Source organism: Erpetoichthys calabaricus, chromosome 15 (genome assembly GCF_900747795.2).
Source record: "Erpetoichthys calabaricus chromosome 15, fErpCal1.3, whole genome shotgun sequence".
NCBI classification, from domain to species: Eukaryota; Metazoa; Chordata; class Cladistia; order Polypteriformes; family Polypteridae; genus Erpetoichthys; species Erpetoichthys calabaricus.
Window position 1 is genome coordinate 18,010,824 of NC_041408.2, and position 1,138,152 is coordinate 19,148,975.

A 1,138,152-nucleotide genomic window follows, 5' to 3' on the forward strand; every position below is an offset into this window, starting at 1 on the left:
TTAAATCCCGGTTGAAGACTCACTACTTCAGTTTAGCATATCCTGACTAGAGCTGCTGATTAACTGTACAGACTGCATCTCTGTTGTTAGTCATTAGCACTTAAACATAAGTAACATGACAGTTATAATTGTATACTAACCCTCACTTATTCTGTTTTTCTTCTCGGTACTCAAATGTGGCACTTGGTGCCACGGCCCACCTGCCAAGTTGTTTTGCCTGCCTAAGGAAAAGTCATCCCAGATGGAGGAACGCAGGAATCGTGGGAAACAGGGGTCCTTTCATCGGATTGGCTGGCCCAGCACTGTTTCAGCCGTGGAATGGTCAAATGGGGGAGGCAGCTTGAAGGATGAGGTCTCCAGGACTCTACACAAATCCAAATCTTATTATGGGATATATCATCTACTGTTAAATTCTGCTCTGTACTTCTAAAATTTATATTTTTTATTTCTTACTATATTGAGGAATTGTTCTGTTCTGTGTACTGCATTGTATTGTATTGACCCCCTTCTTTTGACACCCACTGCACGCCCAACCTACCTGGAAAGGGGTCTCTCTTTGAACTGCCTTTCCTGAGGTTTCTTCCATTTTTTCCCTACAAGGTTTTTTTTGGGAGTTTTTCCTTGTCTTCTTAGAGAGTCGAGGCTGGGGGGCTGTCAAGAGGCAGGGCCTGTTAAAGCCCATTGCGGCACTTCCTGTGTGATTTTGGGCTATACAAAAATAAATTGTATTGTAAATTGTATTGTAACTGAAAACTTTCCTCTTCTACCAACTTTTGTCATCTGTGTAATTTATTTATTTTTTTTACTCTGTATGTAAAGCGACCTCGGGGTTTGTGAAAGGCGCTCAATAAATGTAACCTCTTATTATTATTATTATTATAACTAATTTTGATGACTCAGTTTGTCAAATTAGTTCTTTGTAAAGTTTTCATTATAACTCACAGTTCACAATGTGTTTCATGAACAGAACGGGCCGTGTTCTCCCTTGTCCTCCATTTTCATGACTTTGTCCTCCTTTCTGACCTTCGGGGTCCTCCTTTGGGTTCGCAGGTGTCTGGTACCCCAAGAAGAAAAGCAATCCAAAACAACTGCAGCCAGTCTGTAATCCCATCCTTAAATCAACAAAATAAAAACAAAATTGCAACAATTCTCACTCAATTCCCAATGTTACTCTGAAGGGCTTCCTTCATTGTGTTTATGGTGGTCCGCATCCCACTTGACGGTGCAATACCAGACTCTGTAGGCTGAGGGCAGATGTTTAGCGGTGACACAACGGTGGACCCGCCTCCTGTGGCTTCACACACAAAAAACAAGGCAAATAATAATAAAAAAAAAAACCTCTAAATATATAAACACTTAACACAAAGGTAACAAAAATTATAAAATGAAATACATTTTAAAAAACAAAATTAACATAACAAGGAAAATTCTATTTGAAAAACAATAAAATAGACGAACAATAAATTTGAGTCTGGACACCAAATCTGCCTGAACTGTAAATGCTTTTTTTTTTATCTGTCACTTATCTCTTCCATTATCGGCACCAGCTTCTCTCCAGTAAATTCATCTTCAAACTTCCAAAAGTCTGTACCTGCTTCTTTAACAAGAGTGAGCGCCCCCTGCTGGCGGCCTTGCACCCAGGATCCTTATTTTTTTATTTTTTTGCTTCTCTCATTGCCTCACCTGATCTCCGTCATCATCATCCCTTTGCCGGTTTAGCGTGTTCTCTTGATCCACGTGCCGTGAACCTGCGTCATTAAGCACAGCACCTGATGGCCACACGGCCCTGCTACAGCAAATCTAGGAGTGGAGGTCTCAGCCCGACACAGACACAAAAGGCCAGGAAGGCCATGAGGATGGCAGCCAGCTCCTCACCTTCTGCCCAGGTTTGGAAGCTGACCATCCTTGTGGACTGAGCGGAGGACACGCGGTGTGATGCAGTTACACTCCAGGCGTTGGTTCGTGCACGTGCCAGTCGCTGCCCTTTGATTGTAAGACGTCTGCCGGTATTAACGTGGCTTTCAGCAGCAGGTCGTGACATCATGCATTCTTGCATTCTGTAAAACGTGTCCACTGATGCCATGACTTATAAATGCCTTTTCCTGCTAAAGGATTAAGTTCAGTTGCACAGGATCTGAGAAAAGAAATTCTGAAAATATGATACTGGAAATCACAGCCTATGTCATATTAATAACACAGACAGGAAGACAGCCCCCCCCCCCCCCCCCCCCCAACCCAATCCCACCACCCCCCAGGCAACTGCTGCACAGAATCTATTTAATAAAGGCAGAGCTGGCTGCGAGCCTGAACACTGGCGCTCCAGATGGATCATTTTAAATTACAAATAGAAACAATTAAAATATTACTTGCTTCATTGGGGATTTCTGAAGCTGCAGTTAACTCTTTTGCTGCCATGTGTCACATTGCCATGCACTGACGGTCACAGTGGCATTTCTGGCCACCATAGAAAAATGACTGGTAGGCCAGTTCTGGGCTTCTTCATATCAGGTCCACTGTGTTTGGGGGTCTGGCCAAGTGATAAATTTAACTTTAGGTGTTATGGAAGGTGAGGTGGCATAGGGGTTTGTCGGGGATCAGGATGTTCCCAACTTTACCACAAAAACAGAAACTACGAATGGAGGTTTAGCAGAAACTGAACATTAATTGAGTAGTTAAAGAAAAGCAGGGCTGATGGGCTTCCACGATGAAGCAGTGGCTGGATGCTCTGACCTTATTCCCTACTCGGCGCTCGATGAGCCACAAGAATGCAGACTAAATAACGGACTTCGTGTTCGCCAGGTTGAACTTCAGGTCGAGAGCGAGGTTGTTGGCTCCCCTGGCTGCGCTGAAACTTCCCCCCTGTTGATTTATGCTTCTTCAGACCTCGTCACTTTGGACTTTTAAATACATCGATATTAACATTTTTTTGGAAGTCTTGCCAGTTCTAACAGACATTTCCTCTCTGTTGGATTAAAGTACTTTTCCATAAACCGACAAGCAGAGAGGCTTTTAACGTCCCTTTATTTTAAATGATTTATATTTTAATTGGTTACTTTTTATCACATGTCGACTTGTAACAGTGCTGCAGCCACCATAAAGGTGGACTGATTTCCCGAGAAGGGCACACCTCAAGCTACAGGGCTTCACTTTTCCCAGACTCTTATGATCTATTTTTTTAATCACAGAAAGAATAAACTATGCAGATCACAAACAATGACAGGATCAGATTCCAAAGAGAAAAAATAAGTCTGTTGGAATACTGAGATCTAGAAGGATCACACTATGAAGAAATATAACATCAAATGACTGAGATCTGGTCCATATGGTAAGTGCGCAGGGTATTGAGATCTGGTGGGACCCGACTCTAAAGGTAACCCTACCAGACTGCAGATTGGACTCTTACAGATAAACAGGTAGGATATTGAGGTCTGGTGGACCCAGGATATAAATGTTAAATAAATCTACAGGACACAAGGGACTGCATCTAAACAACAAATTTATAAGAAACCGCGATCTGATCAGATAAGACGTCTAAGAGACTAAGTGGTATGAGAGTCTGGTGGGACCAGACTCTAAATGATAAAATAAAACACATGATACTCAAACCTGGTGGGATCAAACTCAAAATGACAAACCTACAAGATACCGAGATCTACATGAGACAGAAAATACCAGGATACCGAGATTCTGCATAAACCCATATGATACCGAGATTTTGAGAGCAAACTCAAAACTGCTGCAGCAGAAGAGTGCCGAGACTCTATATAGATGTTGTTGGTCAACATCTCGGCAGAACCAAAAACAAATTTCACCTATCAACTTATATATAAACGTCTACTCGTGGAAGTGTGTGTGTCTGTCTGGCCCAGAAGTGAGAGGTGGGAGTCGCCTCAGAGGAAATAGAAATTCGCTTAGCCGCTAATACACAAGTGAGGCCAACACGTCAGTAAAACGAAACCTCAGAAGAAAGACAAAGTCGCTTAGCCGCTAATCTCGGCAAAACTGTATCCCTTTTACTTTTCTTTCCGCCACTAATGCACAAGCAATGAGCGCATGTCAGCAAAACGAATCCTCCTAGGAGAGAGACGCCCAGAGGAGTTCCTTTCAATTACCTGACATCTCTACATTACAATTTTTTTCTGACGATTTTAATAGTTTCTAGGGCCCAGGGCTTTTTACAGCACAGGCTTACACAGCTATGATATCCATCCATCCATCCATTATCCAACCCGCTGAATCCGAACACAGCGTCACGGGGTTCCGCTGGAGCCAATCCCAGCCAACACAGGGCACAAGGCAGGAACCAATCCTGGGCAGGGAGCCAACCCACCGCAGGACCAGCTATTATATAATAATATAAAATGTAAATGATATATGTGACATTAATATTATATATAATAATCATATATAATGACCCTACACCTGGCACCTACTGTACTTCCCAAATCTCCTTCCAACCCCAAAACAGTTGTGTGGAGATCAAATCTCTAAGGAGGAGCCTAAGTGGACCAACAAGCGAGGAGGAGCACTGCACCATTGCGGCCAAGGAGGTTAAAAGCTAAGGATGCCCTTTCGGTGAGGACCTCCAGGGACCCCATAACTAGCTAAATGTATCACATTAGACCAATGATCAATACAGGGACCAGAGTTCCAAAAGGATGAATTAGAAAAATTAAGATATCCAGATAGAGAGAGAGAAAGATATCAGAAGATTTCCAGCAAATGGTGAGGGTAACGTTTTCCTCCCGTTTTCACTTTATACAAATGACTGTAGATCCAATGACAAATCTTTAAAAGTGCTAAAGTTTGCAGATGACACAACCTTAGTGGGTCTCGTTTCCAATAGTGACGTGTCTTCCTATCAAAAAGAGGTGGGCCACCTTGTAGAATGTTGTTCTTGTAGCAGCCTGCTGCTCAATGTTATTAAGACAGTGGAAATGAGGATTGATTTCCGCCAACAAGTTACTAAGTATTCATCTTTGCAAATTCAAATTCTGTGTCTGTGGTTCAGTCGTTTAAACTCCTGGGGACTACTTTCACTAATACATTAAAATGGGACAAGCACATCACCTCCATCATTAAGAAAGCCATGCAGAGATTGTTCTTCCTTTGCCACGTTAAGAAGCTTGGCATATCAAGGCGTATATTGTTAAATTTCTGTCCAGCCATCGTGAGAGTATTGTGACCTCCTCCATCACTGTTTCGTTTCCTTCTGTCTCCTCTTTCCAAGACTCAGTTGCAGTAGGTGATTTATTCAGCTGAGGAAATCATTAGCTGTTGTCTCCCAACCTTAAAAGATCTGTTCATCGCCAGAGCTAAAAGGAGAGCAGGAAAGATTGCAGCCGACTCCAGACACCACAACAGCCATCTGTTCATTAAACTGCCATCACAAAGGAAGTGCAGATCTATTTCAACCCAAACTATATCCTATCTCCATAGCTTCTTACCTCAAAATATTTAGATCCTAAATAAGCTTACATAGGGTTACTCCTAACTGTTTTTGGAACATATAACTGGTAACTGTTCCGTTCGTCTACTCGTAAATATTTCATAATACTTGCTCAACTTCCTCTATTTGACATCTATATTATTCTGTATTCTTTCTATCTATTTGAGTTAACTATTGAAGTTTGTAATCTTTTATTCAAAAAATTCTTGTATTTGTATAGTGGTTAGGTCAGATTATCTCAGGGCACAACGTGAGCTACCACAGCTATGCTGATGACACACAACTGTATTTATCAATAGCACCTGATGACCCCGATTCTCTTGATTCACTAACACAATGACTTGTTCAGAATGGATGAATAGTAATTTTCTCAAGTTAAATAAAGAGAAGACTGAAATGTTAGTGATTGGCAATAATGGATACAATGAGGCTATTAGAAATAAACTCGATGCATTAGGATTAAAAGTCAAGACGAAGGTAAAAAGCTTAGGGGTAACTGTTGACTGTAAAATTAATTTTAAGTCGAATATTAATCAGATCACTAGGACAGCATTTTTTCACTTAAGAAACATATCAAAAGTTAGACCTCTTATATCATTGAAAGATGCTAAGAAATTAGTTCACACTTTTGTTTTCAGTCGACTAGATTACTGTAACGCACTCCTCTCAGGACTACCCAAAAAAGACATAAATCGTTTGCAACGAGTGCAGAACGCAGCTGCTAGAATCCTAACTAGGAAAAGTAAATCCGAGCTCATCTCTCCAGTTTTGATGTCACTACACTGGTTACTTGTGTCATTCAGGATTGACTTTAAAATTCTGCTTATGGTTTATAAAGCCTTAAATAATCTCGCCCCATCTTATATATCGGAATGTCTGACTCCCTATATTCCAAATCGTAACCTCAGATCCTCAAATGAGTGTCTGCTTAGAATTCCAAGAGCAAAACTTAAAAGAAGTGGTGAGGCGGCCTTCTGCTGTTATGCACCTAAAATCTGGAATAGCCTGCCAGTAGGAATTCGCCAGGCTAAAACAGTGGAGCACTTTAAAAAACTGCTAAAAACACATTACTTTAACATGGCCTTCTCATAACTTTACTGTAATTTAATCCTGATACTCTGTATATTCAATTCATTATAATAACTATTCATGGAGGCTCTAAAATCTGTACTAACCCCTACTCTCTCTTCTGTTTCCTTTTCCGGTGTCCTTTTAAGCCACCACCATCTACTCAAAGCACAGTGATGTTCCAACAGTGATGGATTAAAAGCCAAAAGTCTGCATGACCATCATCATCAAGTCCTTCCAGTGAGAACCCTAAATACAAAGAGGACTGTTTCATTTATGGTAGAATGCCCAGAGGGGACTGGGTGGTCTCGTGGCCTGGAACCCCTGCAGATTTTATTTTTTTGAGCCCCCTGGCCATCGGACCTTACTCTTTTTCTATGTTGACTAATGTTGTCTTATTTTAATTTCTTATTTTGTCTTTTATTTTTCTTTTCTTCATTATGTAAAGCACTTTGAGCTACTTTTTGTATGAAAATGTGCTATATAAATAAATGTTGTTTGCACAGTGTCGGGTTAAAGATGGGTAGAATTTGTGTTGTCTTCAGTTGGCTATGTCTTGTATCCCTTGTCCAAACCAAAGTCAATTCTGCCGTGTTTCACATGCTAGCAATAAAGTGATTCTGATTCTGATACTGGTTGTCTCTAAAGCAAAATGCCCCTGCTGGAAAACAGGATGACGGATTGAAGAGTAGAAAACTATGTGGAAGAAAATGAAGGTTAATGGGGGAGATTTAGAAACAGCAGGCTAAAAACCAAACAATGAAAGGGAATCTCAGTAAATGTGTGGCGAGGGAGAACTCAATCCTGATTTTCCTTTCCCATCTTTTCATAGTCACTGAAGAAGCCCATTCAGCTCCTTAACGTGTCCACTAGTTTGTGTCTGTTGATCCCATTATCAGGTGTGACATCACTTATTCAATGTTTATCGCCTCTTCTGTCTTAATTTCCCTTCACTCAGATAGGAACAATTAAATATCATCATAAATGTTTTCTAACAATGGCTTCGTCCTGATGAACAGATTTTAACCAGTTTGGTATTACAGGGATATCATTTTAAAATAACAAAAACATCTTGGTATTAATACCAACACCTTGACGCTATTTAATGGCATACCTTCACAATAATTTAATGAACCTATCGAATCCAACTTTAGGGTCAAGAAGAGCTGGAGACTCTCCTGGAAGAATCATGCAGGAGGCCAGGCCACTGCAGGACACGCAGAACCCCAGACAATCTCAAGTCATCAATCAACACAACCTGAGAAAAGAAAGAGGAAATTCAAACAGGGGAAATAATCAAACATACACTGACATCCTCATCAGACATTTCTTGAATCACAAAATTGTAACGGCTGACCCCTTAACAAGACCGGCAACTACACAACCAAGACCTGTGGCCTGGCTATACTGAGGAATCTACAGACAATACCAAGCCGTACCCTTTACAAGCAGTCATTTCCACCCAATCAAAGAATAAACAGGTAATGCAAGTCAGTGTGTAAAATTAAGTGCAGATATATTGAAATGTGAAAACTAACATATATACATATATTCAAGGACAGACAGACACTCAATAATATATATATCTTATATATAATTTGCCAGTCTCCTCACTCACTCACTCACTTCCGTCCGAAGCCGAATGCACAGTTGCCTTCTGCGCACGTCGCCTTCTGCGCATGTCCGAAGCCAAATGCGCAATTGCCTTCTGCGCAACTGCCCGAAAAACCTTACAAGACCGACATCGCAGCAGGTGGCGGATTTATGGCCGCGAAAATTCAAAGAGAAAGGAGACTTCGACCAACATCGCGGCAGGCGGCGGATTTACGGCCGCGAAAATTCAAAGAGAAAGGTGACTTCGGCCAACATCGCGGCAGGGTCCGTCCGAAGCCGAATGCGCAGTCACCTTCTGCGCATGTCTGAAGCAGAATGCGCAGTCGCCTTCTGCGCAGCTGCCTGAAAAACCTTACGAGACCGACATCGCGGCAGGCGGCGGATTTACTGCTGCGAAAATTCAAAAAGAAAGGCGACTTCGATTAAAGCTCTAAAGGCCTGAACGGCAATTTCGACTACAGCTCCAGGCCTAATTACACATTCATTCAATACACCTATATCAGGTTTGTGGTGCTTATACTTATTACTATTCCACTCGTGCCCATTTCATCTTACGTTGTCGAAATGGGCTCTTTGTCTCGTATATATATATATATATATATATATATACACACACACACACACACACACACACACACACAATTCTCCACTTTCCCAAAGACACCAGTGAAAGACACTCTATACATATATACATTTTATTTATAACAAGCACACGAATATATATAATCAAAATATTACAAAGACCTCCCTTGCCCCTAAACAATAAATGAATAAACACAGAACATGAAACACAGAACACAGATCAAAAACAAACTGCAATTGAAATAGATGAAATAAACGAAGTCCAAAGGTATTAAAGTCCTGAATTAAATGAAATACTGGTTGATATGATAGTTTTGCTCCTTCCCGAAATAATTCAAAAACGATCTCACCATGTGAGTCCTCGGCATATGGTTGAACTAAATCCAAACCCCAGGGTTTCTCCGCACTGGCTGACGTAAGGATGTTGCGGACAGTGAAAAAACCAAACGCTAAAGTTGCGCAATGAATGTAAACAATGATTTGTAAGATGAATGGCTCCTTTCTCCTCTCGATCTCCTTTCTCTCCTCTCTGGCTCCTCTTTTGATATTCCCCCCTCTCATTTAAATAAAAGCATCCTGGATGCTATTGTTGTGGTAACAGGGAATGCCGGTATAGGGGTCGCCACCTCCCTGCATCATCCTTCCCCGTTTGTTTCCCAGGGACAACATTTACATAAACACACAACGGAGTAAATGGGACGATGTAAAATAAATGCGACTCAGCACAAAACACACATTCAAATATCTACAATTATGTAGCCCCGCTACAAAATAATTCTTCCATTTTGTCCCTGTCTTTATACAGCAAGTCCCCTGCATACGAACGAGTTCCGTTCTGAGAGTGTGTTCGCAAGTCCACTTTGTTGGTAAGTTTAGTAAAGTTAGCCTGGCCACTCAACGAACACAATGTAACACCCCACCCTCAACTCCTGTAGAAAACTTATACATGTACAGCTATTTTTACATCAGAAAATACTTGTAGAAGTTAATATTTGTATTTTGTTACAGATTTCTTGTGTATTTTAACAATACACAACGAAAAGTAAATTTTTGTTTCCATTGTTTTCCGTCAGCTGATACTGCTACGTATGTAGACCTAACCTACCTCTCCTCAACTCCTATCGAAAAAACATATTTGCACTGTGCAGTACACAAGAAAGTGCTTTTAAAAGTGAACTATTTATATTTTTTGTTATAGATTTCTAGCACATTCTAACAACAAACAACTGAAAGTTATTTTTTATTCCCATTGTTTTCTATCAGCTGATCTCGGTACAGTAGACTCGCCTACCGCCAATGAACGGGCCTACATGATTGTCTTCAAATTCAATTCTGACCACCATACATAAAGTGCAGGCCCGGTCTTAGGTATTATGGGGCCCTAGGCGAAAGGGGGGTCCAGGGGCCCCCCTGGAAGCTCTGTGTAATGCGTGAAAATTATACCAAGGAGTCGATCCGGGGCCCCCCGGACGCTGGGGCCCTAGGCGGTCACCTACTTCGCCTATGCCTAAGGCCGGGCCTGATTGGGACAAATAATGCTGTAGTATATTTAAGTATATATGACAATTGCTCACTCGGACAATTTGTTTTGGGGGCCCCCAAGAAGGCGGTGGCCCTAAGCTATAGCTTGTGTAGCTTATACGTAAATCCTGCACTGATAAAGTGAGCGATCAAATGGTATCATCACTCAACATCTACTGCCCACCATTTAGTACCGATGCTCTGTAACTGTTTGTGGTGAAGATTCATGGAAAGGAAAACAAAAAAACCAGCATCTCAAAAAAAGTACTTCAGGCGCCAACTCCAGTTTGATTGCATCAAAATTAAAGCCCTTGCTAATCCCGTGGTATTCCTGATGTGACGCTCATATCATAAGATCATACATTAGCGTCGATTACGACAAGTCGACGAGAACCACAAGATCCAACCGAAGGTACTTATTGTGCCTGTGCTCCATGACACTATTTGGTGTTGTATTGCATGTTTATGTTCTCTGAGTGAAGACGAAGAACTTACCGTTAATGAGTTTCCAACTGTGTCCCCGTGTTCTTGTTGAACGTGCTTGTTGAAATAAAGCGCGTTAACTCAGCATAAACAGAGATACAGCCAAAAGCACAACCTCTTGTAGAGGATCGGCGCACGTGACTGAGAATGTAAACGATAATAGTGTGGTTTTGGCGCTCGGCGTAGCACCAGACATGCAAACTAACTTACATGCTGCGGCAAAATTTAAATTCTTGCTACAATTTTTAATGTCTCACTTATTTAAATAATTTGTAATTTATTGAACATGCACCTTTGCATCTTTGAATGTTTCTAATTTGAAGGTTCATATGTAGGGGACTTACAGTGCATCCAGAAAGTATTCCCAGCGCATCACTTTTTCCACATTTTGTTATGTTACAGCCTTATTCCAAAATAGATTAAATTCATTTTTTTCCTCAGAATTCTACACACAACACCCCATAATGACAACGTGAAAAAAGTTAACTTGAGGTTTTTGCAAATTTATTAAAAATAAAAAAACTGAGAAATCCCATGTACATAAGTATTCACAGCCTTTGCTCAATACTTTGTCGATGCACCTTTGGCAACAATTACAGCCTCAAGTCTTTTTGAATATGATGCCACAAGCTTGGCACACCTATCCTTGGCCAGTTTCGCCCATTGCTCTTTGCAGCACCTCTCAAGCTCCAACAGGTTGGATGGGAAGCATCGGTGCACAGCCATTTTAAGATCTCTCCAGAGATGTTCAATCGGATTCAAGTCTGGGCTCTGGCTGGGCCACTCAAGGACATTCACAGAGTTGTCCTGAAGCCACTCCTTTGATATCTTGGCTGTGTGCTTAGGGTCGTTGTCCTGCTGAAAGATGAACCGTCGCCCCAGTCTGAGGTCAAGAGCGCTCTGGAGCAGGTTTTCATCCAGGATGTCTCTGTATATTGCTGCAGTCATCTTTCCCTTTATCCTGACTAGTCTCCCAGTTCCTGCCGCTGAAAAACATCCCCACAGCATGATGCTGCCACCACCATGCTTCACTGTAGGGATGGCATTGGCCTGATGATGAGTGGTGCCTGGTTTCCTCCAAACGTGACGCCTGGCATTCACACCAAAGACTTCAATCTTTGTCTCATCAGACCAGAGAATTTTCTTTCTCATGTTCTGAGAGTCCTTCAGGTGCCTTTTGGCAAACTCCAGGCGGGCTGCCATGTGCCTTTTACTAAGGAGTGGCTTCCGTCTGGCCACTCTACCATACAGGCCTGATTGGTGGATTGCTGCAGAGATGGTTGTCCTTCTGGAAGGTTCTCCTCTCTCCACAGAGGACCTCTGGAGTTCTGACAGAGTGACCATCGGGTTCTTGGTCTCCTCCCTGACTAAGGCCCTTCTCCCCTGATCGCTCAGTTTAGATGGCCGGCCAGCTCTAGGAAGAGTCCTGGTGGTTTCGAACTTCTTCCACTTACGGATGATGGAGGCCACTGTGCTCATTGGGACCTTCAAAGCAGCAGAAATTTTTCTGTAACCTTCCCAAGATTTGTGCCTCGAGACAATCCTGTCTCGGAGGTCTACAGACAATTCCTTTGACTTCATGCTTGGTTTGTGCTCTGACATGAACTGTCAACTGTGGGACCTTATATAGACAGGTGTGTGCCTTTCCAAATCATGTCCAGTCAACTGAATTTACCACAGGTGGACTCCAATGAAGCTGCAGAAACATCTCAAGGATGATCAGGGGAAACAGGAAGCACCTGAGCTCAATTTCGAGCTTCATGGCAATGGCTGTGAATACTTATGTACATGTGCTTTGTCAATTTTTTATTTTTAATAAATTTGCAAAAACTTCAAGTAAACTTTTTTCACGTTGTCATTATGGGATGTTGTGTGTAGAATTCTGAGGAAAAAAATGAATTTAATCCATTTTGGAATAAGGCTGTAACATAACAAAATGTGGAAAAAGTGATGCGCTGTGAATACTTTCCGGATGCACTGTACCTTGTGAGGAGCTTCTTTTGTCTTCTTACCTAGAGCTTGGATGCAGCGTGTCATTTAAAGTTCTTTTCCTACACTCTCATTTGGATTTTTTTCCCCTGAGAACATGAGACTGGCTTTTGATGAACACAAGGGCATCACTCAAATGAAGAGATGTTACAGTGGGAAGTGGAGCGAATCCATGATAGCACACATCTGTTGGTCATTCCACCACAAAATACAGTAAAACCTCTGGTTATGAATGTTTCGGAACACGTACAAATTGAGTTACGAACAAAACGTTCGCCAAACTTTTACATCTGTTCACGACCATACACTCGGGTGGCGAACAAAAACACTGACAGCCAGCCAGTTTCCCTTCTGGTTTGTATGCGCCGATGATTTCCGCACGTGTTCAGTCTCTCCCTGTGCATTGTTCTCGGTCAGACGTGTGTGCATTCGCTGTGAACTCTGTGCTCTATTTCATGTGCTTTTGCATTAATTTTGCAATTAACCATGGCCTCTAAGCAAGTGAAGAGTGGTAGTGTTGGTGAGAAGCAAGGTTTGAAGAAAATTGAAATCGAATTAAAGACAGAAATTATTAACCTCATGCAAGGTTAGTTTTTGTATAAATTGCGGATTTTTCAAATTTTAATTTTTTCCCTGATACTTAAAACTCATTAAAAACAAAAAGTGTTTACAGCGAGTGGTTCGTAAGGCTGTAGCGTGAACTCTTGCAATGTTAGTTTTCTCTATTATTCAATGTTTTTACATTTAGTTTACTATTACACTGTGCATTCTATGGTATAATTAACTATTTTTGTGCTTAAAAATATATATTTACATACAATTCGTATAGTCTGGAATGGATTAATTGTATTTACATACAATCTTATGGGCGCAATTAGCTTGGGTTGCGACCAGAGTTTTGGAACGAATTACGGTCGTGACCAGACGTTCCACTGTACCTGCAGAAAATTAGAAATAAACTAGCAAGTGACTGCTTTGTGTCAGTAATAGTTTGTGACCACTAGGGGTGTTGCAGCACCCCAAACCCCAGATATAAGTCGCAGTATAATAAAAAGGCTAATTTTTCACCAAATATCTTGCACAAAGGCTTCATAAGTGACATAAACGAAATACAACACAATTCTTCTCTCTGTTTCGTTCCTCTACACCTCCCAGGTGAACTTTGCCCGGCCTCCAAACCCAACTCTGACAAATGAAGTGATGATTGCCAAGTGAAATTGAGTGGTCTCTTTTATGTTGGATCCAGGAGTTTTTGCGGTGTTAGGGCATAGCCCAATGGAAGTACTTCTGGGTTAATCGGAAGTCCCATAAAGTAGGGACAATCCTGAAGTTGGCAGCCTGGTGTTCAAAGAACAATCTGGCTCTGAACACCAGGAAAACCAAGGAGATCATTGTTGACTTCAGGAGGCACAGCACCGACTTAGCCCCCCTTTACATCAACAGCGAGTGTGTGGAGAAGGTCCACACCTTTCGGTTTCTCGGTGTCTTTATCTCCACTGACATCTCCTGGACAGACAACGTCACAGCAGTCATCAAGAAGGCTCAGCAGTGGTTACACTTCCCGAGTGTCCTCAGAAAGCACAACTTGGACTCCAACCTGCTACTGACCTTCTACCGCTCGTCCATCAAGAGCCTGCTGACGTACTGTATCACAGTATGGTACGGCAGCTGCACCATGGCAGACAGGGAGAGGCTTCAGAGAGTAGTAAAGGCAGCACAGAAGATCATCGGCTGCCCTCTCCCCTCCCTGATGGACATTTACACCTCAGCAGAGCAAAAAACATCATCAAGGACAGCTCCCACCCTGGCTCTGATCTGTTTGACCTGCTGTCCTCAGGGAGGCAATACAGGTGCATCACAACAAGGACAAACAGACTCAAGAACAGCTTTTTCCCAAAAGCCATAACCATTCTAAACTCACACATGCACTGACTACACAGTCTAACCCCCCAACCCCTGGACTTCCTTCTATTTATCAACTGTGCAATATCCAATATCTAAATGGTACTGAATAATAACTGTGCAATATCGGCATACTGTACAATATCATTACTCTCAGGGTCCAGCATCCACTACTCACTGCACATGATCATTATTATTGTGCAATATTTAAATAATGTGCAATAACCCAATAGTGCAATAGTTATTTATTCTTTCCATATGTGTAACTTTTTTTTTTTTTTGCAACTTTTTGCACCATTTGTTTTTTTATTTGTTGTGTTCTATATATATGTCTGCACTGGAGGAGCTGGTTTTAATCTCATTGTACATGTGTATAGTGATAATAAAAGGCATTCTATTCTATTCTAACCCAATAGGGCTGTGTAACAGGACTACAAGTCCCAGCATGCCTTGCAGGCATCCGTGTGGGATTCCTAACCCAGACAGGTTGCCATCTAGTGTATTGGGGGAGAAAATATTTACCAGTGCTCATCTCATTTCTGTTTGTCTGTCATTTAATGAGGAAACAAATCAATTCAGAGGACTGCATTCTTAAAAACAAGGCTATTAAAATGAAGGGAAAAAAGTGAATTAGCAGTGAAAACTGATCACTGATTAGGAAAAGGGTTAGAATGAAAACCTGTAGCCACTGCGGCCCTCCAGGCCCAGAGTTCGACACCCGTGCTTTATAAGACACATTTAAAACAGTTATATGTGTAATGTATCATTTTTTCAAGTCTAAATATCCATCCATCCATCCATTTTCCAACCCGCTGAATCCGAACACAGGGTCACGGGGGTCTGCCGGAGCCAATCCCAGCCAACACAGGGCACAAGGCAGGAAACAATCCTGGGCAGGGTGCCAACCCACCGCAGGACACACACAAACACACACCAAGCACACACTAGGGCCAATTTAGAACCGCCAATCCACCTAACCTGCATGTCTTTGGACTGTGGGAGGAAACCCACGCAGACACGGGGAGAACATGCAAACTCTACGCAGGGAGGGCCCGGGAATCGAACCCAGGTCCTCAGATCTCCCAACTGCGAGGCAGCAGCGCTACCCACTGCGCCACCGTGCCGCCAGTCTAAATATTATTTTAAAATATTTATTATGCTTGTTTCTCTAAAATTGTTTTTTTCTTTCATTTTAAACCAAACTGGATTGGATTCAGTTCCCAGATTTGGATTCCGCTCCTTCCAGTCTATAAGGAATGTCTACAATTCTTGACGGAAGAGAAAAATATTTTTCGTTTGTTTCAGATCAGATTGGTGTAATTTGCCTAAACAAATACACATCTCAATTCATTGTCATACTCCTGTAATGTGGCTGGCTAAGTCTCCAGTCATGGCGTGCATCACCTCAGTGCGGTGTCTTCACTTCTCGTCCATATTTGACTCCTGACGTTCTGCTCCGCAGTTAACGATTCTCTGGATATTCTCGTGTGTGGCTGTGTCAGGCGGGTGAAGGCCACGACTTTTAATAACTCGGGGGTCAAAAAGTTTTTCCAGCTAGAAACAAATTGAGACGTGACCTCTCACTGATAAGGAGCAGCAGACACAAGTGATTCCGCCATAAATCAGGTGACTCAGGCAGGAAAATTGGCCCCTGGCTCAGGGTTTGGCCAGAGATGAATTACTGCGTAGAATCTGGCAGAAAAGCACCAGAGGGCGAGAGATTAAGATCGCTTTCCTTGTAATAGTTTTGCCCAGAGAGCGAGGGGGCGGACATTTGCACACCGGTTCTCACTCTTCCATTGAACTTTGACTTCGCAGGTTGTAAATTATTTTTTTTGCTCTCTGTCTAGTGCATTTTCACACACACACACACACACACATTAGAGACCCTTCCACCTCCAGACCTGGGCACACAATAGGCACACTGGATTAGCTCGACACCACGGGACTTGTCGGCTGTTGTGCTTCTGTCTCTACAGATTGGTGACATTTACTCAAATTTAAGATACAGAAGAAAAGACAGATTTTGCACTCCAGCATGAAGCATTTCACACTCGGTGAGTCACACACTGCCTCCAAACAAAAGGGCCCTGCTCAGTTTGGATCTGCCAAGAAGAAATACTTTCATCTTAGTTAGAGGTGTCAGAAGAGGCTGCACTCATTTAACACTCAGCAGCTCCTGGGGGGCTTTAGCCACCGTAGTTCAATGCCCTGCCGCTAACCCCAATTACACCTGTGGACCCAACTAAATCAATCGTACGGCTGCGGCCTCCTTGGGGCTCCTTCTGCTGTCACTTCAGTGTATGGCAGCAGCGCTGCAGAAGAGGCTTCATGCGACACACTTGAACTGGTGTAGCACTGGCACCAATGACACAACCACAAATGAAGATGTGAGGCAGCCTGGTGGCTTCGTTTCTACTTTTAGTCCAATCCACATGGCATAAAGTGATGTCACAGAGCCAGCCACGCAGAGCTTTACAAGTTATTTTAAATGTAATGATAGTAGAATTGGGATGTGCAAGATACTCTGGACCAGGTAAAGTCCAGAAAATGCTACCGTCATTGTCATTGAGTGTGACTGTCACACATTTACTCCATCTTTGGGTATCCACTTACAGTACGCATGGCCTGGAACAGCCGCTTTATGAGGAGGGACATTTTTAATGATATATTTTGTGGTAAAGCAGCCCCCCTGTACACAGCAGACAAGACATCAATGTCCAAAACACACACGTTTTATTCTTCCTTTGCGATACACCACACAATGCACTGCACAGCCTCTATCCTGTGTCGCCCTCACTCCTCCTCTCTCAAGCTCTGTCTCCTTCCTCCCAACTCCGGCTCGTCCAATGGAGTGAGGCAGCCCCTTGTATCAGGCCACGGATGTGCTCCAGGTGGTCCGTTATGACCTTCCGGCGGTACTTCCTGTTGTGGCGGAAGTGCCGCATGAACACCTGGAAGCACTCTGGGCACGTTTGGAACCCTCTCTGGCAGAACTTCCAGGTGTGGTGGAGGTGCTGTACTCTAAGGCTGCACGATTCCCTGGGCGCCCATCTGTGGTGGCCACAGGCCACAATAGGGTTGAGCTTCCATACTCTGATCCTGTGGCCCCCATACAGACCAGGGCAGCTGCCCTCTCCTGGTCCAGGGGAGGTATGGTCCATCTCCCGGTCCATCAAGGTGTTCCAACACAATGTGTAAATCTGCCTAAATTAACAACAGCCACTCCAACAATTTTTACATGGGAGGAGTCTCTTCACGCTGAAGTCTGAGATTTTGTTTTGAGTTCTATGAGTAATTGAAACTTTGGTGGAAGGACCTAATATATTTCACGTCACTCATGTCACGTAATCCACAGGTGAAGTCATCCAGCCACATGCTCACAACGTCCCAAATGCATGTGTATTATCGTGATATTCCCCTCTACTTTCCCATTCCTTATTAAGTGTACTCACGAGGTTCGTTATCGGGTTGGTATACTCTCACATGGTAAGATTAGCACACACATACACAGTCTCACACACATACGTTTAGGAGACCGTCAACAAGCCCACAGGTGAGTGAAATCCCGCAAGACATGGGGTTTGTGTCGGATACTAACGCCTCTATCTTCAGATGCAAGGAAGAAAAATAATAAAACATCACGCTTACCTTCTCCGTATCCAGGCTCCCAAAACGGCTCCTCCACCCATGAAGATACCACTTCCGCTCCCACTACGAAGATGCCAGCCCCGTTTCCCTTTGATGACTTCACTTCCGGTCTCAACCTTATGACGTCACTTCCATCCCTCTGCTGTGACGCCATGTCCGGTCCAATCATTTCCAGCCATCATTTTCCCCTATAAATACCCGCGATGTAACCGTTGTCATTTATTAAATGTTTTCATTTTTGTTTGTGTCTGGACGACATTATATGGGGCTAACCCCCCAAACCCTTTTTGAGTAGTTTGTCTACTTATTACAACAGATTCTACCGTATGAATGACATGTGTACAGCTCGTTATTCTCTTGCGATTTAGCTCACACAAATGGTGTATGAATAACGCATGCGCAGTTTGTCATTCCCTAGTACTCCAAGAGACTCAGGGTGTACTCACACTGGCAATTCATTCCAGGCCCGAGCACGTTTTTCCTCATATAACCCCACACAGTCTAGTTCGTTTGACGCTTGGAAGAGATGGGCCCAGGCACAGTTCAGTAGCATTCGGGAACAGTGTGATCGCTAAACGTGCCCAAGCATGGAAAACAGACATGACGTCAATGATGCGACAAGCCCGATAGTGCAATGCTCATTTCATTCAATATCTTTTGAGTTAAAAACAGGTTTTTATTCTCACCTTACACAAATGACAGTGAATTGTAGTTGGCAAGAAAAGTTGCAAATTCCTCCCTCAACATCATTTCTCACCGTAAAAATCATCTCGTACGTGCAGCACGATTAATGGCAAAACACTGCACTACACACTGAAATCTGTAAGAGGGTACAATACAATGCCATCCAATTTATTTTTGTATAGCCCAAAATCACACAAGAAGTGCCACAGTGGGCTTTAACAGGCCCTGCCTTTTGACAGCCCCCCAGCCTTTACTCTCTAAGAAGACAAGGAAAAACTCCCCCATCAAAAAGGGGTAAGGGGACAAAAATGGAAGAAACCTCAGGAAAGGCAGTTCAAAGAGATCCTTTTCCAGGTAGGTTGGGCATGCAGTCGGTGTCAAAAAGAAAGGGGGTCAATTCAATAGAATACAATACACAGAACGGAACAAATCCTCAACACAATATAAAAAAATATTACAAGTACAGAGCAGAATTTAACAGTAGATGATATCCCATAATGCGATTTGGATTTGTTTAGAGTCCTGGAGACCTCGGCTATCAAGCTGCCTCCCCCTATTGGCCATTGCACAGCTGAGATACCGCTGGGCCAGCCAATCCAATGAAAGGACCCCTCTAGCCGATTCCTGCGATCCGAAAAGATGACTTTTCCTTAGGCAGGCAAGACAACTTGGCAGGTGGGCAGTGGCACCAAGTGCCACATTTGAGTACTGAGAAGAGAAACAGAATAGGTGAGGGTTAGTAACAAATTATAACAATCATGTTAATTATGTTTTAGTGCTAATGACTAACAACAGAGATGCAGTCTGTACAGTTAATCAGCAGCTCTAGTCAGGGTGTGCTAAACTGAAGTAGTGAGTCTTCAGCCGGGATTTGAAAGCTGAGAGTGTATAGTAGCAGGCAGACCACTCCACAGTTTAGTGGTACTGTAACTAAAAGCTCGACCTCCCACCGTTATTTTATTAATTCTTGGAATCATAAGCAGACCGGCATCTTGAGATCTTAATGTGCGTTCTGGTTTGTAAGTCATGATAAGTTCAGATAAGTAACCCGGACCTTGGCCCGTTAAGGCTTTATATGTTAAAAGGAGGATTTTGAAATCCCTAAACTTAACCGGGAGCCAGTGTAAGAATTTAACAACTGGAGTTATGTGTCCATATTTTCTTGTTCTTATAATAATTCTTGCAACAGCGTTTTTCTGCCCTACACAACTCAAAAAACAACCACAAAATAAGGAAAATCATTTTGACACGCATGCTGTCACACTGTGTTTGGATCTTGTTTTGGCTTTACACCAAGTCACATGGTCGTGATGAAAGCGAACCTGGGCCCAGAATGTTAAGTGCAGTGTGAGTGCAGGCCAGCGGGGGTGTAGTGGGGATGCTGGATTTATATATATATATATATATATATATATATATATATATATTGTAATATAGACGCTATATAGCGCCTGACCCGGCACAGACTGACACAGAGGCACATACTTAAACAAAGAACGCTTTTATTTTTCTTCAGCCGTGGGGCACGCCTTCCCCGTGTCCCACAGGCCCAACACAGTCCCAAAACACTCACAAATATTACCACTACAATCTTCTCTTCTCTTCTTCACCACCACTCCTCCTCAGGCTTAGTCCTCCTCCTCCCGACTCTGGCTCTCTTGAGTGGTGGTGGCTGGCCTTTTTTATACCCTACCCGGAAGTATTCCAGGTGCTTGATCACCTGGGCCCAATTGCATTTCCGGGTGGGGCTGAGGAATTGACCAGCCGGGCTGCAAAGTCCATGCAGCTCCCCCTGGCGACCATCCAGGCCCCCAACCAGGCTGTGGAAGACTCCATGTCCCATGGAGCCATGCGCCAGGTTGGGGAATCATCGTCTGCCAGGGAGGCTGCCACCAAGTGTCCCGGGGGAGGTATTGAGGTGACCATGGCTGCTCCCCCAGAACAGATGCAGTAGGGGCGTCCCTGCCGGGCATGGGACCCGGCTGTCCATTACAATATACAGTATATATATATATATATATATATATATATATATATATATATATATATAAAATCCAGCGTCTGTCCGTCTGTATGTCTGTCTGCTTCTTTTCATGAGAGAACTACTTAATGGATTTAGATCGGGTTTTTTCCTATAATTTGCTTAAACATTCCAGTTGATTTTGCAGCATCTGTCATTGCGCTAAGTATCATAGTTCACTTGCAGTACCGGTTTATTTGCTTGAATCCGAGAGAGACTCAGCGGCCCGAGGGGAGGGGGGCGGGGTCAGCTTCGGGGCGTGTACCTTACCTCCCACTTAACTAGCGAATGAGAGAACTACTTAACAGGCTTAGATTGGGTTTTTTCCTATAATTTGTTAGAACATTCCAGTTGATTTTGCGACTTCTGTCATCACGCTAAGTATCATAGTTCGCTTGCGGTACCAATTTATTTACTTGAATCCGAGAGACATGCAGCGGGCCAAGGGGAGGGGGCGGACCTCTCCTCACTCACGCGTCAACCTCTGGGTGTGTACCTTACCTCTGCTTAACTAGCGAATGAGAGAACTACTTAACAGACTTAGATTGGGTTTTTCCTATAATTTGTTAGAACATTCTGGTTGATTTTGCAACTTCTCTCATAGTTTGCTTGCAAGAGCGATTTATTCGCGCTAATCCGAGACAGAAGTTGCGGATCGAGGGGAGGGGGAAGCGTGACGTCAGGAGTAGGGAGCTGGGCAGGGCCCTCCTCATTGTCCTGTTTTACTACTACACGGGTGGAGCCGTGAGGGATGGCTAGTATACTGTATATATATAATTTATATTACTCGATATTATCTTTAAACCCCATTCTCTAGCATTAAACCAGAGTGTTCACTTGGGCTGTAAATCGAGTGCTGAAAGCAGTAGTCCTGAGCGTTGCTCGGTCATCAGTATTGCTGCATCTTCTCCTCTCACCTGTAGGCAATGCCTAGTAATAATAGCGTCTCGTTAAAAACATTTTTTAGCAACCATAGTATTACACACTCTTGCCAGTGATATGAGCAGTGATGTTGAGGAGTCTCTCATCTGCAGTGATATATGAATTTGACGTTTTTTGCATCATTATTATACTTTTGACACGTGTGACTGCGTACTTTTAGTCTTTTGCATGTTTTGCGGTCAAAATAAAAATGTAATTTTTGAGCCAAAAAATGCAGTGCTTTTTACATGTTTTTTTTTTTATTTCAGGAAAAACCCTAACACGCGTTGTTCCACAGATTGTTCGCAAGAATTGAACATGTTTAATGATTTCAATTAATAAACAAATACATAAGTCTGATTTTTGACATTACATGTAATAGTCTTTAAAATGTGACTTTTTGAGATCCACAAATACTGTAAGATTTACAGTAAGATTAACAATTCTTGCAAGACAACACTCTGGCTGTATCAGCATCAGTATCGGCAATGCTGGCGTCAGTATCACCCGGGATCGAATCGAAAAGAAAACGAGCAGCATTGCCCATCAGTAGTGGAGGGAGCGATCACATAACGCACAAGATTTGTTCCTAATACTTTTCCCTGTCTGTCAAATCGATATCTTCTAGCAGGTTCATTTTTATCCCGCATTTCCCATATATCCCAGGATGTGTGCGTTGACCTCTAGCTGAGCTCCATCACCTGGCAGCTCTTTAGTGAGTCAGAGGAGGTCACAGGCCCTCCTAAAATCTGGTGAAGTTAGGAGTAGGGAAAGTTAGGTTGCTCCGAGGCTAAGGATCTGCGCTGGTATCCCAAAGGTTGCTGGTCTGAATCCCCGTCACTGCCAAAACAGATGCTACTCTGCTGGGCCCATGAGCAAGGCCCTTAACCTTCAATTGCTCCAAGGGCGCTGTACAATGGCTGACCCTGCGCTCTGACCCCAAGGGGTATGCGGAAAAAAACAAGTAATTTCCTTCAGGATTAATAAAGTATAATAAAAAAAATAAATAAATTAGGGTCACTAATTAAATTCTTTGCTCCTGCTCCTCAGCCCATGACCAGATATGCGTCACCCTGTAACATTTCTGAGTCGGTTTGGACGCTTGATCAACACGGGCACCAGTCTGGTTTTGGTGTTTTTCGGCCTGTCTCCCTGTTGAATTTGTAAATAGGCAGATGACAACACATTTACAGAATGGCCAATCCTTGAGACCGCCCGCTAATGTGCCTTCTTAAGTACACTGAGCAAGCCCCTCTCTCCTGTTCACCCAAGAGGGTCTCGTCTTCAATGATGGGTTGCTGGGATATCGTTTCTGAGTTGGCTGGCAAGGCTGGTGAGTGAGGACCGTCTCCTCAGGGGGATGTTTGGCATTACGGCAGTAAAGCTCCTGCGCTTAAAGGATACAAGCAACAGACGTTAGCCCCGATAGACAAAGTAAGCAGGAGACTCACTTCCATGTCCAGCCTGAGGCTTAGAAAAGTGAGATTTAATGGTGACGATGGGACAAGCCAGCAGTCTGGAGGAGGTTGGAATCAAATACGCAGCACAAGTTCTGGCGAAACAGAATGTGTGAAAGGTCTCCTCCCCTTGGACAGGATCTGTACCAGGATTTTTTGGATTTTTTCTTCCTCCTCTTGTTACCAAAATGAGGTTTCAGAAGGTAAAAAAAAAAATCCCAAAATCAATAAGAACATCCACCATGATAGAAGTGTGACTCTCAGACGGGTCTCCCGAAGGCCACAGCGCACGTTTGTTGCAGCACGATTAGCTTTCTTGCTGTTATTCAGTTATCTCGAGCCACGGGGTGGAGCTGACATAATGCCGTTAGAGGAAAGGCCTGCGCACGGCTCCTATATGGATGCTAATGACTGTCGGATCACACGGCAGGCCGTGAAGATTCATCCCCTGCAGCGCTCCTCTAATCAGCAGCTTATGGACAAGCGTCAATATTTTTTAATTTGCCAGATTTGTGTTTTGTTAATAAAGTTGATACCCAGTGGAAAGCTCCCCTTCTACGCCCCGGGCAACGGCCCCACCACTTAGCATCACAAAGACGAGATGAAGAATTTCATTGTGAGCATCGCTTGTCAGAGAAGGGTGAGGCACATGGCGGCATCTCTCCGACAAAGGAAGCAGCCCTGGAGACGCGCCGCTGCCTGCATCCTCGCCGTCGCTCCTCAAGACGTTCAGCCCAGCAGATCGATGTCTCAAATCCCCAGGTTTTAATTATTTAGTGAGCTCTACCTTCATCCTCGGAAGAGCTTCATCAAATCACTGCTTAATTCCTATTATCACCCTGGAGGCTCCCCTGACACGCCGGCCTTGTTTAAACTTTATTTTAATATTTACCACTTAGTTAGATTACTTAAGGGTTGTCAGGCTGCATAAGACTTCATCCAGCAGATGCTTTCATTAATTTGAGCTCAATAAAGGTAACGGCGACGCACCGACTCGGCTGATCCACTCCTCCTTCCCTTGGATGGCTGTATGGCAGCTTTGCAGAGCAGAATCCCCACTCTTAGCACTCACCATCAGACCCACTTCAATTATTTTGATTTTCTTGTAACAACTGTAATCATTGAAATGTACTTTTCTGACTCCAAGTCAAAGAACGCGGACCACCCTGGGGTTGATCTAACCTTGGGGGCCTTTGGTGCCGAGCTACATAACTTGCCTTAGCGTGGCCTTCACTCCTCCATCCAACAGCATGCCGTCCAACCGACTTCCGGCCTGCAATGTCACATCCAGGCCCCCCTGCTGGTGGCTCGTCACAACCCGAGAATGAACAGAAGGGGGAACTTTGGGCATGGGGTCTCTGTAGAACTGTCCAGGACCTGTTAGGGGTAACCCAGGCAACATCTATTCTTTAAGTCGAGTGTCGGGCCGATTCAAAAAGATTCATCTGATTTCAGAGCGCCATATTGTTACAACTGTGAGGCACCTGGGAACCAATCACATGCCAACTGAAAGAGGGGGTCGGAGGGTTTCTGACAGTCACCACAAGATGGCTCCCTTCAGTCTGCACATTTCTCAACAACAACGAGCTCCCTCGTCGCTGGATTGGCCGTAAAGGAGCCCATGATTTGGTAACTTCCCACTTCTTGCCCCTAAGATCATCAGATGTCATGCCATGTGACTTTTTTTTTGTGGGGGTAAATTAAGGATTCTGTTTATGTGCCACCACTCCCAACAACACTGGATGATCTCTGGAAATCGCATTGAAAGAGCCGCGAGTACAGTGACAGTCGAGAATGGGATGAATCTGACTGTCGCGTTGATGTTGTCTGTACAGCTGCGGGAGGCCATATTGAGCACTTGTAAGATTACACAATGAACTTTATGTTCACCTAAACCATTTACAATTGACTGCATTGTTCTGTAATGATTTACAAGTGAAATACATCTTTTTGAGTCACCCTGTACTTTCCAGAGGTACAGTAAGTGGTACCATTAGGGCAACATAGGTACGCAGGGGTTGATAGAGATGCTGGCCCACAGTTCTGGACACACCTCATTCCAGACCAGTGTCTATGTGGCCGTTCTCTACCACAGTGTGATTACATGAAAATGGGTGTCCCTAAGGATGCTGGGATAGGCTCTGCCCCCAAGTTAACCACACAGGTTAAAAAAACGGATGGATAGAAAGATGGATGCAATGACAAGTCAGTTCACCCCTTCAGTCTGTGCAGTGAACACATTCTTTTCTTGTCTGGCTGAACTCCTGCTATCTGTTAAAGATGGCTTAGGGTATCGACTGGGAATGAAGGACGATTATCAATAAATGGATCGTCAAGCTCGGTTTCAGATTCTAAACAGGAAATCGGAGAATTGGGTGCATGTTGTGTCTTCTCAAATGCTTTTCTGTAGGACTTGCTGACTGCCTTGAAATGTATCATCCAAATCTTCAAGCAATTCCCCTACCTGAACTGTCGGAAGATATGATCTATCGATTTAGTTGTGTGGACAGCAGGGCCAGACTGATCACTTGAAAGTAGGTGTTGTGTCCATCTCGGCTATCGGCAAAGGTCTGGACGAGTGTTACAGTGAGATCACACCTCTGAACATGCAAGAAAATGGAGGAACAGAAAGCAAACCTGAATCTACAAAAAATAAATAAAAATAAGAAATGGGATCACCAGGTGAGTCCAGTTAAATCAAATTCATTTAAGTTTCGAGCTTGTTAGTGAGATAGATAGATAGATAGATAGATAGATAGATAGATAGATAGATAGATAGATAGATAGATAGATAGATAGATAGATAGATAGATAGATAGATAGATAGATAGATAGATAGATAGATAGATAGATAGATAGATAGAATGCATTCGGAAAGTACTCACAGCGCATCACTTTTTCCACATTTTGTTATGTTACAGCCTTATTCCAAAATGGATTAAATTCATTTTTTTCCTCAGAATTCTACACACAACACCCCATAATGACAACGTGAAAAAAGTTTACTTGAGATTTTTGGAAATTTATTAAAAATAACAAAACTGAGAAATCCCAAGTACATAAGTATTCACAGCCTTTGCTCAATACTTTGTCGATGCACCTTTGGCAGCAATTCCAGCCTCAAGTCTTGTTGAATATGATGCCACAAGCTTGGCACACCTATCCTTGGCCAGTTTCGCCCATTCCTCTTTGCAGCACCTCTCAAGCTCCATCAGGTTGGATGGGAAGCGTCGGTGCACAGCCATTTTAAGATCTCTCCAGAGATGTTCAATCGGATTCAAGTCTGGGCTCTGGCTGGGCCACTCAAGGACATTCACAGAGTTGTCCTGAAGCCACTCCTGTGATATCTTGGCTGTGTGCTTAGGGTCATTGTCCTGCTGAAAGATGAACCGTCACCCCAGTCTAAAGGTCAAGAGCGCTCTGGAGCAGGTTTTCATCCAGAATGTCTCTGTACATTGCTGCAGTCATCTTTTCCTTTATCCTGACTAGTCTCCCAATCCCTGCCGCTGAAAAACATCCCCACAGCATGATGCTGCCACCACCATGCTTCACTGTAGGGATGGTGCCTGGTTTCCTCCAAATGTGACGCCTGGCATTCACACCAAAGAGTTCAATCTTTGTCTCATCAGACCAGAGAATTTTCTTTCTCATGGTCTGAGAGTCCTTCAGGTGCCTTTTGGCAAACTCCAGGTGGGCTGCCATGTGCCTTTTACTAAAGAGTGGCTTCCGTCTGGCCACTCTACCATACAGGCCTGATTGGTGGATTGCTGCAGAGATAGTTGTCCTTCTGGAAGGTTCTCCACTCTCCACATAGGACCTTTGACAGAGTGACCATCGGGTTCTTGGTCACCTCCCTGACTAAGGCCCTTCTTCCCCGATTGCTCAGTTTAGATGGCTGGCCAGCTCTAGGAAGAGTCCTGGTGGTTTCAAACTTCTTCCATTTACGGATGATGGAGGCCACTGTGCTCATTGGGACCTTCAAAGCAGCAGAAATTTTTCTGTAACCTTCCCCAGATATGTGCCTCGAGACAATCCTGTCTCGGAGGTCTACAGACAATTCCTTTGACTTCATGCTTGGTTTGTGCTCTGACATGAACTGTCAACTGTGAGACCTTATATAGACAGGTGTGTGCCTTTCCAAATCATGTCCAGTCAACTGAATTTACCACAGATGGACTTTAATGAAGCTGCAGAAACATCTCAAGGATGATCAGGGGAAACAGGATGCACCTGAGCTCAATTTTGAGCTTCATGGCAAAGGCTGTGAATACTTATGTACATGTGCTTTCTCAATGTTTTTATTTTTAATAAATTTGCAAAAACCTCAAGTAAACTTTTTTCACGTTGTCATTATGGGGTGTTGTGTGTAGAATTCTGTGGAAAAAAATGAATTTAATCCACTTTGGAATAAGGCTGTAACATAACAAAATGTGGATAGATAGATAGATAGATAGATAGATAGATAGATAGATAGATAGATAGATAGATAGATAGATAGATAGATAGATAGATAGATAGATAGATAGATAGATAGATAGATAGATAGATAGATAGATAGATAGATAGATAGATAGATAGATAGATACTTTATTAATCCCAAGGGGAAATTCACATTCTCCAGCAGCAGCATACTGATACAAAAAACAATATTAAATTAAAGAGTAATAAAAATGCAGGTAAAAACTTTATCTTACTTTAAACTTTATATAATGTTAATGTTTACCCCCCTGGTGGAATTGAAGACTCACATAGTGTGGTGGAGGAACGATCTCCTCAGTCTGTCAGTGGAGCAGGACAGTGACAGCAGTCTGTCTCAAAGCTGCTCCTCTGTCTGGAGATGATCCTGTTCAGTGGATGCAGTGGATTCTCCATGATGGACAGGAGTCTGCTCAGCGCCCGTCGCTCTGCCACGGATGTCAAACTGTCCAGCTCTGTGCCTACAGTAGAGCCTGCCTTCCTCACCAGTTTGTCCAGGCGTGAGGCGTCCCTCTTCTTTATGCTGACTCCCCAGCACACCACCGCGTAGAAGAGGGCGCTCGCCACAACCATCTGATAGAACATCTGCAGCATCTTATTGATTGAAAGGTTTAGAGAATTTATACAGGCTTCCACCTGCTATGAGAAATAGTGAATGTCATTTACGTACACAGACACATGGATTACTTTAGGCGCGCGGTAAATTTCAATCCAATCATGACGACATACACCGAAAGAATGACTTGAATGGAATACCTGAGATTTCACAGTTGAGTGTCTGAGCTGTCCTTACGCATTCCAATAGAAGTCCAAATCAACAAATGCAGTTCTTTCTTTCTTTCTTCTCGAGTCCTTAAAACCAAAAGTCTGGCGAGCACAGGCTATGGCTGGAAGTGAGGTCCTCCATGTTGCATGGTTCATCCAGGAATTGTTCCATGGTCTGTCTTTCCCCGCAGTCGCACAGATTGCTGTCAGAGTATCCCCACTTGGTCATGTTGACTTTGGATTTGCCACTCCTGGTGCGCAGGCGGTTGAGGCTTAACCTTAAGGCAGTACTAAGCGGTAGTCGTCCGGCTATCTTTGTACTCCTTACGCTTTTCAGGCTCCAGCTTTCTCTCTGCTCTTTCTCCTTCATCTTGGCTCCTACTGTGCATGTGGGGTCTATTTTCAGATTCTCTATTCTTTCTTCCCAAGTTCTGGGTACCAAGAGAATTCCTCACTATACCAAGGATCTAAGAAGAGGAACAGCAATGCTGGCGTTAAGGCCAAGCCAACAGCATCTCAGCAGGAAATCTACCGTTCCATCCATCGTATTGCAGAAACCAGAAAGGAGGAAGTCAGACACTTCCTTCTGCAAACCACAAACTCCCTGAATGATGTTTGAGAAATAAGTGCAAAAATAAGGAATGTGCAGAAAAGCATTGGACCGAATCAGCTGATGGCATTCACAGAAGCGTGGAGCAGACAGGACTTCATCCAAAAACCTCTTGATTAACTCAGAGTAGACAGCGAGTGAGGACATCTGCACTGGCATAGCATAACATTCATGGGCCATAGCGGTGGGCCACTCCCAGTAGAAAAGCATCAACAGTGGAAACCCACTTTAACATTCCCATATTTAGGTTTTTACACATTTAACATTTTTTTGTTTTTAAGATGTTCTTGTGGAACATAAAAAAGCTCAGAGGCATTTAAGGCCACGTTCACACTGCATGTAAAAGCAACGAGTATGGACATCTATCCAGAATGTGTCCTGTGTGCTACAAATGGATAAATCAATGTTGTCAGACAGATGCAAACTAAGAGATTCTGGTGGCCGCACTACTTCATGTTGTTACGGGGCAGGACATCGGCGATGGTGGGAAAGAAAAGAAACAGGAAACGGAAGATCAGAGCTGCTGTTCAGCAGTGAGAATTAAGGGGCCCAAAGGACAGGAGGAGGGACTGGGAAGGCTATGGGTGTAAAACAGCCCTTACCAAAGGATTCAATGTTGGTTTTTGCCAATTATACTTCTCTAAAAATAGGGGTCAAAATAATTCTTGCTGGTATGCCCCCCCCCCCCCCAACTTAAATAATAATTAAATCTTCTGTAGTTCAGAGAATCTCCAAGTCCAGTTCAGATACGTATGTCAGACTTTGATGATAGCAGCTCCATGCTGCTTGTACAAGTACTGGAAGAGTGAGTTCCAAAATCACCCTGGGGGGTCACCATCTATGGCTAAAGCCCCACTCATTCAGAAGTGTCGAGTTATGGTAGGTAGCTCTCAGAGCTGTGGCTTTCTGCATTTTTTTAGGGTCCATCAAGGAGAGCTAATTCATAATTGATAGTTTTCAACGTGGAATCACCTTGACTTGCTTTGGGTCTGTTCTTGTGTGAAGAGACTTTATGAAGTCGAGTGAAATTACAAAACATTCATTTCATTTCCAGACCTGTTGATGGGTTGGAGCCTATCCTAGCAGCGCCTAATATAAGCTGGGAACAAGTCGTGAACAGGACACCAGTCTACCTGGAAGGGCACACTCATGTATACGTCCAACAAGACCATTCATTCTGGACATGTAGGTGGAAACTGGAGGACCTCCACTTCAGAACAGGGTAATCCACCTGAAGCAGAGTATGGCCAGTATGTAGATGGGCGACGAAGCAGGAAAAGCTTGGGTTGCTGCTGAAAGAGGTGTGGGTGAAGCCATAAGGGGGTCTTTTACCCCGCGGTCTGTGTGTGGTTCCCAATGCCTCAGTCTAGTGCAGGGAACAATCGACTGTGAGATGTAGAATTGAGATCCTGACTCTCTGTGGTCATGAAAGGTCCCTGGGCATCTTCCGAAAAGAGTGAGGGGGCACCCTGATGGCCTGGCTAAACTGCCCAGCAGGCCTTTGTCCATTCAGACCCCCTAATCATTCCTGGTCTCCTATTGGCCGACTATCTCGCTCACAGCTTCACCGCCTAACAGCTAATGTGTGGTGAGCATACCGGCACGTTGGCAGTGATTGAAATGGCACCCCCACTTTCCACTGCAAAGGGCCATATAAATGTAACTGACTAACCAGACAAAATCAGTAAGGACACGTGAAGAACATTCAAACCCGGAGTGACTGGGCCATATTGTCAATTCCACTTTAACCAATTTGTCATCCCATCAGCCAAATGACATTCAGCCGACCCCACAATGCCAGTAGTGTAGGAGGACTCCGTGAATGCTGGTCAGTTTGGCTTCCACTGTAGCTTGCACAGGTCAGGCCTGACTTTGGAGGACGGAGTGGGCACCAGCACCTTCGTGCTTCACTCAGTCATCTTAATTTCACAGCACACATCACCAAAGGTCTGACAACAGCATGGCAGAGGGCACCAGCACATGTCCAGGGTTGCTGCTGCTGCTGTTTCTTGCCTTGGGCCCAATGCTACAGAGACAGGCCCTGGCACAAAGCGGCCTAAATGACATGAAGTGACTTTCAGACTGAAGGAATCAGTGAATTTAGCAATAAAAATATGCGTTTTCTACACATTAGTAAATAAAGCCATGAACACGAGATGGACGAGGCCCTCGATGAGCTTCCACGATAACTCCAGGCAATCTCAGGCTACCAAACAGCCGGCTGGCTCACTTCACGCACTGCGACTTGTCTGATGTGTTGCCTTTTTGTTGTTTTTCTGAGAGGTATGGCTGTTAAAGAAAAGCCGCATTCAATATTTTCCACTTTCTAAATTAACACCCTCAGAGAGCCGTTAATGGGCTTGAGGCAAGGAATTTTTGATTTTCACTGTGCTACTCTAAGTAAATATAAACAGAAGCTGTAATACAGCAGGGGACTATGGGATTAATTTTGAAATTGCCTGATTAGTGCATTACTATCCTCCAATAATTGCCTCTCTCCTCTCCCAAGGCCCCCTGCTTTATTGGAGTCTGGCATCTGCATCTTCTCCCCCGTCTGTCAATCAGACGGCGCAGCTGGGAGGGTCTGTGGTGAGGGTGCCACTCGAGATCAGCTGGGGGCTCCCTGGCAGACAAAGCAACGCGCCGCAGCGCTGGAGAAAGGAGCCCGAGAGGTCAGCGCAGAGTCACCTGCCGCTTCGGCCGTACGCTCGCCGCCGGAGGATCTGCATCTGGAGCTGCGTGTGAGAAAAAACCTGGTGCCACCAAGAAAAGGGGCACCGGCTCACATTAACCCTGACGTAAGGACTGATGAGTACTCACAACATTGACAAACGGGGGCCGTCGCAATAAAAATAGCCACCCAATAGCATTCCTGATGCAGTCGTAAATTTTGATCAAATTATTTTATTTCTTGCTCGTCTCTGCATTGAGCCCTCACAACATCCCCACCTACAAAAGCTACATTTCAAGCTGGCTCCTCTGTTTACACACACACACACACACACGCACACTGAGGACGTGCCAACCATGTAAAACACACAGCGAGAACATGAAAACTCTACTCTGACAGGGCGGCACTTGAACCCAGGGCTTTGGATCAGCCGGGCAGAAGTGCTACCCGCTGCAGTGCTAAGCTGCCCATGCCAGGCACTAAAAAAAATCAAAATCTAACCAGTGGTCAGAATGGACTGCAAATCTAACGCAAATCGACAATAATAAATACTGTGAGCTCCAAACGGGGGAAAGCCCAGCTCAGAAAGAGTAACTGAGCCCATGAATATGAAATTAGACAATACAATTTATTTTTGTGGAGCCCAAAATCACACAACCAGTGCCGCAATGGGCTTTAACAGGCCCCCCCCCCCCCCCAGGTTTGACTCTCCAAGAAGACAACGGAAAAACTCCAAAAAAGAAAATAGGGAAAAAAAAATGGAAGAAACGTCAGGAAAGGGAGTTCAAAGTGAGACCCCTATCCAGGTAGGCTGGGTGTGCGGTGGGTGTCAAAAAGAAAGGGGGGGGGGGCAATACAACACAATACACAGAAGAGAACACAAGTCATCCTCAATATAATTGAATAGTAGCAATAATAATAATAATAATATATAATAATAATAATAATTAATATAGTGTGAATTTCCCCTTGGGATTAATAAAGTATCTATCTATCTATATAATATAATAGTGCAATAGTACAGAACAGAATTCAGCATAATATAAACTTATATATTCAGTATAAACAGCAGCACCTGCCTGACCCCGAAACTGATTAAGTGGGAGTCAAAATTAAGGAACGAATGAAGAGACCCCCTAATCAGGAGTGCGCTCCCCTTGACTTCCTCGTATACTGAGACAGAGGAAAAGGTCATCAGGACCAAATCCAGTTACGCAATATTTCTCAAATCTCATATCTCTTTGTTTCTCATCATAACTAAGTGATAATATGGATACGCAATCATTTATCTCTGATTATAATTAAACTTTAGAATAAAATGATATTTTCACACTTAGGGAGGTCGAAAAAGGTGGTGCAATTTTTCACGATTAGATATGCATTACCTCGATTACGTGCAAAGTAAAAACAGTTACAGTCGCCTAAAAACATACAAAAAGTGTTAGTGTTGTATAATCTTAGTTGTAATAAATTTCTGTAGGTAAAACTGCATTGAGATATATTTAATTATGATAATAATGGCGGAAAAAAAATATAAAATTAAATGTATTAGCAGAAACACGACAGGAACGTGGCAGCTTGTTGTTCCCATTACATCTTTATATTTACAGTACATCCATCCATCCATTCATTTTCCAACCCGCTGAATCCGAACACAGGGTCGCGGGGGGTCTGCTGGAGCCAATCCCAGCCAACACAGGGCACAAGGCAGGAACCAATCCCGGGCAGGGTGCCAACCCACCGCAGTTTACAGTACATGGCATGTTCAATGTTTACACGTTATTGTTACTGATGATGTATAAAGTAAAATAAAATTAATAATAGTTATTGAAAAAATATGCGGTATATTGAATACAGTTTTTAATATCGTGTCCACATTTATATTCCCATGTTACAAAAAAATTTGGATGGTTGTTTAAATAAAATACTACTTCCAGTTGAGTAATTTTTCTCAAATTTCATATCTGCTTGCTTTTTATCATCATAAACATCTATACAAAATTTGAATCATCTATCTGTAATTATAACCATAGTTTATTTGAAAGTATTCAGTTCAGTTCCAGTTGACAGGAGTGGCCCAGAAGTTGATAGGATTCCTTATTTTTGATATGAAGCAGGTGAACAGAATCTCATTGACCAGGACAAAGCGCTTTCGAGTTATCGTGTTTACACACAGACAGACGTAATTTCCTAAACGGGATTTTCACACTCTGGAAGGTCGAGATTCATCAAAATCTCGAGGTCAAATTTTTTCCACGATTCGTGTACTTTCCCTGTACTTTGTATATACGAGAAAGTAAAAAAGCAGCATGAACTTGTTTAATAACTTCACATGATCGTCTACTCAGGTCAGCAGAAGCACAAGGCAGGAAGCCTTACCCGATGGGACACACCGTTTTTTATACAGTGTCTCTGTAGAGTCAACACTTCACATGCATTATTATTATTATTATTTTTTATTTGGCAAACAACCTTCATCCAATGAGACTTACACATCCACCTTGACAAAAGGTTAAGTGTTTGGGTATCTGTGCGTCCGTTTGGATGCCGTGTCTCTGTCATTCCAACAGATGGAGCATCACAAACATTAACACTAGTTTTACAGATTCTGAACCAAATGGCATACTGTATAACAGAGACATAGGCATTGCATTTTTCATTCCAACAGATGGCACATTAAAAACATTGGTAGTAATGCAATGCCAAATGTAATGCACTTTATTACTAATTACAATACAAAATACAACTCGTCTTTGATGGTTGGCTCAGCTAGTTGTGTTTCATCATGCGGTGGGTTCGGTAACGTGCTGTATTAGTGCATGCTCCCAACCTCCTCCTCCTCCTCCTCAGCTAGTTTGAGATATACAGTCATGTACAGCTCCACTTGGACACATGTTGGTCACAAAGTGTACAGGTCATGTGAAAGTGAGGCTCTGAGGGCCTGGAGTGGGTCACCGGTTGGCGCACTTTAACTGCTGGTACAGAGAGGCACAAAGTGATCTTCAAATATCAGCGTCCATGTAAGGCAGCGTTTCTAACTCACTGGGTTGCAGGTTGCTGTCAGAGGGTCACGGGTGTCATCATTGCTTTGTGAGTGGGTTGTGTTTCTAAGTGAGTGTGTTTCACCGGAGGGACCACCCTATCACTGTCGTTTCACCAAGTGGGCAGTTTGCAATAGCTGGTAGTGGAATGGCTTATAGCCATGTGGAGGAGCACCGATGAAAACAAACCTTAAAAGACCCTCCAAGAGTCAGAAAACATGTGAGATCTGGTGAAGTAATAGTAACAAAAGATTTTATTACTGCAGCTGGGTCTGGCAATTTCTAGAACATTATTGCCCTACTGTATCCCTGAGGCTCTCAGCCATAAGTATGAATCACCTCAGTGTGGTCGGCTGTAAACATGACATGACTGGGGTTGGTGGGTTTTTTTTTTTTTTTTCAGGCAGGTGAAGTGACGCACTCAGGGGTCACACTGGGACAGGTCAGTAGTGGGATTAGAGCCCACAACCTCAGGGTTTGAAGACCAAAGCCTTAACGACTACACGACACAGACCCCCGGCTCCCACCAGTGTCACCAGGCAGGCTAATGGATAGAGTGCAAAGTGAGCAGGCGAGCAGAAGGACCGACTCTGGTCAGCTTTATGTGGTTGGTAGATGAGAGCTGCTATGCCTCTGCCCTGATTAGAACACTAACAATTATGTATTACTTTCTTTACAATATAAATTGTTTTTCAACGCAGAGAGCTTTTGAAGCAACCCTAGTCTGGCCTGCACAGATTTATGACTGAATAAACCTCGCTCTGTTTGCCTGCCTGCCTGCCTGCTGTTTACGGCCAGCTTGGTTTTTCAATTACCAGACTTGAATTTTGGCAAAGAGGAAGAAAGCTGAAGGGGGACAAAGTGGAGCGTCGAGACGTACAAAGCTGACAGACGGAGACAGACCTGTGACCACACAGTGACAAAGGGGCACCTGCCAAGGACTGCTGTGACCCTTGTGGGATCGCTTACTTGGCGTTTCAGGTTTGTAGTCAGTTGAGAGCACTTTGCAGAGATCAGTCTTCATTTTGGGATTAAAGAGACTCTTCTCTGTTGATTAATGTGAGAACTTTTTAAAAGCATAGTATCTAGCTATTATATAGTGCTTTTCATTTCTCTCTATGTTATATAGCACCTTTCATTTCTCTCTATCTATCCATTTTATAGCACCTTCCATTTCTCTCTGTCTATTTTTTTTATAGCACTTTTCATTTTTTTTTCTATCTATCATATAGCACCTTTCATTTCTATTTATTTTATAGTGCCTTCCATTTCTCTCTATTTATTTTATAGCACCTTTCATTTCTCTCTATTTATTATATAGCACCTTTCATTTCTATTTATTTTATAGTGCCTTTCATCTCTTTATCTGTTATATAGCACCTTCCATTTCTCTCTGCCTATTTATTTTATAGCACCTTTCATTTCTATCTATCTATCATATAGCACCTTTCATTTCTCTCTATTTATTTTATAGTGCCTTTCATCTCTCTATCTGTTATATAGCATCTTTCGTTTCTATCTATTATATAGCATCTTTCATTTCTATCTATCTATCTATTATATAGCACCTTTCATTTCTCTCTATTTTATAGTGCCTTTCATCTCTCTGTTATATAGCACCTTTCATTTCTATCTATCTATCATATAGAACCTTTCATTTCTCTCTATGTTATAGTGCTTATCATCTATCTGTTATATAGTGCCTTTCATTTCTATCTATTTTATAGCACCTTTCATTTCTCTCTGTCTATTTATTTTATAGCACTTTTCATTTTTTTTCTATCTATCATATAGCACCTTTCATTTCTATTTATTTTATAGTGCCTTTCATTTCTCTCTATTATATAGCATCTTCCATTTCTCTCTATTTATTTTATAGCACCTTTCATTTCTCTCTATCTATTATATAATACCTTTCATCTCTCTGTTATATAGCACCTTTCATTTCTATTTATTTTATAGTGCCTTTCATCTCTCTATCTGTTATATAGCACCTTCCATTTCTCTCTGCCTATTTATTTTATAGCACCTTTCATTTCTATCTATCTATCATATAGCACCTTTCATTTCTCTCTATCTGTTATATAGCATCTTTCATTTCTATCTATTATATAGCACCTTTCATTTCTCTCTCTCTATGTATTTTATAGCACCTTTCATTTCTCTCTATTTTATAGTGCCTTTCATCTCTCTGTTATATAGCACCTTTCATTTCTATCTATCTATCATATAGCACCTTTCATTTCTCTCTGTGTTATAGTGCTTTTCATCTATCTGTTATATAGTGCCTTTCATTTCTATCTATTTTATAGCACCTTTCATTTCTCTCTGTCTATTTATTTTATAGCACTTTTCATTTTTTTTCTATCTATCATATAGCACCTTTCATTTCTATTTATTTTATAGTGCCTTTCATTTCTCTCTATTATATAGCATCTTCCATTTCTCTCTATTTATTTTATAGCACCTTTCATTTCTCTCTATCTATTATATAATACCTTTCATCTCTCTGTTATATAGCACCTTTCATTTCTATTTATTTTATAGTGCCTTTCATCTCTCTATCTGTTATATAGCACCTTCCATTTCTCTCTGCCTATTTATTTTATGGCACCTTTCATTTCTATCTATCTATCATATAGCACCTTTCATTTCTCTCTATCTGTTATATAGCATCTTTCATTTCTATCTATTATATAGCACCTTTCATTTCTCTCTCTCTCTCTATGTATTTTATAGCACCTTTCATTTCTCTCTATTTTATAGTGCCTTTCATCTCTCTGTTATATAGCACCTTTCATTTCTATCTATCTATCATATAGCACCTTTCATTTCTCTCTGTGTTATAGTGCTTTTCATCTATCTGTTATATAGTGCCTTTCATTTCTATCTATTTTATAGCACCTTTCATTTCTCTCTATTAATCTCTATTAAACTAAAAATATAAATGTAATGTTTAACATTTACATGCACATTTGCATTTATTTATTAGGCCGACAATTTTATCCAAGGTGACTTACAACATCTGAGATACAATTAGTTCCACCTCTTTTGTTTTTCCCATTGGAGCACAGGTGGGTGAAGTGACTGGCTCAGGGTCACACCGTGTCAGTGGTGGGATTTGAAGTCCAAAGCCTTAAACACTGTGCCAATAAAATATTATCAAAGTACAGGAAATGTATTCCTTATACTTTACAGACAGTTGAATGGATATGGGGTGTATGGGTTTGCTTTTCAAATGCAGATGACACCCCTATGGCTTTATATACCAATAAGCTCTACTTAATGAAATGAATATGCAAACCCAAAGTCTAATTATTTTGTGATCCAATTTTGATCTTAAGGCAGGCAGAGTGCCACGGTGGTCAAAGCTTTGGACTTAGCAAGCTCCCTGAGGCTGTGGGTTTGAATCACAGTCAGTGACGCTGTGTGACCTCGAGTGTGTCACTTCACCTGCCTGCGCTCCAGTGTAACTAGTGCAAGTCACCTTGGATAAATGTCACATTACCAAGAAAAAGCCAATTGCCTCTCTCTAGTCGTCTCATGTGCTCAGACACTGACCTATTAATTCTTGTAGGAATTTCTGGACCCATCCATTCAAAATCAATGTCACAGGAGTGGGAGGCAAAGCCAGCAGCACTGGAGACAAAAGCAGTAGAAAACTCTCAATGAGCCCCCAAACCGTCACTGGGCACACAGACTGGCTCAGTCACAAAACGGCAGTTTAGCTCCACAAGTCAATGTAACAGGCACGTCTTGAGGATGTAGGAGGAAAAGCCTTGCAGATGCAGGAAGGACATGCAGTGTCCAGAGAGATGGTGACTGCGACTGTGCCAGTTGCAGTGCCAGTTTCTTAGGGCTTGTGCCCACTTCTGGGGTTTTAGGACAAGACTCAGTTTAGCTGAGGATGCTGTTCACGTTGAGTTTGTCGATAGTCAATCTCGCCGCAGGGAGCGCCCACTTTGTGTTTTTATGATTACACATGCCTCACTCTCATTGGACGCCTCATGTGGGGTGGAGCTGACAGGACTTCATTTAAGGCCACGTTGCACATTAGGCGACTTTGGCTGTGATTTTAAGTCGTAGCCTCCATTTATGCAATCTTAGTGAGTCAGCGGCATGCCTTAGTGAAGTCAGGTGCACCGTGTGATATGACCAGAGACTCACTCCAAGCAGTCCACAACGTTTGATCCGATCTTTAGTCACATTAGTGGGCTCTGCGGGCATGAGAGCTGACAACCATTGAATGTTCATCTGGAAGTACAATTCATATAACACCCCGATGATGAATAAGGAATATGGGGGGCTTTGGACCTCACAAACAGAGAGAAGGTCTTCTACGTGGTGTCTCCTGTTTTACATACCATGACTGAATAGAAAAGGCAAAAAAACAAAAACAAGTGCAGAGATTGAACTCAACGTATCCGTTAACCCCTCGTACAGCACTGGCTCTATCAGGCAGCACGCTATTAGCTGTTGGGATGGGCGGCCACAGCCATTACCCGGCCGGGACGCTAGCTGGATGGAAGGACCTGGGGAGAGAGCTACAGCAGGGCACTACCTCCCCCAGGATGTTAGAGGGCAGCCCTCCTCATGGATTCCCATAGGGCACGCTGGGAGTTGGAGTTTGGCACAGCCCTATTGGGTTCCATGGGGGCTGCCAGGGGGAGTTGCAGAGACCTTCTTTCCAGGTCCGATTAATAAGCCACCTGGAACACTCCCAGGGCCATCAAAAAAGCACCTGCCTCACTCCATTCAGACAGCCAGAGTTCTGAGGAAGAGGACGAAGCTTGTGAGGGAGGAGTGGAGGCGGTAGGACTGGGAATTGTGCTGCTCTGGGAAGCGAGGAAGAAGCATTTCCAAAGCTGTAAATAAACGCGTGCTGTGCTGAACTCGTGTCTCTGGCTGTCTGTGTCGGGTTAGGGCAGCTGTACACACCCCGGTGGTCCACACTGTCAGGAAAAGGGGCGAGCAGACCGGACTGCGAGGTGGTCACACGGCCGTTAAATTTGACAAGCCCAGCGGCTTTCACTCATGTAAACTGATAGGGTGTGGCGCGCAAGTGATGCTCCTTTGAATATTTTGGTAATATTTTGAGTAGATTTGAATAACACATTGCCACGAAGTGCCAGGGGGGGGGGGGGGTGTCCCACTAAAAGCTTCGGGCACTGTGAAAGATCATCTCACGATTGTATTCTAATGTTAAGTGCGCATGGGGAACAGTTTACAGGCTCAAATAGTGGTATCTGTCAGCCAGACTGGGGGTTGGCGCTCTCACCGGACCCTCTCTCCTCTTATTCCCTTGCAGCCCAGCCAAGGACCCCGACTCATAGTGACATCACCATTGATCCACCCCCTGATGACATCACTTCTGGCCAACCCTGATGACATCATTTCCGCTACATAGAATTCCTGCTTCCCAGCTCTATATATATACACACACACACACACACACACACACTAGGGGGCTTTGCCCCCTGCTCACTTTGCTCGCCAACCCTTGGGCATGCGCTACGCATTAAGCCTCTTTGCGGTTCTGTTGCTCATGTATGGGGATGCGGTTGTACAATTTAAAAAGATTTTTATTTTCATAGGAATTGTTACACATGCATAATAGAACTAACTATTTTACATTACAGCAAGTAAATAAATATATTAAAAAAAGAGTAAAACGTAATAATTTGGAAGTAAATTATGTTTCATGTTGTGTTAGTTTTTCATTGCGTAATACGATTTCATTCTGTTTGGCATTGAAATTAACATGCAAATACTTTTTAAACTTACACTTTTACAGTAAAACTTTAGTAAAAACAATTTTTTGAATTAAATTTTCATCAATATCGCATTGAATTTTGATTCTGTGTTTGGACTTTCATTGTGACAACGCAACGTATAACTGCCGGTGATTGAATTTCGTTTCTTTCTCTCTATTAAATAAAACAACTTTTTCGATGTTTGGCTCTGAGATTTGTTGTCTTTGCAAAAGCTATTCTAACGGGAAACTGTTAATGTTTTAATACGAATGGCATATCAAGATCTCCATTGTTGTGTAAAGTGATCCGTGGAAGATGTACTACATTACCTTTCTTGGATCATCCTTCTTTCTACAGTAATTCTTGCGGTGGAAGACAGGACGGTGTTAACAGTTGTAGATATTCTTCATGATATTGTAAGTTGATGTTTTTCATCTTCCACATGATCTCCACCAACTGTTTCAGCAGAGTCTATTGATACGCATTTAACCAATTCGCCATATAACTGATGGCGTTAATTTGTTTGACTTCATTGTTTCTCTGTGCTAGGATTGCCGTGTGCTCATTTTTTCTGTTGATAACCCTTCGTGATTTGGACATAATACGTCTTCTTTAATTGGGAACTTAAAGTGAGGAAAACATTAAAATTTATAAGAGCTGAGAGAGCAGAAATTGCGTCTGTTAAAAACATTCACACGAATGAGAGGTGAGAGGACCATGTGCGTGTTTGAAAATGGTTGAGAGGAGGACGTGACTTGAAAAAATCTCATGGCCAAAGTCTCATCTTGCTGGACTTTAAAAAATCATCTAAAAAGTCTCATCGCATTGCAGGAGTTTTTAATATAATACAGAGAGATATATATTAAATATATGTGTGTTACACACATGCGCATTGGAGGCATGTCGATGGGCTAAATTAAATGTGAAATGCCGGGTCAGAAGGTTGACAAAGTGCACTAATGTCTCTTCTTCCTCCTCTGCAGATCATCAGTGAGAAAGACCAGCTAAACCTCAACAAGGCTCGCTCTCCAGACCATGCCCTCCTGCTGACCTCACTTCCGCCTGTGCCCCGTTGGACCCTCCTCTTCCTTCCCACCGCCTATAAAGCCAGCCACTTGCCTTTTCCGTTCAGTTCTGCCCTGGACTCAGTCACCTGAGACTACTCAGCTGAGAACAGCATTTTGCATCATAACATTACCTACAATATACAGGGTGGAACCCCCAAACCTTTCCAAAGTTTTTGTGGTTCTATTACAATGGAAAAACGTACTAGGAGTCTAAGTAGCAGCGAAGCTGTATAAACTGGACTAAAGGTCACACACATGTGAGGTCTGCTGCAGACCGACTTGCCCAGCAGTGTGAGGAGCACATCAATGGCTTCAGCAAACCATCAGGTGATATGTTTACCAGATTTGAAAGTTGCTTGCAGAGAAGGTAGCATGGCTGGTAGTAAAAAGGATACACAGTAGGATTTTATAAAGTTTGCATCCATTGAGTAGTCTCACTGCACATTATTGATACTGGAGAAAAATAAGAAATGGAAGAGTAAGTCAGTTTTGATTAAGAATATTACGAAAATTCTGAGCTGGAAGGGAGCATGTTACTTGAGAGATTTGTTCAATATAACCAAGAAATTGAGATTTTTAAATGTACTTATTTTAAATGTATCTACACAATAAGGATCATTTTTACTTAATTGCACCTCAGCAGTCTGTCTGTTCTTACTGTTACATCGGTCCTTAGTCCTGAAACTTGACATTCATGTCTAGTGCTGATATCCTTCATGAACGTGGAGGATCACAATCCAGCACAAAGCATTCCTCTGACCAGAACAGGGCTGAGCAGCATCTCGATTTTCATCCACCACTAAGGAGGACTGCCAGAAGATGCTAAACTTGAAAAAGCCATCACTGAAATCCTACATGGTGGCGCAGTAAGTAGCACTGCTGCCTCACAGTTAGGAGACCTGGGTTCGCTTCCCGGGTCTTCCCTGCGTGGAGTTTGCATGTTCTCCCAGTGTCTGTGTGGGTTTCCTCCCACAGTCCAAAGAAATGCAGGTTAGGTGCATTGGCGATCCTAAATTGTCCCTAGTGTGTGTGCCCTGCCCGGGATTTGTTCCTGCCTTGCGTCCCTGTGTTGGCTGGGAGTGGCTCCAGAAGACCCCCCCCCCCCCCGTGACCCTGTAGTTAGGTTATAGCGGGTTGGATGATGGATGGATGAAATCCTACATGTGTCCCCGTGTAAATTGCTCCTATTTAAAAGAAGAACAGGCATTTACGAAATAGTTTTTCAGTGTTTTACCCACTTTGCACCATCCAGCAAACGCCTGGCCGCACGGTGGTTAGCACGGCCATTGGACAGGCCCAGAGTCTTGTGTTGAAGCCAGGCAAGGTGCACATGTTATTGGAGCTTCCTCTACCACATTGTAAAGCCTTTCAGTTCTAAATCTGAGTTGGCGCAGTTTCATTTAGTTTACTGTCCACAGACGGTTGCAAGAGCACTCTATTTACGTAACGTTTAAATCTATATTTGTGTATTTTGTGAAGATGATGACGATGTTAGGGGGTATCACAGCGATCTGATGCCAATCAAAGCAAACCAAACAGCAGGATCACATTGTTTGATCTTTTTTTTTTTCCTGATGTGAAAGGTGCCTGAACCTCCACATCTAGATAGTCACTGGGAAAACAGGGCCAGATATTATCGCAGTAATTAGCTAAGGTAACTTTAAAATTAGAGAATTCTGCACACATATATTGTAGGAAAATTCAAGCATGGTCCTGCCCAAGAGTGGCGTTTGGGGGTGGCAAGTGGGGCGACTGCCCCAGGCCTCCCGTCTAAGGGTGTCCCGCTTTTGAGGTCCGCGTGTCCCGTGTGGATTTGTCAAGCTATATTCTCAAGTATACTGTATATATATTTGAGATGCTTCTAAGAAGAACCCTTTTAAAACCCCTCTTCAAGGTCAATTCCGTACATGTACGTCTTTGAAAACATTCCATTTTCCAAATATTAGTACAGAAAAACACGATAACCGCCTGACATGACATCAGCGTGACTTATGATTATGACATCCTGCGTATCGAGACTCAGAGTATACTTGCAGTTTCTGTCCTTTTCTAGAAGAGGCCCTGCATCGCGTTTTGCACTGTCGTGGTATTGTCGTGAATTAGGAATTGCACTTTTTTAATCGATTATATCGTTATATTTTGATAAAGTCCACGTGTTGCAAAAACTTACGTGAATACTGTAATGAGAAAATGTGGTGTATGTTAACATTATTTTTATTAAATTTGCGCGCAGTCCGCACATACCGGTAATAGCGTTTGACGTAACTGGCCTCGTGTGGGGTTGGTCAGCCGTAGGCCCCACACACCTCTAAGGCCACCTCTAGTCCCACCAGACAATTCATGCCAAAAATGCCACGGCCTGGGATAGACTCATCAAGTAGCGAGATAAAATTTAATCAACAGTCTTATCTACAATTTGTCAGAAACAAGATGAACCAGGGAGAACTAAAAACTAAAGTACCTGAGATGGGAATATCATGACCCATGCAAGTGTCAGAAGTTTGTAAATGTTTGAGGAGTGGTGGAGGTCATTTCTGCCTCACTTTTTATCACACCAATTCAGTTGTTGAGAGACTGACAAATAGCCAGGAGCGAGACTCCTCACCACTCATTTACAAATAAACCAGGGGCATGAAAACATCCAAAGAGCAAACTTATGTTCTTATCTCCTATGCTGGCTGCAACTTCTTTACGAATCAAACCTGATGCACTCAGACTTGTTTGCTTCTTCTGAACACGTGCACTCTCGTCTACCATGGTATAATAGACCCTTGTGCCAAAACAAGTGATGCCAGTGGCACGAGGGTCAAGACGCTGTAACGGGACACAGAGCTGCCATTCTCTGGTGCTGATGAGATCAGAAGGCCTGGTTGCTTTCAGCAAACTGCAGCAGAATGGCTGGAATTTATTACACAGGAATGATGGGAAATGAAATGATGGAGTAAATTTATTTAGAGTAACTCGGAAATGGCACAGAGAAATGCCTCTACTGTTATTTTAGTGAAATCATGGTTCAATTCCAAAAGCTGCCAGGCAAAAAAAAGGGGACTGAGGTCTTAACAGTCAGTTTTGAAATGAGGGCCAGCCGTTCTGCTTTATTTCAATTGTCAGCCAATAAAATGGTCATTCAAATTTTCCACAAGCTGTGCCAGCCCAAATCAAAGAATATCCATGTTAGCTTTTGATAATCAGCAGAAGAAACCCAAAAAGTTCATATTTGTACAAAATGCATATTCATACAATGCTTGCAAAAAGTTTAATTTGCTGAAGGGAGTGACTGAAAATCGCCAAACCAGCCCAGAACTTGCTCAGGATGTCCATCCAGCCTCACATGTATCAGTAATGAGATACGAGAAGTTGTCCTGCAATTCACAGTTCTCTGGGTTCTGTCTAAGAATCTCAAACAGAAATATTTTGCTCCCAGAGTACTGTAGTGATGTTAGGACACTGGTGCTGCAACCTTCAGATACGCAGAACGCTAGCGTACAGGAAGTTAACAGCTTCTACTGGGGGAAAAAAACGGAGCGCTTCTGTCCGTTCTCCTAATGCAGTCAGTTGAAATCAGACTCCATGGACAGGGACCACCACAATCGGTGTTACAGTTGATAAAAGCTTATTTGTTTATTTAGAAAACAACTACATCTTCCAGGTGGTTTGAAACAACTGCATCACAAATTGTAACAAGAAAAGTTTCCATGTGAGGCAAGACCAAGTTCTTGTTTGGCACAGTTTAAAATTCTTCACTCAGATGACAGCAGGACTTTGTGTTTCCAAAAAAACAAATCTCACCGAACTTTCTATGGGATAGGATGTGTTCTGTGGTTTTAGGAGTTAAACATGAGCTTTCATGGGCCAATTCTCATCTCATAAAATATGTGCATTTCCGAGCACTTCCAAAAATTCAGACTGCAGTATCCACACAATGGGGATGCATTACTGAGCAAAACAGAGAGACTCACAGCGCTGTGGTGCAGACAACATAAGTGTCTATATACATTTAAAATAAAAAAGAAAACCAAAAAGCTGTGGCCCATTTTATTGATGTTTTGCATGATATCCTCATAATATGTAGTTAAACTTACTGTATTTGTTCCTGGAAAGGCAGAGAAAGTACCTTGTATTTTATACTTATCTGCAGAAATGTCCTTTTGTAAAAATAAGTCATAAAATGTGGGTCTATTGATATCATATGGTTTCCTTATTGCTGGTCACCTGTTGGTGTGTGTGTGTGTGTATATATATATATATATATATATATATATATAGTACAGGAAATGTGCATTTTTAGATTGAAGATGAACATACATTTCTAGGTGCAATAAATCAAATAGGCAACACAGATCTCACTTTAGAACACGCAGAAGGTCGAGCCCAATGCGGCCTCTTCCTGGATCAACGCTGAGCACCCGTACTTCAACTCTTTCTCCAGGCCCCAGGGCCAAACTTCGTCGTCTCTTATCCTGTGGTAGTTTGGCTTCAGTGATGTATTTTTTATGGATTAAACCTGACGTGCCCACCCCAATGTCCACAAAAGCTCCGAAGAGTGCAGTGTTTTCCACTCGGCCTGTCAACACAGCGCCGACGGTGAGATCATCCATAGAAACTATTCCTCGCTTGAAGACTGGTTTTTCAAAATCTGTAATATAAAAGGAGACAATGAAAGTGAGCACAACTTTAGTGATGGTTTGAAGTTCTAGCAGAAACTGAGCCAAGTGAAGCTGTCTCTTAGAATGAGGAGTCATCAAATAGACCTAACCTGGTGCCAGATTTTCAAACAGCTAATACTCTTTGGGCCAGAAGCTGCTGAAAAAAAGTCATCCCAACAAAACACACAGTTGTGATACTGAGCAAAATAGTCACCCACCAATCCTCTACAAAAGGTATCACAGGCCAAGCCTTCTTTGCCTGCCTGGAAAAAGACTTCACCTCATTGGGCTTACTCCCAATTTCCAGTGGCCTGCCTCAGGCTTCACAGGCCCAGAAAGGATTTAAGCCTCAAAAATAAACTTAAATGTTCCAATAATATGGATTTGGATGATCTTTTGGAAGGGACTAGTGCAAGGGAAAGTGGTCTAGAAAACAGAAAAGTGCACCAGTGAAAGGTGGATTAATGAATCGATAACAGGATATGATGAACTTCTGGTTTAACATAAAGCAGCTATTCTGTTTGGACACAAAAATCCTAGATACTGTACATCCCCATATACATTAACAAATCATTTTTAAGAAATTAGATTCAATCATAACCTCATTTAAAGGGTGACCCTACAACGACCTAAATCAGAAGGTGGCATGACTCTAACTGATTTTCAATTTTATGACTGGGCGGCAAACTGTAAATACAAGCTATAAAAACCTGGACCTTGACACAAATAGATGAACACATACTAGCTTGGTCTGCAATAGAAATGAAATCCTGTAGTACTTCTTTATATTCCTTCCTTTGTACACCAGTAAATACAAGTTATCGTCAATATACTAACAACCCAATTGTCCTTCATTCACTCATAATAAGGAACCATTATAGGAAGCACTTCAAGTTGGAGAATGTTTTATTTGTAGCACCTCTACATGATACCCACCTTTTTCTCACCCTCTCAAAAATAACACAGTTTTTAATGTTTGGAAAAAGTACAGGATTAAATCATTTAGAGATTTGTATATAGATAACATCTTTGAATCCTATGAACAATTACACTCTAAATTTAGTTTCCCATCAATTCTCCAAATTAGAAACTTTGCTAAACAAAATCTGCCCAATTTGGCCTCACCTCCCACCTATTTCTATTCCAGAAGAGATATTAATCAGTCTTTGGGGACTCAGACGGCATTTCTGTAATAACAAAACCATTTTAAAGATCCCAGAGTACAGTGGGAAAAGGATCTCTTACTCAACATTTCAGAAAACGAGTGGAAGGCAGCCATGCATAGAGTTCACTCAAGCTCCATATGTGCAAAGCATTCAATTATTCAACTTACTTCTTTTTTTTTTTTAATCAAGCACATCTATCTTATTTAAAATTGTCCAAAATGTTTCCAGGCGAACATCCAACCTGCGAACATTGCAATCGTGCTCCAGCCTTGTGGTGATATGGGTCCACAGCTCTTCCAGCAAAGGCCAGTTAAATAATCGCCACGCTCGCGGCTTAGCGAGGGGGCGTGGTGGCTGTAGCGTCTCAGGGCGATCTGCGGTGTGGGTGTTTCTCACCTAAGTGCACAGGTGAGAGACTGCCCCCATCCGTGATTGTTCCTGGGGCTAATGTGCTGCAGCTGGCATGTCCTCTCTGCATATATAGAGAAGCCGGTGATGGTTAGGGAAGAAGGAAGAAAAAGAGAACGAGGTGAAAGAAAGACGGAGGTTGCTGAAGAAAGCAGGAAGCAATAGAGAGAGAGAGCGTGCGCCGGTACGAGAGAATGAGCGAGCGAGAGCAGGCTCACGGCAGCTGAGCAGACAGCCTGGGTGTTAGGCCGACATCCAGGGCATAGTAGTGGTTGTCGCTCCCGCAGAGTTTGTTTCAGGAACGACGGGAGTGACCGGGAGACGGGTGACTGTCCGCATGATGCCGCGGATGGCAGAGGGAGTCTGGACATGGGATATGATGTCCTCCACGTGACAGCCTTGGCCGTGTCGTTGTCTGGAGGAGACGACCGGAGCCAAGGATCGGAAAGGCGACTGACAGTAGCAGGAGGAGTAGGCAGAAGGTCAGCTGCAATGAGAGCATCTCACCTGTTACAGGACTCGCATGGGAGAAGCAGGTGAGACGCTAACACTAACAGGAAAGAAGCACCGGGCTTGTCATTTGTTTTTAAAGACTGCTTCCTGATGAACGTTTTAACCTCATTTGAAAGGATTGTTGTTTTTGTGTATTTTAACCTCCACACGTTTCTTTTTATGGATTATTCATTTAATGAAAACATTTGAATGCACAGCACTTTATTAGAACACTGATTATTTTGACTGTCTTTTAATAAAAGCACTTTGCATATTTTTGTACCATCATCCCCTTGCTATTATTGCCTCACTGTCTAGCTCATCGGTGACATTACCGACAGGGAGCCCTTGAACCCAACACCAACAGCTGATGGGAGCACGGAGCTGAACCTGCATCGTCACAAGCCTCACTAGGCCAGATGTTTTGGGCGAGTACCAAATTAAAATCATTCTGGACAAAAAGGTTTTAAATGCCCATCAGACAGACTTATCTGACCCTTTAAGTTGCCCCAGTGCACATGCGTGGGATACTATAAAGGATCAACTGAGAACGTTGGCAAAACCCTTTATAAAGTGGGCTTCTAAAGATCACTATCTTGTCGGCTAAACTACCATACTTGTGATTCACTTTCACATGCAATGTACTTCTGGACAATTTCTTTTTCTATAGCATTCTTCAAAAATACATTAGGTTTATAAATATAGATACTTTCTTTTACAACTCTAATTAATAGAACAATACTAGGGACACTGCAAGCAACCCTCACTAACAGCTGCACGAAAATAAGAAATCTGACAAACAAAAGGAGACTATTCAGTCCATCAATTTTATTTCTTTAGCTAATTGCTAAGTTGTCCTAATATCTTATCCATATGCTGTACTTCTTAAAAATGGTCAGGATTTCTGCTTCAACTGCATGCCTTAGTAGTTTGTTCCAGATTACCACAACTCTTTGCGTAAAGAAGTGCTTCAGTCCTAAATTTAATACAATTTATTTTTGTATAGCCCAAAATCACACAAAAAGAGTCACACTGGACTTTAACACGCCCTGCCTCTTGACAGCCCCCCAGCCTTGACTCTCTAAGAAGATAAGGAAAAACTCCCAAGAAGAGAGAGACCCCGTTCCATGTAGGTTGGGCGTGCAGGGGATGTCAAAAAAAAAAAGGGGTAAATACAGTTATATGAAAAAGTTTGGGACCCCTCTTAATTTTTTGAATTTTTGTTTATCATTGCCTAAGCTGTCAAAGTAGCAACTTCCTTTTAATATCTGACATGCCTTATGGAAACAGTAGTATTACAGCAGTGACATTAAGGTTATTGGATTAACAGAAAATATGCAATATGCATCATAACAAAATTAGACAGGTGCATAAATGTGGGCACCCCAACAGAGATATGACATCAATACTTAGTTGAGCCTCCTTTTGCTAATCTAACAGCCTCTTGACGCTGTCCTCCTATAGCCTGTGATGAGTGTCTGGATTCTGGATGGAGGTATTTTTGACCATTCTTCCATACAAAATCTCTCCAGTTCAGTTCAATTTGATGGCTGCTGAGCATGGACAGCCTGCTTCAAATCATCCCATAGATTTTCGATGATATTCAAGTCAGGGGACTGTGATGGCCATTCCAGAACATTGTACTTCTCCTTCTGCATGAATGCCTTTGTAGATTTCAAACTGTGTTTTGGGTCATTGTCTTGTTGGAATATCCAACCCCTGCGTAACTTCAACTTTGTGACTGATGCTTGAACATTATCCTGAAGAATTTTTTGATATTGGGTTGAATTCATTTGACCCTTGACTTTAACAAGGGCCCCAGTCCGTGAACTGGCCACACAGCCCCACAGCATGATGGAACCTCCACCAAATTTGACAGTAGGTAGCAGGTGTTTTCTTGGAATGCGGTGTTCTTCTTCCGCCATGCAAAGCACTTTTTGTTCTGACCAAATAACTCAATTTTTGTCTCATCAGTCCAAAGCACTTTGTTCCAAAATGAATCTGGCTTGTCTAAATGAGTAGTGGCATACAACAAGCGACTCTGTTTGTGGCGTGAGTGCAGAAAGGGCTTCTTTCTCATCACCCTGCCATACAGATGTTCTTTGTGCAAATTGCGCTGAATTGTAGAACGATGTACAGATACACCATCTGCAACAAGATGTTCTTGCAGGTCTTTGGAGGTGGTCTGTGGGTTGTCTGTAACCATTCTCACAATCCTGCTCATATGCCACTCCTGTATTTTTCTTGGCCTGCCAGACCTGCAGGGTTTAACAGCAACTGTGCCTGTGGCCTTCCATTTCCTGATTACATTCCTTACAGTTGAAAGTGACAGTTTAAACCTCTGAGATAGCTTTTTGTAGCCTTCCCCTAAACCATGAGGCTGAACAATCTTTGTTTTCAGATCTTTTGAGAGTTGCTTTGAGGATCCCATGCTGTCACTCTTCTTAGGAGAGTCGAAGGGAAGCACAACTTGTAATTGACCACCTTAAATATCTTTATATCTCATGATTGGACACACCTGTCTATGAAGTTCAAGGCTTAACGAGCTCATCCAAGCAATTTGGTGTTGTAAGTAATCAGCATTGAGCAGTGACAGGCATTCAAATCAGCACAATGACAAGGGGACCCACATTTGTGCACAGCCAGTTTTTCACATTTGATTTAATTTCATACAACTAAATACTGCGTCACTAAAAATCTTTGTTCAGAAAACACCCCAGTACTCAGATGTTCCTAGGAAATGAAAGACATACCACTGTTATCTTTTTTGTTGAAAGTAGAGTCAATTATTATGCAGGCTGAGAGGGGGTCCCAAACTTTCTCATATGACTGTACATTACAATACAATAGTGCAAAAGTAATATCACAGGTGTAGAGCAAAATTCAACAGTAGATGATCTATACGCTACCGTGGCTGTCTGTTTGTCCAGGATTTTAAATTACCTGTAGCTCACAAACCGTTTGACCTATTGACCTGAAAGTTTGGTACACATATACTACGTGACACCTACTATCCACTTTTGGGGTGATGATTGACCTCCAAGGTTATTCCTTTTTTATTTTTATTTTACTTTTTTGTAGAATCAACTCTCTGCCGTGGCCAGCAGGGCGGCGGTGCGGCACATGCGTACAGACGCCGTTCTCATCTCTACTACCTTTGCCGTCACTTCCCCTACCTCTTCATATTTTAAATCATTCTTGAGGCAGATTGAAGACTTATGTGCCAGCTTATGTGAAAAATTAAGGAAAACATACTAAGCAATTACAACACAAACACTGACTTAATCAGTTTTAACATGAAAAGATGCCGACGAAAGAAGAGAAGAAGCGGGCCGCTAGGGTAGAGAAAAGAAGAGCTGCTCAGGAAGCAGCAAGTGCATCAACCTCTGAGCAAACGAATGCTAAAAGTACAGAGAAAGAGGATGAAAACTAGGAATGTCAAGTGTATTCACTGCACGTTATTGTGCAGTGCGCCATTACCGATATCATATAATAAGAATCGGATTTGTTCAGAGTCTTGGATACCTTGGCCATCAAGCTGCCTCCCCCTATTGGCCATTCCACACCTAAGTCAGCCCTGGGCCAGCCAATCCGATGAAAGGACCCCTCTACACAATGATTCCTGTGGTCCATCATCACAGAGGACTTTCCTTAATCTAATGCCTCTTAATTTTCACAGGTGTCCTTGTGTTTATGATTCTTCCTTAAATCAAAAGAATTTAGCTAAAACTGTAACAGTTTTGAAGAACCATAACTGTTATCAAACAAAATCTTGTGTAAGAAATAATGTATGTTATTTATAATGAAAACGTTTTTGGTATTTTTTTTACTTCAAATAAAGATAGTTTAGAACAGAATACCAAATAAATTAAAAACAGTTTCATGAAATATGAAGGTGTCACTAAATGTAACATTTACTGAGTAAACAAACAAACATTATTTGATGATGTACTGCGGTTCAGTTCAATGAGCGGAGTGGACATCAGGCCAAACAACACAGAATGATGAAAGGCTTGACACCAGAAATTTCAAAAGTGAGCCTACTAAATCTTACTGAAACGTACAAAGTATTTAACGTATATGTGTTACATGGAGATAATTTAGTGTGTTTTTTTACATTTGATGTTAAGATATTCTTCATCATCACTATCACCTTTGTGATTTTCACGCTAATTTTCCAAGTGTTCAGGTTATTTAACCTATTGCTGACTGGTGACCATACTTGTTATAGTGGGTATGACACTAAAGAAACTGCAAAGCTTCATTACTCTGTTGCTTTAGCCCTAATGTCTATTTTGTTCTTTGCTAATTATCACTCAATACATTTTATTTATATAGCACATATTAGGACATAATTAAGGGAGAAAACTCCACAGAAAATGACAAATTAATAGTAACGTGATAAAAGAGAGTTAAAAACGTCAAGCTATGGCAAAAATAGGAATATTTTAAATGTGTTACAAATGTAAATCTCAAACTACTGCCCTCTTTTAAACACAGAATAAGACAAGGAAAAAGACAGCTAATTAAATAATGAGGTCAAATAAAAGTAAAGTGACTCACTGATTGGGAAACTGGTTGGAACACAAACCTGCAGCCACAGGGGTCCTCCAGGAATGAATTTGAAAACCACCACTCTACTGCCATAAATAATTAAAGCAATGTTTCATGTAAAACCAAAAATTGTCTCTCAGTAACAAAGAAATATTTCAACTTTTATGTTTATATCAAAACTGAACTTCTCTTAAATCCTGAATTATATAGCTGCCTATTAAAGAATGTCTTTAATAACCAGATTCTGTTCTCTTTAACAATGACTTATAAAAACACTTAAAATTTTAATATCATTCCATGTGGTAGTACCTATGATAAAAAAAGTTTAAAAAATACACTAGAGACTGTCCAATGTAAGAAGTAATTCTGAGGTAAAAAAAGGTGTGATATTGCTGAGGCAGACTGAAAACTGTGACAGTGTCTTAGGGCTCATTTATACTTCACGCTCAGAACGCGTACGCGCCCATATCATGGCCGCCACGCGTTCTGAGCGTTCATTTGATGCGTCCTCTGAGCAGGTCCTCAGAAATTAATGTGACACATGTACGAGCTGCAGTACCAGCAAAAAGTCGGGGGGGGGCGCAGTTGGCTAAAAGTTGGAATGTGACGTCAGAGTCTCTGACAGAAAGCCGCATTTGCAGATCCTACGAGATCGGTGTGCGCACTTCGATATTTGATAAATGGTTCGATATGGTGAAGCAAAATGTCGACATACAGATGTATTCATGGTACTTTTATATTCAAGCGTCACATATTCCCGATCGTAATGACACGATACATTTTAAAATTCTCACATACCGTCTTCTGTGCTATCTTTTTTTCTAGGGCTTCCTCTGTTCCTGACAGCAGTGGATCGCCAGCAATAGACTGCCACACTGAGCACATTAAATGTATGATATTTCAACTCCCTGTACATTTAGAATCCTTAGATTTATACTTGATATAATTTTCATGATGAAAAGCATTAAAGTATGTATATTACATTTTACAGATAAATCGGTAATTTCGTTTAAATAATGAATACTGTTAATAATTACACACATGGGGGTGACACAGTGGTGGAGTGTTAGTGCTGCTGTCTTGCAGGGAGTCACGTTGCTGATATTCCCTGCCTGGAGTTTACATGTTTTCCTGCTGGGTTTCCTCAGTGTGCTCCAGTTTCCTTCCAAAGATATGCAGATTTGGGGATTTGGTGCCGCTAAAATGACGCTAGTGTATGTGTGTGCTTGTATTCACCTTGCGATGAGCCGAGGCCTCATCCAGGGATTGTTTCTCACTCGTGCTCAATGCTTGCTAGAATGGACACATCCCTGGATTTAATCAATAAACATCCTTTTCAGAGATATTGTGGTAAGGTGTCATCGGAATTTAATGGGTGTTCTAGGCAATTCACAACACAGAGAAGCTGAACATGTTCTCACCGTGATAATATCTCACACTGCCACCTTGCGGATTCCTCCAGATTTACAAAAAGTACGCGCGCAAGTATAGTATAGAGTAGCAGGAGCGTCTGCTGCAGCATGTGTCACGTCGCATGAAGTATAACTCCGGCCTAAGGATGTAATATTATTTGAAATTTTAGCCCGTCACATACCCATACACATTCACAGAGCCTACCCGCCTGCATGCTTAGAAAAAACTTCTAATGAGTTAACTTTTAAATAGAAAATACACCAAAGTCTAAGTGATAACAAACAAAATTACGGTTTGCTAAAACAATAAAGACAATTAAAATCTACCAGCTGAATATGATGTGAGACAGAAGACTGATCACACATTAATAGCCTTCCCTTCGATCTTATTAACTAGAAAGATTCAGATCAATGTTGTCAACACCTTTAAAAAGATTAATTTTAAGAGGAATTCAAGCAGAACAAAAACTTTATGGAAGTACCACAGTGTCTGCACCTTTAGTACATGATCTTTAAACATTTGCAATGCAAAAGGACACAACAAGAACATGAGAAAGTAACAGAACATCAGTGAAACTTCCATGCTTGCTCAGGTAGCTGTGATATTATGCTGATCTCTTGTAGTCAGACTGCAATACTGGAAGAGTCCTCATAGTAGTTCTGTGAGGGAAGCATCTTGGTGTCTCAATTTACAATCACACTTGAGTTCTTTAATTGTACAATACTTTAAACATATTTGACCCAACTAAGACTGCGTGAAGTACTTCTGTCCAGAGGCACTCCCTTAACGCAATTCCCCACTTTCTCATTTTTAGTTCAGTTCAAAATCTAAATTCAGAGACATCATTACTTTCATATGTTAATGATAAAACATTTTGGGACATGCTCATAGGATCATATTACACTTATCTGTCCAATCTGACTGATGACTTATAGTCTTTGTTCTTTATTAAATATATTTTCACATTTCCAGAGTCTGGGCATCAATCCAGTGACTTCTGCACCACAGTATAATTTGTCAAAAAAATCCCTCATGTGTATGGCAAATTAGAAACTTTAATAAATACTGCAATTCTCCAGTCCCATATTTCCAGATGCATTTTACAGCCCTCCTCGGCTCAAGTTTGTTCAGCCACGGAACGAAACTGGCAGTACAGGATGTGGCTTCTTCACAGACACAAAGCATAGAGCTCTCTGAAAGTAAAGCCTTCAGCAAAAGTAATAAAACAAAACAACCTGATTCATCATACAACATTAAATGTGCCCCTGTAAAAAGGTCATCTAAGGAAATTAAGCTACAAGGAGCGATTATACCGCAAGGCTTTGTTTTTGAAGAAATTCCACATTTAAGCTTCACTCGCTTAATAGCTTATTTAGAAGTTGTTTTTAGTCGACATGATGATTCATCAAACAGATTTGTCAAGCTCAGTGCTGTTGGTACATGCATAACAGAGTGGTGTCATGATCTCACATTTGCACAGATTATAACCAGGGAGGACAGGTGTGCTTTATTTCCCCCTCATATAGCAGGAAGTGTTTAGATATTGTTATAGTGCCTTGTTCTCCATTTGCTATTTTTTATAACCAAACTTTTATTTAAAACATTAATAAAAAGTATGGGGCACTCTGTAAATTAGTTTGAAATACTTTTGAACAGTACCCTGGAAGATGGGTGGGCAACAACTTGTCATAAACTTTGGAGGAGCAAAAAGGTATTGCTTGAGTTAGAGAATGGTCACCGATGTACAAAGATTCAGCGGCAGAGGGTTGTAGTGATCTCACACCAGATCTCAAGTGTATTATTGTTGTCAGCTTACCATCAATGACCAATGAGCATTCCACCTCCCCACCATATGAGCCAAAATATGAACGTAAGCACGATCTTCACTATGCACAATCTATTTTAATTCATTAAGCTCATTTGGTGAGCCAATAGCTGCCCTGATACCTTATCCAGATTATCGTTTGAGTGTCAAGTGTCACTTAAACCACAAGACTCAATAGTTTCAAAATATTGCTGTCAAGATGCCTGACTCGGACCAGACACAGCATATTTCCCCTACTCTGACCCAGCTACACCGCACATCTACTATATTAGACCAACTTCAAAACTCTTCATGTGACATAGGAAGCTGTTTTCAGTACTGGGGATTACCCGTTATTGCCATCATACAAACGATCCATACAACTGAAATTTTCTAATAATGGCATTCTCATTATTCCAAAGAAACTTCCGCTTCTGCTCAGCAGCTCCTAATCTCTGAAACTCTATCCATAGGCCTGCGTTTTAATGTACTTGACTGCAACCTTATTCTACGTTATGTAACATTTTTACTAATCATTGTAGAAGTGCTACCGGGGAGTAAAACCTTCATTTCCCAGAAGTCTCTACAGTGTCTCTGATTGGATGCCTGCCAAGGGTGCAGGGACTGTTGGGGACAAGAACACCAGAGCGAGTTTTAAAAGGAGGCTGGTGATACAGAGAGAGTGGAGGCTGTGTTGTGTCTGGAGTTACCCGTCTGTTCTGTCTTCCCGTTTCTTGCCTTTGGATTATTGTTCTTGTCCTGGATTATCTCCTGTCTGGTGTTTGTTTTCTGCGTGAGGACTGAATTGGATTGTTCATCGACCTTCGGAGAAGGAGCACTCCTGATCCCATCACTCTTCATCATCAGGATATACCGGTAAGACTGTTCTTTACATTTACTTACAGCGAGCTGATCTCTAGATTATTCAATCACCATCATTTCACTACATTGGTTGCCGTTTCCTATGGAGTTTGTTACGGTCTTCATTGTTTGTAATTTTTGTTAGTTGTTTGTTGTTTCTGAGTTCATGTTTTTTGTGTATTCGCCGGAAAGGGAATTGGGGTGGGATCGTTTTAGTTTGTGTTAGATTTAATTTATTGTTGTTTAATACATTTGTCGATTTCTGTTTTATTGCCGTTTGCTTTTTTGACTCTGTGAGGGTCACAATCTGATTGTATGGGTGGTTACCTACCAGGTAATGCTTGTGGTTGGTCTGCAAGTCGGTAAACATCTGCCACGGTGCCCTCTTCAGTTGCGAGAAGCAGATCATAGAATGTTGCATAGTTATCTACCATACAATCAGATTGTAATTCAGACTATGAATGCCATGAATGTAATTACTCCAATGTACACGATGTGAAATAAACAAACCACACGCCGTGGCACAATTTAAAGAGGCTTCACCTCTGATGCTGACATCCGAGGTTCGATCCCCGAGAGGGAGTGCGGTGAGTGTGTATGCCTGATGAGCCCAGAATTAAGGTGAAACACGTGTGGCATACTCTTTACATTATTTGCCAGTAAAACTATGCAACGTTAGTCTATATATCCTCCCTACGGCATTTGCCACTCGATTGACATACAGGGCGGCCAGTCTGAGATCTCTTTTCTTCTAACACACTGGCCATCCCGCACGCACGATCAAATGCGCAAGCTACTGCAAAACTCCGGCTGTGATCTAGTTACTCTACCAATTTATATAGACTAAAGAAGGGATTTTAAAAAAAAAAATGCGGGAAAACCCTATTTAAACGAGTCCACACGCATTGTAATACCAAGGAAACAAAAATTAATGAGAGACGCTATCTGTTTCAACTTTTCACCTCGAACGGATACTCAAAATCATTCATTAATCGGAGTCTACACAGCAGGCGCCAAAGGAATCAGCATACAAGCGACGTACATCAGAACCCCCACCCCACCTGGCATTCACTCCCATACCACCATAATGTGTCAGAAGGCACGGCACACACCTTGACCAAGTGGGGCATCAAAATAGCACATAAACCCACCAACAATCTGCGCATGGTCCTGTTTAATGCTAAAAACAAGAAATCGACAGCCGAAACACGAAACGCAGTTTATAGTATCCCATGCAATTCTTGGTCAGCTGTATACATAGGACAAACGTCAAAAAGAATTTCAGCACGTGTACAGGAACATCGCAACGCTGTCAGAAGAAAGGACGCACTATCTTTGATATATGCACATACTAAATCGACAGGACACACATTCAACTGGGACAACGTGAAAGTAAAATTTAAGGCCAGTACAAAAAGCGCCAGAGAGTTGGCCGAGTCTTGGCTATCAGATGAAAATGCCATCAACAGACACTTGGACATAAACCCAGCATATGCCAACTTAAGAAGGACATATGCACTTTAATTTAACGATAACCCCCCCCCCCCCCTTTTGATCATACGGACTTAGTCACCTCCACCCACCCCCCCCTGAATGTGTTGCTATATATTGCCTTTGATTCTTGTAAGTCTAAGCATTATCCTCTGATGAAGACCCCTGATAGGGGTTGAAAGCTCAGGAATAAAACTATTTTATGATACGTGATTCGTTTTTTCTCCCTTTGTGGATCTCCAACTGCATATATATATATATATATAGCATTTTAATGTAGGTAGATCATTTCGACCTGGTCATTTTAAAAGTAGCTTGCAAGCCGAAAAAGTGTGGGCACCCCTGCCGTAGACAATTTTGTGATGTCCTGTTGCCCGTGGCTGTGTGTCTTCAGTTCTGGGACACTGGACAATCACAATTGATAAAGACCAGGACAAGTGAGGAAACAGGCAAGACTTTGTGATCAGAAAATGTAAATATGTTTATAAACAAAAATTGAACTTTTCAAAAATATGAAAACAATGCATTAAAATATTTCAAAAAAATAAATCCATGAAATCATGTTAAATAAAATCTGTGCCCTCGGGAGCTAAATAAATAATTAAATCCAATAAATACATTAAAAATCCCAAAGGTAGACTCTTTTCTTTTCTTTCACTCTCCATCCACATCAGGACATTGAGAATCTCAAGTACGAAACCCACCACATCCCAATCTGTCATGCTAACCTGAACTGCCACCACAGCTGGTCTCCACAGCTCCGCAGGGTGCCGTGCCCTTCACTTGGATGCTGCCATTCCCTGATCCGCCCACCTTCTGCAAACTCCTTTGACCTCTCTCCATTGCAGAATTTCTTCCCTGCTCAGCACACTTGATCATGGCCACACACAGAACATCTGCAACAGTCCACAGTCCCAGGTACTAAAAACTTATTTAATTCAAAGAGAGAAGTCAAGCAAAATTACCCCTTTTATTGGCTAACTAAAAAGACTACAATATGCAAGCTTTCGAGGCAACTCAGGTGACTTCCTCAGGCAAGTTGTACATTATGATTACAGTACATCACACACAAAGAGGGGTCTCAGCTGCCTTGTAAGCTTGCATATTGTAATCTTTCAAGTTAGCCAATAAAAGGGGTCATTTTGCTTGACTTCTCATTACATCCATAATGGCTAATGCGCATGGCCGGATTAAGGTGGGTGCTATTGATGCTGCAGCATTATGCCCATTCCTGAAACAGGCCCAGATGAAAACAGACGAGAATTTTCTGGAAGCTGAACAGTTTTCCTTTGCTATATTAACCTCAAAATAATTCTTAGAATGAAATTTGGAGTCTGACTTTCGGACACCTAGACACAGCATTACTTATTATACAGTCACTATTGTTCTTTGCTCATTTATGTGCACTCAGAAACCGGTGACTGTGAACGAATCAGTGGAGATTACCATGTACAGGCTTTTGTCATCATTGAATCCTTCTCAGACATTTCCAAACATCGAGATTGGGTTGCGCATCTATCTGTGCATGATGGTGTCCAGTGCCCCCGGCGAGCGGAGCTTCTCAAAGTTGGGAATAGTCAAAGGAGAGCTGTGGTCCAAAATGGGGCAGGAAAGGCTAAGCATGCTGGCGCTTATGAGCATTAAGCATGAGCTGCTGTGCAGCCTTGACTTCACTGACACGATCAAAGAATTTGCGCTTGCTTAGGCTCGAAAAACAGCAAAATAAGTAAGCAGCACTAGCACAGTAGTTAGGGTCACAATATGCCTAGGTTAAGATGATCTGGTTCAGCCTTTTCTGCATTAAGTGCACTTTTCAGACAATTGCTGTTGAAAGTTGATGTTACATAGTTTGATGTTAATCTCGAGTTGTTACGATACTACGTCGTTATTATTATTCATGTTCAAAAAAGGCTGGCTGGTTGTGTCACAAGCAATTAAGGCTCCTTGGTCGGCCTGACTACACATGTACGGTGAGTGTTGAATGCACATGCACCAATGCCGAGAAAAAATAGGCATCTTTTGCGCTGCAGCATCAGGCCCAATTTCGTCTTAATCCGGCCCTGCTAATGCGGTACAACACCCTGGTACTACTTAATTCAAAGTGAAAATATAAAAGTCGTCCAAATTGGTTAACCTTAACACCTGCCTTAAAAATTGGCAGATATCAACCTTCATTGTTCACTTCCACCTTGAAATTAATTGATGACACTATTAACAGTTGCTCCCGACTCATTAAAAAGATTGCTATAGTTCCTTATTTGAAAAGCTGTCTGACATCATGCATTGAGTGGATGGTGATACTGTGTTCTCTGCATATATTGGCATCAACACAGTGAACAAGTAAAATAATTATTATATCTCAATTGCAATGAATTTTGCAATTATTTTGACCTGGCCAGTATTATTTCAGGGACATACAGTAAATTAAATTTGTATCTTTATGGTTTATGAGCTGCTATAGTAAGATTATGATTTTACTGTCACTGTCACGACAGGCTAAAAGTTAGGCTGCCAGGTCAAGTTCAGATTTGCAATTAGTATCCTACAGCCTAGCAACTCAGACTCACATACATCAGGTATGAGTTTTTGAACTCAATTTTATCAGTGCAATTCTTTCCTAATGTACTGAGATTAGGGTGCCATTGCACCTGCAATGACGGCTCCATATCCTGGCACCAATGTTAGTGCTTTGTTTTGTTAAAGGCCCTCCTTGAAAGATATTACATTATCCTTTTAATTACATTTATATTCATACTGGAGGCCATTTTAACATTTATGTATTGACGTGTTACCAAAGATGAAGAAGAAGGGCTGCATCCTCAAAACATCCAACATCTCCTCAGTATGTAACAATGCCACACAGTCCTTTCAACTGTGCAGCCAACAAAATTTAATCTTAACAATGCTACAATGCCCCATCTCTCATTAACGTTGAAAGTAAAGCAGAAATAAACAGTAAATGAAAGAAAATAACATTGCTAACTGTAATATTCAAATCAGTATGTGAATATCCTCACTACCTTAAAGCTGAACATGTTTCCTGCTGCTCTGATAACCACCACAGATTTGCCATACATGTAAATCAGCAAAGCTACAGTCTGGTCTCGATTTTCTCTGTGGAATGGTCACCTGTTTTACTCAGCTTTTGTCCATTTATGCTTAACGTGCACAATTGAAACAAATTACAACCATGCTGCACACGGTTAGTTGACTTGGTTGAGAAACAAATATGTCTAGCTGTCCGTAAGTGGAGACTAGTTTTCATTTAGAGTAAATATTAAATATTGTTCTTTCACAAACTGTCAGTGAATTAGCACATAAAACATGATACAATGCAAATCATATTTTACATAGAAGAAAAGGAATTTTAAGTGTACTACCCTAGTCCTTAGGATCATGCTAAGAGTATTACAATCAGCTCAGCAGTTAAAAATGTCCTTTATTGTCCTGTGAACATGCATGTCAATATGGACTCATTTGACTGCAGTGGAGATAAAGCTCCTTGTGTTTTCTAAATTTTGGATGGACATATCTCCTTCCAGGTGGCAGCACTCAAAAACAGCTCTTCAGAAAGTATGTATGTTCCTTTTTAGTCTGGGCTGCTTTCATTTTGTCTGAAGTTAAATAATCCTTGCAGGAAGTGAACAAAGACCAGATCTCAAGTGTATTATTGTTGTCAGCTTACCATCAATGACCAATGAGCATTCCACCTCCCCACCATATGAGCCAAAATATGAACGTAAGCACGATCTTCACTATGCACAATCTATTTTAATTCATTAAGCTCATTTGGTGAGCCAATAGCTGCCCTGATACCTTATCCAGATTATCGTTTGAGTGTCAAGTGTCACTTAAACCACAAGACTCAATAGTTTCAAAATATTGCTGTCAAGATGCCTGACTCGGACCAGACACAGCATATTTCCCCTACTCTGACCCAGCTACACCGCACATCTACTATATTAGACCAACTTCAAAACTCTTCATGTGACATAGGAAGCTGTTTTCAGTACTGGGGATTACCCATTATTGCCATCATACAAACGATCCATACAACTGAAATTTTCTAATAATGGCATTCTCATTATTCCAAAGAAACTTCCGCTTCTGCTCAGCAGCTCCTAATCTCTGAAACTCTATCCATAGGCCTGCTTGTGAAGCTCCAATAGTGGACTCATTCGGATCAAATTCGGCGATTTATCTCATTTAGCCTGCGTTTTAATGTACTTGACTGCAACCTTATTCTACGTTATGTAACATTTTTACTAATCATTGTAGAAGTGCTACCGGGGAGTAAAACCTTCATTTCCCAGAAGTCCCTACAGTGTCTCTGATTGGATGCCTGCCAAGGGTGCAGGGACTGTTGGGGACAAGAACACCAGAGCGAGTTTTAAAAGGAGGCTGGTGATACAGAGAGAGTGGAGGCTGTGTTGTGTCTGGAGTTACCCGTCTGTTCTGTCTTCCCATTTCTTGCCTTTGGATTATTGTTCTTGTCCTGGATTATCTCCTGTCTGGTGTTTGTTTTCTGCGTGAGGACTGAATTGGATTGTTCATCGACCTTCGGAGAAGGAGCACTCCTGATCCCATCACTCTTCATCATCAGGATATACCGGTAAGACTGTTCTTTACATTTACTTACAGCGAGCTGATCTCTGGATTATTCAATCACCATCATTTCACTACATTGGTTGCCGTTTCCTATGGAGTTTGTTACGGTCTTCATTGTTTATAATTTTTGTTAGTTGTTTGTTGTTTCTGAGTTCATGTTTTTTGTGTATTCGCCGGAAAGGGAACTGGGGTGGGATCGTTTTAGTTTGTGTTAGATTTAATTTATTGTTGTTTAATACATTTGTCGATTTCTGTTTTATTGCCGTTTGCTTTTTTGACTCTGTGAGGGTGCGTGCGTTCCTTTTTCAGACCGCTACATCTTTATTTTACCATTCTGTCAATTCTGATTCTACCACACCCTATGAACTATTGTAATGGTTTTTACTTATGCATACTTTAGCAAATACTTTTACATGTAATTGAAAGATTCTGGATTTTCTGCTTATTTTAAAATGTATACATATTTTCTAAGCTTACTGTCATGTTATGGTGTATTCTGTCAATGGTGTAATATACTGTAAAATAAAGATTTTATGAATGTTGGTTTGTTGCAAATCACTAAAACACTTTGTTAAAGAAGATTATCACTGCATCCTCCCTGAATACATGCCTTCTGAATTTTACACAGCAACATACAGTCTCTGTATAAGAAACAAGCCATGGCAGCAAAGTCTTAACAACTGTGAGGTACACGAGAAATGAACAAACACAAAAACAAAAATAAAGACTAGAGCCACATCTCTGGCCAATAACCGTGAAAATTTAGTGCAGCAATACAGATATGAACTTTACCTTGGCGGATATCAAAGCCCTGTGGCTGCGTCAAACCATCAATGATAATCTGTAGAGTAGGGGTAGGAGTGTTCAGCACCTGGGCAAACTGTTCTAGGCCTTGCTGTTGAATGGCACAGTCCACTTGGAACTTCATTTCTGGCTTCCCTATGTCTTCCAGCTTCCCTCCAATCTGCAGTAGGAACCTTAAAAGACATGAAACCATCACAGGAATGCTCAATATTGATTATTTCAGAAACATGCTTTAATTATGTACTGTACATTATTTCAAATTTTGTTATAATTACTATGTCAAAAGCACCTTGTCAGCATTACCTTTTATCACAGCTTAACCCCATAATCTATGCATAATAGGGAGATAAGCTAGAATAATACTGTGTAGAGACAGAAACACTCAAACTTGGTGTAAGAGACAATCTTAGAAAGTTAAAGTTTTGAGTTAAACTCATATTAGTGTTTGCTTAATTTGAATAGAAAATAATTTTTTTTCCACAGTCCTAGACAATTGTATAGCCTTTCACCCCTGGTAAGTTAATATGAGATAGAACGTCCTTGCCACAAGTAAGATACAGTGTGTTACTTGGGTCAGTTTGTCCCAGGGCTAGCAGCACAGTTTTCTGACTGTTTAGAAATGGTTCAACTGTAAGGAAACTTAAATTTATAAGCTTGAAACAGAACGTCTCTTAAACAAGAACTTTTCTTTTTGTTTCTATATCAATTTTCTCTTTTTTGTGTGAACTGTTTTATTTTGAATTTTTACTAAAGCTTTCAAAAGCGAAGATATTTTGTCTGTGGAATGATTTCAATGCATCAAGCTTTTGCTGAATCCCATTTGCAAACTAGAGCTGCTGAACGCTTGTAATTTTGGCTAAACGCAGCTACACTTGGTTTTGTACACAATATTAATGATCAAAAAGAAAAGTACAATGACAAATACTGATAAAACCACTTATATTTCAGAAGAAATAAATACTTTTAATATCCACAATTATATTAGAAAACTCAATTTCATGCAGGAAATTACACATTTATAGGACAATTTCCCTGGTAGTGTAGTTGAAGATGTTGAAGCCCTAACTTGATATTTTGTTTCGAGAACAGCCCTGTAGGTGAATAGGAATTAATTAAATATGCTTGGCAGGTAACAGAAGAAAACAAAAGACTTCTTTCTGCACCCAAAAACAATCAGAATTTAATGATTTTGCGCAAAATGTGGAAGATTCACACCGTCAAGATGACGGTGATTTATTTATTTTTTATAGAGGATCCCAGGGACGCTTCCAGCCTTGGCCCGCCTGCACACACTCAAAAACAGAGACAAAGCAAAGCACACTGGGAACTAATAAAAATTAAGAATATAATGAAATTAAATAATATAAATGAAACCAATAATATCACCCCTGTACCCCTATGGCGATATTGCATTAAACATATAAACACAAACAACTCCACACAGCAAAGTCCAAGGAAACAACACCGGATGAGATGAAAGATGATGATAGTGAGTCCGGAGATCTGCACGCTGAAAGGGAATGAAAAACAGTCCTATTGGTAGCCACTGTAAGGAGCGCTCCTTTTCTTGCGGGGTAGCCAATGAATCCACAATCAATCTTCAGGACACAGGTAGACAGAAGACAATCCAGACCCCAACAACGAATATAATCCAGGACACAAAACTAATTATGGCTTAATTAACAGAAGGCAGTCTGACAGGTTAACGGAACACAAAATACAGTAGAGTCTCGCTTATCCGACATAAACGGGCCGGCAGAACGTCGGATAAGGGAAAATGTCGGATAATAGGAGGTGTTAAGAAAAAGCCTATTAAACATCAAACTATGTTATAATTTTACACATTACAAACCTAATAATCGTGTTTTACAACAAAACAACAGAAAAAATTAACTGAAAAAATGAACTTAGTAACAAAAAATAGACTACGCTCACGCTCGCAACTTGCAGTTCTTGTTGCCGATTGATGCGTTTTTTCGTTTTTTTTTTTTTTTGCGGTGGGACGTCAGATAATATGGAATGTCGGATAAGCGAGACTCTACTGTACAACAACAAAACACACTTTTTTTTTTTTCCTTGGCCACCTGCCCTCCTTTTAAACTCTTCTGACCACCTTTGACCCCAACAGCCCCTGCAGGGGCTGCTGGGAGATGCAGTTCTAACTAATAGTAGCACTGCTACAAAGTAGTATGTGTGTACCAAATTTCAGGTCAATAGGTAAAACGGTTTGCAAGCTACAGGTGATTTAAAAACCTGGACAGACAAACAGACCGCTACGGTAGCGTATTATATACGAAGATTTATATTGATAAGCAATTTGAGAGACTCAAAAACTTAATAAAAAGTTACACGATTAGTTCAGAAAGCTCCTGATCCACAACAGAAATTGTGACGGGCTGAAATGGTGTGAGAGTTCTTTAAAAATAAGAGGATGTACTGGGAGTGTATATTTAGATTTACTCCTAGTGTAAATCCTACCTTAAATACCTTAGCATAACATCATCACATCCACTTAATCCAAATCAAGAGGGGCATATATAGGGCTGGGGCATAGAAAAGTCCACCTTTAAAACAACTTCCCACTGGTTAAGTCAGAGGAGACGTGTGGGGCAATCCAGAAGGTCAATTTAGCACTTTGGGTAAAGACTATAGTCAACTGAGTTGCTACTATTGCTTACATTTCCTAGTGTTCAGTATATGAATAAGTTGATTATCACATTAAATGAGTCCATGGTAAAGAAGTGAAACACACTGTAATGCTTCTGAATGATGACACTCTAATGATAGTTCACTATATATGGATAACATTTATGGGTGTATTATATCATCTGCCAGTCAAAACGCAAATAGAAACAATTGGCCAAACATTAATGATAGTCATCATTGGAAATATGCATAGCAATTAGAATATAGATAGGAGACCTCATGACAATTTGGTAGGTGCTTGATAAAGACTTTATAAATGAGTCATGTTGACATAAGCTTCAAGTCAAGTTCCAGCAGAAATACTACACACCCTTCACACCAAACTATTACAGTTTCACCATTAAAGCTCTCTCACTTAAAATATAATATTCTGAATCTGAAACAATCAAGTACTTATACCAGTATTATTTTAAAAAGAATTGCTAAACCACACCATGGCAGGACTGCTTTGGTTAAAAAAACCTCCACTGATTATTTCTATGTATGAATATAGCCATGCAAGAACACAGACAAAGATGAAAAAGGCTGAGGCCATCACACTGATATTAGATGGTGGATCATGTAGAAGATGACTTAACAGCAGCTGTTTTACAAGCAGAAGTTCAACAATGTTGAGCTGAAACCGAGGAGTGCTAATTTAGTTCTCATTCTGCAGCAGGCAACTGCAAACTGACAGTTTGCCTGCATGATGCTGAGGTTTGATCCTCCTGCCAGCTCCTCCAAGTGTGGCCGATCAAAACAGAAGGAAAATGACAAGAGGCAAACAGTACAACCTGAAACATGTCTGCAGTACTAGGGTGTTGTACTGTGTGAGATAAGTCAAGCAAAATGACACCTTTTATTGGCTAAATAAAAATATTACAATATGTAAGCTTTCGAGGCAACTCAGGTCCCTTCTTTAGATTACATCTCGCCTGAATGACGGGCCTGAGTTGCCTCGAAAGCTTGCATATTGTAATCTTTTTAATTAGCCAATAAAAGGGGTTATTTTGCTTGACTTCTCAGTACAATCTGACACATGCAATGACAGCCTTATTGCAACTGGGGATCATGCTAACAACACTTTTGCACTGCTAATTGTTTTTTTTTTTTTGCAGCCAATGAAGATTGCTACCCAGAACGTAGTAGGCATGATCAGCTCTTGAGGGCAAGCTGAAAATGGGTAATCAAGAAACACAAATAATTTAAAACTGTTTTGAGCATAAATAAATACAAAATATACAACTACTAGCCATGTGCGCCCAACTACGTTGCGCGTGTTAAAAGTTGACTGTGAAGGGCTCCCTGTTTAAACGCGGCTGCCAGTCGTGAACTGGGCCCTTTGTCGCACAGCATTATGATTTTTTATAAGGGAAACCAAATTACAAAACAAAACCCTTGGACATTGATTCGATAGGAATGGCCTACTCGGAATCACTGTCCGAATAGTAATTATGTGATGGTGGAGCAGCATTTCTGCTTCTCTCCGTTCATAGTCCATCTCGTTTTCACGACGCTGTCGTTTCCTCTCACAATCTCTTCTCAACCTTTCTCCAATCTCGCAGGTTGCTTTGAGGCAATCCAAAGAGTAAGGAAGAACCAATGCTTCTTTCTTGAACTCCAAACGCCGACTGATGGAAAATCATAGAAGTGTGTCCGACTTATATACTCTGACTGCTGACTCCAAGAAGCGGGTGAACATTTGATTTGGACGAAGTGCTGCCAATGACGGTCGATAGAAACACAAAAAACCACAGTCTCGACAACGAAGCAGGTGTCGACCCCAGATCTAAACACAAAGAGTGGTGTCGACGCCAGATCTAAACACAAAGAGTGGTATCGACAGTGTTTGTAAACAAAAGTAACAACCAAGGTGTTGTGTATTCAACCAGTACAAACAGCACATAGTCTCCTTTAGTTCAATCCTCTTTAATCACCACACTCCAACCTCATCCAACGATCCTCCCCCTCACTTCCTCTCCTCCTCCATTACTACTGCCCTCTACTGAACACAGCAGGAACACCACACAAGGCAGTGAATTCGCGGACAAACAAAGATCAAGATCCAAATGAAGATTATATATAAAGATATTTGAATTATAAATATACAAATCCATCTAAACAAAAAATGGTTTTGTTTAAGCATTTGAGTAAATACTGTGAATATCAGAAATAAATGTCCTCACCCTGTTCACAACAAAGATGGACACATGAACAATGCAAGGTCTTAAAAAAAACATTTTTTTATCAGCAATATTGATAAGGTAGTGGAAAATAGAGAAGCCGATTTCAGAGGACATAATGCTCAGCAAGGTACAGATAATAGTAAGTGTGATATGATACAGATCTGGTTTTAAAATATAAAATGAACAACTTATGTGACCTTGTAAGAAAAATAATATATGAACCACAGCCCAGTCAATACTCCTGACCACTGGAGTCAGAAAGGCCTAATGCTTGCTTCATTCTTATCTGCATGATGTTTTTCCAGTGAAGAGTTCTGTTCGGTGCAACATCTGCAGTAATGTGGGCTCTGCAACGGTCCGTCGTGGTGAAGACAGCTGAACCAAAAAGTGAGGTTGTCGATTTACCAGTCGGTCTACGTTCCCACGAGCTTTGGGTAGTGACCGAAAGAGCAAGATGGTGGATACAAGCGGCCGAAATGAGTTTTCTCCACAGGGTGGCTGGACTTTCCCTTACAGATAGGGTGAGGAGTTCAGTTATCCAGGAGAGACTCGGAGTAGAATCGCTGCTCCTCCGCATTGAGAGGAATCAGTTGAGGTGGTTTGGGCATCTGGTCAGGATGCCCCCTGGATGCCTCCCTAGGGGGGTGTTCCGGGCATGTCCCACTGGGAGAAGGCCACGGGGCAGACCCAGGACACGCTGGAGGGATTATATCTCCCGGCTGGCATGGGAATGCCTCGGGGTCCCCCCAGAGGAGCTGGAGGAGGTGGCCGGGGAGAGGGAGGTCTGGGCTTCTCTGCTTAGGCTGCTGCCTCCACGACCCGACTTCAGATAAGCGGTGGACAATGGATGGATGGAATTCTGTTCTTTACCACATACAGTATATTCTTAATTCATGTAAGCTACAAATACAAATATTTAAAGAAGCACTTAAACTTGGAACCTACCATTATTAAATATCATCAACTAGGGCTTATAATGGAATGCAGAATCTTCAACATAATTATGATAACATAGTCTGTGTTAGAGTATGACAACATTGTTACAATGAAAATAAAACTGTACCAAGTAACAGGAGCTTTTACTTCTTGATTCTTGGCCAAAAGAGAATTTGTTAAATGGATGGGAGGAATATAAAGAATATAAAGTTATTTTGCATAAGGTAACCCAGAAAGAATGAAAGGCTGGAATTATAAAAAATGTCTCATTCTGTGGTTTTGTAACCTTTTCTAGTACAGGAGAGAAAGAAAGGTAGTGTGAGGAGACAACTTGATGTAATGCAATAGGAGATTGTGCTGGGTAATGACAAATATTCCACAAATTAAATGAAACTGTTAAAGTGGTAGAACAGCAAATACTCTGCTATAGGTGCAGCACATATATAGTACTGTGCAAAAGTTTTAGGCAGGTGTGAAAAAAATGCTGTAAACAAAGTGCTTTCAGAAATATAAATAATGATTGTTTATTGTTATCAATTTACAAAATGCAAAGTGAGCGAACAAAAGAAAAATCTAAATCAAATCAATATTTGGTGTCACTACCTTTTGCCTTCAAACCAGCATCAATTCTTATAAGTCCACTTGCACAAAGTCAGGGATTTTGTAGGATTCTAGTCAGGTGTCTGATCAACCAATTCTACCAAACAGGTGCTAATGATCATCAATGTCACACGTAGGTTGAAACACAGTCATTAACTGAAACAGAAACAGCTGTGTAGGAGGCTTAAAACTGGGTGAGGAACAGCCAAACTCTGCTACCAAGGTGAGGTTGTGGAAGACAGTTTCATTTCATGGCAAGATTGAGCACAGCAACAAGACACAAGGTAGTTCTACTGCATCAGCAAGGTCTCTCCCAGACAAAGATTTCAAAGCAGACTGGGGTTTCAAGATGTGCTGTTCAAGCTCTTTTGAAGAAGCACAAAGAAACGTGCAACGTTGAGGATCGTAGACGCAGTGGTCGGCCAAGGAAACTTAGTGCAGCAGATGAAAGACACATCAAGCTTATTACCCTTCGAAATCGGAAGATGTCCAGCAGTGCCATCAGCTCAGAACTGGCAGAAACCAGTGGGACCTAGGTACACCCATCTACTGTCTAGAGAAGTCTGGACAGATGTGGTCTTCAGGGAAGAGTTGCAGCCAAAAAGCCATACCGCCGACGTGGAAACATGGCCAAGCGACTTAAGTATGCACGAAAACATAGGAACTGGGGTGCTGTAAACAAAGAATGCTTTCAAAAATGGAAGTGTTAATCATTTATTTTCATCAATCAACAAAATGCAGTGAATGAACAAAAGAGAAATCTAAATCAAATCAATATTTGGTGTGACCACCCTTTGCCTTCAAAACAGCATCAATTCTTCTAGGTACACTTGCACACAGTTTTTGAAGGAACTTGGCTGGTAGTTTGGTGTTCCAAACATCTTGGAGAACTAACCACAGATCTTCTGTGGATGTAGGCTTCCTCACATCCTTCTGTCTCTTCATGTAATCCTAGACACACTCGATGATGTTGAGATCAGGGCTCTGTGGGGGCCATACCATCACTTCCAGGACTTCTTGTTCTTCTTTACGCTGAAGATAGTTCTTAATGACTTTGGCTGTATGTTTGGTGTCGTTGTCCTGCTGCAGAATAAATTTGGGGCCAATCATATACCTCCCTGATGGTATTGCATGATGGATAAGTATCTGCCTGTATTTCTCAGCACTGAGAACACCATTAATCCTGACCAAATCTCCAACTCCATTTGCAGAAATGCAGCCCCAAACGTTCAAGGAACCTCCACCATGCTTCACTGTTGCCTGCAGACACTCATTATTGTACCGCTCTCCAGCCCTTCGACAAACAAACTGCCTTCTACTACAGCCAAATATTTCAAATTTTGACTCATCAGTCCAGAGCAACCGGCTGCCATTTTTCTGCACCCCAGTTCCTATGTTTTCGTGCATACTTGAGTCGCTTGGCCTTGTTTCCAAGTCGGAGGTATGGCTCTTTTTCGCTGCAACTCTTCCATGAAGACCACTTCTGGCCAGACTTCTCCGGACAGTAGATGGGTGTACCTGGGTCCCACTGGTTTCTGCCAGTTCTGAGCTGATGGCACTGCTGGACATCTTCCGATTTCGAAGGGTAATAAGCTTGATGTGTCTTTCATCTGCTGCACTAAGTTTCCTTGGCCGACCACTGCATCTACGATCCTCAACGTTGCCCGTTTCTTTGTGCTTCTTCAAAAGAGCTTGAACAGCACATCTTGAAACCCCAGTCTGCTTTGAAATCTTTGTCTGGGAGAGACCTTGCTGATGCAGTATAACCACCTTGTGTCTTGTTGCTGTGCTCAATCTTGCCATGACATGAAACTGTCTTCCACAACCTCACCTTGGTAGCAGAGTTTGGCTGTTCCTCACTCAGTTTTAAGCCTCCTACACAGCTGTTTCTGTTTCAGTTAATGACTGTGTTTCAACCTACGTGTGACATTGATGATCATTAGCACCTGTTTGGTAGAATTGGTTGATCAGACACCTGACTAGAATCCTACAAAATCCCTGACTTTGTGCAAGTGTACCTATAAGAATTGATGCTGGTTTGAAGGCAAAAGGTAGGAACACCAAATATTGATTTGATTTAGATATTTCTTTTGTTCGCTCACTTTGCATTTTGTAAATTGATAACAATAAACAATCATTATTTATATTTCTGAAAGCATTCTTTGTTTACAGCATTTTTTCACACCTGCCTAAAACTTTTGCACAGTACTGTACACTATTAGATCCTTTGATGAAGGTTAAAAAGATTGCACAATCAAGGTATTTCAAACCTTTTTATTGTTATTCAAATGAAAATCTGTCATAAATATTTGCTAAGAAGACATTTATGTTACTGCGCCCATCCTTTGTAGAAACAGAGAAAAGGCTTTATGGGGTTTTCGGTACGGTTTCAGTGTGTGCTAGAATACCTTTCATTAGAAACTTCATCTATGGTTCTGTACGCAGATTTTTCTTACTTTCGATTCAATTTATGTCGCTTCTCCCTTAATACTTTTTGAGTTGGACCTAGTGCATGGATACATATCCACAGGTGTGTATGTCACCATTCTGCATACATGTAGAGCAGTCAGACAGTTATGTCATTCCAGATTGTGTTATTGCTAATGTAGGCTACCTGGTGTGTCCTGAAGAGCAATGGGCTGACAGGTTTGGGTACTATTTGGGACCCCCTCGATCTTTAGAGAACAGGCATGTGATGACTGTGAGTCAGCAAACACCCTGCATGGAAAAGCTAAACAGAGTCACATATAGCATGCTTTCTATTTCATGGGTATGAAGTCCACATATGTTTACTTTATTGGCCTCTCTGTAGACGTAAATATTATGTCCCTGGATTTGTATTTCAGTTTGTGGTGTCAGTTTACAAGTTCTTGATTGGGAAAGCAAAGACTAAATCTGACCGAGATGTGTCAGCTGCTTCAGACTACATGCATCAATGACGCCAGATATTAAAATACCCAAGTAGCCCTTACAAGAGCACAAAGCAGGTGCCAGGGATCAGTTCACCACTTGGGACAGTCGCTGTAGGAAAGCTAAACCCTCACATTGTCATAGTTAGAGCACAAACAGCAGAGTTGCACTGAGTTACTACAGAAAAGACAGGCAGATCCAAAAGAACCAAGAGAGAAGAGAAATAACTTATACGTACAGTAAATGTTATAGGAAAGACAAACCTAGGCAGACATTACGTGACAGACTGGCATGAAATGACTGGTGGATAAAAGGGACAGAAATTTAACAACTCAGATTTTAGGAGACACACCAATATGCTGTGACTGGGCTACATGGTCTGTTGATTCAGTTGAGATGTTTTATTTCTAATTTTGCTGAATAATTTACACTGATATTATGAGTAATGACAAATACGGCATAAGAGTGGTGTAATTTTCACCTGCCCTGTGCCTCTTCATGTTCTACAGTAGGAGGAAATCCTCATAAAAAAATAATCATTTTATTAGATCATTTGTCAAATTTGTAACAATACTTTGTTTACATTAAACTAAAATATAAATTATTCTCTCTGGCAGAAGATTACCTAACCTTACTGAACAGCTAAGCAAAAAGGATTTACATAAGGAACAGGAGATGTGTGGTTTATCTGATGGATGGGAAATAGGATAATTTTGTGTCAAAGCTTTCCTTACTGATTACAATTTGAAGGATGGACCTCCTACATACCTCACAGTAGTATCGTACGACTCAGGATGGATGCAAGTCTGGTCTAGTGGGTTGAACTGTGGAGCAGAGCTTGACGCGGCAGCCTTACTCTTCTTGGAGGATGCTTTGCTAGTTGACTCTTCAGTGCTTGTTGCTTCTCCGTATGGTTGACTGCCACTGTTGAACAACAGAACACAACAGATCAAGAGGAAATGTAATTTAAGACGGAGCTTGGAATGATCCAGAATTCAGTTGTATGAGACCAAACAGAATGCATTTCCCAAATGATCTTAAAGATGTCAAATTATTTTTCTAAAATTGTCTCCTGCTTAAAAAAATAGATAGAGATAGATAGATAGATAGATAGATAGATAGATAGATAGATAGATAGATAGATAGATAGATAGATAGATACTTTAAGGCAAAGATGGGCTAATCATGAAGGGGGGTGCAGTGGTGAGCCAATCCTGTAAGTGTCTTTCACCCAATGAATTTGAGGAAATTGTCAAGCTAGCTATTACAGAAATTCACTCACTCACAATTATTAGGGAAGTCTGTTCATTTCTTGCTGTTGTCAACATATAATAAGTAAGTAGAAAGGGATCCCAAAATGTGCCATGAGGTCCATGTTGAGCAACATCAGGTTACTGGACACATTTGCTCTAGTATTAATTTTTTTTATCAGTCAGTCATTTTCTAACCCGCCATATCCTAACACAGGGTCACGGGGGTCTGCTGGAGCCAAACCCAGCCAACATAGGGCGCAAGGCAGGAAGAAATCCCGGGCAGGGTACCAGTCCACCGGAGGGCACACACACACTAGGGAGAATTTAGGATCGCCAATGCACCTAACCTGCATGTCTTTGGACTGTGGGAGTAAACTCACGCAGACACGGGGAGAACATGCAAACTCCATGCAGGGAGGACCCTAATTTTTTATTTATTACTTCATTTATTCAAAACACAAAGGAGCACTCTAGATCAGAATTTCCCAACCTCTGGGCTGCAGTCAAACGCTGGACAAAACTTTTAATGTCAACTAGCCAACATTTTTCCCTGAATGGTACACATTAACAAGTAACTGGTAAATAAATATTCTACTTTTAAATACTGTATGCATAATAGATAAAGATCCATAAAGAACTCAAAACACGGATGATTATTACCGAATCAAATGCAATGTCTATTTGTCTTTATAATGGGTAACCCCGGCTTATCTGATTTTCACATGTTTGTAGAAATTTGGGGTAAGTGAAGAGAGTGCAGAGAAGAATAGGCTTTAGATAGATAAGATAGATAGATAGATAGATAGATAGATAGATAGATAGATAGATAGATAGATAGATAGATAGATAGATAGATAGATAGATAGATAGATAGATAGATAGATAGATAGATAGATAGATAGATAGATAGATACTTTATTAATCCCGATGGGAAATTCACAAGTCTGCTGGTGACTGATTCGACTTGAATTTCTGTGCATTCTGTGCACACGTCTATTGCACAAGGTAAAATGTGAGCTTTTCTGCAATAGTGTGCACTTTCATAAATGTGATGTGTAACGAGATGATGTCCTGAGGTAAGGGCCTGCTAGTTTGTGGTTCAAACAAACTTTAATGTTGCTGGTGAAGCCTTTCATTTTTTCATTTAAGAACAAGTTGAACAATTTACTACTGCATGTAGCATGCTTTGTTTCCAAATACCTTTATAGTTTGAAAGGCTTCATGCTTTTGTTAGTAACACATAACGGCTGTTGCTTGCCACATTTCACAGTAAAAGTAAATCTAAACCTCAGAAAATCTGGGTTGTATATTCTTTTAACAGTCCAGTTTGGTACAATTTTTTGGGAGGCTGACATGGAATTGGAAGAGTTTGGAGTATGTGATGCTATTTCAGGAACTTGGCCATATTTGTTGGCTATCTTAATGAGACAGGTTGTCATCTGCTCATAACTGGACTCCACGTCAGTCGTTTCATTTCCCCAGTATCCAAATGTGCCTTTGACTGTGTGCAGAACTGATATCAGCAATCAGTAGCCCCCCTAAAACATTAAACATTTTTAACTTAAGCTGATGATCTAAGGTGTCCAGTGACCAACTGTTGTAGATAAAAGAATGGTATGGATGAAAAACTGTAAAACAAAGAAACAAATTCCAAAAAATAATCAAGGAAGATATTTCATCTACTGAGTCTCATCCAAATCAGTGTCTGGATATTTTGAATAAATGTCTTATGATTATTTTCTATGTTTAAACTGACATGTGTATGTATTAAATTTTGTACATAAATAAGCAAACCTTCTAAAATATTGGGGATTATACCAGGCCCCTCAACCAGAAGAATTATCAAGCTGGGTTTCACTGGAATACTTGGGTTCCAGTTTTGTTCTGTTACCCTGCAATTTACCCCAAAATGCCTGGGTTAGATTATATGAGTGTAAGAGGCTTTCGATTCCCCTTTTTCCTCCATTAACTGATCTTAAGCACTTTCTAGCAGAAATCACCTCATGGAGATGCACTTTAGTTCAGATGCCTGTTTGCCTCTGTGGTGTTAAATGGACTAATACATTTATAGGCACCCTCCAAAGGAATCCATGGACAAGGAACTGTAAAATATTACAATAAACAAAAAGGTGCAGTTAACTCTTATCGCTGAAGATTTATCTTGTAATTGACTCTACTGATATGCATTTTATTGTGGCATGATTTGTGAAGCAACCAGTGATGGCGAGTTCAGTGAAGAGATCCATATTAAAAAAAAAATGTGAATGACGCAGCATAGTGTAAGGAGATAAGCTATCCATCCATCCATCCATCCATTTTCCAACCCGCTGAATCCGAACACAGGGTCACGGGGGTCTGCTGGAGCCAATCACTGCCAACACAGGGCACAAGGCAGGGAACCAATCCTGGGCAGGGTTCCAACCCACCGCAGGACACACACAAACACACCCACACACCAAGCACACACTAGGGCCAATTTAGAATCGCCAATCCACCTAACCTGCATGTCTTTGGACTGTGGGAGGAAACCGGAGCGCCCGGAGGAAACCCACGCAGACACGGGGAGAACATGCAAACTCCACGCAGGGAGGACCCGGGAAGCGAACCCGGGTCCCCAGGTCTCCCAACTGCGAGGCAGCAGCGCTACCCACTGCGCCACTGTGCCGCCCGAGATAAGCTAGAACAAGCAATTTATATTTATGTTAGCAATACAGAAGCTAACAATGTGTTACTTTTAAAACTGAATGGTGTATTAAATTGATCCAGGTCCATTTCAATGTGCACAATCAACAGTATGCATTAACAAGGCATTTTATAGTGCATTTCCAAACTGAAAACCTCATCCACCTTAATAAAAGTGTGTGTGCGTGTGTTTATATATCTTTCCGGTTGCCATGTCTCTGTCATATGGAATTCATTAAAGCAGTGCTAATATTTGCAACTCGCCAACTGTTGAAATGAAAAATTCAATGCATTTTACTACAACTTGCACTACAAAATGCACTCCAATAGATGGTGCACTGCAAACAGATTTCAACTTGTCTTAGACGGGTAGCAGAGCTAGTAAAAACAAATTAACAAAATTTGTAGTGCAATTACAAATAGCACTGCAGTTTTTGACAGCCACTGAAATGACCATGGGAAGGACTTGGCATCAACTTTACTGTAGAAATAAAAAAATAACTAAAAAAGCTGAAACACAGAAAAGAAAGTTAACTTCAGAGAGCTAATGAGCATTTCTACAAAAAAAAAAATATAATACTTTTTAAAAATCACGCTTATATTAAGTTAAAAAGTGTACTAAAAAGTAAAAAATAAGTCTCTCATACATCACTTGTAAAATAAAAGCGTGGGCACTTTCGTCAATCAATAAAACCTTAGCAAAAGTATATATATATATATATATATATATATATATATATATAAAAGTATATATATATATATATATAAATATATATTATTTTCAACTTTTTAGTCTTGAGTTTGTTTTAGTATAATTTTGTAATCAATATTTTAACACTTCCTTTAACATTTCTATCTGTTACTTCTTCTTCTTCCGGCTGCTCCTGTTAGTGGTTGCCACAGTGGATCATCTTTCTCCATCTCTTCCTGTCCTCACCATCCTGCTCTGTTACCCCCATCACCTGCATGTCCTCTCTCACCACATCCATAAACCTTCCCTTAGGCCTTCCTCTTTTCCTCTTCTCTGGCAGCTCTATCCTTAGCATCCTTCTCCCAATATTCCCAGTATCTCTTCTCTTTACATGTCCAAACCAACACAATCTCGCATCTCTGACTTTGTCTCCCAACCGTTCAACTTGAGCTGACCCTCTAATGTCCTCATTTCTAATCCTGTCCATCCTCGTCACACCCAATGCAAATCTTAGCATCTTTAACTCTGCCACCTCCAGCTCTGTCTCCTGCTTTCTGGTCAGTGCCACCGTCTCCAACCCATATACCATAGCTGGTCTCACTACTGTCCTGTAGACCTTCCCTTTCACTCTTGCTGATACCCGTCTGTCACAAACCTGCTCCCTACTATCGCTACAGATCACAATGTCATCAGCAAACATCATAGTCCACGAAGACTCCTGTCTAATCTCGTCTGTCAACCTGTCCATCACCATTGAAAATAAGAAAGGGCTCAGAGCTGATCCCTGATGTAATCCCACCTCCGTCACTCCTACTGCAGACCTCACCACTGTCACACTTCCCTCCTACATATCCTGTACAACTCTTACATACTTCTCTGCCACTCCCGACTTCCTCATACAATACCACAGCTCCTCTTGAGGCACCCTGTCATATACTTTCTCCAGGTCCACAAAGACGCAATGCAACTTCTTCTGGCTTTCTCTAAACTTCTCCATTAACATCTTCAGAGCAAACATTGCATCTGTGGTGCTCTTTCTTGGCATGAAACCATACTGCTGCTCACTAATCATCACCTCACTTCTTAACCTAGCTTCCACTACTCTTTCCCATCACTTCATGCTGTGGCTCATCAATTTTATTCCCCTGTAGTTACTACAGTCCTGCACATCCCCCTTATTCTTAAATATCGGCACCAGTACACTTCTTCTCCACTCCTCAGGCATCCTCTCATTTTCCAAGATTCCAATAAGCAATCTGGTTAAAAACTCCACTGCCATCTCTCCTAAACACCTCCATGCTTCCATAGGTATGTCATCTGGACCAACGGCCTTTCCATTCTTCATAGCTGTCCTTACTTCCTCCTTGCTAATCTGTTGCACTTCCTGATTCACTCTCGTTTTCTTCATTTATCAGCCTCTCAAAGTACTCTTTCCATCTGCTCAATACGCACTACTTGCTTGTGAGTATGTTCCCATCTTTATCCTTTATCATCCTAACCTGCTGCATATCTTTCCCAGCTCGGTCCCTCTGTCTAGCCCACAGGTCCTTTTTTCTCTCCTTAGTGTCCAACCTCTCATACAACTCATCATACGCCTTTTCTTTAGCCTTCGCCACCTCTCTCTTCACCTTGCACCTTATCTCCTTGTACTCTTGTCTACTTTCTTCATCTCTCTGACTGTCCCACTTCTTCTTTCCCATCCTCTTCCTCTGTGTACTCTCCTGTATTTCCTCATTCCACCACCAGGTTTCCTTTTCCTCCTTCCTTTTTGCAGATGTCACGCCAAGAACCCTTCCTGCTGTTACCCTTACTACATCTGCTGTAGTTTCCCAGCTGTCTGGTAACTCTTCACTGCCACTCATATTTCTATCCATTACTAGCGCCATCTATTGGTGAAATCTTGAACTATTCTTCATATGAAAATTTCATTTCTTAATTAACATGGATTAATTGATCAATTAGTGAAACTGGTTATTGATTTATGTATTGTCATCGGAAGTGAGTAAGTGTGCAAAATTTCAAGCCATTTTGACAATAGGAAGTGGGTTAAATATCGATTACAAGATTTATACCAGACAACAAACAGGTTAAGTTAAAAGAAGCATAGTAATAATAATAAAAAGAAAATTTAAACTTGTATATTTAAATTAGCCTCACTAGTGGACTTTCAGTAAATAAGGAATTCTGAAGCATAAAAACTACAAAACTAAATTAACACTTAAAAATAATCTGACAACAAAGTTTTAAAACAACGAGAAGTCCAGCATCAGAAGATACTACAGTAGAGTCTCGCTTATCCAACATAAACGGGCCGGCAGAACATCGGAGAAGCTAAAATGTCGGATAATGGGAGGTGTTAAGAAAAAGCCTATTAAACGTCAAACTATGTTATAATTTTACACATTACGAACCTAATATGGAATAATAATGGAACCTCGGTTCACGAAAATCTCTGAACACGTACAAATCGGGTTATGACCAAAAAGTTTGCCAAACTTTTGCCTCTGTTCACGACCACATACTCGGTATATGAACAAGCCAGTTTCCCTTTCGGTTTGTGCGCGCCGATGATTTCCACACGTGTTCAGTCTCTCCCTGTGCATTCCCTGTGCAGCGAGAGAGAGACACACATGCACACACATCAGAGAGGGCTGGCCACATAATCCACTGTAATCACGTTTTACAACAAAACAACAGAAAAATTTAACTAAAAAAAAGAACTTAGCAACAAAACAAAGACTACACTCACGCTTGCAACTTGCAGTTATTGTTGCTGATTGATGCGTTTTTTTGTTTTTTTTTGCGGTGGGACGTCGGATTACACAGAATGTTGGATAAGCGAAGGTTGGATAAGCGAGACTCTACTGTATATTGTTTCATGGGTTTATAGCAGAAAAACAAAACAAACACTCGAGTATTTACATCGACAGATATCGAGCATAAAAGATGGGAAAGCAGTAGCACATTAATTTACATTTTAAATTAGGAAATGAACAAATAACTTTTCATCAGAGGAAATAGGCATGTGGTAAATATAGTGTTAAAAGAAACTGGACACTATAATTAAAGTTTACTGATAGTAACTTTTCAGACCGCATTCTGACACAACTTAAGTAACCTTTGCGATTTATGTAATAACAAAATATACTCTTGATGTTTTAGAATCATGTCCATTATTTCAGTGTAAAGGCGTATAAAATTCTAAACATGCAGGTAGAAGACAACAGGTGTCAGAAGAATTACAAATAGTATTATAGAAACAGTGCATGACTCCACAGTACTGCGCCATTCTCCCCTACATCTCAGCCCAGGCCCTAGTGACTTTAACTGTTTAATTTTTTTTATCCCTGTTGCAGAAACTGTGATACCTCTTACACTTTGGGGCTTCAACAAACATACACCCAACTAATTTAGTTTTACTTTGCCTGGAATAAAAAAAGAAAAAAAAGCTGGCTACCATTACCCGTGGATTAGCCAGTTTGGTTGTCCGATTCATTTATATTACTATACATTGTGCTAAGGCTAGCCTCACAATGATGTGTAACTCCATCTATTTTTCTGAATAGAAAATAAGCATTACCAGAGCCTACGAAAAAACTCAGAGATCCGGCCCACCTTAAATCGCTTCTTAAATCCGTTCACACCTCTCCGCCAGCATCCTTTGTCCTCTAAATGTGCTGATAAAAGACAAGCTGCCAGCAGCCGGCTATTCCATCCCCCCACCGACTTAAAACGTGAGCGAACTTTTCCCAGCTCATGCCTTGATTGATTATCTGGGAGTGAAGTGGAGTTTTACAGTGGAAATAATAGATCTTTATTTGGAACACACGCATTTCATGCGTGTTCCGTTTCTAAAGTAATCTGTGTAAACACATTGTTAAAACAGAAACTTTTTCATATTTTAGTAATAAATGTTACAAAATGTAGCAGGCATAAACTATAGAATATGTAAAGCCCGAGTTCCAAAGATCAAATAAACACTTTCACAAAAGCTTCAAGGTTGGTACAACAGTTTCCGTGGCGTAGCGCATTAAGATTTTCTTCTTAGAACACAGCAGGTCTGTGTGGCACGGCAAAGCTAAGTTCGATTCCCCGCTGGGGATGAAATGTTGCTTTTTTTTTTTCTTTTTAACCTCAAACGGACATAAAATTTATAAATTGGTATGGACTGTCAGGTAATGAGATCGTTATATTTTCATGTGGGATGCTCCTTTTAAAATATTTTTTTAACAATTGAGACTGCAATTAACATGAACAACTGTCCTTATAACTTATTTTTTTCAAGATCCATAACACACAGACAGACAGAGCACTGCGTAATAGAGAGACAGACAGGCAGAGATATACAAACAAACAGGGAAGGCACGTGTACTGAAAGAAAAAAAAATCAACATGTGTGTTGTTTCTGCAGCACTGAATAAGCTCACGGCGCTCTAACATCAACCCTCCCCCGATCTGACTCTCTAAGTAACAGCGCAAGTACAGACACAAACCAAGTGTAATCAAGAGTCCTGGTTCGATCCCCACTCACTCCTATATTTGCCGTTTTCAGTAGTAAGCTGCTCTTTTTGTTAATATTATACAGTACACACATGCACTTGGTTTGAATAACAGTGCTGCAGGAACAACGCACATGTTGACGTTTTTTTTTCTTTCAGTACATGTGCCTTCCCTGTTTATTTATATATCTCTGCCTGTCTGTCTCTCTATTACGCAGTGCTCGGTCTGTCTGTGTGTTATGGATCTTAAAAATAACAGTTTTAGGGACAGTTGTTCATGTTAATTGCAGTCTCAATTGTTAAAAAAATATTTTAAAAGGAGCATCCCATATGAAAATATAACAATCTCATTAACTGACAGTGCATACCAATTTATAAATTTTATGTCCGTTTGAGGTTAAAAAGAAAAAAAAAAAAGCAACAGTTTATCCCCAGCAGGGAATCGAACTCAGGTCTGTGAGGCACGGCAAAGCTGCTGTGCTCTAAGAGGCAAATCTTAGCACGCTACGCCACGGAAACTGTTGTATCCTCTTTGAAGCTTTTGTGAAAGTGTTTATTTGATCTTTGGAACTCGGGCTTTACATATTCTATAGTTTATGCCTACTACATTTTGTAACATTTATTACTAAAATATGAACAAGTTTCTGTTTTAACAATGTGTTTACACAGATTACTGTAGAAACGGAACAAGCATGAAATGCGTGTGTTCCAAATAAAGATCTATTATTTCCACTGTAAAACTCCACTTCACTCCCAGATAATCAATCAAGGCATGAGCTGGGAAAAGTTCGCTCACGTTCTGAGTCGGTGGGGGGATGGAATAGCCGGCTGCTGGCAGCTTGTCTTTTATCAGCACATTTAGAGGACAAAGGATGCTGGCGGAGAGGTGTGAACGGATTTAAGAAGCGATTTAAGGTGGGCTGGATCTACGAGTTTTTTCGTAGGCTCTGGTAATTCTAGTGTTAAGGGCATCGAAAATGACACTAGCTAAACTGTTTTAGTGTACAGTGTCACAGATGAGCGAGGACACTGCCCGGCCGGGACGCATGGACAGTTCCCGAGTTGGACGATACTTCTCCTCGGCCACAAGAGGGCCTAATTGGGGGCCACAGGAATGGAGCCAGGACACTCACCACTATGAGAAGACGTGGCCACCGCCAGGGGGCGCCCGGACAGTTAGGGAGTCCTGGATGGCAGCACTTCCGCCACACCAGGAAGTGCTGCCGGAAGTAATCCCAAGGGCACCCGGTGTGCTTCCAGGTGCTCTTCTGACACTTCCGCCACACCAGGAAGGCATGTCAGGGGGAGCACCTGGGGCTCATCTGGGTCATAATAAAAGGGGCCGCCTCCCTCCACTAAGTGAGCCAGAGTTGGGAGGAAGAAGACGAAGCTTGTGAGGAGGGCGAGAGGAGGTCGAAGGTGAAAGAGAAAGAGAAGAAGAAGAAGAGAGAAGGAGAGGAGGTTGAAGGTGAGAAGAGAAGAAGAGAGAAAGAGAAGACGAAAGAGTTGGTGAAGGAAGGCATTGTGGTGCTGAAAGAAAATAAAAGAAGTGTGTTTGGACATTTTGGTGTCTGTCTGTCTGTGTCTGGGGGTATGCTTTCCACAACGGGCAGAGTGCTTTCTGCATAGTTTGGAAACACGTTGTCCTAAAGAGCACCATCAGACATTTACTGTAGTGATATATGCATTGTCTGTTTCTTATTTACAAATGGGGAATATTTATAGTCTGCGGTGGGTTGGCACCCTGCCCGGGATTGGTTCCTGCCTTGTGCCCTGTGTTGGCTGGGATTGGCTCCAGCAGACCCCCGTGACCCTGTGTTCGGATTCAGCGGGTTGGAAAATGGATGGATGGAATATTTATAGTACGATTGTTTTAGAAACACTTCTGCATTTTCTTGGATCAACAATTAACCATTTATCTTTTTCTGAAAAGTTAACAAACCTTCTTATGGTTAATGGTTGTCTTCTTTTTAGGTTTTTGAATTACATTTATTAGTATTATGAAAAGTAAGCTAGATTATTGTGATTATTGTGTCTTTGTTCATATCAATCTTCCCTAGCCCTAACTCCAATGAGGAACATCCACAATTGCACAAAGACGTAGATGGCCACACCTGACAATTACTATTCCACAAAGACCCCCACCTATCATGTGATCAGAGATTCTCTGTCTCACTCTCCCTCAATAATTATATAAAAACACACTTCAGTAATAAAGCTCTTAGATTATTTATGTCCCAATTAACACTAATTACAAGATGACATCCTGGTAAAATGATATCACGTCCAACTGGGAATAAATCTCAGTTCAAATATTTGAACTTGTTTGCAGTGAATTTGCTTCCCAGAGCTCTATATCCCATGTGGCCCTAACCTGTGGCTTTTTAGACAGTTACTGAACTTGCAATTGTTACTCCTAATTAGGCCCTCCCGGCTGGATTCTTAATTGCTTTTCTGCTCCCTTCCAAGCCCTGCAGGGAAGCCTGAGACACTCTACACTCCCTTTACAATTCAGCAGTAAAATAAAAAGAGACAAATCTCATAATTCCATGTCAAACAGTCCTCAAGCAGTGCTTATTGTTAGAAGGATCATATCTGACGAGTGGCTTCATTTATTTCTGCAATATAGACTGTGAGGTCAGAAAACTAAAACGAAACACTCTTACCTGCAAGTGTTCCTTAAATTCTCAGGATTGATTCTTATAAAGCCCGCACACTGTTGGAAGCTGGTTGGGCCCACTCCTTTCACCTTTTTCAGTTGTTCCCTGTTTATAAACGGTCCATTTTTCTCTCGCCATTCAATAATATTCTTGGCTCGTCCTGCATTCAGTCCTGCAACATGTCTGAGAAAAATGAAACCAATAATGTATATCTTGCTTTTCTACTCAGCTTTGGACTTACAGCAGTCCCATAAGGAAAGGCTCAACAGCCCTTGAAAACATATTTGTTGATTTAGCAACTCTTAGGCAAAACAAAATCTTCATTTCATTGACCATATATACATATCTGCATGATAAACGTGGAGCTATTACTATGAATTTCATCTGTATTAATGTTTTTTCCTTTACGTTTTATACCTAAAGTAGAGATCTGCAATATTGTCTATGCTAGCAATTTAATGCCTAAACGAATGGACTAGAGTGGAGTGATTATACCAAGAATATGTAAGCACATGTGTGTTGCACGTTCTTTATGCCATTCTCAAAGGCAAAGACTTGCTGCTAAAAGATCAGATCAATAAACCTGACTTATAACAAAATTATATTATGGACATCTATCTTCATTAAACATTTTGGACTTTCAACCAATGGTTCTGTGTTGTAGCAGGTCCACAGCTCACATTAAAAAGGCCACTTTTTAAATAAATAGTCACCGCACTCGGGGCTTAGAGGGGGGGCATGGTAGTATGGCTGGAGCGGTTCCCGGATGATGCGTGCTGCAGGACGGTCCTCACTTAAGTGCACATGTGAGGAGTCATCCGCATCTGTAATTGTTGCTGGGAGCTGCTGATTGCCACACCTGATCCACGTCCCCGGATCATTTAATAGAAGCGTGAGGCAGAAGAAGAGAGGAGAAAAGATAAGAGAGAAGGACGGAGGTTAAGGGGAAGAAGGCCGGAGAAGTGGGGAGCCGGTGTGAGCGTGCGACAGCAGGCTCGCTTGAGCAAAGGCAGGCAGCTGGAAGGAGAGCCCTGAGAGAATGTTTGGCCGACACTCAGGGTGGATGGATTGGGTCACTCCTGCTGAGCTTTTCAGAGGAGCAGGAGTGACCAGGATCATGGACGGCTTGCCACGTAAGGCCAAGAAGGCAGTGGCAGTCGTGGAGGCTTTGGGTGTGTGCGCCATGGCCGCCGGGAGAAGAAACCCAAGTTTCTCGGTCTGGCTGGAACCCGACGTAGCAGGGGATCGGAGGGCTACCAGACCAGTATTGAAGGAGCTGCATTTTGCTGGTAGGGCGACATCCCCTGTTGCGGGGCCCAGAAAGGAGAAGCAGGGGATTTGCCAGGTTAAAGAAGTATGCACCTGATTTTTAAAGAGACTGCTTCCAGCCATTATTTTAACCTCGTTTTTAAAAAGGATTTATTCATTGTGTTTTAACCTCCACCTTTCACTCGTTTTAATGGATTATTTATTTAATGACTTGTTTTTGATTACACTGCACTTTAATTGGTTTTTGGTTTTGTTTTTAATAAAAGCACTTGGCACGTTTTGCACCATCCCCTTGCTTCATTGTTGTGCCTCACTGTCCAGGTCATCGGTGACATTACTGACGGTGTCGGGTTCAAGAGCTCCCAGAAGTCAGATGGGAGCATGGAGCGAACCCGCATTGTCACAGGTTCCAAATGTCACGAAGCAAATAGGCGATGAAAAGGCATAAAATGTGTATTGTACTATAACTGCCATCCATTGGTACCTTTCCAAGTATCTTGCAGTAAGGAAAATTACATTACAGAACTGAGGTAGAGATGTAATATGTCTTATTTGTATTTATTTCTGGTCTCTGAACCAGAATCAGTTATGACAGTTAAACTGCACCATACATCTCAGCTACCCCAGACACCAAAACTCAATTCACTTGCACACTTATAGAATATTTTTTTTAACACATAAAATATGTAATCTTATATCCATTATCATAATGGTAAATAATTATTATTTGTCTGTTAAAATTCTCAATTTATTTGTAAGAACTGTAACGTTTTTACAAAGCATCTGGAACATCAATTTATCCAATTTCTTTTCTATCACCTCCAGTATCTGCATCTCATCTTAACTGCATTGGCTAGAAAAGCAAAAGCCAACCTTGGATGCGATTCCTTTTGATCACAAAACACTTTTACCCACAAACCCATACTTGATCACAATGGATGAGTGCAAACTCTCCAATTAATATACCATGTATGTGTTTTAGAGGGCGTCACGGTGGTGCAGTGGGTAGTGCTGCTGCCTCACAGTTAGGAGACCTGGGTTCACTTCCCGGGTCCTCCCTGTGTGGAGTTTGCATGTTCCCCCCGTGTCTGCGTGGGTTTCCTCCGGGCGCTCCAGTTTCCTCCCACAGTCCAAAGACATGCAGGTTAGGTGGATTGCCGATTCTAAATTGGCCCTAGTGTGTGCTTGGTGTGTGGGTGTGTTTGTGTGTGTCCTGCGGTGGGTTGGCACCCTGCCCAGGATTGGTTCCTGCCTTGTGCCCTGTGTTGGCTGGGATTGGCTCCAGCAGACCCCCGTGACCCTGTGTTCGGATTCAGCGGGTTGGAAAATGGATGGATGGATGTGTTTTAGATGTGGAAAAAAACTAAAATATTTAATGCTGGGACTGGGAAACGTGCTAACAGAACCCCAAAGCTTTCAGTCAAGTAGCACTAATCCATCCAGCACCAGGCAGTTTTTCAGGTAAAATAGCACACCTCTGTATATTTTTATTCAATTTCTATCAGAAATTGTTATTTCAGGGAAACGTATTTTCAGTCAGACTAGGACTGTGTGCATGGCAGTGCATCCACTTCCCAAATTTGACCACATTCAATTTAAAATCTGTTTCAATCAATTAGACATGTTACTAAAAGGCATCAATGGCATTGGTATTCTTAAAAGAGAGCAGGGGGCAACACTAAACTCACCACTCTTCATTATTTTTTAATAACATATGGCAGACAGCGAAAAAAACACAAATTTTTGGATCAGAATGAAAATGTATTATTTAAAACTTTGCTAAGAAGAATGCTCTTTAAAGCCGTCAAAGCGAGTCATAGAACCACACAGCTCATAATGAAAAGGGAAATGAAAAACAACTGTTCAAGAAACAAACCATAAGTCATTAGATTATGTAGGACATTTCTACAACCATTCAAACAATGCAGACTGGAAATCAGCTTTCAAAGAATGGCTAATGTTGTGCACACAGGTAAAATGACGTCTAAGCTTGTTGCTTCCCTGCTACTGGCAAAACAACACAAGGCTTATTTGCCCCAAGTGAGACGAAGACTAAACAGAGTCTGTGTGATCCCATGCCATGCAATTACTACCAGTGGAAGGCATTCACCATACCTCATCAGCGTCTCTGAGCAGATGTTAATGTCAACTCCAACGAAACTGACACATTCCTCCACCACACTGGCCAAGGCTGCTTTCAGGAGGGCCTGTGACACATCATGCTGCAAAATCAAATAAACCTTAATACACATGAATGAATATATATATAGGTTATTAACTTTTTAAATATCCTGCACAAGTACATTTGATCATGTTCATAAAGGAGCATTAGCTCTCTTCAGTCCAGTGGTTCTTTACTTCAGTTTCTGACCCACTTAACCACGTTAAATCCTTCAGAGGAAATAAAAGAGAGATCTAGTAAGTAAAATGTCTGAAACCGAAGCCTTCATGCCGATTCCTAGTATGTCTACATCGGCACTGCTTATATGCATTCAGTGTTTCCCAGTGAATCTCCAGGTTGCTGAACTTTACACTGTTGTCCCGGAGTCTTCTTATCTCCTGCTTTGCCACAGCCTTGTGCAGACATGGGACACCTCATTGTGTACAAATAAGGATACCTCAGAAAGTAAAGGCAATCTGAAAATTCCACAGTAATCGCAATGGACAGAAGCTGATACAATACAACACAAAAACACGTGGGAGACTGAAGTCAGCTGGAAGAAGGTTCCAAGGCAGGGGTGTCCAACTCCGGTCCTGGTGGGCCACACTGGCTGCAGGATTTCATTCTAACCATTTCCTTAATTAGTGAGCCATTTTTGCTGCTGATTAACTTGCCTTAGTTTTTAGTTGAGGTGACTCAGACCCCTTAGTCGTTTCTTTTTCCTTAATGAGTTAATGACCAATAATGTGACACAAAACAAGCTGCCAGCTAACCAGAAAATAAAGAAAGGTGAAGGTCTCAGTCATGTTGGATCTGCTCAGGTCACCAAAACATCTTGACGGAGGTCTTAGAAAAAACAGAAAATCAACAGTCTGCTTTGGCAGAACGAGCGCAGCGACAACTCCTGATATTCAATAACGGCTTTCATTAACAGCAAGAATCGGCTTCTCATTAAGAAACTGGTTGGAGTGAAATAGGCTGGAGTTGGACGTTCCAGTTTAGCTGGTCATCTGTCGGCACGTTTCACGTCTCATTTCTGTTTGGTTGCCATTTAATGAAGAAACGAATCAATTCAGACGACTGAATCCTTAAAAACAGGGCTAATAAAATGAAATGAATGAAAACTGATTAGGAAAAGGGTTAGAATGAAAACCTGCAGCCACTGCGGCCCACCAGGACCGGAGCTGGACACCCCTGTTCTAAGGTCTGATGAGAAACTGAACTTCATGGTCATCACACTAAATGCCATGTTTGGTGTAAACTAAACACTTGCCATTATCAAGAACACATTATCCCCCAATATGAAGTGTGGTTGTGGAGGTATCATGCTGTCGGGATGCATCTCTGCTGCAACCCCAGGACGGCTTGTGAGGGTAGATGGTAAAAATGAATACAGGTAGTCCCCAGGTTACGGACATCCGACCTACGACTTACGAACGAGGACGCAGCTGCAACGCATGCGCCTCAGTAACTGCCGCTCCGTCATCTTCGACCTGGGGATGCTGCAAGCGGTGGCTGATGGGGGGCGATTTCGCTGCTTGTGCAGTGTAGTGTCCCTCGGGCGGCTCCCGGAGGCAAGTGGTGACCCGTGGTCCACAGCTATCGTTCGTGTGCAGGACGATGGTTCACTGCCCACCCACTACGCCGCCGCAGCTACTGCTCCTGACTGGACGCAGGCTGGATGGAGCCGAGGGGGACGTTTCACTGCCCGCCCAGCACACACGGCTGGTAATGACCCGGTTGTGGCTGAATGGGGCGGCTGGGGTAGCATTGTAGTGTGCCTCGGATGGCTGCCTGTTCAATTGGGGTTGAGCGATTCACTACTCGCCTTTGGTTGTACCGTGTTCATTCTACAGCATACTGTAGTGGAGGTGACTGTGAGGTGGGCTGGTGATGAACCGCCCTTCGCCGCCCCCATTCGTTTTCAATAGCAAGTCTGCTTGTACTGTTATGCACATAGCAGGAAGTTGTCTCTTGTCAGTACATCAGACATGTTGACGGTTACCTGCCTGCTGTGATAGTGTGTACAGTGCTGTACAGAAGAGCTCATCTTAATCTTTTGTCTTCACCCTTCAAGAATGTCTCTGAAACACAAATCTGATGCAAGTGCTGGTGATACAGTAAAGAGGAGAAAAACCATCACCATTGAAAATAAAGTAGAAATAATGAAAAGGTCAGAGAGAGGTTAAACTCCATCATTCATTGGCAGAGCACTTGGTTACAGTCGGTCAACAATAGCATTTATTAAAATAACGGACCTGTTCTGACTTACATACAAATTCAACTTAAGTACAAACCTATTGTCCCTATGTCATTCAGTGCATCCGGACAGTATTCACAGCGCATCACTTTTTCCACATTTTGTTATGTTACAGCCTTATTCCAAAATGGATTAAATTCATTTTTTTCCTCAGAATTCTGCACACAACACCCCATAATGACAACGTGAAAAAAGTTTACTTGAGGTTTTTGCAAATTTATTAAAAATAAAAAAATTGAGGAATCCCATGTACATAAGTATTCACAGCCTTTGCCATGAAGCTCAAAATTGAGCTCAGGTGCATCCTGTTTCCCCTGATCATCCTTGAGATGTTTCTGCAGCTTCATTGGAGTCCACCTGTGGTAAATTCAGTTGACTGGACATGATTTGGAAAGGCACACACCTGTCTATATAAGGTCCCACAGTTGACAGTTCATGTCAGAGCACAAACCAAGCATGAAGTCAAAGGAATTGTCTGTAGACCTCTGAGACAGGATTGTCTCGAGGCACACATCTGGGGAAGGTTACAGAAAAATTTCTGCTGCTTTGAAGGTCCCAATGAGCACAGTGGCCTCCATCATCCGTAAGTGGAAGAAGTTCGAAACCACCAGGACAATTCCTAGAGCTGGCCAGCCATCTAAACTGAGCGATCGGATGAGAAGGGCCTTAGTCAGGGAGGTGACCAAGAACCCGATGGTCACTCTGTCAGAGCTCCAGAGGTCCTCTGTGGAGAGAGGAGAACCTTCCAGAAGGACAACCATCTCTGCAGCAATCCACCAATCAGGCCTGTATGGTAGAGTGGCCAGACGGAAGCCACTCCTTAGTAAAAGGCACATGGCAGCCCACCTGGAGTTTGCCAAAAGGCACCTGAAGGACTCTCAGACCATGAGAAAGAAAATTCTCTGATCTGATGAGACAAAGATTGAACTCTTTGGTGTGAATGCCAGGCGTCACGTTTGGAGGAAACCAGGCACCATCCCTACAGTGAAACATGGTGGTGGCAGCATCATGCTGTGGGGATGTTTTTCAATGGCAGGAACTGGGAGACTAGTCAGGATAAAGGGAAAGATGACTGCAGCAATGTAGAGAGACATCCTGGATGAAAACCTGCTCCAGAGTGCTCTTGACCTCTGACTGGGGTGACGGTTCATCTTTCAGCAGGACAACGACCCTAAGCACACAGCCAAGATATCAAAGGAGTGGCTTCAGGACAACTCTGTGAATGTCCTTGAGTGGCCCAGCCATAGCCCAGACTTGAATCCGATTGAACATCTCTGGAGAGATCTTAAAATGGCTGTGCACCGACGCTTACCATCCAACCTGATGGAGCTTGAGAGGCGCTGCAAAGAGGAATGGGCGAAACTGGCCAAGGATAGGTGTGCCAAGCTTGTGGCATCATATTCAAAAAGACCTGAGGCTGGAATTGCTGCCAAAGGTGCATCGACAAAGTATTGAGCAAAGGCTGTGAATACTTATGTACACGGGATTTCTGTTTTTTTATTTTTAATAAATTTGCAAAAACCTCAAGTAAACTTTTTTCACGTTGTCATTATGGGGTGTTGTGTGCAGAATTCTGAGGAAAAAAATGAATTTAATCCATTTTGGAATAAGGCTGTAACATAACAAAAGGTGGAAAAAGTGATGCGCTGTGAATACTTTCTGGATGCACTGTACGTAACCCGGGGACTGCCTGTACAGCAAAATACAGGGAAATCATTAAGAAGTCTGCGTCTTACGGAGTAGACTTGTTTTCCATTAAGACAAAGACCCCAAGCATAAAAAGCGAAAGCTGCACAGGAATCGCTAAAAAACAACAATGTTAGTGTCCTGGAATGGCTGAGTCGAAGTCTCACATATCAGTTAACATAATATTATCGAATAGCTTCTCATCTGACACAAGGCGGACTTTTTTGTATTGAAAAAACAAGAATGCCAAGATAAAGAATGCTTTATTCTGGTACCTTAATGAGTATAAACATATAAATACCCTAGTGGTCAGGGCCTGTACTACTTAACTTCCTCAGGGAGCTCACATCAGCAGCCTAAGCCAGCAGCAATTACTGATTAGATATGATGTAGGCATTTCTATCATATTTCAGCTGAACTTAAATTCTGCTTAATGTATATACTTTTTCATCAAAATACCATTTTAGTATGGTTAAGTGGTGCTTAGGGGTTTTCAACACAATTATTGTAAAAGCAGATGAAGCCGTTTGCCATTACGTCAACATTAAAACATGAAAACGCACTCCAGCCAAGAAATGAATGCTATTCAACTCTCATTAACCAAAAAAGAAAGAAAGGCTGGAGGAGAAGTGTGTGCCTATTTGACAAAATCTAGACAACAGATTATCAGAAGACTTCCTGATTTCTGCTTCTTTAGTCAACAGCCAAGTTTTAATAACAGATTTACATAACACTAAACTGTCTGCACTGTAGCTAGACTGATGACAAGCATTTATTCACAAACGGAGTATAGAACTTGGTTTGCCATGATATGGACTGCTACAGTTAATATTAGAATATAAAGCATCTTTACTACGGGGACCTGAAGTGGAAACAGAAGGTCTGAAAATAGATGGAGGTATGCAAAATGCTGAATATTTTAAGCCACTAAGATCTCCTTACATGAACTTCATTTTCGTTAGAGCAATGATTTTTTTTACATGTGTCATGTGTATAGCTGACAATGCTATACATTAAATAAAATAAGACGTGAAAAACGTGAAGCAGCAAAAATAAAAGCAGTTTATCAGTGTGCATGGCATGTGGCAAACTTCAATACGAATCACATGCAAGTAACGGAATCTGAGTGAATTCTTTGCTTTGCTTTGTCTAGCTGGACATGAAAAGCTCCTATATAATATAATGCATAAAAAAACACTCAAAATACTATTTAAATATGACAAATCTCACTAATAGATAAATTGTTAATAGGATAAATGTGCTACTAATTAGATTATGTTAAAATATACTGAAGCGCTTACAATGCTGAATTGATTGTCAGGTTTCGGAGGACAGTCATTGCTTTTCAATATACAAACAAAATTTATTTCAAAAGAGTACATGGCCAAGCTCCAGAACAAAATTATGACCACCATAAAAGTGACACACACAAAATGCACTTGCACAGCACAATAAAGCCGTGACAATCAGTCAGTCAGGTTAGATTGGGGAGCATGCTCTGGTATAGCACATTGCCGCACCCATCACACGACGAAACAGCTCGGGATCCTTGTTGACAACCCCCAGTCTAGTCCCACCCTTCGGAAATGACCCCCTATCTGTTGCAGACAGGTGTTACGTGGGCGCCCCCCTTGCACTGGTCCAGCCATTCTGGTCCCCAACAATGAGGATCCTGTGAGCCGGATCACCCTTGGGGAATCGGGCCACATTGCCGTAGTGCCGTAACTGACGTTCCCTCACAATGCAGGTAATGTGCTTCATTCAGGACTCCGTGAGCAACCGCTCATTTAACACAAAGTCAAACCAGCGGTACCCAAGGATTCTCTAAAGAGACACAGTACCGAAAGAGTTCAGTCTTCGTCTTAGGTCACTGAATAGTGTCCATGTCTCAAAGCCAAATAGCAAGACAGGAAGCACCAGTACTCTAAAGACTTGGACCTTCGTCCTTTTGCATAGATATCGATAGCGCCACACACCTCTTTCAAGTGACCTCATGACCTCCTGTGCTCTCCCGCAGAGGTAAGTGAACCTCTCGATGAGGTCGACACTCTCCGCAAACAGACACAATGCTGATGGCTGTGCCCAAGAGGTCATTAAAGGCCTAGATCTTGGTTTTTGTCAGGACACTCAGACTCCTCGCTCTTTAAAGTGCCCCGATCACAGCCTCCATTGATTCTGCGAAGATTACAGCATCATCAGCGAAGTCAACATCAGTGAATCTTTCTTCACCAACAGACGCCCCACAGCCACTGGACCCCACGACCTTGCCCAACACCCAGTCCATGCAAGCATTGAACAGAGTAGGAGCAAAAATATACCCCTGTTGAACCCCAGAATCAACTTGGAAATCACAGAGGTTCTGCCTCCACTCTGCATAGCACTCACAGTACCAGTGTACCAGACATGATATCCAACAACCAAGTCTCAGAATGTCCCACAGGGCAGCTAGATCAAGTTGAACGCTTTACAAAAATCGACAAAGGCTGCAAAGAAACACTGCCGATATTCACATTCGAATATCAGCAGAGAGGTGTGACAATAGTGGAGAGACATGGCATTGGGTGGTCAGGCTAAGAAGACAAAGACACAGTCCTGTAAGCCATATTTACAGTTTACATTTACATTGATTTACTTAGAAGACGTATTTATCTAATGGAGGTCAACATACTACAGTAAACATTAGGCTGGGGAATGTTTGAGGAAAAAAGTTGCAACAGGACAAGGGTACAAATTTGATCATCACAAATGAAAAGGTCAGAAAACAAAATAAAAGCAAGTTACAAGTCCAAGGTTACAAAATCTAACAGCTAATATCAGATAGACAGAAATTTGCAAAACAAAAGTCTTCTTTAACACAGGATGGGAATCAACACCTTGGACAGAGATGGGCAGCTCATTCCACCAACTAGGAGCTACATATGAAGAGTCTGCTGAGATTGAATACCGCACAGAGGTGGCATCACTAGATGCTGTTCAACAGCAGACCTGAATAGTCAAGTAGGAGCAAAGGACCTCAGAAGTGTCTCCACATATATAGGTGTAGACCCACTGACTACTCTGTAGGCAAACATCAAGGATTTTAATTCAATATGTGCTGTTACAGAAAGCCAGTGTAGTGATCTGAAGAGAGGAGTGACATGTGTCTGTGTCGGCTGGTTGAATACCAGATGTGCTGCTGCTTTTTGAATCATCTGCAGCAACTTGATGACACATGCTGGTACCCATGCCATCAGAGAGTTGCAGTGGTCCACACATGACAAGACCAAAGCTTGGACCAGGTATTGTACTGCATATTGTCTAATCTTTAATCTGCAAGACTGAGAGACCATAGCAACACAGTATCTGACATACAGCTGGTCATCAATCACCACCTCAGGGTTGTGTACTGACTTGGCAGGTGTTTGTGATAGTGAGCCAAGATGACTAGAGATGGGGTGCTGCATTGGGATGACAAAAATATCCATCTTTGCCAGGCTGAGGTGAAGATGGTGTTAATTCACCTAGTTTGCAATACCAGTAAGACATGCAGAGACTGCAGCTGATACCATGTGGTCCTCTAGAGGGAGCAACAATAACAACTGTGTATCATCAGTGAAGCATGGATAGGAAAAACCACGGGACTGTATGATGACCTAGTGAAGAGGTGCAAAGAGAGAGCAAGAGAGCACTAATCCTTGGGGCACCCCAGTGCTTACTTGGTACACGCTTCATATCTCTTCATGCCAGGACACACAGTAGGATCTGCCCAAGAGGTAGGACTCAAACCACCTGAGGGGAGTCCCAGTGATGCAAAGCTCAGTTACAGAGGGTGGTAAGGAGGATCTGGTGGTTGACTGTGTGAAAGGCAGGTGAGAGATCAAGCAGGATGAGCAATTATGACATGTTTGTACCTCTAGCTTGTTGAAACTTTCATTTACAATTTGAACACAGGTTAAGCGACTTGCTTAGCATCTTACAGTGAGTAAGAGGTAGGAATTGAGCAGGCAACCGTGTTATTTAACTGTCATAATTTGCCATTTTAACACACTTGAAGCTATATTGACCTTCAGAGGTCGTGTGAAAAGACAGTTTTGCCTCTGGGATTAATACAATGTAACAAATACAAAAATATTGTTGATAAATGTCAAAAAGCCAGACCTAGATGTGGCAGATAGTGAGTCAGTATGTTGACTCAGTCCATACATTTTCTTTACTGCAAGTGTGTGAAGTGGTGTGTTGACCTACAGTCCACAGGAGAAAATAAAATAAAAAAAATAATAATAATAAAAAAAAATTTATATAAGTAAAACGATTTTATTTACTTTAGTAATGAATGCACTAAAAAACAAAAAATAATGTTTTCTTTAACCACAATTTTCGTGGTTATATGTGACTAAATAAAATTGTGGGGCGCACATAAATTAATTGATTCAAACAATTTTTGAAACTTGTTTAGCATGGTGGGGAATTACAATGTTGTTTTTGTTTTTTTTGTATATATTTTATGATGAAAGTAGCTATTCTATTAATGGATTGAATTAATTAAATTATGTGCATCCCATGATTTTATTTAGTCACATAATACCACAAAAATTGTTGTTAAAGAAATATTTACTTTTTGCTTTTTAGTGTATTTATAACTAAAGTAAATAAAATTGTTTTACTTAATTTTTTTTTTTCTACATTTTTTTTTTACTTTTTAGTTTGAGTATTTTGCAAATGATTTTTCTTTAAGCATTTTCCATGAACGGGAAGCTTCTTTAAAAGTATTATCTTCTTTGCAGAATTATTTGAACACTAAAAAGAATTATATTTTGGTTTCTATTTTTCTGTTCAGGTTCTTATGAGATTAGCGCTCGGTCACTGCGCAAAAAAAAAATATCGACAACAGAATGGCAAGTTTGCGGCAATACTTCCTCAGCGTGATCATCAAGGCTACTCCTTCGCAAGAGTAAAGTCGGCACGACTATTGACCCACTCCACTCACTGGAAGAGGCAAGTGGGGACAATCCGATGAGTCTCTCACTTGTATGCTCCTATATCTCACCAGATTCTCTCTCCGTCATTAATAATAATGAACTCTTTGCATTTATATAGCGCTTTTCTCACTACTCAAAGTGCTCAGCAATTGCAGGTTAAGGGCCTTGCTCAAGGGCCCAACAGAGCAGAGTTCCTTTTGGCATTTTACGGGATTCGAACCGGCAACCTTCCGATTGCCAGTGCAGATCCCTAGCCTCAGTGCCACCACAGTCATTGCTGTGTGCGTTAATTGGAATCGCATAACCATTAATTATGGCGAAATTTGCTAAGTAATAGCATTGGTTTTGAGAGATTATTGTATTGTCATCGATACTGAACACGTATGCAAAATTTGAAGAAATTTGCGTCGCCAAAAGTGGGTTTAAAATCAGTTGCAAGATCTGACCTGGACAAACAAACAAACAGTTGAATAACATTGTTTAATAAAAGGATAAGAGGTAATTATGTGAAATACCGGTATAGTGCTCACTATGGCATAAAGTAAAATTCCAAAACCCTCCCTAGACCACAAATCTTTGGCATAAAACTAATGTCTTATACAATTAAGCAAATACTATATATACTCAAATATAAGCCTAGTTTTTCAGCACCCAAAATATGCTAATAAACGTCACCCTCGGCTTATATTCGAGTCAGGTCCCGCTGCCCCCTGGTATACGAACAAGCCAGTTTCCCTTTTGGTTTGTGCGCGCCGATGATTTCCGCACATGTTCAGTGTCTCCCTATGCAGTGAGCGAGAGAGCGAGAGACGCACGTGTGAGAGAGCGAGAGACGTGTGTGTGAGAGAGAGAGACGCGCGTGCGAGAGAGAGAGAGAGAGAGAGAGATGCACGTGCACGAGAGAGAGAGAGAGAGAGACGCGCGCGAGAGAGAGAGAGATGAGCGCGCGCGAGAGAGAGAGATGCGCGCTAGAGAGAGAGAGAGACACGTGCGAGACAGAGAGAGAGACACGCGAGAGAGAGAGAGAGAGAGAGAGAGAGAGACACGCGAGAGCGAGAGAGAGAGAGAGAGAGAGAGAGAGAGAGAGAGAGAGAGATACCATATTGTTTTTGTTGACCCTCTTCTCTACTTACAGAGCTAGTTTACTGTTTTTCTTTGAAATAAATACTCAAAAACATTTAACTTACTGATGCCTCAATTAATGTACGGTAATTTTATTGGTATTTATTTTGATTATTGAAACTTACCAGTAGTTGCTGCATTTTCCACCCTAGGCTTATATTCGAGTCAATACGTTTTTCTAGTTTTTGTAGGTAAAATTAGGTACCTTGGCTTATATTCAGGTCGGTTTATACTCGAGTATATACGGTAATCACCACCCCAACTAAGTGTTCTAACAAAGAAAAATGTCCAAGCAACCACCACATACTAGAGATTTAGTGGCAAGTTTAAGTATAACAGTTATACAAATATTTTTTTTTTTTTTTGATTCATAGATGGTGCAAAGTAGAAAGAGCATTAATGTGAAAGTGACATATGAAACTATGGAACAGTTGTTAAAAGAGTCATCATTCCGTAACAACACAGATAATTACATTTACTTTAAATCCGCTTTACCATGAATCCAGGTAAGAAGCAGTACAAGCAAACCCTCATTGACCACTTTTGTAAGCATCACTGAGCTTTTCAAACAATTATCTGCTAAGTTAATGAGAGCATTATGCGTATTTAGTGGCAGTTTTGTCAGATGTACAGAATATGGTGCGACTGTTGCATGTTCAAACAACATGGAATATGTTCCTAGTCTAATGTGTGCAAATAATGCAATGCAACGATAGGTGCAGATAGATTAAATAAGTGCAACTGTGCAATTTAAAAATAGCACTGGCAAGACTAAACATTTATGGGGCACTGAATGAAGAGCACTGTAGTGAGTGCAAGACATTCCATACTGAATGCACTGGGAACAGCCACCCTGCTAGAGTTTCCAAGCAGAAGAGCTTCAAAGGGGTTTGCTGATAATTGCCTATTCCACAAAAACAGATTGATTAGGACAGTCCTGATCATTAGAAACAGACTACTAATAAAAAGGGTAAGTAGAGACTGATACAACAAGTGCAGACTAACAGCTGGGCCACACTAACTCCACTAACAAAATGCACAACACATTGTACTTTGTCACGGTTAAGGTAACGCAACCGTCAACCCAAATGAATTTAAGCCCACGCCCGTAACAAATTCGACATGTTCCTAGGTGAAATGACAAGCATCATTACAAGCAGGTGGCGATACCAAATAAAATGCACACTCAAATTACAAATGAAGAAGAACAGAATACAAAAAGAACAGCTATGCGTAGGGCTGTATATAGGAGGAAATGACAGTAAATAAAATAGATGATATACTGCATACGCCAGTGGACATGACTCTTATGCCATTGTTATGCCAGCTAAATTAAAAAACAAAATTAAAAAATCAGGCTTTCAAATATTGAAAATTCATTGCTGAAAAATAATTTCTATATAAAAGTAAAGCAATTACATAAGGAATGAATACACCGATAAAGAATACTTTTGGAATACAACAAGCAAACAAAATATGTGAAAGCTGCCAATAGCAAACAGCATAGTGCAATTACATTCATCATCATATTATTTCACTGAAGTACTTGATTTCATTTTCTTTTAAATGGCTAAAAACATGTTACATTCTCTGTTTGCTTTTTGATTAAGACATCACATAGAATTTGCATTGGTAGTAATAATAAAAGTATGTAAGGTACATAGTCTCATAAATTTGGGCCATATACATTTCTCACTGGAGAACAAAGACCATCTGCTTGCAGTAAAAGTTTAACTTCGATGGCAGCCAAAGTACTGCAAATCAAATCTAAATCTTAACCAGAGTACCTCTGGCATTAAAGATGATGCTAAACAAAAATGATTGACTTGAAAATAAAACTCTTCACATTATTATATGGCTCAGTGTCTTGAACTGACAAATAAATGAAAAATAATCAATTAGTAAGTAAAGACTAAAGGTTTACTGGTAGGGATGACGATAGATTCAGCACTGCATAACCTGGGCTTGAGAGATGTTATGAAATATATAATGGACCCACATTTGTTGCTTTCATTAAATATTAAAGAAATTAAGCTGACTTAATTATATGAATGAACAAATAATGCATTATCATATCTGCAGCTGCTGTAGTCACTAGAGAAAAGGCAAAAAAACAACCCTTGCATGATACCTCATATATACACAAACACACATACAGAGATTGAGCATCCCTAATCCGAAATTCCAAACTCTGAAATGCTCCAAAAATCAGAAACGTTGAGTACTGTCATGACACCACCTAAGTGGGGAACAACATTTGTGCAGATTCCGAGTAGATCTATTCATTTTGAGCTGAAGAGTCTGGTCCCCCATGAAGCATCTAGTGCCACTAAGCTGCGACACAACAGAAAACCAGGTACCTCGTGAAGCAGCGAGCTCCAGAAAGCACAGAGTGACTAATGGGAGCTGTCACCTGTGAAACAGGGTAGGGGGTAATTAGTGAAACGATAACACCTGTGCGGCAGCTCAAAAGTGAAACTTATATTTTCTTATCACATTATTTAAAAAAAAATATCCAGAATATACTGTATGAGGAGTGATGTGGTTGGGGCTGGTACTTCTGAAAATCTTAGCAAAACAACTTAGCATTAAACCTGGTGAGTTTCTGGAAGTTACAGTGGTGTAATGAAACAGTTTATCTGCCTTTTCCTGTTCCAAATGAAGCACTGGAACCTCAGAAATCCAAGAATGCTGAAAGAAAAGTAGCAGCCATAAGAAAGAAAGAAAGAAAGAAAGAAAGAAAGAAAGAAAGAAAGAAAGAAAGAAAGAAAGAAAGAAAGAAAGAAAGAAAGAAAGAAAGAAAGAAAGAAAGAAAGAAAGAAAGAAAGAAAGAAAGAAAGAAAGAATTTGTTATTGCCAGAAACCCTTGTTTCTTTTCTCCAAAGGTCTCACAAAAGTTAAGACCCTTGCCATTTGTCTTCTCTCACTTGAGGAGAGCTTTGTTCCAGTTATCCAGCCATTCTAACAGGATGCTAAGGACTGCCAAGAGAATCAACCAGACCCAGGAGCCCATTTTAAATTAAGGTAGAAAGGCTCACCTGGAGTGTGGAAAGTCCCTCTTAGTCAGGATTTACTTCAGCCCAGGCTTGTTTCTGTGATGTCTGTCTTAAAAGAAACATCATCTTGACAGTTTTATGTAAAAAGGCCTGTGGTCTCTTTGTTGTGATACATGTGTTGCTTTCAATTGCTCTTTCCTTTATTCACACCAGCAAAGTATCTGATGAATGAACGCCTGCCTGGAGGGGACAGTTATCACTCAGATTCTACACACAACTAGGCACACCTCCCAGCAATGCTGTTTCTAGCTGTTTACAGCTGCATTTAAATAGAATATTAGAATATTATAAATAGAATAGTAGAAGCTCCTTGCTAAATGGAAGAGGAAATGTATAGGGTAAAATATCTCACAATGGTGAGTGTAAGGGACAAGCCATAATTACATTTAAAATCACAATAATTTTGTTTGGACGCTTCTAGTGTTGTATGATACTTGTAAAACAGTGCTGACTGAACATGCCCTCTATAATATATTAGAAAATAATTCAACCAGTCTTAAGGTATAGACAAAAATCAATTGAAGCAGAAAAACACACTCCTGGAAAACAACAAAAAAGACAACCCAATGCTAATACAAAGGAGCTTCTTCATAGCAGCAACACTCACACAGACCAAAAATGCTCAAAATACCCCCAACACCTCCTGTGACCAACAGTGGGATGCATAGTGTATGTTCTACTAACCAGCCAGTGAGCCACAAATCCTTATCTTATGGAGACTTTAATATTTTTTACAGTGTGATAGCATTTGATCCCTATTAAAGTGAATTCAACAATAAGACTGATTTTTAACCAAAATTACATTGCTAACAAAATTAAGAAGAAATGCTCTGCAGGCATGGAATATTTCCTCAGTTGCCAAACTTTCCCCTCTCACAAATTCAAAATTTTCAATAAAAAACGCAGCTACTGCATTCTGGAAAGATCATTCGTAATCTGCTTTTGTGCTGTGGCCTCTATTTCTGCTGTTATTGGACGACTTCTCATTGCACACATAATACAAAAAAATTTGGACATGTGCATCAGTAGGCTTTGCACCCCTAGGAACCAAGATACCCGAACTATTCCTTAACATTTCAGTAATTATTTACCACACTGATGTGGACCTTTCTGATCATAAAATAGGTCACTACGATAGCACCTGGTGCAAAGAATTCATAATTAATAGCAGAATTACAGTATTGGAGGGTTCCTCTAGTGTGCCTCTTGCACGATTTGGTTCAAAAACGAATCAGCACATCGTCATCTCATAACAGGCATAAGTTTCAAGTTTGGTATTTTTCTGTCCAGCCGTTTTAGCTCTAGACCATCTTCAAGAAACTGTGATACACAGACACAGACACACACCCATCATCGAGATATCAATGTATTCGGTTTCAGTGGACCTGAAAACATTAAGATCTGTTGAAAACTGGAGATTGACATTTTTGACGAAGCTAAAGCTTTTGCTTCTCCCTCATAGACAACAGGTTATGGTGGGAGAGGGCACAAAGCAAAAAAGCAGGTCAAGGTTTTGATTTGAGCTAGATTTGACTTCTATTATTTTATCCTAGATTTCTAAGTTAAAACATTTAAATTTTTTTAATTTAAACTAGATTTTGCTTCTTAGTACAACTTAAAATGTATTTCTCTCTTGATTCTTATCTGTGTGCAATTTACTGAATCCATCTTTACAGTATTTCCCAACTATGGATTACATTCTCCTTTACATATTTAGGCTGACTGTACAGAGCAAGAAAATGAATTACTAAAACTGTAAAAACTCTTAAATCGATATTAAACAACATGTAAAATAAATGTTAGTTCACTAACAGTGGAAGGACTGACCTTTCATTTGTATTTGTGCTTTGCCCTTTGTGGCCATTACACTATCTCTCTCATCAACCCACATATGCGCAGTTTACTGCGGATGCCAACTTGAATGCAGACCAATTTGCTGGGAGACATCCTTACATTCACCACTCCACTAAGAAATTGGATTATCAGGTCTGAGTACTGATGAGTGAACACCTTCCTCATAAATACTGACTTGCACATTTGACTTGATTTGATGAGTGATGAAGTTAAGGTACATGGACCACAAAAAAGCAAAAGACACTGCTTGCTGAATTAGATAGATAGATAGATAGATAGATAGATAGATAGATAGATAGATAGATAGATAGATAGATAGATAGATAGATAGATAGATAGATAGATAGATAGATAGATAGATAGATAGATAGATAGATAGATAGATAGATATTGTCATTGTCACTTTTACAAAGGAACAACGAAATTGAAGGTGCAGTCGACTCAGTGTGAGGAATAAGAGTTAAAAAGACAAGAAGAGAGAAAATAATAACAAACCGAATAGTAATAAACAAGGGGGCTCCGCCACCTGCTCGCTTCGCTCGCCTACCCCCGGCGTTGGGTATCCTGAAATACATTAGTCGACCCAAGCAGCACATTATTTCTAACTTCACTCCACAGTAGTGCCACTCACAATATGGTGCTGACGCCTGCGCCTTCCGTACCTTATGGACCCGTGGGGCCTCCGTAGCCTCTTCCGTTTGAATCTGGGCTGCACCGTACAGTCCTCTTTTTTGTGTGGCTCTCGATAGTCGTTAGCCATGGGCGCGTTGTTGCTTCATTTCTCATTCACGTCAGTTGAGCTCTTTTGTTTTTGGGCCGTGACTCCTTCGTGCACGGTGGATACAACTTCGCGTGTGGTTTATGAGATGCGCGCTGTACGCGCCTGCGCAGTATGTCTCATGGTCCCATCGCCGTGTACCTGCGTCCATGCCATCCGGTTTACCATTCTCGGTTAGTAATATGGATATACAAATTGCACTGGTTGACTTAAGGTCTATATTGCACATTGGTAGAATGATATGGAGCAGTTTTATTCTGAGTTCAGGGCCATGATTGCTTTCGGGTAAAAGCTGTTTTTAAGGTGGTTTGTCCTGGTTTTCATTGCTCTGTATCTCTTGCCCGATGGCAAAAGCTGGAAGAGGCAATGACCGGGATGTGATGAATCCTGTGAAATGTCTATTGCTTTTTTGCGGCATCGGGAGGTGTAGATTTGTTCCAGAGTGGGGAGGGTACAACCAATTGTTCTCTCCGCTGTCCTGACGACCCTGTGGAGCGCTTTCTTTTCTGAGGAAGTGCAGCTGCCGTATCACACACACAGTCCGTACGTGAGCACACTGTCGATGGAACAGTGATAAAAAGCAAGGAGCAGATTTTTTGGGAGATGGTTCTTTCTGAGAATTCTCAGAAAATACAGTCTCTGCTGCGCCTTCTTCAGCAGCTCCATGGTGTTGGCGTTTCAGGTCAGGTCATCCTCCAGCTCAATACCCAGAAACCTGAACACCGGGACCCTCTCCACACAGGCCCCGCCAATGATGAGTGGCTGGATGTCAGTTTTGTTTTTCCTAAAGTCAATAACAAGCTCCTAAGTTTTTTTGGTGTTGAGGAGCAGGAATCAGAGCTCAGTTAAAATGACACCGAGCATTAAAAGTAGACAGAGTGACATGCTCGCCTCCGTACATTTCTTTACTCCACGTTGATTCCATATTCATGAGTTTCACCATTAATCTTTTTTGCTTGGCAAAGTATCATGTAATGGCGCAAGCAGCTGACATTAAAAAATGGAAACAATTTAAAATTTCATTACAGGATTAAAATTAATAATCAAAGCTTTTCACCAATGGAATTGTCAAGAAAAGGCTTTTAAATAAGGAGTTAACAGGTTGGTAGTCTAAGACGACGACATTAGATCCTTTATTTCTTTAAGTTGTCTAACTGATTCAAGTGGCAGGACCGGTTCCTCCTAAAGCAGCTGGAAGTATATACTGTATTTCTTTACTATTGGCAAAGGCGATGCTCCTGCTTTCATTTGTTTCTGACATTGATACCTATCATGGAACCAATGGCACTCCCTAAAACAGCAATCCAAGTCCAGATCTAACCTATCAGGAATGAGGTGAGCACATCAAGACCTGCTCATGCCCCACACAGCAAATATGTTCAAAAAAAATAAAGCCATACTCAACAAGCATTTTGAAGTTTATGGTATAATGTTTTATTACCCTGCAGTTAAATAATTATAACTTTGGAACTTGGTAAAAAAAAAAGAAGAGCTGAGACACTGTTTTGCTTAACCAGATTTACAAAGCAGAAATATTCACCTTCTGTGTTTGAAGACTTCAAGATAAGATACTCCAACATGGAAATGAAAAGAATAAATAACTCTTACGATGTTCAAAGACAAAACACAGTCTTTAGAGATACAAATCTACTTTTTCAGCTTAACAACTCTTGTTAGTATTTAATATTCTTTTTAAAATATTAGTGAAAAGTCAAGCAAAATGACACCTTTTATTGGCTGACTAAAAAGATTACAATAAGCAAGCATTTGAGGCAACTCGGGCCCCTTCTTCAGGCAAACTTGCATATTGTAATCTTTCTAGTTACGGAAAGTGCTACAAGGAGTTCCTCAGGGCTCTGTACTCGGTCCTCTGCTTTTCTGTATTTACATGCTTCCCCTTGGCCATATTATTCGTAGCTTTGGACTGAGTTATCATTTTTATGCAGATGATACTCAACTCTATTTCAATGTTAAAAGTGGAACTTCATCAGAGCTATCTCAGCTCACAACTTGCGCCTCAGTGAAATTAAAATCTGGATGGAGCAGAACTCTTTAAAATTAAATTGCAACAAAACTGAACTCCTGCAAATTGGGACTAAAGTGCAACTTAAGGAAATGAGCTCCTGTTCATCTTGGCGGTGATCTCATCAGATCTGCCTCTACTGCAAAGGATCTTGGTGTCATTTTTGATTCCTCCCTTTCTTATTCCGCCCACATAAATCACATTAAGAAACTTTCTTACTTTCACCTCCGTAACATATCCCGTGTTCGCTTCTTCCTCTCCTTTTCTAATGCTGAGAAACTTGTCCCTGCTTTTATCACATCCCACATCGATTATTGTAATTCCCTACTGGCAGGTGCCCCTTCTAATCTTATATCACAGCTCCAGTTTATTCAAAACTTGGCTGCAAGAGTCCTTACTCGAACCAGCAGCAGCGAGCACATCACACCCATCCTGCGTCGTCTTCACTGGCTCCCTGTGTCTTACAAGATTGAATATAAAATCCTACTAATAACATACAAAGCCTTAAAGGACCTCGCGCCAAACTACATCAGTGACCTTCTCCATCACTATGTGCCTGTCCACCTACTAAGGTCCTCTGATTCTGGTAATCTTGTTGTGCCCCTCACTAATCTACACTCTATGGGTGACAGGGCCTTCAGCTGTATAGCGCCCAGACTCTGGAATGACCTACCGAAATTAATCAGGTCAGCTGACTCCATGAATTCTTTTAAAAAACAACTCAACAACAACAACAACATTTATTTATATAGCACATTTTCATACAAAAAGTAGCTCAAAGTGCTTTACATAATGAAGAAAAGAAGAATAAAAGACAAATAAGAAATTAAAATACTCAAAACTCATCTGTTCAGGAAGGCTTTAACTCTACCTGACTTTACTACCCTTCTCTCAGTTTACCTCTATGTCAAGTTGCTCATGTAACCTGTGTGTGTGTGCGAGACCATCAGTTATGTTGTCTGTTAGGCTTTTTTCTCTGAATTTATTATCTTCCATCCATCCATCTGTGGTATTATGGGTCCACAGCTCTCCCACTAAAGGCCATTTTTAATTAAATAAATAATCGCCGCGCTTGCGGCTTAGCCAGGGGGCGTGGTGGCTGTAGCAAGCCGCAGGGCGATCTGCGGTGTGGGCGGTTTTCACCTAAGTGCACAGGTGGGAAACTGCCCACATCCATGATTGTTCCTGTGGCTAATGGGCTGCAGCTGCCATGTCCTCCCCACATATATAGCGAAGCGCGAGTCGGTTAGGGAGGAGAAAGAAAAGAAGTAAAAAGTAAAGGAGAGAGTAAAAAAGAGGGAAAAGAACGGGAGGTAGAGAGATGACAGGAAGCAGGTGGAGAAAGCCTGTGTGAGGAAGGAGAGCGAGCAAGAACGGGCTCGCATATGAGAAAGCAGGCAGCTGGGAGGAGAGCCTACGAGAGGAGTGTTTGGCCGACACTCAGTGGGGCTGAAAGAAGCGGTCGCTCCAGCTGAGCGACTAAGTAGCTGGAGTGACTAGTAGAAGTATTCGCCTTGGCCGTTGCTAGGAGCGGGAGTCGAGGAGGCTTTGGGCAGGTGTAGCCCCAGCGTGAGCGCCTTGGCCGCTGGGGAAATATCCCAAGTCTCGGTCCGGTTGGGAGCCCGACGAAGCCAAGGAACGGAGGGCTACCGGACCTATGTGAAGGGCAGCTGATCCTGCAGGTAGGCGACTCTCCTGTAGAGCAGACCAGATGGGCGTAGCAGGGGAGCCGCCATGAAAACAGAAGACACCGGGTTTTTGATTTTAACATTACTTCCTGTACTATTTTACCTCATGGTTTTTAGAAGAGTTTTCCTGATTGATTTTAACCTCCACGTTTCATTTTATGGATTATTTATTTATTGAACGTTGCACGACTGCACTTTACTTTGAACGTTTTGTTTGGATTGATTAATAAAAGCACTTTGCACGTTTTAACCATCCTCTTGCTCAATTGTTTATTGCCTCACTGACTAGCTCATCGGTGACATTACCGACGGTGATGGGTTCAAGGGCTCCCTAATAGAAGAGGAGCATGGAGCTGAACCCACATCGTCACACCATCCATTATCCAACCCGCTATACCCCAACTACAGGGTCACAGGGGTCTGCTGGAGCCAATCCCAGCCAACACAGGGCGCAAGGCAGGAAACAAACCCCGGGCAGGGTGCCAGCCCACTGCAGGGCACACACACACACCAAGCACACAGTAGGGACAATTTAGAATCACCAGTGCACCTAACCTGCATGTCTTTGGACTGTGGGAGGAAACCCACACAGACACGGGGAGAACATGTAAACTCCACGCAGGGAGGACCCCGGAAGCAAACCAGGTCTCCTAACTGCGAGGCACCACTGCGCCACCGTGCCGCCCATTTACTATCTTACTCTTCTTTATTTATTTATCTGGTTTAGTACAATGCTATATACCCTGCTGTTCTTTCCTAAACTCTGTGAAGTGCCTTGAGCATGGGAAAGGTGCTATAAAAATAAAATGTATTATTATTATTATTTCTAGTTAGCCAATAAAAGGTGTCATTTTGCTTGACTTCTCACTACATTCACAATGGCTAAAATGGTACAACACCCTACTACTTTTAAATATTAAAAATTGACCTTGCTTTTAACAGAACAATATGTGACATGCATTCATAGATGGCAACAAGTTGGAGAATCATTATTGAAAGAATTTAGATATGGCCACTTGGAGGTTATGGTGCTCTTATAATTGTCAAGAGTTAAAATTACAGCAACAGTTTTTTGTACCAGTTTTTCTTGCTGAAATACTAACAATCTACCAGACTAATAACGAAGACATGGCAGAGGAATTCTGCGTCCAAAACACAGGGTAACAGTGGACTGTGGAGTCATTTGATAACTTGCAGTGAATAAACATAAAAGGTGCAAAAAATGTACAATTTTGAGTTCTGGCCACGGCTACAAACAGTTAAACAAATCTGTGCTGATCTCACTGTGATTTTCTGCAAATGACATACGAGTGATAAAGGTTGGCCAGAGGCCCTATAGGTAACAATGAACATGAATGGTCAAATTCTCAGCAGTTGAGTCAAAGTTACCTATTAAATGAAATGTTTTGAAAAAGTATTTGGGTAACATGAAAGAAAAATAAAATCAAAGCACTGCCCTTGCATCAAGAATTCTATGAATAAAAAAAACAAAACAAAAAACTTTGCAATGATAAAATGAAAAGAATCAGATATTCAAGGCCTGGGAAAAAAAAAAACCGCTTCAAATAAATCTTCCATTAAATGGCGACAGTAGTGTCATGTTTTATGTAGCCAGATAAAAAACAGAAAGCCCAATACAGTAAGCAAAGGAACATAAAATAATCTTTACAATATATATTTGAAATTATTCAGTTTAACATACTTCATCACAACACCCCCTGAAGTGCAAACTTACCTTAAACTAATATTCTGAAAAAGAAAAATCTTGCAGGCAGATGTTACTGGACCTCTGGTATTGAGTATCATCTATAAGCCACCTTTTTAATATCACCAGTCCCTGTGCTTATGACGCAGAATTAATCACGAAATGTGAAACAATATCATTTAAAGATTACATACACTTTTAAAGGCTTTTTTCAGAATACTTTAAGATCACTGGGACACATTATTAGTTGCACCTACTCCTTCTATGCAATATAGTAAATAATCGGCAAAACCATCAATGCTATATAAAGAAAGATAAAACAGGACAATAACAGCTCATGGGAAAGACATAAAATATATGTATACTCCTTCACAGTGTGGAAGTGCATGTTACATGCTTCATAATGAGTGTATCACGAATAGCAGCCTTGCCAGGGTCTAATGGAAAACAGTGCCATGGATATACTGAGAATGTAGCCACTATAAAAATATCCAGCCGGGAATGGACATATGATTGTAAAGAGCCTGTAAATAAAAGGGGATAAGAGGCTGGCTTTACGTATTTACAGTGCATCCAGAAAGTATTCACAGCGCATCACTTTTTCCACATTTTGTTATGTTACAGCCTCATTCCAAAATGGATTAAATTCATTTTATTCCTCAGAATTCTACACACAACACACCATAATGACAACGTGAAAAAAGTTTACTTGAGGTTTTTGCAAATTTATTAAAAATAAAAAAATTGAGAAAGCACATGTACATAAGTATTCACAGCCTTTGCCATGAAGCTCAAAATTGAGCTCAGGTGCATCCTGTTTCCCCTGATCATCCTTGAGATGTTTCTGCAGCTTCATTGGAGTCCACCTGTGGTAAATTCAGTTGATTGGACATGATTTGGAAAGGCACACACCTGTCTATAGAAGGTCCCACAGTTGACAGTTCATGTCAGAACACAAACCAAGCATGAAGTCAAAGGAATTGTCTGTAGACCTCTGAGACAGGATTGTCTCGAGGCACAAATCTGGGGAAGGTTACAGAAACATTTCTGCTACTTTGAAGGTCTCAATGAGCACAGTGGCCTCCATCATCCGTAAGTGGAAGAAGTTTGAAACCACCAGGACTCTTCCTAGAGCTGGCCGGTCATCTAAACTGAGCGGTCGGGGGAGAAGGGCCTTAGTCAGGGAGGTGACCAAGAACCCGATGGTCACTCTGTCAGAGCTCCAGAGGTCCTCTGTGGAGAGAGGAGAACCTTCCAGAAGGACAACCATCTCTGCAGCAATCCACCAATCGGGCCTGTATGGTAGAGTGGCCAGACAGAAGCCACTCCATAGAAAAAGGCACATGGCAGCCTGCCTGGAGTTTGCCAAAAGGCACCTGAAGGACTCTCAGACCATGAGAAGGAAAATTCTCTGGTCTGATGAGACAAAGATTGAACTCTTTGGTGTGAATGCCAGGCGTCATGTTTGGAGGAAACCAGGCATCGCTCATCACCAGGCCAATACCATCCCTACAGTGAAGCATGGTGGTGGCAGCATCATGCTGTGGGGATGTTTTTCTGCGGCAGGAACTGGGAGACTAGTCAGGATAAAGGGAAAGATGACTGCAGCAATGTACAGAGACATCCTGGATGAAAACCTGCTCCAGAGCGCTCTTGACCTCATACTGGGGCGACGGTTCATCTTTTTAGCAGGACAACGACCCTAAGCACACAGCCAAGATATCAAAGGAGTGGCTTCAGGACAACTCTGTGAATGTCCTTGAGTGGCCCAGCCAGAGCCCAGACTTGAATCTGATTGAACATCTCTGGAGAGATCTTAAAATGGCTGTGCACCGACGCTTCCCATCCAACCTAATGGAGCTTGAGAGGTGCTGCAAAGAGGAATGGGCGAAACTGGCCAAGGATAGGTGTGCCAAGCTTGTGGCATCATATTCAAAAAGACTTGAGGCTGTAATTGCTGCCAAAGGTGCATCGACAAAGTATTGAGCAAAGGCTGTGAATACTTGTGTACATGGGATTTCTCAGTTTTTTTTATTTTTAATAAATTTGCAAAAACCTCAAGTAAACTTTTTTCACGTTGTCATTATGGGGTGTTGTGTGCAGAATTCTGAGGAAAAAAATGAATTTAATCCATTTTGGAATAAGGCTGTAACATAACAAAATGTGGAAAAAGTGATGCGCTGTGAATACTTTCCGGATGCACTGTAGATCTGCTGGTCTGCATACTACCTTATCCAAACTTTGGTTAGGGAGGCACAATACTGGGCTATTCAAAATGAAAGAGCAGATTTCAAAAATTTATAAATGTATAAGACAGAAACACATTCCACACATCACTGGATAGAGGAGAGTTCAAACTTTAAAAGCTCACCTAAAAGTAGCAGTGAATGTCACCGAGGTACAATGTTAGAATTTGGGGGTATGAAAATCCTTGCATAGTCGTCGAACATGAAAGAGACTCACCGCAGGTCAATGTGTTTTGTGTCATTTCTGCAAGCACAGTTTATGGACCTTTCTTTTTTGTGGAGCAAACCGTGACTGGATTTTCATAGGTGGACTTGCTACAAAACTGGTTGTTTCCCCAACTTCCAGAAGATTCTAATGACTTCATTTTCATGTAAGATGGTGCCCTGCCCCATTTCTACTTGGAGGTCCGGCGTTACCTGAACACAACCATTCCAGGACGATGGATTGAAAAAAAGTGGACAACAAGATTTTGCCCATCGTCTATGGCCTCCCAGGTCTCCAGACCTTACTCTCTGCGATTTTTATCTATGGGGGTACATTAAAGAAAGAGTGGCTGCTCCACCTTTGCCTGCTAATATTCAAGATTTGCGAGATCGAATTGAGGAAGCTGTGAATTCAGTAACTAGGAGCCTAATGACTCGTGTGTGGCAAGAAATGGTCTTTTGATGTTTGTCCATTACACATGGTACTCATGTTGAGTGCAGGCAACCTGAAGGACCACAGGACCAAATATTTGAACTTTCTTTTATCCAGTGATGTGCGGAAGGTGTTTCTATCTTATGCAGTTTGTTTGAAATAAATTTTTGAAATCTGCTCTTTCATTTTGAATAGCCCTGTATTATTAGGATCTATCTATCTAAAAGGTATGCATACCACAAAATGGGAATACATTTAATTAAAGGTGTGGGCTATGCAGCCCATCGGTCAGTGCTTTTCTTTTGTGGGTGTAGACGGTTGTGAACACATCAATTATCACGTGGTCCATGATAGCAATCTTTGGCTTTGAGCCTCCTGAGGGATCATACAACAGTATATTAAGGTGTGCTTTTTGAATAGGATGTGCACTGACCTTGCTTAAAGAAAGGCACGGGGTGCTTTTGCCCTCACAGTATGTCAAGGCCTGCATACACCACAAATTCTGAATATTCTCTCCATCAAACCCAGCTGCAGGGGTACAGTACAAAAACACAGAAATGGATTCAATACCCGCTCTGGGTCAATTTGCTCCAGCTGGCCAAAATAAACTATACATCTGATATATTAATGCCAGATTGCTATAAATATGCCTTAACACTTTGCTCGTCATGCTTTCTTTTCATTAGAAAAAGATCAGATAACATTCAATACTTCTTGTTTTTGAACCCTTTTTTAAACACTTGACCTTACAGATGTGTCAATAAACCACATGCAACAGCAAGACAGAGATGGCAGATGGGAAAGGAGCCAAGACATACCAGAACTGAAAGTAAAAAACAAATACACATGTAAAGACTTGTAAAAACATATTTTTTGTACAAAAATATACAATTGTATATATAATTATATATGTGTATAAGTACACAGGTATATGAAGGATATGTGAACAGTTCACATACTACCTGTTCTAGTGTGTTTTATATACATGTACATTTTATATAATATAAATGTAAATATATATGAATCAAACACATATACATCCATAGTGCTGCTAGCACCAAATTCTCCTTAGCAAAGGTATCAAATATGTGATTCATGATGATGATAAATCAAAAACACCCAAGGAGCATTTCAGTCTCATTGCTTTCAGGTTTGTTCAGCCGTTAAACTGAACAATAGCTTTGGCATTGCCCATGTTGGCACTTCATTAGTTAGAGAAACTGCTCAAGAGTGTTGCCCCATGACTTGACAATCTTGCGTAAAGTACAGATGGACACCACAGCCTGTGTGTGCTTTTTTTTTCCAGTTATTTTGTTTTTTTCCATGATATGCTGGTTTTTACTGCTGATGATGTAAACAGATAATTATTTAAGATATGCAAAGATGATTCCTTGAATCATACTTTTCTTTTCCGTTTAACTATATTCATACATCACTAACTAAGCAACTATGGTCTGCAAGTAGCAAAAAGGATAATGGCAGTCTGGGTAGAACACCATATATTGAGGTCACACAGAAACTTCACACTATCAAAAAACAATCTTTGTGAAATCAAATGAATATTTAGTTAAAATTAAAGGAAAGAGAAAAATGCTCTGATGAGAATTATTAAACTCTGCTGGTTTGCATCACTCCTACTCTTGCACATTTTGCACTCATTCTTATGTTTTTGGTTGCCCTAACCTATATAAGACCTAAGAGTACACACGGTGCAGAACTTCATCACACAGACACCATAAATTAACTACAGTGCTGCGTTTTAATTTGCCACATTACTAAAAGACCTAAACTGCACAAAAATGAAGGGACTACAGTTGCAACGCACGGTCTTAAAACACGAGCAGAAAATACGGCGACTTGTAAATTGAACAGGGAATTCATACTTTATTCCACAAATGAAATAAAGTAATAATAATGCCCAGTAATAGATTTTAAAGGCAAAAATGTATTGGATATATATTTTATACAGTCAGCAGCCCTTTGGGGCTTGCAATTTGCTTTTCCCTGATGTGTGTCATACTAATTCTTATTTACTTTATTTTGTGAGTTATAGTTTTTTAATCATAGAGAATCTATTTCAGGGTTTTAAATCATTACTTATTTTGGCAAAGTATATATTTTTTATTTAGTTTTGGCCAGCTGGTCTTTACATGCCGTGCTGAAACCTGTCATGTGACCAGTGCTCCTGTAGTATCAGTGGAAGTCTGCCATAAATTTGACAGTGCCGCCATGTAGCATTATCCCTTGATAGACAAAATCTCACAAAAACTCTACTATAGTTAACTTTTTTTTTTTTTTTTAAGTAGACCAAGATATAGTTTTCTTTTCTGTTTAGAACTCCATTTTGCTCCTGACTTTCGATTTGCCCTTATGTTTTTATTGCTGGTTTCAGATGATTGTACTGGTTTTGACATTGACCTGTCCCCCATTATGTTTCTGTCTAGCATACTCCACTGGTCATTCCTTTCTTCTCACAATAATTCCTCTTGACGCTGTCCTCCTACAGCTTCTGATGAGTGCCTGGATTCTGGATGGAGGTATTGTTGACCATTCTTCCATACAAAATCTCTCCAGTTCAGTTCAAATTGATGGCTGCTGAGCATGGACAGCCTGCTTCAAATCATCCCATAGATTTTCAATGATATTCAAGTCAGGGGACTGTGACGGCCATTCCAGAACATTGTACTTCTCCCTCTGCATGAAGGCCTTTGTAGATTTCGAACTGTGTTTTGGGTCAATGTCTTGTTGGAATATCCAATCCCTGCGTAACTTCAACTTTGTGACTGATGCTTGAACATTATCCTGAAGAATTTGTTCATATTGGGTTGAATTCATTTGACCCTTGACTTTAACAAGGGCCCCAGTCCCTGAACTAGGCACACAGCCCCACAGCATGATGGAACCTCCACCAAATTTGACAGTAGGCAGCAGGTGTTTTTCTTGGAATGCGGTGTTCTTCTACTGCCATGCAAAGCGCTTTTTGTTATGACCAAATAACTCAATTTTTGTCTCATTAATCCAAAGCACTTTGTTCCAAAATGAATCTGGCTTGTCTAAATGAGCATTTGCATACAACAAGCGACTCTGTTTGTGGTGTGAGTGCAGAAAGGGCTTCTTTCTCATCACCCTGCCATTCAGATGTTCTTTGTTCAAATTGAGCTGAATTGTAGAACAATATACAGATACATCATCTGCAGCAAGATGTTCTTGCAGGTCTTTGGAGGTGATCTGTGGGTTGTCTGTAACCATTCTCACAATCCTGCCCATATGCCGCTCCTGTATTTTTCTTGGCCTGCCAGACCTGCTGGGTTTAACAGCAACTGTGCCTGTGGCCTTCCATTTCCTGATTCCATTCCTTACAGTTGAAACTGACAGTTTAAACCTTCGAGATAGCTTTTTGTAGCCTTCCCCTAAACCAGGAGACTGAACAATCTTTGTTTTCAGATCTTTGGAGAGTTGCTTTGAGGATCACATGCTGTCACTCTTCAGAGGAGAGTCAAAGGGAAGCACAACTTGTAATTGACCACCTTAAATACCTTTATATCTCATGATGGACACACCTGTCTATGAAGTTCAAGGCTTAACGAGTCATCTAACCAATTTGGTGGTGTAAGTAATCAGCATTGAGCAGTGACAGGCATTCAAATCAGCACAATGACAAGGGGACCCACATTTGTGCACAGCCAGTTTTTCACATTTGATTTAATTTCATACAACTAAATACTGCGTCACTAAAAACCTTTGTTTGGAAAACACCTCAGTACTCAGATGTTCCTACGAAATGAAAGACGTATCACTGTTATCATGGTGTGGATAGGAGGAGAAATGGGGTAGGAGTTATTCTGAAGGAACAGCATGTCAAGGTTGTTTTGGAGGTGAAAAGAGTGTCAGAGTGAAGATTATGAAGCTGGAAATTGAAGGTGTGATGATGGATGTTGTTAGTGCATATGCCCTGCAAGTTGGGTGTGTGATGGATGAGAAAGTAGATTTCTGGAGTGAGTTGGATGAAGTGATGGACCGTGTACCCAAGGGAGAGAGAGTGGTGACTGGAGCGGATTTCAGTGGACATGTTGGTGAAGGGAACAGAGGGGATGAGGAGGTGATGGGTAGGTATGGTGTGAAGGAGAGGAATGAAGAAGGTCAGATGATAGTGGATTTTGCCAAAAGGATGGACAAGGCTGTGGTGAATACGTATTTTAAGAGAGGAACATAGGGTGACGTACAAGAGTGGTGGAAAATGCACACAGGTAGATTATATCCTGTGCAGGAGGGTCAATCTGAAGGAGACTGAAGACTGCACAGTGTTGGCAGGGGAAAGTGTAGTTAAGCAACATAGGATGGTGGTCTGTAGGATGACGATGGAGAACAAGAGGAGGAGGAGAGTGAGGGCAGAGCCAAGGATCAAATGATGGGAGTTGAAAAAGGAAGACTACAAGGTTGAGGGAGGAGGTAAGACAGGCACTGGGTGGCAGTGAAGAGTTGCCAGATAGCTGGGCAATTACAGCAGATATAGTAAGGGTGACAGTAAGAAGGGTTCTTGGCATGACATCTAGACAGAGGAAGGAGGAAAAGGAAACCTGATGATGGAATTGGGGAAGTACAGGAGAACATAGAGAGGAAGAGTTTGGCAAAGAAGAAGTGCGACAGTCAGAGAGATGCAGACAGTAGACAAGAGTACAAGGAGATAAGGCACAAGGTGAAGAGAGAGGTGGCGAAGGCTAAAGAAAAGGCTTATGATGAGTTGTATGAGAGGTTGGACACTAAGGACGGAGAAAAGGACCTGTAGGCTAGACAGTGGGACCGAGCTGGGAAAGATGTGCAGCAGGTTAGGGTGATAAAGGGTAAAGATACATACTGAAAAGTGAGGAGGGTGTGTTGAGAAAATGTAAAGAGTACTTTGAGGGGCTGGTGAATGAAGAGAATGAGAGAGAGAGAAGGTTAGATGATGTGGTGATAGTCAATCAGTAAGTGCAACTGATTAGCAAAGTGGAAGTAAGGACAGCTATGCAGAGATAGAAGAATGGAAAGGCTGTTGGTCCATATGACATATAGTACCTGTGGAAGCATGGAGGTGGTGAAGAGAGATGGTAGTGGAGTTTTTAACCAGATTGTTTAATGGAAACTTGGAAAGTGAGAGGATGCCTGAGAAGTGTACTGGTACTGATTTTTAAGAATAAGGGGAATGTGCAGAGCTGTAGTAACTACAGGGGGATAACATCGATGAGCCACAGCATGAAGTTATGGAAAAGAGCAGTGGAAGCTTGGTTAAGAAGTGAGGTGATGATTAGTGAGCAGCAGTATGGTTTAATGCTAGGAAAGAGCACTACAGATGTGATGTTTGCTCTGAAAGTGTTGATGGAGCTGGAGGTGGCAGAGTTAAAGATTTAAAGATTTATTTTGCGTGTGAAGAGTATGGACAGGATTAGAAATGAATATGTTAGAGAGTCAGCTCAGGTTGAAAAGTTTGGAAACAAAGTCAGAGAGGCAAGATTGCATTGGTTGGAGAGATGCTGGGTATATTGGGAAAAGGATGCTAAGGACAGAGCTGCCAGGGAAGAGGAACAGAGGAAGGCCTAAGAGAAGGTTTATGGATGTGGTGAGAGAGGACATGCAGGTGATTGGGGTAACAGAGCAAGATGTAGAGGACAGGAAGATATGGAACAAGATGATCCGCTGTGGCAACCCTAATGAAAGCAACTGAAAGAAGATGATTAATACAGTGTTCGAAAAAAAAAAAAAAAAAAAAGTACTCAGGTTAATGCAACTAGTAGGAAACGAAAAAAGAAGAAAGAGAAAAAACTGAGAAATCAGGTGAGATACTGGAATCTGAATAACTGAACGTGTGGGGTTAAACACAGTAAAGTTGAATGAATGGTTCACAGTACAAAGATATGTGGCATGTTGACCTTAGAAAACCTTCTTAGTTTGATTCACCAGTCTTTCCTTGTATTCATTTATCAAGAAGAATGCACCTCTAATAGAAATGATTCTTCAAATGTCAATTTTAGAGTGACCGTAACAAAAGGCACTGTGGGTGACACATGTTTTAAACAAGCTATAGCTAAAAGCTTGGCTCAGAATTTCATTGATGTTAGCACTGACGAATGGCTGATTGTAGTTTTACAATAAATGATTTCACTTTGAATGCAGCCAGCAGTCCTGAATATATAATGCTTAATGCTTGCATTTTGAAGACAAATATATATATATATATATATATATTAAAAAATGTTATAGTGCATTGGGTGAGCCAGCCATTGTAGAAATTGTAGTAATTTCTTTTATTTCCATTATTTGGTTACAGCTATACTTTAACAGTTAACATAAAAGTGTTCTCACAGTAAACACCATAATATAAAATGGACAGAAACACTTTGAATCCTTTCCTTTATATTATTCTTTTTATTCCTCTGAAGCACCTATTTTAGGTTTACTCAATAAAAAGTATAAGACTAGAAATCATTCAGGACTTGGATATCAACTGCTTTCATAAACATGTGCCTCTTAGTTTGGGACTTCAGAAGGTAGCAGTGAACTGCCTGATAGCAAGGGGGCAGAAAAAAAACCCCAAAGGTGTGGTGGAATGAGCCTGTGGCTAAAAGTGGTCCAAGTGAACACATCATGGAGGGGATTTTTCAAGATGTCATCCATACTGCCACCAGTCTCTTTTCTACAACAGCTTCCAGTGTGTCTGGGATTAGCCCTGTGATAGAGAAGACTTTCCTCATACAGTTAGGTCCATAAATATTTGGACAGAGACAAACTTTTTCTCATTTTGGTTCTGTACATTACCACAATGAATGTTAAATGAAACAACTCCGATGCAGTTGAAGTGCAGACTTTCAGCTTTAATTCAGCGGGGTGAACAAAAAAGACTACATAAAAATGTGAGGCAACTAAAGCATTTTTATAACACAATCCCTTCATTTCAGAGGCTCAAAAGTAATTGGACAATTGACTCAAAGGCTATTTCATGGGCAGGTGTGGGCAAGTCCGTTGTTATGTCATTATCAATTAAGCAGATAAAAGGCCTGGAGTTGATTTGAGGTGTGGTGCTTGCATGTGGAAGATTTTGCTGTGAACAGACAACATGCGGTCAAAGGAGCTCTCCATGCAGGTGAAAGAAGCCATCCTTAAGCCGCGAAAACAGAAAAAACCCATCCGAGAAATTGCTACAATATTACGAGTGGCAAAATCTACAGTTTGGTACATCCTGAGAAAGAAAGCAAGCACTGGTGAACTGAGCAACGCAAAAAGACCTGGACGTCCACAGAAGACAACAGTGGTGGATGATCGCAGAATCATTTCCATGGTGAAGAGAAACCCCTTCACAACAGCCAACCAAGTGAACAACACTCTCCAGAGGGTAGGCGTATCGATATCCAAGTCTACCATAAAGAGAAGACTGCATGAAAGTAAATACAGAGGGTGCACTGCAAGGTGCAAGCCACTCATAAGCCTCAAGAATAGAAAGGCTAGATTGGACTTTGCTAAAGAACATCTAAAAAAGCCAGCACAGTTCTGGAAAAACATTCTTTGGACAGATGAAACCAAGATCAACCTCTACCAGAATGATTGCAAGAAAAAAGTATGGAGAAGGCATGGAACAGCTCATTATCCAAAGTATACCACATCATCTGTAAAACACGGTGGAGGCAGTGTGATGGCTTGGGTGTGCATGGCTGCCAGCGGCACTGGGACACTCGTGTTTATTGATGATGTGACACAGGACAGAAGCAGCAGAATGAATTCTGAGGTGTTCAGAGACATACTGTCAGTTTTATTAAAGCAAAGAAGTGGAAAATTCTCGGATGTCCAAGTCAGTCACCTGATCTTAACCCAACTGAGCAGGCATTTCACTTGTTGAAGACTAAACTTCAGACAGAAAGGCCCACAAACAAACAGCAACTGAAAGCCGCTGCAGTAAAGGCCTGGCAGAGCATTAAAAAGGAGGAAACCCAGCATCTGGTGATGTCCAGGAGTTCAAGTCTTCAGGCTGTCATTGCCAGCAAAGGGTTTTCAACCAAGTATTAGAAATGAACATTTTATTTCCAGTTATTTCATTTGTCCAATTACTTTTGAGCCCCTGAAATGAAGGGACTGTGTTAAAAAATGCTTTAGTTGCCTCACATTTTTATGCAATCGTTTTGTTCACCCCACTGAATTAAAACTGAAAGTCTGCACTTCAACTGCATCGGAGTTGTTTCATTTAAAATTCATTGTGGTAATGTACAGAACCAAAATTAGAAAAAAGTTGTCTCTGTCCAAATATTTATGGACCTAACTGTACGTTTGTTCAGGTAGTATGAGGTGTGATCCAAAAGTTCCCGGAATGCATTTATTCTGCAGCCAGAAGGGTTTAGTTATATCAATCGCCGCTAGATAGCAGTTCAAGTTGTCCTTGAGAGCTGTTATCACACATTATAACGTCAGCACAGTTGTTTTTCAAGTCGCAGTTCGGTTGTGTCTGTGAAGGGTTGTTCGTGAAAATGAGTGATTTGAAAGATCAAAGAGTAAATGTTAAATTCTGTTTTAAACTGGGAAAAACAGCAAAAGAAAGCCATGAAATGTTGCAACAAGCATTCTACAGGGATGTTCTAAGGTGTTTGCGAAATCGAATTTATGGAACACATCCTCAGATGTGGGCTGACAAGTCATTTCTTTTGCATCACGACAATGCACCAGCTCACACATCTCTGATTGTGCACAAATTTTTGGCTTCTACAAAGTTTACTGCCATTCCCCACCCTCCGTACTCCCCTGATTTAGCGCCGTCTGATTTTTTTTATTTCCTAAGATGAAGGTGAGGCTGAAGAGACACAGATTTGAGACGGTGGAGGTGATCTAAGCAGTAACAACCGACGTCTTGAACACACTGACAAAAAACGACTTCCAGAGGTGCTTCGAAAGGTTGAAATCTCGCTGGGATTGGTTTATCAACTCAGCGGGTGACTATTTTGAAGGAACTGTTCACCATTAATTGCTATTTGGCGTGTATGCTTTTAAATAAATGCATTCCGGGAACTTTTGGATCGTACCTCATATGTGTCTTTTGAGCTCAAGTTGCTTCTACATGAGACCACAGTATAGAAGAAAATACTGAGCTGCTACAGACTAGTAGGATATTTCTAGCAGCTTGCTGTATACAGCAAAAGTCTCCTCAGGGAGTACAGTCTGTTCTGGCCCTTCTTGTACAGCACACCACCGTGTTGTCAGACAAGTCTAGTTTGCTTTTTATGTTGTGACGTACGAGTCCCTGTCTTGCACCCCAAAACACAAGGCTGAGTCTCAGTACTTTAGCAAAGCCAGCTTTATTAAGCTAGAAACAGGAACAGCACGGTTATTTATTGCAGCGGGATCTACCACTCTCCTATACACCGACACAGCAATCAGGCAGGGTCGTGGCCAAGTAATACCGTTCCCTGCATTTATAATGTTCCTTGCATCACCAATCAACAACAGGCAATTAAAGTGCGAACGGGATCGGCTCGGATTTGCTTTTGTTGCGAGCCGCTACAGTGCTGGTAGCCTGCGGTTGCCCCAACAACTGATAGGCTGTCTTCCACAGACGCGGCGATGGCGCTTCAGGACGCACTTCGCAGTGTTGTCCCATTGGGGGGAGTCCCAAAAGAGTTAGAAACCTTACAATGTGAACCCACAGGTACTTGAAGCTCTGCATCACTGTCACATCCTCCCCCCTGAATGGTGACTGGCGCCAGAGGCTCTTTGGCATGTCAGAAGGTTCTCCCTGCACCACAAAATGAAGTCCTTCACAACGTTCCTATACTCTGACTTATCTCCATTAGTAATGCAGCCTTTGATGGGTGAGTCATCCGAAAATTTTTGTAGATGGCAGGCGCTGTTATTGTACTGGATTGTCTGTTGTGTAGAGGGGTAAACGGACAGGACAGATCCGTGTGGTGCTTCTGTATTATATACCACATTTTATGACGCACAGTCACCGAGCCTCACAAACTGCAGTAGGTTTGTCAGGTAGTCCATGATCCAGGAGACTGTGGGGGGCATCAAGATGCATGGCTTTTAACTTGTTTCTCAGTCAATGAAACAGAATGGTGTTAAAGGCACTGAAAAAGTCAAAGATCATTATCCTGAATTTGGTGCCTGCTCTGTCAAAGTAGAAGTAGGCTCTGTGGAGCATGCAGATCAGAGCATCCTCCACTCTTATATTATCCTGTTTGTTCCTTCACAGATTTTTCGTCTTGCTTGCCCCCCCAGCTTCTAGCTTGTTACATGCAAATATTAGGTATTCTTTGGCACTGCAACAAAATGTTTGTCATTCTGATATTGACCTTGGCCATGCCATGTAATGCTACAGAATGCAGCATTTCAGTAAACATACCAGTCAAGTTTCCACGTGACATCATGACATCTTTCTCTTCTTTCAGACTATAAGAAAGTGTGAAATTTAACATAATTTTACTGAAGGCAAGAAACTCAACCCTTAATTTGGTAAGCATATTAGAAGACTGATGGATGTATTTTGTAATGATTTTGATTGTAATTGTTGCTAATCAACTGATATGTTAACAATCCATATTACTAACCGAGAATGGTAAACCGGAAGGCACGGACGCAGGTACACGGCGATGGACCCAGGAGACATAGTGCGCAGGCGCCTACAGCGCGCGTCTCATAAACCGCAAGCGAAGTCTGATCCACCGCGAACGAAGGAGTCACGGCTCAAAAACGAAAGAGCTCAACTAACGTAAATAAGAAATGAAGCGACAACGCGCCCATAGCTAACGACTAACGACACAGCCACACAAAAAAAGAGGATTCTGCGCTGCACCCCAGAGTCAAACGGAAGAGGCTACGGAGGCCCCAAAGGTCCACAAAGATAGTACGGAAGGCGCAGGAAAGTACGAAAAGCGCAGGCGCCTACAACGTGCTTCTGAACTAAACGTCCACACTACACAGCATGGTCCACGCGCTTCTAACACACCGCAAGCATAAACACGAGATAGTACAGAAACCACACAGATCTGGACTCCACAACATATGTGAATCACATTACAGTAATACGATATTAAGCACATTACAGTAATACAATATTAACAGTACAACAACAGAAAACACAGGCTAACCGAGAATGGTAAACCACGAGCCCGCCTGGATAGAATCAATGAATGCAGGCGCCTACAACGCGCGTCTGAAATGCTGCAAGTAAAGCAGGCATGGCTCCAAAAACAACGAACGCAGGCGCCTACAACACGGTTCTCAAATAACACAGAGTTTACACATGGACAACTGTATGTAGCCCTCTCAAGAGAGTACAGAACCCTACACGTCCACACTACACAGCATAGTCAAACCCGACATAGTACGGAAAGTGCAGGCACCTACAACGCACTTCGAAAGCACCGCAAGCAAAAACCCGAGATAGTACAGAAGCCCCAAAGATCCGGACTCCACAGCATATGTGAATCACATTACAGTAATACAATACTTTAAGTACTCACAGAAAACACAAACAGAAGAGGCTTCGGCGTCCTGCCCCACAGTCAAACCAGATAAAGTACGGAGTCCCCAAACGTCCACAAAACACAGCATAGTCAAACCCGAGATAGTACGGAGGGTGCATGCGCCTATACACCGTAAGCAAAGGAGCCATGGCTCAGAAACGAAAAAGCTCAACTAACGGAAATAAGTAATTTTAACAGTACGTGCAATTATCCATATTACTAACAGTAAACAACGTATAACTAATGGAGTCACGGTCACGGCCCCAAAACGAGAAACACCATTAACGCGGCCGGATTACCACAACACAGTCTTAACCAACTTTATGTAGCCTTCTCAAGAGAGTACAAAACCCTACACGTCCAAACTACACAGCATAGTCAAACCCGACATAGTGCCGAAGGTGCAGATGCCTACAACACGCTTCTAAAGCACCGCAAGCAAAAACCCGAGATAGTACAGAAGCCCCAAAGATCCGGACTCCACAGCATATGTGAATCAAATTACAGTAATACAACACTATAAGTACTCACAGAAAACACAAACAGAAGAGGCTTCCGCGTCCCGCCCCACAGTCAAACCAGAGAACGTACGGAGTCCCCAAACGTCCACAAAACACAGCATAGTCAAACAGGAGGTAGTACGGAGGGCGCATGCGCCTATACACCGCAAGCAAAGGAGCCACGGCTCAGAAACGAAAGAGTTCAACTAACGGAAATAGGTAATTTTTACAGTAAATGCAATTATCCATATTACTAACAGTAAACAGCGTATACCTAATCAACAAATCCCAAGGACAGACCATGGACAGAGTCGGCCTTTACCTCTCTGAGCCTGTATTTAGACATGGACAACTTTATGTAGCCTTCTCAAGAGTTCGGCATGCATGTGACGTTAACGTCAAGATTATAATAACTCCATACCAAGGAAAACTCATTCAAGGACAACACGCCATCTTTACTACAAACGTGGTGTATAAAGATATCCTTTGTACGTCATCTACACCTTTACACTCCAATATATCTCATACATAGATCTGCGCAAACTCAAAGACATTCTATACTTACATAACATAACAATTAAACTGCTATTGTCATTTACATATATTACATAGACCTACAGATGTTGTGACGGTGAACATGATACATATGTAACAATTACCAAGACAGACAATAATCTCTTTCAAATCTATTTCGGGTTACCCAAGACCAGGGGTTGGCGAGCGAAGCGAGCAGGGGGCGGAGCCCCCTAGTAATTATCTATCAATCCACTTATTTTCCAGGTCATTTATAAAATTCATCCATAAAATAAGGCAGGCATACTCAGCTACAAACCATAACTCTTTTTCAATTGCACTAGCCGTGCCACCCATTTAAGACGGGCTTGAATTCTATGGAATTCAACAGCAGCATTAATGTTTGTGATGTGCACTTCTATTGGAATAACAGAGACATAGCAACCAGACGGACACACAGACATTTAATCTTTTGTTAAGATTTTTGGATTTTTCAACCTGCCACCAGTAACTATCACTCTTTCAGGCATATGGTCAGTGATCAGACTTGGGTTTTGAGTTAATATTCAAGTAAATGTTCAAGGCTAGGGACTGTAGTAGCACTTAATTAATTTGAATAAAAGTGTGCTTTTTCCAGTGAACACACTGGAACACAATATTAGACTGGATACCTGCCCGTTTATTTTAGCAGATCAGTGTAAATACGTAGGGGCAAACATCACAAGTAAATATAAAGATCTTTTTCAATAAAATTTTGCTATCAGCATAGAACAAATTAGACAGTCTACCCTCCATCTCACATTAGCAGGGTTGAACCAACACCATCAGGATGAACATCCTTCCCAAGCTTCTTTTTCTATTTCAGAGCATCCCCATATACATTAATAAATCATTCATTAAGAAATTAAACTCATTTATAAACTCATTTATTTGGAATCTGAGACATCTATGCAGGGCCGTTTCTGGGCATAGGCAGTCTAGGCAAGTGCCTAGGACACCCTCTAGTGGTCAGGTTGCATTACTGCAGCCCCATTTAGAGATTCCCATCTTCATTTTGTTTAGAAAAATTTGTCCGGACTGGACCAGAAAACAAAGAAATCTTTATGTTGTGCACCCCAGCAGCGCCCGCACTCTCCGCACTATGCACAGCACGATCTGCTGCCTAGAAACGCCCCTGGCCAATGCAACATTTTTTTTTTATTTTTTAAACAATACAGACTTACGAACACTCAGACTCAAAGCGAATGTCTGATTATATTGTTTTATATTACTTTCGCATAATAGCGATGTTCAGGATTAACATCTGACGATCTACACAGTCCAACAATAACAAGAAGAACAACAACGAAGATGACGATGCCAATAATCCTCAAACTGTAGCATATAAGAAACAGACATGGCGAAATAAAATTAAACGATCAGAACGGCAACAAAACTGTAGCTCTTGAGTGAATTGCTAAAAGCTGATTTAACCCAAACTATGATCGTCTTCCAAATGGACCAACATTAAAACTTGTGTTAAAACTTACCAAATACAGTAATCCCTCCTCCATCGCGGGGGTTGCGTTCCAGAGCCACCCGCGAAATAAGAAAATCCGCGAAGTAGAAACCATATGTTTATATGGTTATTTTTATATTGTCATGCTTGGGTCACAGATTTGCGCAGAAACACAGGAGGTTGTAGAGAGACAGGAATGTTATTCAAACACTGCAAACAAACATTTGTCTCTTTTTCAAAAGTTTAAACTGTGCTCCATGACAAGACACAGATGACAGTTCCGTCTCACAATTAAAAGAATGCAAACATATCTTCCTCTTCAAAGGAGTGCGCGTCAGGAGCAGATAATGTCAGAGAGATAGAGAAAAGCAAACAAATCAATAGGGCTGTTTGGCTTTTAAGTATGCGAAGCACCGCGGCACAAAGCTGTTGAAGGCGGCAGCTCACACCCCCTCCGTCAGGAGCAGAGAGAGAGAGAGAAAAACAAACAATCAAAAATCAATACGTGCCCTTCGAGCTTTCAAGTATGCGAAGCACCGTGCAGCATGTCGCTTCACGAAGCAGCTGCACAGAAGATAGCAACGTGAAGATAATCTTTCAGCATTTTTAGACGAGCGTCCGTATCCTCTAGGTGTGCGAACTGCCCCCCTGCTCAATCCCCCTACGTCAGGATCAGAGAAAGTCAGCACAAGAGAGAGAGAGAGAAAAATAAGTTGGGTAGCTTCTCAGCCATCTGCCAATAGCGTCCCTTGTATGAAATCAACTGGGCAAACCAACTGAGGAAGCATGTACAAGAAATTAAAAGACCCATTGTCCGCAGAAATCCGCGAACCAGTAAAAAATCCGCGATATATATTTAAATATGCTTACATATAAAATCCGCGATAGAGTGAAGCCGCGAAAGGCGAAGCGCGATACAGCGAGGGATTACTGTATCGTCCTTTGTTGCTCTCCACCATTTGTAAGATTCACGCTGGGCATGCTAAAGCAGCTGTATATGTTTTTAGATAGGTAGATTGCATTATTTGCACAGATGAGCATACGGTAAATAAGAATTGTGGGTAAAGATTTCTATTAGGCGGCACGGTGGCACAGTGGGTAGCGCTGCTGCCTCGCAGTTGGGACACCTGGGGACCTGGGTTTGCTGAGTTTGCATGTTCTCCCCGTGTCTGCGTGGGTTTCCTCCGGGCACTCCGGTTTCCTCCCACATTCCAAAGACATGTACGTTAGGTGGATTGGCGATTCTGAATTGGCCCTAGTGTGTGCTTGGTGTGTTTGTGTGTGTCCTGCGGTGGGTTGGCACCCTGCCCGGGATTGGTTCCTGCCTTGTGCCCTGTGTTGGCTGGGGTTGGCTCCAGCAGACCCCCGTGACCCTGTGTTCGGATTCAGCGGGTTGGAAAATGGATGGATAGATGGATTTCTATTAAAAGATAATCGTCATATTCTCAGTTTTACTGAATGTTGTCATTGTGCTAAATTTTCAATTTATTGTATGAATTGAAATGACGTATATATTATGGTAATGTCTTAGTTATAAAAATAGAATGTCATCATCATCAAAAGGCACACGTTTAGCTGGTGGTTTAAAAAGATAACTATAGAAATTTAAAGTTTTAGCAATAACATTTTTCTTTATTATTTTCCTTTAGAGAAATATTAAAAGCAATAAATACAGGCTACTAATACAGCCCAATTCCTACTTATTTTTTTTAAATGGCACCCCTGAAGAGTGTATTGAAAAAACAGATGTTGCTATAACAAGACATTCGCATATTGTGAATTTGAAGTCCTAAATACTTCGCTGTCCCCAGTCCTGACTCCATGACAGGTCTGGCAGTGATGATTCCTGTCAAAGCAATGGGGGTGGTGGGGCACCATTTACAACTTCGTCTAGGGCAGTAAAAATTCTACAACCATTTCTGCATCCACACATTCACAGGGTGACTCTACAAAGAATTAAAGCAGAAAGGGGCATGGAACTACCTCACTTTCAGTTTTATTACTGGGCGGCAAATATACAAGTTATAAAGACCTGGAAATTTGACACAAATTGATGAAGATACAGAAGCCTGGTCTGCAACAGAAATCAAATCTTGCTGTACTTCTTTGTATGCCCTGCTTTGTGCCCCAGTAAATATGAATTATCATCAATATACTAATAACCCAAATGTCCATCAATCACTCAGAATATGGAAGCACTTTAAGGCAGAGAAGCTTTTATAGGTTGTACCTCTACATGATAATCACCTTTAAATACTGTGTAGGTTTGAGAGAGTAGAAAAAGTATGGAAAACATCCGGAATTAAAACACACAGAGAACTGTATATAGATAATGTCTCTGCATCTTATGAACACGTATGCTTCAAATTTAGCATCCCATCAACACAATTTTCACACTACTTTCAAATTAGAAACTGCTAAAAGGAACCTGGCCAATTTCCCTCATCGCCCACCCATTTCTATTCCAGAAGAAATACTGGTCTGTCTTGAAGAGTCAGACAGCACCTCAATAACACAAACATATTTTAAAGACACTTCCTTTCAAAGATCCCAGGGTACAATGGAGAATGGTTCTTTCACTTAACATCTCTGAAAATGAGTGGAAGAAAGGCAGCCATACACTCCAGCTCCATATGCACAAAGCATTCCATCATTCAAGTTAAAACCTTTTATCAATCACATTTGTCTCATTTACAATTATCCAAAATTTATCCAGAGCAAGATTCAACCTGAGAATATTGCAGTTGAGCTCCAGTCTCACTGGGCCACGTGTTTTGGAAGTGCACCAAGTTAACATCATTCTGGACAAAAACCTTTGAATGCTTTTAAGATAGCCCTGGTGTCACGATCACTCCAAACCCATTAACAGCTGTGTTTGGTGTACACTCAGATGGGCTTAAAGTGGAGAAGGACAAATTGATTGAAATTGCCTATACCACACAACTAGCATCAGCCCATCCTTGACAGTACTTTATCCTTTCAGTCCCACATCAATAACATCTCTCGGTCTGCATATTTCCACTTGCGTAACATTAATCGTATTCGCACCTCCCTCACTCCCCACACCACCGCTCTCCTTGTTCATAGCCTTGTCACTTCTCGTCTCGATTATTGCAATTCCCTTTTCTTTGGTCTTTCTCGCAAATCTCTTTATAAGCTTCAACTGGTCCAGAATTCAGCTGCCCGCATCTTTACTAGAATCCCGTCTGTTCACCATATCACTCCCGTTTTGCAGCAGCTTCACTGGCTTCCAGTTAAGTTCTGCATTCAATTCAAAATTCTTCTGTTAACTTTTAAGGCTCTCCACAACCTTGCCCCTCCATAACTGTCTGACCTCCTCCATGTTGCCATTCCCTCCCGTACCCTTAGATCCTCTTCCTCCATCCACTTGACTGTCCCCTTTGTCCCTCTTACCACTATGGGGAGCACAGCATTCAGTTGCTCTGCTTCCCACCTCTGGAACTCACAACCATCTGAGCTTAGAAATATTGAATCATTTTCACTTTTCAAATCTAAACTTAAAACTCGTTGTTTGGTGTCCTTGGGTGTTTAGAAAGGCGCCTACAAATAAATAATAAAAAATAAAATGTACAGTAATCCCTCGCTATATTGCGCTTCGACTTTCGCGGCTTCACTCTATTGCGGATTTTATATGTAAGCATATCTAAATATAAAATGAGGATTTTTTTGCTGCTTCGCGGGTTTGTGTGGACAATGGGTCTTTTTACTTCTGGTACATGCTTCCTCATTTGGTTTGCCCAGTTGATTTCATATTAGGATACGCTATTGGTGGATGGCTGAGAAGCTACCCAATCAGAGCACGCGGTTAAGTTCCTGTGTGCCGATTGGCTCAGCGACGGAGCGCAGAATTCGATTCCGCTGCGTTAACCAGGAAGTCTCGTCTCGCTCATTCAGCATCAACGTGTTTCGCTGTGTAAAGAGTTAACTCTTGTGCTCTTTTGTGTTTATCTTTGTGTGTAGTAAAGCCCTTCGTTATGGCTCCAAATCGATCTGCTCCTGCTACTGCTTCAGTACTGCCCAAGCGGCAACAGAAGATGCTAACGATTGCCGAAAAGGTAAAAGTTTTGGATATGTTGAAGGAAGGGAACAGCTACACCGCTGCAGGACGCCATTACGGCATCAATGAGTCCATGATTCTATTTATTTAAAAAGGAGGAAAAGAATATAAGATCTACGGCTGCAGTATCCTTTAACCAGGGCACAAAACGAGTTGTAAGTGGACATAATAAGGCGGTAGTCTGGATGGAATCTGCTTTAGGGATTTGGATTGAAGACTGCCGGAAGAAGAACAACGGCGGTGCTACACAGTCGCCTGAAGAGGCTCCTTTAGAAGAGCTGTAAATGCTATCCTTTGTTGTGCAGTAAAATTAAACTCATCGTTATCTGACAAGTCGTCGTGTCATTGTTGGCGAGTAACCATTAATTTTCTACGTACAGTACTTAGTACATGTATGTACATTTAGTGTCACTGTACACACATTTTACTGTATACAATTTTTCTTGCATTGTACGTATTTATTGCTGGTGGCTTGTCTATCGTAATGGCTGTAACATAACATAATATATGTGATAAAGGAGACGCTATAATATTTAGGTTTTACTGTATATAAACAGTGTGTATACATACATAATTTTAACAAATCTTACCTAATATCTAAAAGAATACAAAGGGTTTATGCTGTATAACTGTGCGGGAAATGTTTATAAGAGTGTGGGAGAGTTTATAAGGGCTTAAAATATATAAAAATAACCATATAAACATATGGTTTTTACTTCGTGGATTTTCACCTTTCACAGGGGGGTTCTGGAACGTAACCCCTGCGATAGGTGAGGGATGACTGTATTATTATCTGTTACAAGTCAATGAGTAAATGATGTTCTACAGTATTTGAAATTGGAAAAAATTAAATTCTCACAAGAGAGATCTGTTCAAAACTTTTTAAAAATATAGCAAGATCTGATTAAAATTTTTTAGAATATACATTTATATCAGGGGAAAGGGCATTCTCACTTCTTTGTCGTTTTTAAAGATTTGCTCTTGTTGTTGGCTCTCCTCTCTTTCTCTCAGGCATGGGTTGAATTCTGATTTGTTATGTTTGACATAATTGTATGTAATATCATTTTCTTTGCTATACTAGTTAAACTCGATCATATGGAATTTTTCTTTCTTCAAATAAAATCAATAAAAAAGCTTAAATCTTGAGATGAGCAGTGTATTATATTGGCTGCCCATTTCAGCAAAAATGTCAAAAACTCAGTTTACTTCTGCTCAAGTGTATTATCAATCCCATTTGCAAATGATTTTCAGTTGTGTCTGGTACAGAGGTGCAATTCAAACAAATTCAAAATTTTGTTTCACTTTTGGCATAAAAACCTGGACACAAATAAATGAACATACACAGGCTTGGTCCGCAATAGAAGTAAAATCCTGTAGTACTTCTTTATATTCCCTGCTCTGCGCTCCAATAAATGAAAGTTATCGCAAATATACTAATAACCCAATTGTGCTTTACTCACTCAGAATATGGAACCAAATTAGGAAGCATTTTAAGATGGAAAATCTTTTATCAGTGGCACCTCTGCAAGAGAACCACCTCTTTCAACCTTCGCAAGTATATCCAGTTTTTAATACCTGGAAAAGTTTTGGGATTAAAATGCTCAGAGATCTTTATATAGACAACATATTTACATCTTTTGAACAATTACGTTCAAAATTTAACCTCCCAGCTACACATTTCTTTTACTATCTTCAAATTAGAAATTTTGTTAAACAGAAATTGCCCGATTTCCCCCACCTTGCACCCTCCACAATGCTGGAAAAAATACTGCTCAATTCCGAGGAAACAAACACTATTTCCGCAATATATAAAATCTTATTAGAGTCCCTACCTTTCAAAGATCCAAGAGGACATTGGGAAGAAGATCTCTTAATCAATATATCAGAAAAGGAGTGGAAGGTAGCATTGCAGAGAATTCACTCGAGTTCTATATGCGCAAAGCATAGAATTATTCAACTAAAAATCATATATCGAGCCCATCTGTCTCGCTTAAAACTGTCCAAAATGTTTCCAGGCCAGGATCCAACCTGCGAGCGCTGCAACCAAGCTCCTGCCTCACTGGGTCACATGTTCTGGGCCTGCACCAAACTAACATCATTTTGGACAAAAATTTTTAAGTGCCTCTCAGACAGCCTTAGTATCACAATCCCTCCTAACCCACTAACAGCTGTGTTCGGTGTTCTTCCAGATGGACTTGAATTGGAGAAGGACAAGCAAACGGTGATTGCATTCACTACACTCTTGGCACGCAGACTTATTTTGTTAAATTGGAAGAATCCTAATTCTCCTCTTATAAGTCAGTGGGAAACCAATGTTTTATATTATTTGAAATTGGAAAAAATCAAATTCTCAGTTAGAGGATCTGTACAAAATTTTTTCAAAACATGGCAGGATTTAATCAATATTGTTTTAGAATAAGAGAATTAACTATTATTGCATTTAACTCCCTTCTCCATCTCTTATTTATATAGATATTTACTTCTCCCCTTCTTTTGTTTAATGTTGCCTTATTAAAAAGCTTAAAGAAATTTTCCTTTAGCTAAGCTCTCCTTCTCAGGGGTGGGGTTTGATTTGTCTTCAAATTTGTTGGGTTATAAATTGATCTGTTTGTATGGAATGATTACAATGAAAATTAATAAAATAAAAATATTTAAAAAAAAAAATTTTGTTTCACTTTTGTTTTGATTATTGTAATTCTTCACATTTGTTAAAAGAGCATATCAATTGAAATTGATTTAAATTGCTAATTAATTTGCCAATTTTTGTTACTTTTTTTTGTTTGAGTGATATTCAGTTTAAGTCCTTTGATTATTAAGTCTTCCAATGGATATATGCTGTAAAGTCATGGTCTGTGAGGTTTAATTTCATGCGTCTTCCTAAAGAATAACTGCAGACTTTCTGACAGGAGTTCCTCAAATCCCCAGAAAGTAACATTTTATCTTCAGAGAGAGGACAAGTAAAATATTGAGTGCAAGATGAGACTGCATATGCTCAGGAAACATTTCTAGCGCTATTGTACAGGGTGAGCCAAAAAAGTACCACATTTCAAATGTTTATTCTATAAAAACGTTACAAGATAATATATATTTCATCACGACACAAGAAAGGGTATACAAAGAAGATTTTTTTTTACTATGTTTTAAAAATGATGCCTTCAAGGTGGTGGCCATCATTAGCGATACACTCTTCGAGACGATTTCTGAACGCTCACCTGACTCGTTCGGCCATTTCAAGTGGAATAGCAGCGATTTCATGGCGAGGACAGTCATTGAGGGCTTCAAGGTTTTGAGGTTGGTGTGTGTATACCTTCAACTTCGACACAAGAAGAAATTGCACAGAGCAAGATCAGACGAATGTGAAGGCCACCCGACATCACCACACAGGAAGATCAGCTTCCCTGGAAACATCCGGCAAAACTTGCAAGGATCTCCGCACCGTATGAGCTGTTGTTCCATCCTGTTGAAACCAGGCATCCACCACATCCATTTCTTCCAGTAGGGGCCGCAAAAAGTTCTCTACGGCTCTCCCAGTCTCTCTCAGTGAGTTCCTGCACTACCATCATTTTGTATGGATGGAAATTAAGGTCGTCGTGCAAAAAAGATGTGTTGGAAATGCCCAAGGCAGAAGCATGTTTGCAATGTGAACATCTAGGCGACCACAAAATTGATGCCATTACAGCTTGGATGTTTTCAGGCGTTCAAGGACGACCTGGAGATTTACTCTTCAATGTTTTACCCGTCTGTCTAAATTTAGCCACCCACTGAAGCATTGTTTTCCAATTTGGGATGTCACCGTTAGGAGGAATGGCGACGTGCGTTCGGAAGGCATGTTGCATAGTAATGATGGATTCGTTGTTTTTGAAAAACGCTTCAACAGCGAAACCATGGTGCACACCGGACCAAGGCATGTGGCCGACTGAAAACTACAAGGGATCGCCTATCAAAGGACCCATCTATCCCAACACATTCGGCTGCCTCTACCTCATGCAATGACCTTGAGAAATGTGGTACTTAATTTTGGCTCACCCTGTATATGCCAACTCTTAAGATCCATTACAGCACCTCTCAAAATGTTGAATGAGTTATCTGAATTCAGTCTGGACAACTACTACATTTTTCATGTGCTCAGTAAACCTGATCACTAAACAGACCACCCTAAATAAATGCTCTTTTAGTGGGTTTCCATACATTGCACTGTCTGTTCATAAAATAATAATAATAACAACAACAATAATAAAAATTATTTTTTAGTTTAAAACCAGGAACAATGAGGCAAAGGTTGCACAACAACAGGTGAAGATGATTTTCTAAACAAAGCTGTAGACAAATGTGACTAAAAGTCCCATTCCCTTGAACTTGGGTTGAAAAGCTGACTCAGATTTATTTTGACTGTTTCTAAAATACAATAAAGGGCTTCTTAAGAAAAAAGAGATCTGATTCAGTAAATACTATGGCATGACTTCATTTGTGAAGACATTCAAGAGAGAAGTTACAACGGTCCACTCCCACAATGAATTCATTTGTAGAGAAAAGCCTTAGGGGCTCAGAATGATCTGAGGGGTCTTCTTACAATGTGTTTTAAATCTGCACTTGTCATTCAGATAGTTTCTGCTGAAAGCTCGGGCGTACTTAAAGATCACTCCTAACATCCGGATTTCTCTAATGTTTCAGCACATGTTCACTCATGGATAAAGAAAAAAGGGAAAAATTAATTTAAAATGGCAGAAAGGTGCCATCAGTATATAAAAAAAATATACTCTAACTGACCCCCACACAGTGTGAGCTTCCCCATTTTGCCCAGTACAAGCAACTGCTGCTAATCTAACTAAATAAATGGAACCAAGAAACGAGATAAATCAGGCACATTGTGTGGAAGGTGGTAAGCATTTGAACTGTGCATACATTCTATCAGGGAAGGACATTTATTCAAATATTGTGAAAACAGTGACAGCACAAAAAACAGCTAGTTATTAAAGAAGCTAATTATTAGAAGACATAGTGACATAGGGCCACGGTTTTCAAACTTTTTTGAACAAGTACCACTCCGTGAGGACCAGTAAACTGAAGTACCACTGTCAATGAATCGTTAATTTACGCCCGTGTTGTTTTGAAGAAAAAGTCACTATAATCACTACTAGCCATGTGCGCTAAAACGACGTTGCGCGTGTTAAAGTTGTCTGTGAAGGACTCCCTGTTTAAACGCGGCTGCCAGTCGTGAACTGGGCCCTTCGTCGCACAGCATTATGATTTTTTATAAGGGAAACAAAATTACAAAACAAAACCCTTGGACATTGATTCGATAGGAACGGCCTACTCGGAATCACTGTCCGAATAGTAATTATGTGGTAGTGTAGGATTTCTGCTTCTCTCCGTTCACAGTCTGTCTCGTTTTCACGATGCTGTCGTTTCCTCTCACGATCTCTTCTCAACCTTTCTCCAATCTCGCAGGTTGCTTTGTGGCAATCCAAAGAGTAAGGCAATATACACGGAGCAATGGTTATAAAAGGGGGACACATAGGTATCCAGGCTCTTTAAAGCATAAATAGGGATCACTTCACTGACATGTGAGCAAGCCAGGGTACAACTGAGAGACAAGCAGCACTCGCCGGCTACAACGTAACAATAATAATTTCCGGAACGTGCTGTTACGTTGTCATTTATTTTACCCACTGTCTTTCTTTCATTCATATGTTACGTAGGCACGTACCTTTTATCTTCGGCAATCTTATTCTCTAACCAGGCCTCAGGAGCTAACCAGCGTAACACTGTCCACCACCCCTTTCGTTATTCCGGCACATTTACGTACGTGAGTAACAACAACGTACTAAACTGGAAGGTGGTCTACGCATGCGTGGAATTCGCGGACAAACAAAGATCAAAATCCAAATGAAGATTACAGTGATCCCTCGCTATATCGCGCTTCGTCTTTCGCGGCTTCACTCCATCGCGGATTTTAAATGTAAGCATATGTGAATATATATCGCGGATTTTTCACTGCTTCGCGGATGTCTGCAGTCTACAGTATGTGTGCTTCTTCAGTTGATTTGCCCATTTGAATTCAAACAAGGGACGCATTTGAATTCAAACAAGGGATGCTATTGGTGGATGGCTGAGGAGCTACCCAATCAGAGCACACAGTTAAGTTCCTGTGTACTGCTGATTGGCTCAGCAACGGAGTGCTGCATTAACCAGGAAGTCTCATCTCACTCATTCAGCATTAATGCACGTTACTGCTAATGCTTCAGGATTGCAGAAAAGGTAAAAGTTTTGGATATGTTGAAGGAAGGAAACAGCTACACCGCTGCAGGACACAATTACAGCATCAATGAGTCCACGATTCTTTTTATTTAAAAAGGAGGAAAAGCATATAAGATCTACGGCCGCAGTGTCCTTTAATCAGGGCGCAAAAGTGGACGTGATAAGGCAGCAGTCTGGATGGAATCTGCTTTAGGGATTTGGATTGAAGAGTGCTGGAAGAAGAACAACGGCAGTGCTAAACAGTCACCTGAAGAGGCTCCTTTAGAAGAGCTGTAACGCTATCCTTTGTTGTGCAGTAAAATTAAACTCATCGTTATCGGATAAGTCGTCGTGTCATTGTTGGTGAGTAACCATAATTAATTATTTACGTACAGTACTTATTACATGTACATAGTTTAGTGTCGCTGTACACACATTTTACTGTATACAATTTTTCTTGCATTGTACGTATTTATTGCTGGTGGCCTGTCTGTTGTAATGGCTGTAACGTATGTGATATTGGAGACGCTCAATATCTTTAAAATAATATTTAGGTTTTACTGTATGTAAACAATTTCAACGAATCTTACCTAATATCTAAGAGAATACAAAGGGTTTATGCTGTATAACTGTGCGGGAAATGTTTATAATAGTGTGGGATAGTTTATAAGGGCTTAAAATATATAAAAATAACCATATAAACATATGGTTTCTACTTCGCGGATTTTCTTATTTCGCGGGTGGCTCTAGAACGCAACCCCCGCGATGGAGGAGGGATTACTGTATATATAAAGATTAGTTAATTTAAAGCACAACAATTTGTTTAGTTTGAATGTCTGTGTTTTGAGGTGTGACTGGAGTACTACAGTCTTCAGTAGTATAAGCCTGGAGGAGATTCTTAATGCAATGCCTATGTTTTAGCTGTCTCTCTACTGCCATCTAGTGCTTCTTCTTCTAATTCATTCACGGACAAACAAAGATCAAGATCCAAATGAAGATTATATATAGAGATAATGACTATATGACGTTAAAGTGATATTAAACTAATTAAGGAAATGGGTGCCTGCGTTAATAAAAACCGGCTTGGAGTCTTCCACGCATTTACAGTAGTATACTTATACTATATATGATTACATACAACATATTGGCATTCTAGCAACATTAATTCGTGGAAAATAAAGTACCACACGAGTACCACTTGGCATGACTTGAAGTACCACCAGTGGTACGCATACCACAGTTTGAAAAACGTGGACATAGGAGGCAGAACAAGAGAAAAAAAAAACAATAACATTCAAATAATAAGACAGAGAAGAAAATGGAGGTCTAGAAACATTTGAAAATAACTTATCAGGCTTAAGATTACAGGAGTAGCGAGGCAAAAACAATTTATACTGATACTTATAGAAGGCCAACAGCTGTACAGCACCTATTATAGTCGATTTGAAATTATTTAAATTCTTAGTTTTTAAAAAGGTTAAACAATTTCATCAAATAGATTTTAAAATGAAAAGCTGCTTTCAGGAGGGGTATATCTATGACACATCCCAGCTAATTCTACACTTAAAACACAGGGTTGTTTAACTCCTTTATAAAGATATTGTGCACAACTCACCGAGAGTGACAAGAGAGAAAACTCTAGTCCAGAGAAGAGGAGACAGACAGGTGATTATTGAACATAAATTCAATGTAGGAGGCACACGCACTGTCAGGGGCAGCAACCCTAGAGTTAGAGGTGTCTAAGCGTGTTCAGGACCTTGTGGAGCTGAATGATAATTGAGGGTGTGGGAAAGCATGAGGAGACCAAACAGATACCTCTAAATCAAGAGGGACAAAGTGATAGTTGGGTTTTCCATTATTAACACAGGCTTTCTACAGTAACAGGGATTTTTCTTTAGTGTGTTGCAACCCTGGTCATAGGGAAACTCATTAGAAGAGCTGGGGTGGGTCTAGTTGTTGTTAGCTTCAAAAACAAATGAAAAAGGGTCAACTACTAGTCCTGCAAGTCAAATTTTAATTACTAAGTACTAAGCTGAGGACTAGAACTAACTTCTCTGAAGTTGTGCATGTGACTAAGGAGATATGAAGGTTCAGAGTACATAGGATAAAGTGGATTATAGGTTTAGGAGATATAAGAAAAAAGTTTGGTCTAATGGGATCTTGTCTGCTGTGAAGAGTCATGTTTAAACCAGATACAGTGATCCCTCGCTATATTACGCTTCGACTTTTGCAGGTTCACTCTATCGCGGTTTTTTCTCATACACGCTTACGTCACTACACATGCGCTTTCTGAGAACTTTTATGTAAGCCCCATGATGGCTCCTAAACGTGCTGCTTTTTCTAAGCCTTCTGACAATAAAACTAAGCATTGCAGGAAGATGCTTACCATCCAGGAGAAGGTGAAACTATTGGATATGATCAAAGATGGCAATACCCTACAAAAGCCTCCTCAGGCATATGAAAAGACAGTGCCAGCAACTGCCTATCAAGATGTTCTTCAGCAGCGCACCCAGACACCCACTGCCTACTCCTAGAACTCCTTCAGTGGAAGAAGACAACGACGCACCTGCTGAAGATACTGCACCACCTGAAGACTCTCCTACTGAGCTCGTGCCTTCATAGGTTAGTGGTTGTGTGTAAGAACTGTGTGTGTGTGTGTAAGTAAATGTACAGTACAATAATAATAATATATTTGTAACATCTGTCTTATTTTGTCTAATATATTGGGTAATACGAGTGTAATGGTGACTAAAGGGTGTTATTTCATGTCTAGAGGGCTCTAATAATGTTAAAAAAACGTATTTAGTAGGTCGTAAACAGGTTTTCTATACTCTAACTGCGAAAATATTCGATTTATAAATAAAGAATCCTACTTCACGAAAATTCATTTATTGCGGTAGAGTCTGGAACGGATTAACCGTGATAAACGAGGGTTCACTGTATCTGGAAATGACGTATGAATAGGTTTGGTGAGGACTGTTTAAACTGTGGTGAGCGGCTGGGGGGCAGTACCCAGCCGGGACGCCCAGAAGGACTGGAGGAGGGATTACGCCTCCTACAGACCACGAGGGGGCGACCGCCCTGGTGGCTTTGGGGACCATGGGAAAGGAGCTTGGAAGCTCAACCCTACAGGGGCCATGGTCACCGCCAGGGGGCGCCCAGATGCCTGAGGAGCCCTGGCCCTCAGCACTTCAGCCACACCTGGAGTGCTTCCAGGTGCAGAGCTGGCACTTCTGCCACACCAGGGAGTGCCGGCAGGCACTCACTGGGAGGTACCTGAAGCACGTCCGGGTGGATATAAAAAGGGGTCGCCTCCCTGCATTCGATGGCTGGAGTCGGGAGGAAGAAGGACAGAGAGGAGTGGAGGCGAACCTGAAGAGAGAAAGGCATTGTGTGATGCCTGGTCTTCGGGGGTGAAAGTGGGTTGTGTGCTGTGTCACTTATAATTATGTATAATAAACGTGTGCTGGTTTTGGAACCAACAGTGTCTGCCTGTCTGTGTCCGGGTCATATTCCACAAAATTAAGAAAATGGGGTACAGGGAGTTTAAGACAAGCAAGATTTAAAAGTTCATGGAAAGGAAAGCTGTAAAATATAAAAGGTAATATTCAAATTACTAACTTACAGGCAATAAGCCAAAACAAAATCAGTAACATACTAGACTGCCAGAAGTATTAAAAATAAAACAAATGAACTTTAGTTACATGCAGATGTGCCTAAATAATATGTTATAGCAGTAAGTGAAACCTGGCTAAATTATAGAGATGGGGAGGAGCGTAATATACAGTACATTGGTACACAGTATTTAGAAAAGACAGGCAAACATCCATAACGTTAAAAGATGTCCATTTGTACAAATGAGGAGTTATATACAAAAAGGTTATCAGAGATATCTTAGTAAGGACACGTGGCATGAGTTATAAAACTGCAAGGCAGAGGCCTCGCAGTGCGAGTGTTCTATAGACTTTCCAATGGACATATTAGGAACAGTAATGTCAAAAAAGCAAGTTGACAAGGACATGCTATGTAATGACAGACTTTAATTACCCAAATATTAAGTGGAAAATCTCCACAAACAGAAATATAGGAATTCATAGATGTAATCAGTGACTGTTCTTTATCAAAACAAGAAGTCAGGTTATATTTATGACTATGTAATAATCAGGATAGAATTCAGGGGTAAAAGTAAATGAACCAATAAGATTCAGTTATCATAATGTAAGACATTTCAGTGTTCTGGCAGACCATAAATACAAACATTACAACTGGTACTGGCAGCTTTAAACAGGGCTAATTTTAATCAAATGCAGAAAAGGCTAAAAGAAACTATGGAGTATGGAGATAGTCAGAAAGCAGTTAAGTGGGTTTAAAAATATATTAAATTACATTAAAAAAAATAAATAAAAAATTAAGGCACTGGAATCAAACCTATATTAATGAAAAAGAGGTAAGAATATATTATATATATAAAAAACACCTTTAGAGCAAATATTAAACAAATAATTCCAGAATTCACTATGGGGTTTATGAACATGTGTGTTAGAATAGATATTAGGAAAGCTAAATGGCAGTTAATGAGATAAGATTGCAAAAGATGACCAGAAGAGGTAGTTATATTTTAGTATTTTTAGAGTTAAACAATGGAAATGAAATACATCTGGAACAGTAAGAATGAAATTAAATATTCATAAACAGAAATATAAAATGCTCCAAATTAATATTTTCTGACGTTACATTTTTATTTCAATTTAAATTTCTGTTCACTTTCAAAAAAATATTTTTCATTTGGAAATATGTAGAGTAGGTTTTATTTATAAGAAATATTCTAAGCTAACAGAAAACAGCATTTCAATGCTATAAAATTTGAAAGTTGTGTAATACTTCAATTTCTTTTGTCAGTCACTGCACACATACTATATACTCAATTAGTACAAAAACACAATAGTGCATATTGCAAGTATGTACAGTAATAGTCATCGTCTGAGTAAGAAATCATACATAGACAATTATCTCATTTTCTCAAATTGAAACTGAAACAGCAAACACGATTTTATTAGGAGCAAAACTGTCAGACATACAATAGATAAACCTAACAAAGAAATACATACGTACATAGGCAAACATTTGGAGTCAACGAGTACACAAAACTTTGCAATACATACAACTATGATAAAGGCATGATCTTTAACCATATGTCCTCCTATATTGTGAAATCCTCTAACTGAAAATTCAACATTTTGGCATAGTGTGCTCTTATAAGAGCTACTAGAGAGGCTGGCTACATATAACGTTTGTGACATCTTTTCATTTTGCTATTGCCGATCCTTTGCCATTTTCTTTCTCTTCTTGCTGTCCTGTAGTGGTACATGGTATCTCTACCATTTTGATCGGTTTTAACAGACATAAAAATTAGCTTGTAGAACCAAATATTAGAATTTTGTTGTATTTTCCTAGAGATGCTGTTGTAAATTGACAAAGTTAACCAAAGGAAGATGGAATTTGTTTTTCTTCCTACAGGAATTAACTTAAGGTTCTGGTCAACAAGCATTTTTCTACTGGGATTCTTTCATCTGTACTTTAACACACTTCACTTGCTGACTCCAAATCTGAAAACCGTTTTCATCCAGTACATCCCGTTTTTTAATTATGATGTTCCAGGTCTTGGACAACAAGGGTGACTAGACAGTAAAGGCGATGTGTTTCAGTATTTAAGTTTTTTAGTTATGATGTTCCAGGTCTTGGACAACAGGGGTGACTAGACAGTAAAGGCGATGTGTTTCAGTATTTAAGAAATAAGTTTGGCCTCAAGAAAAGTGAAGCCAAAATGAAGGAAGGTGTTTTTGTTGGCCCTGAAATCTGTGAACTGATGCTTGACGATGAATTCAAAAGGAAACTGAAGCCCACTGAATCAGCACCCTCATTCGTGCAGGTTGTCCAGAATTTTCTTGACAGTCACAGAGCAGAGAATTACACTGAGCTTGTGTAGAACTTACTGAAAGTATATTAGCTTACAGGAGCCAGAATGTCACTGAAGATACATTTTTTACATTCTCATCTCAATTTTTTTCTACCAAATCTAGGTGATGTCAGAGATGAGCATGGGGAAAGATTTCATCATGATATAAAGGTGATGGAAAACTGATATCGGAGGAAAATTTACTCCGAGCATGATGGGTGACTACTGCTGGTTCTTGCAAAGAGAGTCGGATGTGTAGTACAAGCGCAAAAGTGAGGGCCTCCAACATTTTTGGGCACACTAACCTCACTTTTATATTGAGGTAAATTGACATAAATATACAGTGATCCCTCGCTATATCGCGCTTCGTCTTTTGCGGCTTCACTCCATCGCGGATTTTAAATGTAAGCATATGTGAATATATATCGCAGATTTTTCACTGCTTCGCGGATGTCTGCGGTCTACAGTACGTGTGCTTCCTCAGTTGATTTGCCCATTTGAATTCAAACAAGGGACACTATTGGCGGATGGCTGAGAAGCTACCCAATCAGAGCACGCGGTTAAGTTGACGGAGTGCTGCATTAACCAGGAAGTGTAATCTCACTCATACAGCATTAACGTGCCCAAGCGCCAACAGAAGATGCAAATGATTGCAGAAAAGGTAAAAGTTTTGGATATGTTGAAGGAAGGAAACAGCTACACCGCTGCAGGACACCATTACAGCATAAATGAGTCCACGATTCTTTTTATTTAAAAAGGAGGAAAAGCATATAAGATCTACGGCTGCAGTTTCCTTTAACCAGGGCTCAAAACGAGTTGCAAGTGGACGTGATAAGGCAGTAGTCTGGATGGAATCTGCTTTAGGGATTTGGATTGAAGAGTGATGGAAGAAGAACAACGGCGGTGCTAAACAGTCGCCTGAAGAGGCTCCTTTAGAAGAGCTGTAACGCTATCCTTTGTTGTGCAGTAAAATTAAACTCATCGTTATCGGACAAGTCGTCGTGTCATTGTTGGTGAGTAACCATAATTAATTATTTACGTACAGTACTTATTACATGTACATAGTTTAGTGTCACTGTACACACATTTTACTGTATACAATTTTTCTTGCATTGTACGTATTTATTGCTGGTGGCCTGTCTGTTGTAATGGCTGTAACATATGTGATATCAGAGACGCTCAATATCTTTAAAATAATATTTAGGTTTTACTGTATGTAAACTGTGTTTACATACATAATTTCAACGAATCTTACCTAATATCTAAGAGAATACAAAGGGTTTATGCTGTATAATTGTGTGTGAAATGTTTATAATAGTGTGGGAGAGTTTATAAGGGCTTAAAATATATAAAAATAACCATATAAACATATGGTTTCTACTTCGCGGATTTTCTTATTTCGCGGGTGGCTCTGGAATGCAACCCCCGCGATGGAGGAGGGATTACTGTACTTTAACGTGTCTCTGGTATAGTCTTCTGGTTTGTTTTCAGAATAAACACATCAAAACAATTTTGGTGGGACACAGTCCAGACTCCAGATATCATATTAATATATTATATTGATATTCAAAAGTGTCAAAACGGCAATAATTTGTATTTCAAAAACCTGACGTGCTAGCTTAATTCCGATTTCATATATGAAATCAGTGTAAAAAACTTAATAAAGAGCTGGTGTGAAGTTCCCAGAAGCAAACAAAAAATATTTTTTGTAGACCAGTGAAGTGTCCCAGTCCTGGATGATGCTCATGACAAGGCTTAGAAATTGCCACTGACTTGAAAAGAATGTGCAGCACAGACAACTAAAATCTGCAATGATTTTAAAGCTAGTATTAGGTCATGCTCGATTGAGAACAACAACACACAAACTAAAGGCCGCGCATGAACCCACTATTGGCCTTAGCTTTTCCTTAATTTAATGCTGCATTATCTTCTGCTACTGACTTTCAAGAAGAGACAGAATGTCATGCTTCAGCTAATGCAGCATTGGAAAGTGCACTTTTCATGAACTCTGGAAGAACACACAAATTTTCATTATTCTTGCAATAGCCCTACAATACACACAGAACAGCCTCTTCCTGTGGGAAACAAATGTGGTTTACCAGATTTTAAAATAAATGCACAGTTATATAAGGTCTTTCAATCATCAAGTAAATTTCAGATAATCACGATGTCTTAGAAGCTTTGTGAGAAAGTGATTAAAAGTCACAGACAGGAGAATGAGAAAAACACATTACTAGATGAAGAGCTTTGGAAAATATTAGTAAGTGGAAAGTGCATTATTCCACTTAAAATCAACTTAGACAATGCCATCCCTCCAAAATGGTATTTCATATGGGTATACAACAACAACAGAAAAATCCTTTCTTGTCTAACTACAAAACATTTAATATTATAAAATATGTCGAGGACACTGCTACAGTAACACACTCTTTTAACGTCAACCACAGTTGAGCTAAACTTACATTCCAGAGTTCCTATCTACATGTAGCTTCCAAAAGCTAAGGAGAAAAGGACAGAGCAAATCATAATAGACAACCAGTGTAACTCTGCTAAATAGCTAAAACTAGAGTGAAAAATCACTGGTCAAAAAAAAAGGGATTCTATCTATCTGTCTGTTACACCACTGGGCTAGCTATACAGTATCTCTACTGAATTCATAGGACTGGAATACTACAATGTTAATTATACTGATTCCGGTATACTTAGTAAACTTCAGACATTTGCAGAGGATTATAAAATTGGAACAATGGCTGATATTTAGGAGGCAGTAAAAACAATTCAGAAAGAAAGAAACAAGCTTAGAACTTGGAAAGTGCAGTTTAATGTAGAAAAGTGCAAAGTGCTATATGAGGACAAAAAAATAAATTGTAAATATAAGATGGGAGACACTCGCACAGGAAGCAACCTCTGTAAAGGATTTAGGGGTTTATCTTGACACAACATTTTCATCATCTAAGCAATGTGCAGAAGTGATTAAAAATGCACATAAAATATTATGTGCATTATATTATCAATGTGAATTATAGATAGATAGATAGATAGATAGATAGATAGATAGATAGATAGATAGATAGATAGATAGATAGATAGATAGAAGGCACTATATGATAGATAGATAGATAGATAGATAGATAGATAGATAGATAGATAGATAGATAGATAGATAGAAGGCACTATATGATAGATAGATAGATAGATACTTTATTAATCCCAAGGAGAAATTCACAAGTTGCACAATAGGTAATGCTTTTAACCAATAGTTACCAGCTTTCATTAGAGCCAAACACTAAAGCAGAGGTATACACCTGCTTATAATTTCATGCCTAATTTAATACAAATGTCTGTTTCTATATGCTTTGTGTTAAAAATACCCTGCCTTTCAAATTTTCTGCAGGAATGAAATAATTGATTTGCATGTTTTATTTTATGATGAGGTGTTGCTCATGTGCAATATTTATTTCAAATATTTATTTATAATGTGTGGCAGGTGGCTGGATGTGGTCATCAGCCGCCTGCCTATTTAAGGGGCTGCCTCCCTTCAATCAAGGCTGGAGTCGGGTGAGAAGGTTGACAAGGTCGGAGAGGAGGCGGCAAGGAGAGGCCTGGAGTGACAAAGAGTGAAGAGAAAGAGAGGTGGCTACGTGAAGCCTGGACTTTTGGGAGACTGTTGGGGTTTGTGAGTGGCGGTGCACTTAAGACTTTGTATATAATATTAGTGTAAATAACGTGTGGTGATGGCTCTAAATGTGTCTGCCTGTCTGTGTCCGGGCCGAACTATTTCACAGTGGCGTAGTCGGAAGGATGCTCCACCTGGGTCAAGGTGGGGACCTGTATTGGTAAAAATGTCTGTGGATGGCCCGGCACAGCAGGGGAGCTCACCCACGTGCCGCAGGGGCGGTGTGCACCCAACCCCACAGGGACAGTTTATTACCCGGACCGTTAGCGGTTCGCTGATGGACTATGTATTTCAGGGGTGGCTCAAAGACGCGGCGGCAGCAAGGGGAGCTGCCGGGAAAGAGAAGCTGCAACTACAACAGCCACAGCTGCCGCGGAGCTGCCTGGAGTCTCGTCTCCGTGTGTGGAAGAAGGACGAGATGGCCGCCGACCGGAAGTCCCTCCTTGCGACAGGCATGGGGCTGGATAGTGTGTCCTGTGTGGCCTCCAGTGATTGGATGGAGGCGGGACCAGGGAATGTCCATCCCGTGCCAGCCAGAAACCCGAATGGGCCGGAGGAAAGGGCCCATAGAAAGCAGTCGGCGAGTGGCGCTGCTTGTAAGGTAAGCTCACCGTCGACTGACTTTCTCTCCCTGGCAGTGATTCTGCAGCGGTTGCAGAGATGCCTTCTGCTTGCCTGATTGCCGCCACCTGAGCGATGTGCCCTCCGGGCGGAGACGCAGGAATCAGAGGGGACGGCCGTCGCGCCAGAACAAGCGCCGCTGGCGAAAGGGGAATGGCGCGGCACTGGAACTTCTGACCGGAGAGGCACAGTGGGGACGGTGAGTAGGACCGCCGCCATAAAGCTATGGACGCCGGCGGGGCAGGGTCTGTCCTTTTCCTATAGGACTTCCAGACATTTGAATTTGAGGAATCTGAACTAACTTGTTGCTTACAATCTTCCTGCTGTCTTAGGAGGTTTCTCATTTTCTATTTTTCACAAAATAAATGGAAAATATGTATTATGTAGTCTTAGGGCTCGTTTATACTTCACACTCAGAACGCGTACGCGCCCGCATCATGGCTGCCACTTGTTCCCAGCGTTCATTTGACGTGTCCTCTGATCAGGTCCTCAGAAATTAACGTGACGTGTGCGTGAGCTGCAGTACCAGCAAAAAGTCGGAGGGTGCAGTGTGATAAAAGTCAGAATGTGACGTCAGAGTCTCTGGTTACTATCTACATGTGACAGAAAGCCGCTTTGCAGATCCTACGAGATCGGTGTGCGCGCTTTGATGCTTGATGAATGGTTCGATGTGGTGAAGCAAAATGCCGACATACAGATGCATTTGTGGTGCTTTTATAGTCGAGCGTCGCATATTCCCGATCGTAATGACACGATGCATTTTAAAAGTCTCACATACCATCTTTTGTGCCGCCTTTTTTTTTTTTTTTGCAACTTCACAACAGCAACATAATGTACAGCGCGGTATTTGAGTCACTGAGAAAAAAAATTAAGGACATGGTGAAAACGTGTATTTTGGGATTAAAGTGGAACTTTTGGCTTTAATCTCGAAATGTCCACTTTAACCTCGTAGTTTACTTTATCATTAAAGCAGACCGTCGTAAACGTCATCCCAGTTTTTAATCGCTACAGCAAGCAGCAATAGATCGCCACACTGAGCACATTAAATGTATGATGTTCCAACTCTCTGCAAATTTAGAATCTTTATATTTATACTTTATATCACTTTCATGATGAAATGCATTAAAGTATGTATGTTACATTGTACAGATAAATCATTAATTTTGTTTAAATAAGGAATACTGTTAATAATTACACACATGGGGGTGACAAGGTGGCAGAGAGGTAGCACTGCTGTCTCGCAGGGAGTCACGTCGCTGGTATTCCCTGCTTGGATTCCACATTGTGCTCCGGTTTCCTTCCAAAAATATGCAGATTTGGTGCCGCTAAAATGACTCCAGTGTATGTGTGTGCTTGTATTCACCTTGCGATGAGCTGATGCTCCATCCAGGGATTGTTTCTGCCTCATGCCCAATGCTTGCTGGAATGGACACATCCCTGGATTGATGGATTTAATCATTAAACATCCTTTTCAGAGATATTGCGGTAAGGTGTCATCGGAATTTAATGGATGTTCCAGGCAATTCACAACATAGAGAAGCCGAACCTATTCTCACCGTGAGAATATCTCGCACTGCCACCTGCTGGATTCCTCCAGATTTATGTAAAGTGCGTGTGCAATTATAAACAGTAAAACGCTTGCGTAGCAGGAGCGTGCGTCGCTTGAAGTATAAACCTGGCCTTAGGTTGTCTTGGCATGATATCTAGACTGGAACGTTTTTTTGTAATTTTGATGTTCTGTTCTCACTTTAACTTTATTTCTCAATTGCCTTAATCAACAAACTGATCTTCTTCTTTCAGTTGCTCCTGTTAGGGGTTGCCACAGCAGATCATCTTGAATCAACAAAGTGATGCTAGCCTAAATAGACTGGCGCTCTCCTTCTTCTGGTAACACATTGAACTTCAAACTAAATGACATATAGGGTTAATTACTGGTTAAAAGGGCCATTATTGTCACATGTTTAGAGAGCTGTGAAATTCTTATTTGCATGTGCTCATCAACAGATCACCGCTCTCTGGCATCAAGACTAGCGAGTATAACAACATTTGATGATGGAAAGGATAAAGGATTTTACTACTATGATGGTACCCAGAGCACTGAATCGTCTTGTACAGTACCTTTTATTACATGTAGATAATCATGAACAGCTGTATCATATTTTAAGTACTTTGGAATGCCAAGGTGTAGCTGACAGTCAATTGGGCCTGGGGGGCATTAAGTTGTTTTTTTTTTCTCCAACATCTACACAAGCTGTGGATATGTGACTATAACATTTGTTATCAGCCATTAGAGACTTGAAAACTAACTGAATTCAACGGTAAATTACTGTATGTTCATTTCCATTAGGGATTCATTATTTTTTTAACTTTTATATGATTTTTATCCTTATACTGTAGTTATTTTTGTGATTGTGAGTAGTTAGTTGGAAAAGATAATAACTTGCTAATTTGTTTTGATGCCTTACTAGTGTGGATGATAAACTCATATACAAGAAAGAGCAAATGCAAAATAATAACTACAATGAGTAAAGTACTGGTTGAATTACAACATTAGCTAAACAAGAGTCTGTGACTAAGCATCATAACCACACAATGTACAGTAACCTATCTAAACAATATACAATAAAATAACACAGTAAAATAAAGGACACATGGTGACACAACATGCAATCCCGCCTCTTTACAGGCTCCTAATAGAATATACGCTTTTCGAAATGTGTATGTTGGGTCACGTTAAGTCAAAGACATCTGTGGTTTCAGCAACTGACATATTACCTTCAACGAGAAATCCGATCACTTTGAAAACACTTTGAAAAGGCACACTGAAGCCCAAATCTTTACATTACTCATTAAATGATTTGTGAAGTTTTTTTTCAAAGAGGTGCTTGCTTTGCATAGTTTAGAAATAGTCAAAACAGACACCATATTAAAAGCAGGAATCGCTATAATGGCAAGGTCAAAATGATTTAGAATGTATGAAAAATATTTAAACAAAAAATGTAACCATGTGACATTCTGATTAAGAATTCATGCCAAATGATAAAACATAAATTACAGTAATCCCTCACTTATCGCGGGAGATAGGTTCCAAGGCCGACCGCAATAACTGAATTTCCGCGAAGTAGGAACACTATATTTATTTAATTATTTAACGTGTATTTGGACGTTTTTAAACCCTCCCTGTATTGCTTACAACCCACCATTTACTCTATTAAAAACAGGGACAACTGCTAAGCAATATGAAATCGGTAGATAAGTTTACACTTACTGTATAGCGAAGTACACGTAGCAGCTTGTAGGCGGTCATGACGTCGTCGACCTTGTTGCAAAGATTCCTAAAGCAGATTCCATCCAGACTACTGCCTTATCACGTCCACTTGCAACTTGTTTTGCACCCTGGTTAAAGGACACTGCGGCCGTAGATCTTATATGCTTTTCCTCCTTTTTAAATAAAAAGAATCGATGTCCTGCAGCGGTGTAGCTGTTCCCTTCCTTCAACATATCCAAAACTTTTACCTTTTCTGCAATCATTTGCATCTTCTGTTGGTGCTTGGACACGGCCCCTGAAGCAGTAGCATGTTAATGCTGAATGAGTGAGATGAGACTTCCTGGTTAATGCAGCACTCCGTCGCTGAGCCAATCAGCAGCACACAGGAACTTAACTGCGTGCTCTGATTGGGTAGCTTCTCAGCCATCCGCCAATAGCATCTCTTGTATGAAATCAACTGGGCAAACCAACTGAGGAAGCAAGTAAAAAGACCCATTGTCCGCAGAAACCCGCGAAGCAGCGAATAATCCGCGTTATGTATTTAAATATGCTTACATATAAAATCCACAAAGTCGTGAATCCGCGAAAAGTGAACCGCGAAGTAGCGAGGGATTACTGTATTTCATATTTTAGCCTTGCTTCTGAGAAAACCAGCCATAAAATATGATTTGGAGCTGAAGAAAGAGATGTTTAAATGAACTGAAACCTATTTGGCTGAATTTATCTTTTATTGCATTTTGGTTTAATCATCTAGTATACAGTCATATAAAAAAGTTTGGGAACCCCTCTTAATTCTTTGGATTTTTGTTTATCATTGGCTGAGCTTTCAAAGTAGCAACTTCCTTTTAATATATGACATGCCTTATGGAAACGGTAGTATTTCAGCAGTGACATTAAGTTTATAGGATTAACAGAAAATATACAATATGCATCATAACAAAATTAGACAGGTGCATAAATGTGGGCACCCCAACAGAGATATGGCATCAATACTTAGATTAGCAAAAGGAGGCTCATCTAACACCTCTAGATGCTGTCCTTCTATAGCCTTTGATGAGTGTCTGGATTCTGGATGAAGGTATTTTTGACCATTCTTCATACAAAATCTCTCCAGTTCAGTTAAATGTGATGGCTGCGGAGCATAGACAGCCTGCTTCAAATCATCCCATAGATTTTCGATGATATTCAAGTCAGGGGACTGTGACGGCCATTCCAGAACATTGTACTTCTCCCTCTGCATGAATGCCTTTGTAGATTTCGAACTGTGTTTTGGGTCATTGTCTTGTTGGAATATCCAACCCCTGCATAACTTCAACTTTGTGACTGATGCTTGAACATTATCCTGAAGAATTTGTTGATATTGGGTTGAATTCATCTGACCCTCGACTTTAACAAGGGCCCCAGTCCCTGAACTAGCCACACAGCCCCACAGCATGATGGAACCTCCACCAAATTTGACAGTAGGTAGCAGGTGTTTTTCTTGGAATGCGGTGTTCTTCTTCCGCCATGCAAAGCACTTTTTGTTATGACCAAATAACTCAATTTTTGTCTCATCAGTCCAAAGCACTTTGTTCCAAAATGAATCTGGCTTGTCTAAATGAGCATTTGCATACAACAAGCGACTCTGTTTGTGGTGTGAGTGCAGAAAGGGCTTCTTTCGCATCACCCTGCCATACAGATGTTCTTTGTGCAAATTGTGCTGAATTGTAGAATGACGTTCAGATACACCATCTGCAGCAAGATGTTCTTGCAGGTCTTTGGAGGTGATCTGTGGGTTGTCTGTCACCATTCTCACAATCCTGCTCACATGCCGCTCCTGGATTTTTCTTGGCCTGTCAGACCTGCTGGGTTTAACAGCAACTGTGCCTGTGGCCTTCCATTTCCTGATTCCATTCCTTACAGTTGAAACTGACAGTTTAAACCTCTGAGATGGCTTTTTGTAGCCTTTCCCTAAATCAGGAGACTGAACAATCTTTGTTTTCAGATCTTTGGAGAGTTGCTTTGAGGATTCCATGCTGTCACTCTTCAGAGGAGAGTCAAAGGGAAGCACAACTTGTAATGGACCACCTTAAATACCTTTATATCTCATGATTGGACACACCTGTCTATGAAGTTCAAGGCTTAACGAGCTCATCCAACCAATTTGGTGTTGCAAGTAATCAGCATTGAGCAGTGACAGGCATTCAAATCAGCAAAATTACAAGGGGACCCACATTTTTGCACAGCCAGTTTTTCACTTTTGATTTAATTTCTTACAAATAAATACTGCTTCACTAAAAATCTTTGTTCGGAAAACACCGCAGTACTCAGATGTTCCTAGGAAATGAAAGACATACCACTGTTATCTTTTTTCGTTGAAAGGAGAGTCAATTATTATGCAGGCTGAGAGGGGTTCCCAAACATTTTCATATGACTGTAGCTCGGACATTAAAACATCAGTAAAATAACAGTTATTTTCATCTTCTGCATTCAGTCATCTAATATGAACATCACTGAATACCTGGAAAGAACAGTTATATTGTATAACAAAGATGTGATTGTTTTTCTATTTCTGTGTAGTCCTTAGCCTCACAGATTAAAAAAAGATGAACACAGTTGTAAAACTAGTCTAATTTGCATGTACCAAATAACAGTATATGCATTTTAAAAACTTGTTGCATTTTGAAAAAAAAAATATGCATATAAAACTTCATTTATTAAAATATTGCAGAAATTAGGAAAGGACAAGTGGTTGTAGTCATGGTGTTCTCCAAAATTCTATACTCATGGACAATTCTGTGCAGTTATCCAGCAAAACAGTTTATCTAGGGTGTTTAGCTTTAGCAAAGGTACAGTAAACTACATTTCAGCATTGTCTGTAAGTAACTGTGAGGGACTCGATAAATCTTGCATTCCTATATCCATTTACACTTTCTATTGTCATCAACCCTGCTTCAAATCACCTACCCTATTATAATTGCATTTCTCTCTGTCCCCACTAACTAGACAGTACTAAAAAACTTCAATTCATTTTGTGGATGAACCTGAAATAATAATTAGTGAATTGTATTGAAGTAAAAAATGTTTGAACAAGGAAACACTAAGAAGAAGAATGGTGGTATTATAGTGATTGCTTAATGGGTGGCGAGTACAAAAAAAGAGAGAACATTCATTTGGATTGAAGATTATTTAAATAAGTGACATTATTTATACAGATATTTTGCAGGACAGTTCATTCTATTCTATATATTTTAGTTACAGGAATATGCTAAACTAAATAACAAACTGTCAATGATCTATATAGCATTTAATCTGCTTATAGTGATGACCATCTACACCAAAAACAAATTTATCAAATAATATTGATCCTCTGCTGCTTAGTCCACTTAAGGGTCAAAGGTATTCTGAGTTGTTCCCAGATACACTTGCGGGTTGGGGGCGGGTGGGGGGGGGGGGATTGGGGGGATATTGGCGCACTCCACTTCACAGCAGGGACATTTTTTCAATAAACAAAACCAAAAAAAAAAAAAAAGATTTTAGAGATACGTTTCCTTATGTTAGTTACAGCATGTACCTGGAAATTTCAAATATAAATTTGAAATATCTAATAAAATAATGCAAATTTGTGCAAAGAATGGGGTAATTCAGTTAGGATGTGTATGTTGTTCACACCTACCTCAAATACGTCCAAAATTTACCTCCAAATTATGTCCAGGACAAGGCCCAAACTGTGAATAATGTCATAAAGTGCTTGGCATGTTGGATTTACAAAATATCTGACCCATTACACACAGATCATATTGGGGGAAATAAATAGCTTACTTAGTTGATGGTTGTGGATTTATGATTATTTCAGATCATCTAATAGCATTTTTACCTATCCCCAGATGGGAGAAACACTCTGTCACAAAAAAATCCATTGTGATATCACATCTTACATTGCCTGCTCCGTTGGCTTATCTTACTCACTTTGCAGAACTTTATTCCAATTCATAAAATTAAAGATTTTCTTATTGATGCGTGGTCCAAACCTTTTGCAGAATTTAGCAGGAAATTGTTCATTTTATTTGAAAGTAAACTAACCTTTTTGGCATCTCATCATATATGAGTGGCTACCTTATATTGGGCTTCGTGTTCACATAGCTCTCCAGATTGATTACAGGAGGGTGAAGAGACTGATCTGATATAAAACAAACTGTATGAAAAGTAAAACTGATCCTCATATGTTGCATGTATTAATTGGTGTAATATCCATACGAAAAGCGCTATATAAATGTAATGAATTATTATTATTATTATTATCCATCCATTATCCAACCCGCTATATCCTAACTACAGGGTCACAGGGGTCTGCTGGAGCCAATCCCAGCCAACACAGGGCACAAGGCAGGAAACAAACTCCGGGCAGGGCGCCAACCCACCGCAGGGCACACACACACACTAGGGACAATTTAGAAACGCCAATGCACCTAACCTGCAAGTCTTTGGACTGTGGGAGAACATGCAAACTCCACACAGGGAGGACCCGGGAAGCAAACCCAGATGGGTCTCCTTACTGCGAGGCAGCAGCGTTACCCACTGCGCCACCGTGCTGCCCTGGTGTAATGTGATTTATACAAATAAAAAAAAACAAACTAAAAACTATGACTGCAACATCCAAAACAATATGGAATGATACAAAAAAAGAAGCCATTGCTTATGCTATTTGAGGTTTTTAATTACTTCATTAGATTTAGTTGTCAAGCATTTTGCTTTTTATTTTTATTAGCTTTGATTTGCAGCTCCATGATTTATTTGATTTCAGCTCTTTTCTTGGTTATTAATTGTACTTGGTTTAGTCAAGTATTTTGGTAGTTTTTCTTTATTTAGGTTCAATGCAGTGTTCAAATGTACTTTCCATTTCATCGTAGCTCTTTTTGGTGCTTCTAAGACATTCAGTTTTTTTAAATTATTTGTAGTTGCTTCAGTTTTTCTAAAGAATTTAAGCATTCTGATTTTGCTGTTAAAGAATGTATTATATGAATTATTCATCAGTTTGCATTACAGCTCAGTTTCATTATTAAAACAAATTTAAATGTTAACCAACCTTGATTACTTTTTAGTTTTATATGATTTTAGCCACAGTAAAACAGTAGATCAATTATGCTGCACTTATGGTCTGCAGGTGCCCGAATATTAAAGTCAGATACAAAGTCAGAACACAGAAAGGAATAAACTATAAACCTTTTTTAGTGTTTTGGTTTTCAGTCTTTTATTTTTTTATATATATATATATATATATATATATATATATATATATATATAGCCAGACATACTAGAAGCTTATAACACCTGGTCAAAACTAAGTTTCTAAAACCTTTCCAAAATATCAAGCCACTGCCCTAAGTTACAATCTGATAAGCAAACTCTGCCTAAAATGTTGAATGGGCTCCTCGTCTGTATTTCTTTGTTTGAAAAAATAACCGACAGAATTACAACATGGAAACCCAATACTGCAGGTAAAAGCAGGGCAAATTTTAGCGATGTCTTTTTTCTCTCCTTTACACAGCTTCCTTTAAAAGCACACTGGGGATTCATGTTGGGAAAATTCATTCAAGAGGATCAGGTTAGCCTCTCTCTGTTTTTAGAGAAGATGAGAAGGAGGACACCTTAAAAACTGTCCCCGATGGGCAAGTTCAAATTCAGTGCAGGAATGTGTGTTCATTAAGTAACCATCAATCAAACCTGGAGGATTTTAAAAAGCCCTGTGAGCCTCTGTCACTCGGCTGGAGGCGCTAAACTAATTTATTGGCACTCCAGTTCTTTAAGTAAAACTGAAATACCTGCTGTGGGGAAAATAAAGCAAAATATTTCATAAATAAATGAAAAAAATAAAACCAAGATGTGTTGAAATCTTCTAATAAACACAAAATGTCACTGTGGATTTTGTAAGAAGTGCACATTCAGAGCCGACAGCAACAAAGCTAGCCTCTGACTCCACTCCAGACTGGTAGAAGCTGCCAGCTTCTGAGTTAAGCAAACAAGGTACCTTACTTGATTAACAGTGTCACCTACTGGACAGTCCTATAGAATTCGCCTTTTTTTGTTTATTGTCTCCTGAAAAGTACCAGGTATAGTGAACTGAGTCAAAGGTAGACATTTAATAGTCAAGAAAGCTCCTGAAACAGTTCAGAATAGCAGATCTCATTAAGCCTCTAGCATTTATTACGAGAGATGTTCAAAAAGTTACCGCACTTTTTTTTTTTTTTTTTAAACTCTATTTTATTTTATTTATTTATTCTGTTCTTGTCTGGTTTTCTGTGGTGGCGATTTGCGCCATCACCACTTAATCAAAGCACTGTGATGTCCCTACATTGTTGGATCAAAGGCCAGAAGTCCACGTGACCGTCATCATCAAGTCCTTCCATGAGAACCCTGAATAACATGAGGACTGATTGAGGTCATTGATGTTAGGTAGAACGCCTAGAGGGAGCTTGGTGGTCTCGTGGCCTTGGAACCCCTGCAGATTTTATTTTTTCTCCAGCCGTCTGGAGTTATGTTCGTTTTTTTCTGTCCTCCCTGGCCATCGGCCCTTACTTTTACTCTATGTTAATTAGTGTTCTCTTATTTTGTCTTTAATTCTGTTTCTTCATCATGTAAAGCACTTTGAGCTACATTGTTTGTATGAAAATGTGCTACAGAAATAAATGTTGTTATTTATTAAGAACTTCAAAAACAAATTACATCACTTTTCTACATAGTTGCCTTCCTTTGTGATGCACGTTTCTCAGCTTCATACCAAACTTTTAATGCTTAATTACTACTCCTCCTGCCTTCACCATTTCCCATGAAAATAGGAAAGTTCAGAAACTGTTTTTTTCTTCTTTTGCATTTTACTGATTTTATTAAAATCAAATAACAAGCAAGTCAAGTTTAACAAAACTAGGTTTGAAACAAATCAACCTCCACCCTTGAGCAAGAGAGCTAGGCCAGTAGAGTAAAACTTTAAGCTAGTAAAAATAAGTAAATAGATAAATTAATAAATGAATAAAAATAAATAGAATAAAAAAGGGGAGAGGATCTGTTTCCTGGGCGGCACGGTGGCGCAGTGGGTAGTGCTGCTGCCTCGCAGTTGGGACACCTGGGGACCTGGGTTCGCTTCCCGGGTCCTCCCTGCGTGGTGTTTGCATGTTCTCCCCGTGTCTGCGTGGGTTTCCTCCCACATTCCAAAGACATGCACGTTAGGTGGATTGGCGATTCTAAATTGGCCCTAGTGTGTGCTTGGTGTGTGGTGGGTGTGTTTGTGTGTGTCCTGCGGTGGGTTGGCACCCTGCCCGGGATTGGTTCCTGCCTTGTGCCCTGTGTTGGCTGGGATTGGCTCCAGCAGACCCCCGTGACCCTGTCTTCGGATTCAGCGGGTTGGAAAATGGATGGATGGATGGATCTGTTTCCTCAATTTAAATGGTTCTATTCAATAAGGGCGCGCACAAAAAGGCGAGCTTCAAAAGGGCGACCTCAATTGGGCGCGGCGAATAAAGGCATCTATATATATAATTCACAAAGTTGCCACCAAAGGGGGAAGACACCCATGAAAGCACGCACACCAAAACAAGACACCCATGAAAGCACACAGGAAGAGGCGTGGATTCACTAAGCCGCCGACAAGTAGGAAAGAGCCTCGCCCACCAACTCTATGACCATTGGATATGACGACAACTCGCAGAGCCACGCCCACTAACTGGGACGCGACGCCTCGGGAAAAAACGGCGTCATTTATGTTCATCTGTTGTACGCTACACATGGACCTCTGAGCCACCTTGAGTTGGGGGCAGCAACAAAATGATGAAAGTACGGGCGCATTTTTTTCACACAAGCTGTGTGTGTGTGGGTGGGTGTTAGTTAATTAGTTACTCAAAAGAATTCAAGATTTAATATGCACAGGTGGTAACACTGCAAATGCAGCCCAAACCAGGAAAGACAGCTGGCAAAAAGTCACCAACAAACTAAACGCGTGTGCATTGTACTTACTGAAAGCAGCGTTACGGATTTTGCAAATGTTCATTTTTTTTCCCTCTGCTTAAAAAACATTGAAAAAGCGGCGTATACTACGCCTCGGGTTGGTTTGCAGCGTGTAAAACAGTTTGTTTGTCGCAGATAATTTGCTATCCACACAAGTAGGAACCAGGAAGCGAACCCACAATCTTCCACTGTCTCCTTACTGCAAAGCAGCCATACTACTACAGCGCCACAAGGCAGTTAAAGAAGTTATATTTATATTTTTTACACATCACACACTAGAAGCTGCTGACGAACCCTTCTCTTTGTTGTCAGTCTGTAGCTGCGAAAAAATAAAAGCAATACGAGTTTTAACAGACGTCATTGAAGTGTATCATAAGTTTCTGTAACGTTAATAAAAATGGCCAGGAAGTGTTACTACAGAGGTGAGTGTTAAATGCTTCGAAGCTTCGATACGATTTCTGACACAATTGCTTCAAACGTGTTGATGCTTCGTGAGGCTTCACTCCGCCCATCACTACTCACAGGTTACTGAACGAGAAATCAGCAGACTAGCATGACGGATGGGGCGTAATGGGCGTCCTTCCCCTCTCCTCCGGATTTTTCAAATGTTAATTTTTTCCCTGTGCTTACAAATCATTAAAAACCCAGCCTGATTATGCGGCGTATGGTACGCCGCGGGTTGGCTAGTTCATAGATAATTTAGATAATAATAGATAGATAATAATAGTAGATAATAATAAATAATAAAATATCTACGTGGCATTGCACATAATCTACAGAATTGAAGTCGCCCTTTTGAAGCTCGCCTTTTTGTGCGCACCCTTATTGAAGGATACCAATTTAAATACTTATTCGAAAATGTTACTGATTAGATCCTGCTAGGTTTTGCACAGATCCTCTAAGTGTGAATTTGTTTTTTTTCCCCAGTTTCAAATAGTATATAACATCAGTTACCCACTGACTTAAAAGAGGTGAGTTAGGATTCTTCCAGTTGAGCGAGATTCCAGTTTGTTTGTCCTCCACTTCAAGCCCATCTGGGAGTCCACCAAACACAGCTGTTAGTGGATTAGGAGGGATTGTGACTCCAAGGCTGTCTGATAGGAATTAAAAGATTTTGGTCGAGAATGATGTTAATTTGGTGCAGGCCCAAAACATGTGGACCAGTGAGGCTGGAACTTGATTGCAACGTTTCCAGGTTGGATCTAGAAACGTTTTGAATGCCCCTCATAGAATACTCAAGGCAGAGTCCTATTTAACACTACAGAAAGGTTTAGGGTAAAGCTGACAAATTCCAACAAGCAATAATACTGAGGCTACAATCAGCAGTACATACAGAATGAGACAAAAAAGTAATTCAAAAGTTTTGAGGATGCTGGAGTGAACCATTAGGCAGGACTTCAAGACAGCACACCATGTGCCTTTCAACAGGAGGCAGTGATCTGTAGCACGTGTTTAAGCTTAGCTAGACAAGACCTGAAATATGGTCTCCACATCAGTATGAAGGTATCTGAACTGATGTAAATAAGTGACCTAATATTTTAAACCATTCTCCAATAATTAAAAATCATTTAATTCTCTTTGAATATTTAAGAATGAATAAATTCTACATGTTGCTTTTTCTCCATCATAATATTAAGTCATAATACAAATACTTGAAATCTGAAGCAGCCTCCTGCTCATTTCCTGTACTCCTGGATTTGTCTGAAGCACAAAAAGCTGTACTTTCATTAAGTATAAAATACACTAACTTCATTGTAATGGCACCACAGATTACTATATAATGTTTCATGAATGTGGTCTTTTTAAAATACACTTTTGTCAGGAGTATTGTGTTTTCAGCGCTTGTATACTTCCTGCATGCAAATGTTCTTCACTGCTTTGAATTCTTCACCAAACTGGACATCCCTGTTTTGGCTTTGCAGTTGAGCTGTGGCACAGACACATGACAGGCAGCCAATGAGCAGGTTTATTCCCAATGAAAGGCCTTTTAATGGCAGCCCCTCCACTAACGCTCGCATAAATGGAGGTTTTTCCTCTATATCTAGACAACCAGCAATGATATATTCCTCATATTTTAATTAAGGGTGGAAAAATAGAAAGAGACGATTAATCATAATGTAAATTATACTAGTTTTCTTAAAGTTTACTGTAACTAAGGTAATTTTTTTTAAAACTATGAATAAAAATAAACAAAACCGTTCATAAAAAAAGGTGACCTAGAAATAAGCTTGCTTTAAATGTTTCAAAAGACAAAAGTACCGTTGTGCTCTAACGTGTTATGTATTTGCTCATAATACAGCAATAAATGAGCTGCGTTATTGAAATAAAACTTGGAGATAACCTGCCTATAATTCTGAGAGGCAGGTCAGGATTTCACTGATGTGGGATAACCTAAGGCAACAAAAATAAGGAGTAGCTACTTCTTCTTCCGGCTGCTCCCGTTAGGGGTCAGCACAGCAGATCATCTTTTACCATTTCTTCCTGTCCTCTGCATCTTGTTCTGTTACACCTATCACCTCTTTTCCTCTTCCCTGGCAGCTCTATCCTTAGCACCCTTCTCCCAATATACCCAGCGTCTCTCCTCTGCACATGTCCAAACTAATGCCATCTCACCTCTCTGACTTTGTCTCCCAACCGTCCAACTTGATCTGACCCTCTAATGTCCTCATTTCTAATCCTGTCCATCCTCGTCACACCCAATGCCAATCTTAGCATCTCTAACTCTGCCACCTCCAGCTCTGTCTCCTGCTTTCTGGTCAGTGCCACCGTCTCCAACCCATATACCATAGCTGGTCTCACTACCGTCCTGTAGACCTTTCCTTTCACTCTTGCTGATACCCGTCTGTCTACTAAAAATTCCCAAAAATGAAATGTTCCAAAATGTGGAAATAAAAGGAAAATGTAAAAATAAAGGGAAACAGTAATATGCAAACACATAATCCTTTAGCTTGACTGTTCTCATGTTACTCAAAAGGCCCACTTTTTGTCATGCTAACATTGTCACAAAGAAGTCAAACGACAATTTTCCTGCTGACAGAAACAGCAGACTTTGCAGCGGCTAGTAAGTTTAACAGAACAAGCCAAATACCAAAATCCTCTTTTGATCAACAATTTTATCCATAGCTAATTAAAACAGTACCCCGTTTGGCATGATTCATAATTTAACAAGGACCCCATTTAATGTTACTTTGCTTAGCCAAAAGGAGGCCTTCAATGAACAATGTTAGCAACTGACAGATGAACTGCAACATGTTAATTCAGAACGGCAGGGAAAGACAAAACACCAAAAAGCAATTAAAGTAATCACAAGCTCTGTGAACAAGCCGCAGTCCAGTCTATGTCTGGAAACCTCTCTGCCCAGCAGTGCTATTAAATTCAGGTGCTGGTGTACTGTTTAGTTTGGAAAGGCCTCAGAAGCAGAACAAAGTTAGTCTGTTTGCCTCACATACCCAAAATGCTCACTTTAGCAGCTCCATGTGGAAGGCTGTCAATCAGAAGTCGACCAAAAAAAAAAAAGGAATAACCAGCTGCAGGTTTGAAAAATATTTCTTAGAGAAAGTGGAAATACAAAAGATGCTTGAATGGGATCACTTTACACTGGCAGAAACATTAGACGACTGCTTTTGCAAACATTAAAACCCTTAAAACAAGACTAAAAACGGCAAACAACACTTTGAAAGGGCCATTATCTGTGGTGTTGAATGATTCAGAATTTTACAAACACGGCCATAGACAGCCACTGCAGTATACTGAGGGGCTTAGCTCTAATTTGGAAAACAGCTGATCAAAGCAAAGCACCAAGTGAACAGCAGATACCAAGAATTACCTTGATACGATAACCTCAGGGACTGTGCTTGATTATATCTGCAAACCACTCTCTGAATACATGTGTGCATGTGAAACATACAGGATGGGCAAAGTCACGGTAGCTGCAAGTTTTAATGGAGGTCAGTCTGCCATCTGTACTCAGGTACTTTGAGTCTATGTTGGCACATCTTATTTAATTATACCGCTTGCTCAGCTATTCCTGTGTTGAACACTATCAATAAAAATAAAAATATTTTAGTAATAAAGGATAGATAGATAGAGAGATAGATAGATAATGTGAAAGGCACTATATAATTGATCGATCGATAGATAGGAAAGGCACTATATAATAGATAGATAATGTGAAAGGCTCTACAAAATAGACAGATAATGTGAAAGGCACTATATAATCGATCGATCAATAGATAGGAAAGGCACTATATAATAGATAGATAATGTGAAAGGCACTATATAATAGATAGATAGATAATGTGAAAGGCACTATATAATTGATCGATCGATAGATAGGAAAGGCACTATATAATAGATAGATAATGTGAAAGGCTCTACAAAATAGACAGATAATGTGAAAGGCACTATATAATAGATAGATAATGTGAAAGGCACTATATAATAGATAGATAGATAATGTGAAAGGCACTATATAATTGATCGATCGATAGATAGGAAAGGCACTATATAATAGATAGATAATGTGAAAGGCTCTACAAAATAAATAGATAATGTGAAAGGCACTATATAATCGATTGATCAATAGATAGGAAAGGCACTATATAATAGATAGATAATGTGAAAGGCACTATATAATTGATCGATCGATAGATAGGAAAGGCACTATATAATAGATAGATAGATAATGTGAAAGGCACTATAAAATAGATAGATAGATAATGTGAAAGGCACTATATAATCGATCGATCAATAGATAGAAAAGGCACTATATAATAGATAGATAGATAATGTGAAAGGCACTATATAATAGATAGATAATGTGAAAGGCACTATATAATCGATCGATCAATAGATAGGAAAGGCACTATATAATAGATAGATAGATAGATAGATAGATAGATAGATAGATAGATAGATAGATAGATAGATAGATAGATGACATGTATTAGAAAGACTAAATTAAGGTGATCATGTATTTGATTGCAGAAAGTTCTGGAAGTACTGAAAATTTCAATATTAAAAGTTCTCCCTGGGACCTTGAAACAGCCGGGCATAAGAAAACCAGAGCTCGGGTCTTAAAGATTTAAACAAAAAAGTGACAAATGCTCATCTGGTATGGGTGTAAAAAAGTAGTGACATAAAGCTGCAAATGAATATATTTTTCACGATAATAAAGTTTTGGCTGAAATGCAGTAACTGGTTTCCAAATTATTGGTTTAAGAATGAATGCACAGTATCAGTGTGTTTACAAGTAGATTTGAGAGACTTTGAGGTTTTCTTCTAAACTACACATTAAATTGTTTGCTGAAAAAATACTTTGATTTCAAAGTTCAATTTGTATATTTATGTTTAATCTGAATTAGCAGAGATAACAGCAAACTGGGACATTTTGAAAAATGTGATTTTTGGTTGGAACAGACCTTTGAAAATAAGATATAAACTTTAACGTGTTTTTAAGAGTTGTAAACTGTTACTGATGTACTGTAACAAAACTAGGACCTATAATGATGGCAAGAGGCCAACATATAGAAAATAGTATATTTATCATAAAAAAATGCAGCCCTAAATAAACATAAGAGAGACAAAACCATGATTCTCTTTGGGCTCATCTAAATGGTTTTCAGTCTCGGTTTCTTAGGTCCACTTTCCTAACACACTACCACACCCATGGACACCCTGTTCCACCTCTTGCCAGTCTTTTTTTTCCTTTCAAATCTTGAACTCTCTTCCTCCTGGCATTCTCTACAAGTCTTCGCACTAAAGAAGTCCCTGACTGGGAGTCAACTATAACTCCTTTCTAAGAGTCACTTCAGTGATAGTCCCAGAATTACTTTAAGGGTCAGGGGAGGCCCCACTTCTGTACTAGGGCATCAAGCCAGAACTCACAGTTCTAATGTTAGAACCAGCAGAAAGCCGTCAAAAATGACTAGCAAAAAAATAAATAAATAATAATAATAAAAAAAAAAATTATATATATATATATATATATATATATATATATATATATATATATATACATACCCGGTATATATACACATACTTTTTTCTTCTTTTTTTAAGGCAACCTTCAATACAGTAGTAGCTAGTAGTACCCATGGTGTAGTAAATGATTTGAATGTCTGACTTGCAAGCTGTGACTGGTGGACCTGACTTTGGTGATCCTATTAACAGGTAAACCTTTCAGACTCTACAGGGTAACACCTAACTCTTAGCTGCCCTTTGGTTCCATCAGATTGCAAAAGGTTTACAATATTAGTTCTATGAAGACGTCAGAAGGAATATCACTTTACTTTAAACTTTCACTAATCTTCTGGTATTCACTACCGGTCAGAAGTTTTAGAACACCTCTGTTTTATCAGTTTTTTTGTTTCATGAAGTCAAGGCATGGGCGGCATGGTGAGGGCAGTGGGTAGCGCTGCTGCCTCGCAGTTAGGAGACCTGGGTTCACTTCCCAGGTCCTCCCTGCATGGAGTTTACATGTTCTCCCCGTGTCTGTGTGGGTTTCCTCCCACAGTCCAAAGACATGCAGGTAAGGTGCATTGGCGATCCTAAATTGTCCCGTGTGTGTGCTTGATGTGTGTGTGTGTGCCCTGCGGTGGGCTGGTGCCCTACCCGGGGTTTGTTTCCTGCCTTGTGCCCTGTGTTGGCTGGGATTGGCTCCAGCAGATCCCTGTGACCCTGTAGTTAGGATATAGCGGGTTGGATAATGGATGGATGGAAGTCAAGGCATACAACAAATAAACAATGGCAAATAAAAAAGTAAGTCAAGGAATTATTAAATGTACAAAATTTTATTCAAATTTTTGATTCATCAAAGTAGCCAACTTTTCCTGATATAACTGGCAAACTTTGGTAACACTTTTGATTCATAATGCCAGTAACTCTGTGAAAGTCACTAATTCTGCCTCCAGCAAAAGAAGCCCAGGCCATCACACTTCATCCTCCATGTTTGACAGCTGGTGTCACAAATTTGAGGGACCATCGTTTCACCAACTCAACTGCATATACTGTAAACACTCTGTGTGATGAACTGAAGATTTCAAATTTTGATTCATCAGTCTCTTAAGACTTTCTTCCAACCTGCAGTAGTCCACAGCTGGTATTTCAAGGTGCTATGTTATCCTTTAAGGAATGGCTTTCTTACTGCCACTCACCCTGTCAAACCTGCAGCATCAAGTCACTTCTTCATAATAGAAACTGACACTTGCTTTTTTAGACCACTTAAGATGTGCTTGAAGCAGTTGTCCTGTGAGGTGCCTGCCATGCTAGCTGGTGAACCTCAGAAACTTGTCTTCTGATTGAGTTGGGACTTTGGGTCTGCCAGACCTCTTCCCGTCAGAGTTTCTTCCAGTTTCCAATTGCCTTTGGATTGTGTAGGGCACCACCACACTTCACTGACACGTTGATTTTTTTTTTTTGCAATTTCTCTAAATGAAAGGCCTACACTTCTAAGGCCGGAGTTGTACTTCATGCGACGCGACGCATGCTGCAGCGGATGCTCCTGCTACACAAGCGCTGAAGTGTTTATACTTGCGCACATACTTTACGTAAATCTGGAGGAATCCGCCAGGTGGCAGTGTGAGATATTATCACGGTGAGAACATGTTCAGATTCTCTGTGTTGTGAATTGCCTAGAACACCCAATTAAATTCCGATGACACCTTACTGCAATATCTCTGAAAAGGATGTTTAATGATTAAAGCCAGGGATGCGTCCATTCCTCAAGCATTGGGCACGAGTGAGAAACAATCCCTGGACGATGCCTCGGCTCATCGCAAGGTGAATACAAGCACACATATACACTAGCGTCATTTTAGCGGCACCAAATCCACAAATCTGTATATCTTTGGAAGCTAACTGGAGCACACTGAGGAAACCCAACATGTAAACTCCAGGCAGGGAATATTAGCGACGTGACTCCCTGCAAGACAGCAGCGCTAACGCTCCGCCACTGTGTCACCGCATGTGTATAAATATTAACAGTATTCATTATTTAAACGAAATTACCGATTTATCTGTAAAATGTAATATACATACTTTAACGCTTTTCATCATGAAAGTGATATCAAGTATAAATCTAAGGATTCTAAATGTGCAGAGAGTTGGAATATCATACATTTAATGTGCTCAATGTGGAGATCTATTGCTGGCGATTCGCTGCTGTCAGGAGCAGAGGAAGCCCTAGGAAAAAAAAAAAAGAGCACAGAAGATGGTATGTGAGAATTTTAAAACGTATTGTGTCATTACGATCGAGAATATGCGACGCTTGAATATAAAAGCACCATGAATACATCTGTATATCGGCATTTTGCTTCACCATATCGGACCATTTATCAAATATCGAAGTGGCACACCAATCTCGTACGATCCGCAAAGCGGCTTTCTGTCACATGTAGATAGTAAACAGAGACTCTGACGTCACATTCCAACTTTTAGCACACTGCGCCCCCTGACTTTTTGCTGGTACTGCAACTCGCGCATGCATCGCGTTAATTTCTGAGGACCTGCTCAGAGGACGCATCAAATGAATGCTCAGAACACGTGGCGGCCATGATACGGGCGCGTACGCGTTCTGAGCGTGAAGTACGTATAAATGAGCCCTAAGGGTAATAATGCTCTCTCTCTTTTCATTTATTAATTGCAGTTTTCTTGCCATTATCTTTCGAATGTACAACTTTCTACAGTGTAATATTGTCCAAGTAGTACTTCATAGGGTGTAGTACCACAGTCTGTTCCAACTCTGCTTTAAGACAGACAGAAGATTTTTAAGTAATCAACAGAAGTTGGGACACCAGTGCAAATTGTTTGCTTCAATTTACAAGGCTTAATTTACTATAACAGCTGCAGAACATCTGTAGGTTGTAACCTATTTATTGTTCCCTGAAGAAGGCCCATTTGTATGTAATATTTTGAACTTCCATTTTTTCAGTTTTTGCTAACCTAAACTTTAACATTCTGACTGTTTACTGCTTACCTTTTCGACATTTTAGATTATTCACTGCATTTCAACTGATTAAATGTAGGAAATATTGACTGTAAACAATGACGGATATTTATCATATTTACAGAAACATCGCTAGGCCACCCCAAGCAAGAGCAGTATTGTACATTTTTTCTCATGGCATCTGTAAGAATGCATTCAAGGTTTGCAAACAGCTTTGTGTTAAGTGCTCTGGCATATAATGCTAATAATTTGTGGATCTTAGTAGAAGACAGGTCAGAGGGAATAATGCTGTCTCTAATACGTGTGTTTAGAGATGAGCAATGTAACGCTTCCTTTAGCCACTTTTATTTTCAATCATGTGAAGGTTAGGTAGACAAGCAAAATGTTAAAACCGTTGCTTAATCACTTAAATAATTTTGCCCCCAGGCCTGTGTACCAGACTGTATCAAACAAGGCTTGTTTTCAATATATATTGTTAATGATGCCACTTAATTGTAGTTGCTGTGTTCTTCCTTCTGATAGGTTTGATTTAATCTTGGTAAATTTATGAAAGCTATAACTCTGTCCTAACTTCTAGTGCCCCATTTACATGTACTTTAGATTCTTGGTGTTCTGATGTGGCAGTCTAGCATCGCTGGTGCTTTAAACAAGCTTTTAGCTGGCACTTACAGTGAGTGGGATAAATGTCATTCTCAGTTACAGACACCAGCATCAGTCCATCAGATCATACCATTGCAATCACAGACACTTGCCAGTACAGTAGAGTAAGACTGCTAGTTTTTCTCATGGGCTATCAGCTCCAGAGGTTTATCTGAATAAGTTGATCTATATGGTCTGCTTTTTAGAAAACATCATCCACCTGTAGCTAAATACGTACATAGTGGCCCATCCAAATACTGGTCAGAGCTGTAGAAAAAGCTAGGGTGGCTGCGAATAGAGACGTTAGAGCAGCTAGCAAGGGACGCTCACTCTGTGGTCTGTGTGTGGATCTCAATGCGCCCCAGTAAAGTGGCAGGGACACTGTGTTTTAAATATGGTGCCATCCTTTGGACGAGACATAAAACTGAGATTCTGATTCTCTGTGGTCATTAAAGATCCCTGGGCATCTTTCAAAAGAATAGGGTTTATCCCGGTGTCCTGGCTAAATTGCCCATCATGGTCTTGTTCTTTCTGACCTCCTAATCATCCCCCATCTTTAATTGGCTTTCTCTCTCACCTCTTTACCAACTACAGTACTAGCTAATGTGAGGTGAGCATACTGCTGCAATAATGGCTGCCACTGTATCATCCAGGTGGGTGCTACACATTGGTGGTGTTTAAGGTGGTCCCCCCTTTGTCTATGTAAAGTGCTTTGAGTAGCATGAAAACATCTATATAAAATGTAATTAATTAATTATAATTATAAACCCAAATCAGAAAAAGTTGGGACAGTATGGAAAATGCAAATTAGAAAAAAAAAACAAACAAAAAAAAAAACACAGTGATTCTGAAATTTACTTTGAGTTTTATTTCATTGCAGACAGTATGAACCCAAGATATTTCATGTTAAGTCTAGTCTACTTCATCTCATTTGTTAATATACTGTACATACTTTCCTGCAATTCAAGGCTAGCAACACGTTCCAAAAAAGTTGGGATGGTAAAGCATTCACCACTTTGTAACGTCGCTATTCCTTCTCACAACACTTAAAAGACGTTTTTGGCACTGAGGATGGCAAGTGACGAAGCATTTGAGGTGTTATTTAGTCCTATTTTTCCTGCAAACGTATCTTAAGTTGTGCAATAGTACAGGGTTGTCATCATCACATTTTTCGTTTTAAAATTCTCCACACATTCTCTCTTGGGGACAGGTTTGGAATTTAGGCAGGTGTAAGAAAGGCGCTATATTGTGCCCGACCCGACACAGATTGACACGGAGGCACAGGTAAAATGAAATAAACTGTTTATTATTCTTCAGCTGGAGGGCACGTCTTCCCCATAATCCCTCCAGCCACAACACAGTCCTAAAGCACAGTACAGTCACCAAGCACCTTCTTCTCTCACCACCACTCCTCCTCAGCAAGCTTTGTCCTCCTCCACCCGACTCTGCCCCCTGAGTGGTGGTCACTGGCTCCCTTTTATTGGGTACCCGGAAGTGCTCCAGGTGTTTGTTTGCTGATTTCCGGCTGCACCTCCGGGTAAGGCGAAACCAGCAGCTTCTGTTGCAGCACCCCCTGGCGGCGCCTGCGGAACCCCACAGAGCTGCACAGAACTCCAACCCCCATGGAGCCCTGGGGGAGTCTGAGGCACCACTGCAACCCAGGGAGGCTGCCATCTAGCGTCCAGGGGGAGATACTGGGCTACCCACCCTTGTCCCCCTGGCAGATGTGGTGAAGGAGTGTCCCGGCCAGGCATGGGCCCCAGCCATCTGTCACACTGGCTAGTCCAGTAGCTGTACCCTCTTCTTCCGCAGTCATGCATTTGTGTGCAGAATGTGGTTTTGCATTGTCTTGTTGAAAAATGCATGTGAGAAGGCAGCACATATGCTGCTTCAAAAATCTCAATGTACTTTTCTGCATTAAAGCCACAATCACATAAGTATAAATTACCTTTGTCAAGGGCACTGACACAACCCCATACCCTGATTTTTGAACTTTTTGTTGATAACAGTCTGGATGGTCCTTTTCATCTTTGGTCCGAAGCAAACGGCATCTATTTCTCTCTATTATAAAAAAAATCCCGTGGGAGGGAATGACTAGGAGACGATAAGTGATCTTCACGTTAAGATCACGGAAGACAAGTAAAAGACCCATGAGACGAAAGAGAATGGCTACGGAGCGTCTCACGGAGGTATAGAATATGAGATTCTTACAAGACATGCCCTACTTACAAGCAAGCAACAGAGCACGGCCAGCAAAACAAATCAGTAGTGTAAAGGCACGCAGCACACACAGATCCAGGGGTCTCAGTGCATATAAAGGACAATGCGTTATAAATGAAACGTCAACGACTAAAAGATTGCATTAGTGCAACCAAAAGGAAATGAATCATCAGGACCAGGTGTAATTGAAAAAATTGCAGGACAAAGTGAGGTCAGAAATAAAAGGCAAAGAGCAGAAAACAAAGTCTTTTCGCCTTCGCATCATTCAATGCACAAAACGTACATTTACAAAATAATGGACCATACGCTATGAGAATCTGTGGTCCCACAACAGTTAAAGCAACGACAAGTTTAATTTCAAAGAAAACACAATTCGGTCAGGTGTATATTTATGATCACGGAGAAGCAATCACAACGCGAGCAGCAGAGACACGAAGTGGCAAAAAGGACAGCGGCTGTACAGGGTTTAAAATGATCGACAGCTGCCACCCCCAACTCCCCCACCCCCCATTCACAACGCGAGCAGCATTATATACGTCCTGCAAGAAAGAGATTTAACCACGCCCGGGGCCGGAAATAAAGGACAATTATTGTTTTTACAATGTCACGCGAGACAAGGCAGTGAGCCATCATTTAAAACAAGTCCACAGACGTCTAACCTAGCAGTTGTTGGATTGCTTTTGGCAGACACGCGTCATGTGCTCCCAGCTCTTAAAACAACAACATGCAACAAGCACAACAGGCAGCTCGCCAGCAGCAGAAAGCCAGCAGATGATCCGACGGCATATCCTTAGCGTGCGTTCAGCCGCCCCCCTTCACAACGCGAGCAGCATTATACGTCTTGCGAGAAAGAGATGTAACCACGCATGGGGCCGGAAATAAAGGACAAGTATTGTTTTTACAAAAGTTTTTAAAGTAAAAGTGAAAATAATGCATATGTAACAATTCCCATGAAGATAACAATCTCTTTAAATTGTGTATCTGGTAAACCAAACACAGGGGTGGGCGAGCAAAGCCCCCTAGTCTTATAAAAAAAGATCTGAAATACTGATTTGTCTGACCAAAATACACGTGTCCACTGTTTGACAGTCCTTTCCAGATGCTTCCGAGCCCAGAGTAGTCGACGCCACTTCTGAACGCCCAGAGAAGTCGATGCCACTTCTGGACGTGGTTAACATAAGGCTCCTTTTTTGCACAGTAAAGTTTTAAGTGGCATTTGTGAATGCAACTCCATATTGTGATGCTTGACAAAGGTTAGCCAAAGTAATCCCCTGTCCATGTGGTTATATACTCTGTTAATGAGTGACAGGTCTTGATGTAGTGGCTGCCATATGAGGGATCGGAGATCACAGGTGTTCAGCTTAGGCTTGCGTGCCCTTGACTTTTTAGCACTCAACTTCCTCCAGATTTCTTAAATTGTTTAATGGTATTATGCACTTTAGAGGGAGAAATATGCAAATCCCTTCCAATCTTTCAATGAGGAACATTCGTTTTCAAATATTTCAATAATTCTTCACAAGTATCAGTTGACAAACTGGAGATCCTCTGCCCATCTCTGCTCCTCAAAGACTCAGCCTTTTTTATAATTTGCATTTTCCATACCATCCCAACTTTTTCTGATTTGGGGTTATACTATTATTATACAGTGGAACCTCGAGATACGAGTTTAACTCGTTCCAGCACTGAGCTCGTATAGTGAATTTCTCGTATCTAGAACAAACTTCCCCATTGAAAATAATGGAAATCCAGTTAATCCGTTCCGCACCCCCAAAAATATCAACATAAAAATCAATTTTCCCAACAAATAACACTGATAAATAATATATACTGTAGTGTACCTTTAATAAATAACACTGGTAAATAATATAACTGTAGTTTACCTTTATGAAGAGTCCTGGCCGGCTTGAGGGAGACGATAGGGATTTCAAAGGCCATGGCTTCCTTTTTTTTCTTTGCAGCACTATCTGAGGCAACAATCTTCTTGAGAGGCATCGTGGAATAATTATTTTCACGTTAAATGCAAAAAAACCAATGAAATCACAAGCGCACAAACGCGTAGATCCTCACGCTACAGGAGAACAAGGAACACTGAGTGAGCTGATGGGCGGGCAGCGTCAGCTTGGGTGAATCCCCGAGTCGAGGCAGATCGGGAAACGCGTCACGCATACCCACAGCCTGGCTCGTGGCTCGTTACGCGAGCCAATGCTCGTATTTAGATCCGAATTTTTCGCTCATACTTTCCTCGTATCTTGAATTTCTCGTATACAGAGCTGTTCGTATCTCGAGGTTCCACTGTATTTCCACTACTCCACTGTCTATTGTTTTTTGCTGATTTATTATAATTAGCCTTGTACATCACGGTTGTTAACTGTTTCATTTTACATTTTCTGATTACACTCTAATTACCTGCAGTGGGCTGGATGCCCTGCCCAGGGATCTGTTCCTGCCTAGCACCCTGTGCTGGATGGATTGGCTCCAGCAGACCCCCGTGACCCTGTGTTAGGATATAGCGGGTTGGACAATGACTGACTGACTGACTCTAATTTCCTACACTAAACCTCTCACTGAAAAGCAGCAGCAATCTTACACATTCACTCATGTAAACTTGCAACCAACCTTCGAAGATGGCAATATAAGCTAAGTTTCCCCCTAACTTCCTGATGTGCTATTATGGACAGGGTTAGAAGAGTTTGCCCAGTTCAACCAGTAAAATGAACTGTGAAGTATTTCTGTGATTTGCTTTATAAAATACATTACTATTTGCCGCTCTGACTACTATAGGTATAGATACTTGTTCTATGAAGCTATGAGGTTTCTGGTCATAGATGATGCTGATAAGATGCTGCAGATGTTCTATCAGACAGTTGTGGCGAGCGCCCTCTTCTACGCAGTGGTGTGCTGGGGAGGCAGCATTAAGAGGAAAGACGCCTCACGCCTGGACAAACTGGTGAGGAAGGCAAGCTCTATTGTTGGCATGGAGCTGGACAGTTAGACATCTGTGGCAGAGCGAAGGGCGCTCAGCAGGCTCCTATCAATTATGGAGAATCCACTGCATCTACTAAATAGTATCATCTCCAGACAGAAGAGCAGCTTCAGCGACAGACTGCTGTCACCGTCCTGCTCCACTGACAGACTGAGGAGATCGTTCCTCCCCCAAACTATGTGACTCTTTAATTCCACCCAGGGGGGTAAACGTTAACATTTAACATTATACAAAGTTATTGTCTGTTTTTTCACCTGCATTATTATCATTTTTTAATTTAATATTATTTATTGTATCAGTATGCTGCTGCTGCTGAAGAATGTGAATTTCCCATTGGGATTAATAAAGTATCTATCTATCTATCTATCTATCTATCTATCTATCTATCTATCTATCTATCTATCTATCTATTTGCCATATTGTTTTTAAATCAAGATATTGAGTGCATTTATGGACAATTAAATTTTTTAATTTTCCCACATTTTTACTAGATTTACAAAAATTACAAAATTTGTAGCCATTTCCTGGTTGTAGCCATTTCTTATATTGTACGTATAAGGCCAATATTTTATATTCTCATTTTTCCAGAAGCATTCCTTTTTGTTGCCTGTTAAGTATGTTGATAGGGTAGCAGGATTTGCTTTTGTCTCCTGTATTTATCATTTCAAAGCATTTTAAAATGAACTGTCAAGTTTCTGAACATCTGAATTTGAAAGATACAAAGATGTATTAGCCGGCTCATACAAACCAGCAGGAAACGGTAATCTGCAGAAGGAACAGCTTCTTAGCTATAGCCTTTCAAACCAGGCCCAACATTGCAGTAAAATATAAAAAACACAAATGCAGAAAGTTTCTTTCATTGGATTAATAGTAATGGGTGCACGCTTTTCAATATTCAAGGAGAGAGATTAGTAGAATGCCAACATGAGGAGGCGGAGGTGGCAGCATGTAGAAGATATAGCTTACAAAATGTTACTCCTGTACAAAAATCTGTGTGTCAACTGACCAAGGGACGGGCACATGTGACCTGCAGATCCATTAAACATCATGGAAGGCCTCCTAATTTGAAGCTTCCCATGAGAACACACTTTTGTTTTATGTTGCCATCTCTTTTCATGCTTGCACTGTTTTATGTTGCAGATGCTTATACTGAATAACACGCACAAATTTGTGATTAAAGGGATGTATTTTTGTCCAGATGATGCCCAGTCCTCCTCTTTGAATTGTTTTCCACTGCGATAGCCAAGATTAAAACATGCTGGGCAGAAATTTTACCTTTTCCTAGAGCATTCTAAATCCCTTTGTGGGACACATTTAACACGAGGGGGTGTACAAAAATATTCACATAATTTTCCTCGCTAGATATTTTGCCAAATTTGCCAGCTAAAAAAATTGCAGTCTGTGAAGACATAGAAATGCATCACGCTCTACTGTCTATTAAAACCACCTTAAAAACCCTAACACAATAGCTTGAACCTACACTAAAGAACACCCACAAGTCATTGCCTCTATTTTGCAGGTAAGAAAGCAGAAAGCCCAGACTATAAGATAAAGAGGTGCAAGCTGGTGTCTTTTGAAATTGATGATGTAGATGAGAAAAAGCTGGAGCATACAAAAAAAAAAATACAAAAAATTGAAATGGTATGAAGGACGCAGTCCAGGACAATCAAAGAGCTAGCACAAATACAAAGAATCTTTTTTGTTTCAGTGGTATGAAAAACCTTGTGCTCCGCCAGATTAAAAGATTTAGTAAAAATCTGTGTGGAGGAAAGTTACAATGTAACAGTTGTGGTAAGCGGCTGGGGGTGACACCCAGCCAGGAGGCCCAGAAGGACCGGAGGAGGGCTTACGCCTCCTCTAGACCACGAGGGGGCAACCGCCCTGGTGGCTTTGGGGACCATGGGAACGGAGCTTAGAAGCTCAACCCTATAGGGGCCCGTGGTCACCGCCAGGGGCCGCCCCAAAGCCTATGGAGCCCTGGCCCTCAGCACTTCCGCCACACCTGGAAGTGCTGGGGAGAAGACCACCAGGGACACCTGGAGTGCTTACGGGTGCGCAGCCGGTACTTCCACCACACTGGGGAGTGCCGGCGGAAGCTAATCGGGAGGCACCTGGAGCACGTCCCGGTGTGTATAAAAGGGGCCGTCTCCCTCCATTCGATGGCTGGAGTCAGGTGAAAGAAGGATGGAGCTCGGAGGAGTGGAGGCGGTGAAGAAAGGCATTGAGGAAAGAGGCCTGGACTTTAGGGTGATTGGTGCTGCGGCACTAGGTTGTGTGCATCATATTTGTAAATAGCCCTGTAAATAAACGTGTGTTGGGTGATAAAATCATGTCTACCAGTCTGTGTCCGGGTTGTTTCCCACACAGTGTAACATCTGCTAATTAGTTGCAAATACATTTCTCAAGCTTGTTCAGATGTAAATACTATTTCAGTTTTATGCATCATCCTTATATATATTGCTTTTATGAGAGTTTCAGTATGGACATATGAAAAAGGAGGGAGATTATGAAAATATTGAAACTAATAGAACTTACCAAAGCTGACAGTACATGACCTTTATTATACAGTATAGCCAACCAGAAAAGTGCATTGAATTTTCATTTTCAAAACTTTTTTTTTTTTTGTAAATACTAGGGGGCTCTGCCCCCTGCTTGCTTCACTCACCAACCCCATGCAGGCGCTACTCACTAGCCACTTCGCGGCTCTGCCACTAGCGTATGGGGAAGTGGATGTACAATTTAAACAGATTGTTAATTTCATGGGAATTGTCACTTATGCATAATAGAACTATTTTACATTACAGCGAGTAATTAACCATAATAAAAAATAGTAAAACGTAATAAATTGAAAGAAAATTATGTTTCATGTTGCGTTAGAGGTATTCGTTGCGTTATACGTTTTTGTTCTGTTTGGCTTTGAAATTAACACGCAAATACTTTTTAAACTTACACTTTTACTGTAAAACTTCAGTAAAAACAATATTTGGAATTAACTTTTTGTCAATACTGCATTGAATTTTGATTCCATGTTTGGAGTTACATTGTGAGGATGCAATGTATAACTGCCTGTGAGTGAATATCGTTTCTTTCTCTCTAATGAATAAAACGACTTTTTAGAATGTTTGTCCCTGTGATTTGTTAATTGTTATAGCAAAAGCTATTCTAACGGAAAACTGTTAACGTTTTAATACGAATGGCATATCAAGATCTCCTTTGGTATCTAATGTGATCAACGGAAGATGGACTACATTACCTTTCTTGTCACCTGTTAATTTTACGTGTAAGAATTGTTCGACCAATTTTGAATACAACTAATCTTGTCCCATTGCATAGTCCATCACTCATACATAAATTACGCAATAACATTACAATACATCCTTCTTTCAACAGTAATTTGGCTGGTGGAAGACCAGATGGTGTTAACGGTTGTAGATATTCTACACGATATTGTAAGTCGATGATTTCATCTTCTGCACCATCACCACCAACTGTTTCAGCATAGTCTATTGATACACATTTAACCAATTTGCCATGTAACCGATCGACAATTTTCATGTTAATTCGTAATTTGGTACTACGACTGCCCATGTACTCATTTCTCCTGTTGATAGCAAGCAAGCACTTTATTGTCATTGTGTAACACAACAAAATTACTTTTTGTGACAGCCCCAAGGTGCATTTAAAGAAAAGTCAAATAATTCCAAATATGTCGTATACAGTGTTAAGTGATCAAGTAACCAGAGCAAATTATTATTGCTCAAAGTACAGCAGCATAAATTGATATTGCACCTGTTAATGAATAGTACATTACATATTCTATATTGTAATACATTAGGATATTGCACATTACCAATATAGCTTATTGGGCATGTTCAATTAAAAATGATCTCTGACTGAGGAGAATCAGAGTTCAATAACCCTTCGTGATAAAATTCTTCAAAAAGATTTGGACGTAATACGTCTTCTTTTATTGGGAACTTAAAGTGAGGAAAACGTAAAAATGTATAAGAGCCGAGAGTGCAGGAACTGTGTCTGACAAATGCATTCACATGAATGAGAGGTGAGAGGACTGTGGGCGCGGGTCATTAACCTGATATGGTTGAGAGGAGCGGGACTTGAAAAGATCTCTTGGCAATAGTCTCGTCTCATCTTAAGATCTTTTTTTATAATAGAGAGATAAAATATCTATTACATAGGACTGTCCATCAAGATAATTTACAAAGCGCAGAAGAATATAAAATGAAAATAACAAGATGATAAAGCAACACAAGATAATTCAGATACACAATGAAAATCCGAAAAATAAAAAATGAAACAATAACATACAGGAGTGGATTGACAATGAGATTTTAACTAATAGACCAACACAGCTGAGTCAGCAAATTAGGTAAATTAAAGGTAGTAATTTAATAAACAAAGGTGACCTAAAATGTGAAAGAAAAGTAGTTCATTTGGTGTGACTTGAATGGTAACATATTAAGAGAGATTGACCACAAGAGGTTAACGATGAGAAGAAATGCAACTGAGAAGGCAAATTTCATGTTTTCCTGTGTAAACATGACTAAATAAAGAAACCTAACCTAACCTAACCTAAATCTGAAGAGGATCAGGGTCATGCCATCTACTATATGCATAACAGCTTTGTGTAACACAAATTTAGTATTCTCTTCGTCTATAACAGTAGCAAAGTACTTATACATACTTGATTTGACTCAATATTCAACAATTAAAAAAAAAAAAAAAAAGTGAAATCGACTCCTAGCCTGGCAGAATATTTTTTGATCTTTTTTTAAAGATAAAGAAGAGATACTTGAACATTTTGAATATAATAAAGACAATCATTTTTAATACTTTTTTTTGTGAACCTGCTATATATGCATTCATCTCCAGACTTTGGGACATATTGGTAAGACTTTAGCTGGTTGATTTTTATGAAGACTAAACATTTTTGTCTTCAGATCAGCACTACTGAGAACGAACAGCTCAGACATTTGCTAAGACAGGCCAGAGCACTGAGGGGTCCATATTACTGCAACACTGCACAATCCTTCCCTCCAGCTGCATCTCTAACATGGCTAAAATTATTTTTGTAATATTCAAATCATTTGCTGCCTTTTCCACTACAGCACCACCAGAAAATGTGTCTTTCTGCTGGATGATAAATTTATTGTTCTCAAGAATGCTTCAGTCACTCCTTGAGATTTTCGGTGGAAAACACTGCTGAACTCTGGCTTAGTCACATTTATTAGCTTGCAGTGGGCTACTAATCTATGAAGTAAACTTTCTTTGTGCAATATTTTTGAAAAGTTAGAATAACTTGAGTCTGTAGGTGGAAGTAGTTGGCCGCATCAGTTTTGACACTGATTCATCTATCATCTAATCTGTCTCATAAATTCCATTACAATATCAGGAGGAGCTGGAAGATATCTAGGCAGCATCAGACATATAACAGGGCACACTCTGAGCAGTAATAAATAGTGTATATGTCACACTTACTTATTTTGCCACATTTACACTGTGAAGACCAGGGGCGCACCTGCCGCCCCAACCTGACACAAACAGGCAATGACACCAGTTCAGTCCAACACAAAGCCTTTTATTCAGGGAAAGGCACCCAACCTGGATCAGTCTCCAAGGAATGATGCCAACAGTCACAAACACAGTAAACTGTCCCTTTCCTCCAGAGCCTTGCAACCTTCTTCTTCTTTCTCCACAGGTAAGTTTCACAAGTGTTGCCCTCCGACTCTAGCTTGCCGCTGTGAGCCACACTTGGGAGCACAGCCGGTGGTTTGTTAGGGAGGTCTGGAATAAATTGCTCCCAGACATGGATGAAGCCCAAGATAGGGCTCTACAGCTCCCCCTGGAGGCATCCAGGGAACCCAACAGGGCTGTGCTGGCAAACAGTAATTCCCATATAGCCATGTGGGGAATCCGAGGTGACGATGCAACCTGGGGGGCTGCCAAGTAAGAGTTTTGGGGAGACAGCACCCTTCTGAATTCCTGTCCCCCTGTCCTTTCATTTCGTAGGCATCCCGGCCTGGTAATAGTGCCGGCCACCGTCCATCACAGCATATAAATGTAACTTGCATTTATATACCAATATAAAAACATTTCTCTTATACCTGAAACAGCACAGGCTATATTCTCTATAATACAAAGCCCTTTTCACGTAAAAACATGCGGACAGGAAAAACTGACACAATAGTCAGAAGACAGTTTTATTTTCTCTTGGAGAAGCAGAGGCCAAAACTGGCATTTAGAAGCAAACACAACTGGACTAATTTTTGTAAAAACTAAATGAATAAAATGATACAAATAGCAATCAACACACCTTGTGACTACCATCATGGGGGTTTAATATATGAGTGCTGCCTTGTTGGAATTCATCCAGCCTCTGAACATTTTCTCCTAACCAAGTCAGCTAAACAGAGCTAAGCAGGAAGGAACTTAGGAACGGGCAAGAACCTTTTCTTACTGTTAGTTCAGAGACTCCATGTGTGATGATGCACTGCCTTCCTGTTACATAAACTCCATTTTTTTCAAGAAGATAAGTCAGCACTAAAACTCAAACTAAGTGTTATTCTGCCCTGTAGTATTTGGAGCTAGAAGTGTTGTAGTGTAGTGTTGCCTGGAAGGTGCTACCCATGCAAATACAAATACACGCTCAGCTATAATCACTCATGGTGGTACAAACTGGAGCCGCCAATTAACTTAATGTGTAGCGGGGCCACATAGTTAGTGTTGTTAAATGTCAGTTCTGAGTGCGTCTCGTTTCATTGTCCCGTTTGCTGTTTGTATGTGTATCAGTTAATTATGGGGACGGATGATGGAAGAAGACCACAGCCGCAAACCTGGAAAACACCTGTTCACGTTTAATCAATTACTGCCGTCACAGGACTATTTAAGCCAGTGGTTCCCAAAGTGGGGGTCGCGACCCTCTGGGGGGTCGTGAGACATTGGGGGGGGGGGGGGGGGGTCGCGAGATGATTTCCAAGAAATCAAATACTTTTTAAAAACTTTTTAGAAATTAATTAATTTAATTTTTTAGAAATAACATTTTATCCATAACTAACAAAAGATAAAAACTAGTAGTTAATAGTTACATTTAAAAAAAACATGCAAATTAAAAAGCCATCAGACTGTCTTGGAGCGAGTGCGTCGGTGTGTGTACAGACGGTGCTGGAGCGATGCTGGGGAAAAAGAAAGGTCTTAAAGCAAGAGTCTTACAAGTGGTGCCTCACGTAAAATTCACGCATTGTATTATACACAGAGAAGCTCTTGCGAGCAAAACACTTGACCCAGAACTTAAAGGTGTTCTTGAGACTTCGATAAAAATGGTCAACAATATAAAAGCGCATCCACTCAATATCAGACTGTTTGCCACACTCTGTAACGAACTGTGATCGGAGCATGAGTGCTTGCTTTTCCATACAGAAGTCAGGTGGCTTTCGCGAGGGAATGTGCTCTGCCGCTTGTTTGAGCTGCGGGACGAAGTGCGCTTATTTCTGATGGAGCATGGGTCCCAGCTCGCTGATCACCTCACTGATCCTGACTGGTTAACAAGGCTAGCGTATTTGGCTTGCATATTTGAAAAACTGAATGGACTTAATGTCATTTCAAGGTGAGAACACACACATAATTTCGCTAAATGATAAAATCCACGCATTCAAGAGAAAACTTGAGCGCTGGACTGAGTGAGTTGAAATAGGAAGGATTGATATGTTTTCTGAGCTGGATGAAAAAAGTTATATGGTTGTTAGAGCGTTATGTTCTTTTTTGTTGTCTTGCTCTTGTTTGGATAAGATATTTTGTTGAAATTAAACAAACGAGTAAATTACTATTAAAAAAAATTATATGGTTGTTAGACCATTGTGTTCTTTCGTGTTGTCATTCTCATGTTTGGATAGGCCTATTGGCGCATGTGCACCATTGCGTGCAACATTTGTATCTTTTAACCACTTCCGAGGATAGTGGGGGTCACGAGTCACTGGCACGGTTATTTTGGGGGTCACGAGTCACTGGCACGGTTATTTTGGGGGTCGTGAGCTGAAAAGTTTGGGAACCCCTGATTTAAGCCAGCAGGAGGAGAGGAGGAAGGAGAGAAGAGAAGGAGATTTTTCACATTCATGACCACGAGCCATCTGTACCTGTTATATTCCACATCGCGCATTTCCATCCAGTTTGTTTTTCTATCCGCTGGACTTGCTTCAAGAACCTCATCACAAGAGACCCCGGGGTCGGAATTAATCATCCACCACGCACCGAGGATTCACGGTGAGGCTAATCCATTTTGTCCGGGGAAAAGCAAACAACTCATTTTTCGCTAGTTCAGTCAACCGCATTCAGGACAGTTTTTTATAACCGGACTCAAGTTCACATTCATTTCCGTATCTCATTCAATTTTTGTTATTCATGTTGTGTGTTTATATGTTACAGGGGCAAGGGAGGGTATTTGTTGTATTTATATTTGGTGGTGTCTTGTTGTTGCTGGGGTGGAGGGATATTTATATTTATATCTGTTTTCTATTTTTTGCATGTCTTGTTGTTTCATTTAATACATTTAATCACTTTAATTTTACATCCTGCTTTTGTGTACTTATATTTACACTGTCGATTGTGGGGAAAAGTTTAATTGGTTAGAAGTACGGCTTGATAGTTAGATTCAGTCTCAGTAAATTATCCAGGCCACAGGTCTTGGAGGCGTAGCTGCCGGTTGGGTAAAGGGGTCGGCCATTACAAATGAATAAGAATTTGCATTAGTTGGGGGGACAGTTTACACGGAAGAAAAACTTTGCAGATACAGGGAGAAGGAGCAAACTTCACAAAGCTAGTGACTCTGCCAGAATTCATATTAATTCAAATATACTTTCAGTTTTACAAGTCACAAGTTACAGACCCCTGTAGTAAACAGAGAAAATATATGTTACACTGCACTTTTTCTCAGAGTTTACATTTTTAGTGTAGCTACTGAAATATAAGGTGTCATCAGGCACGGGTAAGACGCGTGTCAAAAGAATTCTCAGAGTCCAAGAGTTTGTTTTAAAGGTATTTAGTGAAAGTTAAAAGCGAATACCGTAATCCCTCCTCCATCGCGGGGGTTGCGTTCCAGAGCCACCCACGAAATAAGAAAATCCGCCAAGTAGAAATCATATGTTTATATGGTTATTTTTATATTGTCATGCTTGGGTCACAGATTTGCGCAGAAACACAGGAGGTTGTAGAGAGACAGGAGCTTTATTCAAACACTGCAAACAAACATTTGTCTCTTTTTCAAAAGTTTAAACTGTGCTCCATGACAAGACAGAGATGACAGTTCCGTCTCACAATTAAAAGAATGCAAACATATCTTCCTCTTCAAAGGAGTGCGCGTCAGGAGCAGAGACTGTCATAAAGACAGAGAAAGCAAACAAATCAATAGGGCTGTTTGGCTTTTAAGTATGCGAAGCACCGCGGCACAAAGCTGTTGAAGGCGGCAGCTCACACCCCCTCCGTCAGGAGCACAGAAAGAGAGAGAGAGGCAGAGAAAAACAAGCAAGCAAAAATCAATACGTGCCCTTCGAGCTTTTAAGTATGCGAAGCACCGTGCAGCATGTCGCTTCAGGAAGCAGCTGCACAGAAGGTAGCAACGTGAAGATAATCTTTCAGCATTTTTAGACGAGCGTCCTTATCATCTAGATGTGCGAACAGCCCCCCTGCTCAATCCCCCTACGTCAGGATCAGAGAAAATCAGCGCAAGAGTGAGAGAAAAGTAAGTTGGGTAGCTTCTCAGCCATCTGCCAATAGCGTCCCTTGTATGAAATCAACTGGGCAAACCAACTGAGGAAGCATGTACCAGAAATTAAAAGACCCATTGTCCGCAGAAATCCGCGAACCAGCAAAAAATCTGCGATATATATTTAAATATGCTTACATATAAAATCCGCGATGGAGTGAAGCCGCGAAAGGCGAAGCGCGATATAGCGAGGGATTACTGTAATCCAAACAAGAATAAAAGAAAAAATAGTTACACACGTAGAATAAAAGGCAAAAAAAGGAAAAAATGTATCTTCTATAAAATTAGCTTTTCTTGAAAGACTTTAGTTATTTCTACACTTAAAGGTTCTTAATTTCTTCTTCTGTACGCTTTACGTACGGCACAACACATAAATTAAGTGCTGTTTTCTTACATATTTACTTCTCACACTCAAAAGGCTCGTAAGCCGGTTGGCACATAGGCAAGTGCCCAGGCACGCTCACGTGCAGTCACGGTTAAAAACCGTATGCCTCTACACCTTATACAAGGCAAGGCTGTCACTAACTAACTGAAGAATAATGTTTACTCCAAACTGTTAGAAATGGCAAGAACATACCAATACGATTCTATTTACGGGGTTTATAGGAACCTCCCATAATTTAAGCATTGTCATCTAAGAAATATTCATGAATCTTATAGAACAAGGAAAATGGCTCTTACAATAATGATGAATTAAAATTAGAATTTAACTGGATTTCTAATTGATTTTTGGCAATACAGCTTGTTTTGCCTAAAATGATGAGTGGCATGTAAAAAAAACAAAAAAAACCAAACATTTTTATGAACATGCATTTAATAAATTTAGAGGCTTAGGTAAGTATACTTTATTAGTTACACTTAGAGTACTTTAAGTTGATGGACAATGGAACAGCAGACAGGCTAGTTGTTTCATTAAGGACCAGAACTGCAGTAGATGAAGACAGGCCATAGAAGGTGTATGGAGTTTGAGTGTACATCACAGCTTTGTACATTAAATATTTTACCTCTATTGTTAATTGTAGTTTTGGAATGTTTACAGCCAGAGGAACCTGTTGCATGCTGGCTTACACAGCTTGCTCTTCAAATGCACAGCAATCGATGTTGAGGGATTAGAAACAAGCCCGAAAACAAATGGCAGAGGTGTGGCCGTAAATCAGAATTTTTATTTTTCCAGTTAGGAGTGTGGTTACTTCAGAGAGGTAAAAATGAAAAGAAAACTCTAAATAATAGGTCTGCATTGTCTGTTCAGGATTAAAGTAACCCCGACAAAAGCAGCTGTGAAGCTGAAGGAGTTAACGGGCCTTGGAGCATATTTATCTACATTCCCCGTTTATGCGACAGAAATCAATAGCCATTTGAAGTTCACAATATGAAAACTGTGTTTTTAATAACTGTAGATTTTACAAGCACATTATTCTTTCCATTAGGATTAAAATCTCACTGAACAGCAATTTGTGAAAGAATTCTACGAGGGCCCGGCGCCCACAACTGTGACCTCTCAAGTAAAGTTTGGCAGAAACAAACCTTTCTAAGGTCTAGGAACAACATATGCTTTAAATTAGACTTCCTGAAAATTAGCCCCTGTATTGGTAAAATGGAGGGGGGTGGGAGCAATGCTGCTACTCACACAGTGTTGTCTGCAGGACAGGAGAGGCCCAGGCGTCCTGTGCTCTGAAGAAGGCCAATCACTGCCGAGTACTCAGTAAAAGCCTCTACACAGAATGATGTCTACCTTGCAGCTGGATTCTTTCACTCCAAACATTTTCTTAATTAAAATTACACAAACGCTGCTGCAAAAAAGCCATAATATGAAAAAAAAAAAAAAAACAGAATTAAAATAAAGTATAGCTAATATAGGAGCATGATTTCTTCCTCTATTTCTGCTGTTTTATAACTTGACTTAAATTTGCCCACCACAGAAACAAATCTGTCTCCCTATCACAAAAAATTAAAAAAAGAACAAATGTGTTCTAAAACTATTTATGCTAACAAATAAATTAATAAGGTTTTCTTGTTCCCTTTCCCGATAAACTTGAGGGAAGTGGTAACTAATGAATCCTGACAGGGTCAATTGAATAATTAGAAGAAAACTTGACCAAAGTGTGCAGGGGGAGGAATCTGGACAAAATGCTCAAAAAAGACGAATACAAAGAGTCAACCCTTCCTAAAGCAAGTCAATGAGGCCTGTTGATTCAAAAATGTTTGAGAGGTGTTGTAGCTTGCTTATAAAGGCAACGACTGTTTATTTATTTATTTATATACTAGGGGGCTCGGCCCCCTGCTTGTTTCGCTCGCCCACCCCCGGGTTTGGTTTACCGGATATACAATTTAAAGAGATTGTTATTTTCATGGGAATTGTTACATGTGTATTATTTTCACTTTTACTTTAAAACTTTAGTAAAAACAAAACTTGTCCTTTATTTCCGGCCCCATGTGTGGTTAAATCTTTTTCTCTCAGGACGTATAACGCTGCTCGCGTTGTGAAGTGGGGAGCTGCTGAACGCACGCTAAGGAGAAGTGTTCGGATCATCTGTTGGCTTGCTGCTGCTGGCGGGATGCGTGTTCTGCTTGTTGCTTGTCGTTGTTTTAAGAGCTGAGAGCACATTATACTTTCATTTTTATCACTCTTCAATTTAATATTGTCTTTTTTTTTTTTATCAGTATGCTGCTGCTGGAGTATGTGAATTTCCACTTGGGGATTAATAAAATAAAATAAAATAAAATCGGTGCGGCGTCCGCAGTGATGCGGGCTCTGCATCGGTCTGTCATGGTGAAAAAGGAGCTGAGCCGTAAGCCAAAGCTCTCAATTTACCAGTTGACCTATGTTCCTACCCTCACCTATGGTCATGAGCTATGGGTAGTGACCGAAAGAACGAGATCGTGAATACAAGCGGCTGAAATGAGTTTCCTCCGCAGGGTGTCTGGGCTCTCCCTTAAAGATAGGGTGAGAAGCTCAGTCATCCGGGAGTAGCTCAGAGTAGAGCCGCTGCTCCTCCGCATCGAGAGGAGTCAGATGAGGTGGCTCGGGCATCTGATCAGGATGCCTCCTGGACGCCTCCCTGGTGAGGTGTTCTGGGCACGTCCAACCGGGAGGAGGCCCCGGGGAAGACCCAGGACACGCTGGAGGGACTATGTCTCTCAGCTGGCCTGGGAACGCCTTGGGATTCTCCTGGAAGAGCTAGAAGAAGTGGCTGGAGAGAGGGAAGTCTGGGCATCTCTGCTCAAGCTGCGACCCGACCTCGGATAAGCGGAAGAGGATGGATGGATGGATGGATGGATGAATAAAATATCTATCTATAAGTGTGTCTGCCAAAAGCGTTCCAACAACTGTTAGGTTAGATGACTGTGAACTTGTTTTAAATGTTGTCTCACTGCCTTGTCTCGCAGGACGTCAAATTGCAATCTCTTGGCACCAAGTCTCATGTTTAAGGTCCCCATGAGACGCTCCGTGGCCAACTTCTTTCATCTCGCGGGTCTTTTAAGTGTCTTCCGAGAAGATCACGTCTCGTCTCGTCTCCCTGGTCTCCCTTCCACCAAATTTTTTTTTTTTATAATAGAGAGATATCATTATTATTATTTTTTTAATCCTACTGGCTTTTTCTGATATACATTGTTACATGACTGGGAGCATATTACATTTAATCGTGCATGGACACACTATTAAATGCTTTGAAAAACGTAACCCTCAACATGATAGTGCTATATACGGTAATTAAGTGGCGGAGGGGTGGCTCTGAGGTTAGGGATCTGCACTGGCAATCGGAAGGTTGCCGGTTCGAATCCCGTAAATGCCAAAAGGGATTCTGCTCTGTTGGGCCCTTCAGCAAGGCCCTTAACCTGCAATTGCTGAGCGCTTTGAGTAGTGAGAAAAGTGCTATATAAATGCAAACAATTATTAAACAATTATTAACTAATTAACTGAATGCTCTACATGTCTAATTTACTATCCCTGTAATGTGATATTAAAAACAAAATTAAAAAAATACTGACTTCAGGGGCAATCAGAAGTGTCTCTGTGATACATTTACAGTAAAACAGGAGACCATATTGTTACACCTGGGTGTGTTCCCAGCCTCACAGGGACTAATATTGAGGGAACAATGGGAATAGATTTTGAGGTAACATCTGGAACTTCCTGCCTGCTGTTTTCCGCTATAGAAGACAGGAACTTAACCCTAAAGGCTACCTCTAAACCTGCATCTGACCTATCAGTAACCGTATCCCTTCTAGGCTGCAGGAAATGAATCCTGAGAGGCACAGCAAGATGACATCTTGCTCAACCATCAACTGACAAAGGCACACTGGTGTGACCAACACACAAGCATTCCCATGTTATTGTTTTTACAGCCTAACAAGATCATTAGTATTTGACAGGGAGGTCTGCTATGGATTCCAAATTATTTTGGACATCTGTGATGCCTTTTGGTTTACACAAGTGCTAAATTTGCAAATAAAACAAAGTCTGGTGTGGCAGGTGGGAAATGGCACACCGAGAATGGCAATGCAACTGGATTTCATTTCACTCTATTATTCTACTTCATGGAACACTAATATTACTGTAAAAATTATCATATTTGTCCCCTGGAAGTCATTTATGTTTAACTGTTTGTAACAGTGATACAGTACAATAATTTTTCAAGCAATTTACAGTATTTTTTTTTTATTAATTTCAGATTATTATTTGCTACAGTTGCTAAAAATACTCATGTAGCAAATTGTATTTAGAATCCTCAAACAATGGAGATCCTGGCATGCATTGCTTTTCTATAATTCAGTTATGTTTTTTTCTCTTACGCCAGCTAAAAATCCTGAAATTTTATAATTAAATAAAACATTATCACCACTTCCAACTGTATTTGCGTTTTGTCAGATCTTACCTTACATGATTCATCTTTTATTAATCTGTGGAGACTCATATGCAACTCTCTGACAGTTAAAAAAGCACTTAGCAAAAAAACTGCTTTGTCACATTAAATCATTTCTAGATAGGGGAAGCGTACTGCCGTTAGTGTTGTTACTTTATATCTACGCAAATTACAAATAGGGAAAAGTTTCAGTACATCAGCAAAGAATAAAAGAAATTAAAAGCTTTAAGGAAAAAAAACAAAAAAACTTTATTCAGTCCTTTGATTGTGACTTAGCTAACTACACAAGTCCTGGTGCTTGACTCTTAGTTAATATTAACACATTGGCACTTCTTGCCTTCATAGTAGCTTTTCAAATCTGTGTGTTTCTATCAGGCTTCACTTTTGTGTTATAATAGGAAACACAGTAGTTAACTTAAAATGCTCAGTAAAAAGAAAACAAAAACACAAAAAAACTTGCTTATATGGCTAGGGGTTCAGCAGATACTAGGTGAACTGCACTAAACCGTTACTCAGCAGCTCAGCACAATATGAAAGAAGGAATAAAAATCGTTTTTACCCATTTAATGCAGTTTTCCTTGAATAGCTCTTAATGTTAATCTTCAACATGCTGCATGCACCTCTTCCTGAACAAAGAGATGACTAAAATGCCATTGTGTAGGAGAAATCACAACCAGCCACGGGAGCTATGCTGTTGTTGAGTAGTAAAGCTCAAATAACAGAGTACTACAGGCTAAGTTAAATCAAAACACATATCCTGTTAAGGACACAGAGCTGCACTTCTGGTTAAAAGTGTTCTTTAACGGGTGAAATGGAGTACATAGTGCTCTCTACTTTGAAAAAACAAAAACTGCCATTGCAGGTTGTATCATTGCTATTATGTCATAGATTAGGTTTACCTTTAAGACGGATAAGAAATAAAACCTGCACATCTTGACTGAACTCTGTTATTTTTAGTTGCTTTACATTTTTAGTGTTAATGTTTAGTGTTAGTTAATTAATGGGGTGGCGCAGTGGGCAGCACTGCTGCCTCACAGTTAGGAGACCCAGGCTCACTTCCCAGGTCCTCCCTGCGTGGAGTCTGCATAATAATAATAATAATAATAATAATAATAATTCATTACATTTATATAGCGCTTTTCTCAGTACTCAAAGCGCTATCCACACAGGGAGGAACCGGGAAGCGAACCCACAATCTTCCACAGTCTCCTTACTGCAAAGCAGCAGCACTACCACTGCGCCACCTGTGAGGCATGTTCTCCCCGTGTCTGCGTGGGTTTCCTCCCACAGTCCAGACATGCAGGTTAGGTGGATTGGCGATCCTAAATTGTCCCTAGTGTGTGCTTGGTGTGTGGGTGTGTGTGTGCCCTGTGGTGGGTTGGCACCCTGTCCAGGGTTTGTTTCCTGCCTTGTGCCCTGTGTTGGCTGGGATTGGCTCCAGCAGACCCCCGTGACCCTGTAGTTAGGATATAGCGGGTTGGATAATGGATGGATAATAATTTGTCACAAATACTAATCTTTCAATTCAGTTTAAGTGTAAAATGTTCATAACAATCTGTTCTGTAGTATCTAAGTTTTTTGAAAAGTTAAAACTCAATTTATTACTATAATCATGTTTCTGGGGCAGTGATATTCAGGTAGTTATTGTTTTACAAATTAAAATACAGTTTTTAGCTTGACTTTAGTTATTGTTAAATAGATAATAATCATATAAACTTACAATACATCTGTGTGTTAAATTCTTCAAAATAAATATTTATTAGGTTGTTTTATCAATACCAAAGTGTGCATAACTTTTTTTTTTTTTTGGTATAAGTGCACAGGCTCAGGCTCAGAGTTCCAGGCTCAGAGTGCTGTACATATTTGTAAGCCTAGTGTAGCTAAAATTACCATTAAGATTCTCGTAAAGTTAGAAACCATTTGTCATTTACTTTTAGACTTTTCACTTTTCTGAACTATACTGCGTTTTTAATAACCTTCACACCTTCCACAGCTGCCTTCTCTCATTTCAAAGTCGCTTCAGGCTTTCTAATATAGCTTATATTTCTTTGAATTAACAAAGAGATAAATGTCAAAAACAGAAACAAATGATGGCTAGCATATGACTACAGTATATTCACATTTACGACGAGTACATTACACAGTTAGCAAAATACATGTAAGGTGCAAGTTAGTCAATTTTAAAGGCAAATCTATTAAAGAAATATTTCATATTTATATACACCGTGACAAAAAAAATGAAAGATTTAAATTTAAATTTTTTGGGCTAAATTTGAACAATTAAAGAATCAAATGACCTGTAACTACATTAATTTGAATTACTTCCTTTACTTATGGTTGGTTTAATTTAAGATGGTATAATTTAGAAAAGAAAAGCAGAAACTAGCAAAGCCCATCACATACAGTACCAGTTTTGCTCTTATGGCCAACATCCTTAGCTCATAAACTGAAGAGGCCAAGTTCAAAACTCAAAACAGAAATTTGGTTTTGTTTAAAAAAATAAGTACCTATCACAAACAAATAGATATCTTGGTAATTAAGGCATAAAATGTAGTCAATGTTTTTTGAGATTAGCTGGTGTGACTGTTGTGTCTGAAAACCTGAAATTTAAAAGTGCAAAGCTCATCCTTGATTGAACGTTAAAATTAGCAAAAAATTTCTTTCAAAATTCTTTATCCATCCATCCATTATCCAACCCGCTATATCCTAACTACAAGGTCATGGGGGTTCTTTATACATATGCCAAATATTGTGGAATTTAGACCAGTGGTTTGGCTGTTAGTATCAACTTTAATAACTTTGAACATTAAAAGCTCAAGGCTTAATACTCGGAATTCAAACAAAACCAAATCAGGTCTTCAAATGAAAAAGTACAACACAAAACATGCATTGACCCAAAGTCAACATTTTCATTAAAATAATGCTTCCTCCATATGATGTATGAAATATGGAGAAAAAACAAAAACATATTCAATATCAGTTAATTACACGTGTATTCATCAAAAAAAATTGTTTTACAAATAAATCAATACAACAACGCAAACAACACGCGCAAAATCATTTAAGCAGATGTGACCAACATCTGTGTCCAAAGTAAAAGCTAAATATTTTCTGGGCTGACTTGTGACAAGATATTTGTGATATGGTTATAAATTGTTACCATTAAGTATATTTTTGACATCAAAAATTGTTCTATTCAACACCAACCAATCTCTGCTCCTTAGGGACAAGCTGACAGAGATGGGAGTAGATTCATACCTGGTGGCATGGATCGTGGATTCTCTTACAAACAGACCTCAGTATGTGCGTCTCTGGAACTGCAGGTCTGACATTGTGGTCAGCAACACAGGAGCGCTGCAGGGGACTGTACTTTCTCCGGTCCTGTTCAGCCTATATACATCGGACTTCCAATACAACTCGGAGTCCTGCCACATGCAAAAGTTTGCTGATGACACTGCTATCGTGGGCTGCATCAGGAGTGGGCAGGAGGAGGAGTATAGGGACCTAATCTATGACTTTGTTAAATGGTGCGACTCAAACCACCTACAACTGAACATCAGCAAAACCAAGGAGCTGGTGGTGGATTTTAGGAGGCCCAGACCCCTCATGGACCCTGTGATCATCAGAGGTGACTGTGTGCAGAGGGTGCAGACCTATAAATACCTGAGAAACTGGACTGGACTGCCAATACTGATGCTCTGTGCAAGAGAGGACAGAGCTGACTACACTTCCTTAGAAGGCTGGCATCCTTCAACATCTGCAATAAGATGCTGCAGATGTTCTATCAGACGGTTGTGGCGAGCGCCCTCTTCTACGCGGTGGTGTGCTGGGGAGGCAGCATAAAGAAGGACGCCTCACACCTGGACAAATTGGTGAGGAAGGCAGGCTCTATTGTTGGCATGGAGCTGAACAGTTTGACATCTGTGGCAGAGCGACGGGCGCTCAGCAGGCTCCTATCAATTATGGAGAATCCACTGCATCCACTAAACAGGATCATCTCCAGACAGAGGAGCAGCTTCAGCGACAGACTGCTGTCACCGTCCTGCTCCACTGACAGATTGAGGAGATCGTTCCTCCCCCACACTATGCGACTCTTCAGTTCCACCGGCGGGGGTAAACGTTAACATTATATAAAGTTATTGTCAGTCTGTATACCTGCATTGTTATCACTCTTTAATTTAATATTGTTTTTTATCAATATGTTGCTGCTAGAGTATGTGAATTTCCCCTTGGGATTAATAAAGTTATCTATCTATCTATCTATCTATCTATCTATCTATCTATCTATCTATCTATCTATCTATCTATCTATCTATCTATCTATCTATCTATCTATCTATATTTTTGACATCAAAAATTGTTCTTTGAAAATGTGGTCATAAAATTTGCCATAATTAATGTGGAAGCAAACCCTGACATATCAGCCAATATAAGGGTGACATTTGTATACTGAAGTGGTAATCAGCTCAGTCTCAACTATAGTGCAATACTTGTAGAGAGTATATTACAAGATAAAAAATAAGTCCTAAGAAGAAGCTTTAGATAGTAACAGCAACATTTTCAGGGAAAAATTAAATTTGTATAAGAAGCAGTACATATTAGTAATTAACTGCAATGACAGTACAGTAAGAGGAAGTAACAAAGTTAGAGATATTACAAGAGGGTTAGCAGCAACTGGCTCACCCTTGACATTTTTGATATTCTGATGAATAGAGGTTCCCCAGGCATCTAATTACCATCAACTTAAAATCCCACCCAAGTCAATCTTACCTGGTAGGTACCAATTCCAATGTGCTTTGGGTCAATTTTCACCAGCTCAGCTAAAGGGTCTTGAACTCGTCGTGCAATTGATACTGCAAACAGAATTAGAAAATGAAAGTGAAATACATTTCATATGCCTGTGTCTATTAAAAACTTGGTAGAGTGCTTCATCAATAATTAATGAATCTATATGCTGCCACTCCTTGAATAACCTGTTTTACCCGATACAAATTTCTTTTAATGGACTATATTTTAGCAATTTATAATTGTGTTAATACATTGTCACCTGGATCCCTCTTAAGAAATTGTTCGAGAAGTCAGGATGACTTTGGTGCATAGTAAAAAGCAGAGAAGAGGATAACAGAAGATCTTTAAACAGAAGTACAGTTTGTGTAAGACTGTTGAACATCAGAAAACTACCTCAGATGAAAGTATTCTAAACAGTCAGATATTAGACAGGCAGTGATTACAGGAGTTGAGCTTTTTAAGCAGAGACAGGCTGCATGCTCTATTTGCCAGCTACACCACAAATCCACGTGATTAGCAATTTAACAGACACTTGGAAAACCTCAATAGATTAAAAAAAAAACAATCTGATCAGTGCACCAAATCTGTTTAAAGGTATAATGCTTGTGTTTGAACAGTTTCAAAACAGTTTTCCTATAATAAATATGAACAAATTCAGAAACCACAGTTTTGCGATGCCTAATCATGAAATATACAGTTACTACTTGCACAGTAAAAAATGTTACGCTAACCTTGTTGTCCACTGGGGCACTCTTTTCATTTTAGTATTCTTGTGATTTTGATTCAGTTTTTAACCATATCAGTCAGTAAACAATAAGTCCGGGCATTTAAAAAAGCACAAACAGCTGTTAGGACATGATATGGATTACCCAGGGTTTTATAAGGCATAAAAGCTTTAAAAGTGAGAAAGATCTTTTTTTCTGCTGCTACAATAAATGAGCAAAACTGTGCATTCTCATGTGCATTACATACATACTGTTTTAGTATGCATGTATATTACCTCATACTGAATTAACCACTATTCATAAAAAATGTCTCTTTAATACCACCTTTCCAAAAATAGCTATCAAAATTGTATATATGAAAAGGGCAAGTTAGGATATCAAAATATTTACTTTTGGGAGGATGTGTTGTTCATTTTGTTCTAGTAAAAAGGATCTGATATTCTCATATCTATCAGTCATATATAAAGAAGAGAATATATTACAAAAGCTTTTAAAGATATTAACAGGATTTAGGTCTTAGAACTCTAAAAGAACTATTTTATAGAATCAAAAACAAAGACACAGATAACGTTATTCAGTAAATTGTGACACTAAACACACTCGGATCACAAGTAAGTTGTGTGTAGTTTCACTAATTTCCACCCTCTTAAATGAGAGATGAGACTTTTCATGCTCTCCCTGTTAATAACTGAGATCAGAGATTTTTATCAAGGATCAAAAAAATTAAGCAAGACATATGTTATCATGATAAAATGGCGCAATGGTAGCGCTGCTGCCTCGCAGTACGGAGACCTGGGTTCGCTTCCCGGGTCCTCCCTGCATGGAGTTTGCATGTTCTCCCCGTGTCTGCGTGGGTTTCCTCCGGGCGCTCCGGTTTCCTCCCACAGTCCAAAGACATGCAGGTTAGGTGGATTGGTGATCCTAAATTGTCCCTAGCGTGTGTGGGTGTGTGTGTGCCCTGCGGTGGGTTGGCGCTCTGCCCGGGATTTGTTCCTGCCTTGCGCCCTGTGTTGGCTGGAATTGGCTCCAGCAGACCCCCGTGACCCTGTAGTTAGCATATAGCGGGATGGATAATGGATGGATGGATGGATGGTTCTAGTCCTTGGCAAAACTACATTGGATAAGTAGGTTGGAAAATGTACAGATGGATAGGACTACTTTTTTAATCCAGAGCAACACAATTATTCCAAGACACATGCACAAATAAAGAAAATCACAATTATAAACAACATTACATTAGCAAAAAAAAATGCTTCATGTTCAGATTTGTGGTGCTTTGCAAGGCTGACAATGAAAAACAATACAACGAACAGAGACGTCAGCCCTTCACCAAAGTCTTTAGGAGCCCATATAAATGATGATCACCTCCTCAGGAGTATGTATGTATGTATGCATGTAGATAGATAGATAGATAGATAGATAGATAGATAGATAGATAGATAGATAGATAGATAGATAGATAGATAGATAGATGTAAGGCACTATATAATAAATAGACAGATAGACAGACAGACATAAGGCACTATATGATAGATAGATAGATAGATAGATAGATAGATAGATAGATAGATAGATAGATAGATGTAAGGCACTATATAATAAATAGACAGACAGACAGACAGATAGACGTAAGGCACTATATGATAGATAGATAGATAGATAGATAGATAGATAGATAGATAGATAGATAGATAGATAGATAGATAGATAGATAGATAGATAGATAGATACTTTATTAATCCCAAGGGGAAATTCACAATGGAATTGACAGAATGGACAACAGAAGAAAATTACATAAAGTGTATTCTAGGTGAACGCCTCACAGCCTTCATAACTATTAAAGCTTACTGGGATTTTCTTATTGCTAAAAAAATTCCTCTCTATAACTACTGCATCACATGAGGCGCAAGCACACAGTAGATACCTACTGGTAATGCATCAATGGCTCGATTCATATTACATTGAATGTACTGTTTTATTAGACATTGCCTGCAGAAGAGTTAATATGATTACATCAGACAAATCCTGCAATAAGCAGAGAATTTTTTAATATTGTAATTTGAGTCTCTTAGTAACAGTGCGCTTGCCATAATTCCATAAACCACAACACACTGTTGAGAGTAGCAGACAATGTCAGTACTTAGATCACAGAGTGTAACACTCAGGTGTGCTTGACAACTTAACTGATTTGAATGGTGGAGCACTTTAATTTTTGTTAAATTCACCTAAGAGATCAAATAGAAACAACGATGTGTCATATTAAAAACAATAGTAATGAGAGAATGCAATTACATGTAATAATGAAGTACATACAATGCATGCTTTGTGATGGCATTCTACAATATCATGCAGTTAAAATCCAAACCCAAACAGGCCTGTGGAAATTGAAAAAAAGATACCAACTACTAACTCAAGTGATGTGAAAACTGCACCAGTTCATGTGATATTATTACTGGTAGTTGTTGGTAGTGAAGATCTATGGCCAACTGCAGAGATTATTTGTTATACAAAACATTCTTCAAAGAAGTGCTAGATGCCAAGTTACAATCTAATGTTAAGCTCTCCAGCTAAAATTGCTGGCTGAGATGTTTTAAGAAACTTCTGCGATGTTTGCGAGGATGAAAATATCATTAAAATTTTTATTCCCACAAAATTGAAGGAACAGGCAGGTACATGTTTCATTTCAGGCACAGGTGAAAGTTAATTACACATTGAAGTAACTAATTGTATTCAAACGGCGTTATCTAGCAAAGAGTAGGTGCAGGGGAAAATGACAGAAGTGGCTACCAGTTAAATAACTAGCAGGTTTTAAAAGAAATAAAACAGTAAAATCTTTAACACAAGAGATCATTACATGTTACCCATGCATTCTTGTTAAATCCCTTTTGAAAAGTGCACTGACAATGTTGGGAATTTCAATAAATCTGTAACTTGCAAATAACAGCATAGTTAATTAAGGCAGGAGTCCAAATTGGATGGAATAAAATCTGCAGGAAGTGTGTCCCTCCATGGACTGCGTTCAGTAGCTAGGTTCTAGAACCACACAGAGAACCAAATATGTAAAAATGTTTTTGTCTCCACAAGGAAATTTTTTTTTTTTTTTTTTTTACACAGAAGATTTCTCAATAAATAAACTCACGCAGGCACAATATTGTCAGAACACATACCACAACGAAATGGCAATTAGTCATAGTGAGGCATTAGTGGTATAAAGGTAGCCCCAATAACATCACACACACTTTTGCGGACTAGTTTGTAGGCTGACAGTACTCAGTGTTAGTCTGTCAAAGACAGGATGTGCAGCATCTCTTATATATATTGTATTTCTCTTCTGGTTTGTCCTGCTTGCCACGCAGCCGACACGGCATTTCTCAATTCCTATTCCTGCTCTTCCAAACCCTTCTCCACGCTACCTGAGGCCTCCCATACACCCCTGTGCTGCTTTTCTCGATTCCTATTCATCTTTCGGACTACCGCATTCCCCGCTCCTCTATCATGACCCCATTGGTGTCATGTCACCGGCTTATATCTAGCCTGACTGCGTGACCTTTCACTTCAGCCATGTGTGCACCTGGGAGTCTTTTCCGTAGCCTGCTACAGAAAGGTACTCTGTCGACCATTGGCATTGGTTTTGCTCCTTGCTATTGGTTTCACTCCTTCGTATTTTCGTTATACTGCGACGGTTGTTTCCTAAGCCTTTGTTATAAAATGAACGACAGTATCTTCTCTGTCGATGGGTTTTTGTATAACGTCATTTCTATTCCGGGATCTGGAAACTGCCTGTTCCTATCAGTGGGTTATTTCTTGACACAAACGGTTGACAAAGGCAATGCACTCTCACTACGACATAGGGCAGTAGATATCGTTGCATCACATTGGGACAGATTTGGAGATGTTCTTCCTGTTGTTCTTTCCAACGCAAGTCGAGTTATCACAACAAGTCAGGAGTACTATCAACAACTGGCAACATCTATTCACAACTGCGTCTTTCAAGAAGTATTTATTTCTTCTTGATTTCTGAATTCCTTTCCTCACCGTTTTCTGTTCCTATTCTTACACCGCTGTATGCTACAGCGGGCGTCGGCTAGTTGTTCATAATGGCCTCAGTTTTGTTTTCATTTTCTCCTTTGCTGCTTCCTCCAGGGGGCCAAAAGTGAGTCCCATAACAGAGCTTAACATTTTAATAAGCTTATTAATTCGATGGGCTTCTTTTAAAGAGATGTTACCAGCCCAGCACACCACAGCACAGAAAACTGCACTGATTATCACAGAGTTGCAAAAGATGTGATGGAGGTCACTACTTATATTAAACAAACACAGTCCCCTAAGATAAAAGAGCCTGCTCTGTCCTTTCTTAGTTCCTTTGTGTTACAAGTCAAGTCTACCCTGTCAGTGTTGCTCACACCAGCATCAGAGACACATTCCTTACGCCTTACAAACGGCCAGGGTGCGGTTATCCCTATTGCTTGTACACTTTTTTCTACCACATCTTGTCCTTCCCTTCACCTCTCTATTAATGTGCTTGGACACAGAGCTCTGTGAACAGCCAGCCTCTTTAGCAATGACCTTTTGTGTCTTGCCCTCCTTGTGCAAGGTGTCAAAGGTCGTCTTTTGGACAACTGTCAAGTCAGCAGTCTTCCCCATGATTGTGTAGCCTACAGAACTAGACTGAGAGACCATTTAATGTGTTTTGAGTTAATTAGCTGATTAGAGTGTGGCACCAGGTGTCTTCAATGTTGAACCTTTTCACAATATTCTAATTTTCCGAGATACTAAATTTGGGACTTTCATTAGTTGTCAGTTATAATCATCAAACATTTGAAATACATCAGTCTGTGTGTAATGAATCTAATATCCAAGTTTCACTTTTTGAATGGAATTACTGAAATAAATCAACTTTGTCATGATATTCTAATTTTATGACCAGCACCTGCACATTATGTCACCTGGTTTTCTACTCTCCCCTCCTGATACTATTACTAAGACAAAGCTTCATAAGCCGACACGGGCTCTTGTTCGGACAACTTTATAATGTCTATGCATGTGTACTGTGTAATACAGATTTTGCAGAGCATTTCACAGAAGCTGGAAAATAAGAGAATTCATGTATGTCTGTCTAGAAGTACATTATATATAGAAACATTAGAAAGGTATGGAGAGGGGAAGGACCATTCAGGAATCATAGTGTATTTGGGAGCAATACACCATCAGAGGATGACAGTGCAGTGAATGCAGTCAGCACTCTGTGAGCTCAAGGCTCTGTGCAGACCACTTGAGTCCCTCAGACATCAGACATGTCAAACCACGTCTTTATGGACCTGGCGTAGTGCACGGGCTGTAGCTGAAACAGAAAAGGACAGTCCTCAAACTCTTCCCACAAACATGGAGTATTATAACAGTCCTGTACAGTCATTGACAAATCTGAACTCTAAAAGTATGAAGTGTGGGTTCATGCCTGATTTGGGCTCAACAGTGTGTATGTGGTGCTCTTAACTTTTTAATTTTTGTTCAGGTGGTTCTACTACATCTAACTGTGATGTCCTCTATTCAGAAATTATAAAAGGAAAACCAAAATGGAAAGTGCACAAGTGTCTAAAATTTCTTTTGTTGTAAGATTAACAGTACCCTTCACTGGAAACAAGGGGCCTAGACTAAACCCTGAAAAACAGCCCCAGACCATTATCCCTCCTCCACCAAACTTTACAGTTGGCACTATCCAGTCCAAATGGTAGTGCTCCCCTGGAAACTACCACATCCAGATTCATCCACCAGATGGCCAGATAGAGAAGCATGATTCATCACACTAGAGAATGTATTTGCACTGCTTCAGAGTCCAATGGTGGCATGCTTAACACCACTCCAGCTGACATCTGGCATCTAAGGCTTATGTTCAACTGCTAGGCTATGGAAACCCATTTCATGAAGTCCCTCAACACACCGTTCTTCTACTGATGTTGCTTCCAGAAGGAGTGTGGAATTCTTTTGTGAGTGATGCAACAGAGGATTGGAGATTTTTTACTTACTATGCGCTTCATCACTTTGTGAGTTTGTGTGGTCAGCCACATTGTAGTTCAGTTGTCTTCGCTCCTTGATGCTTCCACTTCTCAATAACCGCACTTACAGTTTACTGGGAAAGATCTAGCAGAGCAGAAATGTTATGTATGGAGTTGTGCTAAAGGAGGAATTCTAGGACTGTGGCAAATTTAAAGTCACTGACCCATTCTACTGCCAATGTTTACCAATGGAGATTACAAAGTTATGTGCTCGATTTAATACACCTGTTAACAATGGCTGAAGCTGAAGCAGATGACCAGCTGAGAGAGATGATTGATCAACAATCCTGAGACCTTCACCTTTCTTTAATTTCAGTTATTGCATGATGGATGCAGTTTGTTGGTCATGTGTATCTCATTATTGTTTAGCTGCTAATTAAGGAAAAAATGAAGGGGTCGGAGTCTTACATAGCAAGTTAGTTAAATTTAAAGCAATTGGCAGTACAGACTGGTTACTAAATAAGAATGTAAGGAATTTCAGTGCTGTATATCTGATTTTTAAAGGTTTCCATTAACTGTTTTATAAATAAATATAAAATGGTATCCATCACCCAACATACACGACAACAAGCATTTAAGCACTTCACTCACACACAACCCATAACAATTAAATAATTTCAGTATGAAAGTGGTTCGAATGATGTTGGTTTAATATTATTACGTTTTTATTCAATAAAATGTTTATTAAGTAAGCCTAAAGAAATCTTGGTAATCAGGCTTCAAGTGTGCAATTTATTTTTATGTGAAACGCAAAACATCATTTATCTCTTAGAATTCTGAAGGTTTTGGTTTAAGAAAGTGTTATATAATTTAAAAAAAAAACGCCTTTACGGTACAATGTAACTGAGGAAGGCTTATTATCCAGAGGAATATTTAATTAAACTAACACTCGTCACTGCCACTGCTATGTTTTTCAGGTTTCAATTTCCAAGTAGCACTTTTCTACTGTAGAAATCTGTAAAACTGTGGGAAATTCTTCACACTGAAAATATATTACTTGTTCTTTTGGAAGCTACACTGTACATGCTTAATGCTATAACCACCTTTTCATAATTTATTTTGCAGTATGAGTGCTAGTGGCTGTACAACAATACATTTTAACATTGATCATAACACAGCAATAGCATATTAGATTTTCATAAAAAACCTCAAAATGAAAATTATACAATTTATACCTCATATACAAATATGTAAGAAAAAACTTCCAAATTAAAAATGATAATGTAATCTAATATGATGTCATTAAAATAAAAAAATAAATAACTTATGTGAACCAAGTTACTCATTAAATAAAAAGGATTTCCCAAGAGGAATAGGCATTGGTTTTCCATAGATTTGTCCTAGACTATTGTGATTAGGAAATTGAAGAAACAGACTTTTTCTGAACATTTCATGCATTTGTGGACAGACAGTTTTTGCAGATTGTGTACTCACATAAAATTGTTTGGAATATGCTATCAAAAGTAACCTAGCAAGAAGAGTAATATAGATTACATTGTTGTAATATGCAAACTGTGGTTTAGCTTACATTATTTTGACAGCTACAGATTTTATTAAATCCATGTTATGCATTTTTCTACAAAGCCTGTCAGCTGAAACCTTTGCAATGCTGAAAAATGTAAATCACCAAAATATACATTACATATGCACTTAACTAAACTGTTAGTTTCCATTATTCTTCAACACTTTCCAGTAACAAAGTAATACAAATTACAAATCCAACTAAAAATGAACCTTTTTTGGGTGGTACACAATACATATGAGACCAAACACCACCTTAAGTGGCAGTGGACCTTATACAATCGTGCTTCCATAAGGATATAAGAAATTTGAAAAACGACAGCAGACCATTCAGTACAACCAACCCGTTTGTTTACTGTCCCAATATCTCATCCACATTTTTCTTAAAGGTTGTCAAGTTTTCTGCTTGAGCTCCATGTTTTGGTAGTTTGTTCCGGTGTCCCACAACTTTTTTCTTTTTTTTTGTAAAGAAGTGTTTCCTGGCACTTCCCCTTAATTTCCACTGATGCCATCGAGTAGATGTTTCACCCTTAAGCTGAAAGAGTTCTGCTGGATGTTCTTTATCAGTGTCGTCAAGGATTTTAAATATTTGGATTAGGTCCTCACGCAGTCTCCTCTGCTCGAGACTAAACAGGTTTAATTCTCTGAGTCTGTCAAAGTAGGACATGTCCTTAAGTCCCAGGATGCACTTGGTTGTACTCCTCTGAACACCTTCACATGCTGCTATGTCTTTCTTGTAGTGTGCTAACCAAATCAGCTCACAATACTCCACATGTGGTCTCACTAGTGTATTATACCTTTAAAGTTTGAGCATAACGTCCCTTGATTTAAATGCAACAGTTTTTATGATATAATGGAACATTTTAATTGCCTTTTTAATTGCTTCCGTGCACTGACTAGTCAATGAAAATGTTGTGTCAACATAAACCCCTAAATTCTTTTCAGTGGTTGGTTCCTGTAGCCCACTGTCTCCCATCTTGTATTTACTATTCGATGTTCCTTTTGCCTTTGTGTAGCACTTTGCACTTTTCTACTGCTGAGCTCGGCCCGGACACAGACAGGCAGACATCGTTTGAATCACTAAACACACGCTTTTATTTACAAATACTATTTACAAAGGTGCACACAACCCCCAAAACTCCCCCAAAATTCAGGCCTCTCACTCAATGCCTCTCTCTCTTCAGGCCGTCTCCTTTCCTCTCCTCCCTTCTCCGCTCCCGACTCAAGCCACAAAATGGATGGAGGTGGCCCCTTTTATAATCACCCGGACGTGCTCCAGGTACCTCCCGATAATCTTCCGCCGGCACTCCCCAGTGTGGTGGAAGTACCGGCTGCGCACCTGGAAGCACTCTGGGTGTCCCTGGTCATCTTTCCCCCAGCACTTCCGGGTGTGGCGGAAGTGCTGAGGACCAGGGCTCTCCAAGCATCGGGGCGCCCCCTGGCGGTGACCACAGGCCCTTATAGGGTTGAGCTTCAAAGCTCTGTACCCATGGTCCCAATAGCAACCAGGGTGATCGCCCCCACGTGGTCTGAGGCAGGCGTAAGCCCTCTTCCGGTCCTCCTGGGCATCCCGGCTGGGTCGCAAGCCACTTGCTTATAAAGGCAACAACTGTTTATTTATTTTATTTATATACTAGAGGGCTCCATCCCCTGCTTGCTTCGCTCGCCCACCCCTGGGTTTGGTTTACCGGATATACAATATAAAGAGATTGTTATTTTCATGGGAATTGTTACATATGTATTATTTTCACTTTTACTTCCCAGCTCAGTTCCCGTGGTCCCCAAAGCCACCAGGGCGGTCGCCCCCTCGAGGTCTGGAGGAGGCGTAATCCCTCCTCTGGTCCTTCTGGGCATCCCGGCTGGGTGCCACCCCCAGCCGCTTGCCACACTACATTTAACTGCATGTTCCAGGTGTTCACCCAGTACTGAAGCTTGTCCAGGTCATTTTGAATTCTTTTCGCTGCCTCCTCAGTGTCTGCCATCTTTCCAGTTTTTGTGTCATCTGTGAATTTGACAAGTTTACTAACTATACCAGAGTCAATGTCATTATTAATATAAATCAGAAAAAGTAATGGTCCAAGGAGAGGCCCCTGAAGGACTCCATTGATGACCTCGCTCCATGTGGAGCATTCTCCTCTTATCTGTACCCTTTGTCTCCTGCCAGTTAACCAAGTTAAGAATAAATAGTCCAGATAAAGGTTACTGATCTAGTCAAGACTTCATATGGTATATTTTTCACGTTAGTCACAGGAAGAGATGAATCTCAATAAAATCACGATCTTAGTTCTTACAACTGTAAAAATAAAACCTTTTTCAATGTGAATCCTTCTCCCTGTAATTCACAGAGCTATTAAAAGCAATAATGTGATATACACAGTTGCAAATGGTGAAATATTATATCACCATCACAACATTGACACCATGAATATCTACATTTTTTTCCATCTAATAGATGTCAAAAAAAGATAAAACGCATCTATCTATATATATAAAATCCCTATGTGCGTCCAGGTGTCCGTGTGTGGGTGTCTTCTGATGAAGTGCGCATGCGCGGGGCACGGTGCGATGCTCGATATTACTGTCAGAGAAAGTTAGAGGCATTTTATGGAAATACAAATCAGTATTACTGTGAGAGGAAATTAAAGGCATATTACCGACGCGCACGCCTGTATTACCGTCAGAGAAAATTAAAGGTATATTACGGACGTACAAGCCAGCGGACGTACAAGACGGTATCCTTCAATAAGGGTGCGCACAAAAAGGCGAGCCTCAAAAGGGCGACCTCAATTGGGCGCAGCGAATAAAGGCGCGCGTAAATAAAGATCTGCACCTTTGTTGCTCTTCACATATTCCAGAGCCATTTGAACTAAATTATCCATGAACGCCTTTATTCTCTGCGCTCAATTGAGGTCGCCCTTTTGAAGCTCGCCTTTTTGTGCGCGCCCTTATTGAATAGAGCCGTACAAGACAGTATTACTGTCACAGAAAATTAAAGACACACAATATGCGGCGGCAGCCCATGAAGAACGGTCAGCTCAGCAAGTAAACATCAACAAAAGAAAGGCTGAAAGAAAGAAAAATACGACCAACAAAAAGAATGAGGTCAAAGTCCCTTGCCATTTAATATAGACTGTTCCTACTAATGTTCATGCACTACTGTTCATTGTAACGGGCTAAATGACTAGTATAAACATAACTGATTATGTAAAGAATCGAAATTTCTGTTTACAAATGGGTGAGACAGCGCTAAATAAAATGTCCCCAAAACATCATTCACAGGTTCAACAAGACAATACAATTTCCACTTTCTAATTCCTCCTTGGCAGAAAGCTGTTATACTGCTGCAGAAATAGGTTAAACAGGGCCATTCTGGCTTGCAGAGCAACAGATTTCGATTCAGGAGGACTGACAGGCAGCATATGAATGACTGACAGAACTCAAAACAATGGTTCATGACCGCGAATTTCCTACAGGAAACCCAGGGGCATTAAGGAGCAGTGTTGTCTGTAAAATGTGACCAGACTTAGAAAAAATATACATTTCATGTTGTGAAATAAATAAATACATAAATAAAAAAAAGTGACATGGATTAAAAAAAATGAGTAAATTCAGAATGTACTTCTTTCACATTATTCTACAGGTGAGGAAGAGAATGGCAAATGCACTAAATTCCATAAACACAAGCCAATAAAAGAGATGACTAAAACAGGAGGCACAGCTGAAGAAAGCCAGACTACAGAAGGTGCCAAGTATTTTGTAAAAAACATATTAAATGACAATACTAAATTTAAAATCCTACTTACAGAAGGGAGGTGGAGATAAAGGGAATGTTGAAGGGAAAAAATAAACATAAGCCAAATTAAATACAGCAGTGATCAAAAAGCATTTCCACTGAGCCACCCACTCATCGATAGTACTGTCTAGAGGTAAAATCTAGATATAACGCATATTTAAATTAAGCATTAAAAAGGTCTAGCCAAAGCAGTATATGAAATTTAATCATCATGGGACAGTTCAGTAGCAAAGGGAGAAAGAAAGCATTGTTATACGCAATTCGAAAGACAGAACGCTAGTCAAGTAGTCTCAAAAACACAGAAATGGTCTTAGCAAATGTAGTCTGCATCGACGGATATCGGTCAGTCAAGTACAGCTTGAGAAAAACTATTTCTGTAGCAAGCCGTTCCCAGCTGATTGATTACTCTGGTTTCCTGTGCTCTGAAAACTGTCTATCCTATTGACCCACAGCTCACCTTTTTGGCCAAAATGTTTTTGAAACGAGTACAGTAGCTCATTTTTCTTCAGATTAAGTCTACAAAGTCTAGAATCTAGGACACTGACCTGCATCTTCCATATATCAAAAAGGTAAATTCTAAAATGCAAGCAAGTTTATCATTCCAACAAAACCAGAAACCATTATTTTAATAGAACATACAACCACTTTAGAGCCAAATGCTGCTGCACCACTGTTGCTTTTTTAACTTTGAAGAAGATTTTTAGGACTTTAGGAGTGCATTAAATCAAGGCAGAGTCTAGTATAATATCCACTCTAACCATTTCTTTTCAGAGCCTCTCTTTTTCCATTCCAGGGTTGAAGGGTACTGCCCGTGTAACATCATATAAAGGCAGGAGCCAAGATTTAAAGGCTTTTTTGTTGCAAGGCACACACCCAGATTCACTCATACTGTGCCAATAAAGGGGAATTAATTAATCTAAAATGCACATCTTTAGAATCTGGGGAGAAATCAACATACTCAGGAAGAAAAAAAAAAAAAAGAGAATGAACATAGCACAGACTACAACGAGGCTAGGCATCGAAACTACACTCTTAATGACGAGGTAGCGGTCCTAACTGTGCCATCACTTCATCTCTACAAAACAAAGAAATCACAGACAGCGACTTTTCAAAGTGCTCAGAGAGAAAGGAGTCTCAGGAGAGAAATGGATGATCATCGTAACCGTAATCTACACTGGACTACAGGATTATGGGCACCCTTTGAAAAATGCTTTACGTGTAGCCTCAAGAATTATTAACACCCCTGGCAACAATGAAGAATAAAACAACACCACAAAAGACACAGACTTAGACAGGGAACTATATTTTACACCTTAAAATGGGAAAAACGTTGACTATCATTATAAAGCAATTACAGGCAGTCCACGGGATACGTACAAGATAGGGTCTGTAGGTTTGTACTTAAGTTGAATTTGTATGTAAGTCGGAACAGGTGCATTATTTTAATAAATGCTATTGTTGACGGACTGTAACCAAGTGCTCTGCCATTGAATGATGGCCTTTTTATTATTTCTACTTTATTTTCAATGGTGATGGTTTTTCTCTTCTTTACTGTATCATCAGCACTTTCATCAGATTTGTGTTTCAGAGACATTGTTGAAGGGTGATGACAACAGGTTTTGATGAGCTCTTCTGCACAGCCCTGTACAGCTATCACAGCAGGCAGGCATCCCTCGTCAGCACGTCTGGTGTACTGACGAGAGACGACTTCCTGCTATGTACGTAATAGTACAAGCAGGCTTGCTATTGAGAATGAATGGGAGTAGCGAGGGGCGGTTCACCACCCACTCACCACACAGTCACCTCCACTACAGTATGCAGCCTGCAGCGTGCGTCCGCCCACTGAGAACGAACACGGTGCGGCCAAATGCGTGTAGTGAATCGCCCACCACCGCCCCCATTCAACAGGCAGCCACCCGAAGCACACTACAATGCTACCCCCTGCCGCCCTGTTCACCCTCAATGGCCTTAGTTCAGCCACAACCGGGTCACTGCTTGCAGCATTACCAGCTGCCCACCGAAAACGATTCGGGGGGAGCCGTATGTAGTGGGCGGGCAGTGAAACGCCCTACACCGGTCCATCCAGCCTGCGTCCAGTGAGGAGCAATAGCTGCGGTAGCGTAGTGGGCGGACAGCGAACCGCCCCATTAAGCCTCCGTCCTGCACACAAGCGATAGCTGTGGCCCCAGTGACTATGGACCACGGGTCACCACTCGCTTGCCGCCGGGACCTGCCCTAGGGACACTACACTACACGAGCAGCGAAATTGCACCCCTCCCAGCCACTACTTGCAGCGTCCTCCGGCCAAAGATGACAGAGCGGCAGTTAATGAGGCGGCCTCGTTCATAAGTTGTAGGTCGGGCGTCCGTAACCTGGGGACTACCTGTATTTAAAAATAAAATTAGTATTGCTATTTTTCTTTTTTTTGTTGGCATACAGCTTGGTGTAACCTCCCCAAGGTACTGATTCAACTATACATGGTGTATGCACTACTGGCCAAAAGTGTTTTTATGGAAATGCACACAGTTTAATGTCTTACTGTTTCATGAAATCAAGGGACAGAAGAAATAAACATTGGCACTTAAAAAATAAGTCAAGGAATCATTTATGTGTACAAAATTTTATTCAAATTTTCGATTCATCAAAGTAGCTTCCTTTTGCTGATAAAACAGCCAAGCTCTGTAACCCTTTTAATTCAGAACGCCAGTCACTAGGGCTGCAACGATTAGTCGACTACAAAAAATCGTTGACGCGGATTTTTTTTTATTGTCGACGTGTCATAAATAGAACCTTCAATAGAGGCTCCAGTCACAAAGAACCACATTGGTTTTTGTAACTGCAATGCACTACATGAACGCCTGGGGGCAGTATCGTTTGTTATTGTTTGTCAAGACTGCACACAGTCCTACCAACGAAGAAAGAACGTCTGAGGAGAAGAAGAATGTAGAGGGAACGAACGTGGTTGCAATGGCGAGTCGGATAGAGGAGGGGGAAGAAGATGGAAAAAAATTGACACAAACTTTCTAAAGTGAGGGAGCACTTCACCGAAAAGGAAAAAAAAAGTTGAATGCAGATTATGCAAAGTGGAGCTTTCTTTTCATGGCAGCACCACCGCGATGCATGAGCATCTGAAACGCAAGCATCCGGGAGCCGTGATGCTGCCGTCTCTTGACGGTGCCATCTTGCCTTTGTTTACATTTCGCAACTCACGCACACGCAAGGTTTAGTTGCCGAGTCAATGAGTCTAGCATTCCTCCAAGCACAGAGGGAATGCCTGTGACGTGACAGTGAGATTTGTCGCCATTAACAGCTGATTGTCGCCCCCTATCCCTGGATGTCGACTTTTGTCGACATTAGCCTTCAACCCCTCCTGTCGACAAAAGTCGACATCCGCCCTAAAAGAGTTAAGACACACCAGTGGCCATTTTTGGTTAAGTTAAATGCACTTTTTTTGTTTAAAGACTATGTGCACTTTATTTTATATTGTTTAATATATTTCTTTTTTATTGTGATGGTCACACTAATATAAAACATCTGATTATTTTCAAATTCATATGTTTCACTGGTTGTTATTTTAATTTGATTATTATTCATTTTAATTGTGTTAATGCAGAGACATCAGGGTGACATTTACAGGTGCACAGACGTGAGCAGATGAGGTAAGACGTGCACTGGAGCCCAGAACAGGATATGCAACCACAGGTCGCAGGCATCAAAATAGTCAGGCATGAAATAATCGTGATTAATCGAAAAGAAAAAAAAAACAATTGAACTATTAGTCGACTACCAAAATAATCATTAGTTGCAGCCCTACCAGTCACTCTGTGTAAGTCAGCAACTCTGCCTCCATTAAAAGAACCCCAGACCATCACACTCCCTCCTCCATGTTTGACAGTTGGTGTCGCAAACTGAGGGACCATCCTTTCACCAACTCAATGGCGTACAAACACCTTCTTGTGTGATGAACATAAGATTTCAAATTTTGATTCATCACTCCATAAGACTATCTTCCAGTCTGCAGTAGTCCACAGCCGGTATTTCAAGGTCTTGTTTTGTCCATTAAGGAATGGCTTTCTTACTGTCACTTGCATTGTCAAACTTGCAGCACAAAGTCTCCTCTTCACAGTAGAAACTGACACTTGTTTTTTTTCCCCACCACTGTTAAGCTGTTGTACTGTGAGGCACCTGTCATGCAAGCTGGTGACCCTCAGAAACTTGCCTTCTGACTGGGTTGTAACTTTGGGTCTGCCAGGTCTCTTCCTATCAGAGTTTCTTCCAGTTTCCAATTGCCTTTGCACTGTGTAGAACACCATACTCACTGACACTTTGAATTTTTTGTAATTTCTTTAAATGAAAGGCCTACAATTCTAAGGGTAATAACAGTCATTTCATTTGTTAATTGCAGTTTTCTTGCAATTATCACTGGAATACTTGCACTTCAGGGGGTTGTAGTAACACAGTCTGCTCCAACTCTGCTTTAAGACAGACTCCCTGAAGAAGTCCCATTTGTAATAGTCTGAAATTACCTTTTTACAGTGTTTTTGCTAACCTAAGCTTTAAATTGAAACATCTGGCAGTTTACTGTTTACCTTTTCACCATTTTAGGTCATTCATTGCATTTCAGCTGATTAAATTTAAAGAAAAGCTGAGGTGTTCTAAAAGTTTTGACTGTTAGTGTTGTGACGGATGGTCAGGACGCCCCTTCGAGACTTGGTCCGGGGGAATTGCCGTGGGCTACACACTACTTCCCCCGGGACGCTTGCTGGCAGCCCCCCTGGGTTGCATCAGGGCCACAGGCATGGGACTTCGGAGCTCAGCCTTGTTGGACTCTGTGGCCACGGCCAGGGGGAGTTGCATGGCTTAATGAGCCCATGTGGGCTGGAAAGCAGCCACACCCAGAAGTGCAGCCTGAATTAGGATAATTATCACCTGAAGCACTTCCAGTGGGCTATATAAGGAGCCAGCAGCCACCACTCCGGGAGCCAGAGTCGGGAGGAGGAGGACAACGCTTGCCGGGTGGTGGTGAAGAGAGTAGTGTGCCTTTTGTTGTTGTTTTGTGCTTTGTGGGACTGTGCTATGCCTGTGGGACACGGGGAAGACGTGCCCCACAGGTGAAGACAATAAATCTTTGTTTTATTTTTACGCGTGCCTCCCTGTCTCTTTGTGCCGGGTTGGGCACCTATAAAGCACCTTCTCACAGTGTATATGTATATATCTAAAGAGGTTGGAGAACCCTTTGGGGGGGTGGGGTCTCGAATGATTCCTTAATGTTTACATTGCTCAGATCCTTGCTATTCTTTGGTCTACACTTATAAGCTACACTCAAGACATTCTGAATTTAACCAGAAACTGAAATCCATTGAAAATGTTGATTTTCGTTTCAGTTAAACTCTTCTTCCGTAGTTTTAATGTGAGCATATCAATACCTAACAGAGCTCATGATGCCAATGAGAGACACTGGCAGCAAAACAGACAGAAAACATGAATGTTCCATCATCATATTTCATAGTAAGAATAATGTGTCAGCTTTCATCCCTCCAGATCAGAGAATTTCTAGTTCAATTGTCTCAAAACACCCCTTACATCTACAGTTATTGCCAGTTTCAAATAAAAACTAACAGCATCAGATCCCTGGGGGGGCGGTTGTAGTATGTATGGTAATCGTGACTGAGAGAATAAAAGTGAAGAAGAAAAAAAAACTTTTACAAGTGCTATAAATTTACACCGGCTGTTACAGACGCAAACCAAATGTATGTTTTTATTGTATAATATTAACAATAAGAGCAGGTCACTACTTAAAACTGTTCATATACGAGACAGTCAGGATCGAACCTGGGGACTCTTGATTACAAATCAGCAATTCTTACTGCTGCGCCACGGAAACTGCTGTATCATCCTCGTACCTTTTGTGAAAGTGTTGTGATGTGAGGGGCTGATCGCACCCCTACAGGTTACGGATGCTCCTCTAAAAAATGCTAAAAGACTACCTTCACATTGCTCTCTTACTTGCTGGGCTTACTTGCGGCAGACTTAAAAGTCTGAACAGCACCTGTCAGATTTGAATTGTTTTGCTTTTCTCTCTCTGACGTTCCCTGCTCCTGACGCACACTCCTTTGAAGAGGAAGATATGTTTATATTCTTTTAATTGTAAGACGGAACTGTCATCTCCATCTTGTCAAGGAGCATGTTTAAACTTTTGAAAAAGAGACATATGTTTGTTGGCAGTGTATGAATAAAGTTCCTGTCTCTGCAACGTCCTGTGTTTCTGTACAAATCTGTGACCCAAGCGTGACAGTGTTTATTTGATCTTTGGACTTCAGGATTCACACATTATACAGTTTATGTCTACATTTTGTCATTTATTACTAAAATATGATAAACGTTTCTGTTTTAACGATGTGTTTACATAGTGTAAGCTGGAGTGCTGATCGCACCCTCAGAGGACACAGACGCCCCTGGGAAAACCCCTGAAACAGCTGACAGACTACCTTCACATTGCTCCTTACCCTTATTACTTACGCTATAACACGCGATAAACCTCTCACGCAGTACTCCGCTTACTTAAAAGTATTGTGCAGCGCCTCTCAGCTTTGGAATTGGTTGTTTTGTTTCTCTCTCTCTCTCTCAGACATTCTCTGCTCCTGGCGGAACTGTCATCTCTGACTTGTCATGGAGCACGTTTAAACTTTTGAAAAGAGAAATGTTTGTTTGCAGTGCTTTGAATAAAGTTCTTTTTTTCCTACAACCTCCTGTGTCTCTGTGCAAATCTGTGACCCAAGCGTGACAAGTGGTACCAGGAGTGGTTGCACAGATGGATGCCGAGGAGTTGTTTCAATTCGCTCAGAATGTTCCACTTCGTTACGATCCAGAGGATGACCCGCCCCTCATCACACCTTTTTTGTCTGGGGATGCTCTACTGTCCTTACGGAATGTGCCTCGCGATAAGATCGACGATTATAATTTCCTGAAGCAACAAACTGTTTTACATAAGACTGACTTTTTTGGCTAAAGGTTTTGCACTTATCGACTGGAACCTAAACATGGATGGTCCCATCCGTGCACAATTCTTTTAAGTAAGCGGAGTACCACGTGAGAGGTTTATCGCACGTTATAGCGCAAGTAATAAGGGTAAGGAGCAATGTGAAGGTAGACTGTCAGCTGTTTCAGGGGTTTTCCCAGGGGCGTCTGTGTCCTCAGAGGATGCGATCAGCGCTCCAGCTTACAATAGATTATTGTAGAAACGGAACACACATGAAATGCATGTGATCCAAATAACAATCTATTATTTCCCTATACAGCTCTAGGTGCCTGACTCCCAGATAATCAAAGCTTGAACTAGGAGAACTTTTTGCCCGTTCTGCGCCGGTGGGGGGATGGAACAGTAGGCTGTTTGCTGCTTGCCTTGATCTACTCATTTATAAAAGACAAAAGACGCAGACAGAGAGGTGCGAAGGGATTTAAGGTGGACCGAATTTATGAGTTTTTTTCATAGACTTTGGTAATTCTAGTGATAGACACCAATGCTGCATCAATCAAAAGGATGATGTTTGTGCACCCATGATTTCTTTGTGTCCTCCCTAATGGCTTATTAACTAGGTTTGCTGATAGAACATCCCTGCTTCCCTCTTTCATTAATCTAGTCTTACTTGAACATCAGGGAGCATGGATCAATGGATCAACTAGCTCTAAAGCAGAGAAGTGGCAAGATGCCATATACGTGGTGGGAGGCTAGTTGACTAGTGGTCCCTGTCATATTCCTAATCTTAATTTTTCTGTTTCCTATTTCTTGTCACTGCTCTGGGGTTCTCTGTGCATGTCATACCTTTTTCTTTGGTGTACATAGACACCTTCAACTTTAAATTCTTAAGGATCTCCTTTTAGGGGGAGGTCTTGGATAGGATGGCTGTGTGTCCACCTTATTTCCCCCATTGAGTTAGGGTGTGTTTGATGTTTTTAAATGAAGAAACACAGGTCCTGACAATAGTTTCCTGGGTGCACAAACATCATCCTTTTGGTTGACCATTGGTGCAAAGTTCTGTCCATCAGCGTTACTCATCCTTGAATTATGGTCTTTTGTTTGAACTTGGATGTCCTGCTCATGCCTCCAAGAGATGTCCCTGCGAAGTTACAAGGTCTAATATTGATCATCTTATCAGATAAGGCACAAAGGCTACATTCCAAAGAGAGGCCTACTGAAAAAGAAGCTGATACTAAGAGTGTCTTGCAGTGGCTTGCTATGCCAGAACTTGTGTTTCAGCTTGACAAAATGGATAATGCCAGTCTGTCCTACAGGGTTGAGCCAAATGATTCACACCCTCATAGCCAAAGACCTAACAATGTACTGGGTTTAGCTTCAGAAGCATTATATCACGTGTTCATGCACTGAATTTCAACCTTAACTTGTTACAATAAAAGAGTTTATTTTCTGCCAACCATGAATTATTAATACTTTATGTTTTTAATTTACCACATGGGGGCATGCATTCTCCAGAGATTATTGATGTGATTTGAGGTCCACTAATAGTTGTTATGTTGAATGGGCCAGATTGTCTGCATGTAAGATAAAGAAATAATGAATGTTCTCTTGGTACACTGGGTCTTCTACAGAACCCTGCTTTACTAAGATAAACTCAACCAAATGTAAAACAAAAATGCAGAAAACGGCATTCTATAACAAGGAAGATTTATTACTGAGATGGGAGCAGAGGGAGGAAAAGCTTTAAGAGAATACACATCTGTGGTCTGTCAGAGATGTAAAAATCATAATAATGTTTTGAATTAGAGGGTAAGTGACTGAGACCATTATGTAGTCTAAACTAGCCTGAGAGTTATAGCAGGGGAGTAAAAAGAGTATTCCTTGGCAAACGGATTAATCAAAAGAAATGAATCAAATTATATTTAATTTAGAGATTAAGCTGAAGATGGCATGAATGTCATATCTGAATTAGCGTCAGTACAAAAGATTACTTAATAACCTTTAAACTTCAAAAGTTGACAGGTTTGAAATGTCCAGAATGTAGATTAATAGGTGATTCATGAGTATCCACTACACAGTACTAATACTCTGCCTTGTGTCTCTGCAAGGAAATAACAAAATTTATTCTAAGTGTCCAATCTTATCTTGAGATTTAAGTCTCACCATACCGCATAACACTTGAAAGTGCTATCCAAAGATGAAGCTACAACTACGTAATGCTTAGTAATAAACAGAAAGTCATCTCTTGCTTAAAATGTTTTTTTATACAAGAATTTAAACAAGTTTTCTATTTCCTCTCATATAAAATCATACACACTGGATCTCTGGGTATTTAAACCGAAGCCCCCAGACTTTCTAAGAAGTATATATCAAACTAGGCATTGGTGTAAAGTAACAGCAGTAAGAAACAAAGTGTGAAAATAGACAGAAAAGGACGACTGCTAATGATTGGGTGAAGCAGAGTTGTAGCCCAGCATATCCCTGATCCTTGTAAACTATGAAGAAGACTCACTTAGCATTGATCTACATGTCCAAGCCAGATATTTTCATGAAGCCCACTATTACAGAAGCACAGGACTTGGATTTCTGCAATCTAAATCTTCTGCTTGAGATGGCAATTAATGTTCATTTATGCTATATTGTCACTCTGTTATTGTTATGGGTGATAAATAATAGGTGAATAAAATACAGTTAGGTCCATAAATATTTGGACAGAGACAACTTTTTTCTAATTTTGGTTCTGTACATTACCACAATGAATTTTAAATGAAACAACTCCGATGCAGTTGAAGTGCAGACTTTCAGCTTTAATTCAGTGGGGTGAACAAAACGATTGCATAAAAATGTGAGGCAACTAAAGCATTTTTTGAACACAATCTCTTCATTTCAGGGGCTCAAAAGTAATTGGACAAATTAAATCACTGGAAATCAAATGTTCATTTCTAATACTTGGTTGAAAACCCTTTGCTGGCAATGACAGCCTGAAGTCTTGAACTCCTGGACATCACCAGATGCTGGGTTTCCTCCTTTTTAATGCTCTGCCAGGCCTTTACTGCAGCGGCTTTCAGTTGCTGTTTGTTTGTGGGCCTTTCTGTCTGAAGTTTAGTCTTCAACAAGTGAAATGCCTGCTCAGTTGGGTTAAGATCAGGTGACTGACTTGGCCATTCAAGAATTTTCCACTTCTTTGCTTTAATAAACTCCTGGGTTTCTTTGGCTGTATGTTTTGGGTCATTGTCCATCTGTATCATGAAACGCCACCCAATCAATTTGACTGCATTTAGCTGGATTTGAGCAGACAGTATGTCTCTGAACACCTCAGAATTCATTCGGCTGCTTCTGTCCTGTGTCACATCATCAATAAACACTAGTGTCCCAGTGCCACTGGCAGCCATGCCTGCCCAAGCCATCACACTGCCTCCACCGTGCTTTACAGATGATGTGCTATGCTTTGGATAATGAGCTGTTCCACGCCTTCTCCATAATTTTTTCTTGCCATCATTCTGGTAGAGGTTCATCTTGGTTTCATCTGTCCAAAGAATGTTTTTCCAGAACTGTGCTGGCTTTTTTAGATGTTCAATTCCAATCTAGCCTTTCTATTCTTCAGGCTTATGAGTGGCTTGCACCTTGCAGTGCACCCTCTGTATTTACTTTCATGCAGTCTTCTCTTTATGGTAGACTTGGATATCGATACGCCTACCCCCTGGAGAGTGTTGTTCACTTGGTTGGCTGTTGTGAAGGGGTTTCTCTTCACCATGGAAATGATTCTGCGATCATCCACCACTGTTGTCTTCCATGGACGTCCAGGTCTTTTTGCATTGCTGAGTTCACCAGTGCTTGCTTTCTTTCTCAGGATGTACCAAACTGTAGATTTTGTCACTCGTAATATTGTAGCAATTTCTTTTTTCTGTTTTTGCAGCTTAAGGATGGCTTCTTTCATCTGCATGGAGAGCTCCTTTGACCGCAAGTTGTCTGTCAAAATCTTCCACATGCAAGCACCACACCTCAAATCAACTCCAGGCCTTTTATCTGTTTAATTGATAATGACATAACGACGGACTTGCCCACACCTGTGCATGAAATAGCCTTTCAGTCAATTGTCCAATTACTTTTGCGGCCCTGAAATGAAGGGATTGTGTTCAAAAAATGCTTTAGTTGCCTCACATTTTTATGCAATCGTTTCATTCACCCCACTGAATTAAAGCTGAAAGTCTGCACTTCACCTGCATCTGAGTTGTTTCATTTAAAATTCATTGTGGTAATGTACAGAACCAAAATGAGAAAAAAGTGGTCTCTGTCCAAATATTTAGGGACCTAACTGTATTTTATTCACCTGTTATTTATCACCCATAACAATAACAGAGTGACAATGTAGCATAAATGAACATTAAATATCAGTAAAGTCCTACAAGTGCATAAATACAACCAATCCTATTTTCTTGTGATAAATTTTAAAATTATAACTTCAGCACAAACATCTTGGCTGCATCTTAATCCTGATGGTTGTTCAATCCCTACACACTTAATTTCTCACACATATGATATTAAATTGGTTATCTTTTTAAATGCATGCAAGGAAAGGAATTTTATGAATCACATTAATCATGGCAAGTCTTTTAATTTCCCATAAAGTGAATTATGTAAATATAAGATAGCATATCTTCTTCACCAAAAAACACCTTTGCTGTGTATGGTAAGACCAAATTCTTATCATGTAAACTATCAAACAAGGCAAAAAAACGGTTACATCAAGGATTTACTGATTTACTTACACACAGCAAACATGTACACAAATCACACTTGAATCTTGTCTTTTTAAATTTTGGATTGTAAATGTTCATGTGCTGTGTAGTTGAAATGAATATGTTGGTTTAAACAGTTATATCATTAAACTTGCATTCATGATTGTTGTGGTGCTAATCGAAACAGCCTTGATTCACTCACAAATTTAAGTTAAGTGATCCTTAAGTGATAATACATTATATTTACAGTTAAATTTATAAGTACTTGGACAGTAACAATTTTCATAATTTTGGCTCTTTATGCCACCACAACAGATTTGAAATGAAGAAATAATTACACGATTGATGTATAAAAATGGCTCTCTTTTCTAAATGGCTCATACAATATTTTTCTTAAACCCCTTGAATTAAAACTGCAAGTCTACACTTCAATCACATCTTGAATGCTTCATTTCAAATCCATTGTGGTGGTGTGCAGAGCCAAAATTATGAAAATTGCCCAAATACTTATGGACCCAACTGTAATTCTAAAATTGACACTATCACAAATAACTCAAAACATCTGATTTAATTACAGCTTTATACAATACTAAACAGGGAAATATTCATAAAAAGCTACCACCATACTACATCAAGACTACCTAGACTACAAAAACTAGAAGAAAAAAACAATAAGAACTGAAAATATTAAGTAGAAGGAAGTTCCAAAATGTAATGAGCTTACTTATACAGAGTGCTTGGAAGAAAACTGTTTTGCAATGTAAAATTTTGACCAAAAAAAGAAAATTAGCTTTTAAATTAATCACGCAAAAAAAAAAAACTAAAGCAGTTCAGCAAATAAAACTAAAACTTAGTTACTTTCAATACTGATGGCAAGGCTTTTGCCTGCAACTTCTAAGGACTGTTGCATGGAAACAAACTTTTTTGTACACTGACCTTTTCTTAAGCCAAAGGGAAAGTTTGCTCTTTAACGTAGCCCTAACTCAAGCTGATTCTAAGGTAAACTCTGCTAAACACCTATGCTCTACTTCACTGTTCAAAAGTAGAAATGAAAAGCATGTCTCTTTACTTTAGTTCTTTTTCAGTTATCATAAAGTATGACAGCCCAAAATTGCTCATCATTATATAGTAGATGCACTGCCCAAGGGTAGGACCCTTGAACTGTAGAGGATGTAAAGTCTTTACAAAGATCAGACTACCCGCAGGCACTTAGAGCCAATCCTAAGCAATCAGCATTTTGAAGAAGTTACTTTGCACAAGTAAATTGCAATACACGAGCAAATTCTGCCCTTCAGTGCAATAGCAGGCAAATGGGACTTGACAATGCTGGTAAAGGCAGGCTTCATGACCTTTCGCTATTTCAAACTTCTTCCTTAGAGGTGATCTTTCTGGTAGGTCTGCCTGACTAGCCATCAGTCACCAGTCTCCTGGTCATCCTTGGCCTTCAATCTATACATCATTTTAAATCTACGTCCCCTCAAGAAACCACATGTGAAAAGTTGGGCTGGAATTTGTTAAATATGTGAGTCCCAATCAAAATAACATGCCTCATATTTTTATTAGTCTCTTTTTATTATATTAATTGGTTATATATTCAGGCTAGTTCAGACAGAGACTAATTAGCGTTTATGAAGTGCCTATTAAAATTCCCAAGTCTGATAATGGTCTACTAAATATCATCTGTAAGATGAGGTCATATGACAGATGCACCTTAGTAGCTTCCCATTCATCAGAACCATGAGTTTACCATAAAGTTATTCATAAGCTATTTTATTTAAATTTGAAAACCTGAAATGTGTACCCTATATACTATCTCAAACCACACACCAACAGACAATGGTCTAAAGAAGCAACTCTCACCATATTAGGTTGTGAAGACCCTTCTAATACGGAGCTTCACAGAAGATACAAAATAAGATGCCATGGACCATCACCTACCTAGGAGAAGTAAAGCTCTAGAATTTCAATTGTGGTAGAAGCAGGGTATCTAGCTCCAACAGGAGAAATCCACCATCTACAAGAGAAAACTCAAGCTTCAAAACAACTGGGCAATAAGAAGCCATCAAATTATTGGCCTATGTGCCTGGTAGGAAAGGGCTAGAAAACACCAGCAACATATACTGTATGAAGCCACTCATATAATAGATACAGTTGCATTTGGAAGTGGGAGACATGCACCTGAGAAATCCATGTGTCCAAGAATATTGGGGTAATCTGTGGATACCACAAGTAAACCAGATAATATTCTGAGGATACAACAGAAGCAAACAGAACAGAATGGTTATACTACTAAATGAAGAAAGCTATAAAGGACAGGTGTCTGTCAATGCAACACAGAACCTCATCTATGGAGTATGTCTATGTAGCTATAAAAGGTTAAATACAGGCAAGCTTTGGGGTACAACGGTCTCGACTTTGGGCAATTCTGAACATACGAACAAACACATAAAGCTCACAAACTTTTCTTTTCAGCTTCATTTCAGTTTCTTTTCATCTAGATTTTTACATTCAAAAGAATCAAGCTATTGTTAGTTGGCTTGAAGCAAATGAGTGCGTGAGCAGAGTCAAAGCAAGTTATTATTCATTATTTTGTGTTCTCCAATGCACCAGGGGCCTCATGTATAAATGGTACGTATGCATAAAAATGTTGCATAAGCCCGTTTCCACGCTCAAATCGCGATGTATAAAACCTAAACTTGCCGTAAAGCCACGCACATTTTCACGGTAGCTCCAACCCTGGCATATGCATGTTCTCCGCTCGGTTTTGCAAACTGGTGGCACCCCGTGTCAAAGCAGTGCTACTGCTCCAATGTGGTTTCCCTTTCTTTTTCAGATCCACATCCCTGACGCGGCTTTATAAATACACTGAAATTAACTGCATATTGTTTATTAGTTTAATGGTCCACAGAATGGTCAAACTATTCTAAATACCATAGCTGCTTTAGAGTTGTTACTGTCACTGACTTTCTTCTTCTTTCAGCTGTTCCCATTAGGGGTTGCCACAGCGGATCATCTTCTTCCATATTACTCTCACTGCACCACTCAGAGTATTTATATCACTGTATCTGAGCGGGGAATCACAGATCTACAGCAGATGATTGGAAAGAAATTATCAGTATACAGCATCAAGCACACGCTGCCTCAGCCATGCTGTCTATTGAACGGCTCTCATACGGCAAACGCTTCAGAGCCTTACCTCACGGTTCAGAAACAGTTTCATCCCAAGAACTATAAAATGCACTCAATTAGTCCATCAAGTGCTCCTTGTAGAACGCTTTGTATTTACCTGTAAGTACAATTACTTCACTGTAAACTTGCGATATAGTTATAATATTGCACAACCTGAGCCACTTTATGAACCGCGTATTTACATATGATGACGATATCATTTTTAAGATGAAATGCAGGAAAATATTTTTATTATATTATAGAAATAAAATGTTAACATCATTTAAATAATCTATATTTTTAATAATTAAACATGTGAGGACACGGTGCCGCAGCGCTAGCGAGGAGCTGGCACTCTGTTCATGGATTGTTCCTGCCTCGCGCTGTATTCTTGCTGGGGCTGGAGTGACACTGGAAGGATAGATGGATAGACTAATTAAACGCATACTACGAAGATATTTCAATGTTCCTTAAAAGTTTTGAAGAATTGGCGTTCTAAGCTTACAGATGGCTTAATGTCTATTACAGAACTGATTGTGTGGCGATTGGGTATTTGGAGAAAGAAAAGTAAGGACAGGAACTGGGGGTTAGTACGTTTGAAAGAGACAGTACTGCTACAATAAAGTATTTCATTGAAGGTCGCGCATGGCGCAACAAGCATCTTGCGCGAGGCATGAACAATCACTGCACCACCGTGCTCCCATGTTTAATAACATGCTTTAACTCCTATCATCATGAAAATGATATTAAGTATACATCCATCCATCCATCCATTTTCCAACCCACTGAATCCGAACACAGGGTCACGGGGGTCTGCTGGAGCCAATCCCAGCCAACACAGGGCACAAGGCAGGAACCAATCCCGGGCAGGGTGCCAACCCACCGCAGTAAGTATACATCTCAGTATTTTAATTATTCAGAGAGCTGTAATATCACGAATGTAATGGATTCTGTGTCCTGTCGGAGGAATAGAAAGCCCGGAAGCACGTAGTGATTCAGACGCATACAGCACATAGAAGATCAAATACAAAACAAAGCATTTAATGTGCTACTTAAGTTACGATGGGATTTGAGAAACTAGTAAATTAAACGATTTTAAGATTAAGTTTATGATGTTCTACTTTAATGACAAAATAAACTACGTGATTAAAGTGGAAATTTCAAGATTAAAGTTGACATTTCGTGCATTTTCCCACTGTGTGCCTATTTTTTTTTCTCTGTACCCTAATAAGCTTTCATATGACACTCAGATGGTGGGCTACGACTTGTCTTTTCACGGTGACTTTGATATCTGACAACTTTTTTAGTTCGGGCAATGTGCGACTTTGTGAACTTGAGCTTTCGAGTTTCTCCGACACTGTCACTCGATCAACTTCCTTTTGTTGATTATATCACTGTTTATACCAACAAATAGTACGTTATTTTCTTGCCTCCACTCGGTATTCGCTGAAATTCTTCTATTTTCCCCTGTGCTTTTGCCCATTGTCTTTTCACAGAAGGCTGAGCTTAAGGGCTATTTATATTGATTTGCATATTCAAATAGGCGTAATTCTGGTAGGAGTTGGGGCGGGACAGCAGGTGCGTGCACATGTGTTACTTTTCACAGTGACCAGGATTTATGTAGAGGAAGAACGTGAAAGTTAGCGTTCTCACGGATTTATGCATCTGGATTTTTTTTTGTGCGTACGAACATTTCTGCTTTTGTCCGTACGCCATGTTATAGTGTGAATTCTACGCACAGCGTTATACATGAGGTCCCAGGTATCTGCTTACCTTTATTTAGCAGGATAGTATGATGGGGAAGCGTCTTATAGCAACAGTGTTTAAGCAATCAATTTGCACCCTTTTAAAACTGTAAAATTGAATTCTGTTTTGTATACATTGAATATACTGTGTATATGTATATACATATATGAAATTTATGAGGCTTTATATTAGGATGTACCAGAATGTTTTGTCACATCTGCAGGCCTCAGGCGAATGCCCATCCAACCCCTCTTCTGGCTATGCAGTACACAGTTAAGAAAAGATGGTGGCATACATAAAAAATCTTTGCATTGAAGCAAGACATTAGCCTGATTGTTTACTTAATTTTATGAAATGAACACTGCAATAGGATAGCCATGGGTTACAGCTGAAATGTTGGAAGCATTGGAAAAGAGAAGAAAATGGTGATTAAAAACAAGTATGCAATTTAATAGAGAATGCAAAAGAACAGTGGTGGAACAAACAATATAAGGAATCAGAAGACATTTTGAAATGGAGAAGGCAACATGAAACAAAGTGAATTATTACACAAAGTGGAAGAAGTAAAAACAGTCTGTGGCAAAAATACCTAAGATTTTGGTTGAGAGAAGCACATACTTGTAGTATTCCAGAATTGTTTGAATTTTGACAGTATTAACTAATAACCATGAAATAAGTATTAAAAAAAAACAGAAGGAACTGTGAATATAGCAACACAATCTGTGAAATCTCTACCAGAGAAGAGATTGTGTTGCTTTCCATAAACACTAAGAACAAGACCTAGGTTGGTGGATTCTTTTCAGATGCCTTTCCATTACAAGGTTTCTAGGCTGCTCAGGCCCCTTCTTCAGGCAACTGAACTGCCTCAAAAGTCTGCATATTATAATCTGTTCAGTTAGCCAATAAAAGGTATCATTTTACTTGACTTCTCATTGCATCCATAATGGCTGACATGGTACAACACCCTAGTACTACATTACTAGGTGGAATTCTAAAGGAGGCGTTACTGTTACACTGATAATATAAGTGAGAGAAAGGTGCACACTTGGGCGTGGAGAAGACAGAGAGGAAATCACTTCAGTATTATTAAGCTTTTTGCTGCCTTTTATGTTCTAGCCATTAATTTTATCTCTGTGCAATTTTCTCCTACTCACAACTGTTTTTGCTGTGGATCAAAGTATTCAGGTCATATTAAACATTCTACCAGTATATCTTTAGTGAATTGCATTTAATCTATGAATCAGCGCACTTTTAACTACATTTAAAAAAAAAAACAAAACAAATGTGCAAGACAATACCAATTCAAGAGAGCAAAGTTGAGTGTGTAAAATGCTTCAGGGAATGAATAAATAGATAGATAGATAGATAGATAGATAGATAGATAGATAGATAGATAGATAGATAGATAGATAGATAGATAGATAGATAGATAGATAGATAGATAGATAGATAGATAGATAGATAGATAGATAGATAGATAGATAGATAGATAGATAGATAGATAGATAGATAGATAGATAGATAGATAGATAGATAGATAGATAGATAGATAGATAGATAGATAGATAGATAGATAGATAGATAGAGCAAAGCAGAGTAAAACCAGTCATTATGCTATTAGCATTCCCATCCCTAACTCCACATACCCAACAGGAAAAAAAGTGAGCCATGAAATTACACAAGGCGGTTCATTCATTGGAGGTAAGTTTAGATTTCGAAAATGTCTAGAAAAAGAGAAGTACAGTGGAACCTCGGTTTGCGAGCATAAATCGTTCCGGAAACGTGCTCGCAGTCCAAAGCACTTGTATATCAAAGTGAATTTCCCCATAAGAAATAATGGAAACTCAGATGATTTGTTCCACCACCCAAACCTATTCATATAAAAATGATTAATACAAAATATAAAGTAAAAATACATAAAACAAATTAACCTGCACTTTACCTTTGAAAAGAATCATGGCTGGTGTGAGTGAGTTTCTAAACTCTTGTGGGATTCCACCCAACGGGACGTCACGCGGAAGAGCGTCCCAAAGCAATCGCAGTCTCCCAGCGTTGTAGCAGTTCGCCATAAAAGCGAATCCGAAAAGATCGCGGACATGCTATAAGCGCCTGCCGTCGATGGGCGATACAAGGAACAAGGAACATATAAATGCGCAGGGCACAGTACTACTTGGCCATGACCCTGCCTGACTGCTGTGTCTGTGTATAGGAGAGTGGCAGATCCCGCTATAATAAATAACCTTGCTGTTGCTGTTTCAAGCTGAGTTAAGCTGATGTTGCTAAAGTACTGAGACTCAGCTTCATGTTTTGGGGTGCAAGACGGGGACTCGCACGACACAGCACATGCACGCACACACACACAGAGTCACAATGCTGTAGTTAACAGTATACGCTCGTTCGTATGTTGACTATATGAGTGAGGCACGCCGACTCAGACGGAGAATAGGAGACGATTGTCCACAATCCCGCAGCGAGAGAGAGAGAGAGAAGAACCATCAGCTCAATTGTGATCACATGACACTCAGCAGACAAAGCGCATACATACTACTCGTATTGCAAGACCTCACTCGTTTATCAAGTCAAAATTTATTAAAAATTTTAGCTCATCTTGCAAAACACTCGTAAACCAAGTTACTTGCAAACTGAGGTTCCGCTGTAATGTGTTATCTAGAAGTGTTATGAGAAGAGAACAAATTACAAAAGAGAATGTAAGGTTACTTCTTCTTTGTGGATTCAGGAAAGGTGTTTAACTAAAATGGAAAACAGATATGAAGGTACCTAAATAAATTTGATCAACATGTGAGGTGGGACTAATATTGCAGTATATCAATATAGAGTTGAATCTGTTAGAAACAGGAAAGAAGAACTATCAGAGCTTTGATAGATTATGAAGGGATGTAAAAATTACAATAACTAAACACTGGAAGATAAACCATTAAAACCTGGCATCATACATTTGACATGAAAGGTAAGATGTTTGTTAATATACACAAATAAATCTAAATAAAAAGACTAGACCAATGGTTTTAGTTGGGCTGTACAGCCAGCTTGATCTATGGGACCTTCACAATATCAAGGTGGTGGAGGGGAGGGGGGGGGGGGGGGGGGGTTCAGCCAGACACTTTGGTCAATTTTAACAATCAAATTCCATTACTCAACAGTGATTAGAAAATCATTTCATCAAATATTCTGTTTTCAGCAGGTACTCATGTGCCTTAGCCTAGACAGATTTCAGATGTCTCTGGAAGTATATAATACAAGCAACAGAAGAAACTGGATTATGCAATTGTGGTTTAAAAATCAAACTTTCATTCAAAGGGAACATTTAATAGAATGGTGCCCATAGACATTTAGAGAAAATTCTACTATTGGAGGTAAAATGCTCCAGCTAGAATTAAAGTCATTCACAAAACACAAACAACATTCTAAATCTTTGTTCACTTTTTCTGTGTGTCTGTTAACGTCTAGGTGATATCCAAAAGTCAGTCGAAGTTTAATTCCCATAATGGTACAAATTTGATGCCAAAACCTGGAGGTAAATTATTGGCCTCTTATCAGGAAGTTATTTCTTTTGAAAACCGAAAGATACATAAAACATCCATGTTAACAACAGAAGAAAGCACCTCTGGTTAAGGTAAAGAAAAGAAAATCAGACATCCCTGGAAAATCAGTCAAGAACCACTAAAATATCTACAATGCCTCAAGAAAAAGGCAACTCAGTAATCATATCTGAAGACAGTAATTCCCAGGGATGCCCAGGTTGGGTAAAGGTTGAAGTAACCCAGAGGGTTTAGTTACGAAAAACTTGGAATGATTGTGCACTATATGGGCTCTGACATGGACTTTGATATCCTTACCTCGAATAGGCCACCAAAATATTTAGCAGTACAGTTTCAAGCTCCATTAATTCCAGGAATATCAAAAACTAAGGAATAGTGTCCCCACTTAAGCACCAACTTGCTAAGTAAACAGTGAGGGAGACAACATTTTTTCATAAAGGGATTCTTTAGTCAATTTCTGATTTGTTAACATGGATTAAGGTATGATTAAACTGATGAGATAACACAGTGGCTTTAATATTCTTTTCATTTAGTTTGTAAGTGATTACAAACTTAAATTTCCTAAAAAAAACAAAGCTCACCATGCACTGATGCAGTGAAAAACCTAATAGGTTTTAGGTAGGTAAGTTTTTATGATACATACAGTCAGGTTAGGTTTTGGACAGTGACACGGTTTTCATAATTTTGGCTCTGTACACCATTAGTATGGATTTGAAATTAAGCGATCATTATGTGATTGAAGTATAGACTTTCAGCTTTAATTTAAGGGATTTACCAAAAATATCGCATGAGCCGGCGGCACGGTGGCGCAGTGGTAGCGCTGCTGCCTCGCAGTTAGGAGACCTGGGGTCGCTTACCGGGTCCTCCCTGCGTGGAGTTTGCATGTTCTCCCCATGTCTGCGTGGGTTTCCTCCGGGCGCTCCGGTTTCCTCCCACAGTCCAAAGACATGCAGGTTAGGTGGACTGGCGATTCTAAATTGGCCCTAGTGTGTGCTTGGTGTGTGGGTGTGTTTGTGTGTGTCCTGCGGTGGGTTGGCACCCTGCCCGGGATTGGTTCCCTGCCTTGTGCCCTGTGTTGGCTAGGACTGGCTCCAGCAGACCACCCGTGACCCTGTGTTCGGATTCAGCGGGTTGGAAAATGGATGGATGGATCGCATGAGCCTTTTAGGAATGACAGCCACTTTTCTGCATAGCCCCCTCCCCATTTCCAGGGTCTCAAAAGTATATGACATTTGATTAACAAAACCGTTCAATGGCCAGATTGGAGCAGTTCCCTCATTATTTCATTAACTATTAAGCAGGTAAAAGGTCTGGAATTGATTCAAAGTGAGGAATTTGCATTTGGAAGCTGTCACTGTGAACTCTCCATATGAGGTTCAAAGAGCTGTCCTTGCAAGAAAAAACAGTCCATCATTAGGCTGAGAAAACAGAACAAACCCCATCAGAGACAGATATCGAAGAAACACGATGAGTGGTCAAATCAACCATTTGGTAGATTCTTAAAAAGAAGGAACACGCACTGATGAACTCAGCAACACCAGAAGGTCTGGAAAGCCACAGAAAACAACTGTGCGGGATAATCGCATATTTCTGTCTTTAGTGAAGAAGAAACCCTTCACAACATTTAGCCAAACCAAGAACAAGAACACTCTCCAGAAGGTAGACCTTTCATTGGAAAACTCTACAATCAAGAGAAGACTTCATGAAAGTAAATACAGACCCAAGGTTCAAACCACTGGTAAACTTCAAGCAGAAGGAGGACAGATTAGACTTTGCCAGAAAACATTTTTTAAAGGACTGTCTAGTTCTAGAACAATTTTCTCACAACAAAGGAAACTACGACCAATATATTGTATACCAGAATGTTGGAAAGAGAAGAATATGGAAAGAAGAGAAGAACTGGCTCATGATTTAATGATTACTACATCATCAGTGAAGAGCATGGCAGAGGCAGTATTATGGATGGCATGATCATGCATGGCTGTGAATGGAAGTCAATCACTGGTGTTTATTGATGATATGACTGCTAGCAGAAGTAGCAGGATGAATTCTGAAGTGTATAGGGCTCTACTGTCTGCTCAGATTCAGATAAATGCTGAAAAATGGATAGGATGACGCTTCACAGTACAGATGGACAATGAGCCAATGCATCCTGCGAAAGCAAACCAAGAACTTTTCAAGGTGTACAAAAGTCTGAGCACGCTGTCTGTTGCGTCATCACGCTCACAGGTTATGCGTGAGCATGCGCACTATTATTTCTGTATCTGATACGCGGAAAACGCTGTACTGCATGCACCTGCATTTATTCAATTTTTTGTTGACTGTGTGTGTGTCTGTTTGATGTAAGTTACGCTTTGCTGTTTATTTTATTAGAAATAATTTTCTAAAAGTAATGATAAAGCTCGTAACGTTGTTTCACCAATAAGTTCATACAATCCTTTATGTTAAAGTGTGTTCAGTTTAACATTCAAAACTGCATAAGTACATTCATAAATGTTGCTTCTTTAGTAATATAATAAGTTCTTGAAGAAATCAGACTTGGTAATAGTTGCTTAAATAGTGATTTGTTCGAGTCTGTACAGCGTTAACGTATTTGGTACGTTTTATTTAGTGCCTTTTGTCAACGACAGCATGTCATAGCGCTCTGTTAATTTCTGCTGCCATCTACTGGCCCTTATGGGAATTACCTGTTTTAGCATTCTCTGAGCGTTTAATTTGCGAGTTATTTATGTTACTGTATTTGTTCTGTTTCAGAAACCACACATAAATATTTGTCTGCAAATAAACATTTAGTTCTACAAAGCCATTGCAACTATTCCTTCCTTTGTAACGTTCAGCAGTTAGTTGAGATCTTTCCACCTTAATTCTGGTCTGCCTCATCCTTCTTATCGAGGATTAGGATTTGGTGCCACAGACACTCACCAGTTTGACGCTCGCACTGTTTAACACAAGGCAAAGAAGTGGAATATTCTTCAATGGCCAAATCAATTAATTAAACTCAACCCAACTGGATATGCATTTCACTTGATGAAGACAAAACGGATGGCAGAAAGTCCATCAAGCAAGCAGTAACTGAAGACAGCTGCAGTAAAGGACTGGCAAAGCATCACTAGGGTGGAAACCCAGCACTTGGAGATGGCCATGGGTTCCAGACTTCAGGCAGTCATTGACTGTAAAGGATTTTCAGCCAAATATTGAAAATGGTCACTATATTTATGATTGTTAATTTGTCCAAACACTTTTGAGCCCCTGGAAATACAGGGACCATATATAAAAATGTATGTATTTTCTAAACAGCTCAATATTTTTGTTTAAACTCTTGAATTAAATCTGAAAGTCTATACTTCAGCCACATTTTGATTGCTTTGTTTCAACTTCACTGTGGTGGTGTACAGAGTCAAAATTATGAAAATTGCACCACTGTCTAAGTACTTATGGACCTGACTTTACACATGAAAAATGTGCATTAGTGTCCTCAAGCCAGTACCTTGTATTATCAAGAGCTAATTTTATAGCCAGAAGTTCCCTGTCACAAATGTCACAGTTTTTGTTCAGTTGTGGATAACTTCTTGGAGAAGCCGGTGCAGGGATGATACTTCCAAGAATCAGGAAAATGTTGGAACAGGACTGCACCACACGAGTGCTGAAAGCTACCAATAATAATAATAATAATAATAATTCATTACATTTATATAGCGCTTTTCTCAGTACTCAAAGCGCTATCCACACAGGGAGGAACCGGGAAGCGAACCCACAATCTTCCACAGTCTCCTTACTGCAAAGCAGCAGCACTACCACTGCGCCACATAAAATGGTAGATCAGAATCTGGATGGCATCAGTTGATGATGGTTGTAAACCCGGACATTAACATCATAACAACAGTTTGAGTATCTACAGTGCAAAAAAACACATTTATACAGTTATTGAATAAGACTGGTGATGGGTGTGACTGCAGTACTACATTAAAAGCATATTTTAAATATACTGTGGTAACACAAGAGTTAAAACAATTTAACACTTTTTTTAATGCTTAACTTAAAATACTTTATATTCTGAAAATGCTCCAGTTTAAATGCCTTGGTGTGCTGAACGGAGTGTAACTTCATACCTGCACTTCTTAGATTAGGATCGAGATCGGGCATTTCCTTAGTGGCTTCTGGACTCACACTATAGATAGAAGCTCCTGCTTCATTAGTGATACTGTGAAAAAGAATACACAGAATTAATCACCAGAAAAAAAATAATCTGGCAGAAAATGTAAGCTATTCACATTAGCTACTAATCAAGAAACTGACAAACTAATACATTCCTAAGCAGCAAACTGCCAAATGACTGAACCATTTTAGCCAGGATTAGTTATTTGATTTATTTCAACATATAAACTGTAACCTGCTAAAAGTTAGTTTAGCTTAAACAAAAGAAAGAAACACCTTTCAGAAAATATTCATAAAAATTAATTACATCTTAAGTACCCCTTGTCTAAACCTTGTTTGGGGAATAATATTTAGACTGTTCCGTCTTTGAGATTTCGCTAATGTCAGTTCTTTTGGAATTCATTGCAGGTTGTCAGGAAGTCCCTACACACATTCAGCAATTGCTTACACTTACCGTAGTTAACTGTAACAACGCATACAGCATGTTTCCATTTCACTTGGCTTCACTCAAACCTTTACTAATGCAACCATCTGTGTTTTTATTTGGTGGTAAATCAGATAATACACAATATCTGGCATATCCAGAATATGTCTGCTATTGTAAAGCTGTAAAAGGCAGAATCTTGTTTTAAGGTATTGCTTTTGTTTGGGCAGGACCCAGGACTCTCTTTTCTTCATTCAAAATAAATCTTAATCGCCATACCCAACCCACTGGGTATTTTTCTATAAAATTTACAAGATCCACACCTTCCTCACTAATTATTCCAAACAACGTTTTGTTTAGTTTCTGATTCTTATTACACAGATTACTGTTACTTCCCTACAATGGAGTGGCTCCCTGCCCAGCACTTATTCTTGCCATGCATTCAGTGCTGCTAAGACAGGTTTTGGCTCCCCACTACCCTGACTGGATTAAGTGGGATGGAGAAAGTTATGTTATGCTGCAGTTCTTTCGTTCTGGTGAGGCTCCCTTTAATTGTTTTTCAGCTTATCCAGAATACTGCTGACTGCCTGGTGTATGCTGTTCATCACTAAACTCGTACGACTCCTCTGCTTCACAGCAGCTAACAATACGATTCAGACTCAAGTCCTGACCTACAGCTCCCTACATGGCTCTACCTTTTAATATCCCCAGTCTCTTTGTGACAGACAGGCAGATAGAGAAATAAAAAGAAACAGAAGAAAGATAATGCTATATTTCTTCAGAAGCAAAGCTGCAACAATGGCAGCACATTTCTTGCATATATCTGGAGAGTGAATACCCTTCAATCCACTAAGTGTCAAATTCTATTTTTTTTTTTAGCATTGTTGATATTTTTCAACCTTCTTTAATTAACTTATTCCCAGTGTGCAAGAAATTTACAGTAGCTATGTTTAATGATTACCATTTTGCAAAATAATAATCCCCAAACTGAAAATTCATACTCCATTTATCTCTGAGCTGCCTTCTTTACCTCTGCATTAGTCACCTCTAACTGAATAAAATTTGGAAATTGGGAAAAATAAAGTATAGCCTACTAGCCAGTACTTGCTCTGGCCTCTTAACATTGCCACCTTTGCTACTGTTGTGAGACTCAGAAATACCGGTAAATACCTGTTAGTGACCGAAATAGTGTGGTACCCGGTGGGGGTTCATGCCTGGCCAGGATGCCCAGGAGGAGGGCTTGTGCCTCCTCCAGGACACGAGGGGGCATCCTCCCTGGTTGCTTTGGGGACCTGTAGGGGCCCGTGGTCACCGCCAGGGGGCGCCCTGATGCCTTGGGAGCCCTGGACCTCAGTACTTCCGCCACACCCGGAAGTGCTAGGGGGAAGAGTATCGGGGACACCCGGAGGACTTCCGGATATGCCGACAGAGCTTCCGCCACACAGGGGTGTGGCTACAGAAGCCCTCAGGATGCACCTGGAGTCCTTCCGGGGTGAATAAAAGGGGCCGCCTCCCTCCAGTCAAGGGCAAGAGTCGGGAGGAAGAGGATGAAGCTTGGTGGAGAGGAGTGGAGGCGGACCAGAGACTGCAAAGGCATTGTGAGTGTGGCCAAGGACTTAAGGGGTGATTGGTGCTGAGGCACTGGGATTGTGCACTTGACCTTTGTATAATATGAATAATAAACGTGTGTGTGGTGAAACCAACATGTCTACCTGTTTGTGTCCGGGCTGTTCCCCACAATAGATAAAAACTAATGCAATACAACATGTTCGTGATGGCTTATGGGTAGTTCAAACTCGCACAGTAATCTAGCCAAGGACAAGGCCAAATGAACATGGACACTACACTGCGGGATTGAACCGTTGTTGTAAAATGCCCCGTAGTGAGATTTCTTTGGGCAGAGGAAGTGAAATGTGCTGAAATTCTCTAAAGGATGTCCGTTATATCCGTTGCGATACTGTGCAATTTTCAAATTTTGATGTACCCTCATATAATTCAACATTATTCTTACCTAATTTGTTTTTCTTTTCTTGTGATGATCTTGTAAAGCACACTAAACTACATTCTGAGTATGAAAATTTGGTATAGAAATATATGTACAGTAATCCCTCCTCCATCGCGGGGGTTGCGTTCCAGAGCCACCCGCGAAATAAGAAAATCCGCCAAGTAGAAACCATATGTTTATATGGTTATTTTTATATTGTCATGCTTGGGTCACAGATTTGCGCAGAAACACAGGAGGTTGTAGAGAGACAGGAACGTTATTCAAACACTGCAAACAAACATTTGTCTCTTTTTCAAAAGTTTAAACTGTGCTCCATGACAAGACAGAGATGACAGTTCTGTCTCACAATTAAAAGAATGCAAACATATCTTCCTCTTCAAAGGAGTGCGCATCAGGAGCAGAGAATGTCAGAAACAGAGAGGAAAGCAAACAAATCAATAGGGCTGTTTGGCTTTTAAGTATGCAAAGCACCGCCGCTACAAGGCTGTTGAAGGCGGCAGCTCACACCCCCTCCGTCAGGAGCAGGGTGAGAGAGAGACAGAGAAAAACAAACAGTGAAAAATCAATACGTGCCCTTTGAGCTTTTAAGTATGCGAAGCACCATGCAGCATGTCGCTTCACGAAGCAGCTGCACACAGAAGGTAGCAATGTGAAGATAATCTTTCAGCATTTTTAGATGAGCGTCCGTATCGTCTAGGTGTGCGAACAGCCCCCCTGCTCAATCCCCCTACGTCAGGATCAGAAAAAGTCAGCGCAAGAGAGACAGAGAAAAGTAAGCTGGGTAGCTTCTCAGCCATCTGCCAATAGCGTCCCTTGTATGAAATCAACTGGGCAAACCAACTGAGGAAGCATGTACCAGAAATTAAAAGACCCATTGTCCTCAGAAATCCGCGAACCAGCACAAAATCCGCGATATATATTTAAATATGCTTACATGTAAAATCCGCGATAGAGTGAAGCCGCGAAAGGCGAAGCGCGATATAGCGAGGGATCACTGTACTTGGTGCAGAACAGCATGGCTACACTTATTCTTTACTAATCGGGAAAGGTAAAACAGTGAAGAGGCACACTTTCTGATGAAGAAACGATTCTTACAGTCCAGTCAATTACATTATGATGTAATATACATGTATGTAATATAATATACATTATATAGTCTAGTCAAGTACATTATATACAGTATTTTGCATTTACCAGTTTTTGCTTTCTTCAAACTATTTGTGAAAAAAATCAGTACAATTAATAAACAAACTGAATTTTTCTGTATACTTTTTACTTGCCCATAGTAACAGACTTGCATAAAAAGAACATATGTGGAAAATGCGGCTACCACAATAAGTAGTTTATCATATTATTTATCACTTTTCTGTTCTTGCCAAAACACATATTTAAGTAAACATACAAAGGTTTTGTTGATTACAATATAAAGTAAATTTGCAGATGGGTGTACATTGGCTATAAGGACTCAGTAGTGTGTGTATTACCAATTCAACATACTATAAAGCAAAAAGCACTTTCTGTTGTGTGGAGTTCCTTATTGCTGAAAATTCAGTCTGAGCTTTTAATGAACTTTTCTAGTAATATGGGTTAAGTAAATAAGGCATATTCGGCATTGGTAGTAGTTCTGTTCTTGTTCACCTGGGTGAGACTGTAGATATGAAAATAAAAAATTGAAAAGCAGCTCAAGAACAGGAAACCTTTAAGCCTCAGGAGTTAAATGAAAACACTGATATGTACTTCCTACCAAAAAAGATAATTATCTATGCTCTGTTTAAATAGCAACCTTCTTGTTGGCTCTGAAGAATGCCTGACACTTGGGTACACTGCCACACAGTCTCTTGTCTGTTCAACATGGAGCCAACCTTCTCCAAATCCATTTTTGCTTTCCTTTGAAGATGACTGGCCACGACTTGCAGCATTATAAGGGTCACATTATAATAATCCGTAGGCTCCAGGTGCAGCCTGCTGATCACTCATTCCAAGTGGATAACACAGCCTCTGGAAGAAGGCCACCTAACAGAACTCAAGGGCTCTATTCATGAGGGCAAATGTTTTTGAAATGCAGCAAAGAGTTGGCAATTTCCTAATGAGGAAAGGCACAGCAAAGCACAGGCACATTCCAGGCATGAGAAACAGGAAAGGGCAGTGGCACCGGAAAAGGTGAAGACAGACATGGTCTGATTTCACAGACATGAGAAAATGCTGATAAAAAAAATAAAGTGTAGAAGGGATTCAAAATTTGCATAAAAACATGCTTATTCCCTCCATCTTTAATGTGTGGGTACATATATTTTACACCCATACAACAAACCTTCAGACAAATTGCTGATGGACAAACTAGAAGGTGCACCTCAGAAAGTCAATCATTGAACTGACATCATGTCTGTAATGTGCGTCTCCAAAATATGAACCCAGTAGAGCTAGTCGTTTCATGGAGGGTAAATCTGCATCATATTTTTGTATAGCACTGTCAGTAATACATCTGACATTATGTTTATGAGGAAGAGAAGAAATGGTAAATGTAATGCATCAATTTGGACCCGTAAAAATAGTGAGCATGACATCACGTCTGTGGGTAGCACTGGAAACGGTGAGTTTGACAAAATGTTTGCATAGTGGAGAGGAAATGTTGAGTCTGATATTATTCAAAGCATCAAGAACAGTGGATAAATTGCCCTTTTGTTAGCATGGAACAAGCTTGGACACGGTTTTGCATTAATCAAAAGCTTAAAGAGTTGAATGAACACCTGTGAATCAAGTTAAATAATACTGCTCTTTTAAACCTGCCACTGGTCTAAGTATTTGTAAAAAAAACAAAACAAAACACATTGTTTTACTATCTTTGGTTGTTTTAAAAGAACATTACTTTTTTTTCTTGTTTTTGTTTTTTGATGAAGGAAAAAAAGAAACAAAAAAACACCCCGTGTTACACAAGTGTGCATGGTAGACAAATTCAGGGCTCGTATTATGGGTAATGACACTGCAAACCAGGGGTCGGCGCTGTTGTCTAATGTTGTCTTCTCTCTTCCTTCCTCTACAGCAGGGGTAGGCAACGTCGGTCCTGGAGTGCCACAGTATGTGCAGGTTTTTGTTCCAACCCAGTTCCTTAACGAGAACTCAATTATTGCTGATGAAGCACATATTGCTTAAGTGACATTTTAATGCTTCATTTTAGTGGTCTCGCTTGTTAAGGTTCTCCAACCTTAATTGCTTATTTCAATCTTAAACTGCTGCATTCAGTGTTTTAATTGCTCCTTATTAGCAATAAGATGTAAAAGACAAAGCAGCCAGCAGTTCTCCAGCTAGCTTTTTTCCAATTACATCTGTGTGTGTTCATCATGCACGGTTTGATTTAATAAAACACTTAATAGAAAAATGTGACAGACTGAAAATGATCTGTTTTAGGCTTCAAATCATTTGGATGATATCATTGGAAAGGAAAAAAATCTACGATATAAAAGCCTTACATTGCACAGACTAACAAGCCATAAAATTAAATAAGGTCTGAGATTGGCAATGATTGGTTTCTAATTAAGCAATTGGGTTGAATGAAAACCTGTAGCCACTGTGGCTCACCAGGACCGACATTGCCTCCCCTGTTTTACATCTTATTGCTAATAAGGAGCAATTAAAACACTGAATGCAGCAGTTTAAGATTGAAATAAGCAATTAAGGTTGGAGAACCTTAACAAGCGAGACCACTAAAATGAAGCATCAAAATGTCACTTAAGCAATATGTGCTTCATCAGCAATAATTGAGTTCTCGTTAAGGAACTGGGTTGGAACAAAAACCTGCACATACTGTGGCACTCCAGGACCGATGTTGCCTACCCCTGCTCTACAGAACAGGGATGAGTGACAGCCAGACCATCAATGATGTCACTTCCGTATTCTATCCTCCTGAACCTGCCTCTTCTGCTTTGAATCACTATAGACTAGCTCCAACAACCCAAGATGGCTTCTGAAGATGACAATGTCGCATTTCTTTTCATTTCATTTCTTGCAAATTACAAGTTGTAAAATATACAGGGATCATCCAGGTGATGACTTTATGACCTGTCTATTCTGTTCCACCTGACACAAGCAGGATACAAATATTCATCCATTCAATTTTAAGGCTCCTCAATCAAAAGTTAATGTTACAGGGAAGAGATGTGCATCTGGCCTCATCTGGTGCAGTGCAGGATTTAACCTTGGATGGACCACCAATTCATCGCTAGGCACATTCATGCACTCACCCACACTAACTTATACCAACCACTTCAAAGTTGCCAATGTCTCAAGGATTAAAAGTGCACATCTTTGGGATATAGGAGCAAAACAAAGGCATACAGAAAAAACACACAAGTAGAATATGCAAATTTCACACTAACAGTAACCCAGTAACCCACCTTGGATAAGCAACTGACAATTTGACGTGATTGTAGGATTGGTGATTCTAAATTGGCCATAGTGTGTGCTTGGTGTGTGGGTGTGTTTGTGTGTGTCCTGCGGTGGGTTGGCACCCTGCCCAGGATTGTTTCCTGCCTTGTGCCCTGTGTTGGCTGGGATTGGCTCCAGCAGACCCCCGCGACCCTGTGTTCGGATTCAGCGGGTTGGAAAATGGATGGATGGATGTATTTCAAATTAGCAATAATGTACAATACTTTTTTCTAATTAGTATGCTGTAGGTGTTACCCAATGGTCAGCCTAAGAACTACTGTCAGTTCTGACCTGCTTCAGCTCACTGAACAACAATGTTGTGAATTCACACATAAAAGTCACAAACCATCATTAAATTACTGTTATCTAATGAGAAAGAAATGTGGTCACACATGGACTAGTAATATAATATAGTGCTAATATTTTATTAGACTGATTACATTATTTACAATTGTGGAACAAGATCATAGACGAGATTGTAGCAGGGCTACATAGTAATAGTGTTTTCAATGTATGTGCTGCTGAGTGCGTTTTGTTTCCATCGTCCCGTTTGCTGTTTATAATGTGTGCGTCAGTGAATGTTGTCCCCGTAAATACAGAGGGGACGGATGAGGGAAAGAGACCGCAACCCCAAGATAGAAAGCACCTGTTCACAATCAATTACATCCGGCTCTTTACTATTAAACGATCAGGAGGGAAAAGAGAGGAGGAAGGGGATAGACGGAGATTTCAATTAACGACGACGAACCATCATTACCTGCTATTTTTCACATCGCGCTTTGTATCCAGTTTGTTTTTTATTCTGATGGATTTACTTCAGTTCAATCATCACCACAGACCCCGGGGTTGGACTTCATTATACATCACACGCCGAGGAAACACGGGGAGATTGTTCCATTTTTCTGGGAGATTCAAACACATCCATTATTTGTTGACCAGTCATCCGTATTCAGGACAGTAATATACCCGGACTCAAGTTCACGATCATTGTCATTTCCGTATTCATCCATTATTGTTATTTGTGTTGTGTGTGTTATACGTTACGGGGCAAGGGAGGGTTTGTTATTGTATATATGGTGTTTTCACGTTGTTGCTTTGGCGGAGGGATATACAGATCTATCTATATATATACTGTATATATATATTTTTTTTCTATGTGGGGAATGTGCAGTATTGTTTTGTTATTGTATTTCATTTAATATATTTATTCACTTATTTGACATACCTACTTTTGTATGCTTGTGATTCACCATCGATTGAGGGGAAAATATTATTTGTTAGAGGTACAGCTTGGTATACAGTGCATCCAGAAAGTATTCACAGCACATCACTTTTTCCACATTTTGTTATGGTACAGTCTTATTCCAAAATGGATTCAATTCATTTTTTTCCTCAGAATTCTACACACAACACCCCATAATGACAACGTGAAAAAAGTTTACTTGAGGTTTTTGCAAATTTATTAAAAATAAAAAAATTGAGAAAGCACATGTACATAAGTATTCACAGCCTTTGCCGTGAAGCTCGAAATTGAGCTTAGGTGCATCCTGTTTCCCCTGATCATCCTTGAGATGTTTCTGCAGCTTAATTGGAGTCCACCTGTGGTAAATTCAGTTGACTGGACATGATTTGGAAAGGCACACACCTGTCTATATAAGGTCCCACAGTTGACAGTTCATGTCAGAGAACAAACCAAGCATGAAGTCAAAGGAATTGTCTGTAGACCTCCGAGACAGGATTGTCTCGAGGCACATATCTGGGGAAGGTTACAGAAAAATTTCTGCTGCTTTGAAGGTCCCAATGAACACAGTGGCCTCCATCATCCGTAAGTGGAAGAAGTTCGAAACCACCAGGACTCTTCCTAGAGCTTGCCGGCCATCTAAACTGAGCGATCGGGGGAGAAGGGCCTTAGTCAGGGAGGTGACCAAGAACCCGATGGTCACTCTGTCACAGCTCCAGAGGTCCTCTGTGGAGAGAGGAGAACCTTCCAGAAGGACAACCATCTCTGCAGCAATCCACCAATCAGGCCTGTATGGTAGAGTGGCCAGACGGAAGCCACTCCTTAGTAAAAGGCACATGGCAGCCCGCCTGGAGTTTGCCAAAAGGCACCTGAAGGACTCTCAGACCATGAGAAAGAAAATTCTCTGTTCTGATGAGACAAAGATTGAACTCTTTGGTGTGAATGCCAGGCGTCACGTTTGGAGGAAACTGGCACCATCCCTACAAGTGAAGCATGGTGGTGGCAGCATCATGCTGTGGGGATGTTTTTCAGCGGCAGGAACTGGGAGACTAGTCAGGATAAAGGGAAAGATGACTGCAGCAATGTACAGAGACATCCTGGATGAAAACCTGCTCCAAAGCGCTCTTGACCTCAGACTGGAGTGACGGTTCATCTTTCAGCAGGATAACGACCCTAAGCACACAGCCAAGATATCAAAGGAGTGGCTTCAGGACAACTCTCTCGATTAAATATCTCTGGAGAGATCTTAAAATGGCTGTGCACCGACGTTTCCCATCCAACCTGATGGAGCTTGAGAGGTGCTGCAAAGAGGAATGGGCGAAACTGATCAAGGATAGGTGTGCCAAGCTTGTGGCATCATATTCAAAAAGACTTGAGGCTGTAATTGCTGCCAAAGGTGCATCGACAAAGTATTGAGCAAAGGCTGTGAATACTTATGTACATGGGATTTCTCCGTTTTTTTATTTTTAATAAATTTGCAAAAACCTCAAGTAAACTTTTTTCACGTTGTCATTATGGGGTGTTGTGTGCAGAATTCTGAGGAAAAAAATGAATTTAATCCATTTTGGAATAAGGCTGTAACATAACAAAATGTGGAAAAAGTGATGCACTGTGAATACTTTCTGGATGCACTGTATGTAGGTTAGCCTCAGTAATTTATCCAGGCCACAGGTCTTAGTAGTGTAGCTGCCGGCTGGGTAAGTGGTAGGCCGTTACAAGATGTTTCCAAATACAAACAATATAATGCAATTTAATTACCACTTAATTTTATGTGTTCATATTCCAAGTGAGGATTATGTTTTGTGATTTTGCAGTGACTTCAATACCATTCAGCCATCGCCGTTAAGGAGTAAACTCGGAGATATGCAGGAGGGTGACCCTATGGAGTCCTGGATAATGGACTATCCGTCGGGTAGACTGCACTTTGTGAGGCTCAAGGACTGTGTCTCTGTTATGGATGTGAGCAACACTGGAGCACCACAAGGAACAGTTCTGTCTCCCTTTCTCTTCACTGTGTACACCACTGAATATAAATATAACACCAGATCATGTCACTTACAGAAATTTTGAGATGATTCTGCACTTATGGTGTGTATTGATAAAGGAGGTGAGACACAGTAAAAGAATCAGATGGAAAAGTTTGTTTCTTTTTGCAGAGTCAATTGTCTGCAACTTAACATCAGCAAAATCAAGGAACTGGTTATTTGCTGCACCAAAGACCCTCCATGTTCAGTCACTATTCAAGGAGTGGCTGTAGAGGGGGGTCCATATTAATGACAGGTTAGACTGGTCTTCCAATACAGAGGAACTACAGAAGAGAGGGCAGAGCAGTCTATATTTTATTAAAAGAGACTGCATTCTTTTAACGTGGGACATCCTACACACCTTTTACAACTCTGTGATGGCCAGTGTGATTTTCTATGCTGTGGTGTACTGGGCTGATAACATCAATTCAAGAGAGGCCCACTGAATCAACAAGCGAATTAAATGGACAAGCTCAGTTATGGGACACACTCTGGACACCCTGGAGGTAGCAGAGAAGGAAAAAATTAAAACAAAACCGAGTGTCACTATGAACAATACTGCACATTGTCTCTCTGACACACTAACAAGGAGGACTTACAGACAATGAATTATTTGGCAGAAGTCTGTCAAGGAACGCTACTGGGGCTCCGTCATACCAACAGTAATAGGTCTGCATAATGCCAAAATGTGACAGCCAAGTTAGAACTTTTCTTTCTTTTTAATTTTCTTGCTTCATAGTCATTCTCATGTGTGTTCAGACCAGTGTGTGTGTATATTTATTTATTTACTTACTTATCTACCTATTTATGTATTTATTGATTTAAAGATGTTCTATAAAAAGCCAAATTTGGCCATGGGAACAAATAAAGTTCTATCTATACATCTATCTATCTTAAAGGCAATCACATATACACGCATACCTGTCTTCCTTTAAGAGGCAGTGTATAGAGTATCTCTCTCATCTTCTTAGTTAGCAATAACTTCAGTATAAACCGCATGCTGTGTAAATGAGGAAAAGAAAAAATGTGAAACAGCCGGCAAATTGTGCTCTCACAAACTCTGATAAGGATACCACAGCAATGCATGAACTTCCTTTGTAGCAAAGTAGTACAGTCAAGCACAACCTTCTTTTTAATTTAGACTAGAATATGTTCTTTTCCTTATGCACTTCAGCCATCTTATCATTCTTCCGTAAAAGCAATATCATTAAGTGAAATGTGCATTAGTAGGTCTTCAAAAGTGATCACAAAGTCGTCTATATATTTGGGGATTTATTCACAAAGGCCGAACTTGGCAGACTGCCAGAATGTTATCACTGAACAGCATCATGTCATTAGGATAAAGATTATGACTGAATGGGCCACTTTTCTTTGGTCACCTGACTGATCCTTAATTGGAATTGTAAGATAACTGGATTTTATGTGTAATGGTTAGGAGGTTTAACTGACTGTTTCAATCATTGTTGGTTTTGGTTACATTTTTATAATTACATAATAAGATATAGATTTGTTTTAACCATAACAGATGCATCTCAATGCGAACTAGGCTGACAGAAAAAAAAACTGATCATAAATGGCTGATTGAGATTTTCTAAGAGAGCTTTTTTGCTTATTATAAAATTGGCAATTTGAATATCTATGGAAAAAAAACTATGTTTATGATAGAGCAATATATACAGTATATTTTATTTTGAAAATTATGTCTTTTTATATTGAAGTGTTGCTGCTACCCCCAATTATCGTTGCAATGACTGTTACAGTATAAAACAAAAATGCATGAAGGAGGTTATTCCTCAGTGACAAAGCATATCAATCAATAAACCTACACTCAGACATGTCTAACACAAAAATGTATCCATATCACAACTTTCTTAACTCAGGTGGTGTACACTGGGAGGCTTAAAAGACTGCAATTTCAACTATGAGAGCTGGAGACACAGGGTACAGATATAGGAAACCACTGAACCTGTTTTCAAAACACCACATTTAAACTGTAAACCACAGCCAAGCCCCCAACAGTGATACTGGCCCATTAGGATACAGCTTTGGATTTAGGCCTGTGTGGCACAAAAGATGCGACATTAAGTCTATATGGAGAAAAACATCTGCAAATATACTTGAGTCCAGGAGAAGAAACAATATATTTGGCATATACTGGTGCAGTAGAGTGCAAATGGCGAGTCTCATAGCATACGTAGAAAATGAAAGATGGTTCATTTGGAAAGTATGAATAGTAGAAACATTGAGCTTTGGAGAATGGTGAAATAAAACATCTGTAAATTATGCCTTGCTGGATATTCCACAGTCAATTGTAAGTGGTATTACTGGAAAGTGGAAGCATTTAGGAACAACAGCAACGCAGCAACAAAGTGGAAGACCACATAAAGTCACACAGCGGGGACCAACAACTTCTAAGGTGCATGGTTTGTAAAAGTCACCAACGCTCTGCTGAATCCACAGCTGAAGAGTTCCAAATTTCCACTGGCATTAATGTAAGCACAAAAACTTCACGGAATGGGTTTCCATGGCCGAGCAACTGCATGCAAGTCTCACATCACAAAGTTCAATGCCAATGGAGTGGTGTAAAGCAAACCACCACTGGACTGTGGAGCACTGGAAACGCATTTTACTACAGAGTGACAAATCACGCTTCTCCGTTTGGCAATGAGATGGGCATGTCTGGGTTTGGCAGATGCTGGGAGAACGTTACCTGCCTGTATGCATTGTGGAAACTGTGAAGTTTGGTGGAGGAGGAATAATGGTGTGGGGCTAGGCCCCTTACTTCCAGTGAAGGGCAATCTTAATGCTTCAGTATACAAAGACATTTTGGACAATGCTATGCTTCCAACTTTTTGGAAACAGTTTGGGGAAGGCCCTTTTCTATTCTAGCATGTCTGTGCCCCAGTGCACAAAGCAAGGTCCATAAAAACAGTTTCGGATGAGTTCAGTGTGGAAGAACCTGACTGGCTCGCACAGAGCCCCAACCTCAACTGTATCAAACACCTTTGGGATGAACTGGAATGGAGATTGTGAGCCAGGCCTTCTCGTTCAACGTCAGTGCCTGACCTCATAAATTCTCTGCAGAATGAATGGGCAGAAATTCTCACAGAAACACTCCAAAATCTTGTGGAAAGCAAGAACAGTGGTAGCTGTTATAGCTGCAAACGGAGGACCAACTCCATATTAAAGTCTGCAGATTTGAAGGCAATGTCTTTAAAGTCCCTGTTGGTATAATGGTGAGGCATCCCAATACTTTTGTCCATATTTTTATATATATATATATATATATATATATATATATACATATACACATACACACACACACACACACATTATATACAAACACACATACACAGTATATTTAAAGAATATTCTGTAACACTACAATTTAAACCACATAGGACTTTGGTGTTAGCAAATGTTTGAAAAGAAAGTTTTTACGCCACAATATCCTGTAGCCGTTTTGGAAAATATTAAATACGATTTCTCGAGAACAGTTTGTTTAATTTATCAAAAACTTTGTCTGAGTAAACAAGAACTATTCTTTTAAAAGTGTTACATACTTTAGTGGAATGTCAAACTACTTAAATGTATAATGCAGTGCTGATCCTGGTGCACTAAATATCACTTTATTAAGAACTTATCATTGTTCACACCATCAGAGCATGCAATATGAGAATGACAGACATGGAAGAATTCCACAAACCATTTTACCTGGTCTGCTTTTTATAATATTTCATGCCGCTGTGCAACTTTGAATTATAGTATTGATATGCATTTTGACAAAGAAGCTATATTGAAATCTTGTTTTCTCTGTAGAGCTCATTGTGGTTGGGGGAGGTGGAGGGGCTTAGGTGCTAACCATTTTTTTTAACATTTCTTAAATGGTTTTCATCTTCAAATTGGCTAAATGTTTAAACCGTTTTTATTCAAATCCCTAGAATCAAGTAAACATATGTAGGTTGATATTAGGGCAATGAAAATGTGTCATGTCAGCTACTGTATATGTGATGTAGACTTCCACTGAAATAAATGCATGCCTCTGGACAAAGAAAGTGAACAATTAAAGCTAAACAGGGTCAGAGTTGGCCATTTATAAAGCGTGGATGGCAGGTAAAGCAATGAAAAGCATAAAACCTGAAGAAAAGCCCATCACTTGGAATATATGAAAATCAATCACAGTTTAAGAAAATGGAGAAGGTTAATGGAAAAGTAGCACCATCATCAGCATGTGAGCGCAGACACTAGTTTTTCATAGACCACGGTACCAAACCATAGTGCATCAATATATAGTAGATATCTTTCTCATTGCTGGAATATTTCAATACTCAACTACATGCTTTCAATGCCTTCTACTGCACTTAACAGAATGATGCTAACAAGGGCACTCACTCTCTGTACCTTACACAATCAGATCAATTTTAAATAGACTAAAATTCCAGCTTCTTATTAAGACAAAGGTTTCTTTAGCTGATGCTACCTAACCTATTAAAAGGGGCCTTAGCTTATGTCCGTAATATTACCAGCAAAGTAAAATCTATAGGAATATTTTGTCATTGTTTCATTTACTCTATATGCTGAAGTAGGCAGGGATCTGTAGTACTTCTAAGTATGTAGGATGTCAAAATAGAAGTATAAACCCTAGTGAGTTGAGTAGTTCATTTGATTGAGTGAAATTACAGAGTACAATACATACTCACTGTACAACTGAAGGATGACTAATAAAGATATATATATTCAATCGCTGTGCTAAAGAATTAAAAACAATTTACCAGTCTAAGAAAAGTTAACTTTTACATGTATAATGATTTTCAACATTTTATAATACTCTATATTATAAATAAGGCTGACTAGTGTTAAAGAAAATAACTGGACAGGCAGACATGAAAGGCACAATATGATAGATAGATAGATAGATAGATAGATAGATAGATAGATAGATAGATAGATAGATAGATAGATAGATAGATAGATAGATAGATAGATAGATAGATAGATAGATAGATAGATAGATAGATAGATAAACTTTATTAATCCCAAGGGGAAATTCACATACTCCAGCAGCAGCATACTGATAAAGAAAATATTAAATTAAAGAGTGATAATAATGCAGGTATACAGACAGACAATAAATTTGAATAATGTTAACGTTTTTAACCCCACCACCACCGGGTGAAATCGAACAGTCTCATAGTGTGGGGGAGGAACGATCTCCTCAGTCTGTGAAATGAATTAATGAAGTATCTATCTATCTATCATATTATGATGCATCAAAATGTTATACTGATATGTTTGTATTTGGATAAGAATGTTTTGCATTATAAAGACAGTGCTAGAATGAAACTGTTTCAATTAGTTGGAGGAAAAGAACTGTTACATGAACTGTACATGTTTTCACAAGGAATGTGTTTTGGCTAGCATTCCATACATAGCGCTAGAGTTGTGTGTGATGCCTTCCTACTTGTGCGTAAGTTACCCTCATTGGCATATAAGGTCTGTCATTAAATAATAAGACTGGTTAAAAACATCCAGAGAGCTATAACTGATGTATTGAAGGACTCCACAGAATACAAATTCCAAGAAAACTTCCAAGAGCGGAAGGGCCAATATGTATAATGTTTTCAATAATATTTCAGTCTCATAAAGTATGTTTCATTAAATTCTTTGTTTGCTTGAAACAGGCTCCTTTTGTGTTATAGCAGCAGCAGGTTTCCACTTCAGTCAACAGTGAATCTGAAACTAATTCTGCTAAAATCCTTGTTTAATAATTTGGCTAAGGAAAATACAGTAGCTGCAACAGAAGAACACGTGCCACTTATCCATTTTAAGTTAAGAGACTTAGTTATGAGACATTTCTATGATGACTGCAATCCTAGTTTTTATATTTTGCTAATCTGTTTGGATTTTAATGCTGTACTATTTCCACAAAATGAAACCAACTACAGAACAGCAGGAAAATGGTTTTAAGTTGACCAACAAAAAAGGACAAATGCTCTTCACAGGTGTGTAACTACCCTAGGATCTGAAATAATTTGCCATCCAAAAGCAAAGCAGACATTTAAACATGATTGTTAATAGGTGTTTGCTAAATCAGTAGTTAACTATACTCACAGCCTCTACTTATATAAATATTTATTTTCACATCTATAATCCACTCACTTCGTAAATTAGTCAGTTTTCATTTCATATACCCCCATTAAAAATTAACAGGAGGATTACTGAAATATATAACAGAATAGACAACATTTACAGATAAAAAGAGAGCAGGTGTGGTTGGACATCAATATACATAGAGCGTAATAATGAAGACAGGTGAAGGCCTAATGTAAACTAAAAGGCATTTAAATGAATAATTCATATATTGTGACTTACTGTATATGAGAAATAGTAGTAACCCAGCCACAGGGGATGCACAAACCAGTGTGTTTCTTCGTGCCGGTCCCAAGCCCAGATAAATTGGGAGGGTTATATCAGGAAGGGCATCCAGTGTAAAATTTTGCAGGATCAATATGCAGACAACAATACAAATTTCCATACCGGATTGGTCAAGGCCCGGGTTAACAACAGCTGCCACCAGTACTGTTAGCCAACAGGGTGCTGTTGAAAATTGGGCTACTGTTGGCCAAAGAAGGAGAAGAAGAGCGGAGAGATGTCTCTGGAGGCAGGAGGAGGGTAAAGAGAATGAAACTGAGGGTAGGAACTTTGAATGTTGGCAGTATGACTGGTAAGGAGAGGGAGTTAGCTGATGCGATCGAGAGAAAGAAGGTTGATATATTGTGCGTGCAAGAGACTAAATGGAAGGGGAGTAAGGCCAGGTGGATCGGAGGTGGATTCAAATTGTCCTATCATGGTGCGGATGGGAGGAGAAATGGAGTAGGAGTTATTCTGAAGGAACAGTATGTCAAGAGTGTTTTGGAGGTGAAAAGAGTGTCAGACAGATTAATGATTATGAAGCTGGAAATTGGAGGTGTGATGATGAATGTTGTTAGTGCATATGCCCTTTAAATTGGGTTTACAGTATGATGGATTAGAAAAAATGATTTCAGGAGTGACTTGGATGAAGTGATGGACAGTGTTCCCAAGGGACAGAAAGTGGTGATTGGAGCAGATTTCAATGGACATGTTGGTGAAGGGAACAGAGGGGATAAGGAGGTGATGGGTAGTTATGGTGTCAAGGAGAGGAATGAAGAGGATCAGATGATAGTGGATTTTGCGAAAAGGATGGACATGGCTGTGGTGAATACGTATTACAGTATAAGAGGAGGGAGGAAAATAGGGTGACATACAAGAGTGGAGGAAGATGCACACAGGTAGATTATATCCTATGCAGGAGGGTCGATCTGAAGGAGATTGAAGACTGCAAAGTGGTGGCAGGGGAAAGTGTAGTTAGGCAGAATAGGATGGTGGTCTGTAGGATGACGCTGGAGATCAAAAAGAGGAGGAGAGTGAGGGCAGAGCCAAGGATCAAATGGCGGAAGTTAAAGACTGCAAGTCTGAGTTCAGGGAGGAGGTAAGACAAGCACTGGGTGGCAGTGAAGAGTTACCAAATAGCTGGGCAATTACAGCAGAAGTAGTAAGGGTGACAGCAAAAATGGTGCTTGGCGTGACATCTGGACAGAGGAAGGAGGAAAAGAAAACCTGTTGGTGGAATGGGGAAGTACAGGAGAGTATACAGAGGAAGAGGTTGGCGAAGAAGAAGTGGGATATTCAGAGAGATGCAGAAAGTAGACAAGAGTACAAGGAGATAAGGTGCAAGGTGAAGAGAGAGAGATAGTGAAGGCTAAACCAAAGACATACGATGAGCTGTATGAGAGATTGGACACTAAGGAAGGAGGAAAGGACCTATACCGAATGGCTAGACAGAGGGACAGAGCTAGGAAAGATGTGCAGCAGGTTAGGGTGATAAAGGATAAAGATGGAAATGTACTCACAAGCAAGGAGGGTGTATTGAGAAGATGGAAAGAGTACTTTGAGAGGCTTATGAATGAAGAGAATGAGAGAGAGAGAAGGATGGATGATGTGGTGATAGTGAATCAGGAAGTGCAATGGATTAGCAACGAGAAAGTAAGGACAGCTATGAAGAGGATGAAAAATGGAATGGATGTTGGTCCAGATGACATACTGTACCTGTGGAAACATGGAGGTGTTTAGGAGAGATGGCAGTGGAGTTTTTAACCAGATTGTTTAATGGAATCTTGAAGTGAGAGGATGCCTGAGGAGTGGAGAAGAAGTGTACTGGTAGTGATTTTTAAGAATATGGGGGATGTTTAGAGCTGTAGTAAATACAGGGGGATAAAACTGATAAGCCACAGCATGAAGTTATAGGAAAGAGTAGTGGAAGGTAGGTTAAGAGAGGAGGTGATGATTAGTGAGCAGCAGTATGGTATAGAGAAGGCCAAAAGTAGTTGCATTGCGTCTTTGTGGACCTGGAGAAAGCATATGACAGGGTGCCTCAAGAGGAGCTGTGGTATTGTATGAGGAAGTCAGGAGTGGCAGAGAAATATGTAAGAGTTGTACAGGATATGTACGAGAGAAGTGTGACTGTGGTGAGGTCTGCGGTATGAGTAACGAATGCATTCAGGTGTGGAGGTGGGATTACATCATGGATTGGCTCGGAGCCCTTTCTTATTTGCAATGGTGATGGACAGGTAAGATTAGACAGGAGTCCCCGTGGACTATGATGTTTGCTGATGACAATGTGATCTGTAGCACAAGAGTAGGGAGCAGGTTGAGGAGACCCTGGAGAGGTGGAGATATAGTCTAGAGAGGAGAGGAATGAAGGTCAGTAGGAACAAGACAGAATATATGTGTGTAAATGGGATGGAGGTCAGTGGAATGGTGAGGATGAGGGGAGTAGAGATGGCAAAGGTGGAAAAGTTTAAACACTTGGCATCCACAGCACAGAGTAATGGGGATTGTGGAAGAGAGGTGAAAAAGAAAGTGCAGGCAGGGTGGAATGGGTGGAGAAGAGTGTCAGGAGTGATTTGTGACAGACAGGTATCAGCAAGAGTGAAAGGGAAGGTCTACAGGACGGTAGTGAGACCAGCTATGTTATAAGGGTTGGAGACGATGGCACTAACAAAAAAACAGGAGACAGAGCTGTGAAGATGTTAAGATTTGCTTTGGGTATGATGAGGATAGGCAGGATTAGAAATAAATACATTAGAGGGTCAACTCAGGTTGGACGGTTTGGAGACAATGCTAGATAGGCGAGCTTATGTTGGTTTGGACATGTGCAGAGGAAAAATGCTGGGTATATTGGGAAAAGGATGCTAAGGATATAGCTGTCATGCAAGAGAAGGTTTATGGATGTGGTGAGAGAAGACATGCAGGTGATGGGTGCAATGGAGCAAGATACAGAAGACAGGAAGATATGGAAATAGATGATCCACTGTGGCAACCCCTAATGGGAGCAGCCGAAAGAAGAAGAAGATATATGAGAAATAGTAGTGCCAATTAGCATAAATTAAATGTTTAATTACCACAACATTATTAGTTGCATGGTATTTGACTTGGTGAAGCTGATAACAATAAAACAACACAAACATAAACCATATGAATCATACCAATTACAATCCCCTAACAGCTTACACATTCAATAAATTGTGTATAAAACTTCTAAGCTGAAGATGTTAAGTTTATGCACCTCACAGCTTGTGGGTAAGAACTAAATTTGAAATGTGCTGGTCCCGATTTTAACTGACCTGAGAAGCAACAGAGGATGGATGGGATGTAACACGTCAGAAAACATCTTAATGACTTTACTCTACACAGTGAAGAAGTGGTGATTAATGACTTTACAAACAGTGTGCTGCACACACAGCACACTATGTGGCCACTACTAGAGCTCCACAGAACAACTGCCATTCCAAATAGTAATGAAAGTAAAACGTAATTAAGGGTAACAAGAGACTCAGGGGTGCAAGGAGTTCAGAAATAATTCTCCTAGAAAATACACTAAGAACTTATTTTTTTCTTCAATACTTGCATTTAAATTATTTCAGGTATTTATACAGATTTAAATAAGCATACAGGCTTTATTGTAAACTGGAGAAAAAATGGCTGTATCCACTAAGGGAACATAAGTTAAAAGAAAGGTAACATAAGGAACAAGAACAATACAAGCCAAACCTTTGCATGATATTTGCCCTCATTTGACCAAATGCAGACTTTATTTGCTGATGATGTAGAAACCTAATAATGCAATTTGTTGAATCTGCCATCACAGATGTTACACTTTTAGGATTACTCAAGGATCATTTACTTGGCTGTAGTGCAATTGTTACAAATGGTTAAAATGACCACCAGTTGGTAGCTTGAAATCTTAAAGCAAATCATCTATATTACTGCAATAAGGATCTAATTCGATGTAAATAAAGAAAATATTTTGCTTTTTTATTGACTATACATTTATGATGTAATACTTCCTTTCAATTAAGGCAGCTATGAATGCACTGTATTTTGCAAAATTGCCCAAAAAACTATTTTTATTTGTACAAAAATTATCTATATTTTAAATGTTATTGATGCACACTTAATTTTTTGCTTCAATAAAAAAATTAAAGTCCAAATACCGATATAATATTAACTTGAACTTACTGTACATTAGATGCAGTACATTTAGAAGCCAAATTAATGGCTTGTGATATGGGGCTTTCATAAATCTGTGTGTAACTTTTTCATGCTGTTCTACCAAAACCAATTAACTGATCTCACGATTGTTACGAGGTACACCAGAAATTTTCACATTACTGCATTGTAAAGCCAAAATATACATCATGTTTTAATAATGTAACAAAATATAACTTGCAGCGGTGTATAACTTTAGTTTTGCAGAGGCACAAAAACATGGTGAAATAACGGTAGGACTGTCACCATTAATTTTTCCATTTTTAGTCCAATCTGTATCTTGCCGATTTACATTTTTGTTCTCAGCAGAATTTAGCTTCGACTTGTGCTCAAAAATATCTGGTTGTGTTTATTAGTGACTCCAAATTACCCAGTGGGCTTGTGTATGTTTGCGTTTTATAGCTGTACAAGGAAAATAACAGTTTAAAAAATACATAGGCTTAGTGGGATGCATAATCTGATCATTACATATGAGACAAAGGGAATGATGGTTAAAAAAAAAAAATAGTTCACATAATAAGTTCTGTGCATCTAGTTTAACTTTGTATTAAATGTAAACTTGGTTAGGAGGGGAAAATATCAGAATACTACTCCAGTGTCTAGTGAAGTCCTTTCTAATTTCATTTAGCACTCAGAATACAACTTCATTGCTCCTTGCATCACTTGGAATATATGACAAGCAATCACAGTTTAAGAAAATGGAGACGGTTAATGGAAAAGTAGCACCATCATCAGCATGTGAGTGTAGACACAAGTTTTTCATAGACCACGGTACCAAACCATAGTGCATCAATATATAGTAGATATCTTTCTCATTGCTGGAATATTTCAATACTAAACTACATGCTTTCAATGCCTTCTACTGCATTTAACAGAATGATGCTAACAAGGGCACTCACTCTCTGTACCTTACACAATCAGATCAATTTCAAATAGACTAAAATTCCAGCTTCTTATTAAGACAAAGGTTTCTTTAGCTGATGCTACCTAACCTATTAAAAGGGGCCTTAGCTTATGACTGTAATACTGTATTACCAGCAAAGTAAAATCTATAGGAATATTTTGTCATAGTTTCATTTACTCTATATGCTGAAGTAGGCAGGGATCTGTAGTACTTCTAAGTATGTAGGATGTCAAAACAGAAGTATAAACCCTAGTGAGTTGAGTAGTTCATTTGATTGAGTGAAATTACAGAGTACAATACATACTCACTGTACAACTGAAGGATGACTAATAAAGATATATATATTCAATCGCTGTGCTAAAGAATTAAAAACAATTTACCAGTCTAAGAAAGTTAACTTTTACATGTATAATGATTTTCAACATTTTATAATACTGTATATTATAAATAAGGCTGACTAGTGTTAAAGAAAATAACTGGACAGGCAGACATTAAAGGCACAATATGATAGATAGATAGATAGATAGATAGATAGATAGATAGATAGATAGATAGATAGATAGATAGATAGATAGATAGATAGATAGATAGATAGATAGATAGATGTAAGGCACAATATGATAGATAGATAGATGTAAGGCACTATATTATAGATAGATAGATAGATGTAAGGCACTATATTATAGATAGATAGATAGATAGATAGATAGATAGATAGATAGATAGATAGATAGATAGATAGATAGATAATGTGAAAGGCACTATAAGACAGACAGACAGCACTATATAATCTATAGATGGTTGGACAGATGGATAGATAGACAAATTTGTTGATTCAAAGTCCTCAGTGCTAGTGTGTCAGAGAGAGGATGTGCAGCAATATACATAATGGACATCAACTCTGTCTTCATTCTCTCCTCCACTACTATCTGCAGACAGTCGAGAGTGTGTCACATAACTGAGCCTGCTCTCTTAATCAACTAATGGATTCGGTAGGCCTCTCTTGAAGTGATGTTACTGGCCCAGAATGTTAGAGAGTGGAAAATGGCACGAGCTGTACATTTTCAGTAATATATGAATGTTCAGTGAGAAAAACATATCTGAACATTTTACAGGGACATGCTGGGATAATCAAAACATACTTCTTACATATGTACTGAGAATACATTACTTGATATCACCAGTCTTTACATTTGAATAATATAATATCTGTGTGTTATGAAGCCAAAACATATACCACACAAAATGTCTGCCAGATCTCTCAAGAAGAGAAGCATAAGACTAAAATAGTAAAGCGTATTAATAAATTAATCAATGCAAGTTAATTATACAAAATTAATTTAGACAGAGGAGTGAATGCATGGTGAAAAAAGAAGTAATCTTAAGTATACTGTACAGCTAAATGTAAGGAATGCAAGAAACAAAACAAAATAATTAATAAGCAAACAAGAGAGATCATAATGGAAAAAATGAAATAACTTGAGGACAAACAGTGTGCTTAAATGTAAAAGAGTAAGAATTTATACAATGCCATAGTCAAAAAAAGAAGTAATGCACAATTTTAGCACTGTCTAGAAATACATATCATTAAATAGTGAGTATTCCTTCAAGTAACAAGTTATTTCAGTGCCTAGATACAGTATGTGCATTACTGCTGCAGTTTTACAAAAAAGAGAACGCCATGGCACAAAGCACTCCAATGGTTGAATCCAGAAATGTGCAAACCATCACTGTTACCACATTGCCATCTAGTGGAAGAAACATGTTACTCACCTACACAATACTGTAAAGTCAATGTTCACTACCAGAAAATACAGCTTATGAAATCCAAAGACAAGCATCTTTACATTTCACCTTGCATGTGAGATCAGACTTATAGCTTCCAGGTTTTTCAAGTTCTTATAAATTGCACTGTATGTGTGTAAAAAGTTTAGAGAAGTAATAGGTAGCAAAGCCTAACCATACAGTATGTGTAAATTCTACACAGTAATATACTCATCCAATTCAGGGTCATGTGAGTCACAATTTAAACTAACAGCAGCAGACACAAGGCAGAAGCCAGCCCTGGAGAGGATGCTGGTCCATGGCAGCGTGAAATTAAGGCAAATGTTATAGGTGACATAGTTGTTAGTGCTGCCATTTCACAACTCCAGGCCTGGACACTGTCTGGGAGAAACGTGAGTGTACTCATTACTGGGCCATTTAATGGGTCTGCATCTTATGTACTTTTCACAGAATGCTTCCAGCTCACTTTGACCCTCTAAAGAAGATCAAAATGATGCCAAGCAATGACAGTATAAAACTACAGCAAATGTTCATTTATAGTAATTGAAGCAGGAAACAAACAAACAAACATGCACTGAGCACATAAGACGATTACAGCTTAAAATGAAAGAACAGAATACAAATAGAAAAAGCAAAGATGAAAGAACTCTCACATTATGCTTCAAAAATGTGATTTAATCCTTGCAGACCTTTAAAGAGTATACAGCAGGGGTCTCCAACCTTTTTTCCCCTGAGAGCTACTTTAACAAAATGAAAATGGCTGAGAGCTACTCATGTTTTCTAACGTTTCTTCTCATAGCTTATTTCAACCCAAACAAACTGAATAAGCTTGTTTTGCCTGAACATTTACAAAAGGTTGGTGTCCACAACTCACATTTTGCATTAAATCATCACAAAAAAATATTTAGTTCACCTGCAAGTGCATTTTATATGTCTGTATGCATTTGCTAGCGTATCTCGAATTAAAACATGAATGCTGTCAAAACAAAATAATGCAATTCCAAATCCACAGATATTTCTTATTCATTTGTCATTTTGTCACATGTCATTGTGTCACTTTATTCACATGTCCAGTTGCATGTGTTAGTCAGATGACTGGCACTGCATGGAGTCAACAAGAGAGGCAGGTGTATGGTGGAGTGGAGCCACTCAGGTTCATCTTATGGAGTCATTTAAATGTTCGTCTGTCAGTCTTGTTCTGAACGTTGATTTCATGACATTCATGTCAGACTCACAGAGGTATGGAGACCCAAACAAAGCAGACATTTTCAACAACAACATTTATTTATAATAAAAATAATTTGCATTTATATAGCGTGTGATGGACGACCGGCTATGGACTCCGGTCGCCACCCCCAAGCCGCTAGGAGGAGCCCTCCGGACAGCATGATGGTGCCCCGACTTCCAGCAGGGCCGCATGGACTTTGTAGTTTATACACACAGCCCTGCTGGATACCTTGGGGGCCACCGGGAGTCGCTGTAGGGGGGCTAGTGGGCTCTTGCGTGCCCTATAACCCGGGAGTGCGTCACAGTCACGTGACTGGAGGAAACGATGTGCTTCCGGGATGAAGAAGAGGCCTGTTTACCCTGATCCGGAAGGAAACAGACTTGTGGGTTGTGCCAGGAACCACTTCCGGGTCAGGGGCTATAAAAGGACTGTGGGAAGCCCAGTACACTGAGCTGAGCTGGGAGGTAGGAGGGCGAAGTGTCTGGGAGTGGAGGATTGGTTTATTGAGAGAATTGTGATTTATATGAGTGTGGTGTGGAGAGTGCTTTGTGCACAGTATATTTACAAAATAAATAGTTGTTATACTTTTACCTCGTGTCTAGAGTGGTACCTGAGGGTGTTAGAGGTGGCTCCATGCCTCAACTGCTACAAGCGCTTTTCTCACTACTCAAAGCGCTCAGCAATTGCAGGTTAAGGGCCTTGCTCAAGGGTCCAACAGAGCAGAGTCCCTATTGGCATTTACGGGATTCGAACCCACAACCTTGCCAGTGCAGATCCCTAGCCTCAGAGCCACCACTCCACTTATATAGCACATTTTCATACAAACAATGTAGCTCAAAGTGCTTTGCATGATGAAGAAAGAGAAAAAAGACAAAATAAATAATTAAAATTAGGGAACACTAATTACATAGAATAAAAGTAAGGTCCGATGGCCAGGGAGTACAGAGAAAAAAAAAAAAAAAAACTCCAGAAGGCTGGAGAAAAAATTAAATCTGCAGGGGTTCCAGGCCACGAGACCACCCAGCCCCCTCTAGGCGTTCTACCTAACATAAATGAGCTCAATCTGTCCTCATGGTATTCAGGGTTCTCATGGAAGAATTTGATGATGACGGTCATGTGGACTCCTGGCCTTTATCAGCTGCTTGGTGAAGATTCTTAGCTATCTGGCTCTACTACGCTCCAGAAATGGTGAGAATTCTGTTGAGACTTTAACTGCACATTAATTTGAAGGTTTACTAATATATCCCCTTTAATAAAACACCTGTGTGCGTCCAAGGTCTGTGCGTGTGTGTCTTCTGGTGAAGTGCGCATGTGCGGGGCACGGTGCGGTGCTTTGAGCAGATGCTTCAAAGGGCGCCTGACCCGTCACACAAGACAGAAAGGGCGGGACCTATAAAATATCGCGCGGTCGATCCAATCGGATTTCTGTAAATGAGGTAAGACTTAAAACAAAAGGCACAAAAAATCCAAACAGGTACTGAGACGCGGAGACTAGCTTCCCCAAAGAGGTGGGATTAGTATTTGTTGTTGTGCAAGTGTTCACTCTGAGGATGTCAGATTTGCGATTAAGAAGCCTGGCCCGGTAAAGTGTAAAGTGTCAGTCGTTGGAGGGGTTTTCCTAAATATATGAATTTTCATGCTATTACAATAGGATGACTTTTAAAAGTAGATTTATTTTCGCGCACATATAATCCATTGCTGAAGAGACGCCACACATACAATAATCAGCTGCAAGCCAGCACGGATTAAAATACTTGGCTGGGGAACTGCACAGTACTTGCTGGAGAGACGCCACACATTACATCAGTTGCTGGGGAGAATCTGCTGATTGCCCACTGTTGTGACAAAAAATTAAACGCATATTACGATATCAAAGCCAGTATTACTGTCAGAGAAAATTACACACATTTTACGGAAACACAAACCAGTATTACTGCGAGAGAAAATTAAAGGCACACAATACAGTGACACAGTAATACTGGCTTGTATGTAGCTGTAATATGCAACAGAAAATATTACGGACGTACAAGCCTATATTACTGTGACTATCTACTAACAACGTGCCACCTAAAAAAGAAGAAAAAGAAAATGAGCGTCAGAAAAAACGCTAACAGAGAAAGACTCAGAAGAGCAAATAGATCTATAGAAGAAAAGGAAAATGAGCGTAAAAAAAATTATCAAAGAGAATGCACTACTGTTCTAGCACCCGTTATTGTAACGGGCTTAATGTCTAGTAATATATAAAATCCAATGTCTGTCTGGCTATCCTCTTTAAACGAGAGAACTACTTAACGCATTTAGATCTGGCTTTTTTGTATAATTTGCTCGAACATTCCGGTTGATTTTGCAACTTCTCTCATTTCGCTATGTATCATAGTTCACTTGCAGTACCGATTTATTTGCTCGAATCCAAGAAACAAGCAGCAGGCCGAAGGGAGGGGCCTACCTCACTCACTCGCCAGCTTCGGGGCGTGTACCTTAACTCCGCTTAGCTAGCAAACGAGAGAACAATTGTATTCAACTTTGTTTGATATTTAAAATCAGTGTTTCTTAGGTCTTGATGAGTTTGAGTTCGGATATTCTCTTAAGTGTATGCCACATTGAAAAGACAGATTGCAATTCAGATTGAGGATCGTGATTTTGTGTTAAATATGATTTTTTGGAAAGATCACCAACCCCTAATTTGACTAATGAAATTTTCAAATTTATGTAAGATTCATTACACTTTGGTGAGCTACTTGGAAAGGGGTTGCGAGCTACCGGTAGCTCGTGAGCGATGTGTTGGAGACCCCTGGTATAGAGGCACAGGACATAAAAAGCCCTGATTTTTTGGTTTATCATTCACATTTGACTTATCTCTACATGCTGAGTGAGTACAAAAATACAATAAACATAAATGGAACAAGTAAAACCCCAATGACATTATGGGAAAACAGTCCATCTACACAAGATGCCATTCTGTCTTCTAAATACAGCCTTCAGTTTTATTTACATCACTCAAAACGGTGAAATATCCAGGTTAGTAAATGACCCATTCCATTAGCTGGCCATTTTACTTCTACCTGTGATGTTCCTTAAGCTGAAAAAGAGATTCCGAAGACGGGGCAAAATCATTTTATAACATCTTTGAGACACAACATAACTTACATGACTAGGAGACCGAGAATTCTAGTAAGGATTTCTGCTTCATGCTTGGCCTCCAAGACACCTGTAATTCATATCTACAAATCCCTACAGTTCCCTAGCACAATAATATGAGAGATGACAGCATACTAAATTATACAGATCTTATTAATTATAGCACTTCAAATATGTACACTGTAGGTGTGCTTAGACCTAGGGTATCACAATCATATCTGTTTCACACCAATTCCTGAAAAATGTATCTATTATCAGGAATCCTCCTGAATACAAAAGAGCAACCATTACTCAGTATAGCAAGTCTAGTATGTCCTAGGAGCCCACTATTAATTATTGAGAAGCTGCAGGTTTCTACTTGTTCCCACATCTCAGTAAAGGCCATGTAACGTTAGATGACCTTTCCAGCAGTTTTCACTTATAGCTTTCATTTACATAATCTTAGGGAGTTGATGACATGCTCTCATGAAGTCAGTTGCATAATGTGGTCTAGCCAGTGACTCACTCCAGCTAATCCACACCTTGTTTGATTATTTGCTTTAATCACAGGGGTGGGCTCTATGTGCATGACAGCTGACAACCAATAAATGCTCATCCTGAAGTAAAATACATGTAATGCACAGACAAGGAATACAAACAGAAAAGAAACTCATCTATCTGATGTCTTATGTTTTATATTCCATGGTAGAATGGGAAAAACACAAATAAAAGGGCACAGATTGTACTTTTTTGGTATTTAAAATTTCATTTTAGAAGCAAAAACGAAAGTACGAAAATGAAAGAAATTTTCAGATTTTGATTTTTGATTAAAGAATAAAATAAGAGAAAATAAGGTATTTTTAATTCAGTGGTAACAAATAGCAGTCATAAACATAAAATTACATATAATTTTCTGGATTTAATTGTGATTCAAATAATAAAAGTGTTACAGCTCAAAAACAATAAAACAGACACATTTTCGTTGTCTGAAACCGGAGGTACTTCTGTGCGATTTTTGACGACACGTGCGAACAGTCCTCCTCCTCACAACACATCAACCGACGGCCTTGAAGGTACACTGCATGGCATCAGAAGAGGATGGACCATTACGTTGTTTTTCGGAACAGTAAAAGAGTGACACTCCGGGACGAGGACATGACTGCAGAAAAACTGAGTCGCATCTTTCCGGTAAAAATACAAGCTTTGCAAACTTTGCTTCACTGATGTTGCAGTTCTTTAATGAATGTTATTGTTGTTACTTACTGAGAAACAGCTAACATTTGGTGATTTCATTTACTAACACTAAGTCTGGCAATTTTTATAGTGCTAGCATTTTGAATGGTTGCTCATTGACTTTTACCTGCTACTATAGCTAGTAAACGTTTCGAGTATTAACAGTGCGCACAAGTGTAACACGTTAGTAGAGCAACGTGATTTACAGAAAGTTTTCTTAACATGTGTTACACTTGTCAATGAGCAACCATTCACACATTTACACAGTGTGGTGGATTGCCGGCTTTCTATTCCGGCTCTCACCCCCAGGCCGCCAGGAGGAGCTCTCCCAACAGCGTGAACGTCCCCCGAGTTCCAGCAGGGCCTCATGGACTATGTAGTTTTTATACGCAGCCCTGCTGGATACCTTGGGGGCCACCAGGAGTCGCTATAGGGGGACTCGGAGGCTCGTATGTGCCCTATAACCTGGGAGTACGTCATCGTCACGTGACAGGAAGAAACGACGTGCTCCCGGGTTGAAGAACAGGACTGTTTACCCTGACCCGGAAGGAATAAGGAACTGTGGACTGTTGGACAGGAACACCTCCAGGTCAGGGTGTATAAAAGGACTGTGGGAAAGCCCAGACACTGAGCTGAGCTGGGAGGTAGGAGGGTGAAGTGTCTGGGCGAGGAGGAAAGAGTATTGTGAGAGAGAATTGTTGTATTTATATGAGTGTGGAGTGGAGGGTGCTTTGTGCACGTGACAACAGTAAAATAAAAGAGTCTTGTGCTTTTACATCGTGGTTGGAGTGGTACCTGAAGGTTCAAGAGGTGGACAAAGGGCATATTATTATTATTATTATTATTATTATTATATCTGCTACAACAGACAATGAAAATGCGTCTGTTTTGTTGTTTTTGAGTTATAACACTTTCATTATTTGAATCACAAATAAATCCAGAAAAGTATGTGTAATTTTAAGTTTGACTGCTATTTGTTACCACAGAATTAAAAAAAAATACCTAATTTTCCCTCATTTTATTCTTTAATCAAAAATCAAAATCTGAAAATTCCTTTCATTTTCATTTTTTCGTTTTTGCATCTAAAATGAAATTTCAAATACCAAAAAGTACACGGACCTGGCTGAACATGCTATGGCTGTTAGCCCTTTTGTACAGAGCCAGTTCTGTCAGGCAGCATGCTATTGGTGGTCAGAAAAAGTGTCGATCATGACTGTGCTAGAAGGTCAGCATGAAGCTGGTAATTTAGACATGTCCAGTGATTTTCAGTTGTTTAAACTGAGATGGTGCAGCAACTTCAGTTGGCAATTCTGACATAATCAGAAGTTGCGCAGCATCACACAGGCAGCAGGCAATAAGATGTTTCTGCTAATCTAGAGTATGCATGTATTAAAGAGATGCAGTACCATTATAACAACTAGGTCAACTCCATACGCTACTTTTATCATTACGGACGAAATTCCAAAAGTAGATCGGTCATGACACCACTGTCACTAAGGTTGCATTTCACATAGTGGCTTAAAAATATAATAATTATCAATGTCGGTGTCAATGTCAAGTTATTTATAGAGCACATTTAAAAGAACATCAGTAATGCTGTAACCAAAGTCATTTACATTAAAATATACATTGAACATAAATAGAACAAATAGAAATAAAATACAATAAAATGAAATACAGCCAGCGCTCAGTTAAAGAAAAGAAAGAAGAGACTAAGAGTAGGGAAACCATCCATATCAGTGAAGGTCACTGAAAGGCAGAGAACAGAAATGCGTCTTCAGTCTCGTTTTAAACAGTTCAATTGAAGGTGACTCCTTAATGTAATGAGGTAAAGAATGAATTGTGCACAATTCATGCAAAGAATAAAACTGGCTGATCTGAATGATCACATTTGTTTTTTTGTTACTATAGATGTTGTTTTTAAGAAGCTGATAGCCGCATCCAACTGTTTAAAGCTTTTATAATTAGTGCACTTTCACTTTGAATACCCAGTAAACAAATAAACAATATTGGAAAAGTTAGTTCAATAATTAAAAATATTTTATGATGTATATAAAAACGCACATTACTCCATTTACACAGCAAACAATACAAGAAAGAAAGATACTAAAAAATATAATCCTGCAAAAGTCACTGTAGTTGTTTGACAGTCAGCCTTTTGGGCTTTGTAACAAGAAATGCCTGCTCTTATAACCTGTGTGTTAATTATAGCCATGCCATTAAACCATGTGTCAAACGAATGGTTGCATGTAGAAGCATAGTGTTATTAAAAAAAAAAAAAAACAGAACTGATGAGTATGAAATTATTTGAAAACAAGTGCAAAGGGAATGTAATGGTTCAGCATGAGGTAAGACGTTAAAGATTTAAGTCAATGATACAATGACTGTGCACAATAGTAACGAATTACAGTTTACAGACCATAATGTCAAAGCATTCTTTGTGTGCCTTAGCACCAGTATAAAGTTATAAACATCTGGCCACGACTCCATCTTATGGTAAGTCTAATGTACATTTTGCTAATCGAAGATGTAGTGTAACAGATATGTACACCCAATCCTCTGCGTAACTATCCATGATGGTCTCCCATGCAAGTAAGATAACTGATACCTGTTGCAGATGTATTTGGCATTAAGCTTCCTATATTTGGGGAAAAGTGACAACAAAAATGCATACTAAACATCCCTGCATTACTGAAAAGTACTGTGCTTGATGGCAGTTACAGATTTCACTTTGCAATACTAACTAAAACCAATAAGAGGCATTTTTTCACATTTAGCTATTGTATATCTGGCACTGTCATAGAAGTGACTGCAACTACACAGGCAATTTCGTATAGAGGATTCTATAATCACTGTACTAATAGGGGGAAGTGATGTATTTGTGAACGGTAGCCTTCTCTGTGCACTGCTTGTGAATAACCTCAGCTGGCACAACCAGACGCAGCACTGTGGGCATCCGCAGGATAGGTGGTGGTGTATGGGCAAGCCAAGTGATATATTTTCTGTACTGATGCCTTTGTGTTAATGGATTTGGATGGGAATTAATGTTGCAAAACTATTAATTATATTGTGTTATTAATTTTTAATTTGTATTGTGGGATTTTACTAACGGGCGGCACGGTGGCGCAGTGGGTAGTGCTGCTGCCTCGCAGTTGGGTGACCTGGGGACCCGGGTTCGCCTCCCGGGTCCTCCCTGCGCGGAGTTTGCATGTTCTCCCTGTGTCTGCGTGGGTTTCCTCCCACAGTCCAAAGACATGCAGGTTAGGTGGATTGGCGATTCTAAATTGGCCCTAGTGTGTGCTTGGTGTGTGGATGTGTTTGTGTGTGTCCTGCGGTGGGTTGGCACCCTGCCCGGGATTGGTTCCTGCCTTGTGCCCTGTGTTGGCTGGGATTGGCTCCAGCAGACCCCCGTGACCCTGTGTTCGGATTCAGCGGGTTGGAAAATGGATGGATGGGATGGATTTTACTAACTGAACTGTACACCAATCCTTTGTACTCACTTTATTCAAAAGTTAGTTATATTTTTGTACAAAGTTCACCATACACCTCAAACCCCTCATATTCTTTTCAAATCTACTCGAACTCTTCAGATTGCTTGCCTGACAAGAAAAAATGAAGAGTGTGCTACAGACAGACATGTCTTAGGGCTGCACTTTGTGCTCTCACTGTTTAAAAATGTTTTACATTTTTTTACCATTATTTTTGCCCATTGATCACATGAAAAATGTTTACAAAGAAACTGGACAAGAATAGTGTAACTACCACTCTACCATCCCCTCTAGCCACACAAACATTTTCAGTTTTTCAGTCAGCAAGTAACCATTCTTTCAAAAAACTATATTTTGGTAAGCATTCTATCCATTCATTACGTGTTTTAAATGTTCACTTATATCACAGTATTTGCCCAGTCCGGTGTGGAAGGAAGTAACATTGTTTTGCTTTTGACATGCATACTATTGCATTTACAAAGTGCTAAACAAAGAGGTCATATGTGTTTTAGATTTTTTTATATTATGTAGAAATTCTTGTTGGACTGTAATAGAGGAGTTTCCATTTGTGTGAACATTTTATTAACCTGGTCAAATCTCATACTGACCTTGAAGTATTTTGACATTCTTGATATCCTTCTGCTGTGAAACATTCTGACCTGTCATTGTTTACACATGTCTTAAACAACTATTATCATACACTGATCATTTCTGTATACAGAAGAAATGACGTACTTCCGGGATGAAGAAAAGGAGTTTTCACCTGACCCGGAAGTGTTAAGAGTCACATGGACTAAGGGACAGAAACACTTCCGGGTCAAGAAGTATAAAAGGACTATGGGTAACCCCAGCAGATCGAGTTGAGTTGGGAGGAAGGGTGACTGAGCTGCTGGGAGGTGTGTTGAATTATAGTATATTTGTTGATTATTGAGAATTGTGTTTATTATTAAGTATAGAGGTGGTGGAGGTGCTTTGTGCACATTATTATTATAATAAATCCATTATTTGGACTTTAATCTGGTGTCTGGCGTCTGATCTGAGGGTTCAAGGGAGCGATAGCGCCCCCCTATCTGTCACACTACACTTTTATTTGTGCATGATATATTCAGCTAATTAATATTGAGCACAAGAATAAACTGTCTAAGTTATTAATAGGTTAAGACAAATTAAGTGCGGACTATTTCTGTTCAAACAACAGTGATTAAATAAACAAGGCAGTATTAAGCCTCCTGCACAAACTGGTACAGGTACAATGACAATAAAGGCTTCCTTCCTTACTCACATATTATGTATATTGCATATGATAATAATAAATCACATACACAAATAACTTCAAAAAAAAAACTTTAATTGGGTGAATGTCATCTTTCTGCTTTGTTCATTTGTGTACTGCAATAAAAATAAAGTGAGGAGTACAACATTGCATCTACGGGAATTGAACTTTTCTTCTGATATCACAGTTAATGAACATGAATTAAACATATTAAGAATATGCTGAAGTGATATGTAAATGAGTGTTTGGGGCCAAATAAAGTAAAACACCACAAAGAGATAATTTATGTAGATATGGCATTGTTTCATGCGTCTTATCTCATGCATCTCACATTGGTGTCTGCTGTTCATGTCTCAGATTTGGACTGCACACTGATGCTAAAGATGCTAGAAGCTGCGAATCCCAGCCCTCTCTTGACTATTGATAAGGTAATTTTTATTAGTCTCAACTGCAGTATTAGCATCTTGTTCAAATCATTTAACTTAAGGTACTTTTTTTAAATATATGGTATACTTTTTCAACACAACAGGGTCTTCTGTTTTGATCTTGTTTACCTTTCCTTTCGCTGCACCACTGGGCTGTTATTTTCTGACATTTTCTCTTCTTTCATCACGATAACACATTACATGTATGATCTCAAACGAGTGACCTATGAAACACCTGCTCTGATCATGCCCCACTCATGTCAACCAAGAAGATTCTTTTCTTTTAAATATTTTAAATTTATTTCTAACTGGATAGGTTTATAATCGTGAGGATCAAAATGGGGTTGAGATGTGTGCTGGATAATGGATTGCTGTCGGCACCTGTACTCTTGGTGAAAACATGGACTTTTCTTGTTATTACCCATTTTTTATTTCACATATGCTAAAGCTCCTTTGTGAGCAGGGCCACATGGTGTGCACTTAAGATACCCTGATGGTAGGTCCGGCCACATAGTCTTCTTTATTCATCGGAAGGTTGCCGGTTCGAATCCCGAAAATGCCAATAGGGACTCTGCTCTGTTGGGCCCTTAACCTGCAATTGCTGAGCGCTTTGAGTAGTGAGAAAAGTGCTATATAAATGCAAAGTATTATTATTCAAAGAATTTTTATCCTCACAATGTTAGACTATACCTGTTTATTGGAATATAATATCAAAAACCTAAGTGCTTACTGTACAAATGCTTTTTTAAAAATCAAGAAATCAGATGTCATTTTGGGCTATTTTCTAATATTGCCGTTTAACTTCTGCTAAATATACTGCTTACTCCTCTTTCTTATTTTTTCCATTGACCACTATGAACATTCCTTAATTTTCTGTGGACACCTATTCTCAGCATGGATATTTATGTATAACATTATTGCGTAATATTTAAATGCCTAGCAGGCCATATAGTGTAGCGACCACAGCACTGGACTTTAAAACTCAAGTGTGCCTATAATGGTTTGGTCAGGGTTTGCTCCGTAATTTTAGTTTTTTTTTGTTTTGTTTTTTTTAATCTCTGTCCATTTATTTTGCTGTTTCTGCAATTTATTCTTTAATGTCTACTTGTTTATTTCTAGGTGTCTTTCTCTGTTTAAACCATTTTTTTGTCTTTTTATTTTCTCTATGGTATTAGTTACATATCTTGTCCTTTGTTTGTTGAGCCTAGAGGCTTAGATAGCCTGACACCACATTTGTGGGACTGCCTCCAGACCTATAAAAACTGGTAGAAACACCAGCATTATTGACTTATAGGTAGTGGACTTGGCTTTAACTTTTTTCTTTGCATCTTTTATACCAACATTTTTGATACTGATTACTTTTTGGTCCTTGTTTTTGAATTCTTGTATAATAAATGTATAAACGTACAGAATAGTTGGTTTTCTTATTGTGGACCAGCTATTTTCATGGTTGCTCTCTTCCAATTCTGAATTTTTTGATGTTAAAACCTTTTCCTTTTTTTGTTGGGCCTGTGTTGTCCAGAAACCTGCTTCTTGAGTTTGGGGCCAAGTCGGTTTGTGCTGGTGGAGGCGTCCCTTTGTGTTTAGACCTTTGTATAAGTACAGGTCCAAACTTTCGATTTGAAGCTTACCACCTTTATCGGTTTTTGTAAGCTGGCAACTCATAACATTAGAGCTTAATTTCTGCCTTTAACTCATTGTGCAACTCAAATTCCATTACATAACCTGCCTATGAGCCAATAGCAAAAAAAAAAAAAAAAAAATCTGCTTAACAGTCGTGATGTGCCATACATTTGCATGTGACCTTAGATATAGGCGTCAGCTAAATATACAATAAATAACAACAAAAATGTCTGCTCAAGGTAACTGATCAGAAAATACACTTTTATTGTTTATATATTGTTAGAATAGGAACACAGGTACACCTTCCACTTTGGATGCACCAAAAATAACTAATACTACAGTGCATCCGGAAAGTATTCACAGCGCATCACTTTCTCCACATTTTGTTATGTTACAGCCTTATTCCAAAATGGATTAAATTCATTTTTTTCCTCAGAATTCTACACACAACACCCCATAATGACAATGTGAAAAAAGTTTACTTGAAGGTTTTTGCAAATTTATTAAAAATAAAAAAAACTGAGAAAGCACACGTACATAAGTATTCACAGCCTTTGCTATTGAAGCTCAAAATTGAGCTCAGGTGCATCCTGTTTCCCCTGATCATCCTTGAGATGTTTCTGCAACTTAATTGGAGTCCACCTGTGGTAAATTCAGTTGACTGGACATGATTTGGAAAGGCACACACCTGTCTATATAAGGTCCCACAGTTGACAGTTCATGTCAGAGCACAAACCAAGCATGAAGTCAAAGGAATTGTCTGTAGACCTCCGAGACAGGATTGTCTCAAGGCACAAATCTGGGCAAGGTTACAGAAAACTTTCTGCTGCTTTGAAGGTCCCAATGAGCACAGTGGCCTCCATCATCTGTAAGTGGAAGAAGTTCGAAACCACCAGGACTCTTCCTAGAGCTTGCTGGCCATCTAAACTGAGCGATCAGGGGAGAAGGGCCTTAGTCAGGGAGGTGACCAAGAACCCGATGGTCACTCTGTCAGAACTCCAGAGGTCCTCTGTGGAGAAAGGAGAACCTTCCAGAAGGACAACCATCTCTGCAGCAATCCACCAATCAGGCCTGTATGGCAGAGTGGCCAGACGGAAGCCACTCCTTAGTAAAAGGCACATGGCAGCCCGCCTGGAGTTTGCCAAAAGGCACCTGAAGGACTCTCAGACCATGAGAAAGAAAATTCTCTGGTCTGATGAGACAAAGATTGAACTCTTTGGTGTGAATGCCAGGCGTCACGTTTGGAGGAAACCAGGCACCATCCCTACAGTGAAGCATGGTGGTAGCAGCATCATGCTGTGGGGATGTTTTTCAGCGGCAGGAACTGGGAGACTAGTCAGGATAAAGGGAAAGATGACTGCAGCAATGTACAGAGACATCCTGGATGAAAACCTGCTCCAGAGCACTCTTGACCTCAGACTGCGGCGACGGTTCATCTTTCAGCAGGACAACGACCCTAAGCACACAGCCAAGATATCAAAGGAATGGCTTCAGGACAACTCTGTGAATGTCCTTGAGTGGCCCAGCCAGAGCCCAGACTTGAATCCGATTGAACATCTCTGGAGAGATCTTAAAATGGCTGTGCACTGACACTTCCCATTCAACCTGATGGAGCTTGAGAGGTGCTGCAAAGAGGAATGGGCAAAACTGGCCACGGATAGGTGTGCCAAGCTTGTGGCATCATATTCAAAAAGACCTGAGGCTGTAATTGCTGCCAAAGGTGCACCGACAAAGTATTGAGCAAAGGCTGTGAATACTTATGGACATGGGATTTCTCAGTTTTTTTATTTTTAATAAATTTGCAAAAACCTCAAGTAAACTTTTTTCACGTTGTCATTATGGGGTGTTGTGTGTAGAATTCTGAGGAAAAAAATGAATTTAATCCATTTTGGAATAAGGCTGTAACATAACAAAAGGTAGGGGCGGCACGGTAGCGCAGCTGCCTCGCAGTTGGGAGATCTGAGGACCTGGGTTCGCTTCCCGGGTCCTCCCTGTGTGGAGTTTGCATGTTCTCCCCGTGTCTGCGTGGGTTTCCTCCGGGCGCTCCGGTTTCCTCCCACAGTCCAAAGACATGCAGGTTAGGTGGATTGGCGATTCTAAATTGGCCCTAGTGTGTGCTTGGTGTGTGGGTGTGTTTGTGTGTGTCCTGCGGTGGGTTGGCACCCTGCCCGGGATTGGTACCCTGCCTTGTGCCCTGTGTTGGCTGGGATTGGCTCCAGCAGACCCCCGTGACCCTGTGTTCGGATTCAGCGAGTTGGAAAATGGATGGATGGATGGATGGATGGATAACAAAAGGTGGAAAAAGTGATGCGCTGTGAATACTTTCCAGATGCACTGTATGATCAAACTATTTCCACACTTACAAAATCAAAAACTGCTGACAAGCAAAGTCACAAAAATAAAAATACTGTATAGCAGAGATTGTGCACATCTGCAAAAAGGAAAAAATTCATTACAAACACTACAGAGTCATTAATGGTCCACACTTCTTGAGCTCATATTGCTTTAATTGACTCCTTGCTCAGAGGAGCCTGTGATTCAAGAGGATTAATGAACTTGACAGCAGACGTCCTCATGAAGAATTCCTGATTCACACATCACTTAATCAAAGGTGGCACGCGACCTTCAGTGAGTCAAATGAGACAGCAAAAGCAGGCCTGGGACTTCAAATGACAGTATAAAACATTGCAAACCTGAGCTCAAGATGACAAAAGAAGCAAAGATTGCGCCTTGTGTGGTAACAGACTGACCCTGCCAAATCTGAAAATTACAAAGTACCTGAAGGTCATCCTTCCAACCTACTCTTCATCACCCTGAGGCCATTTCAGGATTATCTGCAAGTGCAGAGGATCTTGAAATGTGACAACCAGAAAGGCTGAGGTCCAAACACTCACTTCTGACATCTAACCTTAAATAAATAAATACAAGCATCTCACCCAGCCAATGCCCCCCCCCCCCCCCCCCCATCAAACACTGAGACGCTACTACTTTCCAAATGGTTGCATGTAAGAGTGATGACAGAAACATATGACAGCAAGCAATCATTGCAGGATAGGACCTTTCCTATCAGCATTACTCAAACAAAAACAAATGTTTGCAGCATGATCACCTGAGAATAGGTGCTTATCTTTCTATAATTTTCCAACATCTTTACAATTCTTATATACAGTAGCTTGCAGATTTAAGGAAACGGGTCGAAAACGGATGAGTATTCCACATCAGGAGTTTAGGGCTATATCACCAATCATCAAAATGCCAACTTACTTTAAAACATTTTCAGAATTAAATTATGTGGAAAAGTAAAGGTGTCAAGAAATGCTGTTTAGTAAACACTGCATTGCTAAGCAGCACTCAATACAAGATTATCTTAAAATGGGTCATGACAGAATGTTTACCTTAGGTTACCTTTAACTCATTTTTTCATTGACTTTACTTATTTGAACAGAGAAACAAGTACAATGGTTGTCGCTGTTCTCCACCTAATTGTCTTTTGTATATTAATAAATAAGATCTAGAAATGTTCTAATGCCAAAATTAAGTCTAACAGACATCCTGTTAGGTGTGAGAGATGGACTCGTCTCACAGCTTTACTGGAGTGATGGCTTATAACAACAGCTTCATTTCACAGCAAAACCCATCATTTTGAAAAATAATTAAAACTAACTAACAAAGTATTACTTTGCCTTTACTGGTTCATGCATCAATCAAAAGACTGAAGGACTGTTTTAAGGTGGACACCTTAATTCAGCCAACACTCATAATGACATCACGCTGCTCAGGAACTGTCCATCTGTTAAAAACTGGCCTGCATAATTTGATTTACCATTCCAGCCAGATGTTCTACATTAATCAAATAAATATTTATTCACCTTAATGAATTAGGCCTGAAGCCCAGATCTTAATACTACACAGTCATACTGTATCATCACTTTTAATTGTACTGAGCATTTTTCAAATTTAATAATCTAACAAATTGCCTAAACAAAGGGGCCATGAACAAAAACAAGTAAGAATAAGAAAATGCACTTACAATTGTAATATAAAGAATAATATGGAGTGTTGCACAGCTTCTTAGCTCGGCTATGCAGAACATCTCTACATACTTGTGCATAAATTTCACTACTGCTGAAGCTTCTTTTCGTATTAATGATTTTTTAACTGTAGGATTCACTGTGGTTGGCTGCTTTTTCCCCAAATGATCATTTAATTAGAAGCTAATTTATGCTGTTATGGTTCAGTGTCAGTTACTATAATTATATATCTACTCACTGGCCCTATGCTACTAAATCAAAAATACTATTCAGTGTTTCATTTTTCATTGTGGGACCTGAAGTACAATAGAATATCTGTTAATAAGCATTTTTGCTGTCACTTCTCAGTAATTATTTTTATTTTAGCATCTACTACTTGCATTTACTGACAAGTAAAAGACACAGCCCTCACAAATTCAGCAACCTGGATGAAAATCCAGAGCATAGTCGTTGCCTGTGCGAAGGATGCATCTTCTTCTTCTTCTACCAGAGAGCCTGAGAACACAGCAGATTGTGGGCTGTTTTAAAAAACAGATGAAGACTTTTCCATTTAGGAAAGCATATTAACAAGAATGCTATAATTATTGTTGTTTAATCTGTTTTTATCTTGCCTTTGTTTAATCTTTTTATGTTGCACTTTAAGATTTAATGCTAATGTAAAGTGCCCCTATAAATAAAAAACATGCATTATTGTTTGTAAAGGGTTTTCTCGTAATATCTTCCCAAATACCCCAGGACATGCGTATTAACTGGTCACTGTAAAATGTTACAGTGTCAGTGTCGATGTATTAATGGGCCCTGCAATGATCAGGATTTGCATCGCACCTTAATGTGCCACCGGAAAGGTCTAGATCACCAGTCCACCTTGTTGTGAATAATGTTATTTAAAAAGGCCATTCAAAATAAAAACAAGAGTAATCAAAGTAGGTGCTTATTTTTGCTTGAAATTCAAATGTTCGAAAGGAATTGTTAAAGTAATTTACAAATTTAACAACTATTAGGCTCTAAAGAAACATCTTAGATATTGAACATTACAGTAAGAATAATGAAGAACACATTTTTCAATTTCAATAAGGATACTTTTACCACAATTAAAGGAATACTTATTTTTTTTAAATGTTACTTATCCCATGTGGCTTGTGGAAGAGGTAAAAAGAGCTTTTAATCACTTGTTTTCATGCAGAACAACGCTAAGAAAAGTTTATTCTGTAGACGAAGTGCGCAGTGACCAATGCTGGAGAACAGCAAACAATACCAAAACATCCATGGAAGTAAGTAAGAAATATCTTTATGAAATTAGTCTACATTGAAATGTAAAGTGGTGAAGTATTTCTGAATCCCCTGACAACTGAAAATAGTCAAGCAAGACAACTCATTAAATAAGAAGTCAGTGACTTTTGTTAAAGACCTGCTTGAAAAAGAAGTCTAGACAAACTCCAGTGTCAACAGGCAGCAAGATTTGACAGAACTCTTTTGACCTCACCATTTAGTTTAAATATTAAAGGAAAACAAGCCTATTTCATGAGGATTGTAATTATAAGACAGACTTAATTTAAGATCTCAAGCTCAGATACAAATAAGAATCCACGATCAACGCAGTATTTGGGCATTTCTGTTACTTGCCAAAAATTGCACACATTTTTTACCTCTTAACATAGAAATCTACCGTCAAATAGCACATTCGGAATTAATGACACTGAATATACATTGGGGTAAAACATGCAAAAAATTATGACAAACCTAAACATAAGGCATGTATAATTTTGAACCGAAAAATTTTATTTAGAACAGAAAAGTAAAAGAAGTGGTAAAGTACACAAAGGTCAAGACATAAGCACCCAATCAACAATGTGCACATCCAAGTTTTAACGAAACGTGAAAAAAATAAAAACAATGCATACATGACCCATACATCACCTTTTGAAAAAGATTTAAAGTTATATAACAGAACAGCTAATCGTGCTAATGGGGAGTACCACACTTCATCGAGTCACTGAGCGCTTTCCACATGTAGAGTTAGGACAACAAAGTAATGCATGCAAACAGCAAATGGTTCAATAAAAAATGATGTAATGCAAGTCAGCTGTTTTAAAAAAAACACAGAAGCCAAGCAATACATATTTTAATAGCACACTGATGCTAATGTATATACTGTATTTTTGCTAATTTCTCAAGAAGAAGTGAATTAATATATAGAATACCATTTTAAATTGTGCAGTATTCAGGGAAAAAAATGGCCAAATCACGCATTGCAAGTTTCTTTCTGTTTTGGCAAAATAGGCATTTCTGTTTCCAGTAAAGGTGAGCATAGCATGTGGGGCCAAAATCATCCCATATACTATTACTTGAGCAACTAAAACTTATTTCACCATAAAAATCTAATCAAATTAATTAGGTCTGTCATCTAACTCTCAGCAGTGTGAACAATGAAGGGCAGACATAAACAGGAATCAGAATGACCTTAGCTGTGCTTTCTATTCCTGCATCACTGAGAGGACAGCACTGGAGTAGCGCCTATCAAATAAAACTAATGTACTTTTTTTTCTAATTATTATTTAAAGCACAAAGGAATTTAAATTAGAAATGATGCAATGAGCTGTTTCTTTTATTCAGGCAAATGTCAATGAAAGCAGGTCTGTTAATGTATGGAAAAAATCCAGCTTCACTGTCATGTTCCTTTAACTAATACCGAGTTTCCTTACTAGTCAGTCTAACTTGAGGCTTCATTTTGTTCCTACAGAGAAAAGTGAAATTATCTTTATTTAAATCACCTTTTAATACAGTAACACCAAATCTTATAACCATTTCTAATTAGAATAACCAAGTAGGAAAGTTGTGGAACAGCAAAAAACCTGGACTATGTGTATTCAATAGGTAACTGGACAGTTGTACTCCTCCTTACATCTTTTTTGCAAACTCAAAATTTCAGTCTTTAATTTGTGAAAAACTTTTTAAATGTAGGTCACAATCTGCAAAGTCAAGACTTCATTGTTAATCTTAACCTCAGCCGTTTATCATAATTAAGAAATATTTGCAAAGTTTCATCTCAATTTCTCCAGGAGAATTAATATTACTAAAATTAATATTTTTTTACAATTGTTTGATATCTTTTCCAAATCAGACTAATTTAAAAATACCCTTAATTTAACAAACTGGAAACAAATAGGCGATCAGTTAGAAAAAATCCATCTTTGAAAAAGCTGGAGTAAAGGGAATAGCATCACCTAATTTTCAATTCTACTCTTAGTCATGAGTAAATATAGTATGAGATTACAAAAGGAAGTAAAACAAAATAAACTTGTGCCCACTTTGTTGGCCATGGAGGGTACATTCTACCTATATGCTCTGCTCTGTGCACCATTTGCCATTGACTAGCACCAACAAGAGAAAGATGCTGTATACAGAGATGTTAAGGTCAATTGCATTTTCCCAAGATGGTCACATATTTCCCAGCATGTCTAAATGAGACAATATTTCATTAGGCAAAATGATCAGCACTGGGACAATTACAAACTAGTTCTATGAAAATATATTTGCAGGATTTGAACAACTGTGCTTAAAATAACAGTATAACCACTAATCAAAAATTTCTTCTACTTACAGCATTTGTCAACAGAAATGCAGCTAATTTTCTACATCTTCACTAACAATTTACAGTAGACATACACTTTTTAACAGTAAAGATAAAGGCAGTACTTGTAAATAGTAGCAGTATGCAATTTATGTTAAAGCGATATATAAGAATTACACTGCAGTTATTCAAGAATTTTAACAGTTACAGTTAATAGCAAAGAAAATTCTATATGGATTAGAAAACCAATGTACTGGACACAGTCCAGGATGCAGCTGTGTTTTTGAGCTGTGGTAATACATTAATATTTAATACAGGAAAATTATGGAGAAGTGAACTGCAATTTAAATTAGTAAAAACATAGACAAGCCAGTGATTAAGAGTTTGGACAGCATTCAAGAAATGTGTCAGAAGTAATAGAAAGATGTTTTTAACATTACTTAAATACAATATCTGTATGTACTTCAGTTTAACTACAGAACTGCACGTACTTACATGAAACACCAAAATAAAGGATATAGAAGCCATGCCGAATACTATAGAAAAGTCAAGAATGAATATGTACTTGATAAGTGGTCAAAGAATATCTCCTGTGTATTAAAGCATGCATTTCTTTCTAGTAGATGTAGTGTATAGTGTGCAGTAGGGTAGTCCACAAAGCAATGCAAAGAGTTGTTTGCAGAATCATTTCACCACAACACTTATTTGTCTTCATTAAAGATGGTTTTCTTACCTGTGAAATTTTGGCCTGATTGTGAACCATTTGGAGGTCGCTCCATTCTGAACATTTTACTTGTATTGTTACAAAGTACGTACTCTTGAATGGGATTTTGAACTGGCTAAGTGATTTAGTAAACAATTAAAAAAATTAAACAATACATTCTAGTACTAAGGTGGAGCGCCCAGAACGGTCTAGTAGTAAGTAGTAAGTAAAAGTTTTCAGAACATTCTATCATTAAGTAGGAGTTTCAAGAATATTCTAGTAGTAGTTTCTATTTTAACTATTTTTGATGACAATGTCTCAGCAGAAACAAATGAAAAAAAAAACATTACCAGACATTCCCTTACATCTTAAGCTGAAATTAATCTAAACAGCGAAAGTTGGAAGATTTGGTAAAAGAAAGAACAACATCCTTCTTTGATGTCCTCATCGAACAAGGCAAAGAACGGTCTAAGTCATTTCTCAAGAAACCACCAGAATAGTGGACAGATGATCCAAACATTATGGAATTCTGCGAACTGTAGGCACGAGTAATGGTAGTGAACATCACACTGAATAGTACAGTGACATACTGATAAAGGACAAAGAATAGATGATAAAGGACAAAGAACAGAAACAATTTATTCTTTGACTGGTCGCAAACCATCATTGGAATTTTCCAACTTCATCAAGGACAGTGCTAATGTTGTAGACCTACAAGTTTATACAGTTTCATTATAATTTTGAACTTAAATCCGTTTTTCATCCTAGTTGATCACCCTAGTTTACAGTACGTTTCTTCTGAGGAAAAAGTCAACAAGAATTCAGCAAAGTCAAGTACCAATCTAATAAAGATTTCCAATGGACAAAACGGTCTGCTCTTGAGCAAATGTCAAAACCAAATGATGGCAACAAAGCTAAAGTACATAAAAAAAAAGGTTTTATTACAAAAATAATACTACACAGAAGGGTACAGGGTGTTGGAGACATCAGTACCCAACAAACAGGGAAAGTGCAAAATACATCTCTCTGGACCTGGCTATATTAGACTTTGAAATTTGTTTGCCAGGTGGGATGGATGAGTAGCTATGTGCCACCCACCAAGAACCTCTATGGCAACCCTAGGTGTCCCTGCAATTCTAGATCCCAATTTCCTCATCAAGAGTTAGGCCAACCGTAGGTCACCTATCCATTAAAAAGAGAAGCTGACAGCTACGCACACGCTAGTGGGTCTCCATGATGATACACGTTGGTTTAGTAGCTAACTAGTTTAAATTTCATTCTCCCCAAATATGCCCAGGAGTAATTAACATACATACAACTCACACTGTAAATGTATATATGGGAGTATGTGTGTGCTTGCCATAGTTGGTTCCATCTCTTTATTAGGCCGAATGAAGGTACCCGGGGACAACTGACGGTGGAAAAGTCAAAGGACTCCAGATATCTCAAAGCATGCTCTTTTCTTTCCAGGAGCAACCCAGAAACATAAGTAGATGGACATGCTGCAGGAGGGAATCAGAAGACAAACAGAAATAACATTGTCCCATCCCATATAGTCAGAATGAAGAAGTAACAGATGATTTCCAGTGACATGACCTGGTAATAATACAAAAGAAAAACCTCTAGAAGAGAAGCTCAATTTAATTACCAGTAACTCCAGCTTTTACAAGAATGGAACTCTGCTGAGGACCAGCCTCACTTGCATGGCAATATTAAAGAACAAACCTTACTCTGTAGATTAAACAATTGGTTAGCAGATGATGATAAAAAAAAGAGAAAAAGACACCACTTATCTTGTACCATATTTCCAGCTATATGAATTAGAAATGACTCTGACTTCAAATGTATGTTTTTTGTGCACCTATTTTCATCTGATTTATGAACTTTCCTATTAAAATAACTTCAGTAAAGACTGTGGTTTTACTCCTTTCTTAATTTAAGAGTTCATGTTCTCATTGGTTAAACACCCCAATATGGTCACAATATACGTCTCATCTCATCCTAAAAACTGATAGGTCCATTTTAGAACTACAGGGAGATTGGAGTTAATCCTGACAGCACCATATGCAAAACATTTAAAAATAGGTTTTAAAAGACATAAATATTAATAAATACAAGGAAATGTATAAATATGTGATGAAACTCTATAATCAGGCTACTGTCAACTATGATACCAATGCTTGTGGTTCAGAAATACTGGATAAAATGAACCTCAGATTCAGTACAGAAAAGTCAGACTTAATGACGGTAGTGAAAAATTCCATATGAAGCAGTTCTTCTTGGATATAGTGAGCTTATTAGTATGGTGTATGCAACTGTGCACGGATGATAATTACAGTAATATGACCAGGCATGGGTCCTAAAGGAAAGCTACAAGAAAAAAAACGGCACAAAAATGGATTTACAATCAATGATGACTGACTGTATCTGATCATAGGTAGGACAGTACAGTACACAGGAGCAGAAAAATCCAATAGGCTCAATAACGCTATTCAGTTGTTTTAGAATAGTGCTGTAGTCAATAATTTCAAAAAAATCAGTTCAGCTATTGTGCTCAGGCTCATGGGTGGCACCACTTCATAGCCAAACAAGAGTAGGGATGCAAAACTATCAAAAAGTACATAAGACAAATGTATTATGTTCAAACAGTGTAAAATTAAAAGCTATACTGTTTACAGCAGAGTTGCTGCATCTAGATAAAACTCTCTTTAGGATAGCACCAAACAAAAGTCATTCGAGTCGGGGAATTTTCTTTTAATTTGCAGGGAGAAGGACAAAGCACACCAGAGACATAAAACTTTTCAAACTTTCCCAGCAGCCAAGAAAAGTGATGACTGTTGAAAATATTTCTGGATGGGAAAAGACAGCTGCAAATGACTTGCCATGGCGAGATGCGTCTCTAGCCTAACAGGAAACACATGTTTACCATGACTACATGATACGCCTCATTTCTGCCAAGAGAAATGGTCCTTATACATTGCATGTATATCATGAAATTATCCTATACACAAAAGACAAAGTGAATGCAGAAAAGAGGATGAAACACAAAACTTTTTGCTGTAATGGAAGCGCAGATTTTCACTTGTGTATCACAAGGCTAAAATTAAAGGTTCGCTGAATAGTGAACAGAAATAGTTTTCAATATTGACAGAACAGAAAACAAAAAATTTCCATCTCTGCATTGATATGAAAGTCGTTGAAAACGATACATGGCTTAAACCAGGGGTCCTCAAACACAGTCCTGGAGGGCCGCAGTGGCTGCAGGTTTTTATTCCAACTAGTTTCCTAATTAGAAAGCAGTCCATGCTGATAATGAAACTTGGTATTGAACTATTTAGCTTGTTAATGCTTGCATTCATTCAAGAGCATTTGTAATTGCACTGTAGAGCTTCCTTCTGTGAGAACATTATCCATGTGTTTTGTGGACCAGAACAGATTTAAACTTAATGGTCCTTCCAATTTTTTTCTCATTCATTTCTAAACATTTTTTATCACAGATACTTCATGGTAAGCAAGTTAGCTGGAGAGCTGCTGGTTTAATGGTTATCTGCAGCTCATTATTAACAAACAGGCAACAATTCAAACTTAAATGAAGCTGCTAAAATCTAAAATAGGCAATTAAGGATTCTGAATGGTAACAGGCAAGAGAACTAAAATTAACCCCAAAAAATCTATTGCTTTAGTAGTAAATAAAAGGGTTCTAATGAAGAAATTGGTTAAAGGGAAAACCTGCAGCCACAGCAGACCTCCAGGACTGTAATTGAGGACCTCTGATCTACAAAGGAACTCAAATTGGTCTTTGATGAATAAAGGCACTAACAAGGCTAAAAACACCAAGATTCATTATCAGCAAGAACTGAATTCTAATTAGGACACTGTCGGGAATGAAAACCCGTAGCCACTGCGGCCCTCCAGGACCGTGATTGAGGACCCCTGGATTAAACTATTCAAAATTGTAATTATGATTACAGGATATCATAAACAACAGATAGCATTCAAATTTTAAAATGCAACATTAAACTAACAAGTTGTGGTGGTAGTGTAGGAGAAAGGGGTAACACCATAAAGTCATAGAAAATTTAGAGAAAATAATCAGTATTTTATGCCCAATTACGTTTTGTAACATTCTTAGCAAAAAATTTCAATGTATACGAGAAACGACAGTACAATTAGCTAAGTGCTGAAAGAGTATCAATGCCGAAAACTAGCCTTTCAGCATGCAAACAAAAGACCAGACTTACTATACATCAGTCTGGAATAAAGACCTTTAATCTATAAACCAAATTTTCAAGGACGAAAGTACATAAACATGATGTTTTTTTTTATTTCTTTTGAGCTGTAAGTTCAAGTATAATACATGATACAAATCCCAATATCATGTTTGTGTATATGGGTAAAGTGAAACATGTCGCAAAAAATGACTTTTTATAATAAAATCTGAAATGTCAGTTTTAAATCTTTTTTCTTATTTCAACAAAGCTGACAATTTTTCATCTGCTTAAAATGGCAAATGTTCCACTAAATAGATTTCACTTGTTGAGTGATGCAGATCATTATCACAAAATTTTTAAATATGTAACGCAAAAAGGAGTCAATTTTATTTAATACATAAATAAGCTGAATTTAATTCATTTCTGATGTCGCTGAAGTGAGAAACACCTAAAAGAGAAACTGCTGTGACCTTCAATGGGGCGTAAAGCAAAGAAAATGTATGTCACAGCCCTTTTTTCTCTCTCCTCCGCGTAACTGACAATAAAAGCTCATCTGATAACTCAGTCAGCCGTTTGGATTCCTTGAACAACACTGCTTTTATTCCCGATGCTGATGTAATTTATTTGACTTTTTCACAAGGAGAGAATCTTAATCCTATTAAAAAAAATATACAAAGGAAGTAGAAAGCAATCTTGTTAATCATTACACTTAAATGTGATTAAAAAAAAGGGAGAGTCATTTTTTCATTTCTATCTCACTCACATGTACCTATGCATACTTCACATCCAGATGCTGTTTGATAGGATTTTTTTTTTATGTTTTCAGGTTAGTTAATACAAATCACGTCTTATCCCTTTCTAAGCTTTGAGCTAATTCAAATTATTTATTATAGAAAAAAGATAAAAGTCTGAGGGTATGCTTTTCTCTCTACACATGTAAAAAAATGTTCTCCTTCTTCTTGTTCTTTAAATATGTTGATTAAGAGCTACTTAGCTGTACAGAACCCCTTACCATTTATTGTACTGCAAGCCTTGTGCAGTTCGCTAAGCTCGGGCAGGTCAGCTATAAACTAATCGGCTTTTTGCTAAACGCCAAGTAGAACAAAGACCTGTTGATCCTTATTAAGCAACCCTTATCTTCTGCTTCACTGTAATGTAACAGATTGCAGCAGTTCAACACTGCAGCCTATTACCCACTCGGCTGTAAAGCATGACCTTAGGACCCTCGTCAGGGAAACAACGATCAGATATCTGTCTTCATCTTGTCTGAAAATTATGACATTTTTCAGTAAGAAAAGGGTCCAAATGGCAGGTGTCAAAGTGTCTTAGCTTCACACATGCTGCTAGAAGGCAGGAGAGCCAAAATCAGCATGTGGCCATGTCAAAGCCACACTCTAGCTGCCACAAGAGTGCATATCTGAAAAGAGCAAACCTCACAGTCTGTTACATCAATCTGGTGCCAGACGCTTGTACCGGAACAAAAAGCTGGTACTGAGCACATGGCCCCCGGGAGAATTGTGCTTGGCGAGTCTCCTATGCAAGCAAACAGAATAAGAGCGGCACCTCAGTGGCAGGGAGCAGACAGCTACCTGTGTAAAAAAGGCAATGAGAGCTTGTCAGGGTGCAAAGGAGTGCTGCTGACTTCTCCATACAGGGTCATCCCGGGTTTGAAAAGTCAGTCTTGACATGTTTGCTTTTCATATCCTGCATCTAAAAAAACAAACTTATTTCTTAATGCTGCTAAAAGAAGATTCAAGGCTATTTTGTAATAAAATAATAAATAAAAATTATTTATTCTTCTCCGCCTACTCCATTACATTAATGGAAGAGAGAGGTCTGATTGAGGGGGCTTTTTATTTTGTGGGCTTTATAAGACGCAGAATACCCAGCTACAGAGGAAAAGTGATTTTAAAAAAACAAAAAAAATTGCAAAATTAGAGAGAAAAAAAGTAAACTAACAAAGTTAAACAGAGAAATGCAATAGAAATTTAATCAATGGCCAATTTTATGGTAGATCGGCATCACAAGAAATCAAATCAAAACTACTGATGTATACTTACTGTATCTAGTTTGAAGAACCTGTCTGTTAACATATATTTTAAAACTTTAAAATGGAGGTATTAAATATACAGTAAAAGTAATTACAATATAGCCATCGATTTCAAGATGTAGCTCGGGGTTGCCAATGTGTTCGTCCCCATCTCTGCGGCACTCTGCACAAGGCAGGAAAAAAAAAAAAAAAAAGGACCCCAAGGTGGGGCACACGTAACCAGTCCCCAGTTAGCCTAATAAACATGTTTTTGAAGTAAATAATTAAATGAGTAAAATTAAAACTGTGCAAAAAAGTACGCATTATTGTATGGGCGACAGTTTCCCATCAATGCATTTACTAGTTCCTTCCAATAATAAATGTCACAGTCACTATCGTTATATATAAAATCTTCATTTGGATCTTGATCTTTGTTTGTCCGCAAATTCCAGGCATGCGTAGACCACCTTCCAGTTTAGTACGTTGTTGTTACTCACGGATGTCAACAATGTGCCGGAATAACGAAAGGGGTGGTGGACAGTGTTACGCTGGTTAGCTCCTGAGGCTTGGTTAGAGAATGAGATTGCCGAAGATAAAAGGTACATGCCTACGTAACATATGAATGAAAGAAAGACAGTGGGTAAAATGAATGACAATGTAACAGAACGTTCCGGAAATTATTATTGTTACGTTGTAGGCGGCGAGTGCTGCGCGTCTCACAGTTGAACCCTGGCTTGCTCACATGTCAGTGAAGTGATCCCTATTTATGCTTTAAATACATACCTATGTGTGCCTCTTTTATAACCATTGCTTCGTGTATATTGCCTTACTCTTTGGATTGCCACAAAGCAACCTGCGAGATTGGAGAAAGGTTGAGTAGAGATCGTGAGAGGAAACGACAGCGTCGTGAAAATGAGACGGACTGTGAACGGAGAGAAGCAGAAATGCTCCTCCACCACCACATAATTACTATTCGGACAGTGATTCCGAGTAGGCCGTTCCTATCAAATCAATGTCCTAGGGTTTTCTTTTGTAATTTTGTTTCCCTTATAAAAAATCATAATGCTGTGCAACGAAGGGCCCAGTTCACGACTGGCAGCCGCGTTTAAACAGGGAGCCCTTCACAGACAACTTTAACACGTGCAACGTAGTTGGGCGCACATGGCTAGTTATAAAATAATTTACTATTTGTCACAATTAATTGGTAGACAGTATTAAGTGGAGATTTTAAATGCACGCTATATACAAATTACTTATTGTAAATGAATTTACTATTGTAAAATAATTTACTATTGGGCACAATTTATTGGTAGACAGTATTAAGTTGAGATTTTAAATGCACGCTATATACAAATTACTTATTGTAAATGAATTTACTATTGTAAAATAATTTACTATTGGGCACAATTTATTGGTAGACAGTATTAAGTTGAGATTTTAAATGCACGCTATATACAAATTACTTATTGTAAATGAAAAATGTGTTTAGTTAAAAAAAGAAGCAACTGAAAGCTTCACTGGCAAAATTCTTCTGTCCTCCATGATATAATAAGTGGTAACATAGTAGTAATAATAATAATAATAATAATAATAACAACAATAGCAACAACACTCACAACATTTTTTTTAATTCTTGTCATGGGAGGTTGGGTGCCGTACCCAGCCGGGACACCTTTATAGCACCTCTGCCAGGAGCAAACAGCCACCCTGGTTGCTATGGGGGTCATGGGAACTGAGCTGGGAAGCTCAACCCTATAGGGGCCCGTGGCCACCGCCCGGAGGCAGGTTCTGGATGCTGAAGCCCTGGAAGCCAGCACTTTCCCCCACACCAGGAAGTGCCGGCGGAAGTTCATCAAGGGGCACCTGGAGCATATCCGGGGCAGCTTAAAAATGGGCCGCCTTCCAACAGTCGAGGAGTTGGTGTCGGGCGGAAGGAGACAAGGCTTTGGAGGGTGGAGAGAAGGCGGCCCAAAAAGGACCAGGGAAAGGTCGAGTGAGAGTTGTTTGGTGCTGGAAGCACTGTGTGCTGTGCGGGACGACTGTGGACATTGTATATACTGTACATAAATTGTGTGTGGTGGACTTAAAACGGTGTCTGTCTGTCTGTCTGTGGTCGGGCTAGCATTCACAATCTCTATACATTTTTATATATTTTAGAGACAGTTCTATATATGAGACTAGAACATTTTTCAGGATTTTTCCCAGACTTCTTTAAGTTGTAAATGAAATAAGTATATGTGTGTGTTGTTTTAACTATTAATGCTGCAGTAGTGGCAATGTATTTGAAACATCTTTTCAGAATTAAATAAATCATGTTTATTTTTTTTTCTTAAAAATTATCTAGAATCTAATTTTTTGTTTCGGTTCTGTTTGAACTACAATAATAAAAAATGGTACAATTTAAACATATGGTTTCAGGCACATGTAAAGTATAATTAAAAACAGATTGGACATATAATCATGTTTTATACTGTTCCAGCCATTTAATTTCAGATGACATTATACAAAGCAGACAAACTTATTTAAAAAAAGTGTATAGTTTTACATATATTACATATATATTACAGTGTACTGGATATATCTTAATGCAATGCGAGATTTAATCGAATAGACTTCAGCAGTTTATTTTTGCATTTGTTGGTTAAATTGGTGTTCACGAGATACAATCATGGTCTGATTCAGCCACTAGAGGAATTTTAAGCTTTGAGGGAAGTTGCACACATAAGAATTGGCTGTGCAAGACATACAGAAAGCATAGGATAGGGAAAGGAGGATATTTCTTGAATTTCGATTAGATAGAGAGATAGAGAGATAGAGAGATAGATAGATAGATAGATAGATAGATAGATAGATAGATAGATAGATAGATAGATAGATAGATAGATAGATAGATAGATAGATAGATAGATAGATAGATAGATAGATAGATAGATAGATAGATAGATAGATAGATAGATAGATAGATAGGCTTCTAAGCGGTAGTTTCTCTTGGTATTTGGAGAACATTATTGATTAAAAGGAGGTATCTGGATGATTGATATTAAGCTAGTTGTAGTTCTGTCTCCCTTCAGGGCAGTAGGAAAGTTACCTTGTCTGACAGATAAGATTATCTGTTTAGGAAGTAATGGCACTAAATAAATAAATACTCACTTTTAGACAGCTTTCTTTGCACAAAAAAAAACAGATTATTGATGGACTCGGTTGGCCTACTACATCACATACTGTTAAAACAAAAAGCGAAAAATGATGATGCATGCTTTACCTATAAGGTGGATAAACTATGATCAAGTGTTATTTGGATTCTACACAACTAGACACTCAGAATTATGATACTATTTGAACAGTTGTAAGACTTGCACAAACCCTTTAACATATTGTACATTTAATTAGGAGGATAATGAATGTTTTAGGTCAGCATACAATTAAATGAGATTGATTAACTTTGAAATTAACTTTAGTGGATTATGCCTCCAGCAATTGGAGTCTTTTGTCTTGATGGTTTAATAATCCCCTCCACAATTCTGTCAGCAGCGGGTCCTTTCAAACGAAGTAGTGCAGTACTCCACAAATGCTATCAATCTTAATTTTGTGTGAAAGGCAGATAAACTGAAGTATGACAGAAGACTACAGACAAGGCCTGCAGCCTTGGACAGCTCCAGTCCAAAATGATAGGACTATGCTTACTATGTCATTACTAAGAGTAAAGCTCCTCTTGTCTCCCCGTCTCTATAGGGGAGAAGGCTAACACATGATTCTTGTACAGCACCTTCTTTAACACTTGAGGCTTTCATTATTCAGCCAAGTATCCTTCACTAAGATGGGAGCCAGCGGCTTGTCTCTGGGTGGCCAGCTAATTACACTTCTATCTTTCAAGAGAGTCTTCATCTGCCTTTCAAATGTATTCTTGCCCTTTTCTGTCCCTTCATGTGCTCTGTTTTTTTTTTTTTAAACTTTTATTTCAGGAAGATGCATTTTACTGTCTACCACAGACACACCTCTCAGAATGAAAATCTCATCCTAATGAATGTAAATGAGACCACACTGTGCACAATTTCTTCATCTGGCTGCTAATTTTTGAGTCCTCTGTGGATAAGATAAGATACTGAGAAGATAATCTTCTGATATCCAAATATTTGCCAAGAGAAACAAATGTTTTTCTCTTGCTCCTCTGAAAATGTTTATTCTTAAAGTCAGATCTCAAAAGGATTTATCAGTTCCTGAGTCTGGGCCAGGCTCTGTAAGAATCATGCAGGTCTCGCTACTCATACTGTAAATAAGTAATAACTATCGGCATGTACAAGCAGAAAACAAGAAGCAAGCTGGGATCAATAAACTATCCAAACTCTCCTAGGCAAGCCACTTATGATTGAGCCCCAAACCATATGGTGGAAAAGATGTTGCACTTTATTTGAGAATTGTAAAGCAAAAATAATTTGAAAACATTTTTTCAATCATGCCAACACTATACAAAAAAATAACCGAGATGGATAAGGAAATGAAATATAGGACATATTGAACAACACTGGCTGATCACATGACCTTGAGTAACTCCCCTAAATGAGTAAAAAATGTGAATAAATATGCAATGTGCATAAATCTCTCTGAATGAAAACATCACAAGAAACTAAATAAATATAAATATGCTGCATATTCTGATCTTAGTAATATGACACACCATATCATGAAAGATATACACAATTGCATTGTTTACACTTTTTACTGGAGACCCTAAACAGCACAGTAAATTTAAGGCATAAAAATAAAATATAAGGCAGTGTAGCACTAACTCACTAACAAACAGCCATTGCAACTGACTGGAATTCTCAGGCTAATCTGTTCTTAAAAGAAAAACATTTTGTTAACACTTTAGTTTAGGTACCGCAAAAATGCGTCTATTACTCATTTACTATTATGCAACAAACACTTCTTTGGATCTTCATAACCCTTACAAAGCATCAATAAAGTGTTGCACTTTATTAAGTGTAAACCTCTGCAATGTGAGCTACTAACAAAACTTCAATTTGGAATGATCTGAGGAGGCTTAACGGAGACATACAGTGCATCCGGAAAGTATTCACAGCGCATCACTTTTTCCAAATTTTGTTATGTTACAGCCTTATTCCAAAATGGATTAAATTCATTTTTTTTCCTCAGAATTCTACACACAACACCCCATAATGACAACGTGAAAAAAGTTTACTTGAGGTTTTTGCAAAATTATTAAAAATAAAAAAACTGAGAAAGCACATGTACATAAGTATTCACAGCCTTTGCCATGAAGCTCAAAATTAGGCTCAGGTGCATCCTGTTTCCCCTGATCATCCTTGAGATGTTTCTGCAGCTTAATTGGAGTCCACCTGTGGTAAATTCAGTTGACTGGACATGACTTGGAAAGGCACACACCTGTCTATATAAGGTCCCACAGTTGACAGTTCATGTCAGAGCACAAACCAAGAATGAAGTCAAAGGAATTGTCTGTAGACCTTCGAGACAGGATTGTCTCGTGGCACAAATCTGGGGAAGGTTACAGAAAAATTTCTGCTGCTTTGAAGGTCCCAATGAGCACAGTGGCCTCCATCATCCGTAAGTGGAAGAAGTTCGAAACCACCAGGACTCTTCCTAGAGCTGGCCGGCCATCTAAACTAAGCGATCGGATGAGAAGGGCCTTAGTCAGGGAGGTGACCAAGAACCCGATGGTCACTCTGTCAGAACTCCAGAGGTCCTCTGTGGAGAGAGGAGAACCTTCCAGAAGGACAACTATCTCTGCAGCAATCCACCAATCAGGCCTGTATGGTAGAGTGGCCAGACGGAAGCCACTCCTTAGTAAAAGGCACATGGCAGCCCGCCTGGAGTTTGCCAAAAGGCACCTGAAGGACTCTCAGACCATGAGAAAGAAAATTCTCTGGTCTGATGAGACAAAGATTGAACTCTTTGGTGTGAATGCCAGGCATCACATTTGGAGGAAACCAGGCACCATCCCTACAGTGAAGCATGGTGATGGCAGCATCATGCTGTGGGGATGTTTTTCAGCGGCAGGAACTGGGAGACTAGTCAGGATAAAGGGAAAGATGACTGCAGCAATGTACAGAGACATCCTGGATGAAAACCTGCTCCAGAGCGCTCTTGACCTCAGACTGGGGCGACGGTTCATCTTTCAGCAGGACAACGACCCTAAGCACACAGCCAAGATATCAAAGGAGTGGCTTCAGGACAACTCTGTGAATGTCCTTGAGTGGCCCAGCCAGAGCCCAGACTTGAATCTGATTGAACATCTCTGGAGAGATCTTAAAATGGCTGTGCACCGACGCTTCCCATCCAACCTGATGGAGCTTGAGAGGTGCTGCAAAGAGGAATGGGCGAAACTGGCCAAGGATAGGTGTGCCAAGCTTGTGGCATCATATTCAAAAAGACTTGAGGCTGTAATTGCTGCCAAAGGTGCATTGACAAAGTATTGAGCAAAGGCTGTGAATACTTATGTACATGGGATTTCTCCGTTTTTTTATTTTTAATAAATTTGCAAAAACCTCAAGTAAACTTTTTTCACGTTGTCATTATGGGGTGTTGTGTGTAGAATTCTGAGGAAAAAAATGAATTTAATCCATTTTGGAAGAAGGTTGTAACATAAAATGTGGAAAAAGTGATGTGCTGTGAATACTTTCCGGATGTACTGTATGTTAATTGTTATTTACTATGTTAATTACTTGCTGTAATGTAAAATAGTTCTATTATACATATGTAACAATTCCCAAGAAAATTAAAACCTGTTTAAATTGTATAACCGCATCACCATACGCGAGCGACAGAACCACAAAGAGGCTAGCGCAGGCACAGGGGTTGGCAAGCAAAGCCCCCTAGTCTAATAAAAAAATTGGACTTTTGGATTGGCCTCATCATAATCAGATGTCATTAGTATCAGGTAAAACCACGCCAGGCTAGTGATGCAACTGGCTATGCATTGTGGCGTCAAGTCACACACAACCAGTCGGACATCCTAGAAAATATTTTTCAAATTTATAAAAGAAAAAGAAATAGTGCATAGGAATTGTATTTAAAAAGTACAGTTGACAAAAATGCATTTTTGTGTGGGGTGATGCCTATGAGGGGGAACAACTTCTGTTTGTAGATTAACATTAAATCAAAGCCAGTCAGGATGAACAAAAACAGACATTATCCCTGAGACCAATTAATGGATTTAAATTTCACAAGGAGGATAAACAAAAGACAAAATGTCTAAAAGTGCTTAATGTTTAAAAGGTACAGTAAATAAGCCTCAAGCAGCATTCCTAACAAAATGTGAAAAAAAAATAAGACTCACTCAGAATTTAGATTTTCAGGTTTAAGGAAGATTATCAAACAAGCAGCCTAGATGCTGCATTGTGAAAAAAGGGGAATGTCTCTTTATATTGCACACCTCATGGACATGTACTGATAAGTTCTGTCAAAATGACATTGGTCGGAGACGACCTCGGGGTGTCTCACCTTGGCCCTGACAAGTTTTAATTTTATTTATTGAATTTATTAGAAGCATATAACATTCCATACAATCAAGTCAAACTTAACAAAACTAAAATCAAATCAACCTCCACCCATGAGAAAGAGAGGAAGGCCAACAACCAGAGCAAAACTGTTAAAAGTAGTAAAGAGAGAAAGGAGCCTTCCTCCTCCCCCAAATATATATGCTTATTCTAATATGTTATTGATTCGGTCCAACCAGGTTTTAAAAAAGTTTTAAACAGATCCTCTAAGTGAGATTTTGATTTTTTTCCAATTTCAAATAGTATATAACAACAGTTACCCACTGACTTAATAAAGGTGGGTTAGGATTCTTCCAATTGAGCAAGACAAGAATATGTGCTAATAGTGAAGGAATTTACAGTTAGTTTGTCCTTCTCCACTTTAAGCCCATCTGGGAGTCCACTAAACACAGCTGTTAATGGGTTAGGAGGAATTGTGACACCAAGACTGTCTGATAGGCATTTAAAAATTATCATTCAGAATGATATTAATTTGGTTCTCGCCCAAAACATGTGGCCCAGTGAAGCTGGGGCTCAACTGCAACGTTCTCACATTGGATCTTGCCCTGGAAACATCTTGGACAATTTCAAAAGATATAGATGTGTTTGATAAAAGATTTTAACTGACAAGCTTTAAAAGTCATCAGCTTAAAGTGAAGCTATCTATCATCTATTACTGCAGGGAAGAACCAGAAAGAAGACAAGCAATATGACCTTAAGAGACCAAAAACCCACATATATCTGAGTGTGTTGGACAGCTCCTAAAATATTCCATGTTGTATTAATTGATTTGTCACACATTTTTATCTTGCTCTTGCTTTTTTGACATATATAGAATGTTAAATCTATAATGACTAAATAAAAGTTTATTGCCTGTTCCCCTTGCTTGCATTTAATATGTAATCTACCCTTCCCAATGGGGTATAAATGAAAAAACATGAGACATCATTTAATTGGTAAAGTGTAGCACAGTAGCAGTCAGTTCTGGGTGAAAGTGTACTGCATTGTGGGCTGTGTCTCCTTCAAGGCCAGGTGAGTATAATAAAAGAACTAGAGCAGAGGTGGAGGATATATGCGTGGGACTACGTAACAACATAATGAAACATGGGAATAAGAGAATCAAATGTTTTCAGACACATCCCTAAACTCTTCCACAATTAAACACTGCTTCAAAAGCTTGATCGCTCAGTATGACCCACACTCTTTATCAGATCATCCTCTTCTTTGAAGACCAACCCCAGGTAACAAAGACAAACATATTATGACTCAAACCACCTACACCTGAACACCAGCAAAACCAAGGAGCTGTTGGTGGATTTTAGGAGGCCCAGGCCCCTCATGGACCACGTGATCATCAGAGGTGACTGTGTGCAGAGGGTGCAGACCTACAAATACCTGGGAGTGCAGCTGGTTGATAAATTGGACTGGACTGCCAATACTGATGCTCTGTGTAAGAAAGAACAGAGCTGACTATACTTCCTTAGAAGGCTGGCGTCCTTCAATATCTGCAATAAGATGCTGCAGATGTTCTATCAGACGGTTGTGGCGAGCGTCCTCTTCTACGCAGTGGTGTGCTGGGGAGGCAACATTAAGAGGAAAGACGCCTCACGCCTGGACAAACTGGTGAGGAAGGCAGGCTCTATTGTTGGCATGGAGGTGGACAGTTTGACATCTGTGGCAGAGCGAAGGGCGCTCAGCAGGCTCCTATCAATCATGGAGAATCCACTGCATCCACTAAACAGGATCATCTCCAGACAGAGGAGCAGCTTCAGCGACAGACTGCTGTCACTTTCCTGCTCCACTGACAGACTGAGGAGATCGTTCCTCCCCCAAACTATACGACTCTTCAATTTCACCCGGGGGGGGGGGGGGGCAGGGGGTCTGGGGGGGTAAACGTTAACATTATTCAAAGTTATTGTCTATCTGTATACCTGCATTATTATCACTCTTTAATTTAATATTTTCTTTATCAGTATGCTGCTGCTGGAGTATGGGAATCTCCCCTTGGGATTAATAAAGTATCTATCTATCTATCTATCTATCATGACACAAAGTTACAAATACTGATGAGTCCCAATACTGCAGCATGTCTAATACTGTATAAGGTGATTACAAATGTTATTGTAATTGATCATCATGTTCTGACTTCACTTTACATATTTCTGAAAACTAAATTCTGTCAGAATCACTCTCTGTTAACAGAATTTCAAAATCTGGCCACAGTTCCTTAAAAAAAATAAATTTAAAATGTGGCAGTGCAAAGTGCTTCACAGCAAAAAAGAAAAAACACTGCACAAAAAAAAAAAGGAAAAGCAGACAGCATTATATTCATGAAGATTTTTATCACATTATTACTAATATGTACTCAGTCTTGTAGCAACAAGTATATTACAGCAATGTGGACCTACAATTCACTGGTGTGCTCAAAAGTTTTAACTTTACACATACAGGGAGAGAGAAAGAGAGAAACAGTACAGGACTTGTCCCCATTCTATTTACTGGCTGTTTAAGCAAAACAGATCAAAAACGTATTAAATTGTTCAGACTTGGTGATATGCAGTTTGCTACTGTGGTTCATCTAGACAAACTATTGAACAGTATGGTTAGTTTATCTGCCTGTTATCTTAATTAACATCCTGTTCATTAGAGCCACTTCCATGTTTATGTTAAAAGACTTCAGTCTGTTACATCATGACAGTGTTCTTGTTCACGCAGTGCTTTCTAAGTCCTAGAACATCTTGGAAGGTACAAAAGAATGGACTGACTGGTGATGTTTAATCCAGCAAAGGGCTTTCCAGAGTTTGAAGTTACAATGCAGGAACCTACTTTGAGCAAGTCACTGTCCACCTTAGCAAACATTCAAGTTCATATTTATACTGGAATAATTTAGAGCTTAATAATTTAGAATTTAGAGAGTAATTGCTTATATGAAACTTGCACATTTTGATATTTTTATGCAATTCTTGATCAGAAGCACACTTTTACAATGCAGCTTCTCCACCCTGTAACTATAAGTCAAACTTATACTTGGTACAACACGGCATTACAAAGCATATAAAAATAATACAAATTAAAGCAACAGTTTAAATTAGTGGTTTTGTGAAGAGATGTAAAGAAAATATAAATAATTTATTTCTAAAAATATACTGGTGCTACTAGCACGTGACACCACTTAAATCTAAAAAATAAATACATAAATAAACCGGGCTTTTGCTGAAAATGCTGTTAAACTTGTGACTGCATCATAATAACTTGATAAATCTTTCATTTTGCAACAGGTGGATTAGAGAATAAACACAATGAAAACATTTTAGAAGTATGAAATAGATTATTCACTACTTGTGAATTTCAAGATGTCGGCAGATAAAACTTTCATCTTCTGATTTCTCTAAATAATTTCCAGTATAGTTCTTTTATATTAACAAAACATACTCTGACCTCATCAAGTATTAGTATATATTCTCTACATTACTGATGCATAATATTAATGTCCATCTTGAATATAATTCTCTGAAAGAGAATACATTCTTTAAAATGTTAGAGAATGCCCAATGAAAAAAATATCCATGCTACAGATAACGTCAACAGTGGGAAAAAGTACACTGTAAGTTAGCAATCAATGAATATCTTGCAGCAAAACACATTGGATTATGATAGTGAAGTTAAAATTTATTGTATAATCGCAACTTATACAGCAGTCTCTTTCTTCTATAACAAGGCAGTGCAGCTTCACTCTCAGTATTGTCACCATTTTAACTTAAGTAATGTGATTAATCAGAAAATCAATATCCATATTACTAACCGAGAATGGTAAACTGGATATGGACGCAGGTACATGCCCATGGACGCAGGAGACAGGGCGCAGGCGCCACAAAAAAACGAGGAATCAGCCCCCCGCCCCAGAGTGAAATGGGAGAGACTACGAACGACACAGCCACACAAACAAGAGGAGTCAGCACCCCGCCCCAGAGTGAAACGGGACAGACTACGGAGTCCACAAAGGTTCACAAATCAAACCCGAGATAGTACGGAAGGCGGTAACGACACAGCCACACAAAAAGGAGGATACAGCCCCCCGCCCCAGAGTAAAATGGGACAGACTACAGAGTCCACAAAAGTCCACAACACCCAGCATAATCAAACCCGATATGGTACGGAAAGCACAGGCGCCTATAACGCGCTATACACCGCCAACAACGAAAGAGCTCAACTAACAGAAATAAGAAATAAAGCAAAAAGCCCAGAGAATATGGAACCCTAAACGTCCACACCACACAGCAGAGGCAAACCCGACATAGTACGGAAGGTGCAGGCGCGTACATCGCGCGTCGGAAGGCGCGGGAAAGTACGAAAGGCAAAGGCGCCTACACAGCATAGTGAAACCCGACATAGTACGGAAGGCGCAGGCATCACCGCCATATTGTGAGTGGCACTACTGCGGAGTGAAGTTAGGTATAATGTGCTGCTTGGGATTGTACAAACCGCTGAACGCTTTACGCCAAGTTCAAACACAATACAGCTCAACGATACAAACACGAGCCCACCTGGATAAGATCAATGAACGCAGGCGCCTACACCGTGCGTCTGAAACTGCGGAAGCAAAGCAGGCATGGCTCCAAAACGAACGAGCTCGACTAACGTGTTTCAGGATACCCAACGTCGGGGGTAAGCGAGCGAAGCGAGCAGGCCTTGTACAGGAATATAGGAAGAGCAAAACATTATATAGCACTTGAACATACACTGATGAGGCATTAAAATTCATGTCAAATAATTTTTGCATTCTCTCTGTAATCATTTTGACCAGGAGCTAAAAATGCATAAACATCTGGCAGAAAAAAAAGTTTCAACCATCACATCAAATTTTTCGCAAGATAATTTCTACCCCTCAGTTTTGCCAGAATAGAAATTGGAATAAAAACTTAAATTGTATTGTTTTCAATCACCAAACTGAATCAGGAAGAAATTTTGTGTCACTTTTTAAGCCAAAAAATTTTCAAGCAAGTTAATAAGTATATTGACACGAATTCAACAAATTTAAGAGTATTCACAAATACTTAATTTCTCAATGTAAGGTTAAATATGAGATCACCAAAATGGAAAGACTAGTGTTTAATATTGCTGCCTAACAGCTCCACAAGAGCAATTTTAGATCTCAGCTAACTTATTGCCTATATGAAACTTGTACGTTCTTCAGATCTCTATGTGGATGTTGCCTTGACCTTCAAGTTTCTTCCTACTTACTGAATACGTTCATTTTATGTTAATTAGTGACCAAACATTTGGAGATGTTCTAAATAAAGTTGGTAGTCTTTCTCTGAAAAAAAAAGAACAGAAAAAGCTGCCACACATGCATGACACAACACTAGTGACAGATGAATAAAAAACATGATTGTTTCATAATCAAAGTTTAGAGAAAAGAAAGAGGCCACTAAGGTATAAAAAATTAACACATACTTGAGAACTAAGAACTATTCATTTTTTTCTTAAGGAAATAACTCAATGCCACACAAATATAAAGAATATTCAGTACTATGCCTGAAGGGGAGGTTATCCTTTGAGATTTCAGCAACACTTTGGGTGTAATGTTTTTGGACATAATGGTGTATGGCTTTAAAAATCCTACTTTTATGAATTGTGTTCAGCACCTTGGTCTGGACTGATGTGCACTTAAACAAACTCTGTCCAGTGTTTAAGCTGAAGTCCACTGCTGACAGCTTTAGGGCAGACTTTGAAAAAGCATATTTTGTCATTTGCACATGTCTCTTAAATTAAGAGTTTACTTCCTATTTATTTTTAGTTATCGTTAATGCGTTTCAAAATGTCTTGAAATCTTTAGCTACCACTGCATTTTGTGATATCTCATGTTTTAAAAACCTTAAAATACTATTAAAATGATGCATTTTTACAGGAAGCGACTTTAGGAATTCATAACAAGTATATTCGTGATAACCCTACAAGTAGTAAACCCAGTGGGTAAGGCACCAGACTTTTAAACTGGACGTCTGTCAGCTCAGTTACTCTTATTCATTGTATGTGCTTAAAATTCTTTATATTTTCCAAGCACCCTAGAATGACATTCATTGCAGAAAAGTGCAAACTTAAAGAAAGATTACATTTGAAACAATAAATCAAGCAAACAATAAAAGGGATTTTTTCCAGAATTAGAAGGTTTAAGTACTGTTACTTTATTTCAGCAAGTCTTTCAAACGTTTTGTGAAATATCTTAATTTGGTTGGAAACACAGAAAAATTAAAGCAGGTATGTATTCAAACTAGGAATTTAAAGAGGAATTAGTTTTTAATTAAGATTAATTTTCCCCATGTAATGTACCGCACTTAAAATTGAATGCCACATGATATTTTTAACTATGAAAGTCGCTATTCGCTACAGAAACTGATGGACGATTAACAAAATGGTTCGCAGTTTGCATTGACATCCCAAAATGTGTACAATAGGTCCCTGGTTCACTTTTGGGATATGGTCTCTCTGTGTGCAATTATTTATTCTTCGTATTTACAGTACTGTGCAAAAGTTTTAGGCAGGTGTGAAAAAATGCTGTAAACAAAGAAATTTACAAAATGCAACGTGAGCAAACAAAAGAAAAATCTAAATCAAATCAATATTTGGTGTTACTACCTTTTGCCTTCAAACCAGCGTCAATTCTTATAGGTACACTTGCACAAAGTCAGGGATTTTGTAGGATTCTAGTCAGGTGTCTGATCAACCAATTCTACCAAACAGGTGCTAATGATCATCAATGTCACACGTAGGTTGAAACACAGTCATTAACTGGAACAGAAACAGGTGTGTAGGAGTCTTAAAACTGGGTGAGGAACAGCCAAACTCTGCTACCAAGGTGAGGTTGTGGAAGACAGTTTCATTTCATGGCAAGATTGAGCACAGCAACAAGACACAAGGTAGTTCTACTGCATCAGCAAGGTCTCCCCCAGACAAAGATTTCAAAGCAGACTGGGGTTTCAAGATGTGCTGTTCAAGCTCTTTTGAAGAAGCACAAAGAAACTGGCAATGCTGAGGATCGTAGACGTAGTGGTCGGCCAAGGAAACTTAGTGCAGCAGATGAAAGACACATCAAGCTCATTACCCTTCAAAATCTGAAGATGTCCAGCAGTGCAACCAGCTCAGAACTGGCAGAAACCAGTGGGACCCAGGTACACCCATCTACTGTCCGGAGAAGTCTGGCCAGATGTGGTCTTCATGGAAGAGTTGCAGCCAAAAAGCCATACCTCTGACGTGGAAACAAGGCCAAGCGACTCAAGTATGCACGAAAACATAGGAACTGGAGTGCAGAAAAATGGCAGCAGGTGCTCTGGACTGATGAGTTAAAATTTGAAATATTTGGCTGTAGCAGAAGGCAGTTTGTTCGTCGAAGGGCTGGAGAGCGGTACAATAATGAGTGTCTGCAGGCAAGAGTGAAGCATGGTGGAGGTTCCTTGAACGTTTGGGGTTACATTTCTGCAAATGGAGTTGGAGATTTGGTCAGGATTAATGGTGTTCTCAATGCTGAGAAATACAGGCAGATACTAAAGTAAAGAAGAACAAGAAGTCCAGGAAGTGATGGTATGGGCCCCACAGAGCCCTCATCTCAACATCACCGAGTGTGTCTGGGATTACATGAAGAGACAGAAGAATGTGAGGAAGCCTACATACACAGAAGATCTGTGGTTAGTTCTCCAAGATGTTTGGAACAACCTACCAGCCGAGCTCCTTCAAAAACTGTGTGCAAGTGTACCTAGAAGAATTGATGCTGTTTTGAAGGCAAAGGGTGGTCACACCAAATATTGATTTGATTTAGATTTCTCTTTTGTTCATTCACTGCATTTTGTTGATTGATGAAAATAAATGATTAGCACTTCCATTTTTGAAAGCATTCTTTGTTTACAGCATTTTTTCACACCTGCCTAAAACTTTTGCACAGTACTGTACTTGCAATTTCAGTTTTCCCATTCAGCCCAAAAGCATGGTGTCATATCATCTGGCTGTTGTGAAAAGCAACTGTGCTTCTTCTTTGCGCTTGTTACTTTAAAATTGAAATCAGACGAAGTAAGATTGTTAAAGATAATTTAGGAACAACAAGTTGTTTCACTGTGGGGGTTGGGGGGGGTATTTGTGCGCAGCGCAAAATTTAAAAGTGATGAATGGACACTCTACTACCAGCTCAAAGCTTCTTGACTCTTTGTAGGATTGTTTTTATTGGAGAAACTACAAAAATGTGATCTTCTCGTATTTTATAAAGGCCATGAAGCATAAATTACAAATTCATATTTTGCTCCAAATTACAACAAAACCAGTAATATACAAAACAAAACATTTTAAATCCATTAGAGCTAACCTCATGTCAGGACTCTCTTCTTCGATGCACATAAATAACACTGTAGTATTGTAAAAGTTTACACTGCAACAGACAGAGCTCAGACACAATGTTTATGTGGAATTTTGATTCCTGCCCTCAAAAATGCTTTCTGGTACCTCAAAACGCTGCAAACCAAATAGCTGATATTTCATTTAGGAGAATTTTGCTCAAAAACATGACCTTTTTATGTTGGTTTTGTCAGTATGGTCGGCCCCATGTCAAGATAATTGCTCTGTCTTAAACAATATCGCTGAAGTAACTTGATTGAATGATGTTTTCCAGGCACATAAAGACCAGATTTAGCCAACAGTCTTTTGAGAATCATCACTTTCTTTCTCATCAAAATAGGCATCCTAGTGAACCATGTTTTATTTATTTATGTTCTTAAAAGACAACATAATGACTTACCTCACAGAAAGACCTTCAAACTTATGTCTCTGGGCAATCCACTCGTACTTAAGATCTTTTCAGCTCAACAAAAACAGTGCAGGAATACATGCACACATGTTCTCTGCATATTAGGAGAAAGTTTTACTATTTTTAATCTTGTGTTATACCAAAAGACCTAGAAGATACAGTAATCCCTCGCTATATCGCGCTTCGCCTTTCGCGGCTTCACTCCATCGCGGATTTTATATGTAAGCATATTTAAATATATATCGCGGATTTTTCGCTGCTTCGCGGGTTTCTGCGGACAATGGGTCTTTTAATTTCTGGTACATGCTTCCTCAGTTGGTTTGCCCAGTTGATTTCATACAAGAGACGCTATTGGCAGATGGCTGAGAGGCTACCCAGCTTACTTTTCTCTTTCTCTTGCGCTGACTTTCTCTGATCCTGACGTATCTATCTATCTAGGGGGATTGAGCAGGGGGGCTGTTCGCACACCTAGATGATACGGACGCCCGTCTAAAAATGCTGAAAGATTATCTTCACGTTGCTATCTTTTGTGCAGCTGCTTCCTGAAACGACATGCTGCACGGTGCTTCGCATACTTAAAAGCTCGAAGGGCACGTATTGATTTGTGCTTGAAAAACAAACTGTCTCTCTCTCTCTCCCTGCTCCTGACGGAGGGGGTGTGAGCTGCCGCCTTCAACAGCTTTGTGCCGCGGTGCTTCGCATACTTAAGCCAAACAGCCTTATTGATTTGTTTGCTCTCTCTCTGTGACATTCTGTGCTCCTGACAAACACTCCTTTGAAGAGGAAGATATGTTTGCATTCTTTTAATTGTGAGACGGAACTGTCATCTCTGTCTTGTCATGGAGCACAGTTTAAACTTTTGAAAAAGAGACAAATGTTTGTTTGCAGTGTTTGAATAACGTTCCTGTCTCTCTACAACCTCCTGTGTTTCTGCGCAAATCTGTGACCCAAGCATGACAATATAAAAATAACCATATAAATATATGGTTTCTACTTCGCGGATTTTCTTATTTCGCGGGTGGCTCTGGAACGCAACCACCGCGATGGAGGAGGGATTACTGTATTCTCAATTAGACAAACGTGGTAAACTGCAGAAGAGAAAACATCAGTCATAAGTCTATAGTGGCTGCTATATTGTGTACACTATAGGAAAAGGCATGATAATTTCTAGGCAACCCAGTGGATTCTGGGTTTAATGCCAGTATGGCTCACAACTCAACTCAATTTCCTTGCCTTGCCATTAACGCTTTTACAAAGAGCATATACTTACCTTATAATACAAACTTTCTAACACAGATATTTATAATCAGCAAAAAAAGGCAATGTTGTGTATTACCTTCTAAAATATGTGAAAACAAAGAATTGAGTCTTATGTTCATTTTTGGTCGACATCCAATAGACCTTAAAAAATTATCAGTTGTCCTCCAGTCCCACAAGTTGTTTGCACTGTTGTAACACCCAGGATAACACCAAGTGATTCAAAAATACAGAGGCAGAACATCAATTACAAGGAAACCTAACAAAATAGAAAACGTCCTTCTGCTCTGGCCCTGCCTAAGCATGCAGATGTCCAGTCTCTCAGGTGGGGCTGCTCAGTTATTTTCACACGTAGATACATCAAAGCAAATCCTTTTTCCATTCTATCAAGTCAGAAATTCCAATCAGTTTTAACGTTTAGGAAAATTCAAAAAAAATATTTTCTGCACCAGACCTGAGAAGCTTGTTTTTTTCCTTTATAGATCATAACCAGTGAATCAGATGCAAAATGTTTACATTATGATATATTGAATAAAACTGCTGTTTTTTAATAACATTTCCACATGTAGGTCCAGCCAGCTTACTCATGGCTTTTAATGCGCCAATACATTAAAAGGAAACAGAAGTGAATAGACTCCAGTTCACTAAAAACTACAGTGTGGCAAAAATAAACATTTTTATGAATTTCAAAGAATAATAAAAGGTGGAATAAAATTAACTTCAGACAAAACATCTAGAGCACTACAATGCACTTAAAACAACAGCAAGACATTGTAAGGGCAAACTGTACAGCATTCATGGAAAGGACTTTACATTGTGTTCATCTGCTATGAGACATTTGGTTGACAAGCCAACCTTTGTGATGAATCTTTCATATTCCACCAATAAAAATACATTATAGCATCAAAGTGAAATACAAAACACAATAGCAGAATAAAAATTACGCAACAGTAGAAGTAACTGTCCAAACACAGAACTATGCTAATTTTATGAACTACTCATTTCAAGGATGACAAGACTATAAAATCATTATTTATCCATGCTAGGTTTTGATTGCTATCAATGTCAATGTTGGTGTGCCCATAGAGTTAATATAAAATGCAAAAAGGACAGAACTATTTTTGGAGATTCTTATGAACACATTCCATAGGGCACACCCTCTTCTAGCTATGTGCTTTGTTATGTTTCCATTGACACCCTGCACTGTACAGCATAAACTGCAGTTTCCATTCTTAGTGTTATTTTGAAATTGATCCTAATAACAGTAGTATTGTAATGCAAAAGGTTGCTTAAGTAGAAAACCATGAAATAACATCTCAAAAACCTTATTCAGCATATATTATAATCAACAGTGATGTACACTTTCCTACTTTTTTTGTACAACTGCATGCACACACTATGTATATTTTATATATATTTATATATATATATATATCCATCCATCCATCCATTTTCCAACCCGCTGAATCCAAACACAGGGTCACGGGGGTCTGCTGGAGCCAATCCCAGCCAACACAGGGCACAAGGCAGGAAACAATCCTGGGCAGGGTGCCAACCCACCGCAGGACACACACAAACACACCCACACACCAAGCACACACTAGGGCCAATTTAGAATCGCCAATCCACCTAACCTGCATGTCTTTGGAATGTGGGAGGAAACCGGAGCGCCCGGAGGAAACCCACGCAGACACGGGGAGAACATGCAAACTCCACGCAGGGAGGACCCGGGAATCGAACCCAGGTCCCCAGATCTCCCAACTGCGAGGCAGCGGCTCTACCCACTGCGCCATATATATATATATATATATATATATATATATATATATATATATATATATATATACACACACACTGTATATACATATATAAATATCTCTCTCTAGATAAATAGATAGATCTATTTATTGTGGGAGATGGCCGGCTGCTCATTCCGGCCAATACCCCCAGGCTGCTAGATGGAGACCTCCCTGTAGCATGGGAGTGCCCCAAAGACCAGCAGGGAATCATGGACAATGGAGTTTTTATTCCCGACCCTGCTGGACACCGTCGGGCCCACCAGAGGACGCTGCAGGGAGGCTCAAAGACTTATATGTGCCCTATAACCCGGAAGTGCATCATGATCACATGACCGGAAGGAACGACGTGCTTCCAGGTTGAAGGACTTTTAATCTGACCCGGAAGTGATGAGGACTTATGGATTGTTGGGCTGGAACCACTTCCGGGTCAGGGGATATAAAAGGACTCTGGGAAAGCCCAGATGCTGAGCTGAGCTGGGAGGAAGGGTGGCAACGCGTCTGGGAGAGGAGGATTTGGTTATTGTATTGATTTGGCGATTTGTATGAGTAGTGTGGAGTGGAGAGTGCTTTGTGCACATTATTATTATAAAAATAAAGTTTTGGACTTTTACCTGGTGTCTGGCGTGGTACCCGAGGGTTCAAGGGAGCACTAGCGCCCCCTACTGTTACAATAATATTATATAGATATAGATATATGTATGCATATATACAAACACGCACATATGTGCTCTTTCTCTTATCTATAGACATATCTTGATATACATATATCAACATATAGATATAGATAGATATAGATATATACATGAGAAAGATAACATACAAGAAACTACAGTCTTTCCAGACAGTAAACATTTACTTGTCTTAAGGATAAGGTTGCTTAGCAATCTGAAAGCAACAGTAAAAGGCACTGAATGGATAACAGCAGGATCTAAGACTGAAGTCCTGCAGCAATATTTAATTATTCACATCATATATTTAATCAGACTCATTGAGGCCAAGGTCTCACTGTCAGGGACACTGTAGTAGAAAAGGTGCCACTGCTCCGTAAAGGCAAGTCTGACTTAAGCTTGAGAGTTCAAGCGTCACTCCACAGGAATGAGTCAAGACAAACTCCCACTAGCTGCCACAGAGCTAACCTTGTCATGTCAAAGACTCCATGAAGTATATTCGGAAGCAGACAGGATAAGTCCAAAAATGTAAATGAAGGCAAGAAATAAACCTACACTAGTTGTCCAGAACAATTTCCTATAAAACATACAATTTCTATTCTCCATTTAGGTTCATAAATATTTTCCTTGTATTAGAGTGCATATCAGATAGGAGTCATTAAAACCAGCCTGCAGGAAGTTTATAGGGTTTTCCATTGTGACTTTGTTTTATTAGTATCAGTAGTTTTCAAGTTGCCCCAGTCTCTCTGCACTTTCCTCAATATAAAAACACATAACTAAAAAAAGTACCAAACTAATCAAGAGTACACAAGTTCAGGAGGCTGACATAAAAAAAATGTCAGAGCTGCACCTTAAAAATAAAACGATTTTTTTCCAATTACAGCATTTTCCTGTGCAAAGTCATCTAAGTTTTCTTTTCTTAATTAAACATAGCAATAATACTACGTTAGCAAGTTACGAAACTGAAAAGTCATACAGTTTTACACATTCAAGGAATTAAAGCAGATTCTTAAAAGGTTTATAGAAAAAAATGTTATCGGCTCAACCAGAGGTAACAAAAAATTAGAAGTAAATTTATATATAAAAAAAAAGTCCTGAGTGCCATCAAAAGCTTAATGTGAGTTTGCAGACTGCAGAGCTTAGTTTTCTGTCATACAGAGGAAATTTTTTATTTTCTTTGAGCACTGAAAAGTGGGAGCTGCGGCCCGGCTCAACATGACTCTGATTCTTAAAGGTTCAATTAATTCTTCTTTCCACCAAAATCCGAGCGTATCATGATAACCGCTGGAATGAGGGCATTCAGCATTTCTAATCTGTACGCAGTTGCTGCTGACTGACAGCTAGTGTGCCATTCTAACATTAAAGAAAACAAAATTGCTGCTTATCTTTGTGCAGTACCTTTCTGCTAATCACCTCACGCAGTTGCATCCAGATAACCGCTAAATCGGAGGGGTTATGCCACTTATAATTAACATGGGCCTTTTTTTCCTGTGAGAAAATTTATCACTTCTTCCTTAAAAGAAACATAAAGAAAATTGCTACTAATCTCCATTTATTTCTGTCAATAACCACATAATGAGATTTAATACGTGTAAAACAAAGGAAGTGAAATATTCAACAACATCAGTGCCAATTCATTACTAGGTAGTATTAATGAGATTTATTGTTTCAAAACATAGGATACAGTCTGGTTTTTCGAGTCGTGTAAGCTGGGTTAAACAATTAAGAGTAAGGATCTTCAGAGGCTTATTAATAGTTTTGTGCAGCTTTTCTACAATAAGTTAGGCCCCTTGAGCTGTATTCACACAAAGACTGCAGGCAATGAGCGAGCAATGAAATGCTGACATTTTTCACTGACACCATTTCAAACTGCTAACCAGTGTCACCAAAATGCTCAAATATTCCAGCAAAAAGTCTAACACACCAGTTAAACAATGTTTGTATCAAGTGAATGTTGTTTCAGAAAAAAAATGGAAGTACAGTGTTTACATTCAATAAACAGCTAAGGAAAATAATGCTTAATAATAAACCTTGACTTTTTTAAGCTATGAGATGCTAAAAGTTGACATGATGCTATCATAAATCACATAATGTACAAGATTATTATATTTGTAAACAATCACCACAAACAATGCAGAATCACTGAACTAAAAAAATAAGATTTTTTCTACATTTTCTATCAACTTAAATGCAAATAGCTCTTAGATAAAGTCAAATACTGTTCAGTGAGAAGTTGACCAATACATGTATAACTTGCTGCTTGGTGAGGCAATAAACTACATTTTGTACTATTAAGATGACAACACCATGCATGCAAATGCTAGCAATTTTTTAGTTCCCTTGTACACTGAACTGATGTTTGCAATGCATAAGTAATATTACCAGGTCAAAGATTTGCGAATTTCTGGATCTGTACATAGAAACTTGGAGACAGAGGAGGAAGGACTGGTAAAAGTGAGAAATGGAGGGGTTTGATGCAAAACCGTGGTTTGACAATTTCAGAATGTCAAGGGAGATATTTGACAATCAAACTTATTCTCAGACAATAACTTTATATATGACTTCGAGAGAAAGTTACACTTCTAAATTTAAACATGTGGCAATTGGGTTTTATTAGCTGGTGACAATCCATCGATCGTTATATCATCAATCGAGATAGATAGATAGATAGATAGATAGATAGATAGATAGATAGATAGATAGATAGATAGATAGATAGATAGATAGATAGATAGATAGATAGATGTAAGGCACAATATGATAGATTGATAGATGTAAGGCACAATATGATAGATTGATAGATGTAAGGCACAATATGATAGATTGATAGATGTAAGGCACTATATGATAGATAGATAGATAGATAGATAGATAGATAGATAGATAGATAGATAGATAGATAGATAGATAGATAGATAGATAGATAGATAGATAGATAGATAGATAGATAGATAGATGTAAGGCACAATATGATAGATTGTGCCTTACATCTATCAATCTATCATATTGTGCCTTACATCTATCAATATGATAGATTGATAGATGTAAGGCACTATATGATAGATAGATAGATAGATAGATAGATAGATAGATAGATAGATAGATAGATAGATAGATAGATAGATAGATAGATAGATAGATAGATAGATAGATAGATAGATAGATAGATAGATAGATAGATAGATAGATAGATACTTTATTAATCCCAAGGGGAAATTCACCTACTCCAGCAGCAGCATACTGATACAAAAAAAAAACTATTAAATTAAAGATTGATAACAATGCAGATAAACACAGACAATAACTTTGTATAATGTTAACGTTCACCCCCCCCAAGGGGTGGAATTGAAGAGTCGCATAGTGTGGGGAGGAACAATCTTCTCAGTCTGTCAGTGCAGCAGGACAGTGACAGCAGTCTGTCGCTGAAGCTGCTCTTCTGTCTGGAGATGACACTGTTTAGTGGATTCTCCATAATTGACAGGAGCCTGCTGAGTGCCCGTCGCTCTGCCACAGATGTCAGACTGTCCAGCTCCGTGCCTACAATAGAGCCTGCCTTCCTCACCAGTTTGTCCAGGCGTGAAGCGTCCTTCTTCTTAATGCTGCCTCCCCAGCACACCACCGCGTAGAACAGTGCTCTCGCCACAACTGTCTGATAGAACATCTGCAGCATCTTATCGCAAATGTTGAAGGACGCCAGCCTTCTAAGGAAGTATAACCGGCTCTGTCCTTTCTTACACAGAGCATCAGTATTGGCAGTCCAGTCTAATTTATCATCCAGCTGCACTCCCAGGTATCTATAGGTATCTATATATATCTATATCTATATATATCTCTATATATATATATCTATCTATATATATATATATATCTATATATATATCTATATATATCTATCTATATATATATATATATCTATCTATATATATATCTATCTATATATATATCTATATCTATCTATATATATATCTATCTATATATATATATATATATATATATATATATATATATATATATATATATATATATCTTTATCTGATGATAAAGCTTTTCCTGTTTTAATTCATGGTCCACAGATCCTTTCTGGTAATTCTCTTCTTCTCAATACACACCAATTTCATCTACAGCCCTTACTTGACTTGAGGTACGGCTTTGGTGTACCTGGCTGCTGCTTCTTGATGGTGCACTTCCTCCACCACCAACTGGCAACGATCCTGGGGTATTGCTTTCTGCCAGGTAGATTTCCTTTTTTCCATACCAAAGCCTCCTCTGCTTTGACGGACAAAGCCCACTATGTAATAGTGTCGAAGAGATGATTTCATCCTGCACTGCTGAAGCAGGAATATATTTTTTGCCTGTTAGTAACGCTGCAACAGCACCTCTTATGACCAAATCTCCAGACTGTGAGCATCATATTTAGGTTTCAGTTTTGCACATTTGTATTCCTCCCAGAGTCTAGAAATTGGCAGTGACAAGACTCCCTTCCCATAAAGCCCTACATTGCTAAGGCACCTAGGTAACACAAGCCACTTTCTCACATATGAGCTTATCAGCTTCTCCATTTTGTTGACAAGTGAGGGAACAGCTTCACAGATTGTGAGTGGCCACATAATTAAGGGCATCATGCCAAACTGAAGGCACCACAATTTCAACTTCCCTGGAAGAGCAAAGTTATTAATTAACTTTAAACCACTGATTACATCCTGTTTGAGTTGTCCCCCTTGCTCAGTGTTTTGGAGATTTGCATTGTACTAATGTTTGAGACTTTGATTAGTTTCTCCAGGACCATTGGTACTGACACCTCGTTAAGGATTATGTGAAGCAAAATTATAGTAAAACAGAACACATTTTAAAAAGAAAGCATTGTTAGGGTCTGAATATGTTAGATTTGAATAACCATGTCAAAAGGACATCTCTCAACCAGTAGGGAATAACCTATTTAAGTATTTAATGCTGCTGGTATGTGTCCCATTTCCCTGAGACCACACACTGAGAAAAGGCAATTTAGAAAATGGATTGAAAATAATATATATAAAATGTGCTTAAATTATGTCTTTTTTATTTTTAGTTCTACCGAAACAAAATACACAAAGCCTGTTAACAATAAATATATCTTGGATTCTGCTTTAAAAAACATTGCTTTTGAATTGGCCTGCCACAGATATGGCACCACTTAAGGTGTTTCCTCAAGTATTGCAAACAAATGGAAGCTCTTTGAGTCCAGACCTTGTGAACAAGAAAACGTATCAAGTGACTTAAGGTATGTGTCACTACTTGAAAGTAGTTGCTTTACCTCGACAAGAACATATCATATCACAGTTTTGACCTGCTGTTCAGCGTTTAGTTAATTAAATTTCACACTACTCGTTTTCTACAAAATTCAACAAACCACAAAAATTTATGGAAATGTGTTCATTTATTAAATTAAAGCAACAATTTCATGCACTCATTTGAATTTTCTGCTTAGCTTTTACTTTTGTAAGCCTACCGTGGCAGATGCAAGGATTATTTAACTGAATTAGTTATATCAGAATTGAGCAGTACTATGCCGCAATATGCTTTCTTACAATACTAGTACTTGATTAGTTCACTAGGAGATAGGAATCAAACAAATAAGAAACCAGTTATTTCATTTAGTGATTATGAATAGCTATGGCCAGAAATTCTCAATTAAATGCATATTAGTTTCACCATGAAAAACCAATAAAATATGATAACAATTAATATGTTTTTTTGGTATTTAATTGGAGCATCCATGGGCATCTTTTCTGCATTCCCATTCTTCAGGAAGTCTCATAAAATGAGAGGTAGAATTTCTGTTGCATTCCCTAAGTTACTCTGTCACCTTTATTTTATGTCCTTTCCAGCCTTCCAAAATTCTGTTGTCTTACTTTTGTTGAGGAATAAGTGCAGAATGAGCAGATAGCAGAGCTCAGAGGAGACAAGACAGTGACCCAATTGAGTATTTTTTTCAATAAATTCATCTTCTGTCTTCTGGTTTTCTTTCCAAAGTTTCAAACTTGGGGAAGGCAGACGAGGTCACAAAGAGGAAGATAGTAAACCGAGAGAGTTCTATATGTACACTAGTATGTTTGTGGTTATCTTTGTATGGTTAGGTCCATAAATATTTGGACAGAGACAACTTTATTCTAATTTTGGTTCTGTACATTCATTTAAAATTCATTGTGGTAAACAACTCCGATGCAGTTGAAGTGCAGACTTTCAGCTTTAATTCAGTGGGGTGAACAAAACGATTGCATAAAAATGTAAGGCAACTAAAGCATTTTTTTAACACAATCCCTTCATTTCAGGGGCTCAAAAGTAATTGGACAAATTAAATAACTGGAAATAAAATGTTCATTTCTAATACTTGGTTGAAACCCCTTTGCTGGGAATGACAGCCTGAAGTCTTGAACTCCTGGACATCACCAGATGCTGGGTTTCCTCCTTTTTAATGCTCTGCCAGGCCTTTACTGCAGTGGCTTTCAGTTGCTGTTTGTTTGTGGGCCTTTCTGTCTGAAGTTTAGTCTTCAACAAGTGAAATGCCTGCTTAGTTGGGTTAAGATCAGGTGACTGATTTGGCCATTCAAGAATTTTCCACTTCTTTGCTTTAATAAACTCCTGGGTTGCTTTGGCTGTATGTTTTGGGTCATTGTCCATCTGTATCATCAAACGCTGCCCAATCAATTTGACTGCTGTATTTAGCTGGATTTGAGCAGACGTATGTCTCTGAACACCTCAGAATTCAATCGGCTGCTTCTGTCCTGTGTCACATCATCAATAAATACTAGTGTCCCAGTGCCACTGGCAGCCATGCACGCCCAAGCCATCACACTGCCTCCATCATGTTTTACAGATGATGTGGTATGCTTTGGATAATGAGCTGTTCCACGCCTTCTCCATACTTTTTTCTTGCCATCATTCTGGTAGAGGTTGATCTTGGTTTCATCTGTCCAAAGAATGTTTTTCCAGAACTGTGCTGGCTTTTTTAGATGTTCTTTAGCAAAGTCCAATCTAGCCTTTCTATTCTTGAGGCTTATGAGTGGCTTGCACCTTGCAGTGCACCCTCTGTATTTACTTTCATGCAGTCTTCTCTTTATGGTAGACTTGGATATCGATACGCCTACCCCCTGGAGAGTGTTGTTCACTTGGTTGGCTGTTGTGAAGGGGTTTCTCTTCACCATGGAAATGATTCTGCGATCATCCACTACTGTTGTCTTCCATGGATGTCCAGGTCTTTTTGTGTTGCTGAGTTCACCAGTGCTTGCTTTCTTTCTCAGGATGTACCAAACTGTACATTTTGCCACTCGTAATATTGTAGCAATTTCTCGGATGGGTTTTTTCTGTTTTCGCAGCTTAAGGATGGCTTCTTTCACCTGCATGGAGAGCTCCTTTGACCGCATGTTGTCTGTTCACAGCAAAATCTTCCACATGCAAGCACCACACCTCAGATCAACTCCAGGCCTTTTATCTGCTTAATTGATAATGACGTAACGACGGACTTGCCCACATCTGCCCATGAAATAGCCTTTGAGTCAATTGTCCAATTACTTTTGAGCCCCTGAAATGAAGGGATTGTGTTAAAAAAATGCTTTAGTTGCCTCACATTTTTATGCAATCATTTTGTTCACCCCACTGAATTAAAGCTGAAAGTCTGCACTTCAATTGCATCGGAGTTGTTTCATTTAAAATTCATTGTGGTAATGTACAGAACCAAAATTAGAAAAAAGTTGTCTGTCCAAATATTTATGGACCCAACTGTATATAATACGCTACTGTGACTGTTCATTTGTCTGTCCAGGATTGCACTACTGACTTGAAATTTGGTACACATACTACGTGATGTCTACTATCCACTTTCAGGATGATGATTGACCTCCAAGGTCATTCCTCTTTTTATTTTTATTATATTTTATTGTAGAATCAATTATCAGCAGCAGCCAGCAGGGTGGCACATGTGTACAGGCGCCATTCTCATCCCTACCACCTTTGCCGTCACTTCCCCTACCTCTTTGTATCTTAAATCATTCTTGAGGCAGATTGAAGACTTAACTGCCAGCTTAAGTGAAAAATTAAGGAAAACGTACTAAATAATTGCAACACAAACACTGACTTAATCAGTTTTAATGTGAAAAGATGCTGACGAAAGAAGAGAAGAAGCGGACTGCTAGGATGGAGAAAAGAAGAGCTGCTCAGGAAGCAGCAAGTGCATCAACTTCTGAGCAAACGAATGGTAAACGTACAGAGAAAGAGGATGAAAACTAGGAATGCTCAAGTCAAGTGTATTCACTGCATGTTATCTTGCAGTGTGCCATTGCTGGTTTCCAAATAATTTAAGCGAGGCTGGAAAAAAACGAGTGGAAAATCTAAAGCTATGTAAAGGGATGGCGAAGGAAGCAAGCAAGACGAGAGTGTCTTTTCTTGGTTTAGATACTAAACTGTTATAGATCACATAATAAAACATTACTCCAAGAATCAAGAAATAACAAATGAAAAAGTAAATGAAATGTACATCTCAGAACTGTTGTTCATTTAACTCCTCATAACAAATCTGCTTAAACAGCTGCCATTCTTGTTTTATCAAACCAAATTCTGTTTTATAATTTGTTATTTTCTGCCTCTGTTTCTAAAGAGCAAGTGAAAATTCATTGTGTTAAGCATAGAGATTTAGTTAATTGTTCACCACATGCTACCTGTTTTTTACTCTGTGGTGTCTGAAAATTATTTTGCCAGTTTTCATATATGGTTTGCCACATTTGCAAAAAAGTCTTTCAGACACACAAACTGCTTTATTGAAAACTATCACTTAGTAGGCTTTAAGTTTCATGCTGTACTGATGAACCCTGCAACCCATGATCATATATGTGAGTTTGCATTCTCCAAATCCACAGTAAATGTAATGGATTGTAAAGTTTTCACAGGTTATGGATTTCAGCTGAGCTGGTAAGAGGGGCTCTCAGCTTAGGGATGAAGACCACTTTCCAAGAAGAAGTGTAGAATGATAGTTTATCATCCTGAGCCAGCTTAACCTTCACCTCTTAAAGTCATAATGTAGTGAAACAAAACAAGAGTACATAAAGCACACATTAGCAGGGTTTCTTTTTGGCAGGAATGCTACTGGGGGCTAGATTCAATTTCTAATGTACATGAAGCAAATTATTTCACCTCTCTCACCAAAAGGCCTGATCAAATAAAACTATAACCAATAATATATTTTTATATAAAATATAAAAATCTCATTTTCATATCATACTTGTATGTAATTTCTTATATACTGGCATATATAAAAGTGTAAAATGCTTTTGTCGTTAATAATTTCCTTATTAGTCTAATTCAAATAGATTTTTTGAATTTGACATTATTAACCTTAGACTCAGCCAGAAAAAGAAGAACACTTTTATAATACCAGCAAACCAAAAAATATAAAAAAATACAAAAAATTAAATAATTATTGAATACTTAATTGATTTATGTTAAATAATTAGAAATGAAGCAGCTGTGGTGATATGTTGCTAGAAATGTATTTTTATTAGTAGTAATTTTACCTGTATTTGTTTCTGAATATATGGTAATTTGTGGTTCTGGAGTCCCCCAGCAGCTTCAATTTACGTTCCACGCCGATTCTTTCATTTAATTTAACATGGCATTTAATTTCTGCTTTCTGTTTTAATATGAATATATCAAGAAATTCCTTCTAGTGTAAAATGTAATTTTTATTTCAGAGCAAAATTAAATATTTTGTGGGCCCAGAGTGCACTAGAACCTCATAATCCCTCACGTCCTTTTGTGTAAGTCAAGAGAGTTACTTCATAATGAATGCCCCCGAGACTGAAATGGTACAGGTTTAAGTGACTAGTTATTGTACCCAAGTTAAAGCATTGTTAGGAAACAAAAAAGGCAAAAATAAGAGTTCCAGTTTCTAAACTAATAAGGGTAAAATCAAATGTAGGCACAATAAAACCTAAGGCAGAAATATGCATCTTCCAAACAGGCTTATAACCTTCACTATTTTTTCTCCTTTTCATTTAGGAAGCAGAAAATAATTATACACAACACAATCAAGCAAATATAAATAACACTGCAAGTACAGCATGCACTCTTCAGACAATCTATAGGGTGGTCCAGATCTAATTATGCGATTTTCATTATGCTATAACTTCAGACAGACAGACAGACAGACAGACAGACAGACAGACAGACACTTTATTAATCCCAATGGGAAATTCACATTCTTCAGCAGAAGCATACTGATACAATAAATAATATTAAATTAAAGAATGATAATAATGCAGGTGAAAAACAGACAATAACTATGTATAATGTTGAATGTTAACGTTTACCCCCCCGGGTGGAATTAAAGAGTCGCATAGTTTGGGGGAGAAACGATCTCCTCAATCTGTCAGTGGAGCAGGACAGTGACAGCAGTCTGTCGCTGAAGCTGCTCTTCTGTCTGGAGATGATACTATTAAGTGGATGCAGTGGATTCTCCATAATTGATAGGAGCCTGCTGAGCGCCCATCGCTCTGCCACAGATGTTAAACTGTCCAGCTCCATGCCAACAATAGAGCTTGCCTTCCTCACCAGTTTGTCCAGGCGTGAGGCGTCTTTCCTCTTAATGCTGCCTCCCCAGCACACCACTGCGTAGAAGAGGGCGCTCGCCACAACTGTCTGATAGAACATCTGCAGCATCTTATTGCAGATGTTGAAGGACGCCAGCCTTCTAAGGTAGTATAACCGGCTCTGTCCTTTCTTGCACAGCGCATCAGTATTGGCAGTCCAGTCTAATTTATCATCCAGCTGCACTCCCAGATATTTATAGGTCTGCACCATCTGCACACAGTCACCATTGATGATCACTGGGTCTATGAGGGGTCTGGGCCTCCTAAAATCCACCACCAGCTCTTTGGTTTTGCTGGTGTTCAGGTGTAGGTGGTTTGAGTCGCACCATTTAACAAAGTCATTGATCAGGTCCCTATACTCCTCCTCCAGCCCATTCCTGATGCAGCCCACGATAGCAGTGTCATCAGCGAACTTTTGCACATGGCAGGACTCCGAGTTGTATTGGAAGTCCGATGTATATAGGCTGAACAGGACCGGAGAAAGTACAGTCCCCTGTGGCGCCCCTGTGTTGCTGACCACAATGTCAGACGTGCAGTTCCCAAGACGCACATACTGAGGTCTGTCTTTAAGATAGTCCACGATCCATGCCACTAGGTATGAATCTAATCCCATCTCTGTCAGCTTATCCCTAAGGAGCAGAGGTTGGATTGTGTTGAAGGCGCTAGAGAAGTCTAGAAACATAATTCTTACAGCACCACTGCCTCTGTCCAAGTGAGAGAGGGATCGGTGTAGCATATAGATGATGGCATCCTCTGCTCCCACCTTCTCCTGATATGCAAACTGCAGAGGGTCAAGGGCATGTTGAACCTGTGGCCTAAGGTGGTGAAGCAGCAGCCTCTCCATGGTCTTCATCACATGTGATGTCAGAGCAACAGGCCGAAAGTCATTCAGCTCACTCGGACGTGATATCTTTGGGACTGGGGTGATACAAGATGTTTTCCAAAGCCTCGGGACTCTCCCCTGTTCCAGGCTCAGGTTGAAGATGCGCTGTAGAGGGCCCCCCAGCTCTGATGCACAGACCTTCAGCAGTCGTGGCAATACTCCATCTGGACCCACTGCTTTGCTGGCACGAAGTCTCCTCAGCTCTCTGCTCACTTGCGCTGTTGTAATTATGGGTGGGGATGTCTTTCCTATGCTGGTATCAGCAGAAGGATGTGTGGAGGGTGCAATACACCGAGGTGAGAGTGAGAGTGGGTTAGGGTGGTCAAACCTGTTAAAGAAGTTGTTCATTTGGTTTGCTCTCTTCACGTCTCTCTCGATGGTGGTACCCCGCTTCGAGATGCAGCCAGTGATGATCTTCATCCCATCCCACACTTCCTTCATGCTGTTATTCTGCAACTTCTGCTCCAGCTTTCTCCTGTACTGCTCCTTCACCGCCCTGAGCTGGACTCGGAGTTCCTTCTGCACGCGCTTGAGCTCATGCTGATCACCATCTTTAAAAGCCCTTTTCTTCTGGTTCAAAAGGCCCTTGATGTCACTTGTGATCCATGGCTTGTTGTTAGCATAGCAGCGTACAGTTCTTACTGGAACTACAATGTCCATACAGAAGTTGATGTAGTCAGTAGTGCAGTCAACAACCTCCTCAATGTTCTCATTATGAGATCCCTGCAGGATATCCCAGTCTGTAGTTCCAAAAAATTCTCTCAGAGTATTCACAGCACCTACCCTGCACACAGAGATTTCACTTAAAATTTTTTGTTGCCAATAGATGGCAGCACCTGTCCTGCATTCCAAATTGGCGGGGAGCGGTTGTCAGTCGAACAGTTGCATAGTATTAAACTCAGCATTCAACCCCTCTCAACAAAAAGTGCTAGATGGCTACAAAGCCATTTCTAAAAACGTTCTTTATAAAGGACAAAATGGCAAATAACATAAAAAAGTTGAACACAGGCTCCACAAGTTTGCTTTAGGATTACACTAGTAAGTTCTTACCAAGTTCAGAAAAGTTTGAACAAATACTCACAAGGAGAATTAGATGTTTTTCTAATTTGAGATATTATACAACATTGTTTTCCCACCAAGACATAGAGGGTGGATTGGGATTCTCCTAGTCCAGCAAAAGAAATTTTCAAGCAAGTAGTTTGGATAATGGGATATTACAACTGATGTTTTTAATAGCACAGTTTTATCCTATCTGGTATTACTCCATATTTTGCTATTAATGTATTAGAACTGATTTAAAATCTAGGGTTAGGGTCTAAAAGACATAAAAATATTTTTCCCCAAAATGGTTCAAGTGTAGTATAGTTCCCAAACACATTACCTAGAGATAGAGAACCTTGATAACACCCCTTAAAGTTTGGATCTTGCACTGGATACATTTTAGACAATCTTTAACAATGAACAATTCTTAATTGTATGCTTGACATATATTAAACTACAGTGTATTTCATTCCATTCCTTTTCTGAAATTTTATTTCAGAGAGTCCTTTCTCATTGATCCTCATGATCATAAAAGTGTAACTTTTTTAAGTGACTCTGGAGATGTTGTCTGAATCTTAATCCACACTTGCAAATATTGCCTCCAGGATCTCTAAAGGTGAAAGATGATGGAAGTTGTGTTATCAATTGATCAGTAACGGTCCACCACTGCACGATAAAATGCAGTGAATACACTTGACTTGATCATTCATAGTTTTCACACACACTCTCTATATGTTTAGCATTCATTTGATCAGAGGTTGATGTGCTTGCTGCTTCCTGAGCAGCTCTTCATTTCTACACCCTAGCGGCCCGCTTCTTCTCTTCTGTCGTCGGCATCTTTTTGCATTAAAACTGATTAAGTTAGTGTTTGTGTTGCAGTTACTTAGTACGTTTTCTTTCATTTTTCACTTAACCTGGAAGTTAAGTCTTCAATCTGCGTCAAGAGTGACTTAAGATATGAAGAGGTAGGGTAAGTGATGGGGAAGGTGGTAGGGATGAGAACGGCACCCGTACACATGCACCACACGGCCGACCTGCTGGCCGCTGCCAAGAGTTGATTATACAATAAAATAAAATAAAAATCAAAAGAGGAATAACCTTGGAAGTCAATCATCACCCCAAAAGTGGATAGTAGACATCATGTAGTATATGAGTACCAAATTTCAGGTCAATAGGTCAAACGGTTTGCGAGCTACAGATGATTTAACAGACAAACGGACAGACATAGTAGTGTATTATATAAGAAGATTTTAAAAAAGGTCAAATAAAAAATTAGATTTGAACAAGACTAAAACTAATGTGGTCCTGCAGGGACAGGGTAGACAAACTCTGTTCCAAGGTAACTGAACAAAAATAAAGTCATACCTGTCAGATACTCCATTTTTTCTAAGCAAAGATGAATGAAATAGCTGGTATATGACTAGAAAACACCATATTGCAGCAGTCTTGAGTCCTTGTTTGATGTGATGAGGAATGCAAGTTAAACTGATTCTGCAAATCATAATGATCAGCTTAGACCGTGTTTTACATAAAAGAAGAATACATTAAAAATAAAAAATATTTAATAATATTGTAGATTCGGAGTTTGTTATCGGCAAAGCCTATTGGAATTAAATTAAAACTTTGTTATTTTTGTGTGCATTGAATTTATAAATTAAGCATGACACTAAAATAAACAATAATTAATATAAGATGTTCCAGAAGATGCAAATCAAAATCTTACAACATACAGCATATAAAGGCATATAAATTATTTAAAACAGTTTCCAACACTTAAATGTTAACTTTGCAACAGCTGCAGCCTTGATGCACTCCACTGCTAAAAACGTAAGAGACAAAAAGGAAGACTTCGCTCGACAACAAAATGAAATCAAAAATAAGGACAATGCAAGTTTGGTAAGACTGGGCAGAATTAATTCACCAGGACTATTTCAGTTGACTGTAATATGTTCAATTAACTGTGAGGACACAAACTCACATAGAAAAATAAACATTATGAGAAGTACGTGACTGTATGCTCTGCAATAACCACAGCAGCATTCTTAACATCTTCTATGCTTTGCTTTAAGATCAAAGAATGCAAAATCAGCCAGCAGGTCCATGACTCTGATACGTAACAAGGTACACACACTGACCATAGACAAAGTAAGGAAACTTTGTTGAGAGCAAATACACACAGTGCTGCAGGTCCACTTGGCATCTCAGGTCATCCATTTATACTTATCTTTAAGCAGTCATTCTTCAGTGACATCTTCAAAATGTCTCTGGTTCAAGCCACAGTACCCAACAGCCACTGTAGACGTCCTTTTACGTATCTGAATGGCTTCAAGTATTTTATCATTGTACCTTTCAAATCCTGTATACCAGACACAAAAGACTTAAACCAGATTGTCTAAGACAAACAGACCCATTTAGAAGGCAACTTCTATAACCATCTACACCACGCTACCCCAACTTGACAAAAGATGATAAGACGCTTCATTGATTTTATCTCAGCATTTTTATTACTTATGTGGCTGACACATTTATCTAAGGCGATTTAAAACACTTGTAATACATTTAGTTAAATTTTTTCCCTCAATTGGAGCACAGCCAGGTGAAGTCATTTCCTCAGGTTCACAGTGTCAGCATCAGGATTTGAACCCACAGCCTCGGAGCTTGAAGTCCAAAGCCTTAACCACTACGCCACACTGCCTTTTAACACCATCTACCCCAATTGCTATCAGTAAAGTCTAAAGGTCTAAACAATAGACTCTATATGTACATCCAGATCTTTCTAAGTGGAAGGCTTTAGAAAAAATATATTGAACAGTCTTAATGTAAACCCCAGAGCACTCCAAAGCCTGTATATTTAGCAAATTGCTGCCTACAGAAAGGACAATACAATTTTTACTGAACTTTGCAATAATAATAATTTTAAAATAATAATAATAGTTCTTTGCATTTATATAGCGTTTTTCTCACTACTCAAAGCTTTTAGCAATTGCAGGTTAAGGGCCTTGCTCAAGGGCCCAACAGAGCAGAGTCCCTTTTGGCATCTCACGGGATTTGAACCGGCAACCTTCCGATTGCCAGTGCAGATCCCTAGCCTCAGAGCCACCACTCCGCCAATTTGCAGCACCTAAACATCAATAAAAAACAGGATCCAATTATGGTCTTCAAGAAACTTAATGGTGGTAACTTGTTGATTGACATTAATGTTGTTGTTATAAAAAGAAGGAGTAGCTTTAAATTGGTGAGGGCAAATGTAACCAAGAAGCTCTCATGGTTCCTCAAAACTACTAGTTCTGTAGAGCCTTCAGTTTTTGAGGAACCAGAGGAAAGTTGATTTGCCCCAAAGTATCCTCACTAACCTCTGCCGATGCACAGGGAAGAGAACACTGACTAGACGAACCACAATCTGGTTTTATAGCTGCATCACGGTCAACTGTAAGGCCCTGCAACAGGTAGCTAAAACATGTAAAGCTCAGGTCCATCAATGAAGCCACATTTCAATTCATATAGTACGCTAATAACTGAGATGCCAAAAGAAAGTACTTTTCATTATCTCTGTCACCACACACAATACAACAAATTGTTTATTGCTCTTGCCACCCATTAAGTGGTATCGTAGAAAATCAATACCATAGCAGCAGACTTGAATGACCATTAAACTGTTAACCCATTATTACATTAGAACAATTATAATGAGAACAAGCCAGTCAGCACAACAAAGCCTGTCAATCTCTATTCACTCAACTCTCTTATATATTGTTACCTGCTTGACCCTTCATCACAAACTCCATTAGGTAAGAAACTGTATTACCAATGAGTTTGCACTAATAATTTTATGATTGCTTTCATCATTCAAGCTCATGTTAAGTTCATCAATACATATTATATGTCGATATCTGATATTCATAATTAATTCTGTAAATACAGTACATGTATTAGTTGAAATTTGTCTGCTGTACTTCTTTGTGTTGCTGTACCATTTTCTGCACTATCAATGCATTTTTATGTTTCTATGTAGGATTAGTAATAAGCACTTCCATTGTCGACACTGAACTGAATCAATTATCAAAAGACAGCATATATAAAAGTACCTTGCGGAAACTGGAATGCATTTGTGCATATTATCTCACCTCATAGATCTACCTGACGGAAGAGTGAAATCCAGGTTTGTGATTCATACAGCAATATAAGAAGACACACAAACAACTCCAAACATTTTATTCTTGCAAACAAATAAACTTAGTTGCTAACTTTACAAATAAAGTTAAATATTTTCAGTAAGCGAGGATTGATGTATTGTTCTGTCTGTCCACAGAGTATACAGTACACCACCAAAATTCACGGGGGTTACGTTCCTATAGCACCCACGAATTGTGAAAAACCGGGAATTTTGGATGTGGTTAAAAAAATGCCTATTTTTATAGTTTAAACTGTAAATATGCCCCCAAAACACTAACTTAATTTCAAACTCAGCTTAATACATTACCTAAAAAAAAAATGTAAAGGTAAACATGTATACTGTACAGTGCTAGAATGTAAAATACCGATGTTACCGATATATATACTGTAATTCATGCAAGCGCGTTTTCAATGTCAGAAGCCTTAAGGTGCAGGGCGTTTCGGTGGCATCTTGGGGCTTTAAGAAGAACAAAACGGAAAACACAAGAACACTCAGTAGGAGGTGTGTCACAGGGCAGCAGTCAATCAGCAGCAAGGAGAAATGGGTAACGCTGTAGCAGTCCGGTGCCGCTAAGATTCACACCATCAAGAAGACAGCGATTTATTTATTTTTTATGGTGGAGATTCCAGGGACACCCCAGCCTTGGCCAGACCCGCACGCACTCACAAACAGAGACAAAAACAAAGCAAACTGGTAATCAAACAGTAAATAAAGAATGTCAAACAAAAACAACGATACCACCCCTGTTCTCCTAACAGCGATTACACATTATATACAACAAAGCACAAACAAAACACACACGGTAAAGTCCATAAAAAACGGCAACGGATGAAATGTAATGATGAAAATAGACAGTTCAGAAATCCGCACATTGAAAGGGAATGTACTGAAATGGTGAAGACAAGTGGACGGGTTCAGGAGCGCTTCTTTCTTCACAGGATGGCCATGAATCTACTTACAGTCCTCATGTATAAAGGCAGACGGCAGACAATCCAGAAGCCAACCACGAAACGATCCAGGACAAAACTAATAAGTACAGGTAACCCAACAGAAGGTAGGCAGACAGGAACTTGAAACACAAATTACAAAAACTTTTTTTTTTTGTTTTTGGTCATCTGCTCCCTTTTAAAAAGCCGCGCTGACATCCTTTGACCCCAACAGCCCCTGCACCCTCAGCAGAAGACAAATCAGAGCCACTGCAGGGACTGCTGGGAGTTACAGTTTCAAATTCTATTGGCTACTTTCACCATCCCAAGCCACGTTTTCCTCTAGAGTTGTTTCCTGTTCTCTCTACAGTGTAGTATTGCCACGAAAAAAGCCATAAAAATTGCGGCGGATATTTGCGGTTTCCACTAACAATTATTAGTTAGGTTCTAAGGAAAAATCTGCGAACGACTGAGGCCACGAACTCTGAAATGTGACTTTGCGGGGGTCTACTGTACTTTTTCTCTCAATTTCTGTAATAAATGACAACAAATTATATGGGAAAACAGACATATTGCCAGGTTAAAATCTATAGACAAAAACTGAAAGACTACTTGGCACAGATTTCAAATCTCAGACTGGATTTGGAAGACAAGATTGAATCCCACATTTTTCTTATAACCTAATAAATGTCTATAAGTTAAAAAAAACATGAGCTGGTGGACAATGGACCTTTGCTAACGATGGTATATATTCTGAAGGAGGAACAGAAGTGGAACTTTCTCTGAATAATAGAGGTAGATTTTAGAGATACATTAAAAAAAATCTTAAGCCATTTGAAGGTAAAAGATTTCTAGCGTTGTCTAATTATTATATTTAAATATGTTTAACAGTTTTATGTTTTACTTTATATTAACTCTTAAATACCCTTAGTTATAGCAATAACCTCACAAATGTGTTAAAAAAAACAAAAAAAAACCAATAGGACTTTCTTATGAAAAGCTGCATGAATATTGAGCTTGCTGTCGATTATGTATTGGCATTTTGAAGCAGTAATCAGATAAGTAAGAAATGTTACTTCATGAGATTCACAAATTTCAGACTGATGCTTCCAAACTGTAGGACTTCCAAGATCACAGTGTTCATTTTGCCCTAAATGAAATTCACATACTGTTTTAATTATAGAATATTTATTGAGTCGTAGAACCCCACACTATGTTAAGGCATAAATGAAAAAATTAAAATCCACTTTACAAGTTTAGAATATGCTTGTGAACACACATGGTTATTTTTATAAATGTGTATTTGCTAGCTCTTAGCCTCATATACAATGAAGGCAGAAGGAATTCAGGAAATGAAGGAAGATAAAGCAGGGTTATATAAAGTACACAACTCAGAGGTCTCTCGACAATACAGTAATTAAGCAAAAGCAGAAATTCTCTTGGAATGGATTCCATGGAATGAATCTACACACCCATATTTAGAGTATAAAACAGTGGAGCAGCATACTTTGTTTTCATACCATATATCCTTTCTTTTAGTCACTTTATGGTTTTCATAAGAGTGTGTATGAGGATTGATTAGCTCTGTATCAGCCTCTAATGGAAGTACAAACTATTCTCTGAATGAATATGAATGTTTCAAATTCAAGACAATTTACTGAAAAACATTACTGTTTAGTTACAGGTGGTATAGAGAGTAAAAAAAGCCACATGTTAATTTTAATTTGGTTCAACTGATAAGCATATACAGGGGGTCCTCGGGTTACAACGTCTTAACATACGATGTTTCGAGTTTACAACGCTCATTCCCATAAAAATTTTAAAAAATAGGGTCGTGAGTGTTTCGGCTTACGCCGTTAGCGTTGTACTTACAGACTACGTGGGCAAACTAGTTTGGTTGCGCACGGCACAAGTGTTCCGTTTGTGTTGCTTTGTTTTGGCCCTTATCATGGCTTCTAAATGAAAGTCAGAGTCTTTAGATGGTAGTGCTTCGAAGAAGAGGAAAGCCATCACGATGGAAGTGAAATTAGACATTGTAAAGAGATCAGAAGGAATAAAAGGTAAGGAATTTTTTTTTTTTTTTTACACTCATTTTTTGTAATTTTTTCTGTTACTACAGTACAGTATATTTATGTCCTTTTACTTTTTCTGTGACTTAGTTGTGTTTTTATGTTCTAGATTATGATTTTGCATATGTGTTAGGATAGGTAAGTGACTTAGGCTAGTGTGTGTTTCGACTCACACCAAAATTCGGGTTACATCACTGTTGTAGGAACGGAACTGTGTCGTAACCCAAGGACGCCCTGTAATTTATTTTGTTGAAGTTATCTAAGAACGACAACACTATGATACCTATCACAAACCATATGAACTACAAATTATATTATAGGTTATGGTATACTGCATTTATCAGGAAATATATAACGTCACATGTCAATTCAATTGCTTTGATGAGATGTGAATGACAAGATTCCCTCAGTAATTAAGACTGGAGCTCAAGGTTAGGGAACTAGAATCAATTCAGAAGGAAGTTTAAAAAAATCTATATTATGGTTTTATACCACATATAAAAATATCTACTTAAATGTTGTCCATGTTATTATGCTAATGATGTTTTGAAGCATCCATATAGTACACAATTTCATTTCACTTTGAATGGCAATCCTGTTATGTACATTTGTTTCCCGCAGACAGAAATCCAGGTTTAGTCTAAACTGCATTTGTTTACCATGGCTAATAGTTCACTACACTGGATGGCACTTTAAGTACATGAATTGTAGGGGTTGCGTCATCCACAATTTACATTCTTAAGAAGGATGCCTCCAATAGTGAACACTTTGGGGAAGGAGTAATATGCTGTTCATATATAATTATTAATGTTAATTGTGTTTTGTTTATTTGTTCTCTTGGATGTTTGCTGTTATTGGTGTTTTATTACCACTGCTGCCACCGACCTATGAAATGTGCAGTATCATATTACAAAAGTATATATTTAAGTCACTGTTTTGGTATTTGGTACACTGTCTACGTACAAAACGCTCGAAATAGGCTGCATAAACTTACTATGATTACTCTGAATGGATAGATGGATCTTTTTCTTCCCCGGGGGAAATTTTGCTTTTTACAGAACCTCAATAAATAAAAAAAATATTATTATACATGACAAACAACAAACCCGCTCAAATATACAGCAAAATGACTAAAAAGAAACAAAATTCTAAAGAAGGAAACCTTCTGACTTGGCAGTTGTTGCAATAAATTTCTTGACACACTTCTGCTGAACAATTCATTAGCTGAAAGTCTTTAGTGTTAGTGTGTCACAGAGAGATGTTCAGCATTGTTTATAATGACACTCTGTTTCGTTATAATTTTCTCCTTTGGTACTACTTCCAGGGGATCCAGAGTGTGTTTGTCCTATAACTGAGCTTACCCATTTAATTGGCTTGTTGATTCGGTGGGCCTCTCTCAAAGTGATGTTACCAGCCCAGCACACCACAGCATGGGGGGGGGGGGGGGGGGGGGGGGGGGGGGGGGGTTTGGGGGGGTGAGGAATCACACTGGCCATCACAGAGTTATATAAAATGTGAAGGATAGCACTATCCAAATTAAAGAAATGCAGTCTACTTGTCTATGAAACTTCTTTATCCATCTTACTAACCGAAGGTTGTAAACCGGATATGGACGCTGGGCACATCGAGGCGCACACGCCCTGCTGCCCGCCACAGAGCAAAAAAAGAAACGAGAGGATTCGAAGGTTGTATTACAGTACGTACGGAATCCCCACAGGTCCATGCTGTGACAACGCGCTTGCGAAAGGAGTCACGGCTCAAACCAACTGTGACAACGCGCTTGCGAAAGGAGTCACAGCTCAAACCAAACAAAACACAGAAATGAGACTACGACCTGTGAACTACACCTGGGGTAAAGCGTGCACGCCGGGTTGTACAGCTGCCCGGACGCGACCACCCACACTTCCCACCAAGATGCATATTGCGCTGTGGCGCTCGCCCCACAGTCTGACGCAGCAGTTTCCCCAGAGTCAGTAGGTGGCCCCCAAACAACACAATCTATTCAAGCAGTCGGTGTCAGCGAAGGCAACAGACTCACGCGCACTGTGGTGGCGCCCGCCCCAGAGTCAAACGCAGCGGCTTCCCAGAGTCAGTACGTGGCGCCAAAACAACGCAACTTGTGAGCTACACTTGCTCTAATCCACTGTGCCGGTAATACAGATCACATATCGATCACAGACTCTAACCCAGCAGCTTCCCACACTCAGTGGCTGGCACACGAACACCACAACCTGTAAACTGAACTTGCTGTGCAAAACTCTGCCAGCAGTCGGTGTCAGCACAGGCAACGGAATCACGTCTCCACAAAACGAGACCACTTTACTACAGATATGCTTATGTAGTTAAATGACATTTCCCCCGACGCACCCACCCTCCACGATATGTCATCCATCCAGATATCGGATGGAACAGAAACTGATTGCCATTCTTGGATTTCCGATTCGCTAGCGAACCACGGGCTTACTAGTTATTCATACTTTAGCATTTTGTCATAAAAACTATTGTATTTGGAGAGGTGTTATTATAAATGAAATTTGTTATTATCATATATAGAGCAGAATTCTGGCATGGATTCCAAAAGATGATTACATCTACCACATGGGTTTCACATGAAATGGTAACAGTGACGTCTTCTGTATGTGGAATGAACACAAAGACGTACTTACTTGTGGGATAAGAAACGGTCAAAAATACTGTGCAACTGCTTGTTATTAATGGCTAAATAATGTACAAAATTGAGTAAGTGACTAGAAAAACTCTTCCTTTTTAAAAGAGTTACAATTGGCAACTTTGTGTGAACTTTGTAAAGGAGGAAGAAAAGCAATGCCACCTAATGCATAGCTTCAAAACTTAAGAAAAATGCAAATGACCATGCTCTGGGCCAAGTGCATGACCTGTGCAACTGCTTGTTCAAAAAAAAAAAAATAAAAAAAAATATATCTGCTCTATACGCCTTCTTGAGAAAGAAATTCTACTCTTTCAATCCATGATTAATTTCTAAAGTCCAATTAAAACAATACACTTGTTCAAACAGAACATCTGCTCCAGTTAAGAAGTACTGCATCTTTGGCAGCCCAGCACTTTAAAACTAACAAAAACAATCTGAGTCTTTATTGGTGCTGGCAGCAGCTGAGGTTCTGTAACAGAAAACCTCATGGTTGCTTTTGACTTTTTCTGGGCTTAACTCCAGTCTTAACCCCTTATGTCAATAAACACAAATCGACGAGCGAAACTATATATAAAAAGGTCCTGCAGTTATTTAAGTTGGATTCAGGCTTGTAAAGCCACGTTGGTTACAGGAACAGTAAGAAATATTTGTTTTTAATTACAGCCTGTCAAACAAGCACCAGATGACATTTAAATCCCCCAAGAATGATGCATTCCGTATGGCTGCCACTTCCTTTTCTCTCTGTGATTTTCCGTACCTTCCAAAAATCCACTACACTTCCTAATGATCTTCAGAATAATGCTGCTTTCCTACCATTATCAACACATAATTTCAATACAGTTGAACAGTACAAATTCGGAAAACAGAGAGTTTTCTTGCTTTTACATTAGGGTATTGTTCCTTAACCTATTGGTTATAATCCAAATTGAACTGCAGACATGTTTATGATGGGTCAGTACATGGTTGGATATTTAAATTTGCTGAGTTTGCTCAAGCTTATACTCTGTGCCAAGTGATATTGTATTGTAGCTCATAAAATACCAATGAAGCATCACAGGCAGTTTTTGATTCTATGGTGTTAAATCTCTATATATAAAAATCCAACATCTGTCTGTTTTTCACGAGAGAACTACTTAACGGATTTACATAGAGGTTTTTTTTTGTATAATTTGCTTGAACATTCCGGTTGATTTTGTGACTTCTCTCATCACGCTAAGAATCACAGTTCGCTAGCAGGAGTGATTTATTCATGCTAATCCAAGACAGAGGCTGTGGGCCGAGGGGAAGCGTGACATCAGGAGTGGGGAGCCGGGCAGGTCACTCCTCACTCACATGCCAGCCTCCGTTCGAGTGGGTCTACCCCTCGCCACATTTTGGAGTATATCTTGCCTCCACTTAGCTAGCGATACCAGTCTGTTTATAGATTTTTAAAGTTTGTCCTGTTTCACTACTACACGGGTGGAGCTGTGGGGGGCTGCTAGTTCATAAAAAGATTTCCCAAAACCCCACCACTTCTATCACAATCAAACTAAGATGACTGACAGCTTGTAAGCTTGTGAGGTGAATGTACTGCGATGCTACTTTAAAATGTCAAAATAAAAACATAACATGCTAAAAAGGATTTGACAAGGTATATATAGTGCCATGGTAGTATTTAATGCTAAATGCAGTTAAATTGTGTCTCTCTGCAAATATGAATTCCACTTCCCAACACTATTTTAAAGTGTACGTACACTCACCGGACATTTCATTGGGTACACCTTGCTAGTACTGGGTTGGACCCCCCTTATGCCTTCAGAACCGCCGCAATTTTTCGTGGCATAGATTGAACAAGGTGCTGGACAAATTCCTCAGGGATTTTGGTGCATATTAACATGACAGCCTCACACAGTTGCTGCAGATTTGTCAGCTGTTCATCCATAATGCAATTCTCCTGTTCCACCACCTCCTAAAGGTGCTCTGTTTGATTAAGATCTGGTGACTGTAGAGGCCATTTGAATATAGTGAACATATATATATTGTTCAACATTTTATTCTGTGTTAAAGAAAATGATGCAAGTTTTTTATACCTTTTTTTAAAACCGAAGGGCTTGTACTCTAACTCTTATTTATTTATATATATATATATATATATATTTTATGGACTCCCAAAAATACATAAAACACCACTGAAATCATACAACTTATCAAAAAGACTTTTCCAACTACTCAAACATTTAACTTACGACTCAGATTATTCCGTCAACAGCGCGGAGTCGGCATTACAGCGCTTGAAAGACGTATTCATCGCCGAGGACGAGATCATGGTCTCGTTTGATGTTGTATCGCTATACACCATGATTCCGATCCATCTGGCCACAGAAACACTATTAATGAAACTGGATAGCGACCCCACCATAGAGACAAGAAACAAACTGTCCATCAAAGACATAATGCACCTAATATCACTTTGCCAAAAAACTCACTTTCATTTCAACGGCAAGTATTACACTCAGAAAGAAGGCATGCCAATGGGATCAACGTTATCAGGACTCCTAGCGGAACTGGTAATGCAACGATTTGAAAACATAGCTTTATCCCAGATTACACCCAAAATTTGGATACGCTATGAAGACGACACATTCATCATACTAAGAAAGAACCAGCTGAATGAGTTCTACAATCATATCAACACAATATTCCCTGCAATCCAGTTCACAATGGAAAAAGAAATGAACCGACACATCAGCTTCCTGGACATCTACATCAAAAGAAATAGTGACGCCACCCTGACCACAAGTGTTTACCGCAAAGAATGCTACGCAGACAAGATTCTGCACTTCTCCAGCAACCACCTGGTATCTCATAAACGGAGCTGCGTGAAAACCCTATTCAAACGAGTCCACACCCATTGTAATACTAAGGAAACAAAAATTAATGAGAGACGCTATCTCTTCCACCTTTTCACCTCAAATGGATACTCAAAAACATTCATTAATCGGAGCCTACACAGGAGACACCAAATGAATCAGCAAACAATCGACTTAAATCAGAACCCCCACCCCACCTGGCACTCACTTCCTTATCACCACAATGTGTCAGAAGGTACAGCGCGCATCCTGACCAAGTGGGGCATCAGAATAGCACACAAACCCACGAACAATCTGTGCACGGTCCTGTTTAATGCTAAAAACAAGAAATCGACAGCAGAAACACGAAACGCAGTTTATAGTATCCCATGCAGTTCTTGCTCAGCGGTATACATAGGACAAACGTCAAAAAGAATCTCAACACATGTACAGGAACATCGCAACGCCATCAGAAGAAAGGACGCACTATCTTTGATATATGCACATACTAAATCGACAGGACACACATTCAACTGGGACAATGTAAAAGTAAAATTTAAGGCCAGTACTAAAAGTGCCAGAGAGTTGGCCGAGTCTTGGCTATCAGATGAAAACGCCATCAACAGACACTTGGACATAAATCCAGCATATGCTAACTTAAGAAGAACATGTACATAATAAATAAACTATACATATATATATATATATATATATATATATATATATATATATATAAAAGATTCCTCTTAGTTCATACTGGAGGTGCAACACAGCTTTTTGTGTTGTTTTAGTGCCTCCAAATCAGAGTATGTCAGATCCCTCAGCAAAGGAATGATCAATATTTGTAAGAGGGTCAGTTACTTCTTGGCATTTGCTGTATGGGTGGTAAGCATCACATGTGTAGAACTGTCTTACCTCTGCATTGCATAAATAGGTTATATCTAGCTGAATAAAGTTCACCTCATCCAATGGTCAAATTGCTTTCTATTTTATTCCCCTTTTTACAAATTGAATGGCTGAAAACAAAAAGAAGCAGGTAGAATCAGGCTGCTTTATTAGCCACTTTGTGCCTGCCCAGCACAGAGCAAGCATATCGTCAAAACCAGAAAAAACAGATGTTAATACCAAACAGGAGAACAGATGCTGCACATTGTAAATGTTTAAGCACCAACCACCTACATTAGTTTAAAATATGGAATAAATTGCAAAGAATTTGTGTCATGCTGGCAGAATTCACCAAGAATAACACGAACATTATATCTGCTTATTTTGAGCTGCTGCAATACATTAATATATTCAGATTTCCATGTAAACTTTTACATGCTTCTGGTTCTTTAGAATAGATTAGATAAACTTTATTAATACCAGAGGGAAATTTAGATGTATAGAGCAGCATAAACATAAAAAACAAGGATACAGACTCAAACGACAAATAACAGCCAAACAATCAATCAATCGATAAATAAATGAAATAAACGTACTGTATATTGCTCAGAGGTTTTAAAATGGACTTGAAGAATACTTTGGGAAAAAGAATTAAATTGCCTGTTAACAGTGGGCAGATCCCCAGGGGCACTTCTTAGCACACCATGGTGGAATAAGCCTGTGGCTAAAAGTGCTCCAGAAGTGCAACTCATAGAGGGGATTTTTCATGACAGCATCCATATTGCCACCATTCTCTTTTCTACTGTACAACAGTTTCCTGTGTGTCCAGGGTTACCCTGTGACAGAGTAGGCTTTCTTTATACATTTGTTCAGGTATTATGCATCTTTTCAGCTCAAGTTGCATCTATAAGAGACCACAATGAATGCACTGGCTGCTAAAGACTAGTAGAATATCTCTAGTAGCCTACTGTATATATCAAGATACTGGAGTCTCTTTAGGAAGCTGGCCCTTCTTGTACAGCGCCTCTGTGTTGACAGTCCAGTCCAGTATGTTGCTTATATGAACCCCCGGTACTTGAAGGTCTGCACCACTTCCACATCCTACTGGTCTCAGAGGCTTCTTGGCACACCAGAAGTCCATCACTATCTCTTTCTCTTGCTAATGTTGAGTTGCAGGTGGTTCTTCCCTGTTCTCAGACTCATCTCTATTATTAATACAGCCTATGATGGAGGAGTCATCTGAACATTTCTGTAGGTGGCAAGCACCAGTATTGTATTGGAAGTCTGTTGTGTAGAGGGGTAAACAAGAAGGGTGACAAGACAGTTCCCAGAGGTGCTCAAGTATTACATAACACCATTTCTGACAGACATTTCCTGAGCCTCATAAACAGGAGACTGTGTGAGCATTAAGATTTAAAACCTTGAGTTTCGTCAGAAACACCTCCCCCCTAATATGGGGTCAGGGAGCAGGAGGGTGCTTAAGGGACTGTAAAAATCAATGAAAACTATTCTAAATAGTTACTTCATTTCTGTGATGTTATCATTTGTACTCCAGACAGCTCTGGACCTCAGCCTGGCTGAAGGTTCACCTTCCAACAGGATAATGATCCTAAGCACAAAGTAAAGGCAACACAAGAATGAGTTAGGGACAATTCTGGGACTATCTTTGAGTGGTCAAGCCTAAGCCTGTACTTGACTCCAACTGAACATCTCTGGAGAGACCAGAAAACAGCCATCCACCAACGGTATCCATCCAACCTCACAGAGCTTGAGAGGATCTACAGAGAAGAATGGCAGAATGTAACATTATTTCAGAAAAGACTTCAGGCTGTAATCACTGCCAAATGTTCTTCAGCAAAGTATTGAGTAAAGGGTCTGAATACCAGTGTGTTAATGTGATATTTCAGTTGTGTTTTTTTTTTTATATAAATAAATTTGCAAAAACCTCTAAAATCTTATTTTCACTTTGTCATTGTAGGGTATTGAGTGTTACTTGACGAGAGGAAAAATAATTGAAATGTTTTTAGCATAAGGCTGTAACATAACAAAATGTGTAAAATGTTAAAAGGTACGAGTGCTTTCTGAAAGCACTCTATGTTCTTTGTATAGCATGATGATTTCAGCTATACCGAGTATCCTTGGTGAAGTCTCAAAAGTGCTTTATACAGCTTAAGAATAACCTCCCTAGGTTTGTACTTTATATACTGAGCTGTCTACCATACCATACCATACCATTTTTATTTGTTAAGCGCTTAAAAACACAGCATTACAACTGACCGAAGCGCTGCACAGTTAAAACAAGCAAGACTAAAAGCAAAATATTCAAAACAAACATTAAGAGAGAATTAAAACAGAGACACTAAAAACAGGTCAGGGGACCCAATAAAACAGAAATAGCAAAAAGCAAGTGGAAATAAGACAGATTAAGAATTAAAAGCCAATATGAAGAAGTGCGTTTTTAGGTGTGATTTGAATGTGGCGACTGAAGCGGCTTGCCTAACCACTAAAGGTAAGGAGTTCCAGAGCCTGGGTGCACAGACAGAAAAAGCCCTTTCACCACGAGCTTTAAAACGTGCCTTGGGAACGGTTAGGAGCAGCTGATCTGCGGATCTAAGAACACGAGGGGGATTGTGACGATGGAGCAAGACACTCAAGTAGGCAGGGGCTAGACCATTTAGTGCCTTATAGGTTAAGAGGAGTATCTTAAAATCAATTCTGAATCTAACCGGCAGCCAGTGTAGGGTTTTTAAAATCGGTGTAATGTGTTGGCTTCTGCTGCTTCCAGTTAAAAGCCTTGCAGCCGCATTTTGAACCAACTGGAGTCTAGAAAGAGTGGCTTTACTAATACCATGTAAGCAGGAATTAGAATAGTCGAGCCGGGACGTAATGAATGCATGGATTACTGATTCCAGGAGGTGGTAAGGCAGCATTGGTTTGAGTTTGGCAATTCGCTGGAGATGGAAAAATCAGGATTTTACTGTGCTGTTGACTTGAGCATCCAATGTCTAACATAATATTCTGTTAGTTCCTGATTACTTCTGTATACTGTTTGGAAATAATGAAGATTCCACTTCAGCTCCAGGTCTTTCTCATGAGGTGAGCATTCATGTTTCAGATCTCCCATTATATATTCACATCTAATACTTTCACTCCCAACATATAATTCATTTTACATTAAACTTAACCTTCTAGAAATATATCTGAATTATGCCATTGTCCATCTGTACTGATCTGGGAAATTCTAAATTATCTGCCCTGTCACCTCATTTTGTATCATCTGCAAATTAAATTTTTTTATAGTGTTATCAAGATCTTTATAGAGTGTACATTAAAAAAAAGCATTTGTGCTGGAGCTGCTGCTCTAAGTGACACCATTTTTGACATCACTTAATTTTAAAAAAAGTCCCCCAGACTATAACTGTTTCTGTGTTTAATCCATTTACAAACTGTGCTTTCAAACTCTCTTTGTTTTTACGAGGGGGAGTCAAGCTAGAGTTAAGAAATGGGATTTATTAGAAAATGGAATGAACCTTAACAAAACTGATAATGTAATTTCTCAATGTAGTCTCCATCCTTATCAATGCACTTGCATCACCTGCCTGGATTTTAGCAGAATAAAAGGTTTTGTCTTGTCCTCACAACCACTCGTGCACTGCTTTCTTCACGTCGTCATCTGTCTTGAATCGACGACCACGCAGATGTTTTTATTTTTTGAGGTCCAAAAAGGAGGAAATCACATAGTGCCAAATCTGATGAATAAGGATGACGTGGCAATACCTCAAACTTCAGTTTCTCCAGACAAGCCTTGGTGTTCTTAGCAGTGTGTCATTGTCTTGTAGCAAAAGGACTCCTTGAGACAGCAGTCCCCGCCACTTGGATCGAATAGTGGGCTTCACATTAGTCCCCAGCAAGTCACAGTAACTTGCACTAGTGACTGTATTACCCCTTGGCATGTAGTGTTTCACAATTGCTTGAGTGCTCAAGTGGTTTAGAGCAGGGGTCCCCAACCCCCCCCGTCTGCGGCCCACCACTGGGCCGCAGCCGTCTGACAGCCGGTCCGTGAGAGAACTGCCCGCAACGGAGACTCAGACTTTTCAGAATGCTTGGCGGGCAGGGCTTTGCAACGGCACAGAGAGAGACCGAGCTGAGAGAGTATTACAACAAAGTATTTTTATGATCCCGACAGTTTCCCCATATGACATGAGCCTATAGAAATCTCATTACTACGAAGTACACTCAGCATATACTTTCATTTCAACGAAGTGACCTTGAAATGCTTGAATGAATCATCCGCAGAGCAGTTAGATTTGTGGTCGCAGCTCAGTTGTGCACATTTGCACAATGATCCCCAAACAGAAACATTGTAAAAAAAATTTCTTTCTTCGAACTTTCCTCGTACTGTTTATGCTGTTTTTGTTTTCTGTGGTTTCCAGTGATACCTTTTGCTTATTGCTTGTCAACATTTGAAAAACATCCATTGGAATTTAGTCATTGGCACCCTCCTATAGAAACGGCAGACACGAAAAAACAATATCAGTGTTAATGTTTGTGATGTGCAATCTGTTGGAATGACAAATGCAATGCATATGTCTTTGTTATATGCAAAAAAAGAAGAAAAATATCAAGTTGCAAATGTATGCGAACGGCTTAATAACTTAATAATAATAGAAATGTAATGTAAATTGTGTATAAAACTGCCCTAAGAACCCGCCCTGAATCCTCAACCCCCCCACCCCCACCGGTCCCTGGAAAAATTTTCTTCTAGTAAAGTGGTCCTTGCTGTCAAAAAGGTTGGGGACTACTGATTTAGAGGACAAGAAGAAAACTTATTCTGCTGGAATCCAGGCACTTCCAGGCAGGTGGTACAAGTGCATTGAGGAGACAGCATTGAGAAATGACATTATCAACTTTGGTAAGGTTCATTCCATTTTCTAATAAATCCCATTTTCTATCTTTAGCTTGACTAGCCCTCATAAGACACTCATGTGGGACCTTACAAAAAGTTTTATAAAAATTAACATTAACAATTCTGCAACACATGCATATTCCTCTCCCTGATCATTTGCTTCTGCTCATAGAATCCAGCACACTAGTGAAACACAAACTCTGTAAAGATTTTACACAGAATAATTAATATAACGTAGCTCCTCATATTTGAAGACCATCTGACACACATGACGACACCTGAAGTATATATCTTATTGAGGGGATACATATCATGTATTAAACAAGCTTTTGGAGCATAAAAGATAATGAGGTAGATTAAATAAGTGGAAATGCTGTATTGTAATATTCAAATAATAAAATAATTGAGTCTGCTTTTCTGTCCTGAATAGATGGTAATTACAGTAAAAGCTGCAATATTCAGCATCTCCAGGACAAGGCATGAGTGAGATATTGAACTCTGTGGGGTATCTGAATGTTACACATTCCCATTATGTTTTTTAGCCTGTTTGGCATGCAAAAGTAAGAGAACCTATGCACGGAGAAGACCTCACAAATCTATATTTTATATAAAAAATATTATAATATATATATATATATATATATATATATATATATACATGATAAGTCAATGTATGTGTGCATGTCCCAGCATCACTTCCGAATGGCTATAGCAATTTTCATGAAACCTGGTACATATGTTTCTTATTGGTTGTCTAAAAATACTGTTGGGTGGAACCAACCCTAACCCACCCCCTTCTGTGTAGGGTGGGGGTGATCTTATGGTCTTGTATGTATTGTGGAATATGGCCGGCCGTTCATCCCGGCCAATACCCCCAAGCCGCCAGGTGGAGCTCTCCTTGCAGTATGGAGGTACCCCGAATGCCAGCAGGGAATTATGGACATTGGAGTTTTCCTTTACAACCCTGCTGGATACCACGGGGGCGGCTAGAAGGCGCTGCAGGGAGGAGCAGTAATTATTTTCCCTACGCCTGCGGAAGTATGTCAAAGTCACATGAACAAGAGGAATGATGTGCTTCCGGGGTGAAGAAAAGGATTTTTTTTTTTTTCTGACCCGGAAGTGTTCCTAGTCACGTGGACAGAGAGGGCAAAACACTTCCGGGTCAAGGACTATAAAAGGACTATGGGAAATCCCAGACGTCGAGCTGAGCTGGGTGGAAGGGTGGCAACGCGTCTGGGAGTGGAGGATTGTGATTATTGTTATTGATTATTGGTGATTATTTATGAGTATTGTGGAGAGAAGGGTGCTTGGTGCACATTATTATTATAAAATAAATAATAATTGGATTTTTATCTGGTGTCTGACATCTGATCTGAGGGTTCAAGGGGACGACAGTGCCTCTATATTTCACAGTATGTTATCATCCAGTTGCCGCTTGGAACCAGCCAACTCTATTTAATTTGCTGGTTCCAAGCAGCAACTGGATGATAACATACATACAAGACCTCACGACAAGCACATTAGTGAGTCTTCATTATGTGTTAATTTATTTTTACAGCTTTTTTTTTTTTTTAAACTATATTTTTCTTAAACAATTAAAAAAAAAAACAAAAAAAACACTATTTTCCTCCCGGTCAACTCTGGGTATTTCAGCTAGTTAATAATAAAAGCAAACTGAAAAGGGACAACGGAAGTTCCAACATTTGAGAGCACTGCCTCTTCTGGAATATTCAGGAGTGGTGTTTTTGACAAATGACTTCAATAACATTTGTAATTGTTTTGCATGACTGTTAATACTTGCACATTTGTGAATGCTTCACTTAATGAATGTTATATTTAATAACAAAGGTTCAGAAAAAGAATACATTTACAATGTAAAATTACTACAAAGTATGAGCAACAAAATATAACTTATTTAAATTATTAACATTTTTCTTTGTTGTGCACTTGCTTATCCAATTCAGTGTTTCGGAGGCTGGTGTAAAGTGTAATGTAGGAAGCAACCCTAGACAAGTGCCAGTCCAAATGCCAGACACTCACTGCAGATACAGGAGCCTCTACTGACAAGCAGAGAAGCTTCAGGCAGCTCATAGCCAAAAACGCTTGCACCCACAAAAAACAAAAAATGATGTTATTCTTGTGTGAAAGGTCAGCATAGAACAATGTTGCCTTTAAAATACTAAAAAATATATACAGTAATCCCTCGCTATATCGCGCTTTGCCTTTCGCGGCTTCACTCCATCGCAGATTTTATATGTAAGCATATTTAAATATATATCGCGGATTTTTCGCTGCTTCGCGGGTTTCTGCGGACAATGGGTCTTTTAATTTCTGGTACATGCTTCCTCAGTTGGTTTGCCCAGTTGATTTCATACAAGGGACGCTATTGGCAGATGGCTGAGAAGCTACCCAGCTTACTTTTCTCTTTCTACAGCACTTTGGTCAGCGGCTGTTGTATGTAAAGTGCTTTATAAATAAAGTTGACTTGACTTGACTTCTCTTGCGCTGACTTTCTCTGATCCTGACGTAGGGGGATTGAGCAGGGGGGCTGTTCGCACACCTAGACAATACGGACGCCCGTCTAAAAATGCTGAAAGATTATCTTCACGTTGCTATCTTTTGTGCAGCTGCTTCCTGAAACGACATGCTGCACAGTGCTTCGCATACTTAAAAGCTCGAAGGGCACGTATTGATTTTTGACTGAAAAACAAACTCTGTCTCTCTCTCTCTCTCTTTGTCTGCTCCTGACGGAGGGGGTGTGAGCTGCCACCTTCAACAGCTTTGTGCCGCGGTGCTTCGCATACTTAAAAGCCAAACAGCTCTATTGATTTATTATTGTTTGCTCCTGACACGCACTCCTTTGAAGAGGAAGATATGATTGCATTCTTTTAATTGTGAGACGGAACTGTCATCTCTGTCTTGTCATGGAGCACAGTTTAAACTTTTGAAAAAGAGACAAATGTTTGTTTGCAGTGTTTGTATAACGTTCCTGTCTCTCTACAACCTCCTGTGTTTCTGCGCAAATCTGTGACCCAAGCATGACAATATAAAAATAACCATATAAACATATGGTTTCTACTTCGCGGATTTTCTTATTTCGCGGGTGGCTCTGGAACGCAACCCCCGCGATGGAGGAGGGATTACTGTATATATATATCTGCCATTGCAAGAATGCGTGAAGATTTTTTGAATACTTTCAATTACGAAGATTAACTCTATTCTTATAAACCAAATTAGAATACTTTCAGATGTAAATATTTAAGTCCACTTGAATTCCACACTTTTAAAATGATCTTTAAAAGCCCACCTTCATAAAGTGCCTCCTATAGTTAATCTCAGGGTTAATATCAAAAGCCATACCCACCTACCCCCATGCAAGTAGTACGTATAAATGAGAAGAAAAGATGTGCTCAGAGATACAAATATACGTTCTGTATTTAGGCAATACTCAAAGGACTGCACAAATAAAGCCAGAAGGCTTATAAGAGCTTTAATATAATAGAGACAACACATAATATCTAATAATACACAACATCCATCCATCCATCCATTTTCCAACCCGCTGAATCCGAACACAGGGTCATGGGGGTCTGCTGGAGCCAAACCCAGCCAACACAGGGCACAAGGCAGGGAACTAATCCTGGGCAGGGTGCCAACCCACCGCAGAACACAACATCTATTTATTCATTTACATTGGGAAAATGAAGTCAGTATATTATGTGTGCAAACAGCTATCTGAAGAAAACAAAACATTTTTAGCACATTTCAGAAAACATACAGAGTATTATGCTTTTCAAGAGTCCTGTCCTCCTTGTAGCTATTGATTTAATGGAAAATTGACCAAGTGAGGTTTCTTTCTTTTTTTGCAATTATCAGACAGGATGTGTGCGCTAATTGCTTGGTAACAAGCCAGAATTGTTTTCAAAAACACTTACTGTTCTTATAATCTTGAGTGATCCTGCTGCTGCATTACATTTGAGAACAGTAATGCAGCAGGGCGGTAATTACATTTTCAAGCAACTCATAGTTCCTGTGGAAATGGAGTTGGAGAGAGCCGTGTCTCGCACCTGCACCCTATGATAGGTTTTTCAAGTGAATTACTGTACCAACAAGAATAAAAATGCAAGGGATATAGAGTTAGCAGGACCACAAAAAAATCATCAGGCAGAGCACTTAATCAAAGTACCGAGGGCTTCATTTACAGCATCAGGTATTGTAGCCTTGTAATAAAAACTTCATTATTTCCACACCACTAACGGAAAGCAACTGTTTAACTAGACAATAACATACAGAATGGCTGAAGAATTCTGTTTCAGTAGTGTGCAACTTTCTGTGATCTCTGGAGATATCTAAATGTATCACTGGGGGGAATTTAATGCAGCAGGTGCAATTATTCCAATAATAAAGCCAAACCCTAGAGCAACCACCTAAAGCTGAAGTAAGTAGGCTCCTTCTGTCCCAAGTCTCCTATAATCCTACAGAAAAACAAAGCAATTGATGCTTATTTTCAAAAGTCTGTAAACAGTTTTTCAGCAATGCACTAGTCTTGGCAAGATCCCTTTCCATGCCAAGTTAGTGTACCGCTTGGACCATTTAATAAACATCCATAAATCTTTCAATTATAGGCTTACACAGAGCAGATATCTGTCCTGGAATAATAGTTACTGTTGTAGCCAACCCCAGTTACAAAACTGGCAAATTAATATACATACTGTACAAACCCATTCCCACCGACACTAGATCAATGTAGATTCAATAAAAAAAACTTAATTGTGAGTTCACAGCAAGCTCTTATAATCTTCCCAAACCAGATATTTACCTTCTTAGTTAACATGTCAATCTTTTTTTCTCAAGGAATAAGTGGGAAAAGAACATTTTCAGCTGCAAAACAAGGTGCAACCTACTTGCAAAAGGACTCCATATTACAAGATAGACTTTTAGAAAAACAGAAGCATGGCTGGGTGAAAAAGTTCAGTAAGCTGATGAGCCAATCACTTTAACCAAAGACACGTTATGTCATACTAATAATGTATTATAAGAAGTAAAAAAAAATACACATATCTGGTCAACTATGATCAAAAACATAAGCAAGAGGTCAGAAATACCGTACTGGTCAAAAACAAATGCAGAAATGGGAGGAAAAAATCTAAAGGAAACTTCTGAACACATAAGTTACCAAATACTTCTGTTTTTAAGCAGCTTGTTTACTGTATATATAAACATTATTGTAGGCAGAAGGTGGTTTAACTGAGCATCCGGTTACTGCATAATTATTGAATTTACTATACAAATAAAAATAAAAAGCACAGCGCAAGGCAAACATCATGCAGAAACTGTGGATAAAGGTACTGTAATCAGCAGATTTCTCAGAGGGCTGTCAATAAGAACATGGTCAAGGCCGTCTCTGAAAACCTATTTTACCAATGAATTAAGGCCCCATCACATTACACCTGTCCTCACAGGTGTCGCAGTGGTAGTGCTGCTGCTTTGCAGTAAGGAGACTGTGGAAGATTGTGGGTTCGCTTCCTGGTTCCTCCCTGTGTGGATAGCGCTTTGAGTACTGAGAAAAGTGCTATATAAATGTAATGAATTATTATTATTATTATTATTACACAACTTTTCTAGTGATTTTCAGTCATAAACTTGATTTACACTACTTTAGTGAACCAGAGGTAGAGTCAACCACAAGTTTGATTTGTCTTATGTTGCGGGAGTGGGCTCTGTGTATGCAAGAGTCGAGAACCAATGACCGCTAGGACATACAGTCAAATGAAAAAGTTTGGGAACCCCCTTAATTCTTTGGATATTTGTTTATCATTGGCTGAGCTTTCAAAGTAGCAACTTCCTTTTAATGTATGACATGCCTTATGGAAACAGTAGTATTTCAGCAGTGACATTAAGTTTACTGGATTAACAGAAAATATGCAATATGCATCATAACAAAATTAGACAGGTGCATAAATTTGGGCACCCCAACAGAGACATGACATCAATACTTAGTTGAGCCTCCTTTTGCAAACATAACAGTCACTAGACGCTGTCCTCCTATAGCCTTTGATAAGTGTCTGGATTCTGGATGGAGGTATTTTTGACCATTCTTCATACAAAATCTCTCCAGTTCAGTTAAATCTGATGGCTGCCGAGCATGGACAGACAGCTTCAAATCATCCCATAGATTTTCAATGATATTCAAGTCAGGGGACTGTGACGGCCATTCCATAACATTGTACTTCTCCCTCTACAAGAATTCCTTTGTAGATTTCAAACTGTGTTTTGGGTCATTGTCTTGTTGGAATATCCAACCCCTGCGTAACTTCAACTTTGTGACTGATGCTTGAACATTATCCTGAAGAATTTGTTGATATTGGGTTGAATTCATTCGACCCTCGACTTTAACAAGGGCCCCAGTCCCTGAACTAGCCACACAGCCCCACAGCATTATGGAACCTCCTCCAAATTTGACAGTAGGTAGCAGGTGTTTTTCTTGGAATGCGGTGTTCTTCTTCCGCCATGCAAAGCGCTTTTTGTTATGACTAAATAACTCAATTTTTGTCTCATCAGTCCAAAGCACTTCGTTCCAAATTGAGTCTGGCTTGTCTAAATGAGCATTTGCATACAACAAGCGACTGTTTGTGGCGTGAGTGCAGAAAGGGCTTCTTTCTCATCACCCAGATGTTCTTTGTGGAAATTATGCTGAATTGTAGAACGATGTACAGATACACCATCTGCAACAAGATGTTCTTGCAGGGCTTTGGAGGTGATCTGTGGGTTGTCTGTAACCATTCTCACAATCCTGTTTATATGCCGCTCCTGTATTTTTCTTGGCCTGCCAGACCTGCTGGGTTTAACAGCAACTGTGCCTGTGGCCTTCCATTTCCCGATTCCATTCCTTACAGTTGAAGCTGACAGTTTAAACCTCTGAGATAGCTTTTTGTAGCCTTCCCCATAACCATCAGAAGGAACAATCTTTGTTTTCAGATCTTTTGAGAGTTGCTTTGAGGATCCCATGCTGTCACTCTTCAGTGGAGAGTCAAAGGGAAGGAAGCACAACTTGCAATTGACCACCTTAAATACGTTTATATCTCATGATTGGACACACTTGTCTATGAAGTTCAAGGCTTAACGAGCTCATCCAACCAATTTGGTGTTGCAAGTAATCAGCATTGAGCAGTGACAGGTATTCAAATCAGCAAAATGCCAAGGGGACCCACATTTATGCACAGCCAGTTTTTCACATTTGATTTAATTTCATACAACTAAAGACTGCTTCACTAAAAATTTTTGTTCAGAAAACACCGTAGTACTCAGATGTTCCTAGGAAATGAAAGACATACCACTGTTATCTTTTTTGTTGAAAGGAGAGTCAATTATTATGCAGGCTGAGAGGGGTTCCCAAACTTTTTCATAGGACTGTAAATACAATGCATATAGTGGCTTTGAGGAATAAGGAAATTAGATGTTTTGGACAACACAAAAGATGAATGACTCCTGTGTCTGATGTTTTATATTTTACTTAGCACAACAGAATGGAAAAAGAAAAAGGAAAAATGGGGCTAAGGTTGTGACTGTGCTCACTTTACTTGTAAAGCATTCATACAGCACCAGCTCTGTCAGGCAACACATTATTGACTGTCAGAAAAAGGGGAAAGCTCATGATACTTGGGGAATATGAAATTGTGCTGGAAAGTCATCACAGAATCATGCTATTTGTCATGTCCTGTGATTTCCAGTTGCATAATCTGAAACTTTCAGATGATGAAAGCAGTAACTGCAGACATTAAGTAGCTCAGAGGAGCACATAGAAAACATGCAAACACCCCACCAAAAGCATAGAAATATTGATTGCTTAAACTGTTTTTGTTGAAGTTGCTACAAACCACATTTCTACCATGCAATATGGTATGAAACACTGGTATTTCTCACAAAATAATTGGTGCCAAGATGTTGGAAACTGCTGCAATATACATTTCCAGATTCAAGCTGCAAAAATTGTGTGAGTAATCTGTCACGTGAATGTAGTTTGAGTGACAGATTACATTACAAGCCTCATTTCTCAATTCCAATTTTTTGCTCAGATTGGATCTTGAAGGTTCACATTCATAAGTACAAGTGACCTGTATCTAACTGTAAAGTGAAAACATCCTTCTTCCAAAACGGCACATATTGATACATTTGTGCACGAGTCATGTGTGTCCCAAACAACAAAAATGTCATATTTATAAGATGACTCGTGGTATTAAAACCAACAAAATGGATGCACAAGTAGCTCTTGTATGCATCATAATTTGTTCTGGAGGAAGGCTATTGCTGGCACTACTGCACCAAGATGTGTGGGAACCAGAAAGAAGCCAGCCATGGTGAGACTGTGACTGTTGTCACAGCTGTAGTTCTCCTCTATTATTGTTTTGACACGCTCCCGGTGCTGGCTGATGACGACAGTGCTCAGCCCATGCGCATAGGCAAAAAAAAATACCACACATGAATTCTGATCTGACCATACTGCATGGCCAAGAATTGAATATCTATCCAATCTAGCATCACATATTAAAGTGACTCAAATTTGTGTCATATTAAAACAAACAAAAAAATCAGATAAGAGTTACTTCAGCCTGGCAATATGAACACAGTCCAAGTCCTCAAGATATCATTAAGAATGACGTTTATTAGATGCTTAAATGCTCATCCAATGTTAATTCTAAACCACTGGCTTGTACTGAAATAAAGGAAACAACCAGAATAATGCCCGTCACTGAGCTGTTTTATTAAAAGGTACACCATATGGATTTCATGGAGCCTTCAATATCTTCAAATGAATCTGGTTTATCAAACTGCTATCCACTAGAGGTGAGATCAGTTTCTGAAAAAAAATACTTTCACATCTATTATCAGGAATTTGTTTGGATTTATGGAATCTCAAGTTCAGCAAAGTACAGATAAAAAGCTGTACAACAGATTGCCACAAATTTTAGTGGTACCACACATTTCATTAACTCAGAGAAAAAAGCATGCTGCATAATACAAAGCAAATCATAAGCCTATGTGGTAATGATATGTCAGTAGTAAAGAATCAAGAAGAAAGCAACCAATTCTTGATGGCCGTGCCAATTTCAAATAGAAGTCGTTTTAGCAATGCAAAAAAATCACTAATAATGTGATGCATTTCTTATTAAAATGCATGACCCTAATATACAGAACAGAAAAAAAACAAGTTAAGGAAAAATTATATAAAACAACTTACCTAAAATAGAGTTGCATAACCAAAAGTATTTTTCACTTCAGGCAGTTTACAGTGACAACACCAAACAAAACAGCCAAAAGTCTAGCTAAAGTCAATATTTTTTTCATCACCACCACAAGCTTATGCTTAAGAAGAACAGCATTGTTATACCTCAGCCTAAAAATGATAAAACTGATTACGATTGTAAACTTTACAAATGTGTGCCTTCGGATATATTTCTGTGATGATTATACGAATGAAGGTAGATACATTCTCCAATATGAATTTATGACAATGGAAAATTTGCAAGATAATGATTAGTGCTTTCCAGATTTTTCAGGAAAAGAAAAAAAAGAACTAAACACCGATGCTACGCATGTAATTTAACTGGAAAGCATATCGGAGGAATATGGCTGAAGAGAATTTATGGGCACAGTCATTCTATTCCATTTCAAGTCAATGTTTCCAATGCAGAATTTGTCAATTCTGATAGAATACCACTGAAATATACTGCTGATGTTAATAATAATAATAATAATAATAATACATAACTCAAATTTTGCAATATCCTAGTAATAGTCACTGTCATTTTACTTTATATAAGCATTACTCTGTAAATAACACCTTGAGCATTTCATGTTAAAGACTATGCAAAGTAATTCGATTTTTACTCTGTAGGAACAGATTTATGTAGCAGTGCTAAACTGTACATCTGCAGTGCTAAATGTAGAACACATAAGGGTTAAACGAAGCCCAATTCTGGGTTAACCCATAGTGCCCCAAAATGCTACGAAAACATTTTTGAAACACAAGTTTGAGATTAATCTGTACGTGCAAGGTGGTCATTACCAACTTTTTGAATATCCTGTAGTCTCCCAGAGCTGGCTGTTAGCAAGTACAGCTGGTGGTCAACAACTGAAGGGGCACAGCATCAATTCTGGGGTTGCAGACGGAGTAGATGGCTTGTAAAACTGTTTACTCTCAGTAGTAAAGCAACTGCTTAGACAGCCTTTTGCCAGAAGGTCTTCATTGGATCCCAGCCACCTGCCGTTTCTGTCGATGACAGGCAGTTACCCCCCTGTTTGACTGCAGTCATTCTCAGACAAGAAGGTTCTGCTCTTGTGTGGGCTGGCATCTCTTGGTGAGGTGAGCACTAAGCTGCCGTCTGCACAATTATATCAGAAACTTCCTCTCTAACAGGACAAAAGCTGCCCGGGGCTGGTAGTTCAGCAGGATGGCTAGGGGTGGGAGCTGTGCAGATGCCAGCAGTGACTTTTAGTAGATTTTGCCAATGAGAAAGAGTCAGGATCATTCAACCAAGCAAAAGTGAAAAACGCAGAGATCAGTGAGGAAGTGCCAGGCTCAGTGCTTGAGGCCACTGTACCAGTACCAGGGTTTGTTTTTCAGGTCACAGATAATACAGTAAAAACCCCTTCATTAAAAAAGGCAGGGTGATACCACAGCTTTAAACAAACAGAGAGCATACAAAATGTCAGTGATCAGACTGCATAAAGGAGTCTGCACTGAACAATGTTATGGTGGCCTACAATAACAAGATTAAATATGGCTTTAAGGGATAAAATAAGTAACTTAAAGGAATAAGTGTTTTAAGTTGAATGGCAACAAGGCAAGAGATACAAAACTGCACTTAACGCAAACACAAGGAAAAACTCTTTTAGGGCAAATGTATGAAAACACAAAAGGTATACAGTATTAAACATAAAGTCTACAAGCACAGTGTAATGCTTCAATGCAGTCTTACAGGTACAGTGTAATGCTACAATAATACTGTATGTGTATATATATATATATATGTTGCATTATGTTAGAGCACGACCACCACAAAAAGGATCCAAGTGCTTCAGTCCTAGTTTCACATTAGCTATTGCACCTTCTGGGAGCATTTAAAAGGTTAAGAACATATTGGATGTTCAAACCTAGGACTCATTACAAAAAATAATGTCATCACCTACAGATTAATTCTCAAGAACGACAAAAACTATGATAAACAGAGCACAAAAAAGTGATAAACATATTATTTCAAGTGTCAATCTGGTGTAATCCTAGGGTGGATAAAATCAAGACCCATCTAGTATTGGCTAAACAAATTTTCTACGTTAGATTTTCCTTAGTGTTTGGTAATTTCCTGAAATAACAGATTGAAATAGCTAGGCACAAGTAGCAGAATTCACACCTGGTATATTTATTGCTCAAGTTAAAATTAATATGCAGACGTGTTTTGTGTATTCATAGAAAGCATTTGTTGTTTGTTTAAGTAAGCGGGGATTGCATAATCCAAATGCTCATTATTTACCCTTTAAATCTGGTATTTACTAAGAGATGCATCCATAACATTTATTGAAAATATCTGTCTGTGTCTGCTAGTATAGAGAATTGACTTAAAACCAGGATTATTTCTAATAATTAGGATTAAATACTGTAAGTAGGTTTAAAACAAAAAAAACAATGCATCAGACAATGAAACAAAGACACTGCGGTGTTGTAATGCTGCTTGCTCAGTACCAATTCTTGACTTATAATAATTCTTTAACTCTTTGAGGGCTGAATATTTTTTCCAAAAAACAGTTTCTGAAAAGCAATGGTTTCACACAGAAATCAACATAAAACATCTGTTGCTGCATGCTGTGGCTGCCAGTATGCCAAGAATATGCGTCAGGCTGTCTTTGCGTGGCTGGGACAAAGTCGCAGTGCATTGCAAACTGGTTTCTACTTCTTATCATTGTTAAGTGGCAGTCCTCCCTGGCGAACAATGTTAGTACAACGATTAGCTGGGGACCAATCAGCTGAAGCTGGAACCTCACATTTGTTTTCAATCACTGGTATCAAAATCTGAGTCCGACAAGTCATAGTCCAGTTCAAAGATAATATGGAAAATGTCGTCCACGGAATGTTTTGCTTTACGCATTCGCTTTGATCTCTCGCCAGATGTCAGTGCCATTTTTGCCGTTGTTTGCGCCTTGCTACTCATGCGAGCGCAGAAAATCTCAGTCATATCAATGAATCTAACTTTCCTTCTAGCAATGAGAGTCCAACTAAAAAATAACAGTTGGTTTTGTTACAGTTTACAGTCAATTACCATCGTCAATTCCTCCTTTTGACAAAAATAGACATCAGCTCTGAAAGAGTTAATTAATTCTTTACATTTATATAGCGCTTTTCTCACTACTCAAAGCACTCTCCACACAGGGAGGACCCGGGAAGTGAACCCACAATCTCCTTACTGCAAAGCAGCAGCACTACCACTGCAGAACCTGTGAGGATATTATGTAACACTGACAAATTCACTTAATCAGTTTAATATTTGTAGAATGCATACATCAACAAACAGTAACACTTCAATTTGTAAGTCACTTTGATTAATTAAGTAAATTAAATGTGACATATAAAAAAAAAAAAATCATTAAAAAATCATCCATTGACAAAGAAGCACATCATCATATCAAAGATGTAGTCACTCTTCATTGTACTGTGAGAAACCCCCGAAAGGTATTGTTTTCGAGAAGACTTACCAAAATACAACATCCAATGGTCTGAAGTATTGATTGGCAATGAGCTCCGCAAAAAATGCTTCTGTCTCTCGGCAGGCAGACCCATTTCCAATCACAACAGTATAACAACTGCAAGAAGAATCAGGAAATTGGTTATGCTAATCAGAGTTGATATCAGTCTACCTGGCAATACTGGTTTTGTATAACTAACTTACACAAAGGTCTAATAGATGGTAAAGTTAAGAGGTAAATATGTTTTAAAATGTTGATGAAAATGTAGGCAGCAGAAAAAAAGCATTAAACTGCCATAATACCTATTTTTGTTATCTCTACACAATGTTATACTACATATAAATGAAAACCATCCCCCTAAAATTACAAAAGCAGAATAATAAAATCAAATTTTTTCAATGAGGTTCATTTCCAAACTTCTAAATATTTTTTTTAATAAATTTTCAGTGTAAATATTTTGTAGTTGCTCTTTGTCTCAGCAATTTATACTTTAGCTTGTCAATTTTCACCCATCCAAGATGCACTTTACCCAATTTATGATCTCAAGAAGCTTAAAATATTCCAGTAGCAAAGCTGCCATCTACCTTGTATGGGATTCTAGTCCATCCCATGGCATACCCACCCACACTATGAAAATTATAAGGCCACCAATCATCGTAATTAATCTTACATTGCCTCTCTACTGTATTTAACTCTAAACATGTTATTTTTACCATGGTTTGACTGTACTTTCCATAATTTATTCTACTCAAACAATAATTAAGTAATTATTAATGGTTAAGTAAGTAAGTAACTAAGTAATACACTGCTTGGTTATTTTTCTTCCATAACTTTGATTTTTTAGCTTATTAAGAAGTTTGTAATAATACCACACAATATGGTACATACATATACTGTAAATAACTTTGTATAATACATACATACAGTACATACATACAATACATACATTGTATGCTCCAAGATATATAATAGTAATTTTACAGAAATGCTGAGAAACATAATAGAGGCAACTGGTAAGACCATCACACCCCATGTTCATGTAATAAAGAGATACTTTACTTATGTAATTTCAATAGGTGCCTTATCTTTTCTGCTTCCCGATCTTTTCCTTGTTTATGTAAATACACAACATCAGTATGGAGAATCTGACCTGAAAAATATGACACAGAAGGATCAATTAATTGTAACAAATAGTGAGGCAAAGCTGCTCTGAGGGTTCAATTGGGAACTAATGTTTTAGCAAATTATCTATGCCAATTCAGGTTCTATTTTTGTCTTGTGAAAATGTAACACAATTAAAATGAATTAGATCTTACCTATTTTGTCATACCTTACAAGAAACTAAAAGATATTTTCCCCAACAGTTAAGAGCACTACACTATGCTTAAACAAATACAATGATCACACCTGGTTATTTGAATTGATAATAATTCTGTTGGTTTATTCACTGCTAGACCTGTTCTGTGCCAATCACAATGTGTGATCAAAAAAGGATGACCACCAACTTGATTTACACTTAAATTATGAAGTTATTACAATGGACTATATTACAGAAAAGAAAACCCTTGACCTTGAGGAAAAAATACTTGATAGTGTTCTGTTTTATAGTGGCCTAAAAAGTTGTATGAAAAATAAAAGCTTAAATAGTTCATTAGTTTCTTGCTGTCTTTCAACCACACAAGTGGTGCAGGATACTCCAGTAGAAATGACACATTCTCAAAGGGGAGAAATTTTCCTACATCATTTTTTACCCCAGTTTTGCATAACAGGAAGTCATCTTTGTTACTTCTAACACAATGTGGCATGTGGCGGTCCAACTGTGGAGATGGAAAAAGAAAGCAAATACCGTCAAGCTTGCCCAACATCCCCACAACAAAGAAAATGAAGAGCTGGTTAGGAAAGACGACGCATGCTCAGTCCACATAGGCCTCAGCCTGCTGTAGATAAATTTGAATGGTTTAATGAAATCAAGTAGCACATAGTTTACATGCCCTAAAACTGAGAGTGAGTGTGTTTTAGTGATTTCATTTATATAAAAGTATGTGTATCAAAGAAAATGCATTCTATAATAATAATTGTGCACAGTAGAATCAAATAGCTCTGACTACTTTTGTTTTATGTTTTAATATTTGTATTCTGCATTGTTATACTGTGTATACTGTATGACATGAAGATGCAACATCGTCTTTTTTGCTTGCCATAACTTAAAACTATCGATTTTTGAAGGGGTCGGTTCAAACTCATGTCATTGCATTATCAATTAATACACTTCCTACAGAATGCTCACATGTGCATTTTAAACAACGAAGTAACTAAAAATAATGCAGAGATGCATAAAATTCTGAACATAAAGTAGATAAACTAGTGACAATTATTAAGATGCTGTAAGGAAAGAAATATTTTATAAGTGTCTTGTATCATTATCGTAAAGAATAAAAAAGAAAGTATATTATTGTTTGACTAACCCAGCATTTAACAATTTCACATTAACTATATTTTATGTGGTTCTCCCAGAAAACTACTAAGTGGAGATTCTCTTGAACTATGCACAGAATACAGTATATGTTACTGGCAACAACAAAAAAATAATGTATTTCATTGGCATTCTACTAAATGAAATTAATAATCGTAATTACAATATCAAGAGCAATAATCATCAATTATGAATTTCATAGTAATAAATACACCCCTCATTAGAAGGCAAGGTAATGGAATATGTTTTTTTTTTTCATACAAATGATATTTCTTCATTAGAATATCTTTTTAAAAAATTGTCTACCAACATCAATTTTTGCAGAAAGAGGATTTTGAAAATTGAAAGTAAATTAATTTCAGTAGTGTCACAAATGTGAAAGTTTTCTTTAGTTGAGTAAATTGCATATCGTGCTTTGATAACCTCTACTGAGGTAGTATTCTGTCAATGTAGACGTAAATTTTCTTAGGCTTGTCTTTATATAATTTTTCTTCATTTTTACAGAGATGTTTTCAAAGGCAACATTAAAGTCAAAGTGAACTTTATTGTCATCTCAACCATATACAGTACAAGTATACAGACAGACAAAATTGCGAAGCTCAGGGTCCACAGCGTAACAACATGAAGTGCACATAAAAAAATAAAAATTAAATTAAAGTCTAATTAGGTTTGCTTGCTTTTGTTCAAAATGGAACCAAAGGGACTGTAATTGATAATACTTTGAATACTTATATTTTTATTCTCAATCTTGTTTCATTTTGTACTGTATTGTCTATACAATACACATTTTTAAAGATTTTTTGTCTTAAAAGGCATGTGCAATATATGATTATTTCCTGTTCAGTTTTTCTTATTTTATTATTTTGCACAATATTTTGGAATTACTTAGATGATTAAAATGATCCTTAAGAAGAGAACTACCCACTGCTGACCAAAGAAATTGGTCCAACAGAGGCACCTAAACTGGATTTGGTCTTAAAGATATAAGCACCTAGATTATAGCATGATATATACTGAAGCCATGATCATTTTAAATTATATTGTGATATAGATTTTTGGCCATACCACTCATCCCTACACAACGTTTTAATCTGTTCAGATTCTTATTAAAATTACACCTAAAGCTTCAACTAAAAGGCTGTAGAATGATATCCTCTTAACATACACTACATAAGTTAAAGATGGATAAACTTCATGTATGCCATGCAATAAAAAAATATTCAGCAAATATTGAGGGTGAATACTGATTAGTGCTTCAGCCTCAAAACTTCAGTGTTTTAAATTCAAATACTGACACACACAATGTTTAAGTTGAATTTGCATGATGGGAGAATGAGTGTGTGTTGTGTGATGGAGTAGAGCCCCATCCAGGACTTGGTCCTAGTTTGTACCCAATTCAGGCTTTGGTTCCTTTGCAACCCTGAAATACAACCCCTTGGCCGTTACTTCGATGCAATCCGAATTTTTACCATTAACGATTGGGAAGTGGTGTGATGCAATGGCATGGCTCCCCAGGGAGACTGTTTTGGAACTATTCATTATTTGCTTCAGAACCATTTTGGTACTGGTACTGAGGTCTGAAAGGTGGTATCAATACCAAAGTCCAAATTTTAGTACCGATCCAATACTACACCACATATAAGAAACCTCACTTCAGTGGGCAATTCAGGTGTGCAGGTTGAGATTATGGTAATCAGCACATGCATAGGATACAAACATCATTTTATGTCATAGATATGTCAGATGTGCGTAATTTGAACTTACTTTTACTGTAATTACTTATGTGAAATTAGCACTGAACACATTTCAGAAAATAAAAAGTATAGTTAAATAGGCTCTGGAGAATGAAAACAAAGCACTTGCATTTAATTTTTTTCCACTTTCAATGCATTATTTTGGATTTGTTGTGCATTTTTCTATACTCTACCCCTCCCCACCATCCTCCCAGGGGAAGTATAGACTTCCTTTTACTGAATACTAAAAATGAAGCAACCTGCAATTTACAATGTACCCTAAGAGAAGCAGAGTAGTTTTTAAATTTCCTGAGTTTGCAGCATGAGCAAGTTTAAAGAAAGAATTCAACTTGAATTTGACTCTCCATCCCACACACAATAAAATGAAATCGCATGGAATCCTACCAAAATACTACGTACTTGTAGGAGAAATGATTGCCAACTTGCAGCCATGTTTATAGCCTGGATCCACTCCCATGATACATCGACCCCTGACGGGGCTTGTGAGGAGCAGTTGCCGGAGGTTTCGGACAAACATTGCAATAGATTCTTTCTCGGCACTTGAAGTCAAATTAGACCTTGATATGTGGCAGAAAGTAGAAAATATAAAAAGTCACAATAAAATACAGGCGCTTAAGTACAACACAGCTGTGCTAAACAATCTAATAAGAAAGTATCATACTTGATCTTTAAACATTTTGGTTTTAGACTTCTCAGTTCTATTATGATTTGAAAATTAAGTCAAGAATTAAAAAAATAATGCACAAAAAAATTATTTTTTAAACTAGGTAAAAAGATGCACTTTATTACTAAATACAATCATTTCCAATAACATTCAAAAATTAAACTGAGTCAAAATATACATAAATTAAGTCAATAGATAGTAGATAGATATTTTCATTTTGGCCGCAACTCAAAACAGAATAAAAATGTTTCTAACACATTAGCAGAACATCTGGCTGAAGCAAAAATGTAGCAAAAGAAACAAAGGTTGCACTGCATTTTTCAGTATAAAATAAATAAAGTTTTCAGAGTAGCACTAAGTGATCCAAGTACTCCAACACACACCTTTTCAAATCGCCTGAACTTAATCAATTAAACAAATGTCAGTTTAATCTTCATTTTTTTTAATATTATTTTTACTCGGCTTTAACTTTTTTGTCTGAAAAATATTCTAACAAAGTCTGATTCACAGTCCAGAATTTACAAATTAATATGTGTTTAACAAAATACCCATGGCTATGTTGGACTCAATTTGAAATGATCCATTACACAATGGCACGGAGACCCCTGCCGTTGCATGACTTAAACATCTAGGCAAACAAGCTTTAACACGGTTTAACAAGAGGAGTTTAGCCTCTTGTTTTCATAATGCAAGGATTTCAATGCATTTTCTAGGCCAAAGCAATTGCTGTTTCAGATATAAACTACACAGGCACAATTCACTTGAACAGACAGCACTGGCTTGCCAATATCACCGGCTGACTTCTCTCATTGCCATAGTTTGACAAAAAGCAGATTTGGACAAATGACAGTCTCGCTTATTATAGGAGGCTTTTTAGCTTTGACAAATACTATAAATGAGGCAAATAGTACATTGGATGTCACTTTGTTTTGTTACACTACTGTTCATTATTGATTAGCTAACTTAGAATCTTTCTGCCAAGGAGAGTGTATCATTGTATATGTAAACTAGCCATGTGCGCCTAACTACGTTGCACGTGTTAAAGTTGTCTGTGAAGGGCTCCCTGTTTAAACGCGGCTGCCAGTCATGAACTGGGCCCTTCGTCGCACAGCATTATGATTTTTTATAAGGGAAACAAAATTACAAAACAAAACCCTTGGACGTTGATTCGATAGGAACGGCCTACTCGGAATCACTGTCCGAATAGTAATTATGTGGTGGTGTAGGAGCATTTCTGCTTGTCTCCGTTCACAGTCCGTCTCATTTTCACGACGCTGTCGTTTCCTCTCACGATCTTTTCTCAACCTTTCTCCAATCTCGCAGGTTGCTTTGTGGCTGTATGTGAATTTCCCCCTGGGATTAATAAAGTATCTATCTATCTATCTATCTATCTATCTATCTATCTATCTATCTATCTATCAATCCAAAGAGTAAGGCAATATACACGGAGCAATGGTTATAAAAGGGGGTCACATAGGTATCCAGGCTCTTTAAAGCATAAATAGGGATCATTTCACTGACATGTGAGCAAGCCAGGGTGCAACAGTGAGATGCGCAGCACTCGCTGGCTACAACGTAACAATAATAATTTCCGGAACGTGCTGTTACGTTGTCATTCATTTTACCCACTGTCTTTCTTTCATTCATATGTTACGTAGGCACGTACCTTTTATCTTCAGCAATCTCATTCTCTAACCAGGCCTCAGGAGCTAACCAGCGTAACACTGTCCAACACCCCTTTCGTTATTCCGGCACATTGTTGACATCCGTGAGTAACAACAACGTACTAAACTGGAAGGTGGTCTACGCATGCGTGGAATTCACGGACAAACAAAGATCAAGATCCAAATGAAGATTATATATAAAGATTAGTTAATTTAAAGCACAACAATATGTTTAGTTTGAATGTCTGTGTTTTGAGGTGTGACTGGAGTACTACAGTCTTCAGTAGTATAAGCCTGGAGGAGATTCTTAATCCTATGCCTATGTTTTAGCTGTCTCTCTACTGCCATCTAGTGCTTCTTCTTCTAATTCGTTCGCGGACAAACAAAGATCAAGATCCAAATGAAGATTATATATAGAGATTAGGTCAATGAAACACAATTACCTGACTGTAAGGCTCCTTATAGCATTTTGTTTGCAATTGAATTCAGTTCAAGATGTCACAGCCCAGTTTAAGTATTCACCTACTTGTTTCTGTTGTTTTATTCTAAAATATACAATGTGTTTAAGTCTTTGTCTTTTAGTAATTCCTAGATTTTTAGTACATATTGTGAGGGTGGCATGGGGACCCCTTTTCAAAAGCTGACGAGAAAGGTACTTCAAAATCTAAAGACAATGAGCCAAGTTTTTCCCCCTATAAAATCTATTATAAAAGTAAACGTAAAAGTTTAACAAAAATACTTGCCTATATGTTCTGCACAGCAAAGGATAAATCAGCCTTTTGTAGGAATCTTCGACAGCATCCTTCAATATCTTGAAAAGCTCTTCTCTGGCATAGCCTTTGGGTCTCCACCTGAGATTTAAAAGAGTACAACTAACACCTTTTGCACAGTGAAATATGCAAAAGTAAAAACAAAAATTGGTACTCTTGTTATTAATAGATTTTTCCTGCTGAAGCAGAGTATATTCTGAGAACCATCAGTAAACTTTATATTTTAAAACGGTGTGCAAACATTTACTTTACTGTATTAAAAAACAGCCATAAAGCAAATTGCCACTATTATTTATTGGCTATAATAAGGGATACAAGAATAGATTAGCCTTCGTTTCGAAAAAAAATGACCTTATTTATATAAAAAGAAGTAACAAGAAGAGCATTTTTATGGGAAGTTGCTTTCTTGTTTAAAGTGCAGGATATATTTATGTGGCTTCTACACTGAGAAAGGATCACATTAATCAGTAACACACCCACATGATTAATATAAAATCTGAGCAGCATTCCAAAAAATGAAAATCAAGCAATCTTTTGGAATATGATCATTCCATAAATGCACACAGCAAGAGCATAATTTATTTGTCCAGTTCCATCATACAAGGATAGTGATAAAAGGAATTTAAATACTCCAGTGAATCTGATAATTAAATAGAAAAGCAGCACATGAGAACAGCCAAATTTTAAAACTTTCATATGTTCAGTGTCACACACGTGGGAATAGGAGCGAGCTGGATGGACCAAGTGGAGGTGATTACCCGCCGGGCCAGAGGGTGGCGGGGTGCTCTAAACCTATTTCTATTATCTCTGCAGACCAAATACGGGAAAACCTGCCTGATTTAACGTCACTTCATGTTCCGGCACCCAGGTTGACGTCACTTCCTGTTCTGGCACCCAGGCAGACGCCACTTCCTGTTCCGGTCAAATGGCATCACTTCCGGTTTACTGCCTATAAAATCTCCATCTTGCCAGACTAATTCAGTTCATTTTGGGAACTCAAGCAGAGAACATCTTTGTGTTTTCCTTAAACCTTTTGCAGCCAGGGACAATATACAGGTGGCTGCCCCAAACCTTTCCAGTGTGTTGAGACTCATTCTTTTACATCAAAGCTTTGAGAGACAGAAACAAATATTATTGTAAGGAATTAGCATTTGAAAACTACTAAACAATGGCTGGTATATCAGAAAACAAGCAAATTACAAGCAGGAAAGAGTATCAGAAACAGGAAGGAGAATGTCTGCATTTTTGACATCACCATGCAAAAACATAGCATCATTTGGGCAAAAATTAAAGTGAAAGTGTTTGTTGCAGTTTAGAAATATCCTTCTATTTTCCAATCAGATGCAAATAAATGTTTAACATATCTGTAATTCAAAATGAGAACAACCACTTTTCTTCAACATTATATTGGTGTGACGGATGGCCAGAGCTATTAGCCGGGTGGGATGCCAGCTGAGTGGAAGGACCAAGGGAAAGTCCACTTTGGAGTCACTATCTTCACCAAGACACTAGAGGGCAGTCATCCTGGGTTGCTACAGCACCCAGATCCCCACAGGGCATATTGGGAGTTGTAGTTTGGAGCAGCCCTGTTGGGTTCTGTGGGTGCTGCAGGTGCAGCTGAGTCATTGGAGGAACCACTTCCACCACACCTGGAAGTAGGTCGACAAACACCTGGAGCACTTCCGGGTGCACTATAAAAGGAGCCATCTGACCACCAGTTAGGGAGCCAGAGCTGGGAGATGGAGGACACAGCTTGTGAGGAGGAGGAGTGGAGGCGACAGAGAAAGACAGAAAAAAGAAAGGGTTGGATATTATATCTTTGGTGCTTTGTACTGGGGAGCAAAAGAAAAACACTTCCCCACTGAAATAAAGGTGTACTATTGGTAAAGCCTTGTGTCTCAGCCTGTCTGTGTCGGGGTTTGGGAAGCAGTACGCCCCCTGGTGGTCCATATTGGCAATAATCTTTATGCCCTTTAGACACACTATTTTAAGTTTGACCTAGTGCTTTTTTCTTCTAGTTTTTTACATTTGTTACACATTAATATTGTTAAAAAAAAAAAAAAAAAAAAAAAAAAAACACTGTGGGACAATGTGTCCCACTTCAAATTCTCAACACAATATATAAAAAGCCACTGCATTTTCTTGTGTGGGCTCTATATGTTTGAAATAAAATTAAACACATTAAGTTAGCCCTGACTTAACGGCGAGAAATGGCTCTCAACAGGACATGGCACTTGGATAATGACAGCTATAATTAAAACCAGAAGCACGGTCTATCTGGGCTTTCCAGCGTATGACATGGAAAATAATAAACTTTCACTGTTTGAAGGTACCTGCTGTGAGATAATAACATATTTAGTACTTTTTCTTCCTTTCTTGGAAATCAACTGTAAACAATTTCATAGCATATTACCACTTATACTTAAAAGCTTAAAAGAGAAAAATAAATGACTGAATATAGTATCTGCAAGAAAGCTACAAATTACTGTGTGTCATAATCACTCACATGCAGAGGTCAGAAAAAGGCTTAGGATGAATGGTGGGAGAATATCCCTTAGTTTCCCTTAGAGTCTTTCTGAGCACAATAGTGAGTTTTAACTAGCATAAGAATGTTGAGCCGCTTTACAAAGACGCCAAACCCAAGAAGGGGTGCTAAGTATGTGCATACCCACGTGTCTTACACATTTGATTTGGCTGCAAACCTCACAAATCTGCTGCTGTTACAAGAGTAATGAGGCATGTAATTTTGAAATAGTCTCATAAGTTCTCTTCCGAAGATTATCACCTTGAAAAACCTTGAGTTAAACTAGCCCCATGAGGCATCTAAAGCTACAGAAAATAAAATATATCCAAATATGAACACAATTGTATTTGTAACAACAATGTCACAAGTGTCAATATTTTAACATGCTAATCAAACAAGTAAAAAAGTTAGATTAATTCTACAAATAACATAATTCTAAAAAGTATAACCTATTTTAGTAAGTATTTATTATAAGGGGCAATCAAAACATTTTGAGACTAAACCTAAAAAGGGTATTCTGTTTTGCTGATTTTGAAAAACATCAAAGACCAGCTACTGAAATATGTGATTTGAAAAGTACTGACATTTGTGGCTTTATAATGCGTAGCTTTTTCCTTCAGAACCAATTTAACATGAATGCCAAAAACCACAAAATGAATTTTTGAATCATTACTTTTTCTACCATGAGAACAATATACATTCGATATCAACTACTGTATATACTCACATATAAGCTGGGTCTTGAAACCCAAAAAATCGATCATAAAATCAGACCCTGAATTACACGCCTGTTCAAAAATGCGACACTTTATATATATATATATATATATATATATATATATATATATATATATATATATATATTTTTTTTTTTTTTTTTACATCTTCTTGCCTCCAACAATCTCACATCAGTTTCTCAGACGCATCAAATTCTGTTGCAGCAGCACAGTTACCAATTTATTTCACTACTTCAACGATGTTTAATTTAAAACCAGCTTCATATTTTCTTCTGATTGAACGTTCCATCGTAGATAAGGGATGCTCTTACGATAAAGGTGTATGAGGGCGTGAGATACAAAAAACATAAAACAGTGCAAACGTTGCTTCGGAATAGTTTGGGTATTACCATGTGGTCACGTAGGCACGAGAGAGAGATAGAGAGATTGGGTCTAGTTTGCTGTTGGTTGCCATTTTAGGCTAACCCTTTTTTTCTTGTTTTTCTTCCATTTTGTGCTTCTTTTGTTTATTACAAATAAGTATGTTTAGGAACTTCTCTCACCCAGAGGTTATACAGTTCCTCTACGTAGAAGGTCATTTTTGTGCACTCTTTGTAATTTTTAGTCTAGTCAAGTCAAGTTGGGGAGTATGCACTGGTACAGTGCGTTGCCGCACCCACTACACAACAAAACAACAATGTTATGTTTAAACGGTAACATTATTGACTGTTATATCCGCCTCACACTCTCCATCTTGCACTTTTTAACTTGCACTGTGTTTATCACTCTTTAATTAATATTGTTTTTATCAGTGTGCTGCTGCTAGAGTATGTGAATTTCCCCTTGGGGATTAATAAAGTATCTATCTATCTATAGATTGTCAGCAGTTCTTTCTTCAAAGTCTTGACAATACGGATGGAATAGGCAAAGGCAGAATAAGTTGCTCATTGCAATGCTGGAGCAGAAAACAGAATCTCAGTAGAGGAATACTAGCTAGTGCCTCAAGAGCAAGTAGTCCAAAGACCAGGCTTAGGGGGGATGTAGTAATAGTAGCAGTAGTATTGTCATGTGTACAGAGGTCAGTGAGATGCTTACCAGCATGTCTAACACACATGTAACAGTTTGACACTCTCCAGGTCAGGTCAGGTCAGGTTGGGGAGCATGCACTGGGACAGTGTGCTACTGCGCCCACCACATGACAAAACAGCTCATGGTCCTGGTTGGCAACCCCCCAGGCAGACACGCAGTCCAGTCCCACCCTCCGGAAATGACCCTCTATCTGCCGCAGCCAGGTGTTACGTGGGCAACCCCTTGGTCTGGTCCAGCCACTCAGGCCCCCAACAATAAGGATCTTACGAGCAGGATTACCCTCTGGGAAACGCGACACATGGCCGTAGTGCCGTAACTGACGCTCCCTCACAATGTAGGTAATGTGCCTCATTCAGGACTCCATGAGCAACCACTCATTCGGCACAAAGTCAAACCAACGGTACCCAAGGATTTCCCGGAGAAACACAGTACCAAAGGAGTCCAGTCTTCGTCTCAGGTCACTGGATAGAGTCCATGTCTCGCAACCATATAGCAAGACAGGAAGCACCAGGACTCTAAAGACTTGGACCTTCGTCCTTTGCATAGATATCGGGAGCGCCACACACCCCTTTCCAGCGACCTCATGACCCCCCATGCTCTCCCAATCCATCTACTGACTTCATAGGAAGAGTCACCAGAGACATGAATGTCACTGCCAAGGTAAGTAAACCTCTCAACAAGGTCAACACTCTCTCTGCAGACAGACACACTACTGATGGCCGTGCCCAAGAGGTCATTAAAGGCCTGGATCTTGGTTTTTATCAGGACACTCACAAGCCCAGACACTCAGACTCCTCACTCAGTCTCTTGAGTGCCCCAATCAGTGCCTCCATTGACTCCACGAAGATCACAGCATCGTCACCAAAGTCAAGATCAGTGAACCTTTCTTCACCAACAGATGCCCCACAGCCACTAGACCCCACAATCTTGCCCAACACCCAGTCCATACAAGTATTGAACAGAGTAGGAGCAGAACACACCCCTGTGAATCCCAGAATGAACTGGGAAAAATGCAGAGGTCCCGCCTCCACTCTGCACAGCACTCACGGTACCAGTGTACAGGCCGGCCATGATATCCACCAATCTCGAGGGGATCCCGCAAATCCTCAGGATGTCCCACAGGGCAGCTCAATCAAGTGAGTTGAACGCTTTGCGAAAATCGACAAAGGCTGCAAAGAAACTGCCGATATTCGCGTTTGTGCTTCATGAGAACCCTCAGTGCCAGGATGCGGTCGATGGTAGACTTCCATCCATCCATCCATCCATTGTCTCCCGCTTATCCGAGGTCGGGTCGCGGGGGCAGCAGCTTGAGCAGAGATGCCCAGACTTCCCTCTCCCCGGCCACTTCTTCTAGCTCTTCCGGGAGAATCCCAAGGCGTTCCCAGGCCAGTCGAGAGACATAGTCCCTCCAACGTGTCCTGGGTCTTCCCCGGGGCCTCCTCCCGGTTAGACGTGCCCAGAACACCTCACCAGGGAGGCGTCCAGGAGGCATCCTGATCAGATGCCCGAGCCACCTCATCTGACTCCTTTCGATGCGGAGGAGCAGCGGCTCTACTCTGAGCCCCTCCCGGATGACTGAGCTTCTCACCCTATCTTTAAGGGAAAGCCCAGACACCCTGCGGAGGAAACTCATTTCAGCCGCTTGTATTCGCGATCTCGTTCTTTCGGTCACTACCCATAGCTCATGACCATAGGTGAGGGTAGGAACATAGATCGACTGGTAAATTGAGAGCTTTGCCTTGCGGCTCAGCTCCTTTTTCACCACGACAGACCGATGCAGTGCCCGCATTACTGCGGATGCCGCACCGATCCGATGCTCCATTCTTCCCTCACTCGTGAACAAGACCCCGAGATACTTGAACTCCTCCACTTGGGGCAGGATCTCACTACCAACCCTGAGAGGGCACTCCACCCTTTTCCGGCTGAGGACCATGGTCTCGGATTTGGAGGTGCTGATTCTCATCCCAGCTGCTTCACACTCGGCTGCGAACCGATCCAGAGAGAGCTGAAGATCACGGCCTGATGAAGCAAACAGGACAACATCATCTGCAAAAAGCAGTGACCCAATCCTGAGCCCACCAAACCGGACCCCCTGAACGCCCTGGATGCGCCTAGAAATTCTGTCCATAAAAGTTATGAACAGAATCGGTGACAAAGGGCAGCCCTGGCGGAGTCCAACTCTCACTGGAAACGGGTTCGACTTACTGCCGGCAATGCGGACCAAACTCTGGAACCGATTGTACAGGGACCGAACAGCTCTTATCAGGGGGACCGGTACCCCATACTCTCGGAGAACCCCCCACAGGATTCCCCGAGGGACACGGTCGAATGCCTTTTCCAAGTCCACAAAACACATGTAGACTGGTTGGGCAAACTCCCATACACCCTCCAGGACCTTGCTAAGGGTATAGAGCTGGTCCACTGTTCCGCGACCAGGACGAAAACCACACTGTTCCTCCTGAATCCGAGGCTCGACTATCCGACGGACCCTCCTCTCCAGGACCCCTGAATAGACTTTTCCAGGGAGGCTGAGGAGTGTGATCCCTCTGTAGTTGAAACACACCCTCCGATCCCCCTTCTTAAAGAGGGGGACTACCACCCCGGTCTGCCAATCCAGAGGCACTGTCCCTGATGTCCATGCGATGTTGCAGAGGCGTGTCAACCAAGACAGTCCTACAACATCCAGAGCCTTGAGGAACTCCGGGCGTTTCTCATCCATCCCCGGGGCCCTGCCACCAAGGAGTTTTTTGACCACCTCGGTGACCTCAGTCCCAGAGATGGGGGAGCCCACCTCTGAGTCCCCAGGCTCTGCTTCCTCATTGGAAGGCATGTTAATGGGATTGAGGAGGTCTTCGAAGTACTCCCCCCACCGACCCACAACGTCCCGAGTCGAGGTCAGCAGCGCACCATCCCCACCATATACAGTGTTGACACTGCACTGCTTCCCCTTCCTGAGACGCCGGATGGTGGACCAGAATCTCCTCGAAGCCGTCCGAAAGTCGTTCTCCATGGCCTCCCCAAACTCCTCCCACGCCCGAGTTTTTGCCTCAGCAACCACCAAAGCCGCATTCCGCTTGGCCTGCCGGTACCTATCAGCTGCCTCCAGGGTCCCACAGGACAAAAGGGTCCTGTAGGACTCCTTCTTCAGCTTGACGGCATCCTTCACCGCCGGTGTCCACCAACGGGTTCGGGGATTGCCGCCACGACAGGCACCGACCACCTTACGGCCACAGCTCCGGTCAGCTGCCTCAACAATAGAGGCACGGAACATGGCCCATTCGGACTCAATGTCCCCCACCTCCCTCGGGATGTGGTCGAAGTTCTGCCGGAGGTGGGAGTTGAAGCTACTTCTGACAGGGGGCTCTGCGAGACGTTCCCAGCAGACCCTCACAACACGTTTGGGCCTACCACGCCTGACCGGCATCCTCCCCCACCATCGAAGCCAACTCACCACCAGGTGGTGATCAGTTGACAGCTCCGCCCCTCTCTTCACCCGAGTGTCGATGGTAGACTTCTTAGGCGTAAAACCAGACTGTTACAATCGCAGGTAGGTGAGCAAGTGATCACGGATCCTATTGAGGACGACTCTAGCAAGAACCTTACCCGGCACCGAAAGCAGAGTTATCCCCCTGTAGCTGCTGCAATCCAGGCGATCACCCTTCCATTTCCAGATAGGGATGACAAGTCCCGTTTTCCAGTCAGTTGGGATGATGCCAGCCCAGTGGGTCACAACTGCAGTGTCATCCGTAAGGACCGTTCCATCAGCTGACCTGACTGTGACTCTCCGAGGAACAGACTCAGATGTGCGTAATGCTTCAATTCCTCTTAAATTAATTAAATTAAATTAACAATATATTTTGAACTTTTGAAGCCAAAACCCTTTGCAAGTTAGTGTAGGCTGAAGCTCACCTGTGGAGTTTGGGGTCAGACTGTGTGAAAAACATTGCAAAGCCACCCAGTGACTTTAAATATGGTTTTACCTAAATGAAACCATAAACTGCAGAACCCCTGGTGTGGGGTGATTGTGACAAGGGCTACTTTTCTCCTATTACCTTCTGTGCTGTAACATTTTAAATAACCTAGAGAGTGAGATTCACACTAAGTGGCAGCACGGTGCATGTTGGTCATGCATACACATAAGAGTTCACCTCTATTTTGTACTGTATGTATGAGAATACATCTGAAAGGTAGTTTACACTACTTATGTTGAAAGCCTTAAACTTTTCAAACAGTCAAGGTCACCCATGCTGATACCAAGTTTACAGTGCCAATCAACACACAGCATTATGCACTTTCTGTGGTGTTGCATAATGCAAACAATAGATCTGTTGTTTTCCTATTATATCTGAGCACTGCAGTGCCTTGAGATGATCTTACTCTTGTATAATGTAACAAGATTTTTTTTGTCAGTTACAGCAATTGTGCATTAGAGATGAATGTTTTTATTTATGGTGTGCCATAGGGATCTATTTTGGGTCTCTTGTTATGGTCAATGTATATGAGCCCATTAAGCCTGATCGTGTCAAAAATTAAAGTGAATTACCTCAACTATGCAAACAACACAAACATATATTTATCAGTAGCATGAGATGATCCACAGCCTCTAAATTCTCTCATCCAGTTGCTTATTAATATAACAAAGTGGGGACCTCAAATTAAAAAACACACCTCTTTTTCTTGGTCTCTTAAGAAATTACTAGCATCACTAGCTTTCTCTCATAACAGAGGGAAGTGAAATTTAGCTCCTATCAAAAATGCAATTTTATTTGCTGTCACTAATCACTCTGTGGTAGCACAATGTGCCACTGCCACTTGGGCAAAGTATGCTGCAGCTTCCTGGAATGCTAGAAAGAAGAAGAAACCTCCCAACAGTATCCTCTTGATAGTGATATACAGTGCATCCAGAAAGTATTCACAGCACATCACTTTTTCCACATTTTGTTATGTTACAGCCTTATTCCAAAATGGATTAAATTCATTTTTTTTCCTCAGAATTATGCACACAACACCCCATAATGACAACGTGAAAAAAGTTTACTTGAGGTTTTTGCAAACTTATTAAAAATAAAAAAACTGAGAAATCCCAAGTACATAAGTATTCACAGCCTTTGCTCAATACTTTGTCGATGCACCTTTGGCAGCAATTACAGCCTCAAGTCTTTTTGAATATGATGCCACAAGCTTGGCACACCTATCCTTGGCCAGTTTCGCCCATTCCTCTTTGCAGCACCTCTCAAGCTCCATCAGGTTGGATGGGAAGCGTCGGTGCACAGCCATTTTAAGATCTCTCCAGAGATGTTCAATCGGATTCAAGTCTGGGCTCTGGCTGGGCCACTCAAGGACATTCACAGAGTTGTCCTGAAGCCACTCCTTTGATATCTTGGCTGTGTGCTTAGGGTCATTGTCCTGCTGAAGATGAACCGTCGCCCCAGTCTGAGGTCAAGAGCACTCTGGAGCAGGTTTTCATCCAGGATGTCTCTGTACATTGCAGCAGTCATCTTTCCCTTTATCCTGACTAGTCTCCCAGTCCCCGCCGCTGAAAAACATCTCCACAGCATGGTGCTGCCACCATCATGCTTCACTGTAGGGATGGTATTGGCCTAGTGATGAGCGGTGCCTGGTTTCCTCCAAACGTGACGCCTGGCATTCACACCAAAGAGTTCAATCTTTGTCTCATCAGACCAGAGAATTTTCTTTCTCATGGTCTGAGAGTCCTTCAGGTGCCTTTTGGCAAACTCCAGGCGGGTTGCCATGTGCCTTTTACTAAGGAGTGGCTTCTGTCTGGCCACTCTACCATTCAGGCCTGATTGGTAGATTGCTGCAGAGATGGTTGTCCTTCTGGAAGGTTCTCCTCTCTCCACAGAGGACCTCTGGAGCTCTGACAGAGTGACCATCGGGTTCTTGGTCACCTCCCTGACTAAGGCCCTTCTCCCCGATCACTCAGTTTAGATGGCCGACCAGCTCTAGGAAGAGTCCTGGTGGTTTCGAACTTCTTCCACTTACAGATGATGGAGGCCACTGTGCTCATTGGGATCTTCAAATAGGCAGAAATTTTTCTGTAACCTTCCCCAGATTTGTGCCTCGAGACAATCCTATGTCGGAGGTCTACAGACAATTCCTTTGACTTCATGCTTGGTTTGTGCTCTGACATGAATTGTCAACTGTGGGACCTTATATAGACAGGTGTGTGCCTTTCCAAATCATGTCCAGTCAACTGAATTTACCACAGGTGGACTCCAATTAAGCTGCAGAAACATCTCAAGGATGATCAGGGGAAACAGGATGCACCTGAGCTCAATTTTGAGCTTCATGGCAAAGGCTGTGAATACTTATGTACATGTGCTTTCTCAATTTTTATATTTTTAATAAATTTGCAAAAACCTCAAGTAAACTTTTTTCACGTTGTCATTATGGGGTGTTGTGTGTAGAATTCTGAGGAAAGAAATGAATTTAATCCATTTTGGAATAAGGCTGTAACATAACAAAATGTGGAAAAAGTGATGTGCTGTGAATACTGTATTGCGCTGTATTCATGTATTGTAGAATACCCAAAGGACACTAAGCAGTCTTTTAGACTTAAACCCCCAGACGTTTATTTCCTTCTGCATCCAACCAGCTGATACTTTTGCTCTCCTTTCAACCCTGATCATCTGACCATAAGAATAGCTATTTTGCTGGACACTGTTTCTCCCTTCTGCTGTTTTATACAACCTTTTATAAGTAGCTTCGTTAGTTTCCATGCTTTCTTTTGTTTAGCATTTCTTTTAACTATGTTTATCTATTACTACTGTAAAGCCCTCTGAACTACTTTCAAGTATGAAAATATGTTCTAAAAATAAATTTTGATTATTTAAACATACGGTAAGAATTTATTATCCAAATAAACACTTCACTTCAAACGGTAGCCTATAAATAACAAATAAATAAAAGGCTACAAGTTTTAATGGTTTATGAAAATGAATCATGTGATAAGTACAATCAGACATTAAAAAATGTACAGTATGTGGATGTGAACAGCCAATAACAAAGAAGTACAAGGCAATAAAGAAGCAAAGCATTGGGGTTATTATGTTGAAAGCATGTCGGCAAATTGCTTGTATTTGGCAATTTAGAGATTACCTCTTTCAAGCAATGTTTTCTGGCTCTCCTTTTTCATTTGGGTAGAAACTGAAATGCTTCCAAACAGTTAAATGTGGCTTTGAAATAAAAACCATCTTCAATGTCAATCCTTTTTTATTCTTCTTGCTAAAGTCATTAATGGGGCACAGTTTTTTTTTTTTAATGGTAATTGTAACTAAGGGCAGAAATTACCTAATCAGCACTTACAAGAATGTTTTCCAATAAAATCTATTTTCAGAATACTTTAAAGCGTGCAGAGAGCAGGCACAAAGATTGGTCTTACTAGTTGTTTATCATCATTGTTCTTGTATATTCTTTATATTCCGGATGATTCCTGATATTTAAATCATTATTATTCATTATTTACTGTACAAAAAAAGTATATGTGTATGGGCCTTTTCAAATATCAGTCTTTCCTTTTTTATGTTTCTCACTGTTGTGTTAAAAAGTGGATGTGACTTAGCTGGGTTAGGCAAAAATCACCAAGGCTATTCATATCAGGGCTGTTAAGCTGAGCTCCTTAGGGGTTGAACAGTCCTCTTCTTTCTCTACTACCCTCTACTAATTAGTCTAATTATTTAAGTGGATAAATTTATCACTTCTGCAGGCCAACAAAACACATTTCAATAGGGCTGTGGTGGAATAAAGTTCACTCCTAAAGTCATTAAGTATAACTAAGCAAACAAGAAAGGTAAGAAGTGTAATCAGTGTCAATTTATACTCTCTGATGATATTTTTTTAGAGGTTAAAAAATAAAGCTTTTCCATCATCATTTTCAACTGCACACCATGCTAGTGCACAACACCTCCACAAAGCATTACAAGACAGGACTGCACACTCAGTTGCACAGATATAAATATAAAAACACTATATAGTTATGGTGTTCTACTGAGATTACTGACATAAGCATCTGCTAGGCACAACGTAAGGTTTACTATGGTTCTAAAACAGGTTAGGCCACTTCCTGGCACAACTTAAAAAAATTTTAAATACTTTTCATCACACACACATGAATTGTATACACTACATATAACAAATAGTCTTTCATACATATGTCATTTACTAAAAAGTTATGCACATTTAGTCAGTCACCCAAACATTTACACAGAACCCTGTGTTAATTGTAGAGCAGCATACAGACCTTACATTGACACACCAGCGACAGAATTCATTCTTCACCCTGTCAGGAATGTTGACCTTCACTGTCAGTATCTTCAAATTCTCCCCTCGGTTAATGGCCAGAATCTGAGTGCAAACATAAACGACACAGACAGATGACACACAAAATAGCCAAAAGATGAACTTATCAAGTCTATTTTGATGCAGTATGTTGTTTGATGTTTTGAACAAAGATTATGCAGTTTTATGAAAAGGGAAGTGTGCTGTTAAGCAAGTATTTTAGGGGTCTGACCTTTTCTAAAGGGACACTTTTTAAACCAAAGTTAAGAGGTGAAAGAAGAAGGTTCATCTGTTTATCAAAAGCTCCTGGGGAGTCACATTAACAAATACAGTACTCTATCTGTGAATACTTCAAACCCAGGTTATATTCAAATGTATTAATATACTAAATACCCAAGCTTAAAAATAAATCAAACTGCAATTACATACATCATATACAAATTCACCTTGGTGACAATAATTGCAAGTTTTCCATCCATCCCCTTTATAAATGTACCAGTAGGCACATGAATTTGGAAGAAAAACTACTGCCTGTCATGGCTTTGCCCGTTCTTGTTCTAAACCACTGCAGACCAACGAGGCGCCTACAGCTGCCCTAACCCGACACAGACAGGCAGGACACAAGTTTCTCCACACAGCACACCTTTATTTACAGGTGGGGAAGTGTTTTCTTTGCTCCCCACAATAGCACAATGTCCACAAGACCAAAGCATAGACCTTGTCTTTCCTTGTCTTTCTCTACTGCCTCCGCTCCTCTTCTGGCAAGATTCGTCCACCACCTCCCGACTCTGGCTCCCTAAATGGAGTGACGCGGCTCCTTTTATTCAGTTCCTGGGATTGCTGCAGGTGGTTCATCAGCGTTAACCTGGAATTACTCCCAGGTGTGGTGGAAGTCCATTGTAGGGATCTGCAGCACCTCCTTGCAGCCCCCAAGGAACCCAACAGGGCTGTACCAAACTCCAACTCCCTAAGTGCCCTGCGGGAATCTGTTGTGCCACAGCCGCCCATCACACCATGTATCCCCTTATCATCTGATTTACAATTTTTGCTCATTGCTGTGCTCCTTACATATTGCATTAAATATGAAGTCTCCTTTTTCTATGTTTAATTTTTTCCCCCCCATTCATTGAAACCAAATCCAACCTGGTGGTGCAGTGGGAACACTGCTGCCTCACAGTAAGGAGAACATGAGTTTGTAACCCAGGTCCCCCCTGTGTGCAGTTTGCAAAGCTCTTTGAGAAATGAGAAAAGCGCTACATAAATGTAATGAATTATTATTATTAAATTACATAAATACACTAGGAAAATAGGTTCCGGACCTGGCCAAAGAGAAAAAGAGAAAATACAACTGACATAGTGTGAATGGCATTAGTGAGTGTGCTTTAACTGGCGGTCCAACCAGAGCTGGATCCCACCTTACATCCCATATTGCTTTGATATTCAAACTCAAACCCTTAAATGAATAAGGGTTAGGAAAATGAATTGCATGAACCAATATATGACAGAGAGAGATTAAATAAAAAAAAAAAAAAAAAAAAAGATTATAAAATTGAAGGAGTGTCACTGGCTGCCAGTAGGAGCTCATGAATAACTGAAAAACATATTTTTGATTTGATGAAGAAATAAAATAGTCATCAGTATAGGAGATGTAAATGTAAGTAACTGAATGACATGAGAACAGAAACAAAATCACGACAAAACAAGAAAATCAGAAAACAATATCAAAACATATGTATTAAGAATGTTTGAGATGGAATAATCCAATACTTAAGGAGCAGAGTAAAGGGCATCACATAAATTATGAGATTAAATCACTTGATAAAAGGGATAAGCAGAGGTTTGTCCAGTGTTTTAAAAAGATCTAACTTCACACAAGGTGCATAGATAGTTGTGGAAGGTAATTAATATAAGATATTTAAATACATCTATACCACACAATTAGAAATGAAAAGTAATATGAATACTATGAAATTTAGAAACAAATTCAGATGTAGAACAAATTTAGACTGAACAATATCTTAAATAAAATATTTCAGATTTACTAAATAATCTCAATACTTGTTTTATTAAAAAATTTTAAAAAAATACAATTTCACCTGCACAATAGATCAATTGGGTACTGACCCATTTTGCTAGGTTTTCAGTGGCAAACAAGAACTATGCTAAAAAGAACAGAGATGCATAAAGTCGCCTGTCCTTTTCCTTATCTACTTTCCAGAAGGTCATTAAACTGGGAAAATTAACAATTCTGCAGCTCTACCACTACTCAACATTTGGTCAGCTTCTCTGAATTTCTTTTGAAAGCCGTAGGTGATAATTAATGATGAGCTGTCATGTCTGCAGACCAACAGCTGCCAGGCAGGACATTCATTTTAAGCTTGCAGTACAACAGCAAGCTACAATCCTGCTTACTCTGATGAAAACAGTCAAGCACTTATAAGCATGCACTTACCCATGACTGAAAGTGGACTCTGACCAAATCAGCAGAGGCTAGAATGTCCCTTAAAAAAGGTACATGCATCTCTTCATTCTATTTTGGACCAGGAAACTCATCCAATCTGTCTTTAAGAGCTCTTTGTGCTGGACATGCAGAAATCCCTGTGGAAACCCGGGGGGAATCACCAGCTTGTAGATCCACTCTTTCAACCCGAGCTCTGTGCCAGAAACGGAGCACTCACTACAAACTACAAAAAAGGGAATCACAGCACCTAAACTCTTGTGCCACTAATATTCAAAGAATACAGCAAACAGCCTAACACCCAAATTGACTGAAGATCACTACATCATACCACAAATTGAAACAAAGGACCATGTAAGCAAAGACAACATCGGCATTCCACTGCAAACCAGGTTCTTCCCTTGAACCCATAGCAATGACACAGCATTGAACATCCCTTTCCTCTTCTTTGGTATCCTAAAGCTACTTTATCTGAGCCAAGACTAAAATCTACTTTTTTATGTTTCATTTTTACTATGCAACAAACTCATAAGTAATTGCCGGGTAGGGAAGTGTCAGCCTAATGGTTTAGCGGCCTTTTCATATCTACCGCTGTGCATTAGAACAAGGGCGATGGTGATGTCACGCTAACATTCCAAATGAGAAACACTAAACAGAAAAGCTTGTAAATAGGACCTTGGTACCCTTCACCTCCATCATAAAGCGCAAGAGCAGGCTAACTATTTTTTTTTTTAATTTATAAAATATGCTTCACTTTAGAACGGAATTTCATGTGGCAAACTAAAATACACCGTCATGACCGAGAAGAAATAACTTCGACCTAAAGAATACCAAATTTGTCCTTTTCGAAACTGCAAAAAACCTCCAACCAAAGTAAGAGCAGCCTGTTCTCCGTTATAGGTTTGTCATTCTCATCTGTGTTGTGTCTCATTTATGTTATCTATATAAATAGTTATCATATTTCTCTATTGGTAAGAATTTCACTGTACTTAGTATATGTGACAAGACTACTACTGTTATTACTATTACTACTATATCCTTAAATTGTATTATACTATTTAATAGTCATCCCTTCACTCATTCATTTGGTCCTTTGGGTGACCCCACACTAATAAAAAAAAAAAAGAAAAATCACTAATTTTCTTACTATTAAACTTAAACCTCAGTCCATTCTTATTAAAATGCCCTTTTTCATGCATTTACAGGTATACAACACTCCCCTCTGTGTTCCCTATCTGGACTGGTCTGGAGCATGCAATTTGTTTTTCTAAAAACCCAACAATTAAGTGCCAGTATTAACCAGGCATTTCAGTGTATAACACAAAAAATTACACATAATATTAAATATGCAATACAGTAATTAATCATAAGTATTGAAAATTAACTGATAACATTCTTTAATTAAAAAAAGCTTATTTCTATTCAAAATTTCAATGAATATCCAGTTTCTTTCCTGACTTACATAAGTTATAAAATCTAACAATGTTAACAGTCTGTCCAGAATTTAAAAGGACTAATTCTCATTATGTTATCCAAATGCTTGGTATCGAAGTGATTTCTGGATTTTGTTTCGATATTCTCCAAAAGTCTAAATCTTCTTTCACAGTTAGCACTTGAGGCCTGAAACGATCCACAAATGTCAAAAAGTGGGAAAAAAACCTCCTTAAAGTGATCAGGCTGTTTAGTAAATATATCCATGTTAGAAAATGTCTTTAAACTACAATGATTCGTTTGAAAGGAACGATAATCCTTCTTCAAAAGAGCGCCGTATTTGATGGCAAGCCTAGTTCTCGGTGTAAATCCAAATGAAAAACTTTCCAGATTTGTAGGTGTAGAGAAACTTTTCTTATCAAAGACAAACCAAGCTTTTACTTCTTCATCTGGATAAAAGAGATTGTGGACCGTTTTTTAACTGGGAGCTGAAATAAATAAAGCATATTACATGTTTCTTCCAGGAAATGTGGCTTGTCTCCCAGATACTGTGCCTGAAGTTTCTTGATCTTTGCTTTAGTAAACTAAAGAAAGTTTGAACTTCATGACTTTTGCTTTCATTACTAAACGTAAATGTACAAAGTTAACATTTCTGAAACTGTTATGTCAAGTTGATTTATCGACTATCAATGTGTGGTTGGCTGATTTTTCAATTTCATTTAACACATCAGTTTTGACTGAACTAAAAAGGCATGTACTGTATCTGGCAACATGATCATGAATATCCTGGACCACCACCACAGAAGAATTTAATTTTAAAGCCTGTAAAGCATTATCTATTACACCTCATCAGGTGTTTGCTTTCACTACATAAGTTTTTTGTCTTCACATTATTTAGATTCTATTATTTTTTTCCACAAACACAGAATCATTTTTACATTTGTGTGACTGAATCAATATGAGATTTTTGTTCCAAATGTCATTTGAGATGGTCCACTTCTAGTCGCTCCATGCTTTCTCTGAGGGCAATTCATTAAATGATTCTACTTTTGAGCATATTTAACAAATAACACCATCCATCTTCGAACAGCTGAACTCTCCCAGAAGCATGATCTGTCTGGAGCCATGCGGCAAGTCCATTTTAACAAAACATTCCGTCAGCCATTCTGTCATAAATAGCAAACACAGTTTCGTCCATGTAGGACTTGAACTGTCTTCAGCTTTGTGCTTAAACATAGTTAAAGTGACAAAGAAACAATAATACTGACCATTTCATATAGTGCAACTTTGTTTGAAACTCATTTCAATTTGGTCGGTAATTAATTTAGTTCAATTAACTTTCAATTTTTAAAAATTGATTTTGTTTAAATGTTGGGTCTTTTGTGAGTGACCATGTATTATCTGTCAGCGATGATCTTAAAATGTACGAGTGATCACTTACTTACCCAGCATAGAAGGAATACTGCATTCCATTATCCTCACAGCCAGGCACAAGGGCCACCATACAGCTGACTTTGGTGCAGAGATAGTAGCCTAAGCTGTCACACAATAAGAGACTATGATGATTTTGGTTAAGTCAATAATTTTATATCAGACAGAACAGTAGTTTTCAAATGTATTTAAACTTGGCATTTTCATTGTGAAAGCAAGAAGTGTTCATTTGTCATTTCTTCAAATGCATTTTTTCTTATGAACAAAGAGATGCACTTGTAGTTATCTAGTCAGATTTCTAAAACGCCCAGTTTAACAAAACAACCCTCAAATGTTATTCTAGATTAAGACAGATTATTGTTAAATAATCAAATGTTATTCTAGATTATTTATTGAAGTCCCAGTAGAAATAGCCCAAAGAGTGAAGAGTAGAATTGTGCTTTTGCTCTTCATAACTATGACAGCCTTTGTTTCAGAGAAGAGGTATTAACCAAGAGAAAACAGATGGGACATCTGACCAACTAATGCGTGCATCCTTTCTTCTGTAAGTCTTGGACATGATACTTTGCCAATAAATGAATTTCAGCCTGTGCTTGTCACCGATACAACATTGTGTTTTCATATCAAAGTAGCTGACAGATATTTATTCAATATGATCATTGAAATACTGAGCTTATTAGCTTTCAAAACAGCTCTCATATGTTACACTAGAGCAAAGTGATTGCAAGCAATGTAATTGTGGTATTCCAGCCTGCCAGGATCTGTCAAACTACCTGTTGTTGTTAAAAGAAAGGAGTGCTTCTTAGTGTATGTCAAATGATTTTCACAATGTATGCATCATTACAAAACAGAAATGTTTTACACTTTTACAGTATCTACAGCTGTAATGATAAAAAAAAAATCTCTTTGCATTTTATTAATTACAAGCATGTCTTGTAGGCAGCCACCTGTGTCCAACATCTGGCTTGCAAGCTCCACATAAGTCTTTTAGATGACCCATTTAACCAGTCGTACGACTCATCTGACTGCACATTTTGAGGTCATTCGGGTTCTAATAAGCACAAAGCTGCAAAGACACGTTTTTTTATTGTTTTAATGAGAAAACATTATAAATAATCCAGTTATTCAAAATTGGTTTATACTTTCACAAAACACCTTTGGTATATATCTACCAGTAAGCTAAATTTTACTTATTTGTTTGAAATCTGATGTTAATTTTCCATTCTCTTCAGAAATAATATTTTTTCATTTTGTACTGTGTGGCACGTGGCTGGGGGTGGTACCCAGCTGGGACGCCCAAGAGGACCGGAGGAGGGCTCACGCCACCTCCAGACCATGAGGGGGCGACCGCCCTGGTTGCTGTGGGGACCACGGGTACAGAGCTTTGAAGCTCAACCCTGTAGGGGCCCGTGGTCACTGCCAGGGGGCACCCCAATGCTTGGAGAGCCCTGGACCTCAGCACTTCCTCCACACCAGGAAGTGCTGGGAGGAAGAGGAGCAGGGACACCCGGAGTGCTTCCGGGGATGCAGCCGGTACTTCCGCCACACTGGGGCGTGTCGGTGGAAGATTGCCGGAACACACCAGGAGCACATCCGGGGGACAATAAAAGGGGCCGCCTCCCTTCATTCAGGGCTGGAGTCGGGTGGAAGAGGAAAGGCATTGTGGAAGGGCCTGGACTTTTGGGGTGATTGGTGCTGCGGCACTGGGTTGTGCACTTTAATATTTGTACATAGTGTAAAATAAACGTGTGTTGGGTGACATGAACGTGTCCGTCTGTGTCCGGGCGGTTTCCCACAACTGTTACTTTGGTAATTTTAGGTCAAAAACAGATCATTCTGATTATATGGTTTCACTTTATAAATTGAATTTTTGGTAGTCATTTCATCTTATTGTGTTGCATTTCTAACCTATGCAGTTTACTAAAGAAATGTATATATTCTAAAATAACAATGTTTGGCCATCACTTAGACAAATAAAACTGCCGACGAAAGATTCTGTGGTTACTTATTTAACACACAATAAAACAGAGAAAAAGAATCCTTTTTTTCTTTATACTACTTAAAAACAGTTCAGTTATACATATTTGTTCTGAGCATATGATAATTTTGTTTTAGATGTCCTAAACAAATTCAGTGCTATTTTTGAGGTGGAATGGGATTTTTTAAAAAGGTTGCCAACAGATGACTTCATGTAGCTGTCAGCCACAGTAATAGTACTAACTACCTAAAACCTGTCAAAGAATTCTAGGAAATCATATTTAACAAATAAGTAACACTAAAGTCATGAGAACATCCATTATGCATTTTCGTGTTCTAAGGTGTTATTTGATCTACACCAGTTGATCATTTCTAATGAACTGTGTGCTCAATTACCAATAAAAATAAGTTAACTGCTCAAAACTGTCTTTTCGGGAATTCAAGGTAAAAGTGATGCAAAAACCACAGGTGTAAAAAAAATATACACAGTAATCCCTCGCTATATCGCGCTTCGCCTTTCATGGCTTCACTCCATCGCGGATTTTATATGTAAGCATATTTAAATATATATCGCGGATTTTTTGCTGGTTCGCGGATTTCTGCGGACAATGGGTCTTTTAATTTCTGGTACATGCTTCCTCAGTTGGTTTGCCCAGTTGATTTCATACAAGGGACGCTATTGGCAGATGGCTGAGAAGCTACCCAACTTACTTTCTCTCTCTCTCTCTTGCGCTGACTTTCTCTGATCCTGACGTATGGGGATTGAGCAGGGGGGCTGTTCGCACACCTAGATAAGGACGCTCGTCTAAAAATGCTGAAAGATTATCTTCACGTTGCTATCTTTTGTGCAGCTGCTTCCTGAAACGACATGCTGCACCGGTGCTTCGCATACTTAAAAGCTCGAAGGGCACGTATTGATTTTTGATTGAAAAACAAACTCTCTCTCTCTCTCTTCCTGCTCCTGACGGAGGGGGTGTGAGCTGCTGCCTTCAACAGCTTTGTGCCGCGGTGCTTCGCATACTTAAAAGAAAACAGCCCTATTGATTTGTTTGCTTTCCTCTGTCTTTCTGACAGACTCTGCTCCTGACGCGCACTCCTTTGAAGAGGAAAATACGTTTGCATTCTTTTAATTGTGAGACGGAACTGTCATCTCTGTCTTGTCATGGAGCAGTTTAAACTTTTGAAAAAAGAGACAAATGTTTGTTTGCAGTGTTTGAATAACGTTCCTGTCTCTCTACAACCTCCTGTGTTTCTGCGCAAATCTGTGACCCAAGCATGACAATATAAAAATAACCATATAAACATATGGTTTCTACTTCGCGGATTTTCTTATTTCGCAGGTGGCTCTGGAACGCAACCCCCGCGATGGAGGAGGGATTACTGTATTGTCACACATGCATGATTAGGATTAATCGTGGACAGTCAGCATGCTCTATTGTGAGTGAAACTACAAGAAAAGGGGATCCGGATCACGGCATTAATTCTTTTCTCTCCTTTACACCTACAGAAAGACGCTCGAATAAAAAGTCCATACCTCAATGAGTATACCGATCTCCACTGCGTTTCCACACCCCGAAGAAAACGCTCTGTTCCGGTTCAGGGAATCACCTCACTTCTGGTCTCATCCTGATGACTTCAGTTCCGTCCCTCCATTCCTGACGTCATCTGCAGCTCCATCCCTCTTTGTCACTTCCATTAATTTGATCTGTCCCTCTATAAAAAGCCTCCTGACCCCTGAGTTTTTGTCAAATGTGTCGAACTTTTTGTTGTAACCTTGACCTTGTTGCCGAGTACTGGAACCAACAACCAGTAAACGGGAAGGCTCTCCAATCCTTAATCTGTCTCATTTGCTTTATTTATCACAATATATATTTCCTCTTTCTGTCCTGAAAATGAGACCAAGACTTTTAAACAGACTGCCTACAAACCTTACAGCCTTGTTAATTTTTGTTCCAAAAAGCCCTAGGGCTGCCATTCCATCAGAAAGAAATGACAAAACATGTGAAAGATGTCATATAAAGTAAAACCAGATTTATTGATAATGCAAGTGGTTTCAAAACTCAATGAGCAGGAAAGAACAAAATTAAAACATAAGGCTGCCTTTGCAATGGATACAACAAAGCAAATAGCATACATGGCTTTGTTTTCATATCAAATGCCCCAAAGATCAACAGTGATGCATACTGAATATACTGAAATAGGACACACACTGCATAAAAAAAGTTAGCTTGAATTTAAAAAATATAGCAAAGGAAAAAGAAAAAATGCTATTTGCCATAGCACACAGGTCAGTACACTCCAAAATTCCATTTGTTTTCATTGGCATTTTATAGTTTAAACCTGGCAGATAACTGGCCCATAACCAATTAAATCCAAGTTTTCCTCACCTGTAAGCTAATGCTAATGACTGCAAGCTAGAAAATGTGGACATGCTCCACTGGCTAATAAAGAAATATAATGCCCAAAGCAGCTTTGTAAGCAAATAAGCAATTAAACAAACATTGCTTCCTGAAGTAATAAAAAAAATAAATAACAAGCAGGGGTGGTGCATTGCAATTCAATACCAAAACAAAATGTAACAGCCAAAAAGCTGCAGGGAATTGTTGTTCACGTCGAAGTGCTGTCTAGACTTATAAACTATGAAAATGAAGTTCCTCTGATGGCACAGAGATTAACTTTAAATAAATGGAACATATCTAAACTACGCTTTCCAAGCACATTACTTATTTCTGGACAGTGAGGAAAACAGAAGTAGAAAAGAATAATAATGCAGTCTATATCAGTAGTTCACAAGTTCAGTCCTGGAGCCCAACTGTAGACGCAGACGTTTTTGCAGATTACACTGTTAAATGTGCACTTGAAGTTACAGAATCTCACATATCCTTGGGAGGCTGAGAAACGATCTAGTCTCACAATTTTTAAAAGTACCTCTGCTAAGAAAAAAAAAAAAATAAAATGCAGAATGCACTATATTAAAGAGGTGAAGACTCCTTGGTCACAACCCACATCAGGACAACCGACATCAGATGCAAAAATGCTCGTAACCTTACAAAATGTATTAACTGAAAATGAAAATATAACTTTTTTTGGTGCGAGATTCTTCCAGCACCAGGAAAGCAATTGATAAAGGTGTAGTATGAACAAGTCTTCTAATTTTCTCAGCTACTGAAACTCTTGGCCTAACTGACAGAACTGACCAGTAGGTCAGGAATATCTTAGCCAATCTTCAATCCGTCATGCCCACTGTGCTGGAAGCCATTACTCAAGGGGCTATGTTCAGTTTTCATATAGTGTGCATGTACTTACATAAAACATGCCATTTCCAACATAAAAAGACAATTTGCTGCAGTGTCTGTTTCTCCAGACATAACCGAAGCAATTTATTGAACTCCTACTGCAATAAGGACAACTAGCACTATTCACTTTGTGAATTTCCCCTTGGGATTAATAAAGTATCTATCTATCTATCAAAAATTAAGCTGCTTTTGTTAACCTTAAGCAGTGACATTCTATTATTACCCAGAGAGCAGAGAAGAAGCTCTACAAATCTATGCCCACTCTAACCTCCACACCATACAGCAATTTAATGGTGCCATGGAGGACTTCTGAACAGCTGTGGAAATGTTTTGTTGCTTCATGGGGGACAAAGCTCGTCAACTGTGTTTCATTGCTTAGAAGTGCCTGATGCTTCACAGGGGTTCCCAGTTCCCACACATCCCATTATTGTTGATGATGTGTCGTTTCCTCACTGCACTTGATGCTTCATGGGATATCCAAACCCCTGGATCGTCGATTGTGTGTCTAAGCTTCACAGGGGATATATTTACAAAATGACTGAGATTTACAAAGGTAAATCCTCTAGAAATGTGCACACACCAGGTTTTATAAATGGGATTTGGCATATGTGTATTTTCATGCTTGAATCCAAGCAATGTTTTATTTAAAAAAAGTCACCTAGTTTGAATTTTCCACTTGTGATGTAATGTCTGCACTCAAAATGTTTCAGATTTTGGAATTAGGGATACTCAACCTATAATAGTATCAAATACAAAAATGTTGGTACCGTGACATACCTTGTCCAGACAAAGAAGTCCAGTTTAGCGTTTTCCTCATGCTTTCAGCATTTCAATTTCCTTTGTGCCTTCTGCAAAGGTATTCTTCCTTCATGGCATACAAATAACATATGCCCAATTGGAAAGACTTACACATTTTTGTTGTTTAAGTGACAATCTAAAAAATGGTACTGTAAACAGAAAGCTGTTGAAACAAAAACAGCACTTTCAATTTAATTAGTGCTTTAGTGTGAACTAAACCAGAGTTTCTATTAACACCTTTGCCTTACAAGCATCTTACCCTTCACTTCCAACCATCACCTTGGTCTTTCCTGCACTCAAAGCCTTCCGACTCTCAAACTAATTTTCCTTTTTAGTATTTTGTCATTTGATTCTGCTTCATTTTTACTATCAAGCATGTCTCTAGTCTCCATCATAATCATGAAAAGCTACAGATTCTGAATGGATCATTAGTACAGCCCCACTTTCACCTCAAGCATTTAAGTACCAGATGGTTTTCCTGCATTTTCCTGACAACTAAGATCTTACCTGTTGCTCCCTTCCCAGGCATAAATCCAAATTGAATTTTACTAACTTTCTCTTGAATAACCTGATTATTTTCTCTCTATCATTTACTAAGCCACCTTTATTAACTGTTCCAAAAGCTTAGTTGTTCAATTTACCCACACACCACTAGATAATCCTGTCTAATAAATAAGAATAAGAACACTTTTTTACCGTCTACAGGAATCCTCCTTTTGCACACAATCATGTTGAACAGGTTGGTTAACCATTCTGCCTTCAATATTTCCGACACAACTCCAGCTGAGCCCACTGTTATAACTATCTTCATTTTTTTCAGTATTTTTGAAATCTCCTCTTCTCCATATAATTATTGCAAGAATCCTTAAACTCATTACAAACAGTTGTTGTGTTCTCTTAAACAGTGTTTGTAAGCCTTACATAGTTGGGTGTGGGAGTGGGTCACCTAAGAGCTTGACAGCCCTATACAATACTTATTCTAGTTTGTATCATTGATTGTCTCATGATGAATAAGTTATTACAGTCGCACAAGTTTTACCAAAGTGGAGGTGCTATTAAATTTGCTTGTGTTTCATCACAGTGGATAGCTTGTGATTAATGAAAAAATGTAAAATGGGGAAAATTCACACCTAAGACATCCTATCCCTTAGCTTACTGTGCCTTCTCATCTGCTTTCCTAGCATAGCTCTTTACTTCTTTATAGATAGTCCTGCCACTGTACGACTTTCTCTTCTGCCACTTCTCATAGCATCTCCTCTTTTCTTTAATTGCCATCTCTACCTCAGCATTCCACTATTTCCTTGGGTCTTGGGGGTCCCTTTCTCCAGCTACAGACTTCTTTGGTTGTTTTCTACCAGACATTCTTCACTACTTCCCACTTGCTCTTCACGCCTGATGACTCTCCCGCTACCAATTTTTCAGCAATTTACGTCAAATTAACTTTTTTTCCTTAATTGCTTTTTTAAAATAAATTTCACACATCTTTTTAAATCTTGACTTTTGCTGTGCCAACTTCATGTTAAAAATTTACGAACACATTAAAATAAGTTGTATTTAACCGATTATTTTAGTTAACCCAACAAAACAACTCCTACTCTATCCTTTCAAAGCCAAAGCCTTTCCATCACCTCTGCTTGGTTTATTCACCTTGCAAGCAGTGTTTCCCTACTTCACTCTGCCTTCCTAAGACATAGGCTTCAGTTATAGTGCAGTCAGCTAATTTGATAAATTAAATGGTAGTATGTAATTAATTAGGTGCTTTTCTGTAAGGAATATTTGTGTTTTTTTAATTTTTTTTAAACTAGGTGCTAATATAATTAGTTCACTGGATCTCTTGAACATGTTGCATATAGCTGTCAATGCGTAAAACATTCCTGATATAGATTAATTCTGGCTTTTCCTAGAGACTGACCATGGATTCTGTTGATGGTCATTGCAAAGCACAATTTTACATTTTTTTTTTTTTATATTTTTATTTTATTAATTTTCATTGTAATCATTCCATACAAACAGATCAATTTATAACCCAACAAATTTGAAGACTAATCAAACCCCACCCCTGAGAAGGAGAGCTTAGCTAAAGGAAAATTGCTTAAGGCTTTTTAATAAAGCAACATTAAACAAAAGAAAGGGAGAAGTAAATATCTATGTAAATAAGAGATGGAGAAGGGAGTTAAATGCGATAATAGTTATTTCTCTTATTCTAAAATAATATTGATTAAATCCTGCCATGTTTTGAAAAAATTTTGTACAGATCCTCTAACTGAAAATTTGATTTTTTCCAATTTCCTAAGACATAGGCTTCAGTTATAGTGCAGTCAGCTAATTTGATGAATTAAAAGGTAGTATGTAATTAATTAGGTGCTTTTCTGTAAGGAATATTTGTGTTTTTGTTTTTTTAATTTTTTTAAACTAGGTGCTAATATAATTAGTTCACTGGATCTCTTGAACATGTTGCATATAGCTGTCAATGCATAAAACATTCCTGATATAGATTAATTCTGGCTTTTCCTAGAGACTGACCTTGGATTCTGTTGATGGTCATTGCAAAGCACAATTTTACATTTTGAACTGAAATAGGTAATTAGTAGGAATAAGAGGGACTTTTGGTAGAAATATAATTCCTCCTGTAGGACATCCTATAAAAATGGTAACTTTTATCAGGCTTGGATGTAATATTTTGATGTGAAATCTTGTACCGTTAAAAGGTTTTGGAGGGAGGGGTTAGATGAAAAGCAGAATAGAAACTAAAACAGGGATGACAAAAGAAAACAGTTTGCTTATGAGAAAGTGGGGAACTAAAAACTGCAACCAAAAATAACTAATAAAACTCCAAATAAATTTACAAAAGTTGAAAACGATGGAATGTGAAACGAAAAGTACAGCAAACCACAAATCTAACCTTACAAAGCTCACTGTGTACATATCAGACAATGGTAGCTTTTTTACTTTGTTTTCGAGTGTATCGCCAGTTATATGTTCACCTAGGATGTAGTACTCTAGTATTGCTATGATGATGATTAGATGTTTACAATTTTCATTCACATCATTCATGCATTGGTTTTCATATTTGTTGTCAGTTGTATGCTCAAGTTCCTACTTTTTTTTTTGTAATTTGTTTTTGCTTTTATTTCATTAACATGGCTTACACCTGAAAGCTAAAGTAAGACAAAGTTCCAACACTGAATCGTGTTTTACTTTAACTTATATTTTGAATATTACTGGCTACAGATTTACATGGCCCATACAAAGAACTGAAAGTTTTTTTTTACTGTGGGTTTGTTTTGTCTCTGTAAATGTAGTGACATTTTTGCAATACCTACGCTTGCAGTCACAGCAGCTAGCATGCAGGCTCAAGCTTTAGAACGCTTGTTAACCATGTCTTACTTGAGCTTCGCCAAACCTTCTTTCAGGCTCATTTTTCAAGTTACATAAAATACCATACCACATCTTTTTCCTTCTTTACTCGTCTGTCCCCACTATTGGTCAGTACCACTCTTCGTGTACCCCTCCTATCCTTTCAGCTGGCAGCCTTTATTTGCAAAAATCAAAAAGCCCCATCCAGCCGAGTGACACTATGTCTATCTCAGTTGAAAAAAGAAGTCATTGCGTTACTATAGCTTACTCAGTAAAGTAATATTATCAATAAATAAAGAAAAAAAAAAGTCAGCCGGTTTACTTTTTCTGTTGTGATGGACGACCGGCTATGGACTCCGGTCGCCACCCCCAGGCCGCTAGGAGGAGCCCTCCGGACAGCATGATGGTGCCCCGAGTTCCAGCAGGGCCTCATGGACTTTGTAGTTTGTATACACAGCCCTGCTGGATACCTTGGGGACCACCGGGAGTCGCTGTAGGGGGACTAGTAGGCTCTTGCGTGCCCTATAACCCGGGAGTGCGTCATCATCACGTGACCGGAGGAAGCGATGTGCTCCCGGGATGAAGAAGAGGACCGTTTGCCCTGACCCGAAGGAAAACGGACTTGTGGGTTTGGCCAGGAACCATTTCCGGGTCAGGGACTATAAAAGGACTATGGGAAGCCCAGAACACTGAGCTGAGCTGAGCTGGGAGGTAGGAGGGCAAAGTGTCTGGGAGTGGAGGATTGTATTGGTTTAGTGAGAGAATTGCGATTATATGAGTGTGGAGTGGAGGGTGCTTGGTGCACATTATAATAATAAAAATAATAGTATTTATACTTTTACCTGGTGTCTAGAGTGGTACCTGAGGGTGTTAGAGGTGGCTCCACGCCTCTACTGCTACACTGTATAACGCCACCAAATTTCAATCAAATCACTCTAAACATTTTTCAGTTGTTGGGGTATTTAGTTTTTCTATGGAGTGTATTTCCCCTAAATATTGATATATTGAATTGTCTTTTCTTAGCGTGTACATACTGGCCTATAGGTACAGTACTGCAATACAACAACAACAACAACATGTACTTCTATAGCACATTTTCATACAAATGATGTGGCTCAAAGTGTTTTACATGATGAAGAAAGAGAAAAAAAGACAAAATAAAATAAGAAAATAGAATTACGGAACATTAATTAACATAGAATAAAAGTAAGGTCCGATGGCCAGGGAGGAAAGAAAAAAAAAAAAAAAAAAAAAAACTCTAGACAGCTGGAGAAAAAAAAAAAAATCTGCAGGGGTTCCAAGGCCACAAGACCACCCAGCCCCCTCTAGTCATTCTACCTAACATAAATGACCTCAATCAGTCCTCATGGTATTCAGGGTTCACATGGAAGAACTTGATGATGACAGTCATGGGATGTTGATGTGTGAGTAAGTGAGTCGGTCAGCTTTGCATTGTAGACAGGCAGACAGATAAATACAGATATGGATATTGTGACAGATGGCCGGGGCCCATGCCTGGCCGGGATGCCCCTTCACCCAGGGGAACAAGGCTGGGAAGCCCAGTATCTTTCCCTGGACGCTAGATGGCAGCACCCTTGGGTTGCAGCGGTGCCTCGGACTCCCCCAGGGCTTCATGGGGGTTGGAGTTCTGTGCAGCAATATGGGGTTCCGCAGGCACCGCCAGGGGGTGCTGCAACAGGAGCGGCTGGCCCCTTTTGGGCATTGGTTTCGCCTTACCCGGAAGTGCAGCCGGATGTCAGCAATCAAGCACCTGGAGCACTTCCGGGTGCCTGATAAAAGGGAGCCGGCGACCACCACTCGGCGGGCAGAGTCGGGTGGAGGAGGACAAAGCTTGCTGAGAAGGAGTGGTGGCGGAAGAGAGGAGTGAAAGAGTGCTTGGTGTACTGTGCTTTATTTGGGACTGTGTTGTGGCTGGAGGGATTATGGGGAAGACATGCCCTCCAGCTGAAGAAAAAGAAAAGTCTTGTGTGTTTTTACACGTGCCTCTGTGTCAGTCGTTGCCGGGTCGGGCGCTATATAGCGCCTTTTATTACAATATATAGATATACATAGAGGTCTTTCTTATTTGTTGCACATAAAAAATTGATATTCAGTGGAACACAGAATAGCACAAAATGGCATCTGGTATAGATTAAAGATGGATACACAATGCATCAAAAAAAAATTTTTAAATGGGAAAAAAATAACCAACCCATCAGGTTTGCATCACCCAAAACTATATCTGCTGACCAGAAATGTTAGCATTAACACGGCCTTCAGCAGGGCCACACTCTGACACAGGTAACGTTACATGGTGTTATACTTCAGTATGGGATTTTTGACATCACTTTTAATTGTCATTTGTTTAGTTACACGCACATAATAAAAACTGCAAGAGTGAACTATGAGAGTAATTTTGCTGAAACAACTACACATTTCACCCATTTTGTTCTTCTCTTATATGCCTTCCATCCATAGCACTCGAAGCAGACCTGAGAAACAAGAAATGTCAGCGGTTTTCTTCAGATAAAATATACGTTTTAAATTCTGAAGCTATGTGCAGTGCTTAAAAGCTATAATAATTCAACTGATGCAGACAGACAAACACCAATAAGGAACAATGTGATTATGGGCAACAAGAGCCTGAAGCAGGACAACCTAGCAACCTCCAGTGTCGTGTCTCTATAACTTTTCCTTTTCATCCCAAATGAAGCTATGAATTAAATGTTTGGGTTTTTTTTTTTGGTCTAGATTAATCTTTCCTTTCACTCATTTTCCGATACGATGATTTTTAAAATGCATTTGATTAACATCACTTGACATTTAAAATATTTGCGGTCCTTCACAGTGTCTGATAAGATTGAAATCCAGAGGACACTGTGGCCCTTAAGCAGCGGAACGGACTTTATATCCTAAAGGAGTGCGTTGTGTAAATGACAGGCTTCCTGATGCTTCTCGTCAAGTGATGCATTTTATCGCAGGAGTAGGATCAGTCATTACTGGGATCAACCAAGTGTAAACTATAGTCAGTGTCAACCCCTCTGACTTGCAAACAGGAAAAAAGGCTATGCACTGAGACGAGACCCAGAAAAACACATGCTCAGCAGCAGCGAAAAATTGTAATACTTTCACTTCACAGAAATAAGTTTGTGACACTTAAAAACTATCAGTGGTTCACCCCACCAGAATGCCTGACAATATAGACTGAAACAAAAAAATTCTAACACAGTGAACTGGTAACACCAAAAAAAATAAAAATAAAAATACAAACTCTGCTGGTAGGAAATCAATAAAATACATTGAGACCAAGCTGTATTCTGCCATAGGATTAGCTCAATCTATTTTAGGCAGAAATAATTTGTAGCTCACAGAAGCTTTTATAACAGAGGTACAATGAAGAAGAGAATACAGCAAACACACGACAACGAAGGATGCATGTTGTGTTCTTATTAAAGCATGAATGTCACCGATGTTCCACTTCACTTTTCAAGCAGCTTTATACCTCCAAAAACACAGCAAACACTCCTTCATTCCTCTGCATTAGAAAATGAAGGAACACCCTTGGCCAGACTAGATAGATAGATAGATAAATATATATTGACTGACTGACTGACTGACTGACTGACTTAATCCCAAGGGGAAATTCACATATCTACTATTTACATCACTAACCAGTTGTACCCACTTATTTACAAATAGTAAAGAGAATATGCAAGAAAGAAAATGAAACCAATTAGAAGCAAACTAAAATGTCTGTTTCCTTTATTAACATATCGTAGTATAATAATTTAAGTGCCAGAATGTATAAAACCAAAAGTAATTTAGGTGACCAACACAATAAGATTCCTAAACCTGGCTTAACACACCTCGTCTCCCACATTGCTGACATGTGGACACAGAAGGCAGCTGTGTGCATTTTTGTTTCGAGGCACAAATCCTGTCACGGCAGAACACTCAGCATCAGTCAGAAACTTTAATTCAATCACTAGCTAATTCAGACATGTCACATATGTCAAACACAATGGTTAAAAATGACTGGGGGCCGTGCTTCTGAGTTATGGTCTGCAGCACTAACTTGGCACTTGACATACAGGGCCTGACATCTCTCTCAACAATAATGTGGGCAACAAAACGGCTATAAACAGCACAGATAAGAATACACAAATCCGCACACCAAGACCAAGCTGGCAGCAAGCCAGGACAGAGAATCACAATTACTTTGCCGGTATCAAAACTCTTAAACAACTTCTTTATTTTAATTGTAAAGAATGCAAATATTCAGTGTTTCTCTCTATATAATGAACACTTTCAATAGGATCAAGTACTGTGTTGATATAGAAAGTTGGTAGTAAAAATGTGTTATACTATCAAAGCCAGTGGCACAGTGGCATAATGAGTATCATTACAATATCATAATTCTGGCGTATTGGATTTGAATCCCAGACCTGGATATTGTCTGTGTGACACTTGCATGTTTCCTCATGTCTACAGGAGCTTCATCAGGGTGCTCAAGTTATCCCCCGAATCCACACAAATGTGGAGGCTAAGTTAACAAGATGTTCTGAGAGAGCATGAGTGTGTGTGTGACTGAGCTTTGAATGGACTAACGCCTTTTTCAGGGCTGTTTCTTGCCATGTTGTAATAAGAATATAAGTTTAATGTTACTGTGCTCTGTACAAAAAATATTTTATAAATCTTCTCACATGTATAGCTAACACAAGGCCAGATTTACCACACAGGGGCTCATTATTTAGAACTGCTAGGCAAGCATTAGAAGATGAGAAAGGGACAAATATGAAAATGGGCATTGTACTATTTCTGTGTGTCAGTATGAAATTGAATCCTCTCTTTGCTTTGTTTAGAATGGCATGATTTACCTAAGTAAGGGCCTGCACGTGGAGAAAGAGTATAAAGCCTTGGAACTTTGCCCAGACGGATGGGAGATAACGTCATCTGATCATGAACAGCCTTCTAGTGCAGCGACAAAAATGGCAGACTGTATACATCGAACTCCCCCTTCGGTAATTCTCTTGCCATTGGCTTCCTTTTATCTGTTATGCCATGTAAATCATCATTAAAGAAAGCTAAGTTATTTTCTCTTATGTGATTTCTTACCGCCGTATCACTATGGGAGGGATATCGCCTCGTTATAACACAGGGAGTCCTCGGGTTTCAACATCTCGACATACAACGTTTCGAGTTTATAACGCTCACTCCCATAAAAACTTAAAATGAGTGTTTTGGCTTATGCCATTAGTGTTGTACTTACAGACTACGTGGGCGCTACTAGTTTGGTGGCGCACAGTGAAAGAATACGCAGTAAAGCAGCGTATGAGTGAGGGAGTTGGCAAACTAGTTTGGTTGCGTGCGGAGGAAGTGTTCCATTTGTGTGGCTTTGTTAGCCGACTTTGTGGCCCTTATCATGGCTCCTAAACGAAAGTCAGAGTCTTCAGATGGTAGTGCTTCGAAGAAGAGGAAAGCCATCACGATGGAAGTGATATTAGACATTGTAAAGAGATCAGAAGGAATAAAGGTAAGGAATTTTTTTTTACACTCTTTTGTCATTTTTTCCTGTTACTACAGTACAGTGTACAGTACAGTATATTTACTGTATGTCCTTTTCCTGTGGCTTAGTTGTGTTTTTATGTTCTAGATTATGATTTTGCAAATGTGTTAGGATAGGTAAGTGACTTAGGCTAGGGTGTGTTTCGACTTACACCAAAATTCGGGTTACATCACTGTTGTAGGAACGGAACTGTGTTGTAACCTGAGGACCCCTGTATATCTATTTAGGTTCAGGTTGCTTAAAATGCAGCAATTAAAAAGAACTTATTCCAGCGCACTAGAGGAAAACAAACACATGTGCCCATGCAGTCAGAATAGGCACCAATTGGATTATACAGGTTTTAGAAAATTATGTCATGCTATGCTATCAAAACATTTAGGTTTATATATTGACGACTACCAAAAAACAGGCATAAACCTTAAAATTATACAGTATATTGCTTATTATTTTTTTTAATTGACTATGGTCAGCTAATTGGCAAGCCTAGGGTCACATAGTATCGCAAAGATAAGACTGTAAACCTATAGGTTTGAAGCTTCAAGTCCAACTCCCAAATCTATAGGCTACACAGTTGATGACAAAATGGAATCTTCATTCAAAAACTGATATTACAGACCAGAAAAAAAATTCTAAGAAACATCATTAAGACTATTTTCATCACTACAGTTGTCAAATCCTCATCAAGTTTCAACATTTAATGCAGCAAAGTCTTCACAGTTTCGCCAAAACTTTATTTGCCAAAAGAATAAGATCTGTTAATAAGGATGGATTGGTCATAAACTTGAAATTTCACCTGAAGGATGACTCTTTTATTACATTTTAGATCTTGTATTTTTGCATGTATTACTTTTTGTCTTTAAAAGCACAAACGCCAACATTAAGTCAGTCAAAGTTCAGGATATCATCAACAAGATACACTCATAAATACCTATAATGTTTTAACCTCTGGTAAAACAAGCCAAAAAACATTCACTTTTTCCTCGACAAGAAAAATTGTTATTACATGTAACAAACATGTATAGTAAATCCCAAAAAAAATCAATATAAATACAGTAAAAAGTATGTCTAGTGTCCACTGCAGCAGTTTTAGTACACATCCTTTGCGAGATATGTTTTGAAGCAGTCACAAACGCACAGCCCAACATTGCAATTGGGACAGCAGAAACATGTTTCTTTGCACACTTTCTTATATTTTTCTGGTGCTTGCATATGAGATCGAAGAATGTCAGTACCTGATCCTCACCACCAACGTCCCCATTGTGTTATTGTAGGAGCAAAGCTTAGCGACTTCCACATTTCCCCTGACATGACCATTGCTACATTATAAACACTGCATAAGAGGATGATGTCTTTGTTCTTTCCCTTGATTGCAATTGTTTTGCCTTTTGTGTCATGCAGCTACTGTCGCACCACAGTGAAGCTTCATGTGGCCGAAGTCACCAGGCTCATCATGGCAGTTCAGTCGTACAGTGCTGTACACATCAATTTCACTATCTGTGTCAACATCTAATAACCAATTCACATCATCACCACTATTGCCTGAGTAAACCAGTGGTTCAGTTTCAGTTCTAAAATTGGCTTTAAGGTTTCTCATTTGCTATACTCATGAATATTGATGAGTTATAATAAAGTGGCAGATCACACAGAAATATTCATAATTTTTTTGCAGTACAATGTTATTTCAACCAGGCTTAACATAGTAAAGCACACCATTACATTCATCCCAAGTCTAACTCGGGCTTAACTGTAATAACATAAAATTCTGAGCCCAAGTCACACTCAGAGTTAACAGCAAGGAGGTTAAACAGGACAAGTTACACGGCTGAACATTGTTGGGCATGTTACATTTACTGACAGAGTGCCAACCTTCTAGCAAGGCTCACACCTTTTGTCACAGCAAATAACGTTCTGCATGACAGAAGCAGTGCTGTATAGTGGGTTAACAGGTATGGCATGTTCAACTATAATTATCTTATCTTTTATTATATTATCTTTTTTACATTCTGTTGTGGGCAGCACGCTGCTGCCTCGCAGTAAGGAGATGTGGGTTCACTTCCCAGGTCCTCTCTGCGTGAAGTTTGCATGTTCTCCACCGTGTCTGCGCTGGTTTCCTCCGGGTGCTTCAGTTCCCTCCCACAGTCCAAAGACATGCAGGTTAGGTGCATTGGCAATTCTAAATTGTCTATAGTGTGTGCTTGGTGTGTGGGTATGTGTGCCTTGCGGTGGGCTGGCATCCTGCCTGGGGTTTGTTTCCTGCCTTGCGCCTTGTGTTGGCTGGGATTGGTTCCAGCAGACCCCTGTGACCCTGTAGTTAGGATATAGCAGGTTGGATGATGGATGGATGGACATTCTGTTGTGGAACATAAAACATGACATATCAAACTGACAAACTCCTCTTCTGTTTGTGACATCTAAAACACCCGCATTCCTTATTCCCTGTTGTTGCATTATATGCATTGTACTTCCTGTATGAGCATTAGTTGGTTGTCAGCACTCACACATCTATGACTAAAGACAACAAGTCACAGACTAGCTGGAGTATGTTACTGGGTATTTCACATTATGTGACTGCCTGCAACCTGATAAAATTATGTAATTTAAGTATACAATTGAAAATTGCTGAACAGGTCACATAATAGGACATGGCTTTAAGGCAGGGGTGTCAAGTACAAGGCCTAGAGGGCAGCAATGGCTGCAGGTTTTCATTCTAACCCTTTTCCTAACCAGTGACCACTGCTAATTAACTTCTTTTCCCTTCATTTTAATAGCCTCGTTTTTAAGATTATTGATTCTTTTCTTCATTCAAAGACAGCCAAACAGAAATGAGATGCAAAATGAGCAAATAGATGACCAGCTAAACTCCAAACCAATTTCTTAATGAGAAGCCAATTCTTGCTGTTAATTAAGCCCGTTATTTGATTCCATGGCTTGTTGCTGCTTTCATTCTGCCACAGCAGACATTTCCAAAACTGTTGATTTTCTGGTTTTTTTTTTTTTTTTTTAGAACACTGTCAAAATGTGTTGGTGAGCTGAGAGATCAACCTTACTGAGACCTTCATGTTTCTTTATTTTCAGATATTGTGTGATGGGCACAGGTGAGCTGGCCATGTGGTGGCTTGTTTTGTGTCTCATTATTGTTTGGCTGCTAATTAAGGAAAAATAAACAACTATGGGGCCTGAGTCAAGTTAATAAAAAAAATAATCAGCAGCAAAAATGGTCACTAATTAAGAAGATGGTAAGAATGAAAACCTGCAGCCACTGCGACCCTCCAGGACCGGAGTTTGACATCCGTACTTTAAGGTGAAGAAGAACAATAACAAAAGCATAAGTAATACTTTAGCTTTTAGCATCAAGAAGTTTTCTTTGCAAAATAACAGTGTGTGGTTTTTCTTCTCTCAGCATGTATAAAAATGGACTGATAATACTGGACGAATGGTAAATTCTAATTACAATCCAGAAATAAAATGGAAAAAAAACTAATCAATGCTAATCAAAGAAATCACTAATTTACACTTCATACAATAAAGATCACAGTGCTACAAAATTACTCTTATGGGGGGGGGGGGGGGGACATAACTTGTTAGATTTTGTAATCAACAAGCATTGTTAAAACATGTCAATACATTCTCTTGCAATAGCTTTTGATACGCTTTGCTGAATTTAGTCATTTTCTTTAAAAATCAATGGGTGTAAGGACACAAGCAATATTGGACTACCAGCAACAAAAAGGAACAATATAGAATCGTATGAAAAAGTTTGGTAACCCCTCTCAGCCTGCATAATAATTTACTTTCAAGAAAAAAAACATAACAGTGATATGCATTTCATTTCCTAGGAACATCTGAGTACTGGGGTGTTTTCCCCAAACAAAGATTTTTAGTGAAGCAGTATTTAGTTGTATGAAATTAAATCAAATGTGAAAAACTGGCTGTGCAAAAATGTGGGTCCCCTTGTAATTCTGCTGATTTGAATGCCTGTCACTGCTCAATGCTGATTACTTGCAACACCAAATTGGTTGGATGAGCTCGTTACGCCTTGAACTTCATAGACATGTGTGTCCAATCATGAGATATAAAGGTATTTAATGTGGTCCATTGCAAGTTGTGCTTCCCTTTGACTCTCCTCTGAAGAGTGACAGCATGGGATCCTCAAAGCAACTCTCAAAAGATCTGAAAACAAAGATTGTTGAGTCTCATGGTTTAGGGGAAGGCTACAAAAAGCCATCTCAGAGGTTTAAACTGTCATTTTCAACTGTAAGGAATGGAATCAGGAAATGGAAGGCCACAGGCACAGTTGCTGTTAAACCCAGCAGGTCTGGCAGGCCAAGAAAAATACAGGAGCGGCATATGAGCAGGATTGTGAGAATGGTGACAGACAACCCACAGATCACCTCCATGCACCGGTCTAATTTTGTTATGATGCATATTGCATATTTTCTGTTAATCCAATAAACTTAATGTCACTGCTGAAATACTGCTGTTTCCATAATGCATGTCAGATATTAAAAGGAAGTTGCTACTTTGAAAGCTCAGCCAATGATAAACAAAAATCCAAAGAATTAAGAGGGGTTCCCAAACTTTTTCATATAACTGTATTATCAAATGCACATTACTACAAAAAAGACAAACATGATAAAAGTTAAGATGTCACATATATAGAAGGTGTATAAAAAATCCTCTGTATTAAGGAAAGTAAAAAAATCACATTAAAACTCATTTTTATAAAAAGAGGAGCCATGATATTTATGCTTCTATCATTTAAGGAGCAATGATGACTATGGTTTGGTTTTGTAGCCTCATTCTTTGAAGTGTTTTCTTGAGAGTTTTATGCAAAAGGAGTTGTTTTTATTTAGGTCTAAAATAACACAATCTTTCTCATGAATGCCCTATTTAATCTTCAATGTTACGGAGAATAATCAAACTTGTGATACACATGTGCTTAGGGGACAGCCAAAGGGTCCAACACAGGGCGTAAAAGACATCAGGAAAAGGGATGGCAACGAGCATTAATGCCTTTTCTCTTTCCTCTTTCAGACCCACGGAAGACTAAGCCAAAACTCGTCACTTCCCTTCCTGCTCAGATGACCTTACTTCCATCCCATCCTGATGACCTCATTTCCTTCTCATACCAATGACATCATTTCATTTCCTGCCGTTTTTGTATAACACCAACCTGACTGTCATACTCACTTGTCTTTTGTTATTTTGCAGTCATAATTGATTACTCTTCAACAATATACAGGGAAAATTCCCAATTCTTTGTTTTTGTTTGACTCCAGTCCTTTCACAACTGGCATAGTCAGCATAATCCAAGCTCGAGGAAGATGACTGTAGAACAGGACCTGAACGACGTACTATCCACCATCAGGGTTAAACTGTAATGGGTGAAAGTTGGTGCCATGCTCTGCCAAAGTGTCGACGGTGCTGAACACCCCGTGATATTCCTCAGCCAGAAATTGCTAGATCGGGAGATCAGGTATGCAGTGATGGAACAAGAATCCCTGGTCATTAAATGGGCCATGACACAGCTACGGCACTACCTTCTGGGCCGTAAGTTCACCTTGGTCACTGACCACACCGCTCTACAGTGGATGGCCATACATAAGGAGTCGAACCCACAGGTCACGTGGTGAGTTTCAGACCTACAAGCTTATAGATTCAAGGTCATTTATCATCGGGGTTCTCTCCAAGCCAACAGTGATACCCTTACTTGTGTCTACGACCTCGCTGTTCGGGAGACCCAGACCCATGAGGGGGGCCATGTCATACATGCGTGCTTAGAGGACAGTCAAAGGGTCCAACACGGGGTGTAAAAGACATCAGGAAAAGGATTGGTAATGAGCATTAATGCCTTTTCTCTTTGCTCTTTCAGACCCACAGAAGTCTAAGCCAAAACTCGTCACTTCCCTTCCTTCTCAGATGACCTCACTTCCATCCCGTCCTGATGACCTCACTTCCTTCTCAAACCAATGACATCATTTTATTTCCTGTCGTTTTTGCATAAAACCAACCTGATTGTCATATTCATTTGTCTTCTGTTATTTTGCAGAAAATACCGGTTATAGCCATAATTGACTGCTCTTCAACAATGTACGGGCCAAATCCCCAAATCTTTGTTTTCGTTTGACTCCAATCCTTTCACAGTATATAAATCAGTCTTTCCGTTGCTTTATTTTTTCTTTCTGCATTTTCAAAGTTGCATAACGTAATATCACAACACATTTCCATTAGAATACAAAATAAAAAGGAACCAGAATATGAAACAGAACTGGGCTATTAGGCGATTGATTGATTAGATATAGATAGATAGATAGATAGATAGATAGATAGATAGATAGATAGATAGATAGATAGATAGATAGATAGATAGATAGATAGATAGATAGATAGGAAAGGCACTATATGTTAGACAGACAGACACTTTATTAATCCCAAGGAGAAATTCTTCCCATTACAAGAAAGAACTATTAAATAATTGTTATTTAAACAATGATTACATCAACCAAGAGTGATTAGTGATATTTGGATTGGGAGCCAGTTCCCCACATCTTGCAGCCATGCCCCTTTGGCTTGATTAATTTAACTCTTTAATAAACTCTACTTTACCTGGTGGTGTTGTACAGTTTTAATACTGGCTTTGAAGTCAGCATACAGTTGGAATTTATCTAGGTCTCTCTGTTTGGTTGTATTTTCATCTTTTTGTTCTTTCAATGCTGCTTTTGACAACACGGAATGGATGGTAATATAGTTCATTTCACACCTGATCAAAATAAAACAAAAGAACATTAACGTGTTGAAAACCCCCCGCCCAAACGTTTTAATATTTAAGAAAATACAAAGTATAGTACACTAGACTAATATTGACCAGGAAAGATATCATACAAATACATAAATGTAGAACTAAATGATTATGTTTCAATTGCATGGTTTCTCAGTGTCACGATTTAGACTAGGCTCTGCTCTTAGCTTCATTTTTTATCTGTGTTTCTATTTTCCCACATCATCCCCACATTTGTTGGTCCAGAGTGTCGTCTTCAATTCAAAAAATGCAATCCCATAAGCCTTCAGTTTCCCCGTTTATGATTTGCACTGGTTTTTCCAAAAGTGCATTTTTAACAATATTTTAGCAAAAAAATGTGTTATGCATGTTTTGAGCACACAACTGGATAACTGACATGTGGATTATGCAACATGAGTAATATAAGAATTTTTTAATCTTTCTTTCCTCATGTACATATTTCATATTGTTTGCCATTATAGAGCACTGGTCAATCACTATTGTTTGGAACACACTGATGGAACAGAATGCTTTTTTCTCTCCGTTCTGCAAGTTAAAAGTTTTTCCTCAACCATCACTACAAAGTAAATGGGATAAGTAACTTCTAAAGAAATATCACTTCTGGGTAAAAGATTCCTTTAAATCTACCTCTTCAGAGTCTAATCCCTGTGTAGCTCTATGCAACACACTTGATTTGCTTAGGCTTTGTAGTAACATTAAGAAAATGAATCTTTGTAAAATATTACATTCAAAATATAAAGTAACTCATAATGGTTTTTACCATGAAGGTGCTAAAAGATTAAAAGGAATACCTTGGGTATGCAGATTTGTATTTTCTGTTACGTAAAACGAAGTTTGGCATTTTAATACATTCTTGTTTATCATGCCACTGAAGAAAACATACAAAGTAGACAAACTGCACTAATTAAAGCATACAAGTAAGAATTTCACTGTAAATGTGGCAATGTAAACACCACTACTAGTCACTCTTCAGATGAAAAGTAGCATCTGCATAGCTTACATCAACCACCAGAGGGCACAAGAGACCAGTAATACAGAGCCTTTCAACTTAACTCCCAATGTAAAGCATTCTGCAAAAATACCATTTACATTTGAAAATATTGCATTGTTTCTAAAAGAAAAATATATATAAATATTGATTATCAGATTGAGAATTATAAAAATATAAAATGAAAAATAATACATACAGTCCTTTAATGTAGTTGATTGTGTCTTTGTCCTTTGCAATTATGTCTGCCAAAATCTGCTGAACCCCAGCTTCAACTTCAGCTAGAGCTGCACAGCCTAACAAAAGCAATAAAAATTAACAGGGATGTAAAATGGTGTGTAGAAATGTGGTTTTCTTCATTAAGACCAATGTATCCCAATTTAAAAGTACGCCTTATTTACATGTACATCCTTTTACGGATACTCAGAACAGCAAGATGTGCAATTAACTTTGAAATGTAATAAATATCAGTACAACAGACACTTTTAAAGATAACCAGTAGCACACTGCTACACAGTTTCCTACTGTATGTATATGCTGGAGGACTTTTTTGCTTAGAACGTTTTTAAAGTCATCCTTTGTAAAATAAAATTGAGCGAAAATACAGAACATCACTGTCCCCTAAACGTAGGTTTTGAAATTATCATACCAAAAAGACTATTCCAACATTCATTGTAATGGATGCTTTGCAACACTTATGAAAACCAAATAAAATGGCGTTGTAGGTGCCTTCGTTTATTGTTTTTATCCATGCAGTCTCTTTTTTGTTTTTCTATGGCTGTGTCGTCAGCGAGAAGTCGTTTGCTGACGGCGGCAGATTCGCGTGCTGAAGTGACCATTGCGGCGGATCCGGTGTGGGCGGTCGCGTTCGGGCGCATGTACAACCTGGCGTGCACGCTTTACCTCAGGTTTAGTTCACAGGTCGTTTTGGAGCCGTGACTCCTTTGCTTCTGCTGTTTCAGAAGCGCGTTGTAGGCGCCTGCGTTCATTGTGTTTATCCATGCGGGCTCGTTTTTGTATTTCCGTTAGTTGAGCTGTTTCTTTTTGGAGCCGTGACTCCGTTAGCTATACATCGTTTACTGTTAGGAATTATAATCGCACTTACGTTTAATACGGAGCATTCGTTTATTGTTTTTTTACAACTGGTGTCGTTTCTCTGTTTTCTGTGGCTGGACTGTTAATAATGTATTACTGTAATACTGTAATGTGATTCAAATATGCTGTGTAGTCTGGACCTTTGGGGATTCCGTACTGTAATACTGTAATGTGATTCAAATATGCTGTGTAGTCTGGACGTCTGGGGATTCCGTACTGTAATGTGATTCAAATGTGCGCTGAATCCTCTCGTTTTTGTTTTCTCTGTGGCTGTGTCGTTAGCTATGGGCTCGGTTTGTATTTCCGTTAGTTGAGCTGTTTCGTTTTTGAGCCGTGACTCCTTTGCCTGTGGTGTTTCAGAAGCGCGTTGTAGGCACTTGCAGAAGCATGTTGTAGGCGCCTGCGTTAATTGTGTTTATCCGTGCGGGCTCGCGGCAGTGCACGTGCACTTCGATGTGTGATTCAAATATGCTGTGTAGTCTGGACGTCTGGGGATTCCGTACTGTAATACAGTAATGTGATTCAAAAGTGCGCTGAATCCTCTCGTTTTTGTTTTCTCTGTGGCTGTGTCGTTAGCTATGGGCTCAGTTTGTATTTCCGTTAGTTGAGCTGTTTCGTTTTTGAGCCGTGACTCCTTTGCCTGTGGTGTTTCAGAAGCGCGTTGTAGGTGGCAGTGCGCGTGCGCTTCGATGCGCCCTGCGTCCATCCGTAGGCGCCTGCGTTAATTGTGTTTATCCGTGCGGGCTCGTTGCAGTGTGCGTGCGCTTCGATGTGTGATTCAAATATGCTGTGTAGTCTGGACGTCTGGGGATTCTGTACTGTAATACTGTAATGTGATTCAAATATGTGCTGAATCCTCTCGTTTTTGTTTTCTCTGTGGCTGTGTCGTTAGCTATGGGCTCGGTTTTGTATTTCCATTAGTTGAGCTGTTTCGTTTTTGAGCTGTGACTCCTTTGCCTGTGGTGTTTCAGAAGCGCGTTGTAGGCGGCAGTGCGCGTGCACTTCGATGCGCCCTGCGTCCATCCGGTTTACAACCTTCGGTTAGTAATATGGATGATAAGCCCTATACACATACTTACACAGACACATACTGCAAATCTGTTTCATAAATAACAGAATTAATGAATCAAGTCCAAGGAAGGATGCTGGGAAATGTAATGATGTGTTTATATGACTGCATGTGCCTTGCTAGTTGGAAGGACAAAGCTAGAATTAAAATAACGCACACATTAACATTATTTTAAATGAATACTTAGTACGGTAACAAAACTTTCAATTTACCAACAGGAAAACACCTTACATAAGATTTTACATTATGAAGAATAACTTGGAAGAGCTTACACTGTACAGCCAAAGGTTAGAAAGGCAGCTAGTACCAAAACAACGTTAAGGCACACTTACCTGGAGTATCAGGCTTTATATAGGAATGCAAGTTGAGATCCTGTGGATTTTCAAGTAAAGCCAAGGCAGCTGGTTCGAGGCCAAGTTCTCTTGCCCGCCTGGCCTTTGTCTGCTTGCTCCCTTTCTTGTAGGGTGCATACTAACCAAAAACATAAAATTGAGACAAAGGAGGATGTCTGAATGGCTATGTATTTTTTCCATAAGCAATCATATGTAAAAGTTACCATGATGTGCAAATTACAGTCATGTTTACTTTAATCTGTTTATTTTTATGTATTCACATTATAAAAACTGTATATAACATTCTTTTTAAAAATAAATAAATAACCGTATAAAAGACCTGGACGAAATATATACAAACTTACTGGAAACTCCAGTAAATTCAGTTGTAAATGCTTTTCTGGTTGCTTAGGGCTTCTAAGACAGTTAAATAATAAGGCCACATTTTAAACCACATTATCACCTAGGGAAGAAGGAAACAGCACTTCAATGTCAAAAAATTATTAGTGCAAAGATAGGATTGAAAAGGAGGAGAAAGACATTTTGGAATATTTATCTCCATACCTTTAAGGTTACTTGTTTGTTATATATAAAATGCACCCTTTGTAAGGGAGGGACGATCACTCCAAAAATGAAGACAAAGGAACATTCTGCTGATGTGTGAAACACAGGTATTGAAATGCACAAGGCAGGAAATGGCTACAAAAATTATCAAAGAGTGTGAATGTCCTGTTAAGCACTGTTGGATCCATCATCAGAAAGTGGAAAGTTCATCATGACACAAACTCTTACAACAGACCATCCCTCAAAACTAAACATCAGAGCGAGATGTCAACTGGTGAGAGGCTACTAAAAAGCCAAATGTCACTCGAAGAAATCTCCAGTGCTCTTTGGCTGAAACTGGAGTGAAGATGCCTAGGGCCACAATTTCAAGAGCTCCTCATAAAACAGGTCTCTACGGGAGGGTAGCAAGAAAGAAGCCATTTCTTATGAAGGTCCACATAAAAGCATGTATGGCAGTTAAGATGTGGGAGGTTTTTATGGTCAGGTGAGCCCAAAATAGAAACTTTGGCCAGACTTCAAATATGTATGCATGACATAAAACTAACACTGCCTATGCCTGAAGAAACAACATACAGTGGAACCTCGGATCACGGCTGTAATTCGTTCCAAAACTCTGGTCGTAAACCAATTTGGTCGTGAACCGAAGTAATTTCCCCCATAGGATTGTATGTAAATACAATGAATCCGTTCCAGACCATATGAACTGTATGTAAATATATATATTTCTTTAAGTTTTTAAGCACAAATATAGTTAACTAAACCATATAATACACAGCATAATAGTAAACTAAATGTAAAAACATTGAATAACACTGAGAAAACCTTGAACAACAGAGAAAACTAACATTGCAAGAGTTCATGCTATACTGTAGCCTTATGACCCGATCGCTGTAAACACTTTTTTTTTTTTTTTTTTTTTTTAAATGAGTTTTAACCATAGGGAAAAAAATGAACATTTGAAAAAAGAGAAAAGTAACATTGCAACAATTCACGCTACGAACCGAAAAATGAACATTTGAAAAATCCGTAATACAAAAACTAACCATACACCACCAAGAAAACTAACCTTGCATGAGTCGAGTTCTGGCATGAAGTGAGGAGGAACCGGGTGGAGAACAATCCGGTCTCGTCGCAGTTTGAACACTTGTTGCGGGATGTAACCTTCGTCCTCCACTAATTTTGTGAAATTTTTCACGAATTCTTTCACAGCTTCAGCATCGGAACTAGCAGCCTCTCCATGCCTTACCACACTATGAATGCCACTTCTCTTGCGAAACTTTTCAAACCATCCTCTACTGGCTTTAAATTCCTCACTTTTGCCACTCGTAGAAGGATAGTTTTACAGCAAATTGCCATGAATCTTCCTGGCTTTCTCGCATAACATCGCCTCGCTTACGCTATCCCCTGCAAGTTGCTTCTCGTTCAGCAACACACGCAACAGTTTTTCCACCTCTTCCAGCACTTGAGGCCTCTGCCTGGTTAATGCTGTAACTCCTTTTGCAACATCAGCTGCTTTAATAGATTCTTTCTGCTTTAGAATAGTCGAAATCATAGATTTTGACTTCTTGTTCTCAGCGGCAAGATCAGTAACACGAACGCCACGCTCATACTTTTCAATAATTTCGTTCTTTACTTCGATTTCAATTTTCTGCAAAACTTTCTTCTCACCACTCTTCACTTGCTTAGAAGCCATGGTTAACTGTAAAAGCACACAAAATACTGTAGAGCACAAAGAGTTCACAGGTAAAGCACGCACGTCTGACTGAGAACAATGCAACACATGCGGAAATCATCAGCGCGCACAAACCGAAAGGGAAACTGACTTGTTCATATACCGAGTGTGTGGTCGTGAACCGAGGCAAAAGTTTGGCGAACTTTTTGGTTGTAAACCAATTTGTACGTGTACCAAAACGTTCGTGAACCGAGGTTCCACTGTACCTGTGGTGAAATATGGTGGTAGCAGCATCGTGCTATGGGGGTGTTTTTTATGTGCTGAGACTGGGAATCTTGTCAGAGTTGAAGGAACAATGGATGGACACAAATACCACACTATAATGTAGGAGAACTTGTTCCAGTCTTCTATGAACCTACAGCTCAGTAGAAGAATCACCATGGCAATAAGCCTAAGTAAAAGGCCAAAGTGACACTGGAATGGCTGAAAAACATAAGGGTGAATGCTTTGAAATGGCCAAGTCAACGCTCCTGATCTTAACCCTATTGAGTATTTGTGGCGCTAGTTTAAAACTGGAGTCCAGCGGTGCCATCCCATCAACCGAGAGAATCTCTATGAATTCCACCATGAACAATGGGGAAGAATCATTCCTGAACAAATGTGCAAAACTGGGACATACTTACCCCAAAAGAGTTAAGGCTGCTATTGCAGGAAAAGTATTAATGTGTAAGGCTTGAATACTTAAGCAAATAAAGTAAATTTCGAAATTTTCTTCTTCAGTGAAATCCATCCATCCCTTATCTAACCCACTATATCCTAACTACAGGGTCACGGGGGTCTGCTGGAGCCAATCTCAGCCAACACAGGGCGCAAGGCAGGAAACAAACCCCGGCAGGGCGCCAGCTCTTCAGTGAAATATCTATAGAAAAAGGTTTATTTCGACTTAGGAAATGTACTGTTAAAGCATAGAGTTCACCTTAAAAATTCTGAATAGATAAATATGTGTACAAATCTTTTGCAATGCAGAAAATGATGATGACTGTCAAGGAGACTGAATACTTTGGCACGGCACTGTATTCTTAACTATAGGGAAACAATCTAAAGTGAGTTGGGAGCTTAATTTCTAAGCAGTACCAAAAAATTACTATTAGATGGCAGCCTGTTGCCACCAGTATAATGAGGATTTAGTTCGTGTAGGCTGAAATGGCTCCGAATGACAGCTTTCAGAGGACACCCTGAAAAATGATGGGCAAGTCACAGACTACTGTATATAAACTATTGTACCCACAAAAACAGCAGCTTTCCAACAAGTAGCCCTGTATATTTGTAAAAATGTACCTGAATAAGAAATAAATCTGATGAAGAAGAGACTCTGAAGGACATAGAGAGTGTTGAAGAAAAAGCAGAGTGAAGAGAAGAAAGCTCACAGAGCTAAAATAGAAAACAAATTCGCTCATAAAACATGTTTGGAATGGACTGGGTATTATTATTGGACTGAAGCAATGCAGGGGTAAGGTTCTGGAAGTAAAAATTAACAATGCTGATGCCCAGAATCAATTTTTCAATAGATTTCCTTCCCACTGCCATGTTGTTGAAATGGCCAGTTCCTCCATACCATCCCTTCTGTATCAGCAACTCCATGTACAGATTTTTCTTTCAACACTTTAACTGGTATGGCCAGGTGATGAATCCACCTCAAACCAACAGTATGAGCTATCCATAACTGATGTCCAAGTAAGAGACAGCTAAAGAGGCTACAAACAAGAAAAGATGTGTAACAAGATGGAGTTAATCCTCGAGTACTTGTACTGACCAACTTTGTGGTATCCTCTGCTACCTGGTTTCTACCACTGCTGTGGAACACATCCTTTATCATTATAGGAACCTGTTCATCTACAGACCATTGATTATTACATCTGTGATGATGCGGGTTCTTGCTCCCTGCTCCCACTTCCCTTTGAAGAGCCCTTGAACCCAACACCGTCGGTAATGTAACTGGATGAGCTGGACAATGAGGACACCAAACAAAGCAAGGGGAAAGGTGCAAAGTGCATTGTATTTTAAAACAGTCAAAACCAAAAAGTGTTCAAATAAAGAGTGCAGTGCAATCAAAACGTCAGTAAAAAAAATTATTCATTAAAAAACAGTGAAAATATGGAAGTTAAAATAATCCAATAAAACCGAGGTTAAAATACCACCAGGAGCATTAAAAAAAATCTTTCATTGCCAGGTGCTTCCCTCTTCAAACTGGGCTTCTCTTTCATAGGCTTTACAGCACAGAGAGATGTATGCCAATAGGCGCAGACATCCATTATATCTGGCCAGTGTCCCCACCGTCTGATCCATGGCATTCTGCAGAGAGCTGCCGGACCCTGCTCCTGCTCCCACCGCTGCCTATCCAGGCTCCACCCAGCAAGAAGACATCCCAGAGTGCAGCGATCACTCCTGCTCCAGGCTGCTCAGCAGGAGTGATCCTTGTGCCTCCTCCAGAGACACCATCCCCCATCCACCTGCTTCTCCCTGATAAGTGCCTGCTTACTCCAACTCCTGTCTTCTTTCTGCCCATTAACCTCCGCTTAATGCGTCTTTCTATTCTTTTTTCCTCCGCACTCGCGCTCCTATTATACATAATGGGGACATGGTACAGGTGCAGCGATTAGCATATTATTCCGGCATTAATTACGGATATGGACGATTCCTCACCTGTGCACTTAAGCGAGGAAACGCCCACACTACATCGTGTCGCGTCTGAGAACCGCTCCAGCCACACTACCATGCCCCCTCTAAGTGCGGTGATTTAAAAACTGGCCTGTTACTCTGAGTCGCGGATCCGCTATATCACACTCCTCCCCCCTTAAGCCCCAGTTGCACAGAAAGGCTCCACGCCACTACCAACCCAGTGCAACTGGTGGCCCAGGTCCGCAGCTTGGCCCTAACACTGCACTAAAACAATAAAAGCACTAAAAACAATCCCACACAACACACACATCCACAACATCCATCATTAAAAAGACCATCGAGAGTCTGGACCTGGGCTATAAAAGTCCTCTTGTGAAAAACCACTTGGACAAACTGTACTTCGTCTGTCAGATAAAGACACGATAGAAGATGCAATTATCCAATGGGTTTATTCCCATCTGGACAAAGCTGGCAGCATTGTGAGGATTATTATTTATTTATTTTATTCCTCCAGGCCTTCAGAACCATTAAGCCATCCCTATTAAGGGATAACTTCAGGGATATGTAGGTGGAGGAGTTAACAGTGTCCTGGATAATGGACTATCTGACTAGCAGACCACCATTTGAAAGGCTCACAAACTGTTTCTGTTCCACTACTGTACCACACCAAACCATTCCGTAACATTATCTGTTCACCCTGTACAATAAATTTAACACCAGGTCATGTAACTTTTAGAAATTCTCAAATGATTCTGTACTAATAGGGCATATTTACAAGCGTGAGGAGCTAGAATAAGGGAGTCAGGTGGAGAACTTTGCATCTTGATGCAAAGAGAATCATCATTAACTCAACATTAGCAAAACCAAGGAACTGGTTATCGACTTTCACTGCACCAAAGAGTCTCTATGCCCGGTTACTATTAAGGGAGTGGATGTGGAGGAGGTCCACATCAACGATAAGTTGGATTGGCCTATTAACACAAAGGAACTCTATAAGAAAAGGCATTATGATGCCCCAGTGCCATCAACTAATGCCCTGTTCAAGCATCTTGTAGGTCATGACTGAGATGGACCATTAGCAACTGAGAAGGTAGATAAGACTTTAAAGTACATAAAATGAACAGTATTTATCAAAAGAACAAAATAATTAAAGTGTCACATCTCATTCAATAATATAAACAAATGTCCAATAAAATAATGCTAGTAGAAAACATTGTCTTCAGGAGTGCAACAAATAATCCAAATTAAAACTCATTCACATTGTAGTCCATTTCCTTTTCAGGACATCGGAACAAATCCGTCCTGCAAAGACTTCAGCAGACATTCTGCCAGCTCGATCAATACCCACAGAACCTTTCACTTGAAAGGTGAGATTACAAGTGCAGGTATATTTACATTTAAGCAGTGTTAAACTGTCAATACCTATTGTGTGTGTGTTGTAGCAGTAGAGGTGTGTGTCCACCTCTTGAACCCTCAGGTACCACTCCAAACACCAGGTGAAAGTACAAGACTCTTATTTTGTTGTAGTACAGTGCACCAAGCACCCTCCACTCCACACTACTCATATAACTATCACAAATACACAATACTCTCTCCTCCTTCTCCCAGACACTTAGCCACCCTACCTCCCAGCTCAGCTCAGTGTCTGGGCTTTCCCAGAGTCCTTTTATACACCCTGACCCGGAGGTGTTCCTGCCCAACAGTCCACAGTTCCTTATTCCTTCCGGGTCAGGGTAAACAGTCCTTATCTTCAACCTGGAAGCACATCATCTCTCCTGCTCACGTGACCAGGACGTACTTCCAGGTTATAGGGCACACATGAGTCCACGGGCATCCCGACAGCGACTCCTAGTGGTCCCCAAGGTATCCAGCAGGGCTGTGTATAAAAACTACATAGTCCATGAGGCCCTGCTGAAATTCGGGGCCCATCCATGCTGTCGGGAGAGCTCCTCCTGGCGGCCTGGGGGTGAGGGCCGGAATAAGAAGCCAGCAATCCATCACAGTAAATTTACCTTTATTTATTTGGCTGACACCTGTATCCAATGCAACTTAACATTTACGATGCAATTGGTTACATTTCTTTTCATTTTCCAACTGTAGCACAGGCAGGTCAAGTGACTTGCTCAGGGTCACACAGTGCAAGTACAGTAAAACCTTGGATTGCGAGTAATTTGGTCTGTGAGTGTTTTGCAAGACAAGCTAAAATTTTTTTATAAATTTTAACTTGATAATCAAGCGAGGTTTTGCAATACAAGTAGTACGTTTATACTTTGTCTGCTGAGCATCACGTGATCACAACTGAGCTGATGGTTCTTCTCCATCTCTCTCTCTCACTGCGGGATTGTGGGTAATCGTCTCCCATTCTTGGTCTTAGTCGGCGTGCTTCACTCATAGAGCCAACATCCGTACGAGCGTATACTGTTTACTATAGCATTGTGACCACGTGTGTGTGCTGTGACGTGTGAGTCGCTGTCTTGCATCCCAAAACATGAAGCTGAGTCTCAGTACTTTAGCAACACCAGCTTTATTCAGCTTGGAACAGGAACAGCACGATTATTTATTGCAGTGGGATCTGCCGCTCTCCTATACACAGACATAGCAGTCAGGCAGGGCCATGGCCAGGTTAGTGGCCAAGTAATACTGTGCCCTGCGCATTTATAACGTTCCTTGTATCACCCATCAATGGCAGGCGCTTATAGCATGACCGTGATCTTTTCGGATTCGCTTTTATGGCGAACTGTTACAGCGCTGGGAGCCTGCGGTTGCTTCGGGATGCTCTTCTGCATCTTGTCCCGTTGGGTGGAATCCCAAAAGAGTTTAGAAACCTTACAGTGCGTAAAGCATTTTTTTGTAATTTTGTGTCCAAGTGTAGCGACTCTTCAGGCAAAAGCAACTGTCATTGGAGAGGCTCCTTGTTAAAGTCGCAAAAAAAGAAAAAGATTCCAATGAGCCAACAGATAGCCGTGACTCTGTTAGTTAGAGTGAAAGTCGTCCTACACAATAACCCTCTTCTCTCGTCTCCCTCACACCAGCCAAAATTCTTTTCAAAGGTAAAGTGCAGGTTAATTTGTTTTATGTATTTTTATTTTATATTTTGTATTAATCATTTTTATATGAATAGTTTTGGATTGTGGAACGAATCATCTGAGTTTCCATTATTTTTTATGGGGAAATTCACTTTGATATACTGTACGAGTGCTTTGGATTACAAGCACGTTTCTGGAACGAATTATGCTCGCAATCCAAGGTTCCACTGTAGTGGGATCTGAACCTACAGCCTCATGGTTTGCAGTCCAATGCCTTAACCACTACACCACACTACTGCCATATATACATTTATTTGTTGTTAGAGAAATGGTGAAAACTACCTTTTTTAATAAGCCTTGTTTTAGAAAGGTACATTACAGAGAAAACGAAACAATTAGACAGCTTGTACGAGAAACATTTGATTTTCTTTTATGCCATATATATTATGGATAAATAGTGTTGTAAATATTTTTATCATAGTATTTTTATGGTCACTGAGCAATAAGCCTGCAGAATTTAATTTTGTTAGTTAAAAATAAGCAGTCTATAGCTTAAATTATAAAAATACACTTAATATAGGACGTAAGGCTTCTGTGTGTCTGGTTATGCAGAAGCTTAATGCAAAAAATGTTTCAAAGGAATAAAAGGGGGGAAAAAAAAAAATCAGATCAGTAACAGAATCAGCCAATCAAGTAAAATGAAATCAGTGATTGGTAATGGCCTTGAAAAACCTGATCAGAGCATCCCTACCTGCTTGATTACAAAATTTGACTAGACATCAAGTAGAAAGAGAAAGAAAAGTGGTAACAGTAATATAATTTAGTGGACATTTGACAGTTGTGCTCAGCACACTCTAAAATAGTAAAAACAATATTACTCACCACATGATCTAGCTCATCAGGGGTCCTGCAGTTTAGCAGTGAATTTTGTAAATCAGTAGTTAATACTCCTTCTTTCTTCAAAGTCTGGATCACTGTGTGAACTTTTTTTGCGATGGTCCTTAATGGGGGAGAAAAATATATCACATTTGTGTGTATACACAGTGGCCTAAAATGGATCATTTAAAAATGATTCCGATCCTTTGGTAAATCCAGGCAAGCATGCATTTTTTTAGAATGTACATCTGATACAGAAACAAGTAATCTCTTTGTAAAACTTTAAGAAATCCCATTGAAATTAATAGCAAAGCTAATTCCACTTTGGCTTTGCTGCCACCATGTGAATAAAAGAAGTATAACATACCAAATATTAAACTGTAAATTACATTAAACCATGTAATGTGACTTTTAAAGATAGTAATGCTTCGCATAAAGAGACTAAATTGACTGAGTATGAGTGGGTGTTAGTATGTGCTCCCTAGGCTTAGACAAACATTTAGGCATAATGAAAGCAACATCAGGACTGATTGTGACTAAATACACTTGAAGGAATATTCCACCCAAAAATTCCACATATATTTTTTTAATATGTTAACTCGTCCTATGTAGTTTAATAGTACTTTAATCTCATGCCAAGTCATTAAATTGCATGCTCACAACATGCAACACATATTTTTTTGCTTAAATACTGTTAACTAAATAACTGATGATCTCCTGAGAAGACGACTGTTAAATAAATAACTGTAGAAAATGAAATTAGTCCACAAAAAGTAACCTCCTTCCCACGGGATTGCACTTTTGAACTGAAGACAGGACTCTTCACCAGTAAATGAAGGGGAGAATCAGATCTTTTATTCAAAAATCATAGTTTGTTTGCCCAAAACAGTCTTCTATCATGAACACTAAAAAAATGCATAGAATTTCTAATTTCAACCCTGATCTCTATAAGAAAATAAAAGCATGCCACAAGAAAAATACTTATCTGGAAATCACATATTTATAATTAAATTAACAAGATGATCATCAATCCACAGGATTGTAATATGTACATTATAATTTTTAAAATATAAAGCGCAAAAAATAATATTTTTACCACACCTTACACGTGAAGTGAACCATAAATTTACCACACAGAACATGGTTTATTGTTTCATTATGTCACGTCATTTTCCCAACCCACTATATCCTAACACAGGGTCAGGGGGGGTCTGCTGGAGCCAATCCCAGCCAGCACAGGGTGCAAGGCAGGGCACCAGCCCACCGCAGGACGCACACACACACACACACACACACACAAGGGACAATTTAGGATCGCCAATGGACCTAACCTGCATGTCTTTGGACTGTGGGAGGAAACCCACGCAGTCACTGGGAGAATATATAATACTCCACGCAGGGAGGATCTGGGAAGCGAACCCAGGTCTCCTAACTGCGAGGCAGCAGCGCTACCACTGCGCCACCGTGCCACCCATTGTTTCTTTATTCAACCATTAAATCAGAATTGCAAGCACATTTATCTTCAAAAGGTACGATTTTCTTTCAAGCAATATTTGGCACAACACAGGGTTCCTAACTATGAATAAATCTTTCATGTGGCCAAATCAGTGACTTATCCCAACAGAACAACACACAGTCAACTTACCAATCAACTGGTCTTCAGACTGAAATATACAAATTACACAAAGGATATTGAAGACTAATGCAGATAAAGAGAATCAAGTATTAAAAGATGGAAATACGTACTCAATTATACCAAAATGGACTTTTCAGCAGTTCAAATACTAGCCGGGCTACACTCTCTTGTTATATGTGGCGGGGTTGAGACTCAGTTTTTCCTCCACCATAACCAAGACCAGCCTAAATGATAATTCTAAACTAGTGCTGGTCTGTGCCTAAGTGTTGATACTTACAGATTCTTGCTTTCTACAATACTGTAAAGGAAAACCAAGTTAAAAAAGTAAAAAGGGTGGGAATAAGCACACAATATGGCTTTGGGTGGATACCAAGGAAATAAAGAACATTAAATACAATATATAAGGAATCAACCAGGAATGTGGGTACCTGTACTGGAAACAATTCTAAATCATTACATTCATCAATTACACCCTGCACAGAACAAGTAGAACCTAAATTAAATTACACCATAAAAAAAAAATTAAATGAATTTTCACCCTTTTTTATATAAACAGTGACAAGCAAGAAAAAAAATCCTGCTCAGGTCTGTTGATGTCTTATTAGGGCGGAGTAGTGGCTATCTGGCTAAAGGATCTGGGCTGGTAACTTGAAGGTTGCTGGGTGGAATCCTGGCAGTGACATAAGGAATGCTAAGCAAAGTCCTTAACCTGCAATTGATCCAGGGGCACTGTACAAATAGCTGAGCCTGTGCTCTGAACCCAGAACCTTCTGGAGAATAAGTTGGGGTATGTGAAAAAATGACAAATTCTTTATATAATGAATAAAGAATTAAAATCTCTAAATAAATAAATAAATTCCCCAGAACTCTGTATATTTTATTTTCTCGACAACAGCAATGCTGACTGCACTAGAAATTGTATGGCTCATTCTTCCGTCACCCACTTTAGTATACAAGCAGACTCAACATTAACGCCAAGCGTCTTCAACAGTACATCATCTTGTGTAAAAACAAGAATGGGTCAAGCAGATTTAGCTTCATGAAAAATTATTGGAAAGACATTTTTTAGAGCTTTGAACTATTCATTTAGGTTATGTTGCCACTGATCAAGGGGTGGGCTCCGTCCTCTTTGAACTTTTTCTCTTTCCTCCGTATTAGCATACTCCTATGTTCTTTGCAAATATGTTTATTGAACATTGGTTGACTAAAATTTTTAGCTCCAACATTGTGGACATTTTTTGTGTGCAAGGTGTGGGTATGCAGGGCAAAACTTGACCCAAATTTCAATGCACTTAGCATTAGCCTCTAACCAACAAAAAAGTCATTAAACTATTCTCTGAAAAGCTTTATTTTCTTTTTAACCGTTTGAATTTTCAGTAGGTGGTGGGATACTGTGATAATCTCTCAGCAGACTCCGCACTGACATTTTCTATCTGTCTGGAGTAACAACCTTCCAAGAAAAGTAAATGAGAAGCAGAAATGAAATGTTTTGTTTGAACAGCTACAATAAATAAATGTGGTTGAAATACAACCCAAACCACTAGGCGAAAAACCATATAAAACATCAGTGAATTGTTTCTTTTAAAGGCTTTCTCTCTTTATTTTATTCTCTCATCCTTGATTTTCAGCTCATACTCTGCTGCACTGTGTTGACCATTTAAAAGCAATGCCATGCTCAAGTCACATAGCTCTCTGCAATAAAGCCATGTCTACACAAATTATGGCAAATGGATTTAAAAATTACAATAACTAATCAGTGGAAACTTAAAAATTCAGAAGATAAACCAAAATGTTCCCAAAGTACACTCCTTATCAGGATACCCAGCAAGAGCATTCAAAGGCACCAACAAATCCAAAATAGTGCTGCAAAGATCCTAATGAGGGTACGGAAATGTGAAAATATTTCACCAATCCTTCAGTCACTTCATTGGCTCCCTATTCACCTCCGTATTGAATACAAACCTTGTTTGCTCACTCACCAGTGTATCCATGGAAATGCTCCACAATACCTTAAGGAACTTCTTACAGTTAGGTCCATAAATATTTGGACAGAGACAACTTTTTTCTCATTTTGGTTTTGTACATTACCACAATGAGTTTTAAATGAAACAACTCAGATGCAGTTGAAGTGCAGACTTTCAGCTTTAATTCAGTGGGGTGAACAAAACGATTGCATAAAAATGTGAGGCAACTAAAGCATTTTTTGAACACAATCCCTTCATTTCAGGGGCTCAAAAGTAATTGGACAATTGACTCAAAGGCTATTTCATGGGCAGGTGTGGGCAAGTCCGTTGTTATGTCATTATCACTTAAGCAGATAAAAGGCCTGGAGTTGATTTCAGGTGTGGTGCTTGCATGTGGAAGATTTTGCTGTGAACAGACAACATGCGGTCAAAGGAGCTCTCCATGCAGGTGAAAGAAGCCATCCTTAAGCTGCGAAAACAGATAAAACCCATCCGAGAAATTGCTACAATATTACGAGTGGCAAAATCTACAGTTTGGTACATCCTGAGAATGAAAGCAAGCACTGGTGAACTCAGCAACGCAAAAAGACCTGGACGTCCATGGAAGACAACAGTGGTGGATGATCGCAGAATCATTTCCATGGTGAAGAGAAACCCCTTCGTAACAGCCAACCAAGTGAACAACACTCTCCAGGGGGTAGGCGGGCGTATCGATATCCAAGTCTACCATAAAGAGAAGACTGCATGAAAGTAAATACAGAGAGTGCACTGCAAGGTGCAAGCCACTCATAAGCCTCAAGAATAGAAAGGCTAGATTGTACTTTGCTAAAGAACATCTAAAAAAGCCAGCACAGTTCTGGAAAAACATTCTTTGGACAGATGAAACCAAGATCAACCTCTACCAGAATGATGGCAAGAAAAAAGTATGGAGAAGGCGTGGAACAGCTCATTATCCAAAGCATACCACATTATCTGTAAAACACGGTGGAGGCAGTGTGATGGCTTGGGCGTGCATGGCTGCCAGTGGCACTGGGACACTAGTGTTTATTGATGATGTGACACAGGACAGAAGCAGCCAAATGAATTCTGAGGTGTTCAGAGACATACTGTCTGCTCAAATCCAGCTAAATGCAGTCAAATCGATTGGGCGGCGTTTCATGATACAGATGGACAATGACCCAAAACATACAGCCAAAGCAACCCAGGAGTTTATTAAAGCAAAGAAGTGGAAAATTCTTGAATGGCCAAGTCAGTCACCTGATCTTAACCCAATTGAGCAGGCATTTCACTTGTTGAAGACTAAACTTCAGACAGAAAGGCCCACAAACAAACAGCAACTGAAAGCCGCTGCAGTAAAGGCCTGGCAGAGCATTAAAAAGGAGGAAACCCAGCATCTGGTGATGTCCATGAGTTCAAGACTTCAGGCTGTCATTGCCAGCAAAGGGTTTTCAACCAAGTATTAGAAATGAACATTTTATTTCCAGTTATTTAATTTGTCCAATTACTTTTGAACCCCTGAAATGAAGGGATTGTGTTAAAATGAGTTTGTGCTCTGCTGTGAAGCTTGAGCTGCAGTGACACATTCTTTACAAATACTGTCCAGCCTCTGACAAGGTATTTTACACACTCTGGTGACTGCTTAATTAATTTGGTTATTACGAAACATTGATTGCATAATAAATGACAAGTATCAGTTCTTCTGTATTATTGGAAAATGAGTTACAGCAGGACCAGATTAAGACCCCCTAAAGCCCCAGGGTGTCACACGCATATATTTACACTCAATGAACAATACATACACAAATAAAACGAACACAGAGTGGTCACCCTTGGAAATTTGAGAGTGCAGACCCTCATATATTACATTGAGGCAGGTGTCAATATAATGTGCAAGAAATCGTTTACATTTGTTGCATGGAAGAGTGTGAAGTAGAAACAGAAAAATTCTGGGATTATTTTTTTTTCCCCCCGCTCGCATATGTCACAGTCCCTTGGCAACCTGGGCCACAGATACAGTCTACCAAGGTCGCCCCAATGGTAGATCCAATCATCCATTTTAAAATACATTTATCCTGAACAGAGTCACAGGGAAGCTAGAGCCTATCCCAGCAGGCATCGGATATAGGAACAATCCCTGGAGTGGGCCCCAGTCCATCGCAGGCTTAACACAAACGCCATACAAATACACAAAGACACACTAGATCCAACTAAGAGTTAAAGTGAGACAATTCTGCTTTAGATTCTACTAATGTACACCTTTCATCATCATTACTTTACATATAGGGATTTCTGGACCTTTCCATACGTTCACAGTGAATAAAAAGATTATCTGAACTAATGCAGCTTAATGACTGTAATTATTTTTTTTATTAAGTTTACATGAGGATGTACTTTTTCCCTGTGCTCTCTCTCTGTAAATCAAAAGGAATGTGCAGCAGCACGTTGTTAACAGAGAGGACAAGATGTTAACTGCCTGCATGACACAGCTAACTGGCAATCAGTCAGTCGGCAGAGCAAACTGAGGAGAAATATGAAGCCAAAACAAGACTAGCTGCAAATTAGTTAAACTTGGTACTGATCTTGTTCCGCTTTTCACTGAGATGGCACTTAGGAATGTCTCCTCTTGGTACTGTACTACGTAGCTTGGTCTTGATCCACTGCCACAGTACTTTCTCTGCTACTCTGCATCTGACCCTATAAGTTTTAAATGACCTATGTACACATAATTCAAGAATCATTATCCAGGCATCGAACAAAATCCATACTTCTGCAAATAAGTTTTTGTATTTGGAGCCACCTCATCCACAATATCATTTTTGTTATGTTAAATGTTACCATTTCTATATTATTCACTGAAACCAAAGCAAATCCAAAGCTTAGGATTTTTTTAAAAGAATTAATTGAACACTTTCTTTCAGTAAATCATTAGAAAATTAGAATAGTCTAGACCAGAACAGGCCATTCAGCTCAAAAAAAGATTGCTACACCTATCCATTTAATTCTCCCAAAATAACATCAAGTCGAGCTCAGAAGGCTCCTAAAGTCCTAATGTCTATCACACTACTTGGTAGCTTATTCAATATGTCTGTGGTTCTCTGAATGAAGAAAAACCTCCTAATGTTTGTGCAAAATTTACTCTTTAACAAAATTTCCAATTGTGTCCCGATGGTCTTGATGAACTCCTTTTAAAGTAATGGTCTTGATCCACTGTACTAATTCCCTTCATAAATTTTAAACACTTCAATCAAGTCCTCCCTCAATCTCCTTCTTTTGATTAAACTAAAAAGGCTCAGCCCTAACTCAACTCCTATAGCACTGGTATCAGACTAGATGTTCTTCTCTAGACTTTTTCTAGCACGGCTTTGTCCTTTTTCTAGCCCAGAGACCAAAACTGCACACATTACTCCAGATGAGATCTAATCAGTGTGTAATAAAGCTTTAGCATAACCTCCTTTCACTTGTACTCTACACATTTGGCAATATAACCTAACATTCTGGTAGCCTTCTTGATGGTTTCTGAACACTGTCTGGCAATTGATAGTTTGAAAAGTCCACTTCAACTCCTAAATCCTTCTCATAAGATGTTCCATTGTGTATGCAAAAATTTTAAACCTAATGTTGTTATTTCCCATGTGTAATGCTTCACATTTACTTACATTAAATTTCATCTGCCACAAACCTGCCCCATCCTGTATGCTGTCCCCTAATCATTACGCATTCCTCTATTAGATTTCAATGTTATTTTTCACATATAATGAGAAAGTTAGAAGGCATTACTTTTTTACCTTAGCTCTTCAAGGTGCATCTGTATATCTCTGACTGCATCTGCATCCATATAATTGATTAGCTCCTTTCTATAGCGAACAATAAATGGAATTGTATTGTCTTCATTGAACAAAGTAACTACATTTCCACATACCCAGGGATCTACAGCAGTCTTCTCAGACAAAACCTGCAATCAAAAAACATAGCTTTCAACAAACTTGTTGTAGACCTGCTACAAATATTTTGCCTTAGAGATACATACAGGTACAGTTGTATACACACTGCACTTTGAAATTTGCATTCTATATGAAAAATACATTGTACCGATATGTCTTTATAAAGTGTTTATAAATCAGCAGTTTTCATCTTTGAAATTGCAGGCCATGCAGTTCAAGATAACATCATTCAATAAAATACACAAAATCAATATGAAAAAATATTATAATAAAAGTCCCATATAATAGCTTTAAGCTGCTTTCCTTCCCAAGGTTTATGTAGAGGTGATAAACAGAAAAAAGTAGCAGATATGCAATGTCGTCTTATCTTTCCAGCTAACTTAAAGATGAAGGTCAGCACTGTGCCATACACATGACTGCTCTATTTGTCTCATTTTAGCCAACAGAAAACTGCTATAACACACTCTATTAATGACTAACATAAAACACAGCTGAGGTGTCACCCGCTGCCCTCGGATCACAATCCAGGTGGTTTGTTGTGTGATGGGTGCGGCAATGTACCATTATCAAATCCTTCCTCTCTCTCTCTCTCTCTCTTACCTTACCCTGAATTAACCAAATGACTTCATGAGTTCACATACAATAATATACTGTAATTGAGGAGACTGAGAAAAGTGCCATAACTGACCCCGTGTTAGATTAGTCTCCGGTAAGATCAGCAGCTACACTGCATCTGATAATTTTAGGCACTAAACAAATTCTGCAGGGATCTGTTTAATACATGTGTTGTCACTACATCAGTGGTCGGGGATCGTGGTGCGACTCCACAACAAAAGAACTTTCCATAGTCAGCGGCATTTGAACTGTGGAAGGGTGCAGTATAGTAGTGGTGCTGTGCAAAAATACTTAGACTGGGAATGCTCAAAGGCATATTCCATACTTCTATTTTTTGGGGCGGGGCCCTCCTTACTCACGCGCCAGCCTCGGGGCGTATCTTACATACGCTTAGCTAGCGAATGAGAGAACTACTTAATGGATTTAGATCGGGTTTTTTTTTTTCTAGAATTTGGTTGAACATTCCAGTTGATTTTGCAACTTCTCTCATTGCGCCAAGAATCACCGTTCGCTTGCAGGAATGATATATTCACGCTAATCCGAGATAGAGGCTGCAAGCCGAGGGGAGGGGGAAGCGTGACGTCAGGAGTGGAAAATCGGTTTACCTCTGTTTTGGAGCATAACTTGCCTCCGCTTAGCTAGCGATACCTTTTTGTTTATTGATTTTTAAAGTTGGTCATGTTTCACTACTACGCAGGAGGAACGGCTAGTCTATATTAAATGTATTTCTATTGTTCAAAGTTACTGGATGGCTGCAGTCTAATCTAGTAAGAAATATTAGAAAACTTGACAGAATATCAGGTAAGAGTCGCCACTGAAAGCATTATACTGTTAAAAATGGGTATATTATAAACACTTATTCATTCAAAAATAAACATGTTACTTTTAACTCATGTACACATTTCAAATCAAATTGAAAAATGTGATATTTTGGTGGATAATAACAAGACTAAAATGATTTACTGCACTGTAATCTTTATTTAATTTAGTATAAAGCACTAGACCAAGACTTGCTAAAACTATTCTTTTTTTCCAGTGACTGTGAAAGCATTTGTGCTTGTAGACTTACATGGGTTCAATAAAGTTAGCTTGTGCTCATTATTAAAAATATATATAGAAAGACAGCTACAAGTTTTAATCCTTGAAAGAAATGTTTTGTATGACTTCAAAAACGTCAAAGTTCGATGCCGGCTTTTACTGATTGATATGTCGCGAAAAGGGAAGAGCTACGTCACACAAATGTTGTCATTTAAAGTTGAATACTGATAGGTAGTTTGTCTTTTTTTAATCATTTCAGTAGGGAACAATACTAAATGAAGATATCCAAGAATTTTGCAAGCAGTGGGATGTCCTTTTTGGTGACTGGCTGACTGGCTATTTACTTTGCATATAAATGTGAAGGCTAGCAAGCAGGGTGTAACGGCTGGATCTGCCAGAAGACAGAATTACATGTGATGTCATAGCTTTTAAAAACCCCAAATCAAAGCACATTCCATCCTTGTAGCTATAATAGAAGACAGAATTTGAAGGGGCTGTAATCTCAGACTGCAGTTTGTAAACTAAGCCTGTGAAATAAAGCATGACAGAAGGACAAAAGAAAGTAACTCTGTGCTTCCAAGCTAACTTATCAAGGTTTAAAGACAAAAAAAGATATTTTATGCAAGATCAGACAACTAGGAATTTTCTTATTTTCATTGCATCATCTTTCTTGTGTTATCCCGCCTATGCATATATGGTGACGAATACAGTTGAGCATTAAATACTGTTAGAGAAAACAGATTTCACACATAGTCTTTAGGATTCTATACTAGGATTCTGACAATAACTAATTTGTGAAGCTCTGCAGAAGACATCTGAGGAGACACACAGAAATTGCTTAATAATTTACTCAATTTAAAGACAGCAGTTTTTCTACATTGCAAAAATGTATTTTTACTTTTCATAAACAGGCATACCTTGTATTCCCACATATGTGAAAACAAAGTTCCTTACCCTATATAGTATTGTGCATAAATATGCTTCAATTACAGTAGTTTAACAGTACCATCTATATCTATATATATTCACTCTTAAAAAATGATGCAGATGTGCACTCAAACCAAACCATACTGGCATATAAATATTTTGGGGCAAATGTTCAAAACAACTCTAAGATGGGAAAAAATGAGATTTTGGTGCACCTAAATTCACAAAAAAATTAAAATTATTAAATATTCATATAATAAAGTTAAAACAGTTTTTAGCTTTGATGCAGGCCATGATAAGTGGTGTAATAAGTGTATATATTAAAATATGTAAAGTTATAGGTTATTAATAAAACCAGTTGACATTAATATGTGTTCACAATTAAAACCTCAAAAAACACTGATAATACCTTACTAGCAAACAATGTCATAGCCCAGTCTGAAAAATAAATAACAAAAAATGTTTGGTAAAACTTAAAGATAGTGTGAGAAGCTCAGTCATCCGGGAGGAGCTCAGAGTAGAGCCGCTGCTCCTCCGCATCGAGAGGAGTCAGATGAGGTGGCTCGGGCATCTGATCAGGATGCCTCCTGGACGCCTCCCTGGTGAGGTGTTCCGGGCACGTCCAACTGGGAGGAGGCCCCGGGGAAGACCCAGGACACGCTGGAGGGACTATGTCTCCCGGCTGGCCTGGGAACGCCTCGGGATTTTCCCGGAAGAGCTAGAAGAAGTGGTCGGGGAGAGGGAAGTCTGGGCATCTCTGCTCAAGCTGCTGCCCCCGCGACCCGACCTCGGATAAGCGGAAGAGGATGGATGGATGGTTTGGTAAAACTTTAGTTTAGGTATCTGTTATATGTGATTATTAACATTATGTACGTTACAAAAAATAAGCCTTTTTAACATGTTATAAAACAATTAAAAACAACAGCAACACATTTGGAGAGTCCTACAACTTTTAATGATAATGTATTTTTGTTAATGACATTGCCAATAATTGAGAAAATGTTGACGCGTTCGATAGTTTTTTCACCTCGATGGATGGATAGATAGACAGACACGTATTGCTACGTATCATTTATGTGTCATTGTTGGTACTGTACTATTGTTACTAAGGAGTTAAGGTTGATGGAGCTTCATTGTTCTGTGTACCCTATGTTTTAAACACACAACAAGACGTTTAAAACGTCAACTGGATTGGTTTGGCTCTGTCTAAATGAAAAGTTACAACTTCGATAAAACAGCTTGATCCAATTTAGTTGAAACAATAAAAACTGAAATATATTGGTTGTATTATAAGACATTTGCATCTGGTATCTTCTTTTCCTTACCGGTTTCATTTACTTCATTGCCGGTGCTGACAGAACCAAACATTTTCTTCTTTTATTTCTGTAACCTCTGCATTTTTATTAGTTAGTTAGTAGCCATATATTCATCCAATTAACCATTTTGTAGACCCGCTAAACAAGGGTGGGGTCGCAAGGTTAGCTGGAACTTATCACAGCAAACATAAGGTGCAAGGTAGGAACAATCCCAGGACAGTGACAGTCTATCTCAGGGTGAACACACAAATGTACACACACACACACACACACACACACACACACACACACACACACACACACACACGCACACTAGGGCCTATTTAACAATGTCAATTCGCCTAACCAGCATGTCCTTGGACAGTGTAGAAATATATTAGGAATTATTTAGGTATTGTGGCGGACCCGGCTGGGACGCCCCTTCACTATATATTCAGGGGGAGCAGCCCTGGATGGTGTAACACCTCCCCTGGACGCTGAACGGCCACCCCACCCCCACCCCCCCATCCCTGGGTTGGATCAGTGCCTCAGCCTCCCGCAGGGCTCCTTGGGAGATGGAGTTCTCCACAGCCCTGTTGGGATGTGGGGTGGCCACCAGGTGGCGCTGCATGGGGTCCTGAGCCCAACGGGACGAATCTTCAGCCCCACCCGGGAGTGCAACTGGAAGCAGGTGATCAAGTACCTGGAGCACTTCTGGGTGGGCCATATAAGAAGCCAGCAACCACCACTCAGCGGCCAGAGTCGGGTGGAGGAGGACAAAGCTTGTGGAGGAGTGGCGGTAGAAGAGAGGAGTGTGATGATTTACATTTGTGTGTTGTGCCTATGGGGATTACGGGGAAGATGTGCCCCACGGGTGAAGAGAAATAAAAAGTTCATTTATTTTATACATGCCTCCCGTGTCGGGTCAGGCACCTATATACCGCCTTTGTTACAGTATATATGCTGTTGGGAAAGACTTGAGGAACAAAACTATTTTTTGCAATATTAATACAGCATGAGAAAAGCAAAATAAAAAAAAAGGCTCAATAATTGTGTGTTGTGATAGAAAGTGATTACATTAGCTGACTCTGGTCAGCCTATTAACACAACGACTTCAGGCACAGGCCTGTTATTAGCATCATGTTTGCTAATATTCTTATTTTAGATGGAGGTGGTTAATAAGTGTAATGATCTGGGTTTCCAATTTGGAAAATTGTCATGATTTAACAAACAAAAATGTAAATAACAAAGAATGTACTGATGGACAAAAAGAACAATATCATAATAAAATATACCTGAATTAAATCCCAGTTCATTTTCAAGTCATTGTCTTTGTCCCGAGATTTACAAAATTTGACTGGCTTTCCTTCAGGACACTTGCTGGTTTTCATCTTCTTTAAAGGTGACTCATGAAAATTAAAGTCCTCTTCTTGCTCCTCTTTCTTTGCAGCTGATGACAAAGAGCTGCAGCATGGTTCTTCTGTTGAAAAACCTACTGCACTCTTTTGTTCATGCTTGGCCGAAACTTTAGAAGTGACTCTTTTCTTCCCTGGTGTGGATATTTTCTTTGCAGGACTGCCTATTTCCTCTTTGACTGGTGCATCAGAAACCTGCTCCCGCTCACTGTGTTCAACATTTGGCAAAGCAAATGACAACCTCTGCAAAAGTAATAAAGTGCTTGTTAACCTAGAGTAATCAACACAAATGCCAAAAAGTATTAAGCTGCTCAGAATACCTTGGTAAAGAAACATTTTAAGTCTGAGACCAAGAAAAAATAAATTATTCCTCAAAAGAAAAATGGAAACCAACTAAACAACCTTTAAGTATAGAGGCTGAAAAAACTGCAGTTCCTTCCCAGATCCAATAAGGCATACAATGCAACATAAAAAAAAAAATCTGTTAAATATCAGGAGATACAAAAAGTTTTTGCTGCTGTAAAGGCTGAATGCGAAAACAACTCTTTTTACATGATCTTTTAACAAAGCAATAAGAAAATTTATGTATGGTGTAACATTCAGGTGCGTTCAGCGACTAAGTTAACTGATATGAAAGGAGATGCATTTCACATTTTTTATTTGCTTCATCAAAGAGTCAGTTATCACATTTTTGTTTATTAAATATTTTTGTAACAATCAGTCATATTCAAACATAACAACAACAGAATGCAATTACTGTACTTATGTTAGTAAACTACATTAAATACATGCTTCTTAACAGCACTTTACAATGCAATGTGTTTACAAATATAAACCAAATAGGCCTGTAGTGATAGAAGAGAAGAACAGTCCTACTATATAACCTGCTTACATGCGAGGGCCTTTGCTGTGGCATTGTACTGGAGATTCAAGCAGCTGGCAAGTCAAGGAGGAAAATATACAAGTTGGTGTAACTGCTACAAAGGCAATTGAAACAGTAAACTAATCTGTAGCTGAAGCTGCACAAGACATTTCACAGTGTCAAGGCCGACGAGCAGATTCCCCAATGCTTTTTAAAAATTTCAAAACTTTGAACAGTGTGATCTGTCCCAACATATCTCAATGAAAATTGAATTGTCTTGACAAATTTCTTTGAAGAATAACTGTGCCACATTTCAACAAATCGGTCCACAGAGGGCCAAGTTGTTTCAAGTGAACAGTCAAGTACACATGGCTATCACAGAAGGTGCTTCTTGCATTATATGTGAAGACACCTAAAAACTAAACCAATTGATCAATTAGTAGGTGGCAGTAAAGATAAACTGATTTTCTCTGTGTTACTGTAGAAAATGTATTTAATAAGGTTTGAACTCACACAAGCAACCTGCTTATGATGTATTAATCTTTCATATACAATTTTATCATTATTATCATGGTTCAGTACTCGCCTTTCCATTTTATTATATAGTGCTTGATTTTATTCATGAGAAAGCCCTTCTTGGGCTCTGCCGGGAGAATGCCAGATAACATTTTATGTTTTAGAGAGACTTCTAGAAAGGAGCAGCAAAACTCCTATTTATACCCTAATTGGTATACTGCATCAAAACAATATTATCCTAATATTACAAAAAGTGTTACCCTGGCATGTTAAGACCCCACAACTGCGAGATCTTGGACAGGCGGGTGGTTATCTGCTCAACACTGGCCCTTTTGAATTGAGCTCTCTGTAACTTTCCACAACTTCTTCCCAGTCCACAACATCTGGAGATTATAACTGGTAGAGTACTAAAAGCACCTCAGCTACATTTATCTCTCAAGGAGGTATCAGTGTAAGCAGATGATCTTTTCACAGTGCAATTCCCAGCACTAAACTTGGTCCATCTAAGTGCTCTGTGACAGAACACACATTTTTTGGAAATAAAATTAAAATGTTTGAGTACATTGGTGAAAATAATGTCTGATATTCCTTTACATAAAGAACATCTGGAATTTCAAAAAGGCCGTGTAAACTTTTGTTACCAACTTTTATCACAGTCAGAAGGCACAATGATAGATAGAGATTGAGATAGATACTTTATTAATCCCAAGGGGAAATTCACATACTCTAGCAGCGGCATACTGATAAAAACAATATTAATTAACGAGTGATAAAAACACAGTGCAAGTTAAAAAGTGCAAGGTGGAGAGTGCGAGGCAGGTAGAACAGTCAATAACTTTGTATAATGTTAACGTTTACCCCCCCAGGTGGAATTGAAGAGTCGCATAATGTGGGGGAGAAACGATCTCCTCAGTCTGTCAGTGGAACAGGACAGTGACAGCAGTCTGTTGCTGAAGCTGCTCCTCTGTCTGGAGATGATCCTGTTCAGTGGATGCAGTGGATTCTCCATGACTGACAGGAGCCTGCTCAGTGCTCGTCGCTCTGCCACGGATGTCAAACTGTCCAGCTCCATGCCTACAATAGAGTCTGCCTTCCTCACCAGTTTGTCCAGGCGTGAGGCATCCCTCTTCTTTATGCTGCCTCCCCAGCACACCACCGCATAAAAGTTGATTTATTTCAGTAATTCCATTCAAAAAGTGAAACTTGTATATTAGATTCATTCATTACACACTGACTGATGTATTTCAAATGTTTATTTCTTTTAATGTTGATGATTATAACTGACAACTAATGAAAGTCCCAAATTCAGTATCTCGGAAAATTAGAATATTGTGAAAAGGTTCAATATTGAAGACACCTGGTGCCAAACTCTAATCAGCTAATTAACTCAAAACACCTGCAAAAGCCTTTAAATGGTCTCTCAGTCTAGTTCTGTAGGCTACACAATCATAGGGAAAGACTGCTGACTTGACAGTTGTCCAAAAGACGACCATTGACACCTTGCACAAGGAGGGCAAGACACAAAAGGTCATTGCTAAAGAGGCTGGCTGTTCACAGAGCTCTGTGTCCAAGCACATTAATAGAGAGGCGAAGGAAAGGACAAGATGTGGTAGAAAAAAGTGGACAAGCAATAGGGATAACCGCACCCTGGAGAGGACTGTGAAACAAAACTCATTCAAAAATGTGGGGGAGATTCACAAAGAGTGGACTGCAGCTGGAGTCAGTGCTTCAAGAACCACCACGCACAGACGTATGCAAGACATGGGTTTCAGCTGTCGCATTCCTTGTGTCAAGCCACTCTTGAACAAGAGACAGCGTCAGAAGCGTCTCGCCTTTGGACTGCTGCTGAGTGGTCCAAAGTTATGTTCTCTGATGAAAGTAAATTTTGCATTTCCTTTGGAAATCAAGGTCTCAGAGTCTGGAGGAGGAGAGGAGAGGCACAGAATCCACGTTGCATGAGGTCCAGTGTAAAGTTTCCACAGTCAGTGATGGTTTGGGGTGCCATGTCATCTGCTGGTGTTGGTCCATTGTGTTTTCTGAGGTCCAAGGTCAACACAGCCGTCTACCAGGAAGTTTTAGAGCACTTCATGCTTCCTGCTGCTGACGAACATTATGGAGATGCAGATTTCATTTTCCAACAGGACCTGGCACCTGCACACAGTGCCAAAGCTACCAGTACCTGGTTTAAGGACCATGGTATCCCTATTCTTGATTGGCCAGCAAACACGGCTAACCATCTATGGGGTATTGTGAAGAGGAAGATGCAATACGCCAGACCCAACAACTCAGAAGAGCTGAAGGCCACTATCAGAGCAACATGGGCTCTCATAACACCTGAGCAGTGCCACAGACTGATCGACTCCATGCCACACCGCATTGCTGCAGTAATCCAGGCCAAAGGAGCCCCAACTAAATATTGAGTGCTGTACATGCTCATACTTTTCATGTTCATACATTTCAATTGGCCAACATTTCTAAAAATCTTTTTTGCATTGGTCTTAATTGATATTCTAATTTTCCGAGATACTGAATTTGGGACTTTCATTAGTTGTCAGTTATAATCATCAACATTAAAAGAAATAAACATTTGAAATACATCATCTGTGTGTAATGAATGAACCTAATATACAAGTTGCACGTTTTGAATGGAGTTACTGAAATAAATCAACTTTGTCATGATATTCTAATTTTATGACCAGCACCTGTATGTGTGTGTATATTATATATATATATATATATATATATATATATATATATATATTTATATTACACATACAGTATATATTTCTTTTTTTTTTTTAATTATTTATTTATCTATCTATTGTGGAAGACAACTGGGGACTTTGCCCCACCAGGATGCCTGGAGAATGAAAGGACTGGGAGAGAGGCAATATCTTCCCCGGGATGGAAGAGGGCAGCCCACCTGGAAACTCAACCCTGTTGGGGCCCGAGGCCACCGCCAGGGGGAGCCCGGATGGTTCAAGAGCCATGGAATGCAGCACTTCCGCCACACCAGGAAGTGCTGCTGGAACAGGAACTAGGTACACCCGATGTGCTTCCGGGTGTCCAGGCAGCATTTCCGCCACACCAGGAAGTGCTGCAGGAAGGTCATCAAGGAGCACCTGGAGCACATCCATCCATCCATCCATTTTCCAACCCGCTGAATCCGAACACAGGGTCACGGGGGTCTGCTGGAGCCAATCCCAGCCAACACAGGGCACAAGGCAGGAACCAATCCCGGGCAGGGTGCCAACCCACCGCAGGACACACACAAACACACCCACACACCAAGCACACACTAGGGCCAATTTAGAATCGCCAGTCCACCTAACCTGCACGTCTTTGGACTGTGGGAGGAAACTGGAGCACCCGGAGAAAACCCACGCACACACGGGGAGAACATGCAAACTCCACACAGGGAGGACCTGGGAAGCGAACCTGGGTCCCCAGGTCTCCCAACTGCGAGGCAGCAGCGCTACCCACTGCGCCACCGTGCCGCCCACCTGGAGCACATCCAGGTACAATATAAAAAGGGCCTCCTCACTCCATTCGGGGAGCCTGAGTTGGGAGGCAGAGGACAGAGCTTACGGGAGAGGAATGGAGGCAGCAGAGAAGAAGTAAAGACAAAGAAGGACAAAAGAGGGAAGAGAACTGAGCAATAGTGCTGGTGGTTTGTGCACTGTGTGTGTCTGGGAAAAATAAAATATGTGTTTTGGGACTTGTGTGTGTCCTGTGTCTGTCTGTAGCGTGCTGTAAAGTGTGGTCTGTCCTATTCAGTCATTACATGGTATAGTATGATTTTCTGGTTGTCAAATCTGTAGAATGTAATATAGCTGTGGTATGGGTACCTAGTAAAACAATAATAATGGAGTTCTTAATACAAAGCAACTAGAAGACCTCTGTTTAAAACCGAATGGCTAGGGCTAAAAATGCCTTCTAATTTCAAGGCGAGGACAGTGCACAAACATAATTTAATTCATTAACAGTTAAACAAATTAGAAAAACAAATACTAGACAATTTGCAAGTGGTGGAATTATAGACAAATGCATGTATTCAGATAATATGTTTGATTAAACTGTTCTAAAATTATTCCTTTTAATATAAAATAAGCACTAGCTACTGCATTACCGTGCTACTGTTTTAAGAACAAATTCAGCGTTCATTGGCAGATACAATAGCCAGCTGTTCAGCAACAAAACTAGCTTTCAGTAAACTCAGATGTGCCAACTGCAAAGCTCTTGTATACAACAGATTTTAAAATCATATGAAGTGACAGAAACTTTCTGTCCAATCACAGATAACATTTCATGTCAGTCAGTACAGCTAAGAAAAGTTAGCCTTTATAAATACAAATTTCCACAAAAAAACAAACAAAAAACTTTGTTTGAATATACTAGGATGTTTGTATAGCTATTCAGAAAGTAAAAGCCAAATTGAAATAAAAAAAATCAGCCTTCATGGAGGTTAAGAGTGTTGAGAAATACTGTGCTAACCAAATGTAGGTCATGTTTGTAAAATCTAACAGCTCGTTTTCACAGATCCAAATGGTAATTTTACTGGCACCTTAAAATGCTACTACATCTTAATTGCTACTGGAATGTTTTCCGATTTCCTCTGCATCAGTCCCTTTACAACGCATTTCCTATTCATTTTTAACCAAGTACATAGAAATGGAATGAAAAGAAATACCTCTTCCTTGACGTTCTTCAATGGTTCCACTGGTTCATTTTCCAGTGCTTGGGTGACAGAGGTCTCTTCTCCTTTTGCTGCCTTCTTTCTTCTAACAGCAGTCTTTCTCTGAACTTTTGCCTTTTCTGTTTTAGGAGCCCGGGTTTTCTGCCGAGAAGCAGATATATTCTTACTAACTTTTGTCTTTTTTTCCTGAGGTTTCCACTCATCCTCATCTTCAAATTCATCTTCAGGGTTTCTAAATGAAGATAAGACACAAAATAATGTGAAGTAGTAAGATAATACTAAACTTTTTAATGTTGTACTCCATTGCAAAAAAAAAAAAAAAAACACACACAACAAGATCAAACAGTATACCTTTTCTTGCTTCATTAATGAATGCAATAACTAATGTTTTAATAGTTATAATCATATGAAAAAGTTTGGGAACCCCTCTTAATTCTTTGGATTTTTGTTTATCATTGGCTAAGCTTTCAAAGTAGCAACTTCCTTTTAAAATATGACATGCCTTATGGAAACAGTAGTATTTCAGCAGTGACATTAAGTTTATTGGATTAACAGAAAATATGCAATATGCATCATAACAAAATTAGACAGGTGCATAAATGTGGGCACTCCAACAGAGATATGACATCAATTCTTAGTTGAGCCTCCTTTTGCTAATCTAACAGCCTCTAGACGCCTCCTATAGCCTTTGATGAGTGTCTGGATTCTGGATGGAGGTATTTTTGACCATTCTTCATACAAAATCTCTCCAGTTCAGTTCAATTTGATGGCTGCCCAGCATGGACAGCCTGCTTCAAATCATCTCATAGATTTTCGATGATATTCAAGTCAGGGGACTGTGGCGGCCATTCCAGAACATTGTACTTCTCCCTCTGCATGAATGCCTTTGTAGATTTCGAACTGTGTTTTGGGTCATTGTCTTGTTGGAATATCCAACCCCTGCGTAACTTCAACTTTGTGACTGATGTTTGAACATTATCCTGAAGAATTTGTTGATATTGGGTTGAATTCATCTGACCCTCGACTTTAACAAGGGCCTCAGTCCCTGAACTGGCCACACAGCATGATGGAACCTCCACCAAATTTGACAGTAGGTAGCAGGTGTTTTTCTTGGAGTGCAGTGTTCTTCTTCCGCCATGCAAAGCGCTTTTTGTTATGACCAAATAACTCAATTTTTGTCTCATCAGTCCAAAGCACTTTGTTCCAAAATGAATCTGACTTGTCTAAATGAGCATTTGCATACAACAAGCGTCTCCGTTTGTGGCGTGAGTGCAGAAAGGGCTTCTTTCTCATCACCCTGCCATACAGATGTTCTTTGTGCAAATTGCATTGAATTGTAGAACGATGTACAGATACACCATCTGCAGCAAGATGTTCTTGCAGGTCTTTGGAAGTGATCTGTGGGTTGTCTGTCACCATTCTCACAATCCTGCGCATATGCCGCTCCTGTATTTTTCTTGGCCTGCCAGACCTGCTGGGTTTAACAGCAACTGTGCCTGTGGCCTTCCATTTCCCGATTCCATTCCTTACAGTTGAAACTGACAGTTTAAACCTCTGAGATAGCTTTTTGTAGCCTTCCCCTAAACCATGAGACTCAACAATCTTTGTTTTCAGATCTTTTGAGAGTTGCATTGAGGATCCCATGCTGTCACTCTTCACAGGAGAGTCAAAGGGAAGCACAACTTGCAACTGACCACCTTAAATACCTTTATATCTCATGATTGGACACACCTGTCTATGAAGTTCAAGGCTTAACGAGCTCATCACACCAATTTGGTGTTGTAATTAATCAGGACTGAGCAGTTACAGGCATTCAAATCAGCAAAATGACAAGGGGACCCACATTTTTGCACAGCCAGTTTTTCACATTTGATTTAATTTCATACAACTAAATACTGCGTCACTAAAAATCTTTGTTCGGAAAACACCCCACTACTCAGATGTTCCTAGGAAATGAAAGGCATACCACTGTTATCTTTTTTCGTTGAGAGTAAATCATTATGCAGGCTGAGAGGGGTTCCCAAACTTTTTCATATGACTGTATTATCCTATGTTGATTAACCCGTTTGGTTTTAATTCTGAGCCTTTGTCTGGTTCAGAATTCTATGTAAAAACGTTTAACCCTTAATATCTTTTGGGACAGGTTGTTATGATCCAATGTACTGCATTTAGAATGAATAACAGTCATGACAGTATTCTGCTACCATTAGTGAATAAAATTACATCATGCTCCAAAATAAATCACAATTATTGCTATGCATTTTGCCATTCTGTGGTAACTCAATATTCATCAGTGAGACAGAGTCTTCAACCAAAACACAAAATAGTGTGGAAATGAAAAGCTGTAAAGCCAATTTTACAACAAACAAATTTAAAAACAACAGTGTTGACAATGAGAATTGGTCAGTAGACATTGACATGGATAGTAAAACTGATGCATACGGCACTGTACGACCAAATTGCCATGATATATGTGGTGACTTCAGTCAAGTAACACTGCAGTGATCAAGTGCAGGGACAAGAAAGACGTTAACCCTCTAAGCAGTGGTCACAATACAGCAACAGTCAATGTCTGTGTCAGGAGAAATGCACAAGTCACTAAGCCTTGTGCTACGGTAGCCTACAATAACGCAATGAGCAGCATCCTTCATGTGGATCAGACACTGACATACTACTCTCTCATGCACAAGCAACAAAAAATTTAAGAAAAGTGCGCATAGAAACACTCTTCTACTGTCCCAATTGAGACATCGGACTATGTACTGGTGACTGCTTCAAAACATATGACATGGCCTAAAACTGCATCAGTACAGCAGCTGACACTAGACATACCATTCCTATTAATGTTGACTTGCTGGTATTTAAATGTTTCTGTTATAAATAACGTTTTTTTTTCTTGTTGAAAAAAATTCCAAACGTTTGACTCATTTTTCTGGAGGTAAGGAAAGAAACATTTTCCTTATCCTAAAATATTTTAAACAGCTAACATTTATATATGAATTCCTGTAGGACAGGGGAAACAAGCTATACCATATGAACTCACATAAGTTTATATTTACTCAAATACACTGCTCAAAGAATTAAGGAAATTAATGATCACCATTTAAGCTTTAGGTATATCATCTGTCCATTTAGGCGGCATAACCATTACCTGCTTTGGTTCAAATGAAAGTGACAACAGCTGCACTGGAGAGGTAACAACAAGACAAGCCCCTGAAAGGGAACTGTTTTGCAGACAGTGGCCACAGACAATTTCTTTCTTCTTATCCTTCCTGACTGATTCTTCTCTAGTTTTGCATTTTTCTAGTGTCCTTGTCAGGCGGTACCTGCAGCCAATTCAGTTTGCACAGGTAGTCCAGTTCCTCCACAATGGCACATCCATACCAGAAGACACGGTGTTACACGAGGAAAGCTGGACAGGGCCATAGAAGGCCATCAACCCAGCAGCAGGACTGGTATCTGCTCCTTTCTGCAAGGAAGAAGAGGAGCAGGACTGATAGAGCCCTACAAAATGACCTCCAGCTGACTACTGGTGTGCAAGTTTATGACCAAACTGTTAGAAACAGAGTTTGTGAGGGTGCCATGAAGGCCCGATGTCCTCTAGTGTGACTTCACTGTGACCCATCACTGGCATTCGTAAGAGAATACCACAATTGGCAGCTCCACCAATTGCACACCGTTCTCTTAAAAAATAACGGCAGGTTCACACCGAGCACATGTGACAGACATGAAAAAGACTGGAAACACTGTGGTGAACGTTATGCAGCCTATAACATCATTCAGCTTGACTGGTTTGGCAGTGGTTCAGTGATAGTCAAGGAAGGCATATCCTTGGAGGGTACGCACAGACCGCCACGTGCTAGACAACAGTACCCTGACTGCTGTTAGGTACTGGGGTGAAATTCTCAGTACCACGGTCAGACCCTACGCTGATGCAGTGGGACCTGGGTTCCTCCCTGAGGAAGATATTCCCCAGCCTCACGTGGCCAGAGTGTGTAGGCAGTTCGTGGACAACAAAGACATTGATGCTACTGACTGGCCCGCACATTCCTCAGACCTGAATCTAATTGAGAACCTCATTACATATGGGTGTATCAGACAGCAACTAGTAGCACCACAGACTAATCAGGAGCTCACTGATGTAAAAGATCCAGGTCTGGGAGGAGATCCCCCAGGACACCATCCGCCGTCTCATCAGGAGCATACCCAGACTTTGTCGGGAGTGAACACAGGCATGCAGGTGCCATACACACTACTGATTCACATTATGAGTTGCCATGATGAAACTGGTTGGATCAGCCTGTGATTTCAATTTTTGATTTCCAGTGTGATGTTGAATCCAGCCTCCAATGGGTTGGTGATTTGGGGTTTCATTGACCGCTGTTACATCATTTTATTCTCAAAGAATTACACAGTATTACTCAGTAAAGATTTTCCACTTGACCAATTTGAGATCCGATGTGTGATTTAAGTGTGCCCATCATATTTTTGGGTAGTTTATATATGAAAATCAAGTCATTAAATCAATTTAGTGTTGCAATGTAGTTCATTATTTCATCAATGGTTTATAAAGGATTCACTGTGCGCAGAACATGAACGGAGGCCACATCAATGATAGATTCCTGCCTTTCACAATCTTTGCTGCTGGGTTTTACATGCTTGGCATCCCCTGCAGTTTAGGGTTTACTATTATAACTAGCCATGTGCGCCCAACTACGTTGCACGTGTTTAAGTTGTCTGTGAAGGGCTCCCTGTTTAAACGCGGCTGTCAGTCGTGAACTGGGCCCTTCGTCGTACAGCATTATGATTTTTTATAAGGGAAACAAAATTACAAAACAAAACCCTTGGACATTGATTCAATAGGAACGGCCTACTCTGAACCACTGTCCGAATAGTAATTATGTGGTGGTGTAGGAGCATTTCTGCTTCTCTCCGTTCACAGTCCGTCTCGTTTTCACGACGCTGTCATTTCCTCTCACAATCTCTTCTCAACCTATCTCGCAGATTGCTTTGTGGCAATCCAAAGAGTAAGGCAATATACACGGAGCAATGGTTATAAAAGAGGCACACATAGGTATCCAGGCTCTTTAAAGCATAAATAGGGATCACTTCACTGACATGTGAGCAAGCCAGGGTACAACTGTAAGACGCGCAGCACTACAACGTAACAATAATAATTTCCGGAACGTGCGGTTACGTTGTCATTCATTTTATCCACTGCCTTTCTTTCATTCATATGTTACGTAGGCACGTACCTTTTATCATCGGCAATCTCATTCTCTAACCAGGCCTCAGGAGCTAACCAGCGTAACATTGTCCACCACCCCTTTCGTTATTCCAGCACATTGTTGACATCCGTGAGTAACAACAACGTACTAAACTGGAAGGTGGTCAACGCATGCGTGGAATTCGTGGACAAACAAAGATCAAGATCCAAATGAAGATTATATATAAAGATTAGTTAATTTAAAGCACAACAATTTGTTTAGTTTGAATGTCTGTGTTTTGAGGTGTGACTGGAGTACTACAGTCTTCAGTAGTATAAGCCTGGAGGACATTCTTAATGCAATGCCTATGTTTTAGCTGTCTCTCTACTGCCATCTAGTGCTTCTTCTTCTAATTCATTCGTGGACAAACAAAGATCAAGATCCAAATGAAGATTATATATAGAGATTATTTATTTTATCAGAGTTTGGAGATAAAAAATGATTTGAAGGTCAGACTAATGTAAGCCTGAAGGTGAAAACAACTGGATGAACACAATTGAAACCAGACCATGTTGCTATACCCACTTCTCCAATTTCAAGGAATCAGGTAATGGCTATATCGATCTGCATATGCAAAAAGAAATGCAGTTAAAGATTAATTCCACAATAAAAAAAAATAGTGTGAAATAAAAAGTATCAGGTATTGAACCTCCATCTAATGCAAGTTTAAAATTCTTCATTTTATTTTTCAGCATGTAATTCAGATTTAAAAATTTAGGCTAAGCGATACAGATTAAATGTTATAAAAGTTTTTAAGCACCACATGCATATCCAATATGAATAATTTAAATGTTCTCCATAGAGTAGGACTCACTCATCCAACATTGACTCGTCATCATCTTCACAATACTGTGGCTTGCACGTAGTGACACGCGTTCTTCGTATCATCTGAAATAAATGTAAAAAATAAAGTAAGTGAACAATGCAACATGCAATTTAATATTTTTCCTGCTATTTTTAATTCTTTAGCATTTGTACCAAGTCATTAAATTTAGATTCTGATACCACACCACCGTTTTAAAAAAAATGCTCAGCGTAAACATTAACACGTAACTGTCTTGTCATTAAGATGAATTACTACAACGCTGCATTCTCAGGTAGCCCAAATGCATTGCCTTTATGTGGAAAAGAGGACTGGAGCAGCACTTGACAGAAATCTTAATACAGTATATGAATTCAAATCATATAACCACTCACTAGCTCTCCACACAGTATGATAAATTATAAAATTTGCCAATAGGGCTGTCAGAAAACCTTTTTCTACCCAAAAATAATTTAAATATATAGAAAAAAGTATCTTTAAAAGTAAACATTAACAATCCAATAAATATGCTATCTTAACTGAAGTATTTGTGAAAATCTGTGTGTGACTAAAAACGACTGTGTACTTTTTCAGGTCACAATCTCATGTCCACACTTCACCATCAGAAACAGCATAATCATATTGTTGGCTATATGTCTTATAATCTCATCAATGAAACAAACGATTTTTGGTCAATGGTAATCATTTCCGTTTTACTGGGCTTTTCTGAAGGTACCAATCTGAGAATAACTCTCTAATCTCAAAACACTGCCTGACAGGAAAGGTGGAGCATGAAGGCCGATTCATGCATTATGTGGAGGCAAAAACTACAGATTCTCTGCTAGCATAAAATGTCACAATCAAAGAGGTAAGAAAGAACAAGAGGTTTGCATGTGGTCTGTCATTCTGCCTGAATTGACCATGGAAATTATGTCCTAAAAAAAAAAAAAAAAAAAAAAAAAACACAAATCCTTACAAAAAATCAATAGAAGTTAGTTAAATGCATAAGACATAGAAAATATACAAAGACTGACAATAACTGTAAATCTCTCTATTATAAAAGGAAATCTTGGGACGAGACTTTCTCGGAGATAATTTCAGGTCCCGCGAGACAAGACTTTTTGCCAAGAGATTTTGACAAGTCCCACCCTCCTCTCAAACATTTACAACCACGGCCACAGTCCAACCACTTCTCATTCATGTGAATGCTATTGTCAGACAGTTCCTGCGCTCCCCAATGAAGAGGTGTATCCGCGAGAATTAAAAGATTTGTTGTTTGGTGAAAGTGAAATCCACATACGTAAGCGGCAGAGACGCGAAGTGGCTGGAGCATAACGCCCTGCACAGAGGTTGGCAAGCAAAGCAAGCAGGGGGCAGAGCCCCCTAGATTTATAAATGGAACAAATCATTCCGTATCAAATCAACCAATGACCCATGCACTTCAGACTCAAAAAATTCTGTAAAAAAATACCAGGCGTACCCATGTTAGTCAGGAGACATCCTAGATTTTTTTTTTGATGTAAGACCAATACTTTCCAAGATAGAGCCAGTTTACCAAGGGGAGGTGGGTATTGATTCTATCCAGCCTCATTTTATCATCAAATTTCACAAGTCCAGAGTTCAAGAACTAAACCACTGACCAGGCTCAGACTTTGCACACTGGTACAATAATTGGTATAGTATGTGACGCAATTAAAAGAGTTGGTCCAGATGACCCTGCACGGTCAAAGCAGCCCCTTGAAATTGACCAGAATTTAATTTGAGTTTTTGGCTTAGCTATGTTTAGGCCCCAGAAACACATATCTGTAACCAACACAGACATTTGATTAATCCCCCGCTCTATCGCGGTTCAGCTGTCGCGCCCCCGCTATATCATGGAAAAATTCAATAAGTACATCCTACCTGTAATGTACTTTGCAGCCAATTCGTATAACAAAGCATACGGTTTTCAGCAGACAAAGAGTTTCGCGTTACAGCACCCAGATGATTTCTTACAAAGCCTGTTATTGGCTGAAAGAGGACACTCAACCAATCAGAGCGGATTTTATTCTCTTGGGCTCTGATTAGCTGCTGCTAACGTGGTGTAATCTCGCAAGAATAGCGAGTGTGGGTCCCCGACGAATCGCGTATCGTGTATCACGTACCTTGCTTGTGGTCAGACTTTTCTGAGCAAACTTTTGTGAACTTTTCGTTTTGTTTTAAGCCCTACGATGGCTCTCAAGCATCCTGCATCTTGTAAGCCTTCTGGTAGCAGTGAGCCTAAGCGCCAGAGGAAGACCTTGACCATACAGGAGACGGTAAAACTGATGATGATTATTATTATGTTACTCATATCTTTAGCCCGACATCTGTGCATCCAAAGTGTGTTTTAATAAGTTTACATGTGTTTAAAGCGTGTGGGAGGGGTATTTTAAGGCTTAAACTATAAAAAAAAAAAAAAAAGTGGTCTTTCTATATTGCGGATTTTCACCTATTGCGGGTGGGTCTGGAACGTAACTTCCGCGATAGGCGGGGGATCACTTGCATAGGCTTTATGAAAAAAGCAAAAAACAGAAAAATAACTATCAGGGTTTGAACAACAAACCTCTCAAATCCAAATAAATTATTTTGGATTTAATTTTCTGAGCACCCTAACGACATGTGAGAGATTTTTAAAAATGGTTTTGATTTATTCTATTCATATATTACATTGTCCATTCTTTCTCAAAACACAAACTTTACCATTTCTATGCAAATCTTTCATGTTTATTTTCATGCTAAAACATAGGTTGAATGTGCCATGTGTCAGTAATGGTAATCATCGAGTTTTCATTCAGTAAGTTATCAAAAATGTCAGACTTTTTTTCCCCCATATCAAATGACGATATCCTATCTCACGTGGCTGAGCAAAGAATGCGATTCTCCATGGCCAAAAGGGTACTCGAGAATACCACTGTTACATCCCTACAGTAGATGGCAAACTCAAAGTCTGGGGAAGACAGTCAATTGACTGTCCGAATATTCACCACTGGAGCAGCAGCTGAGATCTTGCCCTCTCATGATCAGATGTGTCCCTCACATTAGCCTCACTGTTCTATGTTGAGTGCATGTATGATGAAAAATGTTGGATTGGTGTGATTCGTGACAAGAGTGAAGCAGAATCAGACATCCTGATGTGTTTCATGCATCCAGACTATCCTGCAGAGTTTCTCCACTGGCCACCTAGAGACGATATTTGTTGGGTGCCATTATAGTGTGTCACTGCACTGCTTAGTGCGTCTACAACGGTCAGTGGGAGGCACTACCATCTTGATCTCAAAGACAAAGATGCTCTACACTGTGCATGTCGATTGAAACAGAAATAAAATGGGTCACATTCCTGCTGCTGTAATACCAAGATGTTAACATTTCATTATAAACTAGTGTTGTATTTAATGATAAATTAAGCAGCTGTTGTTCATACTTTGTGTTTAAAGTGCCTTTGGCGATTTATTTTTTTCCATCAATCCTATACCCAAGTTAGTGGTGAAGAACTTGATGATTATCACTACTGACTATTGATGAATTCAACCCATATTTAGAATGAAGAATAAAAAATGAAAGACTCACATAAGAAAAATAAGACTTGTTTTTTGAGAAAGAAGAAACCATGTGGGATACTGGGAAAATAATTTTAAAAATGTCTGGACATTCCCACAGTACATTAAGCTGCTCTGAAAATTAGACCCAAAACAATTTTCTTCACATTTGAGAGGTCTGCTGGTCAAACCCTGATGCAGTTTCTTGTTTGTTTATAACCTTTTGAAAAGCCCTGTGTAGGCATCTAAATATGGAAAAATCTAAGCCGGCTGCATCAGTATCTGCAAGTATGGTTTCTGAAAGCCTAAACATGTCAAAGCCAAAGACGCAAAATATTTTTTTCCTCATTTCTGAAGGTCTGTTCTTACCAAGTGGTGTCATCCGGACCAAACATTTTGATTTTGTTCCATACTATGCAATACGGTGCTGCAGATGTTCTATCAGACGGTTGTGGCGAACGCCCTCTTCTATGCGGTGGTGTGCTGGGGAGGCAGCATAAAGAAAAAGAAGAATGCCTCACGCCTGGACAAACTGGTGAGGAAGGCAGGCTCTATTGTAGGCATGGAGCTGGACAGTTTGACATCCATGGCAGCCTGCTGAGCAGGCTCCTGTCAATCATGGAGAATCCACTGCATCCACTGAACAGGATCATCTCCAGACAGAGGAGCAGCTTCAGCGACAGACTGCTGTCAATGTCCTGCTCCACTGACAGACTGAGGAGATCGTTCCTCCACCACACTATGTGACTCTTCAATTCCACCCGGGGGGGTAAACGTTAACATTATACAAAGCTATTGTCTGTTTTTACCTGCATTTTTATTACTCTTTAATTTAATATTGTTTCTTTAATCAGTATGCTGCTGCTGGAGTATGTGAATTTCCCCTTGGGATTAATAAAATATCTATCTATCTATCTATATCTATGAAAGGTACCAGTACGCAAAATTTGAGTCTGCTAGGTGGTTTAGTTCTTGAAGTAAGGTCTTGTGAAATTGATGACGAAAAATACAGCCATGTCAAATTTAACACCCCTCTCCCCTTATAAAATTGCCCGTATCTTAGAAAGTATTGATCTTACATCAAAATAATTTCACAGGGTGTATCTCTCTGGATAACATGGATACACTTGGTATTTTTGTTTTTCAGAATTTTTTGAGACTGAAGTGCGCTGGGTTTCTGGAAATTCGGTTGATTTGACATGGAAGGACCCTAAAATATTATATGTTGTATTATAATGAACATGAAGAGAATACTCAATATTATTATTATCAAGAAAACACATTTATCTAAAGTAACATGTTTGAGTGCTTAACACAAATGCACTCAGTTAACCAGTGACAAAGAGCAACATTTTTTGCAGTAGGACATAAAAAGATAACATAGCTCTATAACAGTTTGTCTCATAGTAAGACAAAAGAAACTACAAGTCTCACAAATCCACAGCTGTTTGACGAATGATAGAAGGGCACAGTATTTTGTTTGCAAATACTTTGTGAGACAGTAATGGTGTTTCTCATATATTCTTAGATCAATACTGTATGAAACAGTAGTTGGGAGTCCACTAATAAAATGTAGTGTCCAGTTGTATTTGGTGAACCATGGGGAAGCATTCCCAGCAAAAGTCACAATTATAAACCTGATTTTTTTTGTGTAAATCAGTATACTTTCTCAGTAAATGCTTAATGGTTTCCCTGCAATCCGATGGAGAAGCAGTGCTTGATTCCTGTTAGGAAAACCTAGAAAACATACTGAGTGATTATTTTTAAAGGCACAGTATTAATTCCTAAAGTTACCACATTTTCTTGGTGATACTGAGCAATGCGATTCTAATTTACAGCTCAAATTGTTGTACAGGGTTTCCTCTGTTTCTGCTTATTTATAACATTTTAATTGCTTCTTATCTCCAAACAAATTTAGTTTAATACAAAAGACAACCTGAGTAAACAGAGTACACAGTTTTTAATGATCATTTGATTTATTGATGGAAAAAAAAAAGAGTTCACCAACACCTATATCATCCATATCACCAAGCAGAAAAATTAAATGGAAAGTAAGTCACTTGAGACTGGGCACTGTATGCGAATCATACAATTCTAAAGAAAACAGACTTCTATCTAGAGCTAAAGCAGAAATCTTTCGGACAGCATAAACAAAAGAGATAAAAAGCAAAATATCCAGACTGTATTTTTTTTTCTATTTTGAATCATAACCCAGATAACATTATGGAAAATAAAAATAACAAACAGCTAAATTAAAAAGTATCTATCTAAATATTCACACCAATACCACTTGGGCATGAAAGTTCATTATACTGTAGCTCTTTTAATAAGATATCTCTCTATGATATAAAAAAATCCTGGGACGAGACAAGATTTTTATTTCAAGAGATTTTTTCCAAGTTCCGCGAGACGAGACCATGAGATTTTTTCAAGTCACGCCCTCCTCTCAACCATATTCAACCACGCACACAGTCCTCTCACCTCTCATTCGTGTGAATGCTTTTGACACAGTTCCTACTCTCTCCACTCTTATAAATTTTTACGTTTTCCTCACTTTAAGTTCCCAATTAAAGAAGACGTATTATGTCCAAATCTTATCTTCATCACCAAGGGTTATCAACAGAAAAAAATTAGTACTCGGGTAATCCTAGCACCGAGAAACAATGAAGTCAAATTAATTAACGCCAAAAATGTTGATCGGTTACATGGCAGATTGGTGAAATGCGTATCAATAGACTCTGCTGACACAGTTGGTGGTGATCGTGCGGAACATGAAAACATCAACTTACAATATCTGGAAGAATAATAAAAACCGTTAACACCATCTGGTCTTCCACCGCACGAATTACTGTAGAAAAAACGATGTACCCAAGAAAGGTAATGTAGTACATCTTCAGGGGATAACATTAGACAACAAAGGAGATCTTGATATGCCATTTGTATTAAAACGTTAACAGTTTCCCCGTTAGAACAGCTTTTGCAAAGACAATTAACAAATCTCAGAGCCAAACATTTGAAAAAGTCGTTTTATTTAATAGAGAGAAAGAAACAAAATTCAATCACGGGCAGTTATACATTGCGTTGTCACGATGAAAGTCCAAACACAGAATCAAAATTCAATGCGATATTGAGGAAAACTTAATTCAAAGAATTGTTTTTACTGAAGTTTTACAGTAAAAGTGTAAATTTAAAAAGTATTTGCGTGTTAATTTCAAAGCCAAACAGAACAAAATCGTATTACGCAATGAATAACTAACGCAATATGAAACATAATTTACATTCAAATTATTACGCTTTAATATTTTTTTTAATATGGTTAATTACTCGCTGGAATGTAAAATAGTTAGTGCTATTATGCATACGTAACAATTCCCATGAAAATAAAAAACTGTTTAATTTGTACATCCGCATCCCCATACGCGAGCAGCAGAATCACAAAGTGGCTAACACGTAGCGCAGGTCCAGGGATTGGCGAGCGAAGTGAGAAAGGGGCTAAGCCCCTTAGTTTACTTAAAAGAAACAGAAAGATACATTAAAGAAATGGGTACAGATCAACTGCACATCAAAAAACAAAACAGAAAAGGGATACACAGAGAACAGAAGCATAATGGGAAAGTCAAGCAGAACTTCAAACTTAAAGACATCACATTAATTATATGGATACAAAAGAAAAATGGGTTTGTAAATGCCAAGATAAATTGATGTGGTTTTTTTTGTGAGCATCATGTAAGACATTAATTGTACTAGAGTAGTGTGCCTGAAAAGTGAAAACAGAAAACTGATGGAACCCAACTGTACACCATTTTAACATTTAAAAAAAAAAGTCAACTTTCAACCTTTTCCTGCTTCTTCCTATTAACTAATTATTAGTTAATGCATCATATCATGACTCGCGTCTCTTTAGTCCTGCATGACTGTTCCTGATAAGCACACAAGAGCGTAACACTGAAATAGCCGTCCTTTAATATTTTTATTTTCATTTGTCTTGGTGCCTGCACTGCTGGTCATTAATTTTCAGCTTTTGGATACAATTAAGCAAACAAACTAAATGGAATAAATGTGAATTAAAAGAAAAGGACAAAACAATGTAAAGAATTTAAAGATATGAAAAATATTTCCTAGAAATATAAATCTCACAGTCCTGCACTTACCTGAACGCAAAACAAAAGTAACAAGGACAACTAGTTGAACAATGTGATCAATTAAAGGTTAAATGACACACTGATTATGTAATTGGTTAGAACAAAGCCATGGAGACATAGGGAGGCCCCACGACTGAACTGGGGAACCACGGTCATAAAGCATAGGGTCATGACCCGGACCTAAGAGAGAGACACACTCTTTGGGAAGCTGCTGACTATTTTAGCAGATGGGGATTGGGATACCCTGAGAAGTCAACAATACAAGTGGTTATACATATATAACATTGGGCTGGAAGACCAAGGGGGACCAAACAACCCACCCAACCCTAAGCTCCAAGATGTGCTCAAAACTCAAAGGTGTACCCAATCCCCAATCCTCGATTTTATATTATGGTCATAAAGGAAAAAACATAAATCACTGGGCTGGCATCTAGTGCCACTATGTGAGTTTTGAGCTTTCACCAGGCTGGCAAATTATGCAAGATCTGGCAATCCTGTTGAGTGGAGGTGCAGACATGACACTGTGTGAAAGCACTTCATTATGTTCATAAGAATTACTTATTAACATTTTGAAATCACTTTAGGTGTTTTTTTTTTTTTTGTCCTGGACCTCATGACTTACCTGTATGAGAAAAAACCCAAATATATCAATGTCAATTTATTTATATAGCACATTTAAAACAACATAGGAATGCTATGGCCAAAGTGCTTTACAATAAAAGAAGAAAAAAAACATACAATTAAGATAAATAAATAGAAATAAATTAAATGAACATAAATAAAATTAATAATAAATAAATGTTACATAATCACAATGAGGAAACCATCAGTATTACTGAAGGTCACGGAAAGCAAGTGAATAGAAATGAGTCTTTAATCTCGTTTTGAACAGTTCAATTGTAGACAACTCCTTTATGTGATGAGGTAGAGAGTTCCACAGGAGAGGAGCAGCAGCTGCAAAAGCTCTGTCCCCCTTGGTTATACACTTGGTGCGAGGGACAACAAGAGACAACTGACCAGAAGATCTAAGCACTCTAGATGGCTGGTGTAAAGCACACAATTCAGATAAATAGGCAGGAGCAAGCCCATGTAAAGATTTAAAAACTAGCAACAAGATTTTAAAATCAATTCGAAAACTGACAGGCAGCCAGTGTAAACAAGCTAATATTGGAGAAACAGAATCAGACTTTCTTGCCCCCAGCAGAAAGCGAGCGGCAGCATTCTGGACTGACTGTAACCTGCGTATCAGGGATTTGTTAATCCCAGAATACAGCGAGTTGCAGTAATCGAGGCGAGAAAAGATGCATGAGAAAAAAGCATGAGTAGCTTTCTCAAGATCCCTAGAAGATAAAAAGGCTTGGTCTTACCTAAAAGACGAAGCTGGAAAAAGCAACTCTTGACTACAGAATGAATGTTTCTCAAAAGAGAGGTTACTGTCAAAGATAACACCAAGATTGAGGACTTGAGGTTTGCAAAAGACACAGAAAGAGCTGAGAAGTCCAAGACCAATTTGGGCTTTAGCTGAGGGACCCACTATAAGCACCTCCGTTTTATTTTGATTCAGATCATGAAAATTGTTAGACATCCAGGATCTTAGTTCAAAAAGACAATTGTGCAGTTGATTCATTGCAGGCGGGAATATAAACCTGTGTATCATCAGCATAGCAGTGAAAAGAAATGTTAAATTTCCTAAAAATAGCTCCAATAGAGTGAAGGTATATAGAGAATAAAATAGGACCCAAAATGGATCCCTGAGGAACACCACATTTAAGAATAGCAGTAGACGAAAAAGAGGAATTTAAAGTCACTGAAAAGTGTCTACCAGTTAGATATGACCTGAACCAGTTAAAAGCAGCCCCTTTAAGCCCAACAGCAATATCTCATGGTCAATAGTGTCAAAGGCAGTGGACAGGTGAAGGAGGACAAGGACTGCAGCATCACCTGAGTCAGTAATAAAAGAGATGTCATTGAATACTTTCAGGAGCGCCATCTCAACACCATGATAACACCTAAAGCCAGATTGGTAGATTTCAAATAAATTATTGGAGTTAAGGTGATCAACCAATTGATTATAAATAATTCTAATATTTTAGCCAGAAATGGCAATTGGGAAATCGGGCGAAAATTGGCTACAACTCCAGGATCTAATTCTGCCTTTTTTTAAGACAGGGACGCACCACAGCATGTTTAAAAAATGAGGGCACAACCCCCTCACTAATAGAACCATTGATAATGGCTAGTAAAGGTGGACCCAAAACATCAAAGACTTCCACTAAGAGGTGTGGTGGTACAATATCAAGAGGACTGAGAATAGGTTTAAGGGTGTCAATAGTACTTTTTAGCTGTTAAAGTGAGACAAGATAAAAAGATTCCAAGAGAATGCCATGATTAACAGTAGGAAGTTCATAGCCAGTTGGAACAATACCACAGCGGATTGTATCAATTTTACTGACAAAGAATGAAAGAAACTGCTCACATGAAAGAACAGTACTATTTAATCCCATCACAGAATGAGGGTGAATGGCCGCATTAATTGAATTAAATAAGACCCTAGAATTCTTAGAATGAGGGGATACTAAATCAGTGAAGAAATCATGTTTAGCTTTCTGAACTGCAACCTGGAAGTTGAATAGAGAAGTCCTAAAAATCTGTTTAGAAACAATCAGTCCACCTTTTTTCCAACGCCGTTCCGCAGTTCGACAAGCACAGCGTTGCGGTCACGTAGTTTCATTTAGCCAGGGAGCAGGTCTTCCCTTATTACAGCGTATCTTGAGCGGAGCAATTGAGTCTAAAACAGTTTTACAAGAAGAATCCATATTACTAACCGAAAATGGAAGGCACGGACGCAGGTACACGGCGATGGGACCAGGAGACATAGTGCGCAGGCGCCTACAGCGTGCGTCTCATAAACCGCAAGCGAAATCTGATCCACCGAGAACGAAGGAGTCACGGCTCAAAAACGAAAGAGCTCAACTAATGTAAATAAGACATGAAGCAACAACGCGCCCATAGCTAACGACTAACGACACAGCCACACAAAAAAGAGGATTCTGCACTGCACCCCAGAGTCAAACGGAAGACACTACGGAGACCCCACAGGTCCACAAAGACAGTACAGAAGGCGCGAGAAAGTACGAAAGGCGCAGGCGCCTACAACGCGCTTCTGAACTAAACGTCCACACTACACAGCATGGTTTACGCGCTTCTAACACACCGCAAGCATAAACACGAGATAGTACAGAAACCCCACAGATCCGGACTCCACAACATATGTGAATTACATTACAGTAATACAATATTAAGCACTTTACACATGGACAACTGTACAGTGGGTACGGAAAGTATTCAGACCCCCTTCAATTTTTCACTCTGTTATATTGCAGCCATTTGCTAAAATCATTTAAATTAATTTTTTTCCTCATTAATGTACACACAGCACCCCATATTGACAGACAAAAAAAAGAATTTTTGAAATTGTTGCAGATTTATTAAAAAAGAAAAACTGAAATATCACATGGTCCTAAGTATTCAGACCCTTTGCTCAGTATTTAGTAGAAGCACCCTTTTGAGCTAATACAGCCATGAGTCTTCTTGGGAAAGATGCAACAAGTTTTTCACACCTGGATTTGGGGATCCTCTGCCATTCCTCCTTGCAGATCCTCTCCAGTTCTGTCAGGTTGGATGGTAAACGTTGGTGGACAGCCATTTTTAGGTCTCTCCAGAGATGCTCAATTGGGTTTAAGTCAGGGCTCTGGCTGGGCCATTCAAGAACAGTCACAGAGTTGTTGTGAAGCCACTCCTTCGTTATTTTAGCTGTGTGCTTAGGGTCATTGTCTTGTTGGAAGGTAAACCTTCGGCCCAGTCTGAGGTCCTTAGCACTCTGGAGAAGGTTTTTGTCCAGGATATCCCTGTACTTGGTCGCATTCATCTTTCCCTCGATTGCAACCAGTCGTCCTGTCCCTGCAGCTGAAAAACACCCCCACAGCATGATGCTGCCACCGCCATGCTTCACTGTGGGGACTTTATTGGACAAGTGATAAGCAGTGTCTGGTTGTCTCCACACATACCGCTTAGAATTAAGACCAAAAAGTTCTATCTTGGTCTCATCAGACCAGAGAATCTTATTTCGCACCATCTCAGAGTCCTTCAGGTGTCTTTTAGCAAACTCCATGCGGGCTGTCATGTGTCTTGCACTGAGGAGAGGCTTCCGACAGGCCACTCTGCCATAAAGCCCTGACTGGTGGAGGGCTGCAGTGATGGTTGACTTTCTACAACTTTCTCCCATCTCCTGACTGCATCTTTGGTGCTCAGCCAAAGTGATCTTTGGGTTCTTCTTTACCTCTCTCACCAAGGCTCTTCTCCCCCGGTAGCTCAGCTTGGCCGGACGGCCAGCTCTAGGAAGGGTTCTGGTTGTCCCAAACGTCTTCCATTTAAGGATTATGGAGGCCACTGTGCTCTTGGGAACTTAAGTGCAGCAGAAATTTTTTTGTAACCTTGGCCAGATCTGTGCCTTGCCACAATTCTGTCTCTAAACTCTTCAGGCAGTTCCTTTGACCTCATGATTCTCATTTGCTCTGACATGCATTGTGAGCTGTAAGGTCTTATATAGACAGGTGTGTGGCTTTCCCAAGCAAGTCCAATCAGTATAATCAAACACAGCTGGACTCAAATGAAGGTGATCTCAAGGATGATCAGAAGAAATGGAAAGCACTGGAGTTAAACATATGAGTGTCACAGCAAAGGGTCTGAATACTTAGGACCATGTGATATTTCAGTTTTTCTTTTTAGATAAATCTGCAACAATTTCAAAAACTCTTATTTTTGTCTGTCAATATGGGGTGCTGTGTGTACATTAATGAGGAAAAAAAGTAAATGATTTTAGCAAATGGCTGCAATATAACAAAGAGTGAAAAATTGAAGGGGGTCTGAATACTTTCCGTACCCACTGTATGTAGCCCTCTCAAGAGACTACAGAACCCTACACGTCCACACTACACAGCATAGTCAAATCCGACATAGTACGGAAGGTGCAGGCGCCTACAACGCGCTTCGAAAGCACCGCAAGCAAAAACCCGAGATAGTACAGAAGCCCTAAAAATCCGGACTCCACAGCATATGTGAATCACATTACAGTAATACAATACTATAAGTACTCACAGAAAACACAAACAGAAGAGGCTTCGGAGTCCCGCCCCACAGTCAAACCAGAGAAAGTACGGAGTCCCCAAACGTCCACAAAACACAGCATAGTCAAACCCGAGATAGTACGGAGGGCGCATGCGCCTATACACCGCAAGCGAAGGAGCCACGGCTCAGAAACGAAAGAGCTCAACTAATGGAAATAAGTAATTTTAACAGTACGTGCAATTATCCATATTACTAACAGTAAACAACGTATACCTAATCAACAAATCCCACGGACAGAGTCGGCCTTTGCCTCTCTGAGCCTGTATTTAGACATGGACAACTTTATGTAGCCTTCTCAAGAGTTCGGCATGCATGTGACGTTAACGTCAAGATTATAATAACTCCATACCAAGGAAAACTCATTCAAGGACAACACGCCGTCTTTACTACAAATGTGGTGTATGAAGATATCCTTTGTACGTCATCTACACCTTTACACTCCAATATATCTCATACATAGATCTGCGCAAACTCAAAGACATTCTATACTTACATAACATAACAATTAAACTGCTATTGTCATTTACATATATTACATAGACCTACAGATGTCGTGACGGTGAACATGAAACATATGTAACAATTACCAAGACAGACAATATCTCTTTCAGATCTATTTCGGGTTACCCAAGACCAGGGGTTGGCGAGCGACGCGAGCAGGGGGCTCCGCCCCCTAGTTAAATTCTAAAACAGAATCATCGATACCATCATATTGAACATCTACATCAAGACTAGAGAATATGGTTTTAAAATCGGATATAAGAATTTAAAAAGCAAGAACAGTGTGGAACACAACTAGTAGTAGGAACATCAACAGTAATATTGCAATCCATCATTATAGGAAAGTGATCAGTAAAAGAAACATCACATAAATGAATATTATTAACTGAAATATCAAGTGTAAGAACGCGGTCAAAGGTGTGACAGAAAGAGTGATGGCGTATTAATATGCTGGATAAAATCAAATGAGTCCAATAGTGATAAAAAGTCATTAACCAAAGGTTTTCGATTGACAACAAACGTGAATGTTAAAATCACCAACAATAAATACACTGACATGGGAGAGGGTGATATCAGCCAGGAGATCAGAGAATTCAGAAATGAAGATATCATTAATTACAGAAGGTCTATAAACCACAGCAAACAACAAAGAAGGGGAGCTGCAAACTTCGAAAAGTTGCAGTTCGAAGCTACTAAACGGAACCCTTGCAAGGCTCCGACACATACTTTTAAACACAGTGGCACCATGACGAGTCAGCCGAGGAGAGTTTAAAAATGAATAACCTGATGGTACCAAATCAGTAAAACATGAAGAGTTGCCATTTACAATCCAGGTCTCAGTGATGAAAAAGATATCCAGTTTATTTGAGATAAAAGTGTTGCAGAATAAAAGTTTTACTAGACACTGACCTCACGTTCAAGAGGGCAGCCTTGATAGAAGTAGAACAGCTTGCTGCAGAACGAGCACGGGTGAGCGTGCGAAGATTAGCAGCGTTTCCTCCCCAAGAGCACACAGAGGAAAAGTGATGCCACCTTGAAATGGAGAAATTAAATCCGGTATCCAGCGGCCATGGACCAGGGATGGAGTCCTGTGCAGGAAAAGATGGGTCATAGACGACTCACAGGCATCGGGAATCCAAGCTCTGGGACTTGAGTCGGCGTTGTTTAACAGCAATACCGGCTCTTTTTCCACAGCGGCGGCAGGTGCGTTTGCGTCTCCGAGAGGCATTTAGCTCACTGATCCAGGCGAAATATGATATACCACACAATGTGTTACACCCTAATTTTTGGTGCTTCAGACCCTAAAATCCCTAGTTTTTAGGCCATTTTCAGACCATATTATGAGCAAGGAAAATACACGTTTATAATAAAGAGTAAACCAAGAGGTGTCTTCATCAAATATGATCAAAAAGACTCGAAGCTGTGCATGCGACATCGGCTAACCCCATGGGACCATCACCATTATATGAGGGGGTCAAAGTTACTGCTTTAGAAAAAGCCTCAAAAAATGGGGACCGGTAATATAGGCTTGTGGTGCGTCATTTTATACTATTTCGAGGTTGCTGATCACGAATATATTTTTGATATTTGATTTTTTTTTTTTTTACCGGTCTGCTTAGTCTTCGAAAACTCCTAGAAGATTAAAAATGACATTTATTTTTGTTATAGATCTGAAAATGACAGAAGTATGTTGGATATTGTTTTATACTATTTCACGGTTAAAAATTACGAAAATGACGGGATTTTTTTATCCTTTCCTGGGAATGTAGCCCTCTGTGAATTTCTATTAAGAGTGAGAAAACGACAAATGTCTGTTTCGATTGAAAATATTTAGTCTTTAACACATCATGAAGTACATTATTTTTCTTATGAACTTTCCAAATTAAGACGGTTTATGCCAATTTGGATTTTGTCCGCTTCCTTCTGCTTATTAGGTCTATCGAAGTGTGTGTGCACATGGCTGGTGACGAGCCTTGGACCTGGTCCTGGACCCTAGCCATGGATCGCCTGACCCACCCGGCGAGTGTATGTATCTCGCATTCGTTACAACACCATACGGTAAATCAGCAGTAAAATTATAATAAAGTGACTATAGCTTTGATTGGACCAAGAATCGTCAGTAACCTTAATTTTCTTTCCCTGTATCCTGATCGGCGGGTCTGTGGTCACTCCTATCATTTAAACTCCAATATTCTCAACAGCTTTCCATTCCGTAGACATCCCTCTCCATGTTCAAATTTACCGCCAGTCTCAGTGTGGCCCACAGACTACGTTAGGGTCAGGCAAAAAGCAGGTCATAACTCTCGACAGTTTATTCCTCCCCTAATAATACAAGGAAGTTCTCTAGTGGGACAAGAACCACTTACCTTGTATAAATCCCTGCGAACTCAATCCAAGTCATGTACAATCTGTAGACCGATGCTCTGCAGCGGACAGCGAATGCCCGTCTAGCACTTCCGCAAATATTAGCGAAAAGGAGGAGCTGCGACGTAATCCAATTTAATGCATCTTGTATTTTCTTAATATAAGGATTAATTTCATAACAGTTACAAACTATACTAATTATAATATATACAGTTGCCTTTAAATCGTCCAATCCAAATCCAGGTGTGCAAGTTTTTAAGCACAGATATAGCGACCCCTCCCCGTGTAAATGGTATATTCTAGTGACGACAGCTATTTCTTTAAAGAGGCCGCGACGCGTCCAGTCAAAACGGGCGTTCGTACTCATGCATTGATTAATTTGATTTACTGAAAAACAGCAGTAGTTCGAAATGAGTGAATCGTTTGCAAATCGTCCATCACTATAGGAAAATAAGAATAACGTCTGCAAACTAAGGATTCCTGAACTTGCGACGCTCGACTAATTTGTCTAAAAATTATGTAGAATCTCAGCACATGAATAAGATGATTATTAAAAAGACATGACGTAATCAACATCCATCCATCCATCCATTTTCCAAACCCGCTGAGTCCGAACACAGGGTCACGGGGCGTAATCAACATGCTCACATAATTCTTATCCTTCAGATCATTTAAGTTACCAGTCACTGTGATGGCGTTGAGCTGGCACATCTCAAAGGCTGACGGGATACGTTGACTGGTGTCTCACATTGGCCCGTTTTGTGAGATTGAATATGTAAGAGTGGCGACCCGTCCTGGTTTGGTTCCTGCTTGCTATTCTTAGGCTGGTTTGAAAATCGACGGCGTTTGATGAGTGTGTAGCCGTCTCAGTTTTGAGAAACGAGTGGTTCAGAATGAGTTAATTGCATATGGACTTCGACTTAAAAACTGTGTACCCTTCCAAAAATGTATTAAATAAAATATGCTGTAGCTGCAGCTAAGTTATTCGTATGAGATACGTGCGAATTCTCAGACCTGCCTAATCCAATTCACTGGATGGCTGAAGCCTGTCCTGGTCGCTTTGGCAGTAAGTCAATAATCAATCTTGAACATGTGTGCCAGTCCATCACAGTGCAATACATTAATAGTGCATTTTAAAATAATTTGAAATAATTGTAATAATCCTTCATTGCCTTACAAAAATCATTAATGCCTGCGCTTTACCATGTATACGTTGATCACTTAAGGCAGGCTTTCTTACAGCACCACAGATAAATAAAATGCATGTGTGAGTTAGAGTCTTTATCTACAAAGACCCTAAACCCTTAGGTTTGCCTGGCAGTATATGGGATTACCACAAGATTCAGCAGATCAAAGATTTGTTACTTTAACATGGTTTATTTTTTCTAGTGCAGCTGATCATCAGACACTGTAGTCTTTCTTTGTCTAAAATATCATTCTTGCACTTATTGTGACTCGTTTTTGTTAATGCTTTGCCATTTTCATTCTTTTTCTATTGTCTTGTGGTGGCAGCAAGCTCACTTACCCAAATATTACAACAAATGCTTCCAATATCATCTCCATTTCTCCCTTACAACTTGTTAGCTTTCCTATCTGTCTCTGGACTGTGGTCAGGATGACACAGTCGAGGTTCTCCTTTTAGTGTCTCCAATGGTGCAAAGCACCAGGGCCAGAGTGTTGTGCTCGGAGGTAAAACCCTGTTCCTGAGATCCCCATTGTCCTTAGTTTACAGCTGGGAGTGACACACAAGGCTCGAATGTCCCCAAAAACGTAACTTTTATTGCCAACTTACAAGTTGCTTCTTTCAGGTTAACAGAGAACAAGCACCCCAATTAACTAACAACTGACTAATACAGTATATATTGAACTCTCCAACCCTCAAATACTCATAACACCACCGACACCCCACATTCAGAATGATCTGGATGTTAAGCTGCTGTTTTACACTCTCACCCCGATATCCTGCTATCAAACCCTTGCCCTGGTTTGTCTAATGACCACTATATTCTTTTGTCACTGAAAATGAGGCAGCTTTATATACCTTTCAGGGGCTAATTCCAGGACAATTAATGAAAATACTCAGCATCAGGTATGAACTTTGGAAGCCCTGGAGTTGTTTTCTTAGAGCTGAATCTAACAGGCCCAAATACTAATACAATCCTGAGTCCCTATTTTCCACGAAAGAGCAGGCAACCCTCAGTTAGCCTGTCCACCCCAATTTATAACAAGAGTTCACATATAATACAGCAGATTGATACCCTCCGCCAGTCACTGGAATATCTATTAAATTATCTGTCATTGTCTACTGCAGTTCTTCTGCACCCCTGTTATATTTACCTTGCAGGGCACTCACTAAGGACATAGGTGTTGTGACCTATTCAGTCTTTTTATAAAGAGTACCATACAGATCAGTATACAGTAGCTGCATGATTGAGGTGTTATTTGGGAGCATTTCAAACAGTCACCTCGGCATAAATGTTACTGAAACTGACCATTTATAAATCATCAACTAAAAAAGAAGAACTGATGAGCTCAAAGTTGAAAACAAAAAATGTGGAAAAACTAATGACAAAAAGCACTGCCACTCACAGCTGACAAGATGGTGTGTTATGTTGCAGTCTGTCAGCTTGGCTTTTTCTGCAGTAATGTTACACCCCACGATGTCACACAAATGCACACAAGCACACACAAAAGCAATGCACGGCATCACAGAAACAAAAATGGCAAAAAAAAGGGAATGATAACGTCATTATCACATGACATCCAAATAGAAGTAATACATAAAACCATGAAAATAGGGATTACCACCTTCTGGCAATGTTTCATCTTTATCTGGCATAGTGATAAGCATCAGTACTCCCAGAACCCATCACTTTCTTATTGTGAGGACTTGGAAAGTTCTTGCCTTTGTCTTGTGACAGTGTTTTTCTCCTTGCAGTCCTGATCATGTCCAGATATAACACCAACACACATTTAATTTCCTTTCTACGCAAAACTGTCTCTTATCAGTCATATTTGAGGTTTCTCTTTTAAGGTCTCTTTTGCTACCCTATTTACACATTAGAGAGTTGAACAATCTTGAAATAAAACTACCCACAAAACTTTCAAAAATAATCCACATTTGCACTAAGCTACTTGGCTGCACAAAATTCTTAAGTACCTACACTGAAAGCCTAAAATATGAAGAGTTATTGTTGGGTGTAAGGGCATCTCATATGTTCCAGTAGTCATACTGTAGTTTCTTTTGTTTTGTGTGAATCGTTTACAGTTTATCAAGCTATTATACCCAAGTCCCAAAGTTAATAGGAATAAATGACATCTGGCAGTTGACTTGATTAATGTGACTATATGGTGTCCATTCCTTCTGACAATATGTCATCTTTCTTCTGGTGAAACTCCATCCTACGTCCTACTTCTGCCAAAATGGAATTTCTCCTCTGACAAAATGTCCCTGGTCTCTGTATTAAAATTCCCTCCTGCCACTTTCAAAATGACATCTGACCTCCAACAATATGTCATCCACATTCTGCCGTCTAACAAAATGTCATGGTCCTTTATCAAAATTTGTGTGGAAAAACTGTGTACCTGGCAATAATGAGTGCAGGAATTTCAGAAGAAAAACAAAGTCTAAAGTGGTTAAAGCACTCGGCTGTCTATAATGTGTTCCTGCCTATTTAATGTGATGGGTAATGTGTAGCTTGAAATAAAGATTGACAGATGTGTATCTGTTTTCTAATATTTGACCACTAGTAAAAACAACTGGGCAGATTAACTGCCATTACTATTCTCATTTTTGTGTCCGAGCTAGGATGGAGGAGTGAGATTTTGATGGACAGCGGACATGTTGTCGGAGAATGGATGCTGTTTTGGAAGAGGCAGGAGGAAAGATGAAGTTTTGCCATATGGAGCAGGGATTCCATTTGGGCAGAGGAAGGAGGGAGGATGTCCTAAAGTAGACTCCATATGACCATAACTATTCAGTGCATCTCCAGCACTGGCAACCATTATGGTCCCAGTAGCACAAGAAAAACAAAGATTCTTTGTGAAAGAGACATTAGACTCTCCTCAGTTTTCCCAGGTATTTCCAGAATGGATGCAGAGTCTTGAAATGCAAAGCAATTGACAGTTTAGAAACACATCTCTGTATTATAAAAGAAAATCTTGAGACAAGACAATTGCCACGAGATTTTTTCAAGTCCTGCCCTCCTCTCAACCATTTACGGTTAACGGTCCCACGGTCCTCTCACCTCTCATTCGTGTGAATGCTTTTGTCAGATACAGATCCTGCGCTCTCAGATCCTATAGATTTTTTATGTTTTCCTCACTTTATGTTCCCAATAAAAGAAGCCGTATTATGTCCAAATCTTACTGAAGAATTTCATCCCGAAGGGTTATCAACAGAACGAATGAGTACACGGGCAATCCTAGCACTGAGAAACGATGAAGACAAATGAATTAACATGAAAATTGTCAATGGTTACACAGCAAATTGCTTAAATGCATATCAATAGACTCTGCTGAAACAGTTGGTGGTGATGGTGTGGAAGATGAAAACATCCACTTACAATGTTGCAATTATTAAGTCTGTAGTCAGTTATTAATGGAACAGTGTGCAAGTGAGGGCCTGTAAACTTGTGTAGATGATACAGAAAGAGTTGAATTTTCTCCTTATGATGGTAACAGGTGCTTTCTAACTATGTGAAAATATTTAGATAAATAGTTTATTATCCATACAACACCGTGGACACTTAAACTATTTCAATTCTAACACTCGATCCCTGGTAGCAACCTATTACAGTCTGAAAATACTTTTTCCAGTGGTGTGCTTCAAATACCTTTTACAGTCATATGAAAAAGATTGGGACCCCCTCTTAATTCTTTGGATTTTTGTTTATCATTGGTTGAGCTTTCAAAGTAGCAACTTCCTTTTAATATATGACATGCCTTATGGAAACAGTAGTATTTCAGCAGTGACATTAAGTTTATTGGATTAACAGAAAATATGCAATATGCATCATAACAGAATTAGACAGGTGAATAAATTTGGGCCCCCCAACAGAGATATGACATCAATACTTAGTTGAGCATCCTTTTGCAAACATAACAGTCTCTAGACGCTGTCCTCCTATAGCCTTTGATGAGTGTCTGGGTTCTGGATGGAGGTATTTTTGACCATTCTTCCATACAAAATCTCTCCACTTCAATTCAATTTGATGGCTGCTGAGCATGGACAGCCTGCTTCAAATCATCCCATAGATTTCCGATGATATTCAAGTCGGGGGACTGTGATGGCCATTCCAGAACATTGTACTTCTCCTCTGCATGAATGCCTTTGTAGATTTTGAACTGTGTTTTGGGTCATTGTCTTGTTGGTATATCCAACCCCTTGCGTAACTTAAACTTTGTGACTAATGCTTGAACATTATCCTGAAGAATTTGTTGAAATTGGGTTGAATTCATCTGACCCTCGACTTTAACAAGGGCCCTAGTCCCTGAACTAGCCACACAGCCTCACAGCATAATGGAACCTCCACCAAATTTGACAGTAGATAGCAGGTGTTTTTCTTGGAATGCGGTGTTCTTCTTCCATCATGCAAAGCGCTTTTTGTTATGACCAAATAACTCAATTTTTGTCTCATCAGTCCAAAGCACTTTGTTCCAAAATTAATCTGGCTTGTCTAAATGAGCATTTGCATACAACAAGCGACTCTTGTTTGTGGCGTGAGTGCAGAAAGGGCTTCTTTCTCATCACCCTGTCATATAGATGTTCTTTGTGCAAATTGCGCTGAATTGTAGAACGATGTACAGATACACCATCTGCAGCAAGATGTTCTTGCAGGTCTTTGGAGGTGATCTGTGGGTTGTCTGTAACCATTCCCACAATCCTGCGCATATGCCGCTCCTGTATTTTTCATGGCCTGCCAGACCTGCTGGGTTCAACAGCAATTGTGCCTGTGGCCTTCCATTTCCTGATTCCATTCCTTACAGTTGAAACTGACAGTTTAAACTTCTGAGATAACTTTTTGTAGCCTTCCCCTAAACAAGGAAACTGAACAATCTTTGTTTTCAGATCTTTTGAGAGTTGCTTGAGGATCCCATGCTGTCACTCTTCTTAGGAGAGTCAAAGGGAAGGAAGCACAACTTGCAATTGACCACCTTAAATACCTTTATATCTCATGATTGGACACACCTGTCTATGAAGTTCAAGGTGTAACGAGCTAATCCAACCAATTTGGTGTTGCAAGTAATCAGCATTGAGCAGTGACATGCATTCGAATCAGCAAAATGACAAGGGGACCCACATTTGATTTAATTCCATACAACTAAATACTGCTTCACTAAAAATCTTTGTTCGGAAAACACCCCAGAACTCAGATGTTCCTAGTAAATGAAAGACATACCACTGTTATCTTTTTTGTTAAAAGTAGAGTAATTATTATGCAGGCTGAGTGGGGTTCCCAAACTTCTTCATATGACTGTATTTCTCCTTTTCTTCCAATCACACCGGGCTTTTTAAAAAATGAATATAATCGCACATTCATTTTGTAAATACCATGGTTATTCTATTCCCCTTCTAATTATTTCTCAAGGGCTAGACTCTTGTAATTCCTGCCACAGCAAGCTTAAAGATACTCCAATATAGATGTAAACTGTGAGTCTCATAACCACCATTTGCCAGAAAAAAAGACATATTGGCTTGGAATTACCAAACTGAAGCAGCAACACCTCAAGTTTACAACTGAATGGCTCTGAGATGAAAAAGGACAAGCCACAATAACATGGGAAGAACACACAGACTACTGTGTATCTGGAAAGTATTCACAGCGCATCACTACCTGGACAGGAGCATCACACTGCTGTATTGTATCCATAAATTGGAAGGAGCACATGTAAGTCTTCCTTGGTGGCTTTTTCAAATTAAACACTATCAGGTAGTCCTCCTCAGCAGGTGGGTGGGTGAAGGTCAAGGTGCCTCTTAGCTCTATTAGCGCAGTGTCTTGTGCCCAAATAATAGTCAAGGCAAAGGGGCTTTTTTATTTTCAAATTACTGTGACTAGTTGTAAGGGAGCAAATGGTACTGGATGTTTTGCACCTCCTTGCTGGCTTGTGCTGCATAGCCTTGACAGGAAAATGCTCAGACCAGAAGTGGGAACATGCGATAAAAAGAAAGAGTGAAAGAAAACAAGCTTCTCATTTTAACATTGAGAATAAGGCAATGTGGCCTTCAAGCCACATTGCTAAACTGGAAAGTTCAAGTAGCACATGCATACACATACTCAAGAGTAAAAATAGAAAACTGTAGAGCCAATAGAGCTATCTCCATGAGCTGGAAACAGGTATGCAGCACCTTTGACCAAGACAATTTCACTTTCTACAAAAAGCAATATTTTTCTGGTTAAGAAATGACGTTGTGCATATGATGGAGAAGAAGAAAAAATGCTTAAGATGGAAAAGTTTTGTTGTTTAATGTGTTTGACAACTTATCAATAAAGAACTGAACACAAAAAAATCAAATATCTCCACAAGCTCTGCATGAAATTATGTTGTTGAGGTGCTGATGTCAGATGTTAAAACCAAAACAAATAGTCATATTCCAAATCTCTTATCCAACTTTAGTGACTTTTTTCCTGACCGTTTTATCAGTTATGAAACAGTTATTATTGTAGTTCAGCCAGGGTTTCTTCCCTGACATTTGCTTATTTTCTGCATTTTCTTGTTTCTGCAACTTTTGAATTATTATTTGATTTATTGTGTATTGTAGCTTTAAATGTCCCAATTTTCCTTGTGCTTTGTGAGTGATTTCCCTAAGAAATACACTTCTACTTTGATGCCACTGCTACTGATAATAATACATTTTATTTATACCTGTATAGCGCCTTTCCCATGCTCAAGGCACTTACAGAATATAAGGAAGAATGGCAGGGTATACAATATATAGCATTGTACAAACCAGATTAAGACAGTGAATTCTGAAAAAAAAGCCTAACAGACAACATAATTGATGGTCTCGCACACACACATACAGGTTACATGAGCATCTTGACAGTGTGAGGGATGGCCGGCCATTCATCCCGGCCAATACCCCCAGGCCGCTAGATGGAGCCCTCCTTGCAACGTGGAGATGCTCCGAATTCCAGCAGGGCATCATTGACTATGGAGTTTTACTACACAGCCCTGCTGGATAACGTCGGGGCCGCCAGGAGTCGCTGCAGGGAGGCCCAGGGATTTATGCTTTCCGTATAGCCCGGAAGTATTTCCAAGTCACGGGAACAGAAGAAATGATATACTTCCGGGCTGAAGAAACGGATAGGTTTTTACCTGACCCGGAAGTGATAGGAAGTCACATGGACTGAAGGACAGAACCACTTCTGGGTCAGGGACTTTAAAGGAATCTGGGAAACCCCAGACGAGTGAGCTGAGTTGGGAGGCAGGGTGGCTAAGCATCTGGGAGTGGAGGATTGTGTTTATTGTTATTTGATTATTGATTTATTATTGAGTATTGTGGAGAGGAGGGTGCTTTGTACACTTTATTATTATAATAAATATTCATCTTTGGACTTTTATCTGGTGTCTGACGTCTGGTCTGAGGGTTCAAGGGGTCACGGAGACCTTAATCTGTCACAACAGAGAAGTAAACTGAGAGAAGGTTAATAAAGTCACGTAGAGCTAAAAGCCTTCCTGAACAGATGAGTTTTGAGTTGTTTTTTAAAAGAATTCATGGAGTCAGCTGACCTGATTAATTTCGGTAGGTCATTCCAGAGTCTGGGTGCTATACAGCTGAAGGCCCTGTCACCCATGGACTGTAGATTAGTGTGGGGCACAACAAGATTGCCAGAATCAGAGGACCTTAGTGGGCGGGCAGGCACATAGTGATGGAGAAGGTCACTGATGTAGTTTGGTGCGAGGTTATTTAAGGCTTTGTAGGTTATTAGTAGGATTTTATATTCAATTCTGTAGGACACAGGGAGCCAGTGAAGGTGAAGCAGGATGGGTGTGATGTGCTCCTGCTGCTGGTTCGAGTAAGGACTCTTGCAGCTGAGTTTTGAATAAGCTGGAGCTGTGATATAAGATTAGAAGGGGCACCTGCCAGTAGGGAATTACAATAATCGATGCGGGATGTGATAAAAGCATGGACAATTTTCTCAGCATTAGAGAAGGAGAGGAAGGAGCGAACACGGGATATGTTACGGAGGTAAAAGTAAGAAAGTTTCTTAATGTGATTTATGTGGGCGGAATAAGAGAGGGAGGAATCAAAAATGACACCAAGATTCTTTATAGTAGAGGCAGGTCTGATGAGATCACCGCCAAGATGGACTGAGAACTCCGCCTGGCTATATATTCTGCCCGGGAAGAGATCACATTGTTTTCATGGATGTTTATTTGGAGTTACTTTGTGTGAGTACTGTTTTACTTGGATTTTCTGGTTATTTCAATTTATTTGTTCTGTTTTTGGATTCTCATTTACTGGTTAGTGGGTTTACAGAAAGGTCCAAAGCGTGTACCACTTCTTGTAAAGAATTTTGGAACATTAAGTATATTTTGAAATGCATAAAGCATTTTTTCTCTCATTTCTGGGCAGTGAAATGCTGAAGCCTACTAGTAGTAGTTGAGGCTGGCTGGTTCGGAGTGAGGCTACCCTGGGCAAGTCAGTGAAGGTGCTGGCCTGTTTTGTGGGACTTTTTTACGCCACATATTTAAGACTTCATAATGTAACAGTTATCTTCTTGTGTGGATTATAATTGTCACATATTTGTGGAACCAGAGACAGAAAAAGTGTTTAAACTCTGATTGATTCTGTAAGGATTCCCACCACCCTTGCTCTTACAACACAAATAACTTACATTTCATTTCAAATCATAGTGTTAATATCATAAATGTAATGATATCACTTCTTCATAAAACCATATCAGATCAGATATGCATATTTGATTACTTTTCATCTCTCATGCCCTTGCAGATGAATGCTCAATTACAATCTGGAGCATTTCAAGATTCACATAAATCTTAAGACTCTCATACCTCAATTTATAAACTAAGGCCAACATGGGCATTCTTACAAATAAGTACACCTCATATAGGAAACAGGCTTTAGATGAAGTAACTCCTTTCAAAGGTCAAGTCAGGTCAGGTTGGGGAGCATGCACTGGTACAGCGCACTGCCGCACCCACCACATGACGAAATAGGTCCGGATCTTGGTTGGCAACCCATGAGGCAGACACACTGTCCAGTCCCACCCTCTGGAAATGACTCTCTATCTGCCACAGCCAGGTGTTATGTGGGCATCCCCTTGGCCTGGTCCAGCCACTCGGGTCCCCAGCAATGAGGATCCTACGAGCTGGATCACTCTCAGGGAATCGTACCACATGGCCGTAGCGCCGTAACTGACTCTCCTTCACAATGCAGGTAATGTGCCTCATTCGGGACTCCATAAGCAACCGCACATTCAACACAAAGTGAAACCAGCTGTACCCAAGGATTCTCTGAAGAGACACAGGACTGAAGCAGTCCAGTCTTCATTTCAGGTCAATGGATAGAGTCCATGTCTCGTAACCATATAGCAAGACAGGAAGACTCTAAAAACTTGGACCTTCGTCCTTTGGCATTGATATGTGAAGCACCACACACCCCTTTCCAGTGACTTCATGACCCCCTATGCTCTCCCAATTCATCTACTGACTTCATGGGTAGAGTCATCAAAGGCATGAATGTCACTGCCAAGGTAAGTAAACCTCTTGACACGGCTGACACTCTCTCCTCAGACAGACACACTGCTGATGGCTGTGTCCAAGAGGTCATTAAAGGCCTGGATCTTGGTTTTTATCCTGGTCACTCACACGCTCAGACACTTAGACTCCTTGCTCAGTCTCTCGAGAGCCCCAATCAGAACCTCCATTGACGCTGTGAAGATCACAGCATGATCAGCAAAGTCAAGATCAGTGAATCTTTCTTCGCCAACAGAAACCCCACAGCCGCTGGACCCCACAACGCTGCTCAATACCCAGTCTATGCAAGTATTGAACAGAGTTGGAGCAAAAACACACCCCTGACAAATCCCAGAATCAACTGGGGAAAAGGCAGAGGTTCTGCCTCCACTCTGAACAGCACTCACAGTACCAGTGTACAGGCCAGCCATGATATCCAGCAATCTGGAGGGGATCCTGCAAAGTCTCAGGATGTCCCACAGGGCCTTTCAAAATGGGAGAAATATTAGATTAAACACTGTGACCCACTGCTAGGACATTCAAAGTGAGAAAGAGTTTGTGTCTCAAGAAGACAATGGTACACAGCAGTGTGCCAGGAAAGCACTAGAGCAGGGGTGGGCAAAGTCATTCCTGGAGGGCCACAGTGGCTGCAGGTTTTTGTTCCAACCCAGTTGCTTAATAAGAAGCACTTATTGGTCAAGTAACACTTCTGCTTCATTTTAATTGTCTCAATTGCTAAGATTTTGAATCCTTATTGCTTATTTTAGTCTTAAACAGCTGTATTTTGGTTTTTAATTGCTCCTTATTAGCATTAAGATACAAATAACAAAAGAAACCAGCATTTCTCCATTTAGTTTGTTTCCATTTACACCTGTGTGTATTTATCATGCACTATTTGGTTTTATTAAATATTTGGTAGGAAAGTGAAGAGAAAAAAAGTGAAGGACTGAGAATTAGTCATCTGTTTTAGCCTTCAAATCATTTAAGTGATATCCTTAGAAAGAAAAAAAAATCTAGGATATGAGAATGACCTGACATGGCAGAGTTAAAGCACTAAAAAGCCATAAAATTAAATTATTGGCACGGATTGTTTTCTAATTAAGCAACTGGGTTGGAACAGAAACCTGCAGCCACTGCGGCCCTCCAGGACTGACTTTGCCCACCCCTGCACTAGAGTGTGTTGAGTTAAAATAATTAAAGTGGTCCAATCTGTTATGATATGGAGTTTCATCCAAGGTGAAATAGGTGTTGGCCTCCTTAAACAGGCTGGGGAGCAGGACAGAATCTTACCTGGTCTGCCCAGCAGAGGCAACCTTAGCTTAAGCCAGGCCCCTAAGGCAAAGTGCCGGCTTCAGCTAGTGAAGAACCAAAACTGGAGAGCTGTTAAAATAACTACAGTATAAATAGCTCAAACATGAGCTGAAAGACCCACAAGGAGAAGGACGACAGTAAACCTTTGGCTTGTATGAACTGGCAAACAAAGAAACTTTATAAATTAAGGATTTATTTACAAAAATGAAGAAACAAGTCTTAGCAGACCAAGAAAAAGTACAAAGGGGTTGCCTAAAAGGTAATCCTAAAATAAGTAAGTAAGTAAGTAAGTGAACTTTATTGTCATTCATACCATACAACAGTACAACAACGGATGCATAGCTGAACGAAATTGCGTTTCTCCAGGCTCAATGTGCAGACATAAAAGACAACATACAGACATTACAAACATTTCACTTCTTACACAGAAAGTAGGTAAGACAGCACGAGGCAGCACAGTACAAACAATAAAAGCAAAAGATATATATAAATGTAAGCCAGTCAGTGGGTGAAATATAATATGAAAGAAAATATTGCACATCGTTTCACAGTGATTGTGATATTGAACTATATGGATATAATATTTATACATAATATATACAATATAGACAATGTAATATTGTACGATATTACAATACAATATAATGTAAACTTAAGACCTATTTATGGTAATAAAGTGCACAGTAAGTAAGAGAGCAAAAGGGCAAAGGTTATTTAACAGAGTTTAGTATTCTGATGGCCTGGGAGAAGAAGCTCCTGTTAAATCTGGTTGTTCTGCAGTGCATACTGCGGTAACGTTTTCCAGAGGGCAGAAATTCAAACAGCCCATGTGCCGGGTATGTGGGATCTTTTATGATCTTAATGGATCTGCTCTGGCAACATGAGTAGTGTAATTCTTGAACAGATGGGAGTGAGGACCCGATGATTTTCTCCGCTGTCCTCACCACTCTTCAAAGTATCTTCTGTTCAGCGACAGTACAGCTACCATACCAAACTGAGATGCTGCTGGTCAATATACTTTCTATAGTGCCTCTGTAGAAAGTTGTGAGGACAGGAGAGGGAAAGTTTGCTCTTTTCAGCCTTCGGAGAAAATGAAGTCGCTGTTGTGCCCTCTTGACAAGAGAAGTGGTATTTGTGATCCATGTCAGGTCATCTGTAATGTGTGCTCCCAGAAACGTGGTGCTTCTCACTGACTCCACACTGTTTCCATGGATTGCAAGTGGCCGGTATGGCATGTGCTTTCTCCTGAAGTCAACGTTGATCTCTTTTGTTTTGTTGACATTCAGTGCCAGGTTGTTTTTTCCACACCAGGCAATAAGTTGATTGACTTCCTCTCTGTATGTGGAGTCATCGTCATTACTGATAAAGTCCCATAACACAAACCACAATACAAAACAAAGCGAAAGATCATCGATAAAATTGAGACAATCCAAACAGAACACAGGGCTCACATAAAACTTCAGTTTAGCTAATGATTCCCACACCTGAGGCTTTTCAGTCAGTTCAAATAGCCTGAAAGACGGCTCAGGGGTAATGACATCAGGGTGGTCCCACCTCTTGGGGCTTCACCCTTAAAGAACATGGAATATTCGTGTATTTAAAGAGACACTACACTATTATCACTTCACTTATAAAACCAACAGAAATAACAAAGACACAAGAATAATACATCAAAATTAACAAAAACAACAACAAAACATAAAATATTCATAACTTCAAACATATACAAGATATTGTCTGCTTTTCTAACTTTAAAGTTACTGAAAATCTGTTGTAAGTTCTCAAAATTGCCATTCATCGCTTCTCTCCAACTAATTTCATACAGCCTGAGTAATTAATTATGCAAGGAGCACCAGATAAACATTGCTCTATTGCAGTGTTCATTGTTCAAAGTTAATGGATACCTTTCTAAAAAAAAAATATTTTAAAGCTACCAGTAATAAATGCCTTACAAAAAAAAAAATCTTATTTTTTATTGTTGAACGTTTTCCTTCTTTTTGGGAATTAGGGCCAAGTGAAGAAGAAAATGTGTAGTTCGGAAATACAATGTGCCAAAGTAATCTATTAAAATCTCAGATTGTTAGATTCTTAAAATAAAAAAGGAAGAGTCAGGAATACTTTTTAAAGACATGTACCAAGTAATAAATAGCTTAGCCACACTTCTCTTTACAGAACTTATTAAAGCCCACACTGAGCAAACACTGTGATTACAAGATGCAGTTTTGTCTTATTTATTTATAGAATAGGTAACTGTTGTGAGCACACTGTTATTACAAGATGCATATTTAATTACTTATAGTATAGATAACTCTTCTAAGCACATTGCGATTACAAAATGCCTTTTTTCAGGACAATTCACTGGTGTGAGAAAGAAACTTTAGCAGTAAGGACCACAAATTCTACAATGACTGACTAACCTTTACAAGACCTTGTTGGTGTCATCATTTAAGTCAAGTCAGGAGACACAGTGATATGCCATACATTTGTTAGACGTGTTGCAGGGCACGCCATATAGCTGTGACTATATTTGTGATTGACTGTCACATTCTTATCTCATTCTTTTGTTCACTCCTTGGCATCACACAGTACTATTTTGACCAGATTATCAATCCTGGAATCATAAATAAGATCTTAGAGTAGATATGTCATCTTTAGTGTTATGTGTCAGAATGGTGTCATATTTGGCCAGTCATTAACATTTGCCACTCCTTGATATTTATGGACTGTCCAGTGATTGGAGGACAACCAGTTAGGAAAAAACAAACAGAATTTGTTAAGGCAGTAATTTTGTTTTTCCTCACTCTATTGCTAGTTGATCTTAAACCTTAACAAAAGAATAAGCATCTGTGTGTCTGTTTGTGTGTCTGTCCAGTTGCTATCTCTCTGTCATTCTAAAAGAGGCCCATCACAAGCAGTTTAAGTGATGAAGTGCATTGCTTTTGTCATTTCAACAGATGGCACATCACAAACATTAACACTGATTTTATGAAACCCATACCAAATTGCATATAACAGAGTCATATGTATTACATGGTGCACTGCAAACATTAACATTGAGGTCTGTATTGATTATAATTTCAACCCATCTGCGACCAAGTAGTGTGGTAGACAGTAAGACGATGGGGACTTTCAAAACTCGACTTGATGTTGTTTTGGAAGAAATAAGTGGATAGGACTGGCGAGCTTTGTTGGGCTGAATGGCCTGTTCTCGTCTAGCGTGTTCTAATGTTCTAGACGGGTAGCACAGCTAGTCTTTTAATATATGCATGTCTTTTTTCTGAATTATTAAAATAGGTATATTAAGAGCTTGTTGTTTTTTTTGCTTTTTAAAGTCTTTAAGTCTATAGATGTCTCTGGTGCTGCTCTACAATCTAAAAGTGGTTCAGAGTGGTTCTTTGCAGAATGATGCCATAAGGGAACCATTTTTGCTTCCCAAAAGTCACATCCACCTGAAGGTGATTTGTAACAGACTTCCCACAGTAATTAACCATGAGTAGCAATGGCCCATGATTTTAAAAGGACTTTTGCTGCATACAATACTAATAACGATAATTTGTTAATCTGTTAGTGTCCTTCTAGGTAGTTATCTAACTTTGAAGGCTTCAGTTTTTTCTACATTATTAGGATGTTTTTCAAAACACCAAGAACCAATGCAAAGACCCCTTCCCAAAATAAAATGGTGCTTTGTTAAGCAATGGTTCTATAAGGAACCACAACACAGTAAAGAACCATAAAGTCCCATTAAGGGACCAGTATTTTTAGGAGTGTAAATTCCTTCTGGTTTCACGTGACCCTAAAATGGACTGGATAATTTCAGTGAATGGAGCATATAGGTTTCTTATCATGGTATTTTTTAATTCCGTACTGGTGGAACAACCTACGAATTATGCAACTGTCAATGTTTTACTTAATGCCTCATATGTTGGAAACATCTCTTTTTGTTACTAGCATACAACAAAAATAAAAAAAAATGAAATTGACTGGCAAGTTAAGTAAACAACGATTCGGGTCATACAGACATCACACAAACATTTTCTATGCCATTCTTGTGCACATGGGGTAGATAAATGTGTCCTGCTAACAGGAATTTAGATAATGACATTGGAATCATTAAAAAAAACAAACGGGATGTCCACTCAATTAAATGAATTAATAGTAGTGGCAGTAACAGTGTTATCCAGTGTACAGAGAACAGTAAAATTCTTACTGTGATTTGTAAAGCCAACGAACATGCTAACATATCACCACCCCGCAGAGTCATGATAGACAACAAAATGCAGTATTAAAACACACAACTCCCATTTTATTTTATAGAGAACACAAATCTCACCTGAACTCCCTCAGTTCTGAACAAAATTAATATTATTTATTTATTTTAATTTTTGATGTTTACCATGATCCCTTTGAAAATAGTTGTGGTTTGTCAGGTCAGGTGCCAGCAATTCACACCGAAAGCGACATGGCAGTGTACCTTAAGCGCTGGACCGTCCAATTGACACCAATCCCAACTACGTTTAAACGAAATAAACGCCGAGATTACGTAGCTTTTGAACAATCGCGACATCCCTGTATCACTTATGGGGTGAGGTGAAGTGCATTACCTGTGATTTGGCTCCCGTTATGGTTTGTTTAGCAGGTGAATTGAGGTACATAACTACAATAGCGGTGGATACTCCAAATACAGCGCGTTTTTCCTAGTTTTAATTAAACACGAACGTAAAAGTTACTTTTCAAAGTTAATTTACAAAAGTTCGGTTAGAACCGAAATATCATCACCCTCTCGGAATTTCTGACTCCTCCTCACAGATCTTGCCCTGGAGATCCCATCTATGGTCGGTTTGCTTGCCAAGACGATATGTCAGTTTGCCCGTAAAGACTGTAAAACTGCGTTTAACCCGGTTGGAGTAAGAGACTTAATGAGGCTTCTGCCACGGTGCTGAATACTTCCAAATCAATGTAATTAAAAAAAAATGTGAAATTCAAAGAAATGTGGAGAGGCTTGTCTAGGAAATGGGGAGTGGGGTTTTGTTTAAAATATTCCACTGGGTGCCGCTATAACTCCACGCGTGCGCAGCTTTTCCAAAAAAAAAAAAAAAAAAAAAAAAGGATACTTGTGTACTAAACAGACGGCAGTGAAACGTCCCCCACGGAGCCCAACACAAGAATGGGTAAGGGGAAACCTAAATTTCTATATACTTTTGTTATTCCAATAAATATGTTATGAATTCGCCAAAACAATTGTACGTATTTCTATAATATTCCAATTTCTGTAAATTTCTATTTCTTTTTCTTATCTCAATAAATATGTTATGAATTCGTCAAAACACTTTGTCATGCCGTCCGTTCAGTACACAAGTACCAAAAAAAGTGTACCCTTCGGTATCTCCGTTACTTGTCAATCGAAGACATTGAGACATTATTTGATTTCAAATCCATGAAAGGATGTCGAAGTCTGAAAGTGGGTGTGTAATTTTCTCCGACCCCTCTGTTTTTTTTCCAGTAAAATGTATTTTTATTATTATTATTATTATTATTATTATTATTACAGCAGAACGGCCAGAAACTATTGTTAATAATACAAGCTAGCATGCCCTAGAACACATTCTGCACATCCGTAGAGACCTTCTTGTACGTTAGTGTACGGCCGCTCGTGCCTAAACTGGAAAAACTACGCAAAAGGCAGAAGCCAGTCCAAGACAGTGGGATAGCCCATTGTCGGGCACACTCGCCACTTCCACGCTCATCAAGACAATTAGAGCTTCAGATGAGCCTGTGCACGTCTTTTGGATGAGGGTAGAAGTATTTGGGAACACAAGGGAAACGTGCAAAGTCCGTGCAGATAGTGATGGGGGTAAAATCCACGCTCGTCAAGAGAATTTGAGCTTCAGATGAGCCTGTGCACGTCTTTTGGATGAGTGTGAAAGTATTTGGGAACACAAGGGGAACGTGCGAAGTCCACGCAGATAGTGATGGGGGTCAAAATAAGCAACAGTTCAGTGGCGCTGTAAGGCAGCAGTGTCAGGAGGCGGGGAAACATCAATTCTAACTCGTAAATGTAAGGATTCGCCGTCAAGAATACACAACTTAAAGTGAACGTGTTACGGATGATTTAGAACGTTTGGATATAAGCACTCATCTGTTTATCTGTAATACCATACAACGTTGACGTTTCGTAACCTTGATTTTTAAATGGCTGAATTTTTGTACGACCACCGCGCAACCGCCTTTTTACACTTATTTCAGATTTTCTTTTTCTTTTTATTATTAGCGGCGTACAGTACAGCGAGCCGTCAGCAGGTTTAGCCGTCGCCATGGTGACTTGGGCGCAGTTGCAGAGAACTTCCATCCGTCTGGTTTACGAATCCTGATCTTTCGGTGCGCAATCAGTGATATAGCGCTTGCCTGGGAAGTACCGGAGACACAACAGGAGACATCGTGTTCAAGGCAGGGCAGGCCAATAAACACAGGTCGCTAGGTGACGTCAGTAACTCTAAAATTAATAATACTAGAAACATAACATTCTCGAAGCCACAAAATTCAATTCTGGGTGGCCAATACAACTATGTGATTAACTGATTGCTTACCGAATGGACGGCCTTTTAATACAGGAACCCCTGTAGATAAATAAGTAAAAAGGCATGATTAACTTTAAAGGTTGTGAAAAATGGGTTTCAGATCAAATCAGATCAGCCACTGAACTCCTAAATGACATTTTTAGACACAGTTGACTACAAACCAACTTCTATGACAAACTGTGAGATTCATTTATCTATGCATTGTGTGAATCTGCTTATAGGTGGCAGAAGCTGAGATTCTATCCTGATAACAACGGGCACAAGGCAGAAAGCAACACTGGATGCTATTGGAGAAGATGTGTTTCCTGTTTTCCAGTTCAAAGTGTAAAGGGATTTGGGGATATCATTCTATAAATCTCATAGGATATGTAAGGCACTTTCTCCTCCACAATAACTCAGAAGAAGTTCATAAAAGCTTGATAATGCTATGCATCCTGGATAATGCATACTGTATACATGCATACTGATCACATACTGTGGAGTAATGGGAGGAGAGGTCAGCTCAAGATGACGACTAAAGAAAATGAGGGTTTATAGCCAATGATTCATCTCAGATTTGAAATATATTAATCTGTGTTTCCTTGTTCATCCTGAAGAACATGCAAAATTATTTTTTTGGTGATTTCAAATTGGCCCTGTGTACATGTGAGTCTGGCTGTGTGTGTGAGTGGGCCAAGCAATGGATGGGACTGGCATCCTGTTCAGGAAAGGCAAAGTTTTTAGTTGAAAATGTTATATACTAGGGGCTTTGCCACCTGCTCGCTTTGCTCACCAACCCACCCCGGACTGTGCTACATGCCAGCCACTTCGTGTCTCTGCCGCTCGCGTATGTGGATTTCACTTTCACCAAACAACCAATCTTTTAATTCTCGTGGATACACCTCTCTCTTCATTGGGAAGACACACTACATTTCCCTGATGGTAACACGAATTAGACGATCTACAAGTCTCCGATTTAAAGTTTAAATGTGAACAATATATTCAACCTCCTTTTGCTGTTCCGTTATTTCACCGAGTAATAATTTCCGTTTGTTTGCGCTAATGCGATCTTTACTATCATTTTTGAGACTTTCGAATTTTAGTACTTTCATTATCTCTAACCTGCTCTTCATGTGTATCACATCAACGTTTTTGAATTCTTTATGACGTTCTACTCTGTCATCTACTCTTTGTCTTTAATTTCTGGCCCCAGGCGTGGTTAAATCTCTTGGCGCAAAGACTCATCTCGCAGGACATTAAAGTATCTCTCTGAAAAAGTCACGTCTCATCCCTGGCTACAAAGTCTTGTCTCGCCCCAGGATTTTTTTTTATTATAATAGAGAGGCATAGAAAAGGTCCATTTGGACTGTAACTGGTGTATAAGGCAATTTCAATCTTTAGGTGGTGTTCTGAACCCCAAACCCAGAACACACCTTTCTCACACACTAGTTCCAGTCAAAAAAGACATTTATTTTTCACAATACGTTCTCCTGATGACTCCAATTCACTAGACTATTTTAAACATATTACTAGGAGTAGTATTATACATTAATCCCTCCAAGCAAGCCAATATCCTCTTCTGTAACCAACTCTGACTTGCCTGGCTGAGGAAGCAGGCTACTTTTAAAGCCAGACTAGGAGTACTTCCATTGCAACAGTATAAGCCCTTTTGGGTCAGACGGAACCTCAACAAGATGGGGAGCCTCCCCCAAGCTGCTCCCTCCAGTGGCACTCAAGGACCCCAACAGGGTTGCCTGTTGGAACTACAAATGCCATTCAGCTCTTTAGATGTCCAAATGGCATCTTCTCCAGAGGGATGCTGCCTCCTAGTGTACTAGGGGAACAAATGGCCCTGGGGGGCAGCCTTCCACTGTCCATCCATTAAAATGGCATCCCAGATGGGTAAGGCAACCCTGACTTCTGTAATATTACATACTGTATATGTACATAGTGAGAATTTAAGCAAAATGGCACCTTTTATCAGCTAACTAAAAATATTACAATATGCAAGTTTTCGAGGCAACTCAGGCCCCTTCTTCAGGAAAATTGTACGTAAGCATTACATCTCGCCTGAAGAAGGGGCCTGAGTTGCCTCGAAAGCTTGCATATTGTCATCTTTCTAGTTAGCCAATAAAAGGTGTCATTTTGATGAACTTCTCACTACATCCATAATGGCTAACACCGTACAACACCCTAGTACTACAGATACAGTATATGTACAAACTGTATATATTGTCATGCACGTGTACCCTGGAACTGCCTTCCTGGCTCTAGTGAGGTAAACAATTCCAACACAGGAAAGAAGGGGGCGCTAACACTAACAGTATTGTCTCTTTTCCTGGTAACACTGAAGGACCAGTTCCGTTTGGCACCCCCTCACCCTGAGAAGATCTGCCCTTTTTGACATCAGAGCTGTAAAAACCAAGCAATCAGTGAGCCAGGCATCAGACCATGACTGGCAAAAGAGAAAGACAGGGCAACCAAATCCCAAGCCACAAGATCCTGTGACAGAATGAGGCTAACAAGTGCCATTTGTATAGCCAGCTGCATTATTTGTTGATTTTAAATGGGATGACCCAGGTAGTGCCCCAATTTTAAGCCTGCCTACAACAGTCTGTTCCCAGCCATGTTACAATATAAATGTGTGTGCATGTGTCTATGTATATGTGTGTGTGTGTGTGTGTGCATATATCCATCTTATTTCAGATCTCCAATTCTGGGTTACCCATTGAGTTTAAAGTGGATTGAGAGTGAATCATTGCAAGACACTGTCATACATATGCACTCAGTCACACAGGGGCAATCAAGACACAATAGTTAACCTAAGATGGGGTGTAGGAGGAAGACAAAACAGGCAGAGATTTGGAGAACATGCACAAGCCACACAGAAAGTGCTCATGTAACAGTAGTGCTAAACATTATAACAACATATCACCTTATGGTATTTCTTTATATATAATACGCTACTGTGGCTGTTTGTTTGGCTGTCCAGGATTTCAAATCACCTGTAGCTCGCAAACCATTTGAACTATTGACCTGATATTTGGAACCCATATACTACGTGACGTCTACTATCTGCTTTCAGGATGATGATTGACCTCCAAGGTTATTCCTCTTTTTATTTTTATTGTATTTTATTGTACTATTAACTCTCGGCAGCAGCCAGCAGGGCGGTCGTGCAGCACATGGAACGGATGCCATTCTCATCCCCACCACCTTCGCCGTCACTTCCTTATTTGAAATCATTCTTGAGGCAGATTGAAGACTTAAGTGCCAGCTTAAGTAAAAAGATAACGAAAACATACTAATGAATTGCACCACAAACACTGACTTAATTAGTTTTAACGCCAAAAGATGCAGACGAAAGAAGAGAAGAAGCGGGCCGCTAGGGTGGAGAAAGAAGAGCTGCTCAGGAAGCAGCAAGCACATCAACCTCTGAGCAAACGAATGCTAAACATACAGAGAAAGAGGATGAAAACTAGAAATGTTCAAGTCAAGTGTGCACCATTACTGGTATATACTGTATATATTTCTCCATTATAATAAAAAAATCCTGGGACGAGACGTGACTTTTTCAGTGAGATACTTTCACGTCCCGCGAGACGAGACGATGTGCCAAGAGATTTAGCCACACCCGGGGCCAGAAATAAAAGACAAAGAATAGATGACAAAGTAGAACTCTTAAAGAGGTTCAAAAACGTTGGCGCAATACACATGTAGAGCAGGTTAGAGATTATGAAAGTACTAAAATTCAAAAGTCTCAAAAAACTGATAGTAAAGATCAAATTAGCGCAAACAAATGAAATTATTACTCGGTGAAATAACGGAACAGCGAAAAGAGATTGAATATATTGTTCGGATTTAAACTTTAAGTCGGAGACTTGTAGATCATCTAATTCATGTTGCTATCAGGAAAAGTAGTGTTTCTTCCCAATGAAGGGGCGTATCCATGAGAATTAAAAGATTTGTTGTTTGGTGAAAGTGAAATCCACATACTTGAGCGGCAGAGACGCAAAGTGGCTGGCGCGTAGTGCAGGCCAAGGGGGTTGGCTAGCGAAGCAAGCAGAAGGCAAAGCCCCTAGTATATATATATATATATATATATATATATATATATATATATATATATATATATATATATATATATATATATATAGTTAGGTCCATAAATATTTGGACACAGACAACTTTTTTCTAATTTTGGTTCTGTACTTTACCACAATCAATTTTAAATGAAACAACTCAGATGCAGTTGAAGTGCAGACTTTCAGCTTTAATTCAGTGGGGTGAATGAAACGATTGCATAAAAATGTGAAGCAACTAAAGCATTTTTTTAACACAATCCCTTCATTTCAGGGGCTCAAAAGTAATTGGGACAATTGACTCAAAGGGCTACTTCATGGCCAGGTGTGGGCAAGTCCGTCGTTATGTCATTATCAATTAAGCAGATAAAAGGCCTGGAGTTGATTTGAGGTGTGGTGCTTGCATGTGGAAGATTTTGCTGTGAACAGACAACATGCGGTCAAAGGAGCTCTCTATACAGGTGAAAGAAGCCATCCTTAAGCTGCGAAAACAGAAAAAACCCATCCGAGAAATTGCTACAACATTACGAGCGGCAAAATCTACAGTTTGGTACATCCTGAGAAAGAAAGCAAGCACTGGTGAACTCAGCAATGCAAAAAGACCTGGACGTCCACGGAAGACAACAGTGGTGGATGATTGCAGAATCATTTCCATGGTGAAGAGAAACCCCTTCACAACAGCCAACCAAGTGAACAACACTCTCCAGGGGGTAGGCGTATCGATATCCAAGTCTACCATAAAGAGAAGACTGCATGAAAGTAAATACAGAGGATGCACTGCAAGGTGCAAGCCACTCATAAGCCTCAACAATAGAAAGGCTAGATTGGACTTTGCTAAAGAACATCTAAAAAAGCCAGCACAGTTCTGGAAAAACATTCTTTGGACAGATGAAACCAAGATCAACCTCTACCAGAATGATGGCAAGAAAAAAGTATGGAGAAGGTGTGGAACAGCTCATTAATGAATTATTATTATTATTATTATTATTATCCAAAGCATACCACATCATCTGTAAAACATGGTGGAGGCAGTGTGATGGCTTGGGCATGCATGGCTGCCAGTGGCACTGGGACACTAGTGTCTACTGATGATGTGACACAGGACAGAAGCAGCTGAATGAATTCTGAGGTGTTCAGAGACATACTGTCTGCTCAAATCCAGCTAAATGCAGTCAAATTGATTGGGTGGCGTTTCATGATACAGATGGACAATGACCCAAAACATACAGCCAAAGCAACCCAGGAGTTTATTAAAGCAAAGAAGTGGAAAATTCTTGAATGGCCAAGTCAGTCACCTGATCTTAACCCAATTGAGCAGGCATTTCACATGTTGAAGGCTAAACTTCAGACAGAAAGGCCCACAAACAAACAGCATCTGAAAGCCACTGCAGTAAAGGCCTGGCAGAGCATTAAAAAGGAGGAAACCCAGCATCTGGTGATGTCCAGGAGTTCAAGACTTCAGGCGTCATTGCCAGCAAAGGGTTTTCAACCAAGTATTAGAAATGAACATTTTATTTCCAGTTATTTAATTTGTTCAATTACTTTTGAGCCCCTGAAATGAAGGGATTGTGTTTAAAAAATGCTTTAGTTGCCTCACATTTTTATGTAATCGTTTTGTTCACCCCACTGAATTAAAGCTGAAAGTCTGCACTTCAACTGCATCTGAGTTGTTTCATTTAAAATTCATTGTGGTAATGTACAGAACAAAAATTAGAAAAAAGTTGTCTCTGTCCAAATATTTATTGACCTAACTGTATATATATAAAGAGAGATTACATACATACTGTATTTGTGTGCATTTGTGAATACGTGTGCTCTGAAATTAACAAGTATATTGTGTAGGATTTACAGCCTGGTGCCATCATGCAACATACAAATGAAAAAGACATCTTAAAAACAATAATAAAAAAACTCTCATCAAGGGGTATGTGGTAATGTCTGCTGCCTTATGATATGGCACCCTGGCTTTGAATATTGTAGCAATTTATCATCTGTGCGAGATCTGCATGTTCTCCTTGTGTCTGTGTGGGGTTTCTTTTGGGTACTCTGGTGTACTAGACAAAGTTCCATAGATGTGCAGGTTAGGCTAACAAAATGAATCAAATTGGTCTTTTGCAGAGGTATATGTGAATTGATTCTGCAATGGACTGACAATCTGTCCAGGGCTTATTCCTTGCTTCTTCTTGATGCTGCTGGAATAGGCTTCTTAACCCCAAATCAGATTAAGTGGGTGTGAGAATGTTATATTATGACATTCTTGTAATAGTAGACATTAATTAGGGTTCCCCTTAGAATTAATAATGTTTATCTAATCTATAAAGAAGACACTTGACAGACACTAGGAGAATAATTTAAAATATTTAAAATTCGAATGATGTACCAAAAACAGAAATCACTTGAAACAAGAGGTGACATTGTGTAGTAAATGAATCTATCAAAAAATCTTTTATTTCAAAAGCATTCCTCATAGAGTACATCATCAAAAGATACTTTACAAAACAAATAATAGATTTCCAAATAAAAACATTAAGTACAACATGCTCAATTCTTGACAAAAGGTACAAGAAATAATCTTAAATGTTGGAAAATAAAGCTGAACTGAATATTAAGTAAATGTCAATTAAATTCTTTTCAGAGAATTCATTGTAGATGAGTATATCCAAAAAGCAACATCTTTCAACAGGGATGAGTAAGAGTGTGAGAGGGATGTGTGTGTATGAGTTGTGCCCTCTGATGGATTGGACTGTTGAGAGGTATTTGTTTCCAGCACAGCTAGGACAAGCTCTGGCCCCTGTCACCATAAACTGGGCTTAGCAGGTACAGAAAATAGATGGATGGGTCATTTTACACTTTTTTAGTACTTTTTAAATTCTGTTTATTGTATCATGCCAAAGAAGCATCTTGAAATTGATTAGTGACTAGGTTCTTGAGATAATGGCTCATGATAATAGGAAAAGAACTGAGAGAAGAAACCATATTGGGATGTGTGCAATGAGAATAGGATTCAATGAAGCAAGATTGAAAGTGGGAAACTGGGCTAAGTGTATTTGCACTGTAATGTAGCATGAAGACTATCTGGGATTGGGACCCAAGGGATACAATAATGATTTGCAGCAGTTGGACTTAAAATACTGAAAGAGATTCTTAACATAATGAATGTCGCAATTAGAACAGTAGGAACTGAACTCCGAAAAGTATGGAGTCTTAGTGTAGAGAGATGGAGGTTCAGGTAAATGGCACCTGCATTCACAGTGGACAGAATGATAATGTGGGTAAGTGTAAATTGTACTATGCGCATTGGAAATAGAATTCTGAGTTGCAGTTATGGTTCTGGGTATTAAGTGTACTGGGATCAGTGACATGGAAGAAAGATAAGAGGAGTGAATAAGACTAGGAATTCAAAAAGGGCATCATAGATAGGAGAGAGTTATAATTGGGATTCAGAAGAAATGAAAATATGAGTAGAAAAATTGTGATTCAAGGTGCCTCAATAAAGGACACAGAGGAGTATAAATGGAGCTTGGAAATGCAGAAATCAGAGCTAATGCCAGAAAAGTATGATTTAGAATCATTTTGGCAGTACAGTGAAAAGTGCATAGTGAAAAAGAGCCCCTTTAATAAGATACCGTATTGTGGAAATGAGTCAACACGCATCAAGTTTGGTGCAATATGAATAGTGTGCTATCAGATACTTGTGTGAGTTAACTGACTTAGAGATATTGTAGACCATGGAAACACACACACAGATATTTACGCCCACATTTTTCATCTGTTGTTTGCAAGTTTGGAGGTAGCGCATTTCAATAAAGTATCATTAGAACTACCAAGTAGCTCCTTTCTTCCCAATAAGTGAGAGTGTTCAAATTTCTGGAGAATTATTGAGGACAGATGACGACTTTTCTTCACCCCTTAACGTTCTCTTTATTGGGGTATTGGAGACTCAAAATATTCACAGCATGTGTATGCCAATGTAGTGTTAACCTGCGTTCTTAACTTGCCTCTTGGAATGAGGTACCCTTAAGTGTTTTCTTTTATTTAAATCTAATAATGCATTTCCTATCTATCTATCTATCTACCTAGGAAAAGCTTGGGTTGCTGCAGGAAGATGTGCTGGTGAGGCCATCAGTACACACTTATGCCATGGTCTGCGTATGGATCCCAAAACCCCAGTGCAGTGATTTAAAAACTTTAAAAACTGGCATCATCCTTCAGATGAAACATAAAACCAAGGTTCTGACTCTGTTTATTCATAAAGATCCATTTTTCCCCCATCTTTCAAAAAGAGTAGGGTGTTCTCCAATGTCCTGGCTAAATTGGCTACCAAGGTCTTGTCAGGCCCTTAATCACAACAACAACAACATTTATTTATATAGCACATTTTCATACAAAAAGTAGCTCAAAGTGCTTTACATAATGGAGAGAAGAAAAATAAAAGACAAAATAAGAAATTAAAATAAGACAACATTAATTAACATAGAAAGGAGTAAGGTCCGATGGCCAGGGTGGACAGAAAAAACAAAAAAAACTCCAGAAGGCTGGAGAAAAAATAAAATCTGTAGGGTTCCAGGCCACGAGACCGCCCAGTCCCCTTTGGGCATTCTACCTAACATAAATGAAATAGTCCTCTTTGTAGTTCGGGTTTTTTCACGGAGTCACTTGATGCTGATGGTCATACAGATTTCTGGCTTTTAATCCATCCATCATTGTTGGAACATCATGGTGCTTTGGGTAGATGGTGGTGGCGCACGCCACCACCAACAGGACACCGGAAAAGGAAACAGAAGAGAGAGTAGGGGTTAGTACAGATTTTGAATGAATAGTTATTATAATGAATTGGATATACAGAGTATCAGGATTAAATTACAGTGAAGTTATGAGAAGGCCATGTTAAAGTAATGTGTTTTCAGTAGTTTTTTAAAGTGCTCCACTGTATTAGCCTGGCGAATTCCTACTGGCAGGCTATTCAGATTTTAGGTGCATAACAGCAGAAGGTCGCCTCACCACTTCTTTTAAATTTTGCTCTTGGAATTCTAAGGAGACACTCAGTTGAGGATCTGAGGTTACGATTTGGAATATAAGGTGTCAGACATTCCGATATATAAGCCGGGGCGAGATTATTTAAAGCTTTATAAACCATAAGCAGAATTTTAAAGTCAATTCTGAATGACACAGGTAACCAGTGTAGTGACATCAAAACTGGAGAAATGTGTTCGGATTTTCTTTTCCTAATCACTCCCTAATCAAACTGACCAACTATCTCTCTTACCCCTTCACCACCTAAAAGCTAATGCATGGTGAGTGTACTGGCACAAAAATGACTGCCATCACATCATCCAGGTAGATTGTTGGTAGTGGTTGAAGTAGATCCCCAATATCTATGTAAATCGGTTATAGTAGGTTAGAAAATCGCTATATAAATGTAATTAATTATTATTATTAACTAACAGTTGCCTGAGGTCTCCAGGACTGTGGCCTTATTTTTAACTTTCTCTTTTACAGTTTTAATCTCCTCTGTTGTTAACTGGACATAAATCATTAGTTAATTAATGGACATATATTATTAGTTTCCATTTATGTTGAATCATTTTCTACCTTGTTCTCTGTGTGTCAGATCTGTTTTATATGAGTACCAGTTCTGTATTTAGCAATTAGTATAATCTATACTTGTATTCTGAGGAATGTTCACAGTGCTCTGCTCCTGCAATCAGTGGAGAGTGATATACAATAATACAGTAAGTTGCATTATATTGTATTGTATCTATGTATCTACATATCTATCTATCTAACTATCTATAATGTAGTCTTTTTACGTTTATCTTTCTTTCTCTATATTGATGCTAGGTCTCTCAAGAGATTACAGTACTATAAAAATGGGGATTGAAGAAGGATTCTTAATTGTCCGTCCTTTGGTCAGTGGACCCTATAAATGCACCTCACAGATGGCTTAACACTGTTTGGGTTTGGGTAACGTGTAACAATGCAATAGAATGTCCAGCCATTATCTGCTATGCCTTTCATTGAAATTAATACAGGCTATGTGAAATTTTGACTTTATGCTCTGTTAGGTTTTAATGCTCTTGCTCAAGCTTTGTTTTTTACAGCGCTATTAATAGAAAACAGTATCAGATGGTGGCATATAAAGCAAATAAAATTGCAGTATCAGAAGGATAAATTCATTTCAAAACGTCACAGAATAAACTGAGGAACTGTGTGTTTTTAGACTCCCACTCTATTACGTTCTGGCTGTTTACCTGTTCTTATTATAGCCTTCTCCATTTATTTGCTAACATGAATGACGACTGAGTGCTGCTACAGTCCCTAATATCTTTATTGAAGCTTTGACATCCTGGGTATGCATTTCAGGTGGTGAGAAGGACAAAAAGAGACCCAGAGCTGTTAATGATATTTGACATTTGCAGAATTAGAAGGACAAAATACCTGTGCATGCAGACTCTGTGACATACAGACGCCCAAATGGCCAGTCAAGAGCAGATTCTACATTCAATTCAGCAGTGTACCTCACAGAATTTGTAGTGTTTATATTTGTAACTTCTGTATCTATTTGCCTATTTATTATATTAATATATACTTACAGTAAGTGCTTTGGAACACCCATACTATTTCCTGCTTGCTTTGATTGTATTTGGGGTCTTAAAAGTTGCTGCAGTGATGCTCGATGCACAAGAACACAATTTGGGCTTTTCATGCCACCCTCCATGCCCTGCTTGCCCCGCCCTTCTTTTCGCAGTCGCCACGCCCCATCCCCTTTGTTGACACTTTCTACCTCTGCTCCCACCCATTCTTTGTTGAGGCGAGGGGGCGTGGCCAGCAGGCGGGAGCGGCGCGCTGGTGACGCCTCCGCAGCCAACCTGCCACGCCTCCTCCTCACTGGCAGACAGGAAAGGAGCGCGAGGAGCTGACGTGTTTTGCGCATTTCCTGCATTAATATTCCCACTCGGGTGGGGAAACGGCAGAGCGCAGGAAACCGCGGCGGCGGCGGGGAGAGCGATCCGCGCACAGCCGGACGGGACGCAGCGCCTCCCCCGGAGCCCTTGCACATCTGCCTACCGGAGGACGAAGCCGAGCGAGCGACGCAGGAGGTGCTGGAGAGCAACGGGCAAGCCCCTCTCGCACTTCTCCAGTGTGCAGCCCGTGTACCGCAGCTGCGGCTCTTGCGTTTCTTTTTCCCCGTTTTGAGCCGCGCGGTACGGGCGGTGCACTGACTTGCAACTGCCGCAGGAGACGAGCATAGAACCACGAGTAAGAAGCGTCTCTGTTGATCTCTGCATCCTTTCAGCGCCGCCCCACTGCCAGGAGTGGGAGTGTCAGGTTGCCCGGTAGCAGGGTTTTGGTTGGGGGGGGGAGGGGGGTCAGGTGCCGGACGGTTTGGACTTTGTATCCTGGGGGTGCAAAGTGGGGAGGCTGGGGGGCCGAATGATCTCAAGTACCCTACTGGCCTGACTGCATCTCTGATGTCCCAGAGGATTTTGCTTTCTCCTCTACCCCACAACCCAGACTGTAACGCCTGTGGATCTGGGATAGGGGGTGTTTTTCACATTCCCTGCTAGCAAGCTTGCACCTCCATTGGAAGTAGTAATTCATTCACCAGTTGGACTACACATCCTTTAATAGTGGAATTGTCTTCCATTACTGCACAGCTTGGATTACATTGCTAAGGAGGTACAAGGGCCTTTCTTCATTGAGAATTGCTTTTTAAACTCATCATGGTGGTCTTCAACGGTGTGTTAAAGATAAAGATTTGCGAGGCTCTGGACCTCAAGCCTACAGCATGGTCCCTGCGACATGCTGTTGGCCCCCGGACCCAAACCTTTTTGTTGGACACCTACATGGCTCTGAATGTAGATGACTCACGGATTGGACAAACATCCACCAAACAAAAGACCAATAGCCCTACTTGGAACGATGAGTTTGTGACAGAAGTCAGGGATGGAAGGAAAATTGAGCTGGCCGTTTTTCATGATGCACCCATTGGTTATGATGATTTTGTGGCAAACTGTATCATCCAGTTTGAGGACCTTTTGCAGAATGGGAGCCGCCACTTCGAGGACTGGGTAAGGTCCTACATGCTAATCTGTTTGAATGGATATGAATAAGTGGATGCTTAACCTATTATTGGGTGATGTTTAACCTATAGTTAGGGTTTAGCATCTTTAATGCGGGGACGATATTATGATGGCCAATGATACAGTAACTATCAAATAATTGAATGTTGCTGATTACTTTTATGTTAACAATACAAAGATGCAAGCATGCAAAGGCACCTGCGGTTGCGTGTGCACATCACAGACTGGGGGATATGCAACCATTTTTATTTTATCTTGCAACATACCCATAAATAATAGAGACAAGTGTGAGAAAAGCACTTGCTCAACACTGGGGATAAACAGTAGAGCTGCAAATAAAGAAAAGATGCCTAACCATTTCATTGAGATTTTAACATATATATTGTAACTGGAAATTATGGCATGTTGTTAGACCTGTTATGAGACCTTTCACTTCTTGGTCAGTAATGTAACTTCACCTGATGGTCTGGTATCATTCATAGAAATGGAAATCATGTAGAAAGGGGTGCACATGATGCTTAACCAGTTAGTGGGCATGTTAGCTGCATAGCTGCGGATAATGGAGAGGGCAGATGCATGGCCCTTAATCAGGCTTTTGGGAACAGATCAACAAATGATGTAGAATGTGTATGCAGGACAATTAATAGTAGGTTTTCATGCATGTTGCTTTTTCATTAGGTGGTAACATTTTGCAAATGGAAATGAAAGAGGGCTGAATGTATAACATTTAATGTAATGGTCAGCAGAATAGTTGATTTTATATCAGTCATTACTTTTTTTCCAACTGACAACTGGATTCTCTCAAAACAAACAAATATTTTTTTATCCCTTGGTTCAGGCTGGGGTTGGAGAGGGAGGTTTGGGTTCTTTCGTACTGTATGTTTGCTTATTGTTTACGTCCTGTCATTTTGTCATTATTTAATAAAAAGTTGATCACAAAAAAAAGAATAGTTGAAAACACAGTGGAGAAATTGTTGGCATTGTTGCCTCATCACTCTAGTGCCCTGGGCTCTCATCTTTGCCCTGTCAATGTCTGTATGGAATCTGCATGCTGTTGGCTTGTCTGCTTGGATTTGTCTCCTCAGGAAACTATGATTTTCCTGTTACATCTTAAATAAGTGCAATTTGTAATTTTAAAATTGGCCCCATAGGAGTGGGTGCGGATGTATATATCATTGAGCCCTACACTATAACTGGCATTCTTTCCAGGACTGGCTCCTGTCTTCCACACAAAGGTGCTGGTTTAGGCTCTGACCCTAAAGTAGTTTTGAATATTTTATGTATGACCCATAACATCTTAATTCATTTCTAATATCCTGATAATGGAGGAGCATGGTGTGTGCGCCTTAACCAAATTTTCGTAACAGAATAGCAAGTGATGTAATGTGATTGTAACATTTAATGGTCCACAACAGCTACACTTACCAGAATATTGTGCACGTTGAAAGCATTCCTTTTAGTTGGTTGCATGGTGAGAAGAAATGATGGAGGTGTGTGTGTGTGTTAACTTCTTGTAGGAGTCAGGAACACGTAGTAAACATTGCTGGGGACCTTAATCCTGTGAACAGAAAACACAACTGCAAGTGATAAAGAAGGGGGAACGCGTGACCCTTAACATGGTTCAATAAGTGAGCAGTGAGTGAAAATGTTTTGTGCAAGATCTTAAACATGGTGCTTATTAACAGAACTGCAGTTAATGCACAGATTGGGTGTGTCTCTTAACAATGGCACAGTAAGATAACTAAGATAACTGAATGTAAGTGTATGATTATTTAGTCACACTTTAGTAACTAAGCAGCAAACTGCATTGTAGTAGTGTTTAATACTTGATGAGTCACAGATGAATGAAATCTACCATTTTATTGGGGTTGTTAAATTAATCAGCAATTACTGTCTCACACATCCAGAGACAACTCCAGCCCTGTCATAGTCTGTGTGGACTTAGCACATTCTCTCTGTGTTTGTGTGGATTATTATGTGGCACTCAACCATTTATTTTACATCTTAGAAGTGGATCTAATATGATTATTAACATATTAGCTCTGTATGAGTGCTTGTGACTATAAGCACTAATGTGCCCACTAATTGTCCAAGGTTAGTTTCTGCTTTGTGCCTAATGCTCCCGTTATAGGTCCCAGGCTCTGTAACCCTGAATTGAATTAAGCAGGTCTGCTAACGGTTGCCTGAAGGTAAATGAAAGTGCGTGTGTGCCTTTAATACATATATTGCTGATCTTAAGTAGCGGTGTTAGTTACACATGCTTATATGTGTGTAAAACACTGACTGAGAACAAAAGAACAGTGAGTGTCTGACCTTTAACCTAGCTACAATACAAGCAAGGAAGCTCCAAGCGATGCTGTGTGAGTGGTGATCTTTGGTTCACTCTGGAAGAAAGGTGTAGCTCTTTTTAACATGCATAAATGAAGGGTGAAATAATGGCCTTGTGCTTATAGGAGACTGAACATTGACTTCTCAAGTAAATAGTCGGGACATATCTTGGATTGTTAGTATCACCTTGAAAATGAGGATTGGACTGAGAATCGGTTCAAAATCAAGAAAAAGGGTTTTCTTTTGGTAAGTCACCAATCAGAAGACAGAAGCTAGTGTGTGAGCAGCATGGAAGATAGTAAGGTCATACTAGAGTTTTGATTTTCAATTTCACCTTCATGAATTCTCTCTTCACAACCTAAAAAAAAACACAAGGTTCTCAGAGTTGAAGATGCCAGCATACAGCGGTTTCTTGTTTGCCTCATTTATTTAAAATAATTACTCTGCACCACTGTTTTATGTTGTGGTTTAAGAGGTGTAGGCATGTTGGTTTTTACTTATTCTGAATTGCAGACTGCAGGTGCAGAGCAAGGTCTTAATAAGGATGATTTTAGTATATACCTTCACAAAGGTTTGTTTTTTCTATCAATCCTGTGCTGCTGGTATTTGCAGTGCCATATTGCTTCAATAATTCCTGAGGCAAATGTGCTCTGTGTGATTACCAGATTTGTGAAGTCAGCTAGGCAGCTTACCCACAGTGTTTGATTAGGGTGGTAGGGACTGAGCTCTGGGTCCCCAGTGACATTAAGCTATTTTTTGTTTGATTTGTAGCGATAATGCTTGTGCTTACAAATTACGGCAAAGTGCTTTTCAAACATCTGCTGAAGTGCATGTCGGGGTCAAGGGCAGGTCCACCACCTTGTAGGTGGGATGTGTTGGAGGGCGTGTTAATGTATTTTGGCTGGTGCAGTTTGCCTGGAGAGATGCAGGAATCGTTTAAGAGCAGCTTGCTGTTTGCAGCTTCAAAAAGAATTCGGCAAGCAGACAAGTTGGAGACCGCTACAGTGTGAACAGGAGGCCTAGCCCACTCACTGTACACTTGCAAACAATCCACCTCCTCAGTGATTCGTGCTGTTTTAAAGCTTTAGCTCTTCGTGCCTCATCTTGTCATATCTCCAAACTTTTAGTGCTGTAGGCTGCACTGTGTGGGCCCAGTCAGGACTAATTTGGCCCTGCCTCAGCCTGCAGATTTGACTATCTTAAGCAATTCTTCACGTAGACTCACTGCTTCTTTCCTGAGGCCATAGCATGAAAGTCTGTGTTTGTAAATTAGCAAAAAAAAAAAAAAAAAAATGACACGGTCACATCCATTCACCCAAAAATAGCAAATTTAATTTATGGATCAAATGTCAGTAAAATGGAACCCACATCAATTTATGGGATGTGCATTTAGTCTCTTTTCACACCCATGCTCCACTGTGGACAGTAGGTGCTTTTTTTCTTTGAGCACAGCACCTACAGTGCATTCCCTTTAGACTGGGCAATAAGAGCATAGAGTCTGATTTTGTAACAGAACACATTTACTTGACTTACCTTGATGGTCTGTTCACAAGGCATTTCGTGAATGTTATATTGAGGGAAACTGTAATCACTGTTACCCTGTAAACGTTAAAATGGTTAATTTGACTATGTTTGCAAATTAGGTGGCTTATTGATATTTTTAAAAAGTGGTTTACAATTGTTGTTGGTTTGCTTCCGACATGTCTTGCAAAGATTTTGTTCCTGTTTAGTTCTTTTGCAAGTTGGGTTTGGAAACAAGATTAAATAATGTAGGAAACATCAAATGCAAGTATGGCTAATCTTATTTGTAATGTGGCCTATTATTTCAGGAGAATATGCAAGGTTACCAGTTCAGTGTCCCCCACTGGCTGTGTTCTTAATTCTCTGCACATCACCTAATCTGTATACATTCTAACTGCATAAAAATAGTCACTTTGTGAAAATATGTACAGTCCTTTATGTTCTCTTTAGAATAGTAATGATTCTCTTCAGACAGCAGTTAAATCCGCTGTGCGACTCTGCTTAACATTTCATTTGATAGCAAGTTGGAGCTTCTCCTAAAATTAAGCCTTTTGTTTGAGTGTCAGTACTCTCATTTGCAGTGTGTGTAGACTATAAAGTACGGAGACATGGTAAAGTGGAGGTATGATCTTTAACATTTTCTACATGGTATACTAAAAGAATAAGAATTTATCATCATAATATTAGAAAATGCCCCTTCTCCATTGAAAAAGTTAGGATGCTGCCTTACAGTCTTCTCAACTCAAATGAGAAATGAATAAATGATCAGACACATTTTTTATAGAATTTGCCAAAAAACTTGATTGGAACCCGTTTCAGAAGCCCGTCTTTCTTCTTCTTCTTCCCTTCTTTTCATATTACCAGAAAGCCTGTGTATACACATTATTTTGAGACACTGAGGGAAAAACAAAATCTTACTGTTCATTCATATTCCAATAAAACTGATAGCTCTTTATCACGTTTTCTAAGAAGACTTTTGTGGCTGTTAATTTTTGTTAAAGCAACATATGAAATTTGGAGCTTCATATCGAATTGCCTAATAACATGCTTAAATGGTTATTTTATTGGAGACTGTTTTTCTTAGTGTTAACCTACAATATTGTAGCTATCCTGGTGTTCCTTTATTTTTTAGGACTACAATTTGGAGAAAATTACATTTTTTGATAATAGAGGGATATCTCTTTTATATATACCCTCATCTGCTTCCCCAAAGAGTTAAGTATGCGCTTGACAGGCAGAAAGTACAACTATGGCCTGGAATTCAAACCATAAGGTTGCTTTTTTAAATTTGCATATATGAAGCCTTGTGTGACCCAGAGCAATTTCCTTACCCTGAATGTTTTTTTTTTGTTTTTTTGTTCTTTATTTCGCCTTATACAATTTCTTGTATTAGGAATGTGTTAGTTTTCGCATACCCCTTGGGGTCAGAGTGCAGGGTCAGCCATTGTACAGCGCCCATGGAGCAGTTACAGGTTAAGAGTCTTGCTCAAGGGCCCAGCAGAGTTGGACCTCTTTTTTGCCAGTGACGGGGATTCGAACCGGCAACCTTCTGAATACCAGAACATGATCCTTAGCCTCAGAACCACCACTCTGCTGAATGTGGTCATTTTGTAAAATATAAATATAGACAGTTGAAGTAAAGCTTTATATTTGTAAAGGGTAGATCAGAATGTTAGTTTTATATAAAATGCATTTTTTCTTTCACATTTAGGGTTTAATCTAGTCTCTCTTCTTGAAAGTACAAAAACTGAACTTTTTTTTTTTGTTTTTTTTTAAACGTTTGACCATCTAAGAAACAATTTTATCGGAAACTCTATTATATAATAAAGATACTCTTGACTAATGTTCACATAGACACAGTTTTATTAAGAAAAACTTGTCTATGTAACAGAAAAACACTACTGTCTAAGTGCAAATGTAAGTAAACATTTCAGTTCATTATGCAGTGGCACATCCTTCAGCAGCTGTGACTGCAACCAAATGTTTTCTATAATTACTAATCGGTCTTGGAGATCTGTTCTTCTGTATAAAACTGTTTAATCTTTTCTAGATTATTTAGGAGTCTTGTTTGGATTTTCATTTGACAACTAAAAAAAAAATATCTTTTGCTTGGATTTTTACGCTTTTACTCGTTGTCTTAGAGACTGATATTTTCCTCCAGAATTATACAGTATACATTTTCTATGATTATATTTACACAATATACAGTATGTATAAGTATTGTTTGTAATATATACTGTGTGTATATATATATGTGTATATATATATATATATATATATATATATATATATATATATATATATATATATAATATAATATAATGTATATATGTATGTATGCTTATATCCATTGATCTCTTGTATTGTCTAGGTCCATGGCAAGACAAACATCCCTTATCTCTAAAACTCCCATTTACATGCTTAGTGGCTGGAGAGCAACATTTTTTTGGTGGTAGGCAATGTTAGATTTTAGCCAAATGTGGTGGTGTTGATTATGATCAAAAAGACAAAATATAGACTCATTATTCTAAAGGAAATCCTTCCAAAAATTTATGGGATCATCCAAGTATTTTTTTTTTTTATTTTTTTTTTGAAAACATAAAACAAGCTGTGATGTTATTACGTAAGAGCAAAGGTTTTCTGCCACAAATGCCATAAGTGTTCAGTGTGAAAGGTGTGAACATTGGCAACAACCACAGTAGGAGAGGTCTGGAGATCCTTGCATGTAGTTCCAGAGTTCTTTTTGGACATCTTGTTTGAATTGTTGTGTTGCTCTGCAAGTTAATATTGAAGGATGAAGACGTTTAGGTAGAGTCACTTTAGCCTTGAATTTTCTCATTTGTGTTTTGCATGTCTTAATAATGAATTCCAAAGCTCTTTGTTTTGGTTTTTTATTGTCTCCAGACAGATGAGCCATTATAACACTCTTATTGAATGATGCGTAAAGGTAAGGACCAAAATGGTTAGGCCTCTGGTCTTAATGTAGTGCAGTGATTCTCAAATACTGTCCTGGTGATTGATTCTGTGATGGTGAACATTGTAACCAATTATTTTAACATTTTATCACATTTAAATTATTGAATAAACTAATCAAACTTGCTTTTAAATATGAACTAATTCTTATCTATTTGTTTTACTGTTGCTTGCCTTCATTTCTAAGCAACACATAATTTGTGGATATATACTCACCATCCACTTTATTAGGTACATCTGTTCAACTGCTTGTTAATGCAGATATCTAATTAACCAATCACATGGCAGCAACTCAGTACATTTAGGCATGTAGACATTGCCAAGATGACCTGCTGAAGTTCAAACCTTGCATCAGTGACTTTGAACATGGCATGGTTGTTGGTGCCAGATGGGCTGGTCTGAGTATTTCAGAAACTGCTGAGCCACTGGGATTGTGACGATTAGCCATCTCTAGGGTTTACTGAAAATGGTCCGAAAAAGGGGAAATATTCAGTTAGTGGCAATTCTCTGATTGAAAATGCCTTGTTGATGCCAGAGGTCAGAGGAGAATGGCCATACTGGATCGAGCTGACAGAAAGGCAACAGTAACTCAAATAACCACTTGTTATTTAACAAGGTATGCAGAAGAGCATCTCTGAACACACATGTTGAACCATGAAACAGATGGGGTATAGCACCAGGAGACCACACTGTGTGGCCGGTGAGTGTATATCCCTCCTTTTTATATAAGATTTAAATAAAATAATCATTTTGTAGTAAAAGATGATATCAGATGGGACTTGCATCCTTTCAAGCATGCAATATATAAAATTTTATGTATGTAACTAGTGGGCTTTGCCCCCTGCTCACTTCACTTGCCAACCCCCAGGTTTGCACTACACTCTAGCCTCTTTGTGGTTTTGCAGTTCGTGTATGGGGATGTGGATGTACAATTTAAACAGATTATTATTTTCATGGGAATTGTTACATATACCTAATAGAACTATTTTACATTGCAGTGAGTAATTAACCATATTAAAAATAGTAAAACACAATAATTTGAAAGGAAATTATGTTTCATGTTACGTAATACAATTTTGTTCTGTTTGGCTTTGAAATTAATATGCAAATACTTCAGTAAAAACAATTTTTGGCATTAAATTTTCGTCAATATCGCTTTGAATTTGGATTCTGCGTTTGGGCTTTCATCATCACAGCGCAACGTATAACTGTCCGTGATTGAATTTCGTTTCCTTCTCACTAATAAATAAAATGACTTTTTCGAATGTTTGTCTCTGAGATTTGTTAATTGTCTTTGCAAAAGCTATTCTAACGGGAAACTGTTAATATTTTAATATGAATTGCATATCAAGATCTCCTTTGTTGTCTAATTGTTATCCCCTGAAGATGTACTACATTACCTTTCTTGGATACATCCTTCTTTCTACAGTAATTTGTGCGGTGGAAGACCAGACGGTGTTAACGGTTGTAGATATTCTTCGGGATATTATAAGTTGATGTTTTCATGTTCCACACGATTACCACCAACTGTTTCAGCACGATCGTCAATTTTCGTGTCAATTCGTTTGACTTCATCGTTTCTCGGTGCTAGGATTGCCCGTGTACTCATTTCTTCTGTTGATAATGCTTCGTGATGAAATTGTTCAATAAGATTTGGGCATAATACATCGTCTTTAATTGGGAACTTGAAGTGAGGAAAACATTAAAATTTATAAGAGCTGAGAGAGCAGGAACTGTGAGAAAAATGTTATAATTTATAAGAGCTGAGAGAGCTGGAATTATGTCTGTCAAAAGCATTCACACGAATGAAAGGTGAGAGGACCACGAGTATGTTTGAATATGGTTGGGGGGTGGGTGTGACTTGAACAAATTTCATGGCCAAAGTCTCGTCTCACAGGACTTGAAAAATCTCTTGAAAAAAGTCTTGTCTCGTCTCAGGATTTTTAATATAATAGAGAGATATGCAGTTTGGCCTTGGTCTAAAAGACCATTGATAGAAAAGAAGATAACGACCTCATCTGAACTGTCCAAAAAATAATCTCCTACATTACTTGTCATATGCTTTGACCTTTCCTTTTGAATTTTCTCTCTGTCAATACAGCATGGTCAGTGAGGCATGGTTTAGGGAAAGCGAGTTCATTTTTTATTTTTTTGGTACAGATTTGTATGAATTGAGCTGATGACGAACAGTTTCTGATGTTTACCTTTACAGCTGCCCTGTCACTGAGACAGGACCCCTGCCGATGGCTTACACTCTTCTGGGTGCTTTTGTATTGTGATTTGGACCCAGGAGAGCCTGCCAGTCACATTGATGCAAAGCGAAAGTAAATGATACCATCAGATATGGTGGCTTACTGCTAGCTATGAGCAGGTTATCAGCTTAACATCTAGACATGTATCTTCCTTGGCTTTCACTTAAAGTACAAAATTGATTTTGGTTACGTTACCCTAATTTTGGTCAGTTTGGTCAGTTTAGGAATCCGTGACCCAGTGGTAGCACTGCTTCGTTGCAATAAGAAGACTGAGGTTCACATCCCAGTTGTTTCCTGCATGGAGTTTGCATGTTCTCCCCATGTCAGTGGGTGCTCCTGTCTCCTCCAACAGTCCAAAGACATGCAAGTTAGGTGAACTGACCATGCTAGTGTGTTTGAGGGTGTGTTTGTGTTCACTTTGTGATGGACTACCATGCTGTCCAGGGATTGTTCCTGCCTTGTGTCCTATGTTTTCTTGGATAGACTTCAGCTTACCTGCGACCTTGCCCTGGATAAGCAAGTTGAGAATATAGATGGATATACAGTATCTGAATCATTTCAAAGATATGCAGATGAAGTTAATTGGTTACTGTGAATTTACTCATAATAAATAAGGGTGACTGTGTGAATGACTGTTCCTTGTGATGGAAAGGCACCCCATCAGGTTTGGTTGCTACCTTTCGCCCAGTGCTGCATGGCAAAGGCACTGGCTCCCCATTGCCGTGAAATGAATAAATGGGTTAAAAGTTGGAAGGGTGGATGCTAATATAAATCCAGACTAGTGCTTTTGCAAAGATGCCTGGGTAAAATATCAAGTGAGGTATTTAAGAAGCAGTTTGGAGAATATGTTTGCAAAGAGGTTGTGAATCTTTATGCTTCTAGAGTATGGAGAATGAACTGGCTAGTTTCTTCATTGGATTTGTCTATGAGCTATGTTTAATATTTGTTTACTGGTATTCCATTTTCCATCAAACAGCCCATAAGATCAACATTTTCCTGTTAGATGCACCATTACTTTATGTATGCAACTGTACAGCTTGCTAATTGGTTATATGGCCCTTCTTAAAAGGACAGGCAAAATCTGGGTACACAAGACAGTGCATTAAAATATATTTGTTGCTCTTAGATGTTTATGGCTTCGGGCTGCATTTATGCATGTCACACTTTGGGCACTCATTTTTAGTGTGGATAAATGTGTTACTTTTGCACAATTCATGTGGTCTTTTCAAGTTGCTGTTTCTACAAAGTGCAAAAGACTGTGAATTAAGATTTTAAGCAAAATCAGACATTGAAGGGTACAAATACACTGTGACATCTCCACTTCTGTGTTTATACGAACTGCAGTGTTTTACTCTCAAAAATTGTGCTCTGCCACATAGGTGTAAACGGAACACAGAGTAGGTTTCAATCCCTAAAAAAGTGAAAAAGAAAAAAAAAAAGTGTGAAACTCTGGGGGAATAAGAACTTGGGACAAGACATGTGAAGAAAAGGGAGCACTGTTTTTAGTGAAATGTTTACTTCAATATTATTAAATCCAGCATGATGTTGAAAGGCAAATTGAAACAGAGTAAAGAGTTTTTCACATTTACCTCCTTTCTGCTATTTTTTTTTTTGGTTGTCTCTGTTTGTTGAAAGAGATTTACGCTGTCTCTGGCCGCATCACCCCTTTTCTTGCATCCAAGTGAATTTGTCACATGACTCGGAAGCTAAACAATAAAAGAGTTGGCTTGCACTGCATGTCAAATTTCATCAGTGATGCACGGTAAATATGATTAATGAAAACAAAGTCACTAGCTATGAAGAAGATTATGAGAAAAAAACTACTGGAAATATCAGTATTCATTGGTTGACCCCTACTCATCAAAAAATGTCATGCATGATTTATAGGAGCTTTCTGAACAAAGCAGCTTTATAGTTTTCACTCATGTTGGAAACCAGTACCATTGTGAGTAGTCTTTTAACTGCCACGGCATATCTATGAACCATGTTACCTACATGGCAGTAAAGCATGCACTTGATAATCCAATGGTTGAATGCTTGATTGTCTTTTTTTAATCACATGAACCTTTAATGTAATTTGGAAATACATAATTTAACCTCACTAGCATATTCTGTGTGACAAAACATTCACAGAATTTCAGCATATTATATCATTCACCTCCAAAAGGAAAGTGAACAGGACCTTGGCAACAGTACAATTTTGACATTATATCTAAAATATGCATTATCCATCCAATCAATTTATTAAGTTTTTTTTCATCTTACTTAATTTATTACAATTGTATTAAATACAATTTGTATTGTATTAAATTTGAGAAGGCTGAAATTTAGTGCCGACTTGAAGATATTAAATCCAGTGGGGTAGGACAGAAAAAAGTTAATGATAAACCCTGTTGGGGACGAATGAGTTTCTGTGAACGGCCTGAATGAAATGGTGATAGTTAATGGCAGTCCAGTAATACATAGCCAGTAAAACGGACTGAACAATACAGGGTGAGTCAAAATTATGTTAACATTTGAATGGTGGAAACAGTTTATTCACAAAACATACTTCATATGTGCAAGATGATTTACAAGAATGTCTCAACCTGTTCGCCATCTTGTTCAACACATTTACCATATGTGGCACATAAATTGCATATACTGTACATAGCAGTACCATTAGTGTTTAACATAATTTTGACTCACCCTGTATATAAATATTCAGAATAAAGTAAACATTTCCTTGTCATTGATACATCAATGTCATGACTAGGGTGCGCGTCAATTAATTGGGTATTTTTTTAGCCTTTTGAATGCTATTTTTTTAGTTCGTTTTTCGTCACCTTATTGAGAGCCGTTGTTGGTGCAGCTTCCCTTGTTTCTAGGGGTGTTGCCTCTAGGGTTGTGACCGCAGGTAATCAGCACAATGGGATAAAAGGTCAGCTGGAGGTTCCTTTCATTATCCAATCTGCTGATTACAAACATTTAAAAAAATAATTTTAAAAAATTCATAAAAGAAATTTTTGTTATTGTGCTTCTTGCAACTTTCATTTAGTTTGACCTCTTGCCTGTCTTTTTTTGACTTCGATTGTTGACACTCATTGGGAATTGTTAGCTAGGTTTATGTTTATTTATCTTGGTTTAATTTTTTTACACAATTTTCTCAGTTTTGCTCAGTTAATATCGCCTCTTTGATTTTTTGGCAGGGAGGTGAATTGACATAGTCTTTAATGTTCTATATATCGTTGCACCATACAGGTTTCTGAATTCACTATATGCATCTTTTAACACTAACATTTAATCATGCTTGTGTTGGTGATCTAGTGCCCATTCCCTTCCTGCTTCTCCTGTGTAGCATTAACACACTAAATTATTTACATTTGGCTTACTTGCCAGTGTTAGGGGTAGCATAACATTATCAAACCTGCTTACTCCCATTCATGTTTGCCGGGGAACAGGGCATATCTCTTCCCAATCCTGTGCAAGGCAAGTACTAACCCTGAACAAGTCAACCGTCTACAGCAGCCCTGACTTAAGCACACTTCTCCTCTCACACAGGGCCACTTTGGAATTTAATGCACATCCTTGGGGATGTGAGAGGAAACCAGAACATCTAGAAGAGATCAGAGGCCATGCAAGGAATAACCACACAAGTGTGGTGTGTGCACAGCCCCATACATCCAAGAGCCACACAGATTTTTTTGAAGTGCATAGTCTTGTGGTTCAGTTTGCCATCATATTTAAAGTGATGTCTCATCATCAGCTTAGTAGTTTTTTGTTTGCTTCTGAGAACTTCAGAGCAGCTCTTTATTAAGTTTTTTACACTGATTTCATATATGAAATCGGAATTAAGCTAGCACGTCAGGTTTTTGAAATGCACATCATTGACGTTTTGACACTTTTAAATATTTATAATATATCAACACGATATCTGGAGTTTGGACTCGTGTCCCACCAAAATTGTTTTGATCTGTTTATTCTGAAAACAAACCAGAAGACGATACCAGAGACACGTTAAAGTATATTTATGTCAATTTACCTCAATATAAAAGTGAGGTCAGCCTGCCAAAAATGTTGGAGGCACTCGCTTTTGCGCTTGTACTGCACATCTGTCTCTCTTTGCAAGAACCAACAGTAGTCGCCCATCATTCTGGGAAAACCGATATCAGGGAAAAATTCACTCCATCACCTTTTATATCTTGATGAAATCTTTCCCCATGCTCATCTCTGATATCGCTTAGATTTGGTGGGAAAAACGTCGAGATGAGAATGTAAAAAATGCATCTTCAGTGACATTCTGGCTCCCGTAAGCTAATATACTTTCAGCAGGTTCTCCATAAGCTCAGTATAATTCTCTGCTCTGTGCTTGTCAAGAAAATTCTAGGCAACCTGCACAAATTCAGTTGGTTTCAGTTTCTTTTTGAACTCATCGTCAAGCATCAGTTCACGGATTTCAAAGCCAACAAAAACACCCTCCTTAATTTTGGCTTCACTTTTCTCGAGACCAAACTTATTTCTTAAATGCTGAAATGCATTGCCTTTACTGTCCAGTCACCCTAGTTGTCCAAGACCTGGAACATCATAACTAAAAAACGGGACGTGCTGGACGAAAACGGTTTTCAGATTTGGAGTCAGCAAGTGAAATTTCTTAAAGTTCAGGTAAAAGAATGCCAGTAGCAAAATGCTTGTTGACCAGTGTTATGCCTTCATAAACAGCACTGCCTCAAGACATGTCACCTATCCCTATTTGGATCTTGCAACAAAATTCATCTGTGGGTTTGGTAGTGCAAGTGCATTCCAAATTACCCAAATGGTGGCCCATTTATAGATTTATTGTCAAAAATAGGGAGTGAAGTTATAAATGTTATGCACACGATGACTTCACATTTTAATGTACTTTATGAATGATGTATTGTAAACACAATTTCTGTGACCCTCCACTTCACATATTTATTAAAAAAACAAAAAAAAAACAAAAAGAAAGTGAAAATCTTATCAGTATGAAGAGCTGGTTTGTCCTTGTTTGCATCCTTTTTCATTTGGTGTAATCTCATAGACAGATGGCAATACTCCACAGCAAACTGAAGTAGTGCATTTTCAGCAAGGCACATCTCACAGTATATTGGAAATGAGAGTGAGCGTGAAAGCACCAAAATTTCAAATGCTGTTGCTGTTTAGGTCAAGTAAAATGCTTCATGTATGGCATGTATTTAAATGGTGTTTACACTGTGGCAGCATGACCATCCATGAGTTTTGCATTACAGTGGGACAGAAGTATATTAGAATAATAATATGTGACCTTTTGAAACACTGGAACATTTCAGCTCTGGAACACAGTAATGCCATCTGTGCCTTTATTGTGAAGGAGGCAAGAGTGTAAGGATGTTAGATAACTACAGTATTTGGCTCCTCCACAGACAGGCAGCATAGAAATATTTTTTTTAATCCAGTTTGATTTGAAGTGTCTTTTGTGGGTTAGTGATGCTTTCTATCTGCAGTTGCCAGTAAATGCAGACAGAGAAGGCCTTCCTTCATACTGCGGATGGACAGATACCACTCAGCAAGTGATAACTTGTCTTGGTCCAGTGCCTCCCCTAGGCCCTCTACTGAGTCTAGACTCTGTTTTATGGCCTTTTTTTTTTAAAAGTACCAACTAGCTCAAAGGTCAAAGGGCAAACAATTTAAAATGGGGACTAGGAATAAAATATAAAAAAAGTTGCAGAACTGTAAGGTGTCTGGAAGTAAAACAGTAAGTGACTGGAATCTTATTCAAAAGAGAAAAAGAATATGTAGCAATGGAAAAACTTAAGACAGTGTCACAGTAAAAAAATAAATAAATAAAACTACTTCACAACAAAAAATCCTCTTTGTCAGGCTAAATCTAACAGTTTCTGACAGTAGGATGAGCCGATCATGTACAATAAGACACTTTTTCTTTGATTAAGTCACTTTGTGTTGTTTGGAGAGGTTTGTTTAAAGGTGTCCCCTTGGTTAAATCTGCAGTTGTCATGTGGGTGTTTTAAACAACAGTGTACAAAACACAAGCACATCATGATGTACAGATACATTGCAAGCAAACATCATCGTCCCAGAAAAGCACATCCATTGTAGACTTTCACTTATGTGTCGTTTGTTGTTATTGTATTACTGTCAGCATTTTGAAGAGCCTTGCCAGTATTTAATTCTAATACGCATTCATGACAATAAACGTTAACTTGAAGTGAAGAGTACCTGCCTGAGCCTACTATCCTGAGAACAGACAGTGTTCTTCTCCACTACTGGATGAGCAGCATAGCCGGATTCGCTTCCTTTGCCACTTTAGTATGAAAGCTTCTGTCAGCACTATGTGTGAATGTGGTCAGTGAGGGGCTTTTTAGTTCAGCTTCAAGAGTTGTAGATAAGAAAAGAAACAGATTGATCTGTGATAGAGCTGAAATGTTTTTTTTTTTTTTCAGAGAACCTGCTTCTAACCTTTGGAAGTTTACTTAAGCACTTTATTTCAGTTGCCAAGAATTACAATTAGGCTGTATTATTTTTTTTGTTATTGAAATTCCAATATGCATCTATTGTTGACTAAATATTAACAACTCCTACAAGAGGTATTATTAATTTTAACAAATATAAGTAAAATAACATTTATTTTTTCTCAAACAACGTTTCATTCACTATGGCTTTTTAAATAAAATTGTGTTGTTCTCATACATTTGGCATCATTCGTCCCTAAATAAACACACTCATTTAGTGCTTGGCATCGGCCTACACAGTGTTTATGAAGTACCTGGTATCACTATTGACTGTCAAAAAATGGTACTGATGCATCCTTACTTCATGCCTCTGCTAAGATGGCAAATGGCAGCATGCTGCACTACTAACCACTGGAGACTTCTTCGTCTATAATGTTCTCCCATTTTTTACTGGTAACCATTTGACAGCGGCTTTTAGGTGCCTCTGCAGCGCACACTTCTGTCAGGTGTGAGAGTGAGTTTATTTTTATAAATACATTTTTTTATAATGATCTTTATTCTATGCACTTAAAAACACCTCTGCTTCCCACACTCCTGCTTCAAGATCCCCAAACACGTCTGGCACAACAGTTTCTAGCAGTGCCAGCAGCTGCCATGTAAGTTGCTCTGGTAACAGACAAATGTTAATAAAATGTACCTAGCAGATGCTAGCACTGCAGTAGCATTTTTATTGGGCAAAAAGAATATCTAGTAAGCTTTGATGCTGTGGTCCCTTGGTATCACGTTTTGAAAATTCAGTTTTAAAATTCTGCCAGCATAATTACTGAAAGCCGCTGCTGAGTTTTTTTTTTTTTTTTGATCGTATGTAGTTTTAAGTATGCTACCTTATAATGGGCATTGGAGCAAAACTAGCTGCTCAGCTTGAGTTTTAAAATAACCTGTGAAACGGCAATCAAGATTTCCCATACTGATAAAAAGGGCAAAACCAAATGGTATTGCTTAGAATAAAGCCCTTCATTTACCCAGCGTCCCATCTTCTACCTTGTGAAACACCTTACCAACAAGCTTTTAGATAAAGATATATATATATTTTTTAGTTTTGTCTAAATTTTGAAGCAATGTGTGATACTTCCTTATGGGACAGCTCTTCCCACAAGTCTTTGTGTACAGTATTTCAGATACACTGCTATCTAATGTGTTCTAAAGTTGTGTCATATCCAGTACTTGTTCAGTATCCTGCTCCAATGTTTTTGGGTTTTACTATTACAGTGGAAATGATTTTGGCTGGAATTAATAGAAAATGAGACAGGGCTGGCTCCTAGCTTCATGCCAGTGACAAACACTGGCCAGAGGTATCCGAGTAACACCTGACAGGAAAAGAGGCTGGCGAGAGGTTAATGAGATCAAATAGATTAGAGGAAAGGAAATCGGCCTAGTTCCACTTGACAAGAACACATACTGATTAAAGAAAAGGATGCCATCTCAGTAATGCCGCATAAAAGATGTAGTGGTGTAAAGAGTACAGTAGTCGTCAGCAGGCAAGTGTGACCATTGTTTGAAGAAAATATGTGAGAGGAGTGCAGAATCCTGATGCAAGTGTAAATTGATATGTCAGCAAAGGAATTGTCTTAGAGAAAGTAGGTACATTCTGCTACTTATGTGACATGCGAAGTGAAGATGGAGGTGCAGGCATTACAGTGATAGCAAGGGTGACGAGTACTTGGAAGATATATTGTGAGTTTACAGGTGGCGCAGTGGTAGTGCTGTTGCTTTGCAGTTGAGATTATGGGTTTGCTTCCCGGGTCCTCCCTGTGTGGACAGCGCTTTGAGTAGTGAGAAAAGTGCTATATAAATGTAAAGAATTATTATTATTATTATTGAGTTGTCCACTAGTAGTTAGCAATATATGGCTTGATGCTGCGTAATGAGTGGAAGTTTTAACCTTTTACTAGCACACTAAATTAGTATAAAAAAATGATAAAGATCACTAGAATCCCTGAAGCCTATGAAAAAAGTCGTAATCCCGGGCCACCTCAAATTCCCTCGCACCTCTTCTTCAGCGTTTTTGTTTTGCAAATGTGCCAATCAGCGCAAGCAGCCTGCTGTCCCATCAATCCCCCACCGATGCAGTTGAAGTCAGTGCAAATTCTCCCAGTTCAAGTCTGTTTATCTGGATGTGAGGAGCCTTGAATTGCATAGGTTAAATAATATATAATTATTTGGAATACATACATTTCATGTGTGGTCTATGTCTGCAACAATCTGGGTAAATGTAGGATGACAGGAAATGCAAGGCAAGAAATGTTGAACACATAACTAAAACAGAAACTTTTTTCATGTTCTACTAATAGTTTGCGGATTGCTGACATGAAGTGTATAATGTGTGAAGATTGAAGTCCAAATATCAAATTAACACTTTCAAAAAAGGTATAACAAAACAATTGCACTTTTATTCAAGAATATAACCAAAGAAAAAGAAATCATTCAATTTACATGTTGTTGTTACTGAGTAAAAATGGGAAATGGTATTTGGTGTCAATGTATTAGTGTCTTAAAGCTAATGACTTTGTGTGTGGACTTATATGTGAACTGTGTGTAATAAGTGAGTCTAACCCTTTAAGAAAATTACTTAAAGGTGCTGTGTGGTTCGACCTTATTGATTAGTCAATGCAAACAGGAAGAAGCTGCATCTTGTGTTGTGTTTGCTTGTCAGTAGTCTTGCTGAAAACAATAAGTGAGTTTTTCCTGAAAGTGGGTGGGAAAACAATTTAGGCACCTCACTGAATGGCACATTTCTAAATAAGTCCAACACCTCATGAAGGCGACTCGCAAAGCAGGGATGGTGATTTTGAACAGCAAAGAGCAGAGATGCCTCTTTGAATTTTTTCATTTTTTTTATAATGAACTGTTACAAATTCTCCAAAAAACACACTAAACATAAATGTGTGTCATATGTGATGAGAACACACTGCATATCTCTCTATTATAAAAGAAAATCTTGAGATGAGACTATTGCCAAGAGATTTTTTCAAGTCATGCACTCCTCTCAATCATATTTCAACCACGCCCATGGTTCTCTCACCTCACATTCGTGTGAATGCTTTTGTCAGACACAGTTCCTGCGCTCTCAGCTCTTATAAATTTTTACGTTTTTCTCACTTTCAAGTTCCCTATAAAAGAAGACTTATTATGTTCAAATGTTATTGAAGAATTTCATCCCGAAGGGTTATCAACAGACAAAATGAGTACACGGGCAATCCTAGTACTGAGAAGTGATGAAGTCAAATTAATTAATGCAAACGTTTTTGATTGGTTACAAAGCAAATTGGATAAATGCTTATCAATAGACTATGCTAAAGCAGTGTGTGATGATCATGCAGAAGATGAAAAAATCCATTTATAATATCCTGTAGAATATCTACATCCGTTAACAATTTCTGGTCTTTCACCGGCCTAATTTCTGTTGAAAGAAGGATGTATTGTAATGTTATTGCGTAATTTATGTCTGAGTGATGGACTGTGCAATAGGACAAGATTAGTTGTATTCAAAATTGGTCAAACAATTCTGACATGTAAAATTTTAACAGGCGACAAGAAATGTAATGTAGTACATCTTCCGCAGGTAACGTTACACACCAAAGGAGGTCTTGATATGCCATTCTTATTAAAACGTTTACAGTTTCCTGTTAAAATAGCATTTGCTGTAACAACAAATCAAAGGGACAAAAATTTAAAAAAAGTCTATTTTTTAAAGAGAAAGAAACGATATTCACTCATGGGCAGTTATATTTTGCGTTGTCACGATGCAAGTCCAAACACGGAATCAAAATTCAATGCAATATTGACGAAAATTTAATTAAAAAAAATAGTTTTTACTGAAGTTTTACAGTAAAAGTGTGAGTTTAAAAGTGTTTATGTGTTAATTTCAAATCCAAACAGAACGAAAATGTATAACGCATCGAATACCTCTAACGCAACATGTAACATAATTTTCTTTCAATTTATTACGTTTTACTATTTTTTACTATGGTTAATTACTCGCTGTAATGTAAAATAGTTAGTTCTATTATGTGTTTGTTATTTTCGTGGGAATTGTTACAATCTGTTTGAATTGTACATCCTCTTCCCCATACACGAGCGGCAGGTCTGTGAAGTGGCTAGCGCGTAGCTCCCGAGCAAAACGAGCAGGGGGCAGAGCCCCCCTAAAGTTAAAAATAAACAACCTGTTGCAAGAGAAAAAACCTTTCTGTAACATCAGATTATACATTGGCATTCGAAAACATCAATGGGCGAGCGTTAAACATGAAGGATATGTTGTCGCAGGTGCTAAGTGTGCTCTCTGTTGTTCACCGTTACAATGACAAAGCTGGAGTGTCTTTGGGACAACTCTCTGACTGTCTTTGAGTGGCCCAGCCAAAGCCCAGACTTAAACCCTATAGAACATCTGTGGAGAGACCTGGAGATGGCAGTTTACAGACACTTCCCAATCAATCTAATGTAGCTTGAGAGGATCTGTCAGGAAGAATGGGGTAAACTGCGCAAAAATGCAGGTGTGCAAAGCTTGTATTGTCTTATCCAAGAAGATTCTAAGCTGTAATTGCTTCCAAAGGGGCTTCTGCAAAGTACATAATTAATGGTCAGAATACTTCCTTGAATGAGAATTTTCAATTTTTGATTTTTAATTAATTTGCAAACCTTCCTGAAAACATGTTTTCATTTTTTCATTCTGGGTTACTGAGTTTAGGATGGGGGGGGGGGGGGGGGGGTACAAATTTATCAGTTTAAAATTAAATCTACAGTTCAGTAAATTGTGCAGAAAGAGAAGGGATCAGAATACTTTCTGAATCCACTGTACATTACACAAGTATCTAGTGAAAAAATCAGAAATTTCAGTTATAATGTGTACCACTCACTCTTACTGTCTCTCATTCTGTCTTCTAAAAGAGCCTCCCTAGCACTGAAGGAAAAATTTTATAAAAGCTTTGTATGAAGCAGTATATTCTATGTGAGGGAGACATGGACAATGAAGTTAGAAAATGAAGAAAAGCTTTAAAGAACAGAGATTAGAATGAACAAATGAACTTGTGGAGTATCACAGAGTGAGAGAAAGATGAAGGTCGAGTTAAGAAAAAGACTGGTGGATATGATCAGTGTTGTGCTCAGGATGAGCAAACTAGGGGGGTTTGGGAATGAGGCAGTGGATGATTTGGTGAAGAGGTACATCAAGTAAACCGAGAAGGGAGGCCAGGAGAGACATGATTGGACGTCAGGTGATATGAAAAGAATGGGTGTCACCCCAAAGAATGGCTAGGACCATGGGAAGTGGAAGAAAGGTTTGGGGGGAAACTAGATAGATAGATAGATAGATAGATACTTTATTAATCCCAATGGGAAATTCACATTCTTCAGCAGCAGCATACTGATACAATAAATAATATTAAATTAAAGAATGATAATAATACAGGTGAAAAAAACAGACAATAACTATGTATAATGTTAAATATTAACGTTTACCCCCCCTGGTGGAATTAAAGAGTCGCATAGTATTTACCTGCGTAAATCTGAAAAGTGACTGTTAACCTGGGAATGGCAATGATGATGAAAATTGTATGCTTAGATCATGGAGGAATTTGAATTGCATCTTGGGAAAGAGAAGTGGTTATTAGTTTGGCAGTTTACCTAGATCAGGGGTGGCGAACTCCAGGCCTGGAGTGCCGCAGTGGCTACAGGTTTTCATTCTAACCCTTTTCCTAATCAGTGACCAGTTTTCACTGCTATTTAACTTTTTCCCCATCACTTTAATAGCCCTGTTAGAAGAGTTCAGCCCTCTGAATTGATTCCTTTCTTCATTAAATGACAGCCAGGCAGAAATGAGATGTGAAACGAGCTAACTAATGACCAGCTAAATGGGGGCTTCAAACTCCAACCAATTTTACTCCAATCACTTTCTTAATGAGAAGCCAATTCTTGCTGTTAATTAAACCCGATATTTAATTCCGTGGCTTGTTGCTGCTCTCATTCTGCCACAGCACACATTTCGAAAACTGTTGTTTTTCTGTTCTTTCTAAGAGCGCCGTCAAAATGTTTTGGTGACCTGAGAGACCAACCTTACCAAGACCATCACCTCTCTTTAATTTCAGATATTGTGTGATGGGCGCAGGGGAGCTGGTCTTGTGGTGGCTTGTTTTGTGTCTCATTATTGTTTGGCTGCTAATTAAAGAAAAAGAAACAACTATGGGGCCTGAGTCAAGTTAATTAAAAGAAGTAATCAGCAGCAAAAACTGGTCACTAATTAAGAAGACAGAATGAAAACCTGCAGCCACTGCGACACTCGAGGCCTGGAGTTTGCCACCCCTGACCTAGATAGTGTCACAAAAGCACACTACCATCACTGAAACAACAAACTTTTTCTCATTGTTACGTTTCATTTTAGGATATACTGGCAAGTTTTATTTTCGTAAGTTGTTTATATGATACAACACTGTCAGATCAAATGTCACTATTTGAATATGATTTAAAAGTTTTTTAAAATTCTTATTTGTTTTCAAAAACAGAAATTTCTGTGTATAGGAGTGATTGTTTTGCCTTACAGACCCACTAAGCACATTACTCTAGACATGCTAAGCAATACTGTAGTATTTTACAGATCTGTTTTTTCAGATCATTTGTACAGTCAGTATTTTGGTAATGTTTGCCAGCAATGCTTCAGCTAACAGTATGTTTCACTAGCATTCTGCATAGTAATTGGCTGCTGATTTGACATATACTGCCTAAAATAACAATGAGGTACGTGTGTGTCTGTGTGTGTGCGTGTGTGTGTACATGTTTATAGGATCATTTTTGTCACGTGTACAAACTACAGTGAAATTCTTATTAGCATATGCAAACAAACATGCAGCAGACTGCCACACTTAGGCTCTGTGATTAGTGAGGAGAACTACCTCAAAACTTATGTCTTCACTGAAAAATAATTTGTCATTAACAATGTGTAATAGTGGGAGGAAAAAATATGTGTGCGTGTGTATATCTCTCTATTATAAAAAAAAAAATCCTGGAAAGGAAAAGCAGAGCGACGAGACGTGATCTTCTCGGAGGTTCTTGGAAGACATTTAAAAGACCCGCGAGATAAAAAAGACTGGCCACGGAGCATCTCGCGGGGACCGTAAACATGAGACTTGGTGCCAAGAGATTGTCCCAGGGCCATCTCGTAGGGACATGGAACATGAGATTCTTGCAAGACACGCCCTTCTTATCAAATAAGAGCACGGCCAGCAAAACACTCAGTTCATGTAAAGGCACGTAGCACACACAGATCCTGTGCTCTCAGCAAAGAAGAAAGAGAAGCGTGGAGAAAAGAGACCCAAAAGCGTTGGAGAGAAAAATGCAGATAAGAGATTATGAAAGCAGTGGAATTTGAAAGGCTCAAACAAACAATGGCGCGATACACATGCAGAGAAAGGTACAGAATATGAAAGCAGTAAAATTGTAGCGTCCCAGCCAAGTTGAAGCCTTTTTTGTTTTAAGTGACTGTTGGGTCCGATTGAGGGAGGGCGGAGTACAGCACGGAAGACTGATAGCGGAGTACTTATTCATGCGGTAAGGGAGGGTGAGACCCGTGGGAGGAGGGGTTGGAGAGGGTGCTAGAAAGTTGTGTTTGGGGTTACGAAGTCAGCAATTGTTCAAGTAGAAGTTTTGTGCCACTTTGTTACGTCAGTGGCTACAGTATCAAAAAAAAAGATCGTAAAGATCGCATTAGCGCAAACAAAAGGTAATTAATCATCAGACCCAGGTGTAATTGAAAAAATAGCAGGACAAATCGATGTCAGAAATAAAAGGCAAAGAGTGGAAAACAAAGTCTTTTTGCCTTTGCATCATTCAGTGCACAAAACGTGGATTTACACAATAATGGACCATACGCTATGAGAATCAGTGGTCCCGCACCAGTTATAGCAACGATTCCAAAGGAAAAAAAAAAACGCTTTTAAAATTGTATATCTGATTAACCAAATATAGGGGTTGGCGAGCGAAGCGAGCAGGGGGCGGAGGCCCCTAGTAATATATATAATATAATATACACGACAAGATTCAGATCACCTATGCTACTTTTTTGCAGCAAATTATTTCCTGACTGTCTGCTGATCAGCCTGCCCCACCCGTTCCCCCTTAGTTCTCAACTGTTATCCCACACTGCAGTTCCCACACCCCATTATCTATGACCAATGTGTGTTATTTGTCAACCCATATTTACAGAATTATTCAAAGTTACTGCAAATAAAATAATCACAGTGTGGATGAAGTACTTGGAGATTTGCAATATTTTATTACATACCATTGTTTCATTTGTAAATTACATATATACTCAAAGTACCTGAATTTATACAGCATAAAAAGTATAAAACAGAGATCAGCATTCACATTACATAGTCTGGCCTATAGGAGCAAAAAGACGTTTAGCTGGGAAACAACTGTATTTAACATGTTTGAGCAAATAATGACAGGTTTCATCTCAATTTCCTATGTTCATTACAGGCAGGTTGATGTGTTACTGGCTGTGCTTTATCACATCATTTTGTCCACATAGGGAATCCCATTCTTTTGAAAAGTTGTGTTAAGTGTCATGTCATATTTTGTTTAATTGCCACGAGTCATAAGCATTCAGCAGTCATAAGGGGATATTTAGCTTTTTACAGAACCTCAATGAATAAATATTGTAACAACAACAACACCACCCCTCAAATACATACCAGAATTGCTAAAAGAACAAAGTAGCACAGAAAATAATGTATAAAGTCTGAAAAGGGGGTTTAGGAAGTCAGTTTAACACACTGTATAATTCCCTTAAATGTCATGAAGATCATTTGCAGGAATCTCTGAATGTAACCATGTATCTTGAAATAACTTCAGTGACTTGCTTTAAATACAGTGCACTTCTTAAGACTGGAAGGTATAGAATGAATATTTAATTATTTAAAACTTTGCAGTACTCCATTTTCTTTATCTGCCAATTACAATACAGGCTCATGAGACTTTGCAATGCTTATTTTAACTATGTTGTATGTATTTGTAGATGCGTGCAGTGCTTTGAGCTTGTAAATGCAAAACATGCAGATTTAAATTTCCTTACAGGCAAGATCAATTTAATAGCTTAATTTTTAACTTTTTAAAATGTCACAAAACAAATGTATTTATACTGTGAAATGATTATGTACATTTCATTAGCCTGGCTTTGGTTCTGTCAGGCTCTGCTCCCACACCTCTTGGAAATCATTGTTAAGTGGAGTATAATATCAGAGAGTTGGTGTTGTGACACGGTAATATCATAGCCTGTGAAAGCAATACTAATGCTTCTTGCCAGCACTAAACTCATTTTCAATCTGTAGTCAAACCTGTTTGATCACTTGTGTGTCCACTGTTCAGTAAAGTTTTGAGTGAAAGGGCCAGAGTTTAATTCCACCTGGGGAACAAGTAGTAAGTGCATGAGTGAGCCTGATCTCCATTGCAACAGTTTTTCCTGGTTGCCTGTAGCCTTTTCACTTGCTGTTCAATGATAGATATTGTTGTTGAGTGATGCTTTAGAATAGATATGTACTGTATTTTAATAAATTACATTTTTTCTTGACACCTTTTCTGCAACCAGTCCTTTGAGAGAGACCACTGTTTGTTTCATGGTTACCATGCCGCAAGTGAGGCAACATATAACATTATAGGCAAAGTATATCCTATTAAAGTGATTGTGGAGGGAAATACAACAACATGTCCTAAGAAGTGCTGATACTTTAAAATCTTAATAAAGATTTTCATATGAGCATTTTAGAGCTTAATTAATAAACCCATCTATGCATCTTTGAATTTGCTTAATCTATCACAGGGTTAATGGTTCCTTTAGCTTTTACCATAAGGTATGAACCAGCCTTGGATAAGGATCCCATCCATCACTGGATATACTTACATACAAGAACTCTCAGGCTGGGCCAATTTACACATAGCACTTAACTTAACCAGCACATCTATGGAATGTGTAAGGAAACCTGAACCTTTGCAGACATGGAAGAACATGCAAGTTCTGTCCAAACAATGTCTGGACCATTATCTGAACTGTCAATATGTGTGGCAGAATATACTGTAGAACGGATTAGCTAACAGAGTCAACAGCCTAACACATGTAGTTAAATGAAAGGTGTCAAAAAACTTAATCTTTATAGCAGATAAACGTAGAGATATCTTTTAGTGGAACCTATTTAAATACATTATTGATGCCTAAACGCATAAGTTATTCTCTAAAAGCAGATTCAGGCTTCAGAGTAATGTACTTAGTAGTATGGGATGTTCTCATTGTCAAGAATTAAGATTAGTTCCATAAACACTAATAGAAATTACTCATTCCTCAAATTCCTACCATGTTCCTCATCCTTCTGTCCAGCTTTGTCTGGTGACCACTCAGAAACAACTTGGTCTCTACTTGGAAAATTAAAGTAATTTATATTTTTATACTTGGCAACTTTGATAGCTTGGCATTTGCTTCTGTTTTTAGTATGCATATATTTTTAATCCATCTCAGTCATATTTATCAGATCCTAAATTTGAATGTATTTGCCCACTTCCTGATTTCTATTTTTGCTAATTCAGAACACTTCATTGTTTCTGATCTCCAAATAAATTTAATATAATACAAAAGACAACCTGCATAAACACAATGCACAGTTTTAAATGATCATTTGTTTTATTGACGGAAAAAAAATGACTAATACCTATACCACCTATGTGGAAAAAGTAAATGCCCCCTTAAGTCACTCAATCAACCAATGAACCAAGTTTAAATAAATGGGTTGAAAGAGACTAGACACACACAAGCTTGATTGCTGCCAGCTATATTGAATATAAACAGAATTTAATAAGAACCTTTCCAGCAATGTGAAGTTGGCTAAAATGTCTCAACAAGCAGCACACCATGCCTCGATCAAAGGATAAAATTCAGAACACCCGAGAAAGAAAAACTTACTGAAATGCACCAGTCAGGAAAGAGTTACCATGCATTCTCTAAAACAAAGAAATATAGGAAATCAGAAAGGGGGAAAATACATTTTTCATGACACTATAAATCAAAGGCTGTTATATTCAGACTCTAGTAAAGCAGCTGTATAGTCTTGAACACTACACCACAACAACACATTGCAGTTCTAGAAGATTCGTGAAGTGAAGGGCATATTCTTTTGTCAGTTTCCTCACATGAAAACTTGAGTACAGGCAGTGTTTCTCAGCATATCTGTAAGTACCGTTATGCTGTACTTGTGCCTCTCTAAGTTGAAACTGAAAGAGCACTGCTTAGTAAACTAACATCGAGAGTATGAGACACTTGAACTGTAAAACTGCATGCTGCAATGCAAGCTAGATAGATAGATAGATACTTTATTAATCCCAAGGGGAAATTCACATACTCCAGCAGCAGCATACTGATAAAGAAACAATATTAAATTAAAGAGTGATAAAAATGCAGGTACAATGGACAATAACTTTGTATAATGTTAACGTTTACCCCCCTGGGTGGAATTGACGAGTCGCACAGCGTGGGGGATCCTATACTAAAATCAGTACCTACAAATCAAGCATAGCATCAAGTTCTTCATCAAACATGTTGTTGTTCTCAATAGATTCAAAACTGTGATCAGAATTTGACTCGAGCTTTGTGTGTAACAATGCATAAAGACGAGTTGTCGCAGAAGCCATTTATTTTCTGTCTTTTAAGCACAGCTATGAGATGTAGTATAAATGACCAATCATAGTTAACTATACATTATTAGAATGACCTGAAACTCCGTTATCCAATGGTAATGAGCCTTTCGTTACATGTGTCTGGAAGTAGGTGAGATGTTTGATAAAAGCAGATTTACACAGATGTGACGCACTGTTCGCCTCTGGGTATTTGTGTGCAAATTACATATTTTAATAATGAAAGAGAACAGACAACTTGGGTGATTTGTTTGAAAGAAAAAACCCTTGAATATGTAAAAATACCATTATTGCTTTTGATAGACTTGTGGGTTTACTGCAACATGCAACATCAACTTTGAATTGTGGCTGTGTACCACTGGTGGGACACCTTGTGCATAAGTGGCTATGACGGGGCATTACCAAAAAGTACTTTTGAAAAAAACAAGTTCTAGAAGAATTGTTTGATCAACCTTACAACAAGATGTCTAGTGTAGTTTCTAGCTTGCCTTTAGTAGCTTGAATGTTATGCCTCTATCAAACTGGGGAAAATGAGAGATGGAACAGCAGTGGCCATGGGTAAAGATCCTGCCTCTCACCTTGTGAACAACCCACCTGTTTCGTTTCCATTTGGTGTGCCCTTTATTCAGAATTTGCTGCCTCCTTCCTGTTTTTGAGTGTTTTTTTTTTCTGAAGTATGCTATATATTCAATAGGTGAGTGCACCCTGTAATGGACAAGTGTCCTGTACTGTATTGTTTCTTGTCTTTTGCCATTTGTTGCCAAGTTCAAATCTAGTTCCTTGTTGGAACTGGAAAAAGTGGGTGGATTGTGAAATGGGGTGTTTCTGCTGATCAAAAATGGTTTAGTTGATGGCATTACTAGAGTTGGGTTTCATTTTACTTAAGACTGTCTATACTATAACTGTATACCAACATGGACAGCTATGCAGCAATCATTCATTATTTTACTTTTCGTAGCATCTTTACTATGTGATATTCAGGCAGGGTCAGAGTTTGCCTTGGCAGAACCTTGCCGATAGAACCAATACTAACTGCCAAATGTTAATACTAAAGTCTTGTGAGGAATGCTGTGTTACAATGTATGCTTCTGTAATGCACTTTTACAGTAAATCTTGGAATCCCAGGAATATACTTACAGGTGCCATACATGTGATGGCTTTCATTACTAGAGGTAGCCCCCGTCTTGACTTGCCCTAGAATACAAATTTTGATATTTTCTTGTTAGACTTGTGTATTGTATTTATGGCAATAAAGTGGCAAATATTAAGATCTAGTAATGGCAATCCAATACCATCTACAGATATTTTTCTTTTATGTTAACACCTTTGTAGTGAACTCCTTCCCAAAGTACTTTGCAATTGTTCAAAAAACTGCTTAAATATATTTGAAGTTACTTTCTAAACAGTGGTTAGCTCACTACACTACATCCTCCTCTTTAATAGTTATTTAATTTATACCTCGAGGTCTGATGACATTAAGCTGCTACTCGTAGGTCTGTAGTGTAAACTGTTACAATCCATCTAGAATATTCATTTTAGTGGGGTAGAATAGATCCGAGTTGGTCTAATTCTGTAGCATTTCGTTCCTATCAGATGCTCCCATAAAAAGCTGTAACCAAATCAGATTCCACGATGCCGTACAAAGTCCCAGCGTTTCTTTGTTTCTGTTCTTGGTGGGTAAATGGAAATTTACTATAAGTGCCTTATATGGCACTTATTGGTTATTAGTTCTCTGGGCCAGGTTCTGCCAAGGCAAATTCTGACCCTGCCTGAATGTCACATAGTAAAGATGCTATGAAAAGTAAAATAATGAATGATTGCTGCATAGCTGTCCATGTTGGTATACAGTAATAGTATAGACATTCTTAAGTAAAATGAAACCCAACTCTAGTAATGCCATCAACTAAACCATTTTTGAAAGGGATCAGCAGAAACACCCCATTTCACAATCCACCCACTTTTTCCAGTTCCAACAAGGAACTAGATTTGACCTTGGCAACAAATCGCAAAAGACAAGAAACAATACAATACAGGACACTTGTCCATTACAGGGTGCACTCACCTATTGAATATATAGCATACTTCAGAAAAAAAAAACACTCAAAAACAGGAAGGAGGCAGCAAATTCTGAATAAAGGGCACACCAAATGGAAACGAAACAGGTGGGTGTTCACAAGGTGAGAGGCAGGATCTTTACCCATGGCCACTGCTGTTCCATCTCTCATTTCCCCCAGTTTGATAGAGGCATAACATTCAAGCTACTAAAGGCAAGCTAGAAACTACACTAGACATCTTGTTGCAAGGTTGATCAAACAATTCTTCAAGAACTTGTTTTTTTCAAAAGTACTTTTTGGTAATCCCCTGTCATAGCCACTTATGCACAAGGTGTCCCACCAGTGGTACACAGCCACATTTCAAAGTTGATGTTGTATGTTGCAGTAAACCCACAAGTCTATCAAAAGCAATAATGATATTTGTACATATTCAAGGGTTTTTTTCTTTCAAATAAATCACCCAAGTTGTCTGTCCTCTTTCATTATTAAAATGTAATTTGCACACAAATACCCAGAGGCGAACGGTGAGTCACATCTGTGTAAATCTGCTTTTATCAAACATCTCGCCTACTTCAAGACACATGTAGCGAAAGGCTCATTACCATTGGATAACGGAGTTTCAGGTCATTCTAATAATGTATAGTTAACTATGATTGGTCATAGGCACACTGGAGAGATTCCGAAGTACTGGAAAATGGCAAATATCATCCCATTATATAAAAAGGGTGACAAGGCAGATCCAAGCAACTATAGGCCAGTAAGCTTAACATATGCATCACAGGAAAATTAATGGAAGGAATTATTAAGGATAAGATCGAGCAACACCTGGCAAGGACAGGAGTTATTCTAAGCAGTCGGCATGGGTTCAGAAGAGGGAGGTCGTGTTTTACTAACATGCTGGAATTCTATGAGGAGGCAACAAAAGGATACGATCAAAGTGGAGCTTATGATATTATTTATCTGGACTTTCAGAAAGCATTTGATAAGGTGCCACATGAGAGGTTGGGCATCAAATTAAAAGAGGTGGGAGTTCAGGGTGATGTTTGTAGATGGGTGCAGAATTGGCTCAGACAAAGGAAGCAGAGGGTGATGGTGCGAGGAACCTCATCAGAACTGGCCGATGTTAAGAGTGGTGTTCCACAGGGGTCAGTGCTAGGGCCGCTGCTATTTTTAATATATATAAATGATTTAGATAGGAATATAAGTAACATGCTGGTTAAGTTTGCAGATGATACCAAGATAGGTGGATTAGCAGATAATTTGGAATCCGTTATATCATTACAGAAGGACTTGGATAGCATACAGGCTTGGGCAGATTTGTGGCAGATGAAATTTAATGTCAGTAAATGTAAAGTATTACACATTGGAAGTAAAAATGTTAGGTTTGAATACACAATGGGTGGTCGGAAAATCGAGAGTACACCTTATGAGAAGGATTTAGGAGTCATAGTGGACTCTAAGCTATCAACTTCCCAACAGTGTTCAGAAGCCATTAAGAAGGTTAACAGAATGTTAGGATATATAGCATGATGTGTGGAGTACAAGTCCAAGGAGGTTCTGCTCAACCTTTACAATGCACTGGTGAGGCCTCATCTTGAGTACTGTGTGCAGTTTTGGTCTCCAGGCTACAAAAAGGACATAGCAGCGCTAGAAAAGGTCCAGAGGAGAGCGACTAGGCTGATTCCAGGGCTACAGGGGTTGAATTATGAGGAAAGATTAAAAGAGCTGAGCCTTTACAGTTTAAGCAAAAGAAGATTAAGAGGTGACATGATTGAAGTGTTTAAAATTATGAAGGGAATTAGTGCAGTGGATCGAGACTGTTATTTTAAAATGAGTTCATCAAGAACACGGGGACACAGTTGGAAACTTGTTAAGGGTAAATTTCGCACAAACATTAGGAAGTTTTTCTTTACACAACGAACGATAGAAACTTGGAATAAGCTACCAAGTAGTGTGGTAGACAGTAAGACGTTAGGGTCTTTCAAAACTCGACTTGATGTTTTCTTGGAAGAAATAAGTGGATAGTACTGGCGAGCTTTGTTGGGCTGAATGGCCTGTTCTCGTCTAGAGTGTTCTAATTTATACTACATCTCATAGCTGTGCTTAAAAGACAGGAAATAAATGGCTTCTGCGACAGCTCGTCTTTATGCATTGTTACACACAAAGCTTGAGTCAAATTCTGACCACAGTTTTGAATCTATTGAGAACAACAACATGTTTGATGAAGAACTTGATGCTATGCTTGATTTGTAGGTACTGATTTTAGTATAGCATCCCCTACACTGTGCGACTCTTCAAATCCACCCAGAGGGGTAAACGTTAACATTATGCAAAGTTATTGTCCTTGGTACCTGCATTTTTATCACTCTTTAATTTAATATTGTTTCTTTATCAGTATGCTGCTGCTGGAGTATGTGAATTTCCCCTTGAGATTAATAAAGTATCTATCTGAAATATGATCATTTCAAACTGTGTATTGTGTTTATGCAGGTTGTCTTTTGTATTATATTAAATTTATTTGGCGATCAGAGTATCCAGAGACTTCAGTATATTCAGAACAGCGCTGCCAGGATCCAGATGAGAGTGCGAAAGCATGATCACATCACCCCCATCCTGAAAACCCTTCACTGGCTCCCTGTCCTACTCAGAATAGAGTACAAGGTCTCCCTCCTCACCCATCAGTGCATTTATGGACATGCCCCCCTTTACTTACAGGAACTTCTCACCCCTCATACCTCCTCACATACCCTCCGCTCTGTACACACTAACACCCTCCAAGTCCCCAGAACTAAGCTCAGCAGCATGGGTGATAGGGCTTTTTCATCTGTGGTGCCGAGGCTGTGGAACGCCCTCCCTGATTACCTGAGAACCCCACAGTCGACGGATGCTGTTAAACGAAACCTAAAAGCTCATCTTTTTAGAAAGACTTTTTGTTAAAGTATTTTATAGTTTTTTTTTTCTGTTTTATTATTTTTTATTTTGACTCTGTAGCACTTTGAGAGTGCTAAAATATAAAGTGTAATACACATAAAATGCATTATTATTATTATATGTGAAACCACGTGTTTTTATGTTACTTAATAGCCTCTATTAACAGCAATACAACATTTGTAATAGATCTTATCAATACATACCCATAAGATCCCTCTGTATCCTTCATATCATCATTTTATGTTTTGTGCTTTTGTTTTAATTTTTTGCTTTGCTTGAAACTGTCGAAGATAAGAAAAAGGAGGGACTGTAGGCCAAAAATGTGGTGAGGCGTGCCCTTCCCTACACTTTTGGAAAAATAAAAGAACGTGATAAGTAAATAAACGAACGTGATAAGTATTGAAATTCTTGGAAATGTTTGAAGGTGCCATTGAATCTCCCCCCCCCCCCCCCCCCCCTTATTTATTCTTTTTGTTCAGGTATTGTTAAGCACAAAAATCAACTGGAAGAGCTGAAATAGCTTACACTGTCGGTGCTTCCAACAATATACAGAGTAAAAGCAGTTTAAAAAATGGATGGATGGAGAATAGTGAAAATTGTTTCATACTGTATGTATATCATATTGACTAAGGCCACACATCCACAAATACTCACCGTTCTTGAATGACTTTGTCAGAAATTATGCAATAACTTTTCAGTGGGCACCTTTTCTCCGTGCATGATTATCAGTCATTCTTTATTTAGTACCTGTCGTGATGAATGGCAACCTTCAGGCTTTAGCTTTTCAAGTTTAAAGTACAAAATAAGTAGATAGAAGCAGGGCTGTGGAGTCAGTAGATAAATCCTTCGACTCGGACTCCTTAGTTTCTGGTACTTCTGACTCCGACTCCTCTGTATTTAATATGCTAATGTTTTTTCCATGTTGATCGAAGTAAGGTAACATACACGTCATTTAACCACAGAACTACTGGCTAGGAAGCTGACTCTCTACTGTATTGGACAGTTTAAACAAAAGACAAGAACCCATGAACACACATCAAGTCATAGCACACACCTCCACCTACATCATTATACTTGTTTACACTCAAATTGACTTGTTAAACATATTATACCTGAAATAAAATGAAAACACTTTTTGTAATCTACCATAATCCAGATTACAATATGTGAATGTCAGGTTTTATAATAGCTCAGCTGAACTTCATACTAGTAGTAACACAACTATGCACTGGGCTTTATTCTTACATCAGAGAAGTACTTAATTTTGACTATTGTTTGTGAAATGGGACATTTGAACTTACTGTATTTTTTTTTTCATTACAATCTAAATTTATTAGGAGTCAGAGTCGGTACATTTTTGCCGACTCTAACTCTGACTCCAGGTACCCAAAATTGTCTCTGACTCTCCGACTCTGACTCCACAGCCCTGGATAGAAGAACTGTGAAGGATATAGAACAGTTGTTGATTATCTTAAAAAGGTATGCAGTAACGATTGAAACCAAAATTGTGGTGTCATTGGTTAAAATAAAGCTTTGTCAAGTATATAAAAACTAACCCATTTTGAGGCTTATGCTTACATCTGGTATTCAGGAGACTGGACTTTTCATTTGACTCTTGATGGCAAGAATCTTTCGCCACTGGGCAGTCAAAAAGTGTGATATGGTGCAGTAGACTCCTAAATTATGTATTGTGCACATTTTGTTTCATCCGCTGTCAGGAAGGGAGCTCAGTTACGGAACTGGCAACTTGTCATTTATAAATAAATGACATCCAAGTGAATCTGAGGCAAGTAGCACAGTGACTTGCTGGCTAGGGCTATTGCATCCCAGGGCCTTGAGTGTGACTACCCGGCCTGTTCAGAACCTATGGAGTTTGCATTTTCTGCTTATGTCTAAATTTGTCTTCTGCATATACTTTACCTTCCATGTCCCATATATGTGCATATTATATGCATTGGTAATTGTAATCTGTCTTAACATAAGTGAGAGTGATGTGTTTGTACCTAAACCTGCTAAGACCATATAAATAAAATGAATTTAGTACAATGGAACCTCGGTTCACGACCATAATTCGTTCCAAAACTCTGGTCGTAAACCGATTTGGTCATGAACCGAAGCAATATCCCCTCCCCCCCAATAGGATTGTATGTAAATACAATTAATCTGTTCCAGACCGTACGAACTGTATGTAAATATATATTTTTTTTAAGTTTTTAAGCACAAATATAGTTAATTTAACCATAGAATGCACAGCGTAATAGTAAACTAAATGTAAAAACATTGAATAACACTGAGAAAACCTTGAACAACAGAGAAAACTAACACTGCAATAGTTCGTGCTATAGCGCTACCAACCGCTGGCTGAAAACACTTTTTTTTTTTTTTAATGAGTTTTAAGCACAGGGAAAAAAATGAACATTTGAAAAAATCCGTAATTTAATAAACCACCAAGAAAAGTAACATTGCAACAATGCACGCTACGAACCAATCGCTGTAAACAGAAGTGAAAACAAAATCAAGCCCAGTGCATTCTTTAACTGCCTTCCTACCTTATGCGTCTGTCTCTCTCTCACACTGCCTGTGTGTGTGCGCGGTTCTCTCTCGCACTGCCTGTGTGTGTGCGTCTGTCTCTCTCGGGCTGCCTCTGTGTGTGTGTGTGGCGCTCTCTTGCTCTCTCTCTTGATCCCTGCACAGGAAGTGCACAGGGAGAGACTGAACATGTACAAACCGAAAGGGAAACTGGCTTGTTCGTGTACCGAGACGTTCATGAACCGAGGTTCCACTGTATCTGTATATGGTTAAAGTGACATACAGTATCTGAGGACATTTTCTCCAAGCCCTTAATAAAAATATATGTAGGATATTTTTCAGGTTGAAATTATTTCTTCACAATCATGGTATTTATTAATTTGGCACATTAAATTTTGTTCTAAAGAGAAGCATTTTTTATACATTTTAAAAATCACTTGTTCTGTTCTTATATTTTGCAATGGGACTTTAAGGCAAACATGTTCATAGGTGACAGAAAAAGCCTTAAAATGTACCAAATATGTCCATCTTTCTGCCCAAAAATGTTATTGAGTGTCAAGCTGTGTCTTGAAATTACACATACTCCAAAACAGCTTATCCATGTCCTTATAAGAAGTGCAAAATGCAAAAAGCAAGCCATTTTTTTGTGATACAGCCCTTTTTAAAAGGAGACTGTGCATTTCACTATCTGTCTTACATGGGACAGTGCAGCACCCTTCACTGCCAGCAGAGAGTGGATTCACCTCGGAAAGTCATCACGAGTTATTGACATTGATGCCTAGATGCAAATTGCTGTCTTTGTTCTGTAGAAAATTAGACAATAAGAAATGTAACAAGTTGCACAGTCGCTTATTTTCTTTAATTATATGGAAGCCTTTTTTTTTTCCTTCGCAAAGATAGTGCATGTTGCTGCTGGATTGTCTCTTATTAAAATGGCTTAATCTCACAAAAGAGGTTTTGCTTTTTTCTTCCTTCTTTAAAGGACATGGATATGCTGTATTGCTTTATGTGTGCAGTCCCAAAGACATGGATCAGCGCTGTAACATTTTTGGGACCACAGATTCATATTCATTCATATTCATATTCTGTAAATATTAAGGCTTTTTCTATGACCTATGGACTTGTATACTCTAAAGCCCTATTGTAAACTATAAAAACGGACAAGGTATTTTTAAAATGTATAAAAATTGCTTCATTTTATAACATAGTTTTAAGCAGCAAATTAATATTTACCATGATTGTGAAGAAATAAGTTTGATTTGAAAAATACTGAACTTTTCCTTTAAGGATATTTTGAATGTACAATGCGTTAGGCACTACCCACAAAGTGCTTTTGCACCAGTTCTTCAACTAGCATTACAATGAACTAAAACCATACTAGCGAGGCAATAAAATGTGAGATTTGAGAGAGAGCAACTATGTGAATGCTTGCAAAATGTTCATTGTGCTTTTTTTGACCACATGCACACACTTACCTGTACATACCAAAATTAATGAGCAACCACTTGTTAAAAAATTGGGAGTTTTAATGCTTGAAAAAACTAGTATGACAACTTAATGTCCACATGCTTGGTTTATTTTTCTACCAATTTTCCATTCCTTTGGACACATTTTTCCCATCACTCTGATATTTTGAAGATTCCCTTACATAAGATGTTTGGTTCCAACTGCCCAAAGATACAGATGTACAGCTCGCTGGATTGCCTTTGTGCTCTTAGAGTCTTTCTCGTGTCTGGTCCTTTATGATTCGACAAACAATGATAATTAGAGGCCGCCAGATCAGGACTGTTTGGAGAATGGGGGAGAACTTCCCATCCCATTCTTTCCGTTTTTTCCAGGGTCAAATGAGCAGAGTGGGGGGCTGCCAGATGATTTATCATGCAATGCGTGGCAGAGCCCCTTTTAGTATTTGGGTGTAACAAGCACCATTTATGGTTTCTCCAGACTGCAGAAGTTTGATCATCACACACCCCTCTGAATACCAAGAGACTGCACCCATAACCTGAGCAGCTGATGGCGCTGTCTTTAGCTTCTTTTCTCTTGATTTATTCAGGTGATGCACATGATCTGACAGTTTGCCTCGTTTTTGAAATTGTTCATCTCTTGTCATGATACTGAGCAAAAAAGATCTTCTCCTTCATTTTGATATTTCTGAAAAATTGTGATTATATATTTTTGTGCATGCATTTGTAGTCCTTTTATCAGTAAATGTGGAACACCGCAGGCACAAGTTTGCAAGCATCTCTTGCACTACCATTGTGTCCTATTTGTGGTTGTGCCACTATTTCTTTCACCGTCAAACGTCTTTCATCTCTAATCAGCGCATTAACCCTTTCCTTGTTGTGTTCCATAGAGATTGTTCGAAGGCCACCACTACTAGGCTGATCTTGGATGTCCGTATAACAATCCTTAAAATGCTTCACCCACCCACAGTACTGGCAGCCATGTAGTCATCTCTGTATACACATTGAAGCCTGTGGTGAATGTCAGCCACATAAATGTCCTCTTTAAGAAGAAATTCAATCTCAGAATGCTGATGGAATGAGTCACTTTATTGAAAGTTTACGTGATCACGTGATTTAAGCTAATGACATCATTAGTAACTCAGTGGCACAATCTGTGAAACAACATTCATTCTTATATTGCTAAACATATATGTGTAATGCCCTCTTACTTATTCATTTTGGCATGGCCCTCATATATTTTAATCCTGCCATTTAGTGTTTTTCAGTTAACTGACCTTGGTCAGTTTGATTATCTCATTCTGTCACAGCTAAATTGGTAAATATTTAATCGTGATCTCGTACAAAATGCTGCTATTAGTGATACTTTGGGTGGTTCCGGTAAGCAATCACAAATTCAGTAATAACTGAACTATGTGTTTGTCAATTTTATTGCATGACCTAGGTCTGTTTCATTGATTTCTTTTGACCTTTGACTTGTGAAGCAGGTCAGGTGAAATCCTTTGGGATGACATGGGGGTAGGGGTAGTGCTTGTTTGCATTTTATGAGTGTGTTGCTGATTGAATGGCGAGTAGTGCATGCCATTTATTTAGAACAGCTTATTGGTGCAGCCATAGCTGCAGGGCCATTTGTATGTGAGCGCGCACCAAGGGCATTTGTCTTTTGCTGGTTTCTCCCATTTTATTTTCACATTTTACTATTTCCTCTATAATTGGAAGTGTTGTGTTTCAGCCTATCTCCTGATGACAGTGTAGAAGTAGAATTTCTTGCTTTTACTGGCTTATTTTTATCCTTAATCCGTGGGCTTCTTGCTTTGGATTGTTAAAATTCATATCAGGAATAAGTATAATGTCTATTGTATTCAAATGTATTGTTCAGTTCTCCTATGAAAGGGGTATAAATGGATTTAAACCAGTGTATAATAAAGAGACAGCCAGCACTTTCAAAACATCTTTGAATAAATTTCTGACTGTCTGTAAAATGTCATCTGATTTTGTTTTAGATCTTTCATTTCTGGTAATTGGTTAGGCCTGGATAGCTTCTTGTTCCTTTAAGGACAGAGGCTTCACCTTGCTCGACTTTAATAATAAAATAAAAAAAAAAAAAAATTAAATATGATATAAGCTGACAAGTTATTCGTGAATCCTGAGCCTAACCCTAACTCTCTTAAACAGGTTTGTGGGAGGAGGCTTAGATCAACATATATCAGCATATACAGTGATCCCCCACCTATTACGGAAATCACATTCCAGACCCATCAGTGATATAGAAAAACCATATAAATGAACATTTTTTAATCGTTTAAGCCTTAAAATACCCCTCCCACATGCTTTAAAAACACGTAAACTTATTAAAACACACTTTGTAAACACATATGATAGGTGGATGTCGGGCTAAGGATATGAGTAACATAATAATAATAATAATAATAATGTAGCAGTGCTACCATTAGTTAAAACCGCATCTCCCAGCAGTCCCTACAGAGGCTGTGATTGGTCTTCTGTCTGAGGTGCAGGGGCTGTTGGGGTCAAAGGTGGTCAGAGTGGCTCTTAAAAGGAGGGCAGGTGTCCAAAGAGAAGGAGGTGTTTTTTCTTGTATTCTGTGTTCCGTGTACCTGTCTGGCTGCCTCCTGTTGATTTACCGTACTTAGTCATTGTGTCCTGGATTGTTTCGTTGTTGGGATCTGGATTGTCTTCTGTCTACCTGTGTGCTGAGGACTGATAGTGGATTCTTGGCTTTCCCGCAAGAAAAGGAGCACTCCTGAACCATCCACCCGTCTTCACCTTTACAATGTTTACCGGTAGGACTGTTTTTTCATTCCCTTTCAACGTACAGATCTCTGGACATACTATTGTCATCATTTCATTACATCAGGTGCTGTTTTCCATGGACTTTACTGTGGGGGGTTGTTTGTGTTTATATGTTTAATGTAATTTCGCCATAGGGGCATGGGTAGTATTGTTTTCATTTATTTCATTTAATTTCATTATATTCTTTAATTGTTGTTTGATTCCAGTGTGCATTATTTTGTCTTTGTTTGTGTTTGTGTGAGAGTCGGGCCAAGGCTGGGAGTGTCCCTGGGATCTCCTCCGTAAAAATAAATAAATCACCCTCATCTTGATGGTGTGAATCTTAGTGGCACTGGACCGCTACAATAATATAATAATAATAATGTAGCGTACCGTTGATTCATTCAAGCCGTAATGGCGAGCGATGTCCGCATAACTTTCCTTCCCTTCTTAGACACTTGGGAGCTATCATAGGGCTTAAAACAAAATGAAAAGTTCACAAAAAGTTTGCTCACAACAATCAGACCACAAGCAAGGTATGTAATACGCAGAGAACTGAGATGCGTCGGGGACCCACGCTCACTGTTCTTGCGAGATTACACCATGTTAGCAGTAGCCAATCGGAGCCCAAGAGAATGAAATTTTTTTTATTTTTAATAAATTTGCAAAAATCTCAAGTAAACTTTTTTCACATTGTCATTATGGGGTGTTGTGTGTAGAATTCTGAGGAAAAAAATGAATTTAATCCATTTTGGAATACGGCTGTAATATAACAAAATGCGGAAAAAGTGATGCGCTGTGAATGCTTTCTGGATGCACTGTATATACAGCTATATACTGTGCAAAAGTTTTAGACAGGTGTGAAAAAATGCTGTAAACAAAGAATGCTTTCAAAAATGGAAGTGTTAATCATTTATTTTCATCAATCAACAAAATGCAGTGAATTAACAAAAGAGAAATCTAAATCAAATCAATATTTGCTGTGACCACCCTTTGCCTTCAAAACAGCATCAATTCTTCTAGGTACACTTGTACACAGTTTTTGAAGGAACTCAGCTGGTAGGTTGTTCCAAACATCTTGGAGAACTAACCACAGATCTTCTGTGGATGTAGGCTTCCTCACATCCTTCTGTCTCTTCATGTAATCCCAGACACCCTCGATGATGTTGAGATCAGGGCTCTGTGGGGGCCATACCATCACTTCCAGGACTTCTTGTTCTTCTTTACGCTGAAGATAGTTCTTAATGACTTTGGCTGTATGTTTGGGGTCGTTGTCCTGCTGCACAATAAATTTGGGGCCAATCATACGCCTCCCTGATGGTATTGTATGATGGATAAGTATCTGCCTGTATTTCTCAGCATTGCGAACACCATTAATCCTGACCAAATCTCCAACTCCATTTGCAGAAATGCAGCCCCAAACGTTCAAGGAACCTCCACCATGCTTCACTGTTGCCTGCAGACACCCATTATTGTACCGATCTCCTGCCCTTCGACGAACAAACTGCTTTCTGCTACAGCCAAATATTTCAAATTTTGACTCATCAGTCCAGAGCACCTGCTGCCATTTTTCTGCACCCCAGTTCCTATGTTTTCATGCATACTTGAGTCGCTTGGCCTTGTTTCCACGTTGGAGGTATGGCTTTTTGGCTGCAACTCTTCCATGAAGACTTCTTCTGGCCAGACTTCTCCAGACAGTACATGGGTGTACCCGGGTCCCACTGGTTTCTGCCAGTTCTGAGCTGATGGCACTGCTGGACATCTTCCAATTTCGAAGGGTAATAAGCTTGATGTGTCTTTCATCTGCTGCACTAAGTTTCCTTGGCCAACCACTGCGTCTACGATCCTCAACGCTGCCCGTTTCTTTGTGCTTCTTCAAAAGAGCTTGAACAGCACATTTTGAAACCCCAACCTGCTTTGAAACCTTTGTCTGGGAGAGACCTTGCTGATGCAGTATAACTACCTTGTGTCTTGTTGCTGTGCTCAATCTTGCCATGAAATGAAGCTGTCTTCCACAGCCTCACCTTGGTAGCAGAGTTTGGCTGTTCCTCACCCAGTTTTAAGCCTCCTACACAGCTGTTTCTGTTTCAGTTAATGACTGTGTTTCAACCTACGTGTGACATTGATGATCATTAGCACCTGTTTGGTAGAATTGGTTGATCATACACCTGACTATAATCCTACAGAATCCCTGACTTTGTGCAAGTGTACCTATAAGAATTGATGCTGGTTTGAAGGCAAAAGGTAGTAACACCAAATATTGATTTGATTAAGATTTTTCTTTTGTTTGCTCACTTTGCATTTTGTAAATTGATAACAATAAACAATCATTATTTATTTTTCTGAAAGCATTCTTTGTTTACAGCATTTTTTTCACACCTGCCTAAAACTTTTGCACAGTGATATATATATATATATATATATATAATATATAATAAAATTAAATTAAAAAAAGTGTGTGCGTGTTTAGGAAAGAAACTGCATTCAAAAACCTTTAAGTGGGTCATCTTCATTGTCAAAAATGAACATACCTCTCTAGCCTAAAATTCATTTAACAGGATGAAGAACAATGTATAGTTAGGTTGGGATAACTGCCAACAAAGTCTTTTGAAGTTTTTAGAGAGTTTTCCTTACAATGTGGATCTGTAATCAAATCGACTGGGCCAGTCAGAGAGAGGTAAAGAGTCCACATATCTGATCATAAACCTCATGTCTCTATTTAAACCATGTTGTAATTTGTTAAATGTTAGCATCAGTTGAACTTCTCATTGCTTTCTCTCCTACTGTGTCTTGAAGTTGCCCATAAGCACTGTGTGACTTTAAAGTCCTTCTCACAGTATCCATTACTGTTGAAATGAGCCCCTTCAGCTCATTCCATGCTTAATGTAGAACCTGTGTAAATTCATTCTTCAGCAAGTGTTTGTCCCACATAGAGTGCAGTGTTGGGATAGTTTATACACAGAATTAGGTAGACCACATTAGATGATTTGCAGGAAAATTATCCCTTTTTGCGGTGTTCTTGCTGGCTGTGTGGTATAACTATGTGATCTGTATTATAAATGTGAGCACAGGGTTTACGTCTTTTCTGTAGGCAGGGAGATTTACCATTTTCTGTTGGTTCACTCAGGGTGCTTTAGACAATTATTTGGTACAGGTTTGGTGGTTGTCTGTATGACAGGAGGGGATGTTCTGGGATTACATCTTTCTTTTATAAGTTCTTTTATAATTTTGCGAAGTACTTCAAGGTGCGGGTTATAGGTGACAACAAGGGGGGTATGGTTCTTGTTGGCTTTGTTTTTATATGCCAGAAGGTTGTCTCTGGCATTGTTTTTTTGTTTTAGGTGTATATCCCTTGTCTAAGCTCCTGCAATTGTTTGTCTAGAGCAAATACAATCGTAATGCATTGCTTGGCTGAAAATGATGAAGCGCCTTATATGTTTTGGGTGGAAGCTATCACTTCTCAGGTATGTCCTGTCTGTCTGTTGGTTTGTGAAAAATAGAGGTCACAAGGGTGTTGTCTTTCAGGTGAATGGTGGTGTCAAGGATGCTGACATCTGTTTTTGAGTAATTTAGCCTCAGCTTTATATTGGGGTGGAATGAATTGCATTTGTTATGAAAATGGAGGAAGTCTTTCTCACTGAAGTCCAGATTATAAAGATGACATCAGTGTAACGGAGATGCAACATTGGTTTTAAGATGAACATTGACATAAAAGTAAGCCTCCAATTTTGCCATAAATCGCTTCATGTAGTGAGGTGTGAACTGACAGCCCATTGCATTTCCCATTTGTTACAAGTAGATGTTCCATCAAAATAACAATCAATTGTGTGCCAGACTGAATTTTATCACTTGTATAACTGACTCCATGGTTAAATCATGTTGTTTTAGGTATGTTTCACGTGCCAATATGTCGTCGTCATCATCATCATCATCTACTATTATATAATATACTGTGAAAACATTAAAGCGTACATAGGAGCATTTTTTGTTTGTGTGCAATAAAGTTGAGGCTTGGTAGATAGAGAGAGACCCTCTACTTTTTAAGCTGGATGAAAATACAATATGTAGATTGGCAGGATAATTTTTGACATCCTTGACAGAAAGGCAGAGTTAAAAGGAGAGAAAATACTACTACTGCAACATATCATGGTGTCCCAGGTCTGACTATCTTGACCCATCTACCCTGAAGTGTGTGTTATCACTGCTTGCATCTTTCTCAAAATCACTGTACTGTATGCCTTACTTCCCTGTTGCATTTTGACGTTATTTGTATTTCTGGTTGCTTGGCCACTCTTCTTAACTATAAGTTAATTGAGTATTGTAGTTAGTGCCTGATCACCCATTCTAAGACCATTTTGGGATCACCCATTTTAATTCTAATTGTTGCTAATGTCACTGTAAGATGTTACTTCCTGTTGTCTCATGCCTCATAATACGACTATTCCAACAGCCAAAAAAATACCTCTGAGGTTACTGCTCATGTGTAGGATTAGCAAAATATGGTATCTTGAGGTGGAACTGCATTGGCACCCATATCAAATGTTAAACATTAGGATGTCCTGTCTGAAGCAGTCAGGTTAAAGGTTTTCTGTTGCGCTCATAAGTTTGTGGAGTCCTACTTAATTATATTTTGGTGCTTATTTTCAATGCATAAACATATTATACTCTCTGGTCTTGGCGACTAAAGTATGTAAAGCTCTGTGCTTTAGTAAATTGATTTACTATCATCTTGCTGTCCCCTTTAAACCCTACTGGTTACTGAGTTGATTTTCTTACTATTAAGTAACGCTGTCACAACCATCCTACTCTTGGGTGGAACATTTTTATGCACCGTGTGTCCAACAAGCCCTTTCTTTATAATCTGTGTTAGCTTTCCTTGTCATTCTTGACTATCATTCTGTGCAGTTCCAAAGGGTCTCAGGTGGATGGAAATGAAAGCAGTTTAATTAGAAACTGGTGGGTGGCATGTGTTAGCGAAGCTTAAGAAAATCCGCAGCATTTGTTTTCTCGCAGCTCGTGGACATTTAAAATTCTGGGCACTTATATAGGCAGTGAAAATACAGTACATACATATATAAAGGTATCCCTGTATCATATTCTGGAGCGTCCTCATTGAATTTCCCAGTTTGTTCAGATGATTGAGTATGACCCAAAACCATGGTAATCATCAGAGTTGTGTGGGTGCCGACACTGAGATTGTGCCACAACTGTGGGGGTGGATGGAATGATATGCTGCAGTCTTTTTCTGCAATGTTTAAAATGCAGACCCTTGCTTCCTGTATACCTACTGCAAATGCGCTGCCACATTTCAACAAGAGTGTGCAGAGCTCTGTCATAGTCACTTGCACCCTCCTGTCTCCTAAGGATCATGCACTCCAGGGTGTTTGAAGAAATGTGTTGATTGAGACATCATTATTCATGGCTAGAAATAGCCAGAGCTAAAAAATGTCCAAAATGAAATAGTTTCCTGTAATAATAATTTAACAATTATTAGTAGCAGGAGTAGATTTTGTTAAATTGGACTGTACAGTGGTGCTGTGGGTTAGACAGACAGACAGATAGACAGAACTTTTTGTCCCCAGGGGACATTTAACACACTTGGCTCACCTGCATCAAGGATGCAGCATTTTGGGTTTGAATCTTGTGCCCAGTTGCAGTCTATGTGGAGTTTGCACAATGTCCTTTGTCTGTGAGAATTTCTTCCCAGGTACTCCATTTTTCTCCTCCATCCCAAAGACATAAATGTCAGGCTATGGTATGAGTCGTGTGTGTGTGGGCGGGGTGGGGGCCGGGCAATAGTTCCTACCTTGCTTCTGTTGTGTGGCTAAGTTAAGTTCCAGACCTCCCAAAACCCTGAAATGGATTAAGTTGTTTTGAGTATGTTTTAGTGATTCTTTTTTTTTTTTATATCAATTTTTCAACAGTAATTTAAAGACATACAGATTTTTAGTAGATATTTCAAGGAACTAACAGGATATTCATCTATGAGTATTTGAAACCTGGTAAAGAACTAGAAGCTTTTTTTTTTTTTCGCCTTATACAATTTCTTGTATTAGGAATTTGGTAGTTTTCGCATACCCCTTGGAGTTGGAGCGCTGGGTCAGCCATTGTACAGCGCCCCTGGAGCAATTACAGGTTAAGGGCCTTGCTCAAAGGCCCAGCAGAGCAGTGGCCTTTTTGGCAGTGTTTTTTCTGCTTATATTTTAAAACAAACATGACGGGAATGGATAATTACCTGTAAATGATGGATTTCCAAAATCTCAGTTCAGATTGGTAATAAGACATCCTCAAAATTGTGAGGTTTGAGACTGATATAATTTCTCTTTGCATATGAAGTGCACTGCCATCAGACAAAGGGGGTTCAATATAATTGTGAAAAAGGCACTGGAGGATGGCACAGCATCTTAATAGTGTAGAAGTCAGGAGTGAACATTTTTTTTTATTTTAAACTAGGGGGCTTTACCTCCTGCTTTTCGCTCGCCAACCCCTCCAGCATGTGCTATGTGCCAGCCACTTTGCGTCTCTGCCGCTTGAGTATGTGGATTTCACTTTCACCAAACAACAAATCTTTTAATTCTCCTGGAAACACCTCTTCATTGGGAAGAAACACTACTTTTCCCTGATGGCAACACAAATTAGATGATCTACAAGTCTCCAACTTAAAGTTTAAATCCAAACAATGTATTCCATCTCTTTTCGCTGTTCCGTTATTTCACCAAGTAATAATTTCCATTTGTTTGCGCTAATGTGATCTTTACTATCATTTTTTTGAGTCTTTTGAATTTTAGTACTTTCATTATCTCTAACCTGCTCTGCATGTGTATCGCGCCGACATTTTTGAAATCTTTACGACGTTCTACTTTGTCATCTACTCTTTGTATTTTATTTCCGGTCCCAGGCGTGGTTAAATCTCTTGGCACAAAGTCTTGTCTCATGGGACATGAAAGTATCTGTCTGAACAAGTCATGTCTCATCCCACGATAAAAAGTCTCGTCTCGTCCCAGGATTTTTTTTGATTATTATAATAAAGAGACATGCTTGAAGTTTAAGTTCATCACTGAAGGAAATTTGCTTTTTATTATGTTATGTGGGTCTTAATCTCTGAATCTGGAGGTTCCTTTTCCACACTTTGTTCAGTCAGTGTTTACATACTAGACACGGCCCTGCTACTATACCTGCCCTCTAACATAAAAACAGACACTGATAACCTAGGAGCTGTTTAATTAACTAATGTGTATTTGTAAGGGAGTATCAAAAGATCATCCTAAGGAAATACAATGTTAAGTGCTTTCTGTAAAAGCAAGATAACGTGTCTTTGAAATAGATGGTAATAGCACTTGGATTTGTACATTTGAGAACTTCTGAGATACTGTATGTTTATTTTGTTCTTTGCTAAGTACTGTATGAAAGTCCTTAACCATACTGAAAGAAATAAGTGCCCCCGGGTTATTCATTTGTATGAATGTATATGTAAATTTATTTGAGTTACTTACATACATATAATGTATGTCAGCCAGTCAGTCAGTCATTTTCCAACCCACTATATCCTAACACAGGGTCATGGGGGTCTGCTGGAGCCAATCCTAGCCAACACAGGGCGCAAGACAGGAAGAAATCTTGGGCAGGGCACCATGCCTTAACAGTATTCTGGTTACTATATGGATTGATAAAAACTGGTTAGTTTAGAAATTAGGCAGTGCAGCAACTTGAATGAGAAGCAGAAGTCAAACTCAATGGCATATACGCTTTGGTGGTACTTAACATGCAGTAAGTAACTGAACTTTAAAGTGTTTTTCACATTTTACTGTATTTTCTTAATATGTCTTTAGCATATGTTTAAAAATGTACAATATTCGTACAGATTAAGTAGTATTACATGTAAAATGATGATCTTTTTTTAATTTTTTGATTATTTTCTTTATAAACATACATACGTTTTTGTATATCAGTTTTAATTTGGAATTGTTGTCATGGTCTTTATTCATATTTTAATTGCTTTGATGTTACATGTTGTATTTCTAATTTTTTTTTCCTTTCTTTTTCAACTTTCTTGATTTTATTGTAATCATTCCATACAAATAGATCAAATTTTAACAAAAAATAGGATTGAAAACAAATCAATCCAACCCCCACCCCTGTATTTCTAAATTTACATGAGAAAGCAGATGTATTAAACAATAACAGTAATGAAAGGATTATGGGATAAATGCAGTATGGTTCCCTCGTTTTATTGTCTCGGTTCCATATGGTTGATGCAGCATTCTGTAAGTCCATTTAACTCTTTTTTTTTTTTTTTTCTGAGCTTCACACAAAATTCAACTTTGTTGCATAGGTGATAAAAAATACTACTCACAGCTGCCATTGCTAAACAGAAGTTAAACTACTGGCTTTGACAGTTCAAGGACTAAACAGAAACTGGGTGTAGTCACACAACCTTGAGCTGGACTTTCGATCTACCTCTTTAAAGATCAGACAGAGCCTTCAACCTCAGTTTACCATTCAGGAGAGAAAAAATTGTCTTGAGTCTGGCTTGAAGAGCAATGTTTTAATCCAGTGAGAATTTGGGGAAAATCTAGTGCAGCTGAACATTCCCTGTCAGAAATGTATGATCTGTCTACAGTCAAAGGATCATTTGGACAGCTAGAATGAAGAAGGAATCGAATGCCTCCATTATCACTGCTTCAGTACCTTCTCTACTCCTTGTCAGAATGTACTTTTTTTTTTTTTTTTTTAACTACAGTTCTAATATTACGATGAATCGTTGAGTGCATTTACATCCCACACACAAAACCAGGCTAAAAAGAGTAACCCAGTTAAGGCAGAAGCCTAGTTTCTTAAATATCTCCGTTAACATGCGCAAGTCTAAAATTTCCAATGTCATTGTACTGTGCAAAAAAGAGAGTTAAGGGTCGCAGGGAAATCAACGTGTGCTAACCAGGTGTCTCAGAAACCCAATTTCACGATTCTCTAACCAGAATAAGAGTGTTGTCACACATGTGCGAGTAAGAGTCAACTAAAGGGCCTGAATAACACCAATTCCACGTCCAACCAGGGGGGTGGCGGGGTGCACTGACTGTCTTTCTTGATCCCTTGCAGACCATTCTCGGGAAATCCCACAGGGTTCCGGCGCCTTTGACAATGTTCTTCCGGCCTCTGTTGAAGTCACTTCCGGTCTTGCCTCTGATAACATCACTTCCACATACCCCCCCCCCCCCCCCCCCCCCCCCCCCATTTTTGCTGACATCACTTCCGGCCTCGATGACATCACTTCATACACTGGCCGTTAAAGCCGCCATCTTGACTATTTACTACAGTTCTTTTTTTAGACTTAGTCTTGTGAACTGCTCGCTATCTTTTAAAATACCTTTTTACAGCCAAGTCACATTATATGATGACTTATTGTCGTTCTTGTGACAGTGTATATACATGGCATTCTTGACACTGCACTCTATGTGGGAGAAACTGGACAAACACTCCGCCAGAGAATGAATTTACACAGGTTCCACATTAAACATGGCCACACAGATGTTCCTGTGGCGGCCCACTTCAACAGCCATGGACACTGTGAGAAGGACTTTAAAGTCACAGTGCTTATGGGCAACTTCAAAACACAGCAAGAGAGAAAAGAATGGGAAGTTAAACTCATGCTAAAATTTAATACTTTACAACATGGATTGAATAAAGACAAGAGTTTTATGGCCAGATATGAGGATTGTTTACATCTCTCAGAATGACAGACAACCTGTCTACAGACCCACATTGTTCTGCAAAAACTCATTACAAACTTCAAAAGACTTTGTTGGACAGTTATCTTATCCAGAGATCTTGACAATACATTGTTCTTTTCTCTCTTGTTAAATTAACCCTAGCCTGAATGAATCTATTAATTTTTTACATTCAAAATTTCTCATTTAAATATGTTGTTTCTTGTCCTAGAGTGTGTATATAAACATAGGAAACTCCAGTTTCTGTATTACATCTTGCCTGAAGAAGGGGCCTGAGTTGCCTCGAAAGCTTGCATATTGTAATCTTTTTAGTTAGCCAATAAAAGGTGTCATTTTGCTTGGCTTTTCTCTACATGGCATTCTTGAAACCTTGTTACTGTGAATAACTGGGTAAAGCGCTTTTACACGCAATTCCTGTCTTCAGACAACTGCAGTGGTTTACTATTATTGTCTCCAGCTAAATCCCTAGTCAGTGCTTTTACATGTATAATGTGTTAACTGCATATCACTTGTATGGTATTGTCGTAATCTGTTTTATCAACTGTATTTATTTTGTTTACAGTGATTTTTTTTTTGTTTGCTTTTAGCTACAAGATTGTTTATGTTGGTTTTTGCCTTGCATGTGATAGTGAGATGATAGGCCTTGGCTCCCCATAACATATCTATTACTGTCTATAGGTTCTGTATAATCTGTATCTATCTATAGGCTCAAAAATAGGTGTGTGGGTTTTTAACTTATGTTATTTGCTTACAGTAATCTTGAGCATTGTCTCCTAAATGTGTTCTGAGTAGGCCAAGAGCAGTTCATGTGACGCAACATCAGCTGACTATGGGACAGAGCTCTAGCCCTAGGCTAATTTGCTGGTAATTTTTACATTTTTTTCTCCCAGCCTTTGATGAGCGAGTTGCTTCAGGAAAAAATACATATAGCTTCATAAACTGAGAATGAGAACACAGAAAGAAATAGTTTTATCTAAAAAATGTCAAAAATCATTTTCGTTATCCACAGTGTGAAAAGTGAAAAATGATTTTTGTTATGCAAATTAATCCCAGAGTCTCTTTAAAAAAAAAAAAAAAAAAAAAAAAAAAAAAAAAAGCTTTGAAGACGAGCACAAATTTCTAAGACATTCAAGGGTGTCCTCTAGATTTTTTTGTGAACACATCAGATAGATTTAATTCAGTTGTGCGCACTGGAATGAATTCAATAGGTGTTCCTGATTTTGCAGGATTTTTGGAGTTGCGTGTCACTTCCTGACATTTTACTACAATAGAATATGAGGGCTTAAGTCTGAAATGCACCCTTAAATTAAAAAGTGATCTGCATTCCTGCTTATAAAACAAGTCAGATTTGTATTGGTTTATGATGCAGTCGGCAGGAACCTGTTGAATCCACCTCAGGTTTATGAGAGTAAGAGCCTATCTTTGCTTGATGTGGAAACTTAACGCTGATAACAACACGGTTGGAATTGTGGATGTGTGAGGCAACTGTGGTAGTAACTGATCCCCTGTGCCGCCACGTATTGCTTATGCCCAGAGGGGACTGGGCGGTCTCGTGGCCTGGAACCCCTACAGATTTTATTTTTTTCTCCAGCCTTCTGGAGTTTTTTTTTGTTTTTTCTGTCCACCCTGGCCATCGGACCTTACTCCTTTCTATGTTAACTAATGTTGTCTTATTTTAATTTCTTATTTTGTCTTTTATTTTTCTTCTCTTCATTATGTAAAGCACTTTGAGCTACTTTTTGTATGAAAATGTGCTATATAAATAAAAGTTGTTGTTACAGTATTGTTAATAACCCCAATGAAGGGTTCAACTTCCACTATGTGCAAATTTATTGCTGACCATTTGATCAAGAAAAAAACATACTTAAAGCATAGTTTTCTGTTTTGTTGTTAACGTTTGGTTAAGTCAGTAAAGCCTACCCTTCACTATTATTTGGAGTATAATATTCTCTTGTATTTTTAACTGTTATTGTACTGAGCCACGATCTTATCCGGCATTTGCCCATCTTGAAGTCGGGTCATCTTAGATTTCAGTGTATTGTTGATACGTCCTTATGGTGTCTGCCATTGATACACTAATATAAGATTCAACTGCTGCACAACATACGGTGTAGTTGAGATGATGGCCACGTTGTTAGTTCTTGGGTTTTTGCCAGTCCTGTGTGTTGAAAGTACAGAGCAATGTGATATGGGTGCATTACATGCAGAATAACATAATCTTATGTAGTTATTAAGTTGAATGATGATATTTATAGTTTGCCTGGAGATTTTTATGAAAGGTAGTGTATCACTTTTGACATTTGGGTACCTTCTCAGAAATGGTGAATAACAAATCATCACTGGTTATTTTCACATGCGTCTTCAAAAGTTTATTTCATACAGTGAACACATGTCCCTCAGTGCTTTTGCATTTACAGTACTCCTACTCAAACATTACATTGATTAGATCCCATGCTGGTTAAATGACTGTAACATGGTCACACAGTAAGTCAGTAGCAATGTTTAAACTGGTGACCATATGCTTTTGTTACTTGGCCTCTACACCAGTGGTCTCAAACTCCAGTCCTGGAGGGCAACAAGTGGCCGCAGGTTTTCATTCTAACCTTTTTCTTAATTGGTGACCAGTTTTCGCTGCTAATGAACTCCTTTCCATTTCATTTTAATCGACTTGTTTTTTTAAGAGTTGTTCCTCTGAATTGCTTCATTCCTTTCCTTAAATGGGACCCAAAGAGAAATGAAATGTGAAGTGAGTGAGAACACAACAGAAGACCAACTAAGTCAGGGCCTCAAACTCCAGCCAGTTTCACTTCAACCAGTTGCTTAATTAAGCGCCAAGCGTTTTTGTTAATTAAACACGCTCTTTAATTTCATGGCTTGTTGCTGCTCTCATAGTGCAATAGCACACATTTCTGAAATTGTTGATTTTCTCTTTTCTAAGAGCTCTGTGATTTTTTTTTTTTTTTGTGAACCTGAGCAGAACAACATTCTTGAGACCTTCATCTTTCTTTATTTTCAGATACTGTGTGATGGACACAGTTTGCTGGTTGTGTTTTGTGTCTCATTATTGTTTGACATTTAGGAAAAATAAACAATTAACGGGTCTGAGTCTTCAAGAGCAAGTCAATTAAATTAATTCAAAAGAAGTTAATTAGCAGCAAAAACAGATATTTAATTAAGAAAAGGGTTAGAATGAAAACCTGCAGCCACTGTGGCCCTCCAGGCCCAGAGGTTTGAGACCCCTGCTCTAGACCATACTGTGTGCTGTCTTATACTCTTTTTAATATGCTTTGTATCTCTGAGGATTTGGTATAAAACAATAGGAAATGCATTGGAATCTGATGAGCCTTTTTGAATGAATATGCCACGCTGGTCTGGAGCCCGTAATCTTTTCCTGCTTTAGCCTGCTGGAGCTTAACGCCTGCTATGTATAGGTGGTTATTTAGAATTTATTTTACAAGAGCCAGCGTACTAATCTTATCGTTTTATCTGTTTCCATAGTATTTCACTTTTATAGTGAATGCATTCAGAAAGCAATTAGCAAAGTATTAAACAAGTAGAGCAGTATTTCAGTGTTCTCCTGAGGGGTAAATAAAAGTCCTTTAATAGAATTTATATATATATAAAAAAAAAAAAGTAAATCCAAAAAGCATGGAATAAATTGAAAAGCACAAAAAGACAATAGGGTATGACTTTCTCAGGATAAATGACTGCCCAGAACTACTAATATATTAACATGAAGCAGCAGTAACTATGTGTTGGTTTCTGTCCATGACTATTTCATGCCATTACATTTATATTATATTATAATTATATAAGATTAAAATATAAAAGTATAGAAATAAACTGACAGAATACACCATGTAATGGGAAGCTACACAGTGGAGAGAAATGCCACCTTGCTTACTACTCTAGAATTTTTCGATTTCCTTATGGGTACAGGGACTGTTCCAGAGCACCCTACCTAATCACAACTACTTCATTAAAAAACAATCGGGAGTGCTCTCCCCTTGACTTTCTTGTATAATCAGATATGGGGATGGATATTTGAGGAGTAAACCGCAAGACAATGATTATATATTTGTATTATGTACATTAAAGAACCATCAAATACTAATCAAATCAAATTAATAATATATTGAACAATTATTATAAAAGTAAAGTTGAATAAATCAGACCACATAGATAAAAGGTAAAGTACCACTTGCAGTTAGTAGAAATAGCCCAAAAGTTGATAGAAATCTACGTTTTGTACCTAATACTTGTATGCAAAATTTGGTTGACCTAATTCAGAGGTAGGCAAAGTCGATCCTGGAGGGCCGCAGTGGCTGCAAGTTTTTGTTCCAACCCAGTTTATTAATGAGAAGTCAAATTACTGCTGATGAAGCACATATTGCGCAAGTGACATTTTTCTGCTTCATTTAAGTGACTCTATTGTTAAGGCTCCCCATCCTTAATTGCTTATTTCAGTAATTTCAAATGACAACAGATCATTTATGATTTGAAGCCAAAAACAGATCATTTTCAATCTGTCACATTTTATTCTTAAGTGTTTTATTAAACCAAATAGAGCATGATGAATCCACAGATGTGTATATGGAAACAAGTTAGATGGAGAACTGCTGGCTCCATTGTTTTTTGCATCTCATTGTTAATAAGAAGCCATTTAAACGGTGAATGCAGCTCTTTAAGACTGAAGTAAGCAATTAAAGGTGGGGAACCTTAACAAGAGAGACCACTAAAATGAAGCCGAAAAATGTCACTTGAGCAATAAATGCTTCAGTAGCAATAATTGACTTCTCATTAAGAAACTGGGTTGGAACAAAAACCTGCAGCCACTGCGGCCCTCCAGGACCAACATTACCTACCTCTGACCCAACTGAAAGAGTACTCAAGTTATTGTGTTTATATACACACACACACATACATAATTCAAAAAATGGTATTTTCAGACACCATTAAGTCTAAAACGTCGAGATTCATCAAAATCTCAATATCAAATTTTTGGATGATAACAATATTTTCCCTGTACTTTGTATGAGAAAGTAAAAAGGGTACTGAGTGTTTGATCTATGAAGATTACTTATATTATCTTTCCTTTGAGCGGGGAGAGTTTTAGTTCAAGTCTCTTCTTTACCAAGTCCACAGAAGTGAGAAGAACAGTAAATGGCTAATCATTATACAATATGACTGCATCACTGATCAGAAGAGAGGAAGGAGGTGCAAGTATGTGGGGAAAAAAGGCAAGAAATCACTGCTTGATCTGCAAGAAGTGCACTTGCAGTGTCAGCTTTAGAAAAGTTGAAGACATTTAGGGTCCATTTCAGAAAAAAAAAAACATATTGACCATGCAAGATAAAATAAGATGCACATAACAGCATGAAAATGCTTATTGGCACAATGCTAAAGTTAGATCAATAGTCTGACTTACACAGTAAAGCTGATCAGATACTCTTCAAGTTTCGAAATGCACATTAAGTCTGAAGTGAAATGGTAATCCAGAGAATTAGATTGGTCATATATCAAAATGAAGCACTTAACAGATTACTGTAATTGTGAGATGATAAAACACCCTTGGGCTGTGGGAAGCAACTCAGTTAGCGCTCTGCTCCGCAGCTGTGGTCTAACTGCACAATCTTTCACAATGCACCAGCAATAGGGTTTGCACTGGGATTTATTTTAGTAAGACAACCAACACTGTCTGCTTACACTTGCTGGTTGATTTTTATGATAAATCAGATTCAAAATTAAAGTATGCATTGCAAAACACGACAAGGAATTCATGACCATTAGTCCCTTGGCTCAGTGGTGCCATATCTGTGATGAGTCAATATTCTTTCTACAGCGATTCTTGGATCCTCGTACAGCCTGTTTTAACTTGAAGTGTCAAATATCCAAAATACAGTTTCAGTTCAGACACCACCACTCAGGTAGCGCTGACTCTGTGCAAACTTGCTCAAGTTGTACTCTGAATAATGTGCTGATAGCATATTTAAAAAAAAAAAAAGAAAAAAACACACACACGCCAAAACAGTTTTCAGAACACAGACGGAAGACTGTATTTGTAAGTTGTTTTAGAATATTAAATACATATTTAACTACAAGACCAAAAAGATTGCATATTATAGGTTAATATTAATTAATCAATTAATATTATAGGGTAACCACAAATGCACATTACTTACAAAACGACCGTTCTGTTCTTCTAAAATTCTGCCACAACCTGTTTTGGAATGTTGCCATTTCTAGTTTTCCATGTATTCCATGATGCAGAAAACACAAACTAAATGACAGAATTAACTCACTAACATTAACTGCCCTTAAACATGAAACACTGCATTGAACACACAATATGAGCAAACTTTACTTAAAAATACTTGTGTCAGTTCTGGTTTAAATAAGCTTTCTTGCCACAAGAACAACAACAGACGCTCACCAGCTTACCAGATTACTGCATACGATCCAGCCCAGTGCATCCCTGAATAAAACATTTCAAAATGGGTAGATATGACATGTTAGCAGCGTGTGCTGCAGTTGGCTAAAGCTTTTAAAAATTAAAATAAATAAATATGCACGTTAACTGCAAACTATTACCAGTTATGATTTTAAATGTACTGCACATTGGATGTCTTGTACATGTGGTTTAGGACTTATTTTTTACAAAAATTCCTATTGACTTCGAAAATTCTGTCACTTCCATATGCAGTTAATTGCATATTTCCTCCACTGTCAGATCGGAACATGGTAATAAACCTATTGGTCAGAGTGCTCAAGTCTCCCAGGGAATTGTATTTTAAGTTGTATTTGTCTAGTGCTCTGGTAACTACCATAATTACTAAATACACATATAAATGCAGATTTGTTAAAACAAACTGAGAACAAAGTAGAAACTGATTAAACTTAAATGGAAACCAACACTATCTGCCCATTAATTAACTGATGAACAATGGCTAGTTAGGGGCGGCACGGTGGAGCAGTGGTAGTGCTGCTGCCTCGCAGTATGGAGACCTGGGTTCACTTCCCGGGTCCTCCCAGCGTGGAGTTTGCATGTTCTCCCCGTGTCTGCATGGGTTTCCTCACACAGTCCAAAGACATGCAGGTTAGGTGCATTGGTGATCCTAAATTGTCCCTAGTGTGTGCTTGGTGTGTGTGTGTCCTGCCCGGGATTTGTTCCTGCCTTGTACCCTGTGTTGGCTGGGATTGGCTCCAACAGACCCCCATGATCCTGTGCTTAGGATATAGTGGGTTGGATAATGGCTGACTGACTGACAATGGCCAGTTAACAACGGTGGTGATTACATTTATAACAGAGAAAGTCAAAGCTAAATCACAGTTGAGAAGATCACCTATTATGTTAATACAATATGATGAGAAAAAATGATTAATGGGAAGACTGGCACTTATACATCAAAAAAATCTCAATTCTGGATGACAATGCACAACTAAATCAGAGAAATCACTGAAAATAAAAAACAAAAATTTAGAAAATTGAAAAATTTAAATTAATTTTATAGAGCCCAGCATGTCACCGTAAAACAATACTTTCAGCATTGTTTTTTCCAATTATCATTTTTTAGATCCTTGCACCCCAATCAACTAGAGTCTCTCGGGAAAATACATCTTCAATAATCATGGTAATAGATTCATTTGTAGTTTTCTCTCTCTTTTTTAAGAAACTGTTTTCCAGATTTTACTTAATTTCTAATTTTTTTTTTCTAATTTTGGTCCCAGTTTGAAGTATCTTTTTCTTTCTTTCCATCCACTTAGTCTAATACACGATCACGGAAAACTGAAACATATTCTAACAGCATCAGACCCACAAAGAACGGCCCCTGGATATGATGGCACTCCACCTCTATGCTAACTTTTATGCATAATCACAGCCAGGATAACTTAGCTATCCGTCAACGTAGCCTTCTCATACCTGAGATTCAGAAGGGAACTGGAGTATACCAAGAAATCTCACATCAGCAAGGGACAAGTCTTCAAAACCACACATAAAATGACCAGGCAAGTGAGGAACAGTGAGGCAGCAATATGTACACCTTACCTCAGACTACTTTTTCAAATCATTTTCAAAGGTTCAAAATGTTAATTTTGTTCAAAGTCAAAGTGAACTTTATTGTCATCTCAACCATATACAAGTATACAGATAGACGAAATTGCGAAGCTCAGGGTCCACAGTGTAACAACATGCCGTGCAAATAATAAATTAAAAATAGAATTAAAATTTAAATTTAAAATTAAAACACAAACAAGACAAGACATTGTGCAAAGACAAGACAAAGAAGTACCATCAATATTGATGTGTAAGATATGTAATATAATAAATAAATAGTAGATATGCAGTAGATAATACAGAAATGATCAGTGTATGAGAATAGTTGTTTAAGACATGTGTAAACAATGACAGGTCAGAATGTTTCACAGCAGAAGGATAACAAGAGTGTCAAAATCATTAAAGGTCAGTATGAGATTTTCAGTTCTTTTCTACATGCACACTCGTCTTTGCAGGTCAGTGGCTCGCATGTATAAAAGTTCTGTTTTTAGGGGTGGTTGAGGCCGTGTGGAAGGTCTCAGGGGGCAGCCTGGTGTTAAGGAGTCTGACAGCTTGGGGGTAAAAACTCTCTTGCAGCCTGGCAGATCTGGCTCTGATGCTGCAGTATCTTCTCTTGGATGGCAGAAGTGTGAAAAGTCCATGTGAGGGGTGTAAGGGGTCCTGCACAATGCTGCAGGCTTTGTGGACACTGCATTTGTAAAATATGTCCTGTAGTGAAGGGAGAGGCACCCCAATAATGTTCTCTGCTGTCTTCACTATCCTTTGCAGGCGCTTGCAGTCGGATATGTTGCAGTTGCCATACCAGACAGTGATACAGCTGGTCAGAACACTCTCAATGGTGCCTCTGTTTGTTGTGGTAAACCTATACTAAGCAAAAATGTTTGTTTCTGCATATGAACAAACTATAACAGGATAACATCATCAATGAAAACAATTGCAATCAACAACCAGATGTATCATTTACAGTATGTCTAATTATTTACTTATTTTAAATAGCTTCTGTAAAAAGCTACATTTTCTCCCTTGGGACAAATAAAGTTCTATCTGTCCGTCTATCTATCATGTTAAGACATTTGTGATTTCTTACAACCTAACTACCTGTGTTCAAGTATTACAGTGCATCCTAAACAGAAAGCAACGCTCACGTGGTGTTGTACAGTGTCGTATTTATAGCGAATTACTAATTTGGTCCAAAGTACGAATCAGCTGTGAAGCTGAAGAAGAGTTTTCCCATTCTGTTATCTTTCCAAGACCATTCTAAAAACAGATCTACTATGTGAATACTTTTTTTTCTCTTTCATTTGCAGCAGCCTGAAGCAGCGTTACCAAGTTGTTGTTTTCTTTAATATAAATCTGCTCTTATTTTTCCTGTGTCTTGCTCACTGCTGATCCATATGGATGTTGTTTTGCTATGTGATGATGCAATATCTTTTGGAAAGAAGTGTTTGTCTGGAAAAACGGTGTAGCCCAGTCTGTTAACAACTTACAAGCACATGCAAGTATATCTCTGCCCACAGCAAACCTTAGTTTACACAAAGTATGACAGACAACCTGTATGCCTTGGGCGTAGTATGGGTCAAGTCATTATTGGCAGTTTGAAGATATTAAACTGCCAGAGTAGCTAATATAAAATAAAAAGAGCTACAGTGGCTGGGTTGTGACTGTTTAGAACAAGACATTCTCTGAGGAGATAATATAAGGTGATGTAACATGACAAAAGAAGTTAATCAGCAAAAAATCAAAACAGGAAATGCCCAATGTTCTTGCTATTTCAGAAATACACTCCAAATAATTACCTGTAAGCCGCTTTTCCCACAAAACAGAGTGAGTTGTATTGTAGAACACAGGCTCAGAAAAATGTTAGTGTCCAGTCATAGTGAGTAAAAATAAATATGTTAGTTCATATGTTTACATATTAGAGCAGAAAGTTAACTCATTTAAAATACCCAATGTTTTAGGTGTGTTTATTGACTTGGCAGCCTTGTAGCTGACAGCCCGACTCATCAGTCTACCAGAACACTTAACTGGATGGAAATAAGAAGGCAAGAAAAACCAGTTGCATTCAGCATGATAGTGCACGCACACCTCTGGCCCATCTCAAAACAAATCTTCTTACCACTTCATTAAACTTAAGCCTGCAAGTGACAGTCGGCCCAGGATATTTAGGGATTAGTACTGTAAAAAAGACAATGGCAAGTGCTCGGCTAAAAACTGCAACACAGACTTGCTGCTGACCCTCTCGTGACAGCACAGCCCCCACCTCCTACAACCTTGTCTTCATGACAAATGCCTTGTTTGTGAGAAACAACTGGGGAATGCATTTCACAAAAAGACAGATTAGCATTTTGATTACAAGAAAGTAACGAGGGTTGGGTATAATAAAAGGGAAAAAAGTGTACAGGAGGTCAGCAGGAGTTTCACTTTAGGACAAAGTTGTATTTGGATCTGTCCAGGCCAGCAGAGCACCCCAACAAAACAAGATGGATACCTCACCCTCTGACGACATCAAAACAGTCCTGACAGCAGCAAGTGGCCATCCGCACCTTCAAAGACAGTACAGGAGTCGGCAGTGGGGGCTCGTATGCTCCATTATGCAAATCAGTAATCTTATTTTGATCAATATTTAGATAGATAGATAGATAGATACTTTATTAATCCCAAGGGGAAATTCACATACTCCAGCAGCACCTTACTGATACAAAAAACAATATTAAATTAAAGATTGATAATAATGCAGGTAAAAACAGACAATAACTTTATATAATGTTAATGTTTACCCCCCCAGGTGAAATTGAAGAGTCGCATAGTAATTATATTATATTTATTATTATTATTATTATTATTATATATATATATATATATATATATATATATATATATATATATATATATATATATATATATATATATATATATATATAATATAATAATAAAAATCTTATAGTTTGGGGAAGGAACGATCTTCTCAGTCTGTCAGTGGAGCAGGACAGCTTTATCCTTTGCACTGTTTTGCATTATAAAATATTAAGTATAAAGAAACAGAGACATTTCATTTTCCTGATTTTAGTTAAATGCACATGTGTTTCATACAAGTGAAACATTATCTTGCCATCATGATTGTCAATAGCAGATTAGTATTAGGGTCTAATCAAATGAAGTAAGTTTTATTTTACTTAACTGTCATCAGTCTTGCAGTGGGAGATCTATACAGTAATTTTATTTTGTTTTTCCTGCAGTGTAAAATATTTGACACTAAGTTACAAACTGCCAGCATTCTTTTATTTTTTTAAAATGGTTATTGGTATGTGATCTGGCAAAAGATATCATAGGAATTCCACTCAAGGAATTTCAGTGTGCTCATCTTTTGCATTTATGGCCATATGAGTTTCTGTTCAAGAATGTAATTTTTAATTCAAATGCACACTTTTGGGTACATGTGCTTGAAAATATTTGCATTGCAATTTTATCTCATCTGCTTTTAACAGGAGCAGACCCTCCCTTGTTCACTAGTTTATTAACATCTTTTTCTCATTTTAATCAGGAATTTTTTAAATGTTAGTTAAGTATAAACCTGTTGATTCATTTTTATTATGAAACTTGATTAGAATTAGATTTGTTGTTTGGTGAAAGTGAAATCCACATACGCAAGCGGCAGAGATACAAAGTGTCTGGCACGTAGCGCACGCAGGGGGCGAAGCCCCTGATTTTCTTAAAAATAATGATGTACCAAACAGCTCTACAAGTCCTGGAAGCTTAGTTTTTCATTCATATGTTTCCCTCGTGAGACCACTATGTAATAAAGCTAACCGCTATGCAAGTGGACCTGTTCTTACCTCTCCCTCCTGTTCCCTAAAACACTCCAACATCAAGTACAGAGAATTCCAATGAATTCTCATGTCAAGTATTAGAGTGTAGAGGCAAATCTGTGACATTTGCAAACTTTAAACTGACAATGCATTCAGAATTAAGAATGACATGCAGTCTTAATATAGTATAGTTATGTAATGAGACATAAGCCTTCGTGTTTTATGACACATTTTGATCTGTAAATTGTATATAATACAGCTGTACAAAAAGAGGTTATATATTAGTTAGATTCTCTTCACCAAGGGTAAATAAAGTGAACTTACTTAGAAGTCATTGCTTCTCCCGGAGCACAGTCTTTGCCAGGCAGCATCACTCCAAATCTTGGATGTCCAGTTTGCCACTGATGTCATGGAGTATGTACTTTGTGCCCCAAGATTAAGTGAGTGGGCAAAGTAGCCTTATTTTAATGAACTATAGTCTTTTTTTTTTTTTTTTTATTGCCGCACCCATATTAGCAGCATTATCTACAGTGACAGTATTTACTTTGTTAAAGATGCCAAATTCCTGCTGGTCCTGCTTGTGCTTTATAAACTGCTTTTGTTTTAAGAACTTTGTCTCATTTTGCCTTTAGTGATGTAATGTCCTGTCACTGTGATATAATCATCTTGAAAAACACTTGTCCAGCTGTCGCTGGTTAAAACTGCTTTGCTAACATCACTGAGCTCTGATGTTAGCTTTGACTTGTCTGCCTCGTACCAAGCAGCACCAAATGATCAGACAAAATATGTCTAGAACAGGGAAGTGTACTTTGGATTTAGGGCCTTTGTCATCTCCCTGCAAATAAAAATTCAAAATAACACTAAAATTGGCTACAAGTACAATTGTCAAATTATAGTTTATTATACTTTTTATTACAGTAATCCCTCGCTACTTCGCGGTTCACTTTTCACGACTTCGCGGATTTTATATGTAAGCATATCTAAATATATAACGCGGATTTTTCGCTGCTTCGCGGTTTTCTGCGGACAATGGGTCTTTTTACTTCTGGTATTTGCTTCCTCAGTTGGTTTGCCCAGTTGATTTCATACAAGAGATGCTATTGGCGGATGGCTGAGAAGCTACCCAATCAGAGCACGCAGTTAAGTTCCTGTGTGCTGCTGATTGGCTCAGCGACGGAGTGCTGCATTAACCAGGAAGTCTCATCTCGCTCATTCAGCATTAACGTGCTCTTGCTACTACATTCAGGGGATTATCACCTTCATCGTCATCATTTTTACTGCACAGCATATTCATCACCATCATCACGTCATATATAGCTACGTGTACTTCGCTATACAGTAAGTGTAAACTCATCTACCGATTTCATATTGCTTAGCAGTTGTCCCTGTTATTAATAGAGTAAAGGGTTGGTTGTAAACAATACAGGGAGGGTTTAAAAACGTCCAAATACACGTTAAATAATTAAATAAATATGGTGTCCCAACTTGGCGGAAATTCAGTTATCGCGGTCAGCCTTGGAACCTATCTCCCGCGATAAGTGAGGGATTACTGTACTTATTTTTCCTACCTACTTAAATGACGGTGATTGAACAACTGAAAAAGAGTGTAACCCTCTCACCACATATGCTTTGATTGCTCCGTAACACCCTTTAGTTCTCTCTGTAGTCATCTTTGCCTTCATCGTTAAACTGAATGGAGTATCGCAGCTTGGGATCCTTGCCTGCACTGGAGGTGAAGGAGAACTGGCAGAACTACAGCTCTGCAGACGTTCATCCAAAGAAAATATTGTTTATTAAATGCAAGCTAATTTGCTGTCTTGCAGATTAAAATAAGAGCTGCTTATACTGTCATCAGTTATGTTATATAATGTTACTTGAGTGAGAGGCACTTGGGCTGGGAGACTGTAAGACACTGAAGGCAGTACATTCTTTTAAATTAATGCCGTGCTGTTGCAAATGTTTTGACTTGTTTGTTGTGTAGCCTCCTTTACAAGAAATTATCTTGCCACAATTGCTGCATTTTGCGTTGTCCCTATTTTCTCTATTGAAATATAGCCTCTCTTTTAAGCATTCGCTGTGATGATCCATAGTTCACGTGCTGAGTAAAACAAATGCTGTTGATGTATGATGTATGTATGATATATGATGTATGATGTGTGGTGTTACATAGAGATGCTGGGGGACCTGAGTGAGTGAGAGAGAGAGAGAGAGAACATAAGCTCAGCTTGCGTCACCAGGAAGCGCTCCCCTCGCACAAGTCAGAAAGTGTCTGTGAGTAACTGACACAAAGCGAGTTTCTCATTTAGCAAAAGCCAGCGGTTTGTGACTGATCACCGACACTTGCTCTATGGTGGGAGTCCACAGCACTGCATTTATATAGTTGATTGAAAATGCATGTGTAGGAATCAATAAGTACAACCGCAATTCAAATGTCTTTTCGATTCCCTGGTTCTTGGAAATTTAGAACCGGTTCTCAAGGCCCAACCTTATGGGTCAATGTCTTGGAACTGCTGATTTCCTGGCCCATCCAGGTGTAAGAACTCAGTGGTCCTCTGAAGGCTTTCTGGGTGAAGAGCTACACCGGCAACTTCATCGGCATACTGGAGACATATAGATGAATTTTGAAAAGGTCTTCAAGTGGGCTGACAATTTTCAGACATTGAAAATATTGCCAGCCATTCAGTACTTGATCTGTACTCCATCAGTGGTGTGTAATGCATTTCTGGAGAGAAAAGTGATGGCGACAAGGTAAATATTAAAGAGAACTGGAGCCAGGATACAACCTTGCCTAATGCCAATAGTGATTTCAAAGGGAGCAGAGGTTTCCCCATCAACAAGGATATTCGCCCTCATTCTGTCATGGAAAAGAGGGAGCATGGTGAGGAATTATGGGAGCACTTCCCAAAGCTTCTCAGGGTTCCACAGGCTCATGAAAGTGAAGTTGATGTCTCACTGGTGTTCCCAAGCCTTCACCAGGAGTTGGTGGGTGGTAAAAATTACATTTATCGTGATGCGTTTGGGATGAAAACCAGTTTGCAATTCTGGAAGTACTCTGTCAGTAGCGTGACTGAGTAGCTGGAGAAGCATGACACAGGCATGGACCTTCCTAGCAACATCCAGCAGTGAAGTACTACAGCTGTTGTCACACAGTCTTATCGGCCCCCCCGTTCTTCTTGTTGATGTCTATGATGGTAGCATGTTTGCAAGAGTTCGAAATCTTGCCAGGCTTTCAACACAGAGTGAAGAAGTTGGTCAACTTGGCAAGATGATTAAATCTCCCATATTTATATATTTTGGCAGATATAATGTCTTCACCATTATTCAGGGCTTGGATGGCAGTTTGGACTTCCTGGAGAGTTGGAAACTCATCTAGTTCAGGGATCTGGGACAGCATGGTGATCTCCTTGAGGGACGAAAGATCTGCTGAGTTTGTTTGTTTCTAGAGTTTCCAAAACTGCTCTGCCCAATGATCCAAATCTGCTGTTTGTCTTTTGAGGAGTGTTGGGCCATCTGCAGTCTGGACTTGAGCCACATGGCATTGAGAAAAATGATAAATTTTTTTGATGCCATTGTGTAACTCCTACGTCTTGTTCTCATCAGCGTAGTGTTGGTTTTGTTTAATGGGTCTGACACTCCACCTTCTCTTTTTCCTCTTAAAGCCAGTAGGCGTAACTCCTGTTCCATCAGCAGGGTCTCAGTTCCAGTACCTTGACATTGTTAATTATGTGACATTGACCAAACACTGTCAAAGAACATCAACACTTTGACTGAGTGGGCCATCTCAAGTATACAAGTTTTATTTTAGTCGGTGACCTTGTGTAAACTTCACGCGGAAAGTATAAATCAGGCTTTACACCGACAGCAGTATCTTTGGGACGTGTAGCAATCTTTTTTTTTTCTTTTAAGTGAGATTATTATTTTTATTTTATTTTATGGCCATATGGTCTCTCATGAGTTGTCTCAAATGATAACAGTGAGATTTGCATGCAGTGTGAAGCCGTACCACCACCACTATAGTACGTCATTACATTTTTAGATAAGCGATAATTGGGTTTTGGTTCTTACTTGAAATATAGAAATCTTTTTGGATGACTGTTTATTTATATTTTTTGTGTGGTACATTTATTATTGTCTTAATGTTGCTACTTTTCCTTTTTTTGACCTACTTTCTAGAGAAGGATGCTCAGTTATGACTGATAACCACCAAGTCAGTTCTAAATTTCAAACACCACATTGCTTTACCAGAAGGCTTGTAGACCGTAATCAAATTGTATATTGGCCACATCTATCACTATATTGCTGCCAATGTATTTGAGAGACATAAACTTGTAAAAAGTGAACTTTATTTTTGATAATATGGTGTGATAAGCTGCCCGGACACAGACAGACGGACACCATATTCAAGTCCACCACACGTTTATTGTACATTATATACAGTTCAATAAAGTGCACAAACCCAGTGCCAAAGCACCAATCTCCCCAAAGTCCAGGCTCTCACTCAGTCTCTGCCTGCTCGTCAGGCCGCCTCCTCTCCTGCCTCCAAAACCTTGTCCACTCCTCACCCGACTCCAGTCCTTCTTTGCAGGGAGGCGGCCCCTTTTATAAGTGCCCGGATGGGCTCCAGGTGATCCCCGACACTCCCTAGACACTCCCTTGTGTGGCGGAAGTGCCGGCTGTGTTCCCGGAAGCCCTCCGGGTGTTCCCAAACTTCTTCCCCCCAGTACTTCCTGGTGTGGCGGAAGTGTTGGGGTTCCGGGTCCTTCAGGCATGGGGGCGCCCCCTGGCGGAGACCACGGGCCCCTACAGGGTTGGGCTTCCAAGCCCTGCACCCGTGGCCCTCAAAGGAACCAGGGCGGCCGCCCCCTCGTGGTCCGGAGGAGGAATGAGCCCTCCTCCTGTCCTCCTGGGCGTCCCGGCTGGGCACCACCCCCAGCCGCGTGCCACAATGGACTACAATAGGAAAACCCTATCCAGCTTGTGACTGCAATAATCAGACCCCGGAACGAATAATTTATTTTTTCTGAAAAAATGTGACCCAGTGATACACTGTTGAGCATAAACTGGATCACTTTGCAGCAAGAGAGGCTAGCTGTAAACAGATATCAGCAAACCAACAGCTAAAAAAGTAAGTAGGATTAAGTGGGGGAAAAAAATGTGACCGTTGGGGGAGCAGTGCCATTTCCTGTTTATAGTGAGAGTCCCATCACAGTGTCAACCTTTGAGGTGAGGGGGAAGGGAGTGGGCAGCCTGTGCATTTCTCATGCAAACACATTAATATTACATTAGGCTATTGTGCTGCGACAATAGCAATCCTTACACATTATAGTCAAGAGCTTCTCTGGAGAATATTGAAAGATTCATTACTCATTCCTCCCCTTTTGTAACATGGTGAACAGTCAAATCAAAACAACCTTGCTTTGAGGTGAGCTTACAACCCTGCCAGGCACAGCAGTAACGGACAGTTAAAACGCCAAGTAAAGCTCGTTTGCAGTGAGAAGTTTTTTCTTAGCTACCATCACAAACAATATGTCAGTATCTCTGTAAGATAACACATGCATGAAAATTGGATTAGCTTATTGAATCTTTTCTTGGAGAGGGTTATAGCACAGTGTGTAACTGACTATCTTACAAGGCCTAAGCCCTAAAGAAAAAAGACCAAGACACAGGCCTAGCTCACCAACGTGTATACAAGATCCCTACTTCCTGTCAGTGTTTTTATTGGTGGATCGTTAACACCCGGCCTACAGATAGATTAAGTAACATGATTCAGATAAAACGGAGTGATATCAAATGGAAGGAACTGCACCTTGTTTCACAACTTAACGATCTAATACTCTGCTGATGGATAATGCTCAGCTTAATATTAAGAATGTCTAGAATGATTTTAATTTCCTTTGGAATATTAAAAATTTGATAAAATTAAAATGTGAAATCTTAATGTATTTATTATGCAGTTGTGTTACTGATCAACAAAATAAATGTTACACTGTCAAAGCAAAATGAACATTTTTTCAGATCTTTCTAGTGAGAAGTCAAGCAAAATGACACCTTTTATGCCTGAAGAAGGGGCCCGAGTTGCCTCAAAAGCTTGCATATTGTAATCTTTCTAGTTAGCCAATCAAAGATGTCATTTTGCTTGACTTCTCATTATATTCATAATGGCTAACACAGTACAACACCCTAGTACTTCAGATCTTTCTAAAAGTTATAACTATGAGACTGCATAAGTTTACGTCTACGGCAGCAGAAACTCAAATTGCTAAAAGCACCAGTTGAACGTGACTCCTCAGGATGTCTTTGGACAGTACAGTGCACTATTTGGGCATGTCTAAGGATAGCCAAACTTACCTGAGCATTACTGAAAGGAATTGTTTCACTGTCATAATGTTTACAGTTATTTGTTAAGACATAAAAAGTCAGTTTTTGCTTATTAGAAGATATATACAGTACATCTGTATGACAATCAGAAACTGTAATTTGTTAAGCCACACTGGGTGTTTCTCCTGTGGCTGGTTTAAAAACTAATGAACATATGAAACCTTGTGATTTCCAATTATTTATTTCTTGAAATACGTGTTTAAAAGCCAACAGTTGTATTTCACTTTACAGTGACCATGAATTAAATTTAGGGCCAAAGTTTAAAAATCAATCTGAATGCACTTTTTTATTATTTAAATGCATGGTTACTGCACAGTGAGAAATAAGTATAATTTAATATTTGCTAAAGGATAACACTATTTATAAAGAAATTATATGGCTTTGTAGTCTAACTTGGTAAATGTTCTAATTATGAAATTCACTTCAACTTTTTTTACATGTAAAGGTTGAAAGAAAAAACATTTTCATATATTTATAAATTATAAAAAAAAATACGATATTTAGTTTGTTCTCTAGGACACATCTAAGTAGCCTTTAGAAGTCACATTAATTAGCTAAATGGAGTTGGCTTACAGTATATGGAACTAAGACGTTTCACTTGAGTTTAGGATTAATACTTTAATTTCCATTGTTACTTAGTTTCTAAGAAATGCTTTCTTATAAAAACAAACAACATTTAATAGAAATTGGAAAATGATTGTTGATAAGATGTAATCTAGTTATGGTTGTAAGGAAATTTTGAAAAGGTTAACAAATTTCATAAAGCTGTTTATGGCCCATCATAAAGAAGGGAAAATACTATGAAATTGCAGTGAGTTAGAATAAAACATCCATATTAAATTATTATGCAATAACATTTCAATAAAAAGCTATTAAGAGGAAAAACTACATGAATTAGTTTTCCAGGCCTGGAATGGAAGGTATTGTCCATCCATCCAGTTTCCAACCCGCTGAATCCGAACACAGGGTCACAGGGGTCTGCTGGAGCCAATCCCAGCCAACACAGGGCACAAGGCAGGGAACCAATCCTGGGCAGGGTGCCAACCCACCGCAGGGCACACACAAACATACCCACACACCAAGCACACACTAGGGCCAATTTAGAATCGCCAATCCACCTAACCTGCATGTCTTTGGACTGTGGGAGGAAACCGGAGCGCCCGGAGGAAACCCACGCAGACACGGGGAGAACATGCAAACTCCACGCAGGGCGGACCCGGGAAGCGAACCCAGGTCCCCAGGTCTCCCAACTGCGAGGCAACAGCGCTACCCACTGCGCCACTGTGCCGCCCGGAAGGTATTGTGCATATGACAAAAAAATCGATCATTATTTCTTAGTTACCATTTGCCAGTAGGCATATGCAGTTGTCCAAAACCAAGTAGAGTAAAATTCTATAGTCACATGAGACCAAATTTGACCATTTTAATCCTAAATGCGATGCTCTGTGTTTAACAAAATCATAATGTTGTGCATCTTCTTGAGAACACCATTCCTACTGTGAAGCATGGTTTGTGACTACATTATTTAGCAGGATCCTGCTCTGCATCATGGCATAGGAGAAAAAATGCTGGTCTAATAAGTACAGAGTAAGTTGGAGTAAAACCTCCTATACTATGCAAGAGACTCAAACCGAGAGTCAAAAGCTGGATGTAATTCAGCTGAGTATATGTGACACACATTGAAAATTACTGTTCATCAATGGTGCAAATCCAGCTACAGTAAGAGCAATTCTCTGAAGAATAATCTGCCAAATTGTAGTGCCCAGATGTGCAAAACTGATAAAGACTGAAAGACTCTGTAGCTTATAAAAGAAAGATTAACATCTGGCTCATTAGGTGGCCGTAGATGATCCTTGGTGGAAAGAAATAGAGCTATTCTTCTCTTTTAAGTGTGGCAACTTAGAATTTGCCCAAGGGGGGTGGGGTAGCCCTTTAAGGGTTACTGAAGGCTCAGGCATGCAGGGACATGAGGACCTGCTAAGGTGTGTTCTAATGTCTTGTCCCCATAGTCAAACTATGACTGCATCACACCCCAGATGTGAGTAGGTGGGAGTTTAAAGCTGCTTTGAGCTAAGAGAGTTGGTTGAGTTTTGAGCTTGGAGGTGAGTTGGGGCAGAAACTAACTGATGGGAGGAAGAGCCTAAGATGTGAACATAAAGTACAAAGTAAATCATGCAAAAGACAGGTATATAGGTTTAGGTTTATGTTTAGGTTTATTTGTCATATATAGGTTAACAGAGGGTCAACATACAATGAAATGTGTATGACGAGAAAAACAAGTCACTCAGCCTAGATCCAATAAAACTAAAAAAAAAATAAGTAAAAAAAAAAAAAAAATTACAAGTTAAAAATAGACAGGCCATATAAAATAAAATGTGTACGTTTTAAAAGAAGTTATAGAGCAATAGGAGTTGAATGAGCAGCAAGTACAAATGACAGTTATTGCACAGATAATGTTTTATAAGTACAGATGCATATTCCATAAAGTGCAGATGCATGTTCCAGTCAGTATTTAGAGTGTGTGCAGGTACAGTTTGTGTGTGAGTAGTGCAATGTAGGTGTAATGTAAGTGTATGTAAGTGTTCAGGTGTTGCTGTTGAGGAGTCGAATGGCCTGGTGGTAAAAACTGTTCTTAAGTCTTATAGTCCGAGCAGCCAGACTCCTGTATCGTCTGCCAGACGGTAACAAGGAGAACAGCTGGTGTGATGGATGGCTGTGGTCCTTTATGATGCTGCTTGTCTTACGTAAGCACCGATGGAGATAAATGTCTTCAATGGCAGGGAGACTCTTGCCCGTGCTCTTCTGCCTTCACCACTCTCTGTAGTGATTTCCGGCTGCTGGCAGAGCAGCTCCCATACCAGACGGTAATGCAGCCCGTCAGCAGACTCTCGACCACACTCCTGTAAAAGTTTGAGGTGATGTTGGCATTCATGCCAAACTTCCTCAGCCTCCTCAGGAAGTAAAGCCGCTGGCGAGCTTTCTTAACCACAGTGTCTATATGAAGGGTCCACGAGAGATCCTCTGTGATGTTTACTCCGAGGAACTTGTAGCTGTTAACCCTTTCAACTGATGTAGATGGCCTGGTGTTCTCTGCCTTGCTGTTTCCGACAGTCCACGATTATCTCCTTAGTTTTGCTGACATTAAGAGACAAGTTGTTATCCAGGCGCCAATTACTCAATGCCAGCACCTCCTCTCTGTAGGCCGTCTCATCGTTGTCAGTGATAAGGCCTATGATGGTTGTGTCGTCTGGTGTTTGTGCCGTGTTTTGCAACACAGTCGTGGGTGAACAAGGAATACAAGAGGGGGCTAAGCACACAGCCCTGCGGCGCTCCTGTGTTTAAAATGAGCGATGAGGACGTGTGTCACCACCTGGGGCCTGTTTGTGAGGAAAGAGAAAATCCATCTGCAGATGGTCATCCCCAAACCAAGGTCGTCAAGCTTCAAGACAAGTTTTGAGGGGATGATGGTGTTGAATGCCGAGCTATAATCTATGAACAGCATTCTTACATACTGTATGTATTTCCTCTTTCCAGGTGGGTGAGGGCAGTGTTTATTGTTAGCGCAATGGCATCCTCTGTAGATCTGTTTGCTCTGTAAGCAAATTGGAGAGGATCCAGCGTGTCGGGGAGGGAGGAGCAGATGTAACCTTTGACCAGTTGCTCGAAGCACTTCATAATGACCGATGTCATTGCAACCGGGCGATAGTCATTCAGACAGGAGACCACTGGTTTCTTGGGGACAGGAATGATGGTGGATGCCTTGAAGGAAGTGGGGACCACTGACTGCCTCAGGGAGAGATTGAAGATGTTGGTGAACACACCTGCTAGCTGGTCAGCACATGCCCTGAGGGCACAGCCTGGGATGCCATCTGGTCCCGGAGCTTTGCGAGGATTGACCTTTTTGAAGGACCTTCTCACGTCAGACGTTTCAAGGATCAGAATGACAGACTCACTGCCCCCTTGAGGATATAGCACCTGTTCCTTGTTGGCTGCATCAAAACGAGCATAGAAAGTGTTGAGTTCGTCTGTAAGAGATGCAGTGGGCTGAACACTGACTGTGTTTGTCTTTTTATAGTCAGTGATGCAGCACAGTCCATTCCACAGGCACTTGGTGTCACAGCTGTGGTAGCTTAACTCCACTTTGTCCCTGTAGTCCCGTTTGGCCTTCTTGATGGACCTCCGGAGGTCATATCTGGCTGCTTTGTATGCATCAGAGTTCCCTGAGCCAAAGGCAGAGGTCCGCGCCTTGAGCTTAGCCCGAATCTCCCTATTTACCCAGGGTTTCTGGTTAGGATATATGCAAATGGAGGTTTTAGTGACAACATCGTCAATGCACTTGCTGCTATATCCTGTGACAGAGTCCATGAATTCATTGATGTTGCCATCAGCTGCATCCTCAAACATCTGCCAATCAGTTGTTTCAAAGCAGTCCTGTAAGACCCCCTCAGCTTCACTGTCCCATTTGTAGATGTCCCTGTAAACCGGTTTTCCTGTTTAAGTCTTTGTTTATATGCAGGCAGCAGCAATATAGAGCAATGGTCTGCTTTTCCAAAAGCTGGTCGAGGGGAGGGGAGGGGTTTGCAGGAGTCCTTGAATATGGTGTAACAATGATCCAGTGTTTGATCACCTCTTGTTGGGGGAGAGATGTGCTGATAGTATTTAGGGAGAACTTTCTTCATGTTTGCTCTGTTAAAGTCTCCCAACACAATAAATTTTACTGTATGTAAAATTTTAATGCCAATCCTTGAAGAATACATTTTTTAAATAGTATTTAATATGGACTTTAAGTCTGGCATATTTGTTTTGTATACAAACATGTATAACTTACTTTATTAGATGGGAGGTGGCAAAGCAAGATAATGAGAATCATTTACACTGTGTCAGAATGGCATAAAGGAAATATTCAAAACAATAATTCAGAAATGTTTGAAACAGTTTTACAAACCTAATTGATTTTTGTTAGGTTTTCAGTTTGCAGTATTGCTTAACTGTAAACCATGAGGTGCTAAATAAAAATATGGCCCTAAGATTCAATAAGACCTAGGGGGCTTTGTTTGCCAACCTCCCTGCCTATGCTACATGCTAGCAACTTCATGTCTCTGCCGTTTGCATATGTGGATATCACTTTCACAAAACAACAAAACTTAATTCTCGTGGATACGCCTCTTCATTGGGAAGAAACACTACTTCTCCCTGATGGCAACACGAGTTAGACGATCTACAAGTCTCTGACTTAAAGTTTAAATCCGAACAATATATTCAATCTCTTTTTGCTGTTCTGTTATTTCACCGAGTAATAATTTCCGTTTGTTTGCGCTAATGTGATATTTACTATCATTTTTTGAGACTTTCGAATTTTTATACTTCCATTATCTCTAACCTGCTCTGCATGTGTATCGTGCCAATGTTTTTGAATTCTTTACAACTTTCTACTTTGTCATCTACTCTTTGTCTTTTATTTCTGGCCCTGGGCATGGTTAAATCTCTTGGCACAAAGTCTTGTCTCGCGGGATGTGAAAGTATCTGTCTGAGAAAGTGATGTCTCTTCTGTCTTACCAAGATTTTTTTTTATTATAATAGAGAGATGACTTTTTGCCATTGGCTGAACACTTGTCAGACTTTAAAAAGCCACCATTCTCTCATCATTTCAATCCAATATGGCAGACTGTGAAATTGTTAGTCTCATATTAAGTCAAATTTTGCCATAAAAATACTTTTTAAGATAAGTATGTCATAAAATCCATTTTAAGAATTGTTAAATATACATGACCATTTTTGTGTTTGAGGTGTAACTTCATTTTGTTTTAAGTGTATTTACTACAAAATAAAGCCTCTACTGTTGCTTTTTCATACAGTTTTTTTGACTTTAAAAATCAAAACATCTCTCAAAATAAGAAATTTAGATTGGTGACAAAGTGACATACGAGATTAAAGGCGAATTTTGGTATTCTTCAAGTCAACGTTATTTCTTCACAGTGTATGTATTAATTTGCTATATGAAATTGTTACAAAGGAAAGTATTTTTGATCAATTATTAAACATTACAAAAATCAGCCCACAATTCTTTGTCCTGCGAGCTTCACAGCAAAACTGTCTCACAAAATCTGAAGACCACACATAATTGTAGTTCTAAAGTAATTAATGTGCTATTAATTACAATACTTAACATGACAAAAATTAGCCTTTATTACATCATAATTTATATTTATTTACACTGAAGTGGAAATGGGATTCTTTGTACTGTTATTTTTTGTAGTATTATATAATAAACGTACCCCTCTGCAGTTTTTACTACCTCCTCCTCCTCAGTCCCATTCCCTTGTAGTTGATCAATGGCTCGATCGATTCTTTATTGTTACAACTTTTTTTAAAATTTTTGCAGCATTCTTGTGTGTAGACTATGAAAATGAAATTGCAAAAGAGAGTTTGCATTATCATTTTAGGTTTTAAATTTTCATTTTCTTTGTTGTAGAATATACCTTCCAAACACACCATGGCAAGTGCATAATGGTAAATGTTGATTGGCCCAATAAACTTAATATAACTGTGCAGGTGGCTTTTACAGTGCATCTGGAAAGTATTCACAGCACATCACTTTTTCCACATTTTGTTATGTTACAGCCTTATTCCAAAATGGATTAAATTCATTTTTTTCCTCAGAATTCTACACACAGCACCCCATAATGACAACGTGAAAAAAGTTCACTTGAGGTTTTTGCAAATTTATTAAAAATAAAAAAAACTGAGAAATAACATGTACATAAGTATTCACAGCCTTTGCTCAATACTTTGTCGATACACCTTGGGCAGCAATTACAGCCTCAAGTCCTTTTGAATATGATGCCACAAGCTTGGCACACCTATCCTTGGCCAGTTTAGCCCATTCCTCTTTGCAGCACCTCTCAAGCTCCATCAGGTTGGATGGGAAGTGTCGGTGCACAGCCATTTTAAGATCTCTCCAGAGATGTTCAATCGGATTCAAGTCTGGGCTCTGGCTGGGTCACTCAAGGACATTCACAGAGTTGTCCTGAAGCCACTCCTTTGATATCTTGGCTGTGTGCTTAGGGTCATTGTCCTGCTGAAAGATGAACCGTCACCCCAGTCTGAGGTCAAGAGCGCTCTGGAGCAGGTTTTCATCCAGGATGTCTCTGTACATTGCTGCAGTCATCTTTCCCTTTATCCTGACTAGTCTCCCAGTTCCTGCCGCTGAAAAACATCCCCACAGCATGATGCTGCCACCACCATGCTTCACTGTAGGGATGGTGCCAGGTTTCCTCCAAATGTGACGCCTGGCATTCACACCAAAGAGTTCAGTCTTTGTCTCATCAGACCAGAGAATTTTCTTTCTCATGTTCTGAGAGTCCTTCAGATGCCTTTTGGCAAACTCCAGGCGGGCTGCCATGTGTCTTTTACTAAGGAGTGGCTTCCATCTGGCCACTCTACCATACAGGCCTGATTGGTGGATTGCTGCAGAGATGGTTGTCCTTCTGGAAGGTTCTCCTCTCTCCACAGAGGACCTCTGGAGCTCTGACAGAGTGACCATAGGGTTCTTGGTCACCTCCCTGACTAAGGCCCTTCTCCCCCGATCGCTCAGTTTAGATGGCCGGCCAGCTCTAGGAAGAGTCCTGGTGGTTTTGAACTTCTTCCACTTACGGATGATGGAGGCCACTGTGCTCATTGGGACCTTCAAAGCAGCAGAAATTTTTCTGTAACCTTCCCCAGATATGTGCCACAAGACAATCCTGTCTCGGAGGTCTACAGACAATTCCTTTGACTTCATGCTTGGTTTGTGCTCTGACATGAACTGTCAACTGTGGGACCTTATATAGACAGGTGTGTGCCTTTCCAAATCCTGTCCAGTCAACTGACTTTACCACAGGTGGACTCCAATTAAGCTGCAGAAACATCTCAAGGATGATCAGGGGAAACAGGATGCACCTGAGCTCAATTTCGAGCTTCACGGCAAAGGCTGTGAATACTTATGTACATGTGCTTTCTCAATTTTTTTATTTTTAATAAATTTCCAAAAATCTCAAGTAAACATTTTTCAAGTTGTCATTATGGGGTGTTGTGTGTAGAATTCTGAAGAAAAAAATTCATTTAATCCATTTTGGAATAAGGCTGTAACATAACAAAATGTGGAAAAAGTGATGCGCTGTGAATACTTTCCGGATACACTGTATATCTCTCTATATATAAAAGAAAATCCTGGAATGGAAAGCAAATGCAAGGCTATGATACGTGATAATCTCGAAAGACATTTTAAAGACCCGCGAGACCAAGGAGACTTACCACGGTGTGTCTCACGGGGACTGTAAACATGAGACTTGGTGCCAAGAGAGGGCCGTAGCAAAAAGGACAGCGGCTGTACAGTGTAGCAGTAGAGGCCCCTATCAACCTCTTGAACCCTCAGGTACCACGCCAAACACCAGGTAAAAGTGCAATACTTATTTATTTTATAATAATAAAGTGCACTAAGCACCCTCCACTCCACACTACTCATACAACTCTCAATTCTCCAATGAATCAATAATAATTCACAATCCTCCTCTCCCAGACACTTAGCCACCCTTCCTCCCAGCTCAGCTCACTCGTCTGGGTTTCCCACAGTCTTTTATAGTCCATGACCCGGAAGTGCTCTTGAACCCTTATCCATGTGACTCGTTAGCACTTCCGGGTCGGATGAAACTCTCCTTCATCCCGGAAGTACATTGTTTCCTCTGTCGCGGTAATTAAGACACACTTCCGGGTTATAGGGCACATGTAAGTCCTTGAGCCTCCCTGCAGCGTCCGAATGGTGTCCAGCAGGGCCTGGAATAAAAACTACATTGTCCAGTATTCCCTGCTGGCATTCGGGGCACCTCCATGCTGTAGGAAGGGCTCCACCTGGCGGCCTGGGGGTGTTGGCCGGGATGACATACCTGCCATATCCCACAACAGGCTTTAAAAAGGTCGAAGGGCAGCACGGCAGCAGCTACCCCAACCGAACACGAGCAGCGTTTTACATCCTGCAAGAAAGAATTCAACCACGCCCACGGCCAGAAATAAAAGACAGGTATTGCTTTTACAACGTCACGCAAGACCAGGCAGTGAGCCATCATTTAAAACAAGTCAAAAGACCTGTAAGCTAGCAGTTGTTGGATTGCTTTTGGTAGACAAGCATCATGTGCTACCAGTTCTTAAAACAACGACATGCAACAGGCAGAAGAGGCAGCTAGCAAGCAGCAGAAAGACAGCAAATGATCCAAAGGCATATCCTTAGCGTACGTTCAGCCGCAACACCCTTCACAACACGAGCAGTATTACATGTCTGGGAAGAAAGAGATGTAACCTCGCACGGGGCAGGAAATAAAGAAACAAGTATTGTTTTTACAAAAGTTTTAAAGTAAAAGTGAAAATAATGCATATGTAACAATTCACAAGAAAATAATCTCTTTACCTTAGGCAGGCAATCTACAATTTAAAGTTATCCCTGATGAATGGGGACGTGGGAATGAGGGGTCCTTTCATCGGATTAGTGCTATTTCAGATGTGGAATGGCAAAATGGGGGAGGCAGCTTGATGAATGAGGTCTCCAGGACTTAAAACAAATCCAAATCATATTATGTGATATCATCTAATGTGAAATTGTACTCCATACTTCTAGAATTTTTATTTTTATACTGTATTGAGGATTTATTCTGTTCTATGTATTGTACTGTATTGTATTGACTCCCTTCTTTTGGACACCCACTGCATGCCCAGCCTACCTGGAAAGGGGTCTTTCTTTGAACTGCCTTTCCCTAGGTTTCTTCCATTTTTTTTTTTTTTGGGGAGTTTTTTCTGGTCTTCTTAGAGGGTCAAGGCTGGGGGGCTGTCAAGACGCAGGGCCTGTTAAAGCCCATTGCGGCACTTCTTGTGTGATTTTGGGCTATACAAAAAATAAATTATATATCCGGTAAACCAAACACAGTGGTTGGCAAGCGAAGCGAGCAGGGGGCAGAGCCCCCTAGTAAATATAAAATAAAATGCAGTGTATTAAATTCTTTTCAAATTTATTCTTAATGTGTACAGAGGACAATGAAACTCTTGTGTGTACTCTTCATCACCACACTGCCACTTGGCGTGAATCTTGCTCTGCAGACTATGTAAAAGCACAGCCCAGAATGCAATTGGAAAAAATAATCATATGATTTGAGCACACATCTGTCTGTTGTTACAAGGCCTGGCAGAACACAACAGATGAGAAAACATTTGCGCACAAAAAGTTTTCATAACTTTGGAAATTTGGGTAAATCTTGGGTGTGGTCGTTTATGGGTCTGCTGTGAACAGATAAGCAAGCAAGAATCCTGTTCTCACCTCAAGAAAACAACACCAAGAATCTGTGACATAATTTACTTCTTCCAGTTTGCCTTGGTTGTCACAATGACTCCTAATAAATGCAGAAGGCACATTTTCTTAAAACCTTTGCTGCTTCAAAGTGAAAGTATTCAGTAATTCTTAAAGCTTTTGATTTCACACTGGGACCCTGCAACGTTTTACCGCCATTTTAAAACACAAGAGCAGATTACATATTTTAAAAAATTTTTAAAAACTGCTTCACTTTAGAACACAATTTCATGTGGCAAATTAGTATATGCCTTGATTGTGAAGAAATAACTTTTACTAGAAAAATACCAAACGTTTCCTTTAACTAAGGAATTAATTAATAATAATAATAATAATAATTTAAAGTATCCTGAATAATCAGAGTTTTATATTTCATGTAGTATTGATACTGTGGAATCTACATTCGAAATATCATAATATTTAGCACTTTTTTCTTCTGCTGAAAATAAAGTGGAAATGAATAAATGTAGCATTTGCACATAGTAAGATAAATGTAGTCTATGATGATCAAGTATTCTTTCTGAAACTTAGTCTAAAGTCCCGTATGAGTATAAAAGTGTCCTTTTTTTGTTTCATTGGTGTGGGGACCCCTTCTCCAATCAAAGAATTTCAGTTTCTGAGGTTTACTGCTCTTTAATATATCAAGCCAGTAAGAAACCCTGTGGTAACAAGAAATTGTAAAGTGATTATCAGTAGAATTCACTGAACACTAATGCTTAATGTATATTGGGACTATACATTGCATTACATTGGCTGGAATTGAGAAGCATAGACATTAAGAAATAAACTGTAGTGGTAAGGTACCATGGAGTGTACCTCTACCAGTATGAAGTGCATAGCAGCGGTGGCAAAGCAAATCCCTTTGACATTAAGAAATGAGTTTCTTCACCAGCAACTGTTGAGGTATATCAGGAGTAAAGGGCACGTTTTGTTAATCAAGAAACAAACACTATTAATGGGAACCTCTGAGCCTTCATATTAAGAAAAAAGCATCATCAGAAAATGCTAAGCTGCATGAAACAGAGCTTTGAGTACAGGAAATGAGATTTATGGTTTGACACAAGGGTATGTTCAGCTTTAATATCTGAAGACTTTGGACTTTCTCAACAGGAAGTGTTGGGCTTTGATGTCAAGAGACTTGGTCCCTGTGAAACATCGAAGATTACTAGCAAGGCATGCTGGGCTTTGGATTTGGAAAACAGAGTGTGGCAGCTGTAAACATGAGACTTTTTGAGCTCTTGTCAGCATGACAGTTGAATTTTGTCCACAACCAACATTTCCATCTGAGTTGTCTATTTTAGCTGCAATATTTCCTTTCAGCAAAAAAAAACTATATTTTTAGATTTACAAATAATTAATTATCTTTCATCAAATAGCTTTTTGCTGTTTTTAGGAAGAATATAACGCCTTGAATACAATGAAGTGTATTTCTACCCATTGTTTGCCACTGACACTCATGCATTTCTTTTGGTGTGGAGTGTAGCTTAATATAGATAGCAGAATTAGAAAATATAGATACCCAGTCTAGTGTTCAAAGGATCTGCAGGGGAAAAAAAAACAAAGCCAATTTAAAATAGCTGTACGTACCTAAAATGTGGAATTGTAATATGCACGTCTTCTGATAATTTAGGCCACCTTCAGTGGCAGCACCAACTCTTAAGGCTCATGTTGTGTGGTGTGCCCTATGATGGAGTGGTGTTGTGTCCTTGGCCGGTTCCAGGCTTTTACCCAGTTCTGCTGAAATGGATTAAGTAGTTATGAGGCGGTAAAGTGTTTTTGTATATTGGAAGCTTAAATTGGTGTATGCTATTTTGTTTTATGCAGCAACACAATTAGCTTTTAGGGTTTAAAAGTATTACCGCTCTTTTTGATTATAAAGAATTATCCTGTGTACTGTGAATTGCTAGTGGGTTGGCTTATTTCATCATTACAGTCAAATTGAAAAGTATGTGAACCCCTAGGAATTATCCATACTTATGTCTAATTCCCATATAAAACATGATCGTATCTTCATGTCAGTCACAATAATGAACAAATACAGTCTCCTATAACTAAAGATACACAGATTTTCAGAGAAGTTTCGACCATATTGAATAAATCATTCAAACTGTGAAACTGAAGGTTGGAAAAAGTAAGTGAACCCTAAGCCAATGACTTTTTAAAAAGCTCATTGCAGTCCGAATTTAGCACACCTGGAGTCCATTTAATGAAACGAGTTCAGAGATGTGGCCTTGAATGACTTTGATTGATCAAAAACACTATAAAGTTTGAGCTTTTGACAAGAAGCATGTCCAGATGGGAATCATACCTTGTACAAAAGAGCTGTCTGCAGAGCTACGATCGAGAATTGTTAATCTACATAAGGCTGGAAAGGGTTACAAAGTTATCTCAAAGATGTTAGGTATCCATCAGTCTACTGTTAGGCAAGTTGTCTATAAATGGAGACAATTTGGTATTGCGGCTATTCTGCCTAGAAGTGGGTGCCCTGCCAAGATGACCCCAAGAACACAATGCAAAGTCAGCAATGAGGTAAAGAAGAACCCTAGAGTGACAGCAAAGGACTTGAAGTCATTAGAACTGGCTAACATCTCTGTTTATGAGTTAATTATACGCAAAACATTGAACAAGAAAGGAGTCCATGTCAGGACACCAAGAAGGAAGCCACTGCTATCAAAAAAGAACATTGCTGAACGCCTGAAGTTTGCAAAAGAGCACTTGGACACTCTACAACAGTACTGGGAAAATGTTTTGTGGAGTGATTAAACCAAAATTGAACTATTTGGGAGGAACAAGCAGAACTTCATTTGGTGTAAAAAGGGCTCTGCATATCAACATCAAAACATCATCCCTACAGTAAAGTATGGTGGAGGGAACATCATGATTTGGATGTGCTTTGCTACATCAGGGCCTGGACAGCTTGCCATCATTGAGGGTAAAATGAATTCACAAGTTTATCAACAAATTCTCCAGGATAATGCGAGGGTGTCTGTCTGTCAACTTAAACTCAGAAGAGGCTGGGTGATGCAGCAGGACAATGATCCCAAACATCGCAGCAAATCCACAGCACAATGGCTTCAGAAGAACAAACTCGGCCTTTTGGAGTAGCCCAGTCAGAGCCCAGATCTCAATCCCATTGAGATGCTGTGGAATGACGTGAAGAGAGCCACACACAGAAGACAACCAAAGAATATGGAAGAGTTAAGGCAGTTCTACAGGAAGAATGGGCTCAAATTCCCCCCACACGATGTGTGGGTCTCATCTGCAGTTACAGGAAGCGCCTGGTTGAGGTCATTGCTGCCAAAGGAGGGTCAACCAGTTATTAAATCCCAAGGTTCACTTACTTTTTCCACTTCCACTGTGAATGTTGAATGTGTTTGTAAAATAAAGACATGAAAGAGTAGAATTGTTTGTGTGTCATTGGGTTAAGCTCATTGTGTGTATCAGTACCTGTGACTTAGATAAAGATCAGATCACTTTTTATGACCAATTCATGCAATAAACCAGATAATTCCAAAAGGTTTGCATACTTTTTACTTTGACAGTAGCTGAGCAACTGAATGCATTAAACATAGATTTATGTTGTTTGCAGCATATAAACCAACCAACTTTATAGAGCTAATACTTTTGTATATTAAAATCAATCCAAATTGCTTTATTGCCTAGAACAGTTGTGCACAACAGTCTATAATCCTGCTTTCTCCAGCTAAGTGCCATGAGGAGTCTCTCCTGGGAGAATTGAGCATGCAGCAGGAGCCTCCATGGATTAAGCAATGTGTGAATTGTAAGGAAAGCACACAAACTTACTAATACATGGCCAATAGAGTTGTTATACTGTGTATTGTACAGTTCCTGCTAAAAAAATCAAACCGTAGTTGTTCACATTTTATTGTTTTACAATATTGAATCACACTGTATTTAATTTGACTTTTTTTTTTTGGCATTGAACAGCAGAAAAAAACTCTTTAATGTCAAGTTAAAACTGATCTCTCCAAAGTGGTCTAATTTAATTACAAATATAAAACACAAAATAATTGATCGATCGCATAAGTATTCATCCCCTTCAAGTCAATATTTAGTGGATTCATCTTTCGCAGCCATAACAGCCTCAACTCTGTGTGCCCAGGTCTCTATTAGTTTTGCACATCTGGACGCTGCACTTTTTTTTTTTTTCTCTTTCCAAAACCGCTCAAACTCTGTTGGGTTGCATGGGGATTGTGAGTGAAGAGCCCTTTTCAAGTTCAACCTCAAATTCTCAATCGGGTTGAGATCTGAACTCTGACTCCACCACTCCAGGACTTTATCATTCTTGCTATTAAGCCATTCCCATGTAGTTTTGACTTTATGCTTGGGGTCGTTGTCTTGCTGGAAAACAAATCTTCTCCCAAGGTGCAGATTTCTTACAGACTGCATTAGCTTTTTATATTTGTAATTAATTTAGACTACTTTGCATAGGTCTGTTTTCACTTTGACTTCAAAAAGTCTTTTTCCATTGATGAGTGTCAAAAAGCCAAATTAAATCCACCTGTATGAGGTTAGAAGTTGAATGAGATGCAACTTCAGTAAATACATTTTTGTACAACATTTCTGATTTTTTTTTTTCTTTGTTTGTTGCTCAAGATTAAAGTCTTGCATCAGGGTTGATATATAGCGATATAAGAGGGTGCTCTCTTCTGAACATTCAGAATCACTTCTCACCCTTTTTTGCTGAAGAGAATGGGAACCCTCTGATCAGCTCAGGATCTATTTTTATAAATGGGAGAGTGTAGAGTGCAGAGTTTTGCCGTCCAGGTGTTTTAATTGTGTTGTCATGTATTGTCTAGTGCAGGGGTCTCCAACTCCAGTCCTGGAGAGGTACTGTGACTGCAAGTTTTCATTCTAACTCTTTTCTTAATCAGTGACCAGTTTTTGCTGCTAATTAACTATTTCCCTTTATCTTAATTGACATTTGTGAGACTCTGACCGCTGAATTGATTCTGTTTTCCTTAAACGGCACATAAATATATACATTTGTTGTGAAGTGAGCCAACAGATGACCAATTAAGTTGGGGCATCAAACTCCAACCAACTTCACTTCATTAAGTTTCTTAACTTGAAGCCATTTCTCGTTGCTAATTAAACTCGTTATTTAATTCTATGGCGCTCATTCTGCCATGGCAGACATTTCCAAAACTGTTTAATTTCTTTTTTAAGAGCGCTGTCAAAATGTTTTGTGAACCTGAGCAGATCAACATCACTGAGGCCTTCACATTTATTTTCAGTTATCATGTGATGGACCCAGGTTGTTGTTTATGTGTTAGTTCATTTTGTGTCTTATTATTGTTTGGTTGCTAATTAAGGAAAAAAGAAATAATTAAGGGGTCTGATTCTTAAGTTGTGCATCAATTAAAATTAAGGAAAAGAGTTAATTAGCAGCAAAATCTGGTCACTAATTAAAAAAAGGGTTAGAATGAAAACCTGCAGCCACAGTAGCTCTTCAGGACTGGCGTTGGACACCCCTGGTCTGGTGAGTTGGTGACACTTCATGGAGTAAATATCCTAGCCTGTTTGTCACAGTGTAAACCACTAGATAAGTTAAAAAAAATTGCAATAATGTTTACAGTGATTTGATTCTTTGCCATTCAATACATTTTAAGAAAATGCCAGTGCTTAATATGGGCATGGGCACAGTTCAGGGTACTGTATAAGGTGAGAACTTTCCCTGTCCCTGAGATTCAGGGCAGCCTGTTCCTTGATGTACTCATTATTAGTAGATAGATAGATAGATGAAAGTTTAATTGTCCCCAGGGGGGAGTTAATTTTTTATTTTGTGCAGAAGCTCTTTAAATAAATAAATGCATAAATAGGTAAATAAATAAATACACACACACACTATGCTCTGAACACACCAGAATGACTAAAAAGCAAGAAAATTAAATAGACTTGGGTGTCACCATCACCATGTGGCATTAAGCAGACTTATTGATATTGGTTTAAAAGAGCCCCTATGGTGTTTCCTGACACACTTCTACTGAATAATTAGTTGGCTGATATTCTTCAGTGTTAGTGTGTCAGAGAGAGGATGTGCAGCTGTGTCCATAATGACACTCAGTTTTCTTTTAATTTTCTTCCTTTGTTACTACCTCCAGTCGGTCCAGAGTGTGTCCTATAACTAAGCTTGCTTTGAAATAGCTTGTTGATTTGATGGGCCTCTGTTGAGGTGATGTTACCATCCCATAACACCACAGCACAGAAGATTTCACTGGCGACACAGAGTTGTAGAAGATGTGAGGGATATTGATTCATGTCCCACAATAAAGGAAAGCAGACTCCAAAGGAACAAGAGGCCGCTCTGCCCTTTCTTATATACAGTAGTTCCTCTGTGCTATGAGACCAGTCCAACTTGTCATTAATGTGGACCACCTCTACATCCACTCCTTGAACGGTGACCGAACACAGAGGCGCTTAGGTGTGGTATAAGTCAATCAGTTCTTTATTTTTTCTGTTGTTAAGTTGCAGACTATTTTCATTCCACCAAGAAATCAAGTTCCCTACTTGACTTGGAATTTCTGTCTTATTCCTCTCATTAATACACCCCATAAGTGAATAATTTCTCCAAGTAACATGACTTGGTGTTCTCTTTGTAGTCGGAAGTGTTCGGACTGAAGAGAAAAAGAGACAGATCTGTTCCTTGTGGCACTCTAGTGTTGCTCTCACAGTCCTTGATTCTCACAAATTGCACTCTGCGCGACAGGTAGTCCACTATCCAGGACACCAAGGGCTTATCCACCTGCATATCTCTGAGTTTACCCCTTAACAGGGATGGCTGGATGGTATTGAAGGCACTAAAGAAAACAAAACAGTCGTAAAATGTTTAAGAGGGTTACTGTTCCCAAATATACTTATTTTGACAAATTCCATGAGCATTTTCTTTTTTCTGTTCTGCTAGTTATGGCTACTTTCACACTTGTGTGTTATTTACTAAGCTTAGTCATTTTGAAAATGATGCGTGGCTTTTAAAGTCCAATTGTCCCCACAAAACACTTGCTACCTAAGAAATGTGAATAGGGATGGCAAGAAATCGGGAGTCTTTGTGTTTTTGCATCTCTCTGTAGTTGCCTGGGAAAATTTCTAGCTGGTACTGATCCTGAAAATATAGACCCTCCAAGAGAGGGCTTAGCATAGCTGACATAGCTAAGTTTGGGAAACTGTTTTTTTTGTGTTGCCGGTCTGACTTTTTCTCTAAAGCAAAGTCCCTTTCACATTAAAACTAATTCTTGATCCACCCCGCACGATCTAGATGGCTTCATATGCACCCTGCTGCACATTTACTGCAATACTTGCTTATCTGGGGAACTGCGAAACTGAGTACTGAAATGAGATCATCAGATGCAGTCCCGAGGAGACCACAGTGGCTTCAGGGTAGAGAAAGTAAAGTGTATATTTAGTTAGAGCAGCTGTATATCTGGCTATGTGATAGCGTGGGTACACATATATATGTAACAAAGGGCACTTTCAATTGGTGACTTCTTTTTTTTCCCCCACTTGTATCTTTTTAAGGTTTCAACTGCATGTACTCTTTTGGAACAGGGAAACAGGAAACCTTCGTTAAAATGCAGATTATGTAATCTGTTTACATGGCTATTGGGGCAAAAGAATAAAAGCCTAGATTAAAATCAAGGTGCATCAGTTAAATCCTATTTTTAGTTCAAATTCTAAGAAACACTGGGACTCTGTGTGTTTTGTGTACTTATATACATTTTTATAAGATTTAAAAGCTGCGAGGCTCAATAACTTTGAAGGGCAAGCTGAGGTATAATTTGGTGTAGTGTTAACACATTTTACTGTTTAATCAGGATGGGTTAAATTTAGTTGTGTACATATATCTAATATGCTGCATCATACTGTAATATGGAGATGTGAGCAAATATAAGAGAGGGCAGGTGGCGAAAGGTAGGAAGAATGGAAGACAGATAGATGTGTATGCAGGCATGAGATCTCTGGGGGAGAAACCCTCCATGTTCACCGTACAGTCAGCTGTGAGTGTGAATGGCTGTGGCTAGCTGGGGTCTGAGCGCTTGCATTTTTTTTTTTTTTGGATAAAATGTTGTTCCGTACATCTAGTAACAGGATATCAAACTGGAAGGTGGTACCTAGGCTCAGAATAACTGAGTAGCTTTCAATTCAACCTCAGTGGTTGAAATATTGTGATCTATCATTGTAAACAGCCTCTGTGTGATTTCCGCTAACTGCCAGTCTTCAGTTTACCCTTGTTAATATTGTGGGTATGGTAGGTGCTGCAGTCCAACCCTGCAAGTGGCACACTTTTATGCATGTGGTAACGCATTGTAGGTGTGCTGCTTTTGTATTGTAGCACAATGTCACCCATTCGATTGAAATGCTGTCTGTCCAAGCTACATTTAGCTCACTTCACTTACACTGACGGCTTTTATTCTGCTTCTTGATATGAAACGATCTTTAGCTTAAATACTACCCCATATGTCTACTTAAATTAATATGTCTGAACTCCAGTCTATATCAGTCATTACATCGAAGGGAGGCTATTAAATTTCCCAAAGCAAATATAAAATATTTGTCATCTTAAAATATTAAAGTAAATTAATTAAGCAAGTGTTAATCATTAACAGTCTTAACTTTAAATAGACCTGCATCTTTCAGTAGTCAATATTTGGATATTTTTATTGCCTTCCTATAGCAGAATCACCATTCTTGCCATTTTCAGTTTCATTCCTATTTCAGCAAGTAAGCAATTTAAGTCCCCGTCCCCCCCCCCCCCCAATATGGAAATGTCTCAGTACAATATAAAATGTTGATAGAAGGATTTAATTGATTTTTAATTTTGGAAATAATTTAGACAGTGGAAAATTCAGTGTTATTTTCTCAGATATAATCTACAAAACTACATGCATTTTATAATTTAAACTTTATACTTTTAAAAAGTATACTAATTTAAAATAAAAAATGTACACTGTTGGAAGTTGAGTCATATGTTTGAGGAGAATGTTAGTACACCAAATAATAAATGTATTTCATTACTTATTGGAATACTGTATCTAGAATTGCACAAGATTAGTCCGATCACAAAATTCAAATGATGTGCATTGCATTCTACACCACCAGTAACGGCGTACTGCATGATAATGTGCAGTGAATACACTTGACGTGAGCATTCAGAGTTTTCATTCTCTCTCTCTATACGTTTAGCATTCGTTTGTTCAGAGGTTGATGCGCTTGCTGTTTCCTGAACAGCTCTTCTTTTCTCCACCCTAGCGGCCCGCTTCCTCTCTTCTTTCGTCTTCGAATCCCCGTCACTGCCAAAAGAGATCCTACTCTGCTGGGCCCTTGAGCAAGACCCTTAACCTGTAATTGCTCCAGGGGCACTGTACAATGGCTGACCCTGCGCTCTGACCCCAAGGGCTATGCGAAAACTTAACAAATTCCTAATACAAGAAATTGTATAAGGTGAAATAAAGAACAAAAAAAAAAATCTTTTCGCGTTGAAACTGATTAAGTCAGTGTTTGTGTTGCAATTACTTAGTACGTTTTCCTTAATTTTTCACTTAAGATGGCACTTAAGTGTTCATTCTGCCTCAAGAGTGATTTAAGATATGAAGAGGTAGGCGAAGGTGGTAGGTATGAGAACGGCACTTGTACATATGCACCGCACGGCCACCCTGCTGGCCACTGCAGAGAGTTGATTCTACAATAAAATAAAAACAAAAAGAGGAATAACCTTGGAGGTCAATCATCAACCCAAAAGCGGACAGTAGACGTCAGGTAGTATATGTGTACCAAATTTCAGGTCAATAGGTCAAGCGGTTTGTGAGCTACAGATGATTTAAAATCCTGGACAGACAAACGGACAGCCACGGTAGCGTATTATATAGAAAGATAACAGTCTTTACTGTCTATATACTGTAGATCTACGTACATGAACAGTGCAGTGCTGAGTCTGTCAGAAATAAATGAGGTGAATATTAAAAATATTGCATTTTTAGTCACAGTTGTACATAAGCAATTGTGATTACACATATCATTTATAGTCATCAAACATAATTATCCTATGAGAATATAAGTGAGGTCTTGACAGAAGAATGAAAGAATGAACAGTTATGTTTTGCATTAATTAAGCAATATCTGATGCATGAACATAGATCACGTTCTTTTTTGGCTCATTACACAGTAAGTGAAATATTAGTCAAATTCTTGAATTCTATTTATACAAGCTTGTTGCTATTGTGTCTCTTTGAATACCAATTTTGGAGTTAATTTGCCCTCAAGGTCTTTTTAACAAGAAACATTTTCTTTTTTGGGGTGGGATGTAATATTGGAAAGGTATTCTTTGTTGATGGATAAAACCCTTGACAATATTTCAAGAACATAATGGGTTATGGTGGAATGCATTTTTCTGCTTTATGATTATTTTATATTGGAACATATTGGAAAGATCACAAGAAACACTTAATATTACATTGTCAAAGTAAGAGAAGACTGTGTTACTTTTATCTATGGTGTTAATTAATGTCTTGATCAACGATTGTTGCTGTTTTAAATAAGAGAACCACCAAAGTGTTGCCTGTTTAATGAGCTTCTCATTGCAAACTTGCTGCCTTAACTTGTCTTCCTGCATTACTTCAAAATCTTGTTTGCTTTTTTTTACAGCTCCTTGTAGTGGCACTTGCTGTGAAATGTATCATATGAAATAAACATTAATACATTTATTGGATTTTGAAGAACACTTTTGATGTAACACATTTTTTGCTAAACTATTTCAACTAAAGCTGTCATGCATAAACACACTTACATGACATGTAGCAAATAAAGATTTGTGTTTAAAACTCCATTTCATACATTAAAACTGCCAAAATTATTCACAGAACCCAAAATCATGTATAAAACAAATAGAGTTAAATTATTTCTGGTTTGCATTTAGCCTGACTGGCTGAGTTGTTCTAACATTTAAGGGTAAACACCCAGCTGAAGAAGGCATGTTGGAAGGGTGAGGTAGCAAGCAGAGGATTGCTGGGAGTGATCAGTTACTTTTACGCTGCCAATAAAGAACACTGAAGAGAACCTGCTATGCGTGAGATGAGGAGGCAGTCAGGTTTTGAAGTGTGGCTTGTTTCTATCCTATTTTATGTTACAACGTCACAGAGTTCGATTCTTGCGACAAGAGAAAATGAGCACAACAACTTACTCACTCATCATGAAATCTCCCAAATCATGAGGACTTGGGACCTGAAATTTGGAATGTAGGTTGCCCTTGGCCCATAGGTGCTCGCTAAGAACATAAAACATTTTGTGGTCCAAGCGTGTTCTGTCTGTATGTCTGTCCACTCTTCACGAGAGAATTGCTTAATGGATTTAGATTAGGCTTTTTTCTAGAATTTGCTTGAACATTGAGGTTGATTTTGCGACTTCTCTCATCGTGCTAAGTACCATAGTTCACTTGCAGTACCAATGTATTTATACAAATCCAAGAGAGTGGCTGTGAGCCAAGAGCAGGGGCGGCAGGGCCTTCCTCATTTACTCGCCAGCCTCTGTTCGAGTTGGTCTACGTTTCACCACATGTTGGAGTGCACCTTCCCTCTACTTAGCTAGCGACACCTGTCTGTTCAACAGACATTATCATCTACAGATTGTTAAGGAGTAACGTTTGACGTTTTTGAGAGAGAGAGATCAGAGCTCCATGTGTTTTAAAGGGTAGCTGCTGATTGCCAGAGATATCACAGCTGTGTGCTTTTCTCCACAGGCAGGGAACGCTCTCCCATCAGAGATGTACACGATCAGATATAGTGCCAAAACATCTATTAATTTTTAAAGTTTGTCCTGTTTCATTACTATGTGGGCGCATCCACAGAGTACAGTTATTAACTGTATATAACAGCCATGATTTATAGTTAATCAAACACACCAATCTGCAAAAGACAAAGTTTAATGTGTTGTGTTACAAGTGCAGTGTATGTGGATCCATCACTGGATAACGGAGAGTTGAAGAAGCATATGGGAATCCCCATTTAAAAAAAAATACTAGTTCATGTTGATTTCATCTGAATCCACAGGCCATGCAGGCAATATACACTTTGTTTTCCAGGCAAATTGACCCCCTGATGAAATCTTTAGATAAATAGCACAGGCTTTGATTTGTTCTGCAGAGACCAGCTGAGTAACTCTTCAGAATGTCACTTGTTATTAATTCATAGTAGTCTTGTCAGTGAATGAGCAAAGCGCATCTAATTTGACATGCTTTGCATTTGTAGGATACAATTACCAGAATTAACAGAGTGTGGAGCTGTAATTGTACTCCGAAAGTATTGTATTCGATTCTACCCCTCCGCCTGGTATTGACTAGGTTAGACTCTGCTTCCTCGATGTCCAGTGCACATTCTTGAGTAAGGGTGTAACTGTTGAAGTCAAAGCTTTTACACCTACTTATTTTTCCCTTCAGTAAACACTAGGATCTCACAAGTGCAAAACACATCAAACACCCCATCCACCGTGACAGAACAGAGCTTTACTTTATCTTTGTCTATTCCAGTGCTACAATTTTCGGTATTAAACATAGGGCTGGACAATATATTGAATGCTTAATCTAGTATTTAATAAAAATCAGTATGCAAAAGCCAATATTGTAATGTTCAGCACTTTAATCTGATTTTCCACAACTTCTTCTGAACATTAAATAAAATCCACAAAGTCTCCAGCTCTCCTTCTAGGAGTGTTGACATCCGTTCTGACCATGTTCCACAGTGGTGATGAACTTGGCAAAAACTGGAGAGAGGCTCAGGAGAGGAAGACTTTAGAACAGGTTTGGTTAGTTCTGCTATTTGCAAATAGTCATGTAATTGTAATGACGATGCTCTCCCAACACGTGCGGTGCAAGCATCGTGCCTTACAGCCTTCATGGCAAAATGTGTTGTCCTAAGTAAAGTTCCATAAATTGATGTTCCATCGCATACTGTAAAAGCGGATAAGCCACAGGAAAACAAAGATAACAGCTGAATTGACTTGCTGTATTGCAAAACACACTTTGGCATCCTTAACGTGCACCCAAAAAATACAAATACTTTGTTAGTGGTCAGATTACTGCACTAACCAGTTATTCACATCACACTTGAAGTCGGATTTCTACGCAGTGTTCATTTCATGTGGCCTGTGCTCTTGTACTGAAACGCTATAAGTAGGAATAAAAACAACAGTCTTTTCAGTTTACTTTTGTATAACTTATTCAGTGTTCATATACGGGGTAAACTGTATTGCTAGCTGTTTTGTTTTGTCATTTGTTTAGCAGGTGAAAAGCTTTCTAATTACAGCAATGGATATTCCGCATTTAGCACATTCATTTTGTATTTCACATTTAATATATTGTCCTGGTGATCTTTGAATCTGTTAAGGTTATTGGAAATCAAATATACAACCATTTTACTTTGTTAACAGGGGAAAATAGAGACAGAGGTTGGGAGTATACACTGATACAGCGCGTTGCTGCGCCCACCACATGACGAACCACCTCAGGATACCAATTTAGGACCTCAGTGCAGCCGCACAATGGGCGACACCTCAGCACCACACTAGTTTGAATGGAATGGAACAGTGGGAGGCTGGAGTGCCAGTCCTACCGCCAACCCCCGAATTGTCCCTTGCAAGTTGCAGATTACCATCATATCCAGGATGGAGCAAGTGCAGGTTAAAGGCCTTATTCAAGGGCCCAGCCGAGTGGAATCACTTCTGGTATTTACGGAATTCGAACTGGCATCTTTCCGATTGATGGCACGGATCCCTAGCCTCAGAGCCACCAAAATAGGGAAATAAATTATTTATTAATTAAATCAAAATCTTTATAATGCCAGATTTTAATAGGAATACTTCACAGTTTTTATTCAGACTGAAAGTGAAAGTAAAGCCATAGTTAGCTAAAGTTAAAATGACTCCATGTTCAATGAAATTTCACTACCCTCCTCAGAATTTCAACAGCTCCTTACAGATTTTTCTAGACACTGGCCTTGCTAAGTTCCTATGTATGCCATGGAGAAATAAGGATTTAAAACGTTGTTACGAATACTGGATGCAAAATAAGTTGTCCAGCCGCAAAAAAGATTGCTTATGCTGGTGAATGTTATACCCTCACGTATCATATGGACTGTTACAGAAAGAAGCAGCATGTATATACAAATACATCATAAAATTTATAGTTTACACTTATACTAGGGGGCTTTGCCCCCTGATAGCGCTATGCGCCATTGTGAAGAGGTGGGCTGAACGCACTCTAAGGAGACACGGTCACTCCTCTGAAACCCCCTCTTAAACGGTGATACAATGTGAAACAAATAAGTTGTTTTTTTTACCTCCTCTTTGCTCGATCAGCTGCTACCGTGCCACGTGATCTGCATTTTGTGCGGCGCTTCAAACGTTTAAAAGCCTGTACAGCAGCTGTCCTTTTGTCTCACTGCCTTGTCTCTCTTGTCCTCCAGACATCCTCAAAAACTATGCAATCTCTTTTCGCTGTTCCGCTGTTTCACCGAGTAATATTTTCCGTTTGTTTGCGCTAATGCGATCTTTACTCTCATTTTTTTTTTAGACTTTCAAATTTTTCTACTTCCATTATCTCTAACCTGCTCTGCATGTGTATCACAGGACTTGCTTCCAAAGGTTGTAAGTATGATGTGACTTGACTGTCTCGCACAATGTGAAAGTGTCTCTCTTCAAAAGATCACATGTCGTTGCAGGAAAAAAGCCTTGTATCGTTGCAACATTTTTTTTTTATAATAGATGTATTATGAACAATGACTAGCACGGTAATGAATCAATAGTTTTGTCTTTCTTTTTATAAAACCATCAGAGAGAGAGAGAGAGGGAGAGCGAGCCATGTTTAATGACGTTCAAACATGATGACAGTAAGGTGGGCCATACATGCTTTTGAAGCTTAGAAATAAGTAGAGGAGGTATAAATGCAAAAATAGCTGGGAACAAAACATATTATTTGAGCTATTACTTTCAGGTACAGCTAATCATATTTTTTTTCATATTTTAAAAAACATTTTCCTTTACTAATGTTTCATATATTATTTTGAGACAATATAGAAGGTTTTGGACTCTGGCTATATGGTATTGATCTTCATGCTGTAAGGTGTTTTGAGAATATACCGAGAAATACTGAATGTCAAATTTAGGGTCAAATTAATTGGAAAATCAGTTTAAGCCCATATTGCCCAGCCCTACTGAAACAAAAGCAAATGCACAAGATGCATTCAGTACAAAAATAATATAGGAGCACATTCTGGGCATGGAAATGACATGTCTGTAGCTGTCTTTAAACAGTAGTTGTGCTAAAACATCCATAGAAAGGGTCTTTTGTTATTCTAAAATCAATATTTATAATAGTGACTTAACCTGGAAAACTTTTGTTGAAACTGGGTAAACCAATCACCAGCTGTTTCTGTGTTAGTTCCATAATATTCAGCTTTGTGGGCTGATGTTATATGCCGTTTCCAATGGCCCTTCAGTTTTTGGAAAGGTCGGTCTTACCTGTTTTCCAAACTAGTCATCCACATTCACACCTACGTGCTAAGCATCCTTTAACCTTTGTCAAGAAAATAAGCTGTGCACTAAAATACAGTCATCCTCCGAAAAGTTAAATAGGTGCTGTCATCAGTAACAATAAAAATATTGATAATGAAAGTATGCAGTTTGTTAGGTTTGATAGGTTTTTCATTTGAAAATCAGCTACTGTGTGCACCAACTGCATTTTGCGAGGTGTATGGCTATGTGGCTCGACCTGCTCCCTGTGTGGAGCTGTTTAAAATATTGTATGTGGTAGTTTTTTGAGGATGATGATCTTTTGAAATCCAAACTGTCTTTTCAGCAAGCCAGCCATCTTCCCACAAACCAGACAGCAGTGCTTTAGTCATGCAGGCTATTAAGAAGGTCACTGGTCAGATGACATCACTCAGGGACGCTGTGAACTAAATTAGTAGTCTCCTGGTTTCACACCTTAGGACTGCTTCTATACAACATGGCTCAGGGACACAGAGAGCAGAACGTACCTTTGCCAATAAATACTGCATTCCATGAATATGTTTTCAAAGAAGTAAATGTAAAAAATAAGAAATTCCAGCTTCCAGTGAAGGTGATATATCTAGATTCCTGCTCTTTTTCTTGGTGTCATTTTTATGTTCCAAGAATGTAAATTCTTGTCTGTTTTATTTTTTCATTTTCTTCTAGACAAGTATACACTTGCTGGATTAGTGTATTTCAGCAGACTGATTCCGTGATAGTTGCTTTATAAGATATATCCCAGGATAAGGGTTTAGGCCATCTTTAAAGCAGCCATATCTGTCTTATATGCGCAGACTAAGGAAAGTTAATAATGACAACGCTGTTTTTTTTGTTTATACAAGGAATGGTCATTCGTAACTGAGTAGTGCCAAGTGCATATTTCTTACTAAGTACCTATCTAAAGCTGTTCATTTTTCCTTCTTTAGAAGAGTGCAAAAGAAGAAAAAGGAAGTTCATGAGTCTAGAGTCCCTTAATGTTTTTTGTCCTTTCTTTTAAAAGCTCAAGGCCATCAATTTCACCTCACTGGACAGAAATGGCTAAGCTGTGACTTGAAAGTGTCTGTTTTGTAGGATCAACATGTAGCTTCAAGATGTGTATTATTAAAAAGGCTCATTTTAGTTACAGGACCCCAGATTCTGTAATAGTTAACCTTTTAATACAAGACCCAGGTATCCAAATATAAAATTATTCAAAAACGTACTTAAGTTTAACTCCTGCTTCCCAGAGATATGACATACTCTAATGGTTAAATGTGTCTCCTGATTTAGTTTTAGACACAGCAGAGTCATTAAAAAATAGTGTAAAGTCATTAAATTAATACCTAAGCCAGGTTATCATTCGAATGCATCAGAAATTCCTAGTCATTGTAATCATTATGTTCCACTGACCGGAGAGGATTAGAAGCTCCTACTCCTAAATGTTTTTTTTTAAATTTTTAAAAAAAATTTTTTTTTTTAAGGAGCTATTTAGTGATGACCACACAAAGATAAAAATGGGGCCAAATTAGCTGGTGTACAGTAGCAGTATTTTGCTTTGTTAGATGCCATCAGTGCCAGGAGTTTCAAAGTGCTCTGGCATCTCATTCCATGGATAAGACAGTAGATTGGTTAAACAAAAATATTAGTGGCATTCAGTGCCATATATGAATACAGAGAAAGAGGAATAGAATAGCAATTGATTTTTAAGAGTTGGTAATAATGGACAGGCTTTCTTTTTTCAACTGGTAACTAATGTAGACAAAGTATGAACCACCTGATCAGCAGCTTTGTTTAGGATTTGATGGACTAAAGTTTTGCATCTTCAAGGTGGATGGATTTAAATTCTGAGACCATTTGACATTCCATACATTAGTAGGCATATCACTGCCCAGTCTGAGGTTCTTTTTATCTAAAACTTCTAATTTCCTACAGTAGTTTTGTGCATTGTTGACATTTTTAGAAGACATGCAGCTTTTAATCATTATGTATGCTGTTGAAGTAAATAGAATAGCTAAATAAAGACACAATAGAACAAAGGATTAAATTGAACCAATGGATTCACTAAGGGTCATCACATTTGAGTAGTGAAATGCATAATTACATTTCTGGATTATATATCTTGGAAATTCAATACGTGAAGATATTAACTTCCCTGTCATGGAACCCAAGGATTGCTTGGGCTGTAAAAGCACTTAACAGCATTAGTCCTGAGCATTACAACAGTATAGACGTGTCTTATGTAAGCGTCAGGCCTGAGTGTTGGTGAATCTCTCTTCAGTTGGTTTATGTTAGGTAGAATGCCCAGAGGGGACTGGGCGGTCTCGTGGCCTGAAACCCCTGCAGATTTTATTTTTTTCTCCAGCCATCTGGAGTTTTTTTTTTTTTGTTTTTCCTGTTCTCCCTAGCCATCGGACCTTACTCTTATTCTGTGTTAACTAATGTTGTCTTATGTTAATTTCTTATTTTGTCCTTTATTTTTCTCTTCTTCACTATGTAAAGCACTTTGAGCTACTTTTTTGTATGAAAATGTGCTATATAAATAAATGTTGTTGAAACTGAAACCAAAAGCGATTCTGATGAATCCAAAAGTGAAGCTTGGATCGCGTTTGGGTTTCTGTTGACTCTGCTTCAAATAAACTAGCACCACCTCGTTTTGATTTTGTGGGGCAGTCAGAAATAAAAGTGAACCTTGATAGCCAAGGTCCACTTACTTACTTGGAAGTTATTTCTTAATGATGACCTGATTGAAAGACTTGTTGTTGAGACAAACTGTTATGCTGAATAGTGTCCGGTTAATTGGCCGTACACCTAGGCAAAGATATACCACACAAAAGACATAGTATATACAGTATCATCATTATTATTATTCATTTCATATTACAGTAGAACCTCTGGTCATGAACATTTCTGAACACGTACAAATCGGCTTTCAATCAAAAAGTTTGCCAAAATTTTGCATCTGTTCTGGTGAACAAAAACACTGGCAGCCAGTTTCCCTTTTGGTTCATACGCGCCAATGATTTCCCATTCTCCGTTTCCCATTTTCTCTGCCAGAACTCCACTCATGCGAGGTTAGTTTTCTTGGTTGTTTAGGGTTAGTTTTTGTATAAACTATTTTTTCCCTGAGTTTAAAACTCATAAAAAAAATGTTTATAGCGAGTGGTTCGTAAGGGTCTTGTACGAATGGTTTGTAAGGGTCTAGCACGAACTCTTGCAATGTTAGTTTTCTCTGTTGTTCAAGGTTTTCTCAGTGTTATTCAGTGTTTTTACATTTAGTTTACTATTACACTGTGCATTCTATGGTATAATTAACTATTTTTGTGCTTAAAAATCTTAATATATATTTACATACAGTTTGTATGGTGTGGAACGGAATAATTGTATTTACATGCAATCTTATGGGGAAATTACGTTCGGGTCGCGTCCAGAGTTTTGGAATGAATTATGGTCGTGACCAGAGGTACCACTGTATTATTATTTGTATCATTATTATATTTTTTACACTTCTGACTTTATACTTTTAGTGTGTTGCACATTTTACAGTAGAAAGATGAGATTTAATAAAAATGTAATTTTTCAAACCAAAAAGAGCAACACTTTTTTATATGTTTTTTTGAGAAAAAATTAAACGCTAAGGAGGTTAATGGTCCATATTCTGAGCCCCGAGGGACACCATATGTAACTCGTAACATAATGATGGAGTGCTCTAATCAGCATTTCTGAACTGTTCGGTAACTTTGAAATAATTCATGCAAGAGTAGCAAAGCCCCAGTAGTAAATTTCAGAGATGATTCTGAAATTCAGTAGTTTTATGCTGCCTAGTTTATCATACAGAAATTAATACAATAATACAACTAAAATTAAGAGAGAAAAAATGTTTATATTTCAGATTTGTAAATTAACCACAGTTGTAAAATAATATATACATTATATATTAACTATTAAATATTTGGACAGAGACTACTTTTTTCTAATTTTGGTTCTGTGCATTACCACAATGAATTATAAATGAAACAACTCCAATCCAGTTGAAGTGCAGAATTTCAGCTTTAATTCAGTGGGGTGAACAAAACGATTGCATAAAAATGTGAGGCAACTAAAGCATTTTTTAAATACAATCCCTTCATTTCAGGGGCTCAAAAGTAATTGGACAATTGACTCAAAGGCTACTTCATGGGCAGATGTGGGCAAGTCCATCGTTATGTCATTAATCACAATTAAGCAGATAAAAGGCCTGGAGTTGATTTGAGGTGTGGTGCTTGCATGTGGAAGATTTTGCTGTGAACAGACAACATGCGGTCAAAGGAGCTCTCCATGCAGGTGAAAGAAGCCATCCTTAAGCTGCGAAAACAGAAAAAAACCATCCGAGAAATTGCTACAATATTACGAGTGGCAAAATCTACAGTTTGGTACATCCTGAGAAAGAAAGCAAGCACTGGTGAACTCAGCAATGCAAAAAGACCTGGACGTCCACGGAAGACAACAGTGGTGGGTGATCGCAGAATCATTTCCATGGTGAAGAGAAACCCCTTCACAACAGCCAACCAAGTGAACAACACTCTTCAGGGGGTAGGCGTATTGATATCCAATTCTACCATAAAGAGAAGACTGCATGAAAGTAAATACAGAGGGTGCACTGCAAGGTGCAAGCCACTCATAAGCCTCAAGAATAGAAAGGCTAGATTGGACTTTGTTAAAGAACAACTAAAAAAGCCAGCACAGTTCTGGAAAAACATTCTTTGGACAGATGAAACCAAGATGAACCTCTACCAGAATGATGGCAAGAAAAAAGTATGGAGAAGGCGTGGAACAGCTCATTATCCAAAGCATACCACATCATCTGTAAAACACGGTAGAGGCAGTGTGATGGCTTGGGCGTGCATGGCTGCCAGTGGTACTGGGACACTAGTGTTTATGGATGATGTGACACAGGACAGAAGCAGCCGAATGAATTCTGAGGTGTTCAGAGACATACGTCTGCTCAAATCCAGCTAAATGCAGTCAAATTGATTGGGCGGCGTTTCATGATACAGATGGACAATGACCCAAAACATACAACCAAAGCAACCCAGGAGTTTATTAAAGCAAAGAAGTGGAAAATTCTTGAATGGCCAAGTCAGTCACCTGATCTTAACCAAATTGAGCAGGCATTTCACTTGTTGAAGGCTAAACTTCAGACAGAAAGGCCCACAAACAAACAGCAACTGAAAGCCACTGCAGTAAAGGCCTGGCAGAGCATTAAAAAGGAGGAAACCCAGCATCTGGTGATGTCCATGAGTTCAAGACTTCAGGCTGTCATTGCCAGAAAAGGGTTTTCAACCAAGGATTAGAAATGAACATTTTATTTCCAGTTATTTAATTTGTCCAATTACTTTTGAGCCCCTGAAATGAAGGGATTGTGTTAAAAAAATACTTTAGTTGCCTCACATTTTTATGCAATCATTTTGTTCACCCCACTGAATTAAAGCTGAAAGTCTGCACTTCAACTGCATCTGAGTTGTTTCATTTAAAATTGATTGTGGTAATGTACAGAACCAAAATTAGAAAAAAGTTGTCTCTGTCCAAATATTTGTGGACCTAACTGTAGTTGATTCTGTGTTCATAGTTGTAATATTATTGAGGGTATTTCATATTAAAAGGATTGTAATACGTTTTAGTGCTGTCCGCCCATGCTATTTGTTAAATACATAATATATTTATTCCTCAGTTATTCTTTAATTTAGACTTTCTAATTTAAGAGTATGTTATTAAATTATGGTCAGCTCCTTTGTGCTCCAACAACTTGATTCTATTTACATTTTTTAAGTGATTTGCATTTCATCATGCACAATCATTCCAAGACCACCTCCTCAACTTTCATTTCATGATTTATGGAATATGGTAAAACTATCTATTGGGGTCTTAAACTAAGGGAAGGGGGTTTATTTTGCAAGTTTTAGTAAGTGAAGAGAGACTTTGTATTTAGTATAAGATCATTAACCAAATATGTTTTTCCATATAAGCAAATGTTTAACAAGCAATATTTTATGCTGATGGTTTGTAGCTGAAGCTTATCACTAATACAGGCATCCTTTGTCAAAGATCCTATTTTATTTATTTATTTTTTTTAATTTTATTTTATATTTGTATTACATAATCAAATTTATGAGACGCCTGACATCTCATCCAAGGCTAGTTCACACCATCTGGCTAATGCTGCCAAAATAAGCCATGACCCCCACGACTCTGGAGAGAATTAAGCAGGCCTAATGGATTGGTATGTGGAATTTATGACATGCCCCAATACGGGTATTTTGGGCAGTCAGTGAGGCAGTTTGGTTGTCTTATTTTTTGATACATAAAAGATCCTTTCCAGGAAGTTTGGAAAACCTGTCTTTTGAAAAATCCAGGCTGCTCCCAAAAGTCAGCCCAATTGTTTATAAAGGCTGTGCTGTTTTTTGTGAGTAAGGTTTACTAGCCAGCAGCTAAGGGGATGCAGCTTAATAGAGACTAAATATTCCTCATGTGGTCTATGTAAGCTTCCAGACAAAAGGATGTTCCAAAATGTTCTTGCTTTGATGTGCATCAGTATGGAGCTGTCTTCAGTATCGCAGATTGGTCCAAACAAATCTAATTTTTTGTGACATGGAGTAACATGGTGGAGACTTCATTAGCGAGAGAATCCAGCTCAGCCCTTACTTCCTGATAGACATCTTAGTTGCACTGCTTGGTTTGAAATAGTTTGCATTTCTGCATTCTACACTATGGAATTTCAACTGAATAACACTTGACAACGAACATCTTCAGACATTCTGCCGTGTTCGAATTCCAAACTAGTAACCTCAGTACTGAGAGATTAACTTTTTTTGTTTTTTTTATTTCTTATTCCCCTATTTGATTGTCACCAATTGAGCATTTACACAGTATATTGTGCTATACTGCACAGTCATGGATTTCAGCTATCCAGCTTGTACGTTTTTCTTTCTTACTGTCTGAAAGTAGTATAGGATTGTAAAATGCAGCCAACCAGAGTTGACATTCAAACAAAACAAACAAACAAAAAAAAACTTAATCCACCAATCAAATTGATTTTTGAATGCCATATCTTAATTCACCACTCTATGCTGTGATTCCTGCATTTTAATTATACATTGTGACAGGCGGCCGGGTCCCATGCCCGGCCAGGATGCCCCTTCTGTATATGTTCCAGGGGAGCAGCTATGGACATCTCACTACCTCCCCCGGGACGCTTGGTGGCAGCCTCCCTGGCTGACGATGGTGCCTCCGTTTCCCGCAGGGTTTCCTGTGAGATGGAGTTCTCCACAACCCTGTGGGGAGCTGGGGTTGCTGCCAGGGGGTGCTGCATGGAGCCAGGAACCCACCTGGACATCTCTGCAGCCCCACCCGGAAGTGCAATTAGCCACAGGTGATCAAGCACCTGGAGCACTTCCAGGTGGGCTATAAAAAGGGCCAGCATGCACCACTCATTAGCCAGAATCGGGAGGAAGAGGACGAGGTTGCCTGGGAGGAGTGGTGGTGCCAAAGTGGGAGAAGAGAAAGGATTGTTGTTGTGTGGAAAGAGTGCTTTTGGGGACTGTGTGTCACGGGGAAGACGTGCGCCCACGGGTGAAGAAGAAAATAAAAAGTCCTTGTTTTATGCGTGCCTCTGTGTTCTTCTGTGCCGGGTCGGGCGCCTGTATAGCGCCCTTTCTACACCATATATTTTGATTGTCCGCAGTTGAGTTAAAGTGTCAATGTGCCCTGCAGTATACAGGAGTCATGTTCATGGTTTTGCTCCTGCCTGGTATCTAGGATTACATAGATAGGCAGTGGCACCCCACAACCTGACACTAGATAGGCAGTTTAGAAAATGGAAAGATGGATCGATATTAATTTCCTGCAGAAAGTTGTAAAACTTCCCATATTGCAATAATACTTTCACTTGTTTTTGACTAACCGGGAGCCAGAGTCGGGAGGAGGGAGACAAAGGTTGCTATGGAGGAGAAAAAGGAAAAAAAAAAAAAAGTAGAGTAAAGAATTGGGTTGTGATTATGCTTGTGCGGAGACTGTGTTGTGTACTTGTGCCCACAAGTGAAGAAACAAAATAAAATCAAGTGTGCTTTTGAAAGTGTGCCCCTAGTGTCTGTCTGTGTTGGGTGGGGTGACTGCTATGTGGTCCTTCAGTGGACATATCTTTTCCACCAACTTTAAGCTGACTAAACATTTTTGACAAAATAAGCCTAAGTTGTATGTACTGTAGAACACACTGCATTAAAAGTTTTGTCAAGAGTGGAGTCCTTTTCACACTATTGTTGCATGGACAATTCTGAACCTTATTTTCATCCCTGAGTCTCATTATTTGCCCACCCCAACATTTCTTTACAGTTTACCCTTCTTACTTGTCTAACTTTTATCCTCTCGTGTATGTAAGTATATAACTCATACTCCCTTTTTCACCTTATAGCCCAGGTAACTGAACTGTACTTTGGGTAGTTTTTAAGCTTTTTTTTTCATGGTTTAGGTGAGCTGTATGTAACAAATCTTTCTATTATAAAAAAAAAAAAAAAAAAAAAAAAAATTGGGATGAGACTTTTCCTGCAACAAGACATGATCTTTTGAAGAGAGGCAGACACTTTCACGTCCCACGAGACGGGCAGGTCACGTCATACTTACAACCTTTGGAAGCAAGTCCCATGATACACATGCAGAACAGGTTAGAGATAATTGAAGTAGGAAAATTCAAAAGTCTCAAAAAAATGAGAATAAAGATCACATTAGCACAAACAAACAGAAAATATTACTCGGTGAAATAACGGAACAGCGAGAAGAGATCAAATAGTGTTTGAGGTTGTCTGGGGGAGAAGAGAGACAAGGCAGTGACTTTAAAATGTTTGAAGCACCGCACAAAATGCAGATCATGCGGCATGGGAGCAACAGCAAACCAGCAGCTGATCAAGCAAAGAGGAGGTAAAAAAAAAAACAACTGTTATTTGTTTCCCATTGTAACACCGTTTAAGAGGGGTTTCAGAGAAGCGAAAGCATCTCCTTGGGGTGCGTTCAGCCCCCCTCTTCACAACGGCACGTAGCCATAGAGTAAAGATCGCATTAGCACAAACAAACAGAAAATATTACTCGTGAAATAATGGAACAGTGAAAAGAGATCGAATAGTGTTTGAGGATGGTTTGAAGCGCCTCACGAAAGCAGCAGCAAACCAGCAGCTGATCGAGCAAAGAGGAGGTTAAAAAAAAAAAAAAGGAATTTGTTTCCCATTGTATCACTGTTTAAGAAGGGTTTCGGAGGAGCGGCCGCATCTCCTTGGGGTACGTTCAGCCACCCTCTTCACAACGACGCGTAGCCGTAGAGTAAAGATCGCATTAGCACAAACAAACAGAAAATATTACTCGTGAAATAATGGAACAGCGAAAAGAGATCGAATAGTGTTTGAGGATGGTTTGAAGCGCCGCACGACATGCAGATCCCACGGCACGAAAGCAGCAGCAAACCAGCAGCTGATTGAGCAAAGAGGGGGTAACAAAAAAAAAAGGAATTTGTTTCCCATTGTATCACTGTTTAAGAAAGGTTTCGGAGGAGCGGCCGCGTCTCCTTGGGGTGCGTTCAGCCCCCCTCTTCACAATGGGTTTTTGGCAAGCGAAGCAAGCAGGCTTAGTATTACTAATAATGTAGAAAAAAAGCACTAAAGAGAGTTACAGCTGACATGATCACATTCACTGGGTATGCTTTAATTCTAATGCCTAGCCTATCTCATTATCAAAATACTTAAATAGGAAAAACAAGAAACACAAATGACAAAATACTTTTATCTTGACTATTAATCGTAATTTGTCTGAGACTCGGAGTGAATTCTTCATGGACTGTCGCTCAGCTAGAACGTCTTACTGCTGCCCTTCAGTCGCAGCCAGAAGAGCTCTGAAATGCTGACAGCCGGCAACTCTGTGGGACAACCAGCAGCTACAGCAAAGTCAAAAACTGGGCCAGACGGCATTAAATATATAAATTTTTGTTAAGGACACGCAGTCTCCCCAAAGTACTTGCCTTTGCAGAGTTCAAATGTGGTGAATACCATATACTGACTTTCATTGAAACACTTCAAAGTTTAATTTCTTTAGAAGCAACAACAACACCAGGTTGTGTGCAGAAGAATAAAAGGAGCTGAATTATTTATCATTAAATACATAAAGCAGAAGGAAATTAATGCAACAGAGAAATGGTGCACACATCCCCAAACATGAGAAACGGTACAATTAGTGCTTTAAATAACATAAAATAAAGTGGTGCATCTTCAGCCAAATGAAGCTCAGCTATTTATTGTTAATGGTGACTCTTTTGAATATTATTTTAAACTAACCACCTCGCCTTCGCCCAATCAAGAATTGGTCTCTTTGAAGCAAAATCATTCTGAAATGCTTTCAGCAAACTGGATGAAAAATAGGTATAGCATGGGACTTCTGAGAGTGTGCACTGTCCTTCTGATGTTGAGCTGTTGAGATGTTGGAGGCAGTCACATTACTATAGAAAGAGATTTTTTTTCTTCCTTCTGCACTGGCTCCTGTACAAAAGACCTAAACACTTCCCTGTACTATCCTGAGGGCAGCCATCTGTGAGTTGGTTTATTTTAAACTCTGTTCTTGTAGTTGGCCTGCCCTGTTTTTTACCCCAGCACTCCAGCTCTGAGTGTTGACTGCAGTCTGTTCAGTGTTTCGGTTGCACCTTGAAGTGAAGAGCTAGTTCTGCTTTCCCCTTTATCTGAAGGATTTGTGTTACACAGAGGGATGACTTCTGGAACAGTTAACTAAAAAATTCACATCTCATTAAAGAAGGTATCAGGAGTACTGTGTCCCCCTATAGATGTTCATGTAGTGTGTAAATGAGTTGCTACCCTTCTTCATAACACAAAATATTTTATTTTTCACTGCTTCTTTGCTGTGATAAATTAGTTTCTCCTTTTTGATGGCTAACTTGCCATTGTCTTCTGTACTGCTCTGTTTCTAAGAATAATATCCTCTTATTCTTAGCAATGCTCATTTTTTCATTAGACACAAGTAAGGTCACAAGTAGTTTTTTTTTTCTTTAGGGTGAATGCTGATCACCAGTTCTCAATTTGTTTTACTTTATCCCTTTAAATAAACTTTCCACACTAAGCTCCTGCACATTGAAATGCATTGAACCATATGTTCAATATTAAACTGTTAACTTTAGTATTTTTTATGATTTAACTGTAGACCACAGGTGTTACTTGTTCATTTTTATTAACAAAATGAAATTCTGTAGGCTTATTGTTCAGTGACCATAAAAAATACATACTTTTTAACTAATAAAATATGTTCAGAAAATATTTATCCATAATACATATGGCATAAAAGAAAATGAAATGCCTCATAATTATAAGCTGTCATTTTGTTTAATTTCTTCTGCAATGTACTTACCTGAAACAATTAATTTAAATTAATTTAAAAAGTAGCTTTCTAGTTTTGCCTAACAAATATATATACAGCGCCCTCCACAATTATTGGCTCCCCTGGATAAGATGTGTTCTTAGGTTTCTAAAAAAATCTTTTTTTTTTCTTCTTCAAAAAAATATATGCTCACAACACAAAAAGAGAAAAATCCAACCTTTTAATTGAAATACATTTATTCATTGGGGGAAAAAAATCCCACATTAAGAAATACATTTTTTACATGAAATCATGTGTGCCACAATTATTGGCACCCCTGCTGTTAATAGAATTTATCAGAAGACTAAGAACACATCTTAACCAGGGGTGCCAATAATTGAGGAGGGCACTGTAATTTCACACAATGATTCATATAATTGATATTGGCACTTAAACACTGTTTAAATGGAAATATTAACATATATTAACAAATATTAACGCTGTACATGCATTTAGTGGATTTTGACCAATTTTTATCTTTAAATACACTACCACTTTTTTGCTGTTCATATATACATTTAATATATTTATATAGGTGTTTTTCTTTTCTCAGTATACCACCCAGACATTCCTAATTCTTGAGGTGTACTTATAAAAATTGGATTACCATTTTAATTCTGTAGTACTTGTTTCTCACCAAACTTTATACTGTTTGACACCAAGAAATAATTAACACAGTAACAATCTGTCAGATGTTCATAAGATGTTCATCAAGAAGATACAAGGCTAACATGCTTAACAAGTTTACTAGTAAAATAGACAAATTTTGCTGTTAAACTAACAAGTCCATTGTTTACTAAACAGCAACTACAGATTCTTCTTTATCTTTTTCTAATTAAAAATGAGAGCTACTGTAATTAACACATGCTTGCTCCAACAAGCAGTATTTGTTTTAATTAAAGGACAAAATAAAAAGGGCCAAATTCATTAAAGTGGCTTTCTTGCTATTTATGTAATTGCACAGGTTGACTCCTCCGATTCCTTTTTCTCAGTTTATTACGTCACTTTCTTTAATGTAAAAGCTAAGTCTTTTCTCTCTCTCTCTGGATAAGTCTACCTTGCTGCTTTCTGTGTAAAGGAAGTTTTTGCAGCAAAAATAAAAGATGTGCGCTAGCTCAGCTTCCATAATACCTTGCATAAAGGAGCACTATAACTAAATTACCGTAACGCTTAGAAAAGCAGGTGCTGAAAAAAATCAGTTTTTGTGATTGGCCAATTTACCAATCAGAAATTGGGTCTTTTATAGTGAAAATCAGATGATTTAGATCAGCAGCCGAATGATTGGATCTTCCCCACAAGTGAGCCTAATAGTGTGTCTTGAAGGTAAACTTGCACATGTACTGTAATCATCCCCTGGTGTAGTGCACTAGTGTGAAATGGAGAAATTCAAGAGCAGGGAAGTGTTGTGCCAACTCTGACAGAGGTAAAACAAATGATCAGGGGCCATTTTCTCAGTCTGGATCTGGTAAAAAGTGTGAAATTGAAACATTGTGTAGCTTTATAGCTACAAGATGTCCAGCTGCTCTCATTTTCTTCTGCAATATTTCTCCCTTGAAATACATTGTTTTAAAGTTTGATTTTGGAACCGAAATGCTGTTACTGTGCCTGGGAGTAGTATTTGGGCAACCTTGTCTCAAGCACTTGGACCAGATGCTTGGCAGTTGGCACTCGGCCATCGCCGCATGTTGTGTAACCAGCTTTGCTCCTGTGCTGCCGGATTATCCTGCCATTTAATCCCCTTGTATCTTTACTTCTGCAGCTTTTGCTTTACAGTTATGTAACAGGAGATGCTGAGAGCGCTGTTGGAAAAGTCAACAACACACTCTGTGCTGCCAGCCTTTACTTTTAACTGCCACTCATTCCAACAGAGGACATGTCTCCAGTTTTTTTCTCAAGTTTTCTGAGTCTGGATAATTTACAGGATCGTCCAAATTGCTCTGCTATCTTGAGAGGTGGTTATAGGATGAATTAATGCTGATTAGCTGAAAGAAAGTGGCAACAGGGTATTAGCATCCTCATAGGCTGAGCTAAGGGCCTCTGCAGAGTATTGCTTGGCTTTAGTGTTGATCTACTGCAGGATATTGTGTGGTCAGCTATCATATGAGGGAGAGGGCCATTATCTGTAGCTAATATTGAGTAAACCTACTCTTCCTGCAGAACTTTGGCCTTTAATGGAAAACGTTAATAATTGAACAGCAAAACTTGTAAAATGGACAGCACTGCCTGCAATCCATTTCAAGCAGATGTATCAGGAGGACATCACATCCAATGCAGCAGCATATAAAGTGACATGCAGGTGCTTATTTAAGCTTAGTGATGCTTAAGGGGGTTTCAGAGTAGCTGTTTGAAGCTGGACCAGGGCATTTTCTTATTATTGATGTTAAAGTATAGCTTATGCTTACACACTTATGCTTATGCTTACACTTTCTGAGCCCAGCATGTTATACAGTGGGTACTTGGTAATAAAAATATGAACTCCACCAGATATAAAAATGTTACAGAAACATTCCTTGTCTGTGGCAGATATTAATGAAAGGGTTATTTGTGAATTTTCCCTTGGGGATTAATAAAGTTATCTATCTATCTATCTATCTATCTATCTATCTATCTATCTATCTATCTATCTATCTATCTATCTATCTATCTATCTATCTATCTATCTATCTATCTATCTATCTATCGATGCTTCGTCAGGAACATTTGAACCGATCTCTCTTTTGGGCTCCTAAAAAAACAAAAATGATGTTTTAGGATGGATTTTGTGCCATTTGTATTAATTCATCTCTGCTTTTCAATCTTCCCATATTTCTTTGTTGAACAGTTTGTTTGTTTTTTTTTAAACTGCATGTTTTTCTCGCTCCTGGTACAAAGTAGCCCTACCTGTTGATTCTGTCAGAAAAAAAAGATAAAAGTAAAAAAAGTTTCAGTTATCTCGCGGAAGACACACGTTTTATTAATGACACATCATTATCTAAGTCTGTAACAACCTCCCAAATTGCCGATCATGATCCTCCAAAAAATGCCCTGAACAGCATAAGCCATCAGGTCGACCTGTCATCCAGCTTGAAGTGGAAAAGGTGTTTGAATTTAGATTTGATTTTACTCTTGATCCACATGACCGATCGCGCTGATTTTTTCAAAAAATGTGTTAAATGCTTGTATCAAAACATGTGCAAAGTATTGTGTAATTTGGTTTTATATTTTTAAAGTTATTAATATTTTTTAATTTTAACGGCTCCAGTTACTAATGGTCCACATTTAAATCTATAATAAATCACGATTGAATTAATGGTGACGCTTAATAACCTTTAGTATTTGAAAAAGGGTGTTTTGATGTACCATCTTTCCTTTTTAAATCGTAATTATCTTCTTTTATCTGCTCAGAAAGCAAAAAAATACTTTCGGGAGCATTTGTGTCTTCTATTCTTAATTAAGCATATTTTGGAATAACTGATCAGTTTTTAACAGCTGGGTGTCGTTTATGTATAAGTACATAAATGTCTCTGAACGTCCTGATCGTTTTGATGGTCCGTGGTGAGCAGAAAACAATTCATTCAAGTAGCGGCACTTCAGCAAAAACTCGCAAGTGATAATGCATGTTGAGACGGCTTTATGAGCGCTCATTTCCCGGTGGAGCGCCCCCTAGATGGTTCTATTTTTTTTCTAGCGGCACTTCATTAAAAACTCGCAAGAGATAATACATGTTGGGACGTGTTTATAAAGCGCTCAGCGCCCGGTGTAGCACCCGCTAGATGGTTCAATTTTTTCCGTTACCGTTGTACTATACTGTACATGATTTTAATATTTAATCCGTTTTAGAATATTACGTGATATGTGTAATGAGTGGATATTTTTGCCTGTTGATTTTAAATGTCTCTTATTTTTACTGCTTTGTTTTACAGAAGCAATTTGTTTTTACATAATGGTCGTGCACGAATATTTTTTTTATTTTATTTTAATAATAAATATAAGTCACTATATGAAATATAAACTGATAGTTTTGATATGCAGAGAAATGGATTTCAGGTATGAAGAGCCTTGCTTGGACATCGAGAAATGGAGCTTTTCACCTATAAATAATATTCATTATATATATATATATATATAAATAACAAACGTGATTTTTTCCGTTAGCATCTTATTAAATAGAGATGGGCGTGTTAATCTTGCTATCCGGAAGTGAATGAAATGACCGCTTCTGCGAGTTTTCAAGCACACTGGATGAAGACCTACGAAAACTTGGAAGCTTCACTGATCTTTGACATCATATATAAGGTAAGATTATTCACGTTTTGTGCTTTCTGTACATTGCTTAAGTGTTTTTTTTTTTGGTACATATTTAACTTGTGCAAGTAATGTATTATATAATTAAGATACATTGTGATGTGAACTAATTAATCAATTAATTGTCCTTTCATTCTTTTACTTAACCTGCTTCCTATGGTCTCATTAATAACAGTGCACTGTTTAAAAATGCAGAAATATATGCATTTGAAGCATACAGTAAAGCTATAACAAAATCCAATACTAATCAATTTTTCCATCCAGCCACCTTCCTAACCGACTTATATAGGACAGGGGACAGCTGAAGCCTATGCCAGTCCTTCACAGGGTGAATGAACACACACAGGCACACTCTCTCTTCCTCACACACACACACACACACACACACATCAGGGCCAGTTTAGTGTTACCCACCCACCTAACCTGCATGTGTTTAGACTGTGGGAGTAAATCCACATGAACATGGAGAGAACATGCAAACTCTGTGCAGGGCACTTGGGACATAAACCTTGGTCTCCTTATTATGAGGCAGGAGCAGCACCACTGAGTCACTCTGCCATCTGATGATATTCATTATAGAAAAATGAATTCTCTAATTAAATAGCTTAGTGGTTCTGTGGAATTGCAGGTAATAAAGCCTTACAGAAAAGGCATATGAAAATATTTAAATAATTCAGTTAAATATGAAAAAGCTTCTGATATAAATCTTGAGCATAGAAACAAAAGTTTTTTTTTCTTTTTCTTTCTATAGTTAAACAAAATATGCATTTAATTTGAGGATTCTACTTAATTGTAATTCATGCTTTTCCACGCTAACATATTTTGTGCAGTTTCTTTAATCCTTCTGGATGGCATGATTGTTCAGCTCGGTGCCACAGTGGCAGTGCAGAGACCAGAATTCTCATCACAGGTCCTCCCTGCGTGGAGGCTGCATGTTCTCCCTGTGTTTCCCCAGGTGCTTCTCCCCCACAATCCAAAGACGTGCAGGTTAGGTGTATTTGCCAATACTAGACTGGCCCTGGTGTGTGTGTGTGTGTGTGTGTGTGTGTGTGTGTGTGTGTGTGTGTGTGAACTGAATAGATGCTGTTCCTGCCTCTAGTCCTTGCTTGGTGGGATAGGCTCCTGCTACCTGCAACCTTGTCCTGATTTAGAAAGTGGATGGTTAAATGGATGGATGACATGATTGCTTTGTGAGAGTTACTGTATACGGCAATGGGGTCTGTCAAATTCAGATAAACAATCAATGAAGTAACCCACAAGAATACAAAATCTTAGTTAGACCTGAAGCCTTTCAATACAAAACAACTACTGAAAATGTAGTGAGTACAAACAACATAACAAGTATGTTAATGAGTTAACGTATTAGAATACAAACTTTAAAGATGACAGGTTCATTCCGAACTAACAACATACGACTGTAAAATCATGAAATTCAGAGGTCAGACAATGTAACGATGATCCTCTGATTAGAGAGCATGCTGGCCTTGTAGAAGAGCAGGGCCAAGATGGGCTCATTCTGTACACTTTTTAACGGAAGAGAGAAATCGATCTTTAAACCAAATCACATTTTTTACAATGCATTAAGAAAAATGTTTAGATGTTACATTGTACAAGTCAAAATGACTGTGATTGTAAACTTGGATAAGCAGGTTCTGTAAATGAGTGGATGAACAAATAAAATAATTTAAATTTCACATATTCTTTAATTTGTCAGGAAATGGAAAGAACAGAAAATTAACAATATATCTAATTGATGTTTTCAGATACTGTATTCTTGTGGGAGACACAGCTTCAGAGTTTTGGGAACCCCAATTTGCACAGGTTAGTAGAATCAACTCAGTATGGCTGTGGTGTCAATAGCAAAGAATAAAACACAAATTAGGGAATCGCCTTTGATTGCACACAAATAAAGATATAATATTTAAGGAATGTAACAATTGCCTCTAATATATTATAAAACCATATATAAATTAATTTTGTGGCATTAGGCCTGTGTTATTGTATTAACAGCAATCAATATTTTAAACAATAATTTGAAATTGTTTTTTCTTTTGGCTTCTAGAAAGTAAACTATGGAGGAGAACTTCTTGGGTCAAAACCAAACAGTAACACAGACTGGAGAGAAAAATCTGTGATCAGCTGAGGAAAGAGATCTCCTGTGAGCAAACATCTAGCTCTCCATGTCAAGAGAATCATCTTCTGTACGAGAGCGAATCCCTCAAAGAAAGAGTGTGGAGGACAGTTAGAGACCCCCCTTCTACATCAGAAAAGCAGCACCCCCAGAAACAACACCATAAAGGGCAGAGCGATAATGGAGAAGTGCCACCACATCATGGCATCGGGCCCAATAGTACAAGAGATGGTGAAGAAAGCTTTAGGCAGCTGCCCTGAAGGAGGGGAGATGGCAGAGAAGTTTCAGATCACTCAGTCTGACAAGAATAAAATATGAAGGCAGAAAAACAAACGTGGAGTACGTCAGAATCACAAGCTGTCAACTGAATGTATGCATTTAACATTTGGTCAGAGTTTGTTAGTTATTTTGAAAATGTTTATTTCACTGATTCATTATTGCATTTTGAATGAAATATTGTTTTGTTTAATAAAAAAACTACACTGACATTTATAGTTGTAATATTCTGTTCAATAAAAATATTTTTTCCTGAATTGTGTTTTTGTATTATTTTTTCTCTCTTATTCACTTTTTTGCATTTAAAACTATTTAGTCTTAGTCCCAGTGGCGTGCTACATACATAAAGCAGTCACACTGGTCGTGTGGTGGGGCCTTAGAGAGGAGCAGAAACAACTCGAGAGACAAATCAGAATTGTGTTAGGCCACTGACACTTTACTGTTCGTTAATAAGAAAACCTTCATACCTTGTTAGCAATCAATCGTTATTGCTAGGATTCCTTATATTAATTTTTACTTTTTATAAAACTCACATTAAGTTACTAGGCCTTTGATTTCCTACTTTTCACATAAAACTACAATATTGTTAATCATTATTAATGTTTTTGTAGTGACCTAATCCTCCTGACAAATTTCTCTTTCCTGAAATTGCATCTTCCCGCAAGCCTCAGAGGGGAAGCAAAATTTACCTTTAGAACAAATTGAAATTACTTAAGCAACAACATTTTTAAAAAGCAGAAATACACCAATTCTGTCAAATCAGCCCTGTCTTTGTGAGACTTCAGGATGTTTGCAGGTGTGCCCTTCGATCACAAAAATGCACAAATACAACATAGAATTTACCAGCAAAACACACTGACTTTTAAAATTTGAAAGCCTCAGATCTCAGCTCATGTATCAGACATCAAGACCTGAACAACAATCCATCAGGATTAGAGCTCGGCCTAACAGTCCACCTCATCTTATCTTGGCAGTGAAGAGAAAAGGAAAGAAGGAGAGGATGCAGGAGTGACATTAATGATTCAGTATAAAATTTAAATGTCTGTATAGTTTAAAAAATTCACATCTATCTGTTTATTAAAACGGTAGTGTATCCAGCATGAAGTATTATGGTGCTATAGCCTTTCAACAAACAATGTGCTAAAACCAGGAACCTACTAAGGTTAAGATTAATGGTCAAAACAAATATAAACAGAAAAATATTTTAAAAACAATCACCTTTTTGTGTGACAAAAGTGCCAGTTGTGTTACAAAATTACCCTTTTTTTGGCATGTTACTTAAAAGCCTGACTTGTGTTACAAAAAGACCCTACAAGTTACAAATGTTCCCTGTGCTGTGGTACAAATGTGCCTTAAAGTTACAAAATGTCCCTACTAGAGTTACAAATGTTCCCTGTAGGTTACAAATGGGCCATTTAGTAGTTACAAAAAGGCCCTAACATCCATCTATCTATCTATCTATCTATCTATCTATCTATCTATCTATCTATCTATCTATCTATCTATCATAATAATGTGTCTATCTGTCTATCTATCCAGATTCTCTTTATTGTAGAAATACTACTGAATCTGTAAAGAAAATCAAAGATAGCAGACAATTCTGCAGTAGTGGTGTAAGATGTCTTAGCTCTGTTTGTAAGTATTTAAAAAGTCTTTTTGCTGTACCACCTGATACTGTGATTGACAATAAATTAGAAATGTTACATAAGAAAATGAAAAAATGCTTTGTATCAGTGAACAGATCTTTGCAGATCCTAATAAGAAAGCTGAATCTTTGCGTATTAAAACAGATTTAACATGTAAGGCCAGTGCAGTACACAAAGGAGAGGAATTTCAGACCTGGCACGGTGCCTAGATTATCCAACATGTAAGGAAATTATAAATGAGAACGTAGAAGAGGGAATAACCACCATGGTAATTTTACAACCCTTCTTCATCTTTTCACATCAACTCTTACCTGAAACATTTTTGCTACAGATCTTTACCCCTTATCCACCTGTGTTTGTCTGTACCTACTGTCATTGTTTCACTCTGAATTTTCAGGTAATGTGTTGTAGGTATTAAAATATTGGATTTTAAGCCACATGGCTGCCAGTTTAATTCCCTCCTCAGACTTGTAGCCTGATACTGAATGAGCCACTTAACCTGCTGGTTTTCATGCGGTCAGAAATGGCTTATAAATAATTTGTAAGTCAGTTGGATAGAGATGTCAGAAACATGTACAATAAAAATAACACTTGCTAGATTACAATCCTCTTTCCACAGTTATTACTCAATCCAGCATCGCGCTTCGCCTTTCGCGGCTTCACTCCATCGCGGATTTTATATGTAAGCATATTTAAATATATATCGCGGATTTTTTGCTGGTTCGCGGATTTCTGCGGACAATGGGTCTTTTAATTTCTGGTACATGCTTTCTCAGTTGGTTTGCCCAGTTGATTTCATACAAGGGACGCTATTGGCAGATGGCTGAGAAGCTACCCAGCTTACTTTTCTGTCTGTCTTGCACTGACTTTCTCTGATCCTGATGTAGGGGGATTGAGCAGGGGGGCTGTTCGCACACCTAGATGATACGGACGCTCGTCTAAAAATGCTGAAAGATTATCTTCACGTTGCTATCTTTTGTGCAGCTGCTTCCTGAAATGACATGCTGCACGGTGCTTCGCATATTTAAAAGCTCGAAGGGCACGTATTGATTTTTGATTGAAAAACAAACTCTGTCTCTCTCTCTCTCTCTTTGTCTGCTCCTGACGGAGGGGGTGTGAGCTGCCGCCTTCAACAGCTTTGTGCCGCGGTGCTTCGCATACTTAAAAGCAAACCGCCCTATTGATTTGTTTGCTTTTCTCTATCTCTCTGACATTCTCTGCTCCTGATGCGCACTCCTTTGAAGAGGAAAATATGTTTGCATTCTTTTAATTGTGAGACGGAACTGTCATCTCTGTCTTGTCATGGAGCACAGTTTAAACTTTTGAAAAAGAGACAAATGTTTGTTTGCAGTGTTTGAATAACGTTCCTGTCTCTCTACAACCTCCTGTGTTTCTGCGCAAATCTGTGACCCAAGCATGACAATATAAAAATAACCATATAAACATATGGTTTCTACTTCGCAGATTTTCTTATTTCGCGGGTGGCTCTGGAACGCAACCCCTGCGATGGAGGAGGGATTACTGTAGTACTCCATTACGTTTTTTGTTTTCCTTTTTTTGTGTTTAAAGGATGGCACTGATAATCTTTGTGATTACAATAAGAGAAGAATTTCATGAGTCATTGCATCTTATAGAGTTCTGGGGAGATCTCTCTTTGTCTTTGACATGTTTTTGGTTGGTCAACTGATATTTGCTTCAGATGGGTTTCCCTATTTGATAATGTATTTCACCCTGTAGGGTTTATGAAACCTTGAAGTCTTTCTTTATTCAGTGAACATCAGATGTGGCCTTTTGCTTTTAAATTAGATCTGTAGCCAGTCAGTAGCATTTTCGATTTGCCTTTAAACTGGAAGCACTTACTGGATCTGTGTTTAAGCTAGCCTGTTCTTGATGTTAAGTTTATCCTGCTACTCAGCTATTTTAAATCTTTCTCCATGCTTTTGTCATTCTTGAGGTTGAGGATGTATTAGGTCAACCACAATTGTGTGTTCTGTGCTAGTAGGTAAAGATCACCTTCTAAAAAAACTAATTCCTGGTTTTAAGAAAAGAATCTGATTCCCAAATCTAAAAATGAGAAACGTAGAAGGTTAACACTTGAAAGTTCTAATGCTGTGGGTTATTGGGCCTTTACATGGTTTCCAATGTAAATTATCTGATAATCACTTTCCCAAGTAGCAGAATTGTACTCAAAGGAGAAGCCCTAGCTTTCCTGATGTAAACTTCCTATTTGTAAGATTTAAAATAACTCAGGAAGTTGGAAGGTTTAGTTTTGAGTCAGGGGATTTGTAGACCTTTTGTCAGCTGCGTCCTGTAAGATGCAAACATAGTGTGTGGAAAGCATCTAGTTTCAGGAAAATTACTGGTAAACTAAAACGTACTGATTTTTGACATTACCTCTCAAAATTCACTGAAAGCTCTCTCTCAGCTTTTCCCTTCTGTGGAAGACTAATGCTCACAAACCAGGGCCCTTTCTTGTTTGCAAGAGGAACTCTGCATGAAAAGATGTTTGTGTGCAAAATCAATTTGTAGAGCCCCTTCTTTGCACTTTCAGTGACTTGTGCAGTTTGCTATATTTTATTCTTCCTTTTCCACCCCCCTCGATTGCATTGCCTTCTGACAATAGTTACAATTGAGATCCACATAAACACAAACGCACGCATGTGCTTCCTTCCCCTTTCTAAATTTGGTATCCTGATGCATCAGTCACATATCATCCATAAATGAGTTCAGGATTAGGAGCGGAAAACAGGGTTTGAGAGCGAAGTAAGGGAGAATAAAGACTTGTGCCTCTACCTTCTCTCAAGTGAAATCATGTTATTGTGTAGATGATGTGTGTAGCTGCACAAATCGTGTTATTGTGTAGATAAGTGCTGTGCTATATGCACATATTCGAGCTTTTAAAGGGCGCTGTAGGCACCGTCTACTTTTTCAACGGACATCCTTTATTCCAGGGCTAGAAAATGATTTTAAGAGCGCAGGCTATTGACAGATTGATGTACTGTATGCATTTTAATATCTTTCTCTGGGGGTTTCTCTTGGAGCTTAATTATGACAGTTGCTTGAGAATGGGACTTGATCATACATAGTTTTCTTCCATATTAGCAGGAAAACAAACAATTTATTGCTGTATGAAATCTGTAAATGATTTAGAAAGTTTATTCATACAACTAACTATGTATTCTTAGAAATAATTATTGGGGTTTCTGCTATGCTAAGAGAATGCAGGGTGTAAAAAATGCCAATAAACACTTATTTTTGTGAGTTGACTATGGCCTACTCTCTTTTTAGTAAATGTAAGTTTGAAGTGACACAGTGCTGTATATTAAGGAGGACATACATTGTGAAACGTGGTTGACCTGCATTAAATTTTTGTTTTTTATGCATGATGCTTTGTAAGACATGCCATTCGTCAAAATATTTGACTGCTACTTGCCCTGCTTGCTCAATAGCCATGTTTTATTTTTCTTGTCCAACTGTTGTTTTATTTTTGTTTTTCTGATACAGTATTATGTTTACTTGGCTGCTATGAATGGGAGGTGGTCCTCATTCCATTTATATATGAAGTGCCTGGTCTATTCTAGGGACCTGAGAATCCGTGAGTTTCCATGCTCACATTCCCTTTCTGCCAGACTCAAGGTGATGCTGACCTATCTTCAGCCTGCCATCTTTTTATGTGGGCCAGTCCCTCTGTACCCTGTATTTAAAGATGTGTGCTGCCTATTTTAGTTGTCATGATAGTAGAACCCTTCAGTGCACAATGTGTGAAGTATTAATACTGAGCAGATAAGTGAAACCTTTAGTCACTGAGGCTCAAAGTTCTGATTTTGAGGGCAACGTTTGGAAAATAATATTGGACCAGATGCTGGTGGGCCTAGTTGATACACATAATTACTTTGTTACAGTAATAATATAATTTTCAGGGCTTGAATTTTAGCATTGTTTTTGGGGTAATTCACCTCTTAAACCTTGCAGAATTGAACCTAATAAGGCACAAAAAAACCTATGAGCTTTCAAGGCATAGTGTATTTAATTATTGCCACTTTTATTCCATTATGCAGTTAGTTGGGAGATGAAAATCCATTGTTCAGACATCCTTCAAGTGCACAATGATGTGACCAATCATCTGTCAGGTGGAAGCATTTTACCTTTGTGTGTCATGCATTTAAGCCACCAGAAATGATTTGGAAACTCTTAGCTCCTTAACAAAGTGCCATACATACTATAGTACTGATAAAGAAACAAAAACGTCTCATTCATCCGTGCATTGTTAAGAATGTGGCTACTGTTGTTCATCTATCCTTCAGTTCATTTACTAACCAGCTTCTTCAATTCAGGGTCCCTTGGTCGTGGATCCTGTCATGGTCAGATCCTGCACACATTCATCTACAATGGTGACAAAATGAGCTTCTCCATATGCTCATTACAAAATAATATCTATTTAGATACTGTTAGAAAACTTCCACATTGGTCAGACATTCATGTGGCTCAGCTTATAATTCTTTGAGGCATGAGGAAAATCTCTGCAGCGATACCAAAGTAATGTGTTAATGAGGACAAGCAGTTAGCATGGCTAGTAAAACAGCTTACTGTATTACTGAAAATTGATCCGCACACAGTAAGTTTGTGTTATTCATTGGGTTTTTGAAGCCAAAGTAATGTTGTTAATATAACTACTAAAATGTGACTAACATTGTGAAAGCACATACAGTTTGAATGGCACAGGAGTGAATAAGATGCCAGCTCCAATTAGGATTATTTACTGCACTTACAGTCCAATCAAGTGGCTACTTCTGTATTAATGCACAGGAATAAACAAAATCAAAATCTAATCATTTATCTGAGGTAGCTTGAAACAACAAAAAAACACAGTTTTGTAGGAATGCTGAAATAATAGTAATAATAATTTCCTCCGGGCGCTCCGGTTTCCTCCCACAGTCCAAAGACATGCAGGTTAGGTGGATTGGCGATTCTAAATTGGCCCTAGTGTGTGCTTGGTGTGTGGGCGTGTTTGTGTGTGTGTCCTGCGGTGGGTTGGCACCCTGCCCGGGATTGGTTCCTGCCTTGTGCTCTGTGTTGGCTGGGATTGGCTCCAGCAGACCCCCGTGACCTTGTGTTCGGATTCAGCGGGTTGGAAAATGGATGGATGGATGGATAGTAATAATAATTTTAATAAGTTGGGACAAACTTGAAAAAAGAGGGAATGATTTGGAAAATTAAAGTATCAAGTGTTAGCGAAATTTGGAATTTAAGATAAATTAGGTAGTTTATGATAATCTTATTATTTTTTATAAACCTTATGTTTCAGTTGTGCCAAGCTAATAATTTTTTTTTTTTACTTTTACTTTACTTTTTATCAGTCAAACAAGAAATGCAAGCCCTTTTGTGCTTTTTAAATATATACAGTCAGCCCATGCGATTCATGAGGGTTAGGGGTATAGGACCACTGCAAATGTGAAAATCCATGAATTTGCTCAGCAACTTAGGCTAACAGAGAGATAGGCAATAACTAAGCTTACCTGTGAATTGAAAAAACAGTAACATCCACTTAGCCCACCGGAGTAGCTGCTGCAGTGGCTTCACGGATTTCCTGCTCTTTTTTTTTGAGATACCTTACTGGTAAGCAACTGTAGCAGCCGACTTCGCTGAACTAAACATTTGCAATGACGCAACATTTTCTTGTAGGGTCATCACTTTCTTCTGTCTCTTTGTAGCATTTTCAGAACCACTAGAAAACACAGTGTTTTGGAACTATGATTATATGCTTTGTTTATTGTAGCAAATGCAGTGCCAAATGTTATGAAAAACATGAGATAAAACGATCACTGTACAAACAGATCATGTGTATGTCAGGGTATCTTCTGAGATGAAGATGCATGGCATCCACTAGGCAAAGTGTGTAGTTATGCAGATTTTTAGTGAACTGTAACGTTTTACAAAATTTAACACATTATAATAAATTTGTGTGTATATTTATGATAGAAAATGATTAATATTTCATATGTTCTATACATTTAAGACTTAGTAGACCTTTTTACTCTTCTATACATTTTCTAGCATACACGCATCAACTTACAGTTTTATGTAATAGGTTGCTAAATTCACAAAATTATTTACACTTAAAATTAATGACAAACCCATGAATAGATGGTTCTCTAAATCGTAAACTCATGAATTGCAAAGGCTGGCTGTATAGTCTAAATCAAATAAACAATCACTAGCAATTATTACTTTAAATATAGTAGAATGTTACAAGACTGCTTTGTTAGTGGTAAAGGGAGGCTTGTGAGAGGTCTTCGATTCTTAATGAGATTCATGGCTGAAAATCCTGACACTCAGATGAAAGCAGACCCAACCAATGAAAACAGATTTGATTGATACTTTGGGCTTCAGATTTACAGTATACAGGGATGTGCAAATATGAAAGTGTTTGAGTTGGAGAAATCCTGTATAGTGGGTAGTTACTCATATTTGGTATGGCCTGCAACACAAATGTCAAATCAGAACAGTTTCTCTTCTGTTAGATATTTCTAGATGCCTTTCTGCTTTATACAAGTGTGTTCCTCTTGGTCCGAGGTTCCTAAAGTGATGGACATGTATTACACTTATGTCCCATCTAGCATCTTCTTAATGTTTCACTTAACATCCTCCTTCTTTTGTTGTCTCTCTATGCAGGTAGACTTGGAACCAGAAGGGAAAGTCTACGTAGTAATTGATCTGTCTGGTTCTTCAAGTGAAGGTAAGAATCTTTGTGTCTTTTATCAAATATTTCCTGCACCTTGGCTTCGTACCAAATACCAAAAAAATGCTTGTTGATCTAGTGTAAATGATTTAAGCTTAGGGTTCTGGAGAATACCTGAGTTTACATCTGCATCTCAAATGCCAGTTTGGCGTTTATGTTGGTGTGCATGATAGAAAATACTTTTTGGCAGTGAAATATGTAAATGTGGCCATCAGTGTTGTCTTGCTATTTAAATAAACAGCTCTAGATAGTAGGTAGTTGTGTCACATAAAGAATACAGCATCTCTCACCATAAGAGGATAAGATGTAATTCTATCTAATTTTTTAAAAAAAATCATTAATTTGGCTTTAGTTTCTTTTAAATTATAGAAAGGACATGTCTATTGCATTTTTCCAGATGTGAAAAGAACAAAATGTATTTATTTGACTAGTGAAATTCTTTATGGTCTTTTACTGGCATATCGCGCTCCAGCCTAGGTTTACTTGTTGTCACTCTGTTGCACAGCTGAAGCCTAGCTCTGTCATGAATCATTGTCCAGGCAAACAGTATAAGCTCAAAAGTAATTCTATGAGTTGCATTTTAAAATTTCTAAGTTACAGTTAAAAGAAGGGCAGACCTTCCAGGGCCAGTGCTTGCATCAGTTCAGCATGGTTCAACTGTGGTGGTTTGCTAAAGTATAAAATAATAAATATCAGACAAACCAAATCTCTCCATTTTACTTGATCTAAAGCTGTTAGGGTGCATCCAAGTGCTTTTTGCTTCCTGTCAGTTAAAGCAAAGTGCTCTTAATTGACATTTTAAAGTATATAGGATATTGCTTATTTTGTAAATCATGTCCAGAAGTTTTTATTATTTTCATTTTTTCCATAAGAGTTAAGTAATTGTTAAAGACAGACATATTTCAGTATCGGGCACACCTCCTACACAAGGTCTACTGATAGTTTCTGACATTAGCAGCTGCTTTGTTTCTATTATGTATTTTTTGATTAGGTCTAGAAGCCCCCTAAACTGACTTGGCAGCATTTGCTGGCCTTCACTGTCAGCTACATCGAATTTGTTCACAGCCTCCAAACACTATACTGTACATTCATATTAGTAATTGTATCTTAGTCATAGATTATACATGTCTTTTTTATTACGCATGTTTCCATTTTTTGTTTTTTTGTTTTTTTTTTCTGAAAATATTTAGGTTAATCAATCTTATCACTGCTGTTGTGGAGCAATAATCAGGTAAATGAGACACTGGATGTGTCAATGGCAAATGTAATTTTAATTAGAATTTGCTGTAATGTACAGAGCGTAGACACATTTTTGGTATATAAGATGGATAAGTTCATATCTTAACCTGCTTTATTATCCATTTAACTAGAGTGTTTATCATCAAATGTTAATGCATAATTTTAAGTAACATTTTTTAATACTAGCCATCCCCTGTGGCTCCACCTGCATAGAAGTGAAACAGGACAGTGAGGAGGGCCCCGCCCGGCTCCCCACTCCTGACGTCACGCTTCCCCCTCCCCTCGGCCCGCAGCCTCTATCTCGGATTAGTGTGAATAAATCGCTCCCGCAAGCACACTATGAAGACAAAGGTCGCAAAATCAACTGGAATGTTCAAGCAAATTATAGAAAAAAACCCGATCTAAATCCGTTAAGTAGTTCTCTCGTGAAAGTGAACAGACAGACAGACATTGGATTATCTATATATATAAAAATGGAATGGGTGGGTCGTCGGGTGGGCCTTTTTTTCATTCCGTCGTTTTTTTGACGTTTTGAAAATGTAGAATGATTATTTGATTTTTTTGTTTTTATTTGATCGTGTCTATGTAGCCGCCGTCGTAATAAAGTATCGCTAAAATCGTCATTTAACGTAATTTATTTTTGACGTATAACGTCGCCGTCGTCGAGGTCAGTGATACCACTGCAAAAAATCTGCTTACGGTTGAAAGACACGCCCTACTCACTGGACAGTTAAAAACACCAATCAAACTAACGATGACATCAAGTATTACCCAATCAAAAGTAGGAAAGGAGGCATCTTCATAAAATGCGTGTGGGATGATTTGCATGAGACGCTGCTTTAAAAAAAAAATTATAAAAAAAATACGGGATAAATCCCGTCCAGTATTGATTCAAAACGGGACGCGCAATTTCATTCTCAAACGCGGCACGATTCCGTATTTTAAAGGACGGGTGGCAACCCTACAGTGCCAGGTAACCACCCATACAATCACATTGTGATTCAGACTAGGAATGCAATGAATGTAATTACCCCGATCTACATACAAGGCGAAAGTCTTGCAACATTCAAAGATGATGGTTTGGGATAAGTACACCATACAACATAAAAGAGCTTATGAAGCCTTGAACCGAAAAAAGCAACATCTCAGAGATCGTAAAAAAAAAATAGGAGCTAATGTCGTTTTACTCGCTGTAGATTTTAGTCAAACATTACCAGTTATTTCACGAGGGAGACCAGCACATCAACTCAACGCGTGTTTAAAATCCATGCTTCTTCCACGCTCGGTTATATGTCGCGTGTTCTCGGGTAGGTGCACCAAAAAATGTATACATTTAAGCATGTAATGGGCAAACAAAAAATGAGGTATACCCGAAGGCACAGCAGTAGTACTTAATGTAACTTTACTTCTTAAATGTTAATGTTTTACTGTTTAATAATTTATACGCTTCTTATATGTTGTTCAAATTCTTTTATCAAAATACCACTGACAGCGCAATGCACGATAACATCGAGTGAATACACCATACGCATCTGCCCACGGCCGCCCTGGTGTGCGCAGATAGGAGTTGATTCTAAAATAAAATAAACATAAAAAGAGTAATACATTCATCACCCATAAAACGGATAGCAGACGTGACGTATTATATGTGTACCACATTTCAAGTCAATACGTGAAACGGTTTGCAAGCTACATGTGATTGAAAATCCTGGACAGACACACAAATTGCCACGGTAGCAAATTACAGAAGAAGATTTTACTGTTTAATAATTTATATTTATATGAAATGTGCTTCTTATATATTACTTCATATTCTCATATGATAATGATGTTAATGTTTATATTGATTTCTGTGTTATTAAAACTGCATGTATGTGTGTATATGTATATATATATATATACGAGCTGTATATACCCGGCGTTGCCCGGGGCAGAAGTAACCTAATCGGTCAAACACTTACATATATACCAAAGTAAACCTAATCGGTTAAACAGCTTCATATATACAGAAGCGAACCTAATCGGACAAACAGCTAATCTATATACATAAGCAAACCTAATTGGTCAAACAGTTACATAAATACAAAAGCAAACCTAATCGATGAAACAGCTTCATATATACAGAAGCGAACCTAATTGGTCAAACAGTTATGCATGTGCAGAATAATTTTACAAAGATTATGCGTGTTAACAATCATTAAAAAGAAAAGATTGAGGAACTCTTCTTCTATATGTGATGAAGCTGGATGAAGCTGACTTGACGAAGACGTAGGTGGCATAGATCGGTTTTTCTAAAACAGAAGAAAAAAATGAGTATCTATTATTATTTTAAATTAGAATGAAAATGAGAACCTTGATTAGAGATAGATTATCCGTATTAAAATATGTGCATGAATAAACTTTTGGTAACTCTCTAGCAAAAGTTTATTCATACAAATTGGCATGGGATGGCTTTGTGAAAAAGTAAAAATTAGATAAAAATAAATTGAGAATGCGTACTTCGATTTGACTGAGATTATCTGTAATGATGAAAAAAAAGTTTAGTATGTTTTTTTTTCCATACGGGAAGGATGTAAAACCTTACATAGGCACCCTTCAGCCCGTACTGAAGGGTACTGTCAGATTCTTACTGACTAAAAAACACCCTTTTTATTCCACAGCTACCCCAAAAACCACTATTAGGCATTACTTTGGGGTGGCAGTAGTTTAGTTATGAAACAGCTGGGTCCTGAAAAAAATCTGTCTTATTAGTGGCTTCATCACATATAGAAGAACAGTTCCTCAATCTTTTCTTTTTAATGATTGTTAACACGCATAATGTTTGTAAAATCATTCTGCACATTCATAACTGTTTGACCAATTAGGTTCGCTTCTGTATATATGAAGCTGTTTAACCGATTAGGTTTACTTTGGTATATATGTAAGTGTTTGACCGATTAGGTTACTTCTGCCCCGGGCAACACCGGGTATATACAGCTCGTATATATATATATATATATATATATATATATATATATATATAGATATATATATATATATAGATATATATATATATATAGATATATATATATATAGATATATATATAGATATATAGATATATATATAGATAGATATAGATAGATATTACAACAAACAGAGCTCAACGATAAATGCAGCATGTTAAAAAAGTGTTTACTGTTGCATGGTTGTTAGATTTGGTATAGATTGTCTATAGGACACATTAAATGTGAGGGATAATACAATCTGTCTCTTTGGAAATTTAGCTAATAAGTATTAGTTATCAAGAAGATGAAAAAAATAAGGAAGCAGAGAGTTACAGTAGGTGCTAGTAAACCGAACCAGTCTGCTTGTCCACCCAGAAAGGCTGGCTCTCAACAAATCCCACCCTTATGTTAATATTTTATAAATGTCAAACACCAAACATAGGTATCTTTTTGTAAGAAATAGTCATTCATCCATCAGCTTTATCAATCAATTTATTTTCTAGTGCAAAAGTTCAAAATCTGAGCAGCAACTGCACAATCAGTCATTTATGATAAGAAGCATAAGACTTGGGTTTTTGTGTCACCATGGCCGAAATAGCATATCATAGTTTGAACGATATAAAAAAAGTAAGTGTTTAAGATGAATAAATTGCCCACCAATGATCGGCAGTTAAATTTCCAATGTAGAGTATTTGTCAGGCACTATAACATTTAAAACATATTTAAATATAAAATGTAAAATATATATATTTATTTATTGATATATAATATAAAAACACATTTATTTATATGTTCATTTTCAGTCTTTAATATTCTTTCATTTTGATAGAGTTTACTCATTTGTACATGCTCATGCACACACATACAGTATCTACACTTGTCCATGAGGCTCAATTTGTTGATTTTAGAATGTGTAACATCTGTTTTGATTAATTATTAATAATCATGAAAAGCTTTACATAGTAGTAGAAAATAATGTAGTGTTGAATTAGTAATATGACTGTACAATGTTTATGGTTACATTAAGTGTTAGAAATAGACTCCTGGGCATCTGTTTGTGGCACATGTGATTACATCCATCTAGTTTATTGCACTGATGTTATCCTTAGTGATGAGGAACCCCATTGAATTTGCTTCCCCTCGAGTTCAACAATATCATGGAAATGTTCGCGAACTTCACTAAACTCCACAAACTGCTTTGAACTCTGTGGGGAAGAGGAACTGAACTACTGTAGTTGTGAGTGGATTATGTGGTGAAATGGTCCCGAAGGCTAAGGAAAAGTTTGCTAACCATGCTTGACCTATTATTGACCTATGATTTGAGATGTGAAGCAGCAGTGCTGGCCACTGAACTGCCCTGCCTAAACCATCAAAAGACACAGATGAAATGAATACCACAAACAAAATACAACAAATGGCCACAAACTAATAATAAGTAAATAAAATGTAATAAAATGCTCACAGACTTCCCATCATAAGAACACATTAGTCATGCCATGAAGCCATGGCAAAGGACTGGCAAATTTCATTGTTTCAATGTTTCCATTTAAGGCTTGTTTTGAGTTCTTGCTGGGCACATAGGTAATTTGTATGCCTAGTTAGCCATGCTGTGCTGGTTTACAGGGATAGTATTACAGTATATACAGTATCATGTGGCAATACTCCTGTCGGAGAGTTTTTTTGTTTGTTTTTTAAACGCATGCAGGATGGAATCAAAGTTTCTCAACCTTTGTGGCTTTTGGACCCAATTTTACTTTTTTAAGTTCACAAATGACACACATACAGAAACTGAAAGAATAGTGTGGTTAGAGACCAGGAAAAATATATTGCAACACTGTCAAGTGCTTCGGTGGAATTGGGGGGTATTTTGGAGCTGAAACATGAATTTATTTCTTCCTCTTGTGTTTCTGACCCAGCTATGGCAACGTAAGTGCCAGAAGTGATTCCACTCCTTTGAGCCCTTGAGCAATGTCCTTAACCTGCGATTGATCTGTCCTGGATATGATGTTAACCTGCATCCATCCCTGCAAGCAGATACTCCAACTTGCAGGGAAAACTTGGGGGTTGGTGGCAGGGTTGGCACTCCAGCCACTGTTAAAAAAAAAAAAAAAAGCCCTCACACTGTTCCATTTGAACTAGTGTGGTGCTGAGGTGTCACCATTGCATGGCTGGGCACAGATCAGTGCATACCCTCAACACCTCTCTCTCTCTGTGTCTCTCTCTCTATGGTAACAATCTCACAGTAGGCATAAGTTCTGTTCACGGCTGCTACAGCTCTGTGATGTCACACTGCAAAGCATCATAGGGTGCTTGAAAAAAAAAATGATTGCCTAACCTTTCCGGAAAATTTCCAGGACAATATTTGGTGAACCAGGTTATTTGTGTGAAAAATGGTTTGGCAAATATCATTGATCAAAACAAGTTATCATCTATAGATGTATGTCTTCTTGTTGAGCCATATGAAATGACTGCTGATGGCTGAGGCACTTTGTTTGTAAACTTGTTCAGACCATCAATACTGTCAGTCTGCTACACATCTCAACAGAATAAATATTAAATAATAATTTCTTATACTTCAGTTAAACTTCCACAGCACCAGAGGTTCAGTTTATTTTTACAATACAGAGTGCTCATCTCTGAATGCTTACGCTTGTTTACAAAAATACTGAACAAACAGTAACAGGACAAAAGACCATACTTGTAAGCGTATATATTCAGTTCATTTCATTTTACTCTTACTGAACACACTTCCACTTGAGAGCCAAGCATAGTCATGGCAGATTAAAATCTTTTTAAATATACAGTAATAAGCTGATGCAAAGATCTGTATAACTTACATCAATTTCACCTTAACATGGAATTTAGATAACATAAATTTAGTAAAACAGAACTCAAAAAATGTAAGAAGTTTAGATAAGAGTTGATATGAACGGTGGTAACAGAGGGAAGAAAAAACGAAATCCCCAGTTTACAATGTTCCTGGAAAGAAAAATACTTTTAAGGTAAAATGTCAAAGTCAAAATCTGGATGATATAGGACTCTCACGGGGTCCTTCTGTAGTATGAAGTGATACTGACTTGTGTTCAAAACTGTCCTATTATTTAATCATACACTTGTCACATTTAATGTCTCAGTCAGCGCAGGTGTTTTTCATATTTCAGTTGTGGCATCAAGTACCACACCATGATAATAAAGAAAAATTAAAATGCTTATATCCTGTAATCTCACTGTTTGCTGCAGGATTAGTAGAAGGGAATGATTTAGTGCAGATTTGGGGCATTTGACATGTAAGATATGCATGGGATTCCGTCTTTCGTAGAACATTTCATCTACAGATTCTTGCAACCATAAATGATCTTTTTTCCATCGTAATGTTTCTTAAAATGTTACAGTGAATAGAGGAATACAGTAAGGTAAAAGTTGTTATTCAGCACTAAAAAGTGCTGAAAAGAAAAAAAAAGGTTAGACATAAATGATATAAAGAAGGACAATAGAAATGTGAGGGATATAAAGAAAGAAATAAGGGGCCTAAACAAAAAAAATGAGAAACAGCTTCAGGATATAAAAGACCTGGTGATATGTTGAAGTACCACACTCACTACAACATTTACAGAACTGCTACAAAAAATTGAAGAAATGATACAGGAAAATGCAAGTATGTTAGGGAGTAAAATTACTGGCTGCGCTGGAAGATAGATCTAGAAGGAACAACATCAGAATTGAAGGTCTTCCTGAAAAATGTGAAAGTCCAAATCCAGTGTAATTCATAGCAGAACTATTCTCTAACATAACTCGACAGCCTACCATATACGTGGATCAAGTGTTTCCAAACCGAAAAGCCTAATTGCCCATTTCGACTTGATGTTACTTTTCAGATTGAAAGAGGAGATTATATTTGAAAATAAGTGCATTCGTATTTTCCCAGATTTCTCCCCTGCAACATCAGATACAGCCTCTTATACCCTGCCAAACTGAAAGTGGTTATTGAAAGTCAGTTTTACATTTTTAGTTCTACGGATGAAGCAGATACAGCGTTAAGAAGACGGATCCCAAAATTCTTTTGAACTATTCAATCATGAGTCACAACATGTTCTGGCAAGGCAAAGAAGATTCTACTTGAAGCTTTCAACCTGGACTGTTTGTAATGCGACATTTGCTGTAATTGTACATTATATTTTATTTCCTTTTCGGCCATCCTTTTTCCCCCTCTTTTTTTTTTAAGCCTCAATTATATTGATATCACTTTCATTTACATGTACATTTACATTTACATCATTTAGCAGACGCTCTTATCCAGAGCGACTTACAACAGTGCTTAGTAGTGCTTTCATTAATTATATGTACATTTTGGCTACTTATGGCTTATGGATACATTTTGGAGTACAGTAATCCCTCACTTACCGCGGGAGATAGGTTCCAAGGCCGACCGCGATAATTGAATTTCCGCGAAGTAGGGACACCATTTTTATTTATTTAACGTGTATTTGGACGTTTTTAAACCCTCCCTGTATTGTTTACAACCCACCCTTTACTCTATTAATAACAGGGACAACTGCTAAGCAATATGAAATCAGTAGATAAGTTTACACTTACTGTATAGCGAAGTACACGTAACTATATATGACGTGATGATGGTGATGAATATGCTGTGCAGTAAAAATGATGACACTTGTCTAACGCCTGACTTTATTGAAAAGAAACAGGCTCGCAGGCTCGCTCGCTCTCAGCTGCACGCGCACTCTGGCGCTCTCTCTCTCTCTCTCTCTCTCAGCAGCACGGGAGACCCCCCTCCCCCCTCTCCTCTCAGCTGCAGGCTCTCTCTCTCTCTCTCTCTCTCAGCAGCACGGCTGTTCGTATACCGAGTGTGCATTTGTGAACCGAGGTTCCACTGTATATTTAAAACCCGCGAAGTCGTGAATCCGCGAAAAGTGAACCGCGAAGTAGCGAGGGATTACTGTATTAGGGTGTTGTACCGTGTTAGCCATTATGGGTGTAGTGAGAAGTCAAGTAAAATGACACTTTTTATTGGCTAACTAAAAAGCTTCATTGACTTTTCAATGAAATTTCTTCCATCAATTATATGTACACTTTGGCTACAACAAAGTAACCAGCTTTTTACAGTTTTTTTTTTAAACATGATACCCTTGGTTTATTATATTGGGACTATTTCAGATCATATCCTTGGAGTATTGTATTTGGACTGTACCTTCACAAAAGACCTCAGTTTTAATCTTCTCTACACCACTGCTGGGGTGGGGTTCATTTCATTCTAGGCATGCTCTGTCTCTTTGGCATGTCAGAGGACTGGGACTTCTCAAAGTGTGGTTTGCATCGCTTACAGAGGCAAAAAGTTTGAAGGAAGGAAGAGAAAGAGAGCAATGCTGTTTCTTTTTTTTTATCCCTTCTACCTCAATAACCGTAAGTGCCAACAAAACAAAAGGCTCCATAACTCCACCCGGCAATAATATATCTATGTCAAAGCTATCATATGTAACAATATACCCACTTAACCTAAGACTACAAAATGTCAATAAAAGTTCAGAAACAATTTTTCTATGACCAAATAGTGAAGTTTGTGAGCTGGAATGTCAAGGGTCTTAATCATGAATTAAAGAAGAAGAAAGTACTTTTTCACTTAACAGGTCTAAATGCCAAGATAGTACTGTTTTACAGGAGACTTGCTTATTAAACAAGGGCCAGTTTCAGTTGCAAAGAGAGTGGTCTGGCCAAATTTTTCACTCCCAACTATACAAAGAAAACTAGGGGTGTGGGAATCTTAATAAATAGAACTATTCCATTTGTAGTGTCATGTGTAATATCGTATTCTGAATGATGATATGCCAAGGTGATGGGCAATTTATCTATTACTAAAGTGATTTTGATTAATATCTATGCATGTAAACATGGATGATAAAAATTTCTTTCAAATGTATTTGCATTCATCCTTAATGTGAACATTCACAAAATTATAATGGCTGGAGACTTTAATTGTGTTTTAAATCCAGACCTGGATAGATACTCAGATACAATGGCAATAACATCTAATACTGCAAAGATAATTACACAATTTGAAATGGATCATAACTTCTCAGACTTGTGGAGGTTTTTAAATCCTAACCTAAGAATATACTCCTTCTCACCTGTACATCATTGATGAGCAAGAAGTGATTATCTCCTCATAGACAAAAATTTTTGCCCACTATGAAATCTTCTAAGTACAACACTGTTGTTATCTCTGACCATGCCCCTCTGATCATGGAGCTTAAACTACTGCGTCCTACACACTCATCTCGTAAATTGCGTCTTAACCCCCTGTCATTAGCTGATGAGAACTGTATAGAATTCATATCCAAGCAAACTGATTATTTTCTTGAGACAAATCCATCCTCAGTGGTCTCAGCAGGTATACTCTGCGAAACTCTGAAGGCATTTTTAAGAGGACAAATTTTTCATATCTTTCTCACAAAAATAAATTGGAAACCAAGAAGGTGTCTGAGTCAATCAGCGGAATTACCAGAATAGATCTGTAATGAGAATATAAGTTTAATGTCACTGTGCTCTGTACAAAAAATATTTTATAAATCCACTCACATATACAGGCCAAACTTAGCACACAGGGACTCTCAACATTTAGAACTGCTAGGCAAGCATTTGAAGAGAGAAAGGGACAACTACGAAAATGGGCATTGCACTATTTCTGTATGTTAGATTTGAAATTGAATCCTCTCCTTGCCTTGTTTGGAATGGCATGATTTACCTAAGTGTGGGCCTGCACGTGGAAAAAACATTATAAAAGACTTGGACAGCAGCCAAACACCTCAAAGCCAATGGACGGATGGAAGATTACGTCATCCATCCTGAAAACCTTCCAGAGCAGCAACGAAAAATGGCAGACTGTATACATCGCGATCCCATATTGTCTTGCCATTTGGCTTCCTTTGTCTGTAATGCCGCATAAATCGTAATTAAAGAAAGCTGTTATTTTCTCTTATGTGATTTCTTACCACTGTATCATTATGGGAGGGATATCGCCTTTTTACATTATATCTATATAGTTTTGGGTTACCTAAAACGCTGCAATTACAAAAGAACTTATTCCAACCAGGGAGCTAGTGACCCCCTAGAGGAAATAAGATCTACAATACATTAGGTCTTCAAATTAGGCACTTTATAGGAAAAGACAGGTTTTGTAATCAGAATTTAACCTCTTGACTACTAACGAAATGGAACAGCTCATCTTTAAATCACGACATCATTATTATGAATAAGGAGTGAAGACCAATAAGATCTTCGCCCAAGAAGTCCACAATGCAATAACAGCAATTACTGACATAGGCGAACATAAAATTATTGACTATAAAAATATAACTTACACATTTAGAGAGTATAAATCCTTATATTCTACTCCATTTAAAGAAGGTAAGACACAGTCTAATGAGTTTTTTGATTCATTACAGATACCACAGCTAGCTACTCTTAGCGCTATGGAACTGGGTATACCTCTGACACTTTCAGAATTACTAGGTGCTATAAACTCACTTCAAAGTAGAAAAGCAGCAGGCCCTGATGGCAACCCGGTGGAATTTTATAAAAAAAAAATTCAAACAAGTTAGCTCAGCTATTAGTAGCAACGTTTATAGAAGCTAAAGACAACAAAACTCTACCTGAAAGTTTTTGCCAAGCATTATTATCTTTCCTAAGAAAAATAAGGACTTACTACAATGTGCATCATACAGACCAATCACTCTTCTGAATAAAGAAGTTAAGATACTCTACAAGGTTCTAGCCAGAAGGATTGAGAAAGCACTTTCTTCTGTAATATCACAAGACCAAACTGGATTTATTAAAGGCAGACACTTCTAACCTTCGACATTTGATTAATATAATATTTTCATCTATTAAATCTAACACTCCAGAATCTTATTATCTTTTGATGTAGAAAAACATTTGATATGGATGAATGGGACTACCTATTCACCACATTGCACAAATTTGGGTTCAGCCCACACATATCTGCATGGATCAAACTACTCTATACTAGTCCAGAAGCCTCAGTTTGTACTAACAACATTACTTCAGACTAGAACATGGTACTCGACGAGGATGCTCCTTATCACATTTGCTATTTTCTTTAATCTAGTCACCATAGAACCATTGGCTGCATACTTTCAAAATGCATCAGAGATAAAGTGGATTATCAGGGAAGGACTTGAACAGAAAATATCACTATATGCAGATGATATGGTACTGTATATATGTGACCCACAAAATACTGTGCCAGCTGTCCTAAAAGCCTTAGCAGATTTTCAAAAGATATGTGGACTCAAAATCAATTTGAATAAAAGTGTGCTTTTTTCCCAGTGAATTCACTAGCACATAATATCAGACTGGATGCCTTCCCGTTTATCTTAGCAGATCAGTTTAAATATCACAAGTAAATATGAAGTTATTTTTCAACAAAATTTTTCTCTGTGCATGAAAAACATTAAACAAGACATGAGTTGATGGTCTACCTTCCATCTTATATTAACAGGGAGAATCAACATTGTTAAGATGACTATCCTTCCCAAGCATCTCTTCCTATTTCAAAGCATCCCCATATACATTAACAAATATTTTTTTTTAAATTCAATCATAACCTCATTTACTTGGAATTTGAAACATCCACACATCCAAAGGGTGACTCTACAATGACCTAAAGCAGAAGGGGGCATGGCACTACCTAACTTTAAATTTTATTACTGGGTGACAAATATGCAAGCTATAAAGACCTGGACATTGGTACAAATCAATGAATTTACACAAGCCTGGTCTGCAATAGAAATAAAATCTTGCAGTAATTCTTGATCTGCCCTAGTTTATACAAATTACCATCAATACACTAATACTCCAGTTGTCCTTCATTCTTTCAGAATATGGAACCAATGAAGGAAGAACTTTGAGATAGAAAAGCTTTCATCTGTTGAACCATTACATGACTACCACCTTTTTCCACCCTGTTAAACATATACAGTATTTAATGTTTGAAAGATGTCCTGGATTTAAACACTTAGAGACTTGAACAAAGTTAATGTCTTTGCATCCCATGAACAGTTACTCTTCAAATTTAACTTTTCATCAACACAATTCTTCCACTACTTTCAGACTAGAAACTTTGCCGAACAGAACCTGCCCAATTTTCCTCACCTCCTGCCTAGGTGTATTCCAGAAGAATTATTGATCAGTCTTGAAGACACAGATAGCATCTCTATAATTTATAAAAATATTTTAAACTCTCTTCCTTTCAAGGACTCCAGAGTACATTGGGGAAAGGATCTGTCCCTTAATATTTCAGAACAGGAGTGGAAGGCAGCCATGCACAGAATACACTCAAGCTCCATATGCTCAAAGCATTCAATCATTCAATTTAAAACCTTTTATTGAATGCATTTATCTCCCTTAAATTTATACAAAATGTTTCCAGGGCAAGATTCAACCTGTGAATGTTGTAATCTAGCTCCCGTCTCACTGGGCCACATGTTTTGAGCGTGCTCCAAATTGACATCATTCTGGACAAAAATCTTTGAATGCCTTTCAGACAGCCTTGGTGTCACAATCACTCCTAACCCATTAACAGCTGTGATTGGTGTACTCCCAGATGGGCTTAAAGTAGAGAAGGGCAGAGAAACTGAAATTTCCTTTACTACACTACTAGCACATAGACTTTTCCTGCTCACCCGGGAGAATCCCACCCCACCACTTTTATGTCAGTGGGCAACTAATGGTCTGTACTATTTCAAATCGGGGATGTGGGGAGGGGTGTTTGGGAGTTGTAATCAAATTCTCACTTACAGGATCTGTTCAAAACTTTTTTTTAAATATGGCAGGATCTAATCAATAACATTGTAGAATAAGCTTCCATTTCATGGAAAAGGATACTCTTCCTTTGTTGTTGCTTTTATAGAGTAGCTGTGGTTGTTGGCTTTCCCCTGTTTCTCTTGGGAGGGGTTGAATTTTGCTTTGCTTTAAGTTTTGACATGATTGTATGGAATGTTATCTGTTTCTAATTAAAATCAATAAAAAATGTGTTAAGTGATTATAATGTGCAGATAATCCAGCTGTAAATTTGTCTTTATTTTTCACTCTATGCTTTCTCTTATAATTCAACAGCAAATAAAAATTTTAGAGCTTAAAAATTTAGCCATAAACCAGGCCAGGATCCTACCAGCCTGCCCTGATAAGGAACAATCCAAGGTAGCTTGAATTTGTACTCTACAGACTGGCTTAGGCCTATACCAGAGCAAATGGGGCTTTAGCTTCAAAAGTTCAAAACAGTCCCAGAAATAATCAAAATGCCCCTTAAGGGAGGGAATAACTTTCAATTCCTGCCTTGTGCAAACCAGAGTTAACAAAGATAATCTCTATGAAAGGAGTTTATTAACAAAAAATTGAGAAAACTTACTAAAATATTCAAAAAGGTCAAAAGGCTAAAGGATTAGCGTAAAAGGTAATCCACGGCAAAAAAAAGTACCAGTATAAAATCTAGTAATCCCAAAGCAAATCAAAATTTCCTGAAAAGAAACCGAAGGATAATACTCAATAAGACAACTCTCGATTTCACCGTAGCACATTCAGATAAACCACAAGGAACCCGCTTTCCAACCTGCCTTTATAGGCTGGAGGCAGTTGCTTGGCAGTGAGGTAAGGGTTGCCTTGCATCTTAGGCATACACCCACAAAACTCAACGAACTTGATTATACACACAGAAGACAACTGACAGATAAATAAACTAAAAATAAATACAATTACAATTAACAGGAAGTAAATAGGACAAAAAATACATAGAAATAACAATATCAACAGAAGCAATCTTAATTAGTACATAAATAGTCATTATATGTGGAAAAATGAAAGGTTCAAGGCTAGAATAAACTATATTAAACAGAAAACTGGGAAACAACAAAGCCTAAAGATCTGGGCCCACATAGACACAGCATTTCACTACATATTGTACTGCATGTATAACATCCATCCATTTTCCAACCCGCTGAATCCGAACATGCATGTGACAAATAAAAATTTGATTAGATTTTTTTTTTCTTTATTCGATTCCTTGATAGGGTGCTTAGGGTTAGCCCATACTTGTTCCTTCAGTTGACACTCTGTCCTTCCTCCGACCACATAAGCTCTTGCTACACCTGTCCTCTATGACTATAAGCTCACCAGTCTTATGGTTAGAAGGCGCTTTAAATGATGCGTTCTGTATTTTTCATGTCAAAATTATTTCTCCATAATCATGACATATATTAATTTTCCACATAACATAGGCTTCAATTTAGAAAAAACTATTTTATGAATATTAAAAACTAGGGGGCTTCACCAGCCCCCCCGCCTGTGCTACGCGCCAGCAACTTTGCGTCTCTGCCGCATGCAAACAACAAAACTTTTAATTCTCTTGGATACGCCGCTTCATTGGGAAGAAACACTACTTTTCCCTGATGGCAACACAAATTAGACGACCTACAAGTCTCCGACTTAAAGTTTAAATCTGAATAATATATTCGATTTCTTTTCGCTGTTCCATTATTTCACTGAGTAATTTCCATTTGTTTGCGCTAATGCAATCTTTACTATCATTTTTTTGAGACTTTCAGATTTTCGTACTTTCATTATATGTAACCTGCTCTGCATGTGTATTGCGGCAATGTTTTTGAATTCTTTACGATGTTCTACTTTGTAATCTACTCTTTGTCTTTTATTTCCGGCCCCGGGCGTGGTTAACTCTCTTGGCACAAAGTCTCGTCTCGCGGGACGTGAAAGTGTCTCTCTTCAAAAGATCACGTTTCGTCACAGGATGAAAAGTCTTGCTTCCCAAGTTTTTTTTTATTATAATAGAGAGATACTTTGTCTATTCTTGCACTTACAATGTGGCTCAATGGAAAAATAGAGTCCATAAAGTGATAGAAAAAGCCATAAATGTTTCCAGATACATACACTTTGAAGCGGCAAAGGTTTTGATTTAAGAAAACATGCCTTCCGTGTTTGAGGCATTCTTATGATAATGGAAGGAAACTAATTAATTTATGACAGAGTCTTGGTTCTATTTTCTTGAGGTAAGGGTATGTTTTTTACTTGTTTGTGTGCTTGTAACGGCTTTAGAGTTTTGACAACATATAACAACAACTTACACATTACAATCTGTGTAGGTATCTACATTACTAAAGGAAGGTTGTATATATGCACAGATGCCAGAAGCAAGCTGTGCCGAAAGCGTATGCGCACAGCGCCCCAGAGTCAAACCCGTTGAAATCCCTCACGCCTTTGTTTGCGATGACTTGGTAACAGAGGTTTTTGATAAAGCAATATCATTGGACCAGATACCACTTTTGACGCACCGGGCTATATTATGTCCAAAGAATATTGATGTTGACCGGATAAATAACCAAGTGATTGGATTGCTACCTGGAGAAAGCCGCGTCTTTCTAAGTACTGACAGTGTTGATTCTGAAGACGAAAGTGAGCATCTTAATTTCCCATTAGAATATTTAAACACTATTAACCCAGCCGGATTACCACAACACAATCTTAACCTTAAAGTACAGACAATAGTCATGCTATTAAGAAATCTTAATACTAAACAAGGTTTATGCAACGGTACATGGTTGGTTGCGAACAGCATGAGACGAAATGTTATTGAGGCACAAGTGCTTACGGGATCCCATACTGCTAGCATTCGTATGACGTTAAAGTGAAGGTTTTAACTACTCCATACCAGGGACAGCTGATTCAAGGACAGGAAACCATCTTTACCAAAAATATTGTTTATAAGGAAATTTTTGATTAACTATTTTGAATTTACCATTTTATGAATTTTTTGTTTCCAATTTACTTCATTTAAACCTTTGCACTCCGATATTTCTTTTTACTTTTGAGTGCAGCAACTCAAAGACATTTTGGACTTAAATGATATAACAAGTAAATTTCAATTTTAGTTTTATTAAATTGGCTAAAGTTAGTACAAATATATTTATTTAATTAAATTAAAACTTTCCCAGGACGCTCCCACCCTCCATGATTTTTCATTCCTCCAAAGATCGGAGGGAATAGAAAGTGATTGCCATTCTTGCATTTGCGATTCTTTAGAGAATCGGGGGTTTACTAGTTTTACATAGGCCATGAAGCGAGATCAATGCTGAATGAGAGTGTAGTGAAAAAGAGTACATAGAAGTTTAATTATACTTTGTACACATAATAATAAATCACAGAAAAAGGCAGAGTGTGCAATAGAGCTGATCGAAGCAGCACAAAGCGCTTATTGCTTATTTGTTTATTAATGCATGATGACTCACTCTTGCTGATGATATAGTAATAAAAGAACTGAACACAATGTTTTTGAGCAAGTAAATTCACTTTACTCTGATGCCAATCAGTCTATAAATACATGCAGACTCCGTGTTGAACCATGACTATTTTAAAACCTCTGTACTGAATTTACTAAACTTGAGCCTCATTCAGTCAGGTGAATTGTAGCTCCTAAAGTCGCCCTAGTGTGTGTGTGTGTGTGTGTGTGTGTGTGTGTGGGTGGTGAGTGTGTGTTCACCCTGCGATGGGCAGGCTCTCCTTCCAGGGATTGTTTCTGCCTTGTGTCCTGTGCTATGCTTATCAGGATGGGCTGCAGCTTCATGGTGCACCTACCCTGGATAAGCATGTTAGGAAGAGAAGTGGATGAATGTATACAGGGCTTGAAGGGGGGCAGCATGCGCTGATGCATCATAATGGCTTTCTCTCATTCAAGCACCAGATGTATGCCTATTATGTTTGTCAGTTTTGTGTCACTTCATTGCCTGCTACACAAGCTCAATATTCTCTTTCACTTTAAGCGCACACAGGCCTTAGCAATCCAGCCGGAGCAGACAGTATATTCTTTATAGTGAAAGAATATATGCAATTATAGTTGTGATTTTTTCCGTTAGAAGAGAGAGCAAAAATAATATGGAGTAAGACGAACGAAGAAATTGGCAAAGACTTGAGACTCACTTTTTTCAAAATGGCTAAATCTCGCAACAATGGTTTACTTTTTTTTTTTTTTTTTTTCCCTTCTTAAAACAACATGGGTAGTCTGTTTGGAAATATGTGTGTAATCTCAAGAAATGATGATATACCATTTTTGGCTTTAAAAAAGAAACATTTGTTAAGTTTTAAAGCTTTTTCTGTCAAATATGAATACTGGGGTCCATAGAGCCTTATTGTAAGCTGAATGAGCAAAAGATTTTTAAACTTAATAAAAATAATGCTTCACTTTTAGAGCAGAAATTTGTAATATATGCCACGATAGTAAAGAAATAACTTAAACTTGAAAAGTACTGAACTTACCTTTTAAAGCCACAGCCAGGAACAAATAATCAAACTAAACTGCTGTTTTGCTGAAGTATTTATTGCTTGTTATATATTTAGCAGTTTGCTTGTAAGTACAAAATTATTAGCTACTTTCTTTTTTTTTATAATTGCTTGACATATGCAACAAAACACTCCTCTTTTACATTGTGAAGCCTGGGGTGCGTACAGTCGCCCTAACCCTGACACAGATAGGCAGAACACTAATTGCCACACAGCACAGAAAACGCAGTCCATATAGCACAGTCTTTTCTCGCGGCCAGTCCTTCAGCCTCCACTCCTCCACACCAGCTTCGTCCACTTCCTCCCTCCTCTGGCCATTGAGTGGTACTGACTAGCTCCTTTTATAGGGCACCCAGAAGGACTCCAAGTACCCAACGAGCTTCTTCTGGCAGCACTTCCGCGTGTGGCAGAAGTGTTGCCAAAAAGGGCCCTTCAAGTGTCCATGTGTCCCCTGGTGGTGACCACGGGCTCCAGCAGGGTCGAGCTTCCCCGCTAGAAGCCAAGGGGGCTGCCATCTGTCAGTCCGGGGGAGAAACTGTTTTGAAAATCCTCTCTACCCCGGCCAGGTAAGAGCCCCGACCGTCCGCCTCAACATATATAATCAGATGTTTTTCTAAATGAGTCTTTTATTCATTTTGTTATACTGTTACTCTGTCTTTTTGTGTTGTAAAAAATAAAACAGAAGACATTGTTAAAAGGTTGGAGAAGTGTAATAATCTAGTTTAATTAGTCAAACTGCTGACATACAGTATCTCAATTGTAATGGACTTTGTATCATAACTCTTTGACTGTGTTCATCAAATTGAAGCTTCTCTGTTTTTACGTTAATGTTGAAAGGTTGAGTAGTTTAATGCTGTTGCATTACAGTTGTAAATTTGTGCAGTCTGCTGTTTGCCTTATTCTTGAGTTTTTATTCAGTTTGTAGTATAAAATGTGCTTTAGAACAGTTTGCTCCTACGGGCACACTGTGGCTGCAGGTTTTTGTTCCAACCAGATTCCTAATCAGTGACAACACCTGATAACACTGATCTCATTTAATTAGCTGGTATTATTTTTTTTTTTTATTTGGCATTCAGAAAAGCACAGCAGCATGATTTTTACATTTATAAGACATTTAGAAATATTCCTGCTTTTGCTATAGATTTAAATGCTTAACTCTCTTTTGTTGATTTCCTTATATTTTGCCCTTTCTCTGTGCAGTTTTTCCCCTTCATTGTATCTTATTAATTACAATTAAAAATGAGCAGAGCAGACACGCTGGCAAACACTGAATAATCAAAGGCTGCAACTACTTTAATGTTAGACCCACTAATTAGTAAGTAATGGATTAATTAAACAATTAGAACACCTAGAAAAGTAGAATGAAAATCAAGATGAAAATATTGTTAAAAAGAAAAAAATACATTATTCCAATACAGCTGTTTGGTACATTTAATATATATATTTTTACCAAACTTAGTTTTCTAATTTCTATATTGTTACCAAAACACAGAACTTGGGAAATAACACATCACTTAATTAGCCCAGAAGTCCAATTAAAAAGCTGGTTTGAACAAAAACCTGCAGCTACAGTGTGCCCCCAGGACCGAGGTTGGAAAACATTGCTTTAGAAAGTAGACATGGATCTGAAAGACTGACTAACAGATCAACAATGAACATACAAAACTAGTTTTTCACTAACACTAGAATTACCAAAGCCTACGAAAAAACTTGTAAATCCGACCCACCTTAAATCCGTTCGCACCTCTCTGTTAGTGTGTTTTGTGTGGTACCTTTTGTGAAAGTGTTTATTTGATATTTGGACTTCACACATTATACACATCATGTCTACATTTTGTCAATTATTACTAAAACATGAAAAACATTTCTGTTTTAATGATGTGTTTACATAGATTGTTGTAGAAACGGAATACACATAAAATGCATGTTTTCCAAATAATGATATATTATTCACCCTCTACAAGTCTAGGCAACTCACATGCAGGTAAACAGGCTTGAGCTGAGAGAACTTTCTGCCCTTTCTGCGTTGGTGGGGCAATGGGATAGCAGGCTGCTTGCTGCTTGTGCTGATCGACACATTTACAACACAAAAGACACTGACGGAGAGGTGCAAAGAAATTTAAGGTGGGCCGGAATTACGAGTTTTTTCATAGCCTTTGGTAATTTCAGTGTTAATACAGTACAATTTTTTAAGTGTGTACCAAATAATTTTATTACACAGATAAAGATAATACTATTCATAATCAGCACACATACATTTTGTGTCTACTTTAGATTTGAAGGTGCCAACTAATCATCTAACTGCTCTCTGGGGTCATGTGGTAAGCCACGGCCTAGGCCTTATCTCAGAATGTAGTACACCTGACATCCATAGTTTTGCCCAGGTCAGTAGTCTGGCATTCCTAAGAATTGATCTTTCTGCTTATGAGACTGTATGTTTCGCCTCCTCATTAACATGAATACCACTCTCAGTGACTTTGACAGTGTTATGATTGTTGGTGCCATGTGTGCTTGCTCTAACATATCAGAAACTGTCCTTCAAGTATATTCATGCACTGCTGCTTGTGCTGTCCACAGAGAATGGTGTGATAAGCAATAAAACCTTAATGAGCATTAATTCTGTGCACTAATACACCTTGCTAATAAGAGAGAAGTGAGAATTCCAAGATTGTTTACAACAGGGGAGTACAGTGGGGCATCTTTGATTGCTAAGCGTGTTAGATCTTGACGTCAGTGTCCTACTGGAACAGAAGGCCACACTGCGTTCTATTCTGGTCAACCAAGCCTTCAATGGATATGTGATCACCAAAGCTGGACAAATGAAAATTGTACAAAAGTTGCAGGTCTGGAAAATCTCAGTCCATACTACAACCTGCAGGACTGATTGTAAGACTTTGGCATAAACAGCATAAATATGTGGATCTGTCCTTTCCTGGTTTAAATTGTATGGGCAGGTGGTGGTAGTGTGGTGATGCTGTGAATATTTTCTTGGTGCACATTTGCCTCATTAAATTCAATAGAATGTTATTTGAATATCATAGCACACCTAAGAATCGTTGTGACTATGCATCTCCCTTTATGGCCACAGTCATACTCCTTTTTGAATTTGTACTTCCTGCATGATAATGCATCATGTCAAGTTGGGTCCCTGAATATGAGAGTGACTTCGGTATACTCCACTGACTTGCACAGTGCTAAGGTCATAATCGGATAAAAGACCTTTGGAACAAGGAAGAATGGGAGGTTCACAGCATGAATGTGCAGGAGCTACCTAATACCACAGTTCGGCACTCTTTTGAATAACTAATGGATGTTTCCAGTATGTTGTTGAATCAGGTTCTTGCAGGATTCAGGCTATTTTGGAAGCAAAATGGAGTCCTAACTGGTATAAGTAGTTGTAACCAGTAACGTGGCCACTGCATGCAAAGCAGAAATGTTTAGGAGCAGACTTCTTTCAAACTGCTGGGTGTGTGCCATGGTTTGAAAATTGTCTTATTTGACTTTATAGATTCAGCCATACACAAAGTTTACAAAGACATTTGTTTTATTGATTTACAGACTGTCGGCAAAGTTGGCTTCTGCATATGTTCTTTCATGATACAGGAATATGAAAATCCATCATCCATAACGGTGGCTAAAAGTCACCTGAGAACGCCTGAAATTCCACTGTCCTAGATCACAGAACTAAAATAGTACCTCTGCATAAAATAAGGTATTCCTAAAAAATATATTTAGGAATTGATGTTTCTAAGTTTTGTGCTTTTAGCAAATAAAGGAGAAAGACTTGCTTGATTTAGTCTAATTCCTCCGACCCATTTTATAGTAGACAGGATAAAAAATACACAGTTGCCATCTACCAGGAAGACAGAGTAGCACTGTAAACAAGTATTTATATTTACTACATTGGGTCAAAAGATGTTTTAAAACTAGCAGTTTTTGGAACAAATACAAATACTGTAGTTATTAAACAGGGTAAAATAGTATATTGAAATGAATATACCAAGAGCATAAAGCACTGCTGCTGCAATAATATTTCTGATTTATGAATGGTTCAGAAATACCAAGATAAAGCTACAATACTCTTGGGTCAGATGTAAGATGTGAAGGTGCTAAAGTTTCAGAATCATGTTGGATTAGTTTTGTATGCACTTTATCGTCTTTGCGACTTGATGTTAATATTTTCCTGACAAAATCAGACTCACAGGAGTTAGCACCATCTTCCCTTTTCACAGTATAGATGAAACTGTAGAGATGATGCCTACTAGTTGACACCAGAGCTGTTAAAAAATGTTGTTTAGCAGCTGACACGACTTTAATGGGTGACAAAAAAAACACACTTCTAGTGCCGAGGAGAGGGATGAAATAAAAAGCATGAAAGTGATGCTTTTCCACCTTGGGTGTGAAAATTAGCACGTAATTGTTTTTATCCATTGTGTTTCAAACTACACTTTTTTCCAGATAAATCAGGCTACATCATGGGTGTTCATTTTATTTATTTTTTTATGCTACAAGCGATGCAGAAAACAGTGAGTGAAGGAATGAGCACACCACTCATCAACAGGATTGCCTTGCTCGGAATAAGTCATCTTTGCTGTGATCACTTTCCTGCAGAATAATAATAAGGTGACTAACAACTTGAGTTGAGCAGGAGTAAGGGGCTGGTTTGGGGGGGGAGGGGGGGCACTGCATAGATGATCCAAGTGGCTTCTCTTGTTCCACCATTGGTAAATGAGGGGAGGTTGCCGCTCAGTGGTTCAGTTGCAATGATCTGTTCTGGCAGTGAGAGAGGTGCCATTCTGATGTGAACGTCTAGGCGTGAGACCTACGGGATAATATGGAGGGTAACATTTCTATTTAAAAGTCTCTTACAGTTCACCTGGGAACAACATATCTCATGTCCAGGTGTTTTTCTGGGCCTGTCAGGAAAGCAACAGCCTTTACCATTGTAGAATCCATTGTGGGTGTACTGCTTCACATCTCTATGGATGGCACGTACCCTAACCAGTGTAAATACTACTTGCCATATTTTGCTTTATATACAGTACTGTTACATGCCTGTATGAAAGTCTGAGCACGCTGTCTGTTGCGTCATCACACTCACAGGTTATGCGTGAGCAAGTGCGCATGTTATTTGCGTATCAGATACAGTTACTCTGCTCCCCAGCTCTGGAACTTACTACCATCTGAGCTTAGAAATATTGAATCATTTTCACTTTTCAAATCTAAACTTAAAACTCATTTGTTTAAGACTGCTTTTTCTCTTTGATTATAATTGCTCTGTCTGATTTTAATTTTTGTATTTTAGTTTTGTTTATAATCTGTGTTTTATCTATTGTTCGGTGTCCTTGAATGTTTAGAAAGGCGCCTACAAATAAATAAAATATATTATTATTATTAGAAATAACATGTCCACATGCTCACACATAACTTGTTAGCGTGATGACGCAAGAGACAGCGTGCTCAAACTTTGTACAGTCGCCCCCAAATTTGAGCAATAAATTTGAAATGCAAACAAGTGAACAAATGCGGCAACGTGCAGACTCTTGGAAGTACAGCGTTTCTGCATATCAGATACAGAAATAACACGGGCGCATGCTCACGCATAACCTGTTAGCGTGATGACACAACAAACAGCGTGCTCAGACTTTTCATACAATGCCCTTAAAAATACAAGTGTGTGCATGTTTTTTATTTTTTAAACACTGAGCATACGCCATTGAGACACTCAGAACCAACCCTTTCAATGGAGAGTCGATAATTTCTTTGTTGTCACTCAAGGCTTCAGTGCGTGGTTAGACTTGTCATTCATAACGCAAGTACAGACATTGTTAAGAGGCTGAGTACTAGTATTGAGAAAAACCACACAACTTGATTAAAAAGTGGAAAACAAATCCTGAAAACAGCAAGTTGTTGTTCACTTGAGCAAGTCAGGCCCCATAAGCATACAGAAGTTAAACTACCTGTCTGATCATATCACTTACAATCTTATTTTCTTAGTTAATTCAAGTTGCTTGAACCTTTCACTGTAGGGTACAAAGAGCTATGGCAATTTTGGTACAGAGAAAACCATCTTTTTTTAACCTCGTTCATCCAGATTTACAAATAATGCACAAGCACAGCAAAGGCCTCAATCAGTAGTCCAGTATAAAACATGATAAAAATAACGCAGAGTATGATTCTGCTGTTTCTGCATGCCGGAGCTTATGAGTAAATTATTATTTTATCATGGTCGTGTCTTGTCACATGCTTGAATAAATATTTGTATTGAATTTTACAAAGACATTTTTCTCTTGAGCAGCACAATGTTTTGGGGGCTGCTGCCTCATTGCTTAAGAGTCCTGTGTTCAGTTTTTGGCCTGAACACAATCTTTATGGAATATATAAATATTCTGTGCATTTCTCAATGGGTTTTACTCTTTGTTTTCCCCCAGATCACAAAGACATGTATTTAAGCTAGTTGAGGACTGTGAAGTGACTCGTTGTGACTGTGTGTGTGTTAAATCATGTCCTATGCCAAAGACTGGTGCACTGTTCATAGCTGCTTCATGCCTTATACCCATCGCTGCAGGGATACATTGTAGCTTCATGTGACCTTGAGCTGAATTAAGTGTTTTTTGATAATGGATGGAAGTTTTTCTCTTCAAAAGGTTTTTAAATTTTAGTATGCTTGCATTGTACCTCAAGTGAAACTGAACTAACCAATATACGATGAGAGACAAATTACAGCTAAGACTCCACTGTCCCCAACGCCAGAAGAAATGCTATGCATTACCCATGGAAATTTTCCCAAGAAAAACTCAAAACCTGAGTTAGTATAAAAAATAACTCCTTCTCTCCCAGCCAGTACTAATTTTCTGTGGATTGTGTAAAAGAGACGTTAAATGTTTGCACATCCATTCTTCTCCCATGACCTCCCAGGTAACTTGAACTATGGGTTAACCTCCATTCCAGTCTCAGAGAAATAAATGGCAAATGTAAACCTTTTGTACATAATACATTTTAATGATATCAGAGCACCAGATTAGGGACTGCATCCACAACTACAGGATAGATAGATGGATGCCTGCCATTTAATTATTTACTTTATAGACACCCCTTACTGGTCCACATTCATTGTGCCTGTTGCAGTGCTGTTTTGGATTGAGAACAGTTTTTGAATGAGGAAAAGTATTGACTGAAAAAATCAGAGAAGTAATTAGTCTTATTCTGAAACCGGTTAAGCACACTCCCAGGAGGCCCATTCTGGACTATTAATTTTCAAACTTTTTAAAGCCAGTCTGTATATTTTAACCAATAGTCAGTGCAGTACCCAAATAAATAAACCAATGGATATGCACAAAATGAATAAATATCAATAGAAAATGACTTCATGATACTTCACTTGTTTAATGAGATGAAGGGCATTCCTCTCCAGTTTGATTCTTTTTGAATCGAGTTTACAGAATGAGACAACAGTGCACTGTTCAGGCCCAGCATTTAGTTGATGCCTGCACATCATCATCTGCTGCATTAGAACAGAAAATCCACCTTCACACATCTGTGTTGTTGTGGAGGGCATTAGCATCAACTCAGTAACTTGTCAGATGACGTGTGTTCAAAGTGTTGTTGGCTTCAATAGATCTAATCCTTCTCTTGGAATTTGGTTTTAATCAGTCATGGACTCTACTGTTCTAACCTCAGATGGATTTGTCACCAATCACCTAATTTTTTAATAGATACCTCAGAGGAATTTTTTTTTGAGTGAACGAATGTGTGTTTCATTTCATAGATCATAAACTCTTCCTGTGATTTTTACATTCAGCCTCAGCACATCTGTATGAAAGATTAAATGTCATTTCAATACACGAGGTTATTACGTTTAATGTAACTGATGACCCTTGCAGGGTCCTTTAACTGAGCATACAGTACCTTGTGAGGTGAGGGCTCCACTGAGAGTCAAATAGTTAATACCAGACCTGCTGCCTTCTTAACCCTTGTGATAATGTCACTGTTTTTCCCCCTTGACATTTTGTCAGTCCCATCACTTATGCGTTTTCAGTTGGAACAGTCCAGTCTGCATTTTACCACATACTTAAAGTATTTAAAACCTCAAGGTCTTTGCACCATGGCAGGTAATGTTAATCAACACACAAGATTTTCAATAAGCCCTCCTTTCCAAACATACTGAACACAAATCTATCAGGGAATCACAGACAATTCAAAATCTTTTCTTTCATTCAGTTGTATCACAAAATGTCCAACCTGTTTTGACTCATACAAAAGTACAGTAGTTTGTCTAAATTCAGTATGTGAGTGCATGAAAACCTTCTGCTAAATTACTGAACAGAAATACAAATACACTATAGTTGTATCTTCAGGCTTTCTTTGGAAAAAAGAAAATTGTCTTTAAATCCCGATGAGTCAAAAGATGTCTTTCTAAGTTAACTGGTTGTATGCTGTCATTCATCAGCTTTGGGACAGACAAAGGTTCATTACTGTCATGTAAACGTTAGGGCGCTCCGATTGGGTTCTCTTTTTAAGGCTGATACCCATCACCAATTTCATGTTACTTGATTGGTCGATTCTGATACTGATTCTCCAACCCCCTTTATGTCCTTAAAAACATTTTACAATAAGCTCCTGCATCACCAGTCACATAGAAGTCTTATGTCCTTTATTAAAGTGTATTATAATTAAACTATAGACCACTGTTCATTTTTTATTAACAAAATGAAATTATTTAGGCTTATTGTTCAGTGACCATAAGAATAATAAAAAAATAAAATTTCTTTATAATACATACAAAATTAAATATGTACAAAAATATTTATCCATAATACATATGGCATAAAAGAAAATAACTTTTCTCATAATTAAAAGCTGTCATATTATTTATTTTTTCTACAGGCATTGCCACACAAATATTTTGGTATTATAGTCAGCACATCACGGAAAAAAAACAAATTTGTATTACATTATTGTTTTGTCTTGGTAGAGTAATATATGTATTGCTGTACTTTACCCTATTGTATTATTAAGATGTAGCCTCAGAATGCCTAATCTCACAGACTTACCACTGTTTATAAGGTATTATTATATATAACTTAACCCCACCTTCCCTTCTATATCTATAACCTTAGGCAATCAGGTGTAGTAAAAAGACAAGCAGAAGTTAAGTTACACATAAGATAATGTATTATTGATAATATTCATAAATAATAACAAAATGCAAAGTATATTTGAATATTGGCAACCATACAACCTGATTTAAATAGTGATATGTAGTTCAGGCGGCACACAGTCTTGTAGTTACTTAAATGTCTCTAGTTAAGGCATCATTGGTGCTCAGCTTTCAGCCACATGTCTGTTCAAAATGGCTGCTGAGCTGTGCTCTTCATTGTGTTCTCTTCATCATCACAGGTTAGCAAGAGAGATGCTTCTTTCAGATGTTGGTTAGTAAGAGAGAGAGTGTGAGGTTATACAAGTAAATACATAGATTTTCTGACCAACCCCTACAGCCAATAGGGTGTCGTAGTATTTAAAGGCCTCTGAGACAAGCCAATTCCAAGCAGCCATACCTCAGACCAGTGGGGGGATACAACATCTTAAAACCTGCCACCCCCAAGACCATATGTCTTTAAGTCTTTCTTGCAGGGGTAGAAATGAATTAAGCAAAGAAACACTAACCAAATCCTATGGTAAAATTCAAAGAGGCTCAGTCATAAAAGGGGGGTCAAACACGAATGCCTCTCACCAAAGTAACACTACATTACATTGCTTTGCCTAAAAATCAAATAAAAACATAGAAAATATTCATCAAGTTATATGTAAAATCTCACATCACAACAATTATGTTGTATTGTTTTAAGTTCACCTACTGTGTCATACTGTACTGAACTGACAGAAACTCCTTGAAGTCTCGTTAGGTTGCCAGACTGCAGTATAAGACTTTGTGCAGATGTTTTGCTTTTATTACTCAGCTTGAGATCAAATCAGAAACTGATTTCATTAAAGTCGTTAATAACGTATTGCTTAATGCTGATGCTAACAGCATATCTGCTTTTGTACTGTTACATTTCAGTGTACATTTGTTACCAGTGAACACAGCATTCTCATTGACTGCTTTAGTCAATTTGTTAGTCTCTTTGGCCACACTGGTTTCAATCCTATTTAACAAGAAGAAAATTCTTTGTAAGTTGTGGCGACAGTATGCCAGAGATCCATGATATTGTATATGTTATGCTGCAGAGATCAATTTTGGGTTCTCTGATATTCTGTTTGTATGTTCCCATTATGCTGGATTATTTGAAAACACAAGGTGAGCTACCACTGCTATGCAGGTGACACACAACCTTACTAATCTATAGCACAAGATGACCCTGAGGCTCTAAGCCAGGGGTCTCCAACTCCAGTCCTGGAGAGTTACTTTGGCTGCAAGTTTTCATTCTAACTCTCTTCTTAATTAGTGACCAGTTTTACTGCTAATTAACTATTTCCCTTTATTTTAATTGACTTTTGTTGAGACTTTCACCACTGAATTGATTTTTTTTTCCTTAAATGACACCTAAACATAATTTTGAGGTGAAGTAAGCCAACAGATGACCAACTAAGTTGGGGCCTCAAACTCCAACCAACTTAACTTCATTCAGTTTTTTAATGTGAAGCCAATCCTCGTTGCTAATTAAACCCGTTATTTAAGACATTTCCAAAAACTGTTGATTTTCATTTTTAAGAGTGCTGTCAAAATGTTTTGTGGACCTGAGCAGATCATCATCACTGAGGCCTTCACCTTTCTCTATTTTCAGGTATTGTGTGATGGATGCAGGTTGTTGTTTATGTGTTGGTTCATTTTGTGTCTTAATATTGTTTGGTTGCTAATTAAGGATAAAAGAAATAATTAAGGGGCCTGAGTATTTTAAAATTAAGGCAAAGAGTTAATTAGGAGTAAAATCTGGTCACTAATTAAGAAAAGGGTTAGAATGAAAACCTACGTCCCTCCAGGACTAGAGTTGGAGACCCCTGCTCTAAGCTCTCTAAACAAGTGTCTTACTAGTTTTACAGAATGGATGAGTATTAATTTCCTTAAACTAAACAAGGAAAAGAACATGAATTTTAGATTTTGGCAGCAATAAAAAAAATCAAGTCTTAGAAATAAACTTGATCATTTGGCTTCACAAAAGTAAAGAATCTTGGCATTATTATGGACTTGGACCTAAATTGCAAATCACATATTAACCGCAATACTACGACTGCATTCTTTCATTTTAAAAACATTGCAAGAATTAACATGTAACATTTTAAGATGCTAAAGAAGAAATGCATACGTCTGTTTTTAGCCAACTAAATTACATTAATGCACTCATAATAGGACCATTTGACAAAAAAATACATAAATCGGCTGCAATTAGTTGAAACCGTAACAGCAAGTATCACAAAAATGTCAAAAAATGAAAACGTGAGGACACTCCACCTGTCTTAGTCAGGTAACACTGATTTCCTGTGTCCTTTAGAATCTATCTATCAATCTCTCTTACTTGCTAATATATGACCTATAAGACTTTTGCCTTTCCTCATAAAGTTATGATATGTAAGTATAAAAAAAACAAAAACCTTAAGTGTGTCTACGTTTAAATGTGAAATAGATTATTAGATAATCCAGATGAGCATGTGACATAGGGACCCACACACTCCAGTGGGATTCTAAGCAGAGGCCTGGACTGCAGCCAGTGCCTCACTAACGAGAGAGAGAGAGAATGTGAGAGAGGAGGCAGGCTGCTCCGTAATTAAGCTATTATTTGCTGCTCTCTTCTCTCTGGTACAAAACATTTAATTTCTGTCGACTTACTGTCTGCAGAGAAAGTGAATCAGTGTTTGCAAACAGAATGTTAGTCCAGCCACCCAACCCCTTATCATCCTGGCTTCACAGCTAAGTAGGTCTGTCATTCCTGACTGTCTGAAAATCCTGCTCTGGCTTAGCTTAATGTTCTGTGGCTTCTTGATTCTCTCCCAGTGACAAATTCAGTGAGGGGGAAAAGTCCACCCAGTTCTTTTCTAAGTCCAAATTGGCCATGTCATTCTAGCACTGTGTGTTTACAGTCTCCATGCTATCATTTAATCTGTCTGTCAATCTCAGTTTTATATTGTATCTTTTGAAATTCTCTGAACAAAAAACTAAAATATCTCAAATTATTTTTTGCAATTATCAATGATACAAATACATACCACATCTACTCTCTCTCTCTCTCTCTCTCTCTCTCTCGCGCTCTCATATATATATATATATATATATATATATATATATATATATATACACACACACACACACACACATATATATATATATATATATATATATATATATATATATATATATATATATATACACATATATAATATATATATAGAATCTTATTTTAAAACCTACATATATATGTTTGGTATCATTCTTTTCAGAATTTTTCAACCTTTAATGTGATGTTGTTAGATTTTCAGATTCTTATTCCGTTTTTTAATTATAAACTAAAAAATATCGCTCACGTCCCGCGAGACAAGACATTGTGCCAAAATGTTTAACCATGCCCAGGGCCGGAAATAAAAGACAAAGAGTAGAACAGCTTCTGTACAGGCTTTTAAATGTTTGAAGTGTCGCACAAGATTCAGATCACACGACACGGCAGCAGCTGATCGATCAAAGAGGAGGTAAAAAAAAAAACAATTTGTTTCCCATTGTATCATTATTTAAGAGGGGGTTTCAGAGGAGCGACCGCATCTCCTTGGGGTGTGTTCAGCCCCCCTCTTCACAACATGAGTGGTGGAGACGTGAAATGGCTGGAGAGTGAAGCGAACGGGGGGGAACCCCCTAGTAATATATAAATAAAGGAAAACATACAACAAAAGAAGAAAGCTAAATATCATAGATTAAATACATTTTTATGACTTCAGTTTGTGTTTAAATGCTTTTTCATAAGGAACTTCATAGGTAGGTATCAACTGGACATAGCTACTCAGTTCTAGTTTATCTGGTTATTATTGTCACATGTATAAAGAACAGTGAAATTCTTACTTGCATGTGTTAATAAACACAGCACATGTTGCCACTTTCTGGAATTACAATTAGAGATTGCACTGTAAACGGCTAACCTCAAAATGTCTTGTTATTGGCTGTGTGTGACACTGCAAGGCTTTGGAGTAATTCTTAATAAACCATTGAAAGGTAGGATTTATTAACAGAATAAGCACAGAAAGGAAGCTAAACATGGATGGAGACAAAACTATTTAAAAGGCTATGACAAAATATGAAAATCTAGTGCCTATCTGGACCTTCCTGAATACGACTGTGAGACTCTTACTATCACATGAGGTATCAGAGGGGTGGTCGGTCTACTCACCCATTAACAAACCATTGATGCTTCTACGTTAACGTCCTTATTTTTCGCTTGAACCATTCTGGCCTCTGTTCTCCTGCTTCTTTTTCCTCTGCCCAGTTCACTCATTATTTGTGGTCATCAGAAGGGAGCACCAGCAAGGCACTGTTTCTGGACTGAGCTGTCAAGTTAGAGTTGAGAAGTCAGCAATGTTTTGGTGCAGTTGTAACTGTAAGCTTCTTTTGAATTGATTTGACTCTGACTGAAGCACTCAGATGTTTTACTGTCTAGAACGACCACCTCAACTGTAACCTCTGTCCATTTTTTTTTTTGTGGATATCGTGCTAATTAAACCTATCGGTATGCCAGCAGCAAATGGAGTTTGTCTTAAGCTTAATTGCCTTACAAGAATGTGACACCTGCACCAAGGTGGTTAGAAGTGGCTGCAATAGTGGCTTTTAGGGGATACCATGTGAATTGAGCTATTGGAGTGACACTGAGTGCCAGTGCAGCTACAGAGGGAGTATGTGCTTCATACAAGGAGCTGTGTGGACGGCTCCAGTCTGCTACTCCGTATTCTAATGAACTTCATTTCCGCCCAGGTAACCAGAACAGTAATTTAAAAATCTGCTGAGAGATTTTTGAATTGTATGGAAACAAATTCTCCTTATCCGCTGTATTTGGCAGTTGTCTTACTGCTGCATAAAAAACCTTTACCAACTACAAAGTCATAGAGCTGAATGTCTTCATACACAACTTCACAATTTGATGTTTTCTTGTGTAATGCTAGCTGGGAGAACAAGTTGCTTCTCACTAAAACATAATTTGGTTTGGCCGAAGAGCATTAAATCCAGATAGCTCAGATAGTTTAGCTTCTTTCCATTTTTTGTTCAAAATGTCCGACTGCCGTCCTTTTTTTTTTTTTTTTTAACTGATATTACTGATCAGTATTGTTTGTCATCTGCTGCTCATTTTTCTCAATAAGCTTTGAAAATCTGCTACAAGGAAATTCATTTTTAATACATATACAAGACTTTATATGATGTGATGTTTTTTTTTTATTTATATTCAAAGCAATAACATTAGTGGAGTTTTATTGCACATAACGGACAATTTGTCACCTGCATTTCTAAGCAATGACCATCAATTCTTGGCCACGTGAGAGAGGAAAGCTGACATGAGTCTCGAGGGATTGTCAGTGTCAATGCAAACTTGTAGTATACATCTTCATTCATCAGTACCTTCATTTGCTATATGCTACGCAACACAAGCATCAGTATTGTGATTTTCAATACTGTAAGTTAATAATTAACAGTCAGTCAGAACAGTAACTCTATTATAAAAGCTATGGCAAGAAAATATAGCGTATACTGAAGCGGTAGTCTAAGTGAAGCTTTTTTTTTTTCTTTCAATTTCTGGAGTCAGAGTCAGAAGCTTTTTACAGGGATTTCACAACTCTGTCTCTGGATCAGGCCCATAACTAACTTCAGTTGTCAGGAACTCATTTAGTAGCTGCTGTAGTCAATCATCACTGATCCCAGAATGTAAGGTAGGCAACATCCCCTCTCCAGGTTACTTGTCCAGATTAAAGGGAAGCTGGGTGGCACTTAACGGTCTGGTGAATTCATGACCAACACTCAATCATTGTCAATCATCTACAATCCAAATTCATGTCACAGGAGTAATTAACTCCTGGGTACTATTGATTGTGTTGGGCCATATTATTGTCCCAAGAATAGTGTAACAGTTGATGGCGATATACCAGCACTTAACCCGACACAGACAGATGCAGGTGGCACACTGATAAAACAAATAAATGTTTTTATTTTCTTCACCTTCTTCAAACCTTCTATGATGAATGAAAACTTTGGACGCCGTTTTCCCTTGCCCGGACGCGGGTCACCGGGGCCCCACTCTGGAGCCAGGCCTGGAGGTGGGGCTCGATGGCGAGCGCCTGGTGGCCGGGCCTGCACCCATGGGGCTCGGCCGGGCACAGCCCGAAGTGGCAACGTGGGTCCCCCTTCCCATGGGCTCACCACCTATGGGAGGGGCCAAGGAGGTCGGGTGCAGTGTGAGTTGGGTGGTGGCCGAAGGCGGGGACCTTGGCGGTCCGATCCTCGGCTACAGAAGCTGGCTCTTGGGACGTGGAATGTCACCTCTCTGAAGGGGAAGGAGCCTGAGCTAGTGCGCGAAGTTGAGAGGTTCCGGCTAGATATAGTCGGACTCACCTCGACGCACAGCTTGGACTCTGGAACCAATCTCCTTGAGAGGGGCTGGACTCTGTACCACTCTGGAGTTGCCCCCGGTGAGAGGCGCCGAGCGGGTGTGGGTATACTTATTGCCCCCCGACTTGGAGCCTGTACATTGGGGTTTACCCCGGTGGACGAGAGGGTAGCCTCCCTTCGCCTTCGGGTGGGGGGACGGGTCCTAACTGTTGTTTGTGCGTATGCACCGAACAGCAGTTCGGAGTACCCACCCTTTTTGGAGTCCCTGGAGGGGGTGCTAGAGGGCATACCTTCTGGGGACTCCCTCGTTCTGCTGGGAGACTTCAATGCTCACGTGGGCAATGACAGTGAGACCTGGAAGGGCGTGATTGGGAGGAATGGCCCCCCCGATCTGAACCCGAGCGGTGTTTTGTTATTGGACTTCTGTGCTCGTCACGGATTGTCCATAACGAACACCATGTTCAAGCATAGGGGTGTTCATATGTGCACTTGGCACCAGGACACCCTAGGCCTCAGTTCGATGATCGACTTTGTGGTCGTGTCGTCGGACTTGCGGCCACATGTCTTGGACACTCGGGTGAAGAGAGGGGCGGAGCTGTCAACTGATCACCACCTGGTGGTGAGTTGGCTTCGATGGTGGGGGAGGATGCCGGTCAGGCGTGGTAGGCCCAAACGTGTTGTGAGGGTCTGCTGGGAACGTCCGGCAGAGCCCCCTGTCAGAAGTAGCTTCAACTCCCACCTCCGGCAGAACTTCGACCATGTCCCGAGGGAGGTGGGGGACATTGAGTCCGAATGGGCCATGTTCCGTGCCTCTATTGTTGAGGCGGCTGACCGGAGCTGTGGCCGTAAGGTGGTCGGTGCCTGTCGTGGCGGCAATCCCCGAACCCGTTGGTGGACACCGGTGGATGCCGTCAAGCTGAAGAAGGAGTCCTACAGGACCCTTTTGTCCTGTGGGACCTTGGAGGCAGCTGATAGGTACCGGCAGGCCAAGCGGAATGCGGCTTTGGTGGTTGCTGAGGCAAAAACTCGGGCGTGGGAGGAGTTTGGGGAGGCCATGGAGAACGACTTTCGGACGGCTTCGAGGAGATTCTGGTCCACCATCCGGCGTCTCAGGAAGGGGAAGCAGTGCAGTGTCAACACTGTATATGGTGGGGATGGTGCGCTGCTGACCTCGACTCGGGACGTTGTGGGTCGGTGGGGGGAGTACTTCGAAGACCTCCTCAATCCCATTAACATGCCTTCCAATGAGGAAGCAGAGCCTGGGGACTCAGAGGTGGGCTCCCCCATCTCTGGGACTGAGGTCACCGAGGTGGTCAAAAAACTCCTTGGTGGCAGGGCCCCGGGGGTGGATGAGATACGCCCGGAGTTCCTCAAGGCTCTGGATGTTGTAGGACTGTCTTGGTTGACACGCCTCTGCAACATCGCATGGACATCAGGGACAGTGCCTCTGGATTGGCAGACCGGGGTGGTGATCCCCCTCTTTAAGAAGGGGGATCGGAGGGTGTGTTCCAACTACAGAGGGATCACACTCCTCAGCCTCCCTGGAAAAGTCTATTCAGGGGTCCTGGAGAGGAGGGTCCGTCGGATAGTCGAGCCTCGGATTCAGGAGGAACAGTGTGGTTTTCGTCCTGGTCGCGGAACAGTGGACCAGCTCTATACCCTTAGCAGGGTCCTGGAGGGTGCATGGGAGTTTGCCCAACCAGTCTACATGTGTTTTGTGGACTTGGAGAAGGCATTCGCCCGTGTCCCTCGGGGAATCCTGTGGGGGGTTCTCCGAGAGTATGGGGTACCGGCCCCCCTGATAAGGGCTGTTCGGTCCCTGTACGATCGGTGCCAGAGCTTGGTCCGCATTGCCGGCAGTAAGTCGAACCCGTTTCCAGTGAGAGTTGGACTCTGCCAGGGCTGCCCTTTGTCACCGATTCTGTTCATAACTTTTATGGACAGAATTTCTAGGCGCAGCCAGGGCGTTGAGGGGGTCCGGTTTGGTGGGCTCAGGATTGGGTCACTGCTTTTTGCAGATGATGTTGTCCTGTTTGCTTCATCAGGCCGTGATCTTCAGCTCTCTCTGGATCGGTTCGCAGCTGAGTGTGAAGCAGCTGGGATGAGAATCAGCACCTCCAAATCCGAGACCATGGTCCTCAGCCGGAAAAGGGTGGAGTGCCCTCTCAGGTTGGTAGCGAGATCCTGCTTCAAGTGGAGGAGTTCAAGTATCTCGGGATCTTGTTCACGAGTGAGGGAAGAATGGAGCGTGAGATCGACAGGCGGATCGGTGCGGCATCCGCAGTAATGCGGGCACTGCATCGGTCTGTCGTGGTGAAAAAGGAGCTGAGCCGCAAGGCGAAGCTCTCAATTTACCAGTCAATCTATGTTCCTACCCTCACCTATGGTCATGAACTATGGGTAGTGACCGAAAGAACGAGATCGCGAATACAAGCGGCTGAAATGAGTTTCCTCCGCAGGGTGTCTGGGTTTTCCCTTAAAGATAGGGTGAGAAGCTCAGTCATCCGGGAGGGGCTCAGAGTAGAGCCGCTGCTCCTCCGCATCGAGAGGAGTCAGATGAGGTGGCTTGGGCATCTGATCAGGATGCCTCCTGAACGCCTCCCAGGTGAGGTGTTCCGGGCACGTCCAACCGGGAGGAGGCCCCAGGGAAGACCCAGGACACGTTGGAGGGACTATGTCTCTCGACTGGCCTGGGAACGCCTTGGGATTCTCCCGGAAGAGCTAGAAGAAGTGGCCGGGGAGAGGGAAGTCTGGGCATCTCTGCTCAAGCTGCTGCCCCCGCGACCCGACCTCGGATAAGCGGGAGACAATGGATGGATGGATGGATTTTCTTCACCTCATGGGAGAATGCCTTCCTCGTTTCCCATGGGCACAACACAGTCTCAAGCACAATACTTAATCTTCATCTTCTTGTTCTTTCGGCTGCTCCCGTTAGGGTTTGCCACAGCGGATTATCTTCTTCCATATCTTTCTGTCCTCTGCATCTTACTCCATCACACCCATCACCTGCATGTCCTCTGTCACCACATCCATAAACCTCCTCTTAGGCCTTCCTCTGTTCCTCTTACCTGGCAGCTCTATCCTTAGCATCCTTCTCCCAAAATACCCAGCATCTCTCCTCTGCACATGTCCAAACCAACGCAATCTCGCATCTCTGACTTTGTCTCCCAAATGTCCAACCTGAGCCAACCTACTTTTTACTTCTTCTCTCTTTCTGCTCCACTCCTCCTCGACAAGGTTTGTTTCCTGACTCTGGCTCCCCGAGTAGTGGCTGCTGCCTCCTTTTATAAGGCACCCGGAAATGCTCCAGCTGCTCGTTGACCTAATTCTGGCAGCACTTCCGGGTGTGTAGAAAGATCTGCTCTCCAAGGCTCAGCAGCAGCACCCCCTGGCGGCGCCCTTGGATCTCAACAGGGCTGTATCGCACTCCGTCTCCCACAAAGCCCTGCCGGGAGTCTGAGGCACCAATGCAACCCATGGGGGCTGCCATCAAGCATCCTGGGGGAGGAACTGTTCTGGCCCCGCTTGCTCCCCCGGTCCTTTCAGTGAAGAGGCATCCCACTTATTCTTTTGTGGCATGGTGTCCCCTTTTTGTGGCCTCATGTCATTGGCAGTATGGCCATGTTATGGCCCAGTTCCTGCCTTGCACTACAGGAAACCTTTTGCACTTAAGTCCTCCACTGGGCCTGCTATCCCAGTGATTATCCATCGTGTAGAACAGCCTAGTCACCAATAGCTAATTACAATTTGAATGCCTGAACATTTAAATGCTTGTGCCAGTGAGACTTTGATGTTTTAGCAGAAAGCTGGGTGCATTTTGATTAGGGCTATGGAAAAAAAGCAACAACAATGAGTGGGCACTTAAGCAACTGTATGCTTCTGGTGCATATGGTGCCCGCGCAGGCAATTGGAAACCTTATTCTGCAGATGGACTGTGTTACATAACTGGAGCCTAGTTCTGTCACATTGTATCTCTAAACATCATTTATCTGTGGCGGACATTACTGCAAATTCTTCACCTTCTACAAATTCTTAATTGTTCATTTAGATGCATGAGAATGTTGGAGGAAATGTGTATGTTTGTTGTCACATTAAATGATAAGCTCAGCTATATCAACCATCATGGAACCAAATTTGAGGTCTTATAAGACACATTCTCTATGAAACAGGTTAGATTTATAATCTTTTTTGCCATTTTTGCCTTTCAGTCTGCACTCAATAACTTGTAATGACAAAGTGAGAACATGTTTTCAGGGTTTGCAAATTTGTTAAGTCAAAAACATTAAATTTGTCAATTTAGTGTTTTGTAGAAGCCTCTTTGGAAGCAATTACAGCTTTGTGTCTTCATAGTAAGCCCCTACAACCTTTGCACACATGGATTTGGGCAACTTATCCCATTCTTTGAGGCAGATCTACTCAAGCTTCATTAGATTAAATGGGATGTGTCTGTAAACTGTCATCTTCAGGCATCTCCACAGCTGTTTGGTGTTGGGCTTTAGCTAGGCCACTCAAAGACAGTTGGAGACTTCTCCCAAAGCCACTCCAGAGTGGTCTTGGCTGTATGCTTCGCATCGCCGTCATGCTGAAGGTGAATCATCTCCCAAACCTGAGGCTGTGTTCACTCTGCAGCAGATTTTCTGCAAGGACCTTTCTGTTTTGGCTAAATTCATCCTTCTCTTAATTCTGACCAGTTTTGCTGTTTCTGCTACTGAGAAGCACCCCCAGAGTATGATGCTGCCACCACCATGCTTCACCATATTACTCAAGTGATGATCATTACCTGGTCACCAGAGAAAGTGCTTGGAGTTCCGCCCAAAGTGTTTAATTTTTGTCTCATCAGACCAGAGAATCTTTTTCCTTGTGCTCTCAGAGTCCAAGCAGATTGTCAAATGCCTTCTACTCAAGAGTGGCTTCCCACCTGCCAGTCTACCATAAACGCCTGATTGATGGAGTACTGCTGAGATAGTTGTCCTTTTGACAGGCACTGTCATCTCAGCCGAAGACTTCTGTAGCTCTGTTAGAGTGACCATTGGGTTTTTTGGTCGCCTCACTGACCAAGGCCCTTCTTGCCCTGCTACTCAGTTTGGCCAAACGGCCAACACTAAGAAGATTGCTGGTGATTCTAAACTGTGCTCCTGGGAACAGTCAAAAGTTTAACAGTGATTTTAGACTATTGACCTGAGCTATGCCTCACCACAGTTTGATTGTGGAGGTCTTCAGAGAGTTTCTTGGACATCATAGGTTGATTTTTGTCCTGACATGCAGTGTGAATTGTGGGACCTTATAAAAACAGGCATGTGCCTTTCTGAACAATGTCCAATCAATTCAGTTTGCCAAAGGTGAACAACAATCAAGTTCTTGTGTTATCCCCTTATTATAAAAGAAAATCTTGAGACAAGACTATTGCCAATAGATCTTATCAAGTCCCGCCCTCCTCTCAACCATTTCAGGTTAACAGCCCACACCCACAGCCCTCTCACCTTTCATTCGTGTGAATGCTTTTGTCAGACACAGTTCCTGTGCTCTCAGCTCTTATACATTTTTACGTTTTCCTCACTTTAAGTTCCCGATAAAGGACGACATATTATATCTAAATCTTATTGAAGAATTTCATCCCAAAGGGTTATCAACAGAAGAAATGAGTATACAGGCAATCCTTGCACTGAGAAACGATGAAGTTAAACAAATTAACGCGAAAATTGTCCATTGGTTATATGACACATTGGTTAAATGCAAATCAATAGACTATACTGAAACAGTTGGTGGTGATGGTACAGAATATGAAAACATCAACTTACAATATCCCGCAGAATATCTACAACCGTTAACACCGTCCGGTCTTCCAGCAGCCGAATTACTTTTGAAACAAAGATGTACCGTAATGTTTTTGCGTAATTTATGTCTGAGTGATGGGCTATGCAATAGGACAAGATTAGTTGTATTCAAAATTGGTCAAACAATTCTAACGTAAAATTTTAACAGGCGATAAGAAAGGTAATGTAGTACATCTTCAGGGGATAACATTAGACACCAAAGGAGATCTTGATATGCCATTCGTATTAAAACATTTACAGTTTCCTTTTAGAACAGCTTTTCCTATGACAATTAACAAATCACAGGGACAAACATTTGAAAAAGTCGGTTCATTTATTAGAGTTAGAAACGATATTCACTCACGGGCAGTTATACATTGCATTGTCACGATGTAAGTCCAAACACAGAATCAGAATTTAATGCGATATTGACGAAAAGTGAATTCCAAATATTATTTTTACTGAAGTTTTACAGTAAAAGTGTAAGTTTAAAAAGTATTTGCCTGGTAATTTCAAAGCCAAACAGAACAAAAACGTATAACTCAACAAATACCTCTAACCAACATGAAACATAATTTTCTTTCAATTTATTACGTTTTACTATTTTTTACTATGGTTAATTACTCGCTGTAGTGTAAAATAGTTCTATTATGCATATGTAACAATTCCCATGAAAATAACAATCCATTTAAATTGTACATCTGCTTACCCACACGTGAGCGGCAGAGCTGCAAAGTGGCTGGTACATAGCACCCACCCAGAATGAAGCGAGCAGAGGGCAGAGCCCCCAAGTCTCAATTAAAGCAGGCCACAGTACTAATATAATCTGAGAGATTTCAGTTTTTGATTAAAAAAAAAAATTGCAAACCTTTTTGAAATTATCTATTCAAAATTAAATCGACAACACAATAAACTGTGCTGAAAGTGAAGGGGTTCAGATACTTTTGGAAAAAAAAAAGTATTCAGATACTTTTGGAATCCACCATACATGCACACTCTTTATCTTTCAGGCAGTCTAAAATGCCCGTGTTTGGGGTTTGTAAGAGGAACCCAGAGAGAGGCCATGCAAAGACAAGAAGAACTTGACTGATTCAAGCAGGGCATGCTTAGGATTTGGATTTGAATCTCTGAACCAGTAGCACTTGCAATTGCACCACCATGCTACTAGATTTATACTCTTAAGATATCTTTAGAGAGCTGTCACTGTGTCTTGAGTAACAAGCAGGAAGAAGAATGAAAGGACAAAAACAATCCGCACTAAATATTCAGTGCTCTGAAATTTGTAGATAATGTTCAATAGTTTTCCATTAACATCTTGATATTATTGCATATTTATAACAGTGTGGCTTCCTGCTATTTATGATTATTTTTGAGGTGTTTCTGTAATGTAGAGAATGTTGCACTGCCTGTTGTTGCAGCTTCACAGGATGGTTACATGTCCAGCAACTAACCCTAGAGCTTGTGCTCCGCACATCAAAGAGCATTAAACTCTAGCTGTATGAACAGTCATTTGCCTCCCTGCTCGCTTGATAATGTATTGGTAACAAACATGGATGATTTGCTATGTAACCTCTGGTTCTATTTCTTACACAATACAGTGACTATCCTGTCCTTTGAGGACCAAAGAAAAACTGTTTTCTTCTTCTTTACAATTTGGAGAGAAAGGTAGAGATGTCTTCACCCCTCACAAATCTTTAGAAATCATGCAGATGCAGTTTTCAGCATTCAATGCACATTCTCCAGTTTTTATTAACATTCTGCTGTGCAGCTTAATTTTCTGCCATTTGTTCAAAATGTCCATTAGTTTGTGGTTAACCTCTTCAGCCAGTTGGCCTTGCTACTCTACAGGATGATTCAAGACCCGTTGTTTTAGAAATCCTATAGTCCACCAATAGAAAAGATGCTGCTTAAACAATCAGATGACATTTTGAAAAGGTGAGCAGCTGAAATTTTTCCTAAGCTAGGACTGCAGACGATTGTGCTGCAAGGTTCTAGAAGTCCTAGCTTTCCTCTCCTGGCAAATATTGTCCAACATTCAAGTTCAGGTCACCTTTTACTACCATGACTATTCAGTTTGTACAGCATCATCCATTCCCTATCCCCTGCTGCTGGAATATTCTTTTAACAAGCTCTCCAGACTATTAGGTTCAGGGGTGTCTTTTTAAGAAATCTTGGTGTTGTCCCACAGCTCTCCAGTCACACTTAGTACCTAGCATATGCACACCTGACCAACACGTAACCAGGTGTACAGACATCAGTGTAGGCAGGCCGCTTCACATCTCCATGTACCTTGAGGCATTTTGTTGTGCATAGCACATATTATTGAGTTGAGGACAGCGAGGTGAGACACAAAAATAACTGGATTGGTAAAAAATATATATATATTTATTGATGAATTACAGCATTCTAAACACTGTCACTTTCTATATACTGAATATACTCACATATAAGTCGGGTCTTGAAACCCAAAAAATTGATCATAAAATCAGACCTCGACTTATACGCCTGTTCAAAAATGCGACACTTATTTATTTCATTTATTTTTTACATCTCCTTGCCTCTTCCAATCTTGCATCAGTTTCTCAGATGTATCAAATTTTGTTGCAGTAGCGCAATTGTTTTGCTACTTCAACGACGTTTAATTTAAAGCCAGCTTCATGTTTTGTTCTGATCAAACGCTGCATTGTAGATAAGGGATGCTCTTACGATAAAGGTGTATGAGAGTGTGAGATCACAAATCAGCGCAAACGTTGCTTTGGAATAGTTCATGTATTACCGTGTAGTTATGTAGGCACAATAAAGAGAGAGAGAGAGAGAGAGAGAGAGAGAGAGAGAGAGAAGTTAGGAGCAGGTGCTGATGCCACACCCACATAGAAAAAAAAAAGGCAGAGTTCTCCATGGTTACTGTCTCAGGTGGGCATTAGCATATCAAAATCTCTTGAACCAATAGCGTGAGTTTTCCGCATTCAACTTACAGTGCATCCGGAAAGTATTCACAGCGCATCACTTTTTCCACATTTTGTTATGTTACAGCCTTATTCCAAAATGGATTAAATTCATTTTTTTCCTCAGAATTCTACACACAACACCCCATAATGACAACGTGAAAAAAGTTTACTTGAGGTTTTCACAAATTTATTAAAAATAAAAAACTGAGAAATCCCATGTACATAAGTATTCACAGCCTTTGCTCAATACTTTGTCGATGCACCTTTGGCAGCAATTACAGCCTCAAGTCTTGTTGAATGTGATGCCACAAGCTTGGCACACCTATCCTTGGCCAGTTTCGCCCATTCCTCTTTGCAGCACCTCTCAAGCTCCATCAGGTTGGATGGGAAGCGTCGGTGCACAGCCATTTTAAGATCTCTCCAGAAATGTTCAATTGGATTCAAGTCTGGGCTCTGGCTGGGCCACTCAAGGACATTCACAGAGTTGTCCTGAAACCACTCCTTTGATATCTTGGCTGTGTGCTTAGGGTCGTTGTCCTGCTGAAAGATGAACCGTCGCCCCAGTCTGAGGTCAAGAGCGCTCTAGAGCAGGTTTTCATCCAGGATGTCTCTGTACATTGCTGCAGTCATCTTTCCCTTTATCCTGACTAATCTCCCAGTCCCTGCCGCTGAAAAACATCCCCACAGCATGATGCTGCCACCACCATGCTTCACTGTAGGGATGGTGCCAGGTTTCCCCTAAATGTGACACCTGGCATTCACACCAAAGAGTTCAGTCTTTGTCTCATCAGACCAGAGAATTTTCTTTCTCATGGTCTGAGAGTCCTTCAGGTGCCTTTTGGCAAACTCCAGGCGGGCTGCCATGTGCCTTTTACAAAGGAGTGGCTTCCGTCTGGCCACTCTACCATACAGGCCTGATTGGTGGATTGCTGTAGAGATGGTTGTCCTTCTGGAAGGTTCTCCTCTCTCCACAGATGACATCTGGAGCTCTGACAGAGTGACCATCGGGTTCTTGGTCACCCCCCTGACTAAGGCCCTTTTAACCCCGATCGCTTAGTTTAGATGGCCGGCCAACTCTAGGAAGAGTCTTGGTGGTTTTGAACTTCTTCCACTTACGAATGATGGAGGCCACTGTGCTCATTGGGACCTTCAAAGCAGCAGAAATTTTTCTGTAACCTTCCCCAGATTTGTGCCTCGAGACAATCCTGTCTCAGAGGTCTACAGACAATTCCTTTGACTTCATGCTTGGTTTGTGCTCTGACATGAACTGTCAACTGTGAGACCTTATATAGACAGGTGTGTGCTTTTCCAAATCATGTCCAATCAACTGAATTTACCACAGGTGGACTCCAATTAAGCTGCAGAAACATCTGAAGGATGATCAAGGGAAACAGGATGCACCTGAGCTCAATTTTGAGCTTCATGGCAAAGGCTGTGAATACTTATGTACATGTGCTTTCTCAATTTTTTTATTTTTAATAAATTTGCAAAAATCTCAAGTAAACTTTTTTCATGCAATTATGGGGTGTTGTGTGTAGAATTCTGAGGAAAAAAATGAATTTAATCCATTTTGGAATAAGGCTGTACATAACAAAATGTGGAAAAAGTGATGCGCTGTGAATACTTTCCGGATGCACTGTACGGTACTCCCCCTCCCGATCTCTACACCGCTCCATACGTATCTTCCATTAATTGAAACAGTGCTGGAAGTCTTCTTGCTTGAGGCGCTTCAACAGGCTTGCCGTTTCTGGCTTCACTTCATCCATTGAAGAAAAATGTGTTCCCTTCAGGTCACTTTTGATTTTCGGGAACAAGAAAAAATCACAGGGAGCTAAATCGGGCGAATAGGGAGGATGATCGAGGACAGGAATGTTTTTGTCAGTCAAAAACTGCTTTATGGTAAAAGAAAAAATTAGCGCGAAATTTAATGTTGATTCACTGTTTGATTTTTTTTTTTTTTTTTTTTTCCAACCGACATTATCGTTGCAACTCGTGTAGCGGTTGCAGTGCAGAAACTGACTGGGCTACTCACAGGATATATCTAGCTGGTCGACTGTTTGAGAGGGTGTGTAGGCGGGGATATTGTTCTATGATTCATGTCCGGCCGACCTCCAGATGGTTTTCCAGGAAAGCCCCGAGCCCAGTCCATTTGTTTTTGTGTTTCACCTCGTAGACTTGGAGAGTATATAAAGTGTATCTGCGACATCTTGCAGTTATTTCAGCATTCATTCATTTCTGTTGGTACAGAAATGCATCCTGTTTAGGATGCTTTATTTAATGGTGTTTTCCAGTTTATAATTTCCTTACTATTCTAACTTTTTGAAGACATTTTCACCACATTCTTACCTGTGCTGTTTTGTGTTTAATTACAAATGAAAGGTATTGTAGAAGAATATGAGCATAGTATTGCGTGCTGAGATGCAATGTATAAAAAAAGTAGGTCACTGCAGATTTGGACAAGTTTGGCCTGTGTAGCCAAATAAATGATTGTTCTAATGACCATTACTTTTAAAGGTTACTGTTTTTAAAAAAATAGTTTGAAATATATCCGTTTTTGAGGAGAATTTTATAGTTGCAGTACTTAAAAATCTTGATCATTGCCACATACAATGAATATTGTATGACCAACATAATAAATTTATCACATCGGTATCATTTTTGTTTTCTTGGTCTTAGTGTGTAGATACTACACTTTACATTGATGGGGCACTTAACCTTGTTGGGATGGTGGTCGGCACTGCTGCCTCTTAAGCCTAACGTTACGAAGCTTTCTGTGAGCCATGTGCTTGTTGGCCCTGTGTCTATCTGGGTACTACATGCCCCAGTTTTCCGCAAACATCTCCAGATATTCAGGTTAGGTTGACTGGTGATTCTAAATTGGCCCGTTGGGAGTGTGGGTGACGGTAGGCCCCTGTAATGAAATAGCGTCCTGAGTAGGTTTGTTCCCACTTTGAATCCAACACTGAATTGGATTAAGCAGTTTGAAAATGTTATTTACTAGTGTATTAAGATATATTTTAATAATAATATGGACTGTCACAAACTCGACAAAGTGCCATAGCAAAGTTTGGGACAGCCACCAGTATATTATTTCCTAGCTGCAAAATTGAATAAAGTAATAGTACTGATGTGTACAAATCGGAGTCCAAAACAGAACAGGTGGCGGCTTCTAAAGGCCAGTAGATAGATAGATAGATAGATAGATAGATAGATAGATAGATACTTTATTAATCCCAATGGGAAATTCACATTCTTCAGCAGCAGCATACTGATACAATAAATAATATTAAATTAAATTACTATGTATAATGTTAAATGTTAACGTTTACCCCCCCCTGGTGGAATTGAAGAGTCGCATAGTTTGGGGGAGGAATGATCTCCTCAATCTGTCAGTGGAGCAGGACAGTGACAGCAGTCTGTCGCTCAAGCTGCTCTTCTGTCTGGAGATGATACTATTAAGTGGATGCAGTGGATTCTCCATAATTGATAGGAGCCTGCTAAGCACCCTTCGCTCTGCCACAGATGTTAAACTGTCTAGCTCCATGCCAACAATAGAGCTTGCCTTCCTCACCAGTTTGTCCAGGCGTGAGGCGTCTTTCCTCTTAATGCTGCCTCCCCAGCACAGGTGCAGCTGCCACATCCCAGTCATTCAAGCTCTTTAGCTGCCTCCCATGTGCATGCACGTGTGTGACAGGACATATACTATGTTGTAAATCAGTCTACATTCTTTGCAGATTACCATGTATGGCTGATTTATCCTTAGACTCTAAATCATAAGGATATACTGTACCATCTACCTGATTCACTTTTGTTTCTGGGCTTCAGTTCGTCCATAAACCCTGCATTTAGAAAAAAAGAAAAAGCTATTTAATTGGTTAGAATTGCTTTCTATTCTTTTGCTTCTGGCAGCTTGTGTGTATCTATTTTTATCTTAGAATGCAAAGCCTGTGTAGAGGTGTAATTGGATGTATGTGGGATAATTTTTACCATTCGCTTGTGCAAGCTTTAATGTATCATTTCCCACTTATCTGAATGGTTGTATTAAAAGCTATAGAAACTTAGCAATTGTATCTGTTTGAAGTTTTAGATAGACAAATAGCCTTCTTTGATTGTGGGAGTGGGGAAGCTATATTGTCATTTTTATTATTTCAGGTGTTTAGAAGCAGTTAATCTTCAGCCTTTTAAGCTATTCCAGTTATCACAAAAATACATTGCCTTTTTCTTGAAGAGGAGGTTGGGAGGCTTCACTTAGTTAGGTTTGTCTTTAAAATTAAAGTAAAATACTAAAGTCAGTAGCTCTTTTGTCTTAGATGCTACACTACAAAGAACACTTCATTTTGGGAACTCCACATACTTCTGGTATCGAATTACACTATGAATTTTGTTCTTGCCTTTTGATATGGTTTCAATTCATTTTTCATTTTAATTCATTCAATTTCATTTCATTTCAATTTGCAGTTTTCATTCTAATATTATTTCTAATCCTCTTTGGAGGAGTATCTCTTCTTTCTCCCCTTTAAGCAGATTTATTTGTTAATTCCATTTTATACTCTTTTTCCAGAGACAAACCTCTTCTTGTAAAGAGGTTTATGGATCAAACTCGGGTTGGAATTACACTTATTTTCTTCCTTCTTCCTTTCACACTTGAGCCAGCTGAGTATCAATTGGTTTTAACCCTAATTGGCCCCCCTAGGCCTCAACTCGTGTTCAAGACTCGAGGAACCATTAAAGGCCAAGGGGGCTCAGCCCTTCCAGATGTTACACAAAATAAGTGATAAGCTCCCCTGAGTTATTTAATGTATTACTAAAATGGTATAATTATAATGAGCCTCAACTTTGTAGTCTTAAAGGTTTTTTAATTCTCCATGCTAAGTGTAATTACTTTGCTTCTCCATACAGCAGCCATTGAATCCATTGTGGATGTTGCTTTTCTTTTTTTCTTGGTGATTCGTGTTTTAAACTGATGTTTTGGTCAGGTTTAATTAAAATTGGTTTTCATGAAACTATAAAGTGGAATATAATGTCACAGAACATATGAAATCCTTCAGACTCTATAAATAAATGCATTGGCTTTGTGGCCTGTGGCTCTGGCGACACTGCTGGACCATGAAGGGCACTGCTGTTGTGCTGTCGGTGTAAGCAGATGCTGTTACATAACTGTGTTATTGTTCAGTCATGTAAATGCCATTTTTTACCTGACATGGTTTAGAGGCAAATGTTAGGTCATAACTCATAAATATATCAGTTTTCCTTTTTTACTGAGCTCAGCCTAATGTTTATTTTAGTAGTGAATTATTTCTGTGAGATGGTAGATCTTAGTTTTTATTTTAAGACTTTATTTCTTCACCTTAGATTCTTTGCTGCTTTCCCTAATGCAAAGACAAATGAGTTGTTTTTCTTACAGAATGTAATTTCGGGTTCTGCTCAAAATCTCTTTGCTGGATGATTTCCCAAAAAGAAAAATGATTTTCATACCTGAATCTTCAGATCTAGGAGGGAGTAACTGTATAGGAAACAGAGTACATATGAAGACACTTGTTGATAGTCCATGGATAGTCATTTTTAAAAATGTTGATAAGGTAAACATAACCTGGCAAAGAGATACCTGAACAAAGAGGACTGTAAACTAATAAATAAAATACATTTGAATTGTTAGTAGATGTTTGAAGAGGATCTATTTAATGTTAAAAGGGTAAAATGAAAGGTTCCATAAGCTGTCCACTAAATTGATCAAACCAGGTAACTTCATTATTAGATTGGCTAGTAAACTGGAAGCTGCTATTTGACCACTGTCATCCAGTATCATGGCTCGTGTATTGGTGGCTGCACTGATGCATTGATCACAGTTGCATTTACCTTTGCTCATGAACAACACTCGTAAACACTTGGAGCAGCTTCTGTCTTTTCTCACCTGCAGTGAGGGAGCAATTATTGTCTTGGCGGAGGACCATAAGTGCCAATTTTAATCCCATCCTTGTCTCACTCAGTCGCAAACTGCAGCAGTGTACATCAGAGATCAAAGGCAGATTAGGCTAATAGAATAAGACTTCAGATTTGATCACTGGTCTTTGTCCAACAACTCAGGTACATTTATAAGCAATCATCTTTTAAAAAACTTGTATCCCTCTCCCACTTGGACAGAGGCAGTGGTGCTATAAGAATTATGTTTCTGGACTTCTCTTGCACCTTCAACACGATCCAACCTCTGCTCCTTAGGGACAAGCTGATAGAGATGGGAGTAGATTCATACCTGGTGGCATGGATCGTGAACTATCTTACAAACAGACCTCAGTATGTGCATCTCGGGAACTGCAGGTCTGACATTGTGGTCAGCATCATAGGAGCGCCGCAGGGGACTGTACTTTCTCCAGTCCTGTTCAGCCTATATACATCGGACTTCCAATACAACTCGGAGTCCTGCCACGTGCAAAAATTTGAGGACAACACTGCTATCGTGGGTTGCTTCAGGAGTGGGCAGGAGGAGGAGTATAGGAACCTAATCAAGGACTTTGTTAAATGGTGCGACTCAAACCACCTACAACTGAACACCAGCAAAACCAAGGAGCTGGTGGTGGATTTTAGGAGGACCAGGCCCCTCATGGACCCCGTGATCATCAGAGGTGACTGTGTGCAGAAGGTACAGACCTATAAATACCTGGGAGTGCAGCTGGATGATAAACTGGTCTGGACTGCCAATACTGATGCTCTGTGCAAGAGAGGACAGAGCCGACTATACTTCTTTAGAAGGCTGGCGTCCTTCAACATCTGCAATGAGATGCTGCAGATGTTCTATCAGACGGTTCTGGCGAGCGCCTTCTTCTACACGGTGGTGTGCTGGGGAGGCAGCATAAAGAAGAGGGACGCCTCACGCCTGGACAAACTGGTGAGGAAGGCAGGCTCTATTGTAGGCATGGAGCTGGACAGTTTGACATCCGTGGCAGAGCGATGGGCGCTGAGCAGACTCCTGTCAATTATGGAGAATCCACTGCATCCACTAAACAGTATCATCTCCAGATAGAGGAGCAGCTTCAGTGACAGACTGCTGTCAATGTCCTGCTCCACTGACAGACTGAGGAGATCGTTCCTCCCCCACAGTATGCGACTGTTCAATTCCACCTGGGAGGGTAAACGTTAACATTATACAAAGTTATTGTCTGTTATACCTGCATTTTTATCACTCTTTAATATTGTTTTTATAAGTACGCTGCAGCTGGAGTATGTGAATTTCCCCTTGGGGATTAATAAAGTATCTATCTATCCATCCATCCATCACATGTCTCAGTCCAGGAATGTGCTCTTCATTGCCCACCAGTCACAAACTTAGTTCTTCGGGTTACAAGCAAGAAGCAAGAAAGGGAATACTTCCTCTTCTCTGCAAATGGGACACATTCTAAGGCTACGTCCACACTATTACATTTTCATTTAAATAGCTGAGTTTTTAAACAAAGATGCTCGCCTTAGACACTGGAGTTTGTGCATTGTTGTTCAAAAGGCTCCCTGTCCATGCTAAAACACATAAAACACATATGCTGTGGACCATCACCACTGCTGGGCATTATATTCAAAGGACAACAAAAGAAACAAGTAACAAGACTTTAATACTGGTCTGTCATAAATAATTTCTGCGTTAGTGACATCACTTGCCGCGCAGTGGGAACCATGTGATGGTAACCAGCGTGACAGTAGTAAACAAATGGCAGTGCCAATGCAAAAATGACACAAAATTGTGAAACACATGAAATATAAGCAAAACAATGGTAATATAAATGACAAGTATGGAAAACAATTTAAAAAAATTCCATATCTTCATGACAGTAGTGGCCATTACAGTGACTGTGTCACAACTGGAGTACCTGTAGCACTGGAGAAAATATGCACTTTTTTTCATTAGGCAATCTAGCATAATCTACTGCATGTGAATATCCCAAAATACTTGTAAACCTTGATCTTCTTATAACCTCTAGGCAGTTAAAAAGAGATGCATAACCTGACGTGCGTTTTTGGACATTCCCATGTTGTATGGTACTGGCTGCTGCTTCCATGGTCTTGTACTTCAGCTGCCTTATCTTCTTCCCTTCTTTATTTCACCTGGCTACTTCTGCCAGTTACCCACTTCCTAACAATTGCCTACCTTTCAGAGATTCAATAGACTAAGCGGACTGTGAAATGGCGCACTCATCATCATATTTTATCACGCCACTGCCGTATCCAGGTAAGAGTGGCATCATTAGCATACTTAAGATCTTCATCGGTACATGAAGGGTTAGAATGAAAACCTGCAGCCATGGTGGTTCTCCAGGACCGGAGTTGGCAACCCCTGGTCTAAAATACCTGTTATTACAAACAGTGACATTGAAGCATCACTGAAAGAGTCTATGAATTACAAACATTGGCAGTGTGATCATATATGCTGTTTGTAAAGGACAACAGTTACTGGTGTACTGAAATTTGTGATGAAATTTCATCATCTTTAACTCCTAAACGCTTTTGTACACCACAGCCACATAAGGGTAATAGAGTGCACTACTTTAACTGCAGCATGAAAGAATTGTGCATTAATACCCAAAATAACAATACTGTGAGAGCATCCTGTGAACTTGAAGAGCAGATTGTTTAAGAGAGGGCAATAATGCACTCATTTCCTACAGTATGTGAAAGAGTTGGCAACTAATTACATTTCTCCATAGCAGAATGGACCTCTTTCCAGACATTCCATGACCTACCAAAGCCTAAACATGTGAAAAGATTGACAAAAGCAAATACTGTGTATTGAAGGACTAGACTATACGAGAAGAGTCTAGGGACTTTACAAATATCATTTTTGAAATGTTGGAGAACACTGGACTATCCAGGAGGAGCCCATGCTCTTGGGCAAATTGTCTCCACATAGTGACTGAGCTTTGTGTAAAAATCCAGAAGTCCGGATTTGGGGTCGAGAGGGCTAATAGTTGTGCCGCCCTTATACTAGTCAGTATAAAGAAGAGGTGTGCTTTGCGTGTTAGATTTAAGTTCAGTAAACTTTTTAAGACTGTACATTGTGAGTAGGTAAGAAATGCAGAAGACTCTGCTTAAGCACCTGGAATATCTCAGCCCTCATTTTTAGTTTTCTTCTAATAGCCTAACACAGCTTGAGCATGAACTATGAACAGAGAGATGCTGAGTGTACTCTAAGTATTACATTTGTCAGAGAGTGCCAACTAGTCTATAAATCAAACACGTGTGCTCACAGGTAGCGTGGTCTAATGTCTGTGGCTTTGGATTTTAAACACCTTACCGTCTACCCAATGTGTGACCCTGAGCATGACAGTTAACCTGCTTGTGCTCTAAATGTAGAAAATAAATGTAAATTATTATGCTTCCGTACCTATAAAATGACTTGAGGTAATGTCTTCTGTACATCATGGATTGTTTATATACAGTAATGCCTTTCTGTAATGAGCACCATCCTAAGGTGCTTTGCAAATACAGATAGACAGTATAATTGTTTAAATATGTGCTTTTATATAAAGGTAAAGTGACTTGCTCAGAGTCCTAGAGGGAGGGAGTCAGCTGCAGGGACTAAACTGCCAGAATTGGGGTTTAAAGTCCATTATTGTATTTGTTTACCCCACGGACTGCATTGTCTTATCTAACTCTAATGAAGGGTGCGCTTTTATTTTGTTAGATGCACATCATCAAATAACGTTTCTCTGAGAGTTTAAAATGAATAATTATACTAATTATGTCAATTGCAATTTAAAGCCACATTCAAAAATGTACTTGCATTTCTACATTGTAGTGACTGTTAGACTTGCTTTTAGACAGGTTATTACTTTGAAAACATGAGGGCGCTACGTAAGCGGCACATTACATCACTGTTCACCCATTAGCAAAATAGATGTCTTTAAACAACAATGAAGTTTGCTAACGGTAGCTCGTATTGGGGGAACTGAACAGAAAAGAGTGACAAAGTTTGCTACAAAGTGTATAATATTGCACTGAAGTTCAAAAGCAGCTGTCAGTTATTTTGCACCAGTATGCCACGTTCCATCTAGAGGCCCTGTCACTAACTATATAGGAAAACATTTTACTGAAAAGATGCGGTTATGTAGTTATATGTGTTCATGATAATGCAAAGAAACCTTATGGATGCTAATTTACTTACCCATATGAAGCAAGATTTGTTTTTACATGTGAAGACCTAAGCAGTGGCTGACTACCATGGCAAGAGGCCTCCTGAATGTGCCCTGAACGTCCATCCTATCAGAGAAGTGGCTCTTGGCTGCTGGCCTGACAATTCACAGGCTGTGCTTGCAGCTGACATCCAGGCAGGCCCCATATGCTCCTATTCCTTAAACAGTGCATAAAACGAACTTTAGTTACAAGTTTTCACTTCATTTTAAGCAATTCTTTCATGCATTATGCAAAAATAACGAAAACCTTTCTGACAAATGCACCCTTTCAGTTCTTAACTGATCAATGGTGGACAACTGTCAGTTATAAAATATCATCAAAATTTGCACTCCTGACTGCTGCAGATAACTTACAAATAATCTGTTTCTCCTGTGACACCCACTTACAAAACTTGCAACACCTAATAATTCAATGATTTTGTAAGGTCTGATCAAATACTGTGTTTTTGGTGATTCAAACAGAAGCCACATATGACTATTTTCACGCAGCTATTTCTGCTTTTAGCAGCAGTTCTTGGGAGAAAAACAAACAGTTTCAGTTGGGGATGTAAATAATTATTTTTAAACTACTGTAATTGCTTCGGTTGGAACACAATTAGCTGGAGTTAATGGACATACACAAAGCACCTTGCCAAAAATTCCCCTGGCTTCCTTGGCTTTTCACACTATAACCAGCATTAAAAATAACAATCATGCACTGACAGTGCTGTGTAATTAGCAAAATAAACACTTTTTACACAGATATATCTGCCACTTGTCTTTTAAAGCATTGTGTTACATCTGGGAGACCAAAGGTAGCTGCGTACTTTCTTCAGCCAACTTCTTTATTTCAGGTCAAGAGATTTGCCTTTATGACGATCTTGGTAATTTTAAACACTGTTATACGGTATCTCCATTTTGATTTGTTTCTTACCTTTATGCAGTTTTAAATTTTGTTTGTTAGGCTACCACCCCATGACTTCAAGATTATGATTTTTAGCAGTGTCTTTTTGTTCTTGCTGCATGCTTTACTATAAGCTGTAAAAACATGCTGTAAACTGAATGGTATGATGGCAGAAAATACAATATACAGTTGCATCCTTTCCCAGCAGCCTTTGAGGTGATGTATGTAAAAGCACATGCCTCCTCTAGTGAGTAAAACATGAAAGGCCTATACAGTAGTGTGAAAAACTATTTGCCCCCTTCCTGATTTCTTATTCTTTTGCATGTTTGTCACACAAAATGTTTCTGATCATCAAACACATTTAACCATTAGTCAAATATAACACAAGTAAACACAAAATGCAGTTTTTAAATGATGGTGTTTATTATTTAGGGAGAAAAAAAATCCAAAAAGTAATTGCCCCCTTGTTAAAAAATAACCTAACTGTGGTGTATCACACCTGAGTTCAATTTCCGTAGCCACCCCCAGGCCTGATTACTGCCACACCTGTTTCAATCAAGAAATCACTTAAATAGGAGCTGCCTGACACAGAGAAGCAGACCAAAAGCATCTCAAAAGCTAGACATCATGCCAAGATCCAAAGAAATTCAGGAACAAATGAGAACAGAAGTAATTGAGATCTATCAGTCTGGTAAAGGTTATAAAGCCATTTCTAAAGCTTTGGGACTCCAGCGAACCACAGTGAGAGCCATTATCCACAAATGGCAAAAACATGGAACAGTGGTGAACCTTCCCAGGAGTGGCCGGCCAACCAAAATTACCCCAAGAGCGCAGAGACGACTCATCCGAGAGGTCACAAAAGACCCCAGGACAACGTCTAAAGAACTGCAGGCCTCACTTGCCTCAATTAAGGTCAGTGTTCACGACTCCACCATAAGAAAGAGACTGGGCAAAAACGGCCTGCATGGCAGATTTCCAAGATGCAAACCACTGTTAAGCAAAAAGAACATTAGGGCTCGTCTCAATTTTGCTAAGAAACATCTCAATGATTGCCAAGACTTTTGGGAAAATACCTTGTGGACTGATGAGTCAAAAGTTGAACTTTTTGGAAGGCAAATGTCCCGTTACATCTGGCGTAAAAGGAACACAGCATTTCAGAAAAAGAACATCATACCAACAGTAAAATATGGTGGTGGTAGTGTGATGGTCTGGGGTTGTTTTGCTGCTTCAGGACCTGGAAGGCTTGCTGTGATAGATGGAACCATGAATTCTACTGTCTACCAAAAAATCCTGAAGGAGAATGTCCGGCCATCTGTTCGTCAACTCAAGCTGAAGCGATCTTGGGTGCTGCAACAGGACAATGACCCAAAACACACCAGCAAATCCACCTCTGAATGGCTGAAGAAAAACAAAATGAAGACTTTGGAGTGGCCTAGTCAAAGTCCTGACCTGAATCCAATTGAGATGCTATGGCATGACCTTAAAAAGGCGGTTCATGCTAGAAAACCCTCAAATAAAGCTGAATTACAACAATTTTGCAAAGATGAGTGGGCCAAAATTCCTCCAGAGCGCTGTAAAAGACTCATTGCAAGTTATCGCAAACGCTTGATTGCAGTTATTGCTGCTAAGGGTGGCCCAACCAGTTATTAGGTTCAGGGGGCAATTACTTTTTCACACAGGGCCATGTAGGTTTGGATTTTTTTTTCTCCCTAAATAATAAAAACCACCATTTACAAACTGCATTTTGTGTTTACTTGTGTTATATTTGACTAATGGTTAAATGTGTTTGATGATCAGAAACATTTTGTGTGACAAACATGCAAAAGAATAAGAAATCAGGAAGGGGGCAAATAGTTTTTCACACCACTGTATGTGTCATTCATAATGGATAACCATAATTGCACTGCACTGCACTGACCTTCATTGAATAAATAAACTACACTCAGGGCATCAGGGTGGTGCCATGACCTGAGCGTTAGATGGATAAGAGAAAGGCTAAGCTGTGAATGGAGTGGGAGGTAAGGTCGGTCCCTAGATATCCTCCTGTTTGTCCAGGGACAAGGACCTGGTATTGATTTCTTGTAATGGAGTGGCTCAGGACCATGTGCGATGAGTCTGTTTCGCTTGGAGGTTTTTTCCTAGGTTTGATGACAATCAAAGTGTAAAGCACATTTGTTGCCCTCTGTTCCCCTGTCTGTGTGCTGGTGACTAATGTAATCAGTCATTGACAGCTGAGAGTCGTGTGGCTGGGGGCATGGAAAGTAATGCTGCAGCTTTACCCTTCGACTAGTGGAGCAGTCACTTATCTATATCACGTCTGACTTCCCAGCCTCGTTGGGTGTACCTTTCAGAAAACGGTTCAATGTCGTTGTGCATTTCCAGTAGTTGTCTGCATACACATGTCCAAAGTATACCAATGCTTTGCAGTAAGGAGACTGTGGGTTCGCTTCCCGGGTCCTCCCTGCACTTTTAGTAGTGAGAAAAGTGCTCTATAAATGTAAAGAATTATTATTATTATGGTTGGATCATGCCCAGAGTGGGATTTAACGTTGGAAGCTGTGTCATGTAATGATTAAGGCAGTACAACAACATTTATTTCTATAGCATGTTTTCATACAAATGATGTAGCTCATAAAATAATAAAATAAATAAAATTAGACAATACTAAGTAACAAAGAGTAAAGTAAGGTCGGATGGCCAGGAGGACAGAAAAAAACAAAAAAAAAATAACTCCAGAGGACTGGAGGAAAAAAAATCTGAAGGGGTTCTGAGGCCACGAGACCCCCCCCCCAGCCCCCACTAGGCATTCTACCTGATATAAATGATTTCAATCAGTCCTCATGGTTTTCAAGCTTCACATGGTCATGTGGACCTCTGGCCTTCAGTCCATCAATGTAGGGACTGTATGGTGCCCTGATCAGGTGGTGGTGGTTCAGTAGCCCCCAATTCCCAGTCTGCCTGACCAGTTCGTGTCTCCAACCCATTGTGTGACCCTGAGCAAGTCCCTTAGCGTAACTTGCTTGTGCTTCAGTTGTTAAAATACACATAAACAATTACATTATGTTTGTGTAATTGTAAAACAGATTATGGATTGCGTCAATTTTGAAAGGAACTATATAAAGTAAAACCTATTAGTAACGTCTACTTTTCCACGTCAGTGTTATCTATCTGTCTGTCTGTCTGTCTGTCATTGTAATCCAACTTAAGAAATTAACTACCATAAGGAAACTGTCAAGCAAGATTTAGTGGCAATCGAAGAATTTATGACCAAAATGAAGTATGTTGAAAATTACTTTTTTGTGAAAACATTCCATTTGCTAAAAAGAAACCAAATAAACATGCTAGGTAACACTTTTCTTTCTTTTTGTGCGTGTGAATATAGTCAGTGGCCTCATTGCAGAATGGCAGAAGTGCCATTTTGTCCAAGTGTATGCTTTTGGTAAAGGCAACAGAGTTTAGAGCTGTGAAAGCTTTACTTTTCGTAAAAAAAAAAAGAGTTACACAGTGGTTTATTGTTTTGTTTTTTTGCATATATAAAGTCAATATGTGTATCTTGTGCTGGTGAATAAAGAGAGCAGTGGCTTTATCAAAAACACAGCCTTGGCTTAATAAACATCAAAGAAACTGTTTATCAACGGACTGATAAGCCTACGTGTTGATTTTAGCATAGATCTGTTTGTAGAGTGACATCTGCTGGCATAAATTTGAATTGCAGTTACTTTGTCGTATAATAATTTTAGTCCTCCAAGCGTACTGGTGAATGCTGTAACTTACACATTTCAAACACAATCTAATGCCAATCATTTCATTTTATTTTGTTATAAATTTCAGATATTAATATTCTACTGTTTTAAATGTGTCTCATAAAGATTGCAAAGTAGTGAAAAATAAAGAAGAGGTGACTTTGAACATTTGACAGTTACACAATGAAACTCACCATTAGGGTGTAATGCACCATTTCACTCTGCAAGCACCTCCTTAATGGACGTTGAAATTTTAAAGTATCACTTAAACGTGATTTGTTTGGCCCGTGAGAGGGCAGGCTGTCATAGTGAAGTGGCAGATGTACCTTCAGTATTCGCTTACTTTCATGCCACTTCTGGTTTTACAAAACCACTCACTTTGTTTCACCAGTAGTTGGTTCACACCAGTGTGTAGGTTTTCTGTTAAATGAATTCATATGTTTGAACACTTTCTTTATTTTATCGTGGTGACATGTAATTCATTGTACAAGAGCTCAAAAGAATTGTTAGAATTTTCTTAAAGTGATCAGGGTGTCCGAGTCACCCACCTTATGGTAATGTTTGTTTTAGGGCCTTCAGGTAAATGAAGCAGATTGCCTATAATCTCTCCAGTGTGACCATAAGCCTCAAAGGTGGAGGTAGTGACAGTGAATAAAAATACCTGCACAGGAATACTAACTTCAGGGGTGTTTTCAAAGTCACAGCAACCACACTTTGGTGCACCTAACACTCGTTTCTTTGATGTGAGCTTTAGTGGAGATTTCTCTAGGTTTTGGTTAGCAATCAAGCATCTGCGTAAAGCATGGGGTCCTCAATCACTGTCCTGGAGGGCCGCAGTGGCAGCAGGTTTTTGCTCCAACCTAATTGCTTAACAAGAAGCACTTATTTCTCAAGTAACACTTCTGCTTCACTTTAGTGGTCTCGCTTGTTAATATTTTGAACCCTTATTGCTTATTTTAGTCTTAAACAGCTGTATTCTTGGTCTTTAATTGCTCCTAATTAACAATAACATACACATGACAACAGAGACCAGCATTTCTCCATTTAGCTTGTTACCATTTACGCCTGTGTGTATTTATCATGCACTATTGGGTTTAATTAAATACTTGGAAGGAAAGTGAAGAGAAAAAAGTGAAGGACTGAGAATTACTCATCCATTTCAGCCTTCAAATCATTTGGATGATATCCTTAAAAAGGGGAAGAAATTCTAGGATATAAGAATGACCTGACATGGCAGAGTTAAAGCACTAACAAGCCATCCATCCATCCATCCATTATCCAACCCACTATATCCTAACTACAGGGTCACGGGGGTCTGCTGGAGCCAATCCCAGCCAACACAGGGTGCAAGGCATGAAACAAACCCCGGGCAGGGTGCCAGCCCACCACAGGGCATGCACACACACACACCAAGCACACACTAGGGACAATTTAGAATTGCCAATACACCTAACCTGCATGTCTTTGGATTGTGAGAAGAAACCCACACAGAAACGGGAGAACATGCAAACTCCAGCGAACCCGGGTCTCCTAACTGTGAGGCAGCAGTGCTACCCGCTGCGCCACTGTGGCGCCCACTAGCAAGCCATGAAATTAAATTATTGCCAAGAATTGCTTTCTAATTAAGCAACCAGAGAGGAGGAGGTTCGGAGCAGGCACTGATACAGCACATTGCATGACAAACCAACTCAGGATCACAGATTAGGACCCGAGTGCAGCCATGTGATGGGTGACACCTCAGCACCACACTGGAACAGTGGGAGGTTTTTTTTGTTTTTTTTTTTTACAGTGGCTGAAGTGCTAATCCTGCCACCATCCTCCAGGTCTTTCCCTGCAGGTTGGAGGGCCTACATGCAGGGCTGGCTGCAGATTAACATCATACCCAGAACAGAGCAATTACAGGTTAATCCCTTGCTCAAGGGCCCAACAGAGTAGAGTCACTTTTGGCATTTAGGGGATTCAAACTGGCAACCTGCTGATTACCAGGGCAGATCCCTACCTCAGAGCCACCACTTGCCCGTAAGCTGAGGAAAGGGTGTAAGCAGCCGGGTTAGAACAAAAACCTGCAGCCACTGCGGCCCTCCAGGACTGTGATTGAGGACCCCTGGTGTAAAGGGTGAAGGGGTAGCTGGTTCTGTGTGTGTGACAGAGGAGTTCAGCTTTATACTGCATGTGTCATGTCTTTCTCAGACCCACTTCATCCAAATAGATGGATGAAGCCTGTTGTGGCATCAGTAGGCAACGGCCATAGACGGGGTCCCAGCCCAATGCAGGGTCCTTTCACACACACAATATGATTGAGTATTGTTGTAGTCTCAAGGAGTAGCTGTGTGTGTCTCTCGGTTCGGTTAATGATAGGCTTAGTGCCGTGTTGTGAAGCCCTGACTCGAGTGTACAAGACACAGTGGGGTGTAAGATTTATTTTGTACTAGGTCTACAGTTTTTCCTTTTGTCTCTTTGGAGCTAACGAAATCCTCTGAACGACGTCATTAGAGGGGCTCGACTCCACTCAGACCAGTGTAAATGGAGCTCTGGAGGTCCGCTGAGTGCTGTTGCTAGGCAGCCACCCTCAGTTGCTAGGCGATTATCATTATGGGGCTTCCATAAAGTGCACCTGAATGTAGAACCACCGTGGCTTCATGTGACAGCAAATTTGCCTGCTTGAGGGTCTGAAGACTCATCTCGGCTACTTTGAAACGGGGAATCGTTTAATAAGGACATCCAGATAAAGTCCTCGACTCTCTTAGAATGGGACAAATTGGTCGGGGAAGGCGTGTGGCCTGTCCATTCATTGCCTTTGTGTCAAAGTTCTTGTTTTGATTTTGAAATTAGTTTTTTGTTAAATTCAATTTTTATCAAATTTCATCTCCTTACACTTTTGATGACTACTCATAGTTGCAGAGGTTCTGTGTACACACAAGGACAGTAAATGCACGCTTCTGACACTTTCACTCCTTGAAGTTGCAGCTGGATTTTCGAGTGTGGAGTTGTACAGTCAGGGACATATCAGCAGTGTGTGTGAGAGAGCAGGTGGGTACACAGTACAGCTAGCCATACCCTTTGAAGACATATTAACAGAGTGTTCTGTAAGACCTTTCTAAAAGAAAAAAAAATGATCGTTTAAGACTTCTTAACAGAACATATTATTGATGGGTCAGTTTCCGCAAATGCTGGGCTAAGCTGAGTGACTGATTTAGAAATGTAAGTGGCATCGTATTTATTTCAAGGCTGGAAACAAACCATAGTTGTAGGGTTGTTGAGGATTGAATAAGCCAGTGCAGCTGAGTCGGGTGGGCTTGGTGGAATACAAATTGATTGCTTCTGGGAACTTTCAAATAAGTCCAGTGCCATCTCTGCCAAACTTCCCCCACAATTCTTTTGGAATGCCAGGCTTTTAACGTGATGCATTTTAGAACTGAAGTACTTAAAGGAGATAAGAGAACAGCTGCCGTCCAACTTGCCAAGCAACAAACACAAGCTTGTGTGATTAATCCCTTTTTATATAATATGAGGAGAAACGCAGAATTATTTTGATAAGTAGATACCCTGGCCTAGTGGTTATAATGTTGTGCTTTTCACCTGAAATTCGCTTGATTATTTTTTACCAGTAAATCACGATGTGAGTTAACATGTAACAAATCATAGCAAAGTTTTTGTGCTAAAACATTATTGAAATAAACAGATGTAAATATAATGTATACTGTGTATATCGCAGTAGGGAGTACTTATTATTGGGCCTAAACCTGCAGTGAAAATCAAGGTCAGGGTGACATAGCACCAATTTTTAAACATTTCAACCTTTCTTCTCATTTCTGCTGGAAAGTTCCAATCCCACTAACCAAATTATTTGTGCACATTGGTAAGCCCAAGACATTTTATTTTCATTTTGTGGGACTTTGCCATATCAGGCGGTGCTGCTGGGCAGTACACAGAAACCAAGTCACTTCCCTACGTCGTTCTGCACCCATCTAATCAAACTGAGGTCAGAGATGCTCTGCTTTGCCCCATTTTTAGCCATGAAGATGGAATGTTACCTGTGCAGTGTGTTCCAGAACTTTGGCCATCCAGATATTCTGTTAATGAGCAGCAGCTGAGAGGTTGTGTCCTGGGCACATCTCTCTTGCCAGCAGGTTTAACATCAGAAGCTACCTTCTCATTTAAGGTTATTGGTGGCACTGCTTATTCTGTAAAAGCATATGAAGGAGAAGAACAAAAATGTATTAAGTGCTGAAATTATATTCATATCTGAAATTAGTTATTATCACAATAGCAACATATTTGAAACACAAGAAAATGAGGGCAAGATTAAGGAATTAATAACAGAAAAGTAAAATTTTGAAAGTAAGTTTCAGGAAGGGAAAGGATGGGTAAAGGGCAAGTGTCTCATTGCAGTGCCAGCTATACATTACTGTGCTGGAGAAATTCTGCCCTCTTGTGGCAGAAGGAAGAACTTAAAATCTTTTTATGTCTTTTCCCATTGCCCAGTCAGTAAAAGTGTGCAAAGATCTTATCCTCGCGGCCATATTAATGGTATGACTATATGTGTGAAAATATAGTTTTTTTTAAGTTTATTTTATATATATGTAAACAAGCTTGATTTTGTGATATTCTGTTCGTCTGACCCTCTTTCTTTTTTTTTTTTTCCTCTGTACAGCCACTGCCTCCCAAGACAATGAGGAACGGGTATTCCGGGAGAGGATGCGGCCCAGGAAGCGGCAAGGGGCTGTGCGACGCCGAGTACACCAAGTTAACGGGCACAAGTTCATGGCCACCTACCTGAGGCAACCCACGTACTGTTCCCACTGCAGGGACTTTATCTGGTAAGGGAGGTGCTCTACAGTGCTTTAAAGTGTGACATATTTCACATGTGTACCTCCTTGTCTTTTATTGTTTCCGAGCTGAAAGATGAGCATTGCATGGTAGATGTGCTCTGCTCTCATGTTTATTCTTGCTGTTATGCAATGACTCATTTTGCGCCTTCTGCTTCTATTAGCTGTGCAGTGCTGTGATGAGAAGGCTGGAGATCATAATGAATCACAGGCATTTTGGCAACTTGCATAATGCCTGTTGGCATTATGGAAAACTGCAAGGCATTCATGTTGAAGGTGATGGCAGGAATGGAGTCTGATTTTCTTTTCCATTTGACACCCCTGTGCAGGAGCTGCTGATTAAGGCACATTAGGTCTTAAACTGTAAAAATTGCTGTTCATCAGGAGAGTGGGCCAAAAGTTCTAAGAAAACACACATCTTCATGAAATTAATCAGTCGCTGTTTTTATACAGTACTAGCCAAACACCTCGGCTTCGCCTGTGTAGTAGTGAAACAAGACAGTGCGGAGGGTCCCGCCCAACTCTCTACTTCTAACATCACTCTTCCCCCACCCCTCGGCCTGCAGCCTCTGTCTCGGATTAGCGCAAATATATCGCTCCTGCAAGCGAACTGTGATTCTTAGCACAGTGATAGAAGTCGCAAAATCACCCGGAATGTTCAAGAAAATTATAGAAAAAAAAAGATCTAAATCCGTTAAGTAGTTCTCTCATTCGCTAGCTAAGCGGAGTTAATGTTACGCCCCAAGGGAGACACGTGAGTGAGGAGGACCCCGCAGCCCAATGAGTGTCTCTCAGATTTGCGCTACTGTAAGCGAAATATGATGCTTAGCAAGATGAGAAAGTCGCAAAATCAATGGAATATTCAAGCAAATTATAGAAAAAAACCTGATCTAAATCCATTAAGTAGTTCTCTCGTGAAAAGCGACCAGACATACAAATGGGTCTAAAAAACTATACAAATTTTTAAAAACGTCTCTTAGTGAGCACCTATGGGCCAAGGGTAACCTACATTCCAAATTTCAAGTCACAAGTCCTCATGGTTCAGGAGATTTCATGATGAGTGAGTCAGTGGTATTTGGATTTTATATATATATATATATATATACAGTGGGTACGGAAAGTATTCAGACCCCCTTCAATTTTTCACTCTTTGTCATATTGCAGCCATTTGCTAAAATCATTTAAATTAATTTTTTCCCTCATTAATGTACACACAGCACCCCATATTGACAGACAAAAAAAAGAATTTTTGAAATTGTTGCAGATTTATTAAAAAAGAAAAACTGAAATATCACATGGTCCTAAGTATTCAGACCCTTTGCTCAGTATTTAGCAGAAGCACCCTTTTGAGCTAATACAGCCATGAGTCTTCTTGGGAAAGATGCAACAAGTTTTTCACACCTGGATTTGGGGATCCTCTGCCATTCCTCCTTGCAGATCCTCTCCAGTTCTGTCAGGTTGGATGGTAAACGTTGGTGGACAGCCATTTTTAGGTCTCTCCAGAGATGCTCAATTGGGTTTAAGTCAGGGCTCTGGCTGGGCCATTCAAGAACAGTCACAGAGTTGTTGTGAAGCCACTCCTTCGTTATTTTAGCTGTGTGCTTAGGGTCATTGTCTTGTTGGAAGGTAAACCTTCGGCCCAGTCTGAGGTCCTTAGCACTCTGGAGAAGGTTTTTGTCCAGGATATCCCTGTACTTGGCCGCATTCATCTTTCCCTCGATTGCAACCAGTTGTCCTGTCCCTGCAGCTGAAAAACACCCCCACAGCATGATGCTGCCACCGCCATGCTTCACTGTGGGGACTGTATTGGACAAGTGATGAGCAGTGCCTGGTTGTCTCCACACATACCGCTTAGAATTAAGGCCAAAAAGTTCTATCTTGGTCTCATCAGACCAGAGAATCTTATTTCTCACCATCTCAGAGTCCTTCAGGTGTCTTTTAGCAAACTCCATGCGGGCTGTCATGTGTCTTGCACTGAGGTATGTGTGGAGACAACCAGGCACTGCTCATCACTTGTCCAATACAGTCCCCACAGTGAAGCATGGCGGTGGCAGCATCATACTGTGGGGGTGTTTTTCAGCTGCAGGGACAGGATGACTGGTTGCAATCGAGGGAAAGATGAATGCGGCCAAGTACAGGGATATCCTGGACAAAAACCTTCTCCAGAGTGCTAAGGACCTCAGACTGGGCCGAAGGTTTACCTTCCAACAAGACAATGACCCTAAGCACACAGCTAAAATAACGAAGGAGTGGCTTCACAACAACTCTGTGACTGTTCTTGAATGGCCCAGCCAGAGCCCTGACTTAAACCCAATTGAGCATCTCTGGAGAGACCTAAAAATGGCTGTCCACCAACGTTTACCATCCAACCTGACAGAACTGGAGAGGATCTGCAAGGAGGAATGGCAGAGGATCCCCAAATCCAGGTGTGAAAAACTTGTTGCATCTTTCCCAAGAAGACTCATGGCTGTATTAGCTCAAAAGGGTGCTTCTACTAAATACTGAGCAAAGGGTCTGAATACTTAGGACCATGTGATATTTCAGTTTTTCTTTTTTAATAAATCTGCAACAATTTCAAAAATTATTTTTTTTGTCTGTCAATATGGGGTGCTGTGTGTACATTAATGAGGGAAAAAAATTAATTTAAATGATTTTAGCAAATGGCTGCAATATGACAAAGAGTGAAAAATTGAAGGGGGTCTGAATACTTTCTGTACCCACTGTATATTAGAGAGAGAGAGAGATTGTTAACTACAAGCAGCATCAAGGAGTTTTACAGGACTAAAATGATTATGATATGGTATCAAACACATAAATAACCAGTTCAAAAAATAAATAGCAAGTACAGGGTAGCTTGAAACCGTATCTGACTTATTTTAAATATCAAATGTTTATTAATAGGATAGATTGATGCACACATTCACTCACTCGTTTTAGAGTTGTCTGTACAGTTAAAACTTCCTTTGTGTTGTGCGAGGAAAACTGGAGTACTCAGAGTAAATATTTAAAAAAAAAATAACAAATCCACTGAGACGCAGAACATCAGTCCTTTCGGATGAGACATAAAACTGAAGGTCCTGACTCCGTGATCATAAAAGATCCCTAAAAGAACAGGGTGTTTCCCGATGTGCTGGCTAAATTGTCCATCTCAGCCTGGTCATTCTGGCCTCCTAGTCATCCCCTGCCTCTAATTGACTGACTATCTCTTTCACCCCTTCAACACCCAATAGCTAATGTGTGGTGAGCATACTGGCACACAAATGGCTGCCATTACATCTTCCAGGTGGAAGCTTCACATTGGCAATGGTTGAAGTAGCTCCCCATTGTCTATGTAAAGTGCTTTGAGTGTCTAGAAAAATTCTACATAAATGTACCTATATATCAAACATATGGACTCCACACATGCAGTACCCGGACTGGAAAATTACCACTTTTTTTTTCTTTGGCCCTGGCTTTATTTCATAACATATTACTTTCTGGCATGGTTTGTCCATTTCTATTTTTCCTTGTCCTTACAGCATAACTTTAAGTCATGAAAAGGCAATTCAAAAATCTGGATATTTGTGTTTCATGTGGCAAGACACTTTGTGCCATCTGTTGGTCACACATTGGTACTGACAGAAGGCAGTGTCTTTTTCCATTCTGTGCCGGAAAGTTGCTAATATTACATTTGTATCCATCCAGTCTGAATTTCAAAATGAACAAAGTCAGCGACTCCCTTTTCTCTAGGCAAAGAGAAGCACAAAATAATCTGAAGGTGACCCCTCTCTAGAACAGCAACAAAAGGTCACACTTGCACCGGGTTAGTCATTGTTGTTAATGGATTTATTACAGGCAGAGCTGAACTTGAGTCATGATGTCAGGATAACTCGCTGGCTGGCAGGCTGGCAACTCACAGTATACCTTTGATGGTGCCCATTGAAATGTCTGCTATGGACTGTTCATAGTCGCTGACTACATCTGACTTGTGTTTCACTTAAAGTGGTTTGGACACTGCTTTGGATTGGTGTTGGATCACCTTCAGCAATAAGGCCCACTTCCTTACATGGAGGTGATTAGAAAACAGTGCCGTTCCAAACTCATTCCCAATCTCAAGCAGCTGCCAAAGTGCATTGTGCTGCTGATGTTTTTTCCATAGTCAGTTTAGTTTATTAGATGGATTCAGACTTAATTATGGCACAGCACGCAGATTATGACACTGATTCTGTGACTTTTCATAGAAATTCTATCAACTGCTATTCTCCAGCACAACAATTCCATACCACAAATGGCTTCCATTTCCAAGTGATGCCCGAGTTCCATAACCAGCACCTTCACGGCCCACTATATCTCTGCCCTACCTTAGACGTGGTGTGCATAGAGCAGTCAGGGGCTGTTTATGGTATACATTCCTCTCCAATAAACCATTGTACAGTACGTCCAGAAAGTATTCACAGCGCATCACTTTTTCCACATTTTGTTATGTTACAGCCTTATTCCAAAATGGATTAAATTCATTTTTTTCCTCAGAATTCTGCACACAACACCCCATAATGACAACATGAAAAAAGTTCACTTGAGGTTTTTGCAAATTTATTAAAAATAAAAAAACTGAGAAATCCCATGTCCATAAGTATTCACAGCCTTTGCTCAATACTTTGTCGATGCACCTTTGGCAGCAATTACAGCCTCAAGTCTTGTTGAATATGATGCCACAAGCTTGGCACACCTATCCTTGGCCAGTTTCGCCCATTCCTCTTTGCAGCACCTCTCAAGCTCCATCAGGTTGGATGGGAAGCGTCGGTGCACAGCCATTTTAAGATCTCTCCAGAGATGTTCAATCGGATTCAAGTCTGGGCTCTGGCTGGGCCACTCAAGGACATTCACAGAGTTGTCCTGAAACCACTCCTTTGATATCTTGGCTGTGTGCTTAGGGTCGTTGTCCTGCTGAAAGATGAACCGTTGCCCCAGTCTGAGGTCAAGAGCGCTCTGGAGCAGGTTTTCATCCAGGATGTCTCTGTACATTGCTGCAGTCATCTTTCCCTTTATCCTGACTAGTCTCCCAGTTCCTGCTGCTGAAAAACCTCCCCACAGCATGATGCTGCCACCACCATGCTTCACTGTAGGGATGGTGCCCGGTTTCCTCCAAACGTGACGCCTGGCATTCACACCAAAGAGTTCAATCTTTGTCTTATCAGACCAGATAATTTTCTTTCTCATGGTCTGAGAGTCCTTCAGGTGCCTTTTGGCAAACTCCAGGCGGGCTGCCATGTGCCTTTTACTAAGGAGTGGCTTCCGTCTGGCCACTCTACCATACAGGCCTGATTGGTAGATTGCTGCAGAGATGGTTGACCTTCTGGAAGGTTCTCCTCTCTCCACAGACGACCTCTGGAGCTCTGACAGAGTGACCATTGGGTTCTTGGTCACCTCCCTGACTAAGGCCCTTTTCCCCCGATTGGTCAGTGTAGATGGCCGGCCAGCTCTAGGAAGAGTCCTGGTGGTTTCAAACTTCTTCCACTTACGGATGATGGAGGCCACTGTGCTCATTGGGACCTTCAAAGCAGCAGAAATTTTTCTGTAACCTTCCCCAGATTTGTGCCTCGAGACAATCCTGTCTCGGAGGTCTACAGACAATTCCTTTGACTTCATGCTTGGTTTGTGCTCTGACATGAACTGTCAACTGTGGGACCTTCTATAGACAGGTGTGTGCCTTTCCAAATTATGTCCAGTCAACTGAATTTACCACAGGTGGACTGCAATGAAGCTGCAGAAACATCTCAAGGATGATCAGGGGAAACAGGATGCACCTGAGCTCAATTTCGAGCTTCACGGCAAAGGCTGTGAATACTTATGTACATGGGATTTCTCAGTTTTTTTATTTTTAATAAATTTGCAAAAACCTCAAGTAAACTTTTTTCACGTTGTCATTATGGGGTGTTGTGTGTAGAATTCTGAGGAAAAAAATGAATTTAATCCATTTTGGAATAAGGCTGTAACATAACAAATTGTGGAAAAAGTGTGAATACTTTCCGGATGCACTGTATCTGTTATTTAGAGGAGCAGTTGCTGAAAGCTTGGTTGGATGTATCACATTATGGTGTAGTGCAATGTCATGGAGCCCCTTAGCACCAATCGTGTTCATTAGTAAAGACAAAGGGTTTCTTTTCTGTAATTTTTAAATAATTTCTGGGTGTCATCTGTTTTTAATCTCTTGGCTAATTATTGTGTTTTTTGAGTTTTTGTACTGTATGTTTAATAAACATAAAAGGACAATAGCCTAGTAAACCATAAATTAACATGTAAGAGGTGCTAGAAATTGCATAAAGAGTTGGATAAGATTTTGATTTTATCACAAATTCCAAGATTACCAAAATAGTAATCTTTCTATATAATACGGTACCGTGGCTGTTCATTTGTCTGTCCAGAATTTTAAATCACCTGTAGCTCACAAACCGTTTGACCTGCTGACCTAAAATTTGGTACACATATACTACGTGATGTCTACTATCCACTGTCGGGGTGATGATTCACCTCCAAGGTTATTCCTCTTTTTATTTTTATTTCATTTTATTGTAGAATCAACTCTCAGCAGTGGCCAGCCGGGCAGCTGTGTGGCACATGTGTACAGGTGCCATTTCTCATTCCCTACCACCTTCGCCGTCACTTCCCTTACTTCTTCATATCTTAAATCATTCTTGAGGCAGATTGAAGACTTAAGTGCCAGCTTAAGTGAAAAATTAAAGAAAACATGCTAAGTAATTACAACACAAACAGTAACTTAATCAGTTTTAACACGAAAAGATGGCTACAAAAGAAGAGAAGAAGTGGGCCGCTAGGGTGGAGAAAGGAAGAGCTGCTCAGTAAGCAGCAAGCACATCAACCTCTGAGCAAACGAATGGTGAACGTACAGAGAAAGAGGATGAAAACTTGGAATGCTCAAGTCAAATGTATTCACTGCACGTTATCATGGTAATAATAATAATTCTTTACATTTATATAGTACCTTTCTCTCTACTGAAAGTGCTTTACATAGTGACTGGGGAGCCACTTCAGCCACCACCAATGTGAAGCATCTACCTGGACGATGTGACGGCAGCCAGTATTCACACCCTAACCACACATTAGCTGTTAGGTGGTGAAGGGATGAGAGGCAGAGGATAACTGAGGGACCAGAAAGTCTAGGCTGTGGTGGGCAATGTAGCCAAGACATTGAAATACACCCTACTGTTTATGAAGGATGCCCAGGGATCTTTAATGACCACAGAGAGTCAGGACCTCAATCTTACTTTTCCTCCGAAGGACGGTGTGATTTTTACAGCATGGTGTAGACTGGGTCACTGAGATGCATAATCAGACCAGGCTAAGTGTTCCCTGCTGGACTCACCAACACCTCTTCCAAAAGGCATAAACTCCATATGAAAAAGGGGGTATTGTGAGCGCGCCTACCAACTGTTTTATTAGAAGCCACACATGTGGTTATTCAAGAGACAGTTACCGGAACAGCAGGAGCTTTTCACCAGTTTCAGAATGTGACCTCCTTTTATCAAATGCTTTGACAGTCCAGCTGCTATAGACTGTTGTAGGTGTGTATGAGATTTAGTTTGTTTGTTAACGGCAAATCCTCCTTAGTGATTTTCACTTCAGTGTTGGGAATATATTTACCATACTGTATCTCAGTTAATTGTAATGTTACACTCCTTTTACAACTGAAGAGTTTAGTCAGCCAAAGGAGCCACACACCTCTCTATTTCCTAATTTAAATGTTTTCTCTGATTTTTGTAGCAAAGGTGCTTTTGCTTTCTCTGTTTTTTATATTTATAATATTATAAAATATATCACACTTCTGCAAATTCCAGCAGTATGACCATTTTTGCAGTTAATGTAAGAAGAATAAGTAAAGTGCCAAGTGGTCTTATTCAGATTTTGACTTTGTTTCATTCATGTCTGTCGCTTGCCGTCCTCCACTGATGGCAGGATTAATTGAGCAGGCATTGTCTGCTTCATACAGCCAGGATACCACATGTGGGGACAGGAGTGTAATGTCTTTGGGTTTGACTTCAAGAGTCTCCTGTAGTAACTGTAACTTAGATGCACATATACTGGGCTCTCGCAACACAAGATTTCCAGTTTTTGTTATTTAAAAATGAACATGCTTGATTGTATTTTAACAAAATTTAGGATTAATTTAAATTGTGACTCATATTATTTTCCCATGATCCCAAGATTAAGAACCACTCTCTAAGAGTAAAATATTCAGCTCCACCAATGTGATCTCGTATTATGACTTTAGATCCATCCATCCATCCATTTTCCCTGCTGAATCCGAACACAGGTTCACGGGGGTCTGCTGGAGCCAATCTCTGCCAACACAGGGCACAAGGCAGGAACCTATCCTGGGCAGGGTGCCAACCCACTGCAGATGACTTTAGATAAAACTGTCAAATTTAATAATCCGTATAGAACAATAGTATTTTCCCTCAGCTGATTTTCTGCATGTCTTGCTGAATTCAATTAGACTTTTTTGGGGTTGAAATAGTATTTTAAATATATGGATATGGGCATGGGTGTGTTTGTTGTGATCGTGCCCGAGTAAGAATCAAGTCCAAAGAAATGTCGGGGTGCCAGCTGGTTCTCCCCGATAAACTCAAAAGTAAAGGCAAAAACAAACCAAGTGTGTGATGGTGGAGAAAACAAAGTAACAGCAGTTTATAGCCTTAATGGCTGCAACTGATAAGATTGGATGAGAGGGTCTGGATTGGAAGGAGCTCTCTGTTCTAGAAGACTCAAAACCAAGTTGAGAACCTCCGTCTGGGAGTGTCTGCACTTTACAGGGCTCACACCAAAAGGGACAAGGTCACTGGGCATCTTGGTGGCACTGTGGAAGAAGAAGAAGGAGATGGTACTGTTAGCGTTGGCCCAGAAGCTGATCCTCCAATGCACATGCTTGACACTGTGTAAGAGTATGAGAGAACACACTTCACACTTAAGTTGAGACCCATTTCATACCTTCAATATTCCCAAAAGCATCGTTAGACTTGATTCCGCAGAATCCCTTTGTTTAATAGTGAATCATCTACTCAAGGGCCATAGCAGAAATTAATGTGAAGTGCAGTCAAGTTGATGAAGACCAGGATGTACTACACCACTGAATTATGTAAGGATAAAGGAAAAAGATGTCATGAGAACAGAATATTTAGCTCATCAAAGCTCATCAATTTCAGTTTAGGATTTTATGGCATTTACCTTTAACTAGCTTGAACTGAACTCCATTGCTCTTGTTGATAAAAGTCACTTTAAAGTAGCAGTTGGCATGTAACATACTTATTACTTCATTCATAATTTTAAGCACTCGTGTCATGTCACATCTTCATCTCCGATTCATCTCCTTCAGTGTTTCTCCAGCACTCATTCCCTTTATGCATGAAGTCAGTCTAGTCGCTCTTCTCCAGTAGTGTGAAAACTGCCTACAGTATTCTGGATGAGACCTCACATACGGTATGTGTCATACAGCTTATGCATAGCATACCCGACTTGTACTGGCACAGTGTACCTTATTAGCCTTCTTAATCACTTCTGTATGGAATCTGGACTCCCAAGCATTTCTTGTTACTTTTCATTTTTGTAAAACTTTTCCCTTTATTCATATTAGACTTGATTTGTCCTCATATCTGCTCTACTCTTAATTCTGTCCAGGTTAATCTCTAACTATTTAGCTCACTTGATGGTATTCTCCAGTCTGCCTTGTCTAACGTCATTAGCATATTTAAGTAATTTATGTAGATTGTTTCTATCTGGATCTTTTGTAGAACTTAAAAGGCATAGCTGGCCCAGCACTCTGATCCCTTAAGGGCTACAATTTTAACATTACCATATAAAGTGGAAAAATTAGTGTATTCTGTCCCTAAATGTAATTCGGCAGCCTTCTACTCAGTGTCCTGCAAAGTTTAATCACTTCACAAGTTCAAATCACACATTTAAATGTAGTTTAATCACTAGCCTCCCTTAGGTTACCTTAACTTTTATCTTCTTACTGCAGTCAGTTGCTCTTGTGACTTCTTCGTAAGTTTAGCATATTAGTAAAACAGTCTAAACACCTGCTGACTTTTTGCTAATGCACCTATATTAATAATGTGTTTTTCTATCTTGTTTCCATTAATTTATTTAGGGTACATGTTAACTTAGCTAGCCTACCGTTACAAAAGTCTACCCACTCAGTTTTTTACTTTCTTGTATTCGAAGTATAGGGAAAGTATTGTAATCGTCCAAAGATTCAATGTCAAGATTTTGATGAATCTTGACATTTTAGACCTTCCTGAGTCCGAAAATGCCATTTTTAGAATTATGTCTGTGTGTGTGTAAACATGATAACTTGAGTACGTTTTCACTTAGGTCAACCGAATTTTGCATACAAGTATTCGGTACAAAACGTTGATTTCTATCAACTTTTGAGCTATTTGCACTAACCGGAAGTGGTACTTTACCTTTTATTCATGCAGCTACAATTTATTCAGCTTTACTTTTGTAATAATTGTTCAATATATTTTTATTTTGGTTTGATTTGTTGTTGATGGTTCTTTGATGTACATAATATAAAAATATAATCATTGTCTTGTGGTTTATTCCTCAAATATCCATCCCCATATCTGGGTATACGTGAAAGTTGAGGGGAGACCAGTCCCGCTTTTTTAGATTCATTCCCACCTATTATCTTTGTCATGTCTGTCTGTCCATCTGCTTGGCAGCAGAAAAAAAACTTGGCTCCCAGATGATGGATGTAGCTTGACCTTTGTTACTTATTCTTCTAGAAGATTTGTCAGGAGAAGTTCATTCTTCCTAGAGATACCTTGAACAGAGCATGCTGTACATATTTTTGAAACCGACAATTTAAAAAGCATGAGTGATTTTAAATAGAGAAACATTAAGTTGTGACCTGCGTTATGGATTGATTTGCTGTTTTATTTTTTTCCTTTAGAGAGGTTGTTTCAGCCTGTATATTTTCCTCTTTGACATGTATGACAACAAAACAAATCCCCAATACAAGTTGATGAAATCCTGGCAGAGTAACTAGCAATGACCTCAGCTTTATGGTTAGAATTTGACATATATTTTGGTTCTCCATCAGGTACTTATTTAAAACATTTTGTCTAAAAATTTGAGCGCCATAATCCAACAGCTAACAGTATATCAATGAATGTATTTTTCATCACGTGATTTGGAGTTTGCTGTCTTTGAAAGCTGTTTCACCCTCCACAAGAGTATTTGGGCTTCATTGTTAACTACATGATGTTGTAAAATGCTATTAAAAATGTTCAGCTTACTGTACTAATACATGTAATTGTATTCTAATACAGTAATCCCTCCTCCATCACGGGGGTTGCGTTCCAGAGCCACCCGCGAAATAAGAAAATCCGCGAAGTAGAAACCATATGTTTATATGGTTATTTTTATATTGTCATGCTTGGGTCACAGATTTGCGCAGAAACACAGGAGGTTGTAGAGAGACAGGAACGTTATTCAAACACTGCAAACAAACATTTGTCTCTTTTTCAAAAGTTTAAACTGTGCTCCATGACAAGACAGAGATGACAGTTCCGTCTCACAATTAAAAGAATGCAAACATATCTTCCTCTTCAAAGGAGTGCGTGTCAGGAGCACAGAATGTCACATAGATAGAGAAAACAATCTCTAGCAAACAAATCAATAGGGCTGTTTGGCTTGTAAGTATGCGAAGCACCGCGGCACAAAGCTGTTGAAGGTGGCAGCTCACACCCCCTCCGTCAGGAGCAGGGAGAGAGAGAGAGATAGAGAGAGACAGAGTTTGTTTTTCAGTCAAAAATCAATACGTGCCCTTCAAGCTTTTAAGTATGTGAAGCACCGTGCAGCATGTCGTTTCAGGAAGCAGCTGCACAAAAGATAGCAACATGAAGATAATCTTTCAGCATTTTTAGACGAGCGTCCGTATCGTCTAGGTGTGCGAACAGCCCCCCTGCTCAATCCCCATACGTCAGGATCAGAGAAAGTCAGCGCAAGAGAGAGAGAAGAGTAAGCAATCTAGCTTCTCAGCCATCTGCCAATAGCGTCCCTTGTATGAAATCAACTGGGCAAACCAACTGAGGAAGCATGTACCAGAAATTAAAAGACCCATTGTCCGCAGAAATCCGCGAACCAGCAAAAAATCCGCGATATATATTTAAATATGCTTACATATAAAATCCGCGATGGAGTGAAGCCGCGAAAGGCGAAGCGCGATATAGCGAGCGATCACTGTATCACTGTTATTTTTTAATATGATTCATTGTTAAAAATATTTAATAAACACAAATATAACATCTCTGCCTTTGATTAAGTAAAAAAAAATTAAAATACACACCATTAAAAATAGTTAACTGAGTTAAGCCATTTGTATATTTCTGTTTTACATAATTGGACAAGGTTTGCTTGTTTCCCTGCTTTTGAAATATCACTCCATATCCAAAGTCTTGCATACATAACCGCTATAAGTAAAAACTGTTGAAACGGAGAAACTAACAGCATTGAAAACAATGTCTAGATGAAATATTGGGACAACTTGGGTATTGAAGATCCTGTTTCCTCTCACTTGCAAGTTTAGAACCTAAGACAATTTTCAATATTCAGGTTTGAAACAATTGTTGCATCCTAACCAGTCAACTCAGCTCAGTTAAAGGGAGATTATCATGAGCTGTTCAAATAGTTTGGTTAGGATTCACTGTAATTTATCCTGGTTCTGACTCACCTTAACCCTTACTATTAGAGACGTTGTTAACACACAAAGGTACATCATCTCAAAATGATAAAAAACATTCTTGAAAACCTCCATGAAAAAAGATGTTCTCAGTCTGCAAAGAGTTCTGACGTCTTTTCTAAGACAAAGAGAGTCCATAGCATCACAGTCGCATCATTATTATCAACCTTGAATACTGTCCTAATCACTCTCACTTTTCCCATGAGTGGACATGTTCCCAAATTCTTGGAGCAAGGCATTTTTTTTGATAATATCACAATCTTAAAATTGTACTTTTCACTCTGTGTTGTGCAAAATTTGCCCAGCATGTGCCTCATTTTTATTAGAGAAAAAGGCAACACTTCATTCCACAGTAAAATGTTGTATGCCAACCGACAAAAACTGTGAAGGTTTTGTTAAGGTGGTGGAATGTCTTAATTTCGTTCAAATCTGGATAACCTGCCACAGTCAAAGGAGCAATGAAATTCTACTCAGTATCAAAGGATTCTTCATAAGAATTTTGAGCCGTCAGTCCCTCTGCTAACGCTGAGGTGCACATAGGTCCTCCAACAAGAAAATGAGTTGAAACACAAAAGACTACATCAAAATGACCAAAGAAAAAGAAGAAATGAGTTTTTGAATGGCTAAAGACCACAGCCAGGATTTATTCAGATGCTGTCATAGGACCAAAACATGCAATCGTTCCTGGCAAAGAACAAACGTCAGTGTGTTGATGCCTTTGTGAAACAGAGACAGTACTCTGAGAGACCGATCAATAACAACAGAAAATATCTTTTTTGCAGTTATTGCTATTAGAGGAAGCCTAAGCGATTGTTAAGTCCAAAGGTGAAATTACATTTTCACAAAAGGAATTGAGCATTGCATACCTTTTTCATATTTTGCATTATTGTTCTCTTCCACTGTACTTAATCTGATATCATGTTTTGTTGGAAGATCTGATAACATTCACTGGGAAGAATAGTGAAGAAAATCTGACAAGCGGAAATATTTTGTTTTCACAACACTATATACCCAAGAATGTATTTAAATATTCTGAGTCTGTCTTTGGTTTGCCTATGGGTGCAGCCACCTGTATTCCATCCAATCCTTCTGAAAGTATGAACAATGAATCAAATCGCCTTATGTAGACTTACCTATTGTATTGTCAACAGAGAAGATTAAATCAGCAATGTTTTGTAACCGCTAAACCTGAATTTGGTACAAACACATCTTCTAATATTTTTGATGCAATACTAAAATGTATTATATATGCACGGTTTTTATACCTCACTCCCAGCTAAAAATGAGCCTTTTCTAATTTTCCAATTGCTAAATATTAGCTCACAGGTCATTTTGTCACAGGATGACTTGCCTCATGTATGTCTATTAGCGCAGTGTGGTCTTGCTGCTAATTTAATTTCCAGAAGTATGCTGCTACGCTTGATTTCTTTAGTTTGTCATAATAAACACTAGGAAATTTCACTTGTGGACAACACCTATGGCACAGTATGATACAAGAACTTTCCTTACTCAGTTCTAAATGCTTAACAGAGAAAATAAACAATTAAGATTGAAATGACTTTACCATGTGTTTAGGGTTACATCAACCCTAGGCCATGTTCTCATGGCTGTGACACATGATTGAGCCCTGGCCCATTGGGCATTGGATACTGGTTTTTAAAACAAACAAAAAATATACAAGGATGTCATCACAGAGAGATTTGTCCTGTCTGGAGCTCACCACAGAAGATGTTCTTTCTATATTATGGGTAACCAGTCATGAACACAAAAAAATCTCTCCACACAAAAAAATCTCTCCACACTAAGGATGGCCTGCTCAGACCCTGATACATCTGTGAAGTTCTGCTTTTGACACTTACTTTTGAATACAGAGCTTTGACTATAATTCATGGTATACTGTTAGAGTGGAACAACACAGTAGTGCAATGAGAACCAGGTTTGAAATTCCATGACTATCTGTTGTCTGTGTGGAGCTTTTACTTCCTCCATAAAATGTTTCACATATGTTCAATGGTTTTTGATTGAAATGGGTTTGAGAATGTTATACTGCTATATGTCTAAACATTTGTGAATACCTGACCATCACATCTGTGTGAATTTGTTGAATATTCCATTCCAGAACCATGGAAGTTAACATGGAGTTGCCCCAACCACCTTTTCAGTCTTTCCACAAGATTTTGGAATGGGTCTGTAGCAATTAGAGTCCATTCAGCCAAACACGCGTTTGTTAGGCCAGGTACTGATGTAAAACGAGAAGACTTGGCCTTATTATCTGACAAGCAATGTGAGCAAAGATATCTTAGTAAAAACAACATGGAATTATGCAAACATCCAACCCTCACATTGGAAATCTGTGTTGTGGCCTTGTGTTATTTGGCTTGTCCATGGGAATGCGTTTTTGGATAATTGTTAACTTTCATATTGTGTATCTTCACAAAGAAATATGTCTATGATTTCTTTGTGTGGAATAGGCTTTTTGTTCTCCAAAATCATTCTGTATACTCCTTTTTGTTTCGCATGCTAGAAGCAGTGAACACATACAGGATTGTACAGATGAATATCATGTGTGGACCTTGTGAGAAACAGAAACTAGTCATTCCTCCCAGATAAAAATCAATAGGTTTAAATTGTTGAAATAATTCAAATCAACTCTTCCTGTCTATAATGCCAATCAAGTGCAAATAACTATTCTGTTCTTTTGTAGAATCCATGCCTGTTTGCACCCTGATAAAGTGCTCTTTTCTATTCTTGTCTTTCTGCAGGGGAGTCATTGGAAAACAAGGCTACCAGTGTCAAGGTGAGTTGGGCCTTCTGTCAATCCAGCCTTCTGAAGACCTTGTCTTTTCCTGGCCCCCCTTTACTCATTATTATGTTTATACACATGTGAGAAGTAGAGAGCAAATGAACTCATTATTGTGCCAATGGCATTGTGTGTTTCAATTATTTTTGTTTCCCTACCAGTTTGTACCTGTGTTGTGCACAAAAGATGTCATGAACTTATCATTACAAAGTGCGCTGGTCTGAAGAAGCAAGAGGCAACCACTGATGAGGTACTGTGTGCCATGACATTGCAGTGTTCAGTTCTTTACTTTGATGAATATAGAGTAAAGATGGAGAATTTTTGAGTTGCATACCTATAATTATGAAAGGTCTCAAAAATGCATGCTTAAAAAAAGAAAAAAATTATTTTTAAAATAGATTTTGTCAGAGTCAGTTATGCACATAAAACATTTTCCTTTTGGTATTACACATACTAGTAAGACATACGATGTTCCTTTTTTGCTGGGTTTACCTTTATTAACTATTATATTATCTACCCGGGAGGCCTGATATCCCAAGAACAAAGTTGTACATTGGATATCAAGAGAAGAATCGAACTCACTTCTGCAGTATTTGGAAAACTAAACAAATTGTGGAAATCCAAGAGTATAGCAATCAGTACAGTACAGTTTTGTTGTATGGATCAGAATGCTGGTGCCTAAAAAAGGAAGATGAAAGAAGAGTAGAAGTCGCAGAAATGAGCAAGCTATGGAGGCTTCTTAAAGTAACTAGAATGCACAGAATAATAAACAAAGACATAAGAAACAGACTACAGCAGGAACAAATGCTAAAAGTGAATGATTTCTCAAGCAATGACTCCTGTGGTTTGGACATGTCAACAAAATGGACTGAAGACGACTACCACAAAGAGTCATGCACTGCCACATAACGGGAAGGAGGAGGACGAAAACGCTGGATTGATAACATCATTGAAGACCTTGAATCACGGCACATTAGTCTGTGGCAAGCAGTTGATTTAACAGCAGACAGGGCTAGATGGCGACATTTGGTGACCTCATTGTCAGCGACAGGCCGATGGAAGAGAGGAGAGAGGTTAGGAGCATGCGCTGATACAGCACATTGTCGCACCCACCACATGATGAACCAACTCAGGATCCCAGATTGGGACCCAAGTGTAGCCATACAACAGGTGACACCTCAGCACCACACAAGTTCAGATGGAATGGAACCAGTGTGAGGTTTTTTTATGGAAGAACGTATATTAACAAAGGTGTTTGTGAAATAATGGCTTTGTGGCACAGAAGTGTATTCCTTGTATCTTTTTTTTTATTACAGCTTAAAGGAATATTCCATCCAAACATCATAAATGTTACATCTACTACTCCCCCTGTGTTGTTTGTAGTGGTTGGTGATTTTTGTCATTTGTTCAAAAGAACGGTGAAACTAAATTCCTGACATAACGAACTTCAATGGGGACTGATACTGAACAACTAAACGATAGCAAAGCCTTCATTAAAAAATTCTCAAGTTAGTTTTTATCATGTAATCCAAAAAGACATTACAGTAATCCCTCCTCCATCGCGGGGGTTGCGTTCCAGAGCCACCCGCGAAATAAGAAAATCCGCGAAGCAGAAACCATATGTTTATATGGTTATTTTTATATTGTCATGCTTGGGTCACAGATTTGCGCAGAAACACAGGAGGTTGTAGAGAGACAGGAACGTTATTCAAACACTGCAAACAAACATTTGTCTCTTTTTCAAAAGTTTAAACTGTGCTCCATGACAAGACAGAGATGACAGTTCAGTCTCACAATTAAAAGGATGCAAACATATCTTCCTCTTCAAAGGAGCAAACAAATCAATAGGGCTGTTTGGCTTTTAAGTATGCGAAGCACCGCGGCACAAAGCTGTTGAAGGCGGCAGCTCACACCCCCTCCGTCAGGAGCTGAGAGAGAGAGAGACAGAGAAAAACAAAGTCAAAAATCAATACGTGCCCTTCGAGCTTTTAAGTATGCGAAGCACCGTGCAGCATGTCACTTCACGAAGCAGCTGCACAGAAGGTAGCCAACATGAAGATAATCTTTCAGCATTTTTAGACGAGCGTCCGTATCGTCTACGTGTGCGAACAGCCCCTCTGCTCAATCCCCCTACGTCAGGATCAGAAAAAGTCAGCGCAAGAGAGAGAGAGAAAAGTAAGCTGGGTAGCTTCTCAGCCATCTGCCAATAGCGTCCCTTGTATGAAATCAACTGGGCAAACCAACTGAGGAAGCATGTACCAGAAATTAAAAGACCCATTGTCTGCAGAAATCCGCGAACCAGCAAAAAATCCGCGATATACAGTGGTGTGAAAAACTATTTGCCCCCTTCCTGATTTCTTATTCTTTTGCATGTTTGTCACACAAAATGTTTCTGATCATCAAACACATTTAACCATTAGTCAAATATAACACAAGTAAACACAAAATGCAGTTTGTAAATGATGGTGTTTATTATTTAGAGAGAAAAAAAATCCAAACCTACATGGCCCTGTGTGAAAAAGTAATTGCCCCCTTGTTAAAAAATAACCTAACTGTGGTGTATCACACCTGAGTTCAATTTCCGTAGCCAGGCCTGATTACTGCCACACCTGTTTCAATCAAGAAATCACTTAAATAGGAGCTGCCTGACACAGAGAAGTAGATCAAAAGCTAGACATCATGCCAAGATCCAAAGCAATTCAGGAACAAATGAGAACAGAAGTAATTGAGATCTATCAGTCTGGTAAAGGTTATAAAGCCATTTCTAAAGCTTTGGGACTCCAGCGAACCACAGTGAGAGCCATTATCCACAAATGGCAAAAACATGGAACAGTGGTGAACCTTCCCAGGAGTGGCCGGCCGACCAAAATTACCCCAAGAGCGCAGAGACGACTCATCCGAGAGGTCACAAAAGACCCCAGGACAACGTCTAAAGAACTGCAGGCCTCACTTGCCTCAATTAAGGTCAGTGTTCACGACTCCACCATAAGAAAGAGACTGGGCAAAAACGGCCTGCATGGCAGATTTCCAAGACGCAAACCACTGTTAAGCAAAAAGAACATTAGGGCTCGTCTCAATTTTGCTAAGAAACATCTCAATGATTGCCAAGACTTTTGGGGAAAATACCTTGTGGACTGATGAGTCAAAAGTTGAACTTTTTGGAAGGCAAATGTCCCGTTACATCTGGCGTAAAAGGAACACAGCATTTCAGAAAAAGAACATCATACCAACAGTAAAATATGGTGGTGGTAGTGTGATGGTCTGGGGTTGTTTTGCTGCTTCAGGACCTGGAAGGCTTGCTGTGATAGATGGAACCATGAATTCTACTGTCTACCAAAAAATCCTGAAGGAGAATGTCCGGCCATCTGTTCGTCAACTCAAGCTGAAGCGATCTTGGGTGCTGCAACAGGAAAATGACCCAAAACACACCAGCAAATCCACCTCTGAATGGCTGAAGAAAAACAAAATGAAGACTTTGGAGTGGCCTAGTCAAAGTCCTGACCTGAATCCAATTGAGATGCTATGGCATGACCTTAAAAAGGCGGTTCATGCTAGAAAACCCTCAAATAAAGCTGAATTACAACAATTTTGCAAAGATGAGTGGGCCAAAATTCCTCCAGAGCGCTGTATAAGACTCATTGCAAGTTATCGCAAACGCTTGATTGCAGTTATTGCTGCTAAGGGTGGCCCAACCAGTTATTAGGTTCAGGGGGCAATTACTTTTTCACACAGGGCCATGTAGGTTTGGATTTTTTTTTCTCCCTAAATAATAAAAACCACCATTTACAAACTGCATTTTGTGTTTACTTGTGTTATATTTGACTAATGGTTAAATGTGTTTGATGATCAGAAACATTTTGTGTGACAAACATGCAAAAGAATAAGAAATCAGTAAGGGGGCAAATAGTTTTTCACACCACTGTATATTTAAATATGCTTACATATAAAATCCGCGATGGAGTGAAGCCGCGAAAGGCGAAGCGCGATATAGCGAGGGATCACTGTACTCACAAAGACCAAGACATGTACAGTATGTTTTTGCTAAAGTGTTATTAAATAATAATTTCCAGAAATTCCTCTCCTGTATGACTGTGAAGTATGGTGTGCTCAACTAAACTTGCGCTATTGAATTCAAGGCCAATCTCTCCCGTCAATTGTTACTTGTTAAATTTAAGTTCATAGCAGTAAGCTGCAACTGCAGTTCTTCAGGTGGTTCAAAGACAGTTTCTAAAACTGCACTATTGAGTTGACCTTCCGCTCGTTGAAGGTTCCTGGATATGCACAAATACGAGGCATTATTTCCATCTGATAATAATGTTTTCATTCACTTTTCTTTAACTTTTAATCGCTAATTGTACACCTGTCAGACCACATGCTTCAATAATGATATTCATATGAAGAGTTATGGTAGCCAATGAATGAACTGGGACTGGACTCCTGGCCAGTGATTGGTGTTCTAGAAAGGGGTGGGGTTTGGACAGGTCTTCAATTCAAAAGTCCAATTTTGTTTGAGTATATTTTAGTGAAGATTTTCCAGAAATATAGCTTGTTTTACAACAATTGCAAAAAAAAATACATATGTTTGAATGTTGTGAGCATATGAATGATACAGTAACTGACATTTAGGTTATTTCACACAAATGATTTGAGATTTTTTAATGGATGTTTTGAAATGGTTTGCTGTTATTCAATATGAGTTCCCATTGAAGCCCAATGTGTCTAATTTTGTTATTTCCATTCTCCGTAAAACATGAGATTAAACTTTATTTCAGCCATCTCTACAAATAACAAATGCAGAAATTATCATTTTTGGGAAGAGTATTTATTTAAATACAGTTAATATTTAAATGTGTAAAGCAAGGCAGTTGTTATCCATTTTTGTTATACTTGAATGCCTTCTCCTTTTCCCAAAAGTTTGCATTCCATCTATAAAATGACACCAAGCATTCTTGCTCCTGCTATCAGAATCTATAATAATAATAATAATAATAATAATAAATTTTATTTATATTGCACTTTATATTTTAGCAATCCCAAAGTGCTACAGAGTAAAAATAGAATAATAAAATAAAAAAAAGAACAGAAGAGTCTATAAAATACTTTAACAAAATGACTTTCTAAAAAGATGAGAAAACTATTTTCAATCAGTTTAATGAAACGCTCCCGTTAAGGATTGCAATAACATATTCGCGAGATAAAAGTTTAATGAGAAGACACGAGGTATAAACGAACCACACGCCATGGCGCAACGTTAGGGGCAACAGTTTCAACCATTCTATGATCTGCTTCTCGCAACTGAAAGACGGCACATGGCGGATGTTAGCCAACTTGCTGACCGCAACATTAGGGGCTTCAACTCTGGCGCTGACGCCACATCTCAGTGCCAACACTTTCCAGACTCTACTTAAAAGACACGCCCTCCTCACTGGACAGTTAAAAAGACCAATCAAACTAACGATGACATCAAGTATTACCCAATCAAAAGTAGGAAAGGAGGCATCTTCATAAAATGCGTGTGGGATGATTTGCATGAGACGCTGCTTTAAAAAAAATGATAAAAAAAATACGGGAGAAATCCAGTCCAGTATTGATTCAAAACGGGACGCGCAATTTCATTCTCAAATGCGGCACGATTCCGTATTTTAAAGGACGGGTGGCAACCCTACAGTGCCAGGTAACCACCCATACAATCAGATTGAGATTCAGACTAGGAATGCAATGAATGTAATTACCCCGATCTACATACAAGGCGAAAGTCTTGCAACATTCAAAGATGATGGTTTGGGATAAGTACACCATACAACATAAAAGAGCTTATGAAGCCTTGAACCGAAAAAAGCAACATCTCAGAGATCGTAAAAAAAAAAATAGGAGGTAATGTCGTTTTACTCACTGTAGATTTTAGTCAAACATTACCAGTTATTCCACGAGGGAGACCAGCAGATGAACTCAACGCGTGTTTAAAATCCATGCTTCTCCCACGCTCGGTTATATGTCGCGTGTTCTCGGGTAGGTACACCAAAAAATGTATACATTTAAGCATGTAATGGACAAACAAAAAATGAGGTATACCCGAGGGCACTGCAGTAGTACTTAATCTAACTTTACTTCTTAAATGTTAATGTTTTACTGTTTAATAATTTATACGCTTCTTATATGTTGTTCAAATTCTTTTATCAAAATACCAGTGACAGCGCAATGCACGATAACATGGAGTGAATACACCATACGCATCCGCCCACGGCCGCCCTGGTGTGCGCAGATAGGAGTTGATTCTACAATAAAATAAAATAAACATAAAAAGAGTAATACAATCATCACCCATAAAGCGAATAGTAGACATGACGTACTAAATGTGTACCAGATTTCAAGTCAATAGGTGAAACGGTTTGCGAGCTACAGGTGATTTAAAATTCTGGACAGACACACAAATTGCCACGGTAGCAAATTACAGAAGAAGATTTTACTGTTTAATAATTTATATTTATATGAAATGTGCTTCTTATATATTATTTCATATTCTCATATGATAATGATGTTAATATTTATATTGATTTCTATGTTATTGAAACTGCATGTATGTGTGTATATGTATGTATATATATATATATATATATATATATATATATATATATATATATATATATATATATATACTAGCAAAATACCCGCGCTTCGCAGCAGAGAAGTAGTGTGTTAAAGAGGTTATGAAAAAAAAAGGAAACATTTTAAAAATAACGTAACATGATTGTCAATGTAATTGTGTTGTCATTGTTATAAGTGTTGCTGTCTTTTATATATATATATATATATATATATATTATATATATAATATACACACACACATAAACATTTATATACATATACATATATATACATATCTACATATACACATATCTACATATATATACACACATACATAAACACACACATAAGACTTATTGACTGAAATGGGCTTTCACGAAAACAGTTAGGGCTTTGCTACAGGATACACCCTCCACAAGTTAACCAAGTAAAAATAAAATATATATTTCTGTTTTATTTAAACCTTTTAAGTTCATATGCATAGCCCCATTTGGCTGTTTAATTTTTTTTTTCTTTCTTCAGTAATATTTAATCTCCTTAAAGAAAAAGAACATATGCATTTTACTTTTTTTGTATCTGTGTAGTAATATTTTAGTGTAAAAGAATAACCAGTATTTAAACCTTTTATGTTACTTTATACATTTATTTTACACAATGTTGAAAAATTAATAAGAAAGCTACATATTTTGGCAGCTGCTGCTTTCATTTTCAATGAAATGAAAAAAGCTCTCCAAGAGAAAACGTCAATGAAGAAGAAACAGTTTGCACTATCTAAAAAGGAGAAACCCTCATTTATAAAAGTTTGCTGCAGATGACTTAACTGAAAATAAATGAATAGTTCCTATGTGTATAATACATATTTATCTATTTGACTTATGCCTTTATTCCACCAACTTACAACATCTGAAGTACAATTTGTTACATTACTTTTGTTTTTTGCAGCACAGGCAGGTGAAGTGACTTCCTCAGGGTCACACAGTGGTGTCAGTACCAGGATTTGAACTGACAAGCTCCGGGTTTGCTGAAATATTACTGAAGAAAGAAAAAAAATGAAAACGGGCAAATAGGGCTATGCATACAAATGTCCATCCATCCATTATCCAACCCGCTATATCCTAAATACAGGAGCCAATAAGTAGATATGTATATATACAGTATATATATATATATATATATATATATATATATATATATATGTGAATGTATGTATGTATATATCTATGTCTATATATATATATATGTAGATATGTAAATTTGTATATGTATATATATGTTTATGTGGATGTGTATATACGTATGTATATGTAGATATGTGTATATGTAGATATGTATATATATATGTTTATGTATATATATATATGTTTATGTGTGTGTGTGTGCATATTATATATATAAAAGACAGCAACACTCATAACAATGACAACACAATTACATTGACAATCATGTTACGTTATTTTTAAAATGTTTCCTTCTTTTTTCATAACCTCTTTAACACATTACTTCTCCGCTGCGAAGCGCGGGTATTTTGCTAGTATATAATATAGAGCATCACCTTGCTTTCATTAACATGCATAGTAAGAAGTGATTAGAGTGGTCTTGGAGCTCCAGTCAATTTGGGTGCTGCTTTTTCATCTGAATTTGTCCCCATAAAGATGGTCTCACCAGTCTGTCTTTCTTTAGGGACACCTTGTCTTTTTCAACAGGCAGATTTCAACAGGTTCACTTAGATTTCTTCTCCCAATATATGTTCTTGGGTTTGTTTACCTTGTAGGTTGGATCTCAACGTTTTAGTGTCAATATGCCTCATAAGTTCAGCATCCATAACTACAAAGTCCCGACGTTTTGTGACCACTGCGGCTCTCTCCTCTGGGGTTTGCTACGACAAGGCCTTCAGTGTAAAGGTAAGAAGATGGCTCACTAGCTGATTGTAGAATGCCGGTATTGTTTCCTTTAGTCCTCAGCAACGCCTAGTCATTCAGCACCACTATCTTTGGGCTAAAACCAAGTCTATTCCTAATTTCAGATGTGTATTAGTATCCGTTTATGCTTAACTTGTATTTTTTAGCTAAATTATTTTTTACAAAAGCATCTCACAGATTACAAGTGCTTGGTTGAATTTTTTATGTATTGCTACAACAGCAGCACAGTTAAATTAAGTGGTGGGGAATGAACTAACAACCGTGCTGTTTTACCATGTGGTGTTCTCATTTCTTTTTTTCTGCCTGTCACAGTTTGCAAGATGAATGTACATAGGCGTTGTGAAACAAATGTTGCCCCCAACTGTGGAGTGGATGCACGAGGAATTGCAAGAGTGCTGGCAGACTTGGGAGTCACACCAGATAAAATCAATAGTGGCAATCGACGGAAAAAGGTGGGTGCTGTGAATAAGAAGGGAACTGTCTGTCTAGTTTGTCTTCGCTGGAGGTGCACTCTGTATTATGAATTAAATAGAATATGACTATCCAGCTTTAAGGTGAAAGATCATTTTAGTTTATATTTACTTGACATAGATTAACAGAATACTAATTATCCTTTTATACCATCTATTTATGACACATTTTACATTTACATTTTTTAGTTGTACCTGTGAAATTGGGGATACTGTGCAAACAAGCATAACCAATTAATTTAATTGCTCCTGGTACTCCAGTACCGTATCACGCTTAGGGTTATGTAGATACAGTATATGTGATGATGTAAGGAAAAGCTTCCCCTGATATTAGGACATTTATTGTTGCAAGGGCAAACCATCAGGAGGGGGTTGCGGTCTTTTTATGACTGATTGACACTGATGCGCAGCAAATGAAATTATAGGAGGTAAGATGAAAAATGAAACATGAAAACAAAAATCTGAGTTGAAATTTATTGTTGAGATTTTATTTTTTTACTCAGAAAAGTAACTATGTATTTGTAAATCCAAATTACTCATTCCTTCATAAAAATAAAGGGTCTACTCATATTACTATTACTATTATTGTGAATAATATTCTTTAAACTATTTATAGATTTACTGTTTTCATTTCAGTCAGTTAATAAATGAATATATTCAATATTTGTGCCTTTTTTCTCTTTAGGATTGCATGTCATCTGACATTTCTCTCATCTAGGTACCCTAGGTTCATCAATTAGGTTGAATAATCATAGTTGTAATTTTGTCCAGATGCTACCAGAGCTCATCGTTTGCCACGGACAGATGGGCCTTGTGGTGATATACCCATATCAGACTTGGCTGTTCAGCCTGGGCTCAGTGCATAGACTATTTTCTTTGTTTGACATCATACACCTCATGTGCTTCAAGGAAATAATGACAGCAGGACGGCAGCAGGCATAGATAACCCCTTCTAGCATTTGGTCATGTGTTCTAGATGCCGTTGCTGACCTAACATTCTTTGAATGTGTGCCCTTTGATATACTGCCATTTCATGCAGCGAGAGCTTGTGTTCTTCACTGTTTATGGAGTCAGTCTTGGACTGGATATTGAGACTGAAAGTGCTGGGCCTTCTGCTTATTTGTGGGTGTCATCACTGTCTTCACTTTAGTGGCAATAGGAATGGATTGAAGATTAGTTTGATACTTGAAAACAAATGATAGTAAGGCTTACAGTAAAAGCACACCCCATGAAATGCTTTCTCCTTTTCAACATATGTGGACATATCAAGATTTGATTTTTATTTAAACAGTATCTACAGATAAACGAGATAAACTATAACAAATGTCATGCCACGTGTATATTGTTTTAACCTTTGTATAAATTTAATAAACATAATTGCAGAATTTGCATGTGGAGAAAGTAAACATATCCCTACCTTTTTCTATACTGGAAATGCCATAAATTACCTTCACCAGATCAAGTGCAGATGATTAGAATATCATTAGAGAGGATTTTGCAGGTACACTTATTTAATCCTCAGACATTTAGTTTGGTTTGCTCTCTGTAGTTGAAGTGTGTATTATCACCATGCCTAGATCTAAAAAGCTCTCTGAGGCCTTCAGAAGGACATTTGCAGATGCCTCCGAGTCCAGGAAGGGATTTACAAAGATCTCCAAACAACTGGAAATAAACCATTCCACTGTTTAGAAGGAGAATTTTCTAGAATCCCTGAAGCCTGCAAAATTTTTAGTCGTCTCTGACATATGCCAGGAAGCTCGTAGCTCTTTATCACTTCACAGCAATTGTCTGATGATAACCAATTTTGTTTTACAAATGTGGAAATTAGCGGCACACAGCCTGCAGTCAAACCCCCATTCAGCCAGACAAAGGCATCACCCAGCTACAGTTGTCACAGCTCAAGTGTGTGTTAAAGTGTTTATCTGACAGTGAGTTATAAGAAATTATATAGCTAAATGTAATACAGTGATTTGAAATACATCCATTTCATGTCTTTTCCATGTCTATAATGATTTGTGTAAATGTAGAATGACATAGGAAATGCGAGGCAAGAAATGTTGAACACACAGCTAAAACAGAAAAAAATTTCATATGTTATAGTAATAACAACATGAAGTTGATGTGAAGTATAGAATGTGTGAAGACTGAGCGTAAATATCAAATAAGCACCTTCATAAAAGATATAACAAAACAAATGTGCTTTTATTCAAGAATAAAAGCAAAGGAAATTGCTCAATTGAGATATTTTGCAGTGAGTTTGTTAAAACCGAAGCCCAGATATCAGTCTTGCAGATAAAGTCTTGCCATGTCCACATACAGTGCATCCGGAAAGTATTCACAATGCATCACTTTTTCCACATTTTGTTATGTTACAGCCTTATTCCAAAATGGATTAAATTCATTTTTTTCCTCAGAATTCTACACACAACACCCCATAATGACAACGTGAAAAAAGATTACTTGAGGTTTTTGCAAATTTATTAAAAATAAAAAAACTGAGAAATCCCATGTAAATAAGTATTCACAGCCTTTGCTCAATACTTTGTCGATGCACCTTTGGCAGCAATTACAGCCTCAAGTCTTGTTGAATATGATGCCACAAGCTTGGCACACCTATCCTTGGCCAGTTTTGCCCATTCCTCTTTGCAGCACCTCTCAAGCTCCATCAGGTTGGATGGGAAGCGTTGGTGCACAGCCATTTTAAGATCTCTCCAGAGATGTTCAATCGGATTCAAGTCTGGGCTCTGGCTGGGCCACTCAAGGACATTCACAGAGTTGTCCTGAAGCCACTCCTTTGATAACTTGGCTGTGTGCTTAGGATCGTTGTCCTGCTAAAAGATGAACTGTCGCCCCATTCTGAGGTCAAGAGCGCTCTGGAGCAGGTTTTCATCCAGGATGTCTCTGTACATTACTTTAGTCATCTTTCCCTTTATCCTGACTAGTCTCCCAGTCCCTGCCGCTGAAAAACATCCCCACAGCATGATGCTGCCACCACCATGCTTCACTGTAGGGATGGTATTGGCCTGGTGATGAGCGGTGCCTGGTTTCCTCCAAACGTGACGCCTGGCATTCACACAAAAGAGTTCAATCTTTGTCTCATCAGACCAGAGAATTTTCTTTCTCATGGTCTGAGAGTCCTTCAGGTGCCTTTCAGCAAACTCCAGGCGGGCTGCCATGTGCCTTTTACTAAGGAGTGGCTTCTGTCTGGCCACTCTACCATATAGGCCTGATTGGTGGATTGCTGCAGAGATGGTTGTTCTTCTGGAAGGTTCTCCTCTCTCCACAGAGGACCTCTGGAGCTCTGACAGAGTGACCATCGGGTTCTTGGTCACCTCCCTGACTAAGGCCCTTCTCCCCCGATCACTCAGTTTAAATGGCCGGCCAGCTCTAGGAAGAGTCCTGGTGGTTTCGAACTTCTTCCACTTACGGATGATGGAGGCCACTGTGCTCATTGGGACTTGCAAAGCAGCAGAAATTTTTCTGTAACCTTCCCCAGATTTGTGCCTCTAGACCCGGGGTACTCAATAGGCGGACTCCGGTCCGCATCCGGACCCAAATACGGTTAAATCTGGACCGACGCCAAAACAAACATGCAAATTTAATCATAATCCAAATGAGTTCTCAATGAAGTGCGCAATTGTGATTCCACGCGATATATCTTTGAGGTTTCTACTCGGTTTGGTTGCTTCATCTACGTCCAATCACAGCAGCTGTAACAGTATCGTCATAGCAACGTTCCCACTACTCCCCGCCTCCCCCCCAATACTCGCTCGCTCGCTCATTCACGGCAGCCAGATTTATGTACCGGTCACGTGCTCTGGGTCAGGCCGGTGAACAGGCAGTCTCATCACTCGCAGGCAGTGCAAATTCCGATAACTGAATTTTTTTTTTGCTGACTGAAAGTGAAGATGGCTGGCTCAAGACAGTACATTGATAAGAAAAGAAAAGTTGATTTTGAAAACCAAGAATTTAAGAGTGAGTGGACAGAAAAATATGCGTTCGTGCTCCCCGTGGGAAGCAGAAAACCAATGTGTTTAATCTGCAACGAGACGGTAGCAATAATCAAAAGTGGTAATGTGAAACGCCATTATGAAACCAAGCATGCACATTTCGAACAAAATTACCCTCAGAACTCAGAGGTAAGGACCATAAAAATAAACCAGCTGAAATCATCATATGAAGCTACAAGCAGTGTAATAGTTAGATCAGCCACACAACACGAGCGGGCAACAGAAGCCTCACTAAGAGTAGCATGGGTCCTGGGAAAAAACAAGAAACCCTTCTCTGATGCTGAAGTAGTCAAAGAGTGTATGAGTGAAGTGGTGACTGCTCTGTTTGAAGGGACTCAAAAGGATGAAATAATCCAGAAAATAAACCAAATACCCTGTTCTGATTCCACTGCTGCAAGACGAGCTGAAATACTCGCTGATGATTTGCTTGAACAACTTAGTTCTGCTATAAAAAAAGCCAAATTCATTTCATTGGCTGTGGATGAATCCACAGATATCACGGACAATGCACAACTCATGGTCTTTGTCAGGTTTTTTGATGAAGAAAAGGGAGAATTTCATGAAGATGTTTTGGGTCTCACAAACCTCCATGGACACACAAGGGGGGATGATATCTATGAAGCAGTGACACAGATGCTTAGAGACAGAGCGATAGACCTGAAGCATGTTGTTTCCATTGCTACTGATGGCGCACCATGTATGATTGGGAAAGAGAGGGGATTAGTGTCACGCTTGAGAACTCACCACCCTGACCTCATGGCATACCACTGCATAATTCACCAGATGGTTTTGTGCGCCAGCCTTGGAGAAAGGTACTCAGAAGTCATGACAACAGTCATGAAACTAGTCAATTATCTGAGAGCATCCTCTGCTTTGCAACATCGTTTATTGCGCTCATTTCTAATAGAGGTGAATGCAACATTTGATGATTTGCTCCTTCACGACAATGTCCGGTGGCTTAGTAAAGGCAAGGTACTGGAGCGTTTTTGGGCACTGCGGAAAGAGCTGGAGACATTTCTGTTGGATCAGAAGAGTGCAAAAGCAAAACCGTTTGTGGATTTCATGAAGAATGACGAGAAAATGGAAATTGTTGCTTTTCTAACAGACATTACTTCCCATCTTAATGACCTTAATATGAAGCTCCAAGGCAAAAACAGCACAGTGTGTGACCTCATGTTAGCTGTCCGTGCTTTCCAGAGGAAGCTGGAGGTGTTCAAAATGTGACTTACAGCAGGACCTGCTTCACTTCCCAAGACTTTTGGATCAGACTGCAGGAAAACATCACCATCACAATTATGCTGAATTCCTGGACAAGCTGATTAAAAATTTCCAAACTCGCTTTGAAGATTTCCCTTTGGGAAAACAAGTCTTGCTGTGCATCGAAAATCCATTTCTTGTCAAAAATATTGCAGAATTCTCAAATGAAGCCACAAAAGTCTTCCAATGGGCCAGTGCTGCTTCTCTGCAAACAGAGTTAATTGAGCTACAAGAAAACCTAGCACTGCAGGAATCTCACTGTGACCTTGTCACCTTCTGGACAAAGATGGTTACTGCGGCAGGTGTTCCTCTCCTGCAGAAGATGGCCCTTCAAATTCTTACAATGTTTCCCTCAACGTACTGCTGTGAATCTGCCTTTTCCACTATGAACATGGTGAAAAACACATACCGCAACACCCTCACCAATGAACATTTACATCAGTGCCTCCGCCTTGCCCTCACACCTTTTATGCCCAAGTTCAAACAACTGGTGGCACAAAGAAGGTGTCACCTTTCACACTAAAAGGCCTACCATGTCATTTTTTTGTGTATAGTTGTAAAGTTTGGGGATTGCCTTTTTTTGGAATTCTCTATTTGGAATTTGACCGTCACTTTTCCGGACCTCAGACTGAATGGAAATTTAGTAAGTGGACCTTTCAAATTTATATTTGAGTAGCCCTGCTCTAGACAATCCTGTCTCGGGGGTCTACAGACAATTCCTTTGACTTCATGCTTGGTTTGTGCTCTGACATGAACTGTCAACTGTGGGACCTTATATAGACAGGTGTGTGCCTTTCCAAATCATGTCCAATCAACTGAATTTGCCACAGGTGGACTCCAATTAAGCTGCAGAAACATCTCAAGGATGATCAGGGGACACAGGATGCACCTGAGCTCAATTTTGAGCTTCATGGCAAAGGCTGTGAATACTTATGTACATGTGCTTTGTCAGTTTTTTTATTTTTAATAAATTTGCAAAAACCTCAAGTAAACTTTTTTCACGTTGTCATTATGGGGTGTTGTGTGTAGAATTCTGAGGAAAAAAATTAATTTAATCCATTTTGGAATAAGGCTGTAACATAACAAAATGTGGAAAAAGTGATGTGCTGTGAATACTTTCTGGATGCACTGTATGTTAAAAAAAGAAAACATTTCATGGGGTTTACTTACGTTTTCACATTACTATGTAAATTAAAATGTGTTTGTTTTTATATACCATTGTATCTGTAACATGAGTATACTTCAGATAGCAGGGTCCACAGCAACAATGTATGGATTTCTCAGATGCAAGTCCTAATGAATTTACATCTTGTATTGTCCTTAGCTGGTTCCAGGAGCTGACCCTCAGCAGTCAGTCCCAGGTACACCACAGTCGGAAGAGGATCGTTCCAAATCGGCACCTACATCACCTTGTGATCAAGGTGAGGACAGAAGTCTGTTAAGTTTATGTATTGTGTTTCACTGGTGAAAATGGATTGTTTCCAGCAAAGAATGATTTTACTTTCTCCTCCCAGAAGTACAGATAAATTAATGGGGTGGCATCTAAGCCACTTAGTTGGCACTGCCTTTAACTATATTGTGCTACATATTTGCTTCTTTCTGTCTTGTTATCAGAAATAAAGGAGCTTGAAAATAACATCAGGAAAGCTCTGTCCTTTGACAACCGAGGTGAAGAGCATAAGATGGCTGCCTCTGCATCCACAGAAGGTAGTCGGGAAAATGGCGAAGTGAAAGCACCACAGACCAAGCGAATGAACCTTGAGGACTTTGTCTTCATTAAAGTATTAGGAAAGGGCAGCTTTGGCAAGGTATATGCTTCCTAATTTTCTCTCCACTCATTTCACCTTGTCTTAAGTTTCTTTCCCTTTTTCCAGACACCCACCATACACATCTCTTTCTGCTGCTCTATCTGAGAGAGCCACTGCAGAGATATTTTAGTATCTGATGTATCTACTTTTACCAGTTGTTAAAAACGGCTAGTTGATTTTCAGTTGCTCTCTAACCATTCTGTCTCTCCATGCCTAATTTCATTTCTGGCATAAGCTGTTCCTCATGTGGGCCTAGTATTTCTTGCTTTCCTTTTGCTGCCTGTAATATTCTTCAAATGTTGTACAGATTCTTTTTACTTTTTTACCCACTGTTCATTATGGCAGCTGTTTTCACCCACTTTCCCTCTGATAATGTTCCATCTCTTTACTTCCTTTACCTACCATACGGTTCCTAATTTTTCACACTCTCTTTCATCATCTCTGTATCTTTTCACTTTGCAATTCCTTGCTGTTTTTGCCACTTCAACATACCCCTTTTATAATTGATGTCTCCATTCTCTGCTATCAGATACAAAGCTTTAACACCTAGTAAAAGCTTACTGCCATAGCCCCTCAGTGAATTTCTATATCCACAGGTCATGCTGGCTGAACTAAAAGGTACCGATGAGGTGTATGCTGTTAAGGTCCTCAAAAAGGACGTAATTCTGCAGGATGATGATGTGGACTGCACTATGACAGAAAAGCGTATTTTGGCCCTAGCACGAAAGCACCCTTATCTCACCCAGCTGTTCTGCTGCTTCCAGACAAAGGTGAGGCCCTCTCTTCTCCCCACGTGATTTTTCTGACTCCTTAGCTGACCAAAGCTGTTTTTCACTATTAATTTTTGGCATTTAGCATTTTGCCATCCCATGACACAGACTAGAATAAAAATGATCATTTTTAAAACCTCTTGTCAGTACCAGTGAATCAATGTAACATGATAACAATCGGAAGACCTTTCAGTCCATCAACCAAATTAACCTGATAAACTGCGTGATCTCCTATCATTTGTCAAACTTGTAGTGTTTGCACGTTCACTGTCAGGTCTTGGGTGAGATGTCCGATTTGCTGGTGGCATTGTTAAAATTTGCTGAAATATAAGAGAGAGCTGAATTACTGGCACCTTGAAATGGTTTTACCTGATCACAAAGAAACCATCAACTTCTTTTTGGTTAAAGAACCTAAGCTTAGAAAAGTGAGCACTGTATTGTTTATTTTTTTTTTAAAAATGACTAAAATTGCTTCTGTAAGTAACCAGGGGCCTCATGTATAAACGTCACGTACACACAAAAATGTCGCATACGCTCGTTTCCACGCTCACGTTGAGATGTATAAAAACTAAACTTGGCATAAAGCTATGCACATTTTCACGGCAGCCTAAGATCTTGCATATGCATGTGTCTGCTCAGTTTTGTAAACGGGCAGCACCCAGTGTCAAAGAAATGCTACTGCTTCTGTGTGGTTTCCCTGTCTTTGTTATATTCACATCCATGATGCGGGCTTTAGCAAATACACCAAAGTTAATTGCATATATCATTTACAAATTTAAAGCACCTGATTGTAAACAATCTGTAACAGTATAATTGTGCACAGAATGGCCAAACTATTCCAACTACCACGTCTGCTTTAGCATTGTTAGAAGACATAGCAAATAGAAGAATTATAAGAGAGCAGTGCGTATTTAGAGATCCTACTCATTTTTTTGTCCCATGATGATGACTGGCTTCTAAGTTGATTTCAGTCTCAAAGAGCTGTCCTCTTGGAGCTGTACCATAAACTGGCCCAAGTTTTACAAAGGCAGACTTTAAGGAATTGCGCTTTGCCTGCTCCTTTGCAAGTTTTTCCACCCTCGGGTTTTTGCCACAGGAACTTTTCAATGTGAACTGGCTGAATGATCGGGTACTTCACAGTCATTACCATGCCCAACTGTATGGGATGGTATTGTCTGCTTTTCGTCCAGATATACAGTATAAGATTTCCTTACACTGTGGTTTATTTGGGGAACATCAAAGCACAATTTGCAGCAGGTTTTCCAAATTTAATTGGAGCAATCAACTGTACGCACATTGCTATAAAGGCACCTTCAGAGAATGAGTTTGCTTGTGTTTCCACTCTATTAACGTGAAAATTATGTGTAATATGAAAATGTATGTCATTGGTGTTGTGATGAAATATGAAAGTGTTGTTCTCCAATAATTGCAACAGTTCGCTTCTCAAACTGTGTGAGCTTCGGAATTATGCTACCTCCTCCAACGGTATTGACACTCAAACGGTGGGCTGGGACTCGACTTTAAACATTGACTTTGATATCTGACCACTGCTTTTTTATTTTGGGCACTCTGCGACTTTCTGAACTTGAACTTTTGAGGGCCTCCGCCATGCTTTGCCACTCTATTAGTTTCCTTTTGTTGCTTATGCCACTGCTAAAGCCACCAAATAGCATGTTTTCCTTGCATACACTTCACTGAGTAGGACCTCCATTTCCCATTCACTGAAATTCTTTTTTTACAAGTGCTTCTGCCATTGTCTTTTAACAAAACACTGAATGGAAGGGGCAATTTATTTAAAATTCACATTGGGATATATAAAGGGAAAGCACATAGAACTTTGCTTGACGCAGTTTTATGCATACACAAATTTCTAGTTTTTTCCTTATGCCATGTTTTAATGTGAATTCTACAGAAGGCATTATATATGAGGCCCCAGGAACATTTTGTATATCATACAACCACTGAAAAAATAACATCATTTTTTGTACTTTGTATTGCTATGTTCCCCCCCCTCATTTGGATTTGTTTTTCGTCACATTGTTGGGTATCTAAATTAGCTTTAACTTTAATTTTATTTGTAAATACAGTTTGGCCCCTTGCAATTCATGGGTTTACTATACGCGGATCTGCCTATTTGCAGGTTTGTCCTCAGTAATTTAATGGAAATAATTTAGCAAGTTTTGCGATCTATTGCGGAAAACCGCAGACAACACTGTAACCCCACTACTTACAGTAAATGGACTGCAAATCCCAGCAACCCTGAGAATACTGCATCATTTAGCAGACTTGGTGGATTGCTGCAAGGGCAGCTGGGTGAAAGATGAAAGTACTAATTTTAAGTGAGCCATAACAAGCTGGCAGGATCACAGTCAGTGATGTCTTTTTGTTTCAATGCTTTACTACACAATTGGATTACAATTACACTCATTGGATTACAGTTTTCTCTGGATTTAAGTTCTTGCCCTGTGGCCATGTGTTTTTGTTATTTCGTCTGCTTTGTAAAATGTCTTCATTTGGGATTGCTCCCAGCTTCTACTAATCTTCACATACATTGGTATCACAGTAGGAGAAATCTTTACATAACTTTTCAGGAGGCTCTTCACAGGGGATTTAATTTCATAACTACACCGTCATCATCTGCATCTGTGAAACTGGACTGTGCCCTATGCATTTATCATTTTGTGCTTTGTCTTCTTTTGGATTTATTTTCTATCTGTAATATTAATCACTGTTGTTTACTACAGTGGATATAGTCTACACACCCCTGCCAATATTGTAGATTTTTGTGTAATACAATAATTAAACGAAGATAAATCCTGTCAGAACTTATTCCACCTTTATTGCAAAATTGCAATCTATACAAAGAAGGTGTAAGCAAATCAGAAATTTTTTTAGTGAAAAAAGAGAAAAAAAATACCCACAAAAACCTGGTTGCATTAGTGTGTAAACCCTCTAAACTAGTACTTAGTTGAAGAACCTTTTGATTTTATTATAGCACTCAGTCTTTTTGAGTAAGAGTCTTATTAGTTTAGCACATCTGGACTTGATGATTTTTGCCCACTCCTCCTTGCAAAAAATTTCGGGATCAGTCATGTGGGCACTTATTGTGCACAGCTCTCTTCAGGTCATCCCACAGATTTTCAATCAGATTAAGGTCTGGGTTCAGGCTGGGCCATTCCAGAACACTGGTCCTCCTTTGATAAAGCCATTGTTTTCTCAATTTAGACTTAACATTGTCATTCTGGAAGGTGACGTTCCTCTTCATCTTCAGCTTCCTCGAAGATGCTTAAAGGTTTTATGCCAAAATAGACTGATACTTGGAGCTGTTCATCATTCCATCCACCTTGACTAAAGCCCTAGTTCCAGCTGAAGAAAAGCAGCCCCAAATCATGCTGCTGCCTCCTCCATGCTTGACTGTGGGTATTATGTTCTTTTGAGGATCAAACATACCTTTTGGAATTATGGCCAAATTGTCCAACCTTGGTCTCATCAGAGCATAATACATTTTTCGACCTGGTTGTGGGAGACTGAATATTCATTTTTGCAAAGTTTTGCCTGTCTGGGAAAATTTTCCTTTGTGAGAAAAGGCCTTTGTCTTGCTACCCAACCCCACAACACAGACATATGAAGAAAATGACTGATTGTTGTCACATGTAGAGAACAACCAGTACTTGCCAGGAAGTCCTGCAGCTCCTTTAATGTTGCTGTAGGCCTTTTGGTGGCATCCCTGACCAGTTTTTTCCTTGTCTTCTCATTAATCTTGAAGTGATGTCCTGATCTTGGTAGAGCCACTGTTGAGCCATATTTTCTGCAGTTGTTGATGACTGTCTTCACCATGCTCAATAGGATGTTTAATGTTTTGGATACATTTTTGTACCCCAGTCCTGATCGATACCTTTCACTGATAAGATCCCTTTCATGTTTTAAAAGCTCTTTGCGGAAAATGGCCGTTTGGAGTACCGTATGTTGCAGCAAAGGGGATATCAGAACAATCCTACTGGAACAGCCAAACCTTATCTGAGCTCTGTGAGTGCCACCTGAATTGATGTCAGGTGTATACTAACCACTGTTTGAGATGAGACTTGTTGTGATTGGTTGATTCTGAAAGCTGCCATATCCTTGGTTATTACAGAATGTGCAAATTAGGACTTTGTAGGATTTTTTCCCCTTTTTTCACTAAAGTTTCTGATTCTGGTTTTCACCTTCTTTGTAAAGATTGCAGCTTTGCAATAAAGGTGGAATAAGTTCTGACAGGATTTATCTGGATTTCACTTTTTTTATTGCACAAAATCTGTGATTTTTGGAAGGGGTGTGTAAACTTTTCATATCCACTGTACATAAATATACACACACATTTATTGTAATAATTTAAAAATAATGTACAAAAATGACAGCTCACTAAAGGACTGCTGAACTACACCCTTTGTCTGGGGACACTACTCATCTTTGTCTTGGCAGCTAGTCTTACACTTGTGATTTAATTGCATTTAGATCATTCTGTCTGGTGTTTCTTGCAACGTTTTGTATCTTATTGAGTGCAATAAACTTAGAATATACAGTACTCAAGGTCTCAAAACTTATTTGTGGATTTTCATTTTTGCAGGGTCCTGTGCCCCTAACCCCAGCAAATCATAAGGGATTATTGTATCATTATTTTAGAAGCTCACTCATTGTTTCTGGTAAACATCTTGTCTAGTAAGCAGAGCTTTAATTGGTAATTCTATTTTGCTTTGCTTTTGCCATGTTATCAAGAAGGCTGATCAGCAGTGGCCCTGTAGGTAAACTAATTAGTCTAGATGCTATATCTGTGAAAGTCACGAATTCCTCCGTGTTGAATGGTATATAGTACATGTTAAGGCCTTAGATAAATTTGTATCTTTGGTCTTCCTAGTAGAAGAGTTCCAGGAACCAGAGTAATGACTGAAAACAGTGACCCAGTCTTCTCTGGCAATTTCCCATGACAATTAAATGCAAAGTTTTGCAGAATAAGTGCAGCACGGTGGTGGCACAATGCCCAATACTGATATAGCTGTAGAGGCCTGGAGTTGAATCTTGGCCCAAACACTGTCACAGTGAAAGGTGGGTGGGCACATACTGAGGGCACCAAGGGAAGGGGGTGAGGGGAGGTATCACAGAGTTTTCTCGCCTAGCTATCATGCCCTTAACCCCTTCTTAAAAGTATGCTGTTAAGATCACATAATTTCAGTAGCGATAATATCAGATTTCTTTTTTTTGTTTCAAACCTTTTGGGGGATGATTAAAAATAGTTTTCAATGTTTTTGTATTTCCATTTTTCTCTTATAATAATTTTATTTATAAATGCCTGAAAGACTGTTGAAAATGTGCACTTTTTCTGTTGTCCTAGTTATAACTTAATACTTTGCTTATATTGGTTAGTGCTATTTGTTGTGTAAATAAATCAAATTACAAAACAAATGTTTATATTTAATATAATTGTGAGGTCTGCCTTGGAAGAAAACTAAATTTTGAATCTCTCATTTCACCTTAGTGCTTAATGTCTTGTCAGCTAAATAATGGAAGGGCTAAAGGGGACCATTGTTTTGCTGTACTTAGGGGAATCATTTGGTCCTGCATTGTGGACTGCACATCCTCGCTGACTCTGCATTGGTTTTCCACGCAGGTGCTCTTCGTTCCTTCCACATGCCAAAGACATGCAAATTAGGTTAACATGTCTCCAGGTGAGGAAGTTTGGATTTGTGCAGGAAGGACACCTTTGAAGGTTTGGTTCCTGCCATGTGCACAGTGCCGTTTAAAATAATTTGCTGCTCTGTGTGACTTTGAACTGGATAAGTGGGTTTAAAAGAAGAAAACAGAAAAGGGGGTTTCCTGGGCATACAATTTAAAAAGTGCTAATACAGAAAGTAACCACCAGAGGGTGGTGCAACATCAAACTTTCCAACGAGATAGTTAAGAAATCCTGGTTCATTGTATTTTAAAGACACATTTAAGTAAAATTGCTGTATAAAAGTCTACCATCTTTCACACTGTTTGGCCTGTCACTTTAGTGTTTGTTGTTTTTTTGTTTTGCATTAGGTTCTCTTTTTCACAGAATACAATTCAATGTGCTATCATATTACATTCTTGTTTTGTTCTTTGTGTATGTGAAGGAGATTCATTTAATTCATGCAACTTTACTGCTACCCAAAGCTACAAAGCAAACTTAAATTGAATACGTCTGGTCTTTTCTGCTGGTTCATAGTTCCTGATGACATGGTTCTGCTTAGCTGTACCTCTGCTTTGCCCAACCCTTGTCCTGTCACTGTCAAGTTATATATGTTAACTGGCCACTGATTTGCCTATGGATGAACTCTGGGCTTAATTTATTACTGGAGTACTTTGAATTCAGGCTGTGATCCCTTATTATATTAGTTGATTCTATAGAGAGGTTAAACTGGGAACGCAAGTCCTCCTTCATGCCCTTCTAAACAAGCAGGATCAAATACAGCCACGTCAGTACCATAGCTCTTATTTTTAGCTTATCATAAAATGTGACTAGCACTCTTTCTTTAGTATGAAAAATTTGCCCTGAGTTCTCCTATTTCTCTTTTACTTTACAGAGAGTGTTATGCTCAGCATTTGTAAGGGGTTTCTCTTTTCTCCCTAGTAGACCTTGTGGAATAATAAGAGTACAACATGTTCAGTATTCTTGAGCTTGCTAAATACTTACAGGCATCCACTTATCAGAAGGTCACTCTGACATGTGAGTGATATATATATATATATATATATATATGGTTGAAAATAGTTTTATTGTCAAATAATGCAAAGAGTACGCGTATATATCTATACTAATAAAAGGCAAAGCCCTCACTGACTGACTGACTCACTCACTCACTCACTCACCACTAATTCTCCAACTTCCCGAGTAGGTGGAAGGCTGAAATTTGGCAGGCTCATTCCTTACAGCTTACTTACAAAAGTTAGGCAGGTTTCATTTCGAAATTCAAAGCGTAACGGTCATAACTGGAACCTCTTTTTTGTCCATATACTGTAATGGATGGGGGCGGAGTCACATATCGCGTCATCACGCCTCCTATGTAATCACGTGAAACGCCTTGAGGCCGATCTGGAAGAAGGTAGCGCAGCGCCTTGATTTAAACGATTCCATGTTTTGGTGGGTTTAATACTGTGTAAGCATACATATTAACACATGTGCAATTAAATGTGTGCATTTACGGGGTGATTTCTCAGGCTTAAAAGCTCACCTTTTATTAAAAAAGTAAATGCAAACTGTTTTCATTCTGAAGGGCACAAACCACATTGGATTTTGTAATGATAGTTGATTAGTAAGGTCTATTAAGGGATACTTACAGAATGATTAGTAATGCCTGTGAATGCCGATGCAAGTAGGAGAATGGGCATGAACTAAAGAACGAGTAGTAAGTAACATGTACAGTAAATGTTTCTAAAGTCTGTCTGTTAAAAAGTCATTATATCTTTCAATCCTGTATATTGATTAACCCTTTAACCGCCAACTCCCTAAATATTCCCCACGCCAGGCGAAATCTGAACAATTTTCGTTTTTTTACTTTTTTACATTTTTTACATTTATTCAAGCAGTATTGACCACTAAATGTTGTGCAAGTTCTAGAAATGGGCAAACACATAATAAAACACAAAATGTACCTTTTCTCAGGCTTCTGGATTTATTGTCTACTACAAAACGGAACAGTCAAAAGTAATTCAAAAGTCAAAAGTAGTTCAGTCAATCATAGTTTCATTCCCAGTATTTGAGTTTGCTGTGCCACAGGCCAAAGCAGGGAACTGCACAAAGTCCTGGATTGCTGGGACACTTTGAGCAGAAGGTCTTGACGTCTCTACGCTGACCCTTCTTTGAACAGACACGACAGCGTTTTTCTGAAAGTCCAAAGTCCTTACATTCATCTGGCAACACTTCTGAAATACTACTCATAGGATCCTCTTTGCCAGTGTATACACGAAATCTATAAATGTAACCTGAATTCTCAGCTAAGCAAAACATCTTGATACCAAACCGTGCCCTTTTCAATGGTAGATACTGTCGAAACTGTAAGCGGCCCTTCCACAACAATAAACTTTCATCAACTGCAACGGACGGTCCTGGCATGTAGGGCAACTGAAATGCTTCAAATAAATGATCAATCAAAGGACGTAGCTTGAACAAGCGGTCGCGGTTTGGATCTTTCTTATCTGGCTCATTTCTGTTGTCATTCAAATGAAAGAATTTCAGCAGCAAAGAGAATCGGTTACGTGTCATGACAGCTACAAAAATAGGTGTTGCATACATAGGATCTGTAGACCAGTACATCTCAATATCTGGTTTTCTGATTATTCCCATCAACATCAAAATCCCAATGAATTTTTTCATTTCGTTTTCATCAGTGTCAAACCAAGCACGAACACGGGAATGTGGAGGTAAATTGGGATTTTTCTCAATAAACTGTGCTGCATACAGATTTGTCTGATGAACAAAATGTCTGATCAAATCAGGTGACACAAACCGCTCATAAAACTGCTCAGCAGTGTAATTGTTTACATCAACAATAAAGCCACACGTTGCCTCAAACGGATGCAGAAAAGGTAGTTCACGTCGGGCAGCAGTCCAGTTGAGATGCTGGGGATACACCCACTCATCGCCGTCATCCGATGCGTCTTCATTCACAGTATCATGCAGCTCACGTTGCTGCTCATCATTGTCGCTAAAATCTTCTTCAGAAATGCTACAATCATGATCAGAACTGTCCAGAATCACCTGCAAAGCCTCACTTGAAGTCAGTTTACGTTTCGCCATATTCACAGCTGTTACATGCGAATCACATCACACATGACCGGCCAAAACAACCACAGACTTGTCGAAATACAACGTAGTAATAATACCCACGCCAAACCGTCGGTTATACTACTTGCCAGGCATTCATATAAGCACAGGCAAATGTGCTGGATAATTCCGGCAGTATGGCGTTAGCAATAAAACAACGGTGCCAGATATATCCGGCAGAGGGCGGTTAAGGGGTTAAACTACGAACCTAACAAGATCACTACATGGTGTCAGAAGTGGCGGATTGGAAGAGGAATGTGAAGAAGAGGTTCAGCTTTTGAACGAGTCTCGTGTCTGTGAGTAACCCGAAAACGTGGTCAGAAAGCGCTAAGACGTTCTAGCAAAAGAGAAAAAAAAATATGGAAGGATTATAGCCCCCACCAAATCTCCAGTTAAAGGGAAATTTAGCTGAAAATTGGAAAAGACTTAAACAGAGATTCGAGTTGTATCTTGCTGCGATTGAAGCAGATAGGAAAAGTGAAAAAATGAAAGCGTCTATGTTTCTACATGTAATTGGCGAAGAGGCGCTAGAGGTGTATAACAATTTTCAGTTTGAAGAAGATGAAGGTAATATGAAATTAAACAAAATAGTTGAAAAATTCGAAGAGTATTGCAACCCAAAGCGCAATGTGACGTTTCAGCGGCACAAGTTTTTTACATGTTTCCAGAAAAGCGGCGAAACAATAGACCAGCATGTGACGGAATTGCGTACGTAATAGGAGCTGTTCTAAGAAGAAACTGTCGAGACATCAAAGGACCAATAACCTTTAATCAGAACACTAACACCAGCGAAACAAATATTAACGAGAAAACAAGTATAAATCAGGAAAGAACATCTCAACTGCAAACACAATTAACCAGAAGATCAAAACGTCAAGTAAAACCACCAGAACGACTCATTGAGACATGTTGAGGATTAAAGGAACATTTTTAATTAAGAAATGCTGAATTCCTTTAACAGTTGTGCTTTTTATACATAGTTTGAATGCTGGATGTATACCTGAAATATTCTGGATAGTTCAGTTGTTTGTTAGAAGTGATAAAGTTTATCAAAGTAGCATTTGAAATGTATAACATTACTAAGCTTATAAGTACTGCCTTACTTCTCTTTAAGAAAGGAAGATGTAATGATACTTGATTTAAACGATTCCATGTCTTGGTGGGTTTGCGTAGCTTATTGTCAATATCTTTACACCTGTTTTTAAGACTTATTGACTGAAACGGGCTTTCACGAAAAAAGTTAGGGCTTTGCTACAGGATACACCCTCCACAAGTTAAGGAAGTAAAAATAAAGGTATATATTTCTGTTTTATTTAAACCTTTTAAGTTTGTATGCATAGCCCCATTTGGCTGTTTTAGTTTTTTTTTTCTTTCTTCAGTAATATTTAATCTCCTTAAAGAAAAACAACATATGCATTTTACTTTTTTTGTATCTCTTTAGTAATATTTTAGTGTAAAAGGATAACCAGTATTTAAACCTTTTATGTTACTTTATAAAGTTATTTTACACAATGTTGAAAAATTAATAAGAAAGCTACATATTTTCGCAGCTACTGCTTTAATTTTCAATGAAATGAAAAAAGCTCTCCAAGAGAAAACCTCAATGAAGAAGAAACAGTTTGCACTATCTAAAAAGGAGAATTTATTTATAAAGGTTTGCTGCAGATGACTTAACTGAAAATAAATGAATAGTTCCTATGTGTATAATACATATTTATCTCTTTTACTTATGCCTTTATTCCAGCAACTTGCAACATCTGAGGTACAATTTGTTACATTACTTTTGTTTTTTGCAGCACAGGCAGGTGAAGTGACTTCCTCAGGGTCACACAGTGGTGTCAGTACCAGAATTTGAACTGACAAGCTCCGGGTTTGCTGAAATATTACTGAAGAAAGAAAAAAAAACGAAAACGGGCAAATGGGGCTATGCATACAAATGTCCATCCATCCATTATCCAACCTGCTATATCCTAAATACAGGAGCCAATCCCTGCCAACACAGGCCACAAGGCAGGAAACAAACCCCGGGCAAGGTGCCAGCCCACCGCAGGGCGCACACACCCACACACCAGGGACAATTTATAATGGTCAATGCACCTAACCTGCATGTCTTTGGACTGTGGGAGGAAACCGGAGTACCCGGAGGAAACCCAGACAGACATGGGGAGAACATTCAAACTCCACACAGGGAAGCGAACCCGGGTCTCCTAACTGGCACCTTTCACTGCGCCACCATGCCGCCCGCATACAAACTTAAAAGGTTTAAATAAAACAGAAATATATACCTTTATTTTTACTTCCTTAACTTGTGGAGGGTGTATCCGTAGCAAAGCCCTAAGTTTTTTCATGAAAGCCCCTTTCAGTCAATAAGCCTTAAAAACAGGTGTAAAGCTAAACTTGCAGCACCACTATTCAATTACACTTGCCTAACGCCTCTCCTAAGGGGACATACTGTGGGATCTAGGCATCAGTCAAAGCACCAATCACAGGCCCGATTAGAAAGCGGGAAGCTGTGATTTTTCGTCTCCCTCCCATGTAACAATCACAGCCCGTGTTACAACGCACTATGTATGTATGTGTATATGTATATATATGTTTGTGTATGTATGTGTGTATATGTATGTGTGTGTGTATATGTATATATATGTGGATGTGTATATGTATATATATATATATATATATATATATATATATATATATATATGTATATATATATATATGTATATGTAGATATGTATATATATATATATGTATATGTAGATATGTATATGTAGATATGTATATATATGTATATGTATATATATATGTATATGTATATATATATGTATATGTATATATATATATATATATATATATATATATATATATATATATATATATGTTTACATAACCTCTTTAACACACTACTTCTCCGCTGCGAAGCGCGGGTATTTTGCTAGTATATATATATATATATATATAAGTCCAAAGCCTGAAAGTGGAACGATTTTGTGTGACTTTTTTATGTCACTTTTTTGTCACACTTTAAATCAGGCTTATTTTAAAACCTACATATATATGTTTGGTATCATTCTTTTCTGAATTAATTGAACTTTAATGTGATGTTGTTAGATTTTCAGATTTTTATTTCATTTTTAAATTATAAACTAAAAAATATCAAGAACTCACACCCCGCGAGATGAGACTTTCTGCCAAGAGATTTAACCACACGCGGGGCCAGAAATAAAAGACAAAGAGTAGGACAGCTGCCGTAGAGGCTTTTAAATGTTCGAAGCGCCACATGAGATGCAGATCACATGGCACAGCAGCAACAGCAAGCCAGCAGCTGATTGAGCAAAGAGGAGGTTAAAAAAAAACTATTTGTTTCCCATTGTATCACTATTTAAGAGCCAAAAACCCTTGTAGGGAAAAAATGGAAGAAACCTTGGGAAAGGCAGTTCAAAAAGAGACCCCTTTCCAGGTAGGTTGGGCATGCAGTGGGTGTCAAAAAGAAGTGGGTCAATAAAATACAATACAACACACAGAACAGAACAAATCCTCTATACAGTATAAAAAATAAAAAATTTTCAAGTACGGAGCATTATTTAACAGTACATGATATCAAATAATATGATTTGGATTTGTTTAGAGTCCTGGAGACCTCAGCCATCAAGCTGTCTCCCCCATTTGGCCAGTGCTGGGCCAGCCAATCCAATGAAAGGACCCCTCTACCCCACGATTCCTGCGATCCTCCATCAGGGATGACTTTACAAAACTGCTTGGCAGGTGGGCCGTGTGCACCAAGTGCCACATTTGAGTACCGAGAAGAGAAACAGAATAGGTGAGGGTTAGTAACAACTTATAACTATCGTGTTACTTATGTTTTAGTGCTAATGCCTAACAACAAAGATGCAGTCTGCACAGTTAATCAGCAGCTCTAGTCAGGGTGTGCTAAACTGAAGTCGTGAGTCTTTAACAGCTGAGACCGAAGGGGCATCTCTTGCAGTAGCAGGCAGACCAGTCCTCAGTTTAGGGGCCCTGTAACTAAAAGCCCGACCTCCCATTGTTATTTTATTAATCCTTGAAATCATAAGCAGACCAGCATCTTGAGATCTTAATTTGCACTCTGGTTTGTAAATCATGATAAGTACAGACAAGTAAGCCGGACCTTGGCCATTTAGGGCTTTATATGTTAAAAGGAGGATTTTGAAATCTGCCCTAAACTTAACTGGGAGACAGCGTAAGGATTTAAGAACTGGAGTTATGTGTTTGTATTTTCTTGTTCTTGTAATAATTCTTGCAGCAGCATTTTGGATTAACTGGAGGCTGTATAAAGAACAGTTTGAACATCCAGTGAACACTGCATTGCAATAGTCAATCCTACTAGAAATAAATGCATGAATTAATTTCTCACAATCCTATTTATTTAGAAAGCGCCTTAATTTCCCAACATTTTTAGATGGAAACATGATTTGGACAACTTTGGACAATTTTGTAATATGTGCTTTAAATGACATGCTAGAGTCAAAGATAACTCCTAGATTGCGGGCTGATTCAGTAAAATTAATGGTGAGTCCAACTGAGTTAAATGATGACAAAATATTGTTGTGATCAGCATCATTCCCTCCAACAATTAACATCTCTGTTTTATCTGTGTTTAAAGACAAGAACTTCTCATCCATCCACTCCTTTAATTCACTAACACAACTAATTAAAGACAACATTGGAAAAACTTCATTTGATCTAAATGAAAGGTATAACTGGGTGTCATCTGCATACAAGTGAAAATTAACATGTTTCCTAATGATTGATCCCAGTGGAAGCATGTAAAGTGAAAACAGTAAAGGTCCCAGTACTAAGCCCTTCGGGACACCATATCTCACTTCAGTGTATAATAATGGAGTCCTGCACATTTCTGTACATATTTGAATCGATTTGATAAATAAGAACTAAACCAAGCGAGCCCAGTGCCTGTAAGCCCAACATCATCATTTTCTAGCCTGTGCAGTTAAATAGAATGGTCAATGGAGTCAAATGCTGCGCTTAAGTCTAACAACATAGACTATATATATATATATATATATATATATATATATATATAAAATATATAATTTTTTGCCTTTGTATAAAGCAATGTGACATTAAATAACTATTCCAACACTTTTCAATTGTGAACTTCATTTACATTATCTTAGACATTTGTGGCAGTCGGCAGCGCTTCTGTGAAGCCGTCTGTCTAATGTGACATACCCAGTGACTGAGACCAACTTGTCTGTGACTACCTAGGTTAAAATGAAACAGGTTTGATTTCCTGGTTAGTCGGAGGGTCAGCTGTATGCAGGACACCTGACAACCAAATGAACCACTGAATGCTCAGCTGGAAGTACAATGCATAGAATGTAGCGACAAGGAATAAGGAGCACGCATGTTTTGAACCTTGGAAACAGAAGAGAAGCCTCGCATCTTACATACCATAACAGAATGGGAGAAAAAATTTAAGGACAGAGATTGATGCTGAACTCGCTGCTGCTGGTAACTCTTAGTAAAGAGCCGTTCCGTCAGGCAACACACTATTTGCTGTCAGAAAAAGGGACAAGCACAGTTGCGCTGGAAGATTGGCTGGTCGGTAAATGTGACATGGACTGCAATTTTCAGTCATGTATTTTGACATGGTGCAGCGACAAGGTCAACAACTGCGATCAGCAAATCTGACGTGCCCCACAACAAAAAGTCATATAATGTGACATCAACGTTAGTTGCTGTGCAAGTACATCTGGAAGGGATCTTCCAAAACGGCAATTTCATTGTGTTGTGTTGGCTGAGAGGGAGAGATGCGTTTTGATATTTCAGTGAGCCTGTCTTGGTAATAAAAAGCAAAATAGATTCGGTAGATTGAATTGTATAGGTGGTCTCATTCAAGTTGTATAAATGAAATGACACTCTTTTTATGATAAGTGTTTTGGCTATAGATGAGTGTACCTGGCTGAGATCCACATCTAGCCCATAGATGTGATGTATTTGTGGGTGTAAAGGTGACTCAGGTAGCATAAGGACTATTCACAAGCAGTGATTTATGGTATATGCCTGCCTCTCAGCCCAGAGTTTTATTTTCTTTAGTCTGAATCAAATGGCAGTGACCAGTGTTTGTATGTAGAGTGAGAGGGAAAAAGAGGAGCTCAGCTTGACTAGGATATCATTTTGTGGGTGAGGAAGTGAAAAATAAGAGTCAATGAGGTGAGCTTACATTGTGAGCAAATAGCTGACCGCCTTGATAAATATGAACTGGTTTTTGATGCCTATATTTTCATATTTGGAGGGAGAAGCAACCAACTATGGGAAAATGTCAGCAGAATGTGGATTTCCTGTTGTTCTTCGTGCTAAGCAGAAATGGCCTTTATCGTTAACATTCACTTTAATTCTCAAATGGGTTCCTTTGATTCATTTTTGTTCTGGTATTTTGCTGGTATGGTGCATGGCTGTGTCAGGCTCAGTCCGAAGTTTGAGTGTTCTGCCATTTGCTGGATATTGTGTGCTGTGGGCCCAATTGCATGTTCAGTGGAAATTGGTAGTTGTAGAACACTATTTGACATATGGATTGTGCAGGTTCTCAAACTGAAAAGAAGATTGAAAGTTTTGCCAGGAAAAAATTACCCAACTTCTGTGAAATACGTCATAATGTGTTTATTGATGTTTGACGCCATAATTCTGCAATAGCTGCTGTGAAGTTTTAAACTTCTGCTTTTTTAGCTTTAATGTTTTTGGTATTAACTGTAGTTTCCTTAATTGGTTTCTTTGGTTTTGAATGTTAGACTAATCTAAAGCTACTGTAATTCAAGAGATGGTTAATTACTGAAAAGAATAAATTGATTTTTGGGAAATTCAAAGGGTTTTTAGTGTTAGTAATTTATTTTGCAGCAGCTTTGTGTATAAACCAATTATTTCAGTCTGTGTCATGATCAGCCAAGAATGCTTCTTCATGTTAAGACCGTATGCGAAAGCTTAGCCTTTTGTGTGATCTGCTAATGCTGCTGACTTACTTGCAATTCTCTACGTATGATGCATCCCTCCTGGGGGCTCAGAGTCTAATGCCGTTCTGATCACAGAGCTATACAGTTATGCAGCAGGTTGGGAAATTTATGGATGTGTTATTCTGTACCACTTACAGCATTATACATGAGGGGGGCAGAGAGTCTTCTGCAGGTGTCATGGCAGGCTAGCTGTGCTACAACAACAACAACATTTATTTATATAGCACATTTTCATACAAAAAGTAGCTCAAAGTGCTTTACATGATGAAGAAAAGAAAAATAAAAGACAAAGTAAGAAATTAAAAGAAGACAACATTAGTTAACATAGAAAAGGAGTAAGGTCCGATGGCCAGGGTGGACAGAAAAAACAAAAAAAAACTCCAGAAGGCTGGAGAAAAAAATAAAATCTGTAGGGTTCCAGGCCACGAGACCGCCCAGTCCCCTCTGGGCATTCTACCTAACATAAACGAAATAGTCCTCTTTGTAGTTTGGGTTTTTCACGGAGTCACTTGATGCTGATGGTCATACAGACTTCTGGCTTTTAATCCATCCATCATTGTTGGAACATCATGGTGCTATGAGTAGATGGTGGTGGCGCAAGCCGGAAAAGGAAACACAAGAGAGAGTAGGGGTTAGTACAGATTTTGAATGAATAGTTATTATAATGAATTGGATATACAGAGTATCAGGATTAAATTACAGTGAAGTTATGAGAAGGCCATGTTAAAGTAATGTGTTTTCAGCAGTTTTTTAAAGTGCTCCACTGTATCAGCCTGGCGAATTCCTACTGGCAGGCTATTCCAGATTTTAGGTGCATAACAGCAGAAGGCCGCCTCACCACTTCTTTTAAGTTTTGCTCTTGGAATTCTAAGGAGACACTCAGTTGAGGATCTGAGGTTACGATTTGGAATATAAGGTGTCAGACATTCCGATATATAAGACGGTGCGAGATTATTTAAGGCTTTATAAACCATAAGCAGAATTTTAAAGTCAATTCTGAATGACACAGGTAACCAGTGTAGTGACATCAAAACTGGAGAAATGTGTTCGGATTTTCTTTTCCTGGTAAGGATTCTAGCAGCTGCATTCTGCACTAGTTGCAAACGATTGATGTCTTTTTTGGGTAGACCTGAGAGGAGTGTGGTACAGTAATCTAGCTGACTGAAAACAAACGCATGAACTAATTTCTCTGCATCTGTCGATGATATAAGAGGTCTAACTTTTGCTATGTTTCTTAGGTGAAAAAATGCTGTCCTAGTGATCTGATTAATATGCGATTTAAAATTCAGATTACAATCAACGGTTACCCCTAAGCTTTTTACCTCCGATTTGACTTTTAATCCTAATGCATCCAGTTTATTTCTAATAGCCTCATTGTATCCATTATTGCCAATCACTAAGATTTCGGTTTTCTCTTTATTTAATTTGAGAAAGTTACTATTCATCCATTCTGAGATGCTTAGAACCCTCACTAGTTCTGATGACAGTAATTTGTACAACTATTCTAATGCCCTTTTTTCCTTTTTTTAACAAAAACTGGTCAGAAAAGTGTGTAGAGTAGGGTGACTGTGTGCCTTAGTGGGCACTGGAGGTTTTTGTCACACCACTACTGTGGAAACACTTTCTTATTCAGCACATTAATTTATTTGACTTGACATGATTCATACTCGTTCAAGTGCGGTTATTGGCAGTGGCCACAAATCAATTTGTAACTTGTGAGAGTGGTAAGCATGAACAGTTGACTGATAACAAGATGTTGAGGTTAGCCTTGTGTGCATCCGTTCTCCTTCAGAGGGCTGAGGCTGATGTGTTGCACACAGTGGCTAGCAATATCCTGAATTTTTGGAAATCATAGTGTCTTTTGTTTAAAATTAATTTAAAAAGCAAGCACAAGTAGACAGTTTTTTCTGCCTAATGCAAAAAGGTTTTGAAGTTTGTTCATTGGTTCCATAGATATTGTGTGTAGAGATATAAGGATGACTGTGACAAGGACATGAGCCCATTGTTTAAAGAAAAAATGCTAAAACTACTAGAACTACTGCAGCCATTATAAATTTGTACTTTGACTTAAGACTGTCTGTTGTAAATCCCCTTCCTTATTTCCTTTGCCTTTAATACAAATCACTCAATTTTCCCATGTTCTCCTTTTTTTCAGTTGTATTACGTGTAGATCCTTTGAACTTGAACAACACCGTAAGTTAACTATAGACTAGTAAATATGAAAATCCTAAAGGAACAATGCATATAAACATCCAAGAAGACACAGTAAAGTCTACAGGTGAGCACCTAAAATAGAAATCCAGGGAAGTGAGCTGGAAAAAAATGATTTCTGGCTTTTGTTAAAACGCTGTCCTTTACTGGAAATTTGCCAGAACAATGTGTTTAAACTTAAAAAGTCGAACGTTCAGTCATAAACGGCAGCAATACTTTAATGACAGATTTGTCATGAAAATAAAAAGTCATTCTTGTGTCCAGCTCACATTGAAGAGCGGTCAGGAAGGGTTTTTGTGTCAGCTGTGCATTCATTAAACAAGCAAACAACATTAGAAAAAAAATAATGCTCAACAAATAAGATGTGTGATGCCTTATATAACACTGTATATATTGCATATGTTTATACCTACCTTATTATTGTAAGATATCTTGCAGATCCTGGCCGATATGGATTTTTTAGATCGATGCCGATATTGATATGTGACCAATTACTGACACACACTGCTGGTGTGTTTAAGTGTTAGGGTTTCAATCCATCCATCCATTATCCAACCCGCTGAATCCGAACACAGGGTCACGGGGGGTCTGCTGGAGCTAATCCCAGCCAACACAGGGCACAAGGCAGGAACCAATCCCGGGCAGGGCGCCAACCCACCGCAGGACTCACACAAACACACCCACACACCAAGCACACACTAGGGCCAATTTAGAATCACCAATCCACCTAACCTGCATGGGAGGAAACCGGAGCGCCCAGAGGAAACCCACGCAGACACGGGGAGAACATGCAAACTCCACGCAGGGAGGACCCGGGAAGCGAACCCATGTACCCAGGTCTCCCAACTGCGAGGCAGCAGCACTACCCACTGCGCCACCGTGCCGCCCTGTTAGGGTTTCCAAGAAAAAAATCTGAATGAGAAAAAAGATTTAATGTATGATGTTTTCACAGTAACGGGTTTTAATTGATCATTTAATCAGATTAATTGACTTTCTTTTTTTATTATTTTTTTTTTTTTAAATGAACTCCAAGCATGTTTGTCAGTCTATCTCAAGTGTGCACAGCAAGTGCCTTGAGCACAATAACTGTTAAATTAATGCTTCTAAAGATAATAGTCTTTGTTGACTGAAATCTGAAGAGTAAACTTCTCTGACAACAAAGTTATGTTACGCACTCTCACCTGGTGATTATATGAAGGAGATGTGAGTGAGTAAATGAGTCAGGGCGCATCTGTACAGTATACAGTATCCCCAGAGATACTTGTGTAAATGAAATTAATTAAACTGAAATGTGTTTATATAGTTGTACTATTTAATATGGATTATTATTATACAACCAGGAGTGGCCTTGCTATACATGTAGCCAGTCTGTTATTTATTTTTATTTTTGTTTTGTATTTTTAAATGCTTTACCAGTTTAATTTGCACATACTATGATGACAGAAAGAAAGAACAGCTGTTTATTAGACTTGTTAGTCAACTGAAACAATTAAATCTGTCAATCCAGAGACCAACATTAATCTCTCACATTCGCAGATTCTGAAGAAAACCCCAAAAGAGCAGAGGAGAATAAGCTAAGACAGTTGTCTTGAAAGCAAGATGAAGTAACAATTGAATGCACTTTAGTGACAGACAGCATAAGGGCACCAATCATAAGTCATAATATTAGAAAATGTTATTAATTTTTAAAAATGGTACATGTCCTGAATAAAAAACTGTGAGACAGCAGATCTAACTGCTGTTCATGATAAACATTAGCATGTACTTCGATAGTCTAAGCTTTATATTTTTTACTTCTGCAGTTGTCTGTTTGTATAAACTTTTTTCTTGCAACATGTTCAGCCAGGGAAGTTACATACCAGACTTGAGACTTAAGTCACAGACAGCATAAGTGTGTGACCAAAAACAATACAAGTTGTGAGGGATGGCCGACAGTTTATCCCGGCCAATACCCCCAAGCCGCCAAATGGAGCCATCCCTGCAACATGGAGGGGCCCCCGAATTCCAGCAGGGCATCATGGAACTTGGAGTCTTTCATCACAGCCCTGATGGATACCGTGGGGGCCGCCAGGGGACGCTGCAGGGAGGCTCAAGGACTTGTATTTTCCATATAACCCGGAAGTACTTCCCAGTCACAGGGACAGAAGAAATGACATACTTCCGGGTTGAAGAAAAGAAGGAGTTTGTGTCTGACCCGGAAGTGCTGGGAAATCACACGGACTGAGGGAAAGAAGCACTTCTGGGTCAAGAGATATAAAAGGACTATGGGAAACCCCAGAAAGTTGAGCCGAGTTGGGAGGAAGGGTGACTGAGCTGCTGGGAGTGGAGGATTGTGATTATTGTGTTTGATTATTGATTGTTTATTGGAGAATTGTGGAGTGGAGGGTGCTTTGTGCACTGTTATTATAATAAAGGCAATATTTGGACTTTTATCTGGTGTCTGACGAGTGGTCTGAGGGTTCAAGGGGACAACAACGCCCCCTATCTGTCACAAAGTATAAGACATTTTTTCCATTCCAGTTCTATGTAAACGCACACATGCCAGCTTTTCATGGGTATGTAACATATGAAGATTTCTTTAATTCTTTCAGGGTGGATGTCGGTCTGAAGGAGGGGTTGACGTTGGTAATCAACTGTAAACAGTGACAAAACCCACCCTTATGTTTTAGTTGGACTCTTGCTAGGGGAAAGTTAGCTTCATTGGTCTAACTGAGATTCCCTGCGTACACATGAGTAGCAAGGAGTAAACAGTGGCAAAAATGGTATTGGCATCTGGCGAGAGATTGAAGCGAATGTGTATAACAAAATACTCCATAGGTGACGTTTTGAATATTATCGCTGAAATGGACTCTGACTTGTCAGACTCCAATTTTGATACAAGTGATCAAAAATTAATGTGATGTACCAGCATCAGCTGATCGTGGTGCGGAGTAGGATCGTGTAGCTGATGCGCCTCCGGCAACATTCATCTGGAAGGACCACCAGACACAACAAGAGGTGCAAACCAGATTGCGTTTCACTGCAACTGCGACTGCCACGAAGATGGCCATTCTTGGCAAACTGGCAGCCATGGGTAACAGACGTTTTATGTTGATTTCTGCGTGAAAACATTGCCTTGTGTGCTTTTCAGAAAACTGTGTTTTTTGGGAATAAATATTCCGCCTTCAAATAGATAATGCATATGAAGAAGCAACTGTGTATTTGTCAAATCCAAGTAAACTCATAGGCAACAAGGCATTCTGGGAAAGCTTCTTTTTTTTTTGCATAACAAATGTGATTTGCTCAAGGGCCAGAGTAATGTGTGGACTCTTTCAAGAGCAAATGATTTCAGCTCCATTTCAGGAGGAAGAGCTGCCAGTTTCAAAACACACTGTTGAGCTGATGACAAAGCTGCCATGCTAATTAATTTACAGCAATTCACTTCAGAGCAACTTTAATCACCGACAAAGGCATTCCAAGACAACACACCTTTAAGTAACTCAGTCAAAATATTAAATGCGTTTAAGAATGTTTATACTTTTAAATTATGCAAAGGAAGTCGAACATATACCCTACAGTCCCTCAGTTTGTTGTGAATTCATTCTTTGAGAGTGCCACTTCTAAAATCTGCTTTTCATTTGTTTGTCCATTGTGTTTTATATCTTGTCTCTGCCATCTCATCTGAACTCAGAATGTGCACATTCTGCTCCCCTGACTGAAGTACACAGGCTTCACTTTGTGCTCTTGACTTTGTCGCAGATCAACTTAAAGGCTGCTGCTGTCTCTTATCACTCTAATTGCAGGAAAAAATGTAAATAAGGTTGCACAACTGTAGCAAGGCTTGTTTGAACATCTTACAGACATGCTGTCCTGGAAAGCACTCTTTACGTAATGTTTTATCTGAAAGGTCACAACAGCACCAACTGCTGAACTTGTTATGTGTAAAGAAAGAATTTGCTATTATTAATATGTTAGAGAGATGAAAGATCCTATTTTTTCATATATTGGAAAATTCTAAACATGCAGCAAGCCCCACAGTTGTAAAATAAAAAGGAAAACCCCTTATTTTCTGGTAGGTATACCTAGAAAAAGAGGTTGCTCACCCATAAAGAGCTTATCCCCAGTCAACACGCTGCAAATGGGGTAACAGAACAAAGAGTAAAAGTGTTTGTAAATTGGCCACATTTTTGAATGGGAGACAATTTAGATTTTGTAAAGTCATAATCTTGTAATTTAAAAAATGTGTTCATTTTATTTGATATATAATCATATGAAAAAGTTTGGGAACCCCTCTTAATTCTTTGCATTTTTGTTTATCATTGGCTGAGCTTTCAAAGTAGCAACTTCCTTTTAATATACGACATGCCTTATGGAAACGGTAGTATTTCAGCAGTGACATTAAGTTTATTGGATGAACAGAAAATATGCAATATGCATCATAACAAAATTAGACAGGTGCATAAATTTGGGCACCCCAACAGAGATATTACATCAATACTTAGTTGAGCCTCCTTTTCAAATATAACTGCCTCTAGACGCCTCCTATAGCCTGTGATGAGTATCTGGATACTGGATGGAAGTATTTTTGACCATTCTTCCATACAAAATCTCTCCAGTTCAGTTAAATTTGATGGCTGCTGAGCATGGACAGCCTGCTTCAAATCATCCCATAGATTTACGATGATATTCAAGTCAGGGGACTGTGACGGCCATTCCAGAACATTGTACTTCTCCCTCTGCATGAATGCCTTTGTAGATTTCGAACTGTGTTTTGGGTCATTGTCTTGTTGGAATATCCAACCCCTGCGTAACTTCAACTTTGTGACTGATGCTTGAACATTATCCTGAAGAATTTGTTGATATTGGGTTGAATTCATCTGACCCTCGACTTTAACAAGGGCCCCAGTCCCTGAACTAGCCACACAGCCCCACAGCACGATGGAACCTCCACCAAATTTGACAGTAGGTAGCAGGTGTTTTTCTTGGATTGCAGTGTTCATTTTCTGCCATGCAAAGTGCTTTTTGTTCTGACCAAATAACTCAATTTTTGTCTCATCAGTCCAAAGCACTTTGTTCCAAAATGAATCTGGCTTGTCTAAATGAACATTTACATACAACAAGCATCTCTGTTTGTGGCGTGAGTGCAGAAAGGGCTTCTTTCTCATCACCCTGCCATACAGGTGTTCTTTGTGCAAATTGCGCTGAATTGTAGAATGATGTACAGATACACCATCTGCAGCAAGATGTTCTTGCAGGTCTTTGGAGGTGATCTGTGGGTTGTCTGTCACCATTCTCACAATCCTGCTCATATGCCGCTCCTGTATTTTTCTTGGCCTGCCAGACCTGCTGGGTTTAATAGCAATTGTGCCTTTGGCCTTCCATTTCCAGATTCCATTCCTTACAGTTGAAACTGACAGTTTAAACCTCTGAGATAGCTTTTTGTAGCCTTCCCCTAAACCATGAGACTGAACAATCTTTGTTTTCAGATCTTTTGAGAGTTGCTGTGAGGATCCCATGCTGTCACTCTTCAGAGGAGAGTCAAAGGGAAGCACAACTTTCAATGGACCACCTTAAATACCTTTATATCTCAGGATTGGACACACCTGTCTATGAAGTTCAAGGCTTAATGAGCTCATCACACCAATTTGGTGTTGTAAGTAATCAGCATTGAGCAGTGACAGGCATTCAAATCAGCAAAATGACAAGGGGACCCACATTTTTGCACAGCCAGTTTTTCACATTTGATTTAATTTCATACAACTAAATACTGCTACACTAAAAATCTTTGTTTGGAAAACACAACAGTACTCAGATGTTTCTAGCAAATGAAGGACATACTTAGGACTGTTATCTTTTTTGTTGAAAGGAGAGTCAGTTATTATGTAGGCTGAGAGGGGTTCCCAAACTTTTTCATATGACTGTACATTAGATCTAAGTTAAAGCACCTGATTCACATGTATGGTAAAGTCAGTGACAAATAAGAAATGAGTCAGTGGATGAAAACATTCATATGCAGCTATTCGTCTGCTTTAGTGGGAGTGGTGGGGTCTTGGCATGTTTTTTTTCAGTCTGTAACTCTGCCAGTTTTGTTTGTTGAATAACAACAAAATAGTGCTTACATATCTGCACCTTTCCCTAGTCCATTAAAAAAAAGAATTAAAATTGGCTAATTATAGAGTTATTGAATGCATGGAAAGACAAAACTGCAGATACCATAAAGAACTTTTCTAGGCTCCATTGTGACAAAAGAATGAAAAGCATCCTGATGTTTTGTATCTGAAACAAACAGAAGAATGCTCACCTTGACATGGTAGTGGAGCTTGTGCACCTTTATGATGCTCAGAACTAGGTCTTCTGGAGTTTTGTACTCCTAGTAGGATCTCCCTTGGTGAACAGGTGTGGACGGAAAGGTCAGACAAAGAACGGTTCACAGTGATCAAGCTGATGAGCGAATGTTGGTGAGGCAACCCACATAGCCTAGCCAGGCTTGTTCCCAAATAGTGATGTGGGGTCATTTTGTGGGTTCACCGCCGGCAAGATGAAGGGTGAGGATTGGGTGTGATGCCTGTGGCAGGCACAGGTGGGAAAGACCTAGATGGACTAGACCCAGGTAATGGAGCCTTTGGGAACTTTACGTCTCTGGCGGGGAACAAGCCTGAGCTGGTGCGGAAACTAGAAAAGTGCCGGCTAGATATACGGTATCTGGTATCACCTCCACACATAGCATGGTTTCTGTACCAAACTTCTTCATTGGGAATGGACTCTCTCCTACTCTGGAGTTCCCATGTGTGAATGGCCTCAGGTAGATGTGGGGATACTCACAAGCCCATGACCGAGGTTCTGTGCAACTGACTTTACTTTGGTGGATGACAGGATTGCCACAATACGCCTGAGTCACAGAGAGGAAAACTCTTAACTGTTGTTTGTGCATATACATCAAACAGCCATTCAGAGCATTCACCCTTCTTAGAGTAGGTGGTTGAGGAGATGGAAAAGGTACTGCTCACTGACTCTGTAGTCTTACTGGGTGACATTAATGTCCACTTCAGGAAGGCCAGAGAAAGCGGGTGGGGCATGACTGTGATGAAAGGCCTACCAGACTTAAACCAGAATGGTGAGCTGTAATTTGATCTGTGTGCCAGTCATGGATTGTCCATAACAAAGGGAATACCCAAACACAATGATCTCACAAATGTACTTGAAGTGGTACCAGAGCAACTTGGGCAAAAGGTCAATGATAGACTTTGTAGTTGTGTCATCTGACTCGAAGCCATATGTTTTGGACATACAGTGAAGAGAGGGGCAGAGCTGTCAACTGATCACCACTTGGTAGTGAATTGGATTTGAACTGAGTAACTGGGTGTAAACCAGAAAGGCTGGGGAAGCCTAAATGAGCAGTTATGGTTTTCTGGGAATATCTAGTGTCAATAAGTGGACGCTTGAGGGCGCTGTTGCCCCGTGAAACTCAACAGACAGATGCAGACACAGGTTTAAAAGCACTAAGAAGTATTTTTAATTTTCTTCTTCAAAGTGCCTCCAAAACACCTCCACCACAATAAACAGGCAGTAACTTTAATAATTACACAATACTTCCACACCACAATTCTCCTCCTCTCCTCCCAGCAGCTCTGTCACACTCCCTCCCAACTCTGGCTCTCTTACTGGCTCTCCCATAGTCCTTTATATAGTTCTTGACCAGGAAGTGCTCCTGTCCTTCTGTCCATGTGATTCATTAGCACTTGCGGGTCAGATGGAGACTTGTATTTTCTTCAGCCCAGAAGTACTTCTGTTCTTCCGTTCCCGTGATTTGGGAGTACTTCCGGGCTATATGGGAAACATATATGCAGCGTCACACGGTGGCACCCAGCAGGGCTGTGAAGCCGAACTCCATCTCCCATGGTGCCCTGCAGGATTCCAGGGCACCTCTAAGCTGCGTCTTGGAGGTGTCGGCCGGGTTGAGCTGCTGACCGTCCATCACACTAGCTAAGGTTTCTGTACATAGTTAACACTAGAATTACCAAAGCTTACAAGACAACTCGTAAATCTGGTCCACCTTAAATCCGCTCGCACCTCTCCATTCAGCCTCTTTTGTCTTGTAAATGTGTTGATAATCCCAAACAGCAAGCAGCCTGCTATACCATCCCCCCCACCCCACCGGAGAAACTACAAAAACCTCTCCCAACTGAAGACTTGTCTTCCAAAACCTTTCTGTCCTCTGCATCTTGTTCTGTTACACCCATCACCTGCATGTCCTCTCTCACCACATCCATACGCCTTGGCTTAGGCCTTCCTCTTTTCCTCTTCCCTGGCAGCTCTATCCTTAACATCCTTCTTACAATGTACCCAGCATCTCTCCTCTGCACATGTCCAAACCAACGCAATCTTGCCTCTCTGACTTTGTCTCCCAACCATCCAACTTGAGCTGACCCTCTAATGTCCTAATTTCTAATCCTATCCATCCTCGTCACACCCAATACAAATCTTAGCATCTTTAACTCTGCTACCTCCAGCTCTGTCTCCTGCTTTCTGGTCAGTGCCACCGTCTCCAACCCATATAACATAGCTGGTCTCACTACCATCCTGTAGACCTTCCCTTTCACTCTTGCTGATACCCGTCTGTCACAAATTACTCCTGACACTCTTCTCCACCCATTCCACCATCCCTGTACTCTCTTTTTCACCTCTCTTCCACAATCCCCTTTACTCTGTACTGTTGATCCCAAGTATTTAAACTCATCCACCTTCGCCAATTCTACTCCCTGCATCCTCACCATTCCACTGACCTCCCTCTCATTTACACACATGTATTCTGTCTTGTTCCTACTGACCTTCATTCCTCTCCTCTCTAGAGCATATCACCACCTATCCAGGGTTTCCTCAACCTGCTCCCTACTATCAATACAGATCACAATGTCATCAGCAAACATCATAGTCCACGGGGACCCCTGTCTAATCTCGTCTGTCAATCTGTCCATCACCATTGCAAACTAGAAAGGGCTCAGAGCCGTTCCCTGATGTAATCCCACCTCCGACTTGAATGCATCCGTCACTCCTACCGCAGACCTCACCACTGTCACACTTCCTGTACAAGTCTTATGTACTTCTCTGCCACTCCTGACTTCCTCATACAATACCACAGCTCCTCTCAAGGCACCCTGTCATATGCTTTCTCCAGGTCCACAAAGATGCAATGCAACTCCTTCTGGCCTTCTCTAAGCTTCTCCATCAACATCCTCAGAGCAAACATTGCATCTGTGGTGCTCTTTCTTGGCATGAAATCATACTGCTGCTCACTAATCATCACCTCACTTCTTAACCTAGCTCCCACTACTCTTTTCCATAACTTCATGCTGTGGCTCATCAATTTTATTTTGTCCTGCACATTCCCCTTATTCTTAAATATCGGCACCAGTACACTTCTTCTCCACTCCTCAGGCATCCTCTCACTTTCCAAGATTCCATTAAACAATGTGGTTAAAAACTCCACTGCCATATCTCCTAAACACCTCCATGCTTCCATAGGTATGTCATCAGGACCAACGGACTTTCCATTTTTCATCCTCTTCATAGCTGTCCTTACTTCCTCCTTGCTAATCCATTGCACTTCCTGATTCACTATCTCCACATCATCCAACCTCTTCTCTCTCTCATTCTCTTCATTAATCAGCCTGTCATAATACTGCTTCTATCTGCTCAATACACTCTCCTCGCTTGTGAGTATGTTTCCATCTTTATCCTTTATCACCCTAACCTGCTGCACATCTTTCCCAGCTCGGTCCCTCTGTCTAGCCCACAGGTCCTTTTCTCTCTCCTTAGTGTCCAACCTCTCATACAACTCATTATACGCCTTATCTTTAGCCTTCGCCACCCCTCTCTTCACCTTGCACCTTATCTCCTTATACAGTTGTCTACTTTCTGCATCTCTCTGATTATCCAGCTTCTTTGCCATCCTCTTCCTCTGTATATTTTCATGTGTTTCCTTTTCCTCCTTCCTCTTTCCCGATGTCACGCCAGCACCCTTCTTGCTGTCACCCTTACTACATCTGCTGTAGTTTCCCATCTGTCTGGTAACTCTTCACTGCCACCCAGTGCCTGTCTCACCTCCTCCCTAAACTCAACCTTGCAGTCTTCCTTTTTCAACTTCCACCATTTGATCCTTGGTTCTGCCCTCACTCTCTTCCTCTTCTTGGTCTCCAACATCATCCTACAGACCACCATCCTATGCTGCTTAACTACACTTTCCCCTGCCACCACTTTGCAGTCTTCAATCTCCTTCAGATAAACTCTTCTACATAGGATGTAATCTACCTGTGTGCATCTTCCTCCACTCTTGTACGTAACCCTATGTTCCTCCCTCTTCTTAAAATATGTATTCACCACAGCCATGTCCATCCTTTTGGCAAAATCACTATTCTCTGACCTTCTTCATTCCTCTACTTGACACCATACCTTCCCATCACCTCCTCGTCTCCTCTGTTCCCTTCACCAACATGCCCATTGAAATCCACTCCAATCACCACTTTCTGCCCCTTGGGTATACTCTTCATCACTTCACCCAACTCATTCCAAAAATCTTCTTTCTCACCCATTGCACACCCAACTTGCGGTGCATATGCACTAACAACATTCATCATCACACCTCCAATTTTCAGTTTCATAATCATTACTCTGCCGGACACTTTTTTCACCTCCAAAACACTCTTGACATACTCCATCCATCCATCCTCTTCCGCTTATCCGAGGTCGGGTCGCGGGGGCAGCAGCTTGAGCAGAGATGCCCAGACTTCCCTCTCCCCGGCCACTTCTTCTAGCTCTTCCGGGAGAATCCCAAGGCGTTCCCAGGCCAGCTGAGAGACATAGTCCCTCCAGCGTGTCCTGGGTCTTCCCTGGGGCCACCTCCCGGTTAGACGTGCCCGGAACACCTCACCAGGGAGGCGTCCAGGAGGCATCCTGATCAGATGCACAAGCCACCTTATCTGACTCCTCTCGATGCAGAGGAGCAGTGGCTCTACTCTGAGCCCCGCCCAGATAACTGAGCTTCTCACCCTATCTTTAAGGGAGAGCCCAGACACCCTGCAGAGGAAACTCATTTCAGCCGCTTGTATTCGCGATCTCGTTCTTTCGGTCACTACCCATAGCTCATGACCATAGGTGAGGGTAGGAACATAGATCGACTGGTAAATTGAGAGCTTCGCCTTGTGGCTCAGCTCCTTTTTCACCACGACAGACCGATGCAGAGCCCGCATTACTGCGAATGCCACACCGATCCGCCTGTCGATCTCACGCTCCATTCTTCCCTCACTCATGAACAAGACCCCGAGATACTTGATCTCCTCCACTTGGGGCAGGATCTCGCTACCAACCCTGAGGGGGCACTCCACCCTTTTCCAGCTGAGGACCATGGTCTCGGATTTGGAGGTGCTGATTCCCATCCCAGCCGCTTCACACTCGGCTGCAAACCGATCCAGAGAGTGCTGAAGATCACGGCCTGATGAAGCAAACAGGACAACATCATCTGCAAAAAGCAGTGACCCAAACCTGAGTCCACCAAACCGGACCCCCTCAACGCCCTGGCTGCGCCAGAAATTCTGTCCATAAAAGTTATGAACAGAATCGGTGACAAAGGGCAGCTCTGGTGGAGTCCAACTCTCACTGGAAACGGGTTCGACTTACTGCCGGCAATGCGGACCAAGCTCTGGCACCGATCGTACAGGGATCCAAACAGCCCTTATCAGGGGGTCCGGTACCCCGTACTCTCGGAGTACCCCCCACAGGATTCCCCGAGGGACACGGTCGAATGCCTTTTCCAAGTCCACAAAACACATGTAGACTGGTTGGGCAAACTCCCATGCACCCTCCAGGACCCTGCTAAGGGTGTAGAGCTGGTCCACTGTTCCGCGACCAGGACGAAAACCATACTGTTCCTCCTGAATCCGAGGCTCGACTATCCGACGGATCCTCCTCTCCAGGACCCCCGAATAGACTTTTCCAGGGAGGCTGAGGAGTGTGATCCCTCTATAATTGGAACACACCCTCCGGTCCCGTTTCTTAAAGAGGGGGACCACCACCCCGGTCTGCCAATCCAGAGGCACTGTCCCTGATGTCCATGCGATGTTGCAGAGGCGTGTCAACCAAGACAGTCCTACAACATCCAGAGCCTTGAGGAACTCCAGGCGTATCTCATCCACCCCCGGGGCCCTGCCACCAAGGAGTTTTTTGACCACCACAGTGACCTCAGTCCCAGAGATGGGGGAGCCCACCTCTGAGTCCCCAGGCTCTGCTTCCACATTGCAAGGCATGTTAGTGGGATTGAGGAGATCTTCGAAGTACTCCCCCCACCGACCTACAACGTCCCGAGTCGAGGTCAGCAGTGCACCATCACCACTATATACAGTGTTGACACTGCACTGCTTCCTCCACCTGAGACGCCGGACGGTGGACCAGAATCTCCTCAAAGCCGTCCGAAAGTCGTTCTCCATGGCCTCCCCAAACTCCTCCCACGCCCGAGTTTTTGCCTCAGCAACCACCAAAGCCGCATTCCGCTTGGCCTGCCGGTACCTATCAGCCGGTACCTCTTGATATACTGTTCCTTCAGAATAACTCCTACCCCATTTCTCTTCCCATCCATACCATGATAGAACAATTTGAATCCACCTCCGATCCACCTGGCCTTACTCCCCTTCCATTTAGTCTCTTGCACACACAATATATCAACCTTCCTTCTCTCCATCATATCTGCTAACTCTCTCTCCTTACCAGTCATACTGCCAACATTCAAAGTTCCTACCTTCAATTCCACTCTCTTTACTTTCCTCCTCTCCTCCTGCCTTCGGACATGTCTCCCTCCTCTTCTTCTCCTTCTTCTTCTTCGGCCAACAGTAGCCCAATTTCCACCAGCACCCTGTTGGCTAACAGTACTGGTGGTGGTCGTTGTTAACCCGGCGCTCAACCGATCCGGTATGGAAATTTGTATTGTTGTCCGCATATTGATTTGGCAAAAGTTTACACCGGATGCCCTTCCTGACATAACCCTTTCCATTTATCCGGGCTTTGGACCGGCACAAAGAAACACTGGTTTGTGCATCCCCTGTGGCTGGGTTACTTAAGAGAAAAATGTAATAGACTGAAAATTGTCCATTTTAGGCTTCAAATCATTTTGGATATGATAGAACATTCCATTGCAGATTAAAATTAAATAAGGTCTAAGATTGGCAAGGATTGGTTTCTAATTAAGCAACTGGGTTGGAACGAAAACCTGCAGCCACTGCAGCCCTCCAATTTTTGTTTAATTTGCATAAACAGCCCAAGGTTAGTTTTAGGTTGCAACATAATGAATCAGATTAAACTGAATGAAGTTCCTCATCTGCAAAGGGACTGCTGACTGGATTCACAATTTGGATGCTAACAGCATGCATCACAAGGGCTGAGAAAATACACTCCATCTTGCAGTTATATGTGAACCATGCGATGGTGGTGTGACAAATCGCCGTTTGACTGGGACAGAAATGATCTGGTTGAAAAACAGCAACTAAAATTAGGTATATAGGTAGAGCAACAAGATTTCTGTGAACAAAACAGCCTAAAATCCAGAGGTAAAAATGAATAAAAAAGCAGTTGTGGTAGAATGTGAAACTTTTTGCTGCATTTATTAAAGAATTGCAAGCAAACTGGGCCATAGTAAGAGGAAACTTGAAGGAGAATTCTGCAGTGCATGCAAGTTATTTTTCAACTTAAGAAAATTCAACTTGAACTTTATTGTCATACTAGACAAAGAGCCCATTTCGACAACGTAAGATGAAACGGGCACGAGTAGAATAGTAATAAGTATAAGCACCACAAACCTGATATAGTTGTATCGAAAGAATGCGTAATTAGGCCTCAAGCTGTAGTCGAAATCGCCTTTTCAGGCCTCTAGAGCTTTAATCGAAGTCGCCTTTCTCTTTGAATTTTCACGGCCATAAATCCGCCGCCTGCCGCGATGTCAGTCTCGTAAGGTTTTTCGGGCAGCTGCGCAGAAGGCGACTGCTCATTCGGCTTCGGAATTGCGCAGAAGGCGACTGCGCATTCGGCTTCGGACAGACGTGAGTGAGTGAGTGAGTGAGTGAGTGAGTGAGTGAGTGAGTGAGTGAGTAGGCTGGCGAATTATATATAAGATGTACTCAGTACAATGAAAATCTTATTTTGTGATCCCTCCAGCAATGAACAAGAATACCCCACCAATAAACATAAACACCTTAGATGCAAAAAAGAAAAAATCAAAAAAACAACAAGAAGTAAGAGTTCACGTACAAATGAATAAATGATTGAGTTTAAGCTCTGCAGGTAGAGTGTGTGGTCACAAGATGGCTTTCCATCCTTCAGACACACGCTAGCTGGCAGGGGCAATGGATGTGTCCTATTTACGAGCCTGATGGGTTATGGGAGAAAACAGTCGTTTAGCCTTGTTGTTTTTGCTGCTATGCTCTTATAGCGTCTCCCTGATGACGTATGAACCATTCATGTAGCGGGTGGGTTGTTTCCTTAATAATGTTACGGGCCCTCCTGACAGCTTTGGTCGTATAGATATCCTCTAGTTCAGGGAGTGCTTTTCCAATGATATTTTGCCCCGATTTTACCACCTGCTGTAGAGCCTTGTGGTCCCATACTATACTGTTCCCAAACCAGACTGTGATGGAGTAGGTGAGGATACTCGCAATCGTGCATCTGTTGCTGAGGATAGTGCTTGGCGTGCCAAACTTCCTACGCCTTCTCAGAAAGTCTGCCAGGTCTGTGATGTTGTAAGTCAAAGTGAGATCCTCACAGATGTTAACAGTAAGAAATTTAAATGTGGCCCCTCTCTCCACCTCAGTCTCTCAAGGGCACAGTGGTGGGTGCTGTCCTCACTTCCGCCAGTGTGTCAGTAATCACCTCTTTCGTTTTGCTGGTGTTAAGAACGAGATTACAGTCCTGACGCCACTTCACGAGGCCAGCCTCCTCCATCCTGTACACTGACTTGTTCAATGACAGTGGTATCGTCTTCAAATTTAATAATTACTGGTGTTATGCTGGGAAGCGACACAGTCATGAGTGTTGAGCATGTACAACATGGGGTTCAAAACACATCCTTGTGGGTTTCCTGCATTTATGATTATTATTTTGGAAATGTTGTTCCCCAGCCTGACTAACTGGGGTCTGCCCATTAAAAAGTTCAGAAGCCAATTGATGAGAGTGGAGAGCTTGTTGGTGAGCTTAGCTGGTATCACAGTATTAACAGCTGGGCTACAGTCAGTAAACAGCAATCAAGCGTAGCAGTCCTTGTTCTCTATGTGTGTAAGAACTCTATGCAATGTTGCACTAACTGTGTCCTCTGTTAGCCTTTTTGGTCTCTATGCAAACTGTAGGGATCCATTGTGTTGGGTATGAATGTTTGAATGTGGCTCTTAATAATTCTCTTGTAGCATTCCATTACTATAGGAGTCAGTAAAATGGATGCATCTCTTTAATTGCTTTTACACCACAAATGCTGTTGTAAAATGACTTTTTTTATCATGCCTTAATTAATGTGTCAATACAAGTAAATGCTGGCAGTCACAAGCACCTTTCCTCTTTAAACTGGTGATAGGATCTTTGACAATATTTGACATGTTTTTCGTTTCAAAGTAGATAGCTGATCTTCAAACAATAGCCCAAACAATCTTGCAATTTATGTTATGTGAAGAATTTGTTGATTGTTTATGAGAGCCGCAAAACTGAAAGCTGAAAGAGTAGGAAAGTGGCCGGAGTGAAATGGTATCGGTGGTAATTTGCAACATAAGATCTGTGTACCCACACTGATCTGTCTGGCATTTCCGCATGTTGCTCATAATACAAGTCTCTGTTCTAACACTGTTACGTGATCACAAATGCTGCCTCCTCCATTTTCACTTTATACAAGTTAACCAAATGTATAGTACATAATTAAAGAAAAAAAAAAACCACGAGTACATTTGTGTATTCTTTATTAGTTTTAAGGTCTCAATACACCCATTTTAATGCTGTGGGTCACATTCCTTTAGAAAGGGGAGACTTTGTTATTCGTTTTGAATTCTTTGGTTGGTTTATTATTATTTGTAAAATACACAAGTCAATGTAATAAGGCAGTGTGCCTTTAACTCGGGGATCTCAAACGCCAGTCCTGGAGGACCACACTGGCTGCAGGTTTTCATTCTAACCCTTTTTTTAATTAGTGACCTGTTTTTGTTGCAAATTAACTTCCTTTAAATTCATTTTCATTGACTTGCTCTTGAAGAGTCCGGACCAATAATAGTTTCTTTTTCCTTAATTAGCAGCCAAACAGTAATGAGATACAAACCAAAACTGTGACCATCATACAATATCTGAAAATAAGGGTGGAGGTCTCAGGAATGTTGATTTGCTCAGGTCCCCAAAACATTTTAACAGAGCTCTTAGAAAAGTAAAGAAAAAATCAGCAATTTCAAAAATGTGTGCTAGTGCACAATGTGAGCAACAACAAGACATGGAATTAATGAACGAGTTTAATTAACAACAAGAATCAAGATCCTAATTAAGCAACTGGTTGGAGTCTGAGGACCAAACTTAGTGGGTCTTCTGTTGACTCACTCACTTCACATTTCATTTCTGTTTAAGGAAATACAATGATGCAATTCAGAGGAACGATGAAGAAATTCTGGGGAACAAATCGTAAATAACAAGTCAATTAAAATGAATGTAAAAGGAGTTAATTGGCAACAAAAACAGGTCACTAATTAAGAAAAGGGTTAGAATGAAAACCTGCAGCCAGTGTGGTCCTCCAGGACTGGCGTTTGAGATCCCAGCTCTAACTCGTACTATTGAATTGTCCCAGCCATTTGTTCATAGCCAACTGACTGCTAATTTGCATTACTTGAACATTTTTTAATGCCCGGAGAAGTCCTCTGAAACTTCACTGGTATCCTGTCAAGTTGCAGCAGCCTGCCCCAGACCACATGAATGAAGCTCATTGTATTTGGAGAAGGAGCAATTATGAAAACTATAGATGACAAATTAGGTACTCTGACTTACAAAAAAGATAAACATAGGGAGCAACATTTGTCAAGGTCACGCATACTGCCATGTCTGCACAGTACAATGAAGTTACATCTAAAGATGCACTGTGCTGCAAACACAACCATTTTGGATGTAGGCCACAGGGTCTGCACATTTAAAACAGATGGATACATTTCATCATGCACTTTAGGCTGGTTTCAGACTCCATGACTTCAGGTCACTGAGCATCTCAGATTTAACAAATGCAACTGCTGCATCTCGTTGCCTTGAAGATGTCGGATAACACAATTCGGAATCACAGAAGATGACCGATTTCACAACCCCCTCATAACTTCTCATCACAGTTTAAAATTTATTTTTGCTGCACAGTGTTCACGTTTAAGCTGCCAGTCAACATTTTTTTCCTCCACTCTCGTGGCACTACAAAGAGAAGAAGATGAATAGGCTGTACTGTCTCGAGAAAGTTCCACAAGTCTATGTCCTTTGATTGCACAGTCCAGAACACCCATTTTCCTTGAGGTAGCCGTTGCTTTGTGTGTTCTTCTATTTTCTTGTAGGTTTTATCGGGCTTTTCTATGTTTGTGGGCACTGCATGTGTATTTCTGCATTCTTGGTTGTCAACTCTTGCCCACCCAGGTCCCAACCCTATGACTTGTGATATAATCAACCTGTTGGATTTTGTCATAGCAAGATGCAAGAGTTCTGTGGCTGAGTCACAGGGGATGTCACACCAAATGACCAATGGTGACTCGCTAAATTATGTAAATGAATACCAACACTGAAAGTGTTAGAAAAATCACCTAGTCTGACGGGGGGCTTTGACAAACACGTAAAATGAGATTAACAATGCATTTATTGGTTTCTTAATCTCTGAGCAAAAAATATGCTTCTCTAAAAATAAAAGCCTTTACTTCCTAATTTCAAAATTTTGACGTCCTGTGTAAGTTTGAAAAGGAATTTTTTTTACCTTGTATGTTTATTAATGAGTGTACCAGATGAATAGTTTTGGACTATTTCTATCTATAGCAGTGAGTCAGACAGGATGTCTGTCCTGAACATAGTACATTTTCCAGTGCTAAGGTCCTTAGATTAGTTCACCGTTAACCATAAGAAACAAAATAAAAACAAAATAAAAACAAACCAGCTCTCAGAGGTTGGGTTGTGCACACAGTTTGTGTGAGTGATTGTCCGGATTCTGCCTCTGCAAAGCTCAACAGATAGCTAAACAAAGTGACGAGTGAAGAGTCTTCACTTCACTTGGATGCCTTCCTCTGTATTCAGTCACCAATATTATGTGTCAAGGGTCAAACTCCAGGGCTCGTACCCAACTCCAAACTGTCTGCGTGACCCCCCAGTAGTTTATGTGCATAGCAGGAGTAAGAGGCAACAACTCGGTTCACGTTGTCCAAAAGTGCTCAGGGCATGTTTGTTAAAACCATATCCAAATAATAAAGTGCAGTGAGGTAATCAATAAAATCAATAAGTAATTCATTAAATAGTCAGTGTTGTTGTGGAGGTTAAAAACAAACAATAAATACTTTGAAATCTCTTTTAGAAACTCTTAAAGGCATCCAGTTGTGCTCCTCAGCTAGACTAACATGGCCCTCTTTCTCCCTCCATCTCCTCAGCTCGCCCTTGTGAGTCTTCCCAACTGGAGACAATGCTAACAGCTGCAGTCGCCTTCTCCCGATTTCCCCCACACGAGATGCACCTGGCCTGCCCTCTAACGCTACTTGGCTCTCCATGGATCCATGGCAGTGTCATTACAAGACCTTACTAATACAGTTAAGCAGGGACACCCCTTGTAGCGCCATTTACATCACTCCCTCATGTGGCTCTTTTGTGCTAACTTGCCATGCCGATGCTGCCCTTACGCTTCTTTAGTAGCCAATCTCCAACTGTTCTCTCCTCGTTTTTGGTTATTTTAATCTCCAATTATCCCTTCCATTCTAACACATGGAAATCTTCTATTCAAACTGCAAAAGAAAAGAAATCACATGAAGGTAATATGTTTCATTAACCAGTTGCATCAGTTAGAACCATCTGACATGAGTCACAATTTCTCTGTGCTATTTTATCACAAAGATATACATGTATGCAGTATAACAATGTTTAAATATTAGTAACCAGTAACGGTGCACTGCACGATAACATGCAGTGAATACACTTGACTTGAGCATTCCTAGTTTTCATCCTCTTTCTCTGTACGTTTAGCATTCGTTTGCTCAGAGGTTGATGTGCTTGATGTTTCCTGAGCAGCTCTTCTTTTCTCCACCCTAGTGGCCGCTTCTTCTCTTCTTTCGTCAGCATTTTTTCACGTTAAAACTGATTAAGTCAGTGTTTGTGTTGCAATTACTTAGTACGTTTTTCTTAATTTTTCCTTGAAGCTGGCACTTAAATCTTCAATCTGCCTCAAGAATGATTTAAGATATAAAGAGATAGGGGAAGTGATGGCGAAGGTGGTAGGGATGAGAACGGCGCCCGTACACGTGTTGCACGGCCACCCTGCTGGCCGCTGCCGAGAGTTGATAGTACAATAAAATAAAAAGAGAAGTAACCTTGGAGGTCAATCATCAACCCCAAAAGCGGATAGTAGACGTCACGTAGTATATGTGTACCAAATTTCAGGTCAATAGGTCAAACGGTTTGCGAGCTACAGGTGATTTGAAATCCTGGACAGGCAAATGAACTGCCACGGTAGAGTATTATATAAGAAGATAGTAATACTCTCAAACTGCCAAACACATCTTATAGACAATAAATAAAGTTACAAGCAGTACTTTCTGAGGTTCAGTGCAGGCGGTTTGAATGAGACTACATCGCATTGTGAAAAGCCAGTGCGTTCATAAGCTCCATGTAAGAGGATGGAGTGAAGTCACGTGAAGGACAACACACACACGCACACAACAGGTGCCAACATCTTCAGAGCACAGCTACCTGAATGGTGGCTCTTCAGCCTTGAGCCAAACACTGGAATGCGTCACAGTTTTGTATTGGCTAAGTCTGGAGAAGAGGCATATTCAGTACTTTTAACTATGCTGTGAGTTCAAGTGTTTTTAGCGTTTTTTTTTTAAATAAAAAGGGATGTCAGTGCAATGGACTAGGCTGAGGAATATTGTTGTGTTTGGGTCAAGCTGAATTTGATAATTCTTCAGGCAGTAATACAATAGAGAAAATAATGGCATTAACCAATCAAATTGACAAGGCTATTTCAGTATCTGGGGTACCAAGGCAATGTGTCATACATGATTTAAGGCTTTCCCGCCTAAATACCTTGTGCCTGATGCTTGATGGGGACTCCAGCTTCCCTGTGATCCAGCTCTGCTCTGATTTGAATAAAAGGAATAGATGGAGACTCACTATTATAAGGCGCTTCCCCAGTGCAGGAACTTTGTTCTCAGGAACCAATGAGCTCCTGTACTTGTGGTCCCTGGCTACGTTTGTGTGTTGAATTCTTGCCGCACAACAGAAATTTGAAACTTTATGAAAAATACGTAATGTGCAAAGAAGTGATGCAAGGCGCATTTGTGACCCCTCCCCCCCCCCCCCCCCCCCCCCCAAATATTATTGCTTTGACCCATTATGGATTTCCTAGGGGAACCAAATCCCAACAACCACTATACTGCTTCTATATGGTGCACCAGGGAGGCAGCTACAAAGAGTGATGCAATTCAAAGTGCAGCGTGATTGGAAGTTCATGTGTGACACCCCACTTTTTTTGGTTTGAAGTGGTTGCAATGTCACGTTGTAAATTATTGCTTCAATGTGGTGCATGATGTGGCGTACCAGGGAGGAGAGTGATATAATGTGAAGTGTGATGCTCCATGTTCACTGATGCTCTCTAAAGTCCCAACTATCCATCCATCCATTATCCAACCCGCTATATCCTAACTACAGGGTCGCGGGGGTCTGCTGGAGCCAAATACCAGCCAACACAGGGCACAAGGCCCAACTATTAACTGGTATATTAGATGGCAATAGTGCTTGTGGTCAACCAATCAGCACAATTCATCACCTGAACCCCACCTATGATAGTTCCTAGATGAATGAAAAATTCATACCCTGGAGTAGGAGCTAAAAAAAAGTACCAGAAATTACAAATGGCCTGAGTACTCACAGTGGAAATGCTACAGAAGCTCCCGTGTTTCTATAATGTTCCTAAAAAGTAGGGATGCACCGATACCACTTTTTTGGAAAACGAGTACGAGTACTTGCATTTCAGTACTCGCCGATACCGAGTACTTGCCGATACCGAGTACTTAATAAAAACATGATTTAAATTTACAGTCATATAATTTAACAAAAAACACAAGAAACTCTCGTCTATCCACTGGGAGGTTAGGCTAATTAGCGACACGGGGCTAACACTGCTTGGCCAAATATCCGTGGTGAAACTAAACGCAGAGGAGGCTTGCAGTAGGCTGTGGATATGTTTTTTCACGGAGTCGTGTAGTTTAGGCAGCTCCGTGTCAGTCATGTAGCGGCGGCTTGGGATATCATATCTGGGCTCCAGAACATGGAGGAGACGCAGGAATCCTACATTTTCTACCTCCGAGAGTGGCTGGTCACTCAATGCAATGTACTCGATAATTGCCTGTGTTATTTTCACAGCACGCGGATTGTCTCTGGACATTTTCTCTCGTCTTGCAAGAGTTTGCTGCAGCGTGGGTTGTGTTGGTTTAGAAGCGTGGGTAAACTCTTTGTACTCGTTGTCGTGTTGGGATTTTAGGTGCTTGATTAAATTACTTGTGTTAAATGCGCTACCTTTTGAGCCTCCTCTGGACAATTTCGCTGAGCACAATTTGCAGTCCGCCTTTGTTTTGTCATCTTCATTCACTTTGAAATAGTTCCACACGGCTGACATGTCTCGCCTCACCTTGCCTTCTCCCCGCTCTGAGCTGCAGCCGGGGCCTGGGGGCGGGCACTCGGCGCCTGTGATTAACCCCTTACACGCCGCTCAAACATAGACATTTCTCAGACCGTGGTATCGGTCCCCGGTATCGGGGGACTTTTAATGAGTACGAGTACTTTAGAAAATGTGGTATCGAGGCCGATACCAGATACCCGTTTCGGTATCGGTGCATCCCTACTAAAAAGTCCCTGGTCCCTGAAAATGTGCTTGCGGTGGAAAAGCACGTGTAGTTACTTAATGTTATAAAATTATTAGGTACTTATTAGGTTCTATCTATGGATTACAATTTATAGGGCACCTCATAGTTTTCTCCTAATCATTTGTATACTGTACAACATGTTTTAGACCAGGATATCTAACTTTGCATTTTCCACAAAAGACATTCATTATATCATACTTTAGCAAACTGTTTCTAGATGGTTTTCAAGATGAAATTCCTCTCATACAGTTGATAAGCTCATGTTCGTGCTGCTGTGTGAAAATATAAAAGCTAAATTCACAGACGGTTTATTAACAACAGACGCCACTGTTGCGCTCTGCGACAGCCTCCTATGTGGCCACACAAATCTGCTTTTGCAGATGCATTTCCTGGTTTCCTCTACTTGGATGTGCTAGTTGAGTCAGCCCTGGTGCTCTCTGGAGCTCACCCAGAGGTCAAGGAGTTGTTCTAGGTTTTAGGACAAACATTCTTGAACAGAATCCAGGCCTACACACAATACATTCTGTACCAAATTTATAATCATTTCCTGCTGTTATCATCATTACATGGAACATGCTTTTTCATTTTCTAGGACAAGTTTTAAGTTTGTATTTTAGAAATTATAAAGACTAATGATAACGGACTAAAATGGTGAATACGGCACTATATACCTGTGTTACGTAAGACCATACCGATTTTTTTTATTTATTCATCATTATTCTTGTCTAATTTAATTTGTTTTCCTTTTCTTGTAGCTATTTCTTTGAGATCTTGAAAAGCGCTTTGAGCTTCATCCTGTCTATGAAAATATGCTATAGAAATGAATAATAATAATTCTTTGCATTTACATAGCACTTTTTTCACTACTCAAAGCGCTCAGCAATTGCAGGTTAAGGGCTTTGCTCAAGGGCCCAACAGAGCAGAGTCCCTATTGGCATTTACGGGATTCGAACCGGCAACCTTCCGATTGCCAGTGCAGATCCCTAGCCTCAGAGCCACCACTCCGCCATAAATGTTGTTGTTGATCTGTGGTGGGATTGCTGGTGTGTAATGGGGTTTAGCAGTCTTGAAATATCATGACCCTTGCTTGAGAAGATGAAGGAGATTACCAGCTTTGCTCTTTTATTTGAACACATGAGGAGACACATAAAGTATGAATGTTTTTTTTCCAAATAGATACTCACATTTAATTTGTATAAATTATTGTCAGAGCGAAAGTGAAACATACAATAATTTACTAATTATAGTTGGAAATTACAAATGAAATCCCAACATGAATCCCAGGCCATGAGTAGTTATACCGTAAATCTCCATAAAATCTCCTTGTGTCTGCGTCAAAGAGGTGCAGTTAGTGTTAATATGTGGTATTAGTGGATAAGTGTGTTTGTGTGTGAGACTCACCCACTCGATTACTCCTCAGCAAAAACACCATTTCCCATTTAGCTAAAAAGCTGAATTTTATAGGATGGTACATCTCTGGTAGCAGGTATCCACTAAGGAAAGACATTTCGATCTGACAATATTTAGGGGTAAACAATTCTCCAGAACAAAACACTTATTACCCCAAAATCTCAAAAATACCGTAACAGATTTCATTGAAATTTGATGACAAAAAACAAAAATTAGCTGATACACGTTTTAGTTTCATTTTTTTGTTAATATTTGTCATTAATAATGCTCTATCAGTAGGAGGACTCACTGTTTTCCCCCCATTTCGTTAACCACACTGACAGCCACCTCACAGAGAAATGGGGCGTGACAGTTTATGAAATTGAAGGCCGTTTGCAGAAACGATTTGAAAGGAGCGAAGTTTGAGGAAGCTTGAAGAAGATGCATTTAGGGCAGGGGTCGCCAACTCCGGTCCTGGAGGACCACCGTGGCTGCAGGTTTTCATTCTGACCCTTTTCTTAATGAGTGACCTGTTTTTGCTGCTAATTAACTTCTTTTGAACTAATTTTAATTGACTTGCTTTTGAAGACTCAGACCCCTTAATTGTTTCTTTTTCCTTAATTAGCAGCCAAACAATAATGAGTTACAAAATGAGCCAAAACAACTGGTGTCCATAGTACAATATCTGAAAATAAAGAAATCAGGAATGTCGATCTGCTCAGGTCCCCAAAACATTTTAACAGAGCTCTTAGAAAGAGAAAATCAACAATTTCGGAAATGTCTGCCATGTACCACAAAATTAAAGAGCAGGTTTAATTAATGACAAGAATCAGCACATCATTAAGCAGCTGGTCGTAGTGAAATTGGTTGGAGTTTGAGGCCCTCACTTAGTTGGTCTTCTGTTGGCTCCCTTCTGTTTGGATGCCATTTAAGGAAAGAAATTAAGCAATTCAGAGGAACGATGAAGAAATTCAGGTGAAAAAATCTTAAAAAAGCAATTCCATTAAAATGAATTCACAAGACGTTAATTAGCAGAACAAACAGGGCACTCATTAAAAAAAGGGTTAAAATGAAAACCTGCACCCACGGTGGTCCTCTAGGACCGGACTTGGTGACTCCTGGTTTAGGGAATACTTACCAGACACTGTGGCTGCAAGTGTCTTTAATTTTGCGTAACTGATCCAGTAAGAAAGGTATTTCATATACATTATCCCCCTGTACCCTTAATCTTATCTGCAGCCTTGTCCAAATGTTGAAGTAGGGACTACAATTCCCATCAGCCAGTGCGCTGCTCCAGACATTTTCATTAAGTGCTCACAAAATTTAAATAAGAGCATCAATAAGAGCAGCATGTCGTCAAAGGAAGCAACTGCCAAGTTATTTTTCTCAACCACTTTGTGATCACAACTTCATTGTCTTGCTGGACTGCAACATTTACCTTAGAGCAGTGTGTCTCAACCTTGATGGCCTTGAGACCCCTTTAACCTTTTCTATGTTCCTTGATGATCCACAGACAGCATTTAATGAGAGGAGAGTTTTCTCCCTTCATGAATCAAGCGCAATTAGATGAGTAGGTGGAGGAGGACCCCCTTGGCAAAACAAACAGCGTTAGAAACAGGGAAAAATATTGTACAGCGTTGATCGCTACTGTGCACCCAGGAGTGTGTCACACAAAATCTGAAACAAATTGATTACACTCTATTTGTTTTATTAGTGCATAGTTTTTGAAAAAGTCTACACTGTCATCTACCTGCATATCATCATTTTGTTCACAATACCAATAAAAGATCAGTATTAGGTGCTTTTTGAAGTTAAAAAATTAACTGGTGGGTGAGGCCAAGCCACGACTGAGCAGAATGAAGTGTGATTTTTTTCTATAGCTAATGGAGATGCTGTTTTTCAGAATGTGATAAGAAAAAACAGGACGGTGCTTTTGACTGAGTAATAATTTTACTTTTTATGTTGGTAGGCATTTATTCAAATCCAGTGCATACTGAGGCTGTGCTCATTTTAGATTTTGGTGCTAATGAAGATTTGAGATTTGTTGAAGTTTTTAGCTTGAATGAATCAACTTTAAATCCCCTTTGTAACATTACTGAATACCACTTTTAAGATGGAGTTCTGCTGCAGTCTCTTTCACACCAACACCACTAAGGACTGTGTGTAGCATGTGCAACCGCTAGCAGCGCAAATGAACTAATAATATTAGCCCTGGTAAAAAAAAAACAAAAAACAAATATTATATTATATACAGAAAAGTACCTAGTTACAAAGTACTGCTAATATATCGCATATACCAATAGCACAATAACTGAGGCCCATTGACTTAGTAACATAGCTAGTCACAAATCTAAAATACAAAATAACTGATCACATAAGTTTTCACCCTTTAATTTGACAGACCTAAACCATTGCTGAAGCAGACAGTTGGCTTAAGGAGTTGCAAAATGAATTAATGGAGATCAACTCTCTGTAAGCAAGAGGTTTCTGTTGATTGTGGTATAAATGTACCTTGTCTGGAAGTTCCAACTTATGATGAGACAGTATTGTGGCCTGACCTACACAATGAAGGCAAAAGAACATTCCAAGCAACTCCATGAAAGGGTGAATCAAAAAGAACAATTTAGGGGATGGGAACTGGAAAATATCCAAGTCACAGAATACCTCTTGGAGTCCAGAAAAATCAATTAAGAAATGGAAAGAGTATGGTACAGTCGTAAAGCTGTGTAGAGCAAGCCATCCACAAAAACTAAGTGATGATGAAAGAAGACGACTAGTGAGGGAGGCCACCAAGAGAACTAGGTGAACTCAGAAGCATTTACAAGCTACAGTGGCTGAGATTGGAGAGACTGCGCATGCAACAGTTGTTGCCCAGTTCTTCACCAGTGAACACTTTATGGAAAAGTGACAAAGAGAAAGCCGTAGTTTAAAAAAAAAAAAAAAAAAAAGTATCTCACCTAGAGTTTACCAGAAGGTACATGGGAGACTCTGAGGTAAGTTGGAAGAAAGGTCTATGGTGTTATGAGACCGAAATTGAGCCTTTTGGCCATCCCACTAAATTCCCTGTTTGATCACTGCACCTTTGCAAAACCTCCCCATCCTCACCATGAAGCATGTTGGTGTCCTCATCATAATGTAGGGATGCTTTTCTACAGCAGGCCCTGTAAGGTTTGTGAGAGGAAAATTAATGCAGTAAAACACTGCAGAGTTGTGGAGAAAACCATGGATGTAGTTTGCAAGAACCTGCACTTTGGAGGAGATTTGTTTTTTAGCATGACAACATCCTTAAGCATAAAACCAAAGAGACACCGGAATTGCTTGAACAGAACGACGTTAATATCCTGGAGCAGCCGAGTCAGAGTCCTGATCTCAATCCAACTGAGAATGTGTGGGTGGTTTTGATAGGAGTGGTTCACTTACAATCATCATGCAGCTTGGCAGAGCTGGAGCAGATTTACAAAGAAAAATGGATGGGGGGGATTCCAGCACCCAGATATGCACTTCTGACAGAGAGAGAGAGACCTGTGCAAACAGACCTAAGGCTGTAATGGCTGGTAAAGGTGCGTCTGCTAAATCCTAACTTGAAGGGGGTGAATAATTATGGGTCAATTATATTGTGTTTTATATTTGTAATTAATTTAGACCAACTTGCAGAGATCCGTTTTCACTTTGACATTGAAGATTTTATTGTTTTTTCCTGTTGATCAGTGTCAGAAATGTCAAAATAAATCCACAGGGATTCAATTTTGTATAACAAAAAATGTGAAAAGTTTCAAGGGGGTGAATACTTTTTAAAGGTTATACACCAGTAGAAAAACCGTAATTGTATATATATAGCACCTTAATATATAGGCAACACAACGGCTAGTGCTTCTTTCTTACAATACCAGAGTCCTGTGTCTGAATTCTGGCCTGGCCACTGTCTTTCTGTAGTTCTCCGCTCCTCCTCGTGTCCCACTCCCCTGTGCTGTGCAGTGGACTCTGTCCTGTCCACAGTCGACCTCTTGCCATAACACCACACTGGATTAAGCGAGTTAGAAAATGGATAGATGGATGATTCAGAGTTGAAGTGTTGCTTGCTGCCCACCATGTTGTGACAGTTCACCGTTTATAGAACTACAGTAAAATTATCAGGATACGTTTTTTTGCAAGTAGAGCTCAGGTAATTTAATATGACTTGGTCATGTCTGGCTCAAAGTCACATGGTGAGTCAGTCTGTGGGACTAAAAATGCTTTCCTTTCTAAGCAGCATTGCCTGGCTAACAAAAACTTTACATTTCTGAAAATAAAATACCTGAAAGAAGGTTTAGTACCTTTATCTCCTTCTTTGTGGCCATTCAGAAACTCTGGATTCATGGCTTCCCTGTGTACCTGGCCCTAGCCTACAACTCTGCCTCCTGTTGGTTCAAGTTGACGCCACTCTGAGTCACTGTGGTGGCTGCCCAAGAGCAGTTTTCACGTATGAGTAGCTTGTTACTACTTATAGGCATGTAATAAGTCAAGTTTGCGGACGATGCAACAGTGGTCGGCCTCATCACCAACAATGACAAAGCCAACTGGTCCAGTGGTGTAAAGACAACAATCTCTTCCTGAACGTGGGAAAGACCAAAGAGATTGTGGTAGATTTCAGGAGAGGTCATTCACAGCACCCCACACTGACCATCGATAGTGCAGCTGTGGAAAGGGTGAGTAGTTCCAAGTTCCTTTGGGATATACATCTCTGAGGACCTCTCCTGGTTAGATAACACCACATCACTGGCCAAGAAAGCTCAAACCCGCCTCTACTTTTTATGCAAACTGAGGAGAGCACAAGTTCCACCCCCCATCATGTGCTCTTTCTACCGGGGCACAATCAAGAGCATCCTCACCAGCTGCATCCCTGTGTGGTATGGAGGCTGCACTGCCTCCTGTAGGAAGTCCCTGCAACGCATAGTGGATGCGGCCAGTAAGATCATTGGTGCCCCACTGCCCTCCCTCAAGGACATTTTCTATACCCGTCTCACCCGTGGAGCCATCAGCATTGCTGGTGACTCCTCCCACCCCTTACACTCCCTTTTTAGCCTCCTCCCCTCAGGGAAAAGATACTGGAGCCTCTGGGCCCGCTCCACAAGACTGTCTAACAGCTTCATCCACCAAGCTGTCAGGATGCTGAACTCTATCCACTACCATCCCCCCTTGCCCCCCAGCCCCTGGACAATAACAAGAGTCACTATCTATCAAGTACCCTACCTCAGCTGGTATTATATAAAGACTCAATATTACATCTGCTGCTAACTGTCTGTCTTTTTGTACATCTCATAAGCTTCTCTATAATGCACCTTCTCATTTTTTACTGTAATTGGCTTTTGCACTACTGACTATTGCACATTGTAGACAGGTCTACTTTACTAGTTCTAATGTTATTTATCTTATATGTTATACTTTTAAGTTTTATTTATTTTTTTATATTTTTATATTTTATTGTACAGTAATCCCTCCTCCATCGCGGGGGTTGCGTTCCAGAGCCACCCGCGAAATAAGAAAATCCGCGAAGTAGAAACCATATGTTCATGTGGTTATTTTTATATATTTTAAGCCCTTATAAACTCTCCCACACTATTATAAACATTTCACGCACAATTATACAGCATAAGCCCTTTGTATTCTCTTAGATATTAGGTAAGATTCGTTGAAATTATGTATGTAAACACAGTAAAACCTAAATATTTTTTTAAAGATATCGAGCGTCTCCAATATCACATATGTTACAGCCATTACGACAAACAGGCCACCATCAATAAATACGTACAATGCAAGAAAAATTTTATACAATAAAATGTGTGTACAGTGACACTAAACTATGTACATGTAATAAGTACTGTACGTAAATAATTATGGTTTACTCACCAACAATGACACAACGACTTGTCCAACAACGATGAGTTTAATTTTACTGCACAACAAAGGATAGCGTTACGGCTCTTCTAAAGGAGCCTCTTCAGGCGACTGTTTAGCACCGCCGTTGTTCTTCTTCCATTACTCTTCAATCCAAATCTCTAAAGCAGATTCCATCCAGACTATTGCCTTACAACGTCCACTTGCAACTCATTTTGCGCCCTGGTTAAAAGACACTGTGGCCGTAGATCTTATATGCTTTTCCTCCTTTTTAAATAAAAAGAATCGTGGACTCATTTATGCTGTAATGGTGTCCTGCAGTGGTGTAGCTGTTTCCTTCCTTCAACATATCCAAAACTTTTACCTTTTCTGCAATCATTTGCATCTTCTGTTAGCGCTTGTGCACGTTAATGCTGAATGAGTGAGATTAGTACTTCCTGGTTGATGTGATGCAGCACTCCGTCGCTGAGCCAATCAGCAGCACACAGGAACTTAACCGCATGCTCTGATTGGGTAGCTTCTCAGCCATCCACCAATAGAGTCCCTTGTTTCAATTCAAATGCGTCCCTTGTTTGAATTCAAATGGGCAAATCAACTGAGGAAGCACACGTACTGTAGACCGCAGACATCCGCGAAGCAGTGAAAAATCCGCGATATATATTCACATATGCTTACATTTAAAATCCGCGATGGAGTGAAGCCGCGAAAGACGAAGCGCGATATAGCGAGGGATCACTGTACTATGAAGATGAGAGAGAAACAGTATTTCGATTCTCCTGTATGTTCTGCACATATGGTGAATTGACAATAAAAGTCTATTCGATTGATTGATTGATTGATTGATTGATGATAATAATAATAATAATAAGTTGCATTAATGGAGAGCCTTTCACAAACTCAAGGTCACTTTACATAGATGGGGAGGAAAAAAAAAGATCACACAGAAGACAAAAGTTTGTCAAAGAGGAAAGTTAAGATTTAAAGGTGGGGAAAGAAATTCTCAGAGAGACTGAGTAAGAGAGTTCCAGAGTTGAGGGGCCACAACAATGAAGGACCTGCCTGTCTCCCAGGGTGGAGAGTCTGGTGTGTGAGGACCTGAGAGAGCGACAAGGAGTGTAAGGAGCTGAGTGAGGTAGAGGGGCTTTGAAGGTGAGAAGCAGCATCTTGAATTTAATCCTTGATGGAACTGGTAACCAGTGAAGTTGGGAGAGAACAGGGGAGATGTGAGCAGAAGTTGTGTGGTGCGGAGTTCTGAATGTACTGTAGCCTCTGTATAGATTGTGCAGGGAGGCCAATGAAGAAGGAATTGCAGTAATCCCTCACCTATCGCTGGGGTTACGTTCCAGAGCCCCCTGCGATAGGTGAAAATCCACAAAGTAGCGACCTATATTTATTTTATTATTTAAACATATTTTAAGGCTTTATAAACCCTTCCCACACTCTTATAAACCTTTCTCACTCTCTTGCTAACCTTTCCCACACTCTTATAAACACTTCCTATGCTCTTAAACACTTTCTACATTCTTAAACACCGCAGACCAACACTGCACACTGCACACAGCGATCAGACGTCTGCTGAACTCACGCTGAGCAGAAATGGACTTTGTGCTGCTTCTGCCAAAATGCCTGCTTGTCGCTCTGCGCGTTCGGAAGGAGGAGGAGGAGTGGGGGTGTGTGAGGGCTGAATGCACGTTCGCTCAAACCCCCCTCCCCGGAGGCGCAGTACGCTCCTGCCACTTCACATTGTCAAGGGGGTGGGGAGCTGAATGAACGCTAAGGAGAAGCGGACTTTGTGCTGGCTTTGTGCTGCTTGTCGCTCTGCGTGTCAATAATTTAAAAGCCTGTACATCACCAATTTTCCTGTCTCACTGTCTTGTCTTGCGTGAAGTTAAAATGTTTTATAATAGTGAGATGTTACTCATATCCTTAGCCCGACATCCACATCATATGTGTTAACAAAGTGTGTTTTATAAGTTTACATGTGTTTAAAGCATGTGGGATGGGTATTTTAAGGCTTAAACTATAAAAATGTTTATTTATATGGTCTTTCTATATCGCGGATTTTCTCCTGTTGCTGATGGGTCTGGAACATAACTTCTGCGATAGGCGGGCAATCACTTGTATTTAAAAACCCGCAAAGTCGTGAATCCGCGAAAAGTGAACCGCGAAGTAGCGAGGGATTACTGTACAGTAATCAATACGAGACATCATGGAACAATGAACCAGAGTTTGAGCATCATTAAAGGACAGAAATGGACGGAGGCGAGCAGTGTTACGGAGATGATAGAATGAAATTTTGGACAGAGGCCTAATGTGTAGCAGAAAATTAAGTGATGAATCAAACAAAACGCCAAGATTTCTGACAACAGGAGCAGGTATGACAAGTGTACCATCAGTAGAAACAGAGAAGTTAGATGGCTTAGAAAGTAGGGAGTTTGGGCCTACCAGTAACACTTCAGTTTTATTGGCATTAAGTTTGAGAAAGGGTCTTTCCATCCATAGATCAGTGATGCAGTCAGTGAGTGTGCTGGGAGGGGAGTCTGTACTAAGATGAAACTGTACACTGTCTGCACAGCAGTGGAAGTTAAGGCCATGTCTGTGAATAATCTGACCCAAAGGAAGGATATAAAGTAGAAAGAACTGAACCCTGAGGGACACCACATAACACAGGTGAGGTGAAGGATGTACACAGGATTATGCCACGTTACGTCACTCCCACGCGCATTGTCTATACACCCGTCACCCTGAGCTAATTTATGTCTGTATGTTTGTTTGCCTGCAGGCTTCTCTGTCCTTAAGTGCGACTGCTGTAAATAAAACATCTTGTCAAGTAGAGTTGCTAGTAATAGAAAAGGTCCACTTATAATCAAAGTGTACAACCACAAGAAATGATCTCATTTTGAAATAACAAGAATGTTATGTAATAATGAAATAAAGAAAGACACAAGGCCCAAGGTTATGTAAACAAGTGTGCAAGACTGCGTCCCCAAGGAGTCAGAAACTCCGGAAGGATGTTCTGTGTATGGCAGGCGCGTCCCAGGTACAGCAACAGGCAAGCGTCAGTGGGAGCCTGACCACTTAGGATTATTTAATCAGATGTTTCCTTTGTGAGAAAGCGTCAGATAAATGACACTAGGAGTGCAGTTGTCTTAATACAAGAAGCAGTACAATGGAGTGACATATTTAACATAATGGCACCATTTTTAGGCACTGCAGGTAATTCAAAAGAGAGGCACAAAGGCAGGAAAATTAAATGTGGCTTCTGATCAAATGCTTCATGTGACTGGCTGCTGAAGCTGACAGCCTTCTAATGCTGTGTGTGTGCAAATGGAAAAGAAAGAGGAGCCGAGTGCTGGCCCTTCGCTATCGGCAGATCTCTGTGCCTTTCTCAGAGCAGCAGAGGAGGATCTGGACAGTTTTAATTAGAAAGCAGGAAATGTTTATTCGTGTACGATTAGGGTGGGACAGTCTGTAATTCTAAGCACTTTTAAACAAACTTATTTAGCATCCTGTTTAAATTCAGTGTAAGAAGAAAACTGAGCTCATTTGTGAACAGTTATGTAACTGCTACATCTCACAAAGCTGCTGAGCGTTAGTTCAGAAGACACATTGCTAACCGTGTTTTGAGGCCTTGTGAAATATTAGTTAATCTCAGGCATTACTTACTGGATGGACACTTTCATTCAGTGTATCATGAATTAGACGAGTATGAGTTTTGCCATTTGGTTGGGAATTTGCAAGTTAGTCTCTTTGGCATGCAAGATTTAGACTATAAAGTAGGGAACTGATTTGGTCAGCAAGGACAAAGGCTGATCTAGTCCATTAAGCTGAAACTTTAATGGATGGCAAAAGCCAGAATTTGGCCACAGTTGTTAGGACCTACACACAGAGTTGGGCCTGATGCTCATCTTTTTTTTTTGTACAGCTCACTTCATTCTTCTTTCTTCTTACTTTTCTTTAACACACAAACCAGGCATCCGTATTGTCAGAGAATTTGTCTTTCAATAAACTGTATGGCTTAGTTGTTAATGAAAAGTATTTGAAACCACCAAGCTGCACGCAAAACCACCAACTCAAGCCAACCGTGTGATTCTGGGAAAAATATTGAAACTTTATGGACTGACTGTGAAATTATGCATCACTGTAAAGTTCTCTAGTACACTATGCAGTAGTGTGCACCTTAAAGGTGCTGGTCACCATCACCAACTTTTGATTGTTGGACACCGTTTCTCTTTTCTTTGTCTATTAAAGGCACAATAAATTTGAAATTTTAGTTTACCTGAAAATATGAACTCCAATTACTATAAAAAATAAATGAATTTCTCTGGGAAAAGATTAAATTGTATCCTACCATTTTGTTACTCATTTCCCCAGTTTAGGGTCACAAGGGTTGTCTGGAGTCTAAAGGCTGATTTATGCTTCTTCTTCAAGCATATAGCATAGCTACAGTGGCATGCAAACATTTAGTAGAAGATGAACTGATCACCAAAAGGCACACAGTTCAAGATGACACATTTCTTTTCAACATTTTATGCAAGATTAGTGTATTGTTTTTGTTTTGTACAATTGTACAGTGAAAAAAGGAAAGGAGCACCATGCAAGAGTTTGGGTACCTCAAGGTGGTCTCAGACCTTCATTAGATCGCTGGGGCTTTGTCTTGTTCACAATCATTGATGGGAAACCCCAAGTGATGCAAACTGCAAAGCTGTATAAATTCTCGGACTGCTCAACCCTTGTCCTAACAATCATCAGCCATGGGCTTCTCTAAGCAGCTGCCTAGCATTCTGAAAATAAAACAATTGATGCTTACAAAGCAGGAGAAGGTGACAAGAAGACAGCAGGCAGTTAACAGGAATGGTGGAGATCAAGCTGAGGTCTGGAAGATCAAGAAATCTTTGTGAAAGAAATGCATGTTGGATTACTAGAAAGGCAAATAAAAACCCACATTTGACTGCAAAAGATCTTCAGGATCTAGCAGACTCTGGAGTGGTGGCCCACTGTTCTACTGGGCAGCGACACCTGAACAAATATGACCTTCATGGTCAACAGAAGAAAGCCTTACTTGCATCCAAGCCACAAAATTCAGTGCCTGAAGTTTGCAAATGAACAACAAGCCTGATGCCTTTTGGAAATGAGGCCTTTGGAATGAAGAAGTCAAAATAGAACGTTTTGGCCACAAAGTGCCAAGATATGTTTAAACAATAAACGGGGGCTGAATGCCAAGAAGAGAACACGGACTCAACACAGCCTCCAACTGTTAAGCATGACAGTGGATTGATCAGGCTTTGAGCTTATGTTGAAGCCTGTGGCACAGGGTCATGTCATTGGCAGAGGGAAGAATGGATTCAAATAAATACCAGCATATTCTGGAAGCAAACATCACACCATCTGTAAAAAAAAAGGTGGATGAGTCCTACAACAAGATAATGATCTGAAACACACCTCGAGAGGCGCAAGCTAATGTTTTTGCCATGGCCCTCACAGTCCACTGACCCAAATATCACTGACAATCTGTGGAGATCTCGGAAGAGCAGTGGAGGCAAGACGGCCCAAGAATTTTACAGAATTAGGAGCTTTTGAAAAATACAGCAAGTAAGAACTGAAAGATTCTTAGCTGGCTACAAAGGCCATTTACAAGCTGTAATACTCGCCAAAGGGGGTCTTACTAAGTGCTGACCAAACTTTTGTTTCCAGCCCTTTTCATTTTTTTGCTGTTTTGTACCTGTGAATAATGGAAATAAGAATGTAAACTTGCTTAAAATATAAAAGAAATGTGTCTTCTTTAACTTCATGCCTTTTGGTAATCCGTCCATCTTCTGCTCATTTTACTATTCATTTACTACTTACTATTTACATTTTAAGCAACGGTGCCCAAACTTTTGCATGCCACTGCATGTAGGCTATGCCATTGAACGCAGTGTATGCACGTGCCAGAATGTTAGCTGGCTGTGTTTGTATCACGCAAGAAAAGTGAATGATACATTAAAATGCAGGCAGCTTTCGCCCCCCATGGTCACTGCTACTCTTGCTACACATTTTCTTCTATAGATAAACATATTTGTCCCTCTCATTTTACTACTTGTTCATACATTTGCCGACTTCCAAACTTAAAGACAAATAGTAATGCGGTTCTGGCAATACATAGTTCCCAAACTGGCCAATCAGAGCCTTGGGGGTCTGCGTAGGGTCTGCATTGATGCAACATTTTTAAAAGGTGTGCGCCATAGGTGAAGGAGACTACGGCATAGGCTTGATGCAAAGGTATAAATCAACCTTAAGATGCACCATTGAGTGCCAGATGTGATGGTTGCCCATCACAGGGCACAGGCACTCATACTGGAACAGCTGTGAGTTAAGTAAATAGAAGTTAAATAAATAGAAAAACCGTGCAGACAAGGACAGACCTGTAAACTCCGCAAATGTACAGTCCAGGGCTAGAAATCAAAATCAGTCATCTGGCGCTGTGCAGAATTCACACAAATAAAAGTAACACCCGAAACAAGGTTGAGACTCAAACATGCTGGTGGTACAGTCGAGGCCACAAGTTTACATACATCTTGGCTAAAATTCTTCAAACTCAAAATTCTCCAACTTCACACATATCAGGTTACCAAACAATTCATGTGCTAATTCAACAAGTGTGTCTACTTAAATTCCAAAACAGTTTTTCTCTAAAATAATGATTAAGAGGCAGATTTATTTTTGCTTTTTGGCTTTTAAACACTATGTCAGAATTTCAGTGGGTCAAAAGTTTACATAAACGAAGATGGCTGTCTTTTTAAACAGCATGGATGACTCCAGGAATTGATGTCATTACCTTTAGCAGCTTCTGAGTTGCTAATTGTCATACTTATTGGTTAACTGAGATACCTGTGGCTCTCCATAAGGGCCTGCCTGTAAAACCAGTGCATTCTTGTGGTTAAGACAATGTGGAAATCAAAAGAATGGAGTCAAGACCTTAGAATAAAAATTGTGGATCTGAATAAGTCCGGTTCCTTCTTTGAAGCCATCTCAAAAAGGTTCAAGGCACCACGGACAAGTGCAAACAATATAAAAAGCTTGGGACCATACCTCCTTTATGATATTCAAGAAGAAGACACAGATTAACTCCCAGGGATGAGCAGCATTTGTTTTGAAAGGTTCAACAAGACTCCAAGATAAAAACTAAGGAACTGGTGAAGGGCCTGGAGACATCAGGAACAAAAGCATCAGCATCCACCATTAGCAGAGAATGCCATGGCCTGATTTTTCTCAACCAAGGAAGAAGACATTACTTCAGAATTGACATAAAAAAGCCAGAGTCCAGTTTGAAGTAGCCTTTTAGAGAAGTGTTCTCTGGTCACATCAAACAAAATTTGAACTGTCTGACCATAATGATCTACAATATGTATTAAGAGTGAGGCTCTTAATCCAGTAAATTCCATCCTAACATGTCGGGGGTGTTTTGCTGGGATGGGGATTGGTGCACTTCATAAAACAGATGGGATCATGAAGAAGGAAATTCTGAAGCAACACCTCCTCAATATATCAGCCAGAAAGCTAAAGCATGGTCACATACAGTGGAACCTCCGGTCACGAACGTCTCGGAACACGTACAAATCGGGTTATGACCAAAAAGTTTGCCAAACTTTTGCATCTGTTCACAACCACACACTCGGGTGACGAACAAGCCAGTTTCCCTTCTGGTTCGTAGGCGCCGGTGATTTCCGCACATGTTCAGTCTCTCCCTGTACAGTACATTGTTCTTGGTCAGACATGCATCGTGCAGAGGGACTTTACGTCAAAACTGTAATCTCCTCTCCACCCAGTTCCTCCTCACTTCCTTCATGCCAGAACTCGACTCATGCAAGGTTAGTTTTCTCGGTTGTTTATGGTTAGTTTTTGTATAAATTACGGATTTTTCAAATGTTCATTTTTTTTCCCTGTGCTTAAAACTCATTAAAAACAAGTGTTTACAGCAAGCGGTTCGTAAGGCTATTAGCATGAACTCTTGCAATGTTAGTTTTCTCTGTTCAAGGTTTTCTCAGTGTTATTCAATGTTTTTACATTAGTTTACTATTACGCTGTGCATTCTATGGTGTAATTAACTATTTTTGTGCTTAAAAATCTTACAAAAAATATATATTTACATACAGCTTGTACGGTCCAGAACGGATTAATTGTATTTACATACAATCCTATGGGGGAAGTTACTTTGGGTCACGACCAAATCGGGTTGCAACCAGAGTTTTGGAATGAATTACGGTCGTGACCCAAGGTTCTACTGTTTGGGTCTTCCAGCAGAACAGTAATCCCAAGCACACTTCAAATGTGGTAACGAAATGGTTTACAGACAATAATGTGACAGTATTGGAGTGGCCATCACAAAGCCCTGACCTGAATCCCATAAAACATCTGTGGACTGAACTGAAGAGGCTTGTCCAAGCAAGGAGGCCCATGAACTTGACTCAATTACATCAGTTCTGTCGTGGGGAATGGGACAAAATTCGGGGAAAATGTTGTGAGAAACTTGTGGAAGGCCATCCTAAGCGTTTGTTTCAGGTTAAGCAATTTAAAGGCCCCTTCACTAAACACTACCTTAGGTGTATATAACCTTTTCATACACTGAAGATCTGTTATAGTGATTAATAGCTGAAATACATCTGTCTCTTATTCATTACTAGCCATCCCCCACGGCTTTGCCCGCGTATTAGTGAAACGGGACATTGAGGAGGGCCCTGCCTGGCTCTCTACTCCTGACATCACACTTCCCCCTCCGCGAATATATCGGTCCTGCAAGCGAACTATGATTTTTAGCGCAATGAGAGAAATCGCTAAATCAACTGGAATGTTCAAGCAAATTATAGAAAAAAAAAGATCTAACTCCATTAAGTAGTTCTCTCGTTTGCTAACTAAGCAGAGATAAGGTTACGCCCCAAGGCAAATGCATGAGTGAGGAGGGCCCCGCCTCCCTCCCTGCAGCCCAATGAGTCTGTCTCAGGATTCGCGCTAATAAATCGATATCGAAAGCGAACTATGGTACTTAGCGAGATGAGAAAGTCGCAAAATCAACCGGAATGTTCAAGCAAATTATAGAAAGAAACCCAATCTAAATCCGTTAAGTAGTTCTCTCATGAAAAGTGAACAGACATACAAACGGGTCTAAAAAAACTATAAGAAATTTTGTGCTTGGACCACGAAATTTTTAAAACCGTTTCTTAGCGAGCACCTATGGGCCAAGTGTAACCTACATTCCAAATTTCAAGTCTCAAGTCCTCATGGTTTGGGAGATTTCGTGATGAGTGAATCAGTGGTATTTGACTTTTATATATAAAGATTTTGAAGAAAAACTCTTAAGGAATTGTAGTTGATACCAGTCATTTCATGTGTTAAGTCAATTTATGTAACATGGTATGGGTGAAGTTGAGGAATTTTGAATTTGAAAGTCTTTATGTAAATGGTGCCTATACAGTATGCCTTTATGGTGTATGTAAACTTGTGGCTTCAGTTGTGGACTTCTCTCCTCCTTAGGTAGCTCCACTATTCCCTGTTTCTCCTAACTAATGTAAGCCCGCTTTATTCTTCTGAGGCCTATTACCATTCTGCTTTCCACTCTTAGTCACATCAGATCTCCATTCTCTTTTCTGCACAGGATCGACTCTTCTTTGTCATGGAGTACGTCAACGGAGGTGACCTCATGTTCCAAATCCAGCGTTCCCGCAAATTTGATGAAGCCCGATCCAGGTTTTATGCATCAGAGGTTACGTCAGCTCTTATGTTTCTACACCAGAATGGAGTCATCTACAGGTTTGCCTAATTCTTCATATAAGTGGTTATTAAATCTGCAGCACCCTGCACCATTTTCAGAATTGCTTTGTGCAGTTTGATTGTAAACATTCTTGCTGCTTTCAGGCTCTTATGTCATTTTATCCATTTATCATGCCCTTGTGTTTTATTTTTCTTACTAATTTATTTCCTTTTGACCCCTTCCTCCTGGGCAAGTCTCCAGCTCCCAGCAAAGCTACAAAAGAGAAGCTTTACACAGCAAATAGAAAGATAGATTGAAATGTATTTTTCCCATCTTTTACATTGCTGTTTGTTATTATGGTCTTTTCACCCATTTTTGTGTTTTAATCTTGTAATTGGAGTTAGTCCAACAGTATCATTTTACATTTAATTCATGATGATTTGAAGGTAAAGGCTGCATCATGGCAACTGCCTAAAGTTTTCTGGTAGACCTCAATTTAAAAATCAATTTTATTTTCTTTCCTGACTTTCTACCAAGTGTACTTTGCAAGAAGGTACTGCGACTCTCAGTTCCATGCATTCCTTCCAAATTTTTTACTTTCTCTTTGATCCAGGTGTGTTTGTGGTGTGCATTAAAGCCTCCAAGATTGCAATTCTTTCATTTCCTTTAATGCTTTTCCATTAATTTATTCAGATTCTTTTTGTTCTGAGCTGTCGTTTCACTGTCTTATCTTGGTTCTTTTGGGTTTCCTTTTTCTTCAAGTTATTTCTTGCCCTTCTAATTTCTTTTCTGACTAGGGGGCTCTGCCCCCTGCTCGCCAACCCCTGGTGTTGGGAAATTACAAAGAGCATGATGTATGAATGAGATATAGCATAGTGTGACGGTGTAGATGACGCAGATAGGAAGCAAACAATAAAGTGTGTGGCACAGTGTAAAGGTTTATTGGAAAATTTCTTTGTAAACAACATTAGTAGTAAAGATGGTGTCTTGTCCTTGAATGAGTTTTCCTTGGCATGGAGCATTTATGACCTTAACTTTAACGTCAGATGAACGTCGAAGTTGTGAGAAGGCCACATAAAGTTGTCCATGTACAAAAACGGGCTCAGATAGGTAGATGCCAACCTTGTGCATGGTTTGTCCTTGTGATTTGTTGATGGTCATGGCAAAGGCAGGTTTAATAGGGAATTGTTTCCGTTTAAGTGTAAAAGGTAATTCCAGGTCAGAACTTGTAAGGTCAATTCTAGGAATGAGAACAGTATTGTTAGCATGTGATCCTGTAAGAACTGTCGCTTGAATAACATTGTGTGTCATGGTGTTGATGACTAAACGTGTGCCATTGCATAAACCCTGTTTAGTGTTAAGGTTTCTTAATAGCATGAGTATTGTTCCGTTTTTAAAGCTAAGACTGTGTTGTGGTAATCCGGCTGGGTTAATAGTGTTCAAATATGCTAAGGGGAAATTCAGATGGTCATTGTCGTCATCAGAGTCAACTTTGGCAGAGCTTAGAAAGAGGTGTGACTCTCCAGGAAGTAATGAAATGACCTGGTTATTAATGTGATCAACAGTAATATTTTTTGGACATAATATACTTCGTTGTGTTAAAAGGGGCATTTGGTCTAATGAGACCGCTGGTCCAAATATCTCCGTAAGTAAGTCGTCGCAGATGAAGGGTTGAGGAATTGTAATAATATCTGGGTGAAGTCCATCTGTATTGGTGAGTGTACAATGTTCTAGTTGTAGTAACCAATTGTTATATTCGGGATCTGGAAATCGCATGTTTTGTACCAAGTGTATCTTTAGAAAGCAATGCCAATTGTTCGCGTAACATTTTTTGTTCCGCGGTTTTAGAAGCGCGCCGAGGTGAATTTTTTTTTTTGATGCGGGTTCGTGTTTGTGGTCCCGTTACTCGAGCCGTCTAGTTTTGTATCTGTGATCGTGAATTGATGACTTGTTTGATCTTTATCGTTAGGAATATGGATAAGTAATAAGTAGGATCGAACTCACTGTTAATATGCGGACTGTTCGTTTCTTCGTATTATCACCAATCAGGTCTCGCGCCTGTATATGTATTGTAGTTCGGTCTGTTGTTGTTTATGTGACGTCGTCGCATATTTTAAGGTGGACTGAATAATAGCTGAGCGCATGGCATGTGGAGCAATAGGTAAGCACTGTCTAAAATCTACTCCTAATAAAAGTACCTTTCCCGCAAAGGGAATATCATTATTCATCAACGCAATGCCAATTGTCCGCGTATTTTAAGGTGGACTGAACAATAGCTGAGCGCATTGTAAGTGGAGTAATAGTTAAGCACTGTCTAAAATCTCCTCCTAATAAAAGTACTTTTCCCGCAAAGGGAATATTATTATTCATCAACGTTTGTAGAAGTTTATCAATGGTGTTGAGTAAGTGACTGAAAGCCATTGTACATTCATCTATAATTAACAGTGTGGCAAGACGGATGTCACGTGCATTGTTACTGTGCATTGTCATAGTGGATACCGATGTTTCTGTGATTGGGACCGGTATTTGGAATAAGGAGTGTCTTGTGTTTTTGGAGCCGAGACATTTTTTCTTCCGCGGTTTCAGAAGCGCGTTGTAGGTGCAGACGTGATTTGTGCATATTTGCGTTCTTGATTTGTTTCAGGGTGCACTGTTCCAATGCGATGTAATATTTGTCCACATACGCGAAAGCAGTATGGGTCATTGCCTTTTGGTGACCTGATATTTACTCCGGTAGATGCAAAATCATATGAACTATTGTAGGATGTAATGCAGTTCATAAAGTTTTTACTTTCAGGTACTTCGTTAGTTAGAAGCTTCTGTAGATATGCAGGATATGAATGTAAAGGAGGCAGTCTAATTTGACTTTTTTGACAACAACGTGTAAATTCATTACTTGTGTTGCCATTTGTTTCTTCAGGGAAGTTAAGTGAATGACAATGATTGCAAATGACATTCATTAATCCCAATGAATTTTCCTCAATAGTGGACTTATTATTGAACGCGTTGTCAGCTAACTGGCGCAATCGTTAGTGTGGTCGTGGGTCTGAATCGTCCTTTTTGTGTACGTTTCGCGTGCTATGTCCGTAGTCTGTCCCGTTTCGTGTCCAATGGGCTTTGTGTGGCGCTCGCGGCTTGTTTTTTTTTGTGTGCTGGGGGCTTGTTGCCTGAGTTTTTATTTCTGTTAGTGGAGGGGGTGTTTGTGTGTCGTGGGGCTGAATCGTCCTTTTTGTGTGCGAACCGTTTCGTGTGCTATGTGTGCCTGCGTGTGACTCCTTTGTTTTTGGTGTTCTAGGGGCGCGTGGCCTCATTTCTAATTTCAGTTACTGGAGGGGGGCTTTGGGTGTCGTGGGTCTCAATCCTCTTCTTTGTGTGTGTCCCGTTTCGTGTGCAATGGCTTCGTGCGTTTACGTTGCATTCCATCCAGCCGGTTTCCGTTGCTTGGAGTGGGGGGGGGGGGGGGTTTGTGGGGCACCTGCGCAGTACGTCTTTTGTGGCCACGGCCCATGGCTTAGCATTCTCAGTTAGTAATATGGATTCTGTTCTGTTCCATGACGGAGTTTATTTGTTTGCGAGTGTGTGAAACTATTGGATTTCTTCTTTTCATGTACTTCTGGTAGTTGCCTCTGTCCTGTCCTGTCTTGTCTTTCTTGACCTTTAATGCCACACTCTATTGTATTGTTCATTTATTTACATGTAATTATTTTATCCTACATAAAAACGTATTCACTTGTCTCAGGAAAGTCTTCCTATTTTATTGTTATACAACATTGAATCCAAGTGGATTTATTTTGACTTTTTAATGTCACAGTGAAAACAGATCTCGGCAATGTGATCTAAATGAATTACACAGCTAAAATAAAAAACAGCTGAGCACACAAGTGTTTGCCCCCATCAAGTATTTCATAAAAGCAGCCATGACAGCCTTGAGTCTGTGTGCACAAGTCTCTTCTCTCTATCAGCTCTGCGCATTTGGACACCGCCATTTGCCTCCATTCTTTTCAGCCTTTGTCAGGTTGCATGTTGATTATGAGTGAACAGCCTTTTTCAAGTCCAGTCACAAATTGTTAATTAGATTGAGCTGTGGATTCTGACTCGGCCATTCCAAGTCATTCACATTCTCATCTTTATGTCGTTCCTGTGTAGCTTTGACTTTATGCTTTGGATTGTTGCCTTGCTGTGTAGGTTTCTTGCAGACTGCATCAGGTTTTCCTTCAGGATTTTGCTACATTCATTTTCCCCTCAAACCTGTGCAAGTTGTTCAGCCCGCTGGAGAGAAGCATCCCCACAGTATGATGCTGCCACCACCATGCTTCACATTGGGGTTATCGTGCATTTTCACAAGGCCCGATATCTGGCTTACACCAAATATGGCATTTAGTCTGATGGACAAAAAGCTCAAGACCCATATACAGTGACTTGGAAATTTTCTTGTCACCATCAGCTGACTTGTGCTTTTCATTCACCTTTTCATGGAGCTGCTTGGATTGTTCTTCTGTCTTCATTAGGCCACCACACTGACACACCATAAGTTGACACAAAGGTGCATTTAGACTACAGTCCACTGAAACCCCAGACAGGTGATCTCCATTAAACTCATTCTGGGACTTTTAAAGCCAATGGGCTGCACCAGTGATGACTGAGGTGTGTCTTATTAAAGGGAGTGAACACTTATTTAGTACTTTATATTTGTAATTCATTTAGACCACTTTGCAGAGATCTGTATGTAGCGGTCTGGTGCCGCTAAGATTCACACTGTCGAGGAGACGGTGACTTATTTATGGTGGAGATTCCAGGGACGCACCGAGCCTTGGCCCAACCTTCACGCCCTCACAAACAGAGACAAAAAGCCAACAGAAATAAAATAGCAAATAATGTATTAACACCAATAATGAAAACAACAATCCCACCCCAGTCCCTTTACGGCAATGTACAATAAACACGAAAACAAACCACAACAATAAACACTCACTATAAAGTCGATGGGAAACGATAACGGAGGAAATGTAACGATGAAGGTAAATAGTCCAGAGATCCGTACGTTGAATGGGAATGTAATGATAGTCCTATTGGTAGTTCCTGAAATGGTGAAGACGGGTGGATGGGTTCAGGAGGGCTCCTTTCTTCGCAGGATGTCCATAAATCCCCAGGCAGTCCTCAAGTGACAGACAGACGGCAGACAATCCAGACCCCAACCAAGAAACGATCCAGGACAAAATGAATAAGCACAGGTAACCCAACAGAAGACAGACAGGAACTTGAAACACAAAATACTTTTTTTTTTTTCCTTTTGGTCACCGGCCCCTTTTTAAAAGCCGTGCTGACCTCCTTTGACCTCAACAGCCCCTGCACCCTCAGCAGAAGACCAATCAGAGCCACCGCAGGGACTGCTGGGAGTTGAAGTTTTAATCTCTACTAGCACCGCCACATGTTTTCACATTGACATTCAGGAGATTTGTTGATCAGTGTAAACAATCCAGATTAAGTGCACTGTGATTCTTCCAAGGGGGTAAATACTTGAATAGGCACAAGGCACATGTATAAGATGTACGGTGGCACTGCTGCCCCCAGCTGGCCAGAGTCTTACACTGCGCAAACAGTAACCGATATTAAATCTGTTCTAAATATAGTAATCCAAACTCTGTACATGACTAATTCTGAGTTTAAGTTCAGATCATTTCATTTCACTTTCTTTGTTTTTACCGTAAGAAGTTGTACATTGGAATCCTTAAACTTTCTTCAATCACACACCCATATTGAGTGGTATGCAGTGCATGTAAACTGGAGTCTTGACTTGAAATGTTTGAACTCAAGGACATGAATGTTTGTCTCCAGTTGGGTTATCAAAACACTGCGTTGTGCTTTATATGCAAAGCAGACTGAACTTGTGTTTTGAATTATTCAGTGTTTTGTTGTTCTGTTCTACTTTCTTAAGAATGAAACTGGACAATTAAAGTCAAGGCAGCACTATAAATGGTCCGTGACAGAGACCATTTCTCTTAATGATCCCCACTTTTGGCATTCCATGTACAGATTGTGATAGCATGTGTCCGCGTGTTTTGGCTGCAGTTTTACATTTAATGCAAAGGGCAGATAGATTCTTAAGGACTGCAAGTTAGTAAAACACTGCAAAGGATTTTTCTACAAACCAATTGGGATTATACATTATCTAATTTTTGAATTATTGATAGTGTTAACTGCCTGTATTTTCTAAATTAAGTGATGGACTATGCAGATTGATTCAAGCACACTCTTAGTCAGATGAGCAAATTGCACAACGGAAGGCGTTATTTCTCTTGGTCATATGCACGTGATGGCTGTCACTGCTATGAGATTTTAATCTACAGAATCTCCACTATTCCCGAATGCAGCAGCCTACAATTAACTTTAATAAAAGGATAAGTATCTGAGTGTCTGTCCAGTTGCTATGCCTCTGTCATTCCAACAGATGGCGCATCACTAACATGTGTAGTAATAAAAAACACTTCACTTGTCATTCCAATACTATAGAGGATGAATCACAAACAATAACACTGCTTTTACAACTCCCATACCAAATGGCATATAACAGACATAAGCATTGCATTTGTCATTCCAACAGATGGTGTAACATAAATATATGTAACAAAAAAAATGTTTGTGGTGTGCCATCTATTGTAATGACAAATGCAATGCCTTTTATTACTACATGCATTACAAAATACATTCCAGTAGATGGTGCACTGCAAATGTCAAAGCTGAGGTATATGTTGATTATTTCAATTTCAACCTGTCTTTGACAGCTGGCACATATAGTAGTACCTATAAATGAATAAAAAGGCAAAAGCATTTCATTACAGTCTCCATAAACACATACTGTAAGCCTCTGGCTTGCTGTGTTTCCTTTTGGGGTAGGGACTTCTTCAAAGAATTTTGAACCCGGGAATCAATAATGCTTGTTAGTATGGTTCAGAGCTGTTCTACTGATGCCTGCCATGACATCTTGAATGCTTTTCAGACGCTTGCCATTTGGCTTTCCTTGAGGAGCTTCATGAACAGCTGACTTGACTCTGAGCTCTCACAAGTAGAACTTTTGGATTTTATTCCATAAGGTCATATTTGAAAAGTATTTCTGTCCCAAATGAAAACACCCAGCTTTTTCAGAAGAGAAAAAAAAAAGCTCTTCAAAGCCAGCTGACTTTTATACTTAAATCTCTAGAGAGAACATTAGGACATCTTGTACTCTTGGAGCCTTCCTTTATCGGTTGGAAGTCACGTAAAATAGCATTTCATGCCCTTCAAAAAACTTGACATTTAAAAGTAAACTAACAGCTGAACTGTGCCTGGCACGTTATATACAGTTAGGTCCCTAAATATTTGGACAGAGACAACTTTTTTCTAATTTTGGTTCTGTACATTACCACAATGAATTTTAAATGAAACAACTCCGATGCAGTTGAAGTGCAGACTTTCAGCTTTAATTCAGTGGGGTGAACAAAACGATTGCATAAAAATGTGAGGCAACTAAAGCATTTTTTTAACACAATCCCTTCATTTCAGGGGCTCAAAAGTAATTGGACAATTGACTCAAAGGCTATTTCATGGGCAGGTGTGGTCAAGTCTGTCATTATGTCATTATCAATTAAGCAGATAAAAGGCCTGGAGTTGATTTGAGGTGTGGTGCTTGCATGTAGAAGATTTGCTGTGAACAGACAACATGCGGTCAAAGGAGCTCTCCATGCAGGTGAAAGAAGCCATCCTTAAGCTGCGAAAACAGAAAAAATCCATCCATCCAAGAAATTGCTACAATATTACGATGGCAAAATCTACAGTTTGGTACATCCTGAGAAAGAAAGCAAGCACTGGTGAACTCAGCAACGCAAAAAGACCTGGACGTCCACGGAAGACAACAGTGGTGGATGATCGCAGAATCATTTCCATGGTGAAGAGAAACCCCTTCACAACAGCCAACCAAGTGAACAACACTCTCCAGGGGGTAGGCGTATCGATATCCAAGTCTACCATAAAGAGAAGACTGCATGAAAGTAAATACAGAGGGTGCACTGCAAGGTGCAAGCCACTCATAAGCCTCAAGAATAGGAAGGCTAGATTGGACTTTGCTAAAGAACATCTAAAAAAGCCAGCACAGTTCTGGAAAGACATTCTTTGGACAGATGAAACAAAGATCAACCTCTACCAGAATGATGGCAAGAAAAAAGTATGGAGAAGGCGTGGAACAGCTCATTATCCAAAGCATACCACATCATCTGTAAAACACGGTGGAGGGAGGCAGTGTGATGGCTTGGGCGTGCATGGCTGCCAGTGGCACTGGGACACTCGTGTTTATTGATGATGTGACACAGGACAGAAGCAGCCGAATGAATTCTGAGGTGTTCAGAGACATACTGTCTGCTCAAATCCAGCTAAATACAGCAGTCAAATTGATTGATGATACAGATGGACAATGACCCAAAACATACAGCCAAAGCAACCCAGGAGTTTATTAAAGCAAAGAAGTGGAAAATTCTTGAATGGCCAAGTCAGTCACCTGATCTTAACCCAACTGAGCAGGCATTTCACTTGTTGAAGACTAAACTTCAGACAGAAAGGCCCACAAACAAACAGCAACTGAAAGCCGCTGCAGTAAAGGCCTGGCAGAGCATTAAAAAGGAGGAGACCCAGCATCTGGTGATGTCCATGAGTTCAAGACTTCAGGCTGTCATTGCCAGCAAAGGGTTTTCAACCAAGTATTAGAAATGAACATTTGATTTCCAGTGATTTAATTTGTCCAATTACTTTTGAGCCCCTGAAATGAAGGGATTGTGTTCAAAAAATGCTTTAGTTGCCTCACATTTTTATGAAATTGTTTTGTTCACCACACTGAATTAAAGCTGAAAGTCTGCACTTCAACTGCATCGGAGTTGTTTCATTTAAAATTCATTGTGGTGATGTACAGAACCAAAATTAGAAAAAAGTTGTCTCTGTCCAAGTATTTATGGACCTGACTGTAGGCAAGCTCCTATCCAATTGATAATGTTACATCCTGCCATTGTAGTTAATAATATTAATAAAAGACTCTCTCTGATTAATCTTAGATAGTATGAAATCATAACTTGCTAACATAACATAAATGTGCACTTGAGAAGCTCTTTTAAAAAAAGATGGTGTGGTCAGGACAGCACTGAAATCAGGGTGCAGACATTATAAACGATAACTGTTTTGATTTGCTGTAAATGGCAAAAAAGAATGTAGGCCTTAAAATAGCCAAAACCAAACCAGTCCTCCCCTGGTCTAGAACCCAGAAAATGGGCTTCACCCAAAATAGCCTGACCCCAAACTCAAACTGTAGGCTTCTAGGCCCATAAAGATGCAAAATGGGGCTCAGTATTGAACAGCTCAGAAATCTCTTTATATAAAATGCTAAGGGTTATCCGTCTGTCATGAACAAAACTCGTGAACCACTGGACATTGATCTTGGTGTTATGTGTGAACTTATGAAATAGTAACGCGTAACACAAATTGGAGGTGCAGGCTACCTAAGTGATGTAATTGGACTTCAGGTCATTCTTTTGGCAATTGGTGTAGTGGCAAAGTGCGGTGGATAACAGGAAAAGAACCACAGCAATATCTGCTGAAGTCAATTACATGATAGGAAGAACAAGAAGAATGACAGCCCTGCCTTCTGCTATGAGGAACCTGCTGGTACTCGCAAACATGCTGGGATGGGATCTGCTGAACGTGAGACAAAATGCAGAAGCTGATTGATTTTGTGGTAAGAAGAAGAAGAATGAGTGCTGTGGCCTTTGCAAAGCCACTGGGGTTTGCGTCTTTCTTACTGCAAAATGCATAGGCAAAAAGATTGAGCAGGTGTCATGGCTGCTGAGCGGGATACAATGACAGCTTCAGCATTCGCTTCCCATCAAGCACATGTGACACAGCAACCTGCTGGCACTTGTGCACTACTAGGGCTAAAACCTTGGTCTTGGGAGGACCAGAGGTCTCTGTAGCTCTAATAAATATTCCCGAAATGCAAAATGCCCTTCAAGGGAGAGAGAAAGCCATATAATCTCTGGCTTGGAAGGACAAGGTCAATGAAAACTTTTATAAAAATGAAAAAAGGCAAAATAAGGGCAAAAATTAATTTCCCAAGTCCAGTTCTGAAATCTAATAGAAAACTCAAAAAGGCAGGAGCATAAAAATCTCAAAAAAAAAACAAAGTACATCAATTTTCAGCCTCTCTGAGTGGAGAGGTTTTAACAAACACCGTCAGAAATGAAGCTGTGAGCTGTGACACATAATGGTGGTCCCACCTGTTGGGGGGATCCACCCACATAAAACAAAGACTGTATCCTTTAAACATGTGTACACAATATATAAATGTTAAACAAACATAACAATATTAAGTAAAATTACATAAAACCTGTAAACACATAAAAAGTAATACTTAAATCAAAAATAGAAAGGAAAATAAACACAAGCCAGAGAACAAACCCTGGCTATAAAATAACGATGAATGTGGGCTTTTGCCCGAGACCCCTTTGATTCAAAGCAATACAGGGATAAATCCAACAAGAATATATATAGGGACCTAATCAATGACTTTGTTAAATGGTGCGACTCAAACCACCTACACCTGAACACCAGCAAAACCAAGGAGCTGGTGGTGGATTTTAGGAGGCCCAGACCCCTCATGGACCCCGTGATCATCAGAGGCGACTGTGTGCAGAGGGTGCAGACCTATAAATACCTGGGAGTGCATCTGGATGATAAATTAGACTGGACTGCCAATACTGATGCTCTGTGTAAGAAAGGACAGAGACGGTTATACTTCCTTAGAAGGCTGGCGTCTTTCAACATCTGCAATAAGATGCTGCAGATGTTCTATCAGACGGTTGTGGCGAGCTCCCTCTTCTACGCGGTGGTGTGCTGGGGAGGCAGCATTAAGAAGAAATACACCTCACGCCTGGACAAACTGGTGAGGAAGGCAGGCTCTATTGTAGGCACGGAGCTGGACAGTTTAATATCTGTGGCAGAGCGACGGGCGCTGAGCAGACTCCTATCAATCATGGAGAATCCACTGCATCCACTAAACAGTGTCATCTCCAGACAGAGGAGCAGCTTCAGCGACAGACTGCTGTCACCGTCCTACTCCACTGACAGATTGAGGAGATCGTTCCTCCCCCAAACTATGCGACTCTTTAATTCCACCCGGGGGGGGTAAACGTTAACATTTAACATTATACAAAGTTATTGTCTGTTTTTCACCTGCATTATTATCATTCTTTAATTTAATATTATTTATTGTATCAGTATGCTGCTGCTGAAGAATGTGAATTTCCCATTGGGATTAATAAACTATCTATCTATCTATCTATCTATCTATCTATCTATCTATCTATCTATCTATCTATCTATCTATCTATCTATCTATCTATCTACTGCAGTGTTCAGCACAAATGACAAAAACATGGGTTGCAGCGACCTCCTGCTTAAAATGCAGAAAATGAAGGGTGTTACAGGAAAGTGACATTCTTCCAGGCGGCTCATTAAAGAGACGTCTACTATGGCGTCATCATTCTAAGCTGCCGCTGCCCATTGTTTATTCCAAAAGAGCCTTCTAGCACTAGGAACACACTGGTGCAAACAAGATCTCACTAAAAGGAAATAGTCTGGCATGATCAGAATACTTTAAAAAGCACGTGTGGAAGTTGCCCTGACTTGCCAACATGATCTGCAGTGGTGAGGTGCTGTCATTCCCCATGGATTCCCTGTTTTTCCAGTGGTCTCTACAACAGGCAAGCAGAGCTGCCTGTTGAAAATAATGGACAAAAAACAAAAACCCTAAACTGATCATCTTGCCATCTTTACTTGTAATTTGACCCTCAGTCCAAGTTTCAAGTTCATAGGAGGACACCTTTGGTAACAATGTCTAGTATTTTTTTGTTTTTAATCAGATTTACACATGGGGGCCTGTTGGCACCTGCTGTATACTTCAGATTAGCATTTAGTCCTCATTCTGCTGCAAACAAGCCGGCAGTCTGCTGGGAAGTACACCCTCGCCAGCCATGGCACCCCACCCTGCTTAGACTCCACCAAATAGGACAAACTCTGGAAATGAACTTCCTGTTATTGATTTTTAGACCTTTTAGGCTGTGAGACTGTTTTTACTTGAAATGAGGGGAGGGTAGCTGATGAACGGGTTTTACTTTAGGCAGAGGGTTTCGCCTGCTCAGAGATGGAGGTGCATGGCCACTTTTTTTTTTTATTTTTTATTGTATTGGTGGATGTGGAGTTCAGCCTGTCTGTAAAGTATATTGGAGATTTTAACACGGGCTTTCATCCTGCCTGGTGTTTGGTGTCTTTTATCAGAAATCCATGTCAAGAATAATTCCAAAAAGTGCTGCAATGGTTCTCCTTTTTTAATCCCATAACATCATGATTTTTTTTGCTGCACTTTTATTTTGTCAAGTTGTAACTAGAGTTGAAACTAAGTATGATATTGTGATTTGTGAGCATGGTTGTCATGTTTAGGATAAATACACATATTTCTACAGTATCCACCTTAATACAATAAGTGTCTGTGTGTCTGTTTTGGGGTGTAAAATTGTCCAGGAAAGGCACGTTAACTTCTAAGGCTCTTTTAATATTGGTGGACGAGTTAATACTGGAAATGCTTAAATTATTAGCCTTGATTCACATGTACAGCCCATGACATCCAAATCAAGCAATATGGCTAAGGCTTGTGACCTTGGATTCAAAACAGAGCAAGGAAAAATAACTTTACAGGGTCCAAGGGGGCCACTGCCCCTGAAAGGGCTACACAAAGCAAACGGAGCAATGGAGGCTGGCTACCTCAGCTTACAAATACCTTACCAGGGTACAGAGAGATGCCTCTCACAGGTGATGTCAGAGCGGAGTTAAATCGCCTGCTTGTTCGCACGTCTTGTCCTGTGCCTGCATTTAACTTACTTTATACCTTTTTACTAAACTCTTACTTAAATGCACGCAATTTAAAGTAAGGCTAGTTTTCCCTTGTAAGCCCTATATTATAGATATAGTTTTGGTCACATAGTTTATTCTTATGTAAAATAAAACACACAGATTAAGTATGATGAGTCTTATTTAATAAACTGAAAAACTCCAATTTTCAAACCCCATCACAGAGTCTTATCTGTGTGTCTGTCTGGATGCTGTACATCTGTCATTCCAAAAGACGGAGCATCACAAACATTTTTAGTAATGAAATGTATTGCATTTGTCATTCCAACAGATGGCACATCACAAATATTTAACACTGCTTTTACAAATCCCATACCAAATAGCATATCACCGAGACATGCATTGCACAACACTGAGGTCTACGTTGATTACTTGGATTTCAGTCCATCTTAGATGGGTAGCATAGCTAGTAATGTATAAAACTTTCTACAAGTTGAAGATTTTCTCAGCAATGTGAAGAATGTGAAATGGAAAGGCTTCTAGTGTTTAAAGCAGGTGCATGTTCCCAGATAATGAAAGAATGTGCAATATTTTGGGGATGGCAGCCTTATCCATATATAGCACTGGTCAGCAGAACCAGCAGATAGCTCACTGATTATGCTCATTTGGTAAGAGTAGAGCCTAATCTATGGATGGTGTTGGTCAGTGAAGAAAGCGTATATAAGGCCAGTCAGGAAGCCTCAAAGCTAGCAACCCCATCGGCACAGAGGTGACGTCGACTCTGTGCCAAGAACAATGTCTCAACACTCTGGCAAAAAATGGAAATACAATCGTCGAAGACCCCACTAAAGAACTGCGGACAACAACTGTACTGTTCCATTGGCTTCTCTTTGGCGATACGTTGGTATAAAATGATGACACTACAATGTAGGAGTAAATGTTGCATTTTAAAGCATGTTATATACAGTGTTATTCAAAGGTTGGGCACCCTTGAGAAAATTACATACGTTTTAACAAGCAGGCCGCGGTTACTGAAAGCATTGTGCACAAGTTCAAGTTTGAGCTGCGAGTTCTTAAATAAAAACACTCTTTCCCAGGGCGCATGTGCCCCCCTGTTGGACACACAAGTCCCATTCTTTTTAAATATAAATAAATAAGTGGACAAGTCAGGCAATGAACACCACCAGGACTTGCACTTTCCTTGCATGTTGGTGGCTCATTAATTCTCACACTCCCGCTTTAGGCAGTGGCACCAATTGTTGTAATAAGATATGTTAACGAATGGCGGTGTGCTCTTGACATGTTTGTCACCTTTCACCATAGAAGCTCAGCCTCTGGTTGAAGGCCTGCTGCAACACTCTGTGCTGTGTACGTAATGGAAAAAAAGACCTGCATAAGTCCAGGAAACGCTTAAAACCATGCATGATTAGTGAAGCCCTTTCCATCTGTGCACTTGCTCTGTTGTTCTGCTTTCTGATGCTGCCAAAAGCATTTTTTTTTTAGTAAGGTCAGGGAGGTCTTCCCAGCCATCCTGGTTTAGCCAGGAGGAAATGCTCAGTGTCAGCGATTATTGCTGGCTATTGGACTTGAGGCAAATCACAGATTGGCGCAAGCTGTGTAGAGCATGTACCGTACCAGGACACAATTCAATTAGGCTCTTTGTTGTCTGTTGATGGGGGTGGGCATCTGTTTTTATCTTTGAAGTTTATGGAAGACCTGGATTTGGTTGTGCTTAAAGAGGCCTGTAGGAAACGAGCAACGTGAGGTGACAGGGAACAGCTTACCAAATCTTGGCTTAAAAATGTTTTTGCAAGGATTGAAAATCTTAAGTAAATAATATCTTCAGATATATAATGTTTTGCATTGTAGGTCTAATGGGAAGGACAACTCCATCCCTGCTTTTTTCTTGGTGTGTTAACTTAGCATGAAAACACACAGTTTAAGATGTCTGGCCAGTCCAAAGGGTGCTGTTTAGTAGCAGTGGGGAGATCAAGAGTACTTCGAAGTTGAAAGGAAGGATCGGGTCTGAAAACTGAAGTGAGATTAAAGATGTCATCCAGTCCACTTGTGTGTTTTGTTTCAGCCACCTCCCGGCTGGTGTTCACATGTCTTTTTGGTTAATCTTTTTTAATCATTGTTGATCATTTAGTTTGTTTATGTCCAAGTATCTTCTTCAATGTACCATGTGTTTTGTGGGTGGTCCCCCATGAGGCACAACCACTTGCCCATCACCTAAAGGGACTGCCCTCCGCCCTATAAAGGCTAATGCCCTGAGCCCTAAAAAGGCTTTATCAGTATGCTGCTGCTGGAGTATGTGAATTTTCCCTTGGGGATTAATAAAATCTATCTATCTATCTATCTATCTATCTATCTATCTATCTATCTATCTATCTAATGAATACCCACGGTCCTTTGTGGTTAGTTGAATGTGCTGGCCTTGGTGAGTTTCATTGTTTTTTTGTGCTTGCATGAATTTCTGGGCTTTGGATTTCGTATTGAGACCGTGTTTGTTTTTGGGGGTGCCTGTTTTGAAGGTACTGCCTTCTGTGCCTTTCTGCTCCTCAAGGCTTATTTTGTGCCACAGAGCATTTTGTAAAAATACATTTTTATTTATAAAGATTCCACATTTGCCTCTTTTTTTGTGACTAGCTGGGCTTTGATTGTTTAACCCGTTTTATTGGGCATTCTGAGACTTAATATTTTGAGGAACCCCAAATTCACAACATTGTGCAGTCTGTGTGCTAATTGACTGCTTTGCTCAGAATTGAGTCACCTTCTGTATTTTGCCAATGGTCGGTAGTTTCCTGTAATTGTTTTATAAGATACTTGAAGGTCTAGATCTGCCTCTGTCAGGTGTAATGTCTCTACATGCTGCAAGTGTCTGCCAGAGCTGTAATGATGCATCAACAAAAATGACAAAAACGTTCAAAAAAAGTCTTCAAAATAAAGGATAAAGCCGGACAAGGATTTCACAACCCTAAACTTAAGAAACACAATAACTTAGAGCCAAAAACTCCAAACAAGACTCATCATTCCAACAATTAGGAATCAACCCAGAATGCCAAAGCTGTTGTGAGAAGAGAAGCTTCTTCATTTACACTGCTGGGTCAGTCGCCCAGTTGTTTCATCAGGTGGCCCTGCCCCCTTGGCCACCGGTTTAAGGAGACAGGGTAGAGAAGTAATACAAAATGGTAAAGTAATTAGTAAACAACATAATGTGACATACATACAGTACAATGAAAAGTCAAATCCAAAAACAGAATTAATAATAAAATATACAAAGTAATGTTTAAATACAAACTCAAAAACTGGAGCCGGGGCAACACCCCTGGCAGTACCACAACAGTGTCTGATTGTGGGTGGACAGGCAGAGAGATAACATAGATACACATATACTGATGCTACAGAAAAGCTGCAGGACTGTTTAGTGTGGACATTTATCTCAGAATCGTACCACAACTGAAACTTAAGAAGTATTAAAAAACAAAATAGTAAGAACCATCTCCTCACTGCCTCCATTCATCCCTACTTCACATAACCTGTCATTCCCCATTTTGATATTTTCCCACTTGGGAAACAAATGTTTTCTTGTATTCAAATTTCAGGTCAGGCACTGCCTATGTGCTTTGAATCCTTGTTGGCCATTTTAAAGGTTTTAGGATTTTCCTACTACATCTCTAAGACATGCACATAAACAATAATGTTTCATTTTACTTATATAGTGCCTTTAAAGTTAACTGGCATCTCTGAAGTAGGTTGGGGTGATAATGTGTCCTGTGGTGCCTCATGTGCAGTGCTTCCTTGTAAAGAATGTTAGAAAATGAACGGGGATGTGTCCAGGTAGGTGATCTGATCTAACCATGCATTTCATTACCGTCACCACCACATGTGCCTGCTTTACCGCTCAGTTAAGCTGTGTGCATTCACTTGCAGGCCTGACATAGTCCAAAAAGCCTGTTTTGTGTGGTCGACAAGGGACCATGTTATTGGGCATGTGCTTTGCTGACATATCTTTAATGATGTGTCAGTGGAACTCAACTTAAGTCTGCAGCAGGGTATCTAAATGCTTTGAAAATTGTGATTAGCGCTGCTATGTCTCTTTCTGATCAAATGCTTTTTTATTTTATTGTCCATTTGATGTCACAAGGCAGGGTAAATTTGTATCTCCTGCTGGAAGTAAAGTTGCCACCTTTTGTTTTTCTTATTCAGAGACTTGAAACTGGATAACATCCTTCTGGATGCTGAAGGACACTGCAAACTAGCAGATTTTGGGATGTGCAAAGAGGGGATTCTAAATGGAGTCACAACAATGACGTTTTGTGGGACACCAGACTACATTGCACCGGAGGTATTATTATGGGTTGGAAGGAGCATGTGTCCTTAGTTACCTAACCAATGAGTTAGACATGTCATGGTAAACAATGAGAGAGAGAAAAAAAACAAGGAATTTTAACGAAGGTCATATTATAGTCAAATTTGTCCAGAGCCTGGTGACACTTTTTTGGGAGGGGGAACCAATGGGAAAGAACAGACAATAACACTGAGAGAAAGTTAGTATTAAAAAGCTATGCAGGCATACCTGACACATCGTAAGCACTACAATAGAAAGAATATAAAACTCAAAGAAATTTCATGTTGTAATTTAATAAGCTGACTAATGATCTTAGATGAATCATAGTGCTCATCTGCATCCTGGATCTCAAACCTTTGCTGGGAAGTGAAAATGAACGGTAGTTTGTTGGAGTGAGACAGGAAGTTTATCAAACAAAAGCAAAAGAAAGCATCAGAACAGTTAAGGGCAAATTTCCAAATAATTCCTGAACACTGTGACGTCTCAAGAGAAACAAAGCAGCTCTGTACTGAGGTAAGGTTGTTAGATCTGTCTATAAAGAAACAAAACATCATTTTGAGCGGTTAGTCATTTTTTGCACAAAGCATATTTCACTTGTTCAGTGGCTGAAGCAGACCATGTCCTCTCTTATCATGTTGTAGATCCTCCAGGAGTTGGAGTATGGCCCATCTGTGGACTGGTGGGCCTTGGGTGTCCTAATGTACGAGATGATGGCTGGCCAGCCTCCCTTTGAAGCGGACAATGAAGATGACCTGTTTGAATCTATCCTGCATGACGATGTTCTCTATCCCGTCTGGCTGAGCAAAGAGGCCGTGAGCATCCTGAAAGCGGTGAGTTTCTGAGTACCCAGCATCAGTCTTCATAAGGACTGCTAACCAGCCACGTGTTACTTGATCATTGCTCCTTCTCCAGCTTTGACAGACATTTGAGCTATTTCATTAAAAAATGTAGCCAAGTGCAGTTTTGGGAAGACTGGGGTATAGGGGTTAGAGATGCTCCTCCAGATCTCCAGGAACCTGGGCTTGACTGTTAGACCAAATACTTTACTGCAAGTGTGCACACCTTCCCTATATGTGGGTTTTCTTCACATGCTCCAACTACCTTTTATATCCCAAAGGTATCTTTGGCTCTAAACTGGCCTTCTGTTTGTGTGTGCGTGTGTGTGTATACTACAACCCCAATTCTAATGAAGTTGGGACGTTGTGTAAAACGTAAATAAAAACAGAATACAATGATTTACAAATCCTTTTCAGCCTATATTCAATTGAATACACTACAAAGACAAGATATCGAATGTTCAAACTTAAAAACTTTATTGTTGTTTTGCAAGTCTTCACTCATGTTGAATTTGATGCCTACAACACGTTCCAAAAAAGTTAGGACAGGGGCAGCAAAAGACTGGGAAAGTTGAGGAATGTTCAAAAAACACCTGTTTTGAACATTCCACAGGTGAACAGGTTAATTGGAAACAGGTGTTTGTCGTGATTGGGTATAAAAGGAGCATCCCCCAAAAGGCTCAGTCGTTCACAAGCAAGAATGGGGCGAGGTTCACCACTTTGTGAACAACTGCTTGGGCAAATAGTCCAGCAGTTTAAGAACAACGTTTCTCAACATACAATTACAAGGAATCTAGGGATTTCATCATCTACTGTCCATAATATCATCAAAAGATTCAGAGAATCTGAAGAAATCTCAGCATGTAAGCGGCAAGGCCGAATACCAACACTGGATGCCCGTGACCTTCGATCCCTCAGGCGGCACTGCATTAAAAACCGACATCATTCTGTAAAGGATATTACCACATGGGCTCAGGAATACTTCAGAAAACCATTGTCAGTTAACACAGTTCGTTGCTACATCTACAAGTCAAAGTTAAAACTCTAGCATGCAAAGCGAAAGCCATATATCAACAACACCCAGAAACGCCGCCGGCTTCTCTGGGCCTGAGCTCATCTGACATGGACTGACGCAAAGTGGAAAAGTGTGCTGTGGTCTGACGAGTCCACATTTCAAATTGTTTTTTAAAATCATGGATGTCGTGTCCTCCGGGCCAAAGAGGAAAAGGACCATCTGGATTGTTATCAGCGCAAAGTTCAAAAGCCAGCATCTGTGATGGTATGGGGGTGTGTTAGTGCCCATGGCATGGGTAACTTGCACATCTGTGAAGGCACCATTAATGCTGAAAGGTACATACAGGTTTTGGAGCAACATATGCTGCCATCCAAGCAACGTCTTTTTCAGAGACGTCCCTGCTTATTTCAGCAGGACAATGTGAAGTCACATTCTGCATGTGTTACAACAGTGTGGCTTCGTAGTAAAAGAGTGCGGGTACGAGACTGGCCTGCCTGCAGTCCACACCTGTCTCCCATTGAAGATGTGTGGCGCATTATGAAGCGCAAAATACGACAACGGAGACCCCGGACTGTTGAGCAACTGAAGTTGTACATCAAGCAAGAATGGGAAAGAATTCCACCTACACAGCTTCAACAGTTAGTGTCCTCAGTTCCCAAACGCTTATTGAGTGTTGTTAAAAGGAAAGGTGATATAACACAGTGGTAAACATGCTGCCCTTGTCCCAGCTTTTTTGGAACGTGTTGTAGGCATCAAATTCAAAATGAGTGACGATTTGCAAAACAACAATAAAGTTTATCAGTTTGAACATTCGATATCTTGTCTTTGTAGTGTATTCAGTTGAATATAGGTTGAAAAGGATTTGCCAATCATTGTATTCTGTTTTTATTTACGTTTTACACAACGTCCCAACTTCATTGGAATTGGGGTTGTATATGTGCCATACAGAGGATTCTCTCCCCATATTTGACTCTAGATATGTGCTCAACACACACTTCCACTGACCTTGTAATTTGACAAAAAAGGATTCAGAAAATGGATGGATGGATGCACGAAATATACAGATAGAAGAAACATGTTCAGCCCAGTTGCTTATTTAGGTGGCTAGTAATACCTTGTTCAATGACAGTAACAATATATGAATTCTGTCAGAGACCTAAGTCTCCACCAAACTTTTATACCTTACCTAAGGAGCATAAGGATAGCTACATGACAACTTTAATCTTTACAATTTAGATATCCATCTGTATGGTTCTGAGAGATTAAGACGCACGACACACAGCTGCTGGCCCATTCAGGGAAGCCACCACTGAACTGCTGAACAGGAAAGGCTGTGGAAATCAGCAGGAGTCAAAGCAGTGGCATTCAGGCTGGATCCCCTGGTTTCCTTGCATTGTGTGCTCTTGTCGGTAGGTTGCTATATAATTAGCTGACCTCAAGCTTTCACAAGCTTTTCCCCCCGGTTTGTTTTGTGGGAGAGAGCACCCATGAGCCCTTCTGGACTCTTTTTCAACATTAATAAACTGGCAGCTCGTTTTGGCAGCTTATCTTTAAAATCAGCTTGCAGTATACTTAAACGTGGTGCAGTGAAGCAGTGTAAATGATACATTCTTTAAAAAATAAAAGTACTGTAAAATGTTTGTCAATAAATATCATCACAGCCAACTAGTTATGGCAGTATATGGCAGACAAAAAATAAATAAAATGTAAATCAGCCCCTGAAACCTTGAATTAGATTAAGAAGGTTTGAAAATGTTAGGTTGTCCACAATTAAACATAAACTGAATTCAGATTTTTTGCGCCCAGTAAGGAACCAAAGGAAACTCTTAGAGGTGAAGGCAGCCATTGAGTATGGTTGGTTGACTGGGCTACAACTAATGTTCATTTTTCATGCCAGTACTCTGCGCTGTTTCCTTACATCGGGTGTTTTATACAAAGGTGGAAAAATAGCTTCTTTAATCCCACTGCTTGTTGCTAGCCCAGAATAATACACATATGTGTTAAAACAGGCAATGAAGGACAAACTGTTAAACACTGGAGAAAAAATCACACTTAGCTTCACATTTAATACCAATTTAGCTTATTGATATACTGCTGTCAAGGCACTGGAAGTCTGTACATCGTCATAAAAAGAGGCTCAGGTACAAAAGGAACATTTGTAAGGGACTTGTCAGCGGCGCTCCAGTTGTGTCAAGGTGACTTGGCTGAGAGCAAAGGTCTAAGAGCTGGGTGTCTTGATGTAACAGTCTGCAAATATGCTGGGTGTAGTAGTTCATTTTTTTTGTTTTATTTAAATATTATTTAAATAAACAGTTTAATATACTTTCTTTCCCCTTTTGGCAAGTTCTTGGTTATACAAAATGAAAGCATTCATGACATTCATCTACTGCTTTGTTTTGAAGTTTATTCCTATTATTCGTAGTATAAGCTAAAATATGTTTATATCTGTAGCTAAAGTAAACTGAACCGAGGTGTACAGAACATAAAAACAACAAAACATCCTACAGAGAACATCAAAATTCAACATCATCCTACAGTTAGGTCCATAAATATTTGGACAGAGACAACTGTTTTCTAATTTTGGTTCTGTACATTACCACAATGAATTTTAAATGAAACAACTCAGATGCAGTTGAAGTGCAGACTTTCAGCTTTAATTCAGTGGGTTGAACAAAACGATTGCATAAAAATGTGAGGCAACTAAAGCATTTTTTTAACACAACCCCTTCATTTCAGGGGCTCAAAAGTAATTGGACAATTGACTCAAAGGCTATTTCATGGGCAGGTGTGGTCAAGTCCGTCGTTATGTCATTATCAATTCAGCAGATAAAAGGCCTGGAGTTGATTTGAGGTGTGGTGTTTGCATGTGGAAGATTTTGCTGTGAACAGACAACATGCGGTCAAAGGAGCTCTCCATGCAGGTGAAAGAAGCCATCCTTAAGCTGCGAAAACAGAAAAAACCCATCTGAGAAATTGCTCCAATATTACGAGTGGCAAAATCTACAGTTTGGTACATCCTGAGAAAGAAAGCAAGCACTGGTGAACTCAGCAACGCAAAAAGACCTGGACGTCCACGGAAGACAACAGTGGTGGATGATCGCAGAATCATTTCCATGGTGAAGAGAAACCCCTTCACAACAGCCAACCAAGTGAACAACACTCTCCAGGGGGTAGGCGTATCGATATCCAAGTCAACCATAAAGAGAAGACTACATGAAAGTAAATACAGAGGGTGCACTGCAAGGTGCAAGTCACTCATAAGCCTCAAGAATAGAAAGGCTAGATTGGACTTTGCTAAAGAACATCTAAAAAAGCCAGCACAGTTCTGGAAAAAACATTCTTTGGACAGATGAAACCAAGATGAACCTCTACCAGAATGATGGCAAGAAAAAAGTATGGAGAAGGCGTGGAACAGCTTATTATCCAAAGCATAGCACATCATCTGTAAAACACAGTGGAGGCAGTGTGATGGCTTGGGCGTGCATGGCTGCCAGTGGCACTGGGACACTAGTGTTTATTGATGATGTGACACAGGACAGAAGCAGCCAAATGAATTCTGAGGTGTTCAGAGACATACGTCTGCTCAAATCAGGCTAAATGCAGCAGTCAAATTGATTGGGTGGCGTTTCATGATACAGATGGACAATGACCCAAAACATACAGCCAAAGCAACCCAGGAGTTTATTAAAGCAAAGAAGTGGAAAATTCTTGAATGGCCAAGTCAGTCACCTGATCTTAACCCAACTGAGCAGGCATTTCACTTGTTGAAGACTAAACTTCAGACAGAAAGGCCCACAAACAAACAGCAACTGAAAGCCGCTGCAGTAAAGGCCTGGCAGAGCATTAAAAAGGAGGAAACTCAACATCTGGTGATGTCCAGGAGTTCAAGACTTCAGGCTGTCATTGCCAGCAAAGGGTTTTCAACCAAGTATTAGAAATGAACATTTTATTTCCAGTTATTTAATTTGTCCAATTACTTTTGCGGCCCTGAAATGAAGGGATTGTGTTATAAAAATGCTTTAGTTGCCTCACATTTTTATGCAATCGTTTTGTTCACCCCACTGAATTAAAGCTGAAAGTCTGCACTTCAACTGCATCTGAGTTGTTTCATTTAAAATTCATTGTGGTAATGTACAGAACCAAAATTAGAAAACAGTTGTCTCTGTCCAAATATTTATGGACCTAACTGTATCTAAAAGGTCTGGAGTTGATTTGAGGTGTGGTGCTTGCATGTATATACCGTATGTCTGCATCCACCTTAAAAGCACAAATCGGAAGGTCATATTAATTATTGTTTATATTTTCTGCACACTTGCACACATTTTTCAGTTACCATTTACCATGGTTCATTCTCTTTCCAGTTGTAACGATGCTCTGCAGAAGATTGTAGTGTAGGGGTCCGCAATTGTGGCTCTGGGGGGCTGCAGTTCTTGCAGGTCTTCATTTCAGCAAGTTTGCTAATTAGAAGTCAGTCCTTGCTTAAAATTAAACTCCGTATTTAATTATATGGCATGTTAGTGCTTTTATTGTGGCCAGTTAAAAATATACATTGTGATCAATAGAGTTTTTTGTTCTGAGGACATTATACATATTTTTTTGTGGACTAGATTTCTACTTCTCAGTCCTTCCCTTTTCTCTCCATTTCATTAACTCAGATACTTCCTGATGCATATACACAGCTGGAAATGGGACCATGTTGGCCGTTGAGCCGGTGGTTCCTTTGCCATTTACGTCTCATTTTTAACTGGTGTCTATTTAAGAGAGCAGAAACAATGAAAACTTCAATCCAGCTGAATAAAGGATGCAAAATTGTAACAAGTAATGTTATTTTCTAACCCACTTAATCCAGACCAGGTTCATGAAGAGGGTGCCAGACCCTATCCCAGCTAGCATAGGGCACAAGTCAGGAACAAACCCTGGGCAGGGCGCCAGTCCACACACACACACACACACACACAAGGTTCAATTAGCATTACCAGTTCACCTAACCTGCATGTCTTCAGATAGTGGGAGAAAACCCACACAAACATGGGGAGAACATGCAAACCTAGGTCTCCTTAGTGCGAGGCAGCAGCACTACCACTGCACCACCATGCCACCCAAATTGTAACAAGTGGAGTTGCTAAAATTAAGCCACAATGTGGCCTGAGCAGCAAACATAAGTTTTAGTTTAGAAATTGTTTGAAGCCAAAACCTGCATGGCTCTCCAGGACAGTAATCAAGGACCCCTGTTGTAGGCCATCATGTATATGAGAAAGAAGGAACTTTCTGTGTGTACTGCATGAGCGGGTCACATATTATGAGATAAAATGTCATTGATTGGCATCATTTATAGTTAATGACATTATTCAGTGTTAAAATGTGTAATAAGCTCAGAAGTTCACTTTCATTAGAACAGGCTGTTCAAAGTCATTCAGACACCCCAGAGAATGAATGACAAACGAGGAAGTTGCTTTTGCTCTCATTTAACAGAAAACGATGATGATGATGATGATGATGCCAGTTTAAGATGGGAGTGTCTCACGTGTTTTGTGTCTGTGGCCCATGTCTACTTTTTTGTATGACCAACATGGATGTACTGCACAGCAGTCTCTTAGCCAGTGTCTTTAATCACTTAGCCTTGCCTTGTTTATGGTTATCTATGTCTGCTTTAATGTATCCAGGACGCCTTTATGCATCACCCAGCCTGGCCCAAAACTTGGACTAGTAAATGCACCATGAGACATCACTGGTGAAGATGCTTAGTTGGTTTTAAAGGCATTAATGAAAACATCAATACCACTTGGACTGAGAATTCTGTTACTGTTGGCATGCAAGTGAATGGTGAACGGGACTCCTCTTTATCATTCAGTGTCACTAAAGGCCATATCATATTAGGCAACTTTTCCAGTGATTTTCTGTTGAAGCCTTCTTACTGAGTTGGAGGCAGTCAGTGGTTCACTCCCATGCAGACTGTTACCTAATGTGACATACCCAGTGACTCACTGCAGCTGTTCCACAACTCGCCCTGACAAAAATCAAACCGGTTTGTGGGGTGGGCTTTACATGCATGAGAGCTGCAAACAAATGAATGTTTATCCTGAAGTACAATTCACAGACTGCAACAACAAAGAATAAAGTACATAGGTGTTTGAGACCTTGCAAACGGCACAGAAGCTCACCTGGCTGATGTCTCATGTTTTATAATAATAATACATTTTATGTAATAGGTGCCTTTCTTAACACTCAAGGTCACCTTACAATGGAATTAAACGACATTAAAAAAATAAAAACAAAGAGAACGATAAATCAAAAAGCAATAAGTAGCAAACAAACAAAGATAACAGGCAGTAACAGTGTAAAATTCACAATTGTTATGCCAGTTTAAAAAGATAAGTCTTGTGTTATTGAGTCTAGTTGATGAATATGAGAGGGAAGAGACTTCCAGAGTTGAGGAGAACAATGAGAGACACTCGAGCTCCCATAGAACTGAGTTTGATGTGCGGTACAGAAAGTGGAGCTGCAGATGAGGATCTGAGTGAGCGAGAGGAGTGCAAGTCTGGAGGAGATCAGTGAGATTGTGGAGAGCTTTAAACGTTAAGAGCAGTATTGTGTATTATATTCAGTAGTTAACAGGGAGCCAGTGAAGTTGAGAGAGAAGAGGTGTAATATGTTCAGTGGATTTAGAACAGCAGGTTCCAATCCTGGCAGCAGAATTTTAAATAAGTTGTAAGCGATGGATAAGTTTTTGAGGGATGTCAGATAGAATAGCATTACAGTAATCTATACGTGAGGTGACTAGGACATTAACCAATACTTTAACAGTACATTAACAGGACATTAACAGTACTGTGTTGCGTAAGAACAGGACAAAGTCTAGAAATGTTTCGGAGATGGAAGAAGACAGTCCAAGAAACATTACTTATATGGGAAGAAAAAGAGAGTACTGTCTAGTACAGGGGTCTCCCTTGCAACCCCTTTCCAAGTAGCTCGCCAAAGGGTTAATGAATCCTACATAAATTTGAAAACTTGATTAGTCAAATTAGGGGTGGGCGATCTTTCTTTCCAAAGAAATCATATCACAATCCTTTTAACACAAAATCACGACCCACAATCTGGATTGCAATCTATCTTTTCAATGTGGCATACAGTAATCCCTCCTCTATTGTGGGGGTTGCGTTCCAGAACCCCCTGCGAAAGGTGAAAATCCGCGAAGTAGAAACCATATGTTTGTTTATATGGTTATTTTTATATTGTCATGCTTGGGTCACAGATTTGCACAGAAACACAGGAGGTTGTAGAGAGACAGGAACTTTATTCAAACACTGCAAACAAACATTTGTCTCTTTTTCAAAAGTTTAAACTGTGCTCCATGACAAGACAGAGATGACAGTTCCGTCTCACAATTAAAAGAATGCAAACATATCTTCCTCTTCAAAGGAGTGCGCATCAGGAGCAGCGAATGTCAGAGAGGGAGAGATAAAAGCAAACAATCAAAAATCAATAGGGCTGTTTGGCTTTTAAGTATGCGAAGCACCACCGTATAAAGCAGCTGCAAGGAAGAGAGCAATGTGAAGGTAGTCTTTCAGCATTTTTTAGAGGAGTGTCCGTATCCTCTAGGCCAGTGTGCGTATAGCCCCTCTGCTCACACCCCCTCCGTCAGGAGCAGAGAATGTCAGAGAGAGAGAGAGAAAAACAAACAATCAAAAATCAATACGTGCCCTTTGAGCTTTTAAGTATGCGAAGCACCGTGCAGCATGTCGCTTGGCAAAGCAGCTGCACAGAAGGGAGCAATGTAGAGGTAATCTTTCAGCATTTTTAGACGAGCGTCCGTATCGTCTAGGGGTGCGAACAGCCCTGCGCTCACACCCCCTCCGTCAGGAGCAGAGAATGTCAGAGCAAGAGAGAGAGAGGGAGGAAAGCAAACAATCAAAAATCAATACGTGCTGTTTGATCTTTTAAGTATGCGAAGCACCGTGCAGGAAGCATATCGCTTGACAAAGCAGCCACATGTAAGCCCAGCAAGGATGGCAGCAATATGAAGGTAATCTTTCAGCGTTTTTTGAGGAGCAGCCGTATCCTCTAGGGGTGCGAACAGCCCCCATGCTCACAATATATTTGAGGAGTTTTATTTAATACGTAATACGCGCTCTGGTTGGGTAGCTTCTCAGCCATCTGCCAATAGCGTCCCTTGTATGAAATCAACTGGGCAAACCAACTGAGGAAGCATGTACCAGATATTAAAAGACCCATTGTCCGCAGAAATCCGCGAACCAGCAAAAAATCTGCGATATATATTTAAATATGCTTACATATAAAATCCGCGATAGAGTGAAGCCGCGAAAGTCGAAGCGCGATATAGCGAGGGATTACTGTACACTTAAGAGAATATCCGGACTCAAACTCATCAAGACCTAAGTAACACTTTATTTTAAATATCAAACAAAGTTGAATTCAATTGTTCTCTCGTTCACTGGCTAAGCGGAGTTAAGGTACACGCTCCGAAGCTTGTCCCTTCCCTCGGCCCGCTGCGTGTTTCTCGGATTTGCGCAAATAAATCGGTAAGGCAAGTGAACTCAACCGAAATGTTCAAGCAAATTATACAAAAAAATCAGATCTAAATCCATTAAGTAGTTGTCTCGTGAAAAGCGGATAGACAGACTTTGGATTTTATATATTATACGTATATTAGTAAACCTTCAAAATAATGTGCAGTTAATGTCTCAACAGCATTCTCAGCATTTCTAGAGCTAAGTAGAGCGAGATAACTATAAGAATCTTCACCAAGCAGCTCTGAAAATGTCTGCTTTGTTTGGGTCTCCATACCTCTGTGAGTCTGACATGAATGTCATGAAATCAAAGTTCAGAACAAGACTGACAGACGAACATTGAAATAACTCCATAAGATGAACCTGAGTGGCTCCACTCCACCATACACCTCTGCTGTTGACTCCATGCAGTGCCATTCATCTGACTAACTGAAAAACACATCACACATGCGACTGGACCTGTGAATAAAGTGACAAATGAATAAGTCAGATCTGTGTATTTGGAATTGCATTGTTTTGTTTTGACAGCATTCATGTTTTAATTCAATAGTATGAGATACATTAGAAAATGCATACAGACATACAAAATGCACTTGCAGGTGAACTAAATTTTTTTTTGATGTTTTAATGCAAAATGGTGTTTCAGAGATTGTACCTGAACTTGCCATTGCCGTTAACTGTTCATACAGTGGCAACTCTGTCAGGTAGCACACTATTGGTTGTCAGAAAAGGGGGTAAGAAGGACTGCTGGAATGTTGGCACAGAGTCACTAAATGTGACATGCCTCATGATTTTCAGTCACGGGAATTAACATGGCCTGTCAACAAGATCAGCAAGACAGTCGACAAGTGTGACATACCCCATGATGTCGTGTAATGTGACATTGCTTTATATGCACTACTTGATAACAATTAAGGGAGCAAACCCCACTGAAAAAGGTCATTCAAAAGGAATATGGTAAATGAAAGTTAAGCATTTAAAGCAATGTCAAAAATACCCATTTCTGAATTTCTTCTAAATGTAGGTATCACATTAGCACATTTGTGTGAATACAAAATAAAAAGAAAAATGATAAACTAATTAAACAATTGGATGTTACGACTGACCTAGTGAGCTGTAAAACTGGTTTGAATATAAACCTGCAGCCACAGTGGTATCCCTGGTCTGAATTTGAGGAGCTCTGGCCTAGATAATGAGAAGGTTGTGTTAACATAAACCTTGAAAGCCTTTTCTGAAGTAGCTGCCTAAGACCATGTCTCCTATCTTGTATCTAGAATTAACGTTCCTTTTGCCCATGTGTAGAACTTTTTTACTTGCTGAAGTGCTAAGTGAAATCAAGAGTGTTTGTTTCTCTGTTTTGAACCTCAGGAAATGTTCTTTTCTTTCAGTTTATGACAAAAAGTCCCAATAAGAGGCTGGGTTGTGTGGCTTTACAAGGTGGGGAAGATGCCATCAAGCAACATCCATTCTTCAAAGAGATTGACTGGGCGCAGCTGGAACAACGCAGAATCAAGCCACCATTCAAACCGCGAATTGTGAGTATGGGTGGACTAACCAATTGGCTCAAACGCTGCCCTTTCCCCAGCAGTGTTACAAAATTAGAGGTCTTCATTGACAAAGACTCTTTTTCAGCAAAAATGATTATTTTTTTTCTGTTATAATTAGGTTCAGGTGATTTTAAAGGAGCTCCTTGGTGAACAATTAATTAGATATAAGGATAACACAGTCCTTACTAGTGAGATAAATCTGTAATGCAATTAAACAGAAACTCGGGTATCTTGACAAGGAAAGCGGTTACTGTGCCATTGAAACAACGTGAGGTGGAAGCTTCAGTCCAGACCTTTGGTGAACTTGCAGGTGTTCTTTGGTTAGGACATATGGTGGTGAATGAGGGGGCAGTCTGCAGTAGGAATGTGGAGGGATATTACTGGAACGATGAAGGTGCCTGCTACTGAGATACAGAGAGTATGCCCCTTAGGCCTAGTGCTGGGAGCACAAGGAGGCGACTTCTTGGAAAGATTAAGAAGCACATGGTGAAACACGTTAATGCGTTGTAATAAAATTATGATGGCCCTAATGAACTTTAGTAGAGCAGATTTAGTTATCAAATGTTGCGAGTATACTGACAGCACTTGCCATGTTTTAAATTGCCTCCTGAGCAAAGCAAAGAGCTGAGCCAGCCTGTTATCGTACCTGTGGCCAGCTCTGTTAATGCAGCCCAAAAGCAGATGTTTCTGATGAGTAGTCACGTGATGTAGCAGCAAAGACTTTGTACAAATGTGTAAACCATGCAGACCATACTTTTAACACAACTCTTGCGTTTCTGTTTTACTGAATAAATATTTAGTTAAAATTCAGCAGCATCTTGGTAGCTGACAATACTATTAAGCCTTTCACTCACCTACTGCCATACCGCCACATCCAATAGCCCTGCCTGTCATCACCCAGCCTGAATCTGCACAACACTGGCAGCAAATCACCACTTTTTGTCCGTCATCATTGTATTCTGGCACATGCCAATACAATTCTGTCATCTAATATGGTAAGTGCCGTGCCATTTGCAGTACATTCAGGAAATATTTAGACCCCTTTCACTTTCTGCACAGTTTATTGTGTTGTAGATTGCATTTTAAATTGATAAATATTCCATATCTGCCATTCAGTCTACAATCAATAATCAATAACGACAAAGTGAAAACATGTTTTCAGAAAGGTTTTGTTAAAAATCAAAAACTGAAATTTCATGGCGGCACGGTGGCGCAGTGGGTAGCACTGCTGCCTCGCAGGGTTTGCTTCCCGGGTCCTCCCTGCGTGGAGTTTGCATGTTCTCTCCCCGTGTCTGCGTGGGTTTCCTCCCACAGTCCAAAGACATGCAGGTTAGGTCCATTGGTGATCCTAAATTGTCCCTAGTGTGTGCTTGATGTGTTGGTGTGTGTGTGCCCTGCGGTTGGCTGGCACCCTGCCCAGGGTTTGTTTCCTGCCTTGCACCCTGTGCTGGCTGGGATTGGCTCCAGCAGACCCCCGTGACCCTGTAGTTAGGATATAGCAGGTTGGATAATGGATGGATGGAAATTTCTCATTCATGTAAGTATTCAGACCCTTTAATTCAGTACAGTGCAGAAGCCCCTTTGGCAGATCTGAGTCTAGCTACTCTACCATAAACGCCTGATTGATGGAGTACTGCCGAGATGTTTGTTTTTCTGACAGGTTCTCTCATCTCCACCGAGGACCTCTGAAGCTCTGTCTGAGTGGCCATTGGGTTCTTGTTCACCTCTCTGACCAAGGCCCTTCTTGTCCAGTTACTCAGATCTGGTGGTTCCAAACGCCTTCCATTTCACAATTATTGATGCTACTGTACCCTTGGGAACACTCATAACTTTCGAAATGGTTTCATCCCCTTGCCCTGATATCTGCCTCAAGACAACCTGATCATGGAAGTCTACTGACAGTCCCTTGGACTTTGTGGCTTTTTATTTGTCCTGACATGCAGTGTGAATTGTTGGACCTTATATACACAGGTGTGTGCCTTCCTAAATGATGTCCAGTCAATTCAGTGTGCCACAGGTGGACTCCAACCAAGTTCTAGAAACATCTCAGGTTTAATCCAAACAGGATGGAGCTGACCACAATTTACTGTGCCACAGCGAAGGATCTGAATACTTGTAGAAAAAGAGGGATTTCAGTTTCTGATTTTTAATACAGCTGCAAGCCTTTCTGAAAACATGTCTTCACTTTGTCATTAGGGGCTATTGAGTGTAGATTGATGGGCAAAAATAGCAAATTTATCCAATTAAAATGAAATCTACAACAGAAAGTGAAGGGGTCTGAATACTTTCTGATACACACTGTATGTGTTCATATCAAAATCACCGGCTCTTTAAATTTGCAATCACTTACTCTCTACCACACACACTGTAATATCAGCACAGCATGAGTATGGTATGGCTCAGCTTGAAAATGGAAGAGAGACGTATCCTGCACCCCTAGATTACTGCGCTGTGTAGAGATACGGAGTGAATGACGGGGGTTCCTGTGCTTTTAAAACTGATGGAGTTAACTTTCAGTACCTTCAAGTCAAACATGCATAATGCCTACTGTTTGGTTATCACTTTACCAAACGTTTTTCACTTGTCCTGTGTTGTATTTTCCCAGATCTTCATATTTATCCGCTAGATATATGTGAAGCCCTGACTGTATTTCCTAATATGAATGCTTCTTGCTGATTTTGTGTATTATACACTTGGGTGTGATAAAAAAAATCCAAGAAAAGCTCACCTTCGGACACTTGGCTAATAAAGACTGAAGAAGCTTGGTAATCGATGCCACCAATGGTTTGTCACACCCCCTCGCTGCTTTGCTGTTTGCTCTTATTATCTTGTTAAAAACCGCCTTTGTGAATCTGGGGTTTCAAGGCGGCCTGTCATCGTTATTAAATTATGTTGCTCATATGTGCTTCTCTTTTATCTCCTTTGCAGAAAACCAAAAGGGATGTGAACAACTTTGATCAAGACTTCACACGCGAGGAGCCCGTGCTTACACCGGTAGAGGATGCCGTCATTAAGCAAATCAACCAGGATGAATTTAAAGGTTTTTCATACTTTGGAGAAGAGCTTGTATCGTAAGATGTGACAGGATGTGTGGCATGTAGAAGGACTGGAAAAAAAAAAAGAATGAAATTAAAATGCTGAAAGCAGGAACAAGCTGAACCGATCAACTCGTCAAGTATTAATGCAACAGAGGCCCATCTTCCTCAGCTGATGGGAAATTGTTTCCTCCTCATTGCACTTGTCCATTTTGGTGTACTGCTTTGGTGGATGCAAAACACTGCCATACAGAATTCCACTCCAAGCCAATTAATAGCTCCCTTTAGTGTAGCCCAGACACTCGTCCCCAAAGCGTGGTGACAACCCAGAGTGACTGCACCCTGATCTAGCAGGCCATTAGCCCAGAATGCATTTAAAACCTACCATTCCCTAAATAAATTGAACATCACTACAGTTGAAAGTAAACGAGAGGTCATGGTGTGACACTAATTACCCAGAGAACTGTTTTTCCAGTAGCGTGCAAATGGGTATGCGCTAAGCCAAAGAACAAGGGATTCACTAGTCCAGACTGGGCAACAACGTGGAAGTGAAGTTAGTGGGCCACTCCTTATACCAGGACATTCCATTTCCAAAATCTCTGCTGATGATGACTTGACAAGCAAACGTGTGTGCATGCATGTGCGTCAAGAATGCGATAACCTTAGTGTCATACTTTGGAAACTGGACCCTTTCCACACCTGCCTCATGAAGAAAGAAGCACTCAGTTACAGACCATCTTCACGACCTGCTGAATGTTTTCATTGCTTGTTGAATAGTAAGGACCTTGAGGTAATGAGATACTTTCTGCATTTTTTTCAATATTGTGTTAAAGAAAAGTACATCTTCTGTCAGATACAGAATACGTGTATGTACGTGTGTATTCACACAATATATAGAACTTATAAATTGTTTATAAATATATATATATAATGAATACATGGGCACAGTTTGTGTATATGTACATACATACATATATAGAATTACATATACACAATATTAATAGAAATATATACATTTATGTGTATATTTAAGAAAAATGCAGAAATCTATATGAAATCATTTTTAAATGCCTGTGATGTGTCTATGTTCACACCTAAATAGCACACACGCAGAGTCCTATCCGAGTAAACCCAGCCCTGCTGTTGGCCGTGTGGATCTGAGGCAGGTTGTAATCCAAATCGCGTGTTCTCTCGATGGCCAGCGTGTCACTGTCACAGCCAGGAAAAAAACAAAAACTTTACAATCGCAAAGGGAAGTTTCCTGCATTTTTAGTTTTTTTCCACTCTTTCCAAAGTAGCGTACATTTATTTTACATTTTATCTGAATGGATATTTTCTGACATCTTTCAAAATAAATGGTTGCCACAAAGGAAGTTCTAGGTCAGGTGAAGAAGATGCAAAAGGACAAAAAAAAAATGGGCATGCTGCCATGGAAAAACACAATTATTGTAAATCTTGGGATAAAATTTTAAAAAAAAAAAAGTCTCTGTCATGAATTCCCAAATTATAGACCAGTTACGTGATAAGTGTGTAAATCAGGGGCTCTCAACGTCGGTCCTGGGGACCCCTGCGGCTGCAGGTTTTTGTTTTAAATTGGACTCCTGGGCTAATTCTGTGATTCTGTGTTTTGGGAACAATATAGACATTAGAAAACTAAGTTTGGTAAAAAAAAAAATTAAAATGTGCTAAGCAGTTATATGAGAATAATGTATTTTAATTTTTATTTATAACAATATTTTCATCTTGAAGTTCATTCTGTTTTCTCAGGTGTGCTAATTCTTTAATTAATCCATTATTTACTAATTAGCCTGAGTGTCTGCTCTGCTCGTCTTTAATTGTCATTAATAAGATACAATGAAGGGAGCAAACTGCACAGAGAAAGGGCAAAATATAATGAAAGCAACAAAAGTGAATTAAGCATTTAAATCTATAACAAAAGCAGAAATATTTCTAAATGTCTTATCAATGTAAAAATCATGCCGCTGTGCTTTCTTAATGTAGAATAAGAGAAGAGAAAGAAAATACCAGCTAATTAAATGAGCTCACTGATTATGAATCTGGTTGAAGCCACAGTGGGCCCCCAGGACCGACTTTGAGAACCCCTGAATATTGGACCTAAACTGAGGAGTTAGTAATCAAGCAGAAAGAAGAAAATCTTATGTAGGAAAAAAAAACACACACATTATCGGAGAGGAGAAGCAGCCGAGCCGATCGGGTCAGGACAATATGGCTGTCACCCGAGTGATAACTGACAAGTAGGGAGGTCCCAGCGAGGCTTGAGCCAACTCTCCTTTTGATTTGAAGTCGCCTGTTGTAGATACGCTGCCAGTGTTACAGAGTTGGTTTTTAAGTATTTCCTATGTGTGATCTCTCTGTCTTTGTGTGGAATGTATGTGTGCATGCATGCGTGTGTGTGCGTGTGTGTGTGTCTGTATGCGTGTACAAGTGCTCCTGGAGATATATACATATATATAAATATATATATATAAAAAACTTTTTTTTAAATACCAATTTACTGGACTGATGAATTGTGCAGCTACCGCAGTGGTTTGCTGTGGTCCTGATCAGAGGCCCTTCTGCTCAGACGGATCCTGTCTAGTAAGTAGCAAAAGTGGGCCGCAGACGATCTGTTTGCCTTGTGTACAGGTGATAGTTTGTATATAATGTTTGCTGCAAAGCCTGTGGAGTTCTGCTGCATGTTTGAATACAGTATACTATATTATATATTGGTGTATGAAATTACGTCCATGTGCAATACCTTGTATCTGTTTGTGCGTAACCACAAGGCCTCTTGTTTCATCTGAGTGAGCCGCACTGTTGAGGCTGCTTATGGGACATGACTTTTATTTATTTATTTTTTTAAAGTCCTGGGTGCCAGTAAGGCCCCTCTTTATCCACAAGGTCTCCAGAAGTATATGCTGAGGTCCTTGTTCCATTTCACGTTTAACACAATATTACATTTTGGCCCCCTGGCACTGCAGGGATAGGCCCAGTGGGTTCTATTCAATAAGGGCGCGCACAAAAAGGCAACCTTCAAAAGGGCGACCTCAATTGGGCGCGGAGAATAAAAGCGATCTTCAAAAGGGCGACCTCAATTGAGCGCCGAATAAAGGCGCGCGCGTAAATAAAGGCGAGCTTCAAAAGGATGACCTTCGGAGCGAATTAAATTAATTGTCCTTGATTATGCTAATAGACCGCATCTCGAATATCTACGTGGCATTGCACATAATCTACAGCTTCAAGTGTAACTTGCTTTCACCTTTTTATACATTCAGTCATTGCCTTAATCTAATTTTCTGTAAATCTGAAAACAATGAAATATAGAGAGCTTTAGAAATAGTTCGTTAGAAGTAGCTCGTTAGAAGTTCATGCATTAATTAATTGGATGTTTTAATATTCTTGCTTTCACCTTTTTATGCGTTCAATCATTGCCTTTAATAAATTTTCTGTAATTTTGTTGCGTTTGCCTTTATTCGCTGCGCCCAATTGACGTCACCCTTTCAAAGCTCTCCTTTATTTGCGCGCGCCTTTATTCGGCGCTCAATTGAGGTCGCCCTTTTGAAGATCGCTTTTATTTATGTGCGCTTTTATTTGCTGCGCCCAATTGAGGTCGCCCTTTTGAAGGTCGCCTTTATGTGTGCGCCCTTATTGACGGATACCATCCCAGTGGTAGCATGTGCTTGTGCTTCCTGACTGTATAAGAAGTGAAATGGGGACAGGAAGGTTTGACATTGTCCCTGGCACCGACCACTCAGTCTTGTTGTATGAAACTGCATGTGTGTACACGCATACGAGCCGAGCGCTCTGCAGGAAGGCGCTGTGTGTTTTCACAGAGCGTCATCACCTCTTTCAGAGGAAGCTTAAAACGAGTTGATGCAATTGTACGAGAGCCCTTGGCCTGTTGAATTGCACCGCGTACTTCCCCGAGACCTTGTCAAGCCTTGTCCGTTAAACTTAGCGCTCCACTGTTCTTGGGATGCCCATGGGGTTTTTTCACTTTGACTTGTACCTTTCTTGCCCCGCTAGGCTTTTCAGGGGACCCAACACTTTTCAGATGGTCCAAGGCTTGTTTTTTTTTGGTGGGGTGGCTCCGCAGTTTTGTAGCAAGCATCATTTGATCCGTTAGTGGCCAGGTTTCGTTTTTTCATTTCGAGGTGTCACCCGGATTAGGTCTCGCCCTCAGTTTTTTTTCAGATTGCAAAGCTCTGCTCACCTTCCTGAGACAAGAGGCCTTTTTATCTTTTTGTTTTTAAGACACATTGGTAGGAAATTGAAAGCGGTTCCATGAAGCTCATCGCAGGCCTCGTCGTGGAAGGACGCCACAAGCCTTGCTTCTTTGGTTTCTTGGCGTCGCTCAAGCTTGTTGAAACATTCCTGTCATGTGACCGCAGCACTTTTCCGCGATGACACTCCACTTTCTTAATGTTCTCTAAAAAGCGTTGCGCCAAACCATGTCTGTGTGTGTCTTTTGCTTTTATTTTTTTATTTTTTTTTATTTTCCAAGATTTGTAAAAGGAAAAAAAAAAAAAAAACTATAAATATAGGAAACACTTCTGCTCTGGTATGGGTTTCATTAAGGAGATAACCTGAGAAAAGCTAAAAAATTACCTCTTTAAATGAAAGTGCAAAAATGGTTTGACTATTCTTTTAAACTTGTTTCTGTAATGTGATGCTTTATTTGTACAGACGTGTTTTCCTTTTAGATGTAATTTTGAATTTCTTGCCACCTCTGTGTTTCTCATTGTGAGCATTTTACTGCGTGCCAAATGTACTGTACTACGAAGTATGTGAATGTGTCTCGTTTGTTCTGAACCTATTAAATACTGCAATGTGGAAACTCGAGCGCCTCTTAAGGCACAAACATTTACTGTCTGTTTGCTTCATTTGGAGTTTTCTCAGCTGGCACTTAGATTTATTCAGCTTAGGTTTTATGGGAAATGCTACAAATTACACAGTGATTTAACAAAATCCTTCAGGGATGGCTTTCACCTTGTACAGAAGTCATTAAGATGGGTAAGGAGTGCCAACATACATATCTCTGTGTCTCATTTTACAGCGTAAGCCCAGCAGCTGCCCACTGACAAAATGATTACAGACCATCAGCGGGAGGTGGAATAGAAAAGAAGCAGATCCCTTCACGACGTCCCTACATGAACTGTCCTCACAGCCTTCTCGGGTCACCTCTGACACGATAGCCGTGAGACAAAGGGGTACAGTGCACTCGGCCCGAGTGACAAGGGCACACACAGGCTTAGCTGGGACGGTGCAGCATTGGTTAATGGCCTAACAGAACAGTCACATCCAAAGAAAAGCTTGAAAACAACTCGGCATAATTAGTCTGATAAATGACAGGAATGGCCCCGTCATTTATACATCGAATACTGTGACACTCCACGGTTTGCGTTCATTTACATTTTGTTCTTTTTACTGCAGCCATCACACATTCAGCCATGTTAAAGAGTGTAACTTTATTCACGCATTGCCATTTTTACGGTGCGACATAAGATAGTAGCCAGGTTGTAACGAATTTGCTCTGACATGCTGAAACGGGCCGCTTCCTTACTGGAAGGCAGCTGATAAACAAGACAGGCCAATATTGCACCTTGCAGTACCCCGCCATATGCCCCCTTTTGCACAGAGTAATGAAATATATACAGCTATAAGGCAACATCTCTAAGCAATGAGAAATATACAAAAATTAAGTTTAACTCTTGTGAGGGCTGAATATTTTTCCCAAAAAAACAATTTCTGAAAAGCAATGGTTTCACACAGAAACCAACATTAAACGTCTGTTGCTGCATGCTGCGGCTGCCAGTTTGCCAAGAATGTGTGGCAGGCTTGCTGCCAGGCTGTCTTTGCATGGCCAGGGCAGCAGCAGCAACATGGGTCATGGTCACAGTGCATTGCAACCTGGTTTCTACCTCTTACCATTGTTAAGTGGCAGTCTTCCTGGCGAACATTGTCATAGGTGTGTCGACTACATGAACCTGTTCAGCACCATGATTAGCTGGGGACCAGTCAGCTGAGGCTGGAACCTAACATTCGTTTTCGATCACTTGTATCAGAATCGGAGTCCAGAAAGTTATAGTCCAGTTCAGAGATAATAGGCAAAACTTCGTCCACACAGTATTTTGCTTTATGCATTTGCTTTGATCTCTCCCCATTATATCAGTGCCATTTTTGCTATTGTTTGCTCCTTATTACTCACACAATCCCAGGAAATCTCGGTCAAACCAATGAAGCTAACTTTCCTTCTAGCAACGACAGTCCAACTAAAAGATAACGGTTGTTTTTGTCACAGTTTACAGTTGATTACCATCGTCAACTTCTCCTTTTGACAGAAGTCAACATCAGCCCTGAAAGAGTTAAGAAGGTGAAAAACAGCCACAATCCCTTTCCTGCCAGCCACCAACACAGAATAACCCCTTTACGTGCAAATATAAAAATGTATACAATGGAAAAAAATCACAGCCCCGGTCCTCTTCCGAAATTCACAAGTCCAAAGTTCCAGCCACCTGTTAACAGCAGGTGAATAAAGAGTACAATGCTGGCCGACCCTAAATATGTTTTACAGTGCATCTGTGCCTCTTCGTGAGCTCACCTGAATCTACTAGTGATAACAGAGTGCAACTTTCACTATCCAAGAGTGAATCGCTGACCTCCTCCTAACTGACCGTTTGTTTTGGAGCTGCAGAACCTTTGCCCATGGCCCGGGTTGATCCTGATCTGTTTAGTTAGATCTTTTCAGCATTATATTTTCTTGAGAGTTGTCCTCTCTCCTTTCTGAAAAACAGTGTGGTTTATGCAAATTCCACCAGGAAAAAGAAACCTTCCGGGGCACCGCTGGCAATCCCAGTCTGTGTGGGCGATCCTAATACCCACACAAGCCGAAAGACAGCAGAAAACACAGAACATCTTATTATGTGGCAGTGCTACACGGTAGGTTTGACCAGAACCAAAATATAGATGGCTAAACAATCTGCCTCTTTAAAACATGAGCACTGTGACAGCATCATCATCATCATCATCAATGGTGGTAATAACAAACATAAAATGGCAGCAGTGATGTCACTGAATGAATCCCTCAAAATGGTAAAGCAACAATAAGATCAACTAATTCATGACATGGACAGTGACACTTGCAGTGTGTCTCCTTTTTTAACATCTTGTGCATACACTTTTAGTGTTCAAGCTTACAGTCACATGAAGAAGTTTGGGAACCCCTCTTAATTCTTTGGATTTTTGTTTATCATTGGCTGAACTTTCAATGTAGCAGCTTCCTTTTAATATCTGACATGCCTTATGGAAACAGTAGTAGTAGCAGTGACATTAAGTTTATTGGATTAACAAAATATGCAATATGCATCATAACAAAATTAGACAGGTGCATAAATGTGGGCCCCCAACAGAGATATGACATCAGTACTTAGTTGAGCCTCCTTTTGCAAATCTAACACCCTCTAGACGCTGTCCTCCTATAGCCTGTGATGAGTGTCTGGATTCTGGATGGAGGTATTGTTGACCATTCCTCATACAAAATCTCTCCAGTTCAGTTAAATGTGATGGACAGCCTGCTTCAAATCATCCCATAGATTTTCGATGATATTCAAGTCAGGGGACTGTGATGGCCATTCCAGAACATTGTACTTCTGCCTCTGCATGAATGCCTTTGTAGATTTCAAACTGTGTTTTGTGTCATTGTCTTGTTGGAATATCCAACCCCTGCGTAACTTCAACTTTGTGACTGATGCTTGAACATTATCCTGAAGAATTTGTTGATATTGGGTTGAATTCATCTGACCCTCGACTTTAACAAGGACCCCAGTCCCTGAACTGGCCACACAGCCCCACAGCATGATGGAACCTCCAGCAAATTTGACAGTAGGTAGCAGGTGTTTTTCTTGGAATGCAGTGTTCCTCTTCCGCCATGCAAAGCGCTTTTTGTTCTGACCAGATAACTCAATTTTGTCTCATCAGTCCAAAGCACTTTGTTCCAAAATGAATCTGGCTTGTCTAAATGAGCATTAGCATACAACAAGCGACTCTGTTTGTGGCGTGAGAGCAGAAAGGGCTTCTTTCTCATCACCCTGCCATACAGATGTTCTTAGTGCAAATTGCGCTGAATTGTAGATCGATGTACAGATACACCATCTGCAGCCAGATGTTCTTGCAGGTCTTTGGAGGTGATCTGTGGGTTGTCTGTCACCATTCTCACAATCCTGCTCATATGCCGCTCCTGTATTTTTCTTGGCCTGCCAGACCTGCTGGGTTTAACAGCAACTGTGCCTGTGGCCTTCCATTTCCTGATTCCATTCTTTACAGTTGAAACTGACAGTTTAAACCTCTGAGATGGCTTTTTGTAGCCTTCACCTAAACCATGAGACTCAACAATCTTTGTTTTCAGATCTTTTGAGAGTTGCTTTGAGGATCCCATGCTGTCACTCTTCAGAGGAGAGTCAAAGGGAAGGAAGCACAACTTGTAATTGACCACCTTAAATACCTTCATATCTCATGATTGGACACACCTGTCTATGAGGTTCAAGGCTTAACGAGCTCATCCAACCAATCAGCATTGAGCAGTGACAGGCATTCAAATCAGCACAATGACAAGGGGACCCACATTTGTGCACAGCCAGTTTTTCACATTTGATTTAATTTCATACAACTAAATACTGCTTCACTAAAAATCTTTGTTCGGAAAACACCGCAGTACTCAGATGTTCCTAGGAAATGAAAGACATACCACTGTTATCTTTTTTGTTGAAAGGAGAGTCAGTTATTATGTAGGCTGAGAGGGGTTCCCAAACTTCTTAATATGACTGTATACATGTCTGAAGGCGAATCGTACAACAAACACTTTGCCTGCAATGAGACAGAGTAACATTACTTAAGTACCAAAATAGATTTCTGGGATTACTGTGAGAGAAGGAGAAAGACCCAGAGATGATAACACAAACCAGAATCGGTGTCAGTGCCCGGCGAACCACTCAAACTGGGAGACCAAAAAAATACATATTGGGCAAACAAGACACTCGTTTTGATCGGAGTTTCTAATTAATTTTTTGTGAGAGCTCCAGGATGCATTTTCACAGTCTGTACTTATGGGATTTCCTTACCCAGTAAATCTAATTCTGATGTTAATTTCTTTCTAACATGCATGTGGAGAAATGCATTTTTTTTTTCTTCATGTTTCCCATGACGCGATTTTGTTTTGCTCACGGATGCCGCTATTTTGCCAAATCTGTGTCAGCCGTTACTACAGTAAATTACCCACAAGCCCCCGAGGAGTGCGTAACTATATGAAGATTGGCACATGCAGTTTCAAACTATCCGAGCACTGGATAATAATGCCAATTAGTTTATTTACTTGCTATTCAAAACTCTTTGGTTATTAAACATTCTTTGATTTCTGCCTAGCATTTTAAACTTGATGATTGTGTGGTTTAATATTTGGCTTAATTTTTTTGACTTTGGCTTCTCTTTTCACCCTGCTTTCCTGTTCTGATCAGATTTTTTTATGTTAAATCTCTCTTGTCTCTCAAGTCAAAGCAGCAGTGGGGTAAACCAAAATGGATCAGAAAATCATAATGAACCTAACACTTGGCCTGCTAGAAAAGAGAAACTAACTACCACTGAGAGATTTAAATCGGGTGGGCAGCGTCGGTCCTTGAGGGCCGCAGTGGCTGCCGGTTTTTGCTCCAACCCCGTTTCTTAATGAGAGGTCAATTATTGCTGATAAATCATTAATTGCTCAAGTGACATTTAGGTGCTTCATTTTAGTGGTCTCGCTTATTAAGGTTCCCCACCTTTAATTCATCCATCCATTATCCAACCCACTATAGCCTAACTACAAGGTCACAGGGGTCTGCTGGAGCCAATCCCAGTGAACACAGGGCGCAAGGCAGGAAACAAACCCCGGGCAGGGTGCCAGCCCACCACAGGGCACACACACACACACCAAGCACACACTAGGGACGATTTAGAACCACCAGTTCACCTAACCTGCATGTCTTTGGATTGTGGGAGGAAACCCACGCAGACACGGGGAGAACACACCTTTAGTTGCTTATTTCAAATCTTAAACTGCTGCATTCACTGTTTTAATGGCTCTTTATTAACAAGAAGATGCAAATGACAAAGAAGCCAGCAGTTCTCCATCAAACTTGTTTCCATTTACATCCATCTGATTTAAACACGCACAATTTGGTTTAATAAAACACTTAAGAGAACTTATCCATTTTAGGCTTCAAATCATTTGGATGATATCCTTGAAAAGGAAAACATCTGTGATATAAGAACCTAGCATTGCAGACTAACAAGCCGTAAAGTTACAGAAGGTCTGCGATGGACGAGGTCTGGTGTCTAATTAAGTAATTGGGTTGGAGCAAAACCTCCAGCCACTGCAGCCCTCCAGGACCAACATTGCCCACCACTGATTTAAATTTTATCCAACTTAAGTATGCAGTAATCCCTCGCTACTTCGCGGTTCACTTTTCGCGGATTCACGACTTCGCGGATTTTATATGTAAGCATATCTAAATACATAACGCGGATTTTTCGCTGCTTCGCGGGTTTCTGCGGACAATGGGTCTGTTTACTTGCTTCCTCAGTTGGTTTACCCAGTTGATTTCATACAAGAGATGCTATTGGCGGATGGCTGAGAAGCTACCCAATTAGAGCACGCAGTTAAGTTCCTGTGTGCTGCTGATTGGCTCAGCGACGGAGTGCTGCATTAACCAGGAAGTCTCATCTCACTCATTCAGCATTAACGTGCTCCTGCTACTGCTTCAGGGGCCGTGTCCAAGCACCAACAGAAGATGCAAATGATTGCAGAAAAGGTAAAAGTTTTGGATATGTTGAAGGAAGGGAACAGCTACACCACTGCAGGACACCATCACAGCATCAATGAGTCCACGATTCTTTTTATTTAAAAAGGAGGAAAAGCATATAAGATCTACGGCCGCAGTGTCCTTTAACCAGGGTGCAAAACGAGTTGCAAGTGGACGTGATAAGGCAGTAGTCTGGATGGAATCTTTGCAACAAGGTCAACGACGTCATGACCGCCTACAAGCTGCTACGTGTACTTCGCTATACAGTAAGTGTAAACTTATCTACCGATTTCATATTGCTTAGCAGTTGTCCCTGTTTTTAATAGAGTAAAGGGTGGGTTGTAAACAATACAGGGAGGGTTTAAAAACGTCCAAATACACGTTAAATAATTAAATAAATATAGTGTCCCTACTTCGCGGAAATTCACTTATCGCGGTCGGCCTTGGAACCTATCTCCTGCGATAAGTGAGGGATTACTGTACGTTCGACTCATGCTGTGGAAAGATTTATGCAGTGCTGTCAAAGATGTGACATTCGTGGTCATGTGTCTGGTGAATTGCGTAAATAATAAACAAAATGAACAGCAAACAGTAAAACTCCATAATTTTGATGTGTATTATGACACCTAGAATTTTACAGATAATATCTTTTACATAACATCTGCTTATTCATTAGCACCCTGAGGCCCTTGACAGGTGAAACAGAATTGCAACTGATGGTAAGCTAAGTGGCTCCCACCCAGCGATTCTGTGGCTGCCAGTCCAACACTTTTGCTTGTTTTGCCCGGGATGGAAGGAGACAGAATGCAGACCAGGAGATGGGCATTCCAATCATCAAAGTCAAAAAAATGAGGGGCGGATTATTAACAAAAGTCATCTGAAATAATGCTAGTCAAATCGCAAAGACTACGAGGTGTGTATAAAAAGTGACCGGAGTGCTCTTGTTGTTATTGCTGTAGGGAGCGGAGGGCCAATACGGGTCAATGCTCTCTTATCAGTTTCAACTTAATACCTCAAACAGTCCGACTCCAGCAGTCGTTTTAATTAGCCGCCTTCTTCTGCTACCATCGAAAAAATGTCGTCACCCAAAACTTGAACAACTTGAAACTTCTTATCAAACTTCAACGACTGATGACAACATCCAGAAAATCAGTGAAATCGTGCAAGGTGACTGTCGACTAAGTGTTAGGATGATCAGTGAAACGGTTAATATTGATAAACGTGGAACATTTTGCATGAAAAACTTTACATGTGGAAAGTTTATGCAAAAATAGTTCAGTGATTTCTCACTGTTCTTCAGAAGGAAAATTGACGAGTAATTTGTTTGTGTGTTTTGGAGTGGAAAAGCGAAAAAAATATTCCAGTAATGGACTCCCCCAACCTGGCGCCATTTCCAAAAGACGTTTTGAATCAACGGATGTCATGAAACTGCTCGACGAAGAAGACTTTGAACACTGCTAGGAGCGATGGAGCAAGCGTCTCCAGCGGTATGTGGATGCATGGGGAAGAGTACTGTATATTGAAGGCAAAATGTAGATTTTGTAAATATTTTATGGTATCAGTCCTGTTATTTTTTTATACCCACCCCCCCAGTTCATAAGTCACTGTAAACTCAATAAACTACTCTTTGTTGGAAATCCCAACCCAGACGTTTGTGATGCCGACCTTTATACCATCACGATGGGGATGTCGCGGGTCAACACTTCCAGTTGTCCCAGGGCAGCAACCATACAGTAATTAAACTACTAGAAAATGGTGGCATCCCAAGATGAGAAAAATATGGAAGCACTTTAAAACAATTTCAAATTGAAAACTAATTCAAGAATCACATAACAAAAAACTAAGAAAATATACAAGGGGCATTCAATTATCAAAAAGAATTTCCTTTCTGTTCTTATCGAGTGCAAGGTAGACATGACTCACTGGACCAAACACAGGCAGTTGTAATCAACATGTCGGAGCAAGAGGTTCACACTTGTGTTGTGTGCAGCAAATTATTATTACATTTTTGACAAGTGAAAGAGTCACTCTATCTCAAATTTATTTGAGTTTGGGGATGAGTGTCCCTGTCAGGCTAGAGCTAAGGTTCCCAACGGGGGCGGTGAAGAAATCTAAGGGGACATTTCTGGTCCAAGACATATTAAGGGGGCGTTGAGGACCACCCGCCACCCCCTTGGGCAATACTTGCAAGAACACGCTGAAAAGTTTGATTCATATTAAAAATCATCGAATGTATTCTTCAACCAATTACAGTTGTGCTTGAAAGTTTGTGAACCCTTTAGAATTTTTTATATTTCTGCATAAATATGACCTAAAACATCATCAGACTTTCACTCAAGTCCTAGAAGTAGATAAAGAGAAACCAGTTAAACAAATGAGACAAAAATATTATACTTGGTCATTTATTTATTGAGGAAAATGATCGAATATTACATATTTGTGAGTGGCAACAGTATGTGAACCTCTAGGATTAACAGTTAGTTTGAAGGTGAAATTCGAGTCAATGGGATGACAGTCAGGTGTGAGTGGGTACCCTGTGTTATTTAAAGAACAGAGATCTATCAAAATCTGCTCTTCACAACACATGTTTGTTGAAGTGTATCATGGCACGAACAAAGGAGATTTCTGAGGAACTCACAAAAAGAGTTGTTGATGCTCATCAGGCTGGAAAAGGTTACAAAACCATCTCTAAAGAGTTTGGACTCCACCAATCCACAGTCAGACAGATTGTGTACAAATGGAGGAAATTCAAGACCATTGTTACCCTCGCCAGGAGTGGTCGACCAACAAAGATCACTCCAAGAGCAAGGCGTGTAATAGTCGGCGAGGTCACAAAGGATCCCAGGGTAACTTCTAAGCAACTGAAGGCCTCTCTCACATTGGCTAATGTTCATGTTCATGAGTCCACCATCAGGAGAACACTGAACAACAATGGTGTGCATGGAAGGGTTACAAGGAGAAAGCCACTGCTCTCCAAAAAAAACATTGCTGCTCGTCTGCAGTTTGATAAAGATCACGTGGACAAACCAGAAGGCTATTGGAAGAATGTTTTGTGGACGGATGAGACCAAAATAGAACATTTTGGTTTAAATGAAAAGCGTTATGTTTGGAGAAAGGAAAACACTGCATTCCAGCATAAGAACCTTATCCCATCTGTGAAACGTGGTGGTAGTATCATGGTTTGGGCCTGTTTTGCTGCATCTGGGCCAGGACAGCTTGCCTTCATTGATGGAACAATGAATTCTGAATTATATCAGAGAATTCTAAAGGAAAATGTCAGGACATCTGTCCATGAACTGAATCTCCTAAGCACACAAGTCGTTCTACCAAAGAATGGTTAAAGAAGAATAAAGTTAATGTTTTGGAATGGCCAAGTCAAAGTCCTGACCTTAATCCAATCGAAATGTTGTGGAAGGACCTGAAGCGAGCAGTTAATGTGAGGAAACCCGCCAACATCCCAGAGTTGAAGATGTTCTGTATGGAGAAATGGGCTAAAATTCCTCCAAGCCGGTGTGCAGGACTGATCAACAGTTATCGGAAATGTTTAGTTGCAGTTATTGCTGCAAAGGGGGGTCACACCAGATACTGAAAGCAAAGGTTCACATACTTTCAAGCACAACTGTGTTCTAAATGTCCATTAAGAAAGAACCATCCGTATTAAATAGTAGGTATTGGTACATTATATTTACAGTTTTGCACAAGTCCTTACAAGATTAACGCACGTTCAGAGGACCAAATCTATGCACGTTTTGACAGGTTCATTGAACATTACTATAAATACAGGTGCTGGTCATAAAATTAGAATATCATGACAAAGTTGATTTATTTCAGTAATTCCATTCAAAAAGTGAAACTTGTATATTAGATTCATTCATTACACACTGACTGATGTATTTCAAATGTTTATTTCTTGTAATGTTGATGATTATAACTGACAACTAATGAAAGTCCCAAATTCAGTATCTCGGAAAATTAGAATATTGTGAAATGGTTCAATATTGAAGACACCTGGTGCCACACTCTAATCAGCTAATTAACTCAAACACCTGCAAAAGTCTTTAAATGGTCTCTCAGTCGAGTTCTGTAGGCTACACAATCATGGGGAAGACTGCTGACTTGACAGTTGTCCAAAAGACGACCATTGACACCTTGCACAAGGAGGGCAAGACACAAAAGGTCATTGCTAAAGAGGCTGGCTGTTCACAGAGCTCTGTGTCCAAGCACATTAATAGAGAGGTGAAGGGAAGGACAAGATGTGGTAGAAAAAAGTGGACAAGCAATAGGGATAACCGCACCCTGGAGAGGATTGTGAAACAAAACCCATTCAAAAATGTGGGGGAGATTCACAAAGAGTGGACTGCAGCTGGAGTCAGTGCTTCATGAACCACCAGGCACAGACGTATGCAAGACATGGGTTTCAGCTGTCGCATTCCTTGTGTCAAGCCACTCTTGAACAAGAGACAGCGTCAGAAGCGTCTCGCCTTTGGACTGCTGCTGAGTGGTCCAAAGTTATGTTCTCTGATGAAAGTAAATTTTGCATTTCCTTTGGAAATCAAGGTCCCAGAGTCTGGAGGAAGAGAGGAGAGGCACAGAATCCACGTTGCTTGAGGTCCAGTGTAAAGTTTCCACAGTCAGTGATGGTTTGGGGTGCCATATCATCTGCTGGTGTTGGTCCATTGTGTTTTCTGAGGTCCAAGGTCAACGCAGCCGTCTACCAGGAAGTTTTAGAGCACTTCATGCTTCTTGCTGCTGACGAACTTTATGGAGATGCAGATTTCATTTTCCAACAGGACCTGGCACCTGCACACAGTGCCAAAGCTACCAGTACCTGGTTTAAGGACCATGGTATCCCTGTTCTTGATTGGCCAGCAAACTCGCCTGACCTTAACCCCATAGAAAATCTATGGGGTATTGTGAAGAGGAAGATGCAATACGCCAGACCCAACAATTCAGAAGAGCTGAAGGCCACTATCAGAGCAACATGGGCTCTCAAAACACCTGAGCAGTGCCACAGACTGATCGACTCCATGCCACGCCGCATTGCTGCAGTAATCCAGGCCAAAGGAGCCCCAACTAAATATTGAGTGCTGTACATGCTCATACTTTTCATGTTCATACCTTTCAGTTGGCCAACATTTCTAAAAATCCTTTTTTTGCATTGGTCTTAATTGATATTCTAATTTTCCGAGATACTGAATTTGGGACTTTCATTAGTTGTCAGTTATAATCATCAACATTAACAGAAATAAACATTTGAAATACATCAGTCTGTGTGTAATGAATGAATCTAATATACAAGTTTCACTTTTTGAATGGAATTACTGAAATAAATCAACTTTGTCATGATATTCTAATTTTATGACCAGCACCTGTATGTGAGAAGTTTTTTTTATCAATACCAGATTGTTTCAGAATTCCTTCACAGCAAGTGTAAACCTAAAATTGCAGTGCGGTACCAATAGATCACATTCAAAGGAAAACGTATGTGGACCTACTTATTAAAAACTTGGTGTTTCGCTCGCCAAACCCCCTGGCCCAGCCACTTTGCGTCTCGTATGTGGATTTCACTTTCACCAAACAACAAATCTCGTGGATACGCCTCTTCATTGGGAAGAAACGCTACTTTACCGTAATTGGCAACACGAATTAGACGATTTACAAGTCTCCCATCATCATATTTAGCCAAAAGAGGACTTAGCACTGTCAACAATCTGTTAACAAAGAAAAGAAACAGATTGTCAGTAGTGGAATGCGGTAATTTAAGATTGCTGATGACAAAAATGGCACCAAACATGGAAAAATTAGTGTCATCACACCAAGCTCAGCCCTCTCACTAATAATACTATATTAATTTTTATAATAATATATATTTTTTCAATCATACTTTGAGAAATACACCAATATTGTTAATATCTTCTAATACAAAATCTGCCCTTGTTTTTCAATATGTAGTGTAGTATAGATAGATAGATAGATAGATACTTTATTAATCCCAGGGGGAAATATAGTTCACCCAAGGGGGGCGCTATCGAATGACTCTTTGAAACAGTGGGCTCTGACCCAAAAAAGGTTGGGAACCTATGGTCTGGAGTGTATGATTGATTATTCAGAAAGGGACTATCATCTCTTTGGCCCACTTGAGGAATTTAAGGAGGGAAGAAATTCAAGTCGAATGAGGAGGTTATTGAAGCTGTGCAAGAATTGGGTCAACATGCAGTCAAAAGACGTCTACTCTCCTGGGATTAAGCTTGGCGAGTGCTGGATCCAAGTGTATTACAGCGGCAGGAACTGCATAGAAAAATAGAGTGTAAGTCATTTATTTCACTGTATTCAGTAAACTAAGTGTAGCTCATAAATTCCTGTTTACATTTGAACAGCCCTCATATTAACACTTAGAACTCGAAGTACGAGTTAAGTCGTATCTCATTAAGCCTCTCAAACCGTGACATATGAGAGAAGTCATATACTGTATCAGTTGTGGAAGAAATACCACAAACAAAAAGGAATCTTCACAAGATAAGAAGTTTGGGGACCGTCCCTGTATATTGTCCTGCGGACAAATGAAAGCGAGAGATGCAAAAGGTTGATCAAAAGTTCGTGTATTGTAACAGATGACAATGTGGCATTGACAAAATGGCGTTTTTATAGAATGGTGGATGATGGGAACAGGAAATGCTGTCATGGGGGAGGAACCGGAAGTGATGTCCAAGGTGAGCGCCGGAAGTGATGTCACTGCAGCCATTTTGAAGCCCGGAAATAGCTGTGATTATTTTTCTTCGGTTCTCCTGTGAAGAGAAGAGGTTCAGGTAAGCACCATGTGACGATCCTTCCTCTCGCGATATTTCACTCACCTTTGAGCATTTTGATTGCCTCCTAATCACACGTGTGTGACAAAGTGTACAGCCACTATAGACGCAGCCAGCTTACTACCTACTATAGTGCTGCCATCTAGTGGACAGTTTTATTTATTTATTTTTTGGGGCTATAGACAGCCTATAGTTTTGTCATCGCAAATAAGATATAAAGCAGCTAATGTTTTAAAACAACTAGATTTACTGCCAGATGAATACTTTAATAATAATAATTCTTTGCATTTATATAGCTCTTTTCTCACTACTCAAAGCACTCAGCGATTGCGGGTTAAGGGCCCAACAGAGCAGAGTCCCTTTTGGCATTTTACGGGATTCAAACCAGCAATCTTCCGATTGCCAGTGCAGGTCCCTAGCCTCAGAGCCACCACTCCGCCTTTGACAATAAAGACAATGATCGAGACAGTGACAACGATGTGGAACCTGTAGGCTCCAGCAATGATGCGGAGAGCTGCCTCAAACGTGTTTCCTCATCACAAGGTGTCCAACTTGTCACAACTGTCAGGACTTTCTGTGGCAAACTGAATGCAAACAGTCGACGACTACCAAATGTGTGACATGCAACAAGCGTGGACTGCATAAAGAAAGCGTTACATTTACGGCACATGTGCTAAACCCGCACGCTGCATGGTGCCAAGCTTCTAGGATCCTCATTCAAATGGAGACTTTTAGTTGTGTTGCTGGTGAAAATAAGCCAATTAACAATTTCTTTACATTTGAGACAAAGTTACTAAATCATTTATTTATATTTATTACGAGTTTTGTTTTTTTATTATATTAAGCAGTGTCCTGGTAATAAATGGTCCAGCAGTCAATATGTTAAATAGTAGCTGAAAACAGAAAGAGTCCAACATCAGGCCATTACTAACCTGCTAGCCTGCTCCACCACTCACACCATCGTCAGTTTTAAATCGGTCCGGCCTTGTTCACATTTGATTTATTTATTTTGAGCTCTACACCAATACTGGACTGTCTGTCATTAAATCTCTCCTGTAAGGGCCGTGCATGAGTGGCTACTCATACATCATGGCCGACAGAACCTCAACCAGTTCTAACACAAGAATAGTACTTGACAGGTTGTGAAAACCCTATCACACGTAACCTTAAGTGTATTAGAAGTACTTTTTAAATCAAAACATTTCTCTTTTTTTATTTTAGAAATTGTGGATGAGTATTTTTATAGGAATTTATTCCAAAAAAGAGTAAAGAAGAGTAAGCTCCAGTGCTATAAAGTAAGTGAACTTTTAAATTCAGTAAGTGAAGCCCACCCTTTAGCAGCTGGCATACAGTGCATCCAGAAAGTATTATGTTACAGCCTTATTCCAAAATGGATTAAATTCATTTTTTTCCTCAGAATTCTACACACAACACCCCATAATGACAACGTGAAAAAAGTTTACTTGAGGTTTTTGCAAATTTATTAAAAATAAAAAAACTGAGAAATCTCATGTACATAAGTATTCACAGCCTTTGCTCAATACTTTGTCGATGCACCTTTGGCAGCAATTCCAGCCTCAAGTCTTGTTGAATATGATGCCACAAGCTTGGCACACCTATCCTTGGTCAGTTTCTCCCATTCCTCTTTGCAGCACCTCTCAAGCTCCATCAGGTTGGATGCGAAGCGTCGGTGCACAGCCATTTTAAGATCTCTCCAGAGATGTTCAATCGGATTCAAGTCTGGGCTCTGGCTGGGCCACTCAAGGACATTCACAGAGTTGTCCTGAAGCCACTCCTTTGATATCTTGGCTGTGTGCTTAGGGTCGTTGTCCTGCTGAAAGATGAACCGTCGCCCCAGTCTGAGGTCAAGAGCGCTCTGGAGCAGGTTTTCATCCAGGATGTCTCTGTACATTGCTGCAGTCATCTTTCCCTTTATCCTGACTAGTCTCCCAGTTCCTGCCACTGAAAAACATCCCCACAGCATGATGCTGCCACCACCATGCTTCACTGTAGGGATGGTGCCAGGTTTCTACCAAACATGACACCTGGCATTCACATCAAAGAGTTCAATCTTTGTCTCATCAGACCAGAGAATTTTCTTTCTCATGGTCAGAGTCCTTCAGGTGCCTTTTGACAAACTCCAGGCGGGCTGCCATGTGCCTTTTACTAAGGAGTGGCTTCCATCTGGCCACTCTACCATACAGGCCTGATTGGTGGATTGCTGCAGAGATGGTTGTCCTTCTGGAAGGTTCTCTTCTCTCCACAGAGGACCTCTGGAGCTCTGACAGAGTGACCATCAGGTTCTTGGTCACCTCCCTGACTAAGGCCCTTCTCCCCCAATCGCTCAGTTTAGATGGCCGGCCAGCTCTACGAAGAGTCCTGATGGTTTCAAACTTCTTCCACTTACGGATGATGGAGGCCACTGTGCTCATTGGGACCTTCAAAGCAGCAGAAATTTTTCTGTAACCTTCCCCAGATTTGTGCCTCGAGACAATCCTGTCTCGGAGGTCTACAGACAATTCCTATGACTTCATGCTTGGTTTGTGCTCTGACATGAACTGTCAACTGTGGGACCTTATATAGACAGGTGTGTGCCTTTCCAAATCCTGTCCAGTCAACTGAATTTACCACAGGTGGACTCCAATGAAGCTGCAGAAACATCTCAAGGATGATCAGGGGAAATGGGATGCACCTGAGCTCAATTTTGAGCTTCATGGCAAAGGCTGTGAATACTTATGTACATGTGCTTTCTCAATTTTATTTATTTTTAATAAATTTGCAAAAACCTCAAGTAAACTTTTTTCACGTTGTCATTATGGGGTGTTGTGTGTAGAATTCTGAGGAAAAAAATGAATTTAATCCATTTTGGAATAAGGCTGTAACATAACAAAATGTGGAAAAAGTGATGCTCTGTGAATACTGTCCGGATGCACTGTATGTCTGGTAGTTACAGGGCAGCCTGTTGCACTTGCTTTGATTTGTCATTGCCCATTCTTCCCAACAAACCTGACTTGTTCCTCTTGTGTATCAGGTTTTACATTTCTATTATCTGGAGATGACTGAAACAACTCATAAGAAAACATCTGAATGTATCCCAAGGAACGGCACAGCGTCACTATGTCATCACCAGTCCCTGTTCAGGGCAGCAAGGAGCCAGTATGAATGTCTTGGTTGGCATCAAGTGGCCTTTACATTCTTATTATCCTAGTTAACCACCTCCAAGAATTTTAGAAAGAAAACTGGACTGTGTTCTCAGGGCTCCTAGCCTCAAGGCGGATGATTTTATTTCTGTGGCCAGAGCGATGTACTTGCCTACACATTTACATGCAGTGGACTCACACAACACCCAGACCCTTCACTCGCTGCGGACTTTGATGTGTTGTAGGTTTCCTTTTAAACTGATAAACACTCCATCAATCGGGCATTTATGGTAGAGTGGCTTGACAGAGTTAAAAGCATGGAATGTCATGTCAAGGCCTCTGAGAGCAGGAGGAAAAAGATCTCTGCTCTGAGGAGGCTAAAATGAAACTCTTTGGGCAGAACTGCAAGCACTAGGCCATCCTACAGTGACTAAGGGGACAGGAAGACAGGTCAGAATTGAGGAAAGGATGAATGCAGCCAAGTGTGGAGATGTCTGCAAAGAAAATCTGTTCCAGAGTGCATGCAACTGCAGACCGACGCAATGGTTCACAATGGCCCAAAGCATACAGCCAAGACAAGACTGGAATAGCCCAGCCAAGGCCCACACCACACCTGAGGTGAGGACCTGAACATGGCAGTTTACAGACACATCCAATCCAAGCTATCCATTTAAGATGAAATCTAACATAATGAAGTGTGCAGAAACCGAAGGGTTTGAGTACTTTCTGGAGCCCCTGTATGTAGAATAATTCGGCTCATGCACCACATGACAGTCCCACCAGTATGGCTGACAATGGGGATTTGGATACTTTGGTAGGGAAAACCAAGCACTGTCGGCCATCTTCTGTTTTTGAAGGAGCACCGTTCCCTCTGTGCCACTGCTATTCAGTTTTACTAAAGTTGGCCGACTTTTTCCGTTCTTGAGCTGCTCACTGGAAAGCCCTGGACACCTTGTCTAAAATCCAGACTTTGTGAATGCTGTGATTTCATGGGCAAGTTGTGATTACGCTGTTAGGCTTAGGAATGTTATGAAAGTAAGATGGTGATACCTGCCAGAGACTGGTGAAAATAGTGACATTCAGCTACGCAAACATGGCCCATGAAGGAAGGCTAATCCTCAAGAATCATCCCGTGATGTGCCACACAGCTTTTATTTTGGAACTCTCGGGGGACAGTGCGCACCAACATGAGGTGATAATGGGGACATTTCATTGGGGAGGTCATTACTGTACATAGAAATGGCGATTGTCATGGATGGCACTGATTATTCACGGCATACAGTAAACCCGCAGGATATCAACTTGCTAAATCCATTCCTACAATAAATGGGTAACACTGTTGCATTGGTGGGAAGCAACACAGCAGCAAAGACAGGAAAACATATGCAATTCAAGAAAAACAAATCTAAATCGGGATCTAAATGAAGATTCACCTTTCTCCAGGACTGGCATCTTAAGTAGAAGGAAAAGCAATAAAACAGCAACTTAGCAAAAATAGAGTTTCCTCAAAATCAGGTCACAGTCAACTATCTCCATATTGCAGTGTGGCTCTACCTCCACAGATGTTTCACTTCTGCTTCACATATGACATTACACGAGGAAGTGTGGTGAGCACATTGAAGATGAGGAAATAAACCAGGAGATGAGATGACAGGCTGAAGACAAGGTCAAGGGGTGAACTGAGGTGCAAGTCAGAAAAACAGAATAAGCAGAATGACAAAAATCAAAGGGCAAGAGTGAACATGAACTCTGAGAACAAAACCAGGGTTGAAACCAAAAAGAATGGAACCTACTTGAAAAGACAGCTAACTGTAGTTAGAATGGAGTCTTAATTGGACAGTATCTACGCCGAGAACGTCCTGCCATATTTAATTTGGAAGTTGAGGTGATGCCACTGAATGTGGAGATGAGAACGTGATGATACATGGATAAAATGGCATTGCATAAATGGAAAAAAAAAATGGCATCAACAAAAAATGCCCTGAAAAAAATATGAAAATCCTCTCTTACAGAAATCCCAAATCAGATAAAAACACACTGAATGAAACTTTTCTAAACCGCGAAGTCCGAACAGGAAAGTCTCTGAAGCGTTTTGCCGTGGCTCAGGCAGCGTCTGCTTCATGCTGTGTACCGATAATTCTCTTTGCGATCAGCTGCTGCTGTGATTCCCCACTCTGATACAGTGATATAAATACTCCGAGTGGTGCAGTGAGAGTAATATGGAAAAAGATGATCTGCTGTGGCAACCCTTGACGGGAGCAGCTGAAAGAAGAAGAAGATGCAGTGAGAGTTACAACGCTAAAGTAGTTATGGTATTTGGAATACTATGGCTATTCCCTGGACCATTATATTGCTGCAGGTTAATTACAATCAGATGCATTACACTAATAAACAATACGCAGTTAGTTTCAGTGTATTTATAAAGCCGCGTCAGGAATATGGATCTAAGAAAGAAAGGATGACCACACAGGAACAGTAGCACTGCTTTGACGCTGGGTGCCGGCAGTCTGCAAAACCGAGCGGAAAAATTGCATACGCCAAGGTATGAGGTATCGTGTAAATGTGCGTGGCTTTACGCCAAGTTTAGGTTTTATACATCGCGATTTGAGCATGGAAACGTTCGTACGCAACATTTATACATGAGGCCCCTAGTGTTTTGAAAAAATGTGTGTCAGCTGTTCCGATACTCCTGGTACATAAGGGATCACCAAAGGTTTTCGCTTAGGCAGCAGACGTTCTTCCTCTCTACTGGATTGCTTAGAGTTCTTTAGGTGTCTTCCCTGCTTTGACAAAAGCCCAGCTGGGATAACCACATTTTCTCAGGGCCTTTTTGATATGATGTTCTTCTGCTTCCTTGGCCGCTGTGCCTGTGGGTATGGTGTTCACTCTGTGTTGTAGAGTCCTGATGACACCTATTTTGTGCTCTAGTGGGTGGTGAGAGTCAAACCTTAAATACTGATCCGTATGTGTTGGTTTACGGTACACGTCAACTTTCAAATGTCCCCCATTGCTGATGGAAATTTCACAATCTAAGAAAGCTAGCCTGTCACATTTCATGTCCTCCCTGGTGAACTGGATGTGTTTGTCCACTGAGTTGATGTGATCAGTGAATTGTGGTGCCTCCTGAGATTTGATTTTCACCCAGGTTACGTCCACATACCTGAACCAATGGCTCGGTGGTGTTCCAGGATATGTCCAGTTGAACTGAATCAACTTTCTAGAATTTCCTTACCTGGATTACTGAGCATGCATTGAAACACAGAGGGGCATGTTCCAGACACCAAGGGGTACACCAGTAGTCTACTGTCTACCCGGCTAAGGACACAGAGGGGAACCATTCTCGTCCCCCCACCTAGGGCACTGTGGGAGAATGAAAGAAGCTGGAAATCATAGAGCAAGAAATGATAGAATGAATGTTTAGAAATGATTTAAACTATCATATGTACAAATATCCAGAAATACAGAGATTGAAATGACTAAAGAATATTTCAGTTTCAGGTTTAGCAAACTGAAATCTTTTGACCTGCCCCTCATCAGCTTCACGACAGATCTCCCGCCAGGAGCTCCTCTACTCAAGGGTTGTATTTATACTCAGTCTGACTCAGAGTCGAAACCAACGGATATCCATATTAATGAAAACTAACAAAATGGACCGAGTCCTTCATCTTCATGGCCTACTGGAGAGGGGTTCTTTGTTGTAGAAAGATTTCTCTTTTTGACAGTGAAATTATTCTGAACTAAATAATATCATTATTGGGGAACACTGCCCCTTTTTGTGGCTTTCCTCTCACCTCAATCAGAGTTCAGGTCCCACATCATTCAGAAAATTAGGTAACAGAATAACTTCTAACCCAAATCATATCAGGGAAGATGTGAAATGGAGAACTACTTCTATACTACCTCAGGGCACAACGAGTACATTTTGTATCACCTAGTTCAGTAGTGCAACAGCACAGTGCCATCTTTCATGACATTTTAAGAATTTATGTCCTGGTTTATATTGATGACATCCTCATCTTTAACCAGACAAAACCAGCTATTCATTAAATTACAAAACAGGGAATCTCACACTGGTCAACAAGCATTTTGCTACTGGGATTCTTTCACTTGTACTTTAACAAATTTCACTTGCTGACTCCAAATCTGAAAACCGTTTTCGTCCAGCACGTCCCATTTTTTAGTTATGATGTTCCAGGTCTTGGACAACTAGGGTGACTGGACAGTAAAAGTGACGCGTTCCAGCATTTAAGAAATAAGTTTGGTCTCGAGAAAAGTGAAGCCAAAATGAAGGAAAGTGTTTTTGTTGGCCCTGAAATCCATGAACTGATGCTTGACGATGAGTTCAAAAGGAAACTGAAGCCCACTGAATCAGCACTCTCATTCGTGCAGGTTGTCCAGAATTTTCTTGACAGTCACAGAGCAGAGAATTATACTGAGCTTGTGGAGAACCTGCTGAAAGTATATCAGCTTACGGGAGCCAGAATGTCACTGAAGACGCATTTCTTACATTTTCATCTCGACTTTTTTCCACTAAATCTAAGCGATGTCAGAGATGAGCATGGGAAAAGATTTCATCATGATATAAAGGTGATGGAAAACTGATATCGGGGAAAAATTCACTCCGAGCATGATGGGTGACTATTGCTGGTTCTTGCAAAGAGAGACGGATGTGCAGTACAAGCGCAAAAGCGAGGGCCTCCAACATTTTTGGCAGGCTGACCTCACTTTTATATTGAGGTAAATTGACATAAATATACTTTAACGTGTCTCTGGTATCGTCTTCTGGTTTGTTTCAGAATAAACAGATCAAAACAATTTTGGTGGGACAGAGTCCAAACTCCAGATATCGTGTTGATACAGTCATCCCTCTGGAATGCAACCCCCGCAATAGGTGAAAATCCGTGAAGTATCGACCTTATATTTATTTTATTATTTATATATATTTTAAGGCTTTAGAAACCCTTCCCACACTCTTATAAACCTTACCGCCTTATTACGTCCACTTGCAACTCATTTTGCGCCCTGGTTAAAGGACACTGCGGCCATAGATCTTATATTCTTTTCCTCCTTTTTAAATAAAAAGAATCGTGGACTCATTGATGCTGTGATGGTGTCCTGCAGCGGTGTAGCTGTTCCCTTCCTTCAACATATCCAAACCTTTTACCTTTTCGGCAATCATTAGCATCTTCCGTTGGCGCTTGGGCATGGCCCCTGAAGCGGTAGCAGGAGCACATCGTTTTGGAGCCATAATGAAGGGCTTGAGTACGCACAAAGATAAACACAAAACTCTTTACACAGTGAAACACGTTGATGCTGAATGAGCGAGACGAGACTTCCTGGTTAACGCAGCGGAATCGAATTTGGTGATCCGTCGCTGAGCCAATCAGCACACAGGAACTTAACTGCGTGCTCTGATTGGGTAGCTTCTCAGCCATCCACCAGTAGCGTCCCTTGTATGAAATCAACTGGGCAAACCAACTGAGGAAGCATGTACCAGAAGTAAAAAGACCCATTGTCAGCAGAAAAATCCACATTATATATTTAGATATGCTTACGTACAATATCCGCAATAGAGTGAAGCAGCGAAAGTCGAAGCGCGATATAGCGAGGGATTACTGTACATTATATTGATATTCAAAAGTGTCAAAACGTCAATGATTTGTATTTCAAAAACCTGACCTGCTAGCTTAATTCCGATTTCATATATGAAATCAGTGTAACAAACTTAATAAAGAGCTGTTCTGAAGTTCCCAGAAGCAAACAAAAAATATTTTTTTGTAGACCAGTGATCAGTTCTAGTCCTCAGCTACTACAGACTATTTGTTTAAGTTATTAATTATGGTTCAGAATAAAGTTCACGCAATTTTAGAACTGTCCAGTATCCACCTCGTTTACAAAACCTCAATGACTTCTTGGGTTTCCAACTACTAGATTAGCTTTTCAAAGGATTTAAGTCAGTCATTTCTTACATTTCTAATTTAATGAAGAAATTATCCTAAAAATTCGCTGAGCTCCAAAAACTGAAGAGAAAACAAATAAACTAAAACCTTCTTCACCGTAGCCCAGCCCGTTTGCATTATTTAGGTAGCACCCTGTCCTCTGAAGTAGAGGTCGATGCCTCCAGTATTGGAGTGGGAGTGGATGTCATGTCAGCTGGGGTTCTGATTCATGTTTTATGTGTCTTTCATTCATTCTTGATTATTTTATTTATGTTGATTATGTCCATCATTCTTTATTTTTTGATTTTATCTATTTATATAAGCTGTCTGTGTTATGTTCTATGTGCTTTGTGGGGGGTCCCCCAAGAGGCGGGCCATCTGCCAATTACTGCAAGGAACAGCACTGCACCCTATAAATTCCAAGGGTCTTCCACAGTTGCTGGTGGTTCATTTCAAATGCAATTAGGAGTGACGAGGTTTTGTGCTTTTCACAAACTCAATCTGAATATAGAATCCTGTGTTCGGACTTGTTTGATTTAGATTGCCTTCGTGTTAATTGACAATTCTGTTTTGCCTTTGTGCTCCAAGGAGCTTCATTATGATCGGAAAGCATTTGCTGTGAAGAATAAATCTTTTATAAATATCCAACAAGGCCCTTTTTGCTTCTAGTTGGGGTCTTGTGCCAGGATTACCCCCTCTAGTAGGCATTTTTGGGAGTTAACATACTTTGGGACTCCTAGTTCATGGCAAAAATTTGTCTCAATATTTTCCTCAAAGTCTACCCAAATGCTTGTTATGAAATGGTCTCTTCTTCACAGAAACTGTGACACTGGAAATAGAGACATCTCAGCCATCCAACTCGTACCAGAAGGTTAGTGGCACTGGCTTGAGTTTTTGATTTTCGCAGACCACAAAAAGTTTGTGTATTTAAATACTGTTAAAAGATTTAATATTATGGTTTCTTTTTGCCAAAATGGGAAAAGTTAAATATTGCCACAATCCTTACCCAAGACCTCTTCTTCAATAATGTTATTAAACAAAAGCTTAAATAATGAATCATAATGCAAAAATCAGAATACAGAATGAATTCAATAATCAAAATTGTATAACTAATAAATTAAAAGAGATTAAATAGTAAAAACGATAATTAAAATAGACAACAAAGGAAATTTATAAAATGATCAGATGTCGTGACTCGGGAGTCCCAAAAGCACAAGTTCCAGAAACAAAATTTCCCACTGCAGGGGGATACCATCAAAACCCTGAATAGATACCAGACAGGACCTTAAAAATTTTTATTAAATAAAAGGTTTATTTTATCAAAAGGCTCTGCAATACATGAAGCTCCAAAGAACTCAAAGGGATTGCCTGAAAAGGCAAGTCAATCACAGTAAACAAAGTCCCAATACAGAATCCACAGGCGTAATCAAAGACAGAGCACAGTTTCAAAGACTCATACACAAAATTCCAATACAGAATACAAAGACGTAGTTGAGAAACCGAGCACAGGTTCGAAAAAATCCAGAAAACACAAAAAGCAACAGCACACAAGGCACGGTAACACAGGAAACTCTCCACTCCCTGGCACATTCGGGATAAGCCGCCAGGAACTATGGAAGGCCCTCCCATAAACAGGGCGGAGGGCAGTTATTGGCAGATGGCCCCGCCCCTTGAGAAGCCACCCACAAAACACATGGGACATAACCTAGGCCGTTCTCCTTTACAAATAAACACAAAGAAAAATGTACTCATTAAATAAAATTACACAATACAAACAAGAAAGACAACTGTGAACCCTGGCCAGGAAAGAAATTCTGGCTGAAACATGACATCATCCCTGTACAGCCGGTGTCAGAGCTTGGTCCGCATTGCCGGCAGTAAGTCAAACCCGTTTCCAGTGAGAGTTGGACTCCGCCAGGGTTGCCCTTTGTCACCGATTCTGTTCATAACTTTTATGGACAGAATTTCTAGGGGCAGTCAGGGCGTTGAGGGGGTCCAGTTTGGTGGGCTCAGGATTGGGTCACTGCTTTTTGCAGATGATGTCGTCCTGTTTGCTTCATCAGGCCGTGATCTTCAGCTCTCTCTGGATTGGTTCACAGCTGAGTGTGAAGCGGCTGGGATGGGAATCAGCACCTCCAAATCCGAGACCATGGTCCTCAGCCAGAAAAGGGTGGAATGCCCTCTCAGGGTTGGTAGCGAGATCCTGCCTCAAGTGGAAGAGTTCAAGTATCTAGGGGTCTTGTTCACGAGTGAGGGAAGAATGGAGCGTGAGATCGACAGGCGGATTGGTGCGGCATCCGCAGTAATGCGGGCACTGCATCGGTCTGCCGTGGTGAAAAAGGAGCTGAGCCACAAAGCAAAACTCTCAATTTACCAGTCAATCTATGTTCCTACCCTCACCTATGGTCATGAGCTATGGGTAGTGACCGAAAGAACGAGATCGCGAATACAAGCGGCTGAAATGAGTTTCTGGGCATCTCTGCTCAAGCTGCTGCCCCCGCGACCCGACCTCGGATAAGCGGAAGTGGATGGATGGATGGATGGAGCATGACATCAGAACAAACAAAAGCAAAGCAAACCCAATAAAACCTCAATACAAAGCTATAAATAAATAGCCATAACAGCAAAAAGACTAACAATCTGACTAAGAAAGAAAGCAAAAAGAGAGCCAGTAACACCACTGCAAATGTAAGCAAATGCCACTGCAAACAGACAGGTGCCCTAAATAGCCTTCTCAGGTATCTGTGGTCCTCTTGACTGCAGCACCTGGGAAATGTAATTTAATAAGAGACCCCATCCATGTAAATAAAAAGCATTAAATGTTAAAGGAGCAGGAAAAAAACTGAAATCACAACATAAAGCAGAGAAAAGACAAGGAAAGGGCGCACAGGTGAATGACACACACAAAGAGAAAACTTAAACGGGTGCGAGACGCAACACAAATCCGAACACTTAATGCACGAATAGATCAGTGAACATTGTTTTTAGTCAATTCAATCATACAACTATGTAGAGAGTTAGAAGTAAGAACATTAAAGCAAAAACTTCACCCTGACACTCTGAGGAGCCTGACTCTGACAAGGGTCCCAGACCCATTCTTCCTTCAGAATATTTTATAGCAGCAAAATCGATAAAGAGGACCCTTTTCACGTAATGGAAATAGTAAGATTACTGCTTGTCCAAGCATCGTGAATAATGCAGGCGTTCCTTTGGTGCCATGAATTCTTTACATTGTGGCCATTCCTGAATTTGTCCTACCCAGGAATTAATTCAAAAGAATTTTAGTGGCCTCCTACTAAGGGCGATATTTAAGATTATGTAACATGCTGTCATTTTTTTTAATCAGTCCTAGGTTTAGCTTTAGGTTTAGGTTTCTTTATTTAGTCATGTTTACACAGGAAAACATGAAATTTGCCTTCTCAGTTGCATCTAATAACAGGTAACAGACAGAATGAAATAAAACAGATAAATAGAAATAAGAAAGGTTAAGGTAAGGCAGTTAGATAAAACATATTTATACCAAAAAAAAAAAAAAAAAGGTAACAGGATATATATCAAAACCTTAAACATTATCTCCGATATTTCTTATTGAAAAGTCGTATGGCACTAGGAAGAAAGGAGTTTCTGGAGCGATTTGTGTGGGTTTTCAAAGCAACTATCCTTCCTGATTTACTGAAGTTTAGTTCTACATGTAATAGATGACTGTCATCAGTTGAGATGATTTCCAGTTTCTTTAGCATTGCCCTCTGACACACACTAGTCAAATCATCCAGTAGTTGTCCAGCTGGCTGCCTCCATTTATCCTTAGGAGGAAGTCACAATGGAATTAACGACAGATGAACCTCCTTCGCAGGGCAACGTTAGCGGTTTTGCTATTGTTGACAGATAAAAGGGGTTTTTACTTTATTCCAATTAAATAAAGTACCATCTGCCGAAGATAGTGAGTATCTTCATCAGGGAGGTATTATAGCTTCACAGACTTCCTAGATCTATGTATAATTTCAAACAAAGGCCCTCGATTCCCTTTGAATGTTCTGTTCAAAACTATCTTCTGATTAACTTTGGTAAAGTGATGGCCTGACAGAGCAGATAAATCGAGGAGATGAAAAGTACCTTGATTGCAGTACCGATTATTTTTTCTCATCTGATTGGAGGAATATCCTTTCTAAAGCTGACTTTCCAATGACCTTTCATAGATGCTCTTCTGCAAACATCTCCCCTTTTTGAGTACCAATTTGGTTTTATTCCAAACCCTGTGTTCAATAAAACAACCACATCCACTAAGCCTCATCTGTCTTAGCATTTGCGTAACTTCAAAAGAACCTGCTGAAAGTGTAAATCTCTTGACAAAATCTTCGCCAACAGAAAATATCAAATTTAACTTACTTGCTTAGTCCATCAGAAGGTGTAGCTAATTATTTGGACTTCCTGTCGAGTCCTCAGTCCAGGTAGCTGGCACATATTCTTAAAGTGAGGTAAAACGAGACATGTAAATGAGGACTGGAGTCCCAAGGGAAGTCCTGTTAAATTTAGTAGAAAATACACAAACCTCCGGTTCTCAATTTTTCCCAGCATACTTTTAAAGGTTGCATCAAAACGATTATATATACGTTTTTCCAAGTCTCCTGCCGCAGCTTCTTGTTTGTCTTGAGTAAGCCATTCGTTTATTTCTTCATATTTTTCTGAATGTCTTTCTTGAGCTCACTTATGGCCATGGCCAATGTTGCGATCATTTCCTTCAGTTCGGACAAATCGTTTCGGCTTTCGTGCTCCGCGGGCGAAGAGGCAACCCCAGTTACAGCCGATGCCTCCGGCTCGCGAGGAGTAGATGAATAGCGCGGACTGCAAGGCTATTTCTAGTTTCAAATGATCTTCTGGAATCGGCGAGCTATCGTGACATGCATCACTTGCACCGTCGCTCTCATTTTCGCTCTCGACTGGAGATGATGCAGTGGAACAGGGTCCTGGGAAGTCTGTGCTTTCGCCTGCCTGTTCCAGGTCAGTCTCTGAAAGGCCGTACCTTGCACTTGATGCCTGTCTAGACTTGGATGTAGCTTTAGGCTTCTTTTCCGTTTCTTTCTGACCCCCTTTCTTGGTACTCATGTTTATATACTGTAGTGGAAACTCCTTTGGTTAGGTAAATACAGGATACCTCGGGATAATAAGAAATAAGAGAAAAAATAAAGCCGCTGCAACGAAGTTCCGCTTCAGATGTCCATCTCCTGTAATGGCCGAGACCAACTCCTAATCCTCTGGTTCTCCCAAGATCAAGGTTTCAACCCCAGTAGCTGCAAGTACCAGTAGGAATGCTGGAGATCTCATTCTTCTTCTTTCTATCGTGTAATTGGCTTCTGCAGTTTTCTTCATGCTCATCAACCATGTTACCTTCTTGATCATTACACCTATGTGGTTTGGCATAAGAAAGACGCTAACCCCAAAAACTTCACAGAGTTCTAATCACATAATCGGCTTCTGTAATTTACTTCAGGCTCAGCAGAGTACCACCAGGTTGCACACAGAGGAAGATGGTCATCCCCCTTCTCCCTATCACATAATTGGCCTCTGTAAGTTGCTTCACTGTCAGCAGATGTCACCGCGGTCCTCTTCCTGTCAGCCATAGTGCAGAGCCATGCCATTGCTTACTGGGAGAAGAACCTGAAGCCCAATTACAGTACGTAGCTGAGGTAGCCCACACCTCCAAATGGTGGGTCATGTTATGAGTATCATGTTATAAACTTGATTAAAACCGTGATTAAGGTTCAGGAAAACAGCTGAATGAAAAAAAACAAAAAAACAGTGTCAGAGTCTTGGAGCTCACTGTTTCTCTTTAGCTGGTCCTTGTGTGAATGCTGACTTCTGGTGAAACAAATGAATACTGTATGTACTGCATGGACCAGAAGGACAGGGCTTTGGCCATCAGTGGTCCTCTGGGCTTTTCTGTTTCACTTGTCCAAGGAGACAGAGAGAGCAAATGTTAGTGCTGATGTCACACGTAATTCTTTCTCCATATTTGCCCAACATAGTCCTGTAAAACATGTCATATGCCTAAGTCTCAGACATCCATTATAAAGACGAATGGTCCTCTTGTCCACCGACTCATTTATTCTGCCCATTTTAAGGCTCACCTGTAATTTTAGGTTTGGTGTTGTAAGAAAGGCGCTATATTGCGCCTGAACTGAAACAGACTTGACACGGGACGCACATATAAATGCCAAGGAACTTTTATTTTCTTCACCTGTGGGGCACGTCTTCCCCGTGAACCCCACAGGCAATACACAGTCCCAAGTACAGCACTTAGCACCACCAAAACACTCCTCTCTCTTTTCTCTTTCCCCATCCACTCCTCCACAGCTTTGTCCTCCTCCTCCTGACTCTGGCCACTGAGTGGTGGTTGCTGGTTCCTTTTTGTGGCCTACCCGGAAGTTCTCCAGGTGTTTGATCACCGGTTTCCAATGGCACTTCTGGGTGAGGCTGAAGATTAGTCCAGCTGGGCTCAGGGACCCATGCCGTAACCCCTGGCGGCCACCCCAGACCCCAACAGGGGTGTGGAGAACTCCATTTCCCATGAAGCCCTGCGAGAGACTGAGGCACCACTCCAACCCAGGGGGGCGGCCATCCAGCGTCCAGGGGGAGGTACGCACCGTCCAGGGCTACTGAATATATATCAAAGGGGTGTCCCAGCTGGGCATGGGACCCGGCCGTCCGTCACAGTGTCTATACATTATCGTTGATTTTCTCATCCAGTTCATGCCCTTCCTTTCATGTTAGTTGAAGGTGAACCAGAATTGAAATTTTGAAAAGATACTAAAAATTTAGGAGACTTGGTTTCCAAGCCCAACACTTGTTCCACTGGAAGCTTCAAGTTCCAAAGTATTGGTCCAAGTTTCCTGGAAGAGCTGTTGATGCTCCTTCAGCGTTTTCATAAGAGAATTTCCCTGAAATCTGCTGATCGTGGTCAAAGCCCACGCGACAAGAGGGAAGCTCTGTTAGGAACTCATTAGGGTTTCGGTTTGTGTTGTGTTCTGATGCTTCCTGAGAGCTGCTGATTTCTAATTTCATTTTGGATTGTTATCACAAAGATGTCACAGGGGCACTGCCATTTGTGTGATTCTTTCCATGGGTGCCAAGGTTTTGGTTCCTCTGTTGCTGTGATACTGCATTGAGCCTAGATTTATATGCCATATGACCTACAGTCATGGCCGAAATTATTGGCACCCCTGGAATTTTCCCAGAAAATGCACCATTTCACCCAGAAAATTATTGCAATTACAAGTGTTTTGGTATATACGTGTTTATTTCCTTTATGTGTGTTGGAACAACACAAAAAAACAGAGAAAAAAAGCCAAATCTGACATCATGTCACACAGAACTCCAAAAATGGGCTGAACACAATTATTGGCACCTTTTCAAAATTGTGTGTAAATCATTTTATTTCAAGCATATGATGCTCGTTTGAACTCGCCTGTGGCAAGAAACAGGTGCTGGCAATATAGCAATCACACCTGAAGCCAGTTAAAATGGAGAAAAGTTGACTCAACCTTTCTGTTGTGTGTCTGACTGTGCCACACTAAGCATGGAGAACAGAAAGAAGAGCAGAGAATTGTCTGAGGACTTGAGAACAAAAAATGTGGAAAAATATCAACAATCTCAAGGCTACAAGTCCATCTCCAGAGATCTTCATGTTCCTTTGTCCACTGTGCGCAACATAATCAAGAAGTTCACAACACATGGCACTGTAGCTAATCTCCCTGGACGTGGACGGAAGAGAAAAACTGATAAAAGACTGCAACGAAGGATAGTCCGAATGGTGGATAAACAGCCCCAACCAACTTCAAAACATATTCAAGCTGTTCTGCAGACTCAGGGTGCAACAGTGTCAGCTCGAACTATCCGTCGACATCTGAACGAAATGAAACGCTATGGCAGGAGAGCAAGGAGGACCCCACTGCTGATACAGAAACATAAAAAAGCCAGACTGGAGTTTGCCAAAATGTACTTGAGGAAGCCAAAATCCTTCTGGGTGAACGTCTTGTGGACAGATGAGACCAAAGTAGAGCTTTTTGGTAAAGCTCATCATTCTACTGTTTACAGAAAATGGAATGAGGCCTACGAAGAAAAGAACACAGTACCTACAGTCAAACATGGTGGAGGTTCTAAGATGTTTTGCGGATGTTTTGCTGTCTCTGGCACTGGATGCCTTGACTGTGTGCAAGGCATCATGAAATCTGAAGACTACCAAAAGATATTGGGGTGCAAAGTACGGCCCAGTGTCAGAAAGCTGGGTCTGCGTCAGAGGTCATGGGTGTTCCAGCAGGACAATGACCCCAAACATACCTTTACAAGCACCCAGAAATGGTTGAAGACAAAGCACTGGAGAGTTCTGAAGTGGCCAGCAATGAGTCCAGATCTAAATCCGATTGAACACTTATGGAGAGATCTCAAAATTGCTGTTGGGAGAAGGCGCCCTTCAAATCTGAGAGATCTTGAGCAGTTTGCAAATAAGAGTGGTCGGAAATTCTAGTTGAGAGGTGTAACAAGCTTGTTGATGGTTATAGGAAGCGCTTGATTTCAGTTATTTTTTCCAAAGGGCATGCGACCAAATATTAAGTAGAAGGTGCCAATAATTTTGTCCAGCCCGGTTTTTGAGTTTTGTGTGAAATGATGTCAGATTTGGCTTTCTTTCTCTGTTTTTTTATGTTGTTCCAATGCACATAAAGGAAATAAACGTGTATACCAAAACATTTGTAATTGCAACAATTTTCTGGGAGAAATGGTGCATTTTCTGGGAAAATTCCAGGGGTGCCGATAATTTCGGCCATGACTGTACAACACCATGGTAGCCATGAAATAAAAGATGGTCACTAGCACTGAACATATTGTGTGTCCAAACTTTAAGCCAACTTTTGTGATGACTCATGAAAAGCAAATTCTGGTTATTTCTTATTTTGAACTATGGGTGGCATTATGGTTTAGGCGAGTGACCTTGTGACCACATGTATAACAACTCCCTGCTTGCTTATTGACAGCTCTTCTACCTCTTCCATAAACTCAGACATTACCTCTTCTCTGAAATACTTCAATTAAAAGTTCTGTCAGTTTAGACCACTCCACCAGTCCACAATGATAACTGGAAAAAGACTGAACACTTCATATGATCTTTTCTTTAAGAACGAATGGACAGAAGCTGCATGATGCCATTGGGCAGAGTAGATAGACAACTAGCAAGAAGGACTCATGGCTACTTTACAGTTGCAAGAGTGAAAGAGGGCTCTGATAGTTTGGTCTTTTACCCACAATTACACAAAAAGGCCAAGAAAAAACAAAAGTAGTTGACTTGATTTAAACAAGCAAATTCATAAGAAGGGAGGACAACTTGAGAAAGCAAACTAAAAAAAAAACTAAAAATTAAAAAGCCCTATTGCTTCTCAGAGGTTTCAAATTCCCTGGTCTGTCTATAAGGTAGGGTACCCCCAAATACCACAAAGCCCACCGCCACCTGGAGCTTTTGCTTCTCAACTGTCTTACTCTCTGCGATCCTGGCCTCGCTTCCTCCTGACAGTTATGACTTGTTTTGTCATTGAGATGGAGAGATCCTCATGGAAAACCTGTTGCCTACTTCAGAAAAGCTGAAATTGCTTTTCCAAAGGTATGATAAGCCTGGCTCTCCAAAAATGAAAACGTTTCATTTCTGCTTTGGTTCCTTTAACTCAAAACGAGGACGCTTCAGATTGGCCAAAATATCATGAGGTGGGCATTCCAGCATTCCTCACACAGGAAAGTTTCATGTTCAAAAACGGCGTCGTTGAAACCATAGAATCCTTTGACTAAAACTGACAAACAATGATGGTTCTTAGTTATTTCAAAGATTTAAACAAGTACAAAAATAAAGCAGTGTCAACAAGTCGAAATCCAGAACACAATGTCAAAAATGAAAGCAAAACAATCAAGATACTAGAAAAACCCATAATCAGGTGTAGGGACACACCAATGGGAGCACCTTAAGGTAATGTGCCCACTATGAAGGCTAAGGGAGGCCCTCCCCCCTGTGGCTTCACGTAAAGGAGACTGATAAGAACAGAACCCACCACTAAAGTCAAAGTACTGCAATACGAAACAAACGATAAAAACAAAACATTCAATATGAAAAATAAGAAAGAAAATAAACATTGTATCTCAAAGATAAAAAAGTCAATAAAAAATATGAGCCAGGGTGAAACCCTGGATAATCCATAATATCTAAGTGACAATCACCTGAAGAAACTGTCAAAATACCTTCATGAAATTATCTAAATAGAAGCCAGCATAGGTTTATGAAAGGAAGGTCCTGCCAAACCAATCTCTTTTAGATTTACTTGAAAAAATAACTGGAATAGTTGACAAAAACAAAGCATATGACATGATTTACCTGGACTTTCAAAAACATTAATTCTGACACTAAAGGCTGTAGGCATCAGAGGTAACCTACAAAACTGGATCTGTAGTTGGTTAACTGGCAGGACAAAATCAGCACAGATAAGAGGAGAATGAGGTCATCAGTGGAGTCCCTCAGGGGTCTGTCCTCGGAACATTACTTTTTCTGATTTATATTAATGACATTGATTCTGGTATAGATAGTTAAACTTGTCAAATTCACAGATGACTCTAAAATTGGATGGATGGCAGGCACTGAGGAGGCAGCAAAACAAATTCAAAATGACCTGGACAAGCTTCAGTACTAGGTGAACACCTGGAACATGCAGTTAAATGTAGAAAAGTGCAAAGTGCTACACAAGGGCAAAAGGAACATCGATTAGAAATACAGGATGCAACCTCTGAAAAGGATCTAGGGGTTTACAGTATGTTGACACATTTTAATCGACGAAGCAATGCACAGACGCAATTAAAAAGGAAGATAAAATGTTCGGTTATATCATAAAAACCTGTTAAATTCCAGTCAAGGGACGTTATACTCAAACTAAAAATGTATTAGTGAGTCCACATCTGGAGTATTGTGTTGTCACAACAGTACAAGTAAGACACAGCAGCACTTGAAGCTGTGCAGAGGAGAGCAACCAAGTGCATCCTGGGATTTAAAGACACGTCCTACTGTGACAAACTCAGAGAATTAAACCTGTGAGTAGAGGAGACTGCGTGAGGACCTAATCCATCCATCCATCCATCCATCGTCTAACCCGCTGAATCCGAACACAGGGTCACGGGGGTCTGCTGGAGCCAATCCCAGCCAACACAGGGCACAAGGCAGGAACCAATCCTATGCAGGGTGCCAACCCACCGCAGGACACACACACAAACACACCCACACACCAAGCACACACTATGGCCAATTTAGAATCACCAATCCACCTAACCTGCATGTCTTTGGACTGTAATCCAAATGTTTAAAATCCTCAAAGGCATAGATAGATAGATAGATAGATAGATAGATAGATAGATAGATAGATAGATAGATAGATATTTTATTAATCCCAAGGGGAAATTCACATCCATAACGTAGATCCACCAACATTCTTTCAGCTTAAGGGGGAATACCCGACTCGAGGACATCAGTGGAAATTAGGGAGAAGTGCATTGAGGACTGAAGCCAGGAAGCACTTCTTTACACAAAGTGTTGTGGGACTCTGGAACAAACTACCGAAACATAGAGTTGAAGCAGAAGCCTTGACAACCTTTAAGAAGAATCTGGATGAGATATCGGGACAGCTGAGCTATGAGCTAAACAGACAGGCTTGATGGGCTGAATGGTGCCTCTCGTCTCTCAAATCTTGAGTGGTGAGGCTAAAGAACAAAAAGATGAAGGTGGTTGAATGTCCCAGTCAGATGTGTGACCTGAATCAACCGAAATGACTTGACAAGTCTGTTTCATCAATACCTCCCCCTCACATTCTGACTTAAGTTCAAAACTTCTGGGAGGAGGAAAAAGGCACACGATGGCAAAGTGAAGAGTGCTATGTGGGTACAGACCATCCCAAAAAATAATTATGGGCCCACTGCTTAAAAGATAGTGGTCAGTTTTTAAATAAATAAATAGTCAGCTCAATCTCCATGGGTGTGCATGCTGCAGGAGATTGGTGGGGTAGTTGAGATGGAACACGCCTGCATGTGAAGGTGCGGTCTATCTTGATTACTCCATTAGCTTTCCATGGTCTGTGATTGAGGCACTGTGCCCATAGAAACATATAAAGGATGAGCCGGCATGGCAAAGGGGAGTCAGATGAACGAACGAGAAAGTAAGAATGGAGGTTAAAGAAGGGAGAGACGCAGACAGAAGGTGGAGAGCCTGGTGCAAGCGAGCAAGTGAACAAGAGAGAGAAGACAGATAACTGGGAGGACAGCCCATTGCGGAGCGTGAGGCTAACGTTCTGGGCTACTGTAGTGGATCACTACAGCTAAGCAGCTCAGGGAAGGCAGACGGAGTCTGGGAGGCTCGGATTAAGAGCCCTGTCAGGGTCACAGATGGCTGCAGGGACTCCAGCCTTGGTTAGATGAGGTTCTGATGGAGTGCCTACTAGGAGCCATGGAGCAGTAAGGACCTGCATCTGGAGAAGATGGATGGCTGTGCCTGTCAGACAGGAGTGACCTCTGCTGCGAGGCCTCGTGAAAGGTAAGTAGAGAAGACGTCAGTTTTAAAAGAGTTACACCTGGGACTGAGTTTTCATGGACAATTTCCTGCCTGGGGATTTTAACCTTGATTTTAAAGGATTATTTATTGAACTGGTTTTAACTTCCACTGAACACTTCATTTTTATTGGATTATATATGGACAATGATCATGCACTGCACTTCATTTTGAGCACTGATTTGATTTGTAATAAAAGCACAGTTCACGTTTCGCACCAACCCCTTGGTTGTAAGGTACATGTCCTCACCTGCACGGCTCATCTTGGTGTCATAACTACTGAGGGTGACGAGTTCGAGAGGCTCCTGGGAGCAACAGGAGCATGGAGCCGACCCACACGGTCACATTCCAGGCATGCAGCACCCATCTGTGCCTACCGCAGATCTTGCTCAGCATGGCCCCAACATGAAATGGAAATCCCATCATGCTTGGCCAGTTTGGTGCAGCCCCCCAGATGAATAAGAATTACAGGAGCTCAGAAGGCAGGCAGAAAAAAAAAAATCATTTACTGAATCTGTAACCGAAAACAAGGAGAGATTAAAACTATGATGCAGGCAAGTGCATCAAAATAAAAGAGACAGGAAAACAGCAAAATGGAAGCCAAGCACAGTGCAAAGGCCAGCCAGGCTTCCACCTTTATATCTTTAGCCCCTCTGGTCACAGATGGAAGGAGCCATTGGTGGTCTGGGCAACTTGGTGCACTTTGGCAGTGATGCATTCATCAGTTCAGGCAGAACTTTCCCTCCTGGGAATGTGGCACAGGGGAACATAGCCCTCTCTCCAGTGAATGTGACAAAAGGTGGGACCCTGGCTAACAAATAAGAAGCTAAAAACAGTGGGATAAGGCTGGCAAGGTGGGTACAACACTTTACAGGAGGTCATTACTGTACAGTATCTCCAGTGCAGACTGAATGCCAAGAACAAGTCCATAACATAGCATGGTATGTTTAAAGAAAGAAAGAAAGAAAGAACAGAGAGGGATAATTATTGGGAAAACAAAAACAAAACACTATAGTTGGTGAATCAATTCATCCAGGTGTACCCAAGGGCAGCACCCCAAAAGTGAATGTGAATTTCAGACAAGTAGAAGATGGTGGGTATTCCCCATTGTATCCCACCTATAGACTGGACAGGCTTCAGGCAGGGGGGGATCAGCCTCTTATCTCAGGAACCTTCCTGCCAGTAATCACGCACAAGTGCACACATCAGCACTGTGTGTGCCAGCACTTGATGTCCTTGATGCCACACATGTTTTTCAAATTTAATTATTAATGGTTTTCTAGTCCTGGTTAATTATTACAGTGCTTCAAAATAATACTGCATTTCTGCATAAAATGTAGGATTGAAGATTTGAGCATCGTGTCTAATGTTCACAAAGCACTTACAGTATAGGAAGGAATGCCAGGGTCTGGAGATGCTATATGAAGTTAAAGTTCAGAAATGGCCATTTTGTGGAGGTAAGGTAGTGCAGGGTGGATCGAGACTGGAGGCTGAGGAGCAGTTTGGTCTGGTAGTTACAGAGTTCGATTGTACAGTCATATGAAAAAGTTTGGGAACCCCTCTCAGTCTGCATAATAATTTACTCTCCTTTCAACATAAAAGATAACAGTGGTAAGTCTTTCATTTCCTAGAAACATCCGAGCACTGCGGTGTTTTGTCTTTCCATGCATTCAATAACTCTGTAATTAGCCAATTTTAATTCTTTTTTGTAATGGACTAGGGAAAGGTGTAGATATGTAAGCACTATTCTGTTGTTATTCAACAAATGAAACTGGCACAGTTACAGGCTGAAAAAAAAAACATGCTAAGACCCCACCACTCCCACTTCTTCATATCCACTAAAGCAGACGACTGCAGACGGATAGCTGCATATGAATGTTTTCATCCACCGACTCATTTCTTATTTGTCACTGACTTCACCATACATATGCATCAGGTGCTTTAACCTAGATCTAATGTACAGTCATATGAAAAAGTTTGGGACCCCCTCTCAGCCTGCATAATAATTGACTCTCCTTAAGACAAAAAAAGATAACAGTGGTATGTCCTTCATTTGCTAGGAACATCTGAGTACTGCGGAGTTTTCTGAACAAAGATTTTTAGTGACGCAGTATTTAGTTGTATGAAATTAAATCAAATGTGAAAAACTGGCTGTGCAAAAATGTGGGTCCCCTTGTAATTTTGCTGATTTGAATGCATGTCACTGCTTAATGCGGATTACTTACAACACCAAATTGGTTGGATTAGCTCATTAAGCCTTGAACTTCACAGACAGGTGTGTCCAATCATGAGATATAAAGGTATTTAAGGTGGTCAGTTGCAAGTTGTGCTTCCCTTTGACTCTCCTCTGAAGAGTGACAGCATGGGATCCTCAAAGCAACTCTCAAAAGATCTGAAAACAAAAATTGTTGAGTCTCCTCATTTAGGGGAAGGCTACAAAAAGCCATCTCAGAGGTTTAAACTGTCAGCTTCAACTGTAAGGAATGGAATCAGGAAATGGAAGGCCACAGGCACAGTTGCTGTTAAACCCAGCAGGTCTGGCAGGCCAAGAAAAATACAGGAGCAGCATATGAGCAGGATTGTGAGAATGGTGACAGACAACCCACAGATCACCTCCAAAGACCTGCAACAACATCTTGTTGCAGATGGTGTATCTGTACATCGTTCTACAATTCAGTGCAATTTGCACAAAGAACATCTGTATGGCAGGGTGATGAGAAAGAAGCCCTTTCTGCACTCACGCCACAAACACAGTCGCTTGTTGTATGCAAATGCTCATTTAGACAAGCCAGATTCATTTTGGAACAAAGTGCTTTGGACTGATGAGATGAAAATTAAGTTATTTGGTCAGAACAAAAAGCGCTTTGCATGGCAGAAGAAGAAAACCGCATTCCAAGAAAAACACCTGCTACCTACTGTCAAATTTGGTGGAGGTTCCATCATGCTGTGGGGCTGTGTGGCCAGTTCAGGGACTGGGGCCCTTGTTAAAGTCGAGGGTCAGATGAATTCAACCCAATATCACCTAATTCTTCAGGATAATGTTCAAGCATCAGTCACAAAGTTGAAGTTACACAGGGGTTGGATATTCCAACAAGACAATGACCCAAAACACAGTTTGAAATCTACAAAGGCATTCATGCAGAGGGAGAAGTACAATGTTCTGGAATGGCTGTCACAGTCCCCTGACTTGAATATCATCGAAAATCTATGGGATGATTTGAAGCAGGCTGTCCATGCTCAAATGTAACTGAACTGGAGAGATTTTGTATGAAGAATGGTCAGAAATACCTCCATCCAGAATCCAGACACTCATCAAAGGCTATAGGAGGACAGCGTCTAGAGCAGAGGTTCCCAAACTTTTTTGCCCCGTAGACCACTTACCAATTTTTTTGTTTTTCATGTCATGTGGACAAAAGCGTGTAAGTAGATGCACCACTATTGTGCCCAAAACATAGAATTAAGTTGGAAGGTCTCGGGCTTCCAAACTTCATGGATGTGGGTTTGATTACTGGACTGCTTGTTGTCTTGGCTGAGATTTCACTTTCTCTCCTTTCTCTACAGGATATATGTTGACTCTAAACTAACCAGTATGTAAATAAGTGGACTTGCCAACTGCTCAATTCCTGCCTCGTACCAGATACCGCTGGGATTCCCAATCACCCACTAATAGAAACACTGACTGGGAACTGTATTTGTCAATGGCACCCCTTGTGGTGCTGGCGGGTGAGATGTACACTTTCCTTTATCCTTCACAACGATTCTGAATAAACCACCAACTGCTTGTCTGCTGCAGTTAAACTGAAAAGTTTGCTAAGTTTCCTGCTTCAATATGGACAGACAACATCATGAGTTCCAGTTCAGCCATGTCTCAGCCAACAAGCACCTCTACAATGTTAAAGGTACATCTGTGAACATGGCTCATGTGGATCTGTGGGCACATTGCGTGTCCCATTGTGAAACTGCGGAGTGAAACACCAAGTTAAAATCCTAAAAATATAGCAGCATCAAAAGAGGCAGCACTGGCCCCACAGGATACAAGTAATAGGCAGATTCCGATGAGTCACACGAGTAATGGGAATAAGGATATATTTAATTGTCTATATGACAAAAGCATTGTCAGCGGCAGACAATAAGGAAGTAAAAAAAAAAAAAAAAAAAAAAAAAAAAAAAAAAAAAAAGAGAGCAGGCAGTATTTGGAAAATCAAAGACAGCTAAGGCAAATGTGTAGAAATCAAAAAAATCAAAACACTCAAAATCAACTAAACACAAGAGCATTAGGAGAGGCCGCGTGGCTCAATGCTGGAGCACACACTGAGGGCAGAGGTCTTCTTGTATTGCAGAACTCCTGTCATGATGTCACTGTGCTATCAAAAGTGTTGTCAAGTAACACCACAAGATGGGCGGGGCCACTAAACTGCACTTCAGAAAAACACCTGGGTTGGGAATACTAGCATGTAGCAGTGCTACTATTAGTTAAAACCGCATCTCCCAGCAGTCCCTGTACGGGCTGTTGGGGTCAAAGGTGGTCAGAGTGGCTCTTAAAAGGAGGGCAGGTGTCCAAAGAGAAGGAGGTGTTTGTTTTTATATTCTGTGTTCCGTGTACCTGTCTGGCTGCCTCCTGTTGATTTACCGTACTTAGTCATTGTGTCCTGGATTGTTTCGTTGTTGGGGTCTGGATTGTCTTCTTTTCTTGCGGGAAAGCCAAGAATCCACTATCAGTCCTCAGCACACAGGTAGACAGGAGCGCTCCTGAACCATCCACCCGTTTTCACCTTTACAGTGTTTACCGGTAGGGCTGTTTTTTCATTTCCTTTCAACGTACAGATCTCTGGACTTACTATCGTCATCGTTTCATTACTTCCGGTACTTTACTGTGGGGGGTTGTTTGTATTTATGTGTTTAATGTAAGTTCGCTGTAGGGGCACAGGGGTAGTATTGTTTCCATTGATTTCATTTAATTTCATTATATTCTTTAATTGTTGTTTGATTCCAGTGTGCATTATCCATCTTACTAATCGAAGGTTGTAAACCGGATATGGACGCAGGGCGCTGGGCACATTGAGACGCACGCGCACTGCCGCCCGCCACAGAGCAAAAAAAGAAACGAGAGGATTCGAAGGTTGTATTACAGTACAGAAACCCCAGAGGTCCACACTGCGCACTAACGCTCTGCAACGCAGAGCGCTGGGCGCAGGGCTCACCGGATGTACGGAATCCCCACAGGTCCATGCTGTGACAACACGCTTGCGAAAGGAGTCACGGCTCAAACCAACTGTGACAACGCGCTTGCGAAAGGAGTCATGGCTCAAACCAAAGAAAACACAGAAACGAGACTACGACCTGTGAATTACACCTGGGGTACAGCGTGCACGCCAGGTTGTACAGCCGCCCGGACGCGACCACCCACACCACCGCATATACCTTCCATGATATGTCTTCACGCAGCAGCTTCCCACCGAGGCGCATATTGCACTGTGGCGCTCTCCCCACAGTCAGACGCAGCGGCCTCCCAGAGTCAGTAGGTGGCCCCCAAACAACACAACCTGTTCAAGCAGTCGGTGTCAGCGAAGGCAACAGACTCACGTCTCCACTAAACGAAACCGCTTTAGTACAGATATGCTTATTGGATTAAATGACATGTCCCCAGACGCACCCGTCCTCCATGATATGTCATCCATCCACATATTGGACGGAACAGAAACTGATTGCCATTCTAGGATTTCCAATTCGCTGGCGAATCGCAGGATTACTTGTTTTGTCTCTGTTTGTGAGCGTGTGCGGGTTGGGCCAAGGCTGGGATTGTCCCTGGGATCTCCTCCATAAAAAGAAATAAATCACCCTCATCTTGACGGTGTGAATCTTAGCGGCACTGGACCGCTACAAGCATGAAAGGGAATCTGTAGAATTTTTTTTTTAATTTGATATACTTTTGTTAATCCATGAGGGGTAATGTTTTTGCATGACATTTTGGGAGTCAGAGCACTTAATGGGAGTGTTGTTATGATTTAAAGGGTTACAAACACACAGAAGCCAATCCTCTATGCATTTTTTTCTTCATTATGTTATTTGACATTGTTATTGCTAGAACGTTTACACTTTGCTGTTTTGTATGTTGTTTTTGATCACCAGCAGTGCCATCTTGTGTCTTTTAAAAGTCTGTTACTGTGTTGTTTGTTGGTAGCCTGTTCCTACCACACAGAAGCCAGAAGTTCCTACTCATTGCTATTTAAGCTGGCAGTCTTTAGTGTCCACATTTTTGGAATGTGAGAAAAAGTCTTACGCATTAAGTTAATGGAAATTTCCAGTTAGGGAGTTAAGACTTTGCGGGTATTAGAATTATATTTTTTTTCTCTGGCTTTTGACACGGAAGCTTCTTCCTGATTAAATGTCCTCTTTTACTTGCTTGCTTTTGAGCCTGCCATATTTCCAAGTATGTTATCTCAAACTATTGCATTCTCCAAGGCCCATGTTGTCCGCTTGCCATTCGGTCCACTTCTTATTACGCTTGCTTTGAGCTGTTAACATGCAAAGAAGATGCAGATGGCATCCATCCACTCCATTATCCAGCCCACACAATCGAAGTGTTAACCAGCACTGGAGGAGATGTGAGTGTTTCTCGCGCACATGCCTCCAGATTTGAGTTTCCAATTAACCTAACAAACCTGTTTCCAGAGCTCCCCACGAGATCCCTCTCCAACTTTAGGAGTATGAGCAAGCTTCATGCAGATAGTGACCCTGCCATGAATTTAATTCAGGTCTCTGAAGATGCCAGGCAGCAGTGTTCACCCTGTGTGTCACCATGCCACCTACTCCTATGCTCCTCCTAAGAACTGAGAAGATGTTGTATATACTAATACTAACTAATAAAACACCAGAAAAGAATCCTGGAGCAAAAAATAAACTTGTATCCAGAAGAATTTGTTTCATGTCTGATTTTACCAACGTGAAAACAGGAAAAAAATCATTGGAGTTTTTTTGAATGAACATTTAGAGAACAAGAAATACTGCCCCTGAAAGCCTTGTTCATACTCCCCTGCTTACCTCCGTTCTTTTCTGCCGCTGTGTAACACATGGAATCTTCTGCACACCAGTCAAATCAGTTCCATTTATGTTTTTCATTCACATCATCACAGAGGAGTGTAAGTGCATTTAAAAAACAAAGTGACATACTACATGTTTTACACGACAAGCACACACAATCTGCACAGTACCGAGTTGGTACTACATGGTATGCCATACATGAAGACCTGGGGCCTCATGTATAAACGGTGCGTATGCACAGAAATGTTGCATACGAACGTTTCCACGCTCAAATCACGATGTATAAAACCTACACTTGGCGTAAAGCCACGCACATTTCCACAGTACCTCATACCCTGACGTACGCAGTTTCTCCACTCGGTTTTGCAGACTGGCGGCACCCAGCGTCAAAGCAGTGCTACTGTTCCTGTGTGGTTACCTTTTCTTCCTTAGACCCACATTCCTGACACAGCTTTATAAATACACTGAAACTAACTGCATATTGTTTATTAGTGTAATGCATCTGATTGTAATTAACCTGTGGCAATATAATGGGCCAGGGAATAGCCATAGTATTCCAAATACCATAACTGCTTTAGCGTTGTTATGCTCACTGCATCTTCTTCTTCTTTCAGCTGCTCCCGTTAAGGGTTGCCACAGCGGATCATCTTTTTCCATATTACTCTCACTGCACCACTCGGAGTATTTATATCACTGTATCAGAGTGGGGAATCACAGCAGCAGCTGATCGGAAAGAGAATTATCGGTATACAGTTTCAAGCACACACTGCCTCAGACACAACGCGTCAAAGCCTTTCCTGTATGGACCTCGCGTTTCAGAAACAGTTTCATCCCAAGAACTCTAAACGCACTCAATCAGTATACAGTAATTGCTGGAATCCTGAGAGCCTTTGTAGACTATTGCCAAAGTGAATTGAGGATCAAGAAGAGAACCCTCTGGCTCTCATCAACCCCGTTATGTTTCGGCCACTCTTGCATTCTCCTTCTGTCTCTTATGATGCACAGCCAGAGAGCTATCATCAACTCTCAAATAAAACTCTCTTTTCACAAAACATAATGGCAAAGCCGTGAACTGTAATAGCTTCTAATATCCATCCTGACTTTTGGCCCTGTACAGACAGACCTGGCAGGCAGTCACTAAGCCAAATGGACAATGGCTCTCTCTGTTTGAGACTTTCTGTCTGTCCAATCAATCACAGCACTCAAGCCCATGTCACATTTCGTGACGTTTCCGGTGATTTGAAGTCGTAGCCGTCTTTTACGTAATCTTAGCGAGGCAGTCAGCGACACACTCCTGTGAATTTTGTTGTCTAATGTGACATACCCAAGAACTAAGACCAACCACACTCACTGGCCACTTTATTAGGTACACCTGTTCATCTGCTTGTTAATGCAAATACTAATCTGTCAATCACATGGCAGCAACTCAATGCATGTAGACATGTAGACATTGTTAGGACAACCTGCCGAAGTGCAAATCAAGCATCAGAATGGGGTAGAAAGATGATTTATGTGACTTTGAACATGTCCTGGTTTTTGGTATCAGATGGGTTGCCCTGAGTGTTTCAGAAACTGCTGAGCTACTGGGATTTTCATGCACAACCATCTCTAGGGTTTATAGAAAATGGTCTTAAAATGGGAGTGGCAGTTCAAGTCAAGTCAAGTTGGGGAGCATGCACTGGTACAGTGCATTGCCGCACCCACTGCACAACAAAACAACTCGGGATCCCGGTTTGCAACCCCCCCAGGCAGACACAGTGGCAGTTCTCTGGGCAAAAATGCCTTATCGATGCCAGAGGTCAGAAGAGAATGGCCAGACTGGTTTGAGCTGATAGAAAGGCAACAGTAAGTCAAATAAGCACTCGTTATAACAGAGTTACGCAGATGAACATCTCTGAACACACAAAACGTCAAACCTTGAAGCAGCTGAGCTACAGCAGCAGGAGACCACACCGGGTACAACTCCTGTCAGCCAAGAATAGGAAACCGAGGCTATAATTCACACAGGCTCAGCAAAATTGGACAATGGAAGATAGGAAAAACGTTGCCTGGTCCGATGAGTCTTGATTTTTCAATTGCAACATTCTGATGGTAGGATTAGAATTTGGTATAAACAACATGAAAGAATGGATCCAACCTGCCTTGTATCAATGGTTCAGGCTGGTGGTGGTGGTGTATTGGTGTAGGGCAGGGGTGTCAAACTCCAGTCCTGGAGGGCTGCAATGGCTGCAGGTTTTCATTCTAACCACCTTCTTAATTAGTGACCTGTTTTTGCTGCTAATTAGCTTCTTTTGCCTTACTTTTAATTAACTCGACTCAGACCCCTTGTTCCTTCGATTTCCTTAATTAGCAGCCAAACAATAATGAGACACAAAATGAGAAAACAGGTGATCAGCTAACCACATTATCTGAACATAAAAATAGATGAGGGTCTCAGTAAGGTTGATCTCTCAGGTCAATAATCAGAAACAGAAAATCAACAGTTTGGGAAATGTCTGCTGTAGCAGAAAGAGAGCAGCAGCAAGTTGTGGAATTAAGTAACGGGTTTAACTAACAGCAAGAATTGGCTTCTCATTAAGAAGCTGGTTGGAGTTTAAAACCTCAGTTTAGCTGGTCATCTGTTGGCTCGTTTCACGTCACATTTCTGTTTGGCTGCCATTTAATGAAGAAAAGAATCAATTGAGAGGACTGAATCCTTAAAAACAGGGCTATTAAAATGAAGGGAAAAGGAGTTAATTAGCAGTGAAAACTGGGCACTGATTAGGAAAAGGGTTAGAATGAAAACCTGCAGCCACTGTGGCCCACCAGGCCTGGAGTTCGACACCTGTGGTGTAGGGGATATTTTCTTGGTATACTTAGGGCCCTTTAGTACCAACTGAGCATCGTTTAAATGACACAGCCAACTTGAGTAATGTTGCTGACCATGTCCATCCCTTTACAACCACAGTGTACCCATATTCTGATGGCTACTTCCAGCAGGATAAAATCAAATCAACTCAAACTGGTTTCTTGAACAGGACAATGAGTTCACTGGACTCAAATGGCCTCCACAGTCACCAGATCTCAACACAATAGAGTGCCTTTGCATTGTGGTGGAATGGGAGATTCGTATCATCGATGTGCGGCGGACATATCTGCAGCAAATGCATGATGCTATCGTGTCAATAAGGACCAAAATCCCTGAGGAAATCTATGCCACTAAGAATTAAGGCAGTTCTGAAGGCAAAAGGAGATCCAACCCAGTACTAGCAAGAGGAGGTTAGGTTAGGTTAGGAGGTTGATACAGCACCCACCACACGAGAAACCAACTCAGGATCCCAGATTAGGACCCGAGTGCAGCCCTGCGACGGGTTACACCTCAGCACCACACTAGTTCAGGAGTTTAACAGTGTGAGGGTTTTTATGGTGGCTGGCGTGCCAATGCTGCCACCAACTCCCAAGTTTTTCCCCGCAGGTTGGAGGGCCAACATGCAGATTAACGTCATACCCAGGACGGCAAGGTGTACCTAATAAAGTGGCTGGTGAGTGTAGTCTGTGACTGGCTATGACAAAAATCAGACAGGATTTATTTTATCTTTAGTTGAAGGGCTTGGTTGTGTGTGCAGCAGAGAACCAATGAATGCATAGAATGCAGAGCGACAAGGAATAAGGAATACACATGTTTTGAATCTTGCAAACAGAAAAGATGCTGATCTTTCGGATGTCTCATGTCTCATACTACACCACAGCACCGGTACATCACCAACTCTGTCAGGCAGCACAAACAGAAGAGGGGCTCATCTGTCTGATGTCTCGTGTTTTATACTCTGTGACAAAATGGAAAAAAAGAAAACAATTAGGGCAACGATTGCAGCTGAACTTGCCACAGCTGTTGGCCCTTCACACACAATGCCCATACAGCACTGGCTCTGTCAGGCGGCACACTATTGGCTGTCAGAAATAGGGGCGAGCACAACTGTGCTGGTCAGCCATAACCTTGTCAGAACAATGGACATGTCCAGCGATTTTCAGTCGTGTAGTTTGACATGGAGCGGCCAATAGATCTGCGACTCTGGTCTGCAAGTTCCGTACAAATATTCACGTAGTGTGACATCGGTTTAGAGAGTTGCAGCCTTAGCCTAGCAGCTCTGGGAACAAGGCAGGGGCAACAGCCATTATGAGATTCCGTACACTGCCAGATCCAGTCACTCACAGGGGGACAGGTGATTGTAATCTTGGGATGTGGGAGGAAACTAATAACCCTAGTGAAGGTCCCTGTACGATCGGTGTCAGAGCTTTGTCCGCATTGCCGGCAGTAAGTCGAACCCGTTTCCAGTGAGAGTTGGACTCCGCCAGGGCTGCCCTTTGTCACCGATTCTGTTCATAACTTTTATGGACAGAATTTCTAGGCGCAGCCAGGGTGTTGAAGGGGTCCGGCTCAGTGGACTCAGGATTGGGTCACTGCTTTTTGCAGATGATATTGTCCTGTTTGCTTCATCAGGCTGTGATCTTCAGCTCTCTCTGGATCGGTTTGCAGCTGAGTGTGAAGCGGCTGGGATGGGTATCAGCACCTCCAAATCCGAGACCATGGTCCTCAGCCGGAAAAGGGTGGAGTGCCCTCTCAGGGTTGGTAGTGAGATCCTGGCCCAAGTGGAGGAGTTCAAGTATCTCGGGGTCTTGTTCACGAGTGAGGGAAGAATGGAGCGTGAGATTAGCAGTGATGCGGGCTCTGCATCGGTCTGTGTGGTGAAAAAGGAGCTGAGCCGTAAGGCAAAGTTCTCAATTTACCGGTTGATCTATGTTCCTACCCTCACCTATGGTCATGAGCTATGGGTAGTGACCGAAAGAACGAGATCGCGAATACAAGCGGCTAAAATGAGTTTCCTCCGCAGGGTGTCTGGGCTCTTCCTTAAAGATAGGGTGAGAAGCTCAGTCATCCGGGAGGGGCTCAGAGTAGAGCCGCTGCTTCTTCGCATTGAGAGGAGTCAGATGAGGTGGCTCGGGCATCTGATCAGGATGCCTCCTGGACGCCTCCCTGGTGAGGTGTTCCGGGCACATCCAACTGGGAGGAGGCCCCGGGGAAGACCCAGGACACGCTGGAGGGACTATGTCTCCCGGCTGGCCTGGGAATGCCTCGGGATTCTCCTGGAAGAGCTAGAAGAAGTGGCCGGGGAGAGGGAAGTCTGGGCATCTCTGCTCAAGCTGCCGCCCCCGCGACCCGACCTCGGATAAGCGGAAGAGGATGGATGGATGGATGAACAACCATGTGCAGATGGCGATGAGGCAAGGTTTTGAACCCAAGTCCCGGGAACGGGGAGGCTGCATTAGCCATTTACCAAACCAACTCAGTCCAGCGCAAGGCCATGGGAGTCTACTTACCAGAGCAACCATATTAAGCACAAGTGGGGAACCAGCCCTGGGCGGGAGGCAGGTCATCTGTAGGAGTACATACACTCACGCAGGACTGTACACTGCGCTCTACCTCAACAACTCACATTTTTGTAGTAGCAGAGACACAGAGAAATATACAAACTCCACAAAGACTGCGCTCAGGTCAGCAACTGAACTTGAGTCCCTTTTGGTGTGAGGCAGTGGTGCTAACTGCCATATATTAATGTAAAACAATTTTAGATGACAACTGAAGAGCTCGGGGCTAACAGACACAAAACTAGACAGGCAGCCTCCAGCAGGTCATTAAAGCAAATCCAAACGCGGATTAATAATTCACAACAAAACTGAACATGCTAAGAAAACAACTGATGACAGAATCAAAGAGCCAGCCAGAGAGTGTCAGCAGGCAAGTGGATGTGGAGGGCATTTAGAAGAGGGGCATCGACAGTGCCCCCATCTGGTAGGAGGCTACCCACTGTGGGATAAGACAATCAAAGGCTTGCACCTTTAATTTGCATTGTTTAGCTAAAACAGTGCTTAGTAACGTTGGAGTTGCCAAACCAGTCTTTTGCGAACTATGACCTGCTGCAGACAAGCACGCTGAGTGACCGTTGACCTGCAGCTTGGCTGCATGTTTTGAATTGCTGGACCCTCACCACAGACACACCGAGTAGGCCCTGTAGCCTACTGATTGGATACAAAGTACATTGCCAACCCCAGCCAAGCCGAGTCCACACTTGTCCTTCTTCTCCAGAGCTGACTGTGCAGATTTCTGCACTCATGGAGAACACCAAGAGTTTTCATTTTGTTTTGTTTTGCTCTTTTCAGTTTTGTGTCTCAGCAGCCAAACTGAGACAAGAAATCTAATCTCTCCCGAGAGCGACAAACCACAGGCAGGAAGCCATCGAGCAGCCACTCGGACATCAAACGCCTGCAAAACAATGGAGAGTGGAACAGAGGCTGCTGACAAACCTCTAGGGATTCAAGGAAATGCGGCCAGTCGACAAACAACTGGCAAACGGCGGGCAAATCTGAGCAGAGGATAGGCGCCATGAAGGGTTAGGAGAAGTGCTAATGCACACCAGAACAAACGTGCTCATCGGCCTTGGCTACTGGGACCTTGTGAAGTTATCTTGTCCAGTTCAGCGCTAAAAAAGTGCCAGCTTGGAGCAGTTGTAGGTGTGTCAAGTATGGTGCGTCATCGGGTAACAACACAAAGCAGAGGAGTGAGCATCGCAGCTCACACACATGGAGGAGGAGAAGGCCACCTGCTTAGCCCAGTCAATTGGGCAGCTGCAAGGGGCAGCACGTCTCCTCAGTGTCACATCGAAGTGCTGGTCATTTCTTATTACCCACAAGGCTTCTAGAGCAATGGTCCTCCAGTTCAGTCAGGTTCGCTGCAAGTTTCTTTCCCATCCACCTCCTTCTTCTCTTAATTGGACCCCTACCTTAATCAAGCAAGCCATTATTTCCCAGTCTGTATGTTTTTAATGGCCATCCGGAAAGTACACACCTGCTAGGCTGTATTTTTACTGAATGAAGCAGAAATGAATATGTGCTATGGATGGATGGATGTTTAAATGTTCCAGCTATTTCGACAATTAGTAATAAGCACACAAGTCTGAAGCAGCTGCTCCTTCCACAGTCCCTTGTGCTTGTGTCTACTCAACATTCATTTTCTACATTCAGATACAATTAAGAAAGCAAAACCAACAAAAAGTCAATTAAAACAAAAAAGTAAACATTTAAACATGCACAAAAAATACAAATTTGTCTTAATGTCTTAAAAGTGTAACCTAACCTGACACTACTGCACCTTTCTAAATCCAAAATAAAAGGAAAAATGGGTCAGCTAATAAAAGAATAAGACTGATTAAAGGCAACGATGACTGAATGATTGAGAACCTAGTTGGACCAAAAACCTGAGGCCACAGAGACCCCCAGGATTGAACGCTGAGAACTTCTGTTCTAGACAACTCCAACAGCACAGGTGTGCTTTGTAATGCTTGCTCTGAAAGGTGCTATATGCAGTAAAGATCAGATCCCGACATTCAGCTTTCCATCCATTTCCTTGATAAAGCCTCAGGTGTAAGGTGTGGTGTAGCGGGTCCACAGCTCATGTCAAAAAGGCCATTTTTTAAAATAAATAATTGACACACTTGTGGCTTAGCGAGAGGACGTGGTGTGTGTGTGGCCGAGCGGTACCCGGGAGGAATTCGTGATGCGGGCGATTCTCACTTAAGTGCACAGGTGAGGAGTTGTACGCATCCGTAATTGGCGCCGGGAGCTGCTGATTGCCACATCTGATCCACGCCCCTGTGATACATAGAAGCGCGAGGCGGCTAACAAAAAAAGATGAAGAAAGAAAGATGAAAAGACGGACGGAGGTTAAGGTGGCAGGAGAAGAAGGCAGGAACCTGGGAGAGGATAGCCGTTGTGAGAGAGAGAGCGCAGGCTCACGGGCAGCTGGACAGTGAGCCCTAGCGGGGTGTTTGGCCGACACCTAGGGCAGTCGATTGTGGTCGCTCCTGCTGAGCGTGTAGTTGAGGAGCGGGAGTGACTAGTAGAAGGATGGCTCGCCGCGGAAGACAGCAGGAGTCGGGAGGCGGATTCCCCAGCGTGAGCGTCCTGGCCTTTGAGGGAACCCAAGTCTCAGTCTGGAGAGAGCTGAACCGAAGCCAGGGATCGGGATGTGGTATAGCGGGTCCGCGGCTTTAAAAAAATAAGGGCCAGGTTTTAAATCCATATAGCCGTGTCGTTCTCCGTGGGCATGATTGCACGACCGCGGGGAGTTAATGAGGTAGTTGGAGCGAGTCGCAACTGCACGTGTGGGTGTGATCATTCTCAATTGCTTCATTGGATTCCTGTGGCGTGTGATTAAGGCGCTGTGCCAATAGAGGCATGGGGATATGTATATATATATGGGTCGACACCAGGAAAGGAAGATGGATAGATGAAGAAAATTAAAGAGGTTAGAAGACGTGAAGAGCAGTCTTAGCAGGAGGATCTGGCCACCTAGAAGGAGGAGACAACACGAGCTGGGGCCCCGCGTAGGAGCGTTTGGTTGTGGCGCTCTAGGGGCTAGTCCACCACACTGAACATACACAGGTGGAGTGTGGCGAGCAAGGCAGGTGTCCTCCCGAGGGATCTGAGGAGCGACTACGTGAGCGCGAAGGATGAAGGGAGGAGAGTCGACATCGGACGGTCTGGCAGTGATGTCCTTAATGGAAGCCAAGACGGAGGTCGGCCGAAAGGAGCTCGTTGCTGTTGGGTCTCCGCGTGTTATGGGTGAGCTGGGGAGAAAGAGAGAAGGAAGTGTGCCAAGATCGGGATGAGAGAGACTGCATTTTTAACCTCTGATTTTAAAAGGATTTATTTATTGATTTTTTTTCCCCAACTTTGCACTTGTTTTTATGGATTATTTATTTGAACTGTGGAGCGCTGCACTAACTGTTTTTGTTTGCTGATTTTTAATAAAAGCACCTTTGCACTGATTACACTATCCCCTGGCTTCATTTGAGAATTGTCCTCATATGTCAGCTCATCTTGGTGACATTACCGATGGTGTCAGGTTCAGAGCTTCCAAGCGCAAGATGGGACCATGGAGCGGACCCGCAACGTCACACAGGAAGCCTCCAGATCAGAAGGTAGAATGAAGGTCAGCTGCAGGTAGGGTGGCTCCCCTGGTGCATAGCCTGGACGGGAGAAGAAGGGGAGTCACCAGTAGAAGAATGCACCAGGCTTGTCCTGTCACTTGTTTTTATGGAATATTTATTTAAAGATTTGTGAAGCACTGCACTATTTATTTGGACACTGTTTTTTTTTTTGTTTGTTTTTAAATAAAAGCACTTTTTGCACCATCCCCTTGCTCCATTTGTTGTGCCTCACCACCTAGCTCATTGGTGACATTACCGACGGGGTCGGGTTCAGAGCTCCCAGAAGGAAGATGGCAGCATGGAGTGGAACCTGCATCGTCACATAAGGCAGCAGTCTATCACAGCCCAGCCCATGGCCACCTATTCCCCCTAACCCAGGGGTGTCAAAACTCTGGTCCTGGTGGGCCGCAGTCGCTGCAGGTTTTCATTCTGATCCTTCTCCTAATCAGTGTCCAGTTTTCACTGCTAATTCACTTCTCTCCCCTTCATTTCTATAGCCCTGTTTTTGAACTTATTGCTTTCCTCATTAAATGTCAGCCAAACAGAAATGAGACGTGAAACAAGCCAACAGATGACGAGCTAAACTGGGATTTCAAACTCCAACCAATCTCTTAATGAGAAGCTGATTCTTGCTGTTAATTAAACCCGTTATTTAATTCCATGGTTTATTTCTGCTCTCATTCTGCCACAGCAGACATTTCCAAAACTGTTGATTTTTCTGTTTTTTCTACAGCATCACAATGTTTTGGTGACCCGAGAGATCAACCTCACTGAGACCTTCACCCATCTTTATTTTCAGATATTGTGTTATGGGCACAGGTGAGCTGGTCATGTGGCGCCTCGTTTTGTGTCTCATTATTGTTTGGCTGCTAATTAAGGAAAAAGAATCAACTAAGGGGCCTGAATTAAGTTAAATAAAACTAAGGCAGAAGAAGTTCAATAGCAGCAAACTGGCCACTAATGAAGAAGATGGTTAGAATGAAAACCTACAGCCACTGCGGCCCTCCGGGACCGGAGTTTGACAGCCGTGCCCTAACCCATAAGCCTTTTTGGTACGTAGACCCAGACTGACATGTGCAAACTCGGCGGAGACTGAGAATTGAATCGAGATTCCTGGAAGAAGCATTGCTAACCACCACGCCACAGTAATGCCCAAGCTCCAGCCTTCATTTGTGAAACTCCGCAGCCAGTTGTGTGGCCAAATGGCTAAGACTATAATGACCCTCGAGCAGCTTACCTAATCTGCCTGTACGTGAAAAGAATCTTGGAGTGGTCTTCACTATTAACAAATGCTATATAGGACAATGGTAGTTTTTGCTCCTACAACAAAAACATAGAACCTGTGATGTACCCTTAAAGCGCTTCGACGTGCAGAAAGGAGCTATATGACATAAAATGTGATTATTAAGATACTTTCCTGCTGATGGGCAAGTGAGCCGAGTCTACAATCATCTGTGAGTCTTAACTGCGGGCTGCTGCTTGATAAGACCCTCACTCTTGGTAGGAAATCTGCAGCTTTTATTTGGACTCTTGGAGTAATGGAACCAGAGGTGGGAGCTTATTCACGGTTAAGATAAAACGAGCAAGAGGGAAGAGGTAGCATCTTTGAAGGCCTGAATGCCCTCAGGACGAGGCAACAGGTGGGAGTATTCACCTGCCCAATAATGCTGGCTAATTTTTGGCATTTAACAGAAGAAATGTACCCGTGTCCACATCTGGATAAGAGATGGTTATTATTTTTCAGGGTGACGGTAACTGTACAGTCTAATTGACTTGTTAATGGCAAAAAGAGTCGGGCATCTTAAGGACAGCATGCAAGTCAGCAACCTCTTTAGAACAAGCCCTTCCTGGGATTTCATCAGGAGAGTCCTATGATGTGTGTTCAAGTCAGGGTGGTGACCAGGTAGCTACGCTGGATAAGAAGGTCTAAGAAGTGCCTCACAACAATGCTGCCTGACCATTTCTCCTTTCCCAATCATCACGCCCTCCTGCACAAGACAAGCAGCCGCTTTCATCTCTAGGTGCGTTTTTTATATTTTTGCTAAATTCTAATCTGGCAGAACGCAGACTACAATGACCTAGGGAATACTTGCTGTACAATATTTCATGTGTGCATCTCTACAAAGATGTAGTTAATTCTTCTCGACTACTTGCCCTGCTTCAGTTCAATTCAGTTTATTTTTGTATAGCACCTTTCACCGGGTGTGGCCTTATAGCGTGGTAACAAGTTTGCAGGAAAAACACAATTACAAACTTTACAAATTGCTGAATACGTACAGTAAATGCATACACACAGATTTGCTTAAACACACAATAACACAAAACTTTTCCAAATTCATTCAAATAAATGGATCCTAACAATATATGCATATCCATTAGAAGTGCCAACTTCTTCCTGGTCAAATGCTTCTATTTTAGACTGTATATGTATAAAGTGCCACAGATTACACGATGTTACTCCATTTACACGAATCAGACACACCATTAAAACCACTGACAGTTGAAGTGAATAAAACTGATCATCTTGTTACAATGGCACCTGTCGAACAGTCAGTTCTTGAAGCAGAAAAAATGAGCAAGTGTTAGGATCTGAGCGACTTTGACAAGGACCAGTCTGTGACGACTAGACGACTGGGTCAGAGAATCTCAAAAACGGCAGGTATTGTGGGGTGTTCCTGGTATGAAGTGGTTAGTACTTACTGAAAGTGGTCCAAGGAAGGACAACCAGTGAACAGGGTCATAGGTATCCCAGGCTCATTCATGTGTATGGGGAGTGAAGGCTGGTCTATCTGAATCAATCCCGAAGATGTGCTACTGTGGCATTGCTGAAAAGCTTAATGCAGGCCAAGAAAGAAAGGAGTCAGAACACACAGTGCATCACAGTTTGTGGTGTAGCCGCAGACCCATCAGACTGCCCTCTCCACCACCGAAAGTGCCTACAATGGGCACGTGAGAGATATCACCCAACCACAGAGCAATGGAAGAAGGTAGCCTGGTCTGATCAACGTTTTCTTTTAGATCATGCGGACAGCCAGGTTAATGTGTGTAGTTTACCTGGGGTAAAAATTGGAAGCTGGATGTACTATGGGAAGAAAGCAATCCAATGGAGGCAGTATGATGCTCTGGGCAATGTTCTGCTGGGAAACCTTGGGCCCTGACATTCATGTGGATGTTACTCTGACATGTACCACACACCTGAAGATTGCTGCAGAACACGTATACCCCTTTGTGGCAGTGGCCTCTTGCAGCAGATAATGCACCCCACCACACTGCAAAAAAATTGTTTAGGAATAGTTTGAGGAACATGACTAAGAGTTCAGGATGTTGACTTGGCCTCCAAATTCCACAAATCTCAGTCTGATCGGACATCTGTGGGATGTGCTGGAAAAAAACGTCTGATCCATGGAGGCTCCACCTCACAACTTGCAGTACATAAAGGATCCGCTGCTAACACTGCGCTGCCAGATGATACAGGACTACTTCAGATATTTTGTGGAGTCCACATCTCGATGAGTCAGAGGCACAAGGGGGACCTACACAACAATACTAAGCAGGTGGCTTTTGTCTTTTATGTGTATTTATCATATAGCATGAAGGGCTCATATGTCAAAGTTTCATTAAAAAGAAAGAACTTAATTGAATGGCACCATCTTCCTCTACACTGCTATTTTTCTTTTCTTTCTAAAAATTCATACTGATCAAAAAAATTAAGGGAACACTTACTCATCACAGTCTAACACCAAATCAGGTAAACTTCAGGGATATCAGTCTGTCCGGTTAGGAAGCATAAGCGATTGTGAGTCTACTTCACCTGCTTTGGTGCAAATGAAAGTGACAACAGGTGCACTGAAGAGGCAACAGCAAGAGGAGTTCCATTCTAACAATACTTCCATTACATAGCCTGACAGCAATCTTGTTTTAGAGAGTTCCTTTCTATTGGCACACATAGCGGCCCCAATTTCACCGAGTTTTCACATATTTTTATTGGAAATAAATGGGAACGGCCGGGTTGGTGCCCCAACATTTTACAGTGGTGACATGCAGTTCCTTTCTCAACCACACTATCCACAGGGGAGTGCGGATCTTTGTTGCTTGTTCAGAGGCAATAGCTCCATTTTTGTTTCGCTTTTGTTGGGTTTGACTTCTTCTGGATTAGGTGGAATCAGTAAAATCCATATTGCTTCAAAGTAATTCTAGATCAGACCCCCACTTTCATTTGCTATGGCAAAGGTGAATGTGTCTAGAAGAGTGCCTTATCTTTACAAATGGACTAGGTTGAATGCTGGGAAATGCATTGTGGAGAGGCGCAATGGTGGCAAAATAACAGCAAAAATGAATCATGAAACTAATAATAAATCATTCTTACCTTGCATTAAATGAACATTTACCATACAAATCGACATCGGGCTCGAGCTTTCTCTTTCTGTTAGCTGAAGGGCTCACAATAATCCCGCCATTATCTTCACCCAGTGCTGTCAGAGTGTACAAGAAGTTTGGAGGGTGGAAGGCTACCTGTTTGATATGAAAGCACAATATTTCATAAGCAGGTTGTGCATAGAAGTGCAAACTTATTACATACAGACTTATGGTTTAAGTTTATGGAAGTCAAAGCATTCATGTCAGCAGACAATTTATACAGTCAAAGTAAAAAGTATGTGAACCCCTAGAAATTATCCATGTTTATGTCTAATTCCCATATAAAACATGGTCATATCTTCATGTCAGTCACAATAATGAACAAACACAGTCTCCTATAACTAAAGATACACAGATTTTCGGAGAGTTTTTGACCATATTGAATAAATCATTCAAACTGTGAAACTGAAGGTTGGAAAAAGTAAGTGAACCCTAAGCTAATGACTTTTTAAAAAGCTCATTGCAGTCCGAATTTAGCACACCTGGAGTCCATTTAATGAAACGAGTTCAGAGATGTGGCCTTGAATGACTTTGATTGATCAAAAACACTATAAAGTTTGAGTTTGAGCTTTTGACAAGAAGCATATCCAGATGGGAATCATGCCTCACACAAAAGAGCTGTCTGAAGAGCTGCGATTGAGAATTGTTAATCTACATAAGGCTGGAAAGGGTTACAAAGTCATCTCAAAGACGTTAGGTATCCATCAGTCTACTGTTAGGCAAGTTGTCTATAAATGGAGACAATTTGGTATTGCGGCTACTCTGCCTAGAAGTGGGCGCCCTGCCAAGATGACCCCAAGAGCACAACGCAAAGTCAGCAATGAGGTAAAGAAGAAACCTAGAGTGACAGCAAAGGACTTTAAGAAGTCATTAGAACTGACTAACATCTCTGTTCATGAGTCAACTATACGCAAAACATTGAACAAGAAAGGAGTCCATGGCAGGACACCAAGAAGGAAGCCACTGCTATCAAAAAAGAACATTGCTGAACGCCTAAAGTTTGCGAAAGAGCACTTGGACACTCTACAACAGTACTGGGAAAATGTTTTGTGGAGTGATTAAACCAAAATTGAACTATTTGGGAGGAACAAGCAGAACTTCATTTGGCTTAAAAGAGCACTGCATATCAACATCAAAACATCATCCCTACAGTAAAGTATGGTGGAGGGAACATCGTGATTAGGGCCTGCTTTGCTACATCAGGGCCTGGACAGCTTGCCATCATTGAGGGGAAAATGAATTCACAAGTTTACCAACAAATTCTCCAGGATAATGCGAGGGTGTCTGTCTGTCAACTTAAGCTCAGAAGAGGCTGGGTGATGCAGCAGGACAATGATCCCAAACATCGCAGCAAATCCACAGCACAATGGCTTCAGAAGAACAAACTCGGCCTTTTGGAGTGGCCCAGTCAGAGCCCAGATCTCAATCCTATTGAGATGCTCTGGAATGGACTTGGAGAGCCACACACAGAAGACAACCAAAGAATATGGAAGAGTTAAGGCAGTTCTACAGGAAGAATGGGCTCAAATTCCCCCCACACGATGTGTAGGTCACATCTGCAGTTACAGGAAGAGCCTGGTTGAGGTCATTGCTGCCAAAGGAGGGTCGACCAGTTATTAAATCCCAAGGTTCACTTACTTTTTCCACTTCCACTGTGAACGTTGAATGTGTTTGTAAAATAAAGACATGAAAGAGTAGAATTGTTTGTGTGTCATTGGGTTAAGCTCATTGTGTGTATCAGTACCTGTGACTTAGATGAAGATCAGATCACTTTTTATGACCAATTCATGCAGTAAACCAGATAATTCCAACCTTGTTCATTGTTTTTGCATGATGGGTGCTTCAATTTTGGATTTCTATGGCCAAACAAACAATGTTGATTGTCATAACTGAACATTGTCTCCACAGTGATATTTAAAAAGGCATTACACAACTTCTGGATGGAGGGGTTATCAGACTTGATTAAAATTGCTAATCTTATCACCAAAGTATGTCTGACTCTGCCATAATCTCAACTGTTTTGTCGTGGTATGTAAAAACATGAGACATCAGACAGATGAGCCTTCTCTTCTGTCTATGGGGTCCAAACACCCACTCACTGCTAAGCACTCAGTGGTCGCCCATTCTCACACACACAGAGCCCATGTCTATGACCCGAGACAAAACAAAGCCCGTTTGATTTGGTTGGGGTGAGTTGCTGGGATTGTCAGACTACACGACTGCACATCATGGGAGTGCATCATGACCGACTCTGACTCTTCATGATGGAGTCAACGACTGAAAAAAATTACTGGAAAAGTCACATAATATGATAGGGCTTTTAGGGATTCAGGAGTTTGCTTGACGTTTCGGATTTTTAATATTTTGGCTGTATTAATTACTTTCTTCAGACCTCATCTGATTTTTCCTCACTTGGTCCTTGATTACCCTTTTGCCTAATTTCTAATCTGGCAGAACACTGACCTCAGTGATGTATTTAATGCTGACTGAATGTCACGGTTTCCTACAGAGATTACTCTGTTATTCGCAGCAATGGCTGTCCATCTACCTCAAGTTACAGTGATCACCAGGAGGGCTAGGCCCCCTGGACTTTTTCACAACACAGGAATCTTAATATACTTGTATGGCAGTGGTTCTCAACCAGTGGGGCGGGGTGCGAAGTAACAAATACGGGGGCGCAAAGATGTGAAAAAAAGAAAACAAGAATCGAAAATATGAAAAATACATCTATCGAAACCAAAACAAATGAACTTAAACTACATTCTGATACTAGAAAAATAAATATAGAGTTAGATAAATGTCGATTAAAGTTAAGTAGGTATAATAAAATATGCATCTATGATATATCATTAATTAAAAAAGAACAAATTGGTATTAGTGGGCACCTTTCAAAAAAAGTTAGGGGGGCGCAATTAAAATTGTTATGAAAACTCAGGTCACAAATACTTAAAGGTTGAGAAACGCTGTTGTATGGGAATTTGTACCACTGAGCCACATTCAGTTGGACTTTTCTTGGAGGCATTAATTTCAGTAAAAACAGTACATAATTGAATGTATAGGGTCAAAGTGAGGACAATTCCAAAATAACATACCACTTCAGCCCCTGCAAACTTGCTCAGCATAAAGCAGGATTAGAAGCCTAGCCCAGCAAGCATCGGACACAAGATAGGAGTAATCTCCTGGAAAGGGCACCACACACATTGCCAGTGCACGCAACCTGCATGTCTTTGGGCTGTGGAAGGAAACTGGAGCAAACCCATGCAGACACGGGGAGAACATGCAAAATCCACAGAGAGGACATGAATCCTGGTCTCCAGACTGCAAGGCAGCAGCTCATACAGTTCCAAAATTGTTTTACTTAATAATAAATTTAAATTGGTTGGAATGTTGATGTACTGGTTAGCACTGCTGCCTCACACACCCAGCATCCTAGGATGGAACTCCACATCAGAATCGTTGCTTGTGTGAATTTTGCACCTTCTTCCAGTGTTTGGGAATTCCAAACGGGCCTTGACAGGACTTGCACCCCATCTAACAATTTGTCCCTGCCTTGCGTCCAATGCTGCCAAGATTGTGTTTTGTTCATCCAAAACCCAGAATTGGATTAAGCATCTTTAAGAATGTTATGATACCAAGTGTTTAACTGGAATGATATCATCATTGTACCTAATGCATTTAACAGACCCTACCCCTTGGCCTCGACTTTCTTCCCATTCCAGTAACTTCGTCTGTTTCCAGTCTTGGAATCAAAATGGATATGGTCCTGAAAATGGATGCTCAAGTCAACAGCACAGTAAAATCCTGCTTTTTCTATCTCAGGCGAATTGCCAAACTCAAACAAATTCTGCCTTACCACCTCCTGGAATCAGTAATCCATGCATTCATTACGTCCCGGCTCGACTATTCTAATTCCTGCCTATATGGTATTAGTAAAGCCACTCTTTCGAGACTCCAATTGGTTCAAAATGCGGCTGCAAGGCTTTTAACTGGAAGCAGCAGAAGCCAACACATTACACCGATTTTAAAAACCCTACACTGGCTGCCGGCTAGCTTCAGAATTGATTTTAAGATACTCCTCTTAACCTATAAGGCACTAAATGGTCTAGCCCCTGCCTACTTGAGTGTCTTGCTCCATCGTCACAATCCCCCTCGTGTTCTTAGATCCGCAGATCAGCTGCTCCTAACCGTTCCCAAGGCACGTTTTAAAGCTCGTGGTGAAAGGGCTTTTTCTGTCTGTGCACCCAAGCTCTGGAACTCCTTACCTTTAGTGGTTAGGCAAGCCGCTTCAGTCGCCACATTCAAATCACACCTAAAAACGCACTTCTTCACATTGGCTTTTAATTCTTAACCTGTCTTATTCCCACTTGCTTTTTGCTATTTCTCTGTTTTATTGGGTCCCCTGACCTGTTTTTAGTGTCTCTGTTTTAATTCTCTCTTAATGTTTGTTTTTAATATTTTGCTTTTAGTCTTGCTTGTTTTAACTGTACAGCGCTTCGGTCAGTTGTAATGCTGTGTTTTTAAGCGCTTAACAAATAAAAATGGTATGGTATTTATAATGCCTGAATTAGTAAGGTTGGCACAATGACACTGTAGCTAGCACTGCCACCTTACAGCTTCATCTTACTGGGTACAAATTCTGGCATTGACACTGCCTGGGTGAAGTCTGCATATTCTCCCCAGGTCTGTAGGTTTTGCTTTGGGCAGTCCAGTCTCCTGAGCACATTGCACCGACTTGGGGTTCAGATTGTCCCTATATGAATGACTTGGTGTGTGCCCTTCAATGTAGTGGCAGCCTGTCTGGCGATGGTCCCTTGCCTTGCATAGATTCCTGCCAGGATAGAGATCTCCCCACACACATGAACTGTCAAATGTATCAAAGGTTAGATGTGCCAGCCAGACTGCTATGCGAGATTCACGATGTCCAGGACTACAGTAAGAGTTTAAACATCACTAGTTAACATAGGAGATTGACTGCCAATGAAGGAAGGCGTCAGTTGGGATGGCAAAAGCTGCCACAACTGGCCCTTCCAAAAGGTTTTACAGCTTCTCTCGGCGGCTTTGGACCCACAGTGTGCCGGTGTGATGCCAGGCTCGAAGTCCCCTGCACCTGTTGAGGCCACACCGGCTGCGTAGTACGTCGCGGGTCCCATTGCAAGCGCCCAGCCCTCTCTCCTCACGCGACGCCAACGCCGAGTCCAACCTCCACTTCAGCCCCCGCCACTCCTCTCCGCTCCGCCTCGTCCCGCCCCGGTGCGCCGGCCACTCAGGGGAGGAGCGCCGGGCAGAGCCGGGAGAGAGACGCCGGGGGGTCGGGCTGCTGCTTTCCCAGAGCGACTCGAGAGGCGCAGCGAGGAGATTCGCCCCTCCACCGTCTTTTTGGATTTGCTGAACTGCCCGACAGCGAAGAGGAGCGGATCGGCTGTGCGATCCTCAGCAGTGCCCTGAGACTGTATAGCCGGAGCCGCGGAGAGCGCACCTGCACCTGGAGCACACGAGACAAGCCAGTCATGACGGCAGACAAGGAGAAGAAGAGGTAGGCAGGACAGGGGTGCGAAAACTGCGAGCCTGTCCGAGTTGGGATGACCCGGAATAGACGCCGCAGGTTGTTCGGGCTTTTGTGCGACTGTTGAGAGTGAAGACTGGACGCCGCGGCGCGACTCAGCGGGCAAAGGTTCGAGTTATTGAAAGCCGAGTACTGCAGCCTGGTCAGAAATGCAAACGATCATCGAAATAAAAGTTCGCAACGGATAAAAGAGACCACCACACAACTCAGTTGGCAAAAGTTCGCAACGGATAAAAGAGACCACCACACAACTCAGTTGGCAAACATCCTTAATGTTTTGCCATGTAGTTTTAACTGGACGGTGTTCAGGTCGCAATGATCTGTAACTGGCGCTGACGCACATAAATAAGCAGAGGTGCTCGTTTACTTTTTATTTTATTTTGTGATCTGACTTCGACTAGACACTCCGCAAACAGTGAAAATGAAAACTGTGAGTTTGTGAGAATTAAAGTTGGAGAGGAGTTCATAATTCCGGAAAAAATAAAAATGATTAAGTGGAGCGTGCAAAATACTCGCCTTGACCTTAAGAGTTGTTTTCGGGTCAGCTGTCAGATTAGGTGGTGTGTGTCATACACGTGTCGTGACAGATGAAGGCAGAAGAACGATTTGGGGTTACGGCTGTTGTCGCAAACACCTTGTCCCGTCAAATTAAAAAAAAAAGAAAACGATACATATCTCTCCTGCTTGACACTTCATATAGCGCCTTTTCGTGTCCTTCAGCGTACTGCTTTGGCTGTCCGTGCGTGATGTGCAAAACTTAAGTGACACAAAAACAAAGGAGAGAAACAAACATCAAAAAATTCAGAGTTCGATCTTTGACCCAAAACACGACGTTGCGGAGACTTTGGCTAATGAGCCGAGATCTGATTTAATTAACCGCGATTAAGGCACGCTTAGGACACCCAGGCAATCGTCTAACGTCTTATTTTCCATGTTAAGCCACTCATTAATTAACAAGGTGATTAACGGGTTTGGCGGATTCACGGTCTCCAGGGAGCGGGCCTTCCAGAGAACCCTACCTTAACAAAAATAAGCATGCCGAGTGATTGGTTTTAATTGTGTCCTGCTAATCCCAAAAGCTGCCAGATTTGCTACACAGTGGATGGTAATCCGCCAAGGAGCCGCGTACACTCAAGGCGTCTTTATTCCCCGACAGACTGCGGTTTCCTGACAGAAAAGGTCGCGGCCCTTTGTAGCGACAAACGGGTCCGTTGAAGAGGTGTTGCCGTTCTTTGGTGTAAAATCGGGACAAGAATATCACCGAAACAAAGCCTGGAAATCCGACTTTCATTACTGATTTCATAAATCCGCCGAATTATGTACTTTGCCTTAGTGGGGTGGAATTGCGTAATTCTTAAATAAAGAGTAGAAAACAAATGGATTCGTTCTGATTTGCAATTTATTGATTTTAGCTGCCTTTATGGTGCATCAAAAATAGTAAATTATATCTAATCAGTTTAAAAATTATAAAAGCATCCTAAAAGTCCAGATAATTTGTGGAAAAAAGATTAAGCAAAATTATTCTTTGATCAAAGGTCCTTTTGTTAAGTTGTTTTCTTTTTTTACATTAATGTCACGGTGAAATGTTTGTATTCTTTGTAATTTTAAATTATAGTGTATGCCTTTGCTCTTTTTCATTTTGTTCAATGAGAACGGAACAGAAGAAAATGTTACTATTAAGACAAACTCTTAAAAAATAAATGCACCTTTACAATTTGTCGGTCTAATGGCATCTTCGAGATCTGCGTCTCCTTCGTACAGTGCTTTTCCTGTCCATTATATACAGTCTGTTTGTTATTCATAATAGATCTACTATCACTCCCTGTGTCTGTCATATATAGTGTCCCAGTTAACCTGTCTGTAAATCGCAGCAGGTTTAGCAATCTACGTTTGAACAGAATTGTCTTTAATCTAAAGAACGCTACGACAATGTATATGTTTGTATAGAAATCTGAATCCTCTTATTCTGGTGTGAGACAGTTGCAGCATGGCGCGTTTATCTAAACCTTATTGGTGACAGATAAAATGTTCTTTTGTACGAAACTGGTTATCTAAATTGGTCACAGACGACTATATGGACGTGTTTTGTGAGGCAGGGCAAGTCTTTTACCTGCCGTTCTCTGCGGGTGACTTCAATATATCTCACTATAGAATTGGTAAATGCTGTTACAGATACTGTAATCTGTTTTTGAATTATCTACAAAAAAAGTTGAATACCAGTATTCACACATGAATCCTATACAAAATATTTAAATTTTCAGCACCCGTTGATTAATGAGAACTTGATATTTAGTGATGCCGGTTGCTTTAATACTACCTATAATAACATACATATGAAAGCAAGTGATCTCATTATCACAACTGACGGCTTCAATAAAAAGGGGGGGGACTTTAAGAAAGATATCCGGCGTGTAATTGCAGGTTGCTTATTAACCCCGAGTGTTAGTTTTGTACTGATAATATATAATCAATACAACAAAAATGCGCCGCGCTCAGTTAAAAGGCAAACGAGGTATTCCGAAAACCTGCGGCTCTTCGTGCAGACTGCATGGCTTTACTAGAAGGCGATCTGCATTGTAATGACTGCCCCGATTTCGTTACGTTACTGTTCCAGTGGGCCTACCTGCAGATCAGCTTGGCATTGATTAGGCATGGACATCAGGTCGGCTTTACGTGCCCGCTTTGTTTCTTTTGAGTCTGCTATTCGGTCTCGTGCTCGGCATGGCGAACAGACAGGTTAGCAGTGTAGTGCCGACGGGGTATAAATATAAAGCAAAATCGCTGCTGTTAAAAATCTTATGGAATCAATAGAAAAGAGTGTTTTTAGTGTCAATGTGTAGCGATTTTGCTCTGTACAACCTAAAGTAAGATAAAATAATGGTGTTAAGAAGAAACGAGGACCAGCATAGATCGATGTAATATAACGAGCTCGTCCGATAAAATTGGCAGCAGTTGTCATCGCGTGCTTATAACATTAAACTTTGATGCAAGCAAACTCTGTTCTGTAACACGAAGTGATAAATGTATAAGCATTAATTACATTACATCCATCCATTCTGAATTCCATTTCTTTTACTTTTTCCATAAACCACTGTTCAAAAGGACGACTGTTCAACGAGCACCGATCATAAGATTTGAGGACCGAAACTTGGACGTCTTTCCTTCGTTCTTTGTCGGTGGTACCCCGAGGATTAGGCATTCGCTAAAATGCAAAATTACTTTTATTTGCTTTTACCAAATTCTCCTTCTGTCCGAAAAAAAAAACAGTTCTCAGCCTAAAAACGACAATGCAGTGATCGTCATGTGCCTCCTTGGTGCTTACAAAATTAGCGATCAACCACAGGGAAGAACTCACCACTTTGGTGATTTAGGCAAATAATGATCACAGGAATGTGCGTAATTAACTGTCAGTTTTAGAAGTAAAAACGACTTGACCCTCAGCCGGTGACAAGCCATGGGCGCCGCCTCATCCGAGCCTGTCTGCGTGTGGCACTGTCGGCCCTCGTCCCGGCCGGGAAGCCGCGCCGCGCTCTTTCGCCGAGTTATTTCCCAGTGATGACCCGCGTCCAGGGGTGGAAGCCCGTTTTTTTTTATCTTTTACCTGTGTAGCCGACGGCTGTGCCGCAGGAGTCCACACTTTTAATTAACTTGTACCCGGCCTCTCAGCCCGCGTAACGCTGTGATTGACACGCCGAGCGGCCTTTCCTGCCCCGGGGCTCCTCTCTGTGGGTCTGCAGCTTGTCTAACAGGTCGCAGCTACTTTTCGTCCCCATGTTATTTTTATTTCGGTTGACAGCAACGATCTTGGAATGACTGAAGGCGAAATATTTAAAGAAAGCGGCACTGGGTCTTGACTGGTCTTTTTATGTGCAATTTCTTAATCTAATTATTATATGAATAAATTAGCAATGAAGCTGCACATGCACAGTGCAGAAAAAACAGCTAATGAACAGGCTTTCACAATTCCAGTATATTTATTTTGAAGATGTATATTTTGCAAATTAATATATGTAAACACTTTACTCTGTAAACTCCATCAAACTATTTTTAAACACATTTAGTTCAATTCAGAGTTCACTGGGGGCCAAGCCAAGCAGGAGACAGAGCTGGAGGTGGCAGAGTTAAAGATGCTAAGATTTGCATTGGGTGTGACGAGGATGGACAGGATTAGAAATGAGTACATTAGAGGTGTCAGCTCAAGTTGGACGGTTGGGAGACAAAGTCAGAGAGGCGAGATTGCGTTGGTTTGGACATGTGCAGAGGAGAGATGCTGGGTATACTGGGAGAAGGATGTTAAGGATAGAGCTGCCAGGGAAGAGGAAAATAGGAAGTCCTAAGAGAAGGTTTATGGATGTGGTGAGAGAAGACATGCAGGTGATGGGGGTAACAGAACAAGATGCAGAGGACAGGAAGATATGGAAGAAGATGATCCGCTGTGGCGACCCCTAACAGCTGAAAGAAGAAGAAGAAGAGTTCACTGGGGGCCAAACCCATCACAACAGCATCCTTTGCAAAGCTGGAACACCAAGCATGCAAACAGCATACAAGGTAGTGACCAATGTGTGATATGAAGGCAGTCTTCAGCACCAAAGTCCCACTCACATTATAAAGTCCATCCATCCATTTTCCAACCCGCTGAATCCGAACACAGGGTCACGGGGGTCTGCTGGAGCCAATCCCAGCCAACACAGGGCACAAGGCAGGAACCAATCCTGGGCAGGGTGCCAACCCACCGCAGACATTATAAAGTAATATTTATAATTTCATATGACAATATTGATTAGATAGATTTATTTATAACACTAATTTTAATAAACATTACTTCATATAATACACAGAGTATACGCCATGTAAATAATCCTGAATACTTGAGGAACATCTAATTAAGCTTTACATGAAACAAGAGACTTATTTATTTTATATGATAAAATGGTATTGTTTATAAAGGAATCCTATACAAAAAAACTATGTAGATTTTACATTTACAGTCTGACATAATAGATCCTCATTTTAATCACTTTGAGTGTTATGTGAACATTTCTGAGGTGTTATAACATTAATTAGAAGTGCCAGTGAAGGACTGGTGTCCTGCCTTGTGCCAAGTGCTGCTAAATTGGCTCCACGTGACCCTGAATTAGATTACTCCTGTGTCAGATTGTTCCTTTTTGTTCTGTTAGGATTTGTTAATTAGAGGGACAACTGGAACTCAAGAGAGCTCTTAGCAAGTTGCAATGAAGAAGTCCTTACTGATGTGTTCAGATGGAGAGTAACGCCATAATACAGCAGCAGTACGTGTTTGAATTTATGTAATAATAAGTGGACACTGCCTCATGTGTTTTCTTATTTTTAAAAATATACAGCTATCTGCCCTGCATTCGGGCTTTGCTCCTACTTGGCGCCTGGTGCTGCAGGAGTAGGCCTCACCATGACACTGCCATCTCAAAGATGGATGGAATGGAAAGGCTCTCTTTATATTTGGTTCATTTTTGTATGTGAAACAATTCTTCTGTCTTATTATTCTCAGTTAATACAATCCTAAATAGGCTATTGTGACAGGAGCTGACCTACGTGACACAGAGGTTCTCTCAATAACCTGGTTGTGTCTGAGGTATCCTGGGTCTGGGGGTGGGCAACTGTGTATGTTACAATTGTTCTTTTAAGCCTTTCCTGTTGTGTTATTGTTTTATTTTTTCCCAATCTCATTCGGGAGCTACCTCCTAGATTCCAGCGACACCATTTTGGAATGTTCTGAAACTGTAGTAAGACTGTTTGGTTCACCGGTGGCAACCAAGTGTAACAAATGGGAAGCCTGCAATCCCAGGGGGTCTTCAAAAAATGTCGAGTTTGGTGAAATGTAGTGAGAAAGCAGTGGCGGGTGACCTCTAAGCAGGGTTACCTGTTAGCCCCTGTCTTCTCTAAGCTCTTGTTAGTCTGTAAGCGTCCTTGGTTTATCTTTGTGATGTTATCTGGTCCCAAGCCAGACAAGTTCCCCTCTCTGGGTCAAAAGGTTTTGTGAAAAAATAATTTGTTGCTGCTTTTATATCATCGGAGTGAGGCTAGGGATATGCACTGGTAATCGGAAGGTTGCCGGTTCGAATCCCGTAAATGCCATTACTAAATAAATACTTTGTTGGGCCCTTGAGCAAGGCCCTTAACCTGCAATTGCTCCGTCCAGGGTATGACGTTAATCTGCATCCAGCCCTGCATGTAGGCCCTTCAACCTGCAGGGAAAGACCTGGGGTTGCTGGCAGAATTGGCACTCCAGGCACCATTAAAAACCTCCCGCTGTCCCATTCTGTCCAAACGAGTCTGGTGCTGAGGTGTCACCTGTCACATTGCTGCACTCGGGCCCTAATCTGGGATCCTGAGTTGGTTTGTCATGGGGTGGGTGCGGTAATGCTCTGTATCAGCGCGTGCTCCTTACCTACCCTCTCTCTTATATCAACGTTATACAGACACACGTGCAATGGGAACTCAAGTACACCAATAAAATTCATATTATGAATCAAATATGTAAAAATTAACCACATTTAATCAGGGGCAAGCTAAGCCATCAGCATTATATTCAATTTTATGCAGTACTGCTGAGCACCAGCAGATGGCAGAATCCTATCCTGCACACTGAAATTCTTTTTTAGTTTTAAGTTTAAATTCCTCCAGTCCCTAATGCGGCATTGAGATTATTGGCCTGATGAAGAAGCACTCTGGTTATACGATCAGGTTTAAGTTATTGAATGAAAGAAGGTTTCTCACGGCTATGGGGTATGGGGTTGAAACGTCATTCCTCATATACAGTATTTCTTAATGTAGACTTGCTGAGATGGGGATCTCAGGTAAAGTACTATATACTCATTGCTTACTTTTTTAGGTACCCGTAACTAATACTGGTAGGACCCCAAATTTCTTGAGGCATGGATTCAACAAGGCTTTGGAAACTTTCCGTAAGAATTCTGGTCTGTGTTGTCTGTACTTCCTGCAGATGTTTTGGCCACACATTCATTTTGTAAACATCTTTTTCCACCTTATCCCCAAAGAAGCTCTGCTGTTTTGAGATTTTGGGACTGTGCAGGCAATGCAAGTTAATTAAAGCCTGTCATGTTTGAGGAATCAGCTTGAAAAGATTTTCTTTTTGTGACAGAGTCCATTATCTTGCTGAAAGTTATCTATTTAAGCAAGGATAGATCATGGCCATAAAGGATACATATGGCCACGACATTGCTTAGCTATGCTGTGGCATTCAAATGATGATCAGTTGGTATGAAGAAGTCTAATCAGTGCATAATATCCACCGGCCAATATTATTAACACAAGGCTGAACGGATCCATGCAGTTTATGCGAAGTTGTGGCCTTACCTTATGCAAACTGCAGCAAACAGATGACATTTCTTTCCAGCCTTGTCATCCAGATTTGGTGATCACTTGCGCACTGTGGTCTTATCTGCCTGTTTTTAACTGAGAGGAGTGGAACCTGTGTGGTCTTCAAGGACCAATGCTCTGGTGTTCAGAGCTGCTCGTCTTGGACACCGCAGTTCTAAAGAGAGCAGCCTTTCTGTTTACATGATCAACAACGGTCATTCTTCTAGTGACCTCTCTTATTGGCAAGGTGTCTTCACCTACAGAGCTGCCCTACACTAGATGCTTTTTGTTAATCACACTGTTCTTTATAAGTTCTAAACATAGAAGTGTATGAAAGTGACACTAGGTCTACTGATTCAGAGATGCTGGAACCAGCAAGCTTGGGACCAACGATCTCATCACTGAAGTGTCACTTAGATCACATGTATTGTGACACTGCATACAGTAGTTGCAAAAGGTGTTTAATGCCCACCAGGACATTGCACTTTTATTGTTTTTCCCTGCCTGCAGAAATCAGTCCATCATTTAAAACGCAGATGTGACAGGCTGGTGATAGGACCTAGTTTCTGCCTCAAGTTGGAAATGTTGCATACAGAGGTGCAGCTTCCTGCATACCGAAATGTGGGCACAAAAATGGAACCTGAGTAAAAGATTCAGAGTCACATCAAGAGTCCAGGTGCAAGACTGAACAGCAGTCAGGAATTACATTAAACACTGCCACCTCTGTGTCTTCTGACTGCCTACAGCAGAGGTGTCGATCTCCAGGCCTGGAGGGCTGCAGTGGCTGCAGATTTTCATTCTAACCCTTTTCCTAATCAGTGAGTAGTTTTCACTGCTAATCAACTCATTTTCCCTTCATTTCAATAGCCCTGTTTTTAAGGATTCAGTCCTCCGAATTGATTCCTTTCTTCATCAAATGGCAGCCAAACAGAAATGAGACGTGAAACGAGCCAACTGGGATTTTAAACTCCAACTAATTTCACCCCAACCAGTCTCTTAATGAGAAGCCGATTCTTGCTGTTAATTAAGCCCGTTATTTAATTCAATGGCTTGTTGCTGCTCTCCTTCTGCCACAGCAGACATTTCCAATTCTGTTGATTTTTCTAAGAACACCAATGTCAAAATGTTTTGGTGACCTGAGAGATCAACCTTACTGAGACCTTCACCTTTTATTTATTTTCAGATATTGTGTGATGGGCACAGGGGAGCTGGTCATGTGCTGGCTTGTTTGATGTCTCATTATTGTGTGGCTACTAATTAAGGAAAAAGAGACAATTAAGGGGCCTGAGTCAAGTTAATTAAAACTAAAGCAAAAAAACAGCTCACTAATGAAGAAGATGGTTAGAATGAAAACATGCAGCCACTGCGGCCCTCCGGGACCGGAGTTCGACACCTGTGACCTACAGTGTCAATAATGGGACTGTGTACTGTATGTTTCATGAAGGACATAAGATGTAAAGGGTCTCTGCAGCTGTGTGAGGGTATTGAGTCTATGGGATCAGCTGTATAGATTTTGTCCTTGTTCATGTGACAAATGCTGTTGCTCTGACTCTGATAGCTACTGGTTTGTGTGCATGTGCACTAGTGCTGAATCAGTTCTAAACGTTGTTGTCGATACCAGCATTTGGACCTCAGTACTGGTACCAAAACAGTTCTAAAACAAATAACAAATATCCCCATAGATAGACCATCAACAGCCTTGGCACACTTACCTAGCCTATTTACAAATTTCTCACATCACACTATGGGTCCGACTATTGCAAGCACTGTTACTGTTAGACCAGATACTGCTTTGCTGCTGTCTCTCACACTACTGGTTATGGTATTCCTAATGCTGTCAGTAGCACTGGAAATCAAAGTCTGGCTGATTTTACCGCAGGTTTACTGGTTGCTGCACCATTACGCTGCTTCCAAATTGGACCATCCAGTCAGTGTGCGTCGACACAAGAAAGGGAGTTGGGGGGTTAGTCCCTCGTGAAGTCACAGTTGCTCGAAGCTGGGAATGAGGGTAGGTCTGCGGAGCGTCAAACCACATCTTTCCTTGTGTTATTAACCATGCACTAAAGGGGTGAAAAGCTAATGTTCAGTTCTAGTGCCGACAATACAGAAACGCTGGCACTGTACCATTTTAAAAATGGGTTTTTTTGGTATTTTTTCACTACTAGTATGCCATGCCACCCTAATGTATGTGTGCTGGCACAACTTTTGGAACTGGTTTACTACTAGTAAGTGGTTCTACTTACATTTTTGCCATTACTCCTCATGCTATACTATTACTGCAATTTTGAATTTCCCCATAGGATTCATAAAGTTTATCCAAACATAAGTCTAATGGTGCTGACACACTTAATGTAGTCGGTAGTAGTGCAGGCAAGTTGCACTCTTCTGCTGACCACTAATACTCCGCTGATGTGATTGGTACTGGTATTATGATCTTAATTTTTAATACTGCATCCATCAGTGCAGGTGTGATAGTAGAGTGACTATGATGACATCGCATATTGTGCCCCAAAAAGTAATGCCAAGGGCAGAACCGCCCATGGAATCTGTGCAAGTACTCTTGTTATTATGCTGGTTCAGTATCATACACCTGAAAACTGAGTGTTGTGATTAGTTTAAAGACTGCAGTGCTTTGTGCAATGAAGAAGATTACCGTGACATGCCCTGCTTTTCTTATCCTTTATGTAATACTGTTATAGTTATGTCTAGTATCCTTACTAACACAAGAAGTGCTGTAAGCATGATTAGTCCTTTTGCGGTGACTCTTACTAGTGCTACTGGTATACTTCACAGTGTAGGTGTCTTCCAGATAAGACTACTTTTAGCACTGTCACTGGGGTCACTTATACTGTGGAATAAGACGGAGGCTCTTGCTGGTGGTTCTGACATACTTCATTCTGTCGGCAGTACTGAAGACAAGACAAGTTGTTCAAACTATTTACACTGCTCCGCAGCAATTACTTCTGGCATATTACCTTTATACCAAATAAAATCAACTCAACTCAAAACAAATTGTATCTGTGTAGCATATTTTATAATGAGCATTGTCCCAAAGCAGCTTTATGCATTTCTGGGCCTTAAACCCCAAGAAAAAGATCCAATATATAAGTTGACAGGGAAGGGAGTAAAAGCAAAAATTTCTTGTGACAAAACCAGATAATTAATAAACAAAATAAAAGTTGTCTAAGTTATTTACACAAATTAAAATAACACAATAACAATATTATAACAGAAACTTAAAAAAAGAAAAGAGAAACAAACTCAAACAGGAGTGTAGATTTCATTTTGAATTTTAAATATTTACTTATAGACATGACTAAACATGTTTTTAGGGTAGACTTGAACCCTGAAAGAGCATCCAAATCCTGTACCTCTATAGAGAAGGTGCTTTATAGGCAAATGCTTCATTTCCAGCTGTGGCTTTGTCTATTCTAGGGAACACACAATATCCTGTTCATTCAAATCGAAATAAGCATGGGAGATTATAAGGAATGGGAAGGTCACTTGATATTGAGGTCCAAAACCATGGAAAGCTTCATAAGTGAGCACTCTGGCTGTCTGCCGCATTGCAAATTAACTGAAATCTAATAAGTGACACCAATGTGCAGCCACTGAGCAAGGCGCTACAGTAATCCAATTAGAAGTTATGCATGCATGGACATCTTTCAGCATCATGCAATGACAGAGTACTTCTGAGTTTTACAAAATGTCTTATTTTTGATATGGGTATTAAATGGTGGCTCTGAGGCTAAGGATCTGTGCTGGTATCCAGAAGGTTGCCGGTTCGAATCCCCGTCACTGCCAAAAAGAGAACCTACTCTGTGGGCCCTTGAGCAAGACCCATAACCTGTAATGCTCCAGGGGCACTGTACAATGGCTGACCCTGCGCTCTGACCCCAAGGGGTATGCGAAAACTAAGTAATTTCCTTCGGGATTAATAAAGTTTAAAAAAAAAAAAAAATGAAACAACACAATATAAGCAGACATCTGATTACCGTAGTCGCTATGATAGAGGCCATCAACAGACATGGTACATTCAGAAAATGTTATTAACAAATTACCCACGTAGCACTACATGTGTGACTAGTGCAAGTACTGTTAATATTAGCCCATATACTGCATTGCTGTGGCATCTCACACTACTAATTACAGTCTGCTGATACTGTCAGCTGCACTTCAAATCAAAGTCTGGCTGATTGTTCTGTGGCCCCCACACTATTGCAGTTGTTATTGGTACATCACCTTAATACTTAAAGCCATTAAGTAACATTTCAGATGTAACTACTTTAAGAATAGTTGATGTTACCATCTAACTGTACTGCCACTGGGACTGCTGTTGCTGGAAATTAAAACTTGCCCGTAATGTTTCCAGTGTGACTACCACAAGTATCAATGCTAACAACCATTGTTACTTTACAATTACTGCAGAAATTAGTATTAGTACTGCTAAGAGCTACAGGTATCCAGAGCAAAAGCAAAACACCATAAAGTTAATTTGAATCTGTAGCACCACTGTGCTTAAAAAGGTAATACCATCAGTAGCAACATAATAGTACTTGAGAATATAGCAAAAATACTTTCCTTGAAGTGTGATTGGTTAAGGTATGTTGCTCTTCCCATTATGCTGTACTGTTACCGCAGCTAGTATTTCCGGTACTTGTATATTTCAAAGCACCAGTCGCATTGCAGATTGTATGGTTTTTTTTTTTTGCTAATATACCCTGTTCTTACTGTTATTAATAGTAACTCTTCATCACAGACAATATTGAAGGTCTGTTTTATTGTGCATTTACAGTTACTACTGGTGTGGTACTGTTCTGTTGTACACTGCAGTAGCACTGGAGGTGCGTTTACCGAAACAGTTCTTGGTATTATCTAATATACTGCAGTGTTAATGTGATGTCAGATACTCTCACTGGTGTACTAATATCAGTAGTACTGTAGATAAGGTTACTGTAAATGCTGTTGGTTTATTACCCTCTCCTGTGTACTTCTGTAGCACTTCTAATACCTGATGCTGTGAACACTATTGTTACAGTGTGAGCACTATACAGTATGGTTACAATTACTCTTGTGCTTTATTACAGCTGCAACCTCTTTACTATATAAAGTCTGCATGATAACTACAAGTGTTCTCCTGCACTGCTGCAGGCACTACTGGTTATTATATAATATTATTAGTAGTACTGCACTAGTACTAGTATGTCCTCTTATTTTTGTATTGTATTGGTATACTCAATGCTACTAGCAGCACTATGGGTGTGATTGTTTCAAGTATGGAGTGCATCAGGTAGTCTCATTTGTGTTTTTTATTATTAAATATAAAGAAAATTCTATATTTTAATACATTATTGTTTATCATGGTACCAGACAGTGCATGTGGGTAGAACATGCAAGTAAGAATTTAATTCTACTACCTTAATGGAAAAAAAAACTGTTACTGTAAAGCGTCACTTTTACTTCTGCCACTGTTACACTTTTGCTGTCTCTCTACTCTAGGATACAATTGCGATGAGTTACGCTGCCATTACTACTAGCACCTTGATCTTAAACATCTTTGTTACAACTCTCACTAAATATAGGACTATTTATGTGGTGTGAAAGAAGCCCGGACACAGACAGACACTGAGACAGCCAAGTCCGAAAACCACACACTTTGAATAATTCTTCTGCACTTACACACACAATACAGTGCACAAATCACTCCAATGAGACTCCGTCCTTTACTTTCTTTTATTCTTTTCTTCTGCCGTCTCCACTCCTCTTCCGCAAGCTCCATCCTTTGCCTCCTGACTCTGGCTCCTTGAATGGAGTGACGTGGCCCCTTTTATAATGCACCCACCCGGATGTGCTCCAGATGATCTTCCTGCAGCACCTCCTGGTGTGGCGGAAGTGCTGCAGTCCATGGCTCTGGAACCATCCATGTGCCCCCCTGGCGGTGGCCATGGGCCCCCACAGGGTGGAGCTTCCAAGCTCCATGGTCCCAAAGCAAACCAGGGAGGCTGGCCTCTCGTGTCCCGGGGGAGGTATTGTCCGTCTCCCGGTCCTTTCATCCTCCAGGTGTCCCGGCTGGGCAGGAGCCCCAGCCCTCCACCATAGTGGGTAGAGTCATTTTTTTCTACTAGAAATGTTACAACAAGTATTTCTTCAGGAACTGTGTTTCTTTCTTTCTTTGTTCTTTAGTTCACTTTATACAATTTCTTGTATTAGGAATATGTTAGTTTTCGCATACCACTTAGGGTCAGAGCACAGGGTCAGCCAACCCTAACCCTGGAGAATTGCATGTTAAGGGCCTTGCTCAAGGGTACAGCAGAGGAGAATCTCTTTTGGTAGTATAATAGGGATTTGAACTGGCAACCTTCCAGATGCCAGCACAGATCCTTAGCCTCAGAGCCACCAGTCTTGGTGGCTTAACAACCAATGCTTCAAATAGTCTGTATTTTTTTTAAACGCTACCAACAAATTTATTGTAATCTTTATGAGAATGTTCAAACGTGCATAAAAAGAAAACATGTTAAATATCCCACAATATTTTACAACTGTATTGGTCAACATCACAGCAGTAGTGCAGTATTTGTTGCAACACTGCCATATTATACTTGTAATAAGCACCCCTGAAAAGACTTGGAATGTTGAATTTCTCAAACAAGTTCAGCAACATACCCTTTGCTTCCATATTCCTCAAGAGAGGACGCAGTACCAACTGGCAAGCATATTTGTAAGCTATTTAGTGGCCGTTATGCTGTGATATAACTAAGTGTTAAGTCATGACCGCATATTCTGATTTGAATTTGTAATTCAGGTACTAGAATTATGGCTGGCAGTCAAAATGTCTGCAGGCAATGGCTGCTCCCTTCCTGCCGCCACTATTGTTACAGGCGTTGGCATTGCTCTTCCTGTGAACTGTAGGAGTGCTGGGCCGGGTCCTGCTCCCCGGACAAGACACTAATGTATTCACTGGTACTGATGCCTTCTGTGCTGCCTAGAAGAAAGTGAGCTTCACAGACTGCAGACTCATCCGGTCTTGTGGGACAGTTTGGAGCTGGGGAGTGCAGTGGTTGAATCGCTGAATTAAAGTGGCCTGACCTTGTGTTTTGTTTAATCTTTTTCCTCAAACTTGCCTCTAGGTGCTCACCTGCCCCTTCTAAAGGCAGTGCAGAGCCACTACAGTATGCATCTGCATATTTTGATATAACAGATGTATGCCAACCATATTCATTGTACCCATCTTCTGATCAAGGGTGCCAAACCTGTGCTCTACCCTAGCCCTAAAATGGCAACCTCAGTTTTCTGCCAGGGTTGAGTGTGTGTGTGAGATAGAAGCAGTCGCACTATTGTAAGCAGGTCTTTCCTTTTCTTTAGCAGGCAGCCTAGTGATGGTGAAGGTGGCACTTGCATGAATAAGCACTGTTTTGACACCATTAGGAAACCTTGCTTGTCATTTTGCACTGAAAGGACATTGTCTTAGGCCTGCTGAGAGGCATGTGGCCATTCTGAAGTGTCTGCCCAGTTCTACAGGCTAGTACACTGGAGGCACTTTAAAACCTAAGCTCTTTTCATCCTAGAAGGTATTCCAATTTATTCCAGTTCTGGGTTGTAGGCAGGTGGATTCCATCCTTTTAGCATCAGCTCATGGTAGGAACCAATCCTGAATAGGACTTCATTCTTTTACTGAACATACACACTCACACTGGGGGAATGTGGAGCTGCAAATTATACTTGTGCACACATCTTTAGGATGTGGAAGAAAACTGGAGTAGCTGGAGATGAACCATAGCAGACAAAAGGAAAACATGCAAGCACCACTCATACAGTGACCTGGCAAGGCTTTGGAGATGCAGGGCGGCAGTGCCGACCACACTGTTGAATAATCATAGCACAAGCCTAAAATAATTCCTAGTATCCTGGTTATCATTCTAAAGTGAACTGGGTGTCGGCCTCATCTCTGCTGGTTCTGGTGTAATACTTCTTATGGGAGTTGATACTTCTGTCATTCTACTGCCACTTCACTGAAGTAAGCTCAGGAAGAATTGGAGCATCGCTGTGAGGCAGCATGGAAGAGCCTGTGCCCAGAGATCAGTGTTCTAACTGCAAGGTTAGCACAAACCGAATGCCACTCAAATGCCTGTTTGTAGCTCCTATATCAAGGGTGCCCATGTTTTCCACAGAGCTGGTCACAGCGTGAACTGGGTTTACACATAATGGCATGTGAGCCAATGCTGCCACATTGATGACTAAGGTGGTGGGGTTGGGGCCATGTGGGCAGGGAGGCAGTTACTATGTTTGTTATTGAACATGTTATCCATTCAACTTGAGGCGGCGCATGAATAGTCACCCAGCAGACTTATTATCTCACTTTGAGGCATACAGTATGTCTGCATGTCACAGGGAGCCGGTTTGCCTGGGAACTGGGAGATGGAGTGGGGCAAAGTTCACCGTCCTTATAAAAGATGATAATGGATCAGCTGCAGCAGGGAGTTGGTCAACACTCCTCCCACCGCCCCCCACAACTTAACAATGTTGTTGCTTTTAATCTTTGAGCTGTGAAGGCTGCACATTTAAAAGGAGAGAGTGAAGCAGGCTAGCAAATCAAACTGGCAAGGACGACGTGCTTGCACATATCTGCTGCAGCTTGCCCTTTCTTACTTACTGTACAGTTTGGGTTTACCTTATCACTACTCTGACTTCATAGAGACAAAGCATTTTGCTTAGAGTTAGACTATCGATTAGAAGGGAAAGGAGGCCAAAGCTAGTGAACTGATGCTGGAGTGTGTGTTACTAGGATACCAGAAAATGAATGACTAGCTGAAACGTGCCTGTGAGCACACACCAAGGATGCTGGAAGAGACAAGCAAATGCAAACACCATGAGTATAAAGGTGTATCTACATTCGTCCATCCCTTCACTTTCTGAACACGCTTTATCTAATATATTCTTACATGAAGTAAACTGTGTAGATCAGATGATGAACTGTAGATGAGCAAATAGTTAATTAAGAAATGTTTGCCTGAGCATCAGTTTAGTTTAGTCATGAAGAAGGTGTAGGAGGTGGCCTGCATCAGTGAATGAATGAATTGCGAGGAGAACACAGTGATTTGCGATAAATGCTTTTAAAACTTCCATTTACTATCTCGTCTGGTCCCTTCTCATACTTCTCATCCCTTCATTTTTCTGTAGTAGCAGCTCGCCAAGAAAGCACCATGGCCTGTTTCTTTAAAGAGCTCGTGACTCCTTTGTGATTGTGTCCACAGTGCTTTCAACAACAAATACTTCTTGAAACATCATTAAAAAGTTGTATAGGGATTTGCCAAGTCTAACACAAAATATAACTTTACGATCTGCTGCTCAAGATTGAACTTATTTCATTAAATCATGGCAGATGTCTCTGCTTTAACTTGAGACAAACAAACTGGCATCAGCACTGAGAAAAGGATTACTAGTCAATTCACATCCCAGTTGGGAAAACTCGACACAAGGCTTTATGAACATAACATCAATGGGTGAAGCCAATCATCACTTGCAAAGGCTGAATGAGTTGATTTTTCAATCCATCTTTTTTGACCCAATGCCAACAATGTCAATGTTGTGCCCAGGATATCTGTGGCATCCATTTTCTCACAAAGACATTGTGATATATGATAGATGCACTAACTTACTGGTTGGTAAGTAATATCTACTGACCTCCCAAGACTTTTTGTATTATCAGAATTGTCATCTTTGCTGCATGGTGTTAAATACTTGGCTTAACTTTTAGTGTAGATCATATATCTTCTTCTTCTTCTTTCGGCTACTCCTGTTAGGGGTTGCCACAGCGGATCATCTTCTTCCATGTCTTGTTGTCCTCTGCATCTTGTTCTGTTACACCCATCACCTGCATGTCCTCTTTCACCACATCCATAAACCTTCTCTTAGGCCTTCCTCTTTTCCTCTTCCCTGGCAGCTCTATCCTTAGCACCTTTTTTCCAATATACCCAGCATCTCTCCTCTGCACATGTCCAAACCAACACAATCTCGCCTCTCTGACTTTGTCTCCCAACCGTCCCACTTGAGCTGACCCTCTAATGTCCTCATTTCTAATCCTCTCCATCCTCATCACACCCAATGCAAATCTTAGCATCTTTAACTCTGCCACCTCCAGCTCTGTCTCCTGCTTTCTGGTCAGTGCCATCGTCTCCAACCCATATAACATAGCTGGTCTCACTACCGTCCTGTAGACCTTCCCTTTCGCTCTTGCTGATAGATCATATATGAGAGTTAATATTAAAAAAAAAAAAAAGAATCCACAACATTTTCATGCAAATAAATACTAAAACAATGCAAAATTTACCTAAGCATCACTTTTAATACCATCACCTAGACTATTAACATACTGCCAGATGGTCACCTGTCTGATAGAATGTTGTCATAGGCATGTTCAATATAGTGAAGGAAGATACCTTCACTAATGAAAACTTGTATTACCATTCGTGAAGTTTTCAATGCAATCGTAGATGCTTCATTGAGAGAATCCATACTCATACTTGAACGTCAATGATGGATCTGCCCTCCTAATACACCTTCAGCCCACAAAAATGGATGACTACATACCGCTCTTTGATTTCTACGGACAGGGGAGTGGCCATGTTAGCAGCATGACAACACACTAACAATGAAACAGACCAGATTAGGCCTGCTTTACAGCAACTCAGACATGTGAATTTCCCCCTGGGATTAATAAAGTATCTATCTATCTATCTATCTATCTATCTATCTATCTATCTATCTATCTATCTATCTATCTATCTATCTATCTATCTATCTATCTATCTATCTATCTATCTATCTATCAAGCTGACACACGCATATACAACTATGGCTGCAGTCAATACTATAAAAATATTAAAACATTATCGTGCATAATTTTTGACTTACCCTTGTATTATTACACGTGCAACATAACCGTTTAGCTGATGCCAAGCCTCCTCTTTTACCATCTTATTTCTCCTTAGATCATACTCTTGCAGAGAATCTTGACCAGATTTTCAAACCCATGTTGTATATTGATCAAGATGGCTTCTTCACCAAGCTTGGGACAGAAGATTGTTTTAGTGTTGGTGATATGGCAGAGGTGTAGCAATGGCCAATCCTAATATAAACACACAATGCATAAAGGTTGACAATGTAGCTTACCGGGTGCAATTTTGGACAGTAAGGACTTCTTTAATCTTCATGACCTCATTGTGTGACTCTGAGCCAGTTCAGTGCTCCATATGGAGATAGTTGGCCAGTTAGGATTTAGCCATCATCTAAATAAATAAATACAAATACAAGATTTGTGAGTGTTTGTGTATAGATATGGTAATTATACACATTTACACCTACTACAAGTATAGTATTATACACCGTTTAGTCTTTTTTATAAATTGTTTTTAATAAAAAGTTAGATATTGTGGTATTAGTACATCTGACAGACTTACTGTCAAAGTAAAAAGAATGTGAACCCCTAAGGAATTCTCTATATTTATGTCTAATTCCCATATAAAACATGGTCGTATCTTCATGTCGGTGACAATAATGAACAAACACAGTCTCCTATAACTAAAGATACACAGATTTTCAGAGAATTTTTGACCATATTGAATAAATTATTCAAACTGTGAAACTGAAGGTTGGAAAAAGTGAACCCTAAGCCAATGACTTTTTAAAAAGCTCATTGCAGTCCGAATTTAGCACACCTGGAGTCCATTTAATGAAACGTGTTCAGAGATGTGGCCTTGAATTACTTTGATTGATAAAAAACCCTATAAAGTTTGAGTTTGAGCTTTTGACAAGAAGCATATCCAGATGGGAATCATGCCTCACACAAAAGAGCTGTCTGAAGAGCTACGATCGAGAATTGTTAATCTCCATAAGGCTGGAAAGGTTTACAAAGTCATCTCAAAGATTTTAGATATTCATCAGCCTACTATTAGGCAAGTTGTCTATAAATGGAGACAATTTGATATTGTGGCTATTCTGCCTAGAAGTGGTCGCCCTGCCAAGGTGACCCCAAGAAAACAACGCAAATTCAGCAATGAGGTAAAGAAGAACCCTAGAGTGACAGCAAAGGACTTGAAGAAGTCATTAGAACATCTCTGTTCATGAGTTAACTATACGCAAAACATTGAACAAGAAAGGAGTCCATGGCAGGATACCAAGAAGGAAACCAAAAAAGAACATTGCTGAACACCTGAAGTTTGTGAAAGAGCACTTGGACACTCTACACCGGTACTGGGAAAATGTTTTGTGGAGTGATGAAACCAAAATTGAACTATTTGGGAGGAACAAGCAGAACTTCATTTGGCGTAAAAGGGCACTGCATATCAACATCAAAACATCATTCCTACAGTAAAGTATGGTGGAGGGAACATCATGATTTGGACTCCAAACATCGCAGCAAATCCACAGCACAATGGCTTCAGAAAAACAAACTCGGCCTTTTGGAGTGGCCCAGTCAGAGCCCAGATCTCAATCCTATTGAGATGCTGTGGAATGACTTGAAGAGAGCCACACACAGAAGACAACCAACGAATATTGAAGAGTTAAGGCAGTTCTACAGGGAAGAATGGGCTCAAAATTCCCCCCACACGATGTGCAGGTCTGATCTGCAGTCACAGGAAGAGCCTGGTTGAGGTCATTGCTGCTAAAAGAGGGTCAACCAGTTATTAAATCCCAAGGTTCACTTATTTTTTCCACTACCACTATGAACTTTGAATGTGTTTGTAAAATAAAGACATGAAAGAGTAGAATTGTTTGTGTGTCATTGGGTTAAGCTCATTGTGTATATCATTAGTACCTGTGACTTAGATGAAGATCAGATCACTTTTAATGACCAATTCATGCAGTAAACCAGATAATTCCAAAGGGTTCACATACTTTTTACTTTGACTGTATTCTTGTTTTGGAGAAAATGGTCAAGACTGATGACATTAAACTTTTTCAAAAAATTGTGGATAGATGGATGAGAAACATTCACCCATGTGCTAAATGTGGAGATTTGGAAATGTTAAAGTTCTCTGTGAAAACGGGCTCATAAACACATTTTGGGTATAGTAGGACTTTTTGGAGATCACTTTGCCTCAACATCACATTGAGTTATGCTGAAACCTTGAGCTTTCACCTAATGTCACTATATGCAATAAAGACAAAATAGTTAGGACAGTCAGAAGTGGCACATTGTGGTCCAGTTGGATTTGGATTGGGGCAGTGTCCACCTAATACTGATTGTTTCCTTTGCTTTATATTTTCACAAATAATCTTCAATTGGTTTTCATACAGTCTGGCAGCAAATCAACAGTGGTCTCGTGTTTTTTCCAAAACTCGAAGCAGAAATGCACAATATGTAAACAGCCAAGTTAAGACAGTGTAATGTCACAGACAGCAACTACAAACACTCCCATATCATGTGAGCTCTGCATTTGTGCCGTCTTCACAACAGTGTAAGATGTCAGCGAGAGGTTATTGATGTCTGCACCTGTAGGCAGAAGTGCAAAAGAGGCAGGTGCTTACCTGTGGGGAGTTTCACATGAATGTTATTCTAACTGGTACCTACTGGCAGGAGACTTCAAAGATACAGGATGTTTGCTAACTGAGTTTGCTAGATCATGATGTACCCTTGACCTCTTGAATCAAGTTTATCCCAAATGTCTAACCAGAAATAAAACTGGAAAGGAATGAAGTGGGACAGTGTAATGGTAACTCCAGAAACATTAATGTCACTTGAACGCAGCATTAGAAAGTGTAACAAAGGCGCTATATTGCGCCCGACCCGACACAGACTGACACCGAGGCACGTATAAAATAAAAGCAAATGTTTATTTTTTTTCACCTGTGGGACATGTCTTCCCCGTGAACCCCACAGGCACAACACAGTCCCAAAATCACAACTCTCCAACACAAGACTCCCTTCTGGCACCACCACCACTCCTCCTGTCAAGCTTCGTCCTCCTCCTCCTTTTGTGGCCCACCCGGAAGTGCTCCAGGTTCTTGATCACCTGTTTCCGGTTGCACTCCCGGTTGGGGCTGAAGACTCGTCCAGCTGGGCTCAGGGACCCCAACAGGGCAGTGGAGAACTCCATCTCCCATGGAGCCCTGCAGGATGCTGAGGCACCTCCGTCAGCCAGGGAGGCTGCCACCAAGCATCCTGGAGGAGGCATTGAGCAGCCCATGGTTGCTCCACCAGAACATACATCGAAGGGGCGTCCCGGCCGGGTCCGCCAGAAAAAAAAAGGAGCGTCTTAATGAGAAGTCACCAGTGTCTACATCAGAAGATGGGGTCTCACAAAGAGGCTTCTACATTGGGTAGTGTGGCCCGACCTTGAGGTGTCTACATGAGAAGGAAGGGGGTCTCATGGATAAAATAGTGTTCCCTGCACACTCATGGAGAGCTGATGTCAACTGAAAAATTGGGTGTTTGCTGAAATATTAGTAATGGAGTCTTCTGGAAGATTTTGGTGCTGTTGTAATTTACATATATAGAAAGAAAAGTAGAGGGCAACAAAAACAGTAGGGAAAGACAACAGGACAGTTGAAAAAGAAGATCCTTTGGTGTAATAGTTGGCAGTTACTGCATCAGAAAATATGCTGCTTTTTCTTTTTAATGTTAATAATTGGGTTGTGTTATGAGAAATAAGTGTGTGGTAAATCTGAGCAATAAAGCTAACAAACTCCAGCAAACGGCTGTAATTTCTAGTTTTTAAGTAATGGGAGGTTTTGGTCCGTCACACCACTTTATGGACTACAGCATATTCCAAGTAGGGTGGCACTCTGCTGCTAGAATATGCCCCTGAGACCCTAAATAGGATTAAGCTTGTTTGAGAATTGTATGTTACATTACAAGTAATCTTTTGTTAAATTTGTATGTTTAAATAATTAGAGGACTACAGAACATGCTGAAAATGAAAGCATTTGTTGGGATATTGTATTGTTTTTTTTTCACTTTCATCACTTCTTGGTTAAACACTCATGAGTTACTCCATTAGAACTTGCCAAATACATTCTACCAAACTTGTTAGCAAAATGCTGAAAAGGAAGCTGGTTGATCAGTAGTGTCTGCAGGAAGGAAAAGGTCACTCTAGTGCTCGAGTTAGAAATGTGTGCTTTGTGTTGCACTGAGGCTTGTCGTTAGTCGGGCAGGGCTTTGTGACGCTTAGTACCAGTGACAAAGCACAAAGGTCAGAAAGCGTTTTTTAGGCAGTGGTCATTCAGCACATGGAGTATTAATCTGGAGGAAATGCCCTGCTCATGGGTGGGACTAGTGGGAGGGCTGGGAATTCATTCAGTGCCTCTGTTTTCGTGTCTGTCTCTAAATGTTAAGTTTCTGCTGGTATATATTTGGGGGACTTGTGTCATTTGTTTGTAAGATTATGTTTATATACTCAAGTGGTGTATCATCTGAGATAGCATTGTGGTACAGTATATACAAGCAGGTGATGGGTGGCTCTGAGGCTAGGGATCTGCAGTGGCAATCGGAAGGTTGCTGGTTTGAATCCCGTAAATGCCAATACGGACTCTGCTCTGTTGGGCCCTTGAGCAGGGCCCTTAACCTGCAATTGCTGAGCACTTTGAGTAGAGAGAAAAGCGCTATATAAATGCAAAGAATTATTATTATTAACTATAGCCACGTCATCTGTGTGAAGTTTGCCTATTTTCCCTGTCTCTATATGGGTTTTCCTGTGGGTTCTCTACTTTCTCTCCTCCATTTTAGATTAACTAACGATTCCAAATTGGCTTCTTAGGTGTGTTTGTGTGAGCAGGCCCCTGTGATGGACTGGCATTTTATCTAAGACTGTTGCCTGTCTTGTGCCCAGTGCTGCCAGAATAGGCTTAGCCTCCTGTGACCCTGAACTGGATTTAGAAGGGTTGAGATTGTTAAATTTATTTTTGTATGTAAGTAAACATATGTGGCTTTGACAGACTCTGTATGTAGTTGGGATTTACAGCATACTTGTTTTTCTGTTTGTGCATACTTTTTTTATTTTGTTGCATTTATGTGTGAGTGCAATTCAGTTTATGTACAGTGCATGTTCTCCCTGTGTCTGCGTGGGTTTTCTCCCACAGTCCAAAGACATGCAGGTTAGGTGCATTGGCGATCCTAAATTGTTCCTAGTGTGTGCTTGGTGTGTGGGTGTGTGTGCCCTGTGGTGGGCTGGCGCCTTGCCCGGGGTTTGTTTCCTGCCTTGCGCCCTGTGCTGGCTGGGATTGGCTCCAGCAGACCCCTGTGACCCTGTAGTTAGGATATGGAGGGTTGGATAATGGATGGATGAATGTAACAAGGGTTTCCTTCCACAGTCCAAAGACATGCAGGTTAGGTGGATTGGCGATTCTCAATTAGCGCTAGTGTGTGCTTGGTGTGTGGGTGTGTTTGTGTGTGTCCTGTGGTGGGTTGGCACCCTGCCCAGGATTGGTTCCCTGCCTTGTGCCCTGTGTTGGCTGGGATTGGCTCCAGCAGACCCCCGTGACCCTGTGTTCGGATTCAGCGGGTTGGAAAATGGATGGATGGGCCTAACTGTATTTATATGTAACGTTACGTTTTTATATGTAATGTTACTTTTTTTTTGCTTTCTGAATATTATTTTGTTTAGGTCTTTATACTTATTTATGTAGATAGATAGATAGATAGATACTTTATTAATCCCAAGGGGAAATTCACAATATGTGTGTGTTTTTGTGGATCTCTGTATATTTTTACTTATGTATATCTGTGTTTAATTCTGTGTAAATGGGTTTTGTCTCTCTGTAGTTTTTTGCTAGGGTGTCATTATACTTAACCCGTTTATATTTTTCTGTCTCTCTGTGCATGCTGCTGCTTGTCTATCAGCTTCTATGTATTAATAATTCTATGAGGGTCTCCCTCTACGATGCCAGTAGCACACAGAGGCCCTCTGATGTATTGCCTGTTGCATGCCCTTCATACTGTGAGCCTGTTTGCAATTTGTTGTCTTGCTTTTTTGTGCATTTGTGTTGAAAAGCTGACAACTTCAGAAGGCTGCCCTGTTAAAGACATTTGATTTGGTCTAATTTCTGAACATGTCTGTGTGTTAGACTATATTGAACCATGGCACATATATATATGGGTACTGCCTTCTGAGAGTTGGGGGGTCAGTTGAGGTTGCCCAAACAAACATATCTGTGCATATCCACCAGGTGACAACTTGTTCTTTTGACTCAGCCCCACCAACCAGCCCTGCAGGCATGACTTCCATTCCAACCTATTTGTTTATTTAACCCTCACAGAACATTAAACTGTAAAAGTTAATGGGGGCTGATGGACTTCTTTGAGCAGATTAATAGCCTGGCATACTTTCTAATAGCCCTTAATGGCCTGTCAGCAATGGGGAGAGAAGCAAGCACTAATACAGCCTGGGAACACAAAACTGCCTGAGCCATTTTCCATTATTAAACCTGTTTTGCCAAACTATGAAATTAAAAGGTGAGTTACCTTCAGGGTCCATAATGAGGAGAAGATCAGCCAAAGGAAAATGGTGCAGTGGGGGCAATAATAATGTGTTTATTGGTATGCTAAGTCAACAAATTCACTCTGTGCCATTATGCCATCCTATTTAAAGAAACAGGCTGGCAGAATTGTTGACAGGGTGCTGGGGGTTAGAATTAACTAGCACGGCTTTTAATTTGCTGCCAGACTGTGTATTGCCAGATTGTGGTTGGAACATCTGGGCACACTTTCAATATGGTGTTAGCATATTATCAAGGATAAGATGGTGTGTATCAGCAGAAGAGACTCAGATTCATTCAGGAGGCGTGGTGAGACATCATGGCTTTTGGTAATAAAATTTAAGTACAGCTCATGGTTTGTTATATTTAACACAAAAGCATACAAATGGAGTGCTTAAACTCATTTGTGGTTCCTTCTTGTTGTGGGTTTAAAATTGAGAATCGGGGGTTTGGATAAAGGCAAACCCATCCATAAACCTGTATCAACACACAGAAGATAAGACCTGACAACTTGGAGGGCGGAGTGGTGGCTCTGAGGCTCAGGATCTGTGCTGGTATCCAGAAGGTTGCTGGTTCGAATCCCCGTCACTGCCAAAAGAGAGACTACTCCACTGGGCCCTTGATCAAGACCCTTAACCTGTAATTGCTCCGGGGGCGCTGTATAATGGCTGACCCTGCGCTCTGACCCCAAGGAATATGCGAAAACTAACAAATTCCTAATACAAGAAATTGTATAAGGCGAAATAAAGAACAAAAAAAACAAAAAACAAAAAACATCACACATAAGAAGACTTCAAGGCATCCTTACACAGTGGTTGCAAGTTCTAAGTGTTTAAGTGGGTTACACCAGCAATTGGGGAAAAGTATAGCCAAACTGTAGCAAAAAAGAGAGGTTGAAGCCACTTCCACTTTGTGAACCCCATAGTATCTTGTGGATTTGCTAGGGGTGATTGGATATTTCTAGTAAATCCTACTGACACGATCATCAGCTATGACTGTATGCTCTGATGGATTTGTGATCTGTGGCTATCTTATTAATTTTTGCAATGGCCTTTAGACCATGGACAGAGACCGTAACAGTGAAGGTGCATCTCCTCCATCAGGGCATGATCTTCATGTCGTTTAAAGTGAAAGATAGCTCGATAGTGTGCGTCTATGCAGCTGTCTTGTAAATGGAAGCCACTTATGTTTCTTGCACATGTCCCTGCAAAATCTGAAACGGAAAGGTCAGCTGACAGTGAGCCACTACTGGGATGCTTTGTGCTGATTCCTGTGCTCTGATATTCTGGACTGCTGTTGGTATTATTTAGAATTTCGTATCAGGCTCAAGTTGCCTGTTGTTTTAGTTTTGGAAGTGAATGACATGGGCAGGATACTGAGCTTGCATTAGATTTACACTAATGTTGGACTATTAAACCAGGTGAGTATCTTGTAGAGTCATTGAAGCTGATATTAAGGTGGTACTAAAATCTGTCTGGCATGGCTTTGAAGAAGTAGGAGAATATTACCAACATTGGAACTTCACTAAATCAGCTTTAGGCTTTACGTTACTGGTATGTTTTTTTCCACTGACATATTTTGGAACCACTTTTATGGTCTGTGTGCTTGACCATTCATTGGTGTTTCACCAATATGGCTTTGGAGCTGTTACAGATTTAGAGGGGTACTACTGGCCATCTATATTACTAAACCACAGTTAATATATGCACGGCGGACGCACAGAGGCGCATGTGCACTGCGGCCTTGGCGCCCGCCCCAGAGTCCAGAGTCAAACGCAGCGGCTTTCCAAAACACGGCGGCTTCCCAGAGTAAGTAGGTGGCGCCCAAAAAACACAACGTACTGTGCCGTGGCGCCCGCCCCAGAGTCAAACGCAGCGGCTTCCCAAAACGCGGCGGCTTTCCAGAGTCAGTAGGTGGCGCCCAAATAACACAACGTACTGTGCCGTGGCGCCCGCCCCAGAGTCAAACGCAGCGGCTTCCCAGAGTCAGTAGGTGGCGCCCAAACAACACACCCTGTAAACTAGACTTGCTCTAATCCACTGTGCCAGTAATATAGATCACATAACGGTCATTCAGTTTGGCGCCCGCCCCAGAGTCCAGAGTCACACACAGCGGCTTCCCAAAACGCGGCGGCGCCCGCCCCAGAGTCCAGAGTCAAACGCAGCGACTTCCCAAAAACGCGGCGGCTTCCCAGAGTCAGTAGGTGGCGCCCAAATAACACAAAGTAATGCGCCGTGGCGCCCGCCCCAGAATCAAAAGCAGCGGCTTCCCAAAACGCAGCGGCTTCCCAGAGTCAGTAGGTGGCGCCCAAACAACACAACCTGTGAGCTACACTTGCTCTAATCCACTGTGCCAGTAATATAGATCACATAACGGTCACAGACTCTAACCCAGCGGCTTCCCAGACTCAGTGGCTGGCACACGAACACCACAACCTGTAAACTAAACTTGCTGTGCTCCACTCTGCCAGCAGTCGGTGTCAGCAAAGGCAACGGAATCACGTCTCCACAAAACGAAACCGCTTTAGTACAGATATGCTGATTTAATTAAATGACATTTCCCCAGACGTACCCACCCTCCATGATATGTCATCCATCCAGATATCAAACGGAACAGAAACTGATTGCCATTCTTGGATTTCTGATTCGCTAGCGAATTGCGGGCTTACTTGTGTTTTTATAACAAGCACAGGAATGTCAAAGTTTAAGAATCAATGGCACAGCTTAATTGCTGGGACATGGCTGGTTTTCAAGCTTCACTATGACAGGTTGGAAGATAGTATTGGGCTGGTACTGGACTCTATCACTGTTTGGAAATTGGCACTGGGCTGGCATTGGAGATTAATTGGCACAGTTTCCAAAGAAGTGGCAATGCTTTAGATGTTGGTTGGCTCTAGAGTTTCGCAACTGCACCTATCATGGGGACAGCTTAAGGAGTTAATCCTGCTGGACAGCGTAAAATAATGTGTTGTAGTGTAACACAAAGGAATCTTTGGCACACACACTTGCACACACCTTACCGCTGTCTCTCTCATGTCTTCTTTTTACTTTTTTGCCGAGCAGACACTCTGTTCAATTCTGCAGGCCTGAACTTTGCAAATAGTTTGATGCAGGAGTGCTCTGACCCTGCAGCCCCATGCCAGAATAGTTTGAATTTTTATCTGACGCTGGGAATTTGACTTTGACCAACCCCCACCCCCATTCCAACCCCTTCAACACAAGCTAGAACAAAGCCTTCAAATTTTTAAAGGGCTGGCTTCCTTTTTTAAAAAAAAAAAAACAGGTTCAAGTGTGTAATACTCAGGAACGAAGACCCTGAAAATTGTTGTCTCCTCTGATTTTCTGGTGCTGCCAAGAGCAACCTTGTTTTATGGCCTACATCTTTTAGAGATGGCAGTTACTAAACCATATAGTTAAGAATCTTAGCTTTGAAATGTGGTGGCTGGAAGCTGTGGACACTGTGTCTTAGACTATGTGGGATTTTCCTCCTGGAACGTCTATTTCCATGTGTATTTTACGTTGTGTGACTGGGTTGTCTGGTTGTAGACTTGTACTACTAGGCAAACACTGCACTTTGAATGGAAATGGATGTCATAGATGTTTTGGACTGTAATAACCATCAGACAAATTCATAAAATGAAACTCTGTACTAATAAGTACAATGTCTTTTCACTTGCCATCAGGCTGATTTTGAAAGGACCTTGTTGTCTACACACTGCTGTGCCATTCAGCTTTTGTCAGAAAAGTAAATGTTTACAAACCTCCAATTTGTTATGCCTATATACTATAAGAGGAATTCTTTTTATTTTTCATGCTTCTCAGGAAGCTCAATGGATCGTTTTTTAAAATGTTCCATTAGTGTCTCAATGCATGCTTGATTCAGTTCATCTGGACATAGTTCTTTTCCACGGAGATATGTTACATCACTCATCCAAATGACTTCCTCAGTCTCAGTTGACTGCAGGTTTCTCCAACTTTATACATTGTGAACTTTCCATCAGCAATGGGGGACATTTGAAAGTTTATGTGTACCATAAACCAACGCATACGGATCAGTATTTAAGGTTTGACTCTCACCACCCACTAGAGCACAAAATAGGTGTCATCAGGACTCTACAACACAGAGTGAACACCATACCCACAGACACAGCGGTCAGGGAAGCAGAAGAACATCATATCAAAAAGGCCCTGAGGAAATGTGGTTATCCCAGCTGGACTTTTGTCAAAGCAGGGAAGACACCTAAAGAATGCTCTAAGCAATCCAGGAGAGTGGAAGAACATCTGCTACCTAAGCGAAAACCTTTGGTGAATTCTTATGTGTCAGGAGTATCCGAACAGCTGACACGCATTTTTTCAAACCCCAAAACACACTACAGCAAAAATTAGTCCACCCCAAGGATCGGGTGCCCCAGCACAGACAAAGTAATATAGTTTACGCAGTTAAGTGCCAAGAAGATTGCTGTGAATTATACATCGGGGAAACCAAACAACCACTGGTGAAGCGGATGACACAACACAGAAGAGCTACCTCGTCAGGCGAGGACTCCGCAGTCTATTTACACCTACAGGACAGTGGTCACTTTTTCAGTGATGAAGATGTGCACATCCTGGACAGGGAGGAACGCTGGTTTGAGCGAGGAGTCAAGGAGGCCATTTACGTGAAAAAGGAACGACCATCTCTGAACCGAGGAGGGGGCCTAAGGGTACATCTTTCACCATCTTACAATGCTGTGATTGCAGCCATTCTCCAACTCTCTGTGAATGGTACTCATGGCCATTGATCAATGGACAATTTGCATATCATTGATCACACGGCCCATTGTTTGTCAATGGTGCTACAGTAGTTTCGGTCATTATGCAAAGGTACTGTTTATAAGGTTGGAGAAACCTGCAGTCAACTGAGACTGAGGAAGTCACTTGGATGAGTGATGTAACGTATCTCCCTGGAAAAGAACTATGTCCAGATGAACTGAATCAACTTTCTAGAATGATCTATTAGTATTTCCCTAACTGTTGTTTTCCACCCTATTTGTTTTATTTGTACCTGTGACGTATTCTGCACTGAATCAATGGAACTTTTTGTGCTCTACACATCATGGATTAATAACTTTAAGATGAGCCAAGCAGGAACCAGAATCTACCTGGATTGAATGGGTTTTGTATGCCATTGCTGGTCATTGGTACTTGGTTTAAAAAGTTCATATTAAGCTGGGCTTGGTGTTTCACTTGATTGATTTTAAAAAACTGGTATCGTGCTAAGTTTGAATGTTGCTGGATTTGTTTAGAAAGTTTTTACTGAGGTAGGGTTGGATGTTATTGTTATGGGGAACACCAGGGAAACCAATAATGTTGAAAAAACATGCTGCCCAATTCAAAAAATATCAATATTTAAAGAATTTCAGCATTTAACATAAACACTAAATACTTCAAAAATATCAAAATTCAAAATTGAAATAAGAATACAAAACTAAAAATTAAAAAGGACAAAGAACTGGAATAAACAAAAGAGATGCAAAACAAGCCAAAGGCCTACAATAAGAAGGCTTATAAAGCATGAACCTATTTACAACCAGAAAATCCAATAATAAAAGAAAGTGAACCACAAACATGGAATATCAAAAGAAGGCCAACAAACACACCACAAGAGCCAATGCCACAGGAAAGAAGCTGTGGCAACAGGTGATTAAATATTCTTTACCTAACTGCACCCTTAACACACTTAAAAGGCATAGCCACACCAAATGAAATGCCTCAAATAAAAAACAAAAAGACAACAAACTGAATTAAAACAACAGACAAGCACTAATAGGATGTAACGGCCAATTAAAACACGCGAGGAAAAGGCAAAATCAATTAACAGAAAAGCGACCAATCAATGAAAATACGACAAAATAAAATCACAGGACTGAGCCCCTATTCAATCATGACAATTACTGGGTTGTTTTTGGAAGCTGAGTTTTGGCTTTACTTGAATAACACTGAATTAGCTATGGGAGATGGTACTTAACTGGTATTGGAAGTCACAGATTTGGGAAGGCAACTGGCTTAGATTTCATGTTGGGGATTTGTACTTTGCATGTTTGTTATTGATTTTGAAAGCTGGTGCTGGAGTAGGGCTGGAATTAAATTTATGTTCCGGTAGTTTATGATCTGAGACCTATCAGTCAATCATTGTCATCAAGCTTTGCACATAAATAGGCAGAGAGAGAAAATAAATGGTGTAGTTTTAAGAGTGCATATCAGATTAGGGCTTGATATGTGTCAGTGTTAGGAGGCTTGAGTTTTAACCATGCAATGAATTGTTGCACCCATTGTTTCTAGCTTTTAATGGCTCCTCTTGTGATAGTGATGAATATGAAAGGTGCTGTGCTCAAAAGACAGATAAGCATCAGTAAGGCTTTTACATTTAAATTTTGATAGAAAAATAAAGTGTGTGCTACAAGAGATCTCTTCTCTAAGAAGACACACGTAGTCTGTTAAGGGCGCTATTGCCAGAAGACATTTGTTTAGCCCTCTTACCTGTTTCCCCAGTTACTCATATCTGATAACTGGATTCTAAAGTTTGCTTTAGGGAACTCAGGTAAGAACTAGCCTGGCCAGTTTGTAGCAGTCTGTACTTAGCCTTTGGGGAACCATCTAATACTTTTGTCAATGGCACTGATGATTATGGTTTTTCTTTCTCTTACTTATTTAAAAAGCCAGTGTGCTTAAAGCCTACATTTCTGGCAGGTTTCATGATACAGATACATGTTACTGTATATATAATAAAATATACAGCCTTATATCGTAAAAACGTGCCACTTATGCTTCTTGTCTAATGTCCACAAAAAAAAGCAGTTTCCTTCAGATGTGCAAGAAAATGATCATTACTTGTACACACTGCCAGTTGCATAACTTGAAAATGTGCAAAGGTACATCTCTGTTGAGGGAGCAAAGTGCACTGGCGTCACCAGCTGAAAGGGCCACAGTGCAGTGTGGGACAAAAGTGGAGAGACGTCAGGTTGAAGCCAGTGATTTAACTGGTAAACTAGCTGGAGCTAATCCTTGTGCTTTCCGAACATTCTGTGTCCCCTTTGGTTTTTGTAGATTGCTTTCTCTTATTTCCTTGGCACCTACAGTATCTCTGCTAACCCGTTCATACATGCAGTCTATATTCAAGAATTTAATGATAAACTACAGGGTGAATATCATTTGTGAATGAAAACTGGATATAATATACAGGAAAGCTGAAGTAGGCAACATGCACAGGTTAAGACTTAATATTAATTCCAACCTTGGCTCATATGTGAAAAAAATAGTAAAATGTTACTTTGAATATGACAAAAAGTCAAAAGATTCCAGACTATGGCAAATTCTAGCAACAGGTCTGCATCCCTCGAATTAAACCAACTAGATCTTTAGGGTGTACCAACAAAGCAGGTGTCCTGAATTTTGGACAGGCTTCTCAGCCTCCAGTCTATAGCTTTCATACACAAACTTGAACGCAGACTTAGTGGCAAACTTGATCCACACTTATTTCTCACCTTTGTCAACATCAAAAAAGCCTTCAAGAAATTGAAATGCATACAAACTTCTAACAGATGAAGTTATGAACAAAGTAGTACATTTTCTGTGAAGTTTGGGCAGATTACGTTATTAATGCACAAAAAAGCTGAAATGAACTGAGGACAAGTCAGCACTTCATTGTCCCTAACACAAAGCAGCTATTTCAGTCAGGGGTTACTGAATGCACAGAAATACATAGTGTGAGGCTACAGAGAAGGTACAACAGGCAAGCAATACCTCATTTACATCTGTAGTCAATGAAGCTGAAACACTCAGAATCTAGAAGTATGGTGAATGGAAACAAAACGTTTATTGTACTGGAGTGGGCAAAAGTGTGCTTTCAGTTGATCGTATAGAAAAAGACATGCAGGTTATAACCGCTACACTCGCACCCACTTTAATAAGAAGAAGAACAACATAGAATAATCCATCCATCCATTATCCAACCCACTATATCCTAACTACGTGGCCAACACAGGGCGCAAGGCAGGAAACAAACCCCGGGCAGGGCGCCAGTCCACCGTAGGGCACACACACACCCACATACCAAGCACACACTAGGGACAATTTAGAATTGCCAATGCACCTAACCTGCATGTCTTTGGACTGTGGGAGGAAACCCATGCAGACATGGGGAGAACATGCAAACCCGGGTCTCCTAACTGCGAGGCAGCAGCGCTACCCATTGTGCCACCGTGAAGCCCCTCACAACAATAGTGCAATAATAAATAAATAACAACAATACAAGAATAAACTCTTATGTTGTGTGTACACAACTGTAAACCAACTTTTGCCCACCCTTGTATATCCACTCAACAGTGAAAGAAGGCATCAACAGGGATATAACAGAAGCAATCACGTTGTGCTCAAAAGAAGCAAGGCACAGTACACATATGCCAGCTTTACATATGTAAACCCATCTATGATGGAAGTACTGCACATTTTGGAACAGTCCAGTGAAGGTCAGAATTCAGTCTCTTGTAAAATAAAATTTTATAATTTTTCAGAGTGAGCCTGCCTCTCAAATACACAACTGTTTCTTGTACTGCAAGTGCATCTTGAAAGTCATCAAGTGGATCTAAATTGTGCCTGAATTTATAGTCACCTGGACATGGCTGAAATAGGTCAGATAGTGTCAGCATGCATCTTTTTTATGTTATTTGGCCACCTTCTGCTCTCCAAAGCAGGTACAGTTGTTAATATGATAACTCCTCACTCAGTGTGGCAGCAGAATGACTAACAGAAAAGGCCTTTCGTGTTTGCACATTTAAAGGTGGCAGCATGGAAGGTGAATTACTTGGCAGTTGCCATGGCAACAATGAAAAACATACTAAGCACCAGAGCTTGTGTTTCTTCAGAGTTCACCTTTAGTGTTTAGACTTGGCAAACTGTTACTAGGATTTTTTTGCAAATTTAAAATCACCAACAATAAAATGAATAATAAATTACAAGTACTGTATACAATATATTTAATAATAAAGAGTCCATTAAGTACGCAGTAACCAATTTGTATTTTGTGGCTGCAGTGTGTGCATTTTCTCAAACTTAGTTATTTTATTAATATGGATGAATGTAATGATGTCACAATACCAGAATTATGGTATATGATACTCGATACCTATTTGATACCACTGCAAAAACAGAAATCCCAGCCAAAAGTACCTCCATTATTAAAGTGAACAATGTTGTGCCTTTTTTGTAACTGAATATACAATATATAATTACTAATAGATTTAAATATTTGGCTGACACCTTTATCCAACATTTGAAATACAACTGATTACATTTGTAGTGTAATTTGTACATTTGTAGCAAGTGTCTTGCTGTATATGAGTGATCAGACTTTGTCATTGCTGCGCCTGTGTACTAGTCCATAAATACAATATTAACTAGCCCTCAGTGTTAACTGTACACTCACCAATGTACCTTTCAAATACAGTATATGATGTGCTTTCACTATGGTTGATACATTTTTGGGGTTTATAGGGAACATTAATTTGGCTTCAAAAACCAAACAAATGACACAATTCAAGCATCTGAATATCTATATAGAACAATGAAGTATGCCATTTTGCCTATTCTGCCATAATTGCAGTGAATTGTACATGAAATAAATTTTATTTTGGTATTAATAAAATGTAGCCGCTCATTATGTTGCCAGTGTAGGCAAGCCAGGCCACTTCTTATAAAATTTGGCTTGATTTTTTGCTTGCTCCAGCTGTTGTTAGCAATGCCAATGCACACAGTCCTACAGTATATGAATAACGGTGCACGGTGCATGTGATGTTTCTTATACAACTGTATAAACCGTTTAGAAAATTGATGGATGCTTAAACACACTTCTGTGGGTGTGTTCAATGCAATCAAAGATGCAATTTTGGGTCTGTGTAGGTCACAGTATTAAAAAGTGATTCATCACTCCATTATTTTATTTCTTCTTACAACTTTGTGACACTACATGATGAACAATTAAATCTTATCAGTAAAATTACTGCACTCACAAAGCATGCAAAAAGCTATTTCTGAACTAACTTGGTAATTTATGTCAGAAACTCCGCTCTGAGTCATACTAAGGTTTGGGGCAGCCACCCGTATATTTGGTATCCTGGCTACAAAGTTGCAAAAATATAAACAGCACTGCTGTGCACAAAACCGAGTCCAAAACAGAACTGAGGGAATAGGGAAAAGGTGGAGGCTTTTAAAGGGGAAGATGGGAAATGAGATCAAAGGGGTCGGGCTCACAAGGGTCTTCAGCCATAGGCTCGAGCCTGGACGTGACATCACAGGGGCTGGAGCCAGCAAGGTCTTCCTCCAGAGGTTCGGACCCGGAAGTGATGTCAAGAGGGCCAGGTGGAATCTCCCGTGAATGGTCTACAGAAAAGGGAGAAAAAGAGTCAGTGCACTCTGCCACATCCCGGTCTGATTCGGAATTGCCCTTGTTCAAGCCCTTTAGCTGCCTCCCATGCGTACGTGTGTGAAATTGTATAATGTGGGAATAATAAGCATGATTCCCGCAGCCACACACTGAAATTCTCCTGCCTCGAAGACAAAGCAATTCCAGACATGACTTCTACTGTTTTTCTTTTCGACATGCAGTGCTGTATTATCACCAGCACCATGAGACATTTTTATATGTAGTTTTTATTCATCTTTTTCTACGTATCATTGTGCCTTCTACAGTAATTAGTCTACACGCAGTCACATGTCATTTGGTACTACCGATACACTAAAAAGAAACGTTGGTATCGACTATCACTTCTGTTGATATCCCTAGATCAGGGGTGGGCAGATTCAGCCCTGGAGGGCCACAGTGGTTGCAGGTTTTTGTTCCAACCCAGTTGCTTAATTAAAAACCAATCCTTGTCAATTATTTAATTGCATGGCTTGCTAGTGCTTTAACTCTGCCATGTCAGGTCATTCTCATATCCTAGATTTATTTTCCTTTCTAAGGATATCATCCAAATGATTTGAAGTCTAAAACAGATGAGTAATTCTCAGTGCTTCACTTTTTTCTCTTCACTTTCCTTCCAAGTATTTAATTAAACCAGATAGTGCGTGATAAATACACACAGGTGTAAATGAAAACAAGCTAAATGGAGAAATGCTGGTCTCTTTTGTCATTTGCATGGTATTGCTAATTAGGAGCAATTAAAAACCAAGAATACAGCTGTTTAAGACTAAAATAAGCAATAAGGGTTCAAAATCTTAACGAGCGAGACAACTAAAGTGAAGCTGAAGTGTTACTTGAGCAATAAGGGCTTCTTATTAAGCAACTGGGTTGGAGCATAAACCTGCAGCCACTGCGGCCCTCCAGGACTGAATCTGCCCACCCCTGCCCTAGATGAATGAATTGCCTCCTTACTGGTATACAGGTTTGGCTGATTCTCCACAAGTCTAGGGTACATGTGCACAATTATAGGGAAGGAATAAGTTAGGAACACATGGAAAAAAAAAAGAAAGGAAAATAGACTTATGCATGGTATCTGGCATTAAGTGCTCTGGTCCTTTAGCACAGCTTACCCTTTGGAAGCATCTTAGGGGTGCACAGTTAATGCGAGAGCTTTCTGAAAGTTCAGCTGATGTCAAAGGGAAGTACACGGCTTGCAACTGCTTAAAGGCTGTTCCTGAATGCACTAGTGGAGGAGATCCTTCTCTTGCTGAAAGCATTAAGGAGCTGCTTCTAAGCATGTGTTTGTAACCCACAGCCAAAGTGAATGCTAGATCTTTAAACGATCCATCAGAGCTTTGTCTTTTTATTATAAGCAAGGTACACACAAAAATATATTCTGAAACATGTATTTAAAGACAAAAAGATACACGTGGTATTACACATTAACTAACACATGCATGCACATAGTGTAATAACTTAACAGTTTAGTAATAGTGCATAATCACAGAGATCTAGTGAGACTTCGTTTGACATCATTGGCCACTTGAGGCCCAGAATGTGAAAACATGAAGGAAAAAAAAATTCACAAACACACACCCTTCTGTTCATTCATTTTCAAACCTGCGTCATGGTTGCAAGGAGCCAGTATGTATCCCATCCTCACTGATAGGGTTGAGTACTGGCACTGATGTCCTGATTCGATTAGATTCCGATTCACAAAGCCCCGATTCAATATTGATTTTATCTTTACTGAATTAGCGTGCACTGATATTTTTGAAGTGGTGGCTTTTTTTTTTTTTTTTTTTAGAGATTACTTAACCATGCATGAAGAACATTAATATAATGTGACAAATTTCAGTAACACTTTATTTGAAAAGCGTCTACATACTGACTTCATAACATATACATAAGCATGGAATGACGTTTAAGAAGAAATACTTGATTAGTAATGAAAAGTTAACATCCATATTTGGAGGATGTGGAACAAAACATCTATGCTCTTTAAAAAAGAAAAAAAAAATTCACAGCACTATACTCATTCAAAATTCACCATATTTTAACTAATGTTTATATTATGAACTATTTCATGGGGGGAGGCTCCTTATTTTAATACAATGCAATGGCATCTACTTTATAAAACATTTACATCATGTGGTGAATAATATTATTATAAAATAATTAAATATTGCTTCATAAATAATAGATGTTATTCAAAAACCTATTCATGTGTTATGAATCTCCATGTAGATACCCTTCAACTAAACCATTAGCCAAATTTGTTCCCCTATTGGACATTTAAAACAATCCTGGATTAGTCAAAATTAAAGATACGGTGGGAAGACTCATGTCATTCTATAATTCTACAAGTTACACACATCTTCATTTGCTCACATGTAGCAGTCACTTTAATCAGTCTCGAAAATGTGTCCTCACAGTTCCTCCTCAGTCCAAAAAGAAATGTTTTAAAATGAGGATCAAGGCCTGATGCTTTTTTTGCTCATTGACAGTGGCACTGGATGAATGGAACATAAAGGAAAAAGAAAAGGCCATCGTGACTGACAGCTCCACTAATAAGATCTGTGCAGTACAGCTTATAGAGATATTCACCCCAGCTGCTTTGTGCACATGCTCACTTTGGCTTCGCAGGCTACTCTGAAAAGTTCAACAATTGCCCGTTTGTATGGCCTCATGAGGCGTGTTGCAAACCTATTCCACGTTAGCAGTACAGATAGCCATGTGCTTAAAGAGGAGCAACGTTTATTAGATTTGCAACACACAGACTTGTAATTGATAAAGTTACGCAATGGATAAACACATTGGAAATGCTAGAAAGGATTTTGGAACAACAGCCAGCCAACCAGCCTTCTCAGCAGCTCTGTATACTGTATAAATAGCAAGGTTGTTCCCGGTGTGACTGGCAAGTAGAGCACTTGTCTGCAAATGCATCCTCCACAGGTGCCCCGTTGTTTATATTGTAGTGACATGTGAGTCGTCACATAGGAATCTGCTGCCTTGGATGTTCATCTGTCACAAGTTAGGACAACTCTCACCACTGACCCAAGAGACGTGGTGATGCTTAAGATCTTCATAAAGCCTATGTACAATAACTTCACTCATTTGCTTTCTGGTTGATATAGCACACCACAGTTGCAAAACCTTTATCATTTGTTGAAAAGTCCTTGTTTACAACAACGGTGTAGGACCTCATATCCTTACAGATAAAAACTGCTATAGATTGTTATTTTTTGGGCAGAAGGCAAAATAAACAGAAGGTAGGAGCTACCTGCCATCTCCAGTGTTGATTGTTTAGGCTCTACTCATTTGGATGTCAACTGAGATTACATTTATGGGTGACATCAGGATAAACAATACTTAATTTCTGGGGTGCACAGGTTACAGATAGCTGTGTCTTTATCTAGTTTTCTTTACCGATGTACCGTTTGAATCTGTAGGAAGTCTACATATCTGCTTTAAATGTCTAAGGTGCTGATTTCAGTGGAGGAGGACACACCATTTTATGCTGTCCTATCTGCAGCCAGACCCTTCTCATTCTATGTGAGGTGAGGTAGTAAAGTGCTTTTTCTGTAGAAAGCCTTAAAAAGGCACATTAGCAATATATACTGGACTGGATGACAAAAATGAAGATAAGCCAAAATTTGGATTTAGTAACTGAGCAGGATAGAGATTCACAAGATCAATCTTGAGACTTTAACAATCAATATCAAGTTTTTTTTAAACCAAAAATTATGATTAACAAGTTAATATTTTTACCCAGGCCTACTCAGTGAAGGCAGGAAGGAACAAGTCCTGGATAAAATCTCAGACCCTGAAAAAATAATAATCAAAAGTAATTAAAATATTAAAAAGTGACGATAATAGCACACAACAGTGGATAGGTGTCTTCAGTTTTTCAAAATGCCTGGTCTGTTGATCTAAAAATCAAATGTGTTATAACAGTATCCACCCAATCATACGAACAGCATGTCAGTGTCCCAAAGCAGGAGGAAAGTGTAAAGTCATATACATTGAGAGCCCACTTTATTAAATAAACAAATCTTGTAGAAATTTAGTTCCCACATTTGTCCTGTGCCCAGCAAAGGGATGCTGCTACATCCATCCATCCATTATCCAACCCGCTGAATCCGAGCACAGGGTCATGGGGGTCTGCTGGAGCCAATCCCAGCCAACACAGGGCACAAGGCAGGAACCAATCCCGGGCAGGGTGCCAACCCACTGCACATGCTGCTACATATTTATTCAGATTTGTCCCATAGCTGTTCTAAATCAGCTGGTGTTGGATCTCTCTGAAAGGTTTATTCTACCATATAAAAGATGATGAAATGTATTGAGGCTACTGTGTTAAGTTAAATTCATAGTCATGATGATGGAAGCATACACAGTAACACAGTTTTTTGGTTTTAATCATAACCAACTAGTCATGTCTAAGTAAAGGAAATCACTTCTCTAAATAAGTAGATTACAGTCCAGCCTACAGAGAAGTGAGCCCTGTCTCCAGAGCAGAACATGTCCGACATAGGATTTCTTTAATTAAACTCACTTTAACTGAAGAATGTGTATCCCTCTTTCTGTTGTTCATATCTCAGATTAAGTTGTGAAACATCGTAGGAGTCAAGGTTAAAAAAAAACTGTGATATTATAATGTATTGAAATTATTCAGCAGAAAATATGTCACTATGAAACTACTATATCCAAGAGTGCATGCCATTTCCAACAGGACACATCTCTTCTACCAGTTGGGTTTCTCCCAAGTTTGTAGGCAGATGTGTTATGGTGTAACTGTTCTTTTAAAATCAAAAAGCTCTGTTCATTAGGATACAACATCTGTGCTTGGCAGTTTGCTTTGAAACACTGTAATAAAAAGATTCATTTCGGAGTCAGGACTTCTCATTTAATACACAAGAAAAGGAAGGCACATATAGGGAAGCCAAAGACAGACATTTTTGGACCTTCCAGTTCAAGCATATCTGGCCTAAGATATACAGTAATCTTTGAGGCTGAAATCAGGCCTGCAGTCCCTTAACTATTGACATATTGGGCTGAATCCTTCACAAAGGCCTCTTGTACAAATAATCACACGTTATGGATCGGCCCTCTTTTTATATTCTAAAATCTTTTGGCTTAAGGATGAGCCTTTATGCCAGACCCATAATAACCTGACTCAGTGTTAAATTTATGAATTTTCTAGTTTAGAATCCTCTTGATATTTGTAAGCCCCTTAGGATGGCAAGATAAAACTGTTGACCATCAATAACTTCATAACTTTAGAGACAGTTCTGCTAAGTATGACCAAATGAAAGACCCACAGAATTGTGAAGATGAATCTGGAGAAATTGAAGTCCTAGTTCAAACCTTGGCAAGGATCTAGTGTACAAATCAACGTTGAAGCTTACTTTATTTACAAAATGTTCTTGTAAAGCCTTTTAATCTCTTTTAGAGTACAGATTAAAGAATTTGTTGAGTTTATAATTAAAGTTCAAAGTGATAAAATGAATTTTTTCAAATACATAAAATATGATTCTAGCAACTACTCTTAACCATGCTCAACTCCCACTTATATCCTTCTTCTTTCAAATTCCCTCCAGTTACAACCCTGAATCTAGTTACTTTTGATAACTTAAGAAACAGTCTCTATTTAACATAAAGGTGGTGCCAACTGCACTTGGGCTTTAAGTTTCTAACAGGTTTAGACAGGTGCATTCATTGCTTGAACTTTGATGTCCTGGATAGCCTGGCCCAGTAACCTGCAGTGTAAGTGATGTCTACATTTTTTGGCTCATAAAGACAGACGTCTTTAAAAGACATTGAGAGAAAAAAAAACACTAGTACACTGAAATTGTTTTTATCATACTTCAGACTCAATTGGGGGTATTCCCAACAAAAGATATACAGAAAACATTGGCTTCACAATAAATGAAGACAGAAGACAGGATTCACATCTTAACAGAAACATTATAAGTAAACAGTAATGAAAGTTAAAGAGGATGCCCTGGGGTTCTTTAACAATTGACTGGAATAAGATATTTGAACAACTTGGCTACTAGCTATGCGTAAGTGTGCTACTCTTGTGACAGGGTGAAGACATTATCTGCTCCTTTGTAACAGGTATATCATAAGAACCTTTTGCAGACCCAGGAAATGCCGGAAGAATTATATTTTTCATTTTGCCTAGGAGTGCTTCAGAATTCCTTAGAGGTTGAGGACTTTGGGATTAGAGAAGTCTGGTGACTCCAACTTAGCATGTTACAAATGAAGCCCTTAACAGAAAAAGGAGATAAAAATTTAGATGATACCAGAAGTGTCACATGAATTAAACAGTCTTTCAGGCCTCCTTGAATGAGCTATATTTTGAAGAGGGAGCCTCTTAAGAAGGCAGAATACAGCGCAACACATAATGGTAGGTGTTAGAGTAATAAACAGTGACTTTAAAGGTTGGATTCATCTCTGTCACTCTTTGAGCCTCTTGTCATGGCAAAAACTGCAGGAAAGACTTTCAAGAGACTGTTCAGAAATGTAGTCAGGAGATGGACAGGGGGTTAAGATCTAGAACAAAACTGGTATTTACAGTATATGTGAGGCAGGAATTTAGTAGTGGAAACAATATTTAAATGCTTGAGTAGATAAATAATACACAGGCCATGCATGAATAAATAAGCAAGCAAGGAATCATATGTGAAATGTAATATTTGCTAACATTTAATAAATCCAATAATCATGGAATATTGGCCGGCAACAATAACTGGGGAAGCATGACCATGGAAAAAGAAAGTTAGAGAGTGCGTCCGAAAACTGTTTTAACATGCTGGGTCTCAGGGTGCCTAGGTCGTGAAACTGGTCGTGCAGCTGTAGCATCTGCAGTTTGAACCTGTTGGATGCATGGAGATTGCGTGTCCTCTCCATGTCTGTGTGGCTTTCTCTACTGTATCTCCAAATATGTGCAGGTTATATTGAAAGGCAATTCCTAAGTGTAATGCAAGTGCCCTGGCCAGGGTTTTTGTCTGCCTTGTGTCCAGTGCTACTGGAATAGTCTCCAGTCCTCTGCAACCCAAAATTGTTTCAAGTGGGTTTGAGAATGTTATTTCTCTTCTCATGGTAAACTTTTTTCATATATAAGCAATCAAGAAATATTACAAACATGAACTCAAATAAGACAACTCTGCAAAAGATCAAAGGGGTACAAAAATGTCAAATTCTATTTGTCATAAAGGCTGCCTGGCTTGATGAAAGTTCCTTGATAAGAATGATGCTGCTCAGAAAGACTTGGAAGCACACGAGCATGATTTTATCAGATATACAGTCAATCCATAAAAACACTATTGCCTTTAATGTTGTGGTTGTCTGTGAGTTGTAGGCTTTTTGGTCAAAACTGAATTGTTTCTGCTCTCTCACCTTAGTTTGTATATTTCTGTGTATACTTAATTGAATATTTTTGGTTGCTTTTATTTGACACCAGATAAAGGGCTACCTCCATCCCATACATACATTTTGTCTCACTATCTACTGCCTCCTCCCTATGTTTAACACCTCATGCTCTAAGTTAAGAGACCACTCCATGGACTGTCACCTGTCAACATATTTTCTCTATAGTTCTATGCACATTAATGTAATAGTTTGCACTTTGTTTTTACCAAATTGTACTATTACTTGTGTAATGTGTTGCTGTTGGAGCAAGTTCATTTCCCCTGAGGGACTGATAAAGTGCTGTCTATCTATGATTCAGCTTCCCTGAAGCCTCTGCTTTGAATAAAGTTTGCTCCTCTCCCTGTTGCTGTGTCTATAATAGCAGGCAGCCCACCTTGTCTATTTTTTCTCTTATTAGGTACCCTTGGTTGCAAGGTGTCTATCAACTACTGAGTAATCATATTCAGTAATAACTGGCAGTCCCAGTCTGCTCATCACTTTTTTTCAGGAATGTTATGCTTAACTCTTCCAGGCACCACTCTGAAATGCACCATATGTTAAAAAAAATAGTTGTTTGTTCCTCTACATAGCAAAAAAAATAATCACACAGTTTTTGTGAAAAATGCTTGCAGCCTCTGGAAAACCATTTGATTAGCATTAGGAAATGGGAAAGCGGAAATGCAAAGCGTTTCTCACGTCCTTGCAAGGTCCTCTGTTGAGTTTCATGCCTTCCATTTCTCAGTTCTCCCTACAGATCATAACAAAACAAACAGACAGCTCTCTGTCTGGGGCCCTTCCAACCATGTCTTCTTGTGTTCCTTGTCCTTTTTAAAAGGATATTGTTCCTATTTTGAGACTGCATGCAATATTACAGTTAAGAAGTCCCCGACAAATGCCCGGTATCTGCAATTAGACATGGGGCAATAAGTCGTAGTGAGCAAGGGTGTTGTAAATGAATGAGTATAAATTAGGGCTGGAATCGGTTATAAAAAAATTAACTAATTAATCAAACAGATGGGCGGCGCAGTGGGTAGCGCTGCTGCCTGGCAGTTAGGAGACCTGGGTTCGCTTCCTGGGTCCTCCCTGCGTGGAGTTTGCATGTTCTCCCTGTGTCTGTGTGGGTTTCCTCCGGGTGCTCTGGTTTCCTCCCACAGTCCAAAGACATGCAGGTTAGGTGTATTGGTGATTCTAAATTGTCCCTAGTGTGTGCTTGGTGTGTATGTGTGCCCTGCTGTGGGCTGGCGCTCTGTGTTGGCTGGGATTGGCTCCAGCAGACCCCTGTGACCCTGTAATTAGGATATAGCGGGTTGGATATTGGATGGATGGATCAAACAGATGTATATAAAATTAAACCGGAATTATAAAAGTAATACATGAATCCTGACGTAAATATACTTTGAATCACAAACATAATGTAGAATCAACACAAAGGAATTAAAAAAAAATGGCAAAAATTAATGGCATAGTTTAAACTTAAACAATGACCTTACCCTGAACTTTTAGCAAAATACTGCTTGAGCAAGTACAACCTGAATTTGAATGCCTTCATAAAAGGCAAGTTCAAAAGAATGTAACAAGAAAAAAAGGCAAAAATATTAATTCTCAAATTGACATAGCATATGAGACACAGATGTGTCAAAGTAAAAATCAAACAACTGAAACAACTGTTGACTTTGAATGCACTGCTGAAGACTGATTTAATTATAAGATCAAGCAGCTCTTAAATGGGTATACATTAAAACTCAGCCAATGCTATCCTCAACTGTTCATCACCTTCAACAACTTAATGATTATACTGCACACAAGTGCTTGTCAACTGGTGCGCCATGGAACTAACAATGAAGTGTCCCTGCGTCCTGACCTGAGAGAGTCACTCTGCTCAAGTGATTGAGATCTGTCTGAGGACTGGACTACCTGGAGAAGCTGACATAAATGCAGCTCCATGATTGCTGTTTTGCAGATAAAGCACTCAGAGCACTTTAGGAGCCAAGAGACCTGTCGGGGTTCCAACTGCTTGGGTGTGTGTTTGCTAGCGACTCTTGCAGAAACTGAGGCACAGTAGGCATACAACTTGCTTCTGACCACAGGTCAGTGGAGTGAGGCAGAGAGAGGACAGCCTGTATGAGAGGGCAAAAGGGACGAAGCAGCTAGAAAATGCATCCAGAGTGCTCACTAAGTGTGACAATCTCCATGCTGCCTTTTTTGTCCCTTCAGACAGTTTAACATGTCTAAGAGATTTAATGCTGTTGTGGTTGGTAGAATTGTGCCTTGGGAGATTTTGGGTTACAAAAGGTGTGCCGCCACAGAAGAACAATTGGTAAACATTCCTGCATCTACTCATTTGCTCCTCGCATGATCAAAAAGATCTCCGTAGCTGCTATCTAATTTAAAACTCACACTGTGCATTACCTGAATGTTGGGTTTTTTGCAAAAATTAGCAAAGATACTGCAAACTTGAACATAGGTAGGGATAATCATAACACTTCTATTTTGTAGAATTTTGTCATTATATTAGGGCTGTCAGCACAGTAAGCTGGCTGGCAGACTGGCGAGTTAAATACAGAAGTACTAGGGACTTATTTTGGTTTTAGTGCCACTCAAAGATAACTTATTTAGCACTTAGGTGATACAATTTTGATTCAGTCTTCTTACAGAAATATGAAATGAAAAAGAGAGAGAGAGAGAGCGCATAATTTTTACTTTTGGAAGTTTTTCTCTAGCATTGCACCAGGACTGCTGTAAAACCCCCTCCCCACCCCCTGTACCTATGTCAGTATGTATAAATCAAGAATATCAACACCAGTGCTATCATTGTGAACCACATAGTATGACCTGTTAAACCTTTCAATTAAAATTTTATTTCATAAACTTTTTAAACATAGTATATAAAGATGGTATTTGTGTATTTAATTCTTTAGATACACACTTATTTGTATTATTGTACAGTATCATAATATTAAAAAAAAAAAAAACATGAAAATGTCGCCCTGACCAAAGCACTGTCTGAGACGTTTGCCTCGTTGCCAGCAGTGGATGTGACGATATTTTTTAACGTATTCAACAGGCCACATTAATTGCAAAAATTAACACGGTAACTTTCCCAAGCCTAGTATAAATACACATGAATGGAGTACACAAATAAGGGATTAAAAAGAGGACATATTCAGTGCGTAGAAGAGATATTCCCCAGCCACGGCAAACTGGCCAACCTGCAATTAAAGTTACAAGTAGCCTTGTCAGTAAACATTCCTCCAAGAATACATCTTTCAAGCTGCAGTCTCAATGTGTAGTCTATTCATATACACAGGACCTTCTCATTCACAACTATCCTTCAAAAATGGTGCTTCCTAAAAGTAATAACATTAATGTAAGCACTCCCATTTCACCATTGCCAAAGCTTCAGATCCAGAAATCCCACATCTCACTTTTTACAAGAAGCTTCTCTACATGTGCAGGTTCATGCTACAGGAAATTTTTCTAAATGCATGCTGGTACTGAAATACTCTTTAAATGAGTTCACATTTTGTGATTTAATGTCACAATCAAAAGAGTAGGCCCATTACAGTTGCTCTTGCCATTCATAGATTTCTATATCTATCTAGAGATATATATATACTGTAAAAAGCTGCCTGGACACAGACAGACGGACACCATATTCAAGTCCACCACACGTTTATTTACACTAAAATACAGTTCAATAAAGTGCACCAACCCAGTGCTAAAGCACCAATCTCCCCCAAAGTCCAGGCCTCTTTCTCTCTCTGCCTGCTCTTCAGGCGGCCGCCTCCTCTCTCCTGCCTCAAAACCTTGTCCACTCCTTACCCGACTCCAGTCCTTCTCTGCAGGGAGGCGGCCCCTTTTATAAGTGCCCGGATGGGCTCCAGGTGATCCCCGACACTCCCTAGACACTCCCCTGTGTGGCGGAAGTGCCGGCTGTGTTCCCGGAAGCCCTCCGGGTGTTCCCAATCTTCTTCCTCCCAGTTCTTCCTGGTGTGGCAGAAGTGTTGGGGTTCCGGGTCCTTCAGGCATGGGGGCGCCCCCTGGCGGAGACCACGGGCCCCTACAGGGTTGGGCTTCCAAGCCCTGCACCCGTGGCCCTCAAAGGAACCAGGGTGGCCGCCCCCTCGTGGTCCGGAGGAGGAATGAGCCCTCCTCCTGTCCTCTTGGGCGTCCCGGCTGGGCACCACCCCCAGCCGCGCACCACAATACATTCATATATACATATATATACAAACATACAGAAGTATGTGTGTGTTATTATATATCTTCTTCCGGCTGCCACATTCTTTATATTTATAAACGCACACAGAGTACATAGATAGGTTAAATATGAGCATATTGTATCAATTCTCAACATGGCAACAGTAACCCCTTTCACCCAGTGTTCTGAATATTTATCTTCTTAATCTTTCATGTTTCTAATGAATACATTTCTGAGGCTCTGGGACAGAATTGTAAAATATGAAATTAAACAACTACAGTATTTGATTAAAAAGATGGAAATAGGCCTTGGGTCTTCAGTGTATGATTATTCTATCTGTCAACAACAGATTCACATTCTCTGCTTTGTTGCTGGGATTCAAAGGACTGGCACTGGCAATTTAACACTTTATTGCTGAGATACTACTGGTAATTTTATAATCTGTTGCTGGAGTACCACTGGTATTTATATTGTTGCACCCCTGGGTTAGGACCAGAGAGGGATATGCTCCTGAGGTGACTGAGACATGGACAAAAATTTGGGAATACCATGAGAACCTGGCATAAAAACAGCTTGGCAAGCAGTGTTGGTGGGGGCACAGACACAACACTTTGGACACTTCTTCCAGCAGTTTGAGTCCATTGTCCCAGAGGTGTAACTGCAGGCAAGTCTGAGATGTAGACACTGGTCTTGGGTTGGCTCACAGAGCAGTTGGAATGGGTGACATGCAGGTTGCCTTGGACTCCTGGACAGGGCTATCTTTAACAGGATTATAGGCCCCCGGTAAAAGCCATCCACTGGGGCCCCTACCTACACAACCACTCAGCAAGTCACAGCATACATAGATTAGCATGGGGCCCCGGGGCAGCTGCACAGAGTGCCCATGCATTAAGACGGCCCTGACCCTGGATGAGTGAAGTCGGACGGTGTGTATGAGAGGGCAAAAGACTTAAGTGGCTGGGAGCGCAAAGAGCCACAGAACACTTGAGTGGCGTAGCCAAAGGTCATTCTTAGGGCCACTAACCAGCAACTGGTGTAAAGTGGCTAATTCCATACATTTTCTGTAATCCAAGTCTCATTTTTTTTTCCTGTGGTTGCCCTGGTTGTTTAATAATAATAATAATTCTTTGCATTTATATAGCGCTTTTCTCACAGCGTTCAGCAATTGCAGGTTAAGGGTCTTGCGTAAGGGCCCAACAGAGCAGAGTCCCTTTTGGCATTTACGGGATTCGAACTGGCAACCTTCTGATTGCCAGTGCAGATCCCTAGCCTCAGAGCCACCACACCACCTGTGATTGTGTTAATGTTGTCACACTAGCTGTTCTCTATTCAGGGGTCTGGCTGGCATTTTAATACCTTGTTGCACAGCATGATAAAGTGTGGCTGTGTGCGTAAATGGGCCCCACAACCAGGCACCCAATTATTCTGGGATATGATGCGTCTCCCTATGATCATCATGAAAAGCACAGTACAAACAAGTTTTAAAAAAATGGGTGAATGAATGAATGCTGGAGGCTCGTTGACATAATACAAATAAGCAAGCACCGTATGTGCACTTTGTAAACTCGGCCACAAGTCAGTCGAACATAAAATTGGGCATAAAACGTCATCTTAATTTACAGTCCATTTGACTAATTGCAATACAAGGCATTATACATATAGTTATTTTACCTTAACCTGAAAAAATTCTGTTTGCTTGTTATTAATGTCAACGTATTTCAACGATAAAATGAAGTTTTATCATACAATACACACGTGCCTAGTACTTGGGTTCACCAACCTGCCATTTTTAGCCCTACGGAAACAGTTCAAGGACTCGGGAGCTGAAGCCAAACCATATGAAGGAACCATTACTTAAGGAATCAACTCCTTGAAACAAAAAAACGAATCTCAAAAATAGCCGTAAAACCGCCTTTCTCAAAACGCACTATTAGAAGTGTGAGGCGAGCCAAGGCGATGCACACTGACAAATTAGCCGCGCGCCCCCTGTTCTCGCGAGTCATATTGACGAATCGCAGTCAATTACGTCACGAAAAGGTGCGCAAAACAGGTTATCAGGTTGGGAGCATGCGCCGATAGCGCGTTGCTTCACCCACTTGGATCTGGACTTGATTGCTGCGGGTGAGACCTCAACACTGCGCAAAAACGCTGGTAGAAATTAGAAAACCCTGGAGAGCTGCACTCAGGCATTCACACGACCCTCTTTCACAAGAATAAATCTGTTCTTATGCAAGAAGACTCTTCCCGGACTCTCAAGAGCTCGTCAGCCGGCTGCGTGTTTGCGCAGATGTTGATGTCACCGCGAGTTCGGCGTATTCCTCGGCGTCACGTATCCAATGTAAAACGAGGAGCACAAATGTCCAGTTTCTGCCACCTCTTGTGTGAGACTGAAAAAATGATTGTGCAGACTACTCTAGATTTAGGTTTGCTTTAAAATGACGCCTCTTAGTATCAATTCTGTTTAGATGGGGCTTGGACTTGGAAGTTAGAAATGGTCTCAATGGGTTTGTAGCTAGGGTTACCACTTTTAATACAAAAAAATACGGGACGCATACGTATTGATTCAAAACGGGACGCGCAATTTCATTCACAAATACGGGACGATTCCGTATTTTAAAGGACGGGTGGCAACCCTATGTAGCTTCATTGTCAAATTATTACTTGAAGAAATTCAACATTTGATTGTTTTTACGTTAGATTAAAAGATATATATATTTTTTTGCTGGTGATGCGTGTTAACTGTGAATGTTTAGAAGAGAGTCCAAAAATGTTGTTTCCCTCAGCTCAGGCCTTGTATTGCCAGCTCTGTGTTGAAGTGCATTATTTTAATGCAAAGCTTTGTTATTTGTGACAATGTTAATGATCTCCCATTTGTGTAATCATATTTCCTGCAAGTTCTCATTTTTCTTGAGAGAGTGGGCTTTTTTTGATTTGATGTACTTTGTTAATCCTGAGGGGAAACTGTCTTTTCGCATGACCTTTGGGAGGGGTTCAGATCCCATGGTCGGCCATTGTACAGTGCCCAGGTTAAGGGCCCAGCCCTTCTGGCGGTAAGAGGATTTGAACCGTCAACCTTCCAGATACCAGTGCACATCCTTAGCCACAGAGCAGTGACTCTGCCTTCAGTTGTGGACCCTGAGTGGCTTTGACCCTGAAGGGCAGCTATCTGTAACTTCCTCTCTCTGACTAAACATTCTCATTTTTAAACAAATAGATCTGGTGCCAAGTGTGGTGGACCTCCGTGGGCTGGGGAGGTTAAAAAAGCAAACAAAAACCTTCATCAGATTTGCTGCTTCATTCTGAGAGTCGCATGCTGGGTCAGTCCTGAAGCAGTAACATGAAATGTAATTTAATACCACTGTCCCCAAGCACTTATTAAAGAGTCTTAATCACCACAAACTGGACACTAATCCTTGTTGGGCTAGAGATTGCATGGCACAACAGAAACATGGTCTAGATCTTTGGACTCTCCCTGGGCACTTACATTTAAAGCTTTGTGGTAATTCTACACGTAGCCTCTTCTTGGACATGTAACATAACATGAAGAAACGAGTGTGGATGTTGTTAGTGTTCTCTTTTATGACTTGAAAGCTGTGCCAATATTCTATTAGAATTGTTTTTTTGTATTATCAGTGTTATTCCATATCTTATGCTCAGTGCTGCCAGGATCAATTGCAACCATCACCTCTGGTGATAGTATAATTGGTTTAAAAATGGAAGAAAAGAGTAGTTTGTATTGTTTGTCCTACAGCATCACAGAGAATAGTGACGTGTTTTTATACAATCAAAACCTTACTGTACTGTGCCATGCTGGATCAAACTGGCGTTTCTGGTATATTCAGCTCTTTCTGTTCATAGCAGTGCCTAGTTATTTGCATGGAATTGTTTTGCTTTGGAGCTTTCGGGGTGTAACTGTGTTCATAAAACTGGTGGCATACATTTACCCTGGGTTATCACTATGCTCATATTTCTCTGCTTCCTCACCCTCTCCAATGTTTCTACATACATTTTCAAAGCAGCTTAATCCTATTTAAGCCCACAGGGAGCTTGAGCCTACCCAGCAGCCCTGGGTACAGTGCAGGAAATGGTGCTGGAAAGGGCACTAGAGCCAATTTGATATACCTCATTAACCTAAACAGTAGAATCCATCCATCCATTTTCCAACCCGCTGAATCCGAACACAGAGTCACGGGGGTCTGCTGGAGCCAATCCCAGCCAACACAGGGCACAAGGCAGGAACCAATCCCGGGCAGGGTGCCAACCCACCGCAGGACAGACACAAACACACCCACACACCAAGCACACACTAGAGCCAGTTTAGAATCGCCAATCCACCTAACCTGCATGTCTTTGGATTGTGGGAGGAAACCGGAGCGCACGGAGGAAACCCACGCAGACACGGAGAGAACATGCAAACTCCACGCAGGGAGGACCCGGGAAGCGAACCCAGGTCTCCAGATCTCCCAACTGCGAGGCAGCAGCGCTACCCACTGTGCCGCCCCTAAACGGTAGAATACTTAGTGTAATTACAACTTACCAAAAAGTTATTTATTTGCACAATTTAGAAAAGGATACAGTTGCTAATGCTTTAAAGAGATTCTTATTTTGTTTTATGTTAAGTTTACTACTTTAGTCATGGCCTACCCGTGGAATAATCATTAATTCACTTAGACTTTGTGATGCAGTGAGGAATACAGAGAGAGCTGTTAGATATATGCATAATCCAACGTTTTGCATACATAGCGTAAGTGGACCACTAGGTGACCGCTAAGTATCACCTAGGCCTCCCACTGCAGAACTGGACGCTTCACACAATTTGTAATTTCCCCATTAAAATTGTGACAACCGACTGTAGTTGCCGGCAGTTCAGCGAGCCTGCAGTTATTGAAAAGATCAAACAGCATGACAGTCTACATTTGAGTGTTGAAACCCCATAATCTTACGGTTGGAGAGCTCAAACGTCAGAAGGCTAAGCATATATTTAGAGATGGCATGTCCCTCATAGGTCTGGGGGATTAGGAAAACTAAACAGAAAGGGATAAAATTGGCGGGTATCTTTTGTGTGACTCTGAAACTGGCATCATGTTGTTTTAGGGTCTCATTGCCTGGAGGCATGTAGCATCTCTATAAGAGTACAGAATTTGTGCAAGCAGCCGTGAGGGATAATTGTAGTATGAGAAGAGAAATGTCTTCAGTTTAATATATAGAAGCGGTTTGGGGAAACTGTGTAATACTGTGGCACAAATGGTTTCTCGTTTTTTAAATTGCTGGTAGTGTTCTTCCCATTGGTTGATGTTTTTATGTAAAATATTAGTAATTTTGGTGTCAGTCACTGTCCATTCACACTTGGGTTATCAAAGACATAGATGGATGGATGTGACAGAACTGTAATCAATCTATTCATTCTCATACCCACTTAACTCCAGTTCAGAGATGTGGAGGGATAGAGGAAATCCCAGCAGCACTGGGCGGAAGGCAGGATTTAGCCCATGGCAGGAAATATTTACACACTCGTGACTAAAATGTGCATGGGATGGGGGCAAAAAATAGATACTCAGGAAAAAAAACACCCAGATGTTAACCGGACCAGGATTCAAACTCAGTTTTTTGAAGCCATGACACAGCAGCTTTAACTACTATCCCCATATCACCCTGGATATCATGTCAGTTTTCCAAATTACCTTGGTCAAAGTGTGCTTTAAGCAAACAACACCCAAGGTTTCCAGAGAAGGCTTCAGTTCCTTTCGTTAAACGGAATGACAATGGTTTGTTTCCTTAATCCCCTGTAATGCTGAAAGTCCTTTTATAATGAGCAACACTTTGCTGTGAATTCCCAAAATGTGAAAGACACATGGTGTACATTTTGGGGAGATAGGCACAGAGAATGGTGCAGTTACTCATTCCTGGAGCAGTTGTCAAATTTAAAGAAAAAATGCTAGAGACTCTTTTACAATGACAACAGGAAAGCAACATACTGCTCAGCCTTATTGTGCTGATTTGGATTCAAAAGCAATATAGCAGACAGGACAGTCTTATTAAGGATGGGTTCAGGTAGTGCAAAGCTGTCACTTTTTATGTTCGCCAGTGAGGTCTGGCACTTTTCGGTATCTCTGATCATAATTCAACATCGGGACTGGGAAGACTTGGCCCTGGAGGGCTGCAGGTTTTTAATTTTAACTAATCCAATGATCAGGAGATAGATAAAGCCGTTGTTTATTATGGCCTACGTGTTTGTTATGATGTATGGCTTTGTTTAGTTTTTCTACTAAATATTTGCATAGATTTGTTTCCTTATTTCAATCACTGCTTTTCTGTGTAGTCTCATGTATAATTAGGCTACATCTTTGTAACATTTTCCCATAAAACAGCAACTTTATGATGTCTGCACGTTGATGTGACGTGAGTGTCCATTATTCAGTTTAGTGTTCTACCTGCTTTGTGCCAACAAACTGATTTGCCTGAAACTGTATATGCTTAGTCGGGAGGAAGAAGACAGAGCTTGTGAGAGAGGAGTGGAAGTGGCAGAAGACAAGCAGAGAGCTGAGCTTAGTATACGCAGGCCTTAGGTCTCAAATGCAATACATTATGTATAGGAGTATTTTGGAAAAAAAATAAAACAGTTTGACAGCATATTTTCAACATAGCAACAGATAAATAGGGGTATACCTATTCAGCAGGCTTTGTCGCAGTCTCAGAGGAGAAGGATAGTTACATTTATGTAGTGCTTTCCTAGACACTCAAAGCGCATTACATAGACACATATTATCCATAGGGCGGCACGGTGGCGCAGTGGGTAGCACTGCTGCCTCGCAGTTGGGAGACCTGGGGACCTGGGTTCGCTTCCCGGGTCCTCCCTGCGTGGAGTTTGCATGTTCTCCCCGTGTCTGCGTGGGTTTCCTCCGGGCGCTCCGGTTTCCTCCCACAGTCCAAAGACATGCAGGTTAGGTGGATTGGCGATTCTAAATTGGCCCTAGTGTGTGCTTGGTGTGTTTGTGTGTGTCCTGCCCGGGATTGGTTCCTGCCTTGTGCCCTGTGTTGGCTGGGATTGGCTCCAGCAGACAAGCAAAGCAAAATGACACCTTTTATTGGCTAACTAAAAAGATTACAATATGCAAGCTTTCGAGGCAACTCAGGCCCCTTCTTCAGGCAAGATGTACTATCAAGGAGACAAATGCCTGATGCAAACTTTCTGGTCTCAGGAGTCTTGGCGAGGATCAGTGAGAGTGTAGATGCAACATTATACATAATTGAATTCCACCCTGTATACGTATACAGTATATGTACATATGTGTGTGTGTGTGTGTATATAATATACATACATATACATATATACATAGATATATATCTACCCTATATGTGTAAAATCCTAAGCCTAAAAGTGCAACGATTTTGTGCAACAATTTTATGTGACATTTTTTGCCACATTTTAAATCAGGCTTATTTTAAAGCCTACATATATACGTTTGATATCTTTCTTTTCAGAATTTCTCGAACTTTAATGTGATGTTGTTAGATTTTCAGATTCTTATTCTGTTTTTAAATTATAAACTAAAATATTAAGAAAGTCATGGTTTTTAATATCAAGAAAGTTCTGGTTTTTATTTTTGATCTAGTAAACTTTCTTTCACAGGAACAAACTATTAAAAAATGATCTGTTTATAACACCAGTGTTTGTATTTAGGTGATTTAGTTAGCTGAAGGTTAGCTGAAGGTCGAGGTGTAGATATCTACAGTAGATATGTGTACGTATATATATATATATATATATATATATATATATATATATATATATATATGTATATATATATATATATATATATATATATATATATATATATATAATATTAAAAGTCAGTGGCCAGTCAGAATTTATTTAAAGATATTATTGGCTGAGTTCTTATACTCAAGACTACTTGGCACCTTGATTTCTTCATTTCTTTGTATTATTAGCTTTGATGTGTTTTGATTTATCTTGCAGTCTCTGTTTCACAGTTGACGACTTGTCTTTTTCTTTGGACTAAGCACAAGTAATTGCATCTAACAATAACACATGTAATTATAAAATTAATGCATAAATCATGAAGTAAATATACACTGAATCACACATTTAATTTAGAATCAACACAAAGGAATTAAAAAATAATTGATGGAATAGTTTAAACTTAAACAAATGACCTTAAACCTGAACTTTTAACAAAATACTACTTGAGCAAGTACAACCTGAATTTGCATGCCTCCCTAAAAGAGGAAATAAGAGAAAGAGGCCAATGTATTAATTATCAGATTGGCATAGCATATAATAATAATAATAATAAAAAACCTTTCCCATGTGAGAGACAAACGTGTCAAAGTAAAAAAAATAAATGATTGAAATGACTGCTGACTTTGCATGCACTGCTGAAGACTGATTAATTGAAAGAATAAGCATCTCTTAAATGGGCATACATTAAAACTTCACAAAGATTTTTCCCCTTGGGATTAATAAAGTATCGAGCTATCTAGCGATCTATCTAGCGATCTATCTATCTAGCTAGCTAGCTATCTATCTATCTATCGATCTAGCTATCTATCTATCTATCTAATCCTGCCGACTATACTAAAATTAAATTCTATCTATCGATCGAGCTAGCGATCTAGCTATCTATCTATCTAGCGAGCGAGCGATCTATCTATCGATCTAGCTATCTATCTAGCGATCTATCTATCTATCTAAGCCTGCCTACTATACTAAAAGTAAATTCTATCTATCTATCTATCTATCTATCTAGCTATCTATCTAGCGATCTATCTATCTATCTATCTATCTATCTATCTATCTATTATATAGTGCCTTACATCTATCTATCTATCTATCTATCTATCTATCTATCTATCTATCTATCTATCTATCTATCTATCTATCTATCTATCTATCTATCTATCTATCTATCCATCCAAAGCACTGTCTGAGGAGTTTGCCTCATTCCTGACACTTGATGCGGCGCTATTTTTTAACTCATTACAATCACAAAAGTTAACGCTTTTAACTTTGCCAGGCCTAATATATATATATAAAAGGCAAAGCTGACTGACTCAATCACACACTCACTGACTCACTCTGTCACACACTTTTTTTTTTTGTTAAAATTATGACATTTGGCAGGAGTGTACATCTAGGGCAGTAAGTATCCAATAAGAAAGGACATATCATATATCAGTATTTAGGGATAAAAATAACCCCTACAATAGAAAACTAAATATTCCAAAATCTAAAAAACACTTTGACTGATCAGATTAAAATTTGATGATGTTGTAGGAAAAAGAAAATTAGCTGACATATCTGTTTTTTTTTTGTTACAATGATACAGGATACTAATGTATCGCATCCTTTTTTCAACTCAGTGCTGAGACAACGTCCAGAAAGGTGCAATTCCTTTTGTGTGTTTGTGGCTTTCTGGTTTAAGCAAATGAATACCACCAGCATAGGGAATAGGAAGGGCACACAAAGAACATCATTGACCAGTAAGGTGTATGGACCAGTGAAGGAGGAAAAAGACATGGCATGATATGTGGTGTGGAGAGTGAGCAGGAGGAAACTTCAGCAAAGCTCAAGTATGATGTGGTTAGCACTATAAAGCTCGAGTCCGGGTGCTAGTCACTGTGGCCGTGAGCGTAGGTGTTACAAAGAGGTCACTACAACACATTTACAGGGACAAAACAACCCCAAGACGTTCAGTTCATTACATGGGCCATGTAAATCTGCTGCCTGTAAACATCATTCCTGTTTATAATTTCAAGTAAATCATGGTTAGAGTTTGAAGTTTATTATCTGGCTATGGCTTTCAGGGTAAAATCAAATTAATAAAATAAAAAAAATACAGAAAAAAAATAGCTTAATCATACAACTGACAAAAGCATGAAATTAGTGCATGAGTGAATGATGTAAACCAGTGGTTCCCAAACTCTGTCCTGGGGACTCACTGATGTAAACAAATGAAAATCATAAACATCTAATTATAATAATAATCTAGTTGGCTGCAGAGGATTTGCAGGACGTTCACTGTGCAGAGTCCTCACATGGCTGGGCATAACAGGATGCGGCCAAAAAGAGGGCCATTAAATCCGCAAGTGAAGCTGCAGAGAAAGCCTCAAGGTGGCTTTGGATAAAGAGGGCTGGTCCGTGGATCGCTACTGGGATGCAAGTTGGGGGTTGATGAACCCTGGCTGGGTTGCCTGAGCGAGGGTGTATGATGTTGTGAGACCCAAAACGCCCGATGACCTCAGGATACATCACTGATGATGTGTCCCAGTGCATCCAGGTGATGTTTCTTATACAGTATTGCATTCCCCTGATCCCCAAGTGATCATACAACTAGCCATACACTCAAAAATAATTTCTAAAGTGACTGATCTGTTGTTTACATATGCTGCTTTTGTTTCAATTTCTATATTATGTTTAATCTAAACCCTCAAATTTGTAAAGGATTAAACTAAAGACTGAAGTGTTAGATTCAAATCTGATTGAAACTACCATTTTTATAGGATGTCCTATGGGAGAAATTATATCTATAACCCAAATTTCCATTATTCCTACTAAGTACCTATTTCAATTCAAAGCAATACAGTTTCCTGTAAAATTATGTTTTGGAATTACCATGAACAGAACCCAATGTCAGTCACTAAGAAAAGCAAGAATTCAACAGGTCAGGTCAGGTTGGAGAGCATGGACTGGTACAGCACGTTTCCACACCCACCACATGATGAAACAGCTCGAGATCCTGGTTGGTAGTCACGCAGTCCAGTCCCATCCTCCGGAAATGACCCTCTATCTGCCACGGCCAGGTGTTACATGAGTGTTCCCTTGGCCTGGTCCTGCTAGCTCTGGGTCCTCAACAATGAGGATCCTGCGAGCCGGAATCACGCCATATGGCCGTAGTGCCGTAACTGACTCTCCCTCACAATGCAGGTAATGTTCCTCATTCATGATTCCATTAGCAACTGCTCATTCAACACAAAGTCAAACCGGCGGTACCCAAGGATTCTCCAAGGAGACACAATACCAAAAGAGTCCAGTCTTCATCTGAGATCACTGAATAGCATCCATGTCTTGCAACTTCTGAAGCACCAGGACTCTAAAGACTTGGGCCTTCATCCTTTTGCATAGATATCAGGAGCGACACACACCCCTTTCCAGAGAGCTCATGACTCCCCCCATGCTCTCCTAATCTGTCTACTGACTTCATAGGAAGAGTCTCCAGAGATATGAAAGTTGCTTCAGAGGTAAATAAACCTCTCGACGTGGTTGACATTCTCTCCACAGACAGACACACTGCTGATGGCTGTGCCCAGGAGATCATTGAAGGCCTGGTATTTGAAGTATTCAACTAAGGCAGGAATATTTTACACATGGGCAATTGCATGTAGAATGTTCAAGAGTAAGGAGCTCCAGTGAACTAATAATGTTAGCCCCTGTTAAAACAACAACAACAACAAAAACACAATAAATATTTTATACAGATAAGTACTTAGATAGAACATCTAATTCATCAAGTTAACTGACGGCAGTAAAACTGAATCGCATTGCCTTAGGAAATATCCTGGGTGAAGCCTGTAAACACAATTAGTTGCTTCATATTCATGAAAACAGATAATGAAGACGGCTAATTGAGAAAAGTCTTAATGAAAACGCTGCAGCATCCCAATACAGGAACTGTCTAACCAGGTAGCAAAAGACATCTAAGGCAGCGTTTCTCAACCTTTAAGTATTTGCAACCCGAGTTTTCATAACAGTTTTAATCGTGCCCCCCTAACGTTTTTTTGAAAGGAGCCCACTAATACCAATTTGTTCTTTTTTAATTAATGATATATCATAGATGCATATTTTATTATACCTACTTACCTTTTATCAACATTTATCTAACTCTATATTTATTTTTCTAGTATCAGAATGTAGTTTAAGTTAATTTGTTTTGGTTTCAATAGATGTATTTTTCATATTTTCGATTCTTGTTTTCTTTTTTTCACATCTTCGCGCCCCCCTTTTTGTTACTTCGCACCCCCTTAAGGGGGCCCATCCCACAGTTTGAGAACCACTGGTCTAAGGTAAAAACTAATGATGCAATGTGTGACATTGCATGCTAATGCTTAAATAGATAGATAGATAGATAGATAGATAGATAGAATCGAAAGGCACTATATGTTAGATAGATAGATAGATAGATAGATAGATAGATAGATAGATAGATAGATAGATACTGTATTAATCCCAAGGGAAAATTCATATACTCCAGCAGCACCTTACTGATACAAAAAACAATATTAAATTAAAGATTGATAATAATGCAGGTAAAAACAGACAATAACTTTTTATAATGTTAACGTTTACCCCCCCGGGTGGAATTGAAGAGTCGCATAGTTTGGTGGAGGAACGATCTTCTCAGTCTGTCTGTGGAGCAGGACGGTAACAGCAGTCTGTCGCTGAAGCTGCTCCTCTGTCTGGAGATGATCCTGTTCAGTGGATGCAGTGGATTCTCCATAATTGACAGGAGCCAGCTGAGCGCCCGTCGCTCTGCCACAGATGTTAAACTGTCCAGCTCCATGCCAACAATATAGTCTGCCTTCCTCACCAGTTTGTCCAGGCGTGAGGTGTCTTTCTTCTTTATGCTGCCTCCCCAGCACACCACCGTGTAGAAGAGGGCGCTCGCCACAACCATCTGATAGAACATCTGCAACATCTTATTGCAGATGTTGAAGGACGCCAGCCTTCTAAGGAAGTATAACCGGCTCTGTCCTTTCTTACACAGAGCATCAGTATTGGCAGTCCAGTCTAATTTATCATCCAAAATAGTATGTAAACTTGACCAAGATGTAAGAACTCTTTTTAGAGAAGATTGGGACCTTTCTGCAAACAAATGTTATTAATGCTTATGTATTGTAACCACAGAACAACTTCTTCAAGTAAAAACATGTTTTTATGTTTAAGCTTTGGTCAAATGTCACATTATTTCTCCTTTTAAAATTGCAGGTTTAAAATCTATTGTTAATGTACTCACAGCTTTATTTGTGATTAATTTTTGACAACAAGGACAATAGTTATCAATGTGCTGTCAGATCTAGTGTGGCAATTTGTGGAAGTGACCCCAGCAAGGACAAGATATTTGTCATTGTAAATGGCAAAAGGGGCTGTCATCTGTGGCAGAGCTGACCTGCACTTGTCGTTACAGTGTTTGTCTTTGAACCGAATGAAAGAAAAGTAAGGCCAACGTCGTTAATTAAAATAATAGTGTTGAGATTTGAAGAGAGGTAGAAATTCATTTTTTTGAGCAGCACTAATATTGCATTAATAAAGAGCTTAAAGCACAAAGTTTGTTTTTTTTCCAGAATTAATGACCTGCTACACTAATGTGTGTTATTTTAGTAATGATTAAAGACCAGATTAAGTAGTAATAAAAGGTTAAGCCAGGACTCGTTGCAACCAAAAACAAAAAAAAAAGGGCTGAAATCGTCTTCAATGCTGTGTAATCAAATTCATTTTGATGTTAGATAACAACATTATGGTGTTATAGGAATTACTGATGCTGCTTTCCAGCTCCAGGAACTTTGCTTTGATTTCCAGACCAATTACTGAGGGCGACATGTTTCTTCCCACATTTCAGCTGCTAATGTTAATGTTGCCTTGTTGTGAGTGACTTATGGTGAATGTGCTTTGAAAGGGACTGGCACCCTGTCCTTAGGCGGCTCATGGCTTGTGTCTGTTGTGGCCAGGTTTGGCTCCAGCTTCCTGCAATCTAATGGAATTAGCATGTTTAGGTTAGGTAGATTGGCATCATGATAGTACAGTAATTTTGTGCTGCTACTTCACAGATCCAGGAACTGTGGTTAAATAATTTCTTAAATCTCTGTCTTTGTGACGATTGAATGTTTTTGTTAAGTACTGTTACTATATGTGTTTGATTGGGCCCTGAAAATGAGCTGAGCGACAGACAATGCATTTTTGTTTAAAAGGGAAAAATTCAGAAGGTGTGTCACAAAACTGGTAGGGACTGACATCTTGAGTCACTATTACACCCAGTCAGATTGACTAAAATGTGGCAGAAATTGTAGTCATAACCAAACTAAACCTTAATTGCAGAGATATGCTGACATCAGCACTTGTGAGTCGCATTGACTGTCAATCAGTAATAATATTGCTTGGATATTCTTCAGCTACTTTGGTTTCTGTCCACATCCCTATAGGGGTATTGGTGATTTTCAACTGGTAAATTGTGATTAGTGTGCAAATGTGACCTGCAGGAGACTAGCATTGTGTCTAAGGTGATTCCAGCTTTGTCTCAAGTCTTGCTGTTACAGGCTCTGGTGTAGTGTTGTTTCTTCCTTATATGAAAAAGTGGACTCAGAAAATGGGCTGGAGGATAGATTTAATAAAAAAAGCCTGAAACAAGTGCTACTCTTAATCTTAATTATGACTTGTGAATTGATATTGTATTAATGCAGAACTGCCAACTTGCTCTGAACATTTTTACAATTAAATGAAGTGTGTTTAGGTACTTTAGACTGGCAGAAGAACTACTGTATGCAGGGCCGGATTTTCCTATAGGCTAACTAGGCTTCAGCCTAGGGCCTCAAGATCAAGAGGGGCCTACATTCAAATTGTTAGCAAAATTTTATTATCTCTCATGTAATTTACAAACTTAAAAATGGAAGGTGAAAGGGCCTCATAAGTGGAATAGCCTAGGGCCTCTTTTCATATAAATCTGGCCCTGACTGTATGTTCACTATTTACTGTCTGCTACATTACTTAACACTTTGGTGATAGCTGTGGACCACTGGGGGCACGTACAGCTGTCCTAACCCGACACAGACAGGCAGACACAAGTTCCAGTCCAGCGCACACGTTTTATTTACAGCTTCTTCTCTCTTCTTTCTCTTCCTCTCTTCGTCCTTCCACCTCCACTCCACTGATGTAAATATAGCCACATTACTTACAGGTATTGTGGACCACCGGGGTGTGTACAGCCACCCCAACCTGGCACAAGTGCAGCACACAACACACTTTATTTACAGCTTCCTCATTCCCCAGAGCACAGCACAGTACAAAGCACCAATAGCACCCGATTCACAGTCCTACCATCTCCACTCCTCCCTCACAAGCTTTGTCCTTCTTCCTCCCAACTCTGGCTTCCAGAATGGAGTGAGGTGGCTCCTTTTATGATGGCCCTGGGGTTGCTCCAGGTGGCTCATTAATCGGACCTGGAATCACTCCCAAGTGTGATGACAGCCCACGTAGGGCTCTGCAACTCCCCCTGGTGGCCCTCATGGAACCCAACAGGGCTGTGCCAAACTCCAACTCCCAGCATACCCTGTGGGAATCCATAGTGCCACAGCCGTCCAGGAGAGCTGCCCTCTAGCGTCCCGGGGAAGGTATTGCCCTGCCGACGCTCTCTTCCCTGGTCCTTCTATGCAGGTAATGGTTGTGGCCTTAGCATTTATATGTTTGTAACTTCATTTTCTGTCTACTGTCAATATCAGATGAACTCCATGGATGCTGGAAAATTGTTTTATGTTCAAAGATTACTCTATTAGTTTTTGTGATATTGAGTTACTAGCCATATTTCTTTGTTTAAATATTAAAAAAAAATATTTTTTTTTTTTGGAGGAGTACATGGTTTTAATGATTAGCATAGTTATGTCACAGCTCCATGCACATGGATTCAGTCCTGGATACCGTCATATTCTTTAAGGAGCTTGAATTTTTTCTTGGGTTTTTCTTGGGTGTTCCAGTTTCTTTTCACGTGGAATTTAGGTTAATTGATGGTAAATTGGACCAGTAGAAATAAGCGTAGCTGTGCACTACAGGCTGGCATCCCAAACTACTTATTGCCTTTCACTGACTGCAATTAGTTTAGGCTCTGGTTTTCTGTGACTTGATTAGATTAGATTAGATTAGATTAGATTAGATTAGATCAGATAAACTTTATTAATCCCATGGGTGTAGTGAGAAGTCAAGCAAAATGACACCTTTTATTGGCTTACTAAAAAGATTACAATATGCCAGGTTTCAAGGCAACTCAGACCCTTTCTTCAGGCAAATTGTACATCTTGATTACATCTTACCCAAAGAGGGGTCTGATCTGCCTCAAAAGCTTGCATATTGTAAAATAAAAGTAATTTTGCTTGACTTCTCACTACATCCATAATGACTAACATGGTACAACACCCTAGTACTGCAGACTTAATCCCATTAGGAAATTCAGATGCATACAGTAGCAGAAGCTTAAAAATTAAGAATGCAGACTCGCATGGCAAATAATACAGCCTATCAATCAATTACTTGATAAATATATAAATAAAGAAATATTGTGCAGATATTTCAAAAAGGGGGCGGCACGGTGGTGCAGTGGGTAGCACTGATGCCTCGCAGTTAGGAGACCCAGGTTCGCTTCCTGGGTCCTCCCTGCGTGGAGTTTGCATGGTCTCACCGTGTCTGCGTGGGTTTCCTCCGGGTACTTCAGTTTCCTTCCACAGTCCAAAGACATGCAGGTTAGGTGCATTGGTGATCTTAAATTGGCTCTAGTGTGTGCTTGGTGTGTGTGTGCATACCCTGCGGTGGACTGGCGCCCTGCCTGGGGTTTGTTTCCTGCCTTGTTGGCTGGGATTGGCTCCAGCAGACCTCCATTACCCTGTAGTTAGAATATAGCGGGTTGGATAATGGATGGATGGATATTTCAAAAAGGGGTTAATGAGTACATCATTATACTGGAAAAAGCAGATTCACAAAATGGATAAGTGAACAGAGGTTATATTAAACCTGGTGGGTTTTTTTTTCATAAGGGTTAAATAAAAATAAAACGCTCACTAATTGTTGTAACTTGTACCACAAACCTCATTTAGAAACACTGTACTGTACTGCAGCCCATCTACAAACAACAGAAGCAAGCCTGACCATCTCCTTATGTGACAGTTAACTTAACCCTAACCCTAACCCAATGGCAAATTTCATCTTTTGAAGGTTTTGAGAAGCTAAAGAAAGTATAATTGTGGATTTTTATCTTTTAAGAGTTAAAGCTTGTGTGAGATAATAGGTGGAGAACAAGGGGGTGCAGTGGTCAGCATCCTAGGTTCAAATCCTGCACCTGGTTGCAGTCTGTTTGGAATTTACTCTGTTTTCTTCTTGCATATTCCAAGTTAATTGCAAATTCTAAATTGATCCCATGTGAGTGTGGCTGTGCACATGAGTGGTTATGGCTGTGAAATAATGTCCTATCCAGGGTTTTCCTATTGCCCCGTGTTTAATTCTACTGTCTACACTAACCTGAAATGCATAAGTTGGTTTGATAGGGCTGTTTTATTTTATCACAATACAAAACATCATAACATTTCTGTCCTTAATCCTCAACAGGAGCAGTTCAGAGAGACGGAAAGAGAAGTCTCGCGATGCTGCCCGTTGTCGGCGGAGCAAGGAGACGGAGGTTTTCTACGAACTGGCACACCAGCTGCCTCTGCCTCACAGCATCAGCTCCCACCTAGACAAAGCTTCCATCATGCGCCTGACCATCAGCTTTTTAAGGACTCGCAAGCTCCTGTCATCAAGTAAGCAACTCGTTTCTTTATCTCAAGTCTTAACCCCTGGAGGATGCACCCTAGGAAAAAAAAATTGATTAGCAGAAGCACATTCATTCTCGGTCCTTTTTTGTAAGGTGTTCCCAAACCTGTTTGTGCTCCTCAGGTGCACCTGAGAACATTCCCAGCGGAGCAGGTCTCTGCTGGGCCCATCAAGACCTGTCGCCAGGTGCTTATCACTTGTCAATGTGCTTATTTTTTCATTTCCCTCACTTTGCTACTGTTTTCAAGGTTTATGTTGCTAGGCGATCTCACCATTAAGGACTTAATTAATTATTTGGTTGCTGACAGTCTGACATAAAGCCCAAGGCACACCCTCCAGCACTGACAGCAGTGAAAACAATAACCCTTACATTTTTTATTTGTGTCATTTGTGCTAGAGGACATTTGAATGCTTTAAAAATTGAGGTTCACTCTGTCCCTCGGCCACATTGTGTCTTTCCCTTCCGAAAGGGTTTTCCTATTGTCCCTGGTTGACAATATTTATAAAATTATGGGAACTATAACATTATATTGGACAGCTGCCCTGCTGAATACCAGACTTTCATCGACACATGCTTCTTGCAAGCACCTCGTTTTTTTCCTTTTTACAGCCTGTAAACCTGCTCCTGCTATGCAAAGTTATTAGTTTTGCTCTGATATAGAAACGAGTGTATTGACTTTGTTGTGTTTATCTGTGACCAGTGTGTCACTTCTGAGTGAAATTCAGTTTCCATCACACCTCCGAGTGACACTTGTGCTTGATCTTCACACCTACAAGTCAGCTGTCCTCCTCCTCCAGTACCTTCTCACTCTTTCAATAGCTGTTGAGTGCCTCAACTCAGCTTGAGATAGCATCTGAAACATGGTAATCCATCAACTGTGGGATAACACTTTCCAAAGATGATTCTTATCTCCTGAGAGTTCAGCCTGATGATAACTAGCCTTAATTATGGTAGCGCCATAATGTACCCCACTAAACTCTTCCTTTGACTCTGCCTAAGGGGCATTCTTCCATAATCACTTTGTATTAGTAGCTGACCTCTAAGCCTGGCTAGAGAGGATCATGGGAAGTGATATGATAAAGACTTGTTTTGCACACTATTTTCCCACCAGAAGATCTAAAGTTTATGCCAGGACAATCAGCACAATCGACTGCAGCCTTGGTTCTGAAAATACATGTCGTGAGGAGCATGAAAATTTCCTTGAAGAAGACACTCACAAACATCCATCCATCCATCCATTTTCCAACCCGCTGAATCCAAATACAGGGTCACGGGGGTCTGCTGGAGCCAATCCCAGCCAACACAGGGCACAAGGCAGGAACCAGTCCTGGGCAGGGTGCCAACCCACCGCAGCACTCACAAACATTAAATCAGAAAATAAGGTCACTCTTATTTCCATGCTGAAAAATAAAAGGAAGACTGACCACATTTAAAAAAGGCTGCGCAGCTAAAAGATATCTGTAACATTCTTTTTTTTTGAGCATGGAAATAACCTTTACCTGGTTTTTTAATTTTACAGACTAGGGGGCTTCACCCCCTGCTCGTTTTGCTCGCCAACCCCCCCGCCGATGCTACATGCCAGCAACTTCACGTCTCTGCTGCACACATACGTGGATTTCACTTTCACCAAACAAGAAAACTTTTAATTCTCACGGATAGGCCTCTTCATTGGGTAGAAACACTACTTTTCCCTGATGGCAACACGAATTAGACGATCTACAAGTCTCCGACTTAAAGTTTAAAGCCAAATAATGTCTACATACTTCTGTCATGTCACCTATGTCCATATATTCAATCTCTTTTCGCTTTTACCTTTTCATCAATAACGCATTCAATTTTGATTCCGGTTTTGGAATTCCATCGTGACAATGCAACGTATACCTGCCCGTGAGTGAATATCGTTTCTTTCTCTCCACAAGAAATGTGTCTGACAATAGCATTCACACAAATGAGAAATGATTGAACCGTGTGTGTGGTTATGTGGGCAGGACTTTTCCAAATCTCTTTGCATAAGCTCTTGTCTCGCGGGGCTTGAAATGTTCTCTCGCAGAATTTCACTTTCACCAAACAACAAATCTTTTAATTCTCATGGATACGCCTCTTCACTGGAAAGAAACACTACTTTCCCTGATGGCAACACGAATTAGACGATCTACAAGTCTCTGACTAGTTTAAATCTGAACAATATATTCGATCTCTTTTCGCTGTTCCGTTATTTCACCGAGTAATAATTTCCGTTTGTTTGCGCTAATGCAATCTTTACTATCATTTTCTTGAGACTTTCAAATTTTCATACTTCCTTTATCTCTAACCTGCTCTGCATGTGTACAGCGCCAATGTTTTTGAATTCTTTACGATGTTCTACTTTGTCATCTACTCTTTGTCTTTTATTTCCGGTCCCGGGCCTGGTTAAATCTCTTGGCACAAAGTCTCGTTTCGTGGGACGTGAAAGTGTCTCTCTGAGAAAATCACATCTCGTCTCCTTCCAAGATTTTTTTTTTTTATAATAGAGAGATATGACCCTTCAGTAACTATTTCAAGCTGTTTCAAGTAGTAATTGGCCGTCTCCCAGCTCTGATCTTTTAATTTACTGATATATAATGTTTAGTTGTTTGTCTTTTTTTTTCTTTCTTTCTTTTTTGGTTCTTGTCAGCTCTCCCTTTAACAGATTGGTACTTCATTTTGAAATCTGATTTTGGGGGTTTCGGTGTATGGTTACATCTCTCTGCCTTTTTCATACTGAATGTTCAGAATCCAGGAAAATTCTTGAGGTCGTTTAGGATTTATTTTAGAAAAACCAGACAGTCACTCACAATTGTATCTGTTCTACTTGGAGAGACTTGTAATAAGTGCACACATAGAGGATATGCTGGATTCTTTACAGCTGTCACTGATATGGGCACAAAAGAAGAAGGGTGAACAGTGCTAACCCTTTGCTAGCTATTTACGTCTTCAATATGAAGTACTTTGTGTCAGATCTTTGTTTTGAACTTAAAGTGAAGTAATGAGGTGAGCAGGTTGGTAGCCATACCTGAAGAACACAAGATACAGAACAGTTTTGTACTACTGACCAGTGGAAGTACAAATCTTGAGGATACACACATGCCTTGTGGTAACTTCATGCTTTGCTTTGAGCCACACAGTGATAAGTCAAGCAAATTTACACCTTTTATTGGCTAACTAATATGCAAGCTTTTCAAGGTAACTCAGGCCCCATGTAGTCTAAAGAAGGAGCCTGAGTTGCCTCGTAAGCTTGCATATTGTAATCTTTTGAGTTAGCCAATTAAAGATGTCACTTTGCTTGACTTCTCACTACATTCATAATGACTAACACTGTTCAACACCCTAGTACTTCTTTGAACCACACAAAAATCTTCTTTGTTTCGTTAATCAGTGATTTTATAGTGGTCGTTCCATGCAAGTACTTTGCCTATTTGTTTACTGCTTCCTATACTTTATTTCCCTTTTCTTCATTTCATACAATGTCCTGCAACTGATAACAGTGACTAGTTTGTGATTAGTTAAAAGAAAAAAACATCTACCATGTTTTACTACACTGCCAAGCCATCCAGGTATGGTAAACGCTGTGTGTCTGATGCTACCATGAAAGGCCCTAGCTGCCTGTAATGGTGAACTGGATTAAGATGGTTTGAGAAAGGATCGGACATTTTAAGATAAAACACAAGAAATCTTTTTACTGCTTGTTTGGGAATGCTTCCAGGCACAGATTTCTATCCATTCACTATAATTATTAAATCTAGTTGTCTTGGAGTGTCTGATGTGCTATTTTTTAGTAGACCAAATATGTGAATTTGAAATGTGAATTTCCCCTTGGGATTAATAAAGTATCTATCTATCTATCTATCTATCTATCTATCTATCTATCTATCTATCTATCTATCTATCTATCTATCTATCTATCTATCTATCTATCTATCTATCTATCTATCTATCTATCTATCTATCTATCTATCTATCTATCTATGAATGTATTACATTAGAAAGCATTTTTCTGCATAGATTGCCTTAATTTTTTGGAGTAGGCCCCTCTTTTCAGAGTGTTCATAAACATTTTACTTAAGTACTGGGTGACTTGAATGTGATGTCCCGTATTTATTCACGATGCACAGTGTGTCAGTCTGAGGTTTCCCTCTCATTGGTTGATTTCCAGTATGTAAGTCACCATAGGCTCCCCCTATAGGCTGAGAAGGGATGTCCTCCTTGTGTCTGATTCATTGCTGTATGTCATTTGAGTGTGGAGCACCTTCAGTCAATGATCCTCTAGCTGGGGCACTTATGTGGGTAAGAGTCCTCATCTAGTCTTTGGTTTGACATTGTCTTAGGCCAATAGGGGGCCCTACTTCAATTTGGGCCTTTTATCTACTGTTCCAGGCTGTCGTCAAGTGGCCTGATTGCTGTGGGACCCGCCCCAGCTCTCCACACTGCCAAGTCAAAACACTTGGCTTCCCTGGCGCCACTTTCCCTTGTTTTTTCCGTCCTGTGTGTAAACAAGAGTTCATCGCACCTGTCCATTGCACAGTGCTTGTCTACTTCCTTTCGTCTAACAACCGAAAAGAGAAAGCAGCTGGTTAGTCCGAGAAAATAAATAAGTGGGAGTATCCATCTTCATTAGATAAGCAGTGTTTATTTAAATGCGGGGTTGGGGGGGGGGGGGGGGGTAGTTGCTTACAGCTGTTTTATGTCCTACTTCTCCTTTAACCCAAAAATAATCAGAACACTTTGTTTTGGCCTGGCAGACAAATCCCAACATAGAATGATTTAATTCTTGAATTTATTTGCTTTTTTCGCAGAAGAGCTTAACATTTTAACCAGTTGTTAGCAGTCAGTCTAAATGGGACAAGCTCCAAATGAAAATGCAGTAATGGCTGTGTGCATGATGGCAGATGCATTGGACTCCTTATCCTAAGAGAAACTGACATTGAAATAATGCAGTTTAATTGGAATTGACAGAAAATGAAGATTCCGTTAGAAATGTTTTACACTTCACGCTGACTGCAGTGTACGAAATCTAACTGGAGTACTACTGTTTTGCATCCTTTTATGAGCCATTTTATGAAGACACCTTTTAATTCGGATTGTTGTGTAAAGCCAAAGCCTAAGTTAGCATCACTGAAATCAGGGAGCAATGCTGGTTGATGACACTGTGGTTCAGCAGATTCATGTTCAATTCTCATTCTGGTTTCTGTGGCATTTTCACTTTTCCCACATGTTCAGGTGCCCCATGTTCTTTGCACATCTCAAGAATGTGCAGGATGGATAGATAGATAGATAGATAGAAGGTACTATATAATAGATAGATAGATAGATAGATAGATAGATAGATAGATAGATAGATAGATAGATAGATAGATAGATAGATAGATAGATAGATAGATAGATAGATAGATAGATAGATAGATAGATAGATAGATAGATAGATAGATACTTTATTAATCCCAAGGGGAAATTCACATTCTCCAGCAGCAGCATACTGATACAAAAAACAATATTAAATTAAAGATTGATAATAATGCAGGTAAAAACAGACAATAACTTTTTATAATGTTAACGTTTACCCCTCCGGGTGGAATTGAAGAGTCATATAGTGTGGGGGAGGAACGATCTCCTCAGTCTGTCAGTGGAGCAGGACGGTGACAGCAGTCTGTCGCTGAAGCTGCTCCTCTGTCTGGAGATGATCCTGTTTAGTGGATGCAGTAGTTTCTCCATAATTGATAGGAGCCTGCTTAGTGCCCGTCGCTCTGCCACAGATTTTAAACTGTCTAGCTCCATGCCAACAATAGAGCCTGCCTTCCTCACCAGTTTGTCCAGGCGTGAGGCGTCTTTCTTCTTAATGCTGCCTCCTCAGCACACCACCGCGTAGAAGAGGGCGCTCGCCACAACCGTCTGATAGAACATCTGCAGCATCTTATTGCAGATGTTGAAGGACGCCAGCCTTCTAAGGAAGTATAACCGGCTCTGTCCTTTCTTACACAGTATAACCAGGTTAACTGGTTAAAAGGTTAACTGGTGGCTCGGAATTGTCTCACTATAGATGTATGCATGAATGTAGTTTGTGATCACCCAATCAATATACCCTGTAACCTACTGGTACTGACTGAACGTTTAGGCTGTTGGCCTAAAATAGAAAACAAAGGTTCACAATGTGATGGGATACATTATCTTATATTCCTGAAGTAAGTTCTACAAATCTGTTGTCATCAAAAAAAGTATGTACAGTATATTGAAATAGTGTTTTAAGCTGTTATTTGTTCAGAACAGAGCACAACTAGACAGTGACAGATAGAAATAAATATAATAAAAAATTGATTTAAAGGCTTTTTTAAAGAATGTGCTTATAACACACATTGAAACATGAAGGTGACTTTTCATCTTTGGTAAAAGACGTAAGCTTGCTATTAAAGATGCTGCACTGTATGGTGTATTCTCAAGAGGTGTTTGTTTATAGTGTTAAAAGAGTACTTATGTAACTTTGTACTGCCAGTCACAAGAATTTGGAACTGAACCCATGTCTTTCGAATTATGTTAGTTATTTCACCATTTTTCATTGCATACATTTCTTGGAACCAGCTTACAGCTAATTTTGAGTCTTAAGTAACCAGAGCCCATCGTGGGACCATCAAGCTCATAGCAAGAATAAGCATTCGATAGGACCAGCAGTTCATCATCAGGTGCACTCATCTAAACAACCACAGTCACTTACACCAGACCAGTTTAAAGTCACAGATCAATCAAATGAATCAGATGTAGGGGAAAAGTGGAATACCCAGGGAAAAGCCGTACAGAAACCAGTAGGAATGTGACAACTCCACATAGAAGGAGTCCAGTCTGGGATTTGAATTCTGGGCACATGGGGTAGCAAAGCAAACCACTGGGTGAAACCTACTTGTGGACCAAGTCGCCAAGAAAGGCCAAAGAGAAAGAAAAAGAGAGACACCAAACAGGAATTTCTGCACTGCAGTGAACCTTACTGTAGCGTAGGGTTCTAAGAAATACTTAATATCTGTACCCTTCTGGTCAAATTTGCAAAGGTCTGGTTTTTCTACCCACCTGTTACTTTATTTTCTGCTTTTCAAGACCTTCATTATTATCATTCACTTCTTTCTATCTTTCCTTTGGGTGATAATAATATATGCCCATCACTACAGTATGCCTTTTGTAAGGAATAATTTATTTTGAGCCAAATGGAACTCAATATGACCACGTGCTTAGGACTTAACAAGAAGGGTAGCCATGCAGTTAGATCTTTACAATCATCCAGGGTGGCTTTCACATGCTCTGATTTTTTTTGTTTTATTGACTCTTTGTATCATCACGTGCGCTTCTGTTTGAGTAATGAGGAGGATTTATCTAAATTGATCCCTAGAAGTAATGTCATCATGGCAGCATTTGACAGACCTGCCTCTGATCACATATTGATCTGCCCTGCTGTCCCGCTGCAGACGTCTTTATAGAGAATTTTTAATGTAGTAGCATTGGTATCCCAAGAGATGATGTATTAGCTGAGCCCTGTTACATGGGCACACTGGCATCAGAATTCTTAAAACAATACGTTTTCACATTTTGAATCATGGTGTACACAAGCAACAACAAATAGAGATTCGCTGTATATGTCAGCGTTTCTCAACCTTTAAGTATTTGCGACCCGACTTTTCATAACAGTTTTAATCACGCCCCTCCTAACGTTTTTTTGAAAGGAGCCCACTAATACCAATTTGTTCTTTTTTAATTAATGATATATCATAGATGCATATTTTATTATACAGTGATCCCTCGCTATATCGCGCTTCGTCTTTCGCGGCTTCACTCCATCGTGGATTTTAAATGTAAGCATATGTGAATATATATCGCGGATTTTTCACTGCTTCGCGGATGTCTGCGGTCTACAGTACGTGTGCTTCCTCAGTTGATTTGCCCATTTGAATTGAAACAAGGGACGCATTTGAATTCAAACAAGGGACGCTATTGGCGGATGGCTGAGAAGCTACCCAATCAAAGCACGCAGTTAAGTTCCTGTGTGCTGCTGATTGGCTCAGCAACGGAGTGCTGCATTAACCAGGAAGTCTCATCTCACTCATTCAGCATTAATGCACGTTACTGCTAATGCTTCAGGATTGCAGAAAAGGTAAAAGTTTTGGATATGTTGAAGGAAGGAAACAGCTACACCGCTGTAGGACACAATTACAGCATCAATGAGTCCACGATTCTTTTTATTTAAAAAGGAGGAAAAGCATATAAGATCTACGGCCGCAGTGTCCTTTAATCAGGGCGCAAAACGAGTTGCAAGGGGACGTGATAAGGCAGTAGTCTGGATGAAATCTGCTTTAGGGATTTGGATTGAAGACTGCTGGAAGAAGAACAACGGCAATGCTAAACAGTCGCCTGAAGAGGCTCCTTTAGAAGAGCTGTAACGCTATCCTTTGTTGTGCAGTAAAATTAAACTCATCGTTATCGGACAAGTCGTCGTGTCATTGTTGGTGAGTAACCATAATTAATTATTTACGTACAGTACTTATTACATGTACATAGTTTAGTGTCGCTGTACACACATTTTACTGTATACAATTTTTCTTGCATTGTACGTATTTATTGCTGGTGGCCTGTCTGTTGTAATGGCTGTAACGTATGATATCGGAGATGCTCGATATCTTTAAAATAATATTTAGGTTTTACTGTATGTAAACTGTGTTTACATACATAATTTCAACGAATCTTACCTAATATTATCTAAGAGAATACAAAGGGTTTATGCTGTATAACTGTGCGTGAAATGTTTATAATAGTGTGGGAGAGTTTGTAAGGGCTTAAAATATATAAAAATAACCATATAAACATATGGTTTCTACTTCGCGGATTTTCTTATTTCGCGGGTGGCTCTGGAACGCAACCCCCGCGATGGAGGAGGGATTACTGTACCTCCTTAACTTTTATCAACATTTATCTAACTCTATATTTATTTTTCTACATAGATAGATAGATAGATACTTTATTGATCCCGGGGGAAATTCACAGTATCTAATTCTAATTCTAGTATCAGAATGTAGTTTAAGTTAATTTGTTTTGATTTCAATAAATGTATTTTTCATATTTTCGTTTCTTGTTTTCTTTTTTTCACATCTTCATGCCCCCCTTTTTGTTACTTTGCGCCCCCTAGGGGGGCCCGCCCCACAGATTGAGAACCACTGGTATATGTACAGTGGAACCTCGGTTTGCGAGTAACTTGGTTTACGAGTGTTTTGCAAGACGAGCAAAAATTTTTAATAAATTTTCACTTGATAAACGAGCAAGGTCTTGCAGTACGAGTAGTTTGTCTGCTGAGCGTCATGTGATCACAACTGAGCTGATGGTTCGATAGTGGGCAATCGTCTGCTATTCTCCATCTGAGTCGGGGTGCCTCACTCATATAGTCAACATCCATACGAACGTATAGTGTTTACTACAGCATTAGCATTGTGACTGTGTGCATGCGCGCGCTCGTGTGTGTGTGTATGTGTGCTCGCGCGTGCTCGTGTGTGTGTGTGTGTGTGTATGTGTGCTCGCGCGCGTGTCTGTGCTGTGACGAGCGAGTCCCCGTCTTGCACCCTAAAACACGAAGCTGAGTCTCAGTACTTTAGCAACACAGGCTTTATTCAGCTTGAAACAGCAACAGCGCGGTTATTTATACACAGACACAGCAGTCAGGCAGGGCCCTGCACATTTATAATGTTCCTTGTTCCTTGTTCCTTGTATCACCCATTGACGGCAGGCGCTTATAGTATGTCCGCGATCTTTTCGGATTCGCTTTTACAGAGAACTGCTACAGCGCTGGTAGACTGCGATTGCTTTGGGACGCTCTTCAGCGTGTCATCCCGTTGGGTGCAATCCCACAAGAGTTTAGAAACTCACTCACACCAGCCATGATTCTTTTCAAAGGTAAAGTGCAAGTTAATTTGTTTTATGTATTTTTACTTTATATTTTGTATTAATCATTTTTATATGAATAGTTTTGGGTTGTGGAACAAATCATCTGTGTTTCCATTATTTCTTATGGGGAAATTCACTTTGATATACGAGTGCTTTGGACTACGAGCACGTTTCCGGAACAAATTATGCTCGCAAACCGAGGTTCCACTGTAGTTTGATTTCTGGGCCAGTTCAAAAACTAGCACATATTAGCCCAACTCCATACTCTCCTCATTAGGATGATTGTCGAGTCTTCCAACTCTGGAAAGGAAGTGTGCCTTCTCCATTGTTAGGAGCTGTCTCACCGTTAACATAACATGAGGCCATAGTCTAAAAACACTCTTTGAGGAAAACGACCAGAGTACAGTACACTTTCGGGGTTAGATGTTGTCCAATCCCTTGAGCACCGTGGGTTCTGCGTGCCATCATCGGTGACACTGACCGCCTGAAGTTTTTTTTACACTCATTGTAGTCTAAAACAACAGATTTATAGCAGCGCTACTCACATTGTGCTTTGGGTTGCCGACACTAGATTTCCGAGCAGCAACAATATGGTCTGGCCTAATGTCTGTTTGTGCTTGTTGACCTGCTATATATTGTTAGAATCCCAGCTGGCAAGCGGCCAGTTACAGACATTTCAAATAACCTTTTATTTAGAGTGCGCAGGGTCAGGCTTGAAAGGAAATAGTCGGCCTCAACGGGAAATTTGTTCCCAGGACATCAGTAAAGGGTATGTCCTGTAGCTTGGGATTAATCAAAGCTTGTTTACTGAGGCTATTTTGGTCTTTAAATGAAACAAAAATCTGCATAAACAATGCAGAGAATGTTAAGCAAAGGATTGAATCCTTTTACATAATGTACGCTCATAGAAAAAAGACATAAATCAAATATTCAGTGAATGTCTCTAACCAGCTCATTTTTCACTGCAAAGGATTATTACTCGGTCAATGTACAGATGACTGCGCTCCGAGTTGGGTTTTCATTTTTCAAAAGGAGGTGCTCCCTCTGAAACACCTTTCTCAGGGTTGATTTCAGGATCACTTTCTGTGTTCCTTATCTGGACTGAGTTCTTTTTTCGGCTTTGTGCAGATAATCTTGGTGTCTGCTTGAGTTGTTACTTTTTTCTCACAGAGGCTCAACTCTTCCAATGGTAAAAGTCTAAGGCTCCCTGGAGGATAGGAGACCCATCAAGTTTAAAATCTTTCTAGTATATTGTGTTTGGAAGACTATTAGTAGTTTCCCCCACTGCATCTTTACTGATTACTAGCTGTACATCCATTACACACAAGGAAAACATGCAAAGTTTGAAACATGAAAGGGATCAGCGATAACATTTTCATTCCAGTGTGTTAAAGAACAACAACAAGACTTGAGGTGCACTAATGCATAAAGGCTTAAAGAGATTGTTTCCAGCTTATATTAATTGTCCATGTGCAAGTAATTTCTTGCACCCCGAATAAAGTGGACTGAGGCACACATAGAGAAGCAGATCAATTAGCCTGTAAATATTTTACTTCAGAGCAACTCCTCATGAAATTAGTCGGTGCTGGGGTTGGTGTACGGTTATGGAGGAAAGACTGCTGTATATGCGGAGAGAGTAAAAGGGGAACACAGCTTATTTATTTTCCATGTGATTCTTAAGCTACGTCCACATTATTATAGGGCGGAGTGGTGGCTCTGAGGCTAGGGATCTGCACTGGCAATTGGAAGGTTGCCGGTTCGAATCCCATAAATGCCAATAGGGACTCTGCTCTGTTGGGCCCTTGAGCAAGGCCCTTAACCAGCAATTGCTGAGCGCTTTGAGTAGTGAGAAAAGCGCTATATAAATGAAAAGAATTATTATTATAAATCTGAAAAATAGCATTTTTAAATGAAAAAGTAACATTTTCACGTTGTCTTCAAAAATATTTCCGTCCACACTAAAATTACCAAAAACAAATTTGACATAGACGTTTGCCTACACTAAGCACATGTATATCGGTGGAAAATCCGGCCACGGCATTTATCACAAAACAGTAGCTAATAGTAAATTATTTTTCACATGTATGCAGCATTCAAACAGTACAAAGTGCAATTTAGATGCATACAGGTAAGCAACACAGCAAGCACCATGGAAAGCAACTCTTCTGTGTTCACTGTGTTCAAATATTGCTTTCTTCCATGAAGGGTGACCGATCAGTTACGATGTAATGAGCAGGAAGGGCTACATAACAAACACAAATTAATCAGAGCACCATTAGAGTCTGTGTTTTTGAGAATCGGTGTTTTCGCCCATCCACACAACAATTTTGAGGCTGTTTTTTCAGGAGTGGTTTTGAGGGTTGAAAACTCCAGGGTGGTGTGGACAAAAATGGATACTAGTAGCTGCGTTTTTAAATGAAATGTAGTAGTGAGGACGGGTCTTAGAGCTTACCGTGTAAAAACACACAAGATTAGAATTTTATCCTTTGACTGAGGACAAAGTGGGTAGTCTAAACCAGTGGTCCCCAACCTTTTTGACAGCCAGGACCACTTTATTAGATGCAAATTTTTCCACGGACCGGTTGGGGGTGGGGGGGTGGGGGGGGTTTGGGGGGTCAGTTTTATACACAATTTACATAACATTTCTATTATTATTAAGTTATTAAGCAGTTCGCATACGTTTTCAACCCAAGATTTTTCTTCTTTTTTTGCATATAACAAAGACATACAGTATGCTTTGCATTTGCCATTCCTACAGATTGCACATCACAAACATTAACACTGCTATCTTTGTTCGTGTCTACCGTTTCTATAGGAGGGTGACAGTGAGTTAAATTCCAATGGATGTTTTTCAAATGTTGACAAGCAATAAGCAAAAGGTATCACTGAAAACCACAGACAACAAAAACAACGACAAAAAAAAAACATTACGAGGAAAGTTCGAAGAAAGAGATTTTTTTTTACAATGTTTCTGTTTGGGGATCGTTGTGCAAACGTGCACAACTGAGCTGCGACCACAGATCTAACTGCTCTGTGGATGATTCGTTCAAGCATTTCAAGGTCACTTCGTTGTAATGAAAGCATCTGTTGAATGTACTTCGTAGTAACGCGATTTCTATAGACTCGTGTCATATGGGGAAACTGTCGGGACCGTAACAATACTTTGTTGTAATACTCTCTCACCTCGGTCTCTCTCCTCTCTCTGCACCGCTGCAAAGCCCCACCCGCCAAGCGTTCTGAAAAGTCTGAGTGAGTCTCCATTGCCAGCAGTTCTCTCGCGGCCCGGTTGTCAGACGGCTGCGGCCCGGTAGCGGGTTGGGGACCCCTGGTCTAAACTTTACGGACAGCATTTATTTACAGTGTGAAATAACAGATACATGAGTTTTGATTGCCCCTAGTGCTACCTTTATACAATGGATACAATGTCAAATAATAAAATAAAAATGAGAAAAGTCTACATTAGTTACATGATCCCTTATTAGAGGCTTATCATTTATATGCAAAGAAAAATACAGGAGGGATTAACTGTGACAGTTTCTCCACAATATGTGGTATAATTATAACAAGCCTTTCAGTACCATAATTTGAAAAGGATTAACCTAATTGTGTCCAACTTACATATCAAATCAATGTGCTGATACTTATAAAGAGATTACCATCTAAAAATTAATGCATATGATCTTGTTTTCTTCTTCCCTTTGCACATCCTTTTATATTGCTGAAACTAATTTCATGTAATATAATATAATGTTTTATTGCATTATATTACTAGCCGTCTCCCGTGGCTCCGCCCGCATAGAAGTTAAACAAGACAGTGAGGAGGGCCCTGCCTAATCTTGACATCACTCTTCTCCCTCCGCTCGGCCCGCAGCCTCTGTCTCGGATTAGCGTGACTATATTTCTCCTGGGGTGGCACGGTGGCGCAGTGGGTAGCACTGCTGCCTCGCAATTGGGAGATCTAGGGACCTGGGTTCGATTCCCGTGTCCTCCCTGCGTGGAGTTTGCATGTTCTCCCCGTGTCTGCGTGGGTTTCCTCCGGGCGCTCTGGTTTCCTCCCACAGTCCAAAGACATGCAGGTTAGGTGGACTGGCGATTCTAAATTGGCCCTAGTGTGTGCTTGGTGTGTGGGTGTGTTTGTGTGTGTCCTGCGGTGGGTTGGCACCCTGCCTGGGATTGGTTCCTGCCTTGTGCCCTGTGTTGGCTGGGATTGGCTCCAGCAGACCCCCGTGACCATGTGTTTGGATTCAGCGGGTTGGAAAATGGATGGATGGATATTATATTATATTATATTATATTATATTATATTATATTATATTATATTATATTATATTATATTATATTATATTATCACCATTGCTGAAAAATCAGTTTACTTGCAGTCTTGAACCTTGATGTGGATTGCATGGGTCTCCAAGGTGAGAATGGAGAAATAATACACTGAATGTTTTCCATGAAGATCAAGGAGAGTATTATTAAGCTGTTTTTTAGAGTAACAGAGATGATCAAGGGCTTTAGGGTTCAACCCTAAATCAGTGTCCCACTTTATTGAAGAGCCAAATTTGTAATTGTGACAGGAGGATTCTTTATAAGGGAAAATAAAACACCTCTAGGAGTGGAGGGAATGGGGATTGCTGTGTGATAAGACAGAGGAATGCTTGCCAGTGTACTGTGTTACCATGTTCTTGACATTAAAGCAATTGTTGGTTTGGCCTCCTGCTCTGACTGAAATTGTCAGGTAAATACCTTTTCTTATAAAGAGTGATGGCAAGAGAGCAACATCCATTGTCAAATGAATAGGCAACAGTCTGAAAAAGGTATAGAGCAGCCTCCCGTATACTTGAAAACTGGCTGCAAAATAGTAAATTAATTGCACGATTGTGTACAGATTCGAGTCCAGAACAGAACTGATTTGAAGGAGGTAAAGATGACGGTTTTATGGAAAGGCAGAGGAAGTGACATCATCAGGTTGAGAACCAAAAGTGACATCATCGGGTTTGAAACAGGAAGTGACGTTATCATGGTCATGCAGAATTTCCCTTAAATTGTCTGCAGAGGAAAGAGAAACAGGATTAGTGCACTCCGCCACCCCCTGGTCTAGTGCGGAATTACCCTCATTTGAACCCTTTAGCTGCCTCCCATGCACACGTGTGTGACACCATACATTCTCACTCTTGCTTAATTTAGAGTGTTAGGGCCTGGAGCCTCTCCCAGCAGAACTGAGTGTAAAGTTGGATGTGGAACAAACTTGAACTGGGAAACAGCCCGTCTTAGACCACACACGTCTACACTCATTCATAACACATTCAATGGGACAGTTTAATGTCACCAGTTAAACTAACTTGAACGTCTTAGGAGACGAGTGAGGAAAACCCACAAAGACATGTCTCAAATCTGTCTCAAGTGATAGTTTCCATATTCTTTTATTTCAGCTATACCAAGCAGCGACAGTGGAAGTGACAAATATATGGACAGCTTATACCTAAAGACTCTGGATGGATTCATTGCTGTGGTGACGCAAGATGGGGATATGATCTTCTTGTCAGAAAACATCAACAAATTTATGGGCCTGACACAGGTAGGTGGACGGTAGAACTTGTGTCTAGTCTGAAGAGTTTGTAAATCACAGCAGAATACAAAAAAACTATGGTGCATATTTTAAACCCTTCATGGCTTCATATTCAACACTAGGCGATCATTCAGAAACACTCCTGTGCTTGTAGCAAATGATTTTGGACAGAATTGATGTGATTGCTGGTGCTTATGGGCTGAAACTCCAGCCATGTCATTTTTACTGTGAGCTCCTCATTGGAAAAGAGCCAGGTGGTGTTCATATCTAAATCAAAGGGCCTTGCAGTAAAAACAATGCCTCTGTATTGTATGTGTCTGGAGTATGAGGGGCTCAGTCCACAAAGGAGTGAATGTTCATGGGATTCTATAGAAGAGCTCACACCACATGGATCATATGTACTACCTAAGAACTTTCCAAAGCTTAATCTCAGTTCTTCACTTTGTAAAAGTAAAAAATATGCCACAGATTATTAGTTGTCATAGCTAACTCTTGGTTATAAGTTAGACTGCCAAAAAACATCATCAGTATAACATATAACCTTGGGTAATACACAGTGGGAAAGACCTAGCAAAAGTACTGAAAGAAGAAATGAATACACAAAACTAGGAATATTTGAATCATGTCTCTTGTGATTAGGAATAATTTCATAAAAATCAAAAACTTTACATTCATTAAACAAAGAATAAGGCATTTGGCTGTGAGCACTTAAAGAAAGAAAAATAGCTGACCCTGCCTATAAAGTGTCGGCAAAATGTGTGACCCAACATGTTTCTTCTTTTGAACGTTCACAGCAACCGCTGGTTCCTGTTTAATGTATTGAATGTTTAGAAAGAAATCTATTACAATATTACTGCTAGTCCTGTATAACAATCCTAAATTATTTATTCAAATTGTGTTTCTATTTTTTCTCGACCTGGCTGGGCTGTCTTAGCTCTGTCTGCTTGGTTGTATTTATTTTTACAATTATTAATCCTTTGCAGTTTATATTGGCACAGACAAGCAAAATATGACACATATTGTAATCTAGACATTTACATTTTGCTTTCTTTTAAACCCGGTGGCATTTGAACTGAAGGTACTGGTTTTAAATAGCATTATCATTTACAGTATAATTTCACTTTGTTGTGTTTAATTAATTTAGTAGCTGTGAAAGTTCCAAGTGTTTCTAAGGAATATAAAACTAGAGAGGCTTTTTCCTAATTTTCTTGTGAACTACTTTCACAGTGCCAATTTTGTAATTGGGAAAAATAAGATATGACTTGTAAAGGCTCGTTACTTTAACTTTTCCTTTGTTCAAAAATATATTTCCCCACCTTTTTGTTTTTTCACTTCTCAGGTAGAACTTACTGGGCACAGCATCTTTGACTTCACCCACCCCTGTGACCATGAAGAAATTCGAGAAAATCTCAGTCCGAAACACGGTACTGCAAACGTCTCTATTAATGAGTAGAATATGAAGAAAAAAAAATAATACTAGCATTTGGATACTAGCCTCTTCTGTTTTTCTTTTGATGTTCAAAGTCTGGAAAGCTGGAGTCACTGTCTAGAACAAGGGCTGGCCATCTCCGATCCTGGAGAGCCACAGTGGCTGCAGGTTTTCATTCTAACTTTATTCTTAATCAGTGAAAACGTTTTGCTAATTCACTTCCTTTAATTTATTTGCTGTTTAAGACTCGGACCCTTTAAATCGGGGCAGAGCAGCGTCTGTTCTGGAGGGCTATAGTGGCTTCAGATTTAGTTCCAATCCAATTGGTTCATGAGAAATCATTCATTGCTGATGCAGCACTTATTTTTATTTTCTGCTTCATTTTAGTTGTCTCGCTTGTTAGGATTTTGAACCCTTAATTTCTTGTTTTAGCCTTAATGAATTCAGCTGTTTGTTTTAACTGCTCCTTATTAGCAATAAGATGCAAATGACAAAGGAACCAGCAGTTCTCCATCTAGCTTGTCTCCATTTCCACCCGTGTGTATTCATCATTCACTGTTTGGTTTAATGAAGTATTCAGAAACTGAAGAGAAAGTGAAGAATTGAAAATGACTCATCCGTTTTAGGCTTCAAATCACTTGGATGATCATGTATCATTAGTCATTAGTAAGGAAAAAAAAATCCATGAACTGACATGATAGACTTAAAACACTAACAAGCAGTGAAATTAAGATTTGTTATTGGTGAGGATTGGCTTCTAATTAAGCAACTGGGTTGGAACAAAAACCTGCAGCCACCGTGGCTCTCCAGGGTGGGAGTTGGTCACCCTGGTCTAGAAGATGTGGTGGAGTGGCGTGTGACCATTAGAGCCTTCCTCTGGTCAAACTGAATCTGGATTTGCTGTTATGTTGACCAACAACCTTTTTAGTTAACCATTCCACACAATAATTTTAATATACTGCTCAAAAAAAATGAAAGGAACGACTTTTTAATCAGAGTATAGCATCAAGTCAATGAAACGTCTGGGCTATTGATCTGGTCAGTTTAGTAGCAGAGGGGATTGTTAATCAGTTTCAACTGCTTTGGTGTTTATGAACTTAACAGCAGGTGCACTAGAGGGGCAACAATGAGACGACCCCCAAAACATCTTTTCTGACTGTTTTTTCACTTGTTTTGCATTTGGCTATGGTCAGTGTCACTACTGGTAGCATGAGGCGATACCTGGACCCTACGGAGGTTGCACAGGTTGTCCAACTTCTCCAGGATGGCACATCAATATGTACCACTGCCAGAAGGTTTGCTGTGTCTCCCAGGACAGTCTCAAGGGCATGGAGGAGATTCCAGGAGACAGGTTGTTACTCTAGGAGAGCTAGACAGGGTCATAGAAGGTCATTAACCCATCAGCAGGACCCACCTGTATCTGCTCCTTTGGGCAAGGAGGAACAGGATGAGCACTGCCAGAGCCTATAAAATGACCTCCAGCAGGCCACTGGTGTGAATGTCTTTGACCAAACAATCAGAAACAGACTTCATGAGGGTGGCCTGAGGGCCCAATGTCTTCTAGTGGGCCCTGTGCTCACTGCCCGGCACCGTGGAGCTCGATTGGCATTTGCCATAGAATACCAGAATTGGCAGGTCCACCACTGGTGCCCTGTGCTTTTCACAGATGAGAGCAGGTTCACCCTGAGCACATGTGAGAGACGTGAAAGAGTCTGGAGAAGCCGTGGAGAACGTTATGCTGCCTGTAACATCGTTCAGCATGACCGGTTTGGTGGTAGGTCAGTGATGGTCTGGGGAGGCATATCCATGGAGGGATGCACAGACCTCTAACAGGCTAGACAACAGAACCTTGACTGCCATTAGGTATTGGGATGAAATTCTTGGACCCATTGTCTGACCCTGTGCTGGTGCAGTGGCTCCTGGGTTCCTCCAGGTGTACGACAATGCCCGGCCTCATGTGGCGAGAGTATGCAGGCAGTTCCTGGAGGATAAAGGAATTGATACCATTGACTGGCCCCCACACTCACTCGCCTGACCTCAATCCAATAGAACACCTCTGGGTGTGACATTATGTTTCAGTCCATCCAATGCCACAAGGTTGCATCTCAGACTGTCCAGGAGCTCAGTGATACCCTGGTCCAGAGCTGGGAGGAGATCCCACAGAACACCATCTGTCGTCTCATTAGGAGCATGCACCAACCCTCAAGTCAGGCATGCATACAAGCACGTGGGGGCCATACAAACTACTGAGCATGATTTGGAGTTGCTGCAATAAAATTTGGGCAAAATGGATGAGCCTGCCTGCCACATCATTTGTTCCCTTTGATTTTCTGGGTGTCTTTGAATTCAGCCCTCTGTAGGTTGATCATTTTCATTTCCATCAGACGATGTGGCATCCTTTCGTTCCTAACACATCACCATATCAGTCCATAGCAGTAGAGATAGCCAGCAGGATGTTTTTTTCCCCATTGAGATCTGATGTGTTTTCAAAGTGTTCCTTTAATTTTTTGAGCAGTTTATATTTCACTTTCTTTGAGGAGTTACGGGTCATGTATTTCATCACATCAATATACACTAACACATTCAAATGTGCTGAAACACTGCCTGTTTGTCAGGCTACCAGATACCTGAGTCTTTTTTGTTTTCTCTGTCTCATTCAGTGCTCCCCTCAGTGGCCTTCAAATGTGTTCATTTCCAAACTCCATTCATAATTTTTCTTTTGTAAGAGAATGTAAAATCGGTAGCTGGTACCTCCTACAGACACATTTGGCGCTAATAACAGCAGCAGTGGGAGAAGGCAGCATGTAACATGAGATAGAGAACATTGTTACCCTGTGGGACCTCAAACAAGCTACATAAACCCTCTCCTGATGTACTGTTTGTTGTCAGTTTTTTTTAATATTTTTTTTTAAAGAAAAAAGCCGTTCTGACGTTTCTATTGGCTGTATCCTAGCAACTTCAGTGGTACATTTTCACATGTTCCTTTCTAACAAAACAATGCATTTTACTTTGGATTAAAATCTCTCCAGCAGCCCATTGAATGAAAATGAAATGCAACAAGAAAACGGTGCTTTGTGCTTTAAACCTAACCTAACCTAACCGTTACAACCTTATCCTTAATTATGGTTTCAGCAAGTCCTGGCTAACCCCACAGATAAGTTACCGGTGTCTTTATTGGCTCTTTGTTACTTTTCTCACACCCATTTAGCCACAGCAGGCCTCGATGCTTCACATCTGGTCTTTACACGGATTTTGCTGTCACTGTTGCACGATTAGCTCATCTTCACCTAATAGCACCAGGACAATTTTTGCTACCAACTCCAGCTACTACTGTGTGGACATATTGTTGATACAGCTAAAGTTTTTTGTAGCTTCCATGCTATTGCTTTCCTTCTTACTTCATTCCACTCCAGTTATGTTATTCTGCACTACCCCACATACTCCTGGTCTCTGCTTGATCATTATCTTCTTCCCTGGAAGAGCGGAACCTATCCGAATGAAATTAATGTTGATGACTGAAATATAAATGGAGTACTAAATTATTGCAGAGAATTAAGAAGTAGTGTCAGATTATGCAGAGAATTTAAACTGGGAGATATGTCTGATGTTCATACTTTGGAATTTCAACGGTCACACGGAGCTCTGAGATTGGCCAACTGACTTGTTGTGGACTTTCTAGTAGAGCCTGGAAGTGGCTACAGACGCAGCTGCTTTGTGAACGATGGCATTGTTTCAGCTGATGCCTCCTCCTGTTGAACCTTCACCTAAAGGTGTTGTTTTCAACTTCTGTCACTTAACACCTCATATTAATGCATTTAAGTTGAAGCTGTACTGCCCTATAAATAGGAGACTGGAGAGCAACAATTAGACTTGTTTGTTTTTAGAAACACAAAAGAGACTCCTGTATTCAGGTCATAGTTTCCTTAAGAAAAGAGCTTCTTCAGGTTGAGTGAACGACCGAGGAGAGCAAAGCAGCAAATCTGTTGGGCAGTGGTGCAGACAGAGACCTTCCTACAGCCTAATTTCGGTTGGCCACGTATCAGATTAGCTGGACACTCAATCGTTCAGCCATCCATTCTGACTTCAGGGTTTAGGGCATGCATGTCTCAGGCTCATTCCCAGTTCTTCGCTTTGTTGCTAAATTTATGCCAGTGTTGCATATTCTGTATGGATAGTTCCTATATAAAACTATTCAACACTTTGGACGTTTTCACATTTTATCATTATACAACATTGAAGCGCAGTGGATTTATTTGGTTTTTTTTTGGCACTGATCAACAGAAAAAGACCATCCCCACCGTGAAGCATGGTGGTGGCCATGTCATGCTATGGTCGATGTTTCTCTGCAGCAGGCCCTCAAAGGCCTGGGAAATCCTAGAGGAAAACCTGATGTAGTCTGCAAGAACCCTTCATCTTTGTTTTCCAGCAAATCAACAACCCCAAGCATAAAGCCAAATCTATACAGAAATGGTTTAAAAACAATCCTTGAGTGGCTATGTCAGAGTCCAAATCTCAATCCAATTGAGAATTCCAGGCTGGAGTTGACAAAGGCTGATCACTCACGATTCCCATGAAACCCGAATGAATTTGACTAGTTTTGCATACAAGAATGGGGACAAAGCTCAGTGGCCAGATGTGCAGAGCTGATTCTACTTAATACTGACATGAAGAGGGTGAACACTTATGCAATTAATTATCGTGTGTAATTAATTTAGATCACTTTTCCGAGATCTGTTTTCACTTTGACATTAAAGAGTCCTTGTTCTGTTGATCATTGTCATTAAAGCCAAAATGAACCCACTGTAATTCATCCATCCATCCATTATCCAACCCGCTATATCATAACTACAGGGTCATGGGGGTCTGCTGGAGCCAATCCCAGCCAACACAGGGCGCAAGGCACGAAACAAACCCTGGGCAGGATGCCAGGCCACCGCAGGGCACACACACACACCAAGCACGCACTAGAGACAATTTAGGATTGCCAATGCACCTAACCTTCATGTCTTTGGACTGTGGGAGGAAACCCATGCAGACACAGGGAGAACATGCAAACTCCACACAGGGAGGACCCGGGAAGTGAACCCGGGTCTCCTAACTGCCAGGGAGCAGCGCTACCACTGTGCCACCGTGCCAACTGTAATTCAATGTTGTATAATAATATCATGTGAAAAATTTTACTTTTTATAGGCACTGTATCTCACAAGGTTGTGACTAAACTACATATTTACGCTTCATGCCCATAGGTCCTGGCTTCAGCAAGAAGAACAGAGAAGAGAGTTCAGTGCGTGACTTCTTCATGCGGATGAAGTGCACCGTTACCAACCGTGGCCGCACTGTTAATCTAAAATCTGCAAGTTGGAAGGTGAGAGTAAGCACCTACCGTAGGATACCTGTGATGGCAAACTGTAGCCCAGGAAGCTATTGTCGCATATGTAGCCTCCTAAGCATCTAATGCAGTCCTTGAAAATACAGAGCTTGTGCACCCAGCATGAAATGTCATCCACTTGCACAGTGCACATCTCCTATATTTCTGGAAAAATGAATAAGCACATACTCAAAAATAACGAGCAGCTTACATGCAAAATGTCTCACAAACATGTGTATGTTCAGGTATACACCTGTCTTCACCAGGCATATTCTCCTATACAGGTGCTGGTCATAAAATTAGAATATCATGACAAAGTTGATTTATTTCAGTAATTCCATTCAAAAAGTGAAACTTGTATATTAGATTCATTCATTACACACAGACTGATGTATTTCAAATGTTTATTTCTTTTAATGTTGATGATTATAACTGACAACTAATGAAAGTCCCAAATTCAGTATCTCGGAAAATTAGAATATTGTGAAAAGGTTCAATATTGAAGACACCTGGTGCCAAACTCTAATCAGCCAATTAACTCAAAACACCTGCAAAAGCCTTTAAATGGTCTCTCAGTCGAGTTCTGTAGGCTACACAATCATGGGGAGGACTGCTGACTTGACAGTTGTCCAAAAGACGACCATTGACACCCAGCACAAGGAGGGCAAGACACAAAAGGTCATTGCTAAAGAGGCGGGCTGTTCACAGAGCTCTGTGTCCAAGCACATTAATAGAGAGGTGAAGGGAAGGACAAGATGTGGTAGAAAAAAGTGTACAAGCAATAGGGATAACTGCACCCTGGAGAGGATTGTGAAACAAAACCCATTCAAAAATGTGGGGGAGATTCACAAAGAGTGGACTGCAGCTGGAGTCAGTGCTTCAAGAACCACCACGCACAGACGTATGCAAGACATGGGATTCAGCTGTGTCAAGCCACTCTTGAACAAGAGACAGCGTCAGAAGCGTCTCGCTTTTGGACTGCTGCTGAGTGGTCCAAAGTTATGTTCTCTGATGAAAGTAAATTTTGCATTTCCTTTGGAAATCAAGGTCCCAGAGTCTGGAGGAAGAGAGGAGAGGCACAGAATCCACGTTGCATGAGGTCCAGTGTAAAGTTTCCACAGTCAGTGATGGTTTGGGGTGCCATGTCATCTGCTGGTGTTGGTCCATTGTGTTTTCTGAGGTCCAAGGTCAACGCAGCCGTCTACCAGGAAGTTTTAGAGCACTTCATGCTTCCTGCTGCTGACGAACTTTATGGAGATGCAGATTTCATTTTCCAACAGGACCTGGCACCTGCACACAGTGCCAAAGCTACCAGTACCTGGTTTAAGGACCATGGTATCCCTGTTCTTGATTGGCCAGCAAACTCACCTGACCTTAACCCCATAGAAAATCTATGGGGTATTGGGAAGAGGAAGATGCAATACGCCAGACCCAACAATTCAGAAGAGCTGAAGGCCACTATCAGAGCAACATGGGCTCTCATAACACCTGAGCAGTGCCACAGACTGATCGACTCCATGCCACGCCGCATTGCTGCAGTAATCCAGGCCAAAGGAGCCCCAACTAAATATTGAGTGCTGTACATGCTCATACTTTTCATGTTCATACCTTTCAGTTGGCCAACATTTCTAAAAATCCTTCTTTTGCATTGGTTTTAATTGATATTCTAATTTTCCGAGATACTGAATTTGGGACTTTCATTAGTTGTCAGTTATAATCATCAACATTAAAAGAAATAAACATTTGAAATACATCAGTCTGTGTGTAATGAATGAATCTAATATACAAGTTTCACTTTTTGAATGGAATTACTGAAATAAATCAACTTTGTCATGATATTCTAATTTTATGACTAGCACCTGTATATCGCTTAGTTCTAGAATGAATCAAACCTTTAACTGTCTACCTCTTGGCCAGTCATAATAAAAAATAGGATGGAATGGCTTTATGGAGTGAAATGTGTTTTTTTTTTCATTTTTTTATCGTCTAAGGGTCTAAACCTATGAATTTTGTCTGCCCAAAAACGTTCCTGATTTTGAAGTAAATTTTGGACTGTTTTCATGAGAAAAAAAATGGCGCTCTTGTTTCCCAAATATGCCCTCATATACATTTTAATTCATTTAAATTATATCCTTAAAGATTTTGTCCTTTTATAGAAAAGCAGACTCTGGGAATTGTTTTTTGTTTAGTTGTAAATTTGGCTGTTTGATGGAGTGTCCTTTTGCCCAGGGTCAGGGTTAGGCTTAGGGTTAGGGTTTGAATCAGACTCCTTTGGTACTGTCTCTTCAGTTGGGTACCGCTGGTTTGACTTTGTGTTGCTCATGGAGTCCCGAATGAGGCACATATCCTGCATTGTGAGGGAGCGTCAGTTACGGCACTACTGCCATGTGGCGTGATTCCCCGAGGGTGGACTGGACTGGACCAGGCCATGGAGACACCCACGTAACAACTGGCTGCGGCAGATAGAGGGTCATTTCTGGAGGGTGGGACTCAACCGCATGTCTACCAACTGGGATCCTGAGGTGGGTCGTCGTGTGGTAGGTGTGGCACTGTGCCGTGCCAGTGCATGCTCCCCAGCCTGACCTGATCTGAATCTGGTAAATGCACCTATGACCGTGAGCTGGATTAGCAGTTTAGAAAACGGATGAATGGTTATACAAGGACTTCAAGCCACAGCTTTCTGAGTTGTTAAATCACACTTTTTGGCCATGATAGAGAAAGAAGGGATGGCGAGCAAGTTATAGACATCCACTTTTTTGTCCATTTTTGTCATTCTATAACTTTATTGAACACATTAACAATAGTGGGATCTTTCTGAAAATAAGTGGTGCTATGTTTTCATATCTTTTTCCTGTGTAGGAAACAACCTTTTTAACAAAAGATTAACACAATCAGAAAATTCTGTATTGTTCTGGACTATTGCCTGACATATTATGTGATGCGTAGATAGCTGATTGATTATTGCTCATTTTCCCATATTAGGATAACAAGATACATTTTCCCTACACACATGAATAACATTTAACTTGTTTTGCTGAATGGTAGAGCAAAGGAATATTCATAGTGCAGAACATATGCAGCTTGCATAAAGAGACACCCATTTACAGACTAATACAGCATAGCTCCACTAGTAATGTCTACACATTCTCATTTGTATGAAAGAGATGTGACTTGGCATGCAGCAGTGCTATGTTTTGCTAAACATCATCTTGTCTTTTTGTGTCAAATTCTCTGCTCCACAAAAACTTCACTACAGATTGTAGCTGAGCTCATAAAACCTTCAACGTATATGCAGCAACTAGACACTAGTACAAACCACTACTAGCCCCTCCAGGTTCACCTAGAAGCAGCTCGGCTACGGCCTTCAACTTGTGCACCACTCAGTTACAAAATGGAGGATTTGACAGTCCCCAGAGGGGACTGGGTGGTCTCGTGGCCTGGAACCCCTGCAGATTTTATTTTTTTCTCCAGCCCTCTGGAGTTTTTTTTTGTTTTTTCTGTCCACCCTGGCCATCGGACCTTACTCCTTTCTATGTTAACTAATGTTGTCTTATTTTAATTTCTTATTTTGTCTTTTATTTTTCTTCTCTTCATTATGTAAAGCACTTTGAGCTACTTTTTGTATGAAAATGTGCTATATAAATAAATGTTGTTGTTGTTGTTGTTGACAGTGCTATCTAGGTAGGCACTTTCAAACATGGAAATCAGTAGGCCGACTTACAAGATGGCTCATGAGTGTCAGCAGGTATGTAGACTGAAAGTGGAGAATTAGCAGTCAAGCGTATCAGGGAATGGATAGCTGTCCTGTGATACGACCATATTAGACTAAAGATAAAAAAAAATATATAGATTTTTTACTCATGATTTTGAGAATTTTAGGGAATTGAAACTTTGATAGTGTGTTAGCAGATTTTTAAAATTAAATTTCACAAATCATCCATTCTTATTTTGGTTCTGATCATGAAGAATAAAATACGTTTCAACTAACAGCTTATGGGGAAAAAGATACTTTGCACAAAAGCTGCAAAAAAAATCAAGCCTTCAAAGTCAAGACTTCTGACTTGTGTTATTGTTAAACAAGATAAAGATTGTCTTTGTCATACACTGTGAAACCACAATGGCTCTCTTCTGTGAAAGATTGTTTTGTGTGAAATTGTTTAATAAAGTGTAACAAGTACTCTGTGGAGGTTTTCACTAGGTCTTGCCACTACAGAACGACCCTGCTACAGTGTGCACCTCCCTTACACAAAATGGCACAGCAACCTCCACACATTCCAGCCTTGCCTCAAAATGCATAAGGACTGAGTTGAAGGTTGAGGGTTCTGCAGTCAGTAGAAGTATCGGGGTTTATGTTAACGAATCCCATCCAAACTGCAGCACATCTCACTCCACCCGCATTATGTTGTCTCACATTCAGAAAAGTTCAGCACCTCCTATGTGGTCTAAGTCAGCTATCCTTTCTTTATTTTAATTTGTGAATTCAGCCCTTTTTACTTTCTCGTATACGAAGTATAGAGAAAGTATTGTAATCGTCCAAAGATTCCATGTTGAGATTTCGATGAATCTCAATGTTTTAGACCTCCCTGACTTTCTCGTATACGAAGTACAGGGAAAGTACTGTAATCCCCCAAAAATTCCATTGTGAGATTTTGATGATTTCGATGAATCTCAACGTTTTAGACCTCCCTGACTTTTTCGTATACGAAGTACAGGGAAAGTATTAGAATCTTCCAAATATTCCATTTCGAGATTTTGATGATTTCGATGAATCTCAACGTTTTAAACCTCCCTGACTTTCTCATATATGAAGTACAGGGAAAGTACTGGAATCTTCCAAAAATTCCATTTCGAGATTTTGATGAATTTCAACGTTTTAGACCTCCCTGAGTCGTAAAATACCATTTTTGGAATTATATCTGTGTGTCTGTCTGTGTGTGTGTGTAAACACGATAACCTGAGTACACTTTCATTTAGGTCAACCAAATTTTGCATACAAGTATTAAGAACAAAATGTAGATTTATATCAACTTTTGAGCTATTTTCGTTAACCAGAAGTGGTCCTTTACCTTTTATTCATGCAACTGTAGAGCCCAATTTCCATCCATCCATTTTCCAACCCGCTGAATCCGAATACAGGGTCACGGGGGTCTGCTGGAGCCAATCCCAGCCAACACAGGGCACAAGGCAGGGTGCCAACCCACCGCAAGAGCCCAATTTATTCAACTTTACTTTTATAATAATTGTTCAATATATTATTAATGTGATTTGATTTGTTGTTGACGGTTCTTTAATGTACTTAATATAAAAATATAATCATTGCCTTGCGGTTTACTCCACAAATATCCATCCCCATATCTGAGTAAATGAGAAAGTCTAGTGGAGACCACTCCCGATTTTTATTAATGTGATTTTACTATCCATGTTTTTACTTTCTCATATACGAAGTATAGATAAAGTATAGTAATCATGAAAAAATTCGACCTCGAGATTTTAATGAATCTTGATGCTTTGGACCTCCCTGAGTCAGAAAATACCGTTTTTTGGAATGATGCCTGTGGGTGTGTGTATGTGTGTGTGTGTGTGTGTGCGTGTGTGTGCGTGTGTGTGTGTGTGTAAAAACAATAACTCAAACACGCAACAAGATAGATGGATGAAGTTTGGCATGTGGGTATTACACCAAAATTGTAGATCTGTATTAACTTTTTGGCCAAATCCATCCACCAGAAGTGGTACTCAATTGTTTTTTTTGTTTGATTTATTCAACTTTACTTTTATAATAATTGTTTAATATATTATTAATATGTTTGATTTGATTTGTTGTTGATGGTTCTTTAACTCTTTGAGGGCTGAATATTTTTTCCAAAAAACATAGTTTCTGAAAAGCAATGGTTTCACACAGAAATCAAACTTAAACATCTGTTGCTGCATGCTGTGGCTGCCAGTTTGCCAAGAATGTGCGGCAGGCTGTCTTTGCGTGGCTGGGACAAAGTTGCAGTGTGTTGCAATCTGGTTTCTACCTCTTATCATTGTTAAGTGACAGTCCTCCTTGGCGAACAATATCAGTACAACGATTAGCTGGGGACCAATCAGCTGAAGCTGGAACCTCACATTCGTTTTCAATCACTTGTATCAAAATCTGAGTCCGACAAGTCATAGTCCAGTTCAGAGATAATAGGCAAAACGTTGTCCACATAATATTTTGCTTTACGCATTCGCTTTGATCTCTCACCAGATGTCAGTGCCATTTCTGCCATTGTTTGTGCCTTGCTACTCACACGAGTGCAGGAAATCTCAGTCATACCAATGAATCTAACTTTCCTTCTAGTAACGAGAGTCCAACTAAAACATAACGGGTGGTTTTCTCACAGTTTACAGTCGATTACCATCGTCAACTCCTCCTTTTGACAAAAGTCGACATCAGCCCTGAAAGAGTTAATGTACGTAATATAAAAATATAACTATTGTCTTGCGGTTTACTCCTCAAATATCCATCCCCATATCTGAGTATACGAGAAAGTCGAGGGGAGACCACTCCCAATTTTTATTAATATGATTTTAGTATCCATGGTTTTTTTTTTAAAGATGTGAAGGTGGCTTGAAGTCTACAAACCAGATAATCCATCCATTCATTTTCCAACCCGCTGAATCCGAACACAGGGTCACGGGGGTCTGCTGGAGCCAATCCCAGCCAACACAGGGCACAAGGCAGGAACCAATCCCGGGCAGGGTGCCAACCCACCGCAGACAAACCAGATAATAACAGTTGTATTTGATAATGATTCTAGTATTATCAAGCAAGGCAGACTTCACTTCTGCCAGGTAATCGATCAGTTGGGTACTCCTGCCTTGGACGCAGAAGTTCCACAACAAACTACTTTGTAAAGAACCAAGTATGTCCGTTCTGTAGGAGCTGCATATTCTGATTAAAAACCTGATTTTTCTGTCATTCTCGTAGGTCCTGCACTGCACTGGCCACCTCAAGATGTACAATAGCCGCCACCCTCACACTCTGTGTGGCTTTAAGGAGCCACCCCTGAACTGTGTAATCATGATCTGTGAACCCATCCCACATCCCATCAACATAGACATCCCTCTGGACAGCAAGACCTACCTGAGTCGCCACAGCATGGACATGAAATTCACATACTGCGATGACAGGTGAGGATGGATCAGGCGTTGTAAAGGAAAAGTACTTTCTGACAATATTTGGTGTGTGTGCAAGTGCGGGCAGATCTCTGCCATCATACAGTAATCTTGCTGGCCTTACATTTTTTGAGACTCTTATTAAAGCACCACGTCAATAAGGCATCTTTGTCCTTGCCTCCTTTTTTCAGATTTGTACAATTTTTCTTTTTATAATATGCCGTCTTGTGTAGATTCAGGCTCTTGTGTAAGCTCTCAGCAAACAGACCCCAAGGTGGCTCATGATTAATTCCATGATATTTGAAACTGTATTGGCTGGCGTGTCAGCTAGCTTAGCAGGGAGATACGAATGACAGGCTTTCTTTTTTCTCAACGCTCTTTCTTTCTCTTTATGTTGTTATGTGCAGCAGAACTTTACCCCTGTGAAGAGGAAGGCAGGTATTATGTCATTTGGTTAAACATTAAAAAAAAAAAAAAAACAACAACAAAGTTTTGGCCATAAAAGAGCTTTGAGTGGACCCTGCGCATGTGTGAGCAGTCAGTACCCCATGGCTCACTTTCCAGTCTTTTAACAAGTCAGACCTCAGGCCGGCTGATGAGTGTGTTGCCTGCTGTTTGCACAGGGTAGTGCCAAAGTTGAACTGCTGTAAAAAGGAAAAAGTCAAACAGGTCTGGAGTGCAGTGCCAGCTGTGAGCAGGGTAAAGATTAGACCATTCCTCATGTGACCAGATCAGGCTGCCTTGTGACTTTTCTGCCCTTGTGCTGTGTGTCAAAAGGAATAAATCTGCAGTAGCAGAGGCGAAAGAAAATAGCAAGGCAGAAAACAAAAAAGAGAAGAGGAGCGCATTTGATGAATAAAGGGTTTCTATCTTCATCACGTGAAGTGTTTTTTATATTTTAAATTCAAATATCTAGATACTCGACAGATTATTCACTCACATTTGAGGTACAGATGAATATAAAACCCTGTCTGTTCTCTGCTGTGATTCGTCCTCACAGCTCCTTGCTTGTGTCCATTCATTTATGGCACATCAGTGTTCTGGGAAATCACAGCCTGTCACAGTAATCATCAGGTGCAATGCAAGGAATCATGTAGGAGAAAATCCACACAGATATGGGGAGAACATACAAAACGACAGGCCCAGAAATTAAACTTGTTTTATTAGAGACTGCATAGTGATTCATCTTGGTTTTGAACGACCTTTGTGATGTTTGCCCGGACACTATCAGACAGACACCGCATCTTTATAAAAGACATGCTTTATTTTCTGATCTTTTCTCCAACACAACACTGTCCTGCACAACACACTGTGCCACTATCCCCAGTCACCTTTCTCTTGGGCCTTTCTCTCACTGTCCCTGGACCTCCTTCTCTCTCTCCAGGAGCTTCGTCCTGCTCCTGCTCCTGACTCCAGCTTCCTGAGTGGATGGAGGCCTCCCCTTTTATCTTTACCCGGATGAGCTCCAGGTGCTCTGCCTGACGTCACTTCCTGGTGTGGCAGAAGCATCAGAAGAGCAGCCGAAAGCACTCCGGGTGACCCTGGAAGGATCAACGTCCATTGGCGTGGTGGAAGTAAATAAGCCCCGGGCTCTATGAGGCTCGGGGCGCCCCCTGGCTGTGAATACGGGCCTCCACGGACTTGAGCCTCCCTGCTCCCCTTCCGTTGCCCTCTTCTGCTCCAGGGCGGTTGCCCCCTCGTGGCCTGGAGGACAAATATGCCACTACCTGGTCCTTCCAGGCGTCCCGGCCGGGTCTGACGCCCAGCCTCCTTCGATACCTTGTATATTTTGTTCCTTTACACCAGTGCCCTCAAACTCCAGTCCTGGAGGGCCGCAGTGGCTGCAGGTTTTCATTCGAACCCATTTCGTAATCGGTGACCAGTTTTTGCTGCTAATTAACTCCTTTTCCTTTCATTTTAATGGAATTGTTTTTTAAGAGGTGTTCCCCAGAATTTCTTCATCGTTCCTCTGAATTGCTTCTTTTCTTTCCTTAAGCAGAAATGACACGTGAACTGAGTGAGCCAACAGAAGACCGAATAAGTCAGGGCCTCAAACTCCAACAGGCTACTTGATTAGAATCCAGTTCTTGTTGCTAATTAAACCCGTTTTTTAATTCCATGACGTGTTGCTGCTCTCATTGAGTAATAGCAGACATTTCCGAAAATTTTCTAAGAGCACTGTTAAAATGTTTTGTGGATCTGAGCAGATCAACATTCTTGAGACCTTCATCTTTCTTTATCTTTGTATATACAGTAATCCCTCCTCCATCGCGGGGGTTGCGTTCCAGAGCCACCCGCGAAATAAGAAAATCCGCGAAGTAGAAACCATATGTGTATATGGTTATTTTTATATTGTCATGCTTGGGTCACAGATTTGCGCAGAAACACAGGAGGTTGTAGAGAGACAGGAACGTTATTCAAACACTGCAAACAAACATTTGTCTCTTTTTCAAAAGTTTAAACTGTGCTCCATGACAAGACAGAGATGACAGTTCCGTCTCACAATTAAAAGAATGCAAACATATCTTCCTCTTCAAAGGAGTGCGCGTCAGGAGCAGAGAATGTCAGAGAGAGAGAGAGAAAAGCAAACAAATCAATAGGGCTGTTTGGCTTTTAAGTATGTGAAGCACCGCGGCACAAAACTGTTGAAGGCGGCAGCTCACACCCCCTCCGTCAGGAGCAGAGAGAGAGAGAGAGAGAGAGAGACAGAGTTTGTTTTTCAATCAAAAATCAATACGTGCCCTTCGAGCTTTTAAGTATGCGAAGCACCTGCAGCATGTCGCGTCAGGAAGCAGCTGCACAGAAGGTAGCAACATGAAGATAATCTTTCAGCATTTTTAGACGAGCGTCCGTATCGTCTAAGTGTGCGAACAGCCCCCCTGCTCAATCCCCATACGTCAGGATCAGAGAAAGTCAGCGCAAGAGAGAGATAGACAAAAGTAAGCAATCTAGCTTCTCAGCCATCTGCCAATAGCGTCCCTTGTATGAAATCAACTGGGCAAACCAACTGAGGAAGCATGTACCAGAAATTAAAAGACCCATTGTCCGCAGAAATCCGCGAACCAGCAAAAAATCTGCGATATATATTTAAATATGCTTACATATAAAATCCGTGATGGAGTGAAGCCGCGAAAGGCGAAGCGCGATATAGCGAGGGATTACTGTAATATGCTACTGTGGCAGTCCGTTTCTGTGTCCAGGATTTTAAATCATCCTGTAGCTCGCATACCGTTTGACTTATTGACCTGAAATTTGGTACACTTATACTACGTGACGTCTACTAACCGCTTATGATGACTGACCTCCAAGGTTATTCCTCTTTTTATTTTTTTATTTTAATTTTAGTGTAGAATCAACTCTCTGCAGCGACCAGCAGGGTGGCCGTTCGACGCATGTATACGGGCGTCGTTCTCATCCCTACCACATTCACCGTCACTTCCTCTAACTCTTCATATCTTAAATCATTCTTGAGGCAGATTGAAGATTTAAGTGGCGGCTTAAGGGAAAAATTAAGAAAAACGTACTAAGTAAGTGCAACACAAACACTGACTTAATGAGTTTTAATGCGAAAAGATGCCGATGAAAGAAGAGAAGAAGCGGGCCGCTTGGGTGGAGAAAAGAAGAGCTGCTCAGGAAGGAGCAAGCGCATCAACCTCTGAGCAAACGAATGCTAAAAATACAGAGAAAGAAAGAGGATGAAAACTAGGAATGCTCAAGTCGAGTGGATTCAGTGCAGTGCAGTACTGGTTTTCAGATATTGAATGATGGACACAGTTTGCTGGTCCTGTTTTGGCTCATTTTGTATCTCCTTATTGTTTGGCAGCTAATTAAGGAAAAAGAACCAATCAAGGGGTCTGAGTCTTCAAAAGCAAGTCAATTAAAATGAATTCAAAAGAAGTGAATTAGTAGCAAAAACAGGCCACTAATTAAGTGAAGGGTTAGAATGAAAACCTGCAACTCCTGTGGCCCTCCAAGACTGGAGTTTGAGACCACTGCTTTATTGGCCTTGTAATGAAATTTGTAATCCTACTTACCATGAATATTACATTACAAACAGTAATAACCAATCAAATGGAAATATAGGCAAATGTTTGAAATTATCTAAGGATGTACTTTATGACACTATTTACCTTAATAATTCCAGAAGGACTTGAGTCTGATAAAGCTCTGTAATAAGGACAAAGTTCAGTGTTAGTCAGATCAGGCTCAGATGGGATTGACTGTTCAACACAGCGACACTGCCTACTTGCGCTGCCGTGCTCGTCTTCATCTTCATCTTTAGACCCCTCGTTTCCTCTTTGTCTCCATCCCGACTTCCTGTCTCTCTTGACTGGTTCTCTTTTTTTGTTTAGATAGCCCTCCTATTCACTTAAGTGATTCTTGTGCTGACCCGTTTCTGTGCCTTGGATGCTCCGTTTTTCTTCTTTGCCTCCGTTTCCTTTATGTAACGTACAATTTAATTAATCATAACAATGTCTTCCCAGGCTTCATAAGATTAATGGATTAATAGGTGATGGCAATGCTAACAAGCTAACCCTCTTAAAAGCTGCTATTTAAAGATTTTAAATCTCTGATTAGACTAGCTTCACACCAGCTCTCTTAGCAGAGCAACAAGCAGCAAGGGGAAGGCGTGGGAGGCCACCCTTTCCTTTTCTAGTGACCCGCTTTTAACGTGCATTCTCTGCTTCAAAGCACCGTCTGTTTACAGACTTGTTTTTTATGCTCGTCATAACCAAAGCTTATCTTGATCTTTAACAGAAACATTATTTTGAGGGAGGAAAGGATATTTGATTTATGAAAAGGTTTTTCGTTTCCTGCGGACTTTTCCCAAAATGCTGGCAATTCTGGAGGAAAAGGCTATTGATTTCTTTAAAATTCAAGGGGAGCGCTGGCAGAGGGGATGGTCTGTATAGCCGTGTTTAGTACTTTAGTCCTGCCATGGAGTAGAACCGGAATCCTTTTATAGCATTCATACTCCAAGTAGCAGCAACTTGTTTCTTTCTTGTTTCTGGTCTGCTCTTACAGAGTTTTGACCTTTTGCACAAATTGAACTTTTCATCCCTGATGTTTTCTTATTTTTTTTTTCTTTTTAAACCCTTCTCTTCTGTCCTGCAGGATTACTGAGTTGATGGGCTACTCCCCTGAGGAGCTGCTCGGACGATCCATCTATGATTTTTACCATGCGCTTGATTCTGATAGCTTGACCAAAAGCCATCATAACTGTAAGTCAACTGTGTCCTCTTTATGTCAAACATGTTTAATGTCCCAAGAACCTTGCACTCTAGTTTAATACAATGCCAGTGTACCAAAAAAGTACAGTAATGCAGAATCATTCTAGCCTGCTTCTTCACTGATTGTCTAGCAGCCACGAACGCCCATAGTTCAACTTTTATTTCATGGAATGGACCTTTAGTTGTTTAATCTGTCATTTGAAGAAAGACTATGTACAGTGCTGTAAAATATATTCAACTTTCTTCGACCTTTTTACATTTAACTGTGTGTATAGTTTGGAATATTTTGTATTCATAAACACAAAATGAACATATATCAAATTGAAAGAAAAAAATGTGCATATCCTTCTAAATGAGCTCTAAGGTATTAAAGTACAGTAAATAAATGATTTCATAACTAGTCATCTCTTTGAAAATGTTATAATGCAGTGCTTCCCAAATTTGGTCGTGGGAACCCCCTGTGGCTGCAGGGTTTTGTTCCAACCACATTCATAATCAGTGACAACACCTGATAACACTGAGCTCATTTAATTAGCTGGTATTTTTGTCTCTTATTCTACATTCACAAAAGCACAGCAGAATGATTTTTACATATCAAAGGCTAGGGGGCTTCGCCCCTGCTTGCTATGCTCGCTTGCGCTATGCGCCAGCCACTTCGTGTCTCTGCCACTCGCGTATGTGGATTTCACCTTCACCAAACAACAAATCATTTAATTCTCGCGGATACGCCTCTTCATTGGGAAGAAACACTACTTTTCCCTGATATCAACACGAATTAGACGATTGACAAGTCTGCGACTTAAAATTTAAAGCTGAACAATATCTACATACTTCTGTCATATCACCTTTGTCCATATATTCGATCTCTTTTCGCTGTTCCGTTATTTCACCGAGTAATAATTTCCATTTGTTAGCGCTAACTTGATCTTTACTATCAGTTTTTTGAGACTTTCGAATTATAGTACTGTCATAATCGCTAACCTGCTCTGCATGTATATCGTACCGACGTTTTTGAACTTCTTTACAACGTTTTACTTTGTCTTCTACTCTTTGTCTTTTATTTCTGACCCTGCCTGGAACTGAGAGCGCAGGACTGTGTCTGACAATAGCATCTATATGAATGAAAAGTGATTGGACCATAAAGGCGCCAGCCACTTCACGTCTCAGCCACTCGCGTATGTGGATTTCACCTTCACCAAACAACAAATCATTTAATTCTCGCGGATACGCCTCTTCATTGGGGAGAAACACTACTTTTCCCTGATATCAACACGAATTAGACGATTGACATGTCTGCGACTTAAAGTTTAAAGCTGAACAATATCTACATACTTCTATCATATCACCTATGTCCATGTATTTGATCTCTTTTTGCTGTTTCGTTATTTCACCGAGTAATAATTTCCATTTGTTAGCGCTAATGTGATCTTTACTATCAGTTTTTTGAGACTTTCGAATTTTAGTACTTTCATAATCACTAACCTGCTCTGCATGTGTATTGCGCCAACGTTTTTGAACTTCTTTACGACGTTTTACTTTGTCTTCTAATCTTTGTCTTTTATTTCTGACCCTGCTTGGAACTGAGAGCGCAGGACCTATGTCTGACAATAGCATCCATATGAATGAAAAGTGATTGGACCATAAAGGTGCTGGCCACTTCATGTCTCAGCCACTCGCGTATGAGGATTTCACTTTCACCAAACAACAAATTTTTTAATTCTTGCAGATATAATAATAATAATAATAATAATTTATTTTATTTATAAGGCACTTTACATTTGTTGTAAACCTCAAAGTGCTACATAAAAAATGCAAACAAAGACACAACAAGATAAAAACAAAGATAAAACAATAATTAGAGACAATTTTGTTAATATGCTTTCCTAAATAGAAAAGTCTTTTTAGCTGTTTTTTAAAACAGCCCACAATGTGCTGTGTTCTCAGGCTCTCTGGTAGGCCATTCCAGAGCCATGGAGCAGCCACTGCAAAGCCTTGGTCCCCCATTGTATGAAGTTTGGTCACAGGGGGGGTGAAGGCGGCAGGTATTTGCAAGATGAAGGGTTCTTGTAGTGGATTGTAATATAAGGAGTTCCTTAAGGTATTGTGGAGCATTTCCATGGATACACTGGTGAGTGAGCAAACAAAGTTTGTATTCAAGACGGAGGTGGATAGGGAGCCAATGAAGTGAAGGATTGGTGAAATGTGTTCATATTTCCGCACCCTCATCAGGATCCTTGCAGCACCATTTTGAATTTGTTGGAGCTTTTGAAGGCTCTTGCTGGGTATCCCAATGAGGAGTGCATTACAATAGTCCAGCCCGGAGGAGACAAAGGCATGAACCAGCTTTTCAGCATCATAGAGGGAGAGGCAGGGACAGAGTTTGGCTATGTTTCGGAGATGAAGGAATGCAATTTTACAGAGGTGATGGACAGATGTATCAAATGACCTCTTCATTGGGTAGAAACACTACTTTTCCCTGATGGAACATGAATTAAACGATCTACAAATCTCCAACTTAAAGTTTAAAGTCTCCTCTTGTGGGACCTGAAATTATCTCTCACGGGAGTTGAAATTATCTCCGAGAAAGTCTCGTTCCAGGATTTCCTTTTATAATAGAGAGATATTTAGAAATACTTCTGTTTTTGCTATAGATTTCAATCCTTGACTCTCTTTTGTTGATTTCATTAAATTTGGCCCTTTCTCTGTGCAGTTTTCCCCCTTCATTGTATCTTATTAATGACAATTTAAAATGAGCAGAGCAGACCCCCAGGTAAACAACACTGAATCATGATAGGCTTTAACTACATTAGCGTCAGACCCAGTAATTAATAAATAATGGATTAATTAAACTATTAGAACTCCTGGAAAAGTCAAATGAAAATCAAGATGAAAATATTGCTAAAAATAAAACAAAATACATTACTCCCATATAACTGCTTGGTACATTTTATTTATTTATTTATTTTTTTACCAAACTTAGTTTTCTAATTTCTATGTTGTTCCCAAAACACAGAATCTGGGCAATAACAGTTCACTTAATTAGCCCAGGATTCCAATTAAAAACAGAAGCTGGTTGGAACAAAAACCTGCAGCCACAGTGGGTCCCCAGGACCGAGTTTGAGAAGCACTGTAATAATGAATTTGGTTATCCTATCAGAAAATACAACATCAGTGGCAGGTCATTCTCAGCTCCGGTCCTGGAGGGCTACAGTGGCTACAGGTTTTCATTCTAACCCTTTTCTTAATTAGTGACCTGTTTGTGCTGCTAATTAACTTCTTTTGAATTCATTTTAATTGACTTGCTCTTGAAGACTCAGCCCCTTTATTTTTTAGTAGTAGCCAAACAATAATGAGATACAAAATGAACCAAAACAACTGGTGTCCATCATACAATATCTGAAAATAAAGAAAGGTGACGGTCTCAGGAATGCTGATCTGCTCAGTTCCCCAAAACATTTGACTAGAGCTCTTAGAAAAGAGAAAATCAATAATTTTGGAAATGTCTGCTATTGCACAATGAGAGGCCATGGAATTAAAGAATGGGTTTAATGAACGATAAGAATCAGATCCTAATTAAGCAGCTGGTTGGCATTTGAGGCCCTGACTTTGTTGGTCTTCTGTTGACTCACTCACTTCACGTTTCATTTCTGTTTAAGGAAAAAAAATGATGCAATTCAGAGGAATGATGAAGAAATTCTGGGGAACAAATCTTAAAAAACAAGTCAATTAAAATGAATGTAAAAGGAGTTAATTAGCAACAAAAACAGGACACTAATTAAGAAAAGGGTTAGAATGAAAACCTGCAGCCAGTGTGGTCCTCCAGGACTGGCGTTTGAGATCCCAGCTCTAACAAGTACTTTTGAATTGTCCCAGCCATTTGTTCATAGCCAACTGACTGCAAATCTGCATTACTTGAACATTTTTTAATGCCTGGAGAAGTCCTCTGAAATTTCACTGGTATCCTGTCAAGTTGCAGCAGCCTGCCCCAGACCACATGAATGAAGCTCATTGTATGTGGAGAAGGAGCAATTATGAAAACTATAGATGACAAATTAGGTACTCTGACTTACAAAAAAGATAAACATAGGGAGCAACATTTGTCAAGGTCACGCATACTGCCATGTCTGCACAGTACAATGAAGTTACATCTAAAGATGCATTGTGCTGCAAACAGAACCATTTTGGATGTAGGCCACAGGGTCTGCACATTTAAAACAGATGGATACATTTCATCATGCACTTTAGGCTGGTTTCAGACTCCATGACTTCAGGTCACTGAGCATCTCAGATTTAACAAATGCAACTGCTGCATCTCGTTGCCTTGAAGATGTCAGATAACACAATTCGGAATCACAGAAGATGACCGATTTCACAACCCCCTCATAACTTCTCATCACAGTTTAAAATTTCTTTTTGCTGCACAGTGTTCACAGTTTAGCTGCCAGTCAACATTTTTTTCCTCCACTCTCGGAGGAACGATGAGCAAGTCTTAAAAAACAAATCAATTAAAATGAATTCAAAAGAAGTTAATTAGCAGCAAAAACAGGTCACTAATCAAGAAAAGAGTTAGAATGAAAACCTGCAGCCACTGCAGCCCACCAGGACTGGAGTTGGGGACCCCTGCTCTAAGATGGGAAGTTTATATCCAAGGGTGTATAAGCAGTCTGAACTGCCAGTTGTACACCTTTGGTTTACATTATCAGGCGGAGTCAAACTAGAAAAGTTAGAAAATGGGATTTATTAGAAAATAGAATGAACCTTAACAAAACTGATCATGTCATTTCTCAATGTCGTCTCCACACTTCTCGATGCACTTGCCTGGCAGTGCCTGGATTCCAGCAGAATAAAAGGGTTTGTCTTGTCCTCTCAACCACTTGTGCACCTGAGTTCTTGTCGAGCACTACATCCCGAGGGGTACTACAGCCACTAGTGCGAGTTACTGTGATTTGCTGGAGACCAATGTGAAGCCTGCTATTAGATCCAAGCAGCAGGGACCGCCGTCTCAAGGAGTCCTTTTGGTGCAAGACAATGACATACTGCTAAGAACACCAAGGCTTGTCTGGAGAAACTGAAGTTTGAGGTATTGCCACATCGTCCTTATTCACCACCGTGTGATTTCCACCTGTTTGGACTGCTATAAAAACATCTGGTGGGTGGTCGTCTATTCAAGACAGATGACAACGTGAAGAAAGCGGTGCACAAGTGGTATAATAATGGAACTGTTGATGAACTCACCCTAGTACTGTACTTAATGCACTACTCATCCATTTCTAAGTTTAGCTCTGAGCCATAGCAATATACCTAGGGGCTTTGTTTCCTTTGCATCCTTATTTAGTTTCTTTTGTAGCTGTCACTTGTGTGAATGTGCTAATGGGAAGGGTGCTTTCGTAACTCTGAAGTCTTTTTTGCCGCATAATGAAAAAAATGAGAAAGCCTAAACACAGTAAAGTCTACACAGTGTTTTTTACTGCAGCCAGGAAGAGGCCTCTGTTATGTAAGAGTTCCACGGTAATGTGGTATACCCCTGAACATATGAATATTCAAAAGAAGTGCAGTAGCACCAGATCACATATCACAAAAACACATGAAGGAAAAGAAATAAACACAAAGCTCCCTGACGTGAAAAACAGCCCTGGAATGAAGCTGAAGGGCAACATCACTAACCAGTATGTCATACTTTAGTGCAACTATCTTACATGCACATGCAACAAATAAATCACTTAAACATTAGCATAACATATTTTAATGAAAACCAATAAGCCATTTATCCGTCGCCATGCAGTCCTGAAGCTCACTCTTGCACACTGGCTTTATTATTCCAGAAAGAGTTGAATGAAGCATTTAGATTGCAGCTGACTTGAGTTGGTAAGCAGTGATGATGTCTGTTAGGCCTGAACAGTTTTTAAGGGTTACATGAAGGCCCAAAGATTAGTGCTGCTGTGTCACAGCTCCATGAGCAAGTTTCAATCTGACGAATGATCGTTGTGTGTGTGTTTGTGGAATTTGCATGCTTTCCTGGTGCTTCATTGCATTTCTTCTCCGATAATCCAAAAATACTTTGATGTTAGATTAATTGATAATTCTAAACTGGTGTGGACCACCCTACCCAACACAGACAGAGTCGAGACACAAGGTCTGTCCAGCACGCATGTTTTATTCCAAGTGGGGCAACACTTTTTCTTTTCTTCAGAACACAGTACAGAAGCACCAAAATCATAACACAGTCCTTTCCCATCCACTGAACAGCATCATCTCCAGACAGAGGAGCAGCTTCAGCGACAGACTGCTGTCACCGTCCTGCTCCACTGACAGACTGAGGAGATCGTTCCTCCCCCACACTATGCGACTCGTCAATTCCACCGGGGGGGGGGGGTAAACGTTAACATTATACAAAGTTACTGTCTGTTATACCTGCATTTTTTATCACTCTTTAATTTAATATTGTTTTTTATCAGTATGTTGCTGCTGGAGTATGTGAATTTCCCCTTGGGGATTAATAAAGTATCTATCTATCTATCTATCTATCTATCTATCTATCTATCTATCTATCTATCTATCTATCTATCTATCTATCTATCTATCTATCTATCTATCTATCTATCTATCTATCTATCTATCTATCTATCTATCTATCTATCTATCTATCTATCTATCTATCTATCTATCTATCTATCTATCTATCTATCCTTTCTTCCTTCTTGTTCTTCTCCATCTCTGCCACCTCCACTCCTTTCCCAGCAAGCTTCATCCCCCTCCTCCCGACTCCGGCTCCTCGAATAGAGTGAGGCGGCCCCTTTTATAGGGCACCCAGAAGTGCTCCCAGATTTCCTTCCAGCCCAGGGCTCAGAAATTGTCCAGGCACCCCCTAGTGGTGGCAGGGTTGAGCTTCTAAGCTCCAAACCTGTGGCACTGCTGTGAGCCAGAGGGGTTGCCCTCTCCCCCAGTCCTTCCATCATGAGGGCGTTCCGACCGTCTGCCACACTGGCAATTTATGATTAAGTGCGTCCAGTGGTGGGCACAGGCCATCCTATTTAGGTTTGCTTCTTGTCCTACACCAATGGAAGCACATTTATTTGGGACTTTTTTAGATAAAGGAATGAGTGCTTGAGTAAAAATGCATGTGCAAATCACTGATCCCATTGCTGTAGCGCCTCCGTTTACTCTTTTATGCTGATGCTTACCTATTGCACCTGCTTTTGGGTCTTAGAGAATGAAGAGTAATGAAAGTGAGAGTAAAACTTTCCCAAATTAATGAAAGATTGAGCTAAACTCGAGCCACAAGCCCCAAACACCTCCTATTAGAACTGCACTTCTCGTGGAGACTCTCTTATTATTTACAATTTCTTGTATTTGCCTGAAAAAAGTTGTTTCTAAGTTCCTCTGCCCCATTTTCTGTATATACTTGACAAATAAAAACAGAGGTTGAAAAAAAAATCTAATTAAAACACTGCACTTCTGCTCCATTCGTCCTAATTAGACAAGCAGAAGCCCACGCGATTCTCAAAATGGTTTTATGAGTCGGTGAACTGGAATCGAAGTTAGGAGGGCTGGCTTTACAGAGACACAACTGTGGGAACTTTCTAACTCTAATGGAAAACTCAACCCAGATTGAAGCAAATTAAATGAATGCAGGCAGCTGGGCAGCATGAGACCCTAGAACTGGTAGAAGCATCTGAGTGATGCACAGTGAAGAAAATAATAATACGGGCAAAACAAAGCCACTGTCTGATTTTTTTTTTCCCCTCGCCCCCTTCTACTCTCTGCTGAATTCTTGCTTTGGATTTATTATTATTTGTGTTGTATCTCTCTATTACAATAAAGAAATCTTGGGAAGAGAAACGAGATGTGACTTTCTCAGAGAGATACTTTCACGTCCCTCCAGATGAGACTTTGTGCTAAGAGATTTAACCACGCCCGGGGCCGGAAATAAAAGACAAAGAGTAGAACATCATAAACAATTCAAAAACATTGGTGCGATACACATGCAGAGCAGGTTAGAGATAACGGAAGTATGAAAATTCAAAAGTCTCAAACAAATGATAGTAAAGATCGCATTAGCGCAAACAAACGGAAATTATTACTCGTTAAAATAACAGAACAGGGAAAAGAGATCGAATATATGGACGTAGGTGATATGACAGAAGTATGTAGATATTGTTCGGATTTAAACTTTAAGTCGGAGACTTGTAGATCGTCTAATTCATGTTGCCATCAGAGAAAAGTAGTGTTTCTTCCCAATGCAGAGGCGTAACCACGAGAATTAAAAGACTGGTTGTTAGGTGAAAGTAAAATTGCGCGAGAGAAAATTTCAAGGCCCGTGAGACAAGACTTAATGCAAAGAGATATGGAGAAGTCCTGCTCACATCTAAAACATTTACAGCCACGCACACGGTTCAATCATTTCTCTTATTTGTGTGAATGCTATTGTTAGACACAGTTCGTGTAGAGAGAAAGAAATGATATTCACTCACGGCAGTTATACATTGCGTTGTCATGATGTAATTCCAAACACAGAATCAAAATTCAATGCGATATTGATGAAAAGGTAAAAGCGAATAGAGATTGAATATATGGAGATAGGTGATATGACAGAAGTATGTAGATATTGTCGGAAACTTGTAGATCGTCTAATTCGTATTGCCATCAGGGAAAAGTAGTGTGTCTTCCCAATGAAGAGGTGTATCGGCAAGAATTAAAAGATTTGTTGTTTGGTGAAAGTGAAATCCACATATGCGAGCGGCTAAGATGCGAAGTTGCTGGCATGTAGCTCAGGCCGGGGGATTGGCATGCGAAGCGAACAGGGGGCGAAGCCCCCTAGTTATACTAATGAAAGTCTCAGAGGCTTGGTGCATAACCAATGACAATGCTGCTGCTGCACAACTTATAGTTCATCCTATTCCATTAAGATTCTTAAGGCTAGAGGGGTACAACAAAGTTCTGTATTTAGATTGGGATACTTGAAGTTCCACCAGTTTCCAGAATCAAATATGCTAGTTGACTGCTAGGCCACTAGATCAGGATTTTAATTGTAATTTTTCCCAGGTCTGAATTGCACCTTTTCCTCATATTTCTGGTCCACATGAAGCCCACTGTCTTTCTCCACAGTGTGTACTAAAGGACAGGCCGTTTCTGGGCAGTACCGCATGCTGGCAAAGCATGGTGGGTATGTATGGATTGAGACCCAAGGGACGGTTATCTACAACAGTCGCAACTCCCAACCACAGTGCATCGTGTGCATCAATTATGTGCTGAGGTAGGTGCCATGCTTGCTTTTCATTTTTCTTCTCATTCCCTGAACATGCTGCATCCCCACCATTCTATATTGTCCACCTCTACAGTGAGATTGAGGAAGACAGCATCATCTTTTCCATGGACCAGACAGAGTCACTTTTCAAGCCACATGTCATCAGCATGAGCAACTTCTTCTCAAGTGGCATGCCAGCATCTGACAGCAGTGAGCTTCTGTTCACAAAGCTGAAAGAGGAGCCAGAAGAACTTGCCCAACTGGCCCCCACACCTGGAGATGCCATCATTTCCTTAGACTTTGGTAAGAGCTCTTCTCTAAAATCAATTTCTAGACAATACATGGTGTCACCCGCCCTTTGCACCTTTCCGTTTGTGGTGCCAGCCTTGACAGATCTGATTTCAACTTGGCAGTGGTCTCATAAACAGAATCGTGTTGTTTAAACATGATACTTTGGGCTAACTAAACACCTGGCACAGTGCCTCTCTTTCATCAGAGTTATCTCTTCTTGGCACTACAGGGGCAAAGCCATTTGATGAACCTCCCATCTTCAATCAGAAGGCGATTCATCCCCCCAAGAAGGCCTGGCTTCAAATGGAGAACATCAAGACAAATAGCCATTCAGAGGCAAACAATCTTGGAGCCTTCATCGTACCACAAGGAGCCCCTGGGAGCTGCACACCCAGCCTCAGTAGCACTAGCAGCTGTTCAACGGTAGGTGTGCATAGCCTTGGGCATCATTGAATCATTCTTTCAGCATTGCTTATTACAGTATATCCATCCATCCATTTTCCAACCCGCTGAATCCGAACACAGGGTCACGGGGGTCTGCTGGAGCCAATCCCAGCCAACACAGGGCACAAGGCAGGAATCAATCCCGGGCAGGGTGCCAACCCACCGCAAATTATAGTATATTCAAACTTAAATTGAAAAAAGAATGCTCCCATCACAGCTACTGTACATCAGCCATCTTTCCTATTGCCTGGTCCCTAATATTCTCTTGTCTCCAACATAGCTTACCAGGGCCCACCTTTCTGGACTTTTTAAAATGTCTCAAATTTACAAGTAAATTTACACTTTTTCATATCTTTACATTTGTAAGGTGTCTTGGCATGTGCCCTGGGAAAGGGGAGCATACAAGCTGAGCATGCTTGATAAGTGATATTTATAGCTGTGCTAAGCCTTTTAACCCTGAGTTACAGTTTCACTTACTGTTTATGACACCCCGACATCGAAAGGTTCCTTACTGCCCAATGAGTCCATATAGAAGAAATACTGTGGATATTGGTAATGTAAGATGGAGTTTGCACCTAGGTGCCACGGCATCTTGTTCCTCACAAGGTAATACGCCTGACTGTCAACAATCATAACCTCCAGCATGCACAGGACAGGCAACCTGACTGCCTGAGGTAAAGAAGAACTTTTCATGGTTGTTCCCAGCTGACTGGCAGGCAATCAGTGTGTGTTGAAAGGCCTCTGCTCAAGATGTTTGCTTGAACGCATTATCTTTCTACTCATCACCAGGCTGCTAGTGAGTTTTTAAAAGGCACTCCGTCTTCATTCACCACCCATCATGGCGCATTTTCCTTGCAGGTGGTTGATTGAGACTCCCAAACTGCATTACGTAGATTTAACAGTAATAACCGGTGCTCACATTATTGATTTACTACCTGTGGACAGTATCAGCTAACCACTTTCTAAACTGGGGACCCCAACTCCAGTCCTGGAGGGCCACAGTGGCTGCAGGTTTTCATTCTAACCCTTTTCTTAATTAGTGACCAGTTTTTGCTGCTAATTAACTCCTTTCCCATTACTTTTAGTTGACTTTGTGGAACAGGCCTCGGACACAGACAGGCAGACATGGTATTATGCACCACCACACGTTTATTTACAACTATTATTTCCAGTAATAAATGCACACAAAACCCCAAGATACTCCCCCAAAGTCCAGGCCTCTCACACTCTGCCTCATCTCTTCAGGCCGCCTCCACTCTCTTCTCCAGACCTCATCCTTTTCCTCACCCGACTCTAGCCCTGAGTGAATGGAGGTGGCCCCTTTTATAAGCACCCGGATGTGCTCCAGGTGTCTTCCGACAACATTCCACCGACACGCCCCAGTGTGGCGGAAGTGCCGGCTGCATTCCTGGAAGCACTCCGGGTGTCCCTGCTCTTCTTCCCCCCAGCACTTCCGAGTGTAGCGGAAGTGCTGAGGTCCAGGGCTCCCAAGGCATCCGGGCGCCCCCTGGTGGTGACCACGGGCCCCTACAGGGTTGAGCTTCAAAGCTTGGTACCCATAGCCCCCCCAAACAACCAGGACGGTTGCCCCCTCGTGGTCTGGAGGAGGCACAAGCCCTCCTCCGGTCCTCCTGGGCGTCCCGGCTGGGTACCACCCCCAGCCACGTGCCACAACTTGTTTTTTAAGATTTGGTCCCCTGAATTTCTTCATTGTTCCTCTGAATTGCTTCTTTTCTTTCCTTAAATGGCACCCAAACAGAAATGAAATGTGAAATGAGTGAGCCAACAGAAGGCCAACTAAGTCAGGGCCTCAAACTCCAACCAGTTGCTTAATTAGGCACCGAGTCTTGTTGTTAATTAAAACGCTCTTTAATTCCATGATTTGTTGCTGCTCTCATTGTGCAATAGCAGACATTTCCGAAAGTTTTGATTTTCTCTTTTCTAAGAGCTCTGCTAAAATGTTTTGAAGACCTGAGCAGATTAACATCCTTGAGACCTTCACCTTTCTTTATTTTCAGATAAAATAAAATTTTTCACATTTTGTATCTAATTATTATTTGGCTGTTAATTAAGGGGTCTGAGTCAATTAAAACAAATTCAAAAGTAGTTAATTAGCAGAATAAACATGTCCCCAATTAAGAAAAAGGTTAGAATGAAAACCTGCAGCCACTGCGGCCCTCCAGGACCAGAGTTGGAGACCCCTTTTCTAAACTGTTTTGTTAAATTCATTTCTACTCAAAACGAGCAGGCAAGTGTCTGGTGGAGCTATACGATTTATTTTCAAAATCATGTGTAAGTCATAATGTAATAATAGCAAAATAGTTTTGTGAAAATAATAGTTTCAAAATAGCTTTATGAAAATCACTTTTATGTTTGAAATTATATATAAAAGACATTTTGCAAAAAAAAAAAAAAAAAAAAACTTAAATGATTGAAGAAAGTTTCTTAATCTTGCAGCATTTCCAATATAATGACATCATTTTTTTATACTAACTGTGTAAGCCCTTACTGTAAAAAGCATGGGCTCCTAGAAACCATGGATTCTAGAGCATTAATCGCATCGTTAGTGGCTAAGTGAGGTTCTCGTTCCTCGGCGGTTTCGTTTTGCCGACCTGCTTGCCTCGTTGTATATCAGCGACTAAGCAAGTTTCTTTCTCCTCAGTGGTTTCGTTTTGCCGATGTGCTCGCCTCGCTTGTGTATTAGCCGCTATGCAAGGTTTTCTTTCCTCTGTGGTTTCATTTTGCTAATGTGCTTGCCTCCATTGTCTTTCAGCGGCTAAACGAGTTTCTCTTTCCTCGGCGGTTTCGTTTTACCGATGTGCTCGCCTCCATTGTCTTTCAGTGGCTAAGCGAGTTTCTCTTTCCTCGGTGGTTTCATTTTGCCGATGTGCTCGCCTCCATTGTCTTTCAGCAGCTAAATGAGTTTCTCTTTCCTCGGTGGTTTCATTTTGCCAATGTGCTCACCTCCATTGTCTTTCAGCCGCTAAGCGAGTTTCTCTTTCCTCAGTGGTTTCGTTTTGCCGATATGCTCACCTCCATTGTCTTTCAGCCGCTAAGCGAGTTTCTCTTTCCTCGGCGGTTTCGTTTTACCGATGTGCTCGCCTCCATTGTCTTTCAATGGCTAAGCGAGTTTCTCTTTCCTCGGTGGTTTCATTTTGCCGACCTGCTTGCCTCCATTGTCTTTCAGCAGCTAAACGAGTTTCTCTTTCCTCGGTGGTTTCATTTTGCCAATGTGCTCACCTCCATTGTCTTTCAGCCGCTAAGCGAGTTTCTCTTTCCTCAGTGGTTTCGTTTTGCCGATGTGCTCACTTCCATTGTCTTTCAGCGGCTAAGCGAGTTTCTCTTTCCTCGGTGGTTTCGTTTTACCGATGTGCTCGCCTCCGTTGTCTTTCAGCCGCTAAGCGAGTTTCTCTTTCCTCAGTGGTTTCGTTTTACCGATGTGCTCGCCTCCATTGTTTTTCAGCGGCTAAGCGAGTTTCTCTTTCCTCGGTGGTTTCGTTTTGCCGATGTGCTCGCCTCGCATGTGTATTAGCGGCTATGCAAGTTTGTCTTTTCTCTGCAGTTTCTGCAGTTGACATATCTGTGAAATATTGACCAAAACAAGAACTAGAAAAGAATGCAGGCTTATCACAAAAGTACTGGTTGAGTATGGATTTCTGTACTGTACAGTATGTACTGCATTGCATGCAGATGGTGACATTTAAAACATGTCAACTCTGGCAAGTCCAAGGCAGTAATGATAAAACCTACATGACAAGTATAATGGCAGCATATGCCACCCAGAATTATACAGTACATTGTATGCATTGATACACGCAAAAAGGAACAGTAGTAAGTTTACTGATTGTCAAAAGGAAAAGTCTTTAATTATGATATGTTTGGGTGTGTGGTATGCTGATTTCCCCTTCTGCTTAGTATATAAAGCCATGCGAATGGAGACAAGTTGCATAGAACCACCATCATCGACTCAAGAGGTCAAAATTGTTGGATTATTTTTTATTTTAGTTTGCCCTCCTACTTTCATGTTACCAAATTTCAAATACTATTTACACTGTTCACTTTGGAAACCCCTGTTACATTGTAAAGAATCTGTCGACCTGTCAAGATTATTTGTGCAATTCCCCACAAACAGTTTTGTAGACTATTTGCTTTCTTCCTGGTGTTTCCGTTTCATCTAATAGTGGATTATAAACACTGAAGAGCTGTTTTCAGACCCCATTAACATGGCTGTCATTTATTGTCCTAGCCAAGCAGTCCGGGAGACTACTACAGCACCATGGACAGTGAACTGAAGGTGGAGCTGACAGAAAAGCTGTTTGCAATGGATACTGAATCCAAAAGCCAGTGCCAAACTCAGGTTAGTCATTTTTCAGTTGTTTATGAGCAAAATGTTCATTCATATACTGATTATACTGCCTGAGTGAAAAGGTTAGATATCGACTTACTTTTAAATATACTGTATATGTAAATTCCATAGGATGCCACATCCCAATTTTACGAGTCGATATCAACATTTATTGTCTTTGGTGTTAAATGTGCTGATTTGGAATTGTTAATGTTGGGTGGAGAAAAGCGAGAAACTAAACTTATCCATGCACTTTCGTCACGTTAACAACTCCCTCACAAAAAGAACCTTTGGGAAGTAGCAGGTTTCCTGGAAACGCGTCCTAATGAAGGCTATTTCACTTCACATTATATATACAGTATGTCAAACCAGGTGACAACCCAAACTGCACACCCTGCATTTTTGCAGTCTGGTTTTCACCCCCTCCATAGTACAGGAACGACGCTTATCAAAATTACTGACGACCTCCTTATGGCAGCTGATTCTGGTTTAATTCCTATTCTCATCCTCCTTGATCTGAGTGCGGCCTTTGACACTATTTGTCACACTACTCTTCTCAATAGGTTATCTTCGATTGGCATTACCCACACTCCACTAGACTGGTTCAGATCCTACCTGTCAGGCCGCACTCAGTTTGTTCAGCTTAAAACTTTTACTTCAAATGTGCCCCAAGGCTCTGTCCTGGTCCCCTCCTTTTCATTATTTACCTCCTTCCCCTTGGTAATATCTTTCATAAATATAACATTGGCTTCCACTGTTATGTTGATGACACCCAGCTCTATCTCACTGGCAAACCTACTGCTTCCTTTCCACCCTCCTCACTTATTGATTGCATAGCAGAAATTAAATCCTGGTTTTCTTCAAATTTTCTTAAATTAAATAGTGACAAAACTGAGGTTCTCCTCATTGATACAAAATCAACATTATCCAAAACTGATCATTTTTCATTTGTTATTGATAATTCCTCTGTCTGGGTGTCATCCTTGACAGCACTTTATCTTTTCAGTCCCACATCAATAACATCTCCTGGTCTCCATATTTCCACTTGCGTAACATTAATTGTAATCGCTCCTCCCGCACTCCCCATACAACTGCTATCCTTGTTCATAGCCTTATCACTTCTCGTTTGGATTATTGCAATTCCCTTTTCTTTGGTCTTTCTCGTAAATCTCTATAAGCTTCAACTGATCCAGAATTCAGCTGCCCGCATCATTACTAGAACCCCCTCTATTCACCATATCACTCCCGCAGCTTCACCGGCTTCCAGGTAAGTTAGCATTGGCGGAGTGGTGGTTCTGAGGCTAGGGATCTGCACTGGTAATCGGAAGGTTGCCGGTTCGAATCCCGTAAAATGCCAAAAGGGACTTTGCTCTGTTGGGCCCTTGAGCCAAGGCCCTTAACCCGCAATCGCTGAGCACTTTGAATAGTGAGAAAAGCGCTATATAAATGCAAAGAAAAGAATTATTATTTCTGTATTGACTTCAAAATTCTCCTGCCAACATTTAAGGCTCTCCACAACCTTGCCCCTCCATATCTGTCTGACCTCCTCCATATTGCCATTCCCTCCCGCACCCTTAGATCCTCTTCCTCCATCCACTTGACTGTCCCCTTCATCCGTCTTACCATTCAGTTGCTCTGCTCCCCAGCTTTGGAACTCACTACCATCGGAGCTTCGAAACATCGATTCATTCTCACTCTTCAAATTTAAACTTAAAGGTCATCTGTTAAGACTGATTTTTCTCTTTGACTACAATTGCTCTGTCTGATTTTAATTTTTGTATTTTTAGTTTTGTTTATAATCAGAGTTTTATCTATTGTTCGTGTTTAGAAAGGCGCCTATGAATAAATAAAATGTATTATTATTATTAGATACGTTTTCTGGTATTTGATCCATTTCATTAATTATATATTTCTCCTAAGCCTATGGATTCAGTGCTACTTGTGAACCAGTGGTCATTGGGTAGTGGTCACTATTGACATGTGTTGCATATCTCCAGTTTATAGCATCAGCGCACTTCTAGTTACAATATGTAATTCAAAATACACTGTGGCCTGTCTGTCATTATCAGAATCGTGCATGGATGATTATGCCTTTCAGTTGAAAGTTTACAAGGTCCTCAAGACAAAAAGGCAAAAATACATCTAAGGCTGATATATATCTTTGTTTCTTTTTTTAGCCCGAGCTCAGTGATCTGGACCTGGAGACCCTAGCACCTTATATCCCAATGGATGGAGAAGATTTCCAGTTGAACCCTATTTGCCAGGAGGAACATCCTCTGGTTGAGAACCCTCCCAGTAACAGGAATCCCAGCTTTAGCAATGTTACCAGTCTCTTTCAGCCTCTGGTTTCGGATAAGTTCTGCTCTGTCTTTGCACCACCCAACGAGAAGCCAAGTTCCAACACTGTGCCTCACAGACCCCACACTCTCCTGTCCTATGCAGGAAGTAACGTGGCACCCCCGTACTTAACACCTTCCAGCACTCCACTTTCTTCAATGGGAGGACGGCAAAACATACAGTGGCCTCCCGATCCTCCATTTAATTGCCCGCTAGCGAAGTGGAGAGCTGTAGATCAGCTTTCAGGGATAACGGCGCATCAGCCACACCACCAGCCTTCAGTCTACAAACAAAGGTACTAGGGATTTAAGTAATATATACTGAATTATTAAGTTTCAGATGTCAATTGAGCATATCCTGTAATATAATAATTCTGGAAGTGGCCTTTAGGCCTGGATGCAGTACTAACATGACTTGTAATTCCTTTACATGTAAACTGCTATTATTGCAGCAAAGTGTCATGAATAGGGAAGCTGTGCAGGACAAAACAGGAGTTCTCATACTCGGGCAGGCATGGAGTGCCAAGCCTCTATAGTAACTTGAAAAGCTGAAGGCACTCTTAGCGTTGGATTGTAGGTGGCAAAGCGAAATTAGGAATACCAAATAGCCGTTATTGCAGCGAGCAACTGTATACGTTCATAAAACACTAAACATGCATTTCAAGAGCTAAACACTTATACTTGAAATACTTGAGTGTATTTTCTGGCTCACACTCAGTTTGTGCAGTACTCACAATTAGACATTGTAGAAGACGCCCAGCTGCAGAATGACACAGGACAAAAGTCCAAAATCACACACGTTCATTTTCTTCTTCACGGCACACAGTAATCCCAAACAGCCACAACTAACTCACAGTCCTTTTCTTTCCCTTCTTCTTCTTCTTCTCTGTTCTTCTGTCGCCTCTACTCCTCTCCTCGCAAGCTCTGTCTCCTGACTCCTGACTCCGGCTCCCAGAATGGAGTGAGGCGACCCCTTTTATAGTTCACCCGGGTCTGTTCTGGGTGCACCCTGACGATTTTGTGGCGGAAGTGCTGCATGGTTGCGAGACATGGACGCTATCCAGTGACCTGAGATGAAGACTGGACTCCTTTGGTACTGTGTCTCTTTGGAGAATCGTGTCCTCTTGCCCAGGGTCAGGGTTAGGCTTAGGATTAGGGTTTGAATCAGACTCCTTCAGTACTGTGTCTCTTTGGAGAATCATTGGGAACCGCTGGTTTGACTTTGTGTTGCTGACAGAGTCCTGATTGAGGCACATTACCTGCATTGTGGGGGAGCGCCAGTTACAGCACTACTGCCACGTGGCGTAATTCCCAGAGGGTGATCAGGCTCACAGGATCTTCGATGTTGAGGACCCGAGTGGCTGGACCAGGCCAAAGGTGCACCTGGATTCTCTTCTGGCAGCACATCTAAGTGTGGTGGAAGTGCTGCAGTCCAGGGCTCCGGAATTGTCCAGGCGCCCCCTGCCAGTGGCCACGGGCCCCAACAGGGTTGAGCTTCCAAGCTCCAATCCCGTGACTCTAATGTAATCCAGGGGGGCTGCCCTCTTACATCTCAGAGGAGATATTGTCCCTCTCCCGGTCCTTCCATTCTCCAGACGTCCCAGCCAGGCAAGGGTCTCAGCCATCCACCACAACATGTAATTCTGTCAAAGAGAATTCACAGAAAAACCATCACTATAAATGGTGGGTCTATCTTTCCTACTATAACATGTACATAGACTCATGTGATTCAAGTTCACTTTTTTTACTCCTCACTTGAGATTTTAGTGCAAGCCTTCTCAAACTGACCAATTTTATTTTGTGAGCTTGTCATCATGGCTTACATGTGCAGCAAGTCATTGGGTAAAAGGGGAAGATTTTCAGGAAATGTTTAACCACTGGTGTGTCTGTATTCCCAGACATCTGCTGAGTTGCAGTGGTGTGAGAAGCAGTGCGTTAATGTAGAAAACAGAGTGGTGAAGAATGGTTGTGGTTTCAGAGTGACAAAAAATAAAGGAAAATATGTCATGCAAATAAGCCTATCCCATTACCATCAGTGTGTGACGGTGCTCCCACTTGCATTATAGGAGCCCCCGAAACCCAATACCGTTGATAGTTATGACCGGGATGAGCTGTACAAATGAGGACACCACACGAAGCAAGGGGAAGGTGCATAAGTGTTTAGTGCTTTTATTAAAACAAATTAAAAATAATCAATAAATAAATAATCAATTTAAAAACAGGTGCAAAACGTGGAGGTTAAAATCCAATGAAATAAATCTTTACAACGAGGTTAAAATCCACTGGCAGGAACTGTTCTTTCTAAAAGCCCAGTGCCTTTGCCTTCTTTTAACTGGCGGCTCCTCTGCTTACCCACCACGGGCCTTACAGCAGAGGAGTCACCCTAACAGCAGACGCAGCTGACCTTCCTTCAAGTCCCTTTGCCTTCCATTTACTGTCTACGGCACAGGCTCCCACCCCGGACCAAGACTCGGCTCCCCAATGGCCAGGGCACTCACCCCGATGCTCACCTCCCAGGCCTCCCCGACCCCCACTGCCTTCCCAGTCTTACACAGCGAGCCGTTCACCTTCCTGGTTGCTCCTGCTCCTTGGAACTGCTCAGCTGGAGCAATCACTTCCGACTGCACCCCCGAGTGTCGGCCACACACTTCTTCCCAGGGACTCTTCTCCCAGCTGCCTGCATTCTCACCCACGACCCTGCTCACGTATGCACACACCGGTTCTTTTCTCCTCTTCTTCTTCTTCCTCTCTCTACCCAGAAACCTCCATTCAGGTTTTCATTTCTCCCAAACCCCCCCCACTTCTTACACTCTTGCTTCCCCTTTTAAAATGGTTACGTGGCACAGCTGTGACGATTCGCAGGTCCTGGCCCCAATTATGGTCATGGATGATCCTGCACCTGTGCACTTAGTGTAGGGACCACCCACTCCCACATCGCACCCAAGAACTGCTCTTGCCACGCTACCACGCCCCCTCCTACCAAGACACCAGCGCAGCGATTATTTATTTAAAAAGATGCCGATCAGTTGCGAACCTCACTTTACCACACAGCATGGTAACTTTTAGCTCACGAATAACGATTCTGTCAATTTATTCACTTTGGCAAGGAGTAGGTGCTGTATTTAATTAATGTCTTCACATTCAAGCAGATATGCACTTATTGGGTTGAGCCAGCGTTTGAGAAATATGTGGTTGCGCATGTCTTTAATTTGTTTTTGTTTTTGCATTGTATACTGTTTTTACAAAAGTGAGGAAAATCACAACTTTGGCTGCTTGTCTGGTTATATTGAAATATCCATTGTGGCCACCAGGGGGCGCACCAGCTCCCCCAACCAGGCTCAAGTCCAGCAACACTCGTGTTTTATTTTCCGCCATGGAAAGCCTTTACTTTGTTCCCCAATGTACAACACTGTACAAAGCACCAATAAACAGCACAGCACAGCACTTTCTCTTCTTCTTTCTCTCTCTCCGTCTTCCACCTCCACTCCTCCGCCAGCAAACTTTGCCCCTCTTCCTCCCGACTCTGGGTCTGTTGAGTTTCACTCGCTGCCTCCCTGACTACGACTCATCCACGTGTGGGAACGAACTTCCTTTTATGCCGAGCCTGAGAATGTCATACCCGCGTCCTCCAGGAAGCACTTCCGGGTAATAATGAAAGTAGGGAGGTCGTCCCCCAACAGCACCCTCTATTGGAACATAGGAACCTCCGACAGGGTTGCACATTCCGGACTCCATATCCCAAGCACCCCTGCGGGTATCCCAACTGGGTTCTTATATGAGGACCACCACTACCTTGTGTATGAAGGAAAGAATGGAACCTCTCCCAAATTTCAGCTTCCTCTGGTCCATCCATTATCTCCTGCCATCTGCCAACAAAATTATTTCTCTGCTCCGCTGGCCAATTCGTCTTTGTTCGGGCCTCCCATCTGGGAAGTGTATTTTTCCCCCATCTCATTAGCCGGGACACCCGTTTTCCTCTTATACCTTACGTCTGTACTTACCTACCATATATACTTGTGTATAAGTTGGGTCTTGAAACCTAAAAAATTGATCATAAAATCAGACCCCGAATTATACGCCTGTTCAAAAATGCGACACTTAAATTTTTTTTTACATCTTGCCTCCTCCAATCTTGGGCCAGTTCCTCAGACACGTCGAATTTTGTTTCAGCAGCTCAGTTAACAATTTCTTTCGCCACGTCAATGACTTTTAATTTAAAACCAGCTTCATATTTTCTTCTGATCGAACGCTCCGTCGTAGATAAGAGATGCTCTTACGATAAAGGTATATGAGGGTGTGAGATGCAAAAAACACAAAACAGTGCAAACATCGCATTGGAATAGTTTAGGTATTACCATGTGATCACGTAAGCACAATAGAGAGAAAAAAAAGGCCGTGTGCTCTGTGGTTACTCTCTCAGGTCGGTGTTAGCATATCATAATCTCTTGGATCAATAGCGTGAGTTTTCCACATTTGACTTATACGACCGACATTATAAAATACCGGAAATTATACAGTAAAATCAAGTTCCGACTTATCCGTGGGAGAACTTAAAATGCGAGTATATATAGTACTTATGAAGTTCACAGTCACTAAGAATTAGTGCCTGTCCCGGTCTAATTTAAAAATCGCATTAACTCTACACTCGCATTTTTGTGATACGCAGAGGAGCGCCAGAATAGAAGGAGAAAAACACACACAGAGGCAGGGAGAGAGTGCAAGCGTAGCGGTACATTTCAATCTAAATCTGATTTAGAGCGTTTCTTTTTTAACCTGATTTGAAAGTTTCACACACATTTCACCTAACCTTAGATATGGAGCACATAATAAGTAAAAGTATTTACAGGTGTAACCATTCAGAAAATGTTTACGGCCACTTACCTCAGCAGTCTAAAAGTGGGTTTGTACAAGAAGTCATTTGTGAGAATGTCTCTTCTCTTAGAGTGGAAATGTCACGTCATTTTCGAATGCGCTTATTAATTTAGACCAGGGGTGCGGGTTGGGGGTCTATGCTAAAGCCTAACCCAACTAGCATAGCATGCAAGGCAGGAACAGACCCTGAAAAGGACACCAGGCCCTCGCAGGGAAAAAAACATACACACAGACACACACTAGGGCCAGTTTAGCATCGCCTATACACCTAACCTGCATGTCTATAAACTATGGAAGGAAGCTGGTGATTGTGTATGACGAGTTTATACGCCTGTTTCTTTCTACTCCATACAATTGTCCAGTGTCTTTTCTAATACCATAAAACACATTTTCCAAACATAAACTTTTGTTTTTGACTGTGTGTCAGTATAGCGCAAGATTCACTTAGTACGTACGCCAATTATATAAGGCCTTGGAAAAAGAAGTGCTGCTTGTAAGGTCGGGGCAGCTTGTGGCATTTGCAGACATAGCTGCATGCGTCAATCGTCAGCTGCACTCTCATACATTTTTCAAAATGTTTGCCTAGAAGAAAGATTAAAGTGTTGATTGCTGATCCTTCTTTCAAACCAACATTTTTTTGGTTTATCTGTCTACCTGCTGAATTCCAGGAAGTTATTTGTAAATATTTTAAACTTCAACATTAGTAAGCAGTACTTTAAATTTATAATTGAAATGAGAATAGCAATTAAATTCTTGTAGCAATCCTGTTTAATAGTAGTGTGACAGTTAGAGGCTTTGTCCACCTCTTGAACCCTCAGGTACCACTCTGAACACCAGGTAAAAGTATAAATATTCTTTATTTTATAAGAATATTGTGCACAAAGCACTCTCCACACCCTATTCATATAAATCGCAATTCTCAATAAACCAATCCTCCTCGCCCAGACACTTTGCCACCCTTCCTCCCAGCTCAGCTCAATGTTCTGGGCTTCCCAGAGTCCTTTTATACACCCTGACCCGGAGGTGTTCCCATTCAACAGTCCACAGTTCCTTTTCCCTTCCGGGTCAGGGTAAACAGTCCTTTTCTTCAACCCGGGAGCACATCGTTTCTTCCTGTCACGTGACCATGACGTACCCCCGGGTTATAGGGCACATGCGAGCCTACGAGCCCCCCTACAGCGACGCCTGGTGGCCCCCAAGGTATCCAGCAGGGCTGTGTATAAAAACTACATAGTCCATGAGGCCCTGCTGGAACTCAGGGCATGTCCACGCTGCTGGGAGAGCTCCTCCTGGCGGCCTGGGGGTGAGGGCCGGAGAAAGAAGCCGGCAATCCACCACAGTAGTTTGAATTTTTTTGGTTTGAAACTAAATTATATTTGTTTGCACGACTGGTAACCACTAAAGCCAAACTTTTCTTCTCTCCTACAAACCTGTAAACATTTTATTAAATAATGTAGTGTGATGGAAACCCGGGCATCAACAGCCCAAACCCCAACACGAACATACAAGCACAGTCCCGGGTTCAATTAAAGGTTGATTTATTAACCAAATCACATTAAATATGTCACAATAAGCACAAAAACATAGTTTTTCTCTCCTCGCTATAATTTTCTCACCACCACACTGTCCTCCTCCAGTCAAGTGTTGCCTAGGGAGTGCGGTCCCTTTTATTTCAGACCCGGGAGTACTTCTGGTGCCAGAGCGATTGCCCGATGGAAGCACTTCTGGGTCACACGAAAGTCCATTATAGCTTGTAGAGATAGATAGATAGATAGATAGATAGATAGATAGATAGATAGATAGATAGATAGATAGATAGATAGATAGATAGATAGATAGATAGATACTTTATTAATTCCAAGGGGAAATTCACATACTCCAGCAGCAGCATACTGATACAAAAAAAACCAATATTAAATTAAAGAGTAATAAAAATGTAGGTAAAAACAGACAATAACTTTGTATAATGTTAACATTTACCCCCCTGGGTGGAATTGAAGAGTCGCATAGTTTGGGGGAGGAACGATCTCCTCAGTCTGTCAGTGGAGCAGGACGGTGACAGCAATCTGTCGCTGAAGCTGCTCCTCTGTCTGGAGATGATACTATTTAGTGGATGCAGTGGATTCTCCATAATTGATAGGAGCCTGCTGAGCGCCCGTCGCTCTGCCACAGATGTCAAACTGTCCAGCTCCATGCCTACAATAGAGCCTGCCTTCCTCATCAGTTTGTCCAGTCGTGAGCCGTCCTTCTTCTTAATGCTGCCTCCCCAGCACACCACTGCGTAGAAGAGGGCACTCGCCACAACCATCTGATAGAACATCTGCAGCATCTTATTGCAGATGTTGAAGGACGCCAGTCTTCTAAGGAAGTATACCCGGCTCTGTCCTCTCTTGCACAGAGCATCAGTATTGGCAGTCCAGTCCAATTTATCATCCATATCTGTCTCCCTGTAGTGCCCTCTTGTGTCCCCCAGTGACTCCAGCAGATTTGTTCTGCTGGACTATATCTCCTGGCATGCCTTGCTGGTTTCCTACTCGGCAACGACATCCAGGGCTGTTGCCATCTAGCATGCTGGGGGAATAAAAAGCCTCCAGTGACGTCTTTCTTTCCCAGTGGGCTGTCCGTCCATCCCTTTTAGTTCTTCCTTCTGGGTCTGATCCCTTCTTCCTCCTCGGCCGGGATGCTTATCTGCATATTAGGAGTCTCCCGTCTGGGTAAGGAACCATCCCCTCTCCTGGCTGGGATGCTTATCCAGCCCATGTGGCATCTACTGTAGGTACACTGTGGCGGATGGCCAGGGCGAGAGAGTAATTTCAGGACAGGTTTTCCCCTGGACCAATAGAGGGCAGCCCCCTTGGCTTGCAATGTGACCACGGGTTTGGAGCATGGAAGCTCATCCCCGCTGGGGCCTGTGGCCACCACTAGGGGGCGCCTGGATGTTTACAGGGCCCTGTTTGGCAGCACTTCTGCCACACCAGGAAGTGACTTGGGAAGAAGGTCGTTGGGCGCCAGGAATTCATTGGAGGAACCCTGTGAAAGGGGCCAGTCGCCACTACTCAAGGGCCAGAGTCGGGAGGAAGAAGGGCTAAGGAGTGGCGGCGCGAAAGACAGTGCTTTGGTGTTGTGAACATTGTGCTCTTGTGGGGAGCGAAGGAAGTGCTTTCCCACCTGTAACTAAATGTGTCTGTGTCAGGTTAGGGCAGCCGTATGCTCCCCGGTGGTCCACAACATATTCAAAAAATGAATGAGTATGGAATGCCTGCACTGAAACCGACATTCAACAAAATGCATTAGCTGAAGGAAAATATGAACAGCCACAGTTCAATGGAAGTCATAAGGAAGAAATATTTGAAGGCATGTTGTGTTCTTAAAAATTCTCTAAAGTAAATATAATTGTGCTTCAAAATTCACAGTTAAAGATTTTCCACCTAAGTAAGGCATTAGTGTGTGTCGACTAGCACTAACCAGCATTCCTAATCCCCATTTTTTATCTGCCATTTTAAATTTTCTTCATTTTGTAGAGTAAAGTTTGGTTTGGAGATGTCTGATATTTGTATTGTCCTGGCTCCAGCAGACCCCCGTGACCCTGTAGTTAGGATATAGCGGGTTTGATAATGGATGGATGGATGGATGGACATATTTGTCCTCCTTCATTGACTACTTCTGGAGGATTCCTTGCTGTACATTAACTAAGACTTCTTTGTACTACATTACCAAACACACAATTCTGTATAGTAGAGAAAGTATAAGAATCGTGAAAGAATTCGACACTCAAGAGTTTGATAAATCTCAATGTTTTAGACCTTCCTGAGTAGTGCTGGGTGGTATGACCAAAATTCTATATCACTGTATTTTTTAAAATTATATCGGTTTCACTGTATTTTTTTCCCATGCATGAGTGGACGTTAACCACATTTCCACTGCAATTACTGGCTAAGAATAACCAATTCCACTGTCAAGAGCATTGTACATTGTACAAAAAGACATTTTAATGTGCACACAAGTATTAATCCAGGTTTGCATGGCCCCATAAAGTGATAGTTTTCAAGGGGGTGGCAGTAATGAAGAGAAGGAATCACATTGCATGACAGTTACAGTCAAAATAGTCTTTTTATTGAACAACGTTTGCAAACAACTTAAACTATAATTTTGACAACATATTTTCAACCATCCAAAGAGGCATTTAGACTTAGTCAAATATCCAGAGGTGCTTGTCAAAAGTTGTATTGCACTGAACACGTCTTAGAAAAGGAATAAATTGTAAATATTTTTTGTAAACCAACTACACTTTGTTAATGTTAACCATCTCTGTCCACTGACAATGTTAAAGGGACTTTTTAAACATCTTTACCATCATTAAACTGCATAATATTTAAACTAATAAATAATAATAAAATAAATAATAGTGCAACTTCCAGTAATAATACTATTACTTCAAGACTTCAAGCCCAGGTGCATTACACAGTATTCACCAAATAAAAATAAAATAAAATAAAACAAGTGCAACTTGGTGAACCATCATTAAGGCAAATTGCATTAATATGGACCTTGCTTCAAGCTAAGCTATAAACATAAATAATAAAACTGTAACTTGCATTTATAATGCTACTAGACAAACAGCCCATTTCGACAACGTAAGATGAAGCGGGCACAAGTTTGTGTCAGCAGTGTATGAAGAACAAATGATAAGTAATGAAGAAGTTGTTTTGTAATGATTGTAGTCCGCTTTACTCATTACTGTACAGGCTTGTACTGTTAGTTGATGAATTTTTCCAGGCCTATAGTATTATATTGAATGATGAATGTTCCAGTACAATATGGAATAGTAATAAGTATAAGCACCACAAACCTGATATAGGTGTATTGAATGAATGTGTAATTAGGCCTCAAGCTGTAGTCGAAATCGCCTTTCAGGCCTCTAGAGCTTTAATCGAAAGTGCGCCTTTCTCTTTGAATTTTTGCGGCCGTAAATCCGCACCTGCCGCGATGTTGGGGTTGGGATGTCGGTCTCGTAAGGTTTTTCGGGCAGCTGCACAGAAGGCGACTGCGCATTTGGCTTCGGACGGACGTGAGTGAGTGAGTGAGGAGGAAGGCGAATTATGTATTAAGATTTGTGGTATAGCCCTACGGAAGTGTATTAGGGCCACAGGTGAAGAAAAAAAAAATACGGACACAGGGAAGGAAAAAAAAAACTATATGTCGAGAATAAAGTCGACATGTTGACTTTATTCTCGACATTTCCACTTTATTCTCGTAAACTAAACTTCATCCTAAAATCAATGTTTAATTCACTAGATTTTTCTCAAACCCCATCATAAGTTCATGTAGCACATTAAATGCTTTGTGTTAAGTGTTCCCTACGCGTTACGCGCTTCTTAAACTAACTTTCTCTTGCACTAAGAGGCAGCGATCGCCACACAGAATACATTCACTTCATGATATTCCTGCTCTCTGAAAATTTAGAATGCTAAGATAAATACTTGATATAATTTTCATGATGAAATGCATTAAAGTATGTATTAAACATGCACGGTAGTGCTAGTCCCTCGCAGTAAGGGGTTGTTCAGTGTAGAGAACTTTATGGCCGGTGTGACGAGGCTCCAAAAAATTGGATGTATGAATGGGTATCGCACAGACTTAACTTAAATATTTTGTAAATGTTGGGTTCGTGATCTGGTGGTCGGAGACACGAACACAGAATTCAATGGATGTTCTTCTGAGCAGGCTTTCTTTATTTCATGCATGCTGTCTTTGTCTGATGTACCAAAACCCCCAGTTAGTAGCCTTCCTTTTTCTTTCTCCACATAACCAATCGCCACACGATAAACGTGTTTGTGAAATTAAAACTAGTTATAAACTTAGACCACGGAATGTTCAGAACTTTAAAAAAAATCTTCATTATACATGTTTAATTATGCCATCCATTCAGGGTTGCACCCATCCCAGCAAGCATTGTGTGCAAGGCAGGAGGAAACCCTGAACGTGGTGCCAGCACATCGCAGGGTGAATACGAGCAAAACATACACTAGCAGGGTCAATATAGCATAACAAAACCCGCTATCCTACATGACTTTGAAAGGAAACTGAAGCACACCGAGTAAACCCACCAGAAAAACATGCAAATTCAAGGCAGGAAACACCCGGGACCCCCTTGCTACAAGGCTGCAGTGCAACCTCCACGCCACCGTGCCCCCACATGATTAATACATGCTTTAATGCATTTCATTAAGAAAATGATGTCAAGTATTTATCTTAGCATTCTAAATGTTCAGGGAGCAGGAATATCATGAAATTAATGTATTCTGTGTGCTGTCTGCGCCTCCTCTTAGTGCAAGAGGAAGTCAGTTTAAGAAGCACGTAGCGATTAACATGGCTCCGAAAACACAACACAAAGCATTTAATGTGCTACATAACTTATGATGGGGTTTGAGAAAATCTAGTAAATTAAATATTCATTTTAAGATGAAGTTTAGTTTATGATGCTCTACTTTAATAACAAATTACGAGAATAAAGTCAACATGTCGACTTTAATCTCGACATAAACGGCAAGAATAAAGTAGAAATGTCGAGAATAAAGTCAACATGTCGACTTTAATCTCGACATAAACGGCAAGATTAAAGTGGAAATGTCGAGAATAAAGTCAACATGTCGTCACACTATTACATAGTACCCAGGTACATTACACAGTATTGAAAACAAATAAAACAAGTACAGCTTGGCTTGCAGTATTATCCAGTAGTATAGAAACAGTATTCACACATTTGAACATAATGGTCCACATCTGACCTTTTAAATCTGAAGTATCTCCAGACAACAGATGTGACTCCTATTTCCAGCAAAAGTTCTTCTGTGTCATCATGTTCAACTTTATTGTCAGCTACAGCTTCAGTTTCGGAATGTTCTCTGTCCATTTTCACCACGCAATACCTCCACTACCGCGTGTACTCTGTTGCATGCATGTTTAGTGGTGTAGCAGTGAAAAAGTTCCCCCTTAAAAAGTTTCCCGCTGCGCCACGTTCCGAACGTTGTTTAGGCAATTTAAACTGGTGTTGCGATATAAGAAAAATCCATATCATAACAAAAATAAAAAACGATTTTCGGTATGAACCGGTGTACCACCCAGCACTATTCCTGAGTCTGAAAATACCACTTTTGAAATTATGTCTGTCTGCATGTAAATACAATAACTTGAAAATGCTTTTACCTGATCAATGAGATTTTGTACACCTGCTTTATATCAAAAATAAGGAATCCTATCAACTTTTGGGCCACTTCTTACATCTGGAAGTGATACTTTAACTGGATACTTTCATGAATTTTCAAGTAAACTATGGTTATAATTACAGATAGATGATTCAAATTTTGTATAGATATTTATAATGATAAAAAACAAACAGATATGAAATTTGAGAAAAATTACTCAACCAGAAGTAGTATTTTATTTAAACAACCATACTAAATTTTTTATCTCGGAAATATAAATGTGTATACGATATTAAAAGCTTTATTTAGTATAATGCAAATTCTTTCAATAACTATTATTAATTTTATTTTAATTTATACATCATCAGTTTAACAATAACTTGTAAACATTGAACAGGCCATGTAAATATAAAGATGTAATGGGAACAACAAGCTGCCACGTCCCCATCATGTTCCTGGTAATACACTGAATTTTATGAAATTTTTTTTTATTTCTGCCATCATTGTAATAATTAAATTTAGTGAAATACAGTTTTACCTATAGCAATTTATTGCAACAAATATTTTATAATACTAACACTTTTTCTATGTTTTTAGGTGACTATAACTCTTTTTACTTTGCACGTAATCGAGGTAATGGAAATGTAATCATGAAACAATTCCACCTCCCTAAGTGTGAAAATATCATTTTAATATAAAGTTTGATTATAAATAGAGTTAAATGATTGTGTATCACTATTATCAATTAGTTATGATGAGAAACAAAGAGATATGAGATTTGAGAAACATTGTGCAACTAGAAGTGGTTCTGATGACCTTTTCCTCTGTCTCAGTATACGAAAGTCGAGGGGAGCGCACTCCCGATTTTTTTGTTTGAAATTAATTTCAATTCAGTTCATTTTTATATAAAGCTCAATGTTGGAATTGTTCCTGTCTTATGTGTCTGCAGTGATCTTGAATTCAATTAGCCGGGTTTGTTATGTTATCTTATATAGCATACTTTCTGTTGCCAAGCTGAAAATGTTATAAAACAAGATAAAATAACGATATTCAATAGAAGCCACAAGCAGGATACAATATGTTTAAATATACAAATGAGTGTATGCATATACTGTGCATATGTATTTGTAATTGTTAGGTTAGGTTCGTAAAGTTCCGGAAACTTACATTACTTTCATGGTATAAGCACATCTCTCAGACAATCTTGAATAATAATAATAATTATTATAATAATATATTTTATTTATATAGCACCTTTCCCATGCTCAAGGCACTTGCCGAAGATCAGGTTTAACTCCTGGATGATAACTGTCTGTGTGGCGTTTGCATGTTTTTTTGTGGGGTATTCTCCAGGCACCCAGGGTTTCATCCCACCTCCAATAATCTGCGACTAGTTACCCCTGCCACTTTACCCCCTTGCTCACCAGCATGCGGTGTTCAAAGCTGCCTACACGTTTTGCTTTGCCTGTCTTTTCTCCGAATTTCTCGCCCACCTGATCCATTGCTTGGTAGCCTTGTCTTGACATGTGATGTTTTCGCTGATAGAGCAGTCAATTGTGTGGAGATGAAAGACAGCTGCTCAGCAGAGAGTAAAGCTTCCAGACTTTAGTTACACCAAATGAACAAACATTGTGCCGTCTTTTTGTCTTTATGAGATGTTTCATTCTACACAGTTTTCACTGGTTCCACTACACCATATTTTAGCCATAAAAAAATAATGCAAAACAGGTTGCTACTTGTCACCAGGAGAAAGAGAGGATGAAAAAGGCAGTCACTGCTGCTTTGTGTAATTGCTCCTAAAGCATAAACAGACATAGGCAGTAAAGCAGAAATGGCACTGTAGCTGTCTTTTACAGCGCTCCATTATCGAATTAATTATCAGCTTCCCTATCGCTTGACCAGGTTATTTCTGATGGTTTCATGTTCCTGATAGAAACTCTTGACTGGACATTACAGTGAGCTGCATAATGACTCATTAGCTTGTTAGTGGCGGGGTGGGGTTGGGGGGGCATTATACAGGGAGTATTTTCATGATCCACCAAAGTGACCTCAAGTAGTGAACCCTCTTTGTCTTTTTAGGTCTCTTGAAGACTTCTTTCACCAAAACAAAGAAATGATTGCAGTACAACAGGATTTCATCAACAGTTTCAAGCGCAAAAGACACTTGGAGTTTAGCCAACAGACAGCGTTTCAGGAGGAGGCTCTGGTGGGTTCAGTGATTCTAGTGCTTAAATGAATGCTAAAGTAAGGAATTGCTGTTACAGAGGAAAAAATTAAAGTGATTCCTGTCTGTTTGTCATACTGAAAACATAATGTGCTGCATACGCTTTTTTGTTTTTAAATCAATTAACACGATTTGTTAGAAAGACGACTTTTTTCAGGTGCTGTTCCTAACAGGATTTCCCTTAAGACTAAAGTTCTTTGGCTTAGCCTCTCCCAAACCTACTACTTTCTGTAATGGAGTATTTCGCTGATCATTACTATATGGTTTGTTAAGAACAGCAAATGCCCTCCAGGTAGATTGTGCCAGCTCAAGCCCCAGGTTCACACCAAGGTCCTTCTGTATTACTTATAGAACTATCAAATGTGTGAGTCTTACTAACCGAAGGTTGTAAACTGGATATGGACTCAGGGCGCTGGGTGCAGGGCGCATCGAGGCGCACACACACTGCACAGAAAACACAGAAACGAGAAGGTTGTAAACCGGATGTCACGCGCACTGCCACACTGCAACGAGCCCGCCACCTGTAAACTAGACTTGCTCTAATCCACTGTGCCAGTAATGTAGATCACATAACGGTCATTCAGTTTGGCGCCCGCCCCACAGTCCAGAGTCAAACGCAGCGGCGTCCCAAAACGCTGTGGCGCCCGCCCCACAGTCAAACGCAGCGACTTCCCAAACCATGGCAGCTTCCCGGAGTCAGTAGGTGGCGCCCAAATAACACAACGTAATGTGCCGTGGCGCCCGTCCCAGAGTCAAACGCAGCGGCTTCCCAGAGTCAGTACGTGACGCCCAAACAACACAACCTATGAGCCACACTTGCTCTAATCCACTGTGCCAGTAATGTAGATCACATAACGGTCACAGACTCTAACCCAGCGGCTTCCCACACTCAGTGGCTGGCACACGAACACCACAACCTGTAAACTGAACTTGCTGTGCAAAACTCTGCCAGCAGTTGGTGTCAGCAAAGGCAACGGAATCACGTCTCCACAAAACGACACCGCTCTACTACAGATATGCTTATGTAGTTAGATGACATGTCCCCAGACGCACCCACCTTCCATGATATGTCATCCATCCAGATATCGGACGGAACAAAAACTGATTGCCATTCTTGGATTTCCGATTCGCTAGCGAATCACGGGCTTACTAGTTATAAAGATTGTAGTACTCTGTAGAACTCGTGAAGATTCACCTAAAGACTTTTTAATACTGTGACCCAAGACTTGTGAACATACATGGGGAGGAGGACCCAAAAATAATGAGAATTTTTTCTGGAGGCTGGAGGGGCGTTCGTTCCGACGTTTGCCGCTAGCTGCTTGTACTAAACGGCCCTCTATGTCATTTGGCCAAGCAGCGTCCTTGGAGTGCTCAAGTGATTGCGTGATGCAGTGTCGAGAAAACGATCCAAATTGTGGCGATCAGGCACAGCACACAGCATTGAGTGTTCGGTGGTTTCTTACACAAAACGGGATGCCAACGGTTTCCTGCCCCCCCCCCCCCCACTTCCTGGACCTTGCACCCTGTGATTTTTTTTCTCATTTCCAAGAATGAAGAGGGATCTGAAAGGAATGCGCTTTCAGGGTGTAGAGGAGGTTTCAGAACAGTTTTGAAAAATGGAAAAAGCGGTGGGACAAGTGTATTGCATCTCAGGGAGAATATTTTGAGGGTGATTACATTTTGGAAATGTTCTGAGAAATATACGATTATTTTTTTTTTTTAATTCTCATTATTTTTGGGTCCCCCCTCATATAATAGCAGAGATACCACCCTCCAATATCAACTGTGTGCCTTGATCAACAAATCGTTATTTTATATAGTGCCTTCAATCATATTCACCGCAACATAATGGTTATACAACACAAAAACCTAGAACATCCTAATTCCCTCATGAATGACTGTATCCCCCCAGGTCAGATGTATGCTTGTACAGCAATTCATTACTATGTGTAAATGAGAGGAAGATGGAGGCTGTCAGGGAAAGATCATCTCTGTAGACCTAGGCTTGCTTTTTGCACTGATGAATTTGTTCCCCACTAAATGGAAGTAATAATCTAATGGAACCCTTTCAGTCTGGTTTCAGAGCACAGCCCAGCTGTCAAACTGTTCTGCTTCAGGTAACTAATGATTTGCATGTGGCAGCAGACCCTGTACAAATCAGAATTCTAATTCTGCTAGACCTTAGTGCAGCATTTGATTCTGTCAAGTATGATATTCTACTGTCCAGAGCGGAGAACATGCTGAGTATCTCTGGCTTTGCCCTCCAGTGGTTTAAGTTCTCACAGACTGATTGACCAAAGTTCTTCAGAGTTCACACAACTAGTCACACAACGACTCCCTCAAGGCTCAGTCCTCCACTCTCTGCTCTTCTGTATCTTGACCATATTATTCATGGCTTTGGACTGGGTTATCATTTATATGAGGCTGCCACTCAGATCCATTTCACTCTTCAAAGTGAGTTTTCTCAGCTCACAACTTGTCTCAGTGAAATTAAAACCAGAATGGAACGTAACAGTTTAAAATTAAACTCCAAGAAAACCAGAGTGATGCTGATTGATACTTCAGAGCATGAGCTCCATACCAATCACGGGTGATGACCTCATCAGCCCTTCTTCTTCTGCAAGGACTCTTTCTGTCATTCTTGATTCCTCCCTTTCTTATTCTGCCCACTTAAATCACATCGGGTCACTTTCTTACGTCCACTTCTTCAACATGTCCCATGTTCGCTCATTCCTCTCCTTTTCCAGTGCTGAGATACGTGTCCTTGCATTTATTCCATCCTACATCAAGTACTGTAACTCACCCCTTTAAATCTTTTATCACAGCTCCAGTGGGTTCAAAACTCTGCAGCAAGAGTCCTTATACAGATCTGCCCCTCCTTCACTTTCTCCCATAGGATTGAATATAAATTTCTGTTAATAACCTATAAAACTTTAACTGGCCTTTCATCGGACTACACCGCCATCACTATGCTCCTGGCCACTAAGGTCCACTGATTCTGTGCCCCAAGCTACACTGCTCTATGGGTGACAGGGCCTCCAGCTCCATGGCGTCCATACTTTGGAATGACCGCCCCAAATGAAGGAGATCAGCTGACTCCATTCATTCCTTTAAAAACAACTTAAAGCTCATTTGTTCAGGAAGGTGTTTAACTCACCCTGAGATGCTGACCCTTCTTTCAACTTACCCTGTCTGTCCAGTTGCACAGGTTGATTTGTGTTTGGTTCACACGCAATGTTTTCCATTCAGACTTTTCTTGTCATATTTTGTATTTTTATTCCGGTTTATTGTCTCTTATTTCAAGTCAAAGCATTGTGTTTCCTGTTTTTATCCTTATTTACACGCAGTGTTGTATGCAGATATAACTTGTATCCAATGCTGTATATGCCCTGTTGCTCATACTGAATGGGAAGGGTGCTATATAAATAAAATGCATTATTATTGTTATTCAAATTCCCTCCTTCCAGTTTCTCCTCGCTGTCATAACCTCTTACTCAAGGTATCACTGTGAACGTTTGAAACTTCCTACCAGTCTTCACTGGCCAAGCCTGCACATACAGTGTAAAAGTACAATGTAATAATGCAAAGAGAATTAAACAACGCATTAAATACGCAGGCTGCAGCTTATTTTACTGTAATGTTTGTTCAGTGACCCATTTAATGTGGGCTCAGTATAAAAGAAGGTAGAACAAGCAACCTCCTCACAGCCTCAAACTGCACACAAGTATGCTCCACCATTATCGACACGCAATTATGATGCCCAGGTTTGAACAGCGGTTGGCATTACCCACTTGAAGTCAGGTGGGCGATAATCATGTACTGAGGATGAGCCAGTGCGATGAGGGCTCAAACCAGTAAAGGTTGGTGGAAAAAGTGCATAGTGCTTTAATGAAAACAATTCAAACGGTGTTTAAAGTGCGCAGTGCACTTCATCAATAAATAACCCATAAAGCTAGAGTGCATGTGGAGATTAAAATCCCAGAGAATAAATAAATCCACAAAACTGTTAAAAATCGCAATTTAAAACACAGTCAGACACTGTCTTCGTCAAAAACTTGCGCCCCACTGCGTCGATCCACTTCTGCACCTCTGCGGCCCACCTTTTTTGAGGTCTTCTCAGGAGCAGAAGACACCTTCCGGCAAACATGGTTATCCCTGACATCCCTTGGCATCTGTAGACGTCTGTGCTTCCTTAGGGCTTCCCGGTGGAGATGGTCACTTACATGTGTCACTACTGCCATGCCTCCTCAGTGTTACACTGGGTCTGCTGCGATCCTGAGTTTGCTGTCTCAATCATCATCATCATCATCATTCTCAATTCTTTTTGCTTGCCCCTCGCTCTTTTCCCAGGCTTCCTTTTAACGACTTGCAAAACATCAGTAAAGAACAGCTAAGCTGATTGCACTCGCACATAATAAGCAATCCGCTCGTCTCCCTCCTAGTGAACCCCCTGCAGCCACCCACCCAAAACAACATGGAACCCCATAATGCAATGTATCACAGCAAGCAATATAATGTTTGTGCCAGCAGCTGATTGGTGCACTGCAAAAACTAGACAAAAAAAAATTTAAATGGGAGTTATTTTGCTTGTTTGTAGCAAGAAGATCTGCCGAAGGGTAAGCAAAATTTACTTGACTATTACTATTACTTGATTATTATTAAATAATCATAAATCCAAATTTTTGGATAAGTCAATAATTCTTACAACGAGCAAAACTAGATTTAATATCATATCATTTTCACTTTTGCAGTGTATTGCACCCAACCAGATTTTCTTGCTCTCAAAGTCCATTGAAGTGTTGAGGTGAGTGTGCAACACCCCACTTAGTTAACCGTGTCCTTTACTCTGCAGGGAAATCCACCGCAAAGCAAAGCCACGTGGAAGAAGCTGAAAGCTGTCAAAGCCGAAAACCGTGCGTTGATTGAGAAATCTCTCAGCACAAGTGCAATACCAGGTGATTAGCCCGTTGATCCATCAAGTATGTCTGTTGTTGTAAGTGCTGCTCCAAAACCACTTGTGCTTGTGGTTTGAAGGGTGATGTACAATATATCTGTCTCTTGTTGATTAATATTTAACTAGTCAGTTAATTAGTTATCCACGCTTAGTGAAATAGACACAGGCCTCACCTCTCCCTGGGGGCTTATTACTCACTCAACACCTATAATTTTCTGTTGTATTTCTCAATTGCAGACAAATTTGATCCTGGACAAGAAGTAGCAGAACAACCACTGAACTCACTCCACCACAAAATGTCTCTTTGTTCAGAACACGGTGCTAATGATCAAAGAATCGCATTTCCACGGCAACCATACGGACCAGGATATCGAGAATTTACCGTTCTGCCAGCACAAAAACTTGAAGGTAAGAAACCACTAAAGAAGTGAAAGCAGAACAGCTGTCCGGGTGATTAAATCATTTTTTTTTTCATGCAATTAATCTTAATGGTTTTTATACGAGGATAAATGTAATTTATATTGAAATGTATTTAATAATGAAAAGCGGGGTTAAACCAGAAAACACATGAGGCCTAATTTTGGAAACACTGTACAAATGATTCCTCTGTTTAATGGCTTATTTACAGAAGGCAATGCTAAATCTCAGACGTTGCTCTGCCTGTGTTCTTTCCGCCTGACCAACACAAAGCTGAAAGAGTAGATATATAACTGGGTAAGCCAGTATTACTGTATCAAGAGCAGTGTTACATAATCAGATTACTTTTTAAGTAACTAGGGGGCTTCGACCCCTGCTTGCTTTGCTCGCCAAGCGCCAAGACATGGCCACTCCTCCGAAACCTCTCTTAAATGGTAATACAATGGGAAACAAATAACAGTTGGTTTTTTTTACTTCCTCTTTGCTCGATCAGCTGCTGGATTGCTGCTGCTGCCATACCGCATGATCTGAACTTCGCTCGCCTACCCCTCCCCCCCTTCCCCTGCCAGTGCTACACGCTGTTGTGAAGAGGGGGGCTGAACGCACCCCAAGGAGACACGGTCACTCCTCTGAAACCCCCTCTTAAACGGTGATACAATGGGAAACAAATTCCTTTTTTTTTATCCTCCTCTTTTCTCGATCAGCTGCTGGTTTGCTGTTGCTCCCGTGCCACGTGATCTACATTTCATGCGGCGCTTCGAACATTTTAAAGTCACTGCCTTGTCTCTCTTCTCCCCCAGACATCCTCAAACACTATTCGACCTCTTTTCACTGTTCCGTTATTTCACTGAGTACTATTTTCCGTTTGTTTTGCGCTAATGTGAGCTTTACTCTCATTTTCTTGAGACTTTCGAATTTTCCTACTTCCATTATCTCTAACCTCCTCTGCATGCGTATCACAGGACTTGCTTCCAAAGGTTGTAAGTATGACGTGACTTGTCCATCTCGAGTGATGTGGAAGTGTCTCTCTGTCTCTCTTCAAAAGATCACGTCTCGTCGCAGGAAAAAAGTCTTGTCCCAAGTTTTTTTCTTACAGTTATGTCCATAAATATTTGGACAGAGACAACTTTTCTCTAATTTTGGTTCTGTACATCACCACAATGAATTTTAAATGAAACAACTCAGATGCAGTTGAAGTGCAGACTTTCAGCTTTAATTCAGTGGGGTGAACAAAACGATTACATAAAAATGTCAGGCAACTAAAGCTTTTTTTTTTTTAACACAAACCCTTCATTTCAGGGGCTCAAAAGTAATTGGACAAATTAAATAACTGGAAATAAAATGTTCATTTCTAATACTTGGTTGAAAACCCTTTGCTGGCAATGACAGCCTGAAGTCTTGAACTCCTGGACATCACCAGATGCTGGGTTTCCTCCTTTTTAATGCTCTGCCAGGCCTTTACTGCAGTGGCTTTCAGTTGCTGTTTGTTTGTGGGCCTTTCTGTCTGAAGTTTAGTCTTCAACAAGTGAAATGCCTGCTCAATTGGGTTAAGATCAGGTGACTGACTTGGCCATTCAAGAATTTTCCACTTCTTTGCTTTAATAAACTCCTGGGTTGCTTTGGCTGTATGTTTTGGGTCATTGTCCATCTGTATCATGAAACGCCGCCCAATCAATTTGACTGCTGTATTTAGCTGGATTTGAGCAGACGTATGTCTCTGAACACCTCAGAATTCATTCGGCTGCTTCTGTCCTGTGGCACATCATCAATAAACACGAGTGTCCCAGTGCCACTGGCAGCCATGCACGCCCAAGCCATCACACTGCCTCCACCGTGTTTTACAGATAATGTGGTATGCTTTGGATAATGAGCTGTTCCACGCCTTCTCCATACTTTTTTCTTGCCATCATTCTGGTAGAGGTTCATCTTGGTTTCATCTGTCCAAAGAATGTTTTTTTCAGAACTGTGCTGGCTTTTTTAGATGTTCTTTAGCAAAGTCCAATCTAGCCTTTCTATTCTTGAGGCTTATGAGTGGCTTGCACCTTGCAGTATTTACTCTGTATTTACTTTCATGCAGTCTTCTCTTTATGGTAGACTTGGATATCGATACGCCTACCCCCTGGAGAGTGTTGTTCATTTGGTTGGCTGGGGTTTCTCTTCACCTTGGAAATGATTCTGCGATCATCCACCACTGTTGTCTGCCGTGGACGTCCAGGTCTTTTTGCGTTGCTGAGTTCACCAGTGCTTGCTTTCTTTCTCGGGATGTACAAAACTGTAGATTTTGCCACTCGTAATATTGTAGCAATTTCTCGGATGGGTTTTTTTCTGTTTTCGCAGCTTAAGGATGGCTTCTTTCACCTGCATGGAGAGCTCCTTTGACCGCATGTTGTCTGTTCACAGCAAAATCTTCCACATGCAAGCACCACACCTCAGATCAACTCCAGGCCTTTTATCTGCTTAATTGTGATTAATGACATAACGACGGACTTGCCCACATCTGCCCATGAAGTAGCCTTTGAGTCAATTGTCCAATTACTTTTGAGCCCCTGAAATGAAGGGTTTATGTTCAAAAAATGCTTTAGTTGCCTCACATTTTAATGCAATCGTTTTGTTCACCCCACTGAATTAAAGCTGAAAGTCTGCACTTCAACTGCATCTGAGTTGTTTCATTTAAATTTCATTGTGGTAATGTACAGAACCAAAATTAGAAAAAAGTGGTCTCTGTCCAAATATTTATGGACCTAACTGTATAATAGAGAACCTAGCACAATACTTGTTTTATAGACATAAATATACCCGCCTTACTTATAGGTATTGTGGACCACCGGGGTGTGTCCAGCCACCCCTACCAGGCACATGATACGCATATGATATTTACAACTTCCTCGCTCCCCAGAGCACAGCAAAGCACCAATAGCACACGATTCACAGTCCTACCACCTCCACTCCTCCCTCACAAGCTTCGTCCTCTTCCTCCCAACTCTGGCTCCTCAAATGGAGTGAGGCGGCTCCTTTTATTTATCTCCTGGGAGTCCTCCGGGTGGTTCATCAGCGTTACCTGGACTTACTCCCAGGTGTGGTGAAAGTCCACTGTAGGGCTCTGCAGCTCCCCCTGGCGGCCCCCCACAGAACCCAACAGGGCTGTACCAAATCCCAACTCCCAGCATGCCCTTTGGGAATCCATAGTGCCACAGCCACCCGGGTGGGCTGCCCTGTACCGTTCCAGGGGAGATAATGTCTTGCAGATGCTCTCTTTCCCCTCTAATGGCCATAGCCGCCCGTCACAGCATACATTCAACTCTGCATGTGCTGCGAGGTAAATTTAATTGGCCCAGTGTAGGGTCACAGGGGGCCGGTAATCATTGCAGAAGCCCTGGGTGTAAGGTGATCTCACCTTTAGGTAAGGTGACCCACCAACCTACCTGGAAAGGGGTCTCTTCTTTGAACTGCCTTTCCCAAGGTTTCTTCCATTTTTTTCCCTATTTTCTATTTTTGGGAGTTTTCGTTGTCTTCTTAGAGAGTCAAAGCTGGGGGGCTGTCAAAAGGCAGGGCCTGTTAAAGCCCATTGTGGCACTTCTTGTGTGATTTTGGGCTATGCAAAAATAAATTGTATTGTATTGTATTACAGTACATGCAGTCCTTTGCAGGGCTCAATTGCACAGCCAGGGAGAAAAGGGTGTGCTGCATGCAATCCGGTAACTCAGCCATTTTCTAACCCACTTTGTTCTGAACGGGGTCATGGGGGTCTGCTGGAGCTAGCATAGGACACAAGACAGGGAACGAACCCTGGACAGGGTGCCAGTCCAAAAACCTTTTAATAAAGTGTCAGTTTAGTTTTCGCTATTGTAAGAGAACAGACAGACTGCAGTAAAGAGGTGGGGCACCACCCTGGTGACCCTGTACAGTTTAAGTGGAATAAATGCAAAACAAACATGCAATAATTGTGGAAACATCTTTCCAGACATGAGGTCCCAATTGGAATGTCTCAAGATGGCGGATTTTCCAGTCTTAAGTATTTATGACAGGAGTCCAGGTGGGCGGGCACCGGAAGGAACATCAGAGGTGTGGCAGCTGCCAGTCTTCCAGTCTGCAGAGAGAGAAAGAGGAAAAGACGTTAAGAGCACAGCACCAAACCCAAGAAGCTGTCCCCTATGCACACGTGATGTGCGTGACACTATGGTGAGATGTGGCGGTGCAGTGGCCAGTGTTCATACCGCTAACATTTAGGGCCTTGTGTTGGGGATGAGAAAAAGTAATGAATTTGATTTACTTTACAGCACATGAAGGATTAAATGTATTTATACAACACAAGAACATTTGTCTGTGTTTCTGGTCAGTTTCATGAAGGTTCATATATGGGCTTAGGATATGATAACAAATGCTGGCCAGTGAAATGTGCAGTTTTGTTAACAAAAGTTGAAAAGGTAACTAACATATATATGTTATAACATATTTAATTGTTTTTTGTGTAAGTAAGGAGTTAGTAATGTTTGCCAACATTAGTCAAGAGTAGTGCAGCATCAAAGATGGCCTCGTTATGCTCCATTGTCATCCAGTACCAGTTATTTCACCTCTGCCCAATAGTGTTGCTTCTTCAGGCTCTGCAAATAAGCCCACGACTCCCGTCTCCTCTGTAAGCTCTTGTTTTGCAGTAACCTTGCCTCATTGAATAGTGACCCGCTTCCTTCTCGCCCTGTGTTGTTTTACAGGTATGGCAACCCGCCTACTTGGACCAACCTTCGACAGCTACTCGTTGCCAGAACTGACCCGATATGACTGTGAAGTCAATGTGCCACTCCACGGGCACCTGAACCTATTGCAAGGAAGAGACCTACTGCGGGCACTTGACCAGGGCTCCTAAAAGCAGCTGCAGTAACCTGTAGCTTGTATCAGTTTAAATGAATGCAGCTTTTGTTCTTTTATTAAAAAAAAAAAAAGTATATATTTTTTTGCAGGTAGACAATTTCTAATACAGATATTACGATTTTACATACTTGTTCGCTGTGTATGCATTTACCAGTGGTGGCCTTTTCCTCTGTAGTAAACTCACACATTTACAGACCTGAGAGAGAAGGAGAGAGATTGTATGCGTTATTCAGTTCACTGTTAAGCAAATCTGCATTGCCTTAAAACGTAAAGAGGGATTTGGATTTTCTTTATCCATTTCATTTTTATTTTTTTTTGTTTTGGGAGGGGGACTGTGTTTTATGTAACAACTTTGCTAGTGAGATCCATTCCTGAGTGCATTGCAAAAGCTTGATCTTTCTCTCTCAACATATTCACGTAGGAACACACTAACCTTTTAGCCGTAAACACTTTGGTGTGGGAGAGGGTCAATGTTTATCTAAATTAACAGTAGCATATTTATAGAAATATAGAGAAAGAGAAACTTGGACTAGAGTGATCTCTGTAGCCTCCTTATCTGGAATTTCTCTCTCTCTCAAGTAAACCGAAAAGTGCACTCTTGAGCTTTTCCACATATACTATTCATAATTCACGTCGAAGCAGTTTCATATTAACTTGCCTTGGTACTTTAAAAAGATCTATCCACTCAGCACCAAATGAAGCCTTGTTCACATTCTTAACCAACATTAACAGCAAAAAAAAAAAAAGAAATGACTATTTTATTGTATTATTGTTATTAATATATTTTGTGTTGATTAGTATTTACCTGTTGTAAAAGTGGCATTTGAAAGCAATCTGAAAGAGAAATGTTGCAATCAGGTCAGTGCCGGGTAGGCAACTGATGTCCTGTTTAATGTGTAGCAGAATTTATGTTTGTAATTTAAGAAAAGTATATTTTATATATTACACACGCACACACATGCATATACGTATATGTACATATATATATATATGTGTGTGCATATATAAAAAAAAGTCGCACTGCATTACCCACATGCCTTTTTGTTTTGTTCTCAGGACCCTGATTTGCTCACCATTCTTGAACGGGCCCATTGCTTGATTTGCCTTTAGAGCTGACTACTCTACTTCTCGTCTGCATTTTTTAAATATATATATATATATATATACAGGGTGATTCATCCGATTTCAAAATGATTTATTTCACTTGTAAATCATTACAGAACAATGCAGTCAATTGTAAGTGGTTTAGGTGAGCGTAAAGTTAATTGTGTAATTTTACAAGTGCTCAATATGGCCTCCCGCAGCTGTACAGACAACATCAACGCGACAGTCAGAGTCATCCCATTCTCGATTGTCACTGTACTTGCGGCTCTTTCAATGCGATTTCCGGAGATCATCCAGTGTTGTTGGGAGTGGTGGCACATAAACAGAATCCTTAACGTACCCCAAACCGAAAAAAAGTCACACGGCGTGACATCTTGGGGGCCAGAAGTGGGAAGTTGCCAAATCGTGGGCTCCTTTACGGCCAATCCAGCGACAAGGGAGCTCATCGTCGTTGAGAAATGTGCAGACTGAAGGCAGCCATCTTGCGGTGACAGTCAGAAACTCTCCGAGCCCCTCTTTCAATTGGTATGTGCGCCTCATGGTTGTAAAAATATGGCACTTTGAAATCGGATGAATCCTTTTGAATCACCCAGTATATATAAAATCTGCCTTTCTGTGCCAGGGTGACACCCTTACCCATTTCTGCTGGTTCAACCAGTGAAAACTCTGCTATGCCATATCAAATTTGAAATGTAATTTCTAGCTTTCTGTACTGAAGAATACCAGTTGTATTTCCCTTGTTCTCAAGCTCTGTTTGATTTTTGTAAGCTGGATTGCTGATGCTTCAGAAGGTGGTGAAAGATGAGATGCCATTCATTATGGGAGGCTGCTCTGCCCTGACCAGTGCTGCGACTTCAATACGTGCCATGGCTTTGGGCTGTGCAAAAACTTGGTAACTCTGCACTGATAGCACCTAAATTCTGGAACTCTGTACCCCCCCCCCCCCTTTATAAAATGTCCTTCATCTAAAGACATTACCTATGAAAAAATAATCTTTAAGTCAGAATTGGACTGATGGAAAAAGAGCAAATGATAACAACCAAGATGGCGGATTCATGAGAAGGCTTCCCCTGGGACATGTCTCTAAATGTTTTGTGCTGCAGCTGGAGTGCTAACAGTGCCTGAACTGTAACCCAAAGCCCTTGGGCTGCCGGACCCCAATGCTTATCAATCCCCTTGATACCCTTTAAAATCCGCCTGATTATCTTGTGAAGAAGCTGGCACCAGTTTTGTGGTTACGTGGCATCTGATGGGCGACCTGCTGCCTCTTTCTCCTTCTTGTTTCTTGCCTTTTTAATAAGCTTGTTTTTTGTATCTCTTGACCAAACTTCTTTCATCGATGGCCATTTTTTAAGGTTTGATAGGTGCATTAAGTGATGACCAGTAACTTTTGAGCTCTGCTGCGGAGTTCGTATTGGCATTATTTGTGTAACGGGGGCCTTTAACCCAGTGAGGTGTTGTATCTTTACACTGATATCCTATTAAAGTATACTGATCCTACACTGCGCCAGACTCCTTGTTTGTTGTGTGTCAAGATGGCAGAGACCGTCATGTGAAGTAGAAGTTCGGGCATGTCAAGGGCTTTGTGAAAAATATTTGTCTACAGCGGGATGCAGCAGCAGTGAGATAGGCCTGATAAACTCTTGTAAAACCTGTTTAAACTCGGGTGCTCTTAATGGAGGGGTCAGAAGAATCATACATTCCTGAAGAAACTATGTTATTGTTTTTCTTTTCTTTCTAAGGTTGTGATGTGGGCTCCTTATGTGTGCAGGTTTTATAAAGTTGTGCAAATGGGGCAGGAGGAGGGACGCTTTGGGGTTGGTCTTCACAGAAGCAGCCAGAGGTCAAAGTGAGGAATTTTGCTGTTGTGCACCCCGATGAGAATGTGTGGCTGATACCGACCTGACAATGGCATGCAGCCTGTATAGATCAGGGGTCCCCAACTTCGGTCCTGGAGGGTCCCTTTGGCTGCAGGTTATCATTCTAACCCTTTTCTTAAGTAGGCAGTGCCGCTGTGCTGAACAGTCAATCCCATCTGAGCCTGATCTGAATACCACTGAACTTTGTCCTTATTACAGAGCTTTATCAGACTCGAGTCCTTCTGGAGTTATTAAGGTAAATAGTATCATAAAGTACATCCTTGTATAATTTCAAACAGTTGCCTGTATTTCCATTTGATTGGTTATTACTGTTTGTAATGTAATATTCAAAGGAAGTAAGATTACAAATTTCATTACAAGGCCAACACAGACCAGTGGTCTCAAACTGCAGTCCTGGAGGGCCGCAGTGACTACAAGTTTTCATTCTAACCCTTTTCTTCATTAGTGACCTGTTTTTTGCTGCTAATTCATCCATCCATCCATTTTCCAACCCGCTGAATCCGAACACAGGTTCACGGGGGTCTGCTGGAGCCAATCCCAGCTAACACAGGGCACAAGGCAGGAACCAGTCCCGGGCAGGGTGCCAACCCACCGCAGGACACACACACACCCACACACCAAGCACACACTAGGGCCAATTTAGAAACTGTTAATTCACTTCTTTTAAATTCATTTTATTTGACTTGCTCTCGAAGACTCAGACCCCTCAATTGTTTCTTTTTCCTTAATTGGCAGCCAAACAATAATGAGATACAAAATGAGCCAAAACAAGACCAACAAACTGTGTCCATCACACAAGATCTGAGAATCAAGACAGATGAAGGTCTCAGGAATGTTGATCTGCTCAGGTCAGCAAAACATTTGAACAAAGCTCTCAGAAAAGAGAAAATCGACAATTTTGGAATTGTGTGCCACTGTACAACGAGAGCAGCAACAAGCCATGGAATTAAAGAATGAGTTTAATGAACGACAAGACTCGGCACCTAATTAAGCAACTGGTTGGAGTTTGAGGCCCTGACTTAGTTGGTCTTCTGTTGGCTCACTCGCTTCACGTTTCATTTCTGTTTAAGGAAAGAGATGAAGCAATTCAGAGGAACAAATCTTAATAAAACAAGTCAATTCAAACGAATGGAAAAGGAGTTAATTAGCAGCAAGAACAGTGCACTAATTAAGGAAAGGGTTAGAATGAAACCTTCAGCCACTGCGGCCCTCCAGGACTGCAGTTGGGGACCCCTGGTATGTGCAGATTTACAGTACAGCAAAATTCTTGGCTGCATGTGCCAATGGGTGCAATTCAGCAGGCAGGGAGCCTGATTGCCTTTTATTATTATTTCCAATGGCAGTGCCATGGGACAGGGACCTAGCGGCCATTCTGTTCCTTAATTGCTGCACTTAAATGATCTTTTTCTTAAAATCCCCTTCCCACATCCTCTCTTTACAAACCTTCCTAATCCATTCTCACTAGAGCCAAGGGCTACAGCCTTCAGATGCAGTCCAAAGGTCACATTCTTGAAATGGCTGGACCTGAACAGCAAAAATGCTGGGGCCCTGACAGCACTTCTCCCTCAAACCTTTCAATTCTTAGCCTGCCCTTTGAGTCTGAGGTAGCACGGAGTACAGCCGAGCTGCACACAAATTCGACCAATGCGGCTTTCTGAAGCTGCTCTAAGGACTAAGTGTCATCACTCTTTCTTGGTTTCACAACCCGCCCGGATGAGCCTTTATCTTGCTGCCAATGGCAGGGGTCAGGGAGCGTGATAACGTGCGAGAGCAAAGACTGCGACAAGCTGGTGAAACATGGAAAGAAAGCAAAACAAACACAAAAAAAAAATCCCACTTTGCAACATACCGAAAAACAAAGTTTATTTAGCTTTGGGAATCCTGCCACACTGAAACAGCGAAGGGTTCAAGGAATAACAACAACAACGACATTTATTTCTAGAGTACATTTTCATACAAATGATGTAGCTCAAAGTGCTTTACAAGATGAAGAAAGAAATGTTTATAAAAAATAGAAATATAATACTAAATAACAAAGAATAAAGTAAGGTCTGATGGCCAGGAGGACAGAGAAAAACAAAAAAAAAACTCTAGGAGCTGGAGAAAAAAAAACAAAATCTGCAGGGGTTCCAAGGCCATGAGACCACCCAACACCCCCCCCCGGGCATTCTACCCAACATACATGATCTTTGCTTTCCCCTTGCGATTAATAAAGTATCTATCTATCTATCTATCTATCTATCTATCTATCTATCTATCTATCTATCTATCTATCTAAGGAATGGACTGTTCAGTATGGAATATGGAGGAGATGTTCAGCCTTGGCATGAGGAGACTCTCGTCAACCCACCATTCAGACAGGGCAATGTCAGCCATAGTTGAGCTCTGTATGTGTGGTTGAGGCCATTTTGAATTAATCTGATCTCTTATTATTCACTCGCAACTTGTTGCTTTTACATTGTGTTTATAAGAATTACTTCTGCATGCTTTGAAATCACTTTAGTTTTTCTGTCCTGTACCTCCTAATACCAAGTCAAGTCAAGTTGGGGAGCATGCACTGGTACAGCACGTTGCCGCACCCACTACACAACCAAATAACTCGGGATCCCAGTTGGCAACCCCCCAGGCAGACACATGGTCCAGTCCCACCCTCTGGAAATGACCCTCTATCTGCTGCAGCCAGGTGTTACGTGGGTGACCACTTGACCTGGTCCAGTCACTCAGGTCCCCAATGATGATGATCTTACGAGCTGGATCACCCTTGGGGAAACGCGACACATGGCCGTAGTGCCGTAACTGACAGTCCCTCACAATGCAGGTGATGTGCCTCATTTGGGACTCCATGAGTAACCACTCATTTGACACAAAGTCAAACCAACGGTGCCCAAAGATTTTCTGGAGAGACACAGTACCAAAGGAGTCCAGTCTTCGTCTCAGGTCACTGGATAGAGTCCATGTCTTGCAACCATATAGCAAGACAGGAAGCACCAGGACTCTAAAGACTTGGACCTTCGTCCTTTTGCATAGATATCGGGAGTGCCACACACCCCTTTCCAGTGACCTCATGACCCCCCATGCTCTCCCTATCCATCTACTGACTTCATAGTTAGAGTCACCAGAGACATGAATGTCACTGCCAAGGTAAGTAAACCTCTCGATGAGGTCAACACTCTCTCTGCAGACAGACACACTACTGATGGCCGTGCCCAAGAGGTCATTAAAGGCCTGGATCTTGGTTTTTATCAGGACACTCACAAGCCCAGACACTCAGACTCCTCACTCAGTCTCTCAAGCGCCCCGATCAGAGCTTCCATTGACTCCGCAAAGATCACAGCATCGTCAGCAAAGTCAAGATCCGTTAATCTTTCTTCACCAATGGATTCCTCACAGCCGCTGGCCTCACAACCTTGCCCAGCACCCAGTCCATACAAGCATTGAACAGAGTAGGAGTAGAACACACCCCTGAAGAACCGCAGAATCAACTGGGAAAAATGCAGAGGTCCTGCCTCCACTCTGCACAGCACTCACAGTACCAGTGTACAGGCAGGCCATGATATCCAGCAAACTTGAGGGGATCCTGCAAACCCTCAGGATGTCCCACAGGGCAGCTCGATCAACTGAGTCGAACGCTTTGCAAAAATCGATAAAGGCTGCAAAGAAACTCTGCCAATATTCGCGTTTGTGCTCCATGAGAACCCTCAGTGCCAGGATGCGGTTGATGGTAGACTTCTTAGGCATAAAACCAGACTGTTCCGGTTGCTTGTAGGTGAGCAAGTGATCACGGATCCTATTGAGGACGACCCTAGCAAGGACCTTACCCAGCAGCGAGAGCAGTGTTATCCCCCTGTAGTTGCTGCAATCCAGGTGATCATCCTTCCTTTTCCAGATAGGGACAACAAGTCCCGTTTTCCAGTCAGTTGGGATGATGCCAGTCTCCCAAATGGAAGCAAAGATTGTTTGCAATGCTAGGAGAACATCCTTACCACCAGCCTGGAGAAGTTCACCCCGGATATTACAGCTTGACTCCCCTCAGCTGGTTCACCACCTGTGCAATCTCAATGAGATTGGGGGGTTCACAGCTAATTGGAGGATCAGCCTCAAGAACCGTGAACCCAGAGATCTCCAACGTCCTAGCAGGAGGATCAGTTTTGAACAACTGCTCAAAGTAGCCAGCCCAGCGGGTCACAACTGCAGTGTCATCCATAAGGATGGAACTAATTCCCCTGTATGAGAATAAAAGTCCATATACTGTTTTATATACCATTGGAAAAGTCTTGACGTCTGGTTACACGAGATGCAGAACTTTCTGGAGTTCCCACTTATTTTTATCCCTTTTGACCTGAAACCCCCACCTCAGCCTAGTCATTCTGCCCCAAAATCATCCCCTGTCTCGAATTGGCTAACAATTTCTCACCCCTACACCTAATGTGTGGTGAGTGTACTGTACTGGCATCAAAATGACTGCCGTCCCATCGTCCAGGTGGATGCTACACATTATGTAGTGAGAAAAGTTGTAACGGTTGTTTTGAAAATGTGTGTGTGTCACTGGCAGTTTGCACCGTTCCCCATTCCTGATAGTGGAGGAACGGCTGAATGTGTAAGGCCAGCCAATGGTGCATGGGGAAGAGAGCAAGAGAGCTTGGAGGGTCAAACAGACCATACAGTGTAACAAGAAAGACAGGAGTACATCAAAAAAAGGTTTGGGGCAGCCACCCATATATTGTACCCTGGCTGCAAAAGGATACTCTTTATGAGTTGTGTTCAGGTTGAAGTCCAAAACAGAACTGATTTTAGTTTGATGAAATGGTGGCTTTAAAGGCAAAGTAGTGACATCATCTTAACCAGAAATGGAAGTGACATCTTCGGGACCGGAAGTGACATCATCAGTAGCACCTAGTGGGATTTCCTGGAGATAGTCTGCAGAGGACAGAGAGAGTAAGTTAGTGCAGCTCGCCACTCCCTGGTCTGGTATGGTACTACTATTATTTAGGCCCTCTAGCTGCCTCCCAATCACACAGGTGTGACAACGGGGAGGAGCCAACTTTATGTAAATGTGTGGCGGGAAAAAGGTGAACGGAGAGGAGAGAGTACCAGACCAAAGGGAGAAGCAAACCTCATAGCTAAATAGGAAGAGGGAATACTATTCACCCCACATGGGAAACGTCAGGTGAACCCGGGTTCATTTCTGGAAGAAATATTTTCTTGTGAATGAGGTAAAGGCATTCAGGGGAGGACCTGACGGGCCATCACAAGGGAATTGTTTAGTAATACGTTTCCTGGAACAGGAGGTATGGCTCAGCGCATCATTCCCCACAACAGACTGCAGATAGTATCAATAACAGCGAATATTTAAAGGACTCTGAATGCATTACATTTTTCTTTTCTCTTTCTCAAATTTATGTATTAGTGGCGTATATGGATGAGCGTTTTGTGCCGTGATTCGTGTTGGGTGGGAAGCACTGCAGCACGATAACATGTATATAGGGGTTTCTGTTAAGTGTGTGTAATTTCTTATAATATTCTTTTTTTTTAACTTCACTGGTATGTTTCTACACTTGGGGTGGTGTAGTAGGGAAGTAGTGTTGGTCACTCGCGCCCAGGATTATTTCTTTATTTTTTTTTTATTATTTCTCTTTACGGCCGCTCTAAAATGGCAGTACGTATTATAATTGTGCCGGCTCAGGGAGTGGTACAAAGTGCTATAGAAATGTAAAGAATTATTATTATTATTATTATTATTTTTTAGGCCATTTATGGACTATGCTCTGCGCAGAAAATGACACCCTTGTGATAAAGAGTAAACCAATAGGTGTCTTCTGCAAAAGTGATCAGCAGCATTTAAAGCTGCGTGAGCCACATCAGTTCACCCCCTTATGAGATATACTGTGAGGGGTCAAAGTTCCTCCTTTTCACAATATCGGCATTATGCTATTTCGAGGTTGCTGATCGTGAAGATGATAATATGTTTGATGTCTGAATCTTGACGAATTTCTGTTACAATCAAGAACATTTAGACTGCCATGTTCCACTGACAGATTGAGGAGATCGTTCCTCCCCCAAACTATGCGACTCTTCAATTCCACCCGGGGGTGTAAACGTTAACATTTAACATTATACAAAGTTATTGTCTGTTTTTCACCTGCATTATTATCATTCTTTAATTTAATATTATTTATTGTATCATTATGCTGCTGCTGGAGAATGTGAATTTCCCATTGGGATTAATAAAGTATCTATCTATCTATCTATCTATCTATCTATCTATCTATCTATCTATCTATCTATCTATCTATCTATCTATCTATCTATCTATCTATCTATCTATCTATCTATCTATCTATCTTGTTTAACCCACTGAATCCAGAACTATCCCAGCAGGCTTAGGTCACAAAGCAGGAGCAAACCCCAGACAGGGTGCCAGGCCATCACAAGGCGCACCTACACACACACACACCCCAAAACCAGATCGTGGCCAGTTTAGCACCACCAGTTCAACTAACCAGCTTGTTTTTTGAGAGTGGGAGGAATACCACGCAGACACAGAAAGAACATGCAAGCTCCACACATGGAGGACCCGGGACACCTTACTGCAAGGCAGCAGTGCTACCACTGCACCACCCATATTTAGACTGTAAAATATTTAAATTGACGCACACATTTTAAGATTTCAGATATCTGATGCAGCTATTCTTTTTTATTATACACTTCTCACTTCTCTTATGAACATACTGAAGGTGGCTTATGCTAAATATAACAAAAAAAGGGTACAAAGGAGTTGCTGAAAAGGTAGTCCAAGCCAAACAAACCCCAATACAGAATCCATGAGCAAAATCCAATAACCAGAAACACCAAGAAGCAACTTGAAATACAAGCTCAGTGTTCCACTGCTGAGTCTCTCTGTCCTGACTGAACATAAAGCCAGACTCAACTCAACTCAATCCTCTTCGTCCCTTATGGGACATAAGGCTTCAATGAGCTCCGTCCATCACCTGCGGTCCTTTGCAGCATGTTGTGCTTCTCCCCATGACAGGTTCATCTTTTGAAGCTCTTGTACCACAGTTCTACGCCAGGTGTTTTTGGGTCTTCCAGTTTTTCTTTTTCCAGGTGGTGTCTATCTTAAGGCAATTCTTAGGATGCGGTTTTGCTCCATCCTTAACACATGTCCAAGACATCTTAAGCGTCTTAATGTAATGTCCTTGGTGATGCATTGACTGTTTGTTTTCTTGTATAATTGTTGATTTGATATTTTGTTGGGCCAAAAGATCTGGCAGATTCGTCTGAGACATCTGTTGTAGAAGACCTCAAGTCTCTTCATGTCTGTACTGACCATACGCCAACACTCTGAACCATACAGGAGGACAGACTTTACGTTGCTGTTGTACAGGAGCATCTTTGTTTTTAGGCTGTATTGTTTAGACCTCCAGATGGAACGGAGTTGAGAAAAGGCGCCCTGAGTCTTTCCCAGCCTTACTCTAATGTCTATATGGACAGCGCTGTCCTTCCTGATAAGGTAGGTAAAGCCCTCCACAAACTCGAGTGGTGCTCCATTTACCTGGATGGGTGCTGTGGGGATGGAGTTTATGCACATCACTTGGGTTTTGGAGGTGTTGATGTCAAGTCCGGCCTGTCTGGCGTATTTGTGAAGCCTGTCAGTTTTCGATTGCATGTTGAAGTGGTTTGTTGAAAGGAGAGCAATGTCGTCTGCAAAGTCCAGGTCTTTCAATAAAGCCAGAGGGAGGAGCTAACTGCAGTGACATCAGGGTGGCCCCACCCCTAGGAGCTCCACCCACAAAGCACAGAAAATGGCAGCACAGTTAATGTCATAGAACACAATTACAAACAATGGAAAAATGCATAAAACTGTGAAAAATGATCATTCAAACTTGACAATAACACGTCAAATACACTTAAATACGGACTCATACACAACAATGGAGGGCAAATAAAATTAAACTTTGTCACGTACAAATTATACATACAAAACAATATGTAGTGAAATACTTGGAAGTGGAAAAAAAAAGTGGATAATGATGCTCTTTGTGCTGCCAAGATGAAAATTTGGCAAATCCAAATGTAAGCAAGGCGTGAAGACCTGGAGATGATGAAGAGGACGTCTAGTCAGGAATGAGTCAAGAACTGCAAAGACAACAAATCTGATATTGCCAAACCAGAAATTCAAGTCCAACAAACTCTCCTCAATAAGATATCATCGCTAGCTGAAAGCACAAAGGTTTTTCTCACGAATCAAAAATGCACACTGCCATCTTAAATAGCGCTTGTCATACGTTTTTTAATTTTAAGGCCTAGAAGCTCAAAATGGGGCCTGAAAACTTCAAAGCAGGCTCTTAAAAGGGGAGTAGGGGAATTGCCAAAGCCCGGGTTTTCTTAGTAGTGTGGTCAGGCGACACGTGGAGGAAGTCTGCTGAGGTTTACAGTAAGGCACCTAAAAGACTCTTTGACTATGAGAATCAAGATTCTCTTGTCTGATGAAGCCATGATTGATCTGTTTTGACCTCAGTTTTAAGCAGCAGGGACTGACGGACTGGACAGGGTTGAGGGAAAGCTGATCAGAGCAAAGTACAGGGATATTCCATTTTTTTATTTTTAATAAATCTGCAAATGTTCCTAAAGTCCTGTTTTTGCATTTTCATTCGTTGCTTGATATCAGAAAAAAAATGAATTGAAATGATTTTAGCACAAGACTGCAATACAGCAAACTGTGAAAAAAGTGAATATTTTCTGAAGGCACCGTATATACACACGCGCACACACGCACACCCACTGATTAGCGGAATCATTGGAGCGGTTTTGGTGCCACACAGAGGAGCAACAGTGTATTAGGCAGATGCTTAGTGTATATTGTGATGAATGGCTAGGAGCATTACCCGGCCGTGACGCCGGCTGGGTGAAAGGACCGAGGGAGAGACTGTATTCAGGACATTGTCTCCCCAAGACACTAGAGGGCAAACCCCCTGGGTTGCTACGGCACTATTGATCCCCACAGGACATGTTGGGACTTATTGTTTGGAACAGCCCTGTTGGGCTCGGAGGGGTGTCACCAGGGGGTGCTGCAGGTACTGCTGGGTCCTTGGAGGAACCTCTTCCGCCACACTAGGTGTGCTATAAAAGGAGCCGCCTCACCACCAGTCAGGGAGCCAGGAATCAGGTGGTGGAGGACAAAAATTGTGAGGAGGAGTGGAGGGAAAGAAGAAGAAGAAGAAGAAGAAGAAGAAGAAGAAGAAGAAGAAAGGACTATGTTTATTTATATATTGGTATTTTGTACTATGCTGTGTAGTAGGGTGTGAAAGAAAGTGCTTCCACACTGAAGAATAAACGTGTGTGCTGTATTGAACTTGTGTCTTAGTCTGTGTCGGGGTTGAGGGAGCTCTACGCCCCCTTGGTGGACCACAACATATACTGAATCACATCAAATCTCCAGATTTCCACATCTAACAGCTCGGCTTAATATTAAAATTTCACAAAGGCTGACTAGAAGTGCCATGAAAATGTCTGACATTCCTTGTAACCAACTTTTAAAGTTGTGACACTGCCAAACCTGCTTGAAGATCTTGTGCACGCTCCATAACAAAGTGTCTCTCCTGTCAGCCAAGTTGGTGTAATCCCACCTTAAAAGAAAATAAATCACTCGGACTGGCACCGCGGTCAGGGCTACTGCTGCCTGATAGACCCAGCGTCTTTCACTTGATCCCTGTGTCCACTCTTCATCTGTGAGGAATCTGAACCTTCTTTCTCTGTCTGTCTGTGTGTCCTGGTTGTCCTTTTCCAACCCCAAAGATGTACATATTAGGCTGATTGGGGATTTCAGATTAGCCCACTATGGGTCAGTGTGTGAGCAGACCCTACAGGATATATTCCTGCCTTTCAATAAATCGGATTAAGCAGGTCTGAGAACTTCTTGTTTTGTTGTGTTGTGTTTCACCCATTGATAGGCCAATGGAAAGGACCAAAGTAATTTGAATGTGATAATCAAATTGGACATGAAGCAAGTCAAGGCAGCACCACAACATATTTACATCCATCCATTGTCCAAACCCACTTATCCAGAGCATGGTGGAACTATCCCAGCAAGCATCAGGCGCACGGTATGAACAATCCTCAGACAGGGCTCAGGGTGACCCCACACTCAAGCACATCAGCGGCCATTTTAACATTGGCAGGCCATCTAAGTAGCAAGTAATTGGACTGTGGGAGGAAAGCCATGCAGTCACAAGATGAACATGCAAACACGATGAAAGAAACACCCTAGTTGCAAAGCTGCAGTGCTGCCACCATGCCACCCTGTGCATTTCCATGCGATATTGTAATGAACACAGGCTTTGCATCCTTCGTCCTGGATGGTCACGACAGAACACGACTCCATCGAAGGCAACTGTTTCCGGCAAGTGTAATCTTATATTTAAACGTCTACACGTGGAAGTGTGTGTGTCTGTCCGGCCCGGAAGTGAGAGGTGGAGTCGGGGTAAGGGTTCAGCCTCCGAGGATACGCAAGCGAGGCCAGCAAAACAAAACCTCCAAAGAAAGAATCACTCGCTTAGCGGCTAATACAGAAGCGAGGCGAGCACATCGGAAAAAGAAAGCCTCCGAAGAAACTTTCAATTACCTGACTTCTCGACATTTCAATTTTTTTTTCTGACAATTTCAATAGTTTCTAGGACCCCATGCTTTTTACAGCACTGGCTACATAGCTAGTATTACATAAAGTGAAAGCAGAAAAGCCATTTAAAAGTAGCCTCACAATTGCATAGCACTGCCGCTGTGAGCTGGAGACTTTATGTTAAAGAATACCTGGTGAGCAAAGATGCTGCAAATCGACTCTTCCTGCAAATCCCAGCTTGGAAATCCACCCACATCTGTCAACACGGAATTCCAATGTGCAGCAGGCAATCCAAAATGAAATTTCCTGTGCCGAAGTGGAAGTTACTCATTTTGTGAAATATTACCATAGGTAGATCTTAGCCAGCATTTCAATGGTGATATTTTAGAGCTGATTTAATTTCCTGAACAGGATTTATGTCCCTAAGGACGGAATTGCTCTGAAGCACAAGTCTGCGTCTTTAGGTGAAGATTTTCACATTTCAGATTCTTTCCCTCATCCACTTGTTTTCTTTACCTGCTTTTTCTGGTGTGGAGTGATGGGGAGCTCAAGCAGATTCTGGTAGACGAAGGTGCAAAGGTGACCAGGAGACTTACAGTAGGTGTGATGGCTGAAGACTCGGGTATGGCGACTGAAGGTTGGGTTGTCATGTGCATTTCTTATTAAAGTATTGAATTATTTGGCTGTATTCATTTCGAATTTTAAAATTTTACTGTAATAAATAGATGGTCCTCAATTTCATCTTCATCATCAAGTCAATAATTCGATTAAGATTAAGAAAAGATGTCACAAGTTTATTCTCAGTGTCTTTTAATTCTTGATAGCTCAAAATCATTTCTTGTGGTGAAGCTTGGTTACTGAGTTTAGATCCAATGACCAACAATCTTCTGTCAACCAACTGGCAGGTAAACTTTTAAGCAAAAACAAGGAGATGCATGTAATAAACTGTGATAAACGACCAGGGTCCTTGCCCAGTCAGGACACCCTTCTCAGGAGAAGACCGGGGAAGAGGACAGACAGAAGAGCAGCTTCAGTGACAGAATGCTGTCACTGTCCTGCTCCACTGACAGACTGAGGAGATCGTTCCTTCCCCAAACTATGCGAATCTTTAATTCCACCCGGGGGGGGTAAACGTTAACATTATACAAAGTTATTGTTTGTTTTTACCTGCATTTTTATTACTCTTTAATTTAATATTGTTTTTTGTATCAGTATGCTGCTGCTGGAGTATGTGAATTTCCCCTTGGGATTAATAAAGTATCTATCTATCTATCTATCTATCTATCTATCTATCTATCTATCTATCTATCTATCTATCTATCTATCTATCTATCTATCTATCTATCTATCTATCTATCAGTACCTCCCCTGGGACACAAGATAGCAGCCCCCCTGGGTTGCATCGGGGACCAAGAAGCTCAACCCTGTTGGGGTCCATGGCCACCACCAGGGTGCGCATGGACAGCTCCGCATCAAAATTACGTTGGTCCTTTCCATTGGCCTATCTATGGGTGAAACACAACACAACAAAACAAGAAGTTCTCAGACCTGCTTAATCCGATTTATTGAAAGGCAGGAGTATATCCTGTAGGGTCTGCTCACACACTGACCCATAGTAGGCTAATCTGAAATCCCCAATCAGCCTAATATGTACATCTTTGGGGTTGGAAAAGGACAACCAGGACACACAGACAGACAGAGGAAGAAGGTTCAGATTCCTCACAGATGAAGAGTGGACACAGGGATCAAGTGAAAGACGCTGGGTCTATCAGGCAGCAGTAGCCCTGACCGCGGTGCCAGTCCGAGTGATTTATTTGCTTTTAAGGTGGGATTACACCAACTTGACTGACAGGAAAGACACTTTGTTATGGAGCATGCACAAGATCTTCAAGCAGGTTTGGCAGTGTCACAACTTTAAAAGTTGGTTACAAGGAATGTCAGACATTTTCATGGCACTTCTAGTCAGCCTTTGTGAAATTTTAAAATTAAGCCGAGCTGTTAGATGTGGAAATCTGGAGATTTGATGTGATTCAGTATATGTTGTGGTCCACCAAGGGGGCGTAGAGCTCCCTCAACCCCGACACAGACTAAGACACAAGTTCAATACAGCTGGGTTGCATCGGGGACCAAGAAGCTCAACCCTGTTGGGGTCCATGGCCACCACCAGGGTGCGCCTGGACAGCTCCGCATCAAAATTATGTTGGTCCTTTCCATTGGCCTATCTATGGGTGAAACACAACACAACAAAACAAGAAGTTCTCAGACCTGCTTAATGTGATTTAGTGAAAGACACAAGCAAATTCTGCAGGGTCTAGTCTCACACTGACCCATAGTGGGCTAATCTGAAATCCCCAATCAGCCCAATCAGTGTATATTTTTGGGGTGGGAAAAGGACAACCAGGACACCCAGACAGATGGAGGAAGAAGGTTCAGATTCCTCAAGGATGAAGAGTGGACACAGGGATCAAGTGAAGGATGCTGGGTCTATCAGGCAGCAGCAGCCCTGACTGCAGTACCACCATGCTAGTCCGAGTGATTTATTTGTTTTTAAGGTGGGATTACGCCAACTTGGCTGACATGAGAGACACTTTATTATAGAGCGCGCACAAGATCTTCAGGCGCCATGTGGCGGAGGCCACGGACCCCCCGGACAGCTCTGGAGCCGTGGTCTGCCGCAATTCTGCCACACTCAGAAGTGCTGCTGGAATTTGATAGGAAAAGCACCTGAAGTATAAAAGAGGCCGCCTCATTCCATTCCAAGAGCCGGAGTCGTGAGGCAGAGAACCGAGTTTGCAGGAGAGGAGTGGAGGCGGCCGGAGAAGAGAGAAAATGACAGGGAAATAAGAAAGGACTGAGCACTGTTGGTGATTTGTGTATTGTGTGTGCAGAAGAGATTAATAAACGTGTGTGTTTTTGGACATTGTGTTTCAGTGTCTGTCTGTAGCCGGGCTGATCTTCTAGAAAACAAAACAAAACAATGAAAAAATATAAAGCAAAAGAAAACCAAAGCCCAATATGAGAGACAATGATCGTGGTTGAGAGTCAAAACTGAAGGTATATGCGAGAAAAGAGCACAAAGATAAATTTGGAATATTTTCAGAGATTTGGTATCCGCCAAGTCTTTAGAGTCCTGGTGCTTCCTGTCTTGCTACTGTATATGGTTTTGAGACATGGATGCTATCCAGTGACCTGAGATGAAGACTGGACTCCTTTATGTGTGTCTCTTCAGAGAATCCTTGGGTACCGCTGGTTTGACTTTGTGTTGCTCACAGAGTCCTGAATGAGGCACATAACCTACGTTGTGAGGGAGGATGCTCATTGTTGAGGCCCTGAGTGTCTGGACCAGGCCAAGGGGACGCCCACGTAACACCTGGCTGCGGCAGATAGAAGGTCATTTCTGTGAGGGTGGGACCGGACCATGTGTTTGCCTGGGGGGGGTTGCTAACCGGGATCCAGAGCTGTTTTGTCGTGTGGTGGGTGCAGTAAAGCACTGTACCACTGACCTGACCTGACTTGGTATCTGTAGATCGAATAAGGATTTGCACTCATAGCTGTCTTTTTATCCCATCACGTCGATTATGTGTAGGTCCTGACCTCAGAGGCCATTCCCCTAGCAATGCTGGAAACAGCCCTAATGACGGAAATAAACACTGGAACCCAAAACCATGCCAAATCATGACACCTCTCAAACAAATGTTCGCAAAAATTGTTGTTCAGTTTGTACTGATTTACTGCTTAGGCCACTAGAGGTTTGACGTTCTGTTATGTCATTCAACAGTATAGGCATCGAAACTCCAAAGCAGCCTACACCGAAACTCAAGATACAGGCTGTGGACACCAGGGGGCATACAGCTCCCCAAAATTTGGACACAATAGACACAGAGCCAAAGTTCAGCACACAAGACACATTGATTCAGCTGTGGGAAACGCTTTTGTCCCATTCCCCATAGTACCACAGTTCCCAAGCACAGTACAATACAACTCCCTTTTCTCTTCTCTCTCTCTCTCTCTCTCCGTCTCCACTCCTCCAGGCAGCATGCTTCATCCACCTCCTCCTGACTCTGGCTCCTTTTATAGGGTGACCCGGAAGTGCTTCCTATGTCCGGTGATCTTCTTCCACAGGCACTTCCAGGTGTGGTGTAAGCCCAACATAGTAGGGCTGTGCAGTCGCTGCAACACCCCCTGGCGGCATCCACAGAACCCAACAGGGCTGTAGCAACCAAGGGGGGCTGTCCTCTATCCTGCTGGGGGAGATAAAACCCTGAAGGCACTCTCTCCCCTGGCCCATCCATTATTCAGGTGTCCTAGCTGTCCGCCACAAGGCATATGACCTGTACTGGCCCAGTAGTGTGGGGCAAATATTTCAAAGTCAAAATCCATAAAAAGGAGAGACAACAAGCTGAAAAATCTCTGTCCCAAAACAAAGATCCTTTAAAGATTAAAGATGTATTTGTCCTGACTACCCATGGCAGCAAGTAGTTGATGTTAATATTGGAAAATAGACAAGACAGAGTTAAGTTGGGGAGTTAACTTTTAGACATGTTTCAAAATGAATTTCAGATTTCTTAACACAAGAATCCCTGAAGCCTACGAAAATATTCATAATGCCGGGCCACCTTAAATTCTCTCGCACCTCCTCATCAGCGTCTTTGTTTTGCAAATGTGTCAATCAGCACTGGCAGCAGGCAGCCTGCTCACTCATCCTCAACCGAGGCAACTGAAGCCAAGTCAACACAAAATTCTCAGAGGTGAAGTCTCTTTATCTGAGAGTTAAGTGTCTGGAATTGTATAGGTTAAATAATATATCGTTATTAGGAATACATACACTTCATGTGTGTTCCATTGTCTGCAACAATCTCTGTAAATGTAGGATGACAGGAAATGTGAGGCAAGAAATGTTGAGCACATAACTAAAACAGAAACTTTTTTCATGTTATACTAATAATGACAAAATGTTGACGTGAAATGTGTAATGCGTGAAGACTGAAGTTCAAATATCAAATAAACACTTTCACAAAAGGTATATTTAAACAAGTGCGCTTTTATTCAAGAACTAGACATTAAGCCCGTTACAATAACGGGCGCTAGAACAGTAGTCCATAAACATTAGTAGGAACAGTCTATATTAAATGGCAAAGGACCTTTTACCTCATAAAATGTTTTCCGTAAAATGCCTGTAATTTTCTCTGACAGTAATACTGGCTTTGCTGTCCGTAATATGCGTTTAATTTTCTGTCACAACAGTGGGCAATCAGCAGATTCTTTCCAGCAACTGATTTAATGTGTGCGAAAATAAATCTAATTTTAAAAGTCATTGTATTGTAATATCATGAAAATTCATTTATTTAGGAAAACCCCTTCAACGACTGACACTTTACACTTTACCGGGCCAAGCTTCTTAATCGCAAATCTGACATCCTCAGAGTGAACACTTGCACAACAATGGGGAAGCTGGTCTCCGCGTCTCAGTACCCGATTGGATCTTTCGTGTTTTATGTTTTAGGTCTTACCTCATTTACTGAAATCCGATTGGATCGGCCGCGCAATATTTTATAGGTCCCGCCCTCTCTGTCTTGTGTGACACGTCAGGCGGCCTTTGAAGCATCGCACCATGCCCTGCGCATTCGCACTTCACCAGAAGACACACACACACGGACACTGGATGCACACAGGGGTTTTATTAAAGAGGATATACCCGAAGAAAAAGAAATCCTTCAATTTTCACGTTGCTGTCAATGTGTAAAAACTGAAGCCCAAATATCAATCCATGCAAAGTAGACATGTCTGCTTGGCTGGTGCAGAGGTAAGAACTGCTGTTTCATAATCAAGAGGTCGTGGGTTTGATCCCATGTCCTCCCCGCAAGGACTTGGGATCGAACCTGCAACCTCTTCATTATGAAACAGCAGTTCTGCACCTCTGTATCAACTGGCTTCGGTATTTACAGCAACCCCTGATGAAACCCTGCCTCCTACACCTCTCCAATGATCGTGCTCGATTCAAAGGAGCAGCACTGCAGTTTGATCGCAACCATTTCCTGGATGACCTCGTCAACCCCTGCTCTGACAATTGTGTTCGATTCACCAAGGAGGAAAAGCATTGATGATCACACTTGATTCATCTAACAAGTCTGGTGATCATGCAGGACTCCCCGCTTTGATGATTGCAGTTGATTTACCGAGGGGGACCACCCCACTCCCCCAGCTCAGATGATCACGCTAAGTTCACGGTAGGTCACAAACACAATGGCATGTGAAAAACTGGGTCATGATATCACAAATGTTGGGAAACACTTGTGGAAAGGATAATGTGTTGAATTTCTTTTCTTTGCTTTGGGATCTGGACTCAGATTTCTTAACATGCATTTGATAAAAGGATGAATCCATAAACTAAAAGAAGTTAAAGTGAAGGGTGTTGTGTGTAGATGGGTGCAGAATTGGCTCAGACATAGGAAGCAGAGGGTGATGGTGCGAGGAACCTTATCAGAATTGGCTGATGTTAAGAGTGGTGGTCCACAGGGGTCAATGCTAGGACTGCTGCTATTTTAATATATATAAATGATTTGGATAGGAATATAAAAAACAAGCTGGTTAAGTTTGCAGATGATACCAAGATAAGTGGATAGGCAGATAATCCAGAATCCAATTGAGTCATTACAGAAGGACTTGGACAGCGGACTGGCTTGGGCAGATTTATGGCAGATGAAATTTAATGTCAGTAAATATAAAATATAAAACATAGGAAGTAAAATCTTTTAGGTCTGAATACACAATGGGTGGTCAGAAAATCAAAAGTTCACCTAACGAGAAGGATTTAAGAGTCGTAGTGGGCTGTACACTATCAACTGAAAGACGTTGTTCAGAAACCATTAAGAAGGCTAACAGAATGTCAGGTTATATAGCACGATGTGTGGAGTACAAGTCACAGGAGGTCATGTTGAAACTCTACAACACACTGGCAAGGCCTCATCTGGAGTACTGTGTGTAGTTTTGGTCTCCAGGCTACAAAAAAGGACATAGCAGCACTAGAAAAGGTCCAGAGAAGAGCAACTAGGCTGAATCCAGGACTATAGAGCAGGGGTCTCCAATCACAGTCCTGAAGGGCTGCAGTGGCTGCAGGTTTTTGTTCTAACCCAGTTGCTTAATTAGAAAGCAATTCTGCCAATAATTTAATTTCATGGCTTGTTAGTGCTTTAACTCTGCTATGTCAGGTCATTCTCATATCCTAGACTTTCTTCTCCTATCTAAGGATAATATCCAAATGATTTGAAGGCTCAAATGGACGAGCAATTCTCAATCATTCACTTTTTTCTCTTTACTTTCCTTCCAAGTATTTAATTAAACCAAATAATGCAAGATAAATACACACTGGCGTAAATGGTAACAAGCCAAATGGAGAAATGCTGGTCTCTTTTGTCATTCGCATGTTATTGCTAATTAGGATCCATTAAAAACTGAATGAATACAGCTGTTTAAGATGAAAATAAGCAATAAGCATTCAAAATCTTAATGAGCGAGACAACTAAAGTGAAGCAGAAGTGTTACTTGAGCAATTAGTGCTTCTTATTAAGCAATTGGGTTGGACCAAAAACCTGCAGCCACTGCGGCCCTCCAGGACTGTGATTGGAGACCCCTGCTATAGAGGATGAGTTATGAGGAAAGAATAGATAGATAGATAGATAGATAGATAGATAGATAGATAGATAGATAGATAGATAGATAGATAGATAGTTTTATTAATCCCAAGGGGAAAATCACATACTCCAGCAGCAGCATACTGATAAAAACAATATTAATTAAAAGAGTGATAAAAATGCAGTGCAAGTTAAAAAATGCAAGGTGGACAGTGTGAGGCAGGTATAATAGTCAATAACATTGTATAAAAGCTGAGCCTTTACAGTTTAAGCTAAAGAAGATTAGCAGGTGACCTGATTGAAGTGTTTAAAATTATGAAGGGAATTAGTCCAGCGGATTGCAACTGTGACTTTAAAAAAAGTTCGTCAAGAACACGCGGACACAGTTGGAAACTTGTTAAGGGTTTTAAATGAAGAGCACAGTTCCAAAATCAGCTAAGTACAAAAGATACATTTTGGAGATAAATAGGAAAATCTGGGTCCGTAAGCAAATTTTGAAACTAAATCCCTAAAACTATAGTGCTACACTGTTGCAATTAGCAGGTTTTGAAGCTCAAATATAATTTTGGCGCATGTCCAACAGCATGAAAAGTCACAATCACGTGTTCACTAAATTTTACCAAAAAGTGTAATTAGCAGATTTTGGAACTCACATCTTCAAATTTCGCACAAACATTAGGAAGTTTTTCTTCACACAGAGAACCGCAGATGCATGGAATAAGCTACCAGGTAGGGTGGTGGACAGCAGGACTTTAAGGACCTTCAAAATTCAACTTGATGCCTTTTTTGGAGAAATTAAGTAGACAGGGCTGGTGAGCTTTGTTCGTCTGAATGGCATGTGCTTTTCTAATGTTCTAATATGGCTGACACTATTAAATCTGCCCCTCCACTTCCTAGTGTTGAAGTGTTGAGCTTTTCCAGCAGCATTGTGTCCAAGGCAGAGACCATCCCTGAAACGGATGCATGCTCACCACGGAGTGCTGCTAATTATAGTAGGAGGAATGGAACTCAATAAGTCTTACAATAATCAAGCAGAGGTTTGCAATTGTTATTAATTAAAAAGTCTACCTTGATTTTATTTATATTTATGCAACCATAAAGAAAGTAAGGCATATGAGCAGCTCATCCTATTCAGATTTGTGGAGATGGAGTGTTCCCCAGTAACTTCAGGAACTTACTGGAAGGAAATCCCACCAGTGTCCAGAAGACTGCATTAATTTTACAAATGGAGAAGGTTGAACTCTTGGAAATGCGTTGTTACTATACCACCTCAAAACCACAACAGAGACAAGATAATCTCAGCAACAACAAAAGCCAGCCTTGACACAGATCATCATTTTCTACTTGGCTTGTATTAAAGAATCACATAGCGCACCATTAACGTCAAGCTCTGATGCTGGGAAAACCCCAATCAAAGTTGACAGGGTGAATTCTGCTGCAGTGGTTAGCACTTTCTCACTCGCTCATTTTTTTTTTTGTCTTTATCTCCCTCCATCGATTAGCTGAGGTGCTCTCGGTGCTCCTGCCTTTATCTTCTCCTGGTGCTGTCAGAACGTGAAAATATTTGTAGGGTGAAAAATTACCAAGGGCCCCAATTCAGTGAAGTTGAGTGGGGCAGCGGTGTTGCTGCTCCGGCATGTCCAAGTTTCTAGCAGTGCAGGGTTTTCAGTGCTGTGGTGTGGTAAACATTTTCATAACTTTAACATAATATTGTTTTGGTACAATAAACCAATCAAGAGGTTTTGCTATAAATCTCTGAAAAGAAAGAACTTTCTAAGTGTTTGTCCTGGCAGAGCATGAGAAGTACTTTACTTCAGACTGATGCAGCAACGTCATTGTTAATTTGGAGAAATGAGGTGTACAAGATTGACAAGATTTTTGGGCTGAATGGCTTGTTCCTATCAAAGTTGTTCTAATGGTTTCATGGGCGTTGGGAAACTCAGATGCTTGTCATGTTTCAGCCAGCATTTTTCCCCAGCTGGGGTTCAAAGTCGTGTCTTGGGGTCAATTTTGCCTAATTTTATGTGAGTTATTTGTATTCATGCTTATTTGATTTATTCTGTATGTTTTTCTGGTTGAATGTTGGAAAAGGGGAAGGGGCCTTAGTTACAGTATGTCCCTTGTACTTTGTGGGTGGACCCAGAAGGGGCGGGGCCATCTGTCCATCACCGTCAGGAACGGCCCCCTCTCCTATTTAAAGGAGGACCTCCCATAGTTCTTGGCAGTTCAATGAAGGTGCTAGGGAGTGGAGAGTTTTTGTGAGTTTCGGTGCTATTGCTGTTATTTTCTGGATTTTAGACCCTGTGCTTTGTTTTTCAACTTCGTCTTTGGATTTTGTTTTGGGACTGCGATTATTGATTTCTTGAACCTCTGCTCTGTTTTTGACCACGCTTCTGGATTTTGCATTGGGACTTTGTTTGCCTTTCAGGCAATTCCTTTGTGCTCTTTGGAGCTTTGGGACTTGCACAGCCTTTTTGCTAAAATAAACCATTTATTTTTAGAAAGGTTTGTCTCAGTCATTTGGGTATCAAGTCGTGGTATTTGACAGTGTTTTTCAGTGGGCAACTCTGGAAAGTGTTTTTCATACCTGTGCTTTCAGGACTCCCCAGATCACAGCAATGCTATGAATTCCCTCAAGACATCAGACTCAGTTTTGAGTCCTGTAAATAAGGTGCTATTAAGCGTCCGATCCGGCACAGATTCACACTGAGGTACGTATAAATTGTACACAAATCTTTTTATTTTCTCTTCAGCCGTGGGGCACATCTTCCCCGTGTCCCACAGGCCCAACACAGTCCCACAAGCACTTAACACAATCAACACAAATAAATTTTTTCTTCACCTGTGGGGCACGTCTTCCCCGTGAACCCCACAGGTATAACACAGTCCCAAAGTACCTCTTTATAATGACAGCAATCCTTCCGTTGGCACCGCCACTCCTCTCAGGCACCGCGTCCTCTTCCTCCCGATTCTGGCCCTGAGTGGTGGTTGCTGGCTTCTTTTATGGCCCTCCCAGGAGTGCTCTTGGTGCTTGCTCACCTGTTCCCAATTGCATTCCCGTGTGGGGCCCATGATTAGACCAGCTGGGCTTAACTATCTCTGCCTCGCCCCCTGGTGGCCATCCCAGGTCCCCACAGGGTTGGGAAGAACTCCATCTCCCATGAAACCCTGTGGGAAACTGAGACATCATCAACCAGGGAGGCTGCCACCAAGCGTCCAGGGAGAGGTATCGAGGAGTCCACGGCTGCTCCCCCGGAATACAAGTAGAAGGGACGTCCTGGCTGGGCATGGACCCTGGCCGTCCTCCACAGTCCATTCAGTCGAAAAAGTGACCTGAGGGAAGACCTTTCACTGCCACACATTACTTGAAACACCCACTGGACAATAAAGAAAGAAAGAGGAGGAATAAACCTTACAAGGCCCATCAGATGTGTGACCACATCCTGCAGGTATCCTGGTGTTCTATTTAAAACTGGGACTCATGCAGAAGAATACATAAACGTCACCAGCATGCTGCCTGGTGACATCAGTGGGCCATGCGGATAATTGCCAGAGGCAGACAAAGAGCCCCTCATTACTCAGGCTGAGCTCCGTGAGGAAGCCAAGCGAACAAAATATGACTTGACAGACACAGTCATTAGCAAGCACAAAAATTACAACATTGTATGGGTGCCAAGGTGCCAGCCAGCACTACCTACTCCAGCACGATCAAAATTTTCTTTCTATGTGTTAAGTGAAGACAAAAAGAAAAGCAGGCCGGCATCCATAACAATGAAAAAAGTGAGAAGTTCACAGGCCAGAAGCTCACCTTAAAACAGGGAATGCTGTCTCTCTGGCAATAATGCCAGTGTCTTCCAATAAAGCAGAAAACGTGACCAGTAGCTGATGGGGACACTGTTCTCATTAGTCTAAATGAAGGGGTGGCAAAATTTTGTTTTCTTGTTAATGGAAAAGATGGAACAAAAGCAGAGCAGTTAGCAGGACTAGGGGAGACAGCAGGCCCTGCCACACAGTGGGCCAGGCAAGGAAGGTTGGCATGAGTAGGACACCTTAATATACGGTATCAGGCAGACCTTAAAGGGGCGAGGATGTTGGACCAAATCTCTGCTCTGGGGTCCCTGAGCCATTCACATAATCCAAATGTACCCCAGCTTTAAAACAGGATTATGGGAAGTGATCAGCCACCAAACTGCAGGTAAAAATATGAACGAATTAACAAAATAAGAATTGACAGTATGAATTAATCAAAGGACACAAATGAAAAAAGAAAAGGACCCAGCTATGCATACTAAGGTAACTCGATCCATAAATAAAATACAGCGTTGACTGACAGACTCATTCACTCATCAACTAAAGCACCATTTTCAGTTTAACTTAAAAACTGGAATTTGGCAGGATGGTACATCTAGGAGAGACACTCCGGAAAATCCTTGGGTACCGTTGGTTTGACTTTGTGTTGAATGAGTGGTTGCTCATGGAGTCCCAAATGAGGCACATTACCCACATTGTGAGGGAGCGTCAGTTATGGCACTACGGCCATGTGGCACGTTCCCCCGAGGGTGATCCAGCTCGTAAGATCCTCATTGTTGGGGACCTGAGTGGCTGGACCAGGCCAAGGGGTCACCCACGTAACACCTGGCTGCGGCAGATAGAGGGTCATTTCCGGAGGGTGGGACTGGACCGCATGTCTGCCTGGGGGGTTGCAAACCAGGATCCCGAGTTGTTTCGTTGTGTAGTGGGTGCGGAAACACACTGTACCAGTACATGCTCCCCAACTTGACTTGACTTGTACATCTAGGGCACTAGGTATCTGCTAAGAAAGGACATACATCTTATTTATGGGTACTTAAGATAACCCCTACAATAGGAAAATTAAATAAATGGTTTAAGTGGTTTGATTGAAAAATGAAAATTAGCAGACGAGTAGTAAAATTAGGAATGAGGTCAAAAGACAGCAGAGGTCAGGAACTGGCAAATCAAATAAAAAAAAACAAACAAAATAAACAAAAAAGAGAAGCAAAGCCAAGACGTAAGCCAAAGAAATGCAACTGAATGTTGCACAAAGTTCATTCAGTAACCCATAGTGCTTCATTTGCTAACTCCAGGCTCACGTGCATAGAATATACACGAGAAAACAAATACCAGGAACTTCATTTGCAGATCTTACGTATGCACAAAAAGAGGCTTGAAATGTGTATACGTGACATACCATGCAGGCGTCGAGATTTAAAAAAGAAAACTAGATGGGAGAACGTGTGTATATTTATGGCAACTCCAACCGATGCTTACACAAGATTTCGGAGAAACTGGGAAAAGATGAGACCCTTCATCAAGCAGGGAAATGCAGACAAAGCAGCTGAATGATGACTCATATGCTTAATAATTCATATCACCAAGCCGTTATTAGTATGTGTATTGATGTGACAATAAATTACATTTCAAACATGATGAATATGATGCACAGACTATATTTTTGTTGCCTTTTAAGAGGGACAATGCACTGAAGAACTTGTTTGATCATTCTTTGGTCATCTCTCATGGAACTGGTCAGGAACATCTCAGCCAAGCTTCACTCCATCTGTAGTGGTCGGGAGGATATTAAGATTCACACTGCGTGAAGGGGCCCCAGGAACACACCCTGCCTTGATTCAGAACACACTCCCGCTAAGAGACACTGAGAATTGGCTTAATAAACCAATAAAAATGAAAGCCATAATATAAACATATATTTATCATATAAAGAAGGGAAAACCTCCCACAATTATTAAACAAACAAAACATACAAATTGTTATATACGTTACATACCTAAAACCAGACAAAATAGTGTTAATTGTTTACTGAGCAGTGTCTAACAATGAAGTCCAGCATAATCCAGTACAGCAGGTGCAGATGATGATGATGATGTGTGGAATAAAAAACCCTGTCAACAGCCCTCGGAATGAAATGAAAATTTTGTCCTACCAGGTTCCAGTTGTTCTGTGAAGATTTGACACAAGTGAAAGGACTTCCCAGATGAAGACATATCCATCCAAGATGAAATCACATGAAGAAGCAGGCGCAGGACAGCACATACACTTAATCCACAGTGGTTGTAGTTGTAATCCAATAGTGTGAGTGAGGTGTAGAAGCAAATAAAGACAGTTGATCGCGATTCCCTCAGAGTCTTCATGGCTCCTGTTTAAAGAGCCTGATTAATTATCCTTCTTCCCAGTAACTCATGCGCTCTCTGCATCTGCCCAATGGCATAAAATGGTTGGGGTTGCTGATAGTTGAAGGCAATTTTAAGTAGCACTGCTACACTGTCTTGCATGCAGTGCTAGAAGGCATTCACTGACTGGTGAGGCACTACATCCTGTTTTCGTACGGTGTGGGTGTACATACATAAAACATAACATATTTGTGCCAACCTGAAAAAGTAATTTGTAGTAGTGTCCGATTCATCTAATATAATCTGACTCACATTGCAATGAGGGCATCTAGCGAGAATGGAGCTGCTTTTGTTAACCAAGATGTGACTGGCAAACATTGTGTCTCGATGTCCTGGGTCAACCAAATTAATTTATTTTGAGGCAAAGTAGCTTGGGCACATGTGGCAGTGCTGCATGTAGTGGCTGAATAGTTGGTATGGTAACTGGCTGAACCCTCAGCGTTTCATATGGCCTGTACTAATCATTGCAACAGAAATTACGTCATTACATGTGCCAGGGGATAGCAGCTACTCACTCAGACACTGGCACCTTATGCCTTTCCCTGACCACTAGAATGCAGAGTAGAAGTGCTATAATATTAGAGAATGCAGGTGGTGGGGTCTCTGTGCATCTGGTGGGAGGCTGTTCCACCAGCCAATGTAGTTCTGCAGCATTGTGATTGCATATGTATGAGGTTGATTAACATGCACCATATATAGATGTTTCAGGGTGGCATTTGAGGTGCATTCACTTATGCACATTTACAGCATAAGGTGATTGCATAGAGATGTTCGTACGCCAGGTTTCATAAATCTGAATTTTTTTTGGCATATGTATTGCCTTATTTTTTTTGCCATGCACATATTTTCACATTGGAATTCACATAAAGGCAGCACGGTTGGTGCAGTGGTAGCGCTGCTGCCTTGCAGTTAGGAGACCTGGGTTCTCTTCCCAGGTCTCCCTGCATGGAGTTTGCATGTTCTCCCCATGTCTGCCTGGGTTTCCTCTGGGTGCTCCGGTTTCCTCCCACAGTCCAAAGACATTCAGGTTAGGTGCATTGGCAATCCTAAATTGTCCTTAGTGTGTGCTTAGTGTGTAGGTGTGTGTTTGTATGTGACCTGTGGTGGGCTGGCACCCTGCCTGGAATTTGTTCCTGCCTTGCGCCCTGTGCTGGCTGGGATTGGCTTCCACAGACCCCCGTGACCCTGTGTTAGGATATAGCTGGTTGGAGAATGACTGACTGACTGAATCCACATAATCATATATAATTTGCCAGCCTACTCACTCACTCACTCACTCACTCACTCACTCACTCACTCACTCACTCACTCACTCACGTCTGTCCGAAGCCGAATGCGCAGTCGCCTTCTGCACAGCTGCCCGAAAAACCTTACGAGACCGGCATCGCGGCAGGCGGTGGATTTACGGCCGCAAAAATTCAAAGAGAAAGGCGACTTCGATTAAAGCTCTAGAGGCCTGAAAGGCAATTTCAACTACAGCTCCAGGCCTAATTATGCATTCATTCAATACACCTATAACACGTTTCTGGTGCTTAAACTTATTACTATTCCACTCGTGCCCGTTTCATCTTACGTTGTCAAAATGGGCTCTTTGTCTAGTGTTTCATAAATGAGGTCCCAGGGACTGACCTTGTTGCACCACAACAACAACCAAAAATCAAATAAAAATATAAACATGTTGAAAAAATATACACAAAAATCCAAAAATGCAACGTATAGAATCAGAGACTAAAAGAAACGTGGATACATAACCAAAAAGCATGCAGAAGTTATATATCTAAATTGCTAAGGGTCTCTGTCTGTCATACAAAAATCTTACAAACCACTGGGCCTTGATTGCTGATCTTGTTCTCAGCTGAGAGCTTATGCCGTGATACGTATCACACCACTTATGAATTGGTTGCGAGGATTACCTCAGCCAAGAGTGTGGGCTTTGGGTCCTTCTTAGATAGAAAAACAAAAGCCGTAAGAGCATGTGGCATTGCCGAGAGAAAAAAAAAAAAAAACCACGGTGAGCTCTGCTGACATTGAAGCACATTGCACAGGCCGATGAGCAGAGGTCTGTGGAATAGTTGGTCCATGGCTTGGAAATCAGTGGTCCGTTTAGATAAGTAAATGATTAAATAGCCGGCTCAATCTCTGTGTGTGTATGTGCTGTCGCAGCTGCGGGAGGTTGGCGGGGTAGTTGAGATGGAGCACACCTGTACGTGGTATGTGGTATGTGTTGATTGCTCCATTGGCTTTCCGTGGTTCATTAAGGGAGGGGCATATAAAGGGGAGCCGGCATGGCAGAAGGAAAAAAAACGAAAGGAGAGGAAAACAGAGGTCAAAATACGGAGAGTAGTAGGAAATAGAATGAGCTGGTGAGAGAAAAAGAGTGAGTGAGCGAGAGACGAGGCAGGCAACTGTGAGGAGAGCCCCTCAGGGAAACGTGCAGTTGACGCTGAGGGGCTGGAGAAGAGAAGGCTACTCCAGCTGACTAAACAGGAAGCTGGAGTAAATCGGAGCTCGCTCCCATGTTAGGTCTGGTAAGTCGAGGGATTCTTTGATGGGTAGCCCAGTTGGGGCCACAGATGACCACAGGGACCCGAGCCTTGGTAGAAGAGGTTCAGATGGGGGGCATCCTACTGGGAGCCAGGCAGCAGCAGGGGCCCGAACCTGGTGAAGGATGGCTGTGTCTGTTGGCGGGTGTCTCCCCTGTTGCAACATCCCGTTTGGGGTTGGCAGAGGAGGCATCAGTTTTAATGAGATGAACCAGGACTCTTGCATTTTAAAGAACAACATCCTGCAGTATTTTAATCTCGCTTTTCTGTGATATTTATCAGTGGCTTGATTTTTACCTCCACCATCACTGTTTTTATGGATTATTTATTTGTGGACATAATGGACGGAGCACCGCACTTGAATTTGACACTTTTGCACCTACCCCTTGTCTGGATGCATGTGTCCTCATTTACCTGGCACAACTTCGTTACGATATCGATGGTGGTGGGTTCAAGAGGCTCCCAAAGAAGAGTGCAAGTATGGAGTCAACGTGCACTGTCACGTGGTTGCAACGTCGGATGCCAGTAGGCATCAGCGAAAGCAAAAGAATGGCCACGCCAGCATGCAGCGTGTCTGTCAGCAAAAGAGTCAGATGGCAGTGAAGAACATTGCAGCAACGTTGGCAGAATGATCTTGTATGCTTTGCTTTGTGAGAGGTGCTTCTTTTTGAGGACCGGAAGTCAGAGTATTATTGGTCATTACAGAAATAGTATTGTTATTATCTCGGAGAGGGTCCAGAAGAATCCATTTTGGACAATGTAGCAGACCAAGTCACCTAAGACCAAATGACCTGTGTCACACACGTGCGTTTAGGAGACATGCGTTTAGGAGGGCCTGGGGAACTGTAATACTACACCAGACCGCGGTGTGGCAGAGTGTGTTGACTGTCTCTCTCAGTTTCTTGCAGACCAGGTTCCGGCACCTCTGATAACGTCACTTCCGGTTCCGGACTAGATGACATCATTTTCTTTCCCAGCCCTTAAAACTGCCATCTTACCTCCAAATGCAGCTGGGAAATAGTATACCTTTCCAAACAAACCTTTATGATGTCTGGAGACTCATTCTTATTACACCTGATAGAGGCTCCAGAGGAATTCATCAGGGGGCATCTAGTACTCATCTGAGAGAGGTTCCCTCTGGCATCTTTGACCGAGAGTGATACAGTATATCAAGTCTAAACATCTAGAATTGCAATCAGAGAAACTTCAAGGCGATCCATCAGGGGCAACTCACCATGAATAGGCCGCAATGAGATCATCTAAAGTCACAAGGTGGCTTGGTGCAGAGTCTGGGCACACTTTATTGAAGATATTCACAGTAATTAGTTTAATGGATTACAAGTGACATCAAGGGCCTTTTGAACCAGAAGAAAAGGGCCTTTAAAAGCGGTGATCAGCATGAGCTCAAGTGCGTGCAGAAGGAACTCAGAGTCCAGCTCAGGGCAACAAAGAAGCAGTACAGGAGAAAGCTGGAGCAGAAGTTGCAGAATAACAGCATGAAGAAAGTGTGGGATGGGATGAAGATCATCACTGGCTGCAGCTCGAAGCGGGGTGCCACCATTGAGAGAGACGTGAAGAGAGCAAACCAAATGAACAACTTCTTTAACAGGTTTGACCACCCTAACCCACTCTCACTCTCAGCTCGAAGTTCTGCACCCTCCACCCATCCTTCTGCTGATACCAGCATAGGAGAGACATCCCCACCCACAATTACAGCAGCGCAGGTGAGCAGAGAGCTGAGGAGACTTCGTGCTAACAAAGCAGCGGGTCCAGATGGAGTACCACCACGACTGCTGAAGGCTTGTGCGCTGGAGCTGGGGAGTCCTCTACAGCGCATCTTCAACCTGGGCCTGGAACAGGGGAGAGTCCAGAGGCTTTGGAAAACATCTTGTATCACCCCAGTCCCAAAGGTATCACATCCTAGTGAGCTGAACGACTTCCGGCCTGTCGCTCTGACGTCACATGTGATGAAAACCATGGAGTGGCTGCTGCTTCACCACCTGAGGCCACAGGTACGCCACGCCCTCGACCCTCTGCAGTTTGCATACCAGGAGAAGGTGGGAGCGGAGGATGCCATCATCTACATGCTACACCGATCCCTCTCCCACTTGGACAGAGGCAGAGGTGCTGTAAGAATTATGTTTCTAGACTTCTCTAGCGCCTTCAACACCATCCAACCTTTGCTCCTTAGGGACAAGCTGACAGAGATGGGAGTAGATTCATACCTGGTGGCATGGATTGTGGACTATCTTAAAGACAGACCTTAGTGTGTGCATCTTGGGAACTGCAGGCTTGACATTGTGGTCAGCAACACAGGAGCGCCGCAGGGGACTGTACTTTCTCCAGGCTTGTTCAGGCTATATACATTGGACTTCCAACACAACTCGGAGTCCTGCCACGTGCAAAAGTTCGCTGACGACACTGCTATCGTGGGCTGCATCAGGAGTGGGCAGGAGGAGGAGTATAGAAACCTCATCAAGGACTTTGTTAAATGGTGCAACTCAAACCACCTACACCTGAACACCAGCAAAACCAAGGAGCTGGTGGTGGATTTTAGGAGGCCTAGACCCCTCATGGACCCTGTGATCATCAGAGGTGACTGTGTGCAGAGGGTGCAGACCTATAAATATCTGGGAGTGCAGCTGGATGATAAATTGGACTGGACTGCCAATACTGATGCTCTGTGTAAGAAAGGACAGAGCCGGTTATACTTCCTTAGAAGACTGGCGTCCTTCAACATCTGCAATAAGATGCTGCAGATGTTCTATCAGACGGTTGTGGCGAGCGCCCTCTTCTATGCCGTGGTGTGCTGGGGAGGCAGCATTAAGAAGAAGGACGCCTCACGCCTGGAGAAACTGGTGAGGAAAGCAGGCTCTATTGTAGGCACGGAGCTGGACAGTTTGACATCCGTGGCAGAGTGATGGGCGCTCAAAAGACTCCTATCAATTATGGAGAATCCAATGCATCCACTAAACAGTGTCATCTCCAGACAGAAGAGCAGCTTCAGTGTCAGACTGCTGTCACCGTCCTGTTCCACTGACAGACTGAGGAGATCGTTCCTCCCCCACACTATGCAACTCTTCAATTCCACCCGGGGGGGTAAACGTTAACATTATTCAGTTATTGTCTGTTTTTACCTGCATTTTTATAACTCTTTAATTTAATATTGTTTTTGTATCAGTATGCTGCTGCTGGAGTATATGAATTTCCCCTTGGGATTAATAAATCTATCTATCTATCTATCTATCTATCTATCTATCTATCTATCTATCTATCTATCTATCTATCTATCTATCTATCTATCTATCTATCTATCTAGTTAAGATACAAGGAGGGCATTTGTCTGTGCTTATGATTTAGCTGTCTTAGGCATCACTAAGTACGACGTGTCCTTGGTGCCCATTTTACATGTGAAGAGCGTAACATTTGCTTTACTGGAAGCTGCTGGATTGTCATACTTATCTTTCCTTCTTTCTTTTTGTTTCTTTTCTTCATTTTTTCCTCACAAATGCCTTAGCTTGTTTATCCTGCTGCTAAATATAAACTGCAGCAATCACCAGCTCGAGTCATCCTTACATAATGTGCTCAGTTAGGGAATGTTCTGTGACTCACCCTGCCCTGCTGCTGAGCTGGGCTCTGCTCCTATGGCCATTTTCTTCAATGACTACACAGCTTCTTGCCTAAGGAACAGACCTGAAACACAGTGGAAGACAAGATATAGGATGGCATTACTTGTGCCACACATTATTCCCCCTCAGGATGGCACTGAGATTTACATTAGCATAAACAAATGTCTGCTTTTCAAACACATTTGCAGAAGGCAAAACATTTTACTTCATTGCATAACATTCTCAGGACAAGCTAAGAATACCAATTATGACAAAGAAGTAGTATTTGAAAAAGGTTAACTACTGTATATACTCGCGTATAAGTCGGGTCTTGAAACCTGAAAATCGATCATAAAATCAGACCCCGACTTATATGCCCGTTGAAAAATACGACACTTAAATTTTTTTTTTTTTACATCTTCTTGCTTCCTCCAATCTTGCACCAGTTTCTCAGACACATCAAATTTTGCTGCAGCAGTGCAGTTACCAATTTCTTTCACCACTTCAACGACTTTTAATTTAAAACCAGCTTCATATTTTCTTCTGATCAAACACTCCGTCATAGATAAGGGTTGCTCTTACAATAAAGGTGTATGAGATAAGGGTGTGAGATACAAAAAAACACAAATCAGTGCAAATGTTGCTTCGGAAAAGTTTGGGTGTTACTGTGTAGTCACGTAGACACAATACATAGAAAAAAAAGGCTGTGTGCTCCGTGGTTACTCTCTCAGGTGGGCGTTAGCATATCATAATCTCTTGAACCAATAGTGTGAGTTTTCATTCAATTTATACGACTGACATTATAAAACACCGCAAATTACAGTTAGGTCCATAAATATTTGGATAGAGACAACTTTTTTCTCATTTTGGTTCTGTACATTACCACAATGAATTTGAAATGAAACAACTCAGATGCAGTTGAAGTGCAGACTTTCAGCTTTAATTCAGTGGGGTGAACAAAAAAGACTACATAAAAATGTGAGGCAACTAAAGCATTTTTATAACACAATCCCTTCATTTCAGAGGCTCAAAAGTAATTGGACAAATTAAATAACTGGAATTAAAATGTTCATTTGTAATACTTGGTTGAAAACCCTTTGCTGGCAATGACAGCCTGAAGTCTTGAACTCCTGGACATCACCAGATGCTGGGTTTCCTCCTTTTTAATGCTCTGCCAGGCCTTTACTGCAGCGGCTTTCAGTTGCTGTTTGTTTGTGGGCCTTTCTGTCTGAAGTTTAGTCTTCAACAAGTGAAATGCCTGCTCAATTGGGTTAAGATCAGGTGACTGACTTGGCCATTCAAGAATTTTCCACTTCTTTGCTTTAATAAACTCCTGGGTTGCTTTGGCTGTATGTTTTGGGTCATTGTCCATCTGTATCATGAAACGCCACCCAATCAATTTGACTGCATTTAGCTGGATTTGAGCAGACAGTATGTCTCTGAACACCTCAGAATTCATTCGGCTGCTTCTGTTCTGTGTCACATCATCAATAAACACGAGTGTCCCAGTGCCACTGGCAGCCATGCACGCCCAAGCCATCACACTGCCTCCACCGTGTTTTACAGATGATGTGGTATGCTTTGGATAATGAGCTGTTCCACGTTTTCTCCATACTTTTTTCTTGCCATCATTCTGGTAGAGGTTGATCTTGGTTTCATCTTTCCAAAGAATGTTTTTCCAGAACTGTGCTGGCTTTTTTAGATGTTCTTTAGCAAAGTCCAATCTAGCCTTTCTATTCTTGAGGCTTATAAGTGGCTTGCACCTTGCAGTGCACCCTCTGTATTTACTTTCATGCAGTCTTCTCTTTATGGTAGACCTGGATATTGCTATGTCTACCCCCTGGAGAGTGTTGTTCACTTGGTTGGCTGTTGTGAAGTGGTTTCTCTTCACCATGGAAATGATTCTGCGATCATCCACCACTGTTGTCTTCCGTGGACGTCCAGGTCCTTTTGCGTTGCTGAGTTCACCAGTGCTTGCTTTCTTTCTCAGGATGTACCAAACTGTAGATTTTGCCACTCGTAATATTGTAGCAATTTCTCGGATGGGTTTTTTCTGTTTTCGCAGCTTAAGGATGGCTTCTTTCACCTGCATGGAGGGCTCCTTTGACCGCATGTTGTCTGTTCACAGCAAAATCTTCCACATGCAAGCACCACACCTCAAATCAACTCCAGGCCTTTTATCTGCTTCATTGATAATGACATAATGACGGACTTGACCACACCTGGCCATGAAGTAGCCTTTAAGTCAATTGTCCAATTACTTTTGAGCCCCTGAAATGAAGGGATTGTGTTCAAAAAATGTTTTAGTTGCCTCACATTTTTATGCAATCGTTTTGTTCACCCCACTGAATTAAAGCTGAAAGTCTGCACTTCAACTGCATCTGAGTTGTTTCATTTAAAATTCATTGTGGTAATGTACAGAACCAAAATTAGAAAACAGTTGTCTCTGTCCAAATATTTATGGACCTAACTGTAAATTTCGTTGTACAATGTCTCATTGCTACAATGACAATAAAGATTTTGATTTGATTTGATTTGAAAATAGTACATATGGTATATGGACGGTAAAAAATAAACTGTTCCTCGACATGACAGAATTCTAAAGAGTGAGCAAAATTGTGACAGAACACAGTCATGAAGAGGCAACAAGTGTTTGTGTCAAGTGAAGGAGCTTCAAGGAAACATATGGGTAAGTTTCTAGGAAAAAAAACAGCATGGTGAAACCCGACAGATATGCATTCAGTGATTTGTGGTCTGCAGCGTTTGTGTCATGATGTAAGAGCTCCAGTCCCCCACACACAAGCAGGTTCATTGTCTTCAAGTCAGGGCGTCCGCCACAGAAAGGTTAGTGTGTTCCATCATGTCTGTTAAGGACACATCTATCATGTGGTTCAGAAAAACCGAGAGCCAGATGGACACTTATTAAAAATCTGAGCCTACCCTTTGACGTTCACAAACGGAAGTATATAATTGTGCAACACGAAAAAGCTAAACATGGCAAAAACAGGGCAGTTTGTGTAGGCAAGGAGCCAGCTGGGCGTTAGATGAACATCCGCAACATGACTCTGCAAGGAGGGGATAAGCATTGTTGCTTTCAGGCAAGCCCCGAGCAAAAAATGCCCCCCTCGCTCACAATGGTTCCCAATTGCAGGTCAGTTTAGGACAATAGAAGTTCAAGCTGCAGTGCTTCTTTTTTTCAGGCTGTGTCTTCAGGATTGTAGACGTCAGCCATTTGTCTGGGCCAGATAGACCTGACATTGAGTTCAGTGCTCAGTGCTGAGCTGATCAATATTTCTATACACCTTTAACATTCAGTGTTTTATTAATTAATTTCATGTCTACTCATATTTGAACAACAAATGAAAATAAGAAAAAATGTGGTATGTTAAACTTCAAAAGGCTTCCACAGTCACCTTCTTAGTGTTCATTAAGATGCATTCCTTTACTTGATAGGAAATGTTTGTATACATTGTAGCAGCATTATGTGAATTAAGACTACAACTCCCAGCAGTCCCTACTGTGGAGGGCGCAGGGGCTGATGGGGACAAGATTGGCCGGTGGGCCCTATTCAAGGGATCTGGCTAGCCAGGAGAGAGGAGTCTGTGTCGGAGTTAATTTGATGTTGGATTATCATTTTGTACCGGAATATTAAGTATATGGATGTATGGACTGTCCTGTGCCTGCCTGTTGTGTGAGGACTGAGTTGGATTGGTTATCATGCTGTGGAGAAGGAAGCTCTCCCAATCTCATCACTCCTCAACACATCAGGAATGCTGGTAGGACCGTTTTTTACATTACTTATAGTGAGATGTTTTCTTCATCATTCCAAATCAACGGTTGGCACAACATATGGGCAGTGTATTGGACTTTATGTTTATAGTGCTTGTGGTTGTTTGTGGGTTTGGTTATATGTGGGATTAGCGATAGGGAGCTGGGGGAGGGCTTCACCCCCTGCTCGCTTCGCTCGCCTACCCCCGGCGTTTTGAACCCGTGCCCGCTGGGCAGCCGTAGTTTCTGACGCGCGTTGCAGGAGCTTGCGTTGTTTTGAACCCGTGCTTGCCCTGCTTCTGCGGTTTGAGACGCGTGTTGTAGGCGTATATCCGTCAGCCGAGCTCGTTCGGTTTGAACCCGTGCCTGCTTTGCCTCCGCAGGTTTCAGACGGTGGGTCGCGTTCGGCGTTTTGTACGATCCCAAGCAGCACATTATTCCTAACTTCACTCCGCAGTAGTGCCACGCACAATATGGCGGTGACGCCTGCGCCTTCACTACGCAGTAGTGCCACTCACAATATGGCGGCAACACCTGCGCCTTCCGTATTATGTCGGGTTTCACCATGCTGTGTAGGCGCCTTTGCCTTTCGTACTTTCCTGCGCCTTCCGACACGCGATGTAGGCGCCTGCACCTTCCGGGTCTGCCTCCGCTGTGTGGTGTGGACGTTTAACTGTCGTTTTTTCTGCCTTTATATTCTGTATCTCGCTGTGCATGTGTTTCGTGCCTCGGGTTTTTTGAAGCTGTTGCATTCCAGTTTTCATCATCTGTAACCTGCTCTCCATGTGTTTGGCCCCGTTCTTTAACCTCTTTATGACGTTTTACTTCGTTTCCTACTCTGTCTTTTATTTCTGACCTCGCTTTATCCTGCTTGCGGCATGTCGTAGTCTCTCCCGTTTCGCTCTGGGGCTGGGGGGGCTTTGTGTGGCGCCTGCACACGTTCGTAGTCTGTCCCGTTTCACTCTGGGGAGGGAGGCTTTGTGTGGCGCCTGTGCACTATGTCTCCTGTGTCCACGGGCAGGTCCCTGCGTCCATATCCGGTTTACCATTCTCGGTTAGTAATATGGATGGATATTCCTGAGTTCTTCCCGGTTGATTCTGGGGTTCTTCAGGGGTGTGTTTTTGCTCCTACTCTGTTCAGTGCTTACATGGACTGCGTATTAGGGAGGGTCGTAGGGTCCAGTGACTGTGGAGCATCTGTTGGTGAAGAAAAATTCACTAATCTTAACTTTTCCAACGATGCTGTGGTCTTTGCGGAGTCAATGGAGGCTCTGATCGGGGCTCTCGGCTTGCGAATGTCCTGGATGAAAACCAAGTTCCAGGCCTTTAATGACCTTCTGGGCACAGCCATCGGCAGGGAGAATATCAACCTTGTTGAGAGGTTTACTTGCCTTGGCAGTGACATTCATGTCTCTGGTGACTCTACCTATAAAGTCAGTAGACAGTTTGGGAGAGCATGGAAGGTTCATGAGGTTCAGTGGAAAGGGGTTTGTGGCACTCTTTACAACAGGACGAAGGTCCAAATCTTTAGAGTCCTAGTGCTTCCTGTTTAGGAGGTGGGACTGGACCGTGTGTCAGCCTGGGGGTTGCCAACCAGGATCCTGAGCTGTTTCGTCATGTGGTGGGTGTGGCAACTTGCTGTACCATTGCATGCTCCTCAACCTGACCTGATCTGACCCGATTACTGTTTAATCCCATTTGTTTCTGTATCTCCGTGTGTGAGATGTGCAAGTAGGGCCAAGGCTGGCTGTGTTCCCAGAGTTTCCTCCAAAAAAATAAATAAATCACCATCCTTGTGGTGGTGTGAATATTAGCGCCTCCGTGACCACTGCAACATTTACTAGACAAATTATAAGGAACACCCGTGTACCTGCTTATCCATACAATTATCTAATCAGCCAATCATGTGGCAGCAGCACAATGCATGATATCCTGCATATACACATCAGGAGCTTTAGTTGATGTTCACAACAAACACTAGAATGGGGAAAAAAGTGATCTCAGTGATTTCGATCGTTGAATGATTGTTGGTGCCAGACATGCTGGTTTGAGTATTTCTGTAACTGCTGATCTCTTGGGATTTTCATGCACAACAGTCTCTAGCGTTTAATCAGAATGGTGCGATAAAAATAAATTTAATATTGATGAGTGGGTAGAAAGGAGAATAGAGAGACTGGGTCAAGCTGACAGAAAGGCTGCGGTGACTCACATAACCATTCTGTACAACTTTGGGGAGCAGATAAACATCTCAGAATGCACGACACTTCAAATCTTGAGGTGGATGGGGTACAACAGCAGGAGACCACATTGGGTTCTACTTCAGAGAGCCAAGAACAGTAGGCTGAGGCTGCAGTGGGCACAGGCTCACCACAAATGGACAGATGAAGACTGGAAAAATGTAGCCTGGTCTGATGAATCTCAATTTCCACTGCTGGTAAGGTCAGAATTTGGTGCCAACCAGATGAATCCATGCATCTGATTTTCCTTGTATCAGCATGAACTGAAGGACCAGGCCTCCTTCTACCATTAGTCCATGGTCCAGTTCTGACACTTACATGCCCATTGTAGGCACTTTGGTGGTGGACTGTGGTTAGCATAGGTAATCTAATCGGTATGCAGCAATCTGTGATGCATTGTGTGTTTTGACTCATTTCTCTCATGGCCAGCATTAAGTTTTTCAGCAATTTGTGCACAGTAGTTCTGCTTTGGGATTGTTTTGGATCAGGCAGGCAAGCCTTTGCTACCCACGTGACTGAGTCAGTCAGTGACAGTTCACTGGTTGTTGCTCCTTGGACAACTTTTGGTAGGTACTAACCACTGCGTACCTGGAGCACCCCACATGACCTGCCATTTTGGTGATGTTCTGACTCAGTCGTCTGGCCATCACAACACATCACTTTCAAGAACTCACTGTTCACTTGGTGCCTAACATACTGTACAGTATCCCAGCCCTTGACAGGTGCCATTGTAACAAGATAATTAATAGCATTCATTTAACTGTCAATGGTTTAATGTTCTGGCTGATTGGTGTGTACAAAACCACCATACATCTGCTACAAATGCAACTTTCAGATCCAAAATAAATCTCTTTCACTTGTCACAAACCTTCTGACAGTCTCCAATCCTCAACAGAAGATGTTGCCAGTACCATGATCACAACAGTATTCTCTCCTCTTCTACTACTCTCTAGTCACATTTTCCCCCAACTCCACTCTCAACTCTGGCTTACCTGGTTGAAGAGGGGAGACCCCTTTTAAAGTCAGGAGTAACTAAGAAGCACATAAAGGTCTGAAGGAGCACCATGATGACAGGGGAGTCTCCTCCCTTTAAGTCCCTCTAGCAACTCCCAGGATCACAGCAATGCCTGTCAAGACTACATATCCAATGCAGCTCTTTAGTGAATAACTTAATTTTGGTGACACTTTAATGCCTGACCAAAGAGCCCAATTACAAAAGTAATTAAATGTACAAGTGATGTTGTTAATACTATTCCAGTGCAAACCAGCCTGATTTCACACATTCTAAGAGATTCAGGACTTATTATATGTGAATGTCCCTATCATATACCCAAGGAAGTCAAGCAGGAAATCATGAATATGTTTGAACTAGGAATTATTGAAGACTAGCTGTCCCCCGTAGCTCCACTAGGGAAGTAGTGAAACAGGACAAACTTTAAAAATCAATAAACAAACAGGTATCGCTAGCTAAGTGGAGGCAAGGAACACTCCAAAATGCAGAGGTTAGACAGACTCGAACAGAGGCTGGCACGTGAGTGAGGAGGGCCCTGCCCGACTCTCCCCTCCTGACGTCACGCTTCCCCCTCCCCTCGGCCTCTGTCTCAGTTTAGTGCGAAAATATCACTCCTGCAAGCAAGCTATGATTCTTGGCGCGATGAGAGGAGTTGCAAAATCAATGTTCAAGCAATTATAGAAAAAAAAACCCGATTTAAATCCGTTAAATAGTTATCTAGTTTGTTAGCCAAGCGGAGCTAAGGTACGCCCCGAGGTTGGCATGTGAGTGAGGAGGCCCGCTACGTCTCTATCAGATTTGCACAAATAAATCAGAACCACAAGCAAACTATGATACTTTGTGCGATGAGAGAAGTCGCAAAATCAGCCGGAATGTACAAGCAAATTATAGAAAAAAACCCAATCTAAATCCATTAAGTAGTGAAAAACGGACAGACATAAAGACGTTGGATTTTATATATATATATATATATATATATATATATATAGAGTGTAACAGATAGCCTGGCCACAGACACACACAGCACCATCTTAATACATAATTCGCCAATCTCCTCACTCACTCACTCACATCCATCCGAAGCCAAATGGGCAGTCGCCTTCTGCGGACGTCGCCTTCTGCGCATGGCAGAAGCCGAATGCGCAGTCACCTTCTGCGCAGCTTCCCGAAAAACCTTACGAGACCGACATCGCGGCAGGCGGCAGATTTACGGCCGCGAAAATTCAAAGAGAAAGGCGACTTTGACCAACATCCAACCCCAACATCGTGGGAGGCGGCGGAGTTTAAAGCTTTGATTAAAGGCCTGAAAAGCAATTACGACTACAGCTCAAGGCCTAATTACGCATTCATTCAATACACCTATATCAGGTTTGTGGTGCTTATACTTATTATATATTATATTATTCCACTCGTGCCCGTTTCATCTTACGTTCTCATAAACGGGTTCTTTGTCTAGTTGTAAATAAACATGTGTGTTGTGGACATTGGTGTCATGTCTGTCTGTGGCCGGGCTATCTGTTACATGGCATCCCAGATGGGACTCTCTACCTGTTTCAAGGAAGGGACCCATTAAAAATAATTGGTGAAGTAGCCCGGCACAGCAGTGCAAGACACCAATGTCCACAACACACGTGTTTATTTACAATGTTTACAAACTGGTTCCACCAACTCACACATGACTATTCAGTCCTTTATCCTCTCTTCAGCCACCTCTACTCCTCTCTTGCAAACTCTGTCTTCCTCCTCCCAACTCCGGCTCCTTGAATGGAGTGAGGCGGCCCCTTTTATAACGCTCTGGATGTGCTCCAGGTGGTCTGAGATGGTCTTCCTGCAGCACTTCCTGGTGTGGCGGAAGTGCTGTCCTCCAAGGCTCAGGAACCATCCAGGGTGCCCTCTGGGGTTGACCACGGATCTCCACAGGCTTCAGCTTCCCAGCACTTTATTCATGGTCCTTGATGGAAATCAGGGGGGCTGCCCTCTTGCACCCAGAGGAGATATTTCCCCTCTCTCGGTCCAACTTGCTCCAGACGTCCCGATGGGGCCAGGTCCCTGGTCATCTGCCACAAGAGATAGTTACATGTTATCTTCCGAATCAGCCGACACATGAAGCTTCAGTAAACGTTCTGAGCGTCAAGTGGATGATAACCTACATACGAGACGTCAAGATTGTTACAGTCTGCTTAATATATAAGATTGTAACAGTTGCTGGTTTAATCCCATTGTACTTATGCCCAAGCCTGATGTGTCTTGCAATGATTTCTGATGTCTTTACCAGGTTTTCTTATTTTGACACTTACTGAATGCCCATGGTGGATGAATTATTAGGGAAACATGAGCAAGCACATTACCTCACAACATTAGAAATTACTCAGGGCTATTGGCAAATTCCACTATCCCCTGAAGCAAAGGAAAATCAACATTTAGCTCCCCTAGCAGCCACTGGAAGTATTGTGTCCTGCCCTTTGAGCTACATATCACCACAGCAATATTCCAACGTCTGGTGGACAGATTGCTAAGGTCCTATAATGCCTTTAGTGCTCCTTATCTCTATGATGCTGTTGACTTTACCAGCAATTGGAAGGATCACCTACAACAAGTCCTGTCCATGCTCAGCTCTTTTCTAAATATAGGCCTAAACATAAATTAATAAAGAAATGCAATTTTGGCCTGACAGAAGCAAAATATTTATGCTATGCACTGGGGTAAGGTCAGGTCAAGCCTCAGTGGACCAAAATAGCTATCATCCATAGATGGTCCTGAGCATGTTCAAAAAGGCAAGTGCAAGCATTTTTGGATCTACGTTGAAATTATCATAGGATTGTACCCAGCTTTTCTGAAAGGGCTGCACCTTTAACTAATCTGACATCTAAGTCAGCCCCTACCCACATAGTGTAGAATTATATAGCAGATGATTAATTCAAAGATCTAAAGGAGGCCCTGACCACAGCATCTTTTTTTGTTGCACCTAATCTCTTTTCCTTTTATAGTCCAGACGGATGCTTCTGAGAAAGAGTGTCGATGGCACCAAATTTCCATTATATACCTGAGCTGGAAACTGCTACATCGGGAGACCAGGTTTGCTGCCAGTGAACAGGAAGCCCTTGTGATTAAGTGGACCATCATGAAGCTGAGGTACTAGCTCCCGGAACGAGAGTTCACTGTTGTTATGGATCATGCTCTCCTACAATGTATGGCTGCTTAAAAAGAGAGCAATCCTTGAGCGACTCGCTGATTCCTCAACCTTCAGAAATATCATTTCCAAGGTGTCCACCACAAGGCATTGCTCCACGCCATCACAGATATATTGTCCCAAGTCCAGGACCTCTCCTCTATCTGGAAGTGAGCTAATGGTGGAGTCACTTGACACACGCAGGCATCGAGATGACACATAGGTGTGGCTTTGAGTAATAATGCAGGCAACAGTTTTGGTGTGACACTGCCACTAGAGCAATTTCCATTCGCTTTCGAATGTAGGAGACAACCTGGAAAACTTCTGGCCTCACTTCCACTTCGGAAATCATTAGCCCACCCCTTCTGCTTCTTCTGCTACTTAAATGTTCCCCTGAGAAGTACCCATTCACTGTGTACAAAGATTCTGAAGAGGACAGAAGTCCATACTCTTGAAGCTATTCCATGATGTCAGATGTACCGTTCATCCTTTATCCTAACCAACTTTTTCTTCCTTAAGCTGGGACATTAACATGATGTCCTCTGGAGCCCCACCTCTTCTTTTGTTTCCTTCTGATTTATTCTCTATATACACATCTTGTAAGTGCCACACAGGATGGACGTGCATCTCAACTAAGAGAGGGGATAGTTCCTTATCCAGACGGGAGGATCCAAGGGGACAGACATGCATCAGGTGGATGGTTGGGCATCCCGAACAGGAAAGAAGGTTCCTTACTTAGACAGGAAGCCCTACACAGATGGACAGGCGTCCCGAGCGGATATATTTGTAGTACCTTCCTTGACCAAAATGAAAGAGAAGGGTGGGGAAGGACTGTCTCTAGGGAATGTTTCTTCCTGCAGTATGCTTGATGGCAGCGGCCCTGGATATCGGTGCTCGGTGGGAAACCAGCAGAGAATACTGTGAAGTGTAGTCCGGAGGCACAGCCGCAAGAGGTCGCTGCAGGGAGAGACACTTCCTGTTATTCAGGACATCCGTATAACTCGGAAGAACTTCCAATGGGCCAGAGCCCTGGCACCAGAAGTACTCCCAGGTCCTTGATAAAAGGTACTGCACTGCTTTGTCCAGGCAGGAAAAAGGAAGCAAACACTTGACTGGAGGAGTGCTGTGCGATAGAGAGAGGAAGAGGTAGAGAAAGACGAGACAGCTTGTTTTTGTGCTTGTGAATACAAGGTATTTGTAATAAGCACCCTTAATTTTAACCTGAGACTGTCTTGTGTGTTCATGTTTGGGACTCACTGGTGGCCCCTAGCCTTCACAATCTATAGTATAATGCATTGTCATGCACGTGCGCATAGGGGACAGTTTAGGAGCTATGGTGATGGTAATTCTCTGCCACTCCAGGGGTTGGCACTGCATCATAACGCCCTCTTTCTTCTTCCCTCTGCAGACTGAAAGATCAAAATCTTTTGCATCATCGATGTCACTTCCGGTGTCTGTCCGCCTGGACCCGCCTCTTCCTGCCTGAAGTCCACATAAACTGATGTTTTTATTAGTCAGAACCAGATTCCCGTCTAAAAAGATGTCTGTTTAAATGCAATACATCACATTTTGTTTACTTTTTGAAAATCAGTTATACACTGCGGTGGGTTGGCACCCTCCCCGGGATTGGTTCCTGCCTTGTGCCCTGTGTTGGCTGGGATTGGCTCCAGCAGACCCCCGTGACCCTGTGTTCGGATTCAGCGGGTTGGAAAATGGATGGATGGAAATCAGTTATACACTTTTTTCTGTGTCTTCTTGTTATTATAGCATATACTGTATAAACTCCCTTCCTGTGTGGAGTTTGCATGTTCTCCCCGTGTCTGCGTGGGTTTCCTCCGTGTGCTCCAGTTTCCTCCCACAGTCCAAAGACATGCAGGTTAGGTCCATTGGCGATCCTAAATTGTCCCTAGTGTGTGCTTGGTGTATGTGTGTCCTGTGGTGGGCTGGCGCCCTGCCCAGGATTTGTTCTTGCCTTGCGCCCTGTGTTGGCTGGGATTGGCTCCAGTGGACCCCGTGACCCTGTGTTAGGACTGTCAGTCAGTCAGACTGACTGACTGACTGACTGACTGTATAAACTGAAGATCCCCACAACCATGAACTGGATTTGGTAGATCAGAACATTGATCGATGAATGGTCAGGACAATATTCAAACAGATGGTTTGTTATTAATTATAAGGATGTGAGTCTCCCAGAGGTCTGCTTAATCAAAGGTGAACCTTTGTCTTTCACAGAAGTCTTCATTAATGACTTCATCTTTTTACTCCTTTTCTACACAGACACTAATTAAATTTCTTTAATTTCTCATTATATTTTTTTAAGTAGTACTAACAATTGTCACACATGTGCCTCAGTGGGTCGCCTTCCAGGCTCAGCTGAGGTATGTAGTGCCACTCTGAAGAGAGAGAGGGTGCTGTCGCTAACCTTGACCCCTCTTTCAGCCCCCACAGCTCTAAGAAGACACTGAGAGAGAGCAACTGACTCCGCCCCTTCTGGGCCAGATCCTATAAAGCCGGACATCTCCAGCAGGAGGCGTCTCATTTTGAGTCAAGCCAACGTAGAGGACGGAGCTCCACAAGAAGCCAAGACCTTCTCAACTGAGCAACGACATTAATAGTGAGAAGGCAACTGCCTGTATTTTCAGTTTTGTAGCACAATTATGCATTTTTTTTGTTTTTGTTTTTCCTTTTGTCATTGAATGAATTAAATGGGACAAGCCAGTTGGTTTTCCAACATTTCCTCGTTGAACCTGGGTTTCACTACCATTTGTCCACACAGTATATAACATACCTGAATGTGTTACCATAAAAAGCTGCTCTGCAGTACTAAAAATAAATTGAAGTGACATCAAAATAAATTGAATTGAATCCCCTGATCAGTGCAGGGTGGGTGTAATCACATCTAAAGATGATTAAATTAAGGTCGTTATTGAGCGATTAGAAGGACAAAAAGCCGAAGGCGCTGCAGCTCTCTGATCTCCTGGCTTGCTGAAGATTTCTGTTGCTTTGTTTGCTTTTTTCTTTGCTTATGAACGTTTCATGCTTTGTTTCAACTGAGACTTTGATTTTGTATTATAAAAATGCATTCACCTCTAAGAATCTGCAAGCAAAAGAAAAATCAATCTAAGGTTTGTTACTTTCTACGATTAATTTAAAATCTCCATTATTGAAGATAGTCAGACCCTCTGCTTCATAGCAAGATGGGCTCCTGACTCTGATTCAATAAACTCGCAGGACAGGCTGACGTTGCAGCGATGGGTTTCCCTTCATCAGTTAAAATAGAAGGTCAGGGTTGAGGTTGATGGATCACTGGCAGCAGAGCCTGATCCTCAGGTCCAGGCAGATGTGGAAAGGCTTGCATTAAAATGGTAACTTGCCAGGATTTGCTTAAGAAATCTGAAGAGACAAAATCAGTGACATTAAGACATACATAACAGGAAGTTAAGGGACAAACGGAGAGAGTGGAGAAACAAGACGATTCAGAGAGCAAGAGGAACCAACAGAAGTGGAGACTAAATTTTAAACTAAATGGAATTATTCTGGGTGACTTGATGTCTGCTTTGAAGTTGTTAACTGAGTGGGCCATACTGAGCGTTGTAGCGGCATACGCTGAGTGAGGAGCCATGCTAGTGTGACAGGATTACTAATAAAGCAAGAGGAACAAAGCATGGCGTGCTTGGTGTGGTGTGGCTCTTGCCATTATTCCACTCTTCACTTCTGCTTTTTCTCTTTACATTGGTTCTTCACAGAACAGATGATTTAAACATAAATGTGGTCAGACATTTAACTCTTTTTGTTCCAAATCATCTTCAGGTATTTCAGCTGCTCATTTTGAACAGTGGCTTTCTTGCTAGGTGGCTCAACGATGCCAACTTCGATTCACATGCCAATACTTTCTTCAGGTGACCTTTTGACCTGTCACTCTTCCCCATGACCTGCTCTTGAACTGTCATTTTCTGCTTTTGGTCTCTGACTAATCACAATCTGCACCTGCAGAAATATAACAGCAGCTTAGGCGCGACTCTCTTTAGATATGATGTGAAACCACAACTTCCGTGCCTGACCGCAGGCAGCAGGGTTTCTCATGAGAAAATCTTCAACTCTTTACCTCCTTGTCACCAGATTGCCCCCTTGTTATGAAAGCTGCCTCTTCGGAGATACTAGAAAGAAATCGGCACGCATGTGGAAACCAGGTGCAAGTGATACTTCGTAGCAAGTAATTGCATTCACGTTCTTTGTGAACTGGAGAAAGTAAACCACCTTGAGCATCTGATGTATACTTGGGGTGTGAGGCACACTCAATTGATTTGATTAGATAGATAGATAGAAGATTATTGCGAAAGTAAACAGTGGCATCATTTTGGTGCAGGGTTGGTGTCCAGAACATCGGACATGGTAGTTTATAGAAACAAACCAAGGCTGAAATGTGCTGAGGTGGCTTATCAACAACATATTTAGCATATCATCCTTCAAGTAATGGACTTCCACCGATGATGGGATTTCTGTTGATATGTCTGATCCTTTTTCTTAGCAGTTTATTATCTTAGTTTCAGCGTAATGGTGAATCATGTACTCGAGGACATCAGAGGAAATGAAGGGGAAGTACAGGGTGAGCCAAGATGAAGTGCCACATTTCTCAAGTTCATTGTGCAAGGTAGAGGCGGCTGAGTGGGTTGGTGGGGCGGTCCTTTGATAGGCGATCCCTTGCAGTTTTCAGTCGGCAACAGGCCTTGGTCTGGTGTGCACCATGCTTTCACTGTCGAAGCGTTCTTCAACAACAATGAATCCATCATCACCACACAACGCACCTTTCGATCGCACTTCAGCATTCCTCCAAACAGTGATGTTCCAAATCGGAATGCAGCATCAAGGCACATTTCCATTCGAATGGTTGCATAAACAATTGAGCTGAAACCAACCCTCGTGAACTTCATCAGAGACCCCTGCACAGTGAGCATGTTACAGTTTGGTGCGCCATTGCAGAATTTGGCATTGTAGGCCCTTACTTTTTTGAGGAGGGGTGAGCAACAGTCACCGTCAGTTCAGAACATTGAATTGAAATGCTAGAGGACTTTTTGGGGCAACTGGAAGAAATGGATGTGGTGGATGCCTGGTTTCAACAGAATGGAGCAACAGCTCATATGGCGCGGAGATCCATGCAAGTTTTGCCGGAGATGTTTCCGGTGAAGCTGATCTCCTTGCACGGCAATGTCGGGTGTGGTAAGCACACTGCCAGTCCTGTTTGATGTTGGACTTTTTGGAGGCCTGGCTTGATGATGCCTACCTCCATATATGCAGGACATGCTAGCTAATCCAACACCTTGCGCTCAGGTTCTTTGAACTTTAGGAGAAGGCTGCTCACCTGCTCTGTAGTACAGAATTAGAGGATCTTGCCCAAGTATCCTTTAAGAAGACAGTGTGCACTGTTAAAATTGTGTGGGAGGAGACACCAGAGAAGAAAGGTAGAGAGAGGTGGGACACACTCAGACAATGCAAGAGATACACACTGTCCAGGGGTATCAAGCCCAGAGTTGGAGGTGTCCAACCATTTTCAGGACCATGTGGAACTTGATGTTTACTCTGATAATTTGTAGGTAGTAGGCAGGGGGGAGTATTGCCAAAGGGTCACCTCAAAACCAGTCCCCAGAAAGAAGGAAGTAGTGATTGCAGGGCATTCAGTTTTTGGGTGGATTGGGACTCCAGTTTCTTCAGATGCAGAGAGTCTCATGTGTTGTGTTGTCATCCTAGTGCACAGGTGGAAGACATCCCTTGGATGGGTGGATAGACTAAAGGTAGGCAGCCAGATCTGCATTCCAAATTTAAAGTGTTATGTGCTAAGCTGAGGAGTAAAACTAATAAGATGGTCTTATTTGATGATCTGCATGTGCCACACTCCAGTTCAGGAAAGACTGCAATCCCTGGAAAGGTGGATAGTCTCTTGGACAGAGGGAGGTGGACTCAGATGTCATTGTCCATGTTGGAACAAATGACATAAATAAAGGTAGGCAGCCAGTTCTACATTCCAAATGTAAAGTGTTAGGTGCTAAGCTGAAGAGTAGAATTGACAAGCTGGTCTTCTCTGATGATCTGTCTGTGTCACACTTCAGTTCAGGGAAGATCGAGAGGAGAAGAAGGTGGCCTGTGTGGCTCAAATCTTGATTTAGGATAAAAGGGAACATGTTTATGGAACATTGAGACTTCTTGTGGAACAGATGGGACTTGTACTGCCGTGACAGGCTGCCTCTGAACCAGAGGGGATACCCCTGGGGAACTGTGTGAGTAAATTAGTTGAAAATTGTTTAAACTAAGGATTGGTTCAGAGAGTTTAGGACAGGCCAGGCTTAGAACTTCAGATAGAGAAAGGACAGCAGCATTCCTATACATACAAAATGTGGGTTGAAAATTTCTAGTCCTTAGCTAAAAAGTAAAAATAGAATGAGTAGTACGTACCTTAAAATTATGCTTATGTTAAATCTACAAGTACTGTATCAACCATAGAATAAGTTGGGGTTGGCATTATATGTAGAGACACATAATTATTATACTATGGCAATGAGGGAAACCTGGCTAAATGATAGAGTTGACCATATAACACAGATGACTCCACATTTATTAAGAAATAAACGCAAAGCTGAAAAGGTGGGGGAGTTTGTATATTATTTTAAACAGTAGTTGAATGTGCGTCTTTTTCAACTGGATGATGAGCCACATCTTAGTGAGGATGTTTGGATTTGACTGGAAAGCATTAGGGATCAAGGCTTGATAACTGTGAATGTGTCATTTGTGTAATTTTAATCGGCATCTGGAGAAAAATCTGCAGGGGTTTCAAGGCCAAACTTGAAGAGCTGTTTTTTCTTTTTATATTTCCAGCATCAGGGTGGAATGTTGGCTCTGAGGCTAGGGATCTGCGCTGGCAATCAGAAGGTTGCGGGTTCAAATCCTGTAAATGCAAGAAGTGATTTCACTCTGTTGGGTGCTTAACCTGTAATTTGACTAATTTAATTGATCAAGAGAAAATCAAATTAAAGAGATGGGCTTTTTTGGTGCGTAGAAACAGAAAGAAGATGTTAGAGGATCTACATAAGATTACAATTAGGAATGTAGAGGGACAAGCAATCCAAAATTTATGAAGGTACCACGTTGTTTAGAGCCTGATATACAATCAAAGTATTCTAAAATCAATTAAGCAAAAGAAGATAAAGAGGTGACATGATTGAAGAATTTAAAATTATTAAGGGAATTAGTACCATGGATCGAGACTGTTATTTTAAAATGATTTCATCAAGAACACAGTTGGAAACTTGTTAAGAGTAAATTTCGCACAAACATTAGGATGTTTTTCTTTACACAAAGAACGATAGACACTTGGAATAAGCTACCAAGTAGTGTAATAGACAGTGAGACTTTATGGACTTTCAAAACTCGACTTGATGTTTTTTTGGAAGAAATAAGTGGATAGGACTGGTGAGCTTTGTTGGGCTGAATGGCCTGTTCTCGTCTAGAGTGTTCTAATGTTCTAATCCTGAAGGACACAGGCAGCCAATGCAATGATGCCAAGACTATTGTGATATGCCCAGATTTTATATTTTTAGTTAAAGTACTTGCTGCTGAGTTTTGGACTAATTCTCAGCCAACTTACATATTTTTTGTTTTTTTTTTTGATTATGCAGTAGGTATTAACTTTTCAGCATCTTGCAGTGATATAAAAGATATAACTTGTGTGTTTCTTAACTGAAAGAATGCAGTCTTTTGTAATACGCTTAATGTTCAATTTGAAGTTTATCTCTGAATCTAAAATGATACTGAGATTCTTTACTTCTGGCCTATTTGTAAAGCCAGATGGCCTAGTTTATTTCTAAGGACTTCACATTTTTTGTTTGTCAGTAATTAAAATGTCTGTTTTTACCTTGTTAAATTTAAGGTAATTATTATTCATCTATTCAATGATGTTTGGTAAGGCAATGATGCTGGTGGAGCCTCAGGGGTGTCTGGTGCTATCATCTGCATAACCGTGATAAACACTTTATGTTTTGAAATGATCAGGCCTGATGGGAGCAACAAGACCCTAATTAAAAAAGTTCTTATGATATTACTTACTTTAAATTTTCTGAAGGCTTTTGATAAGGTCTCACATGAGGGGCTAAGGATCAAAACAGTACAAATGAAAATTCATGGTGCAGTGTGTGGATAGGCTCAAACTCCAGAAGCAAGGTCATATGGTGCATGGAACATTTTCAGAATTAGGTGATGTTAAAAGTGGTGTCCCTCGGGGATCAGTGCTGGGGCTGCAATTGATATGGACAGTAATATAAACAACAAGATGGCTACGTTTGTAGAAGACACACGATTAGGTGGAATGTCAGACACTCTAGACTTAACCGAATCAAGGGTGTTGACAGAATACAGGATTGGGCAGTGTGGAGACCAGCCTCGACACAGACAGGCAGACACATATTAACACTATTTACATGATTGCACACAACCCGGTGCCCCTGAACCACACACCCTCAGTCTGGGCCTCTCCAATGTCCAGCCTTCCTTCACCGCCTCCACTCCTCTCCTCCGAGCTTTATCCTCTTCCACCCAACTCCAGCTGACAAATGGAGGGAGGCGGCCCCTTTAAGTCCACCCAGACGTGCTCTAGGTGCCTCCTGACGAGCTTCCTGCAGCACTTCCCGGTGTGGCGGAAGTGTCTTATGAGTACCCGGAAGCACTCCGGGTGTCCCTGGTATTCCTTCCACCAGCACCTCCAGGTGTGGTGGAAGTTCTGACGTCCAGGGCTTCACAGCTGTCCGGGCGCCCCCTGGCTGTGACCATGGGCCCCTATAGGGTTGAGCTTCCATGCTCCTTTCCCGGAGCCCCCTTCTAGGCATCCTGGCTGAGCACAGCCCCCAGCCGCCCGCCACAGCAGACTTTTGGCAGGTGATAAATGTAAAGAACTACACGTGGAAAGTAAGCATGCTAGGTTTGAATATATAATGAGGGAGTTTGAAATTTGAAAGTACCCCTTAAGAAGTATATAGAAGTTGGAGTGAACTCATCAGCATCAGGGATGGATCTACCATCAGGGTGTTTTGGGGACCCTTGAAGAGATTGAGTCTTGTGTCGAAATCAAAAGTGAGAAATACTGTGCTGCATTTAATGACATGCATTTATAAAAATGTGATCAACTCCGTTAAGAAGCTAAGTCACCCAGAGGCCTAAGGGGGTCTTCATCTGGCCTTTTTCAATATCTACATCTGGATGGTTTAAGGAGGCCATTGCAAAGGTAATCAGGATGTTATGTTGCCCAGCCTGAGGTGTAACTTTTTAACACACTGGTGATGCCACATCTGGAGTATTGTGTGCAGTTTTGGATTCCATATTGAAAAGACGACACAGCAGCACTTAAGAAAAACAATTTGGTTGACTTAGGGACTGCAAGGTGTGAGCTATGAACAAAACTTTAACAAAAGCCTTAAATGGCCAAGGTCCAGCTTACTTATCTGAACTTATCATGACTTACAAACCAGAGCGCACATTAAGATCTCAAGATGCCGGTCTGCTTATGATTCCAAGGAATAATAAAATAACAGTTGGAGGTCGAGCTTTTAGTTACAGGGCCCCTAAACTGAGGACTGGTCTGCCTGCTACTACAAGAGATGACCCTTCAGTCTCAGCTTTCATTACTCACTACTTCAGTTTAGCATACCCTGACTAGAGCTGCTGATTAACTGTGCAGACTGCATCTCGATAGATAGATAGATAGATAGATAGATAGATAGATAGATAGATAGATAGATAGATAGATAGATAGATAGATAGATAGATAGATAGATAGATAGATAGATAGATAGATAGATAGATAGATAGATAGATAGATAGATAGATAGATAGATAGATAGATAGATAGATAGATACTTTATTAATCCCAAGGGGAAATTCACATACTCCAGCAGCAGCATACTGATAAACACAATATTAAATTAAAGAGTGATAATAATGCAGGTATAACAGACAATAACTTTGTATAATGTTAATGTTTACCCCCCCGGTGGAATTGAAAAGTCGCATAGTGTGGGGGAGGAACGATCTCCTCAGTCTGTCAGTGGAGCAGGACGGTGACAGCAGTCTGACGCTGAAGCTGCTCCTCTGTCTGGAGATGATACTGTTCAGTGGATGCAGTGGATTCTCCATGATTGACAGGAGCCTGCTCAGCACTCGTCGCTCTGTCACAGATGTCAAACTGTCCAGCTCCATGCTTATAATAGAGCCTGCCTTCCTCACCAGTTTGTCCAGGCGTGAGGCGTCCCTCTTCTTTACGCTCGCCACAACCGTCAGGTAGAACATCTGCAGCATCTTATTGCAGATGTTGAAGGACGCCAGCATTCTAAGGAAGTATAGCCGGCTCTGTCCTTTCTTACACAGAGCACCAGTATTGGCAGTCCAGTCCAGTTTATCATCCAGCTGCACTCCCAGGTATTTATAGGTCTGTACCCTCTGCACACAGTCACCTCTGATGATCACAGGGTCCATGACGGGCCTGGGCCTCCTAAAATCCACTACCAGCTCCTTGGTTTTGCTGGTGTTCAGTTGTAGGTGGTTTGAGTGGCACCATAGGGACTACTTGTGTGATTTTGGGCTATACAAATATAAATTGTAGTGTATTGTATTGCAAAACATGAATGAGCTCAGCCATTTTAGTTCAGATGTGAACTAAATTCATTGAGGCTGAATTCCTTAAGGGGAACGGAATTTGTACGATAGATCCTGTAACTTGAAAAAAAATTCTTCAACCAGAGCATAGCCAACATGGATGGAAACTTGTTATGGGTAGATTTCACACTGTAATTGTCATCAGGGATTGTCTGGCATCTTGTCCAGAGGGAAGGGTGGCCCGTTGCCAGCAGTGAGGTAGGAGTTGAAGGACAATAATGGATTATCGTCCCAACCAGATGGAGAACAGATTCCTTACCAGGGAGGGAGGCCAGAATGATTAAGAGACTGGACCCTATACTTTTTTATACGCTAGACGGCAGCTTTCTTGTGTTGCTGCTCTCTTTTTTCAGTCTACAGGCATGATGGGAAATGTAGGCCCATGGTGCAGCCCTGTTGCGTGCCATGGGTGGTATCAGGGGGACCTCTAGGGAGAAACCATCCCTGCATTGTAAACACTTCCATCAGACTTTGGGCGGACTCCAGACATACTCCCTGGATGAAGAGAGATTCCCTGCCTTACCTCAACAAGTCAGAGTTGGAAGGCAGAGGGCAACACTTCTGAGAGGAAGAGGAGTAGGGAGAAGATAAGAAAAAAAAGGAAGATTTCACCATCCATATACAGTACATACTCTTATTTATAAGATACATAGAGGAATAAAGTCCATTATAATTGAACCTGTGACTGTGTGTGTGTCAGTTGGGTCTGGGGTTTTGGGCTTCGTAGCGCCCTCTGTCTTCCACAACACAAACATAAGAACATTAGAAAGTAGTATGATAGACAGTAGCACCTTCAAAACTCCACTTGATGTCACTTTGGAGGAATTAGGCAAACAGGATTAACAAGTTTGTTGGACTGAATGGCCTGTCCTTGTGAAATTGTTGTAATGTAGTAAAGTTCAAATGTGCAGACATCACACTCCTAGTTGATGCACTTACGATGAGAGTTGCACTTTGCTGATGACATCCTTTCCTTTTCTTAAAAGAGAACATGGAATATCTGGACAAGGGCACAATAATAAGGTGGACACACAAGTGAGCTGTAGCCAGTTTTGAAAACTGATGGTTCATTGGCTAAATGCATTAGGTAACAAAAATGTACTGAACAGGATTGGAGAGGCCAATCCCACTGTACCCAAAGAAAAATACCAGAAGAGCTAACATATTCAAGAAGGATGCCCTTGGTAACAAAATAAACAGGGAGAAGGAATGAAAACAGTGCAAACACAAAAGTACAAAGTAACGGACAAAATAGGTAACCCTAAACCTAACCCTGCACCTCTTCATATCCTAACCCTAACCACAGGCCTTGAATGCCTGACTCTTTACTGACGAGGCTTGCACACTTGCCCACCTACCAAGTTCACAACAGCACTCCTTTTCTTGTCTTCCATTCTCTTTTGACCATAACCTCTCTTTCCTTTTCCAGTGAGGCTATGGTCTCCTTGGCCACCCCAACTAAAACTCCCTCCAGCAGCCCTGAGCTTCCTGTTGCCCTTAACCCTTTGAACCTGGCAGGCCCGTTTTTTGGGACAACTACATAGCGGTATAAACCCAAAATACCAGTATAACAGCCCACCTACCTTGCTAGCCTAAATAACAGCCTACACATAGCAGTTACGCTACACTACCCTCTAAATCTTGCAGTCCACTGCCATAGAGGCATATTCCAAAAAGGCTGCTATTCCTATCTGCCATCATTGCTACTCTGATGACACCCAGCTGTATTTATCGACCAAGCTCAATTCTGCCCTTCCTACCTTCATCCTTTCTGCCTGCCTTTCTGAAATAAAAACCTGGTTCTCTTCTAATTTTCTCAAACTTAAAAATGATAAAGCTGAGGTTCTCCTCATTGGCACTAAATCTACTCTCACCAAACTTGACAGTTTTTCCTTGACAATTGATGGTTCTGTAGTTTTTCCTTCTCCTCAGGTTAAGTGTCATCTTCGACAGCACTCTATCTTTCAAAGCTCATGTTAAGAATATTACCCGGTCCACATATTTTCACCTTCGCAATATAAATTGTCTCCATCCATTCCTCACACCTAATACTACTGCTGTTCTTGTACATGCTCTGGTAACATCACATATTGATTACTGTAATTCTGTATTGGCTGGCATCCCTCAAAAGCTTCTGCACAGGCTTCAGCTGATCCAGAATTCTGCTTCTCGAGTTATTACTGAAACCAACTCCACAGAACATATTACTCTGGTTCTTTGTGAGTTTCACTGGCTCTCTGTTAAATATTGTATTAATTTCAAGATTCTGCTGTTTTCATTCAAAGTTCTTCATAGCCTGGCACCTTCATATCTTTTGGATCTTCGACATATTTATACACCTGCTCATACTTGTAGACCTTCTTGCTTAAATCTCTTGACTATGCCTTCTCCTCGTTTATCTACCATGGGGTTTAGATCCTTGAGCTTTGCTGCTCCTCAACTTTGGAACTCCATTCCTCAAGATATGCGCAGCCTCGATTCCCTTCCCATCTTCAAATCCAGACTTAAAACTTATCTCTATAAACTTGTCTACTCCCCTTGATATTGTCCCTTGATTGTACAGTTTAGTACTTTTATGATCATATATACATTGTGGTATATGGCCGGCAGTTAATCCCAGCCAATACCCCCACGCCGCCAGGTGGAGCCCTTCTTGCAACATGGAGGTGCCTCGAGTTCCAGCAGGGCATCATGGACAGCGGAGTTTTACATCACAGCCCTGCTGGATACCATGGGAGCCTCCAGGGGATGCTGCAGGAAGGTACGAGGATTTTTATTATAGCCCAGAAGTACTTTCTAGTCACGGGAATGGAATTAACGAAGTACTTCTGGGATGAAGAAAAGAAGGAGTTTTCACCTGACCCGGAAGTGTTATGAAATCACGTGGACTGAGAGAAAGAAGCACTTACGGGTCAAGGACTATAAAGGACTCTAGGAAAACCCAGCAAGTTGAGCTGAGTTGGGAGGAAGCTCTGAGCTGCTGGGAGTGGAGGATTGTGTATTACGATTATTATTGTAGTTATTATTGGAGTATTGTGGAGTGGAGGGTGCTTTGTGCACATTATTATTATAATAATAAATAACATTATTGGACTTTTACCTAGTGTCTGACGTGTGGTTTGAGGGTTCAAGGGGACGATAGCGCCCCCTGTCACAACATAATGTTATTTTTATTGTACATTGTTATTTTCTTTTTATGAATTGTTTATTTCTTTTAGTATTTATTAAATTAATTAATTCTTTGTTTTGGTGTATTTCTTTGACTTCTTTTAAATAAAATGAATTATTAGAACATTAGAACACTCTAGATGAGAACAGGCCATTCAGCCCAACAAAGCTCGCCAGTCGTATCCACTTATTTTTTCCAAAAAAACATCAAATCGAGTTTTGAAAGTCCCCAACGTCTTATTGTCTACCACACTACATGGTTGCTTATTCCAAGTTTCTATCGTTCTTTGTGTAAAGAAAAACTTCCTAATGTTTGTGCGAAATTTACCCTTAACAAGTTTCCAACGGTGTCCCCGTGTTCTTGATGAACTCATTTTAAAGTCACAGTCTCGATCCATCCATCCATCCATTTTCCAACCCGCTGAATCCGAACACATGGTCACGGGGGTCTGCTGGAGCCAATCCCAGCCAACACAGGGCACAAGGCAGGAACCAATCCCGGGCAGGGTGCCAACCCACCGCAGGACACACACAAACACACCCACACACCAAGCACACACTAGGGCCAATTTAGAATCACCAATCCACCTAACCTGCATGTCTTTGGACTGTGGGAGGAAACCGGAGCGCCCGGAGGAAACCCACGCAGACACGGGGAGAACATGCAAACTCCACACAGGGAGGACCCGGGAAGCGAACCCAGGTCCCCAGATCTCCCAACTGCGAGGCAGCAGCGCTACCCACTGCACCACCGTGCCGCCCCAGTCTCGATCCACTGGACTAATTCCCTTCATAATTTTAAACACTTCAGTCGCGTCACCTCTTAATCTTCTTTTGCTTAAACTGTAAAGGCTCAGCTCTTTCAATCTTTCCTCATAATTCAACCCCTGTAGCCCTGGAATCAGCCTAGTCGTTCTTCTCTGGACCTTTTCAAGTGCTGCTATGTCCTTTTTGTAGCCTGGAGACCCAAACTGCACACAGTACTCCAGATGAGGCCTCACCAGTGTGTTATAAAGGTTGAGCAGAATCTCCTGTGACTTGTACTCCACACATCAAGGCGCTATATAACCTGACATATTGTAGCCTTCTTAATGGCTTCTGAACACTGTTGGGAAGTCAATAGCTTAGAGTCCACTATGACTCCTAAATCCTTCTCATAAGGTGTACTCTCGATTTTCCGACCGCCCATTGTGTATTCAAACCTAACATTTTTACTTCCTATGTGTAATACTTTACATTTACTGACATTAAATTTCATCTGCCATAAATCTGCCCAAGCCTGTATGCTATCCAAGTCTTTCTGTAATGATATAACAGATTCCAAATTATCTGCTAATCCTCCTATCTTGGTATCATCTTGTGTTATAACAATGTTATAATATTTAAGTTTAATGTCACTGTCTCTGTGCACACTATTATGGATTCATTCATACAGGCAGACCAAGTATGGTACGCAGGGGCTCAGCATTTAGAATTGCCAAGCCAAGCACAGGATTAGATAGCCAAAAGACAACGGGAGAATTGAATAGTAAGCCTAAAGACAGACTAGTATATTTCTGTCCTCTGTCAGCACAAAATCCTCTTTCCTTGTTGGGAGAATGAGAACTGCATGTAGGCATTGTGCTATTCCTGTATTTTTGAAGGTGGGGTTTGAGTCCGTTACTGTCCTTGTTTGGATCCAGAGAAAGAGCCTGCACATGGAGCAACCAGTATATAAGGATGGACCTATGGCCAATACACTTTGAAGCTAACGGACAGAAAGCTATGTCCTCCGTCCGGAAAATCCTTTCAGCGTGGTGACGAAAGATGGCAGACTGCGTAGATCAAGACTCCCACATTCTTGATAGAGTCTGTCATAAGTTTCCCGTCTGTAATACCACGTAAGCCGATATTAAACAAAGCTAAGTTATTCTTATACTTCTTATGTAATCTTGTGGCCCGCAATATTGCATGCTGGGGGGTATAACACCTTTTTAATTTATAATTATTTAAATTCAAGTTAATTAAAACGCTGCAATTGAAAAGAACACATTTCCGGAGAGCTAATGCCTCTTAAGGAAACAGCTTGTTACTTATATTCCTATCTAAATCATTTATATATATTGAAAATAGCAGCGGCCCTAGCACTGACCCCTGTGGAACACCACACCATCGGCCAGTTCTGATGAGGTTCCTCACACCATCACCCTCTGCTTCCTGTGTCTGAGCCAATTCTGCGCCCATCTAAAAACATCACCCTGAACTCCCACTTCTTTAAATTTGATGCCCAACCTTTCATATGGCACCTTATCGAATGCTTTCTGAAAGTCCAGATAAATAATATCATAAGCTCCACTTTGATTGTATCCTTTTGTTGCCTCCTCCTAGAATTCCGGCATGTTAGTAAAACAGGACCTCCCTCTTCTGAACCCATGCTGACTGTTCCTAATAACTCCTGTCCTTGCCAGGTGTTGCTCAATCTTGTCCTTATTAATTCCTTCCATTAATTTTCCTGTGATGCATGTTAAGCTTACTAGCCTATAGTTGCTTGGATCTACCCTGTCACCCATTTTATATAATGGGATGATATTTGCCATTTTCCAGACCTTCGGAATCTCTCCAGTGCGCAGTGTCTTCCTAAAAATATTATATTATTATAACCCGGTGTGAAGCCCTAACCTCGACACAGACTGGTGTGAACGAAGACACCAGACAAGACAGCAGGTGTGGTCATATAGCAGCTTTATTTTCTCATCGTCACAGTGAGCAGGTTTCAGAAAAACAGGCAATCAATATTACTTGACAGCGTCAGGGCTCTTCTGAACCCCATCTGTTGGGTGGGGCAAGTTTTTATATACCTAGAATGCGTGATTTAATATCATTATGAAATGAAACAGTCGACACTTTATTATACATAATGCTTGAGCCCCTCCAACGCCCCTTTTGCAACTTGATTTCTTGGCCCCTTTGTTATGGCGTTCAGATGTAAACTAAGGGAAAACGTGATAAGGCAGTCTCAGTGTGGAATGCTTAGACCTTGAGTCCTTTGGACAAATATTTTTCTGTTTGCTCAGCAAAGCATGTTTTTAAAGCTTACTTCTGCTTAACTTTTTAAACAAGGATTAGTACAAGGGAACGAAGAGAACATTCATCTTTCACACTGGTAGGACACGAGTTTGCCACACAGCACACGGTTTATTTACAAGTGCATTTTATAGCACAAAGTAAAACGCAGTCCCTTTGTCACTACCTTCAGTCCTCCACACAGGCTTTGTCCTCTTCCCCCCGACTCTGGCCCATGACTTCTGGTGACTGACCCTTTTTTGTGGGCCCCCAGAAGAACTCCAAGTGCCCAATGAGTTTCTTCTTGTAGCACTGTGGCAGAAGTGCTGCCAAATAGGGCTCTGAAAACATCCATACACCCCACTGGAAGCCAAGGGGGCTGCCCTCTGTCGGTCCGGGGAAGAAACTGTCCTGGAAATACTCTCTTCCCCGGTCCTTCCATTATCAGGGCGTCCCAGCTGGGTAAGGGCCCCAACAGTCCACCATACTGGCTAGTCAGCAAACTGGCCTTTGCTACCACACTAGACATAATATACCGCTGTCTAGTTATGCTGCTTCACTACCGTGTTTCCCCAAAAATAAAACAGGGTCTTATATTAATTTTTGCTCCAAAACATGCACTAGGGCTTATTTTCAGGAGATATCTTATAATTTATTCATGTAAAACAATATACATTTATCCAAATACAGTCATGTCATCTTCTTCTGGAATATCGTCATAACTCTCCACATTCAAACCCTGAATTTCAGCCTGAATTTTTTGCTACTCCAGCCGCTTTTAGGATCCTACAGGATCGATGCGCGCGCTTTGATGTTTGATGAATGATTCGATGTGGTGAAGCAAAATGCCGACATACAAATGCATTCATGGTGCTTTGATATTCAAGTGTTGCATATTCCCCAAAGTAATGACACGATATATTTTAAAAGTCTCACATACCGTCTTCTGTTCCGTCTTTTTTTTTTTTTGCACCTTTACAATATCAGAATGTACAGCGACGTATTTGAACCATAAGAGAAAAAAAAAAAATAAGGACATAATAAAAATGTGATTTAAGTTTAATTTAATTTTGTGATTAAAGTGAAAATTTCGGCTTTAACCTCGAAATGTTCACTTTAACCTCTTGGTTTACTTTATCATTAAAGCAGACCATCGTGAACGTCATCTTAAAACAGACCCAGTTAAATTGCTACATGCTTCTGGGTCTTCCTCCTGACCTGACAGCATCGCCACACAGAACACATTAAATTTATAATATTCCAGCTCTCTGCACATTTAGAATCCTTAGATTTATACTTGATATCACTTTCATGATGAAATGCATTAAAATATGTATGTTACATCTATATATATATAAAATCCCTATGTGCGTCCAGGTGTTCGTGTGTGGGTGTCTTCTGATGAAGTGCACATGCACGGGGCATGGCGCGATGCGCAATATTACTGTCAGAAAGTTAGAGGCGTTTTACGGAAATACAAACCAGTATTACTGCAAGAGGAAATTAAAGGTACACAATACAGTGACGCATATTACAGCCACTTACAAGCCAGTATTACTGTCCGAGGAGATTAAAGGCATATTACCGACGCGCACGCCTGTATTACTGCCAGAGAAAATTAAAGGTATATTACGGACGTACAAGCCAGCGGATGTACAAGATGGCATCCTTCTATAAGGGCGCTCACAAAAAGGCGAGCCTCAAAAGGGCGACCTCAATTGGGCACAGCGAATAAAGGCGCGCGTAAATAAAGATCTGCACCTTTGTTGCTCTTCACATATTCCAGAGTCATTTGAACTAAATTATCTACGAACGCCTTTATTCGCCGCGCTCAATTGAGGTCGCCCTTTTGAAGCTCGCCTTTTTGTGCGTGCCCTTATTGAATAGAGCCGTACAAGACAGTATTACTGTCACAGAAAATTAAAGACACACAATACACGGCGGCAGCCCAGCTCAGCAAGTAAACATCAACAAAAGAAAGGCTGAAAGAAAGAAAAATACGACCAACAAAAAGAATGAGGTCAAAGTCCCTTGACATTTAATATAGACTGTTCCTACTAATGTTTATGCACTACTGTTCTAGCACCCGTTATTGTAACGGGCTAAATGACTAGTTTTACAGATAAATCGTTAACTTTGTTTAAATAATGAATACTGCTTGTAACGGCCGACCCCTTACCCAGCCAGCAGCTACACCTCCAAGACCTGTGGCCTGGATAATTTACCGAGTTTGAATCTAACTATCAAGCCGTACCTCTAACAAATGAAACTTTTCCCCACAATCGACGGTGTAAATATAAGCACAACAGAAAAGCAGGTATGTAAAATTAAACTGGTTAGTTGTATTAAATGAAATATCAAGACAAATGCAAAATAGAAATATATATATATATAAATATAAATATCCCTCCACCACAGCATCAATGAGACACCACCATATATAAATACAACAAACCCTCCCTTGCCCCTGTAACATATAACAAACATCGAATAACAACAATGAATGATATACGGAATGAATGATCGTGAATTAGAGTCTGGTTGTAAAAACTTTCCTGAATACGGATGACAGAACTAGAGATAAGTGAGTTGTTTTAATTTTCCCGGCAATTGGAGCAACCTCACCGTGATTCCTCGGCGCGTGGTGGATGACGATCCGACCCCGGGGTCTCTGCAGATGAAGGATGGACGACAGTCCGGCGGAATGAAAAACAAACTATTGTAAAAGCGCGATGTGAAAAAACAGCAGGTAAGTTGATCCGTGGTTGTGAAAAAATGGTCTCCTTCTTTCTCCTCTCCTTTCTCCCCTGGCTATTCCCTCCTGATTGCTTAAATAGTCCTGTGATGTAATTAATTGATAGTGAACAGGTGTTTTCCAAGTTTGGGGCTACAGTCTCCTTCCATCAGGGGGACGGCATTCACTGACACACACATAAACAGCAAACAGGACGATGGAAACAAGACGCAAGTAGTACTAACATTTGACAACACTATAACTATGCAGCCCCGCTACATGCTAATAGTTACACATATGGGGTGACACAGTGGCAGAGCGGTAGCGCTGCTGTCTCGCAGGGAGTTAAGTCCCTTGTGATCCCTGCCTGCAGTTTGCATGTTTTCCTGGTGGGTTTCCACAGTGTGCTCAGTTTTACATTCAAAGACATGAAGGTTTGGGGATTTGGTGAAGCTACAATGACGCCAGTGTATGCGTATGCTTGTGTTCACCTTGCGATGAGCTGATCCCCCGTCCAGAGATTTTGTTTCTGTCTTGCGCTGATGCTGCTAGAATGGGCGCTTCCCCATATTGATGGATATATTCATTAAACATCCTTTTCAGAGATATTGTGGCAAGGTGTCCTCGGAATTTAATGGATGCTTTGGGCACACGCGTCGCATCGCATGAAGTATAAACTCGGCCTTTGGTGCCTTACTTTTCAGCTGACGATCTTGACTAGGGCTTATTTTTGGGGTAGGGCTTATATTACAGGGCAGCTTGAAAATCATGCTAGGGCTTATTTTCGGAGTAGGTTGTATTTTCAGGGAAACACTGTATTTACAGGAGTTGTGCTGCTGTTTTTTTTCAGTTTTGTTGTTGCTTGTAGGTTTTCCAAAGGAAACGGAAAAGATATCAGTTGTACTTTTGTGTGGTTTTGATTATCTCATCATGCCAAAATGTAAGGATATGTCAAGTGAGGCCAACAACGCAGTAGGCGGTAAAGAACGAGAGCAAAAAAAAAACGGAAGTTCATCGCTCCTAGAGTCAGCGCTCCCATTTCTTGCAGTTATGGAGAAGCTTCTGGTGATAAACAACAGCTGGAAAAGCAGCCATTCACCACTGCACACATGACAAAATAGATGCCAAGCATGTGCAGAGAAGTACAAGCAGGCCAAGAGCGTGAATCGTAGAGCCAGGTAGAGCTCTCTTAAAATGTGTACTGGTGTAAATCATGTGAAGTGTTCTTGTGCATTGCTTCTGGTTCTGAAAACTGTTGTGAAGCACATTACTCAAAGGTGCAGTTTTGGCGTTAAGTCTGTACTGTGCGAGACTGTAACTGATGCAACTTGTTCTGTGGTATGAATCTGTTCTTATAACATTGTGGCCTGTCTTCTTATTAAACTCATATAATAAAATTTTACTTGTTAAATCAAAATTTTTGCTTTTCAGAATTGTTGGAAATAGTTGGAGTGGCTAGGATCAAACTTCCGAAATGCTAGGGAGGGCACAGTTGAAAAGGTTAAAGGATTTGGAGCACCAGACAATACTGTGCCATACACTGAAATTGGGCAACATGTAGCCTGTAGCAACTGGGAGGTCTTACAACATCTTGCATTCCCTCTCCTTCCTGTTTCTGTCACTCTTAGGAGAGTCCAGCACTCTTGGTATTGCTTAAGTTACATAACCTCAATGGGTTTTGTGTTGACTTAAGGCCCTGTTACATTACAAGGCTTTTCTAGAGATTTTCACTCGCAGACTTCATTTACATAATCTTAGTGACATGCCACACAATCATGTAGTCTGACATGCCCAGGGACTCAGTCACAGCAGAGTAAGATTCATCTTCAACACAATCAGACAGGCTTGTTTTTGTCTTACATTGTAGGGGTGGACTCTGTGTGTACGAGAGATGACAACCAGTGAGTGCTCAGCTAGAACTACATTGAATGCAGCTATGAGGAACATATGAAAAGCAGGGGTTTTGGACCTGACAAACAGAACAGGGGCTCATCTATCCAATGTTGCATGCTATGCATACCATGTGTCAGACATGTGTGAGTAGTGAGCAATGAAAGAGTTATGAAATTAGCAGTACCACCACCGGGTGGAAGAGGGCACCTTCTTTTACTTCCAGGACCGAACATTCCCTGGAGCGCGGATGTCACTTCCTTTGACCGTTCATCATAAGTCCCACTTCTTCCTCCCAGAACACAAATTAAAGAACATCTACAATGGAAGTCACCGTTCAGTAATGGAATACACATCTGTGTGTAACATTTGTGCACCAGGATGTAACTTCCATTATATGGGGCATACCTCTGGGTTCCAAGAACTGGGTACACACTGGCTGACTGACTGACTGACTGGTGTATGTGAATTTCCCCTTGGGATCTATCTATCTATCTATCTATCTATCTATCTATCTATCTATCTATCTATCTATCTATCTATCTATCTATCTATCTATCTATCTATCTATCTATCTATCTATCTATCTATCTATCTATCTATCTATCTATCTATCTATCTATCTATCTAAGACAGGTTGAAATCTAAGTAATCAACGTAGACCTCAGCGTTACAGTTTGCAGGCCATCATGCAATGCATACTGTATTACTCTGTGTAGGAGACACATGGGATGGACAGACATTCCAACAGGAAATCGGAAATGTCCCTTACCTGGATGGGAGGCCCCGAGTGTACAGAAAGGCATCCCAGACAAGAGAGGGAAGGAGGTTGCACCTGGACAGGGCTGCCCTAAGGGATGGATGGACATCCCAGCTGGAGAGAAGGCCCTAGGCAAATGGACAGGTGTCCCGGGCCAGATATGATTCCAGTACTTACCTGGCTGGGATTAAAGAAGAGGACAGGGCAGGACTGTCGCAGAGGGATATTTATTCCCCCATGATGCTAGATGGCAGCAGCCCCAGATATCAGTGCCCTGTATGGAACCAGTAGGGCATGCTGGGAAATGTAGTCTGGCAACACAGCCCTACTGGGGTCCGTGGGTGCCGCAAGGGAGATGGACGCCTCCATTCATGGAAATTCCGTATGACCTGGAAGTACTCCCGGGTACTCAACAAAAGGGACCACACTCCCTTACCCAGGTGAGTCAGATCTGGGAAGAAGAAAGGCAACTATCGACTCTCGAAAAGTGAGAGGAATTGTGGGGTGATTGTGCAGTGAGAAAACCTGTGCTTGCTGCTTTTTGGTGGTATTTTGTGTAATAAACACACCCTTTATTTGAACCTGGGACTCTGTGTGTGTTCGTGTTGGGGAAGTATGGGAAGTTGTAAAAGCAGGTGGTGCAGTGGTAGCACTGCTGCCTCGCAGTTAGGAGACCTGGGTTCACTTCCCGGGTCCTCCCTGCGTGAATATTGCATTTTCTCCCCGTGTCAGTGTGGGTTTCCTCCGGGTGCTCCGGTTTCCTCCCACAGTCCAAAGACATGCAGGTTAGGTGGATTGGCGATTCTAAATTGTGCTTGGTGTATGGGTGGGTGTGTGTGTGTGCCGTGCGGTGGGCTGGCGCCCTGCCTCAGGTTTGTTTGCTGCCTTACGCTCTGTGTTGGCTGGGATTGGCTCCAGCAGACCCCCGTGACCCAGTAGTTTGGATATAGTGAGTTGGATAATGGATGGATGGATGGAAATTGTAAAAGCAGGGTTAATGTTGTGATGCACCACCTTTTGGAATGACAGAGACATAGCAACTGGACAGACACACACACACTTATTCATTAAGGAGCAGAGATTATGCCTGAAATCACAGTATCTCTGTCAGACAGCTCATTATTGGCTCTTAGAAAAAGGGATGAGCTCACAAAGCTTTGGAAATGTGAACCTGTGCTGGAACGTCGCCATAGATTTGTCATCCCCTGTAATCGATGAGATCAGCAGCTGCGACCATCATAATTTGACATTCCCTCTGACTAGAAGTCATGTACTTCAGCTGCAATTCATACAACACAGTGTGTTCAGCTGTGAAGGTGGCAGATTATTTAGACTAATAACATATTTTATAGTTTCTGAGAAGACAGGAGAGAATAGTGGATTAAGAAAAGCTGGGCATGGATGATTAACTGGCTCACTGTGGTGGCTCTCCCTGCGTTCATGTAAAATTTTGGTTAGTGGCAATTTTTTTTTTTTGGATGGCAAAAAACCTGCATTGGTAAAACAATACCAACAGAAATGTGAATTTCAAAAATGAACAAGGGTATAAAGAATACATGCGTAATAAACACTGCAACATCCATAGGCATCACCTCCACTACATTGAAATGCCAGCCAGGACCTGAAAAGGTGGGCCTTCCAAAGCTCAGAAAATCCATTTTATTGTATAGTGTTCTTCCAAGTGATGATTGGACAGTTTCTTAGTTACAGTTAAACAATACAACTTCATTTTTTGTAAAGTGCTCTTCATTGAGTGCAGGAGCAGAGTGTTACAAATAAATTCTCAGGAAAAAATACAAAAAGATGTTGTCCTGTTAGTGAAGGTGGATAACATTCTGAATCCAAACATAACTTCTACAGTTGATCTGAAACCAAAATGAGTGCAAACAATAAACAAGAGCCAGGAAACTTGAAAGAGGTGATTTGCCTGCAATGCTCCATAAAGGTAGTCTTTAAATCCTCAAATATGAATAATATGTGCAGACACTTTAAACGCTGTCATCTCAGTGCTTTTTCTCTGTTAATGTCCCTCTGCTTCTTTCTCATTGGCTTCACCATCCATATCTGGGGTATGATATATTTGTTTTTATATATAAGTTAGGACTTCAGGTCAGTCAGATCAGGTTGGGGAGCATGCACTGGTGCAGCAAGTTGACGCACCCACTACACGACAAAGCAGCTTGAGATCCCGGTTGGGAACCCCCAGGCAGACGCGTGGTCCAGTCACATACTCCGGAAATGAACCTCTATCTGCTGCAGCCAGGTGTTACGTGGAAGTCCCTTTGGCCTGGTCCTGCCATTTGGGATCACAAGAATGAGGATCACACTTGGGGAATCACGCCACATAGCCATAGTGCTGTAACTGAAGCTCCCTCACAATGCAGGTAATGTGCCTCATTCGGCACTCCATGAGCAACACAAAGTCAAACCAGCGGTACCCAAGGACTCTCCGAAGAGACACACAGTAAGGAGTCCAGTCTTCATGTCAGGTCACTAGATAGTGTTCATGTCTCGCAACCGTATAGCAAGACAGGAAGCACCAGGACTCTAAAGACTTGGCCCTTCGTCCTTTTGCATATGAGCGCCACACAACCCTTTCCAGCGACCCCCCTTGTGTCGACAAAAGTTGACATGCACCCTAAAATAAATTAAGTGGTGTTGAATATGAGCTGGCAGTCCTCCATGAGTTCATGTACCCAGGCTCAACAGTCTTGAAGAACTAGTCACTTGAGAGTGAGATCAACAAGCGCATTGGGAAGGCAGCCACAACCTTTTCAAGCCTGACAAGGAGAGTATGGGCCAACAGCAGAATTATGGAGAAAACCAAAGTCCAGGTGTATATCACCTGCATGCTGAGAACATTGATGTACACCAGCAAGACTGGAATGCTGTGCTCAGCCCCTTCCAGGTTTAGTATGTTAGGATTACTTGGAGAGACAAGGTCACCGACAACACAGGGCTCGAAAGGGTAAGCACCACTTCCACCTTCACCTTCCTCAAGCACAGAATGATGCACTGGCTGGGTCAAATTTCAAGCATGGCCAATGGTCAGACACCTGGAGACCAACACTTGGGAGAACCGACATCTGGTAACAGGCCAACAGAACGTATGCAAATGCATTATAAGAATGTCGGAAAGCATGAACTTAAGGCTATCGACATCAACACCAGCACTTGGCAGTCAGTCGTCTCGGTCAGGAGGTGATGAAGGGTCTCCAGGTATGAAACCAAAGCAATGCAGAAAGCTGATGATAAGGGAGCCCACAGGAAGTCCTGCGCCCAAGATGTTAGAGCTGCTCGGCGTTCTGCTGTACACGGTGTGGCGAGGATTTCTGCTTTCTTAATGGGATCCACAGCCACAGTAGATGCTGCTACAAAGAGTCCACCAGGACTGAAGATGCACGGTCCTCTCAGGATTGAAGGCCAATTACTATTAATTTTGCACAGTTTGTTTAAATAAAAAAGTTGCACTGTTTAAAAGGAAAAAATACCTCACTTGCACTTTCCAATAAGAATTTACACTGTTTATAAAAAATATATATACAGTACTGTGCAAAAGTTTTAGGCAGGTGTGAAAAAATGCTGTAAATAAAGAATGCTTTCAGAAATATAAATAATGATCGTTTATTGTTATCAATTTACAAAATGCAAAGTGAGCGAACAAAAGAAAAATCTAAATCAAATCAATATTTGCTGTTACTACCTTTTGCCTTCAAACCAGCATCAATTCTTATAGGTCCACTTGCACAAAGTCAGGGATTTTGTAGGATTCTAGTCAGGTGTCTGATCAACCAATTATACCAAACAGGTGCTAATGATCATCAATGTCACACGTAGGTTGAAACACAGTCATTAACTGAAACAGAAACAGCTGTGTAGGAGGCTTAAAACTGGGTGAGGAACAGCCAAACTCTGCTACCAAGGTGAGGTTGTGGAAGACAGTTTCATGTCATGGCAAGATTGAGCACAGCAACAAGACACAAGGTAGTTCTACTGCATCAGCAAGGTCTCTCCCAGACAAAGATTTCAAAGCAGACTGGGGTTTCAAGATGTGCTGTTCAAGCTCTTTTGAGGATCGTAGACGCAGTGGTCGGTCAAGGAAACTTAGTGCAGCAGATGAAAGACACATTAAGCTTATTACCCTTCAAAATCAGAAGATGTCCAGCAGTGCCATCAGCTCAGAGCTGGCAGAAACCAGTGGGACCCAGGTACACCCATCTACTGTCCGGAGAAGTCTGGCCAGAAGTGGTCTTCATGGAAGATTTGCATCCAAAAAGCCATACCTCCGACGTAGAAACAAGGCCAAGCGACTCAAGTATGCACAACAACATAGGAACTAGGGTGCAGAAAAATGGCAGCAGGTGCTCTGGACTGATGAGTCAAAATTTGAAATATTTGGCTGTAGCAGAAGGCAGTTTGTTCGTCGAAGGGCTGGAGAGCGGTACAATAATGAGTGTCTACAGGAAACAGTGAAGCATGGTGGAGGTTCCTTGAACGTTTGGGGCTGCATTTCTGCAAATGGAGTTGGAGCTTTGGTCAAGATTAATGGTGTTCTCAATGCTGAGAAATACAGGCAGATACTTATCCATCATGCAATACCATCAGGGAGGCGTATGATTGGCCCCAAATTTATTCTGCAGCAGGACAACAACCCCAAACATACAGCCAAAGTCATTAAGAACTATCTTCAGCATAAAGAAGAACAAGAAGTCCTGGAAGTGATGGTATGGCCCCCACAGAGCCCTGATCTCAACATCATCGAGTGTGTCTGGGATTACATGAAGAGACAGAAGGATGTGAGGAAGCCTACATCCACAGAAGATCTGTGGTTAGTTCTCCAAGATGTTTGGAACAACCTACCAGCCGAGTTCCTTCAAAAACTGTGTGCAAGTGTACCTAGAAGAATTGATGCTGTTTTGAAGGCAAAGGGTGGTCACACCAAATATTGATTTGATTTAGATTTCTCTTTTGTTCATTCACTGCATTTTGTTGATTGATGAAAATAAATGATTAACACTTCCATTTTTGAAAGCATTCTTTGTTTACAGCATTTTTTCACACCTGCCTAAAACTTTTGCACAGTACTGTATGTCAACTGTTTCTTGATCCGGTGGGTTGGCGCCCTACCTGGGGATTTGTTTTCTTGCCTTGCACCCTATCTGGGCTGGGATTGGCTCCAGCAGACCCCCGTGACCCTATGTTAGGATATAGCGAGTTGGATAATGACTGACTGACTGACTGACTGACTGACTGTTTCTTAATATCAGAATATATCAGAATATCTTTATTGTCAATGTAACAAATAAAACGAAATTAGGTGCAGTCCGTGTGGTGTCAAAATATAAATAAATATAATTAAGAAAGGATAAGAAGAAATAAGGTAGAACACAAACATTCAACATAAGACCTTAATTGCACAAGATGTCATCTATTGCACTGCTGCATTGGAGGTGATCAGGTGGCATTCAGTGCCCTAATAGCAACAGTGTAGAAACTGTTATTCAGTCTATTAGTCTTTGTTTTGATGCTCCTCTATCTTTTGCCTGATGGCAACAGTTGGAACATGTCATGAACGGGGTGTGAGGAGTCTTTTAAGATATTTTCTGCCTTCCTGAGGCAGCGAGAGCTTTGCAGTTCATCCAGAGAGGGTAAAGAACAGTCGATGATCTCCTGGGTAGTCTTTACGATCCACTGAAGTGTTTTCCTCTGTGCTGCTGTGCAGCTAGAAAACCCCACGCAGAGGCAGTAGCACAGGATACTCTCAATAGAGCAGCGATAGAAGGACACCAGCAGTTTTTGGGGGATGTTAATTTTCCTGAGGACTCTCAGGAAATAAAGTCTCTGCTGAGCCTCCTTCGCCAGCTCAGCTGTGTTCACACCCCAGGACAGGTCTTCCATGATGTGGACTCCCAGGAAGCCGAAGTCTGACACCCTCTCCACTCAGTCCCCTCCGATGTAGAGTGGTTTGATGTCCATTTTCTTTTTCCTGAAGTCCACAATGAGCTCCTTGGTCTTACTTGTGTTCAGGAGCAGGCTGTTGTCAGTTCACCACGCTGTCAGCCGCTCCACTTCGTCCCTGTAGGCGGATTCATCCTCCCCAGAGATGAGCCCCACCATAGTGGTGTTGTCTGCAGATTTGATGATGGTGTTGCTGTGGTGGGCGGGGGGCGCAGTCATGTGTGTACAGCGTGAAGAGCAGGGGGCTCAGCACACAGCCCTGAGGAGAGCCGGTGCTGATGCTGATGGCTGAGGAGATGTGAGGGCCCACCCTAACCCTTTGTGTGCGGTCTGTCAGGAAGTCTTTAATCCATATACAGGTGGAACATGGGAGTCCCAGGGCTAGCAGCTTGCACACCAATCTGTGAGGGAGGATGGTGTTAAAAGCAGAGCTAAAATCAATAAAGAGGAGACATGCATAGCTCCCCTGGTGCTCCAGATGGGACAAGGTAGCATGGTGAGCAGAAGCAACAGCATCCTCAGTAGACCTGTTAGCCCTGTAAGCAAATTGGTGTGCATCAAAGGTGGGAGGGATGAAGGACATGATATGACTCCATACCAGTCCCTCAAAACACTTCATCAACACCGGGGTGAGCGCTACTGGCTGATAGTCATTCAGGCAGGTTAAATGTAAAATATTGACTGCAAAAGAACATTACAAAACGTCATGCAAGATTTTGTGCTCTATAGAGCCAAACCGATTTATTTCTTAATATGGCGATCCAAAATCATTGAAAACAGTATTTTTTACTTATAAAATACCTGGAGTGTATCACAGAGTACAGTGAAATTCTTACTTGCATGTCCTGCCAACATACAAGATGTGCCCACTCTCTGGTGCCAAACCAAACTAGAACTTGTGAGGACAGTAACTCTACAGCACCGCAGCAAAGCTGATGCCTCAGAGTGACAGCAAATGTCACACTTTGACTAAACAGAAATTGTACTTTGCTCACTTAATATCACAGTTCCATTCTCCAGAGCTGTAAAGGAGTAGCTTTAGCCACTATACGACCTCAAAAAGTGCATGTTTTAACGTTCTATTTGCTTTTACAGTAATCCCTCCTCCATCGCGGGGGTTGCATTCCAGAGCCACCCACGAAATAAGAAAATCCGCGAAGTAGAAACCATATGTTTATATGGTTATTTTTATATATTTTAAGCCCTTAGAAACTCTCCCACACTATTATAAACATTTCAGGCACAGTTATACAGTATAAACCCTTTGTATTCTCTTAGATATTAGGTAAGATTCGTTGAAATTATGTATGTAAACACAGTTTACATACAGTAAAACCTAAATATTATTTTAAAGATATCGAGCGTCTCCAATATCACATACGTTACAGCCATTACAACAGACAGGCCACCAGCAATAAATACGTACAATGCAAGAAAAATTGTATACAGTAAAATGTGCGTACAGTGACACTAAACTATGTACATGTAATAAGTACTGTACGTAAATAATTAATTATGGTTACTCACCAACAATGACACGACGACTTGTCCGATAACGATGAGTTTAATTTTACTGCACAACAAAGGATAGCGTTACAGCTCTTCTAAAGGAGCCTCTTCAGGCGACTGTTTAGCACCGCCGTTGTTCTTCTTCCAGCAGTCTTCAATCCAAATCCCTAAAGCAGATTCCATCCAGACTACTGCCTTATCACGTCTACTTGCAACTCGTTTTGCGCCCTGATTAAAGGACACTGCGGCCGTAGATCTTATATGCTTTTCCTCCTTTTTAAATAAAAAGAATCGTGGACTCAGTGATGCTGTAATGGTGTCCTGCAGCGGTGTAGCTGTTTCCTTCCTTCAACATATCCAAAACTCTTACCTTTTCTGCAATCCTGAAGCATTAGCAGTAACGTGCATTAATTCCGAATGAGTGAGATTAGACTTCCTGGTTAATGCAGCACTCCGTTGCTGAGCCAATCAGCAGCACACAGGAACTTAACCGCGTGCTCTGATTGGGTAGCTTCTCAGCCATCCGCCAATAGCGTCCCTTGTTTGAATTCAAATGCGTCCCTTGTTTGAATTCAAATGGGCAAATCAACTGAGGAAGCACACGTACTGTAGACCGCAGACATCCGCGAAGCAGTGAAAAATCCATGATATATATTCACATATGCTTACATTTAAAATCCGCGATGGAGTGAAGCCGCGAAAGACGAAGCGCGATATAGCGAGGGATCACTGTATACTGTTAGTTATATTTTAATAAGCAAGATTTTATAGTGTACTTTATGTTACTTACACTCCTGCCTGTGCATTAAGATCATTGGATGCTGTGATATATGGCCGGCAGTTTATCCCGGCCAATACCCCCAAGCCGCAAGATGGAGCCCTCCCTGCAACATGAAGGTGCCCCGAATTCCAGCAGGGCATCATGGACCTTGGAGTTTTAATTCACAGCCCTGCTGGATACCGTGGGGGCCACCATGGGATGCTGCAGGGAAGAACAGGGAGTGGTACTTTCTGTATAGCCCGGAAGTACTTCCCAGTCATGGGAACGGAAGAAATGACGTACTTCTGAAGAAGAGTTTTGATCTGACCCAGAAGTGGTAGGAAGTCACGTGGACTGACGGACAGAAGCACTTCCGGGTCAAGGAGTTTAAAAGGACTGTGGGAGATCCCAGCAGTGAGCCGAGATGGGAGGAAGGGTGACTGAGCTGCTGGGAGTGGAGGATTAGGAATTGTGTATTGTATTATTGATTTATTATTGTGGAGTGTAGGTGCTATTTGCACATTATTATTATAATAAATAATAATATTGGACTTTTACCTGGTGTCAGAACGTGTTATCTGAGGGTGCAAGGGGACGACAGCGCCCCCTATCTGTCCCAACGCTCACTTACTCATTGTACCTAAATACAGGTTAGTAACTATGGGTGGCAGAGCTTTCAGTGTGATGGCCCCTAAAATTTAGAATGCTCTTCCTCTCATCCTTCGCAAGAAAACATCTATTATTCATTTCAAACTCCTGTTAACCCCTTAACCGCCCTCTGCCGGATATATCCGGCATCGTAGCTTTATTGCTGACGCCTTACTGCCGGAATTATCCAGCACATTTGCCTATGGTTATGTGAATGCCTGGCGCGTAGTATAACTGACAGTTTGGCATGGGTATTATTACTACGTTGTATTTCGACAACTCTGCGCTTGTATTGGCCGATCACGTGATGTGATTCGAAAGTGAAAGCTGTGAATATGGCGAAACGTAAACTGACTTCAAGTGAGGTTTTGCAGGGGATTTTGGACAATAATTCTGATCATGATTGTAGCAGTTCTAAAGAAGATTTTAGCGACAATGATGATCAGCAACATGCGCTGCATGATACTGTGAATGACGACGCATTGGATGATGGCGATGAGTGGGTGTATCCCCAGCATCTCAACTGGACTGCTGCCCGTTATCTGAGCCAGAAAAGAAAGATCCAAACCGTGACCGCTTGTTCAAGCTACATCCTTTGATTGACCATTTATTTGAAACATTTCAGCAGGTATTTCAGCAGGTAAATACTGCTTGAATAAATGTAAAGTAAAAAAAACGAAAATTGTTCAGATTTCTCCTGGCATGGGGAATATTTAGTAAGTTGGCGGTTAAAAGGTTAAAAACACATCTTTTCAACGAGTAGTATTCATTTTCTTGTATGTAACTTCTACTGTCTTGTTAATATGTTTTTGTTGAATTGTAAAGTGTCCTTGAGTGTATGAAAGGCCCTACATAAATAAAACTTATTGTTATCATTATTATTATAGCCCTGACACTGTGCCACAGCACAACTAAATTTGAAAAGGCAAGTTACAGTCATGGGGTGCCATAGAGGTCAGCACAGCTTCCTCACAGATTCTGCATCCTGGGTTCAAATCCTGGGTCTGGTTGTGTGGTGTGAGGAGTTTGCACATTCTCACTGTGCTTGTGTGAGTTTTCGGACATATACTTCTGTCTGTCTCCCAGGTGTCCATTATAGATAGATTGGCCATTCCAAATTAGCCCTTTGTGGTTGTGTGATGGACTGGTGTTGCGAGAGGTCACCTATAAACTGGCTTTGTGTGATTGAGGTGATGAGAGAGAGCAGGCCCTGTGATGAACTAGTGCCCTGTCCACTGCTTGTTGAACTGCTGAAGTAAAGATGGCGGTTTTAAGGGCAAGCAGAGGAAGTGACATCATTGGGATTGGAACCGAAAGTGGCGTCATTGGGATCGGAACTGGAAATGGCATCATCGGAAGTGACGTCATCGGGGCCAGGTAGAATTTCCCGTAAGTGGTCTGCAGTGGAAAGAGAGAAAGGATTAGAACACTGCGCCACCCCCTGGTTTAGCGTGGAATTGCTTTCATTCAGGACCTTTAGCTGCCTCCAATTCGTACGTGTGTGACACCTCATAATGGTGTCTTGTAAGAAATGCCTCTCATCAGCAGTGATGACGAAGTGAATCTGTCTTCAGGAAGTGAAATTGGAATGGTCAGTGAAACCGAAAGCGATTCTGGGAATCCAAAAGTGACGCTCACATCACTGTTTGCTGTTCACATTATTATTATTCATCATCATTATTATTATTTGCATTATTATTATTATTATTATTTGCATCATTATTATTGTAAGAGCCATTTTCCTTGTTCTATAAGATTCATGAATATTTCTTAGATGACAATGCATAAATAACGGGAAGTTCCTATAATCCCCGTAAATAGATTCGCAGTGGTATATTCTTACCATTTCTAACAGCTTGGAGTAAACATTATTATTCAGTCAGCTAGTGATAGCCTTGCCTTGTATAAGGTGTAGAGGCATACGGTTTTTAACCGTGATCGCACGTCACCGTGCCTGGGCACTTGCACTGTGCCAACTGGCTTACGAGCCTTTTGAGTTTGAAGCAAATATGGACTTATCAGCACTTAATTTATGTGTTGTGCCGTATGTAAAGCGTACAGAAGAAGAAGCTAAGAACCTTTAAGTAGAGAAGAAGAAACGTGACCGCACGTAACAGTGCTCGACGGCCTACGGGCTCTTTGAATGTGAGAAATAACAAGTAAAGAAAACTTGTTTACTTAAGTACCGCACCGTACGCCAAGAAGTACAGAAGAAGAAATTAAGAACCTTTGTTGTTGTTGTTCAAGAAAAGCTAAGTTTAAAGAAGATGCTTTTTTCCTTTTTTTTGCCTTTTATTCTACGTGTGTAACTATTTTTTCTTTTATTCTTGAGTGGACTATTTGCTTTTACCTTTCACTAAATACCTTTAAAACGAACTTTTGGACTCTGAGAATTCTTTTGACACGCGTCTTACCCGTGCCTGATGACACCTTATATATTTCAGCAGCTACAATTATTCTTTGTACACCTCTGACTTTGTACTTTTCGTGTTTGCATGTTTTATAGTAGAAAGATGAGATAAGACACCTCTGTCAGATTTAGCCATCTACAAGCCGTCCTGACACTCACAAGCATCACACCTGGCTTAAGAAGACAAAGACCGCAACAACTAAAGCTTAAGTCACCTGGTATGAAGTGTAACCCTTTCACGGGAAGTGACATGTGTGCAGACACCCACACTGCAGCTCGGCCCTAACCCTAACCTTTGTATTTAATCCTTCTATAGACCTCACTTCTTGCCTAAGAACCCGCCTGTTCCTGCTCTGCTCCTATAAGTCCAATACCTCTGTCCTTCATTTCAATCTTGGTGTTGACTCAGTTCGTGTTGATAACTCTTTCTAATGTTCATTTGCTTCTTTGCCAACAACGTATTGTTTTGTATTCTCTTATATCTTGTAAGAAGATATGAAATAGATACTTGGGACCTTGCAGCCCACATGTTAGTGTATGTAGCTAAAAGAATTGTGCTGTAGATTCACTGACACGCAAGAAGACCATTGAAAATTCAGTTGTCTAATTTTTACTGGCCCTGATGACGTTACTTTCAATGATGTCACTTCCGGTTCCAGTCCCAGCGATGCCGCTTCCGGTTCCGTATTTATCTCATAATATCATTTGTTGCCTCATAGTGTCCATGACAGCTGTGGTGTGACAAGATGAGATACCAGCTCCCAAGTTCCAAAAGCCTGTGAGGGTCAGAACACTAGTTTTTCCTCATTTCTTTAGACCACATTTCTAGTTACTTTTTTTTTGTAGATTTGATTGAGCTTTTCTCTGTTAGTGTGCACTGTACAGTATACTGTAATTTGCTGAGTGGTCTTTGATTGTTAACTCTCACATACACAGATTGTGTTGCTGAAATTATCACACAATGTGACTGGTGGTCCTAGGCATGCTGTGACTTGTTAACATTATGTACATGAAGTCTACAACTGAAAATCGTCAGATAAGCTATGCTGTATATGTAGTGTGACAAAGGCTTAGACAATCTAGATTGGTTGATAATTTTAACCAATCAGAGTGCTAAGAAGACCCCTTCCTTGCATATCACAAAGCTGCAGAGGAGCAAACTCTGAGAAAGTACTGCAATGGATAGTTGCGGGATAAGATTGGGGATTCCAACAACTGCTTGGGTAGATGTCCGTAGACTTGTTTTAAATGCTGTCTCACTGCCTTGTCTCGCGTGACGTTAAAGTGTCTCTTGCGAGACGTCAAATTGTCTTCGTGTGACGTTAAAGTGTTTCTCATGGGTCAAATTGTCTTCCGAGAAGATCACGTCTCATCTCCCTAGTCTCCCTCCCAGGACTTTTTTTATTAGAGAGAGATAACGAGTGGTGTATTGCTGTGTTTGCAGTTTGAGGCTTTTTGGCACCCCCTTGTGGTTGCAATAGATAGAACTTTATTTGTCCCCTGGGAGAAATTCGGCTTCTTACAGAAGCTTTTTAAATAAATGAACACATAAATAGGTAGATAAATAATTATATATACACACACAATATAGTCTGCATGGAAGGAAAAAAGAAAGAAAAGAACTTGGCGGTCATAGCCACAGTGTTGGTAAAAAGGAGCCCAAGCTGCATTTCCTGACACACTTCTGCTGAACAATTCATTGGCCTAAACTCCTCAGTGTTAGAGTGTCAGAGAGAGGATGCGCAGCATTGTTCATAATGGCACTCAGTTTTATTTTAATCCTCTCCTTTTCTAGTACCTCCATCCATCCATCCATCCATTGTCTCCCGCTTATCCGAGGTCGGGTCGCGGGGGCAGCAGCTTGAGCAGAGATGCCCAGACTTCCCTCTCCTCGGCCACTTCTTCTAGCTCTTCCGGGAGAATCCCAAGGCGTTCCCAGGCCAGTCGAGAGACATAGTCCCTCCAGCGTGTCCTGGGTCTTCCCCGGGGCCTCCTCCCGGTTGGACGTGCCCGGAACACCTCACCAGGGAGGCGTCCAGGAGGCATCCTGATCAGATGCCCGAGCCACCTCATCTGACTCCTCTCGATGCGGAGGAGCAGCGGCTCTACTCTGAGCCCCTCCCGGATGACTAAGCTTCTCACCCTATCTTTAAGGGAAAGCCCAGACACCCTGCGGAGGAAACTCATTTCAGCCGCTTGTATTCGCGATCTCGTTCTTTCGGTCACTACCCATAGCTCATGACCATAGGTGAGGGTAGGAACATAGATCGACTGGTAAATTGAGAGCTTCGCCTTGCGGCTCAGCTCCTTTTTCACCACGACAGACTGATGCAATGCCCGCATTACTGCGGATGCCGCACCGATCCGCCTGTCGATCTCACGCTCCATTCTTCCCTCACTCGTGAACAAGACCCCGAGATACTTGAACTCCTCCACTTGGGGCAGGATCTCGCTACCAACCCTGAGAGGGCACTCCACCCTTTTCCGGCTGAGGACCATGGTCTCGGATTTGGAGGTGCTGATTCTCATCCCAGCCGCTTCACACTCGGCTGCGAACCGATCCAGAGAGAGCTGAAGATCACGGCCTGATGAAGCAAACAGGACAACATCATCTGCAAAAAGCAGTGACCCAATCCTGAGCCCACCAAACCGGACCCCCTCAACACCCTGGCTGCGCCTAGAAATTCTGTCCATAAAAGTTATGAACAGAATCGGTGACAAAGGGCAGCCCTGGCGGAGTCCAACTCTCACTGGAAACGGGTTCGACTTACTGCCGGCAATGCGGACCAAGCTCTGGCACCGATCGTACAGGGACTGAACAGCCCTTATCAGGGGGGCCGGTACCCCATACTCTCGGAGTACCCCCCACAGGATTCCCCGAGGGACACGGTCGAATGCCTTTTCTAAGTCCACAAAACACATGTAGACTGGTTGGGCAAACTCCCATGCACCCTCCAGGACCCTGCTAAGGGTATAGAGCTGGTCCACTGTTCCGCGACCAGGATGAAAACCACACTGTTCCTCCTGAATCCGAGGCTCGACTATCCGACGGACCCTCCTCTCCAGGACCCCTGAATAGACTTTTCCAGGGAGGCTGAGGAGTGTGATCCCTCTGTAGTTGGAACACACCCTCCGATCCCCCTTCTTAAAGAGGGGGACCACCACCCCGGTCTGCCAATCCAGAGGCACTGTCCCTGATGTCCATGCGATGTTGCAGGGGCGTGTCAGCCAAGACAGTCCTACAACATCCAGAGCCTTGAGGAACTCTGGGCGTATCTCATCCACCCCCGGGGCCCTGCCACCTAGGAGTTTTTTGACCACCTCGGTGACCTCAGTCCCAGAGATGGGGGAGCCCACCTCTGAGTCCCCAGGCTCTGCTTCCTCATTGGAAGGCATGTTAATGGGATTGAGGAGGTCTTCGAAGTATTCCCCCCACCGACCCACAACGTCCCGAGTCGAGGTCAGCAGCGCACCATCCCCACCATATACAGTGTTGACACTGCACTGCTTCCCCTTCCTGAGACGCCGGATGGTGGACCAGAATCTCCTCGAAGCCGTCCGAAAGTCATTCTCCATGGCCTCCCCAAACTCCTCCCACGCCCGAGTTTTTGCCTCAGCAACCACCAAAGCCGCATTCCGCTTGGCCTGCCGGTACCTATCAGCTGCCTCCGGGGTCCCACAGGACAAAAGGGTCCTGTAGGACTCCTTCTTCAGCTTGACGGCATCCTTCACCGCCGGTGTCCACCAGCGGGTTCGGGGATTGCCACCACGACAGGCACCGACCACCTTACAGCCACAGCTCCGGTCAGCTGCCTCAACAATAGAGGCACAGAACATGGCCCATTCGGACTCAATGTCCCCCACCTCCCTCGGGATGTGGTCGAAGTTCTGCCGGAGGTGGGAGTTGAAGCTACTTCTGACAGGGGGCTCTGCCAGACGTTCCCAGCAGACCCTCACAACACGTTTTCTAGTACCTCCAGGGTGTCCAATCAACAACCAAATTAAGGTTTAAAAGCAAATGTTATCAATTCATTTTATATAGGGATTTATAACTGTGCATCAGCCTGCATTGCATGTTGTCTGCTTTGTAATGCCACCATGGCTCCTCTGAGGTAAATCAGAGCTGTATGTTTCATGTGACGTAATCTTTTGCAGATTTCATACGTGGCTAAAGCAAGCCACCTGACTAGAGGAAGTATGAACAAGGTGCGCAGTTACAGAATGTGAATGTGTAATTAAACGTAAAGCACCCAAGGGCCTTGAAGGTGTGGAGTACCACATGATGGAGTCACATCTATTAAATATTTTTAAGAGTAAATCAGCACACTTAAATTGGGGCAGATGTACTGGACTATTGAGGGAATGTCTTGTCACATTATGTAAGGGATTACTATCAAATAATAATAATAATAGCAAGCCCGCGATTCTCGAAAGAATCGCAAATCCAAGAATGGCAATCACTTTCTGTTCCCTCCGATATTTGGAGGGATGAAATATCATGGAGGGTGGGTGCGTCCAGGGAAAGTTCATTTAATTAAATAAACATATTTGTACTAAAGTGGTTTCTTTTTGGAGCTGTGACTCATCTGGTTCTGGTGTTTCAGAAGCGCGTTGTAGGCGCCTTCGTTTATTGTTTTTATTCATGCAGTGTCTTTTTTGTTTTTCTATGGCTGTGTCGTCAGCGAGAAGTCGTTTGCTGACAGCGGCGGATTCGCATGCTGAAGTGACCATGGCGGCGGATCCGGGCATGGAGGGCCACATTACTAAATGAACGTGGTACATGCGGTGGTGTGGGCGGTCGTGTTTGGGCGGCTGTACAACCTGGCATGCACGCTTTACCTCAGGTTTAGTTCACAGGTCGTAGACATGGTAAAGTTTTCATTTAATTAAATAAACCTATTTGTACTAAAGCGGTTTCTTTGTGTGGGCGCCTTCGTTCATTGTTTTTATCCATACGGGCTCGTTTACAGGTCGTAGCCATACGGGCTCGTGTTTGTATTACTAATCGTTGAGCTCCTTCCATTTGGAGCCGTGACTCCTTTGCCTCTGCTGTGTCAGAAGCGCGTTGTGGGTGCGCTCGTTCATTGTGTTTATCCATACGGGCTCGTTTTGTATTTCCGTTAGTTGAGTTCTTTCATTGTGGAGCCGTGACGTCTTTGCTTCTGGTGTGTCTGAAGCGCGTTGTAGGAGCCTCCATGTATTGTTTTTATCCATGCGGGCTCGTCTTTGTTGTCTGGAGCCGTGATTTCTTTGCGTGTGGTGTTTTTGAAGCGTGTTGTAGGAGCCTCCGTTTATTGTTTTTATCTATGCGGTCTCGTCTTTGTTGTTCTGTTGCTGTGTCGTTAGGTAGATGTCATTTACTGTTAGGAATCATAATTGAATATGCCACACAGACTACTGGCACAGTGGATTAGAGCAAGTTTAGTTTACAGGTTGTATTGTTTGGGCGCCACCTACTGACTCTGGGAAGCCGCTGCGTTTGACTCTGGGGCGCCGCGGCGCAGTGCGCATGCGCTTCGGTGCATCCGCCGTGCATAAATTAAACTGTCGTTTAGTAATATAGATATCTATCTATTATATAAAAAAATCTTGGGTCGAGACGTGATCATCTCGGAGAGACAATTTGAAGTCCCGCAAGACTATTTACACGTCACGCCCTACTTACAAACAATTTCTCGGAGATACTTTAATGTCCCGTGAGACAAGGAAGTGAGACAAAAGGACAGCTGCTGTACTGCCTTTTAAATGATTGTCACGCAGTGATGATCAACATGCGACATTGTGACGATGCGGGTTCTCCACGATCCCATCTTGCTTTTTGGGAGCCCTTGAACCCTTCACCGTCAGTAATGTTACCGATGAGCTCGGCAGTGAGGCATAACAATGGAGCAAGGGGATGATGTAGTAGTGCAAAAGTGCTTTTATTAAAATCAAATCAAAACAATATTCTAATAAATAGTGCAGTGCCTTCCAAAAAGTCAATAAATAAATAAATCCATAAAACAAGTGCTGAAGTGGAGGTTAAAAACAATAAATAAATCCTTAAACCAACGAGGTTAAAACAATGCTGGAAGCAGTCCTTTTAAAACCCAAAGCCCAGTGTCTTTTACCTGACGGCTCCCCTGCTTCTCCCATACGGGCTTCTCAACAGGAGAGTCACCCTATCAGCAGCCGACCTTCTCTGCCTACTTCTGCTGGTCGGTTCACCTCACTGATCCCTGGCTCTGGTAGGCTCCACCAAACAGCAACTTGGGCTCTCACGCTGGGGAATCCACGTCCCAAGTCCCAACTCCCGCTGCCTTCTCGGCCTTATGCGGCCAGCCGTCCTTCTTCACTGGTCACTCCAGCTCCTTGTTCGCTCAGCTGGAGTGACCACTTCCTTCTGCCCCACCAAGTGTCGGCCAAACACTCCTGCTAGGGCTCACAGTCCAGCTGCCTGCAAGCACACACTCGCTCTCGCTCTCTTGCTTGCTCGCTCACACCGGTTCTCGCTCCATACTGCTTCCTGCTTTCCTCCACACTCCTGCAACCTCCGTTTTCTTTTCTCTTTACTTTCCCCCGCCCCCCTTAGCCTCCTCGCGCTTCTCTTTATGAAGAGGACATGGCAGCTGTGGCAAATCAGCAGCCCCTGGGAACAATTACAGATGCGGACCGTTTCTCACCCGTGCACTTAGGTGAGAAACGGTCACATTACGAATCACCCCGGGACCTGCTTCAGACACACAACCATGCCCCCTCACTAAGCCGCGAGTGCGGCAATTATTTATTTAAAACTGGCCTTTGACGGGAGCTGTGGACCTGCTATACCACAGACATGCTCGGTAGCAGCAGCAGCAAGCCAGCAGCTGATCCGTCCGCATCTCCTTAGCGTGCGTTCAGCCTCCCCATCAGAACTCGAGTGGCAGAGATGTGAAGCGCGCCCTGGGGGGGGGGGGGGTTTGGGGATTGGGCGAGCGAGCTGAGTTATTATTATTATTATTATGAAAGTATCAAAATAATGCTTATAACTGATGGTTTTGAATTGCAATTCAATCCGATTGGGTCAGTTCGCAGCATCGCTCTACATTGGCATGGCTACACTGAAGAGAAATTCCTCCATACAATTCCTCTCGAATCAAGCACTCGGTTCACCTTTCTTGTTTTTCTGTACAGCTCACTCTTGTCTAACACATTGTCGTTGTACTCTTTTAACTTGTCGAAGTCTGTCTCTTCTTCATTAGAAGGCTTCAATTAGAACTGCACTGGTGTTTTATAGACAGAAGATGAATACAGTATAAGGCTTGGTGCTGATCCTTCACTGATGATCAATGGGACAGTAAGAGCAGAATTAACCAGGTCATCGTGGAAACACTCTGTCTGGTAGAAAACAATCACTCAATATAACAAAAAGGCCTCTGCAGCATTTTCTTTTATTAAGGTTAGTTCTGAAAGCAAGACTCTAGACGGAAGCGTCCATTGTGAATGTTTTCTCCTGAGTGTGGTAATGTGGCACTTTCCATTTGATTTTAGATAAGAGCTGTCCAAGTTCAGCCCTGAGAGACTAGTATGGCTGCTGTTTATTATCTGAATAACTTTCCTCATCAGGTATTGAGTCCTGCTCTTTGACTGACTTTGCTCTTTGTGGTTTACCACACAGACATTTTAGTGCAATCACAGGTTTTTTTTTAATTTTTTTAAGAAAGAACCCAAAAATCTGAAGTGCAGGTAAGAGGAGACGGTGTTACACCGGCTCAGATGATGCGGCCACATTCTGATGGTTTTGGCAGGTCTCATGCTTATGTGACTTGTGTCTCATCAATGCTTTCTTTTAACATTTGTTTCTTGATTCTTTCTAAATGTTTTCCATGCTATCCTTTTTTGAAGTAATGCACTCACTTTAAAACGAGTGTTGGCGTAGTGAACCAGTTTCTGCTATTTTCTAACTTACGTCAGACTCAGCCAATAAATGCTATTAAGAAATCAGTTGGAAAAAAAAACAACGGATGAAACAAAATCAGCACCGAGAGGCCTTGTTTAAAGTGATGCGGCATGTTTCATTTACTGCTTTGTATTAATCTTTGTCCTCCTCCATCTAATCTAAATTGCCGATTAACGTTTGTTCGTCATAAGATCTTGCATGTTTCTTGCCAACAGAATAGGAAGAAAGTGAATGTAGCCAGGAAAGAGCCAGCTTAATAGCTTGATAGGTATTATGATTTGCAATTTTTAAAAATGTATTATGCAGATCTCCAGCTACAGAGATGAGATACAAACTCAAGCAACACATCACTCCACTGCAGGGCCTACTGATGGGCACGGCTTGAAATGAACAACTTGGGGTGAACGTGAGAATACCTGGAGAAACGAAACATGTCCTCATGAAGAGAAAAGGAGAAGTCCCCACAGTGACCAGGCTGGCATTTGAACAAATCCAAATTGTATTATTTAATATCATCTACTGTTGAATTCTGCTCTGTACTTGTAATATTTTTATTTTACTTACTAGGGGGCTTTGCCCCTGCTCGCTTCGCTTGCCAACCCCTGGGCCTGTGCTACATATTGACCTCTTTGCGGTTCTGCACATGGGGATGCAGATGTACAATTTAAACAGATTGTTATTTTCATGGGAATTGTTACATATGCATAATAGAACTAACTATTTTACATTACAGCGAGTAATTAACCACATTAAAAAATAGTAAAACGTAATAAATTGAAAGAAAATTATGTTTCATGTTGTGTTAGAGTTATTCATTGCATAATATGATTTCATTCTGTTTGGCTTTGAAATTAACACGCACAAACTTTTTAAACTTACACTTTTACTGTAAAACTTCAGTAAAAACAATTTTTGAATTAAATTTTCGTCAATATCACATTGAATTTTAATTCTGTGTTTGGACTTTCATTGTGACAACGCAACGTATAATTCCCCATGAGAGAATTTTGTTTCTTTCTCTCTAATAAATAAACTGACTTTTTCGAATGTTTGGCTCTGTGATTTGTTAATTGCTATTGCAAAAAACTGTTCTAACTTGTGAATTTCCCCTTGGGATTAATTATCTATCTATCTATCTATCTATCTATCTATCTATCTATCTATCTATCTATCTATCTATCTATCTATCTATCTATCTATCTATCTATCTATCTATCTATCTATCTATCTATCTATCTATCTAACGGGAAACTGTGAACGTTTTAATACAAATGGCATATCAAGATCTCCTTTGTTGTGTAATGTTATTCCCTGATGATGTACTATATTACCTTTCTTGGATACATCCTTCTTTCTACAGTATTTCGTGTAGAAGAAGACTGGACAGTTTTAATGGTTGTAGATATTCTTCTGGATATTGTAAGCTGATGTTTTCATCTTCCGCATGATCACCACCAACTGTTTCAGCATAGTCTGTTGATACACATTTAACCAATTTGCCGCGTAACTGATCAACAATTTTCACGTTAATTCATTTGACTTCATCATTTCTCTGTGCTAGGATTGCCCGTGTACAGTGATCCCCCGCTATATCGCAGTTCAGCTATCGCGTCGCCGCTACATCGCGGATTTATTAATACTATTATTATTACTAGGGGGCTCAGCCCCCTGCTTGCTTCTCTCGCCCACTCCCAGGTTTGGTTTACCGGATAAACAATTTAAAGAGATTGTTATTTTAATGGGTAATTGTTACATATGCATTATTTTCATTTTTACTGTAAAGCTTTTGTAAAAACAATATTTGTCCTTTATTTCCTGCCCCGGGCGTGGTTAAATCTCTTTCTCAAGGCACTTATAACGCTGCTCGCGTTGTGAAGGGGGGGTCTGAACGTATGCAAAAGAGATCGGTTCAGCTGCTGTCTTGCTGCTGCTGCTGGCCAGCTGTGTGTTCTGCTTGTCGCACTTTGCGTCAATCACTTACAAGCCAGTACAGCAGCTGTCCTTTTGCCACTTCGCGTCTCTGCCACTCCCTTTGTGAAGGGGGGGAGCTGAACGCAAGCTAAGCAGACTTTGTGCTGCTTCTGCCAAGATGCTTGTTCTGCTTGTCGCTCTGTGCGTTCTGAAGGAGGAGGAAGAGGAGGACGAGGGTGAGGGCTGAACGCACGCTAAGGAGAGGTGCTCGGATCATCTGCTGGGTTTCTGCAGCTGCTGCTGGCAAGCTGCGTGTTCTGCTTGTCGTTGTTTTAAGAGCTGGGAGCACCTGAAGTGTGTCTGCCAAAAGCATTCCAACAGCTGCTAGGTTAGATGTCAGTGAACTCGTTTTAAATTGTTTGTAAGCAGAGCGTGTCGTCAAAGTGTCTGTCCGAGATGATCTGGTCTCGATCGCTTCGCTCAAAGCCCCAAACGAGGTGCGCTACGCTCCTGCCACTTTGCGTTGTGAAGGGGGGGAGCTGAATACACGCTAAGGAGAAGTGGGCTTTGTGCTATTTCTGCCAAGATGCTTGTTCTGCTTGTCGCTCTGCCCGTCGATCATTTAAAAGCCTGTACAGCAGCTGTCCTTCCTTCTCACTGCCTTGTCTTGCGTGACGTTAAAATGTTTTATAATAGAGAGATGTTACTCTTATCCTTAGCCTGACATCCACATATCATATGTGTTTACAAAGTGTGTTTTAATAAGTTTACATGTGTTTAAAGCGTGTCGGAGGGGTATTTCAAGGCTTAAACTATAAAAAAAATGTTTATTTATATGGTCTTCCTATATCACGGATTTTCACCTATCGCTGATGGGTCTGGAACATAACTTCCGCGATAGGTGGGGGATCACTGTACTCATTTCTTTTGTTGATATCCCTTCGGGATAAAATTCATCATTAAGATTTGGACATAATACGTCTTCTTTTATTGGGAACTTAAAGTGAGGAAAACGTATAATTTATAAGAGCTGAGAGAGCAGGAAATGAGTTTGACAAAAGCATTTACACAAATGAGAGGTGAATGGACCGTGTGCGTGTTTAAATATGGTTGAGAGGAGGCCGTGGCTTGAAAAAATCTCATGTCAAAAGTCTCATCTCATGGGACTTGAGAAAAACTCTTCAAAAAAGTCTTGTCTCATCCCAATGATTTTTTATATAATAGAGAGATTTGTTTATTGCAGAGAAAAATACAGCTTAACAGTTAATAAGAAGAAAGTTAGCCCAGGGATTGGCCAAGCTCTTATGTGGAGACAATTACAGCTCTGGTTTAATCGACAAGATGCCTACTCAATATCTCGACTGACTGGTGAAAATCACAGATTTACATAGCAGTATAATCAGCATGGGAACACATGGAAGTGTTTAAGCCACCAGGTTTTGAAGGCCTAATCAGAATTACACAGTCTGAACATGTCTAAATGTGGCCTGAGAGTTTACTACACATTCAGCTTACAGTACGTGGAATACATGATGTAGCGACGTAGATAAGGCATACATTTGGAACCCCTCATGTCTTCTTTCTGCCGATACTCTTCAGTCTCCTGTGTCTTAGAAGAAGATTGTTTTTTTTTTCTAAATATGGTGAGACAGCTCCAAAGAGCTATTGCATGATATGCCTTGCTGCTTTTAAACATGATTTCCTTTGACTCCATTCACAGAAGATGATGCATGACAAACAATGTAATCAAGCAACATTCTTCAGCAAAATCCGTTTTAACTGTTTGAAATCAGGTAAGATATGGGTAATCAGAATTGAATCAGAATTTGTGTACCAATGTGTGCAACGTCAAAAATTGGACAGGATGGAGTTTTGGGTGTTTGGATGTTTACACCAAAGTTGAATCTGCATTCGATTTGTAGGAAAATCCACATCAAGTCAGTGTAAAGGGGGCCAACATGCAGACTTACTAAATGTTCACCTGCCCATCCTTTAATCAAAACCTCTTCATCCAAGAGAGATGTTAGCTCAACGCCAGCCTTTACAGATCATAGAGCAGTCCTCAATGGGTCCAAAGCAGAGTGACCCCAGATAAAGTGCTGTTTGTTCACACGGTGCCACTTTTCCAAACTCTCATAATTTAGCAAATTAAAGATCACTGTGAAACACACTAATGGCAAAGTAAAATGTTTCTACGTCTATCTGTCCCAAACATCAGACCCATGGCAAGAGGTCACCACAAGAGACTATTACCCAGTCGCAGTTAACAGTGACACTGCTGTCAAAAGAATACACTGCATACAGGGGCAAAAAACAGTGGGGAACAACACAAGAGGTGGCGAGGGTGAGGCATTAGAGCAAAAACAACCAAAACCTCAGTGTGACGGTGCAGGTCAGCTCCCTGCTCCCTCTTCTATTATGGGAGCCTCTCAAACCCGACACCGTCAGTACTGTAACTGAGATGAGCTGGGCAGATGAGGACAAACCACACTTGGAGCAAGGGGATGGCTTAAAAGTGTTTGGTAGTTTTATTGAAAAAGAAAAATCAAACACAGTGTTCAAAAAGTGCAGTGCTTCAAGATGTTCCATAAATAAATAATTCAATTAAAACAATGGTAAGGTGGAGGTTAAAATCAAGAAAAATAAATCCATTAAAAAGCAAGGTTAAAATTCAGGCAGGAAACTGTCCTTACGAAAAAGCCTGGTGTCTTCTTTGAACTATTTATTCCATTTGGGCCTTGCAGTGGAGGAGTTGCCCTACTGACAGTGGCAGCTAACCTTCCATAAGTCCGGGTCCCTGCCGTCGCATGGCTACTGTCACACACGTGCGCTTGGGAGTGAACCGAAGGGACCAGGAAACACCAATTCCACGCCAGGCCAGGGGGTTAGCGGGGTGCACCAAACCTCTCTTTTTTCTCTCCACAGACCAAACACGAGAAATCCTACCTGTCCCGGCCTTGAGGATGCCACTTCCTGTTCCGGCCCTGAGGAAGTCACTTCATGTGAACCACCTATAAAAACCCCTCATCCTCCATACTGAAACAGTTCCGTTTGGGACTCTAACCTGTACACTTTATATGCTACTTTAAAGCCTTCTGCAGCCAGGAAAACTATACGAGTGGCTGCCCCACACCTTCGTTGTGTGTCTGGCTGTTTCTTTCACACTGGCATAGTCGGCAGGATGGTCTCCTTAAAGAAGCAGGAGAGAACCCTTAGAGGAGCCTGGACACACCATCCTAACAACCAGAAACAGGAGTGAGATTACCATTCCCGAGCTCCCATGGTGAAGTCAGTTGGTGTTGGTGGAGGGAACAAGAAGCACATGTGTGTGACACTACGGTAAGGCTTCCTCTCTGAAGCTAGGTTGGGTCCCCAACGGCCGTGGCGCTCACGTTGAAGCACTCCTTTCAAGCCTCTTTGACCCCCACTGCAATCCCGGTCTTCTGCTCCTACACCCATTCACTCCCGCTTCTCAGATGTGTTCATTTCAACTGCCCCGAGTGTCGGCCACACACTCCTATCCAGGGCTCTCTTCCCCCCTGCCTGCCTTCTCTCTTTCCCTCGGCTCCTACCTTCTTCTCTCTTTCTCCCTTTAACCTCTGTTCACTTTATCTTAAGGCGATTCTCCCCTCTCTTGCACTCACACTTCCCCTTTAAAATGTGGACGTGGCACTGCTGTGGCAATCCGCAGTTCCCGGCATCAATTAGGGTCGCGGGTGATCCTAAACCTGTTCACTAAGTGCAGGGCCGTCCGCACCCGCATTACACACAGGAGCCGCCCTCGTCACGCTACCACACTCCTCAACACAAAGACGCGAATGTGGCGATTATTTGTTTAAAAGTCCAAACAGCCACAGACCTCACTTTACCACAACTGGAAACGCAAAAAACATCTGGACATGACAAAGAAAACCCAGACTCACAAACTCTTTTCGTAACACAGGGTGCGTCTTTTAGCAAAGTGGAGTGAGAATCTCATTTGAACCCGGGCACAACAACGCCTGAGGCTACTTCCACACCACTAAGTTTTCATTTAAAATTTGCATTTGTAAACAAAAACAATCTACATCTACACAAGTGTTTCCATATCGGCACACCAAAACAGCGGAGAAATCTCTGCTGTCTCTGCTGATTGAAATCTCAGTCAACCGGTAGTGATGCAGGCCACATGATTCATCGCAACGCTGTTAACGACCAGCTCATTATTTGCCTTTTGCATAAACTGTCTTACAGGTAAGCAACACAACAAGCTCCACATCCGCCATGTTGAAATGTAACTTTCTTCTATGTAGGGCAACCAATCAAGAAATGAGATGTTGTAATGGGCAGAAACCAATCAGGGAAGGGCTGCATAATAAGTGTGAGCCAATCAGAGCCTGTGTTTTCAAAACTCCACGTATTCACCCATCCACAGTGTGACGGCAAGTCAGAAGTACTTGGCTTTGGACAGCGTTTTCAAAAGTCTCTGTTTTCAGGAGTTAATGATGTCAGGGTAGTGGGGACGCAAAGCTAAAATGGAAGGCTAATTTCTGAGTTTTTAAATAAAAACACAGCGGTATCGACGTAGTTTGAGAATGATGCTGGCCACTTTTAGAATTTCATTCCATCAAAGTCTTAGTAAGAGGTAGGTGCTACTGTGATAGCTGGCAATGGCATAAACCATTATTATTTATATTTTAGCGTTTCCTGACAGGAACTTTATGACTCTAAGAAAAATGTGTAAATAGGTATGTTGGTGGACATAACAAACTGTACAACATTTCTATTCTTTATTTAATATTATGTAGGGGTTATGTTAAACTAAGGTTGGCATGGGCAGGAGCCAGCAGATTCTTGGTTTCAAATCCTGCCTCTGTTTGAAGTTCACATATTCTCTCAGTATCTACAGGGTGTTTTCTCCAGTTATTCCAGTTTTCCTCCCACACCCCAAAGACATGCCAGGTGGGCTACTTGATTAGTGCGAGAGATTAGTGCGAGAGAATACAGCTCGTCTGTGTGTGGGTAAGTATGCCCTGAGATGAACTGGCATGGGGTTCTTTGTCCCAGAACCCAGCATTAATAGGTTATCCCCTGTGACAGACGGCTGGGGATCTGTGGAGAAGGACAGCCACCCTGGTCTGCATCGGGGCCACGGGATCAGAGCTTAGAAGCTCAACCCTGTTGGGGCTCGTGGCCACCACCAGGAGGCGCCTGGAGAATTATGGAGCCCTGGACTGCAGCACTTCCATCACACCAGGAAGATCATTGCGAAGCACCTGGAGCATATCTGGTGTGTTATAAAAGGAGCCACCTCACTCCATTAGGTGAGCCGAAGTCCGGAGGAAGAAGACAGAGCTTGTGAGAGGAGGAGTGAGGGCAACAGAGAAGAAGAAGAAGAAGAAGAAGAAGAAGAAGAAGAAGAAGAAGAAGAAAGAAAGGGATTGAGTGTGTAGAGGTGTTATATATACTGCAAAAACATTAAATGTGTGTGTTTCTTGGATATCTGGTGTTTGTCTGTCTGTGTTTTGGGCTGAACCTCCACACCCCATACCCCCTGAAGTGGACCAGCAAGCAAGTAAAACGTTATGTAAACTATACCTCTGAATGTCCACAGTGCTCTGACTGTGTCAGTGAGAAAGGCGCTATATACTGTTAAATGAATAAATAGAATGGGATTCTTGCTGCTTTTGCAGACCCAAATCCTGGTCTGAACTCCTGACCCAGACAGTGACGGTGTGGCATGTGCATGTTCTCTCTGTGCCCACGGATGTTCCCTGAAGATATAATAGCTGACAATGCGCCTGCTTCAATTGAGCAGCCGGGTATGATTGGCACTGTCAAAGACTGGCATCGTCCAGCCTCAGTGACCTTGTAGTGGAATACAATGAGTTTGGAAAAGGAACAAATTCAATTCTGCCCTCTTCCTGACCCAGGGAGACAAGATAAGCGAACAAACACCATTCCTATATCAGGTTCTGGGTCTCAAGCAGGATTGCGGTTTGTTTAGCTTTGGACTCTTCGCACTCTCAGATAAAATCACTATGTGCCTCTGTTAGTCTACTCAAGTTCCCAGCAGCAGCACAGTTACCATTAGCCTAAATTACCAGAAGCTTCCTGTTTACATTTCAAACTGGGGAGACAAGGCTGCACAACACAGTGGCAGGAGGTGCCCAGACTTATCTGGTGGGGGGGGGGGGGGGGGGGGGGGGGCATTTGTGCCTTTTAGGGAAAACACTGTCAAGTCAGAGGTGCAATTTTAACTTTAGAGGAGCCTTGACCATTAAGTCCAGGATGTGACAGCAGGAAGTTCCCAGCCCACATTCCACCTCAGTTCTGGCTGTGCTTGGGTCTTCATCACAGCTGGTCTCTGTGTCTTGAAAAGTTTAAACTTCAAGAAGCTAAAGCTGATATGTGACTGAACCAGATTTGGGATATTTTAATTTGATTCATTAACTTTGTACTCCATCTTTGAATGTAAATCTATGAGTGGTGCCCTGGGAGGCGGGGCCACCTCTGACTATTTAAGGTCTAGAGTTGAGGATCACAGGAGTGGGGAAATGACCTTTACTGGTGTCAATTGTAAGGATTGTTTTGTTGCATGAATTTACTGGTTCTTTGTTTACTGGATTTTGGCTTTGGATTAGGTTTCAGGACCTATTCATTTCTTATGTTACATTTTTCTATTTTGTGAATAAATATTCTTATAGGGCGGCACGGTGGCGCAGTGGGTAGCGCTGCTGCCTTGCAGTTGGGAGATCTGGGGACCTGGGTTTGCTTCCCGGGTCCTCCCTGCGTGGAGTTTGCATGTTCTCCCCATGTCTGTGTGGGTTTCCTCCGGGCACTCCGGTTTCCTCCCACAGTCCAAAGACGTGCAGGTTAGGTGGTTTGGCGATTCTAAATTGTCCCTAGTGTGTGTTTGTGTGTGTGGGTGTGCTTGTGTGTGTCCTGCGGTGGGTTGGCACCCTGCCCGGGATTGGTTCCTGCCTTGTGCCCTGTGTTGGCTGGGATTGGCTCCAGTAGGCCCCCGTGACCCTGTAGTTAGGATATAGCAGGGCAGGAAACAAACCCCAGGCAGGGCGCCAGCCCACCACAGGGTGCACACACACACACACACACACACCCACACACCAAGCACACACTAGGGACAATTTAGAATCGCCAATGCACCTAACCTGCATGTCTTTGGACTGTGGGACGAAACCCACGTAGACATGGGGAGAACATGCAGGCTCCACACAGGGAGGACCTGGGAAGCAAACCCAGGTCTCCTAACTGTGAGGCAGCAGTGCTACCCACTGCACCACCGTGCTGCCCTAAATAATAATAATAATAATAATTCTTTGCATTATAAAGAAGGTATTGCTCAGTGGGCAGCCTTCACAATCACGGGCACGGGATGAATTGCCAGTGTGAGTACATCCTCTGTCTTCTTCTCTCTCTTTGTCTCTCTCTTTCTCTCTTTCCCTGTCACTCTGCTCCTATCTACAAACTTCGTTCACCTTCCTCCCGACTCTGGCTCCTGGAGTTGAGGCAACCGGCTTCTTTTATGCAGCACCCCGGAGTTCTTCCGATGTCCTATAAGTGTGGTCCAGAAGCACATGAGATGAGGTGGACTCCCCAATCCATGCAGCACCCCCTGACAGCACTCCTGGAACCCAACAGGGCTGAGCTAACAAACTCCAATTCCCAGTGTACCTTGTGGGAATCGGGGGCAGCGTAGCAACTCAGGGGGGGTTGCCTCCTAGTCGTCTGGGAGAGACAATGCCCTGTGCACATGGACCTTCCACTCTGAAGGAGTCCTGGCCAGGTGAGGGCCCCAGCTGTCAGTCGCAGGACACTTTAAAAGAAACAAACTATAAACTCATCTATTTCCTGCTTGCCATATTGCGGAACACTGTCCTTGTTGCCTCAGTAAACAGGAGAAATTAGACGACATCGACTTCCGGGAGAGTCACAGTGATGCTGTGTGCCCTTATTATTTTTTTAATGAATTGGAAAGATAACCTTTTTAACAATCCTAACTTACGGAGATTGATATTGTGGACTGTCGCTTCAAGCCAAAGGTCTTTTTTTTACAGTTTCTTTTCCCCCCACACTATGCGACTCTTCAGTTCCACCCGGGGGGGTAAACGTTAACATTATACAAAGTTATTGTCTGTTATATCTGCATTTTTATCAGTCTTTAATTTAATATTGTTTCTTTATCAGTATGCTGCAGTGGAGCAGGACGGTGACAGCAGTCTGTCGCTGAAGCTGCTCCTCTGTCTGAAGATGACACTGTTTAGTGGATGCAGTGGATTCTCCATGATTGACAGGAGCCTGCTCAGTGCCCGTCTCTCTGCCACAGATGTCAAACTGTCCAGCTCCGTGCCTACAATAGAGCCTGCCTTCCTCACCAGTTTGTTCAGGTGTGAGGCGTCCCTCTTCTTTATGCTGCTTCCCCAGCACACCACTGCATAGAAGAGGGCGCTCGCCACAACTGTCTGATAGAACATCTGCAGCATCTTATTATCTATCTAAGATATTTTGGAACTTTTGAGGCATTTTGGACTTTAAAAGCCACTATTTTGGGCCTGGTTAGGCCGTAGCCTCCTGTACTGTAGTAGTGTGGAGGTTGGCTGGTTTGGGGTGAGGCTATTTTGAGGGATCCAGTCCTGCTCTGGTGGCTGATAGGAAAGCTTCACACTCTTTCATTAAGATCAGTACACAGTGGTCAGACCTGACAAGATTTTATAATATTGAAAAGACATCGAAACGTGACTTGATCAGTCATCCACAAGTGGGCAGAATATGCAAAAGTCTGTGCATCTGAACATGAAAAAAGAGAACAAATCTGAGGAAACAAAAGGTCTGAATTGATCTCAGCCTACAGTAAGTGGATGTGTTCTCCATTAGATGGAGTAGGCAGGCTGTAGTACTTAATGTGCATAATGTGTGTGTGTTTTTGATCTATTGTATGGCTTTCCATTGTGCAGATTCTGTCTGAAAGGTTTTTATTTTATTTCAATCTCTTTGGAAAAAATGTTATTCTTTATTTCCTATTTCCTTCTTTGTTTATGCTCTGCATTAGGAGATGTCAGCTGACCTCCGGTTATAACACAAGATAGCAATGGTTTGAACACGTCTCATTCCTCAGTTTGGATAAAGCTCTTTAAAAAAAACAGCCCTTGTGTTAGTTACCTTTCAAACAAGCAGGCCCTGGTGTCAGGTTTTATTTCGGTTTGTTGAACTCCTTTCTGCCTTCGACTTTGTTTCTCCTGTTGCCCTTGAGTTTTGTTTGCCTCTTTTGCCACTGACCTGTTTACTCTCTTTTAAACGTTTCTAAGCTCACGTAATCATCTCCTGGCTGTTTTTTTCCCCTCTTCTCACAATAATCTGTAGTCGTGGAGTTTTGTGGGTATTGTGACCTCCTCCATCACTGTTGGGTTTCTCTCTACCTCCTCTCTTTCTAAGACTCGTTGTTCACCTGAGACAACCACTGGCTGAGAGCAGGAGAGAGCTGACTCCAGCCATCCCAGAAGCCATCTAGTCATTAAACTGCCATCACCAAGGAGGTGCGACCCAAACTACACCACATCTTCTCAAATTATTCAGATCCGAAACATACAGTATAACTGAGATTAGCAACATATAACTGGTAACTGATCTGTTTGTCTATTCATAAATACTTCATACTTGCTCAACTTGTACTATGTGATATCTATATTATTTTGTAACATTTTTCTATTAATTTGAGTTAACTATTGAGGTTTATAAATGTTTTGTTCAAGAAATGCATTTGCATAGTGGTTTGCACAGTGTCAGGTTAATGGTGGGCTGAAATTGTGTTGTCTTGAGTTGATAATGTCTTGTATCCCAAAGTCAATTCTGCTGTGTTTCACATGCCAGCAATAAAGTGATTCTGATTTGGGTAATACAGGCCACATGGGTGTAGAACAAGGGACCAGGATCCTCATGCATAACAGAATGTGTAGAACTCACACTATAACATGGCGTAAGCACAAAAGCGGAAATGTTCGTACGCACAAAAAAATCCAGATGCATAAATCTGTGCGAACGCCAACTTCCACGTTCTTCCGCCAACTCCTCCCAGAATTACGCCTATTTGAATATGCAAATCAATATAAATAGCCCTTAAGCTCAGCATTCTGTGAAAAGGCAATGGCAAAAGCAGGGGGGAAATAGAAGAATTTCAGCTAATACCAAGTGGAGGCAAAGAAAAACGTACTATTTGTTGGTTTAAACAGTGGTATAAACAACAAAAGGAAGTTGATCGAGTGACATAGCGTGTCAGAGAAACTCGAAAGCTCAAGTTCACAAAGTCGCACAGTGCCCGAAATAAAAAGAAGTTGTCACATATCAAAGTCGCTGTGAAAGGCAGGTCATAGCCCACCATCTGAGTGTCACATGAAAGCTTATTAGGGTACAGAGAGAAAAAGCAGGCACACAGTGGGAAAAAGCATGAAATGTCAACTTTAATCTCGAAATTTCCACTTTTTACGTAGTTTATTTTGCCATTAAAGTAGAACATCATAAACTTCATCTTAAAATCATTTAATTTACTAGTTTCACAAATCCCGTCGTAACTAAAGTAGCACGTTAAATGCTTTGTTTTGTATTTGATCTTCTATGTGCTCTATGTGTGTGAATCACTACGTGCTTCCGGGCTTTCTCTTCCTCCGACAGGACACAGAATCCATTACATTCGTGATATTACAGCTCTCTGAATAATTAAAATACTGAGATGTATACTTGATATCATTGTCATGATGATAGGAGTTAAAGCATGTTATTAGATATGGAAACACGGTGGCGCAGTGATTGGTCCTGTCTCACGCAAGATGCTTGCTGCGCCATGCGCGACCTTCAATGAAATACTTTATTGCAGCAGTACTGTCTCTTTCAAATGTACTAACCCCCAATTCTTGTCCTTACTTTTCTTTTTCCAAATACCCAATTGCTACACAATCAGCTCTGTAATAGACGTTAAGCCATCTGTAAGCTTAGAACACTGATTCTTCTAAACTTTTAAGGAACATTGAAATATCTTCGTAGTACATGTTAAATTAATCTTTCCATCCAGTGTCGCGCCAGTCCCAGCAAGAATACAGCGTGAGGCAGGAACCATCCGTGAATAAAGCGTCAACTCCTCGCTAGCGCTGCGACACAGTGTCCTCACATGTTTATTTATTAACAATATAGATTATTTAAATGAAGTTAAAGTTTTATCTGTATAATATAATAAACATATTTTGCTGCATTTCATCTTAAAAATGATATCGTCATCATATGTAAATACGTGCTTTATAAAGTGGCTCAGGTATAATATTGCTCAGGCTCAGCAATATTATAACTGTATCGCAAGTTTACAGTGAGGTGATTGTATTTATAAGTACAGACAGTTCTACAAGAAGCACTTGATGGACTGATTGAGTGCGTTTAGAGTTCTTGGGATGAAACCTTTTCTAAACCGCGAGGTCAGTACAGGAAAAGCTTTGAAGGGTTTGCCATCTGAGAGCAGTTCAGTAGACAGCATGGCTGAGGCAGCGTGTGCTTGATGCTGTATACCAATAATTCTCTTTCTGATCAGCTGCTGTAGATCTGTGATTCCCCACTCAGATATAGTGATATAAATACTCCGAGTGGTGCAGTGAGAGTAATATGGAAAGAGATGATCTGCTGTGGCAACACCTAACGGGAGCAGCTGAAAGGAGGAGAAGAAGGTGCAGTGAGAGTTACAACGCTAAAGCAGCTATTGTACTTAGAATAGTTTGACCATTCTGTGGACCATTATATTGTTACAGGTTAATTACAATCCGATGCCTTAAACTAATAAACAATATGCAGTTAATTTCAGTTTATTTATAAAGCCGCGTCAGGGATGTGGATCTAAAAAAGAAAGGGAAACTACACTGGAACAGTAGCACTGCTTTGACACTGGATGCCACCAGTCCGCAAAACAGAGTGGAGAACTAGCATACGCCAGGGTTGGAGCTACCGTGAAAATGTGCGTCGCTTTACGCCAAGTTTAGGTTTTATACATCGCGATTTGAAAGTGGAAATGTTTGTACTCAACATTTTTGTGCGTACGCACCATTTATAGATTAAACCCCAGGAGATTAAATGCGAAACCAAATGGAAAGGCAAAGCAGGAAAGACAAAAATCAATTATCAGAACTCCAAGTCGTGCACCTAAATTAATCACAAGAATAATTTGCCGGCCTTTTTAGAAAATATCCACAATAGTCTGATGGCAGCTTAAAAAATGTCACACTAGCGTCTCCTAATCAACTCACAGACTGAAGAAAGAAATGAACGGATAAGGTGGAGGAACACGCTCCCCTTCACATTTACTCCAATCTGCTTCATCTAAAGCAACTTATAGATCTGGAGGGAATGTTTCAATTGTTTCGTGCGTCAGTACTGTGACAGGTGGCAGGTAAATGTGATGTTGTGATTTTAAACACCAAAGTTCAATCACAATTTCTATTATAAGGTGACATTTTGTGGCACAATTCCTTATCTGTACAGGGTGACAATACTCAGGCGAAGTGAATCCTCAGGGTCACGCATGAGATAAGCCAAGAAATCAATCCATGCAATTTTACGGTGTATTGTGGCTTTCTGCATCCCATCACAAGCTGCATTTCTTTCACGTTACTAAATTTGTACAATCTCAGCATTGGCTTGTCATCCCTTGTCATTGCCAGCAAAGATGTTTCAACCAAGTACAGTGCATCCGGAAAGTATTCACAGCGCATCACTTTTTCCACATTTTGTTATGTTACAGCCTTATTCCAAAATGGATTAAATTCATTTTTTTTCCTCAGAATTCTACACACAACACCCCATAATGACAACGTGAAAAAAGTTTACTTGAGGTTTTTGCAAATTTATTAAAAATAAAAACATTGAGAAAGCACATGTACACAAGTATTCACAGCCTTTGCCGTGAAGCTCAAAATTGAGCTCAGGTGCATCCTGTTTCCCCTGATCATCCCTGAGATGTTTCTGCAGCTTACTTGGAGTCCACCTGTGGTAAATTCAGTTGACTGGACATGATTTGGAAAGGCACACACCTGTCTATAGAAGGTCCCACAGTTGACAGTTCATGTCAGAGCACAAACCAAACATGAAGTCAAAGGAATTGTTTGTAGACCTCCAAGACAGGATTGTCTCGAGGCACAAATCTGAGGAAGGTTACAGAAAAATTTCTGCTGCTTTGAAGGTCCCAATGAGCACAGTGGCCTCCATCATCCGTAAGTGGAAGAAGTTTGAAACCACCAGGACTCTTCCTAGAGCTGGCCGGCCATCTAAACTGAGCGATCGGGGGAGAAGGGCCTTAGTCAGGGAGGTGACCAAGAACCCGATGGTCACTCTGTCAGAGCTCCAGAGGTCCTCTGTGGAGAGAGGAGAACCTTCCAGAAGGACAACCATCTCTGCAGCAATCCACCAATCAGGCCTGTATGGTAGAGTGGCCAGACGGAAGCCACTCCTTAGTAAAAGGCACATGGCAGCCCGCCTGGAGTTTGCCAAAAGGCACCTGAAGGACTCTCAGACCATGAGAAAGAAAATTCTCTGGTCTGATGAGACAAAGATTGAACTCTTTGGTGTGAATGCCAGGTGTCACGTTTGGAGGAAATCAGGCACCGCTCATCACCAGGCCAATAACATCCCTACAGTGAAGCATGGTGGTGGCAGCGTCATGCTGTGGGAATGTTTTTCAGCAGCAGGGACTGGGAGACTAGTCAGGATAAAGGGAAAGATGACTGCAGCAATGTAAAGAGACATCCTGGATGAAAACCTGCTCCAGAGCGCTCTTGACCTCAGACTGGGGCGACGGTTCATCTTTCAGCAGGACAACGACCCTAAGCACACAGCCAAGATATCAAAGGAGTGGCTTCAGGACAACTCTGTGAATGTCCTTGAGTGGCCCAGCCAGAGCCCAGACTTGAATCTGATTGAACATCTCTGGAGAGATCTTAAAACGGCTGTGCACCGACGCTTCCCATCCAACCTGATGGAGCTTGAGAGGTGCTGCAAAGAGGAATGGGCGAAACTGGCCAAGGATAGGTGTGCCAAGCTTGTGGCATCATATTCAACAAGACTTGAGGCTGGAATTGCTGCCAAAGGTGCATCGACAAAGTATTGAGCAAAGGCTGTGAATACTTATGTACATGGGATTTATCAGTTTTTTTATTTTTAATAAATTTGCAAAAACCTCAAGTAAACTTTTTTCATGTTGTCATTATGGGGTGTTGTGTGTAGAATTCTGAGGAAAAAAATGAATTTAATCCATTTTGGAATAAGGCTGTAACATAACAAAATGTGGAAAAAGTGATGCGCTGTGAATACTTTCCGGATGCACTGTATTAGAAATGAACATTTTATTTCCAGTTATTTCATTTGTCCAATTACTTTTGAGCCCCTGAAATGAAGGAATTGTGTTCAAAAAATGCTTTAGTTGCCTCACATTTTTATGCAATCGTTTTGTTCACACCACTGAATTAAAGCTGAAAGTCTGCATGATTGTTTCATTTCAAATTCATTGTGGTAATGTACAGAACCAAAATTAGAAAAAAGTTGTCTCTGTCCAAATATTTATGGACCTAACTGTATGTAAGACACCTGAACTGGGTCACATTAGACTAAAATGATCACAAATCTCCAAGACACTGACCTGACTGGATCAGTCATCAAATGAATAATGCTACGTCGTCAGAATGCAGGAATTTAATAATCACAATAATTCGAGAGAGTCAAACCCTGTAAGGCTTCTGTAAAAAGTACACAAAGATCCAGCATGTTAGAATAAATATGTATTGATCTGAGTTCTGAGAAGATCAGACTGTATTTGTATGAAACAGAAGGACACCCCAATCTCACTGGATCGGTCTTTGAGTGGATATTTTGGACAGAATGCTGAGATTTAATCAGTTCTGCCATACAAAATGTGAATTTTCTGACCACTAAAATCTGATATGGTTAGACTCAATAAAGTCAAATGAGCATAGAGATATCTGATCTGTGTAAAGGTCAGGCCACAGGTGGATAAACTCTTGCAGACCAAGCTGATATAGTGAGTGGCTGGGACTGCTGCTCCAACGTTCCAACATTTAAATCCCATACTTGGTAGCCCGTATGGAATTGTAGGCTTTTTATGAGTTGACTGGACTGGTGCCCCACAAACCTGAATTGAATTAGAAGGACCTGAATATATTTTGTTACCTTTTCCATATAAGATAAGAAGAGAAAATATGTAAAGAATGGATGTCATACAAGATCAGACTGCTAAGAGGGCACTGAGATCAAATCAGATCATTCCTCAGGCTGATATATTTGCAGAACACAGACGTCTGACAGCAGCAGACTGGAAGGAGTAAACTGGCGGCATTAAAATCTGAACTGCAACTTACTCTTCATTTGAAAACATCTGGGTCCAGGGTTATCTGTTTAGCTATAAAGCAAAATATTGCAACAGAAAAATAAACTAAGGACTTCCAAATCAGAACTGGAGATTTTCCAAGGGACTTTATCCAGAACTGCCAAGGCTTCACCATTAATCAGTTATGTGTGAAACCCAACACTTTGGTTCCCTCTAGTGGTGGGAGTATGCAACAGCACCTCAGTGTGGATCTTAACACAAACTGCTGTTGCCGATTTTGGTTTGCTGCTCTATTTTGAGTATTTTTCTAGGCCGTGATCTATCAGTCACTATCATTTTTAAAGTTTGTATAAACCCGGCTTTTCTGACTCACCTTGCACTTTGCTTTCATTAAGCCTGTGATTATATGGATGTGTCATAATTTAGGAATCCTGAGCACTGAGGAGTTCCAAACACTTCTAAAACCTAGCTAGTAATAAGGGTAAGCATCAAACCTTTATCTTTAATTGGCCTCTTTTATGTTTGACCCAGGCGTACTTCCACTGTCTGGCATAAAAGAGACCTCCTTACCTCAATGGGGTGTTTGGAGTGGACAATACTTGCTGGGAGGTGTGGAAGGAGAGGAATACAGAAGGACTGTTATTGTATTCTGCTGTCTGGTGCTCATCCAAGCAAGATGAAACCCGTTAAAGGTATTGTTACAAATAAAAGGCCCTTAATTTGAGCCCATGGCTGTCTGTGCATTGTTTAGATACTTGGTGGCACCACTTAGTGGTCACAAAAGTTATTCAGAGGTCTCCTCTCCTCCAAATGCTGCACAGACTTCTCTGAGTCACATTAATCTGGTGCTGTTTAACTCAGGGGTCCCTAACTCTGGTCCTGGAGGGCCCCAGTGGCTGCAGGTTTTCATTCTAACCCTTTTCTTAATTAGTGCACTGTTTTTACTGCTAAGTAACATCTTTTGAATTAATTTTAATTGACTTGTTGTTTCAGATTTGTTCCCCTGAATTTATTCATTTCTTTCCTTAAATGGCACCCAAACAGAAATGAAATGTGACGTGAGTGAGCCGATCTGAAGACCAACTAAGTCAGGGCCTCAAACTCCAGGAAATTTCATTCCAACCAGTCGCTTAATTAGGTGCTGAGTCTTGTCGTTAATTAATCCCATTCTTTAATCCCATGGCTTGTTGCTGTTCTCATTGTGCAATAGCAGACATTTCTGAAACTGTTGATTTTCTCTTTTGGTCAAATGTTTTGGAGACCTGAGCAGACCAATATTCCTGAGACCTTCATCTTTCTTTATTTTCAGATATTGTATGATGGACACAGTTTGCTGATCATGTTTTGTGTCTCATTATTGTCTGGCAGCTAATCAAGAAAAAAGAAACAACTGAGGGGTCTGAGTCTTCAAGAGCAAGTCAATTAAAATGAATTCAAAAGAAGTAATTAATTAAGAAAAGGGTTAGAATGAAAACTTGCATCCACTGAGGCCCTCCAGGACCGGAGCTGGGGACCCCTGGTCTAACTCTTTCTCACTCTCTCAGGTAAATCAGAGGGTTACTGTCCAATCAAAAGACAGAAGATGAAAAATCACAACCTTTAGTGTCCGTTGAACCATTTTATGTGCCTGTGGGATTTCTCCAATCAGTCTGAGAGAACAACTCTCTGCTCCCTGCCAATAACAGTGTACATCGCCATGCCATGCTTGTGACATTGCGTACCCCAAGCCTAGAAGGCTCTCCTACATCAGGGGATTCAAACTCACACATGCGGGCATGCGGGCATGCAGACATAATCCTGTATCCTCTGTCCAGGCAAGTCTCCTGAACCACCACACAGGTAACTTTTCCCTGCACCTTCTCTCTGGGCCCTCAACTCACTTATGACTTTCGCTGAATTGCCGGCTACTAAATTTGTACTACGAGGTAATGCTGAGAGAACAACACAAAGCCCACCCAACCTCCTGGACCTCCACACGACTGCCCTAGCATGCTTCATCGGGCACTTCCTGACTGCCCAAGTTTATGGATAAATCTCTTATATAATAAAACACTAAGGTCTGTGTGTCCAGTCCCTCACAGCAGTCTGATTGGTCAGTTTGGCTTTGGTGGTGTGATGAAAGAGTACCGTGAGACTCACGAGGAAGAATAAAGGCACACGCTGAGAGAGTCACCTTCAAAGAAGGAAGGTATAAAACCAGACAGAAGGTGAGAAAGGCGCCTCGAAAGTAAAGAGAGTCTGAGAAGCAGGCTTCAGGGGAACATGCTTGAGAAAGACTGGTTCAGACACACACATTTACAGAGGAAAGGCGCAGAAAGTACGTTTAGGGCGAGAGATAGCAAATATTTTTAAACAGTTCTGTTAGCTGTCTTCAGCAGGTCCCATGGCTAGTGATAGCTTGCCCTTGTTACCAGCTGGGGTTTGACTGTGATATCCCCCTCTAGGGGGCATCATTGGAAGTGTTTGGGACTACGTGCTTTGAGATTCCTAGTATCATGAGAGATGCTCTTGTGTGGGACGTATCCTTGACGTCTGGCACTTTGGTAATGCAATCATTTTAGACAACATTTACCAGCCTGGCACTTCTTTATAATACAGTTTTTCATTTACACTAGAATCAAAAAGTACAGCTCAGTTCTCCTCCTTAAATGTTTTGTAACTGTCCCACTGTCACTCCCTAATGGATTTGTGTCTCAGATCCCCTCATGTTTTATTCTCTTGGACCATTCTATATTTTCTCTCAGTCTAATCCAGCAGCAGGTGTTCTCTCTGGCTTCTGAGAATCTTCTTCACATGACCAGATTCTTCTTGAGATGTCAGCACTGAGGAGTGTTTAGCCTCACCATTGGGGAATCGCTTTTAGTTTCAAGCTAGAGGGAGACTGGTTAGCCCAGGGAACTCAAACTCCAGGCCTGAAGAGCTGCAGTGGCTGCAAGTTTTCATTCTAATACTACTCTTAATTGGTGACCAGTTTTTGTTGCTAATTAACTCCTTTTACATTCATTTGAATTTTGTTTGTTAAGATTCGTTCCCCAGAATTTCTTCATCGTTCTTCTGAATTGCATCATTTATTTCCTTAAACAGAAATGAAATGTGAAGTGAGTGAGCCAACTGAAGACCAACAGGGCCTCAAACTCCAGCCAATTTCATTCCAGCCAGTTGTTTAATTAGGAGCCGATTCTTGTTGTTCATTAATCCCGTTCTTTAATTCCATGGCTTGTTGCTGTTCTCGTTGTGCAATAGCATAGATTTCCGAAATTATTGATTTTCTCTTTTCTAAGAGCTCTGGTCAAATGTTTGGCTGACCTGAGCACACCAACATTCCTGAGACATTCATCTTTCTTTATTTTCAGATAACGCATGATGGACACAGTTTGCTGGTCCTGTTTTGGCTCATTTTGAGGGACCTGAGCAGATCAGCATTCCTGAGACCATCACTCTTTTTTATCTTTCTATATAATACTCTACCGTGGCTGTTCGTTTGTCTGTCCAGGATTTTAAATCACCTGTAACTCGTAACTTGTTTGACCTACTGACCTGAAATTTGGTACACATATATTACGTGACGCCTACTATCCGCTTTTGTGGTGATGATTGACCTCAAGGCCATTTCCTCTTTTTTATTTTTATTTTATTGTACTATCAACTTTCGGCAGTGGCCAGCAGGGAAGCCCTGCAGTGCATGCATATGGGCGACGTTCTCATCCCTACCACCTTCACTGTCACTTCCCTTACTTCTTCATATCTTAAATCATTCTTGAGGCAGATTGACGACTTGAGTGCCAGCTTAAGTGAAAAATTACAGAAAACGTATTAAGTAATTGCAACACAAACACTGACAGTTTTAACGCAAAAAGATGCTGACGAAAGAAGAGAAGAAGCAGGCCACTAGGGTGGAGAAAATAAGAGCCGCTCAGGAAGCAGCAAGCGCATCAACCTCTGAGCAAATGAATGATAAACATACAGAGAAAGAGAATGGAAACTAGGAATGTCAAGTCAAGTGTGTTCACTTTATGTTATCGTGCAGTGCGCCGTTACTGGTTTTCAGATATTGTATGATGGTCATAGTTTGCTGGTCATGTTTTTGCTCATTTTGTATCTCCTTATTGTTCGGCAGCTAATTAAGAAAAAAGAACCAATTGAGGGGTCTGAGTCTTCAAGAGCAAGTCAATTTAAATGAGTTCAAAAGAAATTAATCAGCAGCAAAAACCGGACACAGGGTTAGAATGAAAACCTGCAGCCACTACCGCCCTCCAGGACTGGAGTTTGAGACCACTGGGTTAGCCGGTGGTTTGTGATGACAGGGGGTCTCTGTCCTCGTTGTTGCCTTTTCTTTTTCAGGCTGGCTGTGGACTGTTGCCTTTTCGGATTAATCATGCGGTCATCATTTAGTCATTTTCTCTAATTTTGTTGGTTATTATTCCTCATTATGTGGTAAGTTTACCCTGTTTCTTTATATATTTCACTTTTTCCTCTTCAATAAAAATTCTGTCCACAAACAAAGAATCAAAAAAATTGCAGTGACAGACCCAAGTTGTTTTTTTATTAGCTGGCTATCCAACATCACAATGGACACTCGAGTATTCGATTCGAATACCACAAGGTTGAGAGCTGGCAATGACTAATGGACTCTGATTAGCTCTGGATGTGGCACAAGTTATTCAAATCAATCATTAGAGTTATTAATGAATAATAAATATGGACAAGCACAACTGATTCTCTAAAAAGAGGATATTATGTTAAAGTAATGAGCCATCAGCCATGATATAATTCCAAGACAAGTGGAGTTGTTGGAGTTGGCGGATAAGAGTCCTGCCGGAGTTTTACAAGGAGAACAAGTTGTCAACACAAGGTAAGGTGCCCTTGTGGGGCTGGGTGGTCTCATGGACTTGGAACCCCTGCGGATTTTGTTTAATTTTTTTCTCCAGCTCCTGGAGTTTTCTTTTTTTGTTTTTTCTGTCCTCCTGCCCATCAGTCAGTCAGTCAGTCAGTCATTGTTCAACCCGCTATATCCTAACCCAGGGTCACAGGGGTCTGCTGGAGCCAATCCCAGCCAGCACAGGGCACAAGGCAGGAACAAATCCCTGGGCAGGGTGCCAGCCCACTGCAGGGCACACACTAGGGACAATTTAGGATCACCAGTGCAACTAACCTGCATGTCTTTGGACTGCGGGAGAAAACCCACGCAGACGCGGGGAGAACATGCAAACTCCATGCAGGGAGGACCTGGGAAGCAAACCTGGGTCTCCTAACTGTGACGCAGCAGCACTGTTATTTGGTATTGCCTTATCTTATTTTTATATTTCTATTTTTTATAAATTTTTCTTTCTTCTTCTTGTAAAGCACTTTGAGCTACAGTACATCATTTGTATGAAAATGTGCCATATAAATAAATGTGGTTGTTGTTGTTGTTGTTGCACCTGAGTCCAGTTCAGTGTTTGTAAAGGAGCATTTTAAAGTCTGAAAGCCCACCGAGCTCTACTGCTGCCCTTCTTAGTTCTAGTTAGCACAGGGGTGGGCAATGTTGGTCCTGGAGGGCCGCAGTGGCTGCAGGTTTTTGTTCCAGCCCAGTTTCTTATTGAGAAGTCAATTATTGCTGATGAAGCAAGTATTGCTCAAGTGACATTCTGATGCTTCATTTTAGTGGTCTCGCTTGTTAAGGTTCCCCACCCTTAATTGCTTATTTCAGTCTTAAACAGCTGGATTCAGTGTTTTAATGGCTCCTTATTAACAATAAGATGCAAATGACAAAAGAGCCACCTTTTCTGAATCTAACTTTTTTACATTTGCACCTGTGTGGATTCATCATACTCTATATGGTGTGGCGCCCGGCTGGGGTTCATGCCCGGCCGGGACGCCCAGGAAGACAGGAGGAGGGTTCATACCTCCTCCAGAACACGAGGGGGCGTCCGCCCTGGTTGTATTGCCTGAAGGACCCTGGACCCCAGTACTTCCGCCACACCAGGAAGTGCTGGGTGGAAGAAGAGAGGGAACACCCGGAGTGCTTCCGGGAGGACAGCCGGCACTTCCGCCACACTGGGGCGTATCCGCGGGATTGCCGGTGCACACCTGGAACACATCCGGGTATGGATAAAAGGGGCCGCCTCCCTTCATTCGAGGCTGGAGTCGGGTGGAAGCAGGACAAGGTTGGAGAAAGAGAGAAGGGGGCGGTCCGAATAAGGCAAAGTGTGGTTGGCCTGGACTTTGGGGGAGATTGGGGTTTGTGTGGCACAAGACTTTGTAAATAGTAATGTAAATAAACGTGTGGCGGTGCAAAATAACATGTCTGCCTGTCTGTGTCCGGGGCTAGTTCCACACTGGTTTATTTAAACACTTAAGCCATAAATGTGACAGACTGAAAATGATTCATCTGAGGCTTCAGATCATTTGGATGATGTCCTTGGAAAGGAAAAAATATGTGATATAAGAACCTAACATTGCAGACTAAAAAGCTTAGCAAGCAAGGATTGGTTTCTAATTAAGCGACTGGGTTGGAACGAAAACCTGCAGCCACTGTGGCCCTCCAGGACTGTCGTTGCCCACCCTTGAGTTAGGGTCTTTGCTGCCATGTTTCAAATGAACAAACCTGACATTAAGACATTGCAGTAGCCTATAAAACATTAATTTTGCAACATTAACTTTAATGTGTATGTTGAAAGCAGTTGAATTTATCTGCTATGCCAAATTACACTTCTTTAGTTGGGTTGTTAATAAATACTTGGCTTTAAGCTCCCAAAAAAAAAGCCAGAAGTTCTTTTAGCTTGTGGTAATTCTGCAAATCAAAAGAAACTACTGATGACTCTTAAATGAAAGGGCTTGAACTTCACTTTGGCTGAATCCACATTCTTTGTTGTTATTCTTAAAAACGTCAATGTCTTGCAACCATATAGCAATACAGGAAGCAGTAGGACTCTAAAGATTATAGGCTCCCGGGAAAAGCAGTGCACTGCAGCCCCTACCTACACAACCACTCAGCAAGTCACAACATACATCAGTCCCTATGCCCCTATGCTCGTGAGGCCCCCCGGGGCAACTGGCCAGCATGCACATACATTAAGATGGCCATGCTTCGTCCTTTTGAATACAACAACAACATTTATTTCTATAGCACATTTTCATACAAACAATGCAGCTCAAAGTGCTTTACATGATGAAGAAAGAGAAAAAAAGACAAAATACATAAGAATTAAAATAAGGGAACACTAATTAACATGGAATAAAAGTAAGGTCCGATGGCCAGGGAGGACAGAAAAAACAAAAAAAAAAACTCCAGAAGGCTGGAGAAAAAAAAATCTGCAGGGGTTCCAAGGGCATGAGACTACCCAGCCCCCTCTAGGCATTCTACTTAACATCAATGACCTCAATCAGTCCTCATTGTATTCAGGGTTCTCATGGAAGGACTTGATGATGGTCATGTGGACTTCTGGTCTTTAATCCATCAATGGAGGGACACCATGGTGCTTTGATCAGGTGGTAGTGGTGCAGGTCGCCACCACAGAAAACCGGGAAAAGAAACAGAAGAAAGAGTAGGGGTTAGTATGGATTTTAGAGCCACCATGATAATGATAATAATAATTAATTGAATATACAGAGCATCAGGATTAAACTAAAATGAAGTTATGAGAAGGCCATGTTAAAGTAATGTGTTTTCAGCAGTTTTTTAAAGTGCTCCACTGTATCAGCCTGGCGAATTCCTATTGGCAGGCTATTCCAGATTTTAGGTGCATAACAGCAGAAGGCCGCCTCACCACGTCCTTTAAGTTTAGCTCTTGGAATTCTAAGCAGACACTCATTTGAAGATCTAAGGTTACGATTTGGAATGTAAAGTGTAAGACATTCCGAAATAGAAGATGGAGCGAGATTATTTAAGGCTTTGTAGACAATAAGCAGGATTTTAAAGTCAATTCTAAATGACACAGGTAACCAATGTAGTGACATCAAAACTGGGGTGCTTGGATTTTCTTTTTCTAGTTACGATTCTAGCAGCTGCATTCTGCACTCGTTCCAATCGATTATTGTCTTTTTTGGGTAGTCCTGAGAGGAGAGCGTTACAGTAATCTAGTCGACTGAAAACAAAAGCGTGAACTAATTTCTTAGCATCTTGCAATGTTAATAGAGAAAGAGAAATGTGAATTTACCCTTGGGATTAATAAAGTATCTATCTATCTATCTATCTATCTATCTATCTATCTATCTATCTATCTATCTATCTATCTATCTATCTATCTATCTATCTATCTATCTATCTATCTATCTATCTATCTATCTATCTATCTATCTATCTATCTATCTATCTATCTATCTATCTATCTAACTGGAAACTGTGAATGTTTTAATACAAATGGTATATCAAGATCTCCTTTGATGTCTAATGTTATCCCCTGAAGATGTACTACATTACCTTTCTTGGATACATCCTTCTTTCTACAGTAATTTGTGTGGAGGAAGACTGGACGGTGTTAATGGTTGTAGATATTCTTCTGGATATTGTAAGTTGATGTTTTCATCTTCCGCATGATCACCACCAACTGTTTCAGCATAGTCTATTGATACGCATTTAACCAATTTGCCATGTAACCGATCAACAGTTTTCACGTTAATTCATTTGACTTCATCATTTTTCTGTGCTAGAATTGCCCGTGTACAGTGATCCCCGCTATATCGTGGTTTAGCTATTGTGTCACCGCTACATCGTGGATTTATTAATACTATTATTACTATTATACATCCTTCTTTCTACAGTAATTCGTGTGGAGGAAGACCAGATGGTGTTAACGGTTGTAGATATTCTACGCGATATTGTAAATCGATGTTTTCATGTTCTGCACGATCACCACCAACTGTTTCAGCACAGTCTATTGATGCGCATTCAACCAATTTGCTGTGTAACCGATCGTCATTTTTGGCGTTAATTCGTTGACTTCATCGTTTCTCTGTGCCATGGTTGCCTGTGCAATCATTTTTACTGTTGATAACCCTTCTTGATGAAATTCTTCAAAAAGATTTGGACATAATACGTCTTCTTTAATTGGGAACTTAAAGTGAAAAAAACGTTAAAATTTATAAGAGCTGAGAGAGCAGGAACTGTGTCTGTCAAAAGCATTCACATGAATGAGAGGTGAGAGTACCATGTGCGTGGTTGAATATGGTTGAGAGGAGGGCGTGACTTGAAAAAATCTCATGGCCAAAGTCTCGTCTCACGGGACTTGAAAAAATCTCTTTAAAAAAGTTTCATCTTGTTGCAAGATTTTTTTTTTGGGGAGTTTTTCCTTTGTCTTCTTAGAGAGTCAAGGCTGGGGGGCTGTCAAAAGGCAGGGCCTGTTAAAGCTCATTGCAGCACTCTTTGTGTGATTTTGGGCTATACAAAAATAAATTGTATTGTATTGTATTGTACTTGGAGATGTGAGCCTGTTGTGCTAAACACTATCTAGAGGTCTAACTTTTGCTATATTTCTTAAGTGAAAAAATGCTGTCCTAGTAATCTGATTAATATGTGATTTAAAATTCAGGTCAGAGTCAATAGTTACCCCTAAATTCTTTACCTCCATCTTGACTTTTAATCCTAATGCAACAAGTTTATTTCTAATAACTTTATTATATCCATTTTTGCCAATCACTAAAATTTATGTTTTCTCTTTATTCAGTTTGAGAAAATTACTACTCATCCATTTAGAAACACAAGTGAGACATTGTGTCAGTGAATCAAGAGAGTCGGGGTCATCAGGCGCTATTGACAAATATAGTTGTGTGTCATCAGCATAGCTGTGGTAGGTCATGTTGTGCCCCGAGATAATCTGACCTAACGGAAGCATGTAAGTTGAAAAGAGCAGTGGACCCAGGATAGAGCCTTGTGGACCACCATATAGAATATCATGTGTCTTTGAGTTGTAATTACCACAACTAACAAAGAATTTTCTACCTGCCAGGTAGGATTCAAACCAATTTAAGACCCTGCCAGAGAGGCTCGCCCACTGACTAAGGCAATTTCTAAGAATATTGTGATCTATGGTATCAAATGAGGCACTCAGATCTAAGAGGATGAGAACAGATAAATGGCCTCTGTCTGCATTTACCTGCAAGTCATTTACTACTTTAACGAGTGCAGATTCTGTACTGTGATTTGTTCTAAAACCTGACTGAAACTTATCAAAAATAGCAGGTTTATTCAAGTGATCATTTAGCTGCATAAAGGCAAGTTAGAAATAGGTCTAAAATTTTCAAAAGCAGAGGAGCCAAGATTATTTTTCTTGAGCAGGGGTTTAACTACAGCAGATAGTTTGAATAGATATCGGGAACACCAAACACCCCTTTTCAGTGACCTCATGACCCCCACGTTCTCCCAGTCCATCTACTGATTTCATAGGAAGAGTCACCAGAGACATAAATGTCACTGCCAAGGTAAGTAAACCTCTCGACGAGATCGACACTCTCTCTGCAAACAGACACACTGCTGATGGCGGAGCCCAAGAGGTCATTAAAGGCCTGGCTCTTGGTTTTTATCAAGACACTTGCAAGTTCATTCACTCTGACTTCTCGCTCAGAACATCTTCCTCTGCTGTCGGAGGAGTTGCAATAGCTGAGAGATTAGGAATTAAAAAAGAAAGAATAGAATGTGAGACAAAATTGAAGATCGAGCACAAGAGTCAATAACTAGAATATTTCACACAAGCAAAGCTAAAACGCAAGATGTAAATCGAAGTCGAAGAACAGAAACAAATTCAATACCAAAAAGCTCTAAACAATAACACTGCAAAGATTTTGCTTAGTTTTAATTTGTCTACCATACTGGAAAGTCACGAAATGTATGACGCTGACTTTGATACAGTCGCAATTATGACATCACACTCGCGTCCCACTCCCAACAGCGCCCTGGCTAGCAACAGCAAACAGTGGCGGCACCCAGAATGAAAATAAAATGGCACCGCAGCAAGACATATTTCAAAAATAACATCTTCAAAAACATTCCAAATGAGAAAACCAATCTGACCATTAAATTCCTTAACCTCCACCCCACCCCAAAACCTCTAAATGATATATGCATGATTTTTAGAGACCAAGCTGAAAAAAAAATAAAATAAAGTCCAGATCAATACAAGCTGTAGTGTTCTGAAAACAAGACTAGAACTGTGAGATAAAATGACATGTAACATTAATTTATGTGTAAAATGTTACAATTAGTAATATGAGAACAATTAATGCAAAAAAATGTAACCTCTACCTCAAATTACAATGTGACAGTTGAGTTAGCTATTAACTCCTCTCTTGTCTGTCACACTTCTTAGGTTCTTAATATAATTTTTTTAATGAGAAACTAGCTGTGCTATCCAACTTAGATGGGTTGAAATCAGCTTTAACATTTGCAGTGCATCTTCTATTGGAATGTATTTTGTAATGCACAAAGTAATAAAATGCATTGTATTTGTCATTCCAACAGGTGGCTCATCACAAACATTTGTACTACTAAAATCTGTTGTATGTGTCATTTCAACAGATGATGCATCACAGACATTAACACTACTTTTACAAATCCCATGCCAAATGGTATGTAACAGAAACAGAGCAACCAGATGATCACATACACAGATATACACACACACACACACACAAAAGACACTTGTTCTTTTATTTAGGTGGATAAGCTGATTTCTTGGATGCATTCAGTGCTAACATTTGCAGTGCAGTGTGTCTCTCCAGTTCATATGTGTCTGTTACAGGCCATAATGTACAGGATTAATAATACGAGTGCTAATGCTTGTGACGTGCCACCTGTTGGAAAGCAGAGACATTAACAACCAGAAGGACACACAGATTCTGGTCCTTTTATTAAAGTGGACAAAATGTATGCTACCTTTGTAGAAGTTGATTGAAACGTATTACAAGGCTCACCTGTAGAAGGCTCTGCGTTTCACTATACAAAGAGTTCTGGTTTAACCTTCTGATGGGACTGTCTAGTCTTCTGAATATTAAACCAAGCATGGTAGAAAAGACAGTGACTTTCATACAATATGTTCTTATCTTCTTCTTCTTTCAGCTGCTCCCATTTGGGGTTGCCACAGCGGATCATCTTGTTCCATAGCTTCCTGTCCTCTACATCTTGCTCTGTTACTCCCATCACCTGCATGTCCTCTCTCACCACATCCATAAACCTTCTCTTAGGCCATCCTCTTTTTCTCTTCCCTGGCAGCTCTATCCTTAGTATCCTTCTCCTCATCTCGCCTCTCTGACTTTGTCTCCAAAACGTCCAACCTGAGCTGACCCTCTAATGTCCTCATTTCTAATCCTGTCCATCCTCGTCACACCCAATGCAAATCTTAACATCTTTAACTCTGCCACCTCCAGCTCTGTCTCCTGTTTATTGGTCAGTACCACCATCTCTAAATCATATAACATAGCTGGTCTCACTACCGTCTTGTACACCTTCCCTTTCACTCTTGCTGATACCCGTCTGTCACAAATCACTCCTGACACTCTTCTCCACCAACTCCACCCTGCCTGCACTCTCTTCTTCACTTCTCTTCCACAATCCCCGTTACTCTGTACTGTTGATCCCAAGTATGCCTAATGTATTCCTTGAAGTGTTATTTGCATTACCAAATAATAACTTGTTTGTATTACTATGGATTTTAATAAGTAAAGGGTCTTAGGTTTTTACTTTACATATTCAATGTACACTTTGGCTGTAAAAACTGACCAAGAGATTCCCCAGTCATAAATAGTTTTATACCAGTTATGATTCTCATTACTACGGTGGGCTGGTGCCCTGCCCGGGGTTTGTTTCCTGCCTTGCGCCCTATGCTGGCTGGGATTGGCTCCAGCAGAGCCCCGTGACCCTGTAGTTGGTTGGTTAATGAATGGATGGATGATTCTCATTATTTTTGCCCCATGTGTTTTTTCTCCATATATCATTGTTTTGTTATTATTTTTTTCATTTGTTTATTTATTTTTATTTTGTTTTGAACATTTTGTCATTTGTGTTTTATTGTGACTGAGGATATGTTGTGTACCTGTTCCCATGTCAGTTGCCATCATGTGGTCCCCACTATCATGACTCCTGATGTCCTCTCATGCTGACTATTCAAGATGGCAGCATGGCTTGTTTTTCATTCCAGCTTTGAGATAAGTAAAAAAAACCAACTGCCGTTTATTGAAGCTGGCACTCCCAAACCATACAAAAATGTCCACTGGGGAGGTGGGGGCACTGTCACAATAAGGGTCTTAAAGAATCATTCTAAATTAAAACGGTTTGTTCTTAATAATAATAATAATTCTTTACATTTATATAGCGCTTTTCTCACTATTCAAAGCGCTCTCCACACAGGGATGACGCGGGAAGCGAACCCACAATCTCCTTACTGCAAAACTCCATTGTGCACAAAGACATAAAGGAGTTGTCTAAACAGTCGGGCCATCCAAAGTGAACCACATTCCTAATACACCAACCAGAGGAGGTTCTGAGGCAAGAGAAGCATTTGTGGGGGGCAAGTGGGCCGACCACCCCAGGCCCCGTGCCTAAGGGAGCCCCGCTTTTCAGGTCCGCGTGTCCGGTTCGAGCAGATTTGTCAAGTTATATTCCCCAGTATAGATCAACCACGTCTCAAGACAGGCTTTGCGGTCTGGCGATCCTATCTGTAGAAAAAGACATTGCAGATCGAGATTAGACTACCAAGATGTCATCACCGTTTCCAATTGGAAGGCAAGAAAAGTGGATTTTCATCTCTGAACCTGGAAACCGGTAAGAGATTTCATGATGTTACCTCTACGTTAATTTCACACTTCCAGTCGAAACAATGAAACTCATATTTTATTTGTAGCCCATAAATATGTCCGAATATTAATGCACAAAAACATGATAACCGGCTGACATGACATCAGCGTGACTTATGACTATGACATCCTGCGTATTCGAGACTCAGAGACTTGATTAATTTCCGCAGGACACCGCATCGCATTTTGCACTGTCGTGGTATTGTCATGAATTAGGAATTGCACTTTTTTAATTGATTATATTGCTATATTTTGATAAAGTTCACGTGTTATCTTACAAAAATTTAACTGAATACTGTAATGAGAAAATCCGGTGCATGTTAACATTATTTGTATTAAATTCGAACGCAAGTTTATACAGTCCACACATATCGATAGCAGCATTTGACATAAGTGGCTCCACGTGGGTTTGGTCAGCCCAAGGCCCCTGTGATAAGTAAAAAGCACTGAGACATAGGTTAAGTGTTGGGGAGCCTCCCCGTATACTGGTTTCAGGTCCCAGTACAGTCATAAACCAACTCAAACATTTGACAGCAAACAAAAAAAATGCTCCGACTTATATGGAGGCTTAACAGGAAATTTATTTAAGAGCAGCTGGTATAATAGAAGGATGGAGATGACGTCAGTAGCAGAAGACATCAGAAGGGGGCCGGAAGTGAGGTATTTTCTTGAGGAGTCTTGTCATTACTGTCGGGATGGTGGTGGATTGGAGCGTTATGTCGGGTAGGAATGCTTTTTCTATTCTGACGTTTTTCTGTGAATGGAAGGAGGCAAAAGCATTAGTGCCCCGTTCCTGTTCCCCCTCTCTTGGTTTTCCATGTGCCATCGAGCCTTTTGACTGTCCCCTAATCATGCATGCGTAACACCCTGCACACCCCTAAGTCCGCCTCTGCTCCGAGGCTACGGATCTGCGCTGTCATCTGGAAATCCCATTACTGCCAGAAGGGATCCTACTTCTGGTGGGCTCTTGAACAAGTCCCTTAAGCTGAAAATCACTCAGTACAATGGCTGACCCTGCTCTCTGACCTCCAAAACTGTTATGTGTAAAGACAATTTCCACTTGGGGATTAATAAAATATGTAAACAAAAAAAAAATCAAAATCAATTGCAAAGTCAAAAAACAGAGCATGAAGGTGAAAAATACAAATCAGAGAAAATGACAGTAACTTGCTACTCTGAGTGCAATGAAAATGAACCTCCAGGACCTGTGGGAGACCCTCTGGATTTTTAGGGCATTTTCTGGTGGTGATTGGCAGATGGCTTCGCCCCCTTGTGGACCACCCACAAAACACATGGAACATAACACTACATACAGAACAAATAATATGATAAATGAAACAAAAGGTAACAGAAAATAACATAAGTACAAGATACAAGAAGTTTATTGTCATATACACAGTAAAAACACATGTTAAAACCATGTAATGAAATTCTTACTTTGCTTGCTCACCTTCATATACAAAGACAGAAAGACAAAAGAAGTATAAAAACAAATAGCAATTACAATTATAAGATTACAAAATAAGGTGCACAGTGCCTGCTGACATACCGCAGCACTCAGTACCATTTCTATGAGTTGTGGTTTGGATTGACTTTAACTTTTAGCATTGTTGAGGAGTCTGATTGCTTGTGTGTCAGTCTTGTGGTGCGTGATTTCACACTCCTGTAGTGTCTCCCTGAGGGAAGCAGCGTGAAAAGCGTGTGTTGAGGATGAGTATTGTCTTTAAATATGTTGCGCGCCCTCCTGATGACCCTACTAGTGTAGATGTCCTGTAGGGAGGAGAAGGTTGCTCCAGAGATGTGCTGTGCAGTTTTAATTACATGCTGGAGTGCCTTCTTTTCCTGCAAGGTGCAATTACCGTGCCATACAATAATAGAGCAGGTGATAACACTCTCTATTGTACCCCTGTAGAAATTGGTGAGAATTTTGGTTGGCATGCCCAATTTCTTCAACTTCCTCAGAAAGAACAGTCTTTTGTTGCTTGGTTAATGAGGTGTTGTGTATTGCAAGACCAAGTCAGGTCCTCGCTGATGTGGGTTCCAAGGAATTTGAAGATTTTCACTCTCTCCACCTCATCCTCACCGATGTAAATGGGAGTGTGCTGCAGCTTCCTCTTCCTTGGGTTGATAATCATCTCCTTGGTTTTATCTATTCTGGGAGAGGTTGTTTTCCTGACACCAGGCCACGAGTCCTGCCACTGCTGTCCTATATTCTGCCTCCACCCCCCAGTAATCAACCCTATGACTGTAGTGTCATCAGCAAATTTAATGGTGCTGGTGTTGTTCTGAGAGGCCACACAGTCCTAGGTAAACAGGGTGTAGAGCAGAGGACTCGGCACAGGTAGTCAAAAAATTCTGTTTCGCCGATATTGAACTGTTAATAAAACAAGGATGGGAACCCCAGCCAGGGTAGGGACCCTGGCCTAAATATGACACCACTTGTTGGCACCGACAAAGAACTTTGCTTTGTTTCTTTAATTTTGATTATTTCTCTCTTTCCCCACTCTGGTTTGGTTCGCTGTCTCAGTTTGTCTGGCTGGGTTGTGACCTTCTGCTTTTCATTTGTTGATCTAACGTTGCTTTTTCCTCACAGATCTCTTTTCACTCTCCTGATTTTTTTCTAACTCAGAGTTAAAAAGGATGCTAGACTGGTCATGACATTACCCACTTCTCCTTTCTAACAAATTTCAGTTTTATTTTGTTCTGGTTCTTAATTAAAAGATCTTTATCTCTATCTTGCAAAACAGAGTATGAAGCTTGTTTTTTTTTTCACATGTTATAAAAAAAATATATATTTTTATAAAAATAGGCAAAACTCCTTCACAGCACCTCCCCTCCACACACCTTCATTTTGGTTCAATGCCCTACTTTGTGACAACCTTCCTTTAATTTCTCCTTCATCTTTGTCTTTTCTGTTGCGCTGCAATTAAACAAGGCAGCCGGGTTGGCACCCCAATTGTTTTTGGGAGTCTGCAAGTCACTCGATTCCGCAAAACAGAAACTGACTATGTAATGTCACAAACGGGGCTCCAGTTGATGAGCAATTAATTTAAAATGAACACAAATCACAAGCTGTCCTTCCTCTAGATCAGGGGTCAGCAAATTTTTTTAGCCATTACCCCAAAATTTATTTGGTTTTTCTAACATTACCCCTGGGATTTGAAAGGGAAAAAATCAAAATCTGTTAAAAATTAAAATATTTTATTGCACCAATATGAAATATTAAAGAATATATAATGTAAATAAATAAAATATAAAAAAGAACTCTCTGCTATAGTGCTGCTGCCTCTCAATAAGGAGACCCGGGTTTGCTTCCCAGGTCCTCCCTGCATGGAGTTTGCATGTCCTCCTCGTGTCTGCATGGGTTTCCTCCCACAGTCCAAAGACATGCAGGTTAGGTGCATTTAGCGATTCTAAATTGTCCCTAGTGTGTGCTTGGTGTGTGTGTGTGCATGCCCTGCGGTGGGCTGGCACCCTGCTCAGGGTTTGTTTCCTGCCTTGCGCCCTGTGTTGGCTGGGATTGGCTCCAGTGGACCCCCGTGACCCTGTGGTTAGGATATAGCGGGTTGGATAATGGATGGATGGATGGAACTCTCTGCTAAAGTGAAAATAAACAAAGTATTTAATAAGTAACAAAATAAACAAAACAAGGTAGTGAGCAAAAAAATGCAATTCACACACAAGAAATGACTGTAATTATGTTGTTGGACTTAAGTGCAGCATTTGACACCATCGACCATTCTATCTTACTGCACAGGCTAGAAAATGATGTTGGGCTTACAGGCACCGTGCTCGCTTGGTTTAGTTCTTACTTATCAAATCGATTCCAATATGTACAGAAATGTGCTGACAGTACTCCATCATTATACACAGAAGTTCAATATGGTGTCCCGCAGGGCTCAGTACTGGGACCTTTACTGTTTTCACTGTACATGCTTCCACTGGGATCTATCATTAGGAAACATAATGTTAATTTTCACTCGTATGCAGATGACACCCAGTTATACATTTCATTTAAATCAAATGAAGTTTCTCCAATGTTGTCTTTAATTAGTTGTGTTAGTGAATTAAAGGAGTGTATGAATGAGAACTACTTGTCTTTAAATACAGATAAAACAGAGATGTTAATTGTTGGAGGGAATGATGCTGATCACAATAATATTTTGTCATCATTTAACTCAATGGGAATCCCAGTCAATTTTACTGAATCAGCCCGCAATCTAGGAGTTATCTTTGACTCTAGCATGTCATTTAAAGCGCATATTACAAAGTTGTCCAAAACTTGTTTCTTCCATCTTAAAAATGTTAGGAAATTAAGGCGCTTTTTAAATAAACAGGATTCTGAGAAACTAATTCATGTATTCATTTCTAGTAGGATTGACTACTGCAATGCGGTGTTCACTGGATGTTCAAACTGTTCTTTATACAGCCTCCAGTTAATCCAAAATGCGGCTGCGAGAATTATTACAAGAACAAGAAAATACAAACACATAACTCCAGTTCTTAAATCCTTACACTGGCTCCCGGTTAAGTTTAGGGCAGATTTCAAAATCCTTCTTTTAACATATAAAGCATTAAATGGTCGAGGTCCGGCTTACTTGTCTGAACTTATCATGACTTACAAACCTGAGCGCACATTAAGATCTCAAGATGCCGGTCTGCTTATGATTCCAAGGATTAATAAAATAACAGTGGGGGGTCGAGCTTTTAGTTACAGGGCCCCTAAACTGTGGAATGGTCTGCCTGCTACTATAAGAGATGCCCCTTCGGTCACAGCTTTTAAATCCCGGCTGAAGACTCACTACTTCAGTTTAGCATATCCTGACTAGAGCTGCTGATTAACTGAACAGACTGCATCTCTGTTGTTAGTCATTAGCACTTAAACATAAGTAACATGACAGTTATAATTGTATACTAACCCTCACTTACTCTGTTTTTCTTCTCGGTACTCAAATGTGGCACTTGGTGCCACGGCCCACCTGCCAAGTAGTTTTGCCTGCCTAAGGAAAAGTCATCCCAGATGGAGGATCGCAGGAATCGTGGGAGAGAGGGGTCCTTTCATTGGATTGGCTGGCCCAGCACTGTTTCAGCTGTGGAATGGCCAAATGGGGGAGGCAGCTTGAAGGATGAGGTCTCCAGGACTCTATACAAATACAAATCTAATTATGGGATATATCATCTACTGTTAAATTCTACTCTGTACTTCTAAAATTTATATATATTTTTTTTTTTTATTTCTTACTATATTGAGAAATTGTTCTGTGTACTGTACTGTATTGTATTGTATTGACCCCCTTTCTTTTGACACCCACTGCACGCCCAATCTACCTGGAAAGGGGTCTCTCTTTGAACTGCCTTTCCCAAGGTTTCTTCCATTTTTCCCTACTAGGTTTTTTTTGGGAGTTTTTCCTTGTCTTCTTAGAGAGTCAAGGCTGGGGGGCTGTCAAGAGGCAGGGCCTGTTAAAGCCCATTGCGGCACTTCCTGTGTGATTTTGGGCTATACAAAAATAAACTGTATTGTATTGTATATTGTTTCATTTCTGAAACAATGAGATCAAAATTGGGAGTTTTGGAGGTAAGCGTGATTTGAATATCGTTTTCGCAATTCAGACGATTTCTTTGCTTTGTTTTAATAGTCATTAATGTGGAAAACCCTTGTTCGCAAAGATAAGTTGGAAAGGACAGAGCCGATTATACTTTCTTAGAAGGCTGGCGTCCTTCACCATCTGCAATAAGATACTGTACTGAAAAAAAAAAGGTGATGATTTACACTTAATATTTTCAATCTGCACCAATATAATTCTTTTTAGCTTATCGATCCCACAATTTTTAAGTTGAGGCAAATCATTTAGAGTGATTGGGTGCAATTCACTTGTTTTATGCTAAATATATTTTTTAAGTTGTTCTTCTTTTTTGGCAGTTGGAAAGCCAGCACGCTGGAAAGTTCGACCAGAAGTATATACAAATGGCCCCTCAAACACAGCACATGAACAAACTAAAATATTAAGTTAACTGAAATAGGATTTCTACGTTTATTCCCTCCACCATAACTTACTTTGGTACAAACAAATTTTTTTACTTTGATTGAGATCTGAAATCAAATATTTCAAGCTACAACACTAAATGACTAATCTTAAGTTGCTTGAAAGAGAAAATTTATGTTGAATGAACAATATCAATGTTATACTTTTTTCAGTGTGCAGATGTTCTATCAGACGGTTGTGGCGAGCGCCCTCTTTTACACGGTGGTGTGCTGGGGAGGCAGCATAAAGAAGAGGGACGCCTCACGCCTGGACAAATTGGTGAGAAAGGCAGGCTCTATTGTAGGCATGAAGCTGGACAGTTTGACATCCGTGGCAGAGCAGTGGGCACTGAGCAGACTCCTGTAAATCATGGAGAATCCATTGCATCCACTGAACGGGATCATCTCCAGACAGAGGAGCAGCTTCAGCGACAGACTGCTGTCACCGTCCTGCTCCACTGACAGACTGAGGAGATCGTTCCTCCCCCAAACTATGCGACTCTTCAATTCCACAGCGGGGGTAAACATTAAAATTATACAAAGTTATTGTCTGTTATACCTGTATTGTTATCACTCTTTAATTTAATATTGTTTTTATCAGTATGCTGCTGCTGCTGGAGTATGTGAATTTCTCCTTGGGATTAATAAAGTATCTATCTATCTATCTATCTATCTATCTATCTATCTATCTATCTATCTATCTATCTATCTATCTATCTATCTATCTATCTATCTATCTATCTATCTATCTATCTATCTATCTATCTATCTATCTATCTATCTATCTATCTATCTATCTATCTATCAACCTTTTGACTGCCTCTTCATGTGCAATATTGAAAGCTTTTGCAGCAGTTGGAATCCAAAAAGATGACAGACTGGTTTTAATCTCAAATTCAATACGCACTTCATTATTGGATCGAAGTTCAAGAATTGCCTCTGCCAGTCCTTGAGGTTCTTCTGGTATTTCAGCTACTTCACATTTAAAGGGATCAACAACCCAACTGACAGCACTTAAATCAAAATCAGGAAAATAATTTGAGAACCGCTCTCTGAGTTTTGTAAGATGTCTTATAACTGTATCTTTGATGTCATCAAAAGTAATATTTTCAGAAACTTCCAAAAACAAAGCTAATTATGGAAATGCAGTGATCTTGTTCCCTTGTATTTTCGGTCTCCAATATAGAAGCTTTGATCCAAAACGCTGATATCTTTTCTCTGGTTGAAATGATGTTGATATTTTTTCCTTACAATTCTTTGTTCAGTGCATTCACATGCTGAAAAACGGCTGTTAAATATGCAAGATGTGCAACCCATGAGGTGTTTGTGAACTTGTCTGCAAGAATATGCTTTTGATTATAATAATAATAATAATGCATTTTATTTATAGGGGCACTTTACATTAGCAGTAAATCTCAAAGTGCAACATAAAAAGATTAAACAAAGGCAAGGCAAGATAAAAACAGAGATAAAACAACAATAATTAAAGCATTCTTGTTAATATGATTTCCTAAATAGAAAAGTCTTTAACTGTTTTTTAAAACAGCCCACAATCTGCTGTGTTCTCAGGCTCTCTGGTAGGCCATTCCAGAGCCGAGGGGCAGCCACTGCAAAGGCTCGGTCTCCCATTGTATGAAGTTTGGTCACAGGGGGGCGAAGGCGGTAGGTATTTGCAAGACGAAGGTTTCTTGTAGTGGATTGTAATATAAGGACTTCCTTAAGATATTGTGGAGCATTTCCATGGATACACTGGTGAGTAAGCAGATTTGTATTCAATACGGAGGTGGATAGGGAGCCAATGAAGTGACCGAAAGATTGGTGAGATGTGTTCATATTTCCACACCCTCATCAGGATCCTTGCAGCACTATTTTGAATTTGTTGGAGCTTTTGAAGGCTCTTGTTGGGTATCCCGATGAGGAGTGCATTACAATAGTCCAGCCCGGATGAGACAAAGACATGAACCAGCTTTTCAGCATCACAGAGGGAGAGGCAGGGACAGAGTTTGGCTATGTTTTGGAGATGAAGGAATGCAGTTTTACAAAGGTGATGGACATGTGTAATCAAATGACAGATGGAAGTCTAACTTGACACCCAGATTTGTAACAGAAGGGTAGAGGGCAATGGTACGGTCAGAAAAGGAAATACAATTTACAGAGGAACGAAGTTGATGGGGGGGGGTGCCAATTAAAAGAGCTTCAGTTTTGGTGCTGTTCAGCTTGAGGAAGTTCTTGGACATCCAGGCAAGAGGAAAAAGTTGATGGAGGTGTAAGAGAAATCGAATCCAGTCTCACATAGTTTCATTGATCAGTGAGGAAAATTTCAAGTTCAGTTTTCAAAGCCCACACTCAATTCAAAACATTCCCATGAGAAAGCCATCTTACTTCTGTGTGGTAGTGTAGGTCTGTATATTCAGCCTCACCATAGTCACATAATTCAAGAAATAGGCGTGTGTTAAGTGCATGTTGTTTCACAAAATTAATGACCTTAATAACATCATGCATGACAGTTTCCAGTACAGGTTCCAAATGCTTAACAAGAAGTGCTTGGCGATGGATCATACAGTGAGTAATTTCAATTTCTGGATTATTACTTTTCGCGAAAGCCAAAAAACCATTAAGATTACCCAACATAGCTGGAGCTCCATCAACAGTCACTGCAATGCAGTCTTTCCACTTCAAATGAATGCTTGGAGTATTAAAATATTCATTCACCTTATTAAAGACATCAATACCACGTGATCTCAATTTGAGAGGGGAACAAAACAACAATTCCTCTTCAATTGCATGTGTACCTTTGTAGCGAATATATAGTATACCATTAGCTGTGCATTGTTACTGACATCTGTTGTTTCATCAAGCTGAATAGCAAAATATTTACTCTCTTTTATTGAAGAAATAACTTGATCCCTCACATTTTTTGCTAAAATAGAAATTCTTTCCTTTACTACTTTTGCAGATAAGGGCACTGAATTCAGTTTCACGGCCTCTTTCTGACCACACATGATCTCTGCCATTTTCAAAGCTGCTGGTTTAATTAATTCCTGACCAATTGTATGTGGTTTCTTGTTTCGAGCAATCAACCAGGCTACTTCTATGCTAGCCTTTGCTGCTGAACGTTGATCGAATGTGCCTCTCAAGTTGCTGTCCAGTCTTTGTCTTTTGGCAGACTTTTCTAAATGTACAAAATATTCCCGCAGCTTGGAAAATAGATGTGAATTTAAATTACCCAAGTGCTTCTTTAACTGACTCTTTTTGAAAGATTCTGCAGTGAGTACTTTCAAACATACAACACACTGTGGTTTCATTATTCCTTTGTCTTCTATTTGTGTAAACCCATAATTGAGGAACTCTTCATGGTATACTCTCTTCCTATTTGAAGCTATCTGAAAGGTAAAAATCATCCGTGGTTATTTGTTGAGCATACGTCGGTTAAATTAAGGCCTTTTCCTTTATTAATAGTTTAACTTTTGTTAATAAAACATTATGTTACCTTTCTTGTCAAAATTTTAACCACAAATATTACATAGGTGTGCAAAATGACTTAGTTAGAATGGCATACATATAGCAGCAACACGTGTGACCATATCAGTACTCGAACACCTCGCTACACTGCCCTAACGCTGTTCATGCAGTTACAAAATCAGACGCCAGAATACGCAAATGTAGCATACATGTACACCAGTGCCGCGCTGTGTGGAATGACTGTACTATGCTAGTTTCAGCGGTCGTGTAGAAGTTTAAATTACTAAAATAATGTTTTCACATTTCATATCATTTTTTATAATATATATAATTTTTTTTTTTGTTTTTACCCCATTTGGGGTAACTTACCCCGGTTCACCGACCACTGCTCTAGATCAGTGTTTCTCAACCTTCAGTGGGTCAAGACCCAGTTTTTCAAAGGGAAGTTTATTCACTACGTCCCCCTTACAGATTGTCGGAGTGGTGACTTGCAGTGATCCACTGTGTGACCTGCTACAAATATGAACGATTCCACCCTTCGACCCACCTGCAGCTGATTGTAGTCTAAAAGTGGGCTGTGACCCAGTGGTTGAGAAACACTCTGTGCAGCTCGAGGGACCACTAGAGACAAGGTGAGTTTCAGCCCACCCCATGCAAGGGCGCACCCGTGCAGACACAAAGTTTGTGTTTTTGCACATTCTGGAGATTGTTAGGCAAGAAATGTTCTTTAAATTAAGATCATCTGCTCGTCTCTTTTCTGAATGAGGTTTAATATGATCAAGCGTTTCACATTCTTTCTTTCTTTCTTTCTTTCTTTCTTTCTTTCTTTCTTTCTTTCTTTCTTTCTTTCTTTCTTTCGTCACACACGTGCACATGGGAGGCAGCTAAAAGGCTCAAATGAAGGTAATTCCACACCAGACCAGGGGATGGCAGGGCGCACTGATCTTTTCTCTTTTTCATCAGCAGACTGACCACAAGAAATTTCACTTGGATTCAATAACGACACTTCTGACATCATTTCCGGTTTTCTGGCCTGATGATGACAGTTCCAATTCTGGGCCCAATGACATCACTTCCAGTTCTTGACCAGATGACATCACTTACCCTTTCTTTCTTTCTTTCTTTCTTTCTTTCTTTCTTTCTTTCTTAATCTGTCCCTACTCCCAGATTGCTGAATCCTGCCTGGAGACAACATTTACCGTCAAATTGTTTGGTAGAGTCTGTTCATCCTTGCAATTCATTCTCCTTGGGGGTCTACTCATTGCTCTAAAAATGCTGTATATATTCTAACTATAGTGGAGTTGATCGTTCGATTCTAAGATTTTTGATAATCGGAGAATATAAAGAAGAGTACATCAGTTGGGTTGATTTGTGTTTTCTACTGAATAAAATGAAGTTATGCTTTTTAGTACATTCCTGTTTATCATGGTGCATGAGAATTTGATGTATTGCATGTTGGTCGGATACGCAAGTAAGAATTTCACTGCACTCTGAACACAAGACAACTTATTACTGCTACATGGAAAAACCCTTAATGTATTTTGGGAAAAACAAATCAAAATTGAACTCCTGCTAAAATAATTGTCTTTGCTCTCCATCTGCTCTTTCTGGCTGTGTGGACCAGGGGCCTCAGGTATTAATCTTTTTCTTATGTAAAAGTCAGGATTTATATAACACAAACTTTGGCATGGAAACTGACTTAATGTTACAGAAGATTTCAACCGTCCATAAGTGGTACATGGACTTGATGTTGGAATTTGGAGACCCCAGGCAGCAGGACAATGAAGTGAACAGAAAATCTTGTTTCATTGTACATTTCTGTAACTCTTCAGTTACTCACTGATCCGCCCATCCATCCATCTGTCCATCCATCCATCCAATCATCTGTCTGTCCATCCATCTGTCTACCCATCCATCCATTCTTCTGTTGCTCCATCCATCCATCTATCTGTCCATCCATCGATCCACCCATCCATCCATTCTTCTGTCGGTCCATCCATCTATCCATCTGCCTTTCCATCCATCTATTCATCCATCCATCCATCCATCCATTCATCCAGGGCATCTAATTTGGCTAATGAGTCAGTCATCATCATGAAAAAGACACCCATACCTTTAATGATATTTAAATGACAGAAACCATTGAGTTTTTAAGTGCTTTCGTCTAATTGTTTTTAAGTGTGGAAAAATGAGCACTTAACGGGTTTGAAGTTTAGAGGATACTGTAGTTAGTTAAACTTGTGAAATTCGCAGATGACCCTAAATTTGGAGGGATGGCAGACACTGAGGAGGAAGCAAAAAGAATTCAAAATGACCTGGACAAGCTTCAGTACTGGGTGAACACTTGGAACATGCAGTTAAATGTAGAAAAGTGCAAAGTGCTACACAAGGGCAAAAGGAACATCAGTTATAAATACAAGATGGGAGACAATGGGCTACAGGAAGCAACCTCTGAAAAGGATTTAGGGGTTTATGTTGACACAACATTTTCATTGACTAAGCAGTGCACAGAAACAATTAAAAAGGCAATTAAAATGTAAGGTTATATCATAAAAACTGTTGAATTTAAGTGAAGGGACGTTATGCTCAAACTAATAATGTACTAGTGAGACCGCATCTGGAGTATTGTGTGGTCACAACAGTACAAGAAAGACACAGTAGCACTTGAATCCGTGCAGGGGAGAGCAACCAAGTGCATCCTGGGACTTAAGGACATGTAACACACTCAGAGAATGAAACCTGTTTAGTCTCAAGTGGAGGAGACTGTGTGGGGACCTAATCTACTCCTCTTCTCTCTATATATTCACTCCTTAGCCAAAGTTATTTCTTCTCATGGGTTCTTCTATCACCTCTGTGCCGATGTTGTATGGATCTTTCTCTCATTTCCTTCTGACAAGCCAACGTTTCAGCCCTCCTCTCTTGCTGTCTCTCTGCCATCTCATCCTGGATGAATGGACATAACCTTAACCTTCCAAAGTCAGATATCTTCTGCTTACCTTCTGATTCTCCTTCCACAAAGAGTTCTCTCTAACAACTCTAGAAGATGTCAGCCCTTTCACCAGCAGCCGCAGTTGGGAATTTTATGTGTGACTCTGGACTCCTCTGTTTAACCAATCCAATATGTTTCTACAATGACCCAATCATATAATTTTCTTCTTCAAAATATTCAGAGGATATGACCCTTTCTTGGTAAATATGGCCTACAACACCAAGTTCAAGTGATGGATTATTGCAACTTTCCCCTTTCATCTGCTGTAAGATGTCTCCAGCTCCTCGTGAGTGCCTGCCGCTCGACTGGTGTTCTCTGTTCCTCGGTTCACTCCTACTACTCCTCTGCTTTGGTCTCTTCACTGGTTTCCTATTGCTGCAAGGATCCAGTCCAAAACTTTGATCTTGACCTTCGGTTCTCTGAAAAGCTCTGCTCCTCAACATCGCCACTCTTTGGACTCTCCATAGGTCCCTTCTAGAAGTCTCTCTTCTGGCTGTCCTGGTCTGCCGATTATCCCTCCTCTTTCTGGACGTGCCAAGACAATGCTTTCTGGCTCCAAAACTGTGGAATGATCTCCATTTGGCCATTCAAATTGCGCCCAATTTACCTGTGTTTAGACATCTTCTGAAGACGCACCTTTTCATGAAATATTCTGGAGATGCTAATTATCTCTTCTGGGGGTTTCTGCTGTTGTACTGACAAAGACTTGATGTGTGTCTCAGTCTAGCTGCAGGTTTATTTATTTAGCAGCAGTCCTACTCCCTCTTGCTTGGTTCTTCAACTTGTTCTCTGCTGCTTTTGGTGTTTGAACCTTCTAATCTTATATATAAATGTCTACGCGTGGAAGTGTGTGTGTCTGTCCGTCCTGGAAGTGAGAGGTGGGGTCGGGGTAAGGGCTCCTCCTCCAAGGATACGCAAGCAAGGCCAGCACATCGGCAAAACGAAACCTCTCAAGAAAGAGTCACTTGCTTAGCAGCTAATACAGAAGCGAGGTGAGCACATCGGCAAAATGAAACCTCAGAAGAAAGACAAAGTCGCTTAGCCGGTAATACACAAGCGATGGGAGCACAAGCAAAATGAATCCTCCTAGGAGATAGATGCCCTGAGGAGTTCCTTTCAATTACCTAACTGGAAATAAAATGTTCATTTCTAATACTTGGTTGAAATCCCTTTGCTGGCAATGACAGCCTGAAGTCTTGAACTCCTGGACATCACCAGATGCTGGGTTTCTTCCTTTTTAATGCTCTGCCAGGCCTTTACTGCAGCGGCTTTCAGTTGCTGTTTGTTTGTGGGCCTTTCTGTCTGAAGTTTAGTCTTCAACAAGTGAAATGCCTGCTCAATTGGGTTAAGATCAGGTGACTGACTTGGCCATTCAAGAATTTTCCACTTCTTTGCTTTAATAAACTCCTGGGTTGCTCCTGTATGCTTTGGGTCATTGTCCATCTGTATCATGAAACGCCGCCCAATCAATTTGACTGCATTTAGCTGGATTTGAGCAGACAGTATGTCTCTGAACACCTCAGAATTCATTCAGCTGCTTCTGTCCTGTGTCACATCATCAATAAACACTAGTGTCCCAGTGCCACTGGCAGCCATGCACGGCCAAGCCATCACACTGCCTCCACCGTGTTTTACAGATGATGTGGTATGCTTTGAATAATGAGCTGTTCCACACCTTCTCCATACTTTTTTCTTGCCATCATTCTGGTAGAGGTTGATCTTGGTTTCATCTGTCCAAAGAATGTTTTTCCAGAACTGTGATGGCTTTTTCAGATGTTCTTTAGCAAAGTCCAATCTAGCCTTTCTATTCTTGAGGCTTATGAGTGGCTTGCACCTTGCAGTGCACCCTCTGTATTTACTTTCATACAGTCTTGTCTTTATGGTAGACTTGGATATCGATATGCCTACCCCCTGGAGAGTGTTGTTCACTTGGTTGGCTGTTGTGAAGGGGTTTCTCTTCACCATGGAAATGATTCTGTGATCATCCACTACTGTTGTCTTCCGTGGACGTCCAGGTCTTTTTGCGTTGCTGAGTTCACCAGTGCTTGCTTTCTTTCTCAGGATGTACCAAACTGTAGATTTTGCCACTCATAATATTGTAGCAATTTCTCGGATGGGTTTTTTCTGTTTTCGCAGTTTAAGGATGGCTTCTTTCACCTGCATGGAGAGCTCCTTTGACCGCATGTTGTCTGTTCACAGCAAAATCTTCCACATGCAAGCACCACACCTCAAATCAACTCCAGGCCTTTTATCTGCTTAATTGATAATGACATAACAACGGACTTGAACACACCTGCCCATGAAATAGCCTTTGAGTCAATTGTCCAATTACTTTTGAGCCCCTGAAATGAAGGGATTGTGTTCAAAAAATGCTTTAGTTGCCTCACATTTTTATGCAATTGTTTTGTTCACCCAACTGAATTAAAGCTGAAAGTCTGCAATTCAACTGCATCTGAGTTGTTTTATTTAAAATTCATTGTGGTAATGTACAGAACCAAAATTAGTAAAAAGTTGTCTCTATCCAAATATTTATGGACCTAACAGTACATTTCAATATTTTTTCTTTCAAAAGTTTCGAGGACCCCAGGCTTTTTACAGCATGGGCTTACACAGCTAGTCTTTCTATATAATATGCTACCATGGCTGTCCATTTCTCCGTCCAGGATTTTAAATCACTTGTAGCTCGCAAACCGTTTCAACTATTCACCTGAAAGTTAGTACACATATACTACGTGACGTCTACTCTCCGCTTTCGGGGTGGTGATTGACCTCCAAGGTTATTCCTCTTTTTATTTTTATTTTATTTTATTGTAGAATCAACTCTCGGCAGCAGGGCAGGGGCAGCCTTGCAGTGCATGCGTACCACCCTACCACCATCCCCGTCACTTCCTCTACCTCTTCACATCTTAAATCATTCTTGGGGCAGATTGAAGACTTAAGTGCCAGGTTTAAGTAAAAAAATTAAGGAAAATGTACTAAGTAATTACAACACAAACACTGATTTAATCAGTTATAACGTGAAAAGATGTCTACGAAAGAAGAGAAGAAGTGGGCCACTAGAGTGGAGAGAAGAAGAGCTGCTCAGGAAGCAGCAAGCGCATCAACCTCTGAGCAAACGAATGGTAAACGTACAGAGAAAGACGATGAAGACTAGGAATGCTCAAGTCAAGTGGATTCACTGCACGTTATCATGCAGTGTGTCGTAACTGGTGTATAATAATTTGCTTTGTAAGTCACCGTGGATAAATAAATAAATTATTATAATAACTGGGCCGCAGGTCAGGAAGTGCATTGGAGGGCAAACTGCTGCAAAGCTTCACATCTTTAGGATGTGGGAGGACGCTGGAGTACATAGGGAAAGCTCACCTGGATTAGTGGAGAAAGAGCAAACTCCCCCCAAAACTGACCCCAGGTCCCTACAGCTTTGAGACAGTATTACTAACCACTACGTCACCATAATGTCTAAACAGTTTATTATATAAATGAAGATACACTTTTAAAAACATATGCAAGGCTGTTCATGTTCCCCTCATACCAGGCTCTGTAATAACATTTGAAACTCTTGAAGTTTGTGTTTTATTATGAGACATAACAGTCAATTCATTCTTTTTTCAGGGTAAGTCAGCTTGAATATATCACTCAGTTCCTAACTAGGATATCAAACGTTTTGCTTCTTTGCCCTTTGTTCAGTTTCCCACCCCGGAGACAGGACTTACCGAACCCTGCAGTCGAGCCAGTAGGTGGCAGCATTACCACCAAGTTGATGGCAGGCCTGTCCCTGAAGTGGTCGCCTTTGCAGGTCTCCAGCTGCAGCTTCACACTTGGCACCTTCAGGAAGCAAATATTCAGGGTGTGGAAGAGATTTGATTTTTCAGTCAGACAATACAAACTCTTGTCAGTCCACTGATTTGAAGGATCAACCAGCTAAACCGCTTTCAGATCAGGGCTCTCCAGCTCTAGTCCTGGATCACTACTATGGCAGCAGGATTTTGTTCTAATCCTCTTTTTAAATAGTGAGCAGTTTTTGATGGTAATTCACATCTTTTCCCTTCGTTTTAATTGACTTTTTTTTTTTGTAAGATTCAGTCCTCTGAATTGCTTATTTTTTTTTCATTAAATGGCATTCAAGCAGAAATGTTAAGATGGTGGACATGTGCAATGAGAGAAACTGAACTGAGGTTATGTTCCTATTGTGGCTACATAAGAAGAACACAGAACAATAGAAACTTGACAATCGAGAGGAGACCATTCAGTCCATCAAGCCCATTTTGTTTAGCTAATAGCTCAGCAGTCCCAATATCTCCTCCAGATTCTTCTTAAAGGTTATCAAGGTTTCTGCTTCAGCTCCATGTCTCGGTAGTTTGAGAGTCCTGCTAACTCTTTGTGTAAAGAAGAGCTTCCTGGCTTCAGTTTTAAATGCACTTCCCCTTAATTTTCACTGATGTCCTCAAGTAGGTGATTCACCCTTATGCTGAAAGAATGCTGCTGGATCGACTTTATCGATGTCGTCGAGGATTTTAAATATTTGGATTAGGTCCTCACAGAGTCTCACAGGTTTAATTCTCCGAGTCTGTCACAGTAGGACATGTCTTTAAGTCCCAGGATGCACTTGGTTGCTCTCCTCTGCACAGCTTCAAGTGCTGCTGTGTCTTTCTTGTACTGTGGTGACCAGAACTGCACACAATACTCCAGATGTGGTCTCATTAATGCATTATTAGTTTGAACATAACATCCATTGACTTAAATTCAACAGTTTTTATGATATGACCTAACATTTTATTTGCCTTTGTTATCGCTTGTGCTCATTGCTTAGTCAATTAAAATGTTGTGTCAACATAAACCCCTAAATCCTTTCTAGAGGTTGTTTCCTGTATCTCACTGTCTCCCATCTTGTATTTATGATTGATGTTCCTTCTGGCCACACGTAGCATTTTGCTCTCTTACACATAAAGGTGCCAGAGCGGCTCATCAGAGTGATGCTATAAGAGAACCACTTTTGGTTCCCAAAAGACCCATCCCCACAATAGGCACCAGAAAGAACCTTTATTTACTTAGATCCGTAACAGGCTCCATTCAGTAAATAACCACGACTAGATGGTAACAGATTTGTGAAATACCAAAGGCTCCTGACTTCAGAAGGTGTCACAACTGTTTGTGTAAAAAAGTTGCTTCCTGGCTTCAGTTTTAAATACACTTCTCCTTTATTTCCACTGAGGTCCTCGAGTAGGTTATTCACCTTTAAGCTGGGAGACAGCTAAAGGGCTCAAAAGAAGGTAATTCCCAGTAATATATGGTCGGACCAGGGGGTGGCAGAGTTCACTGATCCTTTGTGTTTTCTCCCCGCAGACCAAATGTGGGAAATTCCGCCTGGGCCCTATGACGTCACTTCCGGTTCTGCCTCAGAAGACGTCACTTCCTGTTCCTCTCCTGATGACATCATCCACCCCCCCACCCCGACTTTAAAACCGTCTTACCTGTACCATTGCCTCAGTCCTGTCTTGGACTGTTGTCTGTAAACAGTGGCGTAGCTCAAGTTCGCGCCACTCGGGGCGGGGCGGGGCTTCAATTTACCGCCCTCCAACATATCTGAATATGTTAACTTATTTAAATAGAAAATTAAAACAATGTATTGAGAAAAATTAAGATACATTTTGCATAGATTTATTTATATATAGAGAAACAGCAATATTTTTTTTACATACTGTATAATTATTTATAAGCATCAGCTAGACAAGAATATAGTACAGACGCACTGATAAGCCGTGTTCTGATTATTAGTTCAATATAATTATGCTGCGAAAACCAGAACCGGTGTGGTGTACAAGTGATAGGTGGAGATGAGCAAGAATGCATTCGGATTGTTAACGAAACAAAATTATACATTGTGAATTAGCTGTTTATCTTCCTAGAAATTTTTATCGGTGTAATGTTTCTGTTTATTTTTGTTATCGCCTCATAAATTTCAACTGCCGTGTCTGATGCCATCACAGAAGGACCGTCTGAAAATGATTTTTGAAGCATTTGTGGATGAATATCAGAGAATTTGACTTTTTTTCATTCATAAGTGATATTTTTCCGAACCCTGCTGCTTACATGTGAAGTGTTCTGAGCCTTTTGGCCAATAATGCCGCCCCCAAAAATGTGCTGCCCGGGGCGGACCGCCCTCTCCGCCCACCCCTAGCTACGCCACTGTCTGTAAAGACCATTTTTTCAATCCTTTTCATTTTGCAGTCAACTATCAAGTATACAGGAGGCTACCCCAAACCTTTTTTGTTATGTCAAGGCTTGGTTATTTACCACAAAGGATTTTTCACTGTATACAATCACTCAGGCTAAGTTCAGGTTTTCTTAATCTGTTAGTGTCCTGCCTAATCAAATGCACTTTCGTCCTGTTGCTGCCATCTAGTGGGTATGTGGTGCTATATATTTAGTATTAACTTCAGCTGATAATGATAACATTTAGTGAGATTGTCTCACTTTTTTTTCCCCTAGATATTTAAACATAGAAAATGTAAAATATTATTAGTCGTTATTCAAAGTTATTCTATACTAGACATAACTGCAAAGTTTTGTAGAATTTGGTGCAATTGTTTCTGCATGATACTTAGACAGAGAAACAGAAATTCAATTACTGTATATATATGTAACAAAAAGAATAAGAAAAAGATAATTAGACTCCAAATAATCAAAAGTGCAATTTCTTTGTCAAAATTTTCCAAAAGTGTCCCCAAATTTTCCCCTGAGGACAAATAAAGTTCTACTTACTCACCCGCTGCAGTCAAGTCCTACGGCGGTTTGTCATGTGGTGGGTGCAGCAATGAGCTATCAGCTTGCGCCCTCTCCATCTGTCGTGACCTGTTGCTGCCATCTAGTGGATATGCGCTGCTATTAATTTAGTATTACTTTTTCATTTTTAGTCAGGATATCTCAGCTTTTATTTTTCTAAATATTTACACACAGAAAATGTAAAATTGTATTAGGCTTTATTCAAATTTAGTCTATGTTGGACGTAACTGCAAAGTTTTGTACAAATAGGTGCAGTGGTTTACTCAGACAGACAAACAGAAATCCCATTTTATTTATCCATATTAGCTGTATGTGAAATTCGGGACAAAAAAACAACACAAAGACTCCCTAGCAGTCAGTTTAACTATATTTGTAAACTTGGAGAGGCATCAGCTAAATCTCAAGAATGGCCCAGGGCAGAGGACGTGAACCCACCCGTGCTTGCTGCCCCAGTGGCTTTCCTAAGGAGACACTTGCCGATGCCAGATTTTAGCCATATTCCTGTCATATTAATCTTTTTCTCAAGAAAATACCTTCAGATATATAATCTTTTAACTGAAAACTTCAAGCCTTGCCCTCCATGGCTGAGGTGTTTCACTTGCATGTTGCTGAGCCGCCTCATTTGCTTAGTTTCGACGTTGTGTCTCTTCATCTGTGTTGTTAGCATGCAGGTCTTTCTAGTGATAAGTGAGGTAAATGCAAGTGCAGAAAAAAATGTAAAGTGCATGCAAGCGCCACCTAGTGGTTGTGGTTAAGCGTGAACAGAACGGACTGCTCCTTACACTGCATGGGTCTTTTGTTTATACTGTATATGTCTAAAATACACTAAATGTTAAAAGTTTTAGAACACCACAGTTTTTCCAGTTTTGCTTCAAATGCAGTGAATGACTTAAAATGGTGAACTGGTAAACAGTAAACAGCCAGAAATTAAATTTAAAGTGTAGGTTAGCAAAATCTGGAAAAAGGACATTTCAGAATATGACAAATGGGCCTTCTTCGGGGAACAACTGAGAGGTTACAACCTACAGATGTTCTGCAGCAGTTAAAGTAAATGAAGCCTTGTAAATTGAAGCAAACAATTTGCACAGGTGTCCCAATTTCTGTCAATTACTTAAAAACCCTTTGTCTGTCTTTAAGCAGACTGTGTTACAGCACCCTCTGAAGTATTAATATTCCAGTTATAATGGCAAGAAAACGTCAATTAACAAATTAAAGATTTAAGTTTTTTTTTACATATTAGGAAGTTTTTTAAAGGACAAAGAACCAACTTCATATGCGAAGAAACCTTCCTTGAATGAAAAGGTGCTTTATCAAGCAATGGCTCCACATAAGGAACCATACAACCCAGTAAAGAACCACAAAGTGCCGTTGAGAGTGCACTGGAGAGTAAACGCGCAACTTCACACAGTTAAATGAAAGTGAAAAGTACCTGATATGTCATAAAACTGAAGCACATCATTGTATGCCAAAAGCAGAGTCTGTCTTTTGCGTTACACTCAGCTATGTGAAGCACAGTCTGCCAGTTAATAATTATGGAAAATGCAGTGGTGCAAAAATACCCACCATGACAGTTTTTTCTACTAATGCTACTGCCTCATGAAAGATGTCCACAACCCACCCACGGGACGCTTACTTCACTTGAACGTTTACAGTGTGAAATGCAACCGAATGAACTAGAAATTGAAACACAGTTATGAAACGTCCCCCCAATTTGAAACAAAGCACAAGGACTACGAGTGTAAAGATGTCGGGCAGCTGCCTCTGTCTCTTTTCTCACTCGTATCTGAACAAACCTCATCTATCTTGAATTTGAGGAAGAGGCATTTAGAGGCACACCCACATTATTAGTATTATGACACTCTTTTCACCTCCAAAATACTCTTGACATACTGTTCCTTAAGAATAACCCCTACTCCATTTCTCCTCCCATCCACACCATGATAGGACAATTTGAATCCACCTCCGATCCACCTGGCCTTACTCCCCTTCCATTTAGCACGCACAATATATCAACCTTCCTACACTTGACTTATAGTTTTCATCCTCTCTCTCTGCATGTTTACCATTCATTTGCTCAGAGGTTGATGCGCTTGATGCTTCCTGAGCAGCTCTTCTTTTCTCCACCCTAGTGGCCCACTTCTTCTCTTCTTTTGTAGACATTTTTTCATGTTAAAACTGATTAAGTCAGTGTTTGTGTTGCAATTACTTAGAATATTTTCCTTAATTTTTCACTTACGTTGGTACTTAAGTCTTCAATCTGCCTTAAGAATGATTTAAGATATGTAGAGGTAGGGGAAGTGACGGTGAAGATGGTAGGGATGAGAACGGCACCTGTACACATGCACCACACGGCCACCCTGCCGGCCGCTGCCAAGAGTCGATTCTACAATAAAATAAAAATAAAAAGAAGAATAACATTGGAGGTCAATTATCACCCTGAAAGTGGAAAGTAGACATCACGTAGTATATGTGTACCAAATTTCAGGTCAATAGTTCAACCGCTTTGCGAGCTACAGGTGATTTAAAATCCTGGACAGACAAACGAACAGCCACACGGTAGCGTATTATATAAGAAGATTTGGCTGACACCTTTATCTAAGGGGCATGAGATACAAGTGACTCCATTTCTTTTTTTGTTTCCTCAGTTGGAGCACAGAGAGGTGGCGTGACTCTCTCATGGTCACACAGGGCCAGCAGTGGGATTGGAACCCACAAACTCGGGGTTTAACATCCACCACCCCACACACTTTTATTTGTGGCAAACTGAATAAAATATGGCAAGTATGGGAATAAAACGCAGAGGCACGTTGCGTTTACACACCTACAGATGTCTCCTTCTGTGTGTTTGTGTGTGTTCTTGTAAGAGTCTAACAAATATAAATGCTCCCCAACTGATAATCTTTTTGTTTTGATGCTCTACAATAATAATGACTGAGTAGCTGACTCCCACATCCTCTGCCTGAGCAAGAAAGCCTCGTTTAAATGAGAAAGCACTATTTTTAGACAAACATTATAATGCATGCTTCCCACATTCACACCACAGCCACAGCTGCTGCCTTAAACGCTGCCATTAACATCTGAGCTCATTTGCTACATTAATTTGTTTAACAGGCCCACATAACAATGAAAGATTCTGAAAACAAGAGTCAGAGGTCTGAAGAACTGTGCAGTGGAGTCCACAAACACAAGTGCAGCAGGTTTAGGTTGAGGGCGATGATACAAAGAAGTGCAGGTTCTGGATCTTTATCGTCATCTGGGTCCATAAGCCTTTCAGACCCACCTCGGCCATCTTCACATACACTGAAGTTCAGGTCAAAGAAGCAATCAGACAAGTTGGGGATCTTCAATGAGATGAAGGGTATGTGAAGGGTCCTGAACAAACTCAATATCAAGATCTCCAGGAATGATGAGCGCGATACCTACGTTTCGGTACGGATAGAGTTTAGCTAAGCTGACACTAAAATTCATTTTACTTTGTGAAACCTTTTAAAGAGAGATGGGGTTTTTTGGGGGGGAAAGCAAGGAATATTGTTCCTTAATGGTGTCACAACACCTTGCACCTTCCCAGATGAAAACAATATGAGAAGTATCTTTTGGTGTAAGTGCCCTACACTAAGGTATAGATGGGCATCCCCGACTGGGAAGAAGTGCAATTCCTGGCCCAGATGGGAGACCATAATGGATGGACACTATATATGGAGGTGGGCAGGAATGGTGCTTGATTATTGTCCCATGTTGGGATGGAAGCTTAATGGATGGTTGTATGTCAAGAGCAGTTCCTTCCCCAGTATAATAATAATAATTCTTTGCATTTATATAGCACTTTTCTCACTACTCAAAGCGCTCAGCAATTGCAAGTTAAGGGCCTTGCTCAAGGGCCCAACAGAGCAGAGTCCCTATTGGCATTTACGGGATTCGAACCGGCAACCTTCCAATTGCCAGTGCAGATCCCTAGCCTCAGAGCCACCACTCCGCCATGTAGATGCCATCATAATAGATGGCAGTGCTCCTCTGGCATGGATGCAGAATGGACACCCACAGGGATCCATGGGATTCATAATCATGAAGGACAACCCTGTCGGGTTCTTCAGGTGCCAACAGAGGGGAAGAACTCCCTGTTTTGTGGGGCTTCCACATGACCCGGAAGTGCTTCTGCCCTTCAGTGCTATGGCACTCAAAGTATTCCCAGGTCCAACATAAAAGGTGAGATGGAGTCGTGAGGTACAGGACAACGCTTGCCCGGAGGAAGAGAAGAAGAGATTTGTTACTGTGGGTACTGATTTTGGACGAAGAACCTGTGAAAGGTTCTTAGTGTAATAAAAACACACAAACGCACTTGTGCCTGGAGTCTAGGGTGCCCCCTTTTGGTGATAATGGCTAATATGTTTTGGTGTCCCTGTTGGCTAATTTCATGGAGTGGGGCAGTTAGTGGTGTGCAGAAATGATTAAAGGTAACCAAAAAATATGGGAGGCTAAATTGAGCTGTTCCAGTGTGGCCTCCCTAATCTAATTGTGAATGCACCAGAAAGGATTTCCTTCTTCTGCAACTATTTCTTCTTTTACACTGTGAGATATGGCTGGCTTGTCACCCTGGCAAACACCCCCAGGCCGCCAGATGGAGCTGTCCCTGCTGCATGGAAGTGCCCTGAATACCAGCAGGGAATCATGGACGATGGAGTTTTCCTTTACAGCCCTGCTGGATATCACAGGGGCCAACAGATGACGCTGCAGGGAGGCCCAGAGAGTTGCTTGTGCCCTATAACCCGGAAGTTCGTCATAGGCAAGTTCCGGGTTGAAGAAAAGGACTTTTTATCTGACCCAGAAGTGATAAGAAATCACATGGACTGTAGGATGGGAAACACTTCCGGGTCAGGGAATATAAAAGGACTATGGGAAATCCCAGACGTCGAGCTGAGCTGGGTGGAAGGGTGGCAACGCGTCTGGGAGTGGAGGATTGGTTATTGTTTGTTGAATTATTGATTATTATTGAGTATTGTGGAGTGGAGGGTGCTTGGTTCACATTATTATTATAAAATAAATAATATTTGGACTTTTACCTGGTGTCTGACGTCTAGTCTGAGGGTTCAAGAGGTCACGGAGACCTCTATCTATCACAACACATGGAGGAAAAGGTTGCAGATCAAGAAAAATGTAGTATTGGAGGGGTAGTTTCATGAGGGTACATCAGTAATTATCTGCACTTTTGGGAGAATTCCATTTGTGTTGGCTGTACAGCTTGGAAACACGGTGTGTCTTGTAGTGACCGTGATAACGTTTCAACTTTGATTGGTCAGTTTCTCTTGTTGTCTTTTCAGAGTGGTCCTTCACTCTCCGTCTACACCAAAGAAGAGCAGCAAGCAGTCATCCACTTTTGATGAGCCAAAGGTGTACCAGGCCCAAAATCCTTGTTGATTCTTTACCATCATGGTACGAACTTGCTTCTGCCCATCCGTCCATGTGACTTGCTAGCACTTCCGGGTCAGGTGAAGAAGTGGCTTTTCTTTAGCCCGGAAGTACGTCAGGACTCATGAGTATTTCCGGGCTATGAGTGAGGCATGACTCCTTTGGTCCTGTTACATTCACGCTACCCAACAGGGCTGAGAAAATGTACTCCAAGTCCCAGGATGCACTGCAGGAATCTGGGGCACCGTTATATCCCAGGGGAGCTGCCATCTAGTGTTTTGGGGGAGTAAGTGTCCAAAAGCCGCTGCCTCTCCCCATCCTTCCATCCTCAGGGCGTCCCGGCTGGGTTGAGCTCCCAGCCATCTATCTATCTATCACACCAAATTTTTATTATTGCCCTAACTGTAGAAATGGGCATTTTCAGGTGAGTGGCTATGTTTTTGTAACCATTGCCTGCGTTATGAACGCACTTCTCCCACATTTGGATTGAGTGTTCTCTTTTCTTTGCCCTGATGAAGGTTGGCTAAGGAAATCTGGTTCTGTGTCTCCTCACATTTGTATTCCGGTTAATCAGGAAGTCATTGATTTCAGCTGGAAAATTCCAATACATTTCAATCAACTTAACAATGTCCAATTGAAATGGGAAACATGCTTCAGTTACATTGTTTCACATTCATTTCCATGGTTGCCTACAATTGTGGCACATGTGTTTTTGTTAAAAATATTTATTTCTTGATGAGGGCTTTGTTTTTCTTTGAATGGACTTGTTTCAATTCAAAGTCAGATGTTTCTCATTTTTTCAGTTCAAGATGAAGACTGTTCTTCAGCAAACAGGGATTTCTTTCTAACCCTTCTTAATAATTTTTACAAAGGGTGCCAATAATAGTGGTGGGCACTGTAGCTAAAATCCAAAGCAGACGTATTGCATTTCACTTAGCAGCAGCTCTGCGTGTATTGCATTTCGGTTTCAAGGTGCCCCAAAAGTAAACGTAATCCCCTTCTAGTGGGCATCATTAGAGGTGCTTCTGCAACTTTCTGGAACATATGTGTCCTGAGACTCCTAGTTACCTCGTCTTAACTGGGAGTGCTGGCATTTGCTTCTGCACAGAAGGTAAGATAAGTGCCACTAGTAAGAGGATTAACTGTTAGGTCCTGAATGCTCTCGGTAATCTTCAGTAAAGCACAAATAATGTTATTTTTAGCCAGCAGGTTCTGAATATGGTGTGTTGAGGTCCAATGCACGGTGCTGGTTAGAATTCCTTACTACAAATTTTTATTTTTCATATTTTTTTATACACATGTTGGAGGGGTCACAAATAAAGTTAGTTTGGAATTGATGAAAACATCTCCAAGTGATTAGGGGTGTTGTCACGCATGGACATCACAGGACTTAGTCGAGGTATATGATAAGAGGGAGCACTTCTGCTAACGTGGTCATCTCCTTCTTTTCCAATAGTGCAGAGAAACTGCCCGAAAAAAGGCATTTAACCCCACCCCTTCCTGTCCAACAGCGTCATTACTGGCCAGAGCAGCCCACCAGACGAAGCTCCGCTACAACGACTGCCTCTCTTGTCCCATTGAAGGGACACACGTCAACAAGCATTATTTGGTTGGCTTTCTGTTTAGTTTTACAATACATACAATTTATTTTTGCATAGTAGCCCAAAATCACACAAAAAGTGCTGCAATGGGCTTTAACAGGTCCTGCCTTTTGACAGCCCCTCAGCCTTGACAAGGAAAAACTCCCAAAAAAACCCTTGTAGGGAAAAAATGGAAGAAACCTTGGGAAAGGACAGTTTAAAGAGAGACCACTTTCCAGGTAGGTTGAGTGTGCAGTGGGTGTCAAAAAAAATGGGGTAAATACAATACAATACACAGAAGAGAACACAAGTAATCCTCAACATAATATAATAATAAAATAAAAAATATTACAAGTACAGAGCAGAATTTAACAGTAGATGATATCACATAATAGGATTTGGACAATAAAAATGATGACCCTATTAGATAGATAGATAGATAGATAGATACTTTATTAGTGGCTGAACTGTCATTTCCACACCTGGCCACAGCGCCCGTGTGACGGCTAATCCATCCATCCATTTTCCAACCCGCTGAATCCGAACACAGGGTCACAGGGGTCTGCTGGAGCCAATCCCAGCCAACACAGGGCACAAGGCAGGAACCAACCCCGGGAAGGGTGCCAACCCACCACAGGACACACACAAACACACCCAGCACACACTAGGGCCAATTTAGAATCGCCAATCCACCTAACCTGCATGTCTTTGGACTGTGGGAGGAAACCGGAGCGCCCGGAGGAAACCCACGCAGACACGGGGAGAACATGCAAACTCCACGCAGGGAGGACCCGGAAAGCGAACCCAGGTCCCCAGATCTCCCAACTGCGAGGCAGCAGCGCTACCCACTGCACCACCGTGCCGCCCATGACAGCTAATCAGAATCATAAAACCGTTTAACACATTTTATACAACTTTCCTTTTTTTTTTGCTTGCCAAATTTTGAATGGCTGTGCGTGCCAATGCATAAACTCTCTTGGTTTGGTTGGGTTTCTTCCCACTTTAACCTCTAACGCCATTTACCGTATGGGGTAAATGCCAAGATGGATGGACTAGCTTCCCAAACAGGAGGGAGGAAGTTGGATGGACACCTTGGTAAATGGAGGGACAGGGAATGGCTATCTCTGGGGGGCTATATCTCACTGTGATGATATCTTGCACTGCAACCCGGTGGAATCGTTCCAGATTTACACAAAGTACGCACGCAAGTATAAACAGTACAACTCTTGCATAGCAGTAGCGTCTGCTGGAACATGCATCACGTTGCGTGAAGTATTAACCCGGCCTTACTCTCAGTGCACCACTCAGAATATTTTAACCCATTGCATCTCAGTGTGGAATCACAGCTGTACAGCAGCTGATTGGAAAGCTCCTCAGCAGATTGTGTCAAAAGCGCAGAGGATTATTGGTATACTGCTTCCAGCCCTGGAGGACATTTATAGTACACCCTGCCTTAGGAAAGCCACCAGCCTCTGCATGGATTCCACACAGTCTATTTGAACTTCTTCCATTTGGCAAATACTTCAAAGCCTTTCCTGCATGTACCTTGAAGATCAGAAACAGTTTCATCCCATGTGCTATAGACTATAAAAGCCTCTTCTAAGATAACGTTAACCAGATTTATGTTTATATTTGTTCTTTACCCTAAACTTAAACAACATCCTATTATAAGCAACCCCCAGGCCCTCAGTCAGCCTTTGTATCATCCTAAAAAATGACCCCAGTCTTTCACAATACATAAAATAATGAAACTAACTTTCCACCAACCCACAGAAAGGACAGATTACCTAAAACCCCCAGACAGATAATTGATAAGAAGGGGTTCACTGCTACTATTCCATGCAATATCCTCCGCTGTACATCCCACCTCCCTACTGGACAATGGTAGTTTATATAGCACCCTCCAAGCTGGCAATGTTCCTTCAGCAACACCGATCTTCTTTTTCCAGGGTGTGTCATCCTTTAAAGCACTCAGCTGACTTTGATGCTTCACCTTCACATACATCTTGTATTGTCATGTTCTTGTGACTGTGGGTATGGGGAAGTCTCTCAGATCTTTAACTGAGACTAACTTGCTGGTGTTGCTGTCGGTCCAGTCTCCTGCTGGAGACACCCCAGGTGTAGTGAAGGCTGGGTCTTCAAGTGGCTTTAGCTGGTCTTTAAAGACGGTCTGCAGGAGTGTCCTGTCTTCACTGTTTAGTAATGCTTGATAGATAGATAGATAGATAGATAGATAGATAGATAGATAGATAGATAGATAGATAGATAGATAGATAGATAGATAGATAGATAGATAGATAGATAGATAGATAGATAGATAGATAGATAGATAGATAGATAGATAGATAGATAGATAGTGTGATGGGCGGCCAGGTCCCATGCCCAGCTGGGACGCCCCTTCAACACTGGATCTGGGGGAGCAGCCATGGGATGCACTCTACGTCCCCCGGAACACTTGGTGGCGGCCCTTCTGGGTTACATCGGGGCCACAGAGATGAGACTTCAGGACTCAGACCTGAAGGCCACCACCCGGAGGAGCTGCATGGCTTAATGAGCCTCTGTGGGCTGGAAGGCAGCCACATCCGGAAGTGCAGCCTAATTAAGCCAATTACCATCTGGAGCACTTCCGGGAGAGCTACAAAAAGAGCCTGCAGCCACTACTCAGGGCCAGAATTGGGAGGAAGAGGACTAGGTTGCCTGGGAGGAGTGGTGGTGCCAGAAGGGCGTACTTGTGGTGATTGCCTGTGGGGTTCACGGATAAGACATGCCCCACAGGTGAAGAAAAATAGAAAGTCTTTGTGCTTTTACACATGCCTCAGTGTGAATCTGTGTCAGGTTGGGCGCCTATATAGAGCCTTATTTCACAATAGATAGATAGATAGATAGATAGATAGATAGATAGATAGATAGATAGATAGATAGATAGATAGATAGATAGATAGATAGATAGATAGATAGATAGATAGATAGATAGATAGATAGATAGATCTCAATGGAAATAATAAAATTCAAATCAGCAACCCTGCAACGCAGATCATTTTGACCACAAATAGAAACAAGTACAGGTTGATATGAAGTGCGAATGAGATCTTTCAGAGCTCACCACCACCCTGGCCACAGTAGGACTCATTGTGGTGTGTCATGGTGGCAGCGGTGCACTGGGGTCAGTATTTTGCTAAAGGTTCTCCTCTGCTTAGCCAGCTTGGACTGCACTGCAGCGTGTGAGTATCATTGACCACGATTATCCTTCAATATGAGTTCCACATCTGTTTCTGAAACCTGCTACTTGCTAAGTGATTTGGTTGGCGAGGTTCTTTTTAATTTTAGTATTCAATTACAATGTGAGGACAGATTTCATTGCAAAGAGCAGTGAGCCTCATGAGATATGACCAAATGATGCTGCTCTCCTACTCTCAAACATTTCTTCTTGCAGTCTTTCTAATATGACGGCTTTTTGGTGGTGACTTTTGTTTTATAAATATATATATTTTGACTGATCTTTAATATTGATAGCTTGCATGTAATTTCTGCTGGATAATTAAAACTGTCATCTTGCATATATTACTGCTGCCCTACGTAATTTAACTTTGTTTTTTTGGAAATCTTATTAGAATGGTTTAAAAATGAAAGCAGGACAGAGGAATTTTTGAAGAATTTGTTTGAAACGAGTTTCAGATCTCATGATGCTGAAAGTTCTAACCACAGGTGTGGTGCAGTTTGAAATGCTTGAGTATTTATTTGTTCTGAAGTGGGATGGATCTGTGCAGGCTACTGTCATCTCTTTTGGCTGCTCCAGCATCTTAGCAGTATGGGACCAGGCATCTTACATAAGAGAATCCATTTATGAAAATGCTAACAAACAGTCCATAGTCACTATGGTTACAATGTTGAAATTACAAAGAAAACAAAATGTTCGTTTTTAAGACCATTCTTTGACAGTTTGTACTTGTGTGTCTGTATTGTCAGGTGACGTCGGACTTTTGGCAGACAACACATAAAGCGTTGTGCAAGGACTCCTTCGTAGATCAAGCGAGCAAACACAAAGAGTATGGAAAGGATTGCTGTCGCAGGGTTTTGTGGTATTCATTTTGTATCGTGCATATTGTAATACTGTGAGACGTACTGTAAGGACAGTATTTTATTAGAGGGTCTCTGATCAAAGTTGCTTACAACTTTAGAGTGTATTGTTTGCTTTTCTAACAGATTGGATCTTCATGGCTCCCAGTAGGTACTCAGACTGTTCCCAGATGCCTTCCAGTTGCTTTCAGTTCAACACCAGAGCTCCTCCTCCACCAAACTTTACAGTGGGCACTCTGCAGCCCAGAAGGCAACGTTCTTCTGGTGTCCACCAAACCCAGATTTATCCATCAGACTGCCAGATAGTGAGGCATGTATTCAGGACTCCAGAGAACACGCTTCTATCACTCCAGAGCCCAATGGTGGCATGTTTTACGCCACTCCATTCAACACTTATCGCTGCACACAGAATATAACAATGTAAGAAATTTGACAAATGAGAGGAGACCATTCAGTCCATGAAGCTCGCTTGTTTAGTTGAGAACTAAGATGTCCAAATATCACATCTAGATTTTTCTTAAACTGCACGTCTTGTTAATTTATCCCAGAAACAACAGTGATCTTAGGCAGTGTTACCACCCCTATGTTTTTCCACCTAGATCTATATTTTTCTGTTCCTGTTGTGGCGGGCGGCCAGAACCCTTAACTGGCCGGGACTCCCAGAGTGTGGAAGGACCGGGTGAGAGAGTATTTTCAGGACAGTTTCCAGCAGGGCCACAGGTCATGAGCATGGGAGTTCAACCCTGTTGGAACCCGTGGCCACCACCAGGGGGTGCATGGACCTTTCCAGGGCCTTATTTGGAACACCTGGAAGTGTGGACGGAAAGAAGCTTGTTGGGCACCTGGAGTCCTTCTTGGTGCCTTATAAAAGGGGCCAGTCCCCACCATTCGATGGGCAGAGTTGGAAGGAAGAGGACAAAGCCTGAGAAGGACTGGAGGGAGAAGGACTGGCAGCAAGAAGGAACTGTATGTTGGTGTTTTGCCCTGTGCATTGTGCTGTGGGGAGCAATTGTGAAAGGCTCCCCACTTGTAAATAAACTGTGTTGTGTGTGGTACATTGGTGTCCTGCCTATCTCTGAACTACAGTTTCTTGTGTTTCATACATCTTAACAAAAACTTATCAACTCTGCTCCTCTCTAAAATGTAATTACTAGTCTGTCCATAACCAAATTAATTTGGTGATCGCGATTGTTGACATGGGCCTTGACGTCACAGCCTGCAGAGTGCACAGGCCTTAATGTCAGTCAGTCATGTGCTGATATCAACTGCTACCCTTGGAAAACACCAACATCTGTCATCGAGGATGTTAAAGAAGGACGGGGCCATAAATGATGCTGTGAGAAACTAAGAGAAAGTACAAACAGGAAAATTTAAAATTAAAGTTGTTGATTTGAGTGAGTACAAATCCTGTTTAATGTTCTGCTCCCAAGCTTGAATTTGACATTTCCTGCTTAACAGGAACAACAATAACAACAATAATATTTATTTGTGTTGCACATTTTCATATAAATGATGCAGCTCAAAGTGTTTTACAAGGTGAAGAAAGAAAAAAGAAAAATATAAAAATAGAATTAGGCCATACTAAGTAACAAAGAATAAAGTAAGATCTGATGGCCAGGAGGACAGAAAAAACAATAAACTGGACGAAAAAAAAAACAAAATCTGCAGGGGTTCAGAGGCCACAAGACCACCCAGACCCCACATAAATGATCTCAATCAGTCCTCATGGTTTTCAGGCTTCACATGGAAGAATCAGATGGTCATGTGGACCTCTGGCCTTCAATCCATACATGTAAGGACATCATGGTGCTCTGATCAGGTGGTGGTGGCGCAGATCACCACAACAGAAAACTGGAAAGAGAACACCAAAGAAAGTCAGGGTTAGTACGGATTTCAGAGCCATGATAAAAATGATAATTACAGTAAATGAATATGCAGATTTGGGATTAAATTGCTCAGAGATCTTTATATAGACAACATCTTTGCATCCTATGAACAATTACATTCCAAATTTAACTTTCCAGCCACACATTTCTTTCACTATCTTCAAATTAGGAACTTTGTTAAACAGAACCTGCCCGATTTTCCTCATCTTGCACCCTCCTCCATGCCAGAAAAAATATTGCTCAGTTTCAAGGACTTAGACACCATCTCTGCAATATATAAAATGATCTTACAGTCCCTCACTTTTAAAGATCCAAGAGAACAATGGGAAAAAGATCTCTTAATCAATATATCAGAAAAGGAGTGGAAAGTGGAAATGCAGAAACTTCACTCAAGCTCCATATGCGCAAATCATACAATTATTCAACTTAAAATTATATATCGAGCATATCTGTCTCACCTAAAACTGTCCAAAATGTTTCCAGGGTAAGATCCAACCTGCGAACGCTGCAATCAAGTCCCAGCCTCACTGGGTCAAATGTTTTGGGCCTGCGCCAAATTAACATCATTCTGGACCAAAATTTTTAAGTGCCTCTCAGACAGCCTTGGTGTCACAAACCCTCCTAACCCATTAACAGCTGTGTTTGGTGTTCTTCCAGATGGGTTTAAAGTGGAGAAGGACAAACAAACTGTGATTGCATTCACTACACTATTGGCACGCAGACTTATTTTGCTAAACTGGAAGAATCCTAACTCTCCTCTTAGTGGGAAGTCGATGTTTTATACTATTTCAAATTGGAAAAAATCAAATATTCAGTTAGAGGATCTGTACAGAATTTTTTCAAAACCTGGCAGGATCTAATCAATAATATCTTACAATAAGCTCGTAATGCACCGAGGCAGCAATTATCTCCACATTTCTTTTTCTTCTCCGATTTATCTCTATTTCCCTATTAAACTCATCAATTTAGGTATGTCTATAAGCCTTAAGTTTTACTCTGTTGGCCATGCTCTCTCTATCAGGGATGGGGGTCGACTTGTTTTCAATCCCATCTTTTGTAAAAATTGATCTATTCTTATGGAATGATTACAATAAAATTAATAAAATTAAAAAAAAATAAATAAATGAATATACAGAATATCAGAGTTACACTAAAATGAAGTTATAAGAAAGCCATGTTAAAGTGATGGGTTTTTAGCAGTTTTTTAAAGTGCTCCACTGTGTTAGCCTGGTGAATTCCTATCAGTAAGCTATTCCAGATTTTAGGTGCCTAACAGCAGAAGGTCGCCTCACCACTTCTTTTAAGTTTAGCTCTTGGAATTATAAGCAGACACTCATTTGAAGAACTAAGGTTACGATTTGGAGTGTAAGGTGACAGGCATTCCAAGATATGGGACTGAGAAAGATTATTTAAGGCTTTGTAAACCATAAGCAGCCTTTTAAAGTCAATTCTAAATGCCACGGGTAACCAGTGTAATGACGCCAAGACTGGCATGATGTGCTCAGATTTTCTTTTCCTAGTTAAGATTCTGGCAGCTGCATTCTGCACTAGTTGCAATCGATTGATGTCTTTTTTTGGGTACAATCGGAATATGATATCCATCCATCCATTTTCCAACCCGCTGAATCCGAACACAGGGTCACGGGGGTCTGCTGGAGCCAATCCCAGCCAACACAGGGCACAAGGCAGGGAACCAATCCTGGGCAGGGTGCCAACCCACCGCAGGGAATATGATATGAATATGATAATATGATAAAAATATATAAGAATATGATATGATAGGAGGGCGGCACGGTGGCGCAGTAGTAGCGCTGCTGCCTCGCAGTTAGGAGACCCAGGTTCGCTTCCCGGGTCCTCCCTGTGTGGAGTTTGCATGTTCTACCCGTGCCTGTGTGGGTTTCCTCCGGGCGCTCCGGTTTCCTCCCACAGTCCAAAGACATGCAGGTTAGGTAGATTGGTGATTCTAAATTGGCCCTAGTGTGTGCTTGGTGTGTGGGTGTGTTTGTGTGTGTCCTGCGGTGGGTTGGCACCCTGCCCGGGATTGGTTCCTGCCTTGTGCCCTGTGTTGGCTGGGATTGGCTCCAGCACACCCCCGTGACCCTGTGTTTGGATTCAGCAGGTTGGAAAATGGATGGATGGATATAATAGGAATATAATAACTTTTTTTTTGGCACTTAGATTTATTTGAAAGACATGTGCTGCTGTTGTATTTAATTAGAAACTTCTTGCATACCTTATTAAACATGTCTAAGAGGTGAGACACAAAAATAACCGGACTGGGCTTGGGGATTTCCTGGAAAACCGTCTGGAGGTCGGCCGGATGTGAATCATAGAACTATATCCCCTCCTACATGCCCTCTCAAACCACCAACCGGCTAGATATATCCTGTGAATAGCTCAGTGTGAAAGCTTGAGGCACAGTCGTCCTCTTGAACCCTCAGATCAGACGTCAGACACCAGATAAAAATCCAATTATTATTTATTTTATAATAATAATGTGCACCAAGCACCCTTCTCTCCACAATACTCATAAACAAATCAATAACCAATACAATAATCCTTCCTCCCAGCTCAGCTCAATGTCTGGCTTTCCCAGAGTCCTTTTATATTCCCTGACCCGGAGGTATTTCTGTTCCATTACCCACAAGTCTTTCCCAACAAGGGTTGGGAATAAAAACTCCATTGTCCATAATTCCCTGCTGGTCTTTGGGGCACTTCCATGCTACAGGGAGGGCTCCATCTAGCGGCCTGGGGGTATTGGCCGGGATGAACGGCTGGCCATATCTCACACCAGTCAGTGTTTGCACAACAATCGCTACATGAGTTGGCACGATAATGTCGGGTGAAAAAATCAAACAGCGAATCAACATCAAATTTCTTGTGAAATTGAACAAAACGGCCACTGAAACTTATGAAATGATAAAAACAGTGTATGGTAATAACAGTTTGTCTCGCACACAAGTTTTTGAGCGGCACAAAAGTTTCAAGGAAAGACAAGAAAATGTGGACGACGTTCAATGCCCAGGTCGCCCACGCTCATTTCGGATGGATGAAAACATCAAAACGGTGAATCAGGTTGTTCAAAATGATCACACTGATTTTTCCGTAAAGCAGTTTTTTTTTGATTAACAAAAACATTCCTGTCCTCGATCATCCTCCCTATTCGCCTGATTTAGCTCCCTGTGATTTTACTTGTTCCTGAAAATCAAAAGTGACCTGAAGGGAATACATTTTTCTTTCAATGGATGAAGTGAAGACAAAAACAGCAAGTCTGTTGAAGAGCCTCAAACAAGAAGACTTCCAGCACTGTTTCAATCAATTGAAGATACGTATGGAGCGGTGTAGAGACCAGGAGGGGGAGTATAGAGAAGGTGACAATGTTTAGAATGCTATGGAAGCTGATTCCCGTAGAATGCTGTATTTCATCAATAAATATATATTTTTTTTACCAATCTGATTATTTTTGTCTTTCTCTGTGGTTACATGGTCTATGTTTTACCTAAAAGTTAGAGTGGCAACACTGATTTTAGGAATAAGTGGTCTGAGGTTTGTGTGCAGCTGCTCAGTCATGGACGCCCATTTCTTGAAGCACTCGATGCCCAGTTCCTGTGCTGATGTTGCTTGCAAATATTAGTTTGAGACTGTTGCAAGTGATGCCACAGAGAATTTTAAAGCTCTATGTGCTTCATTGCTCTACGAGTGCCTGTGGTCTACCACTTCATGGTTGAGCTGCTGTTGCTCCTTGACACGTCCACTTCACAATAACGGCACTTACTGTACAGTTGACCAGCAGAACAGAGAGGAACTTTGACAGGCTGACTTGTGGCAGAGGTGGCATCCTGTGACAGTGCCATGTTTAAAGTCACTGGGCTCTTCAGTACAACCCAATGCTTGCTGATGGAGAATGAATGGCTATGTTCTTGGCTGTAACACCTAAACTCAGAATAATCAGAAAATAAAAAGATGCAAACATGATGAGAAAGTTCAAACCTAACAGAGGCAGCAAATGAGAGTGGACACCAGATCTGAGCGCTAATCTCTGTGATGCCCGGAGAATGAAGAACTTCACTCAAAATTCAGGCTTATGAACAATGTGGCACAGCACCTTCCTAATAAATGCACAGCTTGTCATCTGGGCGCCATTCTTTGATGCAGCTTAGCAGTTAGAAGGCTTTGAAGCAGGCATCTTTGATTTGAAATCCCACTTTAGCCAGAGGGGCCCTTATTTGAAAAGAGTACCTTCTCATGGTTTTCTCATTTCTGCTTCGGAAAACAAAGTGAGCATCAGGGCAGCTGCATGGGTTTCAAGTGTCACTACGGCTCATGGAAGCAAAGGTGTGGCAGAGGAAACTCCCAGCGACACGCGTGGGTGATTGTAAAGGGGGAGAAGCTGCCGCTATGGACAGACATCTGGTTTGATTTGCGTCTGAGTGAAGTGGAGTATTCTTTAGCTACCCTGCAGCACACCCCCACATCTTCCTCTCACAGGGAGTAAATATAGCCTCGCTAAACTTGGCAGATGTTATTTAATCCTGAAGAGGGGCCATCCAGGCAAGAGGTTACATCATATGACCTGAAGAAGATAAAATCACCACAAAGTGTCACGTGGGCTGCACAAAGTAAAGTCACAAGTCCTGCTAATGAAAGAGCATAGCAAGAGCAGAGAAACCACCAGAAAAGCAGCTTTTGGATTCATTAGAATGTGCCTCATCCAAGAAGAGCCTTGTCTCGATTAGGAATCCTGGGCCCAATCACTAACACACTCTAAGCATGCAACCTAAACACCACATTTTTTGATAAATGCCTCACTTACCAGCAGTTATTTGGGTTTATCTTGGTGGGCTAGTGGTCTCCAAATTCACCTTTCCCACTTTTTGAGGGTTTTGTCTCCCTATTCTTCTCCTGTTAGCCGTGTCTCCCTTGAGCTACCTCTTTTTGCCATCCTTGCCACCTTAATGGAAGAATGAGCCAGACTGTAGCGGGACAATGACCCGATGCCAGAAATTAACTTGTCACCTGTGGGTAAAACACTTTTGGAGTCAGTGGCAGTGCACTGTTTCAAAATAAAAGCAGTGCGTTCAGGCTTGGGGTGGGTGCAGGACATTGAGGGTGTTTGGTGTGAATGCCAATGTGATTGTTAGATTAGGTCAGCTGTTCCACATCAACAATCCGTGGGGGTGTAATTAAGAAGCCCCCCACCCACAGGAGTATAAAAGAGAGCCTGATTAAAATACGAGAGAAAATGAGTCATGGAAGTAAGAAGGAAGGAGAAAATGGAGAGCAGATCCGGTTGGGAAATTGGTGAAAGATTCAGGGGAAAGCACACGGTGGAGTGGCATTAGGGGAGTTGCATGGGTAGACTGGATCACTCCTGCTGCGTAATAGAGAGCAGGGGAGATTGGGGCTCCTAGAAATCCCGCAGATGGAAGCATGATAGGAAAGATGGAGCCAGACTCAACACGTCCCGGAGGAAACCAAGGGATGGTGACTGGGACAGGAGCTGAGCAGGTACTCTTAGGGAGATCCGGTAGATGCCAAGGCAATTGGGAGGGCAGAGTTGGGCTCAGCATGTCTTGCAGTATGTGGAGAGATAGTGGCCGGGACTGCAGTTGGAGGACCGCTTGCACCAGGGTCTTAGCTCTGCTCGGGACAACATGAGAGAGAGAAAGCGCACTTGATAGAGGATTTTAAAAGACCAATTCATGCTTGTTTGTGCCTCTGACTTTATGGGATAATTTATTTATCAGCTCGAAATCTAATGTAGACCTCAGTGTTAACGTTTACAGTGCACTTTGCAACGCAAATGTCTCTATTATATGTCACTTGGTATGGGATTTGTAAAAGCAGTGTTAATGTTTGTAATGCACCATCTGTTGGAATGAAAAATGCAATGCATTGTATTACTAAAAATGTTTGTGATGCGCCATCTTTTGGAATGACCGAGGCATAGCAACTCAATGGACACACAGACAGACACACAGACACGTATCCTTTCAAATAGGTTGGATTTATTGTCATTTAATTTCCTCACTGGGCATTGCATTTTGTGAATTATTTATTTAAAGAAGGATTCTGTACTGCACTTTGTTTGGAACGCTGCTTTGCTTGAAAATAATAAAAAAAACATTGCTCAGTCCATCCTTGGTACATGATTGTTGATGTTCCGGGTTCAAAGAAGACTCTGCCAGCTGCTGGCAAACCCGGGAACCGAATAAGTCCACATCTTCGCTGCCACTCTGTATCGGGCAGTCATAGTGGCTGTCTGGGCTGAGATGTCAAATCATTAGCCTAGAATGGCTTGGTGGGCATCTTTGTGGCCCTGGGATCAGAATGCTCTTCTTTAACAGAAA

The 1,138,152-nt window shown here is 40.4% G+C and overlaps 3 protein-coding genes across 4 annotated transcripts; 2 read left to right on the forward strand and 1 right to left on the reverse strand.

The window, feature by feature from the left end:
• Positions 1 to 45,326: 45,326 nt before the first annotated feature.
• srbd1 (S1 RNA binding domain 1) lies at positions 45,327 to 472,531 on the reverse strand. 2 transcript variants are annotated; one of them, XM_051919628.1, is made up of 21 exons: positions 472,431 to 472,531; positions 427,448 to 427,521; positions 421,361 to 421,598; positions 415,173 to 415,535; positions 409,847 to 410,013; positions 402,468 to 402,585; positions 393,645 to 393,783; positions 391,348 to 391,444; positions 389,968 to 390,121; positions 363,010 to 363,113; positions 350,394 to 350,501; positions 347,722 to 347,879; positions 344,155 to 344,245; positions 343,105 to 343,212; positions 228,925 to 229,016; positions 192,517 to 192,599; positions 88,458 to 88,564; positions 85,080 to 85,256; positions 74,057 to 74,212; positions 63,960 to 64,144; positions 45,327 to 46,360 (listed from the first exon to the last, which is right to left on the reverse strand). In XM_051919628.1, exons 2-21 carry the CDS (start codon positions 427,519 to 427,521, stop codon positions 46,068 to 46,070), a joined length of 3,012 nt encoding a protein of 1,003 aa, XP_051775588.1. In that variant the 5' UTR covers positions 472,431 to 472,531; the 3' UTR covers positions 45,327 to 46,067. The 2 variants fall into 2 exon arrangements, with proteins under 2 accessions (XP_051775588.1, XP_028676123.2); XM_028820290.2 differs by lacking the exon at positions 472,431 to 472,531 and adding an exon at positions 443,189 to 443,372.
• A 678-nt stretch (positions 472,532 to 473,209) lies between these two features.
• On the forward strand, positions 473,210 to 782,458 carry prkcea (protein kinase C, epsilon a). Its single transcript, XM_028820989.2, has 15 exons — positions 473,210 to 473,909; positions 593,243 to 593,306; positions 655,691 to 655,856; positions 671,370 to 671,404; positions 671,569 to 671,657; positions 679,764 to 679,893; positions 680,224 to 680,363; positions 686,973 to 687,069; positions 687,263 to 687,456; positions 688,053 to 688,226; positions 745,272 to 745,426; positions 762,495 to 762,633; positions 763,278 to 763,466; positions 774,404 to 774,550; positions 777,491 to 782,458. The coding sequence occupies exons 1-15, from the start codon at positions 473,562 to 473,564 to the stop codon at positions 777,635 to 777,637; spliced, it is 2,214 nt and encodes a 737-aa protein (XP_028676822.1). The 5' UTR covers positions 473,210 to 473,561; the 3' UTR covers positions 777,638 to 782,458.
• A 60,139-nt stretch (positions 782,459 to 842,597) lies between these two features.
• On the forward strand, positions 842,598 to 985,902 carry epas1b (endothelial PAS domain protein 1b). Its single transcript, XM_028820680.2, has 16 exons — positions 842,598 to 842,943; positions 907,233 to 907,423; positions 922,788 to 922,933; positions 924,264 to 924,348; positions 929,600 to 929,718; positions 936,677 to 936,879; positions 941,980 to 942,086; positions 951,201 to 951,348; positions 951,434 to 951,642; positions 951,860 to 952,053; positions 956,321 to 956,431; positions 958,597 to 959,051; positions 972,912 to 973,038; positions 977,909 to 978,011; positions 978,248 to 978,418; positions 983,137 to 985,902. The coding sequence occupies exons 1-16, from the start codon at positions 842,918 to 842,920 to the stop codon at positions 983,286 to 983,288; spliced, it is 2,547 nt and encodes an 848-aa protein (XP_028676513.1). The 5' UTR covers positions 842,598 to 842,917; the 3' UTR covers positions 983,289 to 985,902.
• The last annotated feature ends 152,250 nt before the right edge of the window (positions 985,903 to 1,138,152 follow it).

Excerpts from the sequence above, each read along its gene's own strand:
- srbd1 (XM_051919628.1), bottom strand. The coding sequence starts at position 427,521 with ATGATACGAAGAACGCGTGTCACTACGTGCAAGCCACAGTATTGTGAA. Across the intron at positions 350,502-363,009 it reads CGCTGGTGTGTCAATGTAAG|GTGGAGACCCAAAGGCTATG; the intron begins GTCTGTATGCTG and ends TTTAAATCTCAG. Across the intron at positions 88,565-192,516 it reads TTGGAATTGGTACCTACCAG|CATGATGTGTCACAGGCCCT; the intron begins GTAAGATTGACT and ends TTGATTTTGCAG.
- prkcea (XM_028820989.2), top strand. The coding sequence starts at position 473,562 with ATGGTGGTCTTCAACGGTGTGTTAAAGATAAAGATTTGCGAGGCTCTG. Across the intron at positions 473,910-593,242 it reads GCCGCCACTTCGAGGACTGG|GTAGACTTGGAACCAGAAGG; the intron begins GTAAGGTCCTAC and ends CTCTCTATGCAG. Across the intron at positions 687,457-688,052 it reads GAAAGGGCAGCTTTGGCAAG|GTCATGCTGGCTGAACTAAA; the intron begins GTATATGCTTCC and ends CTATATCCACAG.
- epas1b (XM_028820680.2), top strand. The coding sequence starts at position 842,918 with ATGACGGCAGACAAGGAGAAGAAGAG. Across the intron at positions 951,643-951,859 it reads CATCATTTCCTTAGACTTTG|GGGCAAAGCCATTTGATGAA; the intron begins GTAAGAGCTCTT and ends TTGGCACTACAG. Across the intron at positions 973,039-977,908 it reads CGTTTCAGGAGGAGGCTCTG|GGAAATCCACCGCAAAGCAA; the intron begins GTGGGTTCAGTG and ends TTTACTCTGCAG.